We start from the raw sequence: 1,153,433 nt of genomic DNA on the forward strand, positions 1-1,153,433 counted from the left end.
ACAGGCCGGTCGACTCACTGCTGACATGTAACATCACAGGGGAGGCCTGGTTGGCCCATTTTTCCAAACTCTATTCTAACCCACCAGGGGCTTCGGCCCAGATTAGAGGTCCCAGCTATATAGTGCCGGACATTAGTCCACATCTAGACCCCATTTTCACATCTAAGGAGGTCGAGGTAGCGATCAAGTGCATTGTGCCCAATAAGGCGGCAGGCCCAGATGGCGTACCTGGTGATTTGCTCCGGATTAATATGGAGGTGTGGTGCTTATTCATCGCAAAACTCCTGAATGAGGCTATGAAGGGTGGAGGCTTACCAGATTCATGGAGGGGTGCGGAAGTTGTTCCCATATTTAAAAAAGGGTGTAGGGAAGACCCTGCTAACTACCGACCTATAAGTCTGCTTGATTCCACCCAGAAGGTAGCAGGGAAGGTAGTTTTAGGGAGGATTTTGCAGTGGGCTGAGGAAATGCAGGTCTTGTCTGACTTTCAGGCTGGTTTCAGAACAGGAACTGGCACGATTGAGCAGACATTTCGCTTCCTAATGCTCTATTGGAAAGTGGTAAAACTGGGCAAAGGCAGTCTGTACCTCGCCTTTATAGATCTGCGGACTGCCTTTGACCTAGTCCCACGCAGCCAATTGTGGGCTGTCCTTGAGGGTTTGGGCATGCCCCCGTATCTGTTGGCATTGATCATTAAATTCCATGAAAGCAATTTTGCCCAAGTCAGATGGGGTGCGCAGGGCCAAAAAACATCTCGTATCTCTGTAGACAGGGGTGTCCGCCAGGGGTGTGTGCTAGCCCCCACTCTGTTTTCATTATATCTAAACGGAGTGGTGGAGCATCTTCTCCAATTACCAGCAGACGCACCCTCCCTGGCGGGCAGGAAGATACCAACTCTCCTGTTTGCAGATGATACCCTGTTGATTTCGAAATCCCCGATGGGCCTCCAAACGCTGTTATCAGGGTTCCAGGGCTTTTGCGATGCCAGGGGCTTGGCTATTAACATCAGTAAAACCAAATTCCTGGTGTTGAATCCCCCGAGGAAGACAGTGCACCCCCCATCCCTTGACTCAGTTCCATTAGAAAGGGTAAGGGAATTCGATTATCTAGGCATCCAACTCTGTGACTCTATGAGTTGGAAGGCGCATCACCAAAAAATTATCCTGACTCATAGGAGGGTCACGGGCGCTTTATTAAAAGAACATCGTGCCTCTCCCCTCAAACCTATCGGGGTGATATTAGACATTTATAGGGCAAAAGCTGTGAGTGCGGCGCTGTATGGGGCAGAGTTGTGGGGTACCCAGAAAATTGACACTCTGTCCCACCTTGAGAACAAATTTCCCAAAGACCTAATGAGGCTCCCTCATAGCTCGCCCACCCTTCCTCTCCTACTTGACACAGGCACACGGTCCATAGCTGAGCAGGCTAAGTTACGCCCCCTTCTTCTATGGGCCCGTATGTGGAATGTCCCTGAACTCGCAAGCTATGCGGATGCACTACGCGAACTCCTCTCAATCCCGGGTTGGTGTAAGATCGGTTGGCTCTCAGAAGTTAAGCGCCTCCTTTGTGAACTGGGCCTGGGAGACGCATGGGCCAATAGATCTTCACCACCTAAACAGTTGTTAAAGAAAATATTCTGGGCGTGGGTGGAAAATGAGAGAGTGAGACACGGTAATCTATGCAGATCTGCTGCTGAGTTCTTGGTTATTAAAGACCTCCCTTTTAGAGAACGCTACCTGGACGTGATCTCCAACCCAACTGATAGGGCATTGTATTTTAAATTTAGGGTTGGAGTTCTGCCTCTTGGCACATGGACAGCAAATTGGAAACCACCCTGGCAAACTATAGCAACCTGCCCTTTCTGCACTAATAGGGTCGAATCTATTTCCCATCTAATGTTTGAGTGTCCAGCGTATGCTGCTCCTCGCCGTAGATGGTTGAAACCGCTCTGTTTGAGGCTGGGCACTCGGTCATACATGGAGGCCTTACAGATGCTAAGATCAGACCCTCACCCCTTGTTTGCTTGTGGCTTGGCCAAATTCTTGGGATGGGCTTGGAGGATAAGATCTGCGAGGAAAATGATCCTCCAGTAAGGTTACCTATCCAGATTCCACTGGCCCCAGCCATCCATTGCTGTGTCCCTTTTCTACTTTTAAGGATGATTTAATATGTGTGTATAAATGTATTTTAGATGGCTGATTCCCACAATTGTTGTATATTTTTACTGCCTTTTATTGATATGCCTGTTTTGATGGTCAAACTGCACAATTGTTTCTATTTTTATACTTGTTTTTATATTGTAATGCTTTTATGAAATGATAAATATTTCGAAATAAAGCTATACAACAACAACAACAGCTATCCACGGCAGACTCTTGGGTATTAACATGCAGCCCAATGGGCAAGCAAAATTTAAATCAACACACAAATCATTATCTCAATGCATCCCATTCCTCAGGGACAGTATTGCGGAAGGCATACCTTAACTCGATCTTGTCTCAGCGCATCTGCCCCGTGGAGCCACTGTAAGTTTCAAAGAAAAAACAGTTTGCTTTAAAACTACAACCTTTAAGATTTCGGTTGGTGCTATATCCTTACTTAATTTGTGAACCTTTCAACCATAGTTGCCTACTTGCCTTACCATTAAAGGCTCACATCCTGCTTAAAATTTCTCTAACAGTACCACCCGGTGCCCAGCGTAATTATGGCCTCGCACCCCATACCTGCTGAAAGACACCTGCCCTAAAATGCGGTGTTTCGTCGACAAATTATCCACCCGTTCTTTCGCTCCTAGCATCGTTAATTATGGATAACTGCTGTAAACAATAAGGACAAGATTTTGATTATATGCAATAAACTTGTTCTTGACGGTTTGGAAGGCAAATATTTTCTCATCACTTAGCATGAGTTTCTGGAGCCAAGCACCACTGTCTCTCACTTCACACAGAGCACTCTTTGTCACTCTACTCAATTCTATTTCCCCGATGCCCGCAACTGCTGCCAGCTTAGTGTCACCCCACCCCATCTCCCATCCTGTTCACCCGCTCCGCCATGGGCACGCTAACCTACGATAGGGTGACCAACTGGCATAGGTGCAAATTCAGGACAGTGAGCGTAAAAATTCAGAACAAAGGGTCAAAATTCAGGTCAAAAATTCAGGTCAGAAGGTCAGAATTGAGGACAAAAGTTCAGGACAAAAGGTACTTTCTACAGACACATCAGAGGAGGTCACACAATAGTACATAAGTAAGCAAATAGACAACCAACATAAGAACTCAAATTAAATTTATATTAGGTTGAAACAATTGTGCATTTCACTTTTTGTCACCGCTTTTGGGTACTTTGGCACCCTTTAGCCCCCTCCCCACAGCTGCATTGTGGTGATTATTCTGCTGTGTTTATTTGTTATGCTGCCTTATGCTGACCTGTGAGCCACAGTTTAAAGCCAGAAAGGGCCAAAAAAAAAAACACGTATCTGATCACCTCACCTCCCCCCCTTGTGACACCCCACTTAAGCAGATGCAGCGGGTGCTTCCCTACACCTTTGGCCCATTGTCATTCTTTATGTGATAATCATCCACAAACAGAATGAAAATGGGCCCGTCAACAGACTGAGTGAGTTCGAGGAGGGGCTGCTGCAGCAGCCTCATGTGCTCAAAAGACAAGTGCAAGCTGCCTGAAATTGTGGCAGGGGAATAACACAGCTTGCTGCCATCCCCAAAATTATGGACAAAAGGCGCCTGTGAAAGAAATCCTCATGGACAACAAACAAGAGGACCAAATAAGGGGCAGTCCATGAAATTTACGGACGGTTGGTCACCCGAATCTTTGATCGGGATCTGTCCACGAGGATGACCTTACTGCAGCTTCTGGGCCTTCATACCCTGCCTACGAGGGGCGATGGTCTCAAAATGCTGGCCCGCCTTTGCCTGGAGGAAAAGGGTAGGGTGACCAGGCGTACCCGATCTGCCCATACCGTCCCTGTTTTTCAACAGTTGTCCCGGCAGATTTCGGTAAAAGTGGCTCATGTCCCGGTTTTTTGAGAGGGTAAACTGAAAACAGTGAGAGGTACTTTTTTAGGTGTCCCACAGCAGGGCTAGTAAGCAGCTGTTATGAGTAGGCAATTTAATTAACAGGCATCATCCTGGTTTAAAAAGTTACATTTTATTTATTTTCTTAGTGCCTCTTCTGTGTTTCTTTGAGGATGAAGGCTGTCATTCTTTGAAACTTTATGTATGTAAATGTGTAGTCTTTCCTCTAGTTTTGCGAAATGTCCCGGTTCTTTGTTCACACCATGTGGTCACCCTAGAAAAGGGAGTGGGTTGAGTGATAGGCAGGGAGGGGTGAAGGGCGGGGTTCATGGTGAAGCCACTGCTCCTGCGCCAACCATTCAAATGCGTTGTGCAGAGCGACCAACGCCGCAGCCCACGCCGCACCCCCGTGATAGAGATATGGATCATAAAGTGTGAATTTGAACACAATTCAGTATGATTTTTTTGTAATATGGACTTTCGATAAGCACAAACATTTTTGCAAAATGATATCACAACAATTAATTTCTACTGAAGTAAACACATGGTACCAAAAACTGATCTCCAGAAGGGATTAGGTTTTGTGTTTCAGCCTCTTTGAGCCCTTGAGACTGTAGGAAGAGGCAACATCCTTTACAAGGTTGTGCAGCAAAGTACACACAAGGACTCCATAGTGTATGGGGCATGCAACAAAGCCCAACATTTGTTTGGCATCAACGCCCACATCCGTGGGATCGAAATGATCCATGGCCCCACAGTGCTCCAACGCCTCCACATTTCGTCACAACAAACACGCTGCAATCGCAACTAGCTTCATACACCACAATCAATAGGGTTTCCCCTTGACAATACACATCAGGATACCGACATAAGCCTGAAAAGCAATCCCATTGAGAACCCATCAACAACGTAGTCACCATAAGGATACCGCAACATCCACAGGGACCCCATTTTGTATGTCCTTAATATAGGCAATGCAGCGAACCCATTACAAATGTCTCCCACACATGGCTGCTTCAGCCATACCAGTGGGGCTGACCCCCAACAGCCGGGAGGTAGGCACCCGGACTCACAGCGGAACAAGAAGAAGCCGGTCCTCGATGCAATATGACCAACAGGACATAGGATGTAACCACCATGCTGCCAACTCCAGATCAGGACCTCTGGCCAGCGTGTCCAGCAGGGGAAAAAAAAGAGGACGCCACTGGGTGGGGCAGATATAAGTGCCTGCCCCTAGCCCCCTGAGCCTCGGAAATGAAGCAGAAGAGCTCTGGACAAGGGGGACTCCTAGGGGGGGCCCCAGCGAGTGGGGGGCGGTGGATGTGCTAGAATGCAGCACTAAGGTGGCTTCCTTTTACAAGGGTGTACTGTGTGTGCTGCGGGCAGCCACAAAGTTAGCCTCAAACTTCTCAATAGAGCTGCTCTTTTAAATGTATAGTTTTCAGATACGAGAGAGCTCCATGACAAAAATAGCAAAAGGTGATGGGTAGAATGCTTGCAGAAGTGAAGCCACTGGCAATAACTTCTAGTCCATCGCTTTGCCCTTTCCGGATGGGAAACAATTATATAGCAAATCCATCTTGGTCCTGGTTCAATAGAAGCAGTCCAACCCAAACTGCCAGGCCCCATCCACTCTCAGTGGGTATAAAGAAACCCAATATCGGGATGGGGGCAGCTTGGATCCTGTGAACAGTGAGCACGGGACCCAGGAGTGGGCATACCTGTTGCACATGTCACATTAAAACAATAAAAGGTGATGGGCGTAATGCTTGCAGTAGTCTCAGCCCCTGGCAATCGCTTGGGCCACACTCCAATCCATTATTTTGTTCACAGACTATACCACCCAAGTTAGAAATGAACACTACAAATCTGTCTTTGACCTGCTCCAAAGATGCTATATCAGTATTAGAAGTAAGAAGGATAAAAGGGAATGGATAAATTATTAATTGCTCCGATTTAATACATCATCTACAAATGCCACACAATCTGCAAGTAATGCATCCCCAACTTTGTAACTATTCATTTGACAAACAATCCAGTGGCACTTAGCACACCTGTAGCCAACATACTGGAGATAAAGGGTTTGAGTCTCGGCAATGACACTCAACATCCTGTGATTCTGGGCAAATCACTTAATCGCTCCCTGCCTAAAAAAATTAATGTGTCCTTCTGTAACGAAATTGGTGCTCATGTAAAGCGATACCCGATGTCTCAGGTCTAATTCGCACTATACAAAATTCTTTAATAAAAAAGAAAAAAAAGAGGTGAAGGTGAAAAAGCCCTAGTCTTTTCCATCTATGTACCCAGGACCTGAAATGACAGCCCCAATATCAATCAGAACTATCCAACCCCTGCTCCCATGAGGAAGAGGCTGAAAAGCCACCTCATTAAAGAACACTCCATGGCGATGCAGTAACAGTCCACGTCTCCTCTCACACCCCAGCTACACCTCCAATCACTCCGTACACAGCTCATCTGCCTTTCAGCCATCTTTGCGCTTTACAAGTACTACATAAACAATTGTACCCTTTCTCTTGAGTACTACTCTCCATGCTCATTCTCCTTTGTAAGGCGCTCTGAACTCTTACTGGCAGAGTCCAGACTGTAAAAAGTCATTAACAATAAATACAAGTAAACAAGTCTGTACCTCAGCGTCGGACCATTACCAAGAATAACCTCCTTGACGTCACACAATTTGGCTTTCGAACCGAACACAGTATGAAGTCAGAACATATCAAGGCCACAGATTCGGGTGGCTGGGCTGCCTTATCCTGCTCGACTGGTCAGCATCCTTCAATACGGTCAACCATGGGCTGCAAAATGCGCACCTGAGCGGGATCGGGGTGACTTGTTCAGCATGGAAGTTACTTAAATCATTCCTGTATGGACGGGTGCAAACTGTTAGACTAGAGGGAATTCCCTCCCCCTCTTTCTCTCTACCCTGCAGGGTTCCATAAGAGTCTTCAATCAGGCCTCTTCTCTTCAATATTTACATTATCCCTCAGGCAGAACTCATCAAATCTTTCGGTTATGAATTCACGTCTTATGCCGACGACACCCAAATTGTCGTCTCCCTTATGGTCAGGGACTACCGACAATCCCCCTCCCCTGCCTTATGTTTCACCAACAACTATTAAAAATGGACATGAGGAGGATTTTCTTTGGAAGGCGGGGGGTCTTACAACCCCCCTGCCATATTTATTAAAAAATAAAAGCAAATAAAAATTTGAAATAAACAATATTTACACAATTATTTATGCAGAAAACGTACTTGACATTAGATTACAAGTCATGTAGACAGGTATCAAATGGCTAACCTTAACATACTTCTAATAAAAAGTATTTCCCATCCGAAACTAATTTTTTAATCATAATCACACATTATTAACTTTTCTGCATAACCTATTTGGGCCTACGGCAAGGTCACTAACCGGTGTCAGATCCTTATCAATCAGCCAAGCTATCACGTGTGAGTGCTCATGCGCAGAGGGCCCGTTTACCAAGAGGGTACTCCCCTCCCCCCGTTGCCCCCGTACGCTCCATGAACTCCATTAACAAAGGGGGGCCCTTGCACTCTGCGCCGTTTAGTGACGTCATAGTGCCTGTGCGGGGTGGCCAACCAGACTAAAGAAAGCGTGACTCCCGCACCCATCCATCCAACCGTATGTACCGGCCCTGGAGTTCTAGGAGAGACCACTTGTCCCTCCCCCTGGGCAACCCCATTCAAGAATGGCGCCGCCCCCTAAGGACCTTAAATTGACTGCTCAAGAATCATGACCTTACAGCCACAGGCCAGCGTAGTTGCCCGACTGTCTGGCCCCCCTATCCTCCTACACTGTAAGGTCATGCCCTGCCCTAAAACCCTCCAGCCAAGCCATGATGTTTTCCAAGAATATGTCATTGCCCACACTATTCAGGTGAAACCCGTCTTTTAAGAAGCACGGTTCCCCCTGACACACCCATGTGCTATGTTTTGCAATTGAGGTGACCTAAACAATTTCGCTATTTTATTGTTGATCCTCTTTACCGAGTGATTCAACGCTTTGACAGAATCCCCCCTCTCCATCTGAGTCTGGGTATCATCTGAGACCAAACTATGGTGCAGCACTGGTATGTCTTAGCTAACCAGCCTTCCTCAGAGATTATCTCCTCCATCAGGACCCTTCTCCCCAAATTTACCAGATCGTTTCCCCCCAAGTGCAGGATAACAACTGTGGGCGGCGGAGTGTGTCTGTTCAACAAGCTCTGTAACAAACCCCCTAAACTGACTGAGGCAGAGACCCCCTCTTCCATGGAAGGAAACCTCGAAACCTCCCAGCTCAGCTCTCTGTCTGTAATTACCTGCAAGAAAAACCGATTTGACATGCCTAACATAAGAATGACCAATAACCCATACAACATGTATGCACTTGTCCTGGGCATGCGTCCGCCGTGGTGAAGAAACTTGCTGGTGATGTGCTGACGGCAGTTTCCGCCCTGCGTGACAGGTTTGAGAAACTGAAATATAAGCAAACAAACAAGACAGGCATCAGTCTAATTGTTCTGCCACCCTCACAACATGTGCAGCCGCACATAACACTTGTAACAATTAGAAGACCATCTCCCAATTCTTTTCACACTGCTATTGTGCAACCCTCTAGCAGTTGCCTCTGTGGCAGCCCCTATTCGTAACAAATGTGTCCCAAAGTCTTTTGGATTTAAACCAGTCCTGTCAATTGCCATGGCTAACACCTTTTTGAATTGGAACCTGGTAAGTGGGATACCGTCTGCATGCATTAATAGTGTCCCCCCCTACTGCACCTACCCTCTGGCGGAGGAAGGCCTCCAAGTGCATCACTGGGCAGCATGCGTTATTTCAAGCCCGATGAAGCACCAGCCCCTCACCACTGGCTTCTTGATCAGTTTTTGATTTCTTAATGGTAATGAACAGCGCATCACCCTGAATCTTTGCGTGCTCAAGCTGGAGTCCACCTATCACATCCTGCTTATTGTGTGCCACCAGTTCTCCTACCCTGAATGCCCCATAAAAGGCTAGTGAAAAGGCAGCTCTAAACAGTAGCACCTCTCCTGTCGAACTGCAAATGCCACTCAGGGCTGTTAATAGCTCTGCCAGCCGTTCTAAACCTATTGGTTGTCTCGTGTCCGTGGCGGTCCCCTGGAGGCGCTGCCACCCCTTCAGAGCCTTCCTCACAGTGAAGTTATTCGTGGGGTCCTTGGTACCCCTGATCTGTGCAAAGAAAGAAACAGCTGCCACATGCTGGATGGCTGTCGCCGCCGAGCGCCCCTCCCTGCTCAATGTGTCCAAGTACTGTTGGAAGTTCCCTGACTTATCCCAGCTCTCCGCCCAACCCTGTCCCAAAAAAGCACAGTAAGACCAAAACGCCCCTTCGTATGCTATTCTGGTCCTGGGCGCTAGGCTAGCTGCCACGAGGTTCTGTAGCGCGGGGCACCAATCTGCCAGAGTGCTTCCGGGAAGTGTGTTGGCATCGCCCCCACAGATGGTAGATGTTCCCTGAAAACCTGCATCTTGAAGCAAGAGAGTGCGTCAGCTGCATTATTAAGCACCCCCGGAACATGTTTGGCCTTAAACTGTATGATCAGCTTCATATCCCCCAGTACTATCTCTTTCAACAAGCGGAGTATCATTTTACACCGGGCCGCCTGTTGGTTGATACATTCCACTACTGTCATGTTATCTGACCAGAAAATTACAGATTGATTACACAACTGTTGAGGCCAAATGGTCAGTGCAACCCAGATTGGAAATAGCTCGAGGAAACCTATATTGGCTGTCAGCCCAGTCTCCCCCCACCAAGCCGGCCACTGCTGTGCCATCCGCTTGTTTCCAAGTATGGCACCAAATCCCACACTGCCCGCAGCGTCAGTCCATAAACCTAACTCTGCAGACGTAGTGGGGGCACCTAGCCACACTACCCTGCCTTTGAAACCCTCCAGAAATGCGATCCAAATCCGCATGTCCTGGCAGACATCGTACGACAGTCTCGTGTGATGGTGCTTCTCCAGCAGACCAGTCATGGCCTGTGAGATCGAGCGGGAGAATGGCCGTGCCATGAGTATCACTCTCAACGCAAAGTTCAACTGGCCAACAGTCTGCTGTAGCTGGTGCAGTGTCACCTTGTCTTTTGCCAAACATTGCTGGCTTACTGCTCTAAATTTCATGATTTTTTCCTCTGGTAACTTGAAACAACCTTCTACCGAGTCCAGTTCAATGCCCAGGAATTCTATTGTTGTTGATGGACCCACCGTCTTTCCCGGCGCCAGTGGGACCCCAAAAGCCCGCATGAGCACGCAAAATTCCTGCAATGCCCACGCGCACTCCCGAGAGCCCGCCGACCCGAGGAAGAGAAAGTCATCCAGATAATGCATGACGTTTTGGTGCCCTGTTGTCTGTCTAAAAACCCACTCCAAAAATGAACTGAATTTCTCAAAGTAGGCGCAAGAAACGGAGCAACCCATGGGCATACACATATCCATATATAATTTACCTTGGAATGAAAAACCTAGCAGATGGTGGTCTAGAGGATGTACCGGCATTAGCCGGAAAGTGGATTCAATATATGATTTGGCAAACAAGCCCCCTGGTCCCACAACCCTTAGCATATCCACTGCCTGGTCAAAAGAGGCATATTTTACACTACAGACTTCTTCATTGATGGCGTGATTTAGTGATGGGCCTCCAGGTGCTGACAAATTATGAATAAATCTGAACTCGCCTTCCTCTTTCTTCGGGATCACGCCCAAGGGTGAGCAAACAAAATTGTGCACATAGATGTGATCAAAGGGACCCGTTATTCTGCCCAGGCGCATTTCTTTTGTAATTTTGGCCGCTGACTCCTCCGGATTGGTCCTAACAGACAGCTGATTTCTACACTCTGGGGTCCCTGTGTAATCCACCGCTGGGATCCTAAAACCATACAAAAAACCTTCTTGTAACATTATGCAGAGGCATGGCCTGGGTACTTGTTCAGCCAAGGAGTCATAGCTAGAACGTCAATGGGTGAATGTGACACCAGTCGTACCTTTTCCTTATTCCTGTTTCTTTCTCCCCCTATTTCCAGAGGAGGTGTTACCTTTTTTGCGGCATGTTGTTTCAGGGTGGGATGGTTGATTACATATGGAGCATGCATGTCTAAATTTACACGTGCCTTGTGCCCTGGTGCATGATCGTTTATTAAAATCCCAGCAGACCCCTTTTCGCCGCCCACTGCTCCCTGCACCAGGGGCCGTGCCCCCGGCCTGCGCCGGCCGAAAGGGCTGAGGTGATTTGGGGGTGTAACCTCTGTTCCAGCTTTGGCCTGGATTACTCGGCTGACCTGTAGTAAAGTGATTAAACCATGATATCGAGTCAACCAGATCCCAGGTAAGTGATGAGTCCAATTCTTTACCTTTCCTGAAATTCATGTCATAATCCTTCCATCCTACACCCCCATAATTATCATGCAACATTGTGACCCTGCTCTGGTAACGCCATTTCTGCTTGCAAGTTAGGTGAACGCTCAGCTATAATAGCCATAAATACAGAGAAGGCCCTAATCCAATTGTTCAAAGTTTCTTCAACTCTGAATCTCGCCATTTCCACCCGCCATTCACTAGGCTGTGACCGTCCTGAGTTCATCAGAAGCGGTCGCTCCTCACGCTGCTCCAAGCTCTGATTGGTATCGTAGCGCTATACTGCCAGACCGCTCTTTGCTATTTAAAGCCATAGCGCATTACTCGCATTGCTCCTGCATATAATTGTGCCTGACTGCTGATTGCATTTGTATCGTAGCACTGTGTTGCTGAGGTGCGCATTCATGGTAATTCGGTTGTGCTTTGCTGCCTTTGCCTGAGTTGTTCATTTGTGCCTGATTCTGCCGGTGCCACTGGCCTTTTCATAGCCAATATCAAAGTTGTGCCCCAATCTCGTCCTGTTAGGCTTTTCGCTTGCTGCCATTTTGTTGTTTGTTGTTGTGCCTCCCTGCCCGGCTCTCCACCCCGCTCCCGCCTCCCAGCTGATCCTCCCTCGCTCCGCCCCCTCCACTATCCACATATGACAGACGCATTTGCGTGCAGCGTTCGCGCGCGCCGAAGGTGCGCCAAAGGTAAGCCCGTCTACGCCCGTCCGCGCCTGGACCGCGCCCAGCGCCAGACCCCCTGTCCCCACAAACTCCTCTCCTCTCTACCCTCTCAGCACTCAACTCCGGCCGACTCCCAGACTGCAACAAGCCGCCCCCGGACACACCCATGGACCCTTCACCTGCCACTCCTGCAAGCTCGACTGCATCAGGACACACACCAAATCCATAAACTCCAAGCAGAGCTCTGAAACTAACCACCTGAAGTGCATTCTGCTCAACACCCGCTCGGTCCACAGACACGCCATTGAACTTTGGAACCTACTCGACACCACATCGCCGGACGTCGCCTTACAGAAACCTGGATGAACGCCTCATCAGCGCCCGACGTTGCCATTGCCATCCCGGACGGCTACAAGATCATCCGAAAGGACCGCATCAACCAAACAGGAGGAGGAATCGCCATCATTCATAAGAACACCATCCGCATCACGACCAGTTCCGATGACAACCTCAGAACCGCCGAACACCTTCACTTCCAAATTCACACCGACCCTAAGACCACACTCCGAGGCACCCTCATCTATAGACCACCCGGACCCCGCACACAATTCAGCGAAGACATCACTGACTTCATCAGCCCTCACGCCCTCCCCTCCGAGGACTACATCCTACTGGGAGACCTCAACTTCCACCTGGAAAAGAACAACGACAGCAACACCACCACTCTTTTGGACAACCTTGCCAATCTCGGACTCAAACAACTTGTTGATACCCCCACCCACTCTGCAGGGCACACGCTCGACCCAATCTTCACCTCCAGCAAGCACATCTCCTTTAATCACACCCAGGGCTTAATTTGTAAAAAAATTAAGTCCCGGTGCTTAATATTTTTCTTAGGAGGCTGCAGCCACTTCTTCCAGTTGTTCGCCCAGCTATATTCCTGGCACCACTCAATTGTACCATTGTCGTAACCATATGATGTTGTACTTGACTTAACACAACCCTGCCAAACTACTTTCGGAAAAAGAAATAATTTCATGTTTTTATTTGCATCAGTTTCTCGTTTACAAGCCTTGGAAGTACTGAATGTATCATTCTCAGAATGATGAAATGCTGAGTTGGCTTTTCCGAAAATGAACTCACAGATGTTTGCTGCTAGTTCTTATCTGGCTTATCCCTCATAAGAAAGTCTTTGTAGCATAGTTCAGACCTTTACGAATAAAGGTGCCTTGTGATGACATCATAGCGCTGAGAGTATGACATGCTACGGCGGGGTGCAGTGTTCAAATAGGCACCGCAGCTACCCTCACATCACATGCTTTCCAGGGCTGACTGCTTCCGGCTACATCGCCGTATACCGGGTCCAAATCAGTGGTTTAACACATATGCCCCCGCGGTGCAGGGTGAGGGGGTATGCATGCTCCATGGGGGCCACCCTACGTGTACTTTGCAGGGGGCCCCCTCAAGGTTCATTACGCCACAGCTCCTAATACCATATCAGCTGAACTCTTTCAGCAAAAATGTGAATTCCACCAGTGCACACTTTAAAACCTCAGGGATCTTTGGAGGCTGCACACTCTACCGCTGATGAAAGGCTTGCGCGTGATCATAAAACAGACTCACACATTGTGCATTTAGGTGTGTGTATTTGTGTGCGTGTTTATAGATAAAGACACATGTTTTATCATAGTCTCTTTAGTGTTTTTTACTGTATACAGCACTCGCAGATGCAGCAGACTTTGCCATTCCATAGAGTAAAATCAGGCGTTGCTATTATTTAAGTTAGGGCCATTCCTTTTGTTGACCTCTAAAGAAAGAATGCTTGATTCAAACTGAAAGAGTAGATACAATAGTTTAACACGTATCTGAGCTGTAGACTCCAGCCCAGCAAACATATCTTACAGCGGCTGTAAATAAGTGAACAATACCAAAACTGAAATTCTTTTCTACCCTCAGACCTACACAGCCTCCAATGATAAGACACACCATATAATCGCACTGCTAAAAATAATAACATGGGGAATCTAATAGAGCTAGCAATGATGGTTAATAATAAACACAAGAACAATGAAAGCGTAGTTTAACAAGCACTGCGTCACATTTTGAATCTCTTCATGGCACAATTGAGACACCCTCTAGTTTTCCAGCGCTACATGATTACTCACAGTGGTGAAGTTAACAATGCCGCAGTCGTCATTTTGGTACTGCCAGTGGAGCAGCTCAGCAGCATGTCCTCCATGTTGTGGCCCGTGCACTGGAAAAAGTCCCACATGCTGAAGGACTTGCTGTGGAATGATTTGGGGGAGTCGTTCACCAGGCCTGAGGCCTGCACGTAGTCACTGTACCTTTCCTCGTCCTCTATGTTCCGGAGCTGGCCAGCCTGCACAGCACTTAGTGTTTGGTGATGGCCGACGTGCCAAACCGGTTGTAGTTGCAGATGACGATGGTGGGAAAGGTCATTACGCATGACGCAGCACGCACAGCTCCTACCCCCCACAGAACCAGATCCAGCCCAATCAGTATCCTGCACACCGGCAACACTGAATTGAAGGCCGCGGCGCTACCTAAAGCAAATTCAGAAATAACGGGAATGAATCTTTCATTTTATTATTTGCTCTCACAGCCACTCTTCATGACTGTGGGAGACTCGGGAGACGAGCAACACTGTTTGCAGCAGTGAGTTAGTAAGTGAGCTAATTATATTACTGACTTTGCCACAATGACATGTCAAGTGCAGAGGCATGGTGTAGACCCGGCCCTGAAAAATAAGTGCCGGTGCTAAGCACCGGAAAGCACCGGCACAAATTAAGCACTGATCACACCACAGCTCTCCATTGGACGGACCACAACTGCGTTCACTTCAACTACAAAAAGACCGCAACCCACAACCACCCACAACCAATTCCCCGGAGAAAGTGGAATAAAATTACCACCGACCAGCTCTTCACATCGCTCCACCAAAACCCTCCTGCAAAATCATCGGACCCAAACCAAGCAGCCACCAACCTCACACAATGGATCACCCACAGCGCTGACGAATTAGCACCCTTGAAAAACCATCAAATCAAGCAAGGCAGCAAAAAAGCCCCCTGGTTTAATGATGACCTAAAAAAATCCAAGAAGATCTGTCGCACCCTCGAGAAAGCCTGGCGAAAAAACCCAACCACCGACAACCTGACCACCTTCAAGAACGCCACCCGCAAACACCACCAACTGATCCGAGCCACCAAGAAATCAGCACTCAAGGATCGACTCGACAACAACGCCCACAACAGCAAAGAACTATTCAACATCGTCAAAGAGTTTACCAACCCCACCGCCGGCACCAACGACATCACTCCATCCCAAGACCTCTGCGACTCTCTAGCCTCGTTCTTCCACAACAAAATCACTGACATACATAACAGCTTTGGAGACCAGCCCACCCAACCTACCCCCGAACTAAAACCCCCCCTCCAACAACCTTTACGCCTGGAACCCAATCACCACGGAAGACACCATCCGCCTGATGAACACCATTCACTCAGGATCGCCAACCGACCCATGTCCCCACCACATTTTCAACAAAGCAGACTCCATTATCGCACCCCATCTTTGAGACGTCATCAACAGCTCCCTCAACTCCGCCACCTTCCCGGAAAGCTGGAAGCACGCCGAACTCAGCGACCTCTTGAAGAAACCCACAGCAGACCCCACTGAACTTAAGAATTACCGCCCCATTTCGCTTCTCCCATTCCCTGCCAAAGTCATTGAGAAAGCCGTCAACAGTCAACTCGCCGCCTTCCTCGAATCCAACAAATCCCTCGACCCTTCATAGTCCGGCTTCCGAGCCAAACACAGCACCGAGACCGCCCTCATCGCAGCAACAGACGACATTCGAACCCTACTGGACAACGAAGAAACTGCTGCCCTCATCCTACTCGACCTCTCCGCAGCCTTCGACACAGTCTGTCATAACATCCTTATACAACGCCTCAGCAACGTCGGAATACAAGGAAAAGCATTGGATTGGATAATCTCGTTCCTCGCAGGAGGAACCCAGAGAGTCTGACTCCCCCCTTTTAGATCAGAGGCCACCGAAGTCATCTGCGGTGTACCCCAAGGATCTTCACTCAGTCCCACCCTCTTCAACGTATACATGAGTCCCCTCACATTCATTGCACGCCAACACAACCTCAGCATTATCTCCTACGCAGACGACACCCAGTTGATCCTCTCCCTCACCAATGACCCAAACACCGCCAAAACCAACCTACACGAAGGGATGAAAGAAGTAGCCGAGTGGATGAAGAACAGCCGTTTAAAACTGAACTCGGACAAAACGGAAGTACTCTTCTTAGGTTCATCCCCCTCCGCCTGGGACGACTCATGGTGGCCATCGGCCCTGGGAACCGCACCCACACCAACGGACCACGCACGTAACCTGGACTTAATTCAGGACTCCTCCCTCACGATGACCAGACAAGTCAACGCCGTCTCATCATCATGCTTCAACACACTACGTATGCTCAAAAAAATCTTCCGTTGGATCCCCACCAAAACAAGAAAGTCGGTCACCCATGCACTTGTCACAAGCCGCCTGGACTACGGAAACACCCTCTACGCCGGAACCACAGCCAAACTACAGCAAAAACTCCAACGCATCCAAAACGCCTCAGCCAGACTCATCCTAGACATCCCCCGCCAAGATCACATTTCAGGTCACCTGAGAGACCTCCACTGGCTTCCCGTCAACAAGAGAATAATGTTCCGCCTCCTCACCCACGCACACAAAGCCCTTGGACCAGAATACCTCAACACGCGCCTGTCCTTTTACACCCCCACCCGCCAACTTCGATCGTCCAATCAAGCCCTCACCGCAGTTCCACGCATCCAAAGATCCACCATGGGGGGAAGATCCTTCTCCTACTTAGCGGCCAAGACCTGGAATTCCCTCCCCACCCACCTCCGCCTCACACAGAACCACCTCTCCTTCAGAAAACAACTAAAAACTTGGATATTTGATAAGTAAAGCTCCCCCCCTCCCTCAAGCGCCTTGAGACCCTCTGGGTGAGTAGTGCGCTATACAAATCTAAACTTGACTTAACTTGACTAGGCAACATCCAATCTTTCTGCTTACTAGCATACTCCATTTCCCTGTTATCCACAAGCAAAGAAAACATATTGACATATGCACCAGCCCAAATTAATTCCTTCACTTCTCGTGTTACATGCCTTGCCAAATGGACCCTCCTAGAGGGTAGAGTACCCGCGCCTAGCAATGGTAATGCCACCTCCTTACCTATTTCCCCAGCACCCGCTGGCTCTACCATCTTCTCTTTTCCGGTGTTGCCCTCTGGTTGCACCGCTTGGGGTGGACTAGGAACACTCGGCCCCATGCCGCTTGGGGTAGCCATAATTTTTGCCACCATCTTATGCGACTCCGCTAAAGGATCCTCCCCTACTTCTTTGGCACCTACTGAAGATGGTAACATCCCCCCTTTCCTAGCCATGGGAGAACTGACACTATCTGAGCCGCTAGCTCCGGTGGGACCTGACTAACCCCTGCTGGTGGCAATACCGGGGTGGGGGCCGCTGCGTCCGCGACAATAATCCCTGGGAATGGCGTGGGGTTCGATGTGGGCACCACCGGGATTGCCACTGGGTCCAGCGGAGGCACTGGACTAGGTGTTGGCACCGGCTTGGCTGTGGCCGGACATACAGGTATGTTTGCCAGAGTCTGAGGAATAGGTGTAGGGATTACTGTTGGCACTAAGCTCCCTGAGGGACCCTCCCCTGAAGGACCCTCCCCACCAGGCTGCTTTGGATCTTGAACCTTCCCCTTCCTTGATCTAGCCCGCTTAGGGAGTAGGTCCAATTCCCCCCTAGGTTGGGGGTGCACTATCGTTCGCTTGGGCCTGCCTGCTGGCCCGGTCTGCTCATCTAACCTCTGTCTGAGCTCCGCAACACTTTTCCCTATCTGTTCCACCTTTCCCCATCTCCTCTTCATAGTTGCCATATTACGCATCATTCCTTTCAGCATATGTTCCATGCGGGAACGTTTTGCGCTACGTTTACTGGCCATCCTCTTTCAACCAACAACTGACCGGTAACCTACACCCTGACCTGTAATAACACTGTGAACACAATGTTATTTGCTACCTTCAGGACCTAGCCCAGCCTTTACCTGCAGATGTTGGGGGTACACAGTCTGGCCGTAAGCACCACGCAACTGGGACCGCGCCACACCAGCTAACCTGGGTGGTTTGGCGAGCGCACTCTAGCCCGGCGGCCCTCAGAAGCAGTGTAGTGCAGGCCTGCCTGTGTCCCCTTTTAGCGGTGTCCACAGCCTCGCTCCTTGTCGTCCCAGTATGCAGTGCACCCCTATGTATTCCTATGATGCAAAAACAAAATTAGCATATATTTGTGGACACACAAGGGCTGGGGCGGATTGGCAAGGCGGGCATCGGCCGAAGGGCCGGTGTCTCAGTACCCTCAGTGGGCCATTTTTTTCTCTCCTTTCCCAGTCTACAGAGAGTGGACTAGGAAAGGGGAGGAAAAAAAACGGCCCACAGAGGGCAGTGAGACAGAGAAGTGAAAGCAGCCTAGCTGTGCGGCTGTACAGCGATTATCAGCTGTGGCCTCTCCTTCACCCCCTGCCCTGCCAAGCAATCACGCTGAGGCTGGGCTAGGGAGGGGAGGGGTGATTGTTTGCAAGAATCGGCCTCCCAGGGGGCCAGGTGTTGCTCAGGCCTATGAACCATTTTCACCTCTGCCCCCCTGGGGCCCACGCAGCCCAAAAACAGTGTTAGTCTTAACACCTCGCCCACAGCCCTTCACATTCAGGGCATAGTGGGTGAGGAAGAATGGGTCTCGCTGTGGAGGCCAGGTGATGTTGGGAACTCGCACCACCTTCACCTCAGCCTCCACCTGGCTACCTGGCTACCTTGGATGACCCAGCAGCTGTGTTTGTGCTCCCCTGCCAGGGCATTGCCCTGAGGCCTGGAGGGCAGGGCCGGACTGACTACCGGGCAGTTAGGAATGCTGCCGAGCTGGGGGCTGATTAAATTGCAGTGGGGGCTGATTTCGTTCATGGAGACCTGCGTGTGCTTCTAAATAATGAAAGCAAAACGAAGTTCATTTAGCACATGCAGGTCCCCATCAACCAAATCAATCCCTAGCTCAGCAGCATTCCAAACTGCCCGGTAGCCAGTCCGGCCCTGCTGGAGGGCTGATTAATTTACTAATTGCAGGGGCCTTACCTCTGTTCATGTGCTCCTGAGCTGAAGGTCTGGGGAGGGCTAAGTAGGTTAGTAATAGCAGGGGCTTTGCTGCTTTTCAGGTGCTCCTGCGCTGGAGGGCTTGAAACATTTTGTGACAGAAAGGGGCCTTGCTGTTTTTTTTAGTTGCTCAGCATGTAGGCCATTGTCACCTTGTCCCTGTGTCCTGTGCAAGAACAGTATCCTCCCACTTTCATTCCTTGTCTGTGCAAATGGTTTTTCATGAAAGAGCACGCCCCTTGAATGTAGGCCACGCCCCTTAAATATGGCCCACGCCTCATGAATGTGGGCCACTTTCTTAAATATGGGCCACGCCTCATGAATGTGGGCCACTTTTTTCGTCAGTGCCCGGGCCAAATTGTGATCCCAATCCGACCCTGCACAAGGGAGATATACTTATTCAACCCTGAAGTTGTGGTATTCACAAAATGAATTCCGTTCTTAAAGAAAGAGATTAAGCTGGTTTATATAGGGCCAAAAAACCTCAAACATAGGTATCACTGCACTTTACACGAGCAAGAGTAACAATACATAAGCATTAAAAGCACAAGGATATTAAGAATCACAGTAGAATCGTTGGGCTGCTGCCCGTGTGCCCCTCTATTCCTCGCTTCCCACTTGTCACTTGTTTATTGCCACCGATGCTGCCCTTGCCTCTGAACGTACCCCGTTTCTGAAGCAAGATAAATCAATGCCCTTTACATGAAAACGGTTCCTTACGGAAAGGGCCCGGACTTTCTGAAAAAAAATCTTTACTTACTTGGTACTCACCTTCTCGCTCCCTCAGACTCAGATCCGCTGCCTTCAACCAAACTCATCTCAGTCCCGACATTCAAACTCGCCAGTTGGGGGCAGCAGAGGCATCGTGTTAGGAGCCACAAAGGCATTTATTTTATGCATTTCTTTAAAGCACGGACTTTACCCGAAGGTGTCAGAGCGCTGTACAATAGAACCAGTTACGTTACATGAGAGAACTGTTACGAAATAGAAGGTACAAAAATAGCAGGACACAGAATCAAACAGAGCAGGCAAAAGGAACACAATATCAAACACAGCAAGCAAGGAATGTACAAAAAATAAATAAATATAACAAATTTACAATGACTAACGAATGGAATAATCCCATGGCACATTACATCACAGCCCAGCCCAGCCCATTCTATTGGCATTTAGGAAGGCCCTCAAAACTTTGCTTTTTGTTTCCACCTAAAATTCGGACTCATTGACTTTTCTCCTTCAGCTAGTACCAAGACGCCCTTTTGTGCATTCGAGCGCTCCACAAAATCAACTAACATAATATAACCATCTGGGCACAGTGGATTTCTCAGGGGCGTGTGTGCACAGTGCACATAGGATATAGTATGTGTGTAGAACCAGGTCTGGAGTCACCTCCTGCCCAAGCTGCTGGTGGCATACACTATAGTGCTGACATACGTGAAGGTGAAAGCAGCCTCGAGGACATGATCAGCCACGAGGACATGATCACCCCATGCACTCGTCCCCGTGTGCAGAGCGGGGCCTGTTCCATCGGATGTGACAGGCCACAGCGCACCCGTCCCAGCCAGCGCCGCTTGATGAGGATTCGGCCTGATTTGCATCCTCTGGGTTATTAATGAGCTGCAGCCTCTTAAGCAGACGCATATTCATTAGACGCGAGCTGCTGATCCCAGATGGGAAACGACGGGCCTGGAGACGTACGTCACTCCCAATACGCCAGAAGTGATATACGCATTCTAATTTCTACAAGCACGTGGTAATGACTGAGCGGGCGCCACAGGGTCAGAGTCGGATAACGTTCTGGATTTCAAATAAAAAGCTGAATGTGTTGTCAATATGAAAGACAAGAACCAAAATATATTTGTTATAGGATTTATTCCGTCAGGGTTGTATAAGGTACCATTCTACTACCAACGGGAAGACTGAAAGTGCTTATTGCCGGAGCCAATTCCACGCGCACAAGCAGAACGTCAGCTCATGTATAGAGAAGCTTCCCCGCGCCTGGTGACGAGGCGCAAACTCTGGCGCACTGGTCCCGCGGGCTGTGTGTGCTGCCAGAGTCTGAGAGAGTCAGCGCGAGGCAAGCAGGGAGAGCCGCGCGCCTTCCAAACAGGGAATGAATGAGAGGGAATGTGTAAAAGCGAGCAACTGTGCGCACTGTGGGAGAGGTGTGGCGCCGCGGCCAGGGCGACTGACGCTGGAATCTGGGGACCACGGTTCGATCCCCGGCTCCGGCGGCAGGTTAGCCCAGCACCATGTGACTCTGGGCAATAGCTCGCTTAATCTTCCCGACGGCCCCCCAGCGCCTAGAGACCCTTACGGGTGATTGTGCGCTTTACAAATGTGGACTTTACTTTACTTGTACCAGTGTGTCCAATGCAAGTGTCGATCTTTCACTCACAGTTAAATTCTCGTCGACGTCGGTTTCTTAACGCAGGACGTGCTTTGTTATCAGGAACGTGTTCTGCACGGTTTTGTATTACTCGTGGCCCCTCTTGTGGAGCTCCCCCTCATGTCAGAATATATGTCACTTGTTCAAAGAAACCTAATGTCACAATTGTGTGTGCTTATGAGCATGCCCTTTCGTCTAGGTAGTCGTTCCTAGTTCACCCGGATACTTTTCATCTGCTGGGTATGCAGTGAGAGGGGGCAATACATTTATGACAAATGCATCATGGCTATGGGTTGTGCAGTGTCACGTTCCCTGTTTGCATCCTCCGTGTGTTTTCTGGAATGGGCACTGGGGCAGAGCAAACCCCGAGGGGGTTTCATTGCACTCTCTAGGCATCCTCTACAACACATGGGCAGATTCCAATAAGTGCAGCAAGACTCTCCATGCACCTTAGGCGGTCATTAGCTGTTCCCTCGGCACTAGAAAAATCCCAGGGCCCAACGCAGGTTATTTTTCTTAGGCATTGAAATGGATTCTAATGCAGGGATTTAAAGATTGCTGTTAGAGAAGCTGGATGCTCTTAAAGATGGCATTGTACATGTCCCGAGGAAGAGCAAAGTAACATTAGCCGCCATCCAGACCTCGCTAGACGGACTAAAATTTGCAGCAAGGATTAAACCAGCTTGAAGGATTTCTGCTAGGGCGACTAAAAAGGTAGCAGAGGTTCATAATCTATTGTGGCTCAGAAACCGGCTGATTTACGATAGTGGCTGTACTTTCTGCTGGGTTCCAATGGCACATTGTCGTGGTGTACTCCATCGTGCAACGGCCAGCAGGATCAGCTCTTTAATTATGTTAATGTTATGTTAAAAAAGTTTTATAATGCGCTCGTTCACCGATTGGCTTCATGGCACTGGATCTAGGAGGTGCTAGTGCTGACACGGTAATGGTTATTCATAGGCCTAGGTGAACAACCAGGTTTTGAGGGATTTCCTAAATTTCAGTAACTCGGAACTAGACCTAATTTCCAAGGGGATGGAATTCCACAGCCTGGGTGCAAACCTACTTCCCCCTTGTCGTTTCAGCTTGAAGGTATGGACTGCCAGGAGTTGAAGGTGAGCCGAGCGAAGATTTCGGGAGGGGGAGTACCGTGTGATCAGGTTGTCTATGAGTCCAGGGCCTTTGCCTTGCAAGGACTTGAACAGAAGACAACCAACCTTGAAGGCGCAGCGGTGGGGAATGGGAAGCCAATGTAGCTTCCTAAGAAGAGGAGAGGCGTGATGCCACTTAGGTTGATGACAAATCAACCTGGCTGCTTGGTTCTGGACTATCTGCAACCGTTTTGTGAGCCCAAGTTGAAGGCCCAGGTAGATCGCATTCGAGTAATTCAGGCGAGAAAGAACCGCGGCTATCACAACCTGTGTCAGAGCCGCTTGGTTAAGTAACCTGCTTATTTTTCTAATCCTACGCAGCTGAAAAAAACAGGAAGAGATCACAGAGCCTACGTGAGTTTTCAGGGATAGATCGTTAGATATTGTGACGCCAAGGCTCTTGGCCGATGCAGAGGGGGTAGGAGAGGGTCCTAGTTCCGTTGGTCAGTAGTGTGGGCCCCAGAAGTTCTGACTCCCACACCGGCGTAGCTTGGGGGGGCGAGGGGGGCGGTCCGCCCCAGGCGGCACAATTTTAGTGGCGGCCGCGCGGCACTGGTGGCCCGTTGCGGCCGCGGCAGCCTTTATAATTTATTTGAGTAAACAGTCTGTGCCCAAATAAATTAAAAAGGCCGCCGCAGCCGCAACGGGCCACCAGTGCATGCGGCTCGGTTTGAAAGTGCGCGACCGCCGCGCCACCCGCATTGACCTGCTGCAGCAAGGACGACCCGCGCTTGTGTCCGTCCCAGCCTCCAGGGCCGTCAATCAATCTTGTAGTGCGAGAGCGCTACCAATGGCGGCCCTGGGCTGGGCGACATTAAATAAATGATTTATTTGGCCAGCCCTGCCCTAGCGATGAGAATGACGTAGAAGTGATGCGTCACGCGCTTCACCTCTACGCGCTCTCGCGCTCATTCGGCCTGGGGCAGTGTTGGACCTGCAATGGGCAAGCCCAGCACAAAGGGGGTAGCTTGGCTCAAGTATCAAGGCAGTGAAGGCTGTAGGGCTAAGCCGGCTCTGACCCAATAATAACCCCCTGCACAGTCACACCAAAAAGAAGGACACCACACCACTGCTGTAGAAAAATACGATTCCTTTATATAAAAGTTCTCTGCTGTAAATAGGGATCAATTGGGGAAGCACATTCACATTTCATTTGTTACAGCACTCTGGGATTCAGGTTGAGAACAAATACAGTAAATAGGACTTCAGGAACACTGGTGTTGCATACATATTAGGAATAGCTCTATCAATAAATAAAATGAATATCAGGTTTATATATCACCAATACATGGAATAATAAAGCCTGGTTCATTTAAATGCATAACCACATTTTCATTCTGGTATCGCTGCCACCAATTAAATAAATCAGGACGTTTACATTTGCAAGATAAACCCACTTTGAAAAGGATAACAGTACTTGTGGAATCATGGGGAATGCATGCGGGCTTCTCTGGATTCACGGTGCACTGGGGACTCTTTTATGTTCACGCGGGGCCCATGCGCGTGTGCCTAAAGACAAGGAAACACGGTAAATATGACATTTGGCCCTCCGCTGCCACCGGGGAAGGATGTCCGCTTGCCGGTGTGGTCTACTTGAGCCTACGGCAATATCGCAGGCACCAGGGTAGCAAAGTTCGAAGTCAGTAGACGAACGAACGGCTGCCAGCGGGGTCACTCAGTCTCAGCGCTCGCTCAAATCAACGCCGGTGCACAGTTCCTTGATAACGCGGCACCCCTCCAGGGGAAACGACCCACCTCACTACGGCTGCAATCGAATAGCGATTCAGTCGGGGCACAGCACTTCCTACGCCCGCATTAGGGTTCTCAGGGGCTTCACGGACCTCCCTCCGACTTCCTCATACGGGGGCTGGTCCCGCCCACGGCAACAGTTTCCCGGGTCTCTGGGAAAGGGCAGGGACGCTAATCCCGCCCAATGAAGGCCGGCCTATCCCCGCCCCGGCGCACCACCTCACCTTCGATCACTGCACAACCAGGAAGCGTGCAACGCCGGTGTGGCTCGGAGATGTCCGAGTCCCCTCGCGATAGGCGCTATTCACGAAGGGGGCACTGTGGAAGGTCGCGACTCGACTTTTCTTCACGATTTCCCCACTGGGGGGGGGCGGGGAGGCACATAAACTTGGCCACAGTCTTTTGGGGCAATGAGGCACTAGCTGGGCAGGCGCTGTAGGCGCAAGGTTACTGGAACACGCCTGACTGGAACGCCAGTCAGGAATCAGGCTATTAACCCTTGCCACTCTACTGCCTGTGCTCTCAGCCACCTCAGGGGTCAGCAGGGCAGGTGTCACTCTGGTGTCAAGTCTGGAATCTGAATTACATCTAAAATGGCCGCCAGGGACTGGGCTTTATATAGCCAGTGCCCTGAGGTACTGGCACGAGCCAGAAGGTTCTAGAACCTTCCCTGGCTGTGTCAATGGCATGGCACTTTTGAGGTGTCTTTTGGTCACTCAGAGCCACCGTACTGGGGCTCTGGAGCAGCCATTTTGTGTACCTGAGGAAAGTTATGAAATTCCTGTCAGGAAAGCGCGCCAACCAGAAAGGGCGCCAGAACCTCAAAAGGTCAGGGTTCAAGGAGGCTCCAATGGGAGTCACTCACATGAGGGAAATATGTGTCCACCATTTTAAGGTTAAACACACACAGGTTGCCAACCTCAGTTTTCATGTCCACAGGTTTCGCCAGGCGCCTTGTACATAGGTGCCAGAAACCTTGTGAGCAACTGGGTGTCAAGGAACACCTAGCCCCATGAAACAACACACAAAAAGGTCCTGGTAGACAAATAAAATAAAAAGTGGCAAATTTTGGGAGGTTCAGGGGAACAAAAGAAATCATATTGGTGAGGGGACTCTCAGAAGCAGACGGGTCCAACACACGTCCCCCCCAGCCGAAAGTGGGGAGAACTACCCAACCCCTTGGGAGTCCTCAACACTAAGGCGGAAATACCTGGAGAGACCGTCTGCATTGGCGTGGTCAACTCCGGGCCGATGTTCCACCCGAAAGTCCATTCCCTGTAGGGAGATAGACCACCTCAACAGTTTGGGGTTTTCCCCCTTCATCTGCATGAGCCAGCGAAGGGGTCGGTGGTCTGTCTGAACAAGGAAGTGTGAACCAAACAAGTATGGTCGCAGCTTCTTCAGTGCCCAGACCACCGCAAAGGTTTCCCGCTCAATGGTACTCCACCTCTGTTCCCGGGGAAGCAGTCTCCGTGACAAAAAGACCACGGGTTGATCCAGACCCTCTTCATTGAGTTGCGATAACACCGCCCCAATGCCAATATCGGATGCATCTGTCTGGACAATGGACTCTTTCAAAAAATCTGGAGCCTTCAGGACTGGAGCTTTACACAATGCTTGTTTCAGAGTGTCGAAGGCTCGCTGGCAAGCCTCCGTCCAGATGACTCTCCTGGGTTGCTTTTTGGCCGTGAGTTCTGTAAGGGGTGCCACGATAGTGCCATACCCCTTCACGAACCGTCTGTAGTAACCTGTGAGGCCCAGAAAGGCTCGGACCTCAGTCTGGGTCTTGGGGGGTTTCCAGGCCATGATTGCCTCAATCTTCGCCTGAAGGGGCTGCACCGTTCCCCGGCCCACCAAGTGACCTAAGTACACTACCGACCCCTGTCCAATCTGACATTTGCTGGCCTTGATCGTCAAGCCAGCCCGTTCCAGGGCCTGGAGAACGGCTTGCAAGTGCTGCAAGTGATCCTCCCAACTGCTACTGAAGACAGCTATGTCATCCAAGTAAGCAGCAGAGAATGACTCCATCCCGGTGAGGATCGTGTTCACCAGCCGCTGGAAAGTGGCAGGAGCGTTCTTGAGCCCGAAAGGCATAACGCAGAACTGGTAGTGTCCATCAGGTGTGGAGAAGGCTGACCTTTCCTTGGCTCCATCAGTCATGGGAATCTGCCAGTACCCTGCAGTGAGGTCAATGGTACTGAGATATTGGGCAGCTCCCAACCGGTCAATCAATTCATCCGCCCGAGGGATCGGATGAGCATCGGTTTTCGTTACCGAATTGAGTCCTCAGTAATCCACACAGAATCGTAATTCTGGTGTGGTGCCAGGTGGGGCAGCTTTGGGTACCAAAACCACCAGGCTGGACCAAGGGCTGTTCGAAGGTTCGATGACTCCTAGCTCCAGCATCTTGGCTACCTCGCTTCGGATGCTGGCCTTCACCTTGTCAGACAGCCGGTAAGACTTTGACTTCACAGGTGGGCTGTCTCCTGTGTCCACGTCGTGGGTACACAGATGGGTCTTACCCGGGACAAGGGAGAACAGCGGAGCGAATGTCCCCAGGACCTGGCGACATTCCTCCTGCTGCTCAGGAGTCAGGGATGGTGAGAGTTTTACTCCCTCCTCTGACCCATCCTTTTCTTGAGACGCAAGGAGGTCGGGGAGAGGCTCTGTGTCCTCTTCCTCCGATCCGTCAGTCACCATTACCAACATGACTTCGGGCCTCTCGAAGTGGGGCTTGAGGCGATTGGCATGTAACACCCGATGCGGATGCCGAGGGGTCCTTACGTCCACCAGATAGGTAGACTTGCCCATCTTCTCCAATACCTCATAGGGGCCTGTCCAACGGTCCTGGAGAGCACTCAGCTCCCCCGGCTCCATCACCCACACCTTCTGTCCAGGCTCCAACTCGACTGGGTGAGCATTGTGGTCATACCACGCTTTCATAACTGCTTGACTGGCTTCCAAGTTGTCAGAAGCTTGCTTCCACAACTTAGCCATTTGGCTTCGGAAGGCCAGCATGTAGCTCACCACATCCTGGGGAACTTTCCGGGGAGACTTTTCCCAGGAGTCCCTCACCAGGCTGAGAGGTCCACGTACAGGGTGCCCGTACAAAAGCTCAAAGGGGCTGAAGCCCACTCCCTTCTGTGACACTTCCCTGTAGGAAAAGAGCAAACAGGGTAGGAGGACATCCCATTTCCTCCGCAGGCTTTCGGGTAGACTTCTGATCATACCCTTTAAGGTTTGGTTGAACCTCTCCACGAGGCCATTGGCCTGTGGGTGATAAGGAGTGGTGAACCGGTAGGTCACTCCACACTCCTTCCACATTGCCCGCATATACGCTGACATGAAGTTGGTCCCCCTGTCAGACACAACTTCTTTGCAGAATCCCACTCGGGTAAAGATCCCCATCAGGGCCTTCGCCACTACCGGTGCAGTAATGGTTCTCAGAGGAACTGCCTCTGGATACCTTGTGGCGTGATCCACCAGTACCAGGATAAACCTGTGACCGGATGATGTCGGTGGATCTAGGGGCCCGGCAATGTCGATGCCCACCCTTTCAAAGGGGGTGCCAACGACGGGAAGTGGTTCCAGGGGAGCCTTCAGCTTCATCCCTGTTTTCCCACTGGCTTGGCATGACACGTACGACCGACAGTATGTGTCGGACGCCACCCTCATTCGAGGCCAATAAAAGTGGGGGACAAGCCGGGCAAAGGTCTTGTCCTGACCCAAGTGTCCTGCCAAGGGAATCTCATGAGCCAACTCTAATAGGAAGGCTCGGTAACACTGTGGGACTACCAGGGCCCGTGACAGTCCGTGCACTGGCGCCCTGGGTTCACTGTAGAGGAGACCTTCCTCCCAGTAAACACAATGGTTCCCAGACTCGTTACCTGCTGCCTGGGCTTCAGCCTGTTGCCTCAGACCCTCGAGGGTGGGACATTCCCTCTGTCCCTTGCTTAGTTCCTCCCTGGACGGTCCTCCCTCCACTCGCCACTCAGCGGGGATAGGTAGGTCCTCCATCAGAACCATGTCCTCCTCCGCGGACTCCGGGTCCACCTCCATAGGTGGCCTATCCGTCTCATGGGGCACGGACATCGAGGCATGCTCCTCCTGTCCTCGAGATGCTCCCTCATCAGAAGCTGGGTGGGCCATTGTTCCAGGCTCCAACCCATGCGACTTCTCCTCCCGAGCAGCCGCAGACCTGGTACTCACACAGGCCCAATCAGGTGTACCCAGCATCTCAGAATGAGTCCGGTATTCCACCTCCTTCCAAGCATTGTGCTCCATATCATTGCCCAGTAGACAGTCGACTGGCACGGCAGGGCTTACGGCAACTCAAAGTGAACCTGCAACCCCTCCCCACTCAAAGGGAACCTCGGCCACGGGATAGTGGCACATTCTGCCGTCAGCCATCGCGGCTGGGTGAAGTACGCCTGGAATCACCTGCTCTGAAGACACCAGATGACTCCTTACCATAGTCATACTGGCTCCTGTATCTCTCAGAGCTTCCCCTCTATGGCCGTTGATGGTGACCCACTGCCCATACTTGGTAGTATTTGAGGGCACCTGGATCTTTGGAACCATCTCCCGATCACCCAGGGACACTAAGGTGACACCCGCCCACTCCCCCCCCTTAAATAAGGGCATCTCCTCCCCGAGCACTACACTAGCGACTCCCGGGGCTTTTCCTCCAGTGGGAGGGGGTGGTCTCTTTGGGCATTTCACGTCTCCTTTATAATGTCCAACACCACCGCACTCAAAGCAATGGACAACCCTTGGCTGCTGACTCTGGCCAGGATTAGGGTTCTTTAGCGGGTTAGCCTTAGAGTTGGGAAAGGAACTTTTCCCCTTAAAATTATTTTGGGGGCCTTTGGAGAACTCCTTTTTCTTGTTATCTCCCCCCTCTTTCTTCTGGGGAGCGCCCTGTCCGGACTTCTGAGAATCTCCTCCCGTCCCCCTCGTGGACACTCGGGTACTTGTCCAAATGTCCGCCTCCTCAGCAAGCTTACGGGGGCAAGTAAGTTTGCTGTCTACCAGGTGTTGCCTCAGCTCGGGAAGACATTTCTCGAGTAGATGTTCCTTGAGTATTAGGTCGTACAACCCTCGATAGTCTACCACCTCACTACCTTGGACCCACCCATCTAGGGCTTTCTTGGCATAATCCAGGAAGTCAACCCAATTCTGTGAGCTCAGTTTGTGGCTGCCCCTAAACCTCTGCCGGTATTTCTCTGGGGTCAACCCAAACTTTCTGATGAGCGCCACCTTCATGGCGGGGTAATCTACCTGCTCCTCCCGGTCTAGGGCCAATAGGGCATCCCTACCTGTCGGAGGCATGTACCGATATAATCCACCACCCCAATGCTTCTCATGGATCCCATGGGCTCTTAAGGAGACCTCATAGGCGGTCAGCCACTTGGCTATGTCGTCTCCAGCGGTATAACTGGCGACCACGTCCTTGGGTAAAGGAGGCCTGGGCTCCCTGACAAATTCCTTTGACTCGACACCCCCCGGAGTGATGTTACGGGCCTGGAGGTCGAGCTCTCGTAGCTTGAGCTCATGTTCCATCCTCCTCCCTTCTCTCTCTCTCCTATCTTCCATCTCCAGCTTGGCCAACTCCCATCTGAACTGTCTCTCCTCTCTCCTGTCGGCTAACTCGGTCTCTGACAACCCTCTTGAGGATACACTGCGCACTCCCGTGAGGCTACCTTGGGGCTGATTGACATCTCACCCACCCCCAGGGGACATTCCGCAGTTCCCTCAATGACAGTACCTCTGTCTGACTCCTCCTCCTCCTCTACCGTTCCCTCCGGGTGTCCTTCCACCCAGGCTCGCAGACTAGTACGGAGCTCCTCTCTTTTGGCCCCTCGCCTAAAGAACACTCCCCTTTCCTGACAGAAATCCTTGAGCTGTGCCACAGTATAGGTCTCCAACTCTGACATTTCGAATTCCACCTTGTCAGTGAAAAGTGTGGACAACCACCAGGAAGTAGGTTATAAGGATATGAGACTCTGAGGGTCACCTCCACCCACCTCCAGAAGAGAATTTGGAAAAAACAAAATGTTAAATCAGAGGGCCGCTGGGAGAAAACTCCGGGTGTGTACCTGTGACGCACACTGAATTATTATGGGGTACAGAACAAGCACGGCTCGCAATCCCAACCGCTGAGCACCAATTTTATGTTGGACCTGCGATGGGCAAGCCCAGCACAAAGGGGGTAGCTTGGCTCAAGTGTCAAGGCAGTGAAGGCTGTAGGGCTAAGCCGGCTCTGACCCAATAATAACCCCCTGCACAGTCACACCAAAAAGAAGGACACCACACCACTGCTGTAGAAAAATACGATTCCTTTATATAAAAGTTCTCTGCTGTAAATAGGGATCAATTGGGGAAGCACATTCACATTTCATTTGTTACAGCACTCTGGGATTCAGGTTGAGAATAAATACAGTAAATAGGACTTCAGGAACACTGGTGTTGCATAAATATTAGGAATAGCTCTATCAATAAATAAAATGAATATCAGGTTTATATATCACCAATACATGGAATAATAAAGCCTGGTTCATTTAAATGCATAACCACATTTTCATTCTGGTATCGCTGCCACCAATTAAATAAATCAGGACGTTTACATTTGCAAGATAAACCCACTTTGAAAAGGATAACAGTACTTGTGGAATCATGGGGAATGCATGCGGGCTTCTCTGGATTCACGGTGCACTGGGGACTCTTTTATGTTCACGGGGGGCCCATGCGCGTGTACCTAAAGACAAGGAAACACGGTAAATATGACATTTGGCCCTCCGCTGCCACCGGGGAAGGATGTCCGCTTGCCGGTGTGGTTTACTTGAACCTACGGCAATATCGCAGGCACCAGGGTAGCACAGTTCGAAGTCAGTAGACGAATGAACGGCTGCCAGCGGGGTCACTCAGTCTCAGCGCTCGCTCAAATCAACGCCGGTGCACAGTTCCTTGATAACGCGGCACCCCTCCAGGGGAAACGACCCACCTCACTACGGCTGCAATTGAATAGCGATTCAGTTGGGGCACAGCACTTCCTACGCCAGCATTAGGGTTCTCAGGGGCTTCACGGACCTCCCTCCGACTTCCTCATACGGGGGCTGGTCCCGCCCACGGCAACAGTTTCCCGGGTCTCTGGGAAAGGGCAGGGACGCTAATCCCGCCCAATGAAGGCCGGCCTCTCCCCGCCCCGGCGCACCACCTCACCTTCGATCACTGCACAACCAGGAAGCGTGCAACGCCGGTGGGGCTCGGAGACGTCCGAGTCCCCCGCGATAGGCGCTATTCACGAAGGGGGCACTGTGGAAGGTCGCGACTCGACTTTTCTTCACGATTTCGCCACCGGAGGGGACGGGGAGGCACATAAACTTGGCCACAGTCTTTTGGGGCAATGAGGCACTAGCTGGGCAGGCGCTGTAGGCGCAAGGTTACTGGAACACGCCTGACTGGAACGCCAGTCAGGAATCAGGCTATTAACCCTTGCCACTCTACTGCCTGTGCTCTCAGCCACCTCAGGGGTCAGCAGGGCAGGTGTCACTCTGGTGTCAAGTCTGGAATCTGAATTACATCTAAAATGGCCGCCAGGGACTGGGCTTTATATAGCCAGTGCCCTGAGGTACTGGCACGAGCCAGAAGGTTCTAGAACCTTCCCTGGCTGTGTCAATGGCATGGCACTTTTGAGGTGTCTTTTGGTCACTCAGAGCCACCGTACTGGGGCTCTGGAGCAGCCATTTTGTGTACCTGAGGAAAGTTATGAAATTCCTGTCAGGAAAGCGCGCCACAAACAAATAACATAACAACCAGAAAGGGCGTCAAAACCTCAAAAGGTCAGGGTTCAAGGAGGCTCCAATGGGAGTCACTCACATGAGGGAAATATGTGTCCACCATTTTAAGGTTAAACACACACAGGTTGCCAACCTCAGTTTTCATGTCCACAGGTTACGCCAGGCGCCTTGTACATAGGTGCCAGAAACCTTGTGAGCAACTGGGTGTCAAGGAACACCTAGCCCCATGAAACAACACACAAAAAGGTCCTGGTAGACAAATAAAAAGCGGCAAATTTTGGGAGGTTCAGGGGAACAAAAGAAATCATATTGGTGAGGGGACTCTCAGAAGCAGACGGGTCCAACAGGCAGTCATGCTTTGAAGCAAGAGGAAGGATGAAGAAAACGAGACAAAAGTAGAAGGTGGGATCAAAAAAGTAGCCTCCAAGAGGAGATAACGTAGAGGAACTGTAGGGCAGTGGAAGAAGCTAATTATACTGAAGTCTTTTAAAGGCATCAATTTAGAAGTGTCATAGATAATTATCTTTATCCTAGAACAGATTTCCTCTTTATGTTCTTTAATCAAAGGTACATTTTGCAGCGTAAGTTTGTAAATGGATTCAATGGCGGGATTTCGCAAGGAAGCAAGGGAGCCTGGCATAGGGTGGTGGTCGAGAGGGGATGGAGAAATGTTTAAGTCTTGAAATGCTCCCTGTACGCGAAACCAGGTGGTCTTGTGGGGACGATTAGGCTTATTTTGTGTGGTAGCAGTAGGAAAGCGTATATTACTTGTATACACATTTTAAATAATTAAAGCGTGTTGCTTGTACAGAAAGTTGGAAATAGGATGGCTCTAACTGAATGCCCTTCATTTGAAAGTCCAATCTGTGCTATAGCCTTAGTCTGGATTGAAATAATTTATTTTGATGTAATTACTAGCAGCCCGTCCCGACCTTGTCCGGGAGCAATCAGGCTTCCCCGACCCCCACCTGCCCCAACATTGGCCAGCAGCCCAGGTCCCCGTCCGCCCCGTCCCCCGGCTGCCCCGAGCCCCGCCTGCCCTGACATTGTCCTCCAGAGGCTTACCTCACACAATTATGCCAGAGGCCCAGTGTTGCAGTGGTGGCCAGCAGGAGCGCCTGAGGCGCTGGGGAGCTTTCTGGGTAAGTGGGGCTCTGGCGCTCTGTTTTCAGGGAGGCGAGGATGAGCAGAGGTTGCAGGGATAAGAGTAGGAGTTCACAGAGTATGGAGCGGCCGGCGGGAGTCGGGAGCTTGAGCACAATTATGCCAGAGGGTCCCCCGCCTGTCCCGACCCCCGCCTGCCCCGACATTGTCCCCCGGAGCCTTTTTGTTGTAACTCCCCGTCCCCAGCGTGCCCTGACCCCGCCTGCCCCAAAATTGTCCCCCGGAGCCTTACCTCAGCCGCCGCTCCTCAGCTCAGTGCTCCTCGCCGCTCCTGCTCACCGCCTGTGTGCCGCTCGTCAGTGCTCCTCCCCTGTGCCATGTCCGCCGCTCAGCCGCGGCTCCTCAGTTCAGTGCTCCTCGCCGCTCCGCCGGTCTGCTGCTGCTCACCGCCTGTGTGCCGCTCGTCAGTGCTCCTCCCCCGCATTATGGCCGCCGTTTCTCCTCGCGTTCCTGGACGCCGCTCCCCCTCGCGCTCCTGGACGACGTCAGCACGCAGGTCGCGGCCGGCGCTACTTCAAGGGGACTACTTTTTTTAAATGTAAATTTTTTAAATATAACGTATTTTTTAAATTTATATAGCCTATGTCCATCTGCACACCCTGAGGATTCCAACGATGTATCGGGTGTGTGGATTGGCGCTGTGGTTTGCCGAGTTTACCCGCCTCAAAGCCTCAAAGTTCTTCCTTATAATAGTAGTATAGATATGTAATATTGAAATGTTATCTATATGAAATATGAGATCATTTATTATGTTAGGCATCTGCACAAAGCTGTTTCTTAAACAATAAAAATATTTTCCTAAAATGCAGATATATTTGGAAATACCCCACTACCCCTGTATATGCCAGGTGGTTGGCCTGGCCTAAGGCGCAGGGGTTGCACAAATCACAGAAAGTAGCTGAAATGTTCTGCTGCGTGCTTCTTCCTGAATTTGGAATGCAATTGAATTAACAAAGAATTTCAAATTTCTCCTGAAAATCTGCAAAGTTCTCAGAAGTTCCTGCACAGTTCTTTTGTGAATTATTCCGTGTTCTGCACACGCTACCATTTACATATGTGTAAATGTGGGAAGTGTGTATTTACAGATGCTTGAATGTGACGCTAGAATGTATTTGCCCTTTCAGAATAATTCCTTTGTGAGTAAAATGTTCTGATTAGAGGAGTTCACTTTCCAAACACCCCCCCTACACACCCCCTAATGTCGGTGTAGTTCCCTCTTTCCTGTATTCATTCTCATCACAATTACATGTTTATGCTGCCTTTTAAGTGTGGTAAATTTAGGAGTGTGTTTGATGTAGAAAACTGGTCTCATAATTCACTGAGTTAAACGCTCACTACTGACATCTGTTTATGAACAGAAGATTCATGTACATCCAGGGTTCCATGCAGTCTGTATGTACGTGTTTTGTACTGTCAGTAACTGTGTAGCCTTGTACCTCGTCATGTATGTGCATGTAACTTGCATGATAGAGGTAACTAGGTAACTATTAGCGGCGATACTACGTGTCTCTCGGACCTCTTTCAAGTGCTCGCCGTCCTTTTTCCCCAGCACCCCCCCCAAGGGGCGGCAATCTGAGGGATAGCCCCGGGCGCCACAAGCTCTAGCTACGCCCCTGGACTCCCACCTGTCAAAACTAGTTCATTCCTACCAGGATTTAATTTTAGATTATTACAATCCATCCAGTGAGATATAAACTGCATAGTGAACTGGAGATGAGAGACAGATTGGGGCGAGTTGTCGATTGTAAAGAGCAGCTGCATGTCGTCCGCCTAGTTGAAAGTGATCACTTTCCTTTCCTTGAAGGACCTGATCAGTGGGGGAAGGTAGAGGTTGAACAAATGTGGGGAAAGCGAGGAGCCCAGTGGCACCCCACATGTGGATTTTAGCTTGAGCGCCATAAACTGGCCCAGGCGGACTGCCTGGGAACGATTTTCCAGGAACGAGCAGACCCATTCAAGAGCTGCGCCCTGAATGCCAGCATCCCTGACACGGTCCACCAGGATATTGTGGTCGACCGTGTCAAAGGCGGCCGAAAGATCTAACAGCACCAGGGCCTGGGGAGTGCCTTTGTCGGCCTTCTCCCGTAGGGAGTCCAGTATAGCTGTGATTCCTGATTCTGTGGAATGGGCTGGGCGAAAACCTGCTTGGTGTGGGTCGAGGAATTTTGTTTGTTCCAGATGGTTGTACAGACATTTTGCCACATGGGACTCTAGTACCTTGGCCAGGTATGGGAGCAAGGAAATGGGTCGGTAGTTAGACAGCGTCTGAGAGTCCACTCCAGGCTTCTTCAGGAGGGGAATCACCACTGCCTCTTTAAAGGCCTTAGGAACACAACCTTGGGATAAGGAGTTGTTCAGGGGGGCATGGGCTGGTTCCGGTAGGGCAGTAAAGATTTCTTTTAAGATGTGTGGGGGGCAGCAGTCCCTAGGGGAACGAGATATAACTTTGGACAGCAGGGTGTGAAAAGTCTGAATGTCGATAGCCGGGAAGCGGCCGAGAGAACAAGGGTTCCTGAACCTTGTGTGGGTATAACCCTGAGTAGTGTGTTTAGGGATACTGGCTTTAATGGAAGATATTTTTTCTATGAAAAAACTATTCAGTGATTCGCAGAGAGCTTGAGGAGGAGTGGGCCTTCTTAGGACTCTGTTGGGGTTGGACAGTTCGTCGACAATTGTAAAGATTTCCTTGGATTGGTTATTAGCGGTTAGGATTCTGGAGGAGAAATGGGCAGCTTTCGCATTTAAAATGCATTTTTTATATTCCCTCATGGCCTTTAAGTAAGTGAGTTTATCTTTTGGTGAGTAGTTCTGCCTCCATTTCCTTTCTAATTGTCGAAGGGCACGCTTCTGTAATTGTAATTCAGGGGTGAACCACCTCTGAGCCTCGAGGGGGTGAGTCAGTCTTATTTTTTTTTGTGGGGCATGTTTGTTGCTGGCCTCGAGTAGCCAGGCTGAGATGGATTCCTCCTGACAGTTAATATCAGGTGTGTGGTTGGGTACCGTGGTTGCCAGTGAAGTAAAAAATCAGTTTTGTCAATGGCGTTCCATTTCCTGATCCAACCCCCCCTATTAGTAGATGGGTTGCTGTGGCATCCTGGTCCTGTGTGTCTGTGCCTCATGACATAGCTGCGCTGATGTCATGAGACACTGGATTCTCAGATGGAATGTTATCATTTGACGACTAAGCAGTTGTATCTTACTTTATTGCTGGCTGGATGTTCACCTGTGGATGAGATCTTTTCTTGGAATAAACCTCTACTTTTACCTACAAATTGTGGATCCTTATTTTACATTTGGCGACGAGGATGGGATGAAGAAGATAAGATCTCAACACCTATCTCAAGATTTTTTTTTTACGTCGGCGCCATCTTTGTTTGGAGAACTCTTCGGTTTCCAGTTCACAATATACACGTTACGCGCTAATCACGTTATGAACACCGCTAGTCATCGCTATTCTTCTATTTTACCCTGAACTCTCTTATTATCTACAATATTTACCACCCTCAATATCAACAATATTAAGGTACTGTTTTCTTTCCTTTTCCAATATTTGACACTCTCACTGGAAAGCCCTGTTGTGTGGTCTGCCACTGTGACACACACACATTGTAATGTGTCCTGCCACTGTGACACACACACATTGTAGTGTGTCCTGCTTCTGTGACACACACACATTATAGTGTGTCCTGCTTCTGTGACACACACACATTGTAGTGTGTCCTGCTTCTGTGACACACACACAATATAGTGTGTCCTGCTTCTGTGACACGCACACATAATAGATACTTCTTTTCTTATTTTCATTTTGTGCTCTAATTTTCTTTATTCAACAACAAAATGCAAAATGTCACTGCTCCCCCTTTCTTCTTGTCTTCACCTGGGGATCCACCTATTAGATGGAAAAAATGGCGTAAAGTGTTCGAAAGGTATGCAAGGGTATGTGGATCTAGTTTGAGTGCTGAAAGGAAGACAGCTCTACTTTTACACTGTTTGGGGGCAGAAGGACAAGAGGTATTCGATCATTTACCCGACATTGATGATGGTAGTTTAAATGAATATGAAATATGTATTGCAAAACTGGATGAACATTATCTTCCTAGAGTCAGTACAATTTTAGAAAGATATCATTTTGGTCGGAGAACACAAATGGAAGAAGAAACGATTGAGAACTATATCACAGCGTTAAGGAAACTTGCGTCCTCATGTAAGTTTGGGACAAGTCTTGATGAACATATTAGAGATCAGTTCATGCTAGGATGTTATATTGAAAAGGTGAGAGAGGAATTGTGGCAAAAGGATGAACCTTCTTTAGAGGAGGTTCTTACTATTGCTAAGAGGATAGAACATTCTATTAAGTGTGTAGAAGTCATCAAAAAGAATGGTGACAACAAAACTACGAAAGAGACTGTAAATGTTGTGAAATCTACTACTAGATCAAGTGAAAATCAGCAAAAAGACTCTAGAAATGAAAATGTTTCAAACAAAATTCCTTATAAAAGAAAGGATAACAGTTTAGATTTCTCTCAAGTGAAGTGTTACAGATGTGGTAAAATAGGGCATTTTGCCACTGATAGACAATGTCCAGGTTGGAAAGCTTATTGTAGTAAGTGCAAAAAGAAAGGACATTTCACCTCATGTTGTAAAGGGGGAAACTATAGAGGTAGAGTGAATGAAATATTTTATGATTTTGAAAATGATGATAATCTAGATGAACACCTAGATTGTGGACAAATTTATATTCAAACTATGAGTGCTGAAGAAGCAAAGAATTCCCCTAGTGATGAAATTTTGGTAGAAGGTTATCCTACCAAAGTTTTGTTCGATTCTGGGGCAAAGATTACTATTGTGGCAAAAGATTTTTTCTTGAGTAAGTTGGGACATAAACTTGAGCTCTCACGCCCTGATATAAGACCATTTGGTTATGCTGGCCAACCCATTAAACTACTTGGAGTTTTTGAAGGTATGATTAATTATAAGAATAGGATGGCCAAGGCAAAAATTTATGTTTCTCAAAAAGGAGATAGCATAATAAGCTGGTTTGCTCTTAAGGAATTGGGCGTTATGCTTGATCCGAATTCGACACCCCCTATTCTCCTAAAACAACCCTTTCCCTGCACACCTCAAATTGTTTCATTAGTTTCTCATGATTTCACTAGTGAACTGAAAGCCAAATTCCCTAAAGTTTTTTCGGAAAATTTAGGATGCCTTAATGACTATTGTCATCGGATCATCTTGAAGAAAGATGCTGTACCTGTCTGCTGCAAAGTGCGTAATGTACCTGTAGCGGTCAGAGAACAAGTTAAAGATGAACTTGACAAGCTGGTCAAGGGAGGCATTATTGAGACAGTAGAGGGAACGGAGTGGGTCGCCCCAATTGTCGCAGCCAAGAAATCGGACAACTCTCTCCGTCTCTGTGTTGATTTAAGAGAACTCAACAAGTGTGTGGTTACTGATCACTATCCTCTACCCAAGATTGCGGACATGCTTATGCTTCTTAAAGGTGCTAGAATTTTCAGCACCATTGATCTAAGGTCCGCGTACCATCAGATTAGGTTGGAAGAGGACTCGAAAGACTTAACCTCTTTTGTGACACCATATGGCACTTTTAGGTTCGTTAGACTACCATTTGGTTTAGTGTCAGCCGCGTCGGTTTTTCAGAGGGCATTAGAAAAGGTCTTAAAAGGTTTACATGGTGTTAGAGTCTATCAGGACGATATTCTTGTGTTTGGCATAGATGATCCTCAACATGATCTTAGGCTATTTGCTGTTCTAGGAAGGTTGTGTGATGCAGGTTTGACTGTTAAGATTGAGAAGTGTAAGTTTAGAAAAACTTCCATTGATTATCTAGGTCACACTATTACAGAAGGAGGAATTTTGCCTAAGGAAAATCTGATCTCTACAATTTCTAAGATGTCTCCCCCGCAGAACAAGGAAGAGTTGATGAGTTTTTTGGGACTTACTGAGTATTATAACAAATTTGTGAAAGACTTTGCCTCTTTGTGTACAAATATGAGGTATTTGTTGAAGAAGGGTGTAGACTTCATTTGGGGAGAGAAATGTCAGCGTGAGTTTGAGGTCATCAAAGAAAGGCTAGCCTCTGCTCCGAAATTGAGCAGTTTTGATCCTTCTGAGAAATCTATTTTGATTACTGATGCAAGCCTGAAAGGTTTAGGTGCGGTACTTGTACAGAAATTTGAAGGCGTTGAGAGGGTCATTCTTTTCTTGTCAAGAAGTTTGAAGGGAGCTGAAACTCGTTACTCAGTGATTGAGCGTGAAGCTCTTGCTGTTTACTGGTCAGTCAAGAAGCTTAAAAACTTATTGTGGGGAACCAATTTTGAGGTCAGGACAGATCACAAGCCGCTTTGTGAAATTTTAAAGAAAAAAGGTATAGATGCGGTGTCTAGTAGAATCACAAAATGGGTTGTTGGGTTACAGGATTATGATTTTAATGTAAAGTATCTACCTGGAGTAGAGAACAAAGTAGCTGATGCCTTGTCTCGCCTTGTTCCCAGTTCTGAGGTTGAGGGTGAGGAAGATTGTGATGTTGATGATGAGATGGTTTGTGTTGTGGAAGAGGCTGTCGTTAATAAAGAGAGGTGGTTGAAGATGGTTCAGGAAGATTCGACTCTGGTAGAGGTACTTAAACTTCTAATGACAGGATGGAAGATTAAACCTAAATGTAGTGAAGGTCTCGAGAAATTTTGGCATGTTAAAGATCAGCTTTCTGAACAAGATGGCTTACTTTTCAGAGGAACTAGATTGGTTCCACCCCTAGCTCTTCGGGATGAGCTAATGTCTTTAGCACATATCGGTCATTTAGGAATCTCTAAGACTAAGGAAATTTTAAGGAGCTCGTATTGGTGGCCAAATATGGATTTGGAAGTAGAGCGCAAAGTTAGGGATTGCATTGACTGTGCTCTTAGTGAGAAGGTAGTAAAACCTAAAGTCCAACCCATGGTGATTAGAGACAGACCGGATGCGCCCTGGAAAGAAGTGGGTTTAGATATTTTGGGGCCTATTACTTCAGCAGGTTGTGAGTGGTATGTTCTTGTTCTAGTTGATTTCTTTTCTAGATGGCCAGAAATTGCCATAACTCGTGGTATCGAGACTAGGCATGTAGTGGATTTTTTAACTAAACTTTTTGCTAGAGAGGGCATCCCTAACGCCATCCTCACAGATAATGGTCCCCAATTAGTCTCTAAAGAGATGGAGAATTTTCTGTTAGAGCAAGGAATTAAACACAAAAGGTCCTCCCTTTACCACCCAGAAACCAACGGTATGGTTGAGAGGTTTAACCGTGTCCTTAAGGAAACTATTAGAATGGCTAAGTCTGCTGGTACAGATTGGAGAACAGATGTCTTTAAGAAGGTTAAGGTTTACAGGTTATCTCCCCATGCCGTTACTGGAAAGACTCCTTTTGAACTTTTTAGATCACGCACTCCTAATACCCTTGTAGTACCAGCATGGGTCAATGACTTGCAACCACCTCCTCGTGATGACTCTGATGAGTGGATGTTGCGTGAACTTTCTAGAATTGAGTCTAGAAAAAGGATGTTTGATAAGAGACATTCTGTTAAGGTCACACCTGTTAAAGTGGGGGATTGGGTACTTATTAAGAATCCCTGCAAAAACAATAAGGCTCTTTCTGCTACCTTTAAGAAGCCTATTCGTGTCATCAAAGTTTTCAAGAACGCCATCAAAACTGCTGATCATCGAGTTTGGAATTTAAACAGGGTGGTGGTGGTTAGTAATGATCTTGTGGAAGCTTCTTGCAGTCGTCATTCTCAAACTCCTAGAGTTGAGTCCTCCTCACTTCTTCGCAAGTCTGCAAGGGTTTCTCATTCTCCTAAATATTTAAAAGACTACGTCACTGTGTGATCATTGTTTTAACATTGTGTTATTTTCTCTTATAATTGTCTTGTTGTTATTAGAAGGGAGATGTGTGGCATCCTGGTCCTGTGTGTCTGTGCCTCATGACATAGCTGCGCTGATGTCATGAGACACTGGATTCTCAGATGGAATGTTATCATTTGACGACTAAGCAGTTGTATCTTACTTTATTGCTGGCTGGATGTTCACCTGTGGATGAGATCTTTTCTTGGAATAAACCTCTACTTTTACCTACAAATTGTGGATCTTTATTTTACAGTTGCCAGTATTAGGATTCTGTAAGGTGAATTTTATGAAATGATGGTCTGACCAGATACATTGTAGAATTGACAGTGTGGGTACTACCAAATTAATGCTCCATATTTGGTCCAGAATGTGTCCCTTTATGTGTGTAGCTGAGGAGACCTGTTGAACAAAGTCCAGGTTGCTTAGTAGCTCGGTCATCTCAGTAGAGTGCGGCCCACCCTGTGCATCATTAGCCCAGTAATTAAAATCGCCTATCAGCAAGATTCGAGCATGATTAGTTACCAAATTGGCGGTTTGTTCTCCCAAGGAGTGAGGAAAAAGGGGCATGTGCTGTGGGGGCCGGTAAAGTAGAACGCATATGAGTGGGGCAGAGTCAGATTCAAGTTTAATAACAATGTTATCTACTAGCATAAGGCAGAGTGGGGTGAGAGCAGTAAATTTGAACTCATGGCAGATAATGGCCTCGACTCCCCCACCCATTTTACCTAGCGGTCGGTTGGTATGAGGAATATAATATTCGTTGGGTAGTGCTGCCCGTATATTGGGTGAGGAGTCAAGAGTCAGCCAGGTCTCCGTTAGAAGAAGAATGTCTGGCTTTTCTGAGTCTAGGAGTGTGAAGATTTTGAGCTGATGTTTAACAAGGGAGCGTGTGTTCAGATAGTAAATTGAGAGAGATGAGCTCTCGTGTTTTTGATAAGACGGAACGGAGTGGCGTAAAAGCTGAGTGACTTCTGGGAATGATGTGCGTGGTAGCAAGAATGTGTGGTATAGAAGACTAGCTCTAGTCATAGGGTTTAGTTGGTGAGATGCAGAGTGAAGCTGTCTCAGTTCTAAGGACGAGTACGTGCAGGGTTTGGTATAATGACTGGGCCCTAGGCACTGAGGGGCGCGGACGGGCGCAGATGGGCTTGCCTTTGGCGCGCTGCGCGCGTCCGCTGCGCTCCCGCATCCTAACTGGCATTCATGCCTCAAGCTCCGCCCACGCCCTTCGTGATTGGTCTCTGCCCGGAGGGAAGGACCAGAAGGCTAAGGCAGCAGCGAGCCTGACTCGGCACTAGCGCGGTTCGTGGGTGATTACAGATTCTATCACATTCAAATTCATACAGTTTCAGCAAGGCAAGTAACAATATTAAAATGAGCAATTTTTAAAAGTGTAGCAGTAAAGTATTTCACGGTTTACCGGTAGCAGCTTCTTCCTAGAGTGCCCGCTCCGTGTTGCCGCCGGCATCTGGGAGAGGTTTTGGTGCCATCTTGGACAGGGGTGGTGTGCAGCACAATGGCTTAACTCATGCAGAGAGCATGGACTTACCAAAAAGATTACTGTTCTGGAAATGTTTCCTATTGTCTTGTTGCCCCACCTGTGGCCCCAGGCATTAGCTAACAGAAGAGTAAACTTTCTTGTTAAACAACATGTCTGTCGTGCAAGCCATTCATTTTCAGTCTAGGAGTGTCTGGTTCGTGTAGGGCTGTTGTGGGAGTTGATGAAGGTTTAGAAATGTTGAATTTTGAGCAAGCCATGTTCAGGGGTGAGGAGAAAGTGGCAGCTGAAACTCTATCGGTTTTAGTGGGTGAAATTCCATATGCTGTACCCTCGGAGAAAGAAGGAGATGAGACCCATTAAGGGCAGAATGGTGGCAATTGGTGGAGTGGGGAAAATGGTAGGAGAATGATCGCTGACCCCTGGGACCAGAGCCAGATACCGGGCATGCTATAAGTTCAACTCGGTGATGCAGTCCCAGGGATGGGAAGAGGGCCATTTAACAGTTAGAAGGGAGCAGGAGTTTATGCTTTGGGATGAAAACAAAGGAGAATAACACACATAGGTCTCAAGACACCTCACTATAGTGACTTGTTGTAAGCAAGTTTCCCAATACGTGCGGCCTGGGAAGATAGGCTAGGAAGGAGGTGAAGTCGCCAGACCGGAGGTATTACAAGTTCACATTGGTTCTCGAGCCACTCAGAGCTAGGAATAGCAATCCTTTGCAGCTGGCCATGTTGCTTAGAGGGTGACAGATGGTTTAGCATGCTAATGTTGCTCCACTGCTGGATGGGTTGCTGCTGGTGATCCTATAAGACCACTGTAGGAAGAGACAGCTCGCCCTCATTCTATTGCCCCCATGGCGTCAGGAGGGAAGCCAGAGAGGCTTATAAGAGGGCAGTGGAGTCAGCTGGGCCACTTTTTAGTCAGTGCTCCCCACCTACCTACCCTACACTAGGGGCCTGCTAGGGAGAAGTCTTTGGCTGTGAAGATTGCTTCAATGTCTCAAAGCGGAGTCACAGGGCAATCCTAACGCTTAAAAAAAGCTACATGGGCCTCCAGAGAGTGACTATTGGAACCAAACTGGGAATCTCTATGGCAGGCCTAGGATGATGTGACAGCACTCCTTAACCCCTCAAGTGAAAGTTGGAATCCTGAGAAATTGTTGAAGATTGGCCTTTGTCTAGCTGTGACTTGTGATAAGCAGGACACAAAAGGAAAGAACAAGGAGGCAACCTGTTTTAAGTGAATCAGTTGCAAATAATTTAAGTGCACTTGTGTTGATATCACCAACAGGACAGCTCTAGCTTTCTCAGGATGGGTGTCAGCTGCTCAGTGAGCTCACTGCTGGCATCAGGATCGCCGAAAACTAATCCAAGCTGTGTAATCAAGAACATGCAACATCATTTTATCCACCAAGAGTTGGCAGTCTCATTTGTGGTGTCACATGCATTGTGTTATAAGCTACACTGATTCTTGAGCCACTAAGCACTTGGGGTAGCAATGCCATGCTGCAATCTTATTTATTTTGGGAGAAAAGATGCCTGTATTTTTTTTTTTACTATCAATCAATCAATCAGCATTTGTAAAGCACAACACTGTCACCCCTAGGTGTATCTGGGCGCTGTGTCTCCTAAGAGCCAGATCTTGAGACTCTTTCTGAAGTCTACCAACGAGGGGGCTGTGTGGATCTGGGGGGAAAAGTTGCTCCAGGTCTTGGCAGCGTAGTAGGAAGAGCGGCCACCTCTGCGATGGATGTGTGTGTGTGTGTGTGGGGGGGGTAAATGTAAGGTGAGTAAAGAGTAGTGCAGGTGTCTAGCAGGTTGGTGGAAGTTCAGTCAATGGTTGATGTTGGCAGGTTCTAAGTCATGGAGGGCTTTGTAGGTGTGCGTGACGATCTTAAACTGTCATCTCTTCTCGATGGGGAGCCAGTGGAGGTCTCTCAGGTGGAGAGCGATGTTGTTTCATTTGGGGATTGATGATCTTATAGTAAAACCCCCGGTTCCGCTACCTTGGACGGATCATTTTTTGATTCCTTTCTCTTGGCGCACTAATCCTTCCCCCTCCACTAGCGGTCTCATTAAAAACCGAGGTAGGAAATGGCCCTTGCTTCCCCTCCCTGCCTGGGAAACTGCCCTGGCCAAAGATATACCCAGGAAGGTGCTGAACTCCAATACAGCAGCTAACAATTTTGATGACTGGATCTCCTCTACACTCAACATGGTCCTCCCCGTACAGGCTAGTAGCTCTATGAAAAGACCTAGAGCTGCTCCATGGTACACCCCTGCCCTTAAGGCCATGAAACTAACCTGTCGGAAACACGAAAGGGCCTGGAGACAGGACTATTCCGAAATTAGGAAGGATGATTATAGAGCCGCCATTAGGCTCTATAAACAGGAGATAAAATCGGCACAAGCTTCCTTTTATTGCAGCAAAATCGATGAAGCTGCCAATGCTCCAAGGGAAATTTTTAAAATTGTTAAAACACTTATTTCACCCCCTATTGAACTTCCTTCTGCAGACAGTGCCCAAAACCGCTGCAATGAACTAGCTGTTTTTTTCTCTGGAAAAATTCAGACTATATACTCCTCTTTTGGGGATGCTGACAGTGATTTAGACCTTCCTATGTCTACCACCTCTGAAGCCCCCGTCCAGTGTATGCTTGACGCAATCCCCCCATTAGACACTCTGGCACTGGATAGACTCATCTCTAAAGTCACCACGGGCTCCCCTAATGACCCAGCTCCCCCTCAGACCCTTGTTAAGGCAATAGACATAATTCGCCCGGTCATATTGGACGTTCTCAACACTTCCATCTCCTCAAGAACCGTACCTCCCTCCTGGAAGTGCGCGATGGTGAGGGCCCTGTTGAAGAAGCCCAACCTTGACCAATCCAACCTGGCGAATTATCGTCCTATCTCCTTGCTCCCCTGGCTGAGTAAACTACTCGAGAGGCACGTGAACAACATCTTGAGGAACTTTTTGGAGTCAAATGGTCTCCTACGTGCCTCTCAGACCGGGTTTCGGCCCCTACATGGGACCGAAACAGCCCTCCTGGCCGTAACTGAGGAAGCTAGAGCAGTGTTAGACCAGGGTGGCAAAGTCGCAATCATCTTGTTAGACCTCAGCGCCGCGTTCGACACGGTGAACCATGTCATGCTATTACAACGTCTGGCAGACATGGGCGTGTCGGGCCCGGCGCTGGACTGGTTGACATCCTTTCTGGCTGACCGCTTCTTTCAGGTCTTTGAGGACGAGGCAGTGTCACCCAAACATCCTCTTAGGTGTGGGGTTCCTCAGGGCTCATCCCTGAGCCCCACCCTGTTCAATGCTTACATGGAACCTCTAGACAGGATTGTCCAGCCCTTCGGTGTGCGTATTGTCACCTACGCGGACGATACCCAACTGGGGGTCTCTTTGGACCACTCAGAGGTATCGTCCAACACCCTAGGTCCCTGTCTAGAGGCTGTTGCCAGATGGATGCAATCCTCCCGTTTAAAACTCAACGGGGAGAAGACAGATGTCATCTTATTGGGCAACCCCTCGCCCTCTGTCTTTTCATCCATCTGGCCTCCATGTCTGGGCCCGCCTCCCGCTCCCAAACCTCAAATAAAAAGCTTGGGGGTTTGGCTTGACACCGCATTGAACTTCTCAGCCCAAGCCACAAAGACCGCAGCCACCTGTTTCGGCCTGATGAGGATGCTACGGAAGGTGCTCCCTCTGCTTCCATTCCAGGCAAGGAGGATTCTAGTCCAGGCCCTTATACTATCTCGCCTGGACTATGGCAATGTCCTCTATATGGGAGCCCCTTCCTATGTCATTCAGAAACTCCAAGTCACCCAAAACAGTGCGGCCCGTTTGCTTTACAATCTCCCTCGCTGGGAGTCAGCAAGGACCGCCATTGGGGAACTCCATTGGCTCCCCATAGCGGCCAGAGTACAATTTAAAGCTATGTGTACTCTACATAAAGCCTTCCACCACCTTGGTCCTGCAATTCTGCAACCCCTGATCACCCCCTATGTCCCCTCACGCTCCCTTCGTTCCAGTACCCTCCAGCTGGCCTCCTCTATCAGAGTGAGGAAAGCCCGTTGGGGAGGTCGCTCCTTTTCATACACCGCTGCCAAGTTCTGGAACACCCTCCCCCTTTCCCTTCGAGGAACCACCGATCATCTTTCCTTCAGAAAAGCCTTGAAAACTCACTTGTTTGCCAAATCCCGCTAATCTGCCCGAGCCTGTGCTAAGTTAGCTTTAGTCATAAGCGCTACGAGGCCTCCGGGTAGTTGGCGCTGTACAAGTGCAATTTCAATTCAATTCAATTCAAAGGTCCAAGATGAGTCTGGCTGCAGTGTTCTGTATGGTCTTCTAAGGAGCTGGGTGGAGATACCAGAATAGAAGGTGATGCCGAACTCAAGGTGGCTGGTAACGAGGGCTTGAATGGAAGTCTTTCTGGTGTTGGTTGGGATTCATCTGAATATTCTGCAGAGCATACAAAGTGTTTGGAAGCAGGAGGAGGCGACTGCGTTGACTTGTCGTTTCATGGTCAGTTGGCTGACAGGGATGATGAGGAGGTTGTGTGCATGGTCAGTTGGTGTGGGTGTAGGTCATAGTTCTGCAGGGTCCAGCTGCAGTCCCACGCAAAGGCGTTCTTCCCAAAGATCAGGACTTCAGTTTTGTTGGAAGTAGTTTTCTCTCATCCATTTGGCTACGTTGCAGAAGATGGTTTGGGCGTTAGATTGGTCCTTGGTGAGTGAGAAGATCAGTTGGGTGTCATCTGCTTAAGAGATTATGTTGAGTTCATAGGATCGGACGACGTCTGCGAGGGGAGTCATGTAGATGTTGAAAGGGGGCGGAGGCTGAAGGATGATCTTTGTGGTATGCCGCATATGATGTCTTTGGGTGCGGGGGTGAAGGGAGGCAGTCCGATGCTCTGTGTGAATCCTGCAGGGAAGGAGGGGATCCACTTGAGGGCGTCTCGCTGAAAGCCTATGTTGTAGAGTCTCTTGATGAGGGTGTTGTGGGAGACGGGGTTGAACACCGCGGAAAGGTAGATGAGGATCAGTGCCACAGTTTCTCTCCAGTCGAGGAGTGTTCTGATGTCATCTGTGGCGGTAACCAGCGTGGCCTCGGTGCTGTTGTTGGCTTGGAATTTTGATTGTGAGGCTTCAAGTAGGTGGTTATGTTCCAGGAATTCAGGGAGCTGCTGGTTGATGGCTTTCTCGAGTACTTTGGCCAGGCAGGAGAGCAGGGAGATGTGCCAATAATTTTTCAGATCGCTGGGGTTGGCAGAGGCATTCTTTGGGAGGGGTCTGACATCTGTGTGTTTCCATCTGTCCGGGAAGGGTTCTGTGTAGATGGAGGTGTTGAGGATACTGATGAGTTGTGTGCTGATTGGGTTTGTTGCGAGGTTGTAGAGGTGGTGGGGGCAGGGTCGGTGGGTGCCCCAAAGTGGATGAAAGGCATGATCAGTGAGGGCAATGAGCGGAGACTAGGTGGTAATGGTTTGGCTGATGTTTGCTTGTTGGTTAAGGGTCATTGGGCGTTGAGGGTGGCAGGTTGGAGATTGAAATTGTTGTAGATGTTGGTGTTCTTGCTGTGGAAACAGTCTGAGAGGGTGTCAGAGTTCTTGGAAGGGGTGGATGGTGTTCTCTATGGATGTCGACTTGGAAACTTATTTGACTATTTTGAAGAGTTCCTTTGTGTGGTTGGCCCCGGAGTCGATGCAGTTGGTGACAACTGCTTTCATGGCTTCCTTGACGTGCTGGTGATAGTTGCTGGGGGCTGTTTTGTGAGCTGCTCAATCAGCGGGGTTCTTAGTGGCACACCATTGTTTCTCCAGTTAGTGGCAGTTACGCTTGGTGGTCCTGGGTTTTGGGGTGTACCAGCTGACATGTGTGGAGCTCTTGCTGGATTTTGTAGGTTTCATTGGGGAGAGACTGTCGGCAGTGTCAGTAACCCAGGTGGTGAAGTTGTGGATGGCCTGGTCGAGGTCTGTTCAGGCCTCTGGTTGGGAGGCGGTGAGGGCCTATGACCACTGATTTTCGGTGACATTGTTCCAACTGCAGTGGGAGGAGATCTAATGCCTGGTGATGGTGTGATGGGGAAGTATACAATGGAGTGGTCAGTCTGGGTGAGGTCTATAATGTGGCTGAATTTGATTTTGTCACTGGAGGTGAAAATGGGATTGAGCGTGTGTCCAGCTTTGTGTTTGTGTTTGGTGACAAGCCGGATGAGGCCGATGTTGTTCAGGTTCCCCAGGAGAGCGATGGAGTTGGCGTCATCGGGGTCATCGATGTGGAAGTTGAGGTCGCTGAGTAGGATGTACTGGTGAGTTTCGAATGCTAGCAAAGAGGTGTGGGATGGCATCACAGAATGTTGCTAGTGGTCCCAGGGGTTTGTAGGCAAGGGTGCCTCTTATCGTGGTCTTCATGTCAATTTGAAGTAGGAAGATGCTACATGCATCTTTTCCCTCAATGAGATGTAATAAAGGTGTATAGCAAGAAGACCCGGCACCCTTATGCTGTTCAAATTTGAGATTGATTTGTTTCCCTGCGTGTGTTTGCTCTTGACTTTTTGTTGCTTGGTTACCGCTTTCTGTGTCTTCTAGTGCCGCAAACCGCCTTTATGTGAGGGCACAGGAAAATCAGGTTGTATAATCTGGTCTGCCAAGCCCAAACATGAAGCAGTGGGAAATCAGACAAACTATAAATGTACCCTTAATGTTCTCTCAAATGTATGGACAACTAAACTATATGTGGCCTACTTGAGGCACTTGGGTTTTTCGTTACTGATTAGGCTGGATTCAAATTGGGCCACATGTTGGAACAGGTTTTTACATTAAGTTCAGACCTGCACACATGATGAATGCTCATTTCCTATGTGAAGGTAGGCACAGAATACTCTAGGTGACGCTTACAGTTACCATAAGCTCAAGCGGACCCCCACATCCTCTTGCTACTCTTAAAAATCCTGCCAGTCAGCATCCTTGGAAAAAAAACAATACTCCATGTCATATGGCCTGGAGTCTGCTGGAACAATCAGCATCATGGACCAAGCAAAGACATTGAATGTGCCCATCTACCAAAGATAGCTTTAGTTTACTTCAATATTGGAAAAGCAAATAAAAAAATGCAAACAGATAGCAGCATGAAGGTGCACCTACTAATAACTAAATCACCAATAAGGGCATACACAGGACAAAACAGAATACATACAAAATCTAAAATGAACCCCAAAATCGAACACAAAACTAAATAGACACAAATAGCGAAGATTGTTTGAGAAATCGACAGGGTTTGAAAATATAGCTGTCCCCTCACAAGGGCACTCCTGTAACCAGACCTCAGTAAACAGCTAGTCTGTGGTGGTGAATTTCCACATTTCTTTAGGCCACATAGTACGCTGGGAGTGAGGGGAGATGTCATTGTCCTAAATGATAATTGGTGGGTAGCGAACTGAAATGATGTTTCACTTCCGTCTTTTGTTGTATTTTCATCCCGTTTTAGAAGGTGATAGGCAAAGTACAGACTAAACTCTTTGGACATCAAGTCATCCCACTTTTGAGTGTGCGATGCCTTTCAGTTTGTGATTGATACAGGCCAGGATGGCAACTATTTCAACATACATATGTTTGGTACTTGATGTCTGTATTCCCCCAACACCCAGACCTTCGCTTGTTAGAGACAGGAGAACCGATCTACTCTGAATACACCATGAAGGATACCTCCATGATTTTAGGGTGATGAATACTAGAAATCAAGGCCAAAACCAGAGAAGGTACAAGGCAAAATCTTTCACTCTCATAACAAGCATGTCACTAATGCCAGATGTGGTAGAAGAAGTAGGAAGGAGAGGGGCATTGAAGGAAAGAAACGATTGTTCTTGCCACATCATCTTTTCTCTCTCAGTCATGGACAGTCTATCAACATTAGAATATCTCTTGGCCAATCCCACATCACAATATACTCGTATTTCCAGACTCTCCAAAAATCCATGGCCAGCCTGGAACCCAGTGGTGCAGCTAGGATGCCCTGCAAGCGAGGAAAATGGCTCCACCTTTTGAGCAGTAGGAGAGTATGACAAAGCTATAAACTGGCTGCAGTTGACCCATCACCCATCTGGGCCCCATGTCACTGAACTAATATTTCACTAGGACTCCTCCAGAATGACGGCAAGCATTCAACATTCAGGAACATTGTGGCAGCCAATTGGAACGTTCAGCAGGAAACTGAGTAAGCAACCCAAAAAACAGATGCACGTTTCCATAGCCCTGGTTACTTAAAGAAGAGGGTGGAAGCTTGCGCACAAACAGACTTGTTACAACATAGGGATTTTAATGCCTGTTGCACAATATGGACTATCCTAAGGTAGCCAGTAGAAGGGGTCATTTAAGCACACATGCACAAATAAGTGTATTTTTTAGCCCAGTCTAATGTCTGGATTTTGATAGAAAAGCTATTAAACAGACCTATTGCTTACAATATACATAGTGGGTTTGCGTCCATTGGATTTTTTTTCCAATCAACCTTTTCCTCCATTGGCTTGCAACTTTTTCCAGTTATGCCTTGTGGCAGCCCAGTGGAGTATTCCTGTGTGACCTGATGCGAGTGACTGTCTGGGTATTTTCTTCCATCTACCCTCACATGCTTGCATTGAACTACCCGAGGTGCTACCCACAACTATTGCCCCCTTGGATCACCATCTCTGGCTCCATCTCACTTGTCTCACTTTGCTCCCTCCCGCCCCTCCCTTCTTCCACTGTACATTCTTTGTTTCTCTGCTCGTCACACTCTTGTATCTCCCTTTCACCAGTTAGTTCTTTCCCTTTGCACTCTTAGGTCGCCTCAATCTTCACCCTTATGTTTATGGGATTTGTAATGTGCACAGCTACTCAGAAGAGTGTCCCAGCGCGAGCCCAGTGGGGAAGGGAGCAGAAGATAAATTAGCAGACTAGATACAAAGGAAGGTCTTCAGCCTCTTCCTAAGGAGCTTAGGATCCTGAATGTCACGTAGGTTTAATGGGAGTTGATTCCAGGCCACAGCCGCCCTATATGCAAGGGAGCTGCCGCCCACCCTTTTTAAGCAGAACCTGGGAGTGTGAGCCAAAAGCATTGTGGATAAACAGAGCTGCCTGGAAGGGATATAGCACCTGAACCGCTTTCTCAAGTATATGGGGCCAAGCTCATAGAGACTTGTGTGTGCCATAACCAAGGATTCAAAAATCACCCTCTCTTTCACTGGCAGCCAGTGCAGATGATGTAAGTGTGCCTGATGCTGATCCTCTTCGGAATGTTAAAAAGAGTTCTGGCCATGGCATTCTGAACTACCTGAAGCTGTTCAGTAAATAGCCGGACAGAGCAACGCACAAGGCATTGGCGTAATCAAGGTGCGAGGTTATCAGCGCATGGGTGAGAGTTTCTCCTGCCGAGATAGAGGGAAGAACTTTAATGATTTCAAGGTGCCGAAGCACAAACCAGTTAACTTCTTAATCTGAGGGCTGAAACTTAGCTTCTCATCAAACCAGATCCAAAAATTCTTTGTGGGTTGGCCCTCGGCGGTTGACATGGGGGACTCTTCTGGCCAGAACGTGTGCCAGACCTGTGGAGGAAAGTTCCCGAAGAAAAGAATCTCATTTTATTCCTCATTGCATTTTAGCTGGACAGAAGAAAGCCAGCGAAAAAGAGCTGTCAAGCAGGTTTTAACTTGGGAGGTTATAGACAAATTTTTATTCCATGTGAAAAGGAGCCGAGTTTTATCAGTATACACAATGAGTTTGGCACCTAGGTCTTCTGCCTTCTGAATAAGGGGAGACACCTAAATGTTGAAGAGCAAACTCTTGCGGCACCCTTGTGGTCAGATTCTGGGGAGAGACTGAATAAGGAGGGATCCATATTTGCTGAGTTCTGCCCTCAAGATAAGATTTCAGCCACAGCCATGCAGACCCTAAGACTGCAATTTCCTTGAGACTGGCCAGGAGCAGGGCATGCAACAGGCCCAATAGGACCAGGGCAGCCCTGCCCCCTGCGTCTAAAGTTTCCCGGATCGCCTCAGAGATTTCGACCAGAGCAGACTCAGTGCTGTACAAGGCTCTGAAGCCAGATTGGGCCGGGTGGAGAAAGTGATGCTGTTCCACAAAGTCAGACAGTTGTTTGTTTACCATCTTTTCGTAAATCTTTGCCACAGCTGGGATGAGGGGAATAGGGCGATAGCTGGAGGGGAGATTGAGGGCCAGGATAGGCTTTTTCAGTAGAGTGACGATTTTATCCTCTTTCCAGGCTAAAGACACAGTGGTTGATGTTAGAGAAAGGTTAATCAGCATATTCAACTCCGAGTTGATCACCTCTGAGGCCCCGGCTAGCAATTTATCCTGGCATGGGTCAGATGGTAAGCCAGAATTAAGGAAGCTGAGGGCTGCTAAAGAGACCTTTATTGATATGGCATCGAAGGCTAACAGAGTAGCAGAAATGGTTGGAGGCGACCCACAGGGGGTAATAGTATCCTTTAGCTGGCTGTTACCGGCACGAAAATTAGACTGGAGTGCTTGAACCTTATTGATGAAGAAACTTGAAAGTTCCTCACACCAGGCGAGTGTGGTGATGGACTCAGCTTTAGGGGAGAGAAAACTTTGAACAATTAAAAATTTTGGGGGGGAATTGTTATCGGAATGGGCCATTTGATCTTCGTAATATAAACTTTTAGCTTGAGCAATGGTGGCATAGTAGGACTTTTGTGCCTTTTTTAGAGCTGTTCTAGCCCTGGGACAATACTCCTGTCTCCATTAGCATTCCAGCTTTTTGTATTGCTGTTCGGAGCTTCAGGGAACTAGAAAACCACGACTTGGAAGGAGGATTCCTAGGACGCCTACGTCCAGTTTCAGGAGTGAGGTGCTCTACAGCCTGAATAATCCAGTTAGTGTAATTTCCTAGGGCTTCATTCAAGTCATTGGCAATTGTCGGGCGGGACTTAGCTAGTGCAAGACTAAAGGCAGCTGGATCAATTCTGTTGGTGGGTTTCCCCTGGTGTCCTAGACAAGGCCTCGCCATCTTGAGTTTATTTTGGATTTGCCACGAGAAATGAATCAAGAAATGATCTGACCATGTCATGGGCAGGGGATCCTCAATTGTGATCGGAAAGTTGGAACAGATAAGATCCAGCATATGTCCGCCCCGATGAGTGGGTGAGCTAACACATTGTTGTAGCTGGGCAAGCCTCAAAGAGTCCAGGAATTCCAGTGTATCCCCCACTTCACAAATGTCCATGTGGATGTTAAAATCTCCAAGGAGAACAAAGTGAGAGTAGTGGAGTGCTCACTGGACAATTACCTTGTCCAGGGCTTAAAAGAAAGGGCCAGCAGGACCGGAGGGCTGGATACCTCCCAGCGAAAAATGGGGGGAGATAGTGATGCAGAAGTCAAGGGCTTCTCCTTCCACCAGCTCCCTTATCTCGCTCGATTGTTAGTTCCAATTGTCCTTTAACACCACCGCCACTCTGCCCCCCCCCACTCCCCCCCCAGATTTCCGATCAACTCTAAAAGTTTTAAAGCCATCAGGGATGGCCAATTCGATCACTGGGTTAGAGTTCTCAGCTAACCAAGTTTCAGTGATGAAGGCTTACTAAAGGGGTGTCTCGGACAGCATGCCTGCCGCTGGCCACATCGGGGACGCTGTCGGGCTCCGGGGAGACATGTCCATGCAGCATGCATCTTTACGTGCAATCCTCTTTGGACGACTAGAGCAAGCATGCCCCAAAATGGCGAATCTAGTCGTCCCAACCAGGAAGTGGACTTCAGACCAGAAGGGGCACTAACACTCCTCTGAAAAGCAAGAGGTGGCAGCAGTTCAAATTCAAAACAAAACAGTGAGTGTAATTAGGCGATATTAAAAGGTAAAAGCGATAGTTTAAAATAGCAATTCAGGACTTAAAACAGCATTCAAGGCTTAGCAGCAAATATGGGAAAAGTGCAAACATATGGGCACAGGAGCAGTGCGAGCAGGGATCAGTGAGAGAAAGAAGTGGGCCACATATATGCAACTCCCAAGCATCCCTTCTGCTCTCCTCCATCACCATGCTCACCACCCTCTTGTATCTCTCTCCTCTTTGTGCTTCTTGTTTCCCCTGCATACACTTCTCTTCTAGTGACGTCTTAAAGATGCTGCCTTCACAGAGTATTTTTCCAATAAAACAAAAGGCTAGCTATACTGAAGGTTCCCATACTTTCAAGACCATCCTCATTTTAGGTCATGCCTACAGACAGCTTTTAGCCAAATTATCAAAAGACTTCTTGTGGACCATGCCACAACGTACTGTGGGCTTAAAGCCAGCACACTGCTTATTATCAGTTGGCTTGTTGACACTCATTTGCTTGCTTATTATTCTTGTGTGCTGGAGCAGAACTTCTTTACCATCCTTCTGAATGGATGACTTATATCTATCCACTACCCACATTCAGGAAACAACTTTTTCTTTAAGCACTCCATGAGAGTTAATGTGCAGTCTTGCTCAACTGCTTGTGGGCCTAGAACTCTGTGTTGCTCCCTCCTTTCCTCCACCCCTGTTCATACCATTTTAGACTCCACCTGTTTTTTTTTGTTGCTTGCTTAATTTTTACAAATTGTATTTCCTTCCTGTACCCCCATCCCACCCCCACCTCAGGCTCTTCCATTGCTCTCACTTTGCATTGCTCCCACCCCTGCAATGACGTGTCTCCCACCCAGCCCTCCATAGCTTCACCACCCCACCCAATGCAATTTTCCAATATTTCTATGGACTCAGCAGCTGCCATATCCTGCTGAGCTGCTCAGGTTTAAAAAAAGTGCTATTGCAATAAAAATTCAATAAGTATTTACTACTTCTAATTGCGTCTGTCATCTTAGCAAGGTAAATACAATGGCATCTACATCTTGCAGCATTTGTGAGCATGCGTGGTGACTCATTCATGTGCACAGATATTGACACACTCGCCTGCAATGCCCTGGGACGGACTCCAGAATACACATGCAAACAGTCTCTAGCAAAGAAACCGTAAAAGGATCGAGACAACAGTGCATAATAATTTATCACTTACCTGTGTGACAGGTGTGAGTAGTGGGTTTACTCTCCTCTTGCATAAGCATGCATTCCTCTGGAAGTATGAGGTAGACAAATTCTAAGAACACAGGTACCAGATCACCAGCTTCAGCTGTCTGGGATCTGGGTTGGCCATGATGCCAAGTGAAGAGATCCAGCCTGAACTGAATATTCTTCTGGGGATTGATTGACATGTTTAGGAGAACGGAGTACCAGGTTATGTTGCCCAGGTAGGTGCCACATAGCCACAAAGATGAGGGCCATGAACACTTGCCTCACCTTCCTCATCACCGAAGGGATGTGGGGGAAAGCGTATGCAAATATACCTGACCAGTTAATCCATAATGCATTGCCCATGGACTGTGGGTGTGGATACCAGGGAGTGAAGTTTTGGCATGTGTTTTTTGTGTGTGAAACAGTTCTATGTGCGAGGCCATACACCACTGGAAGTACCTGTGAAGTAATTGGGGTGGGGTTCCTACTTGTGGACTTAATGATAAGTCTTCTCCAGCAAGTCTGCAAAGTCAGTCTCCACTTCCAACAAATGCTCTGCCAATAGGTTAATCATGTTGTGGATTACCCACTGCCAAATTTCTTGGCCAGTGCAGGGTGCTCGGAACAATGGTGCCCTAATGCGTCTGGATCAAGTATATAGCTGATAGCTGCCATGTTGCCTGTCTTTATTAGTACAGTCTTGCCGCAAGTGAGCTTGAGGAATGCTTTGAAAGTTAGTCTGATGGTTAGCAACTCCAGGTAGTTTCTATGGCAACCCTGGTGTTAAGGGGTTGAGATGCCTTGCACAGTCATTTCGTGGCGGTGAGCTCCCCTCCTCATAAGATGATCAGTGGTGACTGTCCCCCGTTGAACGTGACGCGTTTGGGGGTGCTACTTTTTTGTACTGATGGTGATACTTAGGCTGTTAAGTAGTGACGCTGCTGTTTGAGTGTCAGCTAGGCATTGATAATTGGCTGATACTCTTGATCAGTCAATCATTAAAGTATGGAGAGAAATGTATGGCTTTTCTGTGAAAGTTTGCTTCTAGTACCACAAGACATTTTGTAAACACCCTTGGAGCCAAAGGGTAACACTGTGAACTGGTAGTGTCACCCATTTACGATGAGTAGAAGTTACTGGTGATGTACTAGGTCAATTGGTATGTGAAAGTACAAATTTTTCAGATTCATGAAGTCACCTTGGCGGAGCAGCAGGATGATATCCTGCAGAATGAACATGTGAACGTGTTCATGGATGATGAACCTCTTCAGTTGTCAGACATCGAGAACTGGCAATCCTTTATGGGGATCAAGAAGTAGAAGGAGTGCACCCAGTCCTATGTTGGTATGCAGGTACTGGTTCAATGGCGCTCTTTGCGAGGAGGGCTCGAACCTCTTTCTCTTAGATTAGAGCGTAGAAGAAGGGTGGGATGCTGGGAGGGATGATGTGGAATTCGAGGCATTACCTACTGATCTGAAGTAATGCCCTTCAGCCTAGGGAAGAAGAGTCTCAATCTTCCCTAGACCGATGTGATGTGGACGGGTGGGGTGCTGTGTGTTGGGGTGGGGTGGGGGGGAGGGGAGAGAGCTATTGCATGCCAGCGAAAGCACACCTTTAGGAGCCACCTATGCCTTTCCCATGTCGGTTTCCCCTATGCGGACAGGCTTTGGAAGGGCTTTGGTTGCTGAGGATCATTAAAAAGCTATTGGTGCTGTTGGTAGAGGGTTCTCTAGCCTGAGACTGCCCGTTTGGCACTGCCCCTGGTTTGCTGCCTATGAAAGTCAAATCTGGGACTGGGGACCATAGGGTACCCATGGACTTGGCGATGTTTATTTCCTTTTTGATTATTTCAAACTTCTAGACCGCCAGAGGGACGAACATATGCTCTTCATAAAAAGGGACATTCCACAGTACTGTAGCACCTCAAGTCAAAACCCAGACACTCTGAGCCAGGCATGACTGTGGAACATGATTCTGGTATTGCCGTCTCTTGCGGCGGTATCTGCAGCATCAAGTGTGCAATTCCTGTCCACGTTTACAATAGGCATCTGGGAGGTGCATCTGGGAGGTGCTTCAAAGGCTCCTCTATTTTCTTCCAGGGGTGCTGGTATAGGAGACCCACCGAGTTTGCAATATGCCAAAGAGTAGCTGCTCCAAGTCCGATTCACTTCCCAGCAGTGCCAATGTGCTTTGAGTCTTTATCAGGTGTGGGGCTTTCCCTGTTGCTTGAGTTGAGGCTGACTTACAAGCAGTGTGGACACCCAGGACGTTGGGGCAACCTGACTACGAGTAAAACTGGATTTTCAGGAGCTGGCTTATACTTTTTTCCACTGTAGGTGTCACCACTCCTGAAATTACCCGGCTCCTAAAAGTGGTTGGTGGCCGACCTGAGAATTCCCTTCAACATGGGATTGTAACGCACCATGAATGCTGTCTTGGCCAAGAAGTCACCCTCATCCTATTTTGTAAGCATCTTCACCTGATAGCACTGTGTCCCGCTGTATAACTGCATGGTGTACAACAGTACCGTTGGGTAGGGATGCTTTGGAAGGTTAGGGGTTGAAGTACGGATAGTCTTGGGGGTCGACTATGCAGTTGTCCAACAGATCATATCCTGGTTGAAGGGGGTATCTTAGAGGTTCTCGTGGAGTAAGGGCTGCCAGTTTCTGAATTAGTGTCCGGTTGGTCAAGGGAAGTGCGGGGGTAGTGGTGTTGTGGGTAAGGGAACTGTGTTGGTCTAGTGGGTGAGTTCTTAACCCTTTTTGGGCTGGGTGGCCTTTAAAAGGCGAGGAAGAAAGAAATCAGGGCTTGGTTCTTCAAAGGCCAGATGGTGTTTTTTCGGGATTCTGATGAGTCATGGAGCCAGAGGTTAGGCAAAGATATTGCCAGTATTTGGGTGGATAACGTTTCTTTCATTCTGCATCCATGACCACCGAGAGCTTAGTTGAAAATTAACCTCTCTGTGGTTTCCAATTTTGGCAATGAGGATGTCCTCACGGCAGGTTACAATGGCAGTGGCTGAGAAGCTTTTGGGTGTCTATTTCAGTTCAGCTTTTTGGAGCCTAAGTGACATCGAAACACAACATTGTTGTGTCTTTAGATGTGATTATTGCTGACGTCGACCAAACAACTCAAGTCTGAGACATCAATGTTTGAGGAGCCAAACTCAATGGTTTTTGCCATTTCTCCTTCAACTCAGGACTTGAATCTCGACTCATGCTGTAGCTTGTCTCTGCCTCTGTCGAAGGGTGTTTTGGGGGTCAAGACAGACTTTGCGGTGTCCGTTGCCACTAGCAAGGCACAGGAAGTTGACTTGGTCTTCAGGCCCAGAGCATGTATGTTCCACCAAATTCTTCCTTCTCTTTGGCATTGGAGCTCTCGCAGAAGATGGCCTCTTTTCAGTCTCCTACTTAGCTTGTTTGCATGCCGGAGGGACCGGCCTCCTCTTTTGAAAGTGGTACGTCTTTGGCTTTGTAATTGTCTGATATCTCCAACAACGCTTGTCTCTGCATCTTTTGGTAATCTCATCTTCATTCTCTATACCTAAGCACTTTTTTGCAGTGGCTAGCTTTACAGGAGGTCTCCTCATGATCTGGTGAGAGGCAGAAGTTTCAAGCACCGTGCAGGTCACTAAAGGGGTATTTGTTGATACACATTTGGCAGACCTGGAAGAGTTTTCATTCCATCTACCTGCCCCAAGTACATCCGCCGACAATAAAAGGAGAAGGCTCGGGGTTCAGCTTTGACAAAGGCCCAAAGGTGAGGTGCAAGGATATCTACCAGTGGGCGACCTTTGGTTAACAGTTCTCAGCAACGCAAGCGGATGATTTCAGTGGAACGATATTGCTGGTTTGGTCACAGGGTTAGAAGGGAAGTAGCTGGGCCAGAGAAAACCAGTGTTTAACACATCAATCTCAGAGCCCGAAGGCAGAAGAAAACAATCAGAGGTGGAGCCAATGTGCTTCTGCTGTGTGGACCACGGGTGGAGTCACAACTGGTCTCGGGACTCGAACATTTTGGAGAAAAGCAAGTTGCAAATGCCCAAGTACAACACTACACTGCAGGAGAATGTGGAGCTTGTGCATTCACAAACAATGCACTTTCAGGGTTAGAGTGTTGCATAAATTATGCCAAAAGGGAGAATGAAACCTTGGGTTGTTCACAAGTGTTAGGCGGACAGCAGTTCCTTAACATGGAAAACTCTACAACACAACCAACACTCCAAATCTGCACACCTCAAATGTCTGTTTACTAGCAGGATTTAAGCATAGGACTAGCACAGTGCCATCCACGCCGATCTAGAAAGTGACAAAGCCTTTTGCCATTTTAACAGCAAAGTATTCATTAAATTGGATAATGGTATAACAGAACATACATAGTTAGGAAAAAACAGGAATAAGGAAAAAAAACACTATATGCAGGATACAAGCAGGTGGCATGGTAACGCAAATTATATATTTCGGTAATGAATGAGACGATATCGATAAGGGAGGTAATGAAAACAGGAAAGAGAAAATCTCATAAGGTGATATAAAGCTAGGGTGATGAACACATAATGAAGTAGGTAGCTCCGAAGATAAAGGTTGGTGTGAAAGTAGGGAATAGCTGTTCAGGCGCAGTCATTGGATTCGAAGGAAAGCAAATAGTCCCTCAGGGTATGTCAGACATCTTTAGGCCTCGAGGTGTACGGTTGTAACTGTGCATAGTCCACATGAATCGAATCGCAATGTGACATTGTGGAGCCATGTCGATTCCGTTGGGACCCTACCACTGCCCCAGTGTAATGTCATTTCACGTTTTGCAAGAAGGATCGCAATAGATATAAATCTGCAAACAGATTTAGATAGGTCATATGTGTAACCCAGAAGGGCCACCACGGAATCAGGCATGATGGTAGTATCAGTCATCATGGAGAGGAGAGAAAAGACAGAGCTCCAGAAGAGGCTAATACATGGACATTTCCAGATGAAATGTACAAAATCGGCAACCGGGACATGGCACTTGGGGCAATTTGTGGAGTGCATGGGAACAAAACGCGCAATGTCTGTAGGAGTTATGTAAGCCCTGTGAAGGAACTTGAAGTGTAGAAGCTTGTGCCTGTGCTTAACAGAAACAAGCTTCATTTGTGAACAGCAATAAGACCATTCTTTATCAAACAATGGACATCCCAGATGATCCTCCCTCACAAGTTTGGTGTAGCCAGGTTCCATTGAAAGGCATGCACAGTATAATCTAGAGACAAGTCTGTCCTCATCCGTGTCAGATATGAGAAGTGTCAGTGGGGGAAATCCTCAGGTGCCAGGGGATATGTGGGATGCATGAACGCAACGTGTTATTGAGTCGCCGTAGAATGAAATGGTCCATGAGGCGTCAGCAAAATGGGCATCGTCGGTGTGTGCAAGAATATGGCCATCAGGGAACATATCTCCGATAGTATGTAGGCCAAGTCATAAAAGGTGCACTTGACAATGCTATCTTTCGTCGGAGGGAGTCAGGGATTGTCTGCCAGTGAATGGGCGGTGAATACAGGGTGCCACTTCCCAAGAGCTGGTGACATTTTCTCCACGATCAGCAAGCGGTGGATATGGTTTGGATATCTGCAACATCTAAGGGAATGCCCTTCGGCAGGACAGTTTAGAGTGGTATGTCACTGCGTTGATCTCTCACAGGGTGGTGAAAGGGGACTTGGGCATCTGGGTGAAACAAACGATAAGTGTATTGGCATTGGGCAGCAAGATAGTACAGATGGAAATCTCAGACCCCGATCCATAAGGTAGCATTAAAGTGTCCCATCGGAGGCGGGGTTTGCGGCCAGCCCAAATAAGCTAGAGTAGGAGGCTGCGTAGGGAGGTAAAAACTGCAATGTGCGTGGGATGGGAATGTTAATAAAAAGATACAGGAATCGAGGAAGGGCAACCATTTTAATTATCACCCCCGGCCCGCCATTGACAAGGGAAGTTTGATCCAATGTTCTATTTGTGAAGAAAGTCTGTCAATGGCCGGGCCATAACTGAATCGGAGTACTTGGTCATTATCCCTGTGTAGGTAGATGCCCCGATACCTGGTGGAGTCTTAAATCCCAAGCTGTAGGAAAGTAAGATCTTCTTTTATGGTTACACTCACTTTTTGCCTGGTGCTATGCTGTTTCTGACTAGTCTGACTGATCCTGCTAACCTGGACCCCAGTCCAGTCTCTGTGCTTTCTCCCCTAAATTGGTTATGGTAAGTACTTAGGTACATCCCAGATTGGATACTGGTGCAACCTTATAAGTCCCTAGTATATGGTACTGAGGCACCCAGGGCATAGGTACACCAAGGGTCCCCAATGTGATAAAGCATGTATTATGCCACCCATGGGAGACCACTCAAACTGTAAGTACAGGCCTCCCATTATAGTCTGTGTACGCTGGTGCTAGCACCACTTACGACAAATATAGGTTTCCCTATATCTAAGGTCACTGCCCTTAAAACCTATAAGTCACCCCTAAAGCAGGCCTTTGAATCCTGAAGGCAGGGTGCTTGGTTCTAAGTACAAGGGTGCCCCTGCAGGAGCAGGACACCCCTACAACTTCCTCAGTCCATTCTCCCAGGTTGTAAGTGCATCAGCCATTACAATACAGAGTGGCCATGAGTCACTAAGCGATGACCATCTCTAAACTGGCTGCAACTAATCCTGTCATGTTTGGTATCAAACATATTGGAATCATACCCCCACACTGTAAATGGTGTGGAAGGAATGATTCCATGCACTGTAAAACTCCTCCGGGATGCCCTCAGTGCTCCCGGTACCAGTCTACTAGACCCGGACAGCACAATATGGCTGCTGCAGATCAGAAACACGATTCTGCACTCCTGCTACTGAGCCAGGCACCAGCAGGGGAAGTTAGAACAATAGGTATCCTGTCACAGGGAGGTGTGACCACCTCCCCCAACAGAGTTTAGGGTATTGGGGCCGGGTGGGGCACTTGCCATCCCCACTCAGTCTGCTTGAAGGACACATTTGGTGCCCTCCTTGCATAGTCCAGTTCAAACCAGCTCAGGGAGCCGTTGGCTCCCGCTCGGAACTGGACAAAGGACATGGGAGTATCCCCCCCACTGTCCAACACCTTCCTTGGGAGGGAACCCTGAATCGTCCCAACGCTTTCTTCAGGGTACTTAAGGGCTTACCTGTGGGTGGGTCCCTAGATTAGTCGTGGGACAAGATTCAAATCGAGACACCACTTCTTCGACCATCTGGGCACTCTGGATTTCGCTCTGGACATCAAGACTGCAACTGGGAAGACTCCTGCTGCTCCTGGTCTCGTCGCCCTGCTCGTCTGCTTCAACATCCGTGCCTGTGCTCCATACAGGAACCTTCCAAGGACTGTAGACATCCAAGACACCTGAAAGAATCTCCCTTAAAGTGAAGGAGTCACTTCCCTGCATCTGCAGGTGAGGCAAACAAAACTGACCAGTCTGCATATCCTGAGTTCCCACGGACTCCGAAAGGCTCAGCAACACAGGTTGTGGTGCTTCACCTCCCTCAAGACCTGCCCTGTCCTCTAACCCTTGTCGGAGCCACAGGAACCGAACCACTGTGCACCACGTCGACTTGCCGTTGCAAAAGCTTGTTTGCTTCCTTCACTCAAGATCTTTGGGCTCCACCCCAAACTCAAGCATCTCCTGTGACCAAGATCTGCATCATCACCGCATCACCTGCATCATGGACTTGCATCTTTGGTGAGCTGCTCAAGGTCCTCTTGCAACTCCAGTGCCTACAGCCAGTGGGTCCTCTTGAGGGTCTTCTTTGATTTCAGTGGGCTCCCCTGATTAATTGTGGGCTCCCCTGATTAATTGTGGTGAGTCAAATGGACCTTTCTGGTCCCGACACTGCACCTTTGTGGCTTTTCACTTTGGCTGAAGTTGCCTAGGCTTGTTGGTGCTTCCAACGGACACCGACCCCTCTACTCTCGACATCCGATGTGGGACAGCTCGTGAACGGCTCCTGGTCTTCCACAGCGTCGCCTGGTCCGCACAGCTGCAGCTCCAAGGTTCTCATCAGCTCTCCTGCAACACTTGACGTCAGTGGGCATTCATTTTCTGTGCCTTCCGATCACTCCTGAGTGGCACAGACTCTGTCCCATCTGTTTGCAGGTATTTCTCATCTTAAATCCACCTTTGAGTTCCACAGGACACTTTTACCTTCTCCAGCAGCGGCATCTTCATGAAGTCCTCCATTGAGTTCGACGGCGGTTTCCGACGACACTTCACACCTATGCGAAAAGCTTCTCTGGTGCAGGCATCCTGGTTCCTAGGGTATCACGGGTGGGGTGGCTCTCCAACCTTCTGTCTTCCACGGGGTTTCTTCAGGGTCCACTTTAAGGGTCCTTCAAAATTGCAACTGCGACTTACCCATTGACTTGAACTGAGCATGCAGTCATGTTCTCACACTGTACACAGCCACCTTTGGGTTCCTGGGTACTTACCTCAGGTGGTTCCTTGTGTCCCCAACATTTCTACGTCTTCTGGCTATAGTCTTGACTTGAGTTGTGGTTCACATACCACTATTTTAGTATCTGCTTTGGTCTCCCAGTGGCTACCAATGTGTACTTTGTGCTACTTACCTGTTTATTTGCAAGTATTGTGTGCATTGTATTTATCTCAGGGTAGGAGATAATTGTATGTGTTAGTGAGTGTCTTATAATAAATACATATTTTTATAAATACGCTGTGTGGTTCTTTTTCACCTAATCTAAACCAATATGGTTATGTTCTGGTAAAACAAGCTGCTTTACATGCCGTCTGGACTAAACCTGAAGGCTGCTCTCCACAGCTACCACTTAGAGAGCTTTTTAAAGTTGTCCAAGACCTCTAAAATCACCATAAGTGTTGTCTGGATTAGTGCAAGGTGCCCACTTACATAAGAGTACACCATATACTAAGCCAGCTTCTCAGATAGGTGTGCAGCGGTTGGGATACAAGCCTGCATTGTTTAACAAGATAATCTTGGTGAGGATTTTTTTAAAAATAATTTGTTTATTGTGCAGCTTATATAGTACACAGCGGGTCCTCATACAAGAGGTCAAAACAGGAGTATTGAACAAGTATGGTACAAGTGCTTGTTTGTTTCAGAACTCCCACCTCCCTCAACCCATTGTTCCCTGTGGCACTAGAAGAAGGTATTATGACCCCAGCGGATCATCTCATCACAGTTTTCAGCAGTATAACACATGGTAGTCCCAAGAATAAACACAACTAGAACATCAGATTACAGCATCTATTGTACATCAGGGTATGTAAGTAAATACACAGAGAGTGGAGCCCAAAAGTCCTGAGGGCGGGAGGATTCAGGCAGTTCCTCTGCATACGTCTCGCGCTGTTCTTTGCAATACAGTAAGTCTCGGACCCACTTATTTAGAGTTGGGGTGAGTCTGGAGCCCCAGCACTACACCACAGCTCTCTTCGCTAATAAGGTCGAGACAGCCACCAGTCTACGATTGCAGGGCTTTAGATACTTTACCCAGCCTATTACACAAACCTCGGGTTACATTGCACAGGCTCAGCCACAACCTTCATTAGCAGATCAGTAACTTTACCCCCAAATCTATATATACCGTTACAGGACCATGCAAGAAGCCCGCATCCCCCTGCCCACGTCGCACACAGCAGGAGCTTTCCCGCAGACCAAACCACATCAATTGCATCGGAGTATAGTATAGCTGGTGCAGATATTTAAAGTGGATGATGCGGAGGTTACAATTTGCAGTGAACTGGCCAGTTCAGATGCAGCAGAACTTCCACATCTCCGGCGACAGGAAGGCCCCCAGCAGCACCACCCATTTCTTATATGAAGGGGGATTGAGCTGTTGTCTTTCCCTAAGAGACGTTGTATACAATTTTGTGATCAGGCCTGTGCAATCCGCGCCTTCCAACACCGCCTGGAGTGCTAACAACAGCTTGGGTTATGTGGGGTAATCGGGGTAGATAGCACGTATCGCCTGTCTCACCCGCACATAAGTGAATCCCAGCATGAACCCCCGGTCGCTGCCACCCTGTATGTCAGAGAGCAATCTGAACTGGCATTGTTTATAGAGGTCACCTAATTGGGTTATTCCTACTGCGCCTAACGCTTTAAGGACTGCTGGTTCCTCTGCAGCGGAGATATCTGGATGCGCAGCGAGTGGTAACCGTGGGGCATAGAGATACTGCAAATGTGCGCGTGCCGCAAGCATCTTCCACGCCCATGCCGGGCAAAGTTGATTTCAGGTCTTGGTCCGCCACTCCCTCCAGACAAGGCAGTCGCAGCCAGGGCCATCGGAAGAATTGCATCAGCTTCAATAGCAACATGCGGCTGGAAACGCTGAGGGAAGCCCAATAATGCCCAAACTGGGCCTGTGCACATAGATAATATAAGCGCATGTCGGGGGCTTCAAAGCCTCCATGCTGGAAAGGCTGTACCAGTACCTCCCAGCTACACCGAGGCTTCTTGCCGCCCCATACAAAGGAGAACAGTGCTGACTGAAGAGAATTAAACAACACAAGATTGAGGCGGATAGGGACATTAATGAACAAGTAAAGAAGTTTGGAGAGTATTGTCATTTTGACTACTACAATGCGATCCGCTAAGGAGAGAGGGAGTTTGGCCCAACGGGTAGTTCCTTCAGTAATTTGGACTAGGGCCCGACCATAATTCTCTGAAACAACTACCTCTGGGTCTCTGCGAAGCCACACACCTAGATACTTTACGGGGTCGGTTGACCATGCTAGAGGGAAGTCCAACTCTATATGCCGCGTGCCAGCCGTGAGAGGAAGCACTGTTGATTTTGCAGAGTTTAAACCGTGCCCTGAGAATGGTTCACATTTTATATATTCCTGAAGTAACTCTGGGAGAAATGTTTCAGGTTCCCGGACATACAGAAGCAGATCATTGGCGTACATCGAAACTACCAATGGACCCTGTCTAAATCGCAGTGCTGCTTGTGCATGAATCTGGCGGAGCTTACAAACCAGCGGCTCCAGAGCCAGTGCAAAAAGCATCGGTGACAGGGGGCAACCCTGCTGAGTGCCCCGCTGAATGGAGAACATAGTAGATACCCAACCATTGACCCAGACTCGCGCTGCCGGCACCTCATATAAAAGGTGAGTCCACTTCAGGAAAAAGGGGGGTAGCCCCATTCTGAGTAATACAGTAAACCTAAACTCCCATTGCAAAAAATCAAATGCTTTTGCTGCGTCAAGCAGCACAGCAACAGCTTGAAAGTCAGCCTCAAAGTAATGCAAGGTGGAGAAGATCGTACGTAAATTGTGGGCTATAGAGCGTGCAGGGACAAAACCCGACTGACCTGGGAGGACCATATTGGGGATAAGGGGCTGAAGCCTGCGGCAATCATTTTTGCCAAGATTTTGGCATCAATATTTATGATGGAGAGTGGGCAATAGGAGTCGCACCTTTTAGCCGGCTTGTCAGGCTTGAGAAGCAGAACTAAGAGGGCCTCTTTTACCGTGGGGGGTAGAGTACCACTGTCATACGTCTCCGCAAAGACGTCCAGGAGTCTGGGCGCCAGTTCATCAAAGTAAGCCTTGTAAAACTCACTGGGGAGTCCACCTAGGCCAGTAGCTTTGCTGGTGGGCAAGGACATAATGGCCAATTTTACATCGTCCACATCAAAGGGTTGGGTGAGGTATGTGCGTTGGTTAAGAGACATCCAGCCTAGTGGAACATCATCTAGATCAGCATTTATATCAGTGGCTGACACATGCCCCTTTTGTGAATAGAGGTTGGAGTAGAAGTCCAGCACCACCTCACTGATTTCCGGAGTTGTATAGTGCGGCACTCCCCCAGAGTCCAGCATTTCCGTAATGTAGGCCTGAGTCCAAGGTGCAGCCAGTTTCTGGACAAGCGAACGACTGGTAACGCCCCCTTCCCCATAATATCGCACAGTAAAGCGCTGTGACCTATGTGCTAGCTCCTGATCCGCTGTGTCATTATATTCCGTTACCAACTCCCGTATGGTAGCAAGTATATGTGAGGCAGGATTGTGGGCGTATTCGCGCTCTAAAGCCAGTTTATGCATCCAACGTCATAGGTCTTTTAGAACCCCGGCCTGGGCACCCATGCAGATACCCCTGATAGTTACTTTTAAATGCCTCCTACAGGGTCCCAGGGCTGACTACCGATCCAGCGTTTTCGTAAAAAAGTCACTGATGGCCGGGCCTATGGTTCATCTAAACACCTGGTCTGTAAGGGAGGAGGGCTGCAATCGCCATTGAAACAGGGGACGCTCACAGGTGGGAGCATACATCTCTAAGAGCACGGGGGAGTGATCAGACAATGTTTTGACCATGTGGCGTACATCTACAACCGAAGTACATGCTATCTCAGAAAGGAGCCAGTAATCCAAGCGGGACCATGAGCCATGCTCCATAGAGACAAATGTACTTTCTCGAATTCCCGGGTGCCGAATGCACCAAATATCCTGTATAGCCCCTGCATCTAGAAACCCCAGTAATGCCTCAGCCGCCTGTTGCATCGTGCCGCTTCCCTGTTTGTCTAGTTGTCTGTCCAAGCAAGCATTAAAATCGCCACCCCAGACCAACGCAGTCGAAGAAAACTTAGAGATGCAGCACCAAACATCTGTGAAAATGGAGGGGTCTGCAACATTTGGGCCATAGACATTTACACAAAGGACCTCCATACCCCAAGATGACCATGGACTACCTCCACCCTGCCTTGCGTATCCGTTTCAGTGTGCAGCACGGTGAAGGGGACCCCTCTCTTCACCAATATCATCACCCCCCAAGCGTAAGAGGAGGTATCCCTCAGCCCAGCCCATCGGGTGCCAATATTCTTTTCAGATTGCTGTGTAAGATGAGTCTTTCGCAAGAATACCACCTGGACATCCAGTCTATCTAGTTGTGCTAGCACGGACTGTATCTTCTTGGGACTATTCAAGCAGCGTACATTCCATGTAAGGAATTTTACATTACTGCCCATGGACTTTTAAAGTCAGATGTACTGAGTAGTGTGAGAGAGAATGGAAACAAAACCGAAGGGATGCAATATAATTACAATAAAAAAGTTCCCAGTAACCCACCAAACCCAACGCCCACATCCCCCACCCACTTCAGCGACCCAAACTTGCCAAAGCCATCCCGCCCCGACAGAAACAATCCCCAACGTGGGGAACAAATATTCAGAACCTTGATTGGGGAGTGCCCATAGGGGGAAACCAGAGTGCTACGAACCTCCCACATGGCGGGAGGAGGCTGAGCAAGTATAGGAGATGTGCGAGGATTTGCAAGCAAACATCAATAAACATTGCATCAAACCTATTCATGCCATAATGTGGTGCCGTCCATACAAGGCAGCCAGCCTGGATGATCAAGGACAGTAATCTACGCAAGTAACATGAGTATCCCTGTGGGATGAACAAGTGAGTATTGTATAGCAGATTCCCACAAGTGGCCAACCCCATAGCGCGAGGGACAGGTGAGGCGTGCCAACAGCAGTGTGATCAAAGGGATACAGCAGAAACATTTTAAGCATGTCAGCGACACCAAACTGTGGCCAGAAACATAGAGCACCCCATACACATAATCACTGTTCCTCATCGTCCGGATCTACGGCTGACGGAGTTCATTTCCGCTTCAGCTTCTTGACATGATCCATTGCTGCTTTGGGAGATGTGAAGATTTAGTTATCCCCAACTTGGCCTATCCATAAACAGGCAGGGTATAGCATGGCGTAGGGAATACCTTCAGTCTGCAATTTTTTTTGAACTGCGCCGAATTCTCGTCGCGCCTCCTGGACGGCCACTGTGAAATACGGAAAGAAAGACAGCGCATTCCCCCGATGGTGGACTGTGCCCTTCTCACTCGCAAGTCTCAGAATGGCGTCCCTGTCCCGATAGTTCAATAGGCGGGCTATGATAGGGCGAGGGGGTGCACCTGGTACTGGTCTCGCCGCCAGCGAGCAGTGGGCTCGCTCTACTATAAACATAGGGGAGAGATTATCAGGGCCAAAGATATCTATGAGAATGGACTCGATGAAGGTCTCCATCTTGCGGGTATTGGTGAATTCCAGAAGACCTGTGACGCGAATATTTTTACGCGTGACCGGACTTCCAAATCCTCATTCTTCACTTCAATATGTGCGAGAACCTTTGCCATATGTAGAGCCTTGTTCGCCACCTCACTAAGGCCACCTTCATTCGTTGAGACGCGCTGCTCTATCTCCCCCATCCTCGAATTCTGTTTCTCCAGTTGGGATGCCATGTGTTCAAGCCTATGATTTATCGCAGCCATGTTCATAGCTTGGAGACTCTTCTGCATAGCAAGCAGGGTTGCTTCCAGCATGGATGAGCCCTCACCCAGGGCATCCGCCTCGGAGTCCGATGCGGCCCTTTGCTGCGGCTTGGTAGTCTTTTGCGCCTCAAACATGAGGCGAGGCTGCGACTTGTCAGTTCTCCCCATGACTGATGTTAACAAAATAGGGAGGGCTTCACTCCCATAAAGTCGGGTCCCAGAGGCGTAAGCACAACAGGTGGTGGATGCAGGTCTACTGCGTGACAATCACAGCGTCAATACTCAATCACCCATGTATCAAGGCTTATACAATAGCGAAGCAGAGGCAGGCCAGCCCGAGCAGGACTCCAAAGGCGCAGTATGACAAGCCGGGGGGCCCCAGGAGTCCCAATGCCGCAGAGTACTGCAGCGTTGCGGGCCAGGTCCAATCCACACTAGCGCTCTCTCAAAGGGGCTCACGAGATCACCTCCGGTGGCACCAGGAAGGTCTGGGGTGCCCTGGAATCAAATCCTGCAGTTCCCAGTCAAGGGCTGCCAGGTTAGCAGTTATGCAGTTCAAGGCCTGAGGTGGGGTACTACACCCGGAAGTTAAGTATGCCGGAGTCTGCGGAGAAATGGGCAGTCCACAGGCGCTCCTCCCTGTCAAGAGCCAACAAGCTGCTCCAGGCAGCAGCCCTGTCCCTTCTCTGGGGTCCGCGGCGGACCGGAGCTTACCATTCCCTTGGTCTACGAAAATTCAGCAAGAGTTGTACCAGTATTGGCTCCGGCCTCTTGATGGAGAGGGGCCTCTTCAACACGCTACTGCTCAGCGTGCTCAAACATCCAACAGCAGACCCTCCAATGTAGAGAAGTAAAAGGCCACACAGGGGAAACCGTTCAGAAGTCTTTAATAGGACACGGGCATTATGCATTTCGGCAACCTTTCGCCTTCCTCAGATGCCTTTGTAAATATGGCCCAACTCCATCCCCATCCCCAGCACGCAGCGCACCTTGCACGCAGGCCGCAACTTGCAGCCCGCTGCAAAGTGTACAGGCCCACTCCCGCCTCCGCAGCAATAGGCCACAACACGCCACGTCCCACTCACCACAGCCCGCTGCAGGAGACTCCTGTCTCCAGCGGTAATCTGGGGACTCCACGGGGCTCTCGTCCGCAGCTTGCAGTCATATTTGCACCTTGAGGCAGCTATGCATGAACCCAGAGAGCAGCCAGGGTGAGTTAATCTGTGTTCTTGCCTGGGGCCGCCAGCCGCCGTGGGTGCCTCCGCCTCCCCTCAGCAGCCTGCTGCGGTCCCCGGGAGTAGTCGGCTTCTCTCCGCGGGTCTCCGCACTCCGCTCCAGGCCCAGCAGCAGCTCAGCAACGGCACAGCGGGGTGTGCACACCCACCACCAGAATCGGATGTGCAGCTGGAAGATAGGGGGGTGTAGTTGAGAATGTCGCTGCACTTGCAGGGGGCACAGTGCACCGGTATCACTCTCCTACACGGCGTCTCAGTCTGCAAGCCTCATCCCAGGTCAGCGCTCAGCAGTGACGGCCGCCATTTTGGCATCTCGTCGGACACGTTTCCAGCGCCCCCAGCTGTCGGCGAGGCCCCCACCTGATAAGGGGGTGTTCCGCAGTACAGCACCACCGATGCAGCGTTTGTAAAGCGGATATTGAATGGATTGGCGATCAGCCTGGCTTAGCTACACTAACGTGCGGCCATCTTGCCTGGCGCACTCTAGCGTCCCCCAATCTCAGTGAGGATTAATTGAAAAAACCATCACTAATATTAGGCTCATATAATACAGCTGAAAATAAGTAATTCCTACTGAATTTAGAGTTGGGTAGTTAATGGTCTAGTAAAACCCTTTCTCCAATCTGAGAGCGTTTAGTTTTCACTAGGGTAGGTAGGTGCAACACCTCACAACACCTAGAACCATGTCTTTAGTTGGAGATACCAGTATACCCCAGTCTGCTAAGCACAGTGGTCTAAAGTTCCAGGAACTAAGGACTCTGTCTAGCCTTGGAAAGATAAAGACAGATGCCATTCCAACAATTAAGCTGCTTTTAGAGCTGCTACATCACAATGATGGACATCCTGTAGAGGCAGAAGAACAGGACAATGTGGGTGGGAATACTCATGAAGAGGGAGCCACAGGGGTTTCCCCCGATGAGCTCAATTCAGAGTATGGGCAGAAGGATTCAAATGATTCCAACCTGCCAAACTCCCCTCAGGGAATAGTGCAGATGGCACAGAGGAAATAACCTTTGTTCGTCCTAGGAGGGTCCAGAGTCGACCAAGGGCGTCCAGATCCTCCTCTAGAGAATCCAATGCTTGGGACCTCCATATCTAGTAAGAGGGACAACTCTTTTGAAAGGGAATACCAACTGCTCAAACTTGAGAAAGCTAAACTTAAGCTCAGGAAGGCTCAGTAGTTGGCCCTTGACAAAGAGTCCCTGGAAGTACAGAAGGTAAGGAAGAGATTGGGACTAGAGTCCCATTGTGGAAGCAACCTTGTCTCTAGAATAAGAGAAACGTCTTTTGGCAATAGAAACCTGAGCAAGATAGTCCCTCCTTACCAGGAGGGGGATGATATCCATAAAAGGATCACTGCTTTGGAGAGGGCCTGCAAAGTTCAAAGGGTCCCGCAAGAGCAGTGGACAGCTATCGTGTGGCTCTCCTTTGCTAACAAAAGTAGAGATAAGCTCCTCACAGTTAGAGAAGAGGATGCTGATAATTACTCAGTACTCAAGAGTGCTCTCATAGATGGGTTTAGTTTAACCACTGAACAGTATAGGATTAAGTTCAGAGACACCCAGATGGCACACACCCAGGAGTGGGTCGACTTTGTTGACAGTGCTATTAAGGCTCTGGAAAGCTGGCTTCATGGAAGCAAAGTACAGGACTACGAGGGATTGTACAGTTTGATTATGAGGGAGCACATCCTTAACTATCAGAACCAGCTTTTGCATCAGTAACTGGTGGACCCTGATCTTACCTCTCCCCAAGAATTGGGAAAGAAGGCAGAAGAATGGGTCTGCACCAGGGTTAAGCAGAAAAACCATGGTAAAGGAGGTGACCAGAAGAAGCAAGATTCTTCTAAATCCCAAGATAAGCGTGGAGACAAAAGTAAAGATAAACAAAGAGTCTTCAGAAGGGCCCCATAAAACTACATCTGGGGAGAGTCCCAAAATTCCAAGAAGGGCAAAAAGAAACCTTGGTGCTACATTTGTAAGGTAAAGACCCATTGGACAAGGGAAACTGATTGTCCACAGGCCAAGGAAGCTCCCACTACCACTGCCCCTTAGTCACCTTCTCCCTCTAGCACAAGTACAAGCCGTAGTACAGCAACCAAGGGATTAGTGGTGTTAACCCTGGGTTCTGAGATCGGTTCTGATTTAGTCAGAACTCCAGCTCAGGCTGTTCTAGTCTGTGATGGTAGCATAGACCTTGCCACCTTACTAGTAAGTCCCACTAACTTGAGCAAGGATAGACAACAGCCTTTGATTAATGGAAAATAAGCAATGGCTTACAGGGACACAGGGGCCAGTGTCACTATGGTGACAGAGAAACTTGTGTACCCTGACCAGATCATACTTGGACACATGTACCAAGTTACCAACACTAGTATGTCAGGACTGACTATTCCTTGGCAGTTGTGAACCTCAGATGGGGAGGGGTAACTAGACATAAAAAGGTTGTGGTATCTCCAGGCCTACCTGTATAGTGTCTGTTGAGCAATGATATAGAAAATTCAGCCTGGGTTGAAGTGGAGTTCAGGACTCAAGAAGAGATGAGAGGCATCTCTGCCAGTGTGTTTGCTGTCACCAGGGCTCAGGCCAAACAGCTCAGCACTGAACAAGCACTGGATCCTGGAAAAATGGACCTGTTGCCTCCCAAGAGAAGGAACACACATTCCCAGTGAAAATCTGCCTCCCGAGGGAGATGATCTCACCCCTGTGAAGGTACTGTCCCAAAGGAACTTGGGTCTGACCAGGCAGAGTTCTTGGGGACAAGAGACCCTTCCAGGGCAGACTTGAGTTTGAAGTAGCAGACCTGCCCCACTCTTGAACCACTCAGGCAGCAAGCTGCAGAGGAAGCAGAGAATATCAGTGGATCCCATAGGGTCTATTGGGAAAATGGCCTTCTGTATTCTGAAGGTAGAGACCCCAAGCCTGGTGCCACTAGGTGTTTGGTAATATCCCAGAGGTTCCCTCATCTCCCTAGCACGATACTCATCTGGCAGGACACTTAGGGCAAAGCAAGGCTTGGGACAGGCTTGTCTCTCACTTTCACTGGCCCCATATGTCTGAAGACACCAAGTAGCTTTGTCGTTCCTGTGCCACTTGCCAAGCCAATGGTAAGTCAGATGGCAGCAACAAGCCCCCCTTATTCCACTTCCAGTGGTTGGGGTCCCCTTTGAAAGGGTAGGGATTGACATTGTTGGTCCCTTGAACCCTACAACAGCATCTGGGAACAGTTACATCCTAGTGGTGGTGGACCATGCCACTAGGTACCCAGAAGCTATTCCCATTAGAACTACTTCAGCACCTGTAGTGGCCAGGGCCCTCTTGGGAATCTTTTCAAGAGTGGGCTTTCCTAAGGAGGTCTTAACAGATAGAGGTACAAACTTCATGTCTAGTTAAATCAATGCCAAGTGGAAGGGTGTGGAGTGAACTACAAAAGTTCACCACACCTTACCATCCACAGTACAATAAGCTTGTTGAAAGGTTCAACAAGACCCTAAAGGGTATGATTATGGGACTCCCAGAAAAGCTGAGGAGAAAATGGAATGCCTTATTACCCTGCCTTCTCTTTGGCTACAGAGAGGTTCCTCATAAGGGGCTGGCTACAGCCCATTTGAGCTTCTGTTTGGACATCCAGTTAGGGGTCCATTGTGTCTAGTGAAGGAAGGTTGAGAGCAACCTATCAAGTCTCCTAAACAGGACACTGTGGACTATGTCGTTGGCCTGCTTTCACACATGGCTGAGTACACGAAGAAGGCCAGCAAAAACCTGGAGGCTAGCCAAGAACTTCAAAAAGCTTGGCATGACCAAAAGGCAGTCTTGACAGTTTACGAGCCAGGCTTTGAAAGTGTGGGTATTGGAGCCTGTGGCCCCAGCAGCTCTCCAAGACAAGTGGAGTGGCCCCCACACTATCCTAGAACAAAAAGGTGAGGTCACCTTACCGGTGCTTCATGTGAACCGAATTAAACCTTTTGTGGACAGGGCTGAGATGGCCTTGCTCATGGCAACTGATGAGGGACAGGAGGAAGAGTGACCCTCTCCATGATCTCCTCTCTCAGAACCCTGATGATGGGTCAGTAGATGGAGCAGCCTTACTGACCAGCAGCTTTCTGTACATAGGCGAGAAGTCGTGGGACCAGTATGTGCTTACATGCCTTATAGAACGCTCCAGTGAGCATGTCAAGGTCAGGGGGCTTTAGTCTCATCTAAGGAGTCTATCGCTTGTACTATTTCTTCAAATGTTATCAGATCTGCTAGGAAGCTACGTTGGAAGTCAGTGATCCACACCACCGCAACTTCAGCGAGGTATTCTGTGATTGTGGATTCGAGGCCAGAGGAGTGACAAGTGTACAAATGTTTGTAATCTTGAAATTCTGCTAGTGTGTCCTCAGTATCGATTATGGTGGTGCCTGCACTAGTTTGGAATTTAGTGATGTAGCCGCTGAGAGGGTCAGTATTCAGAAAGTGTGCCACTGTGTGTCCCAGGCTCTTGCCCTCCTCATAGTGCCTAACGGTGGCATGTTTCCCTATGTACATTATCCCCCTTTCCGACAGATCTCGGCACTCAGTCATTAAGACACATCTCATATGGAGCGGAGGCGGACCGCCCGGTAATGAAGCTGCACTGTCGATATCCCGAAGTGCTGACTCGATCCGGTGTAATTGTGAGCAGATGTCTCTACAGCAAAGTATTTAAGCACTAAAATCCGCAACGAGCTGAAACACAACAAAAGCCTTTTACCATTTCAGGCACAGTATTACAGCTTTGGGTGGTAAAATAATATCCTCGCCAAACTAGAATGGATAAAAGCAACCAAAACGTATTTTGCTCTTATTAGTGCTCGTCACAGAGGTATAGATTTGTCCAAAAACAAGGAAGCAACCAGCATAAACCAAAACAATGCCCTTTCAAGCTTAGAGTGCTGCATTATTATGCAAAAAACAGCAAGGAACCCTAGGTAGTTTAGGCTGACAGTAGTTTCTTTATATGGAACACTCTACAATACCACCATGTGAGAAGGTGCCATCTTTCTTGCATTGGTATTCCCCCACTTTTTGCTCAGCTGCTGATGTGCTTTGACTGAGTGTGCCCTGGGCTCCTGCCAACCAGGTGCCGAGGGCCTATGTTCCTTCCCTAAAACTGTGTTGACACTCAAACCCAATTGGCATCTCTGCCCACCTGTCAGCCCCTAGTAAATGGTACCCTAGGTACCCAGGGCATGGTGACCAGGGAAGACCCATAAGGGCTGCAGCACTTATTGTGCCACCCTTAGGGGCCCTGTACCCTGACATCCACACACTGCCTTTGCAGGCCGAGTGTCTAAAGTACAGAACTAAACAAAGAGTCGACATGGCACACATCCCTGTGTGCCATGCCCACAAAACCCACTGCCCTGGCATACCTCAGTCACCCCTCTAGCTGGGTGCCATATGCCAGTGGTGTGGGCACAGGCGCATGAGCCCTGTGCCCCTACAGTACCCAGGGCCATTCCAGGGCACTGTACGTGCAGTGATGCCATTAAGAGTATATGGTGCTGGGAGGTTGTCAATACGAACTCCACAGCAGCTTAATGGCTACACTGAAGACTGACAAGTTTGATATCAAACTTCTCAGCACATTAAACCCACACTGATGCTCGTGTGGGATTTAATGTAAAACGCACTACAGAGGGCATCTTAGAGATGCCCCCTGAAACCTAACCTACAATCCACGTCTTGTCTGAGGGGCTGCCTAGGCTGCCACACAGCAGACATGTAGCTGGACCCCTGGGTGGAGAGCCCTCGTCCTCCTGGGCCTGCAACAATGCACATCCTGGGACGAGGTGCAAGCATCCTCCCCCAGGATGGGCAGGGGGAGCTTCAAAGGCATTCCGTCCTTGTGAGCTTGTCCAGACCATTTGCTGTACTCAGCAACTGGCCCCCACCGGTTCTGACCCCCACTCTGGCGGGAAACACTGGCAGGAAAGCCTACGTCAGGAAGGGGGGGGGGTGCCAACCTGTGCCAACTCCACCCCTCAGGTGGGAGAGGCGAGGTGAAGCACGACCCCAGCCACCTTGAAGATTGGGAGCCCTGCCCAATCACAGCTAGGCTCCTGCCCTCCCTCCCTCCACAGGAGAGGAGCAGGCTAGGGGGTGTACCCAACCCAGGACAGGAACCCATTGGTCCCTGCCCTTGCCCTACCTGTAATGCCCTAAATTTAGTATTTAGGGGCACCCTGAGCCTTCCTTCCTCAGATCCCGATAAAACAAGAAAGAAGATCAAGAAGAAGACCCGCCGTGCAGCTGCTAACAACAGGACAACACCAACTGACTTGGCCCCAGCCCTACCGGCCTGTCGATCCTGGAACCTGCCCCTGCTAAATCCCGACGACTCCTGCGGACAGCAACCTTGGAAGACCCGGAGGACCTGCCTGCCTTGACCCTCTCAACGACTGGGACTCCCATGATTAGAGGCTCTACTTCAACAGCAATACCCCTGGTGCCAGCCGGGAACCGCGAATACAGCCCACTCTGCACACGCCGAGCCCGGCCCGTGCCAGAGTGATCCAAGACCACGAGGACGTCCCCCCGGCAACTGGGACCCGAAGTCCAGTGCCCAAAGACCCTCCTCGATGACCCAGACGACGCATGCAGCCTCAGAACCAGGGACCCCCCCCAACCGCGACCAGCCGAAGGTAAGATTTCCCGACACCTATAGACACCCCTGCACCCGGCGCCCCACGGCTCCCTGTGCCCTCTTTTGGGGCACTTACCTCTTCTCCAAGTACCCAACTTACCTCTCGAAGTGGTGGTCGCACCTGAAAAATCTCCGTCTCTGAGCCTGCAGCCTTTGTTCACTTTGTAACTTTCCCATTGGATAACATTGCACGCCCAACGGCTCAAAAGCACCCTGCACCCAGCCGCCCGAGTGCCACTGGAAGTGCAACCACTACCCTACTCTACTTCCTCACTTGCCCTGAGTAAGTGACCAGGAGCTCAGCTCCCACAGCTGCGTGGCCTGCCTGCTTGCAGCCACCAACTAAAGGTCCCCTACCCTCCATTGGATTGCATTGGGCCTACTCTCTCTGCACCTGGCTTCCCCTGTGCCGCTGAGGGTGTAACAACTGTACCTTTCCTACCCTGGGAGACCCCTGAGTTGATGCCCAGAACCTTAACTTCACCAGTCGAGTACTCACCTGAAAGCTGATAACTCACTTTCCTTATCTAGGCTAACATTGACTGGTTTTCACTGAAATTTCTTCTAAGTGTGGAGTTTGAAACTTTAATATATTCCTCTAAAATCAACCGAATACTGATTTCCGAAATACTCACCTGGGATCAGGAGAGAAGCCAGTGCTGTACTTTCTAGTCCAGTACTGAACCGCAAAAGTAATCCTAACGCACAAGTTACTACTTGTGTAACAATATATCTGTAAGAGACTTAGTTAGTGATAGATTCCTTACCTTAGAATATCCCCAGGCGTCAGACTGGATCCGGAAAACTTTGCGTAGCAATACCCCTGCGCGCCGGCAGGCGTCGTCCGCGGCTCCGCGTCCGTTGTCGGCGTCGTTAGCGCCGGAATGACGTCGTCGCAGTACTTAGACGCTGCCCTCGCGCGCTGACGCCAGTTCTGATACACAGCTTTTCCGCGCCAGATACGCAGAGCCATGATAGAACCAACACTGGTGCCATGAAACTGGGGCCCTGAAAGGGGATGACCTTAACCCTAGATATCGGTTCGCAGAACGGGGAGGATGGGTGCGTCGGTAAGGAATCTATTACTAACTAATGTCTCTTGTAACTTGTGCATCTGAAAGAGACACGTTAGTGATAGATTCCTTACCTTAGAATAGATACCCCAGCAATACCAACCCCGGTGGTGGGTCTGCGAACCAATAATCACACCAGAAAGCCCTGGAGGACGGAACGGCCAAAGAAGCCATCCCTCCGGACTTGGCTGTCCAGGCAATAGTGTCTTGCAAACGTGTGCAGCGAGGCCCACGTAGCTGCCTGGCAAATGTCCCGCAAGGGCACTCCTCAGCCCAGGGCAGTGGTAGTCGTCGTGGCCAGAGTGGAATGAGCCCTCAGTCCAACAGGGGGCTCCTTCTTAGCCAAGGAGTAACACGCCTGGATACACAAGATGATCCACCGAGAGATGGTCCGCTTGTGCACCGCCTTTCCCTTCTTAGCGCCCACGTAACCAACAAAGAGTTGAACATCCACCCGGAACTGGCGTGTGCGATCCAGATAGTAAGAGAGCGCACGTTTTGGGTCCAGACGGTGGAGCCTCTCTTCCTCTGTCGAGGGATGCAGAGGCGGAAAGAAGGTGGGCAAGGTAATGGACTGCCCGATGTGGAAGGCCGGGACAACCTTGGGCAGGAAAGAGGGTCTCGTCCGCAACACAACCTTGTCCGGATGGACAGAGGGGAAAGGAGGTGTAGAAGAAAGAGCCTGGAGCTCACTCACTCTCCTGGCAGAGGTGATGGCAACCAGGAAAGCAGTCTTCAAAGTAAGAAGACGGAGAGGACAGTTATGGAGCGGCTCAAAGGGAGCACACATTAGGTAAGTAAGTACAAGGTTCAAGTCCCACTGGGGCATCACGAAAGGAACAGGAGGAAACATGTGTGTGATGCCCTTCAAAAACCTATTTACAATTGGGGACTTAAACAAGGAAGGCTGATCAGGTAGCCTTAAGAAGGCGGAAAGGGCACAAAGGTACCCCTTGATAGTGCCCAGAGCAGAGGCCTGCTGGGCAAGAGAAAGAAGGAAGAGGAGAACCTCAGAAAGGGGTGCAGAGACTGGATCCACAGCCTTTGCTGTGCACCATGCCACAAATCTGTTCCACCTGCAGGCGTATACCGACTTTGTGGCGGGACGCCTGGCTGCCAGAATGACATTACAGACTTCAGGAGCCAAGTCAAATGGCCTCAACTGTTGCCGCTCAATCTCCAAGCTTGTAGGTGGAGACTGGACAGGTTCGGGTGGAGGACCGTCCCCTGCTGCTGCGACAGAAGGTCCTCCCGAAAAGACGCAGACGAATGGGGGGATCGACTGACATGCTGAGTAGCTCGGGATACCAGTATCTTCATGCCCAGTCCGGAGTCACAAGGATAACCTGGGCCCAGTCGCCCCTGATCTTCTTCAGCACTCTGGGCAGAAGTGGTATAGGCGGAAAGGCGTACAATAGACTGCAACTCCACTCGCGACGATAAGCGTCTCCGAGCGAGTGCCGCCTTGGAAATTCCAACGCGCAGAACACATGACATTGCGCGTTCTCTTCTGTGGCGAATAGATCTAACCAAGGCTCTCCCCACTGCTGAAAGAGACCAAGCGCCACGTCTGAGTTCAGACGCCATTCGTGATCCATCATGAACCGACGGCTGAGTTCGTCCACCCTAGCGTTCAGAGAACCTGCCAGGTGTTGAACCACCAGGGTCACGCCCTGGTGTTCCAGCCACTGCCAGAGGCGTAGAGCCTCCTGGCAGAGGGTCCACGACCCCACCCTGCCCGGTTTGTTGCAGTACCACATGGAGGTGGTGTTGTCCGTGAACACCTGCACTACACTCCCCCGGACAGAGGGGAGGAATGCCTTCAGTGCAAGTCGGATCGCCCGCAGCTCCAGAAGGTTGATGTGGAGCTGGGACTCCGCCGGAGACCAGAGGCCTCTGATCTCCGCCTCTCCCATGTGGCCCCCCCAGCCCAGGAGGGACGCGTCCGTCACAACCACGTGCTCTGGGTGGGGTAGGGAGAGGGATCTGCCACTGACCCAATCGCGGTCCGTGAGTCACCACTGCAACTGTCTTGCAGTACCCTCCGAGATCAAGACATGGTTGGACAAGTTGCCCTGATGCTGGGCCCACTGAAACTTCAGGTCCCACTGCAGAGCCCACATCCGCCACCGGGCGTGATGCACCAGAAGGATGCAGGAGGCCATCAGCCCCAGAAGCCGCAGCGTCAACCTGACCGAGACTCAGGATAAAGGCTGAAAGATCGGAATCAGAGCCTGAATATCCCGAACCCACTGTTCGGGAGGATAAACCCGAAACTGCGCCGAGTCTAGAACCGCTCCGATGAAGAGGAGCTTCTGAGAGGAGCACAGGTGTGACTTCGGCACGTTGATGGAGAACCCCAGCAAGTGCAGGAGGTCGGCCGTAGTCTGGAGGTGGCTGACTGTCTGGGGCGAGCCCGCCTTCAACAACCAGTCGTCGAGGTAGGGGAAGACCGACACCCCTAAAATGCGCAGACGAGCTGCGACCAACGCCATCACTTTCGTGAACACACGTGAGGCGCTGGTAAGGCCGAAGGGGAGCACGTTAAACTGAAAGTGCTCGTGGCCTACCGTGAACCGCAGGTAACACCGGTGGGCCGGCAGGACGGGGATGTGAAAATAAGCGTCCTGCAAGTCCAACGCTACCATCCAGTCTCCGGGGTCCAGGGCAGCTAAGACCTGAGCCAAAGTCAGCATCTTGAACTTCTCCTTCCGGAGGAAGCCGTTGATGTTCCGTAGGTCCAAGATAGGGCATAGGCCCCCTTTGCCCTTCTTGGGTACCAGAGAGTAGTGGGAGTAACAACCACACCCTACCTCTGGCCCAGGAACACACTCGATGGCCCCCTTGGCCAAGAGGGCCGGGACTTCCTCTTGCAAAAGTTGCAAGTGATCCCCCGACACGCGGTGGAATTGCGGTGGCATGGCTGGAGGGGTCGCCTCGAAGAGGAGGGAGTAGCCCCTTCGGACGATTTGCAGCACCCACCTGTCCGACGTGACAGTGCGCCAGTGGAAGAGGTGATGGCGAACCCTGCCCCTGAAAGCGCGGACTAAGAGGGTTTTGAGGCAGGTGCTGCGGGGGAAGGTGTGGACTGGCCTCGCCTTTGTCCCCGACCGCCGCCACAGTGGTTTCCACGGCCGCCACCGCGCTGTTGAACATTCTGCGGTGCGTGGCTGGCAGCACGTGTGGGGGCGCCCCTTCCGTGGCCACGAAAGGAGCTAAAGGCACCCGATTGCTGGCGTGGGGCCGAGAGGCCCAAGGACTTGGCCGTAGCTCTGGAGTCCTTAAAACGCTCAAGCGCATGGTCTGCCTTGTCGCCAAAGAGGCGACGGCCATCGAACGGCATGTCCAGAAGAGTGGCCTGGACATCGGCCGAAAAGTTGGCAGACCTCAATCAGGCTTGGCGTCGAACCGCCACCGTCGTTGCCATCGCCCTGCCCAGTGAGTCCGTGGTATCCAGCCCACACCGGATGGAATATCGCGCTGCATCTCGACCCTCCGCAAGGGCTTGGGTGAGTTTTGCCCGGACCTCCTCTGGACATTGTGGCAGCACGTCCGCGACCGTGTCCCACAGGGTGTGGGTGTAGCGGCCCAAGAGGCATACGGTATTGACTGAATGCAGTCCCAAACTCAGGGACGAGAACACCTTCCCGAATTGTTCATACCTCTTGGATTCCCGATCGGGGGAGCCGCCGGGAATGCGGTCTGGGAAGTGGAGGCCTGGATGACCAGGCTCTCGGGGGTGGGATGGGTGGACAAAAAGCAAGGGTCGCCCGGGGCCGGGAGGTAGCGTCTGGCCACGTTCCTATCCACAGGCGGACCTGTGGCAGGCTTGGACCAAGTGCCCACAAGAACGTCACACAAGGCCTCATTAAATGGCAGCAGAGGCTCAGTGGAGCTTGCCTGCGGTTTAAGGACCTCAGTGAGGAGGTTAGTCCTCACGGCCGCGACGGGGAGCTCAAGGGGTAAGGCCTTGGCCGCCCGTGTCAACACTACACTGGGATGGTGCAGTGAGCTAAAAAACGGTGGGGATGGTGCAGTGAGCTAAAAAACGGTTGGGATGGTGCAGTGAGCTAAAAAACGGTTGGGATGGTGCAGTGAGCTAAAAAACGGTGATGGATCAAGCCCTGATCTTTTGACTGGGTAGGAGTGTTCTGCTTAATTCAGATACTCTGTCCATCAAAACCCCCTTTATGAAACACTACACTGTAAGCAGCTCCCTTCTTCGTAGCCACGGTGGGGGGGGGGGAGGGAAGACAAATCCAGTGTCTGGCGAAGTGTCAAGTCCACTGGCCTCCCCAAGCTCATATGTCCAGTCCTGTTGAGACTGGTACTCCTGTGCCAGAGGGTCCACAGACCCCTCCCAATCACCCTTGTCACCCATCTCCTGCAGTTCAGGGTCAACAGATGGGGCCGGTTCGTGGAAATAGAAATCTCTAAACGATGTTGAGAGCGGTGCCCAGCGGCGCCGCTCCGGCGCCAGAACCGGACTGAGGGTAGGATCGGGGAAAGCGTCCACATTGGGCGCCGGGGGCGACACCCGCAGGGCCGGCGCGGTCGTGAGGTCGACCGGCGACGACCCGGATCCGGTAGCGGATCTAGTGAGGAAATGCGGCGCCGGGACCGAAGTCGCCGGCGGCGCCGTAGCCGAAGCACCCGACCCGCTAGGCCCTACAGCTGGTGCCGTTGTGCCCGGAGGCGCCACGGAACCCGGCTGAGGAGGGAGGGACCTCATGGCCATAAGGTACCGCTCGACCTCCTCTGGCGTCGCATCATGCCCAGGGACCCGAAGGTGTGGGGCAGGCGGCGACGTCCGCGACTCCGTCGGAGCCGCGTGGGTGGTGTCACCCGAACCCCCGGCCGCGTCGGGGTGGGTCGGAGGAACGATGACGTCTCTCCGACCTCTCATGCCTCTTACCTGAGGACTTGGATCCCAACGACCGATGTCCACTCCCGAAGATGCGAGGGCTCCGACCCCACGATCGGTCCCTCGACCTCCTGTGGAACCGGGACCTGGAGCGGCGCGGGGCCGACTGCCGGAGCTCAAGTCGCTTGCGGGACCGCTCCCGCCTAGCTTTAGACGGCAGGGCCCGGCAGTCGGAGCAGGTGCAGTCGTCGTGGTCGAGGCCTAAACACTTGAGGCACCAGCGATGGGGGTCGGTAACCGACATCAGTCGGTCGCACTTGGAACAGGGTTTAAACCCGGGCATCCCTACCGGCACCGTCGGAGTCGAAGACTCGAGTAGAGAAATGATCAAAAGATCAAAAAAGTTTAGTCAAAAAATGACTAAGGGGTAGAGCATCTCCGGATCTGCGCTAGCTGGCGCGGAAAAAAGAAGAACTGACGTCAGCGCGCGAGGGCGGCGTCTAAGTACTCTGACGACGTCATTCCGGCGCTAACGACGCCGACGACGGACACGGAGCCGCGGACGACGCCTGCCGGCGCGCAGGGGTATTGCTACGCAAAATTTTCCAGATCCAGTCTGACGCCTGGGGATATTCTAAGGTAAGGAATCTATCACTAACGTGTCTCTTTCAGATTGCACTTACCAGTTAGCTGCATTTTCTTCCAAAGGAAACCATTAACTGTTTTTCTCTGAAATTTCTTCTAGGTGTCGATTTTTGCAAATTACAAATATTCTTTAAAAATCGCACCAACTACTGAAACGTAAATACTTTCCTGTCTTAGGTAGAGGTCCCAGTGCTGAACCTAGGAGTCCAGTATTGGACTACAAGCGTAACGAGAACCTACTTTACATGTGACTTGAATTTCCTTCCATAGGATAACATTGCTAGTTTTTCACTGAAAAGTTTTTAAGTGTCAACTTTGAAAAAACATTTATATTCTTTCAAAATTACAACTGTAACCAAAACGCTTTTACTTCACTGTTTACAGCTTAGGTCCCGGGACTGAATCCAGGATCCAGTCCTGTGGTTAGAAAAGTAATCCTGAAAGTAATCAACTGCATTCATGTAGAAAAACCCATTGAGCTCAATGTTAAATTGTGTTTAGAATTGTGTTGCCTATTGCAACCCCAGTAACTATTGTACTTACTAAGTCTATTGCACTTCTGCAAAGTAATTACCTAAAGTCACTCATATTGAGAAAATGATATTTTGGTATCTGTTGGTTCTAAAAATATAACAACTATATCTTCTGATATAAAAACAATTGGCCTAGAGTTAAGTTCTTGAGTGTGCTAAACCTTTTGCTGACTGAGTGTGTACAACAAATGCTTAACACTGTCCTCTGATACTGCCTTACTGCTCGTCCAAGCTACCACTTTAGAGGGTAAGGTCAGATCTGACTTTAACCTCTGTTATACCTCTGGGGATTGGGGACTTTATGCACACTGCACCTTACTTGGTCCAGTATATATAGAGCCACTTTCTTACATTGGTGGATAAGCGGTGGGATACACACTTGCATTTGTTGGACTACTTGGTTACCATCTGATCACACGACAGAACTCATAAATTGTCTTTAGAATTCTGAAATTGTTTTTTCCAAAATACTAAAAGTCTTGTATGGCCTTGCTTAAGTCCCATTAGAATTTTAGAAAAATAAAAGCCACTATAGTCAGGGTAGAGGGTTAGAGCTGTCAGGTTAGAATGTCTCAACAGAACCCAGCTATTAGTGAAGATGACACCATGGACCTGGTTGTTGAGGAGCTCGACCTCACTCCTTACTTACACTTGTCCTTCAAGGAATTGAGGGCCTTATGCAAAATTAAAAAGATAATCATGGGCCTGCATCCAACCAAACAAGGGCTCCTGGAGCTCCTGGCTGAGTATGCAAAAGGCCACCCCTCTGAACAGGGTGACACTCAGTCAAAGGAAGACTAGGAGGATGATGCCGGTAATCCTCCCCCCATCTCTAGGGAAGTAAGGGTCCCCATACCCTTAACTTCAAGAGTCAGCTTCTGGGAGCCTAGGAACCACACAGGTGGGCTAGGCCCCTGAGAACATATTGGGGAGAGCCCCAATTAAGAGGACAACTTCTTAGCAAAGTTGGCCAAGAGATTAGATCTAGAGTCCAGACTCCTGGCTCTGGAAAAAGAAAGGAAAGAGATGGGTTTAGCATCTATCTCTGGTGGCAGCAATACCAATAACAAGGATAGAGAGCAATCTTATGATCCTAAAATCCCCAAAGAGATTGTCCCTAAATTTGAGGAAGGTGATGATATCACCAAGTGGTTCACAGTCTTTGAGAGGGCTTGTGATATGAGAAAATTAAAGAAAACTCTCTGGGGGACACTCCTGTGGGAACTGTTCTCTGGTAACTGCAGAGACAGGCTTCTGACCCTCTCTGGGCCAGAGGCAGGGTCCTATGACCTCATGAAGAAAACTCTGATTGAGTGATTTGAGCTTACTACTGAGGAGTACAGAATTAGGTTCAGAGGGGCTCACAAAACCCAGACCCAATCCTGGATAGATTTTGTAGACTACTCAGTAAAGACACTGGCTGGTTGGTTAACTGGACACAATGTGCATGATTTTTCTGGACTTTACAATTTGTTTATGAAGGAACACATTTTGAGTAATTGCACAAATGAAAAGTTGCATCCGTATTTGGTAGACCTAGGTCTAATTTCTCACCAAGAATTGGGTCAAGACTAGGGTGACCAGGACAACCACTGGGGTGACCAAAAGAAGGTGGTTACAAAACCTCCCCAGGGGAAAGGTGGTGGGAATCCCCAAGATAAAAAGTCTGAGTCTTCCACAGGGCCCCAAAAACCTGTACAGGTGGGTGGGTCCCAAACTACTCCCTATGTGCCTCAGGGGAAGAACTTTGATCCCGCCAAGGCCTATTGTAACAACTGTAAGAAGTTGGGACATTTAACTGTAGACAACAAGGATTAGTTACTTACCTGTAATCCTAGTTCTCTTCCAGGGGTATCCTCATCAAAGTCATAAGCATTAGAATATTCCCGCCCATGTGCGGGACCCCGGAAACACTATATTATATGTGCCCCACATATATATATATACACACTCATATATAATATATATACATATATATATATATATGCGGTATATTCTCCTTCCTGGAAAAGAGAGCAGAGACCCAGGGGAAACGTTTGGAAGCTTTATTGCAGGTATAAGGCGGATGCATTTCTGGCTGTTGTAGTGCCGTCTTCAGCGCCTGAAGCTTCCACAGGATAATGTCACTCAGCTGTGGAATCCGCCTCTCTTAAGACCCGGAGTTGCGAGTCTGCACCTCCCCCAATTGCGATGGTAACAGCACACCTGTGCAGCATCCCGCGTGGTGGGAAAGACTACATGTTTCCCCTGGGTCTCTGCTCTCTTTTCCAGGAAGGAGAATATACCGCACATTTCAAGCGTCAGCCTGAGACGCCACCGCATATATATATATATATTTATAAAAACATGCAATAGCAGCCAAATAAATAACAGAGCTGAAATATGCTGAAAAGAATTTCCACCATACATGAGTAATAAGCATTAGAAAACATGAGAAAAACAACACCAAGTTTGTTTTAGAAACTGTTTTAATGCTCAGAAAGCAGTAGAAATTCTCATAACTCACTGGAAGCATAGAAAAGCTCCCAGGCTGCATTGCAAACACACAGTCTAAAAAGACTGAAAAGCTAACCAGTAGCTACATAGCAATAAACTGACACCGTGCCTTTAAGGCACCCATGACCCCCAGTATCCCATCATGCCTCAGGGGTGACAGTTAGGTCAGTTGTTCTTTTCGGAGACTGAAAATAAACCCAGTAACAGATAGGTTAACAATATCTCCTTATTAAAGAACGTCCTTTGCCCGGGGAGGCGGGAGGGTTGCTTATGACTTTGATGAGGATACCCCTGGAAGAGAACTAGGATTACAGGTAAGTAACTAATCCTTCTCTTCCAGGGGATCCTCATCAATAGTCATAAGCATTAGAATAGAATAGCGAGCCTCACCTCATCTCCCTGCGGGCAAAGGAATAATAATACAGTAATAACCATATTAAGCCTAGTAACTACTAAGCTCGTACAGGCCGTAGGCTACCCAAATAGATTCCTCAAAGAGGCTTGTCCTACTTGAGTATCAGCCCTGGAATCAGACTCGAGACAGTAGTGTCTCGTGAAGGTATGAACTGATTTACAAGTCGCAGCCTTGCAAATCTCCGACATTGGGATGTCTTGCAAGAAGGCTACTGTAGCGGCCTTCCCTCTAGTGGAATGCGCTTTGGGTGACTGCAACAAAGGCTTGCCTGCAAGCTGATAAGCCAATTTTATGCAAGAGACAATCCATCTCGCGATGGACCTCTTGGCTGCTGGAAAACCTGTTCGCATCGAACCATAGTTCACAAACAGTTGATCCATTTTCCTAATCCCTTTGGTGTTTTCCAAATAAAAATTCAGCACTCTCTTAAGATCTAAGGAGTGAAGTGACCGCTCGGCTGGGGTCGTAGGATTTGGAAAAAACGAAGGGAGTGAAATGGACTGATTTATATGAAAATCAGAAATGACTTTAGGCAAGAAAGTCGGATGAGCCCTTAGGACTACCCTATTATGATGAAAGACAGTGTATGGTTCTTTCGCACAGAGGGCTTGAATCTCGCTGACTCTGCGAGCAGAGGTGATAGCCACCAAAAAGGCCGCCTTCCAAGAGAGATGTTGTAAAGAGGCCTTGTGGATGGGCTCAAAAGGCGGTGACATTAACCTGGATAGAACCAGGTTCAATTCCCATGGAGGAGAAGGCTTTCGCACAGGGGGATACACTTTTTTCAACCCCTGGAGGAAGTCCTTAACCACTGGAACCTGAAAGAAAGAAACCTGATCAGGTGATTTTCTGTATGCTACTATGGCTGACAAATGCACCCTAATAGAAGCGTATTTTAAACCAGCAGTTGCTAGGGAAAGGAGGTATGGCAAGATGACATCCTCCTGTCCTGTAGTCGGATCAAGGTGATGATCTCTACACCATAAGAAAAACCTCTTCCACTTGAACGCATAGGACGCTCTCGTGGAAGGTCTCTTAGCCTCCTTTAAAATGTTCATGCACTCAGGAGGCAAGTTCAAATGTCCGTATTGCAGGACCTCAGGAGCCATGCTGTTAGGTTCAGTGAAGGGAGGTTGGGATGCATTATTCTCCCGTTCATCTTGCTCAACAGGTCCGGCCTGCAAGGGAGTCGTCTGTGTGGACACACAGACAGATGTAGAAGATCCGGGTACCATCACTGCCTCGGCCAATCCGGAGCTATCAGGATCATGTCCATGTTCGACCTGCAGAGCTTGGACACTACTCTCGGAATCAGAGCCAGGGGAGGAAACGCGTAAGCGAATGTCCCTGACCAATCCATCAGTAGAGCATTCCCCTGAGTCCCTGGCCGGTGGAACCTGGACGCGAAGGCGTGGCATTTGGAGTTTTCGTTGTCTGCAAACAAATCTATGGTTGGACGACCCCAGCAACGAAAAAGCTCTTCCACGACTTCGTCGTGTAGCACCCAGTCTGGCTGATCTTCGAAGTGTCTGCTGAGTGCGTCTGCTTTTACGTTCAACTCGCCTGGAAGGTGCACTGCCACTACCATGAGGCCTCGAGAGAGGAGCCAAAGCCAGATTGCCTGAGCCTCTCGAGACAGAGGGCGAGACCATGTGCCTCCCTGCTTGTTCCGATAGAACATGGTGGTCGTATTGTCCGTCTGAACTAGGACTGAGCTGGACTCTATCGCTGGGAAAAAAGCTTTGAGAGCCAGGAATACCGCTCTGAGTTCCAGCATATTGATGTGGTACGTCTGCTCCTGCGCAGACCACTGGCCTTGAATTTGAAGCGGACCCATGTGCGCTCCCCAACCTTGTAGAGAGGCATCCGTCACTATCGATTGGGTTGGAAGAGGCTGGTGAAAACGAACTCCCACCAGCAAATTCTTTCTCCGTGTCCACCATTTGATGGAATCTTTCGTCGCTTGGGAGAGCTTGATGCAATCCTCCCAAAGACCTGTCGCCTGGTCCCATTGATCCTCCAGGGCCTGCTGTAGAGGACGCATTCTCAGCCTGGCGTTTGGGATGAGAAAGATGCAGGATGCCATGGAACCCAGCAGGGATGCTACTTGTCGGGCTGTTGGAAGCCGAGATTCTAGCAGAATTCCACATTTCTGGTTCAGGGAAAAAAGTCTCTCATCCGAAGGAAACGCTTTTCCCACTTTTGTGTCCAGAACGGAGCCTAGGTAGTGAATTGACTGTGTAGGCCGCTGGACTGACTTCTCCAGATTCACATGGAGACCGAGCCTGTGCAATTGGAGAAGACACAGATGTAGATCGTGTTCTACCCGCACTGGAGATGGACCTTTTAGGAGCCAGTCGTCCAAGTATGGGTATAGGAAGAGTCCCTTCTTGTGCAGAAAAGCCGCCACCACTGCAATGCATTTGGTGAAAACTCGTGGTGCGGACTTGAGACCGAAGGGTAGCACTGCGTACTGATAGTGTTTGTTCCCTACGACAAACCTCAAGTACTTGCGATGTTGTTGAGCAATTGGGATGTGAAAGTACGCATCTTGCAGGTCCACCGAACACATCCAATCTCCGACTTGAAGATGTGGGCATATTTGGTGAAGAGCCAGCATGCGGAACTTTTCTCTGATGATGATCTTGTTTAGAAGTCGTAGATCGAGTATTGGTCTGAACTTGTCCTCTTGATCTTTTTTGAGGACAAGAAAGTACCTGGAGTAAACTCCCTTTCCTCTTTGAGCGAGAGGAACCTCCTCTATCGCTCGCTTTTGTAGTAGGACTTTTACCTCTCTTCGGAGCAAACTTAGTTGGTGAGGGGAAGCGCTCTTTGGAGGTATGTTCTTTGGAGGAGCAAGGAAACGTAGTTTGTATCCATTGCGCAGTATATTCAGCACCCACTGATCCTTTGTGATGCTGACCCACTGCCAGGTGTTGTGAAGCACTTCCTCCCACTGGAGTGGGCAACGGCGCCAGAGGAAGCCACTGCTCAGGCTTTTCCTCCTCTGGTGGTGTTAGAGGATTGTTGATGACCTCCTCTACCTCTGCCAGGTTTACCTCGAAACTGGGGTTTCCCTTGGTTCTTATTTTGGGACCACTGAGGGGTTTGAACCCTCTGTTGAGCCCCTCTCCCCCTGTTGGTCTTGAAGCGGCGCTTGAACTCCTTCTTTTTCTCCAAGTCCACCGCTTTCACTGTGTCCAGTTCCGTCTTCATTCGGGTCATTTTCCTCGTCAGCATGTTCCCCGAATAGAGCGGAACCCGAAAAGGGGAGATTAAGGATGCGATGCTGAGCATCCGGCTTCAGGCCTGTCAGGCGCAACCATGCCGATCTCCTGGCACAAACCCCATGAGAATAGGAGTGCGCCGCCAGGACAGCACCATCCGCAGCCGTGCTTATCATCTGATTCGCCACCAGACATCCTTCAGTCACGGTCTCTTCAAAATCCTGCTGGTCTTCTTTTGGCAGCTTGGCTTTTAACCTTTCCATAGAGTCCCATAAGGCTCTGTCGTAGCGACCCAGAAGTGCAGCCGCACTAGAAACCTTAAGAGTCGACGCAGCTGAGTTGCAAACTTTGCGACCCCAGGAGTCTTGAGTCTTGCTGTCCTTGTCTGGTGGGACTGAAGAAGAACCGGCAACTGCGTGTGTCTTCCTCGCCGCTGCCACAATAACCGAATCTGCTGGAGGGTCAGATCATACAAAAACCGGGTCAGAAGAGGCCGGTTTGTATTTCTTCTGGATGCGGGCTGGCACAGCCCTGATAGCCGCCGGAGTTAGGAATACCTCCTTGACAGGATCCATAATCCCCGGGACTAACGGTAGTAGAGGACGGGTGATCGCCTTTTTGTGTAAAGTCTCAAAAATGACTGTCGTTGTAACCTGAGGGACAGACATTTCAATGCTCAGCTTCTGAGCTCCTCTTTGCAAGACATCCAGATGCGTGCCAATGTCATCCACTGGGGAGGATCGGGACGTAGGACTGTCCGTCAAAGTAGGGGAGTAGTCCCTCTTGGAAGACCTGGTCGAAGAGGTAGATGAAGTAGACGGAGTTCGTCGACGTCTACGGTGAACACTGTGCCTCCTCTCTTTTGATCGTTTCGAACGCTCTTCTCGTCTAGGAGAGCGAGACCTGACCCGCTCCTGTGGATCATTTCTGGGAGATCGGGGCCTGGGAGATCTGGTAGGTGGCCTCACAGGAGATTTGCGCCTGGGAGGGCTATGCTTGTCCATCTCCTCCACCAGATCCTGAAGAGGAGACCTGTGCTGCGAGCTGGCATAGTCTTGCATACGCTTTGCAGCCCCAGAATCTCTCCAATGGTCCAAAGACCTGTAGCATCTAGGTGATAGTCTGACTTTATCCGCCCACGGGTCCGTCCGACGCTCCGGTGATTTGCGTACCGGACTTCTGGACTTCGAAGATGCCGTGGAGGAGCCAGAGGACCTTGAGGTGGAATGACGGGAAGCTGACTCCGTTACCATCACCACATCTGAACATCTCGACGTCGAGCGATCTTCCTTCGTGGTCGAGTGCTTTCGTGGAGTCGGCGGATCAAACAATCTTGTTTTTGAATGTCTATGCGAGGATTTGTGGTCTCTCGACGTCGAGCGGCGATGAGCAGCCGCCGACGGAGTTCCCTGTCTCGACGTCGAACGACGATGCCCAGTCGTCGACGGAAGTCTCGACGTCGAACGACGATGTCCCGTCGTCGACGAAGCACCCTGCCTCGACGTCGAGTGACGATGTCCAATCGTCGACGGAGGCCTTTCTCTCGACGTCGAACGGTGATGATCAGCCGTCGACGGAGTTTTCTGCCTCGACGTCGAATGTCTGTGCGACGACGGTGGAGGGGTATTGGACACCCTCGACGCCGAGAGCCGACGAGACACCGACGGAGACTGCCTCCTCGACGCCGATCGACTCTTCCCTGTCGACGGCGGAGGGGTCTTGGTCCTCGACGCCGAACGTCGCTTCTTCGACGACGGCGGAGGAGTCACACTTCTCGACGCCGGTCGACGTCTGGATGACGACGGCGGAGGGGTGACCTCCCTCGACGCCGGTCGTCGCCTGGTTGACGACGACGGAGGGGTCTTGGAACTCGACGCCGACCGTCGCCCGGTTGACGGCGGCGGAGTTCCCTTCCTCGACGTCGGACGTCGCCCGGTTGACGCCGGCGGAGGGGATTTCGACGATGGAACTGGATCCTTCGACGTTGTCGACGTACCTGGTCTTCTCTTCAACGGCGAGCCCGCCGTCGACGGTAGTTTAGACGATGAATGATCCACCGGTGGTTCTTTTCTCAGCGCCGAGCCCGACGCTGAGGGTGAGGGGTGTGAAGACTTCTTCTGGAAGATGAATGAGTCTTCTTGGAGCCCTTCCTCACCGGAGATCTTCCTCTTGATGACCTATGAGCTAGGCCATAAATGCGAATCCTCTCCTTGTCTTTTAAAGTTCTTCCTGACAGGTGTTCACAATGAGGACAGGTGCCTGGATCATGTTTCTCAGGCAGACACAGGATACAGACGTCGTGGTTGTCTGACTTGGCCTACTTGTTGCCACAAGAAGGGCATTTGTCATAGAGTGAAGGCATTTTCATGAGAAAATGCTCACCAAAATGACTGAAAAAGACAGTATCTTACTTGACTAGTTGTTAAATGTCGAGTAAGAACAAAAAATTGTCAAAAGTGAAGAGTTTTTCTGTAAAAAAACAGGAAAATTAGTGGAGCTGTGTAACCAGGGTCCTTCTCTGAAGGAGCCGGAAAGAACAACTGACCTAACTGTCACCCCTGAGGCATGATGGGATACTGGGGGTCATGGGTGCCTTAAAGGCACGGTGTCAGTTTATTGCTATGTAGCTACAGGTTAGCTTTTCAGTCTTTTTAGACTGTGTGTTTGCAATGCAGCCTGGGAGCTTTTCTATGCTTCCAGTGAATTATGAGAATTTCTACTGCTTTCTGAGCATTAAAACAGTTTCTAAAACAAACTTGGTGTTGTTTTTCTCATGTTTTCTAATGCTTATTACTCATGTATGGTGGAAATTCTTTTCAGCATATTTCAGCTCTGTTATTTATTTGGCTGCTATTGCATGTTTTTATATATATATATATATATATATATATATATGGTATGCTCAAGCTTGTGCCAACAATCGGGCGGAACTCGACCAGGGACACGGGCCTCAAGGCAGCCCAATCTACGATCTGGAAACCTCGAGTTTGCTAAGTCAAATAAGCAGTCCCCTGTCTTACTGCCTGACGCGTTTCAAATCATCTTCATCAGAGGCTTTTAGGCGAGGAAAGATCACGCTTGTGCCGGGCCAATGGTAAAGGTTTGCTTTATTAATTGCGCGCCGTGAATCAGCTGCTCTATGAGTCTGCGCATAGCCTTATGGTCCATGTAGTCCGGAGGGATTGTATATCCCCTTCCCTTATTTATTCAGCGTGTCTGATTTTCTGCTGACATTCAAGGCCCCCCAATGGGCCCCAGCTCACAGGTAGGTTTCCGCATTCAGTGTCCAAGGTTCACTTCAGGAGGCGCGCTGGATGCACACCCCCGTGGCCCCCAGGTTCTTGCGGTGGTTCCTCCCCAGCGGCTTGGCGGCCGCTCGTAAATAGTATGCTCACGCTTGTGCCAACAATCGGGCGGAATTCGACCAGGGACACGGGCCTCAAGCGGCAGCCCAATCTACGACCACTAATCATCCTGTGGCTATGGTGACATTAGGTTGGGGGGAGGTTACTGGCCTGAAACTGGTAGTGGTCTCTCCAAAGTTGCCAGCTGACTGTCTGCTTGGAAATTACCCGGAAACCTCGGCCTGGGTTGAGGTTGAGCAAGTAACCCATTCAGCCATGCTGGGTATCCCTAGACTGGCGTGTGTGCAAACCAGAGCACAGAGCAAAAAGAAGGGTGAACAAGTAGGTTTGGAGCCTGAAAGTATGGCCCAACCAACCAAGAGAAAAAGCAAGAAGACTGGGTGACCAGCTTCCACACAGCAGAACCTTCAACCCTAGGGGGGACTGAGTCCATGGAGCTCAAGCCTTACCAGGTTGAACTTTTGGGCCCAGGGGGACCCACTAGGGAAGAGCTTTGCCAGGGTCAGCAAGACTGTCCCACTCTTGAAAGCCTAAGGCAGCAAGCTGTTTTAGAAGAACAGGGAGATGTCAGTGGTACCCACAGAGCTTATTGGGAAGAGAGATTACTGTATGCTGAGGCAAGAGACCGCACCCCTGGAACTACCAGGAGAGTGGTAGTGCCACAGAAGTACAGGGAGTTCCTCCTACCTTTAGTTCATGACATCCCCCTAGCTGGTCATCTGGGGCAAACCAAAACTTGGGAAAAGCTAGTGAGTCACTTCTACTGGCCCCAGATGCACCAAAAGGTTAAGGAGTTTGTGAGCTCCTGTGTTACCTGTCAGGCCAGTGGCAAGACAGGTGGCCACCCAAAGGCCCTCCTGATACCACTACCAGTGGTAGGGGTCCCCTTTGAAAGGGTAGGTGTGGACATTGTGGGTCCACTGGAACCTCCCACAGCCTCAGGGAACAAATTCATTCTAGTAGTAGTGGATCATGCTACTTGGTACCCTGAAGCAATTCCCCTTTGGGTTACTACAGCGCCTGCAGTAGCCAAGGTCCTCTGGGTGTCTTCACCAGGGTAGGGTTTCCTAAGGAGGTGGTTTCAGACAGAGGTTCCAACTTCATGTCTGCTTACCTGAAGCACATGTGGAAGGAGTGTGGGGTACAGTACACGTTTACTACCCCATATCATCCACAAACCAATGGCCTTGTTGAGAGATTCAACAAGACATTGAAAGATTTGATCATGGGACTCCCTGAAAAACTCAAAAGGAGATGGGATGTCCTGTTGCCATGCCTGCTTTTCGCTTTTAGGGAAGTGCCACAGAAGGGAGTAGGGTTTTCCCCCTTTGAACTTCTGTTTGGTCATCCTGTGAGGGGACCACTTTGCCTTGGGAAAGAGGGTAGGGAGAGGCCTCTCCAAGAACCCAAGCAAGACATTGTGGACTATGTGCTTGGCCTAAGGTCCAGAATGGCTGAGTATATGGAAAAAGGCATCCAAGAATCTTGAGGCCAGCCAGGAGCTCCAGAAGCACTGGTATGACCAAAAAACTGCACTGGTTGAATTTCAACCTGGGCAACAGGTGTGGGGTTTGGAGCCAGTGGCACCAGGGGCTCTCTAAGACAGATGGAGTGGCCCTTACCCTATCCTGGAGAAAAAGAGTGAGGTCACTTACCTAATGGACCTGGGCACAAGCAGGACGCCCAAAAGGGTTATCCTTGTGAACCGCCTTAAACTCTACAATGACAGGGCTGACATCACCATGCTGATGGTGACTGATGATGAACAGGAGGCAGAGAGTGAACCTCTCCCTGATCTCCTCTCTTGCAGCCCCAAAGATGGGTCAGTGGATGGAGTAGTCTTTTCAGACACCCTCTCTGCCCAACAGCAGACTGACTGCAAGCAAGTCTTGCAACAGTATGCTAGTCTCTTTTCCCTGACCCCTGGTCTGACTAAATGGTGTACCCATGATGTGGATACTGGTGACATTAACCCTGTCATAAGCAAGATCTATCGACAATCAGGCCAAGTCAAGGAAAGCATCAGAGCGGGGTCAGTAAGGTGCTGGAGTTAGGGGTTATTGTACCCTCTGAGAGTCCCTGGGCTAGCCCAGTGGTTCTGGTCCCCAAGCCTCATCCACAGGGTGGAAAGAGAGAGATGAGGTTCTGTGTGGACCATAGAGGGCTCAACTCTGCCACAAAGACAGATCCTCACCCCATTCCAAGAGCAGATGAGTTGATAGACAAGTTGGGGGCAGCCGCATTTCTCAGTACCTTTGACTTAACTGCAGGATACTGGCAGATTGGCATGGCCCCAGGAGCAAAAGAGAAAACAGCATTCTCCACACCTGATGGGCACTATCAGTTCACTCTAATGCCTTTTGGGTTAAAGAATGCCCCTGCCACCTTCCAGAGGTTGGTGAATCAAGTCCTGAGTGGGTTGGAGTCCTTTAGTGCAGCTTATCTTGATGATATTGCTGTCTGAAGCTCCACCTGGCAGGATCACCTGATCCACCTTGGGGAGGTTTTACAAGCCCTGCATTCTGCAGGACTGACTATCAAGGCATTCAAATGCCAGATAGAGCAGGGTACTGTGGTGTACTTGGGCCACCTTGTGGGCGGAGGCCAGGTACAACCCTTACAGCCCAAGATCCAGAGCATCATGGACTGGGCAGCTCCAACAACCCAGACCAAAGTCAGGGCATTCCTTGGCTTAACTGGGTACTAGAGGAGGTTTGAAAAGGGATATTGGTCCATTGTGACCCCCTCACAGAACTAATCTCCAGGAGAATGCTCAAGAAAGTAAACTGGACTGTTAGCTGCCAAAAGGCTTTTGACACCCTGAAAGAAGCAATGTGCTCAGCACCAATTCTAAAAGCACCAGACTACTCTAAGCAGTTCATAGTGCAGACTGATGCCTCTGAGCTAGGGATAGGAGAGGTCCTATCCCAGATCAATGAGGAAGGCCAAGACCAACCTGTTGCTTTTATAAGCAGGAGGCTACTCCCCAGAGAGCAGCGTTGGAGTGCCATTGAGAGGGAGGCCTTTGCTGTGGTTTGGTCCCTGAAGAAGTTGAGGCCCTACTTGTTTGGAACTCACTTCCTGGTTTAAACTGACCACAGACCTCTCAGATGGCTAATGCAAATGAAAGGGGAACATCCAAAACTACTAAGATGGTCCCTCCCCCTACAGGGAATGGACCGTGAAGTGGAACACTGACCAGGGACTGCCCATGCCAATGCAGATGGACTTTCCAGGTTCTTCCACTTAGACAATGAAGACTTACTAGGGCAAGGTTAGTCTCATCACCTTTCGTTTTTGGGGGGGGGGGGGGGTTGTGTGATAAAGTGCCATCTTTCTTGCATTGGTATGCCCCCACTTTTTGCTGAGCTGCTGATGTGCTTTGACTGAGTGTGCCCGGGGCTCCTGACAACCAGGTGCCCAGGGCCTGTGTTCCTTCCCTAAAAACTGTGTTGAAACTCAAACTCAATTGGCATCTCTGGCCACCTGTCAGCCCTTGGTAAATGGTACCCTAGGGCATGGTGACCAGAGGGCTGCAGCACTTATTGTGCCACCCTTAGGGGCCCTGTACCCTGATACCCACACACTGCCTTTGAAGGCTGAGTGTCTAAAGTACAGACCTAAATAAAGAGTAGACATGGCACACATTCCTGTGTGCCATGCCCACAAAACCCATTGCCCTGACATACCTTAGTCACCCCTCTAGCTGGGTGCCCTATGCCAGTGGTGTGGGCACAGGCGCATGAGCCCTGTGCCCCTACAGTACCCAGGGCCATACCAGGGCACTGTAAGTGCAGTGATGCCATTAAGAGTATATGGTGCTGGGAGGTTGTCATTACGAACTCCACAGCACCATAATGGCTACACTGAAGACTGACAAGTTTGATATCAATCTTCTCAGCACATTAAAACCACACTGATGCCACTGTGGGATTTAATGTAAAATGCACTACAGAGGGCATCTTAGAGATGCCCCCTGAAACCTAACCTACAATCCACTTCTTGTCTGAGGGGCTGCCTAGGCTGCCACTCAGCAGACATGTTGCTGGACCCCTGGGTGGAGAGCCCTCGCTCTCCTGGGCCTGCAACAATGCACATCCTGGGACGAGGTGCCAAGCCTCCTCCCCCAGGATGGGCAGGGGGGAGCTTCAAAGGCATTCCGCCCTTGTGAGCTTCTCCAGGCCATTTGCTGTACTCAGCAACTGGCCCCCATAGGTTCTGACCCCCATTCTGGCAGGAAGACTGGCGGGAAACCCTACGTCAGGAAGGGGGGTGTGTCAACCTGTGCCAACTCCATCCCTCAGGTGGTAGAGGAGAGGTGAAGCATGACCCCGGGCCCCGGCCATCTTGAAGATGGGGAGCCCTGTCTAATCACAGCTAGGCTCCTGCCCCCTCCCACAAGAGAGGAGCAGGCTAGGGGGTGTACCCACCCCAGGATAGGGACCCTTTGGTCCCTGCCCTTGCCCTACCTGTAACGCCCCTAAATTTAGTATTTAGGGGCACCCTGAAACTTCCTTCCTCAGATCCCGATAAGAAAACAAGAAAGAAGATCAAGAAGAAGAAGACCCGCCGTGCAGCTGCTAACAACAGGACGAAGCCAACTGACTTGGCCCCAGCCCTACTAGCTTGTCGATCCTGGAACATGCCCCTGATAAATCCCGGTGGCACTGCGGACAGCAACCTTGGAAGACCCGGAGGACCTGCCTGCCTTGACCCTCTCAACGACTGGGACTCCCATGAGCATAGGCTCTGCTCCAACAGCAATACCCCTGGTGCTAGCCAGGAACCGCGAATCCAGCCCACTCTGCACACGCCGAGCCTGAAGAATCTCCGTCTCCGAGCCTGCAGCCTTTGTTCACTTTGTAACTTTCCCCATGGATAACATTGAGCGCCCGACGGCTCAAAAGCACCCTGCACCCAGCCGCCCGAGTGCCGCTGGAAGCGCAACCACTATCCTACTCTACTTCCCCACTTGCCCAGAGTTAGTGACCATGAGCTCAGCTCCCACAGCCACGTAGCCTGCCTGCTTGCAGTCAGCAACCAAAGGTCCCCTACCCTCCATTGGATTGCATTGGGCCTACTCTCTCTGCACCCGGCTACCCCAGTGCTGCTGAGGGTGTAACAACTGTACCTTTCCGACCCTGGGAGACCCCTGAGTTCATGCCCAGAACCTTAACTTCACCAGTCGAATTCTCACCTGAAAGCCGATAACTCACTTTCCTTCCATAGGCTAACATTTTCACTGAAATTTCTTGGAGTTTTGAAACTTGAAAATATTCCTCTAAAATCAGCCGAATACCTATTTCCGAAATACTCACCTGGGATAAGGAGAGAAGTCAGTGCTCTACTGTCTAGTTCAGTACTGAACCGCAAACGTAATCCTAACAGCACTTACCAGTTACCTGCATTTTCTTCCATAGGAAACCATTGACTGTTTTTCTCTGAAATTTCTTCTGTGTCGATTTTTTTCAAATTACAAATATTCTTTAAAAATCACACCAACTACTGAAACGTTAATACTTACCTGTCTTAGGTAGAGGTCCCAGTGCTGAACCTAGGAGACAAGTATTGGACTACAACTGTAACGAGAACCTACTTTACCTGTGACTTAAATTTCCTTCCGTAGGATAACATTGCTAGTTTTTCACTGAAAAGTTTCTAAGTGTCAACTTTGAAAATACATTTATATTCTTTCAAAACTACAACTGTAACCAAAACACTTTTACTTACCTGTTTACAGCTTACGTCCCGGGACTGAATCCAGGATCCAGTCCTGTGGTTAGAAAAGTAATCCTGAAAGTAATCAACTGCATTTATGTAGAAAAACCCATTGAGCTCAATGTTAAATTGCGTTTAGAATTGTGTTGCCTATTGCAACCCCAGTAACTATATTGTACTTACCAAGTATATTGCCTTTCTGCAAAGTAATTACCTAAAGTCACTCATATTGAGAAAAGTATATTTTGGTACTTGTTGGTTCTAAAAATAAAACTATATCTTTTGATATAAAAACAATTGGCCTAGAGCTCAGTTCTTGAGTGTGTGAAACCTTTTGCTGACTGAGTGTGTACAACAAATGCTTTACACTGTCCTCTGATACTGCCTTACAGCTCGACCACTTTAGAGAGTAAGGTCAGATATGACTTTAACCTCTGTTATACCTCTGGGGATTGGGGACTGGGGACTCTATACACACTGTACCTTACTTTGGTCCAGTATATATATAGAGACACTTTTTACACACCAACACTCCAAATCTGCTTATCTCAAATATTGTTTTTTCTAGCGGAGTTTCAGCATTGAAATAGTACAGTGCCAACTACACCGATCTAGAAAGAGGGAGCAGATTTGGAGTGTTGGTGTTGTAGAATGTTCAATGTATTAAGAACAACTCTCTCCCTAAAACTGGGGAACTACCCAGGGTTTGCTACTCTCATATTCAATAAAAATAAATAAAAAGGTTAATGCAACATTATAGTTAGGGGGAAATGTCAGTTAAAACAGACCGTTATAAACAAAAAAAATTGAAATTCATCAGGTATAGTTAACTGAAGTAACTACAACTTGCACCCCACCATGCAGTGTTGTTGTCAAGATTGTAATTTTAGATGTCACATTGATATTGTCAATGATGTCAAATAACATGTAACGCGTGGTGTAGTATGTGGGGTTATAAGCAGGGCATGAAGAGGGTGCATGTTATAGATACTTCAGTTAACTATAACTGGCCAGGCCATGCCCTTCACTCAACCTCACCGCAGGCTACCAACTACCATCACACACCGTCTTCAGCTAAGCGAAGCAGGGGATTGCCTACATCACACACTCAATGGGCGGCCAAGACCCAGTTGCAGGCAAACCCCCATGGTCTTCACCGCCCCAAGGCCTCGTCCCCCTTTTTGCTATACTATCGCAAAATTACACATCCGTACAGAACGTCGCAGCAGTAACGTGGCACTGCAGCACCGTGAAAATAAAAATTATTTTAAATTTGACCTCAGAGGGTGCATTGTGAACATTTGTGCTGTGGACCAGGTAGCTGCCTTACAGACATCAGCTATTAGGATACTACACAGAGAGAAAAGAGGCTGCATTTTTACAAGTAGAATGTGGCCTTGGTGGAGCAGGGGGCTGCTTTTTGGCCTTGGCGTAGCAAGTTTGTATACAATTAACTAGCCAGCGAGTTACCCATGCTTTTGAAATGGCACTGCCTTTGTGAGATATAGTGTAAGCGACAAATAATTGTTGCATTTTACGGAATAATTTTGCCCCATCAATGTACATGAGGACCCCTTTACATCTAGTGTGTGAAATGCCCTCTGTGCTACAGAGTCTGGGAAGAAAACTGGGAGTTCAATTGTCTGGTTAATGTGGAAGGGAGAGATTCCCTTGGGTAGAAACTCTGGGTTAGTTTAAAGAGCTACCCTGTCAGCGTGATCTTTTCAAAAAGGCTCTTCCAGCATAAGCGCTTGGATCTCACTCACAAGCCTGAGGGAAGTGATTGCACCAAGTATGCTACTTTCCAAGACAAAAATTAGAAAGGACAAGAATGAAGGGGCTCAAACGGGGGTCCCAGAGCCTAGTGAGCACCACATTAAGATTCCAGTATGGGAGTGGAGGTAATCTGAGAGGGATAACCCTTTTAAGACCTTCCATAAAGGCTTTAATGACGGACTCAATAGTGAAGATTGTTCCCCATTTCATAGATATGCCGCCACTGCCCTAAGTCGGCAGTAAAAAATTTAGGTATCTGGTTTGACTCCACTCTTGGGTTCCAGGAACATACAAAGAAGATCGCCGGTACTTTCTTCCGACTTCTGCGGGGTCTGAGGCCCCTGCTGGGCTTCTTTGATCCTTCTACCTGACAGTTGATAGACCAGGTGACCATCCTATCTAGATTAGATTATGCCAACTCACTAGGCGCCAATAAGGCTGAAGTCACTCACTTACTGCGAGTACAGAATGAGTCCTGCTGAGGCTCCCTAGGACCAGCTCTTTGGTGGAGTTCCCACTCGTGGACTTATTGCTGCATCCTGCTGAGCAGATCTGCAACGTTTTCTGCTTCCGCAAGGTACTCCACTAGCAGATGTACTCTGTCATTGATCACTCACTACCAAATGTCTTGCTCTAACGCAGAGAGTTGGAAAGAAAGTGTGCCCACCCTGTTTTTGAAGATAATATATGCTAGTCATGTTGTCTGTTTTGACCAGGACTGTTATGATGTAGGTAGTAGAAGGAGGCCCTCACAGCCAATTGAACTACCAGTAACTCAAGATAGTTTATGTGGTAGGTCTATTGAAGAGGTGTCCACAGACCCTGAACAGTAATTCCCAGTAGATGTGCCCTAGGCCTTTAAGAGAGGCGTCCATGGTGATGGTCACTTGGGGGAGTGTGTCTAGAAAAGTCCTGCCCCACAACAGATTGCTGCTGTTCCACCACTGCAGAGAATGATGGGTTCTAGCCCAAATCAACACTAGATCTTCCCAAAGACCCTCCGCTTGAGGCCACTGTACTGCCAATCACTCTTAGAGTAGATCCATGTGTAAGCGGGCGTGGGGGAAAAATAGCAATGAAGGAGACCATCATGCCAAGGAGGCATATCACTGTTTTCACTATTAGAAGACAAAATGGCTGACAAAGAGGCAGCAGGATGTGAAAGAATTGGACATTTGTGAGACTGGGATCAACTTTTCGGGTCACCGAGTTCAGTATAACCCTATAGGAAGGGTGTATTGTAGGGGAGTGGAGGTGGGATTTTCCCACGTTGACACCTAGATTGTTGAGGAGATCTAAGGTATCCTGTGTGTGAGTCAAACACTGCTGCTTGCTTGCACTCTATCAGCCAGTTGTTGAGGTATAGGAAGATGTGGACGACACTCCTCCAGAGATCAGCGGCTCCCACTGCAAGGCATTTGGTGAAGACTCTGGGGGCGGTGGTTACGACCAAGCGCATAATTGAAAGTGCTGTCCACTTACCATGAATCTGAGGAAGCGACGATGTTCAAGGTGGATCGGTATATTGAAAATAGGAGTCCTTCAAGTCGAGGGCAGACATGAAGGTCCCTTGCTGCAATAGAGGAATGACATCCTGGAGCATGACCATGTGGAAATGAGCTGACCGAATGTACTTGTGAGGGGCCGGAGGACTAGTATGGGCCAGAGGGACTTTCCTTTCTTGGGAATTTGAAAGTACAGGTATCTTTGTCGCTTTGTTGGGATGGCACTGGCTCCATCGCTCCACTGAGCAGAACTGTGTCTACCCCTTGTGGAAGAGCCCTGGGGTTCTGGTGAAAGGGAGTGTTTTCAGGGGGAGGGGTATGTTTGATGGTGCTCCAGGAAGTTGGACACAGCCCATTGGTCTGAGGTGATGTTTCATCATTGTGGAAGGAACTCATGCAGACGTCCCCCAGCAGGTGTTGTGTGATTGGGGAAGGGAGAGGAAGTCACTGCTTGAGGGGTGCGGCTCCCTTAGCAATCCCACCTCTACCCCTACCCTTGGAATTGTTTCCCCCATAGGCACCCCTGAAATAGCCCAGACAGGCTTGCTGTTTGTGCTGCTGCCTCTGGTAGGAGGTGGAAGCCTCTGGGGAGGTGGCCTTAGAGCAGCAACAGAATTGTGAGTGACGAAAAGTCACACAGGGCGATGGGAGACTTGAGATTTCCCATTGTTTTGGCTGTGTCTGTGTCTTTCTTGAATTTCATCTAACATCTGATCAACTTGTGGCCCGAAAAGATATTCCCCATCAAAGGGCATGCTGATCAGATTCTGCTGAACTTCTGGCTTGAAGCCAGAGGCACAGAACCAAGCATGTCTGTGGATCAAGACGCCGGAAATGATGCCTCTGGCTGCTGTGTCAGCTGCTTCAAAAGCACACCTGATGGTGGTGTTGGAAATTGTTTTCCCTTTAACTACCATCTCCCGTGCCCGTTGTTTGTATTGGTCAGGGAGAGGTTGGATTAGGTCTCCCATTTCATCATATCAGGACAACAACCCCACAGAGTTGGCGATCTGCAAATGAGTTGCAGATTGTGCGGCAACCCTTTTCCCCACCGCATCGATCTTCTTAATCTCTTTGTCGGGCAGTGGGGCATCTCCAGTACCCTGTGCATTTGCCTGCCTACAGGTGATGTGCACGACCAATGAGTCTGGTGGAAGCTGGCCTCTAATGTAGGGCGGGTCAGAGAAGGAGGGCTTGTATTTTTTGTTAATCGTCGGGTGACGACCCCAGTCTTGACTGGGTCTTTGTAGACCTCCTGTTTAGGCTTAAGCATCCCCTTAAGCATGGGCAAAATGTGTGTGGCACACTGGGTGTGGAGAGCATCTTCACCAGGAAAGTCCTCTTCTGATGGATGGAATTGTGTGAAGGTTCACCTTGTGAAAGGTGGCCAACCTGTGGGTTACCTCATGATAAGAGTGGTATTATCGGGAGGGTAAGGCCTGGCAGGGTAAAAGTTGGGGTCATTGTCATCTGTAAGGACAACCCCATAATCGTCGCATTGGTCACCCCAAGGTTCTGGGTCATTGGGAGCATCAAAACGATCTAAGGGCTCCCCTTCCTAGGAAGAATGTTAAGTACCCTTCGGAGGAGGAGGTGGGGAATCCTGTGGTAGCGGAGGGGGAGGAGGAGGAAGAGTAGGTCTTGAAAGCAGCAGACTGATGCCCCTATCTTGATGCTCCTTGAGCTTTGGAAGTGGAGGGGGTTCCATATCTAGTTGCTCTTCAAAAGCTAGCTTCTACTTGCTAGGGAGTGTCTCCTGCTTGTTTGGTGGGGACTTTGCAGTGCTTTCCCCCGCCTGGCGCTGAATAAACAGTGTCCGTTGTTGAGAGTACAGCTTCTCCTGAAGGCGTTGAAGAATCAGCAGCTCCAAAACCTTGGAGACTGCCTTAGATGGCCGACCTGAAGGCTGTTTCGGCTTTGAGGCCATCTTCGACGTTGACCATTGGTTTGGCACTGAGGTGTTAGTTAGTGCAGAGACCTCAGAGGTCATTAGAGCTCTTGGCACCAAGACGGGCTGGCTCTTGGGTGGCTTGCTCGGCGCCGGGGTCAGAGTCGTCTCTGAAGCCTTAGATTGGTGCCTGCCATGACTGGGAGGCAGAGGCTACCCAAAAGGCTGTGTTCCAGATAGTGGGCTTGACCCAGAGGGGTGGTCAGTGACTTTAGCAGTGGGAACTAGTACTCACTGTTGTAGTCTTCTGATGCTGGCTCGGCATGGGCTGCGGTCTGGGACCAGAGAGTCTGAGGGAGAATTCTGCCTCCCCATACACTCCCTCCTCTTTGAAGTATTCCCAGAAGATGTCAGGGGGTATCTTTGTCTCATTGCCGTTTCATATCACATTTTTTTCTTTTTTTTTTTTTTTTACAGAGTTTTATATAGCGCAAACTAGACCCGAACTGAATCGGGTATCAGAGCGCTTTACATAGCACCAGTTACGTTACATGAGGACACGCATTCATTTAAAAAAAAATTTTTTTTAGGCACGGGGAGATTAAGTGATTTGCCCAGAAACACAGGAGGTTTTTGGCGTCGTTACCGAGACCCGAACCCAGATCCCCAGGTGCGAGGTCGAGCGCCCTAGCCGTTAGGCCAGCTCCTCTCCCCAATTTGAGCAAACCGACGATCACAGCAGGTCTGGATGATCTTTTTGGAGCAGAAGTCGAGGCAAGCGGAGGAGGAGGACTTGTTATGCTTCGGCAACAGGTGAAGGTTGTAAACCACATGTTTATTTTCCCAGGAGTACTTGGGATGGCACTGTGGACAGTACCAAATAGGTGTATTTTCCATCAGAGTGCTAGCATTTTCGGGCGCGGGACCCATGAAATAACCAAAGAAGGGCAAAGCCCGAAGCCATGGATCCAATGGAGGGACTACGATGGAGGCCATGAAAATGTGACGCAAAGAATGACTATCGAGAACAGAGCCTTGGAGAAGCCCCAGGGAAGAATGCCACGTGGCATGGAGCCCCAGGAAAGCATGCCAGACCCCGCCAACAGAAGAAAATACAACTCTGGCGTCTTCATCGAGGAAAAATAAGTTGTACACGTCCAAGCCCAAAACTAGATGGGAGTATGCACAGCATGTGTATCTACAGTCATAAATACCACAACAATGTTTTTTGTCCAGGACAGCATCTGGAAGGTTGCACACACCAATAGCGTCAAGTAAAGTGAACAACAAGCAAGCTGTAGTCGAGGCATACACAAGGTGTGTCCAACTGCAGCGGATATCACAACACAGGCTGGAGAAGTGTGAACATGGTAAACAATTATTCTCCACTGCATTAAGACACTAGGCTTGCTCTCTTAAACTGCACAAAATAAGGCGGATAAAATCAGTTTGGATCAGCATATATGAATTATTCGACAGGCGCGAACAACAGAATCAATCCCCAGTCAACATCTCACTTAAAATGATATGAATGATACGGTATAGACTGTAAGTGCAAAGAGGCAGCACACTTCTCTTCCTGGTCTGTCAAACAAACAATAGTTCACACCATGCATTCCAAAACCATCAGACACTTCAATGCATGCATGTTCAACTGTGAGTGTCTGGTCCACACAGAAATACTAAACGGACTCCATCCTGCTTGTGTCGCATGAGCGCACACTTGAGAATCAACGATTAATAATTAAAAGTATTTTGCAGATCTCATCTCCAGATGGTATAAAAAGACTGAGGAGTGACATATGATGTTCTAGTTCTAGCATTCACAAGAATTTCTCAAGGTTGAATCTGCGCTGCTTAAAGAATTTTTTCAATGTACCAGGACACAGTTGCTACTCATATAATGTATGCACGTGTTTGCATACCTGTGCTTTGAGTTTTATACAGGTCATTCAGCTGAATAAAACAAACCTCCTGGACAATTTACTTACCTTCGGTAATGCCTTATCTGGAGACATGATCTAGCCGCAGATGCCTTACCTTTGAACTTCCAGTCAGGCTGGATTTAGAAGATTTTTCTTAGCAGTAGCCCTGCGCGCTGGTAGGTGGAGTCTGTCATCTCCACGTTACATCGTCGGTGTCGTGTTAATCATACGTCACGTCGTCAATATAACCACCACTCCTGTGCGCTGACGTCAGTACTTTTCATGACTTTCCACACCATAAGCGCGAAGCAATGAAGTGACTGACCATGGTGTGTTAAAAAAAGAACAGCTAGGGCCCTGAAAGGGAATATCCCTGACACTTAAAAAACATCTGCAGTGTGGGGAGGCTGGGCGGGCCAGTAAGGAATCTGCGGCTAGATCATGTCTCTACCAGATAAGGCGTTACCGAAGGTAAGTAACTTGGCCATCTGATAAGAGACATCTAGCCGCAGATTCTTTACCTTTATACAGATACCCAACCAATACCATCAGGACGGACTGTGGAAAGGTTTAGATCAGAAACCTTAGATCAGAAAGTCCTGCAAAACAGAGAGACAACAGGGCTTCTCTGCAAACCTGGGAATCCAGGCAGCAGTGTACGGCAAACGTGTGCAATGATGCCCACGTGGGTGCTTGGCAGATATCAGAAACGGGGACACCACGCTGAAGAGCCGTGGTTGCCGCTTTTGCCCTGGTGGAATGGGCTCTAAGCCCTTCAGGGGGATCTTTCATTGTCATGTATTCCTATAGGTTCTGAATCGATCCCCCTATTCCTGACCCTATTCTGGTTAAACTAACTATCAAGTTAACTAACAGTCAGCCCATGAGGCAAGAAAACCCCAATGATGCAGATACCGTTATCTGACGCAGTCACACTACGGCACAGGAACGTGTTATCTGATTAGGTCATAACGCTTGAGATCTAATTAGACAAGCGACATTCCTCCAGCCTCTGATAAGGCATACGACGTTCTCATAACAAATCAAACCTATGACAACCTGGAAAATCCGTGCGGCCATTGTTTTGATTTCACAGAGAACTTTAGTAAAGAATGTGCTAACGAGCAAATCGTATGACATCTTTATTGACGTATCTATGTCCATCCTTACGTCAATCTCGGCACCTTTAAGGTATAAATATTGCCGACCTTGCCCTATGCAAACACACGCGTGGTGACAAGACGGAGCAGCCACACTTGCCGAAGCCGAGAGCAGAAGCAGACCCCGCTGGCAGCAGCCCCGCCTTCCTGACGCGCTGAGAGACGCGCTGCTATCTCAAGCCGAGAGACCCAGCACCGGCGCTTTCGGGCAGCCCTCGCAGGCAGCCTGGAATAGCGAGAGCAGAGAAAGAGATACTATTCCTCATCCATCCTAACTTCCAGGTACAGAACTGAATAACCCCTCACAGAGAATTCTTTAGTTATTCACTTGGCAAAAACAAACTTAACTTAAACTGTAACTTTCTATTCCCGCCCACGCATTAGACTTAGGTCAGGTACACTGGGTAGGCGTATTTAGAAACACCAGTTGAGTACGTTTAGTCAAATGTATATGTGTATGTAAATATATTTTAATCATTTTAAACATCATATGGCTCAGAAACCATATCAATGTTTTTACAGTATTATTTTATACTATTGCTTTTAATGTATGCACTTTACTTAACTATAAGTATTGCAATAATATCGATGCATTTCTCATGTATGAGAAAAGAGACTGATCAATAAATAACATCTTTTATTGAACACGCCCGTCTCTTCCTTTTCTCTACATTCTGATGAGACTAAGAATGCACGTACTGACTGAGTAAAATAATTGCCTTGTGCTCACACGACTCTCGAGATTGACTCTTGATTAGGGGAGAGCAAAGTTGTCATGTTCTATGGTTGTCAGAAACTAAATCCCTTCTTGTCTAATCAGGGGAGTTAATTCCTTCCTTGAACATTCGAGAAAGTTTCTAGCGAACTCTGAGCTTAGCTGGCAAACCCAAAAATTAAGTCTAGTATCGACAGTAGTAGACCTAGTTAACGTCTGGCCTAGGCCTTTACTGCTGTAGGTACTATTCCAATGCGCAGAGCCTATTGGGAAAATAGGAGCTACACTACATGGCGCCCAACGCGTTTGGAAAGGGCGATAAAACTAACGTAAGACATTTAGAGTAACTCAGTCGTGCTTTCTCACTCAGACCCCTTTTCCCAAATACTCCAAAGACGTCTGGAGTGGGTGAAAGGTAATATCCTCCAAAACCTCGCAGGAGGGAACTCCTATGTAAGGTTCTTGGTTTAGTCAACGTTGAAGGATACACTGTTCCAAAATATTGTGCATCTAATCTTTGTTCCATAAAGAAACCTGATCTGCAAATAGACATAATACCATCCTGTCTGTAAAATGGGAGACAGTGATGAAGAAAGAGAGGCAGTTAGATTAGCAACTGAACTCGCAGATGCTGATGCTACCATGCAAGCAGCAGACCCGAATATAACACTCATTCCGGTCATTAAAAGGAGATCTATAACCTTAAAACTTATAGAAAATGGACTGACACCTAGAGGTGGCACAGTCATATTCGTAATTGAGGCACACGAATATCGGCAGACAGAGGTATACTATTCATGGATACATTTTCCGGCAGCAAATGCTGTAACAAAGTACTTCCACTATTACAAAGTAGAGGAACCTCCTGAAACGTACACTCCTTTCGAGGAGGTGGAAGTACCACTCAAATTCCAAGAGCATTTGCTCTTATTTGATGGCGCCCTAAAACATAACAATCACATTACAAGGCTCGGTCCTTTAGGAAGACCAGGAGCAACGTGGCCGGTGTTAGCCGGATACACACCACATCCAGACATCGAAAGAATGCCTGCAGCAGAGCTGTTAATACAGCTAAAACAACTACTAAAAATTCATAGACAATTAGTTCAGTATGTAATGCGGACTTCAACAATTCAGCCAGCGATTAAACTTCCACAGCTGACCCCTCACCAGGGGAACACAAATAAAATTACACCACAGAACATCCAATCCTGCCTAGGTAAAGTTCCAGCTAAACGGGAACAGATACCATTCTGGTTGGCACAGAAAATTACCCAAATAGAGGCGGTGTTTCCTGACACCACCCCATTAGAAAAACACAGGATTCTGACTATATGTCTCCCAATGGGAATCGCACCACACATTGAGGACTGTGACACTTGGGGTACAGTCTTTGCTTCCATCTACACAAAAACGCACGGTGTTCCATCCATTTCGGTAATACCAGGTGTGCTAAAACAAATTCAAGATGAATACGGTCCAGAACCTGCTTTAACTCTTGGTATGAAATTACTGAAAGACTTCAAGCAGGTCTCGGCTATATTACTAGCCAACATAAAAGGTGAAGCAGCAAACGTGGCGATCCGCCAGAGGTTAAAAGAGACAGATATAGCAGACCAACCAGCTGAAATTGCCAGAATCATAGAAAAATCCTATGAGGAACTAGGTAGAGATAGTCTAGGTGGAATACCAGTAAAACCGCAACTGACTACAAGTCCAGAAAAAATATTTTTTAATAATAATAATTCACCAAAAAAGAACTGGGATGGAAACAAACAATCCAATCCTAAAGAAAAGAAATTCCAGTCCCGAGGAAGGTCTCCTAGGCGAAGAGAGAAATCTCCAAACCAAAGACAGAGGTCACCGCAGAGTGACCCCTCGGGGAATAGATATAACCTTAGAAATAGGGATAATATTAAAAAACCTGATAGATATCAAGACATTGATACACGTCCCTCTCAATCTTTTCAGAATTCCTCGCAGAAATCGGAAAGAAGAGGACGATCAGAAGAGCACGCCAAGTCCAAAGACAAGGAACCTGCTCAGCTAAAAAAGAAATTACAATTTCCAAAAAAGAAGGTAGCCAGTATCAAGGTAGTTAACAATGCCGAGAATACTGAGGACACAACTGAAAAACGGAGAATGGGCTCAGACAATGCTAGACAGCGCAGCAGAGGTGAGCATAGCTCGCAAAGTCCTTATGAATCATCTGGAGACAGTGGACACGAATGAATACCTTCAAGTGGAAACTGCAGACACCAGAGTTAGCAAGCCCCACAAGATATACGAGATAACATTACGTATAGAGGGAGATAAGACTAGGAAAATAAGGGGACTATTTTGGGATAACCTCTCAAAGGGTTATGACATCCTTCTAGCTGAAAAAGACTGGCCACCAGAGTTTGTCAGGGAGTGCCCTCATGGCGAAGAAGTAATTATGCCTGCCTTCTCGAATCAAATACCGATTCATAAAAAATACACACTTGCTAGAAAGTGGGCAGTGGCCTTAGCACCTGCTTTATATAAAAATCATGTAGGATGGGATGAGGACTCCCCTCCTCACAAAATCCAGTTAAAATCACAACCTACTGCACAAAGGCAGTACCCAATTAAGCAAGAAGCTAAAAAACAGGTAAATGAAATACTAGATCAGCTAGAATACCAGGGGGTGATTGAAACTTGCACCTCACAAATGAACAATCCTTTGTTTCCGGTCTCCAAACCAGACAATTCATATCGTCTAGTTTTGGATTACCGACACCTTAACACATGTTGCAAAACCTTTGCAGTGCAAAACTCACACAGTGCTGCACTAATGAATAACATAGTGCGCAAAAAATACAAAACAACCTTGGACATCTCCAATGGATTCTTTTGTCAAAACATAGCACCAGAGAGCAGATCTTTAACTGCATTCTCAGTAAATGGAACTCAAAAGCAATTCTGTCGGTTAGCCCAGGGGTACAAGAACAGCCCGGGGGTATTCTCAGCGAGAGTAACAGAATTACTACAACTATATGATGATGAAGCATTATCCTATGTCGATGACATTTACTTAACAGATGATGACTTGGAGACTCACTTGAAAAGGGTGAACACCATAATACTTGGGTTCGCTGCAGAGGGTTACAAATTCAACTTTAAAAAATCCAGAATTGCCCATCTGACAGTCCTATTCTTAGGATATGAGTTATCAAGTGAAGGTAAAAGCCTGGCAGACAATTTCCTAGAGAAATGTGCCGTAATCCAAGCTCCTAAAACACTAAAAAACCTACAGTCAATTCTAGGCTTCCTAAATTTCGGAAGAACATACATTGCAAATTACGCAGAAAGGGTCAAACCCCTTTATGATCTAATTAAACCAGACTTTAAAAGATCCAATTGGACTCAAACACACACAGAAATTTTGAGATCCTTACAAACAGACATGCTAATTAAAACAAAATTAGAAACACGTGATAACACACGCAACCTTGTGATCCGAGTCATCCCAGGGAGATGCGGATTCACATACCTGACCTCTAATGAGGGAGAAAAGGTACCAATTGCATTCAAATCACACTTGTACACAGAAGCTGAACAGAAATTCAGTAATACAGAAAAAATCATTCGTGCAGTTCAAACCGCAATAGCTAGAGAAAAAGACAAAGCTGACGGTAGACATATCACAGTCAGAACAGCAGAATCAGCCTTTGAGGCACTAACAACACCTTGTAATTTACCAACAACAACATTGAATCCGGAATGGATACAATGGGTGAATTCAATCACAACGGACAAAGTATACTACTACTTTGATCCAGAACTAGAAGAATTAAAAAATCTAAAATATGAAAAGACGTATCCTCTGCCAATCGACATTCTTCCTCTACGACATTACGCCTGTGTAATCTATACAGACAGACATGCTCAACCCTCCGTTTGGGGAGAACATGCATACAACCCCACATGTGAGATTACAAAAGAAGTGTGGCGCGGAGGTAAACTAAGACCTCTATTAACAAAATCACACTCAGTAGAAACTAATTCAGAACTACAAACTGAAATAATAGCATTAAAAATGGCGCTAGATAATGCGGATCGCGAATTCCCGACACATAGTGTCAGATTCATATTACTGCGTCAAAGCATATAACAAGGATTTGCAGACATGGATTCAGAACGGTTACAAAGATGACACAGATGCACCAATAAAGCAGAAACTGCTCTGGGAACAAGTAGCTCTTTTGAAAAAAGAACTACCAAAGACTCACGTGACTCACTCACTGAGTCATCAACGTGATGGCGTTCACGTTGTGGGGAATTCATTGGCTGAAGCAGCCGCAGCGGCAGCCACTAAACCGGCTCCCGTAGATCGAAAAAAGCGTACATTAAAATACATTGACGGTGAAACAATGCTGGCAGTGAAAACGTCATCAAAAGGCGACTGCTCAGCGTTACCGATCAACTATCCACTCAATTATACATACATAATAAATGCAAACTCCGTCCCTTTTGCTCGAATCCCTGGAGTGGGGGATAGAGTGATTCCAAACATGGACAGGAGAAGCTTGTTAATCGCAGACGCACACATGGGCGAGGGTCTCAGACACCTCAAACTGAAAAATTCTCTGGAAGAATTACAATCACGGTACTGGTGGCCAGGCATGAGCCTGCACTACACCATGTTTGTAAAAAACTGCCCAAACTGCAACAGAGATCGCAGTGGGGAGAGAAACAGTTTAATACCTCGCCGTATCAAGGCAGATAATATTACCAGCAAAAAGAATGGCTTGCGATTAACATATACAGGCTAGTTTCCACTTATAATGTAGATCACCAGCACTCGGCTGACGTCCGGACTATTATACAAGATTTGCGAGTCTAAATGGCATATACGCTAAGAGCATGCTACGTTCGACCATTGTTTTCACTCAGGCAATCCAGCCTGGGGGGGAAACATGGCCAAATGAGCACAGCCCAGCGGGAATCTTCTCACTTCCTTCCTGAGGGTACGGGATGGTGTAAAGAAAAAACCAAGGCAGAAAGCAATCTATAATAGAAAGGATATTAGGTTCGGGAGCTGGGTGGGTCAAACATCTAATAAGTGTCCAACGTAGTCTAAATAACTTGCCAAGAAATTCTCTGAAGGGATTCAGTCCGTACGAATTATTATTCGGAACTAGGATGTTGATCTCTGACCTTGATAGTCAGACTTCAGTGGTAATAGAAAAAACCTTTGATGTCAAAGACCATTTGGCTATTTTGCAGGACTTAAACAAAACAAGAAAAGACCTGAGCAACATACAGTTGAAACAACAGCCAACGACCACTGAAGAATCACCACCTGTCCCAGCAAGACCTGTCTGGATTCCAAAAGTCGGGGATCTAGTCAGGGAGAAGATCGCGGTAAAGAAGGAATTTGGGCCTTCTTACAGAAAAGCAGTTCCTGTCTTGTCTGTCAACGGGACAAGATCAGTTGTACTACCGCCACTTGCTGGTAAAAAGGAGAACCGAGTTGTATCCATCGACCTGGTAAAACCACAACATGTGGCCGATAACAAACAGTAGGCCAAGTGGACTCCCAATAAGTAGCAGAACACCAAGGTTTGCTACCAGCACAGAGGTCCTAACAAAAAGGCTAATCACATTCGAAACGCCTAAAGAAGAACAAGAAGCACTATGCAACAATGCAATAGAACTCAGACCTCTTAAAACCCAAATAAAGACATTTAGCAGAGACACACCAATCTACAATGAAGTGCCGAGTGACAATGCAGAAAACAAAAATCCTGAACCAATTGGAACAATTGACAGAACTGCATCCGGTTACTTCATCAACTTCGATGATTCCTCTGACGGCTTCAGTGAATCAAAGACACAGCCATCATCAAAATACTTTAAAGACAAAGCTAAGGAACTTTTGAAACAACTGAAAGAAACATATCTGGTTTCTCCATGGATTGAATTTTGGGTGGGTTTTGGTGCATTTATCCTCATACTTTGGCTCATCATGGTATTTACTTTGGGACGCTTCATTGAGGGAAAATATGCTAAAATGGACACAGCAAGTCAGAACATCAACTTGGTCCTCAAATCACACACATCTTCACACGTCGAGAAAAGAGAACTTTCTTCAGCCAACTTCACAGCCAATCCTATACCTGGTGGGGTAGCCTGGGACAACACTGACTATGAAATTTATGGTCCGGTCGAGATCCTGAAATATCCACACCAAATCAAGATCTCCTTGAGTGACTTTGCAAAACCAAACTCATTTGCTGATGATTGGGACTTCGAAAGTATTAACAACATGATGTCTGACTTAGTAATGTCTGCTAAATTTACAAAACATGATTATTTGCAAGGTTCTACAAATTATGACAGTATGTATTGCTATAACCACTATGGTAACCATTTTTTACATAAATCTGCACAACCTAGAAATGTTTTAAATTATAATCAATGGGAACATTGTGCTACACCTCCAAAAGGGAGCTCTAGAACCGTGTATGACAAATATTCATATTTTTCAGGTTTTAACACAAGTAATGCTGAAACATTTTATTTTAAATTGTCAAACAAGACAGGGATGAAAACCATGATAACCAACACAAAATTGATATATTCAGATTCATTCTTTGAAAAAATGAATACTTTTGGATTTGATTATTGGGACAAAAATGTTGATTTGAAAAGTGTTTGGGGTACAAAAGAATGGCAAGTACAGGGTATAGAAGCTTTGTTTAGAGCCTGCATGATCCCAGAACAAATGATATTTTTAAATGACACTGTTCAACAAACCACCTGTCTTGGCTTAGCCAAAATCAAAGATTTAAATAAACCGTCTATTCCAAAGCCAACAATGTTCAGCAATAGCTCTGATACAGATGAAGAGATAGACGTAAACCATATACTAAACCAAAACAGAACACATCCTGATTGGAAACAATGGTTGATCTGGCCCACAGATACAAATCACTGTCAAGATAGATTCCTGAATAAAACACAGGGTTTCAAAATGACCAGGCCAGACCCTAGATATCCCCAAAGACATCACCCAGGGATAATAACAACCTACAGTGTGGGCAAATTATGCCTTCAGTGGCTACAAACTTCCACACTGCCTGTAATTAAGCAACACCTAACTTTACTTACTGATGGTGCTGACTTGCGTGATTTCATAATGGGACCACGCAAACAGCGTCAAAAGCGTTTCATAGCAGCCTCTGTATATGCAGCATACAATGAGGCCTGGAAGGTTACTCAAATTGAGACAGCAGAAAGAATACGGGAAATTGACCGTATTAATTTGGAAAAATCACTTTCTGTAGTGGACAATGGGTTAATGACTCTGTCCTCCAGAATTTTTTCATTGGACAGCATTGTGTCTTCAGCAATCGATATATTATCGCAAGACTTACTGTTATTACAACATGGTCAGTCACAATTGCGTTCTATTGTACAGCTTGGCTGGACGTTACAAAATCTGCGTTCAGGCTATGTGCCTTGGCGTTTAATCAACACAACGTCACTATTCCAAATCTTTAACCTTACTGATAGACAAATCGGTATGGCGCAAAAGGGTGCTGATTATACAATCATGAGCATTGAAAAACTAGAAAGATTACCAATGACAATGTCAGAACGACCTGTCAGTGAATGGATAATCCACGGAATCATAAATATTCCAATCTCAACCTTCAGGTTTCAATACTGCCAAAAATATATACAGGCTGGCATGTACGAGAAATTGGGAAAGGGGTACCTTAAAACAACTTGAAACCTGCCCTATTCACATGCATGTGTCAGTAATAAAGGACAGAAAGTGTTTCTTAGTGGCAACAATTGTGCTATGTCACTAAGCGGCACGCTTCTGTGTAACGGAATTAGTTTGCATGGAGCCTGTGAAGGGAATTCATACAACCTTTCATGTCACCAGCAAGGCGCACCTGCAACTGAAATAGAACCATTCTTTCAAAGACTCTATAATGGGAGTTACATTCTTATTGTAGACCGCAGATGTTGCAGTCTTATGCCCGGGACTCCTTATCTAGTAACTACAACGGCGAAGGTCAAGTGCTGTGGACGTTCTTTATTCCCCAGCTCCTTTCCAGACAGGGAGGCAAGGGCATGGCCCAGTTTGAAAATTACTTCTATTCGAATAGATACTTTAAGCAGAATGAAAACAGTGCTTCTTCAGACGCCTACAAGGCTCACGTCATCAAAAGAAACGTATGATCTACAAGTCGCAAGGACGACTGCAGAGATACATACATTATTATCAACTAATTCCCCCGTACATTTCGCGGAAATCCTGAGCGAAATCTTAAATATTTCTGATACCAATGGGATCTCAGGGGTATTTAAGAAAGTATTTTCGATGGCATTAACACCATTCAAAGCCATACTGGGTATTTTTCCAGATTTCGTCCATTCGATTTTTGGCGGACTTCCCCTGATCCTGGGACTAATTGCAGGAATCCTATTCCTAGTCCTTATTTTTCGTTATGGCAACCCATGTCACAGATCAAACTCTCGCGACAATGGAAGATACGATCCTAGCCATTGGATACCGGGACCGGATATCAAAAATCCTGGGACTCTCCCGGCTTAGAGACCTAAACATGACTTGGTTTCTATCATTTCGACCAATGTGGCAAAGGTGTGTTTTACCTGTACTAAGGTGTCTGCTATGCGGAGAAGAATGCGTGTTAGACACCTGTCTGACGCTACAATCGGATGCGCCAGTGGATGCAGATACACTGTTGGTTCCTACCAAGGTTCACGCTTTGTGCTGCCCTCAAAGGCTGCCAATCCTGATGACAGCATTCCTGGAATCTTCACCACTGCGATTGAAGAGTAGTGAAGTTCAAGATGAAAGCAGCATCGAACAGGTACGACCTTCTGTCAGCAATGCGAATCAGAATGTCAATGGAGACAATCATGCGCACGAATGCATGGTTACCCCTATTTCCGACTTAGTGGAACTTTCCCATGAAGCTGTTGACAGTTTTTTCGAAAGCCTGAATGATATGATGTTCTCTCCAGAACAGAAATAGAGACTTTTGAGTAAACTCGCACACGGCGTTCCCTGAATTCGGCCTTCAACTTTAAAAATAAAGTCACATGAACAATTTCACTCCAGCTCACGGACAGCAATATTTTTCAGCAAGCCCCTTAAAATATTTTTCTACATATTTCTTCCGGGACACTGATCTTCTGCTTAAAGTAAGAAACTATTCCTAGAGAACTAAAATTTCTATTTTTAGATACTTTATAGACTTTAGCTGCTCGCTGGGATGTTCACAAATATTTTATTATGTGATGAAATGGTCTCGAACTTCCTTTCTGTATAGCAATATTAAGAGCCATTTCATGTGTATTTCTCATATACCAATAAGCAATAATGCATAACAATGCGTGTTTACTTTTGCATTTAAATCATAGCTTAAGTGCATACAATATATATGACTGCAATTTTTCAGTATATTTGAAAATTTCGAAATGCATTTATGTATTTTGGGGTGGTAAGGTATACACTATACTCTATAGTATGTTGTACTATGTTATACTATGCATAGATTAGTAGATATGACCATAGTTAGCGTGGAGTGGGTGTCATGTATTCCTATAGGTTCTGAATCGATCCCCCTATTCCTGACCCTATTCTGGTTAAACTAACTATCAAGTTAACTAACAGTCAGCCCATGAGGCAAGAAAACCCCAATGATGCAGATACCGTTATCTGACGCAGTCACACTACGGCACAGGAACGTGTTATCTGATTAGGTCATAACGCTTGAGATCTAATTAGACAAGCGACATTCCTCCAGCCCCTGATAAGGCATACGACGTTCTCATAACAAATCAAACCTATGACAACCTGGAAAATCCGTGCGGCCATTGTTTTGATTTCACAGAGAACTTAAGTAAAGAATGTGCTAACGAGCAAATCGTATGACATCTTTATTGACGTATCTATGTCCATCCTTACGTCAATCTCGGCACCTTTAAGGTATAAATATTGCCGACCTTGCCCTATGCAAACACACGCGTGGTGACAAGACGGAGCAGCCACACTTGCCGAAGCCGAGAGCAGAAGCAGACCCCGCTGGCAGCAGCCCCGCCTTCCTGACGCGCTGAGAGACGCGCTGCTATCTCAAGCCGAGAGACCCAGCACCGGCGCTTTCGGGCAGCCCTCGCAGGCAGCCTGGAATATCGAGAGCAGAGAAAGAGATACTATTCCTCATCCATCCTAACTTCCAGGTACAGAACTGAATAACCCCTCACAGAGAATTCTTTAGTTATTCACTTGGCAAAAACAAACTTAACTTAAACTGTAACTTTCTATTCCCGCCCACGCATTAGACTTAGGTCAGGTACACGGGGTAGGCGTATTTAGAAACACCAGTTGAGTACGTTTAGTCAAATGTATATGTGTATGTAAATATATTTTAATCATTTTAAACATCATATGGCTCAGAAACCATATCAATGTTTTTACAGTATTATTTTATACTATTGCTTTTAATGTATGCACTTTACTTAACTATAAGTATTGCAATAATATCGATCCATTTCTCATGTATGAGAAAAGAGACTGATCAATAAATAACATCTTTTATTGAACACGCCCGTCTCTTCCTTTTCTCTACATTCTGATGAGACTAAGAATGCACGTACTGACTGAGTAAAATAATTGCCTTGTGCTCACACGACTCTCGAGATTGACTCTTGATTAGGGGAGAGCAAAGTTGTCATGTTCTATGGTTGTCAGAAACTAAATCCCTTCTTGTCTAATCAGGGGAGTTAATTCCTTCCTTGAACATTCGAGAAAGTTTCTAGCGAACTCTGAGCTTAGCTGGCAAACCCAAAAATTAAGTCTAGTATCGACAGTAGTAGACCTAGTTAACGTCTGGCCTAGGCCTTTACTGCTGTAGGTACTATTCCAATGCGCAGAGCCTATTGGGAAAATAGGAGCTACACTACATCATCATCAAGGCGTAACAGATTTTTACACAGAGGATAACCCAGCGGGATATAGTTTTCTTTTGAACGATAACTCTTTTAGGGTCCAGACAAAAAAGTTGCTTTCCTTCAGTAAGGGACATAGATTAGTTATGGATTCCTCACCTTAGAATTACCCCAGGTGTCAGAGTGGATCCGGAGAATCTTTTCTTCAGCAGTACCCCTGCACGCCGATAGGTGGCATCGGTCGACTCCGTGTTCTTCGTTGGCGTCGTGATCACCGGAATGACGTAGCGGTATCTACGTAGATGCCACCCTCATGTGCTGTCAGTTCTTTACATGACATTCCACGCCAGAAGCGCAGAGCCATGCAAGACAATGACCACTGGTGCACAAAACTAGGGCCCTGAGAGGGAGTTCCTTACCCTAGAAGTCAGTTCGCAGAACGGAGAGGATGGGTGGGATGGTGAGGAATCCATAACTAATGTATGTCTCTTACAGATATATCGTTACCAAAGATAACCAACTTGTTCTTCGGAAAGAGACAATTCGTTATGGATTCCTCACCTTAGAGTAGATACCCCAGCAATACCAACCCTGAAGGTGGTCTGCGAACCAAGTTCACACCAGAAAGTCCTGGAGAACTGCACGGCCTAAGAACGCGTCTCTCCGGACTTGGCTATCCAGGCAGTAGTGTTTGGTAAACGTGTGCAGAGAAGCCCACGTAGCAGCCTGGCAGATGTCAAGAAGGGGTACTCCACATCCCAAAGCAGTAGTGGCTGCCATCGCCCTGGTGGAATGAGCGCACAACCACACTTGAGGTTCCTTTTTCGCTAAGGAGTAGCAGATTTTGATGCAAAGAACGACCCATTGGTCTGTTTTTGCACAGCTTGACCTTTCTTGGCGCCAACATAGCCAACAAAGAGCTGGTCATCCACCCGGAATTGTTTGGTGCGATTCAAATAGAACGAAAGTGCACGATATGGATCCATACAGTGGAGCCTCTCTTCCTCTTTAGAAGGATGCGGGGGCGGGAAGACGGTGGGCAAAGTGATGGTCTGTCCTATGTGGAAAGAGGTAACCACTTTGGGAAGGAAAGAAGGCAATCAATCACGCGTTTATTAAGCGCTACTACTCACCCGTGAGGTTCTCAAGGCACTGGGGAGGGGGGGGGTTCGCAGGTTCCAGTACATTAAGGAGGGGGTCTGTCGAAGAGCCAGGTTTTGAGGTTTCTTGTGAAGATGGGGAGAGATGTTGTCTGTCTGAGGTGGAGAGTGAGGGCGTTCCATGCTCTGGCCACAAGGATGGAGAAGGAGCGGCCGCCTGATCTGGTCTTTCTGGTGCAGCGGGACCACGGCGTAGGAGAGCTGGGCTGATCGTAGGTTCCTTTGGGGTGCGTGGAATTTGAGTTGGGTGTTCAGGTATTTATTTATTTATTAAGGGTGGTCCGGTGTGGTGGAGGTCATTGTGAGCGTGGGTGAGCATCTTGAAGGTGACTCTAGCTTCGATGGGGAGCCAGCGGAGTGTGCGCAGATGCTGGGAGATGTGGAAGTGTCTTGGCAGGTTGAGGACCAGTCTTGCGGCGGCGTTCTGGATGTTCTGTAGCTTGCGTGTGAGATTTTTGTTTATTCCGGCGTAAAGTGCATTGCCATAGTCGAATCTGCTGGTGACTAGGCCGTGAGGGGCGGACTTTCTGTGTTCGAAACGGATCCATTTGAAGGTCTTGCATAGGCGGCGGAGGGTGTGGAAGCAGGAGGATGAGACGGCGTTGATCTAGCTGTCCATTTTGAGTTCGGAGTCCAGGATGATTCCCAGGTTTCGTGCGTGTTCCGTGGGGGTGGGCAGACTTCCGAGGGCGGGGGCCACCAGGTGTTGTTCCAGGCATTGGGGTGTGGGCCCATGATGAGTACTTCTGTTTTGTTGGCGTTTACTTGAAGGCAGCTGTTTTTCATCCATTTGGCAACGGCTTCCATGCCTTCTAGAAAATTGTGTCTGGCGGTGTTGGGTTTGTTGGATAGGGAGAGGATGAGTTGGGTGTCCTCTGCGTATGACACAATGTTAAGTCCCTAGGTTCTGACGATGGGGGCGAACGGAGCCATGTAGACGTTGAAGAGTGTAGGGCTGAGGGATGACCTCTGTGGGAATCAGCAAGTGGTTGGTGTAGGGTCCGAGAGGAAAGGGGGGGGGGGGCTGTAAAGCTGCATTCTGCCGGAGAGGAAGGAGCGTATCCAGTCAGGGGGCCTGGTCTTGAATCCCTGCGTCGTGGAGTCTGTGTATTAGGGTGCGGTGAGAGACTGTGTTGAACGCCGCTGAGAGGTCGAGGGGGATGAGGGCTGCTGTTTCTTCCTTGTCCAGTAGGGTACGGATGTTGTCTGTTGCGGCGAGGAGGGCGGTCTCCGTGCTTTGTTTTTTTTCTGCCGCATTGGGAGGAGTCAAGGATGTTGTGCTCTTCAATTAATGTGGCTGTTGATGGCTTTGTTGAGGACTTTCGCTGGAAAGGGGAGCAGGGAGAAGGGTCTGTAGTTTTTGGGGTCGGTGGGGTCCACCAAGTGTTTCTTGAGGAGGTGGTTGATCTCTGCGTGTTTCCAGTCTTTGGAGACCGATGCAGTTGCCAGGGAGCGGTAGATGGTGTGGCGGAGCATGGGTGCAATGGTGTCGGCGGCTCTGTGGAAAATGTGGTGGGGGAAGGGGTCCGTGGGGGCCCCGGAGTGGATTGAGTTCATTGTCTTCAGTGTGAATTCGGTGGTGAGGGCTGTCCAGTGGTCGATCGTTGGCTTCATGGTGTCGGGGGTGGTTGTGAGGGTTCAGTGTGTTGGTTGTCTTCGTCAAAGTTGTCGTAGATGCTCTTGATTTTGTGGTGGAAAAAGGTGCTGAGTTTGTCGCAGAGGTCTTGTGAGGGTGGGATGTTGGTGGACTCACTGGTAGGTTGGGCGAACTCCTTGATGATGTTGAAGAGTTCTTTGCTGTTGTGTGCGTGGCTGGAGATTCTGTCTTTGGTCGCTTTTTTACCTTGTTTTTCTGATGAGTTGGTGGTGGACTTTGGTGGCGGCTGTGAAGTTATTGTGGGCTTCGGTGGATTTGGTGTTCTTCCAGTCCTTTTCCAGGGGGCGCCAGGAGCGTCTGGACTCTCGAAGTTCAGTGGTAAACCATCTAGCTTTCTTGGCGTGGGTGGTGTTGTTTTTCTTGAGGGGGGCTAAGGTGTTGGCGCTGTCAGTGATCCATCTGTGCAGGGTTAGGGCTACGGCGTTGGGGTAGTTTCTGCAACGGTAGGGGTGGAGTTGCTGGGAGATGAGGTTAGCTGGTTGTCAGTGATTCTGGTCCAATTTCTTTGTGGGAGCAGGTGCTGGTGTCTGTGGATGGTGGGTGTTCTGAAGGTGAAGTGGATGCATCGATGGTCGGTCCATGGGAGTTCGGTGGTGTGGCTGAAGGTGATGGGAGTTTCCTGTTGTGAAGAGGGGGTCAAGGGTGTGTCCTGCTAAGTGCGTAGGTTCAGTCATGATCTGGCACAGTCTAATGTTGTGGCGGTTGTCTAGGAGGGATGTGGTGCTGGGGTCACTTCGGTTGTCAAGGTGGAAGTTGAGGACTCTCAGCAGGGTGTAGTTGGTGGATGCGATGGCCTGCGGGGAGATGATGTCCGTGATGGATTCAGCAAAAGGTCCTCCGGGTCAGTAGGTGAGGGTTCCTCAGAGGGCGGTGGTGGGGCTGGCCAGTATCTTGAAGTGAAGGTGTTCCGTCAGGTCTGCGGGCTCGTCTGGGAGTGTGCTCAGGCGGAGGGTGGGTCTGTGGATGATGGCGATTCCTCCTCCCGGGCGGTGCTTCCTGGAGATCTTGTATCCTTGGGGATGGCGATGTCCGGTCCCTCGGAGGTGTTGGTTCATGTTTCGGTGGGGAACGCTACGTCCGGGGTGGTGCTGTCGAGGAGGTCACAGATTTCTGTGGCGTGTTTTTGAAGGTATTGGACGCTGAGGAGGATGCATTGCAGGGTCTTCAGTTCGGGTGTGTTCTTGTGGTGGGTTGCTCTGGGTCCGTGTGTTTGGTGGTGCTGCAGGTGTGCCAGCAGCGCTGCCCGCTGAAGGGTCCGTGGGTGTTGTCCGGTGATGCTAGCTTGCAGTTGTTGTTGCTGCCTGGGTTCAGGGCGTGGAGTGCTGCCAGGTCGTAGCATTGGCAGTGCGGAGAGCCAGAGTTCCTAGCGCTGGTCGCGGTCAGGGTCGCGGACGGGCGCAGACGGGCTTGCCTTTGGCACGCCTTCAAGTAGGGGTCGGCGAGGGCTGGACAGCTGGGAGGCGGGAGCGAGGAGGGAAGCAGGATTAACACTAACTACTAACACTAACTACTGTTTCTTACAGATATATCGTTACCGAAGGTAAGTAACTTATGCATCTGAAAGAAACAGGTTAGAGTTAGATTCCTTACCTTAGAATAGATACCCCAGCAATACCAACCCCGGTGGTGGGTCTGCGAACCAAGATCACACCAGAAAGTCCTGGAGAACGCAACGGCCGAAAAAGCCATCTCTGCGGACGTGGCTGTCCAGGCAGTAGTGTCTAGCAAACGTGTGCAGCGAGGCGCACGTAGCTGCCTGACAGATGTCCTGCAAGGGGACACCCCGACCCAGGGCAGTAGTAGCCGCCATGGTCCGAATGGAATGGGCTCTCAGCCCAACAGGGGGCTCAATTCTAGCCAAGGAATGTCAGACCTTGATGCACAACACGACCCACCAAGAGATGGTCCTTTGTGCAACGCCCTTTGCTTCTTAGAACCCACGTAACCAACAAAGAGCTGATTGTCCACCCGGAACTGGCGTGTGCGATCAAGGTAGAAGGAGAGCGCACGTTTTGGGTCCAGACGGTGGAGCTTCTCTTCCTCCTTGGAAGAATGCGGAGGCGGAAAGAAGGTGGGCAAGGTGATGGACTGACCGATGTGAAAGGCTGTAACCACCTTGGGCAGGAAAGGACGTGTTTTTAACACAACCTTGTCCGGATGGACAGAAAGGAAAGGAGGCTTAGAAGATAGAGCCTGGAGCTCACTCACCCTCCTGGCAGAGGTGATGGCAACCAGGAATGCAGTCTTGAGAGTCAGAAGACGAAGAGGGCAATTGTGAAGCGGCTCAAAAGGAGCGCACATCAGATAGGTTAGCACAAGGTTCAAGTCCCACTGAGGCATCACGAAAGGAACAGGAGGAAACATGTGCGTGATGCCTTTCAAGAATCTGTTTACAATAGGGGACTTGAAAAGAGAAGGCTGCCCTAAAGAGTGTCCAGAGCAGAGCCCTGCTGGGCAAGAGAAAGATGGAAGAGAAGAACCTCTCAAAGGGGGGCAGAGAGAGGATCCACAACCTTTGCTGTGCACCATGCCACAAATGTGTTCCACCTGCAGGCGTATACCGATTTTGTGGAGGGACGCCTGGCTGCCAGAATTACATCACAGTCTTCAGGAGGCAAGTCAATTGGCCTCAACTGTCGTCGCTCAATCTCCACGCATGGAGGTGGAGGCTGGACAGGTTCGGGTGGAGGACCGTCCCCTTCTGCTGCGACAGAAGGTCCTCCTGAAGAGGCAGACGAATCGGGGGATCGACTGACATGCGGAATAGCTCGGGATACCAGAAACTTCGTGCCCAGTCCGGAGCCACAAGGATGACTTGGGCCCGGTTGCGCCGGATCTTCTTCAGCACTCTGGGCAGAAGTGGTATAGGCGGAAAGGCGTTCAACAGACCGCAGCTCCACCCGCGACGAAAAGCGCCTCCGAGCGAGTGCCGCCTCGGTGGCGAATAGATCTAACCAAGGCTCTCCCCACTGCCAGAAGAGACCTTGCGCCACGTCCGAGTTCAGACGCCATTCGTGATCCATCATGCACCGGCGGCTGAGTTCGTACGCCCTGGCGTTAAGGGAACCTGCCAGGTGTTGAACCACCAGGGTGACGCCCTGGTGTTCCAGCCATGTCCAGAGGCGCAGAGACTCCTGACAAAGGGTCCACGACTTCACCCGCCCTGTTTGTTGCAGTACCACATGGGGGTGGTGTTTTCTGTGAACACCTGCACTACACTTCCCCGGACAGAGGGAAGGAATGCCTTCAGTGCAAGCCAGATCGCCCGCAGCTCCAGAAGGTTGATGTGGAGCCGGGACTCAGCCGGAGACCAGAGGCCTCTGATCTCCCTCTCTTCCATGTGGCGCCCCATCCCAGGAGGGACGCATCAGTCACCACTACGTGCTCCGGTTGGGGTAGGGAGAGAGATCTGCCGCTAACCCAATTGCGGTCCGTGAGCCACCACTGCAACTGTCTTGCAGTGCCCTCCGAGATCCGAACGTGGTCGGACAGATTGCCCTGATACTGTGCCCACTGAAACTTCAGGTCCCAATGCAGAGCCCGCATCCACCACCTGGCGTGATGCACCAGAAGGATGCAGGAGGCCATCAGCCCCAGGACCCGCAGCATCAACCTGATCGAGACTCGGGATAAAGGCTGAAAGATCGGAATCAGCCTGAATATCCCAAACCCGCTGTTCGGGGGGATAAACCCGAAACTGCGCTGAGTCCAGAACCACTCCGATGAAAAGAAGCTTTTGAGAGGAGCACAGGTGTGACTTCGGCACGTTGATGGAGAACCCCAGCGAGTGCAGGAGGTCGGCCGTACTCTGGAGGTGGGAGACGACTGTCTGGGGCAAGCCCGCCTTCAACAACCAGTCGTCGAGATAGGGGAAGACTGAAACCCCTAATCTGCGCAGATAAGCTGTGACCACCGCCATCACTTTCGTGAACACCCGTGGGGCGCTGGTAAGGCCGAACGCGAGCACGGTCAACTGGAAGTGCTCGTGGTCTACCCTGAACCGCAGGTAAAGCCGGTGGGCCTGCAGGACGGGGATGTGGAAATAAGCGTCCTGCAAGTCCAAAGCTACCATCCAGCCTTCTGGGTCCAGGGCAGCTAGGATCTGAGCCAAAGTCAGCATCTTGAACTTCTCCTTCCGGAGGAAGCCGTTGACGTTCTGTAGGTCCAAGATAGGGCGTAGGCCCCCTTTGTCCTTCTTGGGTACCAGAAAGTAGTGGGAATAGCAAATACGTCCTACTTCTGACCCAGGAACGCGCTCGACAGCCCCCTTGGCCAAGAGGGCGGTATCTTCCTCTTGGAGAAGTTGCAAGTGATGCCCCGACATGCGGTGGTACTGCGGTCGTATGACTGGAGGGGTCACCTCGAAGGGGAGGGAGTAGCCCCTTCGGACAATTTGCAGCACCCACCTGTCCGATGTGATGGAGCGCTAGTGGAGGAGGTGATGGCGAACCCTGCCCCCCACTGGCGTCGAATGGGCATGAAACCTCTGACTAGGAGGATTTTGAGGCAGATGCTGCGGGGGCGGGTGTGGACTGACTTTGCCGGTATCCCCCGGCACCGCCACGGCAGTTACCACGTCCGGGAACGCGTTGAGGTTGGTTCTGCGGCCTGCGGCTAGCTGGACGTGAGGGGGACGCCCCTTCCTTGGTCACGAAAGGGACGAAAGGTGGAAGCTTGCTGGCGTTGGCCGAGGCCCAAGGACTTGGCTGTAGCCCTGGAGTCCTTGAAACGCTCCAGCGCACTATCCGCCTTGTCGCCGAAGAGGCGACGGCCATCAAAGGGCATGTCCATGAGGGAGGCTTGGACATCACCCGAAAAGTTGGCGGACCTCAGACAGGCGTGGCGGCAAACCGCCACCGTCATTGCAATCGCCCTGCCTAGTGAGTCCGTGGTATCCAGTCCACATCGAATAGAGTATCTTGCTGCATCCCTTCCCTCTGCCAGGGCTTGGGTAAGCTTTGCCTGGACCTCCGCCGGGCATTGCGGCAGCACTTCCGCAACCCTATCCCACAGAGAGTGGGAGTAACGGCCCAAAAGGCAGGCGGTATTGACAGACCGCAACCCCAAACTCAGTGACAAGAATAGTTTCTTGCCGAACTGGTCATACCTTTTGGATTCCCGATCCGGAGAAGCGGTCGGGAATGCGGTCTGGGAAGTTGAGGCCTGGATCACCAGGCTCTCAGGGATGGGGTGAACGGACAGGAAACTGGGGTCGCCCGGTGCCGGGCAGTGGCTTCGGGCCATGTTCCGATCTACAGGGAGGCCTGTAGAGGGCTTGGACCAGGTGCCCAACAGAACGTCCGTGAGGGCTTCATTAAACGGCAGGAGAGGCTCGAAGAGCTTACCTGCGGTTTGCGACTGGGAGCTCAAGAGCCAAGGCCTTGGCTGCCCTAGTCAACACCACGCTGTAAGCAGCCCCCTCCTCCGTAGCCACGGTAGGAGGGGAGACAAAACCAGTGTCGGGCGAAGTGTCCAGACTACTGGCCTCCCCCAGTTCGTCTTCCCTCCCAATCCCCCTCGTCATCCATCTCCTGGAGGTCAGGAATAAAAGATGGAGCCGGGTCGTCGGCGAAGGGCTAACCGATCGGCGTCGAAGATGGCTAGGTCAGACCCTGGACCCGGACCGGGGTGGGGTTCGGGGACGCCGCCGTCCGGGGACGTCGCCAGGGGCGACACCCTTGGTGATGGCGCCAGCGGAGAGGTCGTAAGGTCGACCGGCATAGTCACGGATCCAGGCCTGGATCCTGAGGAGCCCTGCGGCGTCTGGACCGGAGTCGGCAGCCCGCTTGGGCTCCCTGACGGGACCGCGGGGCCCGAAGGCACCTCGGCGGGACCCAAGGAGGGAAGCACGACCTCATTTGGCGTGAGGAAGGCGCTGATCTCCTCCAGCGGAGTCGCGTTCATCCCAGGGACCGGCGAGTGTGGAGCTTGACGCGGCACTTGCGGTTCCAGCGGAGTCGCGTGGGCGATGTCGCCACTGCCGCGCGAGCGTCGGGGGGGGGGGGGAGGGGGTGTTGGGTTGGGGGGGCAGCGGGGGACTCAGAAGAACCATGTCGCGTCTTCGAATTATTGTGCCTCGACTTACCTGAGGACTTGGGGCCCGACGAGTGGTTTCGACTTACCGAGCTGTGATGACTGTGGCCCCGCGACCGGTCCATTGACCTCCTCCTGGACCAGGACCTCGAGCGGCGTGGGGCCGACTGCCGGATCTCGAGGCGCTTACGGGACCGCTCCTGCCTAGCCTTTGACGTCAAGGCCCAGCAGTCGGGGCACGACTTGTCATCGTGTTCGGCCCGAGGCAATAAAGGCATTGACGGTGGGGGTCAGTAACCGACATCAGACGGTTACAGTCGTCGCAGGGTTTGAACCTGGGCATCCCTATCGGTACCGGAGTCGAGGATCGACTTGAGAAGATCCAAAAGAGATCGAAAAAGATTAGTCAAAAATTGACTAGGAGTACTGCTCTTCCCGGATCTGCGCTTGCCGGCGCGGAAGAAAGAAGAACGGACGTCAGCGCGCGAGGGCGGCGGCTAAGTACTCCGACGACGTCATACCGGCGACCACGACTCAGACGACGGACGCGGAGCCACAGACGACACCTATCGACGCCCATGGGTACTGCTACGCAAAACTTTCCGGATCCAGTCTGACGCCTGGGGATATTCTAAGGTAAGGAATCTAACACTAACCTGTTTCTTTCAGATGTATTTTTTTGTATATGGTTTTGGTTAAGAGATAATGCAAGAAATTAAAGGTCTGCATATACTGTGTCCACCACTGAAAGAGTAACTGAAGCCTCTGCGTGGACGGAGTGTTAAACAATGCAAGGACTCTCCCCCAGTCAACTGATCTGGATTTAATCCATCATCTTTCCTTACCTCACTCCGCCACCCCAGTTCAGACATGGCCATATGCAAATCAGTCTGACCCTGTGCTTCATGGGAACAGTCTAGCCCGAACTGCCAAGCCAGTCTGACCCTGTGCCTCATGGGAACCGTCCAGCCCGAACTGCCAAGCCAGTCTGACCGTGTGCCTCAGGGGAACCGTCCAGCCCGAACTGCCAAGCCATGTCTTCTCTGGCCATTTGACTGGGGGTGAGTGCTTGCCATGTTCAACACTCCGCCCATCATCCCCTTTGGTTTTGCTTTGTTCGCCCTAAGTTGGCATGGTATGCCCAGACGTGGGTCCCTTGCTCACTTTGCCACTGTATTCAAGCTAGCCTGGCTGATGTAGGCTGATCAGCCAGAAACCGGTAGCAGGATGATTGTTTCCGGTCTAGGGAAGACATGGCTGGGCAGTTCGGGCTGGACTGTTCCCATGAGGCAATGTTCAACACTCTGTCCATCATCCCTTTGGTTTTGCTTTAGGACTAATATTAGCAAAGCCAGTGGGGTCTCCAAGGTAATCAACACACAGTATGCACTTCTATCTCTGACAAAACACAGAATATACAAGACTGTATATTTGATATCTTTATTGTTTCACAAGAAGAGCATGTGAAGGGCAAACCAGGACTTTTCCTTGGCACCACCACATTAATGTAGTAACTAGTCAAACCCAAAGTGCACACACACACACACACACACACACACACACACACACAGACATACACGCACAGACATACACACACAGACATACACACCAGTCACAACCAAGATAACACGCTCATAAGTTAATTGACAATGCTGATGTGGAGAATGCAGACCTTTTCACCATGACTTGTATGTATAGGAACCATAGGCAGATGAGGGGAACATTAATTTTCTGAAAAACAGTGAAAAACTGCCCAAGTAAAGATTGTACAATGCATTAGAACTCCCAAAGGCTATTTTCTAATGCTTTAATGCAACAACACTGGATGAAAACTGGAAGCTGTTCTCTTTCGCCAACAACAAGCTCATCACAAACCTAATCTCTTAGCATATTCCCTACAGGTTTCTAAAAGTTTGTTTTCAGCACAGTCCTGAAATGTAATCCTCTATCAACCACAAAGCTCACTTTTCGGCTCTAAATACACTGTGCAGATTTTACCTCAACTTCAACCAGGTAGTTAACATGAGCAAAATGTGAGCTTTAATAATGGCCAAGCTATGAGCATTTTCATGAATATTGAGGCTGGAAAGAAAGATTCAACTGCCAGGTCTGTTCAGTTTGATCAGATTTAATGTTATGATGAACAGAACATTCTGTGTACAGGTGAAACAACATTTTAACAATTCATATTTTGTATTATTTTCATTTAAAAAAAAAAGAAAATCAGATGAAAGAAGGGAACTGGATGATTAACAGCTGCAGAGCCTCAGTATTCCTCTGCTCTGGCCTCCGAGCTCCAACTCTGGAATCATGATTGGTAATTGAAGGTCAGCATTATGGGCAGAAAAGACACTTTTTGGATACCCCTCTCCATTTCATGCATTCTTCATTAGATTTTGTGAATACAATCTTTAATGCCCAAGCTTTTTTCTAATATTTATATATATATATATTTCTGTATGCACATATATATATATATATATATATATATATATATGGAGAGACCAAGTTCATTGAGAGAAGGCCACGTCCACCACAGCTGTATTTACACAGAAAGTCGGCAACATTTGTATAAAATCTAAAATCCTGCGGCTCTGAGGGACGAGGATAGGTCTCTACAAACACATTTTAAAATAAAATATTAATTTTTTTACCATTGCATTTTTGAAAACATCAAAAAGTGAAGTGATAGAATTTTTCTTCAAGTTTTACAGGGCTCAGGAGGGAAGAAAGGAAGTGAATTAACATGTTTCAGCCCTTTAGAGAAACACCCTACATTCATCCAAAAACCAAGAAGGAACATCCCCTCTTAAAATTACAAATTGTGCTTCCCACTCTGATTTTACATTGCTCCTCATATGCCTTCCTTTGAATTCTCAAATATAATATTGACTAAAAGAACATTCCACTCCCGCACAACATGTGAACTCTGTAGAGGGTAAGTTAACGCCGGCTGACAAGAGTGGCCTGAATGCGCTGATGCCGCCAAGAACTCTTCAAAATCAGTCTGGAATCACTCGATCAGCCCACTCATCCCTGAATGTAGAATGTGGAAAAAGACCAGGGCCAGAAACTATGTTCAATATGACGTGAACAGAAACACTTCTGCTCAGAGAAAAGCACAAACCTGTAGTTACATTGTGTGGATCACAAGGGAAAAAAATATAGATTCTTATTAAAAAAACAAAAAACAGGTTAATGCAGGTGCATTAAGAGCTGGCGCTGCGGTTTCAGAAACAGGAATGAATGTGCCTGTCATGGACTGGAAAAAAGTCTTTAAAAAGAACTAAAGCCCACCCAGACTCCTGACTAAATAAACCAAGAGTCCAATCACGTGAGGGCATGTGTGCGGCCAAGCCAGGTACCTAGAGCTGGGCAAAGCAGGGAAAATACCCAGCATCAGCACACCATACAGTTTCAAAATAGTCTTTTTGGTTCTTAGTACAAAAGTCTTTAAATTGATTATGGGGAAGTGAGACAGAAAAAGAGTAGGGGGGGATGAGTATTTCCACTACTCTTCCCGTCAGAATCTCCCACTTAAGCCTTCTGTGCAGCTAAATCTCCTACAGTCTTTGTCAAATGAGGCTCCCAGTCTATTTGAAGTTGGCAAAGTTTGCGAAGGCATCCTGTTTGGGCTGTATGGTACCAGGGCTTAGGGCCACGCTGTGAATGCCCATCCCAGCACTTGGCATCCCCATAGACACATTCACTCCCATCATTCCTGGATTAATCATTGGAGCGGCTCCCACAGAGGGCATGCCCATTGTTCCCGTCACCATGTTGGGCATGCCCATTCCCATTGTTCCCATGGGCATGGTTGAAGCCATAAGGGGGCTGGTTGCTATGGGTCTTCCAGGAATCATGGCAGGTGAGGCAGTCAAGTTAAGTCCTGCAAAGTTTTGCGTCATTAAACCCACTGGCTGTTGAACATCTGTTGAGCAAAGAAGAAAAACTTAGTGTCTCGAAAAACAAGAAGCTTCCATATATCAGACTAAAAAAGGTTTGTACATTTCACCAATGGTTTGTGCATTATAGATACTTTAATTGGTGCTACTTGTGCAATTACCACTTCTATAGCATTAAGTGAACCCATTTCTTTATTTACAGTAATTTTCTTTTGAATTAGTTGCATTTTAAAAACAAATCATAGCAGTGCCAGCAGTCTGTAATGCAGTACACAGTCATTAGGTTATTGCTCCACCAGGAATAATTTTCAGCAAACAGTTAGGAGGCACTGTATCTGCAGGGAATAATAAGTTAGCATCATGGCACACATCAAGTGTCACAGCACAATCAGTGGGAAATTACCACACGTCATAGAGGTTCAAATCACACAAGAGAAGTCCATGCCATGACAGCAGGTCCACTCACCCTATAACTTGGCAAATATCTCTGGGCCATCTCGCCAGATATAAACAGCCTTCTCAGCAACCAGACCTTTTCAAATTGTCTCTCCAAGCCCCAAAATGGGGAAGTAGTTGGCTGCCTCAGGGCCTCACTGTGTTGCACCTGTCCACCACCAGAGACATATGCCTCCAATGATTTTAGAGATTTTTGATGAGGAGCGCTCACGCAAAATGTTTGAGATTATTTTGGCAGTCAAGGACAATGGAACTGCGAGTGTTGCCGACAGATACCCAATTGTATTGTCCCAAAACGCGTAGAGCAGGAGGCATAGCCATATAATATGAGTAAAAGTGACTCCCCTGCCACATCACCAAATATACTCATCACAGCCCCCCCCCCCACCCAAAAGGATTTACGCCAGGTTTACGTGCAATGTAAGTGATTTCGTGTCTTAAGGTGTAGCAGACTAAACTCTGATCGGATAGCCTCTTCCCTGTCGTATTGGAACATATTCTTTCTTCATTTATGGTCCAGCGGTCCCAGGTCAGTTTTCCATCTATTTCTAATCCTACTTGGGAAGCTGAGCATGCTATTAATTAACTTTCTATAGATCAGAGAAATGGCCTTGGTGGGTAGCAGTTCCAGGAGCATCCTTTGCTTCAAGGGGATAGACTCAGGGTGTACTGCATTTGAGCTGTCTATTACCTTTGGGTATGTTCAGCTGCAGGTATCTGAATCTTTGGGAGTCAGCAATGGAAAAAATCTATATTCACCCACAAATAACCCTTATTTGTGATATTTCCATTAGCTCCCATTTTTGGAAGGCATTCAAATGTCACAGGTCTTTAAGTAATTACATTTCCCACAACAGTGTCCTCAATGGTAAGACTTCTGGCTGCCCATCTTACTTTTATTAGTCTTTCACAATTTAATTATGATATTCATTCCCCATGTACTCCTCTAGGCTTCTCTAGGTGGCATGTTTGTCAAGTGCTATGGAAGGTTCTGGTACTGGAGAGGATGCCTATTCATTCTGCACCAAGAGGTGCAAATCCCAGGTATATTTTCTCAATCTAGGGGTGATATCCTCATTACAATCACCCCTCTACGTTGTCAATGATTATCTGGAGAGCCACTACCACAAAACAATGTACAGAGGACTGAATATATTAAACCTGGCATGTTTGTAGGAAATAAGAACCAGGGGACGGGTAACACTTTAACTAAGGATTCACAGTGCCATAGACAAAGGGGTAGATTTACGCAGTGTGCCACATCTTTGAAACGGGACAGGGCTTGTAAAAGGTTAGGATTCAAAACTGCATCTTTAACTCTGGATATAGAAATTCCGCGATATTGAAAGACCTTCCGGGATACCTGGAAATGGCAATCAAAATAGAATAGAAGTGTCTAGCCCATGAAGGAAAGGAAAATGCTACTTACCAGTATGCTGTAAAAAATGGTGAGTTACCCAATCTACCCTTGTGGACTCGGGATAGTGATCAATTATCAAAAGTTTGCCAACAAGGGAATTTGTTTTATTAGAATCCACCACAGATAGTAGACTAGTGATTTTATCACATCTGTTAGTCTATCCACCCGAGTTGCTATCTGATCGTTATTATTTTTGTCTCTCTATTTGAAACAAAAGATCAAAACGGAATAAATTGCTACACGGGGAAAATTGTTTTATGCAAAAAGATTTTTAGTTATATTTTTTCATATTTTCATGGGTACAGTTCAATATTAAAAACTGATTTAACAAAAAACTTTCAAATGAACCGGAATTAAATCAATCACTCCATTGATCCATCTGAAAAGAGGTCCAATCTGTTACAAATTAAGGTCAACGGTTCCAGGATACTAACAGAAGGAATAACGTTGTCTGAATTTAATCAAAATATATAAGATCTGGACAGTTCAGTCGACGTTTCGGTCTTATGTTTGTTGACTCCTTAAGACCATCTTCAGGACAATCAATATTTATAAAAGAATGAGACCCCTATGAAAGATACAATGATTACATTGTTATCCATTAAGACATTATATACATTTCAATGTATTCATTAATAATAGTAATCACCCGTGTGCAAAAACCAAAACTTAGACATTCTCATAATTTCTTAATTGCTTATTTGCGCAAAAAATGATACCAGATGTCAGTCATATGTATCAAAATTGATCCAAACATAATATAGCTGATTAATATAATTATTATGCCACAGCCACTGTTCTATACACCAAATCATTAATGGCTTTATGTTCTAAAAGACCACCGTGCAAGATACATGCATTCTAATTAAATACCCTATTGATGTTGGTTGCTTCAAAAAGGTTTGTTAGTAGTACCTGGTAGGTTCAAATTGTTATTTTTTAGAAGAAATTTGTGAGGCTTATTCACAGTGACCTCTATCTTCACTCGGTTCTTTTAAAACTCGGTTCTTTTAAAAAACCTGGAAAGGTAAGAATATAGCTTTTAACTCAGAGTTAACCACTTGCTTTGGTTTCACGATTTTATATCTGCATGGATATGCTATCTCTGCTTTTATAGCCCAGTTGTTAAAAAAATTACCTGCGTAGCCTGCTTTCGTCTTTTGAAGGCCCGTTTTTTTTTTTAAACTCTTTATTCGTGACTGCAAACAGATATTACATTGTATACACATATAACATCCTTTTCATACAGTCTTTTCTCTTTTTCTCCCTTTAAACTGTAGGCATCTGACACATTGTCTCTCTTAGTTGTATCCGTATAGGTCGCCTATGACAGCATGGACAACGCTAATGTAACAGTAAAAGTTCTTCGCCAATGAGTTCATACTGATGATGTCCAATCTCAAATCAGCATTTATACAACTTCGAATCCAAATGTTACATCATAGCCAGTCCCCGTCTTTCCCAACATCCCTCCCAGTTTCGTACGTCTCCTGGCGTCCAAGCATATCCTGCACTGCAACCCTGGGCCCACAAATCTTGAAAAAATAAATAAAAAAAACAGACACATCCAAATAATTGTGGACATCATCCTCTGGCAAACCTGTACACGCCCTGGACAAGGCCCTATTTGTGGTCACACCCTCTCCCATTCAACAGTTTCTGTTATGAGGTCCCCGCCTGGGAGGGCGTCAAATCCATGTCAGGGCTCGACAAATCATAAAAAATGCTCTAGACCTGCAGGTCTAGTAAACTACAAAATCTCCGCGACCTAACTTAAATGAACTTGACCTCAAACTCTGAAAACTGAGCAAATGTGACAAATGAACAAGATTTAAAAGCATTTTTATTGTTCATTTACTTTGTGAGCAATAAAGATGCCTTTAAATCTTCCTATCTTGTCACATTTCCTCTGCTTTCAGAGGCAGAGGTCAAGTGTCAAGTTTGTATTCCTACTCGCCAGAAAGGGCGAGTAGGACCTAAAAATAGCTCGTCCTTAATCAATCTCACTCGCAAATGCGAGCGGTCGAGTGAATTTGTGGAGCCCTGCATGTCCTCCAGCTCTAGCAGCATCCCTTCCCAATCTTGTGCAATTGGGTGTTTCCGTAGCCCCCTCTCCTCTTCCCTACGAAGAATCACGCCCTCAGCCCTACCCCACTTGAATAATTCGGATCGCCAGGTCTCTACAGTCGGGGGTCTTGCAGATTTCCACCTCATGGCCAGTGCCCTGACTGCCAACAACAATGCCAAGTCTAGGAGCTTCAGTGGAGCCTTACACCCTTTAGGTCTTTTTTTAAGTCCGAGCAGGCAAGGCAGCGCTCCCGCTGGTATTTGCAGGCCCGTGGCAGTATGGAGTATGCGTCGGATCTGTCCCCAGTAATCGCTTAGGCGTGGGCAGGACCACATCATGTGGAGAAGGCCGGCCTCGTCCGCCTGGCATCGGGGGCAACAATGGGAAGAGGCAGGAAACATCCTGTGCAGTCTCTGGGGGGTAAGGTATGCCCTATGTAGCACCATGGCTTGTATACATTTAAACTTCACATTCCTGGACACTCTTCCAGGGTGTTCCAGAGCAGCCTTCCAGTCCCCATCCGTCACAGCCTCCCCAGTGTCCAACGTCCAGGTGTTCCTGAGTGGAGTAAGAGGTGTAGCAGCGTGTTCCCTAATGCCAGTGTATAACCACCGTACTAGGTGTCCCCCTGACCCCATAGAGTGAAGGAGGTGCACTAGTTTGTGTTGCTCGGGCTTACTACGCTGCGGGGCCCAAGTAGTACGTAAGTAGTGTGTCACCGTGGCGTGTAGAATGTATAGTCGTGGTGTGGCTCCTGTGGCTTGTACAAAAGAAGTGTGATCTAGTAGTGAGCCATCCCCGAACAGGTCACCTACTCTATCAACCCCCGCATCCGTCCAGGGCTGTAATCTACGGTGCGTCAGTCGTCCCTGCGGAGTTAGGATTCCCAACAGGGGAATATTATCGGCATAAGGCGGGGTCGCTGACGTGTACGCCAGGGCTTTCCGCCAGCATATCAGGGCGGTATGCAAAAGAGGGTGGCAATCCCGGGGTGTCTTGGCCTTGGGGAGTAGGAGGGAGTGCAATTCTCCGCGCACCATCCGGTCGCTGGTGAAATCAATTTTGTGCAAATTTCTACCCACCACCCATCGTGACCGCCATTGCAATTGACTCGCGTAATAATAACCGCGAAAGTCTGGCACGCCAAGGCCTCCCCGTCTAGTTCCCAGTTGAAGTTTTTTGAGGCTTACTCTCCGCCACCCTGAGCCCCAGATGACGGTGATCAAGAGTGTATTTAATGTATTAAATATATGTGGCGGGAGGAGAACCGGTAGGTTCACGAAATAGTAAAGCATGCGGGGGAGCATGACCATTTTGGAGACTGCTATCCTACCCATGACAGACAGTGGCAGAGACATCCAGAATGGCACACTACTACGAAGGCCAGTAAGGGCCCGTCGAATATTGCCGTCAATCTGGTCTTCCGGTCGCCTATAGACATTTATGCCCGAATACTTGAACGTAGTCTGTGCTATCGGGATTTGGGAGGCGCCAAATTGTATATGGGCAGGCCGTTGTCCGTCTTGGAAGTAAGACCCTACCGATTTCGTCGGGTTGATCGCCAGACCCGACACAGTTGCGAACCGGTCAAAAATGGTCACTAGGGCCGAGTGGTCCTCCTCTAGGTCACGGAAATACAATAGGATGTCATCGGCGTAAATTGATATCATATTGTGTGTTCCTCTGACGGAGATGCCCATCTCCGCCTTCCTGGTCCGAAGGGCAATCGCCAGGGGCTCAAGGGACAGGACAAACAACAGGGGCGACAGCGGTTTTGAAGGCCCGGTTATCAAGGTTTAATTGTCAAATGCCTGTGAAAACAATAATTAATATTCTTGTAGTATCCAGTATTGTTTTCCACAGCATAAAATGCAGTTCTTATTTGATGTTCTACATGGTTGTATCCTATTCGTATTTTCAACAACCAGGAAAATTAATTTAAATCTGCCTTTACTGTGTATTTTAAACACCATCTTATTGTTAACGGTTGCAATGTTTCTGTCATATTGACCTCTTTATGGTAGTCGTATTCTCATCTTAGTAAGAAAATAAGAAAATAGGACTACGTTTAATTCTGTACCCAAAGTAACTATCCAGTCTATTTCGGATCAAGACGTAAGTTACAACACAAAGAGACCGCTTATCGGGAACATAGTAACTTTCTATTGTTAACTGCCTCTTCTAGCTGATTTTATGGCTGCTGGATAAGGTCGAGTAAAACTTGTCTAATCTATTATTTGTTGTCTAAAACTTACTTGCTATAGCGCCATTAACAGCTTTGTCTGTTTACTCGGAAGTAACGTAGTCTCGCGAGCTCCACAAGTCTCATCGCGACTTACTCGTATATATGTCCGCTTTGCGAGTGATCTTCTTAAGTAGATTTTGTGTGATTTTGGCGGCCATCTTTGAATGTCTAGAGGTCTATTCCTTAATGTCAATGCCTGTGCTTAACCATAGTATTGACATTTTTTAGTGAAAGATGATTACGACCCCTTGTTTAACCTTGTTTGAAAGACTTCTTTTGATTTTTTGTTAATTTGCATAGCATAATTCTTAAACGGAATTCGTCATTAATTACAACTTTTTTTACATATTTTGTCATGCAATTTTATTACTCTTATACGATCTTATGTTCACCATTTTCTGGATCGGAATTGATCTTACCTAACTGTCGCCTTGTTTTGGCGCTCACATTAGTAACTCGGTCTTTTCTTTAAAAAAATAAAAAAACAAGAACGGGGGAACAGTAATGACATACAGTTTAGCGTATATGAATTGTGAAGAGGAGAAACGTTTCTTTCCAGCTCTTACTGCTGCTGTGTACCGTAATTAATTATATGTCATACTTTAACAATTTGTCATGGTCAAAACAAATAAATCTTTATCAGTTTCGGGAACTTAACAATGAGACATCATTTCAAATTTATACAATGAACAAAAAGGAATATTGATTATTATCACCTTTTCTTCAATGAACTTGGGGGAACCGTAAGGCCACCTTGATCTTTACTTTTCTAAACCTCAGTTACTGTCACAGATAGAAGTGCTCACAGTCTGTTAATACTTATGTACTTGGTTAGATGAATCAATGCCCTATTGGTGTTTAGTCATAACTGGCAGATCTGTTATCACCTACTGGGCTCGATTACTGCTGGAACGATTAGACTATTATTATTATTATTAGCTTTATTGTGCAGTTAATAAAAACCATTATAAAATATAGATACAACAATGTGTTAAAAAAGCAGAAAAACACCGCTGTGTGGAGATTAAAAGTTATTAAAATAAAGATATCTTTCAAGTTTAAAAGTAAACATGTTGTTGATTCAAGTCTTTGCCAGTGATCTTCGCTTTTTCTCAAAATTGGCAATAAATTTAACTGCTCTGGAAATAAATTGTGGATCTACTGAGCATAAGATTTGTACAATCGCAGACCGGCAGGTGCGGATTCCATATTCCTTAAACTTGGCTTTTAACCAACTCCGACATTCCTGAATCAGAGCTGGGCAAATACAAATCAGGTGGATGAAGTCTTGTCTTCCTGCGCCACATAGGTCACATTCCTCACGTTCTTGGGGCTTCCACTTTGGTAGATCAGCACTTGTTGGGAAGCTACCGAATCTTGAATTGATGTATTTATGTTTGATGAATGGCGAGAATGCAAGGTCATGGTAGGCTGCCAGTACAGGTTTTTTATAAGATTGAATTGTCATTCAGGCGTGGCTCCGTTGACAAAAAGTTAACTTATCGTTGAACAACGAATGCCTGTTGGCGGCCTTCTTTACCAACTGTTTGAAAGATTGTACTGGAAGCTTGGTTTCCCAGAGTGCAGCCAACTCAGTCGATTCTAAAGACAGTTTAAGGGACTTGGCATAGTGGGAGTTGGGACTCTTGTGTATTGTTTCCCACATAGCACGATAGACCGCTATTTCCTGGTTCATCCAGACATCGTACCAAAATTTTATAGTCTCATACATTCTCATCAGCACCTGGGATTGCAAACCAAGTTCGAGTCTTACTTGTGCAGGTGATGCATTGCTTGGTAGCGCAAATACACGTTTGTAGATTTTCATTTGTACTTTGTCCAGAAGTTGTGCACTCTTGCCATGATGTAATACACTCCCATAAGCTATTGTTGGGAGTAACTTAGCTTTCATTACTGTTAGCAGGGGGGAGACCAGAGGGCCTTTAAGTTTTGTCGCTAGGCTGCTAAAAGTATGCAATAGGACGGTGCCCTTCTTTTCCATGCTATTAAAATGCGTAGAGAAATTAAGGCGCTTGTCCAATTGTATCCCGAGATACATGTAACTTTCCACCACTTCCAATTTAACATGGTCTATTGTAAAAGTTGGCGATGCTTTGTGGCGTCGAGTTATAACCATGGTTTTTGTTTTCGTGCTATTTATTTCTAGCAAGTTCTGTTTAGTATATCGGGTCAATTCCTGTAGTAGACGTTGCAAGCCTATTCTCGTCTGGCTTAGTAGAACCACATCGTCGGCATAGGATAGATGTGTTACACGAAGATTACCTAGCCGCGGTGGATGTGCATTAGTCTGGTCAAGGCTTACTGTCAAGTCGGCCATAAATAAATTAAAGAGATGGGGGGCCAACACACAGCCTTGCTTTAGTCCATCAGAGGTGCTGATCTTCCGGGTTAAGCGCTGTCCATTGTCGATCTTTACCTGCATCCAGGTGTTAGTGTACAGGTCGATGATCGGCGTTAAGATTGAGTCTGGCAGGCCCTGCTGTTTCAGTTTGGCCCATAGTAGTTTCCTACTGACACGGTCCAAGGCCGCCTTAAAGTCAATAAAACAAGTGTAAAGTTCCTGATGGTTTTGTAAACTTTTTTCAGCATTCAAGCACAGTGCCATTGCATTTGCCATTGTGCCCGTTCCGCGTCGAAATCCTGTCTGATTTAACAGGATTTTGTTGTTTGTGTCCGACCAATGTGCTAGATCAGCTAGCACCAGGGATGCGTAGTATATTGCTTCTGCATCTATCAGAGCTATTAAGCGATAGTTAGTTGGAATCTTGCGGTCTCCACCTTTATAGATGGGATTAATAATAGCACCCCTCCAGCTTTCCGGGACTCGGCCCGAGTTGCTTAATGACCGAAACAGAAGATTTAATTTACAGGCCCAGAACTTGGGGTCCTCTTTATAGATTGCCTGCGGAATGCCATTCGGCCCTGGCGCACTATCTTGCTTGCTTTTCTTAATAATCTGTAGTATTCGACAGTCGTCATCTGTCCAGATTGATTGACCCATGCCTTCCTGTTGGATGATCGTGTTGTTGGTGCTAAAGTCAGCCATATTTTCCTGGTCTGTTATACTAGTTGTTTCACGTGCAGTTATTGCGGTTGAGGTCTGGTGTGCCGATGATTTAATCGAAAAGGTGTCGATAACATGTTGGGCCCAATCATTTTCAGTGATGCATGTCATACTTATAGGTTGTGCTATTCTGTTCATTGAGTTGACTTGCATCCAAAAAGCCCTGGAATCTGCTTTTTTTATGTTATACAACAATTTAGTCCAGAAGTCGTTGGCTCAGTTCCTTTTTTCCAACCAAATCATTTTCTTGTATAATCTCCTTGTTGTCCGAACTTCTTGTCAGATACTTGGGGTTATCCTTTGACCTTGAGCTCGTCTTGTAAGCTTCTTCAGGTGTTTTTTCATGGAGAGTATAGTTTTTGTGAATCTGAAATCGGTCTTAGGAGAGGTCTTCCTCTTAATGTTGATACTGGTCCTCGGTAGTTTTTCCAGAAAGTCAGACCAAGTTTCTGAGCACAGGTCCCTATCTTCAGTTGACGTTTTAAATAGCTTCTTAGCGTCCTGCGCTATTTGGGGTAGTGTGATACTAGTCCACCTTAACCGCTTCAGGTTAATTGTTGAAGTTAAGCCTGGTATTGCTGGTGCCTTTACGTACCTGGAAGTAGTCAGTTTCATCTCAATGTGTTGCATTGAGTGATCACTGTCTAATGAGCAAATTATTTGAAATTTTTTGATTATACTCAACAGGGGTAGTGTTACTAAAGTGTAATCCAGGATAGAGCTTGCATTGGGGCCTATATAGGTGGTAGCGGGGGGTTTATCATGGTTGGCTCTTCCATTTATTACACGCAGTCCAAGACGTTCCAAGTCCCACATCAACTGCCTACCCACTTGGTCTGTCTTTTTAACCGATGGAATCTCTTGATGTTCAACCTCCCACCGTTCGTTTGCTACAGAGATGTTGTCCTCATCTTCCGGATGGTGCAAGAGGTTAGTATTGAAGTCACCCGTAACAATGATCTCCCAACTTGGTTGATCAAGGCGGGTGTTGGTTACCACATTAACACGTTGAAAGAGTTCTTTTTTAACCGATTTTTTCAGGTGGGCATATATGTTAATTAGGATGATAGTTCTCGTTTTGCCTTTTATTACGCTTTCCAATTTAATGATTTGCATGTCTGGTGCCGATATGGCCATTTGCGAGGCATTGATCTTCAGTGCAGTGGATATGTATACCGAGAATCCCCCCTTTGCGCGCCCATAGCGCTGAGGACGCGTCGCACTTTTGTGAAAGGATAGTCTACCTGGCACGTCAATTGGCTCCGTTGACCACGTTTCCTGCAGTGCTATGATGTCATATAAATCCCAGGTAGCTGTCTTTCTACTGTTGTTTAAGATGTTTTTTGCTCCTGCGATATTCCAGGAGAGCAATTTTATTAGGTTTCCTTTGATCTCGCCCGCCTTGCAGTGGGTTCAATTAACGTTACTACCCAGTATCTGTCTCAGGTAATTGTTATTGGGAGATTCAGCCCCCCTAGCACCTTGAAGTACTGACTGTGTGGTTCGACTTTTGTAATCATCTCTTTTCCTGGTCCTTCTTAATAAGGGTGACGGATAGCCCTTTTTTTTTTCTCTCAGAGTAATTCCCCACTCCTCAAATTTAACTGTTTCAGTCAGTATGCTTTTGACTATTCCTACGTTCCTCCAGATTGCGATCGTGCCTTCCTTGGCCACGTTGTCCTCTAAAGTGATAAATTCAATTGATAATAAATCAGCAGATGTTAGGTGGCTTGGGGTTGCAGATGTCAGTTGGAGAATATTCCCTCGATTTAGAAAGTCTTGTGAGCCTTTGGGGTACATAATTGGGGATAAAATTATTTTCACGTTGTTACTGTTTGCATCTCAAGGCGGGTGTTGGTTACCACATTAACACGTTGAGAGTTCTTTTTTAACCGATTTTTTCAGGTGGGCATATATGTTAATTAGGATGATAGTTCTCGTTTTGCCTTTTATTACGCTTTCCAATTTAATGATTTGCATGTCTGGTGCCGATATGGCCATTTGCGAGGCATTGATCTTCAGTGCAGTGGATATGTATACCGAGAATCCCCCCTTTGCGCGCCCATAGCGCTGAGGACGCGTCGCACTTTTGTGAAAGGATAGTCTACCTGGCACGTCAATTGGCTCCGTTGACCACGTTTCCTGCAGTGCTATGATGTCATATAAATCCCAGGTAGCTGTCTTTCTACTGTTGTTTAAGATGTTTTTTGCTCCTGCGATATTCCAGGAGAGCAATTTTATTAGGTTTCCTTTGATCTCGCCCGCCTTGCAGTGGGTTCAATTAACGTTACTACCCAGTATCTGTCTCAGGTAATTGTTATTGGGAGATTCAGCCCCCCTAGCACCTTGAAGTACTGACTGTGTGGTTCGACTTTTGTAATCATCTCTTTTCCTGGTCCTTCTTAATAAGGGTGACGGATAGCCCTTTTTTTTTTCTCTCAGAGTAATTCCCCACTCCTCAAATTTAACTGTTTCAGTCAGTATGCTTTTGACTATTCCTACGTTCCTCCAGATTGCGATCGTGCCTTCCTTGGCCACGTTGTCCTCTAAAGTGATAAATTCAATTGATAATAAATCAGCAGATGTTAGGTGGCTTGGGGTTGCAGATGTCAGTTGGAGAATATTCCCTCGATTTAGAAAGTCTTGTGAGCCTTTGGGGTTCATAATTGGGGATAAAATTATTTTCACGTTGTTACTGTTTGCATCTCAAGGCGGGTGTTGGTTACCACATTAACACGTTGAAAGAGTTCTTTTTTAACCGATTTTTTCAGGTGGGCATATATGTTAATTAGGATGATAGTTCTCGTTTTGCCTTTTATTACGCTTTCCAATTTAATGATTTGCATGTCTGGTGCCGATATGGCCATTTGCGAGGCATTGATCTTCAGTGCAGTGGATATGTATACCGAGAAGCCCCCCTTTGCGCGCCCATAGCGCTGAGGACGCGTCGCACTTTTGTGAAAGGATAGTCTACCTGGCACGTCAATTGGCTCCGTTGACCACGTTTCCTGCAGTGCTATGATGTCATATAAATCCCAGGTAGCTGTCTTTCTACTGTTGTTTAAGATGTTTTTTGCTCCTGCGATATTCCAGGAGAGCAATTTTATTAGGTTTCCTTTGATCTCGCCCGCCTTGCAGTGGGTTCAATTAACGTTACTACCCAGTATCTGTCTCAGGTAATTGTTATTGGGAGATTCAGCCCCCTAGCACCTTGAAGTACTGACTGTGTGGTTCGACTTTTGTAATCATCTCTTTTCCTGGTCCTTCTTAATAAGGGTGACGGATAGCCCTTTTTTTTTCTCTCAGAGTAATTCCCCACTCCTCAAATTTAACTGTTTCAGCCAGTATGCTTTTGACTATTCCTACGTTCCTCCAGATTGCGATCGTGCCTTCCTTGGCCACGTTGTCCTCTAAAGTGATAAATTCAATTGATAATAAATCAGAAGATGTTAGGTGGCTTGGGGTTGCAGATGTCAGTTGGAGAATATTCCCTCGATTTAGAAAGTCTTGTGAGCCTTTGGGGTTCATAATTGGGGATAAAATTATTTTCACGTTGTTACTGTTTGCATCTCAAGGCGGGTGTTGGTTACCACATTAACACGTTGAAAGAGTTCTTTTTTAACCGATTTTTTCAGGTGGGCATATATGTTAATTAGGATGATAGTTCTCGTTTTGCCTTTTATTACGCTTTCCAATTTAATGATTTGCATGTCTGGTGCCGATATGGCCATTTGCGAGGCATTGATCTTCAGTGCAGTGGATATGTATACCGAGAATCCCCCCTTTGCGCGCCCATAGCGCTGAGGACGCGTCGCACTTTTGTGAAAGGATAGTCTACCTGGCACGTCAATTGGCTCCGTTGACCACGTTTCCTGCAGTGCTATGATGTCATATAAATCCCAGGTAGCTGTCTTTCTACTGTTGTTTAAGATGTTTTTTGCTCCTGCGATATTCCAGGAGAGCAATTTTATTAGGTTTCCTTTGATCTCGCCCGCCTTGCAGTGGGTTCAATTAACGTTACTACCCAGTATCTGTCTCAGGTAATTGTTATTGGGAGATTCAGCCCCCTAGCACCTTGAAGTACTGACTGTGTGGTTCGACTTTTGTAATCATCTCTTTTCCTGGTCCTTCTTAATAAGGGTGACGGATAGCCCTTTTTTTTTCTCTCAGAGTAATTCCCCACTCCTCAAATTTAACTGTTTCAGTCAGTATGCTTTTGACTATTCCTACGTTCCTCCAGATTGCGATCGTGCCTTCCTTGGCCACGTTGTCCTCTAAAGTGATAAATTCAATTGATAATAAATCAGAAGATGTTAGGTGGCTTGGGGTTGCAGATGTCAGTTGGAGAATATTCCCTCGATTTAGAAAGTCTTGTGAGCCTTTGGGGTTCATAATTGGGGATAAAAATTATTTTCACGTTGTTACTGTTTGCATCTCCGTGGCTTGGTCACTGTTAGTCTGTGTTTTTTCATTTGATGAGGGTTTCGTTGACTTGTAATTTTCATGGTCCTTTGCATTGACGTGCAGATATTTTGCTATTTGATTATATGCATCGTTCTGAGTTTGCGTGAATGACATACTGGCCATGGTCGTTACTTACGGGCTGTTCGTTTTGGGCCGACCTGTTCTGGATGAAGCCGACTAGCTGCTGCGGCCATCTCGGAGCAGGGTCCTGTCCTTTCCACGTTTATTATTTCTGTGTTTTGTTGCGTAGCATTGTTGTCTGTAAATATCGTTAATTGTATTTGATCATGAATATTTCTATCCGCCTTAGTTCTTACTTGTCTGTCGTTCTTGTGGTTGCTTTTCCCTGCAATTGGATTAGCGCTTGGAATGGAAACTAGAAATGGGGGCGCTTTTTGATGTTTGTCCGCACCTTTAACATCAATCCAATGGGGCCCATGAATACTTAGATAGATCCCATTTATGGGGTACTTTTTTTCCTCATGAGAAGTACACCCTTTTTGACGAGAGATGAACTCGGTTTTTTGCAGATCACACTGCAAACTCTCTGTGGTTTTATTTAATTGTACATTGTTACTGGACCCTTGGTCTGTGCTCCAGTCTGCGCCACTTACGGCCGTCGTCGAACTCCAATGATCAATGTTACTGGAGTTCCCGGCTCCTGGGGTTTTAACTAAGACGACCTTCTCTGTATGCATAGATTTTTTTGAGGTTGTCATTTGGGCCATGTCCTTTGAGCTTTTGATTAGTGGTTTTTGCTCCTCTTCTGGGTTTTTCCAATATTTGCATTCTCTTTCGATCCTGATTGGTGACTGATGTTTCCCCTCTTTGATATTAGGTTCATGTTTTACTTTTATTTTTGCCTGATTAAAGATAGTAAAATTAACCAGCGTCTGCTTACTTGTAGGTGGACAATTTGTTTGCTGGTTTCTGTTTTTTCTTGCCCGTATTTTCTGCCGCTTGGTTAGACCTTTCGGGTTGTTTTGATTTCTTGCCCCATCCTGATTAGAATGCTCTATTTCTAACAATTTGGAATCGTTGTTTTGTGTCGTGAGGGGAGTTACACCTATTATTTTGGGTTCCTCCGTTATATCCTTAAGTAGGGTTATCAATTTATTTTGTTTATTTTTTTCCGCTGCTATTGGCTGTACCCGTGCTTCGACTTGGTCTGCATTGCTCTTTCTTGTATTAGCTAGATCATTCTTTTGTGTGCTCTTACAAAGGTCAAAAGAGATGAGATCGCATCCAATTGGTGTGCTATTGTTGCACTGGTTGGCATGCTTGCATTCCAATAGTTTATCTTTAAGTATCGTTGGCAAATCCATTAATTTTTCCAATATTGGATGGCAGGTACATTTCTGAGATGCTACTCAAGGTCAGATCTGTTCTTTATTAATGTTAGAAGTGCTAGCCATGGTGTCTAACTTTTTGTTTGTTAGATATATATTCCACCATTGTGCTCATAAGATTTATTTGTATATCGAGTTTATCGGACTGCATTTTGAGAGTTTTGATAGAAGTTTCCAATATACACCCCAATGCACTGTGTAGTGTGATTATAGATTCCAAGTTTTCGTTAATGTTGTGCCCTACTTCATACTGACGCTGGTTCTCTATGATGCGGTTAGAGATGGATCCCGAAGGAACTTGCTTTTCAGGCGTTGTAACATTTTGCCACCCTGTTTTTTTTTTTTACATATTTCGGGGCTTTTTATTGATGCTACATCAGCCATAGCTGAAACACTTGAGATGTCTGTTATCAAAAGTTCCTTTTGGGTGTCAACGTCAGGCACCTTTGGATCCATTGGTGAATTGGTGTCCACGTCCTGATTTGTTCCACTGGATATCTCGATTATATTATTACTTAACAGTTCCTTGGTTGGCGAGTTTTTTGTACGCCAACTGCTTGGTGATACTTCCTGATCCTCCTTTGCGGTAAGGATTGATTTGTTGTTCATTTTTAATCTCTCAGGGTTACTTTCAATAGCATTGATATCAGCATTGATGTCAAAATAGCCTTTATGTGTTGTAATTCTTCCTTTGTTAAGTGTTGGCATTTGAGGCACCCTACTGGGGTTAAACTCCTTGGCCTTTTCTGCGGATTTATTCATTACTTGACTTAAGCGTGAGTCCAGTCTCGGGGTTGAATGGCTGTATGGAGGTATTTTGTGCGCTGCTTCGTACGTGCTAGAATTATGACATTCATCGTTATTACCTTGGGCCGGATGGCTTCCCACTATTGTCTGGTCTTGATTTATGTCACTGGTTGATGAAGCCAGTGATGTAGAAATCCTTTCCTCTTTGATCACTTTTATGTTTGGTGAACATGTAGTAGTGACTCTTTCGTTGGGGCAATCCGTGGGCCTGATTGATCCTGTTAGGAATGTTGACAGTTGTCCTTTCCCTTGAACTGAGTCGTGCTTTTTATTTGCCTTGTGCACTTGGGCTTGAATTAGTATCATGTTTTTGTTTTTCTCCAGGGTGACGTCCACACACTTGGGTAATTCCTCTATTCCAGTATCTACTTTGGTGTTTAGGACGCACAAAGGAGTCCTTATGTCTGTCGCCCTCGTGTCTAATTTATTCGGCGACATTGGTTTTTGCAATCCATTTGGTGTTGCCGGCATTGCATATATAGCGGTCATGGGGTCTTTCAAGAATGTGAATTTGCCGTTAGGGTACATGTTGCTGAAGATTGAATATATGGGAGGATTAAAGCTGTAGCCTCACTCACCTCTGCGGGGAGAATAGGGGATTTAGTCTTAGCTTTTTTCTTTACATTGTTGGGTGGATTTTTTTCATATTCTTCCAGACCTCATCCCCTTTTTTTTTCTTTTTCCCCCGGTAAGAGGCTGCTTAGGTGGCTTAGGCAATGATTGACAGTGTTGAACAGCGTTGGAGCGTGTTGGGCTGAGCTGAATACCAAGTGTCAAGGAGAGCTGGACTATAATGGGTGGGGTGAGGATAGGTGGGGTGAGGCTAGGTGGGGTGAGGCTAGGTGGGGCTGACTCCCTCTTACCTTTAACTTTTCCCCAGCTGTCGGGCTCACCCTGGCCACAGGTACCACAGCTGCCAGTCCACCGATCACTCTGGTCACCATCCACCGCTCAGCTCAGCTCTCTGCTACTTTTCTCCAGTCGCCTGGTGCCTACCGCCAGGGGACATGGGGGTCTCGAACGTCCCTTTCCACCCCAGCCACTGGCTCCTGACTCCCAAGCACAGGCTGTATCTTGCTCCTGACGTCGGTGCCTCCTGACGTCGGTGCCTTGCGCAGACAGAACTCAGGCAACTCTGGCACAGCTCGTGGTTAGTCTTATCTTGTCTCAGCCTGTATCGGTGCCGCTTGTGTCACCCAGCACCTGCCCGGGACCAGGATAGCCTCCGCTAGGTCCTTTCCGCGTCTTGGCAGCGTCTTTGCACTGCGCAGGGAGCGAGGCAAGGCGGGGCGGTTCAGGCTGCTATGCTCCACCTGATTGTGTGGCGGCCGTATCTCGGTGTCTCGGGTCCGACTCAGAGAGGGCTGTGGCCCGGGACTCCGGCGCTCTAATGTGCACTGATGCCTCCAGCACCTACAATGCCTCTGATGCCCCCCGAGGTGGATCTCTGCAGCTCCGCTGTTTTGCAACGCCGCCATCCGCCTCGCAGCGATCCGCTCACGGACTCTTCGGTTCTCTGGGCAGCAGCGACCTCTGGCGTCCAACTCCAACAACAACTGCTTCCGGAACGATTAGACTAGCTTTCTATCTATTGTTGTTATTTATTTATAGAATACTGTTCCGAAAGTATAATACTGATTTTGTTTTTATGTTAGACATGCTAATGTGTGCCATTCTGTGGCAGGACTTAGTCCGTTATTAATGCTGTTAGCAGTCTCTATCCAGAGATTCTCATTGAGGGTTAGGGCTTTGTCCACATTTTTTTGCCGGATGGTCGGTTTTACTGGTTCAATCACCCACCATTGCATCTGTTTTTCTGTGTGTTTTGCGGTCTGATAATGTTCGACCAATGGTGCATTCTCAACCTTACAACAAATGCGTTATTGATGTTGTAGTATACGTTGCTTGACCATTTGTGTGGTTTTCCCTATATAGGGTAAACCACAGGGGCATGTTATGCAATAGACCACATTTGTGGTCTTACAGTTTGAAAAATGTTTCATTGTTGTTACTCGACCATTTAGTTCAAAGCATTTCATGTGGCTGGTTGTGGCACATGCAGTGCAGTTATTGCACTTGAAATGTCCTTTTATTGGAACGAGCTGTTTCATGTTATCAACATCACTCGCAAAGCGGACATAAATACGAGTAAGTCGCGATAAGACTTGTGGATCTCGCGAGACTACGTTACTTCCGAGAAAACAGACGAAGCTGTTAATGGCGCTATAGCAAGTAAGTTTTAGACAAATAATAGATTAGACGAGTTTTACTCTACCTTATCCAGCAGCCATAAAATCAGCTAGAAGGGGCAGTTAACAATAGAAAGTTACTATGTTCCCGATAAGCGGTCTCTTTTTGTTGTAACTTACGTCTTGATCCGAAATAGACTTGATAGTTACTTTGGGAACAGAATTAAACGTAGTCCTATTTTCTTACTAAGATGAGAATACGACTACCATAAAGTGGTCAATATGACAGAAACATTGCAACCGTTAACAATAAGATTGTGTTTAAAATACACAGTAAAGGCAGATTTAAATTAATTTTCCTGGTTGTTGAAAATACGAATTGGATACAACCATGTAGAACATCAAATAAGAACTGCATTTTATGCTGTGGAAAACAATACTGGATACTACAAGAATATTAATTATTGTTTTCACAGGCATTTGACAATTAAACATTGATAACCGGGCCTTCAAAAGACGAAAGCAGGCTATGCGGGTAATTTTTTGAACAACTGGGCTATAAAAGCAGAGATAGCATATCCATGCAGATATAAAATCGTAAAACCAAAGCAAGTGGTTAACTCTCTGAGTTAAAAGCTATATTCTTACCTTTCCAGGTTTTTTGAAAAAAACGAGTTTTAAAAGAACAAAGTGAAGATAGAGGTCACTGTGAATAAGCCTCACAAATTTCTTCTAAAAAATAACAATTTGAACCTACCAGGTACTACTAACCAACCTTTTTGAAGCAACCAACATCAATAGGTTGCTTCAACTACACCACCGTGTATCTTGCACGGTGGTCTTTTAGAACATAAAGCCAATAATGATTTGGTGATTAGAACAGTGGCTGTGGCATAATAAATATATGAAACAGCTATATTAAGTTTGGATCAATTTTGATACATATGACTGACATCTGGTATCATTTTTTGCGCAAATAAGCAATTAAGAAATTATGAGAATGTCTAAGTTTGGTTTTTGCACACGGATGATTACTATTATTAATGAATAAATTGAAATGTATATAATGTCTTAATGGATAACAATGTAATCATTGTATCTTTCATAGGGGTCTCATTCTTTTATAAATATTGATTGTCCTGAAGATGGTCTTAAGGAGTCAACAAACATAAGACCGAAACTTCGACTGAACTGTCCAGATCTTATATATTTTGATTAAATTCAGACGTTATTCCTTCTGTTAGTATCTAGGAACCGTTGACCCTAATTTGTAACAGATTGGACCTGTTTTCAGATGGATCAATGGAGTGATTGATTTAATTCCTGTTCTTTTGAAAGTTTTTTGTGAAATCAGTTTTTAATATTGAACTGTACCCTTGAAAATATGAAAAAATATAACTTTTTTTTGCATAAAACAATTTTCCCCGTGTAGCAATTTATTCTGTTTTGATCTTTTGTTTCAAATGGAGAGACAAAAATAATAACGATCAGATAGCAACTCGGTTGGATAGACTAACACATGTGATAAAATCACTAGTCAACTATCTGTGATTGATTCTAATAAAACAAATTCCCTTGTTTGCAAACTTTTGATAACTTACCAGTATGCATCTGTTCTTGGCATGTAGAGCTGCAGAGCTGTACACTATGCATAGATCGCCACCTAGTGTTGGGCCCGGATGTTTGCAGTTTGTTGTTGTCCTGAAAAGTTCTTAGGAAGTCACGAGATAGGTGACTCCTCCTTAGGACCACATTGCGCATGGGCATCGGCTCCATCCCCATATTGTTTTTCGCCATTAGGGAACTGATGGAGCTTTCAAGTACAGGAAGGATGCCCGTGTAATTTGTATTTAATTAAGATAATACTACGACTGACAAGGGTAGCCGGGGAGGCGGGTGGGCGTGTACAACTCTGCAGCTCTACATGCCAAGAACATATGCATACTGGTAAGTAGCATTTTCCGTTCGAGGCACATGAGCTGCAGATTGTACACTATGCATAGATTATATAGCAGTACCCACCCTTAGCGGCGTCCACCCCTATCTGTTGCAGTAGTTTGGAATAATGTTTTGAGAACAGCCTGGCCCACATTAGCTTGTTGTTTTGTTTGCACATGTACGTGTTTTGTGAATGTGTGCGGTGTAGCCCATGTGGCTGCTCTGCAGATGTCTAGGGGAATCTTCCCTAAAAATGCCATTGAAGCCCCTATCTTTCTGGTAGAGTGGGCTTTAGGAGGAACAGATGGCGTACGCTTAGCTTTGTGGTAGCAAATTTGTATGCATTTGACCATCCATCTAGCTATTCTGGATTTTGAAATGGGATTGCCCTTGTGTGGTGGTGAGAAAGACACAAAAAGTTGTTTTGTCTTACGAAAGGGTTGTGTTCTTTCTATGTAGTATAGCAACGCTCTTTTGACATCTAAAGTGTGAAGAGCTCTTTCTGCTACTGACTCTGGTTGCGAGAAGAAAACGGGCAGTTCCACAGATTGATTGAGATGGAATGGAGAAATTACTTTAGCCAGGAATTTTGGATTGGTACGCAGACAAAGGAATTCAGGACCAAGGCTTCCTGTCCGAAACGCGCATCGGCGTGCGTTTGTGCTGTTACTGTTAAAAAGAAATTTCTCTACTTCCTTTTTGTACATATTTACTGTATGCCTTTATAGTGTGTTAACTTTATTTTCAATTGTGTATGTTGTTGAGTTGGGCCAAACTGGTGAGACTGTGGTGTATTTGAGTGGTGTGAATGAGCTGAATGTATTGAGATGCGTGATGGATGTATAAATTGGTTTCGTGGGGTACTTATTTAACGTATTAGTTTATATATGATGAAGACCTATTTGTGGATTGTTTTGATTTATTAGGAATCTGTGTAAAATAATTAAAGAAATGATATATTTTTCTAAATATTTCAGTGTGTGGGGCAATGTACTTATTTCAACTTATTTAGGATATATTACCAATGTTTAAAGAAATTGCCTAAGAGAGGTTCTGTTCTTGTATTTGCATTTTCCCTGCCAGCCTCTCTGAGTATGTTTCCAGGGTCCCTCTTTCGTTCTTGTAGCGATGCAACCGCGGGAGCCAGGGGTTCTGGCGCTGGTCGCAGTCCAGGCTCGTCTTCGGCGCGTCCGCCATAGATGGGGTGGGAGGGAGGTGCAGCTGGGAGGCGGGAGCGGGGAGGTCAATGGGTGATGAGGGGGGCGGGGCAGCAGGGGATGCCGCGGTGGGAACTGGCGGGGGAGAACAGAGAGCGAGAGAAGGGGGGTACAGCACACAAGGGGAGCAGAAAGCAAAAAGGTCACAGAGTCATGGTCACACGAGGGGTACAGAAGGCAAAAAAAGGGCAACAAGCAGAGGGAGACGACACATAAGACCTGGGGCGGTGAGGGGGACAGCTGGCAAGGGCACAGAGACAGCAAGCAGAGGGGCGAACTTACCAGCAGCAGCAGCGGGCAGGAGAACACAGGCGGAGCTGTGTGGTGGGGGAGCGACCTACCTGGCTAGGTCAAGGGTCGGTCTCATCACAGCGCAGCCGCCGCCATGTATGGGGAGGTGGGAGGGAGGAGCAGCTGGGACGCGGGAGGCAGGGGCAGCGAATGGGCAGTAAGGAAGGGCGGCCCACAGGGAATGCAGCGGCAAGAACCGGGGGCAACCGGGAACGGAATCAGGGCACAGAAGGCAAAATGGGTGCAGGATCGGGGGCACACGAGAGGAACAGAGGCAAAAATGTCACAGAGTCAGGGGCACACGAGGGGTACAGAAGGCAAAATGGAAATGATAAGAAATTAAGTATAAGTGTTTACTACGAAACGTTGAGTAAGTTTTATAAATATGTAGTAAGAACTAAACATGATCCCATGTATACTGACACTCATTTTGATCTGCGAATATAAATTGTGAACATTTCTTGATTTGTAGTAGAAAAACGTAATCATTGATACTTTGGTGTCTGATAATTGTAACACAATAGTATCTGACCCGGGAAATATTAAAACTATTCCTATAGTACATCTGTTGAGAAAGTATAATCTTTACTTAAACAGTTTGGGAGTAACGAGGAGAGTTTATTTCCTGTTCCAAAATGGCCGACACTTAAAAATCGAAGGCATACAATGGGACCAATATATAGATACCGAGAGATTGTAGAGAATAAACTAATACAGCAATAGAGACCTAAAGGAAAAGGGTAAATGTCTTGACATTGTACTTCACTCAACTGAAAATAATGATAAAGAAATTGATAAAAAAATGTAAGTATTTAGTCAATACATGATGACTCCACTTCAAAATAGCCAACAAACTAAGTCATGTGACCACTGTGTACACATAAGATATACTGATATCTACATAATAATATAAATGTTACTAGAGGGAATACGTCTTAAGTGAAATAATATCTAATCCACCAAAAAAGAATAAATACAAGGCGAAAAGATTATTCATTGAAGTGGAAGTCTTAAACATAAGAGGTCCGACCTTGAACCTCGGCGGCATTTCGACAAAAGGAAGGTTGACAAAAATAAAACTAACAGTATGATAGGGATATAATACTGAGGCAATTACCAATTATTTCGGTTGACAATAATACAGATATCGCAAACATTAAATAACTTTATTTTAATGAATCGCGGCATGTCCGACCTTTGACCCAGGATGCATTTTGAGATAAAAGGCTTAGACTAGCGAGGGTGGCTCATCCTGAACCCGGAAGCTGTACGTGAACGCTGGCAGGGAGGCCGTCATTTCTTTTTGAGGTACGAAAGACCTATGTCTGTCACCGCATTGATTTACGGTGTCGCTTAATATTAAAGAATGAGACGTTATGTCTCATGAAACGCGAAGAGTGAAATACGCGATCATTTCTGCTTGTTCCCTAGTATATTGCCGAGGGCCCTACCTATAGCCATACAAATCGTCCTTTTTTTTTTTTTAATCGGACGACGTGAACAGAGCGCGTAATGTAAGGCCTGACTTTCGTGCTAGGAGAATGCGGAGCGCATTTTTTGGCTGTACAAATCTGGCCTTATATATCGGCTAGCGTGCATAGAGAGGGTAATATAGGTCCTGTGGTTTAATAATATTGGTCAAGATATACACTCCCCACAGGAGTGTAGAAAATACTCCATAGATAAAGATTAAGGCAACTCCGGGTTTTAGAATAAAGATAATTTCCCGCTTTTGATTGGAGGGGTTTATTCACTAAACTGTTTTTTGTAATTATGGGTGTCATGCGCGGCATGGGTTATAAGTACTGTATGCCTATTTTACTAATGAAAGGCTGAGTCACCATGAGATATCGCAGATAAGTGGAGTAAATGTACCCAGTTAGTCACATTAGGTTGCGTAAAAATTAAAATTAATAATTAGAGAATAGGAGTATTTTATAAGATAATAGTAAGTTTTCAAATTTGAATATACAGAATTTGCAGGATGATGTATATAGCTAATAGAGGCCAATATCTTTTTCTTTTCTAAGATAGGTAGAGAAGAGTTAGATGAACAAAATATTTTAAGATCAATCTATATATTTCTTTTATAGACCCTCAATGATGAAAAGAGTGTTCTAACCACACTGTGGAAAGTCTTAAAGAAAGTTTAAAAAAAAAAGAAGGATTATCCTTATTACCAAGTAGAAGAGCAATACGACATACTGGGACAATATCCCATAAAGATATAAGTAAGAAGTACATGACTCTTTCATTGATTTTCACGAAGATACTTGTGTTTGTGCATAAAGTTAGTTTGCCTCAGGGATATCTACAGTAAAAACTTATATAAGTTTTTTTCCCCTTCTGTGTTTATTTAGTTTGCGATGTGACAGACCCAGATTTTATTTAAAACAGTGGCCAATTCATGTACAGCTTAGATATCGCCTTGGACGATAAAATAGCAGGTATGTGACATAACAAATAAAGTACAAATATACAGTCTCTACTACTAAAAGAACATTATTAAGAAGGTGATTACAAGTAGATCTGCTGTTCACTTATGTTTTCAGGTAGGCAATTGAATTTGATTCAAACGGAACCAGCAACAACACTACTATTAAAGCTGATTTGCGGGTTTTTTTAAACTAAGATACGAGTACTAGTCCTCAAGTAAAGACTAGAGGTACGTTTTTTATTGTTATTTATGGCTTGGTTAAAACTGTAGCAAATAATGAGGGTACTATCCCATTGAGGAATATATAAAATGGAGGAGAAATGAAAGGTTGCTGGTTCATTCTGAAAACTATTGATGTAGAGAGCATGTTGAGAAATCGTTGCTGTTTAGAATAAAGGTGGAATGAGAACTATGATGCTCATTGCAGAATACGTCAGAGATGGATGGATATAATATGTCTAGAACCTTACCCTTTACCCTTTTCTGAATAATGAACCAACCATCTCTAATTGAAAATTGTGTTAAAGGATCTGTGGTAAATAAATAATTAATTACCGGTTCTATTTTTCAGGATAATATATAAACAGATAGCTCAATAAATAAGAGTCAAGATTCGTGGTAGCTGGAGTGTACAGGCTTTAATCAGGCATAAAAGGACAGGAACAGGACAGCCTGCATGGGAATAGGATGGCAGCTGCCGGGGACAGGATCTGGGAGCATAAGGGGGAAGGCTAACTTTTAATAACAGTGCACAATATTTATAGTTAAACAAATACATTGCATTCAATACAGTAGGCGTAGCAGTAGGCGGAGTTTGTAGCAGTCGCGAAAGATAAGGCATAAAGTGGGTGTAACAAGAGGTGTGTACAGGGCGTATACATAGACATGTGATGCAAACGTAACAGAATATGTCATAAACGGGGCGGAAACATGGAGGGGGCTACCTGAGCAGCTGGGACCTCTAACCTAGTGGTGCGCGCAAATGGGCAATGACGTGTTACCAGGGAGAACTGGGGGCTATGACTTCTGCGCTAGAAGAGGAGACTAAAGTCTGGAGGGTCAGAGCGACATGTACCCAAGGCATATCTAGTATCTGGGGTTTATAGTACATGTTGATAGAATCCAAAAGTTATCAGGGTAAAGGCTAACAGACACTAAGACTGGTGCATGCATTATTCTAAATGTATTGCATGTGCGAGGAATATTCTATGAATATTAATACAGTATTTCTCTTACATGGAGACATAAAGGCTAGACCATGACGGAAACTATTGATGCGATTCAGTAACTTAGGAATGCAGAGAAGGAGGGCTGGACTGATAACTAGAAACATAACATACTCTTGGCAGACTGGGAGGCAGAGCCAGGCCGAGCCGGGCACTGCGAGGCAGGAAGTAAGCGAAGGGTCAGGGATACAGGTGGGGGCTGTATCGCTCCTCGGAGAGGGTTCAGGAGACAGGAGCTGAAACTGAGTCCGGGCCCTTTTGAGGCCTAGAAACGGGGGCAATTCAATGAATTAACGTGCACACTGTGAAATGTGGCAACGTAGCTTTACATAGGCCTGATATTCGTTGTTTTCACGAGGACTGGAAACTGGCATACTAGAGATGGACACAACTGTAATTGCGTCTTTAATCGATCAGAGGGGAATACATGCATATCGATCATGCACATATAACATAAGATGGGGAACACGTAGGCACATATAACATGGCAAAATTTACTTTTCCACAGATCTTTTGTTATTGAAAATTGTTTTTGAGCTTAAATATGAATTGTAATATTATTATACAGTTGTAAGTCATTAGCATGAGGAGCCTGTCATCAATTGTAAATTTTGTTTTGTATAGAAAACCGTTCTGAAGAAGGTGCAACATCTTGAAAGCACCGAAACGCTGCGTCGACTATTTGGTTTTCTTTTTACATGAAATGTATATTGTTTTTTTAAAAATGTCGAGTAAATTTCCTCTTTTATTATAATAAATCTTTTATGTTTTTAACTAAATTTTGTCTCTGTGCAGTGCTCCACTGACGTTTTTGAAAACTATATTGTTGTGTATTGTCTAGCAGTATACTGTTGTTTTGTACTAAAAATCACAAAAATAAGACGAGTGACAATTGCTTGTATAGTGTGGGGATTTTTCTTGCTTTGTTACCTTCCAAAATCATACTCAGTCCTTTGAAGATCCTGCAGAACTGAAAACGTGTATCCATGCTCATGCTTCAACTACCATGGACACTGATGCTCCTTCTACGGGTTGACTTGTTAAATGCTGCTTTGTTGAATTTCATCTCTTTGTTTTTCATTGTTGCCTTGTTATTAATCCATGCACTTCTTATGTTTTAGAAATGTTTGTCTTCTATATGCTTATATTATATATTGTTACCAAATTCATTGTTGTTTTCATTCTCCTCTCCTTCCATTTTACTGTCTTACCTCATTTCTTATGTTCTTCTTCCTTTATATTTCATGCGCTCTTCCTCCTTTCTTTACTTTATTTCTCTTTGCCTATTTTTCCTTCTCTTCACTGCCCTCTTAATTGACATCTTCATATTTCATGCTCCAATTCTATGTTTACGTCCGATTTGTTTCTTCTTTTCATTCCTTATTAATGTTTTGACATTTTATTGTTCCCCTATTATATTTACACAGGTTCAACTTGTCAGCTTTAAAGTAGTCTGGTCTGTTTGAATTCCCTTTTATGTTGCTCTGATGTGGCCGAGTTGCCTGATTCGGGCGTTTCGTCTTCCGTTCGTCGCCATTGCCCCATCTTCCTCATGTTGTCCTCATCTCTCCCAGGTATATTTTCTCAGTCGTCCTTGTACTGTCTCTCATTGTAGTCCTCTTTTCGGTTCATTTTTTCCTATCCCTCCTCCTCACTATTCTCCTGGATTCTACATAGACTCTTCCTTTTTCTTCATTCATTATCAATTATTTGGTATGGTATAAGCTTATATTCTATCTATATCTTCTTCTTACTCTACTCATTGATATTTTCTCTCACTCCTCTATCGTTGTGGATTGTATTTCTGTTAAATTTTTAACGATTTTATTTTCAGAGTTATCTCCTGGAATGTAAAAGGTTTTATTAAGAGACAGAGAATCCATTCCCACCTTGCCTCCTATAACCCAGACATAATTCTTTTATAGGAAACGCATCTCACAGATACTGAATCACTTAAATTGAAAAGAGGCTGGGTGGGTACGGTTTTATTCTCTCCATATAGCGTTGTTATTCTCTGTCGTAAGAAATTGAAATGCAAAGTTGTATCACAAGAAAACGACGTGGATGGTCGATGGATTCTTGCCAAATTATCAATTAATTCTGTTCAATTAACTGTTCTTAATGTTTATGGTCCTACTTTGCCTGATTCTTCTTTCTGGCCGATGATTACCCAACAATGTATTCAGTTTTCTGATGATCTATTTATTTTAGGTGGTGATTGCAACCAAATTGTAGATCCATTTCTTGACCGTAAGTCCACAGCCCGTTCACAGCCCGTTTTATTCCACATAAGTCCCATAAACAATTTCTTGATACTGTTTCTCAGACTCATCTTATTGATTCCTGGATACTCTCGCACCCTGACACTTTTTTTATTTTTTTATTTTTTTAAAAAAAAAAACCTTTATTGAAAGACACGTATAAGTACAAGCGCTGGCCTACAACCACAGGGGCCGGCCGCAAAGTCAGGAGAATCAAAATAACAAAGCAATGCATACGATAGGGTAAATACAGGATGGATGCAAATAAAGTCGTTACATCGCCAGCGCCAGGATAAAAGAGGTTTCATTTTACATTATATAAAGGAGGCAGCAACCACATCTACCAGCGCGTCATGCAACATATACAGAAAAGAAGGGGGGGGGGGCGGGAGGGAAATAGCCCCCCACGCAAGCAGACGACCACAGTAGGGCAAAGCCCAAAGACCTCACACGCCCATACCAGGTGCAGAATAGATGAAGAATACCAGCAAACAAATAAAGTGGACGCCACACGTACAGCCCACCCGCCCCGAAAAAGGAGAAAGTGCAGACGCTAGCGAAACGGAGGAGTAAACACCCAGGGACATAGCCCACCCCCAGGAAAAGGCAAAAAAAGGGGCCATAGAATAAAACAAACTAAAATAACAAACACCCCCCCCACCCTACATCACTGTAATGGCTACGGCCTACCCCACTAAACAGCGTGCCTGTCGCCCCGAGTCACCCGAAATATAGAAAAAGAGAAAGGGAATTATAACGAAGAAAGAGAGGGGAATAAGGAAAGGAAGGAGAGGAAAAGGAAGAAAGAGAGAGGAGAGGAGCCAGCGACCGAGACATAAAACACACTACCCCCCCGCAACAATAATGCACTAATCGAGGTCGAAAAGGAGAGTCAAGAAAAGCCTACACCAGGATGTAAACAGGAACCATCCAGAATAACGAGGCCCGGAGATGCCATGTAAAAAGGGTCCCACAGACATCCGGGCACGATCACCCCTGTCCACTTTTATGAAGAGTCGAGCCTTCCAACCCCGCCACAGCCAAAAAACAGCAGAACACAGTGGGTCCATACCAGTCAGGAAAAGCCGGTGGGATCTCCGCAAAACAACGTCCCGGCAAACTAGAAGCAACCAGGAGAACTCGGCAACAGTCAGAATGCGAAAGTTCCTCAAAGATCCACGCGGTCAAGCACAGTATCTGGGCCGTCCAGCACGAAGCAAAGAAAACAGGATGTAGAAAGCACTGCAGCATCGGCACCGGGTCCGCTAGATCCCATAGAATCGAGCACCCAGCCGGAGATCCCAGCACAGCCGCCGGCGAAGTTTCAGGCAGTACAATTCGGGGAGACGACACTTCGTCACAAAATGGCGGAGCCACCATGGCAGCTATCCGCAACTCCAAGGCTCGACATTTCAAGGACAGGTCGATCCGCAGAGCAGACAGGGCAAACCAGATAGCACTCCGAGTAGGGGCCGCCCAAACCAAACGAGGGCTGGAGAAAGCAAATGCGGCAGCTTCCCCGTCTCCAGGAGAAAGACACCCCGAGGGGCCATCCGCCATCTTAAGTACAGCACCCTCCGCCATCGCCGCAGGTTCTTCCAAGTCCATCAGGAGCACCGGCGGCCCCAGGGCTTACCGCCAAACCGCGGCGGATGGCGCTCGGCGGAGAAAGGAGAGTCACCAGAAGAACGGGCGTGCTCCCCACAGCACTCGGGGGGAGCCCAGCATCGGATCCCGGGCGGGACTAACAACAGGAGTGGGTTTCTCACTTGAGGGGTGCCGGACAGCGCGGCTTCTCTTCTTCGGGCCGGTAGGCGAACGAACATGCGGGGTGGCCCACCAGCGGGGGCGGGTCTGCCCCAGGGGTCCCGGCCCGCGGCTCTCAGGCTCCCACCATCGGGTCTCTCCACCGGTTCCGGACCGCCGGCACTCCGATCATCTCCGGGCAGGCACAGCACTCGAGGCCCCGGCGTCAGGGCCGGGAAGGCCAACAAAGTGACCAGGGCAGAACGCCGGAATCACTGCACGCCAGAGCCCCGGAAAAGGATGGTAAGTGACGGCTCTTCCTCAGTGACCAAATTCGGAACACCCCGAGCAGGATAAAATACAGGATAGGTGGCGGGGAGGAAGAGATCACGGAGCGAGGCGGTTATGCGACCGTTCCGATCGCCATCTTGGCTCCTCCCCCCACCCTGACACTCTTGATTACTCTTTTTTCTCTCCTCCCCATACAACCCTTTCTCGTCTAGACTATATCTTTCTCAGTCCTTGTCTCAAAATCTTCTTTCTTCCTCTATTGAACCTATAGCTATCTCTGACCATCCCCCCATTGTTACAGACCTTGACTTACTCCCTCCACATCCGAAATCCTTTAGATGGTGTTTTAATAACTCTCTTCTTACCGATGATCTCTTCACTTCCTCCTTTCGCTCTTTTGCTAATGAATTCTTTGAACTTAACTGCAACTCCAACATATCCCCCCATGTGATCTGGGACTCCTTTAAAGCGACAGCTCGTGGTTTCATAATTGATTTTGTTTCAAAGAAAAAGAAACGCTTTCTTCATCAACGAACAACCACCTTAGCTCATATTAAGTTACTAGAACATGAATTCTATACTTCTTCTAAAAATTCCATTTCACCAGAACTGATTCGAGCAAAGATTGCTTTTAACAAAACCACTACTGACAATGCCTCTTCAATACTCATTCGGAGTAGTGCTCGTTATTATGGTGGTCGTAATAAGGCAGGGAAACTTTTAGCAAACTATCTCAAAACACGCAAAGAGCGCACTCTCATAGATTCTATTTACTCTTCTGATAATTCTCTTCTGCATAAAGATAAGGAGATACTCAACGAGTTTAAACTTTATCAAAATCTTTATATGCCGGAATCTCCTCCTATCCCTTCTCTCATCCAAGCTTATCTTGACAAAATTCCCTCTCCCTCTACTTCTCATCTTAACCTTCTTGATCTTGATTACGACCTCTCCCTTACTGAACTTTCCACCACCTTGAAAACTCTTAAAGGGAAAACTCCTGGTCCAGATGGATTTTCCGTAGAATTTTATCTGCATTTTTCTGATTTACTACTCCCGAAACTTCTCACACTTTTATACTCATTTTATTTAGCGGGTAAAACAGAAGGCACATTCCAGGAGGCCACTATTTGCCTCATTCCTAAAGAAGGTCGCGATCCGCAATTTTGTAAAGACTATTGGCCGATATCTCTTGTCAATGTGGACTATAAACTGTTCGCTAAATTGCTAGCTTTACGCTTAGATCCCCTCATGCCTCACCTTATCGGTAAAGAACAATGCGGCTTTGTGAAAGGACGACTAACCTCCGAAAACTCTTGTCTCTTTCTCAATGTTTTAAATAAAGTCCCTTCCCTATTTATGTCTTTGGCTGCTATCTCTGTCGATGCAGAGAAAGCTTTTGATAGAGTAGATTGGTCCTTTTTGTTTGCATCGCTCCGATGGCACGGTTTTCGTTCAAAATTCATATCTCTTATCTCCTTACTATACTCTGTACCTAAAGCCTCGGTCTTAGTAAATGGTAATGTTTCACCTTACTTTTCTCTCCAGCGTGGTGTTCGTCAAGGTTGTCCTTTATCCACTCTTCTTTTTGTTTTAGCTCTTGAACCTTTTTTGTCCTCTATCCGTAATAATGATTCCATCTCCGGTTTTCCTTATGGTGATTACCAACTAAAAATTTCCGCATATGCAGACGATATCCTTTTTATCTCTGATCCTACTTGAATTCGAGTCCTTTTCGCAAGTCTCTGGTTACAAAATTAACTCAGACAAGACTGAAATTCTCCCCCTTACACAATTCTGTTGTCCTCACTCTTTCCTCTCCACTGGGTTTGCTTGGAATAGTTCTTAAATCAAATATATAGGTATATGGTTTTCCAACTCTATCGCATCCTCAATCAATTTGAACATGTCTGCAGTCTTATCGCGTATTGAAAAGTTACTCTCTTCTTGGAACCCTCTTTTTCTTTCTTGGTGGGGTCGATTGGACTCATTAAAATAATGATAGCTCCAATTTTTCTTTACATATTCTCTATGCTTCCCGTTCATATCCCTGCTGTTTACTTCAAACGTATAGACTCATGTCTCTCTAAATTCCTCTGGAAGAACAAAAAAGCCAGAATTGCTCTCTCTTCGCAAGCCAAAATCTAATGGTGGGGCAAACTTCTTGGACTTTCGCCTCTATCATAGGTCCTTCTCTCTCAGCCAGGCTTCCAAACGGCTCCTGTCAGAACTCTCCCCATTTGCTCCTCTTTGGCTTTCCATTGAACAAATCTGGTTACTACCCTACTCTTTCAAGGACGTTATGCGTTTCACTGCCAGATCCTCTTATACCTCTCTTCCGCAATTTAGACACACCTGTTCCCCCTTGAAACCTTTAGTCCAACCTACTGTTACCTCTCGGGAATCTTTTTTAGTTTCCCTTATTTGGCATTATTTGCTTATCCTCTTCAAGAATAGGCCTGTTTTTTGGAATTCATGGAGATTAAAGGGTATTATATGGGTTAATCTTTTTAATGGGATTTCACCATGCTCCTTTCCTTAATTTCAATCTATATTTCATTGCCCTTGCTCCTTTTTGCACACGTTTACTACTCATGTCAATTATTCTTGACATTTATTTTTCTCTCCCCTCTCAATCTTCATCTGAAATCCAAAACTCCCTTTTCAATATACTCCTTACTCTACCCAAAGCTTCTCTTATATATAAATTCTGTTCAGCCCCTGTTCCTGAGCGACCTCAATCCAAATTGGAACTTTCGTGGGAGTCGGACTTGAATTGTGAATAGTCCACCATCTTTTGGGATAAGCTTTGGTCTCGTTCTTTAAAAATTTCCCACTCTGCATCTCTTACTCAATCTCAGTTTTTTCTCCATCATAGGCTTTATTTCTCTCCATCTTTAGCTTGTTTTTCTTCCTCTGCTAACTAACTGCTGGACATGTGGCTCCTCTAATGCTGACCTTTTACTTATTCTTTTTCTTTGTCCTTCTGTTTCAGTCTTTTGGGATAAGGTCTGTTGCTACATTTCTCGAATCTTCTCAATTTCCATTCCTTATTCTATCCCTCTTCTCTTTGCTGGTAGTCTCTCTGACTCTTTAGAACTTTCATCTCATGAGTCTGGTCTTTTCGATCTTATGCTGTCTCTAGCCTTTCAACACATATCCTTCAATTGGAAAACTCTTACAAAGCTTTCCATACAACATTGGTGGAATACCCCATGTCATTTTCATAGACTTGATAATGCATTCGCCTCCTCTTGTAAACCATTATTAAATAGAGACCTCTTCTGGTTACCCCTTTCCACCTATTTAGATCGTATTGCTTGAAATTGTATCTCATATCGAACTGCTGAGAATTTTAAACCTCCTTGAATGACATTATCTCTATCCTTTTTACTTTTTTTACTTTTTACCTCGTTCATTTGACGCATATATATATATATATATATATATATATATATATATATATATATATATATATATATCCACTCGCTAATTCACATTTACTTTTCTGTAATGATGTAACCTAATGTTTCACTTTGTTATTTCTCCATACCATTTCGTTGTTATATCCTCCTCATTCCCTTCCTCTCTTCCTTTGTTCCCTCCCCTCCCTCTTCCCTTCCTTTTCTATAAAATTTTAAAATGGCTTTACTCTTCTTTTTTAAGTACCAGCTAATTCCGATGTTACATTCCTATTTTGATTATTCTGCTGTCATGTTTCCTATATCATTATTCATTATTAAAGCTTTTCAAACATAAAAAAAGAAATGCATTGGGATTCATCTTGCTAGAAGCATGAACGACCACGCCCTCGAAAGCCAGGTTACAGAGTCAAAAATGCCAGACCCCCAGCTACTGGGCAACTTGCTTGAGAAGTTCAACATGACTTAAACAGACTTGCAATCAAGGTTTGCATCAGGGCCTCATTACAAGGAAGTAAGGGTCCTGATGTAGTGTCAGTTTTGCTAACACTAACACTTCTGCTGCTCTGTGAAATACTACAATGAAAGAATTTCCTCATTGGGGCGGGTAAGGGAGGGATTGGGCGCTGGAGGTACAACTCTGTCTCAGGTTAAGAAAGTAGGCCACTGTCATTCTAGACATCTAAGCATTGGCCAGCATCAGTGTAATAAAGGGGAGCGAGAGGGCACAATTTGTCTGCTTTCTCATCACCTTCTCATGGAAAACATTTTGGAGCCCATGAACAGCATCAGACCCAGCCTATGACAATACTGGCGCCAAGCAAGAGGCTGGGGTTTTTTTAAAGTAAGGGAGGCACACTGGTAATTTCACAGTGCGACATAGGCCTAGAATATACATAAACTGGCGCAGTCTCAGAAACGGGCTGGAGTCAGGTCTGGTGTGGGAGCTGTTGGAAGCCCGAGCCAGTGCAAAGTTGGGTGGAACTTGCAAAGCCCCTGGCGCTAGAGGTATGGGATGGTGCTGGCAGGGAGAGGCGAAATCGGGTCAGTTGGTGTTAGGGTCGAACTCCCTGATAGAGGTCCAGCTGGGGGCCTCTGCAGCTCTGTCGGGCCCAAAGGTGGTCCAAAGGAGCCTAAATCTCCCTGAGAAGTTCCAGCATGGCCTCATTATACGGCTCAATCTAAAGTGCAGTCAAGGACAGTGCATGTTATTTGGGTTGCATAAGAACCAGCCCGAAAACATGGCTTGGATTTGGATGTGGGCAGCAGAGTGTGGCCTTGGGTATGTCTACTGTGCAACTTCTTCCCAGGGGAGGACTGGAGAGATGGGAGATGAGCCCTGCTTCAACTTACACTTGTGGCATGACATGTACCTCGCCATTATGTTCGACTTAGCAAAAGATGGCTACCTGGAGCAGAACGAGGACTCTGACGCATCTGCTTTTTGGGTGTGTTGCCAAGGGGAGGAGGGGTGGGGGAGACAGACGTTTAACAGGGCAGGTCCCTAGCACACTATCAGTGAAAACAGAAATAGATGGGTCAGAGCTCTGAGCCCGTGTTTAGGGGCTCAGAAAGAAAGGAAGGAAAATGCTACTTACCAGTATGCATCTGTTCTTGGCATGTAGAGCTGTAGATTCACACACGGTGCATAGATCGCCATCTGGTGTTGGGCCCCGATGTTTGCACTTTGTTGTGGTCCTAGAAAAGTCTTTGGAAGTCACAAGATAGGTGACTCCTCCTTTGGACTATAGTGCGCATGGGCATCGACTCCATCTTCAGATTGTTTTTTCGTCAGTTAGGGAATTGATGGGAGTTTTGTGAGAAACAGAAAAGATGCCCATGTATGCTGTATCTAAATAAGATATACTGGAACAGATAAAGGTAGCTGGGTGGGAGTGTGTGAATCTGCAGCTGTAGATGCCAAGACAGATGCATATTGGTAAGTAGCATTTTCAGTTCGAGGCATATGAGCTTAAGATCACACACTGTGCATAGATTGTATAGCAGTACTCCACCGTAGCATCGACCATCAGCATCTGTTGCAGTTGTTTGAAATAGTGTTTTGAGTACAGCGTGGCCCACACTAGCTTATTGCTTTGCTTGCTCATCTACACAATAGTGTTTTGTGAATGTGTGCAGTGTAGACCATGTAGCTGCTTTACAGATGTCATCTAAAGGAATGTTTCCTGAGAAAGCCATTGAAGCCCCTATCTTTCTGGTAGAGTGGGCTCTAGGAGGAATGGATAATGTACGTTTTGCTTTTTGATAGCAAATTTGTATACCTTTGACAATCCACCTTGCAATTCCAGCTTTTTATATAGGATTGCCTTTATTTGTGGTGAGAAGGATACAAAAAGTTGTTGAGTTTTGCGAAAAGGTTTTGTTCTGTCAATATGGTATAGAAGTACTCTTTTGAAGTCTAGCGTATGAAGAGCTCTTTCTGCGACTGTTTGTGGTTGCAAGAAAAATATTGGCAACTCTACAGACTGGTTGAGATGAAAGGGAGAAATTACTTTAGGAAGGAATTTTGGATTTGTTCTGAGAACCACTTTGTTATGATGAAGTTGTAAAATGGTTCTTGAATAGTAAGTGCTGGAAGCTCACTGACTCTAAGGGAAGTAATGGCCACTAGAAAAGCGACCTTCCAAGTGAGAAACTGCAATTCACATTTGTGCAGGGGTTGGAATGGAGGATATATAAACAAATGGGGTCAAGAGGGAATATTTACTAACCATGCATTGCTATCATCCCTAACGTGTTACAAACTAATTAATAAAATAACAATGGGTCAAGAAAGTTAGAACTATCTAGAAAAACTGTGTTATCTGAACAAGGGTACAATCACGAAATCCACAGAGAGTAATTTGTGGTGAAAAATAATGTTTCCCATCAGATTCCCATCCTGTACCGCCCTACATCATTTGGGATCCTTCACCCGAAGGAAGTGGTAAACATCCACTATGGATTAGGTAGACTGTAGCCTAATCTGGTAGAAGGAAACTCAAGTGTAGTGGAGAAATTAAGTGACATCAGGGGGTAACCTGGCTAGCAGTGCAAGAAATAGTGATAAAGTAACAGTGCTATGTGCAATCTGGATGATTAAGATTGGGTTGTGGAAGTGGAAAAGAACAATTTTAATAGAATCCTATCCACACCCAAGGATAAAAACAGTTCAAAGTAGTGTTCAACAAATGACTACTGAGATGGATTGTAGGTCGACATGTTTCTGCAGTTGGTTGGTCACCTCCCACGAAGACAGCCTAGACGGATGTCCGGAGTACCGACGGACAGAGCGGTGCTCCATTTTTACCTGAGCTGTAGCCAGGTGAGGTGGGGTGTGTATTCCCCATAAATTGGGTGATATAAACTATTTTTATTTCACTTACTTCTTTCACTTATTCACATCATGCAGTAGCATCACGTTAAGGTCCTGATGAAGCGGGAGGAGATCGTTTGACTCCACACCAACTGCAGAAACATGTCGACCTACAATCCATCTCAGTAGTCATTTGTTGAACACTACTTTGAACTGGTTTTATCCTTGGGTGTGGATAGGATTCTATTAAAATTGTTCTTTTCCACTTCCACAACCCAATCTTAATCATCCAGATTGCACATAGCACTGTTACTTTATCACTATTTCTTGCACTGCTAGCCAGGTTACCCCCTGATGCCACTTAATTTCGCCACTACACTTGAGTTTCCTTCTACCAGATTAGGCTACAGTCTACCTAATCCATAGTGGATGTTTACCACTTCCTTCGGGTGAAGGATCCCAAATGATGTAGGGCGGTACAGGATGGGAATCTGATGGGAAACATTATTTTTCACCACGAATTACTCTCTGTGGATTTCGTGATTGTACCTTTGTTCAGATAACACAGTTTTTCTGGATAGTTCTAACTTTCTTGACCCATTGTTATTTTATTAATTAGTTGGAATGGAGGACTCATTAGTCTAGTGAGAACAATATTTAAGTTCCACACAGATGAGGGTGGTACTCTGGGTGGAATTATTCTTTTGGGTCCCTCCATAAAGGCTTTGATGGCAGGTACTCTGAATAGTGACAAATGTTATCTGTTTTGTAAATAGACAACTCTAGCAGCAGGGTGTAACCTAATAGAGGTGTATGCTAGGTTGGAGCTTTGGAGATGTAGTAGGTAACCTATGATGTGCTGAATTGACACATCTAAGGGATTGATGTTGTTATTGTTGCAGTATAACAAATATTTTCCAATTGGCTGCATAGCAAGCTCTAGTGGTGGGGCTGCTAGCTTCTTTGATAATATTCATGCAATCAGGGGGAAGGTTAAGGTAACCAAACTCAAAGACTTCATCAGCCAGATCGCTAGGTTGATCTGTGCCGGATCTGGGTGTCTGATCTCTCCATGGCTCTGGGTTAGGAGGCGTGTAGTTTTTGGTGCAGGACTACAGATAGTTCCAGTAATCTGGTGTATCATGGTTGTCTGGCCCATGTTGGAGCAACTAGGATTAGAGTCAGTGAGTGTTGCTGCAATTTGCGCACCACCAGTGGAATGAGTGGGCGAGGCGGAAAAGCATACGCAAATCTGCCTGACCAATTCATCCATGTCGCATTGCCTTTGGACAATGGGTGTGGATATCTGGCGGCGAAGCTTGGGCATTTGGCGTTTTTGTGGGAGGCAAAGAGATCTATCTGTGGGTGCCCCCACAACTGGAAAAACTTGTGGATGAAGTTCCCACTCGTGAGTCTGTTGCGTAGGACGGCTTAACAGATCTGCTATGCTGTTCTGGACTCCTGGAACGTGTTGGGCTAGGAGAAAAATATGTTCTGAGGAATAGCCCATCTCCATATGCATTGTGCTAGCTGGGAGAGTTGCAGAGAGTGTGTCCCGACTTGTTTTTGTATGTAATACATTGCTGTCATATTGTCTGTGCGGACTAGGACAGCTTTGCCTAGAATGTGTTTCTGGAAGGACTTTAATGCTAGAAATATGGCTAGTAACTCTAGGTGATTGATGTGGAGCAACCTTTGTTGTGGTGTCCACGTGCCCTGTATGGTATGATGCAACAGATGGGCTCCCCAGCCGGAGAGCGATGCATCCGCTGTTAACACGATCTGTGGAACTTGCTATATGAACGGTTGCCCATTGGAAAGATTTTTGGTGGTTCCACCATTGTAGAGAACGATGTGTGCGACCGTCCACCAACACCCGATCTGTCAGCGGACCTTGAGCCTGGTTCCACTGACGTGTTAAACATTCCTGTAGGGGACGCATTTGGAGTCTTGCATGAGGGACTATGAACATGCAAGAGGCAATCATCCCTATAAGTTGCATGAACACAGGAGCTGGAAGACTGTTGCGGCTGAAACTGTGTGACAAGGCTTTGTATGCGTGCTATCCTGGCTGGACTGGGATATGCAAGGGCCTTTGAGGTATTTATTGTTGCCCCGAGGTATTGCTGTATGTGAGACGGTTGTAGGTGAGACTTTGGGTGGTTTATGGTAAACCCCAAGTCGTAAAGCAGTTGGATTGTAGCGCTAGTGTGTTGTACGTACTGGTTGTATGACTTGGCTTTTATGAGTCAGTTGTCTAGGTAGGGGTAGACATGAATATGCTGCCTCCTTAAGTGAGCTGCAACTACTGCTAGACACTTGTTGAAGACTCTGGGTGCTATGGTGACTCCGAATGGGAGTACCGTGAATTGATAATGTTGACCGTCTACTACAAACCTGAGATGCTTTCTGTGAGAAGTGTGAATGGGAATATGGAAGTAGGCGTCCTTGAGATGCAGAGTGGCAAGGAAATTGCCTTGTGCGAGCAGAGGAAGGACCTGTTGAAGTGTGACCATGTGAAAGTGGTCCGATTGTATGTACAGATTTTGGGGTCTGAGGTCTAGGATGGGTCTTAGAGAGCCGTCCTGTTTTGGAATGAGGAAGTACAGGGAGTAAAGCCCTGTGTTTTGCTGATGCAGGGGTACTGGTTCTATCGCATGCTTTTGCAGTAGGGAGATGACTTCCTGTTTTAGCAGTGATAAATGTTCCAGTGACATTGGGCGCTGCCTCGGTGGTATGTTTGGGGGGGTGGAGGTGAGTTCTAGACAGTAACCTGTTTGAACGATTTGTCTCACCCACCTGTCTGTGGTGATGTTGGTCCAGACAGGATGGAACTGTTGTATTCTCCCCCCGACAGGAGTAGAATGGACCGGGGGAGCGGAGGGAAGTCATTGGGTAGGGGTGGAGGCAGATCCGGTATTGTTGGTCTTGCCTCTAACCTTTGTTGTTGTTGCCTCTGTAGCCTACTCTTTGGTAACCTCTGGTGAATGTAGATTGGGTGGGAGCCTTGCAAGAGGTGGAAGGGCTGTCAGAGGAGTATCTTCTAGAGGTGCCTTTGTAGAAAGAGCGACAAAAGGAACGTCTGGGAACTTGCGATTGCAAGGCTCCCATACATCTTTTCAAGTGATGAATCTACATTAGGTCCAAATAAGTGTTTCTGATCGAATGGTTGGTTTAAAATGGAGGTTTGTACTTCCGGATTAAAACCTGAAATGCATAGCCAAGCATGTCAACGCAGACGTACACTCGTGTTGACGGCTCTGGAGGCTGTATCTGCTGCATCTAGAGCACAACGAATGGGGGTGTTAGTGATGATTTCCCCCCCTTGTTTGAGGTCATTGGCCGTGTTCTTATATTTGTCCAGTAGGTGTTGCAATAGGGTCTCAAGTTCATCGTAATGTGCCCTACCATACCTGGCTAACAGAGCTTGAGTGTTGGCGATAAGCCATATGTTAGATGCTTGTGACGCTGTTCTTTTGCCAGAGGCATCTAATAATTTGGACTCTTTATCGGGGGTGGAGCGTCCCCTGATGTCTGAGAATTAGCTCTCTTCCTAGGAATCTAAAGGTACTGGACCTTTAATATAAGCTGGGTCCCCAGGGGCAGCTTTATACTTTTTGTCGATCCTGAGGTTAATAACTCTTGCCCTTACAGGATCTTTAAACACTTTAGGTGCAGGATTGATGACCCCTTTTAGCATGGGTAAAATACAAGTGGACCTTTGTGAGGTATCTAAAGTCTCCATTATGAAATCCTCTTCCACTAGGTCAGTGTGTAAACTAACTCCATGGTATTGGGCAGTTCTGTAAAGTAGCTGATTAAAACCTGTTGTGTCCTCTGGAGGGGAAGGCCTAGAAGGGTAGATATCCTCCTGTGGAATATTAGGGATGTCTGGTGTATTGTAGTCATCCCAAGGATCAGGAGAAAAAGGTGGACTATGGTCCCCTAATGGCTCCTCGTCCGCACCCCCCCCCCTTATCAGAAGTTGCATCATCGTTCCCTGGTGGAGGAGATGGTGTAGGAGAATGGTGTGGTGGTGGAGAAAGTAGAGGAGGCGGTGGTGGAGAAGGGACCCTGAGGGGAGATGTGGCAATGTCCTTTTTTTTTTAGGTGGTGGAGCCTGTGGAGGCGTATCCAATGGTCTCTTTCTCGAACTTAGGATAAGCTAACCAGTTTTAGGGTCTTTTAGAAGAGTTTTTTTGTCGAGGGTCTGGTGTAAAAAGCTCTTCTGATGGAGGCAGTTCTTTAGGCACTGACTTTTTCGGTTCGGTAGACTTTGGTACCGACTCCGGAACGGTTTTGTGGTCTTTTGGCTTGGAACAGTGATGTTTTAAAGGCTCTAGGCGCCAGGATACTAGCTTAGTAACAGAGCGCGTTATAAAATCATTTATAACATAACATCTATGGCTGTTTGTGGAACCGGTTGTTTGTTTGGTTCCGAGGCCTTTTTTGGCTCCGAAGGGCGTGGATCCGAACTTTTCGGGAGCGGCTTCTTGGTCGGCTTTGAGTGTTTTTTCGGAGTGGATGGGTCGGTGCTTATAGATTTCGGTGCCGAATGCTTGAATGTGGAGGCAGCGATCGGCAAGGAAGAGGGCGGCGGCTTCTTTTTTGGTACCTGTGGGCGGGTTTCGGTCCGGTGGCATGCTGACTCGAGCCCCAGTCGGCTGAAGGCTTACTAGGCTTCTTTGCCGAGCCCGGGGGCGGGGCATGGGAAGCAGTCTCTCGGTGTGCACCTAGGCTCAAAGGTGAAGGTGTGACCGAAGCCTTTTTTGAGGGTGTGTGGAGGGAGTGAGGGTCGAAGTCTTTACTTGCGACCCGCTGCTCAGAAGTGATTTCTTCGACATCGGAGTCCTCTACTTCGGAGCCGCTGCCGAGGGGTTCTTGGATTCGCTCCTGCTCCGGTACATCGACGCCCTCCTGGAAGATGTCGGCAGGAATGGATATTGACGAGCGAGCCATTTTCCTTCGAGCTAGACGATCCAGAATGGTCTTCTTGGGGCGGAAAGAGGCAAACGCTGCACAGTCTCTGGCCTCGTGCTCCGGTGAAGGGCAGAGGTTACACACCTCATGCAGATCGGTGTGGGGAAACTTCGACCCACATTGAGGACACTTTTTGAATAGAGTCCTTTCCATAAGCCAGATGCCTAGGCCCAAGTAGGCCCGAAGGCCCTCGTCGACTATCGGAATTGAGGACTTCGACTTTGAAGGGATGCGCGACGACAGGGGATCGCGATTGAAAACAATACCGTAGAAATGGTGAAGGATTGTGCGTCGAAAGTAGAATCGGTAACGATACCGAGCTGGAGCGCGACAAACATATCCGAGCCCGATGGCGGAAAAAAACAATCTGAAAATGCAGCCGATGCCCATGCGCACAATAGTCCAAAGGAGGAGTCACCTATCTTGTGACTTCCAAAGACTTTTCCAGGACAACAACTAAGTGCAAACATCCGGGCCCAACACTAGATGGCGATCTATGCACAGTGTGTGATCTGCAGCTCATATGCCTCGAACCTGATGTTATTCCACAGGTGTGCCACCTACATACAGCTCTGCACTGTTTATTCCGCTAAGCCAGATCGCTATGGAGTCCGATGTTGGCAACTGTCAACATGCAGGAGCAGTTACTATGACACATTTCTAATGTGGTCTGATGCCTGAGAAAATTCAAAAGGTTAGCAATCTGCAGTTAGACGTATTCATCAGAAATTATAGGGTAGATAATTTCTTTTTTTTAAAAGCCATTTGCTAAAGCCATACGGATTAGCCCCCCCGCTTGCACCCACAGCCAGGATTCCATTAGCCTGTAGACTACGGAATGTAAAAAAATAAAAAAATAAACAGGCAAGGATTAGTTACTTACCTGTAATCCTAGTTCTCTTCCAGGGGTATCCTCATCAAAGTCATAAGCATTAGAATATTCCCGCCCATGCGCGGGACCCCGGAAACAATATATTATATGTGCCCCACATATATATAGACATATATATATAAATATATATATATATATATAAAAATAAGCAATTGCAGCCAAATAAAACAATAGAGCTGGAATATGCAGTGAAGAATTTCCACAATACAGTGTATTTTGCATTAGAAACATGAGAAACAACACCAATGCTTGTTTAGAAACTGTTTTAATGCTTAGAAAACAGTAGAAATTCTCATAACACACTGTAAGCATATACAGCTCCCAGGCTGCATTGCAAAATCCCAGTCTAAAAAGACTGAAAAGCTAACCTGTAGCTGAATGTACTAAAACTGACGCTGTGCCTTTAAGGCACCTCAGACCCTAGCTTCCCATCATGCCTCAGGGGTTACAGTTAGGTCAGTTGTTCTTTTCGGAGACTGAAAACCAAACCATGGTAATAACAGGTTAAAAACCATCTCCTATGTAATAAACAAAGTCCTTTGCCCGGGGAGGCGGGAGGGTTGCTTATGACTTTGATGAGGATACCCCTGGAAGAGAACTAGGATTACAGGTAAGTAACTAATCCTTCTCTTCCAGGGGATCCTCATCAATAGTCATAAGCATTAGAATAGAGTAGCGAGCCTCACCTCATCCCTGCGGGCAAAGGAATCAACAGATAACAATCATATCCGTAGGCCCAAAAATAGGCCTTATTTTACCCAAATAGGTTTCTCAAGGAGGCTTGCCCTACTTGAGAATCCGCTCTGGAATCAGACTCTAGGCAATAATGCCTTGTAAAGGTATGGACTGATTTCCATGTCGCAGCCTTGCATATTTCTGACATAGGAATGTCATGCAAAAAAGCTATGGTGGCTGCTTTCCCTCTAGTGGAATGAGCTTTGGGTGATTGCAACAAAGGTTTGCCAGCCAGCTGGTATGCTAGTTTGATACAAGAGACAATCCATCTGGAGATGGATCTTTTGGCTGCTGCAAACCCGGTCCTCATAGCACCATAATTGACAAAGAGTTGGTCTGTCTTTCTGGTGTCCTTAGTTTTTTCTAGGTAAAACTTTAGCACCCGTTTAAGATCTAACGAGTGCAACGACCTCTCAGCTGGGGTCGATGGGTTAGGAAAGAACGAAGGAAGGGTAATCGTTTGATTTATATGAAAATCCGATACCACCTTTGGAAGAAAAGATGGGTGAGCCCTCATTACTACTCTGTTGTGGTGAAACACAGTGTAAGGTTCCTTGGTGCAGAGTGCTTGTATCTCGCTAACCCTGCGCGCAGAGGTTATTGCCACCAAGAAGGCCGCCTTCCAAGTGAGATGCTGCAAGGAGGCCTTGTGTATAGGCTCAAACGGTGTAGACATCAGCCTGGAGAGAACCAGGTTCAACTCCCAGGGAGGAGAAGGATTTCTCACAGGGGGATAGACCTTCTTTAATCCTTGAAGGAAATCTTTCACCACTGGGACTTGAAAAAACGATGTTTGTGCAGGTGATTTTCTGTACGCTACTATGGCGGATAGATGAACCCTAATAGAAGCGTATTTCAACCCTGATGTCGCTAAGTATAGGAGGTATGGAAGAACTACCTCTTCTTGTCCTTTTGTGGGATCAAAGCCATGGTCCTTACACCAAATGAAAAAACGTTTCCACTTGAACGCATAAGACGCCCTTGTGGAAGGTCTCTTTGCCTCTCTTAAAATATTCATACATTCCGGAGGCAGATTTAAGTGTCCATATTGCAAGACCTCAGGAGCCATGCAGTCAGGTTCAGCGACGGGAGGTTGGGATGCAGGATCCTCCCGTTCATCTTGCTCAGCAGGTCTGGCCTGCACGGAAGACGTCTGTGTGGACACAGTGACAGATGTAACAGGTCTGGATACCACCATTGTCGCGGCCAATCCGGAGCAATTAGGATCATGTCCATGCTCGATCTGATGAGCTTGGCCACCACCTTCGGAATCAGTGCCAGAGGGGGAAAAGCATAAGCGAACATTCCTGTCCACTCCAGCAGGAGAGCGTTCCCTTGCGTCCCTGGCCAGTGGAACCTGGACGCGAAGGCGTGGCATTTGGGGTTTTCGTCGTCCGCAAATAAGTCTATGTCTGGACGACCCCAGCAACGGAAGAGTTCTTCGACTACTTCGTCGTGTAGCACCCAGTCTGGCTGATCTTCGAAGTGCCTGCTGAGTGCGTCCGCTTTTGTGTTTAGCTCGCCTGGAAGGTGCACTGCCACCACCGACAGTCCCCGAGCCAGAAGCCAGTGCCAGATTGTCTGGGCCTCCAGAGACAGAGGGCGAGATCGAGTTCCTCCCTGCTTGTTCAGATAGAACATAGTTGTAGTGTTGTCCGTCTGAACCAGGATTTTGTCCGTTGATATTGCTGGAAAGAACGCTTTGAGCGCCAGATGAACTGCTCGAAGCTCCAGCATGTTGATGTGGTATGTCTGAAGGTTGGTCGACCAGAGACCCTGAATCTGAAGATGACCCATGTGAGCACCCCAGCCTTCTAGAGATGCGTCCGTTACCACAGACAGCGAAGGAAGAGGTTGCTGAAAAGGGACTCCCTGCAGGACATTCCGAGGGCGAGTCCACCACTTTATTGAGGTCAGTGCTGATTGAGACAGGATGATTCGGTCCTCCCAATCTCCCGTCGCTTGGTCCCACTGATCCTCCACAGACTCTTGTAGAGGCCGCATCCTCAACCTGGCGTTCGGTATTAGGAAGATGCAGGACGCCATGGAGCCCAAAAGAGACGCTACTTCTCGCACCTTTGGACGAGGAAACTGAAGTAACTTTTTGCATTTTTGCCCCATGGAAGACAGTCTCTCCTGCGAAGGAAACGCTCTTCCTAACTTTGTGTCTAGAACTGCACCCAGATAGTGGATAGTTTGCGTGGGCTGCAGGACTGATTTTTCTGTGTTCACGTGGAGGCCGAGCCTGTGTAGTTGTTGGAGACACAGGTGACAGCCTTTGGTGGCTTGACGAGGGGACGGACTCTTCAGGAGCCAGTCGTCTAGATATGGGTACACAAAGAGACCTTTTTTGTGTAGACACGCCGCTACCACTGCCATGCACTTGGTGAAGACCCTTGGTGCGGATTTGAGTCAGAAAGGAAGCACTTTGAACTGGTAATGCTTGGACCCTACCAGGAACCTCAAGTACTTTCGATGACCTGGTGTAATAGGAATGTGGAAGTACGCGTCTTGTAAATCCACCGAACACATCCAATCTCCGATCTGTAGATGAGGACATATTTGGTGGAGTGCCAACATGCAAAACTTCTCTTTGACCACCACTTTGTTGAGGAGTCGAAGATCCAAAATTGGTCTGAATTTGCCTTCTTGGTCTTTTTTGGGAACAAGGAAATATCTTGAGTACACTCCTTTCCCCCTTTGGGATAGGGGTACCTCTTCGATTGCGTTTTTCTTTAAGAGGGCGCTCACTTCCTTTTTGAGGAGCTCTAGTTGGTACGAGCGAGACTTTTTTGGAGGAGCCGGTTGTGGTTTCTTCCTGAAACGTAGCGCATATCCATTGCGCAGTATATTCAGCACCCACCCATCTTTCGTGATGCTGACCCACTCTGCCAGATGTTGTGCAGCACTTCCTCCCACTGGAGTGGGTAACAGCGTCAGAGGAAGCCACTGCTCAGGCCTTGCCTCCTCTAGGTGTGGTAGAGGACTGATGATGTCCGCCTCTACCTCTGCTTGACCTTCCTCCTCTGTATTGTGGCTTTCCTTGCGGCTTGTTTTGAGACCATTGAGGGGTTTGAACCCTCTGTTGGCCTCCCCGGTTCTTGTTGGTCTTGAAGCGTCGTTTGAACGGCGCTTTCTGTTTTTCCAGACCTACTGCCTTTACTGTGTCTAACTCAGTCTTCATACGGGCCATTTCCTGATCGGCATGCTCCCCGAAGAGTGAAGATCCGGAAAAAGGCAGATTGAGGATGCGCTGCTGGGCATCTGGTTTGAGCCCAGTTAAACGCAGCCAAGAGGATCTCCTCGCACATACCCCATGTGAGTAGTTATGTCCAGCTAGAAGGGCGTTATCTGCTGATGAACTAATCATTTGGTTTGCCACCAAACAGCCCTCCGTCACGGTCTCCTCAAAGTCCTTCTGGTCCTCCTTGGGCAATTTCCCTTTGAATCGTTCCATGGAGTCCCATAGGGCTCTATCGTACCTTCCCAGAAGGGCTGATGCACTAGAGACTTTCAGGGATGAAGCTGCTGTGCTGCATACCTTGCGTCCCCAAGAATCTTGCGTCTTGCTGTCTTTGTCAGGAGGAACTGATGAAGAAGGAGCGACTGTGTGATTCTTCCTAGCTGAGGCTACAATAACTGAGTCCGCCGCAGGCTCACCTTTAACAAAGATAGGATCTGAGTCAGCCGGCCTATATTTTTTCTGGATACGTGCCGGTACTGCCCTGATCGTTGCTGGCGTGAGGAAAACCTCTTTGATTGGGTCCATTATTCCTGGAACTAATGGGAGCAACGGCCGTGTATATGATTTGTGATGAAGAGTCTCAAAAATCACAGTAGTGGACACCTCTGGAGTGGTCATTTCTATATTCAGCTTGTGAGCACCCCTTTGCAAAACGTCCAGATACGTGTTGACGTCGTCAAGAGGGGAAGCTCTTGAGCGAGGGCTGTCTGCCAGCGTCGGAGAGTAGTCCCCTTTAGAAGATCTAGGCGAAGATGGAGGGGAGGATGATGGAGTTCTTCTTCTCCTGTGGTGAAAATGCTCCTTCCTCACCGGTGATCTCCTAGGTCGTTCCTCCCTTCGAGGAGAACGTGATACCCTCTGATGTACTGGAGATCTCGATCTCTCAGTCCGTACCTCCTTTCTCGGTGTTCGAGATTTGGGTTGCTCCCTCCTTGGCGATCGGGAGACCCTAGGGGCATGCGACCTGTCCGCTCTTCTCTCTCGTGAGCGTGATCGGTGAATGGCAGGACTCTGTCCATCTGCCTCTTCTGCTTGCTGAAGAGGAGACCCGTGGACTGGACTCAAGTACCTTTGAAGTCTCTCTGGTGCCTTAGAATCCTTCCAATTACTCAAAGGAGCATACCATCTTGGCGAGAGTCTTATATGTGAAGTGTAACCCCGCTGGGGATTCTTCTGAACCGGACTCCTACTCCTAGAAGATGACCCCGTTGAACCCGAGGCACTTGAGGAGGAATGGAGTGAAGCAGATTGTGTCACTAGGACTGTCGAAGGCACCGAAGGAGATCTCCGTCTCACCGGTGTTGGAGGACGTCTCAAAAGCCTTTCCCTCGACGTCGAACGCCTCTGCGGCGTCGACGGGGTGATAACCTTCGGCGTTGAATGCTTTGACGATGATCTGCGGTCCCTCGACGTCGATCGGCGATGATGCACCGACGGCGGAGTCTTCTCCCTTGACGCCGAACGGCGTTGTCCTGCCGTCGACGGAGGTCTCGACGTCGAACGGCATAGCCCTGCCGTCGACGGAGCTCTCGACGTCGGCCGACGTTGATCTGTCGGCGACGGAGATGTCCTCGACCTGGCATGTGGCGACGGCGGAGGATCGGACATCCTCGACGACGAGCGCCGACGTGCCTTCGATGATCCCTTCCTCGACGACGATCGTCCGAGGGGGCTCTTGCTCCTCGACGCCGAGCGCCTCCGTGGAGACGTCGGCGGAGGTGTCACACTCTTCGAAGCCTGTCGACGTCGAGACGACGGCGAGTGTGATCTGTCTCTCGACGCCGACCGTCGCCTAGTTGACGGCGGAGGAGTTGACTTATGTCTTGACGTCGAACCTCTCGTCGACGGCGATCTCGTGGCTTCTCTCGACGCCGATCGTCGCCTAGTTGACGACGGCGGAGCTTTCTTCGACGACGGCGAACCTTTTTTCCTCATCGACGCCGATCTCGACGTCGACGGAGCTTTTTCTCTCGAACTGTCCATCAGATGTCGTTTTTTCAGCGCCGAGCCCGGTGCTGAGGTTGATGGACGCTCTGACTTGCCTTTGGAGGGAGTTCTGGGTCTCTTTGAACTCTTCCTCTCTGCAGATCTTCCTCTCATGGATCTCTGGGCAAGACCATAGAGCCTGTTCCTCTCTCTGTCTTTAAGAGTTCTGTCAGACAGAGTTTTACAATGAGAACAGTCTTTAGGATCATGATCCTCTGGCAAGCATAAAATACAGACCTCATGAGAGTCCGTTTTTGCCTTCTTGTGGCCACAAGAAGGGCAATCATCAAATAATGAGGGCATCCTGAAAGGAAAACCTCACAAAAAATTGACTGCAAAGCAGTTATTTACTTGACTCTGTGAAAAGTCAAAGTAAATCAAAAAATTGTTCTTTTGAAGATTTTCTGACTGAAAAAGGCAGAAAAGTGTGGAGCTGTGTATCCAGGGTCCTTCCTGAAGGAGCCGGAAAGAACAACTGACCTAACTGTAACCCCTGAGGCATGATGGGAAGCTAGGGGCTGAGGTGCCTTAAAGGCACAGGGTCAGTTTTAGTACATTCAGCTACAGGTTAGCTTTTCAGTCTTTTTAGACTGGGATTTTGCAATGCAGCCTGGGAGCTGTATATGCTTACAGTGTGTTATGAGAATTTCTACTATTTTCTAAGCATTAAAACAGTTTCTAAACAAGCATTGGTGTTGTTTCTCATGTTTCTAATGCAAAATACACTGTATTGTGGAAATTCTTCACTGCATATTCCAGCTCTATTGTTTTATTTGGCTGCAATTGCTTATTTTTATATATATATATATATTTATATATATATGTCTATATATATATGTGGGGCACATATAATATATTGTTTCCGGGGTCCCGCGCATGGGCGGGAATATTCTAATGCTTATGACTATTGATGAGGATCCCCTGGAAGAGAACCAACCTTTTCTATCTACGCACCCAGGATCTGAAACAACACCTCTGTGTCTACTAGGACCACTCCAACACTATTCCAATTTAGGAAAGAGTTGTAGACTCATCTCTTTAAAGAACATTACAGAACAATACATTAACCTTCCACAAGCCAACTGCATTTGTGCGCAGACACATTTTATACCGCTAGTGTAATCCTGGATAGCAATGAGCTAAGTTATTATGGCAAGAAGGAATGACTGAAGTCCAGTGAGGGAAAGTAACTGTCCAGTTTCAGTGTTCTTCTGACAGTACCAATGGTACCGGAGTTCAAGGAGGGCAGATTTCAGAGCTCATATTCTATGCTTGATAAAGATTTGCATGTGTGCAGATGTGCCCCTATCACTTGTTAACTTTATGCTTGTGTATGACCCTGTACAGCACTTTCGGCTAGATTCGAGTTACAGAAATATAAAATACATATATACATAAGCAAGCACACAACCAACAGGGCCATGACGCTTGGTGAGGGAAAATGACAACAATGCAGCTTAGAAAGCCATCATAAACAGCTGTGTTTTAATAACTTTACAAAAGACAGTCAAGGAGGATAAATTGTAGAGGCCAAGAGAAAGGGAAAAGGACACGGACGTGTTTTCCCAGCATTAGGCCTTCAAGATTGACTTTCGGAGTGACTTTACATTATAAAAACTGGGCACTAAACTGAAAATTCAGTTAAAAAAATGGAAAGGAAAAGATCATGGAAATTAGAGGAGCTCCGAATAATAGAATCTGTTCCATATGACAAAAAGAAAGTAATGGGCATGAGACTACTCAGGCGGTCACCAGAGAGCAGGCGCATCAAAATATGTGTTAGCTAGACAGTAAAGTACTTTGCTTCTTTTGATGGAGTTGGCATCTAACACTACATATTACACAGAAACTTCACTTTTTTTGGACGGAGCCTGTTGATGCACAAACACTGTTGGTACCAATCTCAACTTAGTTACAGGAAACAGATGAATTTCAAGAGCTTTACAAATGACAGTGAAGGAGGATAAATATTAGAGGCCGGGCAGCCTAGATGCGCTTTAGTGGGGAATCGGGTACTGACATGTTTTCCCAGCAATTAGACCTTGAAGCTAGACTTCAAAAACTGGGCACTAAACCAAAAATTTAGTAAAAAAGTGAAAACAGACAATTTAAATCAGATGAGCTCGGGATGATAAAATAGGTTACATATGACATATAAGGAATTGATGGGCACAGGCACAAGACTGCACATTTATGGCACAATATTGTTACACTTGATGACACTTACACAACTCCGCAGCCAGAACCATACCAACGCTCCAAATGCAGTAATTTAAGTTAATGAGCCTAAAATTAAAGTCTGGACATGGAAAGAGATGAGGAACAGATGAAAAGAAATAACCATTACAAAGTGTTTCATCTCAGGCAGTCACCTGAGAGCAGGAGCATCACTATATGTGCTAGTTTGACAGACCACTTTGCTTCTTCCGATTGAGTTGGCACCTAACATTGCCTATTACATATGAACTTCGTGTTTTTTGGACCTAACCTGTAGATCCTCAACAGTCGGTATCAATCTCAACTTTGTTAAAAGGAACACATGAATTTCTAGAAAGAGCTGAGTTGCAGTGCTGAAGGTATAGCACTGACTTACGGCTAAGAAGCTGTGTAAGAAAGGAGGGCTGCATGATCAAAGGGGGATGTCTTAAGTACTGCGATCAGGTAGGTGGCTACTATCAGAAGGTCAACCCATGATCTATGGGCAGAAAAAAAGGCATGCATCAGACTTTAGTCAGGAAACAGTCATGCGTTCTCGCTTACTAACCAATCAAGTAGGAAAACTGGTACTAGATCAGTCATCACTTACTCTGCTGCTGGATTATGGTGTTGAGAGATGGCTGAGCTGGTTTGCAGGGCTGCATGCCGGGTACCAAATTATCCAAGCTAATGTTCACACTTGGGTCGGACCAGGTGGGTGGAAGGGTTTTGCCTTCATGCTTGCTCATCATGTCCATGCTTTGTGCAGATAGTGGGTTTGGTTTCTGAAGAGCAGTGTGGATATTCTGTAAAGGCTGTAAGAAAGCGTAAAACCATCAAATGAAATATCAATGAACTGGTTAACAGACAGAAGATTCAAAGCTATGTCTATATCTAAAAGATGTTTCATTCACAAGCGAATTAATCAGGTGCCCCTATACAGAAAGCGTCATTTCGCGTATGCAGGATCTAGCTTTTGAAATGCTTAAAGTCCATGGGGATCAGACTCACTGGTATTCACCAGAAAGACAGTTACGAAACGTACGTAACTTTTTCTTCTGATGGATACTTCTACCTGCAGATTTTTCACCTGCTGAATATATTACAAAAGGAATTGTTTCTTACCTGTAACTCCAGTGCTCTGGTAAGGGAATCTCTATTGAAGTCCTAAGCGTTTGAATTGTTTAATTGTTCTGTACACCCCGTAGGCTGCCATTATCTGAGTTTAAAACAGTGTGTGCGCCTTTAAGATTTGATTTGATTTTAATTTGTAAAGTGCAGCGTACGCCCTAGGGCGTCTTGGCGCTGCCTGCAATGCTAGGAAAAGAATGTCAGGATATAGAGTCTACAGAGGGAAAGTTAAAAGCCAAGTTTTAATAAGTATTCCTTAAGTACTCTGGCATTTGATTCCAGAGACATGATGTGACGTGAGAACAACTTCTACCTCCCCAGGAGGCTTTGCAGATGCGGAAAACGGACAGCTTCTTAGTAGTGGCAGACTGTAGAGGTCTGTTAGGGGTGTACCACGAAAAATGTGTCCGATTCAGGGCCTTGAAGAGGCAATGCTTTGTGGACAATAAAGAGTGCTTTAAAGGCTACTCTTTTTAGGTCTCGCCTAGCGTTGCTGCGCTCATGCGCAGCCTGCTCAGCGAGATTTATTGCTTATGAGGAGTTTTAGTAGAGGGCTTGAAGCCCCGCACCTCATTTACATTGGCTGGCTTCACCGTTTATGCTAAACGGTGGCCTGGCAATGGAAATGAGCTATTTTGGTTGCCTCCTTTTGGGACGGCCCCTCCGGACAGGATGGCTTGGTTTACGGCTGTTGTGAAGCACTTTCTTCTCTTCACAAGGCGTGTTATATAAACAAGCCATGATCCAGTCCGGATGGGCCGTCCCAAAAGGTGGCAGGGTGCTAACAAACTGAGCTTGTTATGAATGAGTGATGCCTGTTGGGGGTGTGGCCACTCATATTATAGTGATGCCTGTTGGGGGTGTGGCCACTCGTTATCTAAATGAAAAGGGTGCGGAAAAGGTGTAGGGCATAAACAATGTAACATGCCTAGAGTGTTAATTATACATTGAGAGGGTCCGGTCTAGGGGTGCTTATTGTGCAGGATTTACCGTGTTCGGTTATACGTCCATTGATTAGATGGCAGGCTCGTAAGTCCTGCATGGTGTAGTCTCGACAGCTTGATAATGTATTTTTCGGTCGCACAGCTTCCTGATATGTAACCCCATAAGTGCGGAACGAGCAGCATCCTCCATTCTCTACGCATTGAAAACAGTGGCTGAATCAGACTGTCTCGAGTGAAGCACACTGCCTCAATCTGATTGGGATTTACACCTAAATTTACAAAAAGTTGAGGGCTCTTGCATGTGTATGGTTCATGTCTTATTTGTAAGCCGACTGTTTGAGAAATTGTGATTTATAAGCACGCCCTGCTTTCCGGTAATTTTCCATGTGACTGTATTGGGTGGCTGAGTCAGTTGGCCCGCCTATATTTTGGCAGCTGGCAGTTTCCGCTCTGCTTTGTCACCTTAGTCGTTATTGCTGCGGTGACGGATGTAAACCCCACCCCGACGTCCGCGTGTGTCGTGCTGGTAAACCCACCGCGCTGTCACCGAGCATCGCCCAGTCTTATTGGAGCATTACATGCTGCTCACTGGCCTGCAGCGTAAACCCACCACCCGGTCACTGAGCGTCGAACTGTCCTAGGAGAGCCTTACACGCTACACACTGACCTGGAGTGTAAGCCCACCCACCTGTCACTGTGTGTCGCCAAGAACCTAGGAGACCCTTAGACGCTGCTTCATGTCCAGCAGAGCGCTTGTGGTTGGGCTGATCTAACTGGTCACCCGATATCTGTGTCCTCCATGCTTCCAGAACCGCATGTGCTTTTCACTGCATGAAACCGAGACCTGCATCTGCCCTTAAACTTTCCGTACACATTAGGCCTCAAGCGGATAACTTGACGACTTTGATTCCATCTGACCTGGGCTCTGATCTCGGCTTCGAAGCGTGAATGCATTGTGTTAGTGCTCGTGGTCAAATTATTCCACCTCACTTTAACTGTGCGTCAGATCCCCTCGCTAGTTTGGCCATTTGCCCAGGATCACACTATTTGGTGGTTGGATGAGAGGGTGGGTTTCAGAACCATTGTCTGCTGGTTCCACAGAGAACCACTTTTTCATTCAACTTCATCTCATCCTTAACAAGGATGACGCCGCTAATGCGCCTCGTTATAGTTTCTGTGGTTACAAAGAACGTCTAAGACAGTCCCTTAGACCGCTGAGATAATCTAGTCCCTAGGGACGTCACTGTCCTTTAGCTATGGTAGTAACAATACTATTTTGTAGTGTTAGAGTACAGGAGATGCTTAAGGACTATTTTATTGCAAATGCTAATATAAGCCTAGAGAAATCAATGTTTTTGAATGCCGTGATGCTCAGTTTATTAATATCTGAAATCTGTATTCATTTTAAACACGCATTTGTTGGTGTTGCATTAAATTCACCATTCTTCGGCAGAGGTTGGAAGGGTATTCCATGATGCCGTGGTTAAATTGTGGCCTGTGGCACACTAGCTCACTCTGACACAGCAGTGAGGTACAGCCCAATTACCTTTATCTCTCTGGGCCTTGTTTGTTTTGTTTCTGTCCCTCGGCCTTCTAACTTCCTGCTGATATGGGGTCTGAGGTCCAGTACAAGCTCCTCCTTTCCTGGCTGATTTCCTCCCTCCCCTTGCCTCTTCTGTTCCACACAGCGCTTTGAGGCAGCATTAGTTGGTTAAACACTATAACACTAGCACGGCATGGCATTCTGTTCCTTTGTTTCTTTAACCCTACCTACCTCGTCCCTTCCCTCTACAGTCCTCTTAGTACTACTCAGTGGCGGCTGGTGACATTTGAAACCGGTGAGGCGTAAAGTTTCTGTCGGAGTGCACCGTGGGGAGCGGGTGTAGCGAGCGAGCACGAACATCTTAAGAGGTGTTCGGTGGGTTCTATCGCAAGTAAATTTTGAAAATAGAGTGGGTAAAGGGTGCATTTTCAAGGAAATTTGAGAAGCAAGATGGTTAATAAAGCAGTTGTGAAAGTGCAGTTACTACATTAATAAAGGGATGCCATATAACAACATGTAGATACTGCCACAAAGTTGGTTTTATAAAAATGGGTCTAATTGGTAAAAATGATAGCACAATTAATCGAATACATTGGCTTGCAGCCATACAATATTCAGTCAGGTCTATGGGGGAAAGCATGTAATATTGCAATAATTCAGGGTCTGCCACATTACCATGGAGCTATATATTTCCAAAGCTGAAAATCATCTGCATATAAAAATGCTGTGCCAAATACAAAAATGGATGCAGGGTGGTGGAGCATTGCTGCTACAGAAAATGCAGTGCTGGCCTAATACAGTCGGCCTAGTTGCATCTCCAAAGTTGGAAACTTTGTGCCACTATCTAATAGCCAACATTTTACATATGCATTAATAACGTGGGTTGCTTCTAACGGTATGATGATACACCAGCATACCACAGAACATCCCATGTGACATCACAGACTGAATGTTCACTGGTGCTCATTGGGACAGAAGACAGCTCACTGTGCCAATCAGCCACTCAAGCTGCCTGCTTTGCAGTTTGTGATGCAATGACTGGTGCAAGTAACCAAATATACAGTTTCCAGTTTCACACATTATTAGCATTCAGTAACTACACGTACTGCTATGAAGCCAGCACCCACTCTGCTAAAATTGGAAAAACAAAGATTAGATTGACATTGCAGATTCTACAATTGAACATGTGTAGTAAATAACACTGCCACGCCTGAAACCTAATTGTGGAGTTATGCTAAGGACCACTGTTCCGCCATAGTATATATTTAACTGCATGCAAAGGACCATTGCCATTCCATAAAACATGTTATCCCACAGCAAAAGCACAATTACCATGATGCCGGAAGTCGCATTGCCCAGGGAAGGAGCACAACTCTATCATGCCAGATGAACTAACATGGAAAGGGTACCAGATAGGTTTAATTAAATAAACTCTACCCTGGGAACACATATGGAAGCCCTCTTGAGAGGAACCGACCAGATGTTCCTACCGTCCGTCACCTCTTCACACAGCTTTTCTTCCTGATCCAAACATCAACATTCCATGGAAGGCATCACACAACCACTCAGCTAAGGCGGCTCCCAGAACATTCTCCGCCCGAGCACGCACACAGCAACGAATACAGGCAGCACCTCAGAAAAATCCTCACACCTAGGCAGAGGCTTTAATGCTGAGGAATTAATATACAGTCCGCCAAGGCGCACAGTCCTGCTGTACTCTGCTCCTTTTTCTGAGAACTTCCCTTGCACGAACATGTCTCCCAGGCAAGTAATATACAAAACTCCTATTTACATTTAACAGTAGTCACTCTGAGCCCAAGAATTTTTGAGTAGTATGGTGAGCATGGCAGACTTGTGTGGTGGACGACATTTGTAAAAAAAAAAAAAAACTGAAGCTAACATTTGAATATTTGTCCATCATATTCCTCGTCCTTAGTTCCGATAGCGCGCAAGAGTCATGACAGTGGCAAAAAACCTTGTTACACTGAAATTATGAAAATGTCACACTCACACATAAGCAATCTCAACATGGGATAATGTACATATTTGTTTATAGGCATACAGATTAATAGATGTTTGGGTAATGAATGAGGGGCACTTGTATATATACAAACAAAATGATTAATTTATCTGAGAAGGTGCAATGCAAAGGTTCTCCCGATTTAGTGATCGCAAGGTAATGACTGCCCATGCAATTAATGCTCAGCTGACTACCTCTCTTTCACGACGAGACGCCAAGCAGCAGCGTACCCATGAAGGAACAGCGAGGCATAAACCATGCATGCAGATCCACACACATTTTTATACTATTACTTTTGTTGTGGAAGAGGCCAAGAGGCAAGGGCTTTGCCTCTTCTGGGTCATGGCCTCTCCCAATTCCAAATGTCGAAATACTACATTGCACTCTTTGCTTCTGCATATATTCTACATATTTAAAATTACACATTTATACATATTTATATATTTAAAAATAGGCATGTAATTCTTTGAATTGGTGTAACTACTAAAACCACCAACTTAGATCTACAGCTAAGGGCATAGGTGATTGGCAGTTCACATCGCAAAGTTGTGTCCGTATGGGCCCGGTGAGAGTCCCTTTTGGTCTGGCTCTCAGATTCTCGCTCTGAGAGGAGGAGCTGCTGCAATCAGTTTCGCCCCACCAGCCCAGGTCTTAATCCTGGTAGATTCAGAGACGTTTTACGGCATGGGCAAAGGGGGCACTGGCCCAGGGTGTCAGAGGGTGTTTGGAGACGTGTACAGGTTACAAAGGCGGACACGCTCAATGTAGTGGTATCATGCGGGCTAGGGAGCTCGAACTGGAGTCCTGGGTCAAGTCTACGTAGAGGTCGCGATACATGAGTGCCCGGTTGTGAATTTTCCTTTCCCCTGCACCATTGAGCTGGCAGGATCACGTGAAGGATTGTGGGACTGGATGCGGCAACCCCTGTTTGTAAGTGGGGGACTCACCATTAGGGAAGCGGTGAACCTATGTCTCTGCTTTCCTTTGGAGATCGCCAGGTGTTCATGAGTAGGTATACTGATTCTCATGCCTTGCCCCATTACTTGGGGGTTGAGTTCTCGCGGGTCGTGTAGTTGTTTCTTGCCCTTAGGCCGCATATCAGGGACGGATTCCTGGCCTAACCACTGCTTGCGCGGAGTGCAGGCTTGATAACTTAGGGGCGGCTTGAATAGGGTTTCCTTGTTTTGGATTGCATTCACATGCGGTGAGGTTAATCAATTCCATTAAGTTGGGCTGAGTTAGCGCGGTTTAAGTGGTTTCCTGTCGTATGATCGCGTCACATGCATGCTATCGGTCACACCGTTTAGTTTGTGCGGCTTCGCGCTACTTAATTATGCATGCTTTGCAGGATCACGTCACAAGGTGATTGTGGTCATGTCAGTTATTTGTGCTGAGTTTTGCGCCGCTTTACCAGATATTATCGCGGGATCGAGTGCACATGCTGGGAATGTCACCCCCCCTACCTTACATGTGCCTTTGTTTGTTATTGAATTCTGCGCATAAGCGCCTCCCTCTGGGACAAGCTCGCATTCCCGTCGCGGGCGCTAGAACCAGGTTTTGTGCCAAAGGGTTGCGTCCCATTAGGTGATCCTGGCCAAAGCGAGTCCCAGGCAGGGTTGCGGTCAAGTCAGTTAGTTGTGCTTGTTTGCGCTGCCTTGTGGCCGGGCCATTTCCTTTTCCTTGTAGGTGCCTGAATAGGGTAAGAAATTATGCGCATGCAGGCGCTCCTCCCTCCGGGGCCGAGCTTGCGCGCTGTCGTGCACGCAAGACCTGGTTTCGCGCCTATGGGACGTGCCCAATGGGTTGATGCTGCACAGTGCGCTTTTCGCGCAGGTGCCGGTATGTGCAATGTTATTCTGCGCACTTGCCCTTTAGATCAGAGCTCTCTGCTGTTGATGGTTCTGGTCAGCATACCTCAGGGTGGGGACCTTTCGTGCCCGGGTAATTAGTGGCCCGTTACTTTGCAGCACTTATACTGGGCCACGCATCCATGTGCTACCGGGAACGCTCGCGCTAAGAGGCTACAGACTTATTGCATTCCCTGGGTGAAGACGCGCTCAGTGACAGCCTCCCCTGGAATCAGAGGTACTGGTATTTGCATTGTCATGTTCTTCTCGACAAATTACAGGCAAGGATGGTGTACATACATGTCGCAGGGATGCCGGTTAGGGTATCATCCGCATACCTATCACACAACCTTCACTTCCGAGTCAGATCCCTCCACTTTTGGTTCTTAAGTAAGGGGATTTATTTCCTGTTTCTCCTACTTGATGATTCTTAGTAGGATGTATGTAGAGGACGAGAATTGTCCCACAACTACGCCCCAGGCATGCCGTCTTTCGCGCCCCCATGGTAGGAGAGAAGCCTCTTCGCACGTTACTCAAGTTACAGGGGGATTATGGGCATCTTGTGAGTCAGCTCACAGCTAGTCGATGGTCTCCCTCCTGGGTCTTTGTCTTTGCCAGTGCTGATGCCATAGATATGTGCGGACTTGACCCAGAGGTTGCTCCTGCCATTCCCCAGAAGTAGAACGTGCTGTTGAAGGTTGATACTGCATTTATTGTCGGACTCTTTATCCTGTGTATCCTTTAGTCCCCTCGTGCACCTCCCAAGGTGAGAAGTTGACCCGAGGTTTCATAGCGCCAATATGGGGAGCCCCTTGCCCCAGCTTTTTTCCCATACGCGCGAGGGGTTATGCAACTTTTATAGATGAGCTATTCTTGAAGTAACATGGTCTAAGCGGCCCTTTGTTCCGGGGGGGCATGTGTTACCAGCTGTTTTCCTTGCATTCCTGTATAAGAAATGGAAGTGCACCACGCAAGTTACTAAATTAAGCTTCGCGCACTGTAATAGCCATCAGTACTTTGCTTGTATTAGTAGCCCTAGCATACACTAAGCACAGTGGTCAGTTGAAGTTCGAGTACTGCACCTCTGCAGAAGTTGTACGTTTCGGGGTGCAGTCTGTTGCTGCCTTGCGTAAAGATGTGTGTTGGGCTCAGTGGCATGCGCTGGTTCCCCTTGGTATAGATTAGGGTTCGATAGCACCAGGGGGGCCTCCCCTTCTCTTGGGCCATTTCCAAGGGTCTGACCTCACGCACTTGGGATAGTCTACACTATTGCTGTAGAGGGATTCTTCCCGGGGGTATATGCTGAGTTGTCCAGAGGAGGATCTCCTTTGTTCAGCTTGTTAATCCCTTTGGCGGGGTCGTAAGTCAACTTTTATAGACAAGCTATTGTTGCTCGTAGCAGGGTCTAAGTAGTCTCCTGCTTCCAGGGGGCATGGGTTATCAGCTGTTTACCTTTGTAATCCTGTATTTAAATTTAAGTCCACCACTCAAGTTATACTTTTGCACCAAGCGCTTAGAATAGCCCCTGTACTTTGCTTGAGGACAGTTGCTCAAGCGTACATAAAGCACAGTTTACAGTTGTATTTGTGAACAGCATTTCAGCAGAAGTGGTACATTACTGGGTGTAGTCTGCTGTTGCTTGGTGCGAAGGTGTGTGGTGGGTTTCAGTGTCATGCGCTGGTTCTACTATTGTTTTGATTAGGGAACGTTATCAGCAGGGGAGGCCCCTCATCTCTTGGGCTCTTTCCAGGGGTATGACCTCTAGAACCTGGGATAGTATACATTATTGCCGTAGAGGGATTTGTTCCCTGGGGTATTCGCTGACTAGTTTCAGTGGCGCTTTTGGTGTCAGCGGGCGTGTCATGTTGCAGGTCGGGATCTTAAGAGGGCACTTGATTTTCTGTCCCAGCAATCCCTTGGTGGTGGTTGTAAGTCATTCTTACAGACAAGCTATCTACAGGTAGCATGGCCTAAGCTGCTTCCAGACTAAACCCGAGAGGGCAGGTGATGCTGGCTGGTAATACCTGTCCATTCCTGTATTGGCATATGCTAAGACATCGCCCAAGTTATATAGTATAATATGTATCTATCCCTTCAATGCCCCTGTGCTCGTTGAGTACATCTCCACAAGCATTCGTGGTAAACACACTTTCTCCATGTAATGCGGAGAACGGCGTTACAGCAGGAGTTGTAACTTTGCTGGCTATTGCCTGCTGACGCTTGTTGCGAAGGGTGTGGTTGAGTTTGAGGGCAGGTGCTGGAACGCCTATTGTTCGTTACGAAGCACCTTCAGCAGTAGGGGCCCCTCCTCATCACTTTGTCATTCACATTGAAGTATGACTTCAGGTAACCAGGTATGGTTACACTATGGTTGTAAAGCATTAAATATAATCATAAAAGACCCGGGGTATCTGCGGATTAGGGGCAGAGGGGCCTGGGTTTCTTCATGTCAGGATCAGGTCTCTTCGAGGTGGAAAGGGTCCGCCGCTCACTTGTCGTTTTGGTCTTGTTTCTTGGACCGACAAAAGGCTCTGCAGAGCAAGGGTTGCAGGTTTCCCTAAAAAGCGAAGTGGTGGGGGGCCCGGACGGCGACGGTGGCCGCCGGCCGGGCTGTGGCGGAGTTACAGGGCGATCCGGAAGCAGAGAGGTGCAACAATGTACTTCAGCGGGCACATAGGGGTGCCAGAGCCTAACCTGGAACCTCATGGGAGGTCCAGGAACTCGAGTCGGCGCCCCAGTAGTCCTTCGGGCGGTTGTGGGCCTGTGCAACCGGGGGTTTGCCTAGATACGCCCCGCAAGGGGCGTGTGTAGTTTTGTTACCATAATGGTGCAGCAGTTGGGTGGTTCGCCACTGTGCTGATTGGCTCAACAGGCGGGCAGGTGGCGAGAATGCGGCCTGCCCTTGGATCGTCCGTAAGATAACCCACCGTGATTACATAATGTTGTATGTAATAATAAACCTGCAGCAAATTTTCCCAATCTTAACACTTGTGTCTGTGTGTTATTTGCGGGATGTTGTATATGTTGGGGCGGGGGATCCTGTGGCCCTGAAGTGACTATGCGCCTGCCCGAGGCCACCCTGTGGCCATCAGGAGGGCGGGCCCTTAGTCGCGGAGGGCTGCCCCCGTCCAGGAATATGGTCAGCCACTCCTCCCCTAGGGCAGGCGTTGCTCTGGGGGATGTGGGCGGCAGGTGACGCGCGTCCGGGGCGTCAGGCCGGGAGAGGGGGGTATATCTCTCCCCCTCGCCATTGCTCAGGCCTCTTTGCCGCTCCGGACGTTGCGCGCTCCACATCGGGGACACTCTTTTCCCTCCCTACCTCTTACCCAGAGTGTCGGCTTTGGGGAGGCGCTCATAAGGGAGTTTTTAATGTGTTCCTTTTTCGTTGCAGGCGGAGTTACAGGGCGATCCGGAAGCAGAGAGGTGCAACAATGTAATTCAGCGGGCACATAGGGGTGCCAGAGCCTAACCTGGAACCTCATGGGAGGTCCAGGAACTCGAGTCGGCGCCCCAGTAGTCCTTCGGGCGGTTGTGGGCCTGTGCAACCGGGGGTTTGCCTAGATACGCCCCGCAAGGGGCGTGTGTAGTTTTATTACCATAATGGTGCAGCAGTTGGGTGGTTCGCCACTGTGCTGATTGGCTCAACAGGCGGGCAGGTGGCGAGAATGCGGCCTGCCCTTGGATCGTCCGTAAGATAACCCACCGTGATTACATAATGTTGTATGTAATAATAAACCTGCAGCAAATTTTCCCAATCTTAACACTTGTGTCTGTGTGTTATTTGCGGGATGTTGTATATGTTGGGGCGGGGGATCCTGTGGCCCTGAAGTGACTATGCACAGAATTCATGTTTTCACGGATGCTGTTCAGTTATCCATCTGCCTTTCACTGACCCTGACTACCGACCTGCAGGAGGCGTAACCATCGTCCTGAAGACTTCCGGTCCGTTTCCAGATCCCACTGTCACGCTGGATGAACATGATAAAGGCGCGTACACACAATACCGGCCTCGGCATCACTAGGGTGACCCTGCATCTGGTCTGGCCCTGGGTGGAATCTTCAGAAACAAATTATGGGCGCACTCGAACCTGCGATGGCGCTGCGAGGCCCCAGCACTGGCAACACGTGCGCTAGTAGACACATGCCTATAACATGAGAGGAATGGCATGCAGCAGCAATACCCTAGCATTACATTTAGCAATGGCTGATTTGATCAGGTGCTCTCAAATATCATGTACTGGGGCTCCCATCTGTGGCCAGTTTATTTTGTAATGTGCGTCTTAAAACTAAAAATCTGCATATCTGACGTGCCACTGTCCATCTCCTCCCCATCAGCCCAGCCCCCCACTAGATGCATCAAAGATTCTATCACTTGAGGGGCCCGGGCGACAGACCCTTTCTCCCAGCCCTCCCCCGGGGTAACGGGAATATCTCCTCCGTCCAAGCGCACCTGCCACTCTTTGGAGAACGCAGTAGGCCAGCGACTTCATTTAATTTACACCCACTCCCTGCCAGCTGCGCGGCACTCCCGAGTCCTGTTGCTAAAATATTTTCCGCTGCGTGCCAGTCTTATTATGTTTTCTCCTGGCACCGGGTGCCCGCCGGCTTGTCCTGTGCCAGGTGTATTATGCTGTGTGGCACACCATGCATCTTCATGACGACAGCAGGGGATCTGAAGCGAATCGGCAGCCCCTGCCTTGACACTCGTCACGACTTATTCATTCAGGCTCACTACTAGAATTGATTTAGCAGTCATCGTTTCGATGTTTAATCTACCAGCAGCTAATGCTGTTACTTGGAAGGGCCAAGGGCTGAAATTAAATAATATATGTGTAAATTAAATAAAAAACTTACCGGGTCCGCGCTGGCTGCTGCCTCTGCTCGGGTCCTGTTGGCGCCTGAGGAACAGCCGTGTCTCCGTCACTGCTGGTAACACCTCGCTCTCAGCCAATCCGATTGACTTAGGGCAGTGTTACGCTCTGCCCATTAGGAGACCAAGGTTTGAGCAAACCTCGCTCTCATGCGCCAGCAGGACAGACATCAGTGCGCATGAGTGGGCACGGAGGAAAATTCGACCTCCGTCCCCACTCATGCGCACTTGTGGTGACAATCAAACAATCAGGTCAGTCAACATGACGTGGACCGTGGTCTTTTGTAACCTGAGAGTTTACTTATCAAAAAGACGCCGAGGGAGCTGCGTGTGCTGCTGGCGGATTGTGGGGCAACGCCCCAACGCCCTTAATGGACGCACCGCCACTGGTACTACTCATAATTCCTTTCTGCTCCCGTTCCACACAGCTACCACCACAGCATTACGGTACAACATTGTCCTACAAACAAACACAAGCAATAGGTCTCGCATTTTTGCCTTCTATTTAGGTTTTTAAAACAAAAACAAAAATAAAAGGCATTGTTATTTGCAATGTCAATAGCTCAAACTTGCGTGAAAGCGAGACTTTTTGCATTGCAAATGCTCGTTTTGACAGGCAAACAGGAAAGTTCTCCCCTAGCTTTAGTCACAGGTACAAACTTTTTTAAAAAATTCCAGGACCCTAACTGCTGCATTTTGCAGTCTCTGGAGCTTACTCAGAACACACAGCTGGGCACCAACATAGAGGGCATTGCAATCGTTTAGTTTTGATAATACCAATGAGGTAACCCCTTTTTTTTGTAATTTCTGATGGTAGAAAAGGAAGGTTTTTCCTCAGATTTTAAGTGTGTGAAAGCATGAGGAAGTGAGGTCCCTAAAGAAAAGATTTGTATAAAAAATTATTCTGAGTGGCTGAAGTATACGCCTATTGCTCTGCCTCTCACTAGCTCAACATAAATGAGTGGTGGTATAGTGCACAGACGGGCCAGACGTTTGCAGTTTAGAGACGAGCGAAGGGTTCCCAGACTTTGTTAGACCTTCTCTATAGATCACCTCCCTCTAGCGTGTATATTGGTAATTCAATTATGGCGATGCACAGTCAAGAGGATGGGCTGGGGAGGTCGACTGACGCATGCAAACCCACTTTGGCATGGAATCTACCTTAGACAGGTCGCCACACTGCCAGGGTTCTGCACATAGGACCTTATTGAACTCTCTACACTAGGGGACATAATGAAAGTGACAGTACTCAAGTCCTTTCAACAGCTACAAGCAGAATATTATCTCCACCACAGTCAGTTTTATAGATATTTACAGCTTAAGACATGCAATGACACCGCTAATCCAGTCCCTGGCGGATCTGTCAGAGTTTAATCCATTGAAAGGGCATCTGTTAATGGGAGACCTGTGGGCCCCTAAAATTATACAAATCTACCAAACACTAATCACATACTCAAACTACACTTGGCACGTTACGAATGGCAGGGGAATGGGACATTACAGATCTTACTGACCACAACTGGACAGAGGCCCTGGCAAGTCCCAGTGGTGCCACCATTGCAACACGGTACAGTTTAACCCGATTTAAATATGTGCATAGAGTGTAGCACAGGAGGTCCAGCCTCTGGTGTATGGGTGGAATACTGTCTCCACCTGTTTCAGATGCGAGGAGGAGGAAGGGACCTTTCTCCACATAGTATGGAGCTGAAGGGCACTTCAGCCCTTTTGGCATAACGTAACCTCATGCCTAGAACCAGTCCTGTCTTGGCGACTTGCCCTGGAACCCAAGTTGTTTCTCTAACACAGTACAGATGAGAATGGGGGAAACAGATACAAACAACACTTCCTGGGACTCACGCTGGCCAAGCGGGACATAGCCCAGCATTGGAAGGGGACCTCTCCACCATCGATGGGTGGGTGGAAACATGCCATGGACAAACACATGAGGAAGGAAATAGTGTTTCGGACAGGTGGCTGCACACAGAAGTATAAGATCTAGCGCACCGGGATTAATATAGGGGCATAGATCTGCCCTCCGCACATCCCCTAGAATCCCCTATTGAGCAAGAAAAAAGATTATATGGCCAGAGACATACCCATGGCTAGTAGACCCTGCAACACAAACGCCCTTGACAGATATCCCAGTGGAGTGGGGAGTGGTGCATAGCCTGTGCCAAAGTGGTCTTAGTTTTCTTTCATGCCTTTGTTGATGTCTCAAAACATGGGTACTATTCTGTAATGTACTATAACTTGATGTATGTGATTGGCCACCCTGGCCGAGTTGTACCACCAAAAACATCAATGAAATCGGTTAGTAAAAAAATAATGATTCCAATATTCATAGTTTGTAACACTGGGACAGGAAGTGAGCCAAGGGCTTCTGCCACCAAGACTTATTCCAAAAAGAGATTTCCTGCCTAAAAGGACTCGGAGACCACCAGCATCCCTTCATGCCTAGCAGGTGGCAGTTGCCTCAGTTCTTTTTGAAGGAATGAGTTAGTGATCGGTAATCACAATAATATCCTCTGTTAAGAATGGTATAGCATCCCCTCCATGGGCAGTGGAAAACAGAGGAACCTTGAAATAAGCAAATAAATATCTGAAGAAGCTCGTCCTACTTGAGCGTCTGAATCCAAACAGTAATGCCTAGGGAACGTGTGAACAGACCTCAATGTAGCTGCTTTACAGAACTCTGCTATATGGACATATCTCATCAAAGCGGCAGTAGCTGCTTTGCCTCTAGGTGAATGGGCCTTTGGTCTAGCTGATAAGGTCTTATTGGCTTTTTGAAAGCATAAGAAAATGCAAGAGACTATCCATCGGGAGAGGGATTGTTTGAAAGTGGCTAAACATGTACGGACCAGGCCATAATTCTTAAACAATTGGTCTGATCTACGTATGTCATGAGTCTTGTCTAGATAAAAATTCAAGACCTGCCTCTTATCCAAAGAATGAAGAGTTATTTCAGTCGCAGTTGAAGGGTGCTGAAAGAAAGTTGGCAATTAAATTATCTGATTGACATGAAAGTCCGAAACCCCCTTGGGGAGGAATTTAGAGGGAGTCCCCATAACTTTCTTGCTAGAGTGGAAGACAGTGTAGGGCTCGTGAGAACATAAGGACTGAATTTTGCTAACCCCACGAGCTGATGTAATTGCTACGGGGAAAGCTGCTTTCCAGGAGAGATGCCTTATGCAAAGGTTCAAAATGGGCTTCCATGAGACGTGAAAGGACTGTGTTAAGCTCATACGGAGGGGAAGGATGCCAAACAAGAGGGAAACCCATCTTTAGCCCTTCAAGGAAGAATTGATTACTGGGATTTTAAAAAGAGGTTTGTGAAGGACTTTTTTTGTAGGCAGTTAGCGCAGTCGTATGGCAGAGAATTTGTAGCCAGAATTTGCCAAATTAAGAAGATATCTTCCTGGCAAGTAGTAGGATCTATGTTCTTGGAGGAACACCAAATGCAAAATCTCTTCCACTTGAAGGCATACACAGAAGGGGCTGATTGCCGTTCAGCCTCCTCGAGGATGTCCATGCAATCCTGTGTCAAGTTCAATTGTCCATACTGCACTAGCTCAGGAGCGATGCTGTAAAATTCAGAGGAGAGATTGAGGTGAACCATCTGGCCTCCGTACTTTGTTAACAGGTCTGGTCGGCAAAGCAGCTTGAGATGTGGACGCTGTGACCGGTGAAGGAGGTCCGCGAACCACCATTGATGTGGCCACTCCAGGGCTATCGGGATGAGTCTGGCTCTCGAGTGGGACAGCTTGAGGAGGACTTTCAGGATCAGAGGGATTGGTGGAAAGGTGGAAAGAAATTTGCCTGACCAGTGGCTCCCCACCCCAGTAACAATGCATCTGTCACTATGGCTTGAGAGGGAGCCTGTTGGTGGTAAGGCATCCCGTGAAGGAGATTGGTCAAAGAGTAGCACTATGTTAGATTGCTTCACATGAGGGGATGGGGGGTGGGGAATGATCTGGTCTTCCCAGTTGCCAGTTCCCACTGTTCTTTCAGACATTCCTGCAGGGGACCCACGTTGAGGTGTGCATTTGGAGTGAGGAAAATACATGAAGCCATGGAGCCAAGGACGGATGACACTGATCATACCGTGGGATAAGGGGCTTTCATTAGAGAGTGACATTTCCGACGGATCGATGAAATTCTCTCCTCTGAAGGACACTTTTGCCTGCTGTGTGTCGATGGTGGCCCCTAGGTATTGCAGAGTCTGAACCGGGGTGGAGATTGACTTGCTGTGGCTGATGTCACAACTCAACAGTTGAAAGACATTGCATGTCCAGTTTAAATGCCGCTGGGATTCCTGTGAAGTTGACGCCTTGATTAACCACTAGTCTAGATGGGGATAAACAAAGATATAGTGCCTCCTGCGATGAGAAGCAACTACTGCCATGCACTTAGAGACGGTTCTGGGAGCTGACTTGAGGCCAAATGGAAGGACCTGGTATTGATAGTGGTCCTGCCCCACTACAAACCTCAAGCACTTGTGATGTTTCTTGGAGATGGGCACATGAAAATACACGCCTTGGAGATCTATGGAACAGAGCCAATCCCCCTGGTGTAGTTGGGGTATAGATCTGATGTAATGCCAGCATCCAAAACCTTTCTCGCTAAATTATTTTGTAGGCTACTTTTAAGTCAAGAATGGGTCTGAATTTGTCCTGGTCTTTTTTCTTCACCAGAAAGTATCTGAAGTAGATGGTTGTACACCATTGTTTGTGGGGTGAAGACCTTCACTGACCGCTTCTATAGCAAAATGCTGACTTCCTCCCGAATTATGTACAGGAGATGGCTGGAGGGTTTTGGTGGTATGGTCGGGGGAGGACTGGTGAATCTGAGAGAATAGCCATTTGAACAATAGTCAGAACCCAGGAATCCTTTGTTTTTTTTGGCCACTCAACACACAAAACAGTGAGATGCTTCCCCCTACCGGAGTGGGTAATGGAAGAGGGGGAAGGGAAGATTCAAGGTTTGGTGCCAGATGTGGTTTTACCCCCTTGGGTAAGCTGCGGGGAAGAACACCCTCTAGATTTCTGTTGCTGCTCTTGCTGGTATGCCACTGTGACATACCAGCTGTTGTTGGTATGTCACTGTGGTATTGCTGTGGCTGCTGGCTTCTCTGGTAGCAATGAGGGGTTTGAACCCTATGAGAGTAAAACCAGTGTCGGTAAGGCATGAAGAACCGCCTTTGCTCTTTCGGTCTTTCTGAGTCTCCATTTCAAACTTCATGCGAACCATCTCATCGTCCGTGTGCCTGGTAAAGAGGGTAGTCCCAGAAAAAGGAAGATTTAAAATCCTTTGCTGCAACTCTGGTTATAGAGACGCGAGGTAGAGCCAGGAATGCTGGCTTAAGGCAATGCCATAACAATATTCATGTGTCATTAACAGGGAGAAGTCTGCTGTGGCGCTGATGACTAGGTTGGACATCATGAGGCATTCATTACCAATCTCCAGGAAGTCTTCCCTTCTGTCCCGGGGTAGGTCATCTGCAAATTGCTGGTTAGAGTCCCAGAGCACTATCATATCTAACTAGGAGGGCAATAGCACTGGCTGCTTTCGCAGTGGTTGCAGCAGTGAAACAAACTTTGCTCTCCCTATCAGAAGGAATTGGAGAAGCAGGGGTGGAAGCATGATGCTTCTTGGCCGCCAGAATGACCAAGGGGTAAGGAGGTGTATCTGATCTGAAGAAAAGAGGATCTTGCTCAGGAGGTCTGTAATTTTTCTGTAGCTTCGAAGGAGCTGTTTCGGTTGAAGCTGGGGTCAGAAACAGTTTAATCGCTGGTTCTAAAAGACCAGGAACCAATGGAAGCAGAAGTCTTGAAGCCAACCACTGATGTAGTGTCTCAAATATAACAGATGTGATAGGTATGGGGATAGACATCTAAACATTACATTTTGCAGCACCTCTCACCAGAACCTCCTGGAATGAGGTGATGTCATCCACCGGAGAGATGCGAGGCGGTGGAGAACTGGACAGCATCAGCGAATATTGTCCAGCTGATGTCAAAGAAGACGTTGTGTGTCTTCATTGATGTCTGGTTGTTGTACGTGTCCTGGACCGTGACCGATGCCTGCGATGGTGAGAGGTGCTTAAAGGAAGATGAATGTCTTGAATGATGTCTGTGATGATGTGACCGATGGCACATTCTGGAGCGCAATCTAAGCCTTGGTGGTGCTACAGGCAGAGTCTGCGCCAGAGGTGTAGGAGGCGGCATTGGTGGTGAAGGAAGCAGAGGAGGTGGAGAATCTGGTAGTACAATCGGAGAAAAGGGAGAGCAGGCCCTAGAGTACTCCGAATTAGGTGACAAAGACTTGCATCTTTTCCTCCTCTTTTTTTGTCTAATCAACGTAGAGATGAATTTTGACGTCAACCTTCTCATTGATGGTGATCTCCCTCAATGCCTCGATGACGCAACACTCCTCAGCACTCATGAGGTCTATCTTGCCTTCGATCTGTACCTTTTTCTCGATGCCGATCCAGTCCTGGGCGACGAGCAAGTATGTGCCGTACTCTATTTCTACGTCAACCGGGAAACGTGCAATTTTCTAGCTAGCACCCTCTTTTTGGACCTTCCACATCACACAGAGGTAGATGTAAGAGCCCTGGTAGAGGACTGACCCTCTCTACGCTCCGAGGTCTCACCTTGAGACTGGACATGCTGCCTGCACCATTCATCGGTGCAATGAAGGCAAGTTTTCTCTCTCTCCCTCAGGGTGCGACGACAAAACTTCTTACAGTGTTTGCACTTCTCTGGAACATGTGTTGATGGGAATATGCAGACGGGGATGGGGATGGGGATGGGGATCTGATCTGGCCTTCCTCGTCCCACAGGCAGGGCACTTCTAAAAAAAGAAGGCATAACTATTGGCAAAATGCCTCAAAATTCTGTCAGAAAAGGCTTAAAACAGTGAGAGGATGATAAAAGACGTTGAGAGAACCAAAGAAAGAAATGCGTTACTTACCTGTAACTGCAGTTATCCAGTATTGGTGTCTTTCATAGATTCATATGCCTGAATCATTCCCCCGTCGTCGAGACGGGAGTCTCCGGTACATAGAAAAGTAATGTCTTATAGACATACATAGAGAATAGTAGGCCTAAAGGCCTCACCTTAGTATCATATCCATGTCCTTTTGTAAAAAGGACCAAACTCTAGAGAAGAGCCAATCAGCTATCACCTCCCTCTAGAACCTTCCTGGCAGGAGCCTCAGTTCCTCAGATTTTCGTACGCACTAAGCTAAGTAGGCGTGACACTGAGAGAGTTAGGTGAGTCCTTCCAGGGGAGGCGGGAGGGTTGCATGTGAATCTATGAAAGACACCAATACTGGATAACTGCAGTTACAGGTAAGTAACGCATTTCTTATCCAGTATTATGGGTGTCTTTCATAGATTCACATGCCTGAATCAGAGTAGCAAGCAATGCAGAGTGCACATTTCTGATGGAACAGCATATACAAGTCCTTAGATAAGACATCATGCGAGCATGAACTATCATTAGACCTCCACAATAAGTATTACTAAAGAAATGTGCACACCAGAGTAGGATGGAGGGACGGAAGAAGGCTCACCTTACTGAAAAGATGGCGTAACACCGATTGTCTCACTGCTGCATCATTCATCAGCTCCGTATCCAGGCAGTAGTGCCTAGTGAAGGTATGCGGGGACTTCCATGTTGCCGCCCTGCAAATGTCAATGACTGGCACCCCTGCAAAGAGAGCTAAAGAAGTGGACATGGCTCTTGTGGAGTGCGCTCTCACTTTGGAATGCAATGGCTGTCCAGCTTGGTCATGACAGAAAGCAATGGCTGCAGAAATCCATCTGGAGATGCTCTGCTTGGCAAGCGGTAGACATTTTCTAGGTCTGCTGTAAGCTATGAATAGCTGGTTAGATTTCCTGAATGTTTTCGTTTTGTCCGTGTAAACTTCAAGCATCGCTTGAGATCCAAAGAAAGCAGCGATCTCTCAGCTGCCGTGCTTGGGTTCGGAAAGAAGGAATGCAGAACCACAGGTTCATTTAGGTGGAAGTCCAACGGGACTTTTGAGATAAACCATGGATTGGTTCTCAGGATTACTCTGTCGTTATTAAACTGTAGAAAAAGATCCTGGATTGAAAACGCCTGTAGCTCACTGACCCCCCTTGCAGATGTGAGCGTCAGGAGGAGTGCTGATTTCCACGAGGCATACTTTAGGTCAGCTCTGTGTACTGGTTTGAACGGATGTTTCATGAGCTGGGTAAGAACCACATTGAGATGCCAGGCAGGTGGCAACATCCTTACTGGCGGGAAAGATCTGTATAATCGTTGTAGAAATTGCTTAATCAACCCGCTTGACCAGAGCGATGGACTCGTTGAAGTTCTTTATAACGAGATATTGCTGCTAAGTGTACTTTAATGGAGGAGTGGGCTAGGCCCGACTGTGCCAGATGTAATAGATAAGGTAATATTTGCTCCGGTGATGTGGAGAAAGGCCGAATCCCGTGATCTGCACACCAAACACAAAAGCGCTTCCATGTCAGGGAATACGTCTTGGTCGTGCTATCCGCCCTTGCTCTGGCAAGAATGTCTACAGTCTTGTGGAATATTCAGATTGTGGAACTCTCTGAACTCAGGAGCCAGGCGACTAACCTGAGAGACCTCAGATCCAGATGTTGAACTTTATTGTTGTTCATTGTAAGCAGAGATAGATACTGCCGCAGGTGGACCGGCGGCTCCAGGGATAGACGGTGGAGCTCTGCGAACCAATGTTGCCTCGGCCAAGTTGGGGCTATTAAAATTAGAGTACAAGGCTCCACCTAATTTTTCCTGAGGACTCTGGGAAGCATCGGGAATGGTGGAAAGGCGTACGAAACGACGTTGCGCCATGCGATGGAAGATGCATTCCCTAGAGACTCTGACTGGGGATGCCCACTTGAGAAGTGTGGGCATTTGGTGTTCATTGTCGTCGCAAATAGATCGATTTGCGGCGTGCCCCATCTGGAGAAGATCTGGTCGATAATTTGTTGATCTAGCTCCCACTCGTGTGACGATGTTTTCTGCCTGCTCAACAAGTTGGAGAGCACATTGTCCGTGCCTGGGACATATTCCGCTCTTAGGGTTATATTGTGGAGTATGAGCCAATTCCAGATTATTTTTTGCAACTCGCGATAGTGTGTCAGCGAGCGTGTCCCTCCCTCTTTGTTGAGGTAGTGCTTAGTCGTGGTGTTGTCTGTCCGGATGAGCACCAGGGAATGTTTTATTCTTGGCAGGAAAGCTTGAAGGGCCAGGAAGACTGCCCACAGTTCGAGCAGATTGATATGTAGTTTCTTCTCCATAGGAGACCACTACCCGCTTATCTGTAGCTCTTGCAGAAAAGCTCCCCAGCCTTCCAAGGAGGCGCCTGTTGTGACAACATGAGGAGCAGCCGGAAGCAGGAATGACAAGCCTTGAGAGAGGTTTTGAGATGACATCCACCATTGCAGGGCTCCGACCATCTGAGGATTCACTTTTATGTGGTCGTCGAATGACCCTGTGCATTGGACCCACTGCTTCAAGAGCGCCTCCTGTAGATTCCTCATTCGTAGTCGACAGTGAGGAATCAGGAGGATACACGCTGACATCCCCAGGAGGGATTTGAAGAGACGGACTGTCAAGACTTTCTTCGAGGCTACTATAGCAGCTAGTGCAAGGGGCTTGTACATCCTCTCTCTGGATGGGAAAGCTTTTGCTGATCGTGTGTCCAGGGTTGCACCTAGGAAACTGATGCACTGAGAAGGTTGTAGGACCTTTTTTTCCTGATTGAGGGTGAGACCCTAGCAATCGAAAAACTTTAAACAGGCGTTGGAAGACCTGGACGCGTCTTCTAAAGATGGAGTCCTGACCAGCCAGTCATCCAGATACGGAAAGACTTGGTGATGGCACCGTCTGAGATATGCCGCCACCGGGGTACGACATTTCGTGAATATGCGCGGTGCAGACTTGAGCCCGAAGGGCAGAACGCGAAACTGCAAGTGTCTGCCCGCTACTGCAAATCGCAAGTACCTTTTTGTGATTCCTGTGAATTGGGATATGGAAGTAAGCGTCCTGTATGTCTAGGGACGCCCTAAAATCCTGCTGTTACAGTAGTTGCAAGACCTCCTGGATCGTTACCATGCGAAACGACTACTTCTTAGGAATTTGTTGAGGGCCCTAGGGTCAAAGATTGGTCTCCACTTCTTGTCTTTTTTCTGGATCAAAAGAAGCAAGAATAAAACCCTTTTCCCTTCTGAGATGGAGGTACTCTCTCTATTGCTCCTTTCTGCAGCATAATCGAGATCTCTCATAGAAGCAGCCATAGATTTTTGTTATTTCCGCTGTCCTGTACCTTGAAAGGACAACCTCCCAAAAGAGGATTGCTTGTTTTGCTGTTGTTGGCGCTGTTGGTATTGCGGGCTACTCTGGCCTGAAGGGCAGGAAGACCTGTATTAATAATTTCCTCTGTAGGAAGACTGTCCTCTTCCTCTATTTCTACAACAGGACTGGTTCTTATACTGAAGAGTGCCCAAAGGTCTCGCAGTGTCTGCTTCATCAATTTTTCGTGCCAAATAGTAACTGGCTAACATATGGCATGCCCAAAATCTTTGTTTGCACCTCAGGACGGAAAGAGGTTGCCTTTAGCCATCCTTGGATCTGCAAGACTGCTGCTCCAGCCAACTGGCGGAACCCTGTCATAGCGATATCCATCGCGCAGTCTATAGTTTCTGACGTCGATGCTTCATCATCTAGCAGAATCCTCTTTACTTCCTCTTTGGATTAAATCTGGCAATTCCGACAGCTATGGGGCTATGTGTGCCCACAATTGCCTATTATAGCGTCCCAAGAGCGCTAGGGCGTTCGCTGCCTTTACCGTCATTGCCGATATTGAGGAAAACCTGTTCCAAATGTTGTCCACTCTTCTTACCTCCTTACCAGGAGGAAGCGACAAAGGGGCCGAAGGATTCCTGGAGGTCTTCTAGGCCGCCTGTGTCACCACGGAGTCCGGCTTAGGATGCCCTGTTAAACACGCGGGTGCTGTATCTGGCGCCCTATACTTCTTATCCAACTGAGGGATCACTGGTGATACAGAGGAGGGGTTATGCATGACCTTTACCCCTTCTGACTATAGGTAATCGATAATCGGTATTGACCTTACTGCCTTCTTGAGAGGTTCTGTGAAGTCATACAAGAAGCAGACCTGTTCTTGAGAGACCATTGAGATCTTAAAACGTTGAGCAGCCCTCTCTACCACATTATAAGAGATTCCAAAATTGTCGGAATTTCCCTCGTCGACGGGTCCGTCGACGAGATCGGCATCATAGACTATGCCGTCGTAGACGAGCAGTCATAGACGATGCCGTCGTAGGCGACATCATAGACGATCCGTCGTAGACGAGGCCGTCGATGAGGAGCCATCGTAGAGGAGCGATCGTAGACGAGGCCATCGTAGACGAGGCCATGGTAGACGAGGCCATGGTAGACTAGGCCATCATCGACGCCGTAGACAGGCCGTCGTAGACGAGGCCATCGTAGACGAGGCCATCGTCGACGCCGTAAACAGGCCGTCATAGACGAGCAGTCATAGACGAGCCGTCGTAGACGAGCCATTGCAGATGAGCCATTGCAGATGAGCCATTGTAGATGAGCCATCGTAGACGAGGCCATCGTAGACGAGGCCGTCGTCGACGCTATAAACAGGCCATCGTCAACGAGCCATCGTCGACGAGCCGTCGTAGACGAGCCATCGTCGACGAGCCGTCGTAGACGAGCCGTCGTAGACGAGCTGTCGTAGACGAGCCGTCGTAGACGAGCCATCGTAGACGAGGCCATCGTAGACGAAGAGGCTGTAATAGGCAATGATGATGGTTTCTTTGTCGACGATCCTGTTGACGATGTTGGCTTCTTAGTCTTTACCTCAGATGGAATAGAAGACGCCTTCCTGAAGGGTCCTATGACCAGAGGAGGTGATTTTGACGTCTCAGAAGTCGCCTTTTTTACATGATTTTTCTCCAAAAGCAAGTCCTTTACTCTCCTTATCCACAGAGTGAGGAGATTTTTATGAACTGCGCCCAGAAGACCCATGAGTGGTCTTTTTGAGGGCCTTCTCAGGATGTTCCCCTGAGGAATGAGTCTGAGGAGATTCTCTTCTCTTTTGAGGTCTCCTAGATGTTGAGGATAACGCCTCATCACGGTCACTGGAGAAAATAAAAAAACCTCCTTTCTGGTCTTAGTGTTTGACACCATACTAAAAATCACCCTTCACAACCTCTCAAAAACTTACTTGAGAAAGTGCGACATACCTTGTAGTCTTTGGCCTGTACCAGACCTTCTTTAAAGAATGTATTTGAAGATAATCCATAGCAGAAAAGAATCCTTGACAACAAAGTCATTTAATGAAGTGAAAAAACACAGAATCTGAGCAGAGCTCAGAGGAGACTCCCTTAGCACAACGTGCGGTAGAAAATCTGAGGAACTGAGGCTCCTGCCAGAAAGGTTCTAGAGGGAGGTGATAGCTGATTGGCTCTTCTCTAGAGTTTGGTCCTTTTTACAAAAGGACATGGATATGTTACTAAGGTGAGGCCTTTAGGCCTACTATTCTCTATGTATGTCTATAAGACATTACTTTTCTATGTACCGGAGACTCCCGTCTCGACGACGGGGAATGATTCAGGCATGTGAATCTATGAAAGACACCCATAATACTGGATAAACAAAATTCCACAGATGAATTTTGAAGAAAACAAGCCTAAAAGGCCGAGCTCAATGTTCCAGGACCCTGTCACCAGGTGCCGGAAAAAAGAACGAAGGCAACTGCCACCTGCTAGGCATGATGGGATACTGGTGGTCTCTGAGTCCTTAAAGGCGCAGACACAGTTTAAACTCACATAATGGCAGCTTATGGGGCTACACGTCTTGCTGTCCATCTTCTAATATTACAAAAAAGGGTTTGTGAAAGAGATTTAAGTTGTCTTTATAACATTTTCACTTCAAAAAATTTATTCAGGGGCATTTTAACCCTTTTTTAAGTATAATCTGCAGTATTTCTCCAATGTAGCCTGTTTCTAGGCTGCGCATTATGTTCTTTTGTAAGTATTTCTGTAGGCCTTCCTGAAGAAACGCAAATGTGTACACTTAAGAAGATATTGTATGAAGAAGTGTTCCTGGAATTCCTGCACATGGGTGGACACGTATGACTATTAATGGACATCCCCTAAGAGAGAATGATACATCCCTAGGTGGTGGGTCTGAGGGATTTGACAAGGGAGGAAATCTTGGAGAACTAAACATGCAAAATGGCCATTCCTTCTTACTAGAGTCCAGACAATGTTTGCAAAGGTGTGAAGGGAAATTCTTATGCCCCCTGGCAGATTTCAGTTGTGGGAACACCTCGTCAGAGCTGAAGTGAAAGATTTTGTCCTGGTGAAATGCTCTTGGATTCCCTCAAGGGGCTCACTTTAGCAAGAACGTAGCATATTAAAAAAAATATCCTTCTGGACAATGCTGCCTATGTATCAGACAAAGAGCTGGTCGTCAGACCTGATCTGTTTGGTACAGTTGTTGTTGAAACGTACTGCCCTGCTAGGGTCCAACCAATGTAGTCTCTCCCTCTTTTGGATGGGATGGTGCGGAAATAAAAATGTATGGAAGGGCATGAATGTGATGGACTGCCCCAGATGGAAACTGGTCTCCACTTTTAGAAGGAAAGCTGCTTTAGTCTAAAAGACCAGATTGTTCAGGAAGAAGGATGTGTACGGAGGACAGACACAAAGTGCTTGCAACTCACTGACATGTCTCGCTGAGGTAAGGTCCATAAGGAACACAACCAACAATCTCAACTAGCAACTGTAAAGGGGCTCAAACAGAAGTCCCATAAAAATGTTGAGAGAAGATTCAGGTTTTATTGGGGCATCACAAAAGGGGCGGATGGAAACAAGTTTGCCAGTCCCTTCAGAAATCTCATCACTGCTGGGGATATGAATAGAGATGGCTAGTTTGAGAGGCACAGTAAGGCTGAAAGAGATGAGATGTAACCCATGACTGTGCGCATTGTACAAGCCTCTCTGTACTAGCGAGAGCCTGAACAGAAGGACATCAGAAAGGCACCACCTTGTGCTCCACACACCAAGCAAAAACCTATTCCATATCCCAAAGTAGACTGTTTTAATGGAGGGGTGACAAGCAGATATCAACCAATTCTGTTGGAAGCAGCTCAGGTTCCCACCATTCAATATCCAGGCACGAAGGTGGAGGCTATGGAGATTTGGGGAGCAGACCCTACTACTCTGATTGGGAGAGGAGTTCCGATTTCAGACGATGGAGTGGGGGACAAAGGGAGAGACAGAAGGTCTCCATAAAACACCCTACTCGACCAGCTTGGGACGATGAGAATGACTTGGAGGCGCTTCTGGTAAATATTCCTCAGACAGAGGAATCATGGGTATGGTAGGAATCATGGGTATGGTAGGAAACCCAGAGTGAAGTGCAAAGTTTCACTTCAATTGAAACTCTTACCCGAAAGCTCCCTGAAACTGATAATGGATTGTGCAGAAATGTAGGGGAGGGGCATTGCTTTGAGAGGAAAAAAAGATCCACTTGAAGGGGTACCGCAAAGGACAAAGATGTAGTGCACCACCTCCAAATGTAGACTCAACTGGTAGTCGGCAAAATGATGCAGACTCAGGATGTCAGCTCTTGTGTTGAGAGAGCTGGCCAGATGGTTGACGACCATACAAATTCCATGTTACCGCGCCCACACCCAGATCTTCAACAGAGAAAGTGAGAGCCAACTCCTCCCTGCTTGATAGAACACACTGAAGTTGTATTGTCCATCAAGATATGGGCAGACCAATCACGAAGGGAAGGGAGGAAGACCGTGAACGCCAGCCAAACGCCCTCAGGTCTAGAAGACTAATATGTAAAACATACCTTCTAGAGAACAGAGACCGCTGATCTCCAGCGCCTACAGATGAGCACCCAACAAGAGTGTGGATGCATCGGTCATCACCGTGGTCGCCACTGGTGGAGAGCAGAAGGACATCCCTTTAGACAAATGCTCCACCATTAATTACTAGTCCAAAGATGATCGGATTGTCTCAGACTCTCCCGGAAGGAGGAAAGGCTCAAAGCAATTTGTGTCCAGTACTGCCCATTAGAACAAGAGGTTCTTAAAGGGCTCTAGGTGAGACATGGATTAGAAAGCACAGGTTAAACAGCGGGGATGCTGTTGCTTGCACTCGAGAACAGCATCTGCGGCAAGCCACTTTTTAGCAGCCAGTCATCCAGGTGTGATACTACAGAGATACCTACCTCCTGAGATGTCCATGACCACTGCCATCACCTTTGTGAAGACTTGAGGTACCAATGTTAGTCCAAATTGGAGGACCGCAAACTGGTAGTGGGTGGACTCTACAATGAAATGCAAATATCTCCCGCGTGACTGTAAAATCGGTATGTGGAAACAGGCATCCTGCAAGTTGAGGGACAACATGCAGCCTCCCACTTTCAGCGACCACAGAATCTGAACCAGGGGAAGCAACTTGAACTTTTAAAAGAAAAGTTCAAGAGCGTGAATTCTATAATCAGATGAAGAATGCCGTCCTTCTTGGGAACCAGAAAATACCACAAATAGAGTCAAGTGTCCAATTTGCTGGCACCAACTCCACAGCTCCCTTTGGCAGCAGGACTACCACCTACCGCTGCAGTATCTATAAGTGCTTTTCTGACTGAGGGTACTGAATGAGGGGGCAGTACAATGCTTTGTACAATTGTACAATCTGAAGGACCAACTACTCTAATGTATGGGTGTTCCAGGCCTGTAGAAAAGAGGTTACTTCAATGGGCTGCACAAGTTCCTGCAAACAAGAACTAAAGTAGCTTAGTGTGAGAGAACAGGAGGAGGAAGATGGCTGCTGGGTCTGACAACTTTTCTCCTTTCTATATTATCACACCAGGGGATTTGGAGAAAAACTCAAACATTTCTACTTAGTGCCTGCAATTGTTTGGACTATCTCGAGGGTGTGTCAGAAAACTCATGGATTCTGTTTGGTACAGGACAAGGCCTGAGCGACTAAGCTCTAGAGAGGTGGACTGAGAGGCAAAAAAACAGGTCCTTCGGTGCCAATCTATACCTTTTGTCCACTGACCAACTCCTTGCAGGTGCAGACATACGTTTCTACAAGGCATTTTTTTATTGGCTCCATCAGTGTCTTGTTCAAGGGTAACAATGGCTCTCCAGAAATGGATATAGACTGCAGAACGTCAGTCAGAATATTAGTCTTTCATTACACGGTTGAGCAGGGCAATTCTAGGTCCTCAGCTGCCTTTTTGAGGACCATGTGGAAAGAAGCCATCTCTGTACGTGCTGGACCTGAAAAGGTGTCAGTATCCATGTCTGAAGAGGTATCCAGTTCACTGGAATTTTTTGATGTCAAGTAATTGTCTGTTTCAGGGGGAGGAGATGGCAACAGATGAGTTACTTAGCTTATGTCATCCAGGTCATGTGGTGGACCCTCACGGATTTGTATAGGGTCAGAGTCAGATCCAAAGAGATCATGCAGTCTGCCAATAGCATTGTCAGGAACCTGCACTTTCTTACCTGTGGCTCTCTTCTTTTGCAGCCCTTTGTGCCTTTCTTCTGGAGAAAAGGTTTTCACATGTCTTTCTGTCTTGAAGTATTGCCGTTATCGGTGAAGCTGGTGATGTCAGTGTAGGAAAAAGTGGAGTGGGTGTTTGCACGTCTCCGGCTGATGCCGGCAGAGTTCCTGATGGCATAGAGGGGAGAGACTGCACCCGGGGAGGAACTGCTGCTGGTGGGACCCAGAGCAAAGTTCCAAATAGTACCATGGGACCTATTGCCTCCAAACGGGACCGGTGCACAATGGACCATCGCCAACATGGACTGGAGAAAAAGATCTGGATCAGACCCCAGTGTTGGGAACTCAGGATACTCTGGTGCACAGGACGGCATTAGCTGTAATGGAACCAGAAAGGTCACTGAATCCGTTGTTGGGGCCAGTACAGAGAATCCAGAGGAGCTATGTACACTAGCTCTGGTGCCGAAGATCACAGTGGATGAATGTGGAAACTTAAGCCCTATATATTGAGTGACAAGAAGGAGAATCCTTGTGCTCACTCCTTTCTTTAAAGGTCTTGGAGGAGGACAAAGAATGGAAAGGAGATATGGAACTGGATTGTGAGCGATACCGAGCCAGCGATCGTCATGGGCACGGGCCATAAAGAGCTTGGCTTTGCACTGCTTGATGCTTTTAGGAATCATATTGCAACACTGATCGAAGGACCTCAAATAATTTCTAAATTCAAGGCACCACAAACACACAGCATGTGGCTCAGTGGTTGAAATACGTCGGCTGCAGTCTTGGCAGAGCATAAACACTAATTTTTCATGGGGTGACATTCCTAAAGCACTACACTGAAGGACACGATTTTCATGAGAAAAATCATCTGTGAAGAGTCTCACAGGAGTACAAAATGAGGAGAGACACTCTGGATCCACATCAAAGGATGCATAAAAAAAAGAATCATCGGGGCGTCAAGCAGGCGCTTATGGTTCCAGTGACATCACTATGACATTGGTTCAATTATTGACAGGGAGTCGACAGCCCCTACCAGCGCGGGAGAGCTACATCAGTAGGTTCCAGAGCCAGTCTGTTGCCTGGGATATTCTACTTTGGAGAAATCGGATGGGAGAAGTAGCCATCAGACTGGTCATGTTGAAGTGGCTTATTTTTATCATTACTTGCACTAAAAGAGGTATTGATGGAAAAGCACAAGCAAATGTCCATGGCTGGGTGAGCAAAAGCAATTACTTCAGTCACCTTTTCTATTGCTATCTGGATGAGAGGTTTTAGCAGTCAGTTCTCTTCCCTTACAAAGAGGATTTAAGGAATTAAGTTACTTAACTAATTACAGTTCTTCAAAGTTGGTATCTTTCATAGATTCAGAAGACTGAATAATTCCCCTGTGCCAGGATAGGGAATCCACGGTATTCAAGTATGTACTGAAAAGAACTGTTATGTTATGTTATCCAAATTTGTAAAGCGCTCAGCTGCCCCAGCAAAGGGGCGTCCTGGCGCTATATCCAGCTTAAAGGAGAGAAGGCAGGCAGCATGGAAACAGACAGAAGAGATTATTTCAGGGGAAATAGATATGTCTTGATGGTTTTCCTGAACTCTAGTAGTCCTTTAACTTCGCGAACACGGGCTGGTAATGCATTCCAAAGTTTAGCTTCTAGCAGGCGGAAAGAGCGTTCGCCCGCTCGGCTTCGGTTAATCCGAGGTACTCTAACCAAGTTTTGTCCGGCCGAGCGTAAAGCACGGGTGGGGACATACGTTTCCAGCAAGGTACCAAGCATTTCGGGAGTGTTATGTCTCAAGATTTCAAACGAGATACATAGAGTCTTGAATTGTATCCGCTGAACTACTGTGAGCCAATGGAGCCTCCGGATGGTAGCAGAAATAGAAATAAACCGGGGCAGGCCTACTAAGGCTCTGGCCGCCGCATTCTGAATGCGTTGCATTCTAGCAATTTCTGCTTGGTTGGCACCCAGCAGCAGAGAACAAGCATAGTCCAATCTAGACAGAACCGTAGATTGGATAATAAGCTGTCTTGTAGCAGCATCAAAGAATTTAAGAGCTGGTTTCAGGTTACGTATTATACCAAAGCATGTGGCAGCAACTTTTTTCGTGTGGGTACAGAAGCTAAGGGCAGAGTCTAGCCAGACCCCAGATTCTTTACTTCCGTCTGAGGTGTGGGAGCATTACCCAAGATGTTAGGCCACCAATGGTCTCCCTATAGGTGGGTGTTCTTTCAGACCAATAAGACCTCAGTTTTGGCGGCATTCAGCTGAAGGCAATTAGATGTCATCCATTCTGCCACAGCAGCCAAGCCAGCTTTGAATCTAACAGAATCAGGGGTAGTGCCTTCTGTAAGGGCGGCCACCAGCTGCGTGTCGTCAGCATATGAGACAATGTTGAGGTCCCATACTTTGGCGACCGCAGCTAGCGGTTGAACATAAAGATTGAACAGGGTGGGGCTCAACAAGGAATGACCTCTCGGTTAGGAGGGACTTGAACCAGGCCAGGGCCAAATCCGTGACACCTGCTTCTTCAAGCCGGTGGAGCAGGAACTGATGGGAGACGGTGTCGAAGGCGGCACTAAGATCCAATAGGATCAGTGCCGCCGTTTGACCATGATCAAGAGTGGAACGAAGGTGCTCCGTCATAGCCAGGAGAGCCGTCTCTGTGCTATGTCCGGCGCGGAACCCATGCTGCGTTTCGTCCAGAATGTTATTGGCGTTTAGAATATTATTTAAAATTAAATTGACATGGGATTCAGCGATCTTAGCCGCCCATGGGAGCAGGGAGATTGGTCTGAATTTTTCCGGTTTCAAAGGGTCTAAGGTCGTTTTTTTCAATATGGGAGAAACCCATGCCTGTTTCCATTTAGCTGGAACTGTGGCAGATGAAAAGGAAGTATTAATAAGACTATGCAGCGGGGCCAAGCAGTGCAGAGGAGATTCTCTAAACTGGGAGGGCTTAAGAGGGTCAGCCGGAGAGCCAGACTTAATATGCCCAGTTAATTTATTAAAATCTTCCCAAGAAATGTCAGGGATGATCGACAATTGGGAGGCAAGGCTAGGCCTCATAGGGGGAGACGGAGCACGACACAGGAGGAGGGGTGAAGGATTGATAGATATCACGAATTTTCTTCAGAAAAAAAGTGGCTAATTCCTCACATTGATCTGCGGACGTAGGGATAATTTTCGGAGATTTTTTTGTGCTGAGCTCTTTAAGAATTTTAAAAATGACTTTGGAGGGGTTAGATCTCATCTTTATATCGGAGGCATAGTACTCCGCCCGTGTTCTGCATATTGCTCTATGATATGCTTTAAGCTCCGCTAGATAACGTTTTTTTTTATCAGAGGAATAGTCTTTCCTCCAGTCACGTTCATACCTTTTGCAGGTCTTCTTCTGGCCCGCCAAGATAGCATTATACCAGGGATTAGTCTCCTGAGTACGCCGTTTAACCCAAGTAGCTGGTATAAGAGTATCAAGTGCTCGGGTAAGCCAAGCACAAAAAGAGTCATATCCTGTTTCAACATTAGTAAAAGGACCCAACGGGTCAGAGTCCAACAGGGCATGAAAGTCTTCTAACCTAAGTTTGCGCCATGGTCTTTTAAAAATAGAGTGTTGGATTTTGCCAGGATTAGATATGGGAATGTCAAAAGTCATATCAACTAAAAAGTGATCAGACCAAGCTATGGAGGTGGTAGTAGTAGTGTTGGGCAACTCGATGTTGGTAAAGATAGGATCCAACACATGACCGCCTTTATGGGTGGGACTCTTAATTATTTGATGAAGTTGGAAGGCAGCCAGGTCAGCCATCAGGGGCGAATGGTCGAGTCGTATTCTAATTCGAAGTGGAGGTTGAGATCACCCAACACGCTAAAATTGGCTGATCCCACAGCGAACGCCTCTATTATCTCCAGAAGCGCATTGTTAAATCCGGAGGTGGGTCCAGGGGGACCCTAAAAGTATCATAAGCAAAACAGTGTTTATTTAGAAGACCACTGGCCTAACTGAAAACTGCCTAAGCTCCAGCCAATGAGGTGAATGTGGAGTCCACAACTTCAGATGCCACATCTCAGATTTCAGAGCACAAGACTGGACAGTAAATTACCAAATCGAGTCTCTTTTCAGAGAAGAGGAATTATTGTATATTAATCTATAAAATCTAGCAATGCTGGACAAATGTAACAAGTGAATTCTTTCTTCTCCAGCACTGGATGTTTCAAAGATTCACATTTTTGAAATTGAGTAGTAAGCAGTAATAACAACATATGAAAAGTGAGAAGTAGGCTCAGCTTAATTGAAATAGGCTGAGTAAAACTGTTTGGTACACTGAATATGTTGAGGTCGCGGCAGTCGTGCCTGGTGAATGTGCGCCTCTTCCAAATGGTAGAAAGTTGGCAGATGCTGTGGAGTGACACGACAGCGTAAAACACCACTAAAAATGCCACACTTCTTAAAGAACGAGCAGTCACTTTCCTCCTTAGGGTGAGATTGCCATGCTGTGGCAGCAAAAGACAGGGCTAAGAGGCTCAAGAGTTCAAGAACTTTTCTGCACACAGACAATAATTTCCACTTAGCATTCTATGTTTTAATAGTAAAAGGCACGCAAGAGCATGCCAGGATAGTCTGCAAGACTGGTAGCAGTTGAGAACAATGTCAAGCTAACTGAACTCTGTCTAGTCAAGAGCCAGGTTGTTAGGTCAGAGACATCAGGTTTTAACATAGAAGCTGGCCTTGCTGCATAGACAGAAGAGTTGGTTGGATCGGGAGAGTAATCAGTGGGCAGTGCGACAAATGGATCATATCAGTGAACCAGTACTGTCTCGGTTACACAGGTGCCAGGAGAATCAGGGCACATTATTACCTCTTGCCTTTTCTGATGGCACAGGCCAGAGGAAAAAGAGAAAAGGAGTAGGCAAACATAGCTTTACATGTCAAATATTCTTCTCCCTGGACCCTAGCTGCTGGCAAAAAAAACCTGTCTTTCTAGTTCAGATGTGTGGCGAGAGGTCCAGCGGGGGTTGGCCCCTTCTCAGAAGATCATCTGAAGCGGTTTGTGATGCCTCTATTTGTTGCAGTGCAACAAAAAGTGGCTTAGGGCACCCGTCAAGTTGAAGCCAAATCCTTTATGGTTCTCTTACTAACAACATGTTGCTGAAGGCCAAGTTACACTTCTTTTAGGCATCATCAGACAGGATACAAGACTTGCTGCTTGTCTTGCCCTTACCAGCACTGACTAGGCTGGCTTCTAGGCTGACCCATGTTACATATGGCTATGACTTTTGTGATGTTTTTTGCCCACCTCGGCCCAAAGGCTTTATAAGGACAGATCCAACATAGTGATGGAAATCATACATGAGAGAAGCACCAATATAGGGCAATGCATAATCTGCATGATCCCACATCTATAAGACCTGTTTACAATGATGCTCAAGTTCCTGTTGAATGGCCAAGACTGAATTGCAAATCTTAATCATAACCATGATGCGTTTCCAAAAGTCTGTGGCGACTGAAATTAATCTTGTAACACCATTCTAGGACGGCAACACGTTGCAGTCAGGTGCCCAGAACACCTACTCTTAAGAGGCACTTAGTAGATGGAAGATCATTTCGCTTTCTCATGTTCACTGTAAGACCCAGATGTAGAAAGAGCCACTGAAAGTTTTTCGGGAGATATATGGACTCCTGTACCAACAATACTTTCAAAAGTCAGTCAACCAGGTACAGAAAGGATAATGTTACTTACCCAGTAAGCTTCTGTTCTTGGCATGTAGAGCTGTAGATTCACATGCTTTGCATACTCCTGCCATCTATTGTTGGGTCTGGATGTTTGAAAGTTATTTTTCTTTGAAGATGTCTTTCCATTCACGAGGTAAGGTGACTCCTCCTTTCAGTGACAGTGTGCATGGGCATTGACTCCATTGTTAGATTGCTTTCCAGCAGAGGATGAGAATGGAGTTAGTAAGTGTAGAATAGAGATGTCCATGCGTATGTATGTAAACTGATAAACTGGAACTACAGGAGTCCGGGGAGGCGGGTGGGCCATGTGAATATACAGCTACACATGCCAAGAACAGATGCTTACTGGGTAAGTAACGTTATCCGTTCGAGGCATGTGAGCTGTAGATCACATGCTTTGCATAGACTATGTAGCAGTATACACTCAAAGCGGTGGTTAACCTGTAGTTGTTGTAGTAGTCTGAAACAGTGTTTTAAGTACTGCTTGGCCTACATTAGCTTGTTGCCTCGCTAACACATCTACACAATATTGTTAGGTGAAAGTGTGCGGTGTAGACCAATAGCCTCATCATCTTTTCACAAACTACACCTAATAAGGAAAATCATCCCTTTCCTCCCTGATAGTGCTGGTAAAACTTTGGTTACTTCCCTAGCGTTGTCCACCTTGGATTATTGTAATGGTTTATTAGCCAACGCCCAGGTCCGGGTAATCAACAAAATGCAGACCATACAAAACGCGGCAGCTAGACTTCTTGCCAAAATTCCTAAACACAGATCCGCGACTGACACAATAAGACACTATCATTGGCTTCCTATCAGAAGCCGGATCAAGTTTAAAATTCTGTGTATTGTATATAAGGCACTGCATAAACAGGGACCCCAGTTCCTCAGAGAACAGTTAATTCCTTACTGCCCCCAAAGACTACTGCGATCCTCCACTTTTAACGATCTAGTGGTGCCTCGCACCAGGACCGTTTCCTGGGGAGACCGCCGGTTCATGGTTACGGCTCTAAAACTCTGGAATACCTTGCATCAGTCCATCAGAATCAGTCCATCTTTTTGGGCTTTCCGTAAACAGCTAAAAACCTGGCTGTTCAATCAGTAATCCCACCAAGAATAGGCAAGTAGTTGGAGAATCAGTGCATATGTTCAGCGCCGAGACGCCGACGGGCATTTGTTCGCGCTTTATTAAATGTCATAAATAAATAAATTGCTGCCTTACAGATGTGGAGAAGTGTGGCTCACTGGTTAGAGGAGGCAGACCTGGAAGCAGAGGTCAGCCCGGGACCAGGGTTCAATTCCCGGCTCAGCGGGGTCTTGAGTCCTAAAATGTCCATGGACTCGACAATTCTCTCTCCGGTGCCTACTCGATTCACGGGTTCACACTCTGTGACTCTGGGCAATAGCTTGCTTAATCTCCACAATGGCCCCTCGCGGCGGGATGCCTGGCTTTCACCTTGTGGATACCCTGCCGGGGTTATTTCACAGGGGAATACCAGGACGGGTTCCCCAAGCAAGCGCTTAGAAACCGCTCGGTGATTTGCGCTATATAAATTCCTGTACATTTACATTTACATGTCAGCTAGGGGAATATTCCCTACGAAGGCCATAGTAGCCCCTCTTTTGAGGGTGGAATGCACTCTAGGGGGTATTAGCAAAGTTCTTTTTGCTTTCTGATAACATGTCTGGATACATTTTACGATCCATCTTGCAATACCTGATTTAGATATGGGATTGCCTTTGTGTGGGGGAGAAATAGCAACCAAAAGTTGCTTTGTTTTACGAAATTATTTTGTTATTTCAATGTAATATAGTAGAGCTCTTCTAACATCAAAGGTGTGTAGAGCTCGTTCTGCTACAGAATCAGGTTGAGGAAAGAACACAAGTTACTCAACTAATTGATATGAAAGGAAGAAACTATTTGAGGTAGAAATTTAGGATTGGTGCAATGAACCAATTTGTCTCTATGAAGCTGAAAAAAAGGTTCTTGTATAGTTAATGCCTGGAGTTCACCGACTCTCCTCAGTGAAGTGATTGCGATGAGAAAAGCAACCTTCCATGAGAGAAATTATAATTGGCACCTATGCATTGGTTCGAATGGTGGACCCATTAGCCTTGTAAGGACTATGTTTAGGTTCCACACTGGTGCAGATGGGACTCTTGGTGGTATGGCTCTTTTGAACCCTTCTATAAAGGCGTTAATCACTGGTACTCTGTTTTGTAAGTGTGTAGCTATTGCTGCTAGATGTAAGCATATAGATGTGTTGGCTAGTCCAGATTGCTGTACATGTAACAGGTAAGGAATATGCTACTTACCAGTATGCATCTGTTCTTGGCATGTAGGGCTGCTGATATTCACATCTTATGCATAGATCGCCGCCTAGTGTTGGGTCCGGATGATTGCACATTGTTGTCCTGGAAGAGTCTTCGAAGCGGTGGCTCCTCCCCTGGACTACAGTGGGCATGGGCATCCTCTCCATCCTCAGATTGTTTTTCGCCATTGTGGCAGGGATGGAGTATGATACAGTAAGTGATGTCCATGCTAGAGATTAATTCTGAGTGCTACAGCTGCGACAGGCACCGGGGAGGAGGGAGGGCGATGTGAATATCAGCAGCCCTACATGCCAAGAACAGATGCATACTGGTAAGTAGCATATTCCGTTCGAGGCATGTGGGCTGCTGAATTCACATCTTATGCATAGAATGTATAGCAGTGTCCTCCTAGCGGCGGTTGCCCGTGCCAGCTGCAGCAGTCTGAAAAAGAGTTCTGAGAACAGCCTGTCCTACAGCAGCTTGCTGTTTGGAGTGTACATCCACGCAGTAGTGTTTGGTGAATGTATGTATGGTGGTCCATGTGGCTGCTCTACATATATCCTGTAGAGGAATGTTACCTAGGAAAGCCATGGATGCCCCTAACTTGCGTGTTGAATGCGCTCGTGGGGGGACTGTTAATGTGTGTTTAGCTTTTTGATAACAGATCTGTATGCACTTAACAATCCATCTGGCTATACCCGATTTGGAAATGGGGTGGCCTTTGTGCTGTGGAGAGAAGGCAACAAACAGTTGTTTAGTTTTCCTGAAATCTTTTGTCCTGTCTATGTAATACAGGAGAGCTCTTTTAACATCTAGTGTGTGCAGTGCTCTGTCTGCCACTGAGTCTGGATTTGGGAAGAAAACTGGCAGTTCTATTGTTTGGTTAATGTGGAACTGAGACACCACCTTTGGCATAAATTTAGGTTTGGTACGCAGCACTACCCTATTAGCATGAATCTGTATGAAAGGCTCCTGAATAGTTAGGGCTTGCAGCTCACTAACTCGTCTTAGCGATGTGATCGCTACTAGAAAGGCCACTTTCCATGTCAGAAATTGTATCTCACAAGAATGAAGAGGTTCAAAAGGTGGCCCCATTAGTCTGGTGAGAACTATGTTTAGATTCCAGATAGGTGAAGGCGGGTGTCTGGGAGGAATTACTCTTTTGAGTCCCTCCATAACAGCTTTAATGGCAGGCACTTTGAAAAGGGAAAGGTGCTGCCTGTTTTGAAGATAAGCTGCCATTGCAGCTAAATGTATCCTGATGGAACTATATGCCGGATTGCATCTGTGTAGGTGCAACAAATAGCATATAATGTTTTGCGTTGAGGCATCAAGCGGATTTATGTTATTATTGGAACAATAAATAACAAAAAGCTTCCATTTTGCCGCGTAGCACGCCCTGGTGGTAGGCCTTCTAGCCTCCTTGATAATGTTCATACAGTCAGGGGGCAGGTTCAGGTAGCCAAACTATGACCTCAGGAGCCATATTGCAAGGCTCAACTGTTGCGGATCTGGGTGCTGAATTTCTCCACGGCTCTGAGTGAGGAGACTGGGTGTGAGTCGCAGTCGCTGGTGAGGCACCACTGAAAGTTCTAGGAACGTGGTGTACCATGCCTGCCTTGCCCGTGTTGGAGCAACTAGGATGAGTGTCATTGAGTGCTGCCGCAGTTTGCGCGCCACCAGCGGTATGAGCGGTGCTGGAGGAAAAGCGTACGCAAATCTGTTTGACCAGTTCATCCATATCGCATTGCCCTGAGACTGCGGGAACCTGGCTACGAAGGTTTGGCATTTTGCGTTTTCTTTTGTGGCGAAGAGGTCTATCTCTGGATGACCCCACTGCTGGAAATACGGTTGTAGCACCGAGGGATGTATCTCCCACTCGTGCATTTGATGGCTGTGCCGGCTGGGCAGGTCTGCTATCTGGTTGACCTTGCCTGGGAGATGTTCCGCCATGAGGAACATGTTCCTTTGAATGGCCCACTTCCACATGCTCTGGGCTAGGTGTGACAATTGTGGAGAGTGTGTCCCTCCCTGCTTCTGGATGTAATACATTGCAGTCATGTTGTCCGTCCGAATCAGCACGACTTTGTTGCACAAATGCAGTTTGAACGCCTTCATCGCCATGAAGATTGCCATCAGTTCCAGTAGGTTGATGTGCAACTTCTGCTGCTGCGTCGTCCATAGCCCCTGCACTGTATAATGGAGGACATGCGCTCCCCAGCCCTGGAGAGATGCGTCCGTCGTCAGCACCATCTGTGGTACAGGCTCTTGGAACGGTCGTCCCCTGCAAACGTTTTGTGTGTTCCACCAATGCAGAGAGTTGTATGCACGACCGGTCACCAACACTAGGTCTTTCAGATGTCCCCGAGCCTGATTCCACTGTCGTGCCAAGCACTCCTGAAGCGGACGCATGTGTAGCCTCGCGTGAGGGACTATGAAGATGCAGGAGGCCATCATGCATATCAGCTGCATAAACACTTGCGCTGGGAGTGAGTGTTGGGGTTTGAATTTCTGAATCAGCAATTGCATGCTGTTGATTCGTGCTGAGTTTGGCCGTGCTGTTGCTGCCAGAGTGTTTATTTCCGCTACTAAGTACTGTTGTATATGTGCGGGTTGAAGATGAGATTTTGGGTAATTTAGTGAAAATCCTAAACTGTGCAGGAGGTGAATTGTGCGGAACATGTGGCTGGCACATTGCTGGGCTGACTTTGCTTGGATAAGCCAGTCGTCCAGGTAAGGATAGACATGGATGTGTTGTCTCCGAAGGTGCGCAGCTACTGTCGCTAAGCACTTGGTAAACACTCTGGGGGCTGTAGTGACCCCGAAAGGCAGGACCTTGAACTGGTAATGCTGGTTGTGTATGGTGAATCTGAGATTTCCTGTGACTTGGGTGAATTGGAATGTGGAAATATACGTCCTTTAGGTCCAGGGTTGCTAGGAAATCCCCCTGACTGAGCAATGGGAGAACCTGCTGCAAAGTGAGAATGTGAAAATGTTCTGACAAGATGTATTCGTTCAAGGGTCTGAGGTCTAGAATGGGCCTGAGAGACCAGTCCTTTTTTGGGATTAAGAAGTACAGTGAGTACACCCCTGTACCCTGTTGTTCTAAAGGCACGAGTTCTATGGCCCCTTTTTGCAGCATGCAGATGACTTCTTGCTGCAATAAGTGCATGTGCTCTGCGGACATAGGACGTTGCCTTGGGGGTATGTTGGGTGGAGTGGAGGTTAGTTCTAGATAATAGCCGGATTGGATAAGTTGTCTCACCCACCTATCTGTGGTAATGCCTTCCCAGACTGGCAGGAACTGCTGAAGTCTTCCCCCGACCGGTGTTATATGGTCTGGGGGCAGTGACAAGACGTCACTGTTTATTGGTGGCGGAGGACCTGGCATTATTATTTCCTCGTCCTCTGCCTTTGGTGCTGTTCCCCCGGTATCCACCGCTATTGCTTTTGTTATAGGTGGTTTGTGTTCCTCCTTTGTTGTATTGGGCTTGCTGTGATGCTTGACCTATAGAAGCCCCCTTTATTACCGGAGCGACGAAAGGAACCGCCCCTGAACTGCTGTGACTGCAGAGCTCCCATGGATTTGGCTGTCTCAGTGTCTTTTTTTATTTTTTCTAGGGTCGTGTCTACATCGGGACCAAATAGAAAGTCAGGGTTAACTGGCTGATTGAGCAGAGTTGTTTGGATTTCTGGCTTGAATCCAGAGATACGGAGCCAGGCATGTCTTCTGAGCATCACACTTGTGTTGATGGCCCTAGCTGCTGTGTCTGCCGCATCTAGCGCACACTTAATGGATGAGTTTGTAATTAGCTTCCCTTCCTGTATTAGCATTTCTGCTCCCTCCTTATAAGCGTCAGGCAGGTGTTGTAGTAGTTGCTCTAACGTGTCGTAATGAGCCCTATCATATCTGGCTAATAGGGCCTGTGTATTTGAGATTCTCCAAATATTTGCCGCTTGAGCCGCTACACGTTTGCCAGAAGCTTCAAAGATTTTTGGATTCTTTGTCCGGAGGAGGAGCATCACCACTTGTTTGAGAATTCGCTCTATTACGAGCATTAGCCACCACCAAGGAGTCCAATGGGAGCTGGCCTTTGATATACGTAGGGTCTACAGGCGCAGGCTTGTATTTCCGTTCAATTCTGGGGTTTACAACCCGTGCCCTTGTGGTTTCTTTGAAAATGTCACCAGCGTGTTTAAGGACACCCTTAAGCATAGGTAATGTTTTTACTGATCTTTCCGAAGTTGAGAAAGTATCAAACAAAAAGTCCTCTTCTACGGGGTCAGCGTGCATTTCTACATCATGGTTAGTGGCTGCTCTTTCAATTAATGCGTTAAACGCAGCCGTATCTTCAGTAGGCGAGGTTTTGACTGTATAGGATTGAGTGTCATGGTGTGGCGTGTGGCTCACCAGGGTCAACAGGGTCAGTCCAGGGTTGAGACTCCTCTTGATCTGTGTCAATAGGATAAGTAAATTCATCCTCATTGTATCCTTCTCCCACATCCTCAGTGGTATGTGTGGGAGAATAGGCATATTCCTGTCCATAGGACTCTATAGGTTCAAAAAGAGCTGGTGAGGTAGCAGAGTCCCTTTTCTTTTTGAGTGGTATTTTGTATGACTCCATAGGATTTTCTGGAATGATCTTACGTTTATAAATAGTGAGTCTTCCAGTATCGGAGTCGATGAAAAGTTTAGACTGATTATCATAGGATGGCGCTTGGAACACCACATCCTCTTCCATGGGCTGCGTCCTTGAGGCCACCGACGATTTTGTTGTTGTGTCGGTGCTTTTTTGTAGCTGGAAAGCCTTAGCGCGTGCAGTCGGGGGCAGTCCGTACTTTATTGGTGGCGTAGGCCTTGGAGAAGGACTGACCTGCTTTGAGGTTGGTGCTGCTTTAGATAGGACCGACTTCGTTGTATCAGGATGCTGTTTGTGTCCATGCGTCGACTCGAGCTCTTTGTGCGCAGTAGGCACGCTCTTCCGGTTCGACTTGCTATGCTCTTTTGGGTCGAGTTTGGTTTTTGACTCGAAGGCTTTGACCATTAGTTGTTTGGAGTCCTGAAGCTTCGGATCAATAGTCTTCTGAGCCTTGAGTCCTTTGTCAGTGTCGCCATCTTTGGACATGGACGTCGACGGCGTCAGCGTGACTTTAGATACAGGCTTTGTCGAACCGATTGTTGGTCCGACACCCCCTTTTGACCCCGAGGGGTCGATGACACTCTTCGATTTGATTGGATTCGAAGTCGTCGATCCGACAACTGTTATCAGTTTCGGTTTTGATTTTGCCTCTGTTGGTTTCGGTTTCGATTTCACCGCTGACTGTGGTTGATCGACCAATGGCTCTTTAGAAATATTCTTAGCCGGGCATTGAAGCGGGGCTATAGAATGTGGATGAAAATCTTGGCTAAGGCCTTCCGGCGATGCCTCGACCTGAGCCTTGGAAGGTACAGTGTAATTATAGGGCCCCGCGACTGCGGTTGGGCCTTGCTCATCGCTTGAGTCGTCATCGGCGGCTCCGATGGCCTGTGCGTCGTCTCCTACCTCGACGACGTCTTCATCATGGACGTAGTTTTCGTCTTCGTCCTCATAGGTTGAGTTGTGTTCCGACGCGGGATCCGACTGTTGATCTGGATCCTCTTCTTCTACGCCCTCTTCGTCGTCAGCCCCGAAGATGTTCGCTGGGTCGGGCGCCATCTCCCGCGCCGACTGTCTCGCTGCGCGTCGAAGCCGAAGTGTTTTCTTTGACCTGAATCGAGAACAGGCCATGCAGCTGGCCTCGTCGTGGTCCGGTGATAGACATTTATTGCACACCGGGTGCACATCGATGTGAGGGTATTTTGAGTTGCAAACGGGGCACCGTTTGAACGGGCTCCGTTCCATCGTAGATCGTTGATGGGGCCTTTGGTGTCGAAAAAAAAAAAAGGCAATCGGCCTAGGACGTGCGGCTTGAAGAACTGGAACAAGTACGTGGTACCGAACGAAAGACAATACCGACGCCCCTAAGGCCTTTTGGCCTCGAAAAAAGTGTTATACATCGATTCCGAACGCGAGTTACGAAAGTACATCCAAACCCAATGGCGGAAAAAAACAATCTGAGGATGGAGAGGATGCCCATGCGCACTGTAGTCCAGGGGAGGAGCCACCTTTCTCGTGATACTTCGAAGACTCTTCCAGGACAACAATGTGCAATCATCCGGACCCAACACTAGGCGGCGATCTATGCATAAGATGTGAATTCAGCAGCCCATATGCTTCGAACTAGATGTTATTCTGTACAGAAGCATCAAGAGGATTGATATTGTTATTGTTACAATAGATAACACATCTCTTCCATTGTGCTGCATAAAATACTCTAATAGTAGGCTTTCTAGCTTCTTTTAGGATATTAATACAGTCTGGTGGGAAGTGTGAATAACCAAACTATGACTTCAGGAGCCAGATCGCCAGGTTGAGTTCTTTGGAATTTGGATGCCTGATTTCTCCATGGCTCTGAGTGAGGAGACTGGAGGTGAAACTGTACTTTTGGTAAGGAACTATTGAAAACTACAACAGGGTGGTGAACCAGGGTTGACGTGCCCATGTTGGAGCTATGAGAATCAGTGTGAGGGTTGTTTGCCGGTGCTTCCGAACTACCAGTGGAATGAGTGGGAGAGGCGGAAAAGCGTAGGTGAATATCCCTGACCAATTCATCCATAGGGCATTGCCTTTGGAGAGAGGGTGTGGAAACCTGGAGGCGAAGCTTGGGCATTTTGCATTTGCTGGTGGGGCGAACAGGTCTATCTGAGGAAATCCCTATTCCTGAAAGTAGGGGAGGAGAACCTGAGGATGAAGTTTTCCCACTCCTGAATTTGCTGCTTCGGTCTGCTAAGAAAGTCTGCAATCTGATTATTTACACCTGGAAGGTGCTTGGCCAGGAGATAAATACTGTGGTGTATAGCCCATTTCCAAATGGCCTGTGCTAGATGGGACAGTTGGAGTGTGTGCCCCCCTGTTTTTTGTATATAGTACATAGCTGTCATGTTGTCCATGCGGACTAGGACAGCTTTGCCTAATAGGTGAGTTTGAAAACCTTTGAGCGCTAGTAACGGTGCTAGTAGCTCTGGATGATTTATATGGAGATGTTTGTGCTTTAGATTCCACAATCCTTGGATTGTGTGATCCTGTAAGTGAGCCCCCCAACCAGTGAGGAATGTGCCTGCTGTTAGCACTGTCTGTGGAACAGGGTCGATGAAGGGCCGCCCTTTGGATACATTTGTGGGTTCCACCACTGCAGAGAGCGATGGGTGTGGCCGTCTACCAACACTAGATCGGTTAATCGACTCTGCGACTAGTTCCACTGACTTGCTAAGCATTCTGGAAGGGGACGCATGTGTAGTACGATTATGATGCATGACACCATCATTCCCAGCAGTTGCATGAAGACTCTAGCTGGTAATGAGTGGTTGGGCTGAAACTGAGTAAGAGGAGACTGAATACTTTGAATTCTGGCTGCACTGGGAGAGGCTCGAGCTTTTTCAGTGTCTATGGTGGCTCCCAAATAAGTTTGTGTGTTCGGAGGCTGCAGATGGGACTTCAGCGCATTCACTGTGAACCCTAGTTGGTGTAGTATGTGAATTGTGGCTTGAGTGTTTTGGAGACACTTTTGGTAAGTTCTGCCTTTGATGAGCCAGATAGGCGAAGACATGGATATGCGGTCATCTAAGATGAGCTGCGAGTACTGCCAGGCATTTGGTAAACACTCTGGGAGTAGTGGTGACTCCAAACAGCAGTACTTTGAATTGGTAATGTTGACAGGCTATCACAAATCTGAGAAATTTGCGATGAGCGGGGTGAATTGGAATGTGAAAATATGCACCCTTTAAATCTAGAGTAGACAAAGTCACCTTGTTGTAAAAGTGGAAGCACTTGTTGAAGTGTCATCATCTGGAAATGTTGTGAAAGTATGTAGAGGTTCAGTTCTTTGAGGTTCAAAATTGGTCTCAACGAGCTGTCCTTTTTAAGAATTAGAAAATACAGGGAGTAAACGCCTGACCCTTGATATTGTAATGGTACCGGCTCTATAGCTTCTTTTAGCAAGAGAGGCTGGGCTTCCTGTTTGAGGAGGTGCAAATGTTCTGGTGACAGTTTGTGAGAACGAGGTGGAATGTTTGGAGGATTGGTGGTAAGCTCCAGGCAATAACTATGTTGGATAATTCCTAACACCCATGTGTCTGTTATAGATTGCCAAATGGTGAGGAATTGTAGAAGACGTCCCCAGACAGGTGTTAGATGACATTTGTTAGAGGAAGGAGAGTTACGGGGTGTGGAACCCTTGCTTCTAATCTTGCCGTTGTTTCCTCTATATCTTCCTCTAAAGAAACCTCTTGTGGAGGAAGGTTGATTGTTGCCTTTATATGAGGAAACATTGGTGTCTGAGGACGTGGTCTTAGACCCACACGATAAAAGGAGCAACAAAAGATGCCCCGGTTGGAAGGAGACTGTAGAGCTCCCACAGACTTAGCTACTTCAGTGTCTTTTTCCATTTTTTTCTAATGCCTGATCAATTTCAGGCCCGAATAGATGTTTTTTATCAAACGGGGTGTTTAAGATGAATTTTTGGACTTCAGGTTTGAAACCAGAAATCCTTAACCAGGCGTGTCTCCTGAGTAACACACTAATGTTAATCTCTCCAGCTGCAGTGTCCGCAGCATGTAAGGCATATCCAGTAGAGGAATTGGAGATCAGCTTTCCTTCTTGTACTAAATCGTATGCTTTAGCTTTGTGCTCATCTGGGAGATATTTGAGCAATTACTCCATTTCGTCCCAGTGCGCTCTATCATACCTGGCTAAGAGGGCCTAGGTGTTGGCAACGCACCAATGATTAGCTGCCTGGGCAGCTATTAGTTTTCCAGAGGAGTCTATTCATTTTGATTCCTTGTGCGAAGGGGCAGCATCTCCAGAGGTATGTGAATTAGCCTGTTTACGGGCATTAGAGATAAGTGAGTAAAGGGGTTACTGTCAATCAATCAATCAAATAATTTGTAAAGCGTTCTACATACCCGCAAGGGTTTAAAGGCGATGAGAGTGGGGAGAGGGGGGGTGCTGTTGCTACTGGTCGGACAGCCAGGTCTTGAGTTGTCTGCTGAAGGTTAGAAGGTCTTCGGTTTGTTGTAGGATGAGGGGGGAGGGTGTTCCAGGTCTTGGCGGCGCAGTGGGAGAATGATTTGCCTCCGGCTGTGGTACTACGGATGCGTGGGACGGTAGCCAGGGAGAGGTCTGCGGAGCGGAGTTTCCTGTTGGGTACGTAGAAGGAGAGTCGACTGTTGAGATAGACTGGGCCGGTCTTGTGGAGTACCTTGTGTGCCTGGACCAGGAGCTTGAAGGAGATTCTTTTGTCGACAGGGAGCCAGTGCAGGTTTCTCATATGGGGGGTGATGTGGTCGCAGCGCGGGATTTCGAGGATCAGGCGTGCAGAGGCATTCTGGATTCTTTGCAGTCTGTTGATGAGCTTGGTCAGGGCTACAGCATAGAGGGCGTTTCCGTAGTTGAGTCTGCTGCTGACTAGGGCTTGGATGTTGTTGGCATTGGAGCCGAGGTTGGAGAGTTCCTTCACGACGTTGAAGAGCTCCTTGCTGTTGTGTGCGTTGTTGTCGAGGCGCTCTTTGAAGGAGGTCCTCTTGGAGGCCCTGATGAGGTGGTGGTGGTTGCGGATGGCGTTTTTGTGGGCTGCGCGACTGCCCGACGACTTCTCGCTGCGCCATATGTTCTCCAACTTCCGGCAGGTGCGCTTTGACACTAGGAGTTCCGGGGTGAACCAGTTGGCTCTCTTTGAGGGTTTGTTGTTTTAGCGGGGCTAAGGTGTTGGCGCAGTCGTCCATCCATTGTCTGAGGGTGTGCGCACCATCGTCGAGGTTGGGTTGGTCGGTGGGTTGAGTGCGAGGTTTGTCGGTAGTTGTACTTCGGTGATTTTGCCCAAGCGGCGACGGGGGATCTGTAGGGTGCGCTTGTGAGAAGTTGGCCTGGTATATGATGTAAACTATTCTAGTGAACACCTTGCACCAGACCAAACAACCCTTATGGTGATGGTTGTAAGTCAACCTTATAGACCGCCTCTTGAGGGCGTGTAAAGCCAGCTGTTTTACCATATGTAACCCCTTGAATACCAAATGAAAGGACACCACACAGGATATATACAAAATATATATGTATTTATTTACTAACACACTCCTCTGAGCTCTTTATGAGATCAGAGGCAAAATCACATAACAAGTTACTTAGTCAGAATACGTTAAGTTGCACAAAATACAGTTAGGCCCTAGGGGCGAAGCAAACCATATACTAAGAAAGTGGTATAAGTACCACGTCACGAGAAAAGGAAAGGCCTAGGGCCTAGAGAATCGCTGGGGCTACACTATCTGAACCTTAGGTAGGAGGCCCACAGGCGTCGCGTGCAGTGTCTTTACACACACGCGAGAGTCAATGTTAAGTCAATGGGAACTTAGCAGTTAGAAAAAGAAGGATTTAGGACACTTCCGGTCTAGCTAGAAGGAAACAACTAAAAACCTAGACACTTGGATAGTGAATACCCTTGGGAGCACCGAAGTACTCGCGTTACCTCACCCACAGGAAGAGGGTGCATAGGTGTGAAGATGTGTCGGGTTTCGCCGTTGAAGTCTATGGAGCCTGTGAAGAAAGATGCTGCAGGCGACCAGGAGGAAGATGTCCGGGTGGATCCAAGGGTGGATCGAGGATGAAGAAGACCTGAAAGCAGAGGGGACAGAGTCTGGGTCATTAGCCAGTGACCTTGTGGAACCAGGAAGGAACCAGACGACGTCGAGGAGCAATCAGGTGCTGTCGTGAAGCTTGTCTCTTCAGCCACGCGGACCAGGAGGCGTCGAGGACGACCAGATGCTGGAGAGGAGCTGTCCCACGAAGGTTCTCGCAGATGGAGGGGTCGACCATCGGATTGGAGTCAACAAGCCTTGGTAAAGGCAACCCACGCAGGATTCAAAGAAGGCTCCTGATGCAGACCAGCAAGTTCTGAGGTGCCTCAGCTTTATAGGGAGGCAAGGGCCAGTCTGGAGCAACCAGACCAGCGAGTTGATTCAAAAGGATTGTCGTCACAGAGGCTACTAGCCAGCGGGCCAGCGACCGGACAACGCGTCGAGCAGAACACAAGCAGAAGGGCCCCACGCAGAACTCGTGGAGTGTGGAGGGCTGATCTTCGGTGCAGGTGGAGCTCGGATTCAGGGCTTCTCAATCCCCAGTGCACAGCTTCGAGGACTCCTCAGGAGCTGCACAGTTAGCAAGTCGTGGGCTTTTAAAGATGGCCGGTCACACGTGTCTCGTCGCCTCCACGGATCTCAGCTATGCTGCAGACGTGAAGAGAGGGTCAGAGAGGTCTGGAAGTCTGGGTCTTGTCAGGCTCTGTGCTCGGGTCCCAGCGGGAGCGTCGACAAAGCAAGCCGTTGATTTGCTGGATGCCGCCTGGTTGCCCAGGGTGGTCACTCCTTGGCCACAAGGGAGATTCTTCAGTCTTCAGCTTCAGCAGAATGTCGAAGGTCCAGAGTTTCATTTCAAGTTTCAGTTCAGGATCAAATCTAAAGTATAAGGACACAGCTCCTACCTTTATACAGCTAAAAGGGGCTGGATTCATTCCTAGGTCCCTCCTATGGGTGGGACCAGGAAGGGGGGTGGTTACACCCCCTTTCCTTTGTCCAGTTTCGCGCCAGAGCTGGGGCTGGAGTGCCCCAGCAACCGGTTTGAACTGGGGTATGCATGAAGCACCTAGTGTGCCTCAGGCAGTGTCTCAATCTATTCAGCCCTCCCTGTCCCAATACACAAAGTGCTGTCTGGGGTGGAGCTCGCACCTCTCCAGGCAGGAAACCTATTGTCCAAACCTCCGTGACTGGAAGGACTCCCAGCAGTAGGAGGTCAGACTTGTGTCTGTGGCAGCAGCGTCCATTTCGTGACGCTGGGGCTCTGGTTAACTATAACCGGGATAGTCAGCAACAACATGTCTTCTCCCTCTAGAAGGGTGGAATGCTACCCCCGTCACCAGAATTGGTGAGGGGGTAGCATTCCAAAGCGTATGACACCTTACACGACATGTTTAGATAAAGCCAAACCAAAAGGTAGCATTCAACCGCGAGGATTATAATGCACTTAAGAGTATATGGTATGGCGATATCATAGAACAGCTATAAGCACATGGTTCCAAAAGCTGCAGACAGGCTCAGCTCATGCTAGAGCACCATCTCACACATAACCAAGCACTCTGCCTCCAGGATTGTTAAGGCCTGCCATAGGAGTGACTTTTAGTTTACTGTGTGTCTATATATAAGGGTAGATATAGGAATACTATACCTAAGCAAGGGGTGATTACACGCCCTTGCCCCAGCTGAGTAATCAGACAGTTGTGTCAGTTTGAGTGGCCAGCCAGGGGTGGCATAATACATGCTGCAGCCCCTGGTAGGCCTTGGTTACACTTATGCCCGGAGTACCTAGGGTACACTTCTACAGGGGCTGACAAGGTGAACCAATTCCCAATTGTGGATGTACCTAGAGTACATGGTGTGAATTTAGAGAGCGTGGGTCTGATTAGCAGTCCCACAGCCACATCTAAGTTGAAAACCAGTAAAGCAAAAGCAAAAAGTGGGGGTGGCCATAGGAAGCAGACCCTACTCTCCTGCAGCGGTGATGTGCAACGGGTTTCCGGAAGGTGAAGTAGATGCAGTGGTGGTCAGTCCAAGTGGGTTTGGAGACTTGGCTGAAGGAGACGTGTGGGCTAGAGGAGAAGATGGCGTTGATCGAGTGTCCGGCGATGTGGGTCGGCGTCGTGACTAGCTGTTCCAGTCCGAAGTTGGCGAGGTTGTCTATCAGGGTGGAGGAGTTGCTGTCGTTGTTGTTCTCCAGATGGAAGTTCAGGTCTCCGAGGAGGATGAAGTCGGCGATGGGGTCACAGAATTGTGGTCGGGGTCCGGGTGGTCTGTAGACGAGGGTGCCTCTTAGGGTGGTCTTGGGGTCAGTTTGGCTCTGGAAGTGCATGTGTTCGGCGGTGCTCAGAGTGTCGTCTGTGTTTGTTGAGACCCTGATGTTCTTCGATTCCTCCTCCGACTCCGTTGGTGCGGTCTCTGCGGGTGATCTTGTATCCGTCGGGGATGGCTATGGCGATGTCTGGAGAGGCGGCTTAGTTCATCCAGGTCTCGGTCAGGAAGGCGACGTCTGGAGATGTTGTGTCGAGTAGGTCCCAGAGCTTGACGCGTGTTTGCGTGCGGAGCGGGTGTTGATCAGGATGCATCGGAGCTGCTTGTGTTTTGTCGTGGCGGTTGTCTCTGCGTCTTCGATGCAGGAGAAGCTGCAGTTCTGGCAGGCAAAGGTACCGTGGGTGCGCTTCCGGGGGGCCTTGCAGCAGGTGGGGGTTCGTCCTGGGTTGAGAGCGATGAGGGTGCTGACGTCTTATCGGAGGCGGTCTTCAGGGCTGGTGCGGGGGCCAGGGTTTTCTGGCGCTAGGCGCGTACGGGCGGAGACTGGCCTGCTGCGCGGCCGGCATTTTAAGGGGATGAGGGAGGGAAGAGCAGCTGGGAGGCGGGTGGCAGGGGGCAGCGAATGGGGGGGCTGCAGGGGATGCTGCGGCGGGAGCGGCGCAAGCAGGCACAACAGGGGTCGCGGAAGGCAAGTGGACAGCGGGGCACAGAGGAGCAAAAGGCACACTAGAACGGGTCACAGAAGGCAAGTGGGCAGCGGGGCACAGACGAGCACAAAGGCACAGAGCTGCAGCGGGGGGAGTCACCTACCTGGCAAGGTCAAAGACTGAATCAGAGGGAGCAGGCTTATACTTTTTATCTATTCTAGGAGTCAGAATGCGAGCACGAACAGGGTCTTTGAAAATGTCATCAGTGTGTCTCATCATACCTTTCAGCATAGGTAGAGTCTGACTAGATCTGTGTGTACTACTTACATTTTTGAACAAGAAATGTCGTTTCTAGTGATACTTTGCGTAGTGGTACCCTGTGGTATTGTGCAGCTCTAGCAAGCAACTCTAAATATCCTACATTCTCGTCAGGAGGGGAAGGCTTTGCAGGGTAAAGGTCTGGGTCATTATCAGTAGGTGGATCAATAGTGTAGTTTTTCCAAGGATCTAATTGAATATCTTAATCATCTTCATCATCGCCATGCTGTGAGGGTGGAGAATTGTGTGGTGTGAGAATACTGGAGAAGGTGGTGAAGATGTAGGGGAACGTGGAGGAAGAAGAGTAGGAGAAGGGTTAGTACCAACAATTTACCTCTTTAAAGGAATCTTATATTGGATGTCCTCTGACTCAGGTTTGCGTTTATTAGGCAGTTTGGAAAGGAGATGTCCTGTTTCAGGGTTGATGTAATGTTCCTTTTCTTTAGGATCCAACTTGGGGGATGGTAAGTCGAGAATCGGATCCTGCAGCTTCGAAGGAGCATTTTTCGGTTTCAGCACTGAGGACTTCGGTGCGTGGTGGACTGACCTTTCAGCATGGAAGGTTTGGGCTCCGAAGCTATATTCGATTTCGGCGTCGAGGATTTCGGCTCAGGACCAGTCTTTGAGCTCGAAGATTTCAGCTCATTGCCGGACTTTGGCTAACTCGATCCTGAGCCGGAAAGTTTGACAATGGGTTCCGGTGCCGAGCCGGGAGGTGGGCCATCAGAAACCGTCTAGGTGCCGACCTTGGCCAAGAGGCGGAGGTGGAACCGAAGTCTTTTGCTTCGTTTGAGTTGGAGTTAGGGGCAAGGGGTGTTCAGTACTCATGGGACCTTGACCCTGCAGTAAGTCCTCTTCCATCTCGGTGTCAGATTCAGGAATTGACAAGGGCTGCTCTTCCTGTTCCTCTTCGGCCCCTTGTTCATCAAATTCTTCTTGCTCTGATCCTTGCTCTGAAAACCGGGTGAAGTTTAAGGCTCTCACCTATATGCATAAAATCAGACATAAGGTGGCACCTAGTTATCTACAGACTTTAGTAAAATCTTACTCACCTTCCCGTTCTCTCCGCTCTTCCTCCCAATGCCTCTTCTCAGTTCCCAGGATCAAACTCTCCAGAATGGGAGGCCGTTCCTTCTCTTACTTAGGACCCAAATTATGGAACTCCCTTCCCTTGGCCATTCGGTCTGAGGACTGCCTTATTTGTTTTCGTAAAGCCGTTAAGACCTGGCTTTTCGATCTATAACTAATTGGCCAATCCACCCCTTGTTAGCTGCAGTATCTTAGCGCCGGGAGACCCTTACGGGTAGCTGTCGCGCTCTACAAGCTTAAATAATAAATAAATAAATAAATCCTTCGCTGAAGATTTCCGGCGTGTATTCGATGTTCTGGCTTGCATTTCACAACGTTGAGCCCGACTATTGCGGAGAGTTTTCTTGGATTTGAAGGATCTGCATGCATCGCAGTCTTGTTCATTGTGCTCTGGAGATAAGCACAAGTTTCACACTTTGCGTGAGTCTGTGCACGGATATTTTGCGCGGCACTGAGGGTGGAATTTGAACGGAGTCAGTTCCATCTACTGCGAGGTGGATCGACACGGTTCGGCCTGATGGCCTTACAAGAGTTTTACGATCTAAATAGAAATTTTCTATACTGGTACGATACGTGGTGAAGTGGGATACGTGTACGGAACAATACCGACGTGGGTATAGTGGATTGTGCACCGAGGGGAACCCGAAGAACGGTTTCGAACCGAAGAGCAGCAATTCCGAACCAGATGGCGGAAAAAGAAAATTCTAACAGTGGAGTCGATGCCCATGCACACTATCACCGAAAGGAGGAGTCACCTAACCTCATGAATGGAAAGACTTCTCCTAAGAAAAACAACTTGCAAACATCCGGACCAAACACTAGATGGCAAGAGTATGCAAAGCATGTGATCTACAGCTCACATGCCTCGAACAAACAAGTTGCAATTATTTTTCAGATAAGCAGTCAGTTGGCCAAGGTACTAAGCAGAATTCTCGGGCCGGTTTCAAACCCAAGGAAAGTGACCAACCACAGTAATCTCAGACAGTCTTTGCTGTATGGATGCATGGAAATATGGGGGTTGGAATCCTGAAAGTAAAGGAAGCCAAGAATTCTCCAATGCATGGCAGAGATACATTTTGTAAGGTGACCATCCTGAAAGACTATATTTTCAGACACTTTAAGGCCCTGAAGTCAAGGATAGGCCTCTAGATGCCTGTCCACCTGTATGTTTTTTTTCTTAACACTAACATGAAGTAGCACCATTCAATGCACGGATTCCTGGTCATCTGTTCTAGTGCTCCCATGAAATGTTAAACAATGATCTCCTGATGCAATTTCAGAAACTGAAGATGGTGCTCCTTTGCTGGCAGCAGCATAATACTTCTGCAAGAACTCCAGTGTATGATCAGACTTTTCTATTTGCAGTAACATTGATTCAATCGGAGGCATCTTACCCCCAGTATTGGAGGCGGCAGAGGCTGTTGGCACTCAGAAGCCAGACTCTCTTTGCACAGTTCTGGGAGTGTAACTGTGATTCTACATCCAGGTGGTTGCAGAGCTGCTTTTTTAGAAAGACATCACTGTACACAGGAAGTCTGGCAGCATGTATTGAATAGTCTGTTCTGTACACAGTAGTATGAACATTTTTCTTGATACTCCTGTGTCCTCCTAGAGCGATGAAAAGTGGTTGGTGATACATACTGAAATACTCCTAAAGAAAGTGCTGTATCTGTGTTGTCTTTTTTCCATGTAGGGCTTCATCAACATGCATATACACATCTTCAGCACATGAAGGGCTTTGCCAGCATGCATTCCAAAGAGTGTGTCCACATCAAATAGCAAGTTCATTATTTTGCTTTGGATCTCAGGCATCCCTCTTGGCACAAAGGGTCACCCCTGCAAACTGGCAGAAACAGTTTTGTGGGCACCCTCTGTATGAAAACTTGGGTTTCCTAATACCTGTCCCACAAGGATTAGGTCAATTATAAGCATGATGGCATTACTAACTTGGCAGCATGCATCACCCCAATGTGTGGTTGCCCTTGTAGAGGTGGTGCCATGTTGTTTACCCTCATTCCCACAGTGTCAATGCAGCTATAGTATCTGTCATGTGTTGAACTGGGTGTGATTTTGGTTATTTGATTTTCTCTGAGCTGCTCCAGTGATTATGGCGCAATCTCAAGCCTGACAAATCAACAGTGCCCCGTTTGAAACACTGCACTTTTGTCTAGGTGAAGGACCATGGCCTGAATGGTCACTGGGGTCATCATTAGCTTCAGTCCCCAACCTATGTAATTATGATCAGGACTGAGTTGATTAACTTCCTCAGATGTTCTTTAAAATCATTAAGAAAAAACTCAAGGATGTTGTGGCAGGTCAAAACGTGGGCAGGTCAAAACGTACCCAGGCTTTCTCAATCAGTATATGAAAACGACAGATGTTAGCTGGTGAACTGAGCTGAGCCTCTTTCTTCAAAGTTGTTTCATGCACTACCAAATTTCCCCACTCCGGTTTGGCCTGGTCATTTTCCCAGTTTTCATCTTGAAATTCCCCTATTACTCATGCTCTTCTTTATCCTCGGTTTTTCTTCTTGCTCAACCATGTCTGTCTGTTGGGTGCACCTGTCGTAGTGGTGGTGGGTTGCAAAAGAGGTGGTGGAGGAACCAGCATTTGTAGATGAGCTGGCAGTGCTGGGAAGGATAAGTTACTTACCTGTAATCCTAGTTCTCTTCCAAGGGTATACTCATCAAGGTAATAACCCGGATCATATACAAAAAATATATATGTATGTTTAGCCAAAAAAACTTGTATGTACTACCTTCAAACATACATAAATACCTGTAATCCCAGTTCTCTTCCAGGGGTACACTCAGGTAATAAGCACTGAATAGTCCCTCCCACGTGCGGGGAACACGGATCATATACAAAAAATATATATGTATGCTTAGCCCAAAAAATATGTACGTAGTACCTTCAAACATACATATATACATGAACATGCAGCCTTAAATCATTCAACAGGCTAAGATGCCAAAATTGCATTGGATTTTTCATTTAAAATAAAAATAAGTTTATATAGCATTTCTGAAAAAAATAAAAACCTGCACTCCTCTAGTGTTCCAACATAGCCTTTTATTTTCTAGGAAAAAGGCAAGCAATAGCAGGCAATTAGCCCATAGGCTGCATAGATAAAACCACAACAGTAATAAACTGGCGCCGTGCCTGTAAGACCTCAAAAATCTCCCTGCTCCCATTATGCGCCACAGGTGACAGTTAAGCCAGGTCTTTTTTACGGTGTACTAACATGTAGGAATCATGAAGTAAGAAAGACAACGCTACAACCACAGGTATTCGTCCAGGGTGGCGGGCGGGTTGCTTATGACTTTGATGAGTATACCCCTGGAAGAGAACTAGGATTATAAGTAAGTAACTTATCCTTCTCTTCCAGGGGATAATCATCAATAGTCATAAGCACTGAATAGAATAGCAAGCCAATACCCACCATACTGCAGACAAACACCAAAACAGTCACAATAAAACACTCCAAGGATAAATTATCCAAACAGATTCCTTAAAGAGACTTGCCCAAACTGAGAAGCCGCCTGAGTGTCAGAGTCTAAACAATGATGGCGAGCAAATGTGTGTACTGATCGCCATGAGGCAGCTTTGCAGATTTCTGCAATCAGCACATTATTCCTGAGTAGAGTCGGATTGAGGTATTTCCCCTGGTGGAATGAGTCCTGGGTTTAACAAGGAGATGTTTGTTAGTTAGCTGGTAAGGCAAAGTAATACATGAGACTATCCATCTAGGGATGGACTGTTTGGAAGCGGTACAACCAGTACGTATGGAACCTTAGTTCACAAACATGCAGTCTGATTTTCTTAAAGCCTTGATTTTGTCTAGGTAGAACTTAAGAACCCTTTTGAGGTCTAGCGAATGCAAGGCCCTCTCTAGAGAACTTGAAGGGTTCAGAAAAAAAATAGGAAGAGTGATCGATTGGTTAATATGAGAATCAGAGAACACTTTAGGAAGAAAACCCGCATAAGTTCTAAGGACCACCCTCTGCATTGAAAATTATACATGGTTCTTTACAACACAGAGCTTGTATCTTGCTCATTCTGAAAGCAGAAGTAATGGCCACTAAGAAAGCAGTCTTCCATAACAAATGTTGCAGAGCCGCTTTATGAATTGGTTCGAATGGGGCACCCATCATTTTATCTAGAACACTATTCAGTTCCCATGGAGGGGACGGGGATCTGATTGGTGGTTAGGCTTTTTTAACCCTTCAAGAATATCTTTGACAGGTAGCTGAAATAAAGAAACCTGCGTGGGAGATTGTCTGAATGGTGTAATAGACCTGAAGGCCGATTTGGCTAAATGAAGAAGGTATGGTAGAATCACCTGTCCCTGTCCTAAAACGACTTTCTGGTGAGTGGTATTCTTGACTCCTTAAGGATGTTCATACAGTCTGTGGACAAACTTAGAGGTCCGTACAAAAGCACCTCAGGAGCCATGCCGTAAATATCAGAGATAAATATCAGAGATGAGAGTTTGGGGTGGAACACCTTCTCTTCCTCCCCCCACCCCTCTTCCCCACTGGAGTCAAGCTATCCTGGCTGATGTGGGGTGAAACCCGGAAACTGGTCCTAGGATAGCAAGTCTGGACGGCACAGTAACCTCCTGTGTGGGGTCTCGGATAGTTGAAGAACCGAATACTACCACTGGCGAGGCGACTCTGGTGCAAGCAGTATCATTCTGGTCTTGGCTCTGTAAAATTTGATGAGCAGAATTGGTGGAAAAGCATAAAGTAAGGCCTGCGACCATTTGATCGAAAGTGCATTCCCTCTGGAGCCTGGTTGGTGGAACCTGGATGCGAAGATGCTGCATTTTGCGCTTGTTGTGTCCGCAAACAGGTTGATGTCTGGAAAACCCCATCGTTGGAAGATGTCTTGTGCGACTTCGTCGTTTAGCACCCAGTCTGAGCTTTGACGAAGTTCTGACTTAGAGAGTCTGCATGGACACCGAAAGTACCTGGGAGAAGAATGGCAAAGATGGTTAACTTCCTCGCGAGTAGCCACTTCTATATGGTTTGAGCCTCCTGTGAGAGGGGTCTCGACCTAGTTCCTCCCTGTTTAGTCAGGTAATACATGGTTGTGGTGTTGTCCGTTTGAATCAACGGACGGAGGAAAACAATGACTTGAGTGCAAGATGTATTGCTCTAAGTTCTAGCATATTGATATGATACCCCTGCTTTGCCTTTGACCACAGTCCCTGCACTTGGAGAGGACCCATGTGAGCCCCCCAACCCTGGAGGGAAGCGTCCGTGACAATTGTCTGGCTGGGAAGATCCTGGTGGAAAGAAACTTTTAGCAGATGCGATTGTTTCATCGACCATTTGAGTGAATTCTTGGCTGACTGAGGGAGAACCACTGTGTCTTCCCAAAGGTCTGAGACTTGCGACCACCGATCCTCCAACGCTTGCTGTAGAGGACGCATTTGTAATCTGGCATTCAGTACAATGAAGATGCAGGATTCAATCGAGCCCAGGAGCAAGGACACTTGCCTGACTGTGGGAGGGCGAGAGCTGAGGAGAGTGCAGCCCTTGCTGTGTATTGAGGATAACCTCTCCTCTGAAGGACACAAGCTTGTGCTTACGGTGTCCAGAGACGCCCCCAGGTAATGAATCTTTTGAGTAAGATTGAAAACCAACTTCTTGTAGTTGATCGGTAGGCCCAGAAGGCCTAGCAGCATTGAAGATGTTTTTGCAGTAAAGTGGGTGACGAACTTTTTAGCAACCTATCGTTCAGATACGGATAAACTAAGATCTTCTGCTTGCGTAGAAAAGCTGCTACCAATGCCATACATTTGGAGAACATGTGGGGGGTGATTTGAGCCCAAACAGGAGGACTTTGAACTGGAAGTGTTGAGACGCTACCTGAAAGCAAGAATTTCTGATGTTTTCCTGAGGTTGGCAAGTGAAAATATGCGTCCGGAAGATCTATGGATCACATCCAGTCTCCTTGATTGATTTGGGGAAAAATCTGGTGCAGTACCCACATCCGAAATCTCTTTGCGGATAAACTTGTTCAAATGTTTCAGGTTGAGCATTAGTCTGTATTATTGGGTAGGACCTCTTTTCCGAACCAAGAAGTAATGGGAATAAACTCCCTGTCTGTGTAGAAAAGGAACTTCCTCGATAGTGTCTTTCTTTACTAAGGTATTCATCTCTGCCTGTAGCAAGAGCTGTTGTTCAACACACATTCCCTGAGGAGGTACTAATGGAGCCAGGGAATTAAATTTGAGCAAGTAACCATTCTGAACAATATGGAGTTCCCATTTGTCTTTTGCGATTTTTCTCCACTTGTCCAGGTGAAACAGGATATAACCCCCTCCCCCCCCCCCACCACCACGCGAGTGGGCAACGGGGATGGGGGAAGCCAGTGCTCATTGTTTTGGAGGTTGCTGTGCTGAGTAGGGTGTTGTACTAGGGGCGCCCCTTCCTCGTTTTGGTCAGCTCTGGTGGTAATGTCACCTGGGCTGTTTGTTGCTGATTCGACCAGTGAGAATCTTAAACCCTGAGAGAGTCCATGTGCTTGCTCTCCTTCACAGGAGGGACTGAAGAGGATGCTGCTTCAGGATGTGTTTTCCTGGCTGCTGCCACTATAACAGAATCGAGAGGTGGATCTGTTCTTAGGGACAGTGGATCCTGGTCTGCAGCCTTGATTTTTCTGTGATGTATAGAATAGCAGACCCCACCACAACTTGAGTCAATAAGGGTTGCAGTGCCAGATCAAGCAGCCCAGAAACCAGAGGCAGCAAAGGCCTTGCAGAGGATCTATGGTGCAGTGTCAATGTTCAACTTATTGGCACCTCTGCAGGGGATATCATTAAAGGTACCCATGTCGTCCACTGGAGATACCCTAGCCAGAGTAGCCAACAAAGTTGGTGAATAGTCTCTCACAGAAGAACGTGACTATGTAAATCATGAATGAGATCATCTGCTGCTTCTTCTTGATGTGGAGGAATGATGAGATCTCAACCGTCTAAGTGGTGTCCCAGATCAGGATCTTCGAGCTGGAGATCTAGTTCTCCTTGGTGATCTCCCTGTAGACGCAGCAGGTGGAGGGCCAGCAGAGCCTTTTTTACTTCAAAAATGTTTGGGGCATTTAGGTTATCAGCAGTTTTACATATCCATTCCGCTTGGCATAGTACATAAAGAGGGACAATTATTCACAGTGAAATCCGTACGTTTCATATAGAGCTTATACCTGCTCTACTCACATTGTCCCCCGCTATCCACTGTAAATATCCCCAGTGTAGCAGCCATGCATTCTACAAATTACTATTTTGATCAACCCATTATTTGGGGACGTCTACAGGAGAGTTTTTAGTTTGTTCTTTACTATATATAGAATCAAACAAATAACTATCAAATTAGTGGGTGATTGAATGGGGGTCGTCACTGTTATCAGTACTGCTATCAGTCAGTACTACTGGGTTCAAAGAGGGGCTTGGGGCTGTGGTCCAGGGTACCTTCTGTTACCCTGTTTTGTTTATGTTTGGCTCCCCACAACTGCATCTGCCCTTTCATACACAAGGGGGGTGGGGAGTGGGTTTGCCAATGGTAATGGGACCTGTTCTTTTCCCTCCATCCCCTACCCAGTTTGCCTCACACGAATAGGGGTATTAGCTTCGCTCCTATTCAGTCTCACAGCCCTCCTCTTGGACTTGTGTCGGGTGCTCCCAACTGGACAGCACTTCGACACTGCTCTGCTAGGGGGTGTCGTTTTGAGATTCTGGATTTTTCCCGGACTAAGACTCTGCCCTCGGCCCAATGTGTGACATCCCGTCTCCAGAGATCCACCAGAGCCAAGCGGAGGACTTCCAGGCCATGTGTATCCTCCTTTTAGCTAATATCAAGGCCAGGTCTATAAATCTGCTACCCACTTTCCTTTTAGGTGGTCTGGGAAAGAGTCCTAGCAGGCAAACCTCTACTGGGGAATCAAGTGTGCGTCCCACAGCCGCGATATCATTAGCATGACCGCATCTCAGAATGGGCCCAGTCGGGCACAGGACCATGTCATATGTATAAAATCCACATAGTTATGGTTGCATCTCCGGCATTTCCGTGGCTCCCCCGTATGTTACCTGGATCTCATGCGGAGACATGTAATCATGTGTACGTAATTAAACTAGATATATTTCAGACTGGTGTTGTGGGAGATCTCTATGTGAGGATAGAGATTCTATGTCATTCCGACTCAGTTAGTTCTCTACAGCCGACCGTTTCCTAGCATCTCCGTAATCTCTGCAGGGGGGGTAAGGGACGACCCCATCAGCGATGCATAAAACCATTTCACTTGGTGGCTGGCGATTCTAAGTGTGAGTAATGAGTGTAGTACTGCATGTGTCTCCGGTTCTTCCCGGCCCCTTCCCCACAACGCGGCAAAGGTGTGGACCAGGGCTTTCTACTGTAGTAACTGCCCTGGTGGAAGGCTGTGCCTTTCAACTAATACCTCAAATGGGGTTAAGACTTTCTCCTGGTAGCAGTCTCCCACTGTCTCCACCCCTACTTACAGCAGTAAATACAGTCTGGGGGTTACCATGAGGCAGGCTGACCAATAGTAGTGTGGGTGTGTATTGTGGCATCTTAACAATTTCAGCCGTGCATCATTTCCAACATTGCAGGGCAGCAGTTTGTAATACTGATCTATATGGGACAACAACGTTCGGGACAAGTATCTTGGCCAATATTAGAGGGGAGTGTGTGTTGGCCACCATCATAAAAGTCCCATACGGGTTCGCCCCTTCCAACCATTGTGTTAGCCATTGCAGCTGGGGGCCAGGAAGTAGAATTCGAAATTCGCTATCCCCAACCCACATTCAACCATGGGGCGCTGTAACGTCGTTGGCGATACCCTCTGTTGCGCCTCCTCCCGATTAAGTCCCGCCGCAGCGAATCTAGCTGGGATAACCATCCCGTTGTTAAAGAGATAGGGAAATTGATGAAAAAATATAATAAACGCGGTAGCATGACCATCTTGGTCAGAGAAATCCTGGCCAAAAGGGACAGGCGTAACGAACACCAAAAGGGAACACACGTCTTAAGAGACCGGAGAGCTCTATATTTCCTTCCTTAAGATCCTTCAGGGAGTGGAAGATAAAGATCCCCAAGTATTTAAAGGTATTAGGCGTCCAGTTTAGATCTGCTGAGAAGTCCTGGGGGCGCGGCAGGGCTCCAGCCACCGGGAACAGATAAGCCTTGCTTTTATTAACCCGTAGGACCAACATGTGCTTGAATTGCCTTAAGAGAGCCAGAGCTGTGTCAGAGCCCCCACTGCATCTTCCAAGTATATCAGGAGGTCATACGCGTATAGGGATATAATGTGTTGTCATCCATCTATCATTAATCCTAGCCCTGCACCCCCCTGTCTGAACAGAGCAGCCAATGGTTCAATAGCCAGGGCAAATAAGAGGGGGCAGCCCTGCCTTGTACCCTGAAAAATCTTGTATTGGACAGATACAGTTTTTCCAGTCCTAACCTGCGCAGCGGGACAGTCATACAGCAGTTTAACCCATTTAACCCAGCTATCTCCGAAGTCCATGTGTGTCATTACAGCGAATAAAAACTCCCATCTGAGAGAGTTGAAAGCTTTTTCTAGGTCAGTAGACAAGACAGTCACTCGCGGAAAGAGCTTTCGCCTTGGGCTGGTATGGTACGGAGTACAGTCTATGCAGATTAAAGGCGGTGTTCCCGGACAGGATAAAACCATTTTGGTCTATGTGAATCACAGCAGGCAAACAGGGCAACAGGCGCCGTGCCAAGACCTTACTAAGAATATTACAATCCATGTTGAGCATGGAAAGCGCCTGTAGTTCCCAACTTGGGCACCGGAAGTGGTGGTCTTAGGGAGAGAGATCACAAGTGCATCCCGAGTAGAGGCGGGAAGGGCGCCGAGTTTCAAGGATTCAGCGTACAGGGTCACCAGGCAAGGTGCCAGTCTAGAGGCATACTTTGCGTAGAATTTCGCAGGGAGACCATCCGGTCCCGGTGTCTTACCTGTGGCCATGTCCTTGATAGTTCCCTGTATCACCAGTAATGACACCGGGCCTCTCAGTACCTTCTGTGCTTGCCCATCCAATACTTGAATCTGTAGGGAGGACAGTAAATCCCCCACCTCCTTTGACTCGGCTGGTGGCGGAGCAGTATATAAAACCTCGAAATATGCCCGGAATAAGGAATTTATCTCCCCGGGTTCATAAACAAAAGCCCCAGTTCCAGTTCGATGTGGGTAATCTGGGTCCCACGAGTTTCTTTCAGGTCTAATAAGTCAGGCTAACAACCGTCCAGCACTCTTCCTGCACTTTGGTAAGATATGCCCTACAGTCGAGGCATCTCAGCCCTTCTAGCATCTCGTTATATAGGGCAAGCACTTCTCATAAGGTTGTCAGTGGGACGCATTTGATCCCAGGCGGTTATCCAGCCTTTGCAATTTGCTCTCTAAATCCTCCAGTTCCCTATGTAACTCCCTGTACTCCCGTTGCCCCAGACAATACCCCATACCACCACCTATAACGCTTCCCACTCCAACACTGTTGAAGCTGTGTTCGCGTTCGGCTGAAAGTAGGTGTCAATAAAGGCAGTGGCTAAGTTTCCATAAAGGGATGGGGGGGGGGGGGGGGGGGGCAGGTCCCCAGTGGCTGGTAGATCATCAGTAATGGACTCAGAGTGTGTCAGAGTGTGCGTCCCAAATACTCAGTGTGCGTGATTGAACTATTAAGGGTGGCAGAGCATAGGAAGACATCAAGCCGTGTATGTAGATGATGTATGGGGGAATAAATGGAGTAAACCCTATCATCTGCGTGTTGTGTTCCCCAAGTATCACATAGTCCCCAGTGGTTCCGCCAGTCCTGGAATCCCGCAGCAGTGCGGTGGGCCTGGGATCCAGGCAAGGGAGCGAGTGAACGGTTCAAAAAAGTGCCTGATACACAGTTAAAATCCCCTCCCAGTATCATAGACTCATTGGTCAAAGTTGTCATATAAGTCGAGAGGTCATGGAGGAAGGTCATCTGATCTTGATTGGGGGCATAGATACTACAGAGTTATATCTCTGCCATTCGATTTCCCACTAACCAACACATATCTACCCTTCAGATCTATCAGTGTGTGTGCTGGCTCGAAGGGAACCCCCGCCCGCACCCAGATTAGCACCCCCATGCATATGCAGAGTAGGAGGTCGCTAACAGCTCCCCTCTCCACCTTCTACGAAGTCTCTCCAATTCCCCCCGCTGTAGGTGTGTCTCCTGTAGCAGGGCAATTTATATACCCATGCCCATTGTGCCTCTTCACCATCAAACCCATCCCCCTTATGTTCCAAGTCAAAAATTTCAATGTATTATGTGTGGATGCCAAAATGAAACACATGCAGTCAGTTTGCGCCCCCCTCACCTCCTGACCCTAATAGTACATACATTGCCACCCCTGCCACAATAATAAACCAAACCATGAAAAAACACCCCTAAACAACAACTCCCCGATCCCAGAGCAGACTAACACGGGTCATCCGCCAAAACTGTAGGTAAAACACAAGTCTCGGTGAGAGGAATCACAACCTGTCCGACGTTGATCCTAGTGGGGAGCGATGCTGAGCCCTTGAAGCAGTGGTCTCTCATTCAGGTCGTGCTGGCCTAGCCTGGTCCCAAGCATCAACGGACCGTTACACAAACTACGCAGGGCACCTGCCAGCTCAGGGGGAGAGGCCAACCTATGTCTGCGAATTCTGTTCTGTCATATAATGTAGTTTGCTGTTCCTGGGGTCACTATTGGGAGAGTGACACTGTCAAGGTGGGAGGAGTCTGAATCCGATCCCCCCGTTTCCTTCCTTGAAGTGGAGCCCACCTCCAATGCAGCCCCAGCCGACTGCATAATCTCGGCCATGGACTGAAGCACCACGCTTTTCCTTCTCGGTATGAGACGGGCTGGGCTTTTTCGGCGGGCCCCTCTTTATTCTCCGTCTGACCCCTGGTCTGAGACCTGCTCTCTCAACAGCAGCTCTGCCGTCTGAGCCGCCGCCGCTGACCTCCAGAAGGTGTTTGAGGCTGCCCTGATCCGGTATTGTGCCCACTCTCCTGCTGTTTCGGATTGTTTTTTCCCCCTTCATTTTCTGTTATTATGCCTGCCTCTGTTTTCGTTTATTACTCTAGTCATTGTGTCTGCATCAGTTTTCGTTATTGTCGACTGTTATTGTGCCTGTCAGTTCATTGCGCCCGATTAGTTTGTTGCTTCGTGCCCGTTCTCATCCCCGCTGCTGCGGCCCCTGCCGGTTTCCCGCTCCCGCCTCCCAGCTGCACGTCCCTTGTCCCTTCCCCCTTCCCAATTTGATGGCGGCCGCTGCAGGGTCGCGCGCAGCGGGTGCGCCGCCCCAAAGGCAAGCCCGTCTTCGCCTGTCCGCAACCAGCACCAGGGACCCTGGCCCACCGACTACCCACCAATACGACTTAGCTGCCCTCCTCGCACTCAACCTCAGACTGAGTAACAACTGACAGCAGTCCACGCCGAGCACCACCCACGGCCAGTTCTCCTGCTGCTACTGCCGCCAGACCTTTGCCTCCGACCCTCCCCGCGCGGACACCGCCCGCGCGACTAACACCATCACCTCCAGAGCCCTAAACGGCATGCTCCTCAATGTGCATCTCCTGCACAGACACGCCATAGGGATCTGGGACCTTCTAGATACCCTCTCAACAGACATCGCCTTCTTTACAGAAACCTGGACCAACGCCTCATCCACCCCCGACATCGCCAGAGCCATCCCCGACGGATACAAGATCCAGAGGAAGGATTGCCCTAATCACCTAGGAGGACTCCTCACCTTCGCACACAAGAGCTTCCTCCGACTCTCCACCTCCACCACGAGCAACAACTTCTCCACCGATGAACACTTTTACTTCCAGGTCCAGACCAGCCCTAGAACCACACTTCGTGGCACCCTCATCTACAGACCCCCCGTCGCCGACCTCATTACACCCCACGCCATCTCCTCCATGGACTAGATACTCCTCGGACACCTGAACTTCCACCTCAGCAACCCCAACTCCACCACCCTCCTGGACAACCTCGCCAACATAGGACTGAAACAGCTTGTCACCACGCCTGCCCAAATGGCAGGACACGTCCATTTCAGCCACACCATGGACCGCCACTACGTACACTTTCACATCGACAAACCCATGCCGCCCAAACCTGCACTACGACTCCGCGAAGGAACTGGAGCAACGTCACTGAGGAGCAGCTCAACTCCTCCCTTAACCACGACGCCCCCAACACCCCGACCGACGCCAACCTCGCAGCCAAAGAACTCCACAGATGGATCTCTAACTACGCAGAGAAGCTCGCACCCCTACGTAACCCATACAGACCGTGCCTCAGGAAGGCCACCTGGTTCACTGTCAACCTCCAAGAATCCAAACGCGCCTGCAGACACCTTGAGAAGAACTGGAAGAACAGCAAAACGCCAGAAGACTGCACCACCTACAAGAACGCCATGACAGAATACCACCAACTCATCAGATCCACCAAAAGGGCCTACATTCAAAACAAGATTCCCCCAACTCCAGCAACTACAAGGACCTCTTCAGCATCATCCAGGAATTCACCAAGCCTGCCAGCGAAACCAAGGACATCACCCCCTCTCAGCACCTCTGCAACAAGCTTGGATCCTACTTCCATCTGAAATCAAGAGCTTCTACGAAAACTTCAACGAACAGACACCCGACTCCGAAACTCATATGCTCTCCAGCAACGCCAATCAGCATACCCTCTCTGCCTGGACCCCATGTCACCTCCGAAGACACCACTTTGACCATGAAAGGCATCTACTCAGGAGCCCCAATGGACCCCTGCCCGCCACACATCTTCCACAGAGCCACCTTCGCTCCAGAACTATGACCTTCAAGATCGGCATCTTTCCCAACGACTGGAAACGCGCAAAAGTCAGACCCCTGCTCAAGAAGCCCTCAGCAGATCCAACGGACCTCAAGAATTACCGTCCCATCTCCCTCCTCCCCTTTGCGGCCAAACTCACCGAGAAGGCAGTCGATGCACAACTAACAAAATTCATAGAAGAAAACTCCATCCTCGAACCATCCCAATCCCGATTTCACAGCAACAGCAGCACCGAGACCGCTCTACTCGACGCCAAAGACGACATCCGCACCCTCCTCGACCAAGGACATATCGCGGCCCTGATCCTACTTGACCTCTCGGCAGCATTCGACACCGTCTCCCACCGCACACTCACCGCCAGACTCCACGACACCGGCATACAAGGAATCGCCTTCAACTGGATCCGCTCGTTCCTCACCGGCAGTATCCCAAAAAATCAGACTACCACCCTTCCTATCCGAACACACGGAAATCTACTGCAGAGTACCCCAAGGATCGTCGCTCAGCCAGCCGCTCTTCAACATATACATGGACCCCCTTGCCGCCATCATAAGCCAGCACGGACTCAGCATAGTATCTTACGCCAATGACACCCAACTCTTCCTCTCCCTCACCAAGGAGCCCACCACGACCAGATTCCATTTCCAGGCAGGAATGCAGGACGTTGCATCCTGGATGAGCAGCAGCTGGCTGAAGCTCAACTTGCAGAAGTCAGAGGTCCTCGGACCCTCCCCCTCTGCATGGGACAACACCTGGTGGCCCACAGACCTCGGCAGCCCTCCCACCCCCACTGACCACACCCGGAACCTCAGCATCACACTCTACTCCTCCCTCTCCATGACCAGACAGGTCAATACCGTAGCCTCCAGCTGCTTCAACATCCTCCGCATCTTCAGATAGACCTTCAAATGGATCCCGCCCGAAGCACGAAAGACCGTCACCCACGAACTTATAACCAGCAGACTCGACTACAGAAACGCCCTCTACGCCGAGATCAGCATATCCTTGCTCCGCAAGCTCCAGACCATCCAGAACACAGCAGACAGACCCTGCATCCCCAACACAAACACATCATCCAGCATCTACGGACCCTCCACTGGCTCCCCGTCGAGAAGAGAGTTACTTTCAAGATACTAACCCACGCCTACAGATGCCTCCACAACACCGGACCCCAATACCTCAATGAAAGAATCTCCTTCCACCAACCCAAAAGGATCCTCCAATCCACCAACCTCGCTGAAATCCCATTAGTCCACAGAGCCATAACAGGTGGAAGTGCCTTCTCCTACATCACAGCCAAGACCTGGAACGAGCTCCAGATCGACATCAGACGTGCCCCCTCCATGAACACCTCAGGAAGACACTCAGGACCTGGCTCTTCGACTGAACAGAGTTGCCTAAACCCCGCTTCCAGCGCCTTGAGACCCTCACGAGTGAGTAGTTAGCTTACAATTCCCAATTGATTCGGTGGTCTCGGGCTAGGGATTCACTCTGGGATCCTGCCTTAGGGAGCGATCCCTCAGATTTCTAGGCCTCCAACCACTCCCATGCCATCTTGGGGTCTTCACAGAAATGGGTCTTCCCATCCAACACTTTAGCAGACGGGCCAGGAACATCAGGGAATACTGCAGACCTTCCTGTAGGGACTTCTGGACTTCGAGAAAGGAGATTCGCCGCTGCTGTGTTTCAATAGTGTAATCAGAGAATATAGAGACATTGCAATTGTCCACTAAAAATGGGCCAACAGTCCTGGCCTTTGGCGGTAGCACATCCCTGGCCCTATAATGGAGAAGCCGCGCCACGACAGGCTGTGGGGCGACCTAGGGCAGGCAGGTATGCCTACACCCGATGCGCCCTCTCAATATAGACCCACGACTGCCGCTCTGGGGCGATACCTGAGCGTAGTCACTGTTCAAGAAAGGGCACCATAACTCTGCCTTCTGTCCCTTCGGGAAGGCCTATCACCCTGATATTATTTCTCTGGCTACGGCTTTCTGCATCTTCGCCCATATGTTTCAGAGTGCAAACCCTGTCATGAGCTCAACAACCTGGAGAATTAGCATCTCCTGCGCTGTTTTGACCCTCTCTGTCAACTTCTGGTGTTCTGCCCGTAGCAGACCCATCCTCACGGACACTGTGCTAATGTCTTGGTGTAGTGTTGCTTTAGTATCAGCGATAGCTTCCAGTATTTTGGTTAATTGCAGATGTACTGGATCTATGCCGGGCAGATCATCGGTTTTCCCCTGGTTTGGATCCGCTGGCCCACTGTCTTGTTCCATCGTCGTCCCTGCCACCTTTACTCTGGCTTTACCCATCCTGACTATAGGGAAAGGTCAGGTAGGGCGGATGAGGTACTGCTCTCGCACTCCCTCTCGGAGGGGGCAATGCCAAGACCGGGGGCAGGAGTATGTTTGTAGTGCCAAAGTCACTTCTGCAGGCCCGAATCACAGCAACTCCGTGAGGCATGCCGTCCCCTGGCCCCCAATCAGGTCGGTATCTTTTGCCTTTGCCAGTGTTTTCCCCAGGAGAGAGAACGCCAGAGGGAGGCCCCCTTCCCCGGGTCTCCGCGCCGAGCAAGAATGATTCCCCAAGGTCGCAGCACCAGTGGTGTCTCTGTTAAAGTCTGTTGCTGCCCCCCCCTCCCTCAGTATGTAGTTCCCGATAATTGTCAAGTGGTGGACTCATGTGAGGAGGCTGAAGGTGATCAAACCAGGGGATCTCCAGACGGGGGATCAGACACCCCTCCCTGGCCACTCTTCCCACCAGGTCCCGATCCAGACCCCGGGTGTAACCTGCTGCATAGGCCACCAGAACTGAGGGGGAATGACTTCGACACCGGTCCCTCAGATCGTGTGCACTTGGTGTATTATGACTCTCATGGAGGCCCTCCAGGTCCACCTCCAGGCCCTCTGCAACCAGGCCGGCTGTGTCCGTCAAGCTTCTCACCATCAGAAACCCTACGCTGCGTCTCCTGCCGGGCCTCGGGCAGGCTCCAGTTCCTTTCAGGGTGTGAGCCTTCTTCTCACACCTCCCTCGGGATTCTCCGGATCGGGAAGAGGAGCGCGGGGCACCTCTTCCAGAGCGCTGAAGGTCTCTCCCTCCTTCTTCCAGGGCCCATCATTTGCCCCCAGGCCGCCTACAAGCCGGCCGCCGCGCCAAACCTCCCACCGGGCCTCGAGATAGGCCAGGGTACCTCTGCCATATGGATCGCCCACATACAACAGGGGCCGCGCACCTTAGGTCGTAGCAGGCTCCCTCCAGTGTCAGCACTGGTGCGGGCCGCCACCTCTGGATCACATCTGCTCTGGTGTCCAGTCGTTCGGTGCACATGCACTCCAACCAGGTCCCTGCATTCGCAATGGGACAGCAGTGCATGACCCCAACTGCGCCATCCGCCGGTTCAGGGCCGCCTGGTGATTCTCCTTCGGCTCCTGCAGTGACAGATTGGTCTAGCCTCCCTCTGTCTTCCGCGAGTCCCTACAGCTGCGCAGCTTCTACGGCTCCGGTGTTAGGAATCGAGCTAGTCCTGTTTCAATGGCCATGCCTTGTTGTCATGTGACCGGGGGCTGGGAGATATATAGTCAGTCCTACCTTTAGTTCATTGCTCGATATTGCCAGTGTTTGGATTCCCTTCCTGGTTGTTGGATGCTGGAGGCTGCAGAGCTGATTTTTCCTCTCTGTGGTCCTTTCCCTTGTTTGCTGAGCTGTCCCCTCTCACGGGCTCGTGAGAAGGGTTATTCCTGTTTTTTACCTCGGTCCCGTCCCTTCCCTGTCTTTTCTCTTTTCTGTTAGGTATTTAGAGGTATCCTGGTAACCCCTCCCTTTTTTCCCTTTCTTATCTTTGTTATTCACTTGGGGGTTTAGGTTACGTTCCAAATTTTTGATCGAGTGAACCGGGGGCTCCCGGTCACTCTAGCGAGCCTGCCAGCGTTTTGCGGTAGAGCTGAGAACCGCCGCTACTACGTAGCGCGTCCCCTCCTCAGCGCTATCCGCCTCCTTGTATGCGGAAGTGACGTTTCGGGTCACTCCGCGGCGGTCTAGAGTAAACACTAGCGCTGATTTGAAAGCGCACGGAGGTTTCCCTTGTCTCGGCCCCATTGGATTTTTGTATTTCCCTCACGGGGTTTTTTGGTAGAGGTTGCTTGCCTTCCCTGACCTTTTTCCCCGGTTAACCTTTTAGGCGCCAGTGCCAAGCCCCCTGCTCCCGCTGTGATACTGCTACAGTTTTAAAGGCAGTCTGATTCTTATCACGTTTGTTTCTTCATGTACACAGCATCTTTGCGAAGCCAATCCTGTACTATACACAGGTGAGAGGGGACTGGTGACTAAGGCATGGTCATTGGGGGTTGATATCAGCAGTGCCCAGTGTATGTACAACGTGTTGTTTTTTCCTACTTGTGCTGCAGGTGCAGAAGCGCAAAGTACGTGGGAGCAGTGTCCTGGTGCCGTCAAGGGTGGCAGACTTGGTGTCTTCTTCATACAGCCACCCTCTTTTCTGGTCCATAGGTGCACCCACAGTGTGGTTCCTGTGGGTGTCCAGTGGGCAGGAGAAGGGGACTGGTGCATGCTACGTCCCTGCAGTGTTTGGGCCGGTTGGGGATCTAACAGAATATCGAGCCCAAGTTAATATAACACTGCCCGGACTAGCATGGATGAGGATGGGAATCCCATGGGGGGAGGTACGGGGGGCCCCTCGATGCAGGATATAATGGGAGCTGTTCATACCCTGCAGGCACAGGTGCAAGAGTTGCAGCAGGAGAATGTAGGGTTGAAGCAGGAGTTAGTCGCCGTAAGAGCCCGAGAACAGTCACAGCAGAGGGGCACTACTCCAGTAATCCAGCCAGCTACCTTCCAGTATACCGGAGGAGCGGGTTCCAGTACTGCTAGCGGCGGTTTACCTATAGCAGTAACAGTCTCTACTCCTGTGGCAGTGCCCTTGGCCCCCCCTGAGAGATTCACAGGAGACAGCGACAAATATGGCACCTTCATGAACCAGTGTCAACTGCACTTCATGTGCAGAACTAATGCCTTTCCTGACGACTCTGCTAAAATCGCTTTTATATTGTCATATCTGGCTGGTAACGCGGCCCAATGGGCAATCCCGTTAGTGGAAAATAACGACCGGGTGTTGTACAACTACCAGGCGTTTAAAGTCTTGATGCATGGTCTATTTGCCAAGCATGCGTTCATGCAGGCCAGCGACGCCGAGCTGTTGAAACTGCGGCAGGGCAGGCAGGATTTGTTATCATATATCGCCAACTTCAATCGCTTGGTTTCCGAGACGCATTGGCCGACTGAAAAGAGGACGTCCCTTTTCTATCAAGGGTTAAATGAAGAATTGAAGGACATAGTGTCTCAAGTGGTGGATCCTCCAGAAGACTGTGCGGCATTCATAGACTTGGTAGTGAAACTTAACCATAGGGTGACAGAAAGGCGAGGTGAGCGTAGTAGATTACAGTACCCAAGAGGTGGTTATGTGAGACCAGAGGTAAAGGCGGGAGGCGAGAGCAAAACCACACCCGAGCCCATGGAAATAGGTGGTGTACGAGGCCCATTGACATCAGAGGAAAAGAAGAGAAGGAGAGAGAAAAATCTGTGCTTGTATTGCGGACAAGGGGGGCACTTTGCTCGTGATTGTCCCGTGAAACCTTCTGGAGCAGGGTTTGGGAAAAAGGTGGCATGTATACAAATAGAGAAGATCTCGGAGAAAGAAAAGACTTTACAATATGAAGTGCTGGGGGCGATTGATCAGGCCCCTAGGCATTTTGTGATCAATGCGCAGCTATTGATATCTGCGCAGAGCCGTGTCCCGGTGTCGGTGTTGCTTGATTCAGGGGCCACCGGGAATTTCATGGATATATCAATGGCGGATAAATTGAAGGTTCCTTGTCAGCTAAAGGAACAACCGGAACCAGTAAGGGCCATTGATGGAACCGAGTTGACTTCGGGGTGTATCACCAGACAGACCGAGCCCTTGGGTTTAGTATGTGACAATGGGCATGTGGAGTCCGTGGTTTTCGATTTGATTGATGCCCCCTCGTTTGGCCTAGTTCTGGGGGTTCCGTGGTTACAAACGCACAACCCTAGGATTGATTGGGTACAGAGATTGGTCACTCTAGATTCGGTACACTGCTTAAAGAACTGTTATGTAGTGGCGGCGGACCAGATTAACCCTTTGTCCTGTGCGGCTACCGAGAAGTGTAGTATCCCTCCACAGTATGCAGCCTATGAGGAGGTGTTTGACAAAGAGTGTGCCCAAGGACTCCCTCCCCACAGATCATACGATTGTAAGATCGACCTTATACCGGGTGCCCCATTGCCATGTAGTCGGGTTTATGCATTATCGGAACCAGAAGAGGCTCATCTGAAGTCCTATATAGATGAGATGTTGTCGATGGGGTACATACGCCCTTCTTCTTCGCCCGTATCATCGGCCATCTTTTTTATACCCAAGAAAGAGGGGTCCTTGCGGGCCTGTGTGGATTACCGCACCTTGAATTCCGCAACGGTTAAAAATCGTTACCCTCTTCCGCTCATCTCCGTGCTGCTGGACCAACTCCGCAAGGCTACAGTATTCACTAAACTAGACTTGCGGGGCGCATATCATCTTATCAGAGTCCGGCCAGGGGATGAGTGGAAGACGGCTTTTAAGACAAAGTACGGATTGTTCGAATACACTGTGATGCCGTTTGGTCTATGCAACGCGCCCGCGGCGTTTCAGTTTTTCATAAATGAAGTACTCGGTAAATATCTGGACCAAACCGTCATAGTGTATTTGGATGATATCCTCATTTATTCGGAAAAAGGTCTTGATCATACAGAGCATGTGAGACAGGTGTTAAGGACATTACAGGAACAACATTTGTACGCCAAGTTAGAGAAATGTCAGTTTGGGGCTTCTGAAGTGGAGTTTTTGGGATTTGTTATTTCTGCCTCAGGCATTCGTATGGATCCAAAGAAGATTCAGGCTATAGTGTCCTGGCCAGTGCCGATGAATGTAAAACAAATCCAGATGCTTCTAGGTTTCGCTAACTTTTATCGGCGATTTATTCTCCATTTTTCCGAGATAGTGGCCCCTATGACTCGCCTCTTGAGAAAGGGCGTTCCTTTTGTATGGACTGGTGAGACTCAGGAGGCTTTCCGGATGTTGTTGAAACAGTTTGTGTCTGCCCCGGTATTGGTGCATCCTGATCCTGCCCTGCCGTATTTTGTTGAAACAGATGCGTCGTTGTGTGCGGTAGGGGGTGTTTTGTCGCAGAGAGACGAAGCTACTGGCCATATGCATCCTATTGCGTTCTTTTCCAAAACTCTATTGCCAGCAGAACGCAATTATACGGTGGCTGAGAGAGAACTACTGGCGGTCAAATTAGCGTTCGAAGAATGGCGCCATTACTTATGGGGTGCTCGCCATGTGATCACCATCTACACAGATCACAAGAATCTAGAATTCTTTCGTTCCGCAAGGGCATTAACACCGCGTCAGATGCGATGGGTTTTATTTTTTAATGAATTTGGTTTCGTTATAACATATCGACCTGCAGCCCAACAAGTGAAATCTGATGCGCTCTCTAGAATACATGTGGATAAGAAGGATGAGGAATCCTTGAGCGCAAGTAGGATCATGATAGATCCAGAGAGAATAGTAGGGGCATTGACATTAGAAGAATTCCCTGCTGTAGTGAAAGATCAGTTAAGTCACCTGGATTTGGCCCCTTGGTTATCCCTGCCACAAATGGAGATGAAGGATGGTCTATTGTACAAGGAGGGCAAGTTGTTCATTCCACCTGAGCTAAGGGATGAGGTGTTGGAGTGGTGTCATTCATCAACCTTGGCAGCCCACCCTGGTATACGAAAGACGAAGGACCTGTGCATGAGGTGGTTTTGGTGGGAGTCCATGTCAAGGGATGTTCAGGGTTATGTGAGTGCATGCCCAGTGTGTGTAACTAACAAGCCTTCACATTGCAAGCCCTCAGGACTTTTACAGCCTTTGGCAGTACCACCTGGTCCCTGGCATTCCTTGAGCATGGATTTCGTAACCGATCTACCTACGGTCACAGGTCTTACTACAGTATTAGTGGTGGTAGACTTATTTACCAAGATGGCCCACTTTATCCCGTTTCCCAAGATCCCTACCGCAAAGGAGATGGCAGTGGTGTTCATGTCCTCCATTGTGCGTTTGCATGGGCTACCGGAGGTAATTGTATCTGACAGAGGGGCCCAGTTCGTTTCACAATTCTGGACCGAGTTATGTCAGGTGCTTAAGACCAAGATCTGTCTCTCTTCGGCTTATCACCCCCAGTCTGACGGTCAGACGGAGCGCACCAATCAGACGATGGAGCAATATTTGCGGTGTCTGATAACATCTTTATCGTGCGATTGGGTCACTGCATTGCCCATCGCGGAGTTTGCCTATAATAACAGTGTGCACTCCGCCTTGGGCATGTCCCCATTTTTCTGTTCCTTGGGGTACCATCCAAGGGCCCTGGCGATACAACCCACGGGCCGTGTGCCAGCCATTGACAGTATATGTAAGCGATTGGGGGAAGTCTGGACGTTGGCGCGAACTAGTCTCTTGGAGGCAAAGGAGGCTATGAAGAAACAAGCAGATAAGCACCGAGTCCCTGCGCCTACCTACAAGATAGGGGATCTAGTGTGGCTGTCTTCCCGCAACTTAAGGTTACAGGGTCCACGTAAACTGCAGCCCAGGTTTGTGGGGCCTTATCCCATCCTCCGGATTATCAATCCAGTGGCCTTGAAGCTTGAGTTGCCACAGGAGTACAGGGTGCACCCGGTGTTTCACACCTCACTGCTTAAACCCTATGTACCAACTGATCAGGTGCTACCACCCCCCCCTGCGGTCATGATTGACGGACAGGAGGAATATGAGGTCCAGGCAATCCTTGATTCAAAGCGCGTCAGGGGGCGTTTGTACTATCTCGTGGACTGGAAGGGGTACACGAAGGATGACAGGTCCTGGGAGCCTGCTGGGGAGGTTCACGCCCCGCGGTTGGTTCGGGTCTTCCATAGATCTCACCCCTCAAAGCCCAGACCGGTGGGGAGGATTGTCGGGGGGGGGGTACTGTTAGGAATCGAGCTAGTCCTGTTTCAATGGCCATGCCTTGTTGTCATGTGACCGGGGGCTGGGAGATATATAGTCAGTCCTACCTTTAGTTCATTGCTCGATATTGCCAGTGTTTGGATTCCCTTCCTGGTTGTTGGATGCTGGAGGCTGCAGAGCTGATTTTTCCTCTCTGTGGTCCTTTCCCTTGTTTGCTGAGCTGTCCCCTCTCACGGGCTCGTGAGAAGGGTTATTCCTGTTTTTTACCTCGGTCCCGTCCCTTCCCTGTCTTTTCTCTTTTCTGTTAGGTATTTAGAGGTATCCTGGTAACCCCTCCCTTTTTTCCCTTTCTTATCTTTGTTATTCACTTGGGGGTTTAGGTTACGTTCCAAATTTTTGATCGAGTGAACCGGGGGCTCCCGGTCACTCTAGCGAGCCTGCCAGCGTTTTGCGGTAGAGCTGAGAACCGCCGCTACTACGTAGCGCGTCCCCTCCTCAGCGCTATCCGCCTCCTTGTATGCGGAAGTGACGTTTTGGGTCACTCCGCGGCGGTCTAGAGTAAACACTAGCGCTGATTTGAAAGCGCACGGAGGTTTCCCTTGTCTCGGCCCCATTGGATTTTTGTATTTCCCTCACGGGGTTTTTTGGTAGAGGTTGCTTGCCTTCCCTGACCTTTTTCCCCGGTTAACCTTTTAGGCGCCAGTGCCAAGCCCCCTGCTCCCGCTGTGATACTGCTACAGTTTTAAAGGCAGTCTGATTCTTATCACGTTTGTTTCTTCATGTACACAGCATCTTTGCGAAGCCAATCCTGTACTATACACAGGTGAGAGGGGACTGGTGACTAAGGCATGGTCATTGGGGGTTGATATCAGCAGTGCCCAGTGTATGTACAACGTGTTGTTTTTTCCTACTTGTGCTGCAGGTGCAGAAGCGCAAAGTACGTGGGAGCAGTGTCCTGGTGCCGTCAAGGGTGGCAGACTTGGTGTCTTCTTCATACAGCCACCCTCTTTTCTGGTCCATAGGTGCACCCACAGTGTGGTTCCTGTGGGTGTCCAGTGGGCAGGAGAAGGGGACTGGTGCATGCTACGTCCCTGCAGTGTTTGGGCCGGTTGGGGATCTAACATCCGGCGGCCATTTTGGCATAGCTCTGGTCTGGGCTGCAAATCTGTGTGTCTCGGGGCTCCAGTCCCCCATGGGACCCTCTGCCTCGCCGATGGACAGGCTGGTTCAATCGCTGTGAGCAGGCTCGATCTGTCATATATTAGACAGGATATCAATCGGGTCGGCACGGAGCAGCTCGCTCACGCTTCTGCCATAGCGTGCAGTCAAGCCACGCCACCCCGGTCAGCAGAGACCCTTGAAGGCGAATACGTTTGTGAGAAGTCGGAGCCTGACTTCTAGGTGGAGCTCTCCAATGCTGAACACTTGGTAACAATCTTGGAGATAGAATAACTGGAGGTGTCTGCTTTCCGGGAACCGGACATTCCTCTGGCGAGATCTGAACAGTCTGGATACCTGGGGAAGAAGGTGCCTCTCTGGACGTCGATCTCTGCCTTGCCCGTATTCATTGACGAGGGGGGCCTCGACATCGTGATGCTTGTCAGCGCCGCAGGATTCTTGGAAGGCGAGAATAGTTTACGCCGTTCCTTCTCTGGGTAGACTGCAGAAATGTTTCTCGATGACAAACACCGGACTGGAGCCGGTGACGCGGATGTGGCGGGGTTCTCGACGTTGACCGCCTATGTGACTGAGGCGGGGTCCTCGACGTCGACAGTCTCAATGCCGACCGTACCTGCTTCGACGGCGATGGAGTGCTGGTCACGTACTGATGCATCGATGTCAGTGAATGGCGACGCAGGAGTTTTTTCAACGTTGGCCCAAGACCGCTCTTCGACGTCGACTTATTCTTCTCCACTCTCACATACTCCGAGCCTGAAGCAGCGCGTCTCGGTGTTGACTTGCCTTGTGACGGCGGAGGCTCTGACCGCCTCGACGGTCATCTGTCCCTCGACGTCGTCGCATGCAGTGCATGTTTCTCAGATTTTGACCGTGACGCCGAAGGAAAAAAAATCAGGTATCTGCTTCCTTTTTGATGCTGGAAAAGCAGAACTATGTCGTTTTTTTCTCTGGCCTGTGTGACTTTTCATGAGAGGAATGCTCTTTAGAAGTATGGGAGCTCCCAAGGACACTTTTTGATCTTTTTCCTCTCTCCAATAAGGCATGCAGTTTTATCTTATCGCTGTCTCAAAGTGTTCCCTTGGAAAACTGCTGGCAATATTAGCACTTCTCTGGCGTGTGCGAGGATGCTAAACACACAATACAGTGTGGGTCTGACTTTGCCATCTTCTTCCCACAGGAAGGACATTTATTGAACAATGCTGGCATCTCTGACAGAAAATGTTCTTAAAATTGTCAGAAAAGTTAGCCAGCAGCCAAAAAACGTCAAATGAAGTGGTAAAGAATTTTCAGGAAACCAATTTCTGACTGGAAACAATCAAAAACTGACAAGCTCAATGCTGCAAGATCCTCACATAAGGAGCTGGAAAAAAGAACTGACCTGTCACCTGTGGTGCATGATGGGAGCAGGGAGTTCTGTTGCCAAACATTTTGTTCAGCATCCAGTGGCCTTAGAACAGACCCCTTTTTAACCACTGGTTAGCATCATGATGAGTTTTGCCTGCTTATTTGATGGGCTGTGAGAGCTTTAGTTCCCGTCATGAGTGTGCCCCTCCCCTAGAGCATAGACACATTATCACGTCTTTTCACTGCTAATTTTCTGCCACTCTTTTCTTTTTAGTAAGCATCTTTAAGAATGTATTTGTTACAGCCGTCTCCCTTGAGCACTTCTCTTCTCCAAACCATCTCCACATTGCTCTGTCTTAGTGTGCTTCTCTGAACCCTCCTTCTCCATGTTGCTCTGTCTCACTGTACGGTTCTGTGCTCTCCTTGTCCCTGTGATGTTCTGTCTGGCCCGTGCTTCTGCCCCACCCTCTTCTATGTGTTGCTCTGTCTCACTCTGTGCTTCCCCAGGCTCCTTGTTGCTCTGTCTCACCATTTATTTCTGGGTACCCCTTTCTCAGGGATGCTCTTCCTCGCAGTGTGCTTCTGTGCCCTGTGATGCTTTATCTTGATGTGTGCTTGCCGTGTGCTTCACTGCCCCTGTGTTGCCCTCCGTTTTGCTTCCACGCCCCTCACTGATCTTTTTTTTCTTTTTAGTTACAGATCTAATTTGGATCAATAACTAAAAATAAATTAAAAAACAAAAAAGGCCTACATCATTTTGTAGGCTGGTGCATTGCCTATTAAATGTTTTTGTTGTCGAACTCTTCAGGTATGCTGCACAGCATGGACGCAACCCGCTGGCAAAGCCAATAAGTCTCAAAGGCAAGACGTATTGGCTTTGCAATTACTTGTTTGGTTTATGCATCCTATATGTACTTCTCCACTTGTTGTTCAAACAAATCTGAGGTTTAAAATCGGTAGCATTCAGCTAGCTAGGTCTATTTCTGATCACATAATCATCTGGGGAAATCCTGCTTCAATTATGTTGACTGATATCAAAGGCTTGATTTGCTGTGAGTTTCCTTCCTTCGGAATGTTTAATGCTTCCTCGAATGGCTCTGGGTGACACTGGCAGGAAAGTGTTCATCTAATACCACATCTCAACATCAAACGTAGAGACAATGCCCAGAAAATATTTGCTGCCATCACTCTGACCAAAGCAGAGGTGCTTCTTTTTTCAAAACTTTTTTTTTTCAAAGCTTGCCACCACATTAGAGGAAATATAGATCTATAGAAAGAACCTTTAACACAGAGTTAGGTAAAAAATACCCTTCATTGCAAGACGACACAGTAATGAGGAATGACAATCAAATTTCAATGAGGCTGGTCATGAGAATGTCATAAAGGTGGTAGATACCACACTACCATGAAGGATTAGGGTTTTTAACAACCCCATGCAGGAAGATGAGAGATGTGCAAAAGCTGCTAATATGGTAACACTGAGACAGTGGCTGATAAAGTCCTTACCTGTGAGCGGGACATGGGAAGGGAGATGCCCACTGAACTAGAGCTCATCATGGACAGATTCATGCTCTGGGAGGAGATCATGGTCCCATGAGCAGGACCCATCATGTCAAACAGATCAGGTTGACTGGAAGATGGTGGGGGCAACGAAGCAGAGAACAGGTCTGGTTGAGGTATGCCACTGTACAGGTCCACTGTGGGTGCAACAGGACCAGGGGACACCTGGGAGAAGGTGCTCCAGTCTCCAAATTCTCCATTGCCACTAGCACTTGTGCCTGGAACTGAAAAGAAGCACAATTTTGTCACAAAAGTAATAATGGACATACTATGCGCCTGCATGAAATAGAAATGTAGCGCGCCTTACATACGGATTGCAGAACATTGAGCACAGGGAATGTTATACAATGTCAGCAAAATCAAACGAAAATTATGCCTAAAATAGTTTGATGGCAAAGACAAAAGGTAGGAAGACTCATACAAGAGAAACCAACATGTAATTGAATAGACTCAACAAATATATAATGAACACTCCACAAGTAAAACATCACAACAAAGGCAAAGATGTCAGATGAGTTAACGTAGATGTATTAATGTAATCTGCATATTCCTAAAGGTTTAAATCCGCTTAACTGCAAAGACAAAATCCATCAATAGGAAGAAAACATGCTTTTGTCCTATAGTGCACAGAAAAGTCTACAGATCCTTGGCACTGAAGGAACTACTTTGTGCATGGATGTGCTCCTTGTGAAAGATCAAAATGCTGTCACTCACAGAGAAGTTAGGAAGTGGCTAAAGTGGAATGACCCGTGATGACATATGCACATGCATGCATGCTCCTAGGAATGATACTGCTTGGATCAGTGAATACAAATAAATGTCAATTTAATGGCATAGAGACATAATATTCCTATTTCCATTGACTTGCTTTGTTGAATTTTTGTAGCACTGTAAGGAACCATCCTGGCAGATTCAAGTGAAAGATTGTCCACAAAGGTTCTAATGCAGATCTGCTGCATTGCCATGGTCAGAGAGGCTCACAAAGTCAAAGCCAAAGAACTCCTTAATGTATACCTTCATGCATCCTTCTATCACACTGCAATGGCGAAACTGAACCCAAAACCTACACTTGGAGAAGTGCTGTAGATGTAAATATGCAGCACCTACTTGGTTGTAGATTACATGACCAAATTCATAAGAAAAATATTTATGAGCTTGCTACCACAAAAAGTACAAATATTGATAAAGGAAACCTGAATAAAATTGGTTTAACTCTTTTTATTTAAGTTGATGGAAGTGACCTGGACTCTAATGTACTCTCATGGGAATAAGTGAGAAGAGGCTATAAGCACATTCCTGGACTACTTTTCAGCTTCATGGGTACGAGTTGGCCATAAAGTGTTCTGCAGATGATAAATGAACTGGGTGGCATCCCACTAAATCTCTTTTTTTCTTAAATTGTTTTATTGAGCAGAGAAAGGACATAACAGCATTATTGTAAAATTGGACGTCAGGTAGAAAAAAAATCTGGCCTTGACACTGATACACCTTCTTGATCATTTGTCAACTGAAACCCATCGAGTGTAAATTAACGTACCCAAATTAATCAACTAACTATAAAAAATTGTGTGTGAATCTGCAGCTCTACATGCCAAGAACAGATGCATAATGCTTTTCCGTTCGAGGCATATGAGCTGCAGATCACACACTATGCATAGACTGTACAGCAGTATCTCCCTTAGCGGTGGTTACCTGGATCGGTTGCAGTAGCTTGAAAGAGTTTTAAGAACAGCTTGGCCCACAGAAGCTTGTTGTTTGGCTTGCACGTCAACACAATAGTATTTAGTGAAAGTGTGTGTTGTAGACATGTTGCTGCCTTACAAATGTCTTCTATGGGAATGTTCCCCAAGAAAGCCATAGAGGCCCCTAGTTTGCATGTGGAATGCGCTCTAGGAGGAATTGTTAATGTGCGTTTAGCATTTTGGTAGCATATTTGAATATATTGGATGATCCACCTTACAATCCCAGCTTTGGAGATGGGATTACCTTTGTGAGGTGGTGAGAAAGCTACAAACAATTGATTGCTTTGCGAAAGGATTTAGTCCTATCAATGTAATAAAGCAGGGCTCCTTTGACGTCTAGGGTGTGAAGAACTCTCTCTGCTACGGAGTCTGGGTTTTGGAAAAACACCCGTAGCTCCACTGATTGATTAAGGAGGAAAGCAGAGATGACTTTAGGAAGGAATTTTGGATTTGTCCTGAGAACTACCTTGTTACGATGTATTTGTAGGAAGTGTTGTTCTTGTATGGTTAAAGAATGGACCTCACTTACCCTTCTGACAGAGGTAATTGCAATAAGGAAAGCTACTTTCCATGTGAGGAACTGAAGTTCACATTTGTGTAGAGGTTCAAATGGGGGTCCCACGAGCCTAGCAAGTACAATGTTGAGATTCCATACTGGAGAGGTGGTAATCTAGGAGGAATGATTTTTTTAGGCCCTCCATAAAGGCTTTAATTGCTGGTACCCTAAACAGTGACAAGTGTTGTCTGTTTCCTAAGTAAGCGGCAAGTGCTGTTAAATGGAGATGTATGGATGAGTATGCCAAATTACATCTTTGCAGATGTAGTAAATAGCAAATGATGTTCTGTATGGGGGCATCCACTGGATTGATACAATTTTTATTGCAGTAAATGGCAAATCTCTTCCATTTTGCTGCATAGCAAGCTCTGGTGGTAGGTCGCCTGGCTTCTTTAATGATATTCATACAGGTTGGTGGAAGGTTAAGGTAACCGAACTCTAGGACTTCAGGAGCCAGATCGCTCAGTTCAATTATGTTGGATCGGGGTGTCTTATCTCTCCATGGTTCTGCGTTAGTAGTGATGGGGAGAGGTGTAGTCTGTGGTGTGGGACTACTGAGAGTTCCAACAGTGTTGTGAACCATGTCTGGCGTGTCCACTAGGATCATTTTTAGAGGCTGTTGTCAGAGCTTGCGTACCACTAGTGGAATCAGTGGGAGTGGCGGAAAAGCAAATGTAAATCTGCCTGACCAGTTCATCCATATCGCATTGCTCTTGGACAGCGGGTGTGGAAACCTGGCGGTGAACGTTGGGCATTTTGAGTTTGTGTGTGGCAAACAGGTCTATGTCTGGTTGTCCCCACATTTAGAAAAATGGTAGAATAACTTGTGGATGTAGCTTCCATTCGTGAATCTGTTGTGTTTGTCGAATTAACAGATCCACAATCTCCTGGAAGGTGTTCTGTGAGCAGGTGTATGTTTTGCGGAATGGCCCACCTCCAAAAATTCTGCGCAAGCTGCGACAGCTGCAGAGAATGTGTGCCTCCTTGTTTTTGTATGTAATACATGGCTGTCATGTTGTCCGTCCGGATCAGGACAGCTTTGTTTTGTAAATGAAGCTGGAACTGATTTTAGAGCTAAGAATATTGCTAGCTGTTCCAGATGATTGATATGGAGCACTTTTTGTTGAGTGGTCCATTCCCTTGAGTTGTGTGATTGAGGAGATGTGCTCCCCATCCTGCGAGTGATGCATCTGTTAGTACTATCTGTGGAACAGGCTTGAGGAACGACTGCCCTTTGGATACGTTTTTTTGTGTTCCACCACTGCAGAGGGCGATGTGTGCGGCTGTCTACCAACACCAGATCTTAAAGTTGTCCTTGAGCTCGGTTCCACTGATGTGCCAGACATTCCTGTAAGGGACGCATCTGAAGTCTTGCATAAGGTACAATGCATATGCAAGATGCCATCATTTTTTTTTTTTAAACTGTGTTTTTATTGCAGATTCAGAAAATATACAATCGTTTGGTACAACTTTCCCACCTCTTACAGACATCCTGCACAGGTCGTAAATTAAGCATCACACAGCCTTTTAGCCCACATCCCGGAGGCCGGGCGGCGATAGCCAGAAAGCGCTAAAGACGAAAAATCAAAAAAAGAAAAAGGAAGCAGTGATATCCGCTCGGCAAGATGATCTAGGATCTGCTTTTCTGCATCTCCCCCTTCCCTAGTCCCAACAAATGACCTGTCCCATAGCTCAGCTGGTAGTTACGGGTAATCACTGCCAGTGCACTTCGGTGGCCCTTCTCCAACCAACTAGCCTCAATGTGTAGGTGTCCCTTAAAGAGCCAAACTCGGTGTGCCGTCTTCTAAGTAGAGAAACATTTTAAACAGGTATATGACTCAAATGTCAACACACTAAATACTCAGCATTCAATCACCTCCTGTACCATCAGCAGGACCCCCAACCACCCCACCCCTACCCCCCCCCCCCCAATTACTGCTGGTGTGGGCTTGGTTCATAACTATTCCTAATCGGACGAGACCTGAAGGATCAATACTCGTCTGTCAGTGCACCACATGGAATTCCAGCTAAAACTCTCCCTCCCTAGTCCTCCTCTTCTGCTTGAAAGTTGCTCAATGTTCGCACTAGCTCCTCCCATGCCCTTGCCATTTCCAAACTTTTCTCATTAGCTGTACGGGATGCCTGCCTAAGTCTAACAGTACCTTAACAACGGGCCCACTTATGAAATTCGCTCGCCCATCTCCTACTAGATGGACCCTCCTTCGATTTCCAATGCCAGGTGATCTCCCTCTGGGCTAAGATAAGCCCTAGATCAATGAATTTGCTAGTGATTTTTGTTTTTTTCGTGTGAGGGAACCAGAGCAGCAGACATGTCGCCATTGTCAGATTCCACCTATCAGTAACTTCGGTAAGAAGCGCCCCCACCTCGGACCAATATGGCCCCAATTTCGGGCAGTCCCACAACATATGATCGAGTTCTACCTCAGGCATCAAGCACCTAGGACATGCCGCATCTTTGATCTGGAAATATCTCCGGATCCTCCCTGGGGTAAGGTAAGCTCTACGCACTACAAAAAAGTGCACTTGCTGAAACCGAGCGTTCCTGCACCCCTTCCACGTCCTCCTCAGGATATGCCCCCATGTTGTATCCGGTATGGGCTTCCCCACACTCGCCTCCCACTTTTGTTTGAGGGCCGTGAGCGGTTCTATCCTTCATGTAACATTCGAGAATGTAGACAAGTGACCGCTTTAAACGTCCCTGCCATCATTACTACATATTGGCAAGCCATCGTGGTCTGTGGCTCCGACTGCCCAGTCCGCCAGTGTTTCCTTATCGCCGTCGTTACAGCCATATGTAAGAGGAAACTCCCGTCAGGAAGACCAAATTGATCCTGCACCGACCGAAAGGGCAGCAACTCGCCATCAGCATAGCGGTCGCCTATCATATGGAGCCCCCTCTCCTCCCACTCCATGAGAGGGGACCAGTCCCCTCCGTGTGGCAATGCCGTCAGCATGCCCAGAGGAATTACGGGTGCGTAGGGGTGTGCCACTCCCGCCTTCTTTTGGCTTTTATTCCAGCACAGCCTTAGGGTCTTTTCCTCCAGGGTTAAGTCCCTTACCTCAAACCGTTGCTGCATGACGATGTACGAGAGGACATGTCTCTGTGTCCCTGCTCCACGGGTCTGGACAGGGCCCCTAAACTCCCTTGTCACATTCTGTGTAAGGATCTGCAGCTGCGCTGCCAGGTAGTAAAGTTCGAAGTTAGGAACTGCCATTCCCCCCTCCGATTTTGATCGTAACAGCGTATCCTGCGCCACCCGTCTCCTCCCATGCCCCCACAGAAAATCAATGGTGAGCGTTCACAGTTTCCGAAAGAACCGGGGTGGGATCCATAGTGGTAGCGTACGGAAATAGCAGAGCAGTCGCGGCAAGGCCACCATTTTGAGCAGCGCTACTCTCCCAACCACCGAAAGGGGAAGGGCGGCCCAAAACGCCATACAGCTCCTCCGAGCTCTGATACAGCGTCCTATGTTCCCGTCCAACATGTTATCAATATCATGATCGATCCTTACTCCTAAATAGGTGAAGCACGATCGCTCCCAAACCATATCAGAGGCTAGTTGCGGCTGGGGCATGTCCGCTCTCAGCGGGAAAATACACGTTTTGTTCCAGTTAACTCTAAGGCCCGATAGCGTCCCAAAGTCTGATAGCATATCCACTGCCCCTCGCAGCGCTATAGTCGTGTCTTCTAAGAATATCAACAGGTCGTCAGCATATAATGAGATATATTGCTGAACTCCTCTACACATAAGGCCTCTATATGCTATCCCCGTCCTAGCCTGAATCACAAGAGGTTCAATCGCCAGCGCGAATAGCAGGGGCGAGAGTGAGCACCCCTGTCTCGTCCCTCTCTTCACCGCATACTTGGCAGATACCACTGTTCCCAGTCGCACCCTGGCAGTAGCTGAGGAGTACAAGACTTTTGTCCATCTTCGAAATTGAGCACCTAGGCCTAATTTCTCTAGCACCCTATCGAGGTATTCCCACTCCAGGCTATCAAACGCCTTTTCTATGTCTATGGACAACACGGCCGGCATCATATCCTATCCTAGTTGGAATAAACACAGCTTGATCTTCATGGACTAGTGCCGTCATGTGTGGCAGCAGTCTTGATGAAGGGTTAAAATCACGCTCTACCATCTGATCACCAAAAGGAGCACTTCTTAGCTGCCTTGATAGCGAAAATGTCACATATGGGCCTATCAGAGAAAACCTGAAAATATGCTTAAAACCCTCAATGTTTGCTATGCATGATCAACAAAGTAGATCCCACAAAATCCCTGAATCCCGGGGTTATAGACCCAAGGCAAAGGCCAAAAAGACATGCCTTAGGTTAATAGTGTGCACTAGGCCACAATGATGTTAAAAATGCATTTCTGCTACACTGAAAAATAACGTGGTAAATTGGCCTAATGTGAAGTAGTAATTTTCCACAGCCTCAAGGCCAACGCCCACATACACGTATACGTATACAAGACCCAGCTGGGGCAGCTTGCGAGAGTGAGCACCCCTGTCTCGTCCCTCTCTTCACCGCATACTTGGCAGATACCACTGTTCCCAGTCGCACCCTGGCAGTAGCTGAGGAGTACAAGACTTTTGTCCATCTTCGAAATTGAGCACCTAGGCCCAATTTCTCTAGCACCCTATCGAGGTATTCCCACTCCAGGCTATCAAACGCCTTTTCTATGTCTATGGACAACACGGCCGGCATCATATCCACACTCAGATCGCTCTCCAGCACTCGTATGAGGCGGCGGATATTGGTCAAGGTATTCCTAGTTGGAATAAACACAGCTTGATCTTCATGGACTAGTGCCGTCATGTGTGGCAGCAGTCTTGATGAAGGGTTAAAATCACGCTCTACCATCTGATCACCAAAAGGAGCACTTCTTAGCTGCCTTGATAGCAAAAATGTCACATATGGGCCTATCAGAGAAAACCTGAAAATATGCTTAAAACCCTCAATGTTTGCTATGCATGATCAACAAAGTAGATCCCACAAAATCCCTGAATCCCGGGGTTATAGACCCAAGGCAAAGGCCAAAAAGACATGCCTTAGGTTAATAGTGTGCACTAGGCCACAATGATGTTAAAAATGCATTTCTGCTACACTGAAAAATAACGTGGTAAATTGGCCTAATGTGAAGTAGTAATTTTCCACAGCCTCAAGGCCAACGCCCACATACACGTATACGTATACGTATACAAGACCCAGCTGGGGCAGGTTGACACATTTTCTGGGACTTTCCACTGAAGTCGTGTTTTGAAACTTAGCTTGCCGAAATAAGCCGCAACTTCTTGCAAAACTAACACCTAGCGTAAGTTTCCGGTCACACATACATTTTTAGAAAAATGTACTGAACAAGATGTTCTCACACTGTCCTGCGGTCCAGCATGGCCAACCGACCGTTGGGACACCCGACCGCCCCCACTGTCCTAGGACAATGCGGTCAAGCCACCTGCGTCAGAAAATACGTCAGGACTGTGTCAGTTCTGTGATTTCAGGTATAAAAGATTCACCATCACAATTAGAAGGCAGAACTTTCCAAGCTGACTCTTTGGGGTGTTCTCCGGTCGACTGGCTATCTGATTTGGGACACGCAACCCTAATCTACCAGGTGATGCCTTCCTGAATGAGATAGCAGCTTAAACGTTTTTAATATCTCAACTTGATAAATGCTTTTTCATCCATACCCAATTCCTTGCATTAGCTAAAGATATCTCTCTAGCATTAGATCTTCTAGGGTTCTTTTCCTTAGGCAGGTGCTTTTAGGCACTAGGCCTGATAGAAATGTACTTTGTATAATCAAGCTGAATTTCTAGTATGCCTTTCTAAGAATCTTAACCACTGGTATTTTATTCTTGCTAAAATGTTTAAACCTGCAATGATGGTTCTCTGCGGGGACATTGTGCAAAGGCAACGTACTTCCATGAACAGCTTTTAATGCCTTCTTAACGTTTCCTCTTTACACTGAAAGTCGTCTTTTAATAGATAGCCACTTCTATTTGCATCGCAATAACTTTTAGAGACAATTGATTCCTTGCATACTTCCTGGCAGAGTGAAGCCAGAGCTTGAAAGAGTGATCTCTAGCAATATGCCTTATTGATACACATGTTTGTGATAATAAAACGTGCCACTCCAACTTGAAAAGTCGTCATTTCACGTTATTACTCTTCCTTTTACCAGTGCCTGATTGAAACGATTATCCAGATCACAGTGAGCGTGGCCACATCCTCGGGGGGGAGGGCTCCTTCGCACCCTTCATCAATATGCGGCTCAGAATTTTATAGTCCACCGTCAGCATGGACAGCGGCCTATAGGAGGTCACATCACTGTTCTCTCTCCAAGGTTTTAACAGGGGGATGATCAGCGCCTCTCTCATGGACTTGAGCAGGTGACCCTGCTCCGCCGCTTCGTTATAAACCTCCAGCAATTGGGGCACCAAAATGTCAATATATTTGACATAAAATTCGATCGGGAGTCCATCTACTCCTGGTGTCTTGTTCCTAGCCATCTGCTTAATTGCTCCCCTAATCTCAGACAAGGTTATAGCCTGACCCAGGGACTCAGCGTCCTCCTCCTCCAGCCGTGGGAACCGAATCCCCGCTAGGTAGCCCTCTATGTCTAGAGCATCCGCTCCCACGTGACTTTGATAGAGGGTCGTGTAATAGTCCAAGAAGCGCGAGAGGATCGCAGTTTGGGAATAAACCATAACCCCCGTCTACGTACGCACACTAAAAAACGGGCATCCCCTCGGTACCGGGTTCGCCAGCCTCGCTAGGAGCGTGCCTACCTTGTCCCCCTCAGCAGGAACCTTCGCCGTGTATTGTCTATAATCATAGCTCCTTAGTCTCTCTGTTTCCGCCGCTACTTATTCTTTGGCCTCTAAGAGCTGCTCCTGCAGTGCTCTCTGCTCCAGTCTCTGCCTCTCTATGTTCCTCAGTGCCTCCTCTGCCTTTTGGACATCTGCCAGAACCACCTTCCTTTCCCCTGAGTGTTTACTAATGCACAAGCCTCTCACTAACACTTTAAATGCGTCCCATTCTATTGCTCTAGTAGAGGCCGTTTCTCTATTTATAGTGAAATAGCGTTCAACACCCTCCCGAATGTCGGAGCTAAAAACCTGATCCTCCAAGGTGTCAGGGTTCAATCTCCAAGTGGAGATCGCGGCTCCCACCTGCTGCCATTAAAGGAACATTAACTGGGGATTATGGTCAGAAATGGTCCTAGCCAGGTACTCCGAGTGTGTTGCCAGAGAGGCTACCATGCGGCCACATAAGATCGTGTCGATTCTAACATGCAGTTCATGGAGTGCTGAGAAGAAAGAATGATCCCTATCCTCAGGGTGGTGTCCTCGCCATATGTCAATCAATCCCCATCTATCTTGCCAATCTGCCCTCTGCTTCGCTACCCTGCGTACTTGGGACTCAACCAGTGGTGGTCTATCCAATGTGATGTCAGTGATCGAATTGAAATGTCCCCCCAGTATCACCGGGCCCACCAGATAATGTGCTAACGTTCCTGAGAGTGTGTCTAAGAATCAGGACTGATCCGTGTTCGGGGCATAGACACTGCAAAGCACCACATCTCGGCCATATAGTATCCCTTCAACCGCCACATACCTGCCCTCTGGGTCAGTAATATGATTCGTGACCTGGAAGGGGATTCCCGCCCTCACCCATATCAAGACCCCCCTGGCGAACGCAGAGTAGGCTGTGCCAAACACCTGGCCCCGCCATCGCTTCTGCAGCGCAGTACACTCCTGTTTGGTAAAATGGGTCTCCTGAAGCCATGCTATCTGGATCCCACGTCGCACCAAATATGCGTGCACCCTATGGCGCCTGGACATGGTATGCAGCCCACGTACGTTCCATGTGATACATTTCAATTCAGGTAATGTCCCCATAGTAGCTTGCCCACAATGTCTCCTTCTCCAATCCTCGCCAGCCCACACCAGAACCAATAACCCCCAAATACTTAACGCCCCGTAAAACACCCAAGGCCCCCCCCCCCCCCCCCAAGTACAGGACCCAATAACAAATTATCAGTCCCCATCCAAACTTCCATAACAAATCACACTGTTCTATCCTTCAGTAGTCACTACAGGTTGCCTTAAGGGCAATGGGAGTGTGGATCAGCCCCAACAGGTGTCATCTCCCGCCCCAGCCCCCAGCCCCTCAATCCCGCACAGTAGCCTGGCTCAGTTATAATGATCATAGATATTACCAGGGGCTCCAGCCCTTCCAAGGTCATTCCACAGGCGGGGGCCCTCATAGAGGGTTATTCAGTCTACAGATCGTCCGCCGTTCTAGGCATCACTTCCTGTCCCCTGGTGATGTCTGCATCCGATAGTTCAGCGCCTGAGTGTCTTCTGTCCTCATCGGAGTCCGATCCCCTTTTCGAGTCCTCCCTCTGTGACCCCGTTGTCATCGCCAGAGCGCCTTGCTTGTCAGCTGCCACTTGCGTAAGCCGTAGGGCCTGTTGGTTTCTGTTTTTCTTACGGATACGTTGAGATTGGAGCATCCGCGGCGGTTTAGACTGTCCTCTGTCTCCTTTGCCCCTACGATCCATGCCTGCCCTGTAAGAATCAAGCCAGGACCAAGCTTCCTCGAACCGTCCATAATGACTCTCAATTTGGCTGGGAATAACAGCGAATATTGGATCCCCTCATCTCTAAGCTCCTTTTTGACAGACAAATACGAGGCCCTGCGCCTCTGTATCTCCTGTGTATAGTCCGGGAAGATCGTGACAGTGCCATTCTCCACTTAAAAGGCCCCATTGCGCGTGCATTCTGGATCAGCAGATCTCTATCTTTGTAGTGAAGGACTCTAGCCACTACAGGTCGGGGTGGACGGCCCGGTAATGGCGGTTTGGCTGGGACCCTGTGTGCCCTCAAGCGTGAAGAAGGAGGAGAGACCCTCCGGGGCGACCTGTGTTTTTAACCAGTTCTCCAAATAGGTTATGTCCGTTCCCTCTATTTTTTCCGGCAGGCCAACCACCCTTAAGTTGTTACGCCGATTTCGACTTTCAGCATCCTCAGCCTTTTTCTCCAAAGTAGCTAGGCGTTGCAACGCATCTTCCAGCTTGCGTTCCACTGTCACCACCACTGGTTTCAGGTCTTGAGCAACCAATTCAGTTTCTTTTACTCTGTCCACCAATTTCGAGTGGTCTGCTCTCAGGAGTCCCAGCCTAGTCGCGACTTGCGTGATGTCTTGGTGCAGGGATTCTTTTGTCACTGTGATGGCCTCCAGGATTTCATCTAGTCGTTTGTTCAGCCTCCTTTCCTATTCCGTGCCCCCAGTATCCTCCCCGTCGTCCCGGATGTCGTCCTGCTCCACAGCGTCCTCCTTCTTATTCTTGGGTTTCATTGTGGATTATGGGGCGTCCACTGTTCCCCCGAATAAGATCTGCCTGCGCAAAATTACCGCCCTCAGTGACTTCACGGGCTATTGTGTGAGAGGTGTGCCACCAGGTGAAACCAGAAATCACTTGCCCGTGTACTCTAAAAGCCCACTGTTCCACACAGGCCGCATACACAATAATGAGCCCCGTTCATGTCTCCACCACAATCCACCTCCAGGGGCAAGGGACCCCTCAACGCGCGTGTTCCCTTCTGCTCCTTGCGCTGTGCTTGTGGGCCACAATGATAGTCTCGTGCATATACTCCTCTCCAGTTGTCAATCCGCTCACATCGCACCCCTAAGACGTCCCCGCTATAGTGCTGCCTAAGTACGTGCAACTCTCGGGAGGTACGGGTGGGGGTGGGTAGAGCGGGGTGCCGCTGCGCCATAGGCCACGGCCGCCGCCATTTTGCCTCACACGACTCCTAAATGTTAAATGTTAAAGGTGGGGTCTCTCCCAGATGGAAACGTGAGGACCCTCCCCCCACCGTAAACCTGGACTAACAAGGCTGGCAGCAACTGGGCTTCGGAGAAAGACCCAGGCAAGCCACGTCGCAGCTCAAGCCGAAGGCGTCGACAGGGCCTAAAAACGATCACAAGCAGGCTGCTGCCCCTGAGACCCTTTCCTGATCGGCGCTGGAGCCTCGCGCAGGAAAGCAAACCGCCTATTCAAAGGTGCCCTCGTCCTTTCCTGAGCACCAACGCGCCCATCTCTCTGGGCCTCTGCAGCACAACGGCACACCCTCCAACTCCCGTATACCTCGATTGGCCCGGTCGGGCTCCTCCATTCTCTCCACAGGCAGGGGGGCGGGGGCGTTGCTTGGGAGTTCCGCCCTTTCCGGTACCACTAGTCTTCCGTCAAATGTGAGCACGAAACTAAAGCTGATAGGCACCTCTCTTCCCAAGATGCTTTAAATGTGTGAGCAGCGCAGTGCGTCGGAAAACGCCACCCCCACATGGATCTGGAGAACGAAGTCTGAACTCGACGCGTGACGGCCTTCCTTTAGCAACAGAGCATAGGGAGGGGATAAAGGCAGAGAAGAGAACGAGCACACAAGAGTAGAGAAAATAGTGATGGAGCAGCTAAACCGAAGAGAATGAAAAACAAGAGAGGAGCGCTCCACACCACCATGTTTCTCTGCGTTCCAGCAGAAATGCCTCCGAGAAATGCCACGTCATTTTCGGACTGGGGGGCGTGTTTTTCTTTCTCTCCTCTTCCCATTGGCTGGAATGTAAAATTCCAGCCAATGGGAAGAGGAGAGAAAGAAACAAAAAAACACACCCCTCAATCCCAAAAAGACGGGGCTTAAATGGACAGACGCCCCTCTTCTCCAATGGCTCGCCTCCGTTTAGGATAATACTGGAGAACCATAGTGTACAGGTAAGTAACTAGTTTTTTCTCCAGTATTTTATCTTTCATAGATCCACATGCTTGTATCAGAATAGATAGCAGTCCTTTTCTAAGAGCGTTTCTAGGCTAGACCCGTTTTGTCTCAGCGCTCTGCGCCGTAAGATCTCTTTTAAAAAATTTTTTTAAAAAAAAGACTCATTAAGAAAAATATGTAACAACTTTTGTCATTAAGAAACCTTTGTGTATAATGAATATGCTACTTACCAGTATGCATCTGTTCTTGGCATGTAGGGCTGCTAACATTCATATCTTAGCATTAGATCGCCGCCTAGTGTTGGGTCCGGATGATCGCACATTGTTGTCCTGGAAGAGTCTTCGAAGTATCCTGAGATAGGTGGCTCCTCCCCTGGACTACAGTGCGCATGGGCATCGGCTCCATCCCCAGATTGTTTTTCGCCATTGTGGCAGAAGATGGAGTGAAAAGTGTAAAGGATGTCCATGCTAATGAATAAATACAATATTATATCTGCAGCTGCGACAGGCACCGGGGAGGAGGGCGGGCGATATGAATGTTAGCAGCCCTACATGCCAAGAACAGATGCATACTGGTAAGTAGCATATTCAGTTCGAGGCATGTGGGCTGCTAAATTCATATCTTAGCATAGAATACATAGCAGTCCCTCCATCAGCGGCGGTTGCCCGTGCCAGCTGCAGAAACCTGAAAAAGTGTTTTGAGAACAGCCTGTCCTACAGCAGCTTGCTGCTTGGAATGCACATCAACACAGTAGTGTTTTGTAAAGGTATGTGGTGTAACCCACGTGGCTGCTCTGCAAATATCCTCCAAAGGAATGTTCCCTAGGAAAGCCATGGATGCCCCCAGTTTGCGTGTGGAGTGCGCCCTTGGGGGTATTGTTAAAGTGCGCTTGGCCTTTTGATAACATATCTGGATGCACTTAACAATCCATCTGGCTATCCCTGCTTTGGAAATAGGGTTGCCTTTGTGTTGTGGTGCGAAGGCAACAAAAAGTTGTTTTGTCTTTCTAAAGGGTTGTGTTCTGTCTATGTAGTACATCAACGCCCTCCGTACATCTAAGGTATGGAGCATTCTTTCTGCCACCGTTTGCGGGTTTTGAAAGAATGCTGGCAAGTCAATAGTTTGGTTGAGATGAAACTGTGACACCACCTTCGGAAGGAATTTGGGGTTAGTGCGTAGCACTACCCTATTTGGATGAATTTGAATGAATGGCTCTTGGATTGTGAGCGCTTGCAGCTCACTGACACGCCTCAGAGACGTAATAGCTACTAGGAAAGCTACTTTCCACGTAAGGAACTGCAGTTCACACGAGTGCAGTGGCTCAAATGGTGGTCCCATCAGTCTGGTGAGAACGACATTGAGGTTCCACACCGGAGCCGGCGGTGTTCTTGGGGGAATGACTCGTTTCAGACCTTCAAGGAAGGCTTTAATGGCGGGCACTCTGAAGACAGAGAGATGCTGCCTGTTTTGAAGATAAGCCGCTATGGCGGATAGATGTATCCGAATGGAAGTGTACGCTAGATTGCACTTGTAAAGATGCAACAGATAGCAAATGATGTTGGGGATAGATGCATCTAGCGGGTTGATGTCATTGGCTGTACAGTAAATGACAAAACGCTTCCATTTTGCAGCATAGCATGCTCTGGTAGTTGGCTTCCTTGCCTCCTTGATGATGTTCATGCATTCCGGAGGTAGGTTAAGGTATCCAAACTCTAGGACTTCAGGAGCCAGATCGCCAGGTTGAGCTGTTGCGGATCTGGATGCTGAATTTCTCCATGGTTCTGCGTCAAAAGACTGGGCGTGAGGCGCAGTCTTTGATGCGACACCACTGAGAGTTCGAGGAACGTGGTGTACCAAGCCTGGCGCGCCCACGTTGGAGCAACTAGGATGAGAGTCATCGCGTGCTGCCTTAGCTTTCTTGCGACCAGCGGTATCAGAGGGGCTGGCGGAAAAGCGTACGCAAATTTGCCTGACCAGTTCATCCATATCGCATTCCCCTGCGACTGTGGGTGAGGGAACCTGGCGGCAAAGTGTTGGCATTTTGCGTTTTCTTTTGTGGCAAACAGGTCTATCTCCGGATGACCCCACTGCTGGAAGTACGGGTGGAGGACAGATGGGTGTATCTCCCACTCGTGCATTTGATGGCTGTACCTGCTGAGCAGATCCGCCATCTGGTTGTCCTTCCCTGGGAGGTGTTCTGCCATGAGGAAAATGTTCCTCTGAATGGCCCACTTCCACATGCTCTGAGCCAGATGAGACAGCTGTGGCGAGTGGGTGCCTCCCTGCTTTTGAATGTAGTACATCGCAGTCATGTTGTCCGTCCGGACTAACACTACCTTGTTGCACAGATGTACAATGAAGGACTTGATCGCCATGAAGATTGCCATCAGTTCCAGATAGTTGATGTGCATCTTCTGCTGCTGCGTCGTCCATAGTCCCTGCACTGTGTAAGTGAGCAGATGAGCTCCCCATCCCTGGAGAGATGCGTCCGTTGTCAGGATAATCTGCGGCACAGGCTCTTGGAACAGTCGGCCCTTGCAAAGGTTGTGTGGAGTCCACCAATGCAGAGAGTCGTATGCCCGACTGGTAACCAACACTAGGTCTGTCAATTGCCCCTGAGCCTGTGTCCACTGATTCGCTAAGCACTCCTGGAGCGGGCGCATATGTAACCGTGCGTGAGGGACTATGAAGATGCATGAGGCCATCATGCCTATCAACTGCATGAACACTCTCGCTGGAAGCGAGTGTTGTGGTCTGAACTTTTGGATCAGAGACTGCATGCTGTCTATCCTGACTTGGTTTGGCTGAGCCATGGCCGTCAGGGTGTTGATCGTCGCACCTAGGAACTGCCGGACATGTGCTGGTTGTAGATGCGACTTTGGGTAGTTCAGCGAGAAACCCAGATCGTGAAGAAGGTGAATTGTAGTCGACATGTCCGCGGCGCACTGTTGTTCCGACTTGGCTTGCACGAGCCAGTCGTCGAGGTAGGGGTAGACATGGATGTTCTGCCTCCTGAGGTGCGCTGCTACTGTCGCCAGACACTTGGTAAACACCCTTGGGGCTGTGGTGACTCCGAAGGGTAAGACCTTGAACTGGTAATGCTTGCCTTGAATAGTGAACCTGAGGTATTTCCTGTGGGACGGGTGTAGTGGAATGTGGAAATAAGCATCCTTGAGATCTAAGGTTGCTAAGAAGTCCCCTTGGTTTAGCAAGGGAAGAATCTGCTGCAGTGTAAGCATGTGGAAATGTTCTGACAGTATGTACAGGTTGAGGGGGCGTAGATCTAGAATGGGTCTGAGAGATCCGTCCTTCTTTGGAATAAGGAAGTACAGGGAATACACCCCTGTGCCTTCCTCTCCCACCGGCACGAGCTCGATTGCTCCTTTTTGCAGCATCACCACTACTTCCTGCTGCAATAAGAGCAAGTGCTCTGCGGACATAGGCCTTTGCCTTGGCGGGATGTTGGGTGGAGTGGATTTCAACTCTAGGCAATAACCATACTGGACTAGTTGTCGCACCCACCTGTCTGTGGTGATGTTTCTCCAGACGGGCAGGAACTGCTGCAGTCTCCCCCCGACAGGTGTTAAGTGGTCGGGGGGCAGTGACAGAGAGTCACTGTTTGCTTGGGTTAGAGGAGCGGGAGCTGTTGTTTCCTCTGCCGCGACCTCTGTTGCTGTTATTTCTGTAACCTCCCTTGTTCTGTTTTTGGAACGAGGATTGTGCTCCACCTTTTGAGAACTGAGATTGTTGACCCATTTGTCCTCTGGTGACTCCACGTGCACCTGAGCGACGAAAATTGTTGCCACGAAACTGTTGCGACTGTAGGGCCCCCATGGACTTAGCAGTTTCTGTGTCTTTTTTTATTTTTTCTAGGGTGGTGTCAACATCTGGACCAAACAGACTATCAGGATTGACTGGCTGATTAAGAATGGTTGTCTGAATATCTGGTTTAAACCCCGAGATGCGGAGCCACGCCTGTCGTCTCAGCATAACGCTAGTGTTGATAGCTCTAGCAGCTGTGTCTGCGGCGTCAAGTGCACACTTGATGGCTGCGTTTGAGATTAGCTTCCCCTCCTCAATAAGCAGTTTGGTGCCTTCTTGGAACTTTGGAGGCAGGTGTTGTATAACCTGTTCTAGGGTGTCGTAATGCGCCCTATCGTAACGTGCTAAGAGTGCTTGTGTATTGGCAATGCGCCAAAAGTTTGCGGCCTGCGCAGCTACTCTTTTGCCCCCTGCCTCTAGCACTTTGGACTCCTTATCCGGGGGAGGAGCTTCACCCGTTGTCTGGGAGTTGGCACGTTTCCTGGCATTGGCGACCACAAGAGAGTCCAGTGGCAACTGTCCCCGAATGTATGCGGGGTCCGCAGGTGCAGGTCTGTACTTCTTCTCAATGCGTGGATTGACCACTCGTGCTCTGGTAGGCTCCTTAAAGATATCCCCAGCATGCTTGAGGACTCCTTTAAGCATAGGCAGCGTCTTTACTGTCCTTTCAGAGACTGAAAATGTGTCGAAAAGGAAGTCTTCTTCTATCGGGTCAGCATGCATGTCCACATCATGATTGGCCGCTGCCCTCAAGTAGCGCATGAAAACCTGCTGAATCCTCAGTTGGGGATGCACGTGCATTAAAAAGCTGCGGGTCCTGCGCCACATTTTGGGTGCCCTGGTCACCAGTGTCATCATATGAATCCGGTTGTGCATCAGGTTCATTGATAGGGAAATTGTATTGCTCATCCTCATCATACCCCTCACCCGCAGAGTGTTCTGGTGAGGGAGTAGGGCTCCGTCTCGGAGGAGGCTGGATTGGTTCCATGAGGCCTGAAGCATCAAGGGGCACCCTTTTCTTTTTCAGTGGGATGACATATGAGTCCACTGACTCTGAAGATATTTTTCTCTTATAGAGGGTCAATTTGCCGGTGTCAGCGTCGATGAAATGCTCTGAATCATCCTCTGATTCGAGTACCCGACGTGGAAGTGGGCCAGCCGTTGAAGAAACCGTCTTCTTCGGTGCCGATTTGGTGGAAAAGGCTTTCGGCGCCTCCTTTGGCGGCAAAACAAAGAGAAGTTTGCCAGAAGGCTTTGCTGGATTGTCCGTTTGCGCCTGCGGCGATGAAATCGGAGCCGACGGAGCAGAGGCCTTCTCCCTGATTCGCTGTAGTGATGCGGCGATGAGGGACGTCTCACTCTCAGTTGGTTTTGGAGCCGACGAGGATGTTTTGACCTTTCCCTCGGATCCGACGTCTTTGTGGGCCTTGTGGGCTTTCGACGCGGATCCCGCTGTCACCGACCCCGAGTCCTGGGACCGGTGCGCAGACGTGCCAGTCTTCGATCCGTGCGCCTGCGTAGACTCCGTGGAGCCGGCCTTGGCGTGCTTGGACGGCGGCGCCGATGTTGACCCGTGCCGACCATCTTTCTTAGAGGACCCCTCCTCTGGCGTCGATTTTGAATGTGCAGCAGCGGAATCGACGGACTTCTTCGACTTCTGCGGACCGGAGGTCGACGGAGTCGATGGAGTAGCGGGTACAGTCGTTTTCGCTGGCACGGCAGCCATCTTAGGGACACTCGAGTCCTTAAGTTTCGGTTTCGTTTTCGGGTCGGCCATTTTAGATGGAGTCGATCCCGATGCTTTCGGTTTCGGTTTCGATACAGTCTGCTCAGCAAGTAAGTCCGTGGCCGGGCCAGAAGGCGGGGCTGTGGCTTGCGGCATTGAGTCTTGGGTAAGGCCTACAGGCGATCCCGTGACCCGGTCGGTATCCTCGAAACCTTCGGGGCAGAGCTCGTCCCCTGAGCTATCTGCCGCGGCCCCATAAATCTCTTAGTCGTCTCCTACCTCGTCGACGTATTCAAGGCCTTGACCCACGACTCCGTCGTCGTCTACCGGATCCGCCTCGACCTCCGTCTCGGGTGGGGAGATCTGAAGATGATGACCCTGGTCCTCTTCATCTTGGTCGCCGAAGATGTTTTCCGGATCCGGGGCCGCTTGTCTAGCTTCCATGCGCACCGCGCGCCGAAGCTTGAGAGTCTTCTTAGAGCGGAACTGTGCACAGGACTTGCACTTGCCGTCGTCGTGGTCAGGCGAAAGGCATTTGTTACAGACGGGGTGTAGATCGATGTGTGGGTACTTGGACCCACAAAGCGGGCAGTACTTAAACGGGCTCCGCTCCATGTCCGAAAAGGTTTGCAGTCGTGTCGCGATGAGAAGGCCTCAAAGTTCGAAAAGCGAAACAAGACTCCGCTTATTCCGGCTCCAAGAGACGGAAGACTCGAGACCGTGCGCAGACAATACCGACGCAAAAAAGCGAGGCCTTTTGGCCGCTAAAAGTTAGTTTTTCTCGGTTTCGACAGAGAGACGTCGAGACCACATCCGAACCCAATGGCGGAAAAAAACAATCTGGGGATGGAGCCGATGCCCATGCGCACTGTAGTCCAGGGGAGGAGCCACCTATCTCAGGATACTTCGAAGACTCTTCCAGGACAACAATGTGCGATCATCCGGACCCAACACTAGGCGGCGATCTAATGCTAAGATATGAATTTAGCAGCCCACATGCCTCGAACACAACATTACAGAAAAGTAATTGTAAATTAAAAAAAAATGTACCTTATTTAAAAAGGTGTCGTAGAACTGCTTGTCCCACTGCTGCATCTGCTTTCCATTCTGTGTCCAGACAATAATGCTTGGTAAATGTATGGACATTTGACCAAGTTCCAGCTCTGCATATGTCTGGAAGCGATACGCCTGCTAGCAATGCAGTTGAAGTTGCCATCTTCCGTGTATCATGAGCACGTACTTTTGTGCACAGAGGTTTTCCCACTTCTTCTTGACAGAAGACGATGGCGGATACAATCCATCTAGAGATGGAGGATCTTGAAAGAGCCAAACCTTTTCTAGGTCCTGAGTAAGCAATAAACAACTGATTTGATTTACGAAAAGATTTTGTCTTTTCAATGTAAAACTTAAGACATCTCCCAATGTCCAAAGTATGAAGAGCTTTCTCTGCCTCAGTGATAGGATTCTTGAAATACGTAAGAAGAATCACTGGTTCATTTAGATGAAAGGAAGAAGGTATTTTAGGGACAAATTTTGGATTAGTTCTTAGCAGCACCTTATCCGATTTGAATTGCATGAAGCGATCTTGAATAGAAAAAGCTTGAATTTCGCTGCCTCTCCCGGCTGATGTGAGAGCAAGAGGTAATGCTACTTTCCATGAGAGAAATTGCAACTCAGCTTTGTGAATTGGTTCAAAAGGTGCTTTCATGGGGGGAGGAGCCAAGATGGCGACCTGATCGGACGTGTAGTCCCTCGGCTCCGGAGACAGTCTCCTTCTTTGTGCCTATCCTGCCGGTGATCCTGTTTTTAGGAGGCGCGCCGTGGAAGCCGATGTGCCCAGGCGTCCTGCGGTGCAATCCTGAGGCTTGCGACTCTTTGCGAGTGGGTGCAATGTCCGACTGAAGTTTGCGGCCCGCGACGGACCCGAGTCCGGGGTCTCGAGTGGACGCTGGGACCGGCTGCCGTGTGATCAACACCGGGCGTCAGAAGCGGCTTTGACCCGGTCGGAACATTCCCAACAGAAGCGGCCGAATTTGGAACGTGCGCTCCTTCGGACTACGGGTACCGCACTGGTTGTGCCTGGCGGACTATCCGCAGAGATTGCATGAGTGCAGATGTCCATATCGCGACTACCGACAAGTGCTTGACCACTACCCTGCTGGCGGCGGGAGGCTCCCGATCCTTCTACCCCCTCAATGTCGGGCGGAGCGGCTTGCTTTTGGGGCGCTGTTTACGGCCTCTTTTCGGACCTGCTTAACGCCTTTCCTCGAGCTGTACGCCTTTCTCCAAAATAGCGGCTTTGCACTACTCGAGGTGTTTCCAGTGGCGATCACGAAGTGCACGATGGAGGGCAGCTTCGGAGAGACTGTATCATGGAGTGATGGTGGATGTGTGGTCCGAGACGACTTGACCGGGAGGACACATGGAACTGCTCGGGGCTATGGTGCCTTATTGGCTGCTATTGTCTCCCTTCACTCCGAAGTGTTACACTCTGCAAAAACTCTGATCAACAAGGTGGACGTTCTAATAAGTGATCGTGGATGCTCTAAGATGGCCGCCTCGTCAGACTGTAGCGGGGCTCTTTGTTCTACGTCTGACCATGACAAGATGGCGGCGTCGCGTAGCGGTGCCTGCCCTACGACCCCAGACCCCGAGGTGCCTTTTGCTACTGCTGATTATTGCCCTGGCCGAAGTGGAAAGTATGAACTGCAATCACGGCGAGTGTTCTATCCCAGCACTGTATCTCCCTCTACCCGGAGATCGCTCCAGAAGGGGCCTGACACAGACTTTCATCCTTGGTTCGATTACGCTCGGTGCCACGGGTGTGGCGTACTCCTTTCCCAGCTTATTTTCATTGGCCCTGTATGTACGGGACGTGGTTGAGTGCTCTAGTCGATGTTCCCCGTTTGGACTATCGTACGCATCCCCTTGGATTCTCGGGGTTTCCGTGGTTAGCAGTGGTGGCGGAGAGAGAACTGGCCAGGGGTGAACATTTATTTTTATGGTCTGGGGATCTTCTGTTGCTGACCTGGGCATATGGGTGGTGTGTCGCTGCCATTGTCTGCGCTATGTGTCGATTCTGCATATCTAATTTATCCTGATTATACTGCTTAAGATCACCGGGCTTTTATTCTGTGTTGTTGATGTATTTGCGGGACGGTGGGGCCGAGGGACAGGCGGTGGGCTCCTCCCCTCCTTTCTTTATTTTTGAGAGTTATAGATTAGGATTCTTTTCTTACTCTCTATCTTTCGGGACTCCTTTTACTGGGCGACAGGCACACTGCTAGGGGGGGGTTGGGCCGTAGCCAGCTGCAGGGGTGCAGGGTGGGGGGTGGATTGGGGGTGTTTTCTTTTTTTTCTTATAGGTTCTATGGGCCCTCTATTCTTTTTCCTTTTTCCTTTTTCTGGGTTTAGACGTTTCACATGTGTGGTGGGCAGCGACTCTGGCATTTTATTACGGCTCCCATTTGTCAATCCTGTTTCTATGACGCCAGGTCCAACTCGTTGTCCTTGATATTCTGCTCTTGTCTATCCTACGGGAAAAATCTTTAAAATTAGACCTCATTATTCCTGTTACGTGTCCTTAGCACCTTTTCTGTTGCAATGTACTATACTTGCTAGCCCTCGGGCTCATTGCTGTGTTGTAAGTGCGGTTTTTTGTCAATAAAGGTCTTTTAAAAAAAAAAAAAAAAAAAAAGGTGCTTTCATGAGCTGTGACAAGACTATGTTAAGCTGCCAAGGAGGCGGAGGACGTTTAACTGGAGGAAATTTCCTGAATAAGCCTTTTAGGAATTCTTTAATTAACCTTTGAGACCAAAGAGATGGACATCCTGGAGATCTACGGTATCGGGATATTGCTACCAAATGGACTTTAATTGAAGAATGAGAAAGTCCCGATCTGGCTAGTTGAAGCAGATATGGAAGAATTTGTTCCGGTGAGGAAGTAAAAGGATGAATCTTATGTGCAAGACACCAGTTACAGAATCTACTTGGCAGATACCACTGTTCCCAGTCGCACCCTGGCAGTAGCTGAGGAGTACAAGACTTTTGTCCATCTTCGAAATTGAGCACCTAGGCCTAATTTCTCTAGCACCCTATCGAGGTATTCCCACTCCAGGCTATCAAACGCCTTTTCTATGTCTATGGACAACACGGCCGGCATCATATCCACACTCAGATCGCTCTCCAGCACTCGTATGAGGCGGCGGATATTGGTCAAGGTATTCCTAGTTGGAATAAACACAGCTTGATCTTCATGGACTAGTGCCGTCATGTGTGGCAGCAGTCTTGATGAAGGGTTAAAATCACGCTCTACCATCTGATCACCAAAAGGAGCACTTCTTAGCTGCCTTGATAGCGAAAATGTCACATATGGGCCTATCAGAGAAAACCTGAAAATATGCTTAAAACCCTCAATGTTTGCTATGCATGATCAACAAAGTAGATCCCACAAAATCCCTGAATCCTGGGGTTATAGACCCAAGGCAAAGGCCAAAAAGACATGCCTTAGGTTAATAGTGTGCACTAGGCCACAATGATGTTAAAAATGCATTTCTGCTACACTGAAAAATAACGTGGTAAATTGGCCTAATGTGAAGTAGTAATTTTCCACAGCCTCAAGGCCAACGCCCACATACACGTATACAAGACCCAGCTGGGGCAGGTTGACACATTTTCTGGGACTTTCCACTGAAGTCGTGTTTTGAAATTTAGCTTGCCGAAATAAGCCGCAACTTCTTGCAAAACTAACACCTAGCGTAAGTTTCCGGTCACACATACATTTTTTGAAAAATGTACTGAACAAGATGTTCACACTGTCCTGCGGTCCAGCATGGCCAACCGACCGTTGGGACACCCGACCGCCCCCACTGTCCTAGGACAATGCGGTCAAGCCACCTGCGTCAGAAAATACGTCAGGACTGTGTCAGTTCTGTGATTTCAGGTATAAAAGATTCACCATCACAATTAGAAGGCAAAACTTTCCAAGCTGACTCTTTGGGGTGTTCTCCGGTCGACTGGCTATCTGATTTGGGACACGCAACCCTAATCTACCAGGTGATGCCTTCCTGAATGAGATAGCAGCTTAAACTTTTTTAATATCTCAACTTGATAAATGCTTTTTCATCCATACCCAATTCCTTGCATTAGCTAAAGATATCTCTCTAGCATTAGATCTTCTAGGGTTATTTTCCTTAGGCAGGTGCTTTTAGGCACTAGGCCTGATAGAAATGTACTTTGTATAATCAAGCTGAATTTCTAGTATGCCTTTCTAAGAATCTTAACCACTGGTATTTTATTCTTGCTAAAATGTTTAAACCTGCAATGATGGTTCTCTGCGGGGACATTGTGCAAAGGCAACGTACTTCCATGAACAGCTTTTAATGCCTTATTAACGTTTCCTCTTTACACTGAAAGTCGTCTTTTAATAGATAGCCACTTCTATTTGCATCGCAATAACTTTTAGAGACAATTGATTCCTTGCATACTTCCTGGCAGAGTGAAGCCAGAGCTTGAAAGAGTGATCTCTAGCAATATGCCTTATTGATACACATGTTTGTGATAATAAAACGTGCCACTCCAACTTGAAAAGTCGTCATTTCACATGGCCACATCCTCGGGGGGGGAGGGCTCCTTCGCACCCTTCATCAATATGCGGCTCAGAATTTTATAGTCCACCGTCAGCATGGACAGCGGCCTATAGGAGGTCACATCACTGTTCTCTCTCCAAGGTTTTAACAGGGGGATGATCAGCGCCTCTCTCATGGACTTGAGCAGGTGACCCTGCTCCGCCGCTTCGTTATAAACCTTCAGCAATTGGGGCACCAAAATGTCAATATATTTGACATAAAATTCGATCGGGAGTCCATCTACTCCTGGTGTCTTGTTCCTAGCCATCTGCTTAATTGCTCCCCTAATCTCAGACAATGTTATAGCCTGACCCAGGGTCTCAGCGTCCTCCTCCTCCAGCCGTGGGAACCGAATCCCCGCTAGGTAGCCCTCTATGTCTAGAGCATCCGCTCCCACGTGACTTTGATAGAGGGTCGTGTAATAGTCCAAGAAGCGCGAGAGGATCGCAGTTTGGGAATAAACCATAACCCCCGTCTATGTATGCACACTTAAAAACGGGCATCCCCTCGGTACCGGGTTCGCCAGCCTCGCTAGGAGCATGCCTACCTTGTCCCCCTCAGCAGGAACCTTCGCCGTGTATTGTCTATAATCATAGCTCCTTAGTCTCTCTGTTTCCGCCGCTACTTATTCTTTGGCCTCTAAGAGCTGCTCCTGCAGTGCTCTCTGCTCCAGTCTCTGCCTCTCTATGTTCCTCAGTGCCTCCTCTGCCTTTTGGACATCTGCCAGAACCACCTTCCTTTCCCCTGAGTGTTTACTAATGCACAAGCCTCTCACTAACACTTTAAATGCGTCCCATTCTATTGCTCTAGTAGAGGCCGTTTCTCTATTTATAGTGAAATAGCGTTCAACACCCTCCCGAATGTCGGAGCTAAAAACCTGATCCGCCAAGGTGTCAGGGTTCAATCTCCAAGTGGAGATCGCGGCTCCCACCTGCTGCCATTAAAGGAACATTAACTGGGGATTATGGTCAGAAATGGTCCTAGCCAGGTACTCCGAGTGTGTTGCCAGAGAGGCTACCATGCGGCCACATAAGATCGTGTCGATTCTAACATGCAGTTTATGGAGTGCTGAGAAGAAAGAATGATCCCTATCCTCAGGGTGGTGTCCTCGCCATATGTCAATCAATCCCCATCTATCTTGCCAATCTGCCCTCTGCTTCGCTACCCTGCGTACTTGGGACTCAACCAGTGGTGGTCTATCCAATGTGATGTCAGTGATCGAATTGAAATGTCCCCCCAGTATCACCGGGCCCACCAGATAATGTGCTAACGTTCCTGAGAGTGTGTCTAAGAATCAGGACTGATCCGTGTTCGGGGCATAGACACTGCAAAGCACCACATCTCGGCCATATAGTCTCCCTTCAACCGCCACATACCTGCCCTCTGGGTCAGTAATATGATTCGTGACCTGGAAGGGGATTCCCGCCCTCACCCATATCAAGACCCCCCTGGCGAACGCAGAGTAGGCTGTGCCAAACACCTGGCCCCGCCATCGCTTCTGCAGCGCAGTACACTCCTGTTTGGTAAGATGGGTCTCCTGAAGCAATGCTATCTGGATCCCACGTCGCACCAAATATGCGTGCACCCTATGGCGCCTGGACATGGTATGCAGCCCACGTACGTTCCATGTGATACATTTCAATTCAGGTAATGTCCCCATAGTAGCTTGCCCACAATGTCTCCTTCTCCAATCCTCGCCAGCCCACACCAGAACCATTAACCCCCAAATACTTAACGCCCCGTAAAACACCCAAGGCCCCCCCCGCCCCCCAAGTACAGGACCCAGTAACAAATTATCAGTCCCCATCCAAACTTCCATAACAAATCACACTGTTCTATCCTGCAGTAGTCACTACAGGTTGCCTTAAGGGCAATGGGAGTGTGGATCAGCCCCAACAGGTGTCATCTCCCGCCCCAGCCCCCAGCCCCTCAAAACCGCACAGTAGCCTGGCTCAGTTATAATGATCATAGATATTACCAGGGGCTCCAGCCCTTCCAAGGTCATTCCACAGGCGGGGGCCCTCATAGAGGGTTATTCAGTCTACAGATCGTCCGCCGTTCTAGGCATCACTTCCTGTCCCCTGGTGCTGTCTGCATCCGATAGTTCAGCGCCTGAGTGTCTTCTGTCCTCATCGGAGTCCGATCCCCTTTTCGAGTCCTCCCTCTGTGACCCCGTTGTCGTCGCCAGAGCGCCTTGCTTGTCAGCTGCCACTTGCGTAAGCCGTAGGGCCTGTTGGTTTCTGTTTTTCTTACGGATACGTTGCGATTGGAGCATCCGCGGCGGTTTAGACTGTCCTCTGTCTCCTTTGCCCCTACGATCCATGCCTGCCCTGTAAGAATCAAGCCAGGACCAAGCTTCCTCGAACCGTCCATAATGACTCTCAATTTGGCTGGGAATAACAGCGAATATTGGATCCCCTCATCTCTAAGCTCCTTTTTGACAGACAAATACGAGGCCCTGCGCCTCTGTATCTCCTGTGTATAGTCCGGGAAGATCGTGACAGTGCCATTCTCCACTTAAAAGGCCCCATTGCGCGTGCATTCTGGATCAGCAGATTTCTATCTTTGTAGTGAAGGACTCTAGCCACTACAGGTCGGGGTGGACGGCCCAGTAATGGCGGTTTGGCTGGGACCCTGTGTGCCCTCAAGCGTGAAGAAGGAGGAGAGACCCTCCGGGGCGACCTGTGTTTTTAACCAGTTCTCCAAATAGGTTATGTCCGTTCCCTCTATTTTTTCCGGCAGGCCAACCACCCTTAAGTTGTTACGCCGATTTCGACTTTCAGCATCCTCGGCCTTTTTCTCCAAAGTAGCTAGGCGTTGCAACGCATCTTCCAGCTTGCGTTCCACTGTCACCACCGCTGGTTTCAGGTCTTGAGCAACCAATTCAGTTTCTTTTACTCTGTCCACCAATTTCGAGTGGTCTGCTCTCAGGAGTCCCAGCCTAGTCGCGACTTGCGTGATGTCTTGGTGCAGGGATTCTTTTGTCACTGTGATGGCCTCCAGGATTTCATCTAGTCGTTTGTTCAGCCTCCTTTCCTATTCCGTGCCCCCAGTATCCTCCCCGTCATCCCGGATGTCGTCCTGCTCCACAGCGTCCTCCTTCTTATTCTTGGGTTTCATTGTGGATTATGGGGCGTCCACTGTTCCCCAGAATAAGATCTGCCTGCGCAAAATTACCGCCCTCAGTGACTTCACGGGCTATTGTGTGAGAGGTGTGCCACCAGGTGAAACCAGAAATCACTTGCCCGTGTACTCCAAAAGCCCACTGTTCCACACAGGCCGCATACACAATAATGAGCCCCGTTCATGTCTCCACCACAATCCACCTCCAGGGGCAAGGGACCCCTCAACGCGCGTGTTCCCTTCGGCTCCTTGCGCTGTGCTTGTGGGCCACAATGATCGTCTCGTGCATATACTCCTCTCCAGTTGTCAATCCGCTCACATCGCACCCCTAAGACGTCCCCGCTATAGTGCTGCCTAAGTACGTGCAATCTACACGGGCTCAATGCGCCAACAGGCCGAAGCGATTAGGCACCGGCAATGCGCCTAGGACTGCTTACTCTCAGCGCTCCCATTAATGGCCCTGCTCCGAATGGTTATAGCGGGTCAGCGCTCACAGCAGCTCCGGGCATTTCCGTCCCGACACCGGCAGCTGTATCTCCGCACCCCCTATCCGTACAGCGCCGCGGGCCTGGCCCCGCCCCCACCTCCACACTCACCAGGGCCGCAGAGGAGACACGTCCATCAGCCGCTCGCCGTCCTCGGTGCTCCTTTCGCCGATCACCGTGTTCCTCTACTCTCCGCAGGATATCGAGGTCTTCCAGGGGTCCCGCAAATGTCTGTCTCCAGCCCCTGCTCCGTTTTCCGTACTGACACCCCGCAGGCCCCGGGCACCACAGTTCAACCTCCGGCCAGGTGCAGCACCCCTTCGCCCAGTGTCCACGGTCGCCGTGAGCCGGCCGAATACCCTCCGGTTGCGGGCCTAGGTATGCTGTTCCCTTCGGGCAATCCTCCCGGCGGCCGCCATCTTAGGACATCCTGCAGGCCTCCGTCTTCCGGGCCAAGACCGCTCCCGCCAGCACGCCACACCAAGTCCACCGGTCTTGGGAGCACAACCGCCAGCTGCTCACTGCTTCGCGCTCTTGACGCTCCTCAGCTTAGGCCCCCTGATGATCCAGCAGCGGGCCTCATGGCCTTGGTCACTCCAGGCATCCGATGTTGACCACCATTTTGCCGATCGTTCCTCCGCTCCTCCGGCACTTCACGCAGCTCCTGCGGCACAGCGGAGCCCCTGTTGGCCGCGATGCTGGGCACGGAATGTGCCCCTGGTGTTCCGATTCACACTCCGCTGCTGTGAGCTACAAACAGGATATTTCCACAGGATTAAAGCCGGGATCGGGCGCGGAGCTATCGGCTCACGCCGCCTTCCCCATCGGCGCCCAAGCCACGCCATGCAAGATGCCATCATGCCCATGAGTTGCATGAACACTCTGGCTGGAAGAGAGTGTTGTATGTGAAATTTGCTGATGAGAGCTTGTATACTGGCTATCCTGGCTGGACTGGGATATGCTAGAGCCGTGGAAGTATTTATTGTGGTTCCTAGGTATTGATGTACATGAGAGGGTTGGAGGTGCGACTTGGTATAGTTGATTGTGAACCCCAAGTTGTGCAGAGTTTGGATGGTTTGTTGAATGTGTTGAACACACTGGTTTAGTGACTTGGCTTTTGTCAACCAGTCGTCCAGATATGGGAAGACCTGGATTTGCTGTCTCCTTAAGTGTGCTGCTACCACTGCTAGGCAATTAGTAAATACTCTGGGAGCGGTGGTGACTCTGAACGGAAGGACTTTGAACTGATAGTGCTGTCCGTCCACTACGAACCTTAGATACTTCCTGTGAGCAAGAAGTATGAGAATGTGGAAGTAAGCGTCCTTGAGATTTAGTGTGGCAAGGAAGTCCGCTTGTTGGAGCAGAGGAAGCACTTGTTGGAGGGTGATCATGTGAAAATAATCTAAAAGTATATACAGTTTGAGGGGTCTGAGGTCTAGCATTGGTCTTAGGGATCTGTCCTTTTTTGGGATTAGAAAGTACAGGGAGTAAACCCCTGTTCCCTGATGTAGTAAGGGGACAGGCTCTATGGCATGCTTTTGAAGTAGTGAAAGAACTTCTTGTTTTAGAAGTGCAAGATGTTCTGCAGACATTGGACGCTGCTTGGGTGGTATGTTTGGGGGTAGCTGTAAGTTCCAGGCAGTAACCATATTGGATAATTTGTCTTACCCACTTGTCTGTTGTGATGGATTCCCAGACAGGAAGGAACTGTGATAATCTTCCCCCGACCGGAATGGAATGGACTGGGGGGACTGGAGGGAAGTCACTGTTTAGCAGCAGGGGAGGTGCGAGTGTTGTTGTTACCTCGGCCTCTCCCTCCGTTATTTGCTCTATATCCTCCTCTAAAATATACTCTATTGGGAGATGTTTGGGTAGTGTTTTTAAAAGAAGATGAGGTATCTGTGCTGATGTTTTTGGAGGCTTCTCTCTAAAAGGAGCGACGAAAGGAGCCACGTGTTTGTGGAGACTGTAACGCTCCCATGGACTTAGCAGTCTCTGTGTCTTTTTTAATTTTCTCAAGAGTAGTGTCCACAGCCGGTCCATAAAGTTTCTGTTGATTGAATGGCTGATTTAAAATAGTTGTCTGGACCTCTTGCTTAAAGCCTGAAATGCGTAGCAGGCATGTCTTCTGAGCAGTACACTAGTATTGAGGGATCTAGAGGCAGTGTCTGCTGCGTCAAGGGCACATTTAATTGAGGAGTTTATTAGTTTACCCTCTTGTATGAGATCATTTGCCTGAGTTTTATATCAGTCAGGCAAATGCTGTAATAGGGTTTCTAGCTGGTCGTAACGGGCCCGATCATATCTAGCCAGCAGTGCTTGAGTGTTGGCTATGCACCAGTGGTTGGCTGCCTGTGCAGCTACCCTTTTGCCAGATGCGTCTATTAATTAGGATTCTTTATCCTAGCATTCCCGGAGATTTGCGAATTGGTGCGCTTCCTAGCGTTAGACACTACTAGAGAATCCAAAGGGAGTTGTCCTTTTATGTACAGAGGGTCTACAGGGGCAGGTCTACATTTTTTTTATCAATCCTTGGATTAAGAATCCTGGTTCTTAAGGGATCTTTGAATATGTCTGGGGAACGTTTAATGACCCCTTTAATCATTGGTATTATTTGTACAGATTTTTGGGACTGTTCAAATGTACCTGAAAGGAAATTCTCCTCTGTTGTGACTGAGTGCATTGTAACGCCGTGAAAAACAGCAGCCCTATTAATTAGTTGCCCAAAACCAATATTATCGTCTGGGGAGATGGTTTTGTTGGGTATGGCTGGGGGCTTGGGGGGTCTGGAATACCTATTGGATCATTGTAATACCAATCGTTTTGTGGTGTGTCATCTGGATCTGTGAACGCATCATTGGGGTCTCCCCCCAACCCTAGGTTCTCATCATCATCATAATAATAATCTGGTGGTGGTGTATAAGGTGGAGAAGTTATAGGCAGAGGTGGTGTAACAGGTTTGGGTAGAGGAAGGAGATTAGTAGGAAGTAAAGGAGAAGAAGGAGGCATAGGTGATGTAGCACAGTCCTTTTTCACAAACACTGGAGGTTTTTTGGATGGCACAGCTGTGACATGTCCAGTTTTAGGGTTAATATATATCTTTTTCTGTTTGGGATCGACAGGATCTGGATGAAAAAGTTCCTTTTCCTCAGTAACCACTTTCGGGGTCGATTTTTTTCGGTTCCAAGTGGGGTTGTTGTGGAGTTTTATGCTCTTTGGCCTTAGGAGGCGTGGTCCAATCCTTAGGCTTGTTTTTCGGTTCAGAAGGTTTTGGTTTCGGAGCCGAGGCGTGATTTTTAGGTTTAGAACTGTTAGACACCGATTTTTCTATGGGCCTGGAGGCGTTCGGGCCCGGTTTATCTTTTGATGTGGAAGGAGTCGGAACCGATTTCAGAGCATAGTGTTCCTTAGGCTTTGGTGCTGAAGGCGCTGGAGGGACTACTATATGCGGTTTGCTCGGTCCCGAGCTACCGGAAGGCTTGTTTTTCTTCTTCGGAGCCGGGCATGGAGATGGGGCTTCTGAACTGTGCTTTCGGTCTCAACTGGGGCCACCAGGCGAAGTCTTGACCAGTGCCTTCTGTTTTGGTGATGGGATTGGGATAGGGGCAGTAGTACTCCCTCGTTGCCCAGGAGTGATGGGGTCGTCTAAGTGATCTGCCTCTGACACTATTTTGAGATCTGCAGAATCTTCTTCTGGGACATCTGGGCCTTCATTAAAGATGTCCTCTGGTTCCAGAGCTGATCTCTGCGCCATGATGTGTCGTCGAGCCCGACGATCTTGAATAGTCTTTTGCGATCGAAAGGAGGCACAGACTGGACAGCTGGACTCGTCGTGTTCTGGAGAGAGGCACAGGTTGCAGACCTTATGATGATCTTTGTGTGGAAACTTTGCACCACACTGGGGGCATTTTTTGAGCGGCATCCTTTCCATGAGCCGTAGGCCTTACGGCGTCGAAAGGCCCAACGGCCTGCGTCGACGACTGGAATCGAAGAAAGGCGCGTCGAAGATTTTGATGTCTGAAGTCAATCGGAAGAGTTTAAGAACGTTTTGCGTGTCGAAAAAAAATAATTTTAAAGTTTCGAACCGGAGCACAAAAGTTGCATCCGAACCCAATGGCGGAAAAAAACAATCTAAGGATGGAGTCGATGCCCATGCGCACTATCATCCAAGAGAGGAGTCACCTATCTCGTGACTACAAAGACTTCTTCCAAGACAACAACAAATTGCAAGTATCCGAGCCCAAACCAGATGGCGATCTAATGCATAGTGTGTGATGTGCAGCTCATATGCCTCGCACACACAATCTCCTAATTAATTTTCTTTGGGATTTATACGTCGAGAAGGAAATCGGAGGCAGACAGTTTGCTTACCTTTATTTGTTAGTACAGGCCTCTCAATATGATATTTGCAGAAAGTTGTCCACAATGTGAACATTTTGAGCAAAATTGTTTAATATGAAACAACGCATGATTTTTCCTGAAATGCATTTCTAGTTGATTTCTTGTCTGGATGGCTTTGCTCTCTACCTCTTTCAATACGTTTTTGTATTTCTCTATGCTATTGTTTCATCAGTAGTGTCCAAGTATTTCTCTTTGAAAGTGTTTGTTTCAGTGATTCTGTGCTGATCTTCAAAACTCTCTCTCTGGTTGTTTCTTCTTAAATATATCTCTGGTTCGCTCTCTATCTTTGTCTGTCTCACTGTTAGACAATTATGCATTATGCGGCTGTCATACTCACACCTTCCACACACCTTTTATCTTAAAAGTGCATGTCAGTCAGACTTTTCTTATTGTCTGTCTTTGCTTCTCTTGTTCATCCAATTTTTGTCTGTTATGATTTGCAAGCATGTGTTTTGGGCCTGTCACACTTTGTCTTCCAAGTTAGTTTCAGCTTCCTATGTGCTTTGTGCAAACTGATTGCCTTTGTGCACTTTTCAGTTCTTTATTGTTACCCTTGTCACTTTCTCTGCTTTAGTCATTCCCTGCTTCTGTAACTGTGTGTGGCAGTTTAGCGTTGTCCCTTTGTCTTTAAGAATATCTTTTTGAGTAAGAGGTGTTTTATTACCCAGTGCGAAGTGAACAGATTTGTTTTCTTACTTGAACAGAGAGAACCTTGGAGCAGGAAGAGTTGTACTCAAGCTGTCACTTGGGGCTATTTCTCTTTATTTTTTAACAAATAAAAACAAGCATTTTACAATGCAATGGTCTCGTCTTTGTTAAAGTTAGAGCTATTGGCATTGCTCATGACATTATTTTTGTTTTTAAAACATAAATAAATGGCATTGTCATTTACAATGCCAATAGCTTAATCTCTCGCAAATGCGAGACCTATTGCATTTGCACCCACACACCCACAGAGCTACACGCACCCACACACAGAGCCACACCCACCCACACACAGAGCCACCCACACACACACACACACACAGACAGACAGACAGAGCCCCCCCCCCACACACAGAGCCACCCACACACAGAGCCACCCACACAGACAGAGCCACACACAGAGCCACACACACACACACACACACACACAGACAGAGCCACCCACACACACAGACAGAGCCACCCACACACACAGACAGAGCCACCCACACACACAGACAGAGCCACCCACACACAGACAGAGCCACCCACACACAGACAGAGCCACCCACACACAGACAGAGCCACCCACACACAGACAGAGCCACCCACACACAGACAGAGCCACACACACACACAGAGCCACACACACACACAGAGCCACACACACACAGAGCCACACACACACAGAGCCACACACACACAGAGCCACACACACACAGAGCCACACACACACAGAGCCACACACACACAGAGCCACACACACACACACAGAGCCCCCCACACACAGACACACACACACACACACACAGAGAGAGCCCACCACACACACACACACACACACACACACAGAGAGGCAAGAAAACGATCAGAAGCAGGGAACGGAGGCACTAAAAACGATCACAAGCAGGGAACAGAGGCACTAAAAATGATCACAAGCAGGATACAGAGGCATGGGAACAGAGGCACTAAAAACAATAACAAGCAGGGAACAGAGGCACTAAAAACGATCACAAGCAGGGAACAGAGGCACTAAAAACGCTTTTCATTTACAACCAAGGAGATACCTGGCTGCTGCAGTCCTGTGGTAAATTCCTGATCTGGATCTTTCTGCGGGTGCCCAGCTCCCAGCGTGTTTTCTGCAGCCAGTTATGGATCTCTTCGGGATCCAGCTCCCCGCACCACCTCCAACTCTCGGGAGGTACGGGTGGGGGTGGGTAGAGCGGGGTGCCGCTGCGCCATAGTCCATGGCCGCCGCAGTCCTGATCAGGATCTTTCTGCGGGTGCACAGCTCCCATCGTGTTTTCTGCAGCCAGTTCTGGATCTCTTCGGGATCCAGCTCTCCGCACCACCTCCAACTCTCGGGAAGTACGGGTGGGGGCGGGTAGAGCGGGGTGCCGCTGCCCCATAGGCCACGGCCGCCGCCATTTTGCCTCACAGGACTCCTAAATGTTAAAGGTGGGGTCTCTCCCAGATGGAAACGTGAGGACCCTCCCCCCACCTTAAACCTGGACTAACAAGGCTGGCAGCAACTGGGCTTCGGAGAAAGACCCAGGCAAGCCACGTCGCAGCTCAAGCCGAAGGCGTCGACAGGGCCTAAAAACGATCACAAGCAGGCTGCTGCCCCTGAGACCCATTCCTGATCGGCGCTGGAGCCTCGCGCAGGAAAGCAAACCGCCTATTCAAAGGTGCCCTCGTCCTTCCCTGAGCACCAACGCGCCCATCTCTCTGGGCCTCTGCAGCACAACGGCACACCCTCCAACTCCCGTATACCTCGATTGGCCCGGTCGGGCTCCTCCATTCTCTCCACAGGCAGGGGGAGGGGGGGGCGTTGCTTGGGAGTTCGGCCCTTTCCGGTACCACTAGTCTTCCGTCAAATGTGAGCACGAAACTAAAGCTGATAGGCACCTCTCTTCCCAAGACGCTTTAAATGTGTGAGCAGCGCAGTGCGTCGGGAAACGCCACCCCCACATGGATCTGGAGAACGAAGTCTGAACTCGACGCGTGACGGCCTTCCTTTAGCAACAGAGCATAGGGAGGGGATAAAGGCAGAGAAGAGAACGAGCACACAAGAGTAGAGAAAATAGTGATGGAGCAGCTAAACCGAAGAGAATGAAAAACAAGAGAGGAGCGCTCCACACCACCATGTTTCTCCGCGTTCCAGCAGAAATGCCTCTGAGAAATGCCACGTCATTTTCGGACTGGGGGGCGTGTTTTTCTTTCTCTCCTCTTCCCATTGGCTGGAATGTAAAATTCCAGCCAATGGGAAGAGGAGAGAAAGAAACAAAAAAACACACCCCTCAATCCCAAAAAGACGGGGCTTAAATGGACAGACGCCCCTCTTCTCCAATGGCTCGCCTCCGTTTAGGATAATACTGGAGAACCATAGTGTACAGGTAAGTAACTAGTTTTTTCTCCAGTATTTTATCTTTCATAGATTCACATGCTTGTATCAGAATAGATAGCAGTCCTTTTTTAAGAGCGTTTCTAGGCTAGACCCGTTTTGTCTCAGGGCTCTGCGCCGTAAGATCTCTTTAAAAAAAAAAAAAAAAAAGACTCATTAAGAAAAATATGTAACAACTTTTGTCATTAAGAAACCTTTGTGTATAAACAACATTACAGAAAAGTAATTGTAAATTTAAAAAAACATGTACCTTATTTAAAAAGGTGTCGTAGAACTGCTTGTCCCACTGCTGCATCTGCTTTCCATTCTGTGTCCAGACAATAATGCTTGGTAAACGTATGGACATTTGACCAAGTTCCGGCTCTGCATATGTCTGGAAGCGATACGCCTGCTAGCAATGCAGTTGAAGTTGCCATCTTCCGTGTATCATGAGCACGTACTTTTGTGCACAGAGGTTTTCCCACTTTTTCTTGACAGAAGACGATGGCGGATACAATCCATCTAGAGATGGAGGATCTTGAAAGAGCCAAACCTTTTCTAGGTCCTGAGTAAGCAATAAACAACTGATTTGATTTACGAAAAGATTTTGTCTTTTCAATGTAAAACTTAAGACATCTCCCAATGTCCAAAGTATGAAGAGCTTTCTCTGCCGCAGTGATAGGATTCTTGAAATACGTAAGAAGAATCACTGGTTCATTTAGATGAAAGGAAGAAGGTATTTTAGGGACAAATTTTGGATTAGTTCTTAGCAGCACCTTATCCGATTTGAATTGCATGAAGCGATCTTGAATAGAAAAATCTTGAATTTCGCTGCCTCTCCCGGCTGATGTGAGAGCAAGAAGTAATGCTACTTTCCATGAGAGAAATTGCAACTCAGCTTTGTGAATTGGTTCAAAAGGTGCTTTCATGAGCTGTGACAAGACTATGTTAAGCTGCCAAGGAGGCTGAGGACGTTTAACTGGAGGAAATTTCCTGAATAAGCCTTTTAGGAATTCTTTAATTAACCTTTGAGACCAAAGAGATGGACATCCTGGAGATCTACGGTATCGGGATATTGCTACCAAATGGACTTTAATTGAAGAATGAGAAAGTCCCGATCTGGCTAGTTGAAGCAGATATGGAAGAATTTGTTCCGGTGAGGAAGTAAAAGGATGAATCTTATGTGCAAGACACCAGTTACAGAATCTTTTCCATTTTGCCATGTATGTCTGGTTAGTAGACATTGCTGTAGAAATTGCCAGGATTTCACGACATTCCTGAAGAATATCTAGTGACAAACTCATGCTTGTAAGGTTCCAAGCTGACAATCTTAGAGAGGTCAATTGCGGGTGAAGAACTTGACCCTTGTTCATGGAAATCAGAGTTTGGAATATTAAGAACTGTATCCTGGGCTCCACTGACAATTGGAGAAGTTCTGTGTACCAAAATTGCCTCGGCCAGGCTGGGGCTATTGGAATTATTTGGCAAGGTTCTGATCTCATCTTTCTCAGTTTCCTCGGAATTAGAGGAAAAGGAGGGAAAGCATAAGCAAACATCCCTGTTCATCGGAGATGAAGAGCATTCCCTCTTGAACCTTTCTGTGGGAATCTGCTTGCGTAATGTCTGCACTTTTTGTTGCTCTGAGTTGCAAACAAGTCCAAATTTGGTTTGCCCCATAGATGGAATATCCAATCTAGTTGGTCTTGATTCAGTTCCCACTCGTGCCAAATGGCGGATGATCTGCTTAGCAAATCCGCTCGTGAGTTGTCTACCCCAGGAACATGCTCTACTTGCAGAGCTATGTTGTGACGAAGCCAAGTCCAAATTTTCTGTGCCTCCGCAGATAGGGGCTTTTATCTTGTGCCACCTTGCTTTCGAAGATAAAACATAGTCGTAGTGCTGTCGGTCCTCACCAAGACTGATGAACCCTGAATTCTTGGAAGAAAAGCTTGAAGACCCAGGAAAACTGCTTTCAATTCCAAGAGATTGATGTGAAGTTTTGCCTCTTGCGGAGACCAAAGACCTTGAATCTCAAGGTCTTGCAGGTGTGCTCCCCAACCATGCAATGAAGCGTCTGATGTCATGACGTAACTTGGAGATTGAGGTTCGAATAGCAGGCCCTGTGTCAAGTTGCTCCTAATACCCCACCATGATACTGCTAGTTTGATTTGAAAGTTGATGACCAGCTCGTCGTCGAATGAACCTAGAGCTTGAACCCATTGTTTGTCTAGGGATTCTTGAAGTGGTCTCATATGCAAACGGCAGTTGGGAATCAATGGTATACAGGATGACATCATTCCCAGTAAAGACTTGAAGATCCTCATGGAAGTGGACTTTTTTTATTTTATTGATGCTGTCAGATTTAGAATTTACGTTACGCGTTCTTCTGATGGAAACGCTTTCACTTCCTGAGTTTTTAATATTGCTCCGAGGAATTGAAGAGATTGTGTCGAAGTAAGAGAGGATTTTTCTCTGTTTATTCGAAGGGCTAATCTTCGGAAAAGATTCATACAGATCTGTAAAGACTCTTGTGTCTTCTGGTACGATGGTTCTTTTATCAGCTAGTCGTCCAAATAAGGGAAAATTTGGAGACCTTGCTGCCTTAGATGTGCTGCGATCGGAGCCATACATTTTGTGAAAACCCTTGGGGCAGACTTCAGGTCGACAGGTAAAACTTTGAACTGGTAATGGCGCCCCGCCACCATGAATCGGAGATACTGTTTGTGCTTCTCGTGGATCGGAATATGGAAGTATGCATCCAAAAGGTCTAGAGAGACCATGTTATCTCCTTTGCGAAGTAAAAGAAGGATTTCCTGTAATGACAGCATGCGGAATGAGATTTTCTTTATGTAATTGTTCAGATCTCTGAGGTCCATTACCTGTCTCCATTTGGAAGATTGTCTCTTCTTTATTAGGAAAAAGTGTGAATAGAATCCTGTCCCTTGTTGATCTGATGGAACTTTTTCTATCGCCCCTTTCATTATGAGGGATAAAATTTCCACTTTGAGGGTTGCAAGATGTTTTTGATTTCTGCAGGGAGGTGGGCGATTTGGAGGTTTTTGTGAGAATTCCAGGGTGTGACCCTGTGTAATGATGCCTAATACCCATTTGTCTGATGTTATGGACTGCCAATGTGGTAGGAATTGAGAGAGGTAATGGAACTGATTGATATGAGACGGTGTTGGAGGCGCCTGAAGAATATCATTGTCTGCGACCAGAATCTTGCTTTCCTCTTGCCGCAGATTTTCTCCTCCCTTGTTGCTGAAAAGATGTATTAGAGGATCGATATTGTTGATTTGAGGAGTACTGGCGGTAACCCTGTTGATGGTATGGTTGGTACCTATTTGATTGTAAAGAGGAACGTTGTTGAAAATTTCCTCTCGATCCTCTGCCACGAGTGTCTGCTTTTATACCTTGAAGTGCCTCATCAATATGTTTTCCAAACAGGCTTTCTCCATCAAAAGGCATGTCCATGATTTTAGATTGGACTTCAGGCATAAAGGATATTGACTTGAGCCACCCTTGCCTCCGTAGAGCAACCGCTCCAGCAATTTGTCGAAAAGCTATAGACACTATGTCCATCGCTACATCTATGGACTCAGATGCTGCACCGGCTCCATCTTGTAAAATTGTACTTGCTTGCTCCTTTTTAGGTTTTGCCTGGCGAAAAGATGCGCTCTGCGCATCTTTTTTGCGCAGGCGAAAACCTGATGAGAACTGTAGTGGGGCTTGGGTCGGCCCTCGTCATTCATTGGCTGGATCCATAAATGGAGCCTAGCCATTGGACGAGGGGCCTGTCCGTCAATGCCGGACCAGATTCGGGGGCGTTCCCGAGATTCTTTGGCTTTTGCCGACGTCACGCGACGTCAGCCGAAAGCCGGGAACGCCCCCGAATCTGGTCCGGCATTGCCGGCACTTCTGCGTCTCTCCACCCCCCTTTCCCGCCCCCTCCCGCTTGTTGCCTGATGCTGGCCTCGCGGCCGCGGAGAAGCCGAGGGAACAACCGCTGACGTCACCCGGGAGCCGCGCTGCCATTGCTTCAGGCTGCGGGAGGCTCGCCGGGCGACCTGCGCGGTGATTGGCTGCCTTTTTTCCCTCGGTTTGCGGTTTGTTGTTGTGTAGAATGAGCGTTATTAGGTGTTAGTAGATTTGTCCGTTATCGGTGCTTAAAGAGATTTTATCTAAGTTTATTTGTATTTGAAATGCCACAGGTTAGTATTTAATGCTAACAGACTATGTTCTGCCCCCGCACCCCCATCCCTACACTCAGCCCGCCCGGGACAGCGGCGGGGATTGTCACAAACAACGGCCGCCATGTTGGGAAGAGCCCTCGTCAGAACTTGTCTGGGTTGGATTCTGAGGGAATCTCCACTCCTAACCCTTGTCAGCCCTGACCCCAGTCACCCGCCCCCCGCTCACGCCTATGCTCTCTCTTTCTCAGAATGACTGTAAAGCTGGGCCAGGACGAGGCCGCCAAGAAGCTGCTGGGCAAAAGGTGTGCGGCCGCAGCGCTGGGAGAGGAGCCCACGGAGGAGGAGGAGGCAGCTTCCCGGGACCCCCAGGAGGAGGGCGAGCAGGATTTTCAGCCATCCGTGCAGCCCTCCCCGGACCAGAGACACTTTCTGCGTTCTAGCGTCCGACCGCACAGCAAGAAGGCGAGGAAGGAACCCACCGCCGGAGTAAACAGCGCCAGAGGCAGAGGTAAGGGAGTTATTAAACCCGCACACATGCACCCTAAAAACCCTGTGCACCTATGAAATACAGCAGTCCAGAAGTTCAGCATCACCTGCGTTCGCAACTCGCTATGCCTCATCGCGTTCCCTCCCACACTCAAACTTCTTGTCTGCATACTCCCAGGCCTGTGTAAACTATACACATACCTGTACCCGTTTGCATCCCAACTCCACAGAGAGTTCCTTGCACCCTAACAGGTCTGTGGCCAAATAGTCACATCCAGACTGACCACACACCCCATACTTACATCCCAGTAAAATTGTTCTAACAGCACTGTTGGGGTTATTAATGCATTGGAACCAGAGTGGCAATTGTACACCTGATATGATTAAATACCGGGTTGGCCTTTGTCAATGGAATCTATTTTTTTTATTGCCATTATTTTGTGTTCCAAAATACCCATTAAGAGAATTGTTACACATGTATATTTATGTAGCAAGTGTAGTAATATGTATTATTCAAATCGAACTAGGTTTGCTGTTTAAGGTTAATGTAAGAAACATCGCATGATTTTCATGTCACCTTGTTCTGTTTCAGTTTTTTGCATTGAAATATCTTAGGACAACGGTAAAGACGAACCGTAATTCAGATAGGTTGACCCCTTTGAGCTACACACTTTATTCCCATAATATACAAAATAAGAAACTGAAGTGGAGGTCTTAGCTTTCAGTGCATCGTTATGTTTTGTGTTAAATCTTAAATTGTTCTGCTTCATTTTTAGCAGGTGCACATCCTTGCATACATAATTTGTCCGTTTTCAGTTGGGATTTCTTTAACAGTTTCAAAATAGCCTTTTGTTCTCTGGGCAGTTTTCATGATTTCCTGCCCTATATTATTTAATTAGTGGTTTATTAAGTGGCGCTGGTTCAAGATTCATTCATGCCTCCTAACAATTTCAATGCCACCTATCATAAGTTAATCAGTCTGATTTCATCACCGACCCTGGCGTTTTTGTGTTTACAACACTCCCTGAGGAAAACGAGGTATACATATATTAATTTTTTTTTAAAATAAAAAAAAGCTGGAAACAAGGCGCACTATATAAAGGGTGTTAGGTAGCCAAACGCCCCAGATTGAGTATTTATCTCTATACATCGGAAAGCTTGTTATGGAGGATCTCCAACAATCGGGATGTCCACCAGTTTGAGGAAGCTGATGGCATTTAATGACATAATATTGCTCATGAAAAACGCACTGGCAGCGTATTTTATCAAGTGTAGCTCATTTATAGGGCAATTGTAAACGTCACATTAGTCAGTTTACCTGTAATTTTCTCTAGAACATTAGATATTTCATGGACGTGTAATAGTAGTACAGTACAACAGACATTCATTTACGAAAATATCTCCCATAGCTTTTTGTCACTGTATTTCTGTAATCTTGATCTAAGGAACCAGTGTTTCCTCCAGTTATTCAAATTCTCTGGATATATTTAAAATACTCCAGAAACGGACAAATATATGAACTGCTATTTCCATAATTATTTCACGTACGTTTTATGTCTTGGCTCTAGACTGTGCAAGCTATCGTCGATGGCTGCCATCTCAAGTCAGGCGGTAAAACTGCCGGGTTGTCAGTTTAATTGGTCACGCCCTTATACTAACGGAGAAAATGACAAACTAGAAAGCATTTGCCTGACTCTAACATGGTTATAGCGGTGGCGCGTATCCACGTCCATATGTGCAATCTGGTTTGTGTAGTTCCTGTCACAGTTCTCAGAAGCTCTGCGCGTTCTGCTGTAACCCCGCCCCCCTGCCTCCCTCATCTTCCTCCGCTGCTTCCCGGCCCCGTTCCACAGCCCTAGCCCTGCTGCCGTCTCCCACCAGCACCATGCCGGCCGTGTCCAAGGGGGACAGAATCCCTCAAATTTATAGTGTGAGACCTACATGTATCCTGAGGTACAGTGCTAGACTGGCCATGCTATTTTGTATCTGCTGCTACCGAATTAAACTATTTAGCTATGGTTTCCTGAAATTTGGTTGCAGGTAAATTTCAGTGTTCTCTTAAATTGTACTGTCTCATTGCTGGCTTGTAATAAGGTTTTCAACTTGGACATGGGAGAGAACCTGCTTTATTTGATGCTGTGGATTAAATCTGCAGTACGTAGAAATTGGTTGCCTTGGACGCTGGGTTGTATTTAATCTCTTTGATGCAGTTGGTCGCGGGTGGCTCTATTAAAGTTTGTAGCTAGAGTTCAGTATATCTTTATGAAGTGGTTTGCTTGTGCCTCCGTGTGCCCCTGTTGCCCGCTTGTGCTGTGTGGGTGTGTGTGGAGGGCTCTGTGTGGCTGTGTGTGTAGGAAGCTTTGTGTGGCTGTGTGTGTGGGGGGCTTTGTGTGGCTGTGTGTGTGGGGGGCTCTGTGTGTGTGTGTGGGGGGGCTCTGTGTGTGTTTGTGTGTGTCATTTGCGAGAGATAAAGCTAGTGGCATTGTAAATGACAATGCCATTTATTTATGTTAAAAAAAACAAATAAAAATAATGTCAAGAGCAATGCCAATAGCTCTAACTTTAACAAAGGCAAAACCATTGCATTGTAAATGCTTGTTATCATCTGGAAGATGTGACAGGATTGGTGCGATGTCAGACCACATCTGCCTGTTAAATCGACTAATAAGTGCCATTGCATTTGCCGCTTTGATAAATGCTGCTGTCATGACTGCAAAGCGCTTACCAATACCATCCATTTGTTTACCCTCCTTATCAGGAGGCGCTACGCAAGTTGTAATTGGATTTTTGGAGCGTCTTTGTGCCGCTTGAGTAACAACTGACTCCGGAGGAGGATGTCCAATTAGACATGCAGGCGCCGTCTCTGGAGCGGGATATTTCTTATCCAGTTTAGGAATTGAAGCTGGAACTGATGCCGTATTTTTCATCAATTTTATTCCTTCATCCCAGATATGCTGGATAATCGGGATAGCTCTTACGGGCTTCCGAGATGACTCTTTGAAGTCATAAAGGAAACAATCACTTTCTTTAACTGGCATAGAAAGCTTTTCCAATTAGATCATGAAAGCTGGCTATATTCTCCGGCGGAGAACTTGCTTGAGGTAATGGTGACACAGGAGAAGTTGGAACGATGTATTGGTCCCATTCCTCCCCAACCACATCATCCTGGGGAATCTCTCCTTCCTCAGCTTGATTGTCATGATCAGAATCCATTAAGTCATCCCCAATAGTTATCACTTTCGGAACGTCAACACGTTGAACTGGAGAAGGGGACTGAACCACTGGTGTTTCTTTCACAGGTTGAGAAACATTTGCATGAGTAGTAGTAGGGACTAGAGCGTTATCCTCCGGAAAACAACGGTAATAACTGTCTATCATGTGCCTTAAGTCAGAAATCAAAGATACAGGCACTGACATAGCCTCCTCTTGAACATTGGGACTTACTTCCTCTTCATCCTTATAATGATAAGCCTGATGAAAAGACTCATAGCGCTTTGGGCCTCTTACTGGACGATCTTTAAAAGAGAAGTGTTCTTGAACTTCCTAAAAATCTTCCTCTTCAGAGTCTTTACTTTTAATATGGAGCTGCGGGGGACTATAGGCAACTCCATAAGGCCCTTCTACTTCAGATTCCTGGCAATCCTGAATAGTGGATGGAAGCAGTGGTGAAATCTTGGGAGTGGAAAACTCCTATTTTACTCATCGACGAGCCCGTCGACGGGGCAATCCTCTTTATGGATATGTAAATAGATGTTATCATCGTTGGAGATCCAACAGCAGTCATCGTCGACGATTTTTTGGTCATCGACGGATTTGTCGACGGGATTGTCGACGGAACCAATTATTGCATCGTCGACGTAGATCTTGCCGTCGACAAAGGCCTGGCACTCACCGTCGACTGAGTCGTCGTCGTCATCGATGTTGACGAGGCTATCGTCGTCGAGATGGTCGTCGACGACTACATCGTCGTCGGGGTCGTTGACGACTTGGTCGGCGATCTGACTGGAATATCTGTAGATTTCAACGACAGTAATGACGACCGAGCCTTCTTTTCTGAAGTAGGCTTGAGAGGAGTTGGAGGAAGAGAAGAAGAAGATTCGCCTTCCTTGATTTTACCAGCTTTGTCTCTTCAGATCTCCTTTTTCCTCAGAACCGCTTTTTAGAGGTGTGTCCTTTGGCTTCACCATCAGACTCAGAGTCTGTAGATTTTTTCTTTTGAAGCCATAACAATAGACAAGCTTCTCTATCATTAAGAGTTTTAGCAGAGAAGGAGCGGCAATATTTGCAGTCCTTAGGAGCATGCTTGGGATACAAGCAGTACAAGCATTCCTTGTGAGGGACCTCAGAAAATAATCTGGCTTTGCCACAGGATCTGCAAGATCTAAAAAGTCTCTTCTTGGAGCCTTCAGACATTTTGAAGTAAATACGCTTGAAAAAATAAAACCAGTGCCTTACTTCCTACTGTAGAAGGTCAAAAGTTCAGTAGAAAGAAAAAACTGAGCAGAGCTCAGGGAGATTCCTTCTCACACAAAGGCGGTTGGAAATCTGAGGTATGGTGGCTCTGCTGGGAATGGTGTAGGCTGGTGCTGGCAGCTGATTGGCTGTAGTTTGGACCACATAATGAGGAGGAGAGGTTGCCTATTGTTTTACTACTCTATGGTTTCCAGGCAGTTTTTTCTTCTACTGCTATGGTTATTCTTTTACCGGGAGACTCCCACCAGGACGACGGGGAAGATACAAGCATGTGAATCTATGAAAGATACAATACTGGAGAATCACCTTTCTTAAGCTGAAAACCACCAACATAGTCCGAGACATACCTAGATTCTTGACGGGCAGAGTCCTAGAAGTGGAAATGAAAACATGGGTCCCTTTCACATGACTGATGTACCCAACATAAATTATAGCCCCCTACTTTTCTGATACAGAATTGTAGCGGCCTTCGGCTCTTCAATAGGTAAAAGGGTGCAATTCCTTCATTGGGGAAAACTTAATGGCATTGGCAATATATTTAGTTGTTTTGCGATTTTGCACTTTATTAAGCAGTTGCTTTTTGAAAGAAGAAATGTGTTACTTACCTGTAACTGCAGTTATCCAGTATTGGTATCTTTCATAGATTCACATGCCTGAATCATTCCCCGTCGTCGGGATGGGAGTCCCCGGTACATAAATAAAGTAATGTCTCATTAGACACATAGAGTAATAGGTTAAAAAGGCCCCACATTAGTAACATATCTATATCCTTTTGTAAAAAGGACCAAACTCTAGAGAAGAGCCAATCAGCTATCACCTCCCTCTAGAACCCTCCTGGAAGGAGCTCCGGTCCCTCAGATTTTCGTAAGCACCGTGCTAAGTAGGCGTACTACTGAGAGAATTAGATGAGTCCTTCCAGGGGAGGCGGGAGGGTTGCATGTGAATCTATGAAAGATACCAATACTGGATAACTGCAGTTACAGGTAAGTAACACATTTTTTATCCAGTATTAGGGTATCTTTCATAGATTCACATGCCTGAATCAGAGTAGCAAGCAATGATAAGCACATTTCGGATGGTACAGCATATACAAATTCACCAGATAATCACATATCAAAGTGACAAATAGAAAATATCAAAATGTAAGAAAAGCTACCATCAAGAAATACAATAAAGAAATGTGCGTATGCGAGAAAGGATGATGGGATGAAAAGAAGGCTCACCTCTATCGAAATAGATGACAAAGTACTGCTTGTCCCACTGCAGAATCCTTCATGAGTTCTGTATCCAAGCAGTAATACTTGGTGAATGTAGGCGGCGTCTTCCACGTTGCCCCTCTGCAAATGTCTATGATAGGCACACCTGCGAAGAGCGCCATGGATGTAGACATCGCTCTAGTGGAATGAGCTCGTACTTTAGATTGCATGGGTTGTCCCGCCTGTTTGTGACAAAATGAAATAGCTGCAGAGATCCAGCGAGAAATACTTTGTTTAGTGAGTGGAAGCACTTTTCTAGGTCTACTGTAGGCCACAAAAAGCTGGTTGGATTTGCGGAAGGTTTTTGTCTTCCCAATATAAAACGTTAGGCAGCGTTTAAGATCAGGAGAATGTAGAGTCCTCTCTGCCATAGTTTGAGGATTTGGAAAGAAAGAGCGTAAGACTACAGGCTCGTTGAGATGGAAGTCTGACGGAACCTTCGGTACAAATTTTGGGTTTGTTCGCAATAGCACTCTGTCTTGTTTGATTGCAGAAAAGGTTCTTTAATTGAGAAAGCCTGGAGCTCACTTACTCGTTTTGTTGAAGTAAGGGCGAGAAGGAGTGCTGTTTTCCAAGAGAGATACTTAAGATCAGCTCTGTGTATCGGCTCACAGGGATGTTTCATGAGCTGATTAAGGACTGTGTTGAGCTGCCAAGTAAGAGGTAAAGTCTTCACAGGAGGAAATGTCCTGAAGAGGCCCTTAAGAAACTGTTTAATCAATCTGTAAGACCAGAGAGAAGGGCCAGCAAAAGATCTTCTGTAACGGGATATTGCCGCCAAGTGAACCCTGATTGAGGCATGAGCCAGACCGGAGTTCGCCAAATGGAGAAGGAAAGGCAATATTTGTACTGGAGAAGAAGAAAAAGGATGTATTTTCTGAGTTTTACACCAACTGCAAAACCTCTTCCACTTTAAAGAGTATGTCTTGTTAGTACTGTCTGCTCGAGCCCGAGCTAGAATGGCCCTACAATCCGGCGGAATATTTAAATTCAGAAATTCTTTGAACTCAGGAGCCAAGCGGATAACCTGAGAGATGCCGGATCCGGATGCGGGACTTGCTGGTTGTTCATTGTGAGGAGAGAAGGAAACTGCTTCAACTGTATTGGTGGCTCCAGAGAGAGAAGGTGAAGCTCCGTGAACCAATGTTGGCGTGGCCAAGCTGGGGCTATTAGAATGAGTGTGCAAGGCTCTGCTTTCAATTTCCTGAGGACTCTGGGAATCATTGGAAACGGTGCAAAAGCGTATGCAAAGACGTTGAACTATGCATTCACTAGCGATCCCTTCTGGGGATGACAGCTTGCGAAGTGTTGGCATCTGGCGTTCTGTCTTGTAGCGAATAGATCTATGAGAGGAGTGCCCCATCGTGAGAATATTTGGTTGAGGATCCCCTGGTCCAATTCCCACTCGTGACACGTTGTGTGTTGCCTGCTTAGTGAATTGGCCAGAACGTTGTCCGTTCCTGGGATATACTCTGCCTGCAGGGAGATATTGTGCAGGATCAACCAGTTCCAGATTTTTTGCGATTCGCAAGAGAGTTTTAGTGAGCGAGTCCCTCCCTGCTTGTTGAGCTAGTGCATTGTCCTGGTATTGTCCGTACGCACAAGCACTAGAGAAATCCTGATCCTTGGAAGAAAAGCTTGAAGGGCGAGGAAGACCGCTTGTAGTTCGAGGAGATTTATATGAAGCTCTCTTGAAAGGGGACCACTTCCCACTTATCTGCAGTTCTTGGAGGAAAGCTCCCAACCTCCCAGTGAGGCGTCTGTTGTGATGATATGCGGCGAAGCTTGAAGCAAGAAAGGCAAGCCTTGCGAAAGGTTCTGAGGACAAATCCACCATTGCAGAGCCTTGACCATCTGAGGGGTCATCCGTATGATATCGTAGAATGAACCTGTGCATTGGACCCACTACGCTGAGAGCGCTTCTTGGAGAGGGCGCATGCGGAGACGGCAGTGTGGAACCAGTAAGATACATGATGACATCATCCCGAGTAGGGACTTGAAGAGGCGAACTGTCAAGGACTTCTTGCAAGTTATGAAAATAGCTAGTGACAGCAGCTTGTCCTTTCTTTCCTGAGATGGAAACGCTTTTTTCTGTTTTGTGTCGAGGGTAGCGCCTAGGAAATGTATACGCTGAGAAGGCAGAAGGACTGATTTGTCCCAATTGAGAGTGAGTCCAAAATGATTGAAAAGCTGTACACAAGCATTGGAAGTTATTGAGAGAGAGAGGGACCCCTTAAATAAATCAAGGGAAATAGGGTCATAAACCTGAGAATGAGCTGGTTCCCTTGCAGAACCCCCGAGACAGCGTGATTTATCCGCACGAGAAGGGGCCATTGAATTTTCGATTGGGGAAGCTGACATATCTATCGCTAAAGCTCCCTGCCTTCAACCACCTGCAATTTGCAGCAGCTACAAACTTAATATACGTGAACACGCTCACCAAAGACAAACGGTTTCCAAAGCTCTTCTCTCCTCCGCTATCTGGAGAGAATCAATCACTCCACCATTGGAGAACGAACACGATTTTAACCATCATAGGAACTACGTACTCTGCATCTTTACGCAGCTGCAAAGCGTTTCTACATTAAAACCACTCAACAGATGCTACAGACACCTTGAATAAAAACCTTCTGAAACAACAAGCATGTTGGTATAGAAGGCAGATAATCAACACGATTGAGAATTGGCTTCCAGACTTATCTGCCCAACCACGCAATGCTGATTTGTATAGGGTAATTGCCCAGACCCAGTAAAATGACAGACATCAAACTTCAGTCTTGATAAAGGTGGAGCACATTTCCGTCCAGTACCACCGAAACGCGTCGACGCCCAACCACCGTACAATTCAAGTGTTTTTCACCCCTTGTTTATATAAAATTTGTGTCTATAAAACGAGGGAGTGATGAAATTAGAACGTTGAATGTACTACTTGTATTTTACAATTCTTTATGTTTTACAAATCTGTTTTGTCTGTCCTATGTATTGTGCAGGTCACAATAAGTTTGAAAAATTTTTTTTAAATTGTATTTTATTGTTAAGTTTAGGAACTTTATAATGTACAAATGTAAATTGTTTTTATTTTTGTTTCGTTAATAAATTCTGCTATATTTTATGTTTATGACCGCATCAGTTCATGATTTTATCTGGTTGATTTAAAGCCCAAGTTTCAGCTTACTTGTTTTATTCTGCAAGGGAACCAGCTCATTCACAAGCATTGGAAGACCTGGACGCGTCTTCTAAGTATGGTGCCTTGATTAGGCAGTCGTCCAGATATGGAAAAACTTGATGGTGTTGTTACCTGAGATATGCAGCCACCGAAGAAAGGCATTTCGTAAAGATGCGTGATGCAGACATGAGCCCGAAAGGTAGGATGCCGAATTGAAAGTGTCTGCCTGATACTGCAAACCTTAAGAACTTTTTGTGATTCCGGTTAATAGAAATATGAAAATAAGCATCCTGAAGATCCAAAGACACCATGTAATCTTCGGCATCCAGAAGTTGAAGAACCTCTTGGATTGTCACCATACGAAACAACTGCTTTTTCATCAATTTGTTGAGGGATCGCAGGTCTAAAATTGGTCTCTATTTTTTCTCCTTTTTATGAATCAGGAAAAAACAGGAGTAAAATCCTTTGCCCCGTTGAGAAAGAGGAACTATCGCTCCCTTCTAGAGCATAAGAGAAATCTCCTGGAGAAGTATACGTAGATTTTTGTGAAGCATTGGTCAGGGAGGGGTTTGGGGAGGGATGTGGAAAAGTTCCAGTGAATGACCGAATTGAACTAATTGTAGAACCCAACGGTCCGTTGTAATTTGTTTCCAATTGGTTAGAAAATGGGAAATTCTTCCTCCAATTTTTGAGGGCAGAGATGAACTGGAGACTGGCTGAAGTGAAGGGTCATTGTCGTCGAGCAGTGCCTTTTTGTTGACCTTTTCCACGAAAGGATGATTTACCATAAGAGGTTTGCTGCTGTTGCTGACGTTGTTGATACTGTGGCCGATGTTTTTGACCAGGAGAGTAGGAAGACCGATATTGGTAATCACCTCTAAAAGAGGACTGCCCTCTCCCTCTTGATCCATGAAAGGAAGTATTTTTAAATTGGAGGGTTCCTAAAGCTCTGGCTGTGTCCGTATCTTTCTTTATAGTCTGGAGAGACCCATCAATTTGTGGCCCAAAAAGAAACTGGCCATTATAGGGCATATCCAAGATCTTCGTTTGAATTTCAGATCGAAAAGAAGTTGCCTTCAACCAACCTTGTCATCTTAATACTGCTGCGCCAGCCAGCTGACGAAATCCAGTCGACGCAATATCCATCGCGCAATCTATTATTTCCGATGGTGAGCGTTCCCCTTCAAGCAATATCTTCTTTGCCTCTTCTTTTGAGTCTTCAGGTAAGGCCGCCAGGTATGGTGCTATGTCTGCCCATAACTGCCTATTGTATCGTCCCAATAGTGCTAAAGCATTGGACGCTCTTACTGTCAATGCAGACATTGAAGAAAAACGCTTTCCGATTTTATCCAAACTTCGGCCTCCTTTATCCGGTGGAGCTGTTAACATGGCAGAAGGATTTTTGGACTTTCTTTGAGCCACCTGCGTTATAACCGAGTCTGGCTTGGGATGTCCTATTAAACAAGCTGGAGCAGTATCGGGCGCCTTGCATTTTTTTATCCAGGCGAGGCAACACCGGAGGCACCGAGGAAGGATTTTGCATAATCTTCACACCCTGACCCCATAAGTATTCTATTTTGGGTATAGATCTCACTGACTTCTTGAAAGGCTCCCTAAAATCATACAAGAAGCAATCCTGTTGGTGGGAAGTCATGGGTATTTGAAAACGTTGAGCTGCTCTTTCAACAACGTTGTGGAACCCCCGTTGTCTTCAGGTGGTGAGTCAGCCTGTGTAGGCACTGGAGAAGCAGGACAGGGAATGACGTAGTATTCCCATTCATCATAGTTAGACTGGATGTTAAGTGATATTTGTTAAGCGCACTGTCACCATGTCATGAAGTTTCCCCTCTTCATGCTGATCTTCCTCCTCGTTGTCATCAGTAGACAAACCATTGGTGGAGGAGGCGGTTGATATTCTTCTTCCTGATCCTGGTCTTCCTTATCTGAACTTTCTTGATATTTTACATAAAGTTCAGAGGGGCTTGTCGCCGTTTGAAACATGCTACCCTCATCCAAATCCTCCTCTTCCAGAAGACATGCTGAGGCAGTGGTTGGACCCTACTTGGAGATGTTAGAGCCGGCGTCAACGTCTTTGGAATTCTTAGATGCACATAAGTGCTTTTCAGATTTGGATCCGTCGTCGAGCCAGTCGACGGTGCGGTAGTCGACGGTGAAACGTCGACAGGTGTCGTAGTCGATGGGGTTATCGTCAACGGAGCCGGCGACACTGTCGTCATCGCCGATGGAGATCTCGTCACGGTATGGTTTTCGCCGACGGAGCTTTCGATGGCGTGGACGTCGACGGGGTTGTCTTAGTCGTCGAGCTCATCAACGACCCAGTCGTCTGTGATCGCAGCGTCGACGGTTGCTTTGACGTCGACTATGTCTTTTTGATCTTTATCGTCGACGATGGAGTTGTCATCGTCAATTAGGTTAATGACGACGTCACCATCGACGTGGAGACAGTTGCCATCGACGAAGTGACACAGAAGGCTGTAGACCCAGATCTCCTCGTCGCTGAAGAAGGCTTTTTGAAGGTGGTAACTTCTTGAGAGGACACCTTCAAAGGTAGAGCCTTGGAATGGACCTCTGAAGACTTCTCAAGTGTCTTCTTTTGAGGAGGCTGTGACAAAGGGCCCAGAGATGCCACCGTTGGTCTTTTTTGAGAGGCTTTAGAGGATGTTGAAGAGCCTCACTCTCCTCAGAAAAGTCCAATTGGTCTGTCTTTCAGCCTTTGTAGCCATATTAACAGGCGTCCCTCTCGATCTTTGAGGGTTTTTGTGGAGAAGGTACGACATACCTTGCAATCCTTAAAAGAATGGTCCGGATAGAGGCAGTAGAGAATCTTGATGTTGGTCATCTACATGTAGTCTCTTCTTCCCACATGACCTAAAAAGTCCCTTCTTAGGTGTCTCAGCCATGAGGATACCAAGGAACTTCAGTCGGAAGATGAAATATAAAGCCAGAAAAAACACTGGAAAACCAGATAAGTAAACTAAGCAGAGCTCAAAGGAGACTCCCTTAGCACGACGTGCGGTAGAAAATCTGAGGGACAGGAGCTCCTTGCAGGAGGGTTCTAGAGGGAGGTGATAGCTGATTGGCTCTTCTCTAGAGTTGGGTCCTTTTTACAAAAGGACATAGATGTTACTAATGTAGGGCCTTTGCCCTATTACTCTATATGTCTAATGAGAAATTACTTTATTTATGTACCGGGGACTCCCATCCCGAAGACGGGGAATGATTCAGGCATGTGAATCTATGAAAGATACCCTAATACTGTATAATATTTGTTTACTTGCTAATCCATTTCACCACAAAAAGGGACCATTTTCAAAACTCATATCTCTCTAATCGTTTCTTGCTTTTAATAACAATATTGTTGAGTAGTGTTATGGACCTTGCTGCACGCAATGAAACCACCAAAATGGGTCTGTGCACCCCTGAAAACTAATAAAACTGCATCTGCTGCACTAGTGCTATGTTCCTGGTCTTAGAGGATTGTGGGTTCCTAACATACGGGTTACTTACCTTTGGTAACGATGTATCTGGTAGAGACGATTCTAGTCGCAGATTCCTGAATGTAGAATTATCCCCAGGCGTGAGACTGGATCCGGAAAACTTTTTTGCCACAGCATCCCTGCGCGCCGGGGGGCGACATCATGCGACTCCGCCCAGGCATCGCCCGCGTACGTGACGTCAGCGAGGTCACATAAGTCCCACCCCGGCGCTCCTATGGCAGTTTTCTTCTGAGAACTTTTCCGCGCCATAACGCGGAGCAATCAGACAAACTGTGGGAGCATGGGAACAGTGTGCGAAGAGCAGAAAAAATTGAAAAAGGGGTGGTGACTAACAACACCTTAAGGAGCAGTGCCAACAATGCAGTACCCAAAGGCAGGGATGAAGAAAGAACAGAGCACAACCCTGGGCAGCCACCCTGCCAGCATGTAGACAGGTCCCCCCCCTCCCCCGAGACAAGGAACACATGCAAAATGTCATAACCACATGTAGCAGGATTATAACCCTAACCAAGAACAACGAAGGGGAACCAGTTCCAGAACAAACTGGGAACGACACACCTCCAATGCAACCCCAGCACAGGGTGTGACAACCACCCGAAGGGGGGGCAAGGCATGGCCAGATGACCCCAACTCAGAGTGTAGGAGAGGGGCCAGGACCTTTAGGAACAAGAGGGAGGAACGAAAGGAAAGGCAAGCCTCAGTCGTGGAGCAACCAGAGCAGAGGGGCACAGAGTACCCATAGGCCCATCCTCCAAAGTGCCTAAGAGGAGGAAAGGAACAAGAAACAAGACAAAACATCCTGTCAAAAGAACGAAAGAATGCACTCACAGAAGACATAGCCACCCACCTGGAGGCTAGTGCCGTAGGCCAAGCCAAATGCTCCTCGCAGGACAGGGAGGAAGTAACTCGTACATCTGATAGAGACTACTAGCCACAGATTCCTGAACGTAGAATAGATACCCTAGCCATACCCACGGGGAAGGAGGATCTGCGAAAGGACCCCACCAGCCTGGATAGAACAGAGTGACCCCTAGGGGACTAGTCCAACAGACAGGACAAGGAGCCCTGTCCCCCCAGGCAAGAGGAAACCGCACAAGCAGAACACCACTGACCCCAGAAGGGGTGTGGGAAGTAGAAAAGAAGAAAGAGGAAGCCGTTCACATTCAACAGAGGAACCAAGGGCAAGGCTAGGGAAGGCCGAAGCACCCCACGCCCTCACAAGGCAACAGAACCTCCAATCAATGCCAAGGCAAGGAAGATTAAGAAGAAAAACCTAGAGGGTCCAAGTAGACTGGGGAAAGGAAGGAGAGTTCACCACCGTCGGACGTCAACAGACCAGAGAGAGTGGCGCCGGCAGCAGTAAGCAGCCAGAAGCACGAAGAATAGCCCGGGATCCCCAGGAAGTCCGGGCAGGCTACTCCTGAAGAAGGAAAGATCCGAAACCAACTCAGCCTCCAGAACAGGAGCATGAAGGCGAGGAAATGCCCGACACACCACCACAAGGGATCCGTGCACACGACCTAAGAAACAGAACCAGAGCCACGATGCCAGGTCGCAGGCAGCAGGCCAGACCTAGGGAACAGCGCGGCGACCCCAGAAGGACACCCCGGGGCACCCCCAAGGCCTGCCAAGCCAGCAAGGGAATTGCATCTACAACATATATAAACACCATGGAGAGCAGAGGCCCAAGGGCGACCACAACCCCTTAGCAAGCGCAAGCTATATAACAGCTACCACTACCCCACATAGGGTACGTTAAGTCCAAAGAAATGGGAATCCTCTTTGGAAGAATCTTCCGCAGCAGAGGACAACCGAAAAAGCGACGGGGAAACCCCCCCGCAGAAGGCTTGACAAGCAGCCCAAGAAAAAACAGAAGGCCTATTCTCAGGGCCAATCTGTGCAGATAACCTAAGCAAAAAACACACAATCAAAAAGGGGTTGTCCAGCAGCCAACAAAACCACAGTCTCAGCAAGGAGGACTTAAAACAGGAGACCATAAAATACACCAAACCACAAGGGCGACTTGCCCAAAAGGAGGTCCAAGAACCAGATCAACTCACCAGTTACTGTGGGGGAGAAGAAGGAGGAGGGTGAAGCCCTGCCAAGAACCTCTGGATGGCCGAGTCCGCCGGGGAATGGAATAACAGAGCGCCATCGAAGGGAACAACAACAGCCGTTCCCTAACATTCTATGGGAACATACTGTCCCGCAGCCCAGCATGGCGGCGAAGGGCAACCGAAGCAGCCATGGCACGACCCAGCGCCTCCAATATGTCCAGAGTGGAGCGAAGAATAAACACCGCTAGCTCCCGGCCATCCAGCACGTGGTGCCGCAAGTCAACTTGAGCAGAGTCCTGTGAAGCGGCGGATCCCAAGGACTCGGCCAAGTCCTACAAACAAGAGGTGGCTCTAGCCAACACACATAAGGTGTTAAGGGCCGACAGAGCAGCGCTGGTCGAGGCGAACATGTTGCGCCCCAAGAGTCCAGCCAGGGGGCCTCCTGGGACGGTGGAGATAACAGAGGCGGCAGGGAGGGGAAGGTAGTCTGCAAAAGCGGGCTGGAGGTAGAGGGGTGGAGGGAAAGACACGCCGGGTCACGTGGCGCTGGAAGGTGCCGGTGCAGGAGGTGTTGTGGCATCGGGTCCCCTGTGGCGGGGAGAACAACGATAACGGCCGTTTCGAAAACCTTCCGCCGAAGCTGATAGAAGTGATGAAGCCGATCTGGAGAGATACAATGAGAGCAGTTTCATAGGGCGCTCCCGCTGCGACTTCGGCTTCAACTGTTGGCACGCCTCACAATCAGGGGAGCGGTGATCTTCCCCCAAACACCACATACAAATGAGATGAGGTTCCGTCGCCGACATAAGGCGTCCACACGACGTGCAAGTCTTAAAGCCTGAAGGCATTCGCACACTGTTCCATTTAAAACACAATATTGAAAGAAAAAGGCCCGGAGAAGAGACCGGATCCGCGTTGCACGCGGAAAAGGAAAAATCTGACATAGGCGCGCCGGGGTGGGACTTATGTGACTTTGCTGACGTCGCGTTACGCGGATGACACCTGGGCAGATTTGCGTGATTCCATCCCCCCGCCGTGCAGGGATGCTGTGGCAAAAAAGGTTTCTGGATCCAGTCTCACGCCTGGGGATAATTCTACATTAAGGAATCTGCGGCTACCAGTCTCTATCAGATACTGCAGTATAAATGCTGAGGTAGCGTTCTGCATAACACACTTGCCTATCCAAAGTACCTGAACACTTTTAGTCATGGGCGCAACTGAGTGATTCGTTTTGGATGAACAAAAAGTTCCAGTCCACTTAACAATATATCTTGAAGCATGTCAGAAGACGTGCTATCTAATATGAAATTCTTTGGCAGGGACACCACTATGGAGGCTATTTCTACAGCAGAGTGACACATTTCCAGATTTGGTGTGAGATTTCTCTCCAGGAAAGCATACCCTGCTAATGTAGAAACAGGGGGTTTGGGTCACATACGGTGTTTATTTTGGTACGAAGCCTTTCTTGTGGATCTAGAGGTAAAGTTCTGTGGCTGAATGAAACATAATTGTTAATCACCTCAAACTTTCACAACATGCTTTTTTGTCAAATGAACGGTTGTGTACTGTTTATTCTTGTAGTGCTGTAAAACTAGATAAGTATTTCAAAGAAATATATTTTCCTTTCAGATGCTAGGCAGAGTGTGATGAACTATTCATTGCGGCCTATTTCAAGTGTGCAATGGAAAGGTTTCCATGCAGAGGTAGGAATGATGAAATGAGAAAATTGAATCATAAAATTAGACTGAGCAAGTTAGAAGCGCACTGCCAGGTGAAATCACAAGTCCGGAAAAGGTACAGCAGAACAGGGGCCGACATCATGCATCACATGCCCGAGCCCTGAGGTTGGGGCTCCACCTCTTGACATGGCATGGGCCTTGGTCAAAGGCTTTTTTACAATGAATGCACCCCCTACTGACCTCTCCCTGTGCCCGTCAGTTTGATAGCGACAGTAAATCAAATGCTTGTGTGGTCAGGTCAAGTAACGTCACTGGCACTACTGCATCCTTGAGTTGGGCCTTGAAAATTATGAGAAAACCGCATGTTTCCTTACAACAAAACTGCTGGCAAATCCTTAAATGTCTTCTCAAAATATAGCATCACTGTGAGGGGGTGGGAGGAAATATAAACTGGCAACTATGATCAAAACAATTGGGGAAAGCCATGTAATGTTGCGTTTCTTGGGACTGTAGCAAGCAATGACGTGGTGAAGGGCAAGCAAAAACGACGAAAATTGGGTAAGGAGAAAAAAAGTCCCTAATCCAACCACGATCAAAGGAAGGACACTATTTAAAAAGAAGCAATTAGTACTTGGTCCTTGCTCCACGGAATGGAGAAATCAATGAAAAGAAAGTGAGACAGGCACACACTGACCAATCAAGAGCCCGTTAGTAGGAGAGTCAATGAAGCCAACAAATGGGTTTCAAATCCTGTTTAGTTACCAAAATGTCTCGCAAGCAACAGCACATGCGCTGTCTCCAACGAGACCTAAAAAGGGACCTCGAAGGTGAAAGGGTACATTAATGAGGGAAGTGATAACCTGTAAACACTTCCAAGGTTCTCTTTGACACACTTTGTTACAGTTTGCTGATCCCACTCGACATACAGTGATAGAACAGTTACCACTGCAGAAGTTAACAGGATGGTTTGGAATCAATATCCACAAAGCACTGCCCTACAAATGCACAATAAAGACTCATGTGGGAGCATTAAGAATTTCACTCATTGAAATATGTATCACTATAGCAGCAAGGACACTCTTTGCTCTGGCAGAATAAGCTTCAATATTCTCAGACAAAAATGTATTTGACTTTTTAGCACACAAGGCAATGTTCTGACCTGTTATGTGGACCATTTAGTAATAAGCTTGACTAAAAATAAAAGTGTAACCCAAAAGTGACATTATAATAGTTTGTGATTAATGCTTTAAAGTTTTCTTAATACGAAACATACTAAGTATCATCTTCACCAAAGGACTGACCGGTAAGGACAAAAGCTGGTGAAGACTGGGGACAATCCAGTTCTTCTTAAAGGAGAAACCCATTAAAAGTGCAATCTGAAGTTAAGTTAGAATCATTCCCCTCTATAAGTAAATGACATCCTGTACATAGTTAATACATGGTGTAACCAACAATAAGGACAGAAGATCAGGTTCAGTTTCAAGTAGTTAATGAACAACACCTTTAAAGCTTTCTGATAAAATGTAAACTGACGGATCCACCTAGAACTGCTATCTGCGAGTCAAATGGCAAAGATAGCTAGTTATTAACTAATGTTTTAAAGTCATAACTTATCTATATACATCTTCCGGTGAAATAATTTCTCCTAGGAAGTACTTCTCTACATTTATTTTTGGAAGCATGGACAAGGGTTAGTCATGCTTTTGATTTAGTTCCTTCTGCATCAGCTTAGGTGCATCTTCAAAGGGCAGGCTTAGGTAAACTCTCGAAAACACATTTAGTGTTTTAAAAAAAATCTAACGCAGTGAAAAACGTTGGTGACTACTTTAATCCTATAGACTCACTACTACATGCAAAACATCCTCACTATGGACAGTCCTGAAAGGAAATTGACGCATTACATGAGTGTTGACTGCAATTAAGACTGTGATCGAATCGAAATTAAGAAAAGCATTTGAATAATTATGGTCCTATTGGAACTAAAGTAAGAAAGTATACATATGAACAATTCACCTCTAGCAAGCTACTGACCAGAGAGTTAACGTGAACAGCATTCTGCAAAACAATTTTCAAGTTATAGAAACATTCAAGATCGCAGGGCAATACAAGTATGATTGGAAGGAGTCAGATTTAGAAAATCTAATTGCTGCTGCAAACTTAGTTGCAAACAAAGTGTTTTTTGTTTGTTTAAGAACTCAGAGTTCTGGCAGAAGAAAAAGTAAGTAGGTTTGCATTGAACAGTACTTCCATTGGATCTTGTTGATCCATTTAGAGAGTTGTCTGGCACTAAACCCTTTAAAAGCTTGATGTCTGAAAGAACACTTGAGTGGGTGGTAGAAAATGAAAGCACTTCAGGAATTGGTATTCAACAAAAGCTCCACTTAAATCAGTGAAGTGTTTTTAAATTTAGGAGGAAGTCTTGCCTTTATCTTTAAAAGCTGATGGTTCCCATTGTATATAGAATTAGAATTCATGTACAGTCTGAGACTACTATATCAACGTTAAAACATGGTACATCATGAAACAAATTTACCAGAAAAATATTCATCAACATAAAATATCAGTAACTAGCAAGGATAGAAGTACCTATAAACACAGCCAATACCATTAATTTTTTTAATTGAAATAAGTTCGTCTTTTGAGATCTATTCTAGATTTGTTATGAAAAAAGTGGAAACATTTTAGAAATTGCCAAAATGTTTCAACTTAGCTTCAGTCGTTAAAAGGAGATAATATCACTGAGATATTGCTAGCAGAAACAAAAGTTTATGTCTGGACACCTCCAGAACAATACGGATCCCATTTGAATATGTGGTCTAGGAGAGGGCAATTCCTAAATTATGCCTGACAAAGTCAGAATCTGAAAGTAAAAATAGGTTCTATAAAATATGAGTGTAATAAACCACGATTTTACCACCTTTAAAAAGATTAATGTTAAGATCCTCCAAGTGCTCCCACAAATAAGCTTAACAATGAGCGCAGGGTAGCAAACCCATGACTTGGTAAACAGCTATCCAATTGTTTAATTCTACACACAAAGAAATCGAATGGCACCACTAAGTCAGATAAGAAATAAAGTCGAGGTGGAGAGCTTTCATAATGAAAATTTGCTACAGAAAGAAATGACAGAGTAAAGTGTGAAATTAAATGTAACAACACTGAATTATAGACAACCACTCAATTTGAATTAACACAGATTGCAACCAAGTTTAAAAAGGGTTCAGATATTACCAACATTAACTAAACCTCTGATTTCCACAAAAGGAAATCTGAAGTGGATCAGGAATCAAGCCTGTTTTCACTTACCTGTTCAAGTTCAAAAAATTTGTATAGCGCACTACTCACCCATAGGGTCTCAAGGCGCTTGAGGGAGGGGGTGCATTATTTATCGAATAGCCAGGTTTTAAGTTCCTTTCTGAAGGAAATGTGGTTCTGTGTGAGGCGGAGGTGAGTGGGGAGAGAGTTCCAGGTCTTGGCCGCCAGGTAGGAGAAAGATCTTCCTCCCATGGTGGATCTGTGGATGCGCGGAATTGCGGCAAGCACGTGGTTGGAGGATCTTAGTTGGCGGGTGGGTGTGTAGAAGGACAGTCGTGTGTTGAGGCATTCGGGTCCTAGTTTGTAGAGGGCCTTGTGAGCGTGGGTGAGGAGACGGAACGTTATTCTCTTGTTGACGGGAAGCCAGTGGAGGTCTTTCAGGTGGCCGGTAATGTGAGCTTGGCGGGGGATGTCCAATACGAGTCTGGCCGATGCGTTGGAGTTTTTTCTGTAATTTAGCTGTGGTTCCGGCGTAAAGGGTGTTTCCATAATCTAGGCGGCTAGTGACTAGTGCGTGGGTGATAGTCTTTCTTGTTTCGGTGGGGATCCAACGGAAGATTTTGTTGAGCATACGGAGTACGTTGAAGCAAGAGGATGAGACAGCGTTAACTTGTCTTGTCATCGAGAGGGAGGAGTCTAGGATGAAGCCCAGGTTGCGTGCGTGGTCTGTGGGTAAGGGTGCTGTGCCCAGGGCCGCTGGCCACCAAGAGTCGTCCCAGGCGGAGGGTGAGGATCCTAGGATGAGAACTTCCGTTTTGTCTGAGTTAAGTTTTAGGCGACTGTTTTTCATCCATTCGGCTACTTCTTTCATGCCTTCATGAAGATTGGTTTTGGCGGTGTTAGGGTCTTTGGTGAGGGAAAGGATCAGCTGGGTGTCGTCAGCGTAGGAGATGATGTTGAGGTTGTGTTGTCGCGCGATGGATGCGAGGGGACTCATGTAAACGTTGAAGAGGGTGGGACTGAGTGATGATCCTTGTGGGACTCCGCAGATGACTTCGGTGGCCTCTGATTTGAAAGGGGGGAGTCGGACTCTCTGGGTTCTCCCGGCGAGGAACGAGATGATCCAGTCCAAGGCTTTTCCTTGTATTCCGACGTTGCTGAGGCGTTGTATGAGGGTGTTGTGACAGACTGTGTCGAAGGCGGCGGAGAGGTCGAGTAGGATGAGGGCAGCTGTTTCTCCGTTGTCCAGTAGCGTTCGGATGTCATCTGTCGCTGCAATGAGGGCGGTTTCGGTGCTGTGTTTGGCTCGAAAGCCGGACTGTGAGGGGTCGAGGGAGTTGTTGGATTCAAGGAAGGCGGCAAGCTGGCTATTGACGGCTTTCTCAATGACTTTGGCAGGGAAAGGGAGGAGGGAAATGGGGCGGTAGTTCTTAAGTTCAGAGGGGTCAGCTGTGGGCTTCTTCAGGAGGGCAGTGAGTTCGGCATGTTTCCAGCTTTCTGGGAAGGTAGCGGAGTTGAAGGAGCAGTTGATGACATCACGGAGATGGGGTGCGATGATGGAGTCTGCTTTGTTGAAGATGTGGTGGGGACAGGGGTCGGTTGGCGAACCTGAATGGATGGAGTTCATTAGGCGGATGGTGTCTTCAGTGGTGATTGTGTTCCAGGCGTTAATGTTGGTTTTGGAAGTGGGTGGGTGGGCTGTTCTTTCGAAATGTTCTCGAAGCTGTTATGTATGTCGGCGATTTTGTTGTAGAAGAAAGAGGATAGCGAGTCGCAGAGGTCTTGGGAGGGAGTAATGTCGTTTGAGACTGCGGTGGGGTTGGTAAATTCTTTGACGATGTTGAATAGTTCCTTGCTGTTGTGGGCGTTGTTGTCGAGTCGATCCTTGAGAGCTGATTTCTTGGTGGATCGGATCAATTGGTGGTGTTTGCGGGTGGCTGCCTTGAAGGTGGTCAGGTTGTCAGTGGTTGGGTTTTTTCGAGAGTGCGGCATAGTTTCTTGGAATTCTTAAGGTCATCTTTGAACCAGGGGGCCTTTTTGCTATCTTGTTTGATCTGGTGGTTTTTTTAGGGGTGCTAATTCGTCAGCGCTGTGAGTGATCCATTGTTTGAGTTTGGTGGCAGCTTCGTTTGGGTCTGATGAGAGGGCTGGAGGGTTTTGGTTGAGCGATGAGATGAGTTGGTCGGTGGTGATTTTGTTCCAGTTTCTTCGAGGAATAGGTTGCGGGGGGTTGTGAGTTGTGGTAGTTTTGTAGCTGAAGTGAACGCAGCTGTGGTCCGTCCAATGGAGAGCTGTGGTATGATTGAAGGAGATGTGTTTGCTGGAGGTGAAGATAGGGTCGAGCGTGTGCCAGGCTAAGTGGGTGGGGGTGTTAACAAGTTGTTTGAGTCCGAGATTGGCCAGGTTGTCCAGAAAGGCGGTGGTGTTGCAGTCGTTTTTCTTTTCCAGGTGGAAGTTGAAGTCTCCCAGTAGAATGTAGTTCTCGGAGGGGAGGGCATGTGGACTGATGAAGTCAGTGATGTTTTCGCAGAATTGTTTACGAGTTCCTGGTGGTCTGTAGATGAGGGTGCCTCTAAGTGTGGTCCTGGGGTCGGTGTGGATCTGGAAGTGGAGGTGTTCGGCGGTTGCTAGGTAGTCGTCGAAGCTGGTCGTGATTTTGATGGTGTTCTTATGAACGATGGCGATGCCTCCTCCTGTTTGGATGGTACGGTCTTTTCGGATGATCTTGTACGCGTCCGGGATGGCTATGGCGATGTCGGGTGCTGATGATGCGTTCATCCAGGTTTCTTTAAGGTAGGCGATGTCCGGTGACGCAGTGTCGAGTAGGTCCCAGAGTTCTGTGGCGTGTTTGTGGATCGAGCGGGTGTTTAGCAGGATGCATTTCAGGTGGTTAGAGTCGGAGCTGTGTTTGGGGCTCGTGGATTTGGTGTGGGTCTTGATGCAGGCGAACTTGCAGGAGTTGCAGGCGAAGGGACGGTGGGTACGTCCTGGGGCAGCTTCGTAGCATAGTGGTGTGCGTCCGGGGTTAAGGGCTAAGAGGGTGGAGGCGTCATACGTTATGCGGGAGGAGTGCGGTTTGCGGGGGACAGGGGGTCTGGCGCTGGGCACGGTCCAGGCGCGGACGGGCGTAGACGGGCTTACCTTTGGCGCACCTTCGGCGCGACCGCTGCGTGTGGACGCTGCACGTTGGATCATCTGTCTTAAATGGAGAGTGGAGGGGGGGCGGAGCGTGGGAGGGGCAGCTGGGAGGCGGGAGCGGGGAGGAGACACGGGCCACGAGCACAACAAAATGGAAGGACAGAAAGTGAAACTTAGGATACGAACACAAAGATGAGGCTCAAATAATTTAAAAGCAATGCAGCGCAATTGTCTTAAAATCACAAGTACAATATAACGATACCAGGCGCTGTGTCACCGTCGAGGCGCTCTCACACAGGCAGGCAAAGGGCGCTATGTCTCACAGGCGCTCTCACACAGGCAGGCAATGGGCGCTATGTCAGCGTCGAGGCGCTGGGGCTGCAGGCGATGTCAGGCGCAACAATGGGTAAAGCAATCTCCAATCTGCAGGAGGGGTGCAGGTAAGGGAGGGAGGCAGGGAGCGAGGAGGAGCGACCGACACAGAGCGAGTCCAGCTGGTCACAAGGAGCACAGGGGGAGCGAGTTTACTCTACTAGTGGGTGGGAGGGGCAGCTGGGAGGCGGAAGCGGGGAGGAGACACAGGCCACGAGCACAACAAAATGGAAGGACAGAAAGTGAAACTTAGGATACGAACACAAAGATGAGGCTCAAATAATTTAAAAGCAATGCAGCGCTATTGTCTTAAAATCACAAGTACAATATAACGATACCAGGCGCTGTGTCACCGTCGAGGCGCTCTCACACAGGCAGGCAATGGGCGCTATGCCTCACAGGCGCTCTCACACAGGCAGGCAATGGGCGCTATGTCAGCGTCGAGGCGCTGGGGCTGCAGGCGATGTCAGGCGCAACAATGGGTAAAGCAATCTCCAATCTGCAGGAGGGGTGCAGGTAAGGGAGGGAGGCAGGGAGTGAGGAGGAGCGACCGACACGGAGCGAGTCCAGCTGGTCACTAGTGTCACCTGTGACACTAAAGAGATAATGTTGCCTCCTTAGTTTAAGGCTGTAAATAACAATTCATTATAAACACCTAGTCCACACAATAGTGACTAGATAATGCACAAATCAGTGTTACGGAGAAGAGACCTAATATAAAGTATGACTCACCACCTGAGGTTGCAAGCCTTGACTTTTATCCCTAGATAATTGTAAATGTATCATTACTGTTTTATTTAACTGATATAATTATCACTTTAGCTACTTCATTGATACTGAAGAGGGACATTACCCCACCGGTTTAAATCCTTCCACAGTGATTATTATGAATTACTAACCATTGTAGTATTTTCACAGATGAGGTTTGGTAATTCACAGTATCACCAATATGTTGTTTTCTGTGTCAAGTCAATTGTACTAAATTGCATGGTCTTGTTTGTGGTATAACCGGCTATGCAGTCTGCTGCTACTTACCATTTCCTTCAAAGAGGTTTATGGTAAACCAATATGAGTATAAACTATTTCAATTGTTTCTATTGACTGGGATTTCAGGATATATCTATATTGGTTGACTTAACTATATTCTTTGAGATGCTTTGCAATTGCGGAACAAGCAATGCTAAGCAATGTTATGACGAAACCTGTGTTGGCTCAGTACTACTTTACCATTAGCAATATCTTTAAGATTGTATAGATTGTTTACATTTAAGATTGCTCTAAATAATTTTAGCACATTGGAATGTATTAAACTGATGCAGCAAATAAATAAGATTGTTCAAATAGTGCCTCCCCTTTTTTCTAGCAATTTACAAAGGGCTGGTGCTATTGTGGAGTGAAATTCATCTTATGCTGGGCTTGTTATGTCTTTATCCCCATGGTGTTTGAAATAGTACAAACAATTTAGATTGATAATGCCTTTTATGTTGTACGTAGTAAATCTGCCTGACAGTCACAGTCTTTTAATGTGGTCATTCTTTTAACAGAGATTACATTTGCTACTAGCAGTGGTCCATTTTTCATTGATCAAATGCAGTTCTAACTATAATAACAAACAGTCTGCTGCCCTAGTGGACATAGGACTACATTTTTTTAGAGAAGTTCAGAGTTGTGGCAGAAGAGAAAGTAGCTGATTTAGGTTTGAATTGAATGACAGTTTATTAAAGCTTGCTGTTTCCATTTAAGCAGCTGTCTGGCCCAGTAAGATTTAAAAGCTCGATTGCTGGAAGTAACCTTCCTCGCGTGGTGTCAAAATGACAGCACTTCAGGACTTGGCTTCAACATACATTCTTTATTTTTATAATACATCTTTCATTTGATGGTCAAAAAGTCTTGCCCTTACCTTTACCTTAACCTCCCCCCCAAAAAAACCCACATTTGACTGATTCCATTGTGTATGGGAATGGTTTATGCATCCACACTTCTTCACTGCAGGCCTGTGGGGGGATCTTACATTGTGAGGATATTAAGAGCAAAAAACTATGGCATGGAGGCCTGACAATAATGAATGGGCATGGAACAAAAAATGGTCCTCAGAAAAGAAATTAAGGGCTTGGCAAATGATGGTCAAATAATGAGGAAACCTGCATTTATTCTGATTTAAAAACTTAAGCCGATATGGATATTCTCGGCTGGGGATTCAAACAGAAATAAACAGAAACTGATTAAGAAAATAGGGGCTTTTCTTATATACAAGAGAAAACGAAAGTGTCAAATTAGTCCAAGAGCTAGTGATACAAATGAGTACTGTGCAATTAGAGGGAGCAACATTGACAAACTGCCCTGTTGTGGGAAGTACAGTAACTGAGGCACTCACATACAGGCAGATGCACACAGACCAAGACATTTCCCAAATTATAGAAAAAGTGGTGTGGGTTGATAAAATCACAGCCTTCATGCAAAAGTCATATACGGTAGCCTGGTCAGAGTAATTCACAAGCAATCCATGTTAAACTGCTCTGATGTACAACCAATCTAATATTACCCTATTAATTGGGGAAAAATTCAAATAGAACTGAGTTCACACTATGTTTTTTGCTAATTTGGATGTCATTTTCTTGTAAAAGTGTGATGTTAAAAAATAAAAAGTCAACTGGTTAAGAAAGTCTTGATCCTGGATGATGGTGGTCAACCTGCAAGACTACACAGTTTGTTGAACCATTGGATATTATAGGTACTAATACTATATTGCAGCAATACTTTAGAGTGTGAAAGTGGAGCCTACACCACAACATAAAAATTGCTAAATATGATGCCCTACAGCCTCACAGACCAAAACTTTACTCACAGGTGTAAAATGGGCCCTACCAGGACTCTTGTGAGGATACTGTGTTAAATACAAGAGGTTCACGTTTGACCGTTAACCCTGTTAAACCACTTTGACTTTTAACTCCCAACCAGCAGGAGTAACTCAGGAATTAAGTGGCTTTTCTCCAACTGAATTTGCATGTTTGAGTTGATTAAATCAGATTGGAAATACTATCATTCAAATAAGGTATTTATTAAAATTGTACTGATGAACAAGTTACTTACCTTCGGTAACGATATATCTGTAAGAAACAGTAGTTAGTATTAGATTCCTTACCTTAGAATATCCCCAGGCGTCAGACTGGATCTGGAAATTTTTGCGTAGCAGTACCCTTGCGCGCCGGTAGGCGTCGTCTGCGGTTCCGCGTCCGTCGTCGGCGCCGTGATGACGTCGTCGGAGTACTTAGACGCCGCCTCCGCGTGCTGACGTCAGTTCTTAGACATAGCTTTTCCGCGCCAGAAACGCAGAGCCATGTTAAAAACCAACACTGGTGCCATTGAAACTAGGGCCCTGAAAGGGATGACCTTAACCCTAGATATCGGTTCGCAGAACGGGGAGGATGGGTGGGGCGGTAAGAAATCTAATACTAACTACTGTTTCTTACAGATATATCGTTACCGAAGGTAAGTAACTTGTTCATCTGAAAGAAACAGGTTAGTATTAGATTCCTTACCTTAGAATAGATACCCCAGCAATACCAACCCCGGTGGTGGGTCTGCGAACCAATAATCACACCAGAAAGTCCTGGAGGACAGAACGGCCAAAGAAGCCATCCCTCCGGACTTGGCTGTTCAGGCAGTAGTGTCTTGTAAACGTGTGCAGCGATGCCCACGTAGCTGCCTGACAAATGTCCTGCAAGGGGACTCCTCAACCCAGGGCAGTGCTAGCCGCCGTGGCCAGAGTGGAATGGGCCCTCAGCCCAACAGGAGGCTCCTTCCTTGCCAAGGAGTAACATGCCTTGATACACAAGACGACCCACCGAGAGATGGTCCTTTTGTGTACCGCCCGCCCCTTCTTAGCGCCCACGTAACCAACAAAGAGTTGGTCATCCACCCGGAACTGGCGTGTGCGATCCAAATAGAATGAAATCGCACGTTTTGGGTCCAGACGGTGGAGCCGCTCTTCCTCTTTAGAGGGATGCGGTGGCGGAAAGAAGGTGGGCAAGGTGATAGACTGCCCGATATGGAAGGCCGTGACAACCTTGGGCAGGAAAGACGGCTTAGTTCGCAACACAACCTGGTCCCGATGGACAGAAAGGAAAGGGGGTGTACATGAAAGAGCCTGGAGCTCACTCACTCTGGCAGAGGTGATGGCAACCAGGAAAGCAGTCTTCAAGGTAAGAAGGCGAAGAGGACAGTTGTGAAGTGGCACAAAGGGAGCACACATCAGAAATGTAAGAACAAGGTTCAATCCCACTGGGGCATCACAAACAGAACAGGAGGAAACATGTGTGTGATGCCCTTCAGAAAGCGAGTTACAGTAGGGGACTTGAACAAAGAAGGTTGATCAGGCAGCCTTAGAAAGGCTGAAAGGGCAGAAAGGTAGCCCTTGATAGCGCCCAGAGCAGAGCCCTGCTGGGCAAGAGAAAGAAGGAAGAGAAGAACCTCAGAAAGAGGGGCAGAGAGGGGATCCACAGCCTTTGCTGTGCACCATGCCACAAATTTGTTCCACCTGCAGGCGTATACTGATTTTGTGGAGGGACGCCTGGCTGCCAGAATGATTTCACAGACTTCAGGAGGCAAGTCAAATGGCCTCAACTGTCGCCGCTCAATCTCCAAGCATGGAGGTGGAGACTGGACAGGTTCGGGTGGAGGACCGTCCCCTGCTGCTGCGACATAAGGTCCTCCTGAAGAGGCAGACGAACCGGGGGATCGACAGACATACTAAGTAGCTCTGGATACCAGTACCTTCGCGCCCAGTACGGAGCCACAAGGATGACTTGGGCCCGGTCGCGTTTGATCTTCTTCAGCACTCTGGGCAGAAGTGGTATAGGCGGAAAGGCGTACAACAGACTGCAACTCCACTCGCGACGAAAAGCGTCTCCGAGCGAGTGCCGCCTTGGAAATTCCAACACGCAGAACTAATGACATTGCGCGTTCTCTTCGGTGGCGAATAGATCTAACCAAGGCTCTCCCCACTGCTGAAAGAGGCCTTGCGCCACGTCCGAGTTCAGACGCCATTCGTGATCCATCATGCACCGACGGCTGAGTTTGTCCGCCCTGGCGTTCAGGGAACCTGCCAGGTGTTGAACCACCAGGGTCATGCCCTGATGTTCCAGCCACTGCCAGAGGCGCAGAGCCTCCTGGCAAAGGGTCCACGACCGCACCCCGCCCTGTTTGTTGGAGTACCACATGGCGGTGGTGTTGTCCGTGAACACCTGCACTACACTCCCCCGGACAGAGGGGAGGAATGCTTTCAGTGCTAGACGAATCGCCCACAGCTCCAACAGGTTGATATGGAGCTGGGACTCCGCCGGAGACCAGAGGCCTCTGATCGCCTCCTCTCCCATGTGGCCAACCCAGCCCTGGAGGGACGCGTCCGTCACAACTATGTGCTCCGGTTGGTGAAGGTAGAGGGATCCGCCGCTGAGCCAATCGCGGTGCGTGAGCCACCACTGCAGCTGTCTCTCAGTGGCCTCCGAGATCATGACATGGTCGGAGAGATTGCCTTGATGCCGGGCCCACTGAAACTTCAGGTCCCACTGCAGAGCCCGCATCCGCCACCGGGCGTGATGCAGGCGGCCATCAGCCCCAGAAGCCGCAGCGTCAACCTGACCGAGACCCGGGACAAAGGCTGGAAGAGTGGAATCAGAGCCTGAATGTCCCGAACCCGCTGTTCGGGAGGATAAACCCGAAACTGCGCCGAGTCGAGAACCGCTCCGATGAAGAGGCGCTTTTGAGAGGGGCACAGGTGTCACTTCGGCACGTTGATGGAGAACCCCAGCTGATGCAGCAGGTCTGCCGTCGTCTGGAGGTGGCTGACGACTGTCTGGGGTGAGCCCGCCTTCAACGACCAGTCGTCGAGGTAGGGAAAGACTGAAACCCCCAACCTGCGCAGATGAGCTGCGACCACCGCCATCACCTTCGTGAAAACCCGTGGGGCGCTGGTAAGGCCGAAGGGGAGCACGGTAAACTGAAAGTGCTCGTGGCCTACCATGAACCGCAGGTAACGTCGGTGGGCCGGCAGGACGGGGATGTGAAAATAAGCGTCCTGCAGGTCCAGCGCTACCATCCAGTCTCCTGGGTCCAGGGCAGCTAAGACCTGAGCCAGTGTCAGCATTTTGAACTTCTTCTTCCGGAGGAAGCCGTTGACGTTCCGTAGGTCCAAGATAGGACGTAGGCCCCCTTTGCCCTTCTTGGGTACCAGAAAGTAGTGGGAGTAGCAACCACACCCTACTTCCGGCCCCGGAACGCGCTCGATGGCCCCCTTGGCCAAGAGGGCCGTAACTTCCTCCTGCAGAAGTCGCAAATGATCCCCCGATACACGGTGGTATTGCAGTGGCATGGCTGGAGGGGTCGCCTCGAAGGGGAGGGAGTAGCCCCTTCAGACGATTTGCAGCACCCACCTGTCCGAAGTGACAGTGCACCAGTGGAAGAGGTGATGGCGAACCCTGCCCCCCACTGGCGTCACTTGGGCCTGAAAACGCAGACTAGGAGGGTTTCGAGGCGGATTCTGCGGGGGAAGGTGTGGATTGACCTCGCCGTTGTCCCCTACCGCCTACACGGCAGACTCCACGGCCGCCACCGCATTGGATGTTAGTCTGCGGTGCGTGGCTGGCGGCACATGTGGGGGTACCCCTTCCTTGGCCACGAAAGGAGCGAAAGGCACCCGTTTGCTGGTGCGGGGCCGAGAGGCCCAAGGACCTGGCCGTAGCCCTGGAGTCCTTAAAGCGCTCAAGCGCGTGGTCTGCCTTGTCGCCAAAGAGGCGACGGCCATCGAAAGGCATGTCCATGAGGGTATTCTGGACATCGGCCGAAAAGTTGGCGAACCTCAACCAGGCGTGGCGACGAATCGCCACCGTCGTTGCCATCGCTCTGCCCAGAGAGTCGGTGGTGTCCAATCCACACTGGATAGAGTACCGTGCCCATCTCGGCCCTCCACAAGGGCTTGGCCGAGTTTAGCCCGTACCTCCAACGGGCATTCTGGCAGCACGTCCGCGACCGTATCCCACAGAGAGTGGGTGTAACGTCCCAAGAGGCACGCGGTGTTCGAAGACCGCAGTCCCAGACTAAGGGAGGAGAATACCTTCTTGCCGTATTGCTCGTACCTCTTGCATTCCCTGTCAGGCGGAGCTGACGGAAATGCGGTCTGGGAATTCGAAGCCTGAATTACCAGGGTCTCGGGGTGGGGTGGGTGGACAGGAAACATGGGTCGCCCGGGGCCGGGCGGTGGCGTTGGCCACGTTCCTATCTACAGGCGAACCTGTAGCGGACCTGGACCAAGTGCCCCAAAGAACGTCGGTCAAGGCCTCATTAAACGGCAGCAGAGGCTCAGCCGAGCTTGACTGCGGTTTAAGGACCTCAGTGAGGAGGTTAGTCCTCACGGCCGCGACGGGGAGTTCAAGGCCCAAGGCCTTGGCCGCCCGCATCAGCACCACACTGTAGGTTGCCCCCTCCTCCGTAGCCACGGTAGGAGGTGAGACAAAACCAGTGTCTGGCGAGGTGTCCAGACCACTAGCCTCCCCAAGTTCACCTGTCCAGTCCTCATGGGACTGACACTCCCGTGTCAGAGGGTCCTCAGCCCCTCCCAATTCTCCTCGTCACCCATCTCCTGAAATTCAGGGGGTTCATATGATGGGGCTGGCTCATTGAAGAAGAACTCTCCCACCGGCGTCGAAAGCGGCGCCCGGAGCCGTATCGAAGGAGGCATAGGGGACGGCGCCGCCCAAAGACGGCACCGGAGGCGACACCTGAGGGACCGGCGCCGGTGAGGTCGTGAGGTCAACCGGCGACGACCCGGATCCAACGGGGGCCTGCAGTGCCAGGCCCGAAGGCGCCGGCAGCGTAGGAGCCGAAGCACCCGACGGCGTCGGGGCCGAAGCCCCCGACCCGCCAGGGCCCCCAGACGGTCCGCTGGGCCCAAAGGCGCCACAGCGCCCGTCGGAGGAGTGAGGGACCTCATGGCCATGAGGAACCGCTCAATCTCCTGCGGCCCAGGAACCAGAGGGTATGGAGCCGGACGCGACGCCCGCGTCTCGGACGGAGCCTCGTGGGCGGTGTCAGCCGAACCCCCGGCCGCGTCACGCGAGCGTCGGGGGGAGTCGGAAGAGCGATGACGCCTCTTCGACTTCTTGTGCTTACCTGACGACTTCGACCCAGAGGAGTGATGTCGACTCCCGGAGCTATGATGGCTCCGATCCCGCGACTGGTCCCTTGACCTCCGTCCGGACCGGGACCTCTCGCGGCGCGGGCCGACTGCCGGAGTTCGAGCCGCGTGCGGGACCACTCCCGCCTAGCTTTCGAAGTCGGGGCCCGGCAGTCGGAACAGGTCTTGTCGTCGTGGTCGACGCCGAGACAGTGGAGACACCGACGGTGAGGGTCGGTAACCGACATCAGTCGGTCACAATCCTCACAGGGCTTAAAACCTGCCATCCCTATCGGCACCGTTCGGAGTCGAAGACTCGAAAAATGATCAAAAGGGATCAAAAAAGTTTAGTCAACAAGCATTTGCAATGCAATAGGTCTCGCAGCATTAAAGTTTGAGTTATTGGCATTGTAAATGACAATGCTTTGCATGAATTTTTTTTAAATTTACAATTGGTATATAAACATTGTTTGTGAATGGCAGCGGGAGGCAGAGACAACTACACACGAGATAGGCTGAGAGGGTCAACACGAAGGAGGGGGCAGATTGGTGCACACAGAGGGACGGAGACAGGGGGTGTAGAGGAGGACACAGGAGGGCATAGGGAGGCACAGAAGTCACACGGCGGAGGGAGAGAGGAACGCACACAAGCAAGGCTGAGTGGTGCAACACGAGGGATGGGCCAGATTGGGGCAGACAGAGGGACTTAGACGGGGGTGTATAGGTGCACACAGGAGGATACAGGAGAGTCCAGGAGGAGTGCATAGGGAGGCACCGAGGTCACAGAAGAATGCACAGAGGAGAGGCTGAGAGGTGTCACACAGGCAAGGGGAGCAGATTGGCACACACAGAGGGAAGGAGAGAGAGAGATTGAGCACATGGGGACAACCCAAGACAGGGGACGGCCCGCCGCGGGAGGGGAACCTGGGTGCCCCCAATCCAACCAACGAGGACCAGAGAGGCAAGGCGGCAGTGGAACTCCCCTGCTCCCAGGGGGAGTGACTGCTCCCGCTGGAACATATTTTGGGGGTAGTGACGCAGCACTGCGGAGGGCTAGGGGCCCACCTTGACTGGGCGGGGAAGAAACCGGCAAGCCAGATTCCTATGGCAGCACTGCTCCACCAGCCAAATAAGTGAGGTTGCCCCTGGTGAATACTCTTCCAGTCGGCGTTCCTTTAAGACCACTGGGAATCACTGCGGGCACATGGTGTGCCATACCGGCAGTTAGCACTTGTTTCCCCTGGGCGCCCCAGTGCGCAATAGGCCATGCGGCAGGAGGGGAGTGGGCACCATCAATGCTGTGGGGTAGCCTGCAGCTACAACAGTCAGACGGTGGCCAGTAGTTGGTCTAGTGTGCCCCAGATCCACTCAGCAGAGCCCGGAGAAGCAAAGAAGCCTCAGAACCCCTGAGGTAACACAGTGATTGTGCCCGCTGGGATGTCTCGGGGGTGTAGCAGCACGGCATTGTGGAGGCCTGGGGTCATACCCTAATTCAATAGAGCAGAGCCAGAACACTCACTTGGGGCAGCTGCGGGACTCTTGCGACAGCGCTGCACCGTCAGCCAAGTAAGGACATCTGCCCCTAATACGTAGCTACCTTTTTAGCCAGCACTCCCCTTGTAGGAAACAGTGAATTGCTGAGGACACTGAGCGGACTGTAGCAGCATATCTGACTTTGTGTTCAACTTAATGCCCCATCGTGCTGGGAGCCGCGCAGCAGGAGCAGAAAGAGTGTACACACTGTAGCGGGCGGCCAGCGCTCTTTACAACCAATCTCTTAAGTGCTCCAACAGTGATATCCCCAGCATAACGAGCCAAGACATGTGGAGAGGCCCGCTGCTAACCTGCCTCCCTCCCCCGCTGCTTGTACTGTAAGGGCTGTTTGAAGGTGGTCCCAAACCGCATCCAGGGGGGCCATTTCCTAACTTGCTCCAGGGCCCAGGACACACTGGCTACGCTGCTGACAATGCATGCAGTGAACCTTACACAGACAGTGTGATGCTGGTTGAAGCTATAGTGGTTAGCACTCCTTTCATGTCATGTCACCTCCAAGCGCCTTATGGATAAGGCAGTGGAAAGGAGGGCACAGGGGGAGAACACGAGGAAGCAACACAGTGAACTAAATGATTGAACTAAATGACGTAGCAGGGAGGGATTGGTAGTAGGTTGCTGACCAAAGGGGTCTGGTTGATAGGACGAAGAAGAAACGAGCCACAAATAAGACAAGTCCCAAAACGCAAAAGGGGAAAAAATACTTGTTAAACTTGGTAGCACTTTCTGGGCATTGGCTGCACCTCATTAGTACCAGCTTTACGCCCAAATATAGTACTAATCAAAATAGTGGTACATGCTCGTCTTTCTGAAGGGGAACGTATAAATCGAGTTTAGAAGTGAGTAGCATATTGGCGCCCTGTTTATTTCAGTGTAGTTTTGGTGAACCGCAGGCTAGAACTAGTCTGACTGAGCACTGCAACTAATCTCCCTGTGCCTACGATTGTAAATGGGTAGCCTGTGATGCACCTGTATAATTCAAAAGAAGTAAATCTCCACTTAATGTATGTGATTTTGCATGATCTCGCAACATTCACTAAAGTGCAGAGCTTGGCTCTGCGCAGGTAGGTTTGTGCTGAGTGGTTGACCTCGGAGCTTGGGAACTGGGTCTCGAGTCTCCTGTGATTCTGGGCAAATCACTTAATACCCCCGCCCCCTCCCGTGCCTAACAAAATGCATGTGTCCCGTCTGTAACGGAACTGCTGCTCATGTACGCGCTATATGAAACTAAAAACAAACAAGGAAGAAGAAACAGGACCCAGAAGGATACAGAGAAAGAGACAGTCCCAGCACTTATTTTATCTGAAATTAAGCATTGGGAAACTGAAGTCCCGGCACCTGTTTTATCTCAAATTAAGCATTGGGACCGTAAAACTAACAAACGCTATAAAAGCGGCTGACATGTCAGCAACAATAATGTCTCACAATGTACACGGAAACTCCCGTCTGAGTAAATGCTTGTAAAACAAGCTGCCTTGCCCTCGGTGCGATTGAACAATGTGTTATGAGCAGAGCTGCCCACTGTGTTTTAGGATTATTTCTCATGAGAGGCAGCATGCTGGCAGAAAATAAGGAAGCGTAGGGGGGGAAAAAGGTTTGTAAATGCAGTTTGTACAGACCTCCTGCTGGTGTGTACTGCTTCTCATGCTCTCTCCCCACTCTTCCAGTCTCTGCTGCTTCTGGCTTACCTCATCAGGAACGGCTCCGAGCGTGTGGTGCGAGCGAAACCGAAACCTTCCGTGGGGCGGGACTTCCGGCTTCGGAAGCCCGCGCACGCGCCCACGGAGAGAAGCAGTGCTGGTGACGCGGGGCTCCCATGCCCGAGGGAGAGCCCCGCAGTGGCGGCTGAAGTCCGGAGTGGCGGTAAGTGGAGATGGGGCGGCTCGGTGCGTGTGCGTGTGTGTGCGTGTGTGTGTGTGTGCGCGTGTGTGTGTGTGTGTGTGTATGCGACGGCAGGTTCTCTGTATGTGTGGGTGGGTGCGTGCATGGGCGCTCGTGTGTGTGTGTGTGTGTGTGTGTCTCTGTGTATGCGCATGCGTGTATGGTGTTGGAGCTTCCCGGGAGACAGCAGCTGAGCGCGTTCGCGAGCGCGTGGCCCGCTCAAATCGCCTCCTTGAAGAGGCAATGCGCGCGGCCAGGTGCTGTCTCCTGGGAAGCAGACCCAGCGACAATAGATCTCTGGCGGACACAGCGCTCACATTTATACATGGGTTCAAAAGGTGGCCCCATTAATTTTGTGAGGACTATGTTAAGATTCCACCCATGGGCAGGTGGAGGTCTTGGTGGTACGACCCCTAAGTCCTTCCATGAAAGCTTTAATTATGGGCACTTTGAAAAGCGATAATGTTGACTATACTGTAGAAACAGCTATTGCAGAGAAATGTAGCTGGATGGGAGTGTATGCCAATCTTGACTGCTGCAAGTGTAACAGATAGCAAATTATGTTTTGTATTGAAGCATCAAGAAGATTGATGATGATGTTATTGCAATAAATAACAAAACACTTCTATTCAGCTGAGTAAAAGGCTCTTGTAGTAGGCCTTGTGACCTCCCTGATGATGTTCATACAGTCTGGTGGAAGATTCAGATAACTAAATTCAATGACTTCAGGAGCCAGATCGCGAGGTTCAGTTATTTGGGATCTGGGTGTCTGATTTCTCCATGACTCCGTGTGAGGAGACTGGATGTTAGGTGCAGCTTTTGATGCAGGACTAGAGGCAGCTCCAACAGGGTTCTGAACCATGGTTGACGGGCCTAAGTGGGGGTTACTAGGATCAGTGTGAGGGATGTTTTTCGGAGCTTCCAAACCACCAATGGAATGAGTGGGAGAGGTGGAAAAACGTAGACAAATATCCCTGACCAGTTCATCCATAGAGCATTGCCTTTGGAGAGCGGGTGTGGGTCCATGGAGGTGAAGTTTGGGAATTTTGAGTTTTGGTGTGTGGCAAACAGATCTATCTGAGGGACTCCCCAACTTTGAAAGTATGGGAGGAGAACCAGAGGGTGAAGTTCCCATTTGTATATTTGCCAATCTCCTCAGCGGACAGAGGCAGCAATCTGATTGTTCACTCCTGGGAGGTGTTCCGCTAGGAGATAGATTTTGTGGTGAATGGCTCACCTCCAGATGTCTTAGGCAAAGAGCGACAGTTGGAGAGAGCGAGTCACCCCCTGTTTTTGCATGTTGTCTGTACGAACCAAGACAGCTTTGCCGACCAGGTGAGTTTGAAATGCCTTTAGCACTAGAAAGACTGCTAGCACCTCCCGATGGTTGATGTGGAGCGAATTTTGCTGTTGGCTTCACCGGCCTTGCACGGTGTGGTGCTGAAAATGAGCTCCCCAGTCAGTGAGGGACGCGTTCGCTGTTAGCATTGTCTGTGTTACTGGATCTATGAAGGGCTGTCCTTTTGATGCATTTTGTGTGTTCCACCACTGCAGAGAGAGAGGAGAACCACCGCTTACCAACACTAGATCGGTTAAAAAACCCTGTGATTGGTTCAACTGACTTGCTAAGCATTCCTGTAGGGGACGCATGTGAAGCCTGGCATGGGGAACAATAATGATGCAAGATGCCATCATTCCCAGTGGTTGAATATACACTCGAGCTGGAAGTGAGTGATTGGATTGGAACTGGAGAACTAGAGCCTGAAAGTTGCGAATTCTGGCTGCATTGGGAAATTCCAAAGCTTTTTGAGTATCTAAAGTGGCTCCTAGGTAGGTTTTGAGTATTGGAAGGTTGGAGATGGGATTTTAGCACATTGACTGTAAACCCCAGTTGATGTAGTAACAGTAGTATTCTGTGAGTGTGTTGGAGACATTTTGAATAAGTAGTGGCTTTGATGAGTCAGTCGTCCAAGTAGGGGAAGACATGAATGTGTTGTCCTCAAGTGAGCAGCTACCACTGCCAGACACTTTGTGAAGACTTTGGGAGCAGTGGCAACTCCGAACGGGAGTACCTTGAACTGGTAATGCTCACCCACTACCACAAATCTGAGAAATTTGGGATGAGTGGGATGTACTGGAATATGAAAATAGGCGTCCTTTAAGTCTAGAATAGACAGAAAGTCGCCCTGTTGCAGAAGTGGTAGTACTTGTGGAAGTGTTACCATGTGAATGTGGTCTGACTGTATGTAAAGATTTCGTTCCCTGAGGTCCAAGATTGGTCTGAGAGAACAATCCTTTTTGGGAATCAGAAAGTAAAAGGAGTATTATACGCCCGTCCTGTGGTATTGTAGTGGTACAGGCTCTATAGCCCCTTTTAAAAGAAGAGACTGAACTTCTGGTTTGAGGAGGTGTAAGTGATCCAGTGAGAGTTTGTGTGACCTGGGGGGAATGTTTGGAGGATTGTTAGTGAACTCTAGGCAATAACCAGAATGGATATTTTTCAGTACCCATTTGTCTGTAGTTATGGATTGCCAGATGGGCAGGAAATGTGAAAGACGCCCCCGACAGTTGTTAGATGATCGGGGGAAGCGTAAGGAAGTCACTGTTTGGTGTTGGAGGTGCATGTATGTGAGTCTCTACCTTTGCCGATGTTGCCTCTGTACCGCCTCTAAAGTAACCTTTAGTGGTAGAGATTTGATTGTTGCCTATGTATGTGCTGGCAGTAGTGTCCAAGGAGGTATTTTTAGATCCTACGTGCTAGAAGGAGCGCCAAAAGGAACCACGTCCTGGTGTTAATTGAAGGGCTCCCATGGATTTGGCTACTTCTATGTCCTTTTTCATTTTCTCCAATGAGGAATCTACCACAGGGCCAAAGAGGTGTTCTTTATCGAAGGGTGTGTTCAGGATAGAAGTCTGAACCTCTGGTTTGAATCCTGAAATACGTAGCCAGGCAAGCCTTCTTAAATGGACGCTGGTGTTCACAGCTCTAGCAGCAGTGTCTGCAGCATCTAGCGCGCACGTGAAAGAATTATTTGAAATGAACTGCTTGCACCATCTCATCACAATGCGCTCTGTTGTACCTAGCTAGCAGCGCTTGTGTATTGGAGATGCGCCAGAAGTTTGCAGCCTGGGAGGCTACCCTTTTCCCAGAAGCGCCAAGAAGCTTAGATTCTTTATCTGGGGTTGGAGGATCTCCTGTTTGATAATTGGCCCTATTGTGAGCATTGGACACCACTAAGGAGTCAAATGGTAATCATCCCTTTATGTACGCTGGATCATATGATGCTGGCTTATACTTCTTTTCAACCCTAGGGGTAAGGATAGGGGCCCTGACGGGGTAACTAAAGACATCGACCACGTGCCTGATCATACCCTTGCAAAAAACACAGTTGATGGACAGAATGTAGAACAATGTCATACATTCACCCCAGTACAAGGATCTGGGCCTAAATCCATCGTTTTTTTGCACTCCACACCACCCTGGGTTAGACACTAGCTATATGCAAATCAGCTCTGACCCTGTGCCTCATGGGACAGTCCAGTCCGAACTACCAAGCCATGTCTTTCCCAGACCGGAATCAAGCATCCAAGGACCGGTTTCTGGCTATCAGCCTTCATCAGCCTGGAAAGCTTGACTCCAGTGGTGTGGAGAGCCTAGGACTCACGTCTGAGCATACCCAGCCCACTCGGGGTGAAAATTGCAAAAAACACAGTTGATGGACAGAATGTAGAACAATGTCATACATTCACCCCAGTACAAGGATCTGGGCCTAAATCCATCGTTTTTTTGCACTCCACACCACCCTGGGTTAGACACTGGCTATATGCAAATCAGCTCTGACCCTGTGCCTCATGGGAACAGTCCAGTCCGAACTACCAAGCCATGTCTTCCCCAGACCGGAATCAAGCATCCAAGGACCGGTTTCTGGCTATCAGCCTTCATCAGCCTGGATAGCTTGACTCCAGTGGTGTGGAGAGCCTGGGACTCACGTCTGAGCATATCCAGCCCACTCGGGGTGAAAATTGCAAAAAACACAGTTGATGGACAGAATGTAGAACAATGTCATACATTCACCCCAGTACAAGGATCTGGGCCTAAATCCATCGTTTTTTTGCACTCCACACCACCCTGGGTTAGACACTGGCTATATGCAAATCAGCTCTGACCCTGTGCCTCATGGGAACAGTCCAGTCCGAACTACCAAGCCAGTGTGGCAGGGTATGCTCAGACGTGAGTCCCTTGCGCACTTTGCCACTGGATTCAAGCAAGCTGGGCTGACGACGGCTGTAATGCCAGAAACCGGTCCTCGGAAGCTTGTTTCCGGTCCAGGGAAGGCATGGCTTGGCAGTTCGGGCTGGACTGTTCCCATGAGGCACAGGGTCAGACTGATTTGCATATAGCCATGTCTGAACTGGGGTGGCAGAGTGGGCTAAAGAACGGTGAGGGATCAAACCCAGATCTTTTGACTGGGTGTGAGTGTTTGATTGGTTCAGATGCTCCGTCCATCACCACCCCCTTTTGTACCGCTTTGGCCGCCATAAGTGTGGCAGGGTATGCTCAGACGTGAGTCCCTTGCTCACTTTGCCACTGGATTCAAGCAAGCCGGGCTGAAGACGGCTGTAATGCCAGAAACCGGTCCTCGGAAGCTTGTTTCCGGTCCAGGGAAGGCATGGCTTGGCAGTTCGGGCTGGACTGTTCCCATGAGGCACAGGGTCAGACTGATTTGCATATAGCCATGTCTGAACTGGGGTGGCAGAGTGGGCTAAAGAACGGTGATGGATCAAACCCAGATTTTTTGACTGGGTGTGAGTGTTTGATTGGTTCAGATGCTCCGTCCATCACCACCCCCTTTTGTACTGATCATACCCTTGAGCATGGGAAGTGTGTGTGTGTGTGCGCGCTAAGGGTTTCAAAAAGGAAATCCTCGTCCACAGACTCTTTATGCAGCTGAACCCCATGTTAGCAGCTCTATGTAACCTGCACTGTTGTCCGGTGGAGAGGGCTTCGTAGGGTACCGGTCAGGATCATTCCCTGTGGGGGAATTGGTATTATAATCTGCGTAGGGTCTGGAAGGATTAGTTACTTACCTGTAATCCTAGTTCTCTTCCAGGGGTATACTCATTAAAGTCATAAGCACTGAATAATCTCCGCCCATGAGCGGGAACCCGGAACATATAATATATATATATATATATATATATATATATATATATATATATATATATATATATATATATATATATATATATATATATATATATATATATATATATATATATATATATATATATATATATATGTGTAAATACATATAATAGTAGTACATAGTACTAAACAAATTATACACATATATATGTATAACCAATAAAATGCAGCCCAACATAACCCATAGGCTAATAAAGCCATAATTACATATTTTCTGCAGTATGAAAATAAATCATATAAATAATGCAATAAAAAATGCATGAGCCTCAAAAGCATTCCATAATCAGCAGAAAACCTTTATTTTCATCAAAGAATTTGTAATAAAAGGCAATTCGCCTAAGAAGGCTGCATACAGGAAAACTATCCTGTATAGAAAAACAGATTGACACCTCGCATTTAAGGCATCAGAGAATCTGAACACTTTGCCTTTAAGGCCTCCAGGGGAACTCTGTTCCCATCATGCACCACAGGTGACAGTTAGGTCAGTTCTTTTGTACGGTACAGTAAACTTAGCAGGAATCTGCATCTAGGAACACAATAGTACCAACATAAAGCTACTGCTCGCCCGGGGAGGCGGGCGGGTGCTTATGACTTTAATGAGTATACCCCTGGAAGAGAACTAGGATTACAGGTAAGTAACTAATCCTTCTCTTCCAGGGGATACTCATTAATAGTCGTAAGCACTGAATAGAGTAGCAAGCTCATACCCACAAAACGCGGGCGAACAGAAAAAATAACTACAACAACAACTGAAAAAAACACAGTTCTCAGGTAGAATTAGCAAATACATTTCTAAGAGATGCTTGCCCAACCTGAGCATCTGCCTGTGTGTATGAGTCAAGGCAATAATGGCGAGTAAAAGTATGCACTGAACGCCAAGTAGCTGCCGTACAAATTTCTGCCATAGAAACATTTCTAAGGAGAGCTATGGTAGAAGCTTTCCCTCTTGTAGAATGTGCTTTTGGTCTTCTTGACAAAGACCTATTTGACAACTGATAAGTTAGAAGAATACAAGAAACAATCCATCTAGCAATGGACCTCTTAGATACTGCAGAGCCTGTATTAACAGGACCATAGTTAATGAACAAACGGTCTGAATGTCTCAAAGTCTTTGTTCTATCTAAATAAAACTTAAGGACTCTCTTCAGATCTAAGGAATGAAGAGCCATTTCAGCAGGACTAGTAGGATCTGGAAAAAAGGTAGGCAAGGTTATGACTTGATTAATATGAAAATCTGACACTACCTTGGGCAGAAAAGCAGGATGCGTCCTGAGTACCACTCTATTGGAATGGAACACAGTAAACGGTTCTTTTCAACACAGAGCTTGAATCTCGCTTACTCTAAGAGCAGAAGTAATAGCCACCAGGAATGCTACTTTCCAAGTTAAGTGCTGCAAGGAAGACTTATGTATCGGCTCAAAAGGAGCACCCATCAACTTAGTTAACACCACATTAAGCTCCCACGGTGGAGAAGGAGACCTGACTGGCGGACACACCTTTCTCAAACCTTCCAGAAAATCCTTTACTACAGGCATCCTAAAAAAAGGAGACCTGAGTAGGTGATTTTCTGTAGGCTGTGATCGCAGCAAGATGGACTTTAATAGAATTAAATTGAAGACCAGATCTTGCTAAATGTAAGAGGTAGGGCAAAATCACCTGTTCCTGACCATGGATAGGATCAAACCCATTACTCTCACACCACAGGTAAAATCGTTTCCACTTAAATCCATAGGATTTCCTTGTAGAAGGCCGTTTCGCCTCCTTAAGGATGTGCATACAGTCAGGATTCAACTGCAAGTGTCCATACTGGATGACTTCAGGAGCCATGCTGGTAGGCGCAGGGAGGACAGATTGGGGTGGAACACTCTCCCCTTCTGTTTGGACAGAAGATCCGGGCGACACGGCAATCTCCTGTGTGGTACTTCCGACAACTGAAGGAGATCTGGAAACCACCATTGGCATGGCCACTCTGGGGCAATCAAAATCATCCTGGAGTTGGTTCTGTACATCCTGTTGATTACTGTTGGTATCAAAGGGGTCAGTGGAAAAGCGTACAGTAAGTTCTGACACCAGTCTATCAAAAGGGCATTCCCCTAAGACCCGCTCTGGGGAAACCTGGACGCGAAGACGGGGCATTTTGCGTTTTCCGCGTCTGCGAACAGATCGATATCTGGTGTTCCCCATGCCTGAAAAATACTGTTTGTGACTTCCTCGTTGAGGACCCAATCGTGAGCCTCAACTAAGTCTCTGCTTAGAAAATCCGCTTGAGAATTGAGAACTCCCGGCAGATGTACAGCTGTTATCGACAAGTCTCTCGCCAGTAACCAATTCCAGATGGTCTGGGCTTCTATGGACAGAGTCCTGGACCGAGTACCCCCCTGCTTGTTTAAATAATACACTGTCGTTGTATTGTCTGTTTGGACCAGGAGGGACCGAGGCTGGAATGAGGGAAACAGGGACTTGAGGGCTAGATGAACAGCCTGCAGCTCCAGAAGGTTGATGTGATAGCCCTTCTCTGAGTCGGACAATAGCCCTTGTACTTGCAGAGGGCCCATATGAGCACCCCAACCCTGGAGTGAAGCGTCCGTGATCAGAGTCTGCACCGGAGGGTCTTGAGGAAACGGAACACCTCTCATCAAGTGTGATCTCTTCATCCACCACCTGATGAAATCCTTGGCGTACTGATGAAGAAGAACTCGATCCTCCCAACATCCCGTCCTCTGACTCCACTGGTCTTCTAGACACTGTTGTAGAGGACGCATGTGCAACCTTGCGTTTGGAACTATGAAGATGCACGATGCCATGGATCCCAGAAGTGAAGATACTTGATGAACTGTCGGATAAGTGGATTGACGAAGCAGTTGACACTTCGACCTGATTGATAACCACCTCTCCTCCGAAGGACACACGTTTTCTCTTTGTGTCCAGAAGAGCTCCCAGGTAATGGATTCGCTGAGTAGGATTCATAATTGATTTTTTGAAGTTGACCTGGAGACCCAACCCGTGCATGAAATGAAGACATATGGACAGATCTTCCTACAGAGTCGGGGACGAACTCTTCAGGAGCCAGTCGTCCAAGTAAGGATAAATGAAAATTCTCTGCTTTCGAAGGAAGGCAGCAACCACCGCCATACATTTGGAAAACGTTCGGGGAGCGGACTTCAGCCCGAATGGAAGTACTGCATACTGGTAGTGATGAACAGACACTTGAAACCTGAGAAATCTGCGATGCCTTTTGGAGATTGGAACATGAAAATATGGATCCTTCAGGTCGATGGAACACATCCAGTCCCCTTGATGTAACTGAGGGAATATTTGATGGAGCGCTAACATTCAAAACTTTTCTTTTCGAATGAACCTGTTCAACAGTCTCAGATCCAGTATGGGCCTGAATTCTGCCTTGGGACCTTTCTTTTTCACCAGGAAAAACCAGGAGTACAGACCTTGGATTCGCTGTGGACGAGGGACTTTCTCTATTGCTTTATTGCACAGAAGGATGTTTGCTTCTTTTTGCAACAGCTTTAGATTGTGATGAAAAAGTACCTTTGGATTGATAATGGGAGGAGGTTTCTTGAATTTTAGGAGGTAGCCATTTTGGATAATGCCGATAACCCACCAGTCCTTTGTTAATCTTCCCCACTCATCCAAGTATAAAGCAATGCTTCCTCCTACAGGAGTGGACAACAGCTGCGGAGGAAGTCTCTTTTCATTGCTTCTGAGGCTGTTTTGCAGCAGAAGACTGTTGTCTATTTCCTCCTCTGCCTCGCCCAGGTCTGCGCTGTTGGAATTGAGACCTCTGTTGGTTCTGGCCTTGATTTTGCGACGACCAGTTCGACGATTGCCTACGTTGCCACCTTTTGTCATAAGGACGAAAATTACTCCGGCGGAATTCTTTCTTCTTCTCCAGGCCCACTGCCTTCAGAGTGTCCAGCTCCGATTTCATCTTGGTCGTCTCATCATCAGCATGAGATCCAAATAATGTCGATTTATTTATTTTATTTATTTTGAAAGTTTTATATAGCGCAAACAAGATCCTTGCAGATATCAGAGCGCTTTACAGAGACAAGGGGTAATAGATGAGGAGTGCTTAACATGCTTTTGGGCATAGCATAATAGTAGGTAATAATTGAGGTAGGGTAGGTACAAGGTGCATAGTCAAGCAGGTAAGTCAAAAATACAGAGAGTACAAAAAAGGGGGAGCATAGACAATCAGGTAAGTCAATAATACCTTCAAAAAAGCCGCCAATGGTGCGGCAAAACTAGAATCTTGGATTGCTGACAAAGCCGCATTAGCAAATAAAAACACGGCTGGATGGTACTTGCAACATACGAGAGGTGTGTCCCGCAGCCATACTTAATTAACCACATAACACCATCTACACAACAGATGCTCCTACGAGTACGGCTGGGAACTTACATCTCAAAAGACCAGACCCCTGCATGGAAGCAAACGTGGCCAACATCACTCTGCAGACTCTGCGGTCATGCAGAAGAAACTTTGATTCATCTCCTGTGCATTTGCCCATACCTCACAAACCTGAGACGTTACTATCTCTTGCACATATTTCGCTCATTCCAAGTCAGAACATGTCGGCCGGCAGTTATGCTGGCATTGAACAGCCAGCAGCTGCAGACAGCCTGTATGGCCACCAGATTCCTTCAGAAGGCGAGCCTCCAACTAATGAAAACTGAAAAAATGGCGAATAATGGTACCAAACTAAAGGATTGAGGATAACAAAAGACTTTGATTTCAGCAAATGTCAAATTGTTTTTCTTTTTCTTTATTTTAATGGTTTTATGTAAAATTCTCTTTGCAAATTTTTGTAAAGGTTTTAATTAACCACATACAATAAATATTGACTTACTAAGTCAATAATACAAGTAAAACAAATAAGCAAAGGGATCAAACAGGTAGTACAGATCGGTGCAGAGTCTTAAAAGATCCAGAATAATAGATGATGTGTATTTAGCCATGAGGATAGCTTTTACTTCTTTCTTAAAGAGTTTGTTGGAGGAGATGAGCCTGGTTTCAGGAGGGAGTGAGTTCCAGATCCTGGGTGCCATTCCTGAGAAGAAGCGTTTATAAGTTTTTTCCTTCCGGAATCTTCGAGACTTCAGCAGAAGATTGTTTGTGCTTCTAGTGGTTCTAGAGCCGCCAGAAATTGTCAGCTTCTGAGTGAGGTAGCCGGGTGAGTTCAGGTGTACAGCCTTGTGTGTCATGCAGGCGATTTTCAGATGTATTCTGGCTTCAAAAGGCAGCCAGTTCAGGGATTTAAAGTCAGGGGAAATATGCGAGTGCTTTTTTGAACCAGTGATGAGTCTCGCTGCAGCGTTTAGAGAAGCTCTTAGGGGTGCAGTTGTAGTTAGAGGGAGTCCGCAGAGGGCGATGTTGCCGTATTCTATGCGGGGGATGACTAGGGATTGTACTGCAGATTGAAGTCTTTGGCTGGGAGGAAGGGTTTAAGTTTCCTCAAGGTGTTGATTTGGAAGTTCGCTCCTTTGGTTGCCTTGCTGATATGCTGCTGCATGTTGAGATTGGCGTCAAGTGTTATGCCTAAAGATTTTGCTGAGTCTACGATGGTGGGTTGAACATTGAGTGCAGTTAGATGCTTAAGCCAAGTTTGAGTGGTAGAGATTTTTGCGGGAGGTGAGATCAGGAGGAATTCAGCTTCAGCGCATTGAGTTTGAGGTGATTATCGGCAAGCCAGGATTGGGTGTTTCTGATAGTTGAGTTCAGGAGCGTAATGTCATTGGGGGATTGTAATTTGAGATATAGCTGGGTGTCGTCAGCGTACATGTGAAAGTGTACATTGGATGCTTGTAACAAGGTGGTGAGAGGTTCCATAACTAGGTTGAACAATGTTGGGGAAAGAGAGGATCCTTGGGGGACGCCTAAAACGATACAGGTACTGGAGAGGACATCAGGTTGTTGCTCTTGAATCTCTGAGACCGGTTGTGTAGAAAGGAGGTGAACCACTTGAGAACAGTCCCAGATAGGCCCATTCTTGTGTTTAACAGTTCGAGTAGGTTCTCATGTTTAACGGTGTTGAATGCTGAAGAGAGATCAAGAAGAATGAGGAGGCAGGTATCGTTTTGATCTAAGATTTGGAGGGCGTCGTCAATTATGTGAGTCATAGCAGTTTCGGTGCTGTGCCCTGCTCGGAAGCCTGATTGATGAGGGTTGAGGAGATCAAACTGATCTATGTGTTTAGTCAGTTGTAGTTGTACGCATTTTTCCAACAGTTTGGCGAGAGTGGGAATATTGGTAATAGGACGGTAATTGTTTAGATCAGTGGGGTATGCTGTTGGTTTCTTTAGTAAAGGTGTAACTTGTCCAATTTTGAGGGAGTTAGGGATGGTTCCTTGTTGAAGTGAGCTGTTAATAATTTTGGTCCAGAGTGGGAGGAGCAAAGGCATAAAGTCTTTTACAGCGTTAGCAGGAAGGGGGTCAAGTGAGGTGATGGTTTCAGGGTGCTGAGCAGTCTGACAATTTCTTCTTCAGAGTAGGTGCCAAAGGATGACAATGTAGCATTGTTCTTTGGTTCAGTGGATGCTATGTGGAGGGGTTTGGAGTAGAGGCTTGCGTCATTGAGATCGTTCCTTATGTTGTCAGTTTTTTGGTTAAAGAAAGCAGAGAAGTCTTCACAGGAAGGTGTATCGCCCATAGTGCTGAGTGATTGGGGTTGTTCCTTGGATTGTGTTCTGATTAGCTCAAACAGTTTTAATCGGACGGTTTTTAGCTTGGTCGAGCTGGAGGCTGAAGAAATCTGTTTTTGAGCGTTTTATTTTCCTGAAGTAGGCATTTCTCTTTTTCTTCAGAGTTTTTAGGTGCAGTGCAGAGGGAGCTGATCTCCAGGTGCGCTCTGCCATTCGCATGGCCCGTCTATCTTCATTGAGACTCCCGTCGTACCATGGGTTGGAGATCTTGGTGGAGACTCTTTTCTATTGCATGGGCGCAGCCTCATTGATTATTGAGGTCATAGCATTGAGATAGTGTTTAGTCAAGACTTGAACGTCCGTAGCGCCGGTAGGAGGAAGTAGGAGATTGCAGCTGTTAGGGGGTAATGAGTTTGGGTTGAGTTTCTTCAGGTCTCTTTTCCAAACTTTGGGCGTGGAGGATTGAACTGGGTTAAGTTTAACTTTTTCATTGATGAAGAATGTGACAATATGATGATCTGACCAGTCACAGGGTTGAATTGACTCAAGTTGAATAGAGTCCTCTTTGGAGATGATAAGGTCGAGGATAGAGCCTTTGTCATGGGTCGGACTATTGCATATTTGGGTGAGATCAAGAGCGTTGAGGAAGTTTTTGAGGTTATTTACCACTGCATCACTGCTATCATTCCAATGGAGATAGTAGTCGCCAAGGAAAATTTGAGTGTTTTGCCGTCCTGAGTTGGTTGTAATTGTGTCCATGAGTTGTTGGGAGAAGGTGAGATTGTCCCCAGGTGGGTGGTAAATGATGTGTAGAGAGCATACAGGTTTGCTTTCGCTGGTGACATCAAGGCAGAAGTATTCACAGGAGGTAAGAGAGGGGGCGGTGACTTTATTAACTGATAGGTTGCTTCTGTAAATACATGCGATTCCACCACCTGTCTTGATGGACCTGTCAAGTTTACTGATGCAGTAGTTGGGGGGGACTAGGATATCCATGATGGGTGTAGAAGATTCAGTTAACCATGTTTCAGTCAGAATGGCTAGGTCAAGTTCCAGAGTGATGATGAGATCAGCGACCTCCGCGGAGTGTCTTTGGGCCGATCTGCAGTTGAGAAGTATGCATTTGAGTCTGGGGGTGCAGAGGGTGGAGGAGGGTTCTAGGGTGATGGGTACATTTGTGAGGTTGTTGGGGACGGAGCCTCTGTTGTTTTGCGTGGGGTGCCTGAGGGGGTTAGTGAGAATCGTTGGGATGGGCAGGTGTGTGGTGGCTAAGTGATTTTGGGGAACCGGGACGTATGTGTGGAGGAGGGTGTGTATGTCGTGGTCTGAAAGCGTGTTGGTGATGCGTCGGGGGCGATTGTGGTATTGCGAGAGGGGATAGAGGTCCAGTGTGGGGAGTGTTGTGTGGTAGGGTGATTAGGCTGTGAGGGGGATATGTTATTAGGTGGAGAGGTGGTGGTGGGAAGGGGGTGTCTGGGGTGTGTGAGGAGTAATTCTTTGACGGTGTGGAGTTCTTCTTTCACTTGGAGGAGGGTGGACATAATCATGTCCAGCGTGGGGTTGGGTACGGAGTTGGGGAAGGGCAATGGAGGTGAACAGGTGTATAGGTTACTGGAGTAGGGGGGGAGTGGAGGTGGGGTGGGGGTGTTAGTGAGGGGGTTGGAGGTGTTTGTGAGAGGGTTGGTGTTCGGGTGGGTGGGGACGTTGTGGGGGAGGGGAGAGAGGGTATTAGTGTGGGTGTTGGCGTTATTGGGCAGGGACTCAGTGATAGTAGGGGAAGGGCAAATGGGGGAGGTGTGGAGGCTGGGCGTTGCGGGAGTGAAGGTGGGATAGTGGGGACTGAGGGTGGGGGGGTGAGAGGTTGAGGGAGGAGTGAAGGCTAGGCGTGGCGGGAGTGCAAAATGTGGGGGGGGAGGTGGGATGGGAGAGAGTCATGTTGTGTGGGGTGCAGTTAGGGGAGGAGGGGTGTTCTGAGAAGCTAGTCAGAGGTGTGATGAAAGGTAGGTTAACTATCTTTGTTTGGGCATTCGGCTTTAGACCCGTGAGACGCAGCCAAGCCGATCTTCTGGAGCATATGCCGTGGGCATAACCGTGAGCTGCCAGATCAGCCGAATCCGCAGCCGCACTTATACTTTGGTTTGCCACCAAACCACCTTCTTCCACAATCTCCAGGAAATATTTCTGATCTTCCTTTGGAAGTTTGTCTGCAAACCTCGCCATAGAGTCCCATAAGAGGCGATCATAGCGACCCAGCAAAGCCGCAGCACTAGCCACTCTCATGACCGAACCAGCTGTGTTACACATCCTTCGGCCAAAGGAATCCATATTTTTACTGTCTTCCTCAGGTGGGGCAGACGAGACAGACGTAGCCGAATGGGCCTTCTTGGCTGCAGCCACTATGAGAGAATCTGGTGGCGGATCTGTGCGCAGGAACATGGGGTCTTGATCAGGTGCCTTATACTTTTTCGCAATCCTTGAAGGACCTGATCCTACAGTTGCTGGCGTCAAAAAAGTCTTCATTGCCGGTTCCAACAAACCAGGCACCAAAGGAAGAAGAGGCCTAGCAGAGGACTTTTGATGTAGAGTCTCAAAAATTACAGAAGATTTCACCTGAGGCACTGTCATAGTAATATTGAATTTACTCGCCCCACGACACAAAACCTCATTGAAGGTTCCCAAATCATCTACAGGTGAAACCCTGGAGGGTGGTGTTAATGAAATCGTGGGCGAATAGTCTCTGTAAGAAGACCTTGTTGAAGATGAAGAAGCAGGAGATCTATATCTTCTCTCAGGAGTAGTAGACCGATGCCTACTGCGTTCCCTAGAGCGTGAACGCCTTCGCACTGGAGATCTGGATCTCCTTGGAGAACCACCAGCCGCTGGTCTCGAAGCCCCCATAGTCAGTGGTCTTTGATTAGGTCTTGGCTGCATCTTTCAATGACGGATGCTTTCTAGCCATCTTGGAGACATACCTGCAGGTGGTGTTTTACGCACCGGAGAGCCCTCCGGGGAAACCTGCACAATCTGCATTCCCAACGAAGAAGAAGAAGCAGATGAGGAAGAACTCCCATCTGAATGTGGAGACCCAGAAGCTGGAGCCTGCACCTCTCTGGGGACCACCTGTCTTTCTCCTGACGCAGACTTCCTTGACATCGAGTCAGAATGAGCCACCACTGAAGAATCTTGGTGTGGAGAAGCTCCGATCACAGGAGATCTGTTCACCGATGCTCTTGACTGCTGGTCGTGTAAAACAGACCTTGGAGGGTCATCCAACACCCTCGACGCTGATTCAGACCTCGACAAAGACTTATGAGAGGTCTGAGAGGCTGATCTAGAATGTCTCTACGTCGACCGTGAGACACGCAGTGGCGATCTCGACGTCGACTTCCTCGACGTCGGACATTTTCTCGACGCCGACTGGACTATCTCAAGCCTCGAGCCCAAGGCATGCCTCGACGTCGAACCATGTCTCGACGGCGATCTGGATCATCTTCTCTTTTTAGGTCTCGACGTCGTACCTTCGTCTCTCGACGTCGATCTGAACTTCTCTCTCGACGCCGATCGAACTCTTCCTCTCGACGTCGATCGCATTCTCTCTCTCGACATCGAACGCATTGCTCTCGACATCGTCCTCACAGCAATCGACACCAGATGTCTGGCCGTCGATACATTTCTCGACGGCGACCTCGATCTCCGCTTCGACGCTGACTTATGCCTCACCGGCGATGTCTTTGACGTCGATGCAGTTTTCTGCGGTCTCGACACCGACGGTGATCTTGATTTCGACGCAGCACTTACTTTCTTCGACGTCGACGCTTCCTGATGTCGTTTTTTCTTGCTTTTACCTTCAGGAGAAGCAGATCTTCGACGTTTTGAGTGAGAAGGGGACCTTCCAGATGACAAAACAATCCTTGCCCCCTTTTCATGACGTCCTTCTCTCTCCATAAGCCCCAAAAGCCGAACTTTTTCTCTCTCTTTTAAAGTTCTGCTAGAAAGCTTGAGGCAATGGTAAAATTTTTCCACATCATGTGTGGAAGGTAGACAAACCACACAAACAGAATGAGGATCTGTTTTGGACATCTTCCCACAGGAAGGACACTTGTAGAATAAAGGTGGCATAACTGACAAAAAAATTTCTAAAGATTTAGTCAGAAAAGGTAGAAAAACACCACCAAAAGCCAATTCTGTCAAAAAAGTCAAGAAAACACCAAATTCTGACTGAAAACAGTCAAATTTAGCCGAGCTCAAGTTCCAGGTTCCTCACAGAACAAGCCGGAAAGAAGAACTGACCTTTCACCTGTGGTGCATGATGGGAACAGAGCTCCCCTGGAGGCCTTAAAGGCAAAGTGTTCAGATTCTCTGATGCCTTAAAGGCGAGGTGTCAGTCTGATTTTCTATACAGGGATAGTTTTTCTGTATGCAGCCGTCTTAGGCTAATTGCCTTTTATTACAAAATCTTTTATGAAAATAAAGGTTTTATTCTGATTATGGAATGCTTTTGAGGCACATGCCTTTTTTATTGCATTATTTATATGATTTATTTTCATACTGCAGAAAATATGTATTTATGGCTTTATTAGCCTATGGGTTATGTTGGGCTGCATTTTATTGGTTATACATATATATGTGTATAATTTGTTTAGTACTATGTACTACTATTATATGTATTTACACACATATTATATATATATATATATATATATATATATATATATATATATATAATATATATTATGTTCCGGGTTCCCGCTCATGGGCGGAGATTATTCAGTGCTTATGACTATTAATGAGTATCCCCTGGAAGAGAAGTATTGGTTCATTGTCACCAGCCCCATCCCCATTCCCATCCCCATCATCCTGATCTTCAGGTGTATGTGGTGGTGAGTGCTCAGGTGAAATCATTTTGGTTGAGGCTGAGGAGATGGAAGGGGAGGAGAAGGATTAGTATCGACATTCTTCTTTTTTTAAAGGAACCTGGTAGGCCTCTTCTGTCTCAGGTTTTCTTTTACTTGTCACTTTTGTGGTGATATGCCCAGTAGTTGGGTGGATACATAACTCCCTTCATTTCGGATACGGTTTGGCAGGCGGAGCATCGAATGTTGTTCTTTAGATGGAATCAGCACATCCGTTTGTTTCAGTGGCAAAAGTTTTGGTGCCGAAGTTTTGGATGCCGAGGATTTCGGATCCGAACGAGTTTTCAGAGTCGGAGAGGGTGGGCCGGAGCCAATCTTCGAACATGAAGGTTTCAGCTCGGAGGTGGTTTTTGAACGGCTCTGTTCGGAGCCGGAAGGCTTTTGGCTGTGTTTCGGTGCCGAGCCAGAAGGCGGAGCATCGGAAACATGTTCTCGGTGCAGACCATGGCCCGAAGGCGAGGGTTGAACCGGAGCCTTCTTCTTGGGTTGAGGTGGACTTTGTAGCAAGTGAGGATCTATACTCAAGGTACGCTGCCCTTGCGGGATTTCGTTGTGCCCCTCAGCAGCCGTAGTCAGAGATGGAATCTTGTTCTTCTCGGCTCCCATGGCGTCTCCGGCCTCTTGTTCCAATCTTCTCCAAATCGGTTCAGAAAGGAACTTGCGTGTAGGCTCTGCATGCTGCGACGTCAGACTAGACGGTTGTGAAACGGTTCTTTTGAATGGAAAGCCTTGCACACATCGCAGTCCTGTTCTCTGAAGACAAGCACAAGTTGCACACTTCGTGTGAGTTGGTGCACGGATACTTCGCGTGGCTGCGAGGGCAGAATTTAAATGGAGTCTGTTCCATCAGCTGCGAAGCAGACCGAGGCAGGCAGGCCGGACGGCCTTCCACGAGCTACCTGACCGAAAAAGGATATATAAATACGATACACGGAGAATGGGATTATGAGATCGAAAACAATACAGTCGAGGGTGAGTGTGTTGTGCACCGAGGGAAACTGTGTTGAACCGGAGCGCAGCAATTCACGTACGAACCAGATGGCGGAAAAAAAACAATCTAACAATGGAGTCGATGCCCATGTGCACTATCACCGAAAGGAGGAGTCCCCTACCTCATGACTGGAAAGACTTCTTAGAAGAAAAACAAACTGCAAACATCCGGACCCAACAATAGATGGCAGGCGTATGCAATGCATGTGATCTACAGCTCACATGCCTCGAACACAGAAGTTACATAAATGGTGACTGTTCTCTTCCCCATTTCCTTGATCCTCTCATCTTGCACCAAGTCTTGTGTTTCTAAGAGATCAGAGAAAAGGGCATTGTTGGATCTAGTAAAGGGCCTGGCTGTATGCCTAGGAAGGTATAGTTATAGTCCTTTACTGTACTGATAATAGCAGACCAGCAATGGCTTTACCATAACTGAGCCACTATAATGGAAAGTTTACATTTTAATGTAGACAAATTGTTTTGCATAGAAGAACAGGCAGTTCGATATCAAATGTTGGATGACATAACTAAATGCAGGCATTATTGACACACTGAAGTCAGAAAGAACGCAAGTGAACTCACAGCCTAAGGTACCCAAGAGAAACGCAGCACCTGGAAGCTCATCACATACAGGTAAGTTGTATTAAAAAGGAGTATGTCTTAAGTTCTCATTGCATTTAGGTGAAGACATCCAAGAAACAGGAAATAAGAGAATGCATAGGCTGCAGATCAGGGAAATGCAGGTAGAGGTAGGGCACTGTAGGAGACAACACACGGTCCACTTCTCCGAGTTAGTTAGGAGAAGGAAAGACTGCACAAAATTACTCACCATAAGCAGGTCTAAGTTAGCATGATAGAAACCGAACGAACAAGGTACTTACCCTTGGTAAAGCTCTTTTTGGTGGAAATTCTATCCAACTGAAAGTCCTCCCCTACTGAATACCTCCAGGCACCAGACTGGATCCGGAGAATTATTTCAGATGACTTGGGCCTGGTCGTTCCTGATCTTCTTCATAACTCTGGGTAGGACAGGTAGAGGCAGAAAAGCATACAGGAGTACCAAGCTCCACCCTAGACTGAAAGTGTCTTGGGAATTTCATCACACAAAAGCTGGGCCACTACGCATTTTCGGCGGCGGCTAAAAGATCGAGCCAGGCATATACAGACTGCTGGATGATGCACCCCGAGGTGGCTCAGGTCAACTGTCAATAGTGATCCGCTAAGCATAGATCCTGCCAGGTGGGTGACTTCAGGAAATGTCCAGAAGAGTCAGCCAGTTAGAGGCAAAAAGCATCCTGGGAAGATGACCTAGGATCCCACTCCACCCTATTTATCGCAGTACCACCTGGAAGTGGTGTTGTCCGTGAGAACCTGAACCAGTCTTACCTTGATAGACAGTAGGAAGGCCTTTGGTGCCAAGAGAAATGCCTGCAACTCCAATGGGTTGATGTGGAGCCAGAGAGCAGAGTCGCCTACAACAGTCAAACCGAGCAACAATGCATCGGTCACAAAAGTCAACCCCGAGTGAGGTAGAGAGAGGAGTCTGCAGGTGGTACAATTGCAGTCAAGCGTTCACCAATGCAGTTCTTTTGCTGTGTTCTACAAAAACTGAATATGGCAGTTTCGCTTGGTGCTGAGCAGACCCATACTTCAGATTCCACTGCAGGGATTGCACATGCCATCTGGCAGGTTCCACAAGCAGGATGCAGGAGGTGAGACTGCCAAGAAACCTTCGAGCTGCTCTCAACGAGAGGCAGGACAGAAGTTGAAACATCGGGATCATGGCATCAATGTCCTGGAATCATTGAATCTGTGGAAGGTATCAAAAGAGCACTGTATCCAAGACTGCTCCAATAAATGGGAACCTTTGATAAAGACTCAGGGGTGACTGGCATGTTTACCAAGAACCCCGAAAAATGTGAAGAGGGCTGTCATTATTAGGCCTGGGTGGTAAATTCCGTTCCGCTCGCGGAATTTGGGTAATTTCGTGAAGAACGCAAAATTGCCCAAAATTCTGCGTTCCGCGACTTTGCGAAATTTTTTGCTTGTTCACGTTCTCAGAATTAATGTTCGCGAGATATTTTCACCCGAGCACGCAAATAGCGATTGCGAACAGGAAAAAAGCATTGCGAACAAGCAATTCTGCGTGTCCGCAGAATTTCTGCGTGTTCGCTGAGGTTTTTTACCGTTTCGCGGAGATTTGCGTAACGCGATTACGCAAATTCTGCCCACCCCTAGTCATTATCTCAAGGTTGTCTACGACTGACTGCAGAGAGTCCGCCTTCAGCAGCCAGTCAACATATGGGAAGACCGGTATTCCCAACCTCCGAAGATTAGCTGCAACCACTGCCATCTCTTTTGTGAACACACAGTGGTGAGGTCAAATGAGAGAAAAGCAAATTGAAAATGCTCTTCGTTCACCTGGAGCCGCAGGTGAAGCATGTCTGACTGCAGAATTTCGATGTACAACAATCCAGCGCCAATAAGATGACTTGAACCTGGTCGTTCCTGATCATCTTCAGAACTCTGGGCAAGAGAAGTAGAGTGGGAAGGCATACAGGAGTCCCAAGTTCCACAATAGGCTACAAGTGTTGCAGAGAAAGTAGTCCAGGAACTCCATTGCACAATAGCTGAGACACCCTGTACATCTAGGCAAGGACAAAAAGATAGAGTCTGGCTTCTCGGGAATGCTGGAAGACACCCTACGCCAACTTGGGGTGCAATTGTCATTTGGGATCCACTAGGCAATGCAGACTATAATGGGAATCTGTAGTGCCAGTCCTGATCAGGTGACGTACTTTGCAGTATCCTGCACATCCTGGATAATTTGTGCCAGGTTTAGCTAACAAGCGGGACATTTGGCAAGATCTAGCTAACCATGTCCTACAATGCATGCGAGCAGCAGCCAAAGAGACAGCTGACTGATCTTAAGACTAAAACAGTGGTAAGGCCAGACACTCAGGTCTGCTTTCCATTACCCTCTTTTCTGTAATATTTTCAAAGGAAGTCTTACACTCTTGAGGATAGGGCCAACTATACACCTCTTTGAGTAATAAAGTTATAGAAAGATGTAGAGTGTAATGTTCCTTTTTGGTCAATAATGAAAGTAAGAATCTTGATTTCCATTAAGTCGTCTGTCTTATGCAACATATCAATTTCCATGAAATCTCCTATCATACATTAATCCATTCTTTTCACATCAAACAAAATTTACAAATCCTTGCTATATTCCAGGTAATCTTGGATGTGTTTATTACTCAGTTTTCGGTGATCAAAGTCTTACTATTAATATCTACAGTCCTTGCAGTAATTACTTGCCAGTCTTGATATTTTAGTCCTCAGTGATTTCCAGTTGTTCCCTTATTTGGGAGTAAGCCACAATAACGGATATGTTTAATCCCACTCTGGATATTTGTGTTGAGTTATTACCAGTTGTTTTTTGGATTGGGAGCCAGCCAAATAATTACTTTATGATCCCAATATCGATTTTGAGTTGTTTTCAATTTACACTTTTTAGGAGTCAGCCAACATGTGTTTCTCCCCCATGTGTCTTACAGGTCTGCAGCTTTTTCAAGGCTGTACCATGAGGGAAGAAAATTAATCACGTAAGAAATCAATTTTAGACAGTACCCTTAAGTGTGAACACCTAATTATGAGAATCATTAAAAGAATCATTAAAACCATGTTCCCCTTTGGCCATCTAATCCAAAAAAGAAGTGTGTTTGTTATATACCTTTTCCTTAAACAAAATAAACAAAAAACATGAATGTTCAAAAAATCCTGCATGCTATTGTTTGCTTATTAAAAAACATTTTTGGTGCACTGGCATGCTAAAATCTAATACTACTAATATGTGTCTCTATTGGTATTACTTTGTTTTTATTTAGTTCACTTAAAAGATCACATTGTAGTTTCCTTTTATATATAATGTTTCAGTCTCGTGAAATGATGCTCTACATATAGTCAAAAAGGTATAATACAGTGTTACTTAGGTATATCAAGCAGAATCATAGGAACTCATTGATTTAGACCAAGTAATTTCGAGGTGTGTCTAATAGGTCCCGGAGTAAGTTTACTCGCAATATAAAAACAAGCATTTGCAATGCAATAGGTCTCGCAACAGAAAAGTTTGAGCTTTTGGTGTGTAAAATGTAAAAATTGTTTAATTTTTGTTTGTTTTTCAAAATATAAAAGTATTAATTTTGTTATTAGAAATGCCAATAGTTATAAAGTTAGCAAATGTTACATCTATAGCATTAGTAAAGGTACATGTTTAGTTTTTCCTGGTCTTACATGTATTGATCTGACAAATCACAATGTTTTAACAAGAACAGAAGTGAAAACATTTAACATCTTTTTATGACATTTGTAATAAAGTTGAAACATTGACAGAAAATATTTGTTGTTGAATGGTTGCACAGATTGATGCTGTGGTGGCGCTGAGTGATGTTGTTTTGGGGACAAGTGATGCTGTGGCGTTCAGTGATGCTGTTGTAGCGCATTGTGATGTTGTGGTGCCCCTGAGTGATGCTGTAGTGGTGCTGAGGTGGAAGTGTGCACTGCCGGCTGGTGGTGTGTGTACCTGGTGGAAGCGTGCACTGACGGCTGGTGGTGTGTGTGCCTGGTGAAAGCGTGCACTGAGGCTGGTGGTGTGTGCCTGGTGAAAGCGTGCAGCGATGGCTGGTGGTGTGTGTGTGACTGGTGAAAGCGTGAACCGATGGCTGGTGGTGTGTGTGTGCCTGGTGAAAGCGTGAACTGATGGCTGGTGGTGTGTGTGTGCCTGGTGAAAGCGTGCACTGACGTCTGGTGGTGTGTGCCTGGTGGAAGTGTGCACTGACAGCTGGTGGTGTTTGTGCCCGGCGAAAGCGTGCACTGATGGCTGGTGGTGTGTGTGTGGCTGGTGAAAGTGTGCACCGATGGCTGGTGGTGTGTGTGTGTGTGCCTGGTGAAAGCGTGCACTGACGGCTGGTGGTGTGTGCCTGGTGGAAGCGTGCACTGACGGCTGGTGTTGTTTGTGCCCGGTGAAAGTGTGCACTGACAGCTGGTGGTGTTTGTGCCCGGTGAAAGCATGCACTGACGACTGATGGTGTCTGTGCCTGGTGAAACTGTGCACTGACGGTGTGGTTGTGTGTGTGGTTGTATGTGTGGTTGTGCTTGTGTGTGTGGTTGTGTATGGTTGTGTGTGTGGTTGTGTGTGTGGTTGGGAATGTGGTTGTGGTTGTGCGTGTGGTTGTGCGTGTGGTTGTGCGTGTGGTTGTGCGTGTGTGGTTGTGCGTGTGTGGTTGTGTGTGTTGTGCTTGTGTGTGTGTGTGTGCGTGGTTGTGTGTGCTTGTGTGTGTGCTTGTGTGTGTGTGTGGTTGGGTGTGTGTGGTTGGGTGTGTGTGGTTGGGTGTGTGTGTGGTTGGGTGTGTGTGTGGTTGGGTGGGTGTGGTTGGGTGGGTGTGGTTGGGTGGGTGTGGTTGGGTGGGTGTGGTTGGGTGTGGTTGGGTGTGGTTGTGTGTGTGTGGTTGTGTGTGTGTGGTTGTGTGTGTGGTTGTGTGTGTGGTTGTGTGTGTGGTTGTGTGTGTGGTTGTGTGTGTGGTTGTGTGTGTTGTGTGTGTGTGGTTGTGTGTGTGTGGTTGTGTGTGTGTGGTTGTGTGTGTGTGGTTGTGTGTGTGTGGTTGTGTGTGTGTGGTTGTGTGTGTGTGGTTGTGTGTGTGTGGTTGTGTGTGTGGTTGTGTGTGTGGTTGTGTGTGTGGTTGTGTGTGTGGTTGTGTGTGTGGTTGTGTGTGTGGTTGTGTGTGTGTTTATAAAAACGTTTTAGCTTTCAGAAGTAAGCAGCTCCAAGGCAGAACGCCTTTCTGTATAACAACTGTATCACATGTCGGATATTGAACAACGCAGGGTGTCACATATCTAATATCAACAAGCATGCCTTTGATCGCATTAATTAATGTATTTAATGCAAGGCACAGGCAGTCACAGAGTTCTATATTAACGTCAACACAACATGGCTGTCCGATAGCAAGGTCCGAGGAAATGTGTTCAAACTAGAGGATGTGGAGAAAACAGGGAATGATGCGTGTTATCACCTATTTAAATGGCACTCACCTGTGGAAGGCACCTCGAGAATGGTGTAATCACTGTGGGTCTTGCGTATCAAAGTGTACAAGATATCTATCTAAGTCTTCAGCTACAAAAGCAAACTAGAATAGGAAACCCGTAAAAAATTGTAAATTGCTGTCCCATTAGCTAGCATTCTTTTGTTTTCTGTAATGAGGAATAACGAGAGCACAATATGACTATATATACAAGCTACTTTCACCCGATGTTAAAGATCAGGGCCTTTGAGAGTCAGCATTTTTAATGATCGGTATGCTATGATAGTGGCAGGCAGTGGTAGGATGCACCAAAATCGATTCGCCAACGCCACAATTGTAAGGTAATTTAAAAATCCAAAAAGACAGTAAAGCTATTATACAATTATGCTTACATTTACCAGTGTTTTTTCCATTTCTTGACATCAATGCATGTGTTGCGGTGGGCAGCAGCGGTCCTGCAGAATGTATTGTTTGCATGTATTTGCTGTTGGCCATATTAAGTGTGTCGTAAGTCACTCGGGTGCCTTTGTGTTACCAGAAGCCATTACGATCTACGCACTACGATCGCTGGGTGTGGTGGGCACTGGCAATTTCCTCGGCTCACCTTTGGGTCGTATTACCACCAATCGCTGATGCTCAGTGGCATGAGTAGGTGTGTGCGCTGGGAAGACGAGGCAGGGACGCGCTTCTGGCACATTGCTGCACAAGAGAAACTAGGGTTTGCACCATTGAAGCGCTGTGAAGATATACCCCGGAAGTCCACTCCCGCCCCGACATTAGGACTCTGGCTGAGTGGGCGGCTGTCAAAACGGTAACGTAGAGAACACTGTCTGTGCAGCAGGGGGTGGCGCCCCAGCGGAATGCGTGGGATGTTTACATCGATAAACTGCAGGCTAAAGCACACAAGAGACTCCCTGAGAGCTAGCTTGGTGACAGTACGGAGTGCTAGCAGAAGTGAACAGCACAAGCAATATGGCCGCATACAATGCAGCAATCGTAGTGCGTAGCGTATGCCACTCTTGTGTACATGCCGGAGCAACAGGCCAGCAGTTTCAGTGGGTGATGGGTAAAGCACTCACTTGGATATAGCCTTTCTCGTTACGTGATGTGACATCGTGCGAGTTAAACTAACAGCACTTAGCAGCAGAATAAGGGTGGCAGAATAAGCCTGTTTAGAAAGTCTTAAGGGCATTCTTGTTTAAAGCAAGGTCATTGAGTAACATTTCGTCAAACAAGACATGCATGGGAAGTGGGGGGCGGCCGGGAAACTGAAAGTACGGCCAGCCGGCCGGCCATGAATAATTTTGGGAGGAGAAGCCGCAGAGCACGGCCATGAATAATTAGCGGAGGAGAAGCCGCAGAGCGCACGCTGGGAGAAGCCCTTTGATGTGGTGTCACGGCCTCGCGGCCGTGAACAAATGCAAGAATAGAGAACAAATGGGAGGGGTGGGGGGAGTGCACGTGCATTGTGAGAGGGGGAGCAGAAGGTGAGCCTGAGAGTGGCTGAAGCAACATTGGAGGGCAGAAGTAAATGGGTACCAGAAGCTAGAGAACAATATAGATGGTGCAGGGAGAACAAACATGCAATAGCAAGGTGGAGCTTGAGAAGGACGCAGACATGAAAGCAGCGTGGTTTGGGGGAGCACACTAGGGAGAGCGCATCATGGAAGGGCGCAGGGGAGAGCCACACGAGCGAGACAAGGCAGGGAGGAAGAGAAGCATTACTAGGTAGGCAGATGAAGAAAACGTGCGCTTTGGCGAGCTAAAACAAACAGAAACATGCACTGGAATATTGTGCAAAGCATCGCACACTGTCAAAAAATAACCACGGTGCACATTATGTGGTGGGGCAAGCTCGTATGTGGTGTGCGAGGCGGGCAGGAAGGACGGCCATGGGAGGTGGGAGGGGGAGAGATGCTGATGTCAGATTAGCTGCGGAGCGGATCTCTTTCAAGAAGCTCACGGCCTCGAGGCCGTGAAAGTTAAAGCAATTAGGGGGGAGGTGGGAGGGAGGCTGATAGGCAGAAGGCTCGGGCAAGGGGAGTGCCACACGGGCGAGACAAGGCACGGAGGAAGAGAAGCATTACTAGGTAGGCAGATGAAGAAAACGTGCGCTTTGGCGAGCTAAAACAAACAGAAACATGCACTGGAATATTGTGCAAAGCATCGCACACTGTCAAAAAATAACCACGGTGCACATTATGTGGTGGGGCAAGCTCGTATGTGGTGTGCGAGGCAGGCAGGAAGGACGGCCGTGGGAGGTGAGAGGGGGAGAGATGCTGATGTCAGATTAGCTGCGCATCAGATCTCTTTCAAGTAGCTCACGGCCTGGAGGCCGTGAAAGTTAAAGCAATTAGGGGGGAGGGGGGAGGTGAGAGGGAGGCTGATAGGCAGAAGGCTCGGGCAAGCTCGTGCACGAGGACGTGCACTTCTCGAAATCCGCTTTTTGGGAGCCTTTTGAGAGCCTTGGGTTTAAGTAGTGGTTTAGCTGCATTAGACTCGCATACTCATTCCAGCGGAATGGAGTAGGCGAGACTTAATAAATATGAGGCCCCATTTATACTTGTAGAGACTGAGGTTTTTGTCTCATGCTAAATTCCTTGTGTTTCAATCACTTCAGTTCCGGTCTCTGAGGTTGCTACGGCTCTTATCCTTGATGGGCTCTACGGAGTATTAGACTGGCACCATTTTGAACTGTGGTAAGGTCATGAGTCCTTCCACCATGTCGTTACATTTTAAACTTGTTACAATGGCCGCCATATTTAAACTGTTTGACAGCACTGAGTCTACATTTTTTTAGAAAAATGGGCTAAGGACCTGTAATATGGCAATTTTTCTAAAAATATTGACTCTGCGCTATCGAATTTTACAGTATTACTTTGTCTAAACCAATGAGTTTCTACCAGTGTCTGGGGAAGTATCTGGCCCAATGGCCTCCTTGGAGACGCAAGAGGACCTGAGACACCAGAAATACACTGCCTGAGGGTCAGTCACTTACATTTGTTTGTGACTATCCCTACAAGGTTTAAAACCTGTCATTTTAGGGGTGATATGTCCTTTACACACTGTTAATAATTGGACTTAAAATATTTTTCATCAAGACGAAAAGAGGGAGGAACGAGGTGTGAACCTGCCTCGAAAAAGTAGCGGGTGTCATTGTGCAGGGGTGGCAATTATGTGTGGCACCGGAGTCACTTCTAGGGTGGAATGGAGAAGTTCAAAGATACCTACAGGCACACGAGAATTACTGAAAAGAATTTTCCTGATCCAGTCTGGCACCTGGAGGTATTCACAAGGTAAAGAATCTGCAGTTAGAAGTATATATTAGAACCTGTGTCCACCTTTATAATCTGCGGGCAGGAACAGGCCCCTACCTGAGCAAAGAAGCCTCTTAAGCCCTGAAACGCCATGCTATCAAGCAGGACACACCCTATTGTATGACATGGAACACCTCAATTTTATTTCATGAAAATTAACATAACACTTACCTTGTGCAACAGAGGCAGTTGTAGAAGAAAAATCCGCAAAATTTCCAAATGGTTCCGCTGTCGGTCCTAGAAACCATGAGAAAGAGCCCTGTTATGAGAAACTATTGCAGCTTAAGTACAGTTGTTCTTACAAAGCACTATCAGTCAGGTGGAAAAGCTTAATAATGGCAATGAATTGTTTGCTTCAATAAACACAACTACAGTACCTTCCTAGAGCAAGTGCTTTGGAGGAGAGAAGTAGCGTGTAAATGATCAGCATCAGTCTTCATGAATTGCGGTGTATAATTAAGTGAACATATTTCTGTCATTCGAATACCCTCGTCTTGCATTACCCTTTATAGCTTTGGGCAAAGGACTGTCACTCCCTTGGTTCATTTTTCTCAGTTCATGCACAGGTTTTAGTGTCATCCGTTTTCATGTTTAGGACTTGGAGATGTTGGTAGGGTTTTTGGGTTTGGTATTAGAACTAAATTGATAAACACTGGGAAATTCACCAAAGAATGGTAAAAATAGCCTATATCAGTGCAAAAACGCAGAATTCCCTTTACTCCTACATTTTTTCAATTCATCTTCCAGAGGGCCTAATTTGGCATATAGTTAAATGCCTTTTTATATTACTGTTTGCATTGTGTTTTTCTAATTCCCCCTACTAAATTGTTACAAGCTTCGATCTGCGAACGCAGGGATTTTGGCTGCCCCATACCATTAATTAAAATACTGTGAAGTGGGGAAAAAAGAGAGAGAAAGGAAAGAAAACAAGTTATTTACCTGTAACTACAGTTATCCAGTATTGGTATCTTTCATAGATTCACATGCCTAAATCATTCCCCATCGCCGAGGCGGGAGTCCCACGGTAAAAATATATATACAAAAGCAGTGCCTTAGTAAGAACTGTAGTAGGCTAAATAGAAAAGAGGCCCAGAAGGCCCAAAACTTAGTAAACGTAGTAGCCTATGTACCTCATTATATGAAAAGAACTAAAAAATAGTTCCAACCAATCAGCTTCCAGCACCCTCTAGAACCTTCCCAGCAGAGGCAGTTCTCCTCAGATTTTTTTAGCACAAGTGGGAAGCATGGATCCCAAATAAAGAACTGTCTCGCCGGGTGGGTGCATGTGAATCTATGAAAGATACCAATACTGGATAACTGTAGTTACAGGTAAGTAACTTGTTTTGTCTTATCCAGTATAGGGGTATCTTTCATAGATTCACATGCCTGAATCAGAATAGCAAGCAGTAAGCCAAATAGTGTCGTTTGCGGACGGTGGTGTATATTCTCCCAAACACATCCGGGAAGGCTAGAATATTAATAAGGTATACAAAACTCTTTAAAATGAATACTGTATGTAAATTAACATACTTTGCAATAATAGACATCAATTAACATCTGTTAACATAATAGACATATATATCTATATATATATTCTGCTCACTATTTCCGCTTTCTCTACCAGAAATCACAGCACTCAGGAGGGTAAATCAATCCACAGGTTTATTGTCCAGGAACTGCACAAACGCGTTTCGGCGTACTGCCTTCGTCAGTGTCAATGACACTCAGTGTTTGACATGTTTTTTTTTTCCATAAATGTTAATAAAGTTTCTTTTCACTAGACATAGACAAAGGACAGAACCTCTCTGGAACACCATAGGCGCCATCTTCAAGTGTACATGAGTGACATTGCATTGCCAGCACGTTATTATATATATATATATATATATATATATATATATATATATATATAAATGCAGCATCAAAGACAATATAATTCTAACCTTAATGAAGAAGATGTTGAAGAACAGCTTGTCCCACAGCTGCATCGTCCTGCGACGCAGATTGCAGGCAGTAGTGTTTCGTGAACGTGTAGACATTCTTCCTTGTCGCAGCACGACAGATGTTTTCTAATGTAACACCAGCAAATAGTGTCGTAGAAGCCGCCACAGTCCTGATGGAATGCGCTTTGACCTTTCTCTGTAAAGGTTTGTTGGCTTTGTCATGGCAAACTTGAACAACAGAAGCAATCCATCTGGCTATAGTTGCCTTTGTTACAGCATGTCCCAGTGTGGCTTGACAATAGGTGACAAATAATTGATTGGATCGCCTGATTTCCTTAGTTTTCTGTAAATACAATTTAAGACAACGCTTGACGTCGAGAGAGTGTAAAGCTCTTTCCGCCGGCGTGACTGGGCCCGGAAAGAAGGTTTTAAGCTTTACAGGCTGATTTAGATGAAATTGAGACTGTACTTTAGGGATGAATTTGGGATTTGTCTGTAAAATAACAATCTCTAGTGAAATGCAAAAAAGGGTTCTGAAATGGTGAAGGCTTGAATTTCACTAACACTTCCGGCTGAAGTAAGAACTAATAAAACTGCCACTTTCCAGTTTAAAAATTTGAGCTCAGCCTTGTGAATTGGCTCAAATGGTCTTCTCATTAGCTGAGAAAAAAACTGTGTTTAATTCCTAGTCTGGAGGTGGCGGATGTATCGGGGGAAAAAACTCGAAAATGTCCTTTTAAAAATTGTTTGATAAGTGAGGAAGAGCAAAGTGAAGGTTTGTTAGAGCTCTTCCGGGATCAGGGAATTGCAGCGAGGAGAACCTTGATAGAGGAGAACACAAGCCCCGCTTTGGCCAGATATAGCAAATAGGGAAGGATTTCCTCCGCTGGAGCTTGGATGAATATCATTTGCCTCACACCAATGACAAAATCGTTTTCACTTTAAGCAATACGTCCGACTGTACTCTGGGCACGAGAATCCTGAGATATTTTCAGATCTTTCAATTCTAAGAAGTCAGGAGCCGCAAGTGCAGCGACTGTGGATCTGGGTGTAGTATTTGACCCTTTTCCCTTCTCAACATCATGAGTGTTGGAACTAGACGAACAGGATGTTCCTGTGATAACTGAAGTAGTTCCTGAACCCAATATTGTCTTGGCCAGCGGGGTGAGATCAGGATGAGACGGCAACGCTCCCTCTTCATCTTTTGAAGCACTTTCGGTACAAATGGTATTGGGGGAAAAGAGCATTGACAGGCATTCCCTCTTGATCCCCGATGAGGGAATCTGCTGGCGTAATACAGGCATTTGCTGTTCTTTCTTGTCGCACACAGATCTAGTGTTGGTCTGCCCCAAATGTGAAAGATCTTTTCCAATTGCCTCTGCTCCAGCTTCCACTCATGACATCCCGATAGAGATCTGCTGAAGGTGTCGGCCAAAGTGTTCTGAAGCCCCTAGACTTGTTCCGCTCTTTGGGTTATACCGTGTGCTATAACCCATTCCCACAGCTCCTGAGCCTCCTGCAATAGAGATAGAGACCACGTTCCCCCCTGTTTGTTAATGTAATACATGCTGGTCGTATTGTCGGTATGGACCAGCACTGAGGAGCCCGAAATCCTCTGGAGGAATGCCTGTAGAGAGAGAAAAATGGCCCGCAGTTTCAAACTGTTGATGTGTTTTTGTTGATATTTGTGGGACCATCTTCCCTGAATCTGCAAGTCCTGAAGATGGCCTCCCCAGCCCTCCATGGATGCGTCCGTTGTTAGAATGAATTCTGGGGAAGTTGCCAAGAAAGTGAGGCCCGGGCCAGGTTTGTCTTTTGAGACCACCAATGGAGCGCGCGAATCATGCGCGATGTCATCTTGATGGAGTTGTCGAATGATCCTATGGTTTGTTGCCATTGCAGATGCAATTTTTCTCGCAGAGGTCTCATTCTGAGTCGTGCCAACGGAACCCGGTTTATTGCAGACGAGCACACCCCCAGAAGAGAAGCGAATGTCCGGACAGAAACTGACCTTTTTGAGATCGACCATGCTAGGCTTTGCAGTCTCAGTTGGCGATCTTCTGATAAGAAAGCTTTACAATGAATGGTACCCAGTTTTGCTCCCAGAAAGGGTATCACCTGGAGAGGCTGTAATTGTGATTTACTTTCATTGAGAGTGAGTCCCAAGCTTGAAAAGAGATATAGGCATGCTGAAATAGCCTCTTCCGTTATTCTTTCCGAAGGACCTTTGAGCAACCAGTCGTCGGGGTAAGGAAATACTTGTATTTCTTGTGATCTCAGAGCTGCAGAAACCGGTGCTAGGCATTTCGTGAAGATCCTTGGTGCTGATTTCAGTCCGAACGGGAGTACCTTGTTCTGAAAGTGGACACCAATCACTGTGAATCGTAGGTATTTGCGATGTTTGGGATGTATAGGGATATGGAAGTATGCGTCTTCCAAGTCCAGAGAAGCCATAAAATCTCCTTCGCTGAGACAACTTAAAACTTCGGCAAGCGTCACCATTCGAAAACTCTGTTTCTTCAGAAACTTGTTGAGGTTTCGGAGATCGAGAATCGTGCGCCACTCCCCTGATTTTTTCTTTATGAGGAAGAAGCGAGAGTAGAACCCTTTTCCTTTCTGCGACAAAGGAACTTTTGCTATCGCATTCTTGCGGAGCATGTTTAAGGCTTCTTTGAAAAGTAAGTGAAGACGAGGGGGAGGGTGACCCTTGGGTGGGGTCGTAGGTGGTTTCTTGGTGAATTCCAATGTGTCACCCTTGTGTACTAGGTCGATGACCCACTGATCTGACGTGATCTGTTGCCATTGGTGAAAGAAGGCCAAGATCTTTGTGTCCTTTGGATCTTTGCGTCCACAGGGAGGGAGGGAGGGAGGAATGACTGGACTCATTGTTTCCTGTTGGAATTGCGGCCTTGGTTGTTTGACCGTCTTCATCCGCCGAGGGAAACTACCAGATGCAGCTTGTCTGTATGATGATTGATAGTAAGGCAGTTTGAATTGAGACTGGTACTGCCTGTTCTGCTGATTGTGATAACCTTCCCTGGATGTAAAGCTACGACCTCTGGCTCCTCAGAATGATCCCCCTTTGTATTGGAGAGCAGCCAATGATTTTGCAGTATCTGTATCAGTCTTGATAGCCAACAAGGCTTCATCTATGTGCTTCCCAAATAATGAATCGCCGTCATAGGCCATATCCAGGATTTTGGTTTGCACCTCTGTCCTAAAAGATGTTGCCTTAAGCCATCCTTGGCGTCTATTTACTGCAGTCCCTGCAAGCTGTCTGAGGTTGGTATTCGAGATGTCTAGAGCGCACTTTTCTTGCCTCTTGTTGCGATTTTCCGAGATGAGGTCTATGAATTCTGTCAAATCCGCCACATCTGGCGGGTCGTACTGTGCCAGAATTGCCAGGGAATTTGCTGCTTTAATGGAGGATGTGGCATTAGTGGAAAACTTCTTTCCTATCAGATCCAATCTTCTACCATCTTTATCAGGCGGAGTTGAAATTGGTGTGGCCGGATTCTTTGATCTCTGCTGAGCAGCTTGAGATATGACTGAATCCGGACGTGGATGACCTATAGGGCAAGATGGAGTATCCGGAGGTGCAGTCATCCCAGGGATCCCCAACACCAGTGTTTTTTTTGTTTTTTGAACATTTCTTTATTGCAGTTGAGTATAGTTACAGTCATATAACTCCGTTCTCTCCAAACATCAAATCACTTTGCATTGTGTCTGACTGCACATTCAAAAGCATATGTAACATTTCACTTTTTAGAAAAACGTCCCTTCGTGTGCAACTTACCCCCCACCCGGTTCCCTACAGCACTACACATTCTGCACATGATGTGATCCACAGGACAAGTCAAAACATTTCAAAACATCTGCGTATCATATATGTAGGAAGGTAGATCCCTGACTATGGTTGCCCCCAACTTTTTGCCTGGTGTTTTGCTGGTTTTCTGACTTAGTTGACCTGGGGCCCTGCTATTCAGGACCCCAGGCCTACTGCTCTCTCTGTAAAATGGATTCCATGTACCCTAGGTACATATCTAATTGGATACTGAGTCACCTTATCAGTCCCTGTACAGTGTACCTTAGGTACCCAGGGCATAGGTGTACCCAGGGCCTACCAGGGGCTGCAGCATGTATTATGCCACCCCTGGCTGGCCATCCAAATCTGACACAACTGGCTGCACGACAGCTGGGGCAAGGTGGTGTAATCACCCTTTGCTTTAGATATAGTATAGCTATATCTAAACCTAAATGGACACACAGATCTCCTATCAGTCACTCCTATGGCAGGCCTTAACAATCCTGAAGGCAGAGTGCTTGGAATCGTGTGAGATAGTGCTCTGGCATGAGCTGAGCCTGTCTGCGGCTTTCGGGATCCATCCCTTAGCCGTTTCCATGATATCGCATACCATATACTCTTAAGTGCATTATAATCCTCGCGGTTATATGCCAACTCTGGTATCGCTTTATCAAAACATGTCGAGTAAGGTGTCATACGAATTGGAATACTAACCCCTCGCCAATTCTGGCGACGGGGTTAGCATTCCACCCTTCTAGAGGGACACGACATGTATGTAACCTGTAACCCCGGTTAAAGTCAGACATAGCCTTAGCTCCACAAAATGGATGCTGCCACCGAGACACAAGTCTGCCCTCCTGCTGCTGGGAGTCCTCCCAGAGCAGGAGGCAAGGACAAAGGGTTTCCTGTCAGGGGCGGTGCCAGCACCGTCCCAGACAGGATTTTGTGTATCCTAGGTAGGCAGGGCTTTAGAGGAAGGTGACTGCAAGTGGCACCCCGGTGCTCACTGTGCATAGGCCGGCTGAAACCAGTTCCAGGGGCACTCCAGCCCCTGGCCTGGGGAAAGCCCGCCAAAGGAGAGGGGTGTAACCACCCCCCTCCTAGTCCCACCCATAGGGCAGGACTTAGTCGCGTGCCAGCCCCTTTTTGCAGGATAAAGGTAGGAACTGGCCCCCTTCCAAATCAGATCATCTTTGGAATCAAGATACGACTTTCTGCGAAAGGACTTCAAGATTTCCTTCTTCAAGATTCTCCCTTGTGACTAAGGAGTAGTCACCCTGCATCCGCAGGCACCATCGCAAGAACACTGCGGTCTGCTGTAAGTCCTTCCTCCGGAATCCGACTGCCCAGCTCGACAAGACCCGGCTTCCCTGGCACCTCCGACCTCTACTCACCTCTACAGCCAAGCTGAGAACCGTGAGTGCGACGAGACCTCAAGGGACCGACTATTGCCAAGACTGCACGACTTCTGCACAGCAAGCCCGCCGAGTAATTTCCTGGCGAGTGCTTTGGGGTCCGAGAAGCCCCGACCCTGAGCAGCTCCAGCACCGAAGAGCAGCCCCCCAGCATCTCCACGATCGGCGTGGGGCCCTTTTGCTTTTTGCTGCTCACCGCGTTGTTTGGCTACTAGCCCGCTGGCTTGTGGCCTTCTGAACGACGCCCGACGACATCACTGCTGCTAGTCTGGTTGCTCCAGACTGGCTCTTGCTCCCTTCCAGAAGAGGAGCACCCCGGACCCTCCTGGTCCACTCCAGACGCCATTTTGAGTCCACCGCGTGGGCTTGAATTAGCCAAGGCTTTGTTGCCCAATCCTGGGTTCTTCGACGCCGACAGCTTCATCCATCGTGGGACAGCTCGCCTCTCCATCCTGGTCGCCGACAACGCCTCCTGGTCCGTGAGATCCGCAGAGCACAGCGTCGCCCACTCACCTAGTCGAGGTGACTACCATCCGGTGCCCTCCTGGTGCCCACTGACTACTGGCTAGTAGTCACGAACTTGGTCCCCTCTGCTTTCAGGTGTCATCCATCTTCCAGATCCAGGCTTGGATCACTTCGAACTATCTTCACTGGTCGCCTGCCAGCATCTTTCTTCCAGGCTCCTGGTCCGGCAACGAGGACTCCCGACGTCTTTTGAGACCTATGCAGCTGCAGCCCCTGGGCTAGGTAACTTCGGCATTTCGGTGCCCCAGCATAGCCTCACTATCCAAGGGTCAGGATCCACTGTCGTTTTCTCCCTACCAGGTCGGGTTTGCCCGTGAACACTAACTTTAGCGTTACTAGCTTCCATAGACTTTGTCCCGCATCCCGCGTGAGAGTGCACACTCTGCACCCGAGTCCCCTAGGCCTCCTAGAAGTAATCTAACGATTCCATAGTCAAGTCCTAGCGATTCCAAAGCCTATTAGTACTGTACTTACCTGCTAGTAATTTCGCATTCCACTTTTAGAGTATATGGTTTTTCGTGCCCCTCGGGCATTTGTGTATACCGTGCTAACTTAAGTATTTTCGTAAGAGTTTTGTTGTGTGCCTAGCACCCTGTCCTCATAAAGAGTACAGGGTTGTTGTGATTCTAATAAATACATTGTTTATTTTCATAACACTTGTGTGGTGTCCTTTCACTGGGTGTTCAAGGGGTAATGTGATGGTAAAACAGCTGGCTTAACACGCCCTCTAGAGTCTTAGCCTTAGACTGCTCGTATCCATGCTACTAGGATAGCTGGTCTATAAGGTTGACTTACAACCAATCATCAATAAGGGTTGTTTGGACTGATATATAGTGATCACTAGAATAGTGAGCACTGCACATCAGGCCAACTTCTCACATTGGTGAGCAGCGGTTGGGATTTGAGCTTGCTGTTGTTTTACCACACATATCCTAAGAATATCATTTGAAAGATCACATAAGTACTAAAGGTACATATAACTTAGCTTAGAATACTCTGAGTTCTACTGAACCAGCTGTTGTAGCTCCTAGGGCCTAGCACACCCTAAACTACAACTCTAGCAAGGGATCAGTAGGTAAACATATAGTGTAGGTAAGTGCACCACTTACACCTCACTAGAAAAGCATGTCTACCCATGGAGAGTCTACTGAGACTCCCCTTGTGGTTATTGACCCTCCACAGGTCAAATCAAGATATGCAGCTCTCAGTTTCCAGGAGATGAGACAAGTGTGTACCTCCAGGAAACTGAAACAGGGGTCTAACCCCACCATTCCCTTTCTGATAGGTCTCTTAGAGACATATGATGCCAGAAAGATTTCTCAGTTAGATGGGAATATGCCAGCCTTAGAGGGTACCACTGGGGATCCAGACCTCCTTGACACTGAAAATGCAGTTGAGGAGGAGGATCTAGAGGAACTCTCTGAGGGTGAGGCAAACAAGGGTCCTGAGTTAGTCAGCAGACTCACTAGGGCCAACATAGACCTTCTTGGGGAAGGATCTGGGGGACCCCCAGTACTGACCCTGATGAGGCCTAACCTTGGAGTTAGGAGAGATAGATCTCTTTCTAGGGACTCCATTAGATCTCTGCACTCTAATGCCTCTTCTCAGAGGAGAGGGAACTTTCCACAAAGGAGATTGACTTCCCCTCAGAGAAGAGAGCATGAAGCAAGGATGAGACAAGCTAAACTGAGGATTGAAAGGGAAGAACTTGCCCTGGCCAAAGAGAAGCTTGCCTTTGCTAGAGAGCAGCAGATGAGTGGGTTAGCTCCCGCAGCAATCTCCCAAGAGAAAAAGAGAAGGGTTTAGATACTAAACACCTGACAAAGATAGTGCCCCCCTTTAAACAAGGGGATGACATCCAGAAATGGATGGCTGCTTTGGAGAGGGCCTGCACTGTACAGTGCATCCCCCAAAGTCAGTGGGCAGCTATACTGTGGCTCTCCTTTGATGGCAAATGTAGAGATAAGCTCCTCACTACTAGAGTTGAGGATGCTAATAATTACCAAGTCCTGAAAAATGCACTGGTTGATGGGTTTGGCTTAACCACTGAGCAGTACAGGTTGCTGTTCAGGGATACCCAGAAAACTCAGTCTCAGGATTGGGCTGACTTTGTTGATTGTGCCACTAAGGCTTTGGAAGGCTGGCTACTGGGTAGCAAGGTTACTGACTTCACAGGATTGTATAATCTTATTATGAGAGAGCAAGTCTTAAATAATTGTCAGAACCAGTTATTACACCAGCACCTGGTAGACTCTGATCTGACCTCTCCACAGGAATTGGGTAAGAGGGCAGACAAATGGGTCAGAACCAGGATTAGGCCTAAGAACCAAGGTGGTGACCAGAAAAAGGAATCAACCAAGCCTCAAGAGAAGGGTGGGAATAAATCTTCAGATCAAACCACATCAGGGCCCCAAAAATCCTCTGAGGGGGGTGGGTCCCAGAATCCTTCCAATGCCCAGAAGAAACCTTATTGTTATCCCTGTAAACAGGTGGGTCATTTGAAAACTGACAGCAGTTGCCCAAAGAATAACAATAAGGAGAACATACCCCCAAGTAACATTCCCAAACCTCCTGTTACTATTAGTAGTAATCCCCCAGGTGGTGGGAGTGCCCCCAAGAATTTGGGTGCATTTACTTTGGGAGTTCCTGGGGACTCTGGCCTAACCAGGTCCCCAAACTTAGATACTCTTGTCTGTGAGACTGGCATGGGGTTTGCCAACTTCACAACTTGTCCCAACACTTTGGGCAAGTACAGACAAGAGCCCCTCATCAATGGTTTAAAAGTTGAGGCCTATAGAGATACAGGGGCTAGCATCACTATGGTGACTGAGAGTCTAGTCCCCTCAAGGCAACTTTTACCTGGTGCCACATACCAGGTGAACAATATTGATGGAGTACAGAGAGATCATCCCATGGCAGTGGTCAATCTCAGCTGGGGAGGTGTCACTGGCCACAAGAGAGTGGCAGTGTCACCAAACTTGCCTGTAGATTGCCTACTGGGGAATGATTTAGAGCTCTCAGCCTGGGCTGAAGTAGAGCAAGAAACCCATTCTAAAATGGTAAACTTCCATGGTAAGGTTAGTGGGGCAGTGATAGCCACAGCCACAGCCCCAGTCCAAGATGTCCTCCCTGAACAGGTCAGGAGGGCTGTGCCAGTCACAGCCCAATCTCAGACAACTTCCTTCCCAGAACAGGTTGTAAAGGCTGTGATGGTCACAGCCCACACCCAAACTGAGCCCCCTCCTGAAAAGGTTGGGAGAGTTGTGATGGCCACAGCTCAAACTCAGACAGATGATAGGGTTGTGAAGCCTGAAACTATGGATCACTCCACTCAGACAGAGAGCATTGAGGAGGAAGAGAAATCTCCCTCCCACCAGACTTTAGGAAAGGATCAGCCTCCTCGGGGAACTGATCTGACCCCTTGTGAAGAAACTGCCACAGAGGTAGTCAGGCCTAGCCTGGCAGAACCCCTGATGTCAGTGGACCCTTCCAAGGTGGGACCCAGTCTGGAGCAGGTAACCAGCCCCTCTCTACCCTGCCTCAGTCAGCCCAGGGCTGTAGAGGTCAGGGAGGCCAGTGGTGGACCCCAAAGGGCCCCCTGTCCAAAAGAACTTCCCAATCAACAGATTAAGGGCACTGAAGCTAGTAATCCTAGCCAAGTGAAAATAAAACAGACTCCTGAGGGATCCCCCTTAAATTTAGTTAGGGACCTCCCACAGATGGACACTGTTGGGCACAGCCAAACCTGGGACCCGAGGGCCCCAAACCTGACCTGTCCCTCCAGTAAGCCAAACAGAGGGACCCAACCTCCAGCTGTAGGTAGCCAGAGGTTGACCCTGAGAGCCCAAAACAACTCAGTCTTTGAAAGAAAGGCCTCTATGGTGGAAAATGATTGGAGGAAGCTGAGCCCAAAATTAGTGGAGCCTCACTTCAGTACTCCACTTCAGCACCAGCCTTTTACTTTGCCAAAGCACACCACAGGTAGGGATTCCCTATGGTGGAGACCCTCAGACACCCTTAGGGTGAGGGATTGCTTAGTGGACCATGAGATAGGGGGTAACCATGCCAGTGCTGGTACTTCCTTATATGGCCACTCAGGCAATATAGGCTTACCTGGCAAGGATAGCCTTATCTCCTTTCGTTTGGGGGGGGGGGGGGGGGTTATGTAGGAAGGTAGATCCCTGACTATGGTTGCCCCCAACTTTTTGCCTGGTGTTTTGCTGGTTTTCTGACTTAGTTGACCTGGGGCCCTGCTATTCAGGACCCCAGGCCTACTGCTCTCTCTGTAAAATGGATTCCATGTACCCTAGGTACATATCTAATTGGATACGGAGTCACCTTATCAGTCCCTGTACAGTGTACCTTAGGTACCCAGGGCATAGGTGTACCCAGGGCCTACCAGGGGCTGCAGCATGTATTATGCCACCCGTGGCTGGCCATCCAAATCTGACAACTGGCTGCACGACAGCTGGGGCAAGGTGGTGTAATCACCCTTTGCTTTAGATATAGTATAGCTATATCTAAACCTAAATGGACACACAGATCTCCTATCAGTCACTCCTATGGCAGGCCTTAACAATCCTGAAGGCAGAGTGCTTGGAATCGTGTGAGATAGTGCTCTGGCATGAGCTGAGCCTGTCTGCGGCTTTCGGGATCCATCCCTTAGCCGTTTCCATGATATCGCATACCATATACTCTTAAGTGCATTATAATCCTCGCGGTTATATGCCAACTCTGGTATCGCTTTATCAAAACATGTCGAGTAAGGTGTCATACGAATTGGAATACTAACCCCTCGCCAATTCTGGCGACGGGGTTAGCATTCCACCCTTCTAGAGGGACACGACATGTATGTAACCTGTAACCCCGGTTAAAGTCAGACATAGCCTTAGCTCCACAAAATGGATGCTGCCACCGAGACACAAGTCTGCCCTCCTGCTGCTGGGAGTCCTCCCAGAGCAGGAGGCAAGGACAAAGGGTTTCCTGTCAGGGGCGGTGCCAGCACCGTCCCAGACAGGATTTTGTGTATCCTAGGTAGGCAGGGCTTTAGAGGAAGGTGACTGCAAGTGGCACCCCAGTGCTCACTGTGCATAGGCCGGCTGAAACCAGTTCCAGGGGCACTCCAGCCCCTGGCCTGGGGAAAGCCCGCCAAAGGAGAGGGGTGTAACCACCCCCCTCCTAGTCCCACCCATAGGGCAGGACTTAGTCGCGTGCCAGCCCCTTTTTGCAGGATAAAGGTAGGAACTGGCCCCCTTCCAAATCAGATCATCTTTGGAATCAAGATACGACTTTCTGCGAAAGGACTTCAAGATTTCCTTCTTCAAGATTCTCCCTTGTGACTAAGGAGTAGTCACCCTGCATCCGCAGGCACCATCGCAAGAACACTGCGGTCTGCTGTAAGTCCTTCCTCCGGAATCCGACTGCCCAGCTCGACAAGACCCGGCTTCCCTGGCACCTCCGACCTCTACTCACCTCTACAGCCAAGCTGAGAACCGTGAGTGCGACGAGACCTCAAGGGACCGACTATTGCCAAGACTGCACGACTTCTGCACAGCAAGCCCGCCGAGTAATTTCCTGGCGAGTGCTTTAGGGTCCGAGAAGCCCCGACCCTGAGCAGCTCCAGCACCGAAGAGCAGCCCCCCAGCATCTCCACGATCGGCGTGGGGCCCTTCTGCTTTTTGCTGCTCACCGCGTTGTTTGGCTACTAGCCCGCTGGCTTGTGGCCTTCTGAACGATGCCCGACGACATCACTGCTGCTAGTCTGGTTGCTCCAGACTGGCTCTTGCTCCCTTCCAGAAGAGGAGCACCCCGGACCCTCCTGGTCCACTCCAGACGCCATTTTGAGTCCACCGCGTGGGCTTGAATTAGCCAAGGCTTTGTTGCCCAATCCTGGGTTCTTCGACGCCGACAGCTTCATCCATCGTGGGTCAGCTCGCCTCTCCATCCTGGTCGCCGACAACGCCTCCTGGTCCGTGAGATCCGCAGAGCACAGCGTCGCCCACTCACCTAGTCGAGGTGACTACCATCCGGTGCCCTCCTGGTGCCCACTGACTACTGGCTAGTAGTCACGAACTTGGTCCCCTCTGCTTTCAGGTGTCATCCATCTTCCAGATCCAGGCTTGGATCACTTCGAACTATCTTCACTGGTCGCCTGCCAGCATCTTTCTTCCAGGCTCCTGGTCCGGCAACGAGGACTCCCGACGTCTTTTGAGACCTATGCAGCTGCAGCCCCTGGGCTAGGTAACTTCGGCATTTCGGTGCCCCAGCATAGCCTCACTATCCAAGGGTCAGGATCCACTGTCGTTTTCTCCCTACCAGGTCGGGTTCGCCCGTGAACACTAACTTTAGCGTTACTAGCTTCCATAGACTTTGTCCCGCATCCCGCGTGAGAGTGCACACTCTGCACCCGTGTCCCCTAGGCCTCCTAGAAGTAATCTAACGATTCCATAGTCAAGTCCTAGCGATTCCAAAGCCTATTAGTACTGTACTTACCTGCTAGTAATTTCGCATTCCACTTTTAGAGTATATGGTTTTTCGTGCCCCTCGGGCATTTGTGTATACCGTGCTAACTTAAGTATTTTCGTAAGAGTTTTGTTGTGTGCCTAGCACCCTGTCCTCATAAAGAGTACAGGGTTGTTGTGATTCTAATAAATACATTGTTTATTTTCATAACACTTGTGTGGTGTCCTTTCACTGGGTGTTCAAGGGGTAATGTGATGGTAAAACAGCTGGCTTAACACGCCCTCTAGAGTCTTAGCCTTAGACTGCTCGTATCCATGCTACTAGGATAGCTGGTCTATAAGGTTGACTTACAACCAATCATCAATAAGGGTTGTTTGGACTGATATATAGTGATCACTAGAATAGTGAGCACTGCACATCAGGCCAACTTCTCACATTGGTGAGCAGCGGTTGGGATTTGAGCTTGCTGTTGTTTTACCACACATATCCTAAGAATATCATTTGAAAGATCACATAAGTACTAAAGGTACATATAACTTAGCTTAGAATACTCTGAGTTCTACTGAACCAGCTGTTGTAGCTCCTAGGGCCTAGCACACCCTAAACTACAACTCTAGCAAGGGATCAGTAGGTAAACATATAGTGTAGGTAAGTGCACCACTTACACCTCACTAGAAAAGCATGTCTACCCATGGAGAGTCTACTGAGACTCCCCTTGTGGTTATTGACCCTCCACAGGTCAAATCAAGATATGCAGCTCTCAGTTTCCAGGAGATGAGACAAGTGTGTACCTCCAGGAAACTGAAACAGGGGTCTAACCCCACCATTCCCTTTCTGATAGGTCTCTTAGAGACATATGATGCCAGAAAGATTTCTCAGTTAGATGGGAATATGCCAGCCTTAGAGGGTACCACTGGGGATCCAGACCTCCTTGACACTGAAAATGCAGTTGAGGAGGAGGATCTAGAGGAACTCTCTGAGGGTGAGGCAAACAAGGGTCCTGAGTTAGTCAGCAGACTCACTAGGGCCAACATAGACCTTCTTGGGGAAGGATCTGGGGGACCCCCAGTACTGACCCTGATGAGGCCTAACCTTGGAGTTAGGAGAGATAGATCTCTTTCTAGGGACTCCATTAGATCTCTGCACTCTAATGCCTCTTCTCAGAGGAGAGGGAACTTTCCACAAAGGAGATTGACTTCCCCTCAGAGAAGAGAGCATGAAGCAAGGATGAGACAAGCTAAACTGAGGATTGAAAGGGAAGAACTTGCCCTGGCCAAAGAGAAGCTTGCCTTTGCTAGAGAGCAGCAGATGAGTGGGTTAGCTCCCGCAGCAATCTCCCAAGAGAAAAAGAGAAGGGTTTAGATACTAAACACCTGACAAAGATAGTGCCCCCCTTTAAACAAGGGGATGACATCCAGAAATGGATGGCTGCTTTGGAGAGGGCCTGCACTGTACAGTGCATCCCCCAAAGTCAGTGGGCAGCTATACTGTGGCTCTCCTTTGATGGCAAATGTAGAGATAAGCTCCTCACTACTAGAGTTGAGGATGCTAATAATTACCAAGTCCTGAAAAATGCACTGGTTGATGGGTTTGGCTTAACCACTGAGCAGTACAGGTTGCTGTTCAGGGATACCCAGAAAACTCAGTCTCAGGATTGGGCTGACTTTGTTGATTGTGCCACTAAGGCTTTGGAAGGCTGGCTACTGGGTAGCAAGGTTACTGACTTCACAGGATTGTATAATCTTATTATGAGAGAGCAAGTCTTAAATAATTGTCAGAACCAGTTATTACACCAGCACCTGGTAGACTCTGATCTGACCTCTCCACAGGAATTGGGTAAGAGGGCAGACAAATGGGTCAGAACCAGGATTAGGCCTAAGAACCAAGGTGGTGACCAGAAAAAGGAATCAACCAAGCCTCAAGAGAAGGGTGGGAATAAATCTTCAGATCAAACCACATCAGGGCCCCAAAAATCCTCTGAGGGGGGTGGGTCCCAGAATCCTTCCAATGCCCAGAAGAAACCTTATTGTTATCCCTGTAAACAGGTGGGTCATTTGAAAACTGACAGCAGTTGCCCAAAGAATAACAATAAGGAGAACATACCCCCAAGTAACATTCCCAAACCTCCTGTTACTATTAGTAGTAATCCCCCAGGTGGTGGGAGTGCCCCCAAGAATTTGGGTGCATTTACTTTGGGAGTTCCTGGGGACTCTGGCCTAACCAGGTCCCCAAACTTAGATACTCTTGTCTGTGAGACTGGCATGGGGTTTGCCAACTTCACAACTTGTCCCAACACTTTGGGCAAGTACAGACAAGAGCCCCTCATCAATGGTTTAAAAGTTGAGGCCTATAGAGATACAGGGGCTAGCATCACTATGGTGACTGAGAGTCTAGTCCCCTCAAGGCAACTTTTACCTGGTGCCACATACCAGGTGAACAATATTGATGGAGTACAGAGAGATCATCCCATGGCAGTGGTCAATCTCAGCTGGGGAGGTGTCACTGGCCACAAGAGAGTGGCAGTGTCACCAAACTTGCCTGTAGATTGCCTACTGGGGAATGATTTAGAGCTCTCAGCCTGGGCTGAAGTAGAGCAAGAAACCCATTCTAAAATGGTAAACTTCCATGGTAAGGTTAGTGGGGCAGTGATAGCCACAGCCACAGCCCCAGTCCAAGATGTCCTCCCTGAACAGGTCAGGAGGGCTGTGCCAGTCACAGCCCAATCTCAGACAACTTCCTTCCCAGAACAGGTTGTAAAGGCTGTGATGGTCACAGCCCACACCCAAACTGAGCCCCCTCCTGAAAAGGTTGGGAGAGTTGTGATGGCCACAGCTCAAACTCAGACAGATGATAGGGTTGTGAAGCCTGAAACTATGGATCACTCCACTCAGACAGAGAGCATTGAGGAGGAAGAGAAATCTCCCTCCCACCAGACTTTAGGAAAGGATCAGCCTCCTCGGGGAACTGATCTGACCCCTTGTGAAGAAACTGCCACAGAGGTAGTCAGGCCTAGCCTGGCAGAACCCCTGATGTCAGTGGACCCTTCCAAGGTGGGACCCAGTCTGGAGCAGGTAACCAGCCCCTCTCTACCCTGCCTCAGTCAGCCCAGGGCTGTAGAGGTCAGGGAGGCCAGTGGTGGACCCCAAAGGGCCCCCTGTCCAAAAGAACTTCCCAATCAACAGATTAAGGGCACTGAAGCTAGTAATCCTAGCCAAGTGAAAATAAAACAGACTCCTGAGGGATCCCCCTTAAATTTAGTTAGGGACCTCCCACAGATGGACACTGTTGGGCACAGCCAAACCTGGGACCCGAGGGCCCCAAACCTGACCTGTCCCTCCAGTAAGCCAAACAGAGGGACCCAACCTCCAGCTGTAGGTAGCCAGAGGTTGACCCTGAGAGCCCAAAACAACTCAGTCTTTGAAAGAAAGGCCTCTATGGTGGAAAATGATTGGAGGAAGCTGAGCCCAAAATTAGTGGAGCCTCACTTCAGTACTCCACTTCAGCACCAGCCTTTTACTTTGCCAAAGCACACCACAGGTAGGGATTCCCTATGGTGGAGACCCTCAGACACCCTTAGGGTGAGGGATTGCTTAGTGGACCATGAGATAGGGGGTAACCATGCCAGTGCTGGTACTTCCTTATATGGCCACTCAGGCAATATAGGCTTACCTGGCAAGGATAGCCTTATCTCCTTTCGTTTGGGGGGGGGGGGGGGGGTTATGTAGGAAGGTAGATCCCTGACTATGGTTGCCCCCAACTTTTTGCCTGGTGTTTTGCTGGTTTTCTGACTTAGTTGACCTGGGGCCCTGCTATTCAGGACCCCAGGCCTACTGCTCTCTCTGTAAAATGGATTCCATGTACCCTAGGTACATATCTAATTGGATACGGAGTCACCTTATCAGTCCCTGTACAGTGTACCTTAGGTACCCAGGGCATAGGTGTACCCAGGGCCTACCAGGGGCTGCAGCATGTATTATGCCACCCGTGGCTGGCCATCCAAATCTGACAACTGGCTGCACGACAGCTGGGGCAAGGTGGTGTAATCACCCTTTGCTTTAGATATAGTATAGCTATATCTAAACCTAAATGGACACACAGATCTCCTATCAGTCACTCCTATGGCAGGCCTTAACAATCCTGAAGGCAGAGTGCTTGGAATCGTGTGAGATAGTGCTCTGGCATGAGCTGAGCCTGTCTGCGGCTTTCGGGATCCATCCCTTAGCCGTTTCCATGATATCGCATACCATATACTCTTAAGTGCATTATAATCCTCGCGGTTATATGCCAACTCTGGTATCGCTTTATCAAAACATGTCGAGTAAGGTGTCATACGAATTGGAATACTAACCCCTCGCCAATTCTGGCGACGGGGTTAGCATTCCACCCTTCTAGAGGGACACGACATGTATGTAACCTGTAACCCCGGTTAAAGTCAGACATAGCCTTAGCTCCACAAAATGGATGCTGCCACCGAGACACAAGTCTGCCCTCCTGCTGCTGGGAGTCCTCCCAGAGCAGGAGGCAAGGACAAAGGGTTTCCTGTCAGGGGCGGTGCCAGCACCGTCCCAGACAGGATTTTGTGTATCCTAGGTAGGCAGGGCTTTAGAGGAAGGTGACTGCAAGTGGCACCCCAGTGCTCACTGTGCATAGGCCGGCTGAAACCAGTTCCAGGGGCACTCCAGCCCCTGGCCTGGGGAAAGCCCGCCAAAGGAGAGGGGTGTAACCACCCCCCTCCTAGTCCCACCCATAGGGCAGGACTTAGTCGCGTGCCAGCCCCTTTTTGCAGGATAAAGGTAGGAACTGGCCCCCTTCCAAATCAGATCATCTTTGGAATCAAGATACGACTTTCTGCGAAAGGACTTCAAGATTTCCTTCTTCAAGATTCTCCCTTGTGACTAAGGAGTAGTCACCCTGCATCCGCAGGCACCATCGCAAGAACACTGCGGTCTGCTGTAAGTCCTTCCTCCGGAATCCGACTGCCCAGCTCGACAAGACCCGGCTTCCCTGGCACCTCCGACCTCTACTCACCTCTACAGCCAAGCTGAGAACCGTGAGTGCGACGAGACCTCAAGGGACCGACTATTGCCAAGACTGCACGACTTCTGCACAGCAAGCCCGCCGAGTAATTTCCTGGCGAGTGCTTTAGGGTCCGAGAAGCCCCGACCCTGAGCAGCTCCAGCACCGAAGAGCAGCCCCCCAGCATCTCCACGATCGGCGTGGGGCCCTTCTGCTTTTTGCTGCTCACCGCGTTGTTTGGCTACTAGCCCGCTGGCTTGTGGCCTTCTGAACGATGCCCGACGACATCACTGCTGCTAGTCTGGTTGCTCCAGACTGGCTCTTGCTCCCTTCCAGAAGAGGAGCACCCCGGACCCTCCTGGTCCACTCCAGACGCCATTTTGAGTCCACCGCGTGGGCTTGAATTAGCCAAGGCTTTGTTGCCCAATCCTGGGTTCTTCGACGCCGACAGCTTCATCCATCGTGGGTCAGCTCGCCTCTCCATCCTGGTCGCCGACAACGCCTCCTGGTCCGTGAGATCCGCAGAGCACAGCGTCGCCCACTCACCTAGTCGAGGTGACTACCATCCGGTGCCCTCCTGGTGCCCACTGACTACTGGCTAGTAGTCACGAACTTGGTCCCCTCTGCTTTCAGGTGTCATCCATCTTCCAGATCCAGGCTTGGATCACTTCGAACTATCTTCACTGGTCGCCTGCCAGCATCTTTCTTCCAGGCTCCTGGTCCGGCAACGAGGACTCCCGACGTCTTTTGAGACCTATGCAGCTGCAGCCCCTGGGCTAGGTAACTTCGGCATTTCGGTGCCCCAGCATAGCCTCACTATCCAAGGGTCAGGATCCACTGTCGTTTTCTCCCTACCAGGTCGGGTTCGCCCGTGAACACTAACTTTAGCGTTACTAGCTTCCATAGACTTTGTCCCGCATCCCGCGTGAGAGTGCACACTCTGCACCCGTGTCCCCTAGGCCTCCTAGAAGTAATCTAACGATTCCATAGTCAAGTCCTAGCGATTCCAAAGCCTATTAGTACTGTACTTACCTGCTAGTAATTTCGCATTCCACTTTTAGAGTATATGGTTTTTCGTGCCCCTCGGGCATTTGTGTATACCGTGCTAACTTAAGTATTTTCGTAAGAGTTTTGTTGTGTGCCTAGCACCCTGTCCTCATAAAGAGTACAGGGTTGTTGTGATTCTAATAAATACATTGTTTATTTTCATAACACTTGTGTGGTGTCCTTTCACTTGGTGTTCAAGGGGTAATGTGATGGTAAAACAGCTGGCTTAACACGCCCTCTAGAGTCTTAGCCTTAGACTGCTCGTATCCATGCTACTAGGATAGCTGGTCTATAAGGTTGACTTACAACCAATCATCAATACGGGTTGTTTGGACTGATATATAGTGATCACTAGAATAGTGAGCACTGCACATCAGGCCAACTTCTCACAGTATAGCACATAATGATCAACTTTGTGCGTACTCTGCTGACGTGGTGAATCGCACATTAGCGCTTACTGCTGATTGATTCTCTGCTCTATCTCCCTCTCCATGCCACACGTTTACAAGTTCAGAACAGACTAATCCCTTATTTCATTGCGGGCAGGCAAGTGCCTTGAGGCATTAGTCACGAAACGAGTCAGCACATAACTCAAAGTCTGCCATCTTTGAATCCCACTAGTGAAATGTGTATTTTCCTCAGGCCTCGTCTTTCCTCCCTCCGTATTTCCGTACCTTCCGCCCTTCCCCACCGCATTACCTCTTTATGCCATTCCTCCGCATCCGGAGGCCTCGCCGACTTCCAGCGCATCGTTATTAACCGTTTCCCAAGCAAAAGTGCCTGATCAACAAAGCGGGTAGCTGCGCTCTTTTTCTTTTCTCTATGGCCTACCCCCAGCAGGCTGTATAGTGGTGATATGTAAGGTCTACCAGGGGCAACCGTCCCCAAGGTTTTGTGAATTGTTGCCCAGTAATAGCCGAGCCTCGGGCAAGTCCACAACATATGTAGCAGTCTGGCGTCTGCCACTTCGCACCTAGGGCATGTGTTCGGTGCGCTAGGGAACATGGTATGTAATTTGTGTGGAGTGAGATATGCTCTGTGCATGATCATCAGCTGGATGAATTTGAATTTCGGGTTACGTGATACCCTCTTCGGAAACCTGAGGATCCGCTCCCAGTCCTTGTCCCCAATTACTTGACCAACATCACCCTCCCATCTGTCTCGTGTAGGCTGTAATGTGATCGCTCTACCATTTCGGATGCCGGCCGATAGCCATCTCGTCAGGTGGCTGCCCGTCCCCATTAAATATTGCATTGTAAGGAGCGGGTTCACGGGTGGCTCCGTCCCATTTCGCGCCCATGTCGAGGCTATGTATTGCTTAACCTGTGCGTGTAGCAGGAAGAGTGTGTCCGGGGTATTATGTAATCGTGTGAAATCCGCGTGGGGCATGAGAGCGTTCTCCGCAAAGAAATCTCCCACTTGTATAACACCCGCTTGCTGCCAAGTCCGGAGTTTCCGTTCCGACAATACACCGCTGCCCAGGGGGAGTCCCAGCAGCGGTATGGTGGGGGCATACGACGATGTAGCAGCGGTGTATCGGACCACCTTTTTCCAGTATCTGATAGCCAGTCGCAGGAGGTACGGCGTGTCCACCAGTACTTTAGCGTTTGGTAGTAGCAACCTGTGAATATCTCCCTTGGCTCTGTCGACCTCCGTCATGCCTATTTCATGTAAGTTGCGCCCCGCCAGCCAGTAGGCTAACCATTGGAGCTGGCAAGCATAGCCATACGCAATCATATCCGGCGCTCCCATGCCGCCCCTGTCTGTGGGCAGCTGCAATTTAGCCATACTGATGCGTCATCTACCCGTGCCCAGTACAATTCCGTAAGTAACGTGTTCATAGTCTTGAAAAAACTCATCGGTATTAGAAGGGGCAGATTCGTAAAGAAATATAGTAACCTAGGCAGCACCACCATTTTTGCGATTGCCACCTTCCCAGCTATAGACAGTGGCAGCGTATTCCAAAACTGTATTTGCGTTTTGAGTGCAGTAATCGCCTTACCCAGGTTACCATCCAGCAGATCACGGGCGTTCCGATATACCTGTATTCCCAAATACTTAAAAGACGTTGTTGCCACTTGGAAGCTGTGGGGTTCGAACTCTATGTGTGTGTTGTTCGAAGGGGTGTTAAAACAGAAGCCATAAGATTTGGAGGCATTTATCCCTAATCTGGATATGTCTCGGAAAGTACTAAAGATCATGGGAAGCGGAGCCATATCTGCTGACATGTCATTAATGTATACAATGATGTCATCGGCGTAAGCAGATATGACATGGGGCACTGCGTTTCTCCATATCCCTTTATCACCCGCCAGTGCACAGACTTTAATTAGTAAAGGCTCCAGAGCAAGTATAAATAGCAGTGGTGAGAGTGGGCATCCCTGCCGCGTACCCTTCCTGATTTCAAATTTTTCCGAGATACATTTGTTAGTTCGAACTCCCGCTGTGGGCCGAAGATACAACAGCGTCACCCAGTCGATGTATTTCTGTGTGATACCAAATTTGCCCAGAATCTCTACCATATAATCCCATCTCAGGGAGTCGTAGGCCTGGCTTAAGTCTACAGAGATGCACCCCTCTTTGTTGTGTCCCGTGCCTTCCAGCCCCAGCAATTGGCTTAGTCTCCGAAGGATTAGAGCCGTGCTCCGGCCAGGCACAAAGCCGCATTGATCAGAGTGTATTAGTGCAGGGATGTATTGGGAGATGCGAGTCACCAAAATCTTCCTAAGGATCTTGTAGTCTGTGTTTAGCAGCGATAGAGGTCTATAATTCTCAGGCTGTAATGCATTCCTGCCAGGTTTCAGAAGGGAGACTATTAGTGCCTGCAAAGTTGTGGGAGACAGAGTGCGGGTTTCCATCGATACATTGTACAGTTTGTGTAAGTGTGGGGATAAAATATCAATGTATGTGAGGTAAAACTCGGCCGGCAGACCATCCGTCCCGGGAGCCTTGTTTCGCGGCAGCGCCTTAATGGTTTGTCTGATTTCAGCCACAGTTATGTTAAGGGCTAGAGCTTTCTGCTGCGTTGCTGTGAGTCCCGGAATGTTGACGTCCGTTAGGAACGACTCCAGTGCCGAGGTCGTCAGGGGTGGATGCGGGAAATATAAACCTGTGTAATAGTCTTTGAATGCCGTGTTAATTTATAGTTGTGTCTGCACTATCATTCCTGCTCCGTCCCTCACTTCCACTATTGGGGTGATCGGCGAGATATCTCGTATTATTCGAGCCAGTAATGGACCAGATCTGTCCGCCTGTGTATGCTGTCTGTGCGTGTATTCCTTGTAGTCTATTACGCGGAGTTCCTCCAGCAATTCTGCATGTTGTATATGTGCTTCTTGAAGCTGCGTGAGTCCGCCCTGCGCACCCGCAGCCTCATTTTCTAACATAGCCAATTTACCTTCCACTTCCTTTAGCCTCCGTAATATTAAAGATTTAATGGGATCTCGCCAAAACTGACCTGTCTTGTGGCGTCCTTGTGCGAACTTGTGGGCACTCATCTGAGAACCTTCACGACCCGCTGCCTGTTCCGCCGTGCTAGCCCGCCTCCCGCTGCCACACTCCAACTCCATCTCCGTGCGGCCGCAGTGCGGAGGAGGGGCCGGGGGAACAGAACTACCACGACCAGCAGCCTTTGCGGCCGGAAGCCGCACCCGGATCAATCGCGCCAGGAGGCGCTTAAATCACTGCCTCATCTCCGGGGGAGCGGGGATCTCGCCAAAACCGACCTGTCTTGTGGTGTCCTTGTGCGAACTTGTGGGCACTCATCTGAGAACCTTCACGGACCCGCTGCCTGTTCCGCCGTGCTAGCCCGCCTCCCGCTGCCGCACTCCAACTGCATCTCCGTGCGGCCGCAGTGCGGAGGAGGGACCGGGGGAACAGAACTACCACGACCAGCAGCCTTTGCGGCCGGAAGACGCACCCGGATCAATCGCGCCAGGAGGCGCTTAAATCACTGCCTCATCTCCCGCGTCGCGGGAGCGCGCGGGCAGTGCCGGGCGAAGCCTGGGCAAAGGGCGGGCCCTCTTAGGCCAGAAGAGGCTGGGCTGGGCCACAGCTCTGACATCTACAATAAGAGGTGAGCTGGGGTTAAATCATCATGGGGAAGCGTAATATCACGTCTATAACGCCTGCCCCTGTCAGTTTGCCTATTCCACCTCCCTCTTTTGAATGGTTACTGGAAAACGCCCTAACAATGGTCCAGGAGGAAATTGCCAACACGGAAAGGAGGATGTCACTGGGTTGCAGCACCATTGACCTACAGCCACCCCAAGGTAGCCCTTTTAATACTCGTCCGCTATCTCCAGCAATTACCATCTTGAAACCATCTACCATGGTAACATCGTTGGAAATGCTGCCTGGGGACAGCAGTCCGGTCATAACCATTGCCTCTCAGCCTGACTGTTGTACAGTTCGTAACTCCACCCCTGTCAACAAGCAATAAAACTGGCGAGGGCAAAAGGAAAAGGGGCCCCCTGAAATCTACTGTAAATAAAAGGAAGCAACCTGCTCGCAACAAAAACCAACCACCTCCGCAGAGCATGTGGACCAGAGGGAAACAGCAACAATCTGAGGGTAACACTGTTAACACCGAAATGCCGCAAAATGCTGATTCGGTTACCCCCATAACCCTTTCTATTGATGACTCCAATTCCTTGGGCACACAGACTGAGAGCATCATTCAACCCAAGCCCAATGGGAATTTTATTGAGACAATTGTGGACTCTATTTTTAAACAATTAGAATGTCAAATAATCAAGCAATTTAATATTGTTTTTAAAAGGTTAGATAAATTAGAAAATGTAATTAAAAAGGAAGAGGTAAAAAGGAAAGGGGCGATTAGCCTTGACCAGCTGAGGGGCGATCGCCTTTTGAAAGACCTGGAGTCTGCTGGCAAGGTTTTCTTGTGTGGCGCGCCTAGTACTAGCAGTAGCACGAAGGGAGTTCCTAAACCTGCCAGCAGTACCCCAACAGCTAATAATCTACCTAGCCACACTAACACAGGGCAAACTAAACCTGCCACTAAAGCCAAGCCCACTTCTCTCGCAGTTGCCGCCTCCTCTAACACCACCATTACATCCAATGACACACGACAGGAGGGCCTTAACACAATCCCTGTGAAACCTGCGATCCAAAGCTGCAATAACGCTAGGAAGAAACAACCAGCAGCCAGCAGACCCAGAAAATCTCAAGAACCTGCACTCCATTTACCACCTGACGCCTGCCCATACGCCTTAGTATTGGAGCGTCCCACCCCTTAAGGAGGGACAAGGTGAGTCCTGGGTCCAGCTAAACAATAAGTGTATTGACTGGCTGACCAAGCACAAGGGGGTAGGCCATGACATCTCAAACGAAATTGTCTGCCTGTCGTGTAAGTTGGGTTGGCCCCTTACGCAAAGACTTTAATGGGGACTGCATCGTTCTAAACTTCAGGTACCCTGGCACTGCTAAACACATACTTAATCGCAACAGTATTTACCCTGGACCATCTACTGTTGTTACCCCCTTGCCTTTGGCCTACTTCTATAGGCCACCACCCAGGCAACGCTTTTCAGCTCCACCGTCCTTTCCACTCTTTCCAGTACCACCGTCTTTCCCACTTTTTAACAGATACACTGCACTAGCAGATACATGTAGTTTGGACTGACCATTAGACATTTCATCTCACATTTCAGCTAGTGATCATACCAATAAGGAAGTCCCCGCAGGTGTTTCGTCCATCTGTCCCATTGTAATACCGCCTAATTCCCCAGGCAGGCATAGGTTGTCATCGGACCCCACCAAGGGTGCTCAGGGCCATGTTTCTACCACAGTTTCTGATGAATTATCAATCTTGAGTTAGAATATTGCCGGCCTCAATGTCAAAATGAACATAAAGTCCTGGACTGATTGGGTCACCAGTTTTGATGTTTTAATGCTGCAGGAAACCTGGTGCACAAGATCCCTACTCCTTGAGGGTTATAGCTGCCATAATCTGATTGTCCCCTCCCCTCCCATTGGTCGCCCCAGTGGGGGTTTATCAACTTGGGTCAAAATTACAGCTGGAGTTAAAATTGAACTACTGCCAACTAATAACAATAACTTCATGGCGTTGAAATATATGGGCCGGTTAAAGTTATATCTTATTAACTTCTATAACAATGACTTTATAACCCACCCTAACACTAACTTTTTGAATCTGTTTAACTTCATTGATGAAGTCGTGGATGGTCAAAAACACGGCAGATTTGATGGCATTTGCCTGGGAGGCGATTTTAACGCTCACATCCATCCCAGAACTCCACCCTGTAGGAGAGGAGAAGAATTACTTGACCTGTTGGCATCACGCGATTTAGTTGACGTAATGGAGAAATTAGATACTGATGTAATCAATGTACCTGTCCCTACCTATATTGGGCGTGGGAGCTCTACCACCATAGATTACGTATTTATCTCATCTCTCCTCGAGGATCTTTTATTGAAATCTAAGGTTATCAGGTCCTCGTATAGTGACCACTATCCCATTCTAATTTGCCTTAAATCAATTAAAACCCTGAGGAAGAAAACAGAAATTGGGGCCAAAAACCTAATTGTATCAACGGACAGGTTAAGGGTGGCTTGGAAGGGGATAGACAACCAGGATGTCCTGGCTAGAGTTATCAAAAAACATCCTACTCTAGTCTCGGTTTGTCTATCAACCTCCAGCCTGGGGCTCGATATTGTCAACTCATTTTGTGAGCTCTGTAAGGCAATAAAAACTGAAATCTCCAAACCTGTCCCAGCCCTTATTAATATCAATCCTAGGTGGTTTGATACCTCATGTTCTAAAGCTAACCGGGAACTCAGGGCTGCCCTTACTGCTGCTCCGCGTGATCCGTCCCTGGTAAGGACTCCGAGATCCAGATATAAACATTGTCTAAAAATTAGATCTGAAGAGCTATTAAAAGATCATTGGGACTCGCTTGTCCCCACAGCCGCCTTACGAGATGCTGCAGGGTTTTGGAGGGCCGTTAAGAATCTTAGATCATTGGGCTCTAATATCTCCTCTATCAACTGTAACATAACAGGGGATGTGTGGATTGACCATTTTTCTAAGATCTATGATGCCTCTGCGTCTGGTAACCCAATTGAAACCACCCCAGCAATTAAGTCTTTAAATATTTTGTTGTCGGAGGTGAAGGATGCTATTACTGAAAGCGCTGGGAACAAAGCCCCTGGTCCAGATGGCCTATCTATTGACCAAATTAAATCTGAACCAGATTTCTGGGCTCCCCTGCTATGCAACGTCTTCAATAATTTATCCCTCACCACTGTCCCGGAAACATGGTCTTGCAGCACCATTGTCCCAATATTTAAAAAAGGCGATAGACTCGACCCCGGTTGCTATCGCCCCATATCATTAATTGACAATACATTAAAAGTCCTAGGCAGGGTCCTTTTTAACAGAATTAGTACTTGGGCAGAAGAAAACAGCAGCTTACATCCCTGCCAGCTAGGCTTTAGAAGCAAAGTTGGACGGTGGAGCAGTGCTTGAACCTAAACCTACTCATGGCCAAATATACGATTGCCCAAAAAATCACCCTTATATTTTGGTTTTATGGATTTAAGTTCTGCTTCGATTTTGTTAACCGTTCCCGCTTATGGTCTGTCCTGCTGAATTATGGCCTAGATGAATCTTTAGTTTATTTTCTGGCCCATCTTCATAGCGACCTGAAAGCACGTGTCCGTATTAACAATGATGGTGAAGTTTCTAACGATATTTTAATCGGCAGCGGGGTCAGACAGGGTTGTGTCTTGGCCCCCCTGCTTTTTATCTTGTATATAAATGATTTGAGTGTTTCTTTGGCTAAAATAACTAATGATGTTCCGCAAGTTAAAGGCAAACTTGTCCCTGCATTACTCTATGCGGATGATGCGGTCCTTATGGGCCGCACACCCAATGCTTTGCGAATTTTAATCCTGGGTTTTGTTAAATATTTGGCCAATTTGGGCCTTTGCACCAATTTTAAAAAATCTTTTATAATGTCTTGCGGCCCTAAAAGCTATAAAATAAGCCATATCCAATCAGGGGACAACATCCTAACAAGCATTGGAAATGCAATAGGTCTCGCATTAGGAAAGTTTGAGCTATTGGTCTTATAAATTAATTTTTTATTTATTTATGTGTTTGTTAAAATAGCTAAATTAATAGCTCTGTCATTTACAATGCCAATAGTTATAACTTTCGCAAATGTGACACCTATAGCATTTGTAATGCAACATGTTTTTTATTTACGTGACTTAGATGTATTAATATTACAAATAACAATGGCTTTTATTTTTTTTGTTAAATTAATTGTTAAATAATTTATTTAATTTGTAATGGCAATAGCTTAAACTTTTGTAAATAACTTTTGTGAAGATTATATTCAGTGTTTTTTATTGTGACGAATATCCAAGAACAGAAGTGAAATATTAACATCTTTTTTGTGATTTCTAATAAAGCTTGAAAGCTTGAAAACAGCTTGAAACAGTGTCGCCTGTCGTGAACTGAGGGCTGTAACTCACTGTGTAATGCACTATGTAAAGGCGACCACAAAATACTCTACCCGTGCCTACCCGTGCCTAAAAAACACATGAATGTGTCTTTCCATAATGCAACTGGCGCTCATGTAAAGCGCTCCGATATCTTGGGGTCGAGTTCAAGCAGTATAAAAACTGCAAAAACAAAAAAAAGATAATAAGTGGCTGAGGTGGGATTCGAACCCATGCAGCTAGAGTAAAAAGGTCACTGGCGTGCAAAAATACAAGGGCTGAATATACGGTGCTCAACTACTAGGAGTGGCCCGGCTATGCCTCAAGAGGGTGTGGCTTAACGGCCAGATCGACCGACTTTGAAGCTGCGGATCCAGGTTCGAGTCTGGCTAGAGGCTCAACATCAGTGTGATTCTGGGCAAACCACTTATTCTACCCGTGCCTAAAAAACACATGAATGTGTCCCTCCATAATCCAACTGGCGCTCATGTAAAGCGCTCCGATATCTTGGGGTCGAGTTCAAGCAGTATAAAAACTGCAACAACAAACAAGGAAGAGGGAAAGAAAGGATGGAGGCTGACGGGCCAAAAGAAGGAAAGGAAAGAACGAAGGAAGAAAGGGAGCAGGGTGAACAGGGCACGCTGAAAGGCGAGGGAGGCGAGGGAGGAGAAATGCGAGTAACGTGTGAAGCAGGGGGCGGGGGTAGCGGATACCTTTGATGTGAAGCTAAGCTTCACTTCAAAGGCTTTTTGGCAGAGCGCACACTGGGGGATGACTGTGGGAGGGGGGCTGGTGTCTGTGCACGTGCTTTTTATGGCAATGCGCATGCGCATTGAGCGAGCTTTCACGGGCACTGCATGGAATCGCCCGATCTCGGTAAGCTCTGTTTCTCGCTCCCGCTCAATGCGCATGCGCATTGAGATAGGTCGCTCGACCTAAAAAGCATCTGCCCTTTCCCCTATCTGGGGTTGTTATTTTCAAACACTGGCTCCTGGCAACCACATGTTGCTCAGGGAAGGAACAAAATGAGTAAGGCTATAAATTCTCTAACCTCCCTTCGCCAACCCAATCAGGCAGACGTGATCATGTCATTGTTACAAATCTATAGAACACAATGTCTTCCTGTAGGCACCTATGGTGCTGAGGTGTGGGGTTATTCTAACTGTACCCAACTACAGACTGAAGAAAATAGATTTTGGCGGAGGATTTTGGGGGGGGGGAGGGTCATTAGCGCACCAACTCATATTTGTCACAGGGAATTAAACCTCCATTATATAGAGGACTTCATAAGATCTCGACCTCCATTGTTCTGGATAAAAATCTGGTGTAATCCTGCTGCCTCCCTGTCACATGATATTATTACGGACTGCTTAAATTGCGAGAGGGCTAAATTTATTCCTTGGTTTAAGGCTGTGGAAAATAGTTTATCGAGTGTGGGGCTAGGTCATCTCTTTACATCCCCGCAACTGATTAACCACACGCACAGAACCTAATAAAAAAGGACCTTTACGATTCCTCCCGTAAGGAGAGGCTAAGGCGTGACTCGGCTAAGCCGACCATAGTTAGATATACTTCCCTCATGGAGCCAAGTGATAAACCATTTGCTCTGCCCCAGGGCTACCTCCGCTTAAAGTTTGGCAGGTGGAACAGGAGCTTGCTATTCGGGTTCAGGGATGGAAGCATTATAAATCTACTCAGCTTCCCGTTAGGATTTAATAAAAATGTGGAAAATCTAAGCTGTCCCTGTAATATAGGCGGCAAACAAAGTTTGCTTCATCTTATTTTCTTTTGTGGTTTTTATAGAATGCACACTTTGCACTTTCTAATGCCGTACTGTAGAAAAAACGCTCTGATGGATTTTAAAATAGCTTTTAAAGATTTGTTATTGTTAAAAACGGACGAGGCCATTTTTAGAGTGAGCTGCTTTCTTAAAGCAGCTGTACGGTCCCGTGCTTCTATATTAATTGACTGAAATACAAGCACTATGCATATTTTGCACTTTGTTTATTGCACATTGTATATTTTGCACTAACGATTGCATTTTTGCACATGGAAAAAGTTGCATCGCTATGAATTTGTAATCAAATGGGACGTAATTTGTGTTTTTATTTCTGCTGGATTTTATGTGTACTTTTATGGATGTTTTACAATTCGAATAAAGATCATTTGACTTGACTAAAGATGTAATGCCCACTTTAGTGCTCATTGCTATGCCACGTATGGTCACCTTAAAGGCGTCCCATTCGATTTGGCGGGACCCAGCTGTGTTAGTGTTTTCCTCAAAATATTTCGTAATGGCGTCCGATACTGCCGCCCTGAATACCTGATCCTCCAACAGTGTGGGGGACAATCTCCAGGTCGGGATCGGAGTAGGTATTCTCCCCCATTTCAACACCAGTTCTATCGGGTTATGATCCGACAAAGTTTTGCCCATATGCATAACTGAATCAATGGAACCTGTCAATGTATTAGAACAAAGGAAGTGGTCTATCCTCGTGTGTAGTTTATTTGGTGGGGAGTAAAACGTGTATTCTTTGTGAGTTGCATATTTGGTACGCCATGCATCCGCCAAATCCCACCCAATCGCCCAGCGTGATAGTGCTTCCGCCTGTTTCCTACTCTCTGCCGTATGCAATGGAGGATGGGACCTATCTAGAGACAGGTCCAGCACCGCATTACAGCCTCCACCCAAAATCTACACGTGTTCCGACCAATCTGACAGTATCCTGCTGATAGTATCGAAGAATTTGGACTGCTTCGTGTTGGGGGCATAAAGGCTACATATTACCACCAGTGAGCCATCCAGTAACCCTTTCACAAACACGTAGCGCCCTTCTCTATCTGTACGGTGGACCGTATGTTTTATCCAAATAGCCGCCCCCCTGGAAAACGCCGAATAGTCAGTAGCATACAACTGTCCCTTCCATTTCTTAGCCATCTTAGAGCCCTCTGCACTATTCAAATGGGTCTCTTGTATGCATGCTATTTCAACATCGCACTTGCGCAGCTGGGCCAGTACCCTGTGCCTCTTGTGCACTGACCCTAAAACTCTTACATTCCACGTGCAGAGTTTGTAGGTGTCAGTTGTTGACATGGCTATGTGCGCAACTGTCGTGTGGTCTCGTCCTGTCCTGTATTCCATGTGGTGATGTATAATGGGTATTGTGCGTATTATCAGTGCTTAACTTCCCAACTTTGAGGTCCTTTCCACCTAACTGTCCAGGACCAAACCTCAGTACCGAACAGGGGTAAACATACAAAACCATTTTGCCTACGCTAGGGGGGGGGGGGGGGGGTGCACTCCTGCCACCCTACTCAGAAGTTGTTAACAAGAGTCTCAGTACATTGTGCCCTGTGAGCTACATGCGTCCCGTGCTGTGTAACCCCATTGCAAACATTCTTTCAGGCATGCATATACATTACCACCCCGCCGTTAGCCCAGTTCGTGTTTCAGAATTCGTTCGCCATCTGTGCCGTGATGCGCGGGAACAATTGCAAGCTAGTGTCTGAATCAGAGGCCAGTGTATGCGAGCTGGCCTTGCTGGCCGTTCCGGTTCTGGTCTGGGCATCATGAGCCGCCAAAGCGTCCGTCGTCAGCAGTGACGTTCCCTGGGTCCTCCTCTCGCCCACTCCTGCATGGGCTCCGCTTGCGCCAGAGTTCGTGTCTGCTGCGTCCTGTGAGTCCTTCCGTGGATCTGAAACGCTAGCCGCGTCACCTCCCTGCATATTGTCCAGAGGAGGACCTGGCCTTCTGTATAGCAGGGGTGAAGTCCGGGTATATTGACACCGTTTTGTCCTCGTAGCGTAATGGGGCCTTCTCCCGTGCCGTCTTGAGGATTGCATCTCTGTCTTTGTAATGCAGAATTCGGGCTATTAGCGGGCGCGGAGGCGCTCCTGGTTTTGGTGGATGCGGGGGCATTCTGTGGGCGCGCTCCACACTAAATAGCGGGGTGAGGTCCTCGGGCGCAATAATCATTTTAAGCCAGTCTTCTACAAACTGCGTCGGGTTGGTCCCCTCGCTGTGCTCCGGCACGCCAAGGAGGCGTACATTATTGCGGCGTGATCGCCCCTCCGCGTCGTCCACTCTGTCCTGCAGCCCCTTTAGTTGTCGCTCAAGGGCTTCAATTTTCGTAGAGTGTTCCGTTGACTGCGGTATTAAGTCATCTAGGGCCAGTTTATGTTCGGTGACTTTCTGCCAACTTACTGTGATCGGCCTTCAAAAGGGACAGACCCGTAGACATAGTGTCCATTCGAGATTCCAGAGCTTCCCTAGATGCCCTAATTTCGGTCAGGATCAGGTCCAGTTTAGCCTCCTGTGAGTCCATACCTGTCGGCGGTATTACTTCGTTGTTGGAGGACGCCAGGGGGTCCTCAGAGGCAGTAGAGCGCAGCATAGCATGCACCGCAGTGTCTTGGCGTTCGCCCTTGTTACGGACCATGTTGCGGCCTGTGTTGGGACCCAGGCAGGGCCCTCGCCTACACGTGCAATCTCCTCCGCACCACCGGTCGTCCGAAGGGTTCAGTCTCCTCCTGTATTACGAGCAGTTGCTGAAAAGTAGGAGGTAAAGTGTAGCATACCGTTCAGCTGCCCTCCGTATGTGCTTATTATCGAGGCGACACTCCCAGGGGCCCCCGACGGAGCAACAACGGCCAGAAGGGAAAGTCACTGTACAGGGCCGCGGGGCATCGCCGCTCCCCCCGCTCTCAGCACTGTGTAGTCCCGGGTCTCGGAGAAGCCCGCCTCCGCGGCCAGTGCATCGCCCACAATATGGCGGCCGTGTGCCATCCAGCCCCAGACCACAGAGGAGATCAGCACCCCCGCAGGTCTCAGGGCGCTTCAGCTGTATAGCCCAGTGGGGGACAGGGTGCCGCCGACACACCCTTCGCCGTGCCCGTAGACTCAATCAGTGGCCGAGGTCAGTGGCGGGCACCCGTCTCCCAGCTCCACTCTCAGTCTGCGCCGCAGCCTGTAGCGGCGGAAAAACACACGGGCATACCTCCTCAGCCCCGAGTGCAGTGGGCGGTGTGTGTCCCAGCGTCGGTACACCGTTCTCGGTCCGTTCCACCGTGGATTCGCTCAGCCGCTCCTCTTCGGTCCCGGGCGGTTGCCGGAAGTCACTCACAGCCGGCCGGAAGTTCACTGTGCTCGGCCAGATCCGGCACTGTGGGCCGCGGTCTTCGATGCGTCCGCCGAGCCATAAGGCCTCTCGCTACGGGATTCCTGCAGTCCGCAATCCTTGCAGTCAGAGCCCCAGAGGATTTCAGCTTCGCATCTGGACCTTCTGCGCTTCACGGGGGTGAAATGCTGGGGTATTATTAGCAGGATTCACAGGATAAATTTGCCAATTTACAGGCATGTGGACGGAGCAGAGCTAGCTCACATCCACCTCGGTCGGCCGGTAGCCACGCCCCCCTCCCCATCACCAGTGTTGTCGAGTAATTCACCCTCTTCGATACCTTCCTCGTCCGAGGATGAAGTATCCTGGTGTCGTTGCGATGCTGTCCCAGAGGGCTGCCTTGGAGAACTAGAAACGTCCACCGGCGGTAGCGATGCTGGTATCTCAGCCGGTGTGGGAGGCAATACAGGAACAGCCGTTTCTGAAGGAAACCTTTGTCGATAATCAGCCAACATGGCCTGTGGGTCTTGTATCAAAGAAGGAGGAAGATGACTGGTCCCTCCTTGATGCAAAACCCTTCTGGGATGTCTTTGATAAGGGGTAGAGAGATCTTCCTGATAAAAATGTTCTTGGAAATCTTCGTTATCATCTTGGCATTTTATTTGTAGTTGAGGGATGGCGAGCTATGCCGAAAGGACCCTCCTCATCCGACTCATCTTCCACATACGTCTCCAAAATATGCGATGGCAGTAAGGGAGAGATATTGCTGTAGTCTTGCCTGTGGTAGGTTTTTAACGGGAAGTGAGTACAGAACATCAGCATCGCCTGTGACACTGGAGGAATCGCTGATGACCAATTCTTCATCAACTGGCTTTTCGTCATTGACGGACTCTTTGTCATCGACAGGGTAATCTTAGTCGACTGGATCCGTCACCGTCGACGGGCTCTTGGTCGACGGGCTCTTCGTCGAAGGTGTCGTCAATGGGGGGCTCGCCGTCTACTGTGGTGTCGCCGTGGGTGGTGGTATCGCCGTCGACGGGGTATTTTACGGTCGACGGGGAATTCGCGGTCGACGGGGAATTCGCGGTCGACGGGGAATTCGCAGTCGACGGGGAATTCGCAGTCGACGGGGAATTCGCAGTCGACGGGGAATTCGCAGTCGACGGGGAATTCGCAGTCGACGGGGAATTCGCAGTCGACGGGGAATTCGCAGTCGACGGGGAATTCGCAGTCGACGGGGAATTCGCAGTCGACGGGGAATTCGCAGTCGACGGGGAATTCGCAGTCGACGGGGAATTCGCAGTCGACGGGGAATTCGCAGTCGACGGGGAATTCGCAGTCGACGGGGAATTCGCAGTCGACGGGGAATTCGCAGTCGAGGGGGAATTCGCAGTCGAGGGGGAATTCGCAGTCGAGGGGGAATTCGCAGTCGAGGGGGAATTCGCAGTCGAGGGGGAATTCGCAGTCGAGGGGGAATTCGCAGTCGAGGGGGAATTCGCTGTCGAGGGGGAATTCGCTGTCGACGGGGAATTCGCAGTCGACGGGAAATTCGCAGTCGACGGGAAATTCGCGGTCGTCGGGAAATCCGCGGTCGTCGGGAAATCCGCGGTCGTCGGGAAATTCGCAGTCGTCGGGAAATTCACGGTCGACGGGAAATTCGCGGTCGACGGGAAATTCGCGGTCGACGGGAAATTCGCGGTCGACGGGAAATTCGCGGTCGACGGGGTCTTCGTCGTCGAGGGAATTGACAGCGACTAACTACGTCGATGCAGTCGTCGACGGAGGTTTAGAGGAGTAACTCTTTGCCGACGAGTCCTTCGCGACACTAGATCTCTTTGAAGTAGATATTTTAGAGGACACAATAGGTGATGAAATAGCCATGGTAGAGAGCGTAGTTGTAGAAAGAGGAGCAGCAGAGGTCACATATACCGTATGAGAAGACACCAGAGAAACCTTTTGTAAATCTCAGAGGACGGAGACAAAGCTGTTCCAGAGGGAGGAATGGGAGACCTCTTTGACTGGTCAGAAGCTTCATGAGAAGCTTGGTGGTGCTTCCTTCCTTCCGAAGAGGAGCTGTCGTGGAATCATCCTCCTCAGCGGACGAGGATTTCAGCCATAAAAGGAACCTTGCTTCCCTGTCTCTGATGCTTTTAGCAGGAAAGGTTCGGCATATTCTACAATCCTTACCTACATGGTTAGGATGTAGACAGTGGATGCAGTCCTTGTGCTCATCTACATGGACCCTCTTCGTATCACCGGTCCTGCAGGCTCTAAAGAGAGCTTTCTTGTCAGACATCTTGAAGGGTAAAGGATGAAGAAACGGAGTAGGCACTCAGGGAGACTCCCTTCCACACGACGTGCGGTGAAAATCTGAGGAGAACTGCTTCTGCTGGGAAGGTTCTAGAGGGTGCTGGCAGCTGATTGGTTGGAACAATTTTTTAGTTCTTTTAATATAATGAGGTAGATAGGCTACTAAGTTTTGGGCCTTCTGGGCCTCTTTTCTTTTTAGTCTACTACAGTTCTTACTAAGGCACTACTTTTGTACATATATTTTTACCGTGGGACTCCCGCCTCAGCGTCGGGGAATGATTCAGGCATGTGAATCCATGAAAGATACCCCAATACTGGATAAGATGTAATTTTCAATATCTTAAGAGGGCAGCACTATGTGGCTTTTGTTAGAGAAAGCAGCAGCAAACACAGATGGCCAATGACTAGCCTTGCTTGTACTGTGAGGTTTAGGAATGCCATTAAAAATAAAACCTTGTTCTTTTCCTTTGTTTATGCCAACCTGGTTTGCTCAGTGTAGATAGAGTGTAGTTGTCAACAATGTTTGATGATGGGGTAGTTATCCTTGGGGTAGTCTATAAGAAAGTCTTCAACAGCATTGTCAAACGTAGGTTCGCTGAAGCTAGAGTGCTCACTGCCAATGGTAACTATACATTAGGTTTCAATGAAGGGTCTGTTGGCTTCTTGGTTGATAACAGTGAGGTCATCAACAGAAATGCATCTGTATGTGAATTTGAGAGAAGAGTTACCTCGAAGTACTTTCCAGACAATGTTGGACTCCTTAGGCATGCTGGGGTCATCTGCAGTGGAGGCTATCAGAGGACGTTTCTTTTTGCCCGATCCAGACAGTCCGTTTTTGCACCTTTTATTGACACACCAGAAGCCTTAGTGTATGCATGATTCAATGACACCGCTTCCTTCTTGAGAATATACAAAAAAGGTACCATGACACTCACCTAATCAACATACTGGATCTTCTTAAATTCCCTTTGTGTGTCTTGTATAGTTTTTATCAAAATATTTTGACAGATCTTACACTATTGTGGTTTATAATCTGGATGAAGGAAGCATATGCACTTACTGAGAGGCTCATCTGAATAAACATGAGTTACTCCCCTCTAACTGCATTTCTTCAGAGTGGGTATTTTTTCATTGTCTCACATGCTTCAACCTTCCCCATCATCCAAATGGAGCCTCTGATCCAATCTTCTTTGCGCTGCTTGCATTAGTATTGAATCTGCCCTTGGATGTCAATAAAGCAGATGAGAATGTCAGGAGCTTTATATTTTGCATCTAGCCTTGATTGCACGGCTGCTACAGTTGCTGGATTTTTCATAATTTTGAGACCTTATATGACATATTATAGGAATTGCTCGGTCATCCTGGGTGGCTCTTTGAAGTTATACAAAAAGGAACACGTTTCCTGGCTTGATATGGGAACGCCAAATCTTTTAAATGCCCTTTCTGTAAGGCTGTGGAAGTCACCTATATCATCAGGAAGAGGGGCGGTAATCATCTTATTCTGGATCAGTTCAAGCAGAAAAAAAGGTAGAAGTTTCCCATCTTCATGTGCATCGTCTGTGTGTAAGTCATCATTGTCTGGCTGACTTGGTTGTAGAATATGTGACGCGGATGGTGAACTCTTTGGAGTAGGCGGTTGTGTTCTATGAAAAATAGACAGTGGTAGTGAAACTCAGAGAAGAGGCAGCAATGATGGCTTAGGGAAATATATGTAGCAGTTGGCCAAAGTTAGTTAAAGATCCCTTACTAGATTTAATGGGACCTGCATCATAGGTTGACCTGAAACCTGTGTGCCACTGTCAAAAGGTTCTGGACTGCAATGACATTATTGTTCCGCATGATCTTGAAAAGTTTGATACAGTGCTCTGGGTGCCGGCGTTTCTGGTTGCGTCTCATACAGGTATTGGGAATGATCATCATAATAGTCATCAACAGGGTACTGATATTTTAACTTCATGTTGGGTGGGGCTAGAAACTGCCCCAAAAGCAAGTTCCTCCTCTTATACTTCAGAGTCAAACAGGTCTTGTGGTGAATTTTGTGAAACCTTGCTGAATTTTGGTCAGTCTTTAGGAGAATTTCAAGTTCTTCATTTTGTTGTGGAGGCCACAGCCAACAGTCACCAACGCGGGCATAATTAACATTGGCATCATCATTGGTGTTGTCAACGACTTCATTTTCGATGGTGGTAAAAGCGTTGCTGATTCCTTTGAAAATTACTTTGATGATGGTGATATTGTTGATGGTATTGATGATATTGCAACCGCCATTGACGGGGCAGTAGAAGTCACTGTTGTGGACAAAGATGCAGCAGTCACCTATGTAGTGGATGGCATTAGCACTGTATTTTGACTTGTTTGGTTGACGATGACTGTCGATGATGCAAACGACGGTATAATTGATGGGTTTGATGACGACGGTCTCGTCCTCGGAGTTTCTGGTAAAAAACGGAGGATTTTATTTTTTTTAGCAATTCAGACACTGGCTTAGGTCTGGATTTACTTCTGTGAACACGTTCTTCAAAAAACAGGATTTGGCCTCTTGACCTCCTCAGAACCTTATGAGGAGGTTTGTATGAGGTGGATGGTTTGTATTTTAAAACTCCATGGTCTCTTTCCTCAGAATGCACTCTTTTTAGACATTTTTATGTCATTAGAATCCACTTCAGAAGGTGGCACTTCCTTAGATCTGATCTTTTAGAGCCAAATTAAAATACATCCTTCTCTATCCTTGAAGATTTTAGTTGAGAAGGTGTGGCATACTCTGCATTCTTTAAGCTTTATGATTAGGATACATGCAGTAAATAGAACCTTTATAAGAATCTTCATTATGTAGCCTGTTCTTACAACAAGTCTAACAGGGTTTAAAGAGACACCCCTTTTTTCATAGAAGTGACAGACATTAACTGTCATTGTGATTAATCTTCGAGAATACTAAAGGTTTGGACAGAGAGAAAAAGATCTGTGAGGAAAAGAGCAAAGTAGCACAGATGACACCCGTAACACACAATGTGAGGTAGAAATCTAAAGAAGGACGGTCTCTCAGGGTATGCTCATGAGTCAGATTATCTCCGATTGGTTGAGGTTTGGTTCTTTTTAAGCAATGTGACATAGCTACTATACATTGCGTTTAAGACCTAGAGGCACATTCACATGGCACTGCTGCTGAGACATTACAGTGAGACTCCCAGCTCGACTATGGGGATGAGTCAAGCATATGATTCTATGAAAGATCCAATTCTGGAAAATGTTTACATATGTTCATAAGTACACCATATGTAATGTTGAGAAAAACGCATTAAGATCACATCAGAGGACTCAGACACCTCAAAAAGAAAGAACTTCGCCAAACAAAGCCAAATATCAAAAGCTGTGAAGTGGGCCAATGTAATGTCTGGCACCTACAAAGTATGAATTTCTATCAGACTGAACAGTTTAAAAACACAAACACATACTCTAAATGCTCTAAAATGAAGTGAAAGATGCAACAACATGCCGTCATGGGGCCCTACTGAGAAGATTACCCTTAGTAAAAATGTAACTGTTTAAATCAAATGAGATTTGTCAGTGAAAAGTGGCAAGTATTTTATTGTTGAATGAATACTGAAAATAAATGAAAGATGTGAAGTTGAAATCTACCAAAATTATATTGGGCTTTATTGAATGCAAACACCAGTGCGAAGTCGGGCGTTACTTTGTTTGAGCACTACCACAATCTGAGTTTATGTTTAGAAAAGAAGTGCAACACCATACTCACAACATAATGTTTATCATAAAAAGAAATTTGCAAGTCAATTAACAATTTGTGCAAATACAAATCACACAACATGACCTGAAAAATGCTATGTAAAAAGAAGCACTTTCATATAATTATACTCTAAGACATTTGCGCTTATGTACTGATGCATTAAGAAAACACATGCAGTTTGCACAGATTGACAACTTTATCGGACAGCACACAATTTGGAACATCACATTCGGACGCAACCTGTAGGAATGCATACTCACTTCAACAGACGTATGCACTCCGTCATAATAAACAGCCTGAATAGTTACACTCTTCACAACTTTCAAATAAGCGCACAGTCAGCAGAACAACGCATAGAGTTGGCACAAGCTAGCAAGTGCGCTTTCACTCTATAGACATAAGAAAGGAACAACATAATATGTCACGTCAAGAAGGATCACATAGCGGACAGTACCTGCTGATTGGGCTGATGCATCAAACAAGAGATCCACTAGGTCGTTGCCTGACTTGCTGCCACTGGAGACTCCGGAGGCCTGAGAAGAAACCGAATAATTTTATAAAAAAAAAACAATTTCTCAGACAAGTATTGCCAGGTAATTAGAAAAAAATGTGCAGCTGTTTAGTAGTCAGAGAAGCTAAATTACCTCAGTATGAGACATCATCCTTAAGCACAAATGTGTTTCTGCCTCTATAATTAAGTTTATTTCCTCTAAATTCCCTTTCCATGGGAAACCGGAATACCTACAAACCAGAAGGTTCTGAAAGGACACTGTAATTTGTAGTAATTGAAGGCTTGAAGTGCTCTGAAGCAGATGTGGTCCCTATATTTGCACTGCATCTCCAAGTCAGCCACTTGAAAAGTCCAGTAATTTTACTCTGAGTCAGGAAAGCACACTTGTATCATAACCTGGACCAATGTTCAGTAGGGATTAAATTATGTGGCAATGTTAGCTAAATAACAGGGTAACGGAAAAACAAATGAAGCTGTTTCTTTGCACGTAACGAACAAGTTACTTACCTTCGGTAATGCTTTTTCTGGTGGATACAGTATCTGCCTGTGGATTCCTCGCCTTGTGAATATCCCCCTGCGTCAGCAACGATCGGAAAATTCTTTTGCAGCACGCCGGCGTGGAAGACGTCACAGGAGCACGGCATCGCGCGCGACTCCGACTGACGTCACTGACTCCTTATTAGGCCTACGTCGGCGTGATGACATCAGTTCGCCCTTTTTTCCATGCCTTCGAGGCACCCGGACGGACCAATGATAGTAGACATGTACAATGTACCCAGTACATAATATCCACAAATACACATAGTGTGAAGATAATGCATGAAAAACACCATATATAACAAATATATATATATATATATATATATAAACACATTAATGCATTTAAACATTGTCATAAACTCAGATATAGAAGAGTGGACAACGGGGAGGCGGGTGGGCATGTGAGGAATCCACAGGCAGATACTGTATCCACCAGAAAAAGCGTTACCGAAGGTAAGTAACTTGTTCTTCTGATGGATACATCTGCCAGTGGATTCCTCACCTTGTGAATAGATTCCCACAGCAGTCCCCACTCCCGGAGGAGGGTGTCCACTCTTCTATACCAGAAAATCTTGAAGGATAGAGTGTGCAAAATGGCCATCCCTCCTCATCTCGCTATCCAAGCAGTAATGCTTTGCAAAAGTGTGGAGGGAGGCCCATGTCTCCGCTCTACAAATGTCCTCTATCGGTACACCTCTAGACAAAGCAGATGTTGATGACTTTGCTCTAGTAGAATGAGCCCTTATACCCTCTGGAGGTTCCTTACCAGCCAGGGCGTAGCAGATTTTGATGCATAGTATGATCCATCTTGAGAGTGTGCGCTTGTGCACAGCTCTTCCTTTTTGCAGCCAGCAAATCCAACAAAGAGCTGGTCATCCACTCGATAGTCTTTTGTCCTATCAAGGTAAAAGCTCACCACCCTTTTGGGGTCCAGACGGTGAAGTCGCTCCTCCTCCTTGGAAGGGTGAGGTGGAGGATAGAAGGTAGGAAGCGTAATGGACCGTCCTAGATGGAATGGAGTTACCACCTTAGGCAGAAAAGCAGCCCTGGTCCTAAGAACCATTCGTTCAGGATGAATGGTCAAGAACGGGGGCTTTGAACTAAGAGCTTGAAGCTCACTTGCCCTCCTTGCCGAGGTAATTGCGACAAGATAAACAGTCTTAAAAGACAAAAGTCTCAAAGGACACCTGTGTAGAGGTTCAAACGGAGAACCCATTAAATATGTAAGAACCAGGTTCAAGTCCCATTGAGGCACAATAAAGGGAGTAGGAGGAAACTGATTTGTTAAACCCTTTAAAAATCTCAATACAACAGGAGATTTAAACAAAGATGGTTGATCCGGTAAACAGATAAAAGCCGATAAAGCTGATAGATATCCCTTTACGGTAGCTACAGCAAAACCTTGCTGTGCCAATGAAAGAGCAAATTGAAGTATTTCTGACAAATGAGCTCTCAAAGGATCAACAGAATTCTCCCCACACCAGGATACAAATTGAGACCACCTATAAGAATAGATGGACTTGGTGGAGTCACACCTGGCCGATAGAATGACATCCACCACACCAGGTGGGAGAGAAAAGGAATTCAGGTTGCCCCGTTCAATCTCCAGGCATGAAGGTGTAAGGTCTGGATGTGAGGGTGTAGAACCTGCCCCTGCGACTGCGAGAGGAGGTCTGCCCTGAGAGGGAGACGGAGCGGAGGGCACGAGGAGAGGTGGAGAAGATCTGTGTACCACACCATTCTTGGCCAATCCGGGGCGATCAATATAACTCGGGCCCGGTCTTGACGTATCTTCCTCAGAACCCGAGGAATCAAGGGTATGGGAGGAAATGCGTAAAAGAGTTGCGAGCCCCAACTCAACTGAAACGCATCCCCCAACGTTCCTTGCATCGGATACTGGAGACTGCAGAATGACGGGCAGTGAGCGTTCTCGTGAGTGGCAAACAGGTCCACCTGAGGAGTTCCCCATGTCCGAAAGACATGACAAACTACCTCTGGATGAAGCCTCCGCTGAGAACTGCCGATTGAGACTGTCTGCACGAATGTTCAGTACTCCGGCTAGATGATTTGCCACTAGACAAATCTGATGTTCCTGAACCCAGGACCAGAGAGGCAGAGCCTCTCTGCAGAGAGACTGCGACCCCACTCCTCCCTGTTTGTTGATATACCACATCGCGGTGGTGTTGTCCGTCAGGACTTGAACCGACCAACCGCGAAGGGAAGGGAGGAAGGCCTTGAGTGCCAGACGTATTGCCCGCAATTCCAAAAGGTTGATGTGAAGAAACCTTTCTTCTGGAGACCAAAGACCCGTGACCTCCAGATCCCCCGGATGAGCACCCCACCCTAGAGTGGATGCTTCCGTTATCACTGTGGCCACCGACGGAGGAGTTTAAAAAGGCTTTCCTTGAGACAGATTGCCTTCCACTCCCCACCAAAACAGATCCGCCGCAGCTTCTCTGGAGATCCTCACTGACTCCCCGAGATCCCCTTGGTGTTAATACCACTGCCTGCGGAGGCACCACTGGAGTGCCCTCATGTGCCAGCGTGCATGGTTGACCAACAGAATGCAAGAAGCCGTCAGATCGAGCAGACAAAGGACCTTCAGGACTGGAACAACTGCTCCATTGTAAAATAAAGGAATCATTTCCTGTATGTCGTGAATCCTTTGAGCTGGAGGGAATGCACGACATACAGTTGTGTCCAGTACCGCACCTATGAACAGGTTGCGCTGGGAGGGCACCAGGTGAGATTTGGGTACATTTATCGAAAAACCCAACCTATGCAACAACTGAGTTCTCTCTTGCAGATGATGGAGCACTATCTCTGGAGATTCTGCTTTGATCAGCCAATCGTCCAGATAAGGGAATACTGGAATCCCTGACCTTCTGAGATTTGCAGCCACCACCTTGGTGAAGACTCGAGGCTCAGTAGTAAGACCAAACGGTAGATCCGCAAACTGGTAGTGTTGCGATCCCACCTTGAAGCGGAGATACTTTCTGTGCGACTTCAGAATGGGTATATGGAAATAAGCATCCTGCAAGTCGATTGACACCATCCAGTCTTCTTCCATCAGCGCCTGAAGAACCTGCGCAAGAGTGAGCATCTTTAACTTCTCCTGCTTTAGGTAAAAGTTCAAGATCCTGAGATCCAGGATTGGACGAAGTCTGCCATCCTTCTTGGGAATCAGGAAATACCGGGAGTAGCATCCCTGACCCCTTTCCTATTCCGGAACCACCTCTATCGCACCCTTTTTGAACAATGCTTGTACTTCTTCCTGTAGGAGCAACAGGTGATCCTACGAGCAAAAACCTTGGCAAGGAGGGTAATTTGGGGGAAATTTCCGAAAGGGAAGAGCATACCCATTCTCTACGAGATTGAGAACCCAAAGATCTGATGTAACCGATTCCCAATCCTGTAGAAAATAAGTAAGCCGACCCCCCACAGGACCCGCATGATCCGGAATAGTGGATCTAGGGCAGCCTTGCTGTTGTAGGCGGGGGTGGGTAGAAGAGGAGGAAGTGGAGGAGGAGGAGGCTTGATGTTCACGAGAACGACCCATTTGCCTGCCTCTGTAGGACCTGTACAAAGGATTTTGCTGCTGCTGGGTCTGCTTATAGGTACGAAAAGTAGACCTTCCAAAATCCTTGTATTTTTTGGCGACAGAGCCTCTAGTTTGCAAACTCAAAGATCTTGCCGTTGCTCTGCTATCCTTAAACCTTTCCAAAGCAGCATCAGCTTTCTTTCCGAAAAGGCCTGTGCTATCAAAAGACAAATCCATCAGAGCAGCCTGAACATCCGCAGAAAACTCAGAAGTCTTTAGCCAAGCAGCTCTTCTGGTGGCGATCGAAGACCCCATGATCCTAGCCACTGAATCTGCTGTGTCCATACCACTTTGTATGACCTGCCGAGCTGCAGCCTGCGTGTCAGATATCACTTCATTCAAGTTCTTTCTATCCTCCTCAGGAAGCTTAGATAGCTGTTTCACTGTATCCATCAAAGCATGGATATATCTGTCTAGCAAACAAGTAGCATTTGTCGATTTTAGGGCCATACTGCCTGACGAAAACACCTTTTTTGCATTTTGATCTTGCTTCTTAGAGTCTTTATCTCCAGGAACCTGGGGAAAAGCACCTGCAGATCTTTTCGAGCAAGCAGCCTGAACCACCAAACTCTCTGGCAAAGGATGTGTGGCTAAGAATTCAGGATCTCCAGGCGCCTGCCACTGTCTTTGAAACTGCAGGAGTAGTAAGAGGTTTACTCCATACCTCCAATATGGGATCAGTAAGAGCCTCTGTAAATGGAAGAATTGGCTCAACCACAGAGGATGGAGAATGCAGAACTTCAGTAAGAATGTTCGACTTGTACTCCACAGATGGCAAAGTCAAATTTAAGAGTTCTGCGGCCTTCTTAATTACCACATGGTAAGGCGCCACATCCGGTCCCAGGATGCTTGTTTCCGGTCCATGGAAGACTTGGCTTGGCAGTTCGGGCTGGACTGTTCCCATGAGGCACAGGGTCAGACTGATTTGCATATAGCCATGTCTGAAATGGGGTGGCTGAGTGGGCTAAAGAATGGTGATGGATTAAACCCAGATCAGTTGACTGGGGGTGAGTGTTTGATTTGCTCAAGCGCTCCGTCCATCATCCCCTTTTGTATCGCTTTGTTCGCCCTAAGTGTGGCAGGGTATGCTCAGACGTGAGTCCCTTGCTCACTTGGCCACTGGATTCAAGATAGCCTGGCTGATGAGGATTATGAATCCGAAACCGGTCCCAGGATGCTTGTTTCCGGTCCATGGAAGACACGGCTTGGCAGTTCGGGCTGGACTGTTCCCATGAGGCACAGGGTCAGACTGATTTGCATATAGCCATGTCTGAAATGGGGTAGCTGAGTGGGCTAAAGAATGGTGATGTTTATTTATTTATTTATTATGCATCTTGTATTGCGCGAACTAAACCCGGAGGTGTCAAGGCGCCTAACAAAAAGATCGAAATGCAGGGCACATCTACTCATACGCTTGTGCAAAAAGACGTGTTTTAAGAGCAGCTCTAAAAGTCTGAAGGGAGGGGAAGGACCTTAGCTCTAATGGGAGATCGTTCCACCATTTGGGAGCCAGATGGGAGAAAGCCCTACCGCCCCATCTGGTTTTCTGAATGCGCGGGACGCGGAGAAGGAGATGATTAGAGGAGCGGAGGTTCCTGCCAGGGATGTAGTAAGACAGGATGGAGCCAATTCCTGTAGGGCTACTTTTCGCCAGAGCCTAATAGACCATACACATGGACTTAAAGACTATCCGCTCCTTAATCGGAAGACAGTGAAGCTGCTTTCTGGCCAGCGTGACCGAGGAGCGACGAGGAAGGTCAAGGACAAATCTGGCTGCCGCATTCTGGACTACCTGCAAGCGCTGCAGCTGACTCTTATTCAGTCCAGCATACAGCGCATTGCAGTAGTCCAGGCGAGTACCCAGAAGAGCGACAGCCAGTTGCCTTCTTGCCTGCAGGGAAAGGTCGTTCCTAATTTTCCTTAGGATATGGATTATGCCCCAACAGGTAGATATCGTCCTGTTGACCTGTAGGCGCATGCAGAGGGTGGGGTCAATCATAACCCCGAGATTTTTAGCCGAGGAGGTGGGTTTAGGGCAAGCATCCAATGAATCAGGCCACCACTCCATGGACCAAATGTCTTCCTTTCCGCCGAACACCATCACCTCGGTCTTCTCCCCGTTCAATTTCAGTGAGTTGTAAATCATCCACTGGCTGACAGCCTACATACAAGATCTAAAACTGGAGGCTGTCAGCTCGGTTGACTGGGAGAAGGACACGAGGATCTGGGTGTCATCCGCGTAGGAGACTACCTCCATCCCAAAAGATCTAATAAGTCTGGCAAGGGGGGTCACATAGATGTTAAAAAGGGTGGGGCTAAGCGCCGACCCCTGAGGGACCCCACATTGCACAGACAGGGATGGAGATAGAAATTTTCCCAGCATTACCCTCTGCTCTCTCTGATCGAGAAAAGAGGAGAGCAGCCCCAGGGCTGCACCCCGGACCCCAATCTCCCCAAGTCGAGATGTTAGGACACGGGGAGACAGGGTATCGAAGGCAGCCGTGAGGTCCAGAAGGATCAGGAGGGATGTCCGACCCCCATCCACGCTCATACGAATGGAATCGAGCACCAGGGTGAGGGCGGACTCGGTGCTATGTTCCCTCCTGAAACCATGCTGGGAGGGATCCAGGCAGCCCGAGTTCTCTACGAAGACAGCAAGATGCCCATTTAAATGGGCCTCAAGCATCTTCGCAGGGGCCGGGAGCAGTGAGATGGGGCGAAAGTTCTTTAATACCCCTGGATCTAGAGAGGGTTTCTTAAGCAGAGGTTTTACCACCGCGTTTTTCCACTGCTGAGGAAAGACACCCTCCCTCATTACCCCATTCATGATGTCAAGCAGAGGGGGTAAGAGAGATCCTCTACACTGCTTCAGGATCTTAAGAGGGCAGGCATCCAGCGGAGACCCTGACTTCGTTTTGTCAAGCAGCGTCTCCAGATCTTGTAGAGACAGCGGAGGAAAGGATGGATTAAACCCAGATCAGTTGACTGGGGGTGAGTGTTTGATTTGCTCAAGCGCTCCGTCCATCATCCCCTTTTGTATCGCTTTGTTCGCCCTAAGTGTGGCAGGGTATGCTCAGACGTGAGTCCCTTGCTGACTTGGCCACTGGATTCAAGATAGCCTGGCTGATGAGGATTATGAATCCGAAACCGGTCCCAGGATGCTTGTTTCCGGTCCATGGAAGACATGGCTTGGCAGTTCGGGCTGGACTGTTCCCATGAGGCACAGGGTCAGACTGATTTACATATAGCCATGTCTGAAATGGGGTGGCTGAGTGGGCTAAAGAATGGTGATGGATTAAACCCAGATCAGTTGACTGGGGGTGAGTGTTTGATTTGCTCAAGCGCTCCGTCCATCATCCCCTTTTGTATCGCTTTGTTCGCCCTAAGTGTGGCAGGGTATGCTCAGACGTGAGTCCCTTGCTCACTTGGCCACTGGATTCAAGATAGCCTGGCTGATGAGGATTATGAATCCGAAACCGGTCCCAGGATGCTTGTTTCCGGTCCATGGAAGACATGGCTTGGCAGTTCGGGCTGGACTGTTCCCATGAGGCACAGGGTAGACTGATTTGCATATAGCCATGTCTGAAATGGGGTGGCTGAGTGAGCTAAAGAATGGTGATGGATTAAACCCAGATCAGTTGACTGGGGGTGAGTGTTTGATTTGCTCAAGCGCTCCGTCCATCATCCCCTTTTGTATCGCTTCATCCTTAGAAGGAGCATCAGAAACCGTGGGCAACCCCCATTCTGGTGAAAATTCCAGACCACTTGCATCATGCAACTCTTCAAAATAATCCTCCTGACCCTGAAGCTCGCCTTCTTCAATCTCAGCTTCTCCATAATTTCTTTCCTCCAAAAGGCGCTGAGCTCTACGCCTCGACCACTTCATTCGAACCGACGTCGTCGGATCCAGTAACGACTCCGATGGAGTCGAAGCTGGCGTCGAATGAGGAGCTGGAGCCGGAGCCACCTTCGAATGTGAAGCTGGTACCGGCGTCAAACTTACATTTGGATCTCGAGGTCGCTCCGGAGCCGGTAAAGCCGTGCACGGAGTCGATGACCTCGGAGGCGCCGAAAGAAGCATGGCGGAGTCGGCATCGCCATAAATGGCAGGAAAGGAGCCGGAGTATAAGCCTGCGGCACAACCAGATTATAAGCCAATGGACCCATGGGACCAGCCTGCGCACCAGAGGGGTAACATTGCTCTCGCATACGCCATACATGGCGTTTAGAAAATGCGAAGGGTTCTGACCAGGACCAGGAAATTGAGGGTACGAACCCACCGGCTGCTCCTGAGGAGGCTGCACCGGATTAGACTCCTCCTGTACCTCTTGTTCTTCGGGATGATGTACCGAGTCGTCGAGCCTTAAGGAACTTCTTCTCCTTCATGCACCGAAGACTGATACGGACCCGGATTAGATTCCGGAGCTGGTGTAGGCTCCCGAGAATGTAAAGGCCTGGCCTCACCTTCAGGATTACGAGCTAGAGAGGGAGATATCATGCCCTTACGATGTTTTCGTGAAGATGACTTCTTTTTCGAGTCCGACTCCCTGCTGGAATGATGTCTCGAACTGTGCTTCTTTCTCCTATGCTTCTTTTTTGATGAACCAGAAGCATGACCCGAGCAGACTTCGAAGCCGACCTCGACCTCGAGCGTCTTGATCTTGACCTCGAAGCTCTCTTGGTATCCTTACCCTTCATTTTGGCAACAAGAAGTTTTGCCTCTCGTTCCCGAAGAGCCTTTGGGTTCATTTTAAAACAGGATCGACAACCCTTGACGTCGTGTTCCAAACCCAGACACCATAGACAGTCACCATGAGGATCGGTAATGGACATCATCCTCCCACATGAATTGCATGGTTTAAATCCTGTCTTCCTCGATGACATCTCGACAGAAGACAACAACACCAAACAGATACAGAAACCAGAATTCACAAAAGTATGAATATGCTACTTACCAGTATGCATCTGTTCTTGGCATGTAGGGCTGCTAACATTCATATCTATGCATAGATCGCCGCCTAGTGTTGGGTCCAGATGATTGCACATTGTTGTCCTGGAAGAGTCTTCGAAGTATCACGAGATAGGTGGCTCCTCCCCTGGACTACAGTGCGCATGGGCATCAACTCCATCCCCAGATTGTTTTTAGCCATTGTGGCAGAGATGGAGTGAAATAGTGTAAAGGATGTCCATGCTAATGATGAATGTAAGAGTGTGTCTGCAGCCGCTACGGGCACCGGGGAGGAGGGTGGGCGATATGAATGTTAGCAGCCCTACATGCCAAGAACAGATGCATACTGGTAAGTAGCATATTCAGTTCGAGGCATGTGGGCTGCTAAATTCATATCTATGCATAGAATACATAGCAGTCCCTCCATTAAGGGCGGTTGCCCGTGCCAGCTGCAGAAGTCTGAAAGAGTGTCTTGAGAACAGCCTGTCCTGCAGCTGCTTGCTGCTTGGAATGCACATCTACACAGTAATGCTTGGTAAATGTGTGTGGTGTAGACCATGTGGCTGCTCTACAAATGTCTTCCAAGGGAATGTTCCCCAGGAAAGCCATGGAGGCCCCCAATTTGCGTGTGGAGTGCGCCCTTGGGGGTATTGTTAAAGTGCGTTTAGCCTTTTGATAACAGATTTGAATGCATTTAACAATCCATCTGGCTATTCCTGCTTTGGAAATGGGGTTGCCTTTGTGCTGTGCTGAGAAGGCAACAAAAAGTTGTTGTGTCTTTCTAAAGGGTTGTGTTCTGTCAATGTAGTACATTAGCGCCCTTCTAACGTCTAATGTATGAAGCATTCTTTCTGCTACCGTTTGTGGGTTTTGGAAAAATGCTGGCAGGTCAATAGTCTGGTTGATATGAAACTGTGACACCACCTTAGGAAGGAATTTGGGGTTAGTGCGGAGCACCACCCTGTTAGAATGTATTTGGATGAATGGCTCTTGGATTGTGAGCGCTTGCAGCTCACTAACACGTCTGAGCAACGTGATAGCAATGAGAAAAGCCACTTTCCACGTTAGAAACTGAATTTCGCAGGAGTGCAGTGGCTCGAAAGGTGGGCCCATCAGCCTAGTGAGGACCACATTGAGGTTCCACACCGGAGCTGGTGGTGTTCTAGGAGGAATGACTCGCTTCAGTCCCTCTAGGAAGGCTTTAATGGCAGGCACCCTGAAAACCGAGAGATGCTGCCTATTCTGTAGATAAGCCGCTATGGCGGATAAATGTATCCGAATAGAAGCGTACGCTAGATTGCATTTGTAAAGGTGTAACAAATAGCAGATGATGTTAGGAATGGTTGCATCTAGCGGGTTGATATTGTTGTCCGTACAGTAAATGACAAACCGCTTCCATTTTGCAGCATAGCAAGCTCTGGTAGTGGGCTTTCTTGCCTCCCGGATGATGTCCATGCATTCAGGAGGCAGGTTGAGGTAGCCAAATTCTAAGACTTCAGGAGCCAGATCGCCAGATTGAGCTGTTGCGGATCTGGATGCTGAATGTCGCCATGGTTCTACGTCAAGAGCCTGGATGTGAGATGCAGTCTTTGATGCGGTACCACGGAAAGTTCTAGAAACGTGGTGTACCATGGTTGGCGTGCCCATGTTGGAGCAACCAGGATGAGAGTCATCGAGTGTTGCTTTAGCTTTCTTGCCACCAGCGGAATAAGAGGCGCTGGGGGAAAAGCGTACGCAAATTTGCCTGACCAGTTCATCCATATCGCATTCCCCTGCGATTCTGGGTGAGGGAACCTGGCGGCAAAGCTTTGGCATTTTGCGTTTTCCCTTGTGGCAAACAGGTCTATCTCCGGATGACCCCACTGCTGGAAGTACGGGTGGAGTACTGATGGATGTATCTCCCACTCGTGCATTTGATGGCTGTACCTGCTGAGCAGATCCGCCATCTGATTGTCCTTGCCTGGGAGGTGTTCCGCCATGAGGAAAATGTTCCTCTGAATGGCCCACTTCCACATGCTCTGAGCCAGGTGAGACAGCTGTGGTGAGTGAGTACCTCCCTGCTTTTGTATGTAGTACATGGCAGTCATGTTGTCCGTCCGGATCAACACGACCTTGTTGCACAAATGTACTCTGAAGGACTTCATCGCCATGAAGATTGCCATCAATTCCAGGTAGTTGATGTGCAACTTCTGTTGCTGGGTGGACCACAGTCCCTGCACAGTGTAGTGGAGCACATGAGCTCCCCACCCTTGGAGAGATGCGTCCGTCGTCAGGATAATCTGTGGCACTGGCTCTTGGAACGGTCGTCCCTTGCAAAGGTTGTGTGGATTCCACCAATGCAGAGAGTTGTATGCCCGACCGGTCACCAACACTAGGTCTGTCAGTTGTCCCCGAGCCTGTGTCCACTGATTTGCCAAGCACTCTTGGAGCGGGCGCATGTGCAACCTCGCGTGCGGGACTATGAAAATGCAGGAGGCCATCATGCCTATCAACTGCATGAACACTCTCGCTGGTAGGGAGTGTTGCGGTCTGAACCTTTGGATCAGCGACTGAATGTTGTCGATCCTGACCGGGCTTGGCTGAGCCATAGCAGTCACGGTGTTTATTGTCGCGCCCAGATACTGCCGCAAATGGGCTGGTTGAAGGTGCGACTTTGGGTAGTTTAGGGAGAACCCCAGACTGTGAAGGAGGTGAATAGTGTGGGACATGTCCGCGGCGCACTGTTGTTCCGACTTTGCTTGAACAAGCCAGTCGTCTAGGTACGGGTAGACATGTATGTTTTATCTTCTGAGGTGCGCCGCCACTGTCGCCAGACACTTTGTAAACACTCTGGGGGCAGGAGTCACCCGAAAGGGTAGAACTTTGAATTGATAGTGCCTGTTTTGAATGGTGAACCTGAGGTATTTCCTGTGGGATGGGTGGAGTGGGATGTGGAAGTAAGCATCCTTGAGGTCCAAGGTTGCTAGGAAGTCCCCTTGATTTAGCAGGGGAAGAATTTGTTGTAGTGTCAGCATGTGGAAGTGTTCTGACAGTATGTACATGTTGAGGGGGCGTAGATCCAGAATAGGTCTTGTGGAATTTTAGTTCGTGTACTAAACATCATCTACGCCATCTTGCCGATTCACGTATAAACATACACGACAGCCATTTTAGGTACCATGGTCTCCCTGTTCACGATCGCCCGTCAGCACACTTCCCTGAACCTTGCAAGCCTTCCCCGCGCCTCCTGGCTGCCCCCGCGCTCACATGCACAAGTCATGAACCCCCCCCCCCCATGACTGTCTCAGGGAATCACACCCCGCGCCTGACCAACACCTCCTTTCCGTCCATGAATACCCCTCCTTTGATGACCCCTTCCTCTGAGCCCGACTGCCTGTACGAACCGCTGGTCATCCCTTAGCCCGAGGATACAGTTTATTGCCCACTACTGTATGCACTCGCCTCTCCTGAAAGAGACCACTATTGATCATGACGTCCCCACCCCCTGAGATTCGATCAGGCGCACACATTCCAAAGGAATCGGCAGAACACTCAGCTGCGTGATAACCCCCTCCCAATCATATGAGGGGAAAGGGCTTCTACTGTTGTCATGTGTTGGAATGGGCCGGAACTGGGGGGGTGCCAGGGATGTCGTTCTCATACTTCACAATGGCCTTGTTGTAATAAAGAGCGTTCACATGTCTTAACCCAGGGGATAAAAGACCAGGTCTCAGAGAGGTTGAGAGAGCACCTCGAGACGATACCTTGTTGTCTGATCTGATGTGTTCTACTCCGACGGAATAAACTTGTTTCTTGTCTTCCTGTCTCCAGCGCCTGCCTCTTTATTGAATAACTTCGTATGGTATTAGAGGCGTTTTACGCCGGGCAAATTTAACTTGGGAAACATCTACTGAAAGCGCCTGACCATTTTTGAATTGATCTTTATCAATTGGCGTCCCAAACGCGGGGCCCATCAGCAACACGTGGATCCAGTGGGAGAGGTCCCGACGACAGAGTGAACAACTGCAACGATCGGGAGAGCTCCTGTCCGATAGACCCTCGTCTGACAGCCGATCATCTGAACTTCACTGAATCCGAGCTGACCTCTCCCGAGTGATCTACGGTCCTGACTGGGAACCACCAGGAGTGCCGCGATAGCAACAAGAGAATAGAGGACAATCGGGCGCTGGAAGCGGAAGACGAGAAACTGTCCATGCGGTCCGGGTAAGGTCGTGACACACGACAAATTGCGAAATTGATTGATTGATTGTTTGAAAATACTAGTATTACTTATTGACTGTTTCTGAGAAATTCTCTATTTGCAAACAAGTACAGAATCGCCATACTCTGTTTAGTCTTTGCAGATAGTGAAGGGTAGGCAACGCAAGCCTTTAACACGTCGTGCCTATTTTTCTCCTCATTGATTGATTGAATCGAGCATTGAATTGTTCGAAGTTGGTTCTCTTAAGGATCTTCTCTGCCTACAAACGGGGAAGAATAGGAATATTCTCTCTCCCTTTGCAGATAGTGAAGGGTAGGCAACGCAAGCCTTTAACACGTTGTGCCTATTTCATTCCTCATTGATTGATTGTTTGTCCAAACATTGACTGTTTGGAATTGGTTCTTTCTGGAGGTATTCTCTGTTTGCAAATAGCGTAGAATAGAATATTCTGTCCAGTCTTTGCAAATAGTGAAAAGATAGGTAGTGCAGGCTTTTGCCCCCCCATTGTAATCCGTCATGCCTATCTTCTCCCCATTGGTTAATAGTTGGGTCAACCCGGACCGCTTATTAGAGATGGACCATCCAGCTCCACTGGAAGGCACCCCTAATAAGGACATGTTTACTAAGCAAGGACTAGTCGCTATAGCTTATAGTAAGTTATGGCATAAATATACAAAAAAGGATCCTGAAAGTCAGTGGCCACTGATAGGTTCTTTTGATGAAAATAAAATAAAAACACTAGAAGCAGCTGTAAAAATAAACAAGGCAACGCCCACTATGCTCGATAGTATTGGCATGTGGCGCAAAGAAGCAGAACATCGAAGGAAAAGAGAAGAAGCAAAAATAGTGAAAGAGTTACGAAAAGCAGCCCATCTGGCCGCAAAAGAACTAGATGAAGAAATAAGAAGAAGAGAGGAAGTTAAACAAATGCAAGAATCAGGACTGGCAGGCCAATGCCCTGTCAGGACCACCTCTGCGCTCTACCCGGAGATGCCCTCCAAACAGCGGGCAAATGACGAGTTACTGCTCGGTCCTCCAATTATCTACATGCCTCCTCCTTATGCTCCCAGCCAGCCTCTAGCACAACACTCACCAGTTCAAAGTGCAGGTGTGGGTGACCCTAGCGCTAGTGCCCCGGCTCTTACGGCCTTCGCACCAGCCGCATTGGTAACAACAGCAGATGAACATGAGACTAGCAGGCACCTAACAGCCAGACCAAATAGGTTGAGCAAAGATGAGCGGGATGGAATCGACAAGATAGCAAAAACATTGGTAGAACGGAAGGAGAGCGAAGAATATACGATGAATATGCACAATTCACATGCCGGTAGTCACAGACGGCATTTCATCTTACGGTTCAGCTATCACACCCTGAACGCGTATGAGGATAGGTACCAGAATAAAGGTCCTGCTAAATTGACGGCTCTATATAGAAGGGTCGATGTTGGAGATGGAACTGAGAGCGATGTGACGGACCTCTTCATGCAAACGCTTGAGGTCTTCCGCCACCTGGCGGAACAGAAACCAGAGGTCAAGATCACAGTCCCTGAGACGATTGAGTCCTCATTAGAAGCAGCCAACACGATGATGCCTATCAGAGAAGCCGCCCCCTATTGGGTTACCCCAAGAGGTCAGGGAACAAACGATGATATCAACCACGCAGATGCAAAAGGGAGGGTTGTGTACAACTGGGTTTACCAACCATGGGATCGGCAAGATATTTTAACTTTTAGGCAAACCCTGCCCGATCTACGAAAGAACCCTACAGCATTTTATACAGAACTAGGCACAGCCTTGGGCTCAACCATAATGACTCTATCGGACATTGATTTGTTTTTCGGGTTGTGTCTGCCGGCTGATGTGTGGAAGCAAATCCGGAAAGCCGACCACACAGACCTGTTCGGACACACCTGGAAACAACTCGATGATCTAGATAGGCAGCGAGAGCCCGGAAAGAAACCTGTAAAAGACATACTGGAACTCCCCGACAAAATAGTACAGAAGCTAAAGACATTGATCCCAGAAAAGAAGGTAGACTGGTCGGTAGTCACGGCTTGTCGTCAGAAAACTCAGGAAGATGTATCAGAATATTTCTCCCGATTTGAAACAGTGTTCTCCGACTACAGTGGCCAAGACATGACCACCGCAACCGGACAACACCTATTCGTGCAAAACTACGTAAAAGGGCTATCGCAAGAGGTCTCCCAGAAGTTACAGACGAGTGAGAGTAGTTGGGGAGCCTCCAAACCTGCAGCTATCCTTCAGATGGCTCAGTATTATGAACACCAAAAGAACGAGAACGAGAGGGCGAATGAGAAAAAGAAAAAGGACTTAAAGGAACGAGTGATGATTGCTCAATTGCATGAAGTGACTACAGGAAGGGAACGATATAGGGGAAACTACCAGTCGAATGCCCCTAGGAATTCGGCCCCTAGAGATCGCAACCCCACACCTGGCGCTCCACGAACCGACCTCGATGAGAACTAGTGTGCATTTTGCAAAGAATTTGGGCATTGGAAGTCTCAATGCCTGGCCCTTCGGGAAATGATTAAAAATAAAGAAACAAGGGACATGACAAATGGCTCCAAAACTGGAGGGCAGGGACGAGGGCAGACCCGCGACACCACCAATGACCGATCTGGCAGACCAAACACATTTGACCGCCCCCGACAGAATCAGTGCCAACAGTCCGACTGCAACAATGCTCACGACTCTGCATAGGACTGCCAGGGGCAAGGGAGGGATCCAGTCGAGCTCTGTGTTGACCAGCAAGGTCCTTACGTCACTGCTAAGGTCCTGGGTACAAAGTCTCCATTTTTGGCAGACACTGGAGCGACACGTAGTGTATTATCAAAACGACTGATTCCAAGGGCACCCTTGTCTGGCTCACACATTACCTCGATAGGTTTCGATGGAACGCCCTCCACTAATCCCCTGTCTGTACCTATCTCCTTTGACCTAGGAAACAATCCCACTGACATAGCCCTATCCTACCCATTGTTAAGAAGCAAGGTGAGGGAGATGAGAAAGCGTACCGCTTCATCATCGACCTGCGAGAAGTCAACACAGTGGTGGTACCACAGTACCCCGTAGTCTCAGACATCGCCACCATCCTGACTCTCATCCCGTCCACTGCCACCACCTTCACCGTTATTGATCTTAAAAATGCATTTTTCTCTATCCCCATCCATCCAGACAGCCGTTATCTCTTCGGCTTCACTTTAAAAAACCGTTCATACCGATTTTGTAGAGCTCCCCAGGGCTACACTGAAAGTCCCAGCATTTACAGCCAGGCCCTCAAAAGACAGCTGGACGCCGTCCAGCTACCAGATGGAGTGGTGTTGATCCAATATGTTGACGATATCCTTTTGGCGGCCGACACCACTCCACTTGCAATCACAGCCACTATCCAACTCTTGCACTTTCTTGCGGAGAATGGCCACAAAGTCTCCAAAAAGAAACTGCAGTTCTGCCAGCCCCAAGTAACATACCTAGGCCATCTCCTGTCCAAAGAAGGGAGGAAACTTACGCCCGACCGAATCCAAACCATCCTAGACACCCCCATTCCAAAAACACAGAAGCAAGTCCGTTCATTAGTGGGCCTTACTTCTTTCTGCCGACAATGGTTACCAAATTTCAGCCTCATTATAAAACCCCTACTTTCCCTGTTGGCCAAAGATGTTCCGTTCCCACTCCCGTGGACTCCCGAATGCCAAGCATCCTTTAAGGAGTTGCGGGATGCCCTTTGCTCGGCACCCGTTCTAGGAACACCAGATTACTCCAAGCCCTTCTCCCTCTTCACTCACGAAAGGGAGGGATGCGCATTGTCTGTTCTAACTCAGCCCATCGGCGCCAAACAACGCCCTTGTGCCTACTTCTCTGCCACTCTTGATCCAGTCGCCAGAGCTCTACCCGCCTGCCTTCGAGCAGTAGCCGCTGCTGCTGTCTCTATCCGCCAGAGTGAGGGAATTGTGCTTTCAAACTCCCTCACGGTATTAGTGCCCCATGCAGTTGACACCCTTTTGAACCAGACTAAGACTCAACACCTGACTAGCGCACGACTAACAGGGTACGAATTGACTCTACTTGCACCCCACATCACCCTGAAGAGATGCACGACATTGAACCCTGCTACACTGTTACCCTTGCCCGAAAATGACCCCGATGTGCCCCCTATACACGACTGCGTGACCCTCACGGACGAACAGACCAGGAGTAGAATTGACCTCCGAGACATTGCTTTCACAGATCCTGATGGAGAACTATGGGTAGATGGCTCTTGTATCAAACTCCCAGACGGCACCACCTCTGCTGCCTATGCGGTGACGACAGCTCGAACAGTTGTTGAAACAGCTCGCATCACACAACGATCCGCACAGGCAGCAGAGCTAATTGCCCTCACACGAGCATGTATCATAGCAGCAGGAACCGCGGCAAACATTTACACGGACAGCCAGTACGCCTTCGGGGTGGTTCATCATTTTGGGCTCCTATGGAGGGAAAGGGGATTCCTGACGTCCCACGGCACGCCCATCCTTCACGGAGATTTAGTCTCCGCCCTGATTGAAGCAGTTCTTCTCCCCAAACGATTAGCAGTGATCAAATGCCAAGCACACAAGAAGGTGACAGACCTAGTCGGACAGGGAAACGCACTGGCCGACACCACTGCCCGAACCACAGCTGAGAATAGGACGACGACACGCATGTATGTGACCAGGTCACAAGCAGAAAAATGGACCGACGCTAGGGAAACAATCAGGGACATCCAATCGGCCAGCACACCACACGAACTGACTGAGTGGGCGCGGGTGGGTCTAAGGGACGATGAGGACTGCTGGCGGACAAAAGACACGAACAAATGGTTGCTGCCTGATGCATACTTGATCCCCATACTGACCATGGCACACTCCCCTGCACACATAGGTTCTGCCCCCATGATTGAACTCATCTCCAGAGTCTGGCACAACAACAAGATCCCCGACTCAGCCAAACGCCTGGTCCAGCAGTGCCTTATCTGCCTACAACACAACCCCGGGAAAGGAACTGTGGTACCCCGGGGAGGGTTTGGGATCCCCGACCACCCCTTTGAGGTCCTTCAGATGGATTACATCCAATTAGAGAGGTGCCAAGGCTTGAAGTACGTATTGGTCATTGTATGTGCCTTCAGCAAATGGGTGGAAGCCTATCCGACCCGTGATAACACTGCCATGACTACTGCCAAAGTACTACTGAAAGAGTTTTTCCCTCGCTACGGCCTTTGTCGAATTTTATGGATCGACAATGGCCCCCACTTCGTAGCTGAAGTTATCCAACTAATCCTGAAGGGGTTGGGGGTAAAACAGAGGTTCCACGCAGTCTTCCACCCCCAATCTGCTGGCCTGGTTGAACGACACAACGCTACACTGAAACTGAAACTGTCAAAAATAGTGGCCACCACAGGACTTAAGTGGCCAGATGCCCTTCCACTGGCATTACTATCGATGCGCTCCACTCCCACTAAGCACCACTTGACCCCCTACGAAGTTGTGTTTGGGCGGCCTATGAACCTCTGGACTGCCCCCAAACCGACCTCCATTCACGACGTCCCCGACGTCCTGCTGTCAGATTATTTATGCAAATTAACTAAAACGTTGTCTGTCATTCATCAACAGGTGCAGCAGGCCAACCCCGATGCTTCCAGGGGTCCCGGTCACGATATCCAACCGGGGGACTACATCCTAATCCGGAACTTTCAACGAGCGAAGAGTCTGGAACCCCGGTGGACGGGCCCCTGGCAAGTACTGATCACCACTCGGACGGCTCTTCGAGTGGAGGGGAAAAAGAACTGGCTGCATGCACACCACTGCAAGAAGGTTTCCTCGACCCTGGCCACGACAGACAACGTCAGCACCCAAGAAGAGCTCCTGAACAAAGACCGACCATCACTGAACTGCTATCCTGATACCGAGGCACTTGAACTTGCAAAACACTCTGATCCCACTGTGCCATCTCGAGAAGGGTATTTCCTGCGTCGAAAGGAGGGAGCTTCGGCTAAGTAGGCCACTGACTAAGTTAAAAATCTCAGAACGGTGACCCAAAGCAACCAAGGGTTACCCGGAGAGAAGCTAAACAAAGTCTGTGGTTCTGCCCACTACCGAGCACCTTGAAGATGAAGATGATGGAAGCGCCAGATAAGAAGATGATGGAAGCGCCAGATAAGAAGACGTCGGAAGCAACAGGAAATACCCACTACAGGAACCCAAAGACTGACAATTTGCACAAATCAAAGACAATCGCTTTCTTTATTGTCTTCCTCTTCTGCCTCCTCCTCATGACTTCCTTCTGGATCTTGGAGGAAAGCACACCCGCTCACCAGATGTTGCCAACCACTGTCCAGTTAACCACCATGAAAGAGCACCACCTGATCACCCTTTCACCTCAGCTCCGAGAAAGGCGTAGGGAGTTCTGGAACAATTCCTTCGTACAACTGTTGCACCAGCACAACCTTGCTGCAAACGCCACGAACTGCTGGATCTGTGGGTTGCTCCCACATGCTACCGGACACTCCATCCCCTTCATCCCCTCTCCTTTCTCAGTTCACGGCTCCTGCCTCGCCTGGTTGATCCTCATGCAGGAAAGCCACAAGGACAACGCCGCTTCTGGTCAAACAGTGTCACACTTCTACTATGGGTTCTGGCTGAACAAAACAGGAAAGACGTCTGCTCCCTTTTGTCCTGCAATTTCAGGTTCAACTTTCCTTACGAACATCCCTGCCAAAGAAAGGGTCGAAATGCAAGTGCTCCACAATCCAGCCAGACCCACCTTCTCCCACCTGCGGAAACAAACGGCTGCCACCCTGACCGTGGCCCTGTCTGTCATCAATGTCACAGGACTCGTATGCCTCGAAGGACAAGGAACGCAGCTGGTGGGTCACAGTTCTTGTCGCATCACCAAAACATTAGTCTCAGCTGACCCCCCCTCCTTTGTTGCTTCCCCGAATATGTACTTTGTTTGTGGCACCAAAGCTTATACTTGGCTCCCAAGAGGCTGGAGGGGTACGTGCTACATCGCCTTCATTCTTCCTCCCACATATGTGGCTTCAGCCAACCACCACCGGCAAAAGCGCGCCGGAGATGTTGAACAAGCCGACTCCACCGGAGCACAGTTCCTGGATGCAGCAAAGGGACTTGTTCCTCTGTGGGGACCAATGGCAAATAGCCGCGCTATCCGACACCTGACTCAGGCATTAGAAACAACCATTAACATCACCGCTGGCATCCTCGCCAACAACACGGCTGAGCTTCAGGCCGTCCGCCTGGTGGCTCTTCAAAACCGTCTTGTTCTAGATGTGGTTCTGGCCGACCGCGGAGGAGTATGCCGCATCATCGGCTCCAGCTGTTGCACCTACGTGCCAGATAACTCACCTTCAGTCTACAAAGCAATCGAACACCTCCACAGACTGTCCTCAGAGGTTCACCAGGAGCAGGAAGGATGGTCGCTTGGAGGCTGGTTCTGGGACACTTTGAAGAACTGGGGATGGAGATTGTTCACGTTTTTATTGATACCAATCATGATACTGTGTGGGTGTTGCCTAGGTATTCAATGTTTACCACCTTTATGTGCACTCATTTCCAACTGTATGTGCCCAAAGACTTTGAACTTTAAACCTGAGCACATGAGTCCCCTATACGAGATACAGGTGCGTGGTCTCATGGGGATCGATCCGAACTGACAAGCTGGCGAGACATGTTAAAGGGAGGACTGTGGAATTTTAGTTCGTGTACTAAACATCATCTACGCCATCTTGCCGATTCACGTATAAACATACACGACAGCCATTTTAGGTACCATGGTCTCCCTGTTCACGATCGCCCGTCAGCACACTTCCCTGAACCTTGCAAGACTTCCCCGCGCCTCCTGGCTGCCCCCGCGCTCACATGCACAAGTCATGAACCCCCCCCCATGACTCTGTCTCGGGGAATCACACCCCGCGCCTGACCAACACCTCCTTTCCGTCCATGAATACCCCTCCTTTGATGACCCCTTCCTCTGAGCCCGACTGCCTGTACGAACCGCTGGTCATCACTTAGCCCGAGGATACAGTTTATTGCCCACTACTGTATGCACTCGCCTCTCCTGAAAGAGACCACTATTGATCATGACGTCCCCACCCCCTGAGATTCGATCAGGCGCACACATTCCAAAGGAATCGGCAGAACACTCAGCTGCGTGATAACCCCCTCCCAATCATATGAGGGGAAAGGGCTTCTACTGTTGTCATGTGTTGGAATGGGCCGGAACTGGGGGGGTGCCGGGGATGTCGTTCTCATACTTCACAATGCCCTTGTTGTAATAAAGAGCGTTCACATGTCTTAACCCAGGGGATAAAAGACCAGGTCTCAGAGAGGTTGAGAGAGCACCTCGAGACGATACCTTGTTGTCTGATCTGATGTGTTCTACTCCGACGGAATAAACTTGTTTCTTGTCTTCCTGTCTCCAGCGCCTGCCTCTTTATTGAATAACTTCGTATGGTATTAGAGGCGTTTTACGCCGGGCAAATTTAACTTAGGAAACATCTACTGAAAGCGCCTGACCATTTTTGAATTGATCTTTATCAGTCTGAGGGATCCGTCCTTTTTTGGGATGAGGAAGTACAGGGAATAGACTCCTGTGCCTTCCTCTGCCACTGGTACGAGCTCGATTGCGCCTTTTTGCAGCATCACCAAGACTTCCTGCTGCAATAAGTGCAAGTGCTCTGCCGACATAGGACGGTGTCTTGGGGGAATGTTGGGGGAAGTGGATGTTAACTCCAAACAATAACCGTACTGGATAAGTTTTCTCACCCACCTGTCTGTGGTGATGGACGTCCAGACTGGCAGGAACTGCTGGAGTCTCCCCCCGACAGGTGTTGGGTGGTCGGGGGGCAGTGACAGAGAGTCACTGTTTATTGGCGGCAGAGGAACGGGTGTTGTTGTTCCCTCTGCCTCTGCCCTTGGTACTGTTACCTCTGTAACCCCCTCTACCCTGCTTGGGGTACGAGGATTGTGCACCACCCTTCGTGTATTGTGATTGTTGACCCAAGTGTCCTCTGGTAACACCACGCGCTCCTGAGCGACGAAAAGTGCTTCCCCTGAACTGTTGTGACTGAAGCGCCCCCATGGACTTAGCAGTCTCGTTGTCCTTTTTAATTTTTTCAAGGGTGGTGTCTACATCTGGACCAAACAGTCTGTCAGGATTGACGGGCTGGTTGAGGATTGTAGTCTGGATGTCAGGCTTAAAGCCAGATATGCGAAGCCAAGCTTGTCGCCTCAACATGACGCTAGTGTTAATCCCCCTAGCCGCTGTATCTGCCACATCAAGTGCACACTTTATCGCAGCGTTTGAGATAAGCTTTCCCTCTTGTATGAGCATTTCGGCTGCTTCCTTAAACTCATCAGGTAGGTGTTGAAGGAGCTGTTCTAGGGTGTCGTAATGCGCCCTATCGTATCGTGCCAATAGTGCCTGTGTGTTTGCAATACGCCATACATTGGCAGCCTGCGCCGCCACCCTTTTGCCGGATGCCTCAAGCACTTTCGACTCATTGTCTGGGGGAGGAGCTTCACCCGTTGTTTGGGAGTTTGCCCTCTTGCGGGCATTGGCGACCACCAACGAGTATAGAGGCAACTGTCCTCGGATATATGCAGGATCTGCAGGTGCTGGCCTGTATTTTTTCTCGATACGTGGGTTTACCACTCTCGCCCTGGTGGGTTCCTTAAAGATCTCTGGGGCATGTTTAAGGACACCTTTGAGCATAGGAAGTATTTTAACTGTTCTTTCTGAGACAGAGAAAGTGTCAAACAAAAAGTCTTCCTCCACCGGGTCAGCATGCATGTCCACATTATGATTTGCTGCTGCCCGTTCGATTAAAGCATTAAATGCTGCAGAATCCTCTGTTGGAGATGTACGTGCCCCAAAACCCTGTGGATCTTGTACCACCTGATGTCCACCTTGGTCCCCAGTGTCGTCATATGAGTCCTGCTGAACATCAGGGTCATTGTCAACTGGGAAATTGTATTGGTCATCTTGTTCATCATCCTCTCCTCCTGATTGGTTTGGGGAAGGTGTTGGACTCCTTCTTGGTGGTGGCAGAATAGGCTCAATAAGGGAAGGAATGTCCTGTGCTGGCCTCTTCTTCTTCAGTGGAATAACATAGGATTCCAGTGGTTGGGAAGTGATTTTTCTCTTATAAAGGGTCAATTTCCCTGTTTGGGCATCGATGTAATGCTCAGATTGGTCTTCTGAGGCTTGATATTGATCCGAGCGTCTCTTTTGCGTCGACGGATCCGACGTTTTTGGCACCGATGTTGTTGCAAATGCTTTTGGGGCCACCTTCGGTGGCAGAGTGTAAAGAAGCTTGCTCGAGGACTTCGGAGGTGTGTCCACCGATTTTGGAGCCGATGGCGTGGAAGCCGTGGACGACAAAGTCTTCTCCCGAATACGTTTCAGGGAGTCGGTGACCTGTTTTGTGAAGGAGGTAGAGGGTTTTGTGACCGACGGCCGATGTTCGGTGGCGTCGGAGCCCCTTGGTGTCGACGGTATGTGCGTCGACGAATCTTCGGCTGCAATGTGTCGCGGCTCCGTTGAAGGCTTTGGCGCCGACTCCGTTGCTGCAGATCCGGCATCCTTGTGCCGATGTGTTGTGCCAGCGGCCTTCGGGTCGTGGCTTTTAGTCGACTTTGGTTCGACTGGGCGTTTACTTGACGGCGCCGTAGGAGCGTCCGAAGGCGTGTCAACAGTTTTAGATGTCCGCGCCGGAGCAACCGTGGTCGACGCCTGATGGACGGCCTTCTTGGAGAAGGGTTCCTTGTGCACCTTCTGCGGTGCTGTCGACTCGACAGCCTTCTTCGACATTTGTGTGCCGGAGGGCGACGGAGTCGATGAAGGAGCAGGCTTCGATTTTGTTTGTATGACGTCGGCCATTTTAGGTGTTCTCGAATCCGTAGGTTTCGGTTTCGATTTCGGCTGGACGTCGGCCATCTTGGGAGCCGTAGAATCCAAAGGTTTCGGTTTCGATACGTGCAATTGCGGCTCCGCTTGAGTGTCCGTGGCCGGGCCAGAAGGCGGGGCCGGGGATAGCGGTGCAGGGTCGTGGGTAAGGCAGAGTGGCGATCCCGTGACCTGAGCCTGAATAATGTAGACTTCGGGGCATAGCTCTTCCTCTGAGCTATCTTCCGCGGCCCCATAAACTTCTTCGTCGTCCCCTACCTCCTCGACGTATTCAAGGTCTTGGGCCTGTCCTTTGACGTATTCCTCTGGATCGGCCTGGACCTCCGTCGACGGTGGCGAGATCTGGAGATGGTGGCTATCGCCTTCTTCCTCGGGGTCGAATATGTTGTCGGGTGCCGGTGTCGCTCGCTGGGCCTCCAGGCGCGCCGCGCGCCGATGCTTGAGCGTCTTCTTGGACCTGAATTTTGAGGAGGCCATGCAGGTTTCTTCGTTGTGGTCCGGTGATAGGCATTTATTACAGACCGGATGCACATCGATATGTGGATATTTGGATCCACAGAGGGGGCAGAACTTGAACGGGCTCCGCTCCATGTTAAGTTCGTCGGGGTCGTGCTGCGACGAGAGGGCCTCGATGTCCGAGGAGTTACTTGACTCCGTAGATTTCCGGCTCAAAGAGTCAGACGACGCTCGAGACCGTACGCAAACAATACCAACGCAGGTAACGAAGGCCTTTTGGCCTTAATATCAAAGTTTCTCGGTTCCGACACGGAGACGTCGAAACCACATCCGAACCCAATGGCGGAAAAAAACAATCTGGGGATGGAGTCGATGCCCATGCGCACTGTAGTCCAGGGGAGGAGCCACCTATCTCGTGATACTTCGAAGACTCTTTCAGGACAACAATGTGCAATCATCCGGACCCAACACTAGGCGGCAATCTATGCATAGATATGAATTTAGCAGCCCACATGCCTCGAACACAAAGTTACTATCCGTACAACAGAAGATCCCAAGAAACCAATAGCGTCGACGACGCGGAAAAAAGGGAACTGAGGTCATCACGCCGACGTAGGCCTAATAAGGAGTCAGTGACGTCAGTCGAAGTCGCATGCGATGCCGTGCTCCTGTGACGTCGTCGACGCCGGCGTGCTACAAAATAATTTCCCGAACGTTGCTGACGCAGGGGGATATTCACAAGGTGAGGAATCCACTAGCAGATGTATCCATCAGAAATCACAGTACATTTATTAGAGGAGTGGCTTGGTATAAGGTCCTTTAGGAATCAAGTCCATGGACTTAAAGAGCTATGCAATGTTTGCATTTTTTCCTGAAGTATGAGAGGTCTAAATGAATAACTGCAGCTTCAAAAACAGCGCCTATAATGTGAAGATAATTTGTTTTACTTCCGAATTGCAGACAAAAGCTCATCACCCAGTCTATTACATGGGAACATTAATATTATCTGGGCCAGCTCGTCGCCTGTTTAAATGCATGATTACACCAATTAATAGGTCAATGTGATCTGCTATCATCTGCAAAGTGGCTGGTGCGAGACTACACTAATGAAAAAAACGTAATAATGTTTAATGCATTTGACCTAGCAACTGCAGCAAAATTAAACGTTTTCTTGTCTGTAGTATTAATTTTGAGCGTTAAGAATTTTTTGGGATTGGTAAGTTGTGTATTATTCTGCCATTCAGAGGTTGGATAAGGAATTTAAATGCAATTTTTTTTTTACCATGGGTGACGCTAGCCACAATTCAGTGGCATACCTGTCCCCTAGTGATGCAGAGTGCGCCTCAGAAGCTTCTGTGAGTGGTCGCCATCTTCAGATTCTTTTTTGTTTCTCCTTTGGTGAGTTTTTGTCTGTTTTATCAGGTTTCTGGGTGCTGTGTGAAAAAAATCTAATTTCTGGGAAGTTGGGAGTGTTGAACTCTGAGCTGCAACACTACTCCTACAGGTAAAATAACTATTCCACTTTGCTGCATTAAACTTTTCTGCATTCAGATGTTGTGCACTGATTTTTTTAGTGGTATCCTTTTCCACATGGAGATTGGGATGAAATGAGTTTGTGGTTGCAAACAGATGCTTTAATACTTTTCGTCCCACCTGCTCTTCTCTGTAAACTTAAATGTCCACGCAATATGGTTGTGTGAAGGTGAGCATCGACAACCAAGTAGATGCCCTACGTAAGTTAAGAGGAAACGTTCAGTAAAATGGTGAGGGTTGCTCCATTTTATGTCCTAGAGTGGGTTCTAGGTTTCTCTTCTAGCAGTATCCCTGCATCAGTGAAGCATGTCAGTACTACCTGTACTGTCCACTGTGTGATGGTCGGCTGGCTCACTAGTGAGTCCCTGTTTGCTGGTGCTAAGAACAAAGAACTGGCTTCCTTTTCTTTAGTTTGTTCTAGGTAGTACATGACTGCCCTACCAACACCACCAGTGGTGTCCTTGCACCAAGACCCATGGGAACCTCTTTGTTTCGACTTCCCTTCACTCATCAAGTGTATTGGTGTTGAGGGTGTCTCAGGGTTCTTTGAGCCCAAATATTTCAGCTTGGAACATCTATGTTTCTGAACTGTTACAAAGGTACACCTCTTGTGTTCTCCTTCTCTCAACTCCTTCTGCAGGATACCTCCCTTCCTTTTCTAGACAACACATTAAGACAGTGGACCCCTCTCAATTAGTCACCTCGGTTTCCTCTTCGTTTTCTATACCGCTGAACAGAACAAGGTCCCTGAAGGAGACTTGATGCTAGTGCTGTGTCTAAATTGTGGTGCAGTGCTTCCACTTCTGCTTTGCCTTGGTCCAGAGTGTCTTCAGCTGGAACTTGGTCAACATCTCGTAGCTCTCAGTGCAGTGATCTCTAGCTGTCGTTTTGTGCAAACCTAAGGTGGCAAGCAGAACCTTAGGGGAGTATTCTCCATTTCCCTCGCCTGTTCCAGCCCCCCGGAATGCACATTCTTCAACCCCGAAATTGGCTGCCCGCACAGGGCACTAAAAGCGTTTTTCCACTACTTTCGGCTGCTTTGCTCGATGCACTGTCGACCATTTTTGGAACTTTCTTCGATGATGTGGGAGCTCTGACCTCTGCTTGCTGAAAAGAGGAAAAATGGAACCTGGAGAGGACTATGTGACCACACACAAAAGCTTCCGGGCACATGTCTGAGATCACAAAGGGACAGGCATGCCATCAAATGGTGGTCAATGACGCCCATGCTCTGAATTTAGTCAGACTTTGCCTTATTAACTTTTGCACAGCTGTGTGATAGTCCTGGTCTTTGTTGATTTCCACGATAGAAAAACAACTTACCTGAATAGGTTACTTCAACATTTGTTTAATCATACTCATAGCAGTTAAGATATTCCCAAAGGTCAAAGCAAAATCGAGTCATTTAAAAATTGATTACAAAACAGAAAAGTACACACTTAAAGAATATTTAGACACGCCCCTTAAGGACATCAGCCCTTCAGCACTAAATATACCTTGCAACATCCTACTTAAGTCACTTTTGATTACAAGAAAGTCGCTTATAAATGTGATGATAGACGACTGCTAAAGGAAGGTGCCTTCCCTTCATCATGATAAAATCTTCATCACCATTACAACGGAAATTAATATGCTCTCCATAAATGAGAACAGGAGAAACAAAAAAATTTGCCAACAATTTAGAGTACTTCAGTGTGTGTCCTCGGTTGGTAGTACTACACATTTCTGAAATGGAGGTACTGTGATCCAAACACTGTTTAGAACTTAGGCTTGCTTTTTGGGAGTTCTTACTCCGTCTTCGTACCCTAAGGTATTTTGTTTCTGTGAATATGGGGAGCAATCATAAGGTGTCTTATAGATGTTTGCATGTACTGATGCCAATGTGAAGACTCTCAACCACACACTGTTCAACACCTACATGACCTCCCCCGGCCAATATAGACCGAGCGCTTGAATTAAACATCATATCCTACGCAGAGAACACAAAGCTCATCCTCTTGCTCTCAGAAGACCCAGCCATCACGACAGCCAACTTCCGCAAGTGTACGACGAGATTCGAGGACTGGATGAAAAACAACTGCCTGAAACTCAACACAAACAAAACTGAAGTTCTAATCTTTGGAAACACCACCTCCCCTTGGAACGACTCCTGGTGGCCCTCGGAACTAGGACCTTCACCCACCCCGACAGATCATGCTCATAACCTCTGCATTGTCCTGGACAGCAAGCAAACCATTAAAACGCAGATCAACACATTCTCATTGCCCTACTTCCTCACTCTGTGTGCTCCGAAAAGTCTTCAAATAGCTCCCCATTAGTAACAGACCCACTGTCACTCAAGCCCTAGTCACTAGCCGGCTGGACTAAAGCAATGCACTCTACGAAGTAATCACCACTCACCTCCTGAAGAAACTGCAAATCATACAGAACTCGACGATTTAACTCCTTCTTGACCTCCCCAAACAAACCCACATCACCCCTCACTGTACGACACTCCACTGGCTCACCATACAGAAAAGATGTCAATTCAAGATGCAGAGTCACACCTACCAAGCCCTGCACAACCAAGGACCAGCCTACATCAACCACTGCCTGAACTTCCACCAAACCTCTAGACAGCTGAGATCCCCTTCCTGCGCCCTTGCACACACCCCGCAGAAGCAACAGTGGAGTACGTTCCTGGTCTTACCCCGAGGCTAAATCCTGGAACATCCTCCCCCTACACATCTGAACCTCCACCGCTCTCCTAGAATTCCAGAGGGCACTCAAGACCTGGCTATGCAACTGAACCCACCTGAAGCAGCAAAACTCAACGCTAGGATGCTTTTAAGGGTGATTAGCCACACTTCATAAATCCTGCTTGATTGATTAAAATCATCATAGGATTTTCAATTTAGCATAGAACAGATAAAGATCCTTTTTGCTTGTTGTAGCGTTCATGAATTGCAGCATCTCAATTTAGTGTGGTTCATTTTATGTAAATCAGACATTTCCAGGAGAAGGTCATTGGATAAAAATCATGAAAAGGTTTGCCCATCTACAAATATCTGTGGTGTTTCTTTTGCTTTTCTTTATGTTTAAAACATGATACTCAGTTGAGACTTAAAATATTGAAATGAAAAATCGGGCTGAAACCCTGATTGTCGTGGCGAGGTATTATGAAAAATGTTATCTTAAAAAGGGGGGCTGTCGCCTTTGTAGTTGCTGTCAAAAGTAGAGATAATTTATATACAGTTTCTACCTGCAATGCCTTTATAAACGGGACGATTACATTAGGTCATTGTTTGGCTAAAGAAAATAATTTTTATACAGGCTGTATTTTAGATGGCTTTCAGTAATGCAATTGTAGATCTTATCATACATTTGTTTTTCATGTAGTTAATTTGTAGATTAGTGGTGTTTTACAACTACGATTATGTTTTAATAAACAGTTGTGTAAATACACTAATTTTATATAATTAAAAACAAGCACTAGCAATGGGCTTAGCTTATCTTTATATACAATAGAGACGAATTGCTTTGCGAATGCTTGTTTAAAGCAGTCTTCAATATATGCAAAGGTCGATGCTGCATCTTTCACATTACTTTCACATTACTGCTGCAGTGTTTCAAGGCACCAGCACTGAAATGAAGCAAACAGGTATTTAAATGTGCCTCCCCTTTCTTACATCCAGCTATAAAACCCCAAAGTTTCTGTAGGCAGGACAAAAAGAAAAAAAAGGAAAGCAACAAACAAAAGCTCAGCAACTGAGACTGACACGAAAGCCATCCAATATTGAGCAATGATTGGCTCTGTGGAATATTATATACAACGAAGTCTGTTGTGTGACCACAAAATAGAGATACTTCTCCCACAGGTCTTCTGGCAGAGTTTTTTTTGTGGGGGTGGGGGGTGGGGTAGGATCATCTGCCAATCCTGCATCGGCTAATATTTATTTGGGTGTCAATCAATCAGCATCTGTAGAGCGCAGCACTGTCACCCTTGGGGGGTTATATGGGCGCTGGGGTGCGAGGTGTCTGCCGAAAAGCCAAGTTTGCATAAACGGCAGGAAGAAACAAGCAGAAAAATGCAAAACAGAGGTTAGAAAAACAAGCAAGCAGAAAAGGTGAAACAGAGGGCAGAAAAACGAGCAGAATTGCAATTCAGAGGGCAGAAAAATGAGCAGCAAAGGCAAAACAGGGCATAAGAGGGCAAAAAACGAGCAGTAAGCCAAGCATAGGGCAGAAAAGGCAATGCATAGGGCAGAAAAGGCAATACAGAGGGCAGAAAAGGCAAAACAGAGGCCAGAACAACGAGCAGAAAGGCAATACAGAGCAGAAAAGGGCAGATGTATAAGGTAACACTGTAACTGCTAAGGATAAGGCTCTGAGAATTAGCGCGTCGCTCAGCATTTTTAGCGAGGCATTTTGCTTTTAGGATTTATATTTTAATAGGAGTCTGGTGGGATATTTTTTTCACTGAACATCTTTTTACTTTTGGATGCCCCGCTTACCTGCACTCTAATTGTATCCACACCACGGGTCTTTTGTCACATTTACGATCATTCCTGGACGCCATCTTGGGTATAGTTGGACATCTGGTGGGCGCCATCTTGGGGCAGCATTCTACTGTCAGGCGCTTTCATTTGCGGGCTGGTCCTGTATAAGGTAACACTGTAACTGCTAAGGATAAGGCTCTAAGAATTAGCGCGTCGCTCAGCATTTTTACTTCAGGACGGGGAGGTTGATATCCTTGGGGTCACGAAAACGTGGCTTGAGGAATCTTCTACCCCAGATGTGGTGGCTTCTCTCCCCCCGAATTTTACGGCTATCCGTCATAATCGCGTGGGCACAAAGAGAGGAGGTGGGGTTGCTCTCTTTTATAATAGTCGCTGGAGGGCGGAAAGAGTTTGCGTTGAAAATATTGGTGGAGCAGACGTTCTAGGAGTGAAATTTGAAGTGGGCACTTATTGCCTGGTTATCTTACTGGTGTATCGTCCTCCCTGGGCTAAACCAGCGTTTATGGATCTTTTCGTGGAGGTAGCCCATGACCTTAGATCTCGTTACAAGAATCCGATGGTGATGGGAGATTTTAACTTCCATTGGGGGATATCCCCTAAAGAAGGGCATGCTAAACACCTAGAAGAGGCTTTAACGGCCCTAGGTATGGTCCAATTAGTGACCGGCCCTACGCATGACAAAGGCCATACCTTAGATTTGGTATGGACGACGGATCCTGCCCCAGGTCAGGTTCTTACTACGCCGTGTGTTTGGTCTGACCACTATTTAATTAGGGGCCAGAGGATGGCACATAGTTGTGGAGGCAAACCCAGGGCGGCGTGGAAAATGGTGAGGAGGTGGAATAACATAAATGAAGAAGAGCTGGCTGGTCATTTATTAAATTCCACCGTATCAAATACAATCAACGAGAACATCGAGGTTGGTAGTCCAAAGTTATTTGACAAATTAAAGAAAGCCATCGACGTCGTCGCGCCGGAAAAAAGGTGAAATGGGTGGACAAAGGGGTGGGGGCACCTTGGTTTAACGATACCCTGAGAATTAGGAAGCAGGCTCTACGGAAAGCGGAGAGAGCCTGGCGGAGGGATTATAATACAAATGCACAGAGTCTATATGTGCAGGAGCTCGCACTTTATAAAAAGGCTATTCTGGCTCGCAAATCGGAGTTTTTTGAGACCAGAATTGCGACAGCTCGAGATCCGCAGAAAGACATTTTTAAGGTATTCACGGAACTGAGGAATAATAAAGAGCAGAAGCCTGAGTTCTCGCAGGAGGACTGCCAGAACTTCCAGGATTTCATTACGAGTAAAATTGAAGATCTCCTGATTGAAATATCTCGCACCCCAATTCTTGACTGTCCACTACAAATTATGCCAGACATCCCAGAGGTCCTCTACTCCCTGAATACATTACCCTTGATTACGAAGGAGATGTTAGCTAGCTTGGTGGAGAGAGTGAAGTCAGGCTCTCAGGTGGATCCCTGCCCTCCCAGAGTCTTTAAGCTTGCTATGCCGGGGATTGAGGAGGACGTCCTTGCTCTCCTAAACAGATCATTGGAGACGGGACAGGTTCCGACTTCCTTTAATGAGGCCCGGCTGATCCCGCTACTTAAGAAGCCTGGGGCGGATGTCAAAAATTTAAAGAATTTAGGCCCATCTCCTAACTACCCTTTTTAGCTAAGGTGGTTGAGCAGCATGTTCTGACGCATCTCTCGAAACATCTGGAGACAAATGATCTGTTAGAGCGAAATCAGGCTGGCTTTCGGATACATCACAGCACGGAGCTGGTGATGTTGTCCATTTTGGATGAACTAAGATGCAGAGCTGATAAGATGATCCCCGGGGCCCTGGTGCTACTTGATCTCTCCGCCGCTTTTGACACGGTGTGTCATAGTCAACTGTTGAAGCGGCTGAGAGATCTGGGCATTGGGGGGACAGAACAAGGCTGGCTAACTTCATTCCTGCAGGGAAGATCGCAGAGGGTTCAGTTGTCAGACCTAGTATCTACAGCAGCTGCCATAACCTGTGGAGTTCCGCAAAGTTCTGCTCTTTCACCGCTCCTTTTCAACATCTATTTGCAGCCACTGATTTCAGCTCTTAATCAGATGGATTGTCAGATATACAATTATGCTGATGACACACAGATTATCATCCAAATTGAGGATTCGCCAGGAGCCCAAGCCAGGCTGCATAACATCTTAAAGTTTACAATCAACTGGATGTCCACCAACTCCTTGAAGATTAATCTAGATAAAACCGAAGTGTTGCCTATCACCATCTCGGGCAACCCTTGGAACGATCGCTTCTGGCCCAATGAGTTGGGGAGGACTCCAGTACCGGCAGCCGTGGTGAAAGATCTAGGCATCCACATTGATGGAAATTTGTCTATGAAGAAGCAAGTGTCTTCTGTGGTGGGCACATGCGTCGGCCTCCTTAGGCAATTTCGAAAAATTTCCCAACTACTGTCTTTTTCTACCTTAAGGAGCGTGGTGTCCGCAATGATCCTAGGACGGTTGGATTACGGTAATGCCCTTTATGTCGGGCTTCACCAGCAACAACTTTCAAGACTGCAAATAGTCATGAACGATGCCGCTAGACTGATTTTTAAAAAATCCAGGAGTATGCGTGCTTCGCCTCTCCTGCGTCAACTACATTGGCTCCCCATTAGGCAGAGGGTAATGTTCAAAGGTCTATGCATCTCGCACAAGGCAGTATATGGCAATGCGCCTAGCTACATCAAAGCCAGACTGTTGCGGTATACCCCTAGGAGGACATTGCGCTCGTCCGAGGATACTCTTTTGGTCAGCCCTCGTTTCCGCCTGTCTACCCTGGGCGGACGTGCCTTCTCGACCATTCTTCCGGCAGTCTGGAACAAATTGCCATTTTGCCTTCGGAAGGAGCCTAATCTACTGCCGTTTCGTCGGATGTTAAAAACGGTGCTGTTTCAAGATGCATGGGGCGTGTATAAACTGGTTGCCTGTTTTCGTAATGTCCAGTGTTTCCAAGTACAAGCGCTTAGAGACCTATAGGTGATAATGCGCTATATAAATTGAATAAATAAATAAATAAAAATAAATAAAACGAGAGGGCAGAAAACGAGCAGAAACGGCAAAACAGAGCTTAAAAGGCAAAACAGAACAGAAGAGGACATAAAACGAGCAAACGGCCAAGCGTATGGCAAAACAACAAGCAGAAAAGACAAAACAGAGTGCAGAAAAAAGGCAAAACAGGGCAAGAAACAAACCGAGGAGGCACAGAGAATAGCAGGCAGACAGGCAGCACAGGGTGGCGGACTGCAGGGAAGCTGGAAAGGAGAACTGTCGCAGGGGGAGCTGGCACGAGGACCTTGGTGGCAGGGTGGTAATTTATTCATATAATTATCTTCCTTTTGACCTAAATTGATTTGGGAATTTTACGGAGCTTATTCTTTTATCAATCAATCATGCCATTTGTATAGCACACTACTCACCCGGGAGGGTCTCAAGGCGCTTGGGGGGAGGGGTATGCTACTGCTCGAACAGCCAGGTCTTGAGTTGTTTGCTGAAGGCGAGATGGTCCTGGGTCAGCCGAAGGTGGATGGGGAGGGAGTTCCAAGTCTTGGCAGCCAGGTAAGAGAAGGATCTTCCTCCGGCGGTGGCTCTTCGGATGCGTGGTATGGCTGCGAGGGCGAGGCTGGTGGACCGTAGCTGGCGGGTGGGCGTGTAGAAGGTCAGGCGGTCGTTGAGGTACTTGGGTCCCAGGTTGTGGAGAGACTTGTGTGCGTGGGTGAGGAGCCGGAACGTGATCCTCTTGTCGACGGGGAGCCAGTGCAGGTTCCTCAGGTGGCTGGAGATGTGGCTGCGTCAGGGGACATCCAGGATGAGTCGGGCGGAGGCGTTCTGGATGCGCTGGAGTCTTTTCTGTAGCTTGGCTGTGGTTCCAGCGTAGAGGGCGTTTCCGTAGTCCAGTCGGCTGGTGACGAGTGCCTGGGTGACAGTCTTCCTGGTCTCGGTCGGGATCCAGCGGAAGATCTTGCGAAGCATACGCAGGGTGTTGAAGCACGATGAGGAGACGGCGTTGACTTGTCTGGTCATCAAGAGGGAGGGGTCCAGGATGAAGCCCAGGTTGCGTGCGTGGTCGGTTGGCTTGGGTGCGGTGCCCAGGGCTGGGGGCCACCAGGAGTCGTCCCAGGCGGAGGGCGAAGATCCCAGGATGAGGACTTCCGTCTTGTCCGAGTTCAGTTTCAGGCGGCTGTCCTTCATCCACTCGGCGACGTCTTTCATCCCTTCGTGTAGGCAGGTTCTGGCGGTGTCGGGGTCTCTGGTGAGGGAGAGGATCAGCTGGGTGTCGTCGGCGTAAGAGATGATGTTGAGGTTGTGCTGGCGTGCGATGGCTGCGAGAGGTTTCATGTAGATGTTGAAGAGGGTGGGGCTGAGTGAAGATCCTTGCGGGACGCCGCAGATGACTTCAGTGGCCTCAGGGCGAAACGGGGGGAGGCGGACTCTGTGTTCTTCCGGCGAGGAACGAGATGATCCACTCCAGTGCCTTCTCTTGGATACCGATGTTGCTGAGGCGCTGGACTAGGGTGCGGTGGCAGACCGTGTCGAACGCAGCGGAGAGGTCCAGGAGGATGAGGGCCACTGTTTCCCCCTTGTCGAGCAGGGTTCGGATGTCGTCGGTGGCTGCCATGAGGGCGGTCTCGGTGCTGTGGTTGGCTCTGAAGCCGGACTGCGAGGGGTCGAGGGATCCGTTCGTCTCGAGGAAGGCGGTCAGCTGTCTGTTGACGATCTTCTCGATGACTTTAGCAGGAAAAGGGAGGAGCGAGATGGGGCGGAAGTTTTTGAGATCGGTGGGGTCCGCTGTAGGTTTCTTCAGGAGGGCGCTGATCTCGGCGTGCTTCCAGCTCTCCGGGAAGGTGGCGGTGTTGAAGGAGGCGTTGATGATGTTCCGGAGTTGGGGTGCGATGGTGGAGTCGGCCTTGTTGAAGACATGGTGTGGGCAGGGGTCGGTCGGTGATCCGGAGTGGATTGTGTTCATCGTGCGGGCTGTGTCTTCGGTGGTCACCGTGGTCCAGGTGCAAAGGGTGGCAGTGGGGGGCGTTGGTTCGACGGTTGGGTGCGTGGGTGGGGCGCCGAAGCTGTTGTTGATGTCGGCGATCTTGCGGTGGAAGAACGAGGCGAGGGAGTCGCAGAGGTCTTGTGACGGAGTGATGTCGTTGGTGCCGGTGCTGGGGTTGGAGAACTCCTTGACGATAGTGAAGAGCTCTTTGCTGTCGTGGGCGTTGTTATCCAGTCGTTCCTTCAGGGATTTCTTCTTGGTGGTGCGGATGAGCTGGTGGTGCTTGCGGGTAGCGTGTTTGAGGGCGGTCATGTTGTCGGTGGTCTGGTCGAGGAGCCAGGCTTTCTCGAGGGTGCGGCAGGTCTTCCTGGAGTCCTTGAGGTCGTCGGTGAACCAGGATGCCTTCTTGCTTCTGGGTCTGCTGGGAGGGTTCTTTAGTGCCGCGAGGTCGTCGGCGCAGGCGGTCAGCCACTGTGTGAAGTTGCGGGCTGCTTCGTTGGGGTCCGTTGTGTTGGCGGGTGGGCTCTGGCTGAGGGAGGTGGTGAGCTGGTCTGCGGTGATCTTGCTCCAATTCCTGTGAGGTACCTGTTGCGGGTGGTGGTGGGTCGTGGATCTTTTGAAGCTGAAGTGGACGCAGCTGTGGTCGGTCCAGTGGAGTCTGGTGGCGTGGCTGAAGGTGATGTACTTGCTGGAAGAGAAGACGGGATCAAGCGTGTGGCCGGCGTAGTGGGTGGGGGTGTTGACCAGTTGCTTGAGTCCGAGGTTGGCGAGGTTTTCCAGCAGGGCGGTGGTGTTGCGGTCCTTGTTGTTCTCCAGGTGGAAGTTGAGGTCCCCGAGGAGGATGTAGTCGGTGGAGGGGGGGGCGTGCGGGCTGATGAAGTCTGTGATGTCTTCGCTGAATTGTGTGCGTGGTCCCGGGGGTCTGTAGACGAGGGTGCCTCTGAGGGTCGTCTTAGGGTCGGTGTGAATCTGGAAGTGGAGATGTTCGGCTGCGGCGAAGGAGTCGTTGACGTCGGTCGTGATGCGGATGGTGTTCCTGTGGACGATGGCGATGCCACCTCCGGTCTGGTTAATGCGGTCCCTCCTGATGATCTTGTACCCGTCCGGGATGGCGATGGCGATGTCGGGTGCAGAGGAGGCGTTCATCCAGGTTTCCGTGAGGAAGGCGACGTCCGGTGATGTAGCGTCGAGGAGGTTCCAGAGTTCCACAGCGTCTCTGTGGACGGAGCGGGTGTTGATCAGGATGCACTTGAGGTGGTTGCTGCTGGTGTTTGTCTTGGCGGGTGCGGGGCAGGTTCGGAGGCAGGTGAACTTGCAGGTGCAGCAGGTGAAGGGTCCGTGGGTGCGTCTCGGGGTGGCTCGGCAGCAGGCGTGGGTCCGGCCGGCATTGAGTGCGTTGAGAGTGGCGGCGTCGTAGGTCAGTCGGGTCGTCTTGCCTCGGCGGGGAGGGCCAGGGGTCCTGGCGCTGGGCGCGGGCCAGGCGCGGACGGGCGCAGACGGGTGCAGACGGGCTTACCTTTGGCGCACCTTCGGCGCTCCCGCTGCGCGCGTCCGCTGCGCGGTCGCTCTGGGGGCGTCATAAATAAGGAGCCGGGAGGGAGGAGCAGCTGGGTGGCGGGAGCAGGCGGCGAATGGAATCACAGGGGAGCGGGGCCGCAGGGAGGCAGCGGCGGGAAATTCCAAGTAACAGCGGGCAGCGGGAAATTCCCAGGAGCAGCGGGAAATTCCCAGGAGCAGCGGGAAATTCCCAGGAGCAGCGGGCGAAGGAATCTGCAGGCAGGAGGCGGCAAAGGCAGGCAGGAGCGGCAGCCTTGAGTGGGGCGACCAACTTTTATTGTTGCTATTCATGTGCCGTGCATTTTCTTTGAGAGGCAACAGATTCCTTATGGCAGTCTACCAAGGATAAATTGTGCATTCTTTGCACAAATCTATTTTCTTTCTAGGCGCTGAAGTATTGGTGTAATCTCAGCCAAAACTCACATCAAAACTGATGCCTCTCAAAATCTATGTACGCGAGATGTGGATGGCCCAAAATAAGGAGGAAGTTCTGGGCCTCCTGGAGAGACTATTGAGTGGATGGTGAAAGAGGGGTCACCTTTGAGAAGTTGAGTAGGTTTGGAAGGCAAATTTAAGGGTACCCTATGGCATTGGAGGAGGTGTCATGAACTCTGAAGTGTGCTTAGAACATAACTTTTGAATTGAAGGACACGATCATATTTCCTCCTGTGACAACATGCTCTCATGATTGGTGCACTCCATGGTTATATTTGTGAGAACAAAAAGCCTCCCAGCCCTAGTTGCCAATCAGGTTTGTTAAATAAGCAATGCCTATTTCTAGGGGACTGATTAGAGGGATATGGAGAGCCCTCAGGCAGCAGATTTGTGTTTGGTCAGGTGAAAGGCAGCGGTGTAAATGAGAGACGAGCATGGCATAGGGAACGTAGGGAAATTGTCAGAGCGAACTAAAATACAGTGTGGAATGCAGGTGACTCTTGTTCCTGTCCACAGGTGAGGCAATAAAGTGTGCTCCAACACTGTGAAAAAAAGGAGAAAAGTGGAAAGGAGAGATGCAACAGGCCTAAGAAAGCAAAGATGTGGAAGGAGTGGGTCCAAACAGCGGGGGACAGGGAAGCCATCTTGTCCATTCCCTTGTCCTTTACCCTTTCCCCTCTTTTCCCCCTTGACGATCCTCTGATTTGCCTTTTCTCCATACCCTTGTATCCTTCCCACTCTCCCTTGGTGCTGTGACTATGTCCCCCCACTGACACCCTTAATGGAACTCTGCTCTCCTGTTTATTTTGTTGTTTTTTTTGGACCTTGACCTGAGGAATTCTACTATTTGTATATACATGTATATAGAGATAACTCTAACCACTAGTATATGTAGTAGACCTGTACTCTCAACCATTCCTATGTGACTCTTAGAGTTTATCCATTTCTATCTCTTCCTTGAGTGACGTTACAACTTGTACATTTGCAATTTTTTCTGTTTGTATCTCTTCCTTGTGTGACTCTACAACTTGTACATTTGCAATTTATTCTGCGTGTATCTCTTCCTTGTGTGACTTTACCACTTGTACATTTGCAATTGTTTTCTGTTTGCATCTTTTATGTAACTCATGTAATCCTAAGTCCTTATGTGTCGCAACTGGTTCTTATGTAAGGCGCTCTGACGCCTTCGGGTAATGTTCGCGCTATATAAAATCACATTAAGTACATAAATAAATAAATAAAATGCAGCCAGACCTGATGAAATATTGGAGTTAAGAGTTATAATGCATACAATACTGCCCTTACTTTAGTGGTTGCCTGCTGTGGGTGCGCTGCAGAGGTCAGCTCTGGGCTGCCATTCTCCCCTGTGTAGTGCGCTGCAGCTCCCAGATCAATCTTAGCAGGGTTTCCTGTTCGCTTGTGTCTGGTGGTTGTGGTTTCTGTGGCCTGCGTGATATGGATGTGCTTGGTCGTCACCGTCTCTTCCTCATCTTTAAATTCGCCTTTAGAAGTCTTGGCTTTTCTGGCTTTTTTCTCCTCGTCACTGTCACTGAGAAAAGAACAAGCCCGTTTTGATCAGATACGTTAATGGCAAACAATGTAACCTAGTTTGCAGGTATGCCAGAATGTCAAAATCAACGTGTGCCTAGATAATGCAATGGGTATAGTTAAAGGCAAAACTGTGTGCGTATTTGAGTGCAATATAATTTGCATGAGTCAGTATTTTTCATAAGTAGGTCGAATGAGAAGGTGCAGGTCTGTCTAATAATGTGCATAAATGTATTTGTCTACTTATTTTTTTTACATCAATTTCAACTAATGGCATCTCCACGTTAAACAAACGGGTAAATATGGAACACACATTTGCAATACCAAGAGGCCTGGTTTTAATGTGATACATCCTGCGCTCACAGGCGCACACACACACACACACACACACACACAGGCAACACTTCATCTTGTCGTCGTTCAGGAACATCTCATCACCTTGCACTCATCCCACCCCCTGACCTCACATAGGCACACCGCTCACCTTGCACGAACACACTGGCAGGAATGAACACAAACCTTTATACTGACCAGAACTGAAACAAGGTTAACATGAGAACGAATAGTTTCTTACCTGTCAGTGTAGTTTTGCAGCTTGAAGATCTTTCTGGATTCACTATGCTGTGCATTATTCCGCGGTCTAGTGGTTGGGTCCGGAATCGTAGTCTTTTCTTTCTTCCTTTTTTTTTTTTCGTAGCTCAGGTGGGCATCGACTTTCCACCTTTTGGTATACTTCCTGTGACGTCGGCACGCTTCCTGCGGAAGCTCCCACCTTTGGGCGCCATTTTCGTATTCTTTTTTTTTCTTTTTTTGTGCTCTGTTTGCGAATCCTTTGGCAATGTTCTGTATTTTTTTTTAAGTAAGTGATTTTTCCGCTTTGTCTTTCAAGGTGTCTGTTTCTGTATTGTTCTTTTATTACCACCTGCTTCTCCAGCCTCATCTTTCTGGCGGAGGTGGGTGGGTTCGCTAGTGAATCCAGAAAGATCTTCAAGCTGCAAAATTACACCGACAGGAAAGAAACTATTCGTTTTGCAGCGTTAATCTTTCTGGATTCACTATGCTGTGCATAGACTTTGTAGCGGTTTGTTATGTTTGTGGCGGCTGGGTGGAAGATGAGCGTTGGTTGTTGAATATATGTTGAAGAACCTTCTGTCCTACTTTTGCTTCCTTGTTCATTTGTATATCCACACAGTAGTGCTTAGTGAACGTGTGCACTGAAGCCCATGTTTCCGCCAGGCATATATCTTGGATGTGTGTGTTAGCCAGGAAGGCTATAGTTGCTCCTTTTTTCCTGGTAGAGTGGGCTCGTGCCCCCTCTGCTTGTTCTTGGCCTGCCCGCTTGTGGCAGAGTTGTATAGTTTGTGTGATCCATCGTGCAATGGTTCCCTTTGTTACTGGTCTACCCAGGAAACTGCTTGCGAAGGACACAAAGAACTGTTTTGTTTTCCTGTGTTCCTTGGTTCTTTCTTTGTAGTGCATTACTGCCCTTCTAGCGTCCAGAGTGTGCAGTGCCCTCTCTGCGCTTGTGGCTGGTTTCAGAAAGAAGCTTGGTATTTGTACTGTCTGTTTGATGTGGAACCTTGACACCACCTTTGGCATAAAGTGTGGCTCAGTTCTCATCACCACCCTATCATTGTGTATTTGGATGTAGGGTTCTTGCAGCGTCAACGCCTATAGTTCGCTCACCCTGCGCAGCGAGGTGATTGCCACCAAGAAGGCTGTTTTCATTGTTAGCATTTGTAGTGAGGCTTTATGAATGGGTTCAAAGGGAGCTTTCATGAGCTCTGTTAGGACTAAATTGAGGTTCCATGCCGGTGGCGGCATGCTCTTTGAAGCTGCGATCCTTTTTGCCCCTTCCAGGAATCTCTTCACTATCTGTGATGTAAAGAAACTCTTCCCTGTTTCTCCTCTTGTGTAGGCTACTATCGCTGCTAGGTGTACTCTTAGTGAGGATGAATTTAGTTTTGCCTTCAGCAGGTGCATGAGATATCTGAGCACTGTTGATTCTCTTGTCATCTTCTTGTGTAGTTTTTTCTTGCTGCACCACTGTGTAAACCTCTTTCATTTTGCCACATAGCACCTTCGTGTGCCAGGTCTCCTCGCCTCTCGTAGTACCCGCAGGGTGCTCTTAGGTAACCTCAGGTGTGCAAACTATGTCTTCAGGAGCCATGCTGCTAGGCTGAGGCTCTCTGGCTCTGGGTGTAGTACTTCTCCGTCTTGCATGGAGAGTAAGTCTTTCCTTTTCCCGAACTTGTGGGGTGCACCCTGTGCCATTTCCATTATCTGTGAGTACCAGTTCTGCCTGGCCCACTGGGGTGCCACCAGGATCAGAGTCATGTTGCTGGTCCTGCACTTTTTGAGTACTCTGTGTATCAGTGGTATCGGGGGAAAGTGTAAGCAAATGTTTTCGACCAGCTTATCAATAGGGCATTCCCCAGGGATCCTTCCACTGGTTGCCTGGATGCGAAGTTTAGGCATTTTGCATTCTGGCGTGTTGCAAATAGGTCTACTGTCGGTGTTCCCCACCTTCTGAATAGCCTTTGCGTTTCCGGTGTATTGAGCTCCCACTCGTGGGATGCCGATGTCCGTCTGTGAGACAGTCTGCTTCCACAATGTCCTTCCCTGGAAGGTGTATGGCTAGCAGGTCTAGCTTTAGTGGGATGGCCCATCTCCATATCTCCTGTGCTAGGTTCGATAGCGGGGCTGATTGTGTTCCTCCCTGCTTGTTGATGTAGCACATCATTGTTGTGTTGTCTGTCTGGATCAACACTCTCTGGTTGTAAAGTTGTGTCTGGAAGGCTTTCAGGGCCAGGAACACGGTCTTTAGTTCCAGGTAGTTGATGTGTTTGACCGCATCCGTTGGAGTCCACCGTCCCCTCACCCTGAGCTTGCTCATGTGTGCTCCCCATCCCTTCTGGGATGCGTCTGTGGTGATGGTCACCGTTGGGGTCGGTGGTGTTAAAAGCTTCCCTTCTGTTATCTTCTCCTTGTTCCACCACGACATTTCCTCCTGCACTGCGTGTGTTACAACCACTAGATCTTCCCAACTTCCTGTAGCTTGTGACCATTGTTCCTGCAGCCATTCCTGGAATGGTCTCATGTGTAGCCGTACATTTGGGACCAGATGGATGCAGGAGGCCATCATGCCCATGACCTTGCTCGCTGTCCTCACTGTCAGAGCTCGCCGCTTCTGGTAGAGGCGCGTCTCCTTCAGCACGGCCAGTGATCAATGTCGCTGGGGAACACCTTGCTCTGTATGGTGTCGATCTGTGCTCCCAGGAAGATTTTTACTTGCTCTGGTTCCATTGAGGATTTCCCCCAGTGAATGGAGAATCCCAGGTCCACAAGTGTACTTGACACGCGCTGTGCGTGTTCTTTACATGTGCTGTGTGAACTTGCCTTTATTTGACAGTCGCCCAGGTAAGGGTATACATGGATCCCTTCCCTCCTTAGGTGCGCTGTCACTGCTGCGAGGCACTTTGTGAAGACCCTTGGTGCGGATTTTAGTCCAAATGCTAGGGCTGTGAACTGGTAGTGATCTTTGTTGATGGTAAATCTCAGTAGATGTTTGTGCTGCCTGTTCATTGGGATGTGCAGGTAGGCATCTTTGAGGTCTATGGTGGCCATGAAGTCTCCGTCCCTTATCTGAGGAATGACCTCTTGTAAGGACGTCATCTTGAACTTTTGTGTTTTTATGTACTTGTTTAGGAACCTTAGGTCCAGGATGGGTCTCAGTGATTTGTCCACCTTTGGTACCAGAAAGTTGGTTTAGTACACTCCCTTGTTCCTTTCTCTGTATGGTACTGGTTCGATGGCCTCCTTTTGGAGGAGTTCCTTCGCCTCCTTTTGAAGTAGCTCTAGCTCCTTTCCTGACTGCGCCTTCCTTTTTGGTTTCCTGTTTGGCGGTGTCTTTTCCAGTTCTATGCAATATCCAAACTCTATGTGGATATCTTCTTCCACTCCCGGAAGAAATTACTTAGCCTGCCTCCTACTGGTGTTACATGTTCGTTGATGTTTTGTCCGTGTAACCCTGTATTGGTCTTGTTGTGCTCCACCCTAGGAGGAGTTGCGTGGGTGGGCACGTATTGCGTGACGGAGTCACTTTGAGGTGGGTTGTTGGCCCCCTCTTTTATTTTGTCCACTTCCGTTCGCCCTCCTGAGAAAGGACTGTCCCCTTGGCTGGTAGTGCCAGGTTTGTTTTGATGACCCTGTTGTGTCTGGCTGTCGCCCTGGTGGGACTGTTGGAAAGTCTGGTGTGACGTTCCTGGCTGGTTTCCCCCTCTTCCGTTCGGTCTCCGTGACGGAGTACCCCTTTTCGTCCCCCTGAATTGTAAGGCCCTCATGGACCTTGCAGTTTCGTTTTCTTTTTTGAGCTGGGTGAGCTTTTCACCCACCGGCGCCCCAAACAGTGTATCCCCATTGAACAGGGTGCTTAGAATGTTGTGCTGTACCTCTGGTTTGAAGCCTGAGATCCTGAGCCAGGCCTGCCTACTCTCCGTGATTCCCATCATCAGCCTGCTGGACGTGTCAGCTCATCCAAGGCTGTTTTGAGGCAAGAATTTCCCACATTTTTGCCCTCTTCCACAAGGTATGAAGCTCTTTGTTGGTACTCGTCTGGGAGGTGCTTGATCAGCTGTCCGATCTCGTCCAGAATTTGGTACATGTGCCGGTTCAGCAGGGCGTTTGAGTTTGCCATGCGCCAGTGCATTGCTGCATTTCTTTCTATCTTCCTCCCAGTTAGGTCCATCCTCCTGCTTTCCTTGTCTGGTGGTGGCCCTGAAGTTGTTGGCACATTTGCCCTTTTCCTGGCGGTCGCCGCAATAACGAAGTCCGCCGTAACTGATCCTTGGATGTAGAGAGGATCCTTAGAAGAGTGTTTATATTTCTTCTCCGTCCTAGACGTAACGGACCTGCATGTTGTCGGTTCCTTGAAAGCCTCTTTCCCCTGGGCCATGACAGTCTCAAGCATGGGGAGGTACTGGCTCCTAGTTTGTGTGGGGAGCAGGGTCTCCAAGAGGAAGACTGCTTTCGGTTTTTCCTCATCTAGCTTGACTCCAAAGGCTGTAGCCGCGGTCTTGATGACCATATTGTAGACCCCAATGTCATCTGGCGGCGAATGCCTCGAAGGGTACGTGTCCACGGCCTCTTCTGGGCTTTCTGTATCGAGGTCCTGCCACTCCAGGTCCTGTGTTCCAGAGGATGCCGAGCCGAGGAGCATCCGCTGATCGTCGTCGTCTTCCTCCTCGTAGTAGAAGGCTTCCTCCTCTAGATGGTCCTGGGTCTCGGGACTTTTCGGCGACTCTTCGATGTCGAAGTCCTCCTCCTGTTCTACTTCAACGAATCGCGAACCTCTTCATCTTTTCGTCTAACTCCTTTCTTTGTAGGATGTTATCCATTTCAGCCTAGAGCCATCTTTTCTTTCTCTCCAGTTCGGCGGCCTGTTCGGCGTCGAACGGTTTGGCTGATCTCTTCGACGTATACGTCGAAATGGGCTTCAGGTCCTTAGTCGATGCCGAAGCAACCTTCGGGTCCTTCTCTTTCGAAGTCGAACGTTCCTTTCCTGGGACGTGCTTCGACCGGTCTTCGCCGCCTGGGAGTACTTTTCGAAGGATCGCTGGGCTGTTTGTCCTTGGATGCAGCTGCGGTCGTCAAGATTTTCAGCGCCAGTGCTCCCTTCGAGGACTTCGACTCTGTTTTTCGAGAGTCTGACTCAGACTTTCGAGGTTCTGTCGGGGGCTTAGGGGTCGTCGACTCTCCTACCTCTTTAGAAGTCTTCTTATCGGTCTCTACGACCGTGTAGTCGTCGTCTTCTCCGGCGACGTTGTCTTCCTCAGTGCTCGAGAGCCCCAGGTCTCGAAGGGACGGTGGTTGTGCCTTGCCTTGCATGTTGTAGTTGGCTCTTCTCTGTCGCTCTCCAACTCGGAGAGTCTGCGGTGTAAAGGCGGAGCAGGCGTTGCAGTCCTTGCTCTCGTGGTCGACCGGTAGGCAGAGGTTACAAACCGGGTGCTGGTCCTTCTTGCCTTGCATGTTGTAGTTGGCTCTTCTCTGTCGCTCTCCAACTCGGAGAGTCTGCGGTGTAAAGGCGGAGCAGGCGTTGCAGTCCTTGCTCTCGTGGTCGACCGGTAGGCAGAGGTTACAAACCGGGTGCTGGTCCTTCTGTGCGTATTTGTGGTGGCAGTTACGGCAGAATTTAAAAGGTGTCTTGTCCATTTCTTGCGCTCAGGGGGCCCGCTGTGTGAGCCTTCTCTGTTGGACGTCGAAGTTTTCCTTCGTCATCCCGGCTCGATGGTGTTGTTCCTAGTCATCGTCTCAGTCTTTTCCGTGCAAATTCAACTTTTCTGCGTCTTCTTTCCTCCAAAACTCTGGAGCCCCTCGGGAACGATCTAGACCCAACGGCGGAAAAAAGAATCTGAAGATGGCGCCCAAAGGTGGGAGATTCTGCTGGAAGCGTGCCAACGTCACAGGAAGTACACCAAAAGGTGCGACATCGACGCCCACCTGGGCTACGAAAAAAAAAAAGAAAAGACTACGATTCCGGACCCAACCACTAGACCGCAGAATAATGATGTACGCTGCAAAACCCTCGATATTCAACTCTTTCATTTAAGCAGACTTATTTTTTGTGTATGCCCTCATTAGCCAACTAAACACTTCTTTGGTCCTAGCAGGCACAAGGGCTGGGCTCCCTCAGCTCTAAACAAACATTGGCAGAGTCAATAGGTCTTGCCATACAAGATCTCTTGGCTTTGTCAATGACTTGCCATGCTGCATAGCAGCACAGCCGCTGTGCAACATGGCTGAAAGTTAAAACAATGAAAGCGATAGGACATGACAAGAGTTGACCGCGTCATAGCCCTTTCATTTTCTGTACTTTCAGCTATATTGCTCATGCTGCGCTGCTGTGCAACCCAGTTTAAAAAAAATCACTGACAAAGTCAACAGAGGTCTTGTAGGCAAGACCTATTGGTTTCGATAATGCTTGTTGTAAACAATGTCTCGCAAAAAAGAAAACAGTGCCCGCAACTAAGAAAACACTGAGGTGAGAGTGAGTTTCGAGTGTATTGACTTTTACTAAATAGAAGAAACGGGACAACAAACTAAAATACAACAAAAATGCGATACAAAGTAAAGAGCCAGGATTGGTATCGAAATAGAACAAATGAAAGATGATAAAACTCAAAGTTTGTTCTTACAACCCCGACCACCACATAGAATCACTCATTGTTACCACCATCACAATACAAATACTTGGTCTTATTATTCGAGCTCACATAAAACATGGAAATACTTCATTACCACAGTATTCAATGTGTAATGCAGCCAAAATAAGTACATCATTTAAATAAGTTTGCAGCATGAATATGACACTTTAGTGCGGGCTTCTTGGACAATAAAGTACTACAATACCATATCACATTATTTAGGCTTTGGTGCATTTCCTGCTACCCAACGGCCGAAAAGGTTAAATACACTCCAACTGAGCTGAAGGAAGGTCACCCAGTGTCCACAAGGGTAAGTCAACAACCTTCTGCCCGACAGCTCTTTGAAGCAGAGGCATTAATAGCGCTCCCCTACGCTCCTTGCGGGTCTTGTCCGAGCGGGGCAATTCATAAGAGAGCGAGTGGTTCATTCTGAAAAGAATGCTGATCATTAAAGACACTATAGGGGAGTGTTCAAATGAGGCTTTTTCCAATGGTTCAAACAAAACCGAGAGCAAAACTGTGCCAGTCTTATGGAACCGTCGGTAAGTACTTCTGCTGACCATCCTGTTGGTATGAAGTGTACATTTTTTCCTTCAAGCAACAACAGTAGCAGGGGAGGATTTACGTCCAGTTTTAGAAGACGCTCGAATAAAGTATTCAAGGGCGCACAAATCTAAGAGAAATATTCCCTGGCATGTTAAAACTGTAACCGACAGAAAACTTAATAAATTAGTGCTAAAACAGAGATCATGTTGTGGCGCAGTGTGGGCGGAGGATTTAGTTCACGCATGCATGCTTTTTAATCAGTCATCTGAAGCTTCACACAAACTGATATATGAAACGAATTCGGCGTAGTGGGACACAAAGATATCTTTCAAACAACCAACCACAAATACTAATTGTGAGAAGTTGGCCTGATGTGCAGTGCTCACTATTCTAGTGATCACTATATATCAGTCCAAACAACCCTTATTGATGATTGGTTGTAAGTCAACCTTATAGACCAGCTATCCTAGTAGCATGGATACGAGCAGTCTAAGGCTAAGACTCTAGAGGGCGTGTTAAGCCAGCTGTTTTACCAATGTGAGAAGTTGGCCTGATGTGCAGTGCTCACTATTCTAGTGATCACTATATATCAGTCCAAACAACCCTTATTGATGATTGGTTGTAAGTCAACCTTATAGACCAGCTATCCTAGTAGCATGGATACGAGCAGTCTAAGGCTAAGACTCTAGAGGGCGTGTTAAGCCAGCTGTTTTACCATCACATTACCCCTTGAACACCCAGTGAAAGGACACCACACAAGTGTTATGAAAATAAACAATGTATTTATTAGAATCACAACAACCCTGTACTCTTTATGAGGACAGGGTGCTAAGCACGCAACAAAACTCTTATGAAAATACTTAAGTTAGCACGTTATACACAAATGCCCGAGGGGCACGAAAAACCATATACTCTAAAAGTGGAATGCGAATTACTAGCAGGTAAGTAACGATTCTCAGAGGCTTTGGGATCGCTAGGACTGGACTACTGAACCTTTAGATTACTAGCAGGAGGCCTAGGGAACTCGGGTGCAGAGTGTGCACTCTCACGCGGGATGCGGGACAAAGTCTATGGAAGCTAGAATTCACAAAGTTAGTGTTCACGGGCGAACCCGACCTGGTAGGGAGAAAACGACAGTGGATCCTGACCCTTGGATAGTGAGGCTATGCTGGGGCACCGAAATGCCGAAGTTACCTAGCCCAGGGGCTGCAGCTGCATAGGTCTGAAAAGACGTCGGGAATCCTCGTGCCGGACCAGGAGCCTGGAAGAAGGAAGTTGCTGGCAGGCGACCAGTGAAGAAAAGTTCGATGGATCCAAGCCTGGATCAAGGAAGAAGAAAACCTGAAAGCAGAGGGGACCAAGTTCTTGAATCACTAGCCAGTGATTAAGTGGGCACCAGGATGGCACCGGGCGAAGTCACCGCAGTCAGGTGAGTGGGCGCTGCTGGGCTCTGCAGTCTCTCGGACCAGGAGGCGTTGTCGGCGACCAGGATGGAGGTGCGAGCTGTCCCACGAAGGTTCTTGCTGTCGACGTCGCTGGACCCAGGATTGGGCAACAAGTCTTGGCAAATGCAAGGCCCACGCGGTGGACCTAAAATGGCGTCTTAGCCGGACCAGGAGGGTCCAGGGTACTTCTCCGATGGAGGGAAGCAAGGGCCAGTCTGGAGCAACCAGACTAGCAGCAGTATTGTCGTCGGGCGTCGTTCGGAAGGCCACAAGCCAGCGGGCTAGTAGCCAAACAACGCGGTGAGCAGCAAAAAGCAGAAGGGCCCCACGCCGATCGTGGAGATGCTGGGGGGGCTGCTCTTCGGTGCTGGAGCTGCTCAGGGTGGGGGCTTCTCGGACCCCAAAGCACTCACCAGGAAATTACTCGGTGGGCTTGCTGTGCAGAAGTCGTGCAGTCTTGGCGATGGCCGGTCCCTCGAGGTCTCGTCGCACTCACGGTTCTCAGCTTGGCTGTAGAGGTGAGTAGAGGTCGGAGGTGCCAGGGAAGCCGGGTCTCGTCGAGCTGGGCAGTCGGATTCCAGAGGAAGGACGTGCAGCAGACCGCAGTGTTCTTAGATGGTGCCTGCGGATGCAGGGTGACTACTCCTTAGCCACAAGGGAGAATCTTGAAGAAGAAATCGTGAAGTCCTTTCGTGGAAAGTGGTATCTTGATTCCAAAGATGATCTAATTTGGAAGGGGGCCAGTCCCTACCTTTATCTGGGAAAAGGGGGCTGGCACGCGACTAAGTCCTGCCCTAGGGGTGGGACCAGGAGGGGGGTGGTTACACCCACTTCCTTGGCGGGCTTTTCCCCAGCACAGGGTCTGGAGTGTCCCTGGAACTGGTTCAAGCCAGCCTATGCACAGTGAGCACCGGGGTGCCACGTGCAGTCACCTTCCTCTGAAGCCCTGCCTACCTGGAATACACAAAACCCTGTCTGGGACGGTGCTGGCACCGCCCCTGGCAGGAAACCCTTTGTCCTTATCTCCTGCTCTGGGAGGACTCCCAGCAGCAGGAGGGCAGACTTGTGTCTCGGTGGCAGCATCCATTTTGTGGATGCTAAGGCTCTGTCTGACTTTAACCGGGGTTAGGGGTTACATACATGTTGTGTCCCTCTAGAAGGGTGGAATGCTAACCCCGTCGCCAGAATTGGCGAGGGGTTAGTATTCCAATTCGTATGACACCTTACTCGACATGTTTTGATAAAGCGATACCAGAGTTGGCATATAACCGCGAGGATTATAATGCACTTAAGAGTATATGGTATGCGATATCATGGAAACGGCTAAGGGATGGATCCCGAAAGCCGCAGACAGGCTCAGCTCATGCCAGAGCACCATCTCACACGATTCCAAGCACTCTGCCTTCAGGATTGTTAAGGCCTGCCATAGGAGTGACTGATAGGAGATCTGTGTGTCCATTTTAGGGTTAGATATAGGTATACTATATCTAAAGCAAAGGGGGATTACACCACCTTGCCCCAGCTGTCGTGCAGCCAGTTGTGTCAGATTTGGATGGCCAGCCAGGGGTGGCATAATACATGCTGCAGCCCCTGGTAGGCCCTGGGTACACCTATGCCCTGGGTACCTAAGGTACACTGTACAGGGACTGATAAGGTGACTCAGTATCCAATTAGATATGTACCTAAGGTACATGGAATCCATTTTACAGAGAGAGCTGTAGGCCTGGGGTCCTGAATAGCAGGGCCCCAGGTCAACTAAGTCAGAAAACCAGCAAAACACCAGGCAAAAAGTTGGGGGCAACCATAGTCAGGGATCTACCTTCCTACACTAATTCCATAAAGAAGGGAACGCAGCCTGCAATTTAAATGTTAATACATGTGCAGCCATATTCTGCGGTCTGTGCCAGTAGGCAGGTTCGCTTGTCAGTTGTATTCTATTTATTGCACTACTGCTGTACAGGCAGAAAGAGAAACTGTTTCACGGAACTACAGTTAGTAGTTGTATGGTATTGTAATTGCATTCAATGGGGAGGGTCGGGCAGAGACGGGAGCCGCAACATGAGAAGGGTTAGGTGGGAGAAGCATCACTGAAATGGGGTGACAGAGAGAAGAAACTGTACCTGAATCGCTGCGAGCAGTGAAAAGACACTGATAAAGAAGCATCAATCGGTGATTGGTCTGTGAGTCAGTGAAGAAACAGGAAGGCACGCCTGACTTCTGCTGTCCAATTAGGAGGCAGCAAATAAGATTGACAGAGAAGCTAAACGAATGGTTAGCAATAGCCAGGCTTCAAGCCCTTTTTGTAAACAATAGTGCCTCGCAAGTAAGACGCATGCACTAGCGCATGCTATCGCTGGCACAACCCTAAAAAGAAATAGCAATAAAACTGCTAATAGCTGTACATTCTTTTTGGGTGCGCCTCTTTATAAAAAAAAGTCCTGCAGTCGAAGAACAAAATGGTTACTTACCAGGAGTAGTTTTGCAGCTTGAAGAATTTTTCGGATTCACATGCTGTGTATTATTCCGCCATCTAGTGGTTGGGTCCGGAATAGTTTTTTTTTTACTTCTTGTTTTGGGCGTTGTCGACCACCATTTGGTGCCAGGTACGTACCCTGTGTGACGTCAGATGGCGCTCAGAGGTTGTAGTGCGTGGTAGCCATCTTCGTATTCATTTTACTCTGTGTCTTTAGTCTATAATCTTTGAGATGGTTCCTTAGATAACTAATATAACCTGCTTCCCCACCTGTTTGTATTCCTTGTAGGGAAGGCCACGTGGGTCGCATGTTAATCCAGAAAATTCTTCAAGCTGCAAAACTACTCCTACTGGTAAGTAACCATTTTGTTTTGCAGCGTGAATCCTTTTCTAGATTCACATGCTGAGCATCAGATTACATAGCTCTCATCTTGGGGAGGCTGTGGTGAGAGGAAGACTTTGCAAACAGGTGTTGAAGTACTCTGTCTTCTTTGTCCTATTCATTTCTTTGTCCACACAATAATGTTTGGTGAAGGTGTGTGGTGATGCCCATGTAGCTGCTGAACATATAGCGCCCATGGGTACATTGGCTATAAATGCAAGAGTCGCTCCCTTTGTCCTAGTTGAGTGAGCTGTTGGTCGTACCGTTGATTCTTTGTTAGCGGAGGTATAGCAAGGTTGGATGCTTTGGACTATCCATCGTGAGTTTGTTGCCTTAGTGACCTGCGTTCCTGTGTTAGTATGTGCAGAGGCAATGTGAGAAAGTGGCTCTATATATACTGGACCAGCATATGGTACAGTGTGTATAGAGTCTACCAAACCCAGAGGTATAACAGAGGTTAAAACCAGGTGTGACCTTACTCTCTAAAGTGGTCGCTTGGTCGAGCAGTAAGGCAGTACCAGAGGACAGTGTAAAGGATTTGTTGTACACACTCAGTCAGCAAAAGGTTTCACACACTCAAAGACTGAACTCCAGATCAATTGTTTTTATATCAAAGATATAGTTGTTTTATTTTTAGAACCAACAGGTATCAAAATATACTGTTCTCAATGTGAGAGGTCTCAGATGAGTACTTTGCAGAAAGGCAATAAACTTTGTAAACACAAAAGGTACAGGGGTTGCAGTAGGCAACACAATTCTACACCCAATTTAGCATTGAGCTCAATGGATTTTCTTATATAAACACAGTTGATTACTTTGCTGAATACTTTGGTAATTCCAGGACTGGCTCCTAGATTCAGTCCTGGGGTCTAAGCTGAAAACAGTTTAGTAAAAACGTTTTAGGAATTGCAGTGATTTTTCAGGAATATAAAGCCATTTTAAAAGTTCACACTTAGAAACTTTTCAGCAGAAATCTGGCAATGTTATCCCAAGGGAGAAAATTCAGGTTGCAGGTAAAGTACGATCTTGTTACTTTGGTAATCCAGTACTGGTCTCCTGGGTCCAGCACTGTGGTCTCAACTGAAAACAGGTAAGCAATTTCGTTTCAGTAGTTCGTATAATTTTTAAAGAATATTTCCAGTTTTCAAAAGTAGACACTTAAAAGAAATTTCATAGAAAAGCAGACAATGGATTCCTATGGAGAAAATCCAGATTACTAGTAAACCCGATAGGGATTACTTTTGTGGTTCAGTACTGGGCTACAATGTACAGCACTGGCTTCTCTCCTGATCACAGGTGAGTACTTCGGAGTTCGGATGATTTTCTATGAATATTTTAAGTTTTCAAAAGCGGACACTTAGAATATTTTTTGAGTCAAACCAGTCAATGTTATTCAATAGCCGGTAAGTGAGTTACCGGTTTCCAGGTGAGTACTCGACTGCTGAAGCTGTGGTTCTGGGCATAGACTCAGCGGTCCCCCAGGGACAGGTAGGTACAGCTGGTTCACCCTCAGCAGCACAGGGGCGGCTGGATGCAGAGGTAGTTAGGCCCAATGTTATCCAATGAGGGACAGGGGCCTCCGGTTGGTGGCTGCGGGAGCTGGGTTACTGGTCACTTGCTCTGGGCAAAGGGGGAAGTAGGATAGTACAAAGGTTGCACTGCCAGGGGCAATCGGGCGGCTGGGTGCAGGGTGCTTTTGAGCCGTCGTGCGCTCAATGTTATCCAATGGAAAAGATAACAAGCATTTGCAATGCAATAGGTCACGCATTAGGAAAGTGTGAGCTATTGGTATTGTAAATGACAATTTTTTTTATTATGTGTTGGCTTTGAAAATATAAAAATTAATAGCATTGTTATTCACAAAGCCAATAGCTTACACTTTCCTAATGCGAGTCCTATTGGCTACGGCAATGCTTATTGGTAGCAAGCAAGGACAGTGCTGTTGTGATGCTGAGTGATGATGTGGTTGGGCTGAGTGATGTGGTGGGGTCCCCGAGTGATGTGGTGGGGTCCCCGAGTGATGTGGTGGTGGTGTCCCCAAGTGATGTGGTGGTGGTGTCCCCAAGTGATGTGATGTGGTGGTGTCCCCGAGTGATGTGGTGGTGGTGTCCCCGAGTGATGTGGTGGTGGTGTCCCCGAGTGATGTGGTGGTGGTGTCCCCGAGTGATGTGGTGGTGGTGTCCCCGAGTGATGTGGTGGTGGTGTCCCCGAGTGATGTGGTGGTGGTGTCCCCGAGTGATGTGGTGGTGTCCCCGAGTGATACGGTGGTGTCCCCGAGTGAAACGGTGGTGTCCCCGAGTGAAACGGTGGTGTCCCCGAGTGATACGGTGGTGTCCCCGAGTGATACGGTGGTGTCCCCGAGTGATACGGTGGTGTCCCCGAGTGATACGGTGGTGTCCCCGAGTGATACGGTGGTGTCCCCGAGTGATATGGTGGTCTCCCTCGAGTGATGTGGTGGTTCCCCCGAGTGATGTGGTGGTTCCCCCGAGTGATGTGGTGGTTCCCCGAGTGATGGGGTGGTGTCCCCGAGTGATGTGGTGGTGTCCCCGAGTGATGTGGTGGTGTCCCCGAGTGATGTGGTGGTGTCCCCGAGTGATGTGGTGGTGCCCCCGAGTGATGAGGTGGTGCCCCCCCGAGTGATGTGGTGGTGTCCCCGAGTGATGTGGTGGTGTCCCCGAGTGATGTGGTGGTGTCCCCGAGTGATGTGGTGGTGTCCCCGAGTGATGTGGTGGTGTCCCCGAGTGATGTGATGGTGCCCCCGAGTGATGTGGTGGTGCCCCCGAGTGATGTGGTGGTGCCCCCGAGTGATGTGGTGGTGCCCCCGAGTGATGTGGTGGTGCCCCCGAGTGATGTGGTGGTGCCCCCGAGTGATGTGGTGGTGCCCCCGAGTGAGAGAGGGCTGCGGTGTGACTGTCTCACCTGTGCCTCGGTGGAAACATCTCTGCCAGCTGTGCCCAGCTGTCGGCGGTGCCCAGCTGCCCCCGCACAGGCCACACTTCTAATGGCAAGTGTTACCAGTGTCGCGGGCCCCAGGAAGGGGGCCAGGGCAGGGGGGCCTCTGCGGCCCCTGGGGAAGGGGGGTAGGGGGGCAATGAGAAAGCCGGAGGAGAGACATCCAGGAGAGACCTTAAAAAGAGACCGCTAGGAGCACAAGTGGAGAAACCGAGGGGCAGGGAGAGAACAGAGGAGGGGAGAGAAAGGGGAGAGCGGATAACTCGGGAGAAAGAGGATATACAGAGGTAAGGGACAGGGAGAAGAAGAGGACGGAAAACGGAGGAAAGAAAGGGGAGAAAGAGCAGTGAGACGGGAAAAAAGAGGCAGGGAAGAGGAGGAGAAAAAGGGGAATCGAGAGAAAGAAGAGATGGCGATTCAGAGTGAATGGGAGAGAAAGAGGTGAAGTAAGGGGGAGAGGGTGAGACAAATGGAATACAGACTGCAGCAAAAAAGACGGCAAAGAAGAGAGGTGCAGCTATGGAGGCCGTGGCATCCCGGAAGGTATATAAGTTTGAGTATTTAATAAAAAGCGTGTGAGGGAAGGGGCGAGTGAAGCAAGGAAGAGAAGAACATGAGTAGTGGGGAACAAAGGGACCGCGGAAAGAGAGGCAGAGGAAAGAGGAAACCAGAAAGCAAGGGGGGGGGATATTTAGGGAAGACAGAAAGAGAGCGATTGGAGGGACAGTAGTCTCAGAGGGTAGAGAGCCACAACAAAGAACAAGTAAATAAAGGCTCACGAGAGCGAGGCCAGCAAGTTCGGGAGCGCATTCCTTTGAAGTCTGATGGGGGAAGCGGCTTCCTTTGAAGTCTGATGCCGAGGCGCAGACAAATGGTGGTGTGCGTGGCTTCCGTTCAAGTCTGATGGGGGGCAAATGGTGAGCGCGCCCGGCCACATGCTCTGGCCATAATCCGCATTCCATAGCCCTCTTGTTAGGCTTTCCTGAAGCCCCTACATAATTCTCGCCGAAGCAATGCACAAGCGCATTGGCTCAGCGAGACCTAAAAAGGGAACAAAGGCTGCAGGCTCGGGGGCGGAGACTCTCCCGGGGCGACCAGCACATCGAGAGGTAAGTTGGGATCTTGGAGCACAGGTAGGTACCTCAAAGGGAGGCACAAGGGGCTGTAGGGCGCCGGGTGAAGGGGTATCTTTGGGTGTCAGAAGAGCTTACCTTCAGCTGGTCGCGGTTGGGGGCCCCCTGGTTCTGAGTCTACAGGCGTCGTCCGGTTCGTCAAGGAGGGTCTTTAGCACTGGACCTTGGGTCCCAGTCGCCGGGGGGGGGACATCCTTGTGGTCTTGGATCACTCGGGCACGGGCCGGGCTCAGCAGGTGCAGAGTGGGCTGGTCCGGAGCTTCCTGGCTGGCACCAGGGGGTGTTGCAGCAGAGCCTCTGCTGATGGGAGTCCCAGTCTTTAAGAGGGTCAAGGCAAGCAGGTCCTCTGGGTGTCCCAAGGTCCGCAGGAGTCGCCGGGATTTAGGCAGGAGCAGGTTCCAGGATCGACAGACCTGGAGTCTCTCTCCTTAGATCCCGGGTATGGAGGCTTTTTCCCCCTTTTGTTTTTGAGTTTTTGAAGAAAACCAGAAGGAGAATACTTTGATTTAAGTGATGTGTGGACACCACTTTTTGTGGGAACTGTGGGTTTGTTTTTTAAATAACTTTGTGGATTTGCATGTATGGTTCTTGTATGGTTAACGCATGTAACTCACTCTTCGTAAGAATGTAACAGCAATGAGAAAGGCTATTTTTAAAGTGATGTGTTTGTATTCTGCCTAATGCATGGGCTCAAAAGGTTTTGTCATAAGTTGTGTGAGCACTGTATTTAGACTCTACATGGGAACTGGAGCTGTTCTAGGAGCAATTCTTTTAGATCTTCTAGGAATCTTTTCATGACAGGTCTTGTGGAGAAACCTTTGCATGTTTTGCCCCTGATGTACGCTATGAAGGCAGCGAGATGTACCTTTACGCTTGAGTAGTTGATGTAACTGTCTAGGAGATGAGTTAGATATATGATCACTGTTTCTTGCATTGTGATTGAGTTAATTTGATTGTTAGCTGTGCACCAAGGATGTGGACTACTTTAATATAGTTTTGCTGATGCTTGTGATTGCGGGTCGGGACTTTTGTATAAGACCATGAATGATATGGAGACTAGGATTGTAACCAATACTTTTGTGAGCCTTGAGAAAACCCAGGAAGGCGAAACGTGCATCGACTGTTGGCTGATGTATTGTTTAAAGAAATACAATTTGAAATTGGACTAGATCTACAGATGCGACTTACAAATCTCTGTGATTCGCTCTTGAAATTAAATTCTGAATGGTGCACAATGCATCGAGGATAAAAGTAACTATTGTATGGTGTGCTTTGGAGTCTTTAATTTAAAATAGCATTTTCTTGGAGTTTGTTTTCTTGCTTCCTTCAAAATTTCCATTGTTCGTTGAGGTGACCAAACGCTACGTATTCAGGTGCCAAGCCGCTAAGTGTAACGTCGTTGGTTCCGGATGAAAGATTTGGCCCTGTTGCATTGTCAACAGGTCCTTGTCTACTCAGATTTTGATTATTTGTTCCCTGGACAGTTCTAGCAGACTTGAATACCATGTCTGTCTCGGCCATTGTGGGGCAATGAGAAATAGGTTTGTCCCCGGTTGTCTTGCTTTTTCTAGTACTCTTTGGATTAGGGGTATTGGTGGAAAAGCGTATGAAAATGTCCCTGACCAATTTAGTAACAAGGCATTCCCCTTTGACAGGTGGCGAGGACATCTCGAGGCAAAGAACTGGCATTTCTTGTTCTGTATTGTCGCAAACAGGTCTATCACTGGTGTTCCCCATAGTTTGAAGATGTATTGTGTTTTGCGCTTCAATTCCCACTCGTCAGAGCAGCTGTTTTGCCTGCACAGAAGATTTGCTGTTGTGTTGTATACTCCCTGTAGATGTATTGTTTGCAGATTGATTCCTTGAGGGACTGCCCATTGCCAAATCCATTGTGCTAGCTTGCTTAGCGGAAATTATTTTGTACCTCCCTGTTTGTTGCGGTAGAACATTGTGGTGGTGGTGGTGTCCGTTTGAATCAAGACAGTCCTTTTTTAATGTGTCTTTGGGATGCTTTCAATGCTAGGAATACTGTTTTCATTTCCAAGTAATTGATGTGTTTTTTGGAATCTTGGTCATTCAATTGACCTTGTACTTTCAGTTGTTTGAAGTGCGCTCCCCATCCATTGAGGGATGTGTCTGTAGGGATTGTCACAGAAGTGGTAGGGTTCTTGAAAAGTCTACCCTGTGTTATGTTGTTGGATGCCCACCACTGTATCTCTGCTTGCAGCGTGTGCGTAACAACCACCAGAACGTCCCAACTCCCCTGTGGCTCGAAACCAGTTGTGGGTAAGCCATTCCTGGAAGGGGCTAATATGTAGGTGGGCATGAGGGATAAGCGGGATGCATGCCACCATCATTCCAATAAGTTTCATGACTCTCCTCACTGTCCAAGATTGATGTAGGAAGGTGGATACCGGACTATGGTTACCCCCAACTTGTTGCCTAGTGTTTAGCTGGTTTTCGACTTAGTTGGCCTGGGATCCTGCTATTCGGGACCCCAGGCTATCTGCTCTCTCTGTAAAATGGACTCCATGTACTGTAGGTACATACCAAATTGGATCTTCGGTCACCTTTGTGAGTCCCTGTATAGTGTGCCATAGGTACCCAAGGCCTACCAGGGGCTGCAGCATGTATTATGCCACCCCTGGCTGGCCATCCAAACTGACAACTGGCTGATCACTCAGCTGGGGCAAGGTTGTGTAATCACCCCTTGCTTAGGTATAGTATTCCTATATCTAACCTTATATATAGACACACAGTAACCTATAAGTCACTCCTATGGCAGGCCTTAACAATCCTGTAGGCAGAGTGCTTGGTCATGTCTGAGATGGTGCTCTAGCATGAGCTGAGCCTGGCTGCAGCTTTCGGAACCATGCCCTTATAGCTGTTCTATGATAGTGCCATACCATATACTCTTAAGTGCATTATGAACCTTGCGGTTAAATTCTAACTCTGGTTTGGATTTATCAAAACATGTTGTGTAAGGTGTCATACGCTTTGGAATACTACCCCCTCGCCAATTCTGGCGACGGGGTAGCATTCCACCCTTCTAGAGGGAGAAGACATGTTAGTGCTGACTATCCCGGTTAAAGTTAACCAGGGCCCCAGCGTCACAAAATGGACGCTGCTGCCACAGACACAAGTCTGACCTCCTGTTGCTGGGAGTCCTTCCAGTCACGGAGGTTTGGAAAATAGGTTTCCTGCCTGGAGAGGTGCGAGCACCACCCCAGACAGGACTTTGTGTATTGGGACAGGGAGGGCTGAATAGATTGAGACACTGCCTGAGGCACACTAGGTGCTTCATGCATACCCCAGTTCAAACCGGTTGCTGGGGAACTCCAGCCCCAGCTCTGGCGCGAAACTGGACAAAGGAGAGGGGGTGTAACCACCCCCCTTCCTGGTCCCACCCATAGGAGGGACCTAGAAAGTAATCCAGCCCCTTTTAGTTGTATAAAGGTAGGAGTTGATCCTGAATTGAAACAAAACTCTGGACCATGTACTGACTGCACTAGCATGCCTCTACCTCTGTTACGCATTTGGTGAACGCTATGGAGAGCCAGCTGAAAGCTTTAAAATATTTTAACTGGTAAGGTCTTACACTTGCTACAAGGCCAAAAACTATTTCCGTTTATTGTGCATGAGAATACGGTTCAAAATTAAACTCCCTGCAAATACTTCACATAACTATCTGGTGATAATTCACATTCAATATCAAGTTTTTAAAACTGCTTAAATATTTCCTGGCATTTTGCCACCACATTTATTAAATGAAAAATCAGTGTATAAACAATGGGAAAAAAAAGTTGAACTACTAATTATTTTTTAAATCAAAGTCTAGCAAGTTGAAGATTTTCACAACTAATGGGAGTCCAGTGGGATAAAGCTGAAGATGTGAAAATGTCTTCCGTTTTTCAAAGTCATGCTTTCTTAAAAGCTAATCAGATTTAAATTTTTCTTTCAAGAAAAGAAAAAACATACAGGCAATCTGCCTCTCAGAGCATCAGTCAAACACAATGCATACAATTCAATAAGAAGGATAGGAATGAGGAAGTTGAGAAAATAGGCCAGCTGCAATCTAAAACAATAGGCACATAAGGGAATAGAAAGAACGATTGAGAATGTGGGAGAACAGAGGGAAGTACCCAGTGCAGCACTCCAGTGAGGTAACCTGATATTCCCGAGGGAGCCACTGAACAAGCTTTCAACACATGGTACCAAATACAGTGGAGGTTGGACCTGCACCCAAACCCCTCAGGATAAGTCAACCCCTGCTATGTGGTTTTTGTGGATCTGCGGTACTTGTGATCCAAAAAATTTACTTTTAATTAACTTAAGGGAGTGTCCCTTTGGAGCTTCCCCAGCCACATGTGCCCACCCTGGCCCTTTATGGGCCTCCCCCAGCCCCTCTGGACTCTTGAGACCAAGGCCAAAGTCCTGTAATTGTGGCGGTCAGTGCGGACTCAGTGTTCTGGACAGCCTATCAGATTATGTCAGACAGGAAAAAAGCTCCCTCAGCCAATCAGAATGGTCTATTTTCTTTTTATTTGTTTGGTATCATGGGACTCCCACTCGAGTAACCACCATCCAGATAATCCTAACCTTTTCGGAGGGTTAACCCCCTTCATGCCCCACTCTTTAAAAACTTCTTTTCTCAACAACTGCTAAACCGAGTTACACCAAATCACAAAAAGCAAGTTGAGTAAAGTTCTAACTTGTGGCAAAATCTTGTGTTATTCTGTTCTGCTGTTTTTTCAGTATCAGAGAGCAACGTTAAACAATTCAATCAGGATGCTATGATGTGTTATACACAAGAAAATCTTATTAAAATGAACTTTTAAAAGGAAAACAAAAAATGAAGCTCAAAGTTTCCTACGGGAATTAACATGGGAAATCGAACTATTGGGATTCTACCCATTTTCTTAGCCTTTGTCTTCCTGATCGGTGCAAAACTGTCTATGAATTAGGCAACTTTTTTGGGGCTGGAAGTTTCATGCAAATTCGTCAAACTGCGCCAAAGTTATTAAGGAAGCAAAAATTGCCTTTTCTATGCAAACTCTGATCTAATTGTAAATCCAAAGCGGCAACTGCCATTGTATCACATATATACACACACACACACACACACACACACACACACACACACACACACACACAGGTTTAGAAAATACACACATTTACAGATGTTAGAAATTTGTAGAGTGCCTGGTTACTCCAATTCGAAGTGTCCCTGTGTTAGATTCCAACTGACAGCCAGGTAAAAGTGGTCCTAAGGCTAGTTAATAGCCTTAAGATTGTCTGAAGAACCAAACCAAGTTGTCATTTTTTTTCCTTCGAAAAAGGACTTCAGGAGGTTCCAGTTTAAGATTCAACAAGAGTGAATTCCACAGTCTACCAGACAAAAAGATAAAGGAGCTGCCTCCAGTTGTTCTCTATATATTTTTGGAATCACCACCCGAGCAGTTCCAGAGGATCGGAGGCCTCTGCTTGGGAAATAGTGTTTGATCAGAGAAACAAAGAAGAGGACCTTTTGGATTTAGTATTCTGTTAACAAATCATAGAGCTTTGAAGGAGACTGTCTTTAATGGGGAGCCAATGAAGCTTAGCAAGGGCAGTACCTGTGGAAAAGCGTTGTGGCAGGTTCAGGAGAGACCGGGCGGCAGCCTTCTGCACCCTTTGAAGCATTCTCAGCCTGCCCTTAGGTGCCCCTAGGTAAAGGACATTGCAGTCGTCTAAACGAGAAACCACAAGTGCCTGAATTACAGTTTACCTAGCAGAACCAGGCAGGAGCTCTTAGATTTTGCGTAGCATCTTTAATATTCCAAAACAAGTACCGTCGAGAGTAGAAATCTGGCTATTGAAGGATAGGTTAGATTCAAACCAGGCAACAAAGGATTTTCCCTTCGATTTAGGAGCAGGCATAGCGCCCAACTCAGTTGGCCACCATGCAGTGGACCAAATGGATGGTTGCTTTCCTACCACCAGGATTTCTGTTTTTTTCTGCATTTAATCTAAGGCAGCTGGAGTCCACCGACTAGGCCAGATCCACCAGGCATGCCCTAAAATCATCCACAGTTTTGCCATTATCCTGTGTCAATGTTATGATCAGATGATTGGCATATGACACTAACTTGACATCATGGTCTTCAATTACTTCCGCCAGGTGGCGGATATACAAGTTAAATGGAGTTGGGCTCAAGGCCAAACCCTGTGTCAGAGGTCGAATATCACATGTAAATGACTGCTGGAGCACCTAAAAGGTACGATCTTGGCGGAAACCCACAATCCGCTCGAGAGCAAGCCTCCAGAGTCGTTCTAATAATAGACCGTGGGACACGTTGTTAAAGGCTGCACCAAGGTCTAGCATGACTAATGCTGCTGTCTTACCATCATTGGCAGTGCGGCATAGATACTCTAAGGCAAGTACGAGGACTGATTCAGTGCTAAAAAGCGGTCTGAAAACAGGACTGGGACTCGTGAAGTCGTTTTTTTTCTTTACTAAATTTAATCAACTTCCGGTTGAGATGTTTTTCAGCAACCTTAGTGAAAAGAGGTAGCAGGTAGCTCTAAGGTTCTTGGGTTTAGCTGGGTCTAGAGAAGGCTTTTTTAATAGGGGTACAACCGTATCGTGTTTCCAGTTGGATGGTACATAGCCAGTATGAATGAGTGGCTGTCAGCATGATTCCCCTAAATTAGCAAACACCAGCACCCCTGTGTTGATGTTTGCTGATAAGCTACTCCTGTCCCTCACTCCAATGGATCTCCAAGTTCTTTTGGGTGAATTTCAGCAGTTCTGTGCAAACAGAGGCCTTGAAATAAATGCAAGGTCATGGCATGAACCCCCCCAAAGCACTTTTAAAAATAAGATGGAAGTTGAAGGGAAACTGATCAAGCGAGTCAGGAGCTTTGGGTATTTAGGTGCCAGGCTCTCAGATAATTATCTTGGAAGCCCCAGCAAGAGAAAGATGAATCCCTGATACAACATAGATCTGCAGTAACCATGAAGAAATGCAGACTGACTTCAAGTAAGGCATTTTTTCCGGTTTTTGAGGTCTACAGAGCAGCTGCATTGGGACGGTCTTTACAAGGGGTGTAATTATTGGGCAATAGTGACACTTGCCTTATATTAAGAGCACAAAATGGGTTCTTAACGTCATTAAATCTACCTAGCAGCAACCCATGCTTCCATTGAGATGGGAATTAAACATTTAGAGAGTGGGCCATATTGCCCAATTTAGAATGCTAAAGTATTGGATTAGACTCTGGACAACCCCTGAGCTGATTTCTTAAAGAATACCTAATAAGGAGTTAATTAGGCTTGACAAGAACGGTTCCACGCCTTGACTCAAGAAGATCAAAGAGCCCTGCCTAAGTTTACATCTGATAGGGGGTATGGGAAGACCCAGAAAATCTGTCAAGAAACATAGGCACTAAGATCTAGTCTCTTTACTGGGACCATTGACTAGCAGAAGCCTGGTGCAATTCATGCCCAGAGGGCATGATTGATACATTTCTAACACATAAGTGTCTACCCCGGTGTGAAACCTCTTCAGAATTGGTTTTCTCCCTCCAAACTCGTTGACTGCTAAATGGATGAAAAAAGAAGAAGTTGAAGGGGTTTGCCCCTTCTACCTAGCAGCCAGGGAAACGGACTCTTAATATTTTTCTTTCCAAAGTATACTCTACTGCGCCTCTGTCAACACTTAGGCGTAGGCCACCGTCTAGAGGCTCTGCATATCCTCCGTCATGACACACACAAACAATAGTTTTTGCACCCTAGAGATTCTTAAATTGGGCATGGTCACCAAGGACCAGAAGCCTTAAACTGACCGCACTTGGGAGTCTAGCAAATTGAAATCGGAGCACCTGATTTCAGTAAAATGTTCTCTTGACTACGGCATAGCACGTGGGTTCCCCCGATATTTAAATTGATGTAGGTTTTAATCTATTCTAAAATTTGTCTCTTGGTAATGATATCCTATGTTTATTGGTTTGTATCTTTGGTCTCTTATAAGGTCTCTTGATTACCCATTGCTCTAGTATGTCAAGGATCCAGATCCTGCCTTAGTAAGTTTAAGTGCTGGTCTGTAACCCTGATGGAAGCATGCATGTTTTGCACACATCAATCATTATTGCCTAAGAATGTTTAAGTCCAACTTCTAATCCTGTTCGAAGTTTGCTCGATTTGCACATTTTAATTTTCAGGATGTTTAATTCCATTAGGATAACTTTTTGTTGCTCCTAATAGGTCAAGTCCAGCATCCCTAAACTTCCATTGTCTGCTGCTGTGTGATGTGTAATATTTTTTAAAGACTTGTAATTGTATTGGTGTTTTAAGCTAAATTCCTTTTATTGTATTTTTTCTAGGTTTATTTTTATGGTTATTTTTATGTAACCAAATAAAGTTATTACTGCTATTAGTGGGGGCATCTGGCACAGAGATCTGATGAAAGGTATAATGCATCTTAGACAATGGTCAGATTTGGATAAGTTACTTACCTGTAACCCTAGTTCTCTTCCAGGGGTATCCTCATCAATAGTCATAAGCACATGAATATTTCCGCCCATGTGCGGGGACCCCGGAAACAATATCTTCACATATGTGAAAAACATATAAATTCACCCAAAACATCATAGGTTTCAGGGGCGTTATAGTTTTCCTAACTTTAACGTAACTGAAACCTATGTTTTTTTAAGTGAATTTCAAAGGATTTTAAATGCTAGTTTCTAACTAGGTCTACAGAGGTAGGACATGTAAAGAAAGACGAAAAACGCACAAAAAGAAAAAACGAAATGCAGAAAGAAGCAACAGAAGTCCTCAGAGACGCAGAAAAGTGCAGGAAGAATCAAGACATGTGCACAAAGAACCAACAGAGGAGCAGAAAGAGGCCTTGTTACAAAATCATCCTGTGCCCACAACTTTTTCAGACAGGTACTGGTGTTAACGGACTGACTAACCAGGCCTAGAGCCAGTGGTATGCTAAAAGACACTTGGAATACAGTGAAAACACCTACATACACTAGGGAACACTAAGCGTTGGAGTAATCCTGTGATTAGCATGACCTCCTCTGTAAGCCCCAGTACATAATAGGGCAGAGGGAATAAAACTACCTCTTAAAATGCGCCATGGGGTCCGTTTGCACACTGATGAAGGGAGAGGGAGAGCCTGAGGTGACGTGTGCAAACACGCCCTGTGGGAGTTTTAAGTTGGGGGATAAAGCCCCCTTGAATCCTGAGGGTCGTTGGGATCCAACTAGCCCACTAGGTACCTCCAGTAAGCGGCACAGAGCTGGGTTGCAGAGAGGTGTAAAAAGGGGCACGGCCTAGACCACCTCTCTGCAACGCAGCGGCGCTTACTGGAAGCAACTGGTGGACTAGTTGGGCCCCCAGGGTCCCTCAGGATTGAAGTGGAATTATTTCCCCAACTTGAAAGGCGCCACAGGGCACGTCACCTCAGGCCCCGTCCCCTCCCTTCACCACTGTGTAAACACGCCCTGTGGCCGTTTTAAGTTGGGAGATTAAGTCCCCTTGAATCCTGAGGGTCCCTAGGGGCAAATTAGCCCACTAGGTACCTCCAAGTAAGCGCCATTGCAGATAGGTGTAAAAAAGGGCACAGCCTGGACCACTTCTCTGCAAATCTGTGCAGCGGCACTTACTGGAAGCACCTGGTGAGCTAGTTAGCCACCAGGGGCCCTCAGGATTGATGGGGAATTAGTTCCCCAACTTTAAACGCGCCATAGGGTGTGTTTGCACACGTCACCTCTGGCTCCGTCCCCTCCTTCCCCACTATGTAAACACGCCCTGTGGCCGTTTTAAGTTGGGAGATTAAGTCCCCTTGAATCCTGAGGGTCCCTAAGGGCAAATTAGCCCACTAGGTACCTCCAGTAAGCGCCATTGCAGAGAGCTGTAAAAAGGGGCGCGGTCTCTGAACACATGTCTGCAACGCAGCTCCCTGGCGCATACTGGAGATACCTGTTGGGCTAGTTGGCCCTCAGGGACCCTCAGTATTGAAAGAGAATTAATTCCCCAACTTACAACTTGCCACCGGGCGCGTTTGTACAATGGTGAAGGAAAGGTGCGTGGCCTGAGGTGACATGTCTGCAAACATGCCCTGTGGCGTGTTTTAAGTTGGAGAATTAATTCCTCCTCAATCCTGAGGGTCCCTGGGGGCCAACTAGCCCACCAGGTACCTCCAGTATGCGCCAGAAGGCTGCGTTGCAGAGAGGTGTTCAGAGGTCACGCCCCTTTTTACAACACTCTGCAACGCAGATCTGTGGCGCTTACTGGAGGTACCTGGTGGGCTAGTTGGCCCCCCGGGACTCTCAGGATTGAAGAGGTATTCATTCCTCAACTTAAAACGTGCCACAAGGCGTGTTTGCACACATGTCACCTCAGGCCCCGCCCCCTCCCTTCACCACTGTGCAAATGCGCCCCGTGGTGCCTTTGCCGAGTGCTGCAAGGAGGGGGCATGGCCTCCGGCGCGATGTCAGTCTTATTTATTTATTTTTTTAAGAAGGGGGCTGTGTAGCCCCCCTTCTTTTTCTAACTTATTGGCCCTGGGGACCCCCGGGCCTGCCACCTATTTTTTTTTTCTAAACCAAAAACTTCAGGAAGTGGGCCGCATGGCCCCCCTCCAGAGGCCATAATCGGCCTCGGGGACCCCATCCCCCGGGGCAAGGCCCTTTTTCTATTGTTGATCTTTTTGGAGGGGGCTGCCTTGCCCCCCTCCTTAGGCCATTTATGGCCCCGGGGACCCCATCCCCAGGGGCCAGCCTTTGTTTAAGTTGTTTGTTTTTCTTTTTTTTTTAAATGTTTAATATGTGAGAAGGGGGGCCCTCCCGGGCCACTAATAGCCCCGGGGTTTGCCCTCTCCGTTTGGGGACTGTATGGGGGTCCCCAATCCCCCCACGGTCCCGCCGGCTCCCCGCATCTTCCGGGAGCCAACATTGCTTTTCCACACGGGGAGCTGCTAAGATGCAGCTCCCCCCGGGGGCTGGGGGGCTGTGAACCCCCCCCGCACATTTTATAAAGCCCCGGGGGTGGAGGTCTCTTTGGACCCCCTATCCCAATACTATCATTGGCCCCAGGATTTGGCCCACCCGGGGGCTGAATATTAACTAAGCGCGGGAGGCCGCGCTTTGTTTCCCCCCCCCCCCCCTCGGCTGGATCCGCGCCCCTTGCGCGGATTTTGCAAATTTAAAAAAATTATTGGGGGGGGTTCCTTGTGGGACCCCCTAAGTAGGCCTAGGGGATCAGGGTCTTTCTACCCTGCCACCTTTTTGCATTTTGCACACTTGTTTCTCTATTTTCTTAGTCAGTCAGTCGGTAAGTCAGTCAGTCGGTAAGTCGGTCAGTCGGTAAGTCGGTCAGTCGGTAAGTCGGTCAGTCGGTAAGTCAGTCAGTCGGTAAGTCAGTCAGTCGGTAAGTCAGTCAGTCGGTAAGTCAGTCAGTCGGTAAGTCAGTCAGTCGGTAAGTCAGTCAGTCGGTAAGTCAGTCAGTCGGTAAGTCAGTCAGTCGGTAAGTCAGTCAGTCGGTAAGTCAGTCAGTCAGTCGGTAAGTCAGTCGGTAAGTCAGTCAGTCGGTAAGTCAGTCGGTAAGTCAGTCGGTCGGTAAGTCAGTCAGTAAGTCAGTCAGTCAGTCAGTAAGTCCGTCGGTAAGTCAGTCAGTCGGTCGGTAAGTCAGTCAGTCAGTCGGTCGGTCAGTCGGTCAGTCGGTAAGTCAGTCAGTCGGTCAGTCGGTAAGTCAGTCAGTCGGTCGGTCGGTAAGTCAGTCGGTAAGTCAGTCAGTCAGTAGGTAAGTCAGTCAGTCAGTCGGTAAGTCAGTCAGTCAGTCGGTAAGTCAGTCAGTCAGTCGGTAAGTCAGTCGGTAAGTCAGTCGGTAGGTAGGTAGGTCGGTAAGTCGGTCGGTCGCTCTCTCTCTCTGGAAGAAAACTAGGATTACAGGTAAGTCACTTATCCTTCTCTTCCAGGGGATCCTCATCAATAGCCATAAGCACATGAATAAACTAGAAAGCCCAACCCCTCAACCTGCAAGCAAAGGATAAGCATAAACTCAAACAGATGTTGAAGAAAAATAATGACTCCAATGAAATCAGCATTGGAACAAATTCTTCAAGGAGGCTTGGCATACTTGGGTATCTGCTCTGGAGTCAAAATCAAGACAGTAGTGCCTAGTAAACGTGTGTACCGATTTCCAAATTACCACCTTGCAAATCACGGCCATCAGTACATTACGCAAGAAAGATACTGTAACTGCTTTTCCCCTAGTGGAGTGAGCCTTAGGGAAACCAATAGAGGCCTGTTCGCCAATTGATAAGCCAGCTTAATGCAGGACACTATCCACCTCGAGACGGATCGTTTGGAGGTTTGGAAAACCTGTCCTGACGACACCATAGTTTAAAAACAATTGGTCAGACTTTCTAATGGATTTTGTTCCCTCCAAACAGAATTTGAGAACCCTCTGGAGGTCCAGTGAGTGAAGAGACTTTTCTGCTGGTGTAGCAGGATTGGGAATAAAAGAGGGAAGAGAAATTGTCTGGTTAATATAGAAGTCAGACACCACTTTTGGAAGGAAAGAAGGGTGAGTCCTCAGAACCACCCTATTGTGATGGAAAACCGTGTACGGTTCCTTTAAGCAGAGTGCCTGGATTTCACTTACTCTGCGTGATGACTTAATAGCTAATAGAAAAGCAACTTTCCACATCAGGTGTTGCAAAGTGGCCTTATGAATGGGCTCCAAAGCAGGGCCCATTAATTTGGACAGAACAAGATTCTACTCCGAAGGAGGAGAAGAATGTCAGACAGGAGGAAAAACCTTCTTCAACCCCTGAAGGAAATCCTTGACCACCTATAGTTGAAAAAAGGAAGGCTGGTTAGGTGACTTTCTGTAGGCAGTAATGGCCGCCAAGTGAACCTTTATAGAAGTGTACTTCAAACCTGACTTGGCTACATACAGAAGATTAGGCAAGACTACCTCCTCCTGCCCAGTAGTAGGGCTAAAACCATTACGCACACACCACAAGAAAAACCTCTTCCATTTAAAAGTTCCTTGTGGATGGTCTCCTTGACTCCCTCAAAATGTTCATGCAGTCCTGAGGGAGATTCAGGTATCCGTATTGCAGGACCTCACGAGATAGGCTGCTAAGCTCAGCTAGGGAAAACTGGGGTGCAGAATCTTCCTGCCAATTTTGGTCAGAAGGTCCGGCCTGCACTGAAACCTCCTGTGTGGACGTATTGATAGCTGTAACAGGTCCAGATACCACCACTCTGGTGCTATCAGGATCATCTTCATCCTGGATCGGATGAGCTTGGTCACCACCTTCGGAATGAGTGGAAGGGGCAGAAAGGCATACGCAAATGTTCCAGACCAGTATATCAAAAGAGCATCCCCTCTCGTTCATGGCCGGTAAAATCTGGACGCGAAGGCATGGCATTTTTTTTTTTAGATTGTCTGCTAAAGAGGTTGATGAATGGATTACCCCATTGATGGAAGACGTCTGCCACTACCTCGTCGTTGAGCACCCAGTCTTCTTGCTCTTCGAAGTCTCGACTGAGAGCGTCTGCCTGCACGTTCTGTTCTCTTGGCGGATGCACCGCTGTGATCAAGAAATTCCTAGCCAGAGACCAGTGCCAAATCGTTTGATCTTCCAATGACAGTGGGCAAGAGCGCGTTCCACCTTGTTTGTTCAAGTAATACATGGTGGTTGTATTGTCTGTTTGAATCAGTATCTGAATTGATGGGTGGAATGCCTTGAGGGCTAGATGAACTGGCCGCAGCTCCAACATGTTTATGTGGTAGGTCTGCTACTTGCTCGACCATCTGCCCTTAGTTTGTAGACAACCCAAGTGCGCACCCCATCCCTGCAGAGATGCGTCCGTGATCAGGGATTGTTTTGGAAGAGGTTAATGGAAAGGAACTCCCACTAGAAGATTTTTCGGTTGAGTCCACCAGATCTTGGACGACTTTGCAGCGTGGGAAAGAAGGACCCGATCCTCCCAATGTCATGAGGATTGGTCCCATTTGTCCTCAAGATACTGCTGCAGCAGTCTCAATTCTCTATCTGGAGTTGGGGATGAGAAAAATACAAGAGGCATCGAACCTAGAAGCGATGCCACTTGTCGTACGGATGGTTGGAGTGCCTGGAGCAGAGAATTGCATTTTGGTTTCATTGATAACAGTCGCTCCTTCTGAGGAAACACTTTTCCTACTCCGGAGTCTATGGTAGCACCAAGATAATGGAGAGTTTGGGTCGGCTGTTGGACAGATTTTTCCATGTTGACATGAAGGCCTAAGCGCTGAAGTAGATGTAGGCAAATCCGATAGTGTTCATTCACCGTCTGTGGGGACGAACCCTTCAACAGCCAATCATGCAGATATGGATACACAAACAGGCCTTGCTGATATAAAGCCTCGGCCACCACCGCCATGCACTTTGTGAATACCCTTGGCGTGGATTTTACGCAGAACGGTAAGACTCTGAACTGGTAATGTTTTGTCCCACCATGAATCTCAGGAACTTGCAATGACGCGGAGCAATGGGGATGTGGAAGTACGCATCTTGGAGGTCTATCAAACACATCCAAGCCCCTTTCTGCAGGTGCGGATATATTTCATGTAGCTCCAACATGCAAAACCTCTCCTTTCGACTGTTTTTGTTCAGAGATCGAAGATTCAGGATAGGTCTGAATTTTGTGCGCCTGGTTTTTCTTTGGCACCAGAAAGTACCTGGAATACACTCTCTTTCCTATTTGAGCGGGAGACTTCTCAAAGCGTTGGCCATAGAAGGAGGACAGACACCTCTTGACGTAGTAATTTCAATTGGTGGGGGTGTGATTTTACTGGAGGATATTTCTTTGGGGGTGCGTTGAAACGAAGAGCATGTCCATTGTTCAATATATTTAGCACCCACTGATCCGTGGCTATTGTGCGCCACTCTGCCACATGATTTGAGATACTTCCTCCCACTGGAGTGGGCAACGGCGCTAGAGGAAGCAGAAAATCATTGCTTCTCTGAAGTCTTGGCTGCACTGGAGGATTGCTGATGCGGACCTCCTCTGCCTCTGGAGCCTCTACAGCCTTGGAACGGAGACCTGGACTGTTGGCTTTGTCTCTGCTACCATTGAGGGATTTGAACCCTCTGATGGTAGTTCTTGCGATTGTAAGGCCTGTATCTACGCCTGAAATTCTTTCTTCTTTTCCAGGGCTACCGCTTTCAGTGTGTCCAACTCAGCCTTCATCCTGGCCATTTCCTCATCGGTGTGGGAACCAAAGAGAGAGGTGCCGGAAAACAGGAGATTGAGAATTTGATGCGGAGATTCCGACTTTAAAGCTATTAAGCGAAGCCATGAAGATCTCAATGCACAAATTCCATCTGCATACGAATGACAGCCAGAGAAGCCCGTATCTGATACAGTACTCATCACCTGATTAGAAACCAGCACCCCTTCTTGAAGAATCGATATGAATGTCAGCAGCCCTACATGCCAAGAACAGATGCATACTGGTAAGTAGCATATTCCGTTCGAGGCATGTGGCTGCTGAACTCATATCTATGCATAGAATACATAGCAGTACCCTCCTTAGCGGCAGTTGCCCATGCCAGCTGCAGCAGTCTGAAAGTGTTTTGAGAACAGCCTGACCGACAGCAGCTTGCTGTTTTGAGTGTACATCCACGCAGTAGTGTTTGGTGAATGTGTGTATGGTGGTCCATGTGGCTGCCCTACATAGGTCCTCTAGAGGGATGTTACCTAGGAAAGCCATGGATGCCCCGAATTTGCGTGTGGAATGCGCTTTGGGGGGAACTGTTAGTGTGCGTTTAGCCTTTTGATAACAGATTTGGATGCATTTAACAATCCATCTGGCTATGCCTGACTTTGAAATTGAGTTGCCCTTGTGCTGTGGAGAGAAGGCAACAAACAGCTGTTTAGTCTTCCTGAAGTCTTTGGTCCTGTCAATGTAATACAAAAGAGCCCTCTTGACATCTAGTGTGTGCAGTGCTCTGTCTGCCACGGAGTCAGGATTTGGGAAGAAAACAGGCAGTTCAATAGTTTGGTTGATGTGGAACTGTGATACTACCTTGGGCATGAATTTGGGGTTGGTGCGCAGCACAACCCTATTAGCATGTATCTGTATGAAGGGCTCCTGAATAGTGAGCGCTTGCAGCTCGCTAACCCGTCTGAGCGACGTAATAGCCACCAAAAAAGCCACTTTCCATGTGAGAAACTGTATCTCACAAGAGTGAAGAGGCTCAAATGGCGGGCCCATGAGCCTGGTGAGGACTATGTTGAGGTTCCACACAGGCGAAGGCGGGTGTCTTGGAGGGATGACCCTTTTGAGGCCTTCCATAAAGGCTTTAATGGCTGGCACCCTGAAAAGGGATAGGCGCTGTCTATTTTGAAGGTAGGCCGCCATTGCAGCTAAATGTATCCTGATGGAACTGTACGCCAAATTACTTTTGTATAGGTGCAGCAAGTAAGCTATGATGTTTTGGGTGGAAGCATCAAGCGGAGATATGACAATAGATAACAAAACGCTTCCATTTGGCTGCGTACCAGGCACGTGTGGTAGGACGCCTAGCCTACTTAATGAGGTCCATGCAGGCAGGGGGCAGGTTTAGGTAACCGAACTCTATGACTTCAGGAGCCATATTGCAAGGCTCAATTGTTGCGGATCTGGGTGCTGAATGTCGCCACGGCTCTGAGTGAGGAGACTGGGCGTGAGTCTGAGGCGTTCGTGGGGCACCACGGAAAGCTCTAGGAACGTGGTGTACCACGCTTGCCTTGCCCACGTTGGAGCAACCAGGATCAGTGTCATGGAGTGTTGCCTCAGTTTGCGTGCCACTAGCGGTATGAGTGGAGCTGGAGGAAAAGCGTACGCAAATCTGTTCGACCAGTCCATCCATATCGCATTGCCCTGAGACTGCGGGTGTGGGAACCTGGCGGCGAAGGCGTGGCATTTTGCGTTTTCTTGTGTGGCGAAGAGGTCTATTTGTGGATGACCCCACCGCTGGAAGTATGGCTGGAGCACTGACGGGTGTAATTCCCACTCGTGCATCTGATGACTGTCTGCTGAGCAGGTCCGCCATCTGGTTGTCCCTGCCCGGGAGGTGTTCCGCCATGTTCCTCTGAATGGCCCACTTCCACATGCACTGTGCTAGGTGTGACAGTTGTGGAGAGTGTGTCCCCCCCAGTTTCTGAATGTAATACATTGCAGTCATGTTGTCCGTCCGGATCAGCACGACTTTGTTGCAGAGATGCAACCTGAATGCCTTCATCGCCAGAAAGATCGCCATCAGTTCCAGTAGGTTGATGTGCAACCTCTGCTGCTGCGGTGTCCATAGGCCCTGCACTGTGTAATGGAGTACATGCGCTCCCCAACCCTGGAGAGATGCGTCCGTTGTTAGCACCAGCTGTGGCACAGGCTCCTGGAACGGTCGTCCCTTGCAAAGGTTGTGTGGGTTCCACCAATGCAGAGAGCTGAATGCACGACCGGTCACCAACACTAGGTCTTTGAGATGTCCCTGAGCCTGGTTCCACTGGCGTGCTAAGCATTCCTGAAGCGGACACATGTGCAGCCTCGCGTGAGGGACTATAAAGATGCAAGAGGCCATCATGCCGATGAGCTGCATAAACACCTGTGCTGGGAGTGAATGTTGCGGCCTGAATCTTTGAATCAGAGTTTGCATACTGGCGACTCTCGCTAAGCTGGGGTGCGCTGTGGCAGTCAGCGTGTTGATCTCTGCGCCTAGGTACTGTCGTACGTGTGCAGGCTGCAGATGAGACTTGGGTAATTGAGAGAAAACCCTAGACTGTGCAGAAGGTGTATTGTACGTGACATGTGGTCGGCACACTGCTGTGCCCCTGCGCCTGGACGAGCCAGTCGTCCAGGTACGGATAGACGTGGACGTGTTGCCTCCGAAGATACGCGGCCACTGTCGCCAAACACTTCGTGAACACTCTGGGGGCAGTAGTGACCCCGAAAGGCAAGACCTTGAACTGGTAATGCTGGTTGTGGACGATGAACCTTAGATACTTCCTGTGACTTTTGTGAATGGGAATGTGAAAGTATGCATCCTTTAGATCCAATGTTGCCAGGAAATCTCCTTGCCTGAGCAACGGGAGAACTTGCTGTAATGTGAGCATGTGAAAGTGTTCTGAGAGTATATATTGGTTTAGGGGCCTGAGGTCCAAGATGGGCCTGAGGTCCAAGATGGGCCTGAGGGATCCGTCTTTTTTTGGTATGAGAAAGTACAGAGAGTACACCCCTGTTCCCTGCTGCTCCACAGGCACGAGTTCTATGGCCCCTTTTTGTAGCATGGAGACGACCTCCTGCTGCAATAAGTGCATGTGCTCTGCGGACATAGGACGGTGCCTTGGGGGTATGTTGGGTGGAGTGGAAGTGAGCTCCAGACAATAGCCGTGTTGTATAATTTGTCTCACCCACCTGTCTGTAGTTATGCTTTCCCAGACTGGCAGGAACTGTTGGAGTCTTCCCCCGACCGGGGTGGTATGGTCGGGGGGCAGTGACAAGACGTCACTGCTTGGTAGAGGCAGAGGATCTGGCATTATTGTTTCCACGACCCCTGCCTTTTGCGCCGTTTCCACGGTATTCACCTCTATTGTTCTTGGCATAGGTGGATTGTGAGCCCCCTTTGTTGTATTGGGCCTGTTGTGACGCCTGCCCCCTTGAGGCTCCCCTGTTACCGGAGCGACGAAAGGAACCTCCCCTGAACTGCTGAGACTGCAGAGCCCCCATAGATTTGGCAGTGTCAGTGTCCTTCTTAATCTTCTCAAGTGTGGTGTCTACTTCTGGACCGAAAAGGAAGTCAGGGTTGACAGGCTGATTGAGCAGGTTAGTCTGGATTTCTGCCTTAAATCCAGAAATGCGCAGCCAGGCATGTCTCCGTAGCATAACGCTAGTGTTAAATGTGAGAAGTTGGCCTGATATGCAGTGCTCACTATTCTAGTGATCACTATGTATCAGTCCAAACAACCCTTATTGATGATTGGTTGTAAGTCAACCTTATAGACCAGCTATCCTAGTAGCATGGATACGAGCAGTCTAAGGCTAAGACTCTAGAGGGCGTGTTAAGCCAGCTGTTTTACCATCACATTACCCCTTGAACACCAAGTGAAAGGACACCACACAAGTTGTTATGAAAATAAACAGATATTTATTTATAACAAGTCTACCCTGAACTCTTTATGAGTCAGGGAGCTAAGCACACAACAAAACTCTTACGAAAATACTTTAAGTCGCACAATTTACACAAATGCCCTAGGGGCACGAAAAACCATATACACAGTAAGTGGAATGCGAACTTGCTAGCAGGTAAGTAATACTTTTCTAGACTCAGGAATCGCTAGGCCTACAATTCTAAACACTGGGATTAGATGCAGGAGGCCTGTGGATGTCGTGTGCAGAGTGGGAACTCTCACGCGTAAGGCGGGAAAAAGTCTTTGGAGGCTAGCAGTTGCAAAGTTACTGTTCTCGGGCGAACCCGACTAGGTGGGTCGAAAACAAGGGTGGATCCGAACACTTAGGGTGTTGGACTATGCTGGAGCACCGGAGTACTCAGTTTACCTAGCCCAGGGGCTGCGGTTGCATAGGGTTCAAGTTGCGTCGGAAACCCTCGTTGAAGATCCAGGAGCCTGAAGAAAGAAGTTGCTGGCAGGCGGCCAGTGAAGGAGTTCGTGGTGATCCAAGCCTGGATCAGGGAAGAAGAAACCTGTAAGCAGAGGGGACCAAGTTCTGAATCACTAGCCAGTGATTTAGGTGGCCACCAGGATGGCACCGGACGAAGTCACCTCAGCCAGGTGAGTGGGCGCTGCTGGGCTCTGCAGTCTCTCGGACCAGGAGGCGTTGTCGGCGACCAGGATGGAGGTGCGAGCTGTCCCACGAAGGTTCTTGCTGTCGACGTCGCTGGACCCAGGATTGGGCAACAAGTCTTGGCAAATGCAAGGCCCACGCGGTGGACCTAAAATGGCGTCTTGAGTGGACCAGGAGGGTCCAGGGTGCTCCTCTTTTGGAGGGTAGCAAGGGCTAGCCTGGAGCAACCAGACCAGCAGTGTTTGTCGTCGTGGAGCGTCGTGAGAGGGCCACTAGCCAACGGGCAAGCGACCTGGACAACGCGGTTGGCAGCAAAGAGCAGAAGGGCCCCACGCAGATCTCGTGGATGCAGGGGGGCTGAACTTCGGTGCTGGAGCTGCTCAGGGTCGGGGCTTCTCTTACCCCAAAGCACTCAGTCGAGGGTCACTCGGGAGTCGTGCTGGACAAGCGTCGTGCAGTCCTGAAGATGGCCGGTCCCTCGAGGTCTCGTCGCACCCACGGATCACAGCTGGGCTGATGATGTAGGTTGAGGTCAGAGGTGCCAGGGAAGCCGGTTCTCGTCGTGCTGGAGCAGTCTTGATCCGAAGGAGAGACTGGCAACAAACCGCGATGCTTGGTTGGTGCCTGCTGCTGCAGGGTGACTACTCCTTAGTCACAAGGGAGAATCTTGGGAAGAAGTCTTGAGTTCCTTTCGTGGAAAGTAGTTTCAGGATTCAAAGATGATCTAATCTGGAAGGGGGCCAGTTCCTACCTTTATCCTGCAAAAAGGGGCTGGCACGCGACTAAGTCCTGCCCTATGGGTGGGACTAGGAGGGGGGTGGTTACACCCCTCTCCTTTGGTGGGCTTTCCTCAGATCAGGGGCTGGAGTGCCCCTGGAACTGGTTCCAGCCGGCCTATGCACAGTGAGCACCGGGGTGCCACTTGCAGTCACTTTCCTCTAAAGCCCTGCCTACCTAGAATACACAAAATCCTGTCTGGGACGGTGCTGGCACCGCCCCTGGCAGGAAACCCTTTGTCCTTGCCTCCTGGGCTGGGAGGACTCCCAGCAGCAGGAGGGCAGACTTGTGTCTCGGTGGCAGCATCCATTTTGTGGAGCTAAGGCTCTGTCTGACTTAACCGGGGTTACAGGTTACATACATGTCGTGTCCCTCTAGAAGGGTGGAATGCTAACCCCGTCGCCAGAATTGGCGAGGGGTTAGTATTCCAATTCGTATGACACCTTACTCAACATGTTTTGATAAAGCGATACCAGAGTTGGCACATAACCGCGAGGATTATAATGCACTTAAGAGTATATGGTATGCGATATCATGGAAACGGCTAAGGGATGGATCCCGAAAGCCGCAGACAGGCTCAGCTCATGCCAGAGCACTATCTCACACGATTCCAAGCACTGTGCCTTCAGGATTGTCAAGGCCTGCCATAGGAGTGACTGATAGGAGATCTGTGTGTCCATTTAGGTTTAGATATAGGAATACTATATCTACAGCAAAGGGTGATTACACCACCTTGCCCCAGCTGTCGTGCAGCCAGTTGTGTCAGATTTGGATGGCCAGCCAGGGGTGGCATAATACATGCTGCAGCCCCTGGTAGGCCCTGGGTACACCTATGCCCTGGGCACCTAAGGTACTCTGTACAGGGACTGATAAGGTGACTCAGTATCCAATTAGATAGGTACCTAAGGTACATGGAATCCATTTTACAGAGAGAGCAGTAGGCCTGGGGTCCTGAATAGCAGGGCCCCAGGTCAACTAAGTCAGAAAACCAGCAAAACACCAGGCAAAAAGTTGGGGGCAATCATAGTCAGGGATCTACCTTCCTACATAACCCCCCCCCCCCAAACGAAAGGAGATAAGGCTATCCTTGACAGGTAAGCCTATATTGCCTAAGTGGCCATATAAGGAAGTACCAGCACTGGCATGGTTACCCCCTATCTCATGGTCCACTAAGCAATCCCTCACCCTAAGGGTGTCTGAGGGTCTCCACCATAGGGAATTTCTACCTGTGGTGTGTTTTGGCAAAGTAAAAGGCTGGTGCTGAGATGGAGTACTGAAGTGAGGCTCCACTAATTTTGGGCTCAGCTTCCTCCAATCATTATCCACCATAGAGGCCTTTCTTTCCAAGACTGAGTTGTGTTGAGCTCTCAGGGTCAACCTCTGGCTACCTACAGCTGGAGGCTGAGTCCCTCTGGTTGGCTTACTGGAGGGACAGGTTAGGTTTGGGGCCCTCAGGTCCCAGGTTTGGCTGTGCCCAACAGTGTCCATCTGTGGGAGTTCCCTAACTAGGTTTAAGGGGGATCCCTCAGGAGTTTGTTTTATTTTCACCTGGCTAGGATTACTAGCTTCAGTGCCCTTAATCTGTTGATTGGGAAGTTCTTTTGGACAGGGGGCCCTTTGGGGTCCACCACTGGCCTCCCTGACCTCTACAGCCCTGGGCTGACTGAGGCAGGGTAGAGAGGGGCAGGTTACCTGCTCCAGACGGGGTCCCACCTTGGAAGGGTCCACTGACATCAGGGGTTCTGCCAGGCTAGGCCTGACTACCTCTGTGGCAGTTTCTTCACAAGGGGTCAGATCAGTTCCCTGAGGAGGCTGACCCTTTCCTAAAGTCTGGTGGGAGGGAGATTTCTCTTCCTCCTCAATGCTCTCTGTCTGAGTGGAGTGATCCATAGTTTCAGGCTTCACAACACTATCATCTGTCTGAGTTTGAGCTGTGGCCATCACAACTCTCCCAACCTTTTCAGGAGGGGGCTCAGTTTGGGTGTGGGCTGTGACCATCACAGCCTTGACAACCTGTTCTGGGAAGGAAGTTGTCTGAGATTGGGCTGTGACTGGCACAGCCCTCCTGACCTGTTCAGGGAGGACATCTTGGACTGGGACTGTGGCTATCACTGCCCCACTAACCTTACCATGGATGTTTACCATTTTAGAATGGGTTTCTTGCTCTACTTCAGCCCAGGCTGAGAGCTCTAAATCATTCCCCAGTAGGCAATCTACAGGCAAGTTTGGTGACACTGCCACTCTCTTGTGGCCAGTGACACCTCCCCAGCTGAGATTGACCACTGCCATGGGATGATCTCTCTGTACTCCATCAATATTGGTCACCTGGTATGTGGCACCAGGTAAAAGTTGCCTTGAGGGGACTAGACTCTCAGTCACCATGGTGATGCTAGCCCCTGTATCTCTATAGGCCTCAACTTTTATACCATTGATGAGGGGCTCCTGTCTGTACTTGCCCAAAGTGTTGGGACAAGTTGTGAAGTTGGCAAACCCCATGCCAGTCTCACAGACAAGAGTATCTAAGTTTGGGGACCTGGTTAGGCCAGAGTCCCCAGGAACTCCCAAAGTAAATGCACCCAAATTCTTGAGGGCACTCCCACCACCTGGGGGATTACTACTAGTAGTAACAGGAGGCTTGGGAATGTTACTTGGGGGTATGTTCTCCTTATTGTTGTTCTTTGGGCAACTGCTGTCAGTTTTCAAATGGCCCACCTGCTTACAGGGATAACAATAAGGTTTCTTCTGGTTATTAGAAGGATTCTGGGACCCACCCCCCTCAGAGGATTTTTGGGGTTCCTGATGTGGTTTGATCTGAAGATTTATTCCCACCCTTCTCTTGAGGCTTGGTTGATTCCTTTTTCTGGTCACCACCTTGGTTCTTAGGCCTAATCCTGGTTCTGACCCATTTGTCTGCCCTCTTACCCAATTCTTGTGGAGAGGTCAGATCAGAGTCTACCAGGTGCTGGTGTAATAACTGGTTCTGACAAATATTTAAGACTTGCTCTCTCATAATAAGATTATACAATCCTGTGAAGTCAGTAACCTTGCTACCCAGTAGCCAGCCTTCCAAAGCCTTAGTGGCACAATCAACAAAGTCAGCCCAATCCTGAGACTGAGTTTTCTGGGTATCCCTGAACAGCAACCTGTACTGCTCAGTGGTTAAGCCAAACCCATCAACCAGTGTATTTTTCAGGACTTGGTAATTATTAGCATCCTCAACTCTAGTAGTGAGGAGCTTATCTCTACCTTTGCCATCAAAGGAGAGCCACAGTATAGCTGCCCACTGACTTTGGGGGATGCACTGTACAGTGCAGGCCCTCTCCAAAGCAGCCATCCATTTCTGGATGTCATCCCCTTGTTTAAAGGGGGGCACTATCTTTGTCAGGTGTTTAGTATCTAAACCCTTCTCTTTTTCTCTTGGGAGATTGCTGCCACCAGTGGGAACTGTCCCACTCATCTGCTGCTCTCTAGCAAAGGCAAGCTTTTCTTTGGCCTGGGCAAGTTCTTCCCTTTCAATCCTCAGATTAGCCTGCTTCATCCTTGCTTCATGCTCTCTTCTCTGAGGGGAAGTCAATCTCCTTTGTGGAGAGTTCCCTCTCCTCTGAGAAGAGGCATTAGAGTGCAGAGATCTAATGGAGTCCCTAGAAAGAGATCTATCTCTCCTAACTCCAAGGTTAGGCCTCATTAGGGTCAGTACTGGGGGTCCCCCAGATCCTTGCCCAAGTAGGTCTAAGTTGGCCCTAGTGAGTCTGCTGACTAACTCAGGACCCTTGTTTGCCTCACCCTCAGAGAGTTCCTCAGGATCCTCCTCCTCAACTGCATTTACAGTGTTGTGGAGGTCTGGATCCCCAGTGGTACGCTCTAAGGCTGGCATATTCCCATCTAGCTGAGAAATCTTTCTCGCATCATATGTCTCTAAGAGACCTATCAGAAAGGGAATGGTGGGGTTAGACCCCTGTTTCAGTTTCCTGGAGGTACACACTTGTCTCATCTCCTGGAAACTGAGAGCTGCATATCTTGATTTGACCTGTGGAGGGTCAAGATCCACAAGGGGAGTCTCAGTAGACTCTCCATGGGTAGACATGCTTTTCTAGTGAGCTGTAAGTGGTGCACTTACCTACACTATATGTTTACCTACTGATCCCTTGCTAGAGTTGTAGTTAAGGGTGTGCTAGGCCCTAGGAGCTACAACAGCTGGTTCAGTAGAACTCAGAGTATTCTAAGCTTAGTTATATGTACCTTAGTACTTATGTGATCTTTCAAATGATATTCTTAGGATATGCGTGGTAAAACAACAGCAAGCTCAAATCCCAACCGCTGCCCACCAATGTGAGAAGTTGGCCTGATATGCAGTGCTCACTATTCTAGTGATCACTATGTATCAGTCCAAACAACCCTTATTGATGATTGGTTGTAAGTCAACCTTATAGACCAGCTATCCTAGTAGCATGGATACGAGCAGTCTAAGGCTAAGACTCTAGAGGGCGTGTTAAGCCAGCTGTTTTACCATCACATTACCCCTTGAACACCAAGTGAAAGGACACCACACAAGTTGTTATGAAAATAAACAGATATTTATTTATAACAAGTCTACCCTGAACTCTTTATGAGTCAGGGAGCTAAGCACACAACAAAACTCTTACGAAAATACTTTAAGTCGCACAATTTACACAAATGCCCTAGGGGCACGAAAAACCATATACACAGTAAGTGGAATGCGAACTTGCTAGCAGGTAAGTAATACTTTTCTAGACTCAGGAATCGCTAGGCCTACAATTCTAAACACTGGGATTAGATGCAGGAGGCCTGTGGACGTCGTGTGCAGAGTGGGAACTCTCACGCGTAAGGCGGGAAAAAGTCTTTGGAGGCTAGCAGTTGCAAAGTTACTGTTCTCGGGCGAACCCGACTAGGTGGGTCGAAAACAAGGGTGGATCCGAACACTTAGGGTGTTGGACTATGCTGGAGCACCGGAGTACTCAGTTTACCTAGCCCAGGGGCTGCGGTTGCATAGGGTTCAAGTTGCGTCGGAAACCCTCGTTGAAGATCCAGGAGCCTGAAGAAAGAAGTTGCTGGCAGGCGGCCAGTGAAGGAGTTCGTGGTGATCCAAGCCTGGATCAGGGAAGAAGAAACCTGTAAGCAGAGGGGACCAAGTTCTGAATCACTAGCCAGTGATTTAGGTGGCCACCAGGATGGCACCGGACGAAGTCACCTCAGCCAGGTGAGTGGGCGCTGCTGGGCTCTGCAGTCTCTCGGACCAGGAGGCGTTGTCGGCGACCAGGATGGAGGTGCGAGCTGTCCCACGAAGGTTCTTGCTGTCGACGTCGCTGGACCCAGGATTGGGCAACAAGTCTTGGCAAATGCAAGGCCCACGCGGTGGACCTAAAATGGCGTCTTGAGTGGACCAGGAGGGTCCAGGGTGCTCCTCTTTTGGAGGGTAGCAAGGGCTAGCCTGGAGCAACCAGACCAGCAGTGTTTGTCGTCGTGGAGCGTCGTGAGAGGGCCACTAGCCAACGGGCAAGCGACCTGGACAACGCGGTTGGCAGCAAAGAGCAGAAGGGCCCCACGCAGATCTCGTGGATGCAGGGGGGCTGAACTTCGGTGCTGGAGCTGCTCAGGGTCGGGGCTTCTCTTACCCCAAAGCACTCAGTCGAGGGTCACTCGGGAGTCGTGCTGGACAAGCGTCGTGCAGTCCTGAAGATGGCCGGTCCCTCGAGGTCTCGTCGCACCCACGGATCACAGCTGGGCTGATGATGTAGGTTGAGGTCAGAGGTGCCAGGGAAGCCGGTTCTCGTCGTGCTGGAGCAGTCTTGATCCGAAGGAGAGACTGGCAACAAACCGCGATGCTTGGTTGGTGCCTGCTGCTGCAGGGTGACTACTCCTTAGTCACAAGGGAGAATCTTGGGAAGAAGTCTTGAGTTCCTTTCGTGGAAAGTAGTTTCAGGATTCAAAGATGATCTAATCTGGAAGGGGGCCAGTTCCTACCTTTATCCTGCAAAAAGGGGCTGGCACGCGACTAAGTCCTGCCCTATGGGTGGGACTAGGAGGGGGGGGGTTACACCCCTCTCCTTTGGCGGGCTTTCCTCAGATCAGGGGCTGGAGTGCCCCTGGAACTGGTTCCAGCCAGCCTATGCACAGTGAGCACCGGGGTGCCACTTGCAGTCACCTTCCCATAAAGCCCTGCCTACCTAGAATACACAAAATCCTTTCTGGGACGGTGCTGGCACCGCCCCTGGCTGGAAACCCTTTGTCCTTGCCTCCTGGGCTGGGAGGACTCCCAGCAGCAGGAGGGCAGACTTGTGTCTCGGTGGCAGCATCCATTTTGTGGAGCTAAGGCTCTGTCTGACTTAACCGGGGTTACAGGTTACATACATGTCGTGTCCCTCTAGAAGGGTGGAATGCTAACCCCGTCGCCAGAATTGGCGAGGGGTTAGTATTCCAATTCGTATGACACCTTACTCGACATGTTTTGATAAAGCGATACCAGAGTTGGCACATAACCGCGAGGATTATAATGCACTTAAGAGTATATGGTATGCAATATCATGGAAACGGCTAAGGGATGGATCCCGAAAGCCGCAGACAGGCTCAGCTCATGCCAGAGCACTATCTCACACGATTCCAAGCACTCTGCCTTCAGGATTGTCAAGGCCTGCCATAGGAGTGACTGATAGGAGATCTGTGTGTCCATTTAGGTTTAGATATAGGAATACTATATCTACAGCAAAGGGTGATTACACCACCTTGCCCCAGCTGTCGTGCAGCCAGTTGTGTCAGATTTGGATGGCCAGCCAGGGGTGGCATAATACATGCTGCAGCCCCTGGTAGGCCCTGGGTACACCTATGCCCTGGGCACCTAAGGTACTCTGTACAGGGACTGATAAGGTGACTCAGTATCCAATTAGATATGTACCTAAGGTACATGGAATCCATTTTACAGAGAGAGCAGTAGGCCTGGGGTCCTGAATAGCAGGGCCCCAGGTCAACTAAGTCAGAAAACCAGCAAAACACCAGGCAAAAAGTTGGGGGCAACCATAGTCAGGGATCTACCTTCCTACATTATTAGCCCTAGCTGCTGTGTCGGCCGCATCCAACGCGCACTTAATGGATGCGTTGGAGATGAACTTTCCCTCTTGTATAAGCATTTCTGCTCCCTCCTTATATGTGTCTGGAAGGTGTTGGAGTTGGAGGAGTTGTTCTAAAGTGTCATAATGTGCCCTGTCGTATCGTGCCAGCAGGGCTTGTGTATTGGAGATCCTCCAAACATTGGCCGCTTGAGCAGCCACACGTTTTCCAGAGGCTTCAAATATTTTTGATTCCTTGTCCGGAGGAGGAGCATCACCCGTTGTCTGGGAGTTTGCTCTCTTGCGAGCATTAGCCACCACTAAGGCGTCCAGTGGGAGTTGGCCCTTAATGTACGTGGGGTCCACGGGCGCAGGCCGATACTTGCGCTCAATCCTTGGGTTGACCACCCGTGCCTTGGTGGGCTCCTTAAAAATGTCACTGGCATGCTTGAGCACACATTTGAGCATAGGCAGAGTTTTGACTGAACGTTCAGATGTGGAGAATGTATCAAAAAGGAAGTCCTCCTCCACCGGGTCAGCGTGCATATCAACGTTGTGGTTATGCGCCGCCCGCTCAATAAGTGCGTTAAACGCAGCAGTGTCCTCAGCAGGGGAAGTCTTGACCGCATATGACTGAGTGTCAGGGGTGGTGTGAGGGTCATCAGGGTAAACAGTGTCAGCCCATGGCTGGGACTCATCCTGATCCTGGTCCACAGGGTAGTTGAATTGTTCCTCATTGTCACCCTGATCGACGTCTTCAAGGGCTGCAGTGGGTGAATAGGGATACCCCTGCCTATAAGAGGCTATAGGCTCAAAGAGAACAGGGGAGGTGGCGGAGTCCCTCTTCTTCTTGAGAGGAATTTTGCCTCCATAGGCGTTTCAGGCCTTATCTTCCGCTTGTAGACGGTGAGCCTGCCTGAATCAGAGTCGATGAAGAACTTCGACTGGTCGTCGTAGCTTGGAGGCTGAAAGTGAACAACATCGGTCCGAGGGAGTTCAGTCGCGGCTGCGGGCGCCAACGTGGAAGAGGCAGCAGCCGAAGGAAGGGGCACACCTTTAGGCCTTGCAGTTGGTGGTAGGCCGAATTTGATCGGACATTGGCGACTGACCAATGATCGTTGAGGACCTTGCCTTGGATCCGACCGACTCCGAGTGGTCCCCTTGCTTGTGCGACTTCGTCGACTCTAGGCGTGGCATCGGAGCGGGGACGCCGGCGCTGGTGCTGGAGGCGTGTCCCTTCGAGGCAGTTGGTGTCTTCGACTCGAAGGATTTGAGCAGGTGCGGCTTTTGTGCCTTCGGCTCGACGGCCGTCTTGGCCTGGAGCGCCTTCTTATGGTCGCCATCTTTGGACGTGGGCTTCGACGTGGCCTCCGACGTGAGCGTGACGTGTTTAACGGCAGACGCAGGCTGCGCCGCTCCGACCTTGGGGTCGACACCCCCTCTCGACTCTGAGGGGTGGAGCACTTTCATTGACTTGGACGGCCCCGAAGTCATCGATCCGATGGCTGTCTCCGACAGTTTCGGTTTCGATTTCGGCCCACTGGGCTTCAGTTTCGTTTTCTCCACTAATGGCGGTCCGCGGACCAATGGCTCGTTTGAACTGTCCTTAGTCTGGCCTTGAAGCGGGACTATAGAACGGGGTCGTAGATCTTGGCTAAGGCCTTCCGGCGATGCCTCGACCTGAGCCGTGGAAGAGTCTGTATGAGGCCCGCTACTGCGGTTGGGCCTTGTTCCTCGCTGGAGTCGTCGCCGACGGCCCCGAGGGGTAGTGCGTCGTCGCCTACCTCGATGAAGTCTTCATCTTGGACGTCGATCTGCTCGTCGTCCACATAGTAGTTGGAGTCATGTTCCGACGCGGGGTCTGAAAGGTCCGGGTCGTCTCCCTGCACCTCCGCGCTGTCGTCACCCCGAAGATGTTCTCGGGTTCCGGCGCTGATTCACGTGCCGATTGTCGGGCAGCGCGTCGAAGGCGGAGAGTCTTCTTCGACCTGAACTTGGAGCAGGCCATACAACTGGCCTCGTCGTGGTCCGGCGAGAGGCACTTGTTGCACACCGGGTGCACGTCGATGTGTGGATATTTGGAGGTACAGACAGGGCATCGCTTGAACGGGCTCCGTTCCATCTTCAATCTGCGACGGGCCTGTGGGGTCGAAGACCAGAAGTCTTCCGAAGTCGAGATAAAGTACGGAGAGCTGAGAGCACCGAGCGAAAAGACAATACCGACGCCCCTAAGGCCTTTTGGCCTTGAAGAAAGAGTAACTATAACAGATTCCGAACGAGAGTTAAGAAGTACATCCGAACCCAATGGCGGAAAAAACAATCTGAGCATGGAGGGGATGCCCATGCGCACTGTAGTCCAAGGGAGGAGCCACTTATCTCGTGATACTTCGAAGACTCTTCCAGGACAACAATGTGCAATCATCCGGACCCAACACTAGGTGACGATCTATGCATAGATATGAATTCAGCAGCCCACATGCCTCGAACCGTGCATTACTGGTTGTAGGATGCCAGGAACCAGTGATAGAGAGTCTCAAAGATAATGGAGGTAGAAGCTTGAGGTGCTGGCATATCTATGTGCAGCTTCTGCGCTCCTGTAGTGAGCACATCGTGAAACGTATTGATGTCGTCGACAGGAGACACTCTAGACGGAGGGCTATCCGTAAGGATAAGAGAATCGTCCATTTTTGAGGAGTGAGTTGAAGAGGAAGACCAAGGCAGTGTTCTTGTTCTTTTCCAATGAGCATGTGGTCTGTGCGCCGAAGATTTGCCTTGGCGATCCCTGGTGCGAGCAACAGGTGATCTGTCCACTTCCTGTACCAGTTGTTCCAACGGTGATCTGTGTAGCGGACTGGAATAGTCCATAGGCCGTCGAGCCTGGCCAGAAGAATCTGTCTGCTAGTGGCTGAGGGGAAGAAGCCATCTTGGCGACAGATTAACTGAAGGTGACCTCAGTCTTCGTGGAGAGGTTGGCTTAGGAGACCTTTGCGCCTCTGGAGATGGAGAAGAGGAGTGAGGGAGTGAGGGAAGGGGAGTGAGGGAGAGAGGGGAGGGAGAGAGTGAGGAAGGGGACTGAGGGAAGGGGAGTGAGGGAGGGAGAGGGGGAGTAGGGGGAGTGAGAGGGGGAATAGGGGGAAGGAGAGTGAAGGGAGGGAGTGAGGGAAGGGGAGTGAGGGAAGGGAGTGAGGGAAGGGAGTGAGGGAAGGGAGTGAGGGAAGGGAGTGAGGGAAGGGAGTGAGGGAAGGGAGTGAGGGAAGGGAGTGAGGGAAGGGAGTGAGGGAAGGGAGTGAGGGAAGGGAGTGAGGGAAGGGAGTGAGGGAAGGGAGTGAGGGAAGGGAGTGAGGGAAGGGAGTGAGGGAAGGGAGTGAGGGAAGGGAGTGAGGGAAGGGAGTGAGGGAAGGGGAGTGAGGGAAGGGGAGTGAGTGAGGGGGAGTGAGTGAGGGAAGGAAGTGAGGGAAGGGGAGTGAGGGAAGGGGAGTGAGGGAAGGGGAGTGAGGGAAGGGGAGTGAGGGAAGGGGAGTGAGGGAAGGGAAGGGGAGTTAGGGAAGGGAAGGGAGTGAGGGAAGGGAGTGAGGGAAAGTGAGGGAAGGGAGTGAGGGAAAGTGAGGGAAGGGAGTGAGGGAAGGGGTGAGGCGATTATGGGAAGTGAAGGTGATGGAGGAAGGAGAGGAAAGGAGAGGGGAGGGAGGGAGAGGGAAGGAGAGGGAAGGAGAGGGAGGGAGAGAGAGTGAGACAGTCAGAATGAGGGAGAGATGGGGAGAGAGAGGGAGTGAGAGGGAGTAAGACAGTCAGAGTGAGTGAGACAGAGGGAGAGAGGGAGATAGAGGGATGGAGGGAGGGAGGCAGAGAGAGAGAGAGATAGAGGGAGGGAGACAGAGAGAGGGGGGGAGAGAGAGAGAGAGAGACAGAGACAGAGTTGTGTATGCCTGGTCTCGTAGCTCAGTGGACGAAGGAGTCTGCTGCAGGGACCTGTGTTCAACCTCATGGTCACAGTTTTTTTTTGTTGCTCTAGCCCCGCCCCCTCCCCCACTGACCCCGCCCCCACCGGTGCAGCCCTCGGACACAAACCAAACTGTAAATTTGGCCCCCGAGAGAAAGTTTGTTAGTACCCATGGTCTAGGAGAACACAAAGGCGTGTGAATCGACAGAGAACTCCTTCTTGATGTCATGCTCTTCCTTGAGGTCGACGGAGACCGCCGTCTCGACATCGAACGCAGTCTTGAATATCTCACTTTGAGGTCCGACAACGAATCTTTCTTCGCCGACGTTGGAGATTCTGGCCTCGACATTGAACGCCGTGTGGTCGACGACAACGGAGGTGTTCTTCTGAATGTGAAATGTCGTGCATCTGGTGAAGACGAGGCATGTCTCGACGTTGACCGCCGCCTGGTTGACGGCAACGGAGACGCCCGCTTTGACGCCGATTGCCACTCACGGGCGACACCGGAGCAGGTCTCGACGTCGACCGCCTTACTAACAGCGGTGACGGGGACCCAACTCTCGACATTGTGCGAGCCCAGACCAACGGAGAAGGACTCCGCGACGTCGATCGTCGCCTGGTTGACGATGGCGGAGAATGCAACGTACCTGAAGTCTTCTTTGACGACCGGTGTTCTCTCGACAGCGAGCCCGACGTCAATGGTCTTCTTGTCAACGTCTTTGACGACCTGTTTTCTTTTGACAGCGATCCCGCCGTCGATGGTCTTCTTGTCGACGTTTTGGCTGCCGGTGCAGGTATTTTCAGCACTGATCCAGACTCTGAAGGAGAGCAGACTGGTACCTTACGCCTAGATGAAGAGCTGGCTCTCTCCATTCTCTCCTTCACCGGAGACCTGCCTCTAGAAGGAGCTCTTCCCTTCTCAGCCAGCCCATAAAGGCGAATCTTCTCTCTGTCTGTTCAGAGTACGCCTAGAGAGGGACTGACAATGCTGGCAAGTTTTAGGATCATGATCCTCAGGAAGGCAAAGGATACAGACTGAACGTGAGTCTGATCTGGCCTTCTTGCCACAGGAAGGGCAAGAGTCAAAGAGACGGCATTTCTGAGAGACGAAATATGCTGAACTGTCTCAGAAAAAGCAGGAACTTACTTTTAAAAGTCAAAAGATGTCAAAGTAATTTGGTTTTCACAAAAAAAAGCTGATATTTTCTATCAGAAATCAGAAAAAAGAGAGCTGAAGTAACCAAGGTCCTGACAGAAGGAGCCGAAAAGAACTGACCAAACTGTCACTCCTGAGGCATGATGGGAAGCTAGGGGTCATGGCTGCCTTGAAGGCACAGTGCCAGTTTTTTTCCTATGTGTTTCAATGAGATTAGCTTTTCAGCTTTTTACTCTAAGTGTTTCTGTAATGCAGCCTGTGAGCTGGCAATATATAGTGCTTCATATATGTTTTTCACATACATGTGTATATATTGTTTCCGGGGTCCCTGCCCATGGGCGGGAATATTCATATGCTTATAACTATTGATGAAGATCCCCTGGAAGAGAAAAGGCAAGAAGCTATCTGCAGTGATAACGGATGCCAGTTTTAAAGTCCCTGAGGAATCCTCATTTGAAATAAGGTCTCCTAGAAGCATGGTAATGAGCCAAGGGATCTTGAAGACAAAGTGTGATGCGGATTTAAAAAAAAAAAAAAAAAGTCATGCGATGCTGGGCCGTAGAGGGTTGAGTCTGTTTCAATGAATGAAGCTGGGTAACTATGGATTGTACTCTACTGCATTTTAGGGTTCACCTGCACAGCGCCTGCAATGTGCTTGTGAAATCCCGTGATTTAAAAAAAGAAATCTTAAAAGGGCTTACCTGTACTTACCATTCACTGATTCCTGCCTGCTGAATAGATGACCAAGCAGGACTAAAAGCACATATTTAAGTATAAAATGTTGGAAAAAGGCACAGTGTGACTTCAATATTTTAGTCTTATTTCAAAAAAGGAATCATCGAAAGGCACTACGGGCTGCTTCCGACATCCCTGTTCTCTACTAGCACAAATTTTAACAGCTGTGTGCACAGTTTTCGGTCTTATTTAAAAAATAAATTGTTAAAAAGTGCTGCGACACCGCTTCCAAAAAAGTTGTTCTCTCCAAACACAAACCAGCAGCCAATTAGTGGCTATCCAGATACACACCGGCTAATGGCGCTGTTCAAAGAAGAATCAAAATCATGCGCATACACAGGATCACACACAGAAAAATACATACACAGACAAGCACAACCAGAAACACAAACACACACAGAAGCACACGCAAAACACAGGCAAAAACACACACTGCGACACACCAATAGATGGGCGCTTGCACACAAAAACACTAGACTTCGCAATGTGTGTGTCTTCTTTAGGTTTTTAATGTGTATTTACTGTTGTGGCACATGCATTCTAGGCAGAGCTGAATGGCAAATAGATGCCATGTTTTTTGCCACGCTCTCCAATGCATTTTTAATTTTTTTTTTTACAAAACTCCCTAAACAAGTGCTTGTTGGAATACTGTCACTCAAAGAAAGTTATGAATAGAAGATTAATAGACATGCCAGTAGAGTGAATTTGACCTTTCCTATCCTTCACCCCATTGTTTACTCAACTATTGTCTTGTGGCATTACAGTTGTATTAAAAACAAAAAAGAAAAAGCACTGTGACGAGCCAACGCTGTCTGCATCGTAGCTCTAAAAAAAATATTTTTTTTTAAACTTTAAACCATGCTGTACACCAGGTAGTGCCGCTGTGCAACATGTCTTAAAAGCACATTAACAAAATCAAAAGTTTTTGCAGAGGAGAACCCTATTGGCTTTGCCAATGCTTGTTAAATTTGGGGTGGTTGGTGTGCTTCATGAGGAGCTGAAGTAGGGGAAGGGAAGACCAGTGTCTAATACTCTGTAGTGCATACCAGAATATCATGTCAAAGTAGTTCAGGCATGGTTAAGTTTTATATCCAGCAAATATAATGAAGATTTAAAAAAATAAACAAAAAAGTAGGTAAGGTGCCCATCTCTTAGCCATATGCGTGTGTGCAAAGTAGTTCCTACAAAGTGAACAAGTCAATTACGTCAAAAACACTTTTTCTGGTGGATACTCAAACTGCAGATTTCTCACCTTTAGAATACCGTCAAGCATCAGACTGAATCTGGAAGATTTTTCAGCACAGCCCCTCCATGAAAATAGGTGGCATTGTGCCCCCCGTGGGGGGAGGATGTAGCCTTAAGGATGACCTCGAAGTTGGAGAACCAGGTTTGAGTCTCGGCAACCACGCTCAACATTTTGCGATTCTGAGCAAATTACTTAATCTCCCTGTGCCTAACAAAAATATGAATTTGTCCGTGTGTAACGAAACTGGTGCTCATGCAAAGCGCTCCGGTACCTGATATCTTCGTGTCTAGTTTGCGCTATATAAAACTCTAAAAATACATAAATCTCGACTCTTCTCTGCCCTGGAAGTAACAGCTGGGGCTACCTCAGTGACCCGACTTCATTTTCTTTCAGGTCATCAGACGCAGACCCTATTAAACAACTGTTTGAGTTAGCGAACAGATCTCCAATTTGAGACTTTAAGATGGAAAACAGTCCATTCAACAGAACATAGAGGTGGAAGGGCATTGAGGAATCTGTGATTAGAAATAGTACCCACCAGAAAGAGCGTTACCAAAGATAAGTAGCTTGTTCTTCTGAAGGATACATCTGACCGCAGATACAAAATCAGTACAACCCCACCCCAAAACCTCCCCACTTTCCCAGAGGTGGGTCGGTGGAATGTTTCAGACCAACAAGTCCTGCAGGACTGGAAGTCCAAAATGCTCTTCCTATCCGATATGACTGTCGAGGCAGTAACACATTGTGACTCACGTACCAGCTTCACAAATATCCAGGGCAAGTCTGTAACAGCCTTCGCCCTGGTGGAACGGGCCTTCAACCCTTCCGGGGGCTGCTTCTTGGCCATTGCTTAGCAAATTCTAGTGCAGAGGACCCATCCACCTTAAAGTCATTTCTGCACTGCTTTGCCAGACTTTGCCCCAGGGAACCCTACAAAGGGCTGATCGTCCACCTGATTGTCTTTAGACTGATCGATATTTAAGCGAAGTGCTCCTCTGGGATCCAAATTGAGAGTCTCTTGTCCTCTTTTGAGGGCTGAGATTGGGCAAAGTATTTCGGGAGCATGATGGACCGTGACATGAAAAAGAGTCCCAAATTTTGGTAGAAAGACAACTTTCTTCCTCAACATGAGTATGTCCAAAAATAATGTGTAGGATGGCAGGACTGACAGATCTGGCATCTCACTCACATGACAAGCAGATGTGATTACGATGATAAAGATATAATCAGAGTCAAAAGGCATAGTGAACAGCTATGCAATGGTTCAAAAGGGTTAACACATAAGAAAATTAAGGATCAAATTAAGGCCCTACCATGACTTCACGAAAGGTTTAAAAGGAAATGTGTGGACCAAAGCTTTGATAAAACGCATAGCAACGGGTGATTTAAACTAGGATAGTTGCTCTGGTAAATACAAAAATGCAGAGAGGGCTAGCAGGTGACATAACAGTGCCCACTGCAAGTCCTTGCTGGGCCAAATCTAAAATAAACTGCAACACATTCGCCAGTTTAGCTTGCAGCAGGTGTGTATTGCGGGTGCTACGCCAAGCTTCAAACTTGACCCAGCATCCGGCGTAAACAGATTTTGTAGAAGGACACCTGTCTGCCAGAATGACATCCACTACTTTGGGAGGGAGATCGAAAGTAGTCAGCTGCTGCTACACAATCTCCATGCATTAAGGTCATTAAGGTGTAGATTGTGCAGGCGCGGGTGCAGTACCCTGGCTTGACGCTGTGACACAAGATCATCATAAAGAGGTTGTCTGTTCAGAGGGTATATGCTCATGCCCAGAATTTTTGAGTACCACATCCTCCTGGCACACTCTGAAGCTACTAGAACGACTTGGGCCTGATCGTTCCTCATCTTCTTCAGAGGTCAGGGCAGAGGTAGCAGCAGCAGGTAGTCCTACACGAGTCCCCAGATGTACTCAAGGCAGGATGCGTCTCAGAGAGAGAGCCTTCTAGGGAAGTCCAACATGTAAAAGAATGAACACTGCACAGGTTCTCCACATTGCTGAAAGATTAGCTATGTCACCTCCAGGTGTGGCTATTTGTCATGCGCTAGGAGACTCCAACTGCGTTAACCTGCACAGGCGTTGAAATACCCCACCAGGACGTCTACCATCAGGGAGATGCCCTGAAGAGGCCTGGGAGCACCGTGTGGGGCAAGACGGAGGACAACTCATCCAGAGTTCATTGCACAATAGCAATCAGCCCCCAGACGTTTTTGAATGCTCATGAAGCAAGCAAGCAATACCTGACAAGTCATGCAAATTGCATTGAACTTGAGCAAAAGCGCTGTAGGCACATTATAGCCTTCACTTTTATTCTTTCACTTTTTGTTATTAACATGAATACAATTTTGTGACAAAACTAGTGAAACGGGAGTAAGGTGGGGAAGTTGTGCCCCCGTCCTGAAGAAGGAGCTCTGTCTCCGAAACATGTTGACGCACACAGGAGGTACTGTCCATTAACAAGACAGGTCCAACCTCGCACTTCACTTCTTTTACTAGTACCAGCCCGGGGTTATGAATAAAAAAAATTCCAACATACCCACGAGCCGGGTATCTTTTTAATCCTTTACTATATCCCACCACTCACATAAAATATCCCTTATCACATGCACCACACATAGCCTTAACTATAAGTGCTCCCGCGTAGTCGTAGGTCGCAGCACGCCGCATCCCGGTAGAGGGGTGCGAAGACCCCTATGATGAAGCATGACACCAAGGGGCCTTTTGGTGTGTGAGGGGTATTTTATAAAACACTAGGTGCTCCCATACCACTGTGGCGAACACTTCCCTAACACCCCCAGTAGGATTCCTTTTGTTTATGTAACCCTTTCCAGTACAACTTGGGAGGACTGGAAGAAGGAGACCGCACCAGAAAGACCATACAGAGATGTCAAAGATGTCTGGTAAACGGTGCCATACACCATAAAAAAAAATAAAAAAAATAAAAGAGTGACTGGTAAGGTATTCAAAAACACTTCAGACATACCACAGCACACTGGGCGCTGATTCCAGGGGAAGATTGCAAAAAGAGGATAGAAGGGACTGGCATCAGCGGTAGGAAAAGGGAGTGGCTTAAGCAGGGAAGAAACTAGCAGCTGCGCTTCCAAGTTTGAGTTCTATCATAAAGGGCTAACATGTCTAATCTCAAGAGCTCAAGAGAAGAGCATCTTAATGAACTTGCACCAAGCAGAGTCCAGATGAACTGGTGTATTCATAAGCATGTGCAACACTAGCTAAGCACAAGATTTAACATTAAGTCTAAAGCACAGCAGTAGTCCTGGTCGACCAAAAGATGGTGGCAGCTCTCTCTGAGAAATGCGGATATAAGGGAGAGGCAACATGAGAGTGTATGTGTGAGTGAATATATTTGTGTGCATGTGGGTGTACAGAACCAGGACTTACTTTGTTTTGTAATGCAGCATACTTGTATTCGGACAATGCTATTCACGCACCTGCCTCTCTCTGGTGAGTCCTCTCGATCTTTCCTCCTAAACTTGTTAATTGTGTCATCGATGGTGCTTCCAATTTTGTCACCAATCTCTCCCAGTTTGTCGCTGAAGGGGAAGCCAGTCTTACTCTTGTCCCATTCCTCATCCCATTTGGACTTCGGTTCAGAATCGTACCGTTCACCTACAACAGGCAGCAAAACACATGAAACGGAAGGTACAAAATGTAGCTAACTGCCAGGCTTTGCGTGAGCCAGTGAGCTAAAAGGGAAGAAACTCTTCAGACTAAGAAAAAAGCAAGCAAAAAGACACAGAAGAGGCTACTAAGGGTTGGTCACTGGTGGTGAGGGAGCAAAGCTAATAGGGGACAGGGCTTGCACACAGATGTAGTGTCATGAAGGGGAACTAGAAGAAAAGGATGGATAGGGATTAGGACCAAAAGAGCACGACTGAGAAGATTGTAACAGAGCACGTCTTATGACAGGACATCCTTCATGAAGAGAGGCTCAGCACATCAGAAAAGGTTGAAGAGAAACAGGTTGTACAGAGTGCACCTCAGGGTAGAATGAACCAGAGCACCAAAAGGTATACAAAATCTTTATAGAAAAGGAAGGTGAAGGTATGCTTTGGAAGGGGGTTAAGGAGTGGAGGAGACTTTGGTTTGACAAGTGTAAAAACGAAGACTAGGAGAAGAGAGAAATAAAGGCAAAGAAAGAGCATAACTTTCAGTGTGAGAAGGATAAGGGGATATTGTAAGGGGCAAAAAAAGACAATAGCAGCAATGGGGCTGTATCAGTCTACAGGCAGAGGAACTCTTGGAGAAGGGACCAGGAAAAATAATAAACAGCACAAAAAATGTTGTGTAGCACAGTCCAGTCATCTATCAATAGTTCTAAGTCATATGCTTTTTTAATTATCAGACCAAACAGTGAATTCAAGGGCAATGGACAGGGTTCTGCGTAGCAGCACTTCTATCACAATTAAAATCACAAATAATGCATACCTCATTTCTTGATCATTGCAGGCTCCTAGAGTAATCAATGCAGTGCTGGCTTCTCATACTCCACACAAGAGCTTTCTCTGCATCAATTGTGGGTATCATACATTGATGGGCTTTGGGAAAGGGTAGGACGCACAATGCATGGATGTGAGATAAAGAACAATGGAATGTCATTATTATTTCCTGATTCTTAAGGGCACAAATGGGTTAATGAAACACACTTTAGGAATACTCAAATCTACATTCAAGGGTGTCAGAGAAGAAAAAGTCAATGCCCAGAAAACAGGCGGAGTACGAGAAGCCAGCACTGCAGAGCAGAAAGCAGACACCCATCAAGAGATGCAGGTGCGGTGACCTGTGTGTGTCACACAGGCAGCCCAAGAACAAGCAGCATCAGCATTCAGGGGAGCACAAGCAGAGACCAACACTGCGGGCAGCAGTGTTCTTGGGGATAGGAAAGGAGCAAGGAGACGTCTGCAAGGAAGAACCTGCCAGAAGCCTGAAGTAATGCATAAGTCCATCGTGCAGGGAGAGGTCTAAATGCCGCACTGGTTGGAGACACACCAGCACCTCTTACAGAGAGGTACTTTCAAAGAACTTTCTTGTAGCCTGAAAATTGCACAAATCACTCCACTAGGGTGGCGCTATAGCAAGGGAAAGTTCCGAATCTGAATATATACAGGCCTGATCTGTAAGAAGGGCCTTGGCGAGATTTGAACTTCTTCCCAAAGGAGATGCACAGAATCAGGGAGGCCTGGTACTCATTTGTGCATGAAAGGCAGCACAAGGGCGAACCTCCCATTCCTGAAGTGAAGTACAGGCCTATACAACTAGCAGGTATCGCCTAGATTAACATTACTCAGGCTAAAAACAAGAAATGCAAAGGAGCAGCTTCAAGTAGGAGCCTTCTTGGGGTCTCGAATAATGCATAGGTTTAACCATCTAGCACAAAGGCTCAAAGAAAAGGCTTGGGCTGGGCTTGACACAATGTACAGGTCAGCCCGGTACAGAAGTGTTTGCAAAGAGCCGTGCTACTTGAACCTTGCAGCCATTGTATAACAAAGGCAGCATAGACTGTTTTACTACAATTGATACAAATATAAATAGGAGCCAATAAGAAATATCAGCAAAATCATTTGACTACCTTCTTCAAATAATACATCATGAGGGAATGTCTGTCTTAATTTGGCTTTAGTAGTGCTATACAAGGGAATATCTCTTGCATTACCACCATTATGCCAGAATGTTGGTGTCTAGGATTATACCACGACGAAAGTGAGACTAATCCAATGAAATGTGGACCATCTGTACACTCCAGATCATCACTCAGACAACTGCAGTTAGAATCAGATTTGGGTGTGATCCTTGTGGGTTAAACCACCTTACACGGATTTGCACCAGTCTGATAAAACAAATAATTATTGCAGGCATGTGCATCTTTTTCACACCTTAAAAGATGAAAGGACTGTCCATTTCTGAATAGTACGTTGTGGAACGACTCGGTTTAAATTAGTAGGGTAGGACTGCTGTGTCTCTTTCCTAGCAGGAAGATTTGCGAGGTGCACTTTTCAAGAGCATGAGAACCACTAGGTTTCCTGCTTCTCACCTCAGTCTCCCTTAAGATGGGGTCCAGAGATCCAACTCACAGAGAGAAGGGGCTCAAACGGACTGGCAAGTCAGGTCCATAGAAAAAAAGGGTTGCTAGGTTTGTTCCCCAGCTCAAATGGGCAGTGAGATCCTGGCCTCTGATCTAAATGCTCCCCAGAACAAAAGGGGTGCGAAGTGCAGGCCACAGATCAAAGGGACTGGGAAAAGAAAGCATCAAATAAACGGGCCACAAGGCTGGATCCCCTGACCGATGAACCCTGAGGCATGGTCCCCATATCAAGGGGGCATCACCCATATCAAAAGGGCCGCAAGGTCTAATATACGGTCTCTATGTAAAAAGGACCACAAGTTCAGTTTCTCCATGTCAAAGGGGGACAAAGGTCTGGTACCACCGATCAAAAGTAAAGCGAGTTATGGTGCCCAGATCAAAAGGGTTGAAAAGTTGTATTCCCCGAAAACAGGGACTGCTACCTCTAATTACCCAGAGAAAATGGACTTTTAGGTCTACTACTACAGATCTACTCCCCCGAAAGAAGGGCTCACAGGATTCACTTCCAGTAACAAAGGGAAAGGAAATCTAGTCCCTAGCACAAGAAGACCGCAAGACAGTCCTCAGAAGGAGATACAGCACAAAGGCAGCATAAACTGCTTTACTACAATTGATACAAATATAAATAGGAGCCAATAAGAAATATCAGCAAAATCATTTGACTACCTTCTTCAAATAATACATCATGAGGGAATGTCTGTCTTAATTTGGCTTTAGTAGTGCTATACAAGGGAATATCTCTTGCATTACCACCAATATGCCAGAATGCTGGCGTCTAGGATTTTACCACGAAGAAAGTGAGACTAATCCAATGAAATGTGAAAGGTGGACCATCTGTACACCCCAGATCATCACTCAGACAACTGCAGTTAGAATCAGATTTGGGTTAAACCACCGTACACGGATTTGCACCAGTCTGATAAAACAAATAATTATTGCAGTCATGTGCATCTTTTTCACACCTTAAAAGATGAAAGGACTGTCCATTTCTGAATAGTACGTTGTGGAACGACTCGGTTTAAATTAGTAGGGTAGGACTGCTGTGTCTCTTTCCCAGCAGGAAGATTTGCGAGGTGCACTTTTCATAAGCATGAGAACCACTAGGTTTCCTGCTTCTCACCTCAGTCTCCCTTAAGATGGGGCCCAGAGGTAAGGCAACGTAAAATCAAGGGTCCATTCACTCTCACTTCGGTTTCCACTAACTTGGGGGGTTAAAATAGATCAACAAAACCGATGATCAAAAAAATATTAAATGTTTGGTTCCTGCATATTCTTCAGATAGACGCTTAGAAAGTGCTGATCAGGACTTTCTTAGCAATGCCTTTAGTAAATCAACAAGTGTTTATATCTTTAAGTGCCCTAAATGCCGTTGGTCTGACTGGTGGAGGTGGGCCTACTTCGGACAAATGTTGACTGTAGGACTATGCTATGCACCGGGCACCCTCTTCTTGCAGATGCTCTGAATGCTCAATCACCAAAATTCAACTGCTCTTCTGACCTCCCTGTCCAACACACACAGTACTCACTGTATCTGAACCCCCCAACGCTGTCTGAGGACACCCCAATGTATTTATCTTTGTTCTTCTTAGCTTTTTTCCTCTCTTCGCGCAATCGGTCATCATCCTGAGCAAACTCCACCATTTCCTTCACCTTCTGACGAATGTTCACCCCTTGATCTTTGCCACTTTCATCTGGAATATAAAAAAAAAAGACGAACACTTTAGGGTGTGATGGAATCAGACGAGCCAGTAGATTTTAACCCAAAGCATTAGCATGGCAAGCAAACAAAGTCCAAATGGTACAGAGCATTCTTTATATAACTAACATCTACAATCACCTTTTACAGACAAGACTGTACAAAAAGAATTTCTTCTTTATGTTGAGAGAGCAGGAAGTCATGCAGCAGAGTGAGCTCACAACAGATCTTTTTGCTACCCACTTCAAGATATTTGCTTTTCATCATGGTTAAATTTCGAGTGTACAGTCCCAGGAGGGGGTCCAACCACCAGGGTTATTAAGGGACTGGAATGGACTTTTGAAGAAGGCAACAATATCCCCTGTATTCCATACTAAAGGGTCATTTGATTCTGGAAAACAGGTGGGAGAGAATTATGCGGATTTCTGTGGACATATAAATGAAAGGCTTGATCAGATTGCCCCTTTAAAAATTGTTACAAAATTAGGTAGACCTTCAGCCCCATGGTACAGTGAAAAACTGACAAATCTGAAAGTGGGCTGTAAACAGCCAGAACGGAAGTGGAAGAAAGCGTATGCAGATAAGGATAAGGCCGCCTGGAAGGAAAAAATATTAAGCAATAAGAAACAAATTGCTACTGCAAAAGCAGAACACTTCACAGACATGCACAAAAAATAAGGTTCTCCCAAACAAGAGATATGAGATAGCTTAGCCGCCTTTTTTGAGGACAATATTAGCAACATTATTGAAGGGCTGGAAATGGATGACTCTGATGGTGTGGATAGTAGGCCGCTATTAGATAAGCAGGAAGGTTGGGTGGGTGTGACCAAGCCATTGGCTTTCTTAGATCATTTTGAGATGCCCTCTGAGGAGGACTTCAATAACACAGCTCTAGGTGTCTCCTTAGGGTCGCCTATGGACCCTCTTCCACAAAAAATATGGAAAGAGTTAGGCTCAGAACTCTTTCCACTACTTCGACAGTTGTGCAGTAAATCCTTGAGTAGCGGGTTGGTAACGACATGCTGGAAACAATCAATTATAACTCCACTTCTCTTGATCCAGCCTGCCCGAATGTTATAGGCCCATTTCTCTCCTACCTTATCCAGTGAAGATCACAGAGCGTTTGGTAAGCAAAGCACTCTCCTAGTTTCTGGAGGTTAACAATAAGCGGAGGGTGCGCAATTTGGCTTCTGCCCAGGTTATGGGACAAAGACTGCTTTGGTGACTGTTTTGGACAATCTTCAAATGCAAGCAGACAGGACAATCAGCTATTTTGATCTTGCTGGACCTGTCTGCCGCATACAACAGAGTCAACTACGCAGTCCTTCTGGCGAGGCTGGAGGGAGCTGGGGTGGTGGGTGTTGCGTTTAAATGGCTTCAGTCCTACGTGACCAACAGACGACAGGCAGTAACCCTGCCCCCCTATCAATCAGTGTTTGTTGAGATTCGGCATGGGGTTCCTCAGGGGCCTGCGATTAGGCCAATATTATTCAACGCTTACATGAGCCCTCTGATCGCTGTTATTAAGTCACAAATGTCGGCCTTGTGAACTAACCTGATGATACACAGCTTATTTTGTCACTGGAGGGGGATCAGTCAATCTCATTAGGAAAATTCCATGCCTGTATGCAGGACACGGTACATTGGCTGAAAAATAACTCCCTGAAATGTAATGCTGACAAAACGGAGATCCTATGCTGTGCTGCTGGGAAAGTGCCATTCCCACTCCTAACGGATTTCTGACAAATACCCACGGATACACCATTGGTACCCTCTGAGACGGTACATAACCTGGGAATCTGTTTCAACGACAAGCTGAGCCTAAAAACTCAAGTCAATAAGATTTATTAGAGTACTCCGGAAGATTCTCCCGATGCTACCAACACAGGCACGAGCACTGGGGGTAAGGAGGGTCATTTGAGCAGGCTGGATTATTGTAATGCCCTGCTGCTGGAGTCCTCCAAATATCTGATTGGGAGACTCTAGAGAATCCAAACTGTGGCGGCCAAGCTTGCTCTAATGAGACCACGACGGTCCTCAGCATCTTAGGCCCTTGCGGAGCTTCATTGGCTCCCAATATTACAGAGGATACAATTTAAATCTCTCTGTGATGTTTTTAAGGCTCTGCACAATTTTGGGCCCAAACCGCTGCAGAGCAAATTTGGATGGTATGTCCCCATCCATAGTCTCCGCTCGTCCTCAGCTAATCTGGTGAAAGTACCAAGGACTAGAAGAGCAAAATTGGGGAGGGGGGAACTTTTGCACTGCAGCAGCACGGCTTTGGAATAGACTTCCCAAGGACTTGAGACAGATGGAAGACTTGCTAAAGTTTATAAAGAAAATAAAGACTAGGCTTTATCCCAGAGTAGAATATCAGTTTTTCATTTGCTTCTATTGTAGCATGGTTTTTCTCTTTTGCATTTATGTTGGCAGGACATACGTTTCTCAGCGCCAGGATACCCGTTGGGTCACAGTATGCTTTATAAGACTGAGTCCCTTTGTATACCCTCCACCAGCTAACTGAAGGCCATCATAATAGCCTCTGTTCTGTAACAATGCTCTAGATGTTATAAGACAGTGCGGACAATTTGAGACTTTAGCACTGACATTAGAAACTTGTGAGGAAACAATTAGCATTATCTTTTCTTTACTAAAGTTGAGGATTCCTTCGGTGGATTTCACTTCTGGAAGGCAGGATTCTCAATTTAAATGATTAAAGTAAAGTACATATGGAAATAAGAATAGTCTTCTCATTAACTCACGAAATGGCAAAACCTTAGCTGCCATCCCTCAACCTGTTGGCAGGCAAACAAAACAGATGGATATACAAATTTGCATATTTCTCACGATACAGACAGTCAGTCGTCACTGGGTTGTAGTCTGCGATTGGAGTTTCATGGTTACAAATACTATTGCGTTCTAGTTTGCTCCATTTGGCCAGAAGACATAGAAGTGGTGGTCAAGGCTTATTCTAGGTGGCGACAGGGCTTAAAAAACTCACTTTATAGCAAACTAAATGTCCATTCAGTACTATAATCTAAAATATGATAGAAAGTGATTAAAAGGCAAGTAAAACATGCTGTTAAAAATAGGATACACTCAAAAAGCCTAAAAGGTGCTAACACCTTTTGAGGTAGAACACACCACAAATGGCTTTAAAGCATTTAAGATGGGGGCGTGGCCAAGATGGCGACCTGAACAGTCGCAGGTCTGCGTGGCTCCCTGCCCTAATTCCCCTGCGGCACACATGAGCACCGTGTATCGCCCCCAAAACACCGGCCTTCGAGAGACCTCGCTGTCCGCTGACCTTGTGGGTGCCTTCGGCGCAGCTGTGCCCTGCCTACTGCCCGGAAAGCTAACGTCTGGCCAGACTCGGGTGTGATCCCGACCGGGATCGGTGAGCGGCGCAGGCAGTGCCCAAATCGAGGCCCCGGTTCGGGCCTATACGGACCTGCTGGAGTGGTGGTGGGCAGCTGGGGACCGGAGCGAGAAACACCACGCACCCTCCCTCAGCCTCCGGAGGCGGCAGGAGTGCACGGAGCTGGCCTTGACGTGGTCGGCTCCCGGCGGCTGGTTGCTGAAGCGCCGGGAGCACGGACATCGAGGACCCGGCCTGGACCGGCGCGGAACGGCGCCAAAATTGATGCCCCGGTCTGGGCCTAGACGGACCACCTAGAGAAGCGCCCGGAGGTTGGCGACCAAGTGGGCAGACGTCGCCCCCCCCCCCCCCCCGATGGGCTTCTGGGGGAATCCGGAGCACGGAGAGCTGACCTTGCTGAGCGGTGCTCCCGGCGGCTGACTAGTGGAGGAGCCGGGAGCGCGAAAATTGAGAGCGCGAAAATTGAGAGCCCGGTCTGGGCCTACTGGTCGGAGTGCCGGCGGAGCGCAGAAGCGGTGGGCTGGCAGGCGGCAGCAGCCAGGACCAGGCAGAGACTGGCGGAGTGGGAGGACACTCGAGGAGGCCCTGGCCTCGTGGGCGGTGAGTGGTGCAGCGAGCCGGAAGCGGGTGGACCCGGGGCCCGGTCGGGGCCTAACGGGCAGTCATAGCTCGAGCTGGGGTGGGATCGGGTCCCCCGGTGACACTTGGGCTCCGGAACCGAGGCCACGACAGGGGCCACGAGCCTCCCGCGGGGAGGCGCCTGACCAGACCAGTGGACAGCCTACCTGGCGGCCAGATTGGGGCTTGGCGACGCCGGGTGACCCAGAGGACCTACTGAGAGAGGGACCCATTGCTTCCTTCCGCAGTATCGTGAGGGGCTGTAGTGTACAAGGGCCCAGAGCATCAAGAGAGGCAGGGAACAGACCCGGAGTGAGGCGGCTAGTTGTGGGGGCCCTGGACGCCTCGGCGGGGTGGCTGCGGCAGGCGAGGGGTTGTGTGGTAGCGCTGTGAGGTCGAGCCCCGCACCGACGACCGTCAGGTACCCCCAGGAAGACCCCCGCGGAGGAGGGCCCCCCCGAGGCTGTGGAGCAACCCCTGCACCGTGGCAGAAGGAAGTGGGGCGCAGCTCAGGCCCCTGAAGGAAGGTCCAGGGGACGCCCTCGGGACGTACAGTGCGGATACAAGGCGTAGCTGCTGGGCGCCCGGTCTGACCGGGACCTGAGCACCGAGCCCTGGGGACACTGGACCCAATATTCACCCGTGCTGACCGTTCCCCCCCACAGCAACCACACAAGTAGTCTGCCTCCAACTAGCCCTTCTTTGCAGTCCGGGGGCCGATGGGAGGCCCGGTTCCCAGCAGTGGTCACGGAGGTGGGGCACAATCGGAAGCATCACGATGGCGAATGCTAACCGCAGAGGGGGCCGCTCCATCACTGACCTCCTGGGGAAGCAGCCGCCGAAAGGAGACAAGTCTCAAGCACCGTCGCCGTCATCCACGCCCGCCACCAGCAAAGACGTGGCCCAGGTTGAAGCTCCTGTCACGAGATCCTTCCTGGAATCCCTGTTCGGCACGCTACGGGACGACTTCCAAACCCTGAAACAGGAGTTGTTGAGCGAACAGAGAGCTACGCAGGGACTTAGATGGACTGGGGGAGAGGGTGGCAACGATGGAGGACTCAAATCATGTCCGCTGTGAAGAGCTGGTGCATCTCCAGCAGGAGGTCCTGCGGCTCCGAGATCATCAAATGGACCTTCAAGCGCATAATGAGGACTTGGAAAACCGCTCCCGGCGGAACAACATAAGGGTCCGGGGCGTACCATCAAACGCAGAAGGGAACAGCATCACCATGTACCTCCAAGATCTATTCCGGGAGGTCCTCAAGGAGCCCGCAGACTTCCCCATTCGCATAGACCGGGCGCATCGAGTGGGTCTAGCACGGCGAGCTCCGGGCCCTCCTCCTGACATTTTAGCTTTCCTCCCGGATTTCCCACCCAAAGAAAGGATTCTCAGAGAAGCACGCCAGTCCCAACCTCTCCGGTTTAGAGACGCGTCAGTGGAACTCTTTCAGGACCTCTCGGTGATAACGCTCCAAAAGAGAAGGGAATTCAAGATTGTCACCAATTTTCTGAGGGAAAAAGGGGTACCCTATTCCTGGGGCCACCCGTTTCGACTCATCTTTCGGTGGGACGGAGCCCTTCACCAAATGCGCTCCCTACAGGACACCTGTGATCTCCTTGGGCTTGAGCTGCCGGATCAAGATCAAAGCGACGACGCCAACACGGAGTCGTCACAGGAAAATCGGCTGGCAGAAAGTCCGCAGACGGCGAAGGCCCAAATCAAGTACACGTCCAGACCGGTTAACAATTGCAAAGGAACATGCTTCAGCGGTCCGGGAGGTAGCAAAAGATACCTCGGGGCCTTCTCAAGACAGCCATTGAGGGGGCATTCATGTTCAATCGCGACATTACAGGGGACGGGGCGGGGGGCCACGAGGGTCGCTGAAGCCACATCCCCACTCTATTTTTGGTTCCACAGGTTGGGATCTAAACTGACTTTGGTCACTCTAAAGATCTGTGCTACCTTTGGCTGACCTGGGACTATGACTTTCTCTTGGGCTTCTTTGGTTGGGGTTGGGGAAGAGGGGGCGGGGGGGTGGGTTTTGGATGGAGGGTGGCGGGCACAGTTGGGGTTGTCGGGAGGGGCTCTTTTCTGGGGGGGGGGGGGGGGGTGTTGGGGTGGGGTGGGGGGAGGGACCACCTTGTCCACTAGCGCTGAGAGACACCGTTTGTTTCCTTTTTCCCTTTTTTCTGCCACACCGACAGTTACCGCATTTAGAGCGCTTGTCCTCGATGTAAGCCCGGGTTGACTCGCCCTCTAACGGTTCTCTCCCTTAATGTGAGAGGACTCAATAACCCGAACAAACGCAGAGCGGTCCTCTCTTTCCTGAGACACTCACAAGCAGACATCTGCCTACTGCAGGAGACACATCTACTACCCAAAGATCACCATAGGCTTAAGACCTGCTTCTTTCCGGAGCAGTTTTTCTCATCGGCATCCAAGAAAGTGAGGTAGTGTGGCTCACTGGTTAGAGGCGGCAGACCCGAGAGCAGAGGACGGCCCGGGACCAGGGTTCGATTCCCGGCGCGGCAGGTTTCTGGACCAGGGTCAGCGGACTCGATAATTCTCTCGCCTCGGTGCCCACTCTGATCAGCGATCACACTCGGCAACTCTGGGCATTAGCTTGCCTCATCTTCACTAACGGCCCCACCAGACCGCCGGGGATGCCTGGTCTCACCCTGGAGATACCCATTAAGGGACCATCTCTCAGGGAAGCCAGGAAGGGTTTCGCAGCGGTCGAAGCGCCTTGGGACCCTATGGGTAAGTAGTGCGCTATATAAATGCCTATACATTTACATTTACATTTACAGAAAGTGGCGGGAGTGGCGATCCTGGTAGCGAGATCTTTTAGGGGACGGGTGTTGCAAAAGGAAGCTGACATTAAGGGTAGACTGTTAATCCATCGCTTCCTGGTAGCGGGACAGACGTTACTGATAGGTTCAGCATATGCGCCTAATGATGGTCAGGAACGATACCTACACTCAGCGCTTGAAGCGGCCACAGCTACCACCCACCCACATTTACTAATAGGGGGGGATCTGAACATGGTATTTCACAACACTGCAGATCGCTCTAACCAGCGCTCCGGACAAGTCGGGGCGCTCTCCACAGAGGGACACGCACGTCTTGCTGATCTGGGCTTAGTAGACCTATGGAGGCTCTCCCATCCGCGAGCAACAGCTTACACACACTACTCCGCAGCCCATAAATCATATGCGAGACTGGATTACTTCCTATGCTCTACCCAATTGGTGGCGCGCGCGCGTGACGTCGAGATCCTCCCGGCCTCACTATCGGACCACTCTCCAGTGGTGGCGTCCTTCCTAGTACCGGACACTCCCAGTCCGCAGCGGCACTGGCGTCTACGTATTGGTCTGTTGCAAGACACTGCCACGGTAGAGAAGATAACAGCTGCGATCGGCCTCTTTCTGGTTGATAACGCCAATGATGACACCTCCAAGGCCACCCAATGGGCTGCGCTTAAAGCTGTCCTGAGGGGCGAATTTATCTCGGTGGCCGCGGCTAATAATAGGGAACGCGCAAAGAAGAGGCAGAACTTACGCAAAGGGTGGCAGAACTGGAGCAAATGCACCAACGCACAGGGGCAGCCAGGGCCTGGCGTCAACTGTGCGCAGAGAGGAAGATGTTAGCGGCCCTAGATCAGGACGTGGCGGAATTTGCAGCCCTGCGCCTCAAACACGCCTACTACACCGGGGGGGACCGATGTGGGAAGCTGCTGGCGAGCAAGCTGAGGGAGCAGCGTCAGAGGCAACAAGTTCGAACTATTCAGCCTGGCATGGGGGACCCGATTACTGAAGATGCGGCTATCGCGGCGGAGTTCGGTAGGTTTTATGCCACCCTGTACAACGCAGACGCTCTAGACATAAATGCGAGCAGCGATTATCTTGATGGGGCGACCCTCCCATCCTTGAACGAGACGCAGGCAAAGTTTCTGGATAGGCCCATTGGTATAGAGGAGGTCGTCTCGGCGATATCCCGCCTTAAGCTTGGGAAAGCCCCGGGACCAGACGGCTACCCTGCGGCTTTCTATAAGAAATTCTGTCAACAGGTGGCCCCCCTCTTGCGAGATCTGTTTAATACCTTTGATCAACCCGGGGCCATTCCTCCGGAACTATTGGAGGCCGCGATCTCGGTGATACCTAAGGCTGGTAGGGACCCGGCCAAGTGCGGTTCCTACCGGCCAATATCCCTGCTAAATATTGACCTCAAACTCTATACAAGTATCATAGCTAACCGACTGGGCCCGTATATGCAACAGCTGGTGGACCCGGACCAGGCCGGATTCATCCCCCAGAGGCAGACGAGTGATAACACTAAACGCGTCCTTCATCTGATCGAAGCGGGTTCCAGGACAAAGCCGGGTTGCTTGCTTCTTACAGTCGACACTGAGAAAGCGTTCGACCGAGTGCACTGGCCGTACCTCGACCTGGCGTTACAGCGTTTCGGCTTCGGAACTACTCTCAGAAACCGCATCTTCAACTGCTATCGGCAGCCTAACGCTACGGTCCGAGTGAATGGCCACACCTCACCCCGTTTTCCGATTAGCAGGGGAACCCGGCAGGGTTGCCCGCTCTCCCCCCTACTGTTCGCGCTCTACATGGAGCCATTGGCACAGCGGATTCGGCAGAACCAACTCATCAGAGGCATCCCCTTTGGTGGAGATACCCACAAAATCAGCCTGTACGCAGGTGACATTCTGCTCTCACTCATGGACCCAATGCAGTCCCTGAGAGCGCTCTTCATTGAGCTGCATACATTTGCCCAGGCCTCGGGCTTTAAAATCAATGTGGATAAATCGGAGGCACTGAATGTGTCTCTGTCCCCAGAGGTATTAGCAGAAGCTAAAGCTGAATTTGACTTGCAATGGTCTACATCCACGGTTCCCTACCTGGGAGTCTTGCTGGCGCCCACGATACCGGCCACAGTGGAGGCCAACTATTCCAGGCTTAGCACATGCCTTACCGAGACTCTTAGGAAGTGGAAACACCTCACATTGTCCTGGTTGGGCCACATCGCTGCTGTTAAGATGACGCTGCTCCCACAGGCCCTATACGTCTTCCAGACGCTGCCGCTACGCCCGCCGACGGGATGGCTCCAGAAAACGCAGGCTGATCTGTCACGTTGTTTGGAATGGTCGCCGTCCCAGGTTTAAGCATTTAATCGCCACGCTTCCCTCCGGCACATGGGGGAGTAGGGCTGCCTGATCTAACCCTGTACTTTCAAGCGGCCCAGTTACGCACGCTTGTAGAGTGGTACCAGCTAGAGTCCAGCAAACACTGGCTTTTTCAGGACCAGGCGGTGGCGGGCCAGACACTCCAGGGTGTACTGCCACAGCGCCATAGGCCGCCCAACCTGTATGCGTCCCATGTCACCGGCACGGTCATGGGGATATGGGATAAAGTGGCAGTCCGGAGAGATCTCACTTCCTTTCCCTCCCCGATAACACCGATATTTGATAACCTTGAGTTCACCCCCGGCCTGGATACACAGGCGTTCGCGACTTGGAGGACTACGCCTTGTCGGGGGATAGGCCACATGTTTGATCTTCAGGGCATCCTTCCATTCCAGAAGGTAAAGGAGGCCTATGGCATCCCGGAAACGGACCGTATGCCCTACTTACAGGTTCGCCATTGGGTCTTACAGCCGCCGATCACACCAGGAGCGCACCGCTTTCTTACTCCCTATGAAAAATGGCTGCTAACGCGCACGTCAGAAAAGAAACTGTTATCGGACATAGACCAATACCTGCTGCTCACTAACAAATACACCTACAGCGCGGGGCAGGCTAGATGGGAAAAAGACTTAGGAAGGCAGCTCACGCGCAAGGAATGGGAGGGGATCTACCACAGAGCCCGGCACTCGGCCTCCCACACGGGCCTCACTGAGACACTCACAAAGGTAACCACATATTGGTATCACACCCCCGAACGCATCCACCGCTGGGACCCCCTCGTCAGTGACCGTTGTTGGAGAGGTTGTGGAGGGTTGGGCACACTGGAACACCTGCTATGGAGTTGCGAGCACCTGCAGAAATACTGGACCCCTATCCTGGACCTGATAGACCTCCATTTAGACACCCAGCTCCCCCGATTCCCTGCCTATGTCTTACTGGGACTACCCAACGCATTGATGTACCCCCTGAAGTCCATGAGAGGGAGGCTAATAGCGCTTGCATATGGGGCGGCAGTGCAAAACATTGTGGCCCGCTGGAGAGACCCGCAGCCGCCTGTGCAGTTGGGATGGTTGCATAGACTCTGGACCATTCTGGGAATGGAGAAGCTTTACTTGACCACGGCAGGCAGGGGAGACGAATTTGCAGACCTCTGGCGGCCCTTTCTGACACTCCTTACGGGGGAATACCGGGAATTGAGCTGCCCCAGGTACCTTCGCCTACTACATTTGGCAGACACACCTCTCGCAGAACCTAAGTCAAAACCCCGCAAACAGAAATCCCAGAAGTAGGGTTTCACCCGTGAGGTCCTAGCTACTTCTCTTGGATTCTTTAGGATTTCCTTTCTTTTGTCTCAGCGGACAAGGAGGTGGGGGGTGGGAGGGGTGGGGGAGGGATGGCGGGGGTTTTTCCTTTTCCAGAATACTGACTACATTGTTGTTGCGACCGACTGCTTCTCAATCTTTCAACCGCGGCCGGCCCAGCTGGGTTGTAGGCGACATGCCGTGTTTAATTTGCATTGTGACACGCCTGCATTTGAATTGGCGCAGCATCTGTTTTGTCCTTATTCGGCCCCTGCTTCCAACGGCACTGGTCGGTGTATTTGCTTTCAATAAAAAAGATTTAATACTAAAGCATTTAAGATCCAGGCGCTACAAAAAACATGTGGGGCTATAGCCAACAAACCTTTTGACAGGTAGGAAATCTGATTTTAAATATTAAATGAAGCACCCCTAAGGATACATTGTTGCCCACAAGGTAAATTGCACAGTATTTAAGAGTGGAACATGTGTCACATTGGAAATGACATGTTACCCTAGTGACTAGGCTCAAAACAACATAGACACTAGTCGGACTGTATTTGGCACACAGGAAAAGACAAACTATAGATTGTAAACTTTAATCTAGAACATTTTACCTGTGCCAGCTACAGACTCCTTTCAAAGTCTTTTTATAATGAAAAAAAATCAAATTTTTATTAAATATATTGACAGGAAAGGAATATGCTACTTACCAGTATGCATCTGTTCTTGGCATGTAGAGCTGCAGAGTCGTATACTGTGCTTAGATCGCCACCTGGTGTTGGGCTCGGATGATTGCAGGTTGTTGTCTTCTTGGAAGAAGTCTTTGTAGTCAAGAGATAGGTGACCCCCTCCCTTGGACAATACTGCGCATGGTCATCGACTCCATCCTCAGATTGTTTTTCGCCATGATGGGAAATGATGGAGTTAGTAGGAGTAAAGATAAAGAAAGGATGTCCATGCGTGTGCATCTAAATAAGATGATAACTGGAACGGATACAAGTCCCGGGGAGGTGGGCGGGCGTATACGACTCTGCAGCTCTACATGCCAAGAACAGATGTATACTGTTAAGTAGCATATTCCGTTCGAGGCATAAGAGCTGCAGATCGTATACTGTGCATCGATTGTGCAGCAGTGTCTCCCGTAGCGGTGGTCGCCTGTATCCGTTGCAGTATTCTGAAACCGTGTTCTAAGGACAGCCTGGCCCTACTGCAGCTTGCTGCTTGGCTTGCACATCAACACAGTAGTGTTTAGTGAAGGTGTGTATTGTAGACCATGTGGCTGCCTTGCATATGTCCTCTAGTGGTATATTTCCTAAGAAAGCCATAGAGGCTCCTAGTTTGCGAGTAGAGTGTGCTCTAGGAGGAACTGTTAGTGTACGTTTAGCCTTTTGATAGCATATTTGTATACACTTTACAATCCACCTGGCAATTCCCCCCTTAGAGATGGGGTTGCCCTTGTGTGGAGGAGAGAAAGATACAAATAATTGTTTTGTCTTTCTGAAGGTTTTAGTTCTATCTGTGTAGTATAATAGGGCTCTTCTAACATCTAAGGTGTGTAAAGCCCTTTCTGCGACAGAGTCTGGGTTTTGAAAAAACACCGGTAACTCTACTGATTGGTTTAGGTGAAAAGGTGTAATAACCTTTGGCAGAAAGTTTGGATTAGGCCTAAGAACCACTTTGTTAGTGTGTATCTGAAAAAATGGTTCTTGTATTGTGAATGCGAGAGGTGATGGCCACAAGGAAAGCAGTTTTCCATTTTAGGAACTGTAATTCACACTTATGTAAAGGCTCGAAACGTGGTCCCATAAGTCTTGTAAGGACCACATTTAGGTTCCATACTGGAGCAGGTGGCAACCTAGGTGGGATTATACGTTTTAATCCTTCCATAAACGCTTTGATAGCAGGTACTCTGAATAGAGATAGATGTTGTCTATTTTGTAAATAGGCTGCTATTGCTGCCAGATGCAGTCTTATGGAAGAATAAGCTAAATTGGACCTTTGTAGGTGTAGAAGGTAACAAATGATATTCTGGATGGAAACATCCAGCGGATCAATGTCATTATTGTTGCAATATATCGCAAATCTTTTCCACTTAGCGGCATAACACGCTCTGGTAGTGGGGTTTCTAGCCTCTTTGATTATATTCATACAGTCTGGTGGTAGGTTTAAGTAACCAAACTCTAAGACTTCAGGAGCCAGATTGCCAAATTCAGTTGGCTTGGTTCTGGGTGTCTTATTTCTCCATGGTTCTGTGTTAACAGGGAGGGCGTAAGCTTTATTTTTGATGTGGAACTAGTGAGACATCCACTGTGGTGAACCACGGCTGGCGTGCCCGTGTGGGCGCTACTAGTATCATTTTGAGAGACTGTTGTCTGAGTTTGCGCACTACTAGTGGAATGAGTGGGAGAGGCGGAAAAGCGTACGCAAATCTGCCTGACCAGTTCATCCATATTGCATTCCCCTCCGACCTTGGGTGTGGAAACCTGGCGGCGAAGGTTGGCCATTTTGTGTTCTCGTGGGTGGCAAACAGATCTATTTGTGGGTGCCCCCACATTTGGAAGAATGGCTGAAGAACTTGTGGATGTATCTCACATTCGTGAATCTGTTGTGACTGTCGACTCAACAGATCTGCTATCTGATTGTGAATTCCAGGAAGGTGCTCTACTGTCAGATGTATGTTTTGAGGAATGGCCCATCTCCAAATGTTCTGTGCAAGCTGGGACAGTTGTAGAGAGTGTGTCCCCCCCTGTTTTTGTATATAGTACATGGCTGTCATATTGTCCGTCCGGATCAAGACAGGTTTGTTTTGTACTTGTATTTGAAATATTTTGAGTGCTAGGAAGATTGCTAGCAGCTCCAGATGGTTGATATGGAACAGTTTTTGTTGGTTGTTCCATTGGCCTTGTGTGGTATAATGTAGGAGATGGGCTCCCCATCCTGTGAGGGATGCGTCTGTCGTGAGCACTATTTGTGGAACAGGCTCTAGGAGCGGCCGTCCCTTTGCCAAATTTTTGGTGTTCCACCATTGCAGAGAGCGATGTGTACGGTCGTCTACCAACACCAGGTCTGTGAGCTGACCTTGAGCCTGATTCCACTGTCGTGCTAGACATTCTTGTAATGGGCGCATTTGCAGTCTAGCATTTGGCACTATAAAGATGCAAGATGCCATCACTCCTATTAGTCTCATGAACACCTTGGTTTGGAGAGACTGCTGGTGTTGAAAAGTTGAGGCTAAGGTCTGAATGCTCTGTATCCTGGCTGGACTGGGATACGCTTGAGCTGTAGATGTGTTTATGGTAGCTCCTAGATACTAATGAACGTGCGAAGGCTCTAGGTGCGACTTGGTGTAGTTTATTGTAAACCCTAATTCGGGCAGTGTCTGAATTGTTTGCTTTGTGTGACGGACACATTGACTGTATGATTTTGCTTTTATGAGCCAATCGTCTAGGTAAGGGAAGACGTGTATCTGTTGTCTTCTGAGATGTGCCGCTACTACTGCTAAGCACTTTGTGAACACTCGTGGTGCTGTTGTGACCCCGAATGGAAGGACTTTGAATTGATAGTGCTGTCCTTGTATGACAAACCTTAGGTACTTCCTGTGACCAAAATGTATAGGAATGTGAAAGTAGGCGTCCTTTAGGTCTAGTGTTGAAAAAAAGTCGCCTTGTTGTAGTAGTGGGAGTACTTGCTGCAGAGTGATCATGTGGAAATGATCTGACTGTATGTAATGGTTGAGGGGCCTGAGGTCGAGGATTGGCGTTAATGTCCTGTCCTTTTTGGGAATTAGGAAGTACAGGGAGTAAAGTTCTGTTCCTTGTTCCTCTAAAGGAACTACTTGTATAGCATCCTTTTGTAGAAGTGCTAGAACCTCTTGTTGAAGCAAGGTAATATGGTCTGTGGACATTGGACGCTGCCTGGGTGGTATGTGGTATTATCTCGATAATCTAGCTCCTCTAAAGCTCAAAAGAAGCCGTGCTACCCCATCTAGAACCTGGTTCAATGCGGACCTCAACGCAGAAAGAAGATCGCTGAGAGCCAAAGAAAGAAAGTGGAGAAACAACCCAACAGCCATCCTTCGCTTACAACTAAAAACAGCCCGCAGGAAGTATAACAACCATATCAAAAACAAGAAATCCAGCTTCTTCCAAAAGGCACTAGCCAATTCCAAAAATAGACCTAAGGAGCTCTACAACATAATCAGACATCAAACATCCAAGCCTCTGCCCACACCCCTGCAGGCGTCCAAAGAACTATGCGATAACTTCGCCAGCTTCTTCAATGATAAAGTCTTGAAAATCGAATTATCTCTAGACATCAACAACTTACACCTCCAGAAGAGCAACGCGGCTATCCCACAGGCCCTCCCATCCGGCCCCTCTCCCCTCCTTTGGCTAAGCTTTCGCCCTGTGCAGGAAACTGAGATAATCTCGTTGATCTCGACCTCCAAACCATCAGCACACATCTCAGACCCCATTCCTCCCTCACTAATCAAAAAAATTAAGCTCACCTTAGCACCTATCTGGGGCAAAATCATAAACAGCTCCCTACAAAGCGGAGTGGTCCCCGACTGTCTAAAAATGGGACAAGTCACCCCTTTGCTGAAAAAACCCGGTCTTGACGCTACTGACTTGAACAATTTCAGACCGATATCTAACCTCCCTCTGCTCGCTAAAACACTGGAACGCTGCGTACTCCTGCAATTGACGCACCATCTGGACAACATCAATCTCCTGTACCCCCTCCAATCCGGCTTCAGACAAGGCCGCAGCACAGAAACCGCGATGCTGAACATCATAGACGACATTCACGGTTCTCTTGACGCAGACAAGTGCTGCCTCCTCATACTCCTTGATCTATCCGCAGCTTTCGACACGGTGGACCATAAGCTCCTCATAAAGACTCTGCAAGTAAGAGCTGGCCTCGGCGAGGTAGTTCTCGAGTGGTTTTCCTCCTTTCTACATAACCGCTCGCAAATAATAAAAATGAAGAACTTCACCTCCGAAACCCAGCAAGTCAACAAGGGTGTCCCCCCAAGGATCAGTACTTTCTCCTCAGCTCTTCAACATCTATATGGAACCGCTCACCAAACTACTCAGGAATGCCAACATCCACTTCCACCTCTACGCGGATGACACGCAGATCTACTTGGAAACCTCTTCTCTTAATGACATCCACAGACTAAATACTGTCCTAAATGATGTTCAAGAATGGCTGACAAAGAATCACCTGAAACTCAATCCCGACAAGACCAAAACTCTTCTCATCTCAAACAAAGAAGACAACCCTCAAATCATCGAGTGGCTGAAGTCGATCGATGCTCTTAAAGGTACCCTCACGCTAGCTGATTTCGTAAAATCTCTGGATTTCACCCTAGACCCTAAACTAACCTTGACAAACCACATTAAGAACTCGGCAAAAAGTGCATTCTTTAACCTCAGACTTCTGAACAAAATCAAACCTTTCATTCCCAACAAGGACCTTAAACTAGCCACGCAATCTCTAGTTCTATCTAGACTGGACTATGGGAACTCAATCCTAACAGGCATCCCCAAATCGCACCTGGCCCCACTAAAAACAACACTGCATGCGGCAGCGAGAATGATCACAGGATGCAAAAAATCTGACCACATCTCCCCAGCACTTAAAGAACTCGAATGGCTCCCGGTGGAAATGCGTAGTACCTTCAGAACGGCCTGCCTAATCCACAAGGCCCTTCATACCGGAAAACCAGAATACTTGGCAAACAAGCTCAAAAAAGCTGGCCAAGCTAGAAATTTGAGAAGCTCTAACTCCCTGCTGCTCATCCTACCAAAAACCAGAAAGAAGAGAACTGCGGACTGCTCCTTCACAGGAAATGCCCCCAAAATATGTAACTCTATCCCCCGCACATCAGAACCATACCGTCCTATGCGGAATTCAAGAGCCAACTCAAATCCTTGTTCCATATCCGTTCCCTAGGTCGTGGGTAACTAGGATCAACAATCATCCCCAGAACTATGTGTTATCTCTGTATCCTATTACCAAGAACTCCTACTGTACGAACGTTTCCCCCCCCCCAAATTGTCTTTCGTTGATCGCATTTATTTGTTACGTGTCTTGTTGTTCACCTTTTCATTCCTTTTACTGTAAAGCGCTCTGCTACCTTCGGGTCTTGTTAGCGCTATAGAAAACGTCTAAAAGGCAGTAACCATGTTGGATAATTTGTCTTACCCACCTGTCTGTTATAATGGAGTTCCAGACAGGTAGGAACTGTGATAATCTGCCCCGCACAGGGAGGGAATGTTGTGGGGGAGTCAAAAGGAAGCCACTGTTTGGGAGTGGAAGAGGAGCGGTTGTTATTACCTCTACCTCTTCCCTTGTTATTATTTCCCCTGTATCCTCCTCTGAAGTAGCTCTTGTTAGAGGAGGTTTGCGTATTTGTTTTAAAAGATGACGTTGTGTCTGCGCCGGTTTGCTTTGAGCCTCCTCTATAGAAGGAGCGGCGAAAAGAACTTCTAGTCTGTGTGGATTGTAACGCACCCTTAGACTTAGCTGTGTCTGTGTCCTTTTTCATCTTTTCTAGTGTGTTGTCTACCTCGGGCCCGAACAATTGGTTTTGATTGAAGGGCTGGTTCAAAATGGTAGTCTGTACCTCGGTTTTAAAACCTGAAATGCGTAACCATGCATGTCGTCTGAGTATGACACTGGTATTGACTGCCCTGGATGCTGTGTCAGCTACATCTAGTGCACATTTGATTGAGGCATTGGATATTAACTTGCCTTCTTGTATGAGCTCTGTTGCCTGATCTTTGTACTGATCTGGAAGGTGCTCCATTAGTTTTCCTAGTTGGTCATAGTGCGCCCTATCATAGCGTGAGAGCAATGCCTGTGTGTTTGCTATGCGCCATATGTTTGTTGCTTGCGCAGCAATCCTTTTTCCTGACGCATCAATAACTTTAGATTCTTTGTCAGGTGGGGGCGTGTCCCCAGAAGTCTGAGAATTGGCTCTTTTTCGTGCATTAGACACTACTAAAGAGTCTAGTGGCAGATGTCCCTTAATATAGACTGATCAGATGGTGCTGGTCTGTATTTCCTTTCAATTCTTGTATTTAGTACTCTACAGCGTACTGGGTCTTTAAATATTTCTGGAGCATGTTTAATGACTCCTTTGATCATAGGTAATATTTGTGTAGACCTTTGCGACTGCTCAAATGTATCCAGTAAAAAATCTTCATCAATGGCATCAGAGTGCATTGAAACCCGGTGGTAAAGGGCTGCCCTATTCAATAAATGATTTAACCCAATACTATCCTCTGGAGGTGAAGGTTTGGTTGGGTAAGACTGAGGATCAGGAATGTCGGGCACATTGTGCGGTGTGAAGTCATACATGTCATCTTCCTTAGGATATTCAGGATGGACATCCTCATCTAAGTGGTCTTCTTGTGGTTTGTCATCTCCCCCACCTATATCATACTCCTCATCAGTGTGGTGTGACGATGCAGGAGATTACACAGGAGAAACTGTAGGTTCAATGTAATGAGGGATAGGAGAGGAAGAAGGTGAAGGAGAGGAAGGGTGCATTGGAGAAGTTGCACAGTCCTTCTTTTTGGCAGGAACCACAGGTCGAAGTGGTGTTTCTGCTGGTCTCTTTTTATAAGGAATAGCCTCTACATGTCCAGTTTTTGGATTGATATGGACTTTCCTCTGTTTAGGATCTGGCTTAAACAGTTGTTCCTCCTCTACAACCTTTTTTGGCGTCGATTTTTTCGGTGCAGATAGGGGTTGTTTTGTGTGTTTTGCTTTAGGAGGTGTTATTGAGTCCTTTGGCAAAGTCTTCGGTGCCGAAGGTGGTTTCGGCTTGGTAGGAGTTTTTGGTACCGAGGTTGGAGATTTGGGAGTGGAGACAGGTCCCGTTGGCCTTGTGGCATCGGACTCTGGTTTCCCATGCTTATCTTTGGAGCCGGAAGGCTTCGGAGTCGGATCCGGTACAGTCTTAGGCTTCGGCACCGACGCGTCTTTTGGTTTGGGTGCCGAAGGATGTTTGTCTTTGGGCACCGAAGGGCGTTTTGGCTTCGGTGTCGAGGAATCCTTCGGTGCCGAATGATGTGTGTTCTTCGGTGCCAATGGGAGAGGTGGAATAGGCACGTGTGGTCTTGTCGGTGCCGAGGCACCAGAAGGTGTAGTTGTTTTCCTCGGAGCCGAGCTCGAAGGCGGGGCGTCGGAGGGGGTATTTCGGTCTCGACTGGCCCCATGGGCGGAGTGCTGACTGTTGCCTTTTGTTTGGGTAGTGTCTGTTGTGCAGGGGCAGAGGTACTCACGGGTTGTCGAGATGGAATCGAATCGTCCGAGTCCTCTGCTCCCGATATGATCTGGAGATCAGGCGAGTCTTCCTCGGCGACGAGTGGAGCCTCGTCCTCAGAGATATCTTCGAGTGGATTCTCGTCCTCGGAGACGTCTTCTTCGACGATCTCTTCCTCAAAGATGGCCTCCGGTGCTGGTGCTGATCTCCTTATCTCGTGTCAATGCGCCCTCCGATCTCAAATTGTCTTCTTCGATCGGAAGGACGCGCAGGCTGTGCAGGTCGACTCGTCGTGTTCCGGCGATAGACAGAGGTTGCAGACCTCGTGATGGACGCTATGAGGGACTTTGCTCGACATACCGGGCATCTCTTGAATGGAGTTCTGTCCATGAGGCGTAGGCCGTACGGCGCCGATAGGCCCAGCGGCCCGCGTCGACGCACCGGTATGTAGTTGATGTCGAAAGTTGTTTATTCGATGTCGATAATGTTTGTTATAAAGTTGTTTGCTTCGAAGTTGCAGAAAAGTCTTTTCTAGCCGGAGCGGAAAACTTTCATCCAAACCCAGAGGCGGAAAAAAAACAATCTGAGGATGGAGTCGATGACCATGCGCAGTATTGTCCAAGGGAGGAGTCACCTATCTCGTGACTACAAAGACTTCTTCCAAGAAGACAACAACCTGCAATCATCCGAGCCCAACACCAGGTGGCGATCTAATGCACAGTATACGATCTGCAGCTCATATGCCTCGAACATGGTATTTACCAGTATGCATCTGTTCTTGGCATGTAGAGCAGTAGAGTTGTGCACTTTAGCATAATCGCCCTCTGGTATTGGGCTCTGATGTTTGCACCTTGTTTTTGTCGAAGAAGTCTTTGTAGTCACGGGATAGGTGACTCCTCCTTATGGTGATAGTGAGCATGGGCATCGACTCCATCTTCAGATTATTTTTCGCCATAAAGGGTGATGATGGAGTTAGTAAGAGAATAGAAGAGGATGTCCATGTGATGTATCTAAATAAGACCATACTGAAAGAGATGAAGGCACCAGGGTAGGTGGGTGAGCCTATACAACTCTACAGCTCTACATGTCAAGAACAGATGCATACTGGTAAGTAGCATTTTTCGTTCAAGGTATATGAGCTATAGATTGTATACTTTAGCATAGACTGTAAAGCAGTTTTTCCCCCCTTAGACGTGGCAACCTGTATCTGTTGCAGTAATTTGAAAAAGTGTTCTTAATAGAGCCTTGCCCACAGTAGCATGTTGCTTTGCTTGCACATCTACACAATAGTGTTAAGTGAAAGTATGCAGTGTAGACCAAGTTGCTGCTTTACAGATGTCATCTAGGGGAATATTCCCAAAGAATGCCATAGAAGCCCCTAGTTTGCGTGTGTTGTATGAGCTCTAGAGGGGATAGTTAATGTGCGTTTAGCTTTGAAATAGCATATTTGGATGCATTTAAGAATCCACCTTGCAATACCCGTTTTTGAAACGGCATTGCCTTTGTGAAGTGGGGAGAAAGCTACAAAAAGTTGTTTTATTTTTCTAAAACTTTTAGTTCTTTCGATGTAGTAGAGTATTGCTCTTTTAAAGAAAAGCGTGAAGAGAACTCGTTCGGCTACCGAGTCTGGTTGAATGAAAAATACTGGTAGATCAACCAACTGATTGAGGTGAAAGGCATATATCAATTGAGGTAGAAATTTTGGATTAAGCCTAAGAACCACTTTACTATGGTGTATTTGTAAAAATGGTTCTTGTATGGTTAATGCCTCGAGTTTACTCACTCTCCTAAGTGATGTGATAGCTACGAGGAAGGCTACTTTTCGAGGAAGGAACTGCAGCTCGCATTTGTGTAGGGGTTCAAATGGGGGACCCATGAGTCTGGTGAGGACTATATTGAGGTTCCATACAGGAGAAGGTGGAATTCTCGGTGGAATTATCCTTTTAAGTCCTTCCATAAAAACTTTGATAGCGGGCACTCGAAACAATGATAAATGTTGTCTGTTTTGGAGGTAAGGAGCAATTGCAGCAAGATGTAGCCGTATAGATGTATATGCTAGGTTACATTGTTGTAGATGCAAAAGATAACCGATAATATTTTGGATTGAAGCATCTAGTGGATTGATTTTGTTATTTGTACAATAAATGACAAATCGCTTTCACTTTGCTCCATAGCATGCACTAGGAGTAAGACGTCTAGCTTCTTTTATTGACGTTCATGCAGTCTGGTGGGAGATCGAGATAGCCAAACTCTATGACTTCAGGAGCCAGATCGCAAGATTGAGTTGATTGGGATCTGGGTATCTTAGCTCTCCATGGTTCTGAGTGAGGAATTTGGGGGGGAGGTGTAGCTTTTGATGAGGCACTACTGAAAGTTCCAACAGGGTTGGGTACCATGGTTGGCATGCCCATGTTGTAGCAACTAGGATCACTGTGAGGGAGTGTTGTTTGAGCTTCCGAACAAGTAACGGAATGAGTGGGAGAGGCGGAAAAGCCTATGCAAATCTGCCTGACCATTTCACCCTTTTGCGCATTGCCTTTGAACAATGGGTGTAGATATCTAGAGGCAAAGCTTGGGCGTTTTGGTGTGTGACAAACAGATCTATGTCTGGATGACCCCACATTGGAAAGAATGGATGAAGTTCCCATTCGTGGATCTGCTGTGTTTGACGACTGTGCAGATCCTCAATCTGATTGTGTACTCCTGGTATATGTTCTGCGAGGAGGTAAATGTTTTGAGGAATGGCCTATCTCCATATGCTTTGCGCTAGTTGTGAAAGCTGAAGAGAGTGTGTCCCTCCCTGTTTTTGTATGTAGTGCATTGCTGTCATGTTGTCTGTACGGATTAAGACAGCTTTGCCTTTTAGCAAGAGTTGGAATGACTTTAGTGCTAGAAAGATTGCTAGTAACTCCAGATGATTTATGTGGAGTTGTTTTGTTGATGGGTCCATATACCTTGAACGGTTTGGTTTTGGAGATGAGCTCCCCAGCCGGTGAGCGATGTGTCTGTGGTAAGCACTATCTGTGGAATCGGGTCGAGGAACGGCTGCCCTTTGGATAGGTTTTGTGTATTCCACCACTGCAGAGAGCGATGTGTGCGGCTGTCCACCAACACCAGATCTGTTAACTGTCCTTGAGCTTGGTTCCACTGATGTGCTAAACATTCCTGTAAAGAACGCATCTGAAGTCTTGCATAAGGAACGATGAGGATGCAAGAGGCCATCATTCCTATTAGCTGCATAAACACTTGAGCTGGAAGGGAGTGTTGATGTTGGAACCTTGATATGAGAGCTTGCATGCTGGCTATCCTGACTGGATTGGGGTATGTAAGGGCTTTTGAGGTCTGTATTGTGGCACCTAGATACTGAATGAGGTGAGACGGCAGAAGGTGTGACTTAGGTAGGTTTTTTGTGAATCCCAAGTCGTGGAGCAATTGGATTGTTCTGTGGGTACTGTGTACACAGTGTGTCTGAGACTTAGCTTTTATGAGCCAGTCGTCGAGATAAGGGAATACGTGAATGTGTTGTCTGCGCAAATGAGCTGCGACTACTGCAAGACATTTTGTGAAGACTCGGAGTGCTGTTGTGACTCCGAATGGGAGGAATTTGAATTGAAAGTGCTGTCCATCCACTACAAATCGTAGACATTTTCTGTGAGTGGGGTGAATGGGAATATGAAGGTAGGCGTCCTTCAGGTCTAGAGTGGCAAGGAAATAGTTTGTTGGAGCAGTGAGAGAACCTGTTGGAGAGTGATCATGTGGAAGTGGTCCAACTGTATGTAGAGATTTAACGGTGGGAGGTCTAGTATTAGCCTGAGAGTACTGTCCTTCTTTGGGATTAGAAAGTAAAGAGAGTAAACCCCTGATCCTTGATAAGGTAAGGGGACTGGTTCTATTGCGTGTATTTATAATAAGGAGAGAACCTCTTGTTTTAAGAGCGTCAGATGTTCTGAGGACATTGGACGTTGTTTGGGGAATATGAATGGGAGTGCTAAAGTGAGTTTCAGGCAGTAACCATACTAGATCATTTTTTATTACCCACTTGTCTGTGGTGATGGAATTCCAGACAGGTAGGAACTGTGATAGTCTTCCCCTGACTGGAGTGGAATGGTCGGGGGGAGTGGAGGGAAGTCACTGTTTTGTAGTAGGAGAGGTGCGGGTGGTATTACTGCCGCCTCCATCTTTGTTGTTGTTGCCTCTATAGTCTCCTCTGAAATAGCCTCTGTCAGGGGAGGTTTGAGTAGTGTTTTTGTAGGAGGATGAGGTGTTGTCTGTCCCAATAGTTTTAGAGGTGCCGCCTGCAGGGCTCCCATGAACTTAGCAGTTAGAGTCCTTTTTCATTTTCTCCAATGATGTGTCTACACTGGGTCCAAATAAGTGTTCTTGATCAAAAGGTTGATTAAGAATTGTGGACGGCTCTACATGGCCGCAGAGAGAGTGAAATATAAGGCAAGAGGGTGCCCCCAAAAAGTTGGCGGGGTTTGGGGCAAGTGGAGGCGCTATCATGGACTGGATGGAGGGATCTGAGATATATGGGGGGTATGAGCTCGCACTCCCCGAGGAGCAGATCAGGGTGGAGGAGCTGAGGCTATCATGTGCAGAGAACTGGGTAGGAGGGCTAACTGCACTATTGAACATTGCGACCTATGTTTCTGATCCGGGGGAGGGAAATGTGGACGGGGAGGTGGGGAACTACGTGTGCTGCTTGATATTGACATGCTGGATATTTACTTGTATGATGATAAAACCTAAAATAAAAAAAAAAGAAGTATGGACTGCACATCCTGTTTAAACCCAGATATGCGTAGCCATGCGTGTCTGCGTAGTAAAAACCTTGTGTTGACCGCACGAGATGCTGTGTCGGCTGCATCAAGAGCACACTTTAGAAGTGTTTGTAATTAATTTTCCCTCTTGTATGAGGTCATTGGCTTTGGTCTTATACTGGTCGGGAAGATGTTGTATGAGCTTTTCAAGCTCTTAGTAATGAGCCCTATCATACGTGGCCAGCAAAGCTTGGGTGTTGGCAATGCGCTAGTGATTTGCTGCTTGTGAGGCCATGCATTTGCCAGATGCATATAGTAATTCAGACTCCTTATCTGGAGATGGGGCATCCCCTGATGTTTGGGACTTTGCTCTTTTTCGTGCATTTGACACACCCAAGGAATCTAGAGGGAGCTGTGTTTTAATGTTAGCTGGATCGTTGGGAGCTTGTTTATATTTTTTCTCAATCCTGGGGTTGAGAACTCTAGCTCGGACGGGTTCTTTAAAAGCGCCAGGTGCATGTTTGATGGTACCTTTTAACTTGGGTAGAAGGCTTGTTGATTTTTGTGACTGTGTGAAAGCTTCTAACCAAAAATCTTCCAGTGGATCGGAGTGTAATTCCACCCCATGTTATTGTGCAGCTCTATTTATGAGCTGTGCAAAACCTAGGTTGTTGCCTGGGACATTGGTGGATTATTATAATCCTCCCAAGGATCAGGTGGTGGGAGGGTAGTATCATCATTATCCTCCTGTGGGTTCTCATCCCGACCACCACCCCCCAGATGATGATCATCATCATCTTGTGGTGTAGATGAATATGGAGGCATTGGAGAGTGTGCTGGAGAAAGTGGTGTTGTAGGGATATTTGGAGGAGAGAAGGGTCTGGATGGATAAGTTCCCATGCCTCTCATCTTTAAGGGTACCTTGGGGTCTTCTGGGGAGTCCAAAGGTCTCTTTTTAGATAGAATTGTCTTGATATGACCAGTTTTAGGGTCAATGTGAAGAGTTTTTTGTTTAGGATCTTTGGTCGGTACCGATGATTTTGGTTGTTTTGCTTCTGAAGCTTTAGGAGGGGTTTTAATGTCCTTTTGCTTTGGAGGAGCTGTGGAGTTATCGTCTTTTTTCGGCTCCGAGGATTGTTTTGGTTCCGAAGATTTGCTTTTTTTTTTTGCTCTGAAGATTTGTGGTCTGGTTTCGGCTCCGAGGGTTTATCCTGCTGGTGCTTCGGTGCCGAATGTTTGGGTTTTGGTACCAATGCGTGGCTGGCTCGGTCCCAAGCCGCCCAAGTGCGTGTCTTTGGACTTTGCAGCCGAGCCCGAAGGAGGGGCGTCGGATGTTTTGTCACGGTGTTGCCCTGAGCCGGAATGCGAAGGTGTTACCGGCGCCTTATGTTTTTTAGACGAGGTAGGGGTGTCGATATCGGTACTCACAGTTCACTGACCTGGAGTAATCGTCTGATCTTCGGTCTCTGATTCGTCGGCCTCGGAGATGCTGAGGTCTTCATTTTCCGGTTCTTGTTCCTCTGGAGCATCGGGGCCTGCATCGAAGATGTCGTCTGGCACCGAGGTAGTGGATCTAGACATTACGTGACGTCGAGCCCGGCGATCACGTATGGCATTATTTGATCGAAATGAAGCGCAGGCCGGGCAATCTTTGTCCTTGTGTTCTGGGGAGAGGAAAAGGTTACAGGCCTAGTGGAGATCAGTGTGTGGGAATTTGGCACCACAGAGGGGGCATTTTTTGAATGGAGTTATTTCCATTAGCTGTAGGGCCTGATGGCGAGGATAGGCCCAACGGCCCACGTCGATGACCGGAATTGAAGGTGTTGAGATTTATGGATCCGAGTCGAAGGGGAATCGAATAAGATACCGACCCGAAGCGCAGCCGTGTACATCCGAACCCGATGGCGGAATAAAACAATCTGAAGATGGAGTTGATGCCCACGCGCACTATCACCATAAGGAGGAGTCACCTATCCCGTGACTACAAAGACTTCTTCGACAAATACTAGGTGCAAACATCCAAGCCCAACACCAGATCGCGATCTTATGCTCAAGTATACAATCTACAGCTCATATGCCTCGAACATATAACTTTTAAAAAGTTATCTTAACCCTGCCTGAAGTTGCTGGAGTCTAATTTGCATTAGCTCTCCAGGAACTGCCCAACTGTACTTGGCCTGAATGAGGTATGCAGAGGTGTGTTCTTCCCCTTGTAGGAAAAACTGTTAGGGTGGATCCAGGAAGTTAACTTATGTTAAAGGGGTCTTTCCTATCACAAGCAAATGTTAGGTGACACCTACAAAGGCACACTCATTGTTGCCATAGTCAGGCTGACACCACTCTCAGTGGGAGGAAAGCTATTCAAGATCCGGTTTTGAGTAACCACAAAGGAGGGGACTGCTCATTACCCTTGCCACACCTCTGGGTGGGCACACAGGTTCTGCACAAGGGGAGAAGGATTTCTGCATCTTGAAATGTGAGTGAAGGGCACTATTTGCATTAAGGCAAATAAAAACGTCAGAAAAAGTGGGTAGGATTGTCACCTGGAACTTCTACCCTATTAGTTAGGGAGTGCCAAGGGGTCACTCCCACGCCTATTTATGCTGGGCACCACAAGCTGGTACCCGGCATTAATGTGGTATCCGAGGGAATCCACCTCAGAGCACTTATTGGACCTGCAGAAGATCTGAAGTGGAATGGACCTGCTGTCCTTGACTTGAGAGGAGTCTTAGAGAGCTGGCCCTGCTCCCTTTTGTACCCAGGATAGAGAAGTGGACTCCAAGGGTCAGTTGGCTGATCACCTGTGTGGCACAGGGGCACAACAAACTGCAAAGAGGGCTTTTTCCCCTGAAGTACCCAGCTGACCAAGGGCAATTGTACCTGAATTGAACTTTGTTGTTGGTGTCTGCCTGACGCCCTAAGAGTCCCACAAGTGCTCTCCCCAGAAGTACAGGGGCCTTATAAGTGAACTCATGTGGTTGTCTGAACATTTTTCCTCCAGATCTCCAGGGGGTTCCACAGGAAAAAAGTATTGCCATAGTTCCAGAGGGACCAACCTGCTTCAAGTATCTGGCCTTCAGTTCCACGTCTAGAATTTCAGCTTTGTATCACTGGAATTATTTTTCTTCTCAAAAAGTGGCAAAGGCCCTTTCTGAAGTGAGACGAACAGTGGTTGCAGCCTTTGCTCTGGTGGAATGAGCACATAAACCCTCTGGCGGTTGGTTCTTGACCAATTTCTAGCACATCTTAATGCAGAGCAAGATCCATCGGGAGATTGTCCACTTCTGCATGGCCTTTCCTTTCTTGACTAACATACCCCAGGAGAGCTGGTCATTCACTATGAACTCCTTTGTGTGGTTAAGGTAGAACGACAACACTCTTTGTGTGTCCAGTCAGTGAAGTCACTCCTCTTCCTTAGATGGATGTGGTGGAGCGAAAAAGGTAGGCAGGGTGATGGATTGGCCTACAAGAAAGGGAGTGACCGCCTTAGGAAGTAAGGAAGCTCAAGTGTGAAGGACCAGCTTGTCCTGGAAGATGTTGAGGTACAGAGGCTTAGATGTTCAAGCCTGCAGATCACTGATGCTCTGGATGGATTATATGGCCACTGGAAAGGTAGTCCTGATTGTAAGGAGCCTGAGAGGACAGTTGTGCAGTGGCTTGAAAAGAGCGCACAGCAGAAAGTGGAGTACTAAATAATGTCCCACTGAGACATGATGATAGGTGAAGGTGAGAATGTATTGGCGACCTTTCAAAACCCTATTTACAACAGGGGATTTTAACAGGGATGGCTGTCCTGGCAACCGGCAAAAGGTCAAGAGGGAAGAAAGATAGCCTTTTAAGGGGCCCACAGCAGAGCTCTGCTGGGCGAGAGAAAGAATAAACAGAAGGGCCTGAGAAAGGGAGGCAGAAAGCGGTTCAACCTGTTTTTCTGCAAACCATGCCCCAAACCTGCCCCAACAGCAGCAGTATACCGGCTTGGTGGAGGGTGCCCTGGCTGCCAAGATGAAATTTCAGACTTCAGACGGAAGGTTGAAAGCGGTTAAGTCTCACCGCTCAAACTCCGTGAATGAAGGTGGAGAGTTGCCAGGTTCGGTGAAGACCTGCTACTGCAACAGAAGATCCTCTCAAAGGAGCAGTCTGATCAGAGGACACATGGTCATGCTCAACAGCTAGGATACCAAACTTACCGAGCCCAGTCCCGAGCCACAAGGATGACTTGGGCCCGATCGCTCTTTATCTTCGAGAAATCTGAGCATGAGTGGTATGGGCGGAAAGTCCAAAGCTCCATTCGAGACAAAAAGCGTCTCAGAGTGAGAGCCACCTTGGAAACTCCAGTATGCAAAACTGCTGACATTGCCCGTTCTCTGCATTGGCACACAGATCTAACCAAGGCTCTCCCTACTACTGAAATAAACCTTGCACCATCTGTGGATGGAGATGCCATTCGTGATCGCTAGGCATCTTTGGCAGAATTCGCCCCCCCTGGCGCTTAGAGAGCCCAGTAGGTGTTGCACCACCTGGGATATGTCCTCCTGTTTCAAAGTCTGCCTGGTCTCCAAAGCAATGGGAGCCATTAAAGGGCATGTCCTTAAGCGAAGCTTGGACACTCCCTGAAAAGCCAGCTGTCCTCAGCCAGGCATGGCGATTGAAAGGCCACAACCAAGAAACTGCTCTGCCCAGCGAGTCGGTCGTGTCCATCCCACGTCGAATTGTGAACTTAGCTGAGTCACTCCCATCTGCTATAAGGAGTAGTTTCTGTCCTGTAACTCCAGTTCTGTAGTAGGGGTATCTCTGTTATAGTCATAATCTAGTGAATAGTCCCGCCCATGTGCGTGGACCCCGGAGCAATCAAAAATAATCTCTTACAGTGTCAAAAAATGCAGAAATGCATAGACACTTAAGAGAGAATTTAAAGACAGATAATGCAGCCTAAAAGGCTACACTGTCCAGTACTTCAACTAGAAATTCCACCATAAAATCCACAAAACAGCAAAAGCCTGTACAGATTTCCATTGCTTTAACAGCAAACTCCCTCAGGAATGATAGAGAGAAGAACCTGGACAGACAAGCCCCATAGGCTGCCATTATGTGGCTCAAAACAGGATACTGTGCCTTTAAGAGAATCTTCCAGAACCTTCTCCCAGTATCCCAGAATGCATAGCAGGTCCAACTTACTTTCAGTTCTTTTTGAAGGCGTAACACGCCAGACCTGTAGCATTCCGTAAAGGAATATGTCTCTTCACCGGGGAGGAGGGAGGGCGCTTATGACTATAACAGAGATACCCCTACTACAGAACTGGAGTTACAGGACAGAAACTACTCCTTCTGTAGTAGGGGATCTCTGTGTATAGTCATAATCTAGTGAATAGAATGGCAAGCCCATCCCCACACCAAAGCGGCAGTGGAGAAAAGAGAATCAACACCACTATTGTGCGAACAGATTTCGCAGTGAAGCCTGTCCAACCTGAGCATCTGCCCTAGCATCAGAGTCCAGGCAGTAATGCTTAGCAAAGGTATGAACCGACTTCCAAGTGGCCGCCTTGCAGAGTTCTGCAATCGGAACATTACGGAGCAATGCTGTCGTGGCAGCCTTGCCCTGGTGGAATGAGCCTTAGGTTTACCTCCTAAGGTCTTATTAGCTTTTTGGTAACACAGCTGTATGCAGGACACAATCCACCTAGAGATAGACTGCTTAGAGGTCGCAAGACCCGTCCTGACAGATCCATAATTGATGAACAAGTGGTCTGACCTACGAATATCACAGGTTTTATCCAGATAAAATTTCAGCACCCTCCTAACATCCAGGGAATGCAAAGACCTTTCCGCTGGAGATGAAGGATTCTGAAAGAACGTAGGTAAAGATATAGTCTGGTTGATATGAAAATCAGAAACAACCTTGGTAAGAAACTTAGGGTGAGTACGCATAACAACCTTAGCAGCATGAAAGACAGTATAAGGTTCTTGGCAACACAACGCCTGAATTTCACTCACCCTGCGGGCCGATGTAATGAAGCCTTATGAATAGGTTCAAAAGGCTCCTTCATCAATCTGGACAGCACCACATTCAAGTCCCATGAAGGCGAAGGAAGCCTGACAGGAGGGAATACTTTCTTCAAGCCTTCTAGAAAATCCTTGATCACAGGGATCTGGAAGAAGGAAGTCTGTGAAGGGCATTTCCTGTAGGCAGTCAAAGCAGCCAGATGAACCTTAATGGAATGGACATTAAGGCCAGACTGCGCCAGATGTAGCAGATATGGAAGGATGACATCTTCCTTGCATGTCGTAGGGTCATAGTTCTTAGACTTGCACCAGATGCAAAACCTCTTCCACTTGTAAGCATAAGAAGTCCTAGTGGAAGGTCGCTTAGCCTCCTTCAGTATGTCCATACAATCCTCTGGGAGATTCAAATGGCCATATTGCACTATTTCAGGAGCCATGCCGCCAAACTCAAAGACGAGAGGTTGGGGTGCAACATCCGCCCCCCGAACTTCGTGAGAAGGTCCGGCCTGCACGGCAGCTTCATGTGAGGAAGGAGAGACCGGTGAAGCAGGTCCGTGAACCACCACTGTCTGGGCCATTCCGGGGCAATCAGAATCATCCTCGCCCTGGACTGGGACAGCTTGATGAGAACCGTCGGAATCAGGGGAATGGGTGGAAAAGCATACAGAAAGCTGTTCGACCAGTTGATCCATAACGCGTTCCCCAGCGTCCCCGGCTGGTAGTACCTGGAGGCGAAGTCTCGGCATTTGCTGTTATCGGCGGTGGCGAACAGATCTACGTCTGGAGTTCCCCACCTTGCGAAGACTTCTCCCAGTACTTCGTTGTTTATGACCCATTCGTGGTTTTCCTGAATCAGTCTGCTCAGCTCGTCTGCCTGAACATTCTGCACACCTGGCAGATGAGTGGCCGTTATCGAGAGTCCTCGAGCCAGAAGCCAATGCCAGATCGCCTGCGCCTCCTGAGACTGAGTGCGTGATCTCGAGCCACCCTGCTTGTTGAGGTAATACATCGTGGTCGTATTGTCCGTCTGCACAAGCAGAGAGTTGGTCCGGAAGGACGGTTGAAAGGCCTTCAGCGCCAAGTGAACAGCCCTGAGTTCCAGGAAATTGATGTGGTACGTGGACTCCGACGGGGACCACGTCCCTTGAATCTGCAGATCTCCGGAGTGCGCTCCCCATCCCAGGAGAGAAGCATCCGTCACGATAGTCTGAGTGGGAATGTTCTTGTGGAAGGGAACCCCACTGAGGAGATTCTCCGCTGAACACCACCACTTCAGAGACTGAAGAGCATGCAGAGACAGTCGTATCCTGTCGTCCCAAGAGCCTCTCCTCTGGTCCCACTGATCTTCCAAGCACTCCTGCAGCGGTCTCATGTGCAGCCGTGCATGTGGTGTCAGGAAGATGCAAGAGGCCATCGATCCCAGCAGAGAAGACACCGTCCTCACTGTCGTGGATGGAGTGGACATGAGAGCCTGGGCCTTCCGAAGGAGTGATAAACTTCGCTCTTCCGAAGGAGACACGCTTGCTGACCGAGTATCGATGGAGGCTCCCAAGTACTGGATACACTGGACCGGAGTCGGAACAGACTTGGACATGTTGATGTGCAACCCCAGCTTGTTCAAAAGAACGCACGTCTTCTGGAAGTGTGCTTGAGCTTCCGAGAAGGAGGAGGCCTTGATCAACCAATCGTCCAGGTATGGGTAGACAAACACCTTGTTCTTCCTCAGGTGTGCCGCTACCACTGCCATGCACTTCGAGAACGTCCGGGGCGCAGACTTCAGCCCGAACGGAAGTACCGTGTACTGATAGTGATTGGTGCCGACTTGAAATCGCAGGAACTTCCTGTGTTTGTGTGCAATGGGCACATGGAAGTACGCATCCTGTAGATCTATGGCGCAAAGCCAGTCTCCCCGCTGCAGCTGAGGATAAATCTGATGCAACGACAGCATGCAAAACTTTTCTCTGCGAATCCATTTGTTTGCCTGTCGCAAGTCCAGAATGGGTCTGAACTCGTTCTTGTCCTTTTTTCGGACCAGAAAGAACAGAGAGTACAGACCTCTTCCTCTTTGAGACAGAGGGACAGCTTCTATCGCCCTTTTCCTTAAAAGGATGTCGGCCTCCGCCTGGAGCTCGCGCAGTTGATACTGCGAGCTGACCGGAGGAATCGATGGAGGAGGGCTGCTGAACCGAAGACTGTATCCATTGCAAACAATATTCAGCACCCACTTGTCCTGAGTAATTTTTCTCCACTCTGCCAGAAAAAATTGAACGCTTCCCCCCACCGGAGCGGGTAACGGACGAAGGGGAAGTAACCGCTCAGGGTCGTGACCCAGCCGGGCCCTTGTTCGCGGTAGAGGACTGCTGTCCACCTCTACCCCTCTGACGTTTCTGGAAGGGTCTTCTGTATTGCTGCTGTTGTTGCTGCTGCTGCTGTTGCCCAGAAGACTGTCCCCTTCCTCTACCCTGCGACCCAAACCGTTGTTGGAACTGGCGGTAGGGTTTCTTCTCTTTGGGCTTCTCCAAGCCCACAGCCGTCAGGGTTTCAGCCTCGGCCTTCATCCTGGCCATTTCGTCATCTGCATGTTTCCCGAAGAGGGTGTCGCCGGAAAACGGCAGATTTGCCACTCGCTGCTGTGCTTCAGGCTTGAGCGACGTCAGCCGGAGCCAAGCATGGCGTCTCTGATTGATACCGTGGCAGTATCCATGCGCGGCCAACATGGAGATATCCGCCGCGGCGCTGATGGCCTGGTTCGAAACCAGCATCCCTTCCTGGACGATCTCCATGAAGTCCTCTTTCCTGTCACGCGGGACAAGGTCCGCAAACTGCTCCATGGAATCCCACAGTGCACGGTCGTACCGCCCCAACAACGCCGAGTCGCTGGAGGCCTTCATCGTCGTGGAAGACGTCCCACACGCCTTCCGTCCAGCTGAGTCAATCCAGCGGCTCTCCTTATCCGGAGGCACAGTGGAGGCCGGGGAGGTAGTATGTAGTTTCCTAGCCGCCGTCACAATCACCGAATCAGGCACTGGGTCCTTCCGTAAGAAGGCCGGGTCCGACTCCGGAGCCCTGTACTTCTTGACAAGCCTGGAGGGAGCGGCTTTCACCACCGCCGGCGTAAGGAAGAGCTGTTCCGCAGGCTCAACCAGTCCTGGCACCAAAGGCAGTAGGGGGCGAGACAGGTGCTTCTTGTGCAAAGTCTCGAAGATCACAGAAGTCGTCGGCGTAGGGGCCGTCACCTTGATCCCCAACTTCGCCGCCCCTCTCAGGAGAACCTCCTGGAACGTGTCAATGTCATCTATCGGAGATACCCTCGTCTCCGGTGAATCCGACAATGTAAGTGAATATGAACGGGTCCTAAAAGGTCGAACGGGACCTGGACCTATGCCTCCTATGGCGATGTCTGGATCTCGAGGAGGATCCGTGGCCACTCCTAGATCTGTCTCTCCTCCCTGAGCGTGACCTCGATCTCCTGGGTCTGGGACGCTCCGCCGGCTTCCCCGGGACGGACGCCTTGGGCTTAGGAGGAACCTTCGACTTAGGCGTTTTCTTCGGAGGTGTCGGAAGTCTGGGCATCGACACCGATCTCGGTGGAACCGGAGGAGGAGCACCAGGCACCGGGGCCTGTGGTCCTGACGGAAGAGCAGGTAGAGGAGGCAATGGAGGAGGGGTTGGAGCCCTCGGAGGAGGACCTCTAGGCAAAGGAGGAGGAGGAGGGGGTGTAATAGTCTTCTTCGGGGTATACACCTCTGAGTACGCCGTTCCCGCGAACCACCATCCTGTCCTGACTGAGGGGAGCCCCCCACAGTCCTCGGCCTGTCCTTACGACCCCCTGACGTCGAAGACCGGTGTTCAGACGTCGAACGTGGTCCCCTCGACGTCGAGCGGCCCTTCGGCGTCGACCGTTTCACACGCCTCGGCGTCGACCGGCTTCTATGCCTCGACGTCGATCCCGACCAGATGGACGATCCTCTAAACCTCGACGGCAAGCGCTTACGCCTCGACGGCGACCTCGACCGCCTCGACGACGACCTCTTCGATCGCCTCGACGTCGACCTCGATCGCCTCGACGTCGACTTCTTCTGCGCCGGAGACCTCTTCCGCCTCGACGGCGACCTTGCCCTCTTCGACGGCGGCCTCGACGACGAGGATCCCCTCGACGACGACGACGATGTCCTCGCCCTTGACGGCGAATGGCGGTGTCGCCTCGACGGTGAGCGCCGACGCCGGGTCCTCCGATGCCGTCCACTCGACGCCGACGACCAAGAAATCGACACCGGGTTCGACGGCGGCCTGTGTATGTCCCTCGACGTCGACGGGCGACGTTTTCTCGACCCAGAGCCCTGGGGAGACCGGGAACTGGCCGTGGACCTTCCTCTCGACGTCGTGGTCAGAGCAACCGACCCAGACGGAGACCGTGGATGTTTGCTGGACTTCCTGCCCCTGGGGAGCCCCCCAGAGGCCTCAGCATGGGCAGTAGAAGCCCCTCCAGACCCACCTTGAGCCTTCAGTCTTCTTTCTTCCAGGCCCTGAAGTCTGATCTTCCTCCTGTCCTTCAGGGTCCTGCCAGAGAAGCCTCTACAGATCTCACACTCCTCTGGGATGTGGGAAGAGGGAAGGCAGAGGATACACACCTCATGGGGATCTGACTTGGCCTTCTTCCTGGAGCACTCCGGGCATTTGTCAAATAATGCAGGCATTATGGACAACAAAAGGGTGCAGAAAACCAAGAAGAAAGTCACCAAAGTACTTTAAAGGTACACAAAATCGAATTTAGTGAAAAAACACCAACAAAACCTCTGAAAAGGGAGAGCTCAATGCTCCAGGGTCCTGCTTGCAGGAGCCGGAAAAAAGAACTGAAAGTAAGTTGGACCTGCTATGCATTCTGGGATACTGGGAGAAGGTTCTGGAAGATTCTCTTAAAGGCACAGTATCCTGTTTTGAGCCACATAATGGCAGCCTATGGGGCTTGTCTGTCCAGGTTCTTCTCTCTATCATTCCTGAGGGAGTTTGCTGTTAAAGCAATGGAAATCTGTACAGGCTTTTGCTGTTTTGTGGATTTTATGGTGGAATTTCTAGTTGAAGTACTGGACAGTGTAGCCTTTTAGGCTGCATTATCTGTCTTTAAATTCTCTCTTAAGTGTCTATGCATTTCTGCATTTTTTGACACTGTAAGAGATTATTTTTGATTGCTCCGGGGTCCACGCACATGGGCGGGACTATTCACTAGATTATGACTATACACAGAGATCCCCTACTACAGAAATTGGGAGTTTATAGCCCGAGCCTCCTCCGGGTCCATGGGCACGCAACAGAATCCCAAAAGGCACGTGGAAGGAAGCATTTTCTTACCCAAGGTGTCCATTCTTTTGAATTCCCTATCCAGTGAGGAGGTAGGGAATGCACCAGGATTTACTCTAAGTGGAGGCTTAGACCACCAGCTCTCCGGGGTGGGATGTTGGGTGAGGAAAGAGCGGCACCATGAGGTGGGGCGATGACGGCAGGCAATTGTCCTGTTCACCGTGGCGCCTGTGCAGAGCTTCGACCAGGACCTGAGCAAGCCATATGTAAATGCTCCAGTCAGAGCCAGAGTCGGATGAAACCCCTCATACTCCATGTAAGAGTAGGGGATGAGAATGTGGACATGGCCATCGGGAGCGTTGACAATGGGACAGGCAGTGGGAAGGTCGAGGCGGCTCGACTATCGCCATTCCATATTTGGATCCAAGGGGCCCGACTGGTGCCAGGGGCGGGCCCGACTGGTGCCATGGGCGGGCCCGATTGGCGCCAGGGGCGGGCCCGATTGGCGCCAGGGGCGGGCCCGACTGGCGCCAGGGGCGGGCCCGACTGGCTGGGAACCAGTAAGTGTCCCTCCTGAACCCATGGGGCCTGAAGGCTCTCTGGGGGAGGGGGCACAAATATGAGGTCCAAGGCCTCATAAAATTCGCGGAGTTGGGCTGGGGTCGCTCTGGCCTACAGAAACTCAGGGATGCTTGGGGAAGGCCCAGGCACAGGCTCAACCACGGAGCCAGGCCTTGAGTGACGATCCCTTGTCTTGTCGGATTACTGACCGACAGGGTGAAGTCGAAGACCTGCTCGACTTCCTGCTCTTCTTCTTTTTGAGGGGCTTACCAGAGTGGGGCTCCATGACTTATGCCTTCCAGGTTCGAAACCGTCACAGCATTGCATGTCGGGCGGCAAGGAGCTTGAGGAAATGCTCCCTCAAGGTCTTGGGGTGCATGGCACAACAACTGATGCAGGTCTTGGCGGAGTGGTCTCGCTCGAGACACCAGAGGCAAACTAGGTACGGGTCCTTCACCGACATTTGACGGTGACAGGCGGCGTAGGGCTTAAAACCAGCCTTCCAATTAGACATTTCTGCAACACCAGGAGACAAGTCTAAAAAATCTCGACAAACTGTCAAAAAAGAGCAGTCAAATAAAAACTGTGGGTAGATCTCTCACGGTCTGCGCTGACCGATGCATAAAGAAAAGAACGGACGTCAGCGCTCTACAGTGGCGCCTATATAGGCACCACAACATCACTTCCGACACCAAGTGGAGCGGAATGACGCCAACTACAGGCACGCAGGGTTACCTGTCATGAAAGGTTTCCAGACCAACTCCGACACCTGGGGGTAAATCTAAGATATGGAATATGCGGCTTGATATCTCTATCAGATACACAATGCAATTATGTACATACTAAAGAGAGGGCATAGTCATGGGATACACTTACTAATTCCCTTGTTACGTAGAAGCTGCATACACCCCATGTTCGTTTCAGGCTGATCCTCAAAACAAGGAATAGATTTCCTTAGTGCAAGATCAAACATTGCCCCTGCAGCATGAGAAATGCCTGGGGATATTCAGATGACCCCTCCAGAATGCTTGAGGGTTGAAAGAGTGTGTTGGGTCTAAATGTTCTTCCGTAAGGAAAATGCTACTTACCAGTATGCATCTGTTCTTGGCATGTAGAGCTGCAGAGTTGTACACTATGCATTAGATCGCCACCTGGTGTTGGGCTCGGATGATTGCAGGTTGTTGTCTTCTTGGAAGAAGTCTTTGTAGTCACAAGATAGGGGACTCCTCCCTTGGACAATACTGCGCATGGGCATCGGCTCCATCTTTAGATTGTTTTTCGCCATGATGGAAAATGATGGAGTTAGTAGAAGTAAAGAAAAAAGGGATGCGTGCGCATCTAAGTAAGATGGAAAACTGGAACGGATACAAGTCCCGGGGAGGCGGGAGGGCGTGTACAACTCTGCAGCTCTACATGCCAAGAACAGATGCATACTGGTAAGTAGCATTTTCCGTTTGAGGCATATGAGCTGCAGATTGTACACTATGCATTGATTGTGCAGCAGTGTCTCCCTTAGCGGTGGTCACCTGTATCCGTTGCAGTAGTTTGAAAGAGTTCGAAGGACAGCTTGGCCTACTGCAGCTTGCTTCTTGGCTTGCACGTCAACACAATAGTGTTTTGTGAAGGTGTGTGGTGCAGACCATGTTGCTGCCTTGCATATGTCCTCTAGGGGTATGTTTCCTGAGAAAGCCATAGAGGCTCCTAGTTTGCGAGTGGAGTGCGCTCTAGGAGGAACTGTTGATGTGCGTTTAGCTTTAATATAACATATTTGTATACACTTTACAATCCACCTAGCAGAGTGAGATGGTCTGTAGACATTGGAAGCTGCCTGGGAGGTATGGTTGGAGGGGTTGCTGTAAGTTCTAGGCAGTAGCCATGTTGGATAATCTGTCTTACCCACTTGTCTGTTGTAATGGAGTTCCAGACAGGCAGGAACAGTGTTAATCTGCCCCCTACAGGAGTGGAATGCTGTGGAGGGAGCAGAGGGAAGTCACTGTTTTGTGGCGGAAGAGGATCGGTTGCTATTGTTACCGCAACCTCTTCCTTTGTTATTATTGCCTCTGTATCCTCCTCTAAAGTATCCCTTGTTAGAGGATGTTTGTGATTTGAAAGATGATGTTTTTTTTTTTTTTTGAAAGATTCTTTATTGCATCAATAATTAATACAGTCATGCGAATGTTTCTTAGGCACAATGCCGTGCCATTTACATTGCCTATCCAACTGTACAGTTACCATCTTATCTTGCAGTTTTCTTTTATATCGTTTTCATTTCCTCTAACTCCCCCCCACCCCACCTTGCACTCTTAGCACTGTATAGAACACACACCTCTGTCTCTGTATGACATTTCAAACATAATCAATTTTCTGCGTTATATGTGCTGCCCGGCAATCTCTCTTCTCTCTGCTCACGTGTGTTCTCCCTCTGAGACACGTGTAGTACCTCGCCATGTTGCCCCACCAGCTTCTCCCCTTAACACACTGCTTACATCATAATGAAAAGTCAGCAATTTCTTATACGTATACCAGTATTCCACCTCATGTCTCTATTAGCGACTCAGCACAAGCCTCAAATTCTGTTAATATCGTCTCCCATTCTAGCGATATATGCGTTTTCCTTAGGCCTCTACGTTCTTCCCGTCTCAGTTCCGTCCCCTCTGCCTTACCCCATCTCATCACCTCGCTGTGCCAGCTCTCCGGGTCCGGCGGTCTAGGCGACTTCCATCGCATCGTTATTAATCTTTTCCCTAGCAGCAGCGCCAGGTCAGCAAAGCGAGAGGCAGCGCTTCTCTTTTTTTCCTTGTGCCCTAGACCTAGCAAGCTGTATAGCGGCATCGTGTAAGGTCTACCCGGGATAACCTCCGCCAGTGTTTTATGGACTGCTGCCCAGTAACAGCCTAACTTAGGACAATCCCATAACATGTGTAACAGTCCTGCATCTATCGCTCTGCATCTGGGGCATGTGTCCGCTGCGTCTAGGATCATGACATGTAATTTATGGAGAGTGAGATACGCCCTGTGTACTATCATTAATTGAATGAATTTGAATTTGGGATGGCGGGACACTTTTTTAGGGAACTTAAGTATTTTCTCCCGGTCCTGGTCTCCCAGCTCTTGGCCCACATCCCCCTCCCAACGTGTCCGAGTGGGTTGCAGTGTGATTGCCCTTCCATCTCTGATGCCAGCCGTCAACCACCTCGTCAGATGGCTGCCCGTCCCCATCAGATATTGCATTGTAAGGAGTGAGTTCGTGGGCGGTCCTGTCCCATTCCGTGTCCATGTCGAGGTTATGTATCGTGTGACCTGCGCGTGTAGCAGAAATAACGTGTCAGGGGTATGATGCAGGTGTGCAAAGTCTGTATGCGTCATGATAGTGTTCTCCGTAAAGAAGTCCCCTACCTGCATGACTCCTGCATGCTGCCACGCCTGAAGTTTTCGATCCGTCAGGATACCGTTTCCCGTTGGTAGTCCCAGTAATGGTATAGAGGGTGCATAGGATGTCGCCGCGTTAGTGTATTTGTCCGCTTTCTTCCAGTACTTAACAGCTAGTGTCAGGAGGTATGGCGCCGTAGCAGCTGTCCTAGTGTTTTGTAACAGCAGTCGGTGTAAGCACCCCTGTTACTGTCCGTCTCATTCATGCCTATTTCGTGTAGGTTACGTCCCGCTAGCCAGTAGGCCAGCCACTGGAGTTGACAGGCGTAACCGTAGGCAATCTGATCTGGCACCCCCATGCCGCCCCTGTCTGTGGGCAATTGCAACTTAGCCAGGCTGATACGGCGCCTGCCCGCACCCCATATCAGTTCCGTTAACAACGTGTTGAGGGATTTGAAAAAGGTCATCAGAACCATGAGGGGCAAATTAGTGAATAAATATAGCAGTCTGAGTAGTAGCACCATCTTAGTAATTGCCACCTTCCCAGCTATCGATAGGGGTAGTGTGTTCCAGAATTGTATTTGTGTTTTGAGCGCAGTGATTGCTTTGCCCAAGTTACCGTCCAAAAGGTCTCGGGTGTTCCGATATACCTGTATGCCTAAGTATTTGAAAGTTGTAGGCGCCACTTGAAAGGAGTGTGGTTCGAACCTAATATGTGTGGTGTCTAATGGAGCGTTGAAGCCGCATCCGTAAGACTTCGATTCATTAATCATTAGCCCTGATATGGCCTGGAAATCTTCAAATATTGCCCGGAGTGGATCCAGTCCGGCCGACATGTCCTGAATGTATAAGATGATGTCATCGGCATAGGCCGAAATTATGTGTGGTATGGAGTGCCTCTGTATCCCTTTCGCGCGTGCCAGAGTTCGCACCTTATTTAGTAAAGGCTCTAGAGCAATAATGAACAATAACGGCGACAACGGGCACCCCTGCCGTGTTCCTTTCATTATGTCTATTTGCTCGGAGATACATTGATTAGTCCGAACACGTGCCGTGGCGTGTAGATACAGCAGCGTTACCCAATGAATATGCTACTTACCAGTATGCATCTGTTCTTGGCATGTAGGGCTGCTAACATTCATATCTTGTGCATAGATCGCCGCCTAGTGTTGGGTCCGGATGATTGCACATTGTTGTCCTGGAAGAGTCTTCGAAGTATCATGAGATAGGTGGCTCCTCCCCTGGACTACAGTGCGCATGGGCATCGACTCCATCCCCAGATTGTTTTTAGCCATTGCGGCAAAGATGGAGTATAACAGTGTTAAAGATGTCCATGCTAATGATTGAATGCAAGAAGCAATCTGCAGCTGCTACAGGTGCCGGGGAGGAGGGTGGGCGATATGAATGTTAGCAGCCCTACATGCCAAGAACAGATGCATACTGGTAAGTAGCATTTCAGTTCGAGGCATGTGGGCTGCTAAATTCATATCTTGTGCATAGAATACATAGCAGTCCCTCCATTAACGGCGGCCGCCCGTGCCAGCTGCAGAAGTCTGAAATAGAGTCTTGAGAACCGCTTGTCCTACAGCTGCCTGCTGTTTGGAATGCACGTCTACGCAGTAATGTTTGGTAAACGTGTGTGGTGTGGACCACGTGGCTGCTCTGCAAATGTCTTCTAAAGGAATGTTTCCTAGGAATGCCATGGAGGCTCCTAACTTGCGTGTGGAGTGTGCTCTGGGTGGGATCGATAAAGTGCGTTTAGCTTTCTATTAGCAAATCTGAATACATTTAACGATCCACCTGGCTATTCCCGCTTTGGAAATGGGGTTGCCCTTGTGCTGAGCGGAAAAGGCAACGAATAGTTGTTGTGTTTTTCTAAATGGTTGTTTTCTGTCAATATAGTACATCAACGCCCTTTTAACGTCCAAGGTATGGAGCATTCTTTCCGCTACCGTCTCTGGATTTGGAAAGAATGCGGGCAGTTCAATTGACTGATTGACGTGAAATTGCGACACCACCTTTGGAAGGAACTTGGGGTTAGTGTGGAGCACCACCCTGTTGGAATGAACCTGAATAAATGGCTCTTGTATAGTGAGCGCCTGTAGCTCACTAACACGTCTGAGAGACGTGATGGCAATGAGGAAAGCCACTTTCCATGTCAGGAATTGAATCTCACATGAATGTAGAGGCTCAAAGGGTGGACCCATCAACCTAGTGAGGACCACGTTGAGATTCCAAATTGGAGCGGGTGGGGTTCTGGGAGGAATGACCCGCTTCAGCCCTTCTAGAAAAGGTTTAATGGCAGGCACCCTGAAAACAGAGAGGTGCTGCCTGTTCTGAAGATAAGCTGCTATGGCTGACAAGTGTATTCGGATGGAAGCGTACGCTAAATTGCATTTGTAAAGATGTAACAAGTAGCAAATGATGTTAGGAATGGACGCATCTAGCGGATTTATGTCATGCTGTGTACAGTAGATGACAAAACGCTTCCATTTCGCTGCATAGCAAGCTCGGGTAGTGGGTTTCCTTGCCTCTCTGATGATGTCCATACATTCAGGAGGCAGATTAAGGTAGCCAAACTCTAGGACTTCAGGAGCCAGATCGCCAGATTGAGCTGTTGCGGATCTGGGTGCTGAATGTCGCCATGGTTCTGCGTCAAGAGCCTGGGCGTGAGGTGCAGTCGTTGATGCGGTACCACGGAGAGTTCTAGAAACGTGGTGTACCATGGTTGGCGTGCCCACGTTGGAGCAACCAGGATGAGCGTCAGCGAGTGTTGCTTTAGCTTTCTTGCCAGCAGCGGAATGAGAGGTGCTGGGGGAAAAGCGTACGCAAATCTGCCTGACCAGTTCATCCATATCGCATTCCCCTGCGATTGTGGGTGAGGGAACCTGGCGGCAAAGTGTTGGCATTTTGCGTTTTCGTTTGTGGCAAACAGGTCCATCTCCGGATGACCCCACTGCTGGAAGTACGGGCGGAGTACTGATGGGTGTAACTCCCACTCGTGAATTTGATGGCTGTATCTGCTGAGCAGATCCGCCATCTGATTGTCCTTGCCCGGGAGGTGTTCTGCCATGAGGAAAATGTTCCTCTGAATGGCCCACTTCCACATGCTCTGAGCCAGATGAGACAGCTGTTGCGAGTGGGTGCCTCCCTGCTTTTGAATGTAGTACATGGCCGTCATGTTGTCCGTCCGGATCAGCACGACCTTGTTGCACAAATGTACTTTGAAGGACTTTAACGCCATAAAGATCGCCATCAACTCCAGGCAGTTGATGTGCATCTTCCTTTGCTGTGTCGTCCATAGTCCCTGCACCGTGTAGTGGAGCACGTGAGCCCCCCAACCCTGGAGAGAGGCGTCCGTCGTGAGGATGATCTGTGGTACAGGCTCTTGGAACAGTCGGCCTTTGCAAAGGTTGTGTGGAGTCCACCAATGCAGAGAGTTGTATGCCCGACCGGTTACCAACACTAGGTCTTTCAACTGTCCATGAGCCTGCGTCCACTGATGTGCTAGACATTCCTGGAGCGGACGCATATGCAGTCTCGCGTGCGGGACTATGAAGATGCAGGAGGCCATCATGCCTATCAACTGCATGAACACTCTCGCTGGGAGTGAGTGTTGGGGTCTGAACCTCTGGATTAGCGACTGGATGTTGTCGATCCTCGCCGGGTTTGGCTGTGCTGTGGCAGCCAGAGTATTGATGGTCGCGCCCAGATACTGCCGCACGTGGGCAGGTTGGAGGTGCGACTTTGGATAGTTTAAGGAGAACCCCAGACTGTGAAGGAGGTGAATAGTGTGGGACATGTCTGCGGCGCATTGTTGTTCCGACTTGGCTTGAACGAGCCAGTCGTCCAGGTAAGGGTAGACATGTATGTTCTGTCTTCTGAGGTGCGCCGCCACGGTCGCCAGACACTTCGTGAACACTCTGGGGGCAGTGGTCACTCCGAAGGGTAGTACCTTGAACTGGTAATGCCTGTTCTGTATGGTAAACCTGAGGTACTTTCTGTGGGATGGGTGGAGTGGTATGTGAAAGTAAGCATCCTTGAGGTCCAAGGTTGCGAGGAAGTCTCCCTTGTTTAAAAGTGGAAGAACCTGTTGTAGCGTTAACATGTGAAAATGTTCCGAGAGTATGTATAGATTGAGGGGGCGCAGGTCCAGAATGGGTCTGAGTGAGCCGTCCTTCTTTGGTATTAAGAAGTACAGGGAATAAACCCCTGTGCCTTCCTCCTCCACTGGCACGAGCTCTATTGCTCCTTTTTGCAGCATTACGAGAACCTCCTGCTGCAACAAGTGCAAGTGCTCTGCTGACATAGGACGTTGTCTTGGGGGTATGTTGGGGGGAGTGGACGTTAACTCCAAACAATACCCGAACTGGATAAGCTTCCTTACCCACCTGTCTGTGGTGATGTTTTTCCAGACTGGCAGGAACTGTTGGAGTCTTCCCCCGACAGGTGATGGATGTTTGGGGGGCAGTGACAGGGAGTCACTGTTTGGTGGCAGCAGAGGAATGGGAAGTATTGTTGCCTCTGCCTCTTCCCTTGGCGCTGTTCCCTCTGTAACCACCTCTATTCTGCTTGGGGTAAGAGGCCTGAGCGCCTCCTCTATGGAAACTTGTCTGCTGTGCCAAGTGTCCTCTGGCAACACCCCTTGTACCTGAGCGACGAAAATTGTTGCCCCTGTATTGCGGAGACTGAAGTGCACCCATGGACTTAGCCGTCTCAGTGTCTTTTTTAATTTTCTCAAGGGTGGTGTCAACCTCCGGGCCAAACAGTCTGTCTGGATTGACGGGTTGGTTGAGGATAGTTGATTGGATCTCGGGCTTGAACCCCGAGATGCGGAGCCAAGCTTGACGCCTCAACATAACACTAGTGTTCACCGCCCTTGCTGCCGTATCTGCAACGTCAAGCTCACATTTAATCGCAGCATTAGAAATGAGCTTGCCCTCTTGGATTAACATTTCAGCTCCTTCTTTGAACTTGTCTGGAAGGTGTTGCAGAAGCTGTTCCAAGGTGTCATAATGCGCCCTATCATATCTAGCCAACAGGGCTTGTGTATTGGATATGCGCCATATGTTAGCAGCCTGTGCTGCCACCCTTTTGCCCCCTGCCTCCAGCACTTTTGACTCTTTGTCCGGGGGAGGAGCTTCACCCGTTGTCTGTGAATTCGCCCTCTTGCGGGCATTGGAGACGACCAAAGAGTCTAGAGGCAACTGGCCTCGTATATAAGCAGGGTCCCCAGGTGCCGGTCTGTATTTCTTCTCTATACGTGGGTTGACCACCCGTGCCCTGGTGGGTTCCTTGAAAATGTCATTGGCATGTTTGAGAACCCCTTTAAGCATTGGCAGTGTTTTGACAGTCTTTTCTGATGCAGAGAATGTATCAAACAAAAAGTCAACCTCCACAGGGTCGGCATGCATCTCCACCTTGTGATTCGCAGCCGCCCGTTCAATCAAGGCATTAAATGCCGCCGAGTCTTCAGTAGGAGAAGTTTTTATTCCATAAAGCTGTGGGTCACTAACCACCTGTTGGTCACCCTGGTCACCAGTGTCTATCCATGAGTCCTGCTGTTCATCAGGGTCATTATTGGTAGGGAAGGTATACTCATCATCCTGTCCATTCCCATCCCCATCTGAGTAGGTGGGTGAAGGCGTCGGACTCCTCCTAGGCTGTTGAGGAATGGGTTCCACAAGCTCTGGAGTATCTGGTGCAGGCCTTTTCTTTTTTAGAGGAATTACATAGGAGTCTACCGGCTGGGATGTAATTTTCCTTTTGTAGAGCAGTAATTTGCCCGTGTCTGCGTCGATAAAATGCTCCGCATTGTGGTCCTGCAAAAGTGGTTGAGCAGAGCTTCCAGCACGCTGAGTCTGCCGCAGCCCCTCCGAGTCATCGGGCACCGTACGAGGTGCGAAAGCCTTCGCCGCTACCTTTGGCGGCAGAGTATAGAGGAGTGGCGTCGAAGTCTTCTTCAGCGGGACAGCCACCGTTGGTACCGAGGACTTTTTCGGTTCCGACGCCTTGTCCCGTATCCTCTTCAGGGAGTCCGCGACCTGCTTAGTAAAAGAAGCGGACGGCTTAGTCGATCCGACCGAGGCCTTCGATGCACCACCAGGAGAGGATCCGAGCGTTGCCGACTTCTGTTGGGGCACGGACGCACCCTCGACAGCAAGGGTTCGTTCCCCTGTCTTGGCTGTAGGCGTCGACGCCGCCGGCTTCGGATCGGCAGTTCTTCCCCTTTGCGTCGTGGTTTCAGAGTTAGGCACGGCAGGTTTGGGTGAAGGTTTCTCGACAGTCTTCTTGGATGTCAACCCCACCACCTTGCTCGACGACTTTCTTGGAGCAGGCCTCCTTGGCCTCTTTGGGTGCCTTTTCATTGTCGACTGCCTTTTTAGGCTTGGAAGCCTCCGAAGACGACGGTTTGGAAGCCGTGTCTGCCGTCTTCGGTTTCGATGGTGCGTCGGCCATCTTAGAAGAAGTCGAAGCCGATGGTTTCGGTTTCGTTTTCTGTAACGGAGGCTCCGCTGAAATGTCTGTGGCCGGGCCAGAAGGCGGAGCCGAGGACTTAGGTGGAGGGTCGTGGGTAAGGCCGAGTGCGATCCCGTGACCTGAGCCTTGGTTATGGTACGGACGGGGCATAGCTCTTCCTCCGAGCTATCTTCCGCGGCCCCATAAACTTCCTCGTCGTCCCCTACCTCCTCGACGTATTCGTCTAGGTCCAGGCCCTCCACGGCCTCTCCGTAGTCGGGCTCGACCTCTGCCGATGGAGGCGATATCAGAAGCTGAAGCTCTTGCTCGTCTGCTTCGGGATCGTTGAAGATGTCTACCGGTGCCGGTGCTGATCGCTGGGCCTCAAGGCGCGCCACGCGTCGAATCTTGAGTGTCTTCTTTGACCTGAACTTGGAACAGGCCATACAGTCGGCCTCGTTGTGGTCCGGCGACAGACACTTGTTGCATACAGGATGCACGTCGATGTGTGGGTACTTCGAACCGCACACGGGACACTTTTTGAACGGACTTCGTTCCATTGTAGTTTCGTCGGGGTCTTGTTGCGTCAAAGGGCCTCGATGACCGAAGAGTCACACGACTCCCCAGAAAACCGACTCGAAGAGTTGGAGTATACACGAGAACCGAACGCCAACAATACCGACGAGGTTAGAAAGCCTTTTGGCCTTCAGAGAACAGTTTTTTTATCGATTCCGACAGGAGACGTCGAAATCACATCCGAACCCAATTGCGGAAAAAAACAATCTGGGGATGGAGTCGATGCCCATGCGCACTGTAGTCCAGGGGAGGAGCCACCTATCTCGTGATACTTCGAAGACTCTTCCAGGACAACAATGTGCAATCATCCGGACCCAACACTAGGCGGCGATCTATGCACAAGATATGAATTTAGCAGCCCACATGCCTCGAACTCTATGTATTCTTGAGGGATGCCAAATTTGCCCAATATCTTAAACATATAATCCCACCTCAGGGAATCAAATGCTTGCTTGAGGTCAAGGGCGATGCATCCTTCATTGTTATGTCTGGTATCCTCCAATGTCATTAACTGGCTCAATCTCCGGAGGTTCAGTGCAGTACTTCTACCCGGTACAAAACCACACTGATCTGAGTGTACCAATGTCGGGACATACTGGGATAATCGGGAGGCCAAGATCTTGCTAAGGATCTTGTAGTCCGTGTTTAACAGGGACAAGGGCCTGTAATTTTCCAGGTGCAGGGCATCCCTATCAGGCTTGAGGAGGGAGACTATTAGTGCCTGTAGTGTGGTAGGAGGTAATGTGTGGGATTCCATTGATATGTTGTATAGCGTGTGTAGGTGTGGGGCCAGTACATCAATATACCTCACGTAGAACTCAGCCGGCAGGCCGTCAGTCCCTGGAGCCTTGTTCCTAGGCAACGCCTTGATGGCCTGTCTAATTTCGGCCAGAGTTATCTTGCCCGCCAATTGTTTCTGTTGTGCTGCTGTGAGTCGTGTAATGGGTACGTCAGTCAGGAATGACTCCAGATCCGCGTCCGTCAGTGGTGCATGCGAGCTATAGAACTCAGCGTAGTAGTCTTTGAACGTGTTATTAATGTCCATCTGTGTCTGGACTACGTCCCCCAACCTGTCTCTCACTTCCACTATTGGAGCGGCCGGCGGAGCGTTGCGCACCAATCGGGCAAATAGGGGACCAGATCTGTCTGCCTGTGTATGTTGCCTGCAGGTATATTCTCTGTAATCTATTACGCGTAGTTCCTCCAGCAGTTCCGCATGTTGTATGTGCGCTGTCTGTAGTTGCGTGAGGTTGCCATGTGCGCCCGCTGCCTCGTTTTCAAGCAGTGCTAGGGTACCCTCCACTTCCTTGAGCTTCTCTACCACTGAGTGTTTAATGCCCACTCTTGTGCCCATTGCCACTCCCCGTATGGTCACCTTAAAGGCATCCCATTCTATTTGTCGGGACCCAGCCGTGTTTTGGTTCTCAACAAAATATTCTGCGATGGCGTCTGACACCGTCGCCCTGAAGACGGGGTCCTCCAGCAGTTCAGGGGACAATCGCCAGGTCGGAATCGGAGTAGGGAGCTTCCCCCATTGTAGCGACAGCTCCACCGAGGCATGATCCGATAGCGTTTTGCCCATATGTGTGACCGATTCAATGGACCCTAATAATGTGGCGGAGCAGAGGAAGCGGTCTATTCTCGTGTGCAATTTGTGCGTCGGGGAGTAGAACGTGTATTCCCTATGGTGAGTGTTTTTGATTCGCCATGCATCTGCCAATGCCCATCCATTCGCCCAGTTCGCCAGCGCTTCCGCTTGTTTCTTGCTCTCTGCTGCGTGCAGTGAGGGGTGGGACCTGTCAAGATTCAGATCCAGCACCGCATTACAGTCTCCACCAATTACCCAAACGTGTCCCGACCACTCCGACAGCACCCCACCAACAGTGTCAAAGAATTTCGACTGCTCTGTATTGGGGGCATAGATGCAGCCCAGTACCACCACAGAGCCGTCCAACAATCCCTTAACGAGCACGTATCTCCCCTCCCTGTCTATCCGGTGCTCCAGTTTTTTCAACGGGACCGTGTTTTTAATCCAGATAGCCGCCCCCCGGGAAAATGCTGAGTATTCGGTGGCGTAAAACTGACCCTTCCATTTTCTAGCCATCTTGGCGCCTTCCGCGCTGTTTAGGTGTGTTTCTTGTAGACACGCTATTACCACCTGACGTCTGTGTATTTGAGCCAATATCCTATGTCGCTTATGTACCGACCCCATGCCTCTTACATTCCACGTGCAGAGTTTATATGTGTTAGTCGTTGCCATTACTGTGATTATGTGTTTCTAGTGACCTCTCCGGCATGTTCAGCCTGTGTGACGATGTGTGATACATTTTGTGTGCTATATTGTTGCGTAACTTCCCAACTATAAGGTCCCTTCCTTCTAACTGTCTAGGACCAAACATCAGAACCCAACATGGGTAAAAACACAATTCCATTCTGCCTTTGCCTGGGGGGGTATGCCCCACCGTTCGGCCTCAGAGTCTTGGACAAAGGTCTCTCTGTTGACCGCCCTGTTAGTTACATGGAACCCGTGCTGTGCTCCCCCACTCCAAAAAATGCTTTTAGGCTAAGTCATACATTACCACCCCATGTCTCTCGGGCAGCTTATCAAAAGTCGTGAATCATCTGTGCTGCGATGCGTGGAAATAACTACAAGCTAGTGTCTGATTCTGAAGCCAGTGTGCACGAGCTGCCCTTACTGTTAGTTTCCTCCTCATTCCTGGCATCGTGATTTGAAAGATGTTGTAGTGTCTGCTCCAGTTTGTTTGGAGCCTCCTCTGTAGAAGGAGCGACAAAAGGAGCTTTTAGCTGGTGTGGACTGTAAAGCCCCCATAGACTTTGCGGTGTCGGTATCTTTCTTCATTTTTTCCAGTGTAGTAGTGTAGTGTCTACTTCTGGGCCATATAACTGAGTCTGATTAAATGGTTGGTTTAAAATGGTGGTTTGCACTGCTTGTTTAAACCCTGAGACGCATGTCTCCTAAGTATGACACTGGTATTTACAGCCCTAGATGCTGTGTCTGCGACATCAGGCGCGCATTTTATAGAGGCATTGGATATTAACTTGCCTTCCTGTACAAGGTCATTTGCTTGATCTTTGTACTGATCTGGAAGGTGGTCAAGTAGTTTTTCTAATTGATCATAATGAGCCCTATCGTAACGAGAGAGGAGGGCTTGTGTATTTGCTATACGCCAAACGTTTGTAGTTTGTGCGGCTATTCTTTTACCTGACGCATCAATCACTTTTGATTCCTTGTCAGGTGGGGGTGCTTCTCCAGAAGTTTGAGAGTTTGCTCTCTTTCTAGCTTTAATGTAGACTGGGTCTGTGGGTGCAGGTTTATATTTTTTCTCTATTCTAGGGTTTACTATTCTAGTGCGTACAGGGTCTTTAAATACCTCTGGAGCGTGTTTGATGACCCCCTTGATCATGGGAAGAATTTGAGCAGACCGCTGAGACTGCTCAAAGGTGTCTAGGAGAAAATCCTCCTCAATGGCATCGGAATGCATAGGGACTCCATGGTAAACAGCAGCTCTGTTTAACAGATGCCCAAAACTAATGGTATCCTCTGGAGGGGAAGGTTTTGATGGGTATGATTGCGGTTCAGGAATGTCAGGCACATTTTGTGGGTTTGTAAAATCCCATATAGGCACATTTTTTGGGTGTGAAAAGTCCCATATACCCTCATCTACATGGTATGAATCAGGTTCTTGCATGTCCTCCCCTCCACCCAAATTGTATTCATCATCATTCTGTTGTGGAGAATGTGATGATAATGGAGAATGTACAGAAGAGATTTGAGGAGATATGGGAGGATGAACAGGAGAAGAAGAAAGAGGAGGTATGGGAGAGGAAGGGTGCATAGGAGATGTTGCACAGTCCTTCTTCTTGGCAGGAACCACAGGTGTGAGTGGTGCATCTGCTGGTCTCTTCTTGTGATGTGTAGCACCTACATGACCTGTCTTTGGGTCTATGTAGATTTTCTTTTGTCGAGGATCTGGTCGAAAAAGGTCCTCCTCCTCTACAACTTTCTTGGGTGTCGTTTTTTTCGGTACGAGGGGAGGTTGTCGTGTGTCTTTAGCCTTGGGAGGTGTTATATCGTCCTGTGGCAAAGTTTTCGGTGCCGAAGGTGTTGTTTTTGGCTTTGTAGGCATGTTTGAGGGTTTGGGCACCTCGGAATCAGGCTTTGTGTTCTTCGGCGCCGAAGATGTAGAAATGGACGGCTTCGGAGCCGGTGCTTCTTTCGGTTTTGGTACGTCTTTATGTTTCGGTGCCGGTACTATTTTAGGCTTTGGTGCGGAAGTGTAATTTGGCTTCGGTGCCGAGGCATGTTTATTTTTCGGTGCTGATAGAAAAGGCTTGCTCGGTGTCGAGGCACCAGAAGGCTTCGTTGTTTTCTTCAGAGCTGGGCTGGAAGGCGGGGCTTTCGAAGCAGGTATTCGGTCTCGACTGGGCCCCTAGGGCAGAGTGCTGACCTTTGCCTTCAGTTTGGGCAGAATATGTGGTGCAGGGGCAGTAGTACTCACGCGCTGACCCAATGGAATGGAGTCATCTGAGTCGACTGCCTCTGATACGATCTGGAGATCAGGTGAGTCTTCTTCGGGAACGAGGGGAACCTCTTCATCGAAGATGTCTTCTGGTACTGGAGCTGATCTCATCTCGTGTGGATGTGCTCTCCGATCCCGGATGGCTTTCTTCGATCGGAAGGATGCACAAGCGGTGCAGGTCGACTCGTCGTGTTCCGGCGATAGACAGAGGTTGCAGACCTCATGGTGGTCGCTATGTGGAAACTTTGCTCGACATACCGGGCATCTTTTGAAGGGAGTTCTTTCCATATGGTGTAGGCCGCACGGCGTCGGTAGGCCCAACGGCCTGCGTCGACGACCGGAATGGGACTGATGGTGTCGAAAGTATTGCAGTCGATGTCGAGGGTAGTTTGTAGAAGTTTGAAGAAGTTCTGCGCTTCGAAGTAGTTGAAAAGTGTTTTTCTAGCCGGAGCGGAGAAACTTTCATCCGAACCCAGTGGCGGAAAAAAACAATCTAGGGATGGAGCCGATGCCCATGCGCAGTATTGTCCAAGTGAGGAGTCCCCTATCTCGTGACTACAAAGACTTCTTCCAAGAAGACAACAACCTGCAATCATCCGAGCCCAACACCAGGTGGCGATCTAATGCATAGTGTACAATCTGCAGCTCCTATGCCTCAAACTGCCCTTTTCTCCTGCACAATACCTATCTTATGTTCCAATTCTCTGCCCATGCATGCTGTGCCTGCAATCGCTGGCTGTAGTGCAGGGACTGCATTACTCCTGCCCCGACAAGTTCCACAGCAGCCTCTGTTGCGACGACATGTACCTCTAAATGCAAGAAGGGCGGTGCCCGTTGGGTGAGGGAGACCCAAACTCCAATGGGTTTTGCCATAGCACAGGGAATCATCAGGAATATGCCCCAGGCCAACAAAACCTGTCACCCAAATAAGTAAAAGACCACCCAGCCTCGATCAGAAGGAAGGTCAATGTAACTGACAATCATGGTGGATGATCTTGGTTTTAGCACCAAACTTTGAGGTGTTTTTGTCTGTTGCTGTTACTGCAGACTATGCTTTAGGGTTTCTTAGCACTAAGGAATAAAAGGTCTATGCATTCTGTGTTCAAAACAGCAAGATACTCTTGTGTTCTTGCCAGTGTTTCACCATCACAAGAGCACTGCTTTCTAAGCAAGGCCTGACCACATTGCCTGGCAGTGTAGATCTTTCACTGGACAGCAAATTGCAGTCTTTTCTGTTTCAGCTCCTCACAGCCCTCCTTTTCTAGGGTGCATCTTCCTCTTGCAAGGATACCCTTGAACACCCTCCGCATCATCAGTCAGCTGTTTCTCTCAAGTTTACTTCTCTTCTCACAGTGAGGCATCCCTCTAGACTACACAGCTCAGCTCTTGATCTCAGTCTGTATCTCAGGAAATTCTCAAAGCTCACAAATGATTCTTGTGTTCGGAGGCAAAAAACAAAAACCTACAACAAATTACTGTAGGGAAATCAAGGCAGGGGGTGTATGCTTTCCGGGGCCATGAAGATGATGGGGGTCATGGGGTGCAGGAAGGGGATATTGTGAGAGGATATTGCGAGTGGGATAGTGTGTTGGGTGGTGCTGGTGATGTTGAGCAGGATCAGAAGGTGATAGTGATGGGAGTGGTAATGGGGAGTGGGATAGGGATGCATAGGACACCTTTCTCACTAGGGTCTGAGACGTTTCCTCCAGAATTCTCTCCTTCATAATCTAAAGATCTGCACTGTAGCTTCACAAGCACTTTAATAGGCGAGATTTGTGTTAAAGGTGTTGTCTAAAGAACAGGCTCCTGGGCAGATATTAATAAAAACTAAAGCAGCCACTGGGGAGGTAGCCGTAATCCTAGTCAATGAAGCTTTTGTAAATGTTGAACACAAGTGTATCATCAGCAAGGATTTTTCTGTTGTCAACGAAGAGTAGGTTAAGGTCATTGTGGATTAGAAGGCAGTTGATTGACATCAGGCCAAAGTATCTTGCATTAACAGAGAAATTCTCATTGACAGTGGAAGTGGATAACCGAGTTCCTGCCAACAGAACCAGCCTATATAAAACTGGAATGCTCATTGGACGTTGACAAGCATTTCAATTATTGATAAGGATTCTAGCAGCAAAGGCATTTTTCGCTAGTGTGGAGTATCCTCAGCCTTATCACAAGAGGAAAGGATAGTTTCCATGCAGGAGGCTGAGAGCAGTCAGGTCACTTTCATACCTACCTCCAGATCAACTTTTGTTCATAATGTATACCTTTTGTGAACATTAGGCAGCTACACAGGCCTGCAGCAACCAATGTCAGGAGCATTTGTCATTGATTACTCACCTGAAGGGAAAGATTCTGTTAGGACAAATACACATCTAATTTCCTTTTCTCTTTCCTTTATGGTTTAGAGCAGCATATCTGGCTGTCATGAGGCACATTCTTTATATTCATTCTTTCTTCACACCACGAGACAGAGATTATGGTCTTGACAGGTCACTGGCATGTTTAAAACTCAAGAGGCTCCTCTGGTCAAATATTGGGTCAAGCTTTCTTTAATGGACCGCAAATTATTCTGATTCTGGATACCTTCTCTGATATCAACTCGATAAATTTCACATAAAAAATAGTATAATAAGCAGTTAAAACGGGTTACATTTTATATTTTGTAACATGACATTTATCTATTACATTTACATGTGAAGTTTGCAGGACTTTCAAGCACTTAAATACAGACCAATTCCAAATTAACATACAAAGCACATGCTATGTGGTAAATTGTAATATTTCTATATACTAGTCATAAAAGCATCTTTAACAAAAACGGTATACATAGCTTATGAAATAATAAATGTAGACGATCCACTGAGATGTTGGAGTTTAATTTGCATGGTCATCACATTCTACAATTCATGCTAACATTCAGATACATTTGCAGACAGCTGCAAAACAATGTGTAAGGGAGAATACTTTGAGGCACGAGCCATCGTTTTCTTTTAGCACTTAAAAGAATACTGAATTTAGGCAGTTCATAGAAAACATTATACATTTATAACATGGGGCCCGTGATGGAGACCTTAAAAAACGAGGAAGGGGCCATGAGGAATGTGACTTCTCTCACTTATTGAGCTCTGCCTATGCTAATTAGCTCCTGCAACTGTTTTCAGACATTACAACACAAAACAGTTAAATAAATTTAAAGGGGTCATGCTGACGGGCAGTCGCAAGAAATGCTAAAAATTAATCAATGGACAATATTTAGGGCACAATACAGCCATCACATACCACACTAGATAACAATAAAACAGTTGGCACTTTATGGCTCTAATTTCTTTTTTTCCTCAGTCCTCCTTGGCAGACAAGTTCCTTACAGTCTTTTCTGACTGGAGCATTCACTATAATTTGCACCTATTTTCATGTTATGTTTTATCACTGCGCTTGGGGAAAAAAAGTAGACGACATTTCACAGGGCTGTGCCTTAGTTTAAGGCCTCATGGAAATGGCTTACATCTCGTAATGTACTCCCACTCACCCCTTAGAAGGCTCTAAACATAGCACTCCACAGTTGTCCTCTTTCCAATGCTATGGAGTATAACAGGTAACAGGCAATTGATCCTAGTGCTGGGTTATGGACTTCTAGACCGAAGCGCAGGACATATTGTTGGGGTTAAGATCTTGCATCCGTGCAGATTTACACCTTCAGAAATTCACAAGTTTACAAAAGTAGACCTGGAAATGTCCCTGCTAACTAACTTATGGGAAATCCATTCTTCCATGGAGCAAATTTTCATTTGTATATGTAAGTCCAATTGGTCGCACACTGCTTGTCCTATCAGCGTGTTGCCCCAAAGCATTGTGGTCCATGAAGTAAGCATCAGCGGGTGCGCATCTGCCAGGGTCTTGAGCAAAAAATCACTGTGGCATTCAAGCTCCCTTGAGCTGGTGGGGGTGACGAGCCCGGGTTACGCACCTGCGTGCCACGAGTGGTACCGGACCTGAGGATATTTTTTGGCAGCCTACGCAGCACCCCTACATATATGCCTATTCCCTGCTGACGAGAGGTAAGAACCTCGAAACACGTGTCCAGGGATGGCCAACGCAACAGTGATTTTTTGCTCAAGACCCTGGCAGAGGCGCGCCCGCTGATGCTTACTTCATGGACCACAATGTTTTGGGGCAACACGCTGATAGGACAAGCAGTGTGCAACCAATTGGACTTTCTTTTGTATTCAAGCTCCCCTGAGCTGGTGGGGCTGACGAGCCCGGGTTACGCACCTGCGTGCCATGAGTGGTACCGGACCTGAGGATATTTTTTGGCAGCCTACGCAGCACCCCTACATATATGCCTATTCCCTACTGACGAAAGGTAACAACCTCGAAACACGTGTCCAGGGATGGCCAACGCGACAGTGATTTTTTGCTCAAGACCCTGGCAGAGGCGCACCCGCTGATGCTTACTTCATGGACCACAATGCTTTGGGGCAACACGCTGATAGGACAAGCAGTGTGCGACCAATTGGACTTTCATTCATTTGTATATGTGTTCATGAAAAATCTAAGAAAGTGAAAATTCATTTCTTTAAACATTTCTTCTTTCTTCTCCAAGGTGAGAAATGATTTCCCCTTCGAGATAAAGAAACTCCGATCCAATGCCCCATGTTTTTGGAAAGAGGTGAGGTCAATTACCATACAGATTTAACTCCTGCCATTTATCAGAAGTGCATTTTCAACCTCTTCTGGGAAGTTGTTGGAGAATATCCATATATATTAGTGTGTGGGTGTGTGCGAACTGACAGGGAATTCCAGTCCTGTAACTACCAATTTCCCACAGAGTCCCAGCCCCGGAGAGCAGATTTGCCTACGAGAAAATCTTTATGCAAGTAAGTCCTTGTTGAACGCATAAACTTTATCAGGTGTAAGCCACACCTACATGCTTAACCGCTGAGGTTTGAGCCCATGACATTTTCACTGATAAGGCCTTGACAATTTTTCTAGTTGTGAAATGTAAATCAACCTTTGTCCTCGCTGAAAATACTGACTAGTAAGGCATATGAAGTACAATACGATTAAGTAATTTGCCTACAAATTACACAACATGGTCAGACTGAAGAGGTTAGACATTGAAAAAGTCTTGCTGAAACTCAGTTGGCAACCGAAGCACGGAACCGTAAATATAATCTGGATTTGCAGTAACATTCTGTGAAATCGAGTAAAAGTGCATTAAAAGTAAATTTGCCAAAACAATTCACAAAAAAACGTACTAATAAAATAAAATAAATCAGTAGTATGATTAGAATATGGATATAACCGCAGCTCTATTATCAGCATATCCAAAATGCAGGCACATTCACAACCCTACCTCGATCAGAAAGCTTGCCTAAACACAGCTCATTCACAGCCTCTGCATACATGGAGCTTTCAAAGATTTGACTTAAATTGAGCCCTGGTATGTTAAGAGTCGGGCATCATCATAAAGTGGCACGATAAAAGCATTGGTAGATTCCAAACCCTAGCCCAGCAGAGGACGATAGCAGTAGGTTTCAATCGGTTCCTTTCACTCAGCAACTAATACAGTGCCATTATGTGAAAGAGCCTACGCCCTGCCCGTTGAAGCACCCTAGAGCTTAAAATTAAGTCTCTTTTTACTTTTTCACGTGCTCATTTATTTGATTGAGCATATATACCACTGGCCATTTACCAGCAGGTACACAGGGGATCAGGACAGGGTGCGCCTTTTAGGGGGCCCACACCTTCCGTCCTCCTGTTTTTTGGTCCTGAGGAATACCGGGCAATCCGACCATATGGTAGAAACATGTTGACCAATCTACACAAACACATATAGAGATCTTCTGGTCGTAACTCTCCTACCAGGATCTCGCCAAGTAAGTTTTTAATATTGTTCAGTTGCTCCATAATAAAAATCATATTTTTGAGTAAAACCAGGACAATTTTTAAAAAATGTTTGCACTTACAGTCACAACCCGCTCCACTGTATTACAGGTGTTGAAGCACATCCTGGTGGCGCTAGGTCACCAGGGTGGACCCCGATGATGAAGCATGTCACCACTAGGCTGGTGAGTGAGGGTTTTTAAACAAAAGGATGAATGTTCTCCTTCTTGCCCAAAAAACTCCTGAGAAATTTTCTTCTATATCTTCGTTGGGGATACTCCTCTTTTTGTTTTCACACAGATTCCAAACCCTCACAAAACTTTCCCTCGTATAATCAGCGGGGTTGTTACTTTAGTTCTGATACGAGAATACTGCCATTAGCTATGAATGCATAGCACCAAATGGGACAAGCTTTTTTTTATTTATTAACACAACAAGTAGACTTTGGAAGCATCCATCTTCTGGACAAGTACGTATTTTGTAACATTCCACACCCCCTGAAGAGGTAGTTGATATTAAGTGTCACTCCCAGGCACAATTTCCAGTAACCTACGTTGGGAATTATACTAGAATGTAGAGCAGGTGCCCCTCGGTAGACTCATCTTTAAAAAAAACTTTGTGTCAAAATTAGAAGGAAAAAAACCAAGACGACTCAATAAATCACTGAGTTGAGGATGTGTGACGGTGACCAATGCAACTTGAGGCCATCAGATGATGAAGATGAGAGAAGCGAGTAAAAAATAAAATACATATCCTGAGCGCCTCCACTCTCATGATACTGGTGAAACAATCAGAAAACTGTGCAGAACTGATGTGCACAGAGATCAAGTCTACATCAGACAATAGTCTGAACAAAGCAGTCTTCTAGCTATAACGCAAAACGCAGGTGTTTTCTTTTTAACTTACTCAGGATAACTTCACGTCCCATTATTAAATGTCACAATGATGACATGTAAGTGAATCTAACTGATTAAAGCAGTAACAGTGTTGCCTGGGAATCAAAGTAATCCGTGAGTGGCAGGAAGACAGCTTGTCCTTTTAATTTATTTAGTTTGTGAGGCTAGAGCAATCATATTTTTCTTTCTAGACAAGCAGCACCTCTTCCCGCACAATTCACAACCCCTACATAGAGCGAATACATTTTCTTTTAAAGCAATTGCCCTGAATTATCAAGGGGAGAGTTGCAGAAATGATCCCAAGACAATATAAATGAAGACTGAAATGTTCTTCCACAATATATTTTCAAAAGAAACCAATTTAATATATCCTGAAGACCATTAAATGCAGCTGGTTTATGGGTGGACGTGTGCAGGACTACACTAGGAAGATCTTTACAAGGGAGCTACCAGTTTCCACTAAATGGTGCCTTTTCTGCTTCTCAAAGGCCACTGCAGCATCCTGAATCAGACTAACATCTAAGTTTGTAACTCAAACCCTCTGAAAAGTTATCAAAATACCTATCCAATGCAAGGACATTTTTCCAAATGCCTAAGCTTGACAAAGCATCAGACGACAAGACGCAGGAATATTGACAGCTGAGAAGGGGAAACCAACTAGCCTGCTTATAAGCAAATAAACAAGTTGTGGGCTTTTGATACAATCTAAAGGTAATTAGTACTGTGGAGCAGAGCACCTACAAGCACTACAAAGAATACATCAGAGGCCAAGATGCACCGATCATTCAAGTAACTGTAGTAATTTGTCTGACCTAGCATTCTGTACCGCATCCTAAAACTACCAGATCTATGGTCAGGTGACTGCTCTCTTGAGTGAACACAAGCAGACTTTGAATCTCTTGTGGCGGGACACTGGGTTCATGGTAACCAGGTCCCCAGTGCCAGATCTCTTTCCCAAAACGGTACAAGTATGCCCCCAATTGGCAATTCCATGAGCACCCCTGTAAATCCCAAGTAAATTGTACCCCTGTTACCTAGGTCAGGGAGGCTAAAGAGGGTCCTTGATGGCTGCAGTATGAATCATGCCACCCTGAGGGACCCCTCACCAAACCTATACAGGCTGCCACTGCAGGCTGTGTGTCTTGGTGCAGACAAAAGTGAAAACACAAAATGGCACACATCCCGGTGTGCCATGCCCCCAGACACTGCATGCAGTACAGGTAAGTCACCCCTACAGCAAGTCTTACAGCCTATGGCAAGGTGCAATATGCTACATGTGTGGACATATCTGCATAAGCATTTAGGCCCCTGTACTGGTTAGTTCCATTGCTGCCATTACAAGGGTTCGGGGAAGCCATTTTAAATACATGTGCAGGACACAGGTGAAAATGAGTTCCTCAGCTACATGAAGGCTTCACTGAAGACAGGGATGTTTGGTATCAAACACCTCATATTAATAAGCTCACAATGATTCCAGTGATGGATTTATTGATGCAGGCACCAAGAGGGCACCTTAGAGGTGCCCCCTGACAACCTACTAAATACTAGTGTGTTAGCTGACTGGTCTTTAGCCAGCCTGACACCTCAAACTAGTTTCTGACTCCCAAGGGTGAGGGCCTTTGCTCTCAGGAGGTTAGAAATAAAAGCCTGCTCGGGCAGAGGGTGTTTACACCCCTCCCACAGATCACCTGCGAATTCGAATTCCAAGGCACAGAGCTTTAAAGAGCCCACCTCCTTTGGTATGCAAATGTGGCTTCCCTCAAGAGAGGATGCCAACCCCCTTGACCAGGGCCCATTTGGCGCCTGGACAAGGCAGGAATATTAGTGGTCAGATAGGTGTGTTCACCTTTAGGCTAGTTCCATCCGTAAGGTGGGCTACCTGAAGTGAAGACAAAATTTCAGAGTCTGCCATCTTGGTGATGGCAAACTTAGGAATTCTGGGACAGGTTTATGCCCATTTCCCGTGGGAAGTGGTCATATAGGGGGCGTAGTGACCTCAGGGGTAGACAGCCCCTTGGCTACTACCCTACACTCCCCTAACACCCCTAAATTCAGTATTTAGGAGAGTCCCTGGCACCAGGAAATCAGATCCTACTGACCAAAAGAAGAAGGACCAAGGAGCAGCGAAAAGCAAGAACAGAAGAAGCAGCAACTGACCTGGCACCAACCCTGCCGGCCTGTTCACAAAGCGACAATTGTGTCAAATTTGTCTCATCCTGCAAGCTGTTGATCCTCTAAAGCCTGGAAGGACTTCCAGCACTTCTCCAAATACTCAAGAATTCCAATGGAGAAGCGGATTTGTTCCACTGTATCCTGCAGGTACCAAGAAAAGAACTGTGAGGATCCAAGACCATGAAAACCCAACGCTGGAATGCAACAATGCACCCGAGCAGCCTAGATTGAGCTTAAGTGGGCCAACAGTGCCGTTTTCCCCAGACCCTCCAGACTCGAAGCCCATCTTGGGTTTCCCCACTGTGGACTTCTCAACGCCGCCTGCACCCTCTGTTTGCAGATCTCCTCTACAGCGACTGCACCCGGTGAGAAAAATCCAATGCCAAAGGACACCTCTGCACCAGTCGCCCCTGGCCTGGATCAAAGGTGTCCCCATGTCCCTAAGCATTGCAAGACCGGAGCCCCCCTCACACGTTTGTTGATACCAGACTCGCCTCCCGGTTCAAACCTGCAGCCTCTTTTCACGAAGATTAATCCCCATAGATCAACATTGGGTACCCTATGCTGTACGGGGAACAGCCTTTACAACGCAGGCATTACCACGCGCTACCATTACAACGCTGCTATTACAACGCAAGTCGTTACAACGACTTGCGCTGGAGGGCGCTGTTGGATAGGGAATAGTTTAATTTTCTATTCCAACACCTTCCCTACTGTAACGTGAGCTGGAGTTGGAATAGAAAATTAAACTATTCCACTATCCAGCGCAAGTTGTTGTAACGACTTGCGTTGTAAAAACAGCATTGTAATGGCACGCGTGGTAAAAGCCCACATTGTAATGTCATACAACCATGCTGTACTGCATCACTGCACCCAGCCGCCCTAGTGCCGCTGGTTGTGACCTGTTGGTGTCGACTTGCACCTTACACCATACTCACCATAAGTCCAGGAGACTGGTCTCATAAGTCGCTGTACTCTACCTGTATGTCGTACTTGATTTTCGTTCCATAGGATAACATTGATTTCAGCTACTGAAAATTGCAATAAGTGTTGACTTTTTTAAATCTAAAAGTATTTCTCTTGCAAAACGTACTTACCTGATCATATTGATTCTGGTGCGATAGATAGATCGATATCTATATATCTATATATATATGAGGCAACCTCCGTCTCCTCGCGCATTCGCTCTGCCACGATCACGCCTGCGGACACAGACCAAGCTTCCTTGGATGCTGTTAAATTTTATTCAGCTGTCGCCATAACGTTTCGGCACAAAGCCTTGATCACATGACAGCGCAACAACATTCATAGTGATTATTTAAAGTGCACAGTGCTGCTTCATGATTGGTCAATCGTTTTTCATGAAAATGGGAGAAAGACTCTCGGGTATTTCATCAACCCTGATTAAAACATGAAATACATATACGCACTTATTTTCATAGTCGTACATGTTATAATTAATTTTTATATTTACATCAATGTGCAAATAGCAGGTTAAATCCTCATATTGTTTTGGCGTTACCACAATTAAAAAAATAATGGGTTAAATCCCCTAAGACTATCATTCCCTGATGCTCAATCAGCCTAATAACTCCTACTATCATGAAACAAAAAAATATATAAAAAAGTGTCCTTTAAAGTGCATTACTGTGCTGTATAAAACTATATTTAAATATCTATAACAGAGTAGGCCTGAGCCCAGAACCTTTATTTGTGTTGTTATACGTCTGCTATCCGCAGCCCCTTTAGCTCTGCATTAATAGTTCTCATTGTGTTTAAAAGTCTCGCAGCTATCCCTTATATAGATCATCTGGATAATGTACAATGTTTTCCTTGAAATATTTCATATACAGTGAACAAAGATGCCTGGGCTGTATCAAAACTAAATATTGCCAAATTTTGTACATTAAATACTTTTGTTATTGATTCATATTATTTTGTATTTTACTGTTATTTAGATGTTAAAATACTGGACATAAAATGCTATGCTATTGTCTCAATGGGCAGGGAGGTATAGTTTTGCCAAGTAAGAAATATATCCAACTGAGTTTATGTACCCTATATGTATGTATATCAGTATGGATTCGGGTTCAGGTATTTATTACACAAAATACAATAATATGTGTTTTTACTGTCAATTTCTTTTTGAAGTGATGTAAATACAATCACTTATTGATGGGCGAAGGAGTAGTTAGTATCTGTGTTAAAATCCAATAAATAAATAGATTTCCCTGTACATATTTACACATTAATTTGTATTAACTTAATATATATACACACTATGTACATTCCAATCCTTCCTCCTTTATCCCGATACCATACTAATATTGATGTTTGATACCATCTTCCTTAATGCAAGCATGTATACAGATCTTCAGTAAGGTTCAACCCCTCTGGCTGCCTGCTGTTGAATTTCAAAATGTAGTTGGTTTCTAATTTACGTAGCTTGGCCTCCCTATTGCCTCCCCTCCTGCTTGCCGTAATGGCATCCACCACATAATATGTGAGTTCCTTGTTGTTACTTTGGTGGTGTGTTTTAAAGTGGCGAGCCACTGGATAGGTGTTGTCCTGCGACGTGATTGCCCTGAGATGTTGCAAAATTCTTTTGTGTACGGGGAGCTTTGTGCTCCCCACATATCTGAGTTGGCATGGGCATTCAAGGACTCTACTGGCGGTCGCAGTAGGTAGTTATAGTTAGGACCTAGTTTCCATAGGAAATCCACAACATTCTATTTGGAATAACTTTGGCGCTGGTGGACGAATCTTCGCGAATTTCTCCAAGAAAATGGGCTGCTCCGCTCCTTCCCTGAAAGTTTGGGGGTGATTCGTCAAGCGGGGGCCGAGAAAAAAGGGGGGTCCCAAAAGGTGTTTTCCCCATGCAATTTTCCACAGGGACCTTTAGCCAGGGCTACAGCCCTAACGGCTGAACGGAATTACACTAAATTTGGCAGAGGTAGAGTTTGGTTCGCAGATTGTGCTTTTTGTTAAATTGTGGAAAAGTAAATTTTGCCATGTTCTGTGTCCCTACGAGTCCTCCATCATATGTTATGTGTGCATGATTAATATGCATATGTATTCACCATGTTCGATTAAAGACGCAATTATATTTGTGTCCACCTCTAGTATGCCAATTTCCAGTTCTCGTGAATACTACGAATATCAGGCCTATGTAAAGCTACGTTGCCACGTTTCTCAGCGTGCACGTTATTTCATTGTAAAGTTCCCGTTTCTAGGCCTCAAAAGGGCCTGGACACCAGATTCAGCTCCTGTCTTCTGAGCCTCGCTGAGGAGCGATACAGCCCCCACCTGTGTTCCTGACCCTTCACTTACTTCCTGCCTCGCAGTGCCCGGTTCAGCCTGGCTCTGCCTCTGAGTCTGCCAAGAATATGTTATGATTCCAGTTATCAGTTCAGTCCTCCTTCTCTGCATTCCTAAGCTACTGAACTGCATCAATAGTTACCGTCATAGTCTAGCCTTTACGTCTCCATGTTAGAGAAACACTGTATTAATGATCATTTCATACTCTTCATCACGCACTACATGTAGAATAATGCATGCTCCAGTCTTAGAGTCTGTTAGCCTTTACCCCGATAACTTTTGGATTCTATCAACATGTTCCCTAAACATCAGATACTAGATACTGCTTAGGTACATGTCGCCCTGACTCTCCAGACTTCAGTCTCTGCTCCTAGCACAGAGTTCGTAGCCCCAGCTTCTTCTAGTAACACGTCATTGCCAGTTTGCGCGCACCATTAGGTCAGAGGTCCCGGCTCCTTAGGTAGCCCCCTCCATGTTTCCGCCCCATTCATGACATTCTGTTACGTTTGCATCACATGTCTATGTATACGCCTCTGTTACACCTACTTTCACCCTTATCTTTCGCGACTGCTATTGACCACACCCACTGCTCCGCCTATCGTATGTATTGTAATGCAACTGTTTTAGTATATATGATCGTGTATTGTTATTAAATGTTACGCCAGTCCTTTCTCCAGAGCGCGCTCATCCCAGATCCTGCCCGGCAGCTGTCGGGGCCCCCCTGTCAGGCCCTGCCATCCTATTCCTGTGCAGGTTGTCCTGTTCCTGTCCTTTATGCTGTAATAAACCTGCAAACTCCTACTACCTCGAATCTTGACTCTTATTTATTGAGCTATCTGTTATTGCTATGCCTAGACAAAAATAGATCCGGTATTATTTATTTATATACCACAAAATGGTGTAAATCCGTTCAGTAGTTCCTGAGAAAATCAAAAGCACCGAGGCACAAGAAAACAGTAAAACAAACTTGAAAAATAAGGAAAAGGGTTAGGCTAGAAACATGTTGACCCTCTAGGCCTGCTCAGGGGGTCTCACATGGATGTTTAGGCACAATTTTTAATTTTTTATTTTTAATAAAGAAAACGTGTTGTACGCGTATTGTACTCGTACGCGGTAGAAAAGGGAAAAAAACGAAGTTAGTTTTATTCCTAATTAGCTCCAGGGGGTCCAACAGGAAGAAAAGAATGAAAAAAAAAAGTAATGTCTGGGACAGTGATGCTCCTGCTTCCTGCGTTTTATCAGATCAATAGACGATTTCCCATAACACAAAAGTTTATTGCAATAAATGTATAGAATTTTAACTTGAGCAAAATCAGGATGAATTTGTGTGCGTGGACTGTTTGCTGAAAATGCTGGTGCAGCAGTTGATGTGCTTGGTGCAGTAGCAGGTGGGTTGTCCTTCAACCTCTGTGTTGCAGCTCGAACACAGTTGTTGGGGTGTAAGTTCTTTACGTGTCGCTCCATATTTGGTGTGCTAAAGGAGTATTTTTGAGATGGATCACCCCTTGAAAGAGTTTGGAAAATTGTACAGGTTACTTTTGGAGCATTAACCTTTTGTTGCCCTTCTGGAAAAGTAAAAAACTGCCAAATTAGATCTTCTTTCCTCTTTTTGAGTTTCTTTAGGAATGAAATATTCTTCTGAAGAATGGCTGGAAGATGAGCCCATTGCTGTTGATATGGTAAACTTTGTTCTATTTGACAAGATTCTCAGAAGAGAGGTTTATTTTTAGAAAGTCAAAGTAGAATTTTTAAAATGGGACGGAATTTTCAACAGTTGTAATAGGAAGTGTTATGAACCAATGAAATTTCTTCTTTTAAAGTCACATTGCTTTGCGTACGGTTACGCTGTTCTTAGGTGTTCTTAGGATGCGAGTACGCATGACTTTTCAACGCGATTGGTGTAATTGCTTTTAAAAGTAATGTAGGATTATTGGAACTTAAGAAAAAGTTTTCATAATTATCCTACATAATGTGTTCTGTTAGTATGTTCAATAAATACATAAATATGTTTTTAAATAATTAAAAACATTTGCGTCTTTGCGTATGGGGCGCCTTACATGACGTCACACGGAAGCTTTGATGCGACGCGCAACGTGAAAGCGTATTCGTAGCGTGTGGTGAGAATGATTAGCAGTACAAACTATGGTGCGATCACTCTCTCACTGTCAAATCAGAGCACAGGGCCCGCTATGAGAATGGTTAGAAGTGGTCACTCATTGGAAATCCGTTTCAGCTGTGTGGCTTATCCACGGTATCATAACGTTACTTTTTAACCTGTTTAAGTTTGAGGTTTGCATATAATACTATGGTATAGGCAGATATGGATGTTTAGGCAGCGCTTATCTCCATTAAGCTTGGTTATTATCATTTACATATAGGTGTCTGAGGGAGGGAAAAGAAGTCTATGTGAATGGCGAGGATTGCTGAATAGCACCACATCACTCCTTAATTTGTAGACACATACAATTGCACGGCTCTTGTAATCAAGATGCGCCTAATTTGGTGTGAGTTTTGAAAGGCACTGCAACACCTGCTATCATACCAACGTTCAGTTAACTGGAAACGTGAGTTATTTAATTTGAAATAATGCAGATTGTTGTGCAATGCTACCAGGCATCGGTTACATGATTATGGTAACTGATCATGTGGTTTGCTAAAAAAAAGTTGTGTTTACTCCTCTGCATGGGACGCAGGATGTTTCCATCTGGCCGTCGATTCCGACCTTGAAAGCAGAGTCAACCAAGTGAGCCGTGTAAGAGCGCTATTGTCTCAAGAGGTCGCTCTTACATCTGCTAGAGAAACATTTGTCCTTCATGTAGTAAACACCCGCACAGAAGTGTATGATTTATTAAATACAGACGTGCCTTTGTATTTTGGGGAGTTAATTCAGAGTATAATTAATGCGTCCTTGACTACGGGGTTCTTACTTTTTTAAAGTTAGAAGCAGTGGTCTTGTGAGTTCTTTTCAAACTATAATTGGTGTCTTTTCGGCATTTTTTCATTCGATGTTTTCCAGCATATTTGGTGGGTTCCCCTTAATAGTCGCATTAGTTGCCGGTGTGCTTCTATTAATTTGTTTACTTAAATATGGATGCACATCCTCCAGCACCCGACAATATGTACCGGCTGTTGCTGCTGCGCCACCGAATGCTTAGTTATTACGGAGCGCTGCCTCTGGCTACATTGAGTGCAGTTTATGGATTATCATTTCGATTCTCCTTTTTTACATGCGTTCAGCCTGTCTTCCATTGCCTGAGCTGCGATTTTGACTGGGCCCTGGATTTGTGTCTCTGCAGTACGGTGTCTCCCAACGCGGATTATGACCAGCTGATGAGCCCCTTAGTGGTTCATGACTTGCTCTGTTCTTGCAGCAGGATTATGGCCTTAGCAGCGATACATGGAATAAGGGGACGTTGGAATGTTTTTGCAGCGGCGCATGACTTCTTGGCACACAGTTACATTGAAGATGACCCGAGTTTTCCTCCGATGGTGATAGAGGCTCCGGTCGTTGAGGAACATGTATGTTCATTCTCACTATTGAATTGGATGGTTGAAATGTTTTCAGATGAGAACAATGACTTCCTCTTGGAGGCTGCTGCTACATACTGTGCTTATACGCTGTTGGATTAAGACTCTTTGATTTTTCTACCTATTCTTTATTATTTAGTTACTGTTTTCTATCAAACAGCAAATCATTTTTTATGCAGATTTGAACTTGACTCTGCTTTTCAGGCTTGGACTCTGCGTTCCTAGTTCGCCCATGTTTATATCACGTGGTTCGATCGAGGGAGGGTGTCGTGGGCTGAGTCTTGCACACACACCGTGTTAAGTTAGCATGGGTTCATTAGAAACTTAAACGCCATTTTTCCTTTCCTGCTCTGCTTTGCACACGACACACAATTTTGATATTGTTTAGAGAAGGCTGAGTATTTTGTTTCACATGAAAATAATTTGTCATGCTACATTTCTAGACTGCCTCGCTAGTTTAGTGTGTATAGTGAGAGCATGGAACATCAAGGTTATCTTGGATACTGTGTCTGTTATTTGGAATGATCGTCGCACGTTCGACCTAAAACACATATGCAGGTGTGGCCACGTCTGATACTGGCGCGTTTAATAATGCATTGTGGAGGCATAATTAGACACAGTTGGAGAACATTGGTATCCTGACAGTTTGTGCAGAACTCAATGTGATCCACTACTGCTGAGTACCAGAGGTATGGGACCGTCCATGTAATCCAATGAAACCTTCTGTAGTTATAAACTAACCTGGTAAGTAGGGAGGGTGAAATGTAGGTATATTTTAAACCTGTTTTCCGTTAGCAATATAAGATGGCAGCCTTGTTTCTGATAATATGTTTGGTTGTATTATCTAAGGTACTGTGCATGAGATTACGGCGTTAGAAATAAACATTTCAAACTTGCATGTGTTGAATATGCTACTTACCAGTATGCATCTGTTCTTGGCATGTAGGGCTGCTAACATTCATATCTGTTGCATTAGATCGCCGCCTAGTGTTGGGTCCGGATGATCGCACATTGTTGTCCTGGAAGAGTCTTCGAAGTATCCTGAGATAGGTGGCTCCTCCCCTGGACTACAGTGCGCATGGGCATCGGCTCCATCCCCAGATTGTTTTTAGCCATTGTGGCAGAGATGGAGTGTAAAGTGTAAAGGATGTCCATGCTAATGATTGAATGCAAGAGTATGTCTGCAGCTGCGACAGGCACCGGGGAGGAGGGTGGGCGATATGAATGTTAGCAGCCCTACATGCCAAGAACAGATGCATACTGGTAAGTAGCATATTCAGTTCGAGGCATGTGGGCTGCTAAATTCATATCTGTTGCATTGAATACATAGCAGTCCCTCCATTAGCGGCGGTTGCCCGTGCCAGCTGCAGAAACCTGAAAAAGTGTCTTGAGAACAGCCTGCCCAACAGCTGCCTGCTGTTTGGAATGCACATCAACACAGTAGTGTTTTGTAAAGGTATGTGGTGTAACCCATGTGGCTGCTCTACAAATGTCCTCTAAAGGAATGTTCCCCAGGAAAGCCATGGATGCCCCCAATTTGCGTGTGGAGTGTGCCCTTGGGGGTATTGTTAAGGTGCGTTTAGCCTTTTGATAGCAGATTTGGATGCACTTAACAATCCATCTGGCTATTCCTGCTTTGGAAATAGGGTTGCCCTTGTGCTGTGGCGAGAAGGCAACAAAAAGTTGTTTTGTTTTTCTAAAGGGTTGTGTCCTGTCAATATAGTACATCAACGCCCTTCTAACATCTAAAGTATGGAGCATTCTTTCCGCCACCGTTTGTGGGTTTTGGAAGAATGCAGGCAAGTCAATAGTTTGGTTGAGATGAAACTGTGACACCACCTTCGGAAGGAATTTAGGGTTAGTACGTAGTACCACCCTATTTGGATGAATTTGTATGAATGGCTCTTGTATTGTGAGCGCTTGCAGCTCACTAACACGTCTCAGTGACGTAATAGCAATAAGGAAAGCCACTTTCCATGTTAGGAACTGGAGTTCACACGAGTGTAGTGGCTCAAAAGGTGGTCCCATCAGCCTGGTGAGGACCACATTGAGGTTCCACACCGGAGCTGGCGGTGTCCTTGGGGGAATGACTCGTTTCAGACCTTCTAGGAAAGCCTTAATGGCAGGCACTCTGAAGACAGAGAGATGTTGCCGGTTCTGAAGGTAAGCTGCTATGGCGGATAGATGTATCCGAATCGAAGTGTAGGCTAGATTGCACTTGTAAAGATGTAACAGATCGCAAATGATGTTAGGGATAGATGCATCTAGCGGGTTTATGTTATTGGCTGTACAGTGAAGAACAAAACGCTTCCATTTAGCAGCATAGCATGCTCTGGTAGTCGGCTTCCTTGCCTCCTTGATGATGTCCATGCATTCTGGAGGTAGGTGAAGGTAGCCAAACTCTAGGACTTCAGGAGCCAGATCGCCAGGTTGAGCTGTTGCGGATCTGGATGCTGAATGTCTCCATGGTTCTGCGTCAAAAGCCTGGGCGTTAGACGCAGCCTTTGATGCGGCACCACCGAGAGCTCCAGAAACGTGGTGTACCATGCTTGGCGTGCCCACGTTGGAGCAACTAGGATGAGTGTCATCGAGTGCTGCTTTAGTTTTCTCGCCACCAGCGGTATCAGAGGGGCTGGTGGAAAAGCGTACGCAAATTTGCCTGACCAGTTCATCCATATCGCATTCCCCTGCGATTGTGGGTGAGGGAACCTGGCGGCAAAGTGTTGGCATTTTGCGTTTTCGTTTGTGGCAAACAGGTCCATCTCCGGATGACCCCACTGCTGGAAGTACGGGCGGAGTACTGATGGGTGTAACTCCCACTCGTGAATTTGATGGCTGTATCTGCTGAGCAGATCCGCCATCTGATTGTCCTTGCCCGGGAGGTGTTCTGCCATGAGGAAAATGTTCCTCTGAATGGCCCACTTCCACATGCTCTGAGCCAGATGAGACAGCTGTTGCGAGTGGGTGCCTCCCTGCTTTTGAATGTAGTACATCGCTGTCATGTTGTCCGTCCGGACCAACACTACCTTGTTGCACAGATATACATTGAAGGACTTGAGCGCCATGAAGATTGCCATCAGTTCCAGATAGTTGATGTGCATCTTCTGTTGCTGCGTCGTCCATAGTCCCTGCACTGTGTAAGTGAGCAGATGAGCTCCCCATCCCTGGAGAGATGCGTCCGTCGTCAGGGTAATCTGTGGCACTGGCTCTTGGAACAGTCGGCCCTTGCAAAGGTTGTGTGGAGTCCACCAATGCAGAGAGTTGAACGCCCGACTGGTAACCAACACTAGGTCTGTCAATTGTCCCTGAGCCTGTGTCCACTGGTTTGCTAAGCACTCCTGGAGCGGACGCATATGTAACCGTGCGTGAGGGACTATGAAGATGCAGGAGGCCATCATGCCAATCAACTGCATGAACACTCTCGCTGGAAGCGAGTGTTGTGGTCTGAACCTTTGGATCAGAGATTGCATGCTGTCTATCCTGACCTGGTTTGGCTGAGCCATAGCCGTCAGGGTATTGGTCGTCGCGCCCAGAAACTGCCGGACATGTGCTGGCTGAAGGTGCGACTTCGGGTAGTTCAGCGAGAAGCCCAGATTGTGAAGGAGGTGAATGGTAGTTGACATGTCCGCGGCGCACTGTTGTTCCGACTTGGCTTGAACGAGCCAGTCGTCTAGGTAGGGGTAGACATGGATATTCTGCCTCCTGAGGTGCGCCGCCACCGTCGCCAGACACTTGGTAAACACTCTTGGGGCGGTGGTCACTCCGAAGGGTAGGACTTTGAACTGATAATGCCTGCCTTGGATAGTGAACCTGAGGTATTTTCTGTGGGATGGGTGTAGTGGTATGTGGAAATAAGCATCCTTGAGGTCTAAGGTTGCTAAGAAGTCCCCTTGGTTTAACAAGGGAAGAATCTGTTGCAGTGTAAGCATATGGAAATGTTCTGACAGTATATACAGGTTGAGGGGACGCAGATCCAGAATGGGTCTGAGAGATCCGTCCTTCTTTGGAATAAGGAAGTACAGGGAATATACCCCTGTGCCTTCCTCCTCCACTGGCACGAGCTCGATTGCGCCTTTTTGCAGCATCACCACTACCTTCTGCTGCAATAAGTGCAAGTGCTCTGCGGACATAGGCCGCTGCCTTGGTGGAATATTGGGTGGAGTGGACTTTAACTCTAGACAATAACCGTACTGGACAAGTTTTCGTACCCACCTGTCTGTGGTGATGTTTGTCCAGAGCGGCAGGAACTGCTGTAGTCTCCCCCCGACAGTTGTTAAATGGTCGGGGGGCAGTGACAGAGAGTCACTGTTTGTTTGGGGCAGAGGAACGGGAGTTGTTGTTTCCTCTGCCACGTCCTTTGGTGCTGTTTCCTCGATAACCCCCTTTATTCTGCTTTGGGTAGGAGGACTGTGCTCCACCTCTAGTGAACTGTGATTGTTGACCCATCTGTCCTCTGGTGACTCCACGTGCACCTGAGCGACGAAAAGTGTTGCCCCGGAATTGTTGTGATTGAAGGGCCCCCATAGACTTCGCTGTTTCGTTGTCTTTCTTAATCTTTTCGAGGGTGGTGTCAACATCAGGACCAAACAGTCTATCAGGATTGACGGGTTGATTGAGTATGGTCGTTTGAATGTCCGGTTTAAACCCTGATATGCGTAGCCACGCTTGTCGTCTCAGCATGACGCTAGTGTTAATAGCTCTAGCAGCTGTGTCAGCGGCATCAAGTGCACACTTTATGGCTGCGTTGGAGATGAGTTTGCCCTCCTCTATAAGCAGTTTGGTAGCCTCTCGAAACTGCGAAGGCAGGAGTTCTAAAACTTGCTGTAGGGTGTCGTAATGCGCCCTATCATAACGTGCCAACAGTGCTTGTGTAGTCGCAATCCGCCAGAAATTTGCGGCTTGCGCAGCTACCCTTTTGCCCCCTGCCTCAAGCACTTTAGACTCCTTGTCTGGGGGAGGAGCTTCACCCGTCGTCTGGGAGTTTGCCCGTTTGCGGGCATTCGCGACCACAAGAGAGTCTAGTGGCAACTGTCCCCGAATGTATGCAGGGTCTGCAGGTGCTGGTCTGTATTTCTTTTCGATGCGTGGATTGACCACCCTCGCCCTGGTAGGCTCTTTAAAGATGTCCGCAGCATGCTTAAGGACACCTTTGAGCATAGGCAGTGTCTTTACTGTCTTTTCGGAGACTGAAAAAGTGTCAAACAGAAAATCTTCCTCCACTGGGTCAGCATGCATGTCCACATCATGATTAGCAGCTGCCCGTTCAATGAGTGCATGAAAACCTGCAGAGTCTTCTGTTGGGGATGCACGTGCACTGAAAGGCTGTGGGTCCTGCCCCACAATCTGTATCCCTTGGTTGCCTATGTCGTCATAGGAATCCTGCTGTGCATCGGGTTCATTGATGGGGAAAGTATACTGGTCATCTTGTCCATAGTCCTCTCCCTCAGAGTGTTCGGGGGAAGGTGTCGGACTCCTTCTAGGAGGAGGCTGGATAGGTTCAATCAGGACTGGAGCGTCTTGTGCAAGCCTCTTCTTCTTCAGTGGGATAACATAAGAGTCCACTGGGTGGGAAGTGATCTTCCTCTTGTAAAGGGTCAACTTGCCCGTGTGTGCGTCGATAAAACGCTCCGAATCGTCTCTGGAGTCGAGTTGTCGACCCGATACTCCAGCAGACGTGGACGAGTCCGATGTCTTTGGCGCCGTCTTTGGCGCAAAGGCCTTTGGTGCCTCCTTTGGCGGCAGAAGGAAGAGAAGTTTGCTAGCAGGCTTCGCCGGCATGTCCATCGGCTTCTGTTGCGACGGCGCCGGAGCCGACGTCGTAGAGGCCTTATCCCGAATTCTCTGGAATGAAGCGGCGATAAGGGATGCTTCACCCACGGCGTCACTTGGCGCCGACGAGGAGGTCTTCACCTTGCCTTCGGAACCGACGTCTTGTGGTCCCTTCGGAGTCTTAGACGTCGATGCTGCAGCCGTAGACACCGAGTCCTTGGACCGATGTGTTGAGCTTCCGCTCTTTGATCCTTGGGATCGCACAGGCTCCGTGTCAACCACGCGTCCGACTAGCGACGTCTCAGTCGGCACCGGAGTCTTGTCGCTGGCTTTGGCGGACTTTGACGGCGTCGTCCCGGTCGACCCGTGCCGGACGACCTTCTTAGAGGATGCCTCCTCCGTTGACGACTTCGGCACTGTCGAATCGACAGTTTTCTTCAACTTCTGTGGACCGGAGGCCGACGGAGTCGATGAGGTAGCAGGCTTAGGTGTTTTCGGTGGAACGACCGCCATCTTAGATGCACTCGAATCCGTTAGTTTCGGTTTCGTTTTCTTGTCGGCCATTTTAGGTGTAGTCGATACCGTTGGTTTCGGTTTTGATACGGGCTGCGTAGCAAGTATGTCCGTGGCCGGGCCTGAAGGCGGGGCCGTGGCTTGCGGTACGGGGTGTTGGGTAAGGCCGAGTGGCGATCCCGTGACCCGAGCCTGATCCGCGTAACCTTCGGGGCATAGCTCATCCCCTGAGCTATCTTCCGCGGCCCCATAAACTTCTTCGACGTCCCCTACCTCGTCGACGTATTCAAGGCCTTGATCCACGACTCCGTCGTCGTCTTCCGGATCCGCCTCGACCTCCGTCGCGGGCGGCGAGATTTCAAGATGATGGCTTAGGCCCTCTTCTTCCAGTTCGCCGAAGATGTTCTCTGGAGCCGGGGCCGCTTGTCTGGCCTCTAGGCGCACCGCGCGCCGAAGCTTGAGCGTCTTCTTTTACCTGAATCTGGAGCAGGCCTTGCAGTTGTCCTCGTTATGGTCTGGCGAAAGGCATTTGTTACAGACTGGGTGCACGTCGATATGTGGGTATTTGGACCCACAGACGGGACAGTATTTAAACGGGCTCCGCTCCATGCTGAAAAGTTTTGGTCGTGTTGCGATGAGAAGGCCTCGATGTCCGAAGAGTGATACGACTCCGCAGATTCCGACTCAAAGAGACGGAAGAATTCGAGACCGTACGCAAACAATACCGACGTAATGAAACTAAGGCCTTTTGGCCGTAAAAAAGCTAGTTTTCTCGGTTCCGACAGAGAGACGTCGAGACCGCATCCGAACCCAATGGCGGAAAAAAACAATCTGGGGATGGAGCCGATGCCCATGCGCACTGTAGTCCAGGGGAGGAGCCACCTATCTCAGGATACTTCGAAGACTCTTCCAGGACAACAATGTGCGATCATCCGGACCCAACACTAGGCGGCGATCTAATGCAACAGATATGAATTTAGCAGCCCACATGCCTCGAACCTTTATTTACTCCTTGTTTTGGACTGGTGTAAGATTATAACGAAAGAGTGGTCTTTTTATCTACCTTACTTGAGGTAATCTAAGTTGCATGTTCTGGGTTGACTAGTCATTGGTGTTTTTGCTATAGGACGAAGAACCAATGAGTCACTGATTGCTAGTCTGGTAGGGGGTTTGGGTACTAAGGTGGGTTTTGGTACACTGTATTTCACTGAGGTCCTAAGTCTTTATGCACAGTTCTGTGTAGGAGCAGAATTCCTGCAACAGTAGTTACAACAAAAAGGCTCGATAAAGGGCCTTGAGTTTGAATCAGAATATGAAATTGAAGAATAATTGATAATCCCAGCCAAGAAAAGGAGCAAGTGAGCAAATTTACAATGTCTTTGGCTGGGGTACTTGTTACAATAAAAATGTTCGATAAAGGCCTGCACTTTGAATAGGTATATGAAATAGAAGAATAGTTGATAAATCACAGCTAATGTATGCAGCAAGTAGTTGTGTGGATGATGTGTTGATTTAGCGGAAAATGAATAAGGTGAAAAATAAGAGAGGCTGCAGAGAAGCAAACTTTCCATTTCTTTGTATGGGAAGTGGGTGTTTAGTTTACTAGTGTATGTATGTATATATATATATATATATATATATACTGCTGTGCCGTGTCTTTATCTGCGAAGATCGTGGAGAGAAGAAGCTGATGTCATATATATATATATATATATATATACACACTGAAAAAAAACGTAGGTTTTAGGTATCTTACAGTTAGGAATTAGTATTTAAAAACCTTGCAAATTCACTGAAAAAACCATAGGTTTTAGCCTCGTTAAAGTTAGGAATTAACATTTAAAAAACCTTAGAAATTCACTGAAAAAACCATAGGTTTCACACATGTTATAGTTAGCTGGGCATTTCACTCATACAAAACCTTTGAAATTCCCCCGTTATAGTTAGTTCAGCTAACGATAACACGCGTGCCCGCAATGCACTGCTGATGACGTCACATATCACATCACTCATGACATGGTCAATGACATCACTCATGACATCACTGATGACATCTCAAATGACATCACTTATGACATCATCCTTGTGAAAGAGTGGCAGACCTCCTCTCACCCTAATATAACCTTTGATACACACATTCAAAAATAGAAACTATAATTTTTTTTTTATGGAGATACCAATACCAGTTACACATATACTCACTCACCAACAGTTCTATATAGTCACTCATACATGTACTCACTCATCATATGTAGTCATACACCTATACATCCTGTTACACACCGATACTCATCCATAGAGTTACTCACACACCTACTCACACATGCAAATAAACTATCAAACATCCATTTATTTACATATACAGCTATACACACACCACTACACTTACTTTTACAGAAACGTACACATACTTACTCTCTTAAACAATCAGTTATAGAAACCCATACTTATTTATACAGGAACTTTTCCAATCTGTCACTGTCATATATCCTTACTTATATACATCAATACTCACATATACTAGTTTAAAACATATGTACTTACTCATAAAGACACTATTGAGGCAGTCATTCACTCACTAACACACCCATACACACATTCATCCACCCGTACAGTCCTGCACACATGCTGTCTTCAAAACATATACAAACGGTGAGTCAGTCATTCATGCATCTGTGCCCCAAGTAATACCCGCCACCAAACCATAGACACTCATTCTGATAATCAAAAAAAAACTATTAACCCATAGAGACACTCGTGTAGCTACTCACCAACCCATGCAGCCACTAATACACAAAGTGAGACACTGATACAGATATTTACATATTTAAACATTACACGCTAATACATGTATTCACTAAGATACACTTAAGTCAGTTATACAATGAAATTTACCACAAAAAAAAAATCGATTTATACACTTATTTCCCCATTTATTCTTCCATCCACCTTTAGATATACAAGACACGCATTCGCTGGATGATGTCAACAGTGATGTCATCAGTGATGTCATTTGAGATGTCATCAGTGATGTCATGAGAGATGTCATGAGAGATGTCACTTGTAGGAAGGTAGATACCTGACTATGGTTACCCCAGATTTTCTGCCTTGTGTTTAGCTGGTTTTCGACTTAGTTGGCCTGGAATCCTGCTAATCAGGGCCCCAGGCTATCCGCTCTCTCTATAAAATGGACTCCATGTACCCTAGGTACATAACTAATTGGATATTGGGTCACTCTTATGAGTCCCTGTACAGTGTACCATAGGTACCCAGGGCATAGGTGCACCCAAGGCCCACCAGGGGCTGCAGCATATCTTTTGCCACCCCTGGCTGGCCATCCAAACTGACAACTGGCTGATCAATCAGCTGGGGCAAGGTTGTGTAATCACCCTTTGCTTAGATATAGTATTCCTATGTCTAACCTTATATCTAGACATATATACACCTATAAGTCACTCCTATGACAGGCCTTAATCTTGAAGGCAGAGTGCTTGGTTTTATGTGAGATGGTGCTCTAGCATGAGCTGAGCCTGTCTGCAGCTTTCGGAATCATGTCCTTATAGCTGTTCTAGGATATTGCCATACCATATACTCTTAAGTGCATTATGAACCTCGCGGTCAGTTGCTAACTTTGGTTTGGCTCTATCAAAACATGTTGTGTAAGGTGTCATATGCTTTGGAATACGACTGGGGTAGCATTCCACCCTTCTAGAGGGAGAAGACATGTTACTTCCATTAATCCCGGTTAAAGTTAACCAGAGCCTCAGCATCACAAAATGGATGCTGCTGCCACAGACACAAGTCTGACCTCCTGCTGCTGGGAGTCCTTCCAGGGAGGGAGGCTTGGACAATAGGTTTCCCGTCACAGGGAGGTGCTAGCACCACGCCAGACAGGCTATAGTCTATTGGGACAGGGAGGGCTGAATTAAATATGAGACTGCCTGGGGCACACAAGGTGTCCCATGCATAGTCCAGTTCGAACCGGTGCTGGGGCACTCCAGCCCCAGCTCGGGCACGAAACTGGACAAAGGGAAAAGGGTGTAACCACCCCCTTTCTGGGTCCCACCCATAGGAGGGACCAAGCACGTAATCCAGCCCCTAGATTTGGTATATAGGTAGGAGATGAGTCCCAAGACTTTAGATTATCCTGACTGAAACTCTGATACGAAACTCTGGACCTTCGACATCCTACTCGACGTAGAAGACTGAAGAATCTCCCTTGTGGTTCAGGAGTGACCACCCTGTGCAAGCAGGCACCATCAAGCGCTCAACGGTTTGCTTTGTGGTTGCTCCCGCCAGAGCCCGAACACAGAGCCTGACAAGACCCGGACTTCCAGACTTCCTTCAGCCCGATCCACAGCCACAGCAAAGCTGAGACCCGTGGAGGCGACGCGAGACGTAGGACCGGCCATCTTGGAAAGCCAGCGAAACGCTTTCCGTGCAGCTTCTGAGGCACCCTCGAAGTTGTGCATTGGGGATTGAGAAGCCCCAGCCCTGAGCATCGACTGCACCAAAGATCACCTCTCCACACTCACGAGTGCTGCGTGGGGCCCTTTTGCATTTTCCTGCTCGACGCGTCTGTCCGGTCTGTGACGACGAAACCCGAAATCTACACCGCTGGTCTGGTTGCTCCAGACTGACCCTTGCTTCCCTGCAAAGGAGAAGCCCCTCAGTCCTTGCTGGCCTGAGTAAGAAGCCCTCTTCGAATCCTGCGTGGCTTGCCTTTGCCAAGGCTTGTTGACTCCAATCTGGAAGCCGACACCGCCGACAGCGAGAGCCTTCGTTGGACAGTCCGTGCCCAACTCCTGGTCGTCGTCGACACCTCCTGGTCCACGTGGCAGCAGAGACAAGCTTCACGACATCACCTGATTGCTCCCCGACATCGCCTGGTTCCTTCCTGGTTCCATCCTGGTCACTGGCTAGTCACCCAGACTCTGTCCCCTCTGCTTTCAGGTACTCTTCATCCTCGATCCGCCCTTGGATCCAACCGGACTCTTCTCTCCTGGTCGCCTGCAGCATCTTTTCTCCAAGGCTCCATAGAACTTCACGACGAAACCAGACACACTTTGGGACCTATGCACCCGCTTCCTGTGGGTGAGGTAACACGAGTACTGCGGTGCTCCTGTGAAGATTAACTCTCCTAGTGTCCTAGTTTCAAGTGGTTAGTTCCTAGTCCAGTCGGAAGACTCCTAAATCTTTAACTTTCTAACTTTACGCACCCATTGACTTCTATGTGTGCACGCGTGTCCATTTAGACTCTGCACCCGCATCCTGTGGGCCTCCTGCTTCCTAACTACTGTTAGTCCAGTGTAGTCCCAGCGATTCCCAAGGCCCTAGGCCTTTCCATTGTTCGTGATGTGGTTCTTATACCACTATTTTAGTATATGGTTTAGCGGGCCACCAGGGCCTATCCATATTGTGCAACTTATTGTATGTTATATTGAGTTACTTGTTATGCGCTTGTGCCTCTGCCCTCATAAAGAGTTCAGAGGATTGATTTAGAAATAAATACATATATATTTTGAATATATAGCCTGTGTGGTGTCCTTTCATTTGGTATTAAAAGGTTTGCATTTGGTAAAACAGCTGGCTTCACATGCCCTCTTGAGTTTAGCCTAAGACTGCTTTTGTCCATGCTACCCCTAGGATAGCTGGTCTATAAGGTTGACTTTACAACCATCACCATAAGGGTTGTTTGGACTGGTGCAAGGTGCTCACTAGAATAGTGAACATCACATATCAGGCCAACTTCTCACATCACTGACCATGTCATGAGTGAAGTAATATGTGACGTCAGCAGTGCATTGCGGGAGTTATAGTTAGCTGAACTAACTAGAACGGGGGAATTTCAAAGGTTTTGTATGAGTGAAATGCCCAGCTAACTATAACATGTGTGAAACCTATGGTTTTTTCAGTGAATTTCTAAGATTTTTTTAATGCTAATTCCCAACTATAACGTGCCTGAAACCTATGGGTTTTTCAGTGAATTTCAAAGGTTTTTTAAATGCTAATTCCTAACTATAACATGTGTGAAACTTATGGTTTTTTCAGTGAATATATATAACAGAAAACGTTCCCTATTAGGCTCTTTGTGGTACTTGCCCTGCAGAAGGCACTCCCTGTATATCCCAGAACATTAATAGTATCCCTAGGGACGCTGTGCAATACCGTTAAGGTTAAAAAAAATCTAAAAAAAAAATCTTAGCACAGTTGTCAAAAAAGGCCATTTACACTCAAACACTTTCTGATAATTTCACACTAAGGACCATTTTGCTATTTGCAGCATCCATAAACCCTCTGTTCATACAATTAAGTACATTAATGCCAAGGACCTGCCAGCCTATCCAAACCCGCTGCCGCCTCCTTGTTAGGAGATCACTTTCGCACACTAAGGAAGGCACACATTTACCCAAATTAACACATTTTATTAAAAGAAGCCCTGCATCGTCAGCACCCAGCCTTACTTTATGAAAGTGCTAATTACAAGGATTAAGACTCTTGCAGCAAAACCGAATTTAAATAACATCATGGAAAAAGCAGCGAAAAGCCTAATGAAATGCACCTTAAATGTGGCCAGGCTACATTCTGCCTGCACTCTTGTGTGGTTCTGCGTCCGTATTGAGCACAGTGGCCTGGCTTCAGACACAGACTGAGGCCCTAACAAGCACACTGGAGCAGGGCCGGATGTCTACTACATATCTGCAGTATGCGCTCAGACAGGTATATGCAGACAGCACAAGAGCATGCACACATACAGCTACTATCATGCCATGTTCTGCTCAACCACATTCAGCACCACCAGGCCCATATAGACTGCCTCGACAGGTCGCACACAAAAGACTTCCTCATTCACACACTCATCAGCCAGGATCCAGTGCAGACAGGGCTCTGTGAGCGTCTCGAATGCGACGCGCGTTTAGGAGTTGGAGATTCCTGTATAATTAAAGGCCTCCACTCGGTGTCCCCAGGAGGCCCAGAGCTGTGCATATTTTAATAGAAAGCCTGGGCTGGAGCGGCGTGGGCTCCGTTTGCCACGAGCTCGGAAAGTTCTTGACTGTGCTAATTAATACTCTGGGGCACACTGCCTGGCATCTTCAAGGCTCTCGTGGAGCAGCCGTTTCCTAACACGAACATCCAGACTCCTGGGGCTCGTATCGGTGACTGACAACCCCAGGCTACGCAGCCAGCTCCCATTGGCGGAAAGGAACTCATGCTCACCTACAAAGTGGTAGTTTTCCAAAGAGCGCAAGTCGTAGATGTGCTCCCGGGCGCTGGTCACCACACGCTCGGAGCCGTTCCTGATGAGGTAAGCCAGAAGCAGCAGAGACTGGAAGAGAAGAGGGCGTGGGGAGAGAGCATGAGAAGCAGTACACAACAGCAGGAGGTCTGAACAAACAGCATTAACAACAGCGCCGAGAGGCGCTCATTGGCACATACCACCCCCACATAAAGCTGTTCCGTCCGGCACTCATTCTTTCAGGCTATGCTTCAAGGGAGATTGGCTACAGTCATAGGGGACACTGGTCGCACTACGGCTTGGTTCAGGTGCAGGAAAGCACAACCGAATGGCAAACTACGCCCCCGCCACCCCGTCAATATGAGATTTTACTTTAAAAAACCACAAAAGAATAGACCGCCACTGCAATATTTCATTCTTCCTTAGAAATCTCTCCTTGCGGATCCTTTTGTGGAAAACCTTTTTTTTCCCTACGCTTCCTTATTTTCTGCCAGCATGCTGCCTCTCATGAGAAATAATCCTAAAACACAGTGGGCAGCTCTGCTCGTAACACATTGTTCAATCGCACCGAGGGCGAGACAGCTCGTGACAATTCCGCCTTATTTCCGCCCTGTCCCTTCACAAGTATGTTACAAACAAAACAGATATGCCTTTTACAGAGGCAGTTGTTGAAGTAATACTCCAAAGCGGCTGGAGTGTTGGGGTCAGAGCACTAGGCTGCTAACTGCTGAAGCCAAACAACGGGTGGTGGTGTAGGGGAAAGACTCCTCCCCAGCCCGATGACAACCAACTCTAGGAAGGCTTCAGAACTCCAGCGCCGCGTGAGCTTGGGCATGAAATATTCATGGACACTAGGCCCCAGGGAGAACAATTAGAGCCCAGATAGTAGGCACTTTCTTCCCTCCGAGTCGGTTCCTGGCGTTCAAGCAGCAGACCCGCTGAATGCATTAAACATTCAACTCAACAAGGGGGTCTGCCGTTCCACAAACACGTACCATCCTGTGGGTAAGTTTAATAAAGTAGCAACAATCCACACTCCTAGTGAAGACGGCCGATCAGTTCTACAACAACAACCTTTTTCAATACTGACGGCAGCAAGTTCGAGCTACTTTTTTCCAAGGTAAGGTACATATTTGGTGCTTTTAAATAATACAAATGTGCAAAAGAACACGGATTCAGTGTTTATACGACAGCAGCACGAGCAGCTACCCCTTTACCTAAAGACCAGCTCAAAGGAAGCAGGATAACATCTTTCCGGAGGAAAGTTATATTTTATTGCACACAGATTACGCTTACATGTACTGAAAATATACAAACGAAAAGAAAGAAAATGAGAAACCCTACTTAAAGAAAAAACAATTTCAGTCGCATTAAAATAAAATATTTTTTTTCAAACAAACTAAAATAAGCCCACAGCTTAGGCTTTTCACCCCTGAGAAGAACGTTTTACATACATCTGCCCGTGTACTAGTTGTCCAACTATCAAAATCTACCACAGAGACTATCTCAAGAATGAGAAATTCAACGGTGACCACCCTAAACTGAACACAGGTGGAAGTGCTGAGAATAAAATAAGACTATCTCAGACTCTCATTCAGCCTTTCTCCATTTCACCTGCTTAGCTAACAAGTTTAAACGTGACAACTACATCCCTCAACTCATTTTCTATCTCATCCTCGAGTTTATCATCAAGTGTGCTATTTATAATTAGGAACTTCCATTCTCTCGCTACCTAGAAGCATTTTTCAAAGCCAACAGTTAAATTAGTTCACAAATGCGGAGCAGTGTCATGATTTTTGTTTTAGGCGGAGCACGGTTTGTGACCCGAAATTGGCTGTTGCCTCATTCTAGCACAAAAAAATAAATTTTCTGGATGCAAGAAATCCACATAACCTAAGACACTGCAAGTCATGTGAGTTTCAGAGATAGTGGAGAATGACTCGTACCACCCTGGATCAAATAACATTCCTAATGATTTTTGGGTGGATTTCTGCACCTGCGCTAGGCCTCTCAACTAGAAGCTTCAATGTTTGCCAAATTACAGTGAATGTTGACACGTCTTGTCTCTGCTCTTTGAAGTATATGAAGAATGACAAAGCATACAAGTTTAAACCAGCTTTGCAACCTGGCACAGTATTGGATGATTACCTTTAACAGTGAACACAATCCACCTTTTGACCCGTAACATGTCCATCAAACAGCGACTAGTTTTATTAAGTTCATATTTGCCCACTATTTTGATCAACCTCTACCATAAACCAGAATGATTAAATCTTTAAGATTTACATTCTATCAATTTCCATCAAATGCAGAGAGATGGGCCCCACAATCCAAAGGGACGGAGCTCCGTAATAGACTTTCCAGTTGTAAATAATTCCCTTTGAACCACTAACGTTCAATCAAACGGATAAAACATCCAGTCACCACACATTCATAATCCCAGTCTTGAATGTCGCATTCGACTCATTCAAGACTGGGGTAGGAATGTGTGGTGATTGGATGTTTGTATATCTGTTTGATTGAAAGTTGGTGGTTCCCAAAGTGAGCTATTTACTGCTGGAAAGATATACATTTAATACACGAACTAGGAATATGAAGATTATTCAGAGAGAAGGGGTGGATAGTGAATCACCCATTTAAGTTATGAGCGGGAGCAGAGGACAATCAAATAACATAGCTGGCTGAAAACTTATCCCTGAGCAAAAAAATTACTGATTTCCAACAGAGCTTCTCAAATGGGGTAATTTTCTTCTTCAGCAATAAATCTTGCAAAGATCAACATGTTTGGATGAACATACCAATAAATATCAGGAAAAAGGGTTCACCTTAATGAAATAAATTGTGAAGCGCACTTATTCCACTAGAGTTTTGGTACTTAAATCCAGACAGTAACGGCAGGTGAATGGGTGGCAGTTCTTCGTAGTGGCAACTGAGTAAATGACCTGGAGAGTTGCAGTGCTGCTGTTGTCGAACTGATTCTTATAGAACTCACTTTCAACCATGCTGCAAGAGGCCATTTATATTTAATATGACATTAAGCAATGCAAGCAGTCATCCTACCCACAACACTTTGCTTAGAAAGTGAGTGTCCCTCAGCTAGGGTGGCCAAAGGAAACAAACAACCGGTAGGAAAGACAGAAGTGGTTGGCTTTTGCAAGTACAATGCAGCAGCAGACATCTAAAGCATGTAGAGGCCACTGTACTGATGTGGTAATGTTCTGAAACAAGCATCGGAAAAGCTGTTTCATGGCTGTCCCCAACCTTTTGGCTTTGCCAACACATTTTGCCAATGCTGTTCCAACTTAGAAATATTTATTAAAAAAAAATAAAAAAGCTGCCGTAGAATGACGACAGTTACATGCATATACGTTACCATACATGCAAACACTTTGTCATGACACAGCCATTTTTCCCCTTTTTTAAACTCAATTTGCTGCCCCAAGTTGGAGAACGCTAATCTCAGAGCACTGAATCAAAAAATATATGGAAGTGCATCCAAATTGCAGCTACTGGGTATGTCAAAAAAGTAAAACAAAAATAAATATATATAGATACATATATATTTCATCAATTTTAAAAAAATGCGTGGCATTCTCCTTGAATCTTTTATCTCTTTATTCAGACGATCGCTCTCCTCCTACGCGTTTCGACCATCGTGGTCTTGATCACGGCAGTAAACATAGACCCTTGTTTCTTTTTACTATTTATACTAGATCTCCACTCTACCCATTAGGAGGCATTTTGGGACTCGTAGTTATCATTTAAAATTCAATTGTACATTCATTGAAAATCCCAAAAATGATGTATTTAGGCGATGCCATTCAAAGCTCCAGTAGTTTCTAAAACAACATTATGGCTATTGAGGACAAATAGTTATGTCTTGTCGAATTTTTCTACTTGCATCCTGCTCATGCTAACAGTTAGCGCGTAGGTGCTAATAGTCAGTAAGTTAACGCCTGTCATGTTTTATTCACAATATTCAGACGGACAGATCTACCATCACATCTGCTACATAGGACAATAGTAGAAAAACATTATTATATGTTATATTGCGGCAAATCTCGACTTAGTGTCATAATTGATTATGGCACTAAGTCGAGATTTGCCGCATGCAGGCGCTAACATACTGAATGTTAGCACCTATGCGCTAACTGTTCGCATGAGCAGGATGCAGGGGCTTTGAATGGCATCGCTTAAATCCATCATTTTTGTGATTTTCAATGAATGTACAATTGAATTTTAAATGAAAAGTACGAGTCCCACAATGCCTCCTAATGGATAGAGTGAAGATCTAGTATAAATAGTAAAAAGAAACAAGGGACTATGTTTACTGCCGTGATCAAGACCGCAATGGTCAAAACGCGTAGGAGGATGAGAAAGATTGTCTGAATAGAGAGTTAAAAGATTCAAGGAGAGTTCCAGGCATTTTTTCAAATTGATGAAATATTATTGCGAGAATCGGTCCTGTTCTCGCTGTGTGCACCAGCTGGAATGCGCGCCCCCCGCGGAGGTCTTCTTGATATATAAATATAAATATATATATATATATATATATATATATATATATATATATCCAAAAAACAGTTCGCCCTGAAGCGAGAAGACACACGCAGCAGGATGGTGTCAAACCATTATTTATTGGAAACCATAGCTTTCAAAGTCCGAAGTTAAAAGTTCATTCCTAACGCGTTTCAAAACCTTGCGGTTTCTTCATCAGAGGACGGTTGCTGAAGACGGCAGCTTTTGCTCTCAGGTACTTAATACCGCATGCGCAAAGTTAATCGTCCACACCTGGACTTCGTGAAGGCATGCTGGTACCTGTAGTCGTCATCTCAGAGTACTTGTATTACCCCAGTGGGTTCCATCGTGCAGCAACCAAAATAAAAAACAAATAATTGTTAATTGTTGTCCTTGGAGCAATGCAGTTGTGTTGTAATATTGTCATTCTGAGTTTTTCTTTTATTATTTTTTTATTCTTTTATGAAACTTGAAACTTGAAGGACTGCTGTGTATTTGTAAATAACACATATTGTGCACTTCGTGCTTGGATTGTCTCTTGTCTGTACATTGTTTTTCTAGAGCCCATTTATTGGAAAGCTATGGTTTCCAATAAATAATGGTTTGACACCATCCTGCTGCGTGTGTCTTCTCGCTTCAGGGCGAACTTTTTTTTGGATTTACATGCGGCAGCCTGGCCGCAGAGAATGACGCCACCATGGTACTTTCGTTATGGGGCCCGTGACAAGAAGGCTTCGTGTCACATGCAGGGTGCAGCAGGGCAGGAGTTTATTACCATGCTTCTAGGGCCCGGAGGCCCACTTGGGAATTATTTGTTTTTTATTTTGGTTGCTGCACGATGGAACCCACTGGGGTAATACAAGTACTCTGAGATGACGACTACAGGTACCAGCATGCCTTCACGAAGTCCAGGTGTGGACGATTAACTTTGCGCATGCGGTATTAAGTACCTGAGAGCAAAAGCTGCCGTCTTCAGCAACCGTCCTCTGATGAAGAAACCGCAAGGTTTTGAAACGCGTTAGGAATGAACTTTTAACTTCGGACTTTGAAAGCTATGGTTTCCAATAAATAATGGTTTGACACCATCCTGCTGCGTGTGTCTTCTCGCTTCAGGGCGAACTTTTTTTGGATATTTGGATATATATATATATATATATATATATATATATATATATATATATATATATATATATATATATATATTCACAAATCCGGCTCAGTTTCCCAGTCCAATGGCGCTCCTTGTACCGGTGCACGACTCCCAAGCAGAGCCCCGCTTGTATTTATTGCACAAATCTTCTTTTAAGGGAAGAACGAGTCGGCACTCACAAAGTTTATCCCAATCCTCTTTATTCTCTTGTGATCACTCCAGCACAGCAAAAAACAAACCAACGCGTTTCGCAACGAACTGTCGCTTGTTCACGGTCGAAAAAACAAAGTGTTAGACCCACCTATAACGGGAGGGCCCTACAGACATTTCCTGTTTGTGATCTCACCCCTGTATGGGGTGTATTTAAATTCTCTGACATACACTGATATGAAATGTTTCACACTTTTTAACCACTACACCGCAGTGTAATTTGTTTAAAACGATAAAATGCGAAATGACCCTTAAAAACTACAACCCCCATCTAACTTCCTGTGAATTCAACAGGAAGTGAGATCACAAACAGGAAATGTCTGTAGGGCCCTCCCGTTATAGGTGGGTCTAACACTTTGTGTTTTCGACCGTGAACAAGCGACAGTTCGTTGCGAAACGCGTTGGTTTGTTTTTTGCTGTGCTGGAGTGATCACAAGAGAATAAAGAGGATTGGGATAAACTTTGTGAGTGCCGACTCGTTCTTCCCTTAAAAGAAGATTTGTGCAATATATATATATATATATATATATATATATATATATATATATATATATATATATATTCCATCAAGTATGACCTCACATATTACATCACTCATGACAGTCAGTGACATCACTGATGACATCATAGATGACACCATCCAGTGAGTGTAAGAATTTTGTAAGAGTTTAAGATTGTTTAACATATATACTAAGGTACTACAAAAGTTAGAGTAATATATTAGGTGTACTACTAATGAGTGATACTACTTTTAATATACATCATGTGAGTGTCTGTGTGACTATGTATCCTTGTGCGCATGGGTGTGTGAGAGGCTGTAAGGGTGTATAAGTGGGTGTGTGAGTAGCTGGGTGTGTGAGTGAGATGCTGTGCGAGTGGCTGCATTGGTGAATGAGTGGGTTGGTGGGTGTGTCAGTGGCAGAGTGGGTTGGTGGATGTGTCAGTGGCTGAGTGGATTGGCGAGTGGCATTGTGAGTAGCTCTATGGGTGGGTAAGTGGGTGTGTAGTGACTGTGGGTGAGTGAGTGGGTGTCTTGAATGGCTGAGTGAGTGGGTGTCTTGAATGGCTGTATGAGTGAGTGACTGGGTGAGTAAGTAGCTGTATGGTTGAGTAAGAAGCTGTATGGTTGAGTGGGTGGCTGTTTGAGTGGGTGTTTCATTAAGTGAGTTGGTGTGTGAGTGGCTGTATTGAAGAGTGAGTGTGTGTGCATGGCTGTATGGGCGAGTACAGGGATGTGTGTGTGCGCTTGTATGGATGTGTGAATGGGTAAGTAGCTGAGTGAGTGTGAGGGCTTAAATGGGTGAGTGGCTGGTGAAAGGTTGATTGTGTGTATGACTGTGGGTAAATAAATGGGTTTGTGAGTAGCTGTATGGGTGAGTGTGTGGTTGCGCGAGTGTCAGTTCGAGTGAGTGGTTGTGTGAGTGGCTCTATGGAGGAGCGTGTGGGTATGGGAGTACTGGTATGGGTCTGTGAATTGGTATGTCAGTGGATGTGCGGGTGTGTGAGTGGGCATACGAGAGGTTGTATGGGTGTGTGCTCATTTAATGTGAGCTTTATGAGAAGGATCAAAAGAGATATGGGCAGTGAGGAGACAGCACTAGCTCCCAAGAAGCTGAGGTTCTCCTCAATGAAAAATGTTTGGAAGCCCCCTTTCCTTGTGTTGTAAAAATAGCAAAGGTTAATTGCAAGGACTTTAAAACCTTGATATCGCTGAAGGATACCCTTCAGTCCAGACTTAACAGGGTGCATCAACTATAAGAGCTGTTCATGCAGTTGAGAAGATTTCTGATGCAGACCACGATGAGTGCAGCTGTGACAAAAGGATGCCTATTTCAACTTAATAGCTTTGTAGTTAAATGAGCCCTGGTACTTGCAAGTACTGAGTAGCAGTCAGGAATTATGTCCACATGAACAAATTCTATGGACTCAGAAGCCAAGCTGTTAAGAGAGATACTGGGTCATGGTACAGCACATAACTGGACCCATCAGTTTAAACAGGAGAGCTTGGTAAAGTTTGGGGCCGACTGGATATCTGTTGGAAATGTGGATGAGGCTGATAGAACAAAAAAAGTCTCACAGACAGTGGGGCTATCAGGACGAAAATACATGGTTAGCTCTTCAACTCACTGCTGAAAAGTGAAGGTCAGGAGGAACATGGGAGAGGTATGAACAACCTGCACCAATTCAGCTAAAGGGATTCTGCACTTGTTTCTAGTAGTTAATACCCCCTAGTGGATAATCTACATCTCTTGTTCATATGGGAAGCAAACAGATCTAAGCTGGTTTGTCCTCCCAACTAGTCAGTACCTATTCCTACTTTTGACAATTATCCTTGAATCTGCTGAGGGCATCTGCCCATTTGGTAGGTTCACATTGACTGGGCAGAGTGTGAAAGCAGGGTTACAGACAATGACTATGTTCTCATCAAGAACACTTTAGATAAAAAAAACACTTCACACCAGATGCAGGAAAAAGAAGATTAACCAGATTATAGCAGCAAGAATGTTTTGATTGTCTTGAGGCATTTTGGAGGTTTTGTGAAATGCAACAGCAAATTGATGTGATAAAAACTCTATTCTATTCACAAAGGCTACCTTTGTCCATATCACGTTATCTTGAGCAATGCCCATTTGTGGAAATTTCAAGAGTTTCTTCTTTTGTGCCCTTTTAGAACGTTTACCGAGATGAACTCCCCATTGAATAATCCCCAGAAGAGGGATTCTTAGCTGGGGCACTCGTAAGGGTAGAACAAGGTTTACTCAGGCTATCCTTTAGAATGTTTCTCAAGAAAGTCTTACACGTTTGCCAGGCATTGGCACATACTTTGGATGAAGGTAGTAAACACATTACTGTGAGGTAATCTGTGCAGCCCTTCTGTAATCCACTAAAGGCTTTGTTATGCTGTTTTTCTCCTAGGAGGAAGATACCTTCATGCTCAAAATGGCCATCCGGGTCCAGAACCCAGGGGGTTTGGGATACAAATAGATTACGGTAGATGGATTAATCTAGGGAAAATAGACAATAAAAAATCCATATCTGTCTTGAAAGAGCACATGGCTAGTAATGACACACAGATAGCGTGGGTAGAAATTTAGTTCAATGTAGTCTCTATGGGGAGTGGAGACAATAGCAATTTTGTCATCACTAGCTAAAGTTTGGAAAGGTTACCAGTAGGTTTAAGTGTGACTAAAACATGTAAATCTAAGAACCAGTGTTGCAGAGATCTGGTTTCTAATAGAACAGGGTTGGCAAGATTAGGATCAGGTTATCTTGACTCTGGCAGAGTAAGACATTATAATATAACACTATTTCAATCAATTAAAATCTCACCATATTTTTAGATTTCACAGATTCCCTTACAGTGAAAGATTACAAAAGCCATACATACTGTGTTGTTCCTATACATTAAACAGTCACAAACTACCTTCTGAAAATTTTAAATGAAACAGTCTCCTTCCCTGTGATTCTAAGGTTCCTCAGTGTCACTCATTTCTTATAAGAATCAAATTCAAAACAACCTGCTCATCAGCCTAATTTTCAATGGATTATCTACCTTCTGTATTAACATTTCTAAAGAGTTATTTTTCTCCCACTACAGTTGTTCGAACGATTGGTGTATGTCAATACTGGGTACAATACAAAACTCAATCAAACTGGAAATTCCCCAGGTAAAGTACTCCTATCTCCTAACCTTCATTATAATGTGTGAAATGTGGAAATCAGTTGGTATGTTTACGACATATTATACTACTTAATTAACTAATTAATTTGCTAGAGTATGACAGTACTTTATACAGTACATGGTACTGTTCTTCATTTTTGGGAGTTAAAAGTGTGATTCCATCTATGTATAACCATTATTCATAGAATTAGTGCTACTCCGAAGTATGTATTGTGGTATTGTATGTATAAAAAAACGAATTACTTCACTTCAGTAACACTCTTTCTGGTGGATACTCTAACCGCCGATTCCTCAACTTTAGAAAATCCCTAGGCACTAAAATGGATCTGGAGGATTCCTCAGCATAGACCCTGCGAGGCAGTAGGTGGCATTGTAAGACTCCACATAGACTCCTCTCGACTAAGAAAGTAACGGCTGTAGCCAAATATAGGCTCCACCCAAGTGTGCTGATGTCAGTTTCTTTTGGGATACTGGTTTTTCAGTTTTGTCTGAGGGCATCCACAATGGTTTATGCCAATATGCAGACCTCCAATTTGGGACCTTTTTAAGATGGAAAAGAGTCAATTCCACAGAGGGGGCAACTTGTTCATCTGAAGGATATTTCTAACCACAGATTCTTCATCCTTAGAACAAATACCAAAATAGTACTTACAGTTGAGTGTTCTCAGCGGAGGAGACGAGATTGAGTCAGGCTTCTTCCCATTTCTGGAAGACACCCTGCACAACTTCCGGATGAAACTGTCATTCCAGATTTGCTAGGCATCATTGGCTGAATTCATTCTCCAAGTGTTTAAAAATTCCGCCCGGTGGTGCACTAACAGGGAAATGCCCTGACCAGTAATCCAGGTCCATAGGCACAGGGTCTGGGGGCACACAGTACAGGACCCAAACCGACCTGCTTGTTGCAATATCACATGGCAGTGGTGTTGTCTGTGAGGACCTGAACCCGCTTCCCCTTGGTCGGCAGAAAGGCTTTCAACTCCAAGCAAATTGCAAGCAACTCTAGCAGGTTGATGGGGAGGTGGGTCTCCGCCGGAAACCAGAGCCCTTAGATCTCCACCTCTCCCAAATAACCTTATCAACTCAGCAGGGACATGTCTGTGACAATCATCAGCTCTGGGTGGGGTGGGGTGAGGGTCTGCAACCAGTCGAATTGCATTTCATCAGCCACCACTGCAGATTTTTTGCAGTTTTCTCTGAAACCTGGATGAAATTAGACAACGTCCCATGGTGCTTGGCCCATTGACACTTCAGATCCCACTGCACAGTCTGCATGTGCCATCTGGGGTGCCGCAGCGCTGTTGCTGGTTGTGGCTTTGTCCTGCGGTGTGTTCCTTTGATGCTGGCGAACCTTCTTGTGGCGAATTCACTAGCTCCTGTGCCTCCACGGGGAGTAAGACTTTTTTCTACAGTGCCCTGACTGAGAGCGGCGCTATCTGTACCATCGTTGCCGCCATCGGGGGACTACAAGTCCCAAGACTCCCTCTGATTACCCACACCTGGCCCGGACCATCGGCGCGCCCCCAGCCTCAGGCGCCTTGAAAGCACCTCGCCCCACCCGCTATCGCGGGTGCCGCAGCGCTGTTGCTGGCTGTGGCTTTGTCCTGCGGTGTGTTCCTTTGATGCTGGCGAACCTTCTTGTGGCGAATTCACTAGCTCCTGTGCCTCCACGGGGAGTAAGACTTTTTTCTACAGTGCCCTGACTGAGAGCGGCGCTATCTGTACCATCGTTGCCGCCATCGGGGGACTACAAGTCCCAAGACTCCCTCGGATTACCCACACCTGGCCCGGACCATCGGCACGCCCCCAGCCTCAGGCGCAATAAAAATAATACAATATCCCCGCGGTGCGGGAGCGCCCGGGAGAAGCCCGGGACAAGGGCGGGCCGTTTTGTGGCCGCTCGGGGGCCGAAGGAGGCTGGGCGGGGCCCCCCCCCTTCCCTCTTGCCTCCTGGCTCTGCGATAGTACATTCTTGGGACTTCACGCTTTGCAAAGTAAGGACTTCCTATGACTATTACATCTGCCTCTGACCATTCAGTAATTTTCGTTCACTAATTGTAACAATAATTTAACCTGGGATTATTTGCGTCTGGACACCGTGTTCTGACTCTTTCTCCAGCTTCTAACTCAGGGGAATATTTTGCTCATAAATCAGCTCATTGAAATGCCTGCCCCAGTTGTTAAGAAGCAGTCAAAACCTACCCTACCCAGCTTGACGGCGATCGACCGCATGCTGCAGAAGACCATTGGGGTGGTGGTAAACGCAATTGAGCACACGGAGAGACGCCTCTCACTTCCTGTAGGGTCTCTTCCCCCTCTGTCATCAATTAACATATCTGCGACCACTATCAACTCACAGGATTCCTTCCTTGCTCCATTTTTTGTATCTCTCCCAGGTACTCATCATACCATAAACACGCATGTCAGCCACCCCATTAGTGACAGCGTTCATTTGGAGACACAGCCTCTGCCCACCAGATTATCTTTGTCTCCTTCTATGCATAACAAACGCTCTTCTCTGGGGACGATCAAAGCAGCTAGTACCCCACCACATCAGAGATGGGGGGGGAACACATGAGGGTGATATCAGCATCCCACCATTGGAAATCTCATCTGATGAGATATCTTTTGTTGACCCACCAACACCTACCCCTCCGAATTTGAAGCAGGCTCAGAACAACCGGCATAAAAAGAGGAAACGTAGGGGGGCCAATCACCAAGGTAGAAGTGCTAAATCATTAAAAACAGTACATAATTCCCAGAGGATGGAAGGAACACATACAAAGTCTTGCCTTCCATCTAAGAATAGCGGGTCGGAGCATCAACTCCCGCATTCTTCCCTCATGAAAGAATTAATGGGGAATATGGAACATTTAGTTAAGTCACTAATACTCCCCCTAGCACATAGGATAACAATTATATCAGAAAAAATGGGGGAATTGGAAACTACGATACAGAAGAACGCAGACCAGACTAGGGAGCTAATAACAAATACTTACAAAAGTCACATCTGTAAGCCACCTTTTTCATCTCTCCCATTAGGTAAAAAACATAGTAAGGAAGCTCAGCTCCCACCAGTGAAGGAAAATAAGACTACTAGTAATACAGTTAAGGGACATATAAACCCTAAGGACAAGACCGGGGAAGGACAGGTCCAAAAACCAGGAAATGGTGAAATTAGAAAAACCCGGAAGGAAGAAAGTAAGATCCAATTCCACCCTAATCCCCCAAGGGTGCATAGGAGGAATGTAGATCTTCCTCCACAGGCTGCGCCCTACGTAGTGATTCTGACGGGGGTACCAGAATTAGAGGAAGGTAGAATTGAGGACTTTGAAACCCTGAAAAATAAAGTGGTACATTGGCTGGTGAACAATAGGCCGCTACCTCCAAATATAAATGGGGAAATACTAAACGTTAGAAGAGTAGGGTGGCTGGGCCAAAGACCCAAGGATCTAACGGGGGACGTTATCATTATAAACTTTAAGGATTACAGAGTACCCAAACACATTGGGGAATGGTTTGACGACAGAGGCAGGGAAGGAATCACAACAGGGGATTTAACTTATTTTTACCCTCAGTCCCTACTGGAGAGATCATCTCGTCCACCTCTCACGCGACCGTATAACACCAATTGTCCGGCCTTTAATATCCCCACATTCAATCGTTATTCTCGGCTCGCGGGAATTGAAGGAGTCGATTGACTCCGCACGCGGGCTCTAGAGGACTCTCTCGTTTATAACGATTGTACCTATGTAGAGTTACAAACCACTGAGAACATTGGTATTCCATTACAATCTCCGGGTACGGGCAGTTCAAGAGTATGGCCAAAAAGAAATAGCAAGGGCACATATGTAGCAGTAAACAACACCAATTTTAGTATAAATGAGGGTGGATCTTCCACCCCTCATAAAGAAACGGCGCAACCAAGTGGCAAAAGTGGCTATCCCCAGCTAGCATCAGACCCTGTAGTACCTTCCTTAAATAACGAGGCTAATATTCCTACTGTGAACAGGAATAATGAAGTTATTACAGAGCAAAGCGATGATACAATCTTTGACCCAGTCTTAACTATTAGCAATCCCTCCCATCATGAGGAACATACGGGAATAGCCAAGGAACCGGTAACATATAAAGATGTTCCCACTCTGGGGGTCCTATTTTGGAACGTCGCAGGGCTCCGCAAAGACTGGGAATGGCCTCTGGATAGATTTTACAACCAGATTTAGTATCTTATGCTTCCAGGAAACATGGGCCCCCTCGGAGATACACCTGGAGGGATATAGAACATACTTTTCCCCAGCATTACCCTCTCCTTCGGGTAGAGCTAAGGGCGGACTGTCTATCTTTGTTTCAAACCTCCTCCATTTTAAAAGCATTGTCCCGCTAAAACTGGAGCCAAACTTTCAAATCTTAGTCTTACATCTTAGCCACTCCAAAGCCCTTGTTATTGTGAATTTCTACCACAACCTCCCTACAGCTGACCTAATAAAAACGCTAAAGGAGATAAGCGCACTCCTCCATGAACTACCAGTTAAGGCTCGAAAGGAACGGACTATAATTTGGGGTGGGACTTTAATCAGACCCTCTGCAAACAGAGTGCGGGTACACTGTGTGGGGTTTTGGATGAAAGTGGGAACCCTGTAACTCATTTTCCCCACACCGTACTCGGCCAATGCCTGAACGAAATCCTTTGCGGCTTAGAATTGGACCTGGCTAACGATCTGGTGAACCCCCCTATTACTGTCTTGCCTACGTTCAATGGTAGAGGCTGTTTAAGTACAATTGATTTGATCTTTATATCAGCAAAAGCATCAAGGGACCTGATTAATTGTAAAACCCATGATATAATTCTTAGTGACCATTTCCCAAATAGTATTACTCTGAAACTGTCTAAGAAATTGGAAGGGTTTAATATCAAGTCGACCCTAACCCAAAACAATCTTTTCTTAGATAGACTTAACGGATATTCTCTTAAGTGGGAAATGGTAGACCCTGAGGCTATTACCACCAAACTGGTCTCTAAGCTAAGACCAGTTTTTGAGAAATTATTTGATCCAGCCACCACCAGTGATCAGATTATGGTCAGTTTTTCATCATTGACAACAACAATTAGAGTATTTCTCTTTGTTAAAAAAAAGAACACCGGCAAATCGACCAAGAAGGGTTGGTTCGACAGCGCTTGTACGAAAGCTTATCAGGATTTAAAAATAGCGCTACATAAAAAGGATAGATGTTCTAAGGAAATAGCTGCTTACAGAAGAATTTACAAACAGGCCTTAAGATGTAGGAAGAACTTGCTGAAAAAAGAGCTCTGGACTCAACTGCATTCCTCTTGTGCCATTAGAGACAGTGCCGCCTTTTGGAAGATCCTGAAGTCCCCCTTCCTAGTTAGTACAACGGTGAATCCCAACCTTGATGTTGCCATTGATGTGCAGACCTGGGTTGACTATTTTGAGCGGATATTCAACTCACCCTCATCCGCAACTCAATTATTTTCCTCTGGGCTAAATTTAATTTCCTTTCCGTTGCCCATTAATATAACTTATGAGGAGAAGGAGGCAGCCTTGACGGCTAGCAAAAACAGCAAAGCCCCGGGCCCCGATGGTGTTCCCATCGATCTTTTTAAATTTAAGATGGAACTTTGGCTGCCCGTTTTAACCAGGGTCCTCCAGGCAACGTGTGAGGTGGGCCTGATCGATTCATGGTCCCAATCCATCCTTGTGCCCATATTTAAGAAGGGGGATCGCCAAGTACCATCGTGCTACCGACCTATCTCCCTCTTGGACTCCCTGGGGAAAGTGGCCGGTCGTAATATATTAGAACGTTTACAGCAGTGGGCCTCGGATAACAAGGTTCTGTCTGATCTCCAGTTCGGGTTCCGTGAGGGTTTGGGCACAACTGAGCAAGCCCTCAATTTATCCCTATGAATTTAAATATGTTAAGGCGAAGAGGGGGGGGGGGGCATCCACATGGCATATGTGGACCTTTCATCAGCATTTGACCGCGTCATACACAACAAGCTGTGGATCATCCTAGCTGACATGGGAGTGGATAAGTTTCTGTTCAAATACTTGCGAGAACTATATTCCAATGCTACAGCCAGAGTTAGATTTGGAGTCGGGGGGGAATTAACAAAGCCATTTAGAGTAGCACGCGGTGTAAGGCAAGGCTGTGTCCTAGCCCCGTTTTTATTTAATCTGTATACCAACGGCCTGGAAAAAGCCATGGTCACGGGCTCTAAGGACCTCCCCACTATAAATAAGCGCCCTATACCAATCCTTCTCTATGCGGACGACGCTGTCATATTAGCGCGTACCCCCTTAGAGCTTCAGCGTGCCCTTGTAAAGTATCACGACTTCTTGGCTAACCTGGACCTAAAGATAAATATTAAACAGACGTTTGCTATGTCCGCAGGTCCATGGGTGAAGAATACTAAGCCTATCTATATTGAAAATCAAAAATTGGATTCCACAGCCACTTATCCCTATTTGGGAGTACTATTTGACAACAAATGCTCCTGGAAGCCTGCCATTGAATCAAGGAAGCTCACTTTTAAAAGGACAACAGCTGCCTTGGTTAATTGTGCTAACAAATTAGGCAGGCGCCCCCCGGTCGAACTCCTCGAAATCTACAAGGCCAAATGTATTTCGAGTGCAATTTATGGGGCTGGGATTTGGGGCTTTGTCAAGGTTGAGGAGGTTCAAAGGGTGGAAAATAACTTTTTAAGATTTATTTAGGCAGTCCCAAAGGGAACCTCCAATTATGCATGCCACATGGAGTTGGGCTTGACTTTTATAACAGATCTGATAAGGATCCAACCCCTTCTTCTGTGGCACCGCATATGGTCCACCAGTGAAACCTCCCTTTGTAGGGAGCTTATTGAGGACTGTATTTCCCTAGATAAGGGACACCACATTTCCTGGTTAGATTATGTCAGGAAATCCCAGTGCGACCTTGGTATGCAACAGTTTTTTAACTTGCCTTCTACAATTGCAGTAATACCAAGGAAACGGTTTAAAAAGGCGTGTTTGACCCATCTAGAATCTTTACGATTATCCAGTGAGGTGTCTAAATCTACTGTGCAACACTCACTACAGATTCAAACAACACTGACGGTCCAGCCTTATTTAACCTTCGAGCTGTCGGGTTATGAAAGACTCTTGCTAACGAGGTTAAGGTTTGACACTTTCCACCATCTAGTCACCTTCCCTAAGATTAATAGCTGGGAAAAAGACCCTCAACCATGCCCCTGTGATGATTGCTCCCCCCAATCCACTATCCATACGTTACTTTTTTGCAACTTATCAGGATCTGAGGAAACAGTGGCTTACTCCCATTTTAAAAATCATGGGCCTACGCAGGTGTCGTCCGGCATTCCTTGCGTTGCAATTTCTAGAAGTTGAACCCTTTGCTAAATCAATAGTAAACTTCCTGAAATTGACTATCAAGCACAGGCAGAATTTAGAGCTACAGTGAAATGTACCTTGTTTGTTTGTAAAATGGAGTAGCCTCATTCTTCTTTTAGACCTTATTGTATTTTCATATCAATTTATGACTCCTTGTTTGTCACCTTTTTTAACCTGTAAGCTTCTCATTTCGATTGTATTGGCTCATTCCGTGTTCATGTCTTAGCAGCTTATACTCTTATGGTCGTAGCTTCCATATAAAGAGTAAATAGTGTCTATTTATGGGATGAATGGAACTTTGGGAAAGTGTCACATTGTTGATATTTTACCATTTTTATAATATAACCGTTTTTAATTGTACTTTTTTTAGATGTAATATATTCTGTGCTTTTATGGATGTTCTACATACAACCGAATAAAGCTTAATTTGATTTGATTTGATGTGCCATCTGGCATTGTCGAAAAGCAGGATTCAGAAGACCAATAGGCCAAGAAGTCTCAAAGCCACTGTCATTGAGACCCCAGGACCAAGGCTGAAACATGGAGATCAAAGCCCGAATGTTGTAGGCTCAATGATCCAGCAGAAAGGCCCAAAAGTGCATCCTATCGAGGATGGCTCAGATGAAAGGGAGCCTCTGCGAGCGACTCAGTTGTGACTTTGGCATGATGATGATAAACCCTAGCTGGGTTTAAAGGGCTTCCTTCAATCTGAAGGTGGTCCACGACGGACTGCGGTAAGCCTGCTTTCAGAAGCCAGTAGTCAAGGAAGGGGAGAACTGGAAACCTTCCCTGATTTGCAAAGATATTCTGCAACCACTGCCATTAACTTCAAGCAAACCGAGGGTCACTGGTGAGACAGAAAGAACACGACAAACTGAAAATGCTCATGGCTCACCTTGAACCGTAGGCAGCACCTATTAGTCTGCAAGACGGGAATATGGGAATGGGCATCCTGCAAGTCTAATGCTACCATCCAGTCTCCTGGACTAAGGGCAGACAGAACCTGGGCCAGCGTGAGCATCTTGAATTTGTCCTTCCAATGACAGAAATTGAGAGGTCAAACATCTACAACAGGACGAAGGCATGCAACATTTTTTGGCACCAGGAAAAACAGGAAAAACACAGAGTTCCGATCGCAGAGTCGGGACTCTCAACCCTTTCTCCAAAAAGGAGCCTGAACTTCCTGCAGCAGAATGGAGTAATGGTTCTCCAAAAGCCACGCTGATGTGGGTGGAAGATGAAGCAGGGAGGAAAGGAGTGTTGATGACCTGTCACAAGCCTGTTCAAAGGTGGACAGGAGCAGGGTTTGCCCAAGTACCCATTAGGCCAGTGATACTCAAGGTATAGTCCAGGGGTCACGTATGGCCCCCTGGTTAACAGCAAACCTGCACTCTTATTTGCTCACTCAACCCAAACATTTAAAAAATGTTAAAAAAAGGGGAAGCATTTATTTAGAGGTAAAGTGAAGACCACTTGCAATAAAAATGTAAAAACATGATAATCTTTGTAAAATTCAAAAAGGATATTTTATTAACATGCAGAACCATTTCTTCTTAGTATAGGAGAATATATCCCTGCATTCAAAAGCATTATTTTAAAAGCAATAGTTTTCAAACATGAATTTAGAAAGATTCATTCTTCCACCCACCCTGATAACAATGGTAATAGTAAACTAAGAGGCAAGTCAGTTGTTGTGTGCACCCTTCAGGGTGGCCTGGTTCCTCTTATACATAACCAACATTAGAGTTTATTAAATCAAACACAGCCAACCCCTTTGCCCCCTGCCTGACGACCACCACCCTTCTGGGATCAATGCGGCCTTCGGTCACATAACAGACCAACCATTTTGGCCCCTAAGAAAATGTTTGTGAGTAACCATTGATTAGGCTGTCTGTCAGTTCTTTCTTGACAGACAATTACATCTGTCTGGGTTGTAAAACTTCCATGAGGACATTGGTTTTCACCTCAACAGAATGTAATTACAAATCTAGAACTTCCGCCACTTAGATGACGGCGAAGAATGAGGCTGACCCCCTCATTGATAGGCCATGGGGAGAACCCTGGTCCATGTCAGAGGAAATATTCAACCCACTAGTTTCTTGTAGGTCAAGATAAAAACTTTCATCATTATACTGAGGGGAAAATTCATCCCCACCATCACTATTGGCACACACTGGTTTACTCTGGTCACATTCAGATCTGAGACGTTGTAGGAGCACTGAATTGTGGCTCGTAGGCAAAGGTACTGTCAAAGTGTGCTATGGCCAGACACGTCAGAACTGTGCCCGGGCGTGACGCAGTCTTGAATGATTTAGTTCAGAGTACAGCAGGACAATGAGATCGACAGCACCCTCTGACAGCAGGGTGAACAACCAGTATAGCCTGTTTACTCTTGCTGCCCTACCTGAAAGCTTCCCACCCTGAAGTGCAGTGGCCGGGCTTGGCTCCGCCAGAATTCGTGAGGAAAACCGACCGGCCGGGCTTGGCTCCGCCGGCCGGACTACAGCCCCCAGCATCCCTAGGGGGGCTGCGACGCCAGCAAACAGCGCGCCAGGCGGCGCATCATAAGAAGCCTGCAGGGGCCGAGTTCCCCGTCTTTCGCCTGTTTACTCTTGCTGCCCTACCTGAAAGCTTCCCACCCTGAAGTGCAGCGGCCGGGCTTGGCTCCGCCAGAACTCGTGAGGAAAACCGACCGGCCGGGCTTGGCTCCGCCGGCCGGACTACAGCCCCCAGCATCCCTAGGGGGGCTGCGACGCCAGCAAACAGCGCGCCAGGCGGCGCATCATAAGAAGCCTGCAGGTCCCTCGTCCCGCGAGGACGCGCGCGGGACGCGCCGGACGAAGCCCGGACTAAGGGCGGACAGTCTAAGACAGTCCAAGACTGGCCACGACTGGACTGGGCCATACCTCCTGAGTGAAAATCTATTTTCGTGGTGAGGTACTTAGATAATTCTGCCTCCTCTCTTTTGTTTAGTGACTGTACTTGGGGGAAGTGGGCTGAAGTGTTGTATATCCATATTGGTAAGGGTCTTCAATACGATCTTTATATTTGTCGTCATTAGACCCATATATGTCTAAACAGAAGACTCCCATTGCTCCAACTAACACCATGGATAACTATTTGGTGCAGGTGGTGGCAAAAATAAATAATGAGCGTAGGTCCTCCTTGGGTCTTAGCGCCTCACCAATATCGTCGCAAGGGGGAAATCTATGTATGAATTTGATAGATATGGATGCAGGAAATGTCATAGATCCACCCACTCAGCATTTTGCCGATGATTTAGGGCTGAATGTTTCTGTGGTTTCAAATTCAAAAACTAACTCTGACATAATAGAGGAGGGTGATATAGATGCCCTCCAACATGATCTAGAGCCAGTCGAGTGTTATTCTTCTCCATTGGCTCCTGTCCCCGCTCCAAGAGTAGTCAGAGGGGGCACTAAGATCCTCCCCAGAAGAGAAGGGTTGAGGTCAAATAGGAAAAGACCAGCAACTCCCCCTAGCAGGCACGCCATAAAAGGTAAAGCGGGAGAAGAAAATGGGAGTATAGGCTGGGATGATGCAGTTATAAAGAAACTCATGGGTATGTTGGATAATAAACTAAACAGGTTAATCAAACCGTTGCTATCTAAAATTGATCACCTCACCGATAAAGTTAACAAATTGGAGATTCTTTTAAAAACTACCAATGATAATGTGGGGGAGATACCTAATCTGGTATTGGATAAAATCAACGAAAAACAATCTATAGAAATTATATCTGGGGGAGTAGTAGATGTCGTAGCCCCCATCCAGACAACAAGATTAAATCCTGATATACAACCATCTAACCCTACTGCTGCTGATCTATCAGTTACCCCAGGGAAAACCATAGATCCAGGCCCAAATCTAGAGACAGGTCCTGTAGAGCTAGTTATAGAAGCGTCACCCTTGATTCTTGTTCTCGCAAACGTGCCACCTCTGAATGTAGGACAGATTGAGTTACCAGAATCACTGTTAAACAAAGCACTAAACTGGTTGAGTAACAACATGCACATTTCTCCTTGGGGAAAAGAAAAGCTGACAGATGACCTGATTACAGCAAGACGAGTGAAGTGGATAGGGAACAAACCTAAGAAATTTGCGGGGGACTGTGTGGTACTGAACTTGAAGGGCCCAGAAGTGCTACCGGAAATCCTGCTTAATCTATTCCCACCACAACGAAGAACGGCAGAACTAATACCACTTACGCTAGACTTCTACTATAGTAGAAGAGGACTAGGGACAAAGCCTAGTGTCTTAAGGACCAAGTGGTCTGTCGTGGGTAGCAGAAGTGCTAGGGACAGCCCAAGATGTGATTGGGGGTTGCACTTGGAAAATAGATTTTCAGCCATATCCAACCTAAATGAGTGCGACTGACTCGCAAGGCACAAATATCCGCCAGCTACATCTCAGAGAAGGCTAACTAAGGGAAAGGTAGTTATCCTGGCACGTACACAACTGTGCAAACAGCCAATAGAGCCCAAGGAAATCCAAGATCTAAAATCTGGGGAGGTAGATAAAGACCAGCAGGGCAAAAATAGGGCAAGAGCAGAAAGTGAGGTAGTAATGGAGGGTGGAAGAATAATGAGTATTGACCATGTGGAAAATGTTGAGGACATGGGTTATCCAGGGCCAAACTCAGGAAAATCTTCCTTGACCCTCATTTCGTGGAATATAGCAGGCATAACAAATAAGATATCTTCTCCTGAATGGGCTGATTTTATCAACCAACATGACATTATCATGTTACAAGAAACTTGGTCACTAAATCCAGTTTTTCGTCATGGGTATCTAAACTATCATATACCAGCAATTAGAAATCATACAGGACGTCCTTCTGGAGGTCTACTAATTTGGATTGACCAGTCGCTGAACTGCTCAATAACACAAAGATCATCCCCATCAAATGACATTTTATCATTAATCATCAGATGGGACAGCGGCCAAGAACTGGCTTTGTTCAATGTCTATGCCAGGGGTGTTGGCGGAGGCAAATCCTCAGAAGTAGTAACTGCACTAGAACATGATCTAGAATTGCTGGAACCACAATTCCACGTAATTGTGGGTGGGGATTTTAACTCTACTTTTGAACCCATGGGTGAAGAGGATAGGATTCTGTCCGAGGAGGAGGACATTAAGTGGGGAATACCTCAGTTGGAGGTGCCAGCCATTAAAAGATGGAGTGCTGTGGCAATCCAGCTAAAGAGTCTTTGCTTAGCAAGAGGATTGAGAGCGGCAAATGAGCGTACGCCCTCTGACTTAAAAGGGAACAATACATTTGATAATGGACGCGCCACAAGCAGAATCGATTATTTTTTGATAGATGTAAGGGCATGGAGTAAACTGGTAGACATGTCTGTGGAAGTGAGAATGGAAAGTGACCACAATCCTTTGTGCTTGACCCTCCACACTTACCACAAGACTACAGATTGTGTCAACAAAATTGAGCGGGTCACTCAAGATGTTGTGTGTTCAAACAACCAGCGCCATTTGAAATGGAGAATGTTGATTGAAGATATAACGAGATTAGAGGACCTCAAAAAAGTAGTGATAGAGGAAGTAAATAACATCAAGCCCCATTGTGAGAATCCCAACTTCCAGGTCTATATGATGGAGGCACATAAAACCTTCTTCTCCAAATTTCAAAGCTTTTTTACCAAATCTGTAGATCCAAGAAGAGTTAAAAAGGAACAGCCTAGGCAGGGTTGGTACGACACGAGCTGTAGACTGGCACGTCATAACTTAAGTATTGAATTGAGAACGAGTAACTCCATAACAGTTAGGAAGGCGAGAGACACTTATAGATTGACTCAAAAACAAGCGAGGAAACGCTGGGACAAAGAACGCTGGTGCGAGCTGAAACAGGCTTGCGCAGCCAAGGATACCAAGCTATTTTGGGCCACAGTAAAATGGGACAGGGGTGGGATAGCTGCACAACCACATAACCATGTTGCAAAAAATGATTGGATTGAGTTTTTCAAACCACAGTATGCACGCAACCCAATGCACACTGTAAATTCCCCCCCTCCTAGTATCTTTTTTAAACACCAAATATTCAGTGAAAAAGACGTCAGCTTGGCCTTGGATTGTGTATCAGGGGGAAAAGCACCGGGTATGGATGGAATCCCGGCAGATGTGTTTCTATCTGATAGGAACTCATGGTGCACCTACTTCACATGGCTGGCAAATGCAGTGGCGATGGGAGGGGAAGTGCCCGCTTCTTGGAAGGGAGCGGAAATCATCCCCATATTTAAAAAAGGTGACAAAACACAGGCGAAAAACTATAGACCCATCAGTCTCATTGATACAGCGCAAAAACTTATGGGGCGATTAGTCCAGAATAAGCTGCAACAATGGATTGATGAAAAAAACATACTGTCACCATACCAAGCAGGGTTTCGCCCCTTGACCAGTATTGTCGACCAAGTCTTTTACTTTATAACAATTTATTGGAGAAATGTTATTTTAAAAAAGGGCACATTATATGCTGTTTTTGTAGATTTAAAAGCAGCCTTAGACCTGGTCCCAAGAGAAAAACTGTGGCAGACCCTGGCTGATGCAGGCATAAGTCAAGAACTGCTCACTCTTCTAGTACGCCTCCATGAAAATAACTTCGCTAAAATCAGATGGGGCAAGCAGGGAGAAGTGACTGAGCCCTTTCCGGTGGAGCGAGGGGTGAGGCAAGGGTGTGTCCTGGCCCCAACATTGTTTTCAATCTATGTAAATGGTATTGTTTATCACCTGAAGAAATTCCCAAGTGACGCGCCAATTATAGCAGGTTCACATGTACCCGTATTAATGTTTGCGGATGATACGCTTCTACTTTCGCGTACACCGAGTGGTCTCCAAAAAGTGGTTGATGCCTTTGGTGAATTTTGTGATAGTAGGGGCCTTGAATTGAATACATCTAAGACCAAATTCATGTGCCTTAATTATCACTCTACGTCTAGGGGTGTGATAACATACAAGGGCACCCCACTTGAGAAAGTGGATGCTTTTTCCTATCTAGGAATAATCCTACAGGGAGACATGAAATGGAAATCGCACATTAATACAGCAGTACTAAAGTTTAGCCAACTGGCAGGGGTGGTAGCCCTCAAACACAGGGCCTCACTGACAAAATCAGTAAACTGCGCTCTTGAAATGTACAATATGAAAGTACTGAGCGCCTGTTTATATGGCTCCGAGCTTTGGGGTTTCTCAAATTTGGGTGACTTGGGGAGAGCAGAAAATAGATTTCTTCAAGGGCTTGTAATGGCCCCACAGAGCACGCCCACAATCCCCTTGAAACTGGACCTTGGCAGGAAAAACGTAGAGGACATAGCTCGGCTACGGCCTCTGTTATATTGGAGGCGCCTGATGGTGACCCCAGAGCTAACCCACTATGTAACAGCATTATTAGATGTGGTTAAGTGTGACCGATTCCACTGTATTGTATGGATAAAGGAACAGCGGGACACTCTTGTAAAGTTAACGTTGGAACATCTGTGGGGTAACAGGAATGTGGCTTGTTTCCCATCGAAAACAAAATTGAAAGAAATGTATTGGGAGATGGTGTACTCAACATATATCAAAAAGGTTCCTTACCCAATTTGTCATCTCGCTTCTTGGACATTAAGATGTTCCCATCGTGTGAAGATTACTGGGACATAATCGAACGTCCGCACGACAGGAAACTATACTTTCAATTTCGTGTTGGAACACTTCCAGTGAATGCTTTTAAGAAACACTGGAACCCTTCACGGGATGAACACTGTCATCACTGTAAGGACCAAATAGAGCACACCTCCCATTTATTGTTTTGTTGCCCTTTATATGCCAGTCCAAGGCGCAAATGGCTAAAGCCAGTTTGTTTAAATATGGGTACTCGTAGTCAATCGACCGTACTTAGAATATTAAAATCTGACTGCTCTACACTATTAGCGATTGCGGTAGCAAAATTCCTTGCTTGGGCCTGGGTAATCCATTCCCGCTCACTATTGTTAAATGTAACATAATGAAGCATGGCCGCCTTGTTCCAATTGCTCTTATATCTGAAATATGTACATATTATTTTAACTGCTTTTTATGAACTGAGCACAATTTTTATGGGTGTAAAGTATTCGACTGTCATTGTTTAATATGTTTTTTTTTTAAAAGAAAAAGTTTTTAGCTATAGTATTTATTGTATAGGGTAGGGATTGATGCTTTTATGACAAAACGTCGAATAAAGCTTTGAAAATGAAAATGAAAAAAATGAAAAAATGTATAGCCCTCAGCAGCGGGCTTTAAAGATTTAGCACATATGCAGAAGAGCACTAAGCTTTTTATTACCATTGTCAAGGACAGGAGGGTGTCATGATTCACAGGAGGAGAAGTCCCAAGTGTGTCATGAAGTTATTTCCATCTCTTAACAATGGAAAGAAGAGCATGGTACACTCAGCTCATCAAGTGCAATATCATAACTAAAACTATTTAGACAAAACCAGAGCTCAATCAATGTAGTGAGAAAGAACCACAATAACGAGGATCGCCAATTATGTTCCATACCCTTTAGCAGGTACTGGGCACACGTTCAAGAGATAAACAGTATTGATACTGAGAGATTTACATAAAAATAAGTAGACACCGGTGGTGTAATAAACACGTTATTTATGTGGATATATTCTTCAGAACATACAACGCCAGCCAACACGTGTTTCGTCAACAGGGGGATACCTGTGACTCTTCAGGGCTGAACAGGCGTGGAGCAGATATAATTACCGGTGATAGTTCCAACCCGGTCAACGGGTATTGAAAGGGCGGTATGTATGGATAAAGGCAAAAACACAGGTGGGTATGTCTGTGTGGCCAAGACCTTATGGTGTATATGTACGTACGTACGTACGTGTACACACACACACACACACACACACACAGGTTCAGTAGTCCCAGGTTGTTGTGCAGCAGTGAGGTGATGAAGTCCTGAGATAACCTCGTTGCATGCACGTTGTCATTGGCTGGGCCTCTTTCTGAGAGGAGGGTGCGAGGAACGGGTCTGTGAGCGTGGGAGAGGTAGGTCTTAATGAGACAGAGTCATGGTGCTACGGAGTGCTGGCTTGTGCACTACGGAGGCAGCTATCGGTTCAGCAAGGAGTGGCTGAGGGAGAGGTCCTTTAGGAGTTTTTGGAATTTGCTAAAGAAAGAGATAGTCCTGATATCGGCTGGGATGGAGTTCCAGATTTTCGGTGCGTTTCCGGCGAAGGACTGTGCAGCGCTTGTTTTTTTGTGTGTGTTTTCAAAGGGATGAGTAGTAGGGTGTTGGAGCTCCTGAGGTTCCTTGTCTGACCAGCTTTCTAAAGTTTGGAGACCAGGTAGTCAGGTTTGCCTGTGTGCAGGGCCTTGTGCGTGAGGCAGGCAGTTCGGAAGCTGGCCCGCATTTCGATTGGGAGCCATTTTAGATCTATGAGTGCGGTAGAGATGTGTCCAAATTTTTTAACTTCAGTGACCATTCTGGCTGCTGCGTTGAGAGTTGTTTTGAGGGGGGCTAGGTGGGATTTTGCTGTACCAGTGAGGATTGTATTCCCATAGTCGAGTATCGATAGCACCAGTGATTGAGAGGTTTGTTTGAGGGCCTTTGGCGGGATGAGGGGTTTTATTTTGTTGAGTAGCTTCAGATTGGAAAGGCACTCATTGCGGAGTTCTTAATGTGCTTGGTTATGTCGAGTTTTGGGTCCAGGGTGATTCCTAGAGATTTTACAGAGTTAGCCAGAGTTAGGTTGCCGTTGAGAGCATTGATTGCTTTTAGCCATTCTACAATTTGAGAGTTTTCTTCTTCGTTGGAGATGAGGAGGATTTCTGTTTTGTCTAGGTTGAGTGTCAGGTGGTTTGTTGACAGCCAGTGCTGGGCTTCTCTCAGAGTGTCATTGAGTCTCTGAATGTCCTCAATGGAGGAGGTTTCCAGATTGATTTGGGTGTCATCTGGGTGGAAGAGGATGTTGGCTTTTTTTAGTAGGGTGATGAGGGGTTCCATGTATACATTGAAAAGTTGGGGGGAAGAGTACTGAGCCTTGGGAGACACCTCTGCTGACTGGGTGTAGGTCGGACGTAAAGGTTTAGAATGTTATCCTTTGGGAGTGGTTGTGTAAGGAGGAGGAGAACCAGTGTAGGACCACCTCATCAGCCCCTACTCTTACTTGAAGAGCCTTGATGAGTAGATTGTGATCGACTGGGTCAAAAGCTGCCAATAGGTCCAGGAGAATGAGTATACAGCATTGGTCAGTATCTAGGGACTTGTGGATATATTTCATGACGTTCAGGATCGCGGGCTCGGTGCCATAGCCTTTTCTGAAACCTTTATTACGGCCAACATGGCCCAGAAAGTGCAAAATTTTACACTCGTTTGCAAGAGTCATTTAAAAAAGATAAACTTTAATTAAAATCCCGTGGCATTTACAAAAGATTAAAAAATAAATAAAAGAGCATTATATAAATACATAAAATCATAGTTTTAGTCTTTCTCCCCTTTTTTCTTTAGGAGGAGAAGAATGGGAGGGTGGGTGATCAGCACAAAAACATGTCACAAATCCATTAAAAAAAATTCCATTCAAGGTGCATGGTGCATTTTTTTTTTCCACTTGAAACCAAATTGATCAAATTTTCTGAAACCCGATTGGTGGGGATCTAGAAGGTTGATGCTGTCCAAGTGCTGCGTCAGTTGTAAGAGAACGCACTTTGAGGATTTTGGATAAGAGGGGAAGGTTGAAAACTGGTCTGAAGTTGCTCAGATCGTTGGGGTCAAGGCCTGGTTTCTTCAGTAGTGGTGTGACTTGGCCGACTTTGAGGCAGTCTGGAATGACACCAGTTCTTAGGGAGCTGTTTATGAACTTGACCCAGACCGGGGCTATGGAGAGGTTCATTTTTTTGGTCAATTGGGTGGGATCTAGGACGTGAGATGCGAGTTTGGCGGTGGAGATCAGTTTGAGAATCATGGATGGGGTTGAAGGATTTCCAGGCTTTCGTGGGATGCTTGTGAGTGCTGGCTTCGGTCTCTGGGCCCGGGCTATTGCAGGCAGTACTGAGGTTGATGTATAATAAGAGCTCAATCTTGGTGATTTTGTTGTTGAAGAAGTTGGCGAAGTTGTCGCACAAGTCTTTGGAGGCCTGAGCCGAGGTTGCAGGGGGCTTGGAAGTTTGTCTGATGATGTTTAAGAGTTCTTTGAGCCTGTTTTTCACGTTGTCCAGAGGAGTTTAGAAACAAGTGTTTTTTTTTGTTGGTGATGTGTTTTTTGTATTTTCTTTGGGCTGCTTTGAGTTGCTCGTGGAGGCTTGGGGAGGGGTTGTTCCTCCATAGTCGTTCTGTGGCTCTTAGTTGTCTTCTTTTGGCGTTAATGTCCGTGTTGAACAAGGAACTGGATGGAATGTGCCTGGGTTATTTTAGTTTCAGGGGGGCTAGTTGGTCTAGGATGGTCGGCATAGTGGTGTTGTAGTGAGAGGTGAGTTCTGTTATGGAGAGATTGTCTGAGGAGATAGACAGGAGTGAGCTTACCCTCTCCTCTAGGTCGGCCATAGCGATCTGGGTTAGATTTCTCTTCCATGGGGGGGGGGGGGGGGGGAGGAGGAGAGGGGGGAGGGAAGAGTCTTGGGTGGGAGATTGATATGTGATTGGATGAGGAATAGGATTAGGCGGTGGCCGGACCAGTCAAAGGGCAGGATGTGGGTGATCGGGACTAGGTCATATTGGGCGATAATGGCATCTAGGGTTGGTCCTTTGTTATGGGTTTCATCTGAGCAGTGTTGGGTAAGGTTGTTGCTGTGTAGCAGATCATCCAGGTTTTTGATTAGCGAGTTGTTGCTTTCATTCCAGGGCAGGTTGAGGTAGCCCAAAAAAAGGCTGTTTATGTCTCGGAGTGAGCAATCAGGTCGAACAGGTGTTCGGTGAACGTGGTGGTGTTGCCTGGGGGATGGTATAGAAAATGGCAGTGTAGGGTTTTGTTGTTGCTTGTGATAATGGTGGCAGTTAAGCATTCAAAGGTGTCACGGATATGTTGTTGTTGTGAATGATTGCTATACCCCCACCTCTTTGGTCTTTTCGGTCTTTGTTGATGATAGCAAAGCCTGGGGGCACAAGGGTGTCCATGATAGGTGGTGAGCAGTCATTTAGCCAGGTCTTGGTGATGAAGGCTATGTCTATGCCATGGGTGAGGTTGGATTCTGCTAGTTCTGTGGCGTGTTTGGTGGCTGATCTGCAGTTTATGAGCATGCAGTTGGCAAAGGGTGCCTCTTTTCTGGGTTTCTTCCTATGGGGGCCATGGGGATATTAGTGAGGGAGGTCAGGGATCTAGGGGAATTCGGAGCGGAGTGGTCTATTCTGAATCCGGTGATCACCTGGATCTTGGATTGAGTGGTGGTAGTAGATGGGGAGTCATACGAGGAGGCAATGTATGTTGCTACACTAGGTGGCGTGGCATGGCATCTCTTGTTCTTTTGCGTCTCTGTGGCTCTTTCGAGAGGGGAATTGAGAACCAGCTGGGGTGGGGAGCCTTGTGAGGTCCTTGGTGTGAGGGAATGGAGAAGGAGGGTGTACAGTGGGGGTTTTTGGGAAGGCTTTTGGAGCGTGGCGATGTTGGTTAGGATATTGTTAAAGCCTCAGATTATAGTGTAACAATTTTGGGGGTGCACAACTTTAGGAAGTCCAGTAGTCCAAAGATGTAAGGAAAAAGTCACTTCTTTATTAGATCAAATTGTATCAAAGTTTAAAAACAGTTGTATCAGAAAAACAGCCAACGCGTTTCGTTCCCACAGTGAGAGCTTCCTCAGGGCACGCTAATATATCCGCTTTTGGTCAGTTTCCCAAAGCAAAAATACGTAAGCTGGAAAATGCAATTGTAGTCCTAGGCTGCGTGGTCACTATAACTGGAGCCCGTCGAAGTACACAGGATCCACAAAAGTGTATCCGCAAACAGTCGGTAATTCAAGGTGAATAAGTGGGTTTAAATAGCTGTTACCGTCTAAGGTTGTACGGTCAGAAGGATCAAGGCCAGCGGTTATCCATAAAGGCCTAAAACACTGCAACAGTGTGCAGTGTCCACAAGCGAGGGAAAGGGGCTTGTAATTACAAGTACAAATTCTGTATTGTCACGGCACTAGTCCGCATGAAGAAACTGTAGAGTTTGGAAACTGCGTGTATTAATTTGCGTTGTCCATCACACCAAAACCTCAAATTCAGGTTTGGCGTGGCGTGACGTGACGTGTTCCTCCCGTGCTTGAAGTCCTTGGATTATAGTTGCTAGCTGTCTTTCAAGCAGGGTGAGATGCTGCTCCGTCTCTTCAGAGGTGTGGGTGGGGGGTGTTCCAGGTGTGATCGTCCCGAGAATGGGTGGGTCTGGCGTTGCTATGTTGCTTTCTAGTTGTTGTTGTGCTGTCCGTGTAGGCTCTGAGCAGGGCCATGGGCTTGTCTTCTGAAAAGTAGTGTTGTTGCTTCCGTGTTCTTTTGCATGTGGATAGAGTGGTAGTCGGGAGTCATTGGCTGTGTGTTGGGGTTGTTGGTTAGGGGAGGTTTTATTCGTGGGGGATAGAGGTGATGGTTGACTGAGGTACGGGGAGTCATGTTCCTGGTGTTGTTATATCTAACAATCAGGGCCAACACCAAACCTCAAGTGTCCTGATACAGATAATTAAGTGGCAGCGGTGCACACTGGCAACCACCAGCTCAAATTAGGTACTGCTGGGGTGCATGTGATCTTGGTACTACACATGTTCAAAATTGTTGGTGGTACTCCGGTTTTCATTGTTGAGAGATGCCTTAGCTCACTAACTCTCTGACATGCCTCTTATCTCACTCATTTCCTTAGATTCAGGCTTTAACTTATTTTAAATCTCTCGTTTGTCTTCTGTCTTATCGCTAAGACTGGAATTGATTTGCGCTTATATATGGTCTTTTAGTCGTCGTCCGCTCACTCAACCCGGATTACCATTGGGGAGCTAATGCGGTTTCATGTGCAAATTTTCATTTGTTCCTGAACTGGATTTACAGTTCTGGTGCAAACTGTGTGAGATATGGGTTTGCACCCTTAATTTAGCCAAGGAAAACCTTGAGCAAATTGAGGGTTTAAAAGTGCAAAATAATGCCTTGTACACCTCAGACTGGGTGAAATCATGTGGAATTTGCACCCGTTCCTTATTCGGAGGACTGCAACTCCTAATTGGGTGCAAATTCTACACTGGCTACTGCCCACACCCAACGCAAACGGGTTTGAAAATATGTGCCTGCCTTAACACAAAAGTTTGGTAAGAAGGCCCTCATTCGTCTCCACTTTCCAACGTACTCTTTTTTTTTTTTGCTCACTATTTCTCTTCCGAGAAATTTGGTACAGTACTTCAGTCTCACCCAGTCACCAAAAGACACAGTACATAAGAACTGACACCCACAAGCTACTGATAGCATAGCTCTTCAAAATGAAATCAGATTCTGATCTGCAATGGAGTGTTCGGAGTGTATTAATATGTAATATGAAACTGTACTGCAATGTCATACACATACTTGCACATTCTCTCATCCAATTAAAAACAAGCATTTACAATGCAACGGTTTCGCCTTTGGAAAAGTTAGAGCTATTGGCAATGTAAATGACAATGCCATTTATTTATCTTTTTTCAAAACCAACACATAAATACAAATTTTGTCATTTACAATGCCAATAGCTCAAACTTTTCCAAAGGCGAAACCGTTGCATTGTAAATGCTTGTTTCTCCATGTTGTGCCTCATAATGTAAACATAAACTCTTGCAAATTAAAAATATACATAAGAATGGAAAGACACGCTGCCTTTCACATGTCCATAGTTGTAAAAAGAAGTGAACTAAGAAGAGTACTTGACACATAGATTCATAGCCTCAATCGAGAATTGTGCACATCAAAGTGACAATGTGGAAAGGAAGCAGGTTGCCTAGCTGGCTCTTTAGTCTGCAGATATCTTATCATGTGCTATAACAGTCTCCACAGTAAAGGGGCCCTAAACATTGAATGACCATATGTTATAGTGAAACCAACACTAAATTGATGAGTTTCTAAAAAGTAGGGTATAAAAATTAAAGCACTTATCGGAAACACATTCATATCACCAGCGAGTCACGTCTTGGATAACTTCCCTAAAAGTATTGCCATTTGTCCTCAAGGCATCCCTTGTTGACATAGGTAGGTAATCTTGCAAATGAATTCCCAAATATGCTTTTATCCTTAATGAAGGACTTAAAATGACATTTATTTAGGACTTAAAAGGACATTTATTTATACCCTTCTTTTTAGGAACACATCCATTTTTGCACATGTACAACATTATTGTATGCAAGCACAATTTTCCCATTTAGAATTAAAGTGAATAGAACAGCATTGGCAAATCAGTTTGAAAAGAAAATGTTTGTCTTCTGAGCAGAGCTGGGAGAATCCAAAGTAGAAAACATCAATTTAAGTGTCACTTTAACATATGGTAATGTTTATATTCTTTTTTACAGATTAAAAACATTATTAGCAGTTGTTTGCTTTATATCCTAGTTCTGACAGCATTTAATTTCCTCTAGCCTCTCAAAAATATAAACTCATACCATGGATGTTATGTGTCTGTGGGCTATTAATTATAAGTTATTTTGATAGTGCCTAGAAGTGATATCAACTTTGAAGTCCAAGCATTTATTCCAGATTACATTTCATTTTATAACCTTGTGATTTAAGGAGGACTGCAATACAATTTGGAGGCTCAAAACACAATTCACCAACAAATACCGTTCCAAGTATTTAAATCGATTATATACTATCCCACTCTACATGATTCCACTACAGTTCATACCATTTAATTACTATGCACTTAATTCCACAGCAACCCATGCAACTTATTTCCACTGCACAACTCCACACCACACATCATGCAATTCCACAACATCAAATACCAACACAACCCATCTCTACATCACACTTCAACAATCCCTATCATCTCCCCGACACACACACACACACACACACACACACACACAACAGACTTTCTCACCTCTCCCTCACACTACCACCTTTCATTTCACAATTCCATTGCCCCATCACATCCCTTCTTACACTCAATGTCTCATCTCTAAACTGCGTGCTCACACATGCGATCTTCCTGTACATCCTGGTCCTGGGTACAGGTCCACCCAAAACCTCCCCGCCCAGGTGCCCTTCCCAGGAGATCTCCCACACCTTGAACACACACTCTACTCCTCTTCTTTCTGTGTCTTCTGCGTACACAAGTGCAGCCTCTTTATGATTCTATAACATTCTCTCCTCCTCTTTCTCTTCCCCAAACACTGTTTCGGCTAATCTATCTGGGGGCCATTCACCACTTAATGCATAAACTAGGTTTCCTCTCAATTTTCCTGTCTATTCTTTACAGCTCTCACCATCTTTTCACCACACAATTCCACTACGCAAATACACTACAATCCCACCTCACACAATTCAACAACTAATAATTCCAATTAAAACCACACAATTCCACTACAAACAACAGGCATACACTCAACTACAAACAACAAACATAAGTAAAAATATATATATAATTTACAACGCCAATAGCTCTAACATTCAGAAATGCGAGACTGATTGCATTACAAATGCTTGTTATGTTGGATGTAAAAACTGAGTTAACTACAAAGTGTCACACATAGGCCAGGATATGTCGCTCACTGGCAGAGTGAAAATATGAAAATGTCACACATAAGCAAACTCGAAACGTGGCAGCTATACCTAAGCATCAGACACTGAAATGCCATATATGAGCACACTGAAATCAAGACAACGTGGCAGCTGTGCACATCATGCCAGTAATGAGAACGCGTCTGATAGGAAGTCTGGCAGACGTGCTGGAAGTATAGTAATCGACTAACACCATTCACGGTACCAAACTGCACTCCAGTCGAGAAAGAGACTGACAACACTTTCGACATTTGCATCTTTAAGGGTTCTATGGACAAAATCCCTCACCCGGTATTGTCTTTCTCGATGTCCTTGCTGACCAGCTTCATTTTGGCTCCGCTGAAATATTCCTTCTATCCAAATGGACTGGTGTTTTTCACTAAGATAACCACATGGCCACCACTAACACGGACCGCACGTACATTCAGCACAATGTCCGTTGTCCGTAAAGACAGCACTTCCGGGTCGCATAATAGCCAATGCCATGCCTGATCGTGTTCTGGAAATCGGAGGGGCTGGTAATATGTACGGTGACCTGGGATTGGAACGCTGGCGACACTTCGTCCAATCCTAGTACGCTGCACAATATATGGAAGCGCTCATTGGTTCATCATGCCGCACGTGCTTCTATGGTATGTAAACATTGCCTTAGAACCGCCTTCTGTCTGCTGACTGGCAAAATGGGTGGGGGGCACAACTGGCTGGTGATCTAAATTGAGCTAATTACGGACTGATAATACATGTAAGCAGGGCTGTTTCTGCGTAGGGGCTGCAGCGGGAGGAGGGGCACATGTGTACACGAAGGAGGATGTGGTTTCAGATTTATGTTTTGCGAGGGAGGGCTATATCGCAGTCCGGAGAGGGGGCTTGCAAAAGAGCAGAGTCTGTCATGTGGTTTCCGGGGAGATGTAAAGGTGCGGGGAGAGTATGAGGTTACGTTAACATACAAATATTAAAACTGGGCACTGTGGTAGGCATCGCGGCGCCCAAGCACATTCATTAAATAAACAAGAAACCACGAAACATTTAAAAACAAGTCAGGTCCCGGGCCGGCCAGCCAATCAGAGCGCGGCCCGGGAATGACGTCACGGGGGTGTCCCGGGCCGGCAGCCAATGGCAGCGCGGCCCGGGACAAAGGGGCGGGGCTTAAAAAAAGCACCAGAAACGCCCCCGAATCGCGTTTTCAGGAGAAAGCGCGATTGACAGCCTCTGCCTCCCAATGGCTAGCCTCCATTTATGGAGCTAGCCAATGATAGGCAGAGGCGGGTCATCACCCCAGATAGAACTCAAGAGGTTTTGCTAGCGCATGCGTACTTCGTACGCATGGCTAAGGCAAAACCTAAAAATAAGCTTGTTAATGAAGAGAATGGAAGTGCTGTTAAACACACGTGGAAATATGCCATTAGAGCACTGAAAACGCAATGTTAACTGTCAATGTTTCTACAAGACCACCTAAATAAAGCTTTCACGTGATGTAGTAATGTAGATTTCAATGCTCCATTAGTCAAAAAAATTTGAACGATTTTTTTGTTTGGTCTAAAAGAAAGTGCATTTGTTTATTTTTGTAGATTTCTGTAGCATACACAATGACCAACAGGCATCAGAGGATTTCACAAACAGAGTGGCAAAAAGCAAGTAGAAATATAAACTATTGACAAAAAGGAGATATCAAGATCAAATAAAATTTAAATCTGAATACAGATAAACGATTGTCATGAGAAAGCAAAGAACGTGTGCATATACACGATTATATATCATATTTTAGTTCCCTTCTTTTGACAATCAAATGCTTTCCTGCACTCGGTTTTAAATATTATCATGAGATATACATATGCAGTGTTTAAGTAGTAGTTAAACTAAGAAAAGTAGCTTTCTTGTAAGTCAATGTTTACAAAACAGAGGTGGGCAAGCCACTGAAACCTCGAACCAGGCTCACGCCTGAAGCTCAGGTCCTGTTGGAACCTCCAGCCCATAACAAGCTAAGCTTTTATGAGGCTTCTGCCTGCCGCCCTCCTTGTACCCTAGATGTGGTGTAACACCCAGAGTTGTCGACTTTGGAGGTAGGGATCCAGATTTGAGTCTTTGAGTAAGCTTAACCTCCGGTCATTCTAGACAATTAACTTACTCTACCCATGCCTATAAACAATGAATGATGACCTTGTGTAATGTAACAGGTGCACGTTTAAAAACTGCAGAAAAGTGCACAAAGAGGAGAACGCTTTAACATAAGGAAAGACCGATAGATCCCCGTTTACAATCGGTTTTGTACAGTGACACCAGAAAACCTGGAAAAGTCGTTTATCACAAAATATTTTATTTCAGCAAAACTCTTTTTCCTTCATTATCGCGTATGAAAGCACTTTCAAATATGTGAGCCCAGAATACCAGTTGGACAATCTAGTGTGTTTGATTAAACAGACTATAAAGCTGCTTCATAATAACCTGGGCCACAGATAGTGTATACATGATAATTATCTTGCCTATTAGGTTCCGAAAGATTCATGTTTAAAAACTATCAGTTTTAATAAAATACTTCCAATGCAGTGCTATATAATGTGATGTCGTAATGTCAAACCTTCTGGATGTTAAAGGAAAACACTTTTTTGAAACTTGTAGCGATTTTATCATATGTTGCGTAATTTTTGGTGTAAAATTTCACTGTAGCCTGCAGTGAAGTTGAAAGGCAACAGCAAATCTTGGCACACCTCTCTGTGCATACAGTGAGGAATCCTTCAGCTAGCTGCCTTTCCCAAAAATGTAATACTTTAACTTTTATTGCCAACAGATTTGAACACAAAGACAAACAATGCCAAGATCACCCCATCCACAGATGCAAATGATAGCTTTTCAGGTTAAAGTAGGCTTGTTTGTTTTAGTTTATTGTCAGCCTGATTTATCCACTTCGACATTAAAGATCTCTCCTTTGAAATGCGCCCCTGTGAAGAAATGTACTGCTGTGTGCGCGGCCGACCAGGTGCGCACGTTAGAGGGAATAGTGTAGTTAATTATCTAGAATTTTAGACGCAAACACCTTTTGAATTTTAAAAATCAATCAATTCATTCCGTAGAAAATAGAGATCGTTGAAGTGGTTGTTTTCAAGGTGCAGCTAATAAGGGACACTGATTGAAATGAGAAATTATTGTTTTTGTGTACCTCATGAATAGAGTGTTGCTGAAACAATGGATAATGTCATGGACAGCGAAATTATGCCATGAAGTGAAGTTTTCAGCATAACGAATAGTTTCTTACCCATCGGTGTAGTTTTGTAGCTTGAAGAATTTTCTGGATTTACATACTGTACATTATTCCGCCATCTAGTGGTTGGGTACGGAATTATTTTTTTTCCGGGTTGTCAACGTACCACCATTTGGTGTGCAGAAGCTCCCAGCTTTGGTCGCCATATTAGTTGTGCAGCGTGAATCTTTTCTGGATTTACATGCTGTGCATAGACTTTGTAGCGGTTTGCTAGTCTTGTGGTGGCTGGGTGGAAGATGAACTTTGGTTTCTAAATAGATTCTGTAAGACTTTCTGTCCTACTTGTGCTTCCTTGTTCATTTGAATGACCACACAGTAATGCTTTGTGAATGTGTGCACTGAAGACCACGTTGCAGCCATGCAGATGTATTGAATTGGCGGGTTAGCTAGAAATGCAATAGTTGCTCCTTTCTTCCTTGTTGAGTGTGCCCTTGGCGCACTTTGATAAGTTTGTCCTGCTTGCCTGTGGCATAATTATAAGCGTTGTGCTATCCATCTTGCAATTGTGTTTTAGGTTACTGGCCTTCCCAGAAAACTTTTTGCAAAGGATGAAAATAACTGTTTTGTTTTTCTGTATTCCTTAGTTCTTTCAATGTAATATACATGACTGCTCTTCTTGTGTTAAGTGTGTGCAAAGCTCTTTCTGCTTTAGGCTTTGGATTTTGAATGAAACTTGGTATCTGAATACTCTGATTTTGGTGAAATTTGATACCACCTTTGATACGAATTGCGGATCTGTTCTCACGACGATCCTGTTGCTATGTATTTGGAAGTAGGGTTCCTGTAGTGTTTGTGCCTGCAGCTCGCTAACTCTAGATAGGGATGCTATTGCTACTTAAAAGGCAGTTTTTAGCATGAGCATTTGTGGCGTTGCTTTGTGTAGTGGTTCGAATGGTGCTTTCATCATTTACGCTAGAACTATGTTCAGGTTCCATGTTAGCGCTGGTACCATTTTTGGTGGTGCAATTCTTTTTGCTCCTTCAAGGAACCGTTTGCCACATGTGAAGTGAATTAACTCTTCCCAGTTTCACCTCTTGTATACTCTACAATTGCTGCTAAGTGTACCTTTAGTGAAGTAAAACATAATTTACTTTGTAGTTAATGTGTCAAATACTTTAGTACAGGTTTTTCTTTTGTAATCTTTCTTGAAAGACTTTTTAAGACACCATTGTGTGTATCTTTTTAATTTTGCACAATAATATTTCCATATTGGTGGTTTTCTCGCTTCTCTCAGGACAGCCATTGTGCTTTCTGGTAGTTTGAGATGTGCAAATTCTAAGTCTTCAGGAGCCATGCCGCTAGGCCTACGCTCTCTGGTTCTGGATGAAGAACTTTCCCATTTTGCATCGTTGGCAAATCATTTCGGTTTGGAAGTTTGCACATTTTTCTTTGAGACATTTCCATTATTTCTGAGAACCAAGTTTGTCTGGCCCACTGTGTTGCGAGGAGTATCATTGTCACTTTGCTGATCACCTTGTTCAGTAAGAGTATTGGGGGGGGGGGAAGCGTAAGCAAATATCCCTGACCAATCTATCCATAGCGCATTCCCTAGGGACTGACAGCAAGGTCGCCTGGATGCAAAGTTTGGGCATTTTGCATTGTGGGGCGTTGCAAATAGGTAAATTTGTGGTGTCCCACATTTCGTGAAATTCTTTTACACTTATGTTTGGTTTAGTTCTCACTCGTGGGATGATGTTGTTTGTCTGCTCAGTCTGTCTGCTTCTATATTGTCTTTTCCTGGTAGGTGTATTACTATAATATCTATTCTCCTTGCGATTGACCATCTCCAAATCTCTTGGGCTAGCGTTGAGAGTGCTCCGGACTGAGTCCCTCCTCGTTTGTTTATGTAAAACATTGTTGTTTTGTTGTGTGTTTGTATCAACACCCTTTTCCCGTCGTGCTCTTTCTGAACAGCTTTTAAAGCTAAGAATACTGTTTTTAGTTGCATGATATGGAGTAGTTTCTGTCCTGTAACTCCAGTTCTGTAGTAGGGGTATCTCTGTTATAGTCATAATCTAGTGAATAGTCCCGCCCATGTGCGTGGACCCCGGCAATCAAAAATAATCTCTTAAGTTGTCAGAAAATTGCAGAACTGCAAAGACACTTAAGAGAAAATTTAAAGACAAATAATGCAGCCTATATCCACAGGCTACACTGTCCAGTACTTCAACTAGAAATTCCACCAAAAATCCACAAACAGCAAAGCCTGTCCAGATTCCCTTGTTTTTACTGCAAAAACCCCTCAGAATGATAGAGAGGAAGACCTGGACAGACAAGCCCCATAGGCTGCCATTATGTGGCTTAAATAGGATACTGTGCCTTTAAGAGAACCTTCCAGAACCTTCTCTCAGTATCCCAGAATGCATAGCAGGTCCAACTTACTTTCAGTTCTTTTTGAAGGCGTAAAACGCCAGACCTGTCGCATTCCTTAAGGAACATTTCTCTCCACCGGGGAGGCGGGAGGGCGCTTATGACTATAACAGAGATACCCCTACTACAGAACTGGAGTTACAGGACAGAAACTACTCCTTCTGTAGTAGGGGATCTCTGTGTATAGTCATAATCTAGTGAATAGAATGGCAAGCCCATCCCCACACCAAAGCGGCGGTGGAGAAAAGAGAATTAACGCCACTATCGTGCGAACAGATTTCGCAGCGAAGCCTTGCCCAACCTGAGCGTCTGCCCTGGCATCAGTGTCCAGGCAGTAATGCTTAGCAAAGGTATGAACCGACTTCCAAGTGGCCGCCTTGCAGATTTCTGCAATCGGAACATTACGGAGCAAAGCTGTCGTGGCAGCTTTGCCCCTGGTGGAATGAGCCTTAGGCTTACCTCCTAAGGTCTTATTAGCTTTTTGGTAACATAGCTGTATGCAGGACACAATCCACCTAGAGATAGACTGCTTAGAGGTCGCAAGACCCGTCCTGACAGATCCATAATTGATAAACAATTGGTCAGACCTACGAATATCTTTGGTCTTATCCAGATAAAACTTCAATACCCTCCTAACATCCAGGGAATGTAACGACCTTTCCGCTGGAGATGAAGGATTCTGAAAAAACGTAGGCAAAGTTATGGTCTGGTTGACATGAAAATCAGAAATAACCTTGGGAAGAAATTTAGGGTGAGTACGCATAACAACCTTAGCAGCATGAAATACAGTATAAGTTTCTTGGCAACACAACGCCTGAATTTCACTCACCCTGAGGGCCGATGTAATGGCCACGAGGAACGCCGCCTTCCAGGACAGGTGCTGCAACGAAGCCTTATGAATAGGTTCAAAAGGCTCCTTCATCAACCTGGACAGCACCACATTCAATTCCCATGAAGGCGAAGGAAGCCTGACAGGAGGGAACACTTTCTTCAAGCCTTCCAAAAAATCTTTGATCACAGGGATCTGGAAGAAGGAAGTCTGCGAAGGGCATTTCCTGTAGGCAGTCAAAGCAGCAAGATGAACCTTAATAGAATGGACATCAAGGCCAGACTGCGCCAACTGTAGAAGATAAGGAAGGATGACATCTTCCTTACAAGTCGTCGGATCATAGTTCTTAGACTTGCACCAGATACAAAATCTCTTCCACTTGTAAGCATAGGAAGTCCTAGTGGAAGGTCTCTTAGACTCCTTCAGTATGTCCATGCAATCTGCAGGGAGATTCAGATGACCATATTGCACTAACTCAGGAGCCATGCTGCCAAACTCAAAGACGAGAGGTTGGGGTGCAACATCAGCCCCCCGAACTTCGTGAGAAGGTCCGTCCTGCACGGCAGCCGAATGTGAGGAAGGAGAGACCGGTGAAGCAGGTCCGTGAACCACCACTGTCTGGGCCATTCCGGGGCAATCAGTATCATCCGCGCCCTGGACTGGGTTAGCTTGATGAGAACCGTCGGAATCAGGGGAATGGGTGGAAAAGCGTACAGAAAGCTGTTCGACCAGTTGATCCATAACGCATTCCCCAGCGTCCCCGGCTGATAGTACCTGGAGGCGAATCTCGGCATTTGCTGTTTTCTGCGGTGGCAAACAGATCTACGTCTGGAGTCCCCCACCTTGCGAAGACTTCTCCTAGTACTTAGTCGTTTATGACCCATTCGTGGTTTTCCTGAATCTGTCTGCTCAGCGCGTCTGCCTGAACATTCTGCACACCTGGCAGATGGGTAGCCGTTATCGTCAGTCCTCGAGCCAGAAGCCAGCGCCAGATCGCCTGCGCCTCCTGCGACAGAGTGCGGGACCTCGATCCTCCCTGCTTGTTGAGGTAATACATTGTGGTTGTATTGTCCGTCTGCACAAGGAGAGAGTCGGTCTGGAAGGACGGGTGAAAGGCCTTCAGTGCCAAGTTAACAGCTCTGAGTTCCAGGAAATTGATGTAGTACGTGGACTCCGCCGGAGACCACGTCCCTTGAATCTGTAGGTCTCCAGAATGCGCTCCCCAGCCCTGGAGAGAAGCATCCGTCACGATAACCTGAGCGGGAATGTCCTTGTGGAAGGGAACCCCTCTGAGGAGATTCTCCGCTGAACACCACCACTTCAGAGACTGAAGAGCATGCAGAGACAGTCGTATCTTGTCGTCCCAAGATCCTCTCCTCTGGTCCCACTGATCTTCCAAGCACTCCTGCAGCGGTCTCATGTGCAGCCGCGCATGTGGCGTCAGGAAGATACAGGAGGCCATCGATCCCAGCAGAGAAGACACCGTCCTCACTGTTGTGGATGGAGCGGACATGAGAGCCCGAGCCTTCTGAAGTAGAGATAATCGTCGCTCCACCGAAGGAGACACGCTTGCTGACAGCGTATCGATGGAGGCTCCCAAGTACTGAATGCACTGGACTGGAGTCGGAACCGACTTGGACATGTTGATGTGCAACCCCAGCTTGTTCAAGAGAACGCACGTCTTCTGGTAGTGTGCTTGCGCTTCCGCGAAGGAGGAGGCCTTGATCAACCAGTCGTCCAGGTAAGGGTAGACAAACACCTTGTTCTTCCTTAGGTGTGCTACTACCACCGCCATGCACTTTGAGAATGTTCTCGGCGCAGACTTCAGTCCGAATGGCAGTACTGTGTATTGATAGTGATTGGCGCCGACTTGGAACCGCAGGAACTTCCTGTGTTTGTGTGCAATGGGCACATGGAAGTAAGCATCCTGGAGGTCGATGGCACACAGCCAGTCTCCCCGTTGCAGCTGAGGATAAATCTGATGCAACGACAGCATGCACAACTTTTCTCTGCGAATCCATTTGTTTGCTTGTCGCAAATCCAGAATGGGCCTGAACTCGTTCTTGTCCTTTTTGCGAACCAGAAAGAAGCGGGAGTACAGACCTCTTCCCCTTTGAGACAGAGGTATGACTTCGATCGCCCTTTTCCTTAACAGGATATCGGCCTCCGCCTGGAGCTCGCGCAGCAGATACTGCGAGCTGACCGGAGGGATCGACGGAGGAGGGCTGGTGAACCGAAGACTGTATCCATTGCAAACAATATTCAGCACCCACTTGTCCTGAGTAATTTTTCTCCACTCTGCCAGAAAAGATTGAATGCTTCCCCCCACCGGAGCGGGTAACAGTTGACAGGGAAGTAAGTGCTCAGGGACTAGACCCGGCCTGGCCCTTAGTCGCTGGTGCCGACTGATGGCCGCCTCTGCCCCTCTGGCGTTTCTGGAATGGTCTTCTGAACTGCTGCTGTTGTTGTTGCTGCTGTTGTCCAGAAGACTGGCCACGCCCTCTACCTTGACCACCGAACCGGCGTTGGAACGGACGGTACGTCTTCTTGGTCTCCTTGGGCTTCTCCAAACCCACCGCTGTGAGCGTCTCAGCCTCCGCCTTCATGCGGGCCATTTCGTCGTTAGCGTGCTTCCCGAACAGGGTTTCGCCAGAGAATGGCAGATTGGCAACCCTCTGCTGAGGGTCCGGTTTCAGAGACGTAAGGCGGAGCCAGGCATGTCGTCGCTGGTTTATTCCGTGGCAGAAACCATGCGCCGCCAGAAGAGAGGAGTCGGCTGCAGCGCTGATGACCTGATTCGCCACCAACATCCCCTCGTTAAGCACCTCCTGGAAGTCTTCCCGCTTGTCCTGCGGAAGAAGTTCCCCAAATTGTTGAAGAGATTCCCAGAGGGCTCTGTCATACCGACACAGCAAGGCCGTGGCACTAGCCGCCTTCATTGAGGTCGCCGAAGTTCCACAAACTCGTCTCCCAGAGGAATCCAACCACCTAGATTCCTTGTCTGGCGGAACAGTGGAGGAAGGCGTGGTGGCATGTTGTTTGCGCGCCGCCGTCACAATCACCGAGTCTGGAGGGGGCTCCAGCCGCAGAAAGGCTGGGTCCGAGTCGGGAGCCCGGTACTTCTTCTGCAGTCTGGAAGGCGCCGCCTTAGTCACCGCAGGAGTAAGGAAAAGATCCAGGGCCGGTTCTTCCAGGCCCGGCACCAGTGGCAGTAACGGCCGAGACAAGTGCTTCTGATGGAGCGTCTCAAAGATGACCGAGGTCTTCGGAGTGGGCACGGTCAAAGTAATGCCCAGTTTCGCTGCACCCCGTAACAGTACGTCCTGGAAGGACACCAGATCGTCGACCGGTGAGACCCGCGTGTCCGGCGAATCTGACAAGGTCGGGGAGTAGTCCCTGGTCCCAGACGACCTGGTCCGTGAACGAGACCTGTGTCTCCGGTGGCGCTGTCTAGATCGCGTTGAAGATCTATGACGCGAACGTTCCCTTCGCCGGGAGCGGGACCTCCCAGCACGTGGGCGCTCCACCGGTTTCCGTGGAGGCGTCATCCGTGGCTTGTCCCGGGGCTTCGGGGTAGGCGTACCCTTAGGAGGTGTCGGAAGCAGAGTCAGGGACACTGACCTCGGAGGCCTATGAAGAGGAACTGGCGGCAGAGGCCGCCCCTCAGTAGACGGCGGAGGCAGGGAGGGGAGAGGCGGCTTAGCCGGAGGAGCCTCCTTCGGCAGAGGAGGAGGAGGGGTCACAGGCTTTGGTGGCGTATATACCACCGAGTACCTCGTGCCCGAAGACTTCTTCGAGGAGGGGGCCTGTGAGCCAGACCCTCCCGAGCGTGAGCGACGCCTCCGACGTCCGCCAACAGATCCGGCGTGACTTCTGGCGCCAGAATCCTTCTTGCGCCTCTTAGAGGAGGTTGAGACCCCAGGAGACGCTGATCTCTTCCAGCTCGACGTCGAGCGTTTCCCATGCGTGGAACGGCTATCTCTAGGCTCTGGCGTCGAACTCCGCCTCCTCGACGTCGAGCGTTTATTCCTCGACGCCGATCGTCACCCCCTCGACGACGAGCGGCCAGACCTCGACGGCGAGCGTCGACTCTTCTTTCTCGAAGACCGCTTCCTCACTGTCCTCGACGCCGAGGGTCCCCTCGACGTCGAACTTGTCGACGTCGACCGGCGGTGTCGCTTCGAGGGCAAGCGCCGGTGTCTTCGTCGACGGCGATGCCTCGACGACGATGACGTCGACGACTCCGACGGCGGCGGTGACTTCGACAGCGGCCTGGCCAGGCCTCTCGACGTCGATTTCCCACGCTGTCTCGACCCGGAGCCCCGGGGAGAAGGGGAACACACCGTCGTCATCCCTCTCGACGTCGTCGTCGATGCTATCGACGTCGACGGAGACCGGGATCTTTTGCTGGTCTTCCTGCCTCTGGGGAGCCCCCCAGAGGCCTCAGCAGGGGCAGAGGGAGCCTTCCCAGCCTGCCCAGACCCACCTGCAGCCTGCAGACGCCTCTCCTCCAGGCCTTGGAGCCTAATCTTCAGTCTTTCCCTCAGGGTCCTTGTAGAAAAGGCCTGGCAGATGTCACAACCTTCAGGGACATGCTCATCAGGGAGGCAAATAATGCAGACGTCGTGTGGATCAGTCTTGGCCTTCTTCCTTCCACATGCTGGGCACTTGTCGAATAAGGCTGGCATTTTAGATCCCTAAAAGCCTGAACAAACACACAGAAGTGAACAGGAAACACCAAGAATCAAAGCAGAACACTTTTAAAACCAAAAAGTGTCAAAAAACTCCAATAAACCCCTGAAAAGGGGAGAGCTCAATGCACAGGGTCCTGTTAGCAGGAGCCGGAAAAAAGAACTGAAAGTAAGTTGGACCTGCTATGCATTCTGGGATACTGAGAGAAGGTTCTGGAAGGTTCTCTTAAAGGCACAGTATCCTATTTAAGCCACATAATGGCAGCCTATGGGGCTTGTCTGTCCAGGTCTTCCTCTCTATCATTCTGAGGGGTTTTTGCAGTAAAAACAAGGGAATCTGGACAGGCTTTGCTGTTTGTGGATTTTTGGTGGAATTTCTAGTTGAAGTACTGGACAGTGTAGCCTGTGGATATAGGCTGCATTATTTGTCTTTAAATTTTCTCTTAAGTGTCTTTGCAGTTCTGCAATTTTCTGACAACTTAAGAGATTATTTTTGATTGCCGGGGTCCACGCACATGGGCGGGACTATTCACTAGATTATGACTATACACAGAGATCCCCTACTACAGAATGGTGTGTTTCACTGCATCCTGCTGTGTCCACAATCCCCTTACTTTGAGGTTGTTCATGTGTGCTCCCCATCCTATTAGGGATGCATCTGTTATGGTCACTGTTGGAGTTGGTGGTGTGAAAAGCCTCCCCTGTGCTATGTTTGTTGTATTCCACCATGCCATCTCTTGATGAACTTTGTTTGTTACAACCACTAGATCTTCCCAACTCCCTGGTGCATGTGACCAGTGTGTCTGGAGACATTCTTGAACTAGTCTCATGAGTAGACGAATGTTGGGAATTAAATAAATGCATGGGGCCATCATTCCTAGTAATGTCCCCACTGTCAGATGATGCCCCCTCAGGTATAGAGGAGTCTCCTTCAATAGGGCTGATCGCCTCTTCTGGCTTGGGAAGACTCTCCCGAACACCGTATTTCTGCTCCTAGGAACACCTTTATGAGTTCTGGTTCTATTGACGATTTTTCCACATGTATGGAGAAACCCAGCTGAACTAGTGTCTCTATCACTTGTTGTCTATGCTGTTTGCACAGGCTGTAAGAGTTTGCTCTTACTAACCAGTCGAACAAGTAGGGGTAAACATGAATCCCCTACCTTCGGAGAAGTGCAGCTACTGCTGCAAGGCACTTGGTAAACACTCTTGGTGCTGATTTTAGTCCGAAAGCGAGTACTTTGAATTGGTAGTGTTGTTTTGTCATCTACAAATCTTAACAGCCTCTTGAGTCTTGTTTATTGGGATGTGTAACTACACATCTTTTAAGTCTATTGTTGCCATGTAGTCGCCCTTATTCAACTGAGGTAACACTTCTTGCAGTATAGTCATTTTGAATCTTTGTGTCTTTATGAATTTGTTTAGAAACCTTAGGTCCAAGATTGGCTGTAATGTTCTGTCCACCTTTGGAATTAGGAAGTATGTTGAATATACCCAGTTCTTTTCACCGTGTGGTACGTGCTCTATTGCATGTTTTTGCTGAAATTCCTGCACTTCTTTGACTAGGTGAGATAATTCTTCTTTTGAATGCTTCTTTTGCTTTGGCATCCTGTTTGGAGGCTGTTTCGAACTCTATGCAGTAACCATACTGCATTAGGTTTAAAATCCATTTATCTGTGGTTATTTCCCTCCATTTTTGTAGGAAAAAACGTAGTCTGCCTCCTACTGGGGTAGTATGTTGGAGGAACTGTAAACTGGTTTGATTTCGTCTCTCACTGCTGTTCTTGAGTGTACCTTTTTGTGAGCACAGTTACTTATTAGAGGTTTGTTGTCCACCTCTTTGTGGCGGACGTTTGCCACGGGGACGCCCTCTAAAGGATGCTCTTCCTTGGTATTGCCAGCTTTGCTGTTGTACCTGTGTTGTCCCTGGTTTCCAGCTTGGTGCGTTTGCTGGTAACCTTGATGTGAGGTACTAGGTTGGTGTGTACCTCTCCCCGTTCGTCTCCTTGATGGTGTGCCTCTACGCATGCCTCTGAACAGTAGAGCCCCCATGGACCTTGCAGTTTCGTTATCCTGTTTAAGTTGATTGAGTTTTTCATCAACCACACTTCCAAGCATTTGCTCTCCATTGAATAGTGAGTTAATGATATTACTCAGTACTTCTGGCTTGAAGCCTGCGATTCAAAGCCATGCGTTCCTCCTTTCTGTGATACCAATCATCATTTGTCTGCTTGAAGTTTCAGCAGCATCTTCCCGGCATCCCCTTCGAGTATCTAGATATCTAAACCCCCCCCCCCCCCAAATGTGTCGATTCTGCGGGTACTCCCTGGTAGTTTTCGTCACTTGAGAGGCCTAAGTCCCTCTCCGAAGGTTATATCTGGCTTTAGAGCATTGCTACGTAATTGTCCTCCTTCTACTTTTGGCATACCTTGAGTGTCTTAGATGGGAACAAAACACAGGCATTGCCGTCTTTATCCTTGTGATGCCTCGGCAGGAAGAGGTTACAAACATCGTGTGGATCGTGCTGTGCAAACTTATGGTGCCACTTTGGTCAGAATGTGAAAGGGTATTTTCCATGGCCACTACCTCGCTCAATGTTGATCCATGTGCATCGTTGCTCCGTCGGGGTCCCATGATAGAAAAGGTTTTTGGAGGTCTTTCCTCTTCTCCAGTGTCTTCGTAGTAGATGATTGATGGAATTTTCAATCAAATTCTTTGATTTTTTCGGGGATTTCGTCCAAATCTTCAGAGTGTCTCCCTTTACTTCCAGACCCAATGGCGGAAAAAAGAATCTGAAGATGGCTACCACACAGATGGCGCCGCCTAACGTCAGATAAGGGATTGACCTAGCACCAAATGGTAATCAACGACGCCGCAAGCAAAAATAAAAACCCAAAAAACAGACTGTTCCGGACTAAGCCACCAGATGGCCGAATGCACAGCATGTGAATCCAGAAAAGGATTCATGCTGCAAAACCACTGCTAGGGTGTCCTGCCTGAAGCCCTTTAAGAAAATAGTGCTCGGAGGCTGCAAGTAAAACCTAGGGAGTAACAACACATCTAACAGGGGGTGTCCTCGTGGGAGGTTACAAGAAAAGACATGGCACTACTAAGGAGGGACTGCTAAGCCTATTGACCAATGAAAAGTGACCATTTACAAAAGACAGAGACAGAGACAAGAGACAATTAAAAAGATAGGCAGAAAGTGGGCAGGCTTTATGCCCATATCCTGAATATAGCTTGACGAAGAGACCGCAAAAGCGCCTACTAGGAGAGCCCTAAAAACCTCTTCTTAAACCCCAGAGGATGGATTCCCTGGGGCCTTTCATGGCTCTGGTAAAGTGCTGCATGCCCCCACTTAATTAAAAACATACGGCCCGCAGAAGGGGTCCCCTGGGCCTACAAAGGCTTGGGGGGGGGGGGGCGGTGTGCTTTTGCGCACCCCATCCCCTCAATAAAAGAAATATACCCCGAGGGGATAGGGTACTCAGGGCCTGCAAAGGCTCGGCAAGGGTTGGCTGCTCGCAGGCTAGGCCCTGTGGTCAACCACGTGCTGCACACTGAACCATGCGCGACGGGTATTGGCCGTCTGGTTGGTTGGACACAATGCCTGGCCGCAGAGCAAGCAATACGGCCAACTGTTGAAAATTAGTACGTTTTGGTGAACATTATCTGCGCCATCTTGCCTCTTCCCCTAATGCCACACTTTTGTCGTGCGCACCCGCCATCTTAGATGCCCCGATCAGAACGAACCCTTTTGCATGCCGCTGGCCCCTGACATAGCCCTTCGCCTTCACTAAACCTGCACGCTGGCCACCCCCTGCTTGCACCTGCCTTGAGTCATAAACCCCTCTTCGGCGCTGCTCTGCCCCAGGCCCTCATCCTGTTCCCAGCGCGACACCTCCCTGCTTTCCTTTCATGATCTCCGGCCCTTAGATGCAAACCCCTTTTTCCCCGTGTGCCCGTTTTGTCCTCCCCGTTCCCAAGCCGACACCCAGCTCTGCCGATACCATCCTTGCCCCTCCCCGTACAATAGAAAGCTCCCCCATCAAAGAATCCCCGGGTTGATCAAAGCCCCCACCCCAGGAGATCCGATCAAACCCCCCACATTCCGTGAATCGGCGGATTATCCAGCTGCGCGATGCTCATCACCCGTTGTGACTAGGGTGGGGACTTCAACTGTAAATGTGTGTGGGAACGGGCCCAAAGGGGAGTTCCGAGAATGTCTTTTCCGTACATCAAAGCTTTAACATGTATGTGTAATCTACAATAAAGTCATAAATGTGTGTATAAGAGGCCAGGCCTCAGGAATACAGTTAGAGCACCTCAGAACGATACCTTCTGTCCGTTTCGTTGTGTTCTCCTCCGGAGAGAATAAAAAAACCTTGTTTCCTGCTTTCCAGTCTCCAGCGCCTGCCTCTTCATTTGATTAAGTAACTAGAGGGTCACAGAGGCAATACCGCCGGGCAAATATCGATTGTCCCCGACCCGATTGAACTTTTTACAATTGGCGCCCAACGTGGGGCCCATCAGCGACTCGTGGATCCAGTGGGAGAGGTCCCGACGACAGAGTGAACGACTGCAACGATCGGGAGAGCTCTTGCCCAATAGACCCTCGTCTGGCAGCCGATCATCCGAACTTCACTAGTTCCGAACAGACCTCTCTCGAGTGATCTACGGTCCTGACTGGGAACCATCAGGAGTGCCGTGAGAAATACGAGAAAAAGAGGACGATCGGGCGCTGGATTCGGAAGACAAGAAACTGTCCATGCGGTCCGGGTAAGGTCGTGTTACCACGACAAGTTGCGAAAAATTTGCTTGATTGTTTGATTGTTCAAAAATACTAGTATTGCTCTGTTTATTTTTATTTGGAGATTCACTGTCTGCAAACGGAGAAACAACAGGCTCTCTCTCTCTTTGCAAGCAGTGGAGGATAGGTAGGGTAGCAGCCGTGCTTGTTTTCTTTCTCCCCCACTCAATAATTGCTTGAAACTGAACTGTTGTTCGCAAAACTATTGTTTCCTGGAGATTCCCTGTCTGCAAGCAGGGAAGAGACCACCCTTTTTGCAGATAGTGAAAAGGGTAGGTAACGCAGATCTTTGCGGACCTACTCATTCTCCCCATTGTTATTTATTGGTCGTTTGGTTTTATATTTTTTTTTGATCCATGAGGTATTCACTGCCTGCAAACAACGTTGAATAGAAATATTCTGTACGGTCTTTGCACCTAGTGATAAGATAGGCAGTGCTGACTTTTTAGTCCCTCGTTACGAGCCGTCATGTCTGTCTTCTCCCCACTGATAAATAGCCTGTTTAGTCCGGACCGCGTATTAGAGGTGGACCATATAGCTCCATTAGAAGGCACCCCTAATAAGGACATGTTCATAAACTATGGGTTAGTCACCATAGCTTATAATAAATTATGGCACAGGTATACCGAAGAGAGTCAAGACAAACAGTGGCCACTGGCAGATCCTTTGACCTTGATAAAATAGAAACGTTAGAAATAGCCCTTCGAAATAATAAGACAACGCCAATTATGCTCGACAGTCTCGGTATGTGGCGCAGGGAGGCTACGAAACGACAGAGAAAAGACGAGGACAAACCAAGTAGAGAAATATACCGACAGGACAACCCCAGGACACCGCTACCCACAACTTATCCCCCGACACTATGCAAAGGACGACCAGACTTAGGGTCAGACCAATGCGCTTTTTGTAGGTATGTCGGACACTGGAAAGCCCAATGCCCGACTCTACTGAGCGTGAGTAAAGGCAAAGGGCCGACAAGAACGACAGACCGACAGTACGAGAAAAGGCGCGAGACAAAGAAGAACCCGACTTACATAGACAGACCAGACAGAACCACCACGTTTGATTATGCCCGATGGCACAGATTTCGCCAGGAAAATCTCAGCGGCATGCTCACGTTCTCCTAGGTCGGGCAATGTCAAGACGGGAACCCAGCCTCGTTTAAAATTCACAGACGGAAAGAGATAATTATGACCAATAACTGTTTTTATATTTGTCTTGGGTCTTTGTATGTCGTACTTGTACTGTCCCCCGTCTGAGTTTGTGTGTATGTAATGTACAAATCTGCGTCATCCCTCTACACGTGTTTCCGTGTTACTCGACCTCTGTTAGCAGAAACTTAGCATAAAAGCAACCTGGAAAGAAAGAAATGGTAAAACAAAATCCGTAGACCATTAATGAACTTGAACTTTTAATTTAACACAACAAACAAGGAATAATAACGATAAACTGTAGAAAATGAAAGTCAAACAGAACATTCGCCCCCCCCCCCCCATTCTGGAACCTTCCAAAGTAGGGCAGGGTTACGGCTACGCCCAACCAACGGCAACCCATATAAGGCGAGCCCGGCCGCCAACTCTTGGTCAGGAAATCTTAACGTATGGGGGAGCCGGAGGAGAGGCAGGAGCCCGCAGCCTGGGCATTTGCAGGTAGTCCCGCCACATGTCTCCTTGGCCGGCCGCAACGGGCCTGGAAAGACTAAGGTAGTCCCGCCACATGTCCCGAGGAGAACGAGGCACCTCTTCCTTTTCTCTTCCGTCACAGCCGCAGCAGTCCTGGACGGCGGGATGTCCTGCACGTACCTCCACAACAATTTGTCCAAGTTGGGCTGGGAGGGAGAGGCGACGCGGACGAGCCTCTCCCACCTCCACCGGTAGGAGGTTTCCCAGCCCCCGGCCCGACGCCGAACACCCCCAGTCAGGCGATGGTGCCAATACTTCCACAGCACCGAACGTACAATGGTGGCACCCCAGTACTTGCGCAGCACCGAACGTACAATGGTGGCACTTGGGGAACACCGGATGTGGAAAGGCCTTCATGCGGGGCGATGAAAAGGAGCGGCATGGAGTACACCGGGAGAAGGAGACGATGCGAACGAGTCTCCCTTGCCCCCAGGTGGGGGCATCACAGCCGCACCCCAGCCGAACGTCCCGCTTTCACAAAACAGGGACCTCTTCCTTTCACTCCGAAGGGTCTCTTCCACTCTTGCAAACTCGACGAGAGTGGCCCCGGTAGGGCCTCAAAATGGCGTCTGGATCTGCTGGAAGGCGGGCCCCGGCCACTAGAGTAACTTTGACCAGCAATATAACTCGAACATTTGCCCTCTGGAGCACGAGCCCCCATCTCCGACAGCATCTCCGCAGCCTTGAAGATCCTACAAGGGTCCCCGGCGGAACCTTCGGCCTTTGCAGGTTTCCGGTAAGGGACGGCTGCCTTGATCGCCAACGAAACAAACATGACATTGCCACACCTTCAGTTAGCATGAATTCTAGAACTGCCGAAAAGGACTCTGGTCCAAACTGCCAGTAATGGGAAACATTTCCCCTGATGCTGCTTCCAGACTGAGCCGGCCCCGCCCAAAATGGCGCTGGTATCAATCGGAACTTACGAACACCTCGTGGTGTTCCTTCGCACTAATATAAACTTGATGTTCTGAGATTTTATATGATCCTTTGTACACTTGGCTAGAAAAGACAAGGAGAACTCACTCGACGAACAGTATGAAAGGATCCCCGTTACAAATGTTGATTACAAATGTACAAATGTATTGTATTTTTATAACTGATGTAAACCTCATTTACGACGCACACGTACGGTATGCATATAGGAAATCTGATTACAACTATTATGATTATGCTTCTAAATTATGAAAATAAATGCCCCCGAACCCCCAGCCAATTAATAGACGTTTTTTTACAAATGAATGAGTAAAACTTTCCGATGTTTTGTTGCTGCAAACGACACCCCCCCCACTGTACGCACTTTAGCCATTGCCACGACCGGCCAAATACGACCGCACCCTCATAATCCATATGCTGAAATGATTTTGCAAAATAAAGTCTTTGAAACTATGGACGGGTATTGCATGCTTTATTTTAAAAAAAAATGTGTGGGATCGGTGGGAAAGTTCTTTTTCTGTGCACCTTACTCTGCTCTCTCTTTAAGGTTAAAAGAAGATGGTTGCCCAGCCCTGGAGGACGGATCGGATCGACAACACGACACTCCGCCTTCAAAGTACGCGACTGACTCGTGAACTCTCGCGTAGAGGAAGACCTTGACTTCCAAGGATGGGTAAAACGAACGGTGTAAATGAGGGAATGTAAAAGGAGGGAGAAATAAAATAATGTAAATATTATAAAGTACCACGTTCCAAAGTATCAGGGACCCAAGAACCGAAGAACTTTAGAACGCCACGGCGTTGAAAGAGGTTTAAGGATCCCGATAGTGAGATATATCCTTTGACTAGATACCTCGCACTAGGCACCTCTGGTTTCCTTTTTTACGTTTCCCCGCACACGACCTATATGAACACACTACCCCCCCTCGACTCCAGAAACCATATCCCCAGGGACCCTGCCCCGAGGAGGAAAGACGAGTAAGAGGTAAGTAAAGGACTTATGAATCCATGTATTTGAATGTGCGCGAATGCTGTCTCCCCCACCCCCCCCCTTTTTTCCCTCCCTCTGCAGGTTACATCAGAGATTACAGCCGAGGTGTGGCGAAGATCCGAAACCTTGCCATGTCTAATGCACGAAACGGACTAGCGCCGCAAGGTGGGGTCTAAGCATGCCTACAGACTACTCACGTACCGAACAAACCCGAAAAATTAGCACAACCCTGATAAAAAGTGATCACCCTTAAACCAGACCGGACGAATGAACCCATGTCACGTATGATGCGAAACTATGAGGGAATGTGTGTGTGTGACTGAGGCGTCGACCCAACTGGTCGAAGGACCGAGAATGCGAGAAGTGCGACAAAATGGTACCTCCTTTCTTCTCTCCTTTTTCTCAAGGCGCGTCCCCTCTACCCTGTCTAATGCTCAAACTGCATGATTACAAGATCCTAACGCAGACCCGTGAATGCCCTTTACTGTGTAATGCACTAAATAGCCTTTCTTGAATACACTGCCACCCTCTCTGTTGCACGCGTACTATTTAGCCTGCCGTTGCACTCTCTCTCTCTCTCTCTCTCTCTCTCTCTCTCTCTCTCTCTCTCTCTCTCTCCCCCTCCCTCTATTTTTTTTTCTCCCACTCTTCCGAGTGATTAGCCCCGAAATTGGCAGATTGCCACCCCTAGCACACCACCTAATTGGCTTCAAATACCGTCAGTATTTGCACAAAAACTTGTCTTTAATACAATCACCCTGAGGCCGCGTCATTACCTCTCCTTTTCCGCTAGAAGTCAATGAACCAAGGTTGGGCCGTAAGGGAAAGGACAGGTAAGACGACAGAGGTTCCCTAATCTGACCCGAAATAAGGGAACTACATGTCAACGGCTCCTATGGTATAAAACAAGGACCTCAGAATACGCGACCCTCCCCTCCCCGAATGGTCGCAATACCCAAACCGAAAAAATGACCACCCCCGTTACCTCCCCTGTATATGTCCCTGGTTGTTTCCCATAAAACCCCTGTCCTTCCTAATTAAGTAATCGGGCTGTAAAAGGTTACGTAGGACCCAGAATGATGTTTTACAAGGTTAACAGACTAGTCCAAGGTAAAGAAAGCATCAAAATGAACCCCGTAGTAGTTGAAAAGCAGAATGCATCAATAGAAAGGAAATGTTTAGCCATGTTCGTCTCTCAGAAAAATACCTGTGTAGTAACTAATTGTAAAGGAAAGTCATAGTAAATCCAACAAACCCGTCACCGGTCATTCATATGCCAGTTATGACCTCTAAATATAACGGGCATTTTCATTCTTTGCCTAGAGCTGGGAGAGAAATAGACTTTTTGATCATCTTCATCTGCAAATTTTCTAAAGACTGTCTTTTCAAACTTGTCTAAGGGTACTGCTGTTGGAGGAGAGAAGGACCGGATGTGGGAGCACGAGGCCTGACTGCAGACTAAGGCACACCTGCGACATTAGCCAAGGCGAGACCACGACAGAAAAGAGCTGCAGGACGAGGCACTGTTTTCGACAACATGAGAAGAAAGGGTCGACCTGATGCCCCAGCTCGATGTCCAGAGCCTGTCGACAAGTCCCCGCTCTCTGAATTCGGTCACGCGCTCGCCTGTTTGAAGTCTCTCGTTCCCTTAGTTTGTTCCTAATTTGGCCTTGCTCCATCCCCCTTTTCCTCTGACCTACCCTATGGACTGTTTTGTACGCTCTTCTTCCATCTGAACTTTCTGACAATCACCTCAAAGGACACAGGGCGAAAAGGACCTTTACGACCAGAAACGCGAGGAAAGGGTCGTGCCCTGCAACGCAGAACTTAGAACAGAGCTGGACTTGTAGCTCCACCGCCGGTGCTCAACAGCGCCAACGAAAGACCACAAAGAACAATGAGAACTCGTAAAACTTCGAACATTTGACATCCTCAATCACCGTTTTTTCTATGCCTCATTTCTCTCCCAGCCGCCATTGTATTGATCCTGCTCCAATCCGAATCTGAAATATGTATTAACCTGCCAGTTCACGTTATGATATGTACTTGCTGCTCGCCGTTTTTGTATTACATTCCTATGACTTTCCTGCTGAACAAGTTTATCAAAGTTTATCAAATAGGCCCGCCTCCTGAAAACTAGAAATGTTAAAATGTATTGTTTACAACTCTTTCCACCTAGGGTTCCTACCGTTTTTCTCTCATGCCCACCACAGTAGAACCGAGTAGAAAATGAACCAGCAAGATGTCTTGAATATGTTAAAGGGAGGACTGTTGAAAATTAGTACGTTTTGGTGAACATTATCTGCGCCATCTTGCCTCTTCCCCTAATGCCACACTTTTGTCGTGCGCACCCGCCATCTTAGATGCCCCGATCAGAACGAACCCTTTTGCATGCCGCTGGCCCCTGACATAGCCCTTCGCCTTCACTAAACCTGCACGCTGGCCACCCCCTGCTTGCACCTGCCTTGAGTCATAAACCCCTCTTCGGCGCTGCTCTGCCCCAGGCCCTCATCCTGTTCCCAGCGCGACACCTCCCTGCTTTCCTTTCATGATCTCCGGCCCTTAGATGCAAACCCCTTTTTCCCCGTGTGCCCGTTTTGTCCTCCCCGTTCCCAAGCCGACACCCAGCTCTGCCGATACCATCCTTGCCCCTCCCCGTACAATAGAAAGCTCCCCCCATCAAAGAATACCCGGGTTGATCAAAGCCCCCACCCCAGGAGATCCGATCAAACCCCCCACATTCCGTGAATCGGCGGATTATCCAGCTGCGCGATGCTCATCACCCGTTGTGACTAGGGTGGGGACTTCAACTGTAAATGTGTGTGGGAACGGGCCCAAAGGGGAGTTCCGAGAATGTCTTTTCCGTACATCAAAGCTTTAACATGTATGTGTAATCTACAATAAAGTCATAAATGTGTGTATAAGAGGCCAGGCCTCAGGAATACAGTTAGAGCACCTCAGAACGATACCTTCTGTCCGTTTCGTTGTGTTCTCCTCCGGAGAGAATAAAAAAACCTTGTTTCCTGCTTTCCAGTCTCCAGCGCCTGCCTCTTCATTTGATTAAGTAACTAGAGGGTCACAGAGGCAATACCGCCGGGCAAATATCGATTGTCCCCGACCCGATTGAACTTTTTACACAGCCCCATGCAGCACATGGTCAAAGGCCATGCACGGTGGGTGGGGGGGTTGGCTTTACGTATGGTAATAAATATTACTTTACATTTAAAAAAAATTAAACTGGAAATTCACTGGGAAATAAAACCATGTTTAAAGTAACATTATACTTAAATGAAAATTTTTGTGACAACATTACCTTTTAAACTAAAAAACACAATCAAATTCACCAGTTATAGTTATCTTAAGTAGCTAACTCGTGCCCTAAGGAAACTATAACTCACGCCCTTGCTAATTACAACTAAATACTCCACATATTATATCACTTATGACACGTTCTATAACATCATTGAAAACATCACTGCAACATTTGAAAATATATCATTGATGACAAGACTGTGAATGAGTGGGGGTAAGTTATAGTTACTTGACGGACAACTATAACTGGTGAATGTCATTTTTTTTTTTAAAGATTTAAAATGTTACGTTGCCACTGATTTTTTCACCTAACTATATTATTACTTTAACCTTTGTTTTATTTCCCAGCATTAAAATATACATATTCGTCTCTCCCAGGCAGTCTGGAGAGTCACACCTTCCTGGACCTGGAGGGCTTTTCTCTGGAATTAGTTGCTCTCAACTACACTAGAATGATAACTTTTAATGCAAGTGAGCTGCTGAAATCTGGCTCATTGTCCAACATTTATCTTGACTAAGCCAATGCCTGCATGAATCTTTAGGCAACATGAGAGTACCTAAATAAAAAATGCGACCCTTTACTAGCTTCCAATTAAAACACCAACTCAACAATATCAGTTATAATAACTAATAGACATGAAAGGAGCAGTTGTGAGACTTGTGTCAAAACATTACAAGAACCAATTTAAGAAAGGGGCAGTAGGGCCTTAGTCTTCACACTTGTTAATTCCATGCCCTTACCAACCCCCCTGTCCACCAAACTCTTCAAGTAAATAAATGTCAACGTGTGTCCCAGAGTGACAAATATGTTTCAAAATTATTCTATAAACGTGGCGGCTCAAAACATATTTAACAATTAAAACATTGCAGTTATGTTCAGGCATCCAGTTTGAAAAAGTACAAATACAGGATTGCAAGCCTGCGATGAGCAGCCTCGTTTCCCTGCAGTGTAAACATAGCCACAGTTTCAGCTTTTATCACACATAGACGTCTGGACTTTGAGGGTTATTTGAAGCTCCTCCCCTGTATAGAGGGGGGAAAGGCTGGCTTTTCAAACACATCCTTCGCCTCCGCCATTCCCAGAGTGCTATTCAATCAAGTGAAGTGGTCTTTGTAAACAAACATGATAAAACTCTTTCACAAGGTAAGCTATAGCACCTCAGCAGCTGACAAAGCATGCACATATGTAAAAAAAGGACTGCACAGAGAAATCCTGTTCACCAGTGGGAGAAAGCAAGAAGAGGTCGGATTCAAGTGGGCAAGCAACTCACAGATGCATTACTGGGGAGATATTTTAGACAATACTATAGGCAACTAGTACTATCAATACTTTAAAGTTCTTTACCACACATAGACCCATGGAAGCACCTAACATCTTGCGCTCAATATGTAAACATCTGGTCCTAACATGGTACTAACTCTCTCTTTTTTATGTGGTATGCCACTGGATTCAAGCTAACCTGACTGATGAAGGGTAATACCCAGAAACCAGTCCCAGGATGCTGGTTTCCGGTCCAGGGAGGACTTGGCTTGGCAGTTCGGTCTGGACTGTTCCCATGAGGCACAGGGTCAAGACTGATTTGCTTATGGCTGGGTCTAAACTGGTGTGGCATGGTGAGCAAAAGAACGAAGGATTTAACCCAGATCGCTTGACTGGGGGAGAATGTATGATTTATTCAGCATTCCATCCATCATTTGTTTGCGTATCACTTTTCACCCTAAGTGGGATGGGTATGCCCAGATGTGGTTCCCTTGCTCACTATGCCACTGGATTCAAGCTAGCCTGGCTGATGAAGGGTAATACCCAGAAACCGGTCCCAGGATGCTGGTTTCAGGTCCAGGGAGGACCTGGCTTGGCAGTTCGGCTGGACTGTTCCCACAAGAAACAGGGTCAAGACTGATTTGCATATGGTTGGGTCCAAACTGGGGTGGTGTGGTGAGCAAAAGAATGATGGATAAAACCCAGATTCTTGTGACTGGGGGTGAATGTTTGCATTGTCCAGCATTCCGTCTATCAATTGTTTGTTTTGCATATGTCGCCCTAAGTGGGAAGGGTATGCCCAGACGTGGGTCCCGTGCTCACTACACCACTGGATTCAAGCTAGCCTGGCTGATGAATGGTGATGCCCTGAAACCGGTCCCAGAATGCTTGTTTCCGGTCCAGGGAATCCCTAGCTTGGCAGTTCGGGCTGGACTGTTACCACAAGGAACAGGGTCAAGACTGATTTGCATATGGCTGGGTCTAAACTGGGGTGGCATGGTGAGCAAAAGAACGATGGATTTAACCCATATCTCTTGACTTGGGGTGAATGTATGATTTATTCAGCATTCCGTCCATCATTTGTTTGCGTAGCACTCCTTTTTAGGTCTCGCCTAGCGTTGCAGCGCACATGCGCTGCTCGCTCGGTGAGACATACTGTTAATGAAGAGATTTCAGAAGAGGACTCGAAGCCCCGTCCCTCTTTTTCATTGGCTGGCGTCACCATTTATGCTAAACGGTGGGCTGCCATTGGAAATGAGTTTTTTTCATTGCCCCCCTTTTCCCTTCTCGTCCGGCCCATTCGGACAGGATCGTCTGCTTTGGGCTGTCGCAAAGCAATTTCTTATCTTTAGGGGGGCCATCTGTTTCTAATTAGCATGGCCTTAGCGCTGCCTCACTTATTTAAATAAGTTTTCAATTTTGTTCAAGAGGCGCGTGTAGGGCCATCTGCTTTTTTTCTTCAGTTTGTTGTCTTTGTTGTTGCAGAATCTGATATAACAGTGCCGCATCACGCTAGCAGAGGGATTGCGGTGGAATGCATCCTTCCCAGCAGCCACCACCTTCTATCAAAGAAATGTTGGTGCGGGGATGGAGCTGCAGCAGAGATGGCGCAGAGGGAAGGGGTACAGTTCACCAAGGCCACGAGCTTTGATGGGCTCCAGCAGCCATGATCTTTCCCAGGAGCCCCGGCCTCCATCAAGACAGGCCATGTGCGCCTTCCAATAGGTGTGTGAATGGAGCTGCAGCAGAAACTGTGCAGGAGGGCGGTGGTCTGTGCTAGTGGATTGTTCCTCTGTCGCGTCTGAAGGAGCACGCCTTTTTATTTAAAGCATCCGCCTGACTGCGGCCACCGCCAGCTGGTCTGCCGAGCACTGGGCGCCACATGGCAGGGTCACCACCGCCTGCGGGACCAAGGCGGAGCTCTGCATTATCCATGGTGCACAGTCATCGATCATCCTGTAGTATCAGAGTTAGGGGCATCAGCTGCGAAGCGAGCCATGCGGGCCCTGGGCCGGTGCTGTGCTCTCTGTGAACGCTGCATGTCCCAAGGCATGGGGGTCTGTGCTGGTGCTGTGCGCTCCGTGAACGCTGCATGTCCCATGGCATGGGGCCTGGGCTGGTGCTGTGCGTTCCGTGAACGCTGCTTGTCCCATGGCATGGCGGTCTGTGCTGGTGCTGTGCGCTCTGTGAACGCTGCATGTCCCATGGCATTGGGGAGGGGCATGGGGGTTCTGTGCTGGTACTGTGCGCTCTGTGAACACTGCCTGCCCAATTGCACGGGGGCCCTGGGCTGGTGCTGTGCGCTCCGTGAACGCTGCATGTCCCATGGTAAGAGGGTATGTGCTTATGCTGTGCACTGTGTAAACACGGCCTGTCCCATAGCATTGGCGCCCTGGGTCTGTGCTGTGCGCTCTGTGTGCACTGCCTGTCTCATGGTATAGGGGTCTGTCATGATGCTGTGCACTCTGTGAACCCTGCCGGCCCAATGGCATGGGGGCCAGGGCTGGTGCTGTGCGTTCCATGAACGCCGCTTGTCCCATGGCATGGGGCTGTGCTTGTGCTGTGCGCCCTGTATACACTGCCTGTCCCCTGGCTAGAGCGGTCTAGGGCTGGTGCTCTGCACCCTGTGTGCACTGCCTGCCCCATGACACGGGGGTCTGTCCTGCTGCTGTGCGCTCTGTGTCCTATGGCATGGGGGTCTATCCTAATGCTGTGCGCTATGTGAACACTGCCTGTCCCAAAGGCATGGGGGTCTGTCCTGATGCTGTGCAGATCTCCATGATAACGTTGAGCTCGAGACCTATCCAATCTTGAATTAACCTTGGCCTATGAGAGTTTTAGGTAGAACATGGCAGTCTGGTTGTTTAATTTGGGGTGATCTGATGAGGGAGATGTTTGGAATTTGGGGGATACAGAAATTAATTTTGTTCATTGTGCTGTAAGGACCGCTATGTTGAAGTGGGGTTGGGCGCAGCACTCAAGGCGCTTTCCGGTGAGTGACCACAATGCCTTTTAATTTTTTTAAAGACATTGCCATTTACAATGTCAATTGCTCAAAATAATGTCATTGCGAGACCGATTGCATTGTAAATGTTTGTTCCTTATAGCAGTAGTAGGGAATTTGGAATACTTGAGTTCAAAGTGTTTGCTATACATCCACCGCTCGTGTCCAATGTAGATAGCCTATAATGTTGCTCCATGTAAGAATCCAGGCCACATGTAGAGTGCACATGACAAATGACTTGACTCTTAATTCACTAATGCCATTGTTTTCATGGCGGGGGATAGTGGGTATGAATATTTTAATTTCATGTTTAAGAACTGTTACCTTAAAAACATGTTGCAATGCAGTGATATAATCCGATGTACTAAGGTGAAATGCTTCTGCAAGTTATAGAAATGAGATTTTGTTCATTTTGAAGAGTCCTCATCATATTTTTGTTATGGTGTTTGTTGCACAGTTTGCATACCATGGGTGGTGCATGGACTCTTGGACCCCCCTCCAGAATCTCGGCTCTCCCTGTTAATTAGTGGCCGTCCGCCGCCGAGACACTCCCTTTGAAATCTCTCCATTGCAACATCCAGTGGTGCTCATCTCAAACTTTCCTTTCCGTTTCTGGAGTCGCAGATATCTGGCAAACTTCCCCATCACAGGGACTCAAGTGTCACTCGCCTTACAAACGACCTACCAAACACTAGTGGCATTTGCCACGTAATCTCTCCACCAGTGTCTCTCACATGGCACTAGGTAATGTCTCACCCTCTTTTCCTCACATTGCAGTCCGCATGTAAACTGACCATATAAACTCCTCAGTGGTATCCACTTTGTAAGTTCCTGGCATAATACTCAACTTGTAAAAGCTCCACCTCGGGCACTGCGCTTGCGCACACCATGTACTCTGTCTCCCATCTGAAAGTGACGATCGCCTTGTAAACTCTCTGACTCCGATCATCAAGTGCATTCACTATGTAATCTGCCCACCCATGTCACACTCACCTTGTAAACTCTCCGCCAGTTCTTCCGATTGTCCTTCAACATCCGCGTCCAGAGCATGTTCATCAGCTCCGGAAACTGCTCGTACATGAAGGTGGCCCTGAAAGAAAGCACGAAATGTTAACTGAACTCTGGTGTCACAACCTGAACTGCCAAGCATTCACCGCTAGATGGCAGTGAGGAACCGAGTAAAAAAGCAGCACAACCCCCAAGCACAAGAATGCCTAAAAGAATGATTAAAGAGGAAAACTGTCGAGAGAACTGTCAACTGTTTACTTTAGCAGCATAGTCACAGGCGGCCTTTCCAACACGGAGTGACTTGTGCCTCGTGACTGCCTCTGTTAAAGGTCAAGACGGGCACCGTTATCTTCACAGCGCAAAAACGGCCGTAGAAGTCCATTAAAACAAACAATAAGATGGGAATAGTAATTCTGAGCGCAATGGGGGCAGGAGGTTATGGCCGTGGCCAAAAGGAACAAAATATTACGTAACTATTTTGCTGCCCTTCCACCTTCAAGTAGCTGAATATAAAGTAATACACACCTTAAATGAAATATAAATAAATGCAAGTTAAACTAGCCAGTAGAAAAGGCACTATTTTACGTTATGAAACCTCTATTGGATCATTTTATCTCTGCAGATGGTATGTGCGCAACAGGAGGGTCACAGAATTGAATCCTGGTTGGTGCAGTGGGAAACAGAGACTTGTGTAGTTTTAGTGCCACGGGGTCGTAGCCTTTGCTCGAAAGCTCTATGAATATGTATCACACAGTAGAAGATATACGGCCACAAAATGTGCAAATCTATGAAAGCTAAGGATTAAAAAAATACAGTGTTTCCAAAATATAGATTTAGTACTACGCAATCAGCCTGTACCTAGTGCAGACATTTTACCATCGACTGCCTTAATTGTCCCAGAACGGTTGCCTTTTAACAACAAACATTGGCAAAGCCAATACGTCTCGCCAATGGGACACCTACTGGATTTGTCAAATGGGGACGGGGGTAGTGAAGAAACAGAGATGAGGTGCGTGGGAGGGAGGGGGGGGGGGGGGGGAGAGAAGACACAGGCTTGAAAAAACAGGGAGCTGATGGGGATAAGTAAATGTCTACATTTATAATGCCTCGTCACAGGTTTTTTTTATTTATTATTTATTTATGGTATTTGTACATATACATAGAGTACAGAGGGATATCTTCATATGGGTAACCATCCTGTGAGGTACAAGGTAAGTGGTACATGGTAAATATCTCGGATGGCACCCCTTTGTTGGTTATACAATAGTGGTAGGATGAAGATAGTATAGGAGGAGAGGAAAGTGTGAATAAGTATAGAGAGAAAGATATTACAGGGGCAAATCCGATAGTATCAGCAAGCCTAATGGCTGTAACACATAGTTCATTGTGCCATAGTTCGTTCAGTCCTTAGCAAGCAAAATAAAATAACTCACATGCAGCCACTCTGCTTAACAAGTATTGGTGGCTTTGGCAGCCTTAAAGTGTCAAGCGTTTCACTGTACATTACAGGAACTGGCTGTCGCACCAGCGCCTGCTGAAGTAACGAGCCAAGCACAGAGAGTATGCACACGTACAGTGCGCCGGGTGTTCGCCTCACCCCTCCCGTTAGTGATCCTCTAGGGCGCTCTGGTTCTGCTAATGGATCGAGCATTATGAGAATCAAAATGAGTGAAGGAGTTTTACATCACATGCCAACATTAAAAAAAAAACTATGCTTAAAAGAAAGTACAAAACCAAAACTACAGCACAATGTAAAAAAATGGGCAAATGTGACGATAAACAAGAACGGAGCTCGAAGCGACATTATTCACAGCGACGGTGACCAAACAGGCTGCCTCACTTTCCCATCATGCCATGCCTTCCTACAATTGGTGGGTACTTGGGAGTTTGAAGGTAATGACTCCCAATTTAATGTCAAGACTCTTGTGTACTCATTCGCTGTGCTAGTAGAAGATATCATCAATATCACTGGATTAAGTAAAATTAGGTCTATGCACATTCTGCTTCCATGCGAAGCTGTGCCAGATCTAATAGGCAGGATGAACGTCAAAGATATCCGACCACCAAATGGATCGATTTCTATGAGCTCTATCTGAAAGAAAAGCTCAGAGTGCTAGACAGCAAGCACGACCAGCGGAGGTCAGATGCTGAATACTGCAGCACAAGCATTCTTTTAACGCACTGACCTGTGGTACAAGCATATATCCAGGGACTGGAAAATACTACAATCAGTGCTTTAAATGGGCCGGTACTCACCGGTACGGAGTACCGGCACTTCTTAGATTTGTCACTCTGAGTACCGGCACTTCTCTTCTGCCAGAGGAGAGTACCGGTACTCATGAAAAGGGAGGTCACTGGCTGAGAGTGCGAATGAGAAGGTGGGGACATTTCTGTCAGCCAAGGCGCCACTTATGTAGCCCCCATCCGAGCCCCTGCTGAGCTAATGGCAGGGCTCACTTGAATAATGTGAGGTGCTCACGGTCACGCTGTGCTAAACAAAGCAGGGTGGAGATTCATTTTACCTGCTAGTGTGCGAGTGTGATTTCAAAGCGCAGCACTTCAGGTAGTGAAAAGTACTTTAAACATATACATTTTAGCAGTGGCAAGGGCGGCAGATTCTCACACTTCCTGTACTTTCTCTGGATCAGAGGGTTAATGCCCAGACAATGCAATGGAAGAGGCTCTTTGAGCGCTAATCTAACAGCGTGCTGCACTGAGAAACCCACCTTCCTAAAAAAAAAATGTCTCAATTACCCAGTGTGCCTGCATTTGTATGTCTGTTTTTTTAAGAAAAACGCGCGAGAGAGAGAGAGAATCAAGGAATGCTCAGGAGGTATTTCAAAGAAAATGGGTGGCACGTTGTGTGTACATGTCTACGGTGACAAAGGTTCATGAATAACGTAGTAGGGAATGTTGGTGGGTGAGTGAGTGAGTGGATGGATGAGTGAGCTAGGGTGGATGTATTGATGGCTGGATGAGTGAATGGATGGATGAGTGAATGGATGGATGAGTGAATGGATGGATGAGTGAATGGATGTATGGGTGAAAGAGGGTGGATGATTGGGTAAAAGGGCGGATGATGGATGTGTAAGTGAAAGATTGGATGGATGAATGGATTGAGGGAGGATGGATGAAAGGGTGGATGATGGATGAGTGAAAGGAGGTATTGAGTGGATGGTATAAAGGAGTGAAAGGGTTGATGGATAGATGAGCAAAAGGATTGATGGATGAGTGAAAGGGTGGATAAAGAGATGGATGAGTGAAAGGATGAATGGATAGGTTTAAGGATGGATGGATAGGTTTGGATATGAAGGGTGGACAGACGGAATAGTGAAAAACTGAATGATGGATGAAAAACCGAATAGACGACAGAATGTAAAGGGTAAATGGTGGACATCAGCTGGTAAATGGTAGGATGAAAGGATGACTGGATAGATCGATGTAAGTGACAAGAGATATCTTCTGGGGAGGGTCATGATGATTTGCTTCATTTGCTAGTTGCCATAAGAGCTTTGGTTTGATGTGGGGTTATTTTCAGTTTCTTCCTACTCACGTGCTCAAAAATATATAGTATTGTGCCAAACATCATCAATTAACAGTATGGCATTAAGAAGGTGAAACTATTGCAAAAAAAAGGAAAAGTTAACATATTATTGCATTTCTCTTTCATTTTGTATAATGAGTTATCCTGCTTTGTTTATATATACACATTTATCATGTGTTTTGGTGTGTGCTGCAACTATTATGTAAGTTGTTAATTATCATTATGTCTTGCCCTTAGCTCCGCCCAGCCCTGCCCACTCACTACAACGTTAGCTCATTTTAATGAGTACCTGCACTTATTTTTTCCCATTTAAAGCACTGACTACAATCACACTAAGACGAGTGAGGAAAAAAACACAACCATGAGTGGTACATGCAATGGTGTGATGCCTCCATATGTATCTGATCTCCTATGGAAGGTACTTTGTTAACCAGTGGCATGCTTGGAATCCACTCCCTGGGCACCGAGGGGTGACGGAGGCACAATCACCAGGGCTTCAACACTGCTTTCACTGAAGTTTGCAAGTAGTGATATCGCCTCACCTTCTGCTATAACCACTCACGTGGCTAAAGGAAGGGGACTGTAAGTGCTGTCAGTCTTGAAAAGCCCAAACCCGGGACTGACAGTGTCCATTCCCAACCTCGTCCTTCATTAATTCATCATACTCAATCGCCTTTTGTCACTCTCTGAAGCCTGTAATGCTATACAAATATTAAGAATACAGTTGTTAAAGTTCATCACAATCACTTTGAAATTAGAAATCATATATATACATTTTTACATTATGATAATTTTCTCATATCATGTTAAATTTCAATCAGCATTAACATTTGACACGCCCGATGCATTTCGGTACCCCAATGGTACCTTCCTCAGGGGCAACTCTCAATGGGAACATTTCTGTGAAGTCTCGCCCGAGGGTACTTTGGACTGGTTTGAATTAATGCTGGGTTTGAAATCTGTAAGTCGGGAACCTGAAAGTTGAACTAGCTTCACGTATCTAGTGTTAGTATAATCCTGACTTGCTCACAGACGCCCGCTGGAAAAGCTGATTGAAATTTAACAGGATAGGAGAAAATTATCATAATGTACAAATGCATATATGATTTCTAATTTCAAAGTGATTGTGATGAACTTATGATTTGTGACATACAATATGAATTTTGTTGAAATCAAGAAAATTAAAAAGCACGAATAGTGATGGTATTATGAACTAATTTAAAGTTAAAAGCACAATAGGTGTGGGAATACACCGAGTGAACAGTGCATGATTGGACTAACCGTTAGGCTAGTCTTACCTACAGTTGAACCTACGAGTGACAACCCTTTACTATCATAGGAGGTCTAAATATTAATAAATCAGGAGTGCTCCTAACGCATCCCTCATCCACCCACCGGAAGGAAGTACATAAATAAATCAAACAAATGTCATTAAATACGTTGCAACGCGCAATATATTTTGTTTTATTTATTTACTTATGTACTTACCTCCGGCCGGCCGTATGCCGGAGTTTACTACCCCCCACCCTGCCCCTACACCACGCAACACTCCCACTACGAGCCACTACTGGAGGCGGATCGCGCAGAAAATAAAAGCACACTGCTTTAGTGAGGAGAAACGTTCCCTTTTGACCCGCGTGGCAAAATACATACAAAAATAAACAAGCGTGGCAGCGGCAGACCGCGCTGAAAATAAAAATAAAAAAAGAGTGCTTGCACACTTATGAAGGAGACTGTCAGGCCACAAGTGAAAGATCCAGTTGGGATGGGCCGTCCTAAAAGGAGACAGGGCGGTAACAAGGAGGGGCTAAGAAGCCTCCTTTTCAATTGTGAGCGAGCGTTTAGCATGGAGGATGACGCGAGGGAATCAAAAAGATAGGCAGGGCTTCAAGTTCCCTTCTGAAAGCGTACTGATGGCAATAAGCCCCGCAGAGCGAGGAGTGCATGCGCAATCTAGCGCTCCGTCTGCGAGACCTAAAAAGTAGGGGGACAGTTTTGCTAGAATAAAGTTCCCTGCAAGGAAGAGGGCTACGGTTCTTTCAGAAGCCCAGGGCTACCATATTTTCTCAGGAAAATAAAGCTAAAGGCTTCCTTTACTGCCAATCTTTTTAACAAGCATTGTCAAAGTCAACAAGTCCCGGTTTGATATGTAATACGTGCATGAAACATGGGAGGGAATCAGCAGGAGTGGATAGACAGGGTTACAGTTGTACAGTAACCCCTCCTGCAGTGTTATGTTATGTTGTGTTGTTATGTTATATGTATTTATATGGCGCACGGCTGCCCCAGCAAAGGGGCTTTAGTGGAGGCAGAAGGATACATCCAAAGAGCCTATGGCATTAAGTGACAGATGAATAGTCCCTTAGGGCGAGTCAAGACATGAGTAACCAGGTCTCAACCCAATAACTCAAAGAGGTTTGCAAAGAAAGGCAATGACTGGAAGGGACAAGCAAAAGCCCACCCCATGAGTATTGTTAGCAACAGGTCTATTTGACAGCTGCACTGTCAAAACACAGAGCTAATAAGGGACAACCCAAGTGCTGATTTAAAACTTCTGGCTTGCCTTCTCTACCGCTGCTCACCTTGCCCATTACCTCCCCACGCAGCAGTCCACAAACCATACTTACTTGGCGATCTCTCCCATGAGCTGTCCAGAAGGTCCCCAAGGGTCGTCATTTGTTGCCTCCCGAACCTTTGACTCTATCTCGGAATAATTCATTACCACATTGGTGCTGCAAGTGAAAAAAACATGTTGAGATGGAGACCTAGTAGAATCAAGCACCGTCACGTTGTGAGTATTTCAGATATTGCTGCAACAAGCAAATCTATGTGAATGAAACAGTGCCCTGTAGAGAAGCACTAGAGACACGGTACTAAGCCAGCCCACTAGACAGTAAGAGTAATTGTTTTTGCCCACTTTTGACATCTTAGTGCTGTGAATAACAGGTTGCCTAATTTAATGGTACTATGTACGCTGACCTCGTAAACACAGAAGGCCAAGGAGGCCTAACCAGAATTCAAAGTTGTGCCCTGCAAGTCACAATAACAATCTTCCATCTGGAGTAGAAGATCACCGAAGTTTAACAATCCTGTTTATTAAAGTGCAAAAATTGGCTCCTTTTAATGAATACCCAGTGTACAAAGACAATCAAAGAAATAACGCAAATGACAGCATACTGGGCCTTATGTAACCGAGGAGGACAATGCTCTGGGTTCAGGGGTTTTGCCCACTCTGTTACCCGTCCACAAATCAAGTAGTACTAGCACATGTAAAGTTGATAAGTAGATCAGCAAACTCTGTAAAAACACAGCGAGCCATTATTGACCGCAGCCCATTGTTGACGCCTGCCTGCTCCTAACTACCATTTGCTAACGATCTATACATTAAAATGTACATACCAATAAAGTGAGGCATGATTGAAACCTCTCCCCTTAAAATTTCCCAACAAGATCCCTAGGTATATGCCCCATACTAGCATATTAATTTACTCAAGAAAACCGGGCAATATTAAGACACAGAAACAATAATGGAATTTTACAGCAAAAGAGCACAGGGAGAACTCAAAGAAACAAAACCATCAATTACTAAATGATTTCTATAGCGACAAGCCTTAAGGAATACAAAAGAGTACAGTAAAACTCCTACAACTTTAAGCCACAAAACTGACTGATAAGAGGAGATTCGAACACTAGAACCTAATCTTTTAGAGTAGACATTACAACAAACAGTATTTGGGGTCTAGTCAAGAATAAGCATGGACGTCAAAATTACTGTACTAAAGTCTCTAATTCGGAGGCCATGTAAACCCTACTTAAAAAAAAAGTCAGTAGGATGTGAGCATTTGAATAATGCCTTGGCAATTATTTCTTGCTTCTCTCTCATGAGATTGCTAACCAGGCTAGAACAGGGAGAACTGAATGAAAAATGCTGAAATCATGATTTTTGTTTCAGATGAATTGGATCCATGAGCAGACTGGGTGTGCATCGCCTTACATCTTTAGAGAGGAACCCACATCATGAATATAAACAGGTAACATAACGTTAGAATAAATGATAATGGCTGAGGGATGTATCCAAAACAATGTCTGAGAGACCCATTATTAGGGCAAATCATCAACTGCAATCACTACAGCATTCATATAAAATAGGCAACCAAGCTCTCCAGGATCACTCTAGTTTCTGCCAGATCCAAGATCTCCACCCATTTACATGGGCAGAAAACGGACTCATATTTAAGTCCCTAACAAAATGTTACTGAAAACTACACCTCAAATGTATTAATGTGTCCATTGTGGCAAACCATGCTCAAGAGGAAGCAAAGCAGGAGAATAACACAACGAATACTGGAAACTAGAAAAATAGGCATTTCCTCTTTGGTAATAATTGAGTTACTCTCTCTGTGCCCGAGACCTTTTTGGTGGCACGGTTTACCATGCAAACGGTCCCTACAGAACAAGAGCTGCAGTGTGAGATTCAATCCTTTGAGCGTCCTTCTTCTAATCACTCCCTACCTTTATTTTGGAGTAGGGGCACAGGATGATGCCTGGGCTTCATCACACCTTCTGAAAGGGTCACTCTGTAGTGCCTTTAGTGTTTCTCTTGTAAGCGGTCGGTGTCTGTACCATACAGATCTTTACAAGCATCAGCTAAAGAGCCCTACTTTAACGATCACACAAAAGCTATGCTACAAGTATGAGCCTCCTAGTGCCCATTTCTTACGGGCCCTCAGGCACCTCTAATATCTAACCACTTTTGATTTTTTTCAGCTATGATCCATTACTTTGCAAAACAGTCACCATTACAATGCCCTTGCGAGCAGCCCTACTGCATCAACGACGTCCCCACAATGTAAGCATCATTGTTAGACTTATACAGCACGTTTCCAAAGCAGATAAGACTATGAGAAAATAAAACAAGTAAAATAAACCAAAATAATAAACTTTACAATAAAGCCATTATAGTAGAGGGCCATGACAGCATTCAATATATGAAATCCACGATGACACTTTAATAAGACAAGAATAATAATTGCTTCTCAAATTGAGGAGCATAACTACGACACTGCAATACATTCAGAATTACTACACTATCACAGTACCGTCAGATTTATGTTATCTCTGCATTATTGTGAAACTACCTTGCCCATAGAGCGTGCAATTAAATCTACAATTTATCAAACAGTCTTTCTGGTCAAAAAATTGACAGGTAATACAGAGTAAAGTTTCAGGAGGACGTTCAGAAAACAAGATACAGACATCAAAACGACAATCTAACAGAGACCCCACCAAGTATCCCTGACGAGCCTGCACACAGCACAACACGGCCCCAGCAGTGCACTGGCGCCACAGTCAAGAGAAAGCAAAGCTCTCAGCGAGCAGGAAGAAACTGCACCACCCAGATGTCAAGACTGGATCACAGCAGGCTAACCTCATAAGAAAAAGCACAAGTTCGCAGTTATTTTTGTAGCAAAAGTGAACTTAAAAAAAATAAAAAAATCTTGAGTACGTGTTGGCCAAACTCCAGGTCGTTTCAAAATCACTCCTTCTAGGAAAGTGAGAGCCTGGCTTTCTTCTTCCTTTCCCATATTTTCCAGCAGTCTATCCCTGACTTATAAGGGTTTCATACGACCTCTGAAAGTAGAAAACTAATTTACAGCCAGATGTGAAAGTTAAAACTGTTTTGGCTGTACAGCAAAGAACTCCCCGTGACTGAAAGAAGTTTAATAGAACCCGACCCTTTCCGAGGTAGGGGAAAGGGCGGTCGTATATGAGCCCTAGCGGGAAGTCAACCAGGGAAAGGCATTGGGCTTAGAAATTCGGCGTCTTGGCATGGAGAAATGGAAGGGAAAGGTGCATGAACTGCTCGAGAGAAAATTCCTCTCTTCTGCAGGACGCACACACTGGCACAGGTCTAACAAACTATGCTTCTTCAGGGCAAGTATTATGGCTCTTAGATTAGAGGCAGCCAGACGCGTGGCCAGAATAAAAAGTTACTGTAGGAGGTTGGACATGCAGTCAGGGGTGGAGGCTGGAAGTTGAGGATCAGAAGGTGTACCAATGGTTGCAGAAAAGGAAAAAGACCTAAAAAGGCAGATGACGGTCAACCCAAACATCCATGCTGAACATGTTCAACGGAATATGTATTACCATCCAGAGACACCTCCTTAATACTTTGTAGGCATCCACACGACAATACACATATACCACCATAATACATCCTATATAATCTGCACATCATGGCTGTACAGCTCCTTAACACATCCTACTGCAATACTATCTGGATACATCTTCTTAAGAGTGTATTATAATCTGCTCCTCGACATGGAAACACTTCCTTAACAAGTCCTACAATATCTGCACTGCCATCTGGAGACATATTCTAAACACAACCAATAACACCTGCACTACCAGCCTAAGGACCCTACTTAACCAATCTCAAAACAGCTACACCATAAGTACAAGACACATCTTAAAACATTCAATGGCATCTACTCTACCAGTCAGAATCTCGCCACACACCCTACAGCATCTGCACTACTAATCTATCACTACTGATGCCTTTTTCAAGTCACCAATAGGACTGTCAAATTCTAGCACACTAAACTCAAGATTTGCTCTGCAGAAACGGAGCTGGTCAACCAAACTAGAGGTGCAGTGTTGAATCCTATTAGAGAATCCCTCTATAGTAAAACGAAAAATCACAACACTGCCAAACGGAAAAATATGTACTGATAAAAGACAATTTAGATTTTTCACAGCCTGCTGGGCAGAAAATCTGGATTTTATTAAAGACACGGAGGCTAATATTATGCAAATTCTCCTTTATTGCCACAGCTCAGCAGTAACAATGAAGAGAACATAGAACTTGTGAACATTCTAGAAAGGTATATAGCTCATGGACACACAGCCATCTTCCTTCTTTGTTGCTGCTGCTCACACAGATAAGTGCCTCCTTTTTACTCGTCCTTTCTGATGCACGTGCTTGCTTGATTTTCACCCTGTTGTCGCATATCTGGGTCCACTTGACCCTACCTTGCGCTAATTTATTGTTAACTCTCTTCTCTCTCCTTTCTAAGGACTGCTATGTTTTTTCTACATTGCCTATGTTTTGTGTATATCTGTTCTTTATTGACCTTCTCTGTTTAATCAGTACCCTGATCTATTTCCTTGATGCCCGTCTTCTTGACCTTCATTCCGGGTGCCTTTCCACCCCCTTACTCACATTCGGGACTCGTGTTCCCGCTCCTCTCTCTTCGCGTCTTTTAAACGCGAACGCAATCTCGTTGCTATGCGGACACCACCCACACCCACAACCCGGCCGGATCGACGGCCTGCTAGCCTTGCTTGTCGGCGCGGCCTTTCGCTTACCTCCCGTCTCCTCATCGGTCTTTTCGGCATTCCCCTTCCCCCGCGACATGCCTCTGACGCGGTCGCGGAGGGTACGTGGCTTAGAGGAAAAGCTCTTAGCAACGCGCACAAACTCCTCCGTGCGTCGTTGCCTTAGTTACAAACCTTTCGACAGTTGACTCGACGATCGCGATCTCCTCAGTTCTTGCCCCGTTTTTTCTCATTAGTGACAATATATCCCCCCCCCCCAAAAAAAAGGGGAAACAGGTCTAATTTGAGGTAGGATTATTATAGACCTGAGAGATTTTTCTTGGGGTGCTTGTGCTTAACTTACCTTGTTAATAGGGTAAAAGACTGCTGGACACTCTTTAAATAGGGTTAACCACTTGGATGCTAAGGCTATTTTGGATCTTCAATGTAATTTCCATTGAAATCAATGGAAACTCCATGACGAGCTGGGCTCGTCATGAGCGTCGAAGGAGTTAAAGACTACTGGGCATCTTGTCCTTTTACTTTTATATTTGACAATGTCTTCTAACCCTGATGCCTCAATAGGTGCAAAGTTGGAAATGTTGGTTTCTAAAGCCATGGATAAAGCCATGAACTCCTTTAACGAAACCATTAATAAAAAGTTTTTGGACACCATAAATAAGAATTTTGAAAAGTTTACGGGGGCATGGCCTTCTATGAGCGGGGCTCGCACTCGCACTTCAAGCACTAAAGAAGGGGCAGTCAAGGCCCCAAAGAAAAGAGCCGCGGGAGAACAACCTACCTTCTCCACAAAAAACATAAGGTGTCATCAAAATTGGCTCAATCTCGCCACCAGGGCGGAGATCAGAACGGTGCCTCGGGCACCACAGAAGGACAAGAATCAGGTCCAGATTCACCTATACATATCGATAGCGACGATCACCATGATGCGGAGATAGACCTCTCCTGCTCATCTCCCTTTGATTCGGACGTTGAGGTACGGGAGAATGACTCCGTGGAGAGCTCGGAGGGAACAAACAAGGCATCAGGATCCAAGATGGGCTTCACTGACCCCTTTGGGGATAATGTGTTTGACCCCTTACTAATAAGGCATCCCCTTTCTCCCGAATGGTTACCATCCCAACATGTCGCAGACTATGTTAGCTTTTGGCTAAGGAGGGAAATTCCCAAGGAAGTGAGATCAAGATTGAGATCGGAATGTCCTCGCCCATCACTTCCAGATAAAATCGCCTTCACTCCCGAATTAGACCCTAAGGTCGTTGCATTTATAGCTAAAGGTGCAAAAGACCCGAGAAAGGGCATAGACAAAGGGCTCAGGTCATGTCAAGACCGCCTTCTTGATATTATTGGCCCACTATCTAAAATATTTGATTTGGCAGAGAATGCTTATGTCAAAGGCATTCCCGTTGACCCTAAAGAACTGCGCGAATGGGTTCAAAGATCTATCTGCCTCCTTGTCAATGCCAATACTGCCCTGTCTAATGAACGTAGGAAGGGGATTCTACTTAAAATAGACCCTAAACTTATTGAATTAGCAAATAAGGAGACAGGTCCAAACTCCCCAAGGACTCCTCTTTGGAGAGGAGTTCATACGCGATATGGCAAAATATGTTTGAGCTTTTAGTTCAATCCAGAAGTCCCAACGTGAAATTAAAAAAGTCTTCCAGGATAGAGTTTTTGGACGGGCCGGGAGAATGCGGGGTCGATTCCCCGGCCGAGGTCAATCCTCTTCCAGACCCTATTTTGGACGTGGAAACAGATATCAGCAATCATCATTCTACGGAAACCAGACCTTTTACCCTCAGAGACAACGCGGCAGAGGAAGATTCTCACGTGGAGATAGGAGAAACAGGTCACTTTCCACAGGTAAGTGCAGTGGGAGACCATTTAGATACCCCTATAAAGGTGGGTGGCAGACTAGCCCTTTTCTCTGGCAACTGGAATATGATCACACAGGATCCTTGGGTATTACAAACCATAAGGGGTTACAAAATAGACTTCCTGGGCACTCCCTTTCAGCTAAAACCTCCCCGAGAGATAATATTCTCTCAAGATCAGAGGAAACTCGTTTCTCAAGAGGTTTAGGATCTCCTCGCCAAAGGGGCTATAAAACAAGGCTCTCAGAGAGGGTTTATAAGCAATATTTTCTTAGTAGAAAAGAAAGACAAGACCCAAAGACCTGTGATAAACTTAAAGAGCTTAAATGGATGGGTGCCTTACCACCATTTCAAAATGGAGGGAATACACCTACTCAGAGACGTTCTAAGGAAAGGCGATTGGCTCACACGCCTGGATCTGAAGGACGCTTACCTGACCATCCCTATTTGGCCCCCTCACAGGAAGTTCTGACCATCCATATTTGGCCCCCTCACAGGAAGTTCCTACAATTCACTTGGGAGGGAAAACTTTGGGAGTTTCCCAGCCTCCCTTTCGGCCTGTCCTCAGCGCCTTGGTGTTTCACCAAAGTGCTGCGCCCAGTGGTGGCTTGGTTAAGGGAACGGGGTGTGAGGCTCATAATCTACCTCGACGACATCCTCATCATGGCTCAGACCAAGTCGACCATTTCTCGTCACACAGATCTTACCATCCAGCTCCTGGAATATCTGGGATTTGTCATAAATATAAAGAAGTCTTGCATTATCCCTTCACAGGAGACCCAATTCCTAGGTTTCATGGTAAACACGCTATCAGGAGAGTTGAAGTTACCAAAGGAAAAGATAAAGAAACTCAGGAAAGAGTTAAAAAAGATTCTCTCTAGATTCTTTTCCCTTAAGGCTTTTGGCGAGAATCCTGGGTCTCCTTTCTTCGACCATCCAAGCGATCTTCCCCGGCCCTCTTCATTACAGGGCTCTTCAGAGACTCAAAGCGAAGGCTCTGAAGGCGTCACAATCCTACACTCAAATGACCAACCTGGACGTAGAGTCGAGGGAAGAACTCTCTTGGTGGCTGAAGAATGCGGAAGCATGGAATGGCAGAGCGATCTTCGGCAAATCCCCAGACATGATAATAGAGTCGGATGCAAGTCTAGAAGGTTGGGGGGCAGCTTGCGCCAACCTGTCGACAGGGGGGCGGTGGACACGCGAGGAGAAAAACATGCACATCAACTGTCTGGAACTTTTAGCTGGTTCCTTTGCAATTCGAAGCTTTACTCAAACTATGAAATGTTCTATAATGCTTCGCATGGACAATGTCTCTGCGGTGAGATACGTGAACAAACTAGGAGGGCCACATTCGAAGGGCCTGACAGAAATAGCGAAGTTTTTCTGGGAGTATAGCCTGAACAAGGGACTGTCAGTCACGGCAGAACATATCCCTGGTTTGAACAATGGTGTGGCAGATTGGTTCTAAAGGAATTTCAGGGATTCCAGCAATTGGAAACTGAACAGAAAGATATTTCTGAGTATTCAAGAACAATGGGGCCCCTTCGGGACAGACCTCTTTGCAGACAGATTGAACACCCAGGTAACGAAATATTTCAGCTGGAGGCCAGACCCTCAGGTATCCGGAGTGGATGCCTTCCTCCAGAATTGGCAAAACTTAAAACCATATGTATTCCCGCCATTTGTAATGCTCCCGCGCCTACTCTTACATGCTCGCAGATACCTTCAGAGTATGATAGTGGTAGCCCCCCTCTGGAGGTCTCAAGCATGGTTCCCACTCATCTTGGAGATGGCAATAGACTTTCCAATACTGATCCCGTCTTTCAAACCGTCTTCACCTGGGACCTAAGGGCGAATCTCATCCCCTCCTAGAGCAAGGCATTTTAGTAATGATGGCCTGGAAGATTTCAGGCGACAATGGCAAATCCCTGGCCTTTCGCACAATGCTTTCCGACTCATATCTGAATCCTGGGCTCCTGGGACAAGGAAGGCGTATCGATTGGCATGGAACAAATGGGTTCGCTGGTGTCTTCAACGACATCATGATCCCGTTTCAGTTGATTTAGTTCAAGTGGTTAATTTTCTTTCAGAGCTTTTTGCTTCTGGCCTCAGTTATAGAACTGTTAATGTTTATAGGTCGGCGATAGCTGCGGGTCACTCCTTAGTTGATGGTGTTTCTGTTGGTCAAAGTTTTTTGACCAAAAAAAAGATGAGAAGCATGCGTGTTCTCAACCCTTCAACTCCTAAATACTCAGCCTTGTGGGACGTGAGAAACATTTTGCGTCTCATCTCTTCATGGGGAGAGAACAATGTCCTCTCCCTCAAACGTATTTCTTATAAAATTACTGTTTTACTTTGTTTAGTCTCCTTCAGGCGAACTTCAGATGTTAAGGCATTAGACGTTTCGAGCAGAGCCTTTCAACCTGAAGGGGTTTGCTTTTATCTTAAAAAAAGGACTAAAACTATGTCTTCTTCTATTTCTGTCCTTTCTTTCCTGAGAATGAAAGATTGTGTGTTGTTAAATGTATTAAAGAATATGAAAGAAGGACTGTCAATTTGAGAGGTTCTGAGACAACTCCTGATCTCCCATAGATCTCCTTATAAACCAGTTTCCTCTCCTACTCTCGCAAGATGGGTGAAAGAAGTGAGGAGTGAATGTGGTGTTGACATTTCAATATTTGCAGGGCTCGACAAATCCGAAAAATGGTACTAGTCCTGCAGGTCTAGTACCATGGAAAATCCCCTCGACCTGACTCCAACCCACTTGACCTCCGTCTCTGAAAACGGAGCAACAGTGACAAGATAACAAGATTTAAAGGCATGTTTATTGCTCATTTCCTTTGTGAGCAATAAAAATGCCTTTAAATCGTGTTATCTTGTCACTTTTGCTCTGTTTTTAAAGACGGAAGACAAAAGTTAGTTTGATTTCCTACTCGCCAGAAAGGGCGAGTAGGACCTAAAAATAGCTCGTCCTCTTCCATTCTCCCTCGCAAATGCGAGCGGGCGAGTGGATTTGTCGAGCCCTGATTTGGTGCACACTCTCTTAGAGGTGCTTCAGCTTCTAAAGCTTTTATGCTTGGTGGAGGGCTCCAAGATATTTTAAGAGCCGCAGATTGGTCTAATGAAACTATGTTTAAAAAATGTTATTTTAGACCTATCGATAATGTGATTGATAATGTTCTCAATTCACTTTGAACTTGCATAATGTTGGCCTCCGTGTCATGCCATAAAATTTAGATTTTTCACAGCCTGCTGGGCAGAAAATCTGGATTTTATTAAAGACACGGAGGCTAATATTATCCCTCCACTATTCACCCCTCCCATGGGGTTATATTTTTTAACATCTATATTATTTCTTTTTTCAGAATAAGGATCTTTCGTCTCCTGTTTTACGAAGATGAAGATGTTTCGTTTGGCGTCTCTCTTCAAGTTGGAATATTTTTTGACCTTATCCTTTTGTTTCGCAGCATTGGACAAAGAAGGAAGATGGCTCTCCTTTATTGCCACAGCTCAGCAGTAACAATGAAGAGAACATAGAACTTGTGAACATTCTAGATGATATATATAGCTAATGAACACACAGCCATCATCCTTCTTTGTCCAATGCTGCAAACCAATAGAATAACGGCAATAAAATTCAAACTTGAAGTAAGACGTCCAAGGAGCCATCTCCATTAAACAAACGTATGTATTCTTATTCTGAAAAGAAGGAGACATAAAATGTTAAAAGATATAACCCTTAGGGAGGGTCAGTTAGTGGAGGGATAATATTAGCCTCCGTGTCTTTAATAAAATCCAGATTTTCTGCCCAGCAGGCTGTGAAAAATCTAAATTTGATGGCATGACACGGAGGCCAACAAAATATGTACTGATAAAAGACAATTACCTATGAAAGGAGGGGTGGTGAGCCCCTAACTGCAAAGGGTCAGTGGAGATGAGAGTACGTTTGTGGAGGAGGGAGGATAGCAACTTCAATCATTCAAGACTAAATGTACAAATCTTTATTTAAACAAATGTATAGCTCTTGATGTACAAACACGTTGCCTTCCAGGCTGCGCCGAGGTGTGAGGAAAGGCCACAAATAGCTCAGAAATCAGAATACAACATAATTCAAATTAAAACTACTAAACAACCAAAACTAGCAATAACAAAAAGAACTGCATTTTTTCAGACAAATCTGGCACGATAGCTGTTGACTAATATTGCTCAGGTCACATATTAAATAAAAATGTTTTTTAAAAAGGACCCCCAGAGAATAACATCTACTGTATTTTCCGGCGTATAAGACGACTGGGCGTATAAGACGACCCCCCTACTTTTCTTGATAAAATGTAGGTTTCGTGCTATACTCGCCGTATAAGACTACCCGCGATTCTAGCCCTCCTCCGTGACATGAAGTGTAAAGAACTGTCCATCCGATCTTAAAAAGAATGCAGTGTCTTGATGATTCAACAGGAATGCACTGTAATCACCCTTCTGAAATACCATATGGAAACTGTAGCAAAACATTATGTTGCTGTATTGCCGGCGGGAAAATTCTACAGTCCCCTTTCTATGGCCATTAACTGACGCTCCTCTCCTTCCGATGAAAGCGAGATTTATGGCCAAATGGGAAGGAGAGAGAGATGCCAGATCAGCACATGCCGCTGCATCCCCCCTCCCACGAGCACTGGCAGATAACAGGGCGCACAAATTCCTCCCCACTGGAGCTGCTGCGCTGCCATTACTGACTGCACCGACTGCACCGACGCGGAGGCATATCCTGTGGCCCAGCTGAGTGGCATCAGCACCTGGGTAGTGAAAGCGGAGCGGCACGACTACCATAGCCGGTAAGGACAACAGCGGGCAGGCATAGGCCTTAGACTATGTGCCAGCACTGGCCAGCTGAAACCAGGGACATACCTATTTAGCCATGACACACGGCGGGGGCACTGACAGGGCCCCAATCTGTTCCAATTTCAAGGTTGGTGGAGCGTTGTTTCCACTCCCAAAATTTGGTTCCTGGCGTATAAGACGACCCCCGACTTTCGAGCACATTTTAAAGGGTTAAAAAGTCGTCTTATACGCTGGAAAATACGGTATTGGAATCCATTAGAACTGAATAAAGAACAAAATGATGCATCCATCCATCAACTATTTTAAAACCATGGACACATTTTTACTTAAAGGTGATGAAGAACCCGAAACCCACAAACCATACACTCAAACATACTGGGGAAAAACAAATGTAGCAACAGTACCACAAAGCTCTCAACATATACAACAAAAGCAAGCCAGACGATTTAATTTACCAAAAATAAAAATCATGAACGCAAGAAAATCAGCCTCACATCACATTCAGAACACAAAAGGTCTACAAGATGAAACCTCCCACAAAGTCAAATGTATTCCTCCTCAATAAGTGATGCCTTTACCAACAGTGCTTATGAATAAATCCCAACATATTACCACAACAGCATCCAGTAATCCACCAATGTGCCTTAATTTCACAACTAAACAAACTATTTAGAATTCAGCCACTGACTTCAAAGAAAACGAAATCGTGGGGGGGATAGATAGAGATATAGATAGATATGCATATATCCAAAGCCCGAGTCCGGAAAAACAGCATTTATTATCAATAGTGCAGACAGGAGACGTGATGGCCTTGACGAGGTTCGACACACTGCCTTTTTCAAAGGTATAGCATCACTTGTGCAGTTTCCCAGGTGATTTAAATAACATACAATTCACATGCCTGCAAGTCACACTACAATTCCCATAATGCATCTCAAGTGTGCAGCGCAATGTCTGTATTGTCACAGTGATGTTGTGTAACATTGCACACTCCAGCATGGTGTTAAACGTTAAGTACGGCTAGCCTGGAAGAAGTGGTGCACCCAAAAAGCTCCTTACTGTGCCCACACAATCTCAAATGTGCGCAGTGTCCGGATCCTGCCATGGGAAGGAGGTATCAACCTCCCTCGGCTTTCTTTCTCTTATCCTGCCACAACTGTCGCCGATAAATTCAAAAGCTTGCGGCGGGGCGAGCGGGTCATGCCCCCTCAAACAATCCAAATCAACCGCTGTAGTCGGTGGCCCCCAACCCTGCAGGGCGGCCGTGGCTACATGAGACAGCACTTCCCATTATTAGCAATGCAAAGGAAAGACGTGCCACAGTCCGGGTCCGGAAAAACAGCATTTATTATCAATAGCGCAGACAGACAGAAGGAGACGTGATGTCCCTGACGCGTTTTGACAAACTGTCTTTTTCAAAAGGTACGGCATCACTTGTGCAGTGTCCCAGGTGATTTAAATAACATACGAGTCACATGCCTGCAAGTCACACCACAAATAACTAAATCTGATAGAATGTATCAACCCTTAAGCATGGTATATGTAATAAGGATTATGCCTGATGATATTCAGGTATCAGTTATATGTTTATTCCAAGCAGGTACAAGGATCAGGTAATCATGCAACCAGGTCCAACAGCTAACGGACTGGACACCATTTTAGAATACATAACCTCAGTGATGCATCATGGAACACTTACCTAATGATGTAACATAGAACTCCTATACTAAATAATGAGACCATGATGCAGGTAAGCCACATCTCCTTTCTTTATCATACAACTACTAATACATAAGGAAACCCTGTTATATAGGTCAGCTAAACAAACAGAATAGAAATAACATAGTACAAGAATTAGTAAATTAATATAAAGAAATTATAAGAACTAAAACATTTAAATATAAATTTAAATCCATAACAATTAAAATCCATAACACACCCCCAATCCCCTCTTACACAACACAATTTACATAACATAACTCCTGTATCTTGCAGGAACTTTTGTAATTCTTCCAATACGGATAGTACTGGGAACAGTTTGTACATTTACTTGTGAATTAGTGGCATCAGAAAAAGATCGCGCCACTATCTCATTAGGAGGTATATTTTTCATAACAATATAATCAGAGTCCATAACCTCATCCCACATCCAAGAATAAGAAGATGAGGGAACTACTTCTTGTACAATCAAATTGTTGTTCTTATATACACACATCCTGTTGTAATGCCAAATATTACCATCACAGAGTTTGGCAGACTTAGAATACGGAGTCACAACTTGTAAAGGAGACGAATATTTATGCAACCCCTTTTTAACTTTGTTAGGCAATCTTACCTTAACCACATCTCCTGTTTTTAAAGAGAAGTCATTGGCACTGTGCATATTGTCAAACTGAGTTTCCCTTGAATCATACATGTTCCTCATATTAGGTCTCACAAGGGCTGGAGACCATTTGCTATGGATTTTTTCTAAAGCTCCATGCTAGTTTATCTTTGCAAAAAGGTTCTCTCCCCCTTAAAATTCTAAAAGGGCTATATCCAGTTCTAGTAGGTGTATTTCTATATGCCCATAACGTAGCTAAGAGCTCCTTTTCCCAGCCCTTACCAGCATTCACTGCAGCCTGAATACTACCCATTACAACCCTGTTAAATCTATCAACACAACCATTACCAGCAGGATTATATATGGGTGTGAACTTTTTGATGATACAATTTCTTTCCAGAAAATTTACATATTTTACCGAAGTAAATTGAGGACCATTGTCACTCAGGATTTCTTTTGGAATCCCTTCCCTGATAAATAAACTTTGAAGAAAGTTTGTAACATGCTTAGCATCAAAATTCTCAGTAACATCTACCTCAGGCCAATTCGAAAAAACATCCATGACAACCAAAATATGTTTAATGATACCTTCACTATCCTCAATAGGACCCAACCAGTCAATACACAAACGTTCCCATGGATTATCAGGAAGTGATCTGAACCCAAGAGTAGGTCTTAAAGCCTTCAAAGATTTATCTGAGTCAGAGCAAATAGAACAATTCTTGACAAAATTCTCTGTATCCCTGTCTATACCAGGCCACCAATAAAGTAACTTGATTCTTGATTTTAATTTATAAATGCCCAAGTGACCCTCATGATTAATTTCTAAAACCTTATTCCTTAAAACTAGTGGAACAAAAACTCTCTCACCTCTACAAATATAACCATCGTCATCGATGGACAGTTCATCCTGTATCTCCCACATAGCTTTTAAGTCCCCATTTAAATCATTTTTGTTGGGCCATCCCTTAGTAACAACATTTTTTGCTTTGGATAAGACCTCATCCTGACTTAATCCATTGTTCCACTCAATTTTAGATATTCCTTCAGATCCATCTAGTACTACAGCCACACTGAAATTACCTTCTTCCTCATAAGACTCAAAATCCTGTTGAATGGGAGATCTACTTAAATAATCAGCTACCCGATTGCTCTTCCCAGGTAGATATTCAACTTCATAATTGAAATCAAGTAATTTTAAACTCATTTTCGCTATACGTGGAGTAGCTTTAATAATCCCTTCAGAAGTCAAGACTTTTAATAAGGGCTTATGATCAGTACGTAGGAGAAATTTGGTTCCCCAAACAAATTGCCTGAATTTAGTCATAGCCCATACTGTGGCTAGCATTTCCTTTTCAATGACTGAATATCTGACCTCCGATGGAGATATTGAGCGTGATGCAAATGCTATAGTGATTTCTTTACCTAATTCATTGATTTGTGAGAGAACAGCCCCTAACCCTTTGTCACTTGCATCAGTTGTAATAATGCTGGGGGCAAAATTGTCAAAAGCTTGTAGAGGAAAGGCAATGGCAAGATCTGTCTTCATGTTTTGAAAATCATGTTCCAATTCTCCACTCCACTTAAATTCATTCTTTACTTTTAAGAGCTGTCTCAAATTATAAGTTTTTGTAGCAAAGTTCTTAATGAACTTAGAGTATAACTCGGATAACCCTAAAAAGGATCGCACATCATCCTTAGAAGTAGGAGACGGTGCTTTCTCAATAGCCTCCATCAAAACTTTTTGGGGAGAAATACCTTTGTTACTAACTTGATGTCCTAAATACGTTACAGAATTCATTCTGAATTTACATTTTTTTAAATTCAGCAGTCAACCCTTTATCCATCAATTTTTCTAGAACTAAATCCAGTCTATTATCATGCTCTTTAAGATCATGTCCCATTATTAATATGTCATCTTGAAAATAGGTGATACCATTGATCCCTTTAACTATGCATTAACCGTTGGAACACAGCAGCAGCAGAAGCGAGGCCGAATGGCATCCTTACAAATCTGTAACACCCAAAAGGTGTGATAAAAGCCGTCAAACTTCTGCTACTCTCGTATAATTCCACCTGGTGGTAAGGGACGTCAGGTCCAAGTTCGAGAGCCACTTCATATTTCGTATATCCAAAAATACGTGCCCTTCATCAGGGAGTATGTGATGTCAAAATTGCGGGCGGGACGCTTCCGACATGAAAACAGGAGAGAGACGCTTCGCGTCTTAAGCATTCTACCCAATTTTGTGATGTTGCGAACCCGGCCGCAATTTTGACATCACATACTCCCTGATGAAGGGCACGTAATGCCCGAAATGCATTGGATATACGAAATATGATGATGTCAAAGAAATGCATTTGAAACATAAATATATGGAAATGATAGTAATTACAAAAGAAAAATGAAAATTTTAATTGAATAAAAGAATTGAATCACATTAAGAGTAATCGAGTACATTTTTGGAAAGGAATCCTTGACGAACACCAAGGAGACATGGTGTGCACCAGGGGATGCAGCTAATGACTATTAGAAGCACATTTCTTTAAGTACTCAACAGGTATCTAGGACAAGAGACGTCACCCAGGTGGCACCCAGAAATAATTTGAACATTGAAACTACCCGATTGGGGGGGGGGGGGGGGGGGGGGAACTTTAGAGAAATGGCTGTGCACTAACCTTCATTTCCTGTTCACAGTATCTAGTTATGGTTTTGGCATTTTAATACCCAAGTTCAGCCAACCCACCATCCAATGATGATGGTTTAATAATGCTTTGGGGGGGTTTAATTTGACAAAGATCTCCAAGGCTCCTTAGTGAAATCATTCAATTTCAGAGGGTCCAATGGTCATGAACTGCTTTACCAGGGAGGCATCCAGGTTTAGTTGCGGTCTACATCTGGTCAGTGCTGGAATAGGAATGTGTGTACGATGCGAAAGTTAAGGTTGAAGATTAGGTTTCCTGTCCCATTGCGTGGGGTTATGATTGCATCAAGAGTACAGCTTGCGGAGAGTGTTGGTCCAAAGACTAGTTGGCAACACTCAACAGTGAAGGAAATAACTTTAAAAATCTAACTTCGACATGTAAACCATGTTAGATTTGCACCTTTAAACTCTGCTGAAATGTTTTCATACTATAAAACAACATGTAGAAAAAATGTGCTTGCTTTATAACGTGAAAGAATTCTGAATGGCATTAATAATCCAGTAGCCACTCACGCGTTGGAGAATTTGCTTATTCAAATATATGTGCTAACAAAGCTTAGAATTTTATTTGTACTACATCATCATACTTAAATGTACCACTTTAGTAGGCCCAAAAGCCATTTCTTTGGATTATTGCTCAAAGCTTAATAGATGTTTATTTAGGACATTTTGCCTAGCACCAGCATCCTGTTAAAGACTGTGCTGACTTGAAATCTGTTTCTTTAGCTTCATCATACCATGTAAAGTCACATGTAAAACAATAAGCTTTGCTAAAATGCAACATGAATAGACTGATAGAATGAATTATGATTTAGATATATTTTTTGTATGCTTAACTACAACATTTGATAGATTTGTTTTGTACATTAGACTAAGTCTATTGTCACAGTAGAACATTTAACACAGCTTTAGCTTAAATAAGAAGGTTCTCATGATACCAATGTATGATACATTGTTTTACTATACACTGGTGTGAATGTTTACAGTGTGAATCGAGGAGAGAAGCATCAGAAGTTGACAACACCATTGGATGAGCAGTTTCCATTGGTCGAAAGTATAGAATAATCCTTACAATTGCTACATTATTATGTGCTTTTACATTAAAGAGTCTTCCTAGGGAGTTATGGTCATTCGTTATTCTTCCCTTCCTTGATCATTACCGACCGTTACTACTAAAAGTGACTATATCCATTTTTCCCTTCTTCCTTTGATCAATGCTACTGCAACAATCATTTCCCTATCTCTGATATTCAGACAATTGCTACTACAACTGCGGGGAACTCGGCTAAGTTTCTAGAACAACTCTTTATGGGAAGTTCTCTATATGCCTTGAAATCTTGCCCTTTTCGGAAAGGAACTCTTTATGGATTTCTCTACGTAGGGTAGATCAGGGTCTTCGCTAGTGACATTCTTCCTTTACGGAACACTGTATTTGATTTATGCTGTTGCTAATCAATCTTTTCTTTGATATTTTTTGTAATTCGGGCTAATCAGAATAAAAATGACAAATCATACTAATTCTTGAAGATAAATAAAGGTTTTGAAAACTATCAACCTCTGAACATTAAGAACTTGACAGTTGATATATCCAGGATTTTAATTACTTGCTCCAGCTTCATTCACAGATGGGTGGCAAAGGTCTATCGACCTGTCGAGAAGCAGTCAGGATTTCCAAAGGACAAAATCTCTAAATTGGTGTGTTTGATCCTAAGTGACCCTTTGGAAACTTCCTAGGAAACAAATTCCACAAAAGCTTCAAAGTTAGAGATAAAATGAGGTGTGATGCAATTCTAACTTGACAAACCATATGTAGAGGTCACCCAAGATCCATACATTTTTCTGGTCAAAGAAAGCCTGGTATGAAATCCAGGCTAATGTCTGAAAAGGCATTGTTGTGCAGAGATTATCCGCTAATGATCAGGAAAATGCAAAAAAAAAAAAGTAAGATGAGTTGAAAAATGCACCAGTAAGGAGTCTCTCTCCCTCCCGTAAGGCCTTTGATGATGACAGTAGGGAAGATATTTTTGAAAGTTACTACTATACAGTTTTCTTAGTTTCTTTACACTCTCAATGCCCCACTGCAACATGACATAACTCCCCTCGTGTGCTAAAGCTTGACACTCGCTTCCAGCATTTCACCAACCCTCACTCGGACGTCCCACAAAGACGTAATGCAAAACAAACATTCTTTCAACCATGCACTCCGAAACACCGAGCAACTAGATGCAGATTATACAACGTCATTACTTTGGCAGCGGTACAAAGTGCTACATAAATGATGCAAACAGAATAACTACTTACTTTATCACTCAGAAAGCACTTTGGGGCTCGACAAGGGTAAGAAACCACAATGCAAATACCAATAAAATATGCACAAAAAAAAATCTCACCTCACCTTCAGTTGAATGGAAGTTACAGTTATGATCCTAGAGCGAACACCCCCCCCCCCCCAACCCAGCTTATAACATTGCTCTTGATCAGGGGTGACATCGCATATCACAGCACCACTGAAATCACTAAAGATAATGCAACTTTTCATTATCTGCTTGACGACAGTGGACACATAGCTGCATTCCATGAATGTATAATGAGAAAGTCTAATTGATGAAAGAGGCTTTAGTCTCCCAACTACAGTTATCATTTTAAAGGTTATGTTCTGCATATATAAAGCTAGTGGCTAAATGAATAACACTTTCCTCAGAAATGACACTTCTTACGACTTTATATATCAAATTATCTTTAACATCACTGAAAGAGTTGCTTTGTTCCACTTACATTTCCGAACAGTTTAAAATCATCCTGGTGTGTGTGTGTGTGTATATATATATATATATATAACACAGTCTGAGCCTTAATTGTACCTCATTAGTAACACAGTCTGAGCCTTAATTGTACCTCATTAGTACCAGGATAGCACCCAAAGTTGGCTAGTCAAATTTTGCAAAGGGCCTTCCACTGGGTGGCAACGTGTTGCTGCGTTTTTACTAACTTTTGAACCGTTTGAGGTAGAAACAATTTTTTGTTGTTAAAATCTGTAGATTATGCTGCACATGAATTATGTGGCAAATTTACAATTATGGAAAAGTCGCCATAGCCGCACAATCACAATTCCAGTAGCTCTGCATGCAGTGCATGCAGCTACAGCAGCCTTCCCCTTTTTTAGGTCGAGCCTGGACAGTGCAAGCGCTGCTCTTCGAGGCATGCTGTATTCCGCTATGGACTTGAAGCACCGTCCATTTTCCACACAGCTTTTCAATTGACTCCCATTACAGCCCTTTCTAAATTGTTTTTTAGGTCTCGCCTAGCGAGCGCAGCGCATGTGCTGCTTCGCCTTGACGAGACTATTGTTGACGGTTTGGTGCGCAAAGGGAGACAAACCATGTGCACGCACGGACAGACGATGTGCACGCGCATGGCGTTCTCGCTCTGCTTCCAGCTAGCGCCCGGACAGCCGATGTGCACGCGCACAGAGCCTCTTTTGCTCGCGGGCTTGTTTCAGTATTTCAAATAAGAGACCAAATCTCCAACACACCACACGTGGACCCGCCTAAATGCTGTTTGGCACGTCCCAAGGTATGTATTCCTGACGAAGCTCCCAGTTTCCAAACTGTATCCAGCATCAGTCAGAAGCCTGGTACATGCTGAATTGTTACTGCTATTACTGGCGTGATACACATACCTGTTATGTAGTCTGGAAGGAGGCAGGGACGACTCAGTAGCATGTCCGTGGGTGCTGCAGCTTTTTGCCTAAGACCTAAATTAGCATTCCAAACCTCCGGTGTTCCCATCTATCATCTGGCTCTGTCAGGCCCACTGGATTTGTTCCGATCAGCAGGTGGATTAGGGTTTAGGACCCCAAGACAAGTGCATCCATCTTGGATACTGGCCTTCCACACTACACGGATCAAGCTTTTTCAATAGATTTTCCGGTATTATTTAGATTGTTGCCTTCACATTTTTAGTTCATGATGACTGTAAAATGTCATGGAACCATAATGTAAATAGTGTTGAGGGGCAGCAAAAACATTTTGCTTAAAGACGCTAATAGAACGGTTAAGGTGAGAGTTCTCCGAACCAAATAGATCACTGCATGAGGCTGCGATCAGAATGTCTTCTCTACACCCTGTCAGCTACTCTGATTTGTAGGAGAACGTCTTTGCAACTAAAACATTGGTTGAATTGACACTGTTGAGATTTACCTTCATGGGGCCCCCACCCTCCGCCTCACCACTGAAGAAACTCATCCAGATTACACACAAAGGAACGGATAATCCATTTAATTGGAGTTGAATACCCCAAAAACGAGTATTTGCAATGCAATAGGTCTTTCATTTGCGAAATTTTAAGCTATCGGCATTGTAAATGAAGATGCCTTTTATTTATATGTTTTTAAAACGAGGTTTGTGATTTACAATGCCAGTTGCTCAAAGTATCGTAAATGCGAGAACTATTGCATTGCAAATGCTTGTTTTGATTCCTGAATAGGCTTAGTAGTCCCTCCTTAGTACCGCCTTGTCTGCATTAGTAACCTCCCACAAGGACTAGGCTTTTTACTCGTGTTACATGGTCTGTCTTAGCTACAGTCTGTGAGCACTATTTTCTTCAATGATTTCCCCCTATTCCGCCCACGACGTACTTTCCTGTAACGCAGTACGGCGCCCGCTTTTAAATTTTTATTACTAATGGCAGCCGGTCAGCTTTAACTATAATGGCCAAGCTTCTTTATTTATTTTTTTGCCAACTTACTCAGCCAATCAATGTGCAGGTGTGCATTTAATATAAACTCGATCTCAAGTTTCACATTACAGAAGCCTCGTACACCTAAGTTTATTTCGTCGCCTTAGCGCTGCCTCGCCCAACTCTGATGGACTAGAGCAGACGCCATCTTCCATTTCTAGAGAAGCGGGTTTGTGCCTTTGTCAAGTGGTGTCCGATTTCCTGTGAATCGGACACCAGTCGGCAGCACCTTAGCCAGAAGAGCAGCAGCAGAACAACCCGAACACATCCAATAGCACAGGGTATGGTTAGCAGCGGGTTGCAACTATCAATAGTGCAACCGGTTCAATAGCTCCAGGACCCACGTCTTCAAGAGGCCCTACGGACCAGACTGTGGCCTAGTTTTATTACCAAACTGAGCAGGTGGGGAGGGGTCATTAGTCACGACTGAGAGGGACCAGGGCACCGTGGCTACGCCGCTGACTAGCACATCGGGGTGTCCTGTACATAGGGTGCCTCAGTGGCCCAGTGGAAAAGAAAGGCCAAAGTGGCCAGTGCCAATGGTTTTTCAAGCGTGCAAGGGGTCTACACGTCCTCGGTGTTAGTACCCAGAAGCCACTGATAAGGTACACCATACCCATGTGCTGTGTTACAACAGAGGCCAAATATCGAACAGGGTTAAATCACTGGTAGAAACCCTGAAAGGAAGACCACGTTAAAGTCCATAGGGGACCTGGGCCGCGTATTAGTGTCTAGAAGAAAATTAGGTCACTTCAGTTATCAGTTGATAGAGAGAAATCCAGGGTCTGTCTCATGAGGACAGTGCGTGAATGTGTGTGGAAGGACGGACCTGTCTTCCCCTGAAATATGAGTCAAAGAATGCCTCTCACTCGCTGCCTTACCCTTTCCCAGTTACTTCATAAAATTACCTAGTGGGTTTTCATTTTTTATCTATTTGCAGATTTATATAGCACGCATTTCGTTAAAGGGCATTAGCTTTACAAGGGCGCAGATTACATAACAATAAGTCCGTTTTTATTGAAAGACCGGGGACAATAAATGATTTCATTTGCCCAGAATCAGAGAAGGCGAGCTGACGCTGGGGCCAGGTTCCACAGTGCCAAAGTCAGCAGCTATGGCAGTTATGTCACCACATCACATCTCCCCATTTGCATTTTACACTTTTAGTCATGTTTGTGCCATTATAACTAAAAGTAACTGAATGCCAAGGAAAACAAGCCTTTGCAATGCATTAGGTCTCGCATTTACGAGAGTTTGAGCTATTGACATTGTAAATGACAATGCCTTTTATTTATCGGTTTTAAAAACAACACATTTAACCGCATGCGCGCGGCGCGTTTTCCCGCTGTGCCCTGAGAATCGCAGAATCCCGCGGTTCATGACGAGCTCAGCTCGTCATGAGCGTACGAGAGGTGTACCTCATGACGAGCTGAGCTCGTCATCAGCGTGGAAGGGGTTAAAGGCTTTGTCATTTACAATGTCAATAGCTCAAACTCTCGTAAATGCGAGACCTATTGCATTACAAATTCTTGTTCTTTCATAGGTTTCAGCAGTAAGGGACATCACACATTATAAAGTAAACAGAAAAACTATTCAGGAAAGACAGTGCTACGAATCTGGATATTCAATAATTTAATGTGTATAGAGTCTTCTAGGTCGACAGCCATCTTTATTTTTATTTTCTCTTATGGGTACTCGTTTTCCAGTGTGTGGCTATAGACAGGCTCAAAACAAACAATAAGTAGCTGACACGATTCATGAGGGGAGCCCACATTAAATCATCTGTCCAAACCTTTCTAACAAAACTATATAGTGGTGGACAGTGGTCTTCACCATGTTTCCCCACAAGATGGTTCCTAGTAGTATTTAAGCCAAGTAAATCGAGTTGAGGAGAATAGAGTACAGAGAGATGCGAGAGAAGGAGATTCCCTGGCCATAAATATAATTTGGGATAAACCAGGTGTAATTACTATGGTTGCTTGTACTCGTTTCCTCTCCATATATTCTTATCAAGGTTATCTAGTTGCTGACCTTAGTGCTCCAAACTTACTTCTACCTATCAGCAGTGATTTCACGGATATAGTCAATAGGTGCAATATATGTTGTCAGTGAATTAAGGGAAGGAATTAACATTGCACTAAAGTTATAGTTGTGTATCTCACCATAACCAAGCAGGACTTATTTTCAAACCCCAACCATTGAATACTTTTTACTAAAGTATGTTTAAGAAATTCAAGAAAGAAAACGCGCAGCCAGTTAACAAGAAGTGCACCAAAACAATATGGGCCGTCATCCCATCAGCACTGAAATAACAACTTTTCAGAGTGCCTTGAAGAATGGGATGAAAGAGCACTCAGCAGTAAGGGGGACATTCACCCATTGTGATTGCACCTCTACCTAGGCAGAATACTGTGTTTAATGTTCTTCTGAAGGGGTCTAATTCAATAAACAACACTATGAAACATCAGAGTTGCCAATCTACTTATTAGCATATGGTACCACCACACTAGTGCCTTTCAGCTAGCTTATCTGATGAGATGTCCACTGAATTTACTTATATTTTCTATTTGCATCTACCTGCTTATTGGTATTTAAAGCAATAGTTTGTGAATTTGCCCCCTCAATGTAAAGCTCTCTGTTGCAAACATTGATGTGGTCAGTGTTTTATAAAACTTGAAAAAATATATATAGATATAAAATATAAACACATGGATGTGTGTGCATGCACAAGGTGTATGTACATTCAAAACCATAGTGATTACACAAATACACAAACGTCTCTTGTTAATCGTGGTAAATTTAGACAGCACAGAATATCAAATCATTTAAAATTATTTTAGTGTCCCCATTTAGTTCTATGATTTGTGTGTATTCTGTGGTAGGAAGGTGACCTCATTCAGGTGTCCAGTGATTTCTATGTCTAATTGAAGACATTGTGTATGGCACCACAAGTTGTCTAGGTTACGGGAGAGCATTTTACTATTTCTTTCAAGTTAGCTACATTATTGTGTCAAAGTCTGTTTTTTTCTCTATTGTACCCGCTCTGGTATTCAACAGAGCAACAAGTCAAATCAGGATTGTCGCTATTTCTATTGATGTATTCATTTATTTTTGTTTACTATTCGTTTCATATTGCAGGAAGGATTCGTAATCACTCTTTCCAAGCAGAAGATGGAATCTGTTGTAGTTTCTCCTTTAATAATGCACATTCCCTGCCTAGAATGTACCTATGTCATTGCTGTAGAATGTGTTGTGTGGGAGTTAAGTCAGTTATTCCCTGGTCACTGTTTGATCAACTTGCCTCCCTGTTGGGTCTCAATAAACCTCTACTTCAACATCTGCTGTGTCTCTGACCTTAGATCACTGGCGACGATGGACCCAACAGGTATTAAAGAACCCTGCGTGATTTTTTTTTAAAGAACTTCTTTTGTGAAGAATTTTGTCAAACGATCTAAACCTTACTCTAACTGGATTTGACTATTGTGCGAGCGCTACGAGAGAAGTAACATCAGCAACTGAGCTATGAAATCACTCCTCCGCAAACCACTCCTCGGCAAGTATTTTCTTTCTCTAAAGTTTATTTCTACCCAGTGAGTGTCTTGCTGTGATACTGCGAGCTACCTCGAGCGCTGTGTGACGCCTTGTACCTCGAGCGCTGTGTGACGTGAAGCTGAAGCGGGTGCTTTCCGTGAGCCGATGTACTCTTCCTTTGTTTTGCTGACGCGCTGAACTGTGACGTGCACGCAGCTCACGAAACGATGTTTGTGACACGCTTGAAGCTGACGCACACGACGTTCCTGTCTCCACGCGCATGCCCAAGAGTGACGCGCATGCCGTTTTACACGCATTCAGCGTGTACTTATTAATGTTCTCTCGTTTTTGTTTATCTGAGGCAAGTTTCTGGATGTTCCTGCGCACTTTCGACCAACGAAACGGAAAGTGTGGAAAAAGGATTAACTTTGAGGTATGCAGAATTTAAAGAAGAAGGAAATACAAATTATTTTTTCTAAAATATTGTAGGAATCAGTACTGTGTGCCAAGAAAAGAAGTACTACGGATTTTGTGACTATTTATTTGGTAATTAACAAAAACAGACTCCAATTCTTTATTTTTCCTTCATTATTTTAGTTTGTTGTGTTAGCTTGTTTAGTTATTTTTCCTTTTCAGGATGTCGTCTTCTGCAAGTGGGATGAACCAACCACCTCAGTTGTTGAGTGAACAGGGTGAACCAATTTTGCCATGGAAGAAATGGAAACCAATTTTTGACTCTTATCTATTAGCTATTGGTGGTGAAAAGTTTTTCGCAGTCAGAAAACAAGCTGTACTGTTAAACAATTTAGGTATTGAAGGAAGGAATATCTATGATAGTTTAGATCCCATACCTATAGGTAGAGGTGCTGGTGAACCGTCTGATGTATATGAAATGAGTGTGCTACTTTTGAAAAACCATTTTGGTGCTCGAATTAATGTCGTCATGGAGAGACACAAGTTTTTTATGCGCATTCAAGGAAAAACTGAAAGAGTTGGAAATTACGTTGCAGCTCTTAAGTCTCTTGCACAAACTTGTGAATTTGAATTGTTAACTGACTCTCTCATCCGGGACCAACTGGTTCGTTGCACCAATGATTTGAAGATTCAGGAAAAACTTTTGTCTAAAAATCCTAATTTGAAGGAGGCCATACTTATCGTTGAGAGTGTTGAACACACTTCCACTTGGGTCAAAGAGATTAGAAAAGGTCCCACTCAGTCTGATCCTGTTTCTAATATTAATAACGAAAATCGACAAATTGTTCAACCTGAAATGAGTGTAGCTGCTGTTAGTAAAACTCCTTCAAACCTGGAGAAACCATTTTTTAAGACTGAGAAGCCCAGACAAAACTTCAATTCGAAGAGAGAAAATAAATATAGATGTCCAAGATGTGGAAGTGAGAGACATGGACCTAATTACCCAAACTGTTTCGCTAAAAGTACTGTTCGTAGAAATTGTGGTAAGAAAGGTCATTATGCTAGGATGTGTAAGAACAGCAAAGTCAATTTTGTAGATGAAGATGAAGAATTCTCTCAGGATTCTATTCATTGCATTACTGATTCACAAGATGATGTTGTTAACGGAGTGAATCTAGTTGATGATGATATTGTTGTCATGCCCTCTTGTGACGTTCACATTGCCAACAATGTTGTTCCTGTGCTGGCTGATTCTGGTTCTTTATACACCCTTATAAGCGATAAATTCTGGTTCTCTAATTTTGATGGGAACAAGATCAAGCTTTTAACCCCCGACATTAATCCTGTGGGGTATGCTAAACAAAAGATTGAGTTGATTGGTTACTCCATCCAGACCATTGCTTTCAAGGGTAGAGAAACAGTTGGTAAAGTCTATGTTGCAAAGAGGGGGGATAATCTTTTGGGTTGGCGTCATCAAAGGAACCTGGGTATCACCTTAAATCCCAATGCTCCAGAACAAGTTATGTTGGTATCTCAACTTGGAGATTTTTCTGACATTTTAAAAAAATTTCCAGAAGTGTTCAGTGACGATTTGGGTCTTCTTAAGGGATTCAAGCATAAGATTATTTTGAAAGGGAATGCAACACCTGTTGTGCACAAAGTTAGGAAAGTGCCTAACCTCATGATAAAACCCCTCCAAGATGAAATTCACAGATTGTTGAAGTTGGGCGTGGTGGAAGAAATTGAATGCTCAGAATGGCTCGCACCAATTGTTTTGGCACCTAAGGACAAGGGTACCACGATTAGGATGTGTGTGGACCTCAGGAGTCTAAATGGTTCAATTTGGGTGGACAGGCAACCTTTGCCAAACATTAACGAGATCTTGACTAGATTAGGTGGTGTTACTATTTTTAGCGTAATGGACTTGTCTGCGGCGTATCACCAAGTTTTGTTAGATGAAGGATCCAGACATCTAACGTCGTTTGTTACTCCCATTGGTGCTTATAGATTTATCAGGATGCCTTTCGGGTTAGCCAGTGCTGCTGCTTGCTTTCAGCGAGTCATGAAGAATGTCTTATCGGGAATTGATTCTGTTTTATTCTTCCAGGATGACATTCTTGTATATGGTAGTTGTTGGAACCTGGGATGACAGGTCACCTAGGGTAGCCTGGCCTAGGGTAAGACACAATTACTAGAGGCACATGTGCAAAGGTTGCAAACTACCCAGCAGTAACACCACGCAATAACACCCAAAAATGACGCCACACCAATGTTTGGGAAAATACGAGCTTGTTTATAAAAATATACTTTGCTCTGTGGTCCTTTTGAAATCTCAGTTTAACACATTACAGTTTGTCATGAAAAGTTTAACACTCCAAGAGTTGCCACAGTTTGACATTAAACAGTTTCCCAATTTACTACACATTACATTCAGTCATAGGTTTTGTAATTTCCTTAAATATGGTTGGAAAAGTCACTCTACTTAGCTCTATGAAGTTACATCACAGTACCATGGCTTGAAAAGAAACAGTTTACTCAATTAACCTTTTCCCACCATTCAACCTGAGGGATTGATGAGCTTTTCCCGCTTTATTTGCTCTGTATAAGCTCCTTGCCAGCTCTGACAATGGTAAAAGACAAGGGGGAAGTCTTGGAAAAAGGATAGTCTGAATAAAAAGGGGGAATCTCCTGTGTGAAGACTGAAATCTTAATATTTCCTTAACAGAGTCTGGACAACATTCCCCAGCATTAGCCCATCTCTGATTCTGTCAAACGGAAGTCTTGTTCCCTTGCAGGAGACTCCCTGGCCTCCAACTTCCCACTCTCACCACCTCCTTACTTGATTACAGTGCGTCACAATGCAGGGGCCCCTGAGGCCGGTATCTCTGTTCCACAAGGAAGGAGAGGAACCACTCTCCTCGGGCGCTCGATGCCGCCCTCCGCCCCTCCCCTCCTACTCAAGGCCGCTCCTCGTCGAGGCCTGAGTGGGGGAGAAAGACCCACAAACCAGGAAGCGCCGATGCGCACTTCCCGCCACTTCCTGGGGGTCCGTCTATCCTCACAGAACAGCGCTAATCTCCGCCGTTTTCCTTCACAGGCGGCCCAGTCCGGAGTCTGCTCCGCCCGCCTGACGCGGGCAGCGTCTCCCCGGTGAGCCTGCTCGATCTTAGGCCCCTCCTGCTCTGGACAACTAACTCAGATTAGAGCGCGCGCAGTAGCGCTGGATGCTGCTCAACCAGCCCCCTCTTCTCCCTTCAGTCGGCGGCGCTGCCACAACAGCGCTAACGAAGCTCCAGGGGTCCCATTCACGGCGGAGTCGGCTATTCACCAGAAATCCCTCCACTGCCTCACAAGAGGGACAGGTGCTTCATCTGCTACACGACCGGTAAGGGCCCACAGGGTCACCAGGGCATTAGCCTTCTCAGAACTGGACAAAGGCTGATGATGGAAAAAGGGGGGGGTTTTGAGGGACACTCTTCAGAAGTCTCTTCAGCTGGGCAGAGGACTGCGCTCCACAGCGCTGCAGTCTCCTTCTCCTACGCACACCCCTTTACCTCTAGCTTAGGGGATGGTCAGGCGCCCAGGGTCACCAGTAATCCCATACAGCGGGGACAGGTCAAGTAACCCAAGGAAGGACGGGTGGTGAATCAATAGGTTAACCCTCTGACTATCCTACCCCCACCTTCTGTTACAGTCTGACCTCCAGCTGACTCTCTCTGGTAAGACAAAATGGCTGACCAGCATTCCGCCTTTTATAGGCTGACCCTCAGAGGTCCAGAAGGGACCAGAAGGTTCTGGAATGCCCTACTCTATCCTATGGGACATGTTCCAGGTAGGTCACTTATGACAGTTGGTAGCCACCATTTTGTGACTCCAACTATATTCCTGTCAGAAAAGGCCTCTAGGCCTGAGGTGAAAAACTATGAGGGGGGGGGGGGAAGAACACCTATCCCCTAGACCAACACCTTGAAAAATCTAGTGGACACAAAAATTAATAAGGGCATGAGGGGCAAAAAGGGGACAAAATAAATAATAAATTGGAGGGACTACGCAAAAAGCCAGACAGGTCTAACACGCGTCCCCCCCAGCTGAAAGTGGGGAGAACTACCCAACCCCTTGGGAGTCCTCATCACTAAGGCGGAAATACCTGGAGAGTCCGTCTGCATTGGCGTGGTCCACTCCAGGCCGATGTTCCACCCGGAAGTCCATTCCCTGTAGGGAGATGGACCACCTCAACAGTTTGGGATTCTCCCCCTTCATCTGCATTAGCCAACGAAGGGGGCGATGGTCAGTCTGAACCAGGAAGTGCGAGCCAAACAGGTATGGCCGCAGCTTCTTCAGAGCCCACACCACCGCAAAAGCTTCCCTCTCAATTGCACTCCACTTCTGTTCCCGGGGAAGCAGTCTCCTGGATAAGAAGACCACAGGTTGATCCAGGCCCTCTTCATTTAGTTGCGATAACACTGCCCCAATGCCATGTTCTGATGCATCTGTCTGGACAATGAACTCTTTGGAGAAGTCTGGGGCCCTCAGGACCGGTGCTACACACATTGCCTGCTTCAACTTTTCAAAGGCTTGCTGACAAGCCTTCGTCCAAACTACCCATCGAGGTTGTTTCTTTGAGGTGAGCTCCGTGAGGGGCGCTACTATAGTGCCATACCCCTTCACAAAGCGACGGTAGTAGCCTGTGAGGCCCAGGAAAGCTCAGACCTCAGTCTGTGTCTTGGGGGGTTCCCAGGCCATGATTGCCTCAATCTTTGCCTGCAGGGGCTGCACTGACCCCCTACCCACCAAGTGTCCAAGGTACACAACCGACCCCTGCCCAATCTGGCATTTGCTGGCCTTGATTGTCAATCCAGCCTGTTTCAGGGCCTGGAGAACTGCTTGCAAATGTTGCAAATGGTCCTCCCAACTGCTACTGAAGACAGCAATGTCATCCAGGTAGGCAGCAGAGAAACTCTCCAGTCCAGAGAGGACCTGATTCACCAGCCGCTGAAATGTGGCAGGGGCATTTTTGAGCCCAAAGGGCATCACACAAAATTGGAAGTGTCCCTCAGGCGTGGAGATAGCTGACCTTTCCTTTGCTCCATCTGTCAAGGAGATCTGCCAGTACCCTGAAGTGAGGTCAAAGGTACTTAGGTATTGGGCAGCTCCTAGCCGGTCAATTAACTCATCCGCCCTAGGGATTGGATGAGCATCAGTCTTTGTAACTGAGTTCAGTCGTCGGTAATCCACACAGAACCTCAGTTCTGGTGTGGTGCCTGGTGGGGCGGCTTTTGGCACTAGCACCACCGGACTGGACCAAGGGCTGTTGGAAGGTTCTATCACTCCTAGCTCTAGCATCTTGGCAACCTCTCCATGGATGCTAGCCTTCACCTTGTCTGACAGCCTGTAGGTCTTTGACTTCACTGGTGGGCTGTCTCCTGTGTCCACATCATGGGTACACAGGTGGGTTCTTCCCGGGACAAGGGAGAACAACGAAGAGTACTGCTCCAATACCTGGCGGCAATCCTCTTGCTGCTCAGGAGTTAGGGATGGGGAGAGAATCACTCCCTCCACCGACCCATCCTTCTCTTGAGATGAAAAGAGATCAGGGAGAGGCTCGCTTTCTGCTTCCCCGGCACCATCCGTCACCATCATCAGGATGACCTCTGGCCTCTCATGGTGGGGTTTGAGGCGATTGGCATGCAGCACCCATAGGGGCTGTCGCAGGGTCTTGAGATCCACCAAGTAAGTGGCCTTACCCTTCTTTTCCAACATCTCAAATGGGCCTGTCCAACGATCTTGAAGGGCACTTAGCTCTCCAGGTTCCATCACCCACACTTTTTGGCCAGGCTCCAACTCCACCGGGTGAGCATTTTGGTCGTACCACTCCTTCATTACTGCCTGGCTGGCCTCCAAGTTATCAGAAGCCTGCTTCCACAACTTTGCCATCTGGCTCCTAAAGGCCAGCATGTAGCTCACCACATCCTGAGGAGGCTTCCTGGGAGACTTTTCCCATCCATCCTTCACCAGGCTGAGAGGTCCACGCACAGGGTGCCCGTACAACAGTTCAAAAGGGCTGAAGCCCACTCCCTTCTGCGGCACCTCTCTGTAGGAGAACAGCAAGCAAGGCAGGAGGACGTCCCATTTCCTCCGTAGGCTCTCAGGCAGACTTCTTATCATGCCCTTCAGGGTCTTATTGAACCTCTCTACCAATCCATTCGACTGGGGGTGATAAGGAGTGGTGAACCGGTAAGTCACTCCACACTCCTTCCACATCGCCCGCATGTAAGCTGACAGAAAGTTGGTCCCCCTGTCGGACACAACTTCCTTGGGGAATCCCACTCGGGTAAAGATTCCCATCAGGGCCCTAGCCACCACAGGTGCAGTGACAGTCCTCAGAGGAATGGCCTCTGGATAACGTGTGGCATGATCCACCAGAACCAGGATAAACCTGTGACCAGCTGTTGTTGGTGGATCCAATGGCCCTACAATGTCGATGCCCACCCTTTCAAAGGGGGTGCTAACGACTGGAAGTGGTTCCAGGGGAGCTTTCAGCTTCACTCCTGTTTTCCCACTGGCCTGGCAGGATACACATGTCCGACAGTAAGTGTTGGACGCCACTTTCATTTGAGGCCAGTAAAAGTGGAGGACAAGCCGAGCAAAGGTCTTGTCCTGGCCTAAGTGTCCGGCCAAGGGTATTGCATGAGCCAATTCCAGCAGAAAGGCTCGGTATTGCTGCGGGATTACCAAGGCCCTTGATGAGCCAGGTAAGGGTACCTTGGGTTCACTGTAGAGGAGTCCATCCTCCCAGTAAATATGGTGGTGTCCCGTAGCATCACCTGCTGCCCGGGCTTCAGCCTGACGCCTCAGTCCCTCAAGGGTAGGGCACTCCCTCTGCCCCTTACAGAATTCCTCTCTGGTAGGTCCTCCCTCCACATGCCACTCAGCAGGGATGGGTAAATCCTCCAGAGAGTCTACTTCCCCCTCCACGGACTCCTGGTCCACCACCGCAGGTGGCTGATCTGTCACATGGGGCGCGGAAGCCGAAGCAGGCTCTTCCTGTCTCCGGGTCTGTCCCTTTTTGGCAGCAGGTTGGGCCATTGTTCCAGGCTCCAACCCAGGCGAACTCCCTCTTCGGGTAGTCGCAGACCGTGTGCTCACACAGGCCCAGTCAGGTGTACCCAGCATCGCAGAGTGCGTCCGGTATTCCACCTCTCTCCAAGTGTTGTGCTCCATGTCATTCCCCAGCAGACAATCAACTGGCACGGCAGGGCTTACGGCAACTCGAAGTGAACCTGCAACCCCTTCCCACTCAAAGGGAACCTCAGCCACTGGATAGTGGCCCATTCTGCCGTCAGCCATCGCGGCGGGGTGGAGTACATTGGGAACCACCTGCTCTGGAGACACCAGTTGACTTCTCACCATAGTCATACTGGCTCCTGTATCTCTCAGAGCCTCCCCTCTCTGGCCATTGATGGTGACCCACTGCCCATACTTTGTAGTATTTGGGGGCACCTGGATCTTTGGAACCATCTCCCGCTCTCCCAGGGACACTAAGGTGATACCCGCCCACTCACCCCCCTTATCTAAGGGCAACTCCTCCCCGAGCGCTACACTAGTTACTCCCGGTGGTTTTCCTCCGATGGGAGGGGGTGGTCTCTTTGGGCATCTGACATCTCCCTTATAATGTCCAACACCACCACACTCAAAACAGTGGAGAACCCTTGGCTGCTGGCTTTGGCCAGGATTAGGGTTTCTGGGCGGGTTTACCTTAGGGGTGAAACCTATTCCCTTTCCTTGGAAATTGTTTTGGGGACCTTTAGAAAACTCCCTCTTTTTATCTCCCCCCTCCTTCTTCTGAGGGGCGCCCTGTCCGGCCTTTTGGGAATCCCCTCCAGTCACCTTTGAGGACACCCGGGTACTTGCCCAGATGTCCGCCTCCTCTGCAAGCTTCCGGGGATTGGTCAGCTTGCGGTCCACTAGGTGTTGGCGCAGCTCGGGAAAGCATTTCTCAAGGAGGTGCTCTGTCAAAAATACATCATACAACCCCTCATAGTCCTTCACCTCGCTGCCCTTGACCCAGCCCTCTAATGCCTTTCGTGCATAATCAAGGAAGTCCACCCAGTTCTGAGTGCTTAACTTGTGGCTCCCCCTGAACTTCTGGCGATACCTTTCTGGGGTAAGCCCAAACTTCTTTACCAATGCTAACTTCATGATGGGGTAGTTGGTTTGCTCCTCTGGTTCCAGGGCCAGCAAGGTGTCCCGACCAGTAGGAGGCATGTACCTATACAAACCACCCCCCCAGTGCTTCTCCTGCACCCCATGGGCTCTTAAGGAGACCTCATAGGCAGCCAACCACTTGGCTATGTCATCTCCCTGACTAAAGCTAGCAATAAGGTCTTTTGGCAAATAGGGTCTGGACTCCCTGGCTGTTTCTTTGGATTCCCTGCCACCATTTATTACAGGAGAGGGCCCCCGTTGCAGGGCCTGGAGTTCCAACTCTTTCAACCTGAACTCGTGAGCCATCCTCCGCTCCTCTTTCTCCTGCTCCAGCTTAGCCAACTCCCATCTCAATTGCCTTTTTTCCCTCCTGTCAGTAAGCTCGGCTTCAGTTAAGCTTCCCCCAGAGGAACTACTGCCCTTCCTGGAGTAGGACACTGGTCCTGGGATTAGGTTTTCCCCCTCAGAGTGGAATAATCCTTCTATCTCCTCAACCGTGTCCCGGTCTGCCCCTTCATCCTCCTCCTTCCCTTCTTTGTGTGCCTCCACCCAAGCCCTTAGACTGGTCTGGAGTTCCCCCTTCTTGGCACCATGCTTAAAAAATACCCCCATTTTCTGGCAGAAATCTTTCAGCTGAGCCACAGAATAGGTATCTAGGTTTTCTAATGCAAACTCCATTTTGAAATAGGCAAAACCAGATTATACACACCAGGAAATTAGAGTTGCAAGGGCAACCTAAAGCTACCTCCACCCACCACCAGGAACAAATTTGGAAAAACAAAAAGACAAATTAGGAGGGCCTCTAGGAGAAAGCTCCGGGTGTAGGCTAGTGTATTACGTTTAATTACTACTGAGTAGCTGCAACCACAGTCAGGATCCCACCGCTAGACACCAATATGTTGGAACCTGGGATGACAGGTCACCTAGGGTAGCCTGGCCTAGGGTAAGACACAATTACTAGAGGCACATGTGCAAAGGTTGCAAACTACCCAGCAGTAACACCACGCAATAACACCCAAAAATGACGCCACACCAATGTTTGGGAAAATACGAGCTTGTTTATAAAAATATACTTTGCTCTGTGGTCCTTTTGAAATCTCAGTTCAACACATTACAGTTTGTCATGAAAAGTTTAACACTCCAAGAGTTGCCACAGTTTGACATTAAACAGTTTCCCAATTTACTACACATTACATTCAGTCATAGGTTTTGTAATTTCCTTAAATATGGTTGGAAAAGTCACTCTACTTAGCTCTATGAAGTTACATCACAGTACCATGGCTTGAAAAGAAACAGTTTACTCAATTAACCTTTTCCCACCATTCAACCTGAGGGATTGATGAGCTTTTCCCGCTTTATTTGCTCTGTATAAGCTCCTTGCCAGCTCTGACAATGGTAAAGACAAGGGGGAAGTCTTGGAAAAAGGATAGTCTGAATAAAAAGGGGGAATCTCCTGTGTGAAGACTGAAATCTTAATATTTCCTTAACAGAGTCTGGACAACATTCCCCAGCATTAGCCCATCTCTGATTCTGTCAAACGGAAGTCTTGTTCCCTTGCAGGAGACTCCCTGGCCTCCAACTTCCCACTCTCACCACCTCCTTACTTGATTACAGTGCGTCACAATGCAGGGGGCCCTGAGGCCGGTATCTCTGTTCCACAAGGAGGGAGAGGAACCACTCTCCTCGGGCGCTCGATGCCGCCCTCCGCCCCTCCCCTCCTACTCAAGGCCGCTCCTCGTCGAGGCCTGAGTGGGGGAGAAAGACCCACAAACCAGGAAGCGCCAATGCGCACTTCCCGCCACTTCCTGGGGATCCGTCTATCCTCACAGAACAGCGCTGATCTCCGCCGTTTTCCTTCACAGCGGTGCGCATGCGCGAGGGACTAGCGGCCCAGTCCGGAGTCTGCTCCGCCCGCCTGACGTGGGCAGCGTCTCCCCGGTGAGCCTGCTCGATCTTAGGCCCCTCCTGCTCTGGACAACTAACTCAGATTAGAGCGCGCGCAGTAGCGCTGGATGCTGCTCAACCAGCCCCCTCTTCTCCCTTCAGTCGGCGGCGCTGCCACAACAGCGCTAACGAAGCCCCAGGGGTCCCATTCACGGCGGAATCGGCTATTCACCAGAAATCCCTCCACTGCCTCACAAGAGGGACAGGTGCTTTGTCTGCTACACGACCGGTAAGGGCCCACAGGGTCAGCAGGGCATTAGCCTTCTCAGAACTGGACAAAGGCTGATGATGGAAAAAGGGGGGGTGTTTTGAGGGGCGCTGCAGTCTCCTTCTCCTACGCACACCCCTTTACCTCTAGCTTAGGGGATGGTCAGGCGCCCAGGGTCACCAGTAATCCCATACAGCGGGGACAGGTCAAGTAACCCAAGGAAGGACGGGTGGTGAATCAATAGATTAACCCTCTGACTATCCTACCCCCACCTTCTGTTACAGCCTGACCTCCAGCTGACTCTCTATGGTAAGACAAAATGGCTGACCAGCATTCTGCCTTTTATAGGCTGACCCTCAGAGGTCCAGAAGGGACCAGAAGGTTCTGGAATGCCCTACTCTATCCTATGGGACATGTTCCAGGTAGGTCAGTTATGACAGTTGGTAGCCACCATTTTGTGACTCCAACTATATTCCTGTCAGAAAAGGCCTCTAGGCCTGAGGTGAAAAACTATGAGGGGGGGGGGGGGGGGGGGGGGGGGGAAGAACACCTATCCCCTAGACCAACACCTTGAAAAATCTAGTGGACACAAAAATTAATAAGGGCATGAGGGGCAAAAAGGGGACAAAATAAATAATAAATTGGAGGGACTACGCAAAAAGCCAGACAGGTCTAACAGTAGTGATATTGTCAAACATGATGATGTTCTATTTTGTGTTTTGACAAGACTCAAGAAATCAGGCCTGACTTTAAAACGTGAAAAATGTAAGTTCAGGGTCAAATCTATATCCTACTTAGGACACAATATATCGGGGGAAGGTATCAGTCCTAAAATTGATTTGGCGGAGGCCATTCTTGAAGCCCAAACCCCCACTAACAAAGATCAAGTAGTCTTTTAATGGTTTGTCTGAGTATTACTCTAAATTTATCCCTAATTTTGCTAGTGTTATGCAGCCTATTAGACTGCTTTTAAAGAAGGGCGCAGTTTTCAATTGGGACAATGAATGCTCATCAGCTTTTGAAACAGTTAAGTCTCGGATTGCAAAGATGCCTACCTTGGGGCATTTTGATGTACACAAGAAAACGATCCTGTCCACTGATGCGAGCTTACGTGGTTTGGGGGCTGTTCTTTCTCAACTGGTGGATGGTTCAGAGAAGGTCATTGGTTTTGCCTCCCGTTCTCTGAAGGGCGCAGAGGAACGCTATTCCGTTATAGAACGTGAAGCCCTTGCTTGTTTTTGGGCTATCAGGCATTTCAGGTTCTACTTATGGGGATTACCTTTTGTTGTCAGGTCTGACCACAAACCCCTTGTACAGTTATTCTCTTGTAGGAATGTAGAGTGTACCACTCCAAGGATTAGGAGATGGGTTGAAGGATTTATGGAATATAATTTGTGTGTGGAGTATTTACCTGGACTCGAAAACATCCCTGCCAGTTATTCCCTGGTCACTGTGATCAACTTGCCTCCCGGTTGGGTCTCAATAAACCTCTACTTCAACATCTGCTGTGTCTCTGACCTTACATCAGAATCACTTTCAATTAATGCACCCACAGTTATGCATTTCTTTCTGCTAGATTGTAATTGCGCTTGCGCTTGCGCTTGCGCTTAAGATCCTTTTGAGGAGAAGGAGGAGAAAGAGGAGCCACGCGCGAGACCAAGATGGCCGCGGGAGCGCTCTGCTACCGAAACCCCAGCCACCTCCAGCATTATCCTGTCACGTATCCTGTGCCGATATTTGGAAGGCGGAAGAGAAGCGACGCCCGCGCAGTGTTTCTTGGCTGGCTCCGGTGTCGGGCGTCTGAGGCCCACTGCTCACCGGGGGCTAAAGTAAATCCGGACCCCGGCCACAAGTTGCACAACAATGGGTCCGGAAACCGGAAGTTACCTGTCCGGCCCCACATACGTCTCAACAATTCGCCCGGCCCGGCGGTGATCCTGATTCCGGCCGCGGACCTGACCGGCCATAGACATTTATGGTGATGGAGGGAATAACACCGCCCGGAGGGCCAGTGAGACTGACACACCGCCACACGGAGGTTTGAGCAGGGGAAAGGTCGCGGTAATCCGCCGCGCACTCTGCAGGAGGCGAACTGTTACTGGGGGCCAGAGTACATGGCGCGAGGCCCCCGGGACCGAGAGGCCGAATTTTGAAGGGTGGCGAGGAGCCCCATATTGCGCCAGTCGGACACCGGGGTCCCATCATATGTATTGAAGGAGGCGAGAATACAGGGAGTGGTCGCCGAGACGCCTGGCAAAGAGAAAAGGCCGAGTGAGGCGCTTTGGAGGGACCGCTTGAGAAGGCAGTATCAGTGCACCAAAGAACTGGTTGGGGAGTGGAACGTCCGGAACTGTTTGCGGGCAGAGGTGGTTGTCTGAGAGAGTGGACGTGGTGCATATGGTTCGGACACACCACTATTGTACTGGAAGTGAAGGGCACCATCTGGGGCGGTCTTGAGGTTTTATGCTTAAAGTGAGGTCATAGTCCACGTCTCCCACTGCGTAGAACACGGCTGTCTATAACTGAAGTGAGGTGAGGCCGCCGCGACAACGGTCTCTTGGTGGGACACCCGGAGGGTGGCCTTACACGTCCACGTATCCCCGGGGGAAGGGCTCACTGGCTGATGCACCTACGGGGGCGAGGGTCTTCTGTGTATGCCAAGCTACAGCAGACCATCAACGATCCCTGATCTAAGGTGCTCAGTTAGTGCCAGCGGCGTACCACAGGTAGTGGTGATCGCGGTGATGTTGACGAAGCCTGATTCAGACAAGACTATGCCCAGGTCCTCGAAAGGAGCGAAGCGCGTGCAATCTAACAAGGTAGACCGCTACACGATGCCCAAAGGGTCCCCGGTGGAGCCCAGGAAGACCCTGTCGTCGGGGGGAGACATGCATGGTGCCCTCACAGAGCCAACGCTAACAGATATCATGGCTGCTGCGATAAACGGGGTCCAGTCTTCACTGGGGGAATAAACTAGACGCGGTCACGATTGAGGATAATCTGATAAGTGCAGATCTCACTAAAGCCAGCGAGAAGGTAAAGTCGCTCGACATCAAGACTGCTAGTCTAATGGACGACGTGGCAGTGCTGCAACAGGTGGTACGTGACCTCAAAACATCTCGGGACGCCACGGACAGAAAGCTGGACTAGTATGAAGGTAGAGCCAGGCGCAATAACATACGCATTCTCGGACTGCCCGAGAAGTCAGAGGGTCCGGCGCCGGATTTGTTTGTAGAGGATATCGTCCTTAACCATCTCAAGCCGAAGGGTCTCAGTACCTTCACCCCTGGCATCCAATCCCAAAAAGGTTCTCGCTCCTCTAATATAGTCTATGTTAAGAGGTTTTTTCCCTCGCACTGGGACAAAACCAACGGAGTCCAAATAAAGTTAATGAGACCCCTTCCATGTGTTATCTTACAGGAATCACTGTTTAATTATTTGAATAACCTATTTGGTATTTTAACATACTGCTTTGTACTCTATGGTAACATAGCATTTATAAAGCATTCTGCATGTTGCACTGTTCTTGTCTGGCCTGCTGTAACTCAGGGTATTCGTCCTGAACATATCCGCCTTGGACTTTCCTAGCCCGGGTTGAGGCTATCTCAGTCCTTGGCTTCCAAGGCACTTGCGTTTCTCGTACTCGCTGAATATGTTTGGACTGTGGTTCTTAGAATATTGTTAGGGTTATCTGCAAACCTAGGCATTGTGCACAGAAGATCAGAGCATCTGCAATAATTACAGTGTTGGGTGGCTACCACTACAGAGTCACACGATATGACGCACAACAACTATGCCTCAAGCAAGGGTGAAAATAGGCACTTCCCAGCATTACTGGGCGAGGCCAGTCTGTGCTGAAGTTGTATTTCAAAGGTGTGACCAGGAAATACTGTAACTCTCCTAAAAGTTCCTAGGTCAAACTGTACCTATCTCAGAACTGTCACCAGCCCAGCCTCCTTAAGCCTGCCATCGCCTTATCTTTTCCTCATTGACAGCATGCCACTATTACAACCTTCCCTAGACACGGTTGTGCAAAATGAAAGCAAACTGCTTTCAAAAGCTTGCGAATGAATGGTAGAACCTTCAAAAGCAAGTACAAAGAAAACGAACACGCTACTTAATTAGTAATATAAAAAAATAACATAGTAATAATGGTACTGCGTGAGCACAGGTAAAGATGGAGACTGAACTCTCTGACATACAAGAGCAGGTGTCCTACTGGTGAATATGGCAATGAACCAAAGGAAGTATAGTGGAATCAGCCCATGCCTTCAAGGTTCCTTAAGTTTCAACCAGAAGATGGAGGATCTCAAGAGATCAAATATTGGACCTGCTGTTCCTCTACCTGAAAGTAAGAGAAGCACTGACAGCACACACCACTAGTGACAACACAATCGAAGAATCCTCAACCCTGGAGGGTAGGCTACTAAGGGAACCGTTGGCTAAGAAAGCCATCTCCCTAATACCTTGGAAAATAATGTCTAATTTGCTGGAGGGAATGTCCACACTAAGAACTGCTTGGGAAAAAGATGTGGACACACTTGAGGATGGGGAGTGGGAGTAGGCACTCCAGGCCCAGAGGGTGATAGCGATAAGGCCGGAGTTACATCTGGCACAGCTGCGATTGCTGCACAGGGCATACGACAACGGGGTTTTCATCTATAACATGGTTAGGGCAGGCTCCAGTGTGTGCAGCAGGGGATGCGTCACAGTGAGAGTTCCTACACACCATGTGGGCTTATGAGAGAATCCAGCCCTACGCCGTTCCAGTTGGACAGGGCTTCTACAGAGCAACAGGGACAAAAGTAGAGACTACCGTCAATATGCTGATACTCAGTTTGTGGGGTGATGATGATCCTCCGCAGCACACCAAACTGCTACTAATGGTGGTACTGGCAGTGGCTAAGAGGAACACAGCCAGAAATTAGAGGGGTGGGAGTGCCAAGCACGGACATTCAAGCCTGGGCGGAGGACATGGACTGGTGCAGGGTGGCAGAGAAACCGGTATATACAGGAAGGGGATGCTCAAAAAATGGAAGGTGAGGAACCCATGGAGGAGGAACAGGGGCATGGATAAGTCTTCTTGACCAGGGATAGAAGGGAGCATGCAGATGGGCCTACTGGATGGGGGTGTGTGTGGGTGGCGCTTGTGAGTGGAATGAGCTTCGATTTCCGTGGATGTGAGACATTTTTATTCTTGCAAAGTTGGGGGCAACAGTGGCTGTCAGAGGTTATTTGTTTACATGTTGCAAACTCAAAAAGATGTATAAAAATAATATTGGACTTAAACACATTTATGATAGCCAGGCCGTAGCACCAGAAATTACCTTGGTATCACAGTGAGAAAATCTTCAAGGGAAGTTGATTAAAATTACAGGTGCAGCCAATTTCAGATTTTGCCACCATTATTTATTATAAAAGTCAATTTCTAGCATTTTTCAACCTTTCATTGAAGAAAATGTTACTACTTATCTTCCACCCAGTCGCCCTCCCCACACCGAGCCTTAGCTTGTGACAGCTTGTTCTAGAAGCTGTTTAGCACTTGGATTCGGTCTCATACAGATTTTAATCACCAAAGACTGAAATCCGCCAAACATCCTCTCAAACACCCAGCGCACAACAGAGCAGTCATTTGAAAACAAGACTGAATTCAGTATGAGTTGGACGAGGTGCACAGCGCAGGAAAAACTAGCAAAACCCTTCACTGCAATGCCCCTTAAAGTGGCAAGAGCCAACAAAGGACAAATCACGTTATTCAGTAGATATAAACCATGACGGTGGTGCCCAGACCATCCATGGAATGTAATATTCAGGCCCGTATGTGTGGCAAGAGTCGGCTGAATGAATCAGGCAAACCGGGGCACAGCATAATTTAAACGACTGGAGATGATCTGATCGACGTATTTACTCCATCGTGGGAGTAATGGAAGGAAGTAAAGGCAATTAGTTAAGGAAGTAAGTGGTGGTCCAAAATATCGTGCTCTTTGGGGAGTAATGCAAGGAAGTAAAGGAAGAAAGGAAGGAAGTGGCGGTCCAAAATATTTTGCACTTTGGGGATTCGGGAGTGGCAACATAAAAAAAGAAATCTGAAAACCTCGGTTCTAGATAGTGGATGTTGATGGGGACTATATTTGAGATACTTGGAAACATGGCAAAAAGGCGTTTTTGTGAGAGATAGTTATGGTCTTAAGTGTTCTCCTGCCTTCACTAGCAAGCAACGTACTATGCTGAGAACCGGTGATGCTATGTTAGAAGCATTGTAAAGTGCACCATCACCCATGAACCGGTGATGCTACGTTATAAGCATTGTAAAGTGAGGTTATCCTGAGGCTGATGATATGTGATCATGACAGTTACCAAATGCGCTGCCAGTTATCATTTGCATGAAATGGAGTTAGTGTATGTGTTTTCTCATGGCTCTCACCATCAGTGCACTACAATTCCCTATGCAGTAGCAATAATGACCCCCCCCCCCCCCCCAAACTACTGTAGCTCGGAGGCAATCTGAAAGAAAGGTCATATCAGGCGTTGGAGTTCAACAGTATATAATTAAGAAAACAAACCGTACAGGTGTGCCCGTCTACAGTCATTAAAGAGGCTTAGCCTTATTGACAACTCAAACAGAAGTTCTGGAATGGTGATTTACTGGAACAAATCTTAGGTACTCTGTCATTTTCTGGCGAAAAGACATTAATAGATGCTAGTTTGGTTTCCTTTAATCTAGCCAGTTTTATGTCTTCTGCTTTAAATTTCACAGAGTTCGGTTTATTTGAGAATTTGTAAGCCACTTGAGAATTCATGCTGACTCTGTAGGGCAACTGATTGAGTAGTTCCACATCAATATTAACACAGATCAGTAAGCACGAGTGTCCAGTAAACTGCATATCCAGGTAATGCGAAATCTTACAAAATCTGCTTCGGTCTATTGTTAGTAATCTAAATATTTGTTATGATAATTTATTATGGTGTGTAACAATACTTTTTTTATTATTATAAATGGTCCTCTTAATCTGGTTAAAGTCTTTTATAATCTCAGAATTATATTTTCGAATTTGATTTTGAATGCCATTAAAAATAATAAAAAATGTACTAGACCTGCAGGTCTAGAACCTGAATAATCTATTTAACCTAACTGGAATGAACTTCACCAGTAAACCGGTTTCAAATTGTGTGATCCTAGGCAAATATTATATTATATGGAGCCGCGTTGTTCTTTATTATTACAGATGAGAGCACCTTCAAATATGCGAGCGCAGCATATCTGCTGCACAAAATTTTTTTTTTGATTGATAGAATAAACATTTGCTCCATGTATAATAGGAATCTGGTACACATGACACCGGACTTTGATTTTAGTTCACTAATAGCATTGTCATCAGGGCGGGGGCAGGAATGTTTATCAGTTCATGTTTAAAAACTCACTTTTAATGAATGTATTTACTTATAAAGTACATTACTAAATCATAATGTAGTAGTGCACGCTCATATATAGACACGACATTTACATGGAAATGGTCACAAACTTTACCACTAACATGCAGTTATAGGATAAAATTATACAGCACATAAACAATGTTTGGAAATTGGGTTCCAGCAAAAATATTTATCATTTGCACATCAACAAGTAAAGTGTTCTGATTTGTTTTCATCCTATTCAAATTTTTTTCATCACACAGAATTACAAAAATGTGCTTTGATAACTACTGAAATCTACTTTAAAATGTTTGTGCAGTTCACTTAATAGCTATTAAAATTTTGCATTAAGAAAAAAGCCTTACATCTTACAGCCTTTCATTTCACATGCTTTGCACTGCACAATTGTCAGACAGTTCACTTTACAAAATACGATAATTTCTCAGTCAGAGAACGAAAAGTAAATGTAAGAAGACAAACTGACTTTTGACCTATCTTTGAATGCAGAGCAAACGTGACACGATAAAAATAGATTTAAAAGACATCTTTATTGCTCATTCACTTGTGGTTGAACAGAACACTTGTTCTTTGTCAACTAGCCAGAACGAGCCAGTAGGCCCTAAAAAATGCTTGCACTGATAAAATCTGGCACGCCATAGTGAGTGGGCGTGTAGATTTGAGGCCTGCTTTAGTGTGTTCTTAAACCTACTTTTTTGACAGAAAGCACCACTGTAAACAGGATTCTGGTCCACAACAATCTTTTCAAATGGTGCTAGTCACAGAACTCAGAGCCTCACAGATAGCCGAAATGCCAAAGAACAAATACAGTTTAATAATCATCTGAATAGCAACCGGTCAGTAGAAAACACTAAGCAATGCTCTGTTAATTAATTCACAAGCCAGGTGGAGGACTCGCAGTCATCTACTAGGAATCCATCAAATGCTAAGCATTCACGGAGAACACCACCCCATTCATGGAACATGAACACTTCAAGCTGTAAATCTCTGAAAACTGCATCTTGAATGGGACCTTTGCCTACCATCCACCGGCACCACAAGATACCTTCATCAGCCTCATCATCGGCTTCTAAGCCTAACTGACCATCATCGACTTCATAGCCTACATATTCGTCAGCAACCTCAAATTCTGGAAGACAGATCTCATTCCTGCTCCACAGCCCTCCTCGAAAGCCTGGGCAACATCGGACTGACCAAGCTTGTCCCAGAACCAACACACACCGCAAACACACACTGGACCCCATCTTACCACCAGCGGCAACAAATACAATGCCAACTCTCCGCTCACTTGGCACGGACCACTATATCATGCACTTCAAAATCAAAACACAGCCAGTTAACACATCCAAGAAATGAGTGCTAGCCGAAGGAAGTTCCAACACTAGCAAGGAGTTCTTCTCAATTGTCAAAGACTTGTCCACACACTCAGCCTCTGTCAGCATCACCCCCTCCCAAGAACTCTGGGACACCTATCAACCTTTCTTCCATTGTAAAATCAAAAACATCTACAGTAACTTTGTACACCAACCTGACCCAGGCAAACTTAACGTCAACCTACCAACAAAGAGGGCCACCTGACAGAATGGACAACACTCCCCAGTGAGGACACAGCAACAATCATGCGGACAATTCACTCAGGGGCCAACAGATCCATGCCCCCACCACATCTACAACCTGGAAGCACCTCTAATCAGCACAGTCCTCACATACATCAACAACTCCATTATGTCTGCCACTTTCCCGGATGAATGGAAACTTGCAGAAATCAAAGCCCTCCTCAAGAGGCCCACAGCTGACCTAAATCAACTGAGCAACACTCAACCCATTTCCATGCTCCCCTATGTAGCCAAAATGATTGGGAAGAAGGCTGTTAAAAAGAAACTCTCAACCTACCTGTCACATCACCAGCTCATAGACAACACCCAAACAGCATTCAGACAGAACCACAGCACTGAAAGAGCACTCACTGTAGAGGCCGACAACATCCAGACCATCGTAGACCGAGGAGAGACAGCAGCCCTCATCCAGCTCGACCTCTCAGCGGCTTTCGACACGGTCTCCCAAAAAACTCATCAGATGACCCATTGAAATCAGCATACAGGGATCTGCACTCCACTGTATCTGCTCCTTCCTCACAGGAAAATCCAAAGTAAGATTACCACCCTTAATGCCAGAGACCAAGAACCTGATCTGCGGTGTCCCTCGGGGATTTTTCCTCTGCCCCATCCTGTTCAACATATACGTCAACATCAGTTTCCAAAATACCGCCATTGTCTCCTACACCAATGACTCCAAACTCCTCCACTCACTGATAGACAAGGCAATAACCATAAGAACAAACTTCACCAACTGCATGACCATGGTAGCAGAGCGGATGGATGTTGACCTACTGCTTAATGTTCAACTACGACAAAACAGAAGTACTGGTCTCCGGAAATAAGATTTCCACATCGCACTCCACATGCTGGTCATTGGAGCTTGGACCAACACCCAAAGGCCACGCAAAAAATCTGGGGATCCTCCTTGACAACAAACTCGATATGATGGCACAGATCAACGAAGTTAGCACCTCCTACTGCCACATCATATGCATGCTACGAAAAATCTACAAGTGGCTGCCACAGACCACCAGGAGTAACGTCACACAAGCACTCTTCACAAGTGGGCTCGACTATGGCAACGTACTCTTAACCGAAATCCGAGCAACTGCTACACATAATCTAGACCATCCCGAATGCCGCCGCAAGGGAGACATACTCAACCTCCCATGCCACACCCACCTCTCACCACACAAAAGTGTTTCACTGGCTTCCCATTCACATATGCTGCCAATTCAAACTGCTCACGCACACATCAAAGCCTTACACAACACTGGACCAGCAAACCTGAACAGCCACACTTCCACCAGCCAGCCACACCTACCCTCTGCTCCCACTCACTCCACAAACCCCCAGCATTCACATAAGCAGAGAAGGAGGCCTCTAATTCTCCTAAATCGCAAAAATACATGGAAAGACCTCCCTCGACATATCACCGCCTCTTGCTCACTTCTTGAGTTCTAAGCTGAAGACCCTAGCTCTTCGAATAGCTCTGCAAGGATTACACACCTACACTCCTGCTAAAGCACCTGGATACCCTCTCAGGTGATTAGTGCACCATACAAATCACCAAATTACAACACAAGAAGTGTTGCAACATTAGTCTTAAAATACATATTTTTTTATACACAGAACCAAAAGAACAACAAAATATTAAATGTATTGGTACCTGCTTCAACAACAGCCACACCTCATTGAAGAAGGTGGCTGTATGCAATAGGGCTGAAAAAGCTCTAGATGGCCCAGTCCGATAGTCATGTCAAAGGAATTATTTTCTGGGAGTTTTCCAACATCACGTTTCTTTCCAAATATTATATATGGCCAAACACTGTTTTCTCATTAATCAATAAAATGTGGTCACCGACATATTCAACATGTACACCTAGTTACTGCATTGCAATTCAAAGATGGGGTGGTCTTACTTTGTAGGACAATTCGGATTAATTTCATTAAGGTCTTCCTATGGATATTCATACATAGCAATTTCACAATGAAAAAGTATTTCTGGTTCTCTTACAGTTAATCGAGTAAAAACGTATTGTAGACCCATATTTCAGTGCTGTAGCAAATAGTATGTGCCTACACTCCGCTTTACAATGTGGTAGCAGTTCTAAATTCTGGCCAGATAGAGAATGGTGTTCCCAGTGACAACCCACATCATTGTCCTCCACAGTAATTTTCTCTTCAATCACATCTAATCTGCTCAAGAAAGTAGTATTTGAACCCCACTATTACCTCCAAAGGATACCTCTTAACCACTTGAACGCTATGGGGATTTTTCCCCTGTGCTGGAAAATCCAGAACATCACTCTTCATGACGAGCTGGGCTCGTCATCAGTGTAGCAGGAGGCTACTGCATGACGAGCCCAGCTCGTCATGAGCGTGGAAGGGGTTAATTGATCACAAATTCTGGTCACTGGTACCTGCAGGTCTGCCCCATAAAAGTGGTAAAAGCTCAACCAATTTCAAATAATCTGCATCTTTAGTCTTGGTGTTTGAAAGTAGATATCGGTAATTAGCAGCACTAACACTTAGGCATCAAGATGCTAGCACAGCCTGAGGACAGAAGTAACCACCACTGAAATCATAACCAAATAACTAGATCTTTAGGGCCTTTCAAAAAGACTTAACATTTTTCTGAAGTCTAAGTGAGACCAGCAGAGTGTTCCACAAAGTGAGAGAAGGTCCCGTAAAAGACTGGCCTACTGCTCTTGTTGTACCAAAAGAAGAAATCATTAATAAAAGGAAACTTGCAAGACCAAAGGGAGCAAGATCAACTCTAACTAGTAAGTGATTTATGAAAAACAAGGACTCATGTCTAGAATATGCTTTATAATAGTAGCATAGGCCTTTAAATTGTATGTGTTTTTCAATTGGAAGACAAGGTAGCATTCACAGAGCTTCCAATACCCATAACATTTGCAGAGGTTAAAAACTAATTTAGCACAAGATTTAGTACAATTGGGAGCCTTAGAAGCAACCGTCAGAGACATAAATAACCAGCAGTTGCATAATGCAGCTGGGAACATATGGTAGAGTTAGACACTAGAGCTCTGATGGGAATTGGAAGGAAAAATGTTCTTTAAAATTCTTTTTTTTTTCTCAAACGTTTTTATTGGACGTTTCAGGGTTATATATCATATAAATCATAAATTGCAATGTACATACAATCGATACTTGTAATTACACATCATTCAGCATAGAAATGCATTAAGACCCATGGTGGTGGTCATTCGGGACGATCTTGAAGACAATGTGGAAAACCACCATGCAGCCTGCCTAGGCTGGGCACCTGAGGGGCTACAAAACAAATGAATTGGAGATGGAAAGGAAAGGAACGGAGTAGATAAGAGGGAGAAGGAGAAAGTGGAAAGAGAGAATAAAGGTAGAGATGAGATGTAAGAGGTAAGAAGCTTGATGTAAGAAGTTGGATGTCAGATGTCCACCACGATGCGGCTTAGCAGTCCAGGTTTACGTGTGACTGGTTATTTAAGCTGTGCGAAAGTATAAGTGGCCCCCCGGGAGCTGTAGGAAGAAATGGGGAGCATGAAGATTCACGGTGGTTTGTGGGTTTTGAAGTAGATGTCTAGTGAGTTCCAAAGTTTCCTTTGTGAAGTTCGCCCCGGTGTGTTTTGTAAAGTGATATTATCAGCTCCTCGGAGGTTAATCACCCAGTTTAGCCAGCAGGCATAGCTTGCCTTTTTGGTGTCTTTCCAATTGTTTAGAACGACTTTCACAGCTGCCGTAAAGAGGAGGTCAAGGAGTGCCCTGTCTATTTCTGGGAGTTGGGTCTCTTTAGTAAATCCGAAAATAAGATAGCGGAGTTCTTTGGCTGGTGAGATATTAAATACTTTGTGGACGAAGTCAAATACCCTGTCCCAAAACAGTGAGACACAGTCGCATTGGAGTATGAGATGTTCTAGATCACCTTCTGCACGCTTGCAGTTCCAACAGAATGCGTCAGGGCTGAGTTTATGTGCATATAGGCGAGCCGGCGTCCAGAAGACTTTATGCATGAGCCAGAACTTAGCTTGTGATAATGTAGGGCTTATTTTATGGCTTGTGCAAGATCTCCACGCCGTGGACCACTCCATCTCTGAGATGGAGAAAGAGGCGACTGACGACCAGAACTGTATTGTTTTGGTATTCAATGTTGATGATTGCGGGCTCAATAATTTGTATAACCTTGAGACCTGGTGGCCTATTTTATTTAGGGAGGAGAGGAATGAGGGAAGAGCTGGGTGTTTGGATGTCAGTCCCGCTTTTGTAATGGCAGTTTTAACGTTGAGGAATATGTAGAAGTCGGAACTATCAATCCCAAAGTTCGATTGGATTTTCGTAAAGGGTAGCCATTGTCATAGAGTTGGTGAGGGAAGAAGATTCCCTTCTTGATCCAGGTTGGGTTGCATAGTGGTTTACCTTTGTAGGTGATTTTTCCAGATCGCTTCCCACCTAGATTTTCTTGTGAGTCTAACAGTTTATCTACTCTGAGTAGGGCTATTTTGGTGTTGGTAAATATGGGTTTAGAACATGGGATCTGATACGCTTTCATTGAAAGGATCGAGATGGGAGGCATGCCTTCCAGAAGCGCTTTTTCAACATCTAACCACTCCGGCGAGTAGTCCATGGGGGGGGGACAGCCAATAGGATCCTTGTTTCGCTAAAAAGGCAATTTGATATCTTTTAAAGTCAGGGAGGTTGACTCCGCCCATGGATTTATCTAGTTTCAATTTTTGCAGGCTGATATATGCTTTTTTCCCTTTCCAGATGAAATTGCTAATAGTTTTATCTAATTTATTATGAAATTCTTGGGACAGCATCAAGGGGTGCATGGTAATTAGGTAGTTTACTAGCGGTGTAATCATCATCTTGATGGTCTCCAGCCTACCCCACCAAGTGATGAAGCGGGGTGACCATCCGTCTAGTTGAGTTTTTACTTTTTTAGAGGGTGAGTTTCTCATTATGTAGTAGGGTTTCTATGATGGAGCTTCCAAATTCTATACCCAGGTATTTGATGTAGTTGTTTTGCCAGACTAGACCTGATAAACCTAAAGATTCTTTATTAGTAAATATGTTGAGGGGTTTAACTTCAGATTTATCCTGATTCAGTTTGTAGCCTGAATGTTTAGAGTATGATTCTATAGAATCCATCAGTGCGGCTATAGAGGTATCAGGGTTTTCAGTGACTATCAGAATATCGTCTGCGTAAGCAGCCCGTTTTACAGTTTTATCCCCGAAGTTGATGCCACTAACATCTGCGTTCTGTTGTATGTCGCGGAGGAGAGGAGTTTCCATTGCCAGAAGGAATAGGGAGGGAGATAATGGGCAACCCGGTCTAGTTCCTTGTTCGAGAAGGAATGGTTCTGATAACGAACTGTTGATGGCAATTCTAGCCGAAGGGGAGGCGTATAGTGACATGAGCATATTAATAAAAGACTCACCCATGTTAAATATGTGCATGCATTGCCGGAGGAAGAGCCACGACACTCTATCAAACGCCTTCTCCGCGTCCAGGGTGATTGCTACGGCGGGGGCATTCGAGATTTTCGATTTCTCCAATACATGACATAGGAGTCTCGTATTGTCATTAGAAAGACGATTTTTATGAACCCCACCTGTGAGTTATTTATTAGGGCGGGTAAAACATCGTTTAGTCTGCAAGCTAGAGCCTTTGCGTAAATCTTGCAGTCCAAATTTATGAGGGATATCGGCCTATAATTCTTGGGAAGTAGGGGGTCTTTCCCATCTTTGGGGGATCACTATTATTGTCGCTTCACTCATCGTGGGGGTAATTCTGTTTGACAGTGAAAATGAATGGAACAGTTTAAGGAGTCTTGGGTTAAGTTGTTCTTCAAAAGTTTTATAAAAATTGGCCGTGAAGCCGTCAGGCCCCGGAGCTTTATTGTTCTTTAGTGTTTTGACTGCGGAAGAGATTTCTGCTATAGTCAGTGGGGCCACTAGTCTGATTTTGTCAGGTTCGGATAACCGTGGGAGTCGGATTGAGTTTAGATATTTGTTACAATCTTCCATGTTGAATTGGTTATTATTTTTATAGAGCCCCTCATAAAAGAACTGAAATGTGTAAAGAATGTCTTTCTGTTTGGTTTTGGTGTTATTGGATTGGTCTCTAATCGACGTTATATGGAATTGCTTCCTTTTGTGTTTAAGATAGGAAGCAAGGAGTTTCCCCGCTTTGTTACCCTCACAAAGTTTTAATGCCTTGAATTTGTTAATCCATACTCCTGCTCTTTTACTAAGGATGGCGTTGTATTTATATTTCAGGTTCGTCAATTGGTCGATGGTAACTTTGTTGTTCAGATCCCGGGAGTGTTGCAACTCTAGTTGCTTGATTGTTTTCTCTAGAGAGTCCAGTTCGGAGTTTAATTCTTTATTCATACGGGCCCTGATACCTATCAGTTTACCTCTTAATGTTGCCTTGAACGCGTCCCATACTAAGGCGGGGTCTGTTTCTGGTTGTGAGTTTATCTGGAAATATTCTTGTATGCATTGTTCTATGCTTAGTTTGTTCTCTGGCACTGAAAGTATCTCATCGTTGAATCTCCATCGTCTGGGGGGGGGGATAAGCGAATGGGAGCCTGCCAATTTCATATGGATACCCGCATGGTCCGCGACACCAATATGGGGGCTATATCAGTTTCGTCAATGAGGTGTGTATGAGAGTTGGATATCAAAAGGTAATCAATTCTTGAATAAGAATTGTGAGGAGGGGAGTAGAAAGTATAGTCACGGCCATCTGGGTGTTGGAGGCGCCATGAATCATGTAGGTGGAATTTGGCACACATTCGTTTCAATGCCTCGTGGGCGCGTGGGGGGTGGTATGTACTTTTGGATTGCCTGTCTAACAGGGGATCTAATGGTAGGTTAAGGTCTCCCCCGACCACTAGTAGTTCATCTTGTGGAATATTTTCAAGTTCTTTCGACACATATTCCCAAAATTCAGGCATGTCTGTATTAGGGCCGTATATATTTGCCACATAGATATGGTCCTCGTCTCTTTGAAGGTGTGCAATACTCAGTCTACCCTCGGGAGTCTACCGAGTGTGATATCAGGGATAGGTTTGCTTTTTTAGCAACCAGGGTGATCACCCCTCTTTTCTTTTGATTCGCGGGGGAGCAAAGTGTCAGTGAGATCCAGTTTTGTTTAAGATTATCAGCATCAATCTGGGATAATTTGGTTTCCTGCATGAGCATTAGGTCTCCTTTAGTTTTGGCTAAGTAATTTAAGATTTTTTTGCGCTTTACTGGGTGATTAAGCCCCTTAACGTTTAGCGAAACAATATGTAGAGAGGCTGCCAAGTTATCTGAAGCCATGGATATTTGTTCGGATTATTGTGGTGATGGGCCGCCACGAGATTTTGTGTGGATATGGTCTTTCTGTAACGTGGATTTCCGCACACCTAGGTAGTCCGTGTTTTATGTAAATTCCAATAGATAGCGCTGCAAGCCTAGTAACGCCTTGGGACGCGTTTCACGCATCGCGGTGGTAGAGAATAATTAGTAAGTAAGAGGAAGGAGTGAAAGTGCGAGTAGATAAAGAAAGGCAAGAAAGAAGAGTAAAGAGTAGATGAAGAGTAGTACATAGCAGAGATACACCTGAAACAACCGTTTTTTCAACCCCAGAGCCCTCCCCCCTAACTGAGTCAACCCCTCCTTGCACCCGTCTCCCCTCCCACCCCAACCCCCCTCCTGAAAACTCGAACTGAAGAGCTGCGACAGCAGTGCTGTCGGCGCCCGCACAGGGACATATGTAATAAAGATGATAGATGACCCATAATGCGGTATCCTTCCGATATGTTTTGTGTTCAAACATCTTGGTAAAATTCTGATAACATTAAGAGATAAAGCAACTTAAGTACATTCAACTTAAATCATTTAACCATTTGATATGATAGCTAGAATTATTGCTAACAGTTTCGGTTACATTATAACGTAAGGCTAAGTGTAAACAATGAAGCGTGTGTCGCTTGCTTAAAGGTAAGTAAAGCAACTACCTGGAAAATCAACCTCGAATTACAGTCGGTTCACCTCAGGTTAAAGGTAAGTAAAGCAACTACCTGGTAAATCAACCTCGTATTTCAGTCGGCTCACCTCAGGTTACCGGTGATAGTTAACGTACAATAAAACTCTCATCGATTTATAGGCAGCCAAAGTGTTAAGAGGCACAAGACAGTTGAGCACTGAAAGTAGTGCAGTGTAGTGCTGGAGCCCTCTCATCTTTCATATCCCAGCATTCAGACATACCTGTCTCTATATGACTGTATGTAGACAATATATCGTAAGTCGCTTGTAAGTCGTAGCAGAATGACAACAGGCTATCAGTAGTAGCTGATGGTCATAAGGACTCTAGATAATTATAGCTGGTGATAGTTACTGATTGCTAATGTGGGGCGCAACCCAGTTAAGCACTGCACGTAGAGAAGACCATATTTACAGAATACAGATTTCGATCAGTGAGGCTAAGTTTCGTCTATGGGAGACAATGAGAGTCTAGGGCATGCCGTTAAAGCTGGAGTGGCAGGCAGTCTGTATTCACTTTTCACATTTCAACATTCGGACATACCTGTCAATAAGATCATAGAAGACGAGGGCTAGAGATAGTCCTAAATGCCTTTTTCTTGGGCCTCTGTTTTTCTTTTATTGGATTGACCCCCAAACGTGTCCATTTCTTGTTGAGGTTTGTCGCTCAGGTAGCATGCTAAGTCGTGCGGATTGGTGAATAGATGGGAGCGGCCATGGTCTGAGATCTTGAATTTCGCTGGGCCTGCAAAAGAGAACTGAATATCTTTCGCCCGTAATTTCTCTCGTAGTGAAAGGAAGCCTTTCCGTGTTTCCACCGTTTCCCTTGAATAATCCTGGGTAAATGTGATTCTGTTACCTTCCCAGCTGATGTTGTGGTTTGATCTAGCATACCTTAGAATGGCTTCCGCGTGCTGGAACCTCAGTGGTTTGCAAATGAGAGGTCGAGGGCCTCTCATTGTGCGGTGTGGGAAGGTCGGCACTCTGTGGGCTCTGTCCAGCTCCAATCCGTGCTGGAACTGTATCCCCGTAACAGAGGGATTCCACGCTTCCAGAAAGGCTATACACGAGTCAGCATCCTTTTCTGCATTTTCTGGGACCCCGAAGATTCGCACATTTCCTCTTCTGTTGCGATCTTCCAATTCTGAGGTGTGGCGCCTGAGATCGTTGGTGGTTGTTTGGAGATGCTGCGTAATTTTAGCACCCGTCGTGGATTTGTCTTCGATATCGCTAATTCTTTGCTCTGCTTCATCTTGGCGTAAAGATAAGGAGTTCATGTCTGCCCTGATCGCGGTTAGTTTAAGCTGCATCGCGTCGGTGTTGCATTTCGTCGATTTGGCTAGCTCATGCACGTCCGCCAGCTTCCTCAAAATCATGTCTAGTGTGCTAGCACGGTCACCCCTGTTTTTGATAGGTGAGTCTGAGACGGATGTTTCTGGTCGTACCTTCTTAGTGTTTTTGGCGTCCCTGTCCGCCATTTTCGGTATTTACTAGGTGTCCAATCAGTAGGATGGTGGCTCGATAGTGGTTGACCCACGGTCGACTGCAAAATCAGAGTCAGACTTATGTATTCAATGGCAGGGAGTGCCTCTCTTGTAGTGTTGCTTCCTTGGCCCACTATTTTCACGAAATCCTATTTTGTAGTGTGGCACTAGTAACACTGCTCAGTAGGCTGGTTGCAGTTGTTATAGTATGGGTTCAGTGTGTCTTCCTCTCAGTTGCTGGACGGCGTTGATTGGTGTAGCTTGTATCTACTGCTGGGCGTATTAGGGCTGAAGAGCAATTATGGGCTAGAGCTGGCCGCTTCTATGATGGCTGAACACTGATGAAATGGCGCTGGAGCGATGTTCCTTTCAGTTACTGGACGGCTGGCTGCATGTGTTATAGTATGGGCTCAGTGTGTCTTCCTCTCAATAGCTGGATGGTGTACCTACTGCTGGCGATATTAGGGCTGAGGAGCAGTAATGGGCTAAAGCTGGCCGATTTTGTGAGGCTGAGTGTTAATATGACTTGTCAGAGGAAAAAATCGCCGTCTCAAAGTGTGTGTAGGTCCGCCATCTTGAGGTCAGGCGAGACGTGCTGGGCGATGGCCTGGGAGCCTCTTCTAGCATGTGTGTTGGCTAATGATAGAAGGCACAGCAGACATAGTACGGTATGGGGACATTTAGACAGTCCCGAGAAGCCTCGAACAGGATAGCTTGTCAAGGAGGCAGGCTGCGTTCATTGTAGGGTCTTACCAGGGCGCCATTTTGTAGTCAGGCAACACTGGCTCGTGACGGGTAGTTTTGCCTCCCGTAGCCGTGGCAAGTCATCGGGGCCAACTGTGCGCTGCTCTGAGCATGGGAAAATCAAGCGCTCACCTCCGTTGTAGAGACCACGCTCTATCTGGGATTTGCGAGCACCTCCGAGTCAGGAGCGGAGATCGCAATCAGAAGATGGCGGCTGGTTATCGGGTCCCCGGACTGTCAGCCCGATCGGTTATAAACTCCTTCCATTGTCTGTAACGGGGCCGCAAATCACATATCCTCGTGCACCAAATCAAGCGGCTGGAGAAGTCATCTATCTGGGTGGCGCTCGGGCTCTGGGTCGCACTGCAATAGGATCCGTTTCTGTCCCTGTGCGGAGCGGAGACAGATTAGGCGGCCATTCACACCGCCGTCCAAGCCACGCCGATGTTCTTTAAAATTCTAATCTGAAAAATCTGGATTAAAATACAGCCTAAATATGTCCAGCGAGAAAGTGATCTTTAACTACCAAAAACCTTAACTCATTACTTTACCTGCCAGAACTGGTGGTGGGCAGAGATTGGTGGGTAAAAGAAATGGACACCAGGGATTATTTCTCCCTACCAATACAACTTCAGTCTGAAGTAGGACTAATCAAAGTGATTGGTCCAGGAGCATAATTTCATATCTTGTCATACTCGCTTATAGTTAGGGATCACCTTTGGGGGATTAGTTCTTATTTCCAATTACATTGCGACTCCCTTACTTAAGTTGGCTGCATTTTATCTTTTAGATTGGTTTTTAGGATGTTTTTTTTTTTTTTTTTTTAGACAGAGGGTTTGAGCTAAATGCTAGCAAAACCAAGTTTATGACGCTCAACACATATAAAACAGTGACATCGTTCATCACAGCACAGAATGCCCTGATTGAGCAAGTACAAAACTTTGTTTATCTACGAGTGTGTCTCAAAAATGTAGTTGGATGCCACACAAGTAAATCTGTACTTAAGTTGCAGCAGAAAACCGGGGCTGTCCCTTAACTAGCAAAAAAAGATTAAATCTAGTACCCTAGCTCCTGCAGTTGAAATCTACCATGTGAAAGCTAAAGGATAAGAAATCAGCATGGTGAAAAACTGTTTAAGTCCCCCTTAAGACTGCCACCGAGTACCGATCCACATGCCTTTGCTAGTGGATCATTCAGTGTACCTCATCTTTCACCCTGAGGCTAAGATCGTTGCTTTATTGGCATAGGCTATGGTCCACTCAAGAGCTAGAAGCGTACAGGAGTTAAAGGAGCTATTAAGATCCCGGGGGACATAAAAGATCCCATGGTTAGCCTATATTAAGAGTATGCCTTACAATCTAGATCTGTACTCTTTGGCTCTCCCCAGAGGAAGCCTGCCTAATATCAAAACAGATGATTAAAGAAAGGTTAAGAGAGCACCTAGCGAGGTGCAAGGTGGGTAGGATAACCAATAGATTTCTAGATATTAAAAATATTCCTGTATTCGAGCCATTATTTGATTCCATCTAAGGTCTTTTACCCAAGCAGCTGTAGCTAAAATTTAGATATAGGATCTTACCAAAACTTATATTTAAAGCTAATTGGGGAAATACTGCTGATGTATGCACTTTATGCCCATTGTGCACGCAAGAGCCTGAAATGTGCACCATCTCTTTTTCTTTTAAGGGGCATACTTAGCGCCTTGCAAGAAATGGATACAACCTGTATGCCAGTGGCTAGTCTGCAGACAGCATGAAATTACACTCAGAATCTTCAGCTGCTACTAGAGAGATGATTGTCATCGGTTTTGGGACGGGAAGTCTTCTGCAGGTCTCTGGAGAGAGTGCTTCCCCTGCCTTAAGCTAATCTCCAGGCAAGTCACTCGAAAGCTACTGTATGGTTTCTAGATCCCTACCACAGTGAGCATGACAATCCCACATGTCCACTGAGGGTCTCTGTTTACCTGGATTGAGACCCAAGAGCTTGGCTTTGCGGTCTAGGGGCCATGCCTAGTGCACCCCTATTTTTCAAAGAGTGGCTACTGCCCTCTCTACCCAGGCTGCAGTAGACGCACCCTGGTGGCAGCAATAACTATTGTCACTAGGGGTGAGTCACCAGCCAGCCTCCTGATCAATTCTGTGCAGTCTAGCCCTTGCCTGGGGTCCTGTTGCATTTGTCTACCTGTGTTTGAGAGCCAGTGGGTGTACTGGGAAAGAATGTGAGTTGAGCCATTGAGTGGTTGTAAGTTATTCTGTGCAAGCTTTGGTCAGGCATTGAACACACCATGAATGGTTTGTGATTGGAGGTGTAATCAGGATGCAAAAGTAGCAGGCCCTGTGTTTGGATCAGCCTATCAATCAGAGATGAGTGGTCAGCTGATGTTCAAGACTGGTCTGTGACTGAAGAGGAGGCCACAAAAGGTCTCCCAGCCAGGGACCTGCAGTGTGAAGGCAAGAAAAAGACACTTGCTCACTGTGTCTGGAATTTGGGGAGCTGGTGTGGAAAGGAAGCTTGCAGCACATCGAGGGAGCCAGAGAAGGGGAAGCTGGATCGTGCTTGGAGGCAAGATCGCTTTCCTTAAACTCCTCCCCTGCGCTGAGGGAGCCTGTACAAGCAGTAGCTTGGGAATAAACGCCAGTGAAACAGGCCCCCACCTTTCGTTTTGTGATATCCGGGTGTATCAGGGTAAACTGGCACTCTGTCCAGCCACTACCCACCTATGCAAGCCAGTGGCTACTGGACTAGTGGGACTCCAGTAAATTGTGCCAGAACATCAGGCACCTGTGATCAGATCCCTGAAGCTACTAGAGCAGTGTCCTCACTCAGGATGGGAGGGCACTTCTGTTGCTTTGGGTGGGGGTTATGGGGCTGATCACGAACCTTCGACTTCAAATCATATGCTGAAACTACATCCTTTCAATCCAAAGATTGGTATCAAGGCTCTAGGGAATGAGAGCAACCCTGTGCAACATGGTCTGTAATATGCAATGCTAATGGTGTGTTTTCATGTTAACTGTGTTTTTATAGTGCTTGGCGTCATAATACAGTTTGGGGTCAGAACTCTGACCCAGAGAGTTGTAGAGGCATCTGGTTTTCACTGTTTATCCTACTTTTATGTGTAGTATAATTCTCGTGTGTATTAAAGTACTTTTCTTTTATAAAAAGTAAAGCACTGACTGAACATTGATTTTGTCAGCTGGTAGTACGGTGTGCACTGTATTCTGAATCTTTAACCCCAACTCACCTCCTTGAGTAAGCCTTAGACTGCTCTGTCTCATTACCAGGAGAGAGTCAAGTGCTGGAGAGGAGAACTTGGTTATCCAGTTTTGGGTCCACTAGTACTGAGGCACCAGGACACCAGTGGGGAACACTCCAGTTGATGCGATTAGAGCGCAGTAACCTCTGAGTGCTCTGGTGCTCAGGAAGCCGGGTCTAACAATCGGCGTTGCCAAATGTTTACATGCACAATGGGAAATACACTAATGCTTCATTGCAAGAGTTGCAAGATATCCATCAAGTAGTAACTAGCCTGCCGCCATTCTAACAAATTTCCATTGCATGTGTGAAATTGTTCTGCTATTAGTTGTATATTACACCGGAACATACTTTGTTTTACACTTAATGAAGATCAGACTCTTACAGTAGAATTCTTCTGGATGTCTTCTGAATTTTATTGATTTGCTCAACAGCATTTTATGATAGATTTTAACAACTGATTTAATATTTGATTGATTAAAATTTTTAATCGCCATCCATTTTTACAGCAGCATGGAAGTTTTCTTTTTTATCACTTTCAAATGCTTACGACATATTTGCTATTAAGCTGTGAAATGTATGAGATTGTCAGCATGCATGTATTAGTTTTAACTGTTTTATGGATCAAGAATCAGAAATAAAAAGATTTGTGAAAAACTATACATACACCAGAACTCCATGTCACAGAGCATTTTAAAAACATTGTAGGGTTTTTCAATAGGTTCTCACAGCACAAGGCATGTGCCCTGTGAACAGTGCTAATGCTTTCTCCCAGGCACAGGCAGAGCCCAGCTCACCAGAGTGGAGGTCTTCCGTCTCTCAAAGAAGTCAGGAATTATAAACTTGCACAGTATTGTTCACTTAATGGTGATATTTTTGTGCACACCCATTACGAAGAACTGCTGTGAATGGCACGGACTCCATGCTGGGTCCTTAAACACAATCTCTGTTAGGCAGACCCTGAGGTAGTAATGCCTTTATAAAGAGTAGGTGCTATTTATTCTAAGAAGGTTAATGATGTGCCATGATGAATTATACCACCACCAAGTCCGTGGTCTGGTTAGTACTAACGCAAATTGTTCTAGAGGACAGTGTTGTTTTAATTGTTTACTATTAGTTCACAATAACTGCCAAAAGAAATTTGGTGTTGGTTGTCAATAAGTAAACAAGGTGGTCATAAACTGCTCTGCTAATTGCTTGGCTGGCCCGTCTCTAGGACTCTGTGTAATCTGGTTCCCAGCTAGCCATCAAGCTAACAGTACTATATGGGTGTTTCCTAGCAGGTGAATGTATTAATAACAGTTATTTAAAACCTTTTTTTCTAGTTTTGCTGCATATCACAGCAAAATAACAACATGCATTTGCAAAGCAAACATTCACCCGTAGGCCTCTTGGAGCTGAATAACAAATGTTTATTGTTACCCAACTCAATGGTACTCATTTTATCAGCCTCAGAAGGATGAAAGGCTGAGTGGACCGTCCGAGATTTGAACCTGTGACCATGAGATCTAACACAGGCCCCTACAGAGGATGCATTAGTCCACTAAGCCACCAGACCCGTCTTAGGATAGGATTCTTACTAGTGCAAGGAAAGGGTACTACCGTATTTTCCGGCGTATAAGACGACTTTTTAACCCCTTAAAATGTTCTGGAAAGTTGGGGGTCGTCTTATACGCCGGGTGCCAAATTTGACGGTATGTTCATGCGTTTTTACATAGCGCGGACTTCACCCGAAGGTGTCAGACCGCTTCTCAATAGGAAATGGTGCATTACAGGAGGAAAAAGTGACATGTGTGCAAGTTGAGGTACGCTATAGGAGGTCACTCAAACACAAGAACTAACGTTACGTAGGCGATGGTGGCACTGTGGAAGTATCAAAAGCAAACCCACTGAAAGCGGATCTGAAAGAGGGAAATAAATTACAGTTACGGTACCAGTAATCTGCCAAAAACATCAAATTTTCCTTAATGCATCCAGCAGCATATCCACCCTATTTATTGTTCTCGAGACACAGGGGAAATCATCTGGCTCCACCACAGGCTATGCTAATGAACAGAAGTAATTTCTACCGCAAACCAACATGCATATGAGTAACAAAACTACCGTAATGTGGATAAAGGCAAACCACCATGCATATGAGTACGTAACAATACTAATGTGGATAATGGCAATGTACAACACAGGGAAGTGAGGGGCACATCTGGTGAGGACATTCTATGATCCAACATGACAGCATGACAGCATTCACGACATTACATTTTGAATTGATTTTGGATGAAATGCCAAAGAATGGATATCAAGTACCGTAAACCAAATATCAGAAAGAACGCTTTGGGTGCAAATCTTATGCACAATTAAATTTGAATCCACGCACTCCACCGTGGTATCCAAAATAGGCTACTCTTTAGCTCAAGGAGATTCCTTAGGGAACTCAAACACAAGAACGAACGTAGGCGATGGTGGCACTGTGCACTGCGTTGGAAGTGGGGGTAGTCTTATATGGCGAGTATAGCACGAAACCTACATTTTATCAAGAAAAGTAGGGGGTCTTATACGTTGGAAAATACGGTATTGACTGAATTACTGAGACCAGAAAACACAGTTTAAACACACAATCATCACAAAAAGGACAAACAAGTAAAGAAAAGAGCATCGGCAAAGCATAATATTGGACAACTAGGTCTGGCACTGAACAACACTTATTTTAATGCAGATGTGCACCTGATCACGCAATTGAAATTACCTTCACTGACCTACTGCCCAATGCTGTATGTTCTGGTGGATTGTTTAATTATGATTTTATTTTTATTGCAGAAGGCTCATAAGATATTAAACATGTCTCAAGGTCAGACCTAAAAACAAATACACAATCAAATAAAATGCGGTGTCAGCAATTAAATAAAATTTGGAATTTACACCGGGTCTCAATTACAAGTTACATGTCATGTTGCATCTGCACTCTAACAAAAGAAACACTCAATGGCCTAAAACCTAACAGGAACACAAATCAGACATTGTAACTGTCCAGAAAAGGTTATAACCTTGATGGACAACCCATCCAAGGAATGAAAAAACATGAAAGCCAATGGATGAACGGTGTTGAAATTGAAAGCAGCCAATAATCCTACCACGGTGGGTAATAAACAATTTTTTAAAAGTATCTCCGAGTTCAGAAATAAACATTTTCTACATTGTGACAAAAACCCTTTTGGTGACTGGACATAACAAAAAGACACTAATCAATGATGGCCACATCACCCAACCAAAACTGGTGGATAGCTATGTTAGCAAAACACAAAGTTTCAATATGGCAACGGCTCCCCATTGCAAATGTAATGAGGTCCAAGTTTCAAAGTGGTGTCTGGCCCAGTGCTTAAGCTTGATCTAAGAAGGCAGGGGTATTGGCAGGTTTTATCTGAAGCAAAAGCTGAAACTGTAGTGCCAGGCACTCAGCTGCCAGGCAGCATTAAGAAGTCCAGAAATGCTTTGTCATTCAATCACAAGGCAAGGATTGAGAATCACAGCTTAGCAACAAGAGCACAAATAAAGGCTGGGTCTCAGGAAACTGGAAATTCCACTGCATTGTTCATGCAACTCACAGGTAGGAGGTGAAAGAGGACACGGGGGAAGTTGTGGCACAACGTCAGTGAGCTCAGCGATCCTGGGCAGCAAAGAGGGTGGGAGAAAAGAGGAACTTGTTTCATACAAAGAGTGGATTTACAAACTCAACAAGGGGACTAGGGAATTTGTAACACACAATTCAGTGAGGGAAATGGAGCCAGCACGACCACCATCTAACTTGAGGATCGCAAAAAAAAAAAAAAAAAAATACAATTGCACCTGTGATCCCTGAGGTACCGGTTTAAAGAGGAGGGCAATTTGTGAGGCGCAATCACTGAATAAGCGCTAAAGAGAAAACCAGGGAAACTTGCAACATGCGGTGTCCCAAATTAACACCTTGGTAAAAGTAAAACAAAAGTCTACAAGGCGACTAAAAATCAAAACAAACTTCAACCATACACAATATTTCATAACCCTCAAATTAAAAATGGAGTAGTAGCTAAGGGCAGTCACAAGTGAGAATTTGTTTACTACATCAGAAGGTGGAAATTGCAGTCTTGCCGGTAACACCGGATTTTCTTGTATTGTTTCTGAAGTCGGCCACCAGTTATTACCCTGACCCAGAAACTGAATCTGCATTCAGCAAAGCGTCTCCTCTTTTCACGTCTTGTCTGGCTAAGCTTGACATCCGAGATCAAAGTTTGAAGGTGCATGCTCCGAGGCACGCACGCTCCACAGGGGCAGAGGATGTGCTTGCTGCGCAAATCCCTTTTGAGTATTCAAACACACTGTAAGAAAGCGTGATGAATGGGTAACTAGCCTGACCCCTTTCAAACTTGCAGCTCAGAACGGTTTCCAAGTTATTATGAACTTTTGATTCGTGGCTGATCAGACGACGGTGGCACAGAGGCCAGCTGTACATAAATCGGACTACTTCGGAGCTGCTCGCTCACCATGAATGCTGACAACTCGGAGTTTAACCTTGAAGTTGGAGCTGAAACTTGACAGCGTGCATGGAGTCCACCGATACCAGCAGATACACGTCTAACCTAATTATGTGATCATCACCAGAGAGGAGTTTTGGCTCTGTCCACGTTGGGAGCCGGTAGTACATGTATTGATTGAGCAGAAGGTGTGTGCTTCTACACAAAAAACGAGCTTGTCCCCCAGCAGAGGTGATCATTTAGTTTATTTGTTCAGCTGCTTAAGCTTGAACTTTCAGGGGCATACGTGTGACAGTGGAATTTGTGAGCGATAATTTTCTGTAAAATAAAAACACGCTATTTGAGTTACTGCCAATACTGAAACGTGTTTACATTGCCTTCCATCTTGTTTAAATGTCATCTTGTGCCACATAATATTATTGTTGATTCCGTTACTCAAATAAACTTTTAAAAGAGTAACACAAAACAGCACAATTAGTTTTCAAAGAACACTTCCTCAATGTACAAGGTCAAGGACAAATCTTGCTCATCCTAGTTCTATTAACATTGTATCCAATACACTGTATAACCAGGACTTTGAGAATGATGGTTCCCGCCATGTATTAATGGTGGGAACATCATCAAATCTATTCTACGTAGACATGTTTCCTTTAGACTGCTTCCAATTTTGTTAAACTTAATGAATCAGGTGTTCCCACCAAATGCGCGGGGATGCCTTCGGGTCAACAGGCGCTCTACAAGTCGTTAAAATAAATGCATCAACCCAATTGTTCAAAGCCCTATATAAGAGAGTGCATTTATCTCACAACTGGCAGACTACTACTCCCTTTCTTAGAAAGTGAATCATTGCTACATTTCATACTGAACTGTACTGAATTCGTTTATTTAAGATGTATATGCTAGGCAGCTATTTAAAGGTGCTAAAAGAATAGATGATGGACGGAATGCTGATCAATGCAAACACAAAAACAACAATTGATGGACAGAATGCAGAACAATGTCATACATTCACCCCAGTACAGAGATCTGGGCCTAAATCCATCGTTTTTTTGCACTCCACACCACCCCAGTTCAGACATGGCCATATGCAAATCAGCCTTGACCCTGTGCCTCATGGGAACAGTCCAGCCCAAACTGCCAAGCCATGTCTTTCCTGGATCGGAATCAAGCATCCTAGGACCGGTTTCTGGCTATCAGCCGTCTTCAGCCAGGATAGCTGGACTCCAGTGGTGTGGAGAGCATGGGACTCACGTCTGAGCATACCCATCCCACTCGGGGTGACAAATGCAAAAACAACAATCCAATCAATCAATCAAAGCATTTATATAGCGCACTACTCACCCGGAGGGTCTAAAGGCGCTTGGGGAGGGGGGTCCGCTACTGCTCGAACAGCCAGGTCTTGAGCTGCTTCCTGAAGGCGAGGTGGTCTTGGTTCAGCGGAGGCGGGTCGGGAGGGAGTTCCAAGTCTTGGCGGCCAGGTAGGAGAAGGACCTTCCTCCTGTGGTGGCTCTTCGGATGCGGGGGACGGCGGCGAGGGCGTGGCTGGTCGATCGAAGCTGGCGTGTGGGAGTGTAGAAGTTGAGGTGGCTGTTGAGGTATCCTGGGCCTTGGTTGTGCAGGGCTTTGTGTGCGTGGGTGAGGAGATGGAAGGCGATTCTCTTGTTGACCGGGAGCCAGTGCAGGTCTCTCAGGTGTCCGGAGATGTGGCTGTGTCGGGGGATGTCGAGGATGAGTCTTGCTGAGGCGTTCTGGATCCGCTGGAGTCTCTTCTGGAGTTTGGCAGTGGTTCCGGCGTAGAGGGAGTTGCCGTAGTCCAGTCGACTGGTGACGAGGGCCTGGGTAACCGTCTTCCTGGTCTCGGTGGGGATCCACCGGAAGATCTTACGTAGCATGCGCAGGATGTTGAAGCACGACGAGGAGAAGGCGTTGACTTGTCTGGTCATGGAGAGGGAGGAGTGCAGGATGAAGCCCAGGTTGCGTGCGTGGTCTGTTGGTTTGGGTGCGGTGCCCAGGGGTGGGGGCCACCAGGAGTCATCCCAGGCGGAGGGCGAGGAGCCCAGGATGAGGACCTCCATCTTGTCCGAGTTCAGCTTCAGGCGGCTGTTCATCATCCACTTGGCTACGTCTGTCATCCCTTCGTGTAGGTTGGCTCTGGCGGTGGCAGGGTCGTTGGTGAGGGAGAGGATCAGCTGGGTGTCGTCGGCGTAAGAGATGATGTTGAGGTTGTGTTGGCGTGCGATGGCTGCAAGGGGGCTCATGTAGACATTGAAGAGGGTGGGGCTGAGCGAGGAGCCTTGAGGAACGCCGCAGATGACTTTGGTGGCTTCTGATCTGAACGGGGGGAGGCGGACTCTCTGTGTCCTTCCGGCGAGGAAGGAGATGATCCATTCAAGTGCCTTCTCTTGGATTCCGACGTTGCAGAGGCGCTGCACTAGGGTGCGGTGGCAGACCGTGTCGAAAGCCGCGGAGAGGTCCAAGAGGATGAGGGCCGCTGTTTCCCCGTTGTCGAGCAGGGCTCGGATGTCATCAGTGGCTGCGATGAGGGCGGTCTCGGTGCTGTGGTTGGCCCGGAAGCCAGACTGCGAGCTGTCGAGGGATCCATTCGTCTCGAGGAAGGCGGCCAGCTGCTTGTTGACGGTCTTCTCGATGACTTTGGCCGGAAACGGGAGGAGCGAGATGGGGCCGTAGTTTTTGAGTTCGGTGGGGTCCGCTGATGGTTTCTTCAGAAGAGCGCTGAGTTCGGCGTGCTTCCAGCTCTCTGGGAAGGTAGCGGTGTCGAAGGAGGTGTTGATGATGTCCCGCAGGTGGGGTGCGATGACAGCGTCGGCCTTGTTGAAGACGTGGTGCGGGCAAGGGTCGGCTGGAGATCCGGAGTGGATGGAGTTCATTGTGCGTCGGGTTTCTTCGGTGTTGATCGGGGTCCAGGCACGGAGGGTGGTGGTGGGGGGTGCAGGTCCGGTCGTGGGGTGCGTTGGCTGTGTGGTGAAGCTGTTGTGTATGTCTGCGATCTTGTTGTGGAAGTAGGAGGCGAGGGAGTTGCAGAGGTCCTGTGATGGGGTGATGCCGTTGTTTCCGGCGTTGGGGTTGGAGAGCTCCTTGACGATGTTGAAGAGTTCCTTGCTGTTGTGTGCGTTGTTGTCCAGTCGCTCCTTGAATGCGGTTTTCTTGGTGGTATGGATCAGTTGGTGGTGTTCTCGAGTGGCGATCTTGAAGGTGGTCATGTTGTCTGGTGTTGGGTCTCCGCGCCAGGCTCTCTCGAGGGCTCGGCAGTTCTTCTTGGAGCTCTTGAGTTCGTCGGTGAACCATGGTGCTTTCTTACTGCCGGGTCTGCAAGGCAGGGTCCTCAGAGGGGCGAGGTCGTCTGTGCAGTTGCTGATCCACTTCGTGAGGTTGTTGGCGGCCTGGCTGGGGTTCGTTGAGCTGGCGGGGGGGGTCCTGGCTCAGGGATGCGACGAGCTGGTCGGCTGCGATCTTGTTCCAGCTTCTGCGTGCCACCTGTTGCTGGTGGTGGTGGATCGTGTTCTTTCTGAAGCTGAAGTGGGCGCAGCTGTGGTCCGTCCAGTGGAGTCCGGTAGCGTGGCTGAAGACGATGTCCTTGCTGGATGAGAAGACGGGGTCGAGTGTGTGTCCGGCGTAGTGGATGGACAGAATGCAGAACAATGTCATACATTCACCCCAGTACAGAGATCTGGGCCTAAATCCATCGTTTTTTTGAACTCCACACCACCCCAGTTCAGACATGGCCATATGCAAATCAGCCTTGACCCTGTGCCTCATGGGAACAGTCCAGCCCGAACTGCCAAGCCATGTCTTTCCTGGACCGGAATCAAGCTTCCTAGGACCGGTTTCTGGCTATCAGCCGTCTTCAGCCAGGATAGCTTGACTCCAGTGGTGTGGAGAGCATGGGACTCATGTCTGAGCAAACAATGGATTTAGTCCCAGATCTCTGTACTGGGGTGAATGTATGACATTGTTCTGCATTCTGTCCATCAATTGTTGTTTTGCATTTGATCAATGCAAACATTCACCCTCAGTAACAGATCTCAGTTTAATCCATTCCATAAGTAAATCGTTTTGCCCCTATTTTTCATGGGAACATTCCAGACCAAACTGCCAGGAGGGCCCTCCCTAGAACGGAAACAAACATCCTGGGACCAGTTTTGATCTACCACCCCTCATCAGCCAAGCTAGCTTGAATTCAGAGGCACAGTGTGGGCACAGTACCCACGTCTGGGTTTACCCTTCCCACTTAGGGCAACAAAAGCCAAAAGAAAAGATGATGGACAGAATTCTGAACAATGCAAACATTCACCCCGAGTTACAGATTTGGGTTTAATCCATTGGTTTTTTTGCTCACCATACTACCTCAGTTTGGAATGGTGTGGCGAGATTTTAAAAAATGATAGATTTAGGCCCCGGTTCCTGTACTGGGGGTGAATGTTTGACATTGTTCAGCATTCCGGCCATCAATTGGTTTTTTTTGCCATTTACTGATGGCGAATTTTGTATTTTCACTTAAATGAAATGAAAATGCATTTTGTAAAGCGCAAATAGTTGCCCGGAGGCGTCCAAGCGCTGCATAAAGCATTCAAAAACATCCGTTGTCTGCCTTTCTCATGAGAATGTTTCAGAAGTGTTTTGTGGGCCCAATTATATTTGAAATGTGACTGTTCCATTCGGGGAAGCACCAAAAACTGAGCTACAGGGACAATACCTTTCCGAAGATTGACACTGCAGCTCTGAAATTGTATGCCTTTAATAAGTAATCTTGTAAGGGCTCTAGCACCGATAAATGCTATTAAAACGTCTTATATAACTGGATAATTTATGTTGCCTTTCTCTGGCAGCAGCACATGTGGGAGGAGAGCAATCATTAACCTACGATGATTTTTAGTTTGACTTGACAGTGCAACAGTCACCTGATCTTTTAACCTACGCTAATATTATTCAACAGTTCTTTGTTTTATAACAAGTATATATCGATTCCCATGCTAATTACTTGCAATGCTTCAAATTACCATACAACAATCCTTTAAAGCCAGAACTATTGGCATTGCCAATGTGCATTTACACATGGGGAATTAGCAAAATAAGTACGAAGCAAGAGTATTTTGAGAAAAAAAAGGCATGACGATGCACTTGCACTCAAACACCTCCCACAAAGTAACTACTGTGCATCTAGAACTTCATTAATCAAAAAGCAGAAACCCACTCCAAGCACTTTCTGTAAGGGTGTATCGAGTCCAATCATGAATCCTCTATTTGATAGATGCACCAAGGTGAGAGTCCACCAAGTTGAGAGTCCACCAAGTTGAGAGTCCACCAAGTTGAGAGTCCACCAAGTTGAGAGTCCACCAAGTTGAGAGTCCACCAAGTTGAGAGTCCACCAAGTTGAGAGTCCCAGGTGACCCAAGTAAGTGGTCTTCTGATAAAATCCCATAGATCATTAAAGGCAGAACGGCCATAAACGGCGAATCTAGGCAATTACCCTTTGCAAAGAAGAGAGCGAGATGGAAGGAAACAAGACATGGGCAGTTTTCAAATCAAACTGGAAAATTGTCCATTCTAGCCAAAGCTTCGAAAAGGAGTTTGAAGCAGATTGGGAGGAAAGCCAAGTCAAATATCAACAGCCAACACATTCTCAGGAGTACACAGCACAGTCTATCCATTTAATGGAACCCGTGAATGACCTCAGCTCAGGCACCATGCCTTCTTCTGGTAGCCACACTCTCTATGTAACTGCCTAATAGTGCAATCAGTAACATTCGATGTTGATATGAACCAGTCACCAGGTCAACCCACTTTATGGGAAGGAGAATACAGAGTAAAAGGTCCACTCATCATGAAAGAGGCATGAGAGTTTTCATGAATTCCAAAACCTGGAAGCTGAAAGTTTGCAAACACATTGGTTGGTGACAACAGAATACCAATTTACAAAAACCAAAGTCAGATCCAGAGCTACTCAGACAAGACTAGCACAATCAACATAATCAATTCTTACAACAACACCAGTGGATCATAGCAAAACCTCTAATACACCCACTTATACAAAGAAACCTAGGTTCTATAATTCAATACTACGAACTACACTCTACAGCAATCCCTGGGGAATAAAAATGGCTTAAACAATCTAATTCTCTCTGAAATCTCAGAGCTCCCTGCAGAAATGCTGTTCAAAAAGGAGAAAGGTCAACAGAATTGAGAAACCAGATGGGAGTGAGATTTAGCGATGGGGGAACTTTCTGAATTCAAACTTGTCTACTTCCAAATTAATTACATTGAAATAGCCTTCTTAAAGACATGAAACCAAAATGATATCAAGCTCAGTCCACATGAACACTGTTAAATGCTGAAACAACTATAAACTATAGATGTCTACCATTTCACCCTCTCTGCAAGAGACATAGGTTTGGTGCAGCATATTGCTTGTCACTATACACACCAATCCTTTATTCCATTTACAAATTCCAGAGGTGTGGAATTTAATAAAATATCTACTTGTCCATGGGGCAGGTTGCTTCATAACTCTACTCGTCCTGTAACAAAATCTACTGGTCCTGTCACAAAATCCACTTGTCCCTTTGGTGCCATGTAGTGCATCGACAAATGATGGCAACAATTATATAAGAGCTCTGATCCAGCCTCTCTGATTATGCCAGGGCTCATACCAAAGTAGTGTTTGAATAGTTGCAATCCCATTAGGTTGCCACGTTTCAACAGATGTACATACTGGGGCTGAAGGTAGTGGTAAGCAGTAGTTTCACGGTTAGTATGCCCTTTTGAGTCTTGCATGTATTTTAAGGGTTTTCAACACCTCTTTTCTAACCTTTTCCATTGCTGAGAAATGTTTGAAATTTACTCCTGACAATGTAAACCTTCTTCCAGAGTTGGAAAAAAAGTGGTTTGAGGGAAAGTGAACTTGCAAACACTCAGATTTTCGCATGAGCAAATCTACACATGCATATTTGCTCATGCCAAAATGCAGTTCACAAATATCTTCTAGGAGTACCATTTCTTGTCCTACTACTCTAAATTCTTGGGAATTCACGAAAGCCTTAAAGCTGCACTTAATGCAAGTACATATACCATGAGTGCACTTCGAGAATTTCTTTAAAAATTAGGCTCTTAATTTGGTCTGGCGTTGACCATGACCTTTTGTGTTTATTAAAGTTCTGTCTCCCTCTCTCTCTGTTTCGGCTGGCTTCACTGTGAGTGACAGCATTCTGCTCTTTCACAAGGAGCATATCGGCACACAAAGTGGTTTTGCTCAGTGCCAGTAACTACTGTGGCAGTGTGTGCTTTTTGAGACCAAAACAATGTTTGCTTTTGCCAATGGTTGTTATAATGGTGAGGGTCCGGGAGCTCCCACACCAATAAGGTTTTACAAAAAACATGGCAAAACAATTCACACATTGATAAAACTAAAAAGCAGACCAACTAGCTTTGCCACGGCTCGTTTATTTTTGTTTCCCATAATCTTACTGAAACTGGTTGCGCTGATTTTCCATTAGAAATATTTTGGGGAAATATTAGCATGCATCAACACATGTTACTAAATGATGCTGCAAAGAAATGGTACCTAAAATTTTACATTAGTTTAGCAAAATTTATTTTTTTCTTGCTTTCATTTTTTATGAACATTTTATTTTGAAAGCAAAGAATCATCAAACTTGTTTTCAAGCTTCTGCAAATATCTGCATCAAATCAGAGAGCATTCTGGGAGCATTATATATAGCCTTATATTGCTAAACTTTGAAAACGTGTACACATTTTTATACTGGAACCACTGTCAGTAGTGCAATTAGAGATTACAACATTTACTTAGAGCGCTCCCCCAATAATAATGGCTTTCAATTAATGAACCATAAATACAAGTTTGAACAGCATTAACCCCTTGGCTGCTGGGGTCATTCCCCTGCCGTGCTGAGGGGAGGGCACACGAGAACCGTGGCTATGAGCGTGGGAGGGGTTAACATATGGACAAAAATATTACCTTAACTGGAGACAGTGCCATTCCCTGATCCATAATGTGGTACTGCAAACTGGCAGTCAAAGAGTTTGTGCTGCAGAGGGTTGGCCTACTTGTCCCAAGGACAAAATACACATTGAAACGGGTTGCCTTTGACCCCAAACAATATGTCCTTGGCCTTGGGCTATAGGAATTCCACATCACTGAAATTCCCTTCCCATTCCATCTATTTCACTTTGAGAGCCTGCCTTGCCCCACTACCATCAGTTACCCTTCTTTTTATTTGTACCATTATCTTTAGTTTACACAAGGAAGCAAAGGTAAACAAATTAAGTTGTCACTTTGAATATCAGGAGTCTTTTTTCAAATGTATTTACTTTTCTGTAGTGCGGCATCCCATAGGTAATATAAGAGGTAGATGTATGGGTGTGTGTATTGTGAGAGATAGATATAGATATAGATATAGATATATATAAATAAAACTTAGGTGGTAGGTTCTTGTGGTATGCGCCGTGTACAAATTCCACTACACCAGAATACAAAAGGTAATGTAAATTTGCTCTGCGACTCCTCAGGGCAGCTTCACTGGCTTCTAACCAGCTGTCAACTGCCCTTCTTACTTGAACATTAATAGTTCCAATGTTGTGCGTTCCACAGTCCATACACGAAGCATCAGCAAAGAATAAAACATAACTTAGGTCTCTATTTTATAATAACAATGATAAAGAAATAACAAATGATGAAACGGAGTAAATTCAAATAAAACAATTACAATTCCCAAATAAGCTACCTACCACCAAAATTGCAATCCAAAAGATATGTAAAATGAACATTAGGCCATAGTGACATACATATTTATACAGAACTAACACTAAACTGCTATGACACAACCACCCATATATAATTTACACACAAACTACTCTCTTTTTCCTCTTTATTTCATTTGTGCATCCACATCAGGAGATCTTATTGCTCTTTTTCCCTACACTTAATTTGCCCATCCTAATCCAGAAGAACTTTCTCCAGTTGTGTTGTCCCTATACAAATCACCAACCTTTAACAATTCAAGTCTAATTCCACCCACCACACCACATAGTTTCTTCTTCTTTTTTTTTTTTAACAACCTTTGGTTCAGAAAATACAGATCTACCTTTTCTCTCACACCCTGGCATCCTGGCAATTTGACTTTAACCTTTTGACCTCAGGACATTTCGAACTCCTTAGCTCTACAATTTATCAAAATATTTTTAATATGACAGTTGCTTTAAACACACCCTTACGCAATCCTCTTACATCAATATCTAAGTTCCCTACATTTTGATCCACTGAAACAACCAACTTCAGTTTCCTTTTCCTCAACCAATCTAACGGAGATAATCTTGTGGTACAATGTACACTGGTCCTGCATGCCCACAACATTTGATTTTCATGCTCAACTACATTTCTACCATTGGCCACAGCCATTTGAAAGCTCTCCACTATTAACCCTTTCCACAAGGACATTTGCACTGGGATTGTACACTGCAGTTTTGCAATGACTAATATTCGCCTGGCATAAATAGGCTTCCACATATTGAGAACAAAAAGTGTGGACCATTGTACAATACAACCTCCTATGGATAACCTTCACTAATGGACTATTTCTCCATAGATTGTATAACTGAATTACTTGTCATCTCCATCATAATCTCAATTTCAAACTAATTGGAATAGTAGTCACCATGAACACAGCAAAACTATTAGTGACCTATAATATAAATGGGTTCCATAATATCCAAAGCCACCTTCAATCATGCACTAACAGGATAACTAACAAGTTGAAGAGGTTGCACATTGGTTTTCAAACTCTTGTCACCAATCCCACATAATAAACATTATTTAACAACTTTCTCAATGTCCTAGTCTATGCCTGGCCATTAAAACAACTCCCTCAATCAATTTTGGTCGTATTCCTTACTAGACTACCTAGGTGAACACAGTCCACAATTATTTTCCTCAATACAACAGGAGGAATAAGTTTACCACCTCTTTTCACACCCCACTCATCTACACTCAATTCTTACCTGCACATAATCTTTTATGCCTGCCATTTCAGAAGGCCAACCTTCCTTAACACACTTACTCAAACTCAATAATTTGGTATCTCCCTTTACAGCATCCAACCATTGTTTCGTGGTAATTGTCTCCTCATCAAAATACAGTTGCAACCCAAACAAACTCCTGCAAATCATCACACAAATGTTTACATGCTTACAACAATACTTTGTTCCTGGACAATTCATCTACTATAACATTCCTTGAATCTGGAACATATTGCATCACAAAATTATACTGCTCCAAGATTGCTAACCACCTAGCAATCCTTGGTGAAATTACACAAGATCTCTTCGTAGAAAATACATGGATTAAAGTCTTATGGTCAGTTCTGACCACAAAAAGTATGTCCCATGCGCAGGTTCTATAATGTCTGACCGCTCAAAGAGCGCTAAGGCTTCAATTTCAATCACAGAATAACATTGTTCCCCTTCTGATAACATACATGAGGCATATGCTATTACAACGTCTTCTCCGTTCTGTGTTTGTGTCAGGACTGCTCCTAACCCATGTGCACTGGCATCAGTAGAAATCAGAGTCTTGTGGGCTGTGTTAGAACTACTTGAATGGGGTGCATTGGCAATTTCCAATTTGATAGTGTCAAACTCTCTCTCTGAAACACTGAGGACACGGAGTCTAGACCAAAAAGTATCCGCTTAAATAAATATGCACCAAAAGGTGTAATGAAAGAGGTTAGATATCTGGAGTCAGTATACAATTCAATCGGACGATAAGCAGACTATAAACCTTTTGCTGAAAACAATTTATTTGTCCCAATAATTTTAGATAATGGATATCCATCAATCCATATAGCATTATTTAAATCCCACAAATCAATACAACATCTTATGGACTAATCCAATTTGCGCACAACAATGGGTGCCAAACACTCATGTGATTCAACTTCCTCAATGTAAAACTCCATTAATCTGCTGTGTAAACCCTTTCAATTTCGCCAATTTGCCAGAAGATACTTCTGGGAATGCTTGCACAACATATTCTTCTTGCATAGGGGCACCCACAAGAGTTACCGGTTTGTAAGCACCGGGATGCAATTGCATGCCCATTGAAGTTTGATAAATAAGTCCAAACAAGGGTGCACTTTTTTTAAGCAACATACACTACCTGAAATGTTCTTGTTACTACACAGAATTAGGGCAATAAAGAAATCCTTGTTGCACCACACATTCACTAGTATATCACTTCAATTCGACATTTGGTTTCCACATTTATCCACCGGTCTTTAAAAGCTTCACATTTTTCAAAACCATCTTCAGAAATTATGTTATACCTAGTTCACTAGTCCACCACCATTTGAAAAGAATTGCCCCCAATCTCAATCACACACTTAGTATCTCTCACACGGTCACCTTTTCCTCATCATAGCCTATGCACAATGATGCCACCTATTCATTAAATTCTTCATCAGCTACACACAAAATCTAAACATCCCACCCATCATTATCCACCATGTTGTCATAACTTGCATCATTCACAACCCCTACATATTTAAATAATGTGCTTTTACACATGTGCATAATGACCCAATTTATATACACTTTAAACAAGTTACTTATTGCAGGGCACAACTTCTCATTCGCCCATTGGTTCATGCATTCCGCTGCACAACTTTATATTTCCCTTTGCTTATCTCTTTACTATACTGCTTTTCGACTTTCGATTTGTCTTGAACACAAGATTTCTTATCCTTCTTGGCCACTCTCATTCTTTACTTTATCCTCTAACTCTGACACATTGGTTTTTGTCAACTCTTCTCCTATATCAAAACCAGAGCCTCTAATAAAGTAGGATATCAAGCATGCCACAATTTCATTTAGTAGAAGAATTAGACGGGTGCATCATTAATTTATCAGGGATATATTCATCTTGATTACGTGTATATGCACACTTAACCATATATGCCCTCAACCCGGTCACAAAAGAATCAATTTTATATCACTTGCCTCTACACGAGAGAAAAACTTGTAATGTTCCAAAATAACAGTTTTGCTACCAAAGGGCAAATACAGCTGGTTCATAGTTTCAGCATACATTGATACATTATCACCATCTTCCAAAGTAGGAATATCAGGAAGTGTGCGATATATTCTCAGCCCTTCTTTACCCAAGTAATGTAATAACATAGATTGTTTTCTATCATTAGCCATTCTTTCATTGACAGCAGACACCACGAAAATTTTGAAACCATCAATCCACTCCTCCCATGGAGTTACAGAATCCCCAGGATGCGGCAAAAACAGTGGTGGAACAGACAAGTTGTGTGACATTTTACTCAAAATAATAAATTAAAATAAAGTTGTCCCCATCGTCACACTCGCTCTAAATCTTTGACACATTGTCACAATTCCCAATGATGTGACCAATTGTTGAAAATATACGCTGGACGTAAAATCTGACAAAATAATACATACTTCTTTAAATTGTTACTGTACCAGTGCACCACCAGATATTATCTATACATTCACAATGGGCCAAGATTATTGCATCCAATTGGCGGGAATGTGATGCCTGCCCAAATAAAATGTTGCAGTTAGCCGATATTCGTACTATATGCAATGCTAGCCCAATTTTTCCCAAACCAAAATGCTGTTCTTCACGGTCGTCGCACGTCGACAGGACAAGAGTACGGGTGCACTTCCCAGCAACTCCACACTTGCGCTGCTGATCGCTGAGGTCACTCCATCTGAAACAATGCAGAAGGCATCATTCATTGTCTCAGTACGACACAAACGTTGTCAAGCCACCCAAGACAACCACGCAGGTGCGCCTCCAGGAAACTCCGCCCATGCACCAATGTCCACTGGGGTAACTCCATCTATAGTCAAGTGCTGTCCCAAATGCGGATAGGAATAAACAAATCTTGTGGCACTGTTCGTACAGCAGTGTGATCCTTCCTTCACTCGAATCCAGTTTCAGAGGTATGCGTGATCGCGATCACGCCTGTGAACCAGAATAGGCTTCCAAGCCAAATTCAGTCATTCTCGCGCCATGGATCCGTGGCAGGAGAGTCAGCCGCTCGTCACCAAATGTGATGTGAGCTTTGTACAAATTCCAATACGCCAGAATACAACCAGTACTGTAACTTTATTCTGCGACTCCACAGGGCAGCTTCACGGGCCTTTGACTAGCTGCCCTTTTTATTTAAAGTTCAAATGTTCGGTGTTCTACAGGCGGAACAATGGCAGAACATAAAACATAACAGTTCTCTGCATGTATCCATATGCATGTTGAAACTGCAGGCAGGTAACACATCCTCATTGACACGTCAATGGCAATCATGTCCTAAAACCATCAAAGCATTCCTTAACTTCTAAAAGTCAAGTTTGGGTGGGTAGGGGGTATGACAAAAGCAAGTTTAGCAAGTTCTGTATTCTTCACTACGCTTCCAAGCTTTAGTGTTCACTGTTCTTTCCCCAAAAACTGGGCCAGCAAGACTGTTTCGGTAGCCAAAGTTAGGCATGAGGCTGACCAATAGAGACCCATATTTGAAACTGGCGCGTTCTGTACCAGTAAGGGCTAATGAGATGTAGTGTGAGTGCTTCAAACCAGGGATGCAAACGATGCCATTCCAGCTCAATAGTTGGTCCTCGAGATTACACCTACTACTACAATGGAAAGCCTTTGAAGCAGTGCAGCCAGAATTCCATAGAGTGTGCACAGGTGGCAGAACAATTTTCAAAAATTGTATTCAATGGTGGTATCAATGATACATTTGCTCCCTTAGCAACTACCAAGCTGCACACATTTTTCAGAAAGAAACAGTGAAGGGCTTGTGGAGGGTGGGTAGTGAGTAAGGAAGCAAGTAATCGTCACCAAGATCCTGGTAGCAAGCATTCAATTCTGGAGTCTTTCAGATTCAGGCAGTTTTGAATGGTTTCTGCGTTTTCAGATTCATGATTTGGCGAGGACACCAGTTACAAATCTAGGTGTAGTCTGGGTAAATATGGTAACCCTCTTTCAAACGGTCCTGAATGTATGAATGGAGAATCATATACATGTTAAAGGCTGATAAAACGCTGAAGATCACACAGGCAATGCTGGGTGGCGGAGGAAAGGGAAGGCCTGTATTCTTGATTTGAACAGTGCCATAGGAAAGTGAAACAATTAATGCGCTGTTTCATGACAACCATTGGTTTACAGTCATCTAAGAGTATTGTGATCAACTATGTCACGCAGTGCAAAAAAGGAAACAAATGTGCATGCCTGCCTCGGAGGTCACATTCTGTTTTCATCACAGAGATTGTGGCGCATGCACTGAATACGGGATTGCCCTAGCCTTCACAGGTGAAAGCAGTCTACGTTTTTAGGGAACGCTTGATAAGAAGCTGTTCATTTCCAACCAGAATTTGAGATCAGAAACCAAGGTGGAATATCAACACTTTATTGCCAGATGCAAACACAGTTTTTCGGGTATTTGCACCATGTGCAATACCATGGACACTAATCTAGCAGTACTAGGAGTCATGAACAAAACTAATGTAGCAGAACAAACCAACTGGAGCACTTCATTACAGACGTTACCCACAGACGTTCCCAGCAGATCAGTGAAATTATGCAATGCACCCGGAAATGAACTTACTCACTTGTAGGCAGCAATCCAGGTCATAGGACCAGCACGAGTATAACAATGTTACTCAACATAATTAAATGAGAACTCAATGGCCTCTCATATTCGTCTCACTGATGTGTACACAAGTAAAACTGTTTGTACATAAGGCACTGTGCTCAACTTGGGGACCAAACCAAGATTTTTGATCTGTGAAGAACACTTCAAAATCTCAGACTGCCAGCCACGAACCAGACTTAAACATTCTCAAAAACGGTATGGAGTGCATTGAACACATGAACACTATTGCTGATTATAAAAGTCAACGCTATGAATCACATCCTGCTCCTTACCTTGAACACAACAGTGTAGTGTTTGCAGCATTTACACGTTCACTTCTCAGCAAGTTTTCTAGTGTTTGTGCTGTAAAAAAAGCCTATTCTCCACAGACTTTAGAACTTTTTAACTGCGAAGAACTAGACAACTTGCAGAAAGGAGTTTTGCAAGTACAGACACAGAGACCTCTGAAATTCCTCTTGAACTGCAAATTTGTGGTGCAGAAGAGACTAGTACTGTTTCATTCTTTAATCAGAAAGAACATGGCGGCATGCAGTTCATTTTTATCTACTATGCATGAAGGCTTGGAGAGTGTTACCTCGTCGCCATTAACTATGATTCAAATCAGCCCATAGAGTACTGAGAGTGCCACAGACGTTCCTACAGGGAAGAAGAATGCATTTACTGCCTGACCCCACTGAGCCATCTCAAGATTATTAGGCCTTTAACGATGCTCAATTGTTTAATGCACTTGTACTCTTCACCTTCCTGTGCTACCTCTACATAAACTCTTTACCCCAAATCAGATTTTCACAAACAAAACACTCGCTCCTTTGTAGAGAAGTCCATCACCTAATGTCACAACACCCCCTAATCTCCCAGGATAGTCTACCCTTTGGCAGGACAAAGCTTGGCAGCCAAACAGAACAGTGCGAACAGAGAAGAGGAAATGGGGTGATGATACCTTGGTGTGGGGCTTTAAGTAAAAGAGCAAGTGAGCCTGGGTCTCAGGCTTCATAGCAGCTACTCCATATGTGTCCGAGTTTGTGGGAAGGGTACTAAGATAGAAATATTTGACATTCTGTGGTTAAGAGAGGAGACTTCACCAAAAGGCAACAAAAACAACATTATGCAGCATACAAGTGGAACAAATTACCTACCTTTGGCAACATCTCTCCTGGTAGAAACTATCTAGCCGCAGATTCCTTGCCACAGAATATGCCCCAAGAGTAGAGCTGGATCTGGAAATTTTTCGTTATCAGTACCTCTGCATGCTAGTAGGTGGCGTCGAACGGATCTGCTTGGCGGCAGTGTCTGCAGTGAAGTGACGTGCAGAGTGCCTATATAGGCACCACTCCGGCATGCTAATGTCAGTTTCTTTTCACGACTTTCCACACCATAAGCACAGGACCACAAAGAAGTCGGACCACTAGTGCATTAGAACAAGGGCCCTTAAAATGGAGGGTGCTATTTACTCTGAAATCTGTTCAGAGCAGGGAAGATGGGTGGGTCAGTAGGGACTCTGAGGCTAGAAAGACGTCTGCAGCTAGATAGAGACTTCTAGCCGCAGATTCCTTACCTTAGAAAAGGTACCCAAACAATACCTCCTTGAGGTAGGGCTGCGACAAGGATTAGACTAAAAAGTTTAGGACTGAACTGGCAAAGTGATTGTCACGCCAGACCTGACTGTCCAGGCAGTGCGGCTTCATAAATGTGTGCAAAGAAGCCCATGCTGCTGCCTGACAGATATCCATGACCAGTACTCCGAAAGCTAACATAGTGGTCGCAGCCTTGGCTCTGGTAGAATGAACTTGCAAACCTTTAGGGGGTAGCTTTTGTCCAATGCACAGCAGATTTTGATGCAGAGCACTAACCAACATGAGATGGTCAGTTTCTGCACCGCCTGTCACTATTTGTATCAGTCGTACACCACAAAGAGTTGATCATTGATCCGGAACTCTTTTGTGCGGTCAAAGTAGAACAACAATGCTCTTTTTGTGTCCAACCGATGGAGTCCTTCCTCTTCTTTACCCGGGTGAGGTAGAACGTAAAAAGGTTAGCAAAGTGATGAGCAGGCCTACATGAGAGTTATCACCTTAGGTAGAGAAGAATGCTCTAGTGTGATGGACCAGTTTTTCTGAATAGATGGTAAGATACGGAGGTTGTGATGACAGTGCCTGTAGCTCACTGACCCTTCGTGAAGATGTTATCACCACTATGAAGGCCGTTGTTATGGTAATAACCCTGAGAGGGGAGTTATGTAGTGACTTGAAGGGAGCCACATCAAAAGTGTGAGAACTAAGTTGAGGTACAAATGCAGCATGATGATAGGAGCTGGTGCAAATGTGTTGAAGACCTTTGAGAAACCTATTTACAATATGCGATTTTAAGAGGGGTGGCTGATCTGGCAACAGAAAAAAATGCAAGATTTGGCAGACAAACAAACCTTTCAACGTGCCCAAAGCAAAGTCCTGCTGGGCTAGAGTAAGAATAAACAGATGAACCTGGGAACAGGTACACATAGAGGGTCAACTTGTTTATCTACACACCATGCCATGAACTTGCTTCAAGAGCTGGCGTATTCAGTCTTGGTGGAGGGACGCCTGGCTGCCAAGATAACACTGCAGACTTCAGACGGAAGGTTGAAAGCTGTCAAATGCTGCTGCTCAATCTCCACTCATGAAGATAAAGTGTTTTCAGGTTCAGATACAGAACCCTACCCCGTTGCTGCGACAGAAGATCCTCCCAAAGAGGCAGCCTGATCAGAGGACCCGTGCTCATGCTCAAAAGCTCAGGAAACTAGACTCTCCATGCCCAATCCGGAGCCACCAGAATGACTTGGGCTCGCTGATTCCTGATCTTTTTGAGAGCACCGGGCAAGAGTGAAATAGGCAGAAAGGTGTGGGCTCCACTTAAGACAAAAAGCGTTCCTATGTGACAGCCTGTTTGGAAACTCCATTATGCCAAAATGCTGACCTCGGTTGTTCTCAACAGAGGAAAACAGATCCAATCAAGGTTCTCCCCGTTCTTGGAAGAGACCTTGCACCACCTCCGGATGGAGGTGCCATTCGTGATCTGCCCTGGTGTTCAGACAGCCCACCAGGTGTTGAGCCACCAGGGATATGCCCTGATGTTCCAGTCATGTCCAGAAGCGCAGTGTCTCCTGACAAAGGGTCCAACACCCCACTCTGCCCAGTTGTGTTGTCTGAACAACTGAACCAGCCTTTACCTGATTGAAGAAGAGAGGCCATCAATGCCACTCAGATCACACAGAGCTCCAACAGGTTGATATGCAGTCTGAATCCCGAAGAAGATCAGAGGACTCTGATCTCCACCTCTCATATGTGGCAGCTGTAGCCCAGACCATATGCATCTGTCACCACAGTCATCTCTGGTTGGGAAAGGGACATGGGTCTGACACGGACACAATCGCAGTTTGTTGGCCACCACTGCAGGACTTTTGCAGTTCCTTCAGAGATCTGGACCAAGTCAGAAAGATGTACCCGATGCTCAATCAATCAAGGGTTTGTATAGCGTGCTACTTACCGCGCGGGTCTCAAGGCGCTGGGAGGGGGCTCCTGATCAGTCAAAGAGCGAGGTCTTAAGGTCTTTCCAGAACATGTGCATGGTCAGGGAGCCTCTAATGTTCACAGGGAGCTTGTTCCAGGCTTTGGCTGTGAAGTAGGAGAAAGCTCTTCCACCAGTTCTAATTCTACGGATGCAGGGGACCTCTACCAGGGCGAGGTCGTCGGAGCGGAGGTTCCTCATGGATACGTGGAAGGATACTCGCTCGTTGAGGTATTTGGGTCCGATGTTGTGGAGAGATTTGTAGGCATGGGTGAGGAGTTTGAAGGTGACCCTTTTCTCGACAGAGAGCTAGTGTAGACTTCGTAGGTGTCGGTCATGTGCTCACGGCCCAGTGTCCCGAGGACTAGTCTTGCTGCAGCGTTCTGGATGGTCAGGAGCCTGTTCAGAAGAGTCTTGTTGATTCTGGTGTAGAGGGTGTTGCCGTAGTCCAGTCTGCTTGTGATGAGTGTCTGGGTGACTGTCCTTCTGCAGTCTGAGTTGATCCACTTGAAGGTCTTACGTAGGATGCAAAGGCAGTTGAAACTGTTGGAGGCGACGGCGTTGATCTGGCGGTTCATGGGGAAGGAAGAGCCAAGGATGACGCGGAGGTTCTGAGCATAGTCTGTAGGGGTAGGTGGGCTCGCGAGGGCGAGGGGCCGCCAGGAGTTGTCCCAGGCGGAGGAGCAGGGCCCGAGGATGAGGACCTCGGTCTTCTCCTAGTTTAGCTTCAGGCAGCTTTCCTTCATCCAGGCTGCCACGTTCTTCATACCTTCCTGGAAACAGAGTCTTGTGTCTTCTGGATTCTTTGAGAGCGAGAGGATGAGCTGGGTGTCGTCTGCGTAGGCTACGATGCTGAGCCCATGCTGTCTGACGCTAGCGCCAAGGGGGGGCATGTAGATGCTGAAAAGCGTGGGGGTGAGTGATGATCCCCGGGGTACTCCGCAGTTGATTTCCGTGGGTTTGGAGAGGAAGGGAGGGAGTCGGATCCTCTGGGTTCTGCCAGGGAGGAAGGTTTGGATACAGTCGGGTGGCTCCCTGTATTCCTGCATCGGGCAGTCTGGCTGCGAGAGTGCAATGGGAAAAGGTATTGAAGGCTGCGAAGAGGTCTAGAAGGATGAGGGCCGCGGTGTGTACCTGGTCGAGTAGCGTGCGGATGTCGTCAGTGGCGGTGTGGAGGGCGAGCTCGGTGCTGTGGTTGCTGCGGAATCCCGACTGGGAGGCATCCAGGATGGAGTTTTCTTCTATGAAGGCCGTCAGCTGGGTGTTTACGAGTCTCTCTGTGACTTTGGCCGCAAAGGGGAGGAGAGAGGTGAGACGGTAGTTTTCAGGGCCGTTGGGTCGACTGATGGTTTCTTGAGAAGGGGTTTTACCTCCGTCTGTTTCCACTCGTCTGAGCAGATGCCTGATGTGAGTGAGGCATTGATGGTTGTCCTAGTTCGGGTGCGAAGACGGTGGCGGCTCTGTGGAAGATGTGCGGTGAGCAAGGGTCCGTTGGGGCTCCCGAGTGGGTTTTCTTCATGGTTGATGTGGTGAGTTCTACGGTAGCAGGATCCCAGGACGTAATGGTTGGTTTATCGCCGGCGGTGGGTAGAAGTGTGATGCTCTTCGTTGGTTTGCTGAAATTGTCGTAGAGGGTCTTGATCTTGAGATGGAAGTAGGAGCTGAGCTTGTCACAGAGATCCCGGGATGGTGTGACGTCCGTTTCTTCGTAGGTTGGTTTTGGGAACTGCTGTATGACATTGAACAGTTCCTTGGCAGTGGTCACATTGGTCTGGACTTTGTCCTTTTTGAAGGTCCGTTTTTTCATGGCTTTTATGAGCTGGTGGTATTCCTTCAGGGCACTCTTGTGGTCATTCCGTGCTTCTGTGCTTTTCCAGTTTCGCCAAGTTTTCTCTAGACGTCTCCAGGAGCGTTTGGCTTCTTGAAGCTCAGTGGTGAATCAGGCGGCTTTCAGCGGGCGTGGTTTGGCGGGGGTGGAGGGGTGCAAGCCTTTCGGCGCATCGGGAGACCCAGCTGTGAAATTCCCTGGCTGCGGAGTTGGTGTCGGTCGCAGCGATGGGGGGGAATTGACAGAGGGTGGTGTTGTGGTGCTCCTATAGGACTTTGCTCCAGTTTCGTCGTGGCGGGCGTGGGATGGGTTCGGGTGTGGTGGTGGTGTTGAAGGTGAAATGGACGCAGTGGTGGTCAGTTCAGGGGGGCTGCGTGGTGTGGCTGAAGCGGATGTTTGTTCTTCCCGCGAAGATGGGGTCTGTGGGTGAGTATACTGACGAGTTGCTTCAATCCTAGGTTGGCCAGGTTGTCAAGGAGAGCAGTAGAGTCAGGGTCGTTGCTGAGGTGGAAGTTCAGGTCCCCGAGTAGGATGTACTCTGAGGAGGTGATGGCATGGGGTGCGGTGTGGTGAGCTCCGCGATGGTAGTTGCGTGGTGGGTGTGAGGTCCGGGCGGTCTGTAAATGAGAGTGCCGAGTAGCGTGGTCCTGGGGTTTGGCTGGATCTGGAAGTGGAGGTGTTCTGTGTTGGAGGGGGGGGTCACTCGTGCTGGATGTGGAGAGTCGGAGGGGGGTCTTGTGTGCAATGGTGTTTCTTCCTCCAGGGCAGTGCGGGCGGTCCTTTCTCTGGATCTTGTAGCAGTCAGGGATGGTGGTGGCGGGACTGGAGGTGGCGTTGGTCCAGGTTTCCGTGAAGAAGGCGACGTTGGGCGAGAGGGTGTCGAGCAGGTCCCAGATCTCAACGGCGTGTTGGTGCAGGGAGCGCACGTTGAGCAGGATGCAAGTCAAGGTTTCGGTGGTGTGTGCATTGGGTGTTCCTTCTGCAGCCGCGGTGGCCGTGTCGATTGTGAAAGTTTTGCGGCAGGTTCTGCACAAGCACTGCGTTTCTTCCGGGGTTGAGTGTATGGAGGGTGGTTGAGTCGTAGCGGTGAGGCCTCGAGGAACCAGGGGTCTGCGCTGACGGGCATGGCTTAGGCGCGCCAGCAGTGCGCATCCGCTGCGCGACCACGCAGCGGTCTGCATTAAATAAGGGAGGGGAGGGAGGCTCAGCTGGGAGGCGGGAAAACGGGCACGGGTAGCGGGGAAGGGCCGTGACAGCAGTGGCGGGAACGGGAGAGGGGGAAAAGCACGAGGGGGCAAGTACAATACTCAGAGGAAAATAATCAATTAAAGAGAACAGAAGAAAGACAGATGCAATGAGGCAGAACAGAACACAATCAACCAAAAAAGAGTTACCCAAAACGCAATCACAGTACTCAGAGGCAGCAGCCTCGAACACCCAGGGCACGGGGCGCAGCGGCAGCAACGAAGAGCAGGAGCTGTAGGGGAGAGTGCAGGCCTATGACCGGAGTCCAGGTGCTGTGCCCACTGAACTTCAGGTCCCACTACAGAGCTCTTATATGCCAACGGGCATGTGTCACAAAAAGGAAGCAGAAGGACATGTTATGTTATATTCAATTTATAAGGAGCAACAGCTACTCAAAAAATGTTTGGGCGCCAGCCAGAACGGAGAACAATTCAAGTTGAAGGTTATTGGTTAAAAAGCCAAGTTTTTATGGATTTGGGAAATTGGGTATACACTGTTTCATTGCGAATCGATATGCCCAACAGACTCCGAGTCGGTTTCACCGAAGTCCAGGATAGAGGCAGAAACATCTGTATCACAGCCTGAATATCCTGGACTCCCTTCTCAGAAGGATGGGACCCAAACTGCACTGTGCCTAGAAAAGCTCAGATGAAAGGGAGCATCTGAGGAGCCCGGTGTGAAATCAGCATGCTGATAGTGAACACCTGCGAGTACAGAATATTTGCTGTAGTCTGAAAGCGGGAGATGACTGCCGGGGCGAGCCAGTCTTCAACAGCCAGTCGTCAAGGCAGAGAAAGAATGGAATTCCTGACCTCTGCAGAAGAGCTGTGACCACTGCCATCATTTTTGTGAACACCCGAGGGGCACTGGTAAGGCCGACAACAACTGAAAGCGCTCTTGGCCGACTGTGAACCGCAGGTAACGCCGGTGGGCAGGCAGGAATAGGATGAGAAAGTAAACGTCCTGTAAGGCCAGCAATACTATCCAGTCTCCCGGGTCCAGTGCAGACAGGACTTGCGCAAGCATTTTGAATTTCTCCTTTTTCAGGAAGAGATTGAGAAGGCGCAAGTCTGGAAAAGGACGAAAAGGTCCTTCTTTGGCATCAGAAAGTAGCAGGAATAGGAACCACAACCTACTTCTGATACCGGCATCTTCTATATAGCTCCCTTAGCCAACAGAGCAAACACCTCCTGATAGAGCAAGCAGAGGTGGTCCTCCAGTAGCTTGTCATATGTACGTGGCATGGATGGGTGGGGGGTCACAAATGGGAGGAAGTAGCCCCTTTGGGCAATCTGTAAAACCCAACAGTCTGACGTTATTGACCTCCAGTGGTGCAAGTGATAGTGTATCCTGCCTCGATGATGATCAGAGGTCATACTAAACGGGTTTGGAGGATTCGGCTGCTGGTGGGAGGGTGGGGTGGGTGAGAAGGAATGTTGGTGGTGGACTGGCTCAACCTCTGTGGGAACGGTGTCCTCGACCATGAAAAGATGGTGTGGCTAGATGGACGGGGTGGCTAGGCAAGGAAAGGCGTGGTTGGAAGCCCTTTCCATGGCCACAAAAGGGGCAGAAGGAGGACTAGGATTGGCGAGGGACCACGGAAAGGCCCATGGACATGGCTGTAGCCCTGCTGTCCTTAAAGCGCTTGACTGCTGAGTCGGCCCTCTCTCAAAACTGAGAGCCATCAAAGGGCAAGTCCATGAGCGAAACTTGGACATCCCCAGAGAAGCCAGTGGTTCTCAGCCAGGCTAGGCACCCACAGGCCACCAATTTTGAAATCACTCTGCCCAGCTAGTCAGCAGTGTCCAGCCCACATCGTATTGTGAACTAAGCTGCTTCCCTACCATCTACAAATGCTTGAGAGTATGGCTCGGGCCTCCTCTGAGACCATGGGCAGAACTTGCGCAACCGAGTCCCAGATAGCTCAGAAAGGGAATTCGAATAATGGTTTTATGGGGGCAACACATGGCTGAAGTACCTTGGTCAAGACATTAATCTTGATTGCCACTTAGGGTAGTCTAAGGTCTACGACCTCGGATGCCCTTTACACCACAACTGAAAATGAGGCACCCTCCTCCACACTCATGGTAGTCGAAGAGCCCAGGCCAGTGTCTGCAGAGGTGTGCAGTCCAAGGGCATCTGTCAGATAGTCATACCAGTTGTCTTCTGGATCTTCTAATTGGTATACGTTAGGGTTGCAGACTCCTCCCAATCCGGACGTATCGAAAGAATAAGGCACTGGCTACGACATGAGGGGTCTGCTACATAGCAATGCCCACTTGTTCAAATAAAAACGCTGCCCCAGTTATTCGGCTTAGATTAATGCCCGCGACAGGATCAGATCAAACCAATGTCAATGGGAGTTCCACTGTGGGACCTCAATTAACTCTGGTTTGATACGCTTCTTTTGTGGTCAGTAGGCCCAACCACACAACCGGGATAGCGTTTTTTATCGTGACAAATGGTTGAACGCAGGTGGTAGGAATTTTGTGGATCCCTTCCGACTCCAAAGTTTTCATCACAGAAATACATTTGAGGCAAAGTTTGAGGTTTGCAAGGCACTGTGGGCAAGAAAACGTAAAGGAATCCACACGAAACAAACTCCCCTGAACTCCCCCGAGTGTCTAGTTTTCAGAAATGTGTGGGTTTTACCGATTACCAAATCAGGTTCATTTTTTTTTTTTTACAGGAAATGTTTCTGTGGAAAAGTGGGTCTATTATCTTGCCATTCACTCCACCTTTTTGTGATTCACTCCACCATTTTGTGCTATACCTTACATGACTGACCTCTCTGTATCACGAACACTCTGGAGCTCCACTTTTGACTTGCCACATTCCTGCAAGGACACTCACACCCTGTTCGTTCTTTGGCCTGCTACAAACTGACCAGCCCGTGCTCAACCAGTCGGACAGGGAGTTTCTCAGATGTTTATCGTCCTCACCCTGCACACTACGCCCTGCAGGCGTCCATCAACAGGCCTATCCCTGCTTGCTGTGTAATCATACATCTCGCCTGTGCCCTGCAGGGGTCCAAACAACTAATATTTGTGGACTTATTTGTATAAACATGCTTTTCGCCTTCACCCTGCAGGGACCTCACCGTTACCTGTGCTTAGCAGATTAACCTTTGTTTGACATGTAATCATGCGATGCCCTGCAGTACCAACTTATCAGATTGAAACTCACCTGCTGATCCTCCAGATTGATCATTGTTTACGAATGTAATAAAGTATTATTGGTGCAACTCCCTTACATGCCTGGGGCAGGATAGAGGGTATATAAGATGTAAAGTAAGACCATTCTGCAGACTGCCTCCTCAGACAGCTATGGGTGTCTGTTGCTGATACTCTCTCCATCTCATGAGATTGTAATAAATATCCTTTCTCTCCGTGCTCCAGAGTTGGTCTCAGTTTGTATTACGGACCCGTGGACTATAGGGTGCCCTGACACCTTTTGGGTGGTCCCCAAAAGACCCCCAAAATCCACATTTCCACATTACGATTTAACTCCTCTCCTGGCCCATATGTAAAAACAACACCCTAAAGAATCAAATGTTCTCTCAATTGCCTGTAGGATGGGACGTTATAGTCCACAGGAGGGCAGAAAGACTGTTGGGGATTTAGGGGTGAAGTTAGGGCCTGATGTCAAGATGGGCCATACCCACCCTCTTATTTTTAATGAGAAAAAATATAATAAAAAAGGTGCAGTCGTCCAATGAACTTTATGCCCCCCCCCCCCCACCAGTGAAAAATAAGAAAATAGGGAGGGGGTGGGGACAAACTCCCTCTCTACGCTCCAGGGATGCCAAAATACTGTCTTTTTTACCCTTTGGAGTGAGAATATGGACTAATGTCAGTCAGACTGCAACGCCTACCCCTTTTGGTTTTGTCTCAAATGCAAAATCACTGGTGTTTGGGACTAAACACCGCTTGGGCTGCAGAGAGACACTTTATTGCCCCTTTTGCGGCAGTGGTATGGCTCAATGCCAGGGTAGGCTGCCCCCTTCTTTTGCTTGTTTTGGCTCCATTTCGAGTCCCTGGTATCTAGTGGGCTTTGTGCCTCCACCAGGGGCAAACCCCATCGAGGAGGCAAGAGGACTGGTTTGTCCCTTTTGGGGGTGGGCAATGCCAAAGGGCAACACTTGCACCCCTTTTTTTTATCAGAAATGTAAAATGCCGGTGTTAAGTTGACTCCATCGCCCCCCCTCCTACCCCCAATTTGGGACAACCTCGCCAATTAGGACAAACTGCCTATCTGCCCCTGGGGTTCACAAAGGCACTATTTCCCCTTTTGGGGTGGTGATATGGCTTGATGTCAAGGTGGGCTGTCCCATCTTCTTGTTTGTTTTGCCACCATTTTTAATTGCCTGGTGTTGGGGGAGGGGATTGTCCCATCCCCTGGGAGGGCAGATTGAGATTTAATACCTCTATCCACCCCCCCCCCCCCCCCACCACCACCCGGGGGACATAAAGTCTATTGGGCCGAAGAGGGGAAACCACTCCCCCCTCACTAATAAAATAATGTATACATGCAGTCTCTGGTGTCTAGTGATCTTTCTGCCCCCAGGGAAGGGGGAGGAAACTGGAAGTAATTGACTCCATCCTCCTCCTGGGGGCAGACTGTTGATCCCTTTTGTAGAATGTTTGGGATGAGAAGCATTGCTATGCCCATGGTGGGCATCCCTCACCCCTATATTTTTTACCCAGTGTTCACTTTCCCCTGGTGTCTAGTGGGCTTTCTGCCGCCTGGGGGGAATTTTGGAGATAAACCAACCCTCCCTCCTCTGCCCCCATCGGAGTGCAGAAAGACTGCGACTTTCTGGGGTGGGGGCATGGCAGCACCCAACCCTATGTTGTTGTTTTTTCTAATTTACCCTGGTGTCTAGTGGGGTTTCTGCTTTCGGGGGGATTGACGGAGGGAGGCTTGGGGGTGCAGAAAAACGATGCCCTTTTGGGTTGAGGGCATGGCCATGGTGGGCAGGCTACACACCTATTTTGTGCCTCCTAATGTCTATTGTGCTTTCTGCCCGCATGGAGGGCAGATTGAGTGTAATGGCTTCCCTTTCGATCCCAGAGGAGGGCAGAATGACTGTGCCCTTTTTGAGGGCAAGGGTATGGCCATGCCCATGATGGCAGCCCCCACCTTCTCTGTTTAGTTTTAAAAAATGTACCCTGGTGTCTAGTGGGCTTTCTGCCCCCCACGGGGTCCGGATTAGGAGTAATCACCCACATCCACCCCAGGGGGGGTGGAAAGACCATCTACCTCCTTGCTGGGGTGAGGACATGGCCATGCCCTTGGTGGGCAGCCTCCACAACATATTTTGTTTTTACATTTCCCTGGTTCCTAGTGGGCTTTCTGCCTCAGTAGGGTGCACATTGGGTGTAATCACCTCATGTGCCCCAGGGGTTGTGGGGGGGGGTGCTGCAGCATCTTTCTTTGGGGTGGGCGGCAAGGCCATTCGCATGGTGGCCAGCCCCACCCCTATTTTTTAAATAATATTCTGTGGTGTCTAGTGGGATTTCTGCCCCCCCCTGAAGAGGCACATCATTGGTAATTAACCCAATCCAACCCCCAGGGGAAGGGCAGGAAGACCAACATTTTTTAAGCTGGTTGAGGTGGGAATCTCTTGCCAATGGGGCCACTCCCCAATGTCCCTGGGGCTGGCATATGCCCCCGAGCACCGATTCAGCAAAAGAAAAACAAGCCCATTGGCTCATTTTTCTTTCACTTAACTGCAATGATGTCAGTGCATCCTGCGCGTTGATAGTCATTTCAGTGAAAAAAAAAGAAAAAAAAGCACTCAGACTGCTTCAGAAGCTCTTCTCAAGTAGCCAGAGGTAAGAAAACTAAAGGAATCCCTTTAGACCACCTGAGGGGCCTTTATACACCTCCCCATTGTTGGCTGATGGCCGACAGACACTCTTAAAAGTTAACACAAAGATTTTTTTCGACATTATACAACATAGTGAGGATAGAGCAACATTTAATACCTAGCGACTACACGCAGAAAACTGAAGTTTGTCGGATTTCAATATCTGACAGCACAGTAATGTTTCCACTGACTGACAGTGTGGTATTTGACGTGCCAGGTCATTTTAAACTTAGCTGGCAAAAAAATGACCCAACTTCACAAAGATCCGATGGATCAAAGAAATCTTGAAAGACTGTTGTAAATCAGACACAAATTATACAAGGGGAAATGAGGGAAGGACGCTCCCAGACTTATGTAGGTGCAGGAATACAAACAAAAGACAATTGGTCCCTTCCTGACCTGTTTGCAAAATTCCTCTGCAGAATTCAGGAGCTATTCTTCCTCTCATGCTTTCAAAGAGCAACCTATATATGCTTTGAGGCGGCCACACAACAGCATTAAGCATCTTACAAATAACGAACATAATTTCTAATTATTGTACTATACAATAAAGAGGGGTCAATGGGCTAGGAAGGTGGCAGTGTACTGTGGTTGTTTTGGTATGTAAAGCTTGCACAGCGTAACACAATACTTTACTAATTCTTCCTGTAGCACAAATCTGTGCCAACCTTGTTCTCTCAAATGGAGTTTCATTTTATTTAGTCAACTCTTAACCCTTCTTTGTTGAATCACGGGCCTGAGATAGAGGCTAGAACAGGTTTGTTTCTAAATGTGAATGTGAGTACATCCCAGAAGCCTCTTGAGCAGCAGCAATCCAGTGCTCAACCTGAGAGCATCAGCTCTACACCATTAGCATCAAAGCTAAGAACATGTGCTCTGTGCAGCCTAATAAATGTACTAAGTAATAATATTACCCAATTAGAAGCTACCATCCAAACAGGTGACTGCACGCACACAAAAGAATTCTGGATTTTTAAAAAAGAATTCCATCACAGTTTATCGATTTTTAAAAAATGATCTATGTGAGAAACTACATTTCTGAGATTTTCATCACATGTTGAGGCTCCTGGTTTTACTAACATAGCAATGTATTCAGAACATCAAGGTATTATCTTTACAGCTAAACTTACATTTATAACTATATCACCAGCAGTTTCTGTATTGGTTGTCCCTTCCACCAAAGCTTTCTCTGCCTTCTGCTTGGCCAAAATAGGTCACACCCGCTACTGTGCTTTCAGAGGTTCTTAATACAAGGAATGTACACGTAAATATGATATTATGGGCTTAAAGACACCTTCATATATAATTTTAAAAACAAACTAGCACTTTAACACATTAATACGTATATGTTAAAAACAACCAAACAATTATATTAATCATTGTTAGCACTGCACTCTTGATCCATTAAGTAATCAAAAGTGGTTAGACATGCTGGCAGCCCTAACCAGACACAAACTAATGTGCAATAATCCGAGACCCACGTGTAGTATGAAAGATTTATATACCTATAGCAGTCAAGGCAGTTTAGCGAGATTACCAATCTCAGCCAGACCTTGATTCTTGAAAATTTCCACTAGACAAGTATACATATAGAAGTAAGAATAAGAGGGAACAATAACATAAAACCTCTCCCTATTGGTTAGTTAGCTAATGGTGGGGGCGTGGCCAAGCAGCATGGCCGACAGGACGTGAGCTCCTCCAGCTCCGTCCCGAAGAAATCCTGTTTTAAATCCTGCCCGGGCTGTCCTGCTCACTGCAAGCTGTGTCGGAACCCGCCTTGACCCGACTGAGGCCGTTGAGACGGAGAAGCGGCCCCGGAGCCCCTCGCAATTGGGGACGAGAACTCTGCCGGGGGAGGCGCCGGCGTCCTGTCCTACGTGACACCGAGGACTGGGCCTGTGCGGCAGCGCCAGACTGCGGGCGATCCGCTTGATCCTGCCGGGCTGGCCGAGCCCCTGGAGGGTCCCACCGCCCTGCCTGGGTTCTCCGGAGGTGCCGTGGACCGGAGGGGAGTGGCGGCTCTGCACCTTGGGGCCCGGAGTGCAGGGGACGACGTAGTGGAGCCGCCGTCCATTTTGGCTGGGATCCCGAGGCGGGGCGCTACCTCCGAGGCTGCTGTGGACCAGGGTTGCCCGGCGCATCACTGGGGAGCCGGATGTCAGTGGCGGAGGGCGTGAGTACTGCTGACCCCAGTTTTGCCAGTGCCCCCGGTTGGAGAGGGGATCCTGAATGTCTAGTGCCTGACCTGGCCTGACCCTCCCACGGCACTCTACGACACCTGGGTACCGGCTTCTGTCGGCCCCCCCCCCGCTTTGGGTCCAACTCTCGCTAACACACTATCCCCGGGGGAATACGGACGCTGGTGTTCCTCTGTCTGCGTTGGCCTCTCGCCCCCTCCCCTCCCCCACGCGGCCGCCATCTTGACTGTTCCTAGGGGAAGCGGTGCGGTGGGGTGCTGGGTTGAGCCTGTCCCCCGGCCTGGCCTGCGTTTGTGGACCCCTTCGGGGGGAGGGCGAGCCCTGAGGCTTCTTCCACCCGGCTGCCGCCTGGAGCTAAGTGTGATTGTAGTACGTGGGAGTGAGCGGGACCGCACTGCTGCCAATCTTGCCCCTTGCTGTCTCGGGGTGTGCCGGGGCCCTGGACTCTTCTGCACTGCTGGGATCGTGAGAAGTTGTCTCCCTCCTCGTAGGTGCCGCCCGCGCTGTGTTGCCTGTGGAACCGGCGGTGGCCTCATACCTCCTCGGGAGTTTGTCCCGGATTTGAGTCGGCGGTTCCTCCTGTGCCCCTGGGGCAGGCTTAGCTGCATTGGAAGTTACTGCTAGGTGCTCCAGTCTCTGGCATGGCGGCCCGTTCAGGCCGTTCTTCAAAGGCCTCCCAGCCCAACACGATCGTTCAGTATACCACCCTGCGCCTCCCGCCACAGAGAATCACACGGCAGTCGGGGGCAGAGGATGGCGGAGAGGGGGCCGCGGAGCCGTCCAGGGCTGAAATCCTTAAGGCCATTCAGGGATCCCACTCTGCTCTGGAGCGCCAGATTGAGACAGTCTATCGATGTCAATTTGCTACGGACGGACCTCCGCAAAGTGGCGGATAAGGTGTCGGATGCGGAGGGCAACAACACTCAGTTGCAAGGAGAGGTTGCATCTTTACAGAAGTCGCTTGCCCAACTTACCTCTACTACCCGCGCGTTGGAACGACGAGCTGAAGACGCGGAAGGGAGGGCGCGCCGGAGTAATATCAGAGTCCTTGGGGTCCCGGAACGACTCGAGGCGGGGAATCCTGAGCGCTTCTTGGAAACGTGGATCCGTGAACGTCTGTGTCCGCATGGCCTGTCCAGTGTTTTCGTGGTGGAGCGAGCGCATCGGGCCTTGGTCCCCCCTCCACGACCGGGTGAGTCTCCCAGGGCCCTTATCGCCAAGATCCTCAATTATAAAGACCGCGACTGCATCCTGAAGGCTGCTAGAGAATCGGAGTCCCTCATGATTGAGAACAGTCGAATATCGATTTATCCTGACTATACCCAACAAGTGCAGGAACAGAGAAAATCCTACTTGGGGGTGAAACAAAAGCTACGTGACATGCAGCTTCAGTATATGCTATTATACCCTGCCAAGCTTAAAGTGCTCTCTCAAGGCCGTGCGCACTTCTTTGAGACGCCAGCGGAGGTCTGGGAGTGGTTGGAGATCAGTGGAGACTATTTGCCCCCGGGTGAACGAGGGGGCCCCCGTGAGACTTGGGGGACCAGGCCACAGAGGAGACGTCGTGGTAGGAGAGGGCGCCGTTCTAGGTTCCGGGGTTCTCCTGAATCTCGACCCACGGTGGGAGCGGATGGAGCTATACACATGGAATCCTCGCAGGGAGGAGCGGAATCGGGGTTGCCCGAGGCTCCCACTCCTGGTGATGTTTTGGTACCGGACACATTGCAGGAACGGTCCCTGGAAGTGGACCCTGAGGCTCCGGTGGTCCCGGAGACGGCCCTAACTGCATCGAGGTTGGAATAACTTTTCCCTTCTGTTGGTCTGGTCGCCTCTGTTCATTCGTTTTGCCCTTAAAGTGCCTGGGTGTAAGACTGTCCTCGGGCTGGGTGCCATCTGTACGGGGTTCCCGCTCACCGTGCTGGCTGCTGGAACTTTCCTGGTCGCTGGATCATGTCATGTACCTGAAGCCCTGTTGTTCTGGGGAGGGGAGATGGGGTGTGGGGACCGCACTATTGGCTTGTGAGTTGCTGTGCCCCCACTGCAGGCAGAATTGAGTAGACATGCCCGGGTATTTCTTTCTTGGGTTTGTTGGGTCTTTCGGGGAGCTGGGTGGGAGGGTGGTGGGGGGGGTTGAATTGGTGTGTGTGAGTGTGGGTTGATTGGGTTGTATGGGGTGGCTGTGCACGTCCTGGCACTGGCGGGGGAAGGGCGGGGTGGCGTTGTTCTGTGTTGCTATCCTTTTGCTCGTGGGTGGGGGTGGATGGGGGGTTTGTGCAAAAGTTTTGTGTTTTGGGGATGTTGGGGGGGGGAGTGGGGTTTGTGGCAGAAGTTGTAATGGCATCATGTACACACTGATTCAAACTTATGGGGGGCTTGATTTCTGGGCTACACCCCCGGATGTACACGTAGTGGGGGTCGGAGGGGTCAGATTTGCGTTGTATCCACGATATAGCCCGGTTGGGCGTACTCCTCTGCCATGGGTTTCAAGTTTTTGACGTGGAATGTGCGTGGCCTGGGCACCTGCACTAAAAGACACTGGGTGCTCACCTTTCTTAAACGCCATGGGGTATCTGTGGCATGCTTACAGGAGACCCATCTAGATGATGAAGGCGCACAGCGGTTGTCTAGGAAAAGGAGAGGCCAGTTCTTTCATTCCTCTTACTCTACGTATGCTAGGGGGGGTCCTTATTTGGGTGGCCCCGGGGATTCCGTGCGCCGTACAATACATAGAGGCGGATGTCGAAGGCAGGTATTTATTGGTGAGGCTTAGACTGGATGATAAGGAATTCCTGCTACTTAACACATATGCCCCGAATACCGATGACCCGACCTTTTTCTCTCAGATGCAGGACCTTTTGGTTCCAAGTTTAGATGCGCCCCTCCTCTGGTTTGGGGATTTCAATTGCATCCTGAACCACGAGCTAGACCGTCATCCGCCTAGGGCGGGCACTAAGCCCCGTATGACAGCGAGTCTGCGGGACGTGATGCACAATCTGGGGGCGAGTGACGTGTGGCGTACTTGCCACCCCACCCAGAAGCTCTATACGTGCTACACACCGACCCACAGTACGCATAGTAGACTGGACCGCATACTCGCAGCAAACTTAACCGCCTCCCTTACCCTGTCGGTTACTCATCAGGCTCGTTACTTGTCGGATCACGCTCCGGTGACGTGTGTGGCGGAGTGGCCTGATCGTGCTGTGCGCCCGCGTACGTGGAGGTTACCAGTTGACTTGTTACTGGATCCAGTGGCTAAGGAACATGTGGCGGAGTCGCTGTCGGGTTACTTGGACCTCAATTGGGGGGGGGGGGTTTATCCTACTCCACCAAATGGGAAGCGTTGAAAGCGGTGGTACGTGGCGCATGTATGGGCCTCACGTATGGGGTCCGGAAACAATTGCTGTCCGAGTTGCGAGACGCGGAACTGGCGCTTCAACGCGCCCAGTCCGGTGCTAATCCTGATGACCTGGGGCGTCAGGTGGAGGGGGAGGCCTTGGTATCGATCCATGACATACTTACACGGCTCGATAAATTTACGTTGGGCCAGTACAGGCAACGCCTCCATCGGGAGGGCGATAAGTCAGGCCGCTTGTTGGCCTGGATTCTGCGGTGAGAGTTTGCGCCTGAGAGGATCGTGGCCTTACGGAACTCCGCGGGTGCTGTGGTCCACTCTGAGGCGGAGATTCTTGAAGTTCTCCGTGACCATTTACGGACTGTCTATGAGGCTGACCCATTGGTATCGGAGGTGGCCGGTCAGTCGTATCTTGAGGGCCTTCATCTTCAGACCTTGCCGGAGGCTGCGGCGAAGGAACTCGACGCGAATCTGACGCTCGGAGAAATTACGGCAGCGATCGCTGCCCTCCCCTGCGCCAAGACCCATGGGAGTGATGGCTACCCAGCTGAGTTCTATCAGTCCTTTGGGAACGTCCTGGCCCCCCTCCTCTTGCAGGTTTATAATGAGGCTCTGCACGTTGGCACCCTTCCACCTACCATGAATCAAGGAGAAGTGTGCATGATCCTGAAGCCTGGCGGGGACAACACTGATCCCGCGGCGTATCGCCCTATCACATTGCTAAATACGGATGCGAAAATCCTCACCAAGTTACTTGCAACGCGCCTTGCTCCTCTCATGACGAGTCTAGTCCACCCTGACCAGTGTGGATTCATCCCGGGTCGTAACACGGCGATGAATCTGTGTCGTCTCAATTATGTACTGCATGAGGTGCAGGGACGGGAGGGTCCTCACGTGTTGGTCGCCATTGACTTGGCTAAGGCATTTGATACGGTGCACTGGGGATTTCTGTTACAGGTTCTCCAGAAAATGGGGTTCGGACCTCGCTTTCGGAACTGGATCCGGGTGCTCTACCAGGCGCCGCGCGCCAGAGTACGGCTGGGATCGGCCCGCTCAGCGGAGTGGTCACTGGGGAGAGGCACCCGGCAGGGCTGCCCTCTCTCCCCCCTCCTATTTGCACTTGCAATTGAGCCACTTGCCGTTTCTGCTCGCGCTGACCTGCGGGCTTGGGGTATAGTGGTGCTTGATACTACCAATGTAGTCTCCCTCTATGCGGATGATGCGCTTTTTTATTTGTCCTCCCCTGTTGAGGCCCTCCCCGAACTACTACGACTCTTGGATCAATTTGGCGCGGCCTCTGGGCTGCGTATAAACATTACCAAATCCCTAGTCTTCCCGCTGACAAATACTGTCCCAGATTTGGGCGTGGAGCTTCAGCACTTGGGTCTCCGGTACGAGAGCACGGCGTTCCGGTACTTGGGTATCCAGGTGGCCACATCCACGGAGGCTCTGCTGGCTTGCAACATCGACAGGATACTCACGGCCCTCCGCAAATCCATTGTCTTTTGGAACACGCTCCCCCTTTCTCTCATGGGGCGATTGGCAATTGCCAAAATGGTGATGCTTCCTAGGGTCTTATATGTCCTGCAGAACTCTCTATGTCCGCTACCTCCCAGTGTGTTCCGCACGTTGAATTCTCTCCTCACCTCGCTCCTTTGGGCAGGTGGACGCAGTAGGGTCGCCCTGCGCACAGTGACAAGATGTTGGGAAGAGGGTGGTCTCGAAGCCCCGCGCTTTGACCTATACTATTACGCAGCGCAGCTTCTCCCTGCCGCCAGATGGTTTGCTGCGGGTGAGAATTGGGAGCTGGCATTGCTGGCCGGTGCCGCGACTGATACGACCCTGCAGGAGGCACTGATGCAGGGGCGCGGAGCCGACACCACTTTACCATTTGTGGTGCGTCACACGGCTAATATTTGGCAGCGCTTTGTTGAAAGGGTGCTGCTGCGAGCGCCATTCCACAGAGAGCTCTCAGTTTGGTCCCTGGCCCCGATACGCCGTTTGGAGGAAACCATGTCCTTTCGGGAGTGGCGGTCTGGTGGTTGTATGACTCTTGCAGACCTCTACCCGAACGAATCCTTCGTGACCTTTGAGGGTGCCAGGGAGTCGTTTGGACTAACTGAGGGACAATATCTTCATTACGGTGGCCTACAGGAAGTGGCCAGGATCACGTGGCCCCAATTCCCGGAGGCACCTCCGCTCACCAATACCCTTGACGTCCTCATGTCCTGTGGGAGAGGTAAACGCCTGATTTCCCTCCTTTACTCCGCTATGCGTCGGGACTCAGTTCCCCCGTTAACCCCAGCATGGGGGGCGTGGGAGGCAGACCTGGGGGTGGAGTTAGAGCCCGCACAAAGGACGCGGATTGGTCTCTTGACCCATAAGGTCTCCTGTAATGCTCGATTTAAACGTATTCACTTTAATTTCGTTCATCGCACATACATGACACCAGTCTCCCTCCACCGCATATCGGCGGATAGAAGTCACAACTGCCCTAGATGTGGAATGGGGAGGGCGGGCTTCCTGCACTTGGCATGGGAGTGTCCTCTTGTTCAGGATTTTTGGCGACAGGTGGTGCGATACGTCGTTCGGGCTACGCACCTCAGGCTTCTGCTGGACCCACTCCAATGCCTCCTGGCATTGGTGCCCAGACCTAAAAAAAGAAACTATCGTATAAGTTACTGCAACTCCTATTGGTCTTGGCGAAGAGACGAGTGGCTATTACTTGGATGGGTCAAAGGGCCCCTGATGTTCTTATGTGGTTGAGGGATGCGAGGGAGTGGGCCTTGGCGGAGGAGACTCACATGCAGCGCACCCGCAAGGACGACAAATTGCAAGAGGATTTACTTGCCTGGAGAACACTGTGCATGGAGGGGTTGGCGGAGGATGACTCGGACGCCACCAGTGCTGAGTTGTTTTCCTCTGATGCCTCGGAGTCTGAGTGTGGAGGGGGGGCATGTGGGGAGGGCTATGTGACGGTGTAGGTGTCCTACGTTGCCATGTTACGTACCCTTGATATGTATGTATGTTTGTTGATCTGATTCCCATGGGTAGATGCTGTCGTCAATTGCATGGACCAACCCTGGCCCTTACACAAATGTCCTACACTATTGAGTCAGTACTGTCGTTGCCATTCGAGGGGTTGTTAGTTGTTCTTGTATTGTTTGGTATTATAATTGAGTGTACTGGTAATAATTGCGAAGCCACTGCTGGGTTTCATATCATTGGAGCGTGACCGCATTATCCTCCGCTTAAGACCACGTTTTGAACTGACGCCGCCCAGCCTCCGGGATGTGGGCCATCTATGGCCGTGTAGTGCTGTTAGTATTGCATACTATTATTGATCGACTATTGCTGGTGACAATACCGTTATGCTCTGTGTCCTACTTTCTGTGACTTCGCTATAATAAAAAGATGTTTTAAAAAAAAAAAATAGCTAATGGTGATACATCCGAAATAAGACCTACCATCATTGTCTCACACATAGAAATTCTTTTTATCAAAAAGTTATTTTTCTATATTTTTTGTACGTATAAATAATTTCATATATCCATTCATTATATGAAAATTTCTTTACAAAACATCCATCAGATAAACCAGCCCCACTAATACCCAAAACACATGGTAAAATGACAATGAGACTCCAAACACATACATACCAACGATAACATACCTAAAATTGTAGACAAAACACAACCAACCCAACAGCTTATACACAAACAAATGCCAAAATATACAATTCATAAATCATATCAAAAGAACAAGCGCCGACGCGCGTTTCGGAGTGGAACTTTATCCCAACAGTTCCTTCGTCAGGGCGCAGAAGGTACAATACATACAGTGGCCAGATACAGTCCAACAATAATAGCCACGAATTGAAATGTGGTGTGGGGGCTTCTTGTCACAGTTTATTCCGTTTTTAACACATAATCTTACTTGGTACCTGAGGACTCATAGATGCGAGACCTTGAGCAGGATTATCATAGAAGCAAAATAATGTCCGATATACTAATAATGAGAAGCAGGACTAGGAATAGGCAAGAGGTTACTGACTCCAGACTCCCTGTAATATTATGGCTCACACGTAGGCTGAAAACTGTTCGTTATCAGTGTTGGGTCAAATCGAAAGGAATAAATGTTGCTTAACGTTTTACAGGCGTCCAGAGTGAGTCATGACCACAACTCTGAAGGTTTTAAAGATCGAATGAGGTGCAGAAAATGATGCTAAAGGTTTACGGGCGTCCTAGTTGAAACATGGCAGCATGATCGAATGGAGTCACAACTTCTGAAGAATGTTCTTCAGAAGTTGTGACTCCATTCGATCATGCTGCCGTTAAGAACTTTAACAATTGTTTCCTTCCCTGCCCTCCTCTCGCCCGATTTAGGTACCCTGGGACACTTATGTATTTCTAGTAAGAATAAGAGGGCGCATAATGCCACACAAAACGAAAGGATAGGGTAAGCTTCAGTCGATATGGCAAGCTTCAGTCGATATGGCGGAGGGGTATGTTAAGGGGTTAAATTAGCTTACTTTATAGGTGCAGTTTTTATCACTCAAAGATGGCGGTTCCAGTAGCATTGCGGCGATAACTGCCTGCCCAATAATGATCGGCGGGGATTAAGCCTTCAATCCCGCATCACGTGGGCTCTACCCAACAGTATTGTCTGGTCACGAGGGAGGTAGCTTGAGGCTTTTTAAATCGAGGATATGGCAGGTACCGCGTTACTGAAGTTTTTGCCGCACATATGGACTAACGGTAAGAGGGGGCTGCTTGCATTTGTTTTAAGGTTATTGAAAGCGTGGGCGGCTGGCTACAGATTGTTGAGGGCGTAGGCTGCTAAATACTGGGATTTGTTTGTGAGCGTGTATTTTGCTTTTTAGGTCTCGCCGGTCGATGCGCATGCGCATCGAGCTTGCGAGACTATTGCGGCTTAAACAACCTTTAACTAACAAGCAAGGAATCGTGGCGATTCCTTGCAGTGCCCGTGACTTTTAAGCTCAATGCGCATGTGCATTGAGCTTAAAAGCGCGTGCACATCAGTTCCCTCAGCCGCAATCGCCGTCTGTTCCCTCAGCCGCATTCCTCCGACACCTTTTGAAGTGAAGCTTAGCTTCACTTCAAAGGCCCCGGCTTCTTCACACCCACATGCCGCTCTCCCCGCTCCGCCCCCTCCCGCGTCTTCACACGTCTCACGGCCGGCAGGCCGGCTCGTATTTCTCCTCCCTCCCTCACCTCCCTCCCTCAGCACGGGTACAGTCGGGACCACTCTGTGCGCTTGCTTTTGGATTTCGCAGCACTTTCCCAGTTGCCTTATTAGCCACCCGGGGTGTCACCAAAGTGCCTTGATTAATGCCGTGGCAGTGGAGAGGGGTGCCCCTGCTGTCACAAAGTGAATCACATTTTTCAACTTCTCGCCCCAATAGTTCCGCTCCCCAGCCTCTCTCCTGCCCGTCACTTTCCACCCTCGTTGCACTAAAAGCGAAAGTAAGTAAAAGCGCCTCGTTTAACAAAGCCCTTTACTTCCTGACCAAGAGAATGCCCGAAAATACAGGTATTTCAATGCAGGCTAGTCATGTCTTGCTCCCAGCACACAGTGTGCTCCTAAACATACATCTCTTCTTTGCTGCTCCTAAGTGTCTATCAGCGTCTATACCCTATGTCTTTGCACCCCTCCCTCCCCTGCACACCATCCCACACGGTCCCCAACTACCCCCAAAACATTTTAACCTCAGTCTGCCACACTTCCTCTCTCTCTGAGCCTGTCTCTTCTGCTATCCCAGAACTCGCGAACAGGCTCCTCTCCCCATGAGTCTTTCCCACTGCCCTCCCTACTTGAGGCCCTCAGTTCATCTCTTCCTCTCCTCCTGCAAAACTTTCAGGTGAGTTGTATCTCCCCCTGCCATTTGCTCTGGCCCCTCCCACCTGTCCATCAACCTTCCGGTGCCCTGGTGCTGCAGTCATAGCTAACTCTTGCATCGGCTCTTGCTGGCTATCGGCTTATTGCTAAATTAGCCACCTCTTTCTTCATTCAACCCTCAATTCCGTCATGATGTGGACCTGTTTCACCCTCACACAATCTGCCCTCTCTTGCCCTCGGTGCCTTTCAGTTACTCTCAATGTCCCAGTCATTTAACTCCTTAACACATACGTAAAAATAATTGCCATTTATAACGCCAATAGCGCCAACAAATACAGACCTACGACATAAGTAAAACACATTGACCTTTACATGCACAGCCACTGAAAATGAATTTGCATTATTTCTGCAAGTGTTTTTTTTATGCCGTTAGGAAATATTTATTTATATTTACGTTTCCAGGCCGTAGTTGGGTATAAGTTCCAGGAACCGAGCAGATACTAACTTTTAGTATTAACTTTCGATAAAGTACATCTGCTGCTTTGAAGTTCTTTTTTTTTTTTTTTTTACCTGAGTCCAGTATTTTTTTTAAGCTTTCTGGTCGTGTCTCATATCCTGAAGAATACCACATTTTTCCAGTTGGTAATTTTTATTTAATGCGGTGTGATGGGAAGAATCATTTGTCTCTTTAATGAGTAAAGAGTGCCAGACCCATTTAAAGAAGTTATTGCCGAGTAGATATATCAATTGGCTGTGAGCCTACAAAAACATGACATCCACCGCATCCACCACCACCGCATCCACCACCACCACCACACCCACCACCACTACATCCACCACCACATCCACTACAACCACCACCGCATCCACTACAACCACCACCGCATCCACCGCATCCACCACATCCACCGCATCCACCACCACATCCACCACCACATCCACCATCACATCCACCACCACATCCACCATCACATCCACATCCACCATGACATCCACCGCCACATCCACCACCACATCCACCACCACCACATCCACCACCACTTCCACCGCATCCACCACCACCGCATCCACCACCACTTCCACCACCACCGCATCCACCACCACTACATCCACCACCACATCCACCACAACCACCACCCCATCCACCACCACCACCCCATCCACCACCACCACCGCATCCACCATCACCACATCCACCGCATCCACCACCACCACATCCACCACCACATCCACCACCACCTCCACCATCACCTCCACATCCACCATGACATCCACCGCCACATCCACCACCACCACATCCACCACCACCACATCCAACACCACCGCATCCACCACCACACCCACCACCACCACATCCACCACCACATCCACCCCATCCACCACCACATCCACCACCACATCCACCACCACATCCACCATCACCTCCACCACCATCACGTCCACCACCGCCACATCCACCACCACTTCCACCACCACCACCGCATCCACCACCACCACCACCGCATCCACCACCACCACCCCCACCACCACTACATCCACCACCACATCCACCACAACCACCATCCCATCCACCACCACAGCATCCACCACCACCACCGCATCCACCACCACATCCACCACCACCGCATCCACCATCACATACACCACTACCACCACATCCACCATCACCACCACCACCACCACATCCACCGCATCCACCACCACCGCATCCACCACCACACCCACCACCACTACATCCACCATCACATCCACCACATCCACCATCACCTCCACATCCACCATGACATCCACCACCACCACATCCACCACCACCACATCCACCACCACCACCACCACCCCCACTACATCCACCACCCCATCCATCACCGCATCCACCACATCCACCGCATCCACCACATCCACCGCATCCACCACATCCACCACCGCATCCACCGCATCCACCACCACATCAACCATCCCCACCACATCCACCATCACATCCACCACCACCACCACATCCACCACCACATCCACCATCACCTCCACATCCACCATGACATCCACCGCCACATCCACCACCACATCCACCACCGCCACATCCACCACCACTTCCATCCACCACATCCACCACCACATCCACCACAACCACCACCCCATCCACCAACGCATCCACCACCACCACCGCATCCACCACCACCGCATCCACCACCACCGCATCCACCACCACATCCACCACATCCACCACCACATCCACCATCACCACCACATCCACATCCACCATCACCTTCACATCCACCATGACCTCCACCACCACATCCACCACCACCACATCCAACACCACCGCATCCACCACCACCACCGCATCCACCACCACCACCACACCCACCACCACATCCACCACACCCACCACCACATCCACCACCACAACCACCACCCCATCCACCACCACCACCACATCCACCATCACCTCCACATCCACCATCACCTCCACATCCACCGCCACATCCACCACATCCACCACCATCACATCCACCACCGCCGCATCCACCACCGCCGCATCCACCACCACCACCGCATCCACCACCACCACCAACCACTACATCCACCACCACATCCATCACCCCATCCACCACCACCGCCGCATCCACCACCACATCCACCGCATCCACCACCACCGCATCCACCACCACATCCACCATCACCACCACATCCACCATCACATCCACCACCACCACCACCACCACATCCACCATCACCTCCACCACCACTACCACAACCACATCCACCATCACCTCCACCACCACTACCACCACCACATCCACCATCACCTCCACATCCACCATGACATCCACCACCACCGCACCCACCACCACTACATCTACCACCACATCCACTACAACCACCACCCCATCCACCACCACATCCACTACAACCACCACCCCATCCACCACCACATCCGCCGTATCCACCACCGCATCCACCACCACATCCGCCATCACCACCACATCCACCATCACATCCACCATCACATCCACCACCACCACCACATCCACCACCACATCCACCATCACCTCCACATCCACCATGACATCCACCACATCCACCACCACCACCACATCCACCACCGCCACATCCACCACCGCCACATCCACCACCGCCACATCCACCACCGCCACATCCACCACCGCCACATCCACCACCACCACATCCACCACCACCACATCCACCACCACCACATCCACCACCACCACATCCACCACCACCACATCCACCACCACCACATCCACCACCACCACATCCACCACCACCACATCCACCGCATCCACCACCACATCCACCACCACATCCACCACCACATCCACCACCACATCCACCACCACCACATCCACCGCCACCACCACCACATCCACCACCGCATCCACCACCGCATCCACCACCTCATCCACCACCGCATCCACCACCACCACATCCAACACCATCACTTCCACCACCACATCCACAACCACCACATCCACCACCACCACATCCACCACCACCACATCCACCACATCACCACATCCACCACATCACCACCACATCCACCACATCACCACCACATCCACCACCTCCACCACCCCCACATCCACCAACACATCCACCCCCACATCCACCACCATCACCACCACATCCACCACCACCATATCCCCCAGATCCACTCACCCTCAACACCTCACCCTCAACCCCTCACCCTCACTCACCCTCACCCTCACTCACCCTCAACCCCTCACCCTCAACCCCTCACCCTCAACCCCTCACCCCCTCACCCTCACTCACCCTCACAACACATATTGTGTTACAATAGGTGTCACATTTGCGAAAGATAAAACTATCTAGAGATGTAGCATAACGACCAGAGCTGCCATATAAGTCACGTAAATACAAAACATGTTGCATTCCAAATGCTATAGGTGTCACTCATCCATTTGCAAAACGAAAAATGTCAAACTCTTCTATTGCGAGACCTATTGCATTTTCAATGCTTGTTGTTGGAGTTATTTACCTCATTGACCTTGATGCTTCACTGTGGCGGTTACTTAAACTAGCCCGTTGTGGCATATGTAGAAGAGTGGATGTGGTGAAGGCATGGTCGCATTTTAGGCTGGATGCTCGCTTCTAATCTGAATGCGGTGTAACGATATATGTGTATAGTGGCATTTATATCGACAAATGTGTGTTGGGCGCTATAATCAATGACAGATAGTGCTCTGGTCCTGATGGCTATTCACAAATAGAAGTGGGCTACTCATTCTTTTTTTAGGGCAACAGCGTGGGTGACTGGTTATGGATTGTTGAGGCCGCAAGGCTTGTAAATATCGGGATTTGCTTTGCCTTTTTGTCCTTATATTGGAGGTGCTTACCTAAGCATTTGTGTGGTTTTACACCTGCTACTGCTCGATCTGGCCAGGAGTGGCATAGACACAGAGTTAATTTGGAGAGTGCATGGGGGCGTAATTTAAGACAGGTGCTTACTTCTAACCTGGATGCATTGTTACAGTGTGCACCCATGGGGACGCGAATATCGACACATAAGGGTCGCGCTCTGTTATCAAAGTCACTGAGTTGGTTATGCGTATAATGTAAGCTTTTGTCTGGCTTTCCCAGCATTTTTGCCCATACTTTATCACGCTTTTCTATCTATACAAGACCATAGAACTTGATTTAATGTTTGATTTCTTTACCATGACTTTACCTCTTTATATGTAATAGGTTTCATGCATGCAGGTGTTATATCTGTGAAAACTTCTGTCTCCAGCATAAAATACTGGTTTACCTATGAGCGATTATACTTTATGACGTACACAGATGAAATTATAAGGTACATACGTGTTGAGATTTTTCATCCAAATTTAACCCCTTAACATACCCCTCCGCTATATCGACTGAGGCTTACCCTATCTTTTCGTTTTGTCTGGTATTATGCGCCTTCTTATCCTTACTTCTATACGTATACTTGGTCTGTATTAATATGTTAAAGTGCTAGTTTGCTTTTAACATGGATATATGAAGGTGTCCTTAAGCCCATAATGTCATATTGATCATTATGTCAACACACAGATATGTGCAAGTCTAGTATGTAACCTCTCCTATAACATACATGTGGTTTTGGTTTATGTGTTTTGTTACGTTTGAGACATGTGCTATTTCTGGAACGTAAATATTTTTTTTTAATTCTTTTATGTTCCATTGTTTTGATTTGTCTGTTTGTGTATTGTTTTCCCTATAGGGAATGAAACGCGTTTGAGGAGCGTTGTTTGCTATTTGATCTTGGGAAAAAAACATCGGAAATAAAGGATTTTTTTTATACTACAGTCTACTGGACTTCATTGCCTGACGCACCCCCATTTGCATTTATCTATCTAGATCTGTAACACAGAGGAGTCCTGCAATGGCAGGGGAGTATTGCGCAGGACGAGGATTTATTGGAACTAGCGTGAGGTGCAGACCTAGGAGTTCGCCATTTGGATTGTGGATGTAAATGTACACGGAAATATGTATGATTTAATTGTTGTGAAGCATAATCTTGATGAAATGCAATGATGTGCTGAATGTAAACATATGGATTCCACTGTACATTCCTAATTTTTGTCAAAGTTTTTGAATTGCACAGAAAATGTGTCTGAAAAGGTGGACTACGAATGGACCAGAGTCAGTCAGCAAGACACCCAAGTCGGTTTGATGATTTTTAAAGAGAGTACCAGCAAAGGAGGCGGAATTAAACTTTACTTTGGGTTCAAAGTTTATTGTACTATCCTCTTCAAGTACCTCAGGCCTTGGTGCACTTAAAGGAAGCTAACAAGTCTAGAAGGGGCGAAACGAAAGTCATGCAAGCATCTAACAATTCCCCTCCCCCAAAGTCTTGTTTATACAATTTCCTACTGCTCATTGCTTACCTTTAAATCTAGGTCTCCTATAATTAATAAGCGGTTCCTTCCGAAAACTGCTCCTGCAAATGTTATACTTGGGCACATAGTTTTGCCCTTTTTGCACACAAGCTCCTACTTGTACACCCAATGGTGCCTCATGCAAATGCTGCCTTATTATACCTATTTATTCTTGTAAACCTGCACCTATGTTTCGATTCTGGCAACCTAGGTTATAGCCCTCTCCACATTTATACATCCAGCTTCACTTAGGTTCTCCACCCCATATATTGTGTGATCCTCTTATATTTTGATCTCCTACTATTTTCGACACATCGGAAACTGCTAATATTACTTCGTTTAAATACTTTGTACTGTAAACTAGTAACCCTTCAATAGAATTAATAACTTCTAAAGCACTATTACCTACCCAATATTCCTTTGTATAGAAATCTTCCGTAAAGTCTTACATACTGAATTGTAAACAATATTTGCTTTGCTATGTCACTAGTCAACACATGGTTAACTCTTGCCTTGAGCGTTTAGACCCTCTTTTATATGGAGAGCTCTGGAACACAGTTGTGTGAAGTCTCTGGCTTTATAAAACAAGAAATAAACAAGTCAATACATTAAGGTAATTGCTCTTACGGCCTTAAAAGGTTACAAAAGCTCAGTAGTTAAAGATATTGGAGACAGCTCTGTATGTTGCTGACAAACCAGCCAGAACATATTAGTTAATTTTGAGATGCACACTGTTGTAAGCATCAAGTAGTGAAACATTTCCTCTGGTTTCACTATAAAACATATAGAGTCCAGTAGTATAATCTAAAAATGGGCCCAACAAGAAAGTACAAAGTACCAATGAAAAAGATATAAACAGTCAAGAATGGCCAGGGTAGACACTGCAGCCGAAGCTGCCTGGAAAAACAACACAAAATGATCTCCAAAATACCACTTCATTCAGATAGTCAGGTGGCCAGTACAAAACCTTTCTGGAAATATCTGCTTGAGTCACTGGATGATGCTGCAGTGGTGCTACAGAGAAAATGTTTTGCATGTCTTCAATCAGCACAGTGCAGGATTTTGCATCTGGACCAAGGTGTAGGAGGTGCATACCCAGCAATTTGTTGTGCTGATAAGGGAGACCACTGGTCAACACACATCAAAGCCCTGAATACCTCCTGATTTTACTAGAATGATGGAGAGAACAGCATAAATGTTGACTATGAGGCAGGACAGAGGCAAGCCCTGTCTAGCGACTTTGGGAGACATGAAATAGCCTAATTTGACATATCTTGCTGCACAATCTCAAAGCATCAAACAGTGTGAAAGTTTGTCAAACAATTTGTGCACTCACTATTAATCAAACTGGGAGTCACAGGCCATTTATAAACCATTTATCTGTGTATTTTGAGGCAATGAATCACAAACTTATTGGGTTAAATGCCTAACATTTTCTGGTTCAGTCTTGACTGTCAATCACGGAGCAGGGTCAAGACCACTTTGCATGGCTGGGTCCAAACTGAGATGGCATTGTGACCAAAAACAAAAAGTGGATGCGGCCCAAGTAATTACCAGTGGCTGAAATTAATTCAAGGGTCACATCCATTACTTTTTGTATGCTTTAGAAACATTTTTGAAATTCCCAATGCATGTGCATAAGCCCCAGCTTAAGGGAGTTCACATAATCTGGTTCATTTCGAAAAACTTGAAAGACAAACATAATACGATGTAGAGAAAAAAAATATCAAACAATGTGATGCACTACATGAAAAACAGCACAGGAGGAAATGTACATACGGTGCACTTAATGGAAGAGTGAAAGAAATAACAGGGAGGCTTTGGAGATCCCAATATAGAATCGGGTGGTGCTCTAAAATCAGCAGTCAATGGCACAAGTTCCTGGAATCCTAAGGTGCCCATGAAGGTTTATGTGCAATCAGCAATGGACTGGGCAAACACTATTAGTGGTGCCTTGGGTTCTGGCAAAGAAACTGCTGGAAGAGAGGTTTGGTGGCCAGGACTGAATACCACAGAAAGAAAAGGATGTTAAATTGTACTGTGTGCAGAGACACTGACATCAGACTCAAGGAAGAGCTGGGAATGATTGATCAAGAACAACATGTGCTTGCTGTGGAGCTATTGAGAAGATTTATCTAGATTTTATTTGTCCGGTCATATATTTGCCATAACAAAAAAGGTATGCAACAGTGGTTGCGGGCAGGGACTCAAAGTCGATTGAGGTGGGTTGTTATGAGAAGTGTTACTACTCACTTCACCACTAAACATTTTGAGGGAAATATTCCATAGGGAGGACATTCTCTCCTATTTAATCACTGACAACAGTACGCAGTTGACTTCCACTGAAATTAAAGCCGGACAAGAAAGCTGTGGCATCAAGCACACATGCCTCTTGTTGTACAATACAAAGGGGAATGACATTGTAGAACAAGTCTATTGAGTAGTTTAAGTGGCCCGTAAATGGCACCGAGGTCAGGTCAAAATCTTCAAAACGCATTTAAGGAGATGTTACAGGTGCATCGCACCGTTCTAAATTCTGTGACAGATAAGCCTCTCTTTGAGATGACTGGGGACGGTCTCATAGAATTCAGCTGCTTCCAGTATGGTTATAGAAGGACTAGTCTGTAGAAAATGGAAAAAGGTGAGAAAGGAGCAGACAGAACAGATGATTTCAGAGGGAGATCGGGTTAAGGTCAAACCAAGTCAGATTGCACCAGGTCGGTCAAAATTTCAAGGGCATTTTAGAATACGTATAGTTGGTGGCAACTTGATGAAGCTTGAAAATGGACAGAAATGGAATTTGAGGTGTCTCATTTATGGCAGACACAGATTGTCATTCGAAAGCAAGGCCAGAGAGGCGAACACGGGATAGTTCGAACAGTGATCAGAGTGGAGGGTGGTGATAACGTCTCCAGGATGAGAGTAGGTGCAGAGGTCTCAGGTGTTGGCAGTGTGCGTAATATTATGGCATTCAATACTGAAGGGTCAGTAATGAGAGGTCATGAAGGCTGCCAGGATAGTTAGAAGACTTTGTATGCGGATAAGCTGGTTGACACATTATATATTGTGTGAAGGGTGCAGTAGTTCAGCGTTAGGTGTTTTGTTAAGTATGAGTGTTTCGCTTTTTTTTCCTCGATCCTGTACCTGATGTTGCCTTTTTTTTTTTTTTTACATATATAGATGGTCTTTTTCTCTCTATGGAAACGAAGAGTGAGTGCTATGACTAACTCATAATAATGCAGCTATGTCATGTAGTTCCAAAGTGATGTATAATTAAGATCTGTACTTGTTATTATGTGAACTGAACACTGTTAGAAACAGAGTTGCCTGGCCTTGAAGGCAGGTCACTGGTTGCTCCTTCATTATGTATTTTATCTTCACCCACAACGAATTTATTACACAGAGCAAACAAATATGACGTGTAAAAATGAACGATACACAGCCTAAGAGTTAGTATTATATTTTTTTGATTCACCCATCTCTAGGTTCTTAAGTAAAAAAAAAAAAAATCAGTCTCACAAATCGGAAGACTGTCCTTGTCTAATCATAGGACACAAACCATTGAAAATCCTTATGGTTCACTTCAAGCACAACTAGACTGTAGACTGACATCTGCCTGCACAAACAAGATCTACAACAACTGGGACCTTAGACTATGCATCACCCCAGATTTACGGGAGGATCACCATTTCCGAGTTATTACTTTTCAGGCAGATCCCACCTCACGACAGGTGTAAAAACAGAAAATAGGTAGGATATGACCCTGTCGATCCCTCTGGGCGTTATAAAGGGATAGCCTTCACAGTAGTCTTCAATTTCTCTCTGATAAAGACAGTGTCTGGGATACTCTACCCAGCCGGTAAGATACCTAAGTGGTTGTATTAACCGACTGCACCACCGTGTGTAACACGAGTACCCAGATACGAATAGGAGCGGTTCCAGGTAAGTTCCGATCAATTTGAGGTTGGGCGATAGCAACACCCGTTGACGTGTGCTGTAAAAGTTAGAGGCTAAACCATATATTTAACCGGCATACAAAGTACAGTTAGAGCTTTCGTCACAGTTTGAGGCTAATAATACCCCGACCTTCTATCCTCTGTCACCCAGCCCTTGACACTCCACTTTCCAGATACTATGTGTATAACGACTATACAGCGGCACCCAATCCTTCAGCTTGTGGAAAAGCGACCTGCCTTGGGAAGAGAATCCATTCTCCCCACCTAGTGCCATTTGTGTGACTCCCATGCAGTTCAATATTGGCACTCTGCCTCCCTGGGGGTCTCTTGCCCATCTGTACAACCTCAACTGTGCCTCGTGGGACTCCGCCCCTTGGCGGTGACGTCACTGTCGGTACTCACGCTTTGTCCACCAGCTCCCGCACTTTCCACATGTTGAGCATAGCGGCTGAGGCGATCTCAGGGGGGCTCCTCGGTGGGGCTGCGTCCCAACTCCTGACTACGATCGGCCTCCTGACCTGCGCGCGCACCTCTCAGAGCCGGGCTACGGGGCGGAACGTGTGACGTTCCCCGTACGTGCGTCAATTGCGCCACGCGGCGTGCGTGCGAAGTCTTGGGAGGGGCTAAAGGACACGACGATGACGACGTACCTGTATTGCAAGTGTTGTGCTGGGAGTTGTGGTACGAAGGGAATGAATATACGCCTTGTTTTTAGTGGTACTAAGGCGTTGGTGCAGCCCTTTAAAGTAACGATGCAGAGTGGCCAACTAGGAGCCAGAAATAACGAGATGCCCTTCATCCAGCCTTAAATTGGTGGGTGAGGGGACCCAAAGCATTAGGCAGGGTTTTTCACTGTTTGACGGTATTGACGATATTTTTTTTTACGCATGTAACCCTTAGTCCTTATGTTTTCAACTGGAGCTTATGTAAAGCGCTCTGACACCTTCGGGTAAAGTTCGCGCTATATAAAATTGCACAAATAAATAAATACTGCCCAAAGTGTCTACCAGGTGTACTTCCATGGAAGGTTGTGGATCATCCTGATCGTACTCCATATCCCTAGCTGCCAAGGTTTCAGATTGCCATGTGTGACATTTTTATAATGTCAGTGTAATTATGAGTGACATTCCAACAACTATGAGTGACACTTTCTCCAGAACAAACAAGCAATGGAAACGATGGCAGCATATAAATGTTAGTAAATTACACCAATTAGAGAAACAATAAACTCTAAGAAGATGTTAAAATTGCCGTAAAACACCAGAAATGGAAGGGCACACACATAGGTAGGGGTCACAATTCAGCCGCAAAGTGTAATTTTTTTCAAAATTGAGCAATTTAATAAAAATCAATTTGCTGATTACAGTATGGCACCACCAGTTATCATTAACCTGTGGCTAAGAGAGTAAGTTGCAGGGCTATTCTTAGCACATAACATTACAGTACAATGAGGCATGATTGGGAGGGGGTTAGGACAAGCCTCAGGAGAAGAGGCAGACTGAGGTACGCATAGCCTACCTGTATTATTTAAAAAATACATTTTAGGAGACACGGACTAGCAGTAATAATTCCAAAGCTCAGCGTCCGACCACCTTGGCCAGAGTCTGGTAAGTTGCCCCGCGCGATGATCTACGAGTAACTGTGCCACTGTGTTTCATGCAGCAGGCACTAAGACTGGCCTAAAAAACATATATGGCACAGAATTGTTTATTGTAAGGTATTCCAGCTATTTGGCATAAGCATGTTGAACCGCCACTGGCCCAGGCCAGTTACCCGCGCTACCTGGCAGAAAGCATCATTAGAGCACTCCCAGAGAGCTCCTATGCCCGAACCTGCAGTTGTGTCTACTGCTTTGAAAGAGAATATGCATGTGTCCTCGGACTGCTTACTTCTACACACTGGATACCGCGCCCTCCCAGCTGTCCTGGCTGCAGCTGCCTAAGAGTCACACAGTTTGTGGGGCTCTTTGTAAACTTGCTAAACTTGAAGACATGCTCTTCATCTCTCCCACGGAAGCACCCAAATTAAATATGCCTGCGATGATCCTCCAGCCAGAACCCCTCTTCGCACCTGGCTGGGAATAACCCCTGCAATTAGGCTCTACATCGCTCCCCACTCCTGGCTGTGCACCACTGAATGCTGCTGGTGCATGTCCTGGGGAGCCGCGGCGCACGACTGCTGCTGCTGTGCCTCTCCCAAGTTATTCAGCCTCATGGAAACCATAATGAATGCACCAGCGCTTGCTGCAGCAGTATTAAAATAAATGTGTTGCACTCCTAAAAATACATTATTTTGATTGTGTAAGTGACTGGCAAATTATAGTGAGTTCACTTACAGTTCACAGTTCATCTTCTCACTCTTCTCTTTCCAGGCTAAGGCAGCACCGGTGACGAAGGCCCTTTGCCTCTCCCCGCACTTAACTGCATCATGGACCCGAGCGCTCAGCTGCTGGCGGGCGGCGTGACCATTTAGCTCCTGAGCCTGCCTCCCCAACATCGCGGGCGGCCTGGCTGGGCAGGGCAGCTCAGTCTGAGCGACTGGTGCTTACAGCAGCGTGCTGCGGGGCCGAGCAGCACCATGATGCCCCCCGTCGCCCACGAACACGTTAGTAACACTCGGCAGATGGGCCAGTTCGCATCAGAGGGAGGCATCACAACATTTAATAACTCCCGGCGGCACTTTCTGGATATAGGACGTGACGTGATGTCCTCCTATGACGTGCTACACTGAACGCTGGGCCCGGGTCTGGCGCCACTCAGGCTGTCTAGTGACTCAGAGCCCCGCTGCGCGCCCCGCAGGAATAAAACAAAGATACATTGTAGCAGCACTGACTGGCTGCCACTCTCGGAGCCTGAGCCAGCGTTGCGAAGAGGGATCACAAGCCTACAGGAGAGCAGCCCCTGCAAGCACTGATGCGCGCTGCCACCTACAACTCACTGTTTACAGCGCGATTTCTGTGACAGCTCTCATGTGCATTATGCGTGACAATGCATTTCAGTGCGGTGATGCGGATCACCACACTGAAATGCGTTAGTGTCACGTCTGATGCGTGATACTTGGCAGGACTGTATATCAGCCTCAAAGGGGTCGTACTGCTCCCTGTTAAACTCTCAGTGGAGGATAGTTTGTCAACAGAAAATGCTGATGTTTTTTGGTAAAAGGTTAAAGTTAGGGGTACTTTAGGCTAGCAGGCGGAGCCTAAAGTTAGAGAGTGAGGGTGCGGCCTGCAAACACTCAAGGCTGAGCCTCTAGGAATTATTACAACCCTGGGCATACGATGGTGCACCAAGGTGTGATAGTGCTGAGATAAGGTCACATTTTCAGTCAAAATGCAGAGAACGCCTTACGATCAAGTTAGCGGTAGAGCAAGCCACACAAATCAATAATTATTGTTCACCGATGTGTTCGAATGAAGCACAGCAGTTTGCGCATGTGCGCTCTGCGCTTAGCCTTTGAGAAAGGCTAGAAAGGGCTTTCTGCTTCCACACCACAAATCATTAAGCCTGCAAGGGCCGCAGGGCTTGGAAGGCATAAGCGCTCCCCCTAGGGAGGAAAAGCAACAACAATGGCCAATAATTACTCAGCGGGTGCCCCGGCCTCAGAGAGGAGAGGAACGCGCACCCATGGACAATCACAAAGGGCATCCGCACAATTGAGGGAGCCCTTGAATAGTCAACCATCAAAACACACTGTAGCACAACTTCTCTAGTAATCATTGATATACTTATAGATTAAATTGAAATGGGTACTTAACTGGGTGTGAAGCAGTAAAGAAAGCATTACAAAATAGCGGTTCCTGCTCTTAACCCGTTGCGTGCTCATGATGAGTTCAGCTCGTCATGAGGCACGTTCGCCCGTTGCGCCGCGCCCACACAGGGATAATTCCCCTGCTGTGCTGGGCGTTCCATTGGAACGGGCGTGGTCGTGACGAGCTCAGCTCGTCATGAGCACAGCGCCACCATGCTGCATGACGAGCCGAGCTCGTCATGAGCACCGCGGCGCTGCGCGCTCCCCTCTCCCCCAGCACAGCAGGGGAATTAGCCCAGCGGGGAAGGAGTTAAAGAACTGAGTTAGCAGAGACTAGAGCATGTAACTATGGGTGGACTTGAGGTTCACAGGATTTGTAGTTTTTTCACATTCTATATAGTTGATGGCTGCTGTTAAATTTGCAGTAAAGCGAGAGAAAGCATAATTAAAGCCTCCGCTCCTGACATAGAATTAGAGGTGGGCGAGCCAACAAATTAACAGGGAGAGCCAAGCAAGAGCCAAGGGTCTGGCTTGGAACTTGGAGCATGAGACGAGTCCTGGAACTTTTTGTCATTTAAATCATAGAATAGACATCAAGTAAAATATGATAAAGTCTCTTCAAAATTCAAAAAAAATTCTTTAGCACGTGAAAGCTTTGACATTAATAAGGCACATTATAGCACTGCACAGAGCACTACTTATTTAAAGTGATACAGGGCTCAACACATCTTAAGAATCTTACTTGACCTCCAGGTCTAGTGACTAGAATTATCTACTCAACTTAACATCAATGCACTCGCCCCACAAATTGGTTGTATACAAATTTTCTTCAAAACATTTGCAGTGCCAACAATCCAAGAAAACTTTGGCATACCAAATTGTAAACGGCAAATTTTAATTCATCACCTAAGTACCTCCCTAAGATGTGTTTGTCAGAGGTGGTGAACGTTTGCGAACATATTAAATATGGCAAAAAATACCCCATAAACTTTAACATGCAACTGAAATAACATCCATGAACAACATATCAGGCACTTACTTGTTAGTGAAAATGCTGATGCTCTGAGCTAACCATAGATGTAAGGGATGCGTTGTTCAGATGCAACGCTGCCGGCCTATCTTTGGAATACTGTCTGTCTTGAAATAACTTTGTGCAACAGGACCATACTTGTATCAATGAAGAGGTTGAAACAGACTGAGCCAAGAGACTACATTATAGCCAGAACAAGTCCCTGTTATTTCAAAATAAGGACAGTTTTGCATATTGGACCTGGAAGGCTGCATCCAGTAATGTGTCTTTTGTCCTGGGTTTGCTCTCATCGAAAGCAATACTGCTTGGGTTGGATGAAAGTGTCAACTTTTGAGCTTTCCACTTGTATTACGCTGACATGTCAGCTTTGAGGCAGGATGTAGCTCATGTTTTAATCAGTTTTTGCTGCCAAGTCCTCCACGATTTCGTTTATATTGCTGTAGCTGTGGCAGCGCTTAATTTGTATTAAAAAAAAAAGAAGAAGTGCCAGGGCACTTGTCAGGAGTCCACTTCCACTTGCACTGTGGTAAAATATCACAGCGCAATAGGCACTTACTTGAAAATGGTGCTGATTTGAACAAAGAGAGTATAGCAATAAACTAGTTGCTATCTTCTGACTCAGTAATAGTCTTGTTTTGACCAGGAGTTTTGTGGCCCATAATAATTCTCTTTCCTGGGTTTGCTGACAGCCAAGGCAAAATGGCTGGAGTTGGATCAAAAGTGTCTACCTCCGGCCCATCTACTTGGATTCGCATTAAAGCAGACATAGTGTCACTTTTGAGGGACATACGGAGCTCAGTGTTTAATCAGTTCATGCTGCTAAACCCCTGTTCACACAGTGCTGTTGTTGGACTGATGAAAAGCATGATTTCTAAAATTGGAAGGACATGTTTAACTTCTGGGCATTTTTTCAATAGCGGAGTGAAGAGGGATACTGGCTTATGCATCATCCGATGAAAGACGTACAGTTTGAAATCTAGCCACTCTCCAAGGGCAGACTGAATTTCATCATCAGTAAGTACCTTTTTGTAGAACTTAACAAGCTCCTCAAATCCCTGACCCCCAAAACTTCTAATCTTTTCAACAGAGTCTGGTCACAACATAAAATTAAAAATGTTAAAAAAAAGAGTGCGGCTTGCCAGAGATGTGCTTCAGAATCGGGTCATTTATAAAAGAAACAACACTCTCAATTAACTCAGTAGTGTCTTCATTGACACTAGTTTCGTTAGAGCTGCCTTTTCTAGCAGGCTTTGCCATTGTTAGTAATGGGACCCCTGCAAAACTATTCCCTTTAAAAAGCAAATGAAATTGTGTTAGTGCTTTTCCTGGCTTTGTTTTCAGCTGCATTAGCTTCTTTTGAAGCACCTCAATCCGTCTTGCAGCTTCAGAAATAAGACTGTCTTCTTGTTGAAATGCCATAGACTCTTTCTGAAGCAGCTCTGTGAAGTCGATCATGAAGTGTAAGAAATAAAGAAACTTCTCTGATTTCATGTCATGAAGCAATCCTTTGGAATTGTTTGAATATTCATCACTAGCAGTAGCACGGTGCTCAAGATGAAGTACTGTAGACTCCCTGTTTGTCTTAAGTGCTGTTACTGCCCTGTGTTTGCTTACTACCCATCTGATTTACTGCAATCCACCAACATGTTTAACTGCTCTTCCAGATTATCAGCTTTCTCTTTAAGTTCCCTTCTCCACTTAGGTGAATAATATTATAGTTTGAGACATCCCTTATGCACTTCTTCAGATTTGGATAAGTATGAACTTTTTTTTTTAACATCACACACAGCAAGTTCTAGATTGTGAGCTACACAGTGCACAACTGCAATGTGATCGCAATTGTCCCTTCCTTGATGTGTGGAGCCTTTGTCCAGTAGGTGCTTCACAGCACCAGATTTACTGCCTCGGTTCACAGCAACTCCATCTGTATTCAGACCAATGCATTTCTGGCTCCGAATATCCAGAGATATGCCCATGCTTTGCTGGCCAAGTAATATAGCATTCATCATTCCGGATGCATTGGAGCTTTTCATGCTGACAATGTCACACAGATGGGTAACAAGCGTGCCTTCTTCAGAAACAAATCGTACATAAATCAGTTCCTGTTCCTGTATTCCTTTGTCAGTTGACCCATCTGACAGAACACGGAGGAACCTAGCATTTTCTATCTATGATCGGATTGTCATTTTTATGGTCTCTGAAATTGCTATTACAAATTTATCCACTATTATAAGTTATATAAAGACTGATCATTGGTATAATTTTCCAACTTCCAGTCAGGATTGGTCTTTTTCTGCAATGTGCAGAGTTTTGGGAACTTAATAAAAGTCTCACCTTCTTTTGCCATATAATAGGCTGTGTTAAATAGAATGTTTAAGTGCCCGATATTTTTTCATGCATTTTTGTGATTGATTGACTATGCAGGTCTCTTGTGGGTTTTGAATTGCAGCTTCATGTGATATGCATTTTTATGTGATTTGCTTTTTATTGTGCCGTTCTAAGGTCTCCCTTTTGAATTTTTCTGTCACACCAACATATAGAAAATACTTAAACTTCCTGCTAACTCTATAATACAAAACTTGAGACTTTTTTATTTAAAGAGTATTATTTAGCGCTGGCTAGACCCGTAGTTATCAGATCGCTTAACATAAGGTCAGCAAAGTTACAACAATAATAACAATTACACGTTACATCAAATATATGCGACACATTAATGGGAGAAAAGAAGAGACCAGTAGAGAGAGAAGGGAGATAGGGGGAGTGAGAAGGGAGAGGACGAGGGGGAAGATGGAATAAGAGACAGAGGTAAAGTCAGCCAAAGACCGAATGGATAGGTGACGGTCAGGGGAGTAGTCCAAGGCCAGTCTCCCCTATAGCTCTCAAGGAAGCTCAAACGGGTATTGGTCAGACAGGTGGACAGAAAGGAGACAAGGCAAAAGCAGAGCGGAAGAAATACTATGAGGGGGAGGGTGGGCGAGACAGGGAGAAGGGGAGAAACTGTGCCCAAGGTCCGGCTGGGCAGGTGACGGTCAGGGGGTGAACCAAGTCCGATCTCCTCATTAGCTGAACAGAGCAGCTCCACCGGGCGTCGGACATAACGCTCGGACTCCGCTGTCAGGAAAGAGGTCACGTGTACTCAGGGATTGTCAGAGTAGTGCGGGGGAGCCATAGTCCGAAAGAATTCTAGAAATCCTCTTGAGGTCAGGCACAGTCCTGAAAGGGTAGAGTAAGTAAAAGTTCCACAAGGGGGAAGAAGTCACCATTTTGAGGCATTATGGGACCCTTTTCCAAACCGAGAGTTTGCTGAGTACAACAGAGCTTTGTAGGGAGGGAAGGATCAGACTCCCATTAGTTCTGAAAAGGAATCTTACACTTGAGTGGGCTCTGTAGCAGGGCCACAAGAATGTATCATATCACAGGGCATCAGCCTCATACCAGATGATGATGAGATGTCACTTCAGGTTTAGCAATGTGCCTGATTAGATCGTCCCAATAGATGATATGAGTGGAGGCATCTGCATGTTTTTTAAACTGAACTCTTCCAGGAAAGCTCAGTTAGTTTCCTTTTCTTCAATCACTGCCCATTAAAAATCTTCAAGCCATTTCTTATGTACAACTCTCTGTCTTTTTGTTTGATCATACTCCCTTTACTTTTGGTGTATTTCTTCTAATGACTTCCTTTTTCTCACCTGCTGAACTCTGTCCTGCATTATTCAGTGGAGTTTTAGCTCCAGTGTTTTTTCCCAACCACAACCTGATGTCTGCCATTGTTGCTGCACTCTCTGCCTATTGTCTGCCTTCTCCTCACTTAATAGCAAGCACTGCTTCTTTCCTCTGAACTAAAATCTTGCAAAACAAAAAACAATAACTGTAACTAATTTAAAATAACAGGAATTGTGTACAAACTACTAACTTTAAAGGCTTAACAATTTTGATTTCCATAATTAGAGTTAGATGGCTCCAATTACTTACTGTAAAGATGTATGTGATGTGTGTGCAGCCAACTGTTGTTTCATTCAAAGGTTGATAAGAATCTATACTTTTCCTGCTATGCTCCCAAATATTTAATACTAAATATAATGGTACTCATCTTACTGACCTTAGGATGGAAGGCTGAGTATGCCTTGCTGGGATTCTAACTCATGACTTCAGTCAATGGTACAACAATGTTAAATGGTTTTAATGCCGGTAAAGAAAATTGTTTGTCTTTCCCCCAGTTAGGTAGTGAAATGCAGAGGCCTGATTCTGCTCTGCAATGCTTCCGCTACTCTCGCTGCACCTTTGACTGCTATGCCTCTGATTTCAATGCATGAAAGAGCAAGTAGGCAGTTGCTGTAGCCTGATTGCTACTTGCTGTGAATGAGCATCCTTTGGGAATGCCTGAAGTGTAGCTGTCACCTACCCCAGACCTGTATATTGGTGACAGGCTGTCAAGCACACAGAGCAGGAAGTACACAAATATCCACTTTCTAAAAGTGGCATTTTCTAAAACATTAATGTTAAATCCACCTTTTTCAATAAGGAGGATTTATCTTTACTATTCCAAAGATATTAAACATGAAAATGCTGCTACTCTCTGATCAGGAATTGTAGCTTAAAAGTGTATTAAGGAATTTCCAGTTCTAATCTATGAGATGGGGTAGGCAACAGTAGCGAAAAATGAATTTAGCTGTTTGTCACTACCAGGACATGCAAAGCATCATAGTACATTAGCATGCCTTTCACTTGAATTTAGCACCCTGCCCTTAGGGCTGTAACCTGTACCTCACGCTGTGTGACTTACATATAATAGAAGGGAAGTTTGAGGCTTGTTAAGTAGTTTTAAATGCCAAGTCAAAATGGTAGTAAACCGCACACACAGGTCTGCAGTGGCAGGTGTGAGTCACTTGTTTGAAAGGCTACTTTTCTGGGTGGTGGCACAATACAATAAATGCTGCAGCCCAATAGTAGCTTTTAACTTACAGGCCCTAGGTATATGGTATAACCACTTTACAAGGAAGTAAATTTAATATGCCAATCATGTAGGCACCAATTACACACGTTTTAGAAGGAAGGCAGCACATGCACTTGATCAGCAGTGGTAAAGTGCTCGGAGTCCTAAGGCCAAAAAGATTCAACAAAAAGTGACGGCAAAACTATTTGGGGAAGGCTACCCTAAGGATGGCTGGACTAAGTAACACCAATGTGCAGGGAAGGAAATGTCAACGGTCCTCATCCCACGTCTCGCTACATTTCATTCGCTGGGGACCTTCTAGGGGCACCCCAAGAGACAAGAACGCTCCTTGGAGGAGCCCCAGGTACTTTTTGTTTTCTGTGGATAAATCATGGAATTCCTGCTTTCCGGCTCCGTCGCCGCCATGTTGAAAGTGACGGATTCAGCTAGTTCTCAGCATTTAGAGAGCCGAGGGGCTGAGAGCAGGGGCTGATCATGGACCTGAGAGCCAGATGGGCTTGGGGCAAAGTGGCTGTCAGCAAGCTTGACAGGGAGTCACGAATAAAATGACTGTATTGAGGTGACGCTGGCATCACCTATGGGCAGACAACAGTAAAATAGGATATACAGTGGTCTCTGAAGAAGAAGAAACTCATTGCCAAACTGCAATGGGGACAATATTAGCAGATTCAGGATGTGTCTGCACACAGAGAAACAGAACCACATTAAGTCAGCCCTGAAATCCCTATGCCGGGGCTCAGTGTAAAACATTACATTATCCACTGAATATCAGGTCCTAGTTATTCCTAAAACCTGACAGTCAAATAGGCTCCAACCAGGACCGCATGATCCTTGTCAACCCAGTTGATCTAGCATCACTCCTTCCAAAGACTTGCTTAACCCTTTTTACTTTTTTCCCTACTTGCCTTTCTCTAGTTCTCTTCTACCCATTTTCCACCCTGTTTCACTTCCTTACACCTCAGGTTATTGCCCCACTTTCTCTTTTTCCTTTCTTTTCTTCAGTACAGGAGGCCATTGTTTCTGACAAGCACTCATCTGGTGCAGTGAAGATAGATACTTTAAACAAGATCTAATAAATGATTACTTGGATATCTTCAAACGTGTACCACAATATTCCAAACAGTAACGATGCGTATGAACCTTGTCTCTTATGGCACGTAATAAAGTACAAATATTGAGTTAGAATAACAGATTTCCTGGAAGCGAGTCTTTCCATTTGCTTAAGTCACTTGGATGAGCTTGTTAAAAGGGATGAGACTGTATACAAGACCATGTCTTTGCACATGTGCAAAAAGTGTTAGTAGCTATTTTTTACATGGAAAATACATACACCGTTTGAAATAAATAAGATTACTGCCGAGATATGGAACAGATTTGTTTTTAGGGACAGGCTTTGTTGATATTACTGTTCTTGTTGTTTTTTGTGCGTTAGCTTGAAACAGTATCCAAGGCCCCACTAACGTACAAATCATGATTGCTGTAGCAAAATGTCAGAGATTTCACAAAACTACAGTCCTGCAATGGGAATAAAACATACGCCATGACCCGTGCTTTAGGAATCGATTCTGATGGTGATTCAGAATTATTTTCTAAAGCACGTGTCATGGCTTCATTCCCATTGCTGGACTGTAGTTTTGTGCCGATACTTTCTAGAAAGAGATGCCAAAACACACCACACTTAAAAACGTTGCAATCAGCCGGAAGTCCAAGTGCACACTTCCTTTCTCTCAATAGAGCTTGCGATGTTGCTCAGTAAGAAACACATTTGTTCACAGAGCACTTGCATTAACAGAATAAAATGAGCCACCAACGTGTTCACGACGATAGGCACAAGTATCAGTGTGCCAACAATCTGACTACGCCACCTGCTGGTTATTGTCGCGGATCTGCAGACCTGGCAATGCATACATTGGCACGACAATTTTAACGAAGGGTCTCTAGTACATTTGAGAATAGGTATGCAGAAAGACTAATCAACCAGAGGACATGCTGGGACTTAGATTAGCAGTCAAATGCAAATGCCATAAACTATAAAGTTAAAATCAATGTAATGTTACGAGCATTTCCTAAAATAAAATGTTAATTCAATATATATATTCCTTAAATAGTATTAATTTACTAACTTAAGTTTCGACAAAATCTCCTTGTGCCCGATGAAACATTCAAGTCAAAACGGATAGTGTATTGCTTGCATTTTTCAGTGTCAAAGCTACAAAGTTTTTTCAGAAAATAACCAGACACTTTTTGGGAACTTTTTTCAATGTGGCATAGACGTGGCATATAGATCGAAGACCAACCCAAGCAGCATGTCTGAACTGACTTTGAGGGCATCAGCAAGACTGTGTGACTAGCCCCTGCATCTGCCGCGACTGCCCACCCCAGCACCAGAACCGGAGTGGGAACACCTTATATCCCGGCTGAGGGAAATGTCCCCTTGCATTCAACTGCAGTCCTGCCAAGCGTCACGCAACAGGTGTGACGCTCACGCATTTCAGTGCGGTGATCCGCATCAAAGCACTGAAATGCAATGTCACGCATTTTGCCACCTGCTGCCAGGCGAGCCACCAGCGGCGCCTGTCACTGTGCCTGTGGCTCTCTCTGCTGCTCCGAGAGAGGTGCGGCTGCTTCCGTCATGTCCCTAAACAGTTAACCAGACTGCTGCAGTTCTCAGCTCTGAGAGCGCTACAAATGTATCGACTGTACTGTGACTCTGTCTGCCAGGAGCTGCCTATTGCCCTGGAAACAGAATGCAGCAAATAATGGCGCGACTTCGGCGCCAGGACGGCTCATGACACAGCAGGGTGCCGGGCTGCCTGCCCTCTCAGTCCGATAGTGCAGCGCCAATCACCGACCGTGTCACCAGGGGGGTCGGGATTAAATCCGGATGTGCGGCGCTAGAGTGCCGTCACGTCCGGCCAGGAACAGGAAGTTAGTAAAGCAGCGGGGGAATTTGAGAGTGGGGCTGCCTGCTGCTCACAGCCTCTCTCATGCCATGATGGCAGGTCGGCGGTCGCGGCCGCAGGGGGTCCGGCCACATGATCGATTGCGCTCCGCAAACCTGGTTGCAGCAGCAGTTAACTTGACCTCCTGGCAGGCAGCTGAGCCGGCGAAAGCCAGCTCTGGGCTGGCCAGCCCACCAGGAGGAGGAGCGCAGCCACGGCGGGGGGGGGGGAGCGGTCGAGGCAGGTGAGGAGTGTCCGACTCGAGTGGACAGCAGCAGCTCTGCCTGGATAAAGACAGCACTAGTAGTGGCAGTCTGTGCTTCACATCGTGGCTGCAAACACAACAATGATGGACAGAATGAGGATCAATGTCACACATTCACCCCAGTCCAAAGATCTGGGCCCAAATCCATTGTTTTTCCACTCCACACCACCCTGGGTTAGACAATGGCGATATGCAAATCAGCGCTGACCCTGTGCCCCATGGGAACAGTCCAGTCCGAACTACAAAAGCCATGTCCTTTCCAGAACGGAAACAAGCATCCGAGGACCAGCCCGGTTTCGAGGTAACACCTCTCTTCAGCCCGGCTAGCTTGATTCCAGTGGTGTGGAGTGCCTGGGACTCACGTCTGAGCATCCCCAGTACACTTAGAGCGGTAACTGCAAACACAACAATGATGGACAGAATGAGGATCAATGTCACACATTCACCCCAGTCCAAAGATCTGGGCCCAAATCCATCGTTTTTCCACTCCACACCACCCTGGGTTAGACAATGGCGATATGCAAATCAGCGCTGACCCTGTGCCCCATGGGAACAGTCCAGTCCGAACTACAAAAGCCATGTCCTTCCCAGAACGGAAACAAGCATCCGAGGACCGGCCCGGTTTCGAGGTAACACCTCTCTTCAGCCCGGCTAGCTTGATTCCAGTGGTGTGGAGTGCCTGGGACTCACGTCTGAGCATCCCCAGTACACTTAGAGCGGTAACTGCAAACACAACAATGATGGACAGAATGAGGATCAATGTCACACATTCACCCCAGTCCAAAGATCTGGGCCCAAATCCATCGTTTTTCCACTCCACACCACCCTGGGTTAGACAATGGCGATATGCAAATCAGCTCTGACCCTGTGCCCCATGGGAACAGTCCAGTCCGAACTACAAAAGCCATGTCCTTCCCAGAACGGAAACAAGCATCCGAGGACCGGCCCGGTTTCGAGGTAACACCTCTCTTCAGCCCGGCTAGCTTGATTCCAGTGGTGTGGAGTGCCTGGGACTCACGTCTGAGCACAGCAGGGTGCCGGGCTGCCTGCCCTCTCAGTCCGATAGTGCAGCGCCAATCACCGACCGTGTCACCAGGGGGGCCGGGATTAAATCCGGATGTGCGGCGGTAGAGTGCCGTCACGTCCGGCCAGGAACAGGAAGTTAGTAAAGCAGCGGGGTAATTTGAGAGTGGGGCTGCCTGCTGCTCACAGCCTCTCTCATGCCATGATGGCAGGTCGGCGGTCGCGGCCGCAGGGGGTCCGGCCACATGATCAATTGCGCTCCGCAAACCTGGTTGCAGCAGCAGTTAACTTGACCTCCTGGCAGGCAGCTGAGCCGGCGAAAGCCAGCTCTGGGCTGGCCAGCCCACCAGGAGGAGGAGCGCAGCCACGGCAGGGGGGGGAGCGGTCGAGGCAGGTGAGGAGTGTCCGACTCGAGTGGACAGCAGCAGCTCTGCCTGGATAAAGACAGCACTAGTAGTGGCAGTCTGTGCTTCACATCGTGGCTGGGCAGCAGCAGGTCACTCAACATAAGTAAGTCAGCCCCCACGCAGCGCTGCTCACGCGACGCCGGTGTCACTTATTTTTATGTAAATGTCAGCACATCGTACTCTGGTGCATCAATGCGTGCAAAACTTTTATTGTACAACAGGTACTAGTAGCATAAAATAGAGGCAACTAAATGGAAACAAAACCCCTGTGTTTATAATCAGTAATGTATGTAGTTTAGGTAGGATTCTGGAATCCATAATGTAGCAATTATGAGCGCTGCTAGGCTGGCTGTCACAACAAGATGGCACAAAAAGTAAAACCTAAAACAGCATGTTCCTTCTCGGCCTTAGTTCTTGGATAAATTTATTTCCATCGTGAGTAAACTGCCATAAAAAAAACATTGCAGTTGTTGCCTGAAATTCGGACTGGCTATAAGGCTGTCTGTCACTGTGCTGACATCACATTGGCCAGTTGTCAGCAGTCATTACACTCAGCAAGAGCTTAGAGAGCTGTTAACTTCTTTGTAGCCGCTTTCCTCCCTTGGCATGCGTTTAATAAAAACAAAAAGGCAGAAAGCCTAGTCTGTTGTGAATGTAGGAACAGTGAGTAGTTCTCAAAGAAATTGGGTACCGGTGGGCCAGCTAGAAGGTCAGACACTGTCACACAGCACCTGCGCAGAGAGGTAAGAACTCAGGAACCCTAATGCATTATTACAGCCCATTCCCCTTAGTCCTTCTACAAAGCACTGCGTCAGGTATTCACATCTACTTGCCCGGCCGTAGCACCGTGACCTATTACTAACCTGAATCATGATGTGAAACAAAAAAAATTAACATAATAAAAAGCATTGATCTGCAGGGCTGCTCTATCTGATCATCCTTCAGGAGTAAGAGAGCCTGCTGCCTGAGTCCTGGTTTAGTTTGTTTACCTCTGCAGCACGTGTTATCACATTACAACTGCAGCCGCTCTGAGTCTCATCTAGAGCTGTCCACTGAATAGTGGGTATTATCATTATCAAGTCGGATAGTGCGTGGACATTTACACTCTCTGCAGTGTTCTTCACATGATCAGTGTCTTTTTTTCTGATTTGTGCCCAGCCTGCCCGAAATGTTGTTGACTTCAGTGGGTCCTCTGCTCACACATCCTGTTGGGGCCTAGACGCTCTCTGACAGACCTGCCACATCATGATGACTCAGACTCGAGGCCTAGGCCAGGGGTTCCCATCTTGTTGCTAAGCATAACTGCTGCTGAAAAACTTAACTTGTGTAATTTCATGGTTATACATTTGTTTACAGTACAGTCCGGTTACAGGCGGGAGCAATAGGGTTAGTCTACATCCATTTCTGGTGCTTTGCAACACTTTCAAGAAGTTCTTGGAGTTTCTTGTTGCTCAATTGGCTGTAATTTCTGATATTTAGAAGTTTCCATTGTCTTAATTGCATGATTTTTGCTCGCGAGAAAGTGTCACTCATTGTCGTTGAAATGTCACTCATAATTTCACTCACATTTTTAAAATGTCACACATGGCAATCTGAAACCTTGGCAGCTATGCAACTGCACCTACAGTCTGGGGCCCCTCCGCGGAGAGATTGTGCTCTGCTTGGCAGGTGCTGACTTAAATCAGAGTAGGGCAGAGCTCTTCTCACAGGGCTTGACCCTGGATGGCTGAACACCCGGGATGCAGGAGGAGAACTTCAGCACTGCTTCTGCTCCAGTTCTGTTTATGGCCTACTGTGTCCAGCCAGTTCAATGCTGTACGGTTCGAAGCGCCCATGCAGGGGTAAAGGCAGCTTACACGCTTCTCGGGCAGTATATCCTGCCATGGCTCATTGTAATCAGCCAGTGAGAAATGTGTAAACATGCCTAGTACATTATCCGCTGATTGCAACTAGGCCTCAGCAGGCCAAGCTCCCATTGCAATCAGCCAATCAACACCATTGCTTTTCCCGCATTTTATGTTCACCAGGTTGCCCAATGAAGCCTTCTCCCTGCACTAGCTGCAGAGCTCACTCGTAGGCTGGTCAAGTAGGCCTGAAAACCGGCTAGCCCGAAAAGAAATTGACTCACAATTGCGAGTGGGCGAGTACATTTTTCGAGCCCTACTGTAGTTTTCGGCTCTGAGGTGATCAGTAGGCACACTTGATGCTTACTCGTTTCCGTGTGCATTATTTTAATTTCAAATCATGCAAATTTTGTAGGACGGTGTGCCTCCACTTCCAATACTGATTCCGTAGGGGGGGTCCAGTGAATGAAAAACATAAGAACTGCTATTGAACCTCATTAATTTGCCTGTGGAAATGCCATAGATGTCTTTTATTTGTCAAACGGGCGGATAACACCACTGTCATAAATATCTCCCCCATTCATTACTCCCTTACTGTGTTTTAGCAGAGTCTCATGTGCATACACAGCAGTGATGTTTAAAGGTATTGTGCTCTTCACTCAACAGTGTCTCACTGCCTCTAGTAGTCTAGGGAAGACGCTTGTCAATGTGCTGCTTTCCAGCAGAGCTGCACATCAGAATCCCACAGCAATCCCTGCTCCCATTTCCTTCATCTTCAGACCCCAACACTCCAGGAACCACTTCATAGGCCACTGTATCTGGGCAGCTAAACACTGCACTTCAAAATTAGGGCCTTCAAGTCCTCTCCCCCATGGATATTGTGTCTTTTCCATTGCTACCCTATTTTCCTACCTCCAGATCAAGTGAGAGTATTGCTCTTAAATAATTGTAAAAGCTTTTGTGAGTTAATATTGGGAGGCCGGTGAAGAAGTACAGTAGCTGAGGCAAGACTATCAGTTTGGATATCGTATTCCTCCCCATTGTTGCGAGCGGTAACATGGCCCAGAAGGAGACATAGCCATGTATTGCCAACACTGATTTACCAAAGTTGTCGGCCATCAACTTGTCATTTATGTGATGAATCCACATTCCCATGTATTTACATGTTTCAGGTTCCCACCTGAGAATGGTCTCAGGAACCTACATATAGTCCTCCTCAGCTGGGTTTAGTGGGTCTTAGCAGGATTTCCCCCTTTTCACTTTTAAGCCGTAGTTGTCACCATACTCCACTAGGCCATCAATATAAGACAAAATGTCCCTGTAAGTGCCTCACAAGTAGAGTAGCACCATATCTGTATGTAGTGAAATCAATCATACGATTCCTGTTTGATAATGGTCTGTGCCACTCCAGAACCTCACCCCTGACGATCTATGGCAAGGACTCCATGGCCAATGAGAATATGGTTGGAGATAGGAGCAGCATTCGCTGGTGCCTCTTTAGATGGGACGTTGACTGAGAAAAGTCCCTCTGCAAACCCTGGTGACCAGGCTTCAATATAGGAGACTTCAGGATTTCTGTCCCAAATCCTAAACCTTAGACAATAAAACAGGGCCAAGGAATGGCATCAAAGAACTTTTCTGTGTTTAACGATGGGTCTGTGTCTTCTATGAAGGCGCCTAAAAGGTGGCTTGGACTCCTGCGGAGTGGGAGCCCATATTTGAATTACCGCAAGTCTCGCCAGTGGTCACTTGACTGCTGCTGCCGTCAGGGGACTTCAATCCCCAGAGTACCAAGCGCCAGGGAGGCGCCAACGCTTTTCTTTCATGCCAGGAGGTGCTTAAAAGGGGGCGTGAGCTCCCGCAGCGCGGGGCGTTCCCTGGCAAAGCTCGGGCCAAGGGCGGGCCCATCTACGCCCCTCAGAGCCAGGAGGAGGCCGGGCTGGGCCCATTCTCTTGGCTCTGCGATTCCTTTCACTTGTAGCTGGATCTGTGGTGAGAATTTTCGCCTAGAATCCAAAAGACTCCACAAGGTAACTTTATTGTATTTGACTTAAAGATACGCAAGGGTTCTATTTTTTATTGCACCTTAGGGGAAGCGAAAGCCCATACCTGCCCCAAAAACTAATGATACCACTCTTAATGGTTTTCTGCAAAAGGCGGTGGGAGCCATTAGAAAAGAAATAGAACGTGCTGAACTGAGACTTTCTTTGGCCCCAACCCCTGAACTACTTACTGTTTCACTATCACCATCTTCCATCAATGATTCTCAAGTGGATATACCAGAAACTGTTATTGTTGACAGGCCTCAAGTCCTTATTTCCCCCACCGTGATAGTTCTGAGCCAGGGTAAACCACAAGGCTCATGGGATGATGAAGTGAGCCCTACTCATACGACATCGATGAAGGCTGGCCCATTGATTGCAACAGGAGGAAAGAGGAAACGAACTGAGAGAGCGGGGACTGTTCATAAGATTAATAGTCAGTCGCCCAAGATAAAAAGATCTAAACAAACCCACATATCAGGAAAAGTTGTTAAATCATGTATAGGAGGGGTAACCAATGTCGGGCAGGATGTGTCTGATATTTTAACCGTAAAACTCAGTAAGTCCAGGAGGCTCTGGAACCCATTTTGGTAAGACTAACCAATATAAAGGAGCAACTAACTCTTGTCCTCCAAGTCCTAGCACCAGTAGAAAAGACTCCACTACACAACACAACTGAGAGAGATGTACCATCAAGTGATATAACCGAAGGGCAGGGTGTTAATTTATCGGATGCCTCATCTAATGGGGTGGCATCATGGCAAGGCGGGTGAGTTGGGTGGGTCATACAAAGAAAAGTATTCGGGGGGGATTGTGTCGTGTTCAATTTCAGTGATACGAGGTAAGTGCACCTTGCCCAAAACCAGCTTAAAGACTCACCTAGCGAAGAGATAAAGGCTTGTCCTTTGGGTTTCTTCTACCCTCCTAACCAGGTTTTCTCCCTTGACATGCGGCCCACTCAGCCTAGACAATTCACAGATGTCCCCACCCACTCCTCTTCCTTCCACCCTAATCTCTATGAGGCACTCTCAGACTTAACTGAGATTGATTGACTGATTAGACAATCCGGTTGTCAACCAGATAACTGAAGTAGGGGTCTCTTATATGTTGTTTCAGGGGGAGCAGCGACTAAAGAGGTATTTGGCAACACAAAACCCCCCAAAAACCCTGTCTCAAACTTCGTTGGTTCCATTGTTAAGGAGAACTTGAGTGATTCTAGAATCTGATCTCTGGTCACAAATGCAGCCACTGAGAACAATTGTCAGGATGAGGGGCTGACCCAGACACCTGTGGTGAGTCCATTTACCTCAATGGTTATACCATCAGATACTGGCCAGGGCCACTCTATACCCCCAGTTAAATTAATCTCCTGGAACGTTGGAGGCATCGACACTAAATTATTGGAGGAGGTTTGGCTACAATATATCAGGGAATTGGATGTTATTTGTTTGCAGGAAACATGGGCTAAATAGAGCATAGTGATGGATGGCTATCAACCCTTCAACATGCCTGCCACACCATCTTCAGCTGGGAGGGCAAAAGGAGGGCTGGTAACCTTACTCACAGTTACATTCGGTACCATAAAAGCTTACTGTGTAGGATGGTCACAGTGGTTTCAATTGATTATGATTGTTAATATGATGCAGGTTAGAGTTTTACTGCTAATGGAAATCGCTAATGTTTCCAGGAAGTGGCAGCATATATGTGTTCTGTGGGTGGGGGATTTTAATTGTATGTCATGTGAGCACAGTAATGAAAGAGATAGTGGTCTCTTGGATACAGATAGACAGCCTTTGACACATCTTATACACACCCCACAGGGTGAGGCACTAAATACCATCATTATTGAGAATGATTTGGATAGTTTGACTAATAGCTTCTCAGTCCAGTGTCCCACTTTTGTTGGCGGGGGTAGGGAAAGTTTGATTGATTTTATGTTTATTTCCAGGGAGTGTTCTTCATTTGTCTGTGATATCAATTTAGAACCAAAACCATTGAGGGACCACAACCCACTCATTGTCTCACTTAAAGTAATAGCCAGGACAACGGGGGCGACGGTCACCGGATTCACCATAACTGTAACAAAAGGTGTAAGAATCAACTGGGGTGAAATAAATCCACCACTACTTGAGGGGTAAATAGTCAAAGCAAATCATGATCTGATAATGGACTGCCTTCAGCTGAATTCTCCCTCAGCAACGACTGTACAAAACTTTGAAAGAATGTATATCAATGTAGCCAATAGACTAACATGCCCGGCCAGGCCCAAGCAGCACCTAGGACCCAAGTGTTTAACGCAGAATGCTCTAGAGCCCACAAGGATGTAAAAATTGCCCTCCAATCTATCCCCCATAATAGAGAACAAATAAAAAGTGCTAGAAGATTATACAAAAGTACCATCAATAAATGAAAAGAGGAATTGAGGCGTCGATCATGGGAGGATTTGCAAAGAGCAAGTGCTCTCAAAGATAGGAAACGTTTTTGGGCCAATATTAATCAACCTCAGTTCACTAAGGAAGTGAAAAAAATGGACTCAATGATTCTGGGAGACATTTGGGAAACCCATTTTGCGACCATTTTTAACACAAGCGGTAGGGAGCTGAAGGTGTGCAATGAGTTTTACGGTGGCAGAGGTGGAAGAAGCCCTTGCGAAAGGAATACGTAAGAAGGCCCCAGGTCCAGACGGAGTTCCATTAGACCTAAACTAAATACTAATCTTTGGGCACCCCTGCTGACTAATGTTTTTTTTTATAAGGTTTTTATTAGAAAGAAAAACAACATACAAGGCAAAATACAGTGCGCATGGACACGTGTTCACAGAGGAGGACACTCAATCACAGTGTTATACACTGCTGACTAATGTTTTTAAATCAGTGGTGATTGGTCCAATTCCAGCCTCCTGGAAAGAGGCCATAGTTATACCTGTGCTTAAAAAAGGAATAGAATCGACCCTGCCCCTATTTCCCTCATTGACGCTACCGTCAATGTGCTGGGTAGGGTAATCCTTGCTCGACTAGAGGCTGGGCAACTAATAAGGGGATTATTTCGAAAAACCAGTATGGTTTCCAGTGGGGGCTGGGAACAACAGAGCAATGCCTACATTTGTCCCTGATTATGGGCAAGTACATGACGGCAAAAGGTGGCTCTATCCACCTTACCTTCATGGACTTGTCCAGTGCATTTGATACCATCAACAGGGAGAAATTGTGGGTGTTAACGGGAGAAATGGGCTATGTAAAGGCTCTGCTCCTACTTTTAAAAAGACTTCATGCTAACACCTCAGTCTCCATAAGATTCGTCCCGCAAGGGGAAAGGACTAAGGCCGTTGCCTCCAATGAAGGAGTTCGGCAGGGGTGCATTTTAGCGCCCTTTCTTATCCTGATTTATATCAATGGTTTGGAAGTTTTTTATTGGGTAAGAAAATTGATATGCCCCGTATTAGAGGCAACCCAGTCCTGCTACTCTGATATGCAGATGACACTGTGCTTATGGCCTTGACGGCCAATAGTCTACAAATGTCATTGGATGCCTTTACAGCTTTTATGTCTGCCCTTGACTTGAAGGTCAATTTTTCACAGTCTTATACAAAGGCATGCGGGCCAAAAAAGACAAAAACCTGAAGTTTTAATGTAAGGGGCAATATTATTGAAAAGGTGGAAACCTTTAAATATCTGGGGAATATGTTTAATTAGGAGATGAAATGGGATTCCTTGGTCACGGCAAGGGCTCAGCAAACAGGTAGAGTTGTGGAGGGGCTATTTAAGTTTGCATGTAAGTTAGACCATAAGCCAGTGCCCGAGCTTGTTACTTTATACAAAACAAAATGCTTGTCGGTTGCATCTTACGGGGCGGGTGTGTGGGGCTACCAAAAAATCATATGTTACAAGTGGTGGAAAATAAGTTTATAAAACGCTTATTGATGATTCCAAATAGCTCTGCCACTTCTTTCTCTCACCAAGAAGTGGGGATGGAATATAGTGAAGACCGCATTGGCTCTACCCCCTGCTTTTATGGACCAAAATGTGGGTGTCCGAAGAGTTACAGTTTTCCAGGTAGGTTATTGAAGACTGTATTAATTTGGACAAGTCTCTGAAGATCCCCTGGCTTAGTTTTGTGAGGTATGGGTTATTTGAGATTGGGTTGGGCGAGTACTTTAACACCCCAATGAGTATCCCTGCAAATGCCAAGGTTATAATAAAAGAGGCGCGCGACACCTGTGCAACCTTGCATCATTCTTAATTGGAGGCGTCAGGTCCTAGCTGCCCTTTAATGCCTAAACAGCAAATTTACCTACCCTTCACCACAAATAGTCAGACACTGTGTTTTTTAACAAGATTCCGCTTAGGCACTTTGCACTTCCTAGTGGCATTCCCCAGAAATCTGGGTGGATGGACAAACTCACTCCCTGCCCTTGTGACAATATGGCAACCCAGAGCACCCTGCACTTTATTCTTTTTTGTGCACTTTACAAGGAACCAAGGAGAAGATTTTTGGCACCCCTACTAAAGAACATTCATCCATGTACATATGGTGAGGGGTTTAGATATCTGCAATCACTGACCAGTTCTGTTATTTGCAGTGCAGTGTCAAATTTTACCAAATCTGCAATGGGTATTAGGAAACGTTATAAACCACAGTAACTGGTTAGGGAGAAGAAATATTTTGTATAGTTTCATTTGAACTAATATGACATTTTATGGTCGATGAGGCATTTATTTTCAATTGTGATTTTATCTTTTAATAAGGATTTTTTAACATTTTAAAAATGTATTGTCTGTTTGTCAAACTTTTGTGGTCTTGGTGCCGAATAAAGTTATTTTGCATTGAATTGACAAGGAACAATCACCTGGAGAACAAGATTCTGCTTGTGACGTACTAGCATCAGCAGCAACAACAAAAGTCTGTTTGCCTGTACCTCCCCAGATTCTTGTATTATGGATTAAGCTTCCACAGTGGGCAGTATTAGCAAACGTTTAGAACGTCTCGACCTGATTTCGCCACCACTATTATGATCACCTCCCTTGTCAACTAGGGTAACATGCCCTGGTGTTTTGAAGATTCAAACGTAGGGAGAGGGGGGTGGTAAGTTGTACGTGATAATTGGCACTAAACTCAAGTAAAAACTTCTTCATCACAATATTGTACTTCTTGCCAGCGGGCTAATAGCAAATGTAATCTCTGCAATCGTTCTGGGTTTCTCCAGAGAGTCTCAATGTTGGAGGTGAAATGCAGGGAATTGCAGTGGACTGAAAGTACGCCCGCATTTGGATCTGTACTGCAGTGTGTGCGGTGGAGTAGAGTTGCCTGTACCATCTGCCGGTTTTTAGCCCTCTCCACCCTGCCCCTCCCCCTCCCCGCCTCCCTGCCCCACCGTAACTCCCTCCACGGCCCGCGGCTGCCTGTATTATTCATCAAAAGCACTATTTATTTCTATTTGTAAATTTAACACTGCATTGTTTTTGCATGTGGCACAGTTGAGTAGTCTAAACATGCTAGTAGCTGGGCTGCCTGTTCCTCTTCTGTGTATTGTTTATCTATGTATTCTCTATAATCTATGCACTTGATCCTTTTAGTACTGTCACATACAGTAGACGTTGGGATACCTTTTTACCTGTTTGCAATGCAACCGTGAGGTTGCTTATTGCCAGGCACTGCACAAAGGTTTTTCGCTTAAGTACCTCTTAGATCCCCTGTGATGTTCTCATACCTAATTCCTTGAGATTGTAATCAATAATGTTAAAACAAATAGCTAACACAACTGGTCGAGATTGAGTTCCAACAGCAGCATCCTAATCATGTTTATGAACACAATAAGTGAAGAAAATGCACTTCTTTCAGGTACACTACAGCTCAATGATACGTGTGCACAAAATCATCTATCAGTTACAATGATTCAGCTAATCATTTACAAAAAGATTCTAATATTTGCAAAAATAAAAACAAAACTGACCTAATATGTAAGCAATGCACCGTTGATACTGACACCATTTTAAATTGAATTAAAAACAAAAGAGAAAACTGTTGTATCAATGACAGAGGTTCCGTGGTAAAACTAGGAACAGAACTAATGTGGTAGCAACAGGGTACCCCAAATTTGAAACACACCAAAAGTTTACCTCAACTAAACTTCCCACATTTACTGGTTTGGACATTGTGTTGAACCTCAGTTTCATGAGGCAATGTGCCCCTGCGTTAAGGAACCTCCCAAAGCACCAAAATCAATCAAAATACAATACCTTAATACATTTGGATTGAATGAGCCCAATTGATACCTACGTTATAGATTAATGAAAAGTTAAAAGGTTTATATTAAAAAATTCGAAAATAAGTTGTAGAGTCAATGCCACAAAGGCTCTCAAAATGCAGAGTTATACAGAGTATGGAAAAATCTGAAACTATTCTAATGCTCAATGTGCAGCAAAATCAGGAATTAATCCGACAGCATCCCTAATAGGAAAGTTTCCTTGATTACCCCCAAAATCAAGGTTTTTTTGTGCACTTCTAAATAAGTCTGTACATGTAAAATCAAGTTTAGAAGTTGCATTTTGCTAATTGCTAATAATGCACCAAAATATAAAGCCATAAAATTCTCATATGTAAAGTAGTTATCCCAGATAAACCAGTTAAATGTAGCATGGTGTGTAAAATAGGGAAATATGCCTTTCGAGCAGGGCACCCTTATCACATAGTATGGTATATGTACGAAAAATGGCTGATTATTGACCAAATAACACTCAAAATAACGCTATCGTGAAAATACGTAATACCAGAATGATTAAAGTGACAATATTATGTTGACAAATGTAATGCACAGGTTGCAGGAGGCAAAGACAGTAGGCTGCAAAAATACCGAGGCGCACTTATAGTTTCAAAATAGCTGGAAGATAAATATAAATGTATATAGTGCACACAACATGTTTATGGGCCAACATCCTAGTGGGGGAAAACATGGCGGCAGTCGGCTGACTGCTGCAGTGCTCCGCTCCTGTCTCCGCTCCTGATGCCTGAATTCAGCTGAATTTAGCTCGCCAGCTCTACCAACATTCTGGGCTGCATCGCGCAGCTTCATCTCGGTTGGTTTGTGAGGCATTTGGGTCCCGAGCCTTTTTTCGTTTTCCGTTATTCGTCCAAATTTTTGATGTGCCTCATTAAGACGGCAAGCCCCGGCGCGCAGGAGAAAGGGCACGGCGGGCGCGGCGGTTCTACGGAGTCTGCTAGCAGCGGAGGTGGAGGTGAACGCCCACGCCAAGGCAAGCTCACAGCTGAGCTGCTACGCTGGGAGCTAGCAGCCCTGGAGCTTCGTAAGTCAAGACGGATTCTGAGCCTCCGCAGCGCCACTCTAACCAGCGGCGCCTTCTACAAAAACACCCCGGCATTTGGATTCCCTGTTTTTCCGCCTGAGGTCTCGCTTGACGGTCTCGTCCTGCCTTCTTCCCAGGCAGCACAGGAGGGTGAAGACAAGGGGCTTATTGCAGAAAGCGACCTACACGCAAAAGCGGAAATAAACACCAGAAATCATCGTAAGGCTGCAAGTTTTTCTTTGGGACACATGAGCACTGCAGAGACTGCTAGGAAGCTAAGAGGTAAGGTTGCAGTAAAGGGCGTGTTGGGGGTTAATACATCTAGCATACCCCGTAAAAAGAGAGCTAAAGGTGCGCCACAAGTGCCACAAGTATCGGAGGAGGAGGCTGGTAGGGAGGTTTTTGAGTTTGGGAAAAGCTCTCTTTTAGTTTCTCCAAACTCTCCAAACTCTCCAAACTTAAACGCTGGTCGGGATACATCCTCTTATCTGTCAACTGAGGTTAAAGCAAAAAGGGGTAGGGGGCGCAGTAAAGCTAAAGTTAAAGCTAAATCCTCCACGGACTCTGCATCCAAAATAACCCCATCTCTGCGCTCATATTTTAAGGTGGTCCCCCAGATATTGAGTATTGGTAAAGAACATCCGCAACACAGCAACAACATCACGGAAACTTTGCCAGGTGCAGAGATCATGGCAGGCAGCGGGCAGGCTCTGCCTCCTGTGATAGAGGGCATAGAGTTTGCCTCTATGAATTCCTCAGAACTTCAGCCTCAATCCCTTAACTCCGACCTCTCCCACATAACAAGACTAGAAGAGGCTTCATCTGCCGCGCCTAACGTAGAGAATCTGATGATTGAAAACACCGCAGATCTAGCCGACCCAGCTATACAAAACCTTGATTTGACAAGGGAAGTAGGTGAAGCAGTACCTCCCTCTCTATCACAAGCAGCTAGTGCTCTTACCAGTGATGTTATTAGCATTGATCCTGCCAATATGGAAGATAATTTTGAGGCTGGCATATTTTCTGAACCACCCGAGCCACCTACAATTGTTCAAGAATCAAGTGGAGTGGCAGGGTCATCCTCATCCTCATCCTCAGAACCTATTTCTATGGCCTCAATACAATCAATGTTCACAGCTTTATCAGCGGAGATTAAACAAGGCTTTGCTGAATCTGCCTCTAATCAAAGAGAGATAAGGAGTTTCTGCGAATCTCTTGACGAAAGAATAGTCACCTTGTCACTGAGAACCCAAGCTTTGGAGGAAACTGTGGGCCAAGTAACGATGAGGGCCGAGGGCGCTGCCGAAGATATTACCAGACTGAAAAGAGATGATCAAGCTCTGTCGGATAGAATGGAAACATTAGAAAATAATGCGAGGCGTAACAACATACGCATTTTGAATGTTCCAGAAGGAAGTGAAAGTACAGACATCAAGAGTTTTATAATTACTTTATTAAAGGAAACCTTAAATCTTTCCCATTCTACTGAGGAGTTAGCAACGGACATACAGCGCATACACCGGGATCCTTTCAGACTCAACCCACAGCGGTCTAAACCCAGGAAAATTCTGGTAAACTTTCATACCTACTCTTTGAAGGAGCATATTCTAAACCAAGCGCTTAGGCTCAAATCACAAACATATAAAGGGTTTAACTTTCAGATTCGTTCAGATTTGTCCCGGTTCACGTTAGACAAACAGTGGGAGTTAGGCCGGAGGATGGATGCTTTTCGCAAATTTGGTGCTACGGTACAGATGGGCTTCCCTGCATCGCTCAAGATAATGTTAGATAACAAAATGTACAACATTAGATCAGTGCAAGCAGCCGACGACCTTCTACTATCTTTTGGTAACAGGAAACAGAGGGAGTAAAAAATTTGAGGAGCTGAAAACGCATAATAATAGCACCAACAGTTCTGAATGCCTGTGCACAAAAGTCTTGTTAAAAATTGGAATGGTATCAAACATTGAATTACCAGAAAAAAAAAAAAAAAAAAAACCACAAAACGGATTAGGGTAAAAAGGTGAAAAAGGAAAAAAAGATGTATCTATAAAAAATAAAAAAAAATAAAAATAAATAACAGATAAAGATGGAAAAAAAAAAAAAAAAAAAAAAAAAACACAAACAAAGCAATTCACTAAGAATTTCACACAAGAATAGTATTTGCCCATAAGATGTGCAGAACTTTTAATGGCGAGTTCACACTAAATATAGTAGAGGCACACAGGGTCGAGACGGGGAAGAGCTAGGGGCACTACTTCCGGAAACTCTTCCGGGTGGTGAGTACAGGGTTTTCCCAGGGGGGGAGGGCGGGGCACGGGGGGGTGGTGGGGCATAAGCACATTTTCATAGAAGAGCTCCTTTCTTTGTGTTTAATTAAGTGTGTGGATACAAGGTTTTATACTCATCTCATCTCAGATAACATGAATCTATCCAAGCAGTCATACACTTCACTAGTCCTACAATCTGTTTTACCAAGCAACGCAAAACCACAACATAATGAGTAAACTCAAATTATTATCCTGGAATGTTAATGGTCTCCGCACCAAGCCCCGAGCGAATAAAATTATGCAATATCTTCGTGATACTGATGCGGGGATCATTATCCTCCAGGAGACACACCTAACAGAAAGTGAGATACACGACCTGGTCCAAAGGAATAGATGGATAGAATCCTCCATTTCTACAACACAAGGTTCTAACATACGGGGGGTTTCGATCTTCTTTAAAAAATCAGTAAGGTTTAAGATAAAACAACAAAAAGTGGATTCTGGAGGGCGCTGGGTCATTGCAGCAGTTGAGTTAGGAGAAAGGAAGGTAACATTAGTGGGCTACTATGGTCCAAATATCGATGACCCCTCTGTATTGAAAACCCTCTTCAGTCACTTGCTAAATTTCCCTGATCCGGTGATTATAGCTGGGGATTTTAACATCACTTTAGATCCACTTTTAGATAAATCCCCTAACAGTAGACAAAAAACCACCTCTAAATCTAGATCGTGCTTATTAGGCTTAATGAACCAGTACGACTTTATCGACATTTGGCGGTTTAGGGAAGGCCTGAGGCAAGTCTTCTCATTCAGGAACTCTAAATACAGACACAAATCAAGAATTGATTTTATTCTTGCTAGTAGAGTTCTGGCTGACAATATTACCTCAATACATTATAATCCAATGCATCTCTCTGACCACTCCGCAATTGTGTTAGAACTAAATTTGGGCATGGCACCTCCAACAAGAATGTGGTCCTTTGATAGGTCTCTACTAGCAACAACAGAGGATATCGAATTTCTACAGTCAGAAACTTGCCACTTCTTTAATACTAATAAAGGTACAACTCCAATAGGAAATCTATGGGATGCATTTAAATGTACATTGAGAGGTCTTATTAAAAACAAAGTCGCCTATAGAAGAAGGCAATATGCAGAGGAAGTAACCGCTATCGAAAACAACATTTTAGTAGTACAGGCCGATATAGATAATATAGGTGTAATCGACAACGGTAAGGATAACGGCCTCGCTGGAAAACACGCTGAGTTGGACAGACTAAAGCACTCACTATCAGCAGTTTTAGAGAAACGTGTCCTTCAGAGATGGGAGGCAAGTAAGCTTTCGCATTTCCAATATGGGGAGGGAGCAGGGAAATTACTCGCCTGGAAAACTAAATCTGACCGGGTTCGCAACAACATCTCGTCTGTTACATCCCCGGAGGGCACCTTTTCGAGAGATGATGAAATCAGAGCAGTTTTTAGAAATTTCTTTCAATCCATTTATACGGACGACCTAAATGTTACCCAGAATGACATCACGAGTTGGCTAGAAGGTATCTCTCTACCATCTCTAACACCAGAACAGAGCCACTCTTTGGATGAGGAGATAACTATTACAGAGGTAGAAGAGGCAATAAAGAAAGCAAAGGGAGGAAAGGCTACTGGCACTGACGGCCTGCCAAGCGAAATATATAAAAAACTTATCACTCAGGTCTCTCCAATCCTAGTTATTCTTTTTAATCAAATTCTAAGATACGGCGAAATACCACCTGAATCATGGGACAATGCCTCCATAACTCTTATTCTGAAGCCCGGCAAACCCCCTACAGACTGCGGTTCATATCGGCCCATTTCTATATTAAACGCCGATTATAAAATCTTTGCCACCATATTGGCAAAACGGTTGGGTCGGGTGGCGCCAGATATTATCGCACATAACCAAAAAGGGTTTATAAAGGGGAGACAGCTTTGTGAGCTTACGTATGAATTATTAGGCTCTATAGACATCGCTATAAAGGAGGTTATCCCCTTGGATGTCCTCACGTTGGATGCAACCAAGGCCTTCGACAGGGTGAATTGGTTATACCTGTCGGAGGCCTTGAGGAAGTTCAATGTGGGGGACAGATTTCGGAGAACGTTGAATTTGTTATATAGGTGCCCATCTGCCTCACTTTTGATAAACGGGGGTTTGACTGAGACTTTTAGGGTCACGAGGGGAACTAGGCAGGGTTGTCCCCTGTCGCCCCTTCTTTTCGATGTATATATCGAACCCTTTGCCCAATCCTTAAGAGACAGCATACTTATTAAACCTTTTATTTTTGGTGGTTGGAACAAAAAAGTTGCACTTTACGCAGACGACATTATGATTTTCACAACGAACTATGATGAGGCATACCCGGAAATAATTGACCAGGCTGTGGAATTTGGTAAAGTCTCTGGGTATGAGATTAATGCCCAAAAGACAGAGTCTATGTCTTGGAATAGTAATTCAATTGGCAACAATGGGACATCCAAAACCCAATTTCGGTATCTGGGGATCAATATAGTTAAAGACATTAATTTGATAGCTTCACTTAACTTCAATAAAATAGCCGCAGAGTGCCGGAAACATATGAGAGACTGGTCACATCTTCCTCTCACTGTTTTGGGAAAGGTTAACCTAGTGAAGATGAGTATCTTACCTAAAGTTTCTTTTCTGTTTAACTCTATTCCACTTTTTTTTGATTCAAAATTGATTGCAAAGCTACAGAGCGCGATTACCAGCTTTATTTGGAATAGTAAGAGCCCAAGAATTTCGTGGAAAAAAATCAGGCGACGGAGGGAGAAGGGAGGGTTAGCTGGCCCAGATCTCCAAATTTATGCATGGGCGTTTCAGCTTACGCACACCCGTATGCTACTTAAAACCCCTACATTAACAGGGCTGGGCCTTCTTTTTTCAACGTTACTTGAATGTGAAGGAGTAGACCAATCAGCTTTTTTGTTTAAGTTTGGTGACCCCAAATTTTTCAAAAAAATAAAACTGAAAGTTCTACAAGGGATTGCATATACTTGGTATAAAGTGAGGCATGCGACAAATGTTGGATACTACTCTGGGAGGGCTCCTATATGGGGTCTACCCATCCCCCCCTCATGGACAACAGATGCCCTTACTAACCCACTAATAGAGGCGGGCATAAATAAATGGGATGACCTGTTTATGGATGGGACATTACTTCCATGGGACTATCTAATAAACAGAGTAGGCACAAGATTTTCGAGATTTAAGTATATTCAGATCTCTAGCTGGTTACAGTCATACAAAGAGCAGCCAGCACGGGTTAGAAAGTTGCCTATAGGTGGCAACAGCGACTTGGTTACTTGCCTCTTGGACAGCCCAGCTGTTAAAAAAGAAATTTCATGTTGGTATAACAAAATAATCGATGAAATAGATGCCAACTTTCATCTACCGACGTCATTATGGGCTGAACTTATGCCAGGTGTAGATGTTGAAGAACTTTGGTTAGCTTCTTGCTCAATGCTCTGGGATTTAGTTAAACCTGCATGGCTTCGTAGAAACCATCTATTTACTATACACAGGGCATACTATTCCCCTCAGAGGTTGACTAAGTTTTCTTTAACTGGCCCAGTCTCATGTCCAAGATGTGGGTTAATCGCAGCATCAGACACCCATATGTTTTATGAATGCCCAAACCTATCCGGTTATTGGGAAGCCATTGGTAATAAGCTTTCTCAACTTCTGGGTGAACATATCTCCATAGACCTTGCTTTAGTTATATTTGGTCTCAGGAGTAAAATCCGCAATGCCGCAACTAATCTAATATTCTACTCCATTCTAGCGGCCCGTAGGGAGATATGTAGGCATTGGAAAGACGCTCAACCACCTACAGAGCATGAATGGCGAGCCTCACTTCTTCAAATTTCCAAACTCGATCTTGCCAGAGCAGGTAACCCCAATAGGAGAGCCTTTTGGGCTTTGCTAGGATAGCAGTGATAAACTTGGTTTTTTTTTTTTTTTTTTTTTTTTTTTCCCCCCCCCCAAGTCCTATGATTAACACGTACATTGCTTATCCTTGCTGCCATGACTGACAGTCCTGGAGCTATGGGGGTCTCGATAACTTGGACACTATCTCCTGAGGCACATCCCTAAGCAAAAATTATGTTTGGCTGCAGTGATTTGTGCTGTGGGGAATTGGTCTTCTTCCCTCCCGAATGTACTTTCTCCTACCAGCTATAAGCTGAGACAGCACTGCACGCGACCACTCTTTCTTTGCTCTGTGGCGGTTCTTTGGTTTTGATAGATTGGAGCTATGCACGTAAATGAGGACAAAAAAAAAAAAAAACATGTTTATGGGCTCTGTCGGGAGCTCAAAACACCGAAACGTTTTATCAAAACGATTAAAAAGTTCTAGAAGAAAAAGGGGGAAATGCATTTCTTCCCCACTAATTACAGCCCTTGGTATTTAGAATTAAACTCACTATGAGATAAGTTGCAAAAAGTGAAATAAGAGCAATTTTAAACCCGTTGAAGCATATTGAAGCTAGAAACGTACGTGCTTTTATATGGAAACTCATGGTGGCAGTTTTGGAAGTAAATTACACCCGGCAACCTTTAGAACTTTACAATCTCAGTAAAGAAATAGGAACTGATAGTGACTTTCACTCGCACAAAGACACGCATCTGGCTACATTGTCAGGCTCCCCCCGGACCAAGGGTAACAGATGGTCCAGATATTCTCTGCTTTTAGATGACGTACTATCAGTAAATAATCAAACAATTTGAGATGCCAGCTCTACAGCTGTATGTAAACAGCTTGAGAATGATACCATCTCTATGATAGATTTAAAGGGCCTGTGGTTTAAGCATCACAGGAATCAGGACATTTTGAACGCCCATTATTAAAAGCAGCGGTCTCGTGAAGGAATATGCGCATGGCTAGTCTGTGCAAAGTCTTTTAGATATCTTATTCCTAGTGGAATTGTGGCCATATTACTCGCCCTGATTGGCTACAGACTAATTTGTCACGTTCACAACTAATACTGGTATGGCTTAGGTTGTTGAGATGATTAATATGATGAATAATCAGTTAGTGATGCAAGTCTTCTCCTTTATGAAACCACACCCTTCAAATGGAGAATCACGTAGAACATTTTAGTTTGAGATGTTTTTCCATATTTCTTACTCAGGGAATTTGAGATTGCTGTCCTGAGATTAAATTCCTATCTGATTCATTCTGCCATAATTGATGTTTGCGTCCAAACTGTGCTGCTTCTCAGGACAACTGCCTACTTAAAGGTGATGCACTTGCTTACACATATGAGCCATGTGAATCAAAAGGGAACCTGAAAACTGTGCCTTTAACTAGGACAAAGGTATGATTTCAAATGCACTTCAGGAAGCTTACCACTTTCATTTGAAAGGCAAGTTTTGCTACTTGTGAATTTGTTAAAATTAACTTACTAGCCCACTGCATGTCAGATATTTATGTGTATCTAAACATATTTCCCTGCATCACTATTACCCAGGCAAATATGGAAGGTATGCTACAGGCTAATAGAAGGTTCGGACTTTATCCCCATTCACTGCCTCCTCCAACACATCACTGACACTGTTACCATGTACTCTTCTGTCATATGTATGTATGTATGTATGTGGTATTTCTACTGCACAAGTCTGACTAAAAGGCAGCAGAGTGCTGTACAAGGTCAAAGACCAGTATAAAGTCAAAGAGTAATGGGAGGGGTAGCTGGTTTGTGGATGGGCAATGCTTTGTTATCTAGAGTACTTTAAAGAGGTATATATTCAATGTTTTCCAAAATTAGACAGCATTGGGGTGGTTCTGATGGATAAGGTGATGTTGTTCCAGATCCTCGGTGCATAGATGGCCACAGGTGTGCCATGAACTACTAGAGACGGTGAGCTTGTCTACAAGATAAGTAGAGTGCTGTTCATGATGGCTTTGTAAATGATGCAGCTGGTTTTGAAGATGGTGCAGGCTGGCAAGTGAAGTTAATGGCGTTTCATAAAGATGGGGATTATGTGGTCATATTTCTTCAGTCCCTGGATGAGACGTGCTGCTCTGTAAAAATGTAACACTCAGGTTTTTTATTTCTAGAATGCGTATTCAATGTCAGGTAGTGCATGAACAAAGCTCTCCCCTGATCTTTAACCCCTGTGTGTGCATATGCAAGCATGTATGTTTATGGTATTTGCATAGCACAAACCTATCTAAAAGGCAGCAGAGTGCTGTACAGGGTCAAATGCAAAGATGCAGACATTGAGTGATTGAAAGGGACCTTGGTTCTATGACGCTCTTGGCAAATATGGCAAGCACGGCAAATCATTTACATGTATACAGTATAAAGAGAATGCCTATTTATTTATTATTATTTGTCAGATTTGTTATGCGCATAGCTGCCCCAGTGATGGGGCGTCCCAGCGCAACTACCGACTCCAAGGACAAGAACCAAAGAAAGACAGGTTACAGAGGGAAAAGCCAGGTCTTTACTGCTTTCCCCAAAAGCAAGATGATTCTGGATGGATCTGATGGAAACAGGGAGCGAATTCGAAAGTTGCGCAGCCAAATTGCGAAAGGAACGGCCACCCGCTCTGGCTTTCAAGACAAGCGGAGTACAGACCAGCACTAAGGCGGCAGATCTCAGTGGACGCCGTGGCACGTAGAACTCTAACAGACCAGCCAACCCCAAGGGTGCCTGAAGCGTCAGGATCCTATGCGCCACACAAAGCGACTTAAATTGAATACGCTTCTCAACAGGCAACCAATGAAGTTTGCGAAACACAAGAGAGACTGAGCAAGAATTCGAGAGAGGCTTTTATGAAGTTATGTCACAATGGTACATGACTCCTGTTCACCTGGAAGTAATATATGGGGTTCAAGAGATTTGTCAGAGTGGGTGTGAGATTCATATATGTGATGGGCGTGCAGCCGCATCAGAGATTTCTGGAGGGAAGTCCTATTAGTTTTAAAAAAATCACAAACATTCACTTGCCAATGAATCTCTTGATCATGTGGCTAATGGCCTTATTATGACTTTGGCGATCTTGGAGCGGGGCTGCCACGATGCCGCCCCCTCCGAGACCACCAAAGCCATTAAAACCGGCCCCCAGAGTATGAATTCATTTTACTTTGGTGGACGATTCTTTGGCAGTCCCACTTGAAAAAGGCACCGCAATGGGAGCATCAAAGGCAGTGCCGGCAAGGCGTGGACTGTCAAGTCCATGCCCTGCAGGAACTGGGGGTGGATGCACACAGTGGGGCACAACACGTGCACCCCTGCATGCACCCCATGGCTTAGAGGCAACAGGAGGCCCTGTAGGGCCCCCTTTGTTTCCTCACTGCCACACTTTTCATGGCAGTCACACCACGCTGAAAAGTGTGGTGGTGAAGAATCTCCTAATATGCTTGGCGGTGCCGCAGTGGCATCACCAGCATATTGGGGGCCTTAGGCCACTGCGCCACTGCCAGGAATCGCAGATCCCTGGTGGCAGCAGCGGTTGTTTGGCAGTCCAACTGCCACAGTCCTAATGCGGTGTGCGGTTTGCCAGTCTGGCGGTCTAAGGTGACTGCCACCATAGATTTGGAGGCCCATTGGACTGCTAAACTCGCAATAAGGGCCTTAGCAATGTTGATGAAGAGGCATAATATTCATTATCTTCATCTACTAGCAAACTCATTTCACAACTTTTATTTATTGCACAAAAATAGAAGGCCCGTTCTCTTCCGCCATAAAATTAAAGGGAACTAAAATTTTGAATCTGTGTGTAATGCGGCACCTGACAGTGACACTTAAGGATAAACTATTAAAATCAGGATGTCGTCAAAAGGTGAACCTCCCCTGTGTGGTCGCATCCCTTTCCTAACTTGATACGTACAGGTGGGGTGGCACCATATGGGAACTGAAGCCTGAATTAACTCAACACAACCAATGTCATAGCACTATATATAAGTCTTTCTTCAACTATGGACAGCACGATCATGTACTGGCCTAGACTTTTTTGTACTTCAACACTGTATTAGAAAAATGGGTACTCTTAGGTAGGTGCAGTGACCCTTTAACTCTCTTAAAACCAATGCTTTCTGACACATGTAAAGAATCAAAAGATCGTTCAGCTCCTTCTTAGTAGTATAAAATCAGCAAAGGTAAACCTCAATGATTTTTACTGAAATATTATATATCCTAGCCCCCACGTCTCCTTCAACCACACCACCAAATTCGACTGGACCGACCACCGCTGCATCCACTTCACCTTCAGGAAGCCCACCACGCACCACCCCACCCAACAGATGCCTCGCCGCTGCTGGAGCAAAGTCACAAAAGACCAGCTAACCACCATCCTCGCCCAGAGCCCACCCGCTGACCCCACCAACACAGCTGCCCGTAACCTCAGACAGTGGATCCATGACTGCGCTAACACCCTCGCCCCACTCAAGAAACACTCCAACAGTCACACCAGCAGGAAAGCCAGCTGATTCACCAAAGACCTCCAGACCTCCAAACGAACATACCGAAAACTGGAGAAGAACTGGCTCCGCGAACGAACACCGGACAGCTACACAGCCCACAAGAATGCAACCCGAAGACACCACCACCGCATCAGATCTGCCGAGAGGGCCTCATTCAAAGACCGCCTAGACAACAACGCACACAACAGCAAAGAGTTTTTCAAGATCGTGAAGGAACTCTCCAACCCCAACTCCACCACCAACGACATCCCACCCTCGCAAGACCTGCTCCGACTCGCTGGCCACCTTCTTCCACCACAAGATTGCCGACATCCACGACAGCTTCAATGTCTTGACCACCCCGACAACCACCGGAACCTCGGCCCCCATGACCACCACCCACACCAATCCCTTGCTCTCCTGGACCAACATCAACAACGAAGACACCAGCAAGATCATGAACACATCCACTACGGATCACCTTCGGACCCATGCCCACACCACATCTTCAACAAAGCCTGCATAGCCATCGCACCCCACCTTTGGAAAGTGATCAACATCACCTTCGAGACAGCAAACTTCCCAGAAAGCTGGAAACACGCAGAGATCAACGCCTTACTCAAAAAACCCAAGGCGGACCCCAAGGACCTCAAGAACTTCCCGCCCATGTCCCTACTCCCGTTCCCGGCGAAGGTCATCGAGAAAGCCGTCAACAAGCAATTAAACCGCTACCTCAAGGAGAACAGCATCCTGGACCCATCCCAGTCCGGATTCCGCAGCAACCACAGCACCAAAACCGCCCTCATCACCGCCACTGATGACATCAGGACCCTGCTAGACAACTGAGAAACAGCGGCCCTCATCCTCCTGAACCTGTCAGCCGCCTTCGACACAGTCTGCCACCGCACACTACGAACATGCCTCCACGACGCTGGGATCTGGGAGAAGGCACTGGACTGGACCACCTCCTACCTCAACGGCAGAACACAGAGCGTCCACCTCCCCCCTTCCTCTCCGAAGCCACTAAGATCATCTGTGGCGTACCCCAAGGCTCATCCCTCAGCCCTACGCTGTTCAACATCTACATGGCACCTCTCGCCCACGTCGCCCGCCAGCACGACCTCAACATCATCTTCTACGTCGATGACACCCAACTGATCCTCTCCCTCACCAAAGACCCCACACCGCCAAAGCCAACCTCCACGAAGGGATGAAGGCCATCGCCGAATGGATGAGAAACAGCTGACTGAAGCTGAACTCGGACAAGACGGAAATCCTCATCCTCGGATCCACCCCTTCGACCTGGGACGACTCCTGGTGGCCAACCGAACTGGCATCAGCACCAACACCCACCGACCACGCACGCAACCTAGGGGTCATCCTCGGCTCCACCCTCTCCATGCCGTGGCCTCTCTGAAAATTATATAAATAATCTGTGTTACCCATCTGGTGTACTTTGTGGGTAGTTTAAAAAAAAAAAATGTTTTTTATTGAAAATACATGAGTACACAGCCAGCACAAAGGAATAAAGACAGAGAGCAAGGCACATGCATTATAAGTAATAACATCCAAAAAAATCATAAATGCAAATTGGTGGATGTAACAGAACTGGACACTAGTAAGCAAAGTAAAACAGCAAGCCATACCCAGACCATAAATTTATAATTCCATATAGGTCATAACTGCCTCCCAAATTTGACGACCGAGTTTCATTTTCCGCCTACCTTTAAGAGCATATAAGCTATATTCCATATTGAACATTGCGAGAAACCTTGCCCTCCAAGCCTCAAATGACGGGCCGTCTTTAAGTAGCCAACAAGATGCAATGCAAAGCCTACTCACCGCTGTAGCTAAGAAGATCAAATATACTGATTTGCTAGATACACTGGCCGCTGCTGCTCCCATCTCTACCCCCAACAAAATCTGCATGGCTGACAATTGTGTAGGCTCCCTCAAGATTTCAGTAAGGAATTTTTCCATTTGCCCAAACATCATACTTAAGTGCCTACATGAGTAAAAAACATGCACCAAGTCAGCAGCTTCCATCCCACAGCGGAAACACTTTCCCTCCTGGCCACCACCCCACTTGGCATAGAGATTAGCGGACATAAAGAGTCGTCCGGCCAAGTCTATGGAAGTCTCAACCTGTATACCCTGGCATCCTAATCTATCATCCCATTTGCGGCTATGAACTTCCAAATCATTAGGCATTGTGCCCAACATTAAGGTATAAAGTGTGCCTATTCGTGCCTCTTTTCTTACTGCCTCGATAAGAGGGTTATGTTGAATTTGCCAGCGGGCTTTCAGCAAATAATCCCTGACTTGTAGATATTTAAAAAACTCTGCCTGGGGCAATTGATATTGATCCCTAAGCTGCTCAAACGACTTTAGCCCACCATCCACAAAAATAAAATCGCCAACCGTGAAGACTCCTTTAGCCTGCCATTTGTATACCACCCGGTCCCAAAATACTGTTGGAAGGAGGGTAGATGCTGTTAGTGGCGTGTACCAAGAAACTCTTTATACCTTTGTGGGTAGTTTTAAGGTCATATGTCTTAGTCATTGCTAAAGCCTGCTGTAAGGTTTCAGATAAGATTTTCCACATCTTGGGTTACGGAGGCATTAATCAGAACTTATTAATGGCTTTGGGAAACAATATGCAGCTTCCTTTTCACACATTGTATCTTTCACATCCAGATCATCACATCATTTGTAAAATTACTCCCATGGTATGAATCCATCCTCTGTGGTAGGACAACCCTGGAGAACCTATGATTTATCATCAAGATAGTCACTGTCTCTGTATACATTCTATCCATTTCATAAATCGACATGTTACTGAGAGCATGTATTTGTTACCTCTAGTGGGTGTGGTTACTAGTCTAAAAAAATCAATCTGGAGATCAAATGATTGTTGCGAGAAATCGGGTTATTGGTTGAGGGAGGTGGGAGTCTCACTCAGTCAAAAACCACAATCCTTGTGAGGGAGCACCAAAAAAATCACTCAATTAACCTGTGCTTAACCCTCTGGGAATTTGCCATAAAGCAGTTAGGCTTAACTTAAAGGTCACATTTGTAAAAAATGTATCCAAGCCAATTTAGGAAAATAGAGTACATTTTAATAAATAAAACGAGACAAGAGCGACAAAAAAATTCAATTAGCGGAACTGAATCTATGCAATTTCAACGTTTTTTTGTGTAGACTGACTGCATTTCTTTCGGATTCTTCAGGTTCTAATTTTCTCCCTTTCCACTTTAGTTTACTGCTGCATGACTTCTACACACTCTTCCATAAAATTGTGAACATCATTTTAAGTCCATTAAACTCTACAGTTCTTTCAAGGTATTGAGATCCTTTAATTTGAAGAGATCTCCTGCGTTTGTTAGTTTGGTGGGTCAATTCCTCTGAAATAATTTAATGTCCATAGAAATTAAACTTCTCTCAAAATCTCTGAGATTTCTGGAACAAGAAGTTTGGCACTAGTGTCTCATAGTCAGGTGAGAAAATGGTAAACCTCTCGCCACTAGGCATTTTGCTCTGGTGGGGAATGAACACCTTAGCTGTTTAGGCTTTTCCACCCCAGCACTGAGCCATTTTCTTGGTGTTTGTGGCATTTATGCTTAAGCATTCATAACTTCTTTTCTACAAATGATATCTGGGCCATATCTGTGCCCTTTTTTCACTCAATCTCAGGATTCTAAAGGTACCCAGGGTTTGTGGATTCCCTTAGAGAAAACTGAAAAGTTGTCAAAATATAGGAAAGGGTATTTTTTCTTCAAATGGCATAAACAAAAGATTTTCTGTTCTAAGACCACATTTACACCTTTCGGGAATAAGTAGAGTTGTACAAAAACATTTTTTAACTCAAGGCTTTGCATTTTGTGCTACTCAATTCAATTCAATTTATTTTTATTATGATTTGGAATTCCATGGAATTCCACATAAAATGCTACTCAATATTTCATATTTTTTATGGTATCTGCTTACTTGCAGTTTGTGGTGGAAATTGGTGTAACACTCACAGTGAACTCAGAAAGCTATACATGTTTTAAAAGAAGACAACATTAAGAAGTCAGTGAGAGGTTATTTGTGCAGTTCACTCATGTTTGTCCCAAAGAAAATGATAATTGAAATAAAAAATAACACAGAAAAATAGGAAAAATTGATATAAATGACAATGTATACACCTGTAATTTTTAGCCCTGGTGGCCGATTTACAAAAGTATTCAACTGTTACATCCGCCAGACTACTGAGTCCGCAGAGAAAACTAGTGTTTGTTGGCTGTCCACAAACACGCAATACCCATCTCTAACAACAGCTTATAATGATATTTCATTGTTTACCCACCATACAGCAAATAATATGGAAAAATCTAATGAAATGAAAAATGGTTGTGAAGGAAACAAATGCATTTTTTCATGTGCTCAAGATATTGATTCAACAAGAGCTGCTACAAGCGAAATTACTAATGTAGGAGTATTACTATCAATTAGGGGACACAGTAAGTATGACCTATCTCCAAAAGATCTATGAAGAGAGCGAATACACAGGGAAACTACTTGCATGGCAGGCAAAAGAGAAGCGGGTTAAAAATAGAATTGAAGAGAGGGGCTTCGCGCGATTCCAAGATGGACGCGTGAGCTAAGAGCTCCCGGGACCCCTTCCACCTCCGGTGACTATCCTGTCATCTATCCTGATTCTGACGACGGATATTTTTCATTGACGCCCTGCTGATGCCAGCGCTCTTTTCGTGACTTGTTTTGGCCGTCGCACGCTGGACTTACTGCGACCTGAACTTTGAGGCCTACCACGTATGCCAACCGGGGGCTTGAGTCCCCGAGGTACCCAGGTGGCAATTGAACAACAGCGGCTGGTGGGCCACGCCCTCTTCCCTTGGTGTGCTTTCGGTTTCGTTTCTGCTTCTAGTGCTAGCCCACTTCCCGATTGGAGTTCTTACTCTGCGACTGCTGGCCTGGTCTTGTGCTGTGCCCTTCTTTCCTCGCAATTCGGCGCCTGCCACGACGGAGGCTGTTTTGTCCGAGTTTCGCAATTCCAGTTGAAGTTTCTCCCCGGTCATGACGGGCAGGACAGTGGTCGAGAGACGCGGTGCAAGAGGCTCGTCCCGAGGGGGGGCCACCCAATCTCAGACCATTGATCGCTTTACTCGACCCAAGGGCTCCCCGGGCGGATCGAGTGGTGCCCTGGAGGAAGCTGGGGACGGTGCTCCTGATGGCGAGGAGCCTACCCTGAAAGACGTGATGGGCGCCATTGCGAGTATTCAATCCAGCATGGGCCAGCAGTATGAAACCCTGGCTGCTAAAATAGACACAGTGGCGGTTGATGTTTCCCTTATCAGAGCGGACCTTGGGAAAACTAACGAGCGTGTCAAATCTCTTGATCTTAAGACCGCTAGTCTGACCACGGATGTCTCGGACCTCCAGACCACGGTCCGTAATCTCCGGACCACTTGTGACCTATTTGCCAATCGGTTGGACGATTTTGAGGGCCGGGCCAGGCGCAACAACGTCCACATCGTTGGTGTCCCGGAGACTTCTGCCGATATGCCTGTTGATATCCTGGTGGAGGACCTTGTGTTGAAGCATCTGGCGGCGCAGGGCCTAAGTAAATTTTTTGCGGTCGAAAGGGCCCATCGTGTTCCGGGAGGCAAGCCGAAGCTGGGTGCCGCTCCACGGCCTATTATAGCTAGACTATTTAACTTTCGCGATAGGGACGCTATCCTGCAGGCATCGCGAACCACTGGGCCCATTAAATTTGGGAACGCCTGCATAAGTTTCTATCTAGATTTCACGCAAGCCGTCCAGAAACAGAGGATGGGCTTTACGGGCGTGAAGAGGCGCCTCAGGGATCTGGGACTGAAGTATGCCATGCTTTTCCCGGCCCGCCTGAGGATCGAACATGCTGAGCGTGCCTTTTTCTTCGACCGCCCTGAGGTGGTGAGTGACTGGTTGGACACTTTACCGAAGCGTACCGATGGCCCGGAAGACTCGGTAGGGGCCGAGGGAGGAGTGGAGGACCAGGAGCAGTGAGTCTACGTTGGTGAGCCGGATTACATCGCATGGGCTGCCGGACTGTGTTTTGAGTATTATGTGACTGCCCGGGGGTGTGAGGGGGTCTGAGGGGTCTTCCTCCTCTGGGGATTTCTTTCTCTCTTTCTGTAGGTTAGTTTAATGGGGCGACAGGCACACTGCAAGTTGGGGTGGCTTTTGGGTCTACCGCAGGGGTGCAGGGTGGGGGGTTCGACACTGTTGGGTTCCTTGGGGGTGGGGGGGGGGGGCTTTTTTCTTCTTGTTTGGTTCGAGGCTGTGCTCTGTTTATCACTTGCTTTTACATTACTGTTTCGAGGTGGGGAGTGCGGTCGGTTTGCTTCAGGGATGGGGGGTAGGGGGCTTAGGGTTTTGAGCTGGAATGTTAATGGTCTTGGGGACAGGATAAAATGTGGGATTGTGCTGCAATACTTGAAGAGGTGCTCCCCGGATGTGGTCCTGCTTCAGGAGACCCATTTGGTGGGCAACACGTGCCACGCTTTGAACAGGAGAGGCTATCGTCTGGTGGCGCACTCCGGCTTCACCTCGGGATCGAGGGGGGCTGGTATCCTGGTCAGGAATTCCCTTCCCTTGGAGGTGGATACCACACTGTTAGATGATAGGGGCCGCTATGCTGGCGTTACCGGGAGATGGGAGGGGAAATTGATCTCCATACTGTCTATTTATGTTCCGCCTGGGCTGCAGTCTACCACGTTCGCTGACTTGGGCAAGGTCATTCTGGGCCTGCCCGAGGGCCTGCTTGTGCTGGGTGGTGATTTCAATTCAGTGGCGAATGGTGAGAGTGATCGTAGCCCCCCCCGGCTCCTCCCTGCATCGCAGTTGTGGTTGGGGAAATTCCTTGATGCCTTTGGGTTGGCTGATTGTTGGAGGCAGCTGCACCCTGGCCAACTTCAGTATACCTTTCATTCGGGGGCTCACGGAAGTCTCTCGAGACTTGATTATATTGTCGTGCCTATGGTGCAGTTGGCCTCGGTGCGTGAAATCAGACACTTGGCTAGGGGGATCTCGGACCACTCCCCGATATGGTTTCACTTAGACATTTGTTTGGGGACGGGGGGCCGTATCGCCCCCATCAATCCGTGGCACTTCCAGAACCCTAGACTCGGATCCGAGGTGGTCAAATGTGTGGACTATTACTTTGCAGAAAATGAGGGTTCTGTCTCCTCCCCGGTTTCATTGTGGGAGGCCTACAAGACGGTGATCCGAGGTCAGACCTTGTCCCTTGTGGCCGATGAGAAGCGGCGTAACCAAGAGGAGGTGGTGCATTTGGAATCTGAGATTGCAGTGCTTGAGGGGCGGTTGGAGGCTGGAGTGACGCCTGAGATTCTGCATGTTTTGGCTCTTAAGCAAACTGAATACAGGGCACTTGTGACTGCCGCTGCTGAGGCGATGCATCGCATGCAGCAAGGGCGACTTTATGATGTGGGTGATAAGGCCGGGAAATTGCTTGCGTGGCTGGACAGGAGAGACAGATTGAATCGTGTGGTGCCAGTGATTGAGAGAGATGATGGAGTGCGAGTCGTGGACCCGGTGGAGATAGTTGAGGTGTTTGCTCAGCATTTTCGGGTCGTATATGCCCCGGTTTCCGGCCTCCCGGAGGAGGACTCGTGCTTGTTACTTCGTGACCTTGTGTTGCCCAGTCTCTCGGAGTCGGACGAGGTGTTAATGGAGGCTGATTTTTCCGCCGATGAGGTTGCGCTTGCCATTCGCTCCCTTCGCTCGGGGAAGGCTTCGGGCCCTAATGGTATACCGGTTGAGTTGTATAAATTGTGTCCGGACAAAATGGCGCCGTATTTGCTGCGTATGTTTGCGGCCTCGCGAGATCTTGGTTCTCTTCCCAGGGACCAGAGGTTGGCTTCCATTGTGGTCATTCATAAAGATGGTAAGCCCCGCGAGCGTTGCTCATCGTATCGTCCGATCTCCCTTCTGAACGCTGAACCGAAGATATTGGCAAAAATACTGGCAAATCGACTGGTCACGGTGATCAGCGGACTGGTTCACCCGGATCAGTCCGGTTTTATCCCTCAGCGCAATACTGCTCTCAATCTTCGCCGTTTACATGGCGTCGTTGCGAGGGCGGGATCTCTTCGTGAGCCGGCCATCTTGGTTTCTCTCGATGCTTCGATGGCCTTTGACACGGTTGAGTGGCCGTATCTGTGGGCCGCCCTCGCCAAGTTCGGTTTTGGCCCTAAATTCATCACTTGGGTTAAACTCCTGTATGAACAGCCACTCGCGCAGGTGGTGGTTAATGGCAGAGCCTCGGCGCCCTTCGCTCTCGGGCGTGGCACGAGGCAGGGTTGTCCTTTGTCGCCGTTGTTGTTTGCGCTTGCGCTTGAACCGCTGGCCGCCTGGCTTCGGTGGGAACCCTCTCTGAAAGGTATACGCTGGTCCCCGGATTTCGAAGACCGAGTCTCTCTCTATGCTGATGACATCCTGTTATATTTGACGTCCCCCCCGCAAATCGCTGGGAGTTCTTATTGACGTATTGCGCTCTTTTGGCCGCAACTCCGGGTTGGTTATCAATTGGTCTAAATCCTGTATCTTCCCGCTCACTAGCGACCCACTTTCTCTGCCCCGAATATGTCCGATCCCGGTCTGCATTGATGGCTTTAAATATTTGGGGATTTATATTTCACTTGACCCTGTGCTGCGTTATGATCGGAATTTGCTGCCTCCGCTCGCTCGGCTCCGGTCGGACGTTGCGGCGTGGTGCAATCTGCCTCTCTCCCCCTTGGGACGTGCGGCGCTGTTTAAAATGATGTCCCTCCCCCGGTTCCTGTATGCCGTACAAAACACGCTAGATTTGGTGCCGGCTCACTATTTTCGTGAAATAGAGTGCCTCCAGAGGAAGCTGGTGTGGGCTGGTCGGCCCCGTATAGCACTGGCTAAACTCACGCTACCCTGGTATGACGGGGGCATTGCCTTACCCGACATACGACGATATTATTGGGCATCCCAGTTGAGTGCTGTGAATCATGCTATGTATGGTCCTGTCCCGAACCCGGCTTTTGAAATGGACCGATGGCTCTTACCTGGGGGGGATTACTATAGGGCATTTTATTCTAGGAGTGCTAGGAGGAACTTGACGGGTCCCACGGCAGTGGCGGTGCGGGTTTGGAGCAGCGCGACCGCGGCTACTGGGTGGTCGGATAGGCTTACCAGGGCGACCCCTTTATTTGCTGCGGAGAGACTGGGTGAACTATGGACGTCGAAGGGGTTCGATAGATGGGACCTCATCGGGATTAGTAAATTGAGCGATCTTTGGGTTAAGGATAGAGTGAAGACCTTTGCGGAACTACAGCAAGAGTATGGTCTGCATGACTCGGAATTTTTTCGATATCTTCAGGTTCGCCATGCCGTTGGGTCGGTTTTTCCGACCGGTTCTGATGTTCCGGAGAGTTCCCCTCTGGAGGATAGGGTGCTGGACGGTCATGTTCCAGACAGCACTATTTCTCTTATTTACAAAAAACTTATTAATGTTCGGTCGGACTTGCTTGTCCATTTGCGTGGCCCCTGGACTGCCGATGGGCTGGAGCTAGACGATGAGGATTGGCAGGCTGCGGTGTCCTCTCCTAAAGAGGTCGCGATTCCGGCGCGCCTGCGACTTGTTCAGCTGAAAGTCCTGCACCGAGTCTATGTCACTGGTCCCCGACTGATGCGTATGGGTTTTTCTGAGGGTGGACTGTGTCGGCGGGGTTGTGGTATGCTTGCTACTTTCCTCCATATTGTATGGGAGTGCCCGGTGGTTGAGTCCTTCTGGAGGGGAGTGCATGAAGTGATGAATGAAGTCACGAATGTTCGGCTGCTACCTGAACCTAAGCGCTGTCTATTGAATGTGTGGGAACCGACCGACTGTAATGTTGCTCAGACTCAATGGGTGACTCTGGGCAACATGATCGCGAAGAGGGACATTGCGCAGTTATGGTGGTCTCAGAGGGCACCCTTGGTTTCCGGGTGGGAAGATAACATGGACTGGTGTATGTTCAGAGAGAAAATTGTCTACATTTCCCGTGGCAGGCCCCGAAAGTGGGGTAGGATATGGAACCAGTGGAATGCATTCCGTGGGGACATTTGTGAACCCCCCCTCGTGGATCCCCCTGATACTCCTTGTTCCCCTTGACTGTACACTTCGGCTCTCACATGTACAGATATATCGATATTTCCATTTGCTCTGGGCTCCCGTTTTGTCCCTCCCTCCCTGACTCTTCTCCTGTCTACCGTATTGTTTCCTGACCGCTTCTTCCTGCCACATATGTAATGACCATACTGATCGGAGTGCAGCCTTGTTTCTTTTGTTGTTTGAATGTTATAAAATGAAACCGCTCGTATCCTGTCGTTTGGAACTTAACGAATTTCTTACCATGGCTGCCGGACCCCTGGTTGTCGGCTGATGAGCTGTGTATTATGCTATACCTTGTGCTGTTTTCTTGGCCGGCCCGAGGGGTTGTAGGCGAGAATCTGTATTTCCATACTTTGTTAAGTAAAGGTTTTAAAAAAAAAAATAGAATTGAAAGCATCCAGGTCAAGGAATCTAAAACACTACTAATTAGCACTGAGGATATCGGAGATGCTTTTTTGAGGCATTAGAGGGAAATCTATCAGACAGACCAACAAATACCACCTGACCACATTGTAGGTTTTCTCGACAACCTGCCAATCACTTCCCTAATTAGTGAGATTAGAGAAACTTTACTTGATTAACTCACCATCGAAGAAGTTGAATTAGTGATTGGTTCATTGACAAATCGTACAGCGACCGGATAGGACGGATTGCCAGCAAAATTATATAGAAGATTAGCCCCAATCCTTAATGTAGAAATCTTAAAATTGGCTAACTACCTATTTAAAGGAGGGAAGCCCCCGGTCTCGTTCCATATAGCAGTAATAGTCAGCTTTCTGAAGAAAGATAAAAACTGGGAAGATGTCAATTCCCACAGACCTATTAGTCTTCTTAACGTTGACTACAAGATCTTCACAAAACTTTTCACAAACAGGCTCAATAAAATTGTGGGACCACTTATCCATGTAGATCAATTTGGTTTTGTTGCTGGGAGGCAGCTTTCCACAAACACAAACTTTTTAATAGAAGCATTTGATTATTTCCACAAGAATAGTATAGAGGCTCATGTGTGGTTTTTAGATGCTGAGAAAGCTTACGATCTTGTATCCTGGGACTGTCTGTTTTTCAATCCTTGAAAAGTTTGGCTTCCCAGTAGGTTTTATACAATTAATAAGAAGTCTTTATAAGGGTTCACAGGCGCAAATATTAATCAAATGTGGGCACTTGCTGAATAAATAGAGGTACAAGGCAAGGATGCCCGCATCCCCTATTTTATTTGTCCTTTTTATCGAACCATTGGCAATAGCTATCACACAAAAAATGCCACCCACTGCCCCCTACAAGGCATGACCAATATAAAACTTTACTCTGATGATTTCGTCCTTTTTTTAATTCCATGGAACATACTCAGGAGGAGATTCTATGCACCTTTTCGAAATTCCAGGCGATAGCTGGTTATAAAATAAATAAGGTCAAGACTGAAATTCTGTTATGCAATTGCTCCGTTGGTACGCTATTGCCAAATTTCAGGCTAGTACACAATTTTCGCCCGAAGAGATACCTAGTGACATATGTGCCAGAAAGAGTAGAGGAGCTATTCCATTTGAATTATATTCCCCTGATACAAAAAGTTAAGCGCCTTTTAGCACGATGGAATCAACTTCCATTATTAAATTTAGGCAGAGAAAGAAATCAGGCTTCTTTATTCCAAGGACACACTTAAATGGTTATATATTAAAGTAAAGCACTTTTTGGAAAATATTGATGTTGGAACTTTGACAGCAAGTTCAGGTATAAGTGAAGCTCTTGAAGTACCTGAAAAGCAGTCAGGGTGATAATCTTTAATGATATTACATCTGCTGTCATCTATGAAAAAATGCAAGATAAATGGTAGAAAAAAGGTTTGCAGATCCCAAGAACAACTTGGAGCAGAATTAACAAAATTAATGCCACAGCAATCAAATGTGCTAATTTTAAACAAATGCAATTTTATTCAAAATGGTTAATCTACAGGACTTCTTGTTATTGTTATTGACATTTCTAGAGCACTACTGCTACTTGAAGGTGTCCGGGTGCTGTGTGAAGTCCTGCCCAAGATTAATGGTGGAAGAAGTGACACTGATATTAATTCATAAAGAGCCATGTTTTTAATGCTTTTCTAAAGGCAAGTAAATTCGTCATACTCCTGAGGTGTACTGGAAGGCCATTCCATGCCTTGGCAGCATTGGCTGTGGAAATGTGCTTTTCAATGGGAACACCGGTGCAGGGATCACCCTTCTCTGTCCACGGGTCCTTAGACCAACAAAATAGAGATTGGCACTGAAGCTGGAATTCAAATAACAAGTTTATTAATCACTCATAAGTGGGACTACTTCCACACAGCACTCTGAAGTGCTGCCTAAAGTAGTACCTTGAAGTCACAAAACACAGGCCTTATATACAGCTTTTTCTGCACTGGTAAGCATGTGGATACAAATAGAAGGTACAGACCTACGCAGGAATAGTTACCAACAAACATGAGCAGATGGGAAATCACTTAGTCAGCACAGTGGGAGGGGGAGCAGGAGTGCTTATGGCAACAGAAAGGAATTGACAGTTGAGTCTGAGACCAGGTGTTCTGGCAGCGACAGTTGAGTCTGAGACCAGGTGTTCTGGCAGCTACAAAGTCTTTAGCATGCGTATTACTTTTAGCTGAGTCAGGAAGTCAACTAAAATAGATAGCACAGTCAGGGAAAAAGTTGAGCAGCAGAGGATGGGAGAATTACAAAGCCAACAAAATGGATGCCATAACCAGGTGGTTTCAGCTTATGCTAACAGAAATTATTTCAGGTTTCCACAGACAACCCTTTTAGCATATGCTGAAGACATGTTCTTATACTTTCGAAGGAATACTAAAAATATCATGGACATCGATCTGCATTAATTCAGTAACTTCTTGGTCCATTGCCAAGAGAGCATTTACATTTGTGACATTTTGTTTAGTCGGTATACATGAGGTACAAGTAGAAATACATAGGGAACAGAGCATTGGACCGCATTAAATACATAGGCAACAAATAAAAAGAATAGCAAAAATTATACATAGGGCTGACAATAGTTTCCAAACCCATTCAGTAAACATGTTCCATAGCCATCCAGTCAAAGTCCAAGTGCTTGAACCCTTGTGAATTTCATTGGCTATTTTGTGCATCTTGGAGATTGCATCAGGGATATAAATGCAGCAGCTACTCCTGATGATGCAACATGCACCACCATGGTCAGCCAGGATGACATCAAGGCCCATCCTATTTTGGAGTATTACAATTCTCGCAATTTGTAGTTCTTCTGTGATATTTCCAAGCGCCATTGCTGTCTGATTGGTTACAGCTTTTACAACACATGTCGAGCATTGGATCTGTTGTTTAAGGCCGCACCAACAAAGAAGAATAGTCCCAAATTAAATTCAATGTACTGCTGCAGTGCAGTATCAGTTTGATCCACCTCATCATTATTTATTGTCCTCTTAAATCGGCTCTTAGAAATGTCATTATATAGTTTATAGTCTTTATGGTAGGATGCAGGTGCGAAAAACACAGGTGGAAGCAAAAAGGACACATAGCAGATGCCAGACCAACCAATACGTAGATGATAATAACCTTTACTTCCGCAAATGAAATAGGTGTTGTGTGAGGACAAAAAAAACACTGCTATTGTTCATTCCAGTAATATTTAACACTAAAATACAGTCACTTTTTCCCACATGGATATTGCCAATACTGCTTACTGCAACATCTGAATGAAAGTGTTATTCTGTGCTTCTGTTCATGATAAGGAAGAGTAAAGTAATAATGTTCAGTGGGAACAGGAGTAGTAGCAGTCAGCAGATTTTGAACAGAAGCTACTTCCTCTACAATCCATGTTATTGCAGCAACAATAACAACAGTCAAAGTGAGTCCAGTAACAATTATTGTTCTTTTTCTAAAAACTCTTGCAGCAGTTGGTTTCTTCTCCTAAGGCATATTCATTTCATTGACAAACAACAAAACAGATGGTGCCCTAAGGTCCTAGGCAGATGTTGATTTCTTCACTGAGGTTGAGATGAGCAGTCACTAAAAGGCTACCCCCCTTTGTAGGCAGGCTTCAACCACCCAGGACAGTGGCTCAAACAGTCTTTTTAAGCAGCAAAGTGTCTTTCTTCCTGGGTCGCAGCTGATATCGAGATGTACCAGGAATCGTGTGGTCTGGGAAGACTTCCTCAGATCCTTCAGGTGATGTTGCTTGTATTTTCTCAGTGACCAGGATATTGCGGTGATCTGCCAACGCAGCTGGGCTCACTAGGTCTTGCAACACCTTCCGGTAGTGTGTCGCATGGACCCAGTTCTTCCGATTCGTCACTCGAACTGCAGTCCTGGTAGCCAGCAGTACTTGCTCAGGGCCTCGCCATCGCAGTGCTAGGGAGCTGGCTGTCTGGAATGACTTTGTAACCACTAAGTCACCAGGGTGCAAGCAGAGGCCCTCACCTTGTGACCTATCTGGAAGAGTCTCCTGAACCTGTTGCTAAATAAAAGACAAACGGTCAGACAACTGAGACAAATAATCATTCATCTATACATAGGGTACATCATGTATAGGGCGTAGTTTAGGAATCTCCCAAATATTCATTGGCCTTCCAAAAGCCACCTCATACGGTGTGAGGCCAGATCGTGTATGTGGTATCGATCTAATAGATAGCAGTGCAAAAGGCAGTGCATCAGGCCTTTTCAAAGATGTGGAAGCCAGTATCTTTACCAATTTAAATTTGAGGGTAGAGTTGTAACATTCCACTAGTCCTGCTGATTATGAGTGAAAAGCAGCATGACCTTTCTGCTTGATTCCCAACCCTTTCAGGAGATACTCAACAACTTGCCCAATAAAATGGGTCCGTTGTCACTCCACAGAACTCGGCAAATGCTGAATCGGGGAAAGAACTCCTTTAGCAGCACCTTTGCTGTAGTAAGAGCTGTATTATCTTTTGTAGTGTATGCCTCCACTCATTTACTAAAGGCACAAACTACTACCAAGACATACTTCAGGTTGTTACAGCGCTCAAGCTGGAAGTAATCCATTTGCAGGACCTCAAAAGGTGCAATAGGTATTGCAAACCCTCCTGTTGGAGTTTGCATTCCCTTTCCAGGATTATACTGGAGACAGATCAGACAGGACTGGACTATTTTCTTAGCCGTACCGGCAATCTCTGGATGATCCCAAACTTGCATAAGTTGCTTTGCTATTGAGGATGCTCGAACATCTGCCGTCCCATGTGCCATGTGAATCATAGGGTGTAAATAGGCTGTGGGTAACTTCCATTTGGTCATTTCTTTATTCCTCCAACAGCCCTCATCATCCAATGCTCCCTCCTTGGACCATTGGTCTAATTCTTCAACAGAGGCAGATTGTTGCATGTCAAGGACCTCTTTCCTGGCATCATGCCAACTTTCAGCCTGCGATTTAACTACATACATAAATGTGGTACTTCGCTGCATTGCGGTCTCCCGAGCTGTGTAATCCGCAAAGGCATTGCCTGCTCCTATTTTATAGGTCACATTCTTGTGTGCGCTACATTTAACAATCACCACTTTCTTGGGATAGGTCAAGGCAGTAACGTGATTATGTACTAATTCCCCAAGCACTATTCGTGTCCCATGTGATGTGAGAAAGCTGCTCGAAGTTATGAGCCATGCCGAAGGCGTGTTGGTTGTCAGTGTAAATGTTAACAAGCAAATCTGTCCCAAGCTCACATGCTCTTGTCAGTGCTATCAACTTGGCTGCTTGAGCTGACTTCTGTGGGATACGAGCTGTCTCAACTACAGTCTGAAGTGTTGTAATTGCATAAGCATCAGATGTCGTGCCATCAGGCAACTTCAAGCAGGACCCATCAACCTAGAATTCCCCATCAACACTAGAAAAAGGTGTATCTTGTAGGTCAACTCGACCCTTTGTGTGTTCTTCAGTAAGGGATATACAATCATGTAGCTCTTGTGACTGAGACTGGGTAGCTGGAAGTGGCAATAATGTAGCAGGATTCAGAGTCGAACATATTTTCAACGTGATATGAGGGGCCAAAAGTGTCAATTCATATCCTGTCAAGCGGGCACTAGTCATAGGCTGTGTCTTTCTTTGATTTAGCAAGGCATCAACTGAATGAGGTACTAACACAAACAATCTATGTGACAAGACTATTCCCTCACTCTGACGTATGGACACAGCCGCTGCTGCTACCGCTCAGAAACAACCAGGCAGCGCGCCGGCAACTGGATCAAGGACAGCTGAGTAATATGCACCAGAATGTCGTTTATGACCGAGTGCCTGTGTTAAAACTGAGAGGGCACAACCTTCCCTCTTGTGTGCAAATGGAGTTTTAAAGTCTTAGTGTAGTCTGGAGTTCCTAACACAGGTGCAGAACAAAGAGCACTGACGTAGCTGTTGGAAGGTATTCTGGCATTCAGTAGTCCATGGGAGAGGCATCAGAGTGTCTTTAGTCAAAAGGAGCAACAAGGGTTCAATAATGTATGAAAAGCTAGGAATCCACTGCCTACAGAAAGATGTAAGGCCAATCAATGCACGGACGTCCTTCTGAGTACGGGGCACAGGTGTGTCTACAATGGTCTGAATGCGATCTGGTGTGAGTGCATGTCCCTCCTTAGACAGGAGGTGACCTTAATAGGTAACCTGCTGTCTACAAAATTGCAATTTCTTCAGAGAGACTTTGTGATAATGAGAGGCAAGGAATGATAAATTACAGTGTTCCTTCTTTACACTGTTCAGGGGTATCAGCAGCCAACAAGATGTCATCGACATATTGAATAAGAGCCACCCCTTTTGGCACAGGAAAAGAATCAAGCTACCTTTTCAATGCCTGACTATAAATGCTGGGACTCTCTGTATACCCTTGTGGAGCCCTACAGAATCTGTATGATCTATTATTCAAAGTGAAGCTGTAATGGCTAACAGGGTGAAAAGGTATAAAAAAAATAATTTTTCAAATCTATGACACTAAATGTAGTGGCACTAGGAGGAACAATAGTAAGGAGTGTTGTGATGTCAGAGACTACCGGGTAATAGGGCACCACAATTTGTTAACCTCTCGTAACTCAATAATGAATCTGTAAATTTTAGTATCTGTGTCTCTTTTCAAAATAGGAAGGATAGGGCTATTACAAATGTTATAAGGGACTTCTTCCACAACCCCCACCTTGATCAAATCCTGAATAATGTGCGTCAATGCTTCTTCGCCTTCCAGAGATATTTTATATTGGGGCAGTCGAGGCAATGAAGCACCTTCCTTCACTTGAATATGCACTGGTGAAATAACCATTTGTCCCACATCAGTATCTGATGTAGCCCATTAAGTACTAGGTAACAATGCCAGAGCAATATCTTGTTTAATGAGACAAGATCTCTCAACCATTGGATAGTTATCATTTAAAGATAGCAATCACACATTCTGGGGAACAACGTATTGTAGCACGAAGATGTTTAAGCATATCGATACGCACAATGTTATCCGGAGTTGTAGGGGAAAGCAAAAATGGACATGCTGCAGTGAATTTATCAAGACTAAATGCAAGTGGATGTGACAGTGGGCTAGATGTAGGTTTCCCATTGAATCCTATCGATGTTATCATTGCACCAGACAGGGGAGCCCTAGGAACCAATTTTTTAGACAGAGCACTACGAGTAGCTCCTGTATCAACCAGAAACTGACCAATAGAGCCCAAGACATTTGCATCAACGTAAGGACCTTTCTGATCTACTGGGACCTCAACCGGTTCCTTACCCCATCCTAGGCATTCCTATGCATAATCAGAATCTCCAAGACCATCAGCCAAATAATCTGACATTTGATATTGACTCAGTCCGTCAAAAGTATTAGAATAATTTGGTCCATGTTCAACTGCCTCAAACCTGGGACGATTACCTATTCCTCCCCTTTGTCCTGAATTCCCTGGGCGTCCTCTCATGCTTCCTCTATCCCGTTGAAACTGCTGACCACGCAAAAGGGGGCACTCAGAACGCCACTGTCCAATCTCTTTACAATAAGCGCACTGATCAGAAGACAAAGTTGATAGAGAGAATGGGGGACCATATTCTTGAGCCAACATAACTTTCATTTTTAACTCCTTCACCCTCTTATCCTCTTTGCCTTTTGCTTCCAATTCCTGACACTCATAATACTGGGCTATAGTCAAAACGGAGACTGGGGAAGATGTAGTCCATGAACTCTCGCTGGCGTTAGGCAACTAGCTATTTCTGGCAACATGTTGCCGACAAATTTGTTGACAAACAAATGTTTACCTGTATCATCTGTCAATGACTGCCCACTAAAGTCATGGAATGTCTCTTCAAATCGTGTAAAGAAATCAGAAACTGACTCATCCGTTTTCTGTTTACAAAACGCTAATTTTGTCCAATCTATTTTCTTAGGGGGTATGAGAGTTTTTAACTTAGTATCTCTATATGCTACATTATCATCTATTTTCCGAATTGTTCACCACATATCAGGGGGCAAAATAAGTCCCAAAAACATTTCAATATATGGCAAGTCATAGTGCAGGAGCTAATGGCGCATTCCACTTCTTCATAGAGAGCAACCTGATTTTTCCGCGGATCAGGCAAAGCAGCTTTAAGAGGCATAACATCTGCTCTACTCCAAGGAGTATAGACCCACTTATAGATAAAATATCCATTTGCATTCTCTGAATCTTTATCAGCACGTGTTCCCGCACCCTTCGGAGGAACATACAAAGGCGCAGTTTCACGCATCGGTTTTACAGTAACCACAGTATCACTAGGGTCATTATCTGTTACGCACACACATGCTCTTAGGGCATGTGTGTGTGCAACATATGTGCACAGATCAATTTTAGGGGTGAAACAGTGTATCATTTTGACACCCTTGCACCCTTGAAATTGCATGAGCAATTTGCGAGTACCTACTGGTACTCGCAAATTGCTCATGCAATCTCCTATCGGCCTGGAGGCCCTTAGGAATGAATGGGACAGCATTCCTTAATTGTGGCTAGCAATTTGCGAGTCGCAATTAAGGAATGTGTAGGAATCACTATTTTTATGGCGATTCATAGGTTTTTGTGATTCCTTAATTGCGATTCCTATTTTATCGCAATTAAGGAATCGCAAAAGCCTGCGTTGATGCATGTGCCAGTAAATCCTTCTACTGCTGAACCATCGCTACAAGGTCTGGGGAAGAAGTAGTCCCATGAGCTTCTTTGCGAGCAGTGGATCTGATAGTGGTTTTTCATCAACAGTCAAAGAAGAGCGAGTCTGCTGACCATCTTGCTTATCTAAGTCTTTATCATCTAAAGGTAGATGTTCTTTGTCAGAAAGATTATTCTTAGGGCCAGAGGGAAATTTATACGGGATGTAGGTCGATCTAATAAGATGGAATCATCCTGAGGTTTATTACGTTTGGGATAAATGGGGCGCCTAATAGGGTACTGACCAGTTACCTCTAAACGACGCTCCCTTTCCTCTTTTTCTTTTATTTCCTTCATCTCTTTATTTTTTAATTGTAACACTTTTTGATAGATCGTTTTTCGCTGTTCTTTTTCTGCTTTAGCTTCTTGTTTCCCGACTCTCTCTTGTACTTCTTTCTCCCACATTCATACACGATCAAACATATCTTGTCGACTTTTTCTCTTGAATAAACACTGCTCTACATATTTAATCTTTTTAAAGTCAAATGACCCATTCACTGGCCATTGTAGATTAGGATCCTTTTTCGTATATTTGTTCCACAGTGTACTATACATTATGGAAGAAATACCGTATTTGACATACATATGTCTATTAGGTGTCCCCTCTGGGGGAGCCGTCTGACTTCTTTCTAAATCCGTTTTGGTACCACCAAGACAGCAACACAACCTACGGAGTGTGCTTGAAACAGGCAAGCTACCAATTTTTGTAAAATATTACTGCTTCAAAATATCAAAAGTATAGAAAAATATCCACATTACCTGCCTTTATTTTTTTGCAAAAAATAAATCAAACAAACAAAACCAGAATCTTGGCCAAGCAATCAAGAGTGCCGCTTCAGCGACCTTACCAAACAAACGTCTCCAACCTCCAACTGCCAATCTTTTGGCTGACCTAATGGTCACTGCAAAAATAACCCCAAAGGATACCTCAGTCGGGACCGGCCAACACCTGGAGGGTCAAATCAAGAAAACCGGAAAAATCACTTTGGCTGCAAAGACAAGGGTTTCCTCATGCAGGGCGTCTCCTAAGCAATATTCCACTATTCCATCAAGACCATTCCTTTGGACGGCCGCATCTCCGATGAGGACCCATGTGTCGGGCGCCAACAGTGGAAATGTACTTTTCAATGAGCCCACCGGTGCAGGGGTCACCCTTCTCTGTCCACGGGTACTTAGACCAACAAAATAGAGATTGGCACTGAAGCTGGATTCAAATAACAAGCTTAATAATCACTCATGAGTGGGACTACATCCACACAGCACTCTCAAGTGCTGCCTGAGGTAGTACATTGAAGTCACAGTACACAGGCCTTATATACAGCTTTTTCTGCACTGGTAAGCATGTGGATACAAATAGAAGGTACAGTCCTACACAGGAATAGTTACCGACAAACATGGGCTGATGGGAAATCACGTAGGGCATAGGTATCAAGCAAAAATGCGATCGCAATTGCCGTAATTCGCAGTATTTCGGCATTTGCAATCGCACTTTTGCTTTGTGGTATGTATGAGGCACATCTGCATGCAAAATAAGGAATCGCAAAATTTGCGATTCCTTAAATGCAATGTAAGAAGCACCAAAAAAGTGCAATTTGGCCTCAAGAAATCGCAAATTAACACCAACTTCAAGTTCGTGGAAATTTGCGATTTCTGTGGAAAATTCACTTTTTTGCATTTTTCAAATTGCAATGTGAAGCACATACATGTCCTTAGGGCATGTATGTGCACCACCTATGCACCCATGCTTATTTCAGGGGTGCAACAGGGTGTCCTTTTGACACCCTTGCACCCTTGAAATTGCATTCTCAATTTGCGATTCGCTAATTGCTAATCGCAAATTGAGAATGACTTCCCATTCATTCGTATGGGCCTCTAGGCCCATAGGAATGAATGGGTATTCCTCAATTGCGAATCGCAATTTGAGATTCGCAATTAAGGAATATATAGGATTCGCAAAATTTATTGCAAATCGTACATAGCATTTTGCGATTTTCAAATAGCGATTCGCAAAAAATCGCTATTTGAGAATCGCAAAATGACTTTTTGATACATATGGCTCTTAGTCAGCAAAATGGGAGGGGGAGCAGGAGTGCTTATGGCAGCAGAAAGGGATTGACAGTTGAGTCTGAGACCAGGTGTTCTGGCAGCTACAAACTCTTTAGCATGCATATTGCTTTTAGCTGAGTCAGGAAGTTAACTAAAATAGACAGCACAGGCAGGGAAAAAGACGAGCAGCAGAGGCAGAGAGAATTACAAAGCCAACAAAATGGATGCCATAACCAAGATGGTTTCAGCTTATGCTAACAGAAATTATTTATTTATTTATTTATTTATTTATTTATTTATTTATTTATATCATTTATAAAGCGCGCTGTTACCGAGAGGTGTCCTGGCGCCGAAATGATAGCTCCCCTAAGTGTCAGTCCCCTCCTAATGTCTAAAAAGCCAAGTTTGAATATTTTTTCGAAAGGCTAAGAGGTTCGCACTTTGTTTCAAGGCCAGGGGCAGGGAATTCCAAGCAGTGGCAGCTCCTCTAATGAAGCTTCTGCCCCCCCATCGTGCCTTCCTGATCCTGTTTTTCATGATCAGCCCTTTATTGGCTGACCTCAGCTGTCTGCCTGGCGTATACAGTTGGAGGTGCTGCTGGAGAAAAGATGGACCGAGTCCATGTACTGGCTTATAAACAATACACAGTGATTTAAACATTATACGTTTGCGCACCGGAAGCCAGTGCAATTTCCTAAGTTCCTGTGCAACCGGTGCAAACTTAGGCAGGCCCTCAATAAGGCGCACGGCAGCGTTTTGCAGCACTTGAAGTTTATTGAGCAGCCCTTGTTGGGCCTCAAGGAGAAGACTGTTGCAGTAGTCTAAGCGGGAGAGCACAAGTGCCGTCACCACCGTTTTTCTGCTACTGTCTGGCAGGAACGGGAAAATCTTCCTGATGATTTTCAAGGTCCAGTAAATAGAGGAGATCAGAGCATTGACTTGAGGTTTAAAAGATAGTTGATTGTCGATGAGGACACCTAGATTCTTAACCTTAGCTACCGGAGTGGGAGGGGTTCCCATGTCGTCCGGCCACCACTTAGGACTAACCCTGGGCGTCCGATTCGGCTACGCCCACGGAGTAGGCGTAGTGTTGCCTTCTACGCATTTTGTGTAGACAGCGTAGCCGGCAACACTACGCCCACTCCGTGTGCGTAGCCGAGTCGGCCGCCACCCGCCTCCCTCCCGCCCTCCCCTAGATACATTATTTAAGCAACTACCCTGAATAAAACAATTTTAAAGCACTTACCTTGTCCGGGGCTCATCCGGGGCTCCCTCTTTGAATAGCGTCCTTTCCTGGAAACAAATGCGCATGCGCGGCCGCCCGCGCATGCGCATTGGTATCCAAGAAAGGACGCTATTCACAGAGGGAGCCCCGGACGAGCCCCGGACAAGGTAAGTGCTTTAAAATTGTTTTATTCAGGGTAGTTGCTTAAATAATGTATGTAGGGGAGAGCGGGAAGGAGGTGCGTAGTGGGGCTACGCGGAGTGCGGGACTGGGCGTAGCTTCTAGCCCACTCCGCGTAGCTCCGCGGAGCCCCACTACGCCCACTACGCCCAGGGTTACTTAGGACTCCAGAAGCTGATATTCGAGCCAAAAAGTTGAACCTCGGTTTTGGAGGAGTTCAATCTGAGGCAGTTACCTGCCATCCAGCTACTAACTGCCGTCATGCAGTCCTGAAACCTGGCCACTACGCCTTCTTCTTTACCCGGGAGCAGTGATACAACGATCTGAGTATCATCTGCGTAAGATGTTAGTTCAAATCCGAAAGATCGGATCACCGGGGCGAGAGATGAAACATAAATATTGAATAGGGTTGGGCTGAGGAAGGACCCCTGCTGGACCCCCCTGGGAATTTGAAAGGTCGAGACTCAAAATCTCCCAAGGCCACCACCTGAACTCTATCACAAGGAAAGCTTTCAAGATGTCAAGGGCCCTCCCCTGAACCCTGCAGTCCTCTAAGCGATCCACCAGAATAGTATGGTGGACCGTATCGAAGGCCGCGGACAGGTCAAGAAGGACCAGCGCTGCTCGTCCCCCTGCATCCAATGCCTTCCTGATCTCTTCAGTAGATTTAATCAGGGCGGTCTCGGTGCTGTGACCTTCCCTGAACCCATGTTGGGCTGTATCCAGACCTTGAGAAGATCTAAGGAATGTGCAGAGCTGCAAGTTCATAACCTTCTCGACAAGCTTAGCTGGCAACGGTAACCGGGCTATAGGCCGGTAGCTATTTGGGTCTAAATGTAGGTTTCTTGAGCAGCAGGACAATTGATGCTCGTCTCCAGCATGTTGGAAAGTCCCCGATGTTAAACATCTGATTAAAAAGATCCGCCAGGGTGTCCGCTATAGGGGTGGCTGCCAGCTTTGCCACCGACGCTGGGCAGGGATCTTGGGGCGACCCTGATTTAGTTGCGTGTAGCAATTCTTTAATCTCTTCCGGGCTCACAGGGGCGAACCCAGAGAATTTAGCTTCTTGAGGGTTGGTTAAGGGGTTTCTGTGTGATCCCTCCAGAAGAGACTGCCCCACCTGAGGCTCCAGTGCAGTGAAGATCAGTTCCACCTTATTTGCGAAGAACTTGGCGAGAGTCTCACAAAGCTCTTGGCTAGGTGGAATGATCACTGGCTGAGGGGTGGTCAGACTAACGATTGTGTTGAAAAGTTCCCTGGATGAATTTCTAGCTCCCTCGATCCTATCGGTATAATATGTGCCTTTGGCCTTCCTTATCATATCTTTATAGATCCTTTGGCTGGATTTAGGCTTGATTTTGTCCTCCTGATGGTATTTTGAGCGCCAGACTCGCTCCAATTTTTTACAAACAAGCTTATATTCTCGCAGCTCGTTCAAGCCCGATCAACCCAATCGGTGTATATGTCTGCTGCTTTATTAACCTCTGCCGGCAGAGGAACCATAGAGGACGTCAGCAGGTGCTCGAGTGCCGTGCCGTACCGTCAACTTCTTTCCAGGTTCTATAAGTCCTGGCTTTCTTCCTAGCTTGCGTGGCCCTATCCAGCGGGGGGGATAGAGACAATGAATAGCACGGCAGAATGGTCTGACCAGACCACGGATTCAGTGATCCGGGTTGTTTGTAAAAATGCCATCCAACATGTGCCCTGCTAGGTACGTGGCCCCCTTTACCACCTGATTAAGACCCGCCCCTTGCATCACTTCAGCAAGAGCTAGAGTGTCAGGGTCTGAATCATCTTCTAGATAGAAATTGACATCCCCTAGTGCTGTGAAGGATTTAGTGCACAGCGCTTCCTCCAAAATATTGCCCACGGTTTCAAGAAATTAGGACCTGCTCCTGGGTGGTCTGTATAACAGGCAGCCCTGGAAAGAGTGATGATTGGATAGAGAGAGTTTGACCCCAATGCCTCACACGTCTGTGAGGCCACCGACTGAAAGGAACCCACAATAGAGGCATGATAAATGACAGCAAGCCCACCTCCTCTTTTACCTACTCTATCCAGAACGAAACTCAGGTATCCTGGGGGGGTGGCTTTCACTAAGTCCGGCCCAGATGCAGCATCCGTCCAGGTCTCGGTAATGAATGCGATTTTTAGATCTCTATCCTGAATCAGTTCAGCTTCACGAGGGATCTAGCATTAATTAGAAGACAGTTTATGTTGTTCGTCGGTCCTACCCCTCTAGAGCCATAGGTCCTGATAAGCGCCCTGATTGGTCTGCAGATGACGGCAGGAAGGCCAGACAGACACGCCAGACACTTAATAAATCCTGTCTGCATGTCTTTATCAGGTCTTAGGCAGATACAATTCTCCTTCCTCCCCCTGACGTTAAGGCTCAGCAGAGACTCAGGCTTATAAGTCCTCCTGAGCTGGAAGTCTGAGAGGAGTTGACCAGGGGTCCAGGCGCTGGTCTGGTGTGGACGGGCGCAGATGGGCTTGCCTTTAGCGCGCCGCCGGCACGCCCGCTGCGCCCACCCGCTGCGCGAGCGAAAAGCCATGGAACCTTATAGGGGCGGAAGGAGGGCGGTAGGCTGCCGACAACTAGTCCGCAAACCTGAGCGTCCTCCCAAGATGGCGGACCCCCGTGGCAACGACCGCGTCAGCGCCCAATCGGCTGCGCGTGTGCCCGGGAATTCCAGAGGTGGAGAGAGCAGGTAGGGAGACGCCTGCACTATGTTAGAAATGGTGATAGTGCCCAAGTCGCAACTAACCAATGTTTTAAAAATCGAGCATCCTAATCCCTTGGCTTTCCGCCTCAGGGGAGAAACTGGTGCCCAAAGTTAAAATCTGAATCAGAACATCAGAAACAAAGTTTTAAAAACAAACTGGCTACAAAGCTTCTATCACAATTTGGGTGTCATCCGCGTAGGAAGTCAGATTGAAGCCAAAGGATTCAATTAGGTGTGCCAATGAGGACACATAAATGTTAAAAAGTGTCAGATCAGACTTAATGAAGACCCTTGCGTCACTTCACAGGGTAGTGAGAAAGAATCGGCCTTGTATTCGCCCAGCGCTACCGTTTGAGTTCTGTTGGAGAGAAATTAATTATTAAGTTTCCAGGCGGTCCCCTAGACCCCAATCTCGTACAATCGGTCCATCAACAAAGCGTGGTGGACCATATCAAAGGCTGCTGTGAGGTCCAGCATAATCAATGCAGCCTTTCCTCCCTGATTCAAATTAGTCCTAATCTCCTTTGTGGGTTTGAGGAGCGCGGTTTCCGTGCTGTCCCCCTCTCTGAAACCGCACTGAGTTGGGTTTAGCACCAGTAATCCTTGTAAAAACACCTTAAGTTGTGTGTTCATGTTTCTCTCGATGATTTTTGCCAGAAGTGGTAGTCTGGATATGGCCTGAAGTTATTTGGGTCTTTAGCACCCAGGCTAAGCTTTTTGAGCAGGGGCAGAATGGATGCTTGTTTCCAATCTCTGGGAAAGTAACCCTCTAAATACATTGAATTAATGATCGAAGTCAAAGCGCGTGCAACTGACTCAGCTGCCAGTTTTACTATAGATACTGGGCAGGGATCATTCGAGGAGCCTGATTTCACTTTCATAAGAAGATTGAGAGTGTCTACGACAGTTAAAGGGGCAAGTTTGTTCAATAAAAATACCTTATTTTCATTTATCTTGGAGCTAATCATCCGGTCAGTAGTATTCCTGGTATTTGAGTCCGAGAACGTTAAAGAAGAACTTTGCTACTTTATTACACAGTTCTTGGCTTGCCGGGATAATGGGAGCGATAGGGTGGGCCAGGGTAGAGACAGTTTTAAAGAGTTCTCTTGGAGAATTATTAGCAGAATTAATGTTTCTTAGTGAAGTACTCTCGTTTGGTTTTTAGCAGCAACTGTTTATATTGTGCAAGACTCAACTTATATTCTTTGTTTTCCTTATCATTGTATTCCTTCCTCCAGATTCTTTCCAGGTGCTTACAAAGCAATTTTTGATTTCTAAGCTCCTGCGAATACCACGGTGATGAAGGACGCTGTCTGTTGAAGTGAAGAAGTTTTCATTTCTGCATAGAATATATCCCCAGATTGATGATAGGTGTTTCTCATATTGTTTGGGACTGCCCAAAAATTGAGAATCGATGGGAAGAAATTGAAAAATATTTGACCTACCATAGGCAAATCTGTATCTATCGATAACAACATTGCAGTCCTGGGATGCTTTCCAAATACAATATTGAACAATATGCAAGAAGAATGCTTATTTATATCAGCCTTAGTGGCAAGATCTTTAATTTTGCAAAACTGACGGAGTAACAATATACCTTCTTTTGAAGCATGGAGAGCTAAACTTTTTTAAAGATAAAGAATTAGAGAGGTGGTATGCACTAAGATCAGGGTTGCTTAGGAAATTTGAGAAACGTTGGGGTTCCATAGGAAATTAGTCTGGGATCTGGGTAAAAAGATTGTTGTCTGAGAAATTGTGCATTATATGATTTTTTTAGATGTTTTTAAACAACAAGTACGTTCAACATACTCCTTAAAGATCGATGTATCTATCTATATATATATATATATATATATATATATACCATCGCAAGTTTGCCTGCAAGAAAGGAGGAGCCCACAAGCAAGGTAAGTTTCAGCCTTTAATATCCTTGTTGGAAGCAGCAGTGAAATGGATGCAAATTTCAGCAACAGCATAGAAGTCCAGCCTGACGCGTTTCGTATCTCTACTTCATCAGAGGCTCGGGCTAGTACTCAAAGGCAAACGATTTCTCTGGCAGCTACACAGCATTATAGCTTCCGCCTCAGTGGGCGTGGCCAATCAGATAGCATCTTGGTATTTGTAGTTACCTGTCCTCCCCAGTGGGTAGCCTGCCCTTGAACACATAGGAATTAACCACAGTGGGGTGTGCTGAATCACATCGCACAATGCAGCTGTCCTTTATCTGCCAACAAGAGCTCCTTGCTCCCTCTCGGTGGCGCTGTAGGGCGTCTCCATGGTGGGCTAGCATAGCCCCAGGGCTCACTCCGTGGCTCAGGCGTGCCGCTCAAAATACCATCGCAAGTTTGCCTGCAAGAAAGGAGGAGCCCACAAGCAAGGTAAGTTTCAGCCTTTAATATCCTTGTTGGAAGCAGCAGTGAAATGGATGCAAATTTCAGCAACAGCATAGAAGTCCAGCCTGACGCGTTTCGTATCTCTACTTCATCAGAGGCTCGGGCTAGTACTCAAAGGCAAACGATTTCTCTGGCAGCTACACAGCATTATAGCTTCCGCCTCAGTGGGCGTGGCCAATCAGATAGCATCTTGGTATTTGTAGTTACCTGTCCTCCCCAGTGGGTAGCCTGCCCTTGAACACATAGGAATTAACCACAGTGGGGTGTGCTGAATCACATCGCACAATGCAGCTGTCCTTTATCTGCCAACAAGAGCTCCTTGCTCCCTCTCGGTGGCGCTGTAGGGCGTCTCCATGGTGGGCTAGCATAGCCCCAGGGCTCACTCCGTGGCTCAGGCGTGCTGCTCAAAATACCATCGCAAGTTTGCCTGCAAGAAAGGAGGAACCCACAAGCAAGGTAAGTTTCAGCCTTTAATATCCTTGTTGGAAGCAGCAGTGAAATGCATGCAAATTTCAGCAACAGCATAGAAGTCCAGCCTGACGCGTTTCGTATCTCTACTTCATCAGAGGCTCGGGCTAGTACTCAAAGGCAAACGATTTCTCTGGCAGCTACACAGCATTATAACTTCCGCCTCAGTGGGCGTGGCCAATCAGATGGCATCTTGGTATTTGTAGCAGGCTACTCACTGGGGAGGACAGGTAACTACAGACTTTTCCTTCTTGTGGCTTAGGATTATGTCTAGGTATTTGTCTGAGTCTGTAGCCCAACTTTTAGGGAGCTCTTGCAGTGTCGGCATTGTGCAATCTGTGACAGGTAGGATTTCTGACTTAGACCAATTAATGATTAGGTCAGAATGACGTCCGAATCATTTTATGTAACAGATAATGGTAGAGAGGTTGGTTGTGGGGTTTCTCACAAGTAGCAAAATGTCATCTGCATACATGGATAGGAGGAGAGGTCGCGTAGAGAACTCCAGACCTCTATGTGAGTGTTGCTACCTAAGAAGGCTCACAAGGGGATCCATGGAGAGCACACATAACGGGTGAGACCGGGCATCCCTGTCTTATGTCTCTATATGTTGCTATGGGGTCTATTAATGTGCTGTTGATCAAAATGCGTACCTCAGGATCTGCATAGAGAAAGTTGATGACAGCACTGAAGCTTAGGGGATGCCCACCTTAGCTAATATTTGAAAAAGAATGGGCCATTCTAGAGAACCAAATGCCTTCTCCACATTGAGAAGGACTACAGCGGCAGGTACATGAGGAACTTTGTGATTGAGCACCATCAATATGGTGCGATAGTTATTAGATGTGGGTCTATAGGGCACAAATCCAGAATGGGCAGAGGAAATGAGGTGTTCCTTTAATAGGGTAAGTCTGGTGGCAAGCAGCTTCACCAGTGTCTCACTATCGAGGTTGATCAGAGATAGCGGTCTATAAGAGGCTCATAAGATTGATTCCTTCTCTGGTTCAGGTAAGAGAGCGATCATCGCTTCTCGGAGGGAGGGAGGGAGGGAGGGAGGAAGGAAGGATTCCGGTCTGGACTGCTTCAGTGTAGACCTGTAGGAGGTGAGGGGCTAGGAAGGTTTTGTATATTTTATCAAATTCACTAGTCCGTCCATCCAAGCCAGGCACCTTATGGCCTTGTAAACCTTCAATGATTGCCTGAATCTCCTTAAGTGTGAGAGGGCCTTTCAGGAATTGTTGGAGTCTCAAATTCAGCCAGATCATGGCATGTCATTAAGGGACTCTTGAGTGGCAATGGGAGTTTTGTCTGGTCGGGTGATAAATAGTTGCCCATAATAGCAGAAAAACTCTACCAATATGTCAGCAGTGGTGAAGATTGTACCCTCCATTTCGGTTTGGAAGTGGGTGATGTGTGTTCATTGCAAAAAATCCATTCAGGAATCTAGCCAGTGTTCTGCCTGGTCTCTCTCCCTCGCTGTACACCCGGGTCCGTGCATTTTTACCCAGAAAGGCCACTTCAATCTCTGCAAATTCTCTATATTGTTGTAGTAGACGGTGGCATTCTAAGTGATAAGTAGGGGAAGGCAGTGGTTCTTTGGACGAGTCTAACTGTGTGACTGTATAGTTTACGGCATGCCTGCTTGTTTTGAAATTGCAATGCGCTAAAGGCTTCCGAGAGTGTTGTGCGTGTGAATACCAATCCAATGTTAAAATGTAAATATTCCTGAATTGCCTCACGAATATCACTTCTAAAAAGATCGTAAGTGAGGGCCTCACTGGGGAAACACCAAGGAGACTGGTTTAGTCTGTGGCAGGGCACATGGAAAGCCACTTCGACAGCAGAGTGGTCAGATGAGGTTCAGGGGAGGTGTATAATGTTGGATATCCATGTTGAGACAGATTGCGTGAGGAGCCAGTATTCTATACATGATTGGAACCCATGGGGGTAGAGTAGAACATATACTTCCTGGTTTGAGCATGTCCCAATTGCCATGCATCAGTTGGGTCGTTATTATCCAGAATGCCCATCAGTGCTTAGAGAGAGGAGGTTTTTGCTGCACCTCTCACACAAGTACATTTCTTACTAGGCTTGAGGATCAGGTTAAAGTCCCCGCCCCAAAAGACTGGAGCAGTGGCTATGCATGGCAGAGCTAGATTGACTGGATGGAAGAACTCGGGTGGGTCTACATTCGGGGCATAGGTGTTAGAAAGTATGACTTTTTGTCCCTCAAGCATGCCCTTCAAAGCGGGGGCCGCGAGAGGTGGCGAAGTGGCCAGTGGCTGGCAAAGCAAAAGAAACGGCGGGCTCCGCCGCAGCAACAACCCTCCAACGTGTCCCGGTAAGGCCCTTATAGTGTTTTAGAAAGCAACTTACTGTCCCAGATTAGTCCATCTCAAGAGTGTAAGTGGAAGGTCAAATGTTATTTGTGCTTTTCATTCTATCATCTCACCCAGCATCCACATCAGGTGGTGGCATGCCGCGATCTTCAGCAGAGGTAGATCCAGCTGCAGACCCAGCACCTCTGCCCAGGCCTAAGTGTTTGACGTGTTTTTTAGCAAAAGTAATTGGGTTGGTGAAGATATGGGGTTGACCATCCATGGTAACCTTTATCAGTGCAAGGGTAAAGCATACTGTAATGCAGTTCGCAGCATATTTTTCACATCTGTGAACTTCCTACGACCTTCCTTTACTGCCTGGGTCAAATCTGGAAAGATAGATGTGGCGGAACCTTGGTATCGAAGTGGTCCCTTCTCGCGGGCTAGGTGGAGCGGTGTGCCACGATCCTATCAATTAAGCAGTCAAGTTATCAGGGGCCGCGGTGGAGCACCAGGCAGTGGACGCTGTCCAAGGGACCTATGTACCCTTTCAACCAAAATGGTCAAGGAGAACTTTTCTGCACCAGAGAGCTCAACGAGCAGCTGCTAAAGAAATGTGCCAAGGTAACCCATGGCCATTTTCAGCAATTCCAGAAATCTGTATATTATTGTGACGCAAACAGGCTTCCAAATCTTGATTTTTTGCCACCACTTGGGACAGCAGCTTCTCCATTTTATTCAACCAATCTGCATGTATGCCCGTCATCCTCCAGTTCAGAAATGCCATGCTCTGCGCCGTTCAGACGCACAGCCTGTCTATCCAGCCTTTCCTTAAGTCTGTTGAGTCATGAGGCTAGGGAGTCAATCTTACCGCCAATTGACTTCAGTCCTTACAGGAGGATTTATTTTCCCCTATGTGGAGGGCCCTCCATAAATTCGTCCTCATTGTCTGACCCAGTGTAGATCTACATGTGGCCTGGAGCGGTTCCTCTATAGCAACGTGGGGGAGGGGGGGGGGTAGACCCCTACTGGGAGCCACCACAGGCCAAGGGACTTATTATTAAAGTAAAGCTTTCCCGTCTGTCACTCGTTTTTCAGCTAAGGGTGGGGTTACAGCACTCTTAGTTCAGGCTTCCAGAACCAATGCTATGAGGAAGCAGGAACAGCTATACACAGCAGTTCTTGCTTGACTCAGCAAATCCTGGCCCTGCTTTTATGCTGTTTAGTATTATAGGCAGCATGAGAGCCGTGCTTAGATTGGCAGGGAAGCTTTCCTCTGGAACCAGCATTCATCTTCTTTACAGCCAGGCAGAGCGATGTGGAAGAAAGAGGTGTCAAGAAAAGTTAAAGTTAATTTATTACTCCGTGCTTAACGGACAGAAAATGTTCTTTAAATAGACTGTGCCCGATCACATCTGCATTACGAACTCCATTTTGCAGCTATCCTGTGCTTTCAAATGGAATTCGTTTTTGCTGCTGTATGCCTTGCCCTATAATAGATGTCTCTCCACTCTTCTTAGGATAGTTGTCATCCAAATTCTCGTCCCCACCGCAGTTGGGCAGGGGATTTTATATCTAGTTCCGAGCCCATCCGGGTTTTATATAAATCAGAGACAAGTTGTTTGTCGGACTCCTTGCCAAGAAGCCACTTCTCAAAATTGGTCAGGTTTCGCTGTACAGCCCCTCTCTCTCCAAACGCATCAGCCAATGTCTAGTTTGGGTGTACCAGTATCTCTCATCCTCAGGAAGTGCATAGTCAGCCCTCAGGGTGTTGAATGGGATGGGTCCATCTTCATAAAAAAAAATGGCCTTCTGCCAAACACTGAATGTGATACGATTCATTATCGGAGTAAAATCTAGGTTCTCTGCTACCGGAGTGAGCGGAGAAGGGACGGTGTGAGGCTCCTCTTCATCGCAACGGCATTCCAGACCAAGCGTGGGCGCAGTGATCGCGGAGAGATAGAGATTGATTGGGACGGTTGGATTGGCTCAGAAAGGAGATCTACAACAGGGATGTTCCCGCTAGCGCCCTATCCATAAACAGCCAACTCTTTTTGGATTGTGGGTGGGACCATTCCACCAGATACCTGAGCTGCGCAGCTAGGAAATACCAAAGGATGCATGGGATGCCCAGGCTTCCTTCCCTCAGAGTTTGCCAACTCAGGTCCCGTCGCATGGGGGGAACCGGCTTGCCAAAACAGAATTTTAGAAGGCTGCGCGGATTGGAAATAACATAGGATGCATGGGATGTCCAGGCCTCCTTCCCTCAGAGTTTGTCAACTCAGGTCTCGTTGCATGAGGGACGCTGGCTCGCCCAAACAAAATTTTGGAGGGCTCTCTGCAAGGATTGGAGCGTTCCCAGTTGGGGCCAGGAGGCAAAGTCAGGAATAAGTATAAGATTCGAGGAAGGGCTGTCATCTTCATTGCCACCATAGCATGAACGGCTGCCAGCGAGCTAGATCAGACCTTTCCCTCTCAACTAACTCTCTGTAGTTAAGGGTCGTGATCTCTTTAATGGTCGGTGTGAGTTGAAACCAAGGTACGAGATATCCCTTCTCCAAAAAATTGAAAGAGGCCGTGCAAGGTGGTTCTGTGTAGTCTGCAAAGCCATCAGGCTTAGTGCCTGTTATTTGGCGATATTAATTTGGAACATTGAAACCGCCCTGAACCTCTCGACCTCCCTTAGAAAGCTCAGGAGGGCCTCCCGGGGGTTATCGAGACAGACGATGATGTCATCTTTATATAGTGTGATGAGGTGCATGTCCCCATCACTTCTGGATTGCCCCGTACTCTCTGTGCAAAAGGCTTCTTGTAGAGCGCGAATAGAAGAGGGGAAAGGGGACATCCCTGTCGCGTACCGCTTTGGATTCGGAAGCTCTCCGAACCTCTACCGTTGACTCTAATGGAGGCTCCCTATTGAAAGCTTTCTCTGCATCTATAGAAAATAGCATCAGCTCTCGCTAGGAGTTGGACGCCTTATTAATAAGATGGAGAAGCTGCTTGTTGTTATCTGAGCGTTGCCTATTAGGACTAAAACTGGAGCGACCTGTCCGTGCATGAGAGGAGCAAGGCACGCCACCAGGATTCCCGTGACTTGTTTTGCATCCACATTTATAAGCAATATAGGTCGATGGGACCCGCACAGTCTCTTGTCCTTGCCTGGTTTCACTATTACCACCATGGAAGCCTCTGTCATTGATGGAGGTAGCGTCGCTGAGCTTGTTATTGAATGAAATGCCTTGATGAGGAGAGGGGCCACCAAGTTGCAAAAAGATTTATAGAAGATGACCGGAAAGCCATCTGGGCTGGGAGATTTATGCTACTTCACTCCAGAGATTGCGGCTATAACCTCTTCAATTCTAATGGGAATGTCTAGGCCTGCGGCTTGTTTTGCTGTTAAGCTCTTCACTTTGGCTCCTTTCAGGTATTCGGAGATCGTCTGGAGGGAGAAATCCTGCGCAGAATACAGTACCTTATAAAAGGATCCAAACCTAGGTACCACAGCCTTATCTCCCTCAACCACCTCCCCTTATTCTGTTATTAGAGCTTCCACTATATTTGCCTGGTGCTGCCCTTTGAGTTTGTTCGCTAGTGTTCTCCCGCACTTGTTCCCTCCTACCTAAAATATGTGTTTAAGGTGTAAAATCGAGTATTCCGCGCTATCTAGGTCCAGGCCAGATAGTTGCTTCCTAGCTGCCTCCAAATTCTGGGGGCCCTAGTGCGGTGGTGAATGTGTTTGAGTTTTCTCATTTGTTGTTGGAATTGTGCCCGTTTGTCTCGTTTGGCTTTATTGTCCGCCGCTGATATAGCCATCAGCACCCCTCTGATTACCACGTTTAGGGCGTCTCACACTATCGCTAATGGAGTCTCAGGAGTTTCGTTCACTTCCAAGAAATCTCTTATCGCCTTATCTACCTGTTACACGACTTCTGGACGATGGAGTAATGTTTCCCGTAGACACCACACACGTGGGCTCCCGGCCTTGGGCTGGGAGGATGAGGCCCAACAGGACCACAGAGTGGTCGGACAGGGCACGGAGTTCGATCTCCATTGAGCGAAGTGCATTCTGGACCTCCCTGGGACCCAAAAAGTAGTTGAGCCTAGCGTAGGAATTAAGTGTGTGGAAATAAAAAGAGTAATCCCATCCCGCCATAGGTCTCTCAGGCCCAGTTCCTGTAGCCAATGGGCTCCCCCTGTGTTGATCGCCCCGCTACTCCCTACTATTGAGCCGAGCAATCTAAGTCTTTGTGAAATACCAAGTTTAAGTCTCCCCCTAGCACCACCCATCTATCCTGCATGGCCATGATTACTGCTACTGCCTCGTGTTGAAACTGTTCCTGCCCCTCATTGGGAGCGTACATAGACCCTATGAGTATGGAATGGGAGCCAAAGTGTATATGGTACCCCAAGAGGCGACCCTTGATCTCCACTACCTTTATCCCCGAAAGAAGCGTGAGAACAGCAGTGCTCACTTGTGTGTCAGTGAGGGGAAGAACTGCTGTGAGAAAGCTCGGGATTTGAGTCTGTCCAGTCTTTACGCAACAGATTTGTTTCCTGTAAAAGACAGACATCTGTCTGAGAGTGTCCAGGTATGAGAGTAGTGCCTTCCTCTTGACCGGATTATTCAAGCCCTTAACTCGTTGGCCGCGGCCGCAATTTCGCGGCAGTGCGGCACTTCCTCATAAACAGGCGGGGCCGCGTCGGCCGTTGGACGTGCGCAGCACTACGAAGGTAGTACTCGCGCCGTCCAACGGCCGAGAGCAGCACTTAAGGGGTTAACATTGAAGGTCAGTACCCTCAGGCCCTTTGTTAACAGGACCATAGTGTGTGCCACATATGCCTCTTGTTTGTGCTTATGGGCCCCCTTCCACCCACCTCCCTTTGGACTCCACGTGTCTCATCCCGATCCAGGTGTGGAAAAGTATGTGAATTCTGCCTACCAACCGGGCATCCGGAACTTACCGCATAACAATAATAATAACTATGAACAACCATAGCCCCTGGGTCGGAGATGGGGAGGTAAGGACCATCTCTCAACCAGTGATAAGGTCTCTGTGTGGGTTCTTGGCCAAGTATTCAGTTTCCTGTTCCGCCTCCCAGTCCCCCGCCACCCACCCCTCTAGCCATGTTGTGTCACCTCATGCGGTATCATTAGATGCGGTGTCTTCCTCCAATTTGTCAAGAAGGCTCCTTCTTTCAGTTGCCATAGTCTCCAAATCAGGACCGGATGCTCCCCGGCCAGTGGGGGCCTTTGCCATCTCCAACGGCCTTCTTTTCTTTGCCTGCTGGTTTGCGTGTTCAGTTGGGATTCCTCTTGTGGCTCTATCTGGAGTAACTTGCATGCCGCTGACAAAGAGCGGAGTTGATAAAGCTAATCCTGCCATCGGAAAATCAGTCTGAATGGGTGACCCCACGAATAAGCCACCTTCTTATCACAGAGGAAGGTCGTGACTGGGTGGATCTCTCGCCTTTTCTGAAGTTTGGAGGCAGCAAGATCCTGGAACAAATGGAGAGTCTGGCCCCGAAACTCAACCACCGGTGTCTCTCGAGACTTTTTCAGGATCCGTTCCTTTAGGGAAAAGTGGTGAACACAGGTCAAAATGTCCAGTGAGCAGGCCTTTCCTGGGCCTCAGCTGCCCACTCTATGAGTCCTGTCCAGAAGGATTGCTCCTGCTGATGTGTCTCGGAAGATTTCAGTGAACAGGTCTGCGACATAAAACTCTATGTTTTCTCCTTTGGCCTCTCTAGTGGCCCCCGTATTCAAATGTTGTTTTGTCTGGAGCGATTTTCTAAGTCCTCCGCATGTGCTTGAAGATCCAATTGATGCTCTGAGAGGCGGATGACTTCTTGTTGCAATTGCTTGATTTCCTCATCTCGAGAGACATCCCCCCCCTCGAGGGCTTACACTCTACCTTCGAAGTCCATCACTTCCTTCCGAACGGCTTGAAGTTTGCTTGTGAGATCTCTTTAGACTGCTAGAATGTTGTCTCTCAGGCCAGAGAGCAGGGCTTCCATGTATGGGTGTGTGACTGGGGCCTCCAATTCTTCTTCTGATCGTGAGGTCGCTCTACTTTGTCCCCCTTTGGGCTCTCCATCTTGGGGGCCCATTGGTTTCATGAGCATGTCCTTGATGGAGTGCCCTTTCTTTGCCCTCACTAACCACATCCGCTCTGTATCATTGGGATCTCTGGAGGGAGGGTGAGGTACTCTGCAGTGTTCCCCTTTGCTCCGACACTCTGCTGAGACTCACAGTTCCTTGAACTGACCTCGGGGCTTGTACTTAGAAGTATCTCTCCACTCCGTTTCCCTCCAGCTGTCTGACGCTATTGCAATCAGCCCCTCACAAGCGGAGTTAGGGATTCTTATTTGTAGCAATGGATGTCATTAGGCCTTATCTTCTGCAGCTACACGGGCTGGTGTGCCTCTTATGGCTTGAGGTCTCCCCAGCCTCGTCCGTAGCCCCGGGTCTGGTATCAGGACTCCACTAGGAATTAGCTGTATCTATTCACGTACTTTTGGAGCTGACCCCCTGTCGACTCCTATGTTCTGGCTTCTGAGGCATCCTGTGGGCTCCCAGTCTCGCACTGGGCCTAAAGCTCTCAAAGGGCCCTCTCGCTATTGCTTGGAGTCTGGTCTTGACTCTTTCCCGCCCGAGGATGTACACTGTGCCCCTGGCTTGCATTCTTATAGCGCTTACTCCAGTGGAGGGGGTCTTCTGCCCACTTCCTTCCTCAGGCCCATCAAGGGGGACTGAACATTTGTCTCTGAGTGCCAGGCGCTGGCCCCCCTGTGCCAAGGTCGGGAGTTGCCTATCACACTGTACCTTCTGGGCTGGGAATCGACGATGACCCTCTGTGTAGGCCCGGGGGGTCACAGCCTGCGAGGTCTCCTCACAAGCCAGGCCTCTTTGCTCCTTAGGCCATCACCGCCCGGTGGGATCCGTCTGCAAGAGAACTCGGGTAGTTCATCTGTTCCACTGCTCTGTAGCCTCAGGCCTCTCACAGATGCCGTATAATCCAACAACTATAAAGGCAAGATGATACCACCACAGATCGCTCTGCTGACAAGACAACTCCTGCCCTTCCTCTCTGCCAGTGTGAAGAAATCAACCAAAGCAATATTATACCTTATATTTGTTCCTTTGTTTACTGTTTTAGTTGTTTTTTTTTCTCCTTTTCTCAATTAATATGTTTTTTCATGTTGTCCTCTCTACCAATTTATTGTAAAGCGCTCTGGTATCCTTCGGGATCTTGTTTGCGCTATGTAAAACTTTATAAATGAAAAAAAAACACAGCGACGGTCACTGGATACAGAGGAGAGATGGTGCAGAGGTTGCCTTGGGGGGTCAGGCCTCCCCCTTCTCTTGAGGATCACGTCCGTAGTAGGCACCTCAGAGTGAGCTTCCGACTCTCCGATCTAGACCTGGTCCCGTCCTTTCTTTCTTCACCCCCAAATAAGTGCCATTGGGATCACCCCTACTTCGCCGGGGGGCCTGGGACACTTCCCCCACTTTGCTGTTATCCAAACCTGACTGGGGTGTGTCCGTATTGGGGGCGGCAGGGATGTTTTGGCACGGTGGGGGCAGAGAGACGGAGACCCACGTCCTACTCTGTCGCCATCTTGGCCACGTTCCCCCTTTTCATTCTTTTAGGGTTGCATAGTCTATAACAATGCCCAGCTTTCTATATCCGTCCACTCAGGAATAGGAGTAGAACCAATTTCTATAGTGGTTAAATGTGGTTTCAAATACATTTTGTAATGGCAAATTCTACTGGAGTGTTTTATTCTGTGAAAACACTCTGAAGACTGTTATTATATACTAAAATCTTTATAGCTTTAACTTTGACATCCACTACTGAACAAAGCTTCAATGGTTATCAGACCTCACTGGTATATAATAACTGTTCTCTTTAGCAGGAATGGTGCATAGTAAATGTGACTTATTACCAATATCCAGCTGTCTTTCCCTAATGATTATCTTATTTGTTCCCCTTTTGGTTCTTTGGGTAAGGGAAAAGAGATAGCACTATTCAAATCCTCTTTTTTTTTTACCTTATAAGTAGAATTCTTATACATTTAATGCATTTTATACTTTTTTTCTTAATGAAACAAGTGTAATGTTATCTTTTGATGATGAATGAATGTGTATCTGGAAATGCTCAACTAAGTTGCATGTTTGAGGTCTCAAACAGTTCAAATCGCTGTTATGACCGCAAAAATGTTTTATACTATGAACTAAAGCCTTTTTAGTAGTCAGTCCATTTTTATAGACACCTAAAATGGGTTTGTAACTCCATACCGAATCGTAATTTGGAAATGCTGTTTTATAGGTATTCCCTTGGAAATTGTGATTCAGTATGAGGTGTATTTGCAACCAAAACCCAGGCGCAAAAAATCTATTTAGTTCTACTTATGGATCTGGATGTGTTTTAATTGACTGATATATTTTTTCATGTTTTATGGACTTTTATTGTCTTATTTAGACAAAATAATGTCACCTTTGACTTGATTACTTCGTACTTTCAACATCTACCTTGGGTAGCACTGCAGACCCCCAGACCCTCGCAAACAAAGAGGACATCCAGAGACTGCTGTCTAAATTTCGTAAAGACATGACGTCTCATTTTGTAAGACTTCAACAGAGCCCTCAGTGACCTTGACCACTCACTGCACCAAATAGACTCCCATCTCAACAAGTCAAAACAACTGTGGGGGCGTGGTTAAGCACGCAATAGCGGTGGACGTGCCCGGGTAGAGCCCCGTGCTAAGCTCCCCGACCGCAGGCCGTTTCTCCGTCTCATTTCTCCGTTGTTGGCCCACATCCCCAGCGGAGCTCCCGCGGACGATCCCCGGCCATCCTCCTGAATTTGGGGCTGATCGTGGCACTGCAAGTGCCCCGGAGCCGACTGCGACCCGGCACCTCCCCTGGCTAGCTCCCCCAGCCGGCGCTAATGCGATACCGGGTTCGAGCCGTGTCCACAAGGCCCAACTGCTGGGAGTGGAGTCGTGGAGCATCGAGGCCTCAAGATCCGCAGCGTCGCCCTGATTACGGCTGCAGCCACGGTAGGATGAGTGCTGGGCCCCCGCGGCACGAGGGGAATATCGGCAGTGGCTGGCTGGCCGGAGCGGCGTCCCCGAACACACCTGCCCTCCCCCCAGCTGATGTAATATCTGGAACGCGGCTGAGACAGCGCTGCGGCTGTGGGGCTTGGGGCTGAGTCCCACGCAGTACGGGACCTGGTGGCTTGGTGGTGCGGCCACGGACTTTCACCCCTCCTGATTCTGACGCACTTAAGGGAAGCCCTTCCTGGCTCAGACACCCTGGGTGTGAGCTGCACAACCAGCTGCCTGCTTGGACTACAACATAGTAGGCCGCACTGCCGGCTGCCACCAATGGTCGCCTGTTACGCTCCCCAGGACCTGACACCATACACCCCCCGGGAGGCCCCGCTGCTGACGCACTTGCTTGTGGGCTCTTGGCCTGGACGTTGTCGCAGGACTTCACGAGGAGCCCACGGAGACGCTGCCCCCCTGCTGCCCAGGGGACGTCGGAATCTGCCCACGTCTGGAACGCACCCTGGGTGGATGTGAAGAAGGAGTCCCATACCACTACCGATTCTCCCCATAAGTGGTACCTGGAGTGGACGAGGAGACATCGCCACCTGCCCCGCTGGGACTCTGATCCTTACCGCCCCCCACTCGGTGAGACACTTCTCTTCTGGTGTGCTGGTGGACACGCTGGGGGGCGAAGTGCCATAATACGGCGGTCGCCATCCACACTGTCATGCGTGCTGTGGTGCTCAGCGCCTACTACATGGGTGGCCGCCTCAGAGGGACTGTCGTCGCCGGTCTGTGACTCCCGCCCTGATCCCCACGACGACATACTGCCTCCCATCAGCAGGTGCCGACCAGCGCCGGCCCCAGGCAGAGGGGATGTGCATTGTCCCTCTCCCCCCTCCTCGACTGTGACCAGTAATCCTGGGGGGTAGTGGTGTCGCCAACACGGGACGGCGGAGGGGTCGCCCTGCCTCCCCCTGAAGTTGATATCCACCGACCCTGCGGCGTGCTGTGTCCTCATATGGGCTTTGGGAGGCCTTCACGGAAACATTGGCGGATCGACCATACCGCTCTGCACATGTCCGGGGGACCCAAGACGAGAGCTGGTGCTAGCGGAGCCCAGGTAAAGGGAAAGATGGTGAAGACGGCCGAGCCTGACCTCGCTGCCTCCAAATTGGACACGATGCTCGCGGCGATGGAACGCCTGGAGGAGTCACTGCAACTGACTCGTACGTCTCTGGAGACGAAAATTGATGGTGTGGCCATTGACTTAACGCACCTCCGAGCTGATCATAAGAAACTATCAGAACGAACGACTGCCTTGGAGGCCGTCATGTCTGATACCACACCCAAGATCAAACAATTGGACCGACACGTTCAGGACCTCCTCAATAGAGTGGAATGCCTGGAGGACCGCGCGGAGGATGCGGAAGGGAGGGCGAGGAGAAACAACGTCCGAATCATAGGACTTCCGGAACGATGGGAAGGTAGAGAGGCGGCAGAGCGCATGGAGCGCTGGCTCATGGACTTATTGCCTGAGGGTACCCTCTCTCAACATTTTGTGGTGGAACGAGCCCACCGGGTGCCAGCGCGGCCTCCTCCCGCGGGATCCAACCCCAGGCCCATGCTTATTCGTGTCCTCAACTATCGGGATCGCGACGCCATTCTGAGGGAGACCAGGAAACTGCCGGACATCAGCGTCGAGAATGCTAAGATCATGTTCTTCCCTGACTACACTGTTCAAGTCCAACGCCAGCGCCACTCCTTCCTGGCAGTGAAACAACGCCTCCGCCGCCTAGCTCTGAAATACTCCCTTCTCTTTCCTGCACGCCTGCGTGTGGTGGCCAAGGACAAGACTCATATTTTCAACACCCCCGAGGCAGTTGAGGCCTGGCTTGACTCGAGCGTTGACACGGGTCCTGGTGAGGCGCCATCGATGACGCGGCGCGACCGAGGTCCCCGACGACGTCGCCGGCGGAGACCCTCGCAGATAAAATTGACAAACACGGGGACAGAGGTGGGGCCCACACCCGAACTCGTGCAAAGCGAACAACAGGAGGCTCTTCGAATGGTGGCGGTGATCAGCGGATCGTTGGAAGCGGATCAAGACCTGGAAGCCAGCCCTTGAGCAGTCACAAGCGACGATGAACACATTTATGGAATACCGGACTCACAAATCTCAGCGGATCTACCGGATGTTACCCCACAAACTGCTGATTTTGTTCACTGAACACTTGGCCCCCTTTCATCTGACCTTGGGAACTTTTGTTACCAACTAGACCTTTATTCTTTATGTCACCATTGAGGCACTGCCGACGCTGTTCTGTCTACACAGGGGCGACCGGATCCAGGCACGGTGCTGTTGCGAGTCTGGCCCCCTCCATCCAGATGCCACATGAGTGCGCATACCGCTGGTGAGCCATGGGGCAACATTGTAGGGGTGGACGGACCCCTGGAGGTGAGTGCTGTATTGGGACTCAACTTAGGACACTGTAGGGTGATTGAACCCTGGACCCGGGAGCTCCGGGACCCCACGCACCGGGAGTCATCGCTGGAGCTGGGCCGACTACCGAGACCTGCCTGTGGGGGGTGGCACCCTCAACCTGAACACAAGATGCTTGTGTAATGACAGAGCCAGGCGCTCAGCAAACCCGCCTTGAACTCAAGCACTCTTTAGCTCATAGGAGCGTTTGAATGACAACATGTTTTGCTGTCGACCTTTTGGCATTGTGTTTTTGTTTCCCTTGTTTCCAGGGCTGGTTGACTCTTTTCTTCTCCCTTACATTTTCTTTGGAACATACGGGCCTTTGTGACAGTATTCAGTTGTAACGTGTGGGTGTTTGCCATGTTGTGCGGGTCTGACGGCTTGCTGGGGGAGGATGGCTGGGGGGAGGGATGGGAGAACAGATATGTAATGGCGATTAAATTTTGTACCTGGAATGTGCGAGGCATGCATACGCCTATACTCCGTTACCAGATTTATTCATATCTCAAACGACACCACGTCCACATTGCGCTATTGCAAGAGACTCATTTGACCGGTCCAGAGGTGCACATGCTATGCCGCAGGTGGCGGGAACAATTGCATGCTACAGGATTTTCAGCATTTGCGCAGGGGGCGCTGATCTGGATACGTCCTGGGGTCCCCTTCGCACTCTCTCACTGTAAGGTAGACACAGAGGGTAGATATGTAGTACTCCATGGTAAATTGGATGGTCAGTTCATAGTCCTCGCTTCCATCTATGCCCCTAATACTGACCAGGGTCACTTTTTCGCACAGCTGTCTACGGTGCTGGCTCCATGCCATGGAGTACCGCTTCTGCTTGGGGGCGACTACAATGCTGTCTTAGATGTTGCGTTAGACCGATAATTTCCTCCCCTAGCCGGCACACCTGTAGCTGGGGTGATGAGGGCACTCACAGACTGGGCGGTGCAGTGGGACTTGCATGATGCCTGGCGCAGCCGCAACCCCCACGAAAAGGTATATTCATATTATTCGGGTGCCCACACACTCCACGTCCGATTGGATAGGTACATGATGACAAGCGACCTACTTCCCCATGTCACAGACACCAGTTACCTCGGCCGAACTCACTCTGACCACAACCCTCACACCCTCGACTTTGCTGAGGAACGCCTCCACCCGCCGATACCAACCTGGCGACTTCAACCAGACGTCTTACTAGACGCCCCGTATAGGGAGGCATTATCGACCTGCCTACTGCAGTATTTTGAAGAAAACAACGACATAGCCTCTGCCCCGCAATTGGAATGGGATGCGTTTAAAGTAGTCACCAGGGGCCATTGTCTGGGCATGCAGGCGGGACTGAGACAGGTTGAATCTGACCTGCTGAAAAGGGAACGTGAGGCGGCGGGGGAGATGACAGGGCTTTGCTGGCAGCCAGAGAACAGCATGCACAACTGCTGGACAGGCTGAAGAATCTAAATTATGCTGCCCACTCGGCACGAACGCATAACCTAGGTGACAAGCCTGGTAAATTACTATCATGGCTGATCAGGCGCGACGCTCAGACCACGCCGGTAATGTCTATCCGTACTGCTCCAGACACCATTGTCTACACACAGAGGGCCATTCATGAGGCCTTCACGTTGCATTATGAGGGCTTTTATCGCTCTCGCTTGCGAATCTCGGCCGACGACATCTCGGCATATTTACTGACTTTGCCCCTGCCAGTAACCACTAATGAGCAACATGGAGACTTGGGAGCACCACTCACGTCGGAAGAATTACGGGCAGCTATCTTTTCCCTCTCCAACGGCAAGTCCCCGGGACCTGACGGACTACCCGCAGAGTTCTACAAAGCTTACTCCGTTATTCTTATTCCCGAACTGCTGCGCATGTATAGGGCGGCAATTGCGGATTCTGCCCTCCCGCCTTCTCTGAATGAGGCGAACCTAGTGTCTCTCCCGAAGCCGGGCAGAGATGTGCTCAGTCTGGGCTCGTATAGACCGTTGGCCCTCCTCACCACCGACTATAAGATCCTGGCGTCCATGCTGGCCCAGCGACTGGCTCCCCTGGTGCCTGTCTTAGTGCACACTGACCAGAATGGTTTTGTGCCGACTCGCAACACGTCATATAACATCAGACGCCTGTTCAAAGTCCAAAGTCCAAAGTCTAGCTGCGGCCCGATGGCCTTCTTCGAGGTGCTTGGTACTTGACCTTGAGAAGGCGTTCGATTCTGTAGAGTGGCCCTACCTGAAATTAGTGCTGGAGAAGTTTGACTTGGGAGATGCTTTTCTCCAGATGGTGGAACTCCTGTACCGAGAGCCGACAGTGCGCGTCCGCACGGGTAGACTGCTCTCGGATCCAATCCGAGTGCGCAGGGGTACTAGGCAGGGGTGCCCCCTCTCTCCCTTAATCTTCGCACTCATGATGGAACCCTTAGCGACGCAGCTCCGAGCTTCTGGCGCAGACTGGGGCATCCCTTTGGCCGACGGGCTACATGCAGTGTCACTGTACGCAGACGACCTGCTCCTTTATATTAGAGATTTGACTTGTTTTCCTCGATATATTTCGCACATTCGGGGAGATGTCGGGGCTTGAAGTCAATTGGGCGAAATCAGGTGTATATTCCTTTGCGGCCGACACGCCAGAATGTGACATAGCGGTACTGGGCGAACGACTTGTTTGGTATCCAACCACCTTCCGCTACTTGGGAGTGTATATATACCGAAACCCCACCGACCTGCTGGACGGTAATCTAGTACAGACGGTCACATCGCTCACAGCTCAGGTAACTTTCTGGAATTCCCTTCCACTCAATGTCCCAAGCCGAATCACGCTGACGAAAATGATAGAGCTGCCTAAACTGCTATACTTTTATGCCAACCTTCCTGTTTATGTTCCGACCCGAATGTTTCGGGAACTAGAAGCCCTGACCAGACGACTGACATGGAACACGGGGCGGCCCACGGTTGCGCTAAAGACACTGTATGCCTCGGCGGAGAATGGTGGTTTGGCGGTTCCCAATCAGGAACTCTATTACCTGGCGGCCCAGCTGCAGTGGGTGACCTACTGGCTGAGTGGGAAGAATCTGGGAGACACTGCCACGGTTGACGCGGTTCTGACGACGGCGCAAGTTCATACGTTATTCCACCCATTAGCTAAAACCCGATGCCCAGAGCAAATACACCTAGCGGTAGCACGGAAGTGCTATATGAGGAGTCTGAAGCTCACGAGCTCCATTAAACCGTATGCTCCAAATTTGCCGCTGTTAGGGATGCCATGGGAAGGCGGCGCTCTCACGGAGGCAGTACTGAGTAGCTGGACACGAGTTGATCTGGAGGGGCTGGGGGACCTGTTCGCAGAAGGTGCTTTAATTCCGTTCGAGACACTGGCGGCCAACAGGGGGCTACCCGTCGGTCAATTCCTAACGCACGCGACGGTAATACACTTACTCTCACAAGCTTGGGGCGACCTTGCGGAAGAACCACCAACCCACTTGTTGATACAGTACTTGCATGTGATGGGGAACGGCTCCCAATTGTCCATTGGCTAGCACAGGCCCTACATACACATACTCAGTTCACCCCACAACGCTTGCGCGATAAATGGGCTGGAGATAGGGGACGAGACTCGACAGATAAAGAATGGGCAAGGGTGTTGGCTGGGGCGTTGAATGTCCCACGCAACTCCCGCTTCAAGATCATCCAATACTACATTATACACTGCGCTTATTTATCCCCGGATAAAATAAACCGCTACTGTGACCTTGCCACGACGGCGTGCCCCAGGTGTAGGTTAGTGGATGCGGACTTCTTACATATGCTCTGGTCATGTCCACTTCTGCACGACTACTGGACAGCAGTATCGACCTCTCTAGCGACAGCCACGGGGGGAAGCTTACCACATACATGGGAGGCTTGTCTGTTGGGCCTGTATAAGCGGACGAAACAGACGAAAGCCCAGGCCAGATTCTGGGACCTTGGCTTAATAACGGCAAAGAGGCTTATTACCAAGCGCTGGAAGAATGGCGAACCCCCCCAGGCCATGCATTGGCGCACTTCATTTAATAACTGGGCACGGGCAGAAAGTGTAGCCCTGCGTAGGGAAGAAACGGCGGGGCTCCGCATGTATCCAATAGCTCAAACCTGGGACGACACCCTGGCTGCTTTTCACCAAGTGTGCCTACAAGGAGGGATTATTTAGAAGTTCCTCCATCTGAACACCGCCTGACACCCTCCCTCCCCCTCTCCTAATCCACCTACTCCCCCTTTCACCAGCCTCCTCTGGACTGGGACCTTCTTTGACGATTCCCCCCCCCCACCACCGCAGCCGCTGCGCGTGGCGTTGGACGAAACCCATCACAGACACGACGACGCATATACCTACCCATGCCCGCATCCACGACCCATTTGTTTCAGTAAAAGCTTTTTTTTCTTTTTTCTTTTTTCTTCCGTGTTAGTCTTCAGTCCCTATTTTCATAAGTTTTATTTGTTGTTTATTGTTATGAACAAAAGATTTTGGGTATTGATTGTTTGCAGATCTTCTTTTTTGAGCTTTACTTGGTGACTGCATGACGACACTGAGTGCACAGTTGTAGATATCCCCCTGGGATGAGCGCGGCATTCATGGGTACAGCATAAGAGACACACCCTGAGAATGAGGGACGCTAGCAAATGCCGCACGTCTTCCCCCACGTAGTAGCACCCCACCCGTCCGGTTCCCCCTCATTATAACGTTCCTTCTGACTGAGATGTTACCTATCGCCCGGGACGCACTGCACCTGTCCTGCTAGATGCACTCTTGTTAGTCCTCTGACGCGCCCAATTCCCTTTCACCTGTCAATTTGTTGCCATAGGTACCCTATCATACGGGGTTTTGATTTGCCGGACAAGACTGGGTAGAGCTATAGCCCTAGCAAACTGTTGTCGTGGAGAGGTATCCTTGTACAGCTGTATTTAACATCATTGTCATGCTATGCTTTATCCTGTTTCATCTTTTTTTTCATTTGTATGATCATGTATAGACAACGGATGTGCAATGTTATACTTCATCAGTGCCACTGCTGTACTATCTTATTTCCCGGTATTCTCATGAAAGAAATGCAATAAAACATATTCAAACAAACAAGTCAAAATAACTGTGGCTGACCATGTCCAGGACAACGTCAACTGCATGGCACACATTGAAAAGCTCGCACGGGACCATGCTACGATGCAGGTAAAATTGATGACCATGAAATTCACTCCAAAAGGAACTATATCAGGATCATGGACATCACAATGACTATCCTCCCGGTGATATTCGAAGTCTACGTACTGGCCCTCCTTACCCACATTCTTTAACAGACCAATGACACTCCCACCCTCCTCGGTTGCAGCTAGAGTCTACTCCACATACCAACAGCAGAAGAACCTCCCTCCAGATGTAGTCACGAGGTCCACTACTTCCACATAAAATGTAAACTATTGCAAGCAGCTCACCAATAGGAACCTATAGTGCTCCAGGGAAACAAAATTGTACTCTTCCAAGATGTTTCAGCTTACGAACTTTCAAGTCAGAAGAATTTCGCAAAGTAACCCAACATTTGCAAAACTAAAACTAAAAATTCCCATACTGGTGGGCATTTCCCTTTCGGCTGTTTTTCACACACAGAATCAAGAGTGCCACAGCTTGCCCCCCACACGAAACCTACAAGATGCTGGGCATGCCACCTACCCCAACCCGGACGCAGAACACCTACGGACACAGATTGCTTAGACCTCGTGGACCGCAGAGCCGGGTGGTGTTTCCAGTTGCCGCACTCTGCTCAGGAAAAGGCATGCAACAATGCCAAGTTGATAAAGGATGCAGGCACATTGGAGGAGGACACCCTACCATAGGTTACCCCCCCAGATCTAAAACCACTGCCGCTGATAGGTCCTTTGATGCCCACGGTCTCACATAGACGTCTTTGCTGGTAACTAGCACTTGCTCATAAAGTCTAAGCACTTGGGAATGAGGGCTCTCACATAACACCTAGGAGCCTGCCCCTACTTTCACTGATGATATCTGAAGAACAACGTGGTCTGCCATCATGTATCAGACTCCCTCATATGCCCCCCTTTGGGGGTCCACCTGATCATGTTTTCCACTCCACCACAGCTCTTAGTTAATTCCCTAGGGCTACCCAGTTTTCCAGTAACCCAGTTGACACACACAATAGACATCAACCAAGAAGAAACATTTGCTGCTCACTGCTTTGACCGCAAGTAGTGAATCACATGTAGGATATTATGACACCTTAACTCTTGCTATCACTTAATGTGCAGTGCTTAAACTCCCTGGTTAAGCATTGGGCCTTATTACAATTTCTTTTGAGGAAAGAGGTGAACGTGGCACTACTGCAAGAAACCCACCTTCTCTGATCTGACACCAAGTGCCTCCACTCCTACTGGTACCCTGTACAATTCTATCCCTAGTAGCTATGCAAATCTGGGGGAGTAGCAATCCTTCTCTGTAGGGATCTCACCTTCGGCCTCTGCAATACACATACTGATCTTGAGGATAGTAAGGTGGGCATTTGGGGAACCTTAGGTGGCACTCAGATGACCATTATATCTATCTAAGGCCCCAATGAAGACAAGGAAAACGTATTCACTCGCCTCTTTCCCAGGATCTTCCACCTCGCAGTGGGCAATGTCATTATAGACAGAGACCTCTACCCCCATCTGAGCCCTGGGTTGGACCACTGCCACCCTTGCTATGATGAACCTCAACCACAAACTTCCATGACACAGGGAATAGCCGATTTGGTGCTTATAAATGCCTGGCTTTACCCGGGTGAACGTGACAACACATTTTATTTCAATGTTCTTGCAGAATATTATAATGGCGATTTTTTCGCCTCAACCCTCTGGGATACGGCCAAGGCCGTTTTCTGTGGGGAACTCATATCCACAAGGCCATATTGGAATGCCTAGCGAAGCAAATAAGCGAAACAAAAAAAAGTTAGAAGCTCAAATATCCAAGGCCGAGGACCTGTGCAAACCAGGGGGCACCAGATCCCCAAGAGAACTCCGCTGGCTAAGACGGAAGTTAGAACAAATTCAAATGAAGGAGGCGGCTAAGAAACTGCTTTATGTTAACCAAACTTACTATGAAATGGAAATAAGGCAGACAGACCCCCATCCTATAAGCCTAGGAAGAGAGCAACACAAAACCACATCATGGCAATAGTAGACGGGTAGGGACACTTGCAACAGGAAACCACAGGAATTCTTTCATTATTTAAACAATACTACTCTGGCCTATCCCAAGCACAAGACTCAGATAAGCGTCTTTAAGATGAATACCCCAGAGATTTTACAACCCCACATCTGGAGACGAAAAAGCACCTTCTAGAGGAGGACATCTCACATGGCAAAGTCCAGGCACCGATCAATAGCTTGCCATTCCGAAAGGTCTCATGCCCCAATGACTTCCCTGCTTCCATCTACAAGGCATACTCTTTCATGTTACGCAAGCCCATTACATAGGCCTTTAACTACTTTTTAACATCCATGGTGGTGACGCACACTACGACTCCCTCCTTATCCTCCCCTTGAAACATGATAAAAGTCCAACACTCTGCACATCCTGTAGACGGATTGCACTCCTAAACTGCTATGTCAAAATATTAACATTGATCCTTTTAGCTAATCTGCAGCACATTTGGCCTCGCCTCATTGTCATCTAACTCACCAACTCACTTAAGGGCACTATAGGATTGTAATATCCCCTTTGATCATGGCCCTATTCAAGGACCTCTAAAGGTGGGGTAAACTTTAAATTTCTTTGTTGGGATCACTGAACAGCCTTAAAATGAACTTCATGCCTTGCCTACTCTAGTTATTACGAACCGTTCCACTCTTAATTCCAAAAGCAACACAATCACAGATCTACAGAAAAATGCTTAACTTTGTATGGGAGGATAAGCATCCATGGGTGGCACGGACATCCCTCCCTAGAACCGTGAATGAAGGAGTAATAGATTTCCCCGATTTATCAACATACTTGCTAGTGGCTCAGATATGACCCCCCCTTCACTTGGAATCATGACCCCAAGAACAAGCATGGATACAAGCAGAACCAGCATTCTCAATAACACCAGTCAAGGATATTCTCAGGTTTCTGAGCACGGCTTGTACGTGCTCTCTCCATCCCCTGCTACTAATGTCCAAGCTACTGACCCATTGACATACCATTATTATTATTATTATATTTAATTTTATAGAGCGCGCAGCTACCTGGAGGTTTCCCGGCGCTAAACCAACAAGGGAAGTGTGCCTGCCGAAATAGTTTATTGATTGAATAACCAAGTTTTTAAATCCCTGCGGAACTTTAGGTAATTAGGTTCAATCCGAAGGGGTAGAGGGAGAGAGTTCCACAGGGATGGGGCCAGGAAAGCAAAAGAGCGACCACCCATTCTGGCTCTCCTAATCCTGGGAATCTGGAGTTTGTGTTGATTGGACGAACGAAGAGTGCGGGAGGGAGAGTACAGATGAATCAAAGATCTCAGATATTGAGGGGCCTTGCCAGTATTAATTTTGTGTATAAAACAGAGAGCCTTAAATTTACAGCGACTATCAATGCAAAGCCAATGAAGGCTATGGCGGGAAGGGGAGGTAGAAGACTTGTAGAGTAGTTTACATAGCAGACGGACTGCCATGTTCTGAACCGTCTGCAATTTACGGATTACCTCTTTGCCCGCCCCCAGAAAAAGAACATTACCATAGTCCAGGCGAGATGTTATTAGCACCTGGACTACGGTTTTCTGGGTGTACAAAGGAAGCATCCATGTGATTTTCTTCAACCATTTGAGAATAGTTGTGCAAGTGGAAGAGACTCTAACAACATGTTGCCTCATGGACAACTGGTCATCAAAAATGATGCCCAAATTGCGAGCTGTTTTAGATGGGTTAGGAGGGGTGCCCATTTGAGCAGGCCAATGAGAGGGTCACCATAAGGCGGTGTTGTTGCCAAACAGAAGAAGTTCTGTTTTCCCTCCATTCAATTTTAACTTGTTGTCATGCATCCAGGAGGCAATGTTGTTGGGATCATGGCAGAGGGAGGATGTAGTGGAGTGATGGCTGGTGGAGAGTGAAAAGATGATCTGTGTGTCATCTGCATATGAATATATGGAGAGCCCCGCTTGCTCCGCAATAGTAGCCAAGGGTCTGACATACAAATTGAAGAGAAGGGGGCTCAAGATGGAACCTTGGGGAACACCGTATGCTGAATTGTGGATTTTGGACACAGAAGTAGCCGAGAAGACTTGAAACGTCCGGTCAGACAAAAAGCTGGTAAGCCATCCAAGGGCAAAATGAGTGATGCCAGAAGTCTTGAGGATGATAACCAGAATGGGGTGGGAGACCGTATCAAATGCGGCACTTAAATCTAGTAGAATAAGTGCCACGGTCTCCCCTCTGTCCACCAGATGAAGAATGGTTTCAGAGACTCCTAGAAGTGTGGATTCTGTAGAAAAACCAGAGCGAAAGCCAGATTGTGAATGATGTAGAATATTATGAGATTCAATGTAGCTGGTGAGTTGTTTGTTTACGTGCTTTTCCAGAATCTTAGAATAGACTGGAAGAAGCGAAATTGGACGGAAATTGGCGGGGTTATTTGGATCTGCATTAGCCTTTTTCAGCAATGGTATAACCATTGCGTGTTTCCAAGAATTGGGGACCTTGGCCTCCCTAAGTGACATATTCAATAACTCCAAGATGAGCTTAAGGGAGGAGGAGTCTAGGGCTAGCAGAATTTGGGGAGGGATGAGATCCAAAGGGGAACCGGATTTGATACTTCTAACTATGTCATGTAATGTAGAAAGGGTCAAGGGGTCCCAGGCAGTAATATCCAATTCCGCCGACTGATAATCGCGTGGAGTGGTAGATATGATAAGCTCAGGGGGAAATGGGGGGGCATTAGGGGGACCAAAGTCAGCATATATATTCTCAATTTTAGAAACAAAAAAGTCTGCTAAGGAGTTGCATTGTGCTTTATCCAAACACGGGGCCTTAGGTTGACAAGTGGCACCAGAGAGTTTCTGCACCACCTTAAACAAGGCTTTGGGACGATTTTGGGCATTTAGAATAGATGAGTTAACATATTCAGTTCTGGCTATCTTGCAAAGGTAATGATATTTTGTTAAAGCAGCTTTATATTGCAATTTAATGTGAGGGTCGTAGTCAGAGCGCCACTTCCGCTCGAGGTGTTTACAGCTGTTTTTTTCTCTTTTAAGAAGGTCATTGAACCATGGTGCAGGGGGGTGATGTACATTACATGTCTGCTTTCGAAGTGGAAGACAAGTATTAACAGCAGAAGTGAACCAGTGGTGAATAACGTCCACTTGATCAAGGCTACTAACCTCAGTAAGAGGCATAGAGTTTAACAAAACGGAGTTAAATTTGTTGGAATCAAGATTCTTCCAATTGCGGGTCACTCTAGGTTTAGAAGCCGTTGCAAGGGGGTTGAAAGATTGGTCAATCGGAATGGAAAATTCTACAATAAAATGGTCAGACCACGGGACAGGTAAGGGAGACTTACACATTACTGCTTCTAGATTGGAGAAAATTGGGTTGAGCAAATTACCAGCCTTATGAGTGGGGCCCGAATTATGCAGGGTAATGTTCATGGCTGCTTGATCAGACATCAAATTGGTACTGATAGGGAAGGTTTTATCATTAAAGTGAACATTAAGATCGCCAACAATTAAAAAGTTAGTCGCATTCAATAGTAAAGGAGCTAAATGCTCTGGAAGAGATGAAGCCCAAGAACTGGCAGGGCCAGGAGGGCGGTAAATCAGGGCACCTGTAAGGGTGAAATTGGGGGATAGAAGTATCTTAAACAGCCCAGCCTCACAATTAGGAATAACAATATCCTCCCACTTACAAGAGAAGGCTCTTTTAAAAATAATAGCTATTCCTCCCCCCTCCTTACCCCTTCTGTTTCTACCCGTATAGGTGTAACTATCAGGAAGAGCAGCTGTGATATCTAGACCCGAATGGTCCGTCAACCAAGTCTCCGTAAGAAATAGGGCGTCAGGTTGGGAGGAGCTCAAAAGATCAAAAACGTCTCTACTGTGTTTTGGGAGAGACCTGCAGTTTAAACTGATGAAGTTAAATGTGTGGGAAGGGGGCTCCTGAATAGGTTTGCGTAAGAAATTGGATGCAGAAATATCTAATGTTGAGAGAAGCGAAGAGAGGGTCAGCGAACAATCAGGGCACGTCAAAAGGGTTTGCTGTGGGCACAGAGGAGTATCATACGAGCATTGGGGTGGCCTAAGGGTCAAGAGTGTATTTTTAGAATAGGTTATCCTTAATGTTGGACACATCGAGACAGAAGAGCAGGCCCTTGGCCGCGTACAGTCGCGGACGGGCACAGCCGGGCAGTACTCTGGCACGACTCCGGCGCGCCACCGTCACGCCCGCTGCGCGCGTCCGCTGTGCGTCGGCCAGCACATTGGTTAAGTAGGGAGGCGGCGGTAGGAGGACTAGACCGCACCCCCCCGCTTCCGCCGGAAGTAAGTAGGGATAGTAAGACATCCCTCCACACCACGAGCTTGGCTCGGGGAGGAACGGGGAGTGGTAAATACAGATAATCAGGTGACTGTTAGCAAGCAATTTTTAAAATCATGCGGAATTTTTAAAACACACGCAGTGCAGGCGACCTGTTTAATGTGCCCCCCTGCTCTCTCACAGCAGCGTCGCACACACAGGAGCCAGAATGCACAAATAAACAGTTAAAAAGTAAAGAGATAGCAGTCCGAGCACAAGGCTGCAAGCAGGCATTCCCTGTCTACCCATTCCTCCAACCCCCATAGCCAATAATCCACATTTTCACCTGGGGATTTTGGACCAGGCTTCCTTACATGGAACCAGAGCCAAGTGTCACATTTGAAAGACTTTTATAATTGTGGGGACCTACTGATGAGAGAGGCGCTCACAGAGAGCTGTGCCCTGACTAGGCGAGATACATATAGACTCAGACAAGCCCTACACTGGGTGGGGAGTGACCTTGCCTGGAGAACACTCCAACAGGAAGAAACACAAATCAAATCCTTATACACTGACAGTATTAGATTCCGAGGCATCTCCTGACTTTACCACCATATAGTAAACTCACTCCAACTAAAAAGCACACCTACGTGGCACAATGGAAAGAGATCTGGGGGATCCAGGGGAGAACTGGAAGGCCACACGGCAGAGGGCCGCAAAATCCTCCTTGTTCATCAGCCCAGGAACATGCTGAAAGGGCTATGGTGACATGGAAAGTTTTTACACACGTCGTGGTCATGCCCACTCATCCAGACATTTTTGGGAAGAAGTTCTACTTACAATAAGCACTATCTCGAGTGTCCCCAAATGCTGTGACCTACTTATCCTCCTGGGAGACCCCGGGAAGCAAAGACTATATCCCACAACAACACTGGCAGGGAAATTGTTATCCCAGTTTCTCTTAGCTGCACTCTTGAGCATAGCCCAGATGTGGAAACAGCAACAGACACCCACACTCAAAATGTGGTGAAGGAGGATCTAGTCAATATATGCAATGGAGAGGCTCAGTGCATTATTACGCGATAGGGCCACTAAATTCGATAAAACTTGCCATCCATTCATTACCTATCTAAAATGCATACAAGACACAGGAGACATACATATGACGATGTCTAAGACTTTGCGAGTCTCAGGCGTTTGCAAAATGACCGCCTCTGAACCCCAAAGGCCAGTCCTTCCAAACAGCACATGTAGACAAAAATACCGCCACTGCAGCTGAATAACACTGGCAAGACCAGGAGACGCTGTTTCCACATATCCAGCCACCTCGCTGAACAATGCCACGTAGGCCTATTGGGGGAGGGGGCTACATGCTAACATCCTGTACAAGTGTATCTATATACTGCACACTTTAAATGCAAGTGATGTCAATGTGAGTGGCCTTAACTATGTTGAAACCCAAAATAAAGTTCGCAGAGAAAAGATTTCTCCTTTACGTCCTCACTTTGGGGATTTGCCTCAGTATATTGGTTAAAGAGGGTAGATCGTGATACCAATTGGACACTGAGTTAAAACTGGCCACTTGAACCTGTCTAATTGCCTGTCCTTGTTGGTTGAGAGGGAGATAGCAATAAACAAGGGTAGGCCTTGAGCACCTTACCTGGGACCCACATAAAAACGTGCACGTTTATAACAACATTAGGGTGAGATAGAGGCAATACCTTTTTTCCTCCTGGACTGCAAGTTTTATCAGCATAAGATTTCGGGCTCTCCGATTCCAATCCCATCTCTACTCTTCTGCTGACTGGAGTACTTTGCTCACTGAAAGGGTAATTTTAAGAAACTTTGGAGCACTTTCTAACCTTATATACCATGGTAGCATTAACAATCATCTACTCAAGGGTTTACCAGTATCAAAATCTCTTGCAAGGTTTGTCTTTCATTGCAACACCAATTTACAGGTTTGCTTGAACTTATCGCTGTCAAAATCTGTGTTTTAGGAGGGCTGGAAGGCGTCATGTTTTAATGACTGTGCAAAGTCCTGCTGCATTATAAATGTGTATATAAACAGTAGGATTCTATCAATGTGCAAAGGTGAAGAACGTTAATATTTCAGTCTGTGATGATTATTTTATTTTGAAAGTTTTATATAGCGCGAACAAGATCTTTGCAGATATCAGAGCGCTTTACAAGGGCATGGGGATAAAAAATACAATGTAATAAAGCGTATATACAGAGTAATATATGAGGTAGTTAGGTACAAGGTGCTAGTTACATAGGTGGGACAAAGGACATGAGGTAGGTCACAGGTGAGGTAGTGTCGGTACACAGTGTATAGACAGACAATTGCGTCAATAGTATAAAGTGCAATAATAAGGAGCATATACTTGCTTAAGCGTGTTTAGAATATTTAGAGTTTAAAGGTGGGTACAGTTGAGGTAGGTGTGAGCAGGGTGTATAGTCCCACAGGTGCGAGAGTATTAGGGGAGTAAGGAACGTTGAGATGGAGAGGGTAAAGTGTGCAAAGTTAACCAGGTGCGTCAATAATATAACAATATACATAATCAACCAGGTGCATCAAACATTATAACAAAATACATAGAGTGAGCGTATACAGTTAAGTAATTCGATAACACGGGTGGCACAGTAGACCAGGGTCGGGAAGGACTTACAAGGCAGATTCATGAGTGATACGGAGCAATAGATCATGGGTATTTTGCCATGAGGATCGCTTTAACTTCCCTCTTAAAGATTGTTTCGGAGGAGATGAGCCTTGTTTCCGGAGGGAGTGAGTTCCAGATCCTGGGTGCCATTCCTGAAAAGGAGCGTTTATAAGTTTTTTCCTTCCGAAATCTTCGAGGTTTCAGCAAAAGATTGTTTGTGCCTCTAGTAGTTCGGGAGCCACCCGAGATTGTCAGCTTTTGAGTGAGATAGGCGGGTGAATTCCGGTGCACAGCCTTGTGTGTCATGCAAGCGATTTTCAGTTGTATTCTGGCTTCAAAAGGTAGCCATTTCAGTGATTTAAAGTCCGGGGAGATATGCGAGTGTTTTTTTGAGCCAGTGACGAGTCTCGCTGCGGCGTTAAGGGACGCTCTTAGGGGTGCCGTTGTAGTTAGGGGGAGCCCGCAGAGGGCGGTGCTACCGTAATCTATGTGCGGGATGACTATAGATTGTACTGCAGTTTGGAAGTCTTTGGCAGGAAGGAAGGGTTTAAGTTTTCTCAGGGTATTGATTTGAAAGTTCGCTCCTTTGGTTGCCTTGCTGATGTGCTGCTGCATGTTGAGATTGGTGTCCAGTGTTATGCCTAAAGATTTTGCTGAGTCAACTACGATGGGCTGTACATTTAGAGCCGTTAATTGCTTAAGCCATGTTTGGGCCGTGGATATTTTAGCGGGAGGTGAGATCAGGAGGAACTCCGTCTTCAGAGCATTGAGTTTGAGGTGATTCTCAGCAAGCCAGGATTGGGTGTTTCTGATCGTGGTGTTCAGAAGCATGATGTCCTTGGGAGATTGTATTTTGAGATAAAGTTGGGTGTCGTCGGCATACATGTGAAAGTGCACATTAGATGCCTGTAGCAACGTAGTGAGAGGTTCCATAACTAGGTTGAACAGTGTTGGGGAGGATCCTTGAGGGACGCCTAGCGATACAGGTACCGAAGAGGACAGCAGGTTGTTGCTTTTGAATCTTTGTGTCCGGTTGTGTAGAAATGAGGTGAACCACTTTAGAACAGTCCCAGATATGCCCATTCTTGTGTTTAACAGTTCGAGTAAGTTCTCATGTTTAACTGTATCGAATGCTGAGGAGAGATCCAGAAGGATGAGGAGGCAGGTATCGTTTTGGTCTAGGATTTGGAGGGCATCGTCCACTATGTGAGTCATGGCAGTTTCGGTACTGTGCCTTGCTCGGAAGCCTGACTGATGAGCGTTTAGGAGATCAAACTTATCTATGTGTTTAGTCAGTTGTTGTTGTACACATTTTTCCAACAGTTTAGCGAGAGTGGGAATGTTTGTAATAGGGCGGTAATTGTTTAGATCAGTGGGGTCTGCTGTTGGTTTTTTCAGTAGCGGAGTGACTTGCCCTACTTTGAGGGCGTTGGGGATGGATCCTTGTTGAAGAGAGCTATTGATAATCTTTGACCAGAGTGGGAGAAGCCAAGGGGAAAAGTCTTTTACAGCGTTAGCAGGAAGGGGGTCAGAGAGGTGATTGGAAGGTTTCAAGGTGTTGAGCAGTCTGCCAATTTCTTCTTCGGAGTAGGTGTCAAAGGCTGACCAAGTAGCATTGTTCTTTGGTTGAGGCACTGCTGTGTGTCGGGGGTTGGAGTACAGGATAGCGTCATTGAGGAGATCGCTTCTTATTCTCTCAGTTTTTTGGATAAAGAAGGCAGAGAAGTCTTCGCAGGAAGGGGTATCGCCCATGGAGCTGGGTGTCTGGGGTTGCTCTTTGGATTGTGTTCTGACTAACTCAAACAGTTTTTTTGGACGGTTTTTAGCTTGGGCGAGTTGGAGGCTGAAGAAGTTTCTTTTTGAGCGTTTTATTTTCCTGAAGTAGGCGTTTCTCTGTATCTTTAGACTTTTTAGGTGCACTGCAGAAGGGGCTGATCTCCAGGTGCGCTCTGCCATTCGCATGGCCCGTCTATCCTCATTGAGGCTACCGTCATACCATGGGTTGGAAGTCTTCTTGGACGAGACTCTTTTCAGTTGCATGGGCGCCGCCTCATTGATTATTGTGGACATAGTATTGAGATAGTAGTCAGTCAGAAGTTGAACGTCTGAAACGCCGGGAGGGGGAAGTAGGCGATTGCAGCTGTTAGGCGGTAGGGAGTTTGGATTGAGTTTTTTCAAGTCTCTTTTCCACACTTTGTGCTTAGGGGGTTGAACTGAATTAAGTCTGATTTTTTCCTTGATGAGGAAGGAGACAATGTAGTGATCTGACCAGTCACAAGGTTGGATTGATTCCAGTTGAATAGCGCCCTCTTTGGAGATGATAAGGTCAAGGGTTGAACCTCTCTTATGGGTCGGGTTATTGCATATTTGGTTGAGATCAAGTGCGTTGAGAAAGCTTTTGAGGCTGTTTACCACTGTGTCACTGCTGTCATTCCAGTGGAGATTGTAGTCGCCAAGGAAAATTTGGGTGTGCTGCCGTCCTGAGTTGGCTGATATTGTATCCATGAGTTGTTGGACGAAGGAGAGATTGTCCCCAGGTGGGTGGTATATAATGTGGAGTGAGCATACCGGTTTGCTTTCGCTGATGATATCGAGGCAGAGGTATTCACAGGAAGTAAGAGAGGGGATTATCTATCTAGGGTTTGTGAGAACGGCTCTCTTTTAACGATGGCGAAAGAAGAGCACTATGTGTTTTTAAAATACCCCTCACACAGTAAGAATCCCTTAGTGTCATGCTTCATCATCGGGGTTTTCCAGTCCCTTTCAGTAGGGCGTATTATGCTCTCTACTTGGTATACATGACCCGAATTCTTGCCTATGCCGATGATATTGTGATCACTACTACGGACGTTCAAACCGCCTTACCTATTATCAATGAGGTTGCTAAACAGTTTGGTTTTTTTTCGGGTTATAAACTAAATTTGGAAAAGACTCAAATCCTCTGCTCAGGAGAAAACCCACCTTCAAATATCTCTATTACCTCAGAAGTCATATATTTAGGAATTAAAATTTCTTTACCTATAGAAAAAATACCAGAACGCAACCTAAATCCTATAGTAGCCCAAATCAATACTTCATTACAACGCCTTGATCATCTACGTCTATCTCTATTTGGTAGACTTAACATTTTAAAAATGCTGGTTCTACCAAAGGTTCTATATTTATTTCGCACAATACCTCTGGATTTTCAATTACTTTCTTTTAGAAATTTAGAGAGAACTATATTTCGATTTCTTTGGGGCTACAAACGCCATAGGAAAGCTGCTAAGAAAATGATTCTTAGCAACGATTGTGGCGGATGGAATGTTCCTTACTTTCTTTTCTATTATTTCTCTGCCGTTTTACAATACACTGGTCCCCTAATTATGGGAGATAGAGTAGAACTTTTAGAGTGTCAGACTCCATCAATTTATCAAATGATCTTGGGTGAGAAAATGAAGGGCAGCTTTTTGAGAGTCGTAGAACCTAGCTATTATAAAAAAACTAAATATAAAACCCTGAAATCAGCTTTTGGAGTCTGGCAAAAAATTCGAAAACATATAAAACTATTAAAATTAAACTTCTATACTCCCCTTATTTCAAAGGATTTACTTCCTGAAACTTTTCTTGATTTAACCATGTATAGATGGCAGCAGAAAGGAATAAGGTATCTGGGTGATTTATTTTACAATGGTCAAATGGTTTCATTTCTGGATTTAATGACTAATTTTTCGGTGGGAAGAAATGATTTCTTTAAATACCTACAACTTCGTAGCTTTTTACAGAATCATTCTTTAATTCCTCCAGTTAAAACTCCATTGCTAGAGCTTCTACAAAAAAAACCCGCATAGGAGCTATTTATTTAAGTTTAATGCAGGAATATGGGGATGACTTGGGTCAATGTCAGCTGAAATGGGCTAACAGTCTAGGCATACCGGATGTTGATATTTTACTGTCGGTTAAAATGGCTGCAGAGTGTCTTATAACTGGGATGATGAAATCCCAACATTTCATGTGCATTCATAATTTGTATTACACTCCAAGTAAAGTTGTTAAATGGAGTACGACGGTAGGCACAACTTGCAGTCGGTGTGGAGTATACACAGCCGATGAATTACACATGTTTTTTTCTTGCTCTAAGTTGTCGTTACTGTACCAACAAATTGAAACCTTTATATCTATTATTTTGAAATGTGACATTCAGTTAACTTCCGAATTAGTATTACTTGGTATAGACTATACTGTTACTAGGCCCAAATCAATCTCTTACTTTCTCTTTCTGTGCATGGCTGCAGTTAGCTCCTGTATTACCAAAGAATGGATTAGTCAGGATCCCCCGACATTTTTTATGTGGCGGGAAAAATTATTATTCATGTATAACATGGAATCTGCTTTATATAAGTTAAAGGGGGTTAAAAAAAGAATTATGGGGGAAAAAATATGGGCACCAATTGCCGAGTGGATTTAATTTCCTCTGTTTTCTGTTTTTATTTTCTTCCATTAAGTATTTTGAAAAAAAAAAAAAAAGTGTTACACATTTATTTTTTTGACCTTTTGAATCTATTGTGTTATTTTGGTTGTCATGTTTTGCTGTATCTCCTTGCAATAAAACAATAAAACTTAAAAAAAAAAAAAAAAAAACTGAAATATTAAAGTTCTTCCCCTTTTCACATTGTTAGAATCCTACTGTTTATATATACAATTTAGGAGGGTGATTCTATCACCACTACCTCTACACTTCCTCAACTGTTGTTTTGGATTATTACTGGCAGCGTGCAGCTGCGGAAGTTAGTTGAAAATTTTTTCACAGCACATTCTGTGCCTCTGCATTTTAAGAGCACCTTTCCTTTGGGATTCGAAGAGAAAAGCCAAAAATGGCCAACCTGGGCCTTACCTTCACCGAGGAGGAGATTTCTAATCTCATGACATCATTAGGCACCTTTGAGGGCCTAAACTCTGCTGGACCCTCTATCAGCAACAATGACTGGGATGAACTAGAAGAACTGAGGAGGACCCAGATAAAAACCGCCTTACATGGATTGCTCATGTCTGAATATCTTAGAGTTAAAAAAGCTCCACCGGGCTTAGTTGTTCGGAATGAACCATACATTTTCCTGGACGACTAAACATTCAAAATTGACTGGTCGCAGATTTCCTGGCGATGCACACGAGATTGGATCGTGCTCATAATAAAAACTGCCAGCAGATTAGCTTCAGAATTGAAAGTTGAGATCCAAGCTATCGAAGTACGACTGAAGAGCTATGAGTCGCCTGCTAGCTTGAAGAAACACATAGAAGAACTTAATAAAACACTTATTGATTTTAAGACATCGCTCAAACTGAGTAAATATGATAAATTCAAGAAAGACACCAGCCGGTGGACACAGGAGAAAATATATCCTTATATCAAAGACGACTATAGATCATCACGGGATAATGCTACCGATGATGAGTCATCCGACACTGGATCCAACAGTTCAAACTCCAGCAGAGGCAGAAGCCCCAGGTATCAGGGCACACGACAGAATTACCGACACCCCAATTATCATGGAACAAGAGGCTGGAACAACTATCCTCCACAAATGATGTATCCCCCTCAGCAATACGGCCCACCATCCTTTCAGCACCCACAAGAACTCTATCCACCGTGGGCATACCAACAACAAGATTATGGCTACTTTGACCAGACCTCTTTCTTAGTCTCGCGCCAGGGGAGGAACAAAGGACGGAACCGGAGAGGAACCACCGTTCATTGGACCTTAGGAGAAGAGGAACCACTAAGAATGGCAACAAGAAGTATGACGGGGGCATCAAAAAAACGAAAATAAGCTTAATAGTCAATCTCACAGATTTTAACCTCTCAGAAGCACAGAAGAGAGTGCTGGAGAAAGGCTTAGGTTATGTCCCCACGGCCAATATGGACAAGTTCCTACTTTGTAAAGAAGTGCAGGAATTTATGAGGCATTTGAAACTCCAAGTTTTCTTTAAAGACAAAGACAACGAGACCCAGCAGGGCGACACCGGATTGAGACCGAGATCCAAGTTTACTCCGATGGATAACACCTTACCCATCGAACTTCTCACTTTTGAGAAAGCGGTCATGAAGGACCTTAATGATCTGGATCCATTGAACAAAAGAGTGTTCCAGAATGTTTCTAAAGAGGAACTAAGTAGCAACAGAGACCTGGTAAAAAAAACAGCGGATACGGGCGGTGCGACGGTGATACAAACAAAGCAACAATATGATAATGAATGTATGAGACTCTTACAAGATCAGCGCAGTTACGAAGTACTCCCAAACGACCCCACAGAAGGAATCAAAGTCAAAATCAACACAATGGTGGAGGAGGCACTAGCTCAGAATTGGATTACAAAGAAAGAAGGAGAATTCCTGTGTCAAACGAATCCAAGAACACCCTACATGTACACTCTACCCAAGATACACAAACGTCTGGACAATCCCCCGGGACGTCCGATTGTATCCGGAATTGGGTCAGTGTTAGAACCAGTTTCCAAATTTGCAGACGCCTTCCTGAGACCTATGGTTCAACGGACATCAATCTACCTCAGAGACACGAAGGATGTACTGAATTTACTAGAGGATCTGCCATTTGTCTCGCAGGGGCTGAAATGTATTTGGGAGGTTATTACAAAGCTTACGGTACGTGGAGGAAATAGCTTTTGTCGGGAGGGGTTCTGAAAGCAATCTATCCTCCAGGGGGGAGGATTCCGGCAGGGAGGAAAGATCAGGGATAGCGGAGAGGAGGGCATGTTTGATCTGGAGGTAGCGGAAGGCCTCAGTCTGTGTGAGTGCGTATTTGGTCTGTAAGTCTACAAAAGTCAACATTTTGCCCCTGTGTATCAGGTCTCCTATTGTTGAAATACCTATTGTGTCCCACTTGTCGAAGCCCAGGTGAAAACAGAGGGAGCCAAGTTGTTGTGATGTCCACAGCGGGGTGGCCTAGTAAGTCTGTTCGACCATCCCAGGCGTGTATTGGCTTGATGACATATTGCAACTGTGTGTGCCATGGGGCCAATGTACCTAGTTTTTTTGGGCCTACTGTAGAGGGCCCCGAAATATCCCTCCCGTCCTGTTTGGTATTTGTCAAGATGGAAGGCTGGATCGTCTGGTGAGCCGTGTATCCAGTGGTTGGTAGCCACCAGTTGTGACGACCAGTAATAACGGCGCAAGTTGGGCAGTGCGATGCCTCCGTCATACCACTCAGCTATTGATTAGTTGTGACGTGGAGAGCCTCTATACAAGTCTCCCACACAACGAGACCCTCAACATCATTGAGGATGTCCTTTTTTTTTTAACATAAATTTTTATTGAGATCATTACAGAGTCCAGATACATTCGACATGGTCAAGCAAAGTCAAGATACATTCACAACATAAAAAAATCAATGCACAGTTCTATCCAGTAGTCTAGTCCGATTCATGGTCATTTCTACCGTGGGGGATTCACAAAGTTCACCCCTATAGATGTTCCAGTGGCCCCAATTTTTGTCCCATTTCGCAGGGCAGCCACGAAGTTTGTAGACAGTTTTTTCAGCAAACATACATCTGTCCAGCTCCGCCATCCAGCCCACCACTAGAGGTCTATCGGCAGCACCCCATTTCATTGCAATTGAACGCTTAGCAATTAGGAAACTCAGAGCAGCACATTGCGTCTCAAAATCGTTCAGGTCCGTGGCTCCCTAGATGTTGAGAACAATTTCTTTTGGCAACAGAGGAACGGGCTTTCCCAGTGAGTCTCTCATTTTACGGACAACCACCTCCCAAAATCGCTGTATTTCTCGACATTCCCATAGTACATGGTAGAAGGTACCAGTGTGTCCGCATCTCCTTAGGCACCTATCATCTTCCCTCCTCCCGATCCTGGCTAACAGAGTCGCAGGCATGTAGGTCCTGTGTAAGATCTTCAATTTGATCAGTCTAAGTCGGTGACTAATCGCCACCTCCCTGGGGGACATCAGGGCCGCCCGCCACTCATCCTCCTCCGGGTCACCTACGTCCGTCTGCCATTTGTCTCGCAGGGGCTGAAATGTATTTGGGAGGTTATTACAAAGCTTGCGGTAAGTGGAGGAAATAGCTTTTGTCGGGAGGGGTTCTGAAAGCAATCTATCCTCCAGGGGGGAGGATTCCGGCAGGGAGGAAAGATCAGGGATAGCGGAGAGGAGGGCATGTTTGATCTGGAGGTAGCGGAAGGCCTCAGTCTGTGTGAGTGCGTATTTGGTCTGTAAGTCTGCAAAAGTCAACATTTTGCCCCTGTGTATCAGGTCTCCTATTGTTAAAATACCTATTGTGTCCCACTTGTCGAAGCCCAGGTGAAAACAGAGGGAGCCAAGTTATTGTGATGTCCACAGCGGGGTGGCCTTAGTAAGTCTGTTCGACCATCCCAGGCGTGTATTGGCTTGATGCCATATTGCAACTGTGTGTGCCATGGGGCCAATGTACCTAGTTTTTTTGGGCCTACTGTAGAGGGCCCCGAAATATCCCTCCAGTCCTGTTTGGTATTTGTCAAGATGGAAGGCTGGATCGTCTGGTGAGCCGTGTATCCAGTGGTTGGTAGCCACCAGTTGTGATGACCAGTAATAACGGCCCAAGTTGGGCAGTGCAATGCCTCCGTCATACCAACTCATTGTCAGCTTTTGTAGAGCTATATGGGCCGCTTTTCCATCCCACAGGAGAAGGCGGAGATCGCTCTCCACCGACCTAAAGTAGGAGTCAGGAATCGGGAAGGGGCAGTTTTGGAGGGCATACAGAAAGCGCGGGAGTGCCAACATTTTGAACATAGCCGCTCTGCCTGCGAGGGAGAGTGGCAGGGATCGCCAGTGTGCCACCTCGCTGTGTAATCTACGCAAAGGGGCAAGTAGATTCCGATTGCGAAACAAAGTAGGATCTGGAGTGACGAATATACCTAAATATTTGAATCCCTCTTGGGCCACCGGTACGGAGAACCCTCGGGGTAGCGAGGGGGGGGGGCCAAGAAGCATGTATAAAGCCAACTAATTCCAGTTGATCGAGTAACCTGAGTATTTCCCGAAGTTAGTCAAGACGTGGAACAAACTATTGATAGAAGATTTAGGGGAAGCTACATAAATTAGGATGTCGTCTGCGTAGAGGGAGATTTTATCGGTCACTTCATCGTTCCAGCGGAGGCCTATGATGGAGGCGTCGGTGCGGATCCAGTGGGCAAGAGGTTCCAGGGTTAGGGCGAACAATAATGGCGACAGCGGGCATCCCTGACAGGTCCCTCTGTGGAGTTTAAATCTTCTGGAGGTATGGTTGTTGACCCGCACTTGGCCCAGGAGGTCAGTATATAAGAGTCGCACCCATTGGACAAATTTGGGACCGAAGCCAAATCTAAGCAGGACCACAAATAGATAGGGCCACTCAATTGAGTCAAATGCCATTGTGGCGTCAAGGGACAAGATAGCAGCATCTTCCTGGATATATGGCTGTCTGCTCAGGACATTGTTGACTCAACGCAAATTCAGGGCTGTGTTTTGCCCCGGAAGAAAACACGATTGGTTGGCGTAAATTAGAGAAGGAGACGGTTGGCCAGGAGTTTCGCCAGAACCTTGGCCTCTGTACTAATCAAGAAAATCGGCCTATAGGAGCTACATTCATTAGGTGGCTTGTTTGGTTTAAGAATGACGACCACGGACGCCAGCCTCTGTTCAAGTGGAAGGGAGCCGATGTCTCGTCCTTCCTCAAACATATTTTTAAGGTGGGGGACAACTCCAGGGGACATAGTTTTCAGAAATTCAATCGGGACCCCGTTGGGACCCATGGCTTTACCTGATTTGATGGAAAAAAACGCCGTTGTGAGCTCGTCTGCTGTGATGTCAGCGTCGAGCGCGTCTCGGTCTGTCTCCGAAAGCGTCGGTAGCCGCATCTCCGCGAGGGGTTGCCTAGATTCCTCTGAGGTATAGATCGCCCCGGCCGTGTAGATGTGTGCCAGGTGGTCCGCGAAGGCCTCCGCCACCTCCTGCGGGCCAGAGGTCACTGAGCCATCCGGACGTGTGATAGAGGAAACCCATCTCGTCCCCTTCTCACGACGTTCCAGCCAGGCCAGCATTTTCCCGGCTCGATCGCCGTGTTCATATATTCGATGGCGTGTGTTAAGCAGCTGAGCCTGCGCCTTTTCCTGTGCCAGAGCCTTATAGTTAAGCTGTTCCACGCGGAGTCGGCGAGCCGACTCCGTCGAGGGGGACGTGTTGTGGGCCAACTACATCTAGAGGAGGTCTGACTCGGCTTGTAGGATCCGCTCATTGTGCTGCCGGAGGTAACCCAGCTTGAGCGACAGTGACCTGCCCTTAATGACCGCCAGATACGCTTCCCATAAAGTTATTGCCGATTGGACCGAGCCAACGTTTTCAGTAAAGTAGAAGTCGGTATGTTCAATCAAGTCGTCTTTGATATCTGGAACTTGCAAGATCCAGGGATTGATGACTATGGGACCACGGGTGGTTTGGTGATAATACGTCAGTTCGACGCTGATGGGAGAGTGGTCGGAGATACCACGGGGAAGACCCCTGGGATGGTTAAAGAGTCCAATGTCTGCTGTCGGGCAAAAGAGGTAATCAATACGGGACATGCTATTGTGTGCATTGGAGTAGTGTGTGAAATAGGGGACAGTGGAATAGTGGGATCTCCATATATCTTCCAAACCCATGGCATGTGCAAACTCGGAAAGGTCTGTGGAGGATTTATGTGAGCGGCGTGTGGGCTTTCTGTCGAGTTGGTCGTCCATCGTCATGTTGAAGTCGCCCCCTATGAGGAGCGTGCCCATGGGGAGGGTCACTAGGCGGACCCCTAAGTCTCGAAGGGAGTCCCGGCCCAGAGTCGGCGGGAGGTATACGGATATAAGATTCAGGGGATGCCCCTCCCAAGAGGTCTCAACCAACGCAAACCGGCCCAGAGGGTCAGCCCACGTCTTTATGTCTGTGAGTGCTAGGGTTTTCCGGACTAGGATTCCAGTGCCTCGGGACCCGGATGAGAATCCCGCGTGTACCATTAGTCTATATCCCCCTCTTTAGAGTGCCTGGCATGTGTTGCCCACCAGATGTGTCTCTTGTAACAGTACTATGTCAGGAGAGTGGCGTCGTAGGTATTGGAGGACTATACCTCGCTTTATTTTATGCCCTAGTCCATTTACATTCCACGACATTATGGTAAGGGATCTAGACAGGGACTGTAGATTAGTGGCGGACGTCATGGTGGAAATATAGAAGTGGCAAGAGAAGCAGGATGTTTCGACTCGGGTGAAGGTGAGCAGTAGGGGCTAGAGGCATCTGGGCTCCCAGGGGCTGCGAGGTGTCAAGCAGTGGAGAGAGAGTGTGCCATACCATCGCTAGGTCTAGCATAGAACCTGGACTGTAGCAAAAAAGGACTCTGCTAAGGACAAAAGTTACAACAAACAAGAACAAAAACAAACCCCCCATCCCCCAACCCTACACCTACCCACCCTGCCACCCTGCCAGCAGACTTAAAATTATCCACACCCCAACTAGGCAGAGTGCCTGTCGCCCTCCCAAACATGAAAGGGGTACTTGGTGAGCCGTTAAAGCCCTCGCCATAAAGCGTCATAGTATGACAGATAGTCAATATCATTTCCAAGCCAACCTGTGTAGTGTGATATAGCATAAAAGGAACATAACATACGGTTTGGATGAGCGTCCCGTCCCGTGCACACAACAAGACCACTTATACAATCTAGGAGAAAGTGTCCCACTGCAGTGTCCACAGTACAGCCATCACAGTCGGGCCAGTGGCCGCCCGGGGCAGAGCCCGTCGCAGAGGTCGTCCATCCCACCTGTGTGGATAGTCTCATTGATCATCCGGTCCCTCCTCTGGCAGTCCCCCCCTCGGTCCGGGGGGCAGTTGCGATACTCACTCGCTCCAGAGCCCCCACGGTTGTCACTTGTTTTCCCGACTTGGCGCCATCCTTCCAGCCACTCCCAGGCCATCTCCAGAGATTCGAAAAACCAAGCCTTGCCTTCTGCCTCCACACGGAGTTTCGCGGGGTAGAGCATGGAATATTTGATGTCTTTATCACGCATGGCTTTTTTTACCTCAAGGAAGCTGCGTCGTCTGGCTTGTACCTTCACTGTGAAGTCCGGGAAAAATGTGATGTGCACGTCATCCACTCGTAGAGGTCCTCCTGTGTGGGCCGTTTGGAGGACGGAGTCCCTGTCTCGAAAGTTAAAGACCCTCGCTATAATGGGGCGCGGAGGGGCCCCCGGCTGCGGACGGCCTCCAGGGACACGATGCGCCCGTTCGAGGGAGAAGTATGCGGAGAGACGTTTAGGTTTAAGGTGTTTTTTGGACGAGCTCTTCGACAAAGAGGTCCGCCGCCTGACCCTCTATTCATTCCGGAACTCCTAGGATGCGGACGTTATTGCGTCTCGATCTACCTTCATAGTCATCCAGGAGCTCCCCCATGAGGAGCTGTTGTTTTTGCAACTGGGCCACCTGTTGTTGGAGAGTCGACACGTCATCAATAAGGGCGGTTGTCTTGATCTCCACGTCTTTGACTTTAGAATCCATTTTGCGGAGGTCCGCACGTAGAAGGGTAACTTCAAAATTAACGGAGTTTATGCGCGTTTCCAGGGAGGTACGTACACCAGCGATCGCCTCCATCACGTCCTCAAGTGTGAGGGATTTCGTCGCAGGGGAGGAGGGTACAGCCGTTTGATCCCCCTCGGGAGGACGGTCCTTGCCATCCCCTTCGGATGTCCAGGTGAATTTGGTAATTGTTTTCTGGGTGGCAGGTTGGTTATTCCTACTGCTTGCCATGACGGGGTCTCAAGATGTAGAATCGATCTATGGAATATACCGTTTCCACTCGTCGTTGACCTTCCGGGCCTAGCACGACGCGGGAGTAAGGAACCTCCAAGTTTAGGATGGCGGGTAGCCCGCGGCGCCATGCGGTCTACACTAGCTCTCCCTCGCCGGGCGACGCCGGTTGGTCAGGGGTGTAGGTGTGGTCATCAGCCGCGTGCCCAAGTCCCTCAGGGCGATAAGTCTCAAAACTGACCAGGGGGTAGTGGCGTGTATACGGCAGCATATGTTGTGACCGTGGTCGCTAGGCCCAAGATCTATATAGGGGGCACCCGGGCAGTCCACAGTACATTCCAGGGGGCCACAGTTGCGAACCAGCGGCCCCTTGGCGCACCCCAGGCAGCAGGAGAGAGTCCACTCCCAGTTCGGCGCATCTGCCCCTCCAGAGTCCAGCCAGGGGAGCGCAGCGTACCCCAGCGCACCACCGGCCCGCAGCCTCCCGTGGGGCCCAGTGAGGCCGCCTCAGAGTAAGTTCAGGCAGGGCTCTCACGTCGGCAGCAAAAGCAGAGGAGCGGGGCCCCCAGCGCAGTCACAGGGGCGGCGGGAGCTTCCAGAATGAGGCGTCCAGGTGGGGGAGGAGAGGCCTGCAGCAGATCCGCTTGAGCGAGTCCTGGCGATAGGCCAGGAAGCCGGGGACTCGCGTACTCACTGCGGCCGGTGTCGGGGGCAGGTCGGGTCCCTAGATCTCGGGCCGCTGCCGTTCGATGCAGAGCGAGCGGAGACTGCCCCGGTCACTTCAGGGAGCCTCCCAGAGCTCCGACAGCGCAGAGGGCTTGTGACTCCTTCCGGACAGCCAAGCAGCGCAAATACTTTCAGGCCTCCCGGCAGAGTGCGGAGGGGGCCGCCATCTTTGCATGCATCGGTATGGGCTCCGAGACGGGAGCAATCTCCAGTGTGGCACAGCAAAGCAGTCGGGAACGGCGCTCAATCTGAGGTCGGCTCTGAAGTCAACCCCCCAGGTGGTCGCGGGGGTCCGCAGAACAGCAATCGGAGCAATTTAGGGCGGATAAACTGGCGAGGGCCGAAGAGCCGGTCTAAAACGCGACCATTCCTCACGGCTGCAAGCCACGCCCCCGAGGATGTCCTTTTTGAAGACGACTGGGAGTATCAAACACCAAGGAATGTAATCATGGAATGTTGCTCGCTGGCACTGAAGGAGAATTTCTTCGAGTACAACGGAACCCTTTACCTACAGAAGCACGGGACCAGCATGGGGAGCACCTTTGCTCCCAGTATAGCTGGTCTCTACGTGCACCATCTGGAGACAACCAGAATACTCCATCCCAGAAATCCCTTTAGAAATAACATAAGAACTTGGAAAAGGTACATTGACAACATCCTCATTATCTGGGATAGTGATGAAAGGACCGCACAACAATTTCTCACTTGGCTTAACATGCAAGATGACTTCCTCAAGTTCACCACCACTAGCTTCAACAGCAACCTTGTATTCCTCGACCTTAACATCTTCCCCAGAACGGGAGACTGATGACTACCACCCACTTCAAGAGCACATCCAAGAACTGTCTACTCATGTACCAGAGCTTCCACCCGAAACACCTACGGGACAATTTACCTTACGGGCAGTTTCTCCGCCTAAGGCGGAACTGCACTGAGATTGAAAACTTCAAACTTCAGTCTAAAGATCTGCTCCTTAAATTAGAGACCAGTCAGTATCCTGAGAAAATAATAAACCAAGCATATAAGAGGGCACGCAATAACTGCAGAGAGAGCCTTTTTGAAGCTAAAACACACAAAGAAGAGGACAGGAGACCAATATGTATAACTACATATAACACGAGCTCTAACCAGGTCACAAAAATAGTGAATAAGCACTGGAAGATCCTGAATATTGGAGTTTTGCAGATACCAAAACCTATGTTCTCTCATTGAAAGGGGAGAAGCATACACCAGGCCAAAGACCATAAATGACTCCACCAGAAATCCGAATTTTGTCCAGGGCCACCACCCATGTGGGAAATGCAAAGTCTGCTGTCTCACTAAGAGAAGTAAAAAGTTGACATGTCAGAACGGAACTATTTGGGAGCAGAGGTGTTTTACGACATGCAATAGCCACAACGTGGTTTACTTGATTACATGTCCATGTCATCTAGAGTACGTTGGCATGACCAGCAGGGCCATCAAGATTAGAATAGGGAAACACAAGAGTACCATCAAGTGCAGAAAAGCGAGTACAAAAATGACTACGCATTTCTTGGAAAATGGGCACAAACCCGAGGACATCTCTTGGACCATAACTGAGCAAGTTGAAAAAGAGGAACACCTCCTCGAGAAAGAACAGAGATGGGTGTTCCGCTTGAACACCAACAGAACTGGCCTGAATGACGAGATACCATGGGGACAACTGTAACTGGCTACAGAGACCCCTTTGGGAACAGAAATCTAGAACCTCCTGACCAATCCGTCTATTAGACGCACATCCTGTGATCATCAACACCACTCTCCACATGAGTTGGTCACCAACGCTATGTTGAGGTACCTTTGCTACGGTGTTTCCCATTGGACCACACACACAAACCTGACCTGAACATTTTCAACACTGCTGCAGCTGGCCATCACACCACTGAGCAGATAGGTGGATCAAGACTCCTGACCACACATTCTATGTCCATTTTTACCATTGAACGCCTAAATTAATCGTTTTTGTAAATCGTTTTTCTAAACTAAACCTTCTCACACTTATTGCCCAATTGATGTAACGCCAAGTGAGCGTCCACTTACGCTATATATTTGTTGTCAATATTTTGTTTTTCTCTTTTTTTTCCGCATTGGAGATATGAAGGATTTTTTTTACCCTAGAAACAGTAAAAAGACTACATCAGCGTTCCCTTTTTTTCCACTGTTGGTGCCATAAGAGGCGCCCATTTCGGGTCAGCGCTCTAGTTTATTCATCCTACAACAGAGCCGAGCTGGAGATTACTAATCGTTTCGCGCATGGGTGAATCCAGATAAATAACCGATCAATGTCAGCGCCACGAGAACCCACGGAGCTGCAGAGGGGTAGGATTGAGGTGGTCTCTTGCCAGCTGTAACGTAAGTAAGACCATGATCATAGGTCTTTAAACATGGTCATTCGTGTAAAATGGGCATGAATACAAAACAAACATTTGGAGTGACTTTTGGATGCGCTTTTCTTTTCAGTAAACCGCATGGATAACCCTACGACGCAGGCTCATGGGACACGCTATATTTGACATATCAGTATGTATAATTACGTTACTAATAAGAATGCGTGCAATAGGTCGCTCCGTTTTTTCTTATAACCAACTACCTAGCCAATTCTGATTTTAAATTTACCTTTTTCATTCATACACCGATTTTCTCATGAACGAAATCTCGAGGTAGAATATTGCTCCAGCCACAACAGTAACCCTTTCCTAGGGTCGCAACCATCGTGGCTGGTTGTGTCATATGAATGTATTGAGGCATGCTTTTATGTGTGAAATTTGGAGGGTGACTTAACCCGAGACCAAAGAATCATGAAAAATATTTCACGAGGTCTTTTTCATAAAAGTTGATTAAATGTGATGATGTTACACAAGGTAACATATACAATGCCACAATATGATTTACGCAAATATGCGAACATTGAGAATTGTGTGCGGAAATGCGTGTGCTAAATGACCATTGCGTTTTTCTTTCCTTTTTTTCCTTTTCTCTTACAGAGACCATAATACGTCACTCATTTTTCCTGCTTCAACTTGGGCCCACTCAAGCCCAGGAGCAAAACGAAGTAGCCGATTTTTGCTACTTTGTTTTAGGACTTTAGGCCTATTACATAGTTATCTAAACTGAGTATAATTAGTAGGGACCAGTAGAGGTCCTGAGGAGTAAGCAGCAGGGGACTGCTTACGAAACATGTCATGTAGACCAATTAGAGAGCATAATACGCCCTACTGAAACCCCTTTTTATTGTTCCCAACTAGAGAAGTCAATAAATCATTTTTTTCTACTAGCCAGGGAATTTTTAATTTGTTCTCACATATTTAGGTCCCTACACTTTGTCTAAAACCACTTTTTCACTGTCTTCACACCACACATAGCCTATCGTCACAATACTAAGTGCTCCCGCGTAGCTCGTAGGTCGCAGCACACCCCGCCCCGTAGAGGGACGGGAAGAACCCTATGATGAAGCATGACACTAAGGGATTCTTACTGTGTGAGGGGTATTTTAAAAACACATAGGGCCCGATGTAGGTAGGAATCATTTACCGATTTTTAATTACCGAATTTTACCGATTCGGTAATTAAGAATCGGTAAATATGAAGGGTGGACATGTAGGTCCATCCAGATGTTTTTTTTACCGAATCGGTAAAATTCTGTATTTACTGATTCGGTAAATACCGACCGGTAATACTCCATTCATTCCTATGGGCTTTGAAGCCCATAGGAATGAATGGGGCATTACCGGTCGGTATTTACCGAATCGGTAAATACAGATTTTGACAAGGGTGCAGGGGGTGTCACTTTGACACCCTCTAGCACCCCCAAAAAAGGTTCGGGGGCCATGTGGCAGGCATACCTGCCCTAAGGGCAGGTCTGCCTGTCATATGGCACAGGTGTGCATGCACACATGTGCATGCACACCTGAATCGGTATTTTAACATCAAATTGAATTTGATGCTAAAATACCGAATCGGTAAGGCTTGTGGGACTCAGAAGAGTCCCACCTACATACCAAATTTACCTAATCGGTAGAAATACCGATTCGGTATTTTACAGAATCGGTAAATTTACCGATCTGTAAATTTACCGATTCTGTAAAATATGTGTCCCTACATACCAAAGCTCAAATACCGGTCGGTAACGGCCGAAAATACCGATTTTCGGCCGTTACCGACCGACCTACATCGGGCCCATAGTGCTCTTCTTTCGCCATCGTTAAAAGAGAGCCGTTCTCACAAACCCTAGATAGATAATCATCACAAACTGAAATATTAAAGTTCTTCACCTTTGCACATTGATAGAATCCTACTGTTAATATATACAATTTAGGAGGGTGATTCTACCACCACTACCTCTACACTTCCTCAACTGTTGTTTTGGAGCATTATAAATGTGACCATTCCCCTCAAACAGAGACGTTTTAAGGTCTGGTCAAAGTGGGCACTGGCCAAGGGCCGCAGTGTTAAGGGGGACCCTGTTCTGCAGTGAATCTTAAGCTGATTACCTTGAATAATTCTTAAAAGGATTGTTTTAAAGACCATTTTCCTTTAATATATGTTTAATGGGGGTTGAGTATGTGAGTCTGTTACAGACATTTTGCACATTTCGCAGAGATGTTGTGTTTCTATTTCATGCAACAGCCATAAAAGAAGTTCCTTCTGGATTAAAACAGCTTCACATATGAGAAATGGTAAAATGAAACAGAGAATATTTGTAATAATATCAGTGAGCTGCTGCTGTGTTACACAAAATTGAAAACACACACCACTATCCCTGAATAATAGATATCAACACATTTAAAAGTTGGACCAGTGTGCCTGTGCACTGTCAGTGACCTGCCCAAAGAGGGCAGCAAACGGGTGAAATTAGAGCATAAAGTTAAAGCTGTTCCGAAAAGGGGCCCCAAAAATATGTTTGGCGCAGCTCCCACAAAATCCTTCTACCTGCCCTGAAATATGTATGTGCGTACACTCACTGTTTCAGCTTTAAATACAATCATCCACTGCCCTTTTACTGCAGCTTTGCAAGCTCCGTAAAGGTTATGTGGAGCAGATGCTACTATTGAAGATATATTTAATTAAACAGAGTCTGACCAGTCAGCGAGCTATGTTTCACCGGAAAAAACACGATGCAGCCTCTCATCTGTCAGTCTGCTGGCTGCAGTAGTCAATATGCCACTTACCATCCACTTAAGGCCTTTAGTAGATTGTAAAACACTAACCCCTGTCAGTGACAGTCAGTGGTAGCTGCCTAATTACTTTTATTTTATTTGGCCAGAGAACTGCGGTAAGAATTCACACCATCACTAATTTAGTGTAGACCACAATCTGAACCCTACTAATATTCTGGACCAAGCTATCCCCAGTATTTCATGTCATAATAATCACTTGGGAAGGGATCATTATTCAACTCGAGGGCATTCAGTCTCCTGCCCAGATATTCACACTACGCAGACTCGAACTTTAGCCTCTCCCAAACACATGCAACAACTACAGACTTCAGTAATGTATGTGCTTAGTTGACCATTAAATGGAAATAGTGGGAGAGGTGTGGCGCCGCGGCCAGGGCGACTGACGCCGGAATCTGGGGACCACGGTTCGATCCCCGGCTCCGGCGGCAGGTTAGCCCAGCACCATGTGACTCTGGGCAATAGCTCGCTTGATCTTCCCGACGACCCCCAGCGCCTAGAGACCCTTACGGGTGAATGTGCGCTTTACAAATGTGGACTTTACTTTACTTTTTAATCAATGGTTCGGTATCTCAGCCTAGTGTTTACATCGGTATTCAATATTTTTTATTAATTTTTGCAATTTAAAAAATCTCCACTCAGCCCCCAGGCAGAGGAGGGCTGTACAAGGAGAGAGTAAATACAAAATGAAATTAAAAAATATATATATGTTGGTAAATAACGTATATTAAGAGACAACAAAGGGCAGGAGCAATATAATATGGAAAGTGAAAAAATAAAAAGTAGAAAATCAAATGATTTAAACTATGCAGATTGTACAGGGTACTAGTCTGGACAAGGAAGTAATTAACAGTAGTTGGGCTATGCCGTCCTGAAGAGATAGAGTTTCACGACTTTATGAAACAGTAGGAGAGTTGGGGACATTTCCATGGCTGAGAAGAGACAGTTTCATATGCAAGGGAAAACAACAGAGAAAGCCTGGGCTCAGGGATTTGCTTTGTGGAATTTAGTAATTTCCATGTGCAGTAAAACCCTGCTTCTGGTCACTTGTGATCCGCCAGAGTCATTCAGTTTGAGACCGGATAGTATGGCTGCCCAGCGACACTTACCTTGTAGGTCGTACATGAGAGTTTTGTTTGCAAAATATTTTATTGCATTTTTCAAACTTTGCAGCTTCGACTTTTTATAACTATATATATTGTTTATGGATTCCAGTATTTTCATTTCAAATCATCAGTCATTACATACAATAAATACATAAATATTTCTATGTATCTATGTTTTGTTCGTCACTAATTTGTCCAAGTTCACTTATCTTTTCTTCAGTTACTCCTGCACAATCCCTTCTATATTATACATTACTCGTCTCTACTATGCTATTAAAGGTCTGAGCCATTTAGTCGCCATTGATTGCATCTTCCGTTCCACCCCATATTTTCTGATATTTATGGACACCCTTGTGCCTCATAAATTACTTTTCTGGCAGCTCTACACCAGTCCATAATTCGTTGCAATTGAAGGATTATTGATATTTCCCCCCACCCCTATGCTACACAGTGTCTATTTTTGCAATTAGGAAACTTTGGTCAAATAATAATTTTTGATATGTAGTTAAATCCACATATACCAAGACTCCTAATGTTACTGGGCACTTGGCACTTATAGAGCGCACGGCAACTCCCAGGCAGCAAGTAGCGATATCTGTATTGATTTGCTCATAATCCCTTCCAGTTGATTTTTAATCTTCTTCCAGTATTTTTGGATCTAAGGACATTCCCAGATAGTGTGATATAAAGTCACCTTCTGAACACATTGCAGGGCACATCTATTGTTTTTGATTAATACAAATGTGTGTAATTGTACTCCAGTATAATAAATACTATGCAAAAAATGTTATTGACTTAATTGACTTGACTTATTGTTCAAGCCATGATTATCTCTCTTTTGGACTATGCCAGCGTACTGCTCCTGGGTGCTAACAAAGCAGAGGTACTGCGACTCCAACGGGTTCAAAACCTGGCAGTGAGAACTCTGATTGGGCTCCCTCGCAGATGCCCTGTCAGAGCAACGATTGGAAGACTGCATTGGCTCCCGATTGCTTCTCGGATTAAATTTAAAGCCCTCGTCATGGCGTTTAAGATCCTTAAAACCGGGAGACCGGTCTTACTGCGCCCATTGTTGACCTGGTACGTTCCCCGGCGTAGCTTGCGCTCGTTGGGACAACACCTGGTGAATGTACCACGAACCAAACTATGCCGCATGGGAGGGCGCTCCTTCCGGGTGTTGGCGGCTACACTATGGAACTCCCTGCCGGCCCACATCCGTGGAATAGTGAACCTGTTGGCTTTTCGGAAAGCCTTTAAACTCTCCTCTTCTCATCATCATAGGCTGTTGCCTATATCTGGCTAACCTCGAGTACCTGTCTCTTTGACCTAGCAGCGCCGGGACGCCTCTTTGCTGGGGCAGCTGTTGCGCTTTACCAAACCCCTAACATAACATAACATAACATCTGAAGTTGTCTTTTACTTGATATTTCCCCAAGGGCCTTCACTATATCTTCCCATTTGGTATCCTCTATGTTTCCTATATCTCCCTGCAGTTTCTATCTAAGAGTACTGCGTTCTTTGAGGGTATTCACCATGATGGTTATAGAAGTAAGGGAAATTGCCTTCCTTAGCATCTGTCTGTCTAATAGCCTTCTCATTAGAAGTGAATCTTCTTTCATTTCCTTGTCTGGCATAATCTCGTAGGTCAGTGCATCTTTAAGCTGTAAGTATTAAACCCTGGATTGCGTTCATGTCATATTGAGTTTGAAAGTACTCGAATGGGAACATCCCATTCACCTGGTGATAAATAATGGTCCCACCTTATATTTTGGGTCAGAGATTAAGGCCAAGGAATATCTGGAGTCCTTGGGTAAATGAATTAAATAAAGATGACGATGTATGTTTCTGGGGGGCTGGGGGTGAAGGGTGGGGGCGGGTATTTTGTACTCGGTATTTGGTAAGAATATGTTGGGAATTTAAGGGGTGTGGGGGCCTAGGGGCTTCGGGGGTTTGGTGGCGAAGCGAGTGTTGTCTCTATCGGGTAGAGCTGATATGTTCATAGACGTTACAAGGGTCAGTTAGTAATTCACAGGTCACGAGAGGTAGTCACTGTCCACCTACACAGTGTTCATCACATGCACAGACTATCGTCTGAGCGTCCCGGTGGGGTGAAGGTCGTTCATGGGCAGGGGTGGGTAGGAGCTGGGGGGGTTCGAGGGGGGGACGGGTGGGAAGGGGGGCAGGGCAGGCTCACTTTAGGGTGGGCAAAAACAAAAAAAGATGAAGATAATACCAGGTGCTTTGTATTCGATTTTGTGGATATTTTGACTATTTTGATATATGCAATAAATTGTGAAATGCTGAGATAGTGCATAGGTGAACAAGTTACAAGATTTAATGGAGAAACTTAGGATCTGCTCAATTAACGTAGGGGGTTTAAACCACTGGTCTAAGAGACAAAGATTGGGGCATTTGGTTAAAACTAATCAGATAGAAGTGATCTGTATCCAGGAGTCCCATCTTCCCTGGGCAAAAAAACATCTACTCAGCATCAGAGGTTTTGAGCTTTTGGCATGCTCTAAGCAGACATCATCCATTAGAGGGGTGGCAATCCTGGGTAAAACAAGTCTGGGCGGTATGGTACGTACCCAGGCAGATGCGGGGGGTAGATGGGCAATTGTGGAACTTACGATCGGGGCCACAGTATGCTCTATATATGGCTCAAATCGGGACGAGCCAGAGGTCTTTGACAATCTAGAATTAGAATTCTTAAAATGGTCGCCCCCCTAATCGTGTGTGGGGATTTTAATATCGATGCAGACCTTACAGATACCAATGGAATGACAAAGTATGCGGGTAGTAAACCAAGGGTATATAGAGCTTTATGTTCGCTTATTAATTCCTACGGTTTGTTAGATGTGTGGGGATATAGAGAGCGGTATAATCTAGGATGCACATATTTTTCATATCCGCACAAAAAGTATACTAAACTGGATTACTTTCTTGTCTCTTCTACAGAAGCCTCAAGGGTGGGTATTAAAAAAACGCCAAAATTGTTCTCGGATCATAATCCGTTGGTCTTGGTATATGAACCGGATAACGCTCCCAAACCTAGGTCTACCTGGACATTCGAGAGGAGATTGTTAGCATATCCCAAGTTTATCAATCATCTTAAAGAATGGACAGAACATTTCTTTGCTGCTAACAGATATAGCTCCTCTCGTAATTGGGTCTGGGATTCTTTCAAAGCGGCTCTAAGGGGGAGACGATTAGTTACTCGGCTAGACAGATAAGGGAGGCTCGGGAAAAACACGAGGAGCTGGTGGGTTAGTTGTTGGAGGTAGAAGAACAACACCTGAGGGACATTATAGGGGGAAATGAGGCCGAGGAAAGTCTCCAAAAATGTCTGACTCTCAAGGCAGAATTAAATAAATGGATAGCACAAGCAAATGCTGAGGACTATCAAATACATAGGGTTAGGTTATACGAGATGGTGGAGCAGGCTCTGAAACTATTGGCATTAAAAATAAAACAGGGTCAAAGTAGGAATGTAATAACTAAAATATGTGAAGGCGATCAGGAGTTTGTCACACCTACCAATATTTGTAAGGTGTTTAAAAAATGTTATCAGCACCTTTATAGGGAGGAGGATGGGGCACCTTTGGATTACAGTGGTCAGGCAGTTATTGGACATAAACTACTAGAGCAAGATAGAATTTCACTTGATAGTGAGTTGACTCTAAATGAAGTGGAAGAAGACTTGCAGGACCTGGCTGCTGGGAAGGCCGCCGGACCTGATAGCTTACCTATCGAGGTGTATAAATGTCTGCAGAACGTGCTCGCCCCCCTCCTATTGGATTTATTTAGTGGAATTATGTGTTCAGGGAAGGTTCCAGAGTCCAGGAAGGGAACGAATATCGTGTTTTTTCATAAAAAAGGGCAAGACCAAGGAAGATCCAGCTTCTTATCGTCCAATATCTCTCATAAACACTGATACCAAAATCTACTCGAAGGTCTTGGCCAGAAGGCTGGGAGGGGTTATTGGTGGTCTCGTCTCCCCGTGGCAGCATGGTTTTATACCCGGTTGAGCATATTCGACGAGCTATCACGCTGTTTAATATTCAAGCTGTCACGGGGGTCAGATGGCCATGATCCTCTTGGACGCAGAAAAGGCCTTCGATCGTGTCACCTGGAGGTATTGTGGGGGATATTGGACCAGAGGGGCTTTGGCCCGAATATGATGAGGGCTATAAAAGCCTTATATGTGGACCCGGTAGCAAGAATCCAACTAATGGGTGGGTCCTCAGACGAAATAGCGATAGCCCGGGGAACCCGACAGGGGTGTCCCTGCTCGCCTATCTTATTCGCCCTTTATATCGATCCTTTGGTTAGAAGGATCATGGGGTTTGAAGGATCAAACCAGTGGTGTGTAAGGGGCTAGAGACAAAATTGTTGGTGTATGCGGACGAACTGGCCATAATAACATCAGAGCCAGAGCGCTCTTATTGAACTGACCACGGAATTTGGCCAGTATTCAGGTTATCACCTAAATGAATCCAAAACCCAGATAATCTGCTTGAATAATATTCAGAAACAAGATGGAAGATATGTAGATTCAGCAGTTTATCTGGGGATTAGGATTAGCTCTAATATTGACTCAATTGTAAAAGAAAATTATACTCCATTGTTTAAGACTATCAGCGCGGAACTAAAAAGGATAGATCATATACACCTGTCAATAATAGGCAGGGTCAATGTCATTAAGATGACCATGTTTCCAAAAATATTATACCTGTTTAGTTCGATACCGCTTTGGGTGGGTGAGGAGGTACTGAAAGTAATTGAGGGAACTTTTATGAAATTCATCTGGCAGTACGGGAAATCTAGACGTTCCCTGAAATACTTATCACTTCCGCTGGACCAAGGGGGGCTAGCGGCACCACATATTAGATTTTATCTGATTGCCTGCCTCTTCAGCCAGATAGCTATTTTGTTGGATTGTGCAGCAAATGATGCTGATTCCGATTACGGTAATAGGGTTCCTCCTTCTATTTTTGAGCTACTGCTAGGCAAGGAAGCTATTGGCGTCTTGTTGCGGAAGACTGACAGGCGTTACTATAATAAAAAGAGATATAAAGTATTAGACAGCGCCTGGAAGATTTGGAAACGTATTCAAAAACAGTTGGAAATTCCGAAGCTGAATTATCATACTCCATTGTGGAACTCCAACCTGTTCCCCCATCTCAGTAGTGATAGTCTCTGGAGAATGTGGGCGAACCAAGGAATACGAAGAATAGGGGACATATTTAATCGAAATATGTTGACGGATTTTAATGGGATTCAGCGGCGATTCGGAATCCCAGATACTCAAGGTTTTAGGTTTCTACAATTACACAATACGCTAATCAGGGGGAGACCTAGCATTGCTCCAGGTGGTAAAATCAATCTGCTTGAATATGTGCTGGATGGGGGTAGGCAAATAAAAGTGGTCTATAAAGAATTAATTTTAACACTCCAAAATGACCTAGATAAAACCGAGGCTGCTTGGATGTTAAAACTAGGGGATCCAGATGTAGATTTGGATAAGGCATTTCAACTAGCTGGGAAATGGTTTTGCTCTACAAACTTGAAAGCTCAATATTACAAGACGATTTATAATTTGTACTTCTCCCCAGCTAAGCTATTCATGTGGGGTATAAGAGAAGACGATAAATGCCCGAGATGTCTTGTGGGCTCAGCGGATCTTGTCCATATGTTTTATCATTGTAACAAACTCTCTGAGATTTTTAATAATATTCAGAAATTTTGTGAGGGGCTGCTAGGCATTAAGATCAGCCTATCCCCTACCTTAATGATTCTGGAGTGTGATGGGAAGCTAAAACTGAATAAAGAGGATGAAGGGTTTGTTTTTATCTGGGATGCAGTCCTTAGGATCATGTTAGCGGCAGGCTGGAAGGATAGTATGGCCCCATCCTTTCAGATGTGGCTCTCGCGCTTGTTAGGGATGCATAACATAGAATCTACCCTTTGTCTTGGAAGGGGCAGGAAAACAAGAGTATTAGGACAACATGTGTGGGCTCCTCTTAAAAGATGGAGGGATTTACGTATATGAGTTATTTACAATGTGAGGTACTTTTGTCTTAAATTATTAACTTATCAAGCAGAATGGTTTTAAGTACATACCTGCTGGCTGTTTTAACCTCTCGTGCCAATTTCCTACCCATTATTTATGTACTGAAGTTTTGTATGTATTGTGTATTCAATGTATTTATGCACGTAGTTTCGGGCTCGTTTAATCAAAAACTTTTTATTGTAATGGTATGTAATCATAAATTGCTATTTTGAAAGTTGCACCTGGTATTTAATAAAAAAATAAAAAAGGGAACATCCCATTCACCTACCAAACTTTCTTTAGAGTCTAGGGGTCAGAGGTATGACGATTCCGTTTTGCAAGCTGCAAATTGCGATTTTTTGCAACTCGCAGTTGGCGACTCGCAAAACGTAATGTACTAGTTTGTCTCAGACACATTTAGCAATTCCCAAAGGGGTCGCAAATTAACTGCCTCATCAATATTCAAAAGGCAAGTCGCAATTTGCAAACCATTGGGAATGGGCTACAATTACAAGGATGGTGGCCTGCTGGGGGCAGTAGACCACCATGGCTGTGTTTGCTTTTTAAATAAAGCAACGTTTTTTTTCAAATGCTGCCCGCTTTCCCTTAAAGGAAAACGGGTTGTGTTTAAAAGAAAAAAAAATTACGTTTTCTTTTCATTTTTTAAAGTCAAGCAGTGGCCCCACTGCCTGCTCATACAAATTTTTTTTGCTGCCAAACACAAAGGTGAAGGGGTCCCCGGGGACCCCTTCCCATTTACGACTGGGTCACCATCATGGTGAAATTGGTGGTAACTGTGATTGCTTTGCTACTGCATTTGCGGTCGCAATACAATCGTACATTCCCCTGCGACTCGCTATTAGGAAGGGACGCCATTGGCACGCCCCTTCCTAATAGCGACTCGCAAACCCTATTTTGCGAGTCAGTAATTGATTAATGACTTGCAAAATAGGGTTTTTATATGTTACAATCAGGTGCGCAATGCCCACTGGTTCAAAGGGCTTCAGCCCACCCATTGTGTGTGTCAGCCCAGGCTGAGACAGCTTCCCAGGCTGGCGACCGTCTTAATGCAGCCGCCCAGAGCACTTCACAGGTCTTTAAAAGGCCATTTACTTGTTAACGAGGCTTTGTTGTGTTTTCACCCCTTTTTAGAGCCCCTGCATCTCCACTCTGCCTATTACTGGAAGAATTAGCCCCCGTCTTTTTTATTAGCCCCCGCCCGAAATTTGGCTCTGGATGTGCCTCTGGTTACAATTATATTACGATTTTACATTTGCGACCGCTAAAAAGTGTTCATACATCTGGCCCTAGATCCCTATGTTATCTCTTTGTCTGAACCCCTTCATCCGTGCAACAGCTTTCAGCCTTGTACTAACCCAGCTCGGGGTTTTAGAGGTTGATTTGCTCTCGCAACCCATCTTCTTATTCGGTTTGTTCCAAGTTTGGATCACCCTTGTGGTGGCTGGGGGAGCAGGATTAGGTGGTACACTCCAGTATGGAACATTTGGGTGTCCCTTTACAATGAGTCATGTTTGAAGGCGACTTAAACATAATCATGAATCAGGCTAGAGAACCCTCACGGCATAGGTTTGGAGTGAGTGGCTCGATCTCTCTGCTGTTTAGAAAATGGCTGAATTTGTTATAAGACTTATGCACGCTTGGATCACATTTTTGATAGAAGCTAGCTTAGTGCAGGAAATCCACAGTACACTCTTGACAAAAAATCTCAGAAATCCAGGCTCAGACCCCAAATGAACAAATTCCAACAGAAGAGGTGATAAGATGTATCCACCTTTTAATAGTGGGCACATCTCCAATTTCAGATGGCGTTGCTGTCACCTTTTATAAAACTTTCTGCATCCTTTGCCTGATTGCTTAAATGACTCGAATTCGTTTCATAAAACGGACAAAAAAGGTGCTCTGGTGAACAACATGCTAGACATATCTGTGACCGGTTGTGCAAAGACGGGTAAAGATTCTACACAGTGTGGCCCTTATAGTTCCATCTTACAGCTGAATATGGATACTAAAATATTCAGGGGAGTGATAACCATTTTGCCGGGACCATTGATGTCTGATCTGGCAGACCAGACCATTCAGGATCAATGCCATGATGCCAATGTGGTGAAAAAAAAAAACACATTCTGCACATAGTTGTAAACACCCAAATAACTCTTTGAAATGTCCAGGGTTTATAACTGGATCAGAGAAAGTATTTGATAGAGTAAACTAGACATATCTGACCCGACTGGTACATGCTCTTGGATTTTGTTCACGCTTTGTCAAATGGGTCATTGATTGCTAGCAAACACAAAGGGCACACATTAGGGTTGCCTGTTGCCCATCTTACTCATCTTTACGTTTGAACCTCTTGCTAATTGTGTTTAGATTGTAGACCACATTGGTGAGAACACTGACCATGTCCATGATATTACGGAAACACTTTCCAACCCACTCTTCTCAATTCCACTTTTCCTCTCAGAGAGCTACATAGCTATCAAGCAGTAAATATTACCAAATCGGAAGCACTGCTTCTAAATTTGACTGCCAATCAGAGGAAGGCCTGTCATACGCTCTTTCCAACCTGATGGACCCCAAAAGCAGTAATCTATCCGGGAGTGCAAACTGCATCCTTAGTGGCCCAAGCCATAGCACTCAGCTACTTTCCATTCTTGAGAAAACTAAGAAAGGACTTGCAAAATGACACATGGGGCACATTCCTTGGTTTGCTATAGTTCCTGTTTTAAAGATGAGATTCCTCCCTAGAGGCTTATACATTTGCCAGACAACAACGCTACTGACACCTTTCAAGCTACTCAGACAAACTGAGCTAGCAATCAACTCCTCATTTGGGGTGGTAGCCAGCCGCTAGTAGATATCTCTATCTTTCTGCAGTTCAACATGGTTTATCCTTATTGAATAACTGCGCTTTTCATACAGTGGGGTAAAGCAGACTGTGAAACACTACTGTTTCATTGAGCTCTTGATCATGTTCCTACCCAGTTGTTGCTAGTACAGTAGTTGGGGAAATCACAAAGGAGCTGGTGTCTTTACTCCTCACCACTACCAAGAGTAACTCTGAACATATGGGATAAGTGTAGTTTCAGGAAGGGGTTCAATTTGTATCTCTCCCCATTTACCCTTAAATTGAATAACCTAGAGTTCGCCCAGTGTCGTCCCAGTTAGGAAACAGTTCAGGGTCTGAGGAGAGTTTAGGTGTTTTCTGGTAGAGTTATTGTTCCTTGGGAGAGGATTAAGTTGTTTGAAGTGATTAAAAGGGAATTTAGTCTAGCAGAGACTGAATAGTTTTTCTACCTCCAGCAAGGTACTGAACTTTACATTCCTCAGACAAGACTGGTGAATCCCTTGACCTTGAAGAGTTTCCGCATGGATGAAGGACAGAAATTAAGACAAGCACATAATATCTTCACTATGTAGATTAATACTCATGGTGTCAACCCCTGATGACAACCTTGGATAAAAGCCTGGGTCAACGACAGTGGGAGAGGGGACTCGGTACAGAGCTCAATGATAGAGTGAGAGAGGCTGTATGACAAATGCAGCACAACTATGCATAATGAGAAATCAAAAGAAACACAAGTCTTGGCACTAGACCCAAGAAATGTTACATGCCTGGACCCCAACAAAGCCAAACAGTTGTTGGAAGGGATATGATGCGACTGGGCCCCTCATTAACCTTTTGTGGTACTATTAAAAATTTGGTTGATATTGGGAGGTGCTATACGGGCTGCAAATACAATGCAATATCCAGGGTTACTAAATGTCTTCAAAGGATTTAAAGCAACTCTGACAGCAGACGGTCCTTCGGTACTCATATGTACACAGGCTGAGGGCTAGGCTACTACTATGGGATGATAAAACTGTAGCTGCATCAGATTCAGCAACTCAGGAAGCAGTGGTGGGTGGTGACATTTCAAAGTGGTGGGCCGTAAAAGTTCGGGATGCGTGCCCAGTAGCGAGTGAACGTAGCGAGTCCAACCAACAAAGGGCGCTTGCGTGCGTTCTCCCCCAAGAAAAAATGTAAAATACAGTGGGCAAATGGTGCATTTTCAAGCAAATTTATGAAAGCAAGAGAGGTAATAAAGCAATTGCGAAAGTGTAGTTATGAGATCAATTAAGAGATTTAGGGCTAGATGTAGGTAATTCCCATTTACAGACTCTTAAATACCGAATTTTACCGATTCGGTATTTAAGAGTCTGTAAATGGGAAGGGGGCAGATGTAGGTAATTCCGAATTCCGGAATACCGAATCTGTAAGATTCGGTATTTACCGATTCGGTAAATACCGAATCGGTAAATACCGAATCCTGCAAGGGTGCAGGGGGTGTCACTTTGACACCCTCTAACACCCCAAGTACAGGCTTGTGTGACATGTGGCACACATACATGCCCTAAGGGCATGTCTGTGTGTCACATTGCACAGGTGTGCATGCACAGATGTGCATGCACACCTGAATTCGGTATTTCACCACACAATAGGATTGTGTGGTAAAATACCGACTCTTAAGGGCCTGTGGCACTGTAAACTGTGCCACCTACATTTGGAATTACAGAATCGGTATATTTACCGATTCGGTAATTTGCCGAATCGGTTATTTTACCGAATCGGTAAATATACGATTCTGTAATTTTCAGCCCCCTTCATCTGAAAACCCTAATACTGGTCGGAATCGGCCGAAATCGGCCGTTTCTGACCGGTATTAGGGCTCCTACATCTGGCCCATAATATGCTAATGACATAGGTAGCTGCTTATTCAGTATAACCAAAGTACTTCATAACAGACTTTGAGATAACAGTGCTGAGTACCTCACAGATGTCTATATTTATTCATAGCCTATATATGGTTTTTTTTCCAATGACAAACGGAAGGAGCCTCATGCGAGAGGACGTTGTTATCATTTTTTGAGAAACACATTTTACGTTTTGTAAAGCAAGAACATACACATTGTATAATGAACATTGTTTTAACGTGCGCCTCTCATGCTACTATTAGATTGATCCATGCGCTATTCAAACGTAAAAATAATTAAATCAAACATACATCTCTCAAACAATTTACTTTTAATTCCTATAAAATTGTGCTACAGGCAGGTTAATCTATTTTGCACAATACCCAGTGCTTACTGTTAGACACATTTTCACCGTGTGTTGCATATCTGCCCTACACACACTTTTGATTAGTTCATTAAAGAGCTTATATGTACACATTCAATTAACTAGAACAATCGTAAACCGAAGTCCATGAAAAACATTTAATGATGTCCACTTTTATCTCACCCACAAGCACATAAAAACAGTTGGTCGTGGGTCACGTGAATATGTGCACTGTTCTATTTTCAAGTAGCCTGCCTCTCTTCTGCTCTCAAGCCGGCATACCTGAAGCTTAGTCATATGCATTGCACTGGCGTCAGGCAGGAGGGCCGTGCGGGATGCTGTGTCGAAGACTAATCTGCCCAGTTCACAACCATTTGTTAGCAGGTACCCAATAGTTGAGAATTGGTCTAAACTGCCCCAAAGAGTTAGAGTGTTCTGACTAGCCTTTCAATCGATGCAGCGATAATCAGAAAGCCTTTTGCTATGTGTTATATACCACGTTAAAAAGCGCAAGTTCTGCGCTGTGACAGGAAGCACCAGACATTGTAAACTCTGAAGATCTGCTGCCTCAGGAGTTAGCCGAAACATTGTCAAACTCGGGCCCAATCAAATTCAAAGTCCATGTGACTGAAACAATGGACGACTACTGCACGTAGGCCCTTTTTGTCCAGAAGCAGCAACCAAACAGCAGTCGCGGCTCGCGGGGGGGTTGGGGAGAGGGATGTCACATGGGAGGGGGGTAAATTAAATATAAAACAAAAGCAAGCAAAACTTACCTCACCACGCCAGTCATATGCAGGAACATTCACCTACTACTGCAATCTGATTGGCGGCGAACATCAGTGTCTGTGTAGCGAAAAAAGTAAAGGAATCCTCGTTGTGCTTCTTTCAGTTAGACTCCCGAGTGTGGTATGGAGTTCCCTACTAATGGCGGCCCTTAGACTCAGAGTAGACTGAGTGCGTGGCAGCAATTTCTAGCCCTTAATTTAATGAATACAATAAAAAACAAACTTACCGGGCATCTCCATTCTCCTCCGATCCTGTGTGTCTCCTCTGCTCTGCTCTGCAACGTGCTGGAACTAACTTCTTCCCGCTCTTTCCTTTTGCAAATTTTAAACGGCCAAATGAGGAGACTGGATGCGACGGGAGGCGGCTGACCCTTGTTTACTTCTTTGCCCGCTGGCATTTGATAGGGCATGGCATCACCCACGCGCGCGGCACCCAATAATGGATTGCTGCGCGGTGGACTATTGGGACCAACCAATCCTGGGGCTGCATGCAGCGCCAGGATTGGTTAGGGGGGCACAGATACCATTCGCCCCTATCAACCCTAGGGACTGCGGCCCTGGGGGTGCTATATGAAACAGCAACCCCCTTGGGTCCCTCGCTAAGGGGGAAGAGTAAGCGCAGGCGTGGGCTGCATACAGCCCATAAATACACATGCGCAGTGTGTGCACTACTGGCTGCTGCAGCTGAGTGATTGAACTGTCACTCAAGCTGCAGCAGTTCAGCCCAGTCCCACCCACTGGCTCCGCGCACTCCGATATTCGGGCGTGAGGTGATGAGAACAGCAGAACAGCAATGTCCTGTTTGTGCTGCTTTGCAGCCGCGGTGCGTGCACGCCACGAGGCTTAGTGGGGCTACGCCCCTACACCCCAATGGACGCACCGTGCCTGTCAGGAAGTCAAAATCGAGTTCTTAGGTGTGGGTTTTTAGGTCCTGGTTTGACTTCAAAGCTGTCGATCAGGCCTACTACTAACAACATACAAAGAGTACACAGTGGCGACTGCCACCAAGTAGCATGGGTGGGGCGGGGGGTAGAAAAATAAATAAAAAAATTACTTATCTTGCTGCTGGACCGCCGCCTCGCTTCGTCCTCTTCTGTTCCTGCTTGAAGCAGTAAGCACAAACAGGCTCCTCTAGCCAATCACTATGCTTCAATGCAGCGTTGTGATTGATCTGAGCACCATAGCCTGGCGCTCAGACAGGCAGTGGGAGTCTGCACATGTTCCAAACCAGGCTGTGAATTACAGCCTGGTGGGGAACATGCAAAGTGTGCATGACCATGGGCACTTAAGTGCCCACCACTCCTCCTCTTGCTGTCTGTGACACAGCAAAGCCCGCCCCGTAAACTGAAAAAAAAAATGATAACAACATCACTTACCTGCAGTCCTTCCGCTTTCTTGACGGGATCCTGGCATCTCTCGTTGGGTCTCGTAGTGTGTCCAGCCCGCAGTTTCCAGCGTTCTGGTCTCGGTACATCGGCGGGGTCCTGGAGTTCCTCGTAGGGTGTCAACATCAACTCTTGCCGGTTTTCTACTGCCTGTTTGGTCCTGTCCTAGAGTGGGAAGCGTCGTGGGACACTTTCTTCTTTCCCCCCTTATGTTTTCCTTTCTTCCCCTAATTTACTATTGTTACTTTGACTCTGTTGGGTACGATGAGTGAACAAGAGTAGTTGGGACCTCTCGTCTGGCATGTAGTTCCTGCAGAAACTTAGGCGGAGACTTTGGGCGATTTGAGTTCTTGCCACTTACCTGGGACTCCAACGGAGAAGAGGGACTGCTGCAGAATTGGGGCTCGGATCCAGTTTGCTGACACTCAATCCGACGCGGGACTGCAAGGACCAGCTTGCTCAGCAGCTCGTCACCTGCCGCAGCTGGGGCCTCTTCCCGCTCCTCCCTTCTGGTGCATATAACGCCTCGTGGCCCCCGCTTTGCGGGGGCCGCTCGCAGGCGGAGACTTTGGGCGATTTGAGTTCTTGCCACTTACCTGGGACTCCAACGGAGAAGGGGGACTGCTGCCGAATTGGAGCTCGGATCCAGTTTGCTGACACTCAATCCGACGCGGGACTGCGAGGACCAGCTTGCTCAGCGGCTCGTCACCTGCTGCAGCTGGGGCCTCTTCCCGCTCCTCCCTTCTGGTGCAAATAACGCCTCGTGGCCCCCGCTTCACGGGAGCCGCTCGCAGGTGGAGACTTTGGGCGATTTGAGTTCTTGCCACTTACCTGGGACTCCAACGGAGAAGGGGGACTGCTGCCGAATTGAGGCTCGGATCCAGTTTGCTGACACTCAATCTGACGCGGGACTGCGAGGACCAGCTTGCTCAGCGGCTCGTCACCTGCAGCAGCTGGGGCCTCTTCCCGTTTCCTCCCCTGCCTATTTAGACACGCCCATCCCCTCAATACGCGGGATGCACGCGGGCGGTCGCCGGGCGTTGTAGCCCGTTCGAGCCCGGTGGAGACCGGACCGGGCCACCCCTCTTTGGCCTCCTCTGGAACCACTGTTGCTAGTTACCTGTAAGTACCTTCTGTGGAGGGAACGACTTCCTATTTAAATTAAAGTACACATTCGTAACATGGCTGCACGGGAGTCTAGAAGTAAAGGACATAACAATAAACTTACAGGAACACTGGATGATTTTATAATAAGAACTAATCTAGCGATTGATCAGGGTATCAAGCAATTGGAATGCAGGGTGTCGCAGGATCTTGCTATTGCCAAAAGATCCTCGTTGGGGCACTTTGCGAACGCTCGAACACCAGAGGTTCCCAGGGATCAAAATATGGATAATGCACACATGGACAATGTTCAAACTACTGCCCAAATTCATTCACCTAGACAGGATCTGGCTCAAACTCCCCCACGTATCCAAACTATCCAACAGAACCTTTCAGTGCGATTGGACACATCCACCCTGGAAAACCCCCCGGAGAGACCGATTACCCGCCAGTTACCTGGTAACCGCACGGGTGCAATTCCTAAGAAAAAGCAGCCCATTGTAAAAAAGACCGGAGCTTGTTCAGCCAAAAGCCGCAGAAAACACGTAATTCCATCAAGCCCAAAGGATGCTGAGACGCAAAGCTTAGCTATTGTACTCGATTCACCTATGCAGTTGGGAAATTTTGACGGTAATATTGTGTCAGGCACAGGTCTTTCCAGGAAAGAACTATCGACATGCCTATGCACGAAAATTACTGCACATCTGAGTGCCATATTACGTCCACTGGAAGAGAGACTCGCCAGTATTGAAAGCCAACTATTTAACTTTGAACAAGTAACAGTGGCCACCCTAAATAGTTTGGTTAACAATGCATTAGTTCAGGGCAACTGGAACATGTCAATTGAAGTGGGAGGGGTTGTGACGCACGAACATCTTGCCACTTCTGTGACACAACAAGTTGCTGTTAATCCCACTGAATCCACGGGGGGAGCAAATGTATTGCCAAATAAATTGGGAGGGGGGTTCAGGGCTGACCAGCACACAGTGTCCAGTAGTGTAGGAGGAGCACAGATTGACACTACTTCTCACGATGGGCGGTCCATTTTGGATGCAGGTACAAGTAGGAGAATTCGAACCGAACCCCAAGTGGACTTGCCACCTGAAGTCAGTCCCTATTTAATTATTCTAACAGGGGTCCCAGAAATTAGTATGCCGAATGTTGAAAAAATAAAGTTATTCATTGGCTTAATGCGTATAGACCCCTCCCTCCACACATGAGTACTGAAATATCTATGGCCTGAAGGGTGGGATGGGTAGGGCGTGCTCCCAAAACTTTAACTGGTGATTGTGTATTGGTCCACTTCAGGGATCCAAAGATTACAGACTACATATGTAATTGGAATTTAGCTAGTGTAGGCACAAAGATAGAAGTTAGACGTCTCTTCTATTTCTATCCCAGTAAACAACTGAGAAACCCAGATGAGGGTTGGTCCCTCGTATCTCACCGTCAAGCGGGGAGGGAAGGGAAGAATTGGGATGGCCACCAACCATCTGTCCAGAACCAGATTCCATGCTACAATAGGTTCAGTGGTCTGGACCAGGTCGACTGACTCACTAGGGTCGACCAGGATATACAGGATGAGGCCCAGACTCACTGTGTGGTTGTTGGGGATGGCCAGATTTTGGTGGAGAGAGTCCAGGTATGCGAGCTGTCAGGAGCCCAGAATCCCCCAATAGGGAGCTTTAGGAGTGGTAACATGTATGTTCTGGATAGGGCAGTCAATGATTACTCACCAGTATTGTCCCTACCTTCCACCAGCATTGAAAATGTAATGGGGAGAGCTAATATCACGCCGGATCGCACGCGGTCCAGTATAGGGAACACAAAGTGTATGTCAATTCTATCATGGAATGTGGCAGGTTTACCAAATAAATTGGCCTGCCCAGAATGGGGCACCTTTGTGGACGGGAGTGATATATGTGTATTCCAAGAAACCTGGGCTAGGGAGGACCAACACAGAGTGGGTTCTGCAGCATATAATATTGCTGCATGGTGGGGAGGCAAGGGACGCCCATCGGGGGGCCTCACAATCTGGGTTGGCCTACACTTGGGCTGCTCGAGCGAGATTATCCCGACCCACTCTGATGATATTCAGTGCGTTCTCCTGTCCTGGCCAAACCCCTACAAACTTGCCATCGTAAATGTCTACTCACGGCCGACAAGCATGGCAAACGAGTCCAAAACCATTGAAGAGTTATCATTTTTCCTTGGCTCCCTTAGTAGGGACATACATTACTTGGTCGCCGGGGATCTGAATTGCCACTACGAGCCACTTAGTGGTCTAAACGAGGGAGCCCCGACAGGCGAGGACGAACACTGGGGAATTCCGCCTTGCCAGTCCCCACATCCGAAGTCCTGGTCCCCTCTGGCCATCCAGATCACGACCCTAACTCTGAATAATTCTATCAGGGCTTGTAACGGTCGCATGCGATCTGACACTCCGTCCAAGTGTACCTTTAATAAAAGGGGCCATGAATCAAGATTGGACTATATGAGAGGAGGAGCTACACGTGCATCCAAGATGGCCGCGTGAGCCCAGGGCTCCCGAGACCCTCGCCACCTCTCGCAATTATCCTGAATATTATCCTGCCAACATCGACGGGCTATTGAAGACGCAACCCAGCGGACATACGAGCTGTTTTCAGAAATCGATTTGGACTCCGGGAACCGAACTTATGACACTCTGAACCTTTGAGGCCTGCCCCATGGACACCTCCGGGCCTCGGGTGGTCTGAGTGCCCAGGCTACAATTCAACAACAACGGCGGCGGAGTCTTGGTTGCTGCCCCGAGTTCACTTTCGGTTTCATTTTTGGATCTTCACCCTCACGCATCTCTATCCTGCTGCAATAGCCTGTGTTGCGCCCGGACCCTGGATTTATTGTGAGCCCAAGGCGGCGTGTCGGTGGTCTACGCCGTGTGCCCGCTGGCTTGCTATCAGTAATTTTGGTGGAAAACGCACGAATCATTTTCACCAGGTCCAGGGCGCTTCCTGGGGGCTTGCCGCCCTCCATGGCGGGCAAACCCGACAGCGATAAACGCAAAACCAAGACCCCTCTCCGAGGTGGTCCCGTTCAAACAAACGTCATGGACCGCTACACCCAGCCTAAGGTGTCACCCGGAGGGGCGAATAGGAATCGGGGTGAAGTGACCGAGGACCCCGCCATGTTGGCTGATCTTACATTGCAAGACGTCATGGACGCCATCACTGGTATGAAGACTTCTATTGACCAACAATATGAGGCCATCGCCCTCAAGCTAGACACAGTGGCCATCGACGTCAATATTATCAGAATGGATTTATCGAAGACCAATGAAAAGGTAAAATTTTTAAAGACTTCCAGCCTCACTACGGATGTCGCTGTCCTCCAAACGGAGGTGCGTACTCCCCGGACCTCTAATGACCTCTTTAATCGTCGACTGGAGGATTTTGAAAGCCGGCGCGACGCAATAACGTGCGCATCATTGGTGTTCCTGAAAATTCCACGGGCTCTTCCACCGATCTCCTTGTTGAAGACCTCATCCTCACGCATCTCGCTCCTAAAGGCCTCAGCAAATTCTTTGCCGTTGAACGTGCGCATAGAGTTCCGGGTGGTCAACCTAAAACCGGTGCTCCACCGCGCCCAATTATTGCTAGAATCTTCTATTTCAGGGATAGAGACGCTATCCTGCAGGCATCGCGAACGGGTGGCCCGGTGAAGTTTGAGAATACCACTGTGAGCTACTACCCGGACTTCACACAGTCTGTTCAGAAACAGAGGATGGAGTTCCAAGGAGTGAAGCGGAGACTGAGAGACATGGGACTGAAATATGCGATGCTCTTCCCGACTCGACTACGGATTGAATATGAGGACCGGACATTTTTCTTCGATCTCCCTGACAGAGTGAGTGACTGGCTTGATTCCTTGCCTGAGCGACGAGATCGCACGGAACATTCCGGCGGAGCTGAGGGTGACCAACCTGAACAGGAATGAGCTGTGCTCCCGAGTTACTGACACTGTTCATGATATGTCACTGTGGTTAGACGTCTCCCGTATTATTAAGACTTCTGTGTATACCCCGAGGTGGCGGGGGGTGGGACTCTTTCCTCCTCTGGGTTTCTTTTTGTAGATTAGTTCCATGTTAGGGCGACAGGCACACTGCAAGTTGGGGTGGCTTTTGAGTCTAACGCAGGGGTGCAGGGTGGGGGGCGTTTGTTTCCTGGGACTGTGGGGGGAGGGAGGGGAGTGTTCGGGGTGTGTTTTGGTTCTTTTTCAAGACAACGTATTGAATTATTATTTCATTTGGGTGCTGCGCTGCGGGTTGGGAGGGCTCTGCTGCCATTTCGAGTGTGGGGGGTAGGGGGGTTGAGACTTCTAAGCTGGAATGTTAATGGATGGGGGACAGGATAAAACGGGGTGTTGTTCTGCAATACTTGAAACACTTCTCCCCTGATGTAGTGTTATTACAGGAAACACATCTGATTGGGAACACTTGTCATGCTATGAATAGGCGGGGATACCATCTTGCTGTCCATGCTGGTTTCACCTCTGGTTCCAGGGGGGTGGGTATTCTTGTTCTGAACTCCCTTCCCCTGGAGGTCGACAATGTAATGTGTGACGATAGAGGGCGTTACGCTGCCCTCACTGGTAGGTGGGAGGGGAAGACCATCACGTTGCTTTCTGTCTACGTCCCCCCTGGTTTGCAGTCCTCGACCTTTTCTGATTTGGGGAGGGTGGTTCTGGGACTCCCGGACTGTATGCTGCTCGTGGGCGGAGACTTTAATTCTGTTGTTTCTGGTGTGGAGGACCGCCATCCCCCCCGGGATCTCGTGAGGTCCCAATCATGGTTGAGTGGATTCCTGGAAACTCTGGGCTTGATTGACTGTTGGAGGGTGATGCACCCTGGTCGGACACAGTTTACCTTCCACTCTGGTGCCATTATGGGAAGCGTTTAAGACGGTCCTTCGTGGACAGGCCTTATCATTGATTGCTGGTGCTAAAAAGAGCAGGAATGAGGCGGTGGTCCGACTGGAGGCTGATATTACTGAACTGGAAGGAGAGTTGGAGTTGGGGGTCACCCGAGACAAACTTCATGTCCTCGGTCTCAAACAGTCTGATTATAGGGCCTTAGTGACTGATGCCGCTAAACTCATGAATAGGGAGCGACAGGGGCGGCTGTATGATGTAGGGGACAAGGCTGGGAAATTGATTGCCTGGTTGGACAGGAAAGAGAGAGCGAGTCGAGGGTTCCGGTGATTGAGAGGCCTGATGGAATGCGTGTGACGGACCCGGTTGAGATAGTCGAGTGCTTCGCTGATCATTTTTGTGAGGTTTATTCACCAGTTTCTGTTAGACCTGAAGAAGACTCTCACCAGTTGTTGAGAGATATTTCACTGCCGTGCCTATCGGACTCAGACAGGGAGCTGCTGGAAGCGCCACTTTCGGTAGATGAGATAGCTACTGCTATATGTTCTCTTCGTTCGGGAAAGGCTATGGGTCCCAATGGTCTCCCTATTGAGTTGTACAAGTTGCGTCCGGATAGGATTGCACCATATCTCCGCGGTATGTTCATGGAATCGAGAGATACTGGCTCCCTCCCTTACGATCAGCGTCTTGCATCGATAGTAGTGATTCACAAGGAGAAGAAGCCAAGGGCTTGTTGTACGTCCTACAGACCCATTTCGCTTCTTAATGCAGAGCCAAAGATCCTTGCTAAGGTACTAGCTAACCGTCTCATTAATGTGATTAGTGACTTGATCCATCCGGACCAATCCGGATTCATCCCGCGCCGTAACACAGCACTGAATTTGAGACGCTTACACGGCGCTCTCGCGAGAGCCCCATATGTTCTGGAATCGGCCATCTTGGTCTCTCTTGACGCCACGATGGCTTTTGACACTGTGGAGTGGTCATAGTTGTGGGCCGCTCTGGCGAAATTCGGCCTTGGTCCTGGCTTTATTAGCTGGGTGAAACTTCTTTATGAGGCTCCGTTGGCACAGGTAGTGGTCAATGGTCGGGTATCCAGTCCCTTCGCTCTGGGAAGGGGTACTCGACAAGGCTGTCCGTTGTCTCCCCTCCTCTTTGCACTCGCCTTGGAGCCTCTGGCTGCATGGTTGCGCTGGGAACCATCGATGAGAGGTATACAGTGGACCCCTGAGTTTGAAGATCGCATATCGCTCTATGCGGACGATATTCTGTTGTACCTCACTTCGCCCAAAAAGTCGTTAAACGTGCTGTTTGATGTGTTGATTTCATTCGGACGCAATTCTGGCCTCGTGATCAATTGGTCCAAGTCTTGTATATACGTACTCGCGGGTGGCGCCCCTGCATTGCCGCGTGGTTGTCCAATACAGGTTACACAAGAGGGTTTCAAATATTTGGGGATTTTTATCACTTTGGACCCCGTAGCAAGATATGAATGTAATTTACTCCCTCCGCTACAATGGTTGCGTTTTGACGTGGTGATCTGGCGCGGCATTCCACTGTCCCCCCTCGGGCGAGCAACCCTTTTCAAGATGATGTCTCTACCGCGATTTTTATACGCGCTCCAGAATACGTTTGACGCAATTCCGCAAAATACTTCCAGGAAGTGGAGAGTCTACAGAGACAGCTGATTTGGGATGGGCGTGCCCGTATCGCCCTCCCTAAACGTACTCTTCCCTGGTATGACGGCGGTATTGCTCTTCCCGATATTAGGCGTTACTATTGGGCCTCTCAATTGAGTGCAATTAATCACGGTATGTATGGTCCGGGTTTGGATCCCGCATTTGAGATGGATAGGTGGCTTTTACCGGGAGGGAACTATAATAGGGCGCTATACTCTAGATTGGCAATTCGGACGCTTACTGGTCCTACCAAGATCGCCGTGCAGGTGTGGAACTGTGCGAATGCGGCAATGGGGTGGAGCGGGAGACTGACCCGGGCGACCCCCTTGTACGATTCTTGCAAGCTGGGAAGTTTATGGCAGACGAAAGGCTTTGAAATGGGATATGATTGGTATCAGTAGAGTGGGCAATCTCTGGGTTAAAGATAGGATTAAGACTTTTGAGGTCTTGAAGGTGGAATACGACTTGAGTGATCTGGAATTTTTTCGCTATTTACAGATTTGTCACACGTTGGGCTCTGTTTTCCCCGTTGGGACCGTTATTCCGGAATCTTCCCCGTTGAAGGATCGGATACTTGATGGACATGTGCCCGATAGCACGATTTCTTTGATTTATAAGAAATTAATTAATGTTCGGTCTGACCTGTTAACGCATTTAAGGGAGGTCTGGACCAGAGACGGTTTACTATTAGATGACGAGGACTGGCAATCCGCGATTTCCTCACCCAAAGAGGTCGCGATACCGGGCCGCCATCGACTAGTCCAACTCAAGATCTTGCACCGTGTGTATGTTACTGGTCCGCGACTGATTCGAATGGGTTATTCCGTTGATGGGTTATGTATCCGTGGTTGTGGTCAACTTGCTACTTTCCTTCACATCATTTGGGAATGTCCGGAGGTTGCTGTATTTTGGAATAGAGTGCATGCTGTCATGAAAGAGGTTACGGGAGTCGAGATACAACCGGAAGCTAGGCGGTGTCTGCTGAATGTATGGGAACCAAATGACTATGACGTGGCTCAGACTCGTTGGGCGACCCTGGCCAATATGATTGCTAAACGAGACATTGCACAATTGTGGGGCGCTCCCCGCCCACCGACGGTCTCGGTGTGGAAGGAAAATATGGATTGGTGTATGTTTAGAGAAAAGACGGTGTATGTGGCACGAGGTAGGCCCCAAAAATGGGGGGAAATTTGGAATCAATGGAACTCCTACAGAGGGGATATATGCACACCACCCCTTCCTGATGTACCCGATGGTTCACATTCGCCCTAATCCTGACGTTCCATGACTTGTTTTGATTCATATGTTTTAAAATCTTTAGTCTTTTTCCCCCGATTCTGCCCCCCCCCTTGATTTTTGTTCATTGACTTGCATTATAATGCTATTGCCCTTTTCTTCCTGCTCCGAAAAGCGCCTGTATTGTAATGTTCTTTTTGCCTTGATTGTTTGTTTTCTTTTTATAAAATAAAAAGAGTTTAAAAAAAAAAAAAGATTGGACTATATTATGGTGGAGGTATGTTTATGGCCGCAGGTCATTGACTTCGAGGTATTGTCTAGGGTGGACAGTGATCACAATGCACTGAGACTGAGGATAGAGTGCCCACGGCCTAGGGCAAATGGAAAGGCATCTGGCCTGGATGCGGTAGAAGGGTTGGCTACAACCAACAACAGGCGCAGAGACAATGGGGATAAACTGGTCGTATCACGAGATGCACTGCCTAAACTATATAGTGCAGTTGTACCTTTTTTTGAGAAGGTGGGCTCTTTAATTTCTCAGCCCCCGGTACCAGATTTTAACGATAACATGCAGTGCGTGCACCAGGACCTAGTAGCCCGCCTAGCAGAATTTTTTAATCCCCCGGGCTCCAACAGGAGGCGTAGGGTGCCTGTATCTACATGGTACAACGCCTCATGTAGGAAGGTAAAATCAGAGCTTATCGGGGCCCTTAAAGATGGGAAAGCCAAAATGAATATTCGCTCCCTAAGATCACAATACAAAGAAATAATGAACCATGCTAGGAAGGAGTGGGATATGGACAAATGGTCTAATCTTTCCTCCTCATTAGACTCTAGAGATGCACGTAAATTCTGGGCAATAGTCAGTACAGGGTCAGGAGAGCCTAGATCTGCAATCAAACCCAATATAGAGGCGGGGGTCTGGGAGCTCCATTTTATGACCCTGTACACAGTAGTCGCAGGTGTAGAAAGTTCGCTGGTACATACACCTAGACTGGGGGAAGGCGATGAGCAGGAATTCACAGTCGAAGAAGTCTATACTGCCATAGGGAAGTTGGCCATGGGTAAGGCCCCTGGCCTAGACAGGCTCCCCAGTGATTTATTTAGGGATCAACCGCTGATTTGGGCCCCTTACCTTTGTGCCCTTTTCAACGCGATTTTGGGAGGTATGGAGATACCGGGTACTTGGTTGGGAGCAGAGATTGCCCCAATCTTTAAGAAGGGTTCTCCTCTGCTCCCAACCAATTACAGGCCCATTAGCCTCATAGACGTTCCTCAAAAAATCTTCACCCGACTAATTCTGGATCGTTTACAAGAGTGGATTGAGGAGCATGATATCCTCAGTCCTTATCAGGCCGGATTCAGGAAAAAAACATCAACCGTGGACCAGATTTTCCTTCTCATAATGCTATTTTGGAAGACGGCAACAATGGAGGGTGGCAGCCTCTATATGGTCTTCGTGGACCTCCGTTCCGCGTTTGACCTAGTACCTAGGGGAAAACTGTGGCCGGTGCTCTTGGATATGGGAGTCCCAAACGCAATACTGGTGGTTCTGATGAGGCTGCATACACAAAACTATGCACAGGTTAAATGTGGGAGGGATGGGGTGCTATCGTCCCGGTTTCCAGTTTCCAGGGGGGTCAGGCAGGGGTGCGTCCTGGCACCAACCCTGTTCTGCCTTTATGTGAATGGTGTCATATCGCACTTGGATGCGGTTCCCAACAACGATGCACCCAGATTGGCAGGCAGGAGGGTGCCAGCGATAATGTTTGCCGATGACACCCTCCTGCTTTCCAAGTCCCCCATGGGGATCCAGCAAGTGCTGGATGGCTTTATCGACTTTTGCCGTTGCCGTGGACTGGAAATCAACACCGATAAGACTAAATTTATGATCTTCAGTCCTCCGGCACTCACCCGCCCAACACCGCTCCTGGGTATGGTTAGATTGGAGAGGGTACAGACTTTTCAATACTTGGGGGTGACGATCAATGAAAATCTTTCCTGGCGTCCCCAACAGGTGAAATCCCAGCTCAAACTCTCCCAACTTGTGGGTGGCATCCTTAAATTGTCAAATACATCTACATTCAAGCCAGTGAGCCCCGCACTGGAGATCTACAAAGTCAAGGCGAGGGCATCGGCCCTTTATGGTGGGGAACTTTGGGGGCACTCTTGTAGGCCTGAAATCGTTAATGTGGAGAATAAGTTTATGAGGCAGTTACTTGCACTCCCTCAAAGTACTCCTCTCCTCCCATTGAGATTGGATTAAGGACTGAGTTTTATCCAGGATGAGCTAGCTCTGAAACCTTTAAGGTTTTGGCGCAGGCTATGGATAACCCCAGAACTGTCCAATTATAGGCTTGAATTAAAGGATGTGTTGAGCCATGGTAGTGCAGCAAAAATCCCCTGGCTTGCATTCGTGAAAAACGAACTAGGGAAAATGGGACTATCGGACCTCTGGTATGATCTAGAACGGGCATGCAGGGGGGTTTCAGGCAAAATGCTTGCGAAGTCCTTCATGGATTACAAACAGAATATATGGTTGCATGACTCCAAAGCTGGCTCTTTGACAACAACTTTTTTAACACTCAAACACTCTTATGCCTTTGAGGAGTTTTTGAATATTATCTATCCAGTAGGAGCAAGGAAGTTATACATCCAATGGAGGCATGGAACACTACCACTAGGGCCATTCGTTGGCAAGTGGTCGATATCCACGAGCAAATCCTGCCCTGGGTGTGGTGCGACCAAGGAGGATGAATTGCATACGCTCTTCTTCTGCCCTGTTTACAGAAAAGCTAGAAAGTATTGGCTGGTACCCCTATGTAAGAATATGGGATTTGATAAATGCTCTGTTGCAATGAGAGTCCTTAAGACTGATAGATCACCACACATATTTTTTGCACTCTCAAAGTTCCTTTTAGCAATGTGGTCCATAAGAAGTTCCCTCATTACAGCGGTACCAAGGGGTGATTTTACATAGTGACTGTATAATTTGCTTTATAATCTGTTTTTATGAAATGATAATTTTACGCTTTTTGCTTTTGTATATTGTTCTTATTGTAATCTTTTATGACTGAAAAAATGTCGAAATAAAGATCCAATGATGATGATAATAACATTGTTTTATTATTATTTTATTTTACCTTTATCCACTGCTGAAAATGCAGTGGGGCGAGGCTCCTCTGCCTTAGCGGAGGAGCAGCTGTATGTTTTACATCCACCCCTTTAAATCAGTGGCTTCTTCATCCGGCCTCTTTCCGCCATTTGCTTTCAGTCCTTGGCTTGAGACTTTGTCAATCATGCCTTCACTTAGTCCAGTGGAGTAATTATCTCTCACAGTGCTTAATTTGTAAAAGATTGAGTGCTGGTGCCCAAAGCAAAAAAGATAGGTGCGCTGAATACCAAGGCTGCGTATTGTTGAATTCACCTTAGGCCTCTTTAATTTACTACCAGACACTGCTGCCTCTTTTAGGTTTCGCCTGCACATCGCTTGTGCTGTGCTTGGGAAATCTATTGTTTTTAATATAAACCTAAAAGGAACTTACATCCCACGTTCTCTCTTTCCTGGCTCCTCATTGTTTCCTGTGCTTGCCACTTACCTTTCCTCCATTTCTATTGGTTGTAGCATATTTTCCTGCATTTACCAATGCTTGTTCCTTGTCTGTTTCTCTTATCAGTTTCTCGCCGCCGAAATACTGTTAACATCTGCTTTGGTGGACCTATATTTCCATAAATGTTTGCCTTTTACTCTTGCAGCATATTCATATAACAATTTATCACCCGGAGAAATTAGGGACCATATGTATCAAGCAAATTCGCATTCGCAAAGGCCGAAATTCGCAGAATTTTGGCCTTTGCGAATGCGAACTTGCTTAATGGTATGTATGAATGCAAAATGTATTGGATTTAAGGAATCGCTAAAAATGCGATTCCTTATCTTGCGAAATTGGCCAATCTGCGATTAATCTGCGATTTCCTACATTTGCGAATTTTCAATTTGCGAAATTCGCAAATGGAAAATCGCAAATGTAGGAAATCGCTGAAATATCGCAGTTTTGTCAATTTCGCAAAATAAGGAATCGCAATATGTATGAACAAATCGCAATTAGCGATTTTCAAAAATTCGCAAATTACAGAATCGCAATTACCACCAAGTAGGAGCAGGTGGTAACCAGGTGCAAACTATTTAAGCAGCAACAGAATTCCGCAAACTGTTTACCACAATGGCTGGGCTTTACCTCATAGCTAGGAGGATGCGTCTGAGAGCTGCTGCACAGAGGAGGATACGCCAGGAGAGGATATTCAATACAGCCCCAATACGTGTTGCAAAATAGTGGTTGCTTGTGCCATGCTGCATAATATTGCCACAAGAAAAGGGACACCAGTGGAGCTGAGTGACTCAGGATCCTCTGACGTTGAGGGGCCTGGACCAGGACGTATGGTAGCCGATAGAGCTGTTGCAGCGGCTGGGCGCCAGAGGCGTGATGAGATTACACGCAACTATTTTTAGGTAAGAAAAAACGACACAATGCTAAATCATGTAAGTGTGAATGTGGTTTTTTAATCCTTACTTGCAGGATATATATAGGCTTTCCTGTTTTCAGTTTCTATTTTTGGTAAATTCTGGTGTGTTTTTTTCAGTGTTTTCAATATCTTAAAAAACAGTTGTTATCAGTGGTTACACATTTTCGCGCCACTAAAAACAACAGAAAAAGTGTTTTTCCGGTGTTTATGGACCATTTTGCTTTTATTATTGCCTGCTTTCTGCACTGAAAGAACATGGTATATAGACAGTGTACTTAGTGTATATGAGGTCCAAAGAGATTTTTGCAAATTAATCTTATTGTAGTACACCGTACAATACTTCTTCAGTGAGTCTTTGGTCATGTGCGCTCGCGCTTTCCTTCCCATGTAATCTTCTGTGAAAAGCCACTCTCAGCATTCATAGCCCCTTGGGCTGAGAACCATCAGCTAAGGGACACAGTTGGGATGACTCTTTCTTTGATGCCACATAAAGCACGAAATGATAAATATTTGCGTTTTAGTTCCTGTGCATAAGAAAACAGTGCACCAGAATGGACTAAAAAGTCAATAGCATCCCTCATTAACTCTGAAGATGGTAAAGATACTTTCAGCATACCATCTAACAAGTGGCAAGGATCTCCTACAGGGAATCACTTCAGCTCGGGTATTATTTTGACAGCTCATCACACAACTTTTTATATACGTAGCTGAATCACTGCAAATACAAACAATATCACTCCAATCTTTGTTGAACTTGGAAAGAACCTTTTTTGCAGAGCATTACAAGTGACACTGAGTTCAATGCTTTCCAAAAGTCTGGTATCATGTTTTCACCACTATCCCAGATGCTTGGTGATAGATATACTTGTCACTATACCTTGCATTGAATGTTGAAAGCCTGAGGTGTTGGCAATTCAGCTACTATCAATACTGACCCACTAGAAACTATGGGCTGATGTATTAAGGGTTTTTACCCATTCTCTGTGGGTAAATGTGATGACACATATTAGGAAAGATTTTTATGAAACCAGCCATTTTACCTATCAGTGAAAGAATCAAATTCAGCCAAAATATCAAATATGAGTTTGATATTTTCTGAATCTCTACAGTTTATAAAATAATTAAACTAGACCTAACACATTAAACTAAGCCCTGCATCTTTAGACCAAAGGCCACAAAACTGAAAAAAGTAAAAGGAAGAAGAAACAACATTTTAGTGGCATCCATAAAGAACAAAACCCAAGCAGAATAATGGTAGCCAGTCTTCCTTACTGCTAGCTTGTATAACAAAGGTACATTGTATTGACACCTTCAGGAAGAAATAAATGACTTTTTCACTCTCTTTTTCCTTTTTTTGAATGGCATTTAGTTTGAGGTTGTGCAGGTGTTTTTTCAGTGTTTATATTTTTTCACCGGTGAGGGCTATTTCTCTTTCAGTGGGGTTTTATCAGTTATTATAGGTTTAAACCTAAAACCCCACAGCCTAGATATATATTAACAGAAAACGTTCAGGCACAGTAGTCATACTACATATGTGTGGCACATGTTTCAGTCACAGTGCTCAGAAGAATAAAGGAGTGACTTTAGAGTGAGATGGTGCACAGCCTGATGCTAATTTGAAGGTGTAGGCCTATTGGTCCTGCCACTATGGCGCCTCTCTAAGGTGGGTGGTGGGGTGGTGCTGCTCCAACCTGACTGCATATCCTCTTCACTTGGAGTTAGTACTCCAGGCCCTGTTGTGCGTACTTGGCGCAACTCATCCACAGCAGTTGTTACTTGCAAAAGTGCATTTGCAATGTCCTGTGCAGCATGTGTGAATTGCCGCTGCATCTCAATGCTGCGCCTGGCTGGATGCTTGTTGTAGCCGCCAAGCGGTTGATGGCCCGGGCATACCTATCTTGGCGTTGCAAAGCTCTGCACCTAGCAGCACCCTCTGTGCACAATTCCTCACATACCGCCTGTAGGCCATCCCTCAGGTCATTCCTAAGTCCCCTGAAGCCTTCCCTCACCTCCCTTTGTAATAGATTAATGTTTTTGGCTTGTAGGCGCTGCACCTGCAACATATTGAGTTCCAGCCGGCAAAAACAGAAATCCTCACCTCGCCCTTCAACATTGTTGGTCGTGCGCCATCTGCGCCTGGCTGCACTTCGTGGGACATGATGGTCTGTTGCAGGTCCCTCTTGCTGTGGCTGTGTGTCATCATTGGTAACATTTTCAACACTTGCCTCTGCATCATCCTGTATTGGCGCAAGTGGTCTTACAATGTGTCTCCTCTTTTGCCTGTGAGTGGTCACGGGTAAGGGTGGGTGTAGTGGGCGTAGTGGGGCTCCGCGGAGTTACGCGGAGAGGGCGAGAAGCTACGCCCACTCCCGCACTCCGCGTAGCCCCACTACGCACCTCCCTCCCGCTCTCCCCCGCATACATTATTTAAGCAATTAGCCTTATTAAAACAATATTAAAGCACCTACCTTGTCCAGGGCTCGTCCGGGGCTCCCTCTTGAATAGCGTCCTTTTCCTGGATACCAATGCGCATGCGCGGGCGGCCACGCATGCGCATTGGTATCCAGGAAAAGGATGCTATTCAAGAGGGAGCCCCGGACGAGCCCCGGACAAGGTAAGTGCTTTAATATTGTTTTAATAAGGCTAGTTGCTCAAATAATGTATCTAGGGGAGAGCGGGAGGGAGGCGGGTGGCGGCCGACTCGGCTACGCACACGGAGTGGGCGTAGTGTTGCCGGCTACGCTGTCTATGCAAAATGCGTAGAAGGCAACACTACGCCAACTCCGTGGGCGTAGCCGAATCGGGCGCCCAGGGTTAGTCACGGGGCTGTCCTCCCCATCAGTGTTCACATCTTGGTCGGCATCTCCTGAGTCAAAACTCTCACCGACTGTCCCACTGCCTGAGTGCTGTGTTGAAGATGGTGCTGTGGACAGAACAGCACACATTAATTGACTGTACTAACTTGCACTGTATAAATACATTTTTCACACCTATTTGATTTACATTGGTGTATTGTTCCCCTGTCATGACATGCAGAATATATGTTTGACTATTTTACCAGCAATTTTTGCACTTTGATTTACATGTGACTACATCTCCCATGATGCATTGCTATGTCTGCCTGTGTGCCTGGTCTGGACGACCTATCTTGTTTCCTGACCCTTGGTCACTGCTGGGGGGTGTTGGGGGGTGTAAGGGGTGTGAGGGCATGCTTCTTACCTTTTCCAGATGCTGGCTGGACAGAGCTGTCAAGATCAGCCACTCCTCCCACACTCTCTGGTTGCAGGGTCCCCTCCACCAGTTCCTCAAGGGGTGTGGAGTCTGAAACAGATGAGGTCCCACCACCTGTTATCCTGGACTGCTCCAGCCTGGCAGCTAGTTTTTCTTTGGAGCGCAGGCGCAGGTCATACCAGCGCTTTCTGAGGTCCTCCACACTCCGGGGTGTCACACCCACTGCATTCACCTTATGCTGGATGTCTTATCAAATTCTGGTTTTGCGGCTCTCTGGCACCTCCCTGTTTTTTTTTTACCCAATAATAATTCATGGTTTGACACTATTTCATGAATCAAAGCCTCCAGTTCTGCCTCAGAAAAGTTTTGCTTTCTTTTCCTGGAGCTTTCACTCTCCTGCTGCTGGGATTCCTGCCTGGGCGTGTCTCCACTTTCAGCCATGTTTCCCCAGGAACACAGTACACTCTCCCAAACACACCTTCACTCTGCCTCTGAATCAATAACTCAGGTGCAGCATGGGTAGTCAATCACTTCCTGGTTGTGATGTCATCATGCTGCACCAGAGTCCCTGATTGGCTTCATTGCGAAATTCGCAAAATTGCGATTTTTCGCTAAAATTGCTATTATTTTGTGCGATTTCGCAATTTTGGCGATTCCTAAAGGTTAAGGAATCGCACTAGGATAAATCGCAAATAAATAGCGATTTCTAAGGAATCGCTAATTATTTGCGATTTATTTCATACATACCGATTTGCGAATCTGAATGTGCGATTCGGTAAAAATCACAAATAAGGATTCGCAAATCGGTACTTTCATACATATGGCCCTAAGTGATTTGCATAGAATCACAGGATGTTGCATGGCGCTGCACCACAGCCTCTCCACTCCCGTGTTATCTGTCAGGGAGCTCTCCCCTTCTCCCGGACGTTGATTAATGAAAACAGGTCTTTATTCATTACACAGGCAAAACTGATGCATTACCAATGCTTGTTCTCAATCCTGCCTGTCCTTACTTTCTCTCTGTGTGCCGTTTTTTCGGTCTTTCTCTTCCTTCAGTCTTTTAATTGTTTTTGCTATTTCCTCTCTTAGTCGCTGTCAATATCTGATACAGAAACAAAAATGCGGGTCCACAAAAATGAGTACCAGTGGCCCCACCGGAAACCACTGGCTCAAATTTAGCACTGTCTTTCACCTAATGCTGTTGGCTGTAGGAGTGTATCCATCTGCCTTCACTCGAGTGCTTGCATTAAACTGCATGATGGACTGTTTTACACTAGCACTGTTAGTCTGTTACTCCTGGCTCCTGCTTGTGTGTCTCTTTTTAATGTACTAAAACTACACGCATTAGCACATTAAACCAGGACTGTTGGCTTTGCCAATGCTTGTTCTTTTTACCGATGAGCAGTAACCCGTCCAGACACGCACACACCGCAGTGGGGTAATTTTCAACAGGTGCCTATGCACAGTGATGCTGAGACAACCCTGTCCCAGGGAGGGTGGGGGATATTTTGTAGGTATCTCCCGGCCACTTTTCTGTTATAATTTGGCACATCAAGTAGCGCTTAGCTCTTCCCTATGCAGGGCATTTATGAGACGGTGTGCTAGAAATATTGGTGTCGGAGCACATGCTTACAGCCTTTCGGTGTGTCTAGCATGTGTTCAGGCCGCAGAGCTGTAAGTGTTGCTGTCCTCGCCCCTGGAGTATATTTTATAGGTAGTTCTACAGGCACAGAGGCGTAAGAGCTCAGACTACCTTATCTGGAGAGTATTTCTTTCCAATCACCTCTCCTCTGTGAGTTTCTTCTCAGTCTGGTCACAAGTAGCCTCAGAACTCATCCTCTGGGGTATTTCTGGTCAGTCTGCAGCGCCAGTGCTGACAGTGCTCAGCATGTGTGCAGGGCGGCCAGGGCCCCTACTCCTCCTGCCCCCAGAGGTTACTCCACGGTGGGGAACCAGAGGACAGAACTTTGGGAGCTCACACTCTTTTCGTTTGAGGGGTGTTCGATCAGGGCACAGAGCGCGTGGTGACGGGAGAGTTGGTAAAGTTCTCTCGGCTCTCTCATCCCTGCGCCTCACCCAGGCTGCAGGTTTTCTGCTCGGGCTAGCTGGAGGCCATCAAGGTGACCGTGTCCCGGGGACGGGCCGTCACTTCGCATCCCTTGTCAGGCGGGACTCTGTGGCAGGCCTTCATGGACGGTGATGCGGAAGGGCGCAGCCGTCAGACGTGCCGTGCCAGGGGAGCCAGGGCTGCCAGGACAGCCCGCGAGCGCGTCCATCTTCGGAACACGGGTGGTGACAAGAGACTGCACTTAAGGCGCCGAGGGGCCTCGGGGGAGCGCGCGCCCCTCGCAGCTGCGGCGGAGGCGGCGGATGACGAGCTCACGCGCCTGGCACGCGCCAGGACTCTCGGAGGCGTCTTCTGGGGCAGAAGGTCTGAGCAGTGAGGATGATGGCCTCAGGCTTATACCCCAGGCCCTGAAAGTTGGCCAAGGGACCGATCACAGCTGGAGTAGCGTTACAACTAGAGTGTGAACTGCACACATTCCATAGACCCACGATACTGCAGTACACACTGCCTTGGCTAATAGAACAAAGAGACCCCTCGCTCAGGGTATACAGAGTACACGGACCCACAAAACCCAGGACTGGCATTGGACACCCACCCATCGCTTTCAGTACACACGGGCCCATCACACGACTTTCAAGAGCCGTGCACCAAGGGTACCATGGGCCCCAGTGCATGACAGAAACGGGCCCTTTTCTTCACCAGTTAGGTAGAAAATGACCGCCATGATCGGGAACAGTGAAATCCCTGTTGCTACTGCACCTGCTGGTCCTGCTGCAATAATCATAGTTTTTTTGCTATACAATGCACGCAGATCCCTGCACCCCTGTGAGAGTCGCTGACCATAGGACTACAGTACACACCCAGGGCCTCCAGTTCATGGGGCTCAACCCTGGGCTTGGCACACAGAGACAGCTTATCTGGAGTTTGCAGTTCACCCAGAGGCAGGGCCGGCTTTAGAGCTGGGGGCGCCGAGTGCAACAATGTTTTTCGGCAACCCACCCAATGACCTAATTCTCCATGGATTCCTTCACTACCACCCTCCAACAGCGCCCCTCATCTCTCCATAGCCTATCCCTCAAATACATTTTATTTGTTTTGTAGCACAAGCCATACCAGTGTAGGGTATCATAGCCCCTTAAATCACAGACATTATACAGAGACAATGAATCGTGCATGTGTAAATCAGTCTATAAGAAATGTTACATAAAACCATGAGGATTACATGGTGTAGGAATCACATCATCCACGCTAGTAGGCAGCATATTTTATGAATGTTTGGTCTGGAAAGCACAGACTTAGGGCCTGATTTAGATATTGGCAGACGGGTTACTCCGTCACAACAGGGTTGGATATACCGTCCGCCGAAATATAAATCTCATAGGATATTATGGGATTTATATTGTGGCGGAACAGGATATCCGTCCCCGTTGTGATGGAGTAACCTGTCCATTGATATCTAAATCTGTCCCTTAGTATTTAAAACATGCCACAGTGGTTGGGGCTGACTTTACTAATAAGAATGCATTTTATCCAAACAAACCCTTTTTAGCAACATTAGGATAATAAAAAAATAGGGAAAACATAATGTTCTAACCTATTCCTTGCAATTTGCATGCAGCTCTTTGATGACTGTTTATAGGTCACTGTGCTATGTTAGGGCTGTAACTTATGAACTGCAGTTAACAAAAGCATCTCTGTGACAAAAACAGTAACCCACTGAGCTACTATTCACATAAAATACAGTTCTGTGATCTGCATGGTATGTTTTTTGCAGCAGGTATATTAACCCTCAGCTATACTTTATGATGAGTAAAAACTGCCACTTGACAAAACTCTGATCACGCTCCCTCAGGAATATTTTTAAACACCAGAGTTATCTTGACATTTTTATTGTTGCCTGAAAACTGATGGACACACAAGGAACTCTGCAGCAGGTAAATTTAAACTCATTAGTTATTTCTAAACACCCCCCCCCCCAGCTCAGGACTAGTGTCTGCACCGGTCGAACTGCCCTAAAGCCGGCCCGCACGGAGGTGAACATTGAGAAAGACAGGGCTCGAGTCGGGGTACCACGCGGGTGGACGGCGTCCCCCACTTATTTTACTGGGAGCTCGATAACTGGAGCAAATGGAGCCACACATTCACTCTTTGGCCTCTCTGGGGCGAGATCAGAGCTCATTCAGAAGGCAGCTCACGCGCTGGCTTCTCTGATGCAATCGCATCTAAGGGGTGAGCAAGGGGAGGCAATGAGGCTGATGGTGCAAGCCACCTTTCGTAACGTCACTTCCTGTTGTGACGTCAGCGTCCCCCCACTTCTTTTTTTAGGACTTGTGCCCTGGAGAAAGATGTGAAGAGTTGTGGACAGCCTGACTAGACGAGCAAGCTAGCGAGGAAAGGAGAACTTAAGCAAATTGGTCTGCAGAAGGTTTCAATTTCTTGACATGAGGCCTGGCGTGTTGAATGCAATCTCACGTGGGCACATCGGGGACACCGTGCTTCGAGACAAAGTCCTGAGCTGGAAGAGGCTTACAAATCCCCTGAAGCTAGGTTGCATGTTTTCCACATCTGGTTTGCAAGATCACAACATTTTATCTTGTATCATGCAGGTTCTGTTCCCTACCAGGCACAACTTTATGATAATACTAGATATGCCCACTGTGGGTGCATCAGCACTATTTTATGTGGTGCGTGTTCGTAACTCTCACCACCTTGACTGCAAGGATGGTTCCTGACTGTTTGTGGATTTACTTTCTTTTCGATATTATATTGAATTGTGTACCCTGGGGGTCTATAGACTGTGTAGCTAAACCAGACAGAGGATGCTGCATGCAAAAATAATGGGGGTCAACCCAATCCCAATCATCCTTACTCGTCCCGTTGTCAGGGACTTTGTTTGATGCTCCATGTGGCCTGGTACTTGTAAGTAACGTTTGTTCCTGTTTTTGTGGCTGGACCGTAGCTGCATTGTGTGAGAGATGCCTCTGCGGACAGTATCTTACTTATCTCCTGGGGCCTGTTGGTATTTCCCCTGGAGTGTAGCCATGCTCCATCCCCTAGAACTCTAACAGTGCCATCAATCAGGCCTCGGTAGTAGGGCAAATTCATGATCAGCAGGGTATGCAGCACATGCAGATCTGCATGGAGTCTTGCTTGCTCCAGGTGTCTCTGGGGAGCACTTGACTTGTTTTTAGGGCTCCCTTAAATTAGTGGCCACTTGAAGCAAACAAACAAGCAAATAAAATACACAGGCCCTTTGGTACACAAAGGAAACATGGTGAGATGAGACAGTTGAACAATGCAGCTACTGACAATGGTCCTTAAATCCACAGTCAAAATGCCCCTCTGCTCGGGTCGATCCAGCGAAGCCTGGCTGGTGTATAAGTATAAGTAATTAAAATGGATTAGTTTAAATCTATTATTGGAGGATACCTTCTTCACTAATGCACATGCATGCTTCCAGTCTGCATCTTCCATCCCCTCGCCTTATGATCTCAATTTATTTGGGACTCACGGAGTGCCCCATGGAAAAGGGAAATCAAAAGTCTGCCTTCTCTCCATCGGAGCAATCCTCAGTGTATGCGAAAGGTGGGGGCGCCGCTGGGTATGTGTTCCAGAGTCCCTTCACTATGTTGTTTATTTTGGCATGTTGTAAGAATTGTCCCTGTCCCACTTCAAATGTGTTCTGTGCTTACTGGAATGTAATGAAAGGTTCCCCTGGGGAAAAGGTCCCCCCACTCCACATACACCCTCCCTCCATCTGTCCAAGTACATATCCTGATCAATGGACTAGAAGGGCTCTAGGTCCTTTATGGGTTACTCTTTGTCAAAGGGGGCTATACATAGTGTCTTTTTCACTGTGGGTTCCCACATGTGGTGACGGTCTAGTCTTATACGGACCGGAACCGGATGCGTGGGAGGAAGCGGAAAGGCGGCCATGTCATTAGGCGCCGACCGCAGTTCATCTTAGCGGTGTTTCCCGGCGCTCCGGGCAAATAAAGAAGTTAAACCCATAACTCGTGTGCAGTTCATTAAAATACAAATTTCACAATGGCGACGAGGAGTGGCGCTCAGTAGCGGCGTCCCACGCATCCAGCGGACGCACCGAGCGACGTGCTACGGCGGTTCCCGCCCAGCAGGGAGCCGACAACTGTCCCGGAGCGCGGCAGAGGAAAGCCTCAGGCAGTTCCAGCGCAGGCACAACCACTAGGGTGCTCGCTCACTGCATGGCCCACTGCAGCAGGAGAAAAAGGCTTCAGTACCTGCCATAGGGAGAGGAGGCAGCACACCAGCCTGCGAGGACACACTGTGGCCATCAACACCACAGTGTTCCTTGAAAAATACTGGCCATCAATTTAGAGCTTCACTCCCCTCCAGAAGCACTCGACATCGGGAAAAGCGGAGTGGTGCAGCTCCTAGCAGGACCACCAGAAGGGGCGCGCTACCACGTGGCACTGCACGCTGTGCAAGCTGGCGGAGCACTCGGGCCAGGGAGGACGGTTGGAGGCAGAGAGTGGAGTTGGGCAACGTCCCCAGCGAGGTGAGATTGCAGCGTCAGGGAGCGCGACCTCTGGGGGAAGTGAGAGGGCGGTCGCAGATACACGGCAAGCCGCGGGCAGCCCTCCCAACCGTGACGCCACAGCCCCGACCAACCCCAACGTCGTCAGGAAAATTGCGGCGCAATCCACGTCGCTGACGCAGATGGTTCCGTTTCTTCCGTCCAGAGGTGAGCCAGCGATGCCCTGGGAATACTGGAAAAGGTATTTCCAAAACTACTTGGAAGCGCTAGAGGAGGAAAGCGGCGCAGCTTTTTCAAGCAAGCGAAGGTTGAAAATCCTGTTACACAACTTGGGTCCGGAAGGCATTCGGGTGTTCGACACCATTGTGAAAGGGCTACGAGATAACAACGATGATGATGTTTTCAGCCACGCTATTTCAGGCCTGGATGCGCACTACAGACCCGTGGTGTGTGTGGCCATTGACAGACACAGTTTCTTCCACAGGAAGCAAGGAGGAGGTGAGACAGTGGATGAATATGTGGCGGCTCTTCAGAAACTGGCCCTCACATGCAAATTTGGTCCCCTCCATGACGAGCTAATTCGCGATCAAATCATCATGCACACAACGAGCACGCACGTCCAAGAAAAATTGTGGGTGAACGGCGAGGCACCTTTGAAGGAGGTTTGGGCTATGGTAAAGAAAGCGGAGATGTCAAAGAGATGTGCGCAAGCAGCTAGAAAAGAAACTGGGAGCGCACAGACAGTCTGCAGAATCATGGCGAGCCACAGAGGAGAGAAGACCAAGCAGAAAGACACAACGAAGAGTCAAGAATATAAGAGAGGTTTAAAAAAAAAAAAAAAAAAAAGAATATAAGAGAGGCCCACCATCGACCGGAGGAACATCCCAGAAAACAGGCAGAGGTGGCAAGCCCAGTTGTTACCGGTGTGGAAGCATGACACATTTGGGAAATGACAAAGCATGTCCGGCCTTTAGGGCGCAATGTGCATACTGCAGCATGTTCGTTCACTACGAGAAGGTGTGCCGTCGCAAGCCAAAAGGGGCCACGGTGAGGTATGTGGACCAGGAGCAACAAGAAGATGAGGCGAGCAGATCGGATGACGAGGACCAGCAAGAGTTTCTATACATTGACGCCCAAATTTTGGATGTGGGATGTACAGAGTCGGACAAACCTAGGTTGGAAATGCACATAGGAGGAGTGCCCATAGAAATGATAGCGGACAGTGGAGCACCCATCACCATAATACAAAGACACGTGTGGGCCAGGGAATTTGCCACGAAAATAGAAGAAGAACTACGCCCTATGGATCTACGACCGGTCACGTACACGGGGCAGAGGATACCAATGTTAGGATACTGTCCTTTGCTGTTTGAGTTCAGGGGTCGACAAGCAACGTGCAAGCTGTACGTCGCTGAGAAAGGACCGTCTGTGCTCAGTTGAAAGGACCAGGGAGCGTTAGGGATACAACTCAACCCCGGTGGAGTAGAGAAGATTTTGCTGATGGACATGGAACAAAACGGCGACAATGAAGCATGGCGCAGGGAGTACCCCACAGTTTTCGGGGGACAAATAGGAGAACTGGTTAAATACCAACACCTCATCAAGTTGAAGGAGGGGGCGAAACCGGTGGTGCACAAGGTGAGAAACATTCCACTCAGGAGCAGAGAAGCAGTCCAAGCGGAACTGGACAGACTGGAAAAAGGCGGGATAATACAAGCCATAGAAAGCTCAGAGTGGCTTTCTCCCTTGTTGGTGGCCCAGAAGCCCAGCGGGAAAGTGAGACTATGCATTGACCTCAGGGAATTGAACAAAAACATCTTGGTGGACAAATTCCCTCTTCCCCGCATCAACAAGATGTTAGCGAAAATAAAAGGCATCAAGTGGTTTTCCACCTTGGATTTATCTTCGGCCTACCACCAGGTGAAACTACATCCCTCGTGCAGTCACCTCACTTCCTTTATCACTCCTTTTGGCTGCTACAAGTTTGTGAGAATGCCTTTCGGGTTGGCATCCGCAGCTGCCGTGTTCCAAAATCTCATGCACAGACTGTTCAGGAAAATGAGTGGTGCCCAGTTCTTCCAGGATGACATCCTCATCATGGGTGCATCCAGACAGGATCATAATGAGAAGCTGCATCAAGTACTACGCACGCTGCAGGCTAATGGTTTGACGGCGGAGTGGTCGAAATGCAAACTGGGCGTGCCATCTGTAACGTACCTTGGACATGAAGTGAGTGAGAGAGGAATAGAGCCAAAGAGGGCCAACATGCAAGCTATCGTGGACACGCCAACCCCAGGGAAAAAGGAGGATGTCAGATCGTTCCTGGAGATGGCAGAATATTATAGCAAGTTCATTGCCAACTTTGCCACGAAAACCCACTGCATGCGCCAACTTCTAAAGGAGAGAAATGGATTCCAATGGAGGGAGGAAGAACAGGAAGAATTTGTCAAGCTAAAGCATGAACTCAGCACGACGATACCGCTTACCGGGTTTGATCCTGAAGCGGTCTCAGTCCTCACCACAGACGCAAGTGACAAGGGCCTGGGAGCGGTGCTAATGCAGAGATCGGAGAAAGGTGAGATGTCCACCATCAGCTTCGCCTCGAGGTCCTTGGCGCCGAACGAAGAAAAGTTCAGCGTCATTGAAAAAGAGATGCTAGCAGTAGTGTGGGGAATGGAGAGATTCAGGCAGTATCTGTGGGGAGCAAAGTTCCTAGTAAGAACAGACCACAAGCCCCTAATAAAAGTACTGACATCTTGTGGACATGCCCACGCCACTCCCCGAATAGCCAAAATGACACTGAGGCTCTTATACTTCGTGTATGATGTGGAGCACATACCAGGGCCACAAAACAAGGTGGCAGACTTTCTGAGTCGGGCAGCAGCAAAGGAAGGGGCCGACGCACAAGGGACTCTGAATTGGGATGGTTATGTGGTAGCCACCATCCAGGACATGGAAGGAGTAATAAGTGCCCAAGAGTGGGAGGAGGCATACAAATCGGACGAAGACATGGAAGCAATCAAGGGGTACGTCGTCCATGGATGGCCTGAGAAGAGGCATCTCAAAGAACCGTTGAGAAGGTATTGGGAAGTGCGGGACGAGATGTCACTGGGAGATAATCCCATGTTCCTGTTGAGAGGAGACAAAGTTGTGCCCCCCCAAGGAGTGATACCCCATCTAATGACATTACTGCATGAAGGACATCAAGGCATCACAAAAACGAAGGCCTTGGCGAGGCAAATGTACTGGTGGCCAGCCATTGACGCCCAGGTGGAGAGGCATGTAAGACAATGTGAGTCATGCTCCAAGGCAGACAAATCTCAGAGTGTGATGCGACCTCAATTGGGACGATTCCCTATACCAGAAGGACCATGGGAGATGGTGTCTGTTGACATCATGGGACCCATTCTAAACACGGAAGGACTACAAAATATGTGGTAGTGTTGATCGACAAGTACTCCAAATGGCCAGAGATTGAGGTGAAGGAAACTATGGACACGGAAGATGTATTAACCTTTTTGAGAAATGCGTTTATCAAGGAAGGAATTCCGAAAGTGATAATATGTGACAATGGACCACAGTTCACGTCGGCGAAGTGGGGAGCATTTATGACAAGAAATGGCATAGAGGTCAAACACACGCCCATATATCATCCGTCAGGAAATGGACAAGTTGAACGTTTCAACAGGGTGATTATGGGCACCATTCAGGCGGCCATAAGCGATGGTTTAGATTGGGAGAAGGAGCTGCCGAAAATGATATGGGCATACCGGATTACGCCGGGAGGCACGGGGTACAGCCCATTCAAAGTGTTAAGAGGAAGAGAACCCTTCACGAAGGACAATGCTGTGTGGAGGAAGATGGTGGTACAGAGCAAATGGTCTCCAGCGGTGGTCAAACGGAACCTGGAAAGAGCGCAGGAAACATACACCGAACATTTCAACAAAAGACACGGTGTCCAGGAAGTGACTTTAGATAAAGGCGATTGGGTGAGAGTAAGAGTAGCAACGCTCAAAAGAAAAGGGGAAAGCAAGTTCACCCCTCCGCTACAAGTCATAGAACCATACGCCAGATCGGCACTGCTTAGTGATGGAAAAGTGTGGTCGCAGGACAGGATGGCGAAGTGTAGTAAGATCTTGAACTGGGGAACAGATGGAGACGAGAGAACAGAGGATGTGGAGACGTGTGATGAAGGACGTGAAGGACGAACGAGTGAGCAAGTAGAAGAAGGCATGCAGCAAGTTGAAATTGGAGCGGCAAGTGAACACGAGGAGGTCAGAGAACCTAAGGAAGAGAAAGGTGAAGATGGAGGAGATAAAGGTACGGGAGATATCAGAGTGAAAGCGAAGATGTTGGGTAAGTCGTTAGAAGGTCAAGACAGAGCACAAGGAGAAGGAGTGAAGATTACGAGAGCTGGAAGAAGGGTGAAGATGCCTGAGAAGTTCAAAGACTTTGGGATGGACTAACAGTAAGATGAAAGGGTTAAACAGTGGCGGCTGGTGGATTTTGAAAGTGGTGGGGCGAAAAATGTTTTATCCTAATGTAATAAGTGAACGAGCGAAGCGAGCGAGCCGGAACTGCAAAAGCAGGGTGCGGGAGATTCACCCCGCAAGAAAATTGAGAAAATTGATTCAAATGGTGGGTTTTACACCACATATTTACTGCAAATTGTTGAGAAAAGAGGGATCCAATATAGCATTTTGAAGCACATGTGTGAAGAAAACATTATAATCAAATCAGAAATGTGCCCAATCCTCAAACTGGTCTGCTTGCAAAAGGACCCCCAGGCTAGGCACATACAACCAACGGAAACAGGCCCTCTAAGTGTTTCCCACCTGTAACACATCTCTGAACCACCTGTTTTCATTGTATATAATAATGAAAATGCTACAGTTTATTCTTATTTATCTTATGCAACTTACAACCATTGACAAAGCCTGTAGCCCTGGCTGGTTGTGGGCTTAATGTCACTTGTATTATATATCTGGAGGCAATGACAGAAGAAGCACAATACCAGTGAGGCGCAAACTATGCTAAGTACAGATTTTTAGCTTGACAGTTTTAAGCCATACTCATTATTACATTGGCTGCCCCTACGAGCACCCCCCCCCCCAGTTTTTTCATCCAACTTAAAGTCCTGCACACACAGAAGTGTGAGTGTGTTTCTTTTGTATATGGAGGGACTGGGAGGCATGGTGGAAACTAAACGAAAGGCCGTGCATGGTTTGAGGTGGGCAGGGTTCAGTGATTAGTCGTCATTTGTTCTTCATCATGGCAAATAAGTGAATATCTGCAACAGCTACTAGGGCTTCATTGAAATAATGACGTTTGGCATGGCGCGTGCATGGCCGGTGGGGGAGGAGGCAGCAAAATGTAAATTGCGTGATGGCTTTGAACAAGCAGTGGATTAGAGAAACGCTGCAGGGGTGTATGAATGTTATTCGGAAGCATGACTGCAGAGACAAATGTATCGAGGGATGAAAAAGATAACTGGATTCATCTGTGAATTAAAGGGCTGGTTGACGAAGCGGGAAGATGTAAAATGCCATGATTACATTAAATATCCAGCTGATGTGCATTGAGAAAAATGAACATTGAAGTTGTTTCATCTACATTGCTGTGCAATACGCTGACACAAATTAAACAAAATCAAAATACTGGCAGTTCTTAGTAGAAGAATAATCATATGTCACACCTAGTGATGTAAACCCACACAGTGCTCAATATAAGCGTAGTAACCACTCAAGCGGTCGCAAGTTCCACCTAAACTATCAACAAAGCCCTGTGCACTTCTGTGGTACCCAGAGGTGCCCCCACCATGTCTGTTTGCAGGAACAGCAGTGCACACAGACCCAATATATCGGCCTCTCTGCAGCCATCCTCCTGGATCACTGCAATCTCTGAATCCTTAAGGCAGATTCAGCTATGCATCCAGAAAAAAAAGAAATCAAAAAGTACCAAAATCTGAGTCCAAAAATAGGAATATCTGCCCCCTTCCTCCACTCGGCCTCTGCGCACCAAAACAGACTCATTTGTGAAATGCCAACAATGCTGCAGGCACTTTCATGCCCAAACAGGGTGTGGGTAACTGTAAACAAGGGCTCACCCCCTCAACATTCCCCCAGCTCCTATTATTACTTCTGACACTTTTTCTCCAGGGGGCTCCTACTAAAGCGCAGAAATTCTGCCTCAGTGCCTTCTCAGCGCTTCAGATTTATTGGGGGCCTCGTGAGGTCGTAGACAGAGGGACACGCGATGGAGCAGGGAATCTCTTGGCTAAACTTGCCAGGGGTTTGGGTCTGTGGACATGTGAACTGAACAAGAAGAGACCATGTCACATAAAAAAGACGATTAAAAAGAGCTGGATTCGAACAATTAGAGCTTCTGGGATCGAGGGTACAAAAGTCACGAAGGAAAATAAAAAGTAAAAATAAAAACTGTGCTTTTTCTATTTCTAATCCTTTTTTTAAACAAAAAAGAACATGTCAATAAATATAAAGCCAAATCACTCTTATAGTGTCAACATATTTACTTGCACCAGCTTCATGGCACTCTGAGACGATGTTATCATAGAGAGAACTGCAACAATTTCAGGATTAAAAAGACACTTCTGAGACCACTACTAAACATGGCCCGTGGGCCCGTTAAAATATTTTTCTGTTTTCTTTGTTATTTTAGATGAGGTGTTTGGACATTTTTCCGAACCTGAATAGTCAGGGGCCATGTGGCTTTCTTTCCGGCTCCTCTGCATGAAACCGGCACCTGCCTGGGCAGCCTTCTACGAGAGTGTACTGCTAAAACACATTCGTGAGGCAGGGAAAATGGAAGGCTGAGCTGATCTGGCCCTGCTAATGTTGGGAGCTGTGTTTGTGAAGCACAGCGCAATGACAATAAAATGCCACCTGTTTGCTATAAATGCAACGAAGGCACTTACTTTAATGAAGAAAAGCTACTAGTTAACTCTCCGAATAACTATACCAGCTGCCCCTTTATGGGGACCCGACAGCACAAAATAAAGGCTGACAATGAAAGAACGTAAGGCCTCTTTTTTTGCGAATGATAGCGAGGCAGGAGTCGGTACATCCTGGTGTACCGAGGGTGCCATGGGTCCCAGTGGAAACAAGCAAAAAATGAGACCTTATGTCACCAATTAAACAGCAAGGCACAGCTACAATTGGTGTCAGAGAGTACCGCATAGGCGCATGCAGTCGCACACATACAAAGACCTACTGGATCTGGAGAATGACAGAAAGCATTCTGATTCTCTGCTTGGATCCCGTCTTAAGCCATGATAAATATACACAGTTACTTTCCTCCTCCACCTGCAGTCAAGGCGAAAATTCAAACAAACTCATGCAGAACTGCATTGTAAAATAAACACTTGTTTTTCGAGGCTGCTTTCCTTCCAGGGTCCCTGTTGCCTTCTCTGTGCCTGCTCGAGGTACACCAGGTTCATAAGCATGCTCTTGACACCTATGATCCGAGCACTGATACCACTTCAGAGGCCTACGGCAAGCACGGTTTGCATATAATTCAATACCCTCTACGATCATGGCACACGCACATGGGTTCAAGCAGTCACCATCGCACCAACATACACATAGGTGAATGAAAGGGTACCCCCGGCCAGATCTTCCTGCGGTAGGTACAAGCACATGGAAGAGAGTGGGCACTAGTGCAAATGATACCTTGCTTGTGAACTCGTTCTTTCAGTGCCAGTCCTGACCGCAGAGATTTGAGCATCTGTGTAAGTGTACCCGGTCGTTATTTGCACACATGAAAGTGCGCACCCGCCCTGTGCTCCTAGAATCAGATTAATCTAAACACAATGGTGTGTACTTCTGACTGTGGCACTGCTAGTTCTTCCAGTGCCACGCCAAACCAGAAATGTGCCGTGCGGTGCTTCTGCATCAGCGAAGCCAGCTCTAAGTACAAACCACAAGAAAGTCAGTTTTAATTATAACGAAGCATATGTTCCCTTGCACAAGTACTCCCCGCAGCAGCCGCACGTTTAAGAAAAAGTGCATTTGCATTAGTGCAAGTTCTGACCGCAAGGAAATGTGCTACTGTACTAGTGCTCAGGTCATGCATTGCAATCACACGCATATGTAGAGAGAGACACCACGCACACCAACGCACTTCTATAGTGATTGTTGTACACAAAAAAACGTACGTTTTATGAGGAATTGTGTGACTCACTCGACTGACTAACTGTAGACAAGATGAAGAGACACTCACTGACTGCAGCAGGCACGCACGAGTCACGAGGGTCTACTACACACTCTCCTTGTGACTCTCTCTGACTGTTGTTGTTAGGGCACGCCAGGCGCGGTGACGTGCGTACAGCATGGGGAAATGGCCAATCACCACTCAATGGCTTAACATGAGCCACATGTGATTGGCCACACTTAGAAAACTTCCACCACCCAAGCGCGACACCAGTGCTGAAGTCTCCACGGTGTCTCAGCCAATCCTGGCGCAGCGCTACCAGCACCACTGCGCCAGGATTGGCTAAAGAGCAGGCTTAACACTGCCCATTTTGAGACCCGGGGGACCCGGGTCCCTGCCTGTTTAAGTGCTGTAGGGGAGAAGGAGGAGGAAAGGTACTACTGGGTGTGCGCATGCGTGGGCCAGTCGTAAAAATGACTAGTCCAAAATGCGCACACTCAAGTGCCTGCTGCGCTACCTATTTCTGCTCAGATGGCTGCACTCACTGTCACTCATTGCTGCAGCCCCGCCCCCACACCTTCCGCGATTCCGATGCTGTCGGGCTTGTCCCGGTACAGCTGGCTCTCTCTGCCGCAAAACTGCGAGTGCGCTCAGGTCAGGATAATTTATTTTTGAAGCTATTTTTCTTCCTAATTGCAGCGTGTTGTCCATGGCTAAGTGGGGCAACGCCCCAACGCCCCTAATGGACGCACCGCCACTGGGGTTAAATATAATTGCATTAAAGGAGGGAGATATGTGGTGACGGTCTAGTCTTATACGGACCGGAACCGGATGCGTGGGAGGAAGCGGAAAGGCGGCCATGTCATTAGGCGCCGACCGCAGTTCAGCTTAGCGGTGTTTCCCGGCGCTCCGGGCAAATAAAGAAGTTAAACCCATAACTCGTGTGCAGTTCATTAAAATACAAATTTCACACCACAGGCCTTCCATATGGCGAATCAAGTAGGGTACGGGTCCCACCGCCTAGCTCGTGGCAGCACAGTCCGTAAGCCAGTGGGCCACGAGTTGGAGATGCGCTGCATAATAATATAGGCGGATATCAGGGACAGCTAAACCGCCCTCTTCCATATCGCTTTTCAAAATCGAGAACACCACCCTGCTATGTTTCTCAGCCCATATCAATGAGATAAGGAGACTATCCAAAGTCCGAAAAAAGGACTCCTGTGAAGGAAAGATCCACATTAAGGCGCCGGTGTTCCCACTCTGTCCTAGTAACAATGATGCCCAGGTATCGAAATCCCTTGAGTTCCCACTGAATGCCCAAGTCAGGCAATTGATCTTGTGGCAATAGTGCCATTCAGCCCAGGGTAAACTGCAATGTTTTAATAAAATTTAACTGCAGGCCTGATGTTAGCCCAAAGTCCTCGAAGCACCACATCAATACCTGCACTGCTTTCACTGGGGGCTGAACATATACCAACACATTGTCTGTATACAAAGATATGATATGCGTCTTTCCACTGACCCAAATACCCCATTTTCCCAGTTCCTGATGGATCCATATGGCCATGGGCTCCATGGCTACGGCAAATAAAAGTGGTGAGAGGGGACAACCCTGGTGAGTGCCCCGTTCAGTCAAACACATCTCAGAAATCTCACCTCCACCCTTATCTTAACACGAGCCGCTGGCTGCTATACAACAGTTGTATTCAGCCCATGAATCTGGGCCATAGCCCTACAGCACCTTAATGAGATAGCTCCACCGGACGGTATCAAATGCCTTCTCAATGTCTAATGACACGAGGGCCAGATCCTCTTCTGTTTCCATGGTTATGTGCAGTTCATTAGTCAAATGTCGTAGGTTAAAAGTTGTGCTACAGGCAGGCATAAAGCTGTTCTGATCCTCATGGACTAGTGCACGGATGACTCCCTCTAATTGTTTTGCCATTAGCTTACAGAGAATCTTGACATCTGTGTTGATCATAATAATGGGCCTATAGGAGGAGCGGGTCTCAGGATCCCCACCAGATTTCAACGTAAAACAAACAATTTCCTCCCGCATGGTTGGGGGCAAAAAACTAAGATACTGTGTGTGAGAAGTTAGCCTGGCATATGATTTCCAATAGTTCTAGTGGGCACCTTGCACCAGGCTACCTCAACAGCCGAGTCAACTTCTACGCTCCCAAACGCCACCTCCGATCAGCCAACCTCGCCCTCGCCGCCGTCCCCCGTATCCGAAGAGCGACTACGGGAGGAAGGTCCTTCTCCTACCTGGCCGCCAAGACCTGGAACTCCCTCCCGCCCGACCTGCGCCTGACCCAAGACCACCTCTCCTTCAGGAAGAAGCTGAAGACATGGCTGTTCGAGCAGTAGCGGCACCCCCCCACCCCCAGCGCCTTGAGACCCTACGGGTATGTAGTGCGCTCTATAAACGTCAGTGATTGATTGAGTCTAATCAACCCTTATTGATGGTGGTTGTAAAGTCAACCTTATAGAAAGCTATCCTAGTGGTAACATGAACCAGCAGTCTTTAGGCTAAGACTTCAGTAGGCGAGTTAAGCAAGTTGTTTTACCATATATAATCCCTTGAATACCAAATGAAAGGACACCACACAAGGTATATATCAAATATATATATGTATTTAATCTAAACACAACCCCTCTGCACTCTTTATGAGGTCAGAGGTAAAAATACAATACAAGTCACACAGTTAATATACGATAAGTTGCACAGTATACTTAATGCCCTAGGGGCCTCACAAACCATATACTAAGAAAGTGGTATAAGTACCACATGAGGGTTAGAAAGCAGGCCTAGGGCCTGTAGAATCGCTGGGGCTACACTAAACAACCAAGGGTTAGGAAGTAGGAGACCCACGGGAGCCGCGTGCAGTGTCTAAACATAGGCATGGGTTCGCATTGACTTTCTATGCAGATCGTAAGAGATACAAAGTTACTAGGATGGAACCCTTTTAAACTAGGACACTTCAAGAGTCAAGACCCACGGGAGCACCGGAGCACTCGTGTTACCTCACACAGGGAAGCCGGGTGCATAGGTGTCTTTTCGTGTCGGATTTCGTCGTCATTTTCTATGTAGAGCTGCAAAGAAGTGCTGCAGGCGACCAGAGGAAAAGTGTCCGGGTGGATCCAAGGGTGGATCAGAGATGTGAAGAACCTGAAAGCAGAGGGGACAGAGTGTGGGTCACTAGCCAGTGACCAGGAAGGAACCAGGCGATGTCAGGTGCTTTAAGGTGAAGAAGGTGAGTTTGTCTCTTCATCCACGAGGTCCAGGAGGCATCGAGGATGACCAGGTGCTGGATTCGAGCTTTCCCATGAATAATCTAGATGACTGCGGCATTGGTATCCCGATTGGACCCAACAAGCCTTGGCAACCGCAACCCATGCAGGATGTCAAGATTGGCTCTGTTGCAGACCAGCAAGGTCTGTGGTGCTTCTCCTTTTCAGGGAAGCTGGAGAAAGCCTGGAGCAACCTGGAAAGCAAGTTAGATTCAAGATGGCATCTTCAGGGGGCTCACTAGCCAACAGGCAAGGAACCAGAAAGACGCGTCAAGCTCAAAAGGGCTTCCCACTCTGTGGCATGTGTCTTGGTTGACCCACAGTTACAGTCAAGGTATGTCTTGAGTGCATCTCACAGTGTTTCCTTCCAAGGCACATCAGTCAGGAGTTCTGAGGGCATACACCAGCGTATGTTAGTCTGTACCTCCCTCCCTATCCCAAACGCGTACCACCGGTTCATGATCATTCATGTGGCTACCCAGGTGGTTGACTCTCTGTAACACCCCGGGGTCCAGTCCCATAACCAGTAGGTGGTCCAGGTGACTATATGTGGAGTGCGTTAGTGAGTAACAGGTGTAACCATGTACCCGTGGATGTAATACAGACCAGCTATCAAGGGGCCCCAGGTTACCCATGTCTCGGGCCAAGGATTCAGTCATTCACTGTTTGGTGACCAGTTTCGGTGGATGGCGGTTCCAGTGTCCATTTAGACACAATTGAATTCAGCCCTTTCAAGGGCGGCCCACCTGGGTAGAAGTTGGGGGTGTGAAGTAAAGGACAGGCTAATCAAGAAGGGGCCTGCTGGGACTTCAACAAGGGTTCCTGCACCAGAGAGTATTGTAACTTCCGGCACAAATTCTCAAAATGTGCCGGCATACTCTCGCTGGTCCATTGCTATGGTCTCCCAAGTTACTCAGCAGGACAGTGGCAGCAGCAGGGGAACACAAGGGTGCAGCAGCAGGGCCAGAATAAAGGTTTCAGGGTGAAAAGGGGAGGGCAAGGACCTGGGGTCAAAGGTTCATACAGGATTTAAACTGGACAGGCTGGAATTTTGTCTCTCACAGTATGACCGAAGGGAAGATGCCAAGCTATTGTTGTTGGGATTCACATGGTGATTCAAGCTGGGTTTTACAGGGGCCCGAGGGTCCGTCGCTGGGCGAACAATTTGAAATCGGTCAATGCACACAGGGAGGTGGTAAGAGACAAATTGGTAAAAGAAATACAGGCGGACCCATTTGAGGATTGGCCTATGGAACACCTAATTGTATCCCCTATCGGGGTGTATCCCAAAAAATAGAGAGGGCAGTTAGGGTTGATTCATTATCTATCATGGCCGGAAGGGCACTCAGTTAATGAATTCCTCCCGAAGGATCAAGTGTCTGTATCCTACTTATCAATGGAAGTGGCTCTTTCTATAATGGAAAGAGTGAGACAGAAGGCACTTATGACCAAGAGTGAATGGCATCCACTGTCTGCTTGTTGCTAGTACACCCTGATGATTTTCACCTCTTCGGAATACAGTTTGAAGACAAATGGTACATTGACAAGGTGCTCCTCATGGGATGTTCGATATCTTGTGCTCTCTTTGAGTGCTTTAGTACATTCCTACAATGGCTCTTCTCTTGGCATACAGGGCATGACCATATTACACACTATTTTGATGACTTCTTTGGGAGTAACCTCGGTTTCATGGACTGCCAGAGTCTGATGACAAGTTTTCAGGAGCTCAAGGAGCATTTTGGGGTGGTGCTGGCACCAGAAAAGGTGCTGCTGGATTCGATGCTGGCCAAAGCCAAAGTCACGGTGAAAAAGGTTCATGTGATCCTGGGACATCTGCATTTTGCTTGGAGTGTGGTGAGAGCCAGGAGGACTTTCTGTAGGCAACTGGGTTTGTCACTGTCTGGATTGCCTTTGCCACATCATCACTTGTTGAGGCTATCTGCAGGTGTCGAGGATGACTTGAGGATGTGGCGTTTGTTTCCGGAATCCTTTAGCAGAGTGCCTTTGGTAACATTAAGGGCAGTGGACTGGGAAGGACAGATATTCGCAGATGCTGCAGGAGGAATTGGCTTTCGACTATATTGACAGGGGCAATGGTGAGCAAGTAGAAATGACAGACAGAGTGTGAGATTTTGCAAAGATTTTGGGAGGCTATTGACAGACCCAGCAAGCTTTCCAGTCCTATAAGGCCATGTTTCAGCCACCTTCATTTTGAGTACTTGAATAGCTGAACCTATGTGGTTAATACTGACTGCAGAGTATATTGCATCCTGTCACATGTTGCCATTCTGATATTCTTTGTTTACTTGTTATGACATCATCACCCTTGTGATTTTAGCTAGGCAGGGGGTAAGCGTAGTAATTTTGTTTTTTGTTTTTTGTCCTGCTTTCCCTCATGCCGAGTACTGTGCCCACCATCTTGGGGGTAGCGGCGGTCTTGCACTCTAGTGTTTTGGCAGTGTGATAATAAGTAGACAACGTCAGCCTTACTTAAGAGGGCTGGCTGTGCACTGCCTTGGTGGTGTGCCAATGGCAAGCCCGTCTGCTTCCATCCCCACCTAGCCTGCGTCCAGGACGTCTGGCTCTATTCCACCTCACCTGGGAAGACCATTAGTTTATCCCGGAGATTTTATCCATTCCTTTAAGAAGCAAGAAGTCTTGTATTAACAAACCAATTTCAGAACCCTCAGGGCACTTTAGTTGTCACTAGTGCAAATATATCTCTCACACTATTGGGCCGCTGTTTGGCAGTTAGATCCTAGAAGTTGAGAGGAGGGAAGCCCAAAGACATTCCTAAAATATTTACGATGCTACTCTAGTAATATCTGCTTATTATCTAAACGTGCTTTAAGTATCTGGTGATTTATTGTGGATAACATTCCTGATGCAGTTTTCCTTATGGGAATGTGGTTGCAAACATAGTCTATCCTGAGCATTGCCACAGCAATTCAGACGAGCTGAGTATTTCTACACCATGACTGCATTTTAAAAATGGCGTGTGGGCAGTATATATAATATCTGCTTTAGCTGCAACATCATCGACACATTTTCTCATAAATGATGCAGACCAAATGATTTCTAATCTTCACGTTTCTCTCATCCATTTATTCACAATAGCAATCAATTACAAACACACTGTTCACTCTACATCTTTTTGAATCCAGTTGTTTAAATTGTTAACTTCGCCACAGTATTAAAGCTTTCCTCTTCTCTGCTTAATTACCATCTTCAGAATCCATCTGGTGCAAATGCTTAATTGATGATTCAGAACCATACCTCTATGTGTCTTAATCTTATTGTGACACAGGCCATTTGCATAGCGGGCTTTTATTAGAACCTGTTTTCACTAATGTTGCTTACTCCTGGATTGCAGATCTTCCCCATCTCACATGGACTGACTATTTGTAGTACCCTTCTGGATAACCCTTGAATCCTGCTAAAGCAGAAACGGTGGGCTAGATATTTGGCCTAAAACCTCGCAGGTCAGGATGCTCTCTGTGAGGCATTTATCAATACAAATCTGGAGTTGGAAACTGACATACCCAAGGCCACTTAGTCATTTAATAACTAGATATGTTAATCCTTAGATAAGATTGCTCCTCTGAAAAACGTTTGACGCTCTGGGCGAGATCTTCAGCTTCTTGGTATGCAGAGGAGCTGCTCACTGCCAAAATACATTGTAAGTCCTTAGAGTGGAAATAGAGGTCCTCATATGATATGGAGGATAAGATCACATGCAGGGAAGCCATAAGACAATATCAAAAGCTGATTTGCAGGAGCAGGAAACTCACAGCGTGAAATTTTAATGTTGGTAAAACGACTCGCAACCTCAAGCGTGTGCACAGAGTACTCCTGCTTCACAAGAACTTTGTAACAATCTTCCAGCTTTATTCAAGAAACAAATTGGCAAAATCTACGGGAATGTTTGCAGTTGTCAGCCATTGCAAACTTTAAAAGGTCACGAGTGGCGCACCCTTGATAGCCTTTACTCCCTTTTCGAAGCAGTAACCAAGGTCATCTTGACTACGATTAAATTAGGCTCGCCATTGGATCCATTCCCAGTAATACTTCAGTAGTTCCCAAGACTGTAAACCCACCTGCAGACCCCAGTATATAAGCCAATTATCATCCTATTGCATTGCTGCCGTTCTCTGCTAAAATATTAGAAGCAGCAATCAATATACAGCTTTATAACTATTTGAAAACTAATAGCTCCCTGGTAATTTCTCCATCATGTTTTTGTGTTAGTTATAGCAAGGAATCGACCTTGCTGGAGGCTAAGAACAATATGTTCAGAATATTGCCCAAAGGCAAAGTTTGGCCCTTTTAAATTTGTCTGCAGCATTGGACATGGGCTCACCCTCCATTCTCATTGAACTGCTGTTCATGATAGGGATTTGCTACGTGGCCGCAAAGTTGCTAGCTTCTTTTCTAGCCAATAGGAATTAGGCTGTATTGTTTGCCCCATTTTCCTCAGCAGTGACCACAATAGGACAATGGTGAATCCGGGTTCTTCCCTGAGTCCCATCCTTTTTAGCATCTACATGCCCCCTTGGGCAGATACGGTTTGTTTCTTCAACCTGGAGATAATTTCCATGTAGACTGTAGGCAGATAATTGTTACCTCTCAAGCAAATGTTTAAGAGTACATGAGAGTGGTAGCCAGCGGGAAGAATGTTAATTGCTCCCAGTAAACTCAAACAAAACTGTGATCCTCCTTCTCGGGAGACAACCCCAGCTCTGGGCTAATGAATAGTGACCATCAGACTTTAGCGATGACCCTTTGCCGGAGACCCATGTTAGGATTCTGAGAGCCATCAGTGACCGTGACTAACCAATGTTCACCCAAGTTACCGAAATAGCATGGAACTGTTTTCCATGCTAGAAATATTATACAGAATTTTCAGGGTCCTTCCTATTGATGGGTCGTAAATCTGTGGTTCAGGCCTTGTTTGTATCCTAGCTGGATATTATAATTCTATGTATTGTGGCATTTTGGACTCTTTGGAGACCCTTTCGGCTCTCCTTCAAGTGGTTCAAAATTAGTGACCAGACTGGTCATCAACCTGTCCAGAACCACACATGACATCTTTTTAGGGGTCATAATACTGGCTCCCTATTTGTAAGAGAACCCTTTTTAAGTCCCTTCGCTTAATGCATAGGATTTTACACGGAACCGACCCAGGATAGCTTATGAGCACTAACTAGCTCTAGTGTGTCTTACCTCCCTAGTCAGAATCTACACTGAGCCAATGCCAACTTGTAAGTGGTTCCCTGAATACTTTGAAATCGGTCCAGTGGCCTTGCCTTCTACTTCCTGGCATCTAAAAGGTGAAACGCGCTGCCTTTATCCACCAGACAAGAGTCCAAAGTTCCTCAGTTTCATATAAAGTTCAAGACTGTATTTTTGAAATTGTGTAATTTGCTAGAGTGCATGGGGTCTAGAATGTGAAAGAATGACGAGGAAATCCCCAGAATGGCGTCTTGTTTTCCAAACCATCAGTTTTTAGGTCTCGGCTAGCGTAGGCTGCGCACATACACAGTCTCGCTGGCGAGATTTAATGACTGAGTAGCGAGGGTAAACCCCGCCCCTCCTCTCCATTGGCTGGCCTCCTAAACGGCGTTCAGCCATTGGAGAAGAGGTCTCAGTTACATCATTCTCTCCATCTAAGCCCCGTCCTTTTCGGATTGGGGGGCGTGTTTTTTAGGTTTGTTCTACCCTCTTCTCCATTGGCTGGAATGGTAAACAACAGTCAAAAACACACCCGTTGTTTACATTCCAGCCAATGGAGAATAGGGGAGTGTGGGGGAGTGGGTGTAGCGGGCCGGAAAATCAGGCGAGGAGGTCGTAGGTAGTGAGCAATAGCGGATATTTATTAGCGTGGAACAACAAGGAAGGTCACAAGCGAGAGGACGGGAGGCTCCAGGCGATGATCTCTGGTCCGGCTCTTCACTGCAGCACGGGGTCTTGAGGCTCTCCAGGGTAGGCTCCGATGTCGGGGAAGGTCCACGGAGGGCAGTGAGAGAGGAAACAAAAATACAAGGGACCGTTAGTCCTATCCAGAACTCTACGCAGTGGTCACCGCTCACCGTCACCCGGATAGTGCGAGGGGGGGGGCGGAAACAGGCAGTGAGGAAAGGAGGGTACCGGGAAAGGGACTGCAGGGTAGCAAGATAGAGAGGGTGCCAAGGAGGGACGTGAGAGAGGGGGGGGGCTGTTGTGAGGTGCTCTACAGTATTTATACAGTGCAGGGGTGGTGAGACTATGGAGAAGGTTTTTTTTTACAGGGACTACACAGGGACTCCTAATGAGTAGGGAATTGGAAGGCAAAAGGCACTCACGCGGTCCGCCGTAACTCTCCGCTGAGTTACGGCCGCTCTCCAGCCACCTCCGTTGGATTCCACCACTCCTCCGTCCACACGTCTTCGTCGTACTCCTGCTTTCCTTCTCCGTCTCCGTCTCCAGCCAGAGGGTCCTGCCACGAAACTCCGACGATGGGTTCTGCTTGTTCCTCGTTTTTATCCTGTGCTGGCGCTGCCTTGGGGCCAGGACTTCCGGGGTCAGCGTGATATGGTTCCTCCGGACCAGGTGCTCGGGTTGGTCCCTGCGGGAGAGAGAAGGGCGGGGTTTCCCCTGTCAATGCTGGCGGTCCGAGTCCGGTCTCGGTAATGGCGCTCTGGCACTGGAGTAGCAGTCCCGGAGGTAATGGTCGAGGAGTGCGCAGGGGGGGGAGGGTGGCGGCCGACGGGGCTCTTTGGGACGCCGTCTCACATCCCCTTCCCCTAGCTGTCCTTCCTGTACTGGGTGGAGTCAGGGGGTACCGGGAAAGGAAATCAGCATTACCCTGCTCTGAGCCTTTCCGGTGTCTTGTTTGAAAGTGAAAGGGCTGTAGGGACAAGAACCAGCGTAGGACCCTGTCGTTCTGTCCTTTGTTTCGGGCCATCCACTCCAGGGGGGCGTGGTCTGTATAGAGGACGAAGTCTCTGCCCTCTAGGTAGTACCTCAGATTGTCCACGGCCCACTTAATGGCCAAGGCCTCCTTCTCAACTACCGCGTATTGTTTTTCTCTTGGAAACAGTTTGCGGCTCACGTAGAGAATGGGTCGTTCGTTGCTGAGAGAGTCTTTCTGAGAGAGCACGGCCCCCAACCCCTGATCGGAAGCGTCCGTTTGTAGGATAAAAGGCAAGGAATAGTCAGGGGGTATCAGGACAGGACTGGAAGTCAAGGCGTCTTTCAGGTCCGTAAAGGCATGCCATGCTTCGGGAGAGGGGTTTCGTAGCTCCTTGTCTGTACGGTTCGTTTTCTTCAGGAGGTCCGTGAGGGCGGCAGCTCTCTGGGAAAAATTGGGCACAAACCGCCGGTAATACCCGAGAAGCCCTAAAAAGGCTCGAAGGTCTTTTTTTGTTTGGGGAAAAGGAAGGGACCGGATGGCCATGGTTTTGCTTTCTTGGGGTCTTATCATGCCATCCCCCAGGAGATACCCCAGGTATTTGACCGTTTTCGCCGCTAAGGTGGTTTTGGCTGGATTGATGGCAAATCCAAATGAGCCCAAGGAGGAGACGACGCTGGACAGATGCCTCAAGTGTTGGGGCCAGCTGTCGCTAAAGATAATGATGTCGTCTAAATAGGCACCTGCGTATTGGGCATGAGGTCGCAGGACCTGGTTCATGGCGCGTTGGAAGGTGGCTGGGGCGCCATGAAGACCAAAGGGCATGACTATGAACTGGTATAAGCCCTCAGGGGTAGAAAAGGCAGTCTTCTTTTTGTCTTGTTCCCTTAGGGGTATCTGCCAGTACCCCTTGCAGAGGTCAAGGGTAGAAATAAACTTCGCCTTCCCTATCCGCTCGATCATTTCGTCTACCCGGGGCAAGGGATAGGTGTCGAAGCTGGACACCTTGTTGACCTCCCGGAAATCTATGCAAAAACGGACCGACCCGTCAGGCTTTGGCACCAGAACTATAGGGGAGTTCCATTCGCTGTTTGACGGTTCGATGATCCCCATCTGTTGCATGGCGTCTATCTCCTGACGGATAACCGTCCGGCGGGCCTCTGGTACCCGGTAGGGTCTCAGTCGTACAACCTTCCCCGGTTCTGTTTCTATCGTATGCTCCGTAACCTTGGTTCGGCCCGGGGTAGAGGAGAAGACTTCTTTCAGGGACACTAGGGTTTGTTGCAGTTCTTGGCGTTGTACAGGGTTTAGATCAGGGTCAATACAGGGGTCGAAAGAGAAGGGGGGCCTTTTACTGGTTCCGGACAGCACCGGTCGGGGCCCTTCCCATTTTTTCAATAAATTCACGTGAAAAATCTGGGAAGTGCCTCGTGTGGGGTCTAATTCCACCTCGTACGTGACTGGGGTCACTTGTCTGAGGATGGTGTAGGGACCTTGCCACTGTCCCAGAAGCTTCTGGTCGGATGAGGGCATCATGAGGAGGACTAAGTCCTGGACAGCAAAGACGCGGTTGCGCGTGCCTTTGTCGTATTGCCTCTTTTGGCTGTCTTGGGCGGTCCCTAAGTTTTGTCGGACAATGTCACGTATCATGGACAGGTGAGTTTTTAGATTCTCCAGATATTCGGGAAGCGGGCGAGTGCGATCCGGTTCGTCTTCCCATGCCTCCCGTGCCATGTCTAGCAGGGTACGGGGAGGACGCCCATACAGCAGTTCGAATGGGGAGTATCCGGTGCTACTCTGCGTTTTGCAGCGGATAGCGAATAAGGCCAAGGGAAGCATGTCTTCCCATTTTTTTGCTTCTAGGCCCAAAAGTTTCTTCAGCGTCTGCTTCAAGGTGGCGTTATAACGCTCCACCAACCCGTCCGTTTGCGGATGATACGCAGACGTTCTAATCTGTTTGATCCCAAGCTCTGAACAGACACGTTTCATGAGAGCTGAAACAAAAGGAGTGCCCTGGTAGGTCAGTATTTCCCGGGGAAACCCAACCCGAGAAAACAAGGAGATCAGGGCCTTGGCTATCATCTGGGTAGTGGGCTGGCGTAGGGGAATGGCCTCCGGAAAGCGGGTGGCATAGTCAACTATGACCAACGCATAGCGACACCCGCTACGGGAGGGCAGGAGGGGCCCGATAATATCCATCCCTATACGGCTAAAGGGGACGTCTATGAGAGGGAGGGGTTGTAAGGGAACACGGGGAGGTTTGTGACGGCTGTTTTTTTGGCATACTACGCATTCCCGGCAGTAGGTTTTGACTCTTTGGTATACGCCTGGCCAATAGAATTTCTCCAAGACTGCTTGGCTGGTCTTCTCGTCCCCGAAGTGTCCCCCTAGAAGATGACTGTGTGCCAGGAAAAGGACTTTGTCTTGAAAGGGACCGGGGATAAGCAGTTGGGCGTTTTGTTGGATACCCCCTTTTCTGTACAGGAGACCATTTTTCTTATAGAAGTAAGGACCTACTTGCAAGGGGTCCTCGTGATCAAGGGCTCTTCCCCAGGCTTCCTGCAGGAGTGGGTCTTCCTGCTGGGCCGCCCTGAATTCCCGGTCGGTCTGCCACGGGTGTTCTTCCACAATAGCGGGATAAGCGCCGACGTACTCCTTCTTCTCTCTTCTTTTCTGGCTTTTAGGTTTGTAAGGTTTGGAGGACGTCGTCAGGTCGGGTTGTCCCGGATACGGTGCCTCCTTCCACCACTGAGCCAGGGAGTCAGAGGTGTCATGTAAGAGTGTAGGCAGTCCCGGATAATCACTCCCAAGAATGGCCTGTTCAGGAAGGGCGGGTACTAGTCCAACTGTGAGACAGGAGCCGGGGTCTTTGGAGTGTTGTACTCGCACCTGCGTCGTGGGATACTGTTTGGTGTCGCCATGGACACATTGAATGGCTACGAGGCCGGTCGGACCAGTGACCGGGTGTGCGAGGTCCTGTGGTCTAACAACGCTCTGACGGCAACCGGAGTCGGCAAGGGCCATGAGGTTTTGACCGTCAATTGACACAGGACAGTGGAACGGTGGGGGAGAACACCCAGGAGGGGTGCACAGATAGTTCCTCGCAAAGCCGACCTCCATCGGCTCCTCCTTCTGTGGACACATGCGGGCAATGTGGCCGAACCCTCCGCATGCATAACACTGGGGTCCAGGAGTAGGGGTTCGAAACACAACCGGGGGAGGAAAAAGGGGGGTTGGTTCCGGGCGTCGGGCAGCTGGTGGCCTGTGAGGGCGAGTGGTGAGAGCAGACGTGGGCCTGTGGGGGTGTTCCTCCTTCCCCCGTTGGAGCTCCTGGGCCCGGCTATAGGCTGACGCGATCTCTATGGCCGTCTCCAGGGTGAGCCGGGAGTGCTGTCTCACCCAGCGTTGAGTGGCCGGGTGTAAGGAGGTAAGAAACTGCTCCAGGTATATCCTCTCCATGATTTTCTCTTTGGTGGATGTCTCAGGCCGTAGCCACCGATTCGCGAGGTCCCGAATCCGGAATGAAAGGGCCCTCGGGTTCTCTTGTGGTTTCTCCCTGGCTTGGCGTAGTTTTACCCTATAGGTGTCATCGTCGATGCCAAGGCGTTCCAATATGCACCGCTTAATGTCAGGATACGGGGTGGTGCCTTGTATATTGGCCTGTTGATATGCCGCTTGTAGGTCGCCTGTGAGGAGCGGCCCCAGGTATTGGCCCCAACGGTCCACCGGCCAGTTGGCGGCTTGGGCTATTCGCTCGAAATTGGTGAAAAAGTAGTCCGGATCCTCCCCTGGGACGTACTTTTGCAGGACTACAGAGGGGAGAGAGGTCACCGGCCGTTGTTGCCCCAGGGCATCCGTTAGCTTTCCCATGGTTTGCTCGTGGGCCTGCCCCTGGCCCTTCAGGACGTCATGTAGCTGTCCTCTATCGTCCTCTGCGGTTTTTAGGAATTGTTCCATCAATTTACTGAATTGTTCCTGGGACTCCGCCATCTTCTTGACCACAGCCTCCATGCTTCCGGCAGATCCCACTTCTGACACCAGATGTGGGGGAGTGGGTGTAGCGGGCCGGAAAATCAGGCGAGGAGGTCGTAGGTAGTGAGCAATAGCGGATATTTATTAGCGTGGAACAACAAGGAAGGTCACAAGCGAGAGGACGGGAGGCTCCAGGCGATGATCTCTGGTCCGGCTCTTCACTGCAGCACGGGGTCTTGAGGCTCTCCAGGGTAGGCTCCGATGTCGGGGAAGGTCCACGGAGGGCAGTGAGAGAGGAAACAAAAATACAAGGGACCGTTAGTCCTATCCAGAACTCTACGCAGTGGTCACCGCTCACCGTCACCCGGATAGTGTGAGGGGGGGGCGGAAACAGGCAGTGAGGAAAGGAGGGTACCGGGAAAGGGACTGCAGGGTAGCAAGATAGAGAGGGTGCCAAGGAGGGACGTGAGAGAGGGGGGGGGCTGTTGTGAGGTGCTCTACAGTATTTATACAGTGCAGGGGTGGTGAGACTATGGAGAAGGGTTTTTTTTACAGGGACTACACAGGGACTCCTAATGAGTAGGGAATTGGAAGGCAAAAGGCACTCACGCGGTCCGCCGTAACTCTCCGCTGAGTTACGGCCGCTCTCCAGCCACCTCCGTTGGATTCCACCACTCCTCCGTCCACACGTCTTCGTCGTACTCCTGCTTTCCTTCTCCGTCTCCGTCTCCAGCCAGAGGGTCCTGCCACGAAACTCCGACGATGGGTTCTGCTTGTTCCTCGTTTTTATCCTGTGCTGGCGCTGCCTTGGGGCCGGGACTTCCGGGGTCAGCGTGATATGGTTCCTCCGGACCAGGTGCTCGGGTTGGTCCCTGCGGGAGAGAGAAGGGCGGGGTTTCCCCTGTCAATGCTGGCGGTCCGAGTCCGGTCTCGGTAATGGCGCTCTGGCTCTGGAGTAGCAGTCCCGGAGGTAATGGTCGAGGAGTGCGCAGGGGGGGAGGGTGGCGGCCGACGGGGCTCTTTGGGACGCCGTCTCACAGGGAGAAAGAAAAACACGTTCCCAGTCTGAAAAGGACGGGGCTGTTTTGCCATTTCTAGCTTCATGTTCCGCTGACCGCTGCTCGTCTCGGTGTTTGCCTCAACGTGGTTGGAAGCTGCCTGATTCACGAGGTCAGTTGTCCTCCTTGCCCCCCTCTCCCTACCCCCCCACTGAGGTCTCTCTGCGTGGGCCATGCCCAGGAGGGACCCCGTACAAAATAGGCTACATGCCACCCTCGCGTGGCTGGGTCCTGCCTGCGTGGTGGGGCTGGGGTGTGTGGAATGGGCATTAAGGTGGGTGTGCCCATGAGGCAGCTTCCGCGAGGTTTAGGCCTCCTTTGCGCGGTTAAACCCGCAATCCAGCACCTGTGCCTCCCGTATGCGACTGGCCCGGTTGTCTCTGGCCACATGTGGTGCCTGGCAAGGTGCCCTGGGTGCGGGCGGGCAGGGTAACGAGGCAGCAGCCGCACGGCCCGGCCGTCGTCGAGGTCGTGGCCTCCTAGGACGGGTAATTTGCTTTCTTAACTCGGCCACCCGAGTGGTTGTGCTGGTGGGGGGCAGCGGTGGAAGCAGTCGGACTGCGGGTAGGGCTTATGGTGGCCTGGGACTCCCGATGCGTGGGGGAGGGGGGAGAGCCGGTAGCACCGTGGCGCTCCCACCCTCTCTCCCTAGGGTTTCATGGAGCTTGTCGAGGTTCCACTGTTTGGGGCGCACGCTTAGGGGGCATGATCATTTCACTGCCCGGTTAGCGCGGGGGAGCAATTGGCTACCGTAGGGAGGAGGCCATGGGGGGAGTCGCAGGGGTCAGTTCGGGGAGGGCACTAGAACCGCTGGGGCATAAGTGTTACCTATGCTACCCATGAATGGCGACTCGGACGGTTGGCAGAGCCAGCTCAACAGAGGTAGAGGGTGCACTTACTGTATTGATTACACCTTCCCGGGGCGACTCGGTTCACATGCTTGCACCATGTAGGTGCCGCTTGCAAACCAGTCCGACGTGCGGCTTTCCGTCCGGCCCGCACGCTTTGGCTAGTCTAGAACTTTGCAATTGAAGCCGTCCTGCAGCCGTATGGTCTACGGCTCATGTGTCTTCCTCGAAGCTGTGAGCTGCCGACTGGGAGCGGTATGTCAGTTCAGAGTGCGGCGCCCGTTGACAACCTTAGTTTCAGGTCTATCTTTCATCTCCCCGACTGGCGACGGGTTTCAGAGTGCGGGACTGCATTGCGGTGTGCCCGTTTATTGTTGAATGTGGCGGGGTGAGAGGCGCAGATTAGAGCCCCGTGTTTTGAGGCATGAGTCAGGCACCTGGCTATGTGCCCTGGGTGTGGGCGGGCTGTGTTTTACAAGGCCTCCTAAGCCAGGTAACTTACGCACTGAATACGGCCACCCGAGTGATTGTTCTTGTAGGGGGGAACGAAGGAATGGGGCCGTACAGAGGTATGTCTTGCCTGCCCCCCGCCCCCGCCTACACACGCCCTTACCAGCTGAATTTTCCCTGCGCTGCTGCCGGTCATGAGGGTACGGGGCTAAAGGGATCTGGATAACCATCAATTGATGGGACCTTAGGAACAGCTGCTAATATTGCTCGACATAGTTGGTGTTTTAGCCTTAAGGTTACATTTGTCATACCGCAAAGCACGGAAAACGGGTTGGAGCCTCTGCACGACGCTTATCTGCCGGTTATTGCGGGCATATTTATTATTCTTTTGGTACCTATAAATCGAATGTGTGACCAACTAACGGACCTGGTGCTCATGTAAAGGGCTCTGATACCAGAAGTCAAGGTATCTGTTTCGAATTTCACGGAGCTTAGTATGCTAATTTGTTTGACTGGGGTTGTGTGGCTCTGTGTGTGTGTGTGTGTGTGTGTGGCTCTGTGTGTGTGTTGCTCTGTGTGTGTGTGTGTCTCTGTGTGTGTGGGGCTCTGCGTGTGTGTGGCTCTGTGTGTGTGTGTGGCTCTGTGTGTGTGTGGGGCTCTGTGTGTGGTGGGGCTCTGTGTGTGGGGGGGCTCTGTGTGTGGGGGGCTCTGTGTGTGTGTGGCTCTGTGTGTGTTTGTGGCTCTATGTGTGTGTGTGGCTGTGTGTGTGTGTGTGTGTGTGGCTCTGTGTGTGTGTGTGTGTGGCTCTGTGTGTGTGTGTGTGTGGCTCTGTGTGTGTGTGTGGCTCTGTGTGTGTGGCTCTGTGTGTGTGGCTCTGTGTGTGTGGCTCTGTGTGTGTGTGGCTCTGTGTGTGTGTGTGTGGCTCTGTGTGTGTGTAGCTCTTTGTATGTGTGTGTGGCTCTGTGTGTGTGTGTGTGTGTGGCTCTGATTGTGTGTGTGTGTGGCTCTGTGTGTGTGTGTGGCTCTGTGTGTGTATGTGTGTGTGTGTGTGACTCTGTGTATGTGTGTATGTGTGGCTCTGTGTGTGTGTGTGTATGGCCCTGTGTGTGTGTGGCTCTGTGTGTGTGGCTCTGTGTGTGTGTGGCTCTGTGTGTGTGTGTGTGGCTCTGTGTGTGTGTGTGTGGCTCTGTGTGTGTGTGGCTGTGTGTGTGTGTGTGGCTCTGTGTGTGTGCGTGTGTGGCTCTCTGTGTGTGGGTGTGGGTGCAAATGCAATAGGTCTCGTATTTTCGAGAGATTAAGCTATTGGGATTGTAAATGACCATGCCATTTATTTATCTGTTTTCAAAACCAACACATAAATAAAAAGTTTGTCATTTACAATGCCAATAGCTCTAACTTTTCCGAAGGCGAGACCTTTGCATTGTAAATGCTTGTTGTTAGATCACATTGCCCCTGGCAGAAGGGCATTGATAGCCCCACCCACATCTCTCACCTCCAATCCACTGCTGTGTTCTAGCTCTCTGAGGGAGCTAAAGTTTGACCGCAGTGCCATACAGGCAAACGAATCTCGCTCATCCAAGAGTCCCTGCTGGGAGAGGGACTTTTTTGGCCAGGAAGATATAGGGAACATCTAGCAAGGAAAGCCAATTAAGCACAGTTTTACTATGGAAATGTCCCATGCACAGCTTTGGAACATATACTCCCCTGCCCTGTGCTAGATCGCTAGACAACTCCCAGCAAGTCTGTGTAGGTTTTTGACTTCTTCCTCAGAGAACAGCTCCGACGCTCCGTTTGACAGTGACTACTCTCCTCTCATCGGCTAAGACTGAGTAGCGGCATTCATTCTGTTTAGAAGGCACAGGGTCTTTTGCGTGTCAGCTTCAAGGGATAGTTGCCTACAGGACTCTTCTATTAAAAGGTCTGCCTGTTCCCCTCAAGTGGATCCTTCACTCCATCCATGTGGAACATGGGTGGGAAGCGTATGATCACTATGCACGTATGATGGTGAGTGTGTGCTTTATTGAAAGGGGGAAGGTATCTATTCTTAAACTCCTGTGTGTAGATGGCTGTGTAAAAGGAGGCTTGAGGTGAACCTACTCAAACCCTGTGCTAATGGAGAGAAAGATGAGAATTATTCTACAACCTCTCACATGAAATAATATAGGGGCACCTGGAATTCACATTTGCGTCTGCCAGCTAGGAACAAACGCTGGTTAGGAAACTCTATGAGTGTCACTGATGCTGTGGCTCTCCGGGGAGTGTGTTGATGCAGCCGTAGCTGGTAGTAACAGAAAAAGAACTCCCTCTTGACCTAACTATTTTACCAATGGGAACCACCTCTAGTTTAAAGGGCATACATAAACCACATATTCATCTTATTTTTGTTTATTTTCTTCGTTTTTATTTGTATGCTCTTTTTATCATTCATTTCATCATTTTTTTCTCATTTTCGAAACAGATAGTTATTTACTGTATTTCATATCATTTTCTTTTTGAGACATGTACAAAAATTCATTTAAAATTCAGTAACATGAAAAAAAGAGTCTTTTTATAAATCTCTTAAAAAGCAAGACAGTTATAATACACCAGGTCAAGAAACACAACCACATATACTCACTCCCACACCCTACTCATGCACAACTCCACTACAACCAAGAAGACATCCTGTTGTTTCTACACCAGTAACCAAAGGGTTAGATCTAGCTAAAGGAATGGCCGATGCGTTTCGGTGTAAGTACTGCAATGTGGACCACCTTCATCAGGACCAGCCAGGGGCAGTTTCAACAGTGTGTCTTGCAACCTGGGATTGATGTCTCTTCATAAAATGTACTGCGTCAAAAACCGCTAAACAATCCTTCTTCACACCTCGACTGTCTATCAGAGGTTTTGGACCATTACAATATCGTATCGTATGGTAAAGTGTTATCCACCATCATGAGTTCTATCAGGGAAGGAAACTTCTTTTATATGTCGCCTTTGGGATGATTTTGACTGTTTGCACTTGCTCATTCATCCAGAATGGGTTTCATAATCACTTCTCCATGTGTCTCTCAATCTTTTTTTTATTCCTGTATGCAGAATTTTCTATAGATCCACATAAATCCTGTGATCGCTCAGTCCTCTTCCTTAAATGCGATAGCTCTGGTAAGCTTTTGTATTATATTTATCTGGTATGCAATGTAAAAGAATCGTGACGAATGCCGGCTGTGTTCACTGACGCTTCATCACAAGACACCGATGGAGATGGCCGCGTGGCGGTCTCGCGGAAGGATCCGTAGCTGGTAGTGGCTTCCATCGTGCAAGGCGTGATCCAGTTTTTGTGGATATGTCCTGTGCGTCCGAGGCGTGTACCTTGGAGTTAGAGTTTTCGGACACTGCAAGAATAAAAGCTGTGTCTGGATGCCTAGCAGTTGCCTTCTATTGTTGATACTTACCAAGCCGAAGTCTGTTGATGCTCTGGATTTCACACCCAGTTACTCTGCTCGGCCTCACCTTCAGTCTTGATGCTTGCCTCTTCTTCATGCCTGCAACACTGCTCCACAGTAGGACATTATGCCGCTGCCAGAGAGGTTTAAATCTCTAAAGTCCAACAAAAATCATCCAAAACAATTTAGCGTTTATGGAAATATTTAACTTTGAAAATCTTTTTTTGTGTGGAAATCTTTGTATTTTAACAATGCTCATAAGACCATACGATGCAATGCTGTGTACAAATAGCACATTAGGGAACACTACAGACATCAGTCGGGAGTTACACATCAGGGAATCACAAGTGTATTTCATCAATACAATTTGACTATTCCTTCACAAGGGCACCTGCCTCACTGTATTTGCGCCATGTTGGTATTTGCGCCGTGGCGCCTATATTTTCTTCAATTTTTTCATGCACCCCCTGCTTTTATATACCGTTTCTTCTGCTCTTTGACACCAGTCTAGGTCCCGCTGCCAATCATCCCATAAAGGGAGCGCCCGCACCTCCCATGTCCTAGCAATATTCCGTTTCGCTATCCCCGCCGCCAGGGCCAGCCATATCTCAACATACATCGACCAGTCGCTGTCCCCTTTGATCAGCAGGAGCAGCCACTTCGTGTCCATTGGGACTGGCACTCCCGCAACCCTGGACATAGTGGACGTAACTTTCACCCAGAATGTACTGATCACCGGGCACCCCCAAATGATACGAAATAAGGAGCCCTCTTGTTGACAGCCTCGCACACAGAGCACCGACAGACACCTCCCCCATGTATAAAGGTGGGTGTGAGGATAGTATGTGCGATGGAGGACTTTGAACTGTACTAGTCGAAACCTAGATCGGATAGCGATTTCCCTGGGCCCCTGGAGCGCATCCTGCCAATCCTCCTCATCGAGGCTTCCAAGGTCTTGGACCCAGGCCACTCTGAGACTGACCAAGGGATCTGGCCTATTTTTTCTCAATTTTTGGTAAATGGTGAATGTCCATCGGGGGATACTCCGGGACTACTGTGCCACTAGGTATATGGGAACGGAACGCATGCTGGAGGCACACATACTGGTATCTCTGTGAGGTGTGCAAACTGTACTCCATCTGGAGATATTCGAAAGGGCGGATGGCGTCTCCTTTCCAGGCTTCTCCCAGATAGTCAATGCCTATTTGCTGCCAGCCCTTAAACCCTGATAGCATTGCCACTTCCCTCAATAGGTCCCTCTGCCAAAGTGGAGTGTTCCGGGTAAGCTTGCCAGCCCAGCCCAGGAGCCGATTTGCTTCCTGCCAGCAGTGGACGAATACCCTCGTATGTTCTGACCACCTTCTGGGGTCTGCGGGCATACATGACAGTTTCACATGTGCCCCATGGCATAACCATTCTCTCCACCCTGTAGGTTGGTTTGTTCCTGTCATCATACATCCAATCATTAACTAGCTGTAATTGTGCTGCCCAGTAGTATAATTTGACATTCGGAACTGCCAGCCCTCCGTCGTACACTCCCCTGTGAAACTGATGTAGCACTATCCTAGGGGACATCCCATAACAAGGTTTGCACCACCTGAGAGATCCTTTTAAATACACTCTCGGTTATCGATAGGGGGCGTTCTGCAGAACATACAGTAGCCTCGGCAGTGTGAGCATCTTAAACATGGCCGCCCTTCCCGTAAGGGAGAGAGAGCGGGAGAGTGCACCAGTGGGCCACGTCAGCCTGCAGGCAAGTCAGTTGGGGCTCGAGGTTCCTTTCGAAAAACTTGTCTGTTACAAGTTATGTACACTCCTAAATACTTGAATCCTTCCAGGACCACCGGTGCAGAGCATCTGGATGGAACACGAGGGGGAGAACCCGATAAGGGGAAGATCACGGACTTCGACCAGTTGATGGTATAGCCTGAGTAGCTACCTAACAACTCAAAAAGGTGGACTACTTGTGCAATCGAGTGATATGGCCTAGCCAGATACAGGATGATGTCTTCGGCAAATAGAGATATACGCTCTTCTCATTCATCCGTTGCCACCAGACCCCAAATTGAAGGTTTCCTCCTGATCCAATGAGTCAAAGGCTCCAGCGCCAGAGCCTTGTCCCCCTCCGTAAGGAAAAGGCCCTAGATACCGCCCCGTTAACCCGCACCCGGGCTGACGGGCGCTCATATAGGAGCCTTACCCAGCTGCAGAAGGTTGGCCCAAAACCCAACCTCCGAAGTACCATAAACAAGTAGGGCCATTCTATATGTTCAAAGGCCTCTGACGCGTCCAGCGCCATCAATGCCGTCTGGGTGTCTCCCACATCCCCAGTCATATACAACACTCCGTAGAGACGCTGAAGTTTATGACGAGTACTTCTACGGGGCATGAAGCAGGACTGATCCACATGGACCAATTCTGTGACCACTGATAGCACCCGATCTGCCAGGACCTTGGCAAGAGCCTTCGCCTCCACATTGAGCAAAGAGATCTGCCGGTACAAAGCACACTGGTCTGCCGGCTTCCCAGCCTTGTGTATCACCATGATCAAGGCCTCTCTCTGGTTAGGGGGCAAGTGCCTCCTTGAGCATCTCCAGCATGGGGGCTGTCACAACCGATGCCTTTCTTTTATAAATTTCGACTGGAAGCCCATTCGGACCAGTGGCCTTGCCCCACTGCAAGGAGTTGAGCGCCTTTCCTAACGCCTCTACTGTGACATCCGCCTCTAGTCGTTTGCTCTCCTCCTCCGTTAACGCAGGGAGTGCAAAGTCCCTCAAGAAGTCCTCACAATCCTCTTCTGTTCTAGTGCATACCAGCGAGTACACTCTCTCAAAGTGTGCCGCAAAGGCCTCTGCTATATCTGTGCTGGACGAGCATAATTTGCCCGCTCCATCCCATACCGCCGCTACCCACGATCGATCTCTGTCTCGGCGCTCCAATCCCTCCAATAATTTCACCGACGTCGTATAGTCGGTGTTGCGTGGCCAATGCATAGTCTTTTGCCTCGTTCTTGGCCAATGCCCTGAGATCACTCTGTTTCAGCTTAAGCCTGTGGCTCGTGTTCACGGAAGGGGTTGCAGCCACGTCCCCCTCTAGCTGATGAACCTCACTCTCCAGGAGCCGAATCTGAAGGGACTCCTCTTTCGTTTTCGCCCCAATAAGTGACTGAGCCAATCCCCGTTGCACCATCTTGTATGCTTCACATACGATGATCTGGGAGTCCACGGATCCCTGATTCTCCTCAAAGTACAGCTCAGATCCCTCCCTGAGCCTATCACTAATTGCAGGGTCTTGAAGGTGCCAAGGGACTATTTTCGGAAAAAACGCTCTGTTTACGACAGAGCCCCTAAGGGTGGTACAAACCGGAGAGTGATCCGAGATCTCTCTAGCTAGGTGAGAAGTAGTGCCAAAGTCCCCCATCTGATCCGAACGCATAAAGAAATTGTCAATCCTGGAGAAGGACCCATGCTGTGCAGAGTGAAATGTGTATTAGCTAAGTGTGGGGTTCTGTGACCGCCACAGGTCCCCCAGACCTATGGCAGTGACAAAGTCCAATAGGCCTCTCTCTCCCTTTCTACCTGTGGGGGCATTGGACCGGTCTATATCTGGGCACATAACCGCATTAGTGTCGCCACCCAGGAGTAGCGTTCCCTCCGGGTGGTTTGTCGGAAACGTGCTCAGTTTGGGAAAGCACCCAGAATGGAGGCCAATGGGTATATACCACGAGCAGAAGACCAATGTGTGTCCCTCCCATCCAACTGCCACTGTGGCAAAACATCCGGCCTCATCCACCCAAGTGCCCAAAATAACAAAAGGTAGGGTATTACGCACTAATATACCCACCCCACGTGCCCCAGATGTGAACCCCGAGTGCACTACCATTTTGTAGCCAAATCGATCAAGGGCCTTACATATATTCCCCTTCAGATGCAATTCTTGAATAAGAACCACATCCGGCAGTGTCTCTTTATATGCTGCAGCACCAATGTTCGCTTAATTTTATTGCCCAGCCCATTAACATTCCAGGTCCCGATTTTTACCATAGCTGAGTCACCCATCGTATCGATAACCCACCCACTCCCTCGGAGGAGTTACTGTCTCCGACGTGTCTCCCCCCACAGTCCCAGTGCGTACTGAATAAGATGGCCATGAGCAAATACCCCGTCCCACCAACTCCCTCGGATCCCTCCAGGTCAACCCCCAACACCCAAACTCCCCCCTCCCTACCGCCCTGCCAGGTGAGTCCCAAACCACCCACCACAAAAACTTGCAGAGTGCCTGTCGCCCGATAACACAGCCAAAACCATTTAAGATGGAACGTGGGCTTGCAGTCCTAAGGAAGAAGTATTCAACTAGACATACATTGTCTCTTTCAAAAAGCAGACTAAGAACCCAGGCCCCATTCTCCCATCTGACATGGAACCAAACCAAACGGCCACCCATCCCTTGAAGCCCAAAGTCAAAGTTTATTCAGGGCCTACCAACTGACACAATGGTGCCAGGGCCGTCTCAAAGTCACGCAGCAGTCTGCTGTTCTCTGCCACTGGTAGATCGCCCATCCTCCGGATCAAACTGCTCGGTCGCCCCAGTTCTCCAACCTTCCAGCCAGTCGCTGGCATCCACCGGTGTATCTAAGAAATAGGCCTTTTCACCATCCAGGACTTTGAGTCTTGCCGGGAAGAGCATCATGTATTTCACGCTCTTATCACGAAGTGCCTTCTTCACCCCATCAAAGGAGTGCCGCTGTCGTTGAACTTGAAGCGTGAAGTCCGGAAAGAAACGGATGGTGGCGATATCACGGTGAAGGTCCCCTTGAGTGTATGCCGCTTGCAATATGGCATCTCTGTCTCTGAAATTAAGGATGCGGGTGATGATCGTGCGAGGGGGTACCCCAGGCTTGGGCTTACCTCCCAGTACTCTGTGCGCCCGCTCAACAGAGAAATAATTGGAAAGACGTCTAGGTTTCAGGTGGTTGAGGATCAAGTCCTCTGCAAACCAGTCCATCGATGGCCCCTCTATTCCTTCCGGCACCCCAACTATGCAAATTTTGTAACGATGGGCCCGAACTTCCTGGTCGTCCAGGCGAGTGTGGATGTCGGCCTGATTCTTTGGGAGAGTAGCCACCTGTTTCTCTAGCCTCTTGACTCTGGACTTGCTGTTTCCTGCCTGCTCTGTGTGCGAGGATACCGTGTTGCTGCCTGCCTGCTGCGCTGTCAGTGACAAGCGCCTGACCAACACCGCTCTGTGCTGCTGCCTCCCCGAGGACTCGCTGGTGTGAGCGAGAGCTGCAGTCGGCACGCTCTGTTCCACGCTCCCAGCTCGAGTCTTCAGGGTTGAGGCCAGGGCGAAAAAAATCACCATCTCTAGCCCGGGGGACTGCGAGGACCAGCAACCCCTGCCTGGATCAGCTGGTTCCTCTTCCCCCAGGCGACACGCCCACGGACACGCCCACTGGCGAATTAGGATATAACTTCGTGACACCCGCTTCGCGGGCGCCACTCACCTGGACTTGCTGTTTCCTGCCTGCTCTGTGTGCGAGGATACCGTGTTGCTGCCTGCCTGCTGCGCTGTCAGTGACAAGCGCCTGACCAACACCGCTCTGTGCTGCTGCCTCCCCGAGGACTCGCTGGTGTGAGCGAGAGCTGCAGTCGGCACGCTCTGTTCCACGCTCCCAGCTCGAGTCTTCAGGGTTGAGGCCAGGGCGAAAAAAATCACCATCTCTAGCCCGGGGGACTGCGAGGACCAGCAACCCCTACCTGGATCAGCTGGTTCCTCTTCCCCCAGGCGACACGCCCACGGACACGCCCACTGGCGAAACGTATAAAATTACATCCAGTCCCCCGCGACGCGGGACGCGCGCGGGACCAAGCGCGGAACGAAGCCCGGGCAAAGGGCGGGCCGTCTGTGGCCGTCCGGGGACGATCGAGGACGGGACGGGCCACCCCCCAAACAACAGCACCCGAAAAAAAAATCGCGACTATTCAGGAGTTAAATCATCGCAAACTAGGTAACTCCTTTCTCTCAATATAAGTAGCACACTCCCTTAATTAAGCAAGGGGGCTCTTGTCTCGAGTTCATATATCTTTCTGGTACATATTCTCCGTGACTTTAACTAGTAAAACTACTAGGACAACCGTAACCGGAAAATCACATGGGTCTAAAAAAATTACGTTCGCGTACGATATTTATGAAGCGAATGGGAACGGAGGAAGCAGTAAGAAAATCTACAGACAAGGCAATAAAATCTGGTCGAAGTACCCTAACTCCAGCAATAAGTGAATATTTCTCTTCTCTACCATCAAAAAAGAAACTTGACAAAGGAATGACTGGGATGGAAAATTATCCACCTGGGAGCTTAGGGGATATAACATGTCTATCTGAATCCCCCAATTTGTCCCGCAAAATAAGGGACAAGGCGCCTAATAATAAGTCTATTCACTCTATACATGATCAACAATTAAAAGACTGTGATTCTACCGCTCTAAAATCATCAACTCCTATAAAAGGTAATGAGAGTGCGTATAAAACAGACGTTCTAAGTATACTTCGTCATAAGTCGGAACAAAATAGTTTCACTACGGAAGACAATGTGAATATACAAAAATTGGAGGACTCAAGTATACTCCAACTAAAGGCAGAAGTTTATACCACTGAAAAAAAGTTTAACAAAACAAATATAAAGAAAACATCAATACAAGAACAAGATTCCTTTCTGGACCCCTTTCTACCTGAAACTAATAATCTCGATAAATCTTCTAAGCCTTTATCTAAGGCTCTTTTCTCCTTGCAGGAAATATTAGAATCGGTTCTCTCCTACCTGGGAAACATCCTCGAAAACTCAGATCAAACTCTGGATGTCCAAATTGGTATTTTAAAATTTTTAGTAGAAGAGAAAAGGAACAAGCATTTACAATGCAACGGTTTCGCCTTTGGAAATGTTAAAGCTATTTGCAATGTAAATGACAATGCCAATTATTTATCTGTTTTCAAAACCAACACATAAATACAAATGTTGTCATTTACAATGCCAATAACTCAAACTTTTCCAAAGGCGAAACCGTTGCATTGTAAATGCTTGTTGTTTTATGTTTCTTTTTATTTTGGTTCTTGTGTTTTTTTTCTGGGGGCCAGTTGATTACTATTATTTTTTAACTGGGTTTATGTAAGCAAACATGCATAGCAGTAGTGGCCCCAAAGAAGGGGGAGCATGGTGTTCCATAACTTCACAATACATTTCAAGGGGCCAGTTGATTTAAGACTTACAGAACTCTAATTTTTTAGCACTTGAAGAGCTGCTTATGGCAGAGACAAGATGCCCCATGATCAGGAGACGTTTGTGATAAATATTGAGCTTCTTCACTTAATCGTCAACACTGGTGCTTATAGCACAAACTCGAACCAAAGGGATTGGAGCGCTTTTCATTGGCACACATTCATTTTTTGTAGGCATGGGAAGATTAAGGGATTTGCCCAGAAATACAGGATGTTGAGCCTTCGCCGGGACTCGAACCTGGTTCCCCAGCTCCAAAGGCAGCAGCTCCGGCCGTTATGCCACATCCTCGCACCGCTTGAAGGGTTTCATGTTTAGTAGTAGTTCTGTTATAAGTGGCGCGCATAGGAACAATGGACGAGGGACCAGGCACTTTTTTCACAATTTAACCACTGCATATCATGGATCTGCTAACGTGGTCTTTTGTCCATCCACAGTTCCTAAAATTAATAATAGCTGTGATAAATGTGCTGGGTTCTAAGTAAATTGTTATACATCGCCATTTGTACAGCGCCTTGTGCCATTCAGATGCCACTCAAGCCTTTTAATATATATTACCTTTTCATACGGTGCGGATATTTCCCTCCAAAGGTTACATACATACAGCTGTCTCGAATTATTGGTCATTAGCGCGGTTGCATATTTTGGTGGCCATTGGCACGCGCACCGAACCCCTGCCCACTTGCGCCTTCTAAGACACACACAGGCAGCATCGATTGGGCCAGCTGTTTGAAGCTGCCAGGCCCGGCTCCTCCAGCTGAGCGCTCTTTGTGAGCCCGGGCCTGTTGCCTAGCAACCGGCCTCCGCAGCTGCCATGCGTGGCAGGTCTGAGGGAAAGGAAGCACATGCTCGGGAGGCAGGGTGGGGCACCAGCGCGGTGCCATCCTGCAGCAAACAATACACACTGCACCCACGACCAGGGACCATCAGCAAGCGGGCGCCTCGACTCCACGCAGCGCCCTCTGCCTCGCAAGGAATCAAAACCATCTGAAACAAAACCCAGCCAGCCCAGAGCACTGGTTTGGATTTAAAAATAGCCCTGTGAGTGGGAGAGAGCCAGGAAGCCGCAGCGTTTAAGGCTGCTTGCAGAACCGAAGGGTGTGCGGGAAATAAATCAATGGCGCTTGTCACTTCCAGCTGTCTCGAGCTTGGTAAACCGCGCGATGCTTCCCCCTCTGCCTTATACTCTGTGTTTCAAGAAATTAAAACTAGGGCAACAACTGTCTCGTCTGCCAATGAGGACGTGGGCTTAGCTCAGTGGGGTGGAAGGCGGGGGGTGTGGGTGTTAAACAGTTGAGCGTGATCTGCGTCGGACTAATGAGGAGGTGCAGTATAGAGGTGCCTATATGCCGCCGCGTAATTAAAGAGTGTTTATGTCAACAGTGTGCCACGGGCTGCGCGGGGACTGTATATTGTGGCACTGCGAGTAGCTCTGACGGGGATCCCTGGTGAGTGAATCCTACGGAAAGGGAGCCGGCAGGTCAAACACCTGCTGCCGCGATCTGGCCCGGGCCCGAGATCGAACCGGGAGATAAACGGCTCGGCTCGTCCACGGTAAATAAATAAATAAATCCCTAAAATGAGCACACTGAGAGGTGGATATAACTAAAGCTCCGGGCCGCGCTGTGATTGGCTGACGTCACGGGGGTGTCCCGGGCCGGCAGCCAATCACAGCGCGGCCCTGGAATGACGTCACGGGGTGTCCCGGGCCGGCAGCCAATGGCAGCGCGGCCCGGGACAAAGGGGCGGGGCTTAAAAAAAGCACCAGAAACGCCCCCGAATCGCGTTTTCGAGAGAAAACGCGATTGACAGCCTCTGCCTCCCAATGGCTAGCCTCCATTTATGGAGCTAGCCAATTGGAAACAGAGGCTGTCCTAACCTCACTATTAAAAACAACAGATTTCGATCTGGGAGGGGCTTCGCCCCTCGCCAGGTTACGAAACCTAAAAAGGAGTCCACAAAAAATACAGAAAATCAATTAAATGAAACCACCAAACGTAATGAACTAGAACAAAAGCAAATTAATTGTCACTCTTCTACTCAGACACCAGAAGGAGCTCTTATAGAAACCCATAAAAGGAAAAAAACGGAACAACTTAACGAATCTGCACTTTATTCCCTAAAGAGGCTGTTTATGGAAAAATCGCAAAAAAAGCCAAAGCAATTTCCAATCTTTAACAAAAATGGAAAAAAGGATAATGACGCTAAAAATCTTGCTAAGGAAGATGGAGATTAATTTACAAAAACTATGTTAGAACCTTTAATAGGGGATATAACTGCAAATAAACCAAAGGAAGCTGGGCAAAGAGGAAAAAATAAAAATAAAAAAAGGAAAAAATCGCTCAGAAGAATTTCTAAAAAGAAAACCCGTAAACTAAAGTTCCAAAAAATCAATACATCGCAGGAGAAAAATAACGAGAAAAGTACGCCATACATTAGTAAAAAAGGAGAATTCTTCAAAGAAATAAACACAGATACTAAGCCAACATTGAATCCAAGGGCGGAAGAATATCTCCCGACCAGGATAGAAATGAAGACAGAACATGAAAATATTGATGTTAATAGAAGTAAAGAGAAGGAAAATAAATGCTGCGTTAAGATACAATCAAATGCACTCCAATTTGAAGAACTTTTCCCCACTGATAATACTCCTCTAAATAGAGGCAGGATACTCAATCTCCTACAAAATATAAAGTCTCTTCAACTATTGACTAGCTGTGAAATAGATCTAGTAACCTTTCCCAAGAGAGGTCATAACAAAATCGCAATGGTCTCCTTTTGGTCTCCTGTAATACCGGGGATCATACTTCGAGAAAAGGAAATAATACATAGATTTGGATATGATGTAATTGAGAAGGTCGAACCTAAAGGAAATAAACATTATAATATCGCAAATAACAACATGCAACTTACTCCTAAAACGTATCCAAACAACGGCCCTAGATCTACCCTGATACCTGAAGTCGGAGGGGCCAGCTACTCTAGAGATATGAGACAAGGAGAAGAGATTCTGAAAATTCGTGTGAAAAGAGGGGAGAGGGAAGTGTGGTACTTGGAACCTAAGGAGAATAAAGCTACTGAAGTCGATACTGAAAAATCATGGACCTGGCTACCAGGGATGCTAAATTGCAATAAAAGCTCTAGCCAATTGAAGTATCCAGTTTAACCAAGGTCTAAAGTTTATATCATGGAACATCGCAGGGAGAACAGCAAACAAAATGAAGGAAGTCCTCAGCAACTATCCAGACATTCTTACCCTGCAAGAAACTTGGGCAACAGATCCTTTTTCACAAAAAGGCTACTATGTATATAACATATCTGCAAAAGCCAGTAATCGGGGTCATGCCAAAGGAGGTTTGGCTATCTTAATAAGAGAGGATTGCATATGGGCACAAGAGATAGTAGAGACTGAAAGCGACAACCTGCAATGTATTAAGCTCTTTCTAAAAACCGATAATATGACTCTACAAGGAGCAATGTTGCTCTTTAATATATACGCCCCCCCTGGAAAAAAGAACGACACCTTATACGAAGATACGCTGGAAATCATCATGCAAATAATAGAAACCCATTTGTTTCCATCCTACATAATCATGGGTGACTTCAATGGGAAAATTTCAAATCCCGAAATAAAAAGGTGGGGAAGAATCTTTGAAGAGGAAAGCCTGGAAATAGTTATTCCCCAATTCCCCAAGGACATCCGATCCAATAAAAGGGGGAAAATACTGTTATCTATGTTATCTAGTATAAATGGAGTAATCCTGAATGGAAACATTAAAGGGGACATCCCGGCAACATATACAAGACAGGGAAACGGGAGACCTTCGATATTAGATTATATTATCTGTGGCAAAGATCTATTTGAAACTATGTTACTTCTTCAATCCAACTTCACATCAGACAGCGATCATGCCATGATGTTACTTTGTACCAACTGGTTGGTTCAATCCGTAGAAGAAAGACCGATGATCCTCGATAGAAACGAAACTCTGGTAAATAGCGATCGGAGACGTATCTTTTGGAATCCATCCTCTATGAACAAAATAACAACACTGGTTGAGCATAACCATCTCTTAAAGAAACTGTATTCGGAAGATCCTATAGTAAACTTTGAGAATACGCTCACCGAACTTAAAGAGGCTCTAATAAAAATAAATCATCAAGGAATTGTTGGTAATAAAATGAAAAACAATTCAAATAAAATCTGGAACAAAACGATAAAGAAAAAACTAAACAAAATGATACGAGCTCAATATTTACATTCCTCTCCTACTAAAAAGAAAGAAAGAAAGAAATTGAAAAACCAACTGAGAAGAGAAAGAATTTGTAAGAAAAAAACCATTCAAGATCGTAATTGGGTTGATTTGCACATTGCTGCAAAAGAACCAAACCAGAGAAAATATTGGTCATTAATAGCAAAAATCACAGGCACTAAAAAGAAATTAACAGCAGTACCGGTTCCTCCGAAAGAGTGGGAGATCTATCTGACAGACCTCTACAAAACAAATAAGGTCAAACTACAAGAAAACTGTGCAGATAAAGAAAAGGAAAAATTGAAAATCTTAATTCCTAAAACAACAACAATAATGGTTGAAACCCACATTCGGAGGGCAAGAAGTACAGGTGCCTTTGGCCCCGATCAAATACCTATCAAGGTTCTACAGATGAATCCCAAGGAATGGAGTTTTTTTCTAACCCCGCTCTTTAATCATATTTTGACCACTGGACAAGTACCAAAATCATGGCAAGGTAGTATCATCATTCCTATTTATAAAAAAGGTAGTAAAACGGTAGCAGGAAACTATCGTCAAATAGCATTGATGGATGCTACCGGAAAAATCTTTGCTGCTGAAGTATTATTGCAACTAAAAAACTGGGCTTTCTCGCTGGGTCTGATACCCATGTTCCAGGCTGGCTTCAGACCGAAGCACTCTGTCACGGACAATATTGCAATTATTCAGGTTATTCTTGATAAATATGTCATACAAAGAAAACTGACGGTCTATATGGCATTTATCGATTACTCGACCGCATTCGATCGTGTTGATCGATCAACATTATGGAATAAACTGAGGAGTCTTGGAATTAATGAATATTTGCTACAGGTAATAATAAGCCTTCATACCCCAACTTGGTGTCAAGTCCAAATGGGGGGCGAAAAAGGTTTAACGAAAGTTATAAATACAGAAAATGGTTTAAAACAGGGTTGTCTATTAGCCCCTATGTTATTCTCGTTATACCTCAGTGACTTTCCAAACCAGCTACAGAAGGGCTCCGGCCTGCCTCCAAAAATAGGCAAACTAAGTATTCATACATTGCTATATGCGGACGATATAGTTATGTTTGATCTTACCCCTTTTGGTCTGCAAAACTCCCTTGATATTTTATATCAATACTCAAACAAAAATTATTTAATTCCGAATGTAAAAAAAACAAAAGTTGTGGCCTTCTCTGGGAGGAGAAAAAGTGTCAAATACAACTGGCGGCTAGGATGTGAAAAAATTGATGAAGAGAAAGAATACATATACCTTGGCAGGATTCTCTCAAAGAATCTAACAAACACAAAGCATATAGACAAATTAGTAAAGAAATCTGATATACATGCAGGAGCACTTTCAAGACTCTACAGTGCTACAGGGAGCAGGCACTTTTCTACATTGTTGAAAATATATAAGGTGAAAATCCCTGCAGTTCTGTCATATGCTATGGAATATATCCCTATAAAACAATGGGGCTTTATGGATCGTCAAGAGGGAAAATTTTTGAAAAGAATGATGAAGGTTCCGGTTGCGACACCGGTACAGGTCTTAAGGTTAGAATATGCTATTACAAGTGCTTTTGCTACTGCCGTGGCTAATATTATCAGATGGGCCTACAATCTTCTCCATGCGAAGGAGGGAACACTTAGGTTCCTGCTGCAAAAAAAAACCTTTGATACGGAAGCAGTTAAGCAAACCTTTCTAGAGAATATGTTAGCTGCATTTCGAATGGCTGAAATTTCCAAAGACATTCTACTGACCTGGTCTATATCGCAACTAAAACTTTTTCTAAAATGTTTCACTCCGAGGCTGAGTTTTGATTTGGACTATGCACACAGTAATAAACTAAAAACATACAAATTTTATATAGAACGTATAGAGTATAAACATATTCAACCCTATATATTGTTGTCTCTTATTCACAGTGCAAGGAGGGTAATCTTGATGCTACGAATAGGGATCCTACCTGTTGAATCCTATAAATCAAGAAAGTTAGTTGGTGAATCCTCTTATTTGTGTTCGCTATGTCAAGGGGGCGTGCAGACCGTGGAGCACTTATTATTTGTTTGCCCAAATTTAAAAACAGTAGCAGCTCGTGCTCAATATATTGATCCTATATATAGAACCTGCAGGTTAACAAAGGATAAAGAACTATTAGCAGTGGGCATAAGGCCTCCGAACGAATTTGTATGTTATAATTTCTACAAATTTTTTAAAACTATGTTGTTTCTATATTAATCTATGATGTATTTACTATGTTTACTTTTTTGTATTTTATGTCATATTTTATGTATTTTATGTTATATTTGTGGTCCTCTGTCGAGTACCAACACAAATAAAAAACTTTTGACTTTGACTTTGACTTTGTCTAGCCTCTTCGTCTTTGATTGAAGGGCCCCTATGCCAGTCTCAGCAGCAGAGGCTTGTCGGACATCTTTCTGAAATCCGCCCGCTGGAGATTCACCTCTTCGAGAGTAAAGCTTAAGCTGCTAGTGCAGCTAACTAACTACGCCGCCATCTTCCGCTGCTGCAGACCACGCCCCCAACTTTGAAAATCTTGATTGTGAAAGTTTGTTTTAGCCACTCTCATTCCCCAGCAGCTCTGGGGTGGCCTAACGTGGGAGAAGTTAACCACATCCATCTGGGTCTACCAGCGTTTGCTGTACGGGCCCCCATGGTGTAGTGACTTTTAAAATCACTAACAATCCCGGGTGGTTGAGCTACAATTGCCTCTCTTTTGAAATTGTTGCTCTCTGTCACAGCTAGATCAAGGGATTCTGATGTTAATGGTGGGAGTAGCTCCCCAACAAACACTCCCATGTCCTTGGGACCTTTCACACAATTTTGAGCCACAGTGAGGGACCATGTGGGATCCCAGGTTGGTTAGATGGGATAGGAGAGTAAAGTCCAAACCTTGCCTGCGCAGGCAGACCTTTCGAACAGGCAAGTCCTCACCAAGTAAAACCCAAACCCAGCCTTCGTAGGCAGACCCTTGAAAGATGCAAGCCTTTACGAAATAAAGCCCTTTCTCAGTCTCCCCTTAGCCCTTACTGAGCACAGCAAACGTAGGAGCCACCATGGGTGGCATAAGGCCTAGTTATGCCACTGGAGGGAGCCTGCATGGAGAACATGGCAACCCCTACAGCCCGTGGCTGAGCGCTGTGTCATGCTGCTTAGGCCAATCCCAATTCTCCATTGGAGCACTGTGATTAGCTTAGGGGTCGGAGGCTGGCTGCCTGCTTCCTTTTCCGACATGGAGTTGGACAAAGGCAAGCAGGAGAGATGACGCGGGAACCGGCGGAGTTGGGAAGGTAAGTTTTATTTTGCTATAATTCTTTTTTTTAAAGCAGTCCATGAGCCCCTGCCCCCGCAAGGCAGGCCTATTTACCTGAATCTGCTTTTGGGGGTGGGTGGACACCCAATAGCCTAGTCCACATTTTTAAAATTGGTCTGCCTGTCCCCTGTTGCATGTGTGTGCCTTGCTGTGTGCTTATAGGATATGTGTGGAGAGAGGGTGTGATAAGTGGCCATAGCCAAAACTTACAATTCATTTTGTGTTTGGCTGGGAGAACCCAGACACCAGATGTGAATTGCTGGACTTGCCTCCAGAACATTCCAGGGACTCTATTAGTAAATCAGAATTTTGGATGTGAAGGAGAGAAGAAAGCTGACCCTTTGAACCTTGGGGAGTTCTCCTTGCCCTTTCCTGATCAATTCTTCACTGGAAGGGCTACCCCTCACAGATTACCGGGTAGTTAAGTGGGGCATTCTCCCTTTCTTTTGTTCCCTTGTTTAGGATTTCCCCTGCTAGGACCCTGTAAAAAATATCTTGGCTGGACCAGTCTGATTGGAGTAAACCAAAGAGGCAGAAATGCCCAAAACCTGTCTCAGAGCTGACTGTTGGATTACACAACTACGGTCTGCAATTTTGCTATACAGATGGGATCGAATTGTTCAGCAAGTGTGCCAAGATTTCTCTTTCAGCATAAAGGGTCTCTACACCAGTGGGTAGGGGGTACTGAGGAGCTTCAGCCTGATTGAGTACAGTTGCAGCACCAAGAAGTTGAAGGTGCTGAGAGAAACCAGGACCGCAGAGAGCAATCTTCATGAAGGAAGTGAGAGTGCTAGGTGAGAACTACATCATGCGAGAGGCCTCCACTACGACCTAAGTGCTCACTGTTTTAATAGGGGTGGGCCCTTTGTATATGGGCGGGTCGAATAACTAGCTGCAAGATCAGTGGGCAGCAAGCCTCCTCGTGTTGGAACTCTACTGCAGCTTCCTTGGCTAGTGCCTCAGTAACATTTATTTAGGCACAACTAGCCAGTACCGGAGCAAAGTAATTGCCTCCAGCACTCTGTCAACCATGTGGTGCATGCTGCAGCCTTCCTGTAACGGAGTCTATTGGTATCGTGTTGTATGGAGAGACAAGATAAAGGGTGTACATAACACTGAACCACACTTAATTTGAAGGCAGTTAGTGCTCTATTAGCAAATTCCAATCTTTCCTCAGATAATTGTAAGTAAATCCCATTTTGTGCAAAATATAATGTTGCATGAAATTTGCAGAGCAAGTCTCTCCCCAGAAAATAGATGGGTGCATGTGGTGACGAAAGAAAAACGATGGGTCATTTTATAATCATCAACAGATACTAGTAGGGGTTCAGTTAACTCTTCATGAATCAGCATTCCATTCATAGCCATAGTGGTCACTTTCTGGCCACAGCTGGGACCTAACTTGTCCCTCCCTGCTGATATTGTCGCACCACTGTCAATTAAGAAATGAATCTCTTTACCTCTTACCTTAATTGGAAGCATGGGATTCTCCTCTGGAATGTCTGATACCTTAATCATAAACCACTGGGCTGGGGTTTCTGCAATTTGGGTCACCGTCTCTCTCTTCACTTTGTCTCATGTGATCCTTGTTGTCCCCAGAAAGGGTTCCACATGGAGTGCTGTGTCTCTTGGATGTATTTGGGCATAGCGCGGTGCAGATGGCCGGACCTCATTCCTATCCAACATGTCATTCCTGTTGTTTCTGTAATTTCTATCATTCCTGTTATTTCTCTAATTTCTCAATTTTTCTCTCGTATACCCTCTCCCTCTATTATTTCTACAATCTCTCCCCCGGTGCACACACCTCAGGCAAACATAACACTGATCTCTACTCTTGTCTCTTCTCTGGTATTCTTACACTCCTCCTCTCTTTGCACCTGCTGCAGCATCACCCCTTAGGCAGTTTTAGCTGTGTCCTTCTTTACCTTAAAAATACCATCTCTTTCCATATTTATCAGAAGTGTGCTCAACTCTTGTTATGCTTTAGTAGACCAATCCGGGTGGCGCAGTTTACAACTATGGGCCACAGAAGCTAACAATCCATTCATAAGTGTCTAATTAGCTAATACTTTATAAGCTTCTGTTGTCCACGGTTTCCCTGCACTATTATCCCATGCTTCATTGTACTTTAAAATGTAATCAGCCACTGACCCACCTTACTTCTGGAACATGGTCGCAACCTGACAAACATCTCCATGTTTCACTGCTACGCCATTAATTGCGTCCCTTACTAACTCTAACCAATCCATCATTTAACGTTTTGTGACATCCATATTATTAGTCAGTATTAACCAATCTCTTTTTTGTGCAATTTGGAAAGCACTTTTTTATATCAGCGGCCACCTACTTCTGTGACCTATTTTCAATACAAATTTTACATGCCTGGGAAGAGGGGTGTGCTGTGCACATTTTATAAAGCCACTCATAATATTTCACACTGCCTGTGAACAGATCAGGCGAAGCTTTCGCCGTCTGAGCTGCTTCTAAGGCACCCAAGGTTTCAACATCACTGTCCCTCCCAACACTGTTTTTGATGCTGTTATGTTATGGGTCAGTAGTGTGCCATCAGTAAATGCACTCTCACACATTTCTGTTAGCACCCGTGTAAGTATCTATCTTTCTCTGTCAACTAGCTTACTCAGGAGTTTATTAATGTAACATTTCCTCTCTCTCAATGTTAATCTCCTGCTGTAACTCGTCTGTCTCATTTCTCAGTTGAGCTGACTTCTCATGTTTCTCCTTGTTTTCTTTCTCTTCTGCACTCAGCCCTAAATCTTCCCCCAGACTTAAAGTCAAAATCGCAGCTGCTGTCCCAAAGCACGTGCCATATCAAAAGTATATGTGTCCTTTCAGGACCAGAGTTCTGAAACCACTTTCTCTGGGGCTCGCTGGCATGTCAGACACCCTTCAAGTGAAATATGAAAATATGAGACACAGGATAAACTTGTTTGGGGAGCAGGTGCGTGTGTGTTATTTCTTTCACATTGTAAGTAGGGGTCTGGAAGAGAACAGATGGGTAAATTGAAGTTGGTTGAGGAGGAGCTGTAAAATGAGTTGGAGGCGCAACAATCTGTGCAGAAAAAAAGCTTTGTCCCTATATCGGGTGACTGCTACTGCCTCTACTTGGGAGCCAAGAATTGAATTCTCCACTCACATTTAATTTCGGTAATCTGTTCCTTTCTTCCTCAGCTAACAACAAAACCTCCTCATCAGTCAATGCACTCTCAACTACTTGCTTATCGTTTGTTCCTTCTCCTAGCCTTGAGGCTTAGAGGCAATAAACAGTTTCTTCAATTTATCTATGCCAACATGCTCATGCCGGTGCGTCCAAATGCACATCACAGTGGCACCCATTCTGGAAGAAGAGATGTTTGTAATTGCTCTAACCCTGCCTACTTCAGCTGTTGTAAAGCCACAGTGTGTGCACAGTGACAGAAAATGTTGCTCTGTTAGCACACCTTTTCTTAATTCCAGTAAACAGTATCTATATTTGTGGTGGACCAATTTTTCCCCCAGTTCTAGTTCTCTTTTATTAGGTGTCGCACACTCACTGTTCACCACTGCAGAACTGTCCCCAGACCCTGTTTCAAGAGACTGGGTGGTTTTGCATTTCTCTGGCCTTTCTTCTTTGAAAGGAGGGCTCTCTTTTTAGCAGTTGAACGCCACTACTGTCAACAATTTCTCATTTAGTGTGAATCCCATGCCGGATCACCCCACAACTCTATAGTTTTTGTCAAATATTTAATATCATCTATCTCATGATAACCAAATACATTCTACCTCTTGGAATTTATTGTCCATTTTCACACTAGCGTACAAAAGGGACTTCTATACTTTAGATCAGCATTTCCCAAACTGTGGTTAGCGGACCCCTAGGGGTCCGTGAGACATTTCCAGGGGGTCCGCAGGACTCGGGTGCCTGTCGTTGTAGTGAAAAATGAAACGCCCACGGGTCCTCACAGCACACAAGAGCTGTGAATGTTGGCGCAGGGGCGGTGAGACCACAACAATACAATCGGGAGGCAGGGGCAGCGAATGGGCAGTCAGGGGGGGGGGGGCGCAGAGGGCACAGCGGCTGGTGAAACGAGTGGAAAAGAAGGCAAACGGGGCACAAAAACAAGGAAAAACGAGTGGCACAGAAGGCAGAAGGGCACAAAAAAACGAGTGGAACAGAGGGCAGAAGGGCACAAAAAACGAGGGAAAAACAAGTGGAACAGAGGGCAGAAAGGCTAAAAAATGAGTGGAACAGAGGGCAGAAAGGCACAAATAACGAGAGAAAAATCAGTGGAACAGAAGGCAGAAAGGCACAAAAAACAAGTGGAACAGAAGGCAGAAGGGCACAATAAAACGAGGGGAAAATGAGTGGAACAGAGGGCAGAAAGGCACAAAAAACTAGGCAAAAACGAGTTGAACAGAGGGCAGAAAGGCACCAAAAACGAGTGGAACAGAGGGCAGAAAGGCACAAAAAACGAGGGAAAAATGAGTGGAACAGAAGGCAAAAGGGGCACAAAACAAGGGGAAAACGAGTGGCACAGAGGGCAGACGGGCACAAAAAACGAGGGAAAAACAAGTGGAACAGAGGGCAGAAAGGCACAAAAAACGAGTGGAACAGAGGGCATAAGGGCACGAAAAACGAGTGGAACAGAGGGCAGAAAGGCACAAAAAACGAGTGGAACAGAGGGCAGAAGGGCACAAAAAACGAGTGGAACAGAGGGCAAAAGGGCACAAAAAAAGAGGAAAAAACGAGTGGAACAGAGGGCAGAGAGGCACAAAAAACGAGGGGGAAAACGAGCGGAACAGAGGGCAGAAAGGCACAAAAAACGAGGGGAAAACAAGTGGAACAGAAGGCAAAAGGGGCTCAAAAACGAGGGAAAAACGAGTGGCACAGAGGGCAGACGGGCACAAAAAACGAGTGGCACAGAGGCAAAATACAGAACACAGAAATATAGGGGCAGCTAAGAACAGAAGGGAAAACCGGGCAGAGACACAGGGCAGCGAGGGGTACAGAAGGAAAGACCGGGCAGAGAGAGCACAGGGACAGCGAGGGGAACAGAGGGAAGAAAAAGGGGCACAGACCACGTACAGGCAGCGGGGGAAGACAGACAACAGCAGTCACAGACACAACAATGAAAATACAGGCAATACAATAAAAGCAATAAAGCGTTGAAAGGCACATGTGTATAGGTTACTGTTACTTGGCAGGCAGGTAAAAATGGATGCAGCCAGGATCAGCAGTAGGATTTTCGTGCTGCTGTCTGATTGCTCACTTTCCACAAGCCCTTGGGTGAATTTTGTGTGCTGTCAAGCTTTCATATTCAGACATATCAAGCTCTTATTCTGTGTAGCCTTTGCAGTTTGTTGTTGGCAAGGGACGGGGCAGTGGGCATCCTAACAGGAGAGGGTAATGTCAGGTGCCACTCGAGGCCTCTCTGAAATATGCCTTAACTGCACTGCTCACCCCTTGGTGGTAAAATGTTGTTCTGCTGTCTGTGACTAAAGATTATATCTAACAGGGGTTTATGGTAATTGGCATAGCATTGTTCCATGATCTCGCTGAAACAATATGCCTCCTGTGCAGATACCTTCCTGCCATCTTTTGCACTTCCATGATGAACTCCTAATATGGACCTTGAATTTGCTCTGTACACTGGACTCATCGCTTTGTGCACTATCTTGTTAGAGTTTTCACAATATTCGTTGCTCCTTGGGGCATGTCTTTATTCTAAAATGCTTCATAATTGTATAATATTTTAGACCTACATAAACTGTGAATAGGTAAAAATGCTAATAATTTACAATCATTCAACCTGTTGCTGTAAGGAAGGGTCACCACTCCAAGGCTCTGGAATGAGAATGTAGAGGTGCTGCTATGGCTGAGAGCAGGAGACTTGTACCGCTAAATAATACACTGCTGTATGCATACATGTCCATGCCAATAGATCCAATTCAGGCTGTCTCCCTCTTGAAATTGCCTCTGCTTCAAAAGGCGTTTTTAAAAAGAAATTCAAACTGTACAAATTGCTTGGGGGTCCCCGGCTTCCAGTAGTGATTCAGTGGGGGTCCCCAGGAGTCAAAAGTTTGGGAACCACTCCTTTAGACAATTCGTCTCCTCAACTACCTGACCTGCAGGGCTATCTGGTGATAATTTAAAACCACTCTTTCCCGCCAACTGTTTAAACAACTTTCTAGTCTTTTTCTACATATGGGGACTAACCAATTTCCAGTGTCCTTTAGAACTTTTGTTACCCATAACTCCTGTAAAATGTGCCTTTTTCTCACAATGTGCAAATATTTCTCAAAAAAATAAACACAATAATTATATCCTGCAAGGGTAAAGATATTAGGTAGTGACAGAGAGGAAAAAATAACCAGCTGTCGACAACTCAGAGACACCTCATTAAAACAATTCGAAATCCAATGCAGTAATACACCACTTCGCACATAATTCAAAGAAACACTGTTCTATGCAAAAATGTAATGAAAACTGATCCGAACATCACCAGCAGTCAACATATATTTCAAGTAAAATGCTTTTCAATAACCAATTTCCCTTTGTGCACATAATCAAAAGCATTTCCTTGTTTTCTAGTGCAACCGGATAATCAGATGTTTCCCCCTGCCACACTCCAGGAGGGTGCCCTTGAGGTCTCCCAAATCCTCCTGGCACAGGCTTTTCTGCATGGAAGTTATGATCCCCTTTAGGAATCTGCCTCTGCTGACCAAGCTTACTGACATGGAGCAACTCGTAGTTAACTCCTCAGCCCCCTGTTTTATGCTTGAGTGAAGAGGGAGACCCAACGTTATCTAAGTGTTGAAGGGCTACGGCGGCAAAGCGCTTACCTCACCTGCGTGACTCTCCACATCTCCTTGTACAGGCCACCATTTGTGAGTGAATAATTCTTGCACACTCACCAGAGCGACAAAAGGAAGACACCAGACAACAGTGGCTCAGGAACAGACGACATGTATTTGTAGGTACCAGCGCTTGTTGGCCGGTCAAGGAAGACACAAAGTTGTACCCGCAGAACAAGCTTCTTCTCCCATGAGTGGCCAGTGTTTGGGCCTTATATATGTAATACTAGACAAAGTAGGCACAGTATCAAATATGAGCAAACATATAGAAATGCAGCACAAGCATAACATGAACAGAAAGATATGTACAATAACTTGCAGTATATGCAGCTGTCGGGGGCTCTGGGAAGGAAACTACATCTATGTGTTCAGAATGTCTAATGAGCTTAGCTAACGTGGGAGATGTGAAGCCAGTATAGAGGTTTCTGTTAGGTATTTGGTACCAGATGTGCATGGTATGAAAGAGAGAATAGGGCCTCTCAGTGGAGGTCTGTGGCTGCCGGGGCTGTCTGTCAAAGGAAAGTGAGAGCATTGGTCCAGGGCTAGAATACGATCTGTGAAGGAGGGGGGTGCTTGTGTCTGCGTGTGCTGCGGAGGACCTGGCTGGCAGCTGGTGTAGGGAGAAGCGGGATAGCTTAGTAGGTTAAAACAGTGCTGGTGAGAATTGGAACTAACTGTGTAAACTACGCAGTACATACATATGGATATATATTTTTTCCCAACACTGCTCGCAAGTGAGCAGGTGCTGCCTACCCTGCCATGAACACATGGACAGCATGATGTACTGTGCAATCTGAGGAACACTAACGAGTAGGAGCGAAGTCTGCATGTATGTCATGGAAATAATCACAAGTGCTCTCCCACAACCCGTTCAGCCTATCCCAGGGACTTATTACATCCAAATACCCCTGCAACGGAGAACTACAGAGAATAATGGGGGACTGTTGTTTTAAAGAGAGTACCAAAGAAGATGCCCCATGGGGACAGTTTAAACTGGTTCCCCATGATCACTGTAACACCCAAGTACAATTTACTGCCTATTGTGGTATTATATACAATATTGCCTTGTGTGTGTTTTATGAAAAGTACTTCTTCTTGTCTAAGATTAAGCACTGAGTGGGCATTGAGTTATTGTATTGTTTGACTTATTGTTTTAATTACCTTTGAGTCTCTAATTGCACACCAAGTCTTTGAGTTAGCCTTGGACTGGTCAACTTCACTAACTTGAGTGTCAAGTGCGAAAGGGGTGTACATGTTGCTCGGTTTTGATGATGACGGTAGGATAGATTTATAAAGTGTGACTGTTACCCAAACAATGGTGTCCTGGCACTGGGCACCTGGAAATGTGACACAGTTTACTGAAACAGCCATGTCTTAAAATCTTCACGAAACCAAATGGGATCAGCTTCAACCCTCAGATGAAAGGGGTGATTATTCCATAATTTAGAGGCTAGGAATAAAAAAGATCTCACACCTTTCTGGGCAAAATTAGGTTGAGAATTTCCGGGCCTTTTTTATTAGGCACAATGAGCCGCATATGCTATTTTGAACAATACCTTCTTACTAACAGGCAGCCATAGCAATGTTTAATATTCGCATGGTTGAGTCAAACATTTTGCTCTCAACAAGAGTTTTTTGGCCTAATTTTGCAATCCCAGCAACCTGGCTGCAGTTGTCAACAAAAGTCCTAAATATAGAGGGGCAGATTTAAAAGCCCCTTGCTCCACTTTTGCGTCACTTTCCCCATGTTAAAAGTGACACTAGAGTGGTGCAAGGGGCTTGTAAATCTACTCCAGAGTGTTGCAGTAATCCAAGTGATATGACATTGTAGACTGTATTATCTTTTTGTATGTTTTTATGTAGCATTGGGAGCACAAGAGTGGACTTCTCCTAGACATTCCCCCACAGTGTCTCCTATATTGTTTTCTCCACCAACTTTAGGGTACCCATGGCCGTCGTCCCAGGGAACACACCCATAGGTAGGTTAGATTTTACTGAGATTCTGAAACTTGAGGTAGCCCTTCAGAAAACTAAGGACGAGCACGAAAACAGAGCTGAGAAGTTTGAGAGGGAGAAACTCAGATTAGCCCTCCAGGAAGAAGAGGAGATGCAACTGGATAGACAGAATGAGTGCGCTGGGAAGAGAGGAAGAGGCAACAGTAGAGGCAGTAAAAGGAGAGAGGTAGGGAATTGGAGAAGACAAGGTTAAACCTAGAATGAAAAGGTCAGGTTAGAAGATGATAAAGGAGTTAACTCTGGGACTAGTACTGACATTCTAGGGACATTCTACAGTTTTCCGATTGAATGTAAGGTGCAAAATCTGAATGATAAATCCAAGGCAGTGACTCTGCCAAGATGTCTCCCTTCTGAAAGGGCTGAGGGCATTGAAAGGATGCCTCATCATATACGTGCATGAAGGATGCACTGATTAGGCGGTATGGGCTGAAACAAGCCCAGGACTTGCAGAGGTTCCGTGAAAGCAAGAAGGCAAATAGAGTTCCATTTGTGACCTGGATATATAACATAGTTTGTGGTTGCAATAAATGGGGAAGAGTGATGGAAGCAAATGATTTCCAGTTCCTAAATCCATTAAATATTTCAGAACCAATCAGGGCCGTTCAGAAGGTACTTTTCTGACCTTATAGAGAAGGATCCAGAAAAACGTCTTGTGTGACTAACAAGTGGTTAACTAACAGTGTGAACAAAGGGGCTGGAGCAGCATGATTCCAAGCCTAAAAGGGAGAAGAGCTCCCAGTAGAATGGTTCCAGAGTGGATGGGAGAGAATGGTTGCCAGTGGTCTCTATTCCACCTAGAGGGTACTGGGTTGATAGTCAAAGCCAGAAAGAGAACAGATGTACAGGGATTCTTCTCCGTTCGCAAAGAGCTAAACTATTTTAGTTGATACAATGAGAAGCATTACTAGTTAAAGACCCTGTGGAAGCTGCACCTTTGATAAGTAGTATGCTATCAATAGGGATGGACACCAGTGAGGTGCATATAGCAAATAGCATATAATAAAATAAGATTTTATAAATAATTAACAAATAAATAGAAGAAGACAGCAGCATAACAACAACATATCAGTAAAAGAATATACAGTAACAGAACAACAACACAGTAACAGTATCACAACAACATAACACAGCACGAGAACAGAATATGGTGTTATGCCATAACACACGGTACAAAATACAACTACAATGCAGCAAAACCTCAATGCAACAAGACACATAAACAAGACACTATACAGCACCATACAAAAGAACCTGCACGGAAACATCAACACAAAAAACCTAAATGAATCAACAAGACCACAGAACAACAAAAAAAGTAAAACAGACAACAACACAACTACTCTATATAATACCTAAACTCTTCAGGACAATAAGTAACATACCAATACAGCACAAAAACACAAGACACAAATACAAAACAGCACAAGAACAGAAGACAATGTAACAAAACCCACTAACACTACACACAACTCTATACAGTACATAAACATCTCAAGAAAATACAACATACCAACGCAACAATACAATTGTGTTGTGTGGGTTTAACTTTTGCTTGTCCTTGGGAGCAGTCTTTTCACTTCATGCACCGCATTTCCATGTCAAGTTGTCATTTCCATTACATTGCACCCAGTAGAAGAAAGCCCTGAGGGCGCAAGGTGCTTTTTTATCCTTCACTTACTCGTTACTCTGAATAGCAACCTACTTTCAGTTTGTTGGTCAGAAATATCCAGCTGTTCATACTTCCAAGATTCATGTAAAGGGTACAACTGTGTGGGAGTTACAAAAGCAAAACAGTTGTTGCCAGTGATTTAAAATGTGTTAGCTGTGGGGGGTTTACTTCCAACCTTTGTCCATGGCTATTGAAAACTATATTATCTCTAGGGGCGAAGAGAGTAAAGAAGAACTGCCCAGGGTTATAGGTGGCACATTCAAACAATCCTGTTTTTCTTAGCCAACAGCACTTTTTTTTATTAGTACTTCATACACTGATATTTATATGAGGGATAAAGTACCTCCTGCCGTATATTATAAGGATATTGTAAATCACCAAAGAGTTCTATAACTATATAGCGGAACAAGGATGAAGGCCAAGTTTCTTTATAAGGTTATTGAACTCCGAGGTGACTTGCAATATCCTTATCATATACTGCAGGAAATAATTTATCCCATATAATACATGGTCACACCATCCCCTTTCCACAAACCACTTAAAGCCATCGTGCATAGCTCTTTCATATGAAAGAGAGAGCATGTTTGCAAACATGAAGAATAAAAATAGTACCTCTAGTGAAAAATAAACCCATCAAAAACCTGTTCGATTAAAAAAAATATATATTAGAAATTGTTCAATACAAGTCTGTTTTTTTCACAACAGAATATATTGAGTTTTGACAGTGATCCATGGCCTTGTGGGCTGGTAAATAAATGCAGGATCATAATGTCAACATATCCATAAGCATTAACAAGAGTCTCCATATCTGACCCTCCCATCCCCTCCCAAATGCAGCACAGCAACACATGGCATGGACATCAATTTGAACAAAGGTCTCCGGCCTTCCCACCCCTCCTCCCACCCCCGACCCTCTGAATCGCATCATCCATGCATGATCTCAAAGCATGGCCAGGGTCCAACACAATGCCTCTATAATCCACCCACCCCAGCCAATTCTATGGGTGTTTCCACAGGCATCCCCTCACTTGGTACATCGAGACCTCAAGACCAATGCAGTGATCCATTCCCTTTTTCCTGGTTGCGAGGTAAGGGGGCCCTCAGCCTTCCATGCCTTAGCTATATCCCACTTTGCCAAGCTTAGTCCTAAAAACAAGAGTTGTCATTTCTATCTGTTCTCCCCAAGACTGTTTGTGACATGTACGAGGATCAATTTCGGGTCTAGTGGGATTGACCAGGATATGACTTCACAGAGACAGCACGTCACTCTGTGCCATAACCGGTCCAGCATGGAGCAGCCCCACACTGCATGTAGGAATGTACCTTCTTCTGTGCGGCAATAGAGGAAAGCCCGAGAGGCAAGAACCCCGATTCCCCACCGGTGGGTCTTATATAGTACACATTGTGGAGATATTTGAGTTATATTAGTCGGTTGCAGGCAGGTATAGCCACTTCCAGGGGCACCCCCAGGGCCTCAGTCCAACCTTTGTTTTCTACGATTCCCAATATCTACCTCTGAGGGTGAAAATGTGTCCGGGCTGTTAGAAATAAGAGTTTGGTATACTTTCGTTATTTTGTGGTTGCCCAGGTCACCCAAAAGGAGTTTACCCCCTAGTGGAATGAATTCAGGCACATCATACAGATCCAATATATAGGGGGTCAGTGCATGACAGGGCTCCAAATATTGATGAAATTGCCTACGACGGGGTAGATACTCCATCTGCATGCCTTGGTACGACTTCATGACTGTACCAGTCAAAGAAGTGAAAGATTTACTTAAAACTCTGTGACTGCCCGTGTTCAGCAGTCAGCAAAACTTAGAAGACAGTCTGTCAGGCTCAAGGATTTTGTGTTTATATTGTTTGAAGGGAAAGATGTGTTATATGCACTTTATATGCTGATATTTGTATAGGTAGTATACAATTCACCATTGTATTTCCTTTATGTGCTTGTTAGAGTGCTCATCTCCTCTCTGTTTGCAGCTCTGTGGGCTGTGATCTACATTTTGTTTTTATTTATAATGTATTAAATTCAATTTGAGCAGTTGGGCAGTGGCTGTGATGTGCCTGCCGTCAGTATAGAAATAAAAATGTCTGCTCTTGCCTGTTATTCTTATCTACAAAAACTATACATTTTGGGACTCGTCGTGCTATTCTTTACTATTATAGCAATACATCCAAATACCCAAAAGTACTTATTGCAGATTTATGAAAATCTAGCACTGGTTGAATGTGTCATACATGGCATGATTCTAGATCATTGTCTACATTTGATGCTTTACTCAGACACATACCTGTTATGGCTGTGCACTCGATGCTGTATCTGGGCATATGGAGTTGAGCTGGACACATGATCTGGGCATTGCAGCCTTTGACTCAGAAAATGATGACTGTCCCTGCTGACTCAACTCATGTGAGTCTGGTTGCACAATGACTGCCCAACTATGTGTTGGCTGCATCCCCTTCATATCATGACTGCATCTCTGACAGCAACCTAGTTACTACATGGCTGATCACTAAAATGGACCTGCTTTAGTAAGTGTGTTATTTTAGTAATCTTGCACCTCTTGCTTTCTTTTCTTCAATGATGCCACTTTCTGTGATGCCCTCTTGGTCATGTTCTCATCACCTATTTTCTTGCGATGTTATTGTGGTCAAACGTCATATCTTGTCACTTCTGATGTAACGTGTTATGTGATGTAGTTCAAAAGGCACTTGATGTCACTTACTCTACCAAAGCCATTTTGGTGAATTAATGTTCATGCTTGCTCTGTGACATTATCTGCATTCCATGGCACATTCTGCTGTTCAGTTCTTTTTTTTCTGATAATCAGTGTGGTGCTTTTCGACGCCTAATAAAACAGGAGAAGGCTTTGGCTGGGTCTCCTTCAGGGCTAAGTGCTTTTAAATTGCTTTGGATAATGTATCGTGGATGCTGGGGACACAGAGCTGTCGTGAATAATTTTGTAACAGATTCCCCCCTCATTTCCCTTGGGCAAGGGTCTCAACCTCAGGCCCACGCTGGGAGACAACCTTAAAAGACTTTTTCATTATTTATTGAATAGCTGTCCCCACTCTGGTCCTTTTGCAAACATATTGTAAAAAGCCTAGGAAAGGCAGTAGATAAAAGGATTGAGCACGTTGGTCTACAACTTCTTTCACAATAACTCTGGAAAACATGTTGATACTGTAATAATATTTTTAAATACTTTTTCGAAATGCCTTTATTAAATAGCTTTGTTGAACAGAAGCTGTGCCAAAGCTCCAATGCAAATCAGTATATGGGAAAAGACATGGCCGTATTTAGAGTTTGTCCCACAGGATACTTCATCACAAACATGGCTGATGTCATGTGCTCTGTATTACACGTGCATTTTAGTCTATGCACTTATAATACAGCAGAATAGATATCTTCTACTTTTCGACAGAGTTTCCCGTCCACAAAATTCTATATAAGGCCCATTTTGTGACGTTGGCTGGTTATTTTTAAAAACAGCTGGATTAACCATAGAGGAGACACAAATAATCACTTGTATTGCAAACATCATCAACAAGCTTCTAATCCATGGCTGGCGGTGGAAACACGTTTTTAATGAGCTGGTGTATATTGGTTCATTCCTCGGGCCCATGTGGGCTCTATCTGAACAGCAGTTTTGTTTGACATGCGGACGGACCCATTTAAATTAAAATAGGAAGGTAACCATAAGCTACTTTTCCTCTTGCAAGAGGAAAGAGTGAAATTGAACAAAGAGCTGCCTTAGTGTGAGTGGGTAAAAACTACAATTGATGGACAGAATGCAGAACAATGTCATACATTCACCCCAGTACAGATCTGGGCCTAAATCCATCGTTTTGTTTTTTGTTGCTACTCATGCTATTCTAGTATGAGCCCAGCCATGTGCAAATCAATCTTGACCCTGTGCCCAGTGGGAACAGTCTAACCTGAACTGCCAAGCCAGGACCTCTCTGGACTAGAGCCAAGCATCCTAGGACTGGTTTTGGAGTTTCACCCCTCAACAGCCAGGAAAGCCTGGCATGGAGAGCACAGGACGAACATCTGGGCATACCCGTCACACTTGGAGTGACAAATGCAAAAAGAACAATTGATGGACAGAATGTAGAACAATGTAATATATTCACCGCAGTACAGAGATCTGGGCCTAAATCCATTGTTTGTTTGCTCCCGATGCCATTTCAGTTTCAACCCAGCTATATGCAAATCAATCTTGACCCTGTGCCCAATGGGAACAGTCCAGCCCAAACTGCCAGGCCTGGTCCTCCCTGGACTGGAAACAAGCATCCTAGGACCGGTTTCGGAGTCTCACCCCTCATCAGCCAGCATAGCTTAACTCCAGTGGCATGGAGAGCACGGGACCCATGTCTGGGCATACCCGTCCCAGTCGGGGTGACAAATGCAAAAAGAACAATTGATAGACAGAATGCAGAACACTGTAATACATTCACCCCAGTACAGAGATCTGGGCCTAAATTCATCGTTATTTTGCTCCCCGTGCCATTCCAGTTTGATCCTAGTCATATGCAACTCAGTCTTGACCTTGTGCCCAATGGGAACAGTCCAGCCCAAACTGCCAGGCCAGGTCCTCCCCGGGCTGTAAACAAGCATCCTAGGACCGGTTTCGGGGTTTTACCCCTCATCAGCCTGGATAGATTGACTCCAGTGGCAGGGAGAGCACGAGCAGTCCCACTCGGGGTGAAAATGCAAAATGAAAAATTGATGGATGGAATGCAAACCAATCTAATACATTCACCCCAATACAGAATTCTGGGCCTAAATCCATCATTTTTTGCTCCCCATGCCATTCCAGTTTGAACCCACCCATGTGAAAATCAGGCTTGACCCGGTGCCCAATGGGAACAGTCCATCCCGAAATGTCAGGCCAGGTCCTCCCTGGACTGGAAACAAGCATCCTAGGACTAGTTTTAGGGGTTTCCCCCCTCATCAACCAGGATAGCTTGACTGCGGTGGGATGGAGAGCACAGGACTCACGTCTGGGCTTACCCATCGCACTCAGGGTGACAAATGCAAAAAGAACAAATGATGGACAAAATGCAGAACAATGTACTACATTCACCCCAGTATACAGATCTGGGCCTAAATTAATCGTTTTTTTGCTCCCCTTGCCATTCCAGTTTCAACCCAGCCATATGCAAATCAATCTTGACCCTGTGCCCAATGGGAACAGTCCAGCCCGAACTGCCAGGCCAGGTCCTCCCTGGACAGAAAAAAAGCATCGTAGGACCGGTTTCAGAGTTTCACCGCTCATCAGCCATGATAGCTTGATTCCAGAGGCATGGAGAGCACCGGACCCACGTCTGGGCATACCCGTCCCACACCGGTTGAGAAATGCAAAAAACACAATTGATGCACAGTATGCAGACCAATGTAATACATTCACCCCAGTACAGAGATCTTGGCCTAAATCCATCGTTTTTTTGCTCCCCATGACATTCTAGTTTGAACCCAGCCATATGCAAATCAGTCTTGACCCTGTGCCCAATGGGAACAGTCCAGCCAGGTCCTCACTGGACTGGAAGCAAGGATCCTAGGACCGAATTCTGGGTTTCACTCTGTGTCTGAATGAATAACATTCTGCAACAGTCAGGTCTCTGCTTTTTTTACTTTAAGTGGGGCAGGCAGGACAGAAATCCTCCCCCAAGATACAACCAGGAACAGCTCCCTAGTTCTAGGGAGTGTAGAATGTTGGTTATATTCTCCTTTTCCAAATTGGTGATTGGCTAATCTGTACACCATACACATTGCTGACCAATTAGGATGCGACTGTGTTAGATCCGACATCCTTGATGTTGTCTTCCTCTAAATGTTATGCCTTCATCCCTTCTGTTTTCTAAATTTCTTGTTTGTTGGCATTAGGGCTGCTAACTAGTGCTAAACTACTTGTGCTCTCTCTCTAAAATCTAGTACAATTGGCTTACACCTAATTGGCATATTTACATTATTTAATTTACTTATACGTCCCTGCATATGGTACTACAATTACCCGGGGCCTTAAAACATGTGTCAAGCCCACCATTGCAGTCTATTGTGCAGTATTAAAACTGTCATTTTAACCTGGCAAAAAATATTTTGCCAGGCCTAAACCTTCCTTTTTAATACATATCTGCCCCCCCCCCAAAAGGTAGGCCCTAAAAAGCCCACAAGGCAGAGTTATTTTTATTTTAAAAGTAGGACATGTGTTTTTAAGTTTCACAAGTCCTGGTAGTGAAAAACTCCAAAATTCGTTTTTCACTACTATAAGGTGTAGCTATCCCATTGGATAACACTGGGTTAACTTATTAAATTTCAGAAGTTTTAACTTTGGATTGGGAGCAGGCAGAATATTATGTTTGAACTTAAATGAAGTAGAATTAAAATCATCTTTAATAGTAAAGTTGGATTATAAATTGCAATTCTGAAAATGCCACTTTTAGAAAGTTCAACACAAAAAACCACCACTGGGTCTGGGCTCCCAACAGCAAGGCTTAGCCACTAGCTAATAATAAACAAAAAGGAGTGCCAATACTGTTCTATAATTTGAATCTCAAACCACTCAAAACATACGAGTTAAACAATATGCTTTGTTTTCATATTTATGTTGATTGAATCTTTTTTTATTATTTTGCAAAAATTCTTTACTTCATGAGTTTGGTTATTATTTCACCAATTTTCACATTTCACAAGACCTTCTATACACAACATATACATTATCATGAAAAATAGTTCAACACATTATATTATATACATTTTCCAATCATCACTCATTCAGACATACCCTCTCATACAACCACAGACATCATACATTCATATATTTACACTGGAATTACAATATTCACAGCATATAGGGTCTTAGGTAGTGGCACTTACCTGGATGCGCTATATCGCAGGGGCAGACGTAGACAGTATCTGCTGCCTCAGACGGCACCTGTTGTGGAGGCCTGGAGGAAGGCGACAACATTGTTGGGATGGAGGCGAAACTCACGGCCCAAACCAACTGTGGGTGGGGGACTACCTTCCAGAGGTGACGAAACTGAAGGGCCTTAGCAAGTGGAGCCTGATTGGTATTGACGTATTGGGAGACTTATGGAAAAGAGGGGATATGCTAGAGTTCTCTACTTTGCAGAAGGAATTCCAGATGGGGGGGGGGGGGAGTTGATCCACTACCAGCAACTCAGGCATGCCGTACTCCGGCATATCCAGCAGGGAGATCAGCTACCGGACTATGCCCCGTTAGAAGATAGGCTATTGTTAGACCCGATGATAGACAAGGCCATTTCCCTCACATACAAAAAACTTATCAACAACCTGCCCGATCCCCTGGAGACTCTCCGAGAAAAATGGGAGTCTGACATTGGGCTATTGGAGGACGATGATTGGAGAGAGGACCTACAGAGCCCCCGGGAAGTGGCAATCCGTGCAAGTTTTAAGTTGGTTCAGTTGCGCATCCTGCACCGCTCCTACACCCCCTGCACGACACAATACCGTATTGGGAATGTTGATTCACAGTTCTGTCTGCGAGGCTGTGGTGAAGAAGGTACCTTCTTCCACGTTTTGTGGGACTGTGCCAGGATCCGAGCGTATTGGTCCAGCCTGGCAGACATTATGTCCAAGGTGATTGGGGCAGAGGTTCCGATGGAGGCCCGATGGCACATCCTGGGAGTGACAAGTGACACCACTTGGCCTAAATGGGATAAGATTTGGTTGGCGTAAGCAAGCATGGTCGCCAAGCGAAATAAAGCCAGGCTATGGGGTAGTGACATACTGCCGACTGTGGAAGAGTGGGGTCATGACTTAGACTGGTGCCAAAGAGCTGAAAGAGTGATATATAAGAGCAGGGAGTGTCCCAGGAAGTGGGAAAAGATATGGGGGCGTTGAGAAGATACAGAGGGGAGGTGATGGATACTCAAACTGTTTCTATGCCGAATTGATGGTGTGTAAGGATTTAAGGTTGATGGAACAGATCATGATGTTCGCACTGCCTTTTGTGTATTTATTTGTCACCTGTATGTTCAACTACCATCGATTGCTATGTGCTGGTGAACAACACTTACAACGCAACTTTTACATCGCAGAGCCTTTACAACGCAACCCTTACAACGCAAACTATTACAACGCATTGCTCTGGGGGGCGCTCTAGGATAGGGAATAGGTTAATTTACTATCCAATAACCTTCCCTAGTGTCCACGGGGACTGGAGTTGGAATAGTAAATTAAACTATTCACTATCCAGCACCCCAAAGCACTATGCGTTGTAATGGACTGTGTTGTAATACTTACGTTGTAAAGGCATGCGATGTAAATGCATGCGTTGTAATGTCATACATCCCTATGTACTATGTCATTGTCCACAGAGCTTGTTATTTTAATAAAAAGATTGTAAAAAAAAAACTAAGACCTCCTATAGCGCTCTCCGGCGACGACTGTGATTCCTCCTGGCACACAACCTGCCACCTTGCCCGGCTGAACTCTACCTTCTCCTGGACTTTTCTTTGAAATGTCATCTAAGTACAAGGGTAAGCTGAGACTGGGTTCATTCCACCGCATGTATCCAACCTGCGCTCCATCGTGGTTGGCCTTAACTTTTGTCTTTGCCCAGGTCTTACGCGACCAGATACCAGTAGTTGGTGCTTTGATCTTTTCGGCACAAGTTTTCACACAAACAATTGAAAAATAAATAACTCCGGTTCTACTGATTGGATTTAATTAGTTTTGGTGTCATTTTATTTATCAAAATGTTCTCTATTTTTCTAAATTGGCATTGAATTTTTCTTGTGTTGTGTTTTCACTTTTTTTACTGTTTGAGTGTTGCGTAAATACTTTGCATTATACCTCTAAGTTAAGCTTGACTGCTTTTGTGCCAAACTATCAGAGGGTTAATTTAGTGACTGTTGTGGTTCACCATGACAAGGACTGTGGTTGTTGCTTGAATAGTGTTATGACCTCTTTCAATAAATAATCTACTCTCTTATAGACTGTTAGCCTCCCATATATCTATGCCCCTTACTACACCTTTTCCCTTGGTGGTGGCATACCTTTATGGACGAGTTTTTCGTGCTCTTACTCCCACACTTTTGCGCCCTTGTCCCAGGTAGAAGGAGGGTTAGCCTCCCCCTTCTTTGGGATATATTTTGAGTCCACTGGAACTTTCCCCTTTATTCTGCTCAGAGCTCATACAGAGAAGGCTGGTGCAGGAGTCCTTCTGCCTTGCCTATATGACAAGACAAAGGGCGATCAATGACTTGTCTGTGAGACAAACTGAGGGTTGTGAAGTAGGTGGAAATTATGTCACATGAGGAAAGTGACATCACCTTTCATGGGGGATGATGACCATGGTAATATTGGGAAGGGCCTTTTTTATTTCAGAAGGCCACTCTTCAAGAAACAGCTAAAGCATGCCGAGAAAAACTTAGAAAGAGCATTCCGCGCTTTGTCAGTATTTATGGACCTTACACGCAATGCAGTCATTCAGCTTGTCCAGAGATGTTTACATTGTTAACCTATATACCTTTGGGAAGCTCGAGCAACATGGCGAACAAGACTCGATGAGTGCAGATTGTGCGATGCTGAAAGAGGTACTGGGAAGGTACTGGGGGAGTGTGTACTGCATTAACACTTTCTCACGTTAATAAAATGTTTTTTTTGTTTCTCTGCGTTTGCACACAAGTCATTTTGTTTCTATGCCGCGGCCGGGGTTATAAACACGGCTGGTTTAATTAGAGAGTCGCCGGCAGAAGTTTGAAGCTGGGAGGATGAAGACTTACATCCAAACCTAAATTATTTATCAGAGTAAATAAAATTAAATATTTTCCTAGCAGGATCGGAAGTAATTACTCTGTCACATTCATCAAACAGCCTCCCATCAGAATAAAAGCCCAACGTCATTTAATAATTTACAATACAAATACAGAGAAATTGTAAAGGATTTATAAATAGAAAGCTGTAGGCTAAGTGACCATGAATCAGTCAAGGGTTATGTTTCAGAAAGAGCTTGTCATACACCCAATGAATTTTTAATAAGCGTGTTTTTCGGATTTGATTTCTTTCTCCAGCCTCATTTCAGCCTGCCTTTCTCTCTCACTCTGACAGTGCAGTGTATCCTTCTCAATGCAACGGGTACTCGGAGCACCATTCCAGGAGTCAGTGGACATGGCGGGTCACATCACCGGAGAGGGAGTCAGCCAGTCAATCAGATTTCTGGGCTGGCGGAACATTTTTTTGCACATGCCCTGGAGGCACTCTAAATATACTAGAGCTGTTCTCTCTTCTTCTCTATTGGTCTTTGTCCAATTCCCAGTTCACGCCACACACTTCTCAGCCTATTGCACCCCACAGTTCAGGACAGGCCGATCACCCTTGATGCTTACCGGTTCTGGGATGGCGTGACTCCTCATCATCAACTATCTGAGATTGTGGCCGATTTTTTTGCATCTTTCGTAAATGTCAATTGACTTCAATAACATCTTTTGGGATCTGGTTATAAAGCATTATCTTCCTGGAGCCTCTAAGGCCGGTGATATTAACTTTTAGGAACACTGACCAGAGCAGGGACCTTGTCTAGTACTGATATTATCTGCCTAAGAATTAGGCCTTCCAGGTACGTCGCGATTCATATCATGCATCTGTGGTGTGTCAGGTTATAAAAGACTTCGGGGAGGAGAAGCCAGAGGGGTGCCATAATGGAGGCTAGTATGACTTGCTTACAGGTAGGTGGCCCTAAGTTGGCAGGGTATGCCCAGACGTGGGTCCCTTGCTCACTTTGCCCTGGATTCAAGCTAGCCTGGCTGATGAGGGGTGTTACCCCGAAACCAGTCCCAGGGAAGACATGGCTTGGCAGTTCACTATGGGCTGTTCCCATGAGGCACAGGACCAAGACTTATTTGCATATAGCTGAGTCTGAACTGGGGTGACAAAGTGAGATAAAGAATGATGATGGATTCAACCCAGATCTGTGACTGGGGGTGAGTGTCAGAAAAGTTTCAGCGCTCCGTCCATCACCTCCTTGTCTTTACAGGTAGGTGGGGGTCCTGCCCTGTGTCCCTTGAAGAAGAGGCTCTTTAGCTGGGTCTCAAAAGAGAGACCTGAAGGTGTTTGCCAGATGACAGCTGAGGTGGAGCGTAAATCCTCTCAAACTAATGCCCGCCGCTACCATTTACTTCCCCCAAACTGCCTTTAACCGCATGCGTGAGGTGCAGATTTTCGCGCTGCGCTGTAGTTCGCAAAAACCCGCGGTTCATGTCGAGCTCAGCTCGTCATGAGTGTACGAGAGGTGTAGCTCATGACGAGCTGAGCTCATAAGCGTCGAAGGGGTTAATGGTCACCTTCTCTTCCTTCAAGATTCATGTGGGGCATAATTGCCGACTACTCATTGCATTTGGCAGGCCCTCCATAATCTGATTCATGCCCCTCTCTTCGCCCACATTCCCAGCACTATGATATGTGTGACAGCAAACAGAAATTACACCTGTTTCCTGTGTTCTGCAATCTACACAAATATATATTTGTCAAAAGTTCCCCAATAATGTACACAGAAAAGTTCAAATGCAGACTTGTAATGCTTATCAACTGTATGTATATGTGTGTACTCCCTGCAGTTGCCCCTTAGATTAAAGGTGTCTTATTATTTACAATTCCAGCACGACCCTCTGTTTGCGCAGGGATCACAATTACAAGAGATGCAAAGTTTACCACACCTCAGAATTATTGGGCATGATAAAATCTGCACTCCTAGAGTACCCCTAATACACTTCAACAAGTCAAACCTGCTAACATTTAATGAATATACGCGCCAGAACATGTAAATTTTGGTGTAGAAAGACCCACATTCTGCAGGTAATTCCCCATTCTTAGGTGTACGCTTTTAATACATGTTTTTTTATCATGGCCTCTGGGCACTCATAACCAGGGTCTTCGTGTGCCTCTGTTCACTTAAAACAGAAATAAACTATTGGTAAAGAGCGAACTCCCAGGAATACTAAATACCATTGGTAAAGTGGTGGGAAACATGAGTCTACTCGCCTAACATATGGACAAATATGACAATTTTAACAATCTCTCCAACTGCAGTGACGTCTTAATGGGGATTAATACCAGCCACCCCACCAGAAGCGTGTGCTCCCACCAGCATCACCTTCCCTGGCTACTTGTTAAGCAGTGGACTGAATATGAAACCCTTTGCCTTGTCTTGGGCCCTGTAGAGGTGCACCAGAGCACTGGCTTAAATCACTGGTTCTATCCCACCCAACCACACACCTACAGTCCGACTCCCTGGAGCGCTTCTGAGCTGGATGAGGGCTGCAGGAGTGTTCTTGCTCTTACAAAGATAACACTTTTTCCAAAATTCCGGTCTTTCGATCTTGACCTTCAGAAAGTATTGGAAATGTTTGAAAACTCCCCTCTTCCGTTAGCCACACCCAGTAAAGAAAGCATAAGCCATCTGTTTGTTGTTCTTCCATTCCTTCTCTTGCCTCTCTCCCCACAAGCGCCACAAAGCTAGAAGCACTAGCGGTTTACAAGAAATAATAAACGAATATCATTCTATGCCTGAACAAGCACAAGAACTTCTATCACAAACACTATTGCCTGCCGCAGGAACATAGACATGATCCGTGCCCACCACCTACGGGACCTGGATGTAAGGCTGCATTAGCCTGAGTTATAAGGAAATGCAAAGGGGCACCTTGAAACTATCCTGCTTTTCAAACATAGCGCCCACTACTCACTGTGTGCCATCCAGTTATAACGCACACTACCCATTATCTGCTCTGCAATTATATTGCACACGACACAACATCTGTTCTCCAATTATAGTGCGTGCTACCCAACATCTGCTTTTTAGGTATAGCCCGCAATTCAGTATCTGCTGTCCACGTGTAGTGTGCACTGCCCAGCATCTACGCTTCAATCAAAGTGTGCACTACTCAGCATCTGCTGCCTACTTTCAGTGCACATTATCCAACATCTGCTGTTGAGTTATAGGGCATACTACCTAACATCTGCTCTGCAATTACAGCAAACACTACACGACATCTGCCCACCAGTTATAGTATGCGCTACCTAACATCTGCATTCCATTACAGCAAACAGTACACATCTGCCCACCAGTTATTGTGGTCACTGCCTCTGCTTTGTAGTTACAGTAAGCGCTACTGAACATCTGCTCTTCAGCTGTAGTGAGCACTACCCAGCATTTGCTCTCCAGTTACACTGCACACTACCCAATTGCGCTCCAATTACAGTGCACCATACCCAGCATGTGGTGGAAGGGTGGGTCCAGGTGTCAAGCTCTCATTTAGGACTACGCTACTCCAGAGACATGAAACAAGATCCGGGTCCTAAAGAACAACCAACCAGCAGCCTATAAAGAGGCATGGCGAGGAGCAGAGCACCTGCATGCTCTGCCATTAGCGCTGAAGTGCAGAGCGCGCGCGCCCCTTCTACCGGAAGTTCTTCTGCTCTCTGCTGCCACCGGGGAGTGACAGAGGCCCGGGTTGTCACGGAAGCTCAGTCAGGCCTTATCTGAGGTCTGACGGTAGGGCGAGGGGGTCGAGCTGCAACGTACCGCGGGTTCCTCATTCAAGAACCCATGAGGTCGGAGGACTTTGTCGCTATTCCACAGCAACGGGTAGCAGGGTTTAAGCACTTCCGGAAAACCTGTCAGTGCATCTCCAGCATTGAGGACAGAGACACACAGTCCTGAAGGCTCTCCCACTAGCAATCTGTGACGCAGGTAGCGGCCATGTGAAGAAACGCAGGATTTCCCAAGTGCACCGTGCCGAACCAAAACGTAACATCAAGGATGCTTCTCAAAGCACCTTTCCTCATTCTTGCACTAGAAGATTGAGTAACCACCCACTCGAGGAGCTGGAGAGCACCTAGAGGCCTCAACAAGAGCTAAAACGGTGCTACAGAAATGCCATACCACATTCCAATGTAATCCGAGTGCAATTTTCAGGTTTCAGAGCAAGTTTCACAATGATTCTCTCATTTACTTTCTTCAAATGTTAGCCGTTGCATCAGACACAGCCATTTTCTGTGAGTTACCGGCTCCACCTTTTGGGCCTGGAATGTCTTAAGCATGTTAAATATGTTTTGCATGCTCCAGGCAGTTTCACCCTAATGCCCATACAGGCAAGATGGTAGATTTCCTGCATTTGAGGCGAAACTGCGCATATATGATTAAGCCATTAACCGACTACAAACAGAGTTTAGCATTAACCATCCATTACATTAGGCAAAATGTTACAACTGCTCCTGACAGTACTTAGAACGGTAGAACTAAGGAATGAAGTTGCTATAAAGAAAACTTAGCAGACTTAAAAGCCCCCTGGGCCACTTTTGCGCCACCGTTGCGTCACTGTTGTGACGCAACAGTGGTTAAAATAAGGCGTCCAATTTACTACTTGACTCATCTAGGTAGATGCGTCACGTTGGAAAGCCTACCCTCACATTATACCTGGTCAGGTATAGTGTATGCAGGGTGGGCGATCCCATGCAGGAAAGCCTTGTAAAAGTGACGCAGTGAAATCTATAAGATTTCACTGCGCCACTTCTAGGATGCCACTTCGTTAAAAACATACTCCTGCTTGAAGGAGGCTAAGGAGTAATGCAGTACAATAAGTATAGGCCTAAACATGCCTTGCTGGAGTTGCGTTGTGCTTGCGACACAACTCCAGCAATGCGTGACTTTTGCGCCAACAGAATTTCTGACGCATCTGTCAATGCTTGCGTCCTGGTGCGCTGTAATGTAAATGCTAAAGAAACGAAACAATTGCCAATACTGAGAATCTAGATTTCAGTTTTCTTTTTACCTGAAAAGGAATTGGTTATCATGAATGTAACATGGAAAACCTGCTTTACGAATTGCAACATATAATTTTATTGCTTCAGAAATGATCAAAAGATTTTTTTACACATTTTTTGCATGGAAAAACAAACGAACTATATCCATTTATATACAACACTGAAATATAAGTACACAAAAAGTTCAAAAACACAGAAAATTCAACACGCTATCAAATTCAAGCACTCTTGGCCATACATTCATACTCCAACTCATACACACTGATGCTAGTCCCGGTGTCAACACTATATTACAGGGAAATCAATTAACCATTGTTTGAGCAGGCCTTTTATAGGACTTTTATACAGTTCATCAAACGAACAAAGAAAGTGTTCCTCCTGCTGTTTTAATAATTGATAACACAAAAAAAATATATATATATTATTTATGTGCGACCCGGGACTGGGTCGACGCGTTTCAAACCCTGCGATTGCCAGGGTTCTCCTCAGGACCAATGTTAACTGGAAGAAGAAACAAGCATTGGAAATGCAATAGGTCTCGCATTAGAAAAGTTGGAGTTATTGGTCTTGTAAATGACATATTTTATTTATTTGTTGGTTTTTAAAATTGCTAAATTGATGGCTTTGTCATTTACAATGCCAATAGTTATAACTTTCGCGAATGTGACACCTATAGCATTTGGAATGCAACATGTTTTGTATTTACGTGACTTAGATGGCAGCTCTGGTCGTTAGGCCACATCTCTAGAGAGCAGGAGAGTGCAGCAGGGGAGAGAAGCACAGCAATGCAATAGGTCTCGCATTAGGAAAGTTTGAGCAATTGGTATTGTAAAGGACACATTTTTTATTTATGTGCTTGTTTTGAAAATAGCGAAATTAATAGCTTTGTTATTTACAATGCCAATAGTTTTATCTTTCGCAAATGTGACACCTATAGTAACACAATATGTGTTGTGAGGGTGGGTGAGGGTGAGGGGTTGAGGGTGAGTGAGGGTGAGGGGTTGAGGGTGAGTGAGGGTGAGGGGTTGAGGGTGAGTGAGGGTGAGGGTGAGGGTGAGTGAGGGTGAGGGTGAGGGGTTGAGGGTGAGTGAGGGTGAGGGGTTGAGGGTGAGTGAGGGTGAGGGTGAGTGAGGGTGAGGGGTTGAGGGTGAGTGAGGGTGAGGGTGAGGGTTAGTGAGGGTGAGGGTGAGGGGTTGAGGGTGAGTGAGGGTGAGGGTGAGTGAGGGTGAGGGTGAGTGAGGGTGAGGGTGAGGGGTTGAGGGTGAGTGAGGGTGAGTGAGAGTGAGGGTGAGTGAGGGTGAGTGAGAGTGAGGGGTTGAGGGTGAGTGAGGGTGAGGGGTTGAGGGTGAGTGAGGGTGAGGGGTTGAGGGTGAGTGAGGGTGAGGGTGAGTGAGGGTGAGGGTGAGTGAGGGTGAGGGGTTGAGGGTGAGTGAGGGTGAGGGTGAGTGAGGGTGTGGGTGAGTGAGGGTGAGGGTGAGTGAGGGTGAGGGTGAGTGAGGGTGAGGGTGAGGGTGAGTGAGGGTGAGGGGTTGAGGGTGAGTGAGGGTGAGGGTGAGTGAGGGTGAGGGTGAGGGTGAGTGAGGGTGAGGGGTTGAGGGTGAGTGAGGATGAGGGGTTGAGCGTGAGTGAGGGTGAGGGTGAGTGAGGGTGAGGGGTTGAGGGTGAGGGGTTGAGGGTGAGTGAGGGTGAGGGTGAGTGAGGGTGAGGGTGAGGGGTTGAGGGTGAGTGAGGGTGAGGGGTTGAGGGTGAGTGAGGGTGAGGGTGAGTGAGGGTGAGGGGTTGAGGGTGAGTGAGGGTGAGTGAGGGTCAGGGGTTGAGGGTGAGTGAGGGTGAGGGTGAGTGAGGGTGAGGGTGAGGGGTTGAGGGTGAGTGAGGGTGAGTGAGGGTGAGTGAGGGGTTGAGGGTGAGGGGTTGAGGGTGAGTGAGGGTGAGGGTGAGGGGTTGAGGGTGAGTGAGGGTGAGGGGTTGAGGCTGAGTGAGGGTGAGGGTGAGGGTGGGTGAGGGTGAGTGAGGGGTTGAGGGTGAGTGAGGGTGAGTGAGGGTGAGGGGTTGAGGGTGAGTGAGGGTGAGGGTGAGTGAGGGTGAGGGTGAGTGAGGGTGAGTGAGGGTGAGGGAGGGTGAGTGAGGGTGAGGGTGAGTGAGGGTGAGGGGGAGTGAGGGTGAGTTAGGGTGAGTGAGGGTGAGTGAGGGTGAGGGTGAGGGTGAGTGAGGGTGAGGGTGAGTGAGGGTGAGTGAGGGTGAGGGGTTGAGGGTGAGTGAGGGTGAGGGGTTGAGGGTGAGTCAGGGTGAGGGTGAGTGAGGGTGAGGGTGAATGAGGGTGAGTGAGGGTGAGGGTGAGGGGTTGAGGGTGAGTGAGGGTGAGGGTGAGTGAGGGTGAGTGAGGGTGAGGGGTTGAGGGTGAATGAGGGTGAGGGTGAGTGAGGGTGAGGGGTTGAGGGTGAGTGAGGGTGAGGGTGAGTGAAGGTGAGGGTGAGCGAGGGTGAGGGTGAGGGTGAGTGAGGGTGAGGGTGAGGGGTTGAGGGTGAGTGAGGGTGAGGGGTTGAGGGTGAGTGAGGGTGAGGGTGAGTGAGGGTGAGGGTGAGGGTGAGTGAGGGTGAGGGGTTGAGGGTGAGTGAGGGTGAGTGAGGGTGAGGGTGAGTGAGGGTGAGGGTGAGGGTGAGTGAGGGTGAGTGAGAGTGAGGGTGAGGGTGAGTGAGGGTGAGGGTGAGTGAGGGTGAGGGTGAGGGTGAGTGAGGGTGAGGGTGAGGGTGAGTGAGGGTGAGGGGTTGAGGGTGAGTGAGGGTGAGTGAGGGTGAGGGTGAGTGAGGGTGAGGGGTTGAGGGTGAGTGAGGGTGAGGGGTTGAGGGTGAGGGAGGGTGAGGGTGAGTGAGGGTGAGGGGTTGAGGGTGAGGGGTTGAGGGTGAGTGAGGGTGAGGGTGAGTGAGGGTGAGGGTGAGGGGTTGAGGGTGAGTGAGGGTGAGGGGTTGAGGGTGAGTGAGGGTGAGGGTGAGGGTGAGTGAGGGTGAGTGTGAGGGGTTGAGGGTGAGTGAGGGTGAGTGAGGGTGAGGGGTTGAGGGTGAGTGAGGGTGAGGGTGAGTGAGGGTGAGTGAGGGTGAGGGTGAGGGGTTGAGGGTGAGTGAGGGTGAGTGAGAGTGAGGGTGAGTGAGGGGTTGAGGGTGAGGGGTTGAGGGTGAGTGAGGGTGAGGGTGAGGGGTTGAGGGTGAGTGAGGGTGAGGGGTTGAGGGTGAGTGAGGGTGAGGGTGGGTGAGGGTGAGTGAGGGTGAGGGGTTGAGGGTGAGTGAGGGTGAGGGGTTGAGGGTGAGTGAGGGTGAGGGTGAGTGAGGGTGAGGGTGAGTGAGGGTGAGGGTGAGTGAGGGTGAGGGTGAGTGAGGGTGAGTGAGGGTGAGGGTGAGTGAGGGTGAGTGAGGGTGAGGGTGAGGGTGAGGTTGAGTGAGGGTGAGGGTGAGTGAGGGTGAGGGGTTGAGGGTGAGTGAGGGTGAGGGGTTGAGGGTGAGTGAGGGTGAGGGTGAGTGAGGGTGAGGGTGAGTGAGGGTGAGGGTGAATGAGGGTGAGTGAGGGTGAGGGGTTGAGGGTGAGTGAGGGTGAGGGTGAGTGAGGGTGAGGGTGAGTGAGGGTGAGTGAGGGTGAGGGGTTGAGGGTGAGTGAGGGTGAGGGTGAGTGAGGGTGAGGGTGAGGGGTTGAGGGTGAGTGAGGGTGAGGGTGAGGGTGAGGGTGAGTGAAGGTGAGGGTGAGCGAGGGTGAGGGTGAGTGAGGGTGAGGGTGAGTGAGGGTGAGTGTGAGGGGAGATGTATATGGGCATATAACGAGAAAGCGAAAGTGAAAGAGCAGGTGATGTGGAGGACTCAGAGGTAATCAGAACGGAGCCGAACGCAGAGGAGATGGCTTCGAGCTCCAGTACAGGTAGAGAGAGGAATGACAAGGACACGAGGGCAGCTTGGGAAGGACTTCTGCTGATTACCTTCAAGTACCGTCTTCCACTGCCAAGTAAACTGCTCTCAGGACAGAAAGGGCAGAGGGGGAGCATGAAACAGAAGACAGGTATAGTGACTAAGCAAAGGGCAGGGCGACAAACAAGAATAATGATCATACGGATAGGGGTTCAAAGGCGGCAAGGATGAGGCTCATGAAATTACGCGTTGGCAATTTGGATAAATACATTAAATGATTACGTTAAACAGAGTAGGCTATAGCCAGAGAGAGGAGGCATGCAGGGAAAGAAGTTAAGGCAAGAGGGAATCCAGGCCAGACTCTCCTGCTCTGGATTCATAATAGAGTGTGAAGAGGGTTATTAGATGACGTGCAATATTAGGATGTAAAACTGTTAACAAAAAAAACCTTTAGAAATAAACATTTTTACGCAATAAAGTGCTATAGTAGTTTGATGCACTAAAATCACACTAACGCTGCTATGATTGGTTCCTGGCAGTGCTCTTTGCAACCAGACTGGAGATGCATATGAAGCGGTACTGATTCTCACAAGAATGAAAACTGGTCTAATGAACAGACTATATGTTTACAGACTCATCTATGAAACAGCAACTTTGTTACCCACAAAAACATAACTAAAACAGACAATAGGTCCAGGTCATTGTTGAGATTGCACACAACAACTTAAGACACCGAAGGGGAGACACACGGCGGGCAGGGGAGGGGGCGGAGCGGGGAGAGCGGCATGAGGGTGTGAAGCAGCCGGGGCCTTTGAAGTGAAGCTAAGCTTCACTTCAAAGGTGTGGGAGGAGTGTGGCTTTGGGAACAGATGGCGATTTGGTGATGTGCACGCGCATTTTAGGTCAATGCGCTTGCGCATTGACCTAAAAGCGCACGGGCACAGCACCAAATCGCCGCAGTTAGTTAAACTTTGTTTAAAGCCCTATAGTCTCGCTTCTCTCAATGCGCATGCGCATTGATAGGTCACGAGACCTAAAAAGCAGCGCTTTAGACTTCAATTCAAGCAAAAGAGATGCACCCCTACCACACACCTTACTCCCCTCAGCCTACCTCAATTCCTGGGTTCAAGGCTCAAAAACCGATAAGGCAGTCAAATTGTTGTCTTCCCATAAACTGGTGGAAGGGCTGGAAAGAGACACATTTACACTCTGTTAAAAAACGCATTCGCCATAGATTCTACACACACTCGCACCTCAGGGGATTCTCGCTAGACTCACCCGTCTGGTATAGCGGGTTCTTGTCTCAGGGATCCTATTTCCTAGTGATTTGTTGGGACGCCGCTGGTCAGGCTTAAAGCCATGTTTTCTGCCGCTGCGGGGAGAAATGAGCAAGCGCGTGTTAGTGCGTGTCTTCCTGCACCTCGCTTAGTATGCTGGGCTCAATAGTGCCATAGTGTTCTTACCGCTATTTTGCACAGTAGCTCTCCTCACAGTCTGCTGTGTTCGGCTCCTTCGGTGTCCTCGAGTGTTGTGCTGGAAGGCTGATTTACTTCCTGGAGGCGTGGTCACGCCCTCTGGACTTCTGGGACATGTAGTCTCATTTTTTCGGCCAGTGAAATGTGAAGATAGATGAAACTTATGAAGATATGCATAAGTGCTGGCTTATACAATGGGTTTATATATTTCAGAAATTTCATTTAACCCCTTCACTGCTGTGTTAAATTTCATTATCAACAGTGCTTCTCGTTGATTTAGACGAGCATCAAGGTCTCCTCCTCGTGGGTCCCTTTCAATTTTCGATAAAACTGTCCATTTCAGCTTGTCCTTTTCATGTTTTTTGCTTAGCCAATGGTTCACTAGCGGGGCGTTTTCCACTTCTTTGCGAATTCTTGATTTATGCTGAGTTATTCGTTGTCTGACTTCTTGCGTGGTTTTCCCTATGTATAACATGGGGCAGGGACAGATGATGGCGTACACCACATTCTTTGTCTTGCAATTGGTAAAAATGTCATGTTTCCAATTGATATTCTCAAACGTAAAGACTGAATTGACGATCGTATCGTCACAACACGTACAAGTGCCACATTTATGATGTCCTGCTGTAGGAGGAAATCCAAAAAGACTCCTTAGAGTGGGGACCTTTTCAATCGGGAGGGCTGCTCTTACGATGTGATTAGCCACACTTTTCTCCTTTTTGTATGCAAACAATGGAGGGGTTGCAAAATCTTCGTGTAAATCTTTGAGCAGATGCCAATTGGATGTGATTAATTTTCGATGTTGATTTGCTGCTGGGCAAAAGGTTGAGACACAAACCAGTCTTTTAGGTCGGTTTTTTCTTTCCTTTCCAACAGTGCTTCACGTGGCGTCCACCATGCTTTTTTGATGGAATTTTTTTTAAGTTTTTTGGGGTAACCTCTTTGAAGAAGACGGTCTTTCAGTTGGCTCGCATGTTCGAAATAATCCTCTTTTTTTGTGCAATTCCGGCGAATCCTTAGGAATTGTCCAAAGGGTAGATTCTGTTTCATGCTTCGTGGGTGGTTACTCGAGAAGTGTAAGGCTTTGTTTCGGTCCGTTGTTTTCCGAAATAAGGTGGTAGAGAGGCCTCCTTCATATGGTTCCACTTTGACGTCCAAGAATGTAATAGATGTATTTGATGATTGACAGCTGAATTTGATATCAGTTGTTCGTGAATTCAACCATTCGACAAAGTTGTCAAGTGTCTCTTGTCCTCCAGTCCAAATTAAAAAGACATCATCTATATAACGCATGTAGTTCGAAATGCAGTCAATGTAGGGATTGTCATTATATACGAATTTATCTTCATATAATCCCATGAACATAATGGCTAATTCTGGGGCAAATGGGCATCCCATCGCTACTCCTTTGATCTGATAAAAAAATTCGGAGTCAAAGGTGAAAAAGTTTTTACGTAGAGCAAATGTTGCCAATTCCAAGATGAAGTCAGTGGGCACTCTCATGGGTCTCTCTCTTGTTTCCAAGAACACTGCCAACGTTTCAAGAGCCTGTTCCTGGGGGATTTGTGTATAAAGGGAGACCACGTCAAGGGTTACCAAAAGTTGACTGGTTCCATCGAACTGTATTGTCTCTATTTTTTGTAGGAAAGCTGTAGTGTCCTTGAGGTGTGCTGGGATTGTCTCAATGAAAGGTTTTAAAAAGAAGTCCATATATTTGGCCACTGGTTCAGTTAGAGACTCGCACCCTGAAACAATGGGGCGGCCAGGCGGGTTGGTTTCATCCTTATGGATTTTAGGCAGTACGTAAAAACTGGGGATCCTGGGATTTTTATTCTGTAAAAAGGCCAATTCTTTTGATCCTACATAACCCTGGTCAAAGCCTTTTTGGATTATGTCAAAGAGTTGATTTTGTAACTCATTGGTTGGATTTTTTCCAATGCGTCTGTAACAATTGATGTCATTTAATTGCCGGTGCACTTCTGATTTATATTTATTGACATCCCAAATAACAACTGCCCCTCCTTTATCCGCTTGTTTGACGATGACTGATTTGTCGTTCTTTAGAGTAAATAACGCATCCTTTTCTGTTTTCGCGAGATTATACTTGACGTAGCTTCTCTTCTTTTCAAACGCTGATATCCCTGATAACACAGTGCGTTCAAACGTTATTACTTCTTTAGGTATTTTAGATCCTGAGGGGCAAAAAGTCGACTTCTTTTTAAATCCTGTGACCTCTGGTTGATGTTCCTCTATGGCTTCCTTAAAAAATGTTTTTAGCCGGATTTTACGGCAAAACTCAAGTATCTCTAATTTCATCTTGACGAAATCCGTAGGTCTTGATGGGACAAAACTGAGACCTTTGGTCAGTATCGATGTTTCTGCTGGTGTCAAAATCCGCTCTGATAAATTGAATATGGGCACCTGGTTTAACTCTTGTAAAATTGCCGGCGGGTCCTCATCTCCCATGGCCGGGCAGCCCGTGTGCGGCCTCTGCCTCTCTGCTGGCCTCGCCCTAAAAAAGGCGTCTGGTTTTGTTGTTGTTGTTGGTGTTGTTCTTGTTGATTGCCCTGGATATTTTGGTAGGGTCTGTTTGTGGTACCTGTGTCACTGCCCGAAGACGATGAAGTATCCGAGAATGTCAAAAATTTGCGACGTGACCGTCCTTGGTTGTCTTGTAGAAATCTCCGAAAGTTGGAGCGAGTGTAAAAATCTTTATTCAGATAGGGATAGCAGGACTCCAATGAAAAGTTTTTTTTGTCAAAGTCGAATTTGTTTTTTTTTTGCGCAACTGTGAAATCTTTAAAGTCAAGAATTTCTTTTTCGACTTTTTCCAAAAGTGTCTTAGCATCCGTTATCAATTGGTTGTCTTGGATTTCTTTCTCCAAGTTAGCAATTTCATCCAGTTCTTTTAGCGATATCCTATGTGCTGTCTCAATGGTTAAGACCATAAGATCTCTGCTGCATTTTGTTTCTATCCCGCTGAAACCTTTTTTGTAATCCGGGTCGTCTGTAAAAACTACAGGAACATTTCGGATTTGTAGTCCTGTGGGAATGGTACCAGCTCGCAAGTGTTGTACTAGAAAATGCCCATGTAGGTCTGTCCTTATTTGCTTTTTACGTAGTCGGATAAGTTTATCCGTTTCATTTTGGGTGTTAGCCGTCAGACTAAGGGTGGCAGATGCAAAGACGGGGGGTTCTCTTATTAGGTTCTGAATATGTTCTTCACTATACGTTAGCGTATCTTTCTCAGCCATACCACAACTGGACAAACTGTGAACGAATTTACACACACTTATGAATGACAAATACAATGATACACCATGCACTTCTCCCCACTACGGGAAAACTCTTCCACCAAAAAATTCCACCCTGTGGCAGCTAATCCTCTGCCCAACAGGACCTCGCGAGCACAAAGCCCGCTCCAAAAGCCAAACAACTGAAAGGGTCTTGACTCAAAGAACTCAGCAAGGCTGAGCCAAACTATACTAAAGAAACGAAACAATTGCCAATACTGAGAATCTAGATTTCAGTTTTCTTTTGACCTGAAAAGGAATTGGTTATCATGAATGTAACATGGAAAACCTGCTTTACGAATTGCAACATATAATTTTATTGCTTCAGAAATGATCAAAAGATTTTTTTACACATTTTTTGCATGGAAAAACAAACGAACTATATACATTTATATACAACACTGAAATATAAGTACACAAAAAGTTCAAAAACACAGAAAATTCAACACGCTATCAAATTCAAGCACTCTTGGCCATACATTCATACTCCAACTCATACACACTGATGCTAGTCCCGGTGTCAACACTATAATACAGGGAAATCAATTAACCATTGTTTGAACAGGCCTTTTATAGGAGTTTTATACAGTTCATCAAACGAACAAAAAAAGTGTTCCTCCTGCTGTTTTAATAATTGATAAAAAAAAAAAAAAAAAAAATATTATTTATGTGCGACCCGGGACTGGGTCGACGCGTTTCAAACCCTGCGATTGCCAGGGTTCTCCTCAGGACCAATGTTAACTGGAAGAAGAAAAAAGCAGCGCTTTAGACTTCAATTCAAGCAAAAGAGATGCACCCCTACCACACACCTTACTCCCCTCAGCCTACCTCGATTCCTGGGTTCAAGGCTCAAAAACCGATAAGGCAGTCAAATTGTTGTCTTCCCATAAACTGGTGGAAGGGCTGGAAAGAGACACATTTACACTCTGTTAAAAAACGCATTCGCCATAGATTCTACACACACTCGCACCTCAGGGGATTCTCGCTAGACTCACCCTTCTGGTATAGCGGGTTCTTGTCTCAGGGATCCTATTTCCTAGTGATTTGTTGGGACGCCGCTGGTCAGGCTTAAAGCCATGTTTTCTGCCGCTGCGGGGAGAAATGAGCAAGCGCGTGTTAGTGCGTGTCTTCCTGCACCTCGCTTAGTATGCTGGGCTCAATAGTGCCATAGAGTTCTTACCGCTATTTTGCACAGTAGCTCTCCTCACAGTCTGCTGTGTTGGGCTCCTTCGGTGTCCTCGAGTGTTGTGCTGGAAGGCTGATTTACTTCCTGGAGGCGTGGTCACGCCCTCTGGACTTCTGGGACATGTAGTCTCATTTTTTCGGCCAGTGAAATGTGAAGATAGATGAAACTTATGAAGATATGCATAAGTGCTGGCTTATACAATGGGTTTATATATTTCAGAAATCTCATTTAACCCCTTCACTGTTGTGTTAAATTTCATTATCAACAGTGCTTCTCGTTAGGGGTGCATCTCTTTTGCTTGAATTGAAGTCTAAAGCGCTGCTTTTTTCTTCTTCCAGTTAACATTGGTCCTGAGGAGAACCCTGGGAATCGCAGGGTTTGAAACGCGTCGAGCCAGTCCCGGGTCGCACATAAATAATATATATATATATTTTTTTTGTGTAATCAATTATTAAAACAGCAGGAGGAACACTTTTTTTTGTTCGTTTGATGAACTGTATAAAAGTCCTATAAAAGGCCTGTTCAAACAATGGTTAATTGATTTCCCTGTATTATAGTGTTGACACCGGGACTAGCATCAGTGTGTATGAGTTGGAGTATGAATGTATGGCCAAGAGTGCTTGAATTTGATAGCGTGTTGAATTTTCTGTGTTTTTGAACTTTTTGTGTACTTATATTTCAGTGTTGTATATAAATGTATATAGTTCGTTTGTTTTTCCATGCAAAAAATGTGTAAAAAAATCTTTTGATCATTTCTGAAGCAATAAAATTATATGTTGCAATTCGTAAAGCAGGTTTTCCATGTTACATTCAGGATAACCAATTCCTTTTCAGGTAAAAAGAAAACTGACATCTAGATTCTCAGTATTGGCAATTGTTTCGTTTCTTTAGTATAGTTTGGCTCAGCCTTGCTGAGTTCTTTGAGTCAAGACCCTTTCAGTTGTTTGGGTAATGTAAATGCGGCAGGGTATTACAGGCTGGCGCAGGGAAACTGACGCATCTCTACAGATGTGTCAGTTTCTTGTAAATCAGCCCCATAATATTTTACAGTTATCATTTTTTTATATTACTACTGCTATTATTATTATTATTATTATTACTGTTCTTATTATTATCATTACCATAAGGTGGGACTTTGAAAGGCTGTATTTGTATTGTGGGGTTTCCTGGCCCTGTGAAAGGCAAGTAGGACCTTTTGAAGGTGGGTTGGGGTGGGAGAGAGTGCACAAGGGTAGCATTCATGTCAGGTATGGATATGGTGTCCTCTTTGGGACACTCGAGATACCGTGCTGAGGCTTGAAAACCGTAACACGGGGAGATAGGTCCTGGGACGTCAGGCCAGCTGGACCATGTATAATATCCTTAAAAAAGACAATTGCTGACCTAACAGATAAGTGATCTCCTTCTTTGGAGAGACAAAATAGAGAAAAAAGTTTCAAAATTTGTCTGGTATTATTTATTTTATACCTTCTTACTTTCTGTTTTGTTTTTTTGATTTAGAAATTCATTTTTTCCGAAAAAGATATACGATACACAATAAACATACATTTAGTCAAAGACACATATACAAAATACATTAAATATAAACAACAGAACATCAATCTTAGTGTTTCATATGTACATTTGCACAAATGTTTGTGCAACACCAAAAACATTCAATATTTACACTCTCTTCCTTCAAACAAGGTGAATAAACACTCAATTAAGGAAGAAATCAAATGGAGAAAAACGATAAATGTTCAAAGCAATATAGCAGAGGACTGAAGGACTAAATCCAAATCTCAGTCAGGCAAGAAACCACTTATTGCTAGCTGTTTTTAGGTACTTGTCTCCATTATGCCGACGCGTTTCGAACTCGCTTTTGACTTTGCGCGTTCTCTTCAGGGCTTTATGATTTTATCCTGCAGACGGTGTGCAAAATATGAATAGGAAGAATTACGTTAGTTCCTTTTATGGTGTTACATAGCCTCATGAATTAATTCAGAATATTGCATTTAATAAGTGGATTTGGTGAACGCATGCCTTGTAATAATCGTCACCGATTGATGGGCTTCAAAAGATTAACTGCGGAGGTCCCCGTCGCAATTTCTAGAAAAGGGGAAAAAAACCAATGGAAAGGATTGTATTTCCTGTCCCAATGATAAGCCTGGTACCTGATGCCAAAAGTAACACCCTAGCTCCTACCTTATTCAAGTGTTATTCGTGTTGTTAATCACTCCAGGGATGACATACGCCGATTGGTCATGGACGCCCCTCGTGTGCAACAATCCTGCCTGGGGAGAGAGTGCGGGGTCACTATCTTTAACGCTCTCAGGTAATGTCTCTTGATGTGACATGTGAAGATTGGGAAAAATACCTGCACTTCGTGCTCGCTAGCGTGGATTGTGGGCTGAGGCGGAGAGCGCGTTTGTTAAGCGGTCCGCTTCAGCGAAGTTAGATCTCGCAGTCAAGGGCGGGGTCCGCTGGGTGTTGCAGAGACGCGACCTATTCCTGCAACAAGAAAGTGCGGTGTATTACAAACTGCTTGTTTAGTGAAGCCGCAGTTATTCTAGCGGATCGAGTAGCGAGATGTGGACCTACCCGGTGTCTCTGGTTAGTCTGCAGACATCGCTTGCAGTGGCTTTCCATCAGTGCGCCATGTTTAGTGTGGGCGTGATTATTTCTAGATGTCATGTGCTGCTGGGGATTCTGGGATTAGTAGTCCAAGTCTAATATCTTGAAAAGGGGGAGGTTATCTTTCTTGTTTCTGTTAGCGGAGTGTCTACAAACGAGCAATTTCTGACATGGAGTTTAACCCAGTTTGTAAACTGTTAAAGCGCAGTATCAAATAATCCTCTTTTTTAAGTAAGACATCATCCATATTCTGGACTCTTTTCATGTGCCCTATGGTATACAGGACTGTCCATTTGAAATCCATCTCAGAGTGACCCTGTTCGATGAAATGTTGTACCATTGGTGCAGACACAACTTTATTTTTGATACGCGATCTATGTTGTGTAATGCGGATGTTGATTTGCTGGTTCGTTTTGCCAATGTACAATTTATCACAGCTACAAGTGATTGCATAAACCACATTCTTGGTTTTGCAATTGCTGAAACCTTCATTTCGCCACCTGATATTTCTGTGGGTGAATTCACTGCCCTCAATTGTTGTCTCGCATGATACACAGTTACCACATCTGTGGTGACCTTTTATCTGTTTCATGCCCCATATAGAGAGCAGGTCATGTTTTGGTTTTTCTATCATGACGTCTGCCCGCACAATTTGTTGACCTATGCTCCGTTTTTAAAAAAAAGCAAAAATTGGTCGTGGAAATGGGCATTCCAGCTCTTCTAAAAGGTGCCAATTCCTGAGTATACTTTGTCGCACCTGGTGGGTATGGGGGTCAAACGTTGTGACACAGACTAGTTTGTCAAGATCCGATTTTACCTTACGTTCAAGTAGGCACTCACGTGGTGTATATCGTGCCCTTTTACGTGAGTGTTTCAGCAATTTCTTGGGGTATCCCCTAGTGATCATTTCTTCGCAAAACCTTTTGGCATGGACATCAAAGTCTTCTACTTCTGAGCAATTTCTTCGAATGCGAAGAAGCTGCCCATACGGTAGATTAGTCCGCAAGTTTCTAGGATGTGCACTCTGATGGTGGAGAATGGTGTTTCTATCTGTCTCCTTCCTGAAGAGAGAGGATTTAAGGCAACCATTCACACAGCTCATTTCTACATCCAAGAACGTCATTTTTGAGTCACTATGTTCCATTGAGAACTTGATGTCTTGGTGTTTATTATTTAACCAGTGGTGGAATTCTAACAGCTCAGTGTGGCTCCCCTGCCACAGGAGCCACACGTCATCAATATATCTAAGCCACTGTTTTATGTGCTTCTTGTATGGGTTATTGTTCTCCACGAACTTGTTCTCATACTCTGCCATAAACAATATGGCCATCTCCGACGCATAAGGACAGCCCATGGCTGTCCCTTTGACTTGTACGAAGAACTCATCATTGAAGCGAAAGTAGTTTTTCTTCAATGTCAGTTCTGCCATTTCAAGGATAAATGATGTCGGGACCCTATGGGGTCTCACCCTCATATCCAGGTACAATTCAATAACCTCCAATGCTTCACTTTGGGGAATTTGTGTATATAGTGAAGTCACGTCCATTGTGACCATGATCTCTGTTGAGGGGTTGAATTCCACACCCTCTGTTTTGATCAAAAAGTCGGTGGTATCTTGGAGGTACGACTTCACATTGATTACAAAAGGCTTCAAAAAGTAGTCCACATACTTTGATAGTGGTTCCAAGCACGAGTCACACCCTGAGACGATTGGTCGTCCAGGGGGCTCGGCAGGGTTTTTATGTATTTTGGGAAGGAAATATAATAGTGGGATCCGAGGGAATTTTTTAAGAAGAAATTCCCGTTCCTTCTGTCCCACATAGCCACAATCAAAGCCCATTTGGATCAGATCAGATATTTTAGATTGGATTTCTTTAGTTGGATCGACTGGCAGTTTCCTGTACCAGGTTTGGTTATTAACATGGGATTCCCCTTCCTTCAGATATTTCTCTCTGGGCCACAAGACAGTAGCTCCGCCCTTGTCGGCCGGTTTCACTATGATGGTTTTATCCTCACTGAGGCTTTTCAATGCTACGTGCTGTCCTTTGCTTAAATTAGATTTCATGTATTTATTCCTCTTCTCAAGTTTGTTGATTGAGGATAGCACCACTTGTTCAAAGGCATGAATTTGCTTTGGAATATTCTGGTAGGGAACAAACGTTGATTTGTTCCTAAGCCCTGTTGTCTCATAGTCAGTTATAGGTGGCTGGTTGTGGAAAAAAGCCTTTAATCTAATTTTGCGGCAGAAGGTGATCATTTCCATTTTGATTTCTGTGAAATCCGTTTTCTGATTGGGAACAAATTTCAGTCCCAAATTCAGTACGGACTCTTCATCTGGTGTACGAATTTTAGTTGATAAGTTAACTATAGTCGATGGAACCTCTATGATTTGTAGGAGTTTTTCCGGGTTCGCATCTCCCATGGTATTTTTTGTTTTGGTTTTCCCTGTTGGCCCTTCCCTAAAAAAGAGACCTGCTTCTTATTGGTATTGCCTCTTGTATCAGGGCCAGAGGAGTCTGATGAGGATGATGTCTCTGAGAAGGTTTTGAACCTGTTTCTGGAACGCCCTTGATAGTTATACAATGCTCCCCTAGAATCAGCTTGGGAATAGTAGTCGTCTTTTAAAAACGGATATGCTTTTTCGAGGGTAAAAGATTTTGAATCCCTCTCGTACTGGATAGTTTTGTTGTTTATGGCAGTGTCCTTAAAGGACAAGATCTCCTTTTCAATTTTTTCAAGTAATGCTTTGGCATCAGGGACCAATTGGCTTTCTTGGATACTTTTAGTGACTTCCTCTATTTCTTCTAATTCTTTCAGGCACAAACGCTGGGCTGTCTCAATTGTATGGACCATAAGATCCCTGCTGCATTTCGTATTTATGCAACTAAAGCCCCTTTTATATTCTGCATCCTCCGTAAAGATCACCAGCACATTTTTCACCTGTAGCCCCCAAGGGATGGTTCCTCCCTTGAGGTGCCTCAGGAGGAAATGGCCGTGCAACTCTGTTCTAATATGTTTTTACTTAATCTGATTAATTTATCAGATTCGTTTTGTTGTTGTGCAGAGGTGCTTAAAGCAATATCAGAAAATGGAGCTGAGGCTATTAAAGACTGAATGTGATTTTCAGAGAACGATAGGGTATCTTTCTCGGACATACCTAGAAGGTGCAAAATGCCCCTCCGAAATGATTAATCAAAAAGAGTTGGAAACACGTTCAATTTGTAGTGCCCTTCCACTCTCGCGGGTATGCACCCGCTCTGAACCTCGTAACACGGGGAGATATGTCCTGGGACATCAGGCCAGCTGGACCATGTATAATATCCTTAAAAAAGACAATTGCTGACCTAACAGATAAGTGATCTCCTTCTTTGGAGAGACAAAATAGAGAAAAAAGTTTCAAAATTTGTCTGGTATTATTTATTTTATACCTTCTTACTTTCTGTTTTGTTTTTTTGATTTAGAAATTCATTTTTTCCGAAAAAGATATACCATACACAATTAACATACATTTAGTCAAAGACACATATACAAAATACATTAAATATAAACAACAGAACATCAATCTTAGTGTTTCATATGTACATTTGCACAAATGTTTGTGCAACACCAAAAACATTCAATATTTACACTCTCTTCCTTCAAACAAGGTGAATAAACACTCAATTAAGGAAGAAATCAAATGGAGAAAAACGATAAATGTTCAAAGCAATATAGCAGAGGACTGAAGGACTAAATCCAAATCTCAGTCAGGCAAGAAACCACTTATTGCTAGCTGTTTTTAGGTACTTGTCTCCATTATGCCGACGCGTTTCGAACTCGCTTTTGACTTTGCGCGTTCTCGTCAGGGCTTTATGATTTTCTCCTGCAGACGGTGTGCAAAATATGAATAGGAAGAATTACGTTAGTTCCTTTTATGGTGTTACATAGCCTCATGAATTAATTCAGAATATTGCATTTAATAAGTGGATTTGGTGAACGCATACCTTGTAATAATCGTCACCGATTGATGGGCTTCAAAAGATTAACTGCGGAGGTCCCCGTCGCAATTTCTAGAAAAGGGGAAAAAAACCAATGGAAAGGATTGTATTTCCTGTCCCAATGATAAGCCTGGTACCTGATGCCAAAAGTAACACCCTAGCTCCCACCTTATTCAAGTGTTATTCGTGTTGTTAATCACTCCAGGGATGACATACGCCGATTGGTCATGGACGCCCCTCATGTGCCACAATCCTGCCTGGGGAGAGAGTGCGGGGTCACTATCTTTAACGCTCTCAGGTAATGTCTCTTGATGTGACATGTGAAGATTGGGAAAAATACCTGCACTTCGTGCTCGCTAGCGTGGATTGTGGGCTGAGGCGGAGAGCGCGTTTGTTAAGCGGTCCGCTTCAGCGAAGTTAGATCTCGCAGTCAAGGGCGGGGTCCGCTGGGTGTTGCAGAGACGCGACCTATTCCTGCAACAAGAAAGCGCGGTGTATTACAAACTGCTTGTTTAGTGAAGCCGCAGTTATTCTAGCGGATCGAGTAGCGAGATGTGGACCTACCCGGTGTCTCTGGTTAGTCTGCAGACATCGCTTGCAGTGGCTTTCCATCAGTGCGCCATGTTTAGTGTGGGCGTGATTATTTCTAGATGTCATGTGCTGCTGGGAACTGTGTATCATGCGAGACAACAATTGAGGGCAGTGAATTCACCCACAGAAATATCAGGTGGCGAAATGAAGGTTTCAGCAATTGCAAAACCAAGAATGTGGTTTATGCAATCACTTGTAGCTGTGATAAATTGTACATTGGCAAAACGAACCAGCAAATCAACATCCGCATTACACAACATAGATCGCGTATCAAAAATAAAGTTGTGTCTGCACCAATGGTACAACATTTCATCGAACAGGGTCACTCTGAGATGGATTTCAAATGGACAGTCCTGTATACCATAGGGCACATGAAAAGAGTCCAGAATGTGGATGATGTCTTACTTAAAAAAGGGGCTTATTTGATACTGCGCTTTAACAGTTTACAAACTGGGTTAAACTCCATGTCAGAAATTGCTCGTTTGTAGACACTCCGCTTACAGAAACAAGAAAGATAACCTCCCCCTTTTCAAGATATTAGACTTGGACTACTAATCCCAGAATCCCCAGCAGCACATGACATCTAGAAATAATCACGCCCACACTAAACATGGCGCACTGATGGAAAGCCACTGCAAGCGATGTCTGCAGACTAACCAGAGACACCGGGTAGGTCCACATCTCGCTACTCGATCCGCTAGAATAACTGCGGCTTCACTAAACAAGCAGTTTGTAATACACCGCGCTTTCTTGTTGCAGGAATAGGTCGCGTCTCTGCAACACCCAGCGGACCCCGCCCTTGACTGCGAGATCTAACTTCGCTGAAGCGGACCGCTTAACAAACGCGCTCTCCGCCTCAGCCCACAATCCACGCTAGCGAGTACGAAGTGCAGGTATTTTTCCCAATCTTCCCATGTCACATCAAGAGACATTACCTGAGAGCGTTAAAGAAAGTGACCCCGCACTCTCTCCCCAGGCAGGATTGTGGCACATGAGGGGCGTCCATGACCAATCAGCGTATGTCATCCCTGGAGTGATTAACAACACGAATAACACTTGAATAAGGTAGGAGCTAGGGTGTTACTTTTGGCATCAGGTACCAGGCTTATCATTGGGACAGGAAATACAATCCTTTCCATTGGTTTTTTCCCCCTTTTTTTTCCCCTTTTTTTCCCCTTTTCTAGAAATTGCGACGGGGACCTCCGCAGTTAATCTTTTGAACCCCATCAATCGGTGACGATTACTACAAGGTATGCGTTCACCAAATCCACTTATTAAATGCAATATTCTGAATTAATTCATGAGGCTATGTAACACCATAAAAGGAACTAACGTAATTCTTCCTATTCATATTTTGCACACCGTCTGCAGGATAAAATCATAAAGCCCTGACGAGAACGCGCAAAGTCAAAAGCGAGTTCGAAACGCGTCGGCATAATGGAGACAAGTACCTAAAAACAGCTAGCAATAAGTGGTTTCTTGCCTGACTGAGATTTGGATTTAGTCCTTCAGTCCTCTGCTATATTGCTTTGAACATTTATCGTTTTTCTCCATTTGATTTCTTCCTTAATTGAGTGTTTATTCACCTTGTTTGAAGGAAGAGAGTGTAAATATTGAATGTTTTTGGTGTTGCACAAACATTTGTGCAAATGTACATATGAAACACTAAGATTGATGTTTTGTTGTTTATATTTAATGTATTTTGAATATGTGTCTTTGACTAAATGTATGTTAATTGTGTATGGTATATCTTTTTCGGAAAAAATGAATTTCTAAATCAAAAAAACTAAACAGAAAGTAAGAAGGTATAAAATAAATAATACCAGACAGATTTTGAAACTTTTTTCTCTATTTTGTCTCTCCAAAGAAGGAGATCACTTATCTGTTAGGTCAGCAATTGTCTTTTTTAAGGATATTATACATGGTCCAGCTGGCCTGACGTCCCAGGACCTATCTCCCCGTGTTACGAGGTTCAGAGCGGGTGCATACCCGCGAGAGTGGAAGGGCACTACAAATTGAACGTGTTTCCAACTCTTTTTGATTAATCATTTCGGAGGGGCATTTTGCACCTTCTAGGTATGTCCGAGAAAGATACCCTATCGTTCTCTGAAAATCACATTCAGTCTTTAATAGCCTCAGCTCCATTTTCTGATATTGCTTTAAGCACCTCTGCACAACAACAAAACGAATCTGATAAATTAATCAGATTAAGTAAAAAACATATTAGAACAGAGTTGCACGGCCATTTCCTCCTGAGGCACCTCAAGGGAGGAACCATCCCTTGGGGGCTACAGGTGAAAAATGTGCCGGTGATCTTTACGGAGGATGCAGAATATAAAAGGGGCTTTAGTTGCATAAATACGAAATGCAGCAGGGATCTTATGGTCCATACAATTGAGACAGCCCAGCGTTTGTGCCTGAAAGAATTAGAAGAAATAGAGGAAGTCACTAAAAGTATCCAAGAAAGCCAATTGGTCCCTGATGCCAAAGCATTACTTGAAAGAATTGAAAAGGAGATCTTGTCCTTTAAGGACACTGCCATAAACAACAAAACTATCCAGTACGAGAGGGATTCAAAATCTTTTACCCTCGAAAAAGCATATCCGTTTTTAAAAGACGACTACTATTCCCAAGCTGATTCTAGGGGAGCATTGTATAACTATCAAGGGCGTTCCAGAAACAGGTTCAAAACCTTCTCAGAGACATCATCCTCATCAGACTCCTCTGGCCCTGATACAAGAGGCAATACCAATAAGAAGCAGGTCTCTTTTTTAGGGAAGGGCCAACAGGGAAAACAAAAACAAAAAATACCATGGGAGATGCGAACCCGGAAAAACTCCTACAAATCATAGAGGTTCCATCGACTGTAGTTAACTTATCGACTAAAATTCTTACACCAGATGAAGAGTCCGTACTGAATTTGGGACTGAAATTTGTTCCCAATCAGAAAACGGATTTCACAAAAATCAAAATGGAAATGATCACCTTCTGCCGCAAAATTAGATTAAAGGCTTTTTTCCACAACCAGCCACCTATAACTGACTATGAGACAACAGGGCTTAGGAACAAATCAACGTTTGTTCCCTACCAGAATATTCCAAAGCAAATTCATGCCTTTGAACAAGTGGTGCTATCCTCAATCAACAAACTTGAGAAGAGGAATAAATACATGAAATCTAATTTAAGCAAAGGACAGCACGTAGCATTGAAAAGCCTCAGTGAGGATAAAACCATCATAGTGAAACCGGCCGACAAGGGCGGAGCTACTGTCTTGTGGCCCAGAGAGAAATATCTGAAGGAAGGGGAATCCCATGTTAATAACCAAACCTGGTACAGGAAACTGCCAGTCGATCCAACTAAAGAAATCCAATCTAAAATATCTGATCTGATCCAAATGGGCTTTGATTGTGGCTATGTGGGACAGAAGGAACGGGAATTTCTTCTTAAAAAATTCCCTCGGATCCCACTATTACATTTCCTTCCCAAAATACATAAAAACCCTGCCGAGCCCCCTGGACGACCAATCGTCTCAGGGTGTGACTCGTGCTTGGAACCACTATCAAAGTATGTGGACTACTTTTTGAAGCCTTTTGTAATCAATGTGAAGTCGTACCTCCAAGATACCACTGACTTTTTGATCAAAACAGAGGGTGTGGAATTCAACCCCTCAACAGAGATCATGGTCACAATGGACGTGACTTCACTATATACACAAATTCCCCAAAGTGAAGCACTGGAGGTTATTGAATTGTACCTGGATATGAGGGTGAGACCCCATAGGGTCCCGACATCATTTATCCTTGAAATGGCAGAACTGACATTGAAGAAAAACTACTTTCGCTTCAATGATGAGTTCTTCGTACAAGTCAAAGGGACAGCCATGGGCTGTCCTTATGCGCCGGAGATGGCCATATTGTTTATGGCAGAGTATGAGAACAAGTTCGTGGAGAACAATAACCCATACAAGAAGCACATAAAACAGTGGCTTAGATATATTGATGACGTGTGGCTCCTGTGGCAGGGGAGCCACACTGAGCTGTTAGAATTCCACCACTGGTTAAATAATAAACACCAAGACATCAAGTTCTCAATGGAACATAGTGACTGAAAAATGACGTTCTTGGATGTAGAAATGAGCTGTGTGAATGGTTGCCTTAAATCCTCTCTCTTCAGGAAGGAGCCAGATAGAAACACCATTCTCCACCATCAGAGTGCACATCCTAGAAACTTGCGGACTAATCTACCGTATGGGCAGCTTCTTCGCATTCGAAGAAATTGCTCAGAAGTAGAAGACTTTGATGTCCATGCCAAAAGGTTTTGCGAAGAAATGATCACTAGGGGATACCCCAAGAAATTGCTGAAACACTCACGTAAAAGGGCACGATATACACCACGTGAGTGCCTACTTGAACGTAAGGTAAAATCGGATCTTGACACACTAGTCTGTGTCACAACGTTTGGCCCCCATACCCACCAGGTGCGACAAAGTATACTCAGGAATTGGCACCTTTTAGAAGAGCTGGAATGCCCATTTCCACTACCAATTTTTGCGTTTAAAAAAAAACGGAGCATAGGTCAACAAATTGTGCGGGCAGACGTCATGATAGAAAAACCAAAACATGACCTGCTCTCTATATGGGGCATGAAACAGATAAAAGGTCACCACAGATGTGGTAACTGTGTATCATGCGAGACAACAATTGAGAGCAGTGAATTCACCCACAGAAATATCAGGTGGCGAAATGAAGGTTTCAGCAATTGCAAAACCAAGAATGTGGTTTATGCAATCACTTGTAGCTGTGATAAATTGTACATTGGCAAAACGAACCAGCAAATCAACATCCGCATTACACAACATAGATCGCGTATCAAAAATAAAGTTGTGTCTGCACCAATGGTACAACATTTCATCGAACAGGGTCACTCTGAGATGGATTTCAAATGGACAGTCCTGTATACCATAGGGCACATGAAAAGAGTCCAGAATGTGGATGATGTCTTACTTAACCCCTTTGACGCTCATGACGAGCCCAGCTCGTCATGGAGTTTCCATTGGTTTCAATGGAAATTACATGAAGGAGAAAAAATAGACTTAGCATCCAAGTGGTTAAAAAAGAGGCTTATTTGATACTGCGCTTTAACAGTTTACAAACTGGGTTAAACTCCATGTCAGAAATTGCTCGTTTGTAGACACTCCGGTAACAGAAACAAGAAAGATAACCTCCCCCTTTTCAAGATATTAGACTTGGACTACTAATCCCAGAATCCCCAGCAGCACATGACATCTAGACATAATCACGCCCACACTAAACATGGCGCACTGATGGAAAGCCACTGCAAGCGATGTCTGCAGACTAACCAGAGACACCGGGTAGGTCCACATCTCGCTACTCGACCCGCTAGAATAACTGCGGCTTCACTAAACAAGCAGTTTGTAATACACCGCGCTTTCTTGTTGCAGGAATAGGTCGCGTCTCTGCAACACCCAGCGGACCCCGCCCTTGACTGCGAGATCTAACTTCGCTGAAGCGGACCGCTTAACAAACGCGCTCTCCGCCTCAGCCCACAATCCACGCTAGCGAGCACGAAGTGCAGGTATTTTTCCCAATCTTCACATGTCACATCAAGAGACATTACCTGAGAGCGTTAAAGATAGTGACCCCGCACTCTCTCCCCAGGCAGGATTGTGGCACATGAGGGGCGTCCATGACCAATCGGCGTATGTCATCCCTGGAGTGATTAACAACACGAATAACACTTGAATAAGGTAGGAGCTAGGGTGTTACTTTTGGCATCAGGTACCAGTCTTATCATTGGGACAGGAAATACAATCCTTTCCATTGGTTTTTTTCCCCTTTTCTAGAAATTGCAACGGGGACCTCCGCAGTTAATCTTTTGAACCCCATCAATCGGTGACGATTATTACAAGGTATGCGTTCACCAAATCCACTTATTAAATGCAATATTCTGAATTAATTCTTGAGGCTATGTAACACCATAAAAGGAACTAACGTAATTCTTCCTATTCATATTTTGCACACCGTCTGCAGGATAAAATCATAAAGCCCTGACGAGAACGCGCAAAGTCAAAAGCGAGTTCGAAACGCGTCGGCATAATGGAGACAAGTACCTAAAAACAGCTAGCAATAAGTGGTTTCTTGCCTGACTGAGATTTGGATTTAGTCCTTCAGTCCTCTGCTATATTGCTTTGAACATTTATCGTTTTTCTCCATTTGATTTCTTCCTTAATTGAGTGTTTATTCACCTTGTTTGAAGGAAGAGAGTGTAAATATTGAATGTTTTTGGTGTTGCACAAACATTTGTGCAAATGTACATATGAAACACTAAGATTGATGTTCTGTTGTTTATATTTAATGTATTTTGTATATGTGTCTTTGACTAAATGTATGTTAATTGTGTATGGTATATCTTTTTCGGAAAAAATGAATTTCTAAATCAAAAAAACAAAACAGAAAGTAAGAAGGTATAAAATAAATAATACCAGACAAATTTTGAAACTTTTTTCTCTATTTTGGCTCTCCAAAGAAGGAGATCACTTATCTGTTAGGTCAGCAATTGTCTTTTTTGAGGCTTGAAAACAGCACAGTGGATTGAGGCGTTAATGGCGGCGGCAGTTCCAAGGGCTCTAAAAAGGCGTAACATGGAAACACAATAGTGGAACAAGACCACTTACAAAGCAGGAGACCTATAAGGACAAAGCTTTGTGAAATACTAATAAGATAGAATCTAAACCCTCATGGGAGACTGTAGGAAGTGGAAACTATCTGACAGTTGAATGGAAAGTTTGGAAATGGAGTGAAAACCCACAAACCCTGCCAGTGCTAAGCATGCCTCGTCAAGAGGAAGACAGATCTTCAATATTGAAAGGAGGTTTGGGGCATAGGGGAGCGAGACTGAACACTATAAAGGAGACTGAGTGAATGCAGTGATATTGTAGCAGTAAATCCAAGGTAACCAAAGGGATACATGGGTATTGATCTAGGCTGAGAACTGCAAGAAGGCTTTGCCTTCTAATGAATGTTATAGGGTAAAACTTCACTGCAAGAAAAATGAGACTGCTTGGTGATGGAGATCAAAAACCAGCCTTGGGTGGGACAAGCAATAATGAAAAAACACACGGTGCAAGGTATGCCGTTCCTTCCAGGTAGGCCACAGCCAATTTTTCACAATTTGTATCCTTCTCACAGCTCTAGCAAGAAGATCAATGAAAATGCCTTTGCAGGAGTTGGTAAGAAGAGAGCTGCGAGGCCAGGGCTGTTTGATGTGACATAATCAGCAGATGCCAACATGACAGTGACAACATGACCACATTGCTTGCATGAGGGGTGATAGACAGTACATTGTCAAAGGTCCCTCCCACACTGCAAACCCTCCATAGAGGTGCTGTGATGGGGCACCTGGTTGACGTCCAGTTGCGTGGAGCGAAATAATGGTGTGCACGGCTTTGCCAGCTACATTTTCTTTTATTCCATTCTCCCTAACCTGCACCTTCTCAACAGTCCTCTGCCACCCTGAAGCTTCTGAGTAGATTGCACGTGCCCCTTCTAATACCACAAAAGTGCTGTTGTGTCGGCAGATGCTGCTGTTGGCTTTTGGGTCACTTGAACCCTGGTCCCCCATCAACCCCGTGATCTATTACTTAATATTCTTCTCCCCTCTGTCTCTCTCTAAATCAGAATTATTGTCAATAGTCAGCAATCTATAGATTGCGTTATATTATCAATAACATGTTATAAAAAACATTAATGTTGAAAATATTAGCTAGTATTATAGTAGCATAATTGACTATGCAGCAGAGTCTTAAAGTGGGCCAACTATTCTCCTATATTATTAGATTATAAGGAGTCAGATCCAATCAATTATCGATCCAATAAAACGATCAAATTCTCTCTGGCCAAAAGTCTCTGTAGCGCGTAACTACGATCGGGTGCTTCAAATTAAAAGTCACAGGTCCAAAAGGCTTCTAAGCTCTGTTGGGTCCGGCGTCTCGTCTGGGGTTCCGAGTTGAATCGCGATTCAGCTCGGAACCCCAGACGAGACGCCGGATCGATAATTGATTGGATCTGACTCCTTATAATCTAATAATATAGGAGAATAGTTGGCTAACAGAAGAATTGGGAATATCAGCATACCTGTGTATCACATTTAGAGACTGAGATTTGAGCTCCTTGTGCGTTGGACCATTCCGCGCCACAGAAACTAGAATAAGAGAACACAGATCTGAGAGCGCCCAGTCATTTACGTCGTCTAAATTGTTAGCAAAGGGTGAAAAATTGCACATGACCCTGCTTATATGACAGAAAAAATAGTAGTCTTGAAAAAGATGGTGTAATCATTGTATTCCATCGAAACGCGTCGACGCACTCCTTTTGTAGAACTCATGATTCCAGCACTTTAGTATAATCACAGATTCAAGCATTGTGTAATACTAAGTGGGAAGATAGGATATTGAGTGTACCAATTGTATTGCACAAACTTTATGTCTTACACGTTTCTGTCCACTCTTGTGATTATGCGGGTCATAATCTATGGTGTATGAGTTTGATTTTATTGTACTGTCTTTGTACCATTTTAGTGAATTGTTTTATTATATTGTGTATATTACTGTGTTTTTGATCTGGTATTGAATTAACCTTTGTGTATTAAATAAAACAGATGTTCCTTTTTAATATGTTGTTGTTATCTTATGATTGGTAGACAAATGTACCATAATGTTTAGCTAGATCAAGGGGATCTATCTTTCCTAGGTGTTTGAACCTCATTTCCCTTGATCCATTTAAGGGGTACCTCTCACTTTACGATATATAGCTTCAATAGATACCCCATTGTGGACCAGAGTTTCCCCTTCAATGATGGACTCACAAAATTTGCAAGATGAGCCTTTCATAGTACCTTTAAAAAGGAAATTGCCATTAACCCCTTGCATGCGGGGGTAATTACCCCCGCTGTGCTGGGGGGCAGGGGGCGCGCACAGCGCCCCCATGCTCATGACGAGCTCAGCTCGTCATGAGGCACAGTGCTCTGTTGCTCATGACGAGCTGAGCTTGTCACGGCCACACCCGTTTCCATGGAACGTTCAGCACAGCAGGGGAATTATCCCCGCGTGTGAGTGTTCCACGGGCCATGACGAGCTCAGCTCGTCACGAGCTCCTGAGCACTGTGCCTCATGACGAGCTGAGCTCGTCATGAGCACAGAACGGGTTACTGGATTTTTGAATAATCATAGGTCTATTGATCTTGTTAGTAAACCGTGACCGAACAATGAAATTTTTGATATTTCTGTTTCGCCGATGGGCGAATAAAGGTTTGGTCAATTTACAACTGTCTGGATTACTATTAAGAATGTGCCAATTACTGTTGATGATTTGTTTGACTTTGGTATCCATCGTGGAGTGTCTGGTGACACATACCAGTGGAATGTTACTATTGTTCACTTTGGGGGTCAGTAAATGGTCCCGTCGTAAAACCTAGCAGGTTTGTAGGAATCCCTCACAACCGGTGAGGGTATCCTCTGTCTAAAAACTTCTTCCTCATTGTAATGGCTTGTTTATCAAAATCTGTCAAGTTCGTGCAGTTTCTACACACTCTTAGAAATTGGGAAAACGGAATACCATGGGGCCATCACAGTGAAAGGACTTTCCTGCCACTTTAGAAGCCAGATATCTTTGAAGTAGTCCAGCGTGGTAAGAAAGGGGCGGGGAGCAGTTATCCAGGAAAAGTGTCTCCAGGCATCTTAATATCTCTTGTTATATTTCGTGATATTTTGCAAAGCAGAATACTTTTCCATGATGGTTTCTACCCCTTGTGCTGCAAATGGTGGAATGAGGCTCACTTATAAACATCTTATTGGATTATTAAAGGGTTTAAAATTCCCACCAAGAGTCACACTTTCCCCCAAAATATTCAAAGAATATGAGACATCGCCTTAAATATATCTTAGGCACCTACCTCTGTGCGGATCTGAAGATTTGTCTTACTTGCCTAAGATGGTAAACAGTCAAAATATCGAGTAAAAAATATCGAATGGACATAATATCGAGTTTAAAATATAGAATGGACAAAATATCGAATGGACAGAAAATAGAGATAAAAAATATCGTTTTTAAGGTAAGTAATGTAATATCGAATGTTAAAAATATAGAAAGTTAAAATATCGAAGTATATAATATAAGTTATTAAAATTATCGAATTTTTAATAATATCAAATTTTTTATAGTGTTTTTTATGTTATTATATGTGTGAAAAGTGTGTATTTATGTTTATAATTTATTTTAATTAATGAATTTTGTTTTTTTTAATTTTTGTGTAATTTAATTCTGTAGCGGGTTGTGGGTTTATAGGGGAATAAGGTGGGAAGTAATTTAATTATAATTAATTAAATATGTAAATTTATTTATTGATATTCATTTTTAATTAATTGTTGATTAATTTATATTTGGTAATTAATTAAATTTTAATTGGCAATTAATTTTAATTAATTGATTAATTGCTAATTATGTTAATTTTACTAATTTATTTTCTGTAGTGGGTTGTGGGTTTATAGGGGAATTGGGTGGGAAGTAATTTATTTATAATTAATTAAATATGTAAAATTATTTATTGGTATTTATTTAGAATTAATTGTTAATTATTTTTTTATGGGTAATCAATTAAATTTTAATTGCCAATTAATTTTATTTAATTGATTAATTGCTAATTATGTTAATTTTACTAATTTATTTTCTGTAGCGGGTTGTGGGTTTATAGGGGAATAGGGTGGGAAGTAATTTATTTATAATTAATTAAATAATTCAATTTATTTAATTGTATTTAATTTGAAATAATTGTTAATTAATTTTTAATTGTTCATTAATTAATTGTTAATTTGAAATTAATTTGTATTAATAGGTAACTAATTGTAATAATTAATTTTAATTTGTAATTTTAATTGATTAATTATTATATTATATTAAATTGGTAATTACTTTTAATCAATTTTTTATAGATATTAATTTATATTTTTTTAAATAATATATGAAGTATTTACTTTCCCTACTGTTGCACTCTCTGGAGTGGGAATAGTAATTTTAACCCCTACGCTATCCAACGCTTTCCCTACTGTTGCACTCTTTGGAGTGGGAATAGTAATGTTAACCCCTACGCTATCCAATGCTTTCCCTACTGTTGCACTCTTTGAAGTGGGAATAGTAATTTTTACCCCTACGCTATCCAACGCTTTCCCTACTGTTGCACCCACTGGAGTGGGAATAGTAATTTTTACCCCTACGCTATCCAACGCTTTCCCTACTGTTGCACTCTTTGGAGTGGGAATAGTAATTTTAACCCCAACGCTATCCAACGCTTTCCCTACTGTTGCACTCTTTGGAGTGGGAATAGTAATTTTAACCCCTACGCTATCCAACGCTTTCCCTACTGTTGCTCTCTTTGGAGTTGGAATAGTAATTTTTACCCCTACGCTATCCAACGCTTTCCCTACTGTTGCACCCACTGGAGTGGGAATAGTAATTTTTACCCCTACGCTATCCAACGCTTTCCCTACTGTTGCACTCACTGGAGTGTGAATAGTAATTTTTACCCCTACGCTATCCAACGCTTTCCCTACTGTTGCACTCTTTGGAGTGGGAATAGTAATTTTTTCCCCTACGCTATCCAACACTTTCCCTACTGTTGAACTCACTGGAGTGGGAATAGTAATTTTTACCCCTACGCTATCCAACGCTTTCCCTACTGTTGCACTCACTGGAGTGGGAATAGTAATTTTTACCCCTACGCTATCCAATGCTTTCCCTACTGTTGCACTCACTGGAGTGGGAATAGTAATTGTTACCCCTACGCTATCCAACGCTTTTCCTACTGTTGCACTCTTTGGAGTGGGAATAGTAATTTTTACCCCTACGCTATCCAACGCTTTCCCTACTGTTGAACTCTTTGGAATCGGAATAGTAATTTCTACCGCTACGCTATCCAACGCTTTTCCTACTGTTGCACTCATTGGAGTGGGAATAGTAATTTTAACACTCTTGCTATGCTACGGTAATAATATTGTATATTTTTTAATAATATTATGTTAATATATATATGTTTTAACAAATAAAATTGTATTTTTTTATAACTTAAATTAATTATTTAATAATTGTAAGGTTATTTAAGTATTTTTAAGTATATTTTAGTTATTTATTTTTAATATTTTTAAACGATATTTTTGATTTGATATTTTTGTACTTACCTGTTTGTAGATAGGACTTCAATATTTTTGTAGTCGATATTTTGGAGTCGATATTTTAAATGCCTATATTTTTGTAGTCGATATTATGTCAGTGATCCACCTAAGATCTCTCTATACTGATCCTATGGGCTATGGCGTTCTCTATATGAACAGTGGTGCCGCCCTTCTGGTGTAGGAGCACTGGCACTGGCCTGCTGTGAGAGTAGCGCCTGGAAGTACTGAAGAATGGCTGTCTGGTAGCCATATTTTGCTCAGTCATCTAGCTGTGAGCAAACTGACGAGACAGCATCTCGGCCAGTGAATCTCTTGAGAAAACCCCCAAAAGAGCTCCTGAAATATAGAGCGGGTTCTTTGAGGTTCTGCGTTAAACAAATACTTGAACGTTGGCAGTGATGTATAGTGATGTATATTAAAGTGCTTGCTTGCAGAGGTAGACTCATAAAGTTATTGTGACTTTAGGACATTTCCCATGGACAGACTGTCATTTGGCTGCAGAAGTACTGAGTGCAGACAGTACTAAAACCATCCTGGATAAAGTGGAATAATAAATAAAACACAATAATGATGCGGGGCATCACAAGCATGCGAAGTAAGTCGGCTCTCCAGACACAATTGCTATGCTTGCTGCCTTTAGACCTTAAAATCCCCCTTGGGAGACTGTTTTCTTTGATTTCCTAGGGTTAGCTTTTTGGGGGACAGAGTGGTTGAGCCTGGGAACCAGCCTCCTCCAAGCTCGTGGAGCAAGAAGCCTTGGCCCTGTGCCTGACAAATAAGTCCTCGAAGACTGCAAATATCCGGAAGTGCCTCGAGACTTGCGCTACCTCACAAATGCCTGGAGTATCTTGGCCTCTGTCCACCACTGTTGTGTATATGTGTGAGTGAAGAAGTGATATGAAAAATCTGGAAGGGCATTTGAGTTCATCACCCCAAATCCTGAAGTGCCCGAAAGCTACCATTTGCTGTTGCAGCTTTAGCTGCTAGTTGAAGTGGACCCAACCTCACCGGGCTGTCTCAAGATGAAAGCAAACAGAACTTCATCACAGAGAGTGCCCTCAGCTTCTAGCTGTAACTGACCCTTCTGCAGCTCTATCTGCAAATGTAAGGCTTCCTGTGGTTCTAAGGTGAACATTAAACTTTTTACAACCTACTTTTGTAATAAATGTAACTGTTGTTACCTTTTGATGTGATTAGTAAAACGATGACATGATTGCTAATTTTGATTGTCTATGTTTATATTGATTTCTCCTTTATTCACTACTAGGCTTTTTAGTGGTATGTAGTACTACATGTCTAATTTTCTTGTAAAATAGGCTTTTACGGTCTGATGGCAGGCGTTAAAGAGAAAAACACCCTCAGAAAACTCCAAGGCGTGCAGCACGCAGCGGCTAGACTTGTTCTCAAGTTACCTAGGAGATCATCTGCCTCGGCCGCACTTAAAACCCTTCATTGGTTACCACTCCCGAAAAGAATACTGTTTAAAATTCTAATTATAGCATTCCGTGCATTCAATGGCACTGGCCCGATCTATCTCATCAAACGGTTTTCCCACTACAGTCCCGCAAGGACCTTAAGATCCTCAGGTCTGAATCTAATCAAGCCGTTAAAATTCAAACTTAAGACTAAAGGAGGCAAGTCTCTGTCTTTTTTATCTGGCAAAGCGTGGAATTCTATTCCCAACCATCTTAGAACCCTAACCCGGGAAAACCAATTTAGAAAACAACTCAAAACGTGGCTTTATTCTCTTTCTGACGATTATGTAATGTCCTTCATATAGTCTCTTCTCTGTTCCCGATCCTTTTTGCACACTGTTTAGTCAGCGCCAGGATGCTCCTTTCGGAGTGATTGTTTGCGCTTTAGAAATATACAAAAATATACAAAAATTTAATATTTTATATCTGCATTAGTAGCACACCCAACAAAGCCACCTTCACCATATATCACTACCTATGTGATACATAACTACTAATATGATACACCACGTATACCCCCTGCAACCTATACCACCACCACGTATGTATGGATGTCGATTCAGCAAAATGCCAGATGTAGTGGAAGTGACATAACTGATAAAAAATAAGTTAAGTAAAACTAAACTAACCAATACAATCAAACTATGAACAACCTTAATTAATAAAATCATACAAATACTTAAATAAACAATATAAAAGGCACACTCATTTTATCAACTAAATGATTTAAAAATGGCAAATGCTGTAAGACGAGGAACGTCTCCCAGATTTCCTAACCAGACCCTCAAAGAAAAAATATATACAGCTCGATAACTGCCAAACCAAGTAAGTAAAACTTATTATTATTTCCCCAATAATAATAATACTCCACATTTGTAAAGCGCGAAATGAGTCAAAATAAACCTAACAATCTCAACCTCTACAAACTACTAACAAATAAACATGTAAAATAAAACTGACACTTTTTTCTTCCAAAAGAAAAAGAAAACCCCTGCTCCACATTAGAATACATCCAATGGAAAAGCTGAAAAACAGTGTGAAACATCCAAAAGGAACATACATGTAAGTATAAAAAATAGAAATAGTTGCATCATTTTATATGCAAATAACAAACGTATACACTTTAATTTTTTTAAATTAATTATACTATTACACTACTTTCTGATACCATAACATAGAGAGTCAAATACATAACATCCCTGAAAGAGAAGCAATTACTAAGTCACATAGGTTCCAGCTACAGCCAAGAAAATGCATTGATTGAAAATATGAATTGGAAATTTACCAAATATTATTGTAATGCATGCTATGGGAGGGCTTCTACAAAAGATGACCACCCCCCACATGTGACAGAAATAGAAGTAAGGGAGGTATTGCAGGATATAGGAGAGGCAATCACTAGCTCTCAGGAACCCACAACCAAAATCCTAAAAGATATACTGCCTAGAGTCTCAGAACACATCACAGGCCAACCACCAACTATATCCACTTTAAAATGTTTAATTGCAAACACTAAAAAAGCCATCAGCAACACTCCTCCTGCCCCTAGAAGATACCAAGACATAGACATACTTGAACATTTAACAGTGACATATATTGAGGAACCTTTCTTTTTATATGATAACCTAAACAATGATAAACCTAATATTTTTGTACAGCAGGTAACTTACTAAAACTAAGCTATTGTCAAACCTGGATGATGGATGGGATCTTCAAAATGTATCCCAAATCACTCAGATATACACTCTACATGGTGAATATCAAAACACAACTATCCCTTCAATTTATGCCCTACCACGAAATAAATAAAACCGAATTTACTATGAACTCTTAAACCACATTAAATCAAAAACAAATAACCCATACCCACAAAAAATATTCATAGACTTTGAACAAGCCGCAATTCAAACCATTAAAAAAATGTACCCCCACTCAGCCATACAAGGCTGTTACCATCATTTCAATCATCAATCAAAGAATATGGAGACACCTCCAAGAATCTGGACTAAGCGGCCAATTACGAGTTTGGTGGTCCAACCACCTGACTGCTGTGGCCTCCAGGATACCACAGCACTGGTGGTCTACCGCCTGCCGTATTACGAGTTATGCTGTCTGAAACACGGACCTCAGCTACGGCCATGTTCCTGCCAGGACCGTGGCAGTCTGCACTGTTGGTGAGGCATCTTCCGACGCCATATGGGCCGTGGTGTACCCGCTGAGCCTATTACGACTACACAGTCATACTGGCAGTACCCCAGCCACTGTTACCCAACAGCGGTAGACCGTCACAGTACGCTCATAACAAATCATAACAGTAACTATTGTATGGATTCTGAAACTACAAAGCTGATGTGCTTTTATTAAGGGGACATGTCTGAGGATCACACTATAAAACACACCCCATCCTTGGCCAAGATCATTTGCTTCTCACCTACAGCACAGAAGATAGGAGACAATCCAAGTCAGTCCCCTTTTTTACATCATTATTTAGCACTCTCTATCATCTTTAATTTTAATTTTGCACTTTTTCACCAACATTACTTGTTTGTTTGTCCTTTCCTATAGTCACTAAGCTTTTTTTTTAATCATGCCTTGCTCCAAAAACCCACAGTTCACTGAGGCTGACTTGACAGTCATTGTGGATGAAATCATTAGAGTAGAGTCCCAACTATTTGGTTCCCATGTTTAGCATACTCCTCTCAGTAGGAAAAAGGAATTGTGGGACAGGATATTCAACAGAGTGAATGTTGTTGGTACACAGCTGGAAATTAGGCGGAGGTTGAGGGTGCATAATCGGTACAACAACCACCACCTGGAGGCACAGAGGACTGGTGGTGGTTCTCCCAGCTCCCCATTACAATTCTTTCCCTGGGAGGAGAAGATCTTGGTCATCCTGCATTCTGAAGGCTTGTCAGGAATAGCTGGGGGAATGGACTTTGGTGTTCCACCTTTAGACAGGCGCATTGGTCTAACCCACCGCAGACAAGATCGGGATTTACTGGTGGTGGTACTGCAGGGATCTTTCGTCTGTGGGCAGTCGGACCGCCAACTTTCCGGCAGTGATTCCGACATGGTTTCGATGGCAATTACATTAACGCGAAACTCGTAATCGGGCCCTTAATCTCTCACTACATATAGAAAAACAAGTTATTATTACTATACTCATTCCTGAAATACCTGTTTCCTGGAAGTGTAGTTGCTGTCTCTTCCGTTGACTGGTCTAAACCTGTAGAAACTAATTGCAACATTATAGAACTTGAGTATCACATTGCAGTCTTACAAGCATAAAAGGAGCAATTTCATGTGGTTATCTCTTAGAATGCCTCCATTTAAATTTCATTCAAAACTCAGCAAAGTCTACATCCTTGAATTTTTTTATGACCAATTTGTAGTAAGCAAATACAATTCTTAACATAAAAAGTACATGTTTTGCAATTATCTCATCAGTGCATGGAGGCCAAACCATGCAGTGATGCAGTCCAGGCCCAATGCTTCTATGTGCAGAATCTACATGAGACTGAGCCTAGAAGGGCTGACTGTTCCACAGGTAGGGCACATAAGTACTCTCAGAGGCAGAGTATCAGCAGTTAAAACTCCCCTCTTAATTTGGAACAGGCGGATCACAGGTATCAGAATTCCTTAGACACAAAGCAAGTGCAGTATGGACATGTGTGTACACAAGCACACGAGTGCACACACTATTTACTCCCCAGATATCAGGACTGCAAGCTTCCTTCATGCTTTATCACACACAGAACAGGTAGAGCATATTGTGGTTGGTTTGATTGGCTGGGTGAGAGGTTGTGGCTCAAGAACAAGAGGTTAGAGAATGGAAGCCAAGGGGAAGGAATGGACGTGACAGTGGAGGAAGAAACAGAGTGGGCAGGAAGCAGTTCATTGGTGATTCCGCGGGTAATTAGAATAAAAGCTTTAATTACGATCCTCCTGAATCATACGTGAAGACGAGAATCTTGTACTGAAGCCATGCACATCCATCGCCACCCTAGAAGGAAGAAAAGAAATGACGAGGAAGATGCTGCAGAGAACATTGGTGCTGCACTTGACGTATTGGTGGTAGGCGGTGACAAAAAACAAGGTACTGGGCACATTTTGAACATATTGTTTGAGGTATCGTACAACACTCTTGTTTAATTACAAGATGTGTGCGAGCCGGATTTGAGAAGGCGTCGCGTGAGAAGAAGCCATGCATGCAGCAGTCGAATTAGTTCATTGTGGCCCACCATTACATGCTTTACATGCTGCCATTTTTGTTTGGAATCAAACTGCCGTTGGCAGTATTGAGAGACATGTTATTTGCTCTTCTAGCACGCCCTCTAAGAGAGCGCCACGCCACAATAGCTATCCAGTGCGCCATAGTAGGCAGTTCAGAGCTTCGTAATGCAGTTCATTTTTAGGGCTTAAAAGGGGCAACTCGAACATGCGCAACGCCCCATGACAATGACCATAAATTCTGGTGAAGGCCGACCATGGGGAACTGGAGATAGGTGTTACATTTTACTCATCACAAATGAAGTTTTGTATCACTGTTTTTAGCTTTTATATGCTTCATGTTTTTACTGTAATGATTTTAATTAATTGTACAGTTAATATAATTCAGAATGTTATATAACAAAGTTTAACGCACAATGCATGATATCAATTTCTTTAAAAAAATAAAGGAACACAGAACTGTGTTGACTCGCTACTACAGGAAAGTTAAGAGCATCTGAGAGGAGTATGTCAGAAGGTTTTTATAGTATTTTGTTAACTAATTGTGTTAGCCTGTTGTTTTAACTATTTATATTAATTATTTACATTAATTAATTTTATTAGTTAATAGTTTTTTAGGTCGAGCCTGTCCCATTCCGCAGGAATGGATAGGATCGAATTCATGTCGGCAAAATCCTCTTCAAACTAAGGGGTTTCAGCCCGGCGTTTTCTTGCAGTTCACGTGAACATGCACGAGCATTCACGGCCAGGGCTTCTCCTCCCCTAGCAGCACTCCTCCCACACCAGCAACTCCCCCCTCCCACACCAGCACCTCCCCTTTCTCTCCCCGCAAACACAGTCTTGCCGTAGCAGCACTCCTCCCACACCAGCACCTCCCCCCGCCCACACCAGCACCTCCCCTCTCTCTCCCCGCAAACACAGCCTTTCCTTTCATTTCTCCTCCCCCTCCCCAGCCCGTAGCAGCACTCCTCCTTTTGTTTGCCTTTTCCCACTCGATGCTCCTTATAAACATTCCATGATGTGCCGTCTTGCATAGCATGCAAACACCACATCAGTGCATTTACGAGTATCAGTGGGGAGAAACGGCGCATTTGGTATTTTCCAGTGGGCGCAACAGTAGCTGGCAGGGCAGGGGAGGGGATGAGCAGACAGCAAACAGAGCCCTCTCCGGAGCAGGCACGCACGCATTCCCCTCATGCCTCCGCGAAGGTACCCGCCAATCTGCCTGAAAGACGCTCTATTGACACAGGCACTCAACACTCGCCTTGCTGTGTAAGCAGTCAGGGGCCGGGGGCCTGGGGGGAGGCAGGCACGAGCTCTCAAACACTCCATTCATGCCGGGTGCTTTCCCAGCGCGCGCCCAGGGCCCAGGCCGTGATACGATCTCCTCTTCCCGCTGTGATATTCCGACGCGTCGTCCCAGCTCCATTTATTGTTGCGTTTGTTTTTAAAATAAACCGATGGAACAATAATTAAACCCATACGGTGGCTTGTGTGGTCAAAAAGTAGACTCCTGAAAGCAAAGCCATTAATTATTGACATAGCATGGGAGAGTTGCGGAAGTTAGGACACAGTCATTTCGTCATGAGAGAAGGCAACGAATTGAGATGCGATGTACTCGTAAAGCATCTTTAAACAAGCATTGGCATAGCCAATAGGTCTCGCTTGTGGGACATTATAAGTATTTAGTTACAAGGATATTGTGCTGCAAAACAAAATACTTATAAGGTCCCTCAAGCGAGACCTATTGGCTATGCCAATGCTTGTTTCATGAATGATGGCAGCAGTTAGCATGTCGCAATCTCCTTCTTTCTTGTCAAAGACTGGAGAGCTGCTTCTAACTTGGAAGAGATGGAAGAAACTATTCAATTCATATTTAGCTGCCGTAGATGGGGAAAATATATCTCCTAAAAGAAAGACTGGAGAATTATTACATACTTTTGGAATTGAAGGAAGGAACATATATGAAAGTCTGGTTGAGATTTCAATGGGTCAAGGCGATGGAGAGCCTGCTGACATGTATGAAATGTCAGTGAACATGTTCGAACTGTATTTTGGCACACAGTTGAATGCAATGATGGAAAGGCACAAATTTGACTGAATTCAGGAAAAAATATTAGCCAAGAATCCTAATCTAAAGGAGGCCATCTCTGTAATTAAGAGAGAGCATTGAGCCCACTGTAGGATGGATCAAAAGATGTGGAATGATGAACCAGGTACTGCCAAGGTATTTAGGTTTAATGACAGAAACTCAAAAAGATAGAGTCAAGAAAAAACCAAGGTGGAGAAGTAAAGAAACAGTCACTTGGGAAGTTACATTTTACCGATGTGGTAATGCTAACCATTCCTCAAATAGTCCAAACTGTTATGCGAGATTCTCCTCTTGTCGGTGATGTGGGGAAAAAGCCCACTATGTGAGAGTTTGTAAAGGTCAAGAACCAAAATGGACTTTAAACACGTACACTGTTAAACAAGTACAGGGACTGCAAGAATGTTTAAACAAAATCATTTTCAATGTGATGCCTGTTTCCACTTCCGATTGTGATATAGGTGTAATAAAAATGCCTGAATGGAAAGTCACTATTGAGTGAAAAGAAGTGGGGGTACTCGCTGACTCAGGTTTTCCCTATACCTTGATAGGAGATAAGAAATTGGACTTTATATTTCGGAGTAGAATTAATTGAACTGTACAAGCCTGACATTTATCCTGTATGTTATGGTGGAGTCGCTGTTGACTATAATTGGCTATGTTCCCTTAACTATAAAAATCAAGGGTCGAGACACTGTGGGAAAAATCTATGTAGCAAGAAGGGGATATAATTTGCTAGGTTGGAGACACCAATGTGATTTGGGAATTATGATGAATCCTAATTCACCAGATCAAGTTGTGATGAGAACTTAGTTGAGTGATAACATTGCCATAGTCCATAGTTTTTCTGCAGTTTGTTCACATAGGTTAGGTCTACTTAAAGGGTTCGAGCACAGAATTATACTAAAAGAGGGAGCAAAGGCAGTTGTCCATAAAGTAAGAAAAGCTCTACATTCAATGATAACAACTGTTATGGGCTGAGTTGGAGAGGTTGAGGAGTGCAGGGATGATCGAGGAGATTGAATCTTCTTAGTGGATATCGCCCATAGGTTTGGCACCCAAGGATGGAGGGAAAGACATAAGAATGTGTTTTGACATTTGTGACCTAAACAGGAACATCTGGGTGGACAGGCAGCCACTACCCCACATTGCAGAAGAATTATCATTACTGGGAAAGGACCAAGTGATATTTCAGCTCCACATGGATGGCTCTTGCCAATACTATGCTAAAAGACTTTTCTGCAAAATTGTAAAAGGCTTTGTCTGTCTCTAGCTCAGCATGGATGCCACTTGCAAATACTATGCTGAAAGACTTTGCCATGAAAATGCCAACAGGCTTTGTCACTCTTTAGCTCTGCATAAATGGCACTATGCTAATCCTCTGCTTAAAAACTCTGCTAGAGAAACAGTCATTTAAGGTGAGTAGATTCATAGTGTCAGAGGTGTTGTTTGGTGCTCCTAGGATTGCCTCCTTTTCGAGACAAAAATACTGGCCAAGACATAAGACAAAACAGGACTCCTGCCTGTGTATACCTTAATTATTACTCATAGATAGTCAATGCAGGTCTAGAACACATTTAAGAGTGTTTTCTGTCCATGTTTGCTGTTTGAAGTATGCACAGAAATATAGGCTTTTGGCGATATTGTTTTTTTTTGTACCGGCCAGGACATTAAAATACCAATGGTGCTGGTAGAAAACCAGCCAGGTGGAAACCCTAGGTGCTCCATATAAAGAAGCTGCTCTCTGCCCAAACTTGAAAACAGGGTGTGCTGTACTGCTCTCTAGAGAAGATTGTACTCTAACAATACATTTACATATATAAAGTGCAGAGTCAAAGGTACAAGATTATACTATGATTGACTACCACAGGCACAGCAGCCTTTAAGCCAAAAGATGGGTACCTACCTGTCTCTGACAGGCTGGTAGAGTTAGGGTAAAGACAGTTATAGGACGAAGCACGTGCCCGCCTCAACATTCAATACCAGGAGCAGCAAAAAACAGGTACAACTGCAAACGTTTAAGCTTCTTTGAGGGATAGATCAGTAATAGCGCAGGTAGTAGCAGTACAAATCATCCTCCTCCCCCTCCATTCAGCTCACTTACCTCATAGTCAGCCCTGCCAAGTACCACGCATCAGGTGTTAGACATATGCATGTCAGTGTGGTGGTCTGCAACACTGCACTGAAATGCGAAGTCATGTATTATAAGCGCGAGTGGCTGCCTAGTGCTAGGGCCTGCCAGTGGCTGTTATTATAATAACACAAGTGGCACAGATAGGCAACACGAGGTGCAGTTTGCTCGCCAGACTTCTTGGGGGCTGGGCTTTCTGAGCTGCCTCCTGCTTGCTACAATGTAACGAGTACTGAATTGGAGTACCGTGCAGCATACTTTCATACCATTGGTTAAGTCAGTGGAGTGCCTGCCAATAGGTAGTATCCCAACACATTGAGTAACCGCTCTAAATTAGGTTTCTTTTGCAGCAATTCCATCCGGGATATAATCCTTCACCCCCTTGAAATGCATCACCTTCTAGTTTTTACTCGGGGTCTGCTGCGATGTCTGACATCACCCACCTGTGCATGCACTTACCCAATGCTGTGCTGTCTGTGGCAAACAGCTGTTGAATCCGCGAGTCAGCTGACTGTTGCCCATCCATTTCTGGTACTTTGCTGCAGTTGTAAGATGATCTTTGAGCTTCTCATTGCTCAAATGGGTGGAATTTCTGTTATTTATATGTTTCCCTCACCTTCATTGCTTGATTTTTCTCGCAAGAAAGCGTTAATCATAGTCGGCGAAATGTCACTCATAATTACACTAAAACTATGAAAAGGTCACACATATCAATCTGAAACCTTGCCAGCTATGCATAGTAAGAGGAGAGAGTGGATAGCAGGAGAAAAAAAGTACAGCAGCAAGGTCAGCATCTGTACAGACTTCCCACACAGGTAAAGCTTGGGAAGTAGGATTGCAGGAATATCATTTGGTGATATTCAGAGTGAAACATGGTAAAATGGCGCATCAAGGACCTTCACTCTCAAATCTCAGCTGGAGTGATTAATAATAGCAGAGAGAGAGGACTCGGAACCTCTCGATCTGGCTGAGATCTACTATGTGACCTGTAGGTGGCGCTGTCACCTCGGGAACCATGAGATGCTTACCCATGTCCTAAAGAAAGAAAGTTTCATGCATTTTGCAGTGTTGTCTCTGTGTTTTCCCGCAGATTCTCTGTCTTTGGTATAGCACTGCAGCCTGACTCATTCTTGAAACATTTTCCACACTGTAGCAGCGCCCCAGGCACAGATGCGTCGGGGTACTGGCAGGGGCATAGCTTCAGTTGGTGCAGCAGGTGAAGTGAAACAGGGGCCCAGAGGCGTGAGAGGCTCACCGAACCCTGATTATTTCACAATTTTATATTCAAACAGCAGCCGAGCAGCCATGTCCTTCCTCTACTAGGCCCCATGACACACTGGGTACATATAGTCAAGCCATGCTCAGCGATTACCCTCGGTACAAAAGGGGGTGGTGATGGACGAGGCATCTGAACCAATCAAACACTCACACCCAGTCAAAAGATCTGGGTTTGATCCATCACCGTTCTTTAGCCCACTCTGCCACCCCAGTTCAGACATGGCTATATGCAAATCAGTCTGACCCTGTGCCTCATGGGAACAGTCCAGCCGGAACTGCCAAGCCATGCCTTCCCTGGAACGGAAACAAACCGTTCTTTAGCCCACTCTCCCACCCCAGTTCAGACATGGCTATATGCAAATCAGTCTGACCCTGTGCCTCATGGGAACAGTCCAGCCCGAACTGCCAAGCCATGCCTTCCCTGGACCGGAAACAAAGCGATTACCCTCCACACATCTGAAGTGCAGGAGCAGTAACTTAAGAGGTGCTATAATAACACATCTAACAATTCATTGCTTGCTGAGATCTATGTTTTATGCATTTGGGGTATAATAATGATCTCTTCAGCATGAATTTCAACTTGTAACATGAATTATTGATATTCCAGAATTTGCAGATATTACATTATCGCTATAAAATATTGATTTCAAACGATGAAAAGCTTAGAAATTAGTAAATATTTACGAAAGAGCAATGAACAAAAGTATTACTTAGCACAGCTATCAACACCTGTTTAAAAAAAAACCTGGAATATAAAAATACACAAGTAATATCTTTGGAGTGACATTTACAAACCACTGGCCTCGCGGTTGATAATTTTGCTTTCAGAATCCCTGTATGGCATTTTACGAATAAATAATACACAATTACCTGTTATTTATCCTCTGTTTATACAAACGCTTACATATTATAGTGGAGCAATAATACCATAAAGCAACAACAGTCCTATGGTTAAGGTTATATTACACTTTTTGTAGAAAAAATATACACTTAGTTTTTGGAGGTAATTTATTAGGTCGGAGCATTCCAGACAGCGCAGCTGTGCCGTTTGCCAAGGACATCTTGGGAATATTCAGAAGTCTTCCGTGGAATGCATTCCACCTATTGCTTACCTTTGGCTTTGGGGTTCGTAATTCACATGTGCCTGCTTTCTATTTGCTGTCTCTATTTGTTTTAGGCTGTCCAGCTTGAGTTTGTCCCTTCCGATGTCCAAACCCTATTTACTATTCTCTTCCACAAGGGCTCAATTTATGTAAACAGGCTTTTAAATCTTGTTCTTATCTTGGCACATATGCTGTGCATTCAAAAACAGTGATCACATGTCAGGCTCTATCTTCCAGGGAGCTTGGTGTTTACTTTTCTTTCACTGAATTCAAAGTGAGAGGATTCATGTGAAAATCATTCTGGTTACTGGGGGTGTGCTTGAGAAAGGCTGTACATTCGTATTTTTTTTCCTAGTACACAACAACATTTAAATATCAGCAAATGAACTCTGAAGATATTTGAGAATATATCAGTATTAGAAAAGCACAAATGAAGCACATTTTTGGGCAAATCTGAAGTGTGGTGGAAGCAAATATTTGAATATGATCAAAACAAATCAATACACTTAGGGCCAGATGTAGGTAATTTTAATTTACCACCTCTTAAATACCGAATCATACCGAATCGGTATTTAAGAGGTGGTAAAATAGAGGGGGGGGAGATGTAGGTATTTCAGATTCGGTAAATACCGAATCGTTAAGATTCGGTATTTACCGATTCTGTAAATACCGATTCGGTATTGCCCATTGATTCCTAAGGGCCTTGCAGCCCATAGGACTCAATGGGCAATACCGATTCTGTAATTACAGAATCGGTAAATACCGATTTTAGCAAGGGTGCAGGGGGTGTCACTTTGACACCCTCTGGCACCCCAAAAATAGGCATGTGCGCCATGTGGCACACAGACATGCCCTAAGGGCATGTCTGTGTGTCACATGGCACAGGTGTGCATGCACACATGCACACCTGGATTCGGTATTTTACCACCCAATTGGATTGGGTGGTAAAATACCGATTCTTAAAGCCCTGTGGCACTCTGACATGTGCCAGCTACATCTGCATTTACAGAATCGGTATTTTACCAAATCTGTATTTACCGATTCGGTAATTTTACCGAATCGGTAAATACAGAATCGGTAAAATACCGATTCTGCAAATGCATGCCCTACATCTCAAAATCCAATTACCGGTCGGTAACGGCTGAATTCGGCCGTTACCGACCGGTAATTGGCCACCTACATCTGGCCCTAGGTGAGTACAAATTCCACACATTATTGTTTGTGCGCTGTATACTTTTATCAGTAAAACTGTATGTCTGTGCAAATGTAATGCTCATTTCAGTTGAAGGTGTGTTGTCTGTAATGGCAGTATGCTACCACACCATGCATTCTTCACTGCACCCCACCCTACTCCACATCAGTCTACTCTGTACCACACCATGCTACGCCAATCCATTTCATGCCAATCCACACTACACCACTGCACTCTACTCTGCACCACTCCACTCTACACCACTTCAATCTACACCTCTCTACAATACTCTGCTCTATGCCAATGCACACTACCCCACACTACTTTACTATGCAACACTGCAATCTTCACCACTGCACTCTGTAATACTCTGTAGTGTAGTTCCTATTATCCCAATAGACTCTGCGCATTGGAATAATATCTTCAATAGTATAGACCTAGGGCAGAGGTTAACTAGGTCTTCTACCGACGATATTAGACTTAAAGTTTTGTGTTTGCCAGCTAGCTCAGAGTTCACTAGAAACTTTCTCGAATAGGCAAGGAGGATTTTAACCTCCCTGGATAGACAAGAAGGGATTTAGTTTCTGACAACCATAGAACATGACAACTTTGCTCTCCCCTAATCAAGAGTGTATCTCTAGAGTCGTGTGAAAACAAAAGACAACTTATTTTACTCAGTCAGTTCAGTGCATTCTTAGTTTCACCAGATTGTAGAGAAAAGGAAAAGACGGGCGTGTTCAATAAAAGATATTATTTATTGATCAGTCTCCTTTCTCATACAAGAGAAATGAATCGCTATTATTGTAATACTTATAGTTAAGTAAAGTGCATACAGTAAAGACAGAATTATAAAATAATACTGTAAAAGCATTGATATGGTTTCTGAGCCATATGATACTTTAAAATGGATAAAATAGATACATACATATATACATTTGACTAATCATACTCAACTGGTGCTTCTAACCTCGCCTACCCCAGTGTACCTGACCTAAGCCTAATACGTGGGCGGGAGTAGATAAGTAGCAGTTTAAGTTAAGTTTGTTTGCCAAGGGACTGACTCGAGAATTCTCTGCAAGGGGTTATTCAGTTCTGTACCTGAGATCTAGAATGATGGAGGGCTGGTATCTCTTATCCCAGGTCTTGATATTCCAGCTGCCTGCGAGGGCTGCTTGGAAGCGCCGGAGCTGGATTTCTCAGCAGGAGAAAGGCAGCGTCTCGTTCTCAGCGCGTCAGGAAGGCGGGGCAGCGCCTGTGGGCTTCGCTCTCTGCTGGGCTCCTCGGCACGTCTCGCTGCTCCGATCTCGTCACCACCGCATGTGTTTGCTTAAGGCAATGTCGGTAATATTTATACCTGAAAGGTGCCGAGATTGACGTAAGGATGGACATATATACGTCAATAAGGATGTCATATGAACGGGCTCGTTCGCACATTCTTTTGCTGAAGTTCTCTGTGAAATCAAAACAATGGCTATGGGAATTTCCCAGGTCGCTGTAGGTTTGATTTGTTTTGAGAACTCCGTATGCCTTATCAGGGGCTGGAGGAATATCGCTTGTCTAATTAGATGGCATGCGTTATGACCTAATCAGATAACACGCTTCTGTGCCGTGGTGTGGCTTAATCAGATAACGGTTTTTGCACCGTTAGATGGCTGCTAGTTAATTATTAACCAGACCAGGGTCAGGAATAGGGGAATTGATACAGTACCTATAGGAATACATCACAACTCCTCCCTGCGCCACTCCACTCTGCAACACTGCACTCTATGCCACAACACTCTATGCCAATACACTCTACTTTATACCACTCCACTCTATGCTAATCCACTCTATAAAACTCAAATCTACTCTGCACTCTACGCCACTGTACTCTACTGTGCATCAATCCACTCTGAAACAATCCACTCTAGGCCACTGCACTCAGCACCACTCCATTCTGCACAACTCCACTCTGCACAGCTCCACTCTGGGCCACTCCACTCTAGTCTGCATCACTGCACTCTATGCCAATGCACTCTACACAACTTCACCCAAAACCAATGCACTCTACACTACTGCATTCTGTGCCAATTTACTCTGCACCACTATACTCTATGCCACTATACTCTACTCTGCACGCCTTACGCTACTGCACTATATGCCACTGCACTCTATGCCATTGCACTGTATGTCACTGCACTCCACGCCACTCTATTAAACTCTGCACCACTGTACTCTACTCAACTGCTCTTAATGCCACTCTACTTTGCACCACTCTATGCCACAGCACCCCTACCAATGCACTCTACATTATTCTACTATACACCACTGCACTCTATGACAGTCTACTTTGCAACACTGCCTTCTCTGCCACTGAACTCTGCGCTACTCTACTCTGTGCCACAGCATTCTACTCTACATCACTCTACACCAATGCACTCTACGCCACTACACTCTACTCCACTCCACTCCACTCCACTCCACTCTATGCTAATCCACTCTATAAAACTCAAATCTACTCTGCACTCTACGCCACTGTACTCTACTGTGCATCAATCCACTCTGAAACAATACACTCTAGGCCACTGCACTCAGCACCACTCCATTCTGCACAACTCCACTCTGCACAGCTCCACTCTGGGCCACTCCATTCTAATCTGCATCACTGCACTCTACGCCAATGCACTCTACACAACTTCACCCAAAACCAATGCACTCTACACTACTGCATTCTGTGCCAATTTACTCTGCACCACTATATTCTATGCCACTATACTCTACTCTGCACGCTTTACGCTACTGCACTATATGCCACTGCACTCTATGCCATTGCACTGTATGTCACTGCACTCCACGCCACTCTATTAAACTCTGCACCACTGTACTCTACTCAACTGCTCTTAATGCCACTCTACTTTGCACCACTCTATGCCACAGCACCCCTACCAATGCACTCTACATTATTCTACTATACACCACTGCACTCTATGACAGTCTACTTTGCAACACTGCCTTCTCTGCCACTGAACTCTGCGCCACTCTACTCTGTGCCACTGCATTCTACTCTACATCACTCTACTCCACTACACTCTACGTCACTCCACTCTATGCCACTGCACTATTCATCAATCCACTCTAAGCCACTCTAATCTACTCTGCACCCCTGCACTCTATGCCACTACACTGTACACTGAAACAATCTACTCTACACCACTCTTCCAGTCTTCACCATTCCACTCTGTGCCACTCCACTCTACCCCACTGAAATCTAGCCCGCGCTTCTCCACTCCAGACAACTCTATTCTATGCTAGTGCACACAACACCAGTGCATTCTACATCACTTTACTCAAAATAATGCACTCTACACCACTGCACTCTACGCCACTCTACTCTGCACCACTGCACTGTACGATATGCAACTATAATCTATTCTGAAACACTCTACCCTATGCCACTGCACTCTGCACCACTCTACTCTACACAATTGCACGCTATGTCACTTAACTCTGCACCACACTATGCCACTCCACTCTACCCTAGTGCACTGTTCGCCACTCTATTCAACACCACTGCACTCTACAACACTCTACTCTGCAACCAACACTGTACTCTCTGCCACTGAACTCTCTGCCACTCTACTCTTCACCACTTTACCCTGCGCCACTCTAATCTATTGAGCACCACTATACTCTATGATCCTGCAGTCTGTAACACTTTACTCTATACCTTTCTACTCAACTCTGCACCACTCTACTCTGTCAGTGCACTCTGCCTTACTCTACCATGTACCTCTGTACTTTTTCGCCAGTGCACTCTACACCACTCTAGCCTAGGCCACTCCACTCTACTCTGCAACACTCTATGCCACCCTAATCTGTAATACTGCACTCTTTGCCACTGCACTCTATGCCAATCCACTCTGCATCACTACTGTATGACACTGCATTGTACCCTGCACCACTTCATTCTACCCTGTACTTCTCCACTCTTCCCTGCACCAGGCCACTCTATGCCACTTTACTCTACTCTGAAGCAATCTAATTTACACCACTGCACTTTACACCACTCGGCACACTCCACTCCACTCTACGCTATGCTACTGTGCTCTACACCACTTCTCGGGGCCACTGCACTCTACTTTGCACCACTCCACTCTGTGCCACTTCACGCTATGCCACTGCACTTTATGCCACTCTACTCTTCTCTGTGCCACTCCACTCCATGCCATTGCACTCTACGTCAATGCCGGTCTGGCCTGTAAAAAGCCCTTTCCCCTTAGCAGAGGAACTAAGAATCTCCTACGAATTTCGCTATAATGGTCACAAAACATTATAAAATGCATTGTGTCCTGTGATGAGAAATTATCACAAGGACATGGACCTATTTCCTCTGGTTTACACCAGCCTTGCAGATTACCCAGCGAGAAGTGAATTAGGTTAAAACGAAACCTGATTAGGAGCCAGCGATGGAAAGGCTTGGTAACGATTCTCAAGTATGACTCAATTAGTGGGGACGTTTTTAGCAAAAAGTGAGCCCTGACTGAGGGTTTCATTAACTCCTGCTCCTCGCGTTCCACCATCAATAAATTCACAAGTTGAGATTTGGCCTATTTCACATCCTCTTTTTTAATCCCATCTGGATCATTAAAGAGATCTGGGCGCCCCAATTTGGAGAACATGAGCTTAACATAATGCAGCCACTGGATACTCCTGACTTTTTCCAGGGTAACACAGTCCCGAATAATCTGGTGATTCAGGGTTAGATCTGGGTTAAGCCAGGTCTTAAGCCAGCAGACCATCGGGGCCAACCTCATCAAATCTGACACATATCCAAGCCCCAGTTCTTGGTGAATAGCAAAGGTTGGGGTTGATTGAGGTACTGACAAGAGAGTGCGTAGAAATTTGTTTTCAGCTGTGTGCACCCCTTCCAAATGCTTGTAGACCCAGATAGTGGAGCCATACATAGCAATAGCCAAGCATTTAGTTCTGTAAATGTTAAGCATAGCTTCAAGGGGCCTAGCCCCCAGGCGCTGTGCAAACCCTTGTACAGCAGCTGTTGATCTAGCCATTGCACTTTTTTTGACTTTCTGTTGGGGGACCCAGGTACCTCTATCATCAAATAAAACCCCCACATAGGTAAAAGAGGACACCCTGGACACCTTGGTGCCATTGCAGTAAAAGGATATTACTTTTCTATTTCTTTGGCCCATTGACATAACGTGAGATTTCGATATGTTCACTATTAAATCCAAGGACTTCATATAGGCCCCAAAGGCATCCAGTAGCCTCTGAAGGCTTTATGGGCTAATAACACAGCGTCATTCTCATATCGGAGAACCGGGATACTCCTTTCTCCTACTTGCAAAATATCCAAGCTTGCCTGATCTAGGGTCTTATTTAGATTATTAATGTAAAGGGTAAAGAGCAGTGGCGCCAATATACAACCCTGACCGACACCTCTACCCGATTTAAAGTGCCTTTTGCATGTACCTTCCTGGGTGACCCTAACTGTTGCTGAGAGATCCCGGTGTAAATCTGCCAAACAATATACCAGGCAAGAGTCAATGCCCATGTCAAGCAGAATAGACCACAGCTTCGATCTGTTAACCAGATCGAAAGCCGAAGAAAGGTCCATAACGGCCATCTGCAAAGTGCCTTCTTTAGCTATGGTATGTTTACCTATTATAAGATGTAAGTTAAGGCACTGGTCCATAGTGCTCCTACCTTGTCTAAAACCATATTGTAGGTTGGGTAAAAACCTCATTATAGTTCACCCAGTCAGTAACTTTAGCTAGGATCACTTTGCCTAAGATTTTAACGGCAGAATCAATTAGAGATATCGGTCTGCAACACAGTGGATCCTCTCTCTGACCCTTTTTAAAAACTGGTATGATAAAGACCATAAAGCAGGAAACCCCTGTGAACTTGAAACATTAAAAACATTAATTAATATTTTAGCCCAGAATTTTGGGTTATATTTATACAGATCATCAGGGATGGAATCAGGGCCAGGCGCTTTATTACTACACACCTGTATTATCGCCCTTTCTACATTCTACTCGTTAAAAACCACGGGAGGTTAACAGTGTTCTCCTGAAGCTGCGCGCGTGCTCTCGCGCGCACCTCAGTGGCCCCGAGCGTGCAGTGCTGTGTGTGTGGCGCGCATACACATCCCAGAGAACACTAGCCCCCGCTGCAGCGCGGAAACGGGCATTTTGAACTTGGAGAGGAATTTAGCAAGTGCTCCCTCCCAAGGAGGAAGCACTTGCTAAAGTTCTTTTGTTTTCAAGAGTGTGGCTCATGGTGAGCTTTTGTTTGAAGTATTCGTGTTAATTGCAGAGCCCGTCAGGAGCTGCGATTAACACAAATGCTTTAAATAAAAGCACACGATCTGCTCACAGCCACACTCTAGAAAACAAAAGAAATGCAGCACCAAAAACAGCCTGTGCTTTTAGAATCACCTAAAGGCACACGCTGTGTTTGTAGAGTTGCTACATTTCTTCTCCTACTAGAGCTGGGCTGCGGGATGATTGTGTGCCTTTTTTAAAGTTTTCATGTTAATTGCAGCTCATGAAGGGTGCTGCAATTAACATGAAAACTTTAACAGAGGTGCACAATCACCCCGCAGCTGTGCTCTATTAAAAGAAGAAATGCAGCCACTCTACAAACTGGGCATTTGCTTATACTGAACCCTCCGGTATGTGTGCTGTGTGCTGCAGTATCTGAGCCCTATTCTTGAGATCAAGGTATACATACACTGAAAATAAAGTACACAGCTCAGCTCTTAAAGGGCTAGTATAGCGATATAAGCCAGATCCCAGAGGTAGCGCTCTGATACTGATTTGTGCTGCAGTATCCGCGCCCTACCCTTGGAATCAAGGTATACACACACTGAACCATCTGCAGGTCAGGCTATACTGAACCCGCGGGACTGTGCGGTCTGCGGTGTATTGCAGTAGCAGAGCCGCGCGCTACCTCTGGGATCTGGCTGTACATTGCTATACTGGCCCTTTAAGAGCTGCGCTGTGTACTTTATTTTCAGAACACCACCGATGCAATCAGCTGTACATCGCTAAATGTAAACCTTTGCTGTATTCTGTGCGCTGCGGTACAAAAGGGGGTGGTGATGGACGGAGCATCTGAATCAATCAAACACTCACACCCAGTCAAAAGATCTGGGTTTAATCCATCACCGTTCTTTAGCCCACTCTGCCACCCCAGTTCAGACATGGCTATATGCAAATCAGTCTGACCCTGTGCCTCATGGGAACAGTCCAGCCCGAACTGCCAAGCCATGCATCTGAGTCCTACCCCTGGGATCAGGGTATGTATGCATCACTGTACTGGAGCCCCTTGGCAGCACGCCATGAAACAGCATGGTGACCGAGCGCTCTATAAATCTCTTAAACTTCAACTTCAACTTCTACCAGAGCCTTATGTGAGGGAATCGAATTATACAGCACCCTCGAGTGCTGTACTGACTGCTGCAGTATAGAATCCTTATCTGGGGGGGAGGGGTGGGGGGCAAGGCAACATATCTCTTTACTGGACCCTCCGGTGCTGTGTGGTGTACTCCAGTTGCAGCGATTTACATACGGGTTCTGGCTGTGCAACGCTATACTGGACCCATAAGGGGTTCCCTGTGTGCTGCACTATCAGAGCCCTATGTGAGGGTCGAACTACATAGCACTATACTGAACACTCCAGCACTGTGCAAAGTGCTACAGTGTCAGAACCTACCCCTGGGACCAGGCTATACATACCATACTAGAACCAGGAGGACTGTGCTATAGCATCAGAATAGCATCAGAGCTCTACCTGGGGGAATCAAACGATATAATATTATTTATATATATATGGACCCATAAGAGCTGTGCTTTATGCTATAGTATCAGAACTTACTCCTGGCATCAGCCTATACATTGTTATACTGAGCCGTCTGGCACTATGCTGTGTGCTGCACTACCAGAGCCCCATCGATGTGATGAGACTATACATCGCTATACTGGACCCACAGGGGCTGAGTTCTGCGCTGCAGTATCAAAGCGCCACCCTGGAACCAATCTATACCGTACTATAGTGGGTCATCCGGTATCAAGCTATATATACAACTCTGTACTTCACCTTCGGCGGCTGAGCTGTGTGTTCCACTTTCAAGGCTCTCAACCAGGCTAAAGGGTTGTGCTTCAGTATCATAGCGCTACATCTTGGTTTAGCTACATCTTGGCGCTATACTGGACTGTCTGTGCAGTATTATGTGCTGCACTGCAGGAGCCCCCACACTGGGACTAGGCTATACAAGGCTATTCTGTGCCCCCCAGGCTGTGCCATGTGCTACAGTATCTGAGCGCTAGCTGTGGGACCAGGCTATATATCGCAGCACTATACTGGACCTGCAGGGTGCTATGCTGTGTGCTTTGGACAGCATGACCGTTCTTTACACTGGCACCAGACTACAGATTGCCTGTCTGGACCCTTGGGGCTGTGCTACGCCCTTCAGGGTACACCTCAGCCCTCGGATCCTATACTGGGCCCTGCTGAATAGGGTGTATATTTTTGGTATGACTCCCCAGCTCTGGAATCAGCCATACACCCCACACCGCAGCCCTAGACAGGCGGTGTAATTCTGTACCTCATCTGGAGTTTTGACGCGAGGCTGTGTGTGGCGGGACAGGGCCCGGACCACTGCTGTGTGCGACAAAATCACAGCCCGTAGGCCGGGCTGTATGTCGCATTGTAACCCTCCCCCTTACCCCCGGCCGTGCTTAGTGCTGCAGTTCTGCAGTTCCAAGCTGTACGAATCTATACCAACCAGTCTGTACTATATACTGTGTGATCTGGCCCCATAGCTCGATCAAATGTTACTAAGAAATGTGACTAGTGTTTCTGCGAAGTGGACGGCCCTTTGCAAAGGTTGACTGATCACCTTTGTCACTGCTGGATTTGTATGTTACACTGGTACTAATAAGGCAACATTTTTCCAGAGACATACCATCTGTAAAAATAATAAAGTTTCAGAAAATATACCGCATTACGCTGCAGCCTTTTTTTGCTGCATATTTTAGACAACACTGCGGCATGATTTTGTCCTCCATTGCTGCATAATTCCATTGGCCCCAAAGCAGGCAGCACAAGTTAAAAGTGCTTGTGCATGAAGCAGAGACTGAAGTTTGTGAACTTAGTTTCGTATGCGTGCAAATCCTGCATTGCTGATCCTTGGTGAGTTGCAGCTATTACTGCTGAAATAAGGCCAATGGAGGGACCAATGGGTGAGGCGTCCTGGCCACAAGGGCAGGGCCGGATTTAGCGCTGGTGGAGCCCTGTGCGACAATGTTTGTTGGTGCTCCCCAATGACTCCTTCCACCACTGATTCCCTCACTACCACCATTTAACAGTGCCCCTCAAGTCTTCATAACCACACTCTCTCAGATGAATTTAACTTGATTTATAGCACCACTGATACCAGTGTAGGGTGTCAGAGCACTTTACATCACACTCATTACACAGAGACAATTAATCATATGTGTGTAAATCTCTGTATAGGTAATGTTCCATAAGACAAAGGACTACAAGGTGTAGGAGTCACATGACACCCATACAAGTAGGTAGTGTAGTTTAATAGTGATTGGTCTGGAGAAACACACTGAATTTAGAATGTAATACCATGATTAAGGGTTCCCTTTAATAACCAGAACTGATTTCTATTCAAATGAACCCTTTTTGCAACATTAGGATACTCAGACATGCAGCTCTTAAATGACAGTTAACAGCTCACTGTTTTATGTTAGGATTTTGACGTATAAACTGCAACTACCAAAAGAATCTCACTGACAAAAGCAGTACCCACTGACCCATTTACATTATGGGCACTTTGTGATCTGGATGGTACATGTTCTTTGCAGCAGGCAAATTAGCCCTCTGCGCTACCTTTCCATGAGTTAAAACTTCCACTTGACAAAACTCCATCTCTCTCTAGGACATTAATCATTGGAGTTATCATGACATTTTTATTGTTGCCTAAAATTGCTAGAAGCCAGGAAGGAGGCAGCTAGTGCTTTTAGAAACATAATATACTTGCAAGCATCTCACCCCACGGAAAATCAGCGCCCGGTACAGTCGCACCACCCTAGAGCCACCTTGCTCGAGGGTCCTGTGACCTCAGTTACTGTTGTGCTAGGGTGTGCTGCTCCAAAGTACGCAAAAATATTTTACTTCATGAACGTTCTTGACATCAAGTACAGATATTGAGCACTTTAAAATGGTTGCAAGCATATCGTGCAGCTGCGCTCCTTTCTTTAGACGCTGCTGCCGTATTCAGGTTTCAGCAAGCTATGTCTAAAGAAAGGGGCATAGCCAACATTAAAGTGAAAGCCTGGCATGGGGCGCTTTAACCAACAAAAAAAACATTTGTATGTGAATAAATGTTTTTGGGGGGATAAAACCTCCTCATGACGCGCTTTCACTTTAATGGTGGCCATGCCCCTTCTTAAGTCCAAAAGAATTTTCTTAAAGATAATGAATCAACAAAACATAAAGAGTGAGAGTATCATATGATTAGTGCACAGTATACAATATAAAAATTGTGAAATCATCAGACACAGCTTACTGTAACCTGAATACAGCTTCTAAAGAAAGGGATGCAGTCACTATAATAGTGGTCTCCCATTTGCAAGAGTTTGAGCTTTTCGCATTAGAAATGACAATGCCTTTAATATATGTGGTGGTTTTGAAAACACATAAATAAAAGGCATCGTCATTTACAATGCCAATAGCTGAAACTCTCGCAAATGCGAGACCTATTGCATTGCAAATGCTTGTTACTCTAGGGGTCTGAATCATGTACACTTGGAATTACCAATCCCATTTCCTTTCCCTGAAAACCTAATTCTTGACCCCTGCAATGATCTGCCCTCAGCAGCAGCTACCATGTGACAAAGCAGTAAGACTGTGGCACCCCATCCTTGTGGAGAAGGTGGTAGCCGAGGTAAGGGTTGGGTAACGACCTGAATCTCCCATTGTCCATTTTCTAAGAAATTGTTTGTCTTTTTGAGAGGTAAAGCAGGGTTCATTGACGTGAGACTAGTTAAACGACGATGATATAAAAAGTGTGGCAAAGCAGATTATTTCCAAAACAAAGTGTTTTGAAGTATATAAGAGATTATTGCTTTAAACCCAGATCATACAAACAGAATGTCTGAAAATATGGATTATAAGCTTGTTTTTAAAAATGCCTCCTACCTCTGCCCATTGCACTTAAACACTTGTGTGCTGCTCTGACGACAATCAAGTCACAGGATCAAGCGACAAGACCAATACTGTGCCTCCGGTTCCCCAAAGTACACATGTTCAGAGGGCACAGCAGGGGCTGAGAAGTTGACTGTTTTGTCAACAATCTTTGTCCAGGCTGATGCGGGGGCTTAGGAGGAAATAGGCCCAGCAGGCTGTAAAACTATAACATCCTACGTAAGAGGCTCAGGTAATGTGACTTCTCTGCTGGGGGGTGCGGAAGGAACAACAAAGCTACCACCCGCTGGTGTGTCCAATCTTCGAGGCATGTGTGTGCTTCTGGTCCCCAAAAGGGTGTTGTGATTGTGGGAAAACAGCAGTCAAGACCCGCCCATGGATCACCCAAGTGATGGCTGGTACCCCCAGAGTAGACTCACATGAAGGCTGATTGGGGCACGACTAATTGATATGTTGAATTCTAGCATGCTTGCTCAGCGCTGTTCATGAATATTCTATCTCTTACGCATTGCATTTTAAATTTGAAGGTGCAGTTCCTTGCTCATATATGTTAGACAATTTTAGCGTGCTGGTGCTGCCTCATTGGCAGTGTGCCTCAATTGTAGTATTGTTAGAGAGGCGCTAGAATACGTGACTAATGCATTATAATGTGATCATGCGGACACTAGCATTAAAATGCGTTAGTTGAAAGCCTGATGCGGCCCTACCTAACCCAGCCCTAAAACTACGAAAAGTGAAATTATAATAACAACTTTATTATAATTTTATTTTGCTGCATTTGTTTAAGTTTTTATGTTAATCGTTTCGCCCATCATGAGATGAAATTAACATGAAAACTTGCACAAATGCACACAATCACCCCGCAGCCCAGCTCTATTAAGAAAAGAAATGCAGCAACATAGCTGCCAAGGTTTCAAATTGCTATGTGGGACGCTTTCAAACCTGCCTTAACACCGTTCATGTAGATCAGTATGTGAGGAAATGGACCATCTTTTCACTTTTTAAAGCAAAAGTTTGGAGTGATATTTAGCGCTGCACCCACATGCGTGGTCTGGTTACTAGCGCACATAGCCTAGGTTGTAGCACTCATAGACCTTACACTGCCGCACACAGAGGAAAACAATTAGAGGGAACATTGGAGGTAAAGCCCCATCAGCTTCTAGGCTGATGGAGGAATCCACTGTGACATTTGATCCATAAATAGCAGCAAAATGGGAGAGACACTGGGCCTCAGTAATGTTACATTCTAAAGAGCCATTCTCTATCTATCGCCATTGCACTGTATGCCGATCTACTCTGCACTACTGCACTTTGCACCACTTCCCTCTAGGCCACTCTGCAACACTACACTCTATTACATTCTACTCTATGATGCTCTCTAGTCTATTGAACTCTTCTCCACTCTACTCTATGTCACTACACTCTACAACATTACTCCACTCTATGATGCCTACGCAACTCCCTCTATACCACTACATGCCACTTTTCTCCACTCTATTCTACAACACATTACTCTTCCATACTCCACTACACCACTCTTCGCCACTCCACTCTACTCTATGATACTCACTCTACTCTACGCCACTCGCCGCTGCAACACTCTACTCCACTCTTTGGCATTCCGCTCTCCTACATTACTCCACTCAATTTGTGAGAAGTTGGCCTGGCATATGATGTCCACTATTCTAGTGGGCACCTTGCACCAGTCCAAACGACCCTTATTGATGGTAGGTTTAGACAACCTTTATAGAAAGCTATCCTAGTGGTAGCTGTGGAGAGCAGCCTTCTGGCTAAGTCTTGAAGGGATGTAAAGCAGCTTGTTTTATCAGTCTATAATCTCTTGAATGATCAAATGAAAGAGCACCACACCAGGCATATATATAAAATATATGTATTTATTCTAAACACAACCCCTCTAGTCTCTTTATGAGGCTAGGGGCAAAAGAACAACACAAAAAATTAAATAGCACACAGGAAATTAGCACAGTATACGTTTTGCCCTAGGGGCCTCACAAACCATATACTAAGAAAGTGGTATAAGAACCACGTGAGGGATAGAAGTTAGGCCTAGGGCCTGTAGAACCGCTGGGGCAACCAGGAACCACCCATGCTAGGGACGCAAGATACCCACGGGGGACGCGTGCAGTGTCTAAACACAGCTGTGAATCACCATTGACTTCTATGGCAAAAGTTAAAGTTACAAAGTTACAGTTTAAGGACACTAAGGAGTGGACTACGGTGAAACCTTTTCAGTACTGGACACTTCGAGAGTCAAGACCCACGGGAGAACCGAAGCGCCAGGATGCCCTTGGTGGTGACAGGCTTGCGCTATATAAATATACCACAATACAATTACCTTACCCAGGGAATCCGGGTGCATAGGTGTCCTTTCATGTCGGGTTTTGTCGTTCATTCCAATGGGTGGATCGGAGATCTGAAGAACCTGAAAACAGAATGGACATGTCTGAGTCACTAGCCAGTGACCAGGATGGTGACAAGAAGATGCCAGCCGATGTCGGGTGCTTTCAAGTGAAGTAGGTGAAGCTTGACTCTCCAGCCACGAGGTCCAGGAGACATCGACGACAACCAACAGCTGGATTCGAGCTGTTCCATGTCGGATGTCGAGTGCTGCAGCATTGATATGCGGATTGAACCCAACAAGCCTTGGCAACAGCAACCCACGCAAGATGACAAGATTGGCTTTGGTGCTGACCAGCAATGTCTGAGGGACTCACCCATTGGAGGGGAGTCAGGGTACATCTGGAGAAACCAGGAAAGCTAAAAAAAACAAAGTAGATTTCTTCATGGGGACCCACTAGCCAACGGATTAGGGATCGCAAAGGCGCCTCAAGCTGAAATGCTGAAAGCGGGCTCATGGAACACTCATGGAGTGTAGGCCCACAATCTTCAATGCAAAAGGTGCTCAGGGCTTGGACTACAAGTAACCCAATGCATAACTTCGGAAAAGCTCGGGAAGTTGATGCACTAGCAAATGTGCAGGATGTCCAGGAGTTCCGATCCCACGTCTCTCGTGATAGCTACAGGTCTCAGCTTCGCTGGGGGTTCGTGTCAACCTCGGCAATGTCTGGAAGTCTATGTCCTGTGTCACAGATTCTTCGGTATCCGGCAGGAGCCTCAAAAATGCAAGCCGGCAAGATGCTTCTTTGGTGCCTGTCTGAACAGGGGAGTCACTCCTTGACCCCAAGGGAGATTTCTTCCGTCTTCCAGTCGATATGGAATGTTTAAGGTGCAAGATTTATGTTTCAGAGTTTTGTTCGGGGTAATCTAAAGTCCTAGGGACTGGGTTCCTATACTTATACCAAGTTTAGGGGTTGGACTAACTCTAGGGTGCCACCTATGGGAGGACCTGGGGAGGGGGTGGTTACACCCCTTCCCCTTCATCCAGTTTCGCGCCAGAGCTGGGGCTGAGTGCCCAGCAAACGGTTTGAACTGTGAAATGCATGGGACACCTTGTGTGCCCCAGGCAGTGTCTGAAAAGCATTCACTGAATGCAACCCACCCTGCCCCAATACACTAAAGCCTGTCTGGGGAGGTGATGGCACCTCCCTGGACAGGAAACCTACTGTCCAGGCCTCCCCTGCCAGAGTTTCGTCCAGCAGCAAGAGGTCAGACTTGTGTCTGTGGCAGCAGCATCCATTTTGTGATGCTGAGGCTCTTTAAAACTATTACCGGGTAAGTAAGAGTGTACATGTCTTCTCCCTCTAGAAGGGTGGAATTCTACCCCCGCCGCCAGAACTGGCGGAGGCGGGGGTAGGATTCCAAAGTGTTTGACACCAAACACAATATGTTTTGATAAAGCCAATCCTAAGTTTGCATCAACCACGAGGATTATAATGCACTTAAGACTATATGGTATGGCTATATCATAGAACAGCTATAAGGAAGGGATTTGAAAGCTGCAGAGGGGCTCAGCTCATGCTAATGCACCCTCTCACACAAAATCAAGCACTCTGCCTTCAGGATTGTCATGGCCTGCCGCAGGAGTGACTTATAGGTTAATATGTGTCTATATATATATAGGTAGATATAGGTATACTATATATAAGTAAGGGGTGCTTACACCACCTTACCCAGGCTGCAAGTGCAGACCTGTAGTGCCATTTTGGAAGGCTTCCCATGAGTGGAATAATACATGCTTCAGCCCCTGGTAGGCCTCTGGAGTACCTATGTCCTTGGTACCTAAGGTACCATATACTAGGGACTCACAAGGATAACCCAGTAACCAATCTGGAGTGTACCTAATGTACAGGTAACCAATTTAGAGAGAGAACAGCTAGACTGTGGTCCTGATTAGCAGTGCCACAGCCAGACTAAAGTTGAAAAAACAGTGAAACACAGCAAAAAGTGGGGGTAACCATAGGAAGCAGATCCTACTCTCCTACACAATGCTACTCCACTCTATGACAATCTACTCTGATCTACGCCTTTCTAATCTACAATATTCTACTCCACTCATCGCAACACCCTCTCCGTCACTCCACTCTGTTCTACACCACTCCATGACAATCTATGCCACTTTACTCTATGCCACTCTGACACTCTATTGCACTCAATTCTACGCCCTTCCACTCTATGACACTACTCCCCAACAACAGTCCACAACATTTTACATCACTCCATGCCACTCCATAACACTCCACTTTACTAACCTCCACTCCATGCCACTCTTCTTTACCCCACTAACTTTTAGCCATGATGAACAGCAGCCATGCTGGTATACAACATAGCTAACACATATTGGCAAAGCCAATGGCTCTTACTTAGGCAAGATCTGTTGGCTGTGCCAATGCTTGTTTAAATCTCTGGCCAAAGATGATAGAATGAGGTAAAGGTGTGGACGTTGGGAGTTACAATAGGTATGATCTGCAGCCCCTGGTTTGTCCTTTGGTGCCCATGGCACCGCCACACTCCCAAGTATATTTCAAAAGGGGTGGCATGTTGTGATTTTTCTTTTTCATGACCAAAACAAACATATATTGTACAGAGCTATGCTCTATTTTAGCATGCTAATTCAACCAGGAAGTATACTATTTTGTTTATCAAAAGCATATCTTACACAACTTGGGGAGAATTGTTTTCCATTTTTAACCCCTCGGTTATGTTTTGTTGGGAGTGTATTACAGATTCAAGTTAGGAACATCCACATTTGGAAATGAGCGCCACGCACATGTGTGAGTCATTAATCGGTATAATATTTTAGGACTCCTCCTTTTCCTCAAGTAGATGCAATACAATGGCACTTCTTTGATACATTATGACCATCAGTTTATAGTGCGTATGGCCCTACATCAAGGTAAAAAACAGAGTATAAATTAAAAGGTCGTGAAAGGATAAGGCATTCAGCTGCAGACCAGCAAGGGGATATATGTATGTGTCTTTAATTGTATTTTCTAAACGTTGTTCTTTCCTACCACACCTGCACCACACATTGATACAGTCATGGATAGGCTTCTTTACCTAAAACCAAGAGCCTCCTCACTGTAACTGTGCACCACGTTCCACTAAAGCCATGGCTAGGCCATTCTTACACATTGTTCTCACAGAAGGCATTGTTTGTTAAATTGTATTTAACTTATATCTCTTAGCCACTATGTCACTAGTGGTACAAGGCGATATTGTCCACTGACAAATACCTGGGAATTGATTGGTCATAGCTCAAAACTGTCCTCTGACAAAAAATATTACTAGCAAACCCTCCAACAAGTCCCTTTAGTAATCCCGAAGTTGTGTGGCTGTGAGGAAGACTCCCTACTAGAGGCTTTTTCAAATGTCATGTAAAGTCAAGTGTTGTGAACATATTATGGCCAAATGTGATATGACTTAACATCTTGGAATGATATCTACGTCAAAGGTCACATGATGTCACTTCATGTAATGCCATTAGAAGGAAGGGCTTAGTGCATGTCACATGATATCACTTCCAGTAATGCCATTAGAAGGGTTTAGGGCACGTCATGACACTTCCACAGCCCCAGGAATTTAGGTGAATCGATGTTCCTAGGCAAATGGTTATTGCTGACGTATGCTGTGATCTGAAGGCCATGAGTTCGAATCCTTCCACGGCCAACTTCGCCTTCCATCCTTCTGCGCTTCCGAGCTTGATAAACTCAGTAAATTAAATTGGCTATGATTAACATTTGGGATTTACAGTGATTTACAGTACTTACAAATGGCTGAAAATAAAGTTGTGTCTGTGATGTACACCACATTTTGAATAGCCTATTAAGGTACATTTTCGTTGTTGAACACTGATGATCATTGATCAAGAATTTCATAGTTTAAAAGATTTTTTTTCCTTAAGCTAGTTTATGAGCACAATATTATCATGTATAGAACACCTAAAACCACATTTTTCAAAACTGTTTGCTTCAAATTTCATCTGACTTAATATGTTAATATAATCTGCTTGACCCATGTGTACAAAAAACTGTGGCAAAAAACCTGCATGTGGACCAACTGCGGCCTGGAAATCACCGCTAAGACTCATCCAAAGTTCCTGTAAGACTTCAGCGTGCCTCCCATTTCAGTCTTGGAAACACTGGAAACCCCGCATATAAGCTGCCATTAACTTGTTCTTGCATAGAAGTCTAAACCTCTGTATACCAGAACTCTTGCTACCTGTTTTTCTGGCCAATTCCTGCCTGCTTCTGCTATAGACTGTCCTGTTTCAGTGAAGCTTGTTACAAATGTATTCCAACCCTGCATTGCTTTGTGCTTTACTCCCTTGTTTGCCTTTTGTCTACAGTCCGGTGCAGCCCCTAGGTTGCATTCTTTCTCATTGTTTCTAGTTTCATTTCCTGCTGTTGTTTCCGTGGGCTTATGTCATAGCTCTAACATTTTCTTCCCAGTCGCTTAGATTTGCCACTTGTTTATGTGCCCCTTATCTGTGTCTTTCTTTGAGTCTCTAGTTCCCTTGCAAATCCAGTCTCTTGCTCGCTTCGGTTCCTAGTATCCTTGCGTTTGCCTTGCCCTGTTTCTTCTCCATTTTCCTTCAACGCCTTGCTCCTGAATATTTGCTATAGTTCTTAGGTTACTTTCTAGTGCTCGTGCTGTGTACTCCTCTTGGGCTCAGTTGTCCTCCCCTGGGTATGAGTGCTTTCTGTTTGTACAGGTGATGACTCTTGGATCCCAGGAGGCAGTTCCTGCCCCACCCATTGTCTTGTGTTACATGTAGTTTTAAGTGCCTTAACTGTGACAGTGTGATGCTGCTAGGGGCCTCCAAAAGATCCTGAAATGCTTTGAGAAATGTTTTATATAACTGTGTCTAGAAATTAATGTGAGCAAAACTAAGTATATGAGACTGAACCTGGGGCATTCGACCAGGGCAAATCCGACATTAGCAGGGACCCCTAGGGAGAGTGCACACCTTCTCTTATCTGGGCATTACAGAACATCTGGGGGTGGCAGGCATACATCAAGCAATGCAGGTTAAAACATGAGCAAGATGTAGGAAGCATAACTAAGATGACACATAGCTCATAGGTTTGACCCGCACAGTCGGCCATGCAGGATACCAACACCAAGCCCTGGGGGCAGCCACCTACGGAGCAGCACTGTGGGGTCATTTGGATGTTTCTGCTTTAGATTCGGTGGAATATTCATTCATGCATCTACTGGTCAGCATCCTCATTAGTACTCCCCGTTAGACTAGATCTCGGGGTGAGAGCCCTATCAGATAAGACAGGTCTATGTCCAATCCTTTATAGGAGGAGGATCTGGCCTACCCAAGAGCTCCTTCCATATATTGTGAAAGCCTAGAAGAAATACTCAGCCTGCGGCTTCAGCAATATACCCCGGATCAAGTATGTGTTAGCTACCCTGAGAGAGATCGGGCTGGCAACTTTGTGGAATACAACGGGAGAGGCAAGGCGGGCATCTAAGTCCATCATTGAATCAGACGACTGCTAGCATAGAGATTCTCTAATACACTTCGAGGCAAGTCGGGGTACCCTGACTGATGCCTTTCTTACAGTCAAAGACTCTTTTAATAGAGAAGATTTCCCGGACAAGATAGAAATCCCATGAATCCCCCCCATTCAGCTACCCCCAGCTAGGTGCTCATTTTTGCTATTTCTCTTTAGGTCTCTACCCCTCCATTCGTTCACTGCAAAGAGGACCAAAACCCATAGAGTGGACGACTGGTGGTGCCCGGCCTGTGGCGCCCCCAAAGAGATGCTAGAACATGTATTGTTTTTTTGCCCGGCCTATAAGAATAGTAGGAGCCGCAGGATACTTCCGCTATGTCGGAATTTGGGCATTATAGACTATAACGTTGCATTAAAGATGTTAAAAACAGGGTCCAGCAAGCCACTGATTTTTGCACTTACCTATTATTTGTTGGCCATGTGGCGAGCTAGGGCAAAGATACATGCTTCTGCTGAGAATCAACCAGTGCCCCTGCCTTGATACATGAGACACAATGATTATAATTTTGTACAAACAATCCAAGCCCAATTTTAGACTACTCCGAATCTGACTGTTCAGTTCAGTTCAGGATTCTTTATTCGATGATTAAAAATCACCATAAAAGCACAAACATACAATATATATATATATATTTTTAAAAAACAATTAAATTAGCATATGAATCCCAATATTAATACAATCAAAGTCACTGAATATAAAAAATGACATTTGTAGACATTAAAACCTATCGCTAAAATCTTACAGTCCTCCCCCCCCCTGGTTGCCCTTAATCGAACCGCCACTTTGATGAAATTAATAATACAGCACAGTGTGAGAGGGTCAGTCGCTTGTTGTAGATAAACCAAGGCCTCTTGGGCACATTTCATATTAGCTTGTTTTAAAATATCAACCAAGAATCTACGCCTAGGCTTTGAATAAAATGAACATAACAATACAAAATGAAGGGAATCCTGCGGAGACCTATTGTCGCAGCCGCAGGTTCCCTTCTGCTCAATTGTAGTTGAAAACCCTAGTGGGGACGCCAATAAATACGGTAATAAATTGAGCCTAAAACGGCACATTAAAAACCTATCCTGGGCATTGTGTATCAGGTATAGATATGGCTCCATTCCCTCTGTGATCTTAATAAGGTTATAAGCACACACCGTGGTTTTAGCCCTTTCTAACTCTGTTCTCCGTGTAACTTTGTGTGCCAAGAACGCTTTTTTTACAATCATTTTATGCTGGGGGATAATCACTGCCGGGTCAACAAAGAAATTCCCGAAGCCCAGGGTTTCTAGTACAGTCTTAACATAACTGAGCCACGGGATTCGCATCCATTTGTCTCTGCCCAGGCAGTCAATCAGGATTTCCCTGCTTAAGGTCGCCTCTGGGTTAACCCAGATTTTTAGCCAAGCTAAAACTGGCCTGACCTTCACCAAATCTTCAAGGTAGGGTATCCCTAACTCCCTGTGGGCAATTACTGCAGCTAAACTTTGTGGAGCTTTCAGGACGGATCGTAAATATTTGTTCTCCTCCCGTTGCAGTTGGCAAATATTCACAAAGCCCCATACCTCTGCCCCATAAATGACTTTAGAACAACACATAGAGTTATAGAGGTTCAACACCTGTTCAGGGCACCATCTCCCCAACCTTCGCCCGTAACCTGCGATTGCGCCGTTCGTAACATTCATCTTACGGCAACGTTCCTCCACCAAACAATTACATTTTAATGACCCGTCAAATAGTAATCCTAAATACGAGAATGATTTAACTTTCTCTATTTAATGGCTCCCTATCATGAAGGTACATTTAGTGCAGGGTTTGTTGCCAGCTGACAACACGTAGGATTTACCCAAATTAACAGACAGGTCTAATGAGCCCATAAAAGATGCAAAACCATCAATTAAGATCTGTAGGCTCTTTGGTGTACGTGCGAGGAGGACCGCATCATCTGCGTAAAGTAACACAGGAACATGACGCGACCCTACTCGTGGGCAATCAGATCCCAACTGTAGGAGGTACTGCTCCAAGTTATTAATGTAAAGTGAGAATAAAAAAGGCGCCAAGATACATCCTTGGCGTACCCCGCTTCTACAAGGGAAAGAGTCTGTGCGTCCGCCCTTCATGTTGTACCTAACTTGTGCTGAGGTACTACTATGCAGCTCTCTTAAAATGTTGATAAGGCCAACCTCTATCCACATTCTGGTCATCATGTCCCAAAGCTTGTCCCTATTTACATGATCAAAGGCTGCTGTCAAATCCATGAACTCCATATAAATAGATTCATTACTAGCCTTGGTGTATTTGGCTGCCAGCATATAGAGGTTCAAGCATTGGTCGCTTATGGACCGGCCCATCCTAAAACCGTACTGAGTATCTGAGATAATATTGTTTGCCTCTGTCCACTCAGTCAACCGGTTTAGTATCCCCCTGCCCAAGATTTTGGCTGATACATCGATCAGTGAGATCGGTCGATAACACTGGGGGTCGTCCCTGTTGCCCTTTTTGAAAATAGGGACAATAATAGCTGTTGACCAAGAGGGCGGTAAACCACAGCAAATTTCTGTGTTTATAACCCTAGTCATTATAGGGGCCCACAATTCCACAGAGCTTAGGAACAGATCTGGCCGGATACCGTCTGGGCCAGGGGCTTTATTTTTAGTCAGACCCTCAATCCCGACCTTGATTTCCTTAATTGAGAAAACTACGGGCTGGCCCTGGTCAACATTCCCTACCTGTTCGTCAGATGTTCCCACTTCGTGATTATATAGACCCCTATAATGAGTCATCCACATGTCAGGCGTGATGTTTGTTCCGATTTCAGGGGCTTTGTCGTCCTGGAATGTAGGTCTATTAATAATCCTCCAGAATTCTGACATATCCCTCTTTTCCCCCCGCCTCTCTTAGATCTGCCCATCCTTCTGATTGTAGAGCTAATTTCCTCCTGCTCAGTTCGCTCTTGTATTTTTTCCTGCATAAGGCAACTTGTAGGGCATCCTTTGGTCTCTTTTTTATGCTATTTTTAAGCTCCCTCAGGGCCTTGGAACAGTCCCGATCAAACCAGCACGGATGACAGCGAGTTCTTTTTACCGGGACACTAGTTTTTAACAGACCATCTACCAAACCGGCAATCTGCTCAAATGCTAGAAGTAACTGAGGCTCTTCTACTGTCATATCTAAACACGCCTCAATAGCTGATTTCCCACTCTCCATCAAAGATCTATAAAACCTTTCTCCTTCTATTTTGGACCACCTAAGGCGTCTGCCCTGATCAGTGACCCTCTCAATTATCGCATCGGGCTTTCTCCCTCTGGGGCAGGCCCGATAAAATACATCTAGTACTAGGGGATTATGATCACTAAATGGGTTCCAATCGATCCCAACTCCAGCGATTCTATTTTTAAAAGCCCTAGAAACTAAAATGTAATCAATATATGAGGAACATCCTCTACCCTTAAAAGTTGGTGGGAGGGTACCATCCTGCAGTATATCCACCATATCAATGGTATGAACCAGATCATGGGTATACAAGAGTTTGGTTAAAGCATGACCTTCCACTGAGTGCTCAAAATGAGCCCCGTTATCCACTGAATAGCGCGACCAGGCCACGTCAATTGGGAAGAGAGGCCGACAGAGGTGACAATTAAGGTCCCCCATAACCAGAATGTTTTGAGCATGGGTCCCCATCCCCCCAACAGTATCCTGGCACAATCTATACTCCAATTCGCTTATCAGTGCATTACAGCCTCCACATGCTACATTATTATAAACGTTAAACATGGTCAGTTTTAACCCTTTTCCATTGAACTGTACCTCTTGAATATCATGTGAGTTACAGTTTAAGGTCGACCATGTGCCAAGGAGGTTCAGATCTACATATAAAGACAATCCTCCCCTAGCCCTACCAGATCTAGATTTCTATGCGGGGACAAAAAAGCATTTATACCCTTGGATATGTAGGGAGCTATTGTCAACCAACCATGTTTCTTGAAAGCAAATTATATGAAACCTGCTTATATATTGGCGCCATTCTTTATTTTTAAATTTAGAAGCCAAACCGGCTATATTCCAGGACACTATTCTGACTACATCATCATCTGCCTCCCCTATTTTACCTCTCATTCCTATGCCTTGTGCGGATTCAGTTTGCCCATCATCCGCAGCCACATCGTCAATCACTATGTCCTGAGAACATGTAAGCTTTGGGTGGGGGGCATATGCATTACCATTATAGGTTGGTTCTATAATCATTGGAGACACCTTTTGTAAACCGACAGCATCGTCGTCTGCTGTGCCCCCAAAAAGAAGTCAGTCAACTCCCTCCATGCCCGCTAAAGCCGCGAAGCGGTTATAAACCGGCATGGAGCGGTCAACCTGTTGGTGAAAGAGTGGCCTGGGGCGACCTTCCTGAATTTGAAATGGGGGCCCAAAACCAGCATTCTGATGTTGAAGTAGGGGCCCCATATGATTGCTCTGATAATGAAGCGGGAGCCTAAAATTAGGTACCGGAGCCACTATACCTCTGGGGTAAAAGTAAGTCAGATTGCATACAGTGATTGAATTACTGCCATTTTGAGGGAACCAATTTACGATATGTCTGACTGCTTTATCATCTCTGAAGTTTATTATAATGATGTCACCCATTATATCTTTGGTTCTTTGTTCCAACCAGGGGAGACGCCTGACATGAAGAATTTCACCATTTATGTTTGGTGGTAGTGGACAATTCTGTCTCAGGCAAAATATAACCTTATTTTTCAGCTGATGCTGATATTCTCTACTACCCTCCTCTAAAACTGGCTCTCCTGTGAGCACCACCACAAACGGAACTGCTTCCGGAGGCAGTTCTACTCTATGCCTCTTAGGTGGAAATATCCTAGCGGTGTTTTCATGGCCATTTGGTTTAGGAGCATTTCCTGGGAAATTCGATTTTCCACCTTCCTGTGCCTCCTTTTCTTTCTTTTTGGTATTTAACCCTGCTGTTTTGGGGGGCATTAATTTCGGAGGTTTTGGTTTAGCCAAATTAGTAGTCTTTGTTCCTTTTTGGGCGATGGTAGTTGGGGGTAACACAGGGGTTAGGGGCGCTGGTATTGACTTTGATAAGTCCTTAAATGCCCCTTTAATTTCCCCGATAGCCTGTTCTAAATTCCCCAATTGGTGGGCTATTCCTTTTAGCCTCTCTACTAATGGCAATATGAGTGATCTCATTAATTGTTCTATGCTACCCATTGGGTCAGTGCTGGATAAATCTTTCATTGGGAGGTGTGACGGAATAATTATTGGAGGAGTTGTAGGTGCGTTAGGTGAAGAGCTTTTGGAGTTCCCAGAGTTAATATGAGTAATTTTATTTTTCTGTAAAGCACTCCACCTCTTTCTCCTTTTTTTCGGTGGTGGGCCTTGGGCTCGGGGGGGTTTGAGAGTTTCATTTGATTTATGGACTGGGTCTACTCGTGATGGTGGGGTATCCGGCAGGACTTCTACCTCTGGTGTCAAGTTACAGTGAGAAGCTGGGTCATTTATGAGCGAATCATTGGTCACAACTAGTGGAGGGGTTCTGTCTTGCAGGAGTAGCGGGATACTATCATTAAAGGATGCCTCACCGCCCTCACTTCCGCAATGAGTAATGGGAAGTGATGAAATCGCTAGCTGTAGCGGGCCCAGGGATGAACGCTTATTCTTGATAAGTTCAATAGAGCGACGTCTCTCAGCCCGTCGCTCTGCAAGAGCGATTTCCCTATCAGTACCTGTGACAACCCTGATAACATAGTTGTCGAGTGTGCCATGATTAGCTCCTCCTGCCAATAAAGACCTGTCCTTAGGGGGAGACGACATCATGATGGTCACTAATCACTGTAGGGACCTATTCAAACCACTCTAACAAAGTTATCTCAAGCAGGTCAATAGATGTGCATTTTTTACAACCAAGTTGGATGTTTTGAATGACCCAGCTTACTACAATGTTACACAAGGAGTCCTTATCATGGAATGTTCGTCGATAAGGGGGGGCCCAGCCCAGTCTCCTATGGTCTCTGAGGGCCTCAGAGGGCCCGCCCTTTGCCCGGGCTTAGCCCGGCATGCTCCCGCGCGCTGCCGCACAGCGGTAAGATGTTACTGATTAATAGCACTTGTGACGTGGCGTGGGCGTGGCAGGCAGGGAGCGCGGACTAGGTGTGGCAGGTCAAGCAGGGACTCCTGGGAGAGCGAGTCCCTGCAGCGTTTCTCTACCTGCCTGCCCGGCTTCACAAGCACGCAGCTCCTCCGGTCTCCTCAATGCAAATATCCCAGGCAAACAGTCACTGGAATTCAATCTCTCCACACGGGCAGAAACGGTCAGCAAAGGTGTCCCACTGCTTGGAGGGAAAGGCGGGATTTTAAAATGCCTCAGTGTGCCGTGGGCGTGGCGGGCAGGGAGCGCGGACCAGGTGTGGCAGGTCAAGCAGGGACTCCTGGGAGAGCGAGTCCCTGCAGCGTTTCTCTACCTGCCTGCCCGGCTTCACAAGCGCGCAGCTCCTCCGGTCTCCTCAATGCAAATATCCCAGGCAATCAGTGAAGCGGCACCCGCAAAGCGGGTGCGGCGAACAGTCACTGGAATTCACTCTCTTCACACGGGCAGAAACGGTCAGCAAAGGTGTCTGACTGACTTCCGTTATCCTTCCATTTCCTCAAGTATACTGATTAAAGTGAAATGTTTTCAAGTTTTTATGATGTATATAAGACTGTTCTCCAAAGGCTGTTTTAATCCATGAGTTTTCTATAGCATTTATCCATTGTGTATTATCTATATTTTACTGTTTTTATATTGACTTTTATGGCCACTGGGCCGAAAGAAAGGTCTTTGAACTGAACAGTAATTTTCATAGGACTCTCCACTGTGCCTCCAGCTGGATACACGAGGGCTTGTCTCATGCATGAAAGTACAATCCTTGTTTCTGCCTTAGAGTCCAGATACAGATTCACATCACGTGCCTCCTTTCTATGGGGTTCGCAGGGTGACTATCTGTAAGAGTAATCTGCATAGAGATGTTGGCTTTCCCTGCTGCTGTGGGACGTTCTGAGACTTACCTGTGTATAAACCTTGCGGTAATCCAGTGTGATTTGTCCATTATAGGTTCCTTTCCCTGTGTGTTTGCATTAGGGTTGCCTTGACTGCCTGCCATATTCCTGTCCATCAGACTGTGTCTGTTCTTTCCTGGTGTATGCCTGTGCCTGCTCCTCTGCATCAGTACACTGCTTCCATAGCCAGGTATACCTTGATCCTAAGGGGTGCTTTACCCGAGCCTCAAAACAGAGAAGCACTTGTAGGTATGATGACTGCTAGCAGTCTGCTCATAGTGTCCACAAAGTCCGTGTACCAAGCCAGTACCCCTAGTATAGGATCCAACTGTGCTGCTTCTTCCACTGCCTTGGCTTCTGCTCCTGTGGCCCTCTTTGCCTCCTTATCCACAGTCCTTATAAGCGCCCACCATTGCGGCCCATCTGCCCTCGACACTCTCGTACCAGGAAACATGCAGTTCTTTCCGGAATATTCCAGTCCCAGGGACGTACTGTCATTATGGTGGTCATTGTCACTTCACCAAGTTATGCAATAACCTGTGTCATACTTATCAGGCTTTAGGCATCTTCCCCTGTGGCTCTTGCTGCAATATCTAAATCAAAATCACCAATCTAATTAAAATTGTTTTTTGAATTAATAATGTGGGCATCCTTTTAAGATTATGGGTTCTGCTATGATGTTTGCTATTTGTGTGTTGACCACTATTTATATTTATTTATTTATTTATTTTTTGCATTTATAATGCGCGCAGATACCCACAAAGGGTTTCCCGGCGCCAGGACTCAGAGACCGACAACACAGAAAGCAACACGGCCAAAGACCACAATTATTTATTGAAAAGCCAGGTTTTAGCGCTTTTCTTAAAGCTGACTAGTGATTTTATAATAACAAGGACTGGAAAAGCCAAAATGTCTAGCGGTTGAAAGTTGTAAACCAACCTTTTGGCTTTGTGAATGCTTTTTGTAAACAGCAAAAAGAAAAAAAATGGTTGTTGCAGAAAGCCAGTCAATGCTGCCGATGCTAAGGAAGTATCAACGGTGAGTAGAGAGGAACTGAGTTGCAATGAAGGTACAGAACGAAGGTTGTTCCATGAGTGTAAGCAATGAAAGGATACAAGACATCCAAGCAAAAGGATGGTAAAGAAAACATGCTTCAGCAGGTGAACAAAGACAATAAGAGGAAGGAAAGCCACTGATTGAGAATCGTGCAAATGAAATGACAAGCAATGGCCTACTCAAAGCACACTGTAAATATTGTAAACAATAGGTGTTTCAACACGAGGCAAGACTTAAAAAGGAAATATAAAAAGGTAAACTCATTAAGAATAAGAGATCAACTAAATCAAGTGTGCAGTAATTAGGCATAAAATGGAGCATAAAATAAGGCATTCACATCCTCCCCTTTCACCGTGTCAATATACAGTAAACTCTGCACAGGTCATGTCCATAGTGTGCAAGGCTGGTCAGGTGCCATCCACTGTTCACCCCAGGTGCTGGAAGTGTCACACGCCATCGTGATCACTGGGTCTCCATTATCCACATTCTCATGTGCAGTGGCTTTCCTGGAAAACACGCCCCCTCGGGCAGATGCCTGTATCCACTGTTAAAACATTTAGTAAATTAGATAAATACAGACACCCCACTATTAACTCCGTGTCCTCATATCTTGGAGGCGACAGTTTTTCTATCACTGCTGCCGTACCCTGAGCCCATCGAGTCTCAGAGGTGACAGGTCCTGTATCCCTATGCCACTCCCAGACCATCAAGACTTAGAGATGACAGGCTCTCCACCACCTCCCCAAAGACCCGAGCCATCCACTCCCCGAGGTGAAAGGTTCGTAAGAGTGTACCAATCTTTCAGAGCGTTGAGCTTTAGAGGTGGCATGCCCTGTATCCCTATGCCACTCTTCAAGACTTACAGATTACTGGCTCCACATCACCTCACCAATAACCTGAGGCCATCCACTCCTAGAGGTGAAAGGTTCTGTAAGAGTGAACCGATCCCCCGGTCTATTGAGCCTTAGAGGTGATAGGCCCTATATCCCTATGCCACTCCCAGGTCACAAATCTATAGAGATGACAGGGTCTCCACCACCTCCCCAAAGACCCGATCCATCCACTCCCAGAGGTAAAAGGTTCGTAAGAGTGTACCAATCTCTCAGAGCGTTGAGCTTTAGAGGTGGCAGGCCCTGTATCCCTATGCCACTCTTCAAGACTTAAAGATGACAGGCGTACCCCATCACCTCACCAATAACCTGAGCCCATCCACTCGCAGAGGTGAAAGGTTTTGTAAGAGTGTACTGATCCCCCGGTTTATTAAGCCTTAGAGGTGACAGGCCCTATATCCCTATGCCACTCCCCAGGTCACCAATCTATAGAGATGAAAGGCTCGCCACCACCTCACCAATAACCTGAGTCCATCCACTCCAGCGGTGAAAGGTTCTGTACGATTATTTCAAACTCGCACTCAACAATCTTGAGAGACTCCCTATCACAGCACCCATGACACGAGCCGTCCAGCCCCGAGGTGACAGGCCCTGCACCCCTCTGCCAACCCCTGGCCCAAGAAGCCCTAAAAGGCTGTCTACCACTGCACCCCTCACCTCAGCCCATCCAGCCCTGAAACCGACCGCCGCTGTTTTCCAGGTATCAGAGGCATGGCCGCTTCCAGCTTCATGTGTTGGTGTTTTCTTGCAATATTCTAACACAATCAGCAGGAAAGCAAAGGCAGCAATACATTATTAATGCCCGAGATGTATTTTTTATTATCAGCGTATAAGGAAACGCAGAGTTTTCTGCTGCTGGGATGAGGTGCTAGTGGGAGGAAGAGCGCGAGCAGCTTTCACCTCGGGCTTTAGGAATGAGAAGGGAGGGGGGGGGGGGGTATCAGGTGGAGGATGGGGGCTTTGAGGCCCAGGGGAGGCTGGTGTGCTCCACAAGTGAATGTTTAAACGACTATAAGAAATTAGAAACCTCAGACAGGAGCTGGTTTAGCTTCGCCTTAGAACTCATTTTGAATGATTAATTCATAAAGCTATGAACTTGCCATGCATCTATGGGATGCAGGGGTGGGGGGGGCGGGGGGGGTGGAGGCAGAGAAGGTAGGGCCATATACTGGGAGAGAAAGGGGCACCTGTTCAGAGAAGCGAGACCACTGCCTTGGAGCAGGCGCACAACGTGACCGGACGACACCCCCAAGACCGGACGCCCCACCCCCCCCACCGGAGAAGAGATGGCAGGAAACGGAAAGAGGGACCTCACTGCGATAACTGACAGACAGCTGCAGGAGCTCTCTCAGCGTGTGCTGCGGCCACCAGAAGTCTTTTCTGTACTAGGGGCCTGGCCATCGGTGTCAATTCACCTAAATGCCAGGGGTAGTGGAAGTGTCATCACATACTCTTTGACCTTAATGACATCACAGGAAGTGACATCATATGATCCTTGACCCAGTTTTTTTTCCAGGAAGGCATGTCACATGACTCAAACCATCACACTCACACTCTCTTACAACCCCTTACACTCATTGTTATTCATTCTCACTCACTTTCATTTCCTTTTAATCTCACTCATACTCATGCATACTTACACTCATGTCTAGGTTTACTAACGCGTTGCACTGGGTTTGCATCACCTTTGTGATACAAACCCTATACAAAGTGTTAGGTCAGGATTTATTATCCAACTCAAATCGTGATTTGTATTTAATAGTGTACCAGAGTATCGCAAAATTGCACTATGCACTTCTTTATGTTTATTTGGCGTCACACGGGCATTCCATGGGTGGTTCATGGGTGTTACAATTTAACCACCCATAGGTTTTGACACAAATCCATATGTACAAACATTGGTAGATAAGAGTTTTCACCAAAATCTTGCGACTCCTCTAGGCAGGCATATCGATGAAAAATGTTACTATTTCTATTTGTTTTTCTAACTTAGCATTTTACTGCATCATACAGCAAACATACACACATATGATATCCCTTCTAGTACAAAACCTATGTTTCAGAGAATGCACACACCCTTGCACTATGGTGCACCGTGTGTGTGTGTGTTGGCATGTGGCTACCAAATGTGCAGGGAACTTAGACTCAGAGTCCTAGAGCACAAATCGGCCATACGCACAAATAAATGCAATGCACCTTTGACAGAGCATTTTAGACAGCAGAATCACACTTGTGACGACCTGCGGTGGTACATCCAGGAGAAGATCAGAACCACCAGACGAGGCGGCGATATTGACAAACTAAGAAAAACCCGAGAACAATGGTATTTCTGTTTCCTAAATACCATTCTCAAAGGTTTAAATACCAGGGAGGACTGGACAAAATGCATTTAGACCTTCTGCCAACAGTCCAAACAAGGAGGACCAATATCCTCAGTGAGATTCCCTGTAGATAATAAAAATAGAACCTTTTTTTGTCAATACGTTATATGACACACGGTTCTTATAGTGAAGGATTTTATCCCTAAACCTGTTGTGATGATTCGATTCCACTCTCAGCAGTTTAGTACTTGTAACTCTGTGAATTCTCCATCCTGCCTTTCAAAATATCCTTTCTGATAGACATGCCTTTGTAATCCGGCGCTTACCTTTTTAAATATTGAAAAGAGCGTTAATAAACCTCTCCGTCGTCCTGCAAGTCACGAGGACTTCGGCGGTCCAATTTCGGGCAATATATTCCTCTTAAACCGCATACTTGCCGATTTGTAATTTAGATTATCATCGCCAGTGCAACTTTAATGCCGTTGTCTTTTGGCATTATTTAGAACATAGGTCCAATATTCCGGGCAAATGGAACTCATGGATACAACACATATTATATGCAAATTCCGTGGTTCTAAACAGACCCGTATTCCCGTGATCACCTCCTTATTACTTGAAAAGAACGTTAACAAATCTCTCCGTCGTCCCGTTGGTATCCAGGATTTCGGCGGTCTAATTTCGGGCAACATACTCTTTATTAATTACATCATAGTTGTTTTAGACCATCACCGCTAGTACAAACTCACGGTCAGATCACTCTTGGTATGATCCAGAACACAGGTCTGAAACTCCGGCCAATTGAAACACACCATCACAAGTCTGTGAATGCAAATTCCAAAGCTCTAAATAGACCAGTTAGATTGGCCCCGAACTAGACCAATCACACGCCAGACTCGGTATTTAAACACGGCGCCTTATCCTCTTGGGCACACTCCGTGTAACCAGAGAAACAGGCAGTCCTTCGCGTTATACCAGGTAAGCCGCCATAGAAATATAGGGACTTTAGTAGGCGAGGTCCGAGATAAAAGCGGGTTACATTTAACCGCAGCGCTTTTTTTCTTGTACCGATTCTTAGGGAAATATCCCCCCACATCGCAAGGACATGACGCAAGCGCCCCTGGCTTCTTAACTAAAGGGCTCCACGTAACCAGAGAAGTAAGCAGTCCTCTGCGCTTGACTAGGTAAGCGGACGGAGAAATTTCGGCAATATAGAATGCTAGCTCTTAAAATGCTTTACTTCCAATGGCCCTAAAATGTTCTCTTACTTTGATTTCTAGTGAAACACGAGTTCACACCGCAAGGACAAGACTTAGGCGCCTTTGGTTTTTTAACAAACAAAGAACAGAATAAAACGCTTTATTGGGCACAATCATTTTGGATTGCCCACACCCAACGCTTACAAGTTTTTAGCATCAGGTACCCTAATTCTTTACCAACTACGTTAGACAAGTTATCATGATCCCCACAGCAATTAATTCAAGATTGGTGCTTGTGTAAAGGAATATACTTTTTCCTCACCCTAATCCTATATTATTTTGATTTGTAGGAGTATTTTACCTGTAGCCAGATTTAGACATACGATTTTAAAACTCGCACTCAGATATGGAAAACAATTGAAACTCAACTACCTCTCAACACGGATTTGAAGGTAACCTTATATCACCCAATATAAAGATCTTCTGGGCAAAACTTTTTTTTAAAAAGATATAGGGAGCTTGTACATCACCCCCAGCTTACTATAAATAATATTAAGCCAAAAATACAGGACTGACATATTATCCTTAGTTCTTCAATCTGGTATACGTTTATTTAACGCAGAACTGATTATAAATATTAGTCGTATATTAAGATTGTTTAACCTTCCGTATAGAATTTGGTTACTGAAGCCAAATATAACAGCTCCTCCCCAAGGTAGTGGTAAATACAAAACTATGATCTCTTATTAATACGATTAAGTAAACCTGAGAAATCAAGGGTAATCAGTGATTTCTTGATATGCATGTATTTAAAATGTATGTTTTAATACACTAGAAAATGAAGTGCAAGAGTTGCACAGGGAACGTATACCCATCCTTTATCCAACCATGTAATGCATCTTGACTTGTCATCTTTGATAATAAATACAAACACACATTTAACTGTTTTGTACTAGAGAGGTTTCTAGATATATATCTCCATTTAGTATTACCATTTTTCCATTACAGGATACCAAGACAAAAAAATTGTTTGTGATAATTGTAAATTATCATGTACTCACCATAATCTATTGTATGTTCATTTCTCTAGGGTGATTATATTGACCCCTGTACCACGACAGATATCAAATGTAGTCTTGATAAAAGTGGATAAAACTGTGGAAACCCACCGAAACGAGTCGACGCACCACTGAGTATAATTCACGACCCGGACATCTCTGTTGATATACTGTATTGTGGTGTGCATAACTCAGATGTCAAAAATAGAGTCCGAATATACAACCAGTATTGTACAATTTCAATGTCTTACAGTCTTTCTGTCTCTGTGTCTCAATTTTGCTGGCCAATATTGAATGTTGATCATCTTTTTATTGTTTCTCTTTAGTTTTTAATTGTGTTGAGTGGTTTCTTAGTGGTCCACTCTTTTAAATGTTTGTATTACCAATAAACTGTAAGATTTCATTTTATATACGTGAATCTTGTTATTGTTTTTGATCTTCTAGCTCATTCTATTCAGTTCTGCTCAAGGGAATTTCTCTTGTTTTATCGGCTACCAAATGTGCACCAGCACACAGGGAGAGAAACAATGCACCATATTTTAGGAGATTTGATGCAGTTTTTCCTCTCTCCCTTTGATGCAAGGTAGCATTGCCTTGCGTTAAAGAATAGTATATTTTGGTCTCAATCTCACACAGTCTCACTCACTACCTGTCAATGACTCTCTTTTACATGCTTACATATACAGATAATACAGATACATGCTTACATGTACACACACTTTTTCTCATATAAACAAACTCTCACCGGCAAGCACCTACATTTTAAAACGTTTTACTTATGACAGCTTCCCCCAAAGGTTCCATTCCAGGTAAGTGTGCTTTTTTTATTACACGAATAGTGAATAATAGAATATTAATCACTATTAGTATGAAGAAAAACCTACTGGAAATAAGGAATGCTGAGCTGGCCCTGTGTTCTTGGCCATGATTTTGCCACTCAGGAGTCGCAAAGGCAGTACCAGGGGTCACAAGGAGCAAACGAGGGGCAGCATTTGCGCCCGCTTCCGCCCCCTAAATGACATCCTTGGGCCTGGCAGTGACAAATTAGGTTCCAAGCTTATGATTCAGGACCCTCAGTCTCCATCATCATCTAGGGGTCTGACAACCTGATGTAAATACCCTCTGAAGGTAGGAGTATGCCCACGGGCACAAAAAGCAGCATATACGCTCCTTCCTGAACCAACACCTCAATGGCTCTGACGTTCCTAATTCTCATTGAGACTCGCCTCCCTAAGAAGGAAACTTTACAGGTTAGCTTCCTATAGTCTTTGCTGGTGGTGGCTGTTTCTCTGTGTTTTATTGGCGCAAACTCATTCCAGGGGAGATCCCAAAATGGTGAACAGCAACAATATGACCCTAGGCTGCTGAAGATTCATTCAGGTATAGGTAGTGGCAGAGGCATTCATGTTATAGGAAAGGATAGAGAATGTAGGGGGTATAATGGTAGTAAAGGTACAAGGATAAAAGTAGGGATGCAGGAACAGGGGAATAGGTAGGGACAGATATATTAAAGGTTTAGGCAAGGCCAGAGGTACAAGGGTATAGTAGGGTTAGCAAATGGTATAGGCATGGTTAGAGGTGTGGTACTTGAATATTGGCAGTTTTTATGTACCCAGCGATAGATGATGGTAAAGGTGATAGGCTATAGGTGGAGTAGAGGTATTATATGAAAAGGGGTAGAATAGTGGAGTGGAGTTAGGGATATTAGGGTATAAGCGGGTGTAGACAAAAGTTTTGCAGGCATGGATGCTCTAAAGGTTTAGGAAGAGGCAGGGTTAATAGGCTATAGGCAGGGTCACTGGAATTATGTGGCAGGGAAGACCAAATTATGCATCAGGGTAGACTAAAGTATGCAGCAAGAAAAGGCAAATTATGACGCACATTTTGTGATAGTATTACTTTACTATTTTGTCATTTTTACACATAGTAATAGTGTCTGATTCAAGATTTCACCTCAGAAGTACCAGTTTAACAGCCAAATACATAAAGAAGCAACTGAAAGATGACCAGTTAACCTTTGAAACGTGACGCATGCAAACACATATGACCATGATTTTAGTAACTTTTGAATCCGATTAAGCAAGAAAGCTAGAAACACATTGTGTTTTTGTTAAAATCTGCAGGTTGTGCAGCAGATGATGGCTTATGATGCAGATGATGGATTATGATGCAAATCCTTTTTTGTGTTTAATAAGCTTTATTAAATAAATAGCAGTACAATAGAATAGGCCATGAAAAAACATAATATCTATAGTATATTAGAAATATAAACAGGCGATAAAGCAGAGTAGAAATCTGTTTACAATGTAGCAATTATGAAGAAAAAAGGGGGAAGAAAGGAAAAGAGGAGACATATAATACAAATCAATAATTAAAGATCAGGAGAGTAAGATATAGACTTGTTAGACCAACACAACTTATTATACAGATAATTACGTAATAAAATGATCAAACTTAACAAACTTATCAAACTTATCCAAGAGGCAGGTAATTATACAAAACATAAGAATGCAATAGATAAACAAGGGGAAAAAATTAGTGTAGGGGTGAAAAACAATGACCAAATATTCTATGGAGGCTGAGAATTCTCAGAACGATTACGTGAAACTTGAATAAAAGTCTTAGTTAAATAATTGGTTAATGTTAACCAAAATAAATCCCTATTTACATATGGTTTAACAGAAGAAGCAAATGCAATATCTAATCTATGGTAATGACAAACATTGTTCAACCAGGCCTTCACTGAAAGTTTAGTTGAACATTTCCAATCAAGTGAAATCTGCTGGAAGGCTAAGGCCATCATCTAGTCAAATAAACCCTTCTCATGTAAATGCAACCCCAATGAGTCTGACAAACTACCTAAAAAAAGATTAATGCTTGAAATAGGAGTGTGTAGGTTAAAAATAATTGAGAGATGCTTCCAAATATCCTTCCAAAAGGAAGCAACAGCGGGGCAAAGGAAATGGAGGTGCATCAGATCAGCCAAGGGAGATTGACAGGACCAGCAAACCACGCCAGTAGAATGTGTAAATTTAGCTGTAGATGAGGGCTTATAGTATAATCTGTGATAAAGAAAGAACATGGACTGAGTAGTGGAAGCAGATCTAGAGGTCTTCAAAGACCAACCCCAGAGTTTGTTCCAAAAATCTATGTCCAGACACGCCCAAATCCGCCTACTAAGCAATCTCTATTTTGGATTTAGAGTGATCAGGATCAGGGGAATTTGTATATTAACGGAGCTTTGGGAGATAAAGTTAAATTTTGAGTATAGGATCCGCTATGGGAACGAATTCAGTAGAAAGTAGAGAACAAAAAACATCTAGGATTATTGCCATAAGAGTAGAACATTTGTGCCAGAACGAACGAGGGCATTTAAATGCATCTTGAAATTAAGGGAAGAGGTATGGAGATAAACCATTAAAAATAACTTGGACCCATATAATTCCCTTGAGTCTCCAGGATTTTCAAATAGTAGTCTATTGTTGATGATAATGAGACCATTGTACCAAAGGGGAGAATGAAGAAAAGTAGTCCTAGAGAGAGTTTCCAAACGATGATGAGGTTTTAGCAAAGTACAAGTGTGTTTAAATTATGGAAGAGAGGTAATGTTGACTTTTGTTGAGAAAGCTAGGACTTCCTTGAAAGAAAAGGGTGCAAGTAAAGAACGTTCAATTGAGACCCATTAAGGTGTAAAGGGGAGACATCGAAAAGGAGCCATTTAGAAGCTAAACGAAGACAAAAGGCCTTATGATACAGTCGAAAACCAGGAAAATTCACTTCTCCCATAGATTTATGTTTGCGAAGATATGTCAAAGAAAGTCTAGGTTTTTTATTGTTCCATAAAAATTTAGAGGGAAGAGAGTCAATCTTTTTAAATTAAAATTTGGAATGTGAATAAGAACCATAGAAAGAATATATAATAAAATAGGAATGATTATCATTTTAAGAGAATCAAGCCGTCGTCACCAAGAAAGAAAGAGAGGGTTCCAGGAAGAGAGAAGTTTAGAGATAAGATCTAGTACTTCCTTTATATTAATCTTAACTGAATCTAATATACAGTTGTTAAAACAGATGCCCAGGTATTTGATTTTAGAGCTGTTCCAACGCAAACCAGTGGTATCAACGTGCTGCCTAAAACATAATTGGGTGATGGGAAGAATTTCTGTCTTGTCAGAGTTTATTTTATAACCTGAAAAACGAGAAACATCCAAAATTTCCTGCAAAAGAGGAGGGAAATAAGTGTTGGGATGAGATATAAAGAGTAAGATATTATCCGCATAGGCAGATCATTTCAAATGTTGATCACCATATTTAAAACCAGAAATGGATGAGTTATGGCGGATATGTGATAAAAGGGTTCAAGTAATAAAATAAAAAGAAGGTACGAGAGAGGACAGCCTTGATGTACCCATCGGTGTAAATTGAAACTTTGAGAAACAAGAGCATTAACTACTACATAGGCTTTAGGAGCTGAATATAATAGAGATATCAAAGAAATTAATTTAGGACCAAAACCATGCCAAAGGAGGGCTTTAAATAGAAAGGACCAGTTAACTCTGTCAAAAGCCTTCTCTGCATCGATAGAGACAGTGACAAGAGGGTATGAAAGAGATGAGGCCTTGTTTAAAACATTAAAATATAAACAAGACTTGTCAGATTTTGATCTACCTTTAATGAAACCACATTGCTCGAAACCAATTAGTTTCGGTAAGAGAGGCTCAAGACGTAGCACTAGCAGTTTGGCAAAGATTTTGTAATCTATGTTTACCAGAGAAATCGTACAATAATTTTTACAATGTTTGGGATCACGTCCATCTTTATGGATTAAACAGATCATAGCATCTAAGAAAGTACCCTGTGCTTTACCATTAGTGTGAAAAAACTGAAAAAAGTTGTGATAGTTTTGGAAGAAGAAGATGAGAAAAATGTAGAAAAAATTCTACCATAAAGACATCAGGACAAGGTGTTTTATTTTTCTTAAGGAGATTTACGGACTGAGATATTTCTTGGATAGACAGATCAGATACTAGAGAGTTGAAGTCAAGGTCTACATGAGAAGAAGGTGAGATTTGATTAAGATATGAATCAATTGCAGGGAGAAGTGGAGAGATTTCTGGGGTATAAAAAGTTTTATAAAATTCCATAAATTCATTCAAAATGTCATGATCTTTGAAAAGGGATTTCCCATCCAAGGAAAGAATAGAGTCAATCAAAATGCGTTCTTTCTGAGATTTAAGATAGTTTTCCAGCTTTTCACGACTGCCGTAATACCGAGCACTCGTTCGGTGAAGAACCGAAGAGGCATTATCAGTAGTTATTTTATTAAAATCGAGTTTGGCACGAACAAGTTCCTGTAAGGAATATTCAGATGAGGATGTATAAAAATGATGCTTTAGACGTTTAATATTAGCTAACAAAATGTTTTGCTGGTGAAGTAAATGCTTCTTTTTCTTGGATACATAATCTATGATGTAGCCACGTGCTGTAGCCTTAAAAGTGACCCAAAGGAGTGAAGGAGAGATATCAGGAGACATATTAAAAGTAAAAAATTCTTCTGTAAAGGAAATAAAAGAGGAAGAGAAAAGTGAGTCCTGCAGAAGGGAGTTATTAATTATCCATCTAGAAGACTTGGGGTGTGAGCGGAGTAAATTGAAATCAGCAACAACCAGGTCATGATCAGAAAAGATAATGGGTTCAATTGAGGAGGAAACAAGATTCTGTGTTAAGGCAGAAGAAAGAAAAATATAATCCGGTCGTGTCAGAGTACCATGTACCATGTGGGGGAGAGAAAAAAGAAAATTCAGAGCTGTCAGGTTACAGAGTCTCCATGGTTCTACAAGATGAGTCTGAGATATCGTGTTCTGAAATTAATTTTGAGTCTTGTGAGGTATGAAACGGACTTGCGATAGTCGATCAATGAAAGGATCCATAACTTGGTTACAGTCACCACCTAAAATAAAAAATTTGTCTCTATGTTGAATGCATTGTTTTGTGATATTAGGCCAAAAGGAAGAATCCGGTTGTGTTGGACCATAAACATTAAAAACTGTAAGAGAAAAATTATTAATGAGCAACTTCACTAATAACCATCTACCTTCTGAATCGGTTTCCTTAGAAATAACAGAACATTTTAAACGTTTAAGAACTAGAATAATTACCCCATTTTTCTTCGAGGTCGTAGGAGAAACTAAGACTAAACCCACCCATTGCCTTTTAAGTTTTAAAGCTTCTGACTCTGACAAATGGGTCTCTTGCAGTAAAAGTAAGTCAGGATTATATGTAGCTAAATGGGATAGTAGTTTCTGCCTCTTTATGGGATTAATAAAACCTTTTACATTCCTTGACATAACTTTGAATGTAAATAAAACAAATTAGATATATACTCACACGATCAACTGTAAGGCAAAGGAAGAGCAAGAAAAAAGGAAAAATAGGGATACAGAATAAAGTGTCCGCAGAAAACAGTAAGAGAAAGGAGAGAATAGAAGAGGAGGGAAAAGGAGGAAAAAGTAAGATTGAAAGTAAGAGAAGACAGTACATGTCATACGAAAAACAATGACGACTGTAGTACATACCTGAAGGGGAAACAGTAAAGAACTGGGACAGGCGGCAAACAATAAAGACGGCACAATGAACAGGGGAGACGAATCACGCCGGGAGATCGAAAAAAAGACAAGAATATGGAAAGTGGTATGAGGAAATTCAAACGGTCTGTAATAATAATAAAGAACAGAAAGTTACAAACAAGACAATTATAAACGAATAAGACTACTGGAACAAGACCTGCAAAGAAAATGATTAGTGAGTATTAAGAACTACACAAGAGTCATCCAAGAATTCAAAATTTAAAGAGATTTACATATAAGAGTCATGGTATTGAAGAAGGACCAGCTGTGTCCATGGTGGTCGTTGAATGTAGGTGAAGAAACTTCCGAAGGTCCACAGGTTCTTCAAAAGTAGAGGTGTTGTTTTGAAAAGTAACTTAGTATAGGCAAGGATGGAACAAACCATAGCGGGCACTCATGGAACGTAAGGCTGGTCTGAGATCGAAAAATGATTTACATCGTTTAGTAGTAACTGTAGATACGTCCTGGGACAAAAACACCTTAGAACCTGACCAGGTTAAATGTTTCTTAAGTTTGCTGCATTTAGAACTTGCAAAAGATCCATATTTTGTTAGAAAAGAAAAATCATGCCACGGGGTCTTGAGGGGGAAATGCAGAAGAGAGACCTAGACCCAACCGGTGCACATGCTGAATATTCAGAGAGGTTGAAGTACGAAGGTCCAAGAGCTTTGGAAGAAAGGAAGTGAAAAAGGACACAGTGTCACCTCCCACAATGCCTTCAGGAAGACCATAAAGATGCAAATTATTACGCCTATTTCTATTCTCCAAATCCTCAGCAGATTTCTTCAAGAGGATCACCTCCTTCTCCAGATGTGAGATTTTTGTAGAAGAATGTTGAAGGTCGCTGACGTACTGTTCCACAGTAGAGAGCCTGGAATCAATAGTAAGCCATTTAGTGTCCAATACCTGTAGGCATGTATTGGTTTCCTCCATAAATGGGCATAGAGCACGTAGTTCCTCTAGAACCGTGTCTAGGGACACAGGTGTTGCAGGTTTCATTGGAAAAGGTGGTTTTTGTTTAAGTCTTTTTATTAGCGGAGGAGGGTGAGTTTGATTTTGAAGGCACAGTAGATGAAGAAGTCACTCTGGAAGTATTAGAGTGAGCCATGCTGACAGAGTTGTGCAAGTTATCCATAGGAGGTGCCACAGAAGCTAGGTGCATCACAGTCAGACTGGAGGTAGCCTTTTTGGTAGAGTGTAACAGGTGTTTGGATCTGCCCATGTAAATAGGAAGTTACTGTCAAACCAGCGTGAGAGAAAATCAATAGTTAGGCTTACTGTCTCCTTAATGAAGATAAAAAGAAAGACGAAAAACACCTGTGACAGGAAAAATGCCCCTAAAAAACAGCTGGAGCAAAATGTTGCAAAAAAGAAGCGCAGGCTTCAGAGGAAAATGGTAAATAACAGTACCTTATGTCCCTAATGCAGCAGAAAAGAAAAAATCCAGTTAGGAAAGGAGGCAAAATGGCGGCCGGGAGGTAAGGAAATGCATCCCACGATGTTTCACCTCACCAGCATGAAGGAAGGGGTCCAAACCGCGACAGCATACTCAGGGGGAGTTCCGCTTCATAGAACTCCCCAATAGAAAAAGAAAACTGCACTGGGACTGCAAAAATGCTCAGGAGACCTCCTGACGTAGCGCGGAGCTCCGAGTTCAGGTGTTCATCTTGGATGTCGTCGCGCGCGCGTCCATGATGCAAAACCTTAATTATGCAAAAAATGTTGCAGGCGCAGAATTGCATAATTCCTGTGGCCCTGGCTACTAGCAGTGGTATAGGAACTATAATACAGGTAAGGATACATGTATCAGGGTACAGGCATGAGTACAGATAGTAGATTGTAGTAGTGATGTTGTAGGGTGTAGGAAAAGGAAGAGGCCTAGAGTACAGTTAAATGTGCTAAGATACAGGCAGGGGTTAGGGTGTAGGTATAAAGAGAGATATAGGCAAGCTTCAGATACTAAAAATGGGTAGTGACAGGCGTTCTCTGATATAAGTATGGATAGAAGTTCTAGGGTATAAGCAGCAGTAGAGGACAATGGTAAAGCTAACACACAGTTGATCAAGAAGGGGAGGATCAACTCAAGTGTAGGAACAAGGATAATGACAGGAGGGGAGAAGAGAGCCAGGGTTCTGGTGACTCTCAAAACACAAGGCAAATATAAGGTAGACATAGGAGCAATGAGAGTATGAGGGATAAAGGTAAATGAGAGATCTGTGTGATCCTGGAATAAATTAAACAAAAGGAAATTTTTGTTATGAGTGGGTTATTTATTAATGGTGAGCTAGCGCTTGCATGATGCTGTGAAGTTTTGCACTGCACCCCACGCTTTTATAAGGCTAAGTACTTTGACTCACTTTGCACCACGCAACTGACTGCTCATGCAAATCCTTTGTAAACATTCCCATGAAGGTTATTCAACAGGATAGGTTTGACTTCTTAAGAAGTGCCCTTAAATTGGAAAATATCAAATAACCAGTTTCCTGGAGAAACATAATTCAGAATGGACTTTCCCGAGCGTGTTTCACTCTGGTATCATATAAATGCATTTTTATGACAAATATTTTTTGGTATCACTGTGGGGCTTATTTACTGGTGTGAAAAAAAGTGATGCACCGGTGGCGCAACTGGCTTGTAAATAGGTCCCTATGTATGCGCAGTAACCCGAGGGGCAGTCCAGTTTAAATTCAATCCCAGTGTTGCCTGTCTAAGGTCCTTGCAGGGAGAAATAGTGGAGATCTGTGTCTGAAAATATGTGAAATGAATTAAAGAGCATACTTAATGTAAAAGGTTGTGGATATGTGGGGTTTCTTTTAGAAATAAGCCCCAGTCTTACCTTACAGAGGCCATTAATTGCCATGCTCACTTCTTTGGTCCACAGCTTGATAGCCTCCTCGTGCCTCCAGCGTGTTTCAGCTCAGAATGCATTGCAGCCAGAATGCATAGTCTGAGGGGATAGTCCATAGGGCTCCTCCTAAAGCAATGTTTATTTCCTCCGCAGATCAACCTTATTCCCCTGATGAAGGGACCTTCGTCCCGAAATGCATAGGGACATTGGCATTTCGAAACGTGTGTGTCGAACAAACTGAATCACATTGTAATGTCTATATGAATATGAATATATGACCCCATGGATTAAAATTACGATGAAACAATTGGATGATTGAAACTAAGTAATTTTCGAAACAATCGAGGTAACTACCTCCATAGGAGCACCACAGGATTCAGTGTGGGAATCCCCCACACCTCCTTGTTATTGCTTTTCAATACCAGAGTCTCTTATCAGCCGGAAGAGACCACTCCTGAGGCGCCCAAAAACAATTCACAAAGTTTTTTTAGGATTACCTCTGTTTGAACTTGTATCTAAAACTTCAGGTGTGCCACACCACCTCCCATAAGGTCCCTAAGAAGCACATTAACTTTTCCAAGTAAGTAGCTTAAACTACTGAGCTCGTTCTAAGTTGCTCCTTAGTTTCTCCTGCCTAGTCCAAACGAAGACCCATGTCTAACTGCACATCCAATTGGACTGCCTTAGACAGGACCCAGTCTAAGTCCAACTGACCCTAAGACTAGCTTCAATAGCAACTGACTCGCCAGCCTCGGGGCACTTTCCCTAATACAAAATCCCCAAAACAATGGATACGCCCATGGAACACCTCCTTCTGGCAGGTGCAGTCCCTCGTACTTTTCCAGCGGCGATCCTTCTTCTCTCAGAAACCGTTGCTGTGTCCTTGGGTCCCAGGCACGTTCTCTGCCAAAAGTTGCAAGCGCGCATACCAGCGCACTCCCTTTGTTTCTACTCCTACCAGTCTAACTTCTAAACAATGGCTTATTCTACCTAACGAGCTACACAGCCTTGCACATACAAAAGAAATGCATGAGAAACAATCCCTCTGCACGCTCTAAGTTACAATTCGAAATTCAACAGCAAACACGAGCCTCTTTCCCAAAGTACATTCTCAACGCGCAATTTCTAGTCATGCTAAGAAAACCATTGTTAGGCCTCTGCTGGCGTTTTCATGTTTCAGGCCTTTACTCTTTTAAATGCATTTCTAATACAACAACATAAGCACTTCATTAATCAATCCTAACATTACATTTCACATTAGCAATCATCATTCTCATGTTAAAGCATCACAACTCTTAATAGGTAGCCTACACGTGCAACTTTAATATGGCACATTCAATCCTAATGCACATTTTACACACAGAACAATTAATTCTAAGTTACTTAAGGCATAATTCTCTCAACCAAGCACTACATTAGTCTGCAAATGATATGAGCATAATTCTACATATTGCAACACTCTCGATTAGTCCTACATTTCTAAAATCACACGTTAATACAGATCTCTAAATAAGCGGGTGCTGACTATGGGCGGATATGATGCACTCCTACAATGTTTCAAACAACATGGTACTCTATCAGATTGAAAGCCACTCAAAGGCACTATATCCCACCCTAAAAAAGTCACAAGAGCATATTGACCCAAACAAGGTACCAAATGAAAACCAGAGGAGGAGTCAGAAGCAGGGTCAACAGTCACCAAGAATGCAGCAGATCAGTGTCCAACACGGAGAAGCAAATGAACCAGCTCATAGGAATAACAACGCCATGAAAATAAAAACAAAGAAGGCCCCAACGGAAGTACACTCTATACAAAGGCCAGAACACAGCATGCCGATGAAGGAGACAAGGCTACCATGCAACATTGAATGCCTACCCACACCTGTGCACAGGACACTGGGCTGAGATATCCTGGAGAACCTGAAGCAAGAAACTAAACACACAGCTAAGGACAAAATGCAACCCTTTCCCAGGACCAAACTGGGAGCACTTGCAAAGTGCATGACTCAATCCCATTCCCAAAACAAGCATTTGCAATGCAATAGGTCTCACATTTACAAGAGTTTGGGCTATTGGCATTGTTAATGATTACTTTTATTTAAGTGTTGTTTTTAAAACTGATAAATAAAAGGCTTTGTCTTTTACAATGTCGGTAGCTTAAAATCTCGCAAATGCGAGACCTATTGCATTGCAAATGCTTTAGGTGCCTGCGCTATAAAGATTTTTTGTAAAGCGTTAGAGACCGTGTCATGCTTGCTGTTTGAGAAAATTGTGCTCATAGGCTGTAATTTAAGCCTACCGCATAACAACACACGTTACAGGAGGTGTCCTCATGGGAGTTTACAAAATAAGACAAGGAGGGACTACTTAGCCTATTGACCAATTAAAAAACACATTTTTCAGTGGACAATGGCACAAGCCAATTAAAAATATGGACGGTGAGTGGGCGGTGCTTCAAGTCCATACCTGACTACAGCATGCCTTGCTGCTCTGCCCAGGCTCGACCTAAAAAAGGTCCAGTTAACCTTTCAACACTTTATCGCTACAGCTGTTAACTAATCTGAGCATGAGGGGTGGTGGGTACAGTGTGGTTGGTAACATGGCAATGAAAAGCGAATGTAACTGTAAGCTGTACAGGCATTTGCTAGTCCATTTGTTGTGAGTATTACTCCCTAACTGTATTCGCCCCCTAAGAAAACATCCTGAACAGCCCCATATCAACTGCTTCTAGGAACACTGCCTTTTGGAGTCAGACTATGACTTTTAAAACATGCTACACTTTATCTCATGGTGGCCCAGTGGGAATTCTCTCTAGCTACTTGAGGATGTACAAGATGTGCCAGAGATTCACACATAGACACGTAATTAAAGGAACCTTAAAACAGCTGATGCGCACTGCCCACAGGCAAATCCATCTCAAACCAAAGCCACTTGGTTTGTTTTACTAGTATTTATGTTTCAGCCCCACCTTATGTTATACTCTCCACCCAGCGCTTCAGCGTTTGATCTCATTTTATCCCCATTCAAATGAAACCTTATGTTGCTTCACTGATTGCTGTCTCCCTTTTCTCCAACAGCCGCAGGACGACTATTCGGTGCTCTTTGAAGACACGTCCTATGCCGAAGGATACTCGCCACCCTTAAAAGTGGCGCAAAGATACGTTGTAACCTGCAAGGAGCCCAAGAAGAAGTAAGCTATAGGATGGCTGAGGGGCCTGCACGCTCAAGTAGACTCCGCCTCTGATCTCAGTGCTTCCTAGACTTTCTTGGACCATCCCCAGGCACGCCAAGGTCTCTGGGTAATGGCAATGAACAAGGGGCGGCTGTATCGCGGACTGCGCCACACCCTGACAGGAGTGATGCCTTTGCTTCCTAGGGGGGAGGGGGGCACCCTGTCACCTCTGGACATTGACTTTTGCCTGAGTGTCCTTGAGCCCTTTGGTGGCTGGTTCTTAGATGCAGTCCCTCCAAAGATGAGCCATGTGACCGCGTCGGACATTCAGGAGTGCTTTAGAAGTGGCAGTTACTATGGATCTTGGACAACTACCACACAGGAGATGGGTTGGGAACGATGAACCTCTGGCTCTACCTCAAACCCTATATTTTTTAATTGCTTTCTCCCTGGCCCTCATTTCTACATAGGGCTTCTGACCACTTTGTTCATTCTAACCTGATGGGAGGTTTGTTCTGTTGGGGGTTAACTGGACGGGTGCTCTGACCCCTGGAAGTGGGTCTACTGTCTTTAACTGTGCTGAGGCTTCAAGTCAGTTGAGTGGGAATGTGCTGGGTTTTTGTTTTGTTCTTAATGGGCTTTGGGGAACTTTAATATTACCTAAGGGATATCTGTGGCCTGTGCCCACCTCGCCACAGGCCCTGTAGAGCTAATGTTGAGCATTGATAGTCCTCACCCTCCATACAGACGTACCTGAGCTTGTGAGAATAGGACACCGCTTACTTTTGCGCCAATGTTTTTAAGTGGAATGGTAACTGTTTGGAGTGATAGCTCCCTGAGCCTGAGAGACAAGAGCAATCTGATAGATAATGCTGCCGTATGAGTCTGTAAACATGTTTTAACTTGGGTTGTATGTGTTTGAGACCTTGGGCCAAAGAGTCCAACATGCAAATCCCTTCACAGAAGCCACAGACTGAGCCTCTATCTCTGGAAGGGAGGGGAAGGCACTGTAAGGTGGAGGAAGTGAATACAGCCCAAAGTTGGTCGCAAGAAGGACTGTTTCTGACCAAAGAGAGCGCCCACATCACGCTGCACTCACAGCAAGATAACTTAAAAGTACTTTGAAGATTTCATACTTCTACAGTGCAAGAATATGGAGATAAGTGTATCCAATTTAATAATGTCTGTGCATCCAGGGCGTTCCATGTGAGGCACAGTCACTACAGCAGAGATGGCCTTCCCAGCATAGAAGTGTGCATCAAAATTCACATGGTACAAAATCCGGCAAATCTACCAAACACTCACTACACACTCGAAAACAAATATACCCCTGACCCGGGTGGCTTGGGAGGCAGACTTGTCCACTCTGACAGATGACGATTGGACTGAGGCGCTGGCTAGTCCTACTCTGCGGTCTCCACTAGGTACAGGCTGATCCAATTTCAATATCTCCACAGAATTTATTAGACACGCCTCCACCTCGGGAAGATGGGGGCTATCCAGTCCTACGTCTGTCTCTGCTGCAATTCGGATGAGGGTTCGTTTTGTTAACGCGGGATTACTGGTTACTAGTTACCTTACCAAATCCCAAACTATGTCGACTGAATCGTTGGTACCTGTCATTGAATAAAAGGTAATCTTACAATAAATCAATCAATTTAAGAACTTACACCACTCTAAATGACCACTGACCAAATTTTAAGTTTCAAAGATTTAATATAAAGTCAAAGATAACTGAAGATACAAACTTCTCAAAATGAGATTAAGAAGATAAATCGGTATCACTATGAACATGAACTTTTTGAATAGTCTGAGTCTGAAAAACAGAATAATAAGTACAAGCTCAAAAACCATAAGGGTTGCCAAAATGGATACAAGTTGCAACCTCAAAGTCATTACAGAAAAGAAAATGAAGGTTAGTCTGTCCCTACACTATCCTAAGTGACATCCCTACTTAGCAAGATCTTTACCCCTCTAGGTGTCAGCCGTGGTGACTTCCTAAGAAGATCACGCACTTCTCTTTGTCTCTTCTCTGATAATGGGTCTCTCCTGATCAGCCTATCTGCCTACCCATCCGCTTCCTTAGGCTCCCAAAATCATCTGCTCTGCTCTCCTCCCGGGTCTCTTTCCCTAATACCAAATCACATTTCCAATAGAAACGCCCCTTGGGACGCCCCTCACGTGGTACATCTTTGCGCGGCAAACTCCATGATGGTACTCTTGAAGACCCTCGTTAAAGTTGACCTTGGTTCCCAGGCTTCTTCTCCAGTGCGCTGATACCCCCTGAAATTCCTGGAAACTCCTACAGGCCTGCGCCCAGCGCCACAGAACAAAGTCCCTTTCATTCTAGCTGATTAGGACCCTCGCACCTGCATACAGCTCGTCCTGCAGTGGGCCTCAAATTCCAAACTCCACCATATCTATAGGTCGTAAAATATAAGTGAAGCTCTGTACTTGGCACCTCTCGACTTCTCCTCTAACGAGCACATGGCACATCAAAGGAGATGACATTATCAGTTCAGGCCTACTTGATTTACATGAAGCAGGTCCCTGCACTCTTAAAACATTAACTTGATTTAAACAACATTCTTAACTAGCATACGTTTCTAAAACAACACATCTATAAAGCATATATTTCAAACTTAGTTCGATAATACATTTGGAAGAACCACGTCAACCCCATCTCACATTATTTTAGCAGCACGTTTAGATTTGCTGTGAATTGCCATGAGGCCTACACATTATACTGGATTTTCAGAGTTCTATTCAACTCTAACATGATTCCTTTAACATGAGAACATGAGGTTTTCATATTCATCCCAAACATTTCTACATTAGTCTCACACAGTTATGATTATTGTTACTCTACTTAAACATTCTATGCATTTCACCACTAAATATAAGACACTCGGTGTATTTCACTTCTAAATATAAACACTCTGGTGCAAAGTACATGTTAACTAACTACGTGCTTGTAAATATGGTACACTTATACATTTTTTTCAAACTTGTGCTCTCTCAGTCCCCCCTTTGATGACCTTCTGGGGTCATCACCATCAAGACACTAAAAATGTAGAACCCTTCAAAGTGAAGTCATGGCTGTGCCACTTCTTTTCATACTCTCTAATGCTTTCAGACTCTTGTATTGAGTGTCCTGCATCGCTGTCAACTCTTCCTCCTGTTTCCTCATTGTTCTCTGCAACCTATTTGCTCTATAACATTGATACAAACGCACCAATCCCCACAAAGTGATTACGCAAATCACAATTATGATGATGGGTTTCAGTATGTACCAAACGATACCCTTTCCTAAGTTGGCAAACCAACCTCCAACTTTACCCATTCCATGACCTACTTTTTCCCACACATTTACTTTTGCCAGGTCCTCAATTTCGTAGTGTATGGCAGTGATGTTTTGTATATACTTCTCTAGAGGTTTTGAATTGTCTGGAATGTAAGTGCAGCATTCCTGGACCTTCAAAGCCTTACAGACTCCTCCCTCTTTAGCTAACAGAACGTCTAAAGCAAGTCGGTTCTGAAGAACCATTGCCCTAATCGATTGCATCTCCCCTTCTATCAGCATCAATGATCTTGCAGTACTGGCAGATAGCCTATCTACGACTGTAGCTAACCTCCTGATCTTAATGTCATTCAATATCAGTCCCAAGAAAGGGAATGCAGCACCGAGTACATCTCCAACTACTTCTGCTGCACCCAGCCCTCGCTTCCATCTAGTTGGTATTTCTTTCTTTGGCGTGTCTAAATTCTCAACATGATATATTTTAGGGAAGACAACAGCCAGATAGCATGATCCGTACCAATTATCTGGTAACTTCACATAGGCATTTCTTCCACATACAAAATATACATTTGGTATGGCTTGCATCCCTTTCAAAAAGTCCTTAGAATAGTACTCCAATTGAAAGGCATGTTCACAATGGACTTGACCTACATAAAAATTCTCATAATAGGAGTAACTCCTGTGTATGCACAGTTTCCCCCGTTTCTCCTTATCCAAAGCAATTGGACCAATACTACCTTTTCTTTGATGTGCCCTTTCCTCCTTGGTCCAATCTGTTTCCCATTGTCCTGATGCCTTCAAAATCTTCTGCCTCCTGTATCTAGTATCTACCTGTCCTATAAACTTTTTCTCAACTTCTGATATTTGACAAGTCAGATTGTTTCTTCGAGCATGTGAAGTATCTAACGTTTTCCATGGAATAAACCATTTGTGCAATCTGTCTTCGCTTTTGTAATAGTCCCACTTGTTCAAATGCTTGAAATTCGGGACCTCTGGCAATGTCGAGTCGAAATTCGAGAAATAATACTCAAATCCATCTCGTCCATAAAATATGCTCAACAACAAACTGCATGTGATTCCATATGTCAATGGAAGATGATGGTATCTGATACCCTCCTCCACAGAAGCTGGTAATTGCATACAAACGTAACAATCCTTCACTTCCATGGCATCAACATATTCATAAAGCAATTTAGCATAAGCATTTGACCTGTAATTTCCCTGTGACTCATCTGTATGTAGCCTTTTTATTTCTGCATCTAACAACGCTTTGTCTTTATCATTGATGTTTCCCTTTTCCTTAATAATGGTAGTTTTCGGTGTTGACACTCCCTTGACCTCCTTGACTGCAGTTTCATCCCTCTCGTGTCCCACTAGGAATGAAACAGTTACCACTAAAATGATAAGAGAAACCACTACTCCTAAAAATGTAACAACTATACATTTTGCCCTGCGGTTCGGGTTGCCAGCCTCCATGTTCTCAAACAGTATAGTTCTTGACTTTCTTCCAGCATTCACTTCTTCTCTTTTCTGAGCCAAAAGTCTTTCTTTCTCGCAATGTCTTTCTTTTGAACACTTGGAAGCTTGACAATTTATTCCGCAAAACAGTTTAAAGTCCCGTAGAAATTAGACAACCCTAGCCCTTCTCCATCCACTAAAAGGAAACCCCTATCACTTTTCTTCTTCCACTCGGCGCTAGGTTATCTTGCAACAAGTTTTTACAAAGTCTTTTCAAGAGTCTTATATCCGTCTGAAGTTATGTATGGTTCAAGGAGTGACACTACGTCTTCATAAATGTCCATCCGAAGTATCATTCCCTCAGGTTCTGGGCAGTTCGTACCACAACATGGAAAGTCAACTGTTTCTAGGATTATTCTCCTTATTTCGCTCTGGACAAGTGGACGGACGAAATTGAGAGTTAGCGTTTTTTCAATTTCTACTCCTGGTACTATCAGTTCTACATCCACAATTACAATGGGGTCCGTTCTAATCAGGATCACTTTCTTCACCTTTCCAGTTCTGCGCCCCCTTGAAGACATTCGCAATATGGTATTAATCCACAACAATGAGCGCTCCTAGCATTTCTACTACTCGCTCAAGCATTTCCAAACGAAGAAGAGTTCCCTCCAATATTGGATATCGTGAACAGCAAACTGGAAACTCAACTGTCTCTAAAATCAATTTTCTTATTCCGCTCAGGAGAGCAGGATGAACGATGTTGAGTGTCAGCAACCTTTCGGTCTCCGCTCCTGGCAGTAGAAACCTTATTTGCACTGTGATGATCGGGTCAGTTCTGATCAGTTCCACTTCCCGGATCCTCCCGGTTCTGTGCCCCCCAGACATCTGCAACGAGGTAGGTCCAGTCGGGAGTAGAGTATCTTCTACTAGGCACTCGCACCCTCCTTGATCTTCTAAGACCCTCCTCGGCTTGATCCTGGATATCTTCTTCTGGATCTGAGTCTTCGGATATAGGAGTAAGCGTTTCTTCCTGGGCCGACCTCAAACTTAGCCTTCTTCTCCTTGTTGGCCAAGTGGCAGCTCCAAGCCTTATTCTCCTATTCCTTGTCCTCTCACTTGGTTCTTGGTCGCTCTGATACGGATCTGAGTCTGAGTCGTATTCACTTCTGCTCTCTCCTTCAGTTGCGTCTTCCGTCTCACTGCCGTCCTGCCTTCGCTCTTCTTCTGAATCCGTTGCGTTCCCAACTTCTTCCGACACCTCCTCAGCTACTGCAATCCCTTCTTGCGACTCTTCTTCCACTTCCGGGCTTTCGTCTGGGATAGGAGCTGTTCCTTCTAGAGGTGCTGGAACTCTTCGAGTATGGGATGCATGGATCCAATTTGGCAGCCCCCCGCACTTCACCGCGGTGTTCATTATCAGGATTACCTGAAAGGGCCCACGCCAGCGAACATCTAGGCAGTTCTTCCGGACGTGTTTTTTAACCAAGACCCAGTCCCCTGGGTTCAGGTCATGACACAGGTTCCTCGATGCTGGAACTTCAGCCGCATGCACCTGAAGGGACACAGAATGGATGGCGTCAGACAGTCCTTTACAATAATCCAAGATCAGATCATCTGTAATATTCAATAGGGCAGTAGTTGGAACTGTGGGAAGTCTCATGGCCCTCCCCATCAGGATCTCGTGGGGAGAGAGACCTGTCCTCCTGTCAGGTGTGCTGCGCATGCTCATGAGCACTAAAGGAAGAGCATCTGGCCAACTCAAAGATGTGGATGCCACTACTTTAGCCAATCTATTCTTCAATGTGCCATTCACTTGTTCCACAATTCCTGAAGCTTCTGGTCGATAACTACAATGCAGCTTTTGATCGATATTCAGTGTGGAGCACAACATCTTCACTATTTCGCTGTTAAAATGTTTTCCTCTGTCAGATTCCAAAGAGGCAGGCACCCCGAAGCGCGGTATCAACTCCCTGAGCAACAATTTAGCCACTGTGAGTGTATCGCACCTACGTGTAGGGTACGCTTCAACCCATCTGGAAAATACGCATACAATCACCAACACATACCGAAGGCGATTAACTCTTGGCATTTCGATGAAATCTAGTTGCATTCTATTGAAAGGCCCCCCCGACCTCCCAATGTGACTCAGTGTGACTGGTGTTCGCTTGCCTACGTTCAGTTGTTGGCAGGTAACACATCGCTTGCATACTGATTCTGCTGCTATTCTAAATTTAGGGCAATACCAAGTTTGCCTAAACACTCTCATCATAGCATCCCTTCCTAGATGTACTGGACCATGTATTTCTCTCGCCATGGGATTAGATAATTCTTCAGGTAACACAGCTCTCCCATCTGCTGAAACCCAAAAATCCATTTCACTTCGCACACAACCTGCTGTTTCCCATGCCCTTTTCTCAGTTTCTGGTGCATTCTCCTGCATTATTCTTAAATCCTCCCAAGTGTCTACAGTTTCTAACATCATACTTAATTCAGTCTTTTCTTCTGCACCTTCTATTTCCACCTTTGAGAAAGAATAATTTTGTTCCGCACAATAGCGTGCGACTTCATCAGCGTATCTGTTGCCTTGTGACACAAAATCTGTATTCTTAGTATGAGCTACACACTTTACTATTGCGATGTCAACTGGACCTTGTAATGCTTCTAACAACAGCCGCACAAATTCTCCATTTCGAATGGGCGAACCAGAGGAGGTCATGTAACCCCTCTGAGACCACAACTGCCCGAAATCATGAACCACACCGAAACCATATTGGCTGTCAGTGTATATGGTGACTCTCTTTCCGTTTCCTGCTATGCAGGCACGAGTTAGGGCAATAATTTCTGCTACCTGTGCGGAATGTACTCCTTCCAGGCAAGCGGCTTCCACAACTCCAGTAATAGTACAAACAGCATAAGCTGCTCTCAACCGACCAGTATCGTCTCTTAAACATGAGCCATCAACAAAGTAAATTTCATCGGGGTCGGACAACGGCTCATCCACAATATCTGGTCTGGGTTTCGTGCATAGTTCAGTCACATCAAGGCAATCGTGGTCTTCACATCCTTCGCCTTCTATTACAGTAGGTAATGGCATCAAAGTAGCAGGATTCAAGACAGAGCATCTCCTGAGGGTCACGTTCTCCGCAGCAAGGATAACTTGCTCGTAGCGCGTGAGCCTACTATTGGTCAGATGCTGCGTCTTCGTCCTGGTCATTAACAATTCAACTGAATGCGGTACATACACCACTACTGGATGTCCCATCACAATACTCTCGCTCCTTTCAATGCTGACACCCGTTGCAGCAACGGATTTGAGACATCCGGGCAACGCTGCGGCTACTGGATCTAATGTAGCCGAAAAATATGCAACTGGTCTACGGGCATTTCCGTGGGTCTGTGCCAAGACTGACAAAGCACATCCCTCTCTCTCACAGCAATAGAGTGAAAATGACTTCTCGTAATCAGGCATTCCCAGAGCCGGAGCACGACATAAATCGTCTCTCAGCTGTAAAAACGCCACCAAGCATTCTTCGTCCCATGGTACCGGATCACTCACCTCCTTGTGCGTCAGTTTCTGTAAGGGTTTTGCTTTCAGTGAAAAGTTAACTATCCACTGTCGGCAGTAACCCACCATTCCTAGGAACATTCTAACTTCTCTCTGTGTTGTAGGCGCATTCATTTTCATTATCGCCTCAATCCTCTCTGGTGACACCTTACGTTTTCCTTTCTCTAACCTGTGCCCTAGATACTGTACTTCTGTCAAACAATACTGCAACTTGCTTGGAGATACCTTATGTCCATTTTCGGCTAAATGGTTCAGTAAGGCAATTGAATCTGCTTTACAGGCTTCCTCTGTCTCTGACGCAACAAGCAGGTCATCTATGTACTGGACCAGAACCGAGTTCTGCGGCAGTACTAGATTTTCGAGATTCTTCTTCAACAACTGGTTGAAGATGGATGGGCTGTCTGTGAACCCTTGTGGAATTCGACACCATGTTAAAACGCGATTTTCCATTTTAAAAGCAAAAAGATACCTGCTCTCTTCATCCAATGGGATGGAAAAGAAAGCCTGGCAAAGATCTATCACTGTGAACCATTCTGCTTGACATGGTATTTGAAACAATATCACTGAAGGATTCGGTACCACGGGACAACATGAAACGACTATGTTGTTAATTTTTCGTAAATCCTGCACTATCCTGAATTTCCCGCTAGGTTTCTGCAAACCCATAATCGGGGAGTTACAAGGACTACCCACGATTTCTTTCAGTATTCCCTGTTGTATCATTGACTCGATCACAGGTTTTATTCCCGCAATCGTTTCCTGGGACAATTTGTATTGAGGCGTTCTTGGAAACTCAACATTTGGTTTTACCAGAATTTTTACCGGTTCTACCCCTTTAATCAATCCTATATCTTCTCCTGTGAAATCCCACACCTCTGACGCCACTGCATCTCTTAAATCTTGGGGAAGATCTTCTACAGTCAGAGTAGGATATAGTTCTACACAGAATTTTGAATTGGCCACCTTAAAGGTAGCATCATCGTCGGTAGTCTGTACCTCCACTCCTTGTGGGGTGCAGTATATGGTGCAATTCAATTTGCATAACAAATCCCTTCCCAACAGACATACCGGACTCGAGTCACAAACCACAAACTGATGTTCGTTCATGTGGTTTCCAATTTTCACAGACACTGGTTCTGTCAAGGGACTAGTCATTCTTTTATTTGCGACTCCTACCACCTGAATTGTTTCCCCTGACATCGGCAAGTCTGGAACCACCGCTGATCTCAGAGTCGAACGAGTAGCCCCAGTATCCACTAAGAACGTAGTGGGACACCCTGCCACTTCTGCCTCAACAAATGGCCCTCTTTGATCCACTTCTAGGACTGCCCCGAGGGTACAGTCCTCTTCACTGCTCACACGTTGTCCTGTCAATGGATCAATGTAATAACACTTTTCTTCCTCGATGAAGAGAGGCATCTGCTTAAAGACCTTACCCCCTGTCGCTACCTTCGGTGGCTGTGGGAACTGGGCCCGTGGGGCCGAAGTCCCCCCTTTGGCCACCTTGCCTCCTGGAACTGTCACCTTTGGTGTTGGGACTTCTTGAACCTGCTCTTCTACTTCTAGCTCTCCATTTTCAGGGTTAAAGGGACACTCGCGTCGCCAATGCCCCACCTGGTGACACTGATGGCACTTTGTCGTTTTCTTTAAAGTGGCAAAGTCTATCCTAGGTCTCTGCGCTTCTTCATTATCTTTGTTCTGACCGTTTGGTTTTCGTCCCATCCCCTGCTTCTGCTGGCCACCCTTCCCAGCGGACTGCATTTGCACCACCATCAATTTCTCCTTTAGATTCTTGGCTTTAGAATCTATCTCGTCACTGCAGTACCTCGCATAACGTAAAATCTCATCTAGTGGTTTGTTCTGCCAACAGATTAAATGTTGCTGTATCATCAAACAAATATCAGGTCTCAACCCCAAGACAAACTTTGACACAAACTGCCCTATATCTTTGGGATCCATTACATCTAGTCCACTGTATTGCTTGAATGTTTTCAATAATCTTTCATAAAACTTGTGAACTGTCTCCTTGGGTTCCTGCCTTGTTCGGTCTATTTTCACCCAATCTATGTCCTGTGGTGGTACCTTATCTTTCAGCCATGCTATTACCCTTTCATACTTTCGCATGACAATCTCGGACGGTCCATTAGTCCGAACATCCCTCACTGGTTCAGTATTTGGCCATTCAACACTAGTCTTGCACGGGGTCCATAAATCAGATGGGACCACGATGTCAAACAACGTGTTCAAATCTATCCACAGTACTTTCGAGATTTTGACAAACCTCTCTACCTGCTTATACCATTCTACTGGATTGTCCCTCAACTTCGGAAATGAGTTGGTAAATGCAGCTAAGTCTCCTCTACTCCAGGGTACATGTACATAATTTCCGTTTGATATTTCTCGCAAAGGGAATGCCTCCATATGCATTACCCTTCCCTCGGGGGTCATCACATTTGCACTTCGTCTAACTGTGCCCTTTTTTGACCACCTTTCTTCCCATTTGTCCAATTCTCTCCACACTCTTATCCCTGATACCAGCTCTCTTATGTGTGTTTTTAATCCAGTAGTTCTCTTCTCATCTAGATCCTGGTCTGCGTACTGTAATCTGTGGTTACTCTGTAATGCCCTTGTCCTAGATAAATCCACGGCATACCTGTCTGCCAAATCAGTCAGTTTCTCATGAAACGCTCTAGCTTTCCTAGTAATATCCTTTGCCATGAACAATAACTCATCCTGTTCATACAATTCTATCCTTTCCAAAGGCAATGTTCCATCTATTATCTCATCAACATCTGATTTTAAACTAGTAACATCGAGCCTTTTTGACTTAATTTCAGCTTTCAAGACACTCAATTTAGCTCCTCCATCCGCATCTCTCCCATCCCAGCTCCGAGATCTACGTTTAGGTATTGGTGAGTTATAGGGAGTCCTCCCCTGTTCCCATCTCTCTAGGTCCCATGCCTTTCCATCTTCTCGAGGTGGGTGGTGAAACACTCCTTCACGCCTCATAGCCCCTCTCTCCCCATCCTGGCTAGTTTCACGGGATGCAGGGTAAGATGTTCCATTACTCCCTCTTTCTTCCCTACTTCCCTGTGATTCCTGATTATTCGAGGCGTGGCGGGACCTATCGCTGTTCTCCTTTCTCCAATGTTGAACATCTTCTCCGAGTACATGATGAAGGCACCTAAACCTATTCTGAAAAGCTCGTACCATTTCATCTCCTCCTTTCTCCCAGAGACGGGACATCTCCTCACACTCTACACTCCTACTATTTTGCTCCTGCTGTTCCCTCTCCTCCGTAGGACGTGTAACTCCTCTATTCTCCTGACTTTGGCCTTCCCGCCCCTGACTACTTTCGCTGGCCCCACAATGAGATACAGTCCCGTTACCTCTACTTTCCCACTCTGGTTCCGTTCTCGACCTATTACTCGGGGTTACTGCGGACCCATCCCATTCCCTCAAATCAGCTCTTAATTCTGAATAGGGTCTTGGCCGCGGTCCCCTTAGATCCATTGGTCCTCTCGGACCTCCCTGTTCTGAATTGGGACCGACAGTTGTGTCTAATGGGGTATTCCATGTTACCGATCCTGGCAATTGCTTCCATGCATTTGTCACGTTATTCCTCCTTTCCATCTCGATCCTTTCTCTATCCAATTGCCTCTGTTGTTCCTCTCTATCTCTCTCAGGGTTATAGATCGAAACTATGGGTCCTATGGTAACAGGCACTTGAAGAGCATCTGGCAATCCAAAGGACTCAACCCTTTCGGTGGCTGGCGTTTTCTGCACCACAAACCTTCCCACTACACTCTGTGCTGTACTAGGTTGAGGTGTCTCTCCACCTTTGATAGGTGTCCATTCCGATATAGGGAGTGGTGTATACCCCTCTATGGCATTCCCATCTTCCCTTGCAAGCCCTCTATCTTCAATTTCCTCAACTCTCGGAGGTGGTCTATCCATTAACAATCTATTTATCAGATTGTCTTCCGACTCGCTTTCCTCGTCTTCTTCCATGAGGTTTCCTCCTCCTGCCACCTCCCTCATCGGATACATTTTTTCCACCTCAATAACCTGTACCCTCCACCGCTTTGCTTCCTCATCCCATTTAGAATCTCGCACTGCTCTTACCGATCGCGTCAGTCTTTGTTGACGCCTGTTCAAATTTCTGTCGTGTGCCGCCCTAATCCATGCATTAAGGGCCTCAAACTGAGTAGGTCTAGGTGAGGGTTTCAATGAGGACATGGTTGCTTTTAGCCGATGTAACACCTCTAACTTAAACGTCCCGTACCTCGGGAACTGCATTTCCTCATTCCCTTCCGTAAGCTTATTCCAAGCCCCAATCCATAATATCGTATGCAGCCCCACATTCGTTGCCATATAATGAGCTGGTGTACCCTCTGGCGGAGCCTCTTCCCCGTAATAATGTTCACTTCGTTTACGTTTAAAAATCCCTTTCAAACACTTGAAACACTTCATGATTTCCCTTTTCTCCGCGTTTGTTTACTTCCTGATGACACTCCACCAATCTCTGCGCCGTTCTCACTAACTGGCCTATCCGTACGCGACTTTCCTCCGACGTCACTCTAGCCGCCCAACCAGAGCGCGGCTCTAGCTAACGTCACACCAACCGCTCAATCACAGCACGGCTCTAGCCGACGTCACCCGTCCCCCTTTGCAGCAGTTCCCCTCCTTTCTCAGCTCGTCTCCTCGGTCATGCACGCGTCCCATTCATACTCTGAAAAAATGATTACTTCCGTCCAAGCGATCACCTTTCCTGACTGTACGCCCACAGTCTTTCTGTAGTTGTCACCTTAACTTGGCGAAATGTCTTTCCGTTTACTTCCAGACAATCGCCCTCTCCGATAGGTTACTCACACACAGTAACTTTCGACCAGCGTCCGTTACTCATACACTCACTCTTACACTCCCCCTATCTTGGATCCACGGCAGTCAATGGTACCTCGTGACCTCCGTACTATGGTCGACAACTACCCTGGATGTTCGATACACCCAAAACCACTTAAGCTCTGGCCTGAACTTAAGATTTTACCAGTTCACCCGTTTACCAGGTAACCAGCTTACCAGGTTGCGCGCGCTCACAACCTTCTCTCATTCACACTACAGGCTTTCAACTCCGCAAGACATTACAATACAAATACAACACAAAACACCGCAATCTGTTCACGCATGACCCTTTTTATACTCACTCTCCGATACTGCTGCTTTTCTCGCACCGTCTGCACCTTTCGGCACACGATTCTTCCGCTGCTCGTCTCTCGATGTCTAGGGGCCTTGGGGTAAACTAACCTCTCTAGATTACCTTCCTCAAGAAGATAACCATCCTCACTCTGCTACCAACTGTTAACGCAGGATTACTGGTTACTAGTTACCTTACCAAATCCCAAACTATGTCGACTGAATCGTTGGTACCTGTCATTGAGTAAAAGGTAATCTTACAATAAATCAATCAATTTAAGAACTTACACCACTCTAAATGACCACTGACCAAATTTTAAGTTTCAAAGATTTAATATAAAGTCAAAGATAACTGAAGATACAAACTTCTCAAAATGAGATTAAGAAGATAAATCGGTATCACTATGAACATGAACTTTTTGAATAGTCTGAGTCTGAAAAACAGAATAATAAGTACAAGCTCAAAAACCATAAGGGTTGCCAAAATGGATACAAGTTGCAACCTCAAAGTCATTACAGAAAAGAAAATTAAGGTTAGTCTGTCCCTACACTATCCTAAGTGACATCCCTACTTAGCAAGATCTTTACCCCTCTAGGTGTCAGCCGTGGTGACTTCCTAAGAAGATCACGCACTTCTCTTTGTCTCTTCTCTGATAATGGGTCTCTCCTGATCAGCCTATCTGCCTACCCATCCGCTTCCTTAGGCTCCCAAAATCATCTGCTCTGCTCTCCTCCCGGGTCTCTTTCCCTAATACCAAATCACATTTCCAATAGAAACGCCCCTTGGGACGCCCCTCACGTGGTACATCTTTGCGCGGCAAACTCCATGATGGTACTCTTGAAGACCCTCGTTAAAGTTGACCTTGGTTCCCAGGCTTCTTCTCCAGTGCGCTGATACCCCCTGAAATTCCTGGAAACTCCTACAGGCCTGCGCCCAGCGCCACAGAACAAAGTCCCTTTCATTCTAGCTGATTAGGACCCTCGCACCTGCATACAGCTCGTCCTGCAGTGGGCCTCAAATTCCAAACTCCACCATATCTATAGGTCGTAAAATATAAGTGAAGCTCTGTACTTGGCACCTCTCGACTTCTCCTCTAACGAGCACATGGCACATCAAAGGAGATGACATTATCAGTTCAGGCCTACTTGATTTACATGAAGCAGGTCCCTGCACTCTTAAAACATTAACTTGATTTAAACAACATTCTTAACTAGCATACGTTTCTAAAACAACACATCTATAAAGCATATATTTCAAACTTAGTTCGATAATACATTTGGAAGAACCACGTCAACCCCATCTCACATTATTTTAGCAGCACGTTTAGATTTGCTGTGAATTGCCATGAGGCCTACACATTATACTGGATTTTCAGAGTTCTATTCAACTCTAACATGATTCCTTTAACATGAGAACATGAGGTTTTCATATTCATCCCAAACATTTCTACATTAGTCTCACACAGTTATGATTATTGTTACTCTACTTAAACATTCTATGCATTTCACCACTAAATATAAGACACTCGGTGTATTTCACTTCTAAATATAAACACTCTGGTGCAAAGTACATGTTAACTAACTACGTGCTTGTAAATATGGTACACTTATACATTTTTTTCAAACTTGTGCTCTCTCAGTTTCTTCACACGGTGTGGTGCTGTAGGGCACTACAACACTTCTGGTTGGGTATCCTGTCTTGCATGGGGCAGGTTTTAGCATGGGACATTCCTGCATACCCTAGATCTACACTCCTTCACAGCACAAAAGGCATTGGGGGGAACAGATATAAACAACACCTACTGTTCTTGGGCCTTACGTTGGCAAAGCGTGACATTGCACAGCACTGGAAGGACACGTCCCCACCCGGTGTAGCGAGTTGGAAGAAGGCCATGGATAGATGTATGTCAGTGGAGGTAGCGATGTTTCAGGTGAGGGGCTGCCCGCAAAAGCATGGGAAGATCTGGGCCAAGTGGGCCAAATATCGGGGTATCGATTTGTTCTTAATGTCACGACCCGTGACTCAAGATCCTCTGGAACGGCTGGTGGTAAATGCTTTACCGGTTTAATGTGAGGTACTCATGTAAATTTAGACGGAATTCCATTCAATGTGTATGTGCTTTGTTGGTGATGGTATGTATGGTGCACAGTTGGGGGAGGGGGTGGTTGTTGGGCTGATGTTCTGCAGACCTGCTAGGGGGAAATTTGCATTATCTAAATCTTTTACAATATGCCTTACATCTATATGTTTCTTGTCGGGCTTGGCCCATCTGGTTCTACAGAAAATCAATAAAATCTGTTGTTAAAAAAAATCACATGGTCAAAGATGTACCTTCACCTGGAAGAAGCTGACTTGCCAACTAGCCATACTGACCAGCACCACGAGAGCCCTCAAGATGACAACATTCTTGAAATGGCAAAATTCTTGGCATTTTATCAGATAATACAGGTAAGATCACTCGATTATCACTAACAGGCTGGACTATGCTAATACTCAGTGCTGGCACAGCCTCGTTATTTCGTTTGTTGGCCCTAGGTGGTATAAAATGCAGCAGCCAGGCTTTTACTGAAGACCCCTCGTCAGCAGTCAATCACCCTTCATCTGAAACTGCAGCCCAGGCTTTATGTGCATAAGAGGCTCTGTTTCAAAAGCGTGATGATGGCACACAGAGAATCCTACAATAAAGGCCCCAAATATCTGATGGGCAGATTTAATAATTATCACCCAGACTGGCCTCTTAGATCTTCTACCTTGGTTGGGCTCCAGGTCCCTGGGGGGCTACAGGAATAGGAAACGAAGGGGCGCCTTCTCTTTTCATGCTGCCAAGATGTGGAAGAAGCTTCTAATTACTCTCTGTGCCATTTCTTCTGAAACTTGTATTTGACTTTGTGCTCTGATTTCTCCTGGTTGTAGTTCTATTTACATAGCGCCAGGACGCCCTGGCTCGACAGTCCTAGCGCTTTACAAATCGTTCACTCATTCAGGATCTTTAGCTTTAGGATAAGGGCCTCCTGCAGCCCCACCATCCTGTGATAATGTCAGAAGGATAAGCCGAGTGTGTCTGCAAAGACACAGTCCTCTGTGCTGTGATCCTTTCACTAGTTGAGCACAGGGTTTTCAGAGAATTGACTAGATGGCTCTGTCGGAGTCTGCTGTCATTTGGGAATACATTTCCTTTTTCACAAATTATAGAAATACATTTGCATTTCAGAAAAAAAGGCATTGGAATGTCTATCCCAGTAATTCCTGCCCACTTTGACTTCTAATCTTAAGGTGCTGCAAAGCAGCCTGGGGCAGGTATGAGCTGCCCTCATTTACTCTAGCCTTGAGGTACAATAACCCACAACTGAGGCATTAGAGGGTGGCCTGCGGCCCTGTACAGCAGCACAGAGGCCCTTCAGAGAACCCTTAAAGTACCACCGGGCAGTCCTCGTGCACTATACAGAATCACTAATTCACTATAAAGCATCACTAATGCACTATAAAACAGCAACGGGGCACTATAAAGCGGCAATGAGGCGCTATAGAGCAGCAACGAGGCACTATAAAGCGGCACGGTGGCATACAGTGCATCCCCGATGTACTCTAGAGCAACGCTAACACACTGCAGGGCAGCACCGAGGCACTATAGAATTGCCTGGAGGCACTATCGAACAGCCCGAGGCACTCAACGGGGATGAGCCTCAGTGGGCTTGCTCTAAGTGGGCCATTAGTCCCTAGTAGCACTCGTCTGTTCGTTTAATGTCATTTGCACTCCTTGCTCTCCCTAAACAGACCAGGGCGACAAGAACATCAACGGAAAACAAAGACCTTGATGTAGAATCATCTCTGGAGACCGTGAGGGAGCAGGACGCTGACCTCTGTGAGAGAACTGCAGTTCAACTGTGTGCAGGTAGGTGGCGAAACCTGGCTACAATTCAAACAAGATGAACTTACCGAAGAGGACATGGAATTGTCCATCAGATACACGATAATAGAGGAGGCAACTGGGAGACTTCTTTTTGGGCATTTATCTGAAGTACGTCGCAGGTAAGTTTTAACCTTTTACTTCACAGGTCTTTACTTCGCAGATAAGTTACTTGTTATTGTTTGTAAGTAGGTATATATACATAAACACACACACATATATTTATCTGGGATGAAAGCCAAGCCCTGCCCCAAAACCCGCTTCATCACGGAAAAATAAAATGATAAAAACAATAAAACGTAACAACGTCGTGTTGTTAAATAAAATGATAACAAGAATTAAATTATAACAATATTGTGCTATTATTTTATTTTTCCGTCTTTGCACTACTGAAAAGCAGTGGGGGGACTCTACTCCATGTATTTCTGAGTATATATACATATATATTGCTACTAACAAAGATTTATTTTTATACAAATTTTTAGTTTTAAATACGTACATCAAATAAGTAAATTTGATGTAATTTATAAAAGAGGAATATTTAATATTTTTAAATGTGACTTATAAGATGGATATGTTATATGATGTGAAAAGGGACACATACATTCTGAACTCAGCAACTGAATGAGTGTGTGTACTCTGTGCTGTGAGGCAACTAGATCTTTTCCCCATGCAATTCCGCTTAGGATTTTGAACATGACTACAGCCCGAACCGCTGAAAGGAATTACACTAAATTTGGCAGAAAGCTAGATCTTGGTCCAAAAAGAGAGCTTTTTGTATTTTGGTGTAAATCCATTAAGCAGTTTTAGAGTTATTAAAGAAAAAATATTTATTCATTTCTAGGGACGCAGATCCTCTGTGGATCCGACAGATCTCAGGATGAGATCTGATTGGCTGCCACAACTTCAACCAAGAAGTGGTGGCAGCCATGTTAGGACTCGGGAGTCAGCCCGAATCCCCTCAAAATGCAGATAAAACTAGGCACACCGCCAGGGGCCAATGACATTTAAAACATTTTTTACTGCAAATTCAGCAGTAATATAAAAAAAAAACAAGCACAGGCTTCCACACTTGTTTTCATTATGCCCCCCGAGTGGGCCAGGTCATGCCACACCCCTCCTGGGCTGATTTCGGGCCCATGGACCACATCCCCCGGGGCCCAGCCTTAATATAAAGTGGGAAGGGGCACACGGCTCCCCTTCTGTGCCAATTTAGCCTCAGGACCCCACCCCCGAGGCCCGGTCATCTTACTAATGGGGAGGGTGGCTGTGGGCACCCCCTCCCAGGCCGATTTGGTCCTGGGATCCCATCTCTTGGGGCCTGGCGAAAAAAGCAAAGGGAAGGGGGGCACTTGGCCCCTCTCCTGGAACCATTAATGGCCCTGTGGACCCAACCCCCAAGGACCGGCTCCAGCTACGTCCTGAGGTGCCCTACCCGAGACATAGCGGTTCTTCTTCCCGCACTGGCTCGGGCAGAGAATCCTGTGTTAGCTTCCGCTTAGCGGGAGCAATATCAAAGCTACCTCCAAGCGTGAACAAATGCAAAGTCTGCTCCCAGCTGGTGGGAGCTTTATAAAGTATTCCGCCAGGTGGGAGCAGAGTTCAGATCTGTTTCCGGGCGGGCAGAGAAACAGATCTGAATACTCATCCTGCCCACAGGGCGCCGCATTTTTAGCTGCTCCCTGCGGGCGGGAGCAATGCTGGCTCCCGCTTGATGCGGGGAGCCAGCTGGGGCTGCATGAGCCTTGGGGTTCCCCTCACAGCCCCAAACAAGGAGATGGTGGGTGATCTGGGTGGGCACCCACCTTTAGTTGGCTGGGCCCTGGGGGATGGGGTTCCGGGGGCTGAAATTTGCCCGGGGGGGGGGCTGTGTGCGCCCCCATTTAAAAAGTGCCAGGTACCAGGAGGTGGGGTCCCTGGGCCAAAATTGGCCCGGGGAGGAGGCTGCGTACTCTCCTCCCCATTTACAATATGGCTGGGCCCAGGGAGATGGGGTCCCCGGGGTCAAAATCGTGCTAATTACGGTGATGAGCTGCAGGGGATGGGGTCCAATTCCCAAAATCAGCCAGGGAGGGGGGCACATGCCCCATACAATGTGCCAGGCCCTGGGGAATGGGGCACCGGGGGTCGAAATCGGCCCAGGAAGTGAAGGTGAGAGCTCCCTCCCGGGTTAGCTACCTTTGGGGTGTTGACCACAGGCCTTGTAGCCAACCCCCTGCTGCACACGACCAAAGGCTGTGTGCGGCATGGGGTTGGCTGCATGCGGGGCTGGCTGCAGGGCCGGCCGCAGACCATGTGCTGTGGTGGTTGGATTAACGTATGATAATTAAATATTACTTTATGTTAACAAACCCTAGAAATTTCCTGAAAAAAACCCAAAGGTACAGGGACTATATAGTTAGGAAATAGCATTAAAAAAACTTAAAAATTCATCAAAAAAACAAAGGTTCATGGACGATATAGTTAGGAAATAAAATGTAAAAAACCTTAGAAATGTACTTAAAAACAAAAGGTTACAGGGGCATTATAGTTATGTTCAGATTTTATGCACGCAAAACCATAGAAATTCAATAGTTATAGTTATGTTCATATTTTACACACAAAAAACCATAGAAATCCAATAGTTATAGTTAGAATTATCTCAAGTAACTATAACTCATGCCCTAACGTAACTCTAACTCGCGCCACCGCCGTTCACTGCTAACTATCCAACATAGTACATCACTCAGGACATCTATTATGACATAATTGATAATATCACTGCAACTTTTGCAGTAAAATTATTGATGAGAAAGCTGTGCATGGGGGTGGGGGGGCGCGAGTTATAGTTACCTTTGGGCACAAGTTATAGTTGAAATAGCTATAGCTGCCGAATTTCTTTGGTTTTATGTGTGTAAAATGTGAACCTAACTTTAACTTTCCTGTAACTTTGTTTTTTTCAGTACTGTTAATTATCCAAAGTGTTTCCCATTAGTGTTTAGTTTTACTTATCTGCTATTAAGGGGGTTGTAGGGCAGATCAACTGAAGGGACAAAACACCTGTTTTAAAACTTTAAATACACACTGGTGCGGTGGAGCACAACCGTTTCTGACATAGAAGTAAGGTTCTAGAATTTTTTCCTTGGGTCTTGGGCGCTCCGCAAGATTGCGTGTCTTTCACCTCTCTCTCTCTCTCACCACCACTGCTTGCCTTTCCCCGCTCATTGGTTGCTCTCAAATCTTCACATCCCTGTCTCATTTTTCAATTTTTCATAATTTATTATGCAAGAGCCAGAAGCTGCGCACTATTACAAGACTGCTTACTTCACTGTACTTTATCTACCCTTCCCACTTTACTTTTATTCTTTTTAGGTCGAGCTGGTGTAGCAATGCGAAGCATTGCGTCTAGCGAAGTATGTTGGCCACTTTCTGGGAATCTGAGACAGGAGATGTGCACGCGAAAGCCCTCGGCGATTTCACCTCGTGGGCGCGCACGCCCAGCCCGGCGCCGTGCACATCTCCTATCCCACATTCTCAGCAAGTGAATAACACATACACAACACAGCCACACTTACGCATGCACACACACGCGCGCCCAGCCACACTGCATGCGCACAAACACACACACACACGCGCGCCCAGGCACACACACACACACACACACACGCTCCTCACCGCTGCTGTTGGGGACAATCATTCATGGAGCGCCGGGTCCTCGGCTCCCGATGGATGGGCGGGCGGGGGCTACGCGGCCAGGGTCTCCCGAGCAGGGACAGGCTGACAACTTCCAGCCTGCTAACTTTCTGCTGCTCCGGTGGGACCTGCGGTGAGCTGCAGGAACGGCGGCTGTGGTGGATGGGCAGGGCAGGACGGCGGCTGCGCAGGATTCATAGCCCCTGCCCTTCGGCCGCCTCCGGGACTCCGCCCTGCTAGCGCGCCATTGGCTGAGCGCCCCTCAGCGCTGGCTCGTATGTGAATGTATGAGCCCCCGTTGTCGCCTGCCTGGCGCAACCTGTTCCCCCTCACGGTGCGTACAAGGGGCAGTATATTCAGGGGGTATTAAACGCAGGTTGGCCCCCCCTGATAGCTCATTTTTTACTGTAGTCTGTGTCCATGTGAATAGAACATGGACATTAACCTCGTTCACCTACATAATCCTTCGATTCCAGATCTGAGTGGAACTGGAGCTTGCAGTGATGTAAACGCCCACATGTGGTTTAAGACAGAAAAAGACCTTAAAAAAAATGCACCGCAATATAGGTTTGAGGTTACCATTATTTTCTGTAGAATAGTTATGCCGCAGACCATGGACTCCATAGCTTGTGAAATCTCTCAGTTGAGCAGTGGGAGTTCTACAGTGACGGATGTCTCTGGGAATGTATGTGTATGGAGGTAATTTAGTGGAGGAAAAGAGTCTGCATTATGTGGCACATTCTGGTAGTGCATACAGCGAGGGTTTGAACGCTCAAATTAATCAGCCACTGGTACTTACAATGAGCTGCATTACATCCATTCTTCTTAAATTTTGCCTATGGACAGCTTTTAGTTGCCTGTTGACGTAGTACTATTGTGCAAAAACAAGAAAAGAGAGGTCAGATCAAACACTTGGTCAATCTAAGTGAAATCTCTACAGACCACAATTCAAGGAGTCAAAACAGGAATTACCACATCCGATTAGGAGTCAAAACAGGATTACCACATCCGATTTGGGTGGTAAAGAAAGCCCTCACACACTGACCTGGTCAGTGTCATGCTTCAACATCGGGCCCCACCGAAAGAGGCCGAATGCCTCTTCGGTGTGCTACGACGCCAGAAAGACTGCGGAGCTGGTTTGTGTGTGGAGGGCGTGCTCTTGTTTACAGTGAAATATTAAAAGTGCCTAAAAAAAGGGTATCAAAAACAAATTTTAATGAATGATCCCTGAGGCACAAAGCAAAGAGTATTATGTGTCTGTATTTACTTGCCAAGGTTCAGGATTGGTAAAATACAGGATATACTCAAATTCTTTTAGTCAACATGTTTCAGCCATAAGGGTGGTATATTACCGAGGCATTCTTCAGGACTAAACCCCGGCGGTATGGGCTCTCTAATCACCCACCCTAACCTGGGGACGTGAAAGTGAAAATTATAAAAGTGAAAAAAGTGCGTAAAAATGTTGGAAGAGTAAAATATTTTAAACAACGAAGGAGTGACTTAATGAAAACAAAATAAGACAAAACAAAGTGTGTTAGGTTATGCAATGGTCCCTACCCGGTTGGCATAACTGTAAGGTTGGAAAAATCCAATCCTAACAATCAGGAGGTCGCAACCCAGAAAAGTAGTATAACTACACATAACTGGAAAGGACAAGTAAACCTCTTTGTTAAAAGGACCCTCACTCACCACTAGTTGGTGACATGCTTCATCATAGGGTCCCCGCTGGGGTGGCCGAATGCCCCCCCAGCGTGCTACAACGCCTGATTTACAGCGGAGCGGGTTGGTGTTGAGTGTGACAGTGGTTTAACTAAAAAGAAATTGTTGCAAAATAAGTGAGTGCAAAATTTAAAAATTACTAGGTTGAAACCCAAACAAAATCTTCAATGTGGGCCAACCTGTATCCAGATTAAAAAGGCGGACAAAATAGGTTCTGAATTTGGAGACCTGTGTCCTTGAGTGAGATATAAGGTCAACATGTTTCTGCTGTAAAAATGCAGGATCGCACAGCATTCGTCAGGACCATAGACCAATAGCACTCCGGTGGTATGTACACACTAAGGTACACCCTCCCGTGAGGCACTTGATGTAAAAAATTGAAAGAGTATGATGTAATTACTCACGGATATTGCCCGTGTCGGCACACTGTGATTCACAGCAGCCCGAGTTACCTGTAGAGAAAGGAGAGGGACACACTAACACATAGACACACAAATCAACATGTTATCCATTTTTACAACATGTAGCAAGGTAACGTGAGAATTATCACATCACCTCTGTTTCCTTAACACCCTATTAGAGTGGTAGGATAAAGTACCCTCATAATCATGAATTCGATATAGAGGGATGTTTAGTTACAGACTTCTAAACAAAAATTATTCATATTAGAATAGTGGAACCAAAGAGGGAGGTTCCTGAAACGCAGTAGATTTATTTAAATCAGCGTATTTTGGGCTAAAGTTTTAGAAAGGCTAAGGATTTCTTACCCCTCCATAGTTTATACTTAAGCCGGGTATATAATCAATAATTAAAGCAGACAAAATATATTATTTTGGAGACTCATAAAACGGCAAAACGGGGGGCCTCACAATGTGGAAACCAGAGCGACAACATGCATTAATCTGCAAGGTTCAATAGCGTGTCAGCAAGGAGCTCAAAGCACTTACAGCTAGATGAAGCATGTCACCAACTAGTGGTGAGTGAGGGTCCTTTTAACAAAGAGGTTTACTTGTCCTTTCCAGTTATGTGTAGTTATACTACTTTTCTGGGTTGCGACCTCCTGATTGTTAGGATTGGATTTTTCCAACCTTACAGTTATGCCAACCGGGTAGGGACCATTGCATAACCTAACACACTTTGTTTTGTCTTATTTTGTTTTCATTAAGTCACTCCTTCGTTGTTTAAAATATAATTATTGGGGTACAGGAGTGTCTACTCGCGCCCTATCTCTCTTGTTGATTTTGTTGGTTCTTAGAGCAGCGTGCAGCTGTGAGAGACTTACTGATTTATTATTAGCAGAGACTTATTAATAACGAGACCATCAATCTACCATGGAAGAACAGGGCCCCTCCTTTTCAAAAGAAGAGGTGGTTGCTTTGCTTGGTGACAACATGCCTTATTTCTCGACCCTTTTCTAGCGCATACCATATCCCAGATAGGTGACTGGGTGGATCAAGGTGAACCAAGAATATAACCGCACTAGAGCCATTTCATATGGCATCATGATCTAAGCATATTTTAATAATAATACAGTACTAAAGTTATCAATGCCCCAGAAGATTCTATGACAATGCATTATTTCGGAAGGTATGGGCGCAGACAAATTGGCTGCCTACCATATAGTATCAAGGCGTAGCCTCCCACTCAGGACTGGCTCGTTTTAATCGACGCACGTCTTTGCCTTAATCGTTATCGTTATGAATATCAATCACATTTTTTGGAGAGAACTACTGTTCCTCAAAATTAACATCTTATTCCCCTCAACTTATTGGTTCACCAACGAGGCGGAACGGGGATTTGAACCGCATTACCTGTAGGGTGACCAAAGGGGCTTTGTCCCTTTAAGGCTTCTCCGCCTCGCCCTGTGTGACGCCCCGTGTCACGCCCCCCTTTTTCATGTCCGGGCACGCCAGTCACGTGGCCGGAACAACTATGTTATTTAAAAGAGCTCACATGGGTTTCTCTACTACCTCCGGGCAGACGGCAGTCCTGTAGCATAGGTTTTGGACGGGGAGTCGCGAGTGGAAAAGTAAGTTTTTAACTGCTTGTCTACCGTGCAGCTGCTTTCTGCCTCAAAGACTGTCGAACTACGGAGGGTTTGGTAACATCTTGTTTTCCTCCTTACACGCTAGATTTTACACCGCGTGAACAATTCCCGTGCTGTCTTGACCCATGAAGAGAATTTCCCTCCTTCTAGCTGTAAGTGCTTTGAGCTCCTTGCTGACACGCTATTGAACCTTGCAGATTAATGCATGTTGTCGCTCTGGTTTCCACATTGTGAGGCCCCCCGTTTTGCCGTTTTATGAGTCTCCAAAATAATATATTTTGTCTGCTTTAATTATTGATTATATACCCGGCTTAAGTATAAACTATGGAGGGGTAAGAAATCCTTAGCCTTTCTAAAACTTTAGCCCAAAATACGCTGATTTAAATAAATCTACTGCGTTTCAGGAACCTCCCTCTTTGGTTCCACTATTCTAATATGAATAATTTTTGTTTAGAAGTCTGTAACTAAACATCCCTCTATATCGAATTCATGATTATGAGGGTACTTTATCCTACCACTCTAATAGGGTGTTAAGGAAACAGAGGTGATGTGATAATTCTCACGTTACCTTGCTACATGTTGTAAAAATGGATAACATGTTGATTTGTGTGTCTATGTGTTAGTGTGTCCCTCTCCTTTCTCTACAGGTAACTCGGGCTGCTGTGAATCACAGTGTGCCGACACGGGCAATATCCGTGAGTAATTACATCATACTCTTTCAATTTTTTACATCAAGTGCCTCACGGGAGGGTGTACCTTAGTGTGTACATACCACCGGAGTGCTATTGGTCTATGGTCCTGACGAATGCTGTGCGATCCTGCATTTTTACAGCAGAAACATGTTGACCTTATATCTCACTCAAGGACACAGGTCTCCAAATTCAGAACCTATTTTGTCCGCCTTTTTAATCTGGATACAGGTTGGCCCACATTGAAGATTTTGTTTGGGTTTCAACCTAGTAATTTTTAAATTTTGCACTCACTTATTTTGCAACAATTTCTTTTTAGTTAAACCACTGTCACACTCAACACCAACCCGCTCCGCTGTAAATCAGGCGTTGTAGCACGCTGGGGGGGCATTCGGCCACCCCAGCGGGGACCCTATGATGAAGCATGTCACCAACTAGTGGTGAGTGAGGGTCCTTTTAACAAAGAGGTTTACTTGTCCTTTCCAGTTATGTGTAGTTATACTACTTTTCTGGGTTGCGACCTCCTGATTGTTAGGATTGGATTTTTCCAACCTTACAGTTATGCCAACCGGGTAGGGACCATTGCATAACCTAACACACTTTGTTTTGTCTTATTTTGTTTTCATTAAGTCACTCCTTCGTTGTTTAAAATGGAAGAGTAAAATACTCAATTCCAAAAAATACTCCGTAAATTTGGAGTGTCACTGCACTCTCAAAAGGGGCGCTACTAGCACCATGGGTCTCGGGAGGGGATCGGAGCGACCTGGCACATCGCCCTCAGCGCTCTCGACCCGCTGCAAACCTGGTTGTGGCCTCAATGTCGGACCCCGAGGATCATCCTAATCGGATGTGGTAATTCCTGTTTTGACTCCTTGAATTGTGGTCTGTAGAGATTTCACTTAGATTGACCAAGTGTTTGATCTGACCTCTCTTTTCTTGTTTTTGCATAACTGACTGGTGACTAAGAGAGTGTCTCCTTCTCCCTACCTCTCCCTTTGTTGTTAAGTAGTACTATTGTGGTCAGGCCATTGCTTACCATTGCTTGTCTCTCTTGTTCTCACTATCTCTTTCTCCATGCTTCTCGTTCTATCTCCCTCTCTCATACTCGTACCCATTTCTCTCTTTCTCTTTCCCTCTCACTCACTCTCGTCCGCGCTATTTTTCTCTTTACTTCACGCTTTATCTCTCTCTTTCACCCTTCTCTCTCTTTCTCATTCTATCTTTTTTCACATTTCTGGCACATTCCACCGGCCTCTTCCTTCACAATATTATTTTTTTTTCAAAACTTTCGACACGAAGTCACTCCGGGCCGCGTCCACAGCGGCGCTTCCTGTTCTCACACTCGCGCAGAGCAGAGGCACTTGAACTCTTCAAAACCGTGGCCTTTTATTAGCTGTCGTCTCTCGGGGTGTCTGACTTCCGCAGCTCCAGGTTGTCCTAGTCTCTTAGGGTGTCTTACTCTTCCGTAGCTCCAGACTGTACTCGTCTCTCAGGTGTCTGACTTCTGTAGCTCAAGGCTGTCCTCGTCTGTCAGGGTGTCTGACTTCCGTAGCTCCAGACTGTCCTCGTCTCTCAGGTGTCTGACTCCTGTAGCTCCAGGCTGTCTCTGTCCTCCCTCTGTAGCTCCAGGCTGTCCTCGTCCCTTGGGGTGTCTGACTTCCAAAGCTCATGGCTGTCTTCATCCCTCGGGGTGTCTAACTTCCGTAGCTCCAGGCTGTCCTCGTCCCTCGGGGTGTCTGACTTCTGAAGCTCTAGACTGTCCTCGTCCCTCGGGGTGTGTGACTGCTGTAGCTTTAGGCTATCTTCGTCTCTCAGGGTGTCTGACTTCCGTAACTCCAGGCTGTCCTTGGTTCTCAGGGTGTCTGACTTCCATAGCTCCAGGCTGTCCTCATCCCTCGGGGTGTCTGGCCTCTGTAGCTCCTGGCTGTTTTCATCTCTAGGGGTGTTTGACGCTTCCGTAGCTTCAGGCTGTCCTCGTCTCTCGGGGTGTCTGACTTCCGTAGCTGGCTGTCCTTGTCTCTCGGGGTGACTGACTTCCGTAGCTCTTCGCCCATTAAAAGTATTGTACAAATACTGAGAAGTGCTGGTTCTCTCCCATTAAACATATTCCACTAGTATTGAAAAACTTGGGTACTTGCATTTTACCAGTACTTTGAAGTGCTGCCACTCTCCCATTAAAAGTGTTATTCCAGTACTGGGAACCGCTAGTACACATATTGCACTGGTACTGAGAAGTGCTGATACATGTATTGCACCAGTAACTGGAAGGTTTAGAACCATCCCATTAAAAGTATTCCGCTCGTGCTGTTGTACTCTCCCATTAAAAGCGTTGCACCCCTGCTGAGAAGCGCTGGTACTCTCCCATTAAAAATGTTGCACCCCTGCTGAGAAGCGCTGGTACTCTCCCATTAAAAGTATTGCATCCCTGCTGAGAAGCACAGGTACACTCCCATTAAAAGTATTACACCCATGCTGAGAAGCGCTGGTTCTCTCCCATTAAAAGTATTGCATCCCTGCTGAGAAGCACAGGTACACTCCCATTAAAAGTATTACACCCATGCTGAGAAGCGCTGGTTCTCTCCCATTAAAAGTGTTGCACCCAAGCTTAGAAGCACAGGTACACTCCCATTAAAAGTATTACACCCATGCTGAGAAGCGCTGGTTCTCTCCCATTAAAATGTAAGTATTAATTATAAAAAAAGCCATTGATATTTGTAATGTCAATACATCTAACTCACGTAAATACAACACATATTGCATTACAAATGCTATAGGTGTCACATTTGAGAAAGTTATAACTATTGGCATTGTAAATAACAAAGCTATTAATTTCGCTATTTTCAAAACCAACACATAAATAAAAAAATTGTCATTTCCAATACCAATAGCTCAAACTTTCCTAATGCGCGACCTATTGCATTGCAAATGCTTGTTTTATTATTTCAGCGAGGACCCAGCAGCAGCTTACTGCTACCAAGCTGCTCACAAGTCGCTTCCTGCTACCAAGCCACTCTCTTTTGCTTTGTATGGTATCACACAATAAAGTTTTTAAACATATGGCTAGATGGCCACCAATTCACTATAACACTGGCACATGCATGCACAGCGATGGGCGGCCATCGGGTAATGTTTATCTTCTAAAGAAAAGCTATTCCAAGATGACCACCCATGCGTGCACATTCAGGAGCCTTCGTCGATATTCACCAGCAGCCAATTTGCAATTATTCTTTTTGATAATGCAAACAAGCACTGTCAAAGCCAAAAGCTTGGAATTTTAAAGTTGAGACTGAGTCGTTTTGCCAGTACTCGATTAACTCCTATTGTGGACACCACATATGAACAAGAAGGCCTATGAACTCTATCCTATTTTTGTTAGTGCCCCAGACTTGATGTATTCTAATTAATGTTAATGCTGCTCTGAAATGCAATCATGATATTATCAATCCACTTACTGATTAAAAAAAATCCAGACTCGCCTGCCGGTTTGCAGCCATTATCCCGCATTTTTCAGTCCGCATACCTTTAGTCCGGATACCATTAGAACGAAAGTACCATCAGTCCGCAAAATTTTAAAATGCATGCCATTATATCTTATATGGTTTTATCACGCATGCTTTTACAACGAAATTCGTTGTAAAAGCATGAATGGTAAAAGCATATGTTTTTAATTTTTAAGTGTAAGGTAAGTATATGGTTTTAGTTTGGGGGTGTTGGGGTATATGTTTAGGGGTTCAAGAGTATTTTAAGGGTGAGTTTGGGGGTGTTGAGGTATATGTAAGGGTGTTTTTGGGTTATTGTGTATAGGGGTATTTTAAGGGTTCTGGGCTAGGTTTGGGTTTTGGGGTACAGGGGTATTTTTAGGGTTCAGGGATAGGTTTGGGTTTTGGGGTACAGGGGTATTTTTAGGGTTCAAGCCTAGGTTTGGGTTTTGGGGTACAGGGGTATTTTTAGGGTTCAGGGCTAGGTTTGGGTTTTGGGGTACAGGAGTATTTTTAGGTTTCAGGGCTAGGTTTGGGTTTTGGGGTACAGGGCTTTTTTAAGGTTCAGGGATAGGTTTGTGTTTTGGGGTACAGGGCTATTTTTAGGGTTCAGGGATAGGTTTGGGTTTTGGGGTACAGGGGTATTTTAGGGTTCAGGGATAGGTTTGGATTTTGGGGTACAGGGGTATTTTTAGGGTTTAGGGATAGGTTTGGGTTTTGGGGTACAGGGGTATTTTTAGGGTTCAGGGAAAGGTTTGGGTTTTGGGGTACAGGGGTATATTAGGGTTCAGGGGTAGGTTTGGGTTTTGGGGTACAGGGTTATTTTAGGGTTCAGGGGTAGGTTTGGGTTTTGGAGTAAAGGGGTATTTTTAGGGTTCAGGGGTAGGTTTGGGTTTGGGGTACAGGGGTATTTTTAGGGTCAGGATGGGTTATTGTTTAAGGGTGCTGGTGTATTATAAGGAGTAAGGGTGAGGGGTATTTTAAGGGATAAGGTATATTTTTTTGGGGGGTCTATAGGGTAATTTAAATTAAAAAATATATATTTATACATATAAACATTAAATAGTTATTTAGATAAAAATATAATTTTAAATAATTTAATTTAAATGAGGAAAAAGTTTATTTAAAAAGAAAAAAAAATATATATATATATGTATATATATAAACTATTTTTACAAAGTATATGCCTTTGCCACGCATGCCTTTGCGTTGTGATGGCATGCGTGATAAAGGCATATGTGGAGTAAATGTTTGCGGGATAATGGTATTGCGATTTTTTGGTTTTGCGGGATGAAAAATGCGGGATAATGGTATGCGGGATTTTATCCCGCGGGATAACATCATATATTCTCGCCTGCCACACCCGCAATCATACAAACACACACGCACAGGAATGCAAGCACACACGCGCATTTATAAACACACATAAAGGCATGTACATATAAATGATTAGTTACACATTACAACACACAGTTCGGCACAAGTTAGATGTACTGAAAAAGGTCGCGTAACTCATCACTGTTCATTCATCCGTGAGTCCATCGAGCACGTCTCCCTAATGAAAAACTTGTTTTTGATCAACGTGTTTGTCTGTTACTTCCATTTCAATACTCGTGTTTTTGATTCTCAATTATTATTCCATCTTCCTGGAAATTTTAACCTTGCCGGCATTATGCTGACTACACTCCAAGCATTTTAAAACCCTGCACAGAAGACTCACTAAAGTAAATATTTTATTGAGTAGTTAATTATATCCTTTGCAATATGCTGGTTCATAAAATGACGAACAGACTTTTACATTCATACTTGTACATAAATAAAATGCAATATTCTAAGAATAAAAATCAAACAACTTGGATCTTTTGTAGATCAAACTGCATCGCAAAGTCCACGATCCATCATAATTGTCATAAAATTAATTACTTTGAAGGAAGTGGTATATTTCAATGCAATGTGCATTGATTTCCTTCCTTAATTTACTTCCTTGATTGATACAAATATTGTTCAGGGTAAAATAATTACTTTAACTTACTTTCCAGAAGTAAAGTAATTGAATTATATAGAGAGTCTTAAAAATCCAGCGTTTGACTGTTTGTCTAAAGGCAGTCTACATTCTTCCACTGAGAGACCCTTCCTTCTCATTAGTAACCACGTTTAAGTCACTATTTCTAATCGGGCCCCAACATCAGGCGCCAGCTTTGCTGTAGGTTACTATGAACTCTGGGTGAAGTTGTCAAAAGCTTCTTAAACTATCTCAACTCTGTGAGTAGCCGCAGCTAACCCAGAGGGCGATACACAAGCCTGTCCTCCCAAAAGGAAGGCGTCCATTCAGTCTAGAATCTAGATTCTGTTCATAAAGAACACCAGGCGGCTCATGAAATCCATAAAATGTGTCTGATTCGGCAAAAACCATCGTCCAAGAGCCCTTTCCAAACTCACAGCAGGCACGAGGACCACAATTCCGCTCTCAGTTATATTCCAAGTGCACATGTTTAAGAGACCTGTAGACTCCTGCCAGCCTTCAGCACATTTAAAAGTACAGTAGACAATCACAATTTCAGCAGAGTGGTACCTGATAGGTGCAGTCGAAAGAGTTCCAAGAGTAACATTTCAGGAGCCCATGCGCAGGTATGTGTTGGTACAAACCGGGCGGAATGAAAGACAAGACTGAGACAGAGTGGTAGCGGCATTATGGAAAGCCACGAGTAGCAAATGGTGGCCAGTTCACGGCGTCCATCCTCGCAGGGCAACCATAAACAGCTGGTTAGGAGTTATCAATGACACTTCCTTTTAGTGGCTAGTGCATCGTGCTGCAGGGTGTAGTGAGCACTAGTGTGTTTCTGCATACCTTGTTATCATCTCTAGTGGCAGGTTATTTAAAATATTAATCACTATTGTCTTACTGTAACTCCCTGAAACTAAGACTTTGGACTTGTTTCACTCATCGCGTTCTCACTTGGATATCAATGCACTGCAACACTACACTATGTCACTTCTTCTGCTAAAAAGAAAACTCTTATACGGACTTCCTGGCCCTTTTTTTTGACCGTTTTTCTATCTGTCCGCTTGAAATATTTTTTTTAAATTAAGCACGAGGGAACATTGTTCTTTTCTCAATTTCATACCCAGGTTCCCTTTTTAGGTTTCACCTAAGAGGATGTTGCAAGACATATTTTTTATCTTACTGTGGCCATAGAGCCCGCCCTTTACTCGCCATTGGTTGGCGTCATTGTCACTCTCATTTGCTTGATTCTTATTTGTGTCCCAGATTGTAAATCTGGTGTTTGTCCCTCCCATGGAGCATTACCTCTTTACAATCTCTTTGATTTGCTGGCCTTGCTCTTTCCACTGCTTGTTTGCCAAAAACTACATTAGGCTTTTATGTGAAGCACCCCATTAGAATGTGTGCGCTTTTGGCTGTCTCCCTCATGCATGTCTCTCCCCCAACACTTTGTGTTGCTCTCTGTTGCCTGGCTACTTTTCCCGACCCACTCCTTATTGTGCTCAGCTGTGTGCTTCTCCCCATTGATCTCTCCACCCCCGTTCATGAATGATACTTTGCCCCAAAAGCTTTGTTACTTTTGCTCCTGCCCCCCACAGTGCGTCCGTGTCCCCTCCATTCCTCTTTCTGCTGCTCTCATTCTCTCCTGGGTTGCTTCAGCGTCCTCTTGCTGTCCCCTACATGGCTTCACCATACGCCCACCCTTTCTCGTATTGCTTCCGCTCCCACGCACACCCACTTAAAAATAACACTTTTCTGCATTTTCTTTTTAGTTACCGAACCATCTCAGTAAATAACCCAGAAATAAAGTGCCTGCCTCATTTTGAAGATGTGCGCATGCATTGTAGCTGCACCTAGAAAATTATGTGGGCAGCTGCGTCAAAGGCTTTTATTCTTTTTTTAACCTTAGCCAAGCTACACCTCATTGCGGATGCTGAGTATCATGGCCAAAAACCATCGATAAAAGCCAACTGTCTGCTAAAAACAAACAGGCCACAAAAGTGAGACATATTGGCTTTGCCAATGCTTGTTTCTTCATGAGTGTGTGCCTGTGTTCCAGCTGTCTCCCAAGCGGGCATCTCTCCCCCTGCACTCCGTGTTGCTTTCTGTCGCCTGTGTGCTTCTCCCCAAACCCCTTCAGGTTGCGCTCGGGCTCTTGTGCCCTCCCTTGATGCTTTCTCGCCTGTGCGCTTCTCCCCAGCACACTTTATGTTGATTTTCTGGCCCTTTGCTTCTCCGGGAAACAACCAGCTCAGCGCATGCATTACATCGCATGCGTTTACATTGCGTGCACCTACAACGCACGTGACGGTATGTCGTGTGCGTTGTCTACGCACGCCATTACGTCTCATGCGCATTTAGAACGCATGCATTCACAACGCATGGGATGGGATGTAATGGCGGCCTCCGGGGAACACAGACGACAGGGACATAACGCGGGAACAACGACGACACAGGTAAGGAGGTGCTGTTTTGGGGTTGCGTTAGGGCTACTAGGGCTACTTAGAAAACGGGTGCTGTTTTGGGGTGGCTTTAGGGCTACTAGGGCTACCTAGAAAATGGGTGCTGTTTTGGGGTGGCGTTATGGCTACTAGGGCTACTTAGAAAATGGGGGCTGTTTTGGGGTGGCGTTAGGGCTACTTAGAAAATGGGTGCTGTTTTGGGGTGGCGTTAGGGCTACTAGGGCTACTTTAAAAATGGGTGCTGATTTGGGCTTAGGGTTTAGGGAAGGGTTAGCGTGCCATATTGTATAGGGGCTGTTTTCACCCTTGGGAATTAGGCTTTAGGATTGAGGCCGGAGTGTAGGCTTGTATTACTGTTTAGGGCTTAGGGGTTAGGGAAGGGTTAGCGTGCCATATTGTAGGGTACAAGGTTTAAGGTTTAGGGTTTAGGGTCGGGTGAAGGGAAATCCGCATAAATTGCTATGTAATACCATGCGGGGTGTCTGTATGCGATGTTACGGCCTTTCACATGCATGCCTATACCCATGCGAGGTAATGGTATGCGATGTGATTACTCACGATGTAAGGGCACATGCGGTGTAATAATTGCGATGTAAGGGCATGCGATGCGAGGGTTTGCGATGGATCGTCATACAACCGCTTCTCCTCCCCTCCCCATCCCTGCCCTCTGTGTTGCTTCCGGCCATTCCTTTTCTGTCATCCATTACTTTTCCTCACCACCATCTCTGTGTTGCTTCTGCCCCCGCCCTCTCAATCAATAAATCAATCAATCAGGGAATTGTAAGCGTGCTACTCACCCGTGAGGGTCTCAAGGCGCTGAGGGGGGGTCCGCAGATCTGTTTAGCCGAAGAGCCAGGTCTTGAGGGTCTTCCTGAAGGTGTTCAGGGAGTGGGCGCGTCTGATGTCTGCCGGTAGCTTGTTCCAGCTCTTGGCTGCAATGAGAGAGAAGGATCTTCCACCTGCTCTGGCTCTGTAGATGTGCGGGGTTTCGGCCAGTGCAAGGTTGGAAGATCGGAGGATTATTTTGGGTACGTGGAAGTTGATTCTGTCGTTGAGGTATTTGGGTCCGTTGTTGTGGAGGTGTGAGTGAGGATTTTGAAAGTGACTCTTTTATCCACGGGGAGCCAGTGGAGACTTTGTAGGTGTTTGCTGATGTGTTCGTGTCAAGGGATGACGAAGACGAGTCTGGTGGTGGTGTTCTGTATCGTCTGGAGTTTGCGGAGTAGGGACTTGTTGAGGCGACGTAGAGTGCGTTTCCATAGTCCAGTCTGCTGGTGAAGAGAATGCGGCGGGTGTTGAAGCAGCTGGAGGTGACGGCGTTGACCCGTCGGTTTATGGTGAGTGATGAGTCGAGTATGATGCCAAGGTTCTTGGCGTGGTCTGAGTGTGTAGGTGGGCTTCTCAGGGTGGTCGGCCACCAGGTGCTGTCCCATGCAGAAGGGGTGGTACTGAGGACGAGGACTTCTGTCTTCTCGGCGTTGAGCTTCAGGCAGCTGTTGGTCATCCAGACTGCAACGTCTTGCATTCCTTTCTGGAAGTTGAGTTTGGCAGTGGTGGGGTCTTTGGTAAGGGAGAGGATGAGCTGGGTGTCGTCGGCGTAAGATACGATGTTGAGGCCTTGTTTTCGGACGATGGCTGTGAGGGGGGCCATGTAGACGTTGAAGAGGGTGAGGCCTTAGTGAAAAACCCTGTGGGACACCGCAGGTGGTTTTCATGGGGTCAGAAAGGAAGGGTGGAAGTCTGATCCTTTGGTTTCTTCCAGTGAGGAATGATCAGATCCAGTCCAGGGCTGTTCCTTGTATGCCTGCGTCGTGTAGTCTGGCGACTAGTGTGCGGTGGAAGACGGTGTCGAAGGCTGCTGATAGGTCGAGTAGGATGAGGGCTGTGGAGTGGTCTTGGTCCAGGAGGGTGAGGATGTTGTCAGTGGCGGCAAGTAGGGCGGTCTCTGTGCTGTGGTTGCTTAGGAATCTGGATTGGGATGGGTCGAGGACAGCGTTCTCTTCAATGAATCGTGTCGTTTTCCTGTTGACTGTTTTCTCTGCTACTTTGACTGCGAAGAGGATGAGCGAGATGGGCCAATAGTTCTTGAGGTCGATGTGGCCAGCTGTGGGCTTCTTGAGCAGGGGTCTTACTTCTGCACGCTTCCAGTCACCCTCTGTGTTGCTTTCCCCCATGCACGCCCTCCTTCTCTGTCACTTTTCCTTCCCACCCACCTGCGTTGCCTCCCCTTACCCACGACCTTGGTGTTGCTCCCTCGGCAGCATCCATGTTGCTCCCCCCTCCAGTGCCCTCCATGGTGCTCCACCCACCCTTGCTTCAAAAGATGTATTTGTGCATCCTTTTCATTTTATTTGCCTACCCAACTCGGATTAGCAAATAGAAATTTCGAAAAAGAAACCGCTTAATTTGTAAGTGTTCACATGTGATGTGTACACCTACATATTGACACTGACTGCCATAATGACAGGCTTTTTTTCATATTTAGCCTTGCTGCATCCTTGCTGCACAGCATCGAGATGCAGTACAGCATTGCTAAACACCATTGACATATTGATAGGTCTCAAAGGCGAAACCTATTGGCTTTGCCAATGCTTGTTATTTACCGGGATTCCAGCAGCCCTGTTGGCTGTAAGTGGAGGGTGTGCCTCCTCGGCTCTGTCTCACCACGTATTTCTCCTTTGAATAAGAGAGGAGAACAGAAAGATCAACAGATTACTTGTTCCCAGATGGACTCGGTCACTTTGTACTTCAGGTGAAGGAGCCTGTGAGATTTAAGGTGCCTAAAACCAGGTATCACAGCTTATGGAGAGATCAATTGAGAAAAGGTTATACGTTTACTTTAGAAACAGTTTAGTATTGGTGCACTTTAGGCTTAGAATTGTACAAATGAAAACGCAGGTTGACTCAGTCTGGAATTTAAGCTGGGCTAAGAGGTCAGTGTCTATCCAGGGACTTTGTACATTGACAGACATAGCCCAACATAAAAAGACATGCCTAAGCAAGCTTCTTGAGGTTTAAGTGAGAATCATTTCAGAACTGTTGATACACATAGCATCTAGGCCTGGCACTGGGCACTGACATCCCAACCGCTACTGCCTTTTATGGTGTGACCCGTGTTTATATGTTGTGAAGATTTATTTCTGTATCTTCCCTGGCCTTGGATCTACAGTATACATCTCTAGGAAGATGCTGCTGGCTTGAAGAGGTTACATAAGGATAGTCCTGAATATATACTGTTACTGGGTCCTCAAGGCCCCTCATGCTCAGGTCCCCTGAATCCTAGATTGTTGAAAAGCATCATACAAGGATAAACAACTAGTCGAGGCCTAGGTGTGTATGTAATACTATTGAATCCTAGTAGGGAGTGACTTGGAGCATTCTTGAAAAGATCCTTCCATGTGTAGATGGGATAATGGCAGAGGTTCAGTCAGAGGACGTCAGAGTTTGGTATTCATCTTACTGCAGGAGGAGAGTGTTGACAGAGCTTTAGTCTCTGTGCTCTAAATGCAGCCCAATCAGCACTCTGCCCCTTAGAGGAAGCCCCTGAGATACTGCGCCTTGGGTATGGGAGGGAGCGCTCTAGAGTGCGGCGCTGTATTCCTCAACCCCTAAAAATAGGACAAAGTACTAGATCATGAGGAAAGTGGCCCTCCCCAATTTAAACTTTGTAGCAAACATCCATGAATCCTTGCAACATGTCCTCCCAATGTAGAGCCTGCTGGGAGAGCTCAGTCCCAAAACATTGCTGTTCACTCATGTTCCCCAAATGAACATAGTCAGGCACTTGAAAACACCACATAGGAATGAGCGATGCCAATCTGGCCCTGGCCTACCTTACGACGGTGAGCGGTGCAATCAGCTATCAGTGAACAGAGCATGGAATGGAATGGTCGCCGGGGTCCGGATATCCCTTAGGGGGCAGGGCTAAGCATGGAAGGAATGTGAGGCAAGGAGTGGCTATCAGCACTTTTTCTGTGACACACTTTGATGAAAATGATATCCGATGGCCCCCACCTACATGCATGCTGTGCAGTTCTGAGGAGCATTCTGCATCAGTGATCCTAACCCTCTGATAGGAATCATTGACCCTCTCACATCCTACAGTATCTAGAAACACCAACCATCCATGGGCCTCTCCTTCACAAGACCCCTCCAGCTCCCTCACATTATGAGGCATGCTCACATTATGAGGCTCGCTCACATTATGAGGCATGCTCACATTATGAGGCTCGCTCACATTATGAGGCTCGCTCCCATTATGCGGCGCACTCACATTATGAGGCTCACTCACATTGTGCGGCTCGCTCACATTATGAGGCTCGCTCACACATACAGACGGGGTGGGCAGGGGGAGCTCAAGGTGGAGGAGGTAGTGATATATCTATATATATATTCGTCAAACGGCGCCAAAGTTATTGGCAAATCAAAAAACGCTTTTCCTGTGGAAATTAGGTCCTAATTATAACTACCTACTGGTGACCATCAGTAGGTAATTCATATACACACAAAAACACACACATACGTTTACAAGCCTATTGGGTGTATGTTTATGTGTATATATGTATGTGCTGTTCACATATTTAGAAGGCTATGCAAAAAAAAAACAGGACAGGGCAGATATAAGAAGTAAGACTAAAGACTTTAGTCTTACTTTTATGTCTGGCCTGGTTCTTGCTTCTCAAAATCTGGTCACCCTACTATAGTTGATAATGATGATCCTGCCCTTAAACTGTCCATACACAAAGGAACTACCCGCATGCGCGGCTGCGCCTACCTTTCCTTACAGTCTCCATGCTTATGCACTGCACCGGTCCTAACCTTGGCTCGGAGGTCCTAAGTTCCTCAATGATGCCCCTAACCTTGCATGTGCTAGTGCAGCACGAAGGTGCGTAGTGGCAAACAACACAGATCAGCCGTCTCGGTTTTAATAAAGCCCCCTTTCTCCTACCACATGCCCTCACGGCGCCTGGCAGCGTGCCGAAGGAGGCGTTCTCAGAAGCACATCATTTCTTGCTATTGTAATTATTTTGTGGGTGCTAGGAAACACAATTAAGTCAACATCAACGCTGGAAATAAATTAAACTTTTATTGCAATTTCTAAGATTTATTAAACATCTAATCTCTGTGCCTCAGACACTCCCTCTTTATACAAGGGAGCCCTGTTATGTTAAGTCTCTCTCTCGGTTGCTTCGAAAATGGGGCGCACCTCTCTTCTCGCCTTTACGCTGTCTCCGATTTTGGAGCGCACTCTTTTCCTTCCGCCAGCGTGAGTGTAAGGCACGCCTCTTTCCTGTAGCCTCTCTTTGGACTGAGGATCAAATGAGCCCTCTAGCCTGCAAATGAGTTTGGGCACTCTCGTCTCCTGTGGTCTGCCTCTGAGGTTGGAAAACCTTCCTCTTGTCTAACCTGCTTCTGAGTTTGGATTACACCCTCCTTTTTAGATTGCTTCATATTTTGGGGCATAACCTCTCCTCGCCTCTCTCTGAGTTTGGGGTGTATTTCGCTCCACTAGCCTGCCTCTGGGCTTCGGCAACTCTCTCTTCCTCTAGTCTGTCCTTAATTTTGGAGCACACCTTCCTCTTTTAGATTGATTCTGTGTTTGGGGCACACCTCATGAATATCAGATAGTCGGCGCTGTAAGATCTGACGTCAATAACGATAGTCTAAGAAAATTAGGGCAGTGACATCACTGCCATCCATAAGATGCCGTAGGTCATCTGAGAATAGGGTAAGAACCCAGTTCCCAGCCAGAAGTAAGCTGGCCTTTAGGAGCTGTAGCAACAATTGTTCTCTATGGAGACCTGCGGTTGAGCCATCACTGCTGGCTCCAAGAATATAGCTGCAAACGTCACCAGGCATGCAGGCTGACTTGGATGGCTCGCCGGATCAAGATTTGACAGGTGATAGTGGAGTTCAAATGATTCGGTACACTCCCCGCAGCAAGAGAGGAAATAACAAATTGATGCAGTGGAAGGCCAACAGCTTCTTTTACTGTAAGCAATATTTTTTCAGGACAGGGATCAATATGAAATATGTGGGCTAACCTGGGAAGAACAATCTATTGAAGGCTTCAACGGAGAAACGACTGGATAAGAGAGTGGTCGAAGATGAACATGAACTGAGCCATGAAGGGACCCCAAGAAAACTTCAAAACACCTTCGGACGCCATACTTCCTGAAATCCACAAACATTATATGAGAAACATTATGCCAACTAGATTTTGTGGAGATTCCACCTCCGCTGTGGTGTTGGCTGAGTATGCCAAGAGTTCTAGGGAATAGAAACTTCATTAACCTAATTGTTTGCAGTGGCGATTTTTTCGGAGAACTGCATTTTTTGCTTGTTGTCTGACATTCAAGCATTTCCTAAACAGTCTTTTATGCTTGTTTTTAATGACTACCTCCATTTAATTTCCAACGGCTAGAGGAGGAATCTCTCCTCCTTTGGGGGTTGAGTAAATCACGTTCAAGATTCATATTTAGGCTTGACTTTAATCTTTGTGAAAGGTAAAAGTTCCTCAAGAGCTGCTGTAACCGTGGAGCTTTAAGGAGTTGGAGCTACTTACCTATAAAGCCCCTCTCTCCTCCGGCTGGCATGCTGTTGGATTTGGGGCACACTTTTCTCCTTTAGCTGGCCTTCTTCCGGGTTCTCCTCTAGCATCTCGATAAGTTTGAGGTACACCTCTCTCCCCTGGCCTGTGCCTCAGTTGGGAGCACACCTCTTTCCCTTTGACCCTCCTCAAGTCTGCCACTTAGTTTGGGGTACACGCCCCTCCTCTAGTCTTCTTATAACTTTGAAGTACACGTTGCTTCTCCTGCCTGCTTCTGAGTTTGGAACACGCCTGTTTTATTAGTCTACATCTTAGTTTGGTGCAGACCTTACTCCTCCTCGGTGTCTCTGAGCTTGGGGCATGCTTGTTCAGACTTCCTCTCCGCTAGTCAGTCTCTGCATCTGGACACAGTCATCTCCTGAAGCCTGCTTCTGAATTTGGAGCACAGGTCTCCCTCTAAATTGGTACTGACTCTGAGACAAATCTCTTTCCTTTAGACTGGCTCCAAATTTGAGGCACACATCTCTCTCCTAACCTGCTTCTGAGTTATTGCTAGTGGGTTCCTATGGTCAAGACCTTGGTCATATCACCATACAAGCATAATAACCACAAGTACCATTTTGTTGGCCCTAATGTAGTGATGTTAGGCTACCAAATTGTATTGCTTTGTTGTTTGATCTAAAATGATTTTTTTTGTATAAACACATGTACAAGTAGGCTTACAAAATCAGAGATGACACCTTCCTAACCCCAGATAAATGTAATCCCAACCTCTATATACTGCTGGACCTTTCAGTCACTTTTGATACATTTACCCAGAACCCCTTTAGACTCTACCCATGAATAGAAGCATCAAAATAATATGCTGCAACATCTCTACTTAAAAATCAGCTCTACTCCAGGCTTCCTGCAACTCATTTGGACCTGGATATCCTGAAGCTCGACCCCACCACAACAGAATTCTTGCTATTCACCAAGAACAACATGCAGCAACTAGTCCAACTAAGGTTCAATGGTGTGAACCTGGACGGGTTTGAACACCAATTTCCATTGAATGCCTAGTCACTCGGGATCACCCTGAACTTGCCTTCAAGGCACATATTGTTGAGAAAACAAAGATGGCCTAGAGCCAGCTCCCTTCACTAAAGAAAGCAAAAATGTGCCTCCTATGAAGCAATTTCAGAACTGCTGTTGAAGCCCTTACACACTCGCATTCGGATGGTGACAATGCCATGCTACACAGCCTCTCATACTCCACAACTACCATACTTAAGGGCTTTTTATACACTGAAACATGCCTCCTCAAGGAGCTGAATGAATATGACCACATCACCCACCCTGTTAGAACTCCACAGGCTACACTTGCCAGCCAGCACCATCTTCAAACTTAGCATCATCATCCACAAAGGTATCACGATTTGCTCTCTTTCTATTAGTCTGGCAAACTCATCACCACTGGTGGCTCTTGGCACACCTGCAGCTAGGACACCATCAGACTGAAGAGGAATACGTGCAGTAAATAACAAGCATTGGCAAAGCCAAGGTGTCTGGGTTGAATGTGCTATGGCATGCAGAATTAGCACATTACAGTGAGATGTGTGGGAGTCAGCAGAAAGGATGATACTTGTGTATTCATCCCTCTTGTGGTTCAATACAAGCACTTGAGTAGAGGCGAAAGGATACACCCTTGGGTGATAGGTATATATTTCACTGGGCTGAGCCAAAATGTGATTGATAAATTAACAGGCAAATGACTGATGGAGGCTTGCTGGAGAAAGGTAATGGTGGAAAAGGGCTGATGCAAGGACCACTGTAGGGATATTGCTAACAGTAGTTCTGTTTGACAGCATCTCTGTCACAGTTTGATGTATCTCACTTTCATCCTTTTTTAACACCAAGTTGCTATTTCATGGAAGGCACCCACGGCAACAGATACTAAGTGCTGGCGGAACACCCTGTTGAAATGGGTATGTGCTGAGTCGGAGGTGCCTGCAATGATGCGCATTAGGGAAGGGGACACTGCTGGGAAGTTTACATTAGGAACATTGAAGCGAGAAATTATCATTTCCTGTCCTGACTGATATCGAAAACCCCACTGATTATTTCCCTGTAGCACTGTGAGGTGGGTCAGACCTTGCCCTGGTTCTTGCGGTCCGGCTGGTCATTGTGAATACTGGGGCATATAGAGTGCTATGACAAGAGACCCAGAACTGTCCCCCCCCATTTGGCTGCTTGTCTTCCCACACCTGACTTGTCTCCCTTGAGGCCTACACTGATTCGGGACGACTGGACAACATTGCCGGCTTGTGCCCGTTATATCAGCATACTCTATTTTTCCTTGCTTAGGCATGACCGTACCATTCATAAACCTTCCAATATCATGTACTTGGTTGCCTTCTTGTGAGGATAATGTAACTAGGGACCTTTCTCAATTCCACTGTTTCTGTTGTTGTTTGTATGGCACTTTGGACTTAGTCATGGTGTGTGCCCTTGTTGTGTTCTGCATTAATCATGTTTCAGCAGGATAGTGAGTGTAGAGAGATATCTGCACAGGGAAAGGGGACAATAAGCACAAGGACAACGTGTAGTCTCTTTTTTCCTTTTAAAGGTAACAAAGACACAAGCCCAGGCTCTGCCCTGATAAGCGTGGCTCAAATCCACCCGAGTGACTTACAGCACTCACCTATTATTACCCAATAATAAGCCAGCCGGACAGTGGAGAAGAATAAAAAACAATTCGTTTTATTAGGCCATAAGCTCCCATATGAGAGGGCCCTGTTCGACCTCACCCCTAAGAGTGCGCCGAGAAGGACTGAATCACGTCATTACAGTAACACATTATAATACGAAAAGCAGAGTAAGGCACGCCCATTTGTGGAAAAGTACTGAACCCCTGAGATGGTGAACAATGGTCTCATACAGTAGGCATCTGCACCTGGGATTGCAACATTCTCCTATCAGCCCCCAAGGACACGGAGCCAGGCTTAAGCATCTCCAGCACATGAGAACAGAGTGATAAGGGGTTTCGCTGGTAGTTTCAGTCACAGTGGGCCGAGAGGCAAAACTGCTGACATGTGGAATATTCCTATTCCTACGGGAGGGGGATGAGCAAGTGCAACTCGCACGACTAGGGAGATGCTTCAAAATGGGGCACACAGGCTAAGCTAAGAACACTCTGTAATAATTTCTCACGCATAAATGAGCAACTAACGTTAGAATATAAACGAAATACATTAGTGAATATATCAATTGTTAGACACACTCTGCTAACTTATAGGCATAATTAGAAAGTGGGCGGGGTAGGGAAAGTGAAACCTATCAGACCCTCCTTTTAGCAAGTGTGGTTAACATAAATGATACTTTTATTAGCCAAAAGGAGAATCTTTACATCAAGTCTAAGGGCCAGCAGAACATATTAATCAAAAACATCATCATCAATAAGCATCAGCCAGCGGGGATCATAAAGTTCAAGATCATTGGAAACAGGGAATTGTTTTGTCCGTCTTTTAGAAACTCGTATGTTACTGGCACACATAGAGCAGCAAGGAGGAAGGCCTTACACGCAAAGGCAACATGTCAGAAGGACACCAACTACGCCTACTAAACCCATCAATATTTTCCAACCCCAGGAGGAGAAAACGCCCCACAACCATGTCTGCAAGGACCAGGTACCAGTGTCCTGATGGAGTTCGGCTGCCAACCTATGGAGTTTCTGTACAGCTAAATTAACCGTCGGGCGGAGTCAGGGATATACACACAGCAAGAGGTCCTGATGACGCGACAAGCTCCACCCCTATCTGCAAGGATGACGTCAAGCACCATCCGATTTTGGATAGTGAATAATCTCATAGCCTGCATCCCAAGAGACATATTTGCTGCAATGTCAGCCTCCGTAGTCACCACCTTTTCCATCACCCTCGACAGACGCCTAATGGCTCTACTATTAAAGATAGGACCCCAGAATGGTAACAAACCCTTCGAGAAGTCTGTGAATTGTTGCCCAGAAGTGTCAGTCTGATCAACGTCCTCCACCTGGAGGTCCCTCCTTTTGCGCAGTCCTTCCATGACGGCAAACCTTCGGTGAGTTTTATGATAATCTGAAGGTGCCACATAAACAGGTGGAAGTAAGTACGCCAAGTAACATGTTCTACCCCAACCCTCAGGCAACCACAAATACCCATTATTTCCACATACAAAATAGATATTCGGGGGGGTAACCATTGAAGGACTGAGGGGCAGGCGAATCGAGGCAGTCACATTGCAAAGGCTGTCACCCACTTTAATCGGACCTCTACCCTGAATACAGAAGTAAGGTGAGGGCCCAACTGTCGCTAGGGGTACCAGAGAATGACTAGTACTATTTGCTGCAGGGGGATGTCTGTATGCTAGGGAAGAGTTCAACTGTAGGAAACTCTCCCGCACTTTGTCAGTGTCGTTAGGCATCATAAATCATTCTACCTTTTTCGAGCAGGTCTCTAAGAATTTTTGGTCAAAACGTCCATCAGTATACAACCGTCCAAGGGATGAAGGGGGCAGAGGGCGTACTCGCATTGTCAGTGTTGACCCACTACCAGGGAGTTGTGGGGACAGAGAATCAGGCTGCTGAAAGAACTTTACCATGCCTATCAGGGTATACCAGCCCACACAGCTATTCACAGGAGTCAATTGAAGTGCCAGTAACCTGTCCTTCTTATATGCAGCAGAAGGAAGCAACCCACAGACCCAGCAGTCTGTCACATTATACACAGCATGAGCATGATGTAGAGTTTTTATGAAAACATCATCACGATAGCCCTTTCTCATACATTGTTCACCATAATCGACAGTGATCATATTATGTTCTGGCAAAGTAGAGGGAGTAGGAACCAGCTCGTGGACAGGGTAAGCTTCATCCAGAAAGAACAATATTCCAAGTATTATCAAAAATATAATAATGAACACCACAATAGCCACAATTTTGCCTTTTCGCGGCAGAGCATGCAATGGGGAATCTTGTTCGGATCTGCGAGGAGCAGCAAAAGGCTGTTCCTCCTCAGGGATAGGACGGCCAAAGGGATACATGTCTCCTAATGAACAGACCAAGGGGTACCCTAAAAGTTCAAAACACTAGGGGCTCTACTAAAAAGTTCCAGACACTCCAAAACCGGCCAGAGGGGTGCTTCGCCCTTCAAAGGGCTCTTCTCCCTATGTCCGTTAAAGCCTCATAGGCAGGCTTTTCAGTCTTGCAACCCTAATCCCTTGACGGAGTCGCACAACTGCAGCAACTCAGGAGCACTGAACTTGGGCCCACACACAACTCTAGCGTTCCGTTCAGCAGTGTCTCAATAGTGCACCAGGGCTCTTTCAGCAGTCCATCCCTATCGCTAGACTAACCTGTTCAAAATAGTCCACCTCTAATCCCTATCTCAGCCCTTCTTCCAGTGCTCAGTTCTTTCGCCTCTCTTTTCTGGGCCGCAAGCTATAGCGAGTGCTCCCTCGCACTTCAGGATCTGTAAACAGAATTGGTGAATCACTTTCAAAAGGGGTGGCTTCCATTGTTTGTGCACTGCGACCAAAAGAAGCCTCGCTACTTGTACTCAGGGCTGGCCTCCGCGCGCTCTCGTTGTGTTCCCCCTCTGTCAGTAAAGCATCAGAGAAGGGGATATATCTGGGCACACGCTCGGTCTCGTGATCTGCAACGCCACCTCGGATCCACGCATCATAAGGTAGAGGTAGAGGAACTTTCTTCACGTGGGAGGCGTGCGTCCACGCCTTCCGACCCTCCACTCGAAGTGCGGTGCGGGTGGTGAGGAGCACCAACTTAGGCTCGGACCATCTAGGCTCCAAACAGGACTTCCGCTGGTATTTCTTCACCACGACCCAGTCCCCTGGGTGGATGTCGTGGCCCGGCCCCTCAGGCAACGGCTTCAGTGTGTCTGCTACCTGCTGATGAATAGAACGAAGATCTTTAGTCATTCTCTACATTCTTCACGGAGAAAACCAAACTGCTGGAAGAGGAACTCGCAACTGCTGCAATGAATATCGCGACCCTTACCTCACCTACAAAAAAGACCAAGGAGCCAAAAGAGAGTTCACAAACAAAAAATAAGGCAAAGTGGGACACATTCGAACTTTATGACCAAGATAAGATCACCAAAACGCTAATGGAAATCAGACCGAACAACCACTATCAAGACCCTCTACCGGCAAAGTGCGTAAGAACAATTAGCCATACCCTAGTTCCGATGTGGACTGAGATAATAAATGCATCACTGACCCAAGGGACTCTACCCGACTGCCTAAAAACGGGGCAGGTTGTGCCCATCATCAAAAAACCTACAGCAGATGCAAATGACCCGAACAACTACCGACCAGTGACCAACATACCTTTATTAGCCAAAATCATTGAGAAATGCGTACAAGGTCAACTGAGCCAACACATCGCTAAGTTCTCACTACTAGATGACTGCCAATCTGGATTCAGAGCTGGGCACAGTACTGAAACTGCGATCCTACATATCATGGACGACGCCCTATTAGCCCTTGATAGAAATCAAGCATGCCTACTGATTCTCCTAGACCTGTCATCTGCATTTGACACAGTAAATCATGAAATGCTGATGAACAGGCTACAAGAAAGGATGGGCCTGTCAGGTATGGTGCTGAATTGGTTTAGATCCTTCTTGCAGAACAGGACTCAACGTTTCCTGGTCAATCAAAAGACCTCATCGCCTTGTCCTACTGCCGTCGGGGTCCCACAAGGTTCAACGTTATCCCCAGATCTATTCAACCTATATGTTGAACCTCTCACGGAGATCCTTCGGAGCTCACAGATACCCTATCACATGTACGCAGATGACACGCAGATATACATAAAGATCGCCTCCCGTGCTGACATTGACCTAATGAACAAGACACTAAAGAGAGCCCTACAATGGTTATCCACGAACCATTTGAAACTAAATGCCCATAAAACAGAATTCCTGCTAATTTCATCGACAAAGAACCGTCCCGAGGTTAAGGAACTGACGAAACTGGTGACAGCACTGAACTGCACCCCTACCCTAGTTAAGTCAGCTAAATCACTTGGAATTACCTTGGATGAGAACCTTGACATGAAAGATCACATAAACTCAATGGCCAAAGGTGCCCGCTTCCATCTGAACTATCTAAGAAAACTGAAACCGTACATCTCAAAGACGGACTTAAAGCTGGCTGTACAATCCCTAGTTATTTCAAGGATCGAATACGGTTGCACTACGTTAGCGGGTCTACCCAAAACATCCATAGCACCGCTAAAAGCCTGTCTCAATGCAGCGGCAAGACTGATCACGGGATCGAGGAAATTCGACCACATAACCCCTCACCTGAAGACACTAAACTGGCTACCCTATGAAGCCAGAATTCAAATGAAGATTGCTTGTATCACCCACAGAGCAGTTCACTTCAACACGCCGAGATACCTTGCCAAGAAAATTAAGCTATCGGGAAGCAACAGACCAACGAGAAGCGCTAAAGAACTGCTACTGAGGCCAGCCTTCTTCCGTAAGAAAAAGACCTACAACCGAGCATTCTCAGGAGCCGCCCCCAGAGTCTGGAATTCACTACCCCCTAACATCAGGAAGATTAAAAACTTGATATTATTTAAACGCGAATTGAAGAACCACATGATGAGCAAATACCTCTCTTAAGAATGAGTACTGATTACCGTTGAGAATATCTTCATCAAAAAGAGACGGCCTTGACTGGACCTTCTTGAACATCAATTATCTGTTAACAGACTGATTTCGTGCTTATACATTGGCCACGCATGTCACTACTACCTAAAATCATGGGGACTCAAAACCCATATCTTTCAGTCAATACGATATACCCTCTACCTCACTTTGCTTTGGTGCCTAGGATCCCGGATATGTGGAAATACTTTCTATGACTTAACGCTATCTACACATGATATTTGCAATGTTATGCTATACAACCCTACCTCACTCCCCTCCCCATACTAATGAGATAGGCTGAAGAACTCTTACTTATAATCCCCCTACAGCCTATCGCCTCAAACCTTTTACTCATGGTTATCTTATAATCCCCCTTATCCCACGATATTTGCACTGTTTTTGCTATACAACACTACCTCACTCACCTCCTTACACTAATTGTATAGGCTGATGAACTCCTACTTATAACCCCTTTACAGCCTATTGGTTTAGACCTTTATATTCTTGTATACCTATGTTTGAATTGCCACCGTAATGTATGTAATTTATCCTTCTTGTGAAGCGCTCTGATACCCACGGGTCTTGTTCGCGCTATACAAAACTCTATAAATAAATAAATAAAATAAATAAAGCGTACAGATAATCTGTCAACAAAGGATATTCAATCTCTGAGAAACATTTGGGTCTAGGAACACCCCACACATTGGCGGGCCTACCAAATATAACTTCATGGGGAGAAACTCCTGTCTTAGAATTCACTGTTACTCTTGTGGAAAGCAAGGCAAGGGGAAGCGCGTCTGGCCAACGCAGCCCTGTACTCTCCTGTATCTTGGCCATTTTTAACTTCAATGTACCGTTAAATCTTTCAACCAAACCCGCCGCCTGTGGATGTTGGGCTGCGTGGAATTTTTGAGAGATTTGTAATCCCTTACAGATCTGTTTCATCAGTTCAGCATTGAAAGACGTGCCGTTATCGCTCCAGATCACCCTGGGTAAACCATACCTACTAAAATACTCCTTGATCAACATCTTAGCTGTCGATATGGCTGTACAGTCCTTTGTTGGAAAAGCCTCCACCCACCTACTGAATGAGCATACCACCACAAGGACGTATTTAAGGTTATTCACCCTTTCCATTTCAATGTAATCCATCTGTATCACTTCAAAGGGGTAGGATGGAGGTGCGAAATTGCCTACAGGGACGGGTGTTCCCTTCCCAGGATTATGTCTTAAGCAAACCATGCACTGCTGTACCAAATGTGTCGCCACCCTGGAAATGTTCTTATTACTCCACACCGGATCTAATAATTTACATATCCCCATTGTACTTATATGAGCTGGTCCATGTGCCATCGTCACTACTGGGAGGACGTATGCATTCGGGAGCAACCATCGTCGTTTGTCTGACACATCCGTCCAACACTCATCCGAGTCCAACCGCCCCCCTCCATCCTTCCATTGTTTCAACTCCTCTTCAGTTGCTTTCTCTTGTATGTTCCGCACACTCTGTACAGTGTCTGCAAACATGTTAACATCTGGTACCCACCTAGCTGGTCCTGCCACGAACATTCGTGGAAGTTTTGTCCTAGCAGTTTCTTTAGCTGTTTGGTCTGCAAATGCATTTCCTCGTCCTACATCATCCAGCACTGCCTTGTGTGCACTACACTTGATCACAGCTAATCGTTTGGGAAGTGTCAGAGCTGTCAACAGTCGTAATATCAATGGGCCATTTTGAATTTTCTGTCCATGTGATGTCAAAAATCCCCTCTCTGCCCACAGTCTCCCATAACTATGAGCCACGCCAAAGGCGTATTGGCTGTCCGTGTAAATGTTCACATCCAATCCTTCACTTAATTCACACGCTCGCATCAATGCTATTATCTCTGCAGCTTGAGCTGAATTGTACGGGACTCTAGAAGTCTCTACCACTGTTTTTAAAGTCGTGACTGCGTATGCTGCCGTTGTGGTACCATCTGCTAATTTAAAACAGGACCCATCAACATACAGCTCCCCATCGGGATCATCAAGGGGCTTATCTGTCAAATCTATTCTTCCCTTTGTTTCCTCCTCTGTCTGAAACAGGCAATCATGGACCTCATCGTCTTTCTCATCTGAAGGGAGGGGTAATAGCGTGGCTGGGTTCAGGGTGGCACATCTTTTTATCGTTACATGTGGTGCAAATAATGTCATCTCATAACCCGTTAGACGAGCACTAGTTAAATGCTGCGTCTGTGTCCTGTTTAGCAAAATGTCCACGGCATGTGGTACCATTACTGTGAGGGATGAGCCCAGTACGAGCCCTGCCTGCCTTATCGAGACCGCAGCAGCCGCTGTAGCCCTTAGACAGCTCGGCAGTGCTCTTGCCACGTTGTTAAGCATAGCAGAGAAGTAAGCACAAGGTCTCTGTTTCCCGCCAAAACTCTGAGTTAGGACAGACAGCGCGCAACCTTCCGCCTCGTGCACGTAAAGTACAAAGGGCTTCTGGTAATCGGGTGTTCCCAAGACAGGTGCAGAACATAAAGCAGTTTTTAATGACTCAAACGCTTCCTGACATGCTGGAGTCCAAGGTAGGGGTTCGCGCACTTCTTTAGTGGTCAGATACAGAAGGGGTTTTGTTAGTAAAGCATAATTAGGTATCCACTGGCGACAGTACGATGTTATGCCCAAAAATGCGCGCACCTCTCGCTGCGTGTTAGGTATAGCCATGTTAGTTATCGCCTTGATGCGCTCCGGCGTCAGCCTTCTCCCCTCATTCGATAGGAGATGACCGAGGTAGGTAACCTCCTGTCGACAGTATTGGAATTTAGGAAGAGACACCTTGTGTCCCTTACAGGCCAAATGATGCAACAATTTAACAGTAGACTCATGGCATCCATCCTCTGTATCTGAGGCAATGAGAATATCATCTACATACTGCAACAAGACATTCCCCTGTGGGAGCTCCAAATCATCCAACTGCGCTTTCAGAGCTTGACTGTAAATACTGGGATTTTCCGTATAACCTTGGGGAATTCTACAAAATCTAAAGCTGCGGCCAGCCAATGAGAATCCGAAGAGATAACGGCTATCTGGATGCACAGGGATACTAAAGAAAGCATTCTTAAGGTCCAGTACAGAAAAATACTTAGCTGTAGAAGGTATCATGGTAAAAATAGTGGTGATATCGGAGACCACCGGATACTGAGGCTCAACCACCTTGTTAATGTGGCGTAAATCAATCACAAAACGATAGACATCAGGTGTACCCTCGCCTGCATCACCTGAGGGTCTTAAGTATCAGAAGGATGGGGCTATTGCAACTGTTAGAATCTGTTTCTTCTACTACCCCAGACCGGATCAAGTCCTGTATGATTTGCAGCAGAGCCCTCTCCCCATCCCTAGATATTTTATACTGGGGTATCCGAGGCAACTTCGCTCCCACCTTAACTTTTATGGACACTGGGTCAATGTCCATCTTCCCCACATCAGTATCGCTGTTGGCCCACAGACTCCCAGGAACACCCTCCAACTCAACCGGGAGGGGCTCATCTTTCGAGAAACACTGCTGCGCACGTGCGACAGAAGGACCCAACGTGAGGTACACACCGTCTGGAGAACAATAAATTGTAGCATTCAATCTTTTCAAAAGGTCCAAACCCAACAAATTCTCACCACAATTCGATGTTAAAAGAAAAGGAGAGTCAACAGTGAAAGGGACAATCGTAAGTGCAAGAGGCTTAGAGATGGGGCTAACCACTGGGGTACCGGAGAATCCCACAGAAATGTTAGTCTTGCCAGACAGAGCCGCCCCGGGGACCTGGGAATGTGCCACAGAACTTTTCGTAGCACCTGTATCCACTAAAAATTTCTGAGGGGATCCCGACAAGTCTGCCGTTACATAAGGCCCACGTTGATCAACATCCACAGAAACAGGTCCCTCGCTCTGCCCTACGCTATCCTAGTTATAAGAAAATCCTGTCAGGTCATCCATAGCATATGCATCGTTATAGTACTGCCGATCTCTGTAATCGTCACCCTCCTTTTGAAAGTGTTGCCTGTCTCTTCCCCCGTCGAAGTAATTCCCACCCGGTCTCCTGCCTTCTTCAGACTGCCTATTATCCTTGTTCGCGTCTCCCCGTCCCCGTCCCCTGCCCTGTCCAGCAGTGGACCGGAGCAGTGGACAGTCTTTCCACCAGTGCCCCTCCTGTTTGCAGTTGGCACACTGGTTCTGGCCCAAACACTCTCTTTTCTCTCCCCTTCTGTAGCTACCTCCCCCTCGACCAGCCGCCATGGGCGGGGCTCCACGTCCCCGTCCCTTCGCCACTTGCTGCAATAACACCTTTGTCTTCAAATCCTTCGCCTTCTTTTCTTGCCTGTCCTTATTTTCATTTTCCCTATGCTCGTAATACTGGGCCATACTCAGAATCCCAGAGGGAGTGGATGTCGTCGATGTACTCTCTGACGCTTGCAATCGGGTGGATATCTCTGGCAACAGATTCGCTACGAATCTGTTAACAAAAAGTCGCAACCCGCCATCTTGAGACATATCCTGCCCGCTAAAATCCATGAACGTTTCCTCAAAACGGGTAAAGAAATCTGAAACTGCCTCATCCTTTTTCTGTCTGCAGGCCGTCAACTTGTCCCAATCTACCTTTTTAGGTGGGATGAGTGAATGCATATACTTTATTATTCGCCCTGGCAGCGCTAGTATCTCAGCCTTCGGTTTTTCTCCTGGCTTCCGTTCCTTATCCCAATCTTTGAACTCGTCCCAAGTACCACCCAGCTCTTCTACATGATCTGAACCCTTCACCTGTCTCCACAGATCCACGGGAACCAATAATCCGAAAAATAATTCAATATCTGCTAAAGTCATGACCGTCGAGGAAGCTGCCTCTGTTAACTCCTTATAATAAGCCGTTGGATTTTTTCTTGAGTCAGGCAATTGAGCCTTCAAAGCTAATACCTCGCTCCTTTTCCAGGGCGTATACACCCACTGTTCCTGGAAATGAGCGTCGATACGAGCTCGGGTCACAACCTGTGTTGTAGGGTCTCTTATCTCGGGTACCTCAGGGTGAAATATAGGATGCACTTCCCGCATCGGGTGTACTCCAGGGTAATGGGGTTCCCCCGCTTCTGGCAACTCGTTTCTATATTCTAACAGGAACCTCAGACTACGGAACACATCCTTTATTCCAGTGTTGGCCCTATAGGCATTATTCTTGATATCTCGGAGAATCGCTGGTGCCTCCCCACCATATCCCTGTTCCCACAACGCTATCAATGTCGTCGACATATGCCACAGAGCATGTTGCTGCATCAGAGGCTCATGGTCTTTCATGGTAGACCAAATGTCTTCCAACGAATAAATGTTATTTCTGGCCCATTGGCAAGCTTGGTTGGCTACCATCGTCTTCTCATCCAACCCAATAGCCGAACGTGTAAGTAACTTCCGTACCTGAGTAAACAATCCACCTCCCGCTCCTCTAGTGGGGGTCAGTAGCGCGCTCTGAGGGGTAGCACTGGCTGAAACAGCGGGAATAGCAGAATCAGTAGAGAACACCGGGGAGAGCACAGCGGGTACAATTGGGCTTGCCACGGAGAAAGAGAGCAGGGGTGCAGTGACAGAGGGGGGAGTTCATTCAGCCACGGAGGAAGCAGGTGCACCGGACAAGGGAGGGGCACCCATTTGGGGAACTGAAACCGCCGCCGAGGAGGTGGAATCCACCAACACGGGATACAAAGACTGCGGGGCATATGGGGGAGGGGGTCGGGTGTTCAAAATGTCCTCCATCTCATCCTGTTCATCTTCTCTCACCACATAGCTCTTATTATCCAATAGCCTAAAACGTCTATCTGCGCGTTCAATTCGCTGTTCATTCTCTTTCTTAGTGTGTTCCCTAGCTTTCTGCGCCATCGTCTGTGCCGCTCTCTTTTGAATCTCTTTCTCTTCCCTCATTTGCCGTTCTCGTACCTCCTTCTGCCACATCCGCAAAGAATCGAACATACTCTGGCGGCTGCGCCTAGCAAACAATCCATCTTGTAAATAATCTGACTTTGCCCCATCAAAAGAGCCAAGCAAAGGCCACTGCAAATCCACATTATCTTTGGTATATTTATGCCACAAAGTAGAAAACAAAATCGGGGGTAAGCCATGCTTAACGTACATGTCGAAATTTGGAGAGCCCTCCACCGGGGCAGGTTGGCTCTCAGCCAATGTAACGTCTGAGACATCACCACAGCACCCTAAACACCGTAATTTACTGAAACACGGCATCCTGTTCTCACACAACCACACACTAGCAGAAAAAGTCACACTTGCACACTTGCTCACTTACCGGTAGATCACACTCACAACTTCAATACACACTATCTCAAATCCTTACCAAAACACGTGTTACAAAATGGGACAAGGCCCGTCGACCAAGTCCTGGGGAACCAGGATCCTACCGCAGACCGAACAGCGCACACCCGCTATTCCGAGACTGGGGAACACATCCGTCTCCCGGGCAACACTACAGATCGGCATGCGCTACACCACGTGGGACTCAGTGCTCATCCCCGCGAACCACCACCCTAGGTGTTCGGGTGAGCCCCGAGATCCCTCCGTGGCAAGCCACCCTCCGCCTACAGTATTATCCAGTCGGATGACCACAAAACAACGTTCACCCAATCTCCGCCAAGTCTGTCAGAGTGCCACTTGCACTCTGAGTTCCCCGGAGCACACTAGCCCAGGAGCACGCCGGCTCCTCCAATCACCAGAGACGCACCGGTCCCTCGGAGCACTCCGGCTCCTCCAAGCAACAGTCGGACCACTCACCTTCTATGCGCGGTACCAACTTCTACCGTTCTCCACCTCCGGCTGCCTGGACCAACACGGTCAGCTCCAAAGTTCCGCCTTCTGGACTCCGGCGTAGGATCATGGACCGGGACCTCTTCCGATCAGCAGGGCGGGGCAGCGCTGCGAGAACCAAGCTCGGCATCAAGTGGGTACCCGGGCCCACCGTGCCGACCAGAGGGTCCCCGGCCTTCTGCTACCCTCTTACGGGTGAGAAAGGTCCTAATCGCGGAGTCCCTGTTCGGGCGCCATCTGATAAGCGTGGCTCAAATCCACCCGAGTGACTTACAGCACTCACCTATTATTACCCAATAATAAGCCAGCCGGACAGTGGAGAAGAATAAAAAACAATTCGTTTTATTAGGCCATAAGCTCCCATATGAGAGGGCCCTGTTCGACCTCACCCCTAAGAGTGCGCCGAGAAGGACTGACTCACGTCATTACAGTAACACATTATAATACGAAAAGCAGAGTAAGGCACGCCCATTTGTGGAAAAGTACTGAACCCCTGAGATGGTGAACAATGGTCTCATACAGTAGGCATCTGCACCTGGGATTGCAACATTCTCCTATCAGCCCCCAAGGACACGGAGCCAGGCTTAAGCATCTCCAGCACATGAGAACAGAGTGATAAGGGGTTTCGCTGGTAGTTTCAGTCACAGTGGGCCGAGAGGCAAAACTGCTGACATGTGGAATATTCCTATTCCTACGGGAGGGGGATGAGCAAGTGCAACTCGCACGACTAGGGAGATGCTTCAAAATGGTGGCACACAGGCTAAGCTAAGAACACTCTGTAATAATGTCTCACGCATAAATGAGCAACTAACGTTAGAATATAAACGAAATGCATTAGTGAATATATCAATTGTTAGACACACTCTGCTAACTTATAGGCATAATTAGAAAGTGGGCGGGGTAGGGAAACTGAAACCTATCAGCCCTAATTTTCTTTGACAGGAAAGGCAAAGTGAAAAGAAAACCACAGGGACGTTCTGTCCTTGTAATGACATTAAAAGAACTTGAGGAGCATAAATAAGTCTGTTAAGCTTATTTACCTCATACCTCTTTAAGAAGCAGCAGGGAGTGGTATTTTTTCATTTGTTTTAGTCATCTGAGGAAAAGATCATTATTCTTCATTTGAGTTCCGATAGTATTGGGATCTTTCCAGGCAACGGAGTCACTATACAAAGTAGACTGACCTGATCAGAGTTTAAAACAGAAGAAAAGAATGCAAGAAGGATTAGCAGAATCAAAGGGGAAAGGTGAAAGAATGAAACCAACAGAAGGATAGCCAGTCAGACTTTAGAGGGACTCACGAACGAAAAAAGAAGTATCAAGAACAGAAGACAGATACAGTAGAGAAGACACACATAGTTTATTTTGTGTCACTTACCTGTTTGTTTCTTTTGTGTTACTTACCTTTTTATTTGTTGTTGTGTTACTTAACTGCTATGTTTGTTGAGGGCACCACCACTCCTGGGATCCAAGGGCAGCTACGCTACTGAAAAGAAGAGTTTGACAATGGACTCCAAAAGACTAGATGAAAGAGAGAGGAAAGACTAAAACTGGAAAACTTAACAAGAGTGTTAATCTTATCATTAATCAAAATATTTTATACCAATAAATTTGAAAGGCTGTACTCTTTTTTCTACCCACTAAGAATAAGTTAGAGTAGCTTGACGATATATATATCTTCAAGGTATGTGGATGTGGAGTTAAGAATAGTAAATCTTTGCTTACCTACACATACCTACCTACATAATATTTTGTTTTTATATATTCATGCCACAATAGTTTTGTAGGATACTTCTGTCCTTGACATTCTAACTTACAACCATACAAGTACTACATACATACCTCTATACATCCTGAAGACATATGAACACAGTTAATGCTTCTCTGTGGTTTTGCAAGTCACTCAACTGTCTCTGTGTTTGTGGTACAAATCTCTATATGTCTTGACTTTGAAGGACGCCTCTGTCTGGGATTGTGAACACACCTCTTTCTGTCCCTTGGTTTAGGGGAAGCATCAATCTGCTGTCTCTAACGTTAAGCCCCTCACCCTTCATCTGTCATTAGTACCATCTCTCCTCTGTCTCATAATTTGATCCACACATCTTTTCTATGCCTTCGCCTCAGGCTACCTATTACCTTAATTAATTTAAGGCAGTCTCATCTCTTCATTCATGTCAATGAGTTTAGATGTTAAAGACAGAGCACCATTGATCTGGGTGCTGCGGAAGTCACAACACCTTGCCCGATCTTAACTGCAGTGGGCCAGAACCTCTGTGCGATCACTAGAGTTGAAGCACCCAGTGGAGGGATTTGCTGGTCAAGCAATGCCAGGCTCCTTGTTCAGCACAATAACTTTCTGGAATGAAGAGGCACCAAGTTGAAGCACAGTTCCTGGGTCTTTGAGCTTAGTTCAAGATGACTGCCTCCTGTTTGCCTTCAGGACTATTTTCCTATCCAACATGGTATATTTTCTGTTCCTGGGTCTTATACATCTTCTGTGTATGTATATATGTATGTGGTATTTCTAAAGTGTGAGCTAGTCAAAAGGCAGTGGACACGCAGTACAGAGTCAAAGACAAGCATAAAGTCAACAAGTGTAGGAGAAGTAGGTGGGTTATGGATGGCTAATGCATTGTGAGGCAGGTGAGCCTTTAACTCTTTTTTATAGAGGAGAAGCATTAAGGCAGTCCCAATAGATACAAGGATGTTATTCCAGATCCTGGATGCATAGATGGAAAAGACCTGCTCACATGTTTTTTCTTTTTTATACTACTTAATATGCAGTTTGATAGTGTCCTGGATGTGGGTCATGTCCAGACCCACGAGAGATATTAAGCTTGTCTGCAAGATAAAAGAGGTTGCTAGTTATGGCTTTGTAAACAATGCAACTGGTTTTGAAGATGATCGAGACCAGTAAGAGGAGCCAATGGAGTTCCATCAGGATGGGGTGATGTGATCATATTTCTTCAGGCATTCAATGAGACATGCTTCAATGTATAGGATGCTCTTAAAGGGTGCCAGTGTGGAGTTTGGGAGGCCATACAACAAGACTTTACCATCATCCAGATACAAGATTACGGAGCATTGAACAGCAGTTGTGAATTCACTTTCTGGAAGAAATGGTTTCACTTTCTTTAGAATAGACAGTTGGCACCAGGTCGTCTTTGTTTTTTTTTGGGCAATGTGTTTCTTGAGGGTTGAAGTTGGTGTTCAGGATGAATCCATGTAGTTTGGGATTCAGTGAAAGTTGGCATTTAAAACCATGAAGGTTCATGTATTTTAGCCAGGTTTATGCTGTTTCTTCTTTCTACTTTTGGGCAAATAACTAAAATTCTTTCTTGGTTGGGTTGCGGTTAGTGTACACCCAAGTGCTCTTTGAAATTGGGCCACACATCTCTCCTCTGAGTTGAGGGTTCATAGCTCTCATCTATTTCTAATTTTAGGACACACCTCACGCCACTGTCTCGATATCAAGTACTCCTCCCACTCCTCTGTCTTTAAATTTAGAGTACACTCCACTCCTCTGCCTCTGTACACAGGACACACTGCTGATAGTAGATGCTGGAACATGTGGAGAGTTGCCAGGTGTTTTCATCCTATGAACTAAGAGGAACAACAGAGTAATAGCTTGTCTGATGGAAATGAGAGTCAAAACAATGTCATCTATGAGGTAAATCAAGGGTTGAACTGAATCAATTGTGAAACCTGTAATAATAGAGAAAAGATTTAGTCTGATATGCATAAAGATTGCCCTCACCTCTTCAGTGATGTTACTAGGGAGAGTGTTCCGGAGGATACTTTACAAGGAGGTATCATTGAGAAAACTCTAGCTCACAGGGTGCCATAACATGACAGATGTAGGAAACACACAAATATACATGATATGCATGCTGTGATGTATTATGCTTCTTTGTTAAGGTGAAAGATGTGTTACATCTCTGAGTGATAAGATAAGCTGCAACTTGCATTCATATTAGTGCCAATGTTTGGTCGCTATTTGACATGGGTCCATCCAGACCTATGTCATTCATTAATTTCCTTTATTTCGGTTTATAAAAAAATATAAATGGAGACAATTTACAATAAAATAGATTCCATAAATGCACGCATAAAGGCGATAAAAATTGATTAAAAATAGTAAGAACAAATTAAAGCCATCTCAACACTAATGTTTGGGACATCCCTGAGAGAGACAGTCATCCTTACGTAGGCTTACATTTTCTTGGACCTCACATGCCATATTGCTGTTACAAATGTGCCAATTGAAAAGACTACTGGACCACTGGTGTTTGTTCTACAAACTCTCAGTGCTGTGGTGCGGTCCCTGAAACCCATCAATTTACACAGTGGTTTAATCTAATGGGTGCTTTCGTTTGTATTAGCTGTGCAGAAAAATAGAACATTCTCAATGGACTCTGGAGCCTCAAATCCCATTGGTCATATATTCAATCTGTCTGACACTTTCTTCGAAAGACAAGTAAAAGTAGCTAACAGTAATGAACCCAATCTAAACCTGACAAAAAGTGCCCTTGCAAAAGGTTCGGTAACCATGTCTAAATACAGTCAAACTCAAAAACACATTTGAATGAAAGAAAAACATCAGTCAAGCTACCCGAAGATATCTTTGAAAATTGTGTCTTCCAGCACAAAATTCCAATAGGCCAATTTAAGTTTTCCAATAGCATTATGGGGAAAATCTAGGGGGTTTGAGCCACAAGCCCCCTAAGCCTAGCTTATGTGGCCAAGTCTTTATATAAGTGCACCAAGGGTACACAAACCCTCCAGTAAACCTCAAAGCCATTCCATATAGGGCTTTAGCTCTTCTTTGCCCCACTCTCTTAGCCAGTACTTGATCAATCTCACGGCTGAAATATCGGAGATGGATCTCAAATTTAGATCCAAATGGGTGGGAAGCGTAGTGGTGCTCAGGGGAATTTTCAATAGTGTTTTGAGAAAAATATTCACTGCACTCTCCAACATCTCCAAATAAACAATGGCCCCAAATATCAGCTCCATAAAAGGCCGCCCCACATGCTTGACTTCTGTAGATTTCCAAAGGGAGAGAAATGGGAAAAGAAGGTGCCCTATTCACAAACCTTATAATGGACCCAGCACGTTGTCTGAGGGACAGAGTGCTCTTCCTCAGCTGTCCTGCCCACCTGTGTGAGTCTTCTAATCGAACGTGCAAATAATGAAACTCAGAGACCCTCTCTGTGGCCTCCCCATCTAATAGTATTTTTCTTCTTATTTTGCCCTTGCGATCTCCGAACACCATATACTTCGTTTTGTTGTTATTAATTTCTAACTCATAATCTCTACAATATAGGGAGAACTTCTCAAGCAATATGAATAAGCCAGAGGGACTTTTAGACTGTAACAAGATGTTGTCAGAAAATAACAGACATGGTATCTTCATATCTTTAATCTTGGGGGAGTCATTCTCACAATTAAATGATACAATTAGCACTCATTGATGTATAAGAGGAATAGCATGGGAGCCAGTACCACCATTGGTGCACTCCTCTTAGAATTAGTATTTCATCTGTCAGCTGTCCCCACCTTACCCTAGCATATTTATCTGTATAAAGTGCCTGGATTAGGGCCAACAGCCCTCTTCGAACCCTATCCTACACAAAGTCTCCCATAGTTTGGGCCTTGGGACAAGATCAAACCCAGATCGAAGATCCACAAAGGCCACAAACAATTTCTTGTTCTCGAGGTCTACAGTCTTCTGCTTGATGGCTAAGAAGTTTTTGATTTGGTCGACTGTACAGATTTTTTATGTAGAAGAGAAAGGGCAGTGGGGTACAGGCTGCGCAAGGTGATGCAACTGTAAATTACAAAGCTAAGAAATTCTATTCTCTCTGCTATGATAGTGCTCTAAGGAGATTGAACAACGACCATCCCACATTGTTAGATGGGTTGAGCAGTGCCCACACTCATATAGCAAGAAACAAAATCAAAATCCTGAGCCACAATCATAGAGTTAGTATCAGAATGAGTCCGCACAATAGTCTTCTCAAGTAGTTTTCTTGATATTTTATTCCAATGCTCCTAAAGTATGTACTTCAGTTCTTCATTTAAACACAGGTAGCAACAGGTTGAGCCAACACGTGTTTCGTCCATAGGCATTAGCCTAAGACTTCATCAGGGCTACAGCAAACAAATACATAAAATACTATTATAATCCACAAAGTAATATTCACTCGATTCTAAAAGAACCTCCACCAAAATCATAATTATGAAGTGAAACACCTAGTGCTATTCAGCACATTGGAAGTGTGCACTTGGTTTTTGAAACCTAATACCCACGTTCATCTCTAGAATGAAACACGTAGGGTGTGGCATTTACTATTTTTTGCGGCTTAATTTTGTTTGTTTTTCTTTTTTTTTAATCTGATGAGCACTTTAAACTTACAATATCTGCAACTTTTTTATGAGAGTTTCACTTCTTTTCTACTCATCCCATCCCTTCACGAATACTCCATCTTTTCTTGAATTGATTCATACTCTTTTTGGATTGATTATGGCTGCGCACTAGGTGTTTCACTTCTTAATTATTATTGGCTCAACCTGTGGCTGGCTACCTGTTGTTAACATGAAGAACTGAAGTACATTCTTTACGAGAATTGGAATAAAATATAAAAAAAACTACTTGAGAAGACTATTGCGTGGACTCAATCTGAGACTAATTCTATGACTGTGGCTCAGGTCTTTGATTTTGTTTTTGTACTGATTTTTTGCCTAAACCCTGTTTGTAAGTGGGATAATACCTTATTTTGCGCAATCCATCCCATAATCTGTTAAATATTGGGAGTTTAAACCTTTCTGGATGTTATCAATTAAGCTTATGGGTCTGTAATTGCTCTGGTAGCTCTGTCTCCTTTCTTGAGGATCAGTATTATTATAGCACCTTTCCAAGTGTCTGGAACCTGGCCTCCTCTCATAAGGGCGTTGGAAACAGAATGTATATATGGGGCGTAAATCTGTGGTTCATGTCTATAGAGGTCAACCAGGATTTTATCTAGGCCTGGAGTTTTCCCTGATTTCTGCACTAATATAGCTAGGGTGGTTTCTTAAAGACTAAATTCCTCGTGGGCTATTGGCGTATTTGTCTTGTAAAGATCAGGGCCGGACTGGCCATAGCGGGCACCAGCCATTTCCCCTGTGGGCTGCCAGGGTGGGGGGCGGTTTAGGGCCCCTGGGGGTCCGTTTTTGTTACTGGGGGTGGCAATATCGGCCTCCTGTAACAAAATTGGCCGAAACCGGCCATATCAAACAGCTCGACCGCTCCCCACCTCCCCCCTAGGGGGGGCGGCCGAGCAGTTTGCCAGGGCCGGTTTCGGTTCCCCATCCGGCCCTGGCAAAGACCCCCAAAGTGTAAAACCCATTCCTCAGGGGGGATATGACAATCTGGACTCTGCTTGTCAGCGCGCCCATTCTGAGATACCAGTTGCAAAAAAGCACTTGCTATCTTCAGACTTGTATCTCTTCTCTATCTGATGGCTTGAGACACATACCTCTCCTGAATCCCCAAAAAGGTTAAGGGAGCAGAGGAACCTTACTTATCTTAGTTTGGATTACCCACATCTCCTCCCCTTCTCTTTGTGGCACGTATTCTTCCTCTTCTCTGTCTCTTAATTTGAGGCACAGAGTCTCTGTCTAGGTTGGGAGCATACAGCTGCTTTGCCTGAAAGTTTTGTGACACACATCTATTCTTTCATATTTTGGGACACACCCAGATGTGGACTTGACAGATTAGTTGACATTCCAATAAGAAAAAGACGTGTTTCCGCAGACTCGAGGGCATGACTGAAAACCGAAATCTGTCCAAACAAGCCCCACATTGCACAAGGCTGTACCAGGAATGGCGCCATGTGGGCATCATTGGGTCATGGCAGCCCATCCCGCTCTGAAAGTGGCCACCTAGCCTGAATAAACCACCTAATAAAGAGGGCCGTTGAAGTCCAGGTTCGGTCCCATTCTTGCTGAAGCCTTCAAGATCCCTGAGGGCAGGAGTGGCAAGGACTGTGGCAGGTGAACCAAACAGCAAGCATGGGGTAGCTGCTGATGCCCTAGGCCGGACTAGCCGTACCGGGCTTTGAGCGTTTCCCTGGGAGGCTGGAAGGGTGGGGGGTCTGGTTTTTGTTACTTGCAGGTTGGATTTGTTATTGGGGGCCAGTTATGCAGCACTGCTGCAATATCGGCCCCCAGTAACAAAATCAGCTGGCCAGCATAATCCACTCAGCACTCACGTTTGTTGCCAGCCTCCCTGTGTTTTGAAATATGTTATGGTTCTAAAAGCATCCACTGCAGAATCATTGTATATTCAGCAGTTTTGAGGCAACAATAAAAATGTCACGATATCTTTAGTGATTAATCTTCCTGCTGTAGAGAGATGGAGTTTTGTCTAGTGGCAGTTTTGACTCATCTACGTTAGCACAGAGGGTTAATATACCTGCTGCAAAGAACATGCACCACTCCAATTACAGAACTGTATTATATTTGCATAGCTCAGTGGGTTACTGTTTTTGTCGCAGAGATCCTTTTGTTATTGTGCAGTTCATAAATTACAATCGTAATCTAGCGCAATGAGCTATGAACTGCCATCAAAGAGCTGCACGCAAGTTGCATGGTAGAGTTTAGAAAGTTACATTTTTTCCCCAGTCTTTCATTTTCTTAATGTTGCTAAAAAGGGTTTGTTTGGGAAGATATATCATATTAGTAAAGCCAACACTAACTACTGTGTTACATTCTGAATCCTGAGTTTGTGCTTCTTGAGAACCAAGCACCCTTAAAAAATGCCGGATGGATGATGTGAATCCTACAATTTGTAGTACCCTCCTATCAGCGGCGTAATGAAACTTGATGGGGTCCCCCGGCAAAGATCGTGGAGGGGGCTCCTCATGCTCAGACCCAGGCAGGAGCTCAGGGCCCAGCCACCCATGCACAGTGCCAGAGTGGGTCCCCTGTAGCACAGGACCCAGCACCACAGGGGCTGAGGGAGCTATTGTTACGCCACTGTTTCCTATACACCGACTTACACACATATTAGTCATTCTCTCTATGTGTGTGCGATGTAAAGTGCTCCGACACCCTACACTGGTATGAGAGGAAGAAATTAAATAGATGTGAGAGAGGGGCTATGGCTAGATGAGGTGTACTCTTTGAGGGTGATAGTGATGGAATCATTGAAAGGGCCCAATAAAGATTGTTATATCCTGGTGCACTTTAAGGTCACCATTTAATATGCTTTAAAAGCTAATACAATTGAATGTATAATGAAGAATGTGTTGTAGAATGGACCATTTTTCCCACATTTTCTTTTGGGTCGAACCCTAACCCCGGTCCCCCAACTCCCCTTGTAGGTGGGGCGGCTTCTCCATGTGGTCGCAGAAGCGTCGATCTTCTGCTTTCTCGCAGTGCGAGAAGCAGAAACATAAAACATATACCATTTTATGTTTCTGCTTCTTGCACTCCAAGAAAGCAGAAGAAGGGTTTGGTTGGGGGCGGGCAGGTGGGCGAGTCGGGAGGAGTGGCTAGCCCAATGTTGTGGGCGCTGACTGCTTGGTCGGCCCCTGACCCGACCAAACTAGTCATGCGCACTTACCTGAAAACAGCCTCCCCATAGATGCCTGTGCGGTCGGCGTCCCAGCCAATCACAAGGCTGCCATTGCAGTGTTGTGATTGGCTTAAGGGAGGGGAGGGAGGCTGCCTGCGGCTACTTCCTGCCAGGACGGCGTGATGTGGGTCCTGACCGCCGAAGGTAAGTTATTATTTTTGATTTTTTTTTAAAATGACCTCCCCTCCCCGCGTGCCCCTCGCCCCGACCCGTGAGTCATGCAGGACGCAACTGCCTTGCAGTGGTAAGGCTCGCTATGGGACATACAGGGGCTAATCTGATAAAAATTTGCCAGGCCTCCTTTGGGTACCTAATCCAGCCCACCTGATACCTCTTGAGACTACTAATTGGCGTCATTTGAGATGTGTATCAAACTACACATGGCAGAAACTGGGACTTGTGGGGCAATCTCCTGACTGAGCAACAGGACCATCGGTGATTCTCCACCTTTATAGGTAAACGAGATCTGTATCCAGACCCCTGCCCCCTTCAGCGGCCGGGCCATTCATTTTAAATAAAGAGGTGAGGTGTCTGCTTTGGATGTGAAGATACCCCTCTCGCCCTTAAGAAATATGTGTAACATTCTTTTATATGGGCGTTGGATAATACAGTTTTGCTCTACTATAAGTAACAGGAGATATTATTAACCTAAATACTTGGGATTCATTTTTTCGACTTTGGAAGAATGAATGATTGGGTTGCCCATGTGGGCATTGAAACCTGGTACTATACGCTTGCACACACGCAAACACGCCTCAGCTGCGCGTGCTTTGTTCGCTGAGGTATCTTGCACGTGCCTCGACGCATGTTCTTTCTGCGCCCAGGAGCACGCGCCTCCCTCCCGGCCCCGTGTGCGGCGCCCGTGTTTTGGCGTTTTGCGTGTGCTTGTGTGTTTTTAAAGTAGGTTAATTAGTCCTATCCTTACCCTGAACAGCAATAGATTATCCGGGACAGATCCAGGCCCCACCATTCATCAGCAAAATAATTACCAGGCAGACGTCACCGTCCAGAGTGCAGTGTCTTTAAAAAGTGACTTGCGCCGTTCACGTCGGTTCAGAGTGGAAATGTACTATCCCACTCTCGCCCGACCTCACATCGTACCCCAGAATCTGCTAATGCGCCAGAGTGTACTCTTTCAGAGTTATTTATGACGAGCGCGTCGATGCTCTGAGGCTCCTTAAAACAGGCGCCTCAGGACCGCTCTTTCTCGCGCCTCGACTGCTTCAAAGCGTGCTAAGCATCTGAGATTTACCCTCTCTGCCTACGCCACGCTACCAAAGACCTGGACATTAACACCTCTGCAGCGTGAGGTAAGACGCTGTACCTCCAATCTTCTCTGACCTTATACATCGCAGGCGCCACAAGGCGGTAACTCGGACAGTAATTTAGACATTCTGAGGTGAGTAACCCTGCACCTTAAGAGCAACTGTGAACTGACCAATAGGGAAAGACAGGTCGGACACACTCGGCCGCACTGAAGGATGGCCACATTTGCTGACACAGCCCCATCCTTATGCTGGATCAGGTTTTCGACACGTGTCCCGCCAAATCCCAGTAAATGTAGCATATTCCAGGTCAGCGGGGACAGAGCAGTATAAACACCTACCGCAAGAAGATGTATGCTGTTTGGCTGTAGCTGCTGTTAAGACAATTTCGCTTCTGCTGCAGTTCGCACTCAGCCTCTCTGTCCCCTCGCCTTTGCTGTTTTCCCCTTCATGGTCCTCCTCTGTGTCCCATACCTTTGTTGTACCTATGACTTGCTGGTATCTTGTCTTTGTTAGTTTGGCTTCCTCCTTACCAGCGCTGAGACAGTTCCTCCTCTTTCAGCGCTTGAGTTGGACTCCAGGCCTGCTTGGGGGAAAGGTATAGTCTGCCTGTACTCTGTACTGCACAGAGTAAGTCCAAAACCTACTCCTATATGTGTATCACTTTAGTGTGTTTCCCTTCCCTGACTGTGCATCCACTTCCCAGGTGGAGTGTGTTCGACCCCTTGAATATTAGTTAAAGACACAGTGCCATAATCTGACAGTCCGGGTTTTCCCATCAACCAATGTGCAAGAGAGTTTCTCCCTTTCTCCTCTCCATACCTACTTCCCCCTTAAACTCGGGTCGTGAGATAGACACAGGACCCGTATGGGGCGGGTGTTTAGGCCTCGACATCCTGAATGTTATCTGCCCCAGTCGCAGCAATACTCCATTAAGCCGCCTTGTTTAAAGGGGCCGGTCACCCTTCTCAATCATTTTGTTTGGACAGATGATTTGGCCTGCCCTCGTTATGTCTGTTTTGCACAAGATGAAGGCCTGTGAGTTACCCATTGTTTTGATGCCATTTTTAATAATGGCTCTCCCCATCCTACTAATATGGTCTGATCACTATTCAATTGCTTTGCTTTAATAAGGGGTTTTGAGAAACACCCCCGCAGAGTACTGCCCCAAGCTTGGAGGTGTTTTCTACACCATGGAACTATCTCTCCCTCGGACTGTAGGCCACTTATCAATAGTAACTTATGAACTAATAGCGTTGAGGCAACAGAAGGATCCTCTTGTGTTACGTATCGTTTAAATGGATCCACTTTGTAAAGTTATTTTGAAACAGAAGTTTAATAGTTGCAAGTATTTCTCCTCCCTTTCTCTTAAACAAGAAATAATGTGCCTTTGGCTGCTGGAATTTAATTGGAGGAGATCCCACGGCCCCATGTACTGGGTGCTTTATCATCATCAACTGCCTAACTAAAACCACCTCACCACAGCAGCTAAATTGAACTATTTTTCCTCACAGATCACACTGCCAGAATTTTTTTTTTTAGGAATTACTGAAAAGTATCCAATATCTTATTACTTGAGGAGTAACTACAAATTAAGTGCTCCCATTTGCAGTTACTTGAGTCTCTCTTATTTTTATTGATATTAGGAAGGAATGTATCGCTACATTTGTCAATCATGTTAAGAGCTACCACAAAGTCTAGATCACAGTACGTTTTGATATATTCCAAGAGTTGTCACAGTTAAACTTAGAGGATCTGCTTCCTTCTCTGATAGGTCTTGAAACTATTAGAGAGCGCCGCCGCGCTTGGCTTCGTAGTTTTGTGAAGACATTATGGCGCTTGTTTCCTGTCAGCCTTGAACCAGCACAGAACAAGTGGTCATCTTGTTGACTGTGACGAACTGAGGATGACTTTAGGTGGGGCTCGTGTTGGGTCAGGATTCTACTAGATCTCATAGCTGCATTGAGCACAGCCGAGCACCAGATCACGTTGAGACCTGTTCTACGGGGTGTGCCTCAACACTCCCCATTGTTCACTTTATATCTGCATCTCCTAAGAGGGCTGCTGCATTGAACAGATTTTTTTTCTCATATATTCGGACACTATGCAGATTTTGTTGAATAAATGGGTGGGTTTAACAGTGAGGCTGAAACCTATCCCTGGATGCGAGTTGGTGGCTGAGGAGTGCGAACTGCTGAAGTGGAACCAGTTGATGACCGTAATCCTGCTCACTCAAAACTCTCCGAATGTGTGGGACAGCGGGTTGTTGTAATTTGAAAGAGCTTGCGCCCTAACCAGGTTTAGTTCTGTGGCATTTAGGGGCAATAGTTGCTGCTAATATTTCCCTGGCCCTATAAATTGAATTTGTGTCCGGTTGAGACTACTTCACAAAGTTGTATCTTTCCGGCCGCTTCCACTTATGATTGTGGTAATCAATGTCTACATTCACTCATGTGTTAATTACTGCCAGCAAATCCTCTTTCTTGGCTCTTCCATACAAAACATGCAGAGATTGTGACATGTTCTAAGTGCTGTCCTTTGGAAAGTAATCCATTCTCTAAGAAAACAAAAGCATTACATTGGTTGCCAGTATATTTCAGTTTAAGCTTTGTATTATGTATGAGATCTTCAGTTCCTAAGAGTTTCTAGGGGGCAATGTTGTAAACATAAGCTTGATCTTGGACCTTGTTCTTCTTGTCTGTCTGTTTTCAGCTCCTCCGTTAGTTTAGTGGGCAAAATGGGGTGCAGTATCCCTTGCAGTGTAGGGACTGAAATGATGAACAATCTCCACCAAATGATAAAAACAGTAACTAATTTTGCTTTAATTCAGGATACTTTTAAAAACAGAGTAATAGGACCAGGATGTGGAGGAGTGCCTTCTTTTGCTGCAGCACTTTTGAAAGACTCCTTATGCACCAAGATGACCACTTTGGCGTCAATTAATTCTCAATGAGAGAGCAATAATAGTTAAAATATGAAATTATTTTGCAAGGAGATAAAAAGGCACTTAAAAGGAACATAGTAGATGCTCTTTCAGCACTCCTCAATCAGACCTGAGGACGCTGCCTCCTAGTGCGTTATAGCTGGCATCTGGGTGCTGTCTGGAATCACAGTTACCAAGTGAAATGAACAGGAGAGCTCTCAGGGGGATCTGTAAAATTGAGGCGGTAAGGCCCACCACAGGTAGCTGTAGAGTTTGGCCCTTTAAATGTTTCTCACTGATAAATCCTGGCCTAGTCCTGTGCCCGCTGCAGCAGCGGTATGGCGTCTATGGTTGGTTGTGACATGAGCCTTGTCCCTTCTGATCCATCCATGCTTTGGGGGCATTTGAGCTGTTTGCTTCATGTTATTCAATGCACTTCATTACTCTCCATTAGATAGCACTTTAAATGTACTACATTTCACTGGATTCCTCATGGGTATCACTGAGCTCTCAACAGTATTAATCTTGATAATCAACACCCACAACACCCAACAGAAGACTGCATTCATGCAACCATCTCAGAGGTACCATAAATATGGATTTCACCAAACACCCCTTAGACATCATTCCAAAACAACACATAATACAGAAATACCCAAATGTACTGAGCCAGTTCCACACAGTTGGCATGGTAGATGGATGCCATAGCTTCAGCCACCTCAAGAGCATACTCCTAGTTGGGTACCTACCATCATCCTATCAAGACTGCACCTACCTGAAATAATAAAGATAGTCACATCAAACACTGCTACACAAGATAAGACACAATAGATTGAATCAGGCACACAGCAACCACACCTACACTATTGATAATTCAGCCCAAGCAACAAGAAAAGGGGACTGACGTCTGAAACAGAACCATCAATATTATTGTGTGAAGCTCTTCAAACTTCCAGAGCACTTTCAGGGTATTCTTAGCAGCAGAAGGCAAGCTACTCCAATCTCTTCTTCTTCCATACGCAAGCCTATTTTGGTGTTTGTATGAAGTAGCCTGTGCTAGTGCACCTGTGTCTGCCCGTTTACCTAATGCCGTATTTATTTTTTCTGAATCATTTTTTTGAAGTTTTTACCAGTTGTAAAAGTAACTGAGAGGCAACAAACAAGTGACAGTCATCCCAAACATACACAAACTATCCTAAGAGGATACGATCAGGTTCATCTAATAGCCATGAGAGATAGAAATGGGTAGAGCGTAAGGGGCAGGAGAAAGCAAGCACTGGCAAAGGCAATTGGTTTCACCTTTGGGGCTATTAGTTTTTCCTATGCCTTTTCGTACTTAACTCCTCCCTCTCCATGAACCGACAGGTCAACGCCGTTGCTCCCAGCTGCTTCAGCACCTTCCAAATCCTCTGAAAGACCTTCAAATTGATCCCCCCAAGTCAAGGAAGGCCATCACCCACACACTCATAACCAGCAGACTGGACTATGGAAACGCCTTCTACGCCGTGATCAATAAATCTCTGCTCCGCAAGCTCCAGACCATACAGAACAACGCAGCCAGACTCGTCCTCGTCCTATCTCCATCTTGTCCCAATAAAATCGGAGTACCGCAAGGATCCACCTTATCTCCGTCACTGTTTAACTTATACATCGAAGTGGGGCGTGGCCAAGCAGCATGGCCGACAGGACGTGAGCTCCTCCAGCTCCGTCCCGAAGACCGACGAAATCCTGTATTTAATCCTGCCCGGGCTGTCCTGCTTATTGCGAACTGTGTCGGAACCCGCCCTGACCCGACTGAGCCCATTGAGACGGAGCAGCGGCCCCGGAGCTCCTCGTAGTTGGAGACAAGCACTCTGCCGGGGAGGCGCCGGCGTCCTCTCCTACGTGACGCCGAGGACTGGGCCTGTGCGGAGAGGCCGGACGGTGGGCGGCCCGCTTGATCCTGACGGGCGGGCCGGGCCCCTGGAGGGTCCCACCGCCCTGTCTGGGCTCTCCGGGGGTGCCCTGGACTGGAGGGGAGTGGCGGCTCTGCACCGTGGACTCGGAGTGCAGGGGACGACCTCGTGGAGCCGCCGTCCATTTTGGCTGAGACCCTGGAGCGGGGCACTACCTCTGAGGCTGCTGTGGACCGGGGTAGTCCGGTGCGTCGATGGGGAGCTGGATTTCGGTGACGGAGGGCGTGAGTACTGCTGCCCCCACTGTTGCCAGTGGCCCCGGTTGGAAAGGGGATCCTGCATGTTTAGTGCCTGACCTGGCCTGACCCTCCCACGGCATCCTACGACAATTGTGTACCGGCCTCTGCTGGCCCCCCCTGCTTTGACTCTCGCCAGCGCACTATCCACGGGGGAGACACGGCCATTGGTGTTTCTCTGTCTCTGGTGGCCTCTCGCCCCCTCCCCTCCCCCACGCGGCCGCCATCTTGCTGCTCCTCGGGGACGTGGTGCTGGGCTGCGCCTATCCCCCGGCCTGGCCGGCGTTTGTGGACCCCTTCGGGGGGAGGGCGAGCCCTGAGGCTTCTGCCACCCGACTCCTGCCTGCGACTGGGTGTGCTTGTAGTGCGTGGGAGTGAGCGGGACCGCCCTGCTGCCGATCTTGCTCCTTGCTGTCTCGGGGGGTGCTGGGGCCCTGGACTCTCCTGCACTGCTGGGCTCGTGGGGAGTTGGCTCCCTCCTCGTAGTTGCCGCCTGTGCTGGGTTGCCTGTGGACCCGGCGGTGGATTCATACTTCCTCGGGAGTTTGTCCCGGATTTGCTTCGGTGGTTCCTCCTGGGCCCCTGTGACGGTCTTACCCGCATTGGAAGTTGCTGCTGGGTGCTCCGGTCTCCGGCATGGCGGCCCGTTCAGGCCGCTCTTCAAAGGCCCCCCAGCCCAACACAATTGTCCAGTATACCACCCCGCGCCTCCCGCCACAGAGAATCACACGGCAGTCGGGGGCAGAGGATGGCGGTGAGGGGGCCGCGGAGCCATCCAGGGCTGACATCCTCAAGGCCATTCAGGGATCCCACTCTGCCCTGGAGCGCCAGATAGAGACAGTCTCCATCGACGTCAATTTGCTACGGACGGACCTCCGCAAAGTGGCGGATAAGGTGTCGGATGCGGAGGGCAACATCACTCAGTTGCAAGGAGAGGTTGCATCATTACAGAAGTCGCTTGCCCAACTTACCTCTACTACCCGCGCGTTGGAACGACGAGCTGAAGACGCGGAAGGGAGGGCCCGCCGGAGTAATATCAGAGTCCTTGGGGTCCCGGAGCGACTCGAGGCGGGGAACCCTGAGCGCTTCATGGAAACGTGGATCCGTGAACGTCTGTGTCCGCATGGTCTGTCCAGTGTGTTCGTGGTGGAGAGAGCGCATCGGGCCTTGGTCCCCCCCCACGACCGGGTGAGTCTCCTAGGGCCCTTATCGCCAAGATCCTCAATTATAAGGACCGCGACTGCATCCTGAAGGCTGCTAGGGAATCGGAGTCCCTCATGATTGAGAACAGTCGAATATCGATCTATCCTGACTATACCCAACAAGTGCAGGACCAGAGAAAAAGCTACGTGACATGCAGCTTCAGTATATGCTATTGTACCCTGCCAAGCTTAAAGTGCTCTCTCAAGGCCGTGCGCACTTCTTTGAGACGCCAGCGGAGGTCTGGGAGTGGTTAGAGATCAGAGGAGACGATTTGCCCCCGGGTGAACGGGGGGCCCCCGTGAGACTTGGGGGACCAGACCACAGAGGAGACGTCATGGTCGGCGAGGGCGCCATTCTAGGTCCAGGGGTTCTCCTGAATCTCGACCCACGGTGGGAGCGGATGGGGCTATACACATGGCATCCTCGCAGGGAGGAGCGGAATCGGGGTTGCCCGAGGATCCCGCTCCTAGTGATGTTTTGGTACCGGACACCTTGCAGGAACGGACCCTGGATGCGGACCCTGAGGCTCCTGTGGTCCCGGAGACGGCCTTAACTGCATCGAGGTTGGAATAACTTTTCCCTCCTATTGGTCTGGTCTCCTCTCTTTATCCGTTTTGCCCTTAAAGTGCCTGGGTGTAAGACTGTCCTCGGGCTGGGTGCCATCTGTACGGGGTTCCCGCTCACCGTGCTGGCTGCTGGAACTTTTCTGGTCACTGGATCATGTCATGTACCTGAAGCCCTGCTGCTCTGGGGTGGAGGGGCGGGGTGTGGGGACCGCACTATTGTTGCTGTGCCCCCACTGCTGGTGGACTTGAGTAGACATGCCTGGGTATTTCTTTCTTGGGTTTGTTGGGTCTTTCGGGGAGCTGGGTGGGAGGGTGGTGGGGGGGTTGCATTGGTGTGTGTGAGTGTGGGTTGATTGGGTTGTATGGGGGTGGCTGTGCACGTCCTGGCACTGGCAGGGGAAGGGCGGGGTGGCGTTGTTCTGTGTTGCTATCCTTTTGCTCGTGGGTGGGGGTGGATGTGGGGTATGTGCAAAAGTTTTGTGTTTTGGGGATGTTGGGGGGTGGAGTGGGGTTTGTGGCGACAATTGTAATGGCATCATGTACACACTGATTCAGACTTATGGGGGGCCTGATTTCTGGGCTACACTCCCGGATGTACACGTAGTGGGGGTCGGGGGGGTCAGGTTTGCGTTGTATCCACAATATAGCCCGGTTGGGCATACTTCTCTGCCATGGGTTTCAAGTTTTTGACCTGGAATGTGCGTGGCCCGGGCACCTGCACTAATAGACACAGGGTCCTCACCTTTCTTAAACACCATGGGGTTTCAGTGGCATGCTTACAGGAGACCCATCTAGATGATGAAGGCGCACAGCGGTTGTCTAGGAAATGGAGAGGCCAGTTCTTTCATTCCTCTTACTCTACGTACGCTAGGGGGGTCCTTATTTGGGTGGCCCCGGGGATTCCATGCGCCGTACAATACATTGAAGCAGATGTCGAAGGCAGGTATTTATTGGTGAGGCTTAGACTGGATGATAAGGAATTCCTGCTACTTAACACATATGCCCCAAATACCGATGACCCGACCTTCTTCTCTCGGATTCAGGATCTTGTGGTTCCAAGTTTAGATGCGCCCCTCCTCTGGTTTGGGGATTTCAATTGCGTCCTGGACCACGAACTAGACCGTCATCCGCCTAGGGCGGGCACTAAACCCCGTATGACAGCGCGTCTGCGGGACGTGATGCACAATCTGGGGGCGAGTGATATGTGGCAAACTTGCCACCCCACCCAGAAGCTCTATACGTGCTACACCCCGACCCACGGTACACATAGTAGGTTGGACCGCATACTCGCAGCAAACTCACCCGCCGCCCTTGCCCTGTCGGTTACTCATCAGGCTCGATACTTGTCGGATCACGCCCCAGTGACGTGTGTGGCCGAGTGGTCTGATCGTGCTGTGCGCCCGCGTACCTGGAGGTTACCAGTTGACTTGTTACTGGATCCGGTGGCTAAGGAACATGTGGCGGAATCGCTGTCCGGCTACTTGGACCTCAATTGGGGGGGGGGGGTGATTTATCCTACTCCACCAAATGGGAAGCGTTGAAGGCGGTGGTACGTGGCGCATGTATGGGCCTCACGTATGGGGTCCGGAAACAATTATTGTCCGATTTGCGAGACGCGGAACTGGCGCTTCAACGCGCCCAGTCCGGTGCTAATCCTGATGATCTGGGGCGTCAGGTGGAGGGGGAGGCCTTGGCATCGTTCCATGACATACTCACACGGCTCGATAAATTTACGTTGGGCCAGTACAGGCAACGCCTCCATCGGGAGGGCGATAAGTCGGGTCGCTTGTTGGCCTGGATTCTGCGGCGAGAGTTTGCGCCTGAGTGGATCGTGGCCTTACGAAACTCCGCGGGTGCTGTGGTCCACTCTGAGGCGGAGGTCCTTGGGGTTCTCCGTGACCATTTACGAACTGTCTATGAGGCTGACCCATTGATGTCTGAGGCGGCCGGTCAGTCGTATCTTGAGGGCCTTCATCCTCAGACCTTGCCGGAGGCTGTGGCGAAGGAACTCGACGCGAATCTGGCGCTCGGAGAAATTACGGCAGCGATTGCTGCCCTCCCCTGCGTCAAGACCCCTGGGAGTGATGGCTACCCGGCTGAGTTCTATCAGTCCTTTGGGAACGTCCTGGCCCCCCTCCTCTTGCAGGTTTACAATGAGGCTCTGCATGTTGACACCCTTCCACCTACCATGAATCAGGTAGAAGTGTGCATGATCCTGAAGCCTGGCGGGGACACCACTGATCCCGCGGCGTATCGCCCTATCACATTGCTAAATACGGATGCGAAAATCCTTACCAAGTTACTTGCCACGCGCCTTGCTCCATTCAGGACGAGCCTAGTCCACCCTGACCAGTGTGGATTCATCCCGGGTCGTAACACGGCGATGAATCTGCGTCGTCTCAATTATATAATGCATGAGGTGCAGGGACGGGAGGGTCCTCACGTGTTGGTCGCCATTGACTTGGCCAAGGCCTTTGATACAGTGCACTGGGGATTTCTGTTGCAGGTTCTCCAGAAAATGGGGTTCGGACCTCGCTTCCGGGACTGGATCCGGGTGCTCTACCAGGCGCCACGCGCCAGAGTACGACTGGGATCGGCCCGCTCGGAGGAGTGGTCACTGGGGAGAGGCACCCGCCAGGGTTGTCCTCTCTCCCCTCTCCTATTTGCACTTGCAATTGAGCCGCTTGCCGTTTCTGCTCGCGCTGACCTGCGGGCTTGGGGTATAGAGGTGCATGATACCACCAATGTGGTCTCCCTCTATGCGGATGATGCGCTTTTTTATTTGTCCTCCCCTGTTGAGGCCCTCCCCGAACTACTACGACTCTTGGATCGTTTTGGCGCGGCCTCTGGGTTGCGTATAAACATTACCAAATCCCTAGTTTTCCCGTTAACGGATTCAGTCCCGGATCTGGGCGTGGAGCTTCAGTACTTGGGTCTCCGGTACGAGAGCACGGCGTTCCGGTACTTGGGCATCCAGGTGGCCACATCTACGGAGGCCCTACTGGCTTGCAACATCGACAGGGTACTTACGGCCCTCCGCAAATCCATTGTCTTTTGGAACACGCTTCCCCTCTCTCTCATGGGGCGCTTGGCAATTGCCAAAATGGTGATGCTTCCTAGGGTCTTATATGTCCTGCAGAACTCTCTATGCCCGCTACCTCCCCGAGTGTTCCGCACGTTGAATTCTCTCCTCACCTCGCTCCTTTGGGCAGGTGGACGCAGTAGGGTCGCCCTGCGCACAGTGACAAGATGTTGGGAAGAGGGTGGTCTCGAAGCCCCGCGCTTTGACCTATACTATTACGCGGCGCAGCTTCTCCCTGCCGCCAGATGGTTTGCCGCGGGTGAGAACTGGGAACTGGCATTGCTCGCTGGTCCCGCGACCGATACGACCCTACAGGAGGCACTGATGCAAGGACGCGGAGCCGACACCTCTTTACCTTTTGTGGTGCGTCATACGGCTAATATTTGGCAGCGCTTTGTTGAAAGGGTGCTGCTGCGAGCGCCATTCCATAGAGAACTCTCAGTTTGGTCCCTGGCCCCGATGCGCCGTTTGGAGGAAACCATGTCCTTCCGGGAGTGGCGGTCTGGTGGTTGTACGACTCTTGCAGACCTCTACCCGAACGACTCATTCGTGACCTTTGAGGGTGCCAGGGAGTCGTTTGGACTAACTGAGGGACAATATCTTCATTACGGTAGCCTACAAGAAGTGGCCAGGATCACGTGGCCCCAATTCCCCGAGGCACCTCCGCTCACCAATACCCTTGACGTCATCATGTCCTGTGGGAGAGGTAAACGCCTGATTTCCCTCCTTTACTCCGCTATGCGTCGGGACTCGGTTCCCCCGTTAGCCCCAGCATGGGGGGCGTGGGAGGCAGACCTGGGGGTGGAGTTAGAGCCCGCACAAAGGACGAGGATTGGTCTCTTGACTCATAAGGTCTCCTGTAATGCTCGATTTAAACTTATTCACTTTAACTTCATTCACCGCACGTACATGACACCAGTCTCCCTCCACCGCATGTCGGCGGATAGAAGTCACAACTGTCCTAGATGTGGAATGGGGAGGGCGGGCTTCCTGCATTTGGCATGGGAGTGTCCTCTTGTTCAGGATTTTTGGCGACAGGTGGTGAGATACGTCGTTCGGGCTACGCACCTCAGACTTCTGCTGGACCCTCTCCAATGCCTTCTGGCGTTGGTGCCCAGACCAAAAAAAAAAGAAACTATCGTATAAGTTACTTCAACTCCTATTGGTTTTGGCGAGGAGACGAGTGGCTATTACTTGGATGGGTCAGAGGGCCCCTGATGTCCTTATGTGGTTGAGGGATGCAAAGGAGTGGGCCTTGGCTGAGGAGACTCACATGCAGCGCTCCCGCAAGGACGACAAATTGCAAGAGGACTTACTTGCCTGGAGGACACTTTGCATGGAGGGGTGGCGGAGGATGACTCGGACGCCACCAGTGCTGAGTTGTTTTCCTCTGATGCCTCGGAATCTGAGTGTGGAGGGGAGGGGGCTGGTAGGGAAAGCTAGGGGAAGGTGTAGGTGTCCCACATTGCCATGTTACATACCCTTGATATGTATGTATGTTTGTTGATCTGATTCCCATGGGTAGATGCTGTTGTCAATTGCATGGACCAACCCTGGCCCTTACACGAATGTCCTACATTGTCCTACATTTTTGAGTCAGTGCTGTCGATGCCGTTCGAGGGGTTGCTAGTTGTTGTTGAATTGTTTGGTATTATACTTGAGTGTAATGGTAATACTTGCGAAGACACTGCTGGGTATCGTATCATTGGAGCGTGACCGCAATATCCTCTGCTTAAGACCACGGTTTGATCTGACGCCGCCCAGCCTCCGGAATGTGGGCCTTCTATGGCTGTGTTGTGATATTAGTTTTGCATTCTATTATTGCTCGTCTAGTGCTAGTGCCGACACCGTTATGCTCTGTGTCCTACTTCCTGTGACTTCGCTATAATAAAAAGATGTTTTAAAAAAAAAAACTTATACATCGAACCTCTCACAGAAATTCTACGGAACTCGAAAATAGCCTTTCACATGTATGCAGATGACACGCAACTTTACATCAAGATTGCTAGCTTGGAAGATATAACCACAATGAACGACGCCCTCAAAATATCACTAAAATGGTTAACTCACAATCATCTCAAGCCGACAAAACAGAATTCTTACTCATTACACCACAAAAAAAACATCCCTTAGTGAAAGAATGGTGTAAATTGATTACTGCATTAAATTGCATCCCAACTCTAGTAGACTCTGCGAAATCTCTCGGAATCACATTGGATGAGAACCTGGATACGAAAACACATATCAAATCCATGGCAAAAAACGCCCGCTTCCATTTGAACTATCTAAGGAAGATGAAATCCTTTTTAACGGAGACAGACTTGAAACTAGCTGTGCAATCTCTGGTTGTCTCTAGGATAGAATATGGATGCACTACACTTGCTGGCCTTCCAAAAATCTCAACAGCTCCTCTAAAAGCTTGCCTCAATTCAGCAGCAAGGCTTATTACAGGATCTAGGAAATTTGATCATATCTCGCCTCACCTGAAGGCCTTAAACTGGCTACCGTACGAAGCTAGAGTACAGATGAAAATGGCATGTATCACTCATAAAGCGATTCATCACAACACTCCTAAATATCTAGCCCACAAAATAGAAATATCAGGAAGAAACAGACTTGTCAGGAGTGCCAATTATCTACTCTTGAAACCTCCTATCTTTAAAAAGAAAAAAACTTATGAGAGAACTGTCTCAGGTGTAGCTCCCAGGATATGGAACGCCCTTCCGGCAAATATCAGAAAAATAACAAACACGATAACATTCAAGAAGGAAATCAAGAACCATCTTATGAGCAAGTTCCTTCCATAACAAGACAAACTCTACCGAAGACGTGCCGCTGATTATGACATTATACCCTATATGGAAGCAGGATGTGACTGACTGATCCGCAAAGAAATATCACTTCAGCTCATTGTAACTTAAAGTTCAATTAAGTCCTCCAGTTAGCATTTTCCATTTACAGACTTGGACGATCCTATTGTTTTATGTATTATATATATTGTAACCCAGACCATATGATGTTAAGCGCTCTGATACCCACGGGTCTTGTTCGCGCTATAGAAAACTGTAAAATAAATAAATAAATAAATAAATCCCTCGACACGAACACATCACCCAACACTTACGGAACCTCCACTGGCTCCCCGTTGAGAAGAGAGTCACTTTCAAGATGCTCACCCACACCTACAAATGCCTCCACAACACCGGACCCCAATATCTCAACGAGAGACTCTCCTTCCACGTACCCAAGAGAAACCTCAGATCCACCAACCTCGCCCTCGTCGAAGCCCTGCGCATCCGTAGAGTCATAACAGGCGGAAGAGCCTTCTCCTACATCGTGGCCAAGACCTGGAACAAGCTCCTGACTGACATCAGACGCACCACCTCACTGAATGATTTCAGGAAGGCACTCAAGACCTGACTCTTCGACTTTTCGGAGCTGCTTACCCCCTACCCCCAGCGGTACACAAGGGGGTGGTGATGGACAGAGCATCTGAACCAATCAAACACTCACACCCAGTCAAAAGATCTGGGTTTGATCCATCAGCGTTCTTTAGCCCACTCTGCTACCCCAGTTCAGACATGGCTATATGCAAATCAGTCTGACCCTGTGCCTCATGGGAACAGTCCAGCCCGAACTGCCAAGCCATGCCTTCCCTGGACCGGGAACAAGCTTCCGAGGACCGGTTTCTGGCATTGCAGCCGTCTTCAGCCCTCCTTGCTTGAATCCAGTGGCAAAGTGAGCAAGGGACTCACGTCTGAGCATACCCTGCCACACTTATGGCGGCCAAAGCGGTACAAAAGGGGGTGGTGATGGACAGAGCATCTGAACCAATCAAACACTCACACCCAGTCAAAAGATCTGGGTTTGGTCCATCTCCGTTCTTTAGCCCACTCTGCCACCCCAGTTCAGACATGGCTATGTGCAAATCAGTCTGACCCTGTGCCTCATGGGAACAGTCCAGCCCGAACTGCCAAGCCATGCCTTCCCTGGACCGGGAACAAACTTCCGAGGACCGGTTTCTGGCATTGCAGCCGTCATCAGCCCGGCTTGCTTGAATCCAGTGGCAAAGTGAGCAAGGGACTCACGTCTGAGCATACCCTGCCACACTTATGGTGGTCAAAGCGGTACAAAAGGGGGTGGTGATGGACAGAGCATCTGAACCAATCAAACACTCACACCCAGTCAAAAGATCTGGGTTTGATCCATCACCGTTCTTTAGCCCACTCTGCCACCCCAGTTCAGACATGGCTATATGTAAATTGTGGTAACCCAAACTGTGGTAAATGAATGGTACAGAGTCCACTTTGTAAGTTAAGATCCTTTATTGCAAGTTCCTTCTAAGTCAGGTAGACAGGTCAAGATCATAAGTAAACCGCACCAGGAGCCAGCTGTTTGCAGCTCAGCCTGAGATGACCAACTGCCACAGTAAGTTAGAGAGAGGCACTGTGAGCCAGAGGGACACCCAGGCATTCTATGATGTCACAGATATCATAGTACAGTCTATCCAGAGAAGAATAGTGGAGATGACATTTACTACATAAATCAGTCTGACCCTGTGCCTCATGGGAACAGTCCAGCCCGAACTGCCAAGCCATGCCTTCCCTGGACCGGGAACAAGCGTCCGAGGACCGGTTTCTGGCATTACAGCCGTCTTCAGCCCGGCTTGCTTGAATCCAGTGGCAAAGTGAGCAAGGGACTCACGTCTGAGCAGACCCTGCCACACTTATGGCGGCCAAAGCAGTACAAAAGGGGGTGGTGATGGTCAGAGCATCTGAACCAATCAAACGCTCACACCCAGTCAAAAGATCTGGGTTTGATCCATCACCGTTCTTTAGCCCACTCTGCCACCCCAGTTCAGACATGGCTATATGCAAATCAGTCTGACCCTGTGCCTCATGGGAACAGTCCAGCCGGAACTGCCAAGCCATGCCTTCCCTGGACCGGGAACAAGCTTCCGAGGACCGGTTTCTGGCATTGCAGCCGTTTTCAGCCCGGCTTGTTTGAATCCAGTGGCAAAGTGAGCAAGGGACTCACGCCTGAGCATACCCTGCCACACTTATGCCGGCCAAAGCGGTACAAAAGGGGGTGGTGATAGACAGAGCATCTGAACCAATCAAACACTCACTCCCAGTCAAAAGATCTGGGTTGATCCATCACCGTTCTTTAGCCCACTCTGCCACCCCAGTTCAGACATGGCTATATGCAAATCAGTCTGACCCTGTGCCTCATGGGAACAGTCCAGCCCGAACTGCCAAGCCATGCCTTCCCTGGACCGGGAACAAACTTCCGAGGACCGGTTTCTGGCATTGCAGCCGTCTTCAGCCCGGCTTGCTTGAATCCAGTGGCAAAGTGAGCAAGGGACTCACGTCTGAGCATACCCCCCACCCCCACCCCCAGCACCTTGAGACCCTCACGGGTGAGTAGTGCGCTAACAATTCCCTGATTGATTGATTTTAGCAGTGCCATGTAGCAAGGCCCAAAAAACACACACAAAGGAGCGATGATGAAGCTGCATCATTTTGTAGGCGAACACGTGTGATGATGTGTTTGCGGACCTGTCATTACGAGTGCAAGACAAAACAACACAGGTACCATTTTCTTTAATTTCCAGAGCTGAGATCGATCATTAAAAAAAATGAAAAAAAAGTAGTGTGAAGGTGCTTTTTAAGGCAGGGGGTCCGGCAGTAATTTGCTTCCTCGTTCTCGGGGAAAGTAAAAAAGAAAAGAAAAAAGAAAAAAAATTATGAGAATGGGGGCAAAAGAGGAATAGGTGGGGATGGCGGTGGTGAACGAGCAGGGAAGGGGAAAGCAGCACATGAGGGAGAGCAAAATAGGAGGAAAAGAATATGAGTGAGAACATAGCACGGAAAACAACAGAGACAGAGTTTTGCTGGGAGAAGCAGAAGAAAGACAGCTTGCAACACAAGAGAGCTAGTAACACAGAGGGAGGGAAAGAAGCTCACAAGGGAGAGAGCTAGAAAACGCGTTCACTCTCATGGGGTGCTTAAGCAAACAAAAATGTTGTTAACTAAAAGTGAGTAGTGGAAGGAAAAAAGTTAGTCAGTCAGAATGATGGTAAAGAGGTTATGCGCCAGGGGAGTGACAAAACAGAAGATGCACAAGCTGGGAGAGCCATTGAATCAGAATCAAGCAAATGAGAGTGACAAAAAGGGCAGCCAATTCTATGCAATAGGTGACCTGTGATCCCCGTAAGTACTTGGTAATCCCATTTTAGGCCTTTTGCAACCAGTTGGCTTGTGCTGTGTAGTAGAGTCAACCACAGCAAGGGACGACGGAGTGACAAAGTCAGATAAAGAATCAGTAACGGACCAAGGGAGGGAGTAAATGTGTTCCTAAAATGTGACCGGAATTCTCCTGTAGGCTGAACCTGGATAAAATGGCGGGCCCACCGGCACGCAATCCCTTAATGCCTTGTTGGTTAATTAGTTGACGTGTTGCATTATGTAAAGCAATATTACAAATTGGGTGGTTCATCCGACACATCATTAATCATCAGTATTGATTACTGATGCAGCCAGGAATACATCTGGGAGCAGTCTTCGTTAAATCAAAGTTTCATCCATGGGAGGGGACAGCCAGGCAGTTCATGCGAGCCAGCACCAGCCGTGATTAATGAGACCCTCACCTCATGCCTGTGGACCTGCTGCCCAATTATAGCTGCTCCTGGACTCCGCTGCCCCGCGCAGTGTCCACACCACAGAAGTAGCTTGTTACGTCAGTAGCACTGGCACTATGCTAATCAGTAAATCTAAGTATATATGCAGGAGGCAAGCCTGTTTTCAAGCATGTGTACAAATAATGAGTTCATTTCTATGCACATATGTAGGAAGCAGTTCTATTTCTGACTATGCACAGAGTTGGTCAGCTTTTCTAAGCTATACTAAAGGATACTAAAGACAAATTAGCAATAGCTCCATTTTATTGTCTGGCTTGACAGCTCAGCGGTCACCAGACAATTATGTGAGCATCACTAGAGAGGGGCTTTGACTCCACCCACATATTGGAAGCCAGGAATACATGTTTTGATTGGGAAGAATGTGTGTGCTTCCACAAAAAAAGTTCTTGCCCTCCACACATCTGTGATCATTTTGTTTATTTATCCAGCTGCCTTAGCTTGACCTTTAATGGACACACGCATGCCATTGCAATGCTATTAAAGTATCTTGGATAACTAGAAAAGTTATGGCATTTTTCTCTGGCAACAGCAAAGATAGGAAGAGAGCAGTAATTAAGATACATGGATTTTTAGGTCCAGCTTGACAGTGCATTCATGAGTTAGACCTATTGGCATTGGCACTTCTTGTTATGCTCTGTCAGCCCTATCATGTGAAGTATAAGATATTTGCTTCATTTGAATGTGAAGTTAATCTGTGGTGCATATTGGAGCTATTGCTGTGAAGATTGTAATCCATTAAGCCTTTCCTTCAATTTTTTTTTTTTTGCAGAGTTTTATATAGCGCGAACTAGAACCGAACCGAATCAGTTATCAGAGCGCTTTACATAGCACCAGTTACGTTACATGAGGACACTTTCATTTTTAGGCATGGGGAGATTAAGTGATTTGCCCAGAATCACAGGTGGTTTTTGGCGTCGTTACCGAGACTCGAACCCAGATCCCCAGGTCCGAGGTCGAGCGCCCTAGCCGTTAGGCCAACTCCTCTCCCCAATTGTTCTTCAATATTTTCTCCTTGTGGGTTTTTTGGTATCTTTTTGTCTATATTTATTAGTGATGGGGATCTTTTTGCCAACAACACTTTACGGCTCCAAAGAAGCACGAATGTGATACCAAGAAACATGTAGATGAACAATGGTGGCTCTTGGAAACATTTGCGCCTGTAAACCTTGTTGCACAATTGAACAGTGTTTCTGAATATTGTTAAGTCTCTACTGTGGATGTTGTTAAATTGCAGTATAGAGACTTGAGGCAGTTCTGTAGATATGTAGATCTTATTGCACAGTACGGGTTTGGATCGTTTAATGTATTTAAATATTAAAAATAAGTCATTGTATAATAAAACATCAATGTGTTATATACTTACTTTTCTATTTGTTATTAGTCAACTCCCCACTGCAATTTAGGAATCCTTGAGGCACTTATTAGGACCATGTAGTTATTTACCGCCTGGTCTGAAGGGTATCTGTTCTGGTGAGTTTGAGTTTGGGTGTTTGGGCTGGGCCCCTAGCATATAACTTTTTCACGGGCCTTACTTTTTCACAAACACTCTTGACTATATCAAACAAAACTTCTAATTATTTCAGAGAATTGAATGAGACTACCTGCTCACTTTCTTTTTTGGAAGAGTGAGTTAAAGAGGCAGTAAAAGGTACCAGTTTTGTTTCAGAAATGATCACCTTGCCAAAGTAACCAACAGTACTGAACAGGGTCATTACTTGAAATCTGCAGCTATATTGCAACTGTGGCCAGAAACTGCATTATTCCCTTGGAGAAAAGAGTTCAGGTACCCCCGCTCTACTGTCTGAGTACCTTATTGATAGCGGGTAGATTGTGGTTATACTGGAGCATCATCACTTGATTAAATTTCTTTTATATAGCAAATATTGTCAGCCCTACAGTTTTGTAGCATTTTGACTAAGAGCCTTATTTGGATCTTGGCAGTAGTGGTAAAACAGACATAAACTTACTTGTGTTCACTTTAGCACTAGTGCTGATTTAGAGCAGTGTGCAAATCACTTTCTTTCACATTTGGATTTGATTTTGCCACCCATTTTTAGCAAAAAGTAACAGTGAGTGCAAAAGGCAACAATACATACAATAAAGGTACTAACAGCTTTTGTGTGTATCATTTTTCAGTTTGTCAATGTTGTACTGGGAAGGATACAAGGATGAGACCTGAAGACACTACAAAGGTTTCCTAACAGATTTATGAATCCAGCGAGTTGTCTTATTGGGTGCCATTGATGTGTGAGGGCTAGAGACTTCGATGGGTTATCAACATCATGCTTCGTCTCAGGCACGGCTATCAAGTGGCGCTAAGATGACATTGGTTTTCACTTACAAACAGCTTTTAGCTGTTGTCAAAAGGCCACCTGTGGACCATACCAAAACTTACAGTGGGCTAAAGGACAGACCATTGCTTACCATTGGTTGGCTTTCTTGTCACTCGCATTTGCTTAATTCTCATTCACTGACTTCTTTCATCATCTGGTATTTGTTCCTCCCCCTAAGGCTAGTGTCTTTACCATCTTTATGAATGTATGACTGCTGTCCTTCTAGTGCTCACATTCAGGGAACCACTTTTTTTTCTATTTCTTTCAGAGCTCCATTAGAATGCATGTGGTTTCCTCCTCTCTCCCTCATGTGCTTCACCTCCCCTCAATACCATCCCTGCATGCTCAATGTTGCACCCTCCTTCTACCATCTCCAGTTCATCCGCTGCTTCCCACCCTGTTTTGTTTTGCTTTCTATTTAGTTTGTATTCTTCCCTCACCTCATGCTCATCTGTGGCTCTCTGCCCACTCCTTAGTGCTACCCCACATTGACATTCTCACCATTTGCTCCACTGCCTTCTCCTGTGTTTTACCCACCCCTTTCATTACAGCCCAATTCAATTTTCTTTCCAATTGTTTTTTTGGGAGGGTCCAGCATCTGCCATTTTGCTGCGGAGCCGCTCAGTTTTTGCCAGCACTTTTGCATAGGTTTTAATTCATTTTTTACTAATCACTTCAAGAGGTGGCCGCCATCTTAGAACAGTAAATAAAACATGGTGGTTGGCATTGATTCGCCATGTGAAGCGTGGGGACTGCTATATAGGTAGGAGCTAGCATTTGTGAGCATGGGGGAGTTGGTCCTGGTTTTCTATGTATGGAGAAGGCATTGTTGGTTTTTTTTTTAAAACAATTTTTATTATTTTCAGCGTAACAAACATACACGTTGACATTTAATACGACCACTGTAGTATGTATACTGAAATCCACAGGTACACATTTACAAAATTTCAAGGTATTTTAGGAAGCATGATATACCACTATTCATTTTATGCAGGTCATTAGCCCCTCAAGACGTATCTTATTCTAGATCTTCTTCCTCGTCGGAGCTTGTAACGTCCTCCTCCGGCAACGAGTCACATATTTCTCCTCTGACCGTCCTGCCTAGATCAGAAGCAGTCGCTCCCCACGCTGCTCCCTGCTGCTAGAAGTGGTATCGTAGCGCTTCTGCCTGACTAATTCATTGCCTTAGTCGAATTGCACACTGCCCGCTCTGCTCACTATAATTATTGATTGTGCCTCATGATATTGTGATCGTAGCGCTACAGTGATAGACTGCTCGGCATTAACTGCTAAATTGTGCACTGCTCGCTTTGCCTGATAGAACTATTTGTACCTGTTTGTACCGGCGCCACTGGCCATTTATTTATTAGCGATTCCAGGTTGTGCCCCAATCTCGTCCTGTATCGCTTTTGGGCTTACTGCCATTTTGTTTGTTGTTGTTGGTCCTCCCAGCCCGGCTCTCCACCCCGTTCCCGCCTCCCAGCTGCTCCTCCCCCCACTAAAGTTAAGGCTCGACCCGATTGCATTAACGCTGTGACCGTCCTGCCTAGATCAGAAGCGGTCGCTCCCCACGCTGCTGCCTGCTGCTAGAAGTGGTATCATAGCGCTTCTGCCTGACTAAATCAGTGCCTTAGTCGAATTGCGCACTGCCCGCTCTGCTCACTATAATTATTGATTGTGCCTCATGATATTGTGATCGTAGCGATATAGTGATAGACTGCTCGGCATTAACTGCTAAATTGTGCACTGCTCGCTTTGCCTGCTAGAACTATTTGTACCTGTTTGTACCGGCGCCACTGGCCATTTATTTATTAGCGATTCCAGGTTGTGCCCCAATCTCGTCCTGTATCGCTTTTGGGCTTACTGCCATTTTGTTTGTTGTTGTTGGTCCTCCCAGCCCGGCTCTCCACCCCGCTCCCGCCTCCCAGCTGCTCCTCCCTCCCACTAAAGTTAAGGCTCGACCCGATTGCATTAACGCTGTGACCGTCCTACCTAGATCAGAAGCGGTCGCTCCCCACGCTGCTCCCTGCTGCTAGAAGTGGTATCGTAGCGCTTCTGCCTGACTAATTCATTGC

The 1,153,433-nt window shown here is 46.9% G+C and overlaps 1 protein-coding gene and 1 long non-coding RNA gene across 2 annotated transcripts; one reads left to right on the forward strand and one right to left on the reverse strand.

Moving 5' to 3' along the window:
* Positions 1-131,479: 131,479 nt before the first annotated feature.
* CLINT1 (clathrin interactor 1) lies at positions 131,480-761,875 on the reverse strand. The gene is made up of 12 exons (XM_078653723.1): positions 761,727-761,875; positions 650,316-650,420; positions 644,130-644,226; positions 582,312-582,420; positions 502,513-502,677; positions 498,336-498,513; positions 443,754-443,997; positions 404,623-404,701; positions 364,465-364,530; positions 262,524-262,801; positions 184,144-184,348; positions 131,480-133,298 (listed from the first exon to the last, which is right to left on the reverse strand). The coding sequence occupies exons 1-12, from the start codon at positions 761,765-761,767 to the stop codon at positions 132,961-132,963; spliced, it is 1,905 nt and encodes a 634-aa protein (XP_078509849.1). The 5' UTR covers positions 761,768-761,875; the 3' UTR covers positions 131,480-132,960.
* A 107,947-nt stretch (positions 761,876-869,822) lies between these two features.
* LOC144767189 (uncharacterized) lies at positions 869,823-961,298 on the forward strand. Its single transcript, XR_013598093.1, has 3 exons — positions 869,823-869,915; positions 870,024-870,083; positions 960,008-961,298. It is a non-coding gene; the product is annotated as an uncharacterized LOC144767189 (long non-coding RNA).
* The last annotated feature ends 192,135 nt before the right edge of the window (positions 961,299-1,153,433 follow it).

The sequence above is a fragment of the Lissotriton helveticus genome, chromosome 7 (genome assembly GCF_964261635.1).
Source record: "Lissotriton helveticus chromosome 7, aLisHel1.1, whole genome shotgun sequence".
NCBI lineage: Eukaryota > Metazoa > Chordata > Amphibia > Caudata > Salamandridae > Lissotriton > Lissotriton helveticus.

What these genes read in the sequence shown, in the direction of transcription:
- CLINT1 (XM_078653723.1), bottom strand. Translation starts at nt 761,767, where the DNA reads ATGCTCAACATGTGGAAAGTGCGGGAGCTGGTGGACAAAGC. An exon ending in CACAGCAGGCAACCACTAAA is followed by an intron (nt 404,702 to 443,753) that starts GTAAGGGCAGTA and finishes GTTTCTTCTCAG; the next exon opens with GCCTCCGGAGTCTCCAGTGG. An exon ending in TTCCCATGTCCCGCTCACAG is followed by an intron (nt 184,349 to 262,523) that starts GTAAGGACTTTA and finishes GCTTTCTTACAG; the next exon opens with CCTTTACAGAATATCCACAC.